Source organism: Podarcis filfolensis (genome assembly GCF_964270895.1).
Source record: "Podarcis filfolensis genome assembly, chromosome: 3".
NCBI lineage: Eukaryota > Metazoa > Chordata > Lepidosauria > Squamata > Lacertidae > Podarcis > Podarcis filfolensis.
In genome coordinates this window covers 59,007,228-60,117,353 of record NC_139606.1, presented here as the reverse complement: position 1 = coordinate 60,117,353, position 1,110,126 = coordinate 59,007,228, and the positions used below count along the sequence as shown (strand labels likewise).

Here is a 1,110,126-nt window from a genome sequence, read left to right as displayed (position 1 = left end):
TTAAGCAAGGCACTGGAAGCACATTTTCCCCATTTAAAAAGGGGGAACAAGAGCTACACTTCAGGAATCAAAGAAGGATTGTGTCTTACTTTTCCATGTCATAATTTTGCTCTTTTATTAGCCTCTCATGGTGGCACTGGGGGTGGTCTTTGATATGTTTAAATTCAGTGCGCATGGAGAGAGATAGGGAACATAATGGAGAATTCACTGACATGGTTGTGCATTTACTTAAAAAGACAGAAAAAAATCAGCGCAGGGGCTCTGTGCGATGTCTCAGTATATCTATTTTTTTCACACCAGAGATGCAATTGCATTATTTATTTGGGAGTTTAATCTGTCTTATCTACAAAGTCTCATCAGATAAATAAAGCCAAAAGGATGGTAATATGAACCTTAAAATGATTACATGTTTCCAGAAGGCTTTTTGTTCCCAAGGCAGCGGGAAATGAGCTAAAGAAAGCTGAATATATAAAAGGAGTAATAATTTCATTATTACATTTATAAATCTGTAAATCTATGCTTATCACAAATATGTTTTTTAGTATGGCTGTGGATGAGATTTGGATCAATTTGGGGGATCCGGGCTTTGGCCAGATCAGGCTGAGATAGCACCAGATCACCTACCAGATTACAGGCTAGCCTACCCAGAGCGATCTGGGGCTATCAGAAGGTCAGGTGGTGGTTGTGAGGCAGTGGGCAGGAGGAGAGGTAGGCAACAACTTCTGCAAAGTGCAGCATGGGGCTTTCAAGCATTTTCCAGCACTCATGCGGACTGTGCTTGCCTGTTCTCAGCAGGGTACAGGTACATGCAAAGTGAGCAAGCTTGAACCGGTTGGCAACATGCTGGAGAAGCAGGTGGCAGCAGCATTTCACTCTCTGCTCACCAACAGTGGAGTCAGGAGGGGTTAAGGAGACGTAGAATCTTCTTCTCTCTCCCTGCTCCTGGCCACAGCATGTACAGTATTTAAAAACATAGGGTGTATATAAAGAAGAACAGGCCGTACCTTACACCGAGTTCAGACTGCGTTCATAGAAGCACATGGCAACCCCCATGGGTTCCCAGACCTACCTAGTGGACATGTTGTGCTCTCCTAGTACTTTCCCCCAAAGAAGTAAACGGCAGCCATTTCACTCTAAGGGAGAATGTAAAGGGGTGTAAACAGAGGGGCATTTTTGTACCACCAATGTACAAGCCCATTTTATACAGAGAATTTAGCTGGTCTTGTTCATTCTCAGTTTTTGTTTTTTGGCATGATTCTAGTCTATGACAGAAACTGAAGAACGGGCATCTATCCAGTCAACCAAGCAAATTGGGAGAGAGAAGATTGGAGGGCCCAGCAGTTGAACACCATTGTTCTTCTGTCTCCCGTCCACTGCTGAAGCCATTTATGGAGCAAGGCATAGGCTCAGTTCTGGCCCACCTTCTCTTCCTTCAAACGGAACGTGACCTCGAGGCCCTGAGAAGGGACTAAGCTTAAGGAAGTTTTCCTACCCCCTTCTCAATCCAGGGGTTGGGGATGAAGGAATATTTGGAAACACATTGCCCCACCTGGAGGCAAAGACCGGATATCACTTCTCACACAAGGCCTCATTCAGCAGCGGATAGACCACTAACCACCAGGGTAGGCAGGTTTTCCAGCATTGCCCCTGAGCTGAGTGTCCTGCTTTTCCTGACAGGAATTAATGGCAGCCAGTCACAATCATTCTCCTGGTCCTCGGCCCAGTATACCTGAAGGAGCGTCTCCACCCCCATCGTTCTGCCCGGACGCTGAGGTCCAGCGCCGAGGGCCTTCTGGCGGTTCCCTCATTGCGAGAAGCAAAGCTACAGGGAACTAGGCAGAGGGCCTTCTCGGTAGTGGCGCCTGCCCTGTGGAACGCCCTCCCATCAGATGTCAAAGCGATAAATAACTACCTGACATTCAGAAGACATCTTAAGGCAGCCCTGTTCAGGGAAGTTTTTAATCTGTGATATTTTAGTGTATTTTTGGTTTCTATGGAAGCCGCCCAGAGTGGCTGGGGAAACCCAGCCAGATGGGCGGGGTACAAATAAAAAATTATTATTATTATATTATTATTACACCTTTCAATGTCAAGTATGACGTCCCCTCAAGGGATGAAGGAGAAATTCAGTTCAGTTCACATTGATTGCACCTGAGAAATTTAAAGAATTTAGGTGTAAAGCTGCTGGCTAACATCAAATCCATTATATCGTTGCATGCCACCCCAATCTCCAAGCGGTGCAGGATTCCAGAAGTTCCAGATGCTTACCCATGTTTATTTGCAATGGGGCACAGGAGAGACTGTGGTGTATTTATGATATATGGCTTATTTACACATACTGTATATTCAACATTAGCCTATGATGAAGGGCTTCATAGCATCAATAGGGTCTTGCTTCTTCCCATAGCCACATAGCTAGGATTCAAGCAGAAATCAAGCATCACTCGGTCTCTCTGGCTTCCCAGCCTGTTGCTTTCAGCTTCTAGTTCACATCACAACTCTCAACTCCGGCCTTTGTCTTTCTAACTACCAGCAAGCTGATGGAGGGGGACCCACCCATTTATCATCTGTCACAGAGTCACTTTTTGGGTACTTTAACAACCCATACTTAGGCTGTCATCTTGCTATTCCAGGAATTTGAATCCTCGCATAGATTTTAACACATGCTGGATCCAGGAATTAGAAGGGTCTTGGCATACAACCTACCCCTCACCCCCAGCTCATAATAATACGGTGGTACCTCTGGTTAAGAACTTAATTCTTTCAGGAGATCCATTCTTAACCTGAAACCGTTCTTAACCTGAGGTACTTTAGCTAATGGGGCCTCCCGCTGCTGCTGCGCCTCTGGCGTGCGATTTCTGTTCTCATCCTGAGGTAAAGTTCTTAACCCGAGGTACTACTTCTGGGTTAGCGGAGTCTGTAACCCAAAGTGTTTGTAACCTGAGGTACCACTGTATTATTAGATAGTGTCACAGAAACTAATTTGGTATTCAGCCCCTGTCCTACTGCTCCAGCTTCCCTGTGTCCCATGGTGCAGACGGCAGTCACAGGAAAGCACATTGTGCTGAAAGAGGATTGCTGTGGTTAAAACGCTTTCCCCTGGCTCTCCCTCGCAGTTTGCAGTTGTCTGATTTCAATCAGTGGCAGTTCTCTCCACATGTCTGGCCATCAATCTTCCCCCTTTCCTGGATGTGTGCGTGTGTGTCACAGCATGGTGCATGTTCCAGTTAAAAAATAGAACTTCACCACAACTTTTCGCTTCTCAGTCATCGATGAGCATTCCTTTGATAATTTCATTTATAAAGAGAAAGAAAACACATCATGAAACCTCTCACTCTCTCTTTCTCTCTTCAAGGATGTCAACCCAAAGCTCTTCAAAATGCAAGAGCAGGAAAGAAGAAGGAACAAGCCTTGGTTTATGTGGTTAGAAAGGAACTGTCTCTTGACATGTTATGTGATGCAAGAGACTAAGATGTCTGTTCAAAGTGCAATAAAATTCCCCCTCCGTGCTCTCTGTCATGTGCCGGCCAAAGCCCTCTTCAGAGTCTACTTCTCGGCAACAGCAATTAGCATCTGCAGATGGAGCCAGCTAGCATTTTAAATATTTCTGAAGGTCTCAACAAAAAATAAACTAACCTTGTAGGGCTGGAGTTAAAGATATTTTTGCAGTGAAGTGAACTGCATATTTTGTTTGAACTGAACTGAAGGATTTCTTTTTCAGCTTCGTTCTCCTTTTACTGCCAGAACAAATCAAGCAGGGCACTTCCTACACTAGTGGCTTGAAGCAGTTTTTACATCAGTCCTGGGCTTCTAATACAATTATGAAAACTGGCCAGAATACTCATTTGCATTACAAATGCCTCCTCCTCCTCCCCACCCCCACTTTGTGGCATGGAAACAAAAAGTCAGTAACTTCAACAGAAGTTGAAGCAGTGTAAAAGAAATTTTAAAGGCAAATTAAGCCTCCCAAACGAGTATGCCCACTTTCAGATGGTTGCACCAGCTTTGCTTCAAGAATCTGGAATGAAGTTGAAAATGGAAAGAAACATCACACTGGCTGAACATATGCAGGCAATGATTCTATGACTTCCAACTGCTTGGCCAGGCGTCCCCAAACTCTGCCCTCCAGATGTTTTGGGACTACAACTCCCACCATCCCTAGCTAACAGGATCAGTGGTCAGGGATGGTGGGAGTTGTAGTCCCAAAAAGTCTGTAGGGCCGAGTTTGGAGGTGCCTGAGCTAGGCTGCATGCAGGTTTCTAGTCCTCACAAGGGGGTCCCTGTAAAGCAAGTCAGGCTGCCAGAATGAAGAGCCATTTTCTGAAGTGACATGAGAAGGGTCACTCCCAATTCTTTTTTCAGAAAACCGATTGTGGAGCTTCTGAGGGCTAAACCTGAGCCAAGGCTGTCCTTTGAACCTAACTGCAATGCAAATATGAAGCCCTGCAAGAACGAAGGGTGTCCATTTTCCCACAAATAAAAACCCCCACTAATTTCCTAGTAAAAAACATTCTATGTCATTTTTTTCCAGCTCAACAGTGAAATCTTGTGATCTTCTAGATCATAAGTCCTTGGATATTGAATGAAACTTCAGGAAGCTAAATCTTGCTTGACAGAAAACTTTTATATGGATCAAATTGCACTTGATATCCAAAGAATCAATCTGGTATCCAACTTTGACTTGCTTTTTGTCCAAATGTGATCGGGCTGCTTCCACACTGTTGCCATTCTGGGATGGGATTGAATCCCATACCGACAAATTCAGGTTACACAATTAAAGTTGATTTGAAGCTCTTGCACAAATGCCCCCCCTCCCGACCTTGTGCAATTCAGAAAGTGGTGGGGGAAATGAATTGGAAAGTGTGGGATATTTCATTGGCACCATGCCAGCAAACCTCCCAGCAATCAAACCAGGATGGATGCTCAATAAACAGCTGACGTTGTCTAACCTCTGCAGAACCAAATCAGAATCCAATCTCCTGGCAAACAAATCAGGATGGATGCTCAATAAACAGCTCATCTGGAAATGACCTGAGGGTGATTTTCTCTAGGAACCCTGCCAGAGTTCAATGGGATCAGGCTCAAAAATGAGCTTCAGGGACTTGGTAATACTTCACCTCAAAAGAGAGGCAAACATAAGAGAAGCCCCTTCATTCACCTCTGTTTTAGATTGAAGTGTGAACTGGATTTTCGCCTGCTTTCAAGGGCTGCATTTGGAAAAACTGCTATTGGACGGAAGCACCCATATCTTGGAACCTCACACAGAGGATGGACGTTTGCCATATAACACTTTCCACCCCCTGGGTGTAGCCAGGTTTCAGTTCACATCTAAAGGCAAACCTACTTAATTCACATCTTCTGAAACAATAGGTGAACTGAAACACAGCCATCCTTTGGATCTTCCACTTCTCTGAATGTTGTGATGCCAAGTAATGAAGTTGACTCTTTGAAATTAATGGGCCTAACTTAGTCATGTTCATACATTTCAGTGGGTCTAAGTTGACTCTTTGAAATTAATGGGCCTAACTTAGTCATGTTCATACATTTCAGTGGGTCTAGGCAGAGTAAAACTTAGTTGCATACCACACAGTGTGTACAAAAATATATATGCCTATACTAGGGTAAATCTTGCATAAAAAATAACATATTAGTGAAAATGCATTCCATTAGGTGAAATTGCTTTGCAAAAAATGTGTACATTAGTATACACATATGTGTCTATTAGGAGAAATCTGCACTGAAACCCCAATGGATATGAGAATGGGAGACCTAAGTTAAGATGGGAAAAATGAGACACTGAGAGAAACCAAAATTGACAAATTCATCTACCCCACGGCACAGCCTTAGAAAGCAGCCAGCCTGCACACAAAAGCTATCACCTGCACTGTTTGCACACTGAGGATATTTTACAAGGCTGCATGAAGAGAAACTGCAGCTGTAAAGTGGGGCTTATTTTCTGTGCATCATAAAAGTACTTACATTTTTTTGCATTTTTAAAAAAGAATAAAAACACTAGTCATTTCAGGGTAAATCAAAGGCTCTTAGGGAAATGATCATCCATATCTAATTTTCTCCTACATAAATAAGTGGCAGCAAACAAATTAAAAGCAGGCATTAAAGATATGAATGATATGATAGCCTCCTTATGTGTAAAAGTGGCCCACTGATAAACTCCAACTGGAACTCATTTTAGTGAGATGCCAAAAGATGCCATCTCCTGCTTTAGACAGCAGACGATCCAAAATCCCATGTAATGTATGTTCTTGCTGTAATGGGAGGAATAAAAGAACTCCCTGACAATTTATTGGACTGTCTATTGACACAGAGAGTAAGGGTATTATGCAAAGGCAGATCTTCTCCAAACATTCGGTTTAGATCTTTTTAAACAATCATTTCAAGGCAATGTGTAGAGTTGCTCATTTTTTTTAATATTAACAAAGTCGTGTTTTGATTTTATCAAGCAAAATGTAATTACTTGTATTATCTCTTTTTTTAAAGCCAGCAAAATATGCAAACATATCAGATATAACAATACAACACAACACATCAAAACACACAAGTAGCTTTGGGTTGCCTATATTATTTCTGCAGGTTGCACCCTGCTTACAAAGACTGCTCAAGTCCAAATAAGGTAAAGCTTTTATCATCTCATTTCCACACAAAAAATATCATGCTCAAAGTGGCTTACAACATAGAAACAGGGATGCATTTCTAACAAACACAATAATAACAATTTTATAATAACATAGCAAAACAAAAATATATTGCATGTGATGAAAGAGGCTCTGGTCCACCAAAGCTTCTGCCACAATCAATTTATTAGTCTTAAAGCTGCTTCAAACCTCTCCTTTTTTTTTTTTTTGCTACAACAGAGTAACATAGTTACCCCTCTGGAAACAAATCCACGAAGTCCATTATCAGTTATCATATTTCTAACTGTATGCTGAGTAAAAACAAAGAAATTGCAGGTAATATTTTAACTTGTGCCTTCATTTTCCCCTAGCGCTCCATCATAAGTAATGTGATCTGTGCTCATTTCGCAAGACAACCTGAGTAAATTTGGCATTCATTTCAGCTGCACTAAACTATTCAATATTAACTCCTTGGCCGAGCTCAGAAACTAATGTGTGCATTTGTAAGCTCTCATTTACACCATGCAAATCACATTATTTATAGCACTTCTGCTCCAAAACGTCTGCTTTGAAAAAGTTCAGATAAAGTTAAAATAGTTTATAAGCCCAATATAATTTCATGCAAACTATATAAGGAGTCAAGTTCTATTTGGGAAATAAGGCGTGTTTAAAGCAAGCTAGAACTCAGCTGTAGTCCAAACAATCCTAAGAATGGATTCTGCTGTTTAACACAAGATACCAAAAATACAGCTAAATGTGTTAAATTGTTTAATACAAGATACCCAACTGAAATGATGGTTTCCTTAGTTATTTATGTCATCACAAAGAATCTTAGCTACAGTAATCAGTATACCTACATCCCAATCACTGCACTCTGACACTTACTTATCAATCCTGACCATAATATTGATCCTTGAGGGTAGGGCTACATGTGGTAGAAGGCTGATTTAACATATTCCTCTTCATCACCATTACCTGGGGCTATACACAGCATATAGTTAAACTATGGAGCTCACACCCACAGGAGGCAGTAATGGCCACAAACCTGGGTGTCTTGAAAAGAGAATTGAACAAATCCATAAGAAGGCTGCCAATGACTACTAGCCATGATGGCGAAACTCTGCCTCCATGGTCAAAGGCCATCTGAATACCAAGTGCTGGAAACTACAGAAGGGGAGAGAGCCCTTGTGTTTCGGTCCTTCTTGTGGGTTTCTTGTAATCACTTGGTTGGCCAGTCTGAGAGCAGAATGTTGGGCTACTTGAGCCAATGGCCTAATTCAGCAGGCTCATCAAACAAATATGTGTGTGTGTGTGTGTGCGCGCGCCAAAGACAAAACTACTATAGTTGGCTAAGATGGCTCCAAATTATTGTTGTTTAGTCATTTAGTCATGTCTGACTCTTCGTGACCCCATGGACCAGAGCACGCCAGGCACTCCTGACTTCCACTGCCTCCCACAGTTTGGTCAAACTCATGCTTCAAGAACACTGTCCAACCATCTCGTCCTCTGCCATCCCCTTCTCCTTGTGCCCTCCATCTTTCCCAACATCAGAGTCTTTTCCAGGGAGTCTTCTCTTCTCGTGATGTGACCAAAGCACTGGAGCCTCAGCTTCAGGATCTGTCCTTCCAGTGAGCACTCAGGGCTGATTTCCTTCAGAATGGATAGGTTTGATCTTCTTGCAGTCCATGGGACTCTCAAAAGTCTCCTCCAGCACCATAATTCAAAAGCATCAATTCTGTGGCGATCAGCTTTCTTTATGGTCTAGCTCTCACTTCCATACATCACTACTGGGAAAACCATAGCTTTAACTATGCGGACCTTTGTTGGCAAGGTGATGTCTTTGCTTTTTAAGATGCTGTCTAGGTTTGTCATTGCTTTTCTCCCAAGAAGCAGCCGTCTTTTAAATAGAGGTGCTTTCTTCAAAGTCAGAGGCATGTTTAGTTACAGATAGGTAGCCGTGTTGGTCTGCCATAGTCAAAACCAAAAAATTTTTTTCCTTCCAGTAGCACCTTAAAGACCAACTAAGTTAGTTCTTGGTATGAGCTTTCGTGTGCATGTATCTGAAGAAGTGTGCATGCACACGAAAGCTCATACCAAGAACTAACTTAGTTGGTCTTTAAGGTGCTACTGGAAGGAAATTTTTTGTTTTGTTTTGACTAGAGGCATGTTTAGTTACGCCACAGGTGGGGGACCTCTGACCCACAGGCCAAGCTAGTCCTGTCAGGGGTTCAAATTTTACTTGCACAGCTGTTTCCCCCAAACCACACCCATCTGCCCCATGCCTGACATCACATGTGGGCAGGTAGACATGCAGCTGCCAGTGCACGATCAGGAGCCTACCAGTGCCCTCTCAGTTGTGCACCGGCAAGGGAAAGAAGGCTTTGGCTCTCCTGCCTAGCAGCTGTTGGGCAACAAAGCTGAAGCATGCTAGAGCGGCTGTACAAGAGAGTTGCCTGCAAGGAACTTGCTCATGCAGCTGATGTCTGAAGAAAGCAGCGCTGCCCACCAACTGCTCTCTGTCCTATGGGAAACTGTATAATCCTTGATACTGATACACAGATACTGTATAATACCTGCACATAGCTTTGTGCTCTCTCTCTCTCTCTCTCTGTGTGTGTGTGTGTGTGTGTGTTTAACCAGGAAAACACTGGAGGGCAGGAGATTCTAATCACGGTTTTGTTTTCTGCATGATGTCTAGTTCCCTCCATGAGATAGATAGTGTAAGGTTGATAAATAGTGACTCAGTGCATTCGTTATCTCTTCTTGTCCCAAATCATAAAATCACTAGAATAATTGGTAGAGAGAGTGCTACAAAAGAACCATTTAAGCTGCAACCTGATGCACACAAGCAGAGCAGTGCAATGTCCTCCTTACATTGGGATGGAAGGGGGATTAGATCAGGCAGAGGTGTCCTTCTGCCCAGCTCTCCTGGCTCAGTTGGCCTACCACAGAACATCAAGTCAAGTCAAATTGCTGGTGCAAAGACCAGGTCTGAACTGAGCCTGATTCTCCACCCGCCCCCTCCTGCCTTCCATGGGGGTGATGGCTTGCCGCTCCTCAGAGCCTGCCAGCAAGGGGTGGGAGTTCGGATGGTGGCCTAACCTGAGAGTAAGACTCACAGAATTGAAGAAGTTTCACTTTGGAACAGGCCTGCACAGGAATGCACTGCGAAAGGTGCATAATACATTATTTTGAATATTTCTGTCAATGTGGTACTACACCAGGAAATATATAAAGAAAGAAGAGGGAGAGAGGGAGGGAGGGGGAGAGAGGATAAGATAAAACAAAAAACAAAAGTAGACAGACATGGTGGTGGTTTTAAGCTGCCATTAAAAAAATGGGAAAGCTGTTACAAATGGATTCTTCAACATATGTTCTTAATTTCACTAAATTGGCTTTTTGCCAATCAGGCATCAGTCCTGGTTTCTTGGCTTTCATTTTTAACTAGCAAAATCCATGAGGTCATTAATGCAAATGGACATGAGCATTTTTTAACACAATGATTATGGGGAAAGTGACTATTTCTTAAAACTTAATTCAAATTCAGCTAGTTAAAAATTCAGTTTCGTTTTAATAGGGACATGGTTTTCTACCAAAATGTGGATCCGTAAACAAAACAATGTGTGAAGGCATTAGAGCAACACACTTACTCAAACTTGTGGGGAAATGATCAGTAAAAACAAAAAGAAACAAACCTCAAGAATGTTATACAACATTTCATAAAGTTGGGCTTTCTTTTCTTCTCCTGAAACACATCCATGGTTGTAAAAGGCATTAAAAATATCAAATGATAGAAAATGTGGCTTAGTTTTTTAGCAGTATGAAAATGGAACGTGTTGATAGAATGTGAAAGTTCTCTTTGACTTGAAGACAATGGCCCACCTCTCTCCTAAATAGGATGGAATACGTTGTATATATAACTAACACATATCATATCTACTTATACCTTGGAATAGTCCTTGGGGATTTGCACCAAAGTATACACTAAATGCTCACAACCTCTCCTTTTTTTGTATCCATAGCTAGACCTATGTTACCATGAGGGATGACAGAAATTTTCAATGAAAATGGAAATTGCCAATTTCATGTACAGAATGGAAATCAGTCCAGAAAATGTGATGGATAAAGGATGAAGAGGTTTCAACAAAAGAAGATTGGATCCAGAAACTAATGGAGTATGCAGAAATGGAGAAACTTCTCACCTGCCTGCCACAAGGAGTGTAACCCTAACCTCACTTACATGGGAGTAAACCCAGTTTAATTCTGAGAAGACATTGTTAGGACTGTACTCTAAGTTGGCAGGTATGAGGGAGAAGGTGTTCTTTGTAATAGCTCCCTGGGTCTGGAACCCTTTACCAGTTATCCTCCATCAGGCCAGAAAACTGAAAGTATGTCTTTACTGAAAGTCTATCTTTACTTGCTGGCTTTTCCCTACCTAGATTGTAGTTTTGTTAGTTGTGACTGAGTGAAAAGTAATAGACTTGAGTCTCAAACATGCATGACTATCAATATGGCTTGTAATATAGAATAAATCTTTGTTGTTGTTGTTACTATTATTTTTATTTAAACATGGAGGGAAGTTGCTTTATTGTTTAATATGTACCATAATAAATACTGTCTTCTTTTAGGCCTGTCACATTAATCATTTTCTTTACGTCTAAGCACTCACTGGAGAAGTTGCCAAATCTGGAAATTGAGGCAATTAAATTTTCATTACCAATGAAAACAGGCCTTATACACTTTTGAAAAGATGCAGCTCACCAATGCCTAAGTTTACATTGTAAAAGCTCCCAGTAAAAAATTATGTATTCCTGTAGTTTTCTGGAATTCTAAATTCTAAAAAGGTTAAGAGTTAAGATGAAATCTTGTGAACTCTTTTTAACCCTCGAGATGAGAATGAAGCAAACCAGAAATACACCAAAGGTTTTGTGTTTAGAAAAACATTATTTCCTGAAAAAGTAGACTTGTAATTTATTTATTGCACATGTTTAACAATCTGCTACAACAGAGCTCCACATGGAACAGAATCCATCCTGTTGGAGACCCAACACTTATAAGTTCAGGGAAATTGGAATAACTGTGCAGAAAAAAACAATACTGTGAAAGGCAGATTAATCTCAGTCTATATGCTAAAAGTGACTCTTTAGGGAAGGATACAATTCACATGCATACATGGCTTCAATTCTACAGTTTAGTTAACATACATGGAAGGCCCCTGACCATTGATGAGACTTAAAATTATTTAGGGCAACTGCCATCTACCAGCAAGGGAAGACTTGCCTTCAGCGTGGGCTGAGCGAAGTCCATATGTCCAGTCATGATATGCTACATGAGGTCCATGGTGTTACTGTTGCCTGGCAACTAGGGATGGCCAAAAATGTCAATGTCAATTTCTCTCAGTTTCTCATTTTTCCAACCTTAAGTTAAGTCCTCCACATTTCTACATCAGTTTGTGAGGGTTTTGGTACTGTTGTTGTTTTTGACCTTGTGAAGATTTGCCAGCATTACTGTGCAAATTTACTCTACTATACATATTTTTTACACAATTTAGCCTGATAGACAAGTTTTTGTGAAGCAATTTCCCCAAACATACTGCATTTTTATAGCCCATTTTCACTAATATATGCATCATTCTGTCCAGACACTGAGGTCCAGCGCCAAGGGCCTTCTGGCAGTTCCCTTGCTGTGAGAAGCAAAGTTACAGGGAACGAGAAAGAGGGCCTTCTCGGTAGTGGCGCCTGCCCTGTGGAATGTCCTCCCATCAGATGTCAAGGAAATAAACAACTATCTGATTTTTAGATGACATCTGAAGGCAGCCCTGTTTAGGGAAGTTTTTAATGACTGATGTTTTAATGTATTTTTAATCTTTTGTTTGAAGCCGCCCAGAGTGGCTGGGGAAACCCACCCAGATGGGTGGTGTATAAATAATAAATTATTATTATTATTATTATTATTATTATTATTATTATTATTGTTGTTGTTGTTGTTGTTGTTGTTATTCACATTTTATAATTGCATATGCATTTTTGGAAATATTACTTGACTGGAGAGTTGCATTGCACAATTTGGGTAAGTGCATTTTGTTTTACACCTTGTTTTGGGAAACACAAATTTGGTAAGTTCACCTTTACAGGAGAATTGAATTGAACCCCCCTACTGACAATTGCCAGCTCCTAGCAAGAGAAGACTTAGCTCTCTCTCAGGCTGCTCAGCCCTACTCCCTTGCCTCAGAAGTCCACAGTGGGATTATGCCACAAGGGGCATTATCTTAATTTACCAGGTACAGTATTGGCAAGACACATACTTATTTCATTGCCACTTGGGTAGTGTTTTGTACGTTTTACTTATCTACATTGTAATGGGTGTTTATATTTTGTGGCAAGCAAATAAGGAGAACTGCCTTTCAGAAAGACAGAAAGAAACCTGAAATGCAATATGTATAAACTAATTGAAGCGATCTTGAGGATCTGACATTGATTAAGTACACAGGAGCTGAAAAGAGGAAGGAGGTCTGTAGGCCTTAAAACTGAAGCCAGCCTCTGCCCTTCATCCCCTCTTTTGCAATGTATTGAATGGATTAGAAGCTCATATACCAAGCTTCAGATTTAGCTGATTGTCAACCATTGCATCTGCTTCATTTACATACCCTTTGATATGATTTCATGTCGAACACTTTGGGTGCGATGTATGCAAACACTTAAAATTCCTTTTAGAAGCAAGAAAAAGACTTAGCCAGCTTCTGTGCAGTGCATTCTTTCAGGACTTGTGGGGAATTTTGTGGTTTTGCTATCCAGATGTGCATTTTTTAAAGGAATTGCATTCAAGGAAAGAAAGTAAAATAAATGCATGCATATATATATGAAATTTGTATGAAAGCACTGACCAAAAAAGATGGAATAAGTGGAAGTACTGTAAAAACTGCATTAAATGAGGGTACAGTCCAAACCTCCACCCCACTTTATGGAGCAGCCAGACCAGCACTTTTTTTGCACACTGTAGCTGGGGGAAGAAGGGTGAGGGGCACTAAGACAGCATGTTTGCTTGTGTCGCTCTGTACCAACACACACACACACACCCCAACCTAGCACAAGGGGTTTTTGGGACTGTTCTGTAAATCCTGGTAAAAAAAACACAACATGCGCTGCTCTGGTTCACCAGAAGCGGCTTAGTCATGCTGGCCACATGACCCGGAAGCTGTACGCCGGCTCCCTCGATCAGTAAAGCGAGATGAGCGCTGCAACTCCAGAGTCGTCCACCACTGGACCTAATGGTCAGGGGTCCCTTTACCTTTACCTTTAAGTGTCAAAAAGTGTTTAAGTGTTCCACTTTAAGTGTTCCAGAAGTGACACTGGAACAAAGATAGTACATGGGACTGAGGTTATTTTGTGTGGGCTTTTACTTTCTGGAACACCACGTTCTGTGGGATTTTTCTATTCAGTAAGGGAACTGGAAGGTATCAGAAGGTGGACTTGGGAAAGTTCAGTTCTACCGCCATGGTTTTTGACCTGTGGAATGCCTTGTGGTTCTGTTCTGCCCATCATGTTGTTGTTGTTTTAATAATCTGAATGAATTTTCTGGGAGAAGTAAGCCTGCCCTGTGGAACTCCATGCCAGCAGAGGTTTGGCAGGAATCACCCGTCTTCTTTTAGATGTCTCCTAAAAATGCTCTTATTTAGACAGGCTTTGGAAATGCGAGTTTTCTTTTAACCAATCACTATTTATGGATCTTTTTACTGAGGTTTCTACTGACGTGTTACAGTGGTTGAACTTTTTGCATGGTTGAAGAACTTGTTATTTTAACAAAAGGTCCATTTATAAATATTTAAATAAATAACTAGTCATGGAGTAAAATCCATCACTCTACTCTGTGTAGAAATAAATCAGGAATTTAATAGAAATGGCAGATATTAAGAGGTGTTAGGAAATACAGAACAAATACAAGAAGAAATTCTCTGTAAAATAGGATATAAAAACACTATAATATTCTCGATTTCTCTTACAGCCTTAAGTGGAAAACTGCATCTGCAGTGGAATTGCTTTTTCTGTAATGCCGCTCTTCTAACAATAGGTGGTGCTGTGACAAGAACTGAGCAGCCAGCTAAATGAGTGCCGCCATCCTAGCTTGTTCTTAACAATAAAGCTATTTAAAAAACAAAGTTCATTCAAAAGATCGTGCTTAGGCAGAACACCTGTACAAATTGTGTCTGAAAGCTAACAATAATTCTGTTAGTGAAATTCCTCAAGGATCTTTTGAATATCTCCAAGCTGCCCCTGAACAATAGCAGCAGCAGGAAATTTGGAACAATCTGCTCCCAAGAGTACTGAAGAAATTCCATGGAGCTGTTTTTCAATAAAATGAGGAAAATTCCACTGGGGAGTTAGTACATGAACTGGTTCAGTTTTCTAAAGCTGACTACTGATTCCTATGCTAAAATATAGGGTTGTTGTTGTTGTTGTCATTATTAAATAAATCCCAGGGTGGTTCACAACAGAAAAATATAAAATGAGAACACAAAATACATCATAAAACAAAAACAAACAAACAAACAAACAAACCCCTCTCCCACAAACACATTTAAAAAGCCATAAATTGTCAATCAGCCAAATGCCTGGTTGAAAAGAAATGTTTTCGCCTGGTGCCTAAAGATATATAATGAAGGCGTCAGATGAGCCTCCCTGAAGAGAGCATTTCACAAAGCCACTGCAGAAAAGGCCTATTCTCATGTTGCCACCTTCCAGACTTCTCATGCAGAAGGCACACAAAGAAGGACCTCATAAGATGATCTAAGGTCTGGGTAGGTTAAAATGCAGATAGGCAGTCCTTGATGGATTGCAGTCCTGAGCTCTTTAAGGCTTTATAGGTCAAAACCAGAACTTTGAATTGGGCCCAGAAACTAATTGGCAGCCAGTGCAGTCAGACCAGGATCAGTGTGATATGCTCAAACTGTGTTGCCTTGGGCTGGATCTACACTGATCCAAAAAAACCACTAAAGAAAAAATGTTATATAGCTGTCAATGCAATTTTCCATTGACTGCTGTACAGAGACCCCAGGCGTCACATTTTGCAACACCTTTATAACGTTATAACTCACCAGTATAGATTAGTCCCTGGTGAGCAATTTGGCTGCTGAATTTTGCACCAGCTGAAGTTTCTGGACCTTTTTCTTTTTTTAGCCTGTCACAACTTAAAGACTTTGCTTTGTGAAAAATGCTGTGTCTGGTTCTGAATATTACATGTACTAAAATTAGTGTTCAATATGTCAGAAAGAACAAAAATCATTTTTGAACTTGTGATCTTAACTAAAATTTAATAATATGGCATCACTGACTATTTAATGACATGTTCTCTTTTGACCTGTCATTAGACTGCCACTTATTTTCTTCACCCATCTATCCTTCTTTATTTATTTAGAAGGTAGATCAACAGTATAGGAGCAAAAAACTATTAAGAGTTGTATTTGACTAAGGCTGCAGTTCTAACCCAACTTACCTAGGTGTGAGTCCCATTGAATTCAGTAGGACTTAAAGGGAGAGGTTATGGAAAACTGATATGAAATTTACGGCATGTTGTTCACTGAAAGAAAATTATATGAAAATGATATACCAGTGGTATCTGATTCCTATTAAGTTAGCAAAAATATATACAAATACTTGCTGGAAATGTAAAGAAAAAGAAGTTACCTTTTACCATATGTGGTGGATGTGTAAAGTAACTAAAACTATCTGGGAGATTATATATAATGAAATGAAATTTTTTTTAAAATAACTTTTGTTAAAAAACCAGAAGTTTTTCTATTAGGAATTATAGGTACTGAGATACTAAAGGATAAGAAAAGATTGTTTATGTATGCGACAACTGCCGCACGGATACTATTAGCCCAGAGATGGAAGGAAGAGATAACCCCGACCAGGGAAGAATGGCAAACCAAGTTGATGGATTAAGCCAAAATGGCAAAATAAACTGGGAAGTTCAGAAATCAAGAAGACAAGAACTTCAAAAAAGAATGGGGAAAGTTTATAATTTATCTATGATAAGCAGGTTAAAACATTAGCAGGATTTTAACCACACTTGTAAAGGAATGGAAAGTATGGATAATTTAGATGGATAAAAATTTGGACAAGTATTGATATGCCATTGTAAATATTATCATTGGGAGCCATGGAAGGGATGTGGGGAGGTCAGGAGATTCAGAGTAATCTCGATATTTTGATTCTGAATTGTTCTATGATGTATGTTTATATTTTTTAAATCCAAATAAAAAAAAATATACAAAAAAAGAATTCAGTAGGACTTACTTCTGTTTAGATGCAATTCGGCTTGCACTGTAAATCATACTCAGAGTAGACTCACCGAAATCAATGCACGTAAAATAGTTGTGACAAACAGAAGTCTGTTGATTACAGAGGGTTTACTCTGAGTATGACTTAGTCAGATACAGCCCCTAAACCATTACACAATTTATTGTACAGATCAGATAAAGGCTGCACTCCTTGGCACTCTTTGCTGGGTGTATTCTCCTTTGAACACAGTGGTTATGCTGCATGTAAATATTACATGAGGAGGAGGTCAACTGATGGTGGAGGAAGATGAATGTTAGAAAGCCCAGCCATGATTACCTAAAGTAGTAGACGCATCTCACAAAAGAAAGGTATGAGCGAATAGGTCAGTGACCTTTGTATACTGTGCCAAATAAACAAACAGGAGCAGACAGAGCTATAGGGTGGACATCTCTTACTTGATTAGAAGCTGAGAAGAACTGGGAAGGAGCAGCAGTAAGGAAAGGAAATTCTAGCCGTGCTTAATCTGAGCAGGTTCGAGGGACAGAACTAGATATGATGAAAAACTCTGATGTGGTAATCATATTGTGCCTTTCTACACACACACACACACACACACACACACTTACTTTGCTACTTGCTGAGGGCAGGAAAACGCATGATGTGTTCTGCCATCACACATCTCCATTACATGCTACAGGGACAGGAGAGGGAAGTCAACACGCCCTGCCATATTGGATGACATCCCTGTATTCTTCACTGCAACTTGTTTGTGTTTTGTCATTTCTGTGGGTTGTGAACCACCTTGAGTACAGACATGCAGAAAGGCGGTCAGTATGCTCCTTGAAAATGAAATTAAAATGACCAAAATTGACTGCAGTTCCTCCTGTTAATCAGCTCAAATTGGTCCCATTAACGAGTGAATTTCCCCTGAAGTGCTTATGCTCCCAAGTCAAAAAAACTAGTACTCCCAGTCTAAGGGTAGCCAGCATAGTGCTCTTTGGAGGTCTTTGGATTCCAGCTCCCGCCACCCCCAGCCAGCATGGCCAAAGGTCCATGATGATGGGAATTTTAGTCCAACAACATCTAGAGAGCAGCACATTGGTTCCCTGCCAATACTGCTCATTAGTGCTAGCAACTACAGTGGTACCTTGGTAGTCGAACGGATTGGCTCCTGAACAAATCAGCTCCCGAACACCGCAAACCCGGAAGTGAGTGTTCTGGTTTGCGAACGGTTTTCGGAAGCTGAACATCCGACATGGCTTCTGGGGCTTCCGAATGAGTGCAGGAAGCTCCTACAGCCAATTGGAAGCCATGCCTCAGTTTTCGAACCATTTCGGAACGGACTCCTGGAATGGATTAAATTGCAAGAACCTTATATCCTTATATACAGAGATTGGCATTCAACCAGCTTTTAATCAGAGTAGACCCATTTGAATAAATGGCCATCTATTTCACGAGTAAAAGTTTGCTGGACGCAACCCTGAATGCCTGAGCCCTACTTAAAGTCATGACAAAGCCATATTGACTGATGTAGGAGTCGCTCCCAAGTAAAAGGATCTTAGGGGGCAATGAAAAGCTTCTGGAATTGATCAAATGGAAAATGTAAGCAGAAAGCATGAGTAAACATTTCATCCCCATAGGAGCCCATTGCTCTGGTGCAGCTGTTGTGTCAGCCTCGCATAGTAACAGATACTTAAAACAACATAATGGGCACTTTCTTACATATAAGCCATTCACAGCATCTGGAAAGATAGGGTGGGCACATTACAGTAAATCATTCTTGTATAGAAGCGCTGCAAAAACAATGGAAACCACATAGGAAAACACTTATTAAGAGCCGCACAAAAATATGTGGATTGTCTATTTTGTTTCTTCACTGTCTTCATGTTTGGGGAAGAGGTCAAGAGAATGCATGAGACCTGGCCTGCAAACACACACATTATGTGCTCTCTGGATCTTCCAAACTGAAGCACTTTTTTCCTGAAAAACTGTGAATATAATTAGACATGGGATACTTCTAACAGCTGGAGGGATTTCACACTTAGGGCCTAATTTACAAAACTTTGGATTTGGCACCATTTCAACACTAGCCCTGGAAGTTATAATTTCTCTGACATATTTTTGGCATGGGAAATTATTTATGTACGTACATATATCATTTTAAAAGGGGAGAAAAGTATCCTACTTGTACCTGGATGGTGATAAATGAGTGACTTCAGAAGCAATGTCAGAAGTAAATAATGATCCTTCAAGGGCTCATGTTCAAAATGTAAGCTAATTTCTCCTCTTGTTTAGATTTCCACATTACTAAGAATGCCTACAACACTTCTCTCATGCTTTAATGAAATCAATTTGTGTGAGATTTACAAGGAAAATACATTAGTGGAGGGCCCGTGTGCCAAGTGTAGCTGCTATAAAGTTAAAAAGTTAGCTGCATCAACTTTGCGAAGTCTACTTTACTGGTTTGGGGTTGGGTTTTCTCCTTCTGAGAAGAGGGTCTAACATGGCGTGAGACAAAGTAAGAGCAGTTTCACATGGACAAGTTCAGGCCTAGTTTGCCCCAAAATGACTCCCACCTGGAGTTGATTGCTGCCTTACCTATTTCCCAAACATAACAACAGTAGTATACTAAGACAGCAATCGGCCGATCAGCATAGCCAAATGCACACTTAGGTATATATATCTAAATCCCACTGAAATTTCAGTAATTGAGACTCTGGCCAGATTGGGAGAATGTTTGCTCCAGATATTTTTCAAAAGCAGCATCTTCTCACATCTAGCAGCACGTGATTATTCTCTCATAGTAGGCCAAATTTGCCTTTAGAAGTTGAAGGGAAGCACAGGACAAAAGAAAGTTATACACGGTCAAATAATTTCTGTTTAAGATTGCTCATTGCAGTGCTGAATGATGTGGTCTTTAGCATGGTCCAGTCATAGGGTTCCTGTGGCTGCTGAGGCATCATCCATAAAACCAAGAGGCACTAAAACTCTGTCCTGTGCCAGGCAATTGGCCAAGCAATGGTGAGTGTTGTATTGGTACATGACTCTAGATTGATTCCATGTGTTGTACTCAGAGTCCCATGTGCCATTCTGATGAGCCATAGGAAACAGTCCAGCAGTCCATGAGATCAGGCCATGTGATCTCCTTACCTTTTTAGATGTGTCTTTCTTTTTTCATACTTCTGGCCTTTGAAGATAAAAACTACAGAGAGCAAAATGGACGAGACACCAGAGGTCAACAGGCCAGGTGAATTTTGATTACCCTTTTGATCACAGCTTCCCTGTTTCTGCAGTTTCTTGCATGATACTCCCCCCACCCCTTGAAATATAGAAACAAGAGTTTACTCACTCCGTGGGAAAAAGTAACAGCCTCTGATTTTTGTGTTACTTAAACACAAACGGCCTCTGATTTTTGTGTTACTTAAAAAAAAAAAAGATTACATACATTTCATTTTTGTGGGGCTCTCAAAAAGCCATTCCAGCCAAACTATTTCCCCTTTTTGCAGCCAAAGGTGCTGTACAGCTTAGAAGGAATCCATATAAGCACAATGATATAAAAGAAAAAGATTGGGAGGGGGTCATTGCTGTAGACCAGGGGTGGCCAACTTCCAAGAGACTGCAATCTACTCGCAGAGTTAAAAATTGGCAGTGATCTACCCCCTTTTTTGGGGTTCAGGTCAAAGTTGTTGAACTTTTTTTTAGGAAGGAAAGCCCCATTTTTAGGGGCACAGGGCAGAGATGTAGAGCTTTTTTTTTTAGGGAAACAAAGTTTCTGAGCTTCTTTGGGGGGAGCCAGTGACTTACCAGTGATCTACCACAGATGCCCAGTGATCTACCTGTTGGACATGCCTGCTGTAGATGAAATGAAAGAATCAGCTTGAGCAGAAATGCAGAAGCCTTTAAAGGCTTAACACATTTGGATCTGGAACTAATATGGACTCTGAGCCAAGGGAGGAAAGGGGAGGAAGAAGACAGAGGAATCATGCCCTTTCTATCTAATGAGGATTAAGTCTTATTTGTTTTTGCATCTAAGTGGATATGATTAATGAATCAGGTGACTCAGGCAGTATAAGGGCTATTGGCTACGGCCTTGCACACTAAACCACATGTAAAAAGCCACATAGACACATTTCACTTGGGCACAGAAAGAGCTGTAGGCAAGGCATTCTGTGTTCTCTGCACTAAAAACACATACTGGCATCCCTCCTATGCCACAGAAAGTAGGCTCAATTCCGTGCCAAGAAAGAAAGCTGAACTGTGAAGCCTGGGCACGCCAAGCAAGACAAGCCATATTGATTTCTAAGTATTTGCATCTTTTATTCTTCTTTGGTTAATCATGGCGAGCATCAGGGAGCTTTGCTGGTCACGGAAACTTCATCATCCGAGTCCTGAGAAATTGGGAGATATACAGGTTTCACAAACGTCCACAAAGTTTCACGCTTACCTTCAAGAAGCATTTGTTCTTTAAGTAAAGGAAGGGAGCTGAGGTACTCAGAATGCTGCAGAAATTCTTGCAAGCATGGCATGCTGTACGTGGTGTGTTTCTCTTTCCACACACACCCACACCCACACACCCCTGAGATGTTTCTAAATCCTACACCTCTACCCACTCTCCATTCCACTGGGAAATTCTGGCACTGCTATCTTTCTTTAATGCACTGAATTTGAGCTTTTCCTTTTAACCTACTTTATATGGACCCAACTTAGTCCAGTACAGGGTCAGCTGAGGGTTGCTGGTGCAGTGTTTAGATTTAGTGATGGTGTTTAGATTTAGTACATACAGGGAAATCTAGCATTCAAGGAATGAGTGGCAGATAGAAATGGGGGGAAACTATGCTTCAGTTCACATCTAAAGGCGAATCTACCTAATTCTCACTTCCTGAAACAATATGCAAACTGAAAAGCAGTCACCGGTTGAAATTCACACTTTTCTGATTTTTACCATGCAGTGCATGCAATGCATATATTGTTGCTGTTGTTATTGATTTATTAATTGCCTTCCAAACAACTGCCACAAGGCAATTTATGCATAACATTATTAAAAAACAGTTATAAGCACTAAAACAATCCACGCATTTCAAAGAAAACCCTAACAAAGTAGGTAGCTGAGGAAAGCTGTTGAAACAAAAATGTCTTCAACTGGTTCCAGAAAGTGCAGATAATGGGTAACTTTTGTATCTCAACAGGAATGATGTTCCATAGACCAGGGAGAGCCACACTACAAACCCTTCTCTGAGTTACTGCAGTGTGGACTTCTGAGACCTCTTAAACTTTTAGGAAAAGCACTCTCACAGGTCGCAGTGATCCACTGGGTGTATAAGGGATGGCGGGCTCCCATGTAACTTGGTCCTAAACTGTATAGGGTCTTATATGTTAGTACCAACATTTTGAACTTGGTCCATTAACAGATTGACAGACAGTGCAAATCCCACAAAGCAGAATGTTATATGCTTCAGCCTCTGGGTCAGTCCCCAGGGGAACCCTACATAGAATGCATTGCAGACAGGAGTGAAAATAACAAGCAAACATTCATTATACTGTATTAGGGAAAATAGTATGAAAAAATGTGTGTATTAGGATAAAAGAACACTAATTTTCCTGAAGACTTTAAAAACAATGAATTTTCTTGAGGACTTAAAAAAAATTGCAAACTGATGTGGAAATCTGGTTAACTGAGCTTAATAATGGGAAAATGGTGGGAGGTGACAATTATTTCACAAAATTCTGTGTGAACCGCCCATATAAACTACCCATAATCTGATAGTTATTTTGCTCCATATAAAAATGCACATGACATGCCTCAAACTTTCCCCCTATCTGTTATGTGCTAGAACATGACAACAATGTTGCTGAACTTTCATAACCTACATAATGCGCCCCGAGCAGCTCGCTCCCGTATTTTTTTTGTTTTCACACCTGCAGCGTATTGTATTACCTGTAGATTTTTTTTCATGTGACCATAAATAAATAAACAAACAAATGGAACAGGTGTCAGGTGGCATTTGCCTTTTTAAAGTAGGTAATGCCAGGAGGTGGCAAGATCAGACGCTGAAAGGAATTATGGTTGCATCTTGATGAGCACCTGTGTGGTATTACAGACTTATCCAACTCTCTCACTTAAACCTCCCAAATAATATTCTTAACAAAGAGCAACCCACAACCAGAAACTGTCTAGGATCTGCTTTAATATTTGTGTGGTACTGGAAATTCCAAACATACGATCTCATGTGAAATATAGAAGGCAATTTCTGTCAGCCCCTGGGAGCTAGCTATGGATAGATTCACACATACATGTATTTTCTCCAATGTCTTGGCCCTCAAGGTTTGTCATTTGATGACTTGGCCCAAATTTATGAACTGCCTCTGTTATGTAAGGAAAAAACAATTGGCATGCTGTGAGCTGATACCATAGTCAATGGTGTATTGTTAGAGCTGCAATGCCTGTTTCACAGAATTGAATCAGCCCTTGTTGCTGCAGCTATCCTTGGGTGAATTTACCTAGAAGAGAAAAGGGAAAGCAATCTACATGAATTCTTCTTGGGTCTTCAATGTGCTTACTCACAGCTGCCAGTCTTGGGCTAAGAGTGAATTAGTATGAACGGACTCCGTATCACATCTAGATACACCAAACCCTGTGCACCATAATAAATCTCACTTGGTCTGAACTGCTCCCAAAAGTCCAATTATGCTCTGAGACACCACAGTGGGGGCATGAGATGCTCTGGTGCAGATAAGGTCTTATTGATTGCCAGTGAGGTGGAACACCTTTGCTGTGAAGTATGTATGCAAAACATTGTCTGAGAAATTATGGAAGCTGTAGCTCTGGACAAAGTTCTCTTGTCAGTTGCATAGCTGGGATACCCATTGGTTTCCCAGCGAATTGTCCGCTGATGATGGATGTCAGGATTTCTTCCAGCCCAATCTCTTAATTGTTTTCAGCTTCACCTCTCTTGGCACCGTGTATGGTTTTCATTCTGTGTAATGCATCAGAATACTAAAGAGCAGCATGCCTTTCAGTTTTTCCTCATTGGGAGGGGCAGGCTGCCTTTGCCTGTGTTACTTGGAACTGGCCCCAGGCTGCCAAGAAAATGTATCTAAGATTGAGGTCCCAGATTTCAATTGGTCTTGCATTATTTGACAATATTTGCTTCATACCTTAGGATCATAAGGTTTAGGAGTGTGAAAATAATGGCATGAGTTCAAATATATATTTTTTAAGGCCAGTTCACACAAATTGGTATCTTTCTCAAACAAGCAGGTACACATTCCCATACATAGTGTAATGTGTGAGCTTAGTGCACATGGATCTAAACAGCCAACTGATGGCTGCAATCCCCACAAAATCCATGAATAGAAAAGGAGTCTAATTTAGGACATAGTAACATGTTAATGCCTCCAATTCAAACAATAGCTTTTTGTGACCTCCCCAGCAATGCATTTACAACTTCAGGGGATATTTTTCTCCACTTCTGTTATAGAAGAGAAACTGAATCTTTGACAAGGCTGAAAGGCTGCGAGATAAATGGTTGGCTGGGATTCCACAGCCATGGAACTCATCCAAAAAGGGAAGAATTGCCACTAGCAATGCAGCAACAGCATCTGAAATGGTCTATCAGCAGGGGAAGGAGAAACTGTGACCCAAACCTCAGATGTAGAATTAGAAGACCTAGAATATTCATGGTTTCCAAGACCTATTCAAAAATATAAACTAGCACCACATCTGCCTTCTGTGCCAAAGTACAGGACGTGTAGCTATGAATTCAAAAGAATGGATGAAGGTCTAAACCTCCCTTTAAATCCATATCAGCGGGGGGGGGGGGGGAAGAACTCACTCTGAAACTCACTTACAGATGGTAGCTAACACCATGGAAACTGGCACTGATACGCCCAGGAACCTCACCCAAATGCTGGAGAGGCTGCACCTCCACAGGCACATACCTCCACATATGGTGGGAATGCTCCAAAACCCAACTCTTCTGGACAACAGTTATACAAGAAATAAGCAAAATAACTAAACAAGTACTAGAAGCCACCCCAGAACTGGCCCTACTGAACATCTTCCAAGATAACAGTGCCCACTCACACTATAAAGAGCTCACAACCCACCTACTCTCAGCAGCCAGAAACATCATAGCCAGACAGGGAAGGTGATAAAGATGGCGCCAAGGTAAGATGCGCTTGTTAGAGCTCTCCTCAATTATATGTTGGGGGCTCCTACTTCTTTTACCTTTTTTAACCTTTTAACTTTTTAACGTTAAAACCCCCTTCTTATCGAAAGTAGGGGGGGGTGCCTCTGAAGTAAATCCTACTGGGTCTCCTCCCAAAGCAATAAGTCCTTCCAAAGTAAGGAGCAGAGAGGATCATTTTGTGAATGGGAGAGGAGGCTTTACTTTTAACTCTTTGCTCCCTTTGAGAGAAACAACAGTGCTGGAGACTGGAGAGATTTCCCTTCTCAACAGATAGAAAATTAAGGCAAAGGACTTGTACGAAAGAAGGGCTTTGGGAGATTACACTTGGAGGATTGAGACGTGGATGAGGGAAGCCTCGCGCTGAGATATGGGAGGAAAGAAGCGTAGAAGGAGACTTTCTGAAAACCCACCCAGTTCTGCCAAGAAACAATTGAAAATTAGCACTTTCCTATCTGATGTGGACCTTATTGAAACTCTTAAAGGCATACCAACAGCGAATAAATTTGAGAACTTAGATGTGAGTTCAACCTGCACCCCCTTGCCAGTAAAATACAGAAGGAGGGGGAGATTCAAGATGGCGCCGAGGTAAGACGCTCTTATCGGAGCTCAAAGAAATCTTTTAGCTAAATGCCTTTGTTGCTGGCTCTTCTCCTTCTTTTGGATTTTATTTCCTCTCACCACTTCGTATCTCATCTTCCTCGGTGCCGGGACTTAATGAAGTTAGTGAAGTTTTAACAAAGGCTCTCAGACATTCCCTTCCGGGCTTCAAGGCACTCCCTCCCAGTTTCTCTTTGACTCCGCGTGACAAACTTACTCCAAGGATTTTGAAGGACTTCTAATGGGCTTTTAACCCTAAAACACCTTCAATTTCGTGGACCCCCAAATATCTCAGTGGTTTTAACAAACTGAGAAGAAGGGGGGGGGATACTGCAAAGGAGTGCTCTAATTGGACCCAGTTTTTAAACTCCTCGCAGCAGCCCACCTAGGACGGAATGAAAATTGAACGAGATTGCGACCTGAGAACTTTAATACTTTATCACTCTATTTAGAAGTCTGATCTCATTGATTTAAGAAGAATCTGCAATGAGAAGAACCAAAAGACTCAGGTGTCTTGACACAGAAACTGACGCAGAGCCCTCTGGTTTCAAACAGAGTAATCTAGATAAGTATCTGCTACCTCAAAAACAGCACATATCTCCTCCCAAAAACTCCCTCAACTCTTTACATGGAAAGACAGTTGAAGAGATATCCCTAGGAATAAACGAGGACAAGGCTACTACTCCCACAACCGAGGCACAAGTACTAATTGATAGAAAGGTGGAGCTGCTGGAGGAATGCTGCCTACTGACTGCTCAAACAGTTCAAAAAATCTTTGAACAATTACAAAACATCTTCAAGAAGCTGGATAACCCAGATGAAAGGAGGCAACTCACTCCCTTTTTGCCATCCTTAATAAGCCCTGGAGATAAACAGAACAAATACAAATTCATACCTCTAAACCAGCCAAAAATCAGAGGAAGCCCCCCTCACTCAGTCAACTTGATACTGAGGCCATGTGAGATTGTTCTCCACATTTTTCCATACAGAGGGCCCCTACCTTACTGGGAGTCATCCTTCTGGGCCAGACATCATCTAAATCTGCTCCTAGGCCTTGAGGGGGGAAGGATTGACTTAAAAGCAGTCAAGAGGCTCACTAACGATGGATATTCCAAAAAAGTACTACTAAGATTTGGTAGTCATAGAATCCCAACCGAAATCTTAAGGGAAAAGGCTCATTTAGCCCAGAAAGGAATTATTCCACGTCGACACTTTGAAGATATATCACTCAGACCATTGATTGCATCTAAAAGACAGAACAAGATGAACAAGGCCATTCCAACAGAAGCCGACATCTGCCCTACTCCCGTGGAAGAACCCAGTAGATGGGAGAAACCGCTGCCAGATACCCGGGAAATCACGCAAGAAAAATCCAAGCTCCCAAACCATGCGATTGTAGCATCAATTAACAGCCTCGCCCTTGACACAACAGACTGGACAGTCCCAGAAGAAGAAGATCTGCTGAGTAACTTTACCAACCTACCAGATAAAGAACAAATAAGCATACTCAGTAAACTGACGAAACTACAGGCCAAATTGATCGAAATTCACCAACAAGGTCAACAAAATGCAGTAGAAACAATACACAATCAAACCTCACACCTATCAACCCTCTCCCCAAAATGCATAGTCAAAAAGAGAGCTACTAATGGAACTTTTAAATGTATAGATGCAGAGCTTCAAATCCAGCCTCCTTTAAAATATGAAATGACAAGGAAAAACTCCAGTAATGAGACCACAAATTCCTGGCTGAGATATCAAATACTAGCCCCAAACGAAATAGGTACCCCTTATTTAAGTACTACAAAGGATTCTAACATTCCCGAACAAAAGATGACCTCCAACAGACCTGACACATTGAACTCAACATCAAACGAGACCAAAGAAATGGAAGTAGAGACCGAAAACAATCCTACGGTCCATAATAGTCCACCAACCACAGAAATCTCTCAGGAACAAGGAACAGCTAAGGAAGAAAATCAAGAAAGGGAGGAAATTCTAATTTCCCGCACTTTAAAAAAGAATCTAAAAGATCCACCATTATGTTCCCCACCGAAAGTAGTGACAAATGGCTGTATCGGCACAAGACAAAATTCCTCGCTGGACTCAATAACAGAATTAGAATGACTAAATGCTGTCAACCAGCCACCAACTCAAAAACGGATTCTACGCTTGCTGTCCTGGAATATTGCAGGGTGGGGAAACAAAGACGGAGACCCAGACCTAATGAACTTCTTTAAAGATTTTGAATTAATACTTCTACAAGAAACATGGTCAACTAGAGATATTAAAATCAATGGATTCTCCTCCTATACGAAACCCGCATTGAAAACAAACACGAAGGGCCGGCCGAAAGCAGGGTTCTGTTGTATGATCAAAGACAACTTAGGGTTTGAAATCAAGCAGCTAGAAAAATGCTTGCCACTTGCACAAGCCCTACTTTTAACCCAAAAAGAAGATACTTTGCTACTTGTAAATGTCTATATCCCCCCATCCAAAAACAACAGCAACAGTGAAAATTGGTCACAACTAACCTTTTATATAGAAAATTTGACCGCTAAATACCCAAATGCCTCATTGATAATAGCAGGTGATTTTAATGCCAGAGTGGGAACCAACAATGAACAACTATGTAGCAAACTAAATTGGAATACTGACAATGATATCGCACATGCCCTGAAAATAGGACGATTCTCCAGAGATAGGGTTGTAAACAACGAAGGCTTACGCCTACTTGAATTATGTAACAACTTTAATTTACAGATTGTGAACGGTTCAACAAAAGGCGATAGAAGCGGGGAGTTTACATACTTCTCCCCCCGAGGATGCAGTGTCATCGACTATATTCTTGTCCCTTATAATATTATAAATTCGATCATGGACCTCAAAATCGGAACGCGTACTGAAAGCGACCATCAGCCATTATTGTTGTCTATTAACTTAAAGGATGAAACCAAAATAACCAAGCACAATATTATAGAACCCTCTCAATACAAACAAATGACCCAATTAAAATGGTCCCAGGAAATGAGTGCAGTAGTGGGGCAAAAACTTACAGCCAACCTGAGAAAACAAGTATTATCCAACTTAAAGACCACTAATTCCTACAGCGATATTCCGAAAATTTATAATGAAATCTTCCAAATGTTCGTAGAACTTAGTACTCCACCTAAAGTTTGGGTACTTAAACATAGCGCTAGCCCTTGGTTTGATGATGAATGTTTCCAGCTAAAAAGAAAACTGCGCCAAACATTTAAAAATAATCGCACTAAACTAGAGCCCTCTTATCTTGATGAAAAAAGAAAATATCATTACATTCTGGCCGAAAAGAAACAGAAATATGCAACCCAAAAATGGCTACAATTACTTGACTCAATTCAGAGCAAAAATAACAAAGCGTTCTGGAACCTAGTGTACGGAGGATTGAAAGCCGAAAATCAACTAACTCTACCACCAATTGCAGAATCCAAATGGTCCCAATATTTTACATCTGTATTTAACAATCTACACAGTGAACTTAAAGGAAATGAAACCACTAAAAATAAAATCAATAAACTCCAGGAGTGGCCAAGGGTAGAAGAAGAGGAAATTAGAGAGATAGTTAAAAATTTCAAATCGGGGAAATCTCCTGGGCCAGACGGTCTACCAATAGAATTATTTAAGACCTATATAGATTGGTGGGCAGAACCCTTAGCTCAATTGTTTACTCTCATAGATAAATATGGGATCATACCTGAGATATGGTTAAGATCAATAATTATCCCAATCTTTAAAAATGGCGACCCAAAAGAACCAAGGAATTATAGACCGATAAGCCTATTATCAGTGATAGGGAAAATCTACGCTAAGCACCTTTTATCTAAACTCCTTACCTGGATGAAAAATCTAAATTTACCAGGGAAAGAACAAATAGGTTTCTCCAAAGGTTGCTCTACATTAGACCACTGCCTTATACTTATGCATTTGGTTGAAAAATACAGATCTCAAAGGCAATCTAAGATATTTGCTGCTTTTGTAGATTTTCGTGGTGCATTTGACTCAATTGACCGCCCAAAGCTGTGGAGGAAACTCGCAGAATTAAAAATTGATCAGCGCTTATTGATCCTAATAAAAAATTTATACTCTTCCAATATCTGTCAAGTCAAACTTAACACCAAAGGTCACCTTTCATCAGACATCCCAAACTCGAAAGGGGTAAAACAAGGGTGTATTCTTGCCCCCTTCCTATTTAATTTATTTTTATCAGACTTGCCAGATCACCTTCAAAAAATAGAATCACATGCCCCTAAACTTAATCAGAAACCAGTTTCTCTGTTATTATACGCAGACGATGCTGTTCTACTATCATTAACGAGCTTGGGTCTGAAACGTCTTATATCTTCTCTGATCCTTTACTGCGAATGTAACAAGCTCTCTATAAATTACGAGAAGACAAAAATTTTGGTCTTCTCGAATGGTTGGAAATTAGAGAAATGGAAAATAAGAGGGCAGGAAATCCAACAAGTGAAAATCTATAGGTATCTGGGAATCTTATTCCAGAGCAATTTAGGGTGGGCAAATCATCGCACAAATGCCATAAAACAGGCAAAGTGCACCTCATCAGCAGTTACCCGTTTTTATTATCAGAAAGGCAATCAATTTATTCCTGCGGCCAATCAGATATTCCAAACAAAAGTGCAATCCCAGATATTCTATGGAATACCGCTATGGGTCCAAGCATATAATAGTGATTTAAAAAAGATTCACTCCAGCTTTCTGAGACGTATTCTTGGACTCCCAGCTGTGACCAAATATGAAACAATGTGTGCAGAAATAGGCATACACACAATGGAATATTGGGCCTGGTCCACCTCAATAAAGTACTGGTTACGCTGCCATTTTCGCTGCCCTCCATCAAGTCTGCTCGCTGATTTGCTCAAAGACTCCTACAAATCAAGATGGTATCAGTACCTCGAAAAAAAGATTGAATCTTTAGGCATCGAGCTGGAGCCCCTGTACAATTCTAATGAGCAATACATTTTCCATAATATCCTAACTAGACTAAAGGATGTCGAGAGGCAAAATATTATGGCAGCTGTAAACAAAATTTGTTCGCCCATATTCTATGATTTAAATATCTTAGATAGCAGAGCCAATTACGTCACCAAATTAATAATTCCAGCCCAACGTAGGGCTTTTATGCTGGCCCGTTTGAATGTTTTTCCCTCAGCATTTGTCAGGGGAAGATATCAAAACATCCCTAGAAACAAGAGATTCTGCAGATGTTTTATGAATGTCCCGGACACGGTAGAGCACATTCTCTTTCAGTGCCCATTGTACAGTACGCTCCGTCAACGCGTGCTGTCCCCTCTTTTGGGTGGTCTGGAGCCCCAACAAGGTGAATGTGTGGGATTCTGCCTATCCGACGTTGACCAAAGGGTAACGGCGGGGGTAGCCGAGTTTTTGGTAGCAGTCCTCCAAGGAGCAGGTTAACAAGGAAAACCACTGATTTTATATGTATATAAATATATATGTATGTAGCCAACTGCTGCCTTTCTGTATATATCTCAAGGCTTTTATATGTTACTTTTTCTTTTATCGTTTTGTTTGTATAATGCCTAATAAAGGTTTGAATAAGTAATAAGTAAGTAAAATACAGAAGTTCTGGCCAAGCCTTGGAATGCCCGGATACGTTGCAAGACTTGCAATCTTTTTTAGGATGCTGCTCACAGGGAGAAGTATTAAACTCCACTGCTCATTCCAGCGCTAAGAACCTTCCATCTAACTCAGCTGCTGGAATGATTTTACTGGCCCAGAAAACTGAATTATTTTTTAGAACAGTATCTAATCTGTACAAACAATTGAATACAGTCCAGATTAAATTGGAAGAAGTTCTTAAAGCTGTCTCCACCTCCCCAAATGGACGAAATGCAAATGCCATTAGTGGGAGCTCCAAGACTAATGTGCCCACTCAACAGGTCTCTTTTCCTAATGCAAATAAAAATATTTGCCACTCTTTGCCACAAAAGGCATTGAATAAGCATAGCCAGTGGAAGGACTTGTCAGAAATAAACATGGAACACTGGTATCAAGTAGTATGGAAAACAGCCTTATTAGAAAAGCTAACCAACAGACTGAAATTGACACAGGGAGAAATAGAAGAGGATGCCTTCACTTCGGTATGGCTCCCCTTTATCACATACTGTCAGGTGCCTGCAAGCAACTCCCACATCCGGTTGCCAGGAACGTACAAATACAAGGGAAAGTTTCTTACCATCTGCTTTTTATTCAATATTTACAGAGAGAGGCTTTGGAACACAGCCTCTTGGATAATGACGTTGTCCCAAGTGAATCTCCACACCCCCTTCTCTCCCCTTTCCTAATTTGTCATCAGCATCACCTCCTCTATGGGTATCACTTGGCGTCATCTGTCTTCAAGCTCTTTGCTCTCCTACTTTTAAGGCTCGCCTGGTTCTGGGAGATGGTTCCCAGAAAGCATCTGGAATGCTTTCTAGTGATAATGTTTCAGCCAGCAGCTGCTCCAGCTTCTGCTTCCTCCTCCTCTCCATTATTTCCCAACTTCCCCCCTCATCTTCATCTGAGCTGTGACCTCCCTTAAACATAATAATTCTGAACTGTCTTCCTCTTCTCTGGAAGGGTCAGGCTGGGGAGGTGGTCTCCACCATTCCTCCTCTACCCAGTCCCTGACACATACACAGCCCAACAAGTCAACAACATGAACCCACCAACAGCATATAATTCAATATGACTAACTTAACCCAACAATCCTGCCCCCCTCACACACGCACAAACAAATCCCCAACCTCCCTCACCGCCAAGGAAACATAGCAAGCGAATAGAACGAGAACCTACCCAAGTGACGCTGACACAAAACCTCCCCCACATATACTAAGTAAAAGAACATAAGCTTTATCACCCCACTCCCTCTCTCTCATTCCCCCCTTTTCTTCCCAACCCTATACTGCATAGAACACCAATGTCTCACAACAAATGTAACTGATCTGTGGAAAAAACAACTTAAAGAAAGAGATAATTCATATGCTTTTGTAAACAAGGATAATCTTTAATAAAAATAATCATTATTATTATTTTAAAAATGGATGGATAGGGACAGAGGAGAAGGGTGGAACTAGCTTGTAGACATTCTAGTACACAATTTCAGGTGCCATTGGTAGGAGGAGGGCAAAGAAACTGCAAAGTCGGGGTGGGATTTTCAGCCAAGGCTGCTCTTGGGCATATTAAGTAGGCATTTTCAAGTGCATTTGTTGTGGTTATTTTAATTTGGCATAATAATTATAGAAATTTCATCAACACAAGTTGAACACATGCTTTCTTCATTTTGGGATGTTTGTTTTTGGACGTGGTTACATGTTACATAATGTGCAGGCTCACTGCTAGTTTCTTTCTGATGGAACACTCTGGAACAAACACAAAACACCCTGAAACATTTATAGAATCATAGAACTGTGGAATTGGAAGGGACCATGAGGCTCATCTAGTCCAATGCAGAAATCTTTGGTCCAATGTAGGGCTCAAACCCATGATCCTGGGATTAAGAGTCTCATGCTCTACCAACTGCGCTATAGTATAAAAAGTTACAGGATGTCAGCAAGAAGTTACAGGACACTTACTGAAAAACAAAACCTGTTTAAAAACCTTTGGAGGTGCGAACAGTACTGAAAGTGGGATTGCGTAACTGCAAATAAAATTCACCATTACTATACATATCATTTGGGTAGAGTGATTATTGTGGTTGAGAAAGCAGGGTGACATCAGCTCTGCAAAACAGCCCACTTGGGGATATGGTAAGATTGCTGTTGGGCTGGAGACTAGGAGAGAACCACGCATCAGAAACCTGCAGTACAGCCCAGTATTGCTATCCCATCACTTGGTGGTGATGTTGGGTTTTTTTGTTTTTGTTTTTAAGGAAATGGGGTGGGGGCTAAGTTGAGTGTAACAGCAAGTGGCGTGATTTATTGCTTTCCCTTCCCAGATGTTTGGCAAAGATCTGCTGAGCCCTAGGCCAGTTATTGGTTGATCCTGAGTCACTATTTGAGAATAATTATTCCGGATAACATTTAAGTTGATATCTCACAGGGTCAGGGCACAGGTTTTGAATTACAGTTGCGGCCACCATGTCTTTATCCCATCTTCACTCAGGTAAATGAGCTTTGTTATAGTCGCCTGACCTCTAGGATCAAGGCAGAATTTCTAAAGAACTTCAGTAGATTTTTTTAAAAAGGCCAGTATTAGGTACACCATCGATTTTGAAAGAACAAATAATGTTATTGTAATAACTTTTTCATAGAAGCTAAAAGGACACACACACGTGCATATGCACACAGACACAGAAATGATGACCACTGACCTTCCCTATTGTTTATTTCAAAACTAGAATTATGTTTTTGCACCAAGTTTTTTAAGCTTTTAGAAGAGCTTTTAGAAAAGCTTTATGATTCCAGCTGCAATGGTTATTGGTAGCTTTATAGGGTCTTGCAAACCAACAGCCCCATATGTCCGGTGGCGTTTGTTGATATCGTACCTCTCGCAGCCATGGAGTGGTTCTTGAGGTGTTCTTATAAACCCACCAGTAAATGTACCAGCTGTACTCATAAACCTGCATTAGTGGCCTTCTTTCAACCGTGTTACAAAGCACTCATAGCAATAAATCTGTGGTCAGTCCAAAAATGAATGAAAATATTTTAAATACAATTGGAAAAAAGATAAGACAATATCCAGTATTTTAAATCTTTCCCCAACGTGTAGTAGCAGTTGAAGAAAAAAAGTTGAAGGAATTTTGAGGGGGCAGAATAGTCTACTCATCCTCACTGAAGGAAGATCTATTTTATAGTAAAAGGAGCTTATTTTACCACATATTTTACAAAATATTGGTCTCCAAGGCTACTGGTGCCTGTGGAGGCCAAATGGAAACAACTGAGCCACCTTCCTAAGGTCAATAGGACTTCATCTGTGCATGTGTGCTTAAAGTCACATGTTACTTTGCATATGCTTTCCATAAAGCTTCATGTGTGGTATATGGAATTCCTGGGTGTGGCTGTGAAAAGGCCTATGTATTTCAGCTTAAATCTAAGAATTTGGTGTCTATTAATTTGTAGGCCAGGAAGTTGTAAAGAATACAGGCAAGTGGGCTTCCTTCGTTTTTCTTGAGGCTCTTGCAGTGATATAACGACCTCTAGGGTAATCTGATATTTTCTGACAGGCACAATTGGGTTTTCAATTCCCCTGGTCAGTTGGTATGAGGGAAAGTAGTGATGCACTTGCTAGCCTGGCCTATTCTGTTGCATCTCCAGGCCCAACTCCAAAGACCTCCACAGATTGGAGGGATGATAGTTGCAGCAGGGGACCCACCAAAGAATTTAGAACCCTGGTTGTGCAGGGTTCCAAAGAAGGCAGGGAACCCTCATAAGTACAGCAGGCTCCCCACTGCAGACATTTGACTAACCCCAATTACGGATGCTGGATAATTCTGGGAAAAACAGAAACAGGAGCAGAAATTGCAGCTGTTTGATTATTTACCCCATGTCCAGAGCTGAAATCAATCCAGCAAATACAGTTAGCATTTGACTGCATTCAAATACTGCAAAGATACATACCCCATTCCGTTTGATTATACCCCACCCCCCATTTGCATTGGGTTTCATTTGCAGTGATATGAATGGGGTGGAATATCACCAGGACAATATTATTTACGTAATTTACAGTGTTGGCAGAGAATGAACTGCAGTGGAATGGAAACAGTGCTGATTGTGATGGATACAGATTAGAATGGAAAACTGTAACTTCTTACATCCGTAATAATAAATAATAATAAATTTATTTATACTCCGCTCATCTGGCTGGGTTTCCCCAGCCGCTCTGGGTACACCCCAGCCGTACCCAGCCGCATGTATGGAGGGTGAAGCCAGCATGGCTGATACGACACAGGGGGGACGGAGGTTGATATATCTGCATTCTCTCCCTTACTCTGTGATTAGAAGAATGGCCAAATAGGACTGCGTTAGCAGTGGAATGTTATTTCCCCCACTCGTTTTAGCCCCATCAGTGCTTGCAGAGCTAAAAGAATATTGTATTCTGCTTCCTCCATGAAACAATATATTCACATAAACTAGCAGCATTAAGAGCACAGAACAGGATTAAATAGCATGTTACAGCTCTGTTAATAATATAAGATCTATTGATATATAATACAAAAACGAAGTCTCCTAATATATCTTTCTTAGGCAATGTCACAGCATTTATGGGATGGTATTGTTTTAGACAACACTACCTCTCAAAAGGCTAATTTTAATAAATCAGTCATAGGAGGAGATATAGCAAGGCAAATGAAAAATCATTTTTCTTTGTAAAAGGATGCATTCTATTCCCCAATATATCACCCCCCCCCTCAGTATTCATCTTCCAACGACAACTGACGGCATCCCCCCCTCCCCAAAGCGTTTTGGGAGATTAATAGCAAGGCTGAATATGACTACTAGATCCAAAGATGTTTTAATTCTGCTGTGCCATATGTTTTATTGTGATTCCTTGTTTTAATTGTTTTTTATGTGTAATTGGATTGTATATGATTGCTCTACATTGCCTTGGGAGCTATATAGATGAAGGACGGTTTCAAAACGAAATAAAGAAATACAAATAAAAGGAAATACAGGAAAGCAATTGGCTTTCATACCCGATTCCTGCTGGTTTAAATGTAGGCTTTTTACATGTTCATATGGCATGTAAATTATCTGCTGAAGAGCATCCAAAGATTCCTGGTGAATAGTGTATGAGATGTCATAAGGGATTAAATTTTGGAAAGCAAATGTCTGCCTTAAAATAGACCAATTACAAGAATTGCAAAATGATTTCAGGGGAAGTTCTAAACTGCTGCCTGCTGCCGTGGAGTCAGTCCCAAACTTTTGAAAGTTCAAGGACCAGGTCTTAACAACACCATGAACTGTAATAATCATTCCTGGAAAACAAAATTACAGTAGCTTCTGTGATTGGTTAATGTTTGACAGAGCATCTTATGAAGGGGTAATAAAGGTTTGGTTTTTCAAATGTTTAATAAATGTCTGGGCATTGCCCTATATTGCTCCAAGAGTCGTATTTTCAGTCAGGGCAGCCAGAGGATTTGAACCTCAAAGCAAATGTGAGTCGATCCCATCTGGGAGTCCTGGTTAAATCAGGCCTTTCCCTTGGTTTTGGATACCGGGAAGATTTCCTTGGCCCCACACAGTCTTGAAGTTTATGGGAGGCTACTTGACTTGCCCCGCTACATTGGTTCTACCTTGCTAGCAGCCATGTTAAAGGGGGAAGTAGAAGGGGTTGCTAGCAGGAGTTGGCTTTGAGTCCCAGTTAGACTGTCCTTTCCTATTCTAATTCTCCTTTAACCAGTACATGACCTGGCCCCACCTCCTGGTTCATTTGCCTGTCTCCTGCCTTTGTTTTCCTAATCCTGCCAGAAACCCATTCCTATGCAGCTCTTGATACCTAAACCCTTGCTAAATTTTAACGATGGGACATAACTGGGGTGACGAGCCGAATAATACCACACCAGTGGTGGAAGAAACAAAACGTGTACAGGGGAATCCAGTTCCGAATCCTGTACAAAGCTTACACAGCAGGTATCACACAAATTTATACATTTCAAATACATTGATTAGACTTTACAGTGGTACCTCAGGTTACATACGCTTCAGGTTACATACGCTTCAGTTTACAGATTCCGCGAACCCAGAAATAATGCTTCAGGTTAAGAACTTTGCTTCAGGATGCTTCAGGATGAGAACAGAAATTGTGCTCCGGCGGCGCGGTAGCAGCGGGAAGCCCCATTAACTAAAGTGGTGCTTCAGGTTAAGAACAGTTTCAGGTTAAGAACGGACCTCCAGAACGAATTAAGTACTTAACCCGAGGTACCACTGTACTATGATCCATTGGCTAGCAGTGTTCAGCATAAGGGATCCCTATGGCAACGTCTCTTTTTTCTTATCTCATTTTGCAAAGCCAACAGTTACAATTTGGTCACCAGGGTAAGGGGGTGACAGCTTGTTTGGGGGATTTTCTAGTTTATTTTTCTGGTACTTTGCTGGTCAGTAAAAATTTTAGGGAAATAGGACTGGGATAAAAAGGGCAAGGATTAAACTGGTACAAGGTACCGGTTCCTGACAAATGTTCTAATCAGAGCCAACATCAAATTTAGATGGGAGTTTCCAGAAGGAATCTCCATTACATATAAGAAACAAAGACGTAGATTGATAAATGAAGAGCAGGCACAGGAATTATGGCTAAAATATGGCAGAGATTTTGACCACCCGGAGGTGGAGGAACCGGAGGCACAGGGGAGCAACACGGGGGAGATAGATAACTTAGATAATTAAGACAAGACTTTAGACAAGACTTTAGGGGTGAGAAGTCATAGGTGAACACAATGGCAGATTTAAAGGTGCTGAGTGTTGAATAGTTTGTTTAAATGATAGGGTTCATTATTGTTTCACAGGATGTGTACCACTTTAAAAGCCAGGGTGTATATCCTGACCTAGTTTTTACAGCTGTGAAGCAGTGGAGCAGGTACTGATAAGTCACTGTAATTAACTGTCAGCAGTTGTGAATGATATACAATGTGCAGTATGTACCTTACTCTACGCTGGTGGATGATGATTATAGACACTATGTAAGATGTATGTTAGAGGAGTTTTGTTATTAAACCTTGCAAAGATCTCTTTGCGTCTCTTCAGTGATTCCATCTGTGGGGTCTACTCTGCACGCACTCTGTGGCATGCTTCAAATGCCCAATACTGAGTTGGTAATGTAACTAGCCAGATACAACTCACACACTTTCAGCTTCAGTGTAGCATAGTTTCTGGACCTTTGAGAGCACACTTTTCCATGCGGAGTATAATAATAATAATAATAATAATAATAATAATAATAATAATAACAACAATAACAACAACAACAACAACAACAACAACAACAACAACAACAACAACAACAACAACTTTTTATTTATATCCCGCCCTCCCCAGCCAAAGCCGGGCTCAGGGCGGCTAACAACACTTTGCCTTCACAAATCTGTTTTTCATTGCTATATGTATTATTCAACTTCACTTAATATTAAATAAAAGGATAGCAACAAACTGTAGGTATCATTTGTCAAGAAACAGGAAAAGGGCGCAGATAACTTTAAGGACGTTTTCTATGAGTTCTGGGTGTGGTTTTCCAGGCTAGTTAGGCACAGCTGGTGATGTGTATAAAGAGAGAAGAAGCTGCAGTTTGCAACTGCCTGCAGAAACACATGCTTTGTGTTTGTTCTTTGTATAGTCATAATAAAACTCTTGTTTGAGTATTTTACATCAGTCTCATGGTTCTGTCATCTGCCACCAGAGAAAATTTGCCTCCAACACAAACAGCATATAATTAATTGAAGAGTTCAAAAAGACCAAATATATCAAGTGGTCAAATATTACTGTGTTTTGATTGAAGTGGTTGAGTAGGTACTTGGGCACATAGAGATGGAGGAAGGGAATAGACAAAACTATATGTTCTCAGAGAGGTTCCATACATCTGAAGTGCAAAAGAAGAGGAAACTTTCATTTTATGTGTTTAGAGTTTGAAATATTGTGTGCCTTATAAGTTTATTTTTTTGTGTTAAATTTTTTATTCGTTTTCAATAACCATCTTCCAATTAATGACAAATTAAACCAAATAAATCCAAATTACAATAATAGCAATATACCAATTATATATTCCAATTATAAAAAATAAATAAAAAATTTGGGACTTCCCATGTTCCAGATGTCTAGAGATATCGTCCTCATTCATGTCTCTGCATTTTCGGCTATTTTTTCAAATTTAAAATGATTATCCATCCTTATTCTCAATCTGATCAGTCATTGTTTCTGTGACTCACATCTTCTGTAGCATGCTCTTTTGCTTTTGCCTTATAAGTTTAGTTATTTGTTCCAAGTAGTGATTCTCAGATGTGGTGCCATGTATTTTACTGATAATTGCAATACCTTATGGATACGTTTACTTCAAAACAGCCCATATGGTGGTGTTTTTCCCCCTAGTATTAAGATTTTTAGTAGTTTTTCACTAATTTAAATAAAACAGCTGGAAAAGAAAAAAGTTCCCACAAAGGGCTCTCTAATTAGTTTAACTATATGATGTATCAATTCTTGATATTGATTTCCCCCCTCTTCTTTAGTATTAATGTTTTCACTTTTCATAATACAGAAATATACAGATAACTAATGTAGATTTTTAAAAATAAGCAGGAAGGAGAGAGAAAAGAAAAAGGGGGAAAGTAAAAGAAAAGAAAAAAGAAAAGGGAAAAGATGCAATAAAAAAGGTAAAAGGGATTTTTGAGTGGACGTATTTAAGACATTCAGTCCCCTTTCTGTTAAACAACATGTCTCTAAATTATTGTTTCTTTCCCCATGAAATAAATTCTCAAATTATTAAATGATGTATTAACTTTTGATATTCATCTTTTCTGTAACTTTTCTGTACTTTTCTTTCTATCTTTAATAAAATAAAATTTAGCATTAAATGCAAATAATAATAATAATAATAATAGTACAAGATCAAGGGCCAGGATGATGGCAGCCTCATGTCATGACCATTGCAATCGGTCATTGTTACCTTTGAGGTTCGTGGAGGATGGATTGGGAGGGCTAAAAAGTAACAGAAAGGTTGAAAGTTCCCCATTCAAGCTGGGTTAAAAGGTTACTGGGGAGACCAAAATTATGCACCACTTGCTTCTAGCTAATTTATGAGGCCAAAGCTAAAGCCTGCTGTTTTGAGACAATATAAGGTCTCCTGCTAGCTAGTGCCTGATATATGAGAAGAGATGGGGTCTCTTTGGTCTTTTGATAGGAAACCTGTGACCCTTCAGATGTTCTTGGACTCCCAACACCCATCAGCCCTAGCCAACTTGGCCAATGATCAGGAAGGAAGGGAGTTGCGTTCAGCGACATCTGAAGAACCACAAACCTTAAAACCTGTTTTCCTGGGTGAAATGTAAGCTGTCTCGAGCTCCTCAGAGGAGAGATAGTTGACAAATGTTACATAATGATAGTTTTGATAAGATATGACTAGTAGCATTTCCCCCAGCAGCTTCCATGCATCTGTAGTATCATTCCAAAGGAAACGTTTGCCTGGTGTGCGCTGGAAATGCAGGAATCCTGTCCTTTCTCACAGGACTCAACTACGACATGGATTGCTGCTACGACATGGGTGGGCACATTACATGGATGCCCTGGTAATGCCCAGTCTCTCACATTAAGAAGCTTTAGCAAGAAATTTTATATATGTGGCGTATTAAATGGTTAGTAAAAGGTCTGCACACAAAAATAGTGTATATCAGGATCAGACATTGCCAAAGATAATATTTTCTCAGAAGCATTCCTGGCAAAATGAGTGTTTCATCAGGAGTAGAAGTGTGGAAAAAGCAACTTTTTTATCAACAGTGGAGTTACATAAAACATTTTATCAGGAATAGATGTCACTGTGGTTTAATTAAGCTAAGGGCCTACTGAAGGTGGAGTTTTGCTTGAGAAAAAAAATATAATGTTCCATCAGGAGCAGGGCTGTTCCAAAAATAATGTTTTATTAGGGGAGGAGATTGGCGAGAATAACATTTTTATCAAAATGGGAGCGCTTAATGGAAAGATGGATTTAGTGAGAATAATGTGCCAACAGTTCTTAATTTTCAATGTTGGGGGGAAATTGCTCCTGAGAAAACATCATATTCACCTAAGCACTTGGTCTAGCTCAAATGCTAGTTTTGACAAGCTGCAAAGATGATAAAATGTTATTTTTGGCAACCCCAGCTCTCCAAGTGGTGCTTTAAGAAAGCCCCCTTCAAAGGAAGGAGGTGTAAATTGATTAACATACCTGTAGGTGAGCCAGGTATCTCATCTAGGTACATGAGAGTTCCTCTTATTTTACTACACATACAGTACAATCTTATAGATGTCTGAATAAAGAAAGTTTGATTTCATTCAGTGCCACTTATTTCCCAGGTAAGCATGTGTAGGATTCTTGTGTGATGTACTCTGAACCCTGAACTTTGCCTGGGAGCAGATTGGCAGCAAGTACAGATCTTGCAAACAAGGCACTACAGGGGTAGCTTGCTCCCACAAGGAGCCTAGCTGTCATGTTCTGTGCTAGCTGCAACCCCTGGAACAACCTCAAGGGTAACACCACAAAGAGCACATGACAGTAATTCAGCATTAAAGTATATGAATGCATGAACATAAAAGGGACTCCAAGCCGCTAAGGACACCTGCACTTCCATCCACAGAGCTGGATCTAGGAGCACCTACAAAGCTATGTACCTCGTCCTTCCCAAAGATTGCAACCCAGAGGTAGAGCTAGCTGCTCCGAAACCTGGAGCGGCTCACATGCTGCGCACCTGGGGATGGGGCTAGCTGCCCACGGTGAGTGTCCCGGGGGGCAAGGCGGTGATGTCAGCCCCTTAGAGATGACACCCGGGGTGGACCGCCCCCCCTTCCTCCGCCACTGGTGCAACCCACCCAGGGCAAGCAACCAATGAACTTGCAAGACCCAGGAATTGCTCACCCACAGAATTTCCGTCTTGTCAGGATCTTCCTTTTCGTTCTGCAGACACAAGTCTAAAGAAGTTTACAGTGCCATAGACCTGCTTTGAAACAGTTTTTTAAAAAGAAATAATAATAATAATCAAGCACTTTAAGAGAGCAATGAAAGCTATAAATGGGACTTTGTATGGCTTCAACTTATGTAATTTGTGACCCAAGAAACCAAATGTTGGTCACCAGCAGGGCTTGGTGGGAGTTTTGCAACCTCACTCCAAGTGGATCCAACAACAAAATCCAGACTCAGTTTATGAGAGACAACAAGGCTGAGCCAAGTGGTTGCAGGTTTTTAAAATTATTATTATTATTTTCAAAGGAAGCAATATTTTCACAGATGTGCAAGACATTATAAAATGTTTTTAGATCTTCTTAATGATTTTAAATGTCTTTACATCCTCTTAATTTTAAACTGCATTATTTTGCTAGTTTGTTGTTTGCTGCCATGGGCTCCTTTGAGAGGAAGAGCAGGCTCAAAATGTAATAGACAAACTGATAAATAAATACATACACATTTAATTTAAGTTGAATGGGGATTCAACCCACATAAGCATGCACAGCCACAGGATTTCAGCCTGGAAATCTTAGGCTTGCATTGTTCTGTCTAGCAACCATCATCACATCTAGATGCAGCCATCAAGACCTCCCTGCTGTGCATATGGGGGCAATTAGCCACTAGTGCCTCTGATCATTACTTTGTTCCATTCCATTCCATTCCGCCTGCTCATTCTTTATTCAGTTTCTTCAACTATGGTTGCAAATAAGATTTCAGTTGCAATCCTATAAACCCTTACTCCAACTCAGTGGGGCTTGCACTGTTAAAAGGGACAGATGAATCTCTCAAATTTGTTTCTCTCAGGTTCTTGTTTTTCCAGTCCGTTTCTACACATTTCTGCATCAGGTTACAAGGCTTTTTGTGTTGTTGTTGTTTTAAAGTCCTGACGAGAATCCCTCATTATTTTAGTGTATTCCACCACCACCCTGAATATACACCTTTTGCATGCTTTTTGTATGATATATGTATTTTTTATGTCCCCTAATATAATGCATTTTATGTTATTTTCACCAATATGTGCACTTTATCTGCACTTTCCCCCAACATTTGGATTTCTGTATGAAGAAATGCAATTTTTGAAGTACAGCTGTGCTTCAGCTCATCTATTGCTTGGGAAAGTCTGTGTTAGGTAGGTTGGCATTAAAACTCTAATGGAAGAGAATTTCTACCTCGTCCTTAACTGTTATTCAGAAAATGATGGTCTGTGGTCTGAGTCAGCCTGTCAGATGCCATGTATCAAATGCTGTGGTACTTGCCTGCATTGCAGTGGGCTGTGAGTCCAACATTGCACCTCCCAGCCCCAGCCCCCATGGTTAAATATGATTATTCTTTAAAAAAAATATTAAAAGTTTTCTGAAAATACCCTCTCATGCTCCTCCCTCCCCCAGGTAGAAGTGAGAAAAATGATATGTAAAATAGGAGAATTGTTTTAACTCAGGTTCTAACCAAGGGATTGAAAACTAGATGGGAAGAGATGTTGTGAAGGGACACACTTGAGAAAGACGCAGAAGGGCACTAAACATTAAAAGGTAGGCATATAATCACAGTGACCATTTCAGAGGCACAAAGCAGGGCAAGCAGCACTCGATTCAAAAACAATATCACCTGGCCCTCCAAAATGTTTTCAGCGAACCCTTAGAACACCAGGACTGCTCCAGATCCAGGGGTTTCTGGATTACAGTGCCTGCATTAAATGAGCACATTTTTCATAGCTTTTTTTTTTAAATGTAATTTGTATTAGTTTGATTTTAATGAACTTAGGCTGCAGTCCACAACCTAGCTCCATCAGGAGTACTTCCGTTTGTAACCTCTCCCTTCTCTTGTGAGATCAAGTTGGCTTGCATGCAAGTGGTGTCCTATGGATTGTACTGTGTGAGAGCTAATCAAAGGGCAACTGATCAACATCCAACCTAAACTAATTGAGGTTGAAGTCAAACTAATCAAAAGCAAAGTAAAACATTCCAAGGGAGGTAAATGTGAATTTGAGTATTTGTTAAAGAACACAAATACTCAGAAGTTTATTTATGAATTTGAAAAGCCCTTTTCAGGGGAGCTTTGTTTATTTTGGTTTTGTTCCAAGTGAATTTTTACCTCCTGAATTTCACATTAAATCTCAGGGTTAAGTGAACAAAAAATGTAATATAAATCCCACCTGAAGCTACCAAGCATCACTTGCTTTCACACTGATGCCATATGAAAACCAACTCTGCAAGCCTATGTTTTATACGGTTTCAACTGGAAAGGCATAAATTTGTTCGTTTGTGACTGTGCTCAACATTATGAAAAGGGGTTGTGAAATGAACAGCAAAGCTATCATAAATCCTGGAACAGAAGTTGGGTTCAATCTCTCTTTGCCTGGAAAAAAAAATCTACAGTTTCTTCAGAATAAAGAAACTGATGTAAGCATGAACAAATGGATGTGGAACAATTTTCTCATACCATTCCATCACCTTAGAATTCATGTGAGGATTGAGGATTGTTTGACTGAAAGCATTCCACATCAGTGCCATCTTTTCTGTTCAATGGAAAAAGCTTACATGTTAAAACAGTTGTGCTGGGCCTGGGGGTAACCCATGAAACGCGGTCCAGGACTGGTCCAGAATCCAAAGGTTCCACTGGGAGTCAGTCCAACAGGGCCAAGACAGGAAACTAGGCAAGGACAGGTACAGGATCTCAGGCAGAATCTAGCACACAGCAATGTTGCTCCCGCAACCTGGGGTGGGGTCCAACAGTCTTTTATCTTTGTCGGGGTAGTGGCCGGTCCTGATCCCCTGGCGATTCACATCCCTGTTTTGCCCGAAGGCGAGCACTCCTCCTGCGAGTACTCAGGTCTCTCCTTCTCTCAGACCTTAGTCTCTGCAGCTTGGGAGACATCGATGGGTTACTAGACCCAGGGGCTGCCTCAGCCTCCCCTGACCCAATGGGTAGTGGAGCAGCCGTAAGTGATGGCCCAGCTGAAGGCAACGAGGTAATCCCCTCATCTGGAGCCAGGGCAGGCTCAGGCCCCTGACGCAGCCCAGCTGGTGTTTGTTGCAGGGGAACCTGTGCAGACTGGGACTCTTCAGAATCAGGCCCCAGACTTGGTTCAGATGATGCCTTAGGCAAGGGATCCAGTGCGGACTGAGACTCCTCTGGTTCCAAGTCCGAGCCCAAGTCCCAGGCCATCACAACAGTCTTCTAACATAGCATGTTCTCTAACATGCAAGTCTTGAATGTGGAACAGAACTTCAGCAAGAATTTGGGGATAGTATACCTGTATGGGAGAGCTGTACCATATTTAACAATACCTTGCTTTCAATTTCTCTCCATTTTACATGCATTTCCATGCATGTTTCTCCTAACATTTGTTTTCCATATGTAGTTTTGTCTGGTGCATACCATTTTTGCAAGCAATATCCCCTAATAAAGGATAGTTTTTAATGTATGCATTTTTGGTTGGAGAAATCATACCAAAGTCAGTCAGTGATTAAAGGTAAAATCAATGGAGGAAGGTGCAAAGTAGAGCTGATGAGGGTCATAGATTGGGTGGGTGTGGCCTAGGAAGGGTCTTGAGGGCCAGACTCAAAAATATTTGTAGGGTCACATAAAGGGGAATTAAATTGAACAGGCGAGTGAAATTGTTTGGCAGTGGTTGCAGCAAAAGCTGAAGAAAAGCAATCTCAGAGCAATGCTGTTCTGTTGCTTTAAGGTGGTTGTCCAGAGCCACTTCTGCTTCTGTTGTGATTAACTTAAATGGGAGAGAAGCTAGTAGTGGAATCCTGTGCATTACTCACATTCAGCAGCAAGTCACATTGTGTTCACTGGGACTTACTTCCAAGTAATTGTACACAGGATTTCAGCCTTTTTAGGCCAAGTTTTCACTGACATTGTAAATCTAAGTCTGGGGCTTTGCCGGTTCAAACTGCAGGTGGGGCTCACATAACTAAACATTCCTTCTGGTAAAAGAAGTTCTCTCAGATAGAAAACTAGACATAAGTGAGAGGATTTCTAGCCTAGCCTCTGCAGTGAAGCATCAGTGGCAGACATTCACGGGTTGCAGACAGGTCAACACGGAAAATGCTTCCTGAATGCACAAAAAAACCAGCATTTGGCTGGTGTCGGTCTGTTAGCTTTTGTGATCTTCTTTGTCTTGTTCTGTTGGTTTAAGATGGCATTTTGTACGTGTGGGTATACGCTATGAGCGGCTTCTTTTTGGAAAAGTAGTAATGTAAATATTTGAAATAAATACAGCATTGCCATACCTGCTTGTCATATTGTCAGTTACTAAATATAACTAGAAGCCTGCAGTCAAATAACTGGCTGGCTGAATTTTAAAAACTCAGCTCCTTCTCCCAGCACCACAACTTCTTGGCTTTGGTTGCCCGTGTAAACTTGCCAAGTCACAAGTAACAGAAGAATCAATACCAGACAGAATTTCATTCTTAAGGCCTGGACATTAAATTCAGCAGCAACCAGTTCTTTGCTCCCAGTCCTCAATTTCCTCCCACCTATCCACTGTAAATAGTTAATCAAAGAATCATGGGGATTGTTGATTCCACTTCTCAGAGCCATAATTCTAAGCACCCTTAACTAACCACTATATCCAGGACTCTTTGAGGGAAGTTCCTGGGCTTTAAATGTGCACTGGATGTGCTTTCAATGCCTGGTGTGAATCTGCCCACAGAAGAGCATTATCAGATGCAACAACCAGGACAGGAGGAAAATGATGTTGAACTGAGGACAATTCAGCAGATGCCTAAACCTCAAAACCTCAAGCGGCAGAGCCCAACCAAAAGCCAAACACCACTGGAGTCTCTTCTCTACTCCCAACCCCTTGGCCTTGTGTGCATTAGCAAGATTCCTAATTTTACTTGAACTTAGGTTTGGGTGGTTTATATATGATAAAGAGCTTATTACACAGTGATTCCTGTATATTTGGGTCAGCTGTGGCAATCAATCAATGGACACTTTGCCTTTGGCAGCACATGCTTCCATTAAAAAAAAGAGAGGGGGGAGCAGGAGAGAGTATAATTCCCTGGCAGACCCCTGTTAGTTAGTAATGACAGAGTAACCTCTGTGTCAAATAATATACTTGATAAATTTTGCATGTGCTGTTGACTGACAGAAACTCAGGCTTCCTGTTGAAGCAGCACACACAAGCTTCAAAGAGCACAGAAACCCCTTTCTTCTCCCCAAGTGAAAAGCCCTAAAATATAAGCCTCAAGTTGAGCTGAGCAGGAAAACGGTGCTTCTGAAGGGGTTGGTTTTGGTGGGGAGGCTAAAACTTTCCCACCCCACCCCACCCTTCTTTCGCTGCATTCGCCTGTCACTTGCAATCACTTTGCAACTCGGCCGGGGTTCTGATAGAGGACTTAGCATGTTCAATTATGCGAAATAACAGTCTGATTGAATGATCCTGCTGCTGAACTGGCATAAATCTAATTCACACACTCCCTCACTGGCCGAGGATTCCCTATCTTTTGAAATCGGGAAGGGTGGGGGAGCAGTAGCCCGTTTGTTTAGTCTGTGTGGATATGGTAATTGCGTGCAGCTGGGGCTTCTGCCTGGCCACGTTTTGCTTTGATTCGCTCCTAAGGTAATGCCAGTTGCAGCCCCTTTTGGATGGAGAGATATATATAATTCTTAAACAATTACGGGTGGCACATTCTTGCATGCGACTCACTGCGCAGCCTACCTTTTTAACATGCAGTGCCGCATGTATATCTTGTGACAATTCCACAGGAACACAGGAAAAAGTAAAGAATGCAATTCCGACTGCAAAATTCAGCTTCCTTGCCTGTCTGTTGTTAAATAGAACGCACCTTGCCAAAGGGCTTAGAGTAACGTATCAGCAGTGACTGCTGACATTTGCAAAGGCAGCAGAGGACTGGCTAGTGAAACGTCCCCCGTGGTTTGGGGCATGTCATCAGCACCTTGCCTAGCTTCTTCTCCTTCTCCAAGGCAAAAATATTCCAGAATAAATTATGCAGCATTTGAGAAATGTGTACATTTTGCCTCATTTCCTTAATTTATAAAAGCAACATAGTTTAGCTAAGCTTACAGTGGATTTTTGGTTATCTGGTGCAGGTTTCTTTTTAAACAGGTGATATTAATTAACCAATTAAGACCAATTCTATAGCATTTAAAATATTAAAAATCTGTAAGCAGTGTGTGGAAGACTAGAACAACAAATGTTACAAAAATACATAATAAAACCATTAATACAGATCACACACACACACACACACACACACAGCATTTTCTTATCCTTCCTGTACACCTCCCCACTTAACATCTTTCAGCTTCCTGTCTCTCTCTCAGGGGTCCATACATTGACCCTGACTCTCACTCAGAGCCCAGATCACAGCCAAAATCTCACAGTGAAGAGGAGGGTTCCTGGAAGCTGCTGATGTTATGCAGCACTACCAAGGTTGATTTTACTTTCTAAGGGTGCCTACAGCTGTGCTCCGTTCATCCAGTTACAGATTTATATAAACGGTATCGGTCAATTACATTCATGGGGTGCTTATTCAGACCTATAACTTCTGCTACCTGCTCTCACTCACTAAACCACCTCTCAGATATTTACTTGTCTTCCTAGCCCCTAACTGTTCCTGACTCAGCTTATTTCATTACACTAACTCAACCTACCCACAGACTCTATTCCAATTCACTCCCACTCCAACCAAGCACCCAGCTCCCAACGAACTGTTCCCTTCGCCCCTCCCAGAGCTGGTTTTATAGTCCCTCTGACTCCACCCCCTGGGTTCTGATTGGGTAACTTGTTAACTATTTCACCTCCAGCACTCTCATATGTTAACGTCACAGCACTTCTGTCCCAATTTCTAACCTTCCTTTTCTACTGACGTACCTCTTGAGTTATGGACCTGCAGCTTTTTGATCAATGCTGTGCTAAATTCTAAAAGACAGGAAAGAACTGTATACTGCGATTCCATCCCAATTTTCATCACGTGAAATCGCACTACAAAAGCCCTGTGATTTTCCGAGTTAATGGGGTTGAAAACAGTCCCCCCCCCCCAGGAAAACAATTAACATGAAGTTGAGCACTAGATTTTCAGAGGTTGCTTTTATATTATGTGAAAGATCACATAAAACATGGAAATTAACAGGTTAGGAAATGCCAGGAAGCTGAAATAGTTGACATTCAGAACAGCACTAAGTCACACATTCTGAAACAAGATGCAAACTGAAACACAACCATCCTCTGAAATTCAGACTTCTCTTAATTTTGCAGTGGAGTTCTCTAGGCGTGTAATGTGTATAAGGATGCATGCAGTAAGGTAAAGTGGGTATAAAAATGAATATATTTGTGGAAATTAACATACAAAAATGCATTTGCAAAAAAAGAAACTGCATTGCGGAAATGTGTACAGTAAGCAAAACTGCACACACAAATGTGCATATTTGGAGAAATTTGCACTTCAAACAAAATTGCAAACTGATATTGACATGTGGACAACTGAACTTAAGACTGGAAAAAGGAGAAACTTGGAGAAACCTAAATTCACAAATTCACCCATCCTTACTCTTTCCAAATAGAGTAGACTCTGGTGCCTCAATCTTGTGCACACTTGGAGTAAGTCTTATCAACCTGGTCCAATAACATCTGGAAGGTGCAACCTTGGCTACCCGTGACTCATATTGCAACAGTCACAAGAGGAGAGATTTTTGCTTTCTGCTTGAACCCACTTCTCACTGAGCAAGCACTATTTTATAATAATAATAATTTTATTATTTGTACCCCCTGGGTTACCTCAGCCACTCTGGGCAGCTTCCAACATATATAAAATAGCCCTAGCAAAAGAGCACAATTTAACAGATTGGCTGTATGTGGAATTGCAAATGCTACAACTGGTGTTTCAGAGTTCACAACAGCACAATGCTTCTCGACAACAAATAGGCTGGTTCAAGTTTATTTCAAAAGGAACCTAAGCCACACTTATCAACAGATGTCATTTATGGTGCATCAGTCAAAACGATAGTGTTTATGGAAGAAGAAATTTAAAACCAACATTTGTGTTGGAGCACAAACAGAAAATGGCTTCTCTACACCAGGAGCTGAGATCGGTTTATCGCAGAACAAGCTCAAGCCTAACGAAAGCCATATAACTGCATGTTTAAAGAATCTCTCTGTAAAGAGATGACATTTGTTGCTTCTGAAACAGCTAATTTTCTATTCATATAAACACAGGCTAACATAAAGTATGAATTCCTAGGAACTACAAGAGCCAAATTCTTTTTCAGCAATGGCTGCAAAGCATGGAAATTGGTCTCTCTGCTTCCCCCCTCCTTTAAAAAAAAAAATCATTTTCTAATTTGTTACTTTTAACCCTGAAATTTTCAAAGACAATGCAAATTCAGGAACACTGATGAAGTGGCTATTCTCAATTGTCCTTAGTATGAAAGATTATCTTCATTGTATAGCTCCATAGGACCTAATTTCTTTTAACCCTAAAATTTTCAGATAGTAGGCAAAATAAGAAAAAGCTAATACTGATTATTGTTAGGAATGCTGATAGAATTGTTATCAACTGCTTCTAGTATTAAAGATTGTCTTTATTCAATCGCATTTGTTAGAAGCCATTTATTCATAGCACATTACGACTTCCAGTTTCCGCCTGCGCCAGGAATGGAGGACTCCCTCAACACTGCAGGGAGATAAAGAATGATGGGGGAAACTCATTCTTTGAATTCCTCTCTGGGTGGGAGAGTAAAGGGCTCCCATTTGCAGATTGCCCTGTAGTCTGGCATTTGCCTCCTTTTGGAGTGTGAGGGCAGGCAAAGGCACTGGGTGCATGGAGCACTCTGACTGTCATGACCCCTCGATCTGTTCCTGGAAGCAGAGGATATACTGCTAATTGGGCTTTAAATGGAGTAAAGTACAGGTGTGTACTAGAGGCGATGAGATGACAAACTGCGGAACATCTCAGCTACAAGGATTTAGAAGTTGGAATTGAGATAAGGTTTCATTTGGTGCCAGAGATGATGGGGGGAGGGGAGCCTACGGTTGTTTTTCAAAGTTTTTCTTCTACATTTCTGATTCGGCAACCCTCCATGGAATGCAAGGTTAAAATATAACATAAAAAGTGATGGTGGAAGAAACTGGATTAATAACATGAAATTTAACATCCAACTGGAACTGCGTATGTGAGAGGAATAGAAGAGAGAGAGAATAAGGGGTAGTTTCACCCTTTGAAAGGACTATGTTGGAATATAGAATGAAACCACCCCACTCGCCATTATTTTCAAAGAAATGCGAAGGAGACTGAGAAAATTTGTAATACAATCTAACTGGAAAGATAACTGACTATAATTTTTTCAGCTGAAACGAGGAAAGGAGCCTGCCACATGCAAGGTCAGAGGTCTTCATATTAATCATTGGCGGTTGGAATCAGACCACTCTACCTGGGTTGGGGGAAAAATGGCTAGGACAGTTTATTTGTTGGAACAGAGGCATCTCTAACAAGCTCTTGAATCATGGGACGAAGCGACGCAGAGGCTTTTGGAAAACTGTGAGACAGCCGCTCATGGTGGAAAATATAAACGGATGAATGAAGGACACAACACCATATATGGTTGGGACAATATCATGGGGTGGGGGGGAAATTACCACACGCAGGAAAGAACAATGCCTCACCTGAAACTTTATAAATTACTTAATACATTAACACAAATTTAAACCATAAGATTGTAGTTGTTGTGTAAGGGATTACTATCTTGAAGGGAATGTAATTGAAATTATTAAGATTTTGGAACGCAGAAAATAAAAAAAAACAACAAAAACAAAGAGAAACCCATCAAAACCAACAAATGAGGAAGTCACTTTAAATAAATAGTATAATTCAGTATATAAATAATTGGTTTTAATAATTGTATTAGTTGGATAAGATTGGCATTGTTATAATGAGACTGTTATTGGAACGATATTGGAAAATCAATAAAAATAATGTATCCAAAAAAAATTCAAGCACATTACAATAAAATAGAAGAAAATTTGTCCTTTTATGATGCTAAAATTAACTAGAGAAAAGGAATTCTGGTGCAAATTTCAGAAAATACACCTTCCTCTTCTGCCCTTACACCCCAATCTAGACTTATTATACTATACTATGGATTTATAGTATATCCATATGCAGTACTATACTATTATGGTATGGTATGGCATGGCATGGTATGGTATGGATTTGCATATATACTACACAGAAATCCATACTGCATTTTAAACCAAGGTGAAGCTGCAGCATGTTTACCTACAAGTAAGTGTCACGGTGTCCATAGAGGATGGAAATTCCTAGTGCTTTTAGGCTTGCAGCTTTAATTATTCAAATTCTTGTGCAGTAAATTTTATGGATTATATCAAAGTGTTCTTCACAGGACTGGAGGCATTCCCCTCCCCTTGCGGGATGAAAGTTTAAACCAACAACAACAAAAAATACTGAAAAGCCTAAAGAAGCACACAGTGAAAAACAAAATAAAAACAAAACACCTACTGGCGCATACATTTCATATTGTATAATCCTCACCCAGTCGATGTGGGTTTTAACATATTTCCATAAGTTTAAATAGGAAAACATCTTAAAGCTCAGCCCCTGGGAAACCCAAGCCTGATTAGTTTCCCCTTTTTACTACAGCCTGCAGAGTGTAAAATGCAGCACATCAGAATTGAATTTGTCATCTCCAGACCTCACAGGAATTTTAGGAACTAAATAGTTAGGAAGCCATCCCGGTACTTCTCGTTGCTTTAATCATAGTTGAAGTTTCAATTTAAACATTCAGGAAATCTCCCTTATTTAAAGCAATCAACTCACTGCTGAGAGGGGTCTGGCTTTACTGTGTTTAATTTCTTGGCATCAGGCAGAAGTTGATTGGTTGCAGCTAGTGCATGAAAAGGTCCCCCTGCCCTCCCCCAAATAACATTTAAAAATTCCAGAGTATTGCTGCATCATTCATATTCAGCCCTGCATGGACTTGTACATTGGCAAATCAGCAAGATAGTAACTCAAAACCTCAACTGGAAAATAGACATAATGCTGAAAAGTCTAGGGAAAGCCCAACTGTCAAACAGCTCTTAAAGCTGTAAGTCTTTCGGCTGTAAAAACATGATTGGGCTCCATGTTAAACTTTTTACCCTGTTTGGCAAGATGTGCTATTACAGAGGCGGAGTGTTTTCATGCTTCAGCCAAACACTGGAACTCACCAGATTGTTGACATGTCCTAAGACCATTAGCACCAGACAAGATGGCGACTGGGTTACTGGCAAGTGGCTTCTCTAATCTTCTCTTTCTTCTGAAATGTATTTGCTGTTCTAATACTAACGGGCCCCAGGACCTAGGATATTCCTAATGTGTGTGTGGGGGGGGGGGGGGGAATTATCCCTTAGATCAAGTTATTCCAGAACAGAAAAAAAGAAATCCTGTGGATTTGCTGGAAGTATATCTCCTCTTACAATTTGCTAAGGTACAGGGCATATCACTCTAGCCTTCATCTAACTGCAGATTTGCATATTCTTTTTGTATATGCATAATTTAACCACAGTTAAGCACTGTCATGTCCTTTGCATTTCATTGAGTTAATCATGACTTTAATTTCATTCACTGAAATATATAGCACAATCAGAAGTACCTCTCATTTTTTCTAGGTATGTGTGTGTATAGGATTGAAGACTTGAAGTACTTAAAATTGCCTGGATCATGACCAATATTCATGTATACTTATGTTATTGACTTATCTTTGCCTTCAAGTAATGATATGATGTGCTGTATGGATTGAAGATATTGAATTACTCATAAGAAAGGGGCATCTGTCATGATCCAGGACTCTGACTCCCCATCCTCAGGAGAAGAAGCCATGGATTCAGAGGACATAGTCCTAGATGTCCTCTGAGATGACAATGTGCCCTCACACCAGAGGAGCACATGATGTCAGTGCCTGAACAGGTTGCACTGCCTTCCTCACACTCCATCTTAGAGGCAATAGTAGAACCTTGGCCTTCTGCTCAGTGGCTTCCAAAGCAGGGGGAACCCCTTTAAGAGCAAGAGGTTCCATCAGTGGGGTGGGACTAGGTGCTTACAGGAAGCTACAATCCTATTTAAAGCTCAGTTTGGCTTTGCTGTTTTCAATATGCAAGCCCCTTCACTGAGGTTACAGCAAAACATGGAAAGGAAATTAGGGAATGGGAAGGAGGGAGGAGGGAGGACATAGTAATGAGCCCTATCTCCAAATCATGAGTTGGAGATCAAGAACTGAAGGTCTGAAGTGGACTTTGATGCTTTTAGGCTGTGGTCAAAGAACGGCAAAATTAGTTCCATATCCCCAAGGGGCGCTTAGAGTTGTCTTCATCAAACTGCAACTCCTTTTGGACCACAGTAGACTGCTTCTAAGACTTAAGGCAGTTTTGAAAACTAGTTATTATATTGCATTGCGATCTGCTGTTCTTGTTGAGGAGGGGGATCCCACTGGCCATGTTTAAAGTGCCTCTTTAGATCTTGGCTCTAAATTATATCAGAATCTGGATCACATTTTTTCCCTTTCTGCTGTCTCTGTTGTATATTGTTTCTTGATGGTATCTCATTAAGTCTCTTTGCTTTAACTTGTTTGAGATGTTTGAAGCTGTGGGAAATTATCTTTTGAAAGGGACTACGTTACTGTAATCTTCAGGTTTACTGTAAACCTCTTCTACCATTTTAATAGAAAAGTGGGATATAAATAACAACAAACTACATAGTGGAAATTTAGGTTTGTGGATTAAAGCAACTCTGTTGCTTTAGCACAACAAATCCACCTTTTGTAACAAAACAAACCCCTGGACTTTTGTGGTTAAGAAAGTGATAGGGAAATGCACTGAAAAGTGTGGAATGAGTGAATGGTTGATATAATATAAACACTGCACAAGCAAATCAGCATGTTGGCTAATTATTGCATAATCTCCCTGCAATCAAATCAAAATGAATACTCAGCAAAACCAGACATAGGCCAACACTAGATTTCTGGCAGTGTGAGCCATTCCCCTCCACAGGGTGCCAAGCCAAGAAGGTGCAAAATTGAGAAGATCCATAATTGAGAAGATCCATTGGGAGGGATGCAAATTTTGGTCTCACACAGGGCGCCACATTACAAAAGATTACCAAAGTTTGCCCCTGCATAGGCTTACCACATATTTAAAGCACACTGCTTCCCCTAAAAAATCCTGGGAACTTAATTTTACTCCTTTCAGCACTACAGTTCCCAGCACCCTTAACAAAACTCTAGTTCCCAGGGCTCTTTGGGGAAAATAATGTCCATCAAATGTGAGTCTACCCTCCACATAAGCTTTGGGGAAGCAAATCAAGATGAATGTGCAATAAGCCTATCTTCTGGAGATGCCCCCTGTATCTTTTTCAAATCTTCTGGTCCGTCTTCTATAAAATGAGTTGCTGTGTAGTGACTAGTGGGGTGCCACAGGGTTCTGTCTTGGGCCCAGTCTTATTCAACATCTTTATCAACGACTTGGATGATGGACTCAAGGGCATCCTGATCAAATTTGCAGATGACACCAAACTGGGAGGGGTAGCTAACACCCCAGAGGACAGGATCACACTTCAAAACGACCTTGACAGATTAGAGAACTGGGCCAAAACAAACAATATGAATTTTAACAGGGAGATATGTAAAGTATTGCACTTGGGCAAAAAAAATGAGAGGCACAAATACAAGATGGGTGACACCTGGCTTGAGAGCAGTACATGTGAAAAGGATCTAGGAGTCTTGGTTGACCACAAACTTGACATGAGCCAACAGTGTGACGCGGCAGCTAAAAAAGCCAATGCAATTCTGGGCTGCATCAATAGGAGTATAGCATCTAGATCAAGGGAAGTAATAGTGCCACTGTATTCTGCTCTGGTCAGACCTCACCTGGAGTACTGTGTCCAGTTCTGGGCACCACAGTTCAAGAAGGACACTGACAAACTGGAACGTGTCCAGAGGAGGGCAACCAAAATGGTCAAAGGCCTGGAAACGATGCCTTATGAGGAACGGCTAAGGGAGCTGGGCATGTTTAGCCTGGAGAAGAGGAGGTTAAGGGGTGATATGATAGCCATGTTCAACTATATAAAAGGATGTCACATAGAGGAGGGAGAAAGGTTGTTTTCTGCTGCTCCAGAGAAACGGACACGGAGCAATGGATCCAAACTACAAGAAAGAAGATTCCACCTAAACATTAGGAAGAACTTCCTGACAGTAAGAGCTGTTCGACAGTGGAATTTGCTGCCAAGAAGTGTGGTGGAGTCTCCTTCTTTGGAGGTCTTTAAGCTGAGGCTTGACAACCATATGTCAGGAGTGCTCTGATGGTGTTTCCTGCTTGGCAGGGGGTTGGACTCGATGGCCCTTGTGGTCTCTTCCAACACTATGATTCTATGATTCTTCTATGATTCAACATCCTTTTAATATGAGATCCACTCCACATTTTCCTTTTTGCCCTTATGTGTCAGCCAGCATTCATCTGCTGGCTCAGCTTGTTTATGCCTGACCATTCTCCATGCTCACTTGGCATCCATATTCACAAGGAGCGGTCAAAGAGGAGAAAAGTCTTTCTGGTTGTGGTTCACAATGTTTGCAAGACCACCCCCCCCCAACCCTTTTCTTTTTTTCCTTTTAAAACCTTTATCCTTTTAGCTAGTCTGGGGAAACTTTTTCCACAGCCACTATCTCACCAACTATAATTTTAATTCAGTACATGTGGGGGAGATATTAATCCTGAGCAAACCAGAGCAATAATAAGAGCATATGACAGATTCTGTTCCACAGTAACTATGTAACTCTTCACATCACTGTTTTTTAGAGATTTGTCATTTTTTAGTCCAGGCACAGCAGGCTTGCGAATACCATTTGCACTGCCTCAATAAAAAGGCATTTATTTAATGCCAGCTCTATTGTTGTGGTTGCTGCTGTTTTTAAATGCTCCCATTCAGCTGAACATTTTTGTGGGGAAATGTGGAATAGACTGGAATGGAAAACAAGACGATTATCTGGACAGAACTGTTGTAGCATTTGAAGGCGCCAATCATCATCATCATTTTTTATTTGTATGCCGCCTTTCCACAGTTAAAAAAACAATGCTCATGGCAGCTTACAGTATAACAAGATTTATGTAATTACAAAAATCATAAACAATAAATGAACCACATTAAAAAAAACACACACAACCAAATGGGAAACAATTTCCACATAAATCAAAATCTAAAACTAAGAATACAGCATTAATATCACAGTTTAAAATGACATAGGTAAAAAATAACAGCAATTTAAACAAAAAACAAAACGGAGCCCTCTCGGCCCAGCAGCAGCAGTGGCAGCAGTCCTTTATAGAGCCCATCCGGCCCCGCCCTAGGCCAGGTATTGAGTGGCAGGACTGGGGTCCCCAGGCACTGAGCAGGGGAGTCCTAAGAAGGCAGCTCACATGGTTCTAGCTTAGTCCTGGTTGACAATGTCTAAGTTCACCATGGTGGCAGGTGTGTTTCTTAAATTGCAGGTGCCACCAGATACCCCAGTGCTTAGCTATGTGTATGCACTCAGCTTCTGTTGCCTCATAGGCTGCCTCATTCATTTTCATGGGACAGAGCAGCCTTATAAGTATATGTGGAGCACCCCATCACCACCTTTGGACTTTTCATGAATGCAGCAGGATGCCAAGCCTGGGTGTAATATGTGGAACAGATCTCATACTGTACATCCATGTAGTAGGACTAGAAGTAACAATGTCGAACAATTATTCACAGCTTATTATGATGGGATGTGGCATATTTTATAATCACTTATTACCAATAACTTCTTTTTAAAAGTTAAGGCTGGAAATTATCAGTTCCGTTCTTTGGGGGCAGAACAGAATGGTAAAGTAAAAGCCTGTCTATTTATTTTTTAAAAAAACTGGCCACAGCTATTCATTATGAATAGAAGCTATGAATGTTCTTCTTTGCAGAGTTAACTGCCTTGATTTTTTCAGGTCTGTATAGAATCAAAAGTCAGGACAGACAAACACATTGGCTGTAAGGTAGAAAGAGAAGGAAAAGCATCAGTGTGTGTGTGTATGCACACATGTACACACACACACACACACACACACACACACACACACACACACACATGTTACAGCTCTCTCAAGGTGTTCTGAAATTGTGAAAACCACTATGTATTTTCACCCAAATCAGGAGTCAGAAAACATTCAGCAAAAAAGCATTGGGTTCTGGCATAAGTGGAAGCTGTTTTACTGCATTTCAGAGGAAAACCTTGACTGACACTCCAAAACAGAACAAAAGAGAAAAGATATGAGAAAAAGAAGGAGACTAAAATTCCACCTGTGATTAGTGCATAAGTGATTGCAGCACATCTTTATAAAGATCACTTTGATTTTCATGGCATTATACATATGAACCATGTATTCTTGCCACATTGCTGTGAATTTATTCTCTATAGAATCATAGAATTGTGGAGTTGGAATAGGGTCATCTAGATTGTTTTCATGTGCCACCAAAGTCAAGGTGATCAAATGCAATTGTTTACTGATAGGTTTGGTTGCTTTCCAGTTCTGTAATATGATAGGTTTAGCAACTAATGTGGGTCTATTAAACCACACCTTGGATTCTGGCTCCAGGTTCTGTAGCTTCCGAAAAAGCCCCTCCAAAGCATACAGATGTCCCACTCTTTACATGAAGTTTTAAAAGAAATGTTCATTGTTTCCAAATAGGTGCAGCTATTAAGCATCTCCAGTGAATGAAGACTGCCTGTGGATGCTCACAGATCCAGGACTTGCCATCTGAGGGGGACAGTGTGAGACTGCTGGGCGGGGTGGAGGGGATGGCTTCTGTGTTAGGAGAGCAGTTTGAGAAGCAAACTAGTGGATGGAGCTAGTCATCAAGAGAATGGAGTTGAAAGAGCAAAGCATCAATTTTATGCAACATTTTTATATGCTATCATCCAACCATAAATCTCCTCCAATATCAATGTGAACCAGTACACTGGCCCTCTCAAAATATGTAACTCCCAAATTCCATCTGGTCAGCTGTGTTAGTCTGTTGCAGAAAAAACAGCAAAGAATCTTGTGGGTCCTTAAAAACTAACAAATTCATACCGCATGAGGTTTCATGGACTGCCTCCAAAGGATAAGAATCTCATTCCAACATTGAGCTTTGTATTTCTTAGGGGTTTTGGTTATTTAGTTATTCTTGCCTGCATGAGCACTGAAACTTTGTGTCTCACGCAGCAGGCCCGTTTTGCCACTTAGAAAGCAGTTAAAAGGAAAATTAAGGGAGTTTGCAATGATATGGGGATTAGATGTTCAAAAAGACACACACACACACACACACACACGGCACATACAATCTTTGGCATAATCTGGAGTCATTCTTTTGATCCTGATCCATAGGCTGCATGCATGCATGAACATAACTCCCAGTATATCTGGAATGAAATATGTACCACTATTAAATGGGTTTTGTATGGACACCCAACTCTCAAAAGAAAAGAGAGAGAGATAATATTAGCATTTATATAGTGCTTTGAAGCATTCAGAGTGCATCACATACCTAATTTGCAACACCCCTGTAGGAATACAGTGTTAGAGTGAAGCTGCATCTGAGAGCAGCAGGCGTGTGTATGTACAAATCAGCCTGCCCCCTTATGTGTAAAGGAGGCATGGGGACTGATTAGCTTACAATGCAAAAGCGTGCAATAGCATGAAACCTCAACCACCCACTTCCTACTCCCCTAAGCACCACTTAGCAGCTTTTGCTCCCTGCTGGCTTCAACATGAACGCATAACGGAATGGGTATCTTCTGGCCAGTGGAAGTGAGGAAGCCTTGAGTATGGACTATGGAGTTAGAGAACTCAGTTGCCTGGATCAAGGTGCTCACTGCACCATGCTGGTGTCCATTGAGGCTCTAATGCCCAGAACAGCTCTCATGCAGTATGAAGACCGCAGTGCTGGCTTTAGTTTTTAGAATGTGGAGACTGCAGTGCTAGTCCCAAGTGTGGTTGTCGGCATCCAGTCCACATAATCACCCAAAAGCAGAGTGCCAGGGATGTGGTGGGTACTCCTGTATCTCACATTTGTCGTTGCATGGAGTCTTGGAGAATACCAGTGAATAGGTAGCCACACCAAAAGTGTATGAGGAGTAGGAGGCTCAAGAAGGTGTAGGCCTTCAGAGGTGCTCAACAACAACAACAACCACAACAACAACAACAACAACAATAATAATAATAATAATAATAATAATAATTTATTTATACCCCACCCATCTGGCTGGGCTTCCCCAGCCACTCTGGGCGGCTTCCAAAAAAATATTAAAATACTATAATACGTCAAACATTAAAAGCTGCCTAAACAGGGCTGCCTTCAGATGTCTTCTAAAAGTCTGGTAGTTGTTGTTCTCTTTGACATCTGGTGGGAGGGCGTTCCACAGGGAAGGCATCACTACCGAGAAGGCCCTACTAGGCCTACCTGGGGTGCTGACCTTGAGAAATGGGAGAGAATTTCAACATCCTATTGCCAGTAATGCACATACCTGCTCTTAAAACTGGATAATGTGGTTTTGTCTCCAGCTCTGCCCAACCAGGCCTGACCATCATCAGATGATTTCTCCTCATTGCTTGCAAATTAAAGCACAGACCTGAAAGCCATTTTCTAACTAAACATATGGCTGTTCTGAATTAAAGCTCCATTGGCTTTCCTTTGTCGTCGTGGCATAATTGAATTAAGTGGGCCTCCTGTATAAGAATTTGTTCTCGTCTAACATGTCATAAGCAGTAGTGGTTACCAGCTCCAGCTGCTGTTGCCACATGAAGCATGCATTTGCAATAAGCAAGCAAATGCGTAGACTTTCTTGGAAACCACAAGCAAATGCTGGGTGGCTAATTTGTTTCTCCATGTCTAGTATTCCCCCCCACACACATGAAATCTAACAGCACTTGCATAAACCAGCAGGGATGGAGAGTACTGGGCAGCAATTTGATTCAGCACAGTTCTAATTTAGAAGTAAAACTACAAAATCTCTCTTCCTGAGTTCACCTGGATGTGGTGGTCCAATGAATTTCCCAACAAGAGAACCCAGCAGACTTTTTGTTTGAACTGATTTCACACACACAGTGCTAGCACTATAGCCAATGCTATAAACGCCACAGCTGAATGCAACAATACTCTGAAAGTCATTGTCTGACTTTTCATTTAGTGGAAGCAGGTTTCAGTCTGGATGGAGTCTGTTCCAGCCTGATCCTCCCACCACCACCCCACCCTAAAATGCCCCCCTTTTACAGGGTTTGCAATTAGGGTGTCCTTCATTCTGCAACCTTGCTTACAATAATAGACCACATAATGACATTTGTCCACAGGAAACCTGCACATGAACTCTTTAAAGGGCTGGCAACTGGAAGGAAACAAGGTATCAAATCCTGGATCTGGTTACATTTCAGTCCTTGCTGAGTGTTCGTAAGGCTCATGAAAGAAAGCCTTCGAGGAATACAGTGAATCATTATCTCAGAGAGCTGTTGGCACTGATCTCGCTTGCAGCTTCTCTCAGGGAGAGAGAGGAAACCTAAGGTTTCACTGTCATGAAAAGACAGGGGTAGTTGTTTCATTGCTGTTCAGTGACTAAAGGTTCTGCGATTGCCTGAGCCAGTAACAAATGACTACCAGGGTCGAATGTCCTTTGAGTCTGACAGCAATTTTGTTCCTCGTGGAATAAATTGACTTAACAATATTCACAGAAAGAGATACACTGTGCTGATTAGTCATGTTGCTAGGACTCATACTTCCAAGCTTGGAAGCAGAGGAGTCTCAGGTGATGGTAATGCTCACCTCAAATAAGAGCGAGCATTATGGCCTCTGGATTTTTATCCAGGTTAGAATTTGAACCTAAGCTGGAAAAGAATTCCCTTCCATTCTGTCTCCTACTCAGATTGTCCCTGAGTCCCCACCATTTCACCCCACTGACCAGGGTAGAGAGGCAGGACCCGTGGAGGCAATGGGAAACTGCAGTAAGAAGGGAAAGGACCTTGTATCATTTCTCGTCTTAATGCGTCTCATCTCCTCCAATGCCTTGCCTATAGTGTAGCTGAGTACCAGGCCAAGTCAAAGTAGCCCCTGAGAAATGTAATTGGGCTACTAACTTTACACACCTCAGAGACGCTTTCCACCATTGCTGGTGCTGAAAGCAAAGCCTTGTAAGTGGAGTGGAGAAGGATTTGGGTAGCTCAAGAGAATGGTGAATTTGGATTGGCTGAGAAAGAAGCCAGCTCACATCCAGGTTTCTGAGAAGTAGCTTATTGTCATTTCTAAGCCAACCTGCTACTGTTGGTGGTGGGCTTAATAGAGAAGCAAGGGAACAGTTGCCCAGCGATGCCCAAGCAAAATGCTGGCATCTCCAGAACAAGTCACCCATCAAAGAGGATAAACATGTGTTTACTGCAAAATCAACAAGGGAAAGAGAGAGTGGCAGCTGCCAAACATCTGCTGTATTTTACTTGTCAGCATTTAAAATCCAGTGTAGATGCTTATTCAATTTTTGGAATAAACTTGTAATTTTTGGAGTACTTTGGAATGCTTCTCATTTTTGACATACACTAAAATGAGGCAGTGCTTGCAATTTGCCTTCATTCAAATCACACTCTTAAATGAATATATGTCACCCCACCACCTCAAAATGGCAACATCCATTAAGGACATATCCTTCAAACACAAGAGTCCAAACTACAGAGCCACATGCAAGCCCCCTCCCACTGGGAGTTAGTTTTCACCTGAGTGCTGTGTGGAGGTGTAACAAAGAGAAAGGAAAGAAGGGAGATGGTGGCCATCTTTGGGTGATCCCTCACCCTGACTCCAATCATGTGAGGCAGAGAGTGAGGGATGTACTCCCAGGCCTCACCACCTCCCTGTTGTCATCCTCACCCGCCCCACAGCTCTGCAGGTATTAGGGGCTGAACTTCAGCCCCTGACACAGGGAGGGTTGCTGGAGCAGTGGTGGTGACAAGAGGACTGGGGAGAGGCCAGGGAACACACACAAACACACACACTTCCCCCTCATACAATTGCAGCCACATAGGGGGAACACCTGAATAAGGCTAGTATTGTTTTGTTGTGAATTTGGGCAACAGTATGTATGTATCTGTCTGTGTGTGATCATTGGCTCCATTGCTCCTTAAGAAGTGGATACTGGGATATAAATTAGCGAAGTCTTTACATGCTTGCTTTGGTGTCACATCAGTAAGTGGGGAGTGGTGAACGTCAGGCCCATAGGCTGAAAATGGACCTCCAGAATTATCTATCTGGCCCCAGGGCTGTCCCTCACCACCCATGCTCCACACCTTGCATAATTTTGCTTGGTTGGAATGTGTCCTTGAACAGCTATAATACCCATCACTTTCCTGGCAGGGGCATGGATGTGTATGCACAGAAACCTCTGGCTTGTGCTTGGCTGGAACATAGCTCACTGTACAAAGGGAGGAACGCCACCTATTGTCCTGCCCACTTTGGCCTGTAGTCCCTGCCCACCTCTGGCATGTGACCTCCAGAAGGTTTCTCATCAGGGAATGCGGACCTCGGGCTGAAAAGTGCTTCCCCACTTCTGATATGTACGGCTTGCCTGCTAATGCAGTTGTTTACACGATTTGAAATGTCAAAAGAAAGAAAAAAATAGCAGACAGAAAAGACTGAAGAATACATCAGCAGCCATTGTTGCTCTGTGTAGGAGCTTCTGAGCCTTGACTTTCCCTCAGGGTACACAAGTTTTCAGGGAGCCCCCTGGGAAGGTGTCACAACCGAATTCTTTCCAGCTCTTGGTGGTCTATTTCAGGAGCTGGTTGGTGTGAGCTTCCTGGCCTGAACTTCTCTTCTCCTGCCTTTCCCTCAGGGCACTAAACATATTATGTTTATCATGTATTGGATACTCCTTACATGTAGCTTTCCTTGCTGTGCAACTCGCACACCTCTTGTCTAAAATTACTTGATTTATTTCCTTTTGCTAAGCATATTGTTCATGCTTGACAAATAAAGAATCACAGTAAATTTCCCCCAAGAATTCACCATTGAAAAGCTGCCTTTGTTATAACTGCAGGGGCTGAACACGGCAGCCTTCCAGGTCTCTGTAAATCAGAACTCACTGCTGATTTTATACATATACTTGTGGCTGTAATTTATGTGTCAGTTCATATTTAGTCCCTCATTTCACATTATCCTGTAAAACTAAAGGCAGATTTATATTCTTTTCCAGTGAGATTTTTAATTTAGCAGAGATTGTTCGTATCCCAAAATGAGTTATTGTTACAAGTGACAATGCTTTGGCTAGGAATAGTGCACTGGGGATAATATGGTGGGCTGTAGTCTTTGGTATGATGCTGGCTTCATTGTTCTGGCTCCTAGCAAACTCACCCCAGTTGATTCAAGGACCTGTTTCATGGCACAGATGTAGGGAATACCCAGGAAAGGCCACATTTTGTACATTTTAGGGCATGTCGGACAGAGCTTGCTTGCTTTCTTTCTTTCTTTCTTTCTTTCTTTCTTTCTTTCTTTCTTTCTCTATCTATCTATCATCTATCTATCTATCTATCTATCTATCTATCTATCTATCTATCTCACAACCCCAATATTTATACAGCAAAAGGGTTATTTTCACTTGTGGTGACTTTATGATTCTGGTTTCAAACATTTTTACTTAGAAGTGCCTCCCATTTGTTCCTAACATGGTTAGGATGGGGGTGAAAAGCTGGTTTAACTGTGAGACAAGAGTAAAAATCAAACAGCCTAAATTTCAAATATCAGACCTCTGAGCTGTAACTCCCTGAATTTCTAAAAAAGAAGGAAAATATTTTGGTTCTAATCCAGCAAACTGGGTGTACCCATTGAACTGGGGCAAATTTGTTGAGATCAAGTAAAGTCTTATCAATTTTAATGTGCAGAATTTTAACTGGATCAGGGCCTTCATGTCTATTTCAGGGATGGCATTTCTTCTGTATGACAAGGGACTGTACACAAACAACACAGAAGAACCCTATTGGATCAGACCAAAGGCCCATCAAGTACAGCAAACTTATCTAATTTGTTCTTCCAAATCCGATAAATGAATTGAAATGCAGCTATTCTTTGAAATCCATACTTCTCCAAATTTTGTGATGCAAAATAGAAATACATGCATTAGTGAAAATAACATTCAAAACTTCATTATTCTATTGAACACTGCTTGCAAAGATGCATAAATTAGGCAAAATACTCATGCATTTTACTGCATTTTTTAAAAAAAATATCATACACTGAAGTATGTAGAAACTGTACTTAATCAGAAACTGAGAGAAACCAAAACTGACAGCTTCCTCTATCCTTCCTTACCACTGAGTGTAACTGTGGTTGCCTTGCACTGCCAGGGTTAAAATATACTATTTAAATTTAGCCGGGATACTTTGGGAAATTCACTCACCAATTTAATATCACCTGCCTGTAAGATTAACTATTGCATTGTGTTTTTATTTAAACATCATCACTGAGCAGTCACTCTCTAAATTTTTTAAGGAAACACCAAAAAATTGATTGAAGGTCACCAGAAGGATGTTGGTAGGTCAATATTACTAAACATTATAAAGCCTGGAAGATTTCATTTTAAGGAACTGTAATAACTCTGTTCTTTGGCATATGTAATTCAATATTTTATATTTATGAAGATAGACATTTCTGAAGAGGTTTAATGAGTAGCAATGTAGTTTTCCCATTAAAAGCCAGGGTCCTCTATGGTTTTTAATAAACAGTAAGTAATCCATTGCCATATGTGTCTGTGGCTTCCCAGCCAAGGGTGCAGCAACTGACTTTGAAAGCGGCCTTAAAATTCTGCACATGAGCCAAAACCACCAATAGGAAGCTGCTGTACCAAATACTTTTTAAAGGGTCTGTTAGATTAAAAATGGTTTTTCTAGACTTTTCTATCAAAGGAGCACAGAGTTTTAGATGCCTAATAAGTCTGAAAAATTCCTAGGTATCCTAGCGGTTTGCAAACACTGGAATATAAACTTTCTTGGATCTCTGCTACTGTCAGTTACATTTTCTTCCATGTGGCAAAATTGGCAGCTATTCTTTTTTACTGCATTTAAGAGCCTGTTTTCACATCTTTCCACTTTCCTGACGAGTAAACAGAACGTTTTCATGCAAAGCAGGTCTTCGCCACACAGCTACGACCATTTTAATGTTTAATCTGTGTTGTAGAAACTAACAACATGTTACAGGAGATGTGTGGCTATTGCCAACCAACATCTCTCCCATAGCATTTGGCAAGATGAAATGTTCAACGTGACGTTAGTTCATTCAGCATTTCCATCCGTTGGCTGCAGCTGAGGGGGCGGCATGGGGAGATATTGAGTGTGTCTCTATGTATTTCTTTGACCACATTTGACCAGAGAGAATAGTGTGGAGACCATGGGTCAGCAGTCAGGGTGGAGAAGAAATGCCATTCAGTTCACATTGAAAGGCAAACACACCTAATTCACACTTTCTGAAGTAATATGCAAACTGAAACACAGCCATCTTTCGATAGTTGCCCTTCTCTGAATTTTGCAATGCTATTTTCCGTCCATTTATTGCATTGAAGAATGTAAATACCCCGGTGCTTTATAGTAGGTTAAATTGCCTTGCAAAAACATGGATATTGCCCCAAAAGTGCATACAAAAATGTATACTGGGAGTAATTTGCGCTGAAATGCTGATGAATTTTCTTGAGTACTTTGGAGGGGATTCGTAATTGATATGCAAATGTGCAGGATTGAATGGAAGGTTCAAAACATGATAAACTGAGGGGTGAATGAAATAAACAGATCCACCCATCCCTAGACAACAGTTTCCATATGTCTCCCATAATGTATATAGTTCTGCCCCGGCTTTCAATGAATTCTTTAGCACGTGCTAGGGAAAAATAGTGTCACCCATATGTGGCTAGTCTTTTGCACTTCCCTGCATTCCTCTCTAGCCTTGCACACTGACTGGGAGTTATATACTACAGTCTAGAGGGTGGGCCAGATGCAAAAGAGGACAGGGGGACCTGCTCATTCGCACATAATTTCAGCAGGTGCCAACCTCCATGACAAGCTACACCTGCTGAAACTGCCTCTGCAACTCATAAAGGGCCAGGTGTCCTCTTTTTCTCCTGATCATCCTAGAGTCTTACCTTAGAGGAATATAAAAACACTGGTGCAAGGAGCTGCCCATTACATGCACATTGCATCTCGGTCACCACTTTGAGAGCTGCCTGTACTACCAATACATGAAACTCTGAATGTGGCTGCCCACAGGTAAACACAGGAGTTAATATTATTTTCTAGTCTTGATTCTCACTATATTCTTCCAACCAGCTTGCTGAAGAGTTAAACACATTTCGTGGCTAAATTAATGCACAGATTTAAATTACCCTACTTAGTGCTGTAATAAATGCTGAGGTTTCTGTGCTTAACTTCTTTAAGATCAATCCTTTAAAATGAGCAAAGATTATCAGGAATATATAATTGGTAGGATGTGCAATACTGTGACAGTAGTCACCCCCCCCCCATGCATTTTAGCCTAAATCCAATAATGTTGAGGAGGGGGGTGGAGGAGTAGAAATGAAAGAGAAGTAAATTTAATACAGATGTTTCAGAGAACTCCCCACACAGCAGAGGTGATGTGCTGAAAAGCTAGAAGTTGAACAGTGTGGAGACAGACAATAAAGGTACATCTATCAAAAACCAGCCACAAGCCAGATGAAGGAGGTAGGAAGAAGAAAGTGGAACACTAACAGTGGAAATCTCCCAGTGCGTACATGAAAGATTTAGCTGAATCTTGACATGCAGAGACTTGGGTGATCCTGTTTCAAATTAAGCAAAGCCATTTCTGAATGTGAAAAAGAACATTGGGGTAGACATTAGGGATGGGGCCAGGCTGAGAAGACTAGGTAGGATATTTCAAATGTACAGTGGTACCTCGGGTTACATACGCTTCAGGTTACATACGCTTCAGGTTACAGACTCCGCTAACCCAGAAATAGTACCTCGGGTTAAGAACTTTGCTTCAGGATGAGAACAGAAATCGTGCAGCGGCAGTGCAGCTGCAGTGGGAGGCCCCATTAGCTAAAGCGGTGCTTCAGGTTAAGAACAGTTTCAGGTTAAGAACAGACCTCCGGAATGAATTAAGTTCTTAACCCGAGGTACCACTGTATATACAGATCCTGTTCCAATCCACTTGTGTGATTAGCTAACCTGCCATTATTAATTCTGCTTCTTATGAATAAGGTGTTCCTCTAGGCCAGGGTTTCCTAAACTTGGTTCTCCAGCTGTTTTTGGACTACAGTTCCCATCATCCCCAACCACTGGTCCTGCTAACTAGTGATAATGGGAGTTGTAGTCCAAAACCAGCATTTTTGGAAACCCCTACTCTAGACTTCTGTGTGGGAATCAACCACCTTTGTCCACAGGATGGTATGCAACTGAGTCTTAATGCACCTGCCCCACAAATAGAGGAGTTCAACATGGAGATACTGATTTTGGTTGGAGTGCCAGGTCCTCAGGGATATACCAAGGCTGTTTACTCCTCCTCCACATCTGGCTGTCTCACCACCAGCAATGCCCCATCTGCTCAGACTGAGAGCTCCATTGATGCTACAGAAGCTTTCACAAACACTGCCAGCTTCTTAGCCTATCTTTGTGATAGGAGCCATAATGAAAGCACATCATTTGAATGCAACATGAATGAATAAAAAAGCCGTGCTAAGTAACAAAACTAGACGTTGGTTATCTTTGGCTCAGTCATACCCATTGTGATCATATGGCTGGGCCAATAAACACACAATAATGTTTTCTGTGAATCTGACTTTGTTTAATGTTGGACAAGAGTTCTGGACAGAATTCAGGACTTGGAGGGTGTTGTCTAAATAATAGTATGGATATAAACCTAAACATCCTTCCTCTCGCCCCATATTAGCTGTGAAATCCATTGAACAGAGATCAGGTAAACCCCCGTTTTTACTTGCTGAGATGCCTCCATTAAGCCAAATTGTGGCATTGTTCCCAACCACCAGCAGTCCTCAACTATCCAGAAGTACAGAGATTTCTGCCAGATCCCTCTGCTCATCCTTCTTGGTGACTGTCAATTTGCAACCAAGACATCTCACAGCTGTTGTGCAAGTGGACAATTCAATTCAAATCTTACTTACAGGGGAGTCTGTTGAAATTATGAAATGTTAACTCCTCAGGACCCACTAGTTATCAGATAACACACGTGCAGCTGAAGTAGAAGAGATGATGTGTCGAGGAAGACTTAATACTCTTCAAAGGAGGATCTCCATTACCATAATCACTTAGAGTGTTGGCATGGGAAGAAGCGGGAGGGGCAACAGTCCAACTGGTTCCTCTCCTCCCCATTGCACATTCTGCAACTATCAGATTAACGCAGCAGAAAGTGTCGGCTGCTTTATAGGCTCTCACAGCCTTCGAGTTAAATCATGTATCTGGCATGAGAAACATTGTTCAGCTCTGCTCGAACCTAACTCACAGCAAGATCACTATTCACTGAACATGACCAGATTAACCTTACACACATGCTTACCAATTGGCAAGTAATCCACGTTGCTTGTTTACTTAGCATTTATCCGAAAGTGCATTAGTCGGGAGCATTGCATGACTACACAGTTACATGATGTAAAATTAGCTCCCTGCAGATTCATCACCATTTAGCTAACCCCAGTTTTGCAAACATTTGCTCTCCTACTTTTAAGGGAGCTGTATAGTATTCCAAAATTACTTAAGGCATGATTTTCACCTTTCCACTTTCCTTCAAGATTAGCTTGATGTGAGCTACTAACCCTTTAAACCAATAATTTTATTATTTTATTATGTTTGTAAACTGCTTTTGAGGTTATTTAAACCAGGCAGTGTATAAACCTTATGAAATAAAGAAGTACTAGGTATGGCATGAGCTTTCTGTAGGGAGCCAGGAAGTGGCAACGCCTTAGATCTCATCACTTGAAGATAATATGCATTTGTTTGAAATGCTCACCTTCCAGAAATGATTCGCATCATGGCCGTTTTGCCTGGCTCTCCCTTCCCTTGCCAAAGAGTGTTGGGCTTAAGGCAGATTGACATGACTGACTCAAGCAGAAAACAAGCATTTTTATTATCACCTGCCAGTTGACTGCTGACTTAACAATTGCCACTTTCCACAATCAATCCAGTAGCTGAGATTTACCTTTCCCCATCTGATAAAAGTGGTTGTGTGGATCAGCCCTAAGACCCCCACCGCCTGCTTTATACATCTGCGTAACTAACAAATTCCATCAGCAAACCAAACACCAGAATGAAGAGTGCCCTTAAGTAAGGAACTGCTGCTGTCCCAAAAGTTTAATGCGCTTTGTACACCTGCTGCAATTACTAATGCCATCAGCAAGCCAAACACTGGAATGAAGAGGTTCCTTAATGAAGCAGAGACTCCCTTGCCCCTAACGTTTAATTCTAGTGCAGCTTTGACCATATGCTCATCCTCTCCAGCTTTGGCTCCACATTACTACGTTGCACATTCTAGTCATGCTAAGACTCTAAGGAATCAGGGAAGCTGGAGTCAGCCTGGCATACACAATCATTCTTCAAGTGCTCCAGTGTGTGACATGAAGGATCATTCCAGCATCTTGGCTTGGCCTTCAAGACTTTGTGTAACAGGTGCAAAGGATGAACTTCTCACACGGCCTGCTTTGCATGTATGAGACGGAGCTGTCGCCAGTCCTGGATGCCAAACTCCTTAGCTTCACCCTGCATAGCTGGGCCATTGGACATTCACATGAATAAGCAGTTGCAGAATAAGGGGCATGATTCAACAGGGTGTCCACCTGCAATTTACCCAGCCCCAACAACCGGTGTGCATCCAAGAAGTCCAAAAGCACAGGCAATGTGGAAAGAAATGTTAGGTCTGTTTCTTTCATATCAGTTTCCACAGTATCGAAATGATTAGAGGACCAGCTGATTACTCAATGAAGCATTACAAGATATGCCTCTTAACTGCCCTTCTTTGTGCTATCGGAATATGGATCCTTATGTAGTTAAAACAGCACCATCCACACAACAAGCATCATGGGAGGTATCAGCAGACACAGAGATACCTCAAGCTTCACAGAAGTACCAAAACGTTTAAGGGGGAAAGCCCACTGGGAGATGGTGACTACAAAACAAGTAAATGAGGACTCAGTGGATACAGAATGCTGACTGATGAAGGGAATGGAGTGGAGTGTGCTGGAGGTAGGCATTGCTGGCTGGTTGGAATCTTGCACAGGAGAAACGGCACATGCAATATTCTGCTGTGAGCCTCGTTTGTGCCAACAAAAATCCTGCACAACTATTAAAGCAAAACTCTTCGTTTCAAAGGCAAACATTAAAAATGGAGATCCTTAATATGAGGTGTACACTTGAAATCACCCTTGTGAATGCTGGCTCTTACCAGTCAATATGGATCCCTCTTGGTAGTTTCTTTGCCCTCAGACACTCAGGGAGTGGTTGCCCGGGACAGGGCCTTCTCTGGGGCAGCACCTAAGTGGTGGAACTCCCTCCCCACAGAGGTGTACCTGGCACCTCCAATGTACAGCTTTCGCTAAATGCAGAAGACTCTTTACCCTGGCTTTTGACACTTGAGGTGTATATTTTTAGGACCCACCTTCTTTCTGTCATTGTAAATTTTCTTGAACTTTTAAAAATATTGTTTTTTAATTGTTGTAACTCACCCTGGGACCTTAGGTTGAAAGGTGGATAATGAATGATGATAATCAAAGAGTGAAATCAAACCTTTAACTGAATGCACACCATGGTTCTTCAGCTGTTCTGATGAACATCAGACAATATTGTTTGCAGCATTTGCACCAGTTTAAATATTATACTTTGGTGATAAATGGTACAAAAATGGAAAGAGAAGAATGGGTAATCTACTACATATACTTGACTGGCCTTCAGTTTTACCTGTAAATGTCCTGAGATTCCTGACATTACTTAATGGCCTCCTGGCATCTTAAGAATAGACAGTAACTATGACACAGAGTTTCTCAGATTTCCTAGAACATACATATATGGGTGCAGTGAAGAAAACATGAGTTTTAAGCAGGGATTTACAAAGACAATGCAAGAATGCAAAACATGATCTAATCAGAGTTCAGTAACTTCCTGTCCTAAAAGCACAGATCTCAGGAATTTCAATGGTCTGTTCAGGTAAGCCCAACTCATGCTTATTAGTCTCCAGTTGCATAAGGTGCTATGGATTTTCAAAGAGGAGTATAGCCAAAATTTTGCTAAAAGCCAATAGCATTGTTTACGGAGCATTTGGTCTTTGTGTCTATGTATATCCTGTCCGGCATTTATATGATTTATTTCAACAGGTTTTCTTGTGTCTTTTCCTAAATTCGCCTTTAAATAAAACAATGCCTTGCTATTTAGGCAGGGGAAACATTCCTGAAAAGCTCCTTCATAGCTCTAGCTGATACATTAGTGATGAAAATGAACAGCTGGCAAAATTAAATCACCCAAGAGACACATGGGAAATTCCGCTCACTGGCATAATTTGTTTACATTGTGGCAGTTAGATGATGACTGATATTTTCCCTTTCCTTTATCTCCCAAATTCATTTTAGCCCTCCTCTCCTGCCATGACATATGGAGATTCATCTGAAATAAAGCAAGACTTAATAGCCAAAGAGCAAAACGGAAGCTGACTCTAAACATTATTTTGAAAGTTCCCATTTCTATATGTGCTGTAGAAGGGGAATATACCATTGAAGTCTTAGAGAACACTTCATTGGAGGTCAGCCCCAACTCTTTACGGTGCAATACTAACACTGAGTGCTGCTTGGTACTCCTGAATGGCCACTTAGCACATCCCTAGTTGGCAGTGTTCAGACCCTCATAGAGCCTGATGCCATCACCAAGGCCAACTCAGAATCCATCGTATTTTGAGAAGGCTCAGCCCCTTCCCTCTCTCAGAACAACTAATTTTGGGGCAATCCCACCCATATGGTGTAAGGTCCACTCTTACAAAGTGACAGTGGTGTCTCTCCACAGCAGCAGGTGGCAGGAAGCTAGATGGATGAGCAGAAGGATCCCTTCGCTCAATCCAGTCCTCCCAGATCTGCAGGAAAAGATCTGTCAGCGTCTTAAAGGCACAGAATTCAAAAAAGGAAAAGGAAGCTCCCAGCATTAGCCCAGTGCTTCAGCAGCCAATGACAAATAAAGCAGGCAATAGTTAAATACTGCAACATTGTAAACATCTGGAAACTCAGCTGATCCTGCATACAATTCTAATTCACAATGGTTTATGGATTACTTGATAGAATGGAGATGGCTCTGATTACTACCATCACTGTTACTTTTGCCAGGTAGCTCTGGCATAATCTCAGTAGATAGATTTGAGTGTTCATGTTCTACATCTGGTGATTGCCTCTTCTCAAAAATCAGAAGGAGACATCTGTTTATGTTAAGCTCTCCACCCTGAGTCTCAATGGAACATCAGCTGGAGGCCCACTCTTGTCTACATGGTATACTAATTACATTTGATTAGACCTTGATATTCTTAGTTGATAAGAGCCATAATTTCTTTCCTCAACATCTTCTTAATTGTTTGTGGTACCACAACATCATCCTTTTTTTTGGATGTGAGTCTATTCCTAACATCCTATTCCTATTGCACATGTTCAGCAAAGCACTTTGAATTGTTTTCTTTACCATTCCTAAAGTACTCATCTACGTATTTTATATTGTCAGAGTTCTTGAAGTTCTGGGTTATTTTGGGAGGCTGTTCAGATCTGTTCAGCCTGTTGTCATATGCTGGAATGGAAGATTCCACTGTAAATCTCCTCCAGATGGGAGATGCTTACATGGATTGGGGTTTCACGACAGGGTTTGTGCTGCAACCAACTCATAGAGATGTTGGCAAATCAGACTGTGTTCAGGCCTGGTTGTGAGACTGGGGGACTTGTAACATATTTTCCTCACTCATTTCATTCCAGCCCCAACACAGCTAAGGAGATGGTTCAGTTTATGACCTTTTGGACATACACATTTCAACTCAAACTGCTTCTTTTTTGTATAGTGTTCATCTGAGGAAGACTGATGAAGACTGTCTAGGTTGGCTCCTGAGCTACATAGAACAGTTTCTGCTTTATGCATCATGGGAGGATTCCAGAATTCTTGATAGGTCTGCCCTGAGATAAATGTAGCATCTGCTCCTGAATCTATCTTGAAGTTAACAGTTGTCCCACAATTTGTTAGGTTTATTCTCCATGGGAGTTCTGGGTCTGTACAAACAGAGGGTCTTAAGAAAAACTGGTCTTCCACTTCCCTGGTCACTTGATGAACCATCTGTGTACAGCACACAATGGCAAAGTGTAGATCATTTCCTGCAGTGCTGGACTATTGCTGGATTCTTCCACATCATATTCATGCAGACTGAAAAGGTGCATTTTTGGTAGCATCATTTCAAAATGCATTTTCGGGGCTTTCTTTAACGTTGCGTTTGAAGTTGTATGATAAGCAGTGCCTTTTTTCTTTAAAAATTGGGTACTCTCATTTTGACTCAAGAGAAATAAATACAGTAAATGGACAAAAATACAAAGATTCACAAAATGTTTAGGGGTATGCATCCCCCCAGAAAAAAAGAACTGATGACAAATAGGTTTGCTCTTTTCAAAATGGCTGCTGTAGTTGCTTCTAGTATCATTGTATACACTTGTATTATAAACTTCAGCATGGTTTCACCAGCTTTTACCTATTATTCATCCATTACTACCATAAATTATAACCCATAACAGACACAAACCAAGGTGTATTATTCCTCCATTAATTATTGCATCACTATACCTTTGCCTCCTTCAAAAAATATGCCTATTGTCCATGCATGCTATATTTGAGGGTTCTGCCCTCCTTAAAGATAAACCTTTTTGTTTTGAAAACAGTAAGCCTGAGTCAAACTGATTGAGAGAAGAAAAATTACCCTAATCTGCATTTCTGATTGTCCAGACATGAGTGTGAACCCATGGATGTCTTTTGGAGGTGACTGAATAATACATGAAGAAGTAGGGCCATTTGATATGTGTGACAAAAATAGCAATGGATTCATTCCTATATTGCAAAATGCAATAACAAATATTTCATAAACAGTCATAAACATTGGGAAACCTTATGCTTTAAAACTATATATACAATTTGTTATAGGTTTTCATTTCAAAATTCAACCAAGACCAATCCCTTGCTTCTATAAGACAAGAAAATAAGACATCACAGTGAAGGGGGGGAGCAAAAAAAGAAAAAGGATTTTGTGAGCTCATTGCCATATTCCCTGAGGAGATCTTAGCTTCAACTGGAAAGTTTCACAAGCTGCCCATGAAGATCAGAGAGCTGGGCCTCTCTTGGGCTGCGGCTTTGGTGAGTCAATCTGCTCACACTTCATCAGGATAGCCTTGGGATCCTGATAAAATGATAATGATGTTGTGGGCAAGCGAGAAATGCACATAAATAAGCTACCTAAGTCCGTTTTTTGAATGGTGCTTTTTTCCTTTCTTTCCATCTGTTTCAGTCATTGGACGCCAGCCCTGTCTTCTCATTCAAATAGATGGGATTAGCTCTTGAAGTGATTTTATATATGTGGTATATTTTCAGATATATTGAAAACAATCATAAGTTGTTGCACACGTCCCCTCCATCCCACAACAGTTACTTTGGATTGAAACTAATCTCTAGGAGCTCACTCGTGCAAAAAAGTTTTGATGAATGAATTTTCAAAACTTTATAAACAGGATTAGGAGAGAATGAACTGGATTTATTTCGAGAGAGACAGAGACTGTGACAGAGGAAGGAAGACACACACATGGAGAGACAGAAAACCTGCTGGAGCACCATCTTACTGTGCTAACAACACTTTGTAGATGGGTTCATTTGTAAGTCTGTTCCATACCACTTCTGCATTAATCTGCATCAATCCACATTTAAGAAATCAGACATCATGCAAGTAGCACTCAAAAGAGACAAAATACCCAGGTGCAGGCAGGGGCAGAGTATGAGAGCATCCCAACTGAAAATACCAGTAGCTACCAGTAGTATACAACATGGACAACAGGAAAAGCTGGATATAGGGACTTGCATATCAAAAGCAAATCCTCTGTCGGATGTGTTAAAGTCTGAGCTCTTTACACAATACTGGACCCCTAGAAGAATGATACTGTGGTTTCAAGTGCACAACTTTCTAAATATTCTCCTGAGTTAGCATACTGGGATGTTTTGAAAGGACCTGTGTGTCGTTATTACATTAGATTTCACCAGCCAGTGGTGTGAGGGCGACAGGGCACATTCTTTACCAGAGTTTATACCAAGCGCAAAGACTTCAACAAAGCTGCAAGGTGGATGGTGTAGTGATTCACATGAAGATGCTTCTAGTTTCCTTTCCATCATGAGCAGGAAAAAGGTGTCAATTGAACAGCAACTTAATAAGTCATATGCAAGAACTATAGAAGAAAATAAACAGAAGCTTCACTCTATAATATCAACCACTGTGTATTGTGGGTGACATGACCTTGCTCTTCTTGGTAAACCTAGTATCTCTCTCTCTCTCATCTATCTATCTATCTATATCTATATCTATCTATCATCTACCTATCATCTATCTATCTATCATCATCATCATCTATCATCTGTCTATCATCTATCTATCATCTATCTATCTGTCTATCTATCTATCTATCTATCTATCTATCAATCATCTATCATCTATCTCACACATTTGGAAACAGACAGTGCTAAGTACACACCTGCAAGAATGCATAAAGAATTAGTCATGTGGTGAAATTCTGAGGGAAGATATTTTTTGTGAAGCCTAAAGGTTTCCTGAGATTCTAGTTTTAGCAGATGATTCTCAGCTTTAGCAGATATTTCTGGTGTAGAACAACTATATCTAGGTAAAAGATTTGTATAAGAAAGTGAAGAGAATGCATCTCTACAGGAGAAATTCCTTGGGCTCATTTTAATCTCAGACAAAAGTACAGTAGACACGGGCAACACAATCTAATCTGCTTCTTGTGATTTTGAAGTAGATCTCAGTTACTTAACTGGTCAAGGATACAATGGCTGTTAAACCATGGCAGAAAAGGAAGGTGGATTCAAGCATAAAGCAGGGCAAATATAACATATAGTTGGCTGTCAGAGGAAGCAGTCTGAATGGAGCAGGCCCTGATGTTGTCAGCGACGATGAGTGTCTGCAGAAATAATGCTAAGAGAGGGGAAGCAAGATCTATGACTTCTAACTGCAGGTAATTGACTTGACTATTTGCAATCCTTATTTGACTGGGAAGCACCCTCTCCCCCAACACACACATACCATTACATGATGCTGAAGAGAAGAAATGAGAAATAACGGTTGGCCATGCCCATTGCTGATTTACTGTATTGTAAGGGATTAAATATTTCAGAAATAACTTCTAACAAATTTCTTTATTTGTCCATTTAACAATGACAGGGTAAGGCACTAAAAAGACATGCAATTCAACAATACTGTAGGACTCTATACCAAATCAAAAAGCCCTAAGGCAGAATTCCTCTCCTTATGCACAGAATCTGCCTTGGCTGTAGTGAATGCCAGACGTAAAGTCCCAAACCTGTCAGACTTTTTGGTTAATGTGTGTTTGTCTGTGATATAAAGAAAAATATGATAAAACAACCCCTTCATGGATCACTGCCTTGCCGTGGCGAAGGGGCTTGAATAACTCAGAGAAGCTATGAACTATGCCGAGCAGGGCACCCAAGATGAACAGGTCATAGTAGAGAGTTTTGACCAAACGTGATCCACCTGGAGGAGGAACCGGCAAGCCACTTCAGTATCCCTGCCAAGAAAATTCCATGGACAAAAAGTTGGATGGTGTTCTCGAAGCTACCAGCATGAGTTTTGACCAAACTGTGGGAGGCAGTGGAAGACAGAAGTGCCTGGCGTGCTCTGGTCCATGGGGTCACGAAGAGTCGGACACGACTAAACGACTAAACAACAACATGATAATACAAAGCGGATCATTCATTAATAACAAAAACTTAAGCCATTAAGGGTCTTGGCCAAAATGGTCTACACTTTGTTATGAATTTCTCCTTGGGATAAGCATTCAACTTTTCTCTATGGACACCCACCAAATACAAGCCAGACAATCGATCTCCACTCACTGTCAATCATAGCCATGCCTTTCCCAGAAATGCATTTCCATAGTAACCTGCTGAATTTCTGCCTGCCACATGACTGTTAAGAGCATAGGAGACCTGCTCTCCCCCAGTGCCAACCGCAGACCATGCCAAGAACTCAAGTTACATGAGTTGTAAACCTGTTATGTTGCTGCAGGTCTTTCGTCAATTGAAGTTAGGCTGGCATTGCTACATTCAGAGCAATGACGGGTGTGGTATTTCACATGGCACAGAGTGCGTGTCAAAAGTGATTTAGGACTGCAGTCAACTTAACTCCCAGCCCCCTCCCCTCCTGAATTTCTCGAAAAACAACTGAATACACCAAAATACTGGATAATAACACTGGACGACACTGCTGTGTTGACATACATGAATATATCCCAACTCCCCCAACCCCCAGCAATTCTAGTCCAGGAGTATTGGCTACATTGCAGGGCTAATGTAACCCATGTTTTCTCAACCACAATGCCCTTCTCTATGAAATATAGATCTACTAATGATTTCTTTGCATTCGCACCAGCAGGGTAATTTTTCTTATCATTTTTCTGAGCATGAAAATATATGTTTAATGCTATTAAACTGAGTTAGAAAGAGCACAAACTCCTGCCTTTGCTGCTACCTTTTGCTTTCGGATGAACACACTACTGCTGTTCTCACACATGGGCAGAACGATGCAGAATATTCACCTCGATGGACTGATAATCTGACTCAGTATTCCCTTTGAAATAAATCAAGTAGTCCTTCTTGATTGTGTCAGTCTAGAGAGAGAGAGAGAAAAACCGGAGTGACATATACACCAAGGCAGGAGTGGCTCACCTGGTGGTGCAGAGCCCTAGCAGTACCACCAAGCAGTAGTGTGCATGCCACGTACCAGGAGAGGTAGGGCTAAGGCAGCAGCAAGATTAGGGCTGCCAATACACCCATGCAGCCATGACCTGCACCTGTCTCACCCTTCACCTCCCAAGAAGTAGAAGCAACAGGGCTGCCCAGAGGCTATTGTTGCGGCTTTGCCCCACTGTGTGAGCTGCTCCTGAACCAAGAAAAACTCAAACACACCTTCAAAATGCACCAAGAAGTCCCTTCTCCACTGTCTCATCCATTGTTCCACTGACTTTCTGCCTGTCACACAATTTTTGGGACTTGCACTTGTTGTATGACTCTAAATTTCTCTGTTTTCAATTCCAGCTCTGACATTGCTCATTGGCTAAGAAGAACACTGTAATGTCTGGGCAGGATCCTGTCTCCCAGATTGGTACCTGCACCTTTTGTTTCATAAGGTTTGGTCTAAAGAGAATAGCAACTTTAAAAAATAATAATAAAGAGTTTGTCCCCAGTTAGCTTTGGGCCTGGAACAGATGTACCCCTGTACTTGCCTCTCTGTAGATCTGTGCTCAGTCCTGGCTCATATTCATTTGTCTTCCCAGCTAATTACCTGGCTGGAATTTAATAAAACCAAGCTCATTCTTTCAGGCAAACTGGAAGAAATTAAAACTTCATCAAGTTGCTTTAACCTATCACCTGCACAGAAGCTTCTTCGAGGGAGACCCAACCAGAAGAGTGTGCTCAGTGGAATCCTTTGTTCCACCAGGGGCAGGGACTGGAACACTGTGGGTCTAATTCAGGTGGTGTCATGTGTGGCCCAGACTCACTGAAATAAATTAGGTTTAAGTGCTTCTGTCAGGTGATTATAGTGGGACTTAAGCATATCCAACTTTGGCCTTAGCGTTAAATTCTACATAGCAGTGGAATAAATAAAGCTTCAAGACTAGTTGGAATAATATCCCATATGGATGTGTCTCGAGAAAGGGAAATAGAACTGCAAATGAGTGCCACGTGCAAGGGATCTGTTGCTTTCCTCAAACGTCCAAAGTGTTCCTGTCTCACTCTGTATATTTACTCTCTGCAGGACTGAGCAAAATTTAGCTCTGGTGTATCCCTGGCATGCAAGCTGAAGGTTTCAAATTACTGATGAGGTCTTCTTTAAACATGGTATTAAGAGTACCTTGGAGTTCTGAACGATATCATCCATCCTTTTTTAGATCTGTCTGTTCATCACAATATTGTGCCAGAGTTTGTTAGGTAAACATGATTGACAGATACCCATCTTTATCCTTTTCACTGCTGGAGGTCAGAGCTGGGGAAAGGTAATGCTTTTTTAATTAGCTGTTGAGCGGATTGAATTTCCTTTGTGTGGGGCTGCAGGCTGCTGTCCTACGAGGCAGCGTGTCTGAAGAAACCAGTGATCATTTTCACGTGTGATACAAAACAATCCCCTCTTCTTGCACTATCTCTGTCACTTGTGGAAATGTATTCTCGTGGCTTAAATACAAAAGATGAATGTGATGCATATGTCAAGCAACACAGATTTTATTTCTCATCATAGATTGGTCTAAGCACAAACAGATTTGAGTCCATGTGTGAAAACCAAACAGCCTGTGGGTTTGTATTCAGTTCTTTGGCATCATGTGCTGAAATAAAAACAACAACACAGAATTAGGAATCCTATGAACAACACAACATCTCTTAGGGCCAAAATAAAGCTTCAATCTTTGGAGATAATATAACAATGCTGAAAGCACACGAGAGTTACAGAAGCCAGATGAATGCAGTATTGAACACATATTTGACTGCACTTTAATAGAAAAAAGAGATGTAACTTTAGGACATACAAGCTGTCTGTAATAGTAGTTTCTGCTAGTTAAACTCCAAAGTTAACAAAAACACTCCTGGTTGACTTGGCAAGCAGCACCAAAGCAACAGTCTTCCTTAGCAGATGCTTCGTTTAGGCCTTAGGTCTTTTCGAATCTTCATTCTACATCAAAAGTTCTGAGATTTGATCCTTGTGAACTTCTTTAAGACATAGTACAAAATGTTCAAATCTCCACATTTTAGTGCAAATTCCTATCACAGTGTTCCAAAGCAGTTTCCCCTGATATAATGCATTTTGCACTAATAATGCCATCAGGGCTTTTTTTCCAGCTAGAACTCACCAGAACTCAGTTCTGGCACCTCTCAAGTGGGCTGCAAAGCCGTTATAAGAGAACATGGGAGGCATTCATGGTGAGTGTTTCTAAAAATAATAGTACATCATGGACCAGTTGCATACGAAGGAATTGTGGGAGACACCAGCTGGGGAACCCCCAAGGGAGGAAGGCTCAGAACCTAGGGACAACGTTGAGTGGTCAGAGGAAGAAGACCGGGAAGAGGAGGTGTTGGAAGCTAAAGGGGTAACATGGCTTAGTGAGTGGGGAGAGTCTGGCAGAGAAAAGTCCAGAATCAGAGGCAGAAACAGAAGCAGGAGGGGAGGGAAGCTGAGAGGCAGAGATGGGTTAGACTTGTGAAGAGGCACAGGTGTCTCCTTCTCCTGTTGCTGTGACAAGCTCCTTTCCCAGAACCAGGAGACACATGAAGCAGGAGCAAAAAAAGACAGGCATGCAGACAAAGTCTGATTGCTTGGAGAAAAGCCTGGAGAGGAGCAGACAAAGAAGGCTATGGGGATCTTTAGTCTCAGCAACTGATCCATGGGAGCAAGACCTGAGTTGTTGCGCTCATTAGGTCTGACATTCTTGTGCAGATCCTACAGCGGTACCTCTGGATGCGAACGGGATCCGTTCCAGAGCCCCGTTCGCATCCTGAAGCGAATGCAACCCACGTCCACGCATCTGCGCATGCGTGGATCGTGATTCACTGCTTCCGCACATGTGCGTGATGTCATTTTGAGTGTCTGCGCATGCGCAAGCGGTGAAACCTGGAAGTAACGCACTCTGTTACTTCCGGGTCACCGTGGAGCGCAACCCGAAAATATTCATCCCAAAGCATATTTAACCCAAGGTATGACTGTATTTGCTAATAAAGAGTTAGCTCCAGTTGGCTTGGTGTGATTTGCTGTTGGCTCGCTCCTGTCATATTTCCCCATGTGCACATATCCCCTGGTATGAGCATTTTTGTACACATTAGTTGGCTGGAGAACTGCATTGCGTGGACAGGCGGAGTCCCCAGATCCCGAGCGGTCCCCCCCGTCATGTGGAATAACGACTCAAGACAACGTGCTATGGGATTAAATTGGCCACAACTTTATTAAATTTCAAATGTGCGTAGACCTTGGCTCAGGCATTGGGTGTTCTCTCTCCCCAGTCCCCAGCTGGGGACCTAGGGAGCTTCAGTGTTATCCAGTGGGGGGGGATGGGCCGGCTCTGGAGAACATATGTTCCAGCAGAGATAGCCGCCCCCGTTACGCAGCTGCCGCAGGGGAGAGCAATGACGACCTTTCAGCGTACGGTCAAAGCCTCCCTTCAGAAACCCCTTTAACGGGGAACCCTGGTATTGCCGCCGCAAAGAGGAAGATGGACTAAAGGATTCCGCCCAAGGCCTGATACCGCCAAAGTTGTGACGTTTTGCTGCAGGAAAGTCGAAACCTGTCAATGCAGGGAAATTCCTTTCCGGCCCTTTAACAGCAACCTTAACATAGCAGCGCCCGCATACCTGTGAAGAAAAGTTAACCTGCAAAACCTATGAAGAAAAGTTAACCTGCAAAAGAAGACATTAACTGACGGTGGGTAGGGTGGGAGAAGCTCTGGAGCCAAGTGAGGATTCCCAGGTAAGATCCTCCCTCTATTTTGTGGGCAGGTAATCCCTCCCCTACCTGGCCTGGTCTCCTTGGCAACGCTTCCCCCAGGTGGGATTGGACAACTGACTGAGGTAGGCGGAGACCTCCAGGTATTCCACCTGAGGGAAGGCGAAGCCAAGCCTATGCTGATGGGGCCACTCCAGATCTAGGGCTGCGCGCGTCCACGCAAAGGGCGCCCCCTGTTTTAAGCGGGGAGCGGTCATTGAAAAATTTAGAGAAGTATGGTTTGCAAAGAATGGGTGTGTTTTGGTTCACATATTGTTTCAGAAAGTGCCAGTGTAATAAGATTTGCCTTTAAATGTATGCTAAATTAACACCCCCCCTTAAATGACCTACCCGCCAAAATAGCCAAAAATCAACACTAGATAATATTTAGCACAGCTCTATTGGAAATGAATGTGCTTCCTGAAAGATCTTCTCCTTAAGAGGCAAATCAGCAGAAGACGGCAGCACAGGGACATGTGTATGGTGTACTTGTTACAAATGAATGACTCTGAGTAAAAAAATTAATATCCCTAAGTTAAAATTTAGTATGGCCATTGGGGCTAAATAAAGTGCGTTGGGGTTACGGATGGGAGCAAAATTTGATACCATTTTCATTCAAAGCTGAATCTGTCAAATTCACATTTTCCGAAACAATAGGAGATCTGAAACGCAACCCTCCTTCGAAGTTCACACTTATCTGAATTTTGTGATGCTGTTCACCAATCGACCAGTGTTCACAAATAATGCACGTCTTAGGTGAAATTTGTATAGAAATGAATATATTTGTTAAAATAGCATACAAAACACAATATATTAGCAAAATTGCTTGGAAAAATATTACATTCGTCAAAAACCATGTATAAAAATGTGTTAATTAAGAGAGACCTTCTTACTAAAGTGCTGAAGAATTTTCATGAAGATTTTTTTTAATACAAATTGCTGCAGAAGTGTGGAGAACTGTGTTTTTGACTGGAAAAATGAGAAACCGAGAGAACTGAAAATTGAGATTATTCCATACCAAGTTGGGGTACAAAGCTGGTTTCCAGCTCTCTAGTTGATCATCCCTTAGTTATAGACCTAAATTGATGGATGTTTACAGCGAAGGATTTTCTTTGGAGTGCTTATACACACAAAAGAAAGGAAGGAAAGAAGAAAAGTTATTTATGCTAAAGGTACAAGCAAATCTACCCTCGGGCTTCAGGCCTTTTCTTTTGAACTATAAATGCCACGTGTCTTCTTTATATTCTGTGATCACAGAAGAATGCAAGTAATAAGAAATGAGTTTTTAATTTGTCTGCAGTTGTTGTTAGTCCTACTACTGCGATTCCAGCATTTGGGGAAAGGCAGCCAGAGGGTGGGTTCTTCTTTGAAATATCATTGTCTCAAGCTTTCCAGCCCACTTAATTGGCCTGAGGAAAAAGTAGGGGGGGTTATGGGCTAAGATTTATAAACAAATAGTCCATTATGCTTCTCATTAGTTGGAAGAATACCTGTATAAGTGGAAGCTGTCAGTTACAATAAGCACCCCCTCTCTTTTTGCTTATATAATAATCCTAGCATTCAAAAGACTAATCACTACACACTGATCTACAAAGCATCTTATTTCCTCATCAAATTTCCCTACTCGGCTTAGCCATGCTTGTCAGCTTCCCAGCGCCCCTTTTCAATAACTGGCTTATTCTTAGCGTCCAGCCAAGAAGCATTCCTAGGAGTAAACCATGGAAGAATGAAGACCTAATTTCTTTATCTCACTCCAGGAGAGATTTCTCCTCACGCTCATGGGAAAGGTCACACAGGTAATTTGGGCTGCTGGTTCGCATTAAGAGGAGGAGGCATATATAGCACATTGAGGCCCTTTGTCTAAGAAACCAGAGGGCCACCAAGGATGAAGGAAGGACATAAATGGGCAGCAGTGAAGCAAAGGTCCCCCCCCTTAAAGATAATCACCCATTTTATTTTATTTTTAAAATAAGGAACAGCATTAAATAGCCTTAAGCTGAAGGGGCTCATTCCCCTCTTCTTTTTAACAATAGTGAATTAAAACATTTTTTTTATAAATGAAATGAAAGCTCTAGAAAGAAAGAAAAATCCTGAAAATTTCTGAGTAACCACATTAGGGAAAATCTGGAGGAAACTCTGCTTGCATAAGTCCCATTAAAGTTAGGGAAAACAACAGCAGCAAGAATACTTATTGCAAAGTATTGGAAGACACAAGAGCTACCCACCCTGGAAGAGTGGCAGATGAAGGTGACGGATTGTATGGAATTGGCGGAAATGACTGGCAGAATCCGAGACCTGGGAGAAGAGTTGGTGGAAGAAGACTGGAAGAAATTTAAAGACTATCTTCAGAAATACTGTGAAATTAATGAATGTTAAAATGATGTTGGATTGAAAATAAGTGGCATTAGCAACAAAGTTAACAAGAATATGCAAAATTGAATTGATAATGGATGAAAATATAGAGTTATAATATGTTAAGATACAGAGTTAAGATAAACGAAAGAGGGTAAGGATTTGCTGATTTGATTATTTAAATGGGAATACAAAAAGGGGAGGTGTGAGGAGGCCAAGGAAATAAGATAATGAGTTTAAAGTTACAAAAAATGGACTTGTTTTTAATTCTTTTTTAGCTATTTGTCTTCTGTGTTTTGTATTTTTATTCTTCTTTTTTCTTTTTCATGTATTTTTCTATGGTTTTTTTGTATCTTTTTCTTTTTATATGACCTTTTTTCATTTTGTAAATTTATGTTTTTGTAAAACTTCAATAAATATCTTTTTTAAAAAAATTAAAGTTAGGGAAGGCATGTCCTTATGAGACTGGGAGTGTAAGGCAAGGGAATGGAGGTCCACTTCCAATTGGAAATTAAGAACTTATTACACCCATAACACACAGACTTCGGGCATACTGTGTTTTGGGACTCACAGTTTGCCTAAAGTCCCTGGGTTATGGGTGAAATAAGTTCTTGTTTTGGAACTCTGGTTTCCAGAAAAATGGGGGAAAGAACAAAAAATGTAGAGCCAGATGTGACCCCCGTGGATTGAAATGGCTCTGGTATCCATGCGTATTGTGTGATACAGTGCTAGCATTCCTGCAGGGATACATTCTTCACTACTATAATCTACAGAACCAGACAGAAAGGGTAGATTTGCCATTATATTCCCAAAGGGAAATAAAGTTGTGATTCCTTTATTTATATTTAAGTATATGTTTGTGGGGGGCAGTTGTTTTTCTCATTTTCTCAATGTTTTTTCTTTAATAAATTTGCACCCACTGACACCCACCCACCCATATATATTGAAATGCTCTAAATATTTATGAAACTAACATAAGTAACTTAATGAAACAGTCCGCTGAAGCAAAGCATAATTGCTGTGGCTGGTTCTGGAAAGAATATTTGCAAATCATACCATTATTCTTTCTTTTACTTTAACTGCAATCCTATGGAGTTAAAAGGGACTTACTCCCAGGTAAGTGTGTTGCAATCTTATAGTAAGTCCCATTGAACTTAGTGTAACATACTATGCCCATTGGCTGGTTGGGCTCACCCCCTGGGGAATCTCCAGACCCAGATCTGCCTGCCATTAGCTAATCTGCAGACAGGCCTGGCATCCTCCCCAGCTGGCTGCCAGCTGGCTGACAAGGCCTGTGGCCAGGTGGCAATGCCACCTGACCATTGAAGGTAAGCTGACATCTTGGTAGGCATGCTAAGGGTTGTCCTTTTAGGTGTCTATTTGATTTTCATTCTGGAAAATATTTATGGCCAAATTAAATTGTGATTGTGTATTTGTGTGTGTTGGGTATCTCTCACGAATTTAACTTGCATCTTGAATGCAACTATTTTTACCTGACAATAAGTTGGGCATCTCTAGACAGCTGTCATTTTTGTGGGCTTCAAATGTCAAATCTCATAAGCAGTCAACTGTCACATACTGTCAAATATCCATGGCTTCCCATTGTATACAAAATGCTGTTCAGTGCTATATACCACTGCACATTATGTATTTAATTCTATCAACTATAAAATGCTATTAGATATAATATACCAGTGGTTCATAAGCCATATTCTGAGCACCCCTTGGTATTTGGAAACTGATCAGAGGCTCCCAAATGGAAAACCAGTAACTGTCACTATTTTGTGAGAAAGGTTCGAGCGCATACCAGAGCTTTAGGTTTGTGCAATTAAAGTGGCTTAAAGGGCTCTGTCAACTTAGTTCAGTAAATCCACACTGAAAAAGAAATGGACTTACTGCAGTTTGGAAAGTGATGGGAAAAGCCTTTGAGAAGTGTGCAATGAGAAAATCACTAACAGGAAGATGTGTTCCTCCAAGCAAATCAGGGTGAATGTTCACAATCTAATAAATGCCCTGCAAATAAACCATAGTGAATGCTCAGTAAAGATGGGATATAAACCACTTTGAGGTGGGTTTCTTTAATAATTAAGTGGTATGTAATTTATGTGAAATAAATGAATAAATAAATAAATAATCAAGCCGCCAGGTAAGCTTTGTACAAGCAAATGATTATGAACGTTCAATAAGCAGGTCATCTGGAAGAGCGTATTGTGAAGAAACCTTCCCAAATCCTCTCCACAACTGCTTCTCTTCTGCAATGCACAGCTTCAGCTGAATGCTGGGAATGTTCTACAGCACATTCTCAGTGGGTGATGGTGTATCAACCTAGAGAATATTCAACAGTAAGATTTGGCAAAGGAAAATTCTGAGAAGAATTTTCAGCTGCAGAGAGATTCATTTCAGCTACAGATTCTTCCCACACAATGGTAGTATCACTCTGTCATCAGCATCACAGAGAAAGCAGGGGGAAAACAGAGGTGTGGCATAATCTCTACTGTATTTCTCAATGCATAGGAATGTAAGAAGAGCTCTGCTGGATCGGACCAAAGACTAATCTAGTCCAACATCCTGTTCTCACACCTGGCTAACCAGATGCCTATGAGAAGCCCACAAGCAGCATATGAGGGCAACAGAACTATCCCCACTTTTGTTCCCCAGCAACTGCAGTTTATAAGGGGCTGATGAAATCAACAGAATACTCTATTATTATTTTTAAGAAGAATTTAAAGCCAGGGCTTGGAATGGAAGATACCATTTTCATAATTAGATAAGTTAATAATGACTTTTGGTAGGCTGCCTTGCATAGGTAATATTACACTTCAAATGTGAACATTCCAGACAGGACAGTAGGGGAGCTTCAATGCTGCCTGAATAATATTCTGGCCCAAGCGAGGGATTGACAGAAGATTAACACTTTAAGCAAAAGCTCCTGCCTGCAGAGATTCTCTTACATAAAATAGAAGCACCAGTGGTACTGAGAGGAGCAGCAAAGTTGAGTGGGGTCCAGTTGCTATGTTACATCAAGAAGAGTTGACTGAGATAGTTATGCACATAAGAGACTGATTTCAGATGCTCAGCAGTCTATAGAAAGTTCTCTGCACACTCTCCCTTCTGCTCTTACCACACTCAATCCAGGAATGAGCTCTCATATGAAAACACAGTCTTTACTATTAAGAGTACATTTTATTGCTGGGACTTCCATAAGCACTGGTTCAAACTATGTCCAAGGAAGCTTATTCCTCATGGTCCAGTAAGCTTGCTGAGCTCTCATAGGTCCAAACTTTAGAATGGGTGGCAATAATGTCATTATTATTTCAATCAATGGGCAAGCGTGGGCAGAGGAAGATTTAGGGCAGGGCGACCAGTTCCGTTGTCCTGGGTGCTGAGCCTAGGGAGCTCTGCAGGGCGTCACAACTAGGACGTAGTGAGTTGAGCAGAACAGAAAGTGAGAGGCGGGGTAGGTGAATTTTGGCCTTGCACAGGGTGCCACTGAAATTTGAAAGACCAAAGTCCACCCTGGGCATGGGTATCAAGGCCTGGCCCATTTAGGAAGGTCCAATTTCCCCTAATCTGTCTGATTAATCTTTAGTTACATACCTTGGCAAAAAACGTATTTTGAAGCCTCTGTATCTAGCAAGTCTGTATATTTATTTTCCATTTGTACCTTCATTAGACTAAGCTAGATTATTTTAGTGTGTAAACAACATCAGAATATGTATTTACAACTCTTGAGCTTGGTATGCATAACAATTGCACTGCAGTTTCTCAGACTGAATAGGCTTTTGAAAGATGTCTTCTGTGAACCAAACCAGGACATGAATAGCACATCCAGAGATGTTCTTGATGGCTGCCTCTAAAGTTAAATACTTCCATTCCCCTACAGTCTGAACTTGTTAGGTTTTCTTCTTCTTGAGATATGGTAAGAGGAAGGGTGTGTGTGTGCTGAATGGGCTCATATTAGTCATATTTTACCTGTTTTATTAATGGTTGGGTATACTTTAGTGCTTCAGTGCCAGCATTTTGGCAATGATATTCCAACAGCTTGGGCATGCTGGCATCACCAGGCAGAAGAATCTAGTGTTTTTGATGCCCAAAGAGAGCACAAGAATGTCAACGCTTGATCTGTAAGTTGCCATTGGGTGCCCCTCTCATTGGGAATGATGCATCAATGGTCCTGCATCATTGTGTAAACCCAGCTGAGCAAAGCTAGCAGGTACAGAAGAAGCTTGCAAAGTAGCATTGCCTCTCACTTAGCCACAAGGCGCTATCCACCCGTCAGTGAAAAGGAGATCGCCCCAGGGGCCCTATGACAATACAGAGGCCACTGGGAACTTTCCCAAATGGAGGGACACACAAATGGAGTAGAGGGAGTGGCATGCGAATCTCTCAGATTCCTTTTGGCCTTCCTACTAGTGCTTGCCAAGCCAAAGTAAGCCAAGCCGGAGTCACACTCTGTTTTCTCTGCTGCTACATGGAAAGGGTGAAATGGGTAGATAGAATGACTGGGTCTCAGCAAGACCTGCCATGCTGCTTCCATATCTTCCCAGCTCAGAACCTTTGCCATTGGGCAGGCTTAAAAATCTCATTGCATTAATCACAGCCTCGTTTTCAAAAGCATTGCCGGTGAAGAAATTGCCTGAACGCTGATCTTATTTACCACAAGATTGCACAAGCAGGTTGATTTTCTTCTTCTGGTTTGGGAAGCAAGAACAAAGCAGAGACCCAACACCTACTGCACAGCTTAAAAGCATTCTCACTGCTCTCAGACTCTTATCTCTTTCTCAGGTTACTGTAGTTTGTCCCTGTCATGCCACTGCAGTGAGTGCTGAAGCCTGGTGAGATAATACTTGGCCCAGTCCCAGGCAATCATTTTTGAGTAATTCATTTGGGCACCACACACCCAGCCTCCACATTTTCCAGCCAAGGGTACAGTTACCCATTTCCTTGTTTGTCTTTGGAATGCTGTGGCATAGAATTCAGGCCCAGCCCATCTCCAGCACTGAGCAGGGAGTCCAGTGGAATAGAAAACATCTTGCAAGGAAAAGCATGCTGTGCCCGGGCAGGTTCTTTGGATAATTTCTTATCATGCTAGGTGCAACCTATGTTGCCTTATCCCTTAGTACCAGTCATGTGCTCTGAATACAGAGTCACCAAAGCAAAGCCACTTCCAGAGGGGCAGCCAGGTTAATCTGCAGCAACAAAAACAACGAAGAAACTCGTAGCACTTTAAAGCCTAACGTTTTTATTATGGATTCAGCTTTTGGAGGTCAAAGCCTGCTTGATCATGCATCTGATGAGTGGCCTCTGGTCCAGAAAAATTGGTGCCATATTAAATCTGTTGAGTAGGCCAAGAAACCTTGTCATGATAAATGTGCTGGTGTTAAACATACCACAAGTACCTATATTTTTTTGTTGTCAATGGAACAAAGGCACACAAGTGATTTGTATATGTATTCCTGCACATACGGCAGGCATAGGCAACCTTGGCCCTCCAGATGTTTTGGGATTACAACTCCCATGATCCCTAGCTACAGGACCAGTGGGCAGGGATGATGGGAATTGTAGTCCCAAAACATCTGGAGGGCCGAGGTTGCCTGACAGACGGCCTCCACAATCAACATAATAAAGGAGTATCAAAGAGAGTGCATGCATGGCTACATCCTCTATTGAAGTGAATGTCCAAAATGTTGCAGTATGAAGTACTTCTTGCTTTGGATTCCAGCCCTTCCATCCCACCTGGTTTTCTGCTTCCCCCCTCCAACAGTCAAGTCAACAATCTCTAGCTACCAAGCACGCCCATTCCACATTTGATTTTAGGGGTGGTGGCAGGTGATTCCTCCAAAGAGCATGTGCTTCTGAAAACTTTGAGCCTGCGGAAATCTCTCTTTTGCGCATGGACAGTGCCATGTTGACTCCACAAGCAATGGCCCTCACCGAATGAACATCAGAAATAGAGGGAACCAGTGGGGCCTGGCAACAAACATTGCAGTTTGGGATGCTGCTGCTCGGTCTTCTAGTCAAGCAGCTGTGCCTTCTTTCAGGAAAATCCATTCCAGTTCTGCTTCTACCTGGGTTTTGTCTCTCCCCCACCCCCAGTAATGAGTCAGTATGGCTTGCCTACTGAGCACACTCAGTCCTCCTTGGGCTTATTGGGGGGCGGGTCCTCCTTCAGGTTTTCCCCCCTAATGTTTTTCATACTTCTGAAAACCTTGGGTTTTTCTTTAGCTAACGGATGAGTCTGTCTTATGTGTGCATGTTTAAGTTGTGTAAGATATGGGGTGCTATCTAACTAACTCTCCCAATGGTGCACACATTTCTATTTATGCAACAGAACTTACCCTCATCTCCTCCTTCTGCCCCCCATCTCTTCCGGTTTTCCACCCCCCCACCAACCCTCCAGAGCAGATTTGGGAAGGGTGCAGGGCACATATGGAGGGAGGAGAGGGAAAGTTCTTAAGAATTAACTCATTTCAGCATTTTATCAGAGTGCTAAAGAATAGTCCAAAGGAGGTTTTAATATCCCCCATGATAGTGTGTTCATAATTTCAGCCATATGAATTTTATCATTATCTCAACTGTTGCCATATTTATACAGAGATATGCGGGATAGGTCGTGAGATTTTATTCTGGATTTCTTTTTAATTAGTTTCATTAACCAAGGAACCACTGTTGCTGAAACAGATGTTGTGGTCCATTAATAGCTCTCAGCTGCCTGTGGCAAACTGTAGAGCTATGCATGGAGAACTCCTAACTCAGAAGAGGAACAAGTGTAGTCTGCATAATACCATAAGCAGCAACCTATGAATTATTTTATTTTCTTCCAATTTGTGCATTTTTCATCTGGCTCTTTTTTCCCCTTTGGCTTCTCTCTCACTCACTCTCTGATCCGGCATTTCTGCTGAAATTTGCTGGATTTATTTGATGCAATCTCATCAAGGGAAAATAACATGAACATGAGGCAATCCTCTTTTCTTAAAAACCTAATTTATAACCTCTCCAAATAGTTTCATGCAGCATGCCTTTTGCTGTTCCCAAGATAACTCATGCCACAATCTTTTGTTTGTGTTCAGGATCTTGGTATAAGCCAATGTGTCCTGTAATTTCCCATAAATTTGTATTGAGAATAGAAGAGACAATCAGAGCCATTCTATGAAGGGTGGAAGAAGAGTCTGTGGCAGATGAACCACTGCTTCCTAAACAGAGCAGTAGCTAGGTGATCTTGTGCCCCTGGCAGAACTGTCCAGATTGCACCCCCTAGCCATGGACAAATTAGCTCTTCTTTCTGCCTCTCCTCCAACCCCCCCAACTCAATTCACCCTCTATTCAAAACCTTTTCTTATGAGGCAATAATTGACATTTTTATTTATAGACATATTTATGATCATATTTTAAGCTGATTTTGCACACACACCCTCACCTGCGCCCCTGGCAGGGGTCCACCTCGCCACCCCCTAGCTACGGCCCTGCTCCTAAACCATGTTAGGCTAACATGGACCAAAGTCAAATATGTAGAGTGGTTTTTTAACCTCACCTCTGCCCACTTTTCTACACCTGTTTTTCATTCTTTCTTTTTGTCATGCCCCCATTTGGGTTTCCTGAATGAGTGGGACCTTATACATATGCCAATAAAGGTAAAGTTTGAAAAAGGTAAGACATTTTGGATACTGTGGTTCAATTAGTGCTATATAGCCAGAAAGAGACAAAGTATTTGCCTCCACTTTTTAAAATCCTTACATACATTTTTTTTTTCCAAAATGCACCATAATGATCAAAAAATTAACCTATTAAAAATTTGGACATCTAAATAACTATTTTTTGTGCAACAGAGAATAGCATCCAAAACACCCAACAAAGTTGATGGTTCTTCTGGAGGAATACGGTGCAAAAGTGAGAGAGGTGTCAGTTGGCAGAATGGAAAGAGGAGGCATTTTTTTGAGGGAGTGGGGGTGAAGAAGCAAGGGTGAGAGGAGTGCTATCCTGAATGAAGGACAGAAGGGAATCTACAAGCATGAAGGAACTGTCCGAAAGAGGACAAGGCATTGCCGCCACAAGCAAGCCTGCAGGAGGCAAGAAGGCAAGCACAGCACCCAGATTCAAATCTGCCACCCCTCCCAGACCGCCACTTGAGGAAACTGCTCCAGAAAGCCTCCTGATAGCACCAGCCATGGCCTTCACACATGCTGGTAATTTTAAAATATAGACACCTCTTAACTTCTTCACATTCCAGGATAAAGGGACACAAGGAATCACACGACAGCAGTTCTGCAGAAGGGAGAAAACCCCAAGATTCTTGGGACACAACAGCCTATGCCAGCCTGATGCCTTCCAGATGTTTTGAACCACAACTCCTATTAGCCCCAGCCAGCAAAAGCTCCTGGCTGGGGCTGATGGGGCTGGTAGCCTAAAATATCTTGCCAAAAACTGGGATAGAACATTTATTCAAAATAAAATGTTTTCTGGAACCTGATGAGGTTTTTCTCTCTCCTTGAGAGTGCTCAGGGCTAGTAATTAACCATGAAGTTTAACTGGTTAGCTGGCTAATTATTGATTGATGCTGCTTTCTATGATTTCTTCATAGACACCTGTTTTAGGATTTTATTTGCTGCATTTTATTTTGATTATAGTACTTATCCTTCTCTACTGCACAGTAAAGATACATTTTCCTTTGCTATAACAGCAAAGACTTCTGCTGGTATCTTTTTTCACTTGGTGTGTTTAAAATCTGTATGCTGTTCCGTTTCCAGTTGCTGGAATCACTAAAACTGCAAATTGCGTGTGACACACATCCTCTCAAGTGTTTTCAAGGACACTTGGTTGTCTTCCATGAATTAAACTCTCACAGTTATAAAAACATTTCGTTGCCAGGCTAATATTTCAGTGCCTTCATAATGCAGAGGGAAAACAGATATGTAAAAATGATTTTCTTCCAGAGATGAAAAGCTGGACTTGTTTGGCTTTTGTAAACTTTACATTGTAGCATGGCTAACGTTTTAAAATGCTGCAAGAAAAGCTTCCGCTGTCTTTGAACCCTATATCGTGAAACAATGTAAATAAATAAAAATAACTGGAAAAAACATCTCGGCTACGCATTTTTGCAAGATATTATGGGAGGGTGTCCTGTTTGTAGTACAACAATGATGTGTAATTCCATTCAAGAAGTGACAGGAGTCTATACAACCTGGGAGGTTTTCACTCCAAGACAAAAGTGTGGCAGGTTCCTATCTGAGAGAAGATGTTTGCAAATGACACAGCCTTGATAGCACATTCCAAGGAACCTGTAGAGCAGCCTTTCTCAACCTGTGGGTCCCCAGATGTTGTTGAACTACAACTCCCATCACCCCTAGCTAGCAAGGCCAGAGCTCAGGGATGATGGGAGTGGTAGTTCAACAACATCTGGGGACCCACAGGTTGAGAACCACTGCCTAAAGAGATTCATTAACTGTTTTGCCCAATCTTGTATGGAGTTCGGCCTCACCACCAGCCTGAAGAAGAAGAAGAAGAACATCCTGGGTCAGGACATTGCCAACACTCCATGCACCAGCACTGGTGACCCCACACTTGAGGTGGCAGATGATTTTGTCTCCCTGGGCTCCACCTTAACCAGCAACCTCTCCATTGATGCAGAGCTGGACAAGCATTTTGGCAAGGCATCTACAGCAATGGCTCGCCTCTCCAAAAGAGTATTTGATGCGAACAACAATTACTCAGAGGAAGGTCTATCAGGCTTGTGTGTTGAACACGCTGCTTCATGGAAGTGAGTAATGGGCAACTTACACCCGCCTCAGTGACACCTCAGTGCCTTCCATCAGGAAGATTTTGAGCATCACATGGCAGGACAGAGTCTCAAACAAAGATGCGCTCTCCCAAGCCCACATTCCCACCATCTTCGCATGGCTTAGTCATGTCCACAGAATGGAAGATGGCAGGATCCCCGAGGACGTGCTCTATGGGGAGCTGGCTTCAGGCACCAGGTCCATTGGCAGACCAACTCTGCACTACAAAGATGTCTGCAAACATGACATGAAGGCTGGCGACATAACCCCTGCCGTATCAGAATCCCTTGCAGATGATCACAGTGCCCACATGGACAACTGTTTTGCTGTCTGTACTGAACGATCTTTGCATTAATCAAAGGTGTCACCTTTCCTATACAGTATTTATATATGTTATGAGAAAATTGAAAAACATGGGCAAACCTATGTATGCCTGAGCAAAATCTGGAAAATTCTACTTTGACTTCAGACAGCTCTTGAGACAATAACTATTAAACTATTAACTATTAAACACATTTCTGAAGGATCTGGCAGAAATTATGTTGTTTCACAATGTATAACACCTGGGGCAATTCAACAAACATGTGGTCAAATCCTCAAATCAGTTGCAACAGCTATTTTGGCTTCTACACTCTCCCAGACATCCAGCTCCCACCACATTTGCCTAGGCATTTTCTAGATGTTCAGGATTCAATGCTCACATGCCCCATTTTAATCTTATCTAGAAAACGAATACAGCCTACAGACATACATATTTGTGCATTGTGTTCCACATGATTTTCAGCCTGGTTAAAGCTTACACAATAGTTATCTCGCTTTTTATTGTTGTTGTTTTGTTATGAAGTCATGCCCAGAAAGCGAACGGGCAGCTAGGTATCATGTTGCATAAGTGCTCAGTGCCATGTGGAAGACAACGACATGAATCAATAATGCCGTCTGGGAAATGGCTTAGAATAAAATATTGCAGGGGAGAGTACAAAACATCGCCCAGAAGGAGGTTTCGGTGTTGATTAAATATGGCTGCCTCAGCTCTCTTCAGTTCAATGACAGATGAGGAGTGCTTCAAACTTCAGCTTTTGCTTCAGCATATTCTGAACAAGGGGCTACTCAAATTGCAGCGAAAACACATGTTGGCCTGCCCAGGTATGTGAGGATTGTCTGACTGCCTTGGGCTGCCCTCTGAAGGCTGAACTTGTGTACACTGTGAAGAAGAAAACTTCCCTCAGTTTGCTGACTTCTAAACAATCAAATTCAAGCAGACTCCCAGATCTCCTTAAGATATTTTTGTCGAGAGGTCCCAAAACAAACAAAAAGGACAGAATTTAAAACTCTATTTGCAAAGGTTTGCAAAGCAGTCAAAAAGCTCAGGAAGAACAGGACAGGTAATCTAGAAGATTCGGGGCGGGGGGGGGAGATACCTCACAAAAGAGTATTCTATATGAAAATCATCATAGGAGGTGAGGCTATAAATGAATACTTTAAAACATATGTTTGTGCTGACTATGGCAATAAGCTAAGTTAGGCTTTTCTTATTTCTTCCATGTGTAAGTTTGCTTGGCATTCAAAACATATGGTGCCACTTGGAAAAAGAAATATAACCTGTTTTAGCCCACTACCCTGGGTATACAGCTGAGCCAAAGAACCAAGATTGTTGTAGAAGCCAGTTTGTCTACTGTTATTGACACCACTTGGGTTGTCAGATCTAAACTAACCATATATTTTAAATCTTGGATACCTGCCTTGTCAATAAATTATCTACCGATATCACTAGGAGAAACAAACCCACTTGCATCCAGCACTAATTACCACAGGACCTGAACTCACAGCTACTATTTTTTAATAAACCAGAGTTTGCTCATTAATGAATTACATTTAGCATCTCAAGCCTACTAATAAAAATAAATACTGGAGACTGTGTTGGGTCCACAAAATTGAAATAAATACCTCATTGATGCCATTTTTTTAGTTCTCATCCTGAAGCAAAGCTCTTAACCCGAGGTACTATTTCTGGGTTAGCAGATTCTGTAACCTGAAGCGTCTATAACCTGAAGCATCTGTAACCCGAGGTACCACTGTACTGACAGATGTGAAGCCACATCTGGCTTCAGGGTTTGAGGATCCCCAGTCAGCCTGGTCTTGATGAGCCACCCGCTTAATTCGTTCATGGGCAAACTGCTGGTTTGCCTGCCCACTCATAGTGATGATGGTGATGTTAGAGGTGCTGGCAAATGCTAGATGGACAAATGCCAGTTCACAGCAGAAATAATTCAGAAGAACCAGAATGAAGAACATAGTCTAGGCTTTGCACTTATTTCTGAATGGTATCTGCTATTATTTGGGCCTCTACTGCAGTAGCCCAACATCAGACCTATCTGTTACGCCCTTTAGCTATGCACAGACTGAGTCAAGTACATTTGTAGCTATGCAAGGCTTCCATTTGATCCTAAAAGCTGTTAAGTGCATGCACCATGACATCCATGGCCAGCAGGATCTTACCATGCATGCCCCTAAGTTACATAATTTCTGCATAGGAATTTTCATTCAAGTTAAAATGTAACATCGAGCTCAAAGCAAGCCACAGTTGAACTATTCGTAGACACTACAGGCTTGTTAATATTAGTTCTGAAAACTGAAGGAAAGTGCTGTCCTCCTTACAAGTTTCTCATGGACATCTGGTTGACCACTGTGGGTATAGGATGCTGTGCTACATGGGCCACTAGCCTGATCCAGCAGAGGTATCATAATGTTCTTAGGTGGTGATCAAATATGCAAGAAGCTGTGTTGTGCAGAGGTAGCCTGATAACCCATCTTAACTAGTACTGGGAGCTGTTCTCCATGGTCCATGGAGCCACCAACAAGCTATGTCAATCAATCAGTCAATGTCAGTTCTTTCACCAAGCTGTATTAGCCATGGAATCGTTTTAAAACACTGTGTGCACATTGCTGGTTTCTCCATAGTTTATAGATTGCTTATTGGAAGAAGAAAGTCTTTAGCAGGTACTGTAAAGACAACAGAGATAGTGCCCAATATTCCAACCTAAACCTCTAAAGAACCAGTGCTGGTTCTTTAGTCCATTGATGTATCCACAGTACTCTGACTGTATTGAAACAAGGACACACTGAAGGGAATTTCTGACCGGACACAGCTTGCTGCAACATGTGCCTATATGGTGGGAGTCTCATATCTTCAGGTTGTGACATCTGAAGCAGCTCTTCATATCTCATAGTGACTTATTATTTGATTGCTCAGAAAACACAGGGGTCTTTTGCCTGATATTACGGGATGTGAGTACTGACAAGATTTGATGGATTGGACTTACTGTAATTATTAATACTATCATCTCCTGGATGCAACATGTAAAAGTGGAAATCCTTTGGCCCCAGTAATGTGACCACCAACATGAGATGGAAGGAAATGTTGCCATATTGTCACTGATATTCTGTTGTATCATATTTTACTTCCTTCCTCATAAGGAGAGCAAATCCGTCTACGTATTGCTGCCTAGATAAAAGGCATGCTACACTTCAAAGCAGCTGAAGTAAACAGTAACATTTCCTTCAATGGACATAGGAGCTAACTGTGAGTAATAGAATTACCAGGTCAAAACTGGCCACTTTCTTTTGTCTTGAATTTATGAATCCCATGGGCGAAAATGAGCATTTGGCATGTCACTATGACTCCCCATCAGAATTATTTAGTGAATCTGGTCTCATTCAGAAATACGAAGGTTTCATCTGTGCCACCCTCCCCCAACCAGGCACCCTTCAGAGGTTTTGGACTACAACTCCCACCGGCATGCTAGCTGGGGCTGATGAGAGTTGTAGTCCAAAACTACCGAACAATACCTGGTTGAAGAAGGCTGATCTGTGCAGTGCATGGTGTGATAAAGCTTTTCAAACTGGTTTTATTTCCCCACACCCAATTGATGTCCTCGACAAACCCTTTTGCTTATTTATTATTTCCTGTCTGTTGCTGTGTTTTTGGTGAAAATAAAGATGAAGAGTTGGGTTTTTTAGAAGATAGAACCATTGTGTCTCTTACTTCCATAGCATCTGAATAATATTGCAGCTCCATTGACCATACACTTGCCACCATATGTACTAAGAGTTATGTGTCATGCTGGCAAGTCCTGGATTTGTGTGTATATGTGTGTCTATGATAAGGAGACCAGTATAGAATTTCTGTGCCCCCAAAACACTTCTAAGATGCTTCCGCTATCAAGGGGAAATATGTGCACCATATGTGTGACACACACAAACACAAACACACACACCCCACATATAGTTTATTGGTCAGCCTTCTTCCAGTTTCCATCAGACAAACAAGCAGAGCCAAACAGGATTCATACCAAAGCTACCAGCATACATCTGGGTAGCCTGAGCAGTCTTCCCCAGTATGAACTGTGGGCAGGAATTTTCAGGGGGGTGGCTAGTGAGTAGGTGCTGGGGTGCTTAATCCTTCATGCATTCACCACTTTTTCTTTTTAGCCCAGATGTTTTGCCCTGCAGGGAGGAAGCAGCAGGTGGGCAGGGGTTAAACAGGCCATCCTGCCCACTGCCCTGCCCTACTATCACTGCTTTACAGCAGAGGTGGGCAGCCAGGATTTCCAAATACGCATCTGCTCCCCCCACAGCATCAGCAGATGTGGTTCTTTTCTTGTACCCCCACCTGGCTTCTTTCAGCTATTCCTCTGACATTACCAAACTAGCTTAGAATGGCTCTGCTGGGGAAATGTTCCACTGGCAGAATTGGGGCATGCTGTCAGCATCATGCGCCATTGTGGCAGTTGTCTCTGGCATCCCACCATCATAGTGAGGCTTTGGCTGAATCCTATAGCTCCTCAGCCAGCCAATCTTCAGTAATAGATCATGCATTTTGTGTCCGTGTCCCCCCCCCCTCCAAAGAAGCCACACACCAAGAAAGTCTTGTCATGCAGAAAAGCATTTCTAACTTTCTCACTGGCACCGCTGACCAATTTTGTTCTAAGTGGCAAAATTTTGAATCATAAATATGAAAAAAATAGCACGAAAAGTTTCTCTAGATTACCATTTTTCAATTGCTTCCACCCCCCTTCAAGTCACTTCCTGCTGTCTCCCACCCCCCCTCAGTATTTCTCTCTCTCTCTCTCTCTCTCTCTCTCCCCTCTCCTTTTTAAAAAATACAATTTTCTTTCAAGTCCTCTACAGTTACAGTGTTTCGGCCATCAAAGTCCCCTCCCAGCCATTTTCATTTACCTTGTGACTCTGACCCTTTGTGAGGCTGAGCATTTTCAGAGTAAACTGATCCTGAAGGTCCCCAAGGATGTTATTCTCATTTATTCACTCAGCCCTTTGAATGGAACGGCCTGCATTTGGCAGTGGTTCAGCAGAGTCAGATTCAAAGAACACACTATCCTCCAATCTCTCCCTCCCTCCTCCCTCCCTCCCTTAGTTTCTTCCTTTGCAAAAATAAAGTATTTTTTTTTAAAAAAAACACAGTTGTAGGCTTTTTCTGATATAAGGTACAAAGTTTGTGAAGGAGCGTTAATAGATGTCAGTCATTTAACACGCCACATTTCATTCATAGCTGCCGGCGGACATGAAGAGAAGAGAAAGAATAAAAGGAGAAGGCAGACATGAAGGAAAATATTTTGCAATGGTGGTAATGCTACATTTTAGCAAGCACTTCCTAAGCTCCTCTTCAGGACTTCACTCATTATCTGGAAGCTACCATCCAAAAATGGCAAAGAGCTTGAGTTTGAGGTCCTTGAATGAAGATGAATCCCTTCCCCGTGGTGGGTTTTTCTCACCCCTCCCTCCCCTTTAAGATATTATTATTATTATTATTATTATTATTATTATTATTATTATTATTATTTTCTTCTGTTCAAAGCACCCATTTAAGCACCCAAATGAATACCAAATATGACATTAGAGATTTTGGAATTACAAAATATGTTGCTCATGTTGACCAATGGAGATGTGTGGTGTGTGAAAGCCACTGGCGTAGCATGGGGGGCACAGGAGTAGCTGCCCTGGGCACAAAATTGTTAGGGATGCAAAATTTCAACACCCAGTGCTGCCTCAATACAGCTGCATGCTTCCACTGGGCTCTGTTGAAAATGGATTCTCCATGCAGACCAGGAAGTGCCCTCTCTAGATAGACAACGGAATGATTCTTATTTTCTTATCCCTGTGGCTGCGATCTCCTGGGAGACACAGACGCTGCTAGGCAGTTGAATGCGCATGCGTACTCCACCCATTTCACTTCCTCCCACCTACCCACTCCACACACCCCTGGATGCTAGCAACCCATGCTACACCATTGGTGAGATAGCAGCTTAGGGTACCCAGATACCTGTTAAAATAAAATGTGAAAAACAGAAATGAAAGCAGAACTAGTTTGCTGATTTAATATATGAAATATTTCTAAGGTTACCTTCAGACCATCAATGCTTTGCTGAAGCGATTACAGCGCATACGAAAAAACTGAGCTGTGTGCAATTAGTGGATGAAAGGGCAACAGAGCCACTTAAAAAAAACAAAAACCCGCAGTACATGGATGTACTATGACTCTATGATTCTATATCTGCAGTTCAGAAAGTGATCAGGAAATGCACTGAGAAGCATGGGATGGACAAGGGATTAAGGGGAAGATGGGTAAGCATCACGCAAGAAAATCAGGATGAATGCTCATTATCCTATAGCTACCCCATAGGCAAATGACAGTGGATGCTCCATAAAGATCTACTCTGTACCTTTAAAGCACATCCAATGCACACTTAAAGCACATGACCTTCTCCAAGGAACCCTGGGAACTGTAGTTTCCCCTCACAGAGCTACAGTTCCCAGTACCCTTAGCAACTACAGTTCCCATGATTCTTTGAGAGAATTCACATGCTTTAAATATGTGTTGGATGTGCTTTAAATGGTATGGTGTGGATCTGCTGGCAGTTTAAGCTCTACATAAGCTTTATGGACGCAAATAAGAATGAATAAACAGATCATCTGGAAGAGCCTTAAGTTTAGAACAGTGAGCAGTAAAAATAGGGGCAAAGGATCATAAGAGTGTCAAACAGGCAAAGCACCCATCCTTGTTTTAATTAAGGTGGGTTTAGAAGGGGTGGTGTGCTAGGGCAATGCCATCATGGGCACGGGTGATGCTGTGGTCTAAACTATGGAGCCTCTTGGCCTTGCCGATCAGAAGGTTGGCGGTTCAAATCCCTGCGACAGGGTGAGCTACCGTTGCTCGGTCCCTGCTCCTGCCAACCTAGCAGGCCAGTGCAAGTAGATAAATAGGTACCACTGCAGTGGGAAGGTAAACTGCGTTTCTGTGTGCTCTGGTTTCTGTCACGGTGTCCTGTTGTGCCAGAAGCAGTTTAGTCATGCTGGCCACATGACCCAGAAAGCTGTCTGCAGACAAATGCCGGCTCTCTTGGCCTGAAAAGCAAGATGAGCACCACATCCCACAATTGCCTTTGACTGGACTTAACTGTCCAGGAGTCCTTCGCCATTTTTTACCTTGTGAACAGCAATACTGGTTTACACACTTTTGTGAGGAAAGAGGTATCATAAAATGACTTCAGGCTATGCCTTTTGAGGCAACACAGCCTTGCGCCAAGACAATTGTTTATGGGAACCACACACACACCCCGCCATGCATGATGCCTTAGTAGCTGTAGTAGTGTCATCTGCATGTCCATAGGCAGTCATTACCTCTGATAGCTTGTCCCTTTTTTCAGGACTTCAAAATGTCTGGGAAATATCCCTGGAGACTGAATGAGACAGAGGAGCTCTATAAGTATCCAAAAGGGAAGGGAAAGGGAGAGAGAGTCTCATGCTTAGGTACTACTGTACCTGCCAACTGGTGTGTCACAAAAGAGCTAAGATTACCAGCTGGTCAATTATCTGATTAAAGAGATTCTTTCATTTGCAGGGTTTTCTTTTTCCTTCTTTTTTAAAATCCTGACTGAAAGCAAAATCTGTAGTAAGTTACTACACTTCTTCCTTGGCAGCGATTAACAGCAGGTTTTTAAGGGGAAATAAAAGAGGAGGCGTGGAGGGAATCAGTTTTTTTGTGTGTTGGCCAAAAGCCATGCATTTCTCCCCCCCCCCCCCGCCCCCTTTCTTGCTAGCATTAATCTCATTTATCTTGTTCTCTGTAAAAAGAGGGAGGAAAAATAACTGACCCAAAGTTCTTTATTTGTTTTTAAATGTTAAACTCAATCAATTAAATGAGAAGTTCCCCCCTTTTAAAAAAAACACACCAAAAAACACACACAACCATTCCGATTTCATTAATTTACAACTGCCATGAAATCCCTTTGAATTGCAGAGTGCATAAATTATCATTCTGCCAGCCCAACATCAGAAGTATGTCTTCAGGGCCCCTGGACTCAGCCACAGCTGCCTGAGTTAGAGGATGGATGTGTGACATGTTGGTGTTTCACTGGCCACTTAATGAACTGTCACAATACATATAGGACCCATGGTGGGAGTCCACAGATTTAAAGCTCTCATTCTAGGCAACTTAGCCACTAGACTCACAATTCAGTCAGGTGTGTGTGTTTTTTTTAAATTAAAAAACCTTAAAATAAAGTCTTAAAGATCACATAGAAATATGTTGTGTTTCTGTAAAAGGTAAAGGTAAAGGACCCCTAACAGTTAAGTCCAGTTGCAGACCACTCTGGGGTTGCAGTGCTCATCTTGCTTTACAGGCTGAGGGAGCTGGCGTTTGTCCACAGACAGTTTTTCTGGATCATGTGCCAGCATGACTAAGCCGCTTCTGGCAAATCAGAGCAGCACACGGAAACACCATTTACCTTCCCGCCGGAGCGGTACCTATTTATCTACTTGCACTTTGACATGCTTTCGAACTGCTAGGTTGGCAGGAGCAGGGACCGAGCAACGGGAGCTCACCCCGTCACAGGGATTCGAACCGCCGACCTTCTGATCAGAAAGCCCTAGGCTCTGTGGTTTAGACCACAGCACCACCTGCATCCTTGTGTTTCTGTACATGGAACTAATTCTGTACTAAATTGGATGGCGCAGGGTCAGAGGGTCCTCCCAGGAAGGAGAGTTGCCCAGCCACAAAGAGGTTTAAACTGCTTGGGGGGAGGTTTTCCTAAATGCTTTGAAGTTAAGGAAAGACACACACACACACACACACACACACCCCTTGGGAACTTCATTAAGCTTAAAGGTAAATGCAAACCCACCATCCCCCAGCCAGATACTTCAAAATTAAAATTTTGCTTGAAGAATTCTACCTCCTACTACTACGTTCTCAGAGGGATGCTTGTTTTGCCTGTGTGCCCCCTTAAAAATAAGTACTGTGCAAAGGTTCAACATAGCACAAGGTGCTAGGCAACCAGAGACATCTTATTGCTTAGAGGTCAGAGGGAGTTTGATCCCCAAGAATTCCTACTGAGCCACTCCAAGAGCCAGAGGTGTAAAGCGCTTGCCCTACTAGGGGCCCTGATGGTGGCAGAGCCAGGGAGCCTTACAACACAATCCCAGGCATGTTTGCTCACATGGAAGTCCAACTGAGTCCTGAAATGTAATTGGATTAAATAAGATTTTGGAAGCAAAATTAAATGAATTTCTCTTTCCTTGAAATCTAGCACGCGGGAGGCCATCCAAAAAGAATAACTGGCTTATCAATTGGTTTATTTTTGAATTGTAATTGGAATTTGGCAATGTTAGAATGTGGCTTATATTGGATATATGTAATTGAAAGTTAATAAAACTTATTTATATATATAAAAAAGGAAGTCCAACTGAGTCCAAAAGTGCTCACTCCCAGGTAAATGCATAGGATTGCAGCCTTAATTATACCAACCCATGAAGGGAAGTTAGGTGAGTGGATGAAAAGTTATGAACTGGCTTTTAAATATATAGATGGCCAATTCTGCAATAATAATAGTAATAATAATAATAATCCTGCTAACTCCCTGCCACAGTGGCAGAAAGTTCTAAGTGCTCCATTAATCATTGCATTCCTGTTTTTATGTAGAGGTCATGGAGCTGTGAATGTCCTCCTGTCTGTCTAGCATTGGGAAACGATGCTCTTTGAGCAGCAACCCCAACATCTACAAAGGATGTCTAAGAATAATTAATGATCATTTCCTGTACTTTCAAACTGCAGACCTTTTAGATGAAAAGGGGTGCATTGTCCACTGCCTGTGCCCAGAAGCAAGCCCAGGAACACCAAAACCATTCTTGACAAATGTTTATGTAACTTTTTTTTACATTTCACAGTAAGAGATTTATCCACACAGTCCCCCCCCCCCCCGGTGGTTTTCCTAGTGCCTAATTATTATTGCACTAGTAGGAAAACCTTCCTTCTGTTTCTTGGGATGCTACAACAATCCAATTAAACAGACTGAGTCAGCCAGTGATCTGATTCCAGTGTTGCCCTTTCTCAATTCACATCATAGAATCATAGAATCATAGAGTTGGAAGAGACCACAAGGGCCATCGAGTCCAACCCCCTGACAAGCAGGAAACACCATCAGAGCACTCCTGACATATGGTTGTCAAGCCTCTGCTTAAAGACCTCCAAAGAAGGAGACTCCACCACACTCCTTGGCAGCAAATTCCACTGTCGGCAGCTCTTACTGTCAGGAAGTTCTTCCTAATGTTTAGGTGGAATCTTCTTTCTTGTAGTTTGGATCCATTGCTCCGTGTCCGCTTCTCTGGAGCAGCAGAAAACAACCTTCTTTGGATCCATCTTTGGATCACTCCACCTTAATGACTGAGAGTGTGCCACAGTCTTGTTTTATCCAGTCACTATGCTCCTGAGTTGAAGGGACATTTTAGCCTGTGCTGTTCCTTGATAAAATAGGGAATTTCCCCCCTCATGTTCCTCCCACCTTCAGTCAGGTCTCACATGTCTCTGGACTCTTGTATTGGTGCGATTGCAACAAACTAAGTGTTATGTTCTGAGTTGAATAGGATCCAAAATGCAGCAGTCTGATTGGTTCTGGAATAATAGGATCCAAAATGCAGCAGTCTGATTGGTCCTAGAACAATGCAGCAGTATGATTGGTCCGCAGGAGCCACCTAATCCAGCTCCAGATGGAAGTGAATCCACAACCTGATTGGCCTACAGGAGAATCCCAGAATTAGCCAATCATGTGCAGCCCATTGTGTAGATAATGTATATAAAGCAGATATTTTGGGGAAACATTCATTCCTCCTCACCACTATGAGCTGAATAAAGAGCATGAAATCCACTCTATACTCCGAGTATATTTCACTAAGGCAACTAGGGGCAGAAGCATAGCTCAGTGGCAGAGCAGAAGCATAGCTCAGTGGCAGAGCAGCTGGTTTACATGCAGAAGGTGCCAGGTTCAATCCCTGGCATTTCCAGGGTACAGCTGGGAGGGACATCTGCCTGAAATCCTGCTTTGCTTACTGCTGCCAGTAGGCAAACAGAATAGTGGGCTAGATGGACCAATGGTCTGACTCAGTATACAGTCACTTCCCCTGTTCCTAATGACAACAAATATGAAAGGGTGGACTCCACACTTTGAGTAGATAGCGAATGGTCCAAATGCAAGAAGGGATGGATGCTCCACTATCTCTCTCTCTCTCTCTCTCTCTCTCTCTCTCTCTCGCTGTTCATCATTTTGTTTTTATATTTTCTTTTTTCCAAAACTTATTTATACTTTTCAAGTTTATACATTTCACTAATTTTATACATTTCACTAATTTTACAATCATTTTAACATTTCAAAACTTGACTTCCTTCCCCCTCTTTCTGCGGTTCCTTAAATTGATCTGCATTAAAAACCCTCTGCATATCCAGATTAACTTAATTTGTTCATTTATTCATCTTCTTTCAATATATACTCTTATAAAACTGCAGGTTATTACAATAATCCTGCCAATGTTCTTATCTGTTTACAATTTATCTGTAAATATTAAATAAACCATTTCCATTCTTTTATTAAAAAGTTTGTTATCTCGATTTCTTACTCGTCCGGCAAGTTTCGCCATTTCTGCGTATTCCATAAGTTTTTGTATCCATTCCACTACCTCTCATGGTGCAAAGAGAGGAGAATGAGGGGTCAACCCCCTTGCAGGCAGGATGAAAAGTACAACTGGGAACTGAAGAATCCAATATGCAGTGTAAAGTGGTTTTCTAATGGGGCAGAATTAGAGCTGTCTGAGTGGTGCACATGATTGGGCACTGAGCCGAGGGGGCACCATCTGAAAGCCCAATAAGCGAGGCCCTGGGCTTTTGGAAGGAGGCATGAGGCTATAACAGGGTCCTAGAGTCCTCCCACCTCCTTCCCAAAGCCTACTTGGTGCTTTCTGAGGGTTTGGGAAGGAGACAGAAGGGCTCTGGGCCCTTGCACGTCCTTCCCAAAACTTACCCACCTTCGGAAAGGTTGTGTGAGGACTGGGGCGGAGGGGAAGGGACACACCAAATTTTGGCCTCACACAGGGCACCATAGTACCCAAGTCTGCCACTGTTTCTATCAAGGATGGACAAGGCAACCATGGTTTAAAAACAGGTGACAACCACCATTTGCACCATGGGCTGTGCGTGGGTCAATAGCATATGGTGACAAAATAGATGATGACAAAAATTACCACCTGGAAGACCTCCAAGCATAAAAATGGGAAGAAAGCAGGCACACGAGAAAGGCAAACTGTTAGCTCCACTCGTCTGACATGTTGTTTTTAAGCATAAAATCAGCAAAGCCTGAAGCTTTAATGCTCTGAATTAGTTTTGTTATATTTTATTAACCTTTCCACAGCTGGCACACTTGAAAACCCTCTTTCATCACATGCTTAGCAGACGTTCAAGTGCAGCTGAGAGCCGAGCCAAACTTCTGTCCGCTGGACTCACTGTCAGTGCGCCATGGCTTCCCTGCTAACCTCCTGTCCTCTCAGATGCAGCCGGTGGAATACAGCAAAGTTGAGAGAAGGGAAATCCCTTTCAGGACACTCTCAGACCAGTTACTCCAGGGAAGCCTGCCACAAGCCACCAATGGCAATATCTTCATTTTGCCAATTAGGGTCAGTTTTATTTTCTGCCTCATCATATATCAATGATTATCTAGACGTCAGTTAGATTTTTGTCTTTACCCAAACCCATTGGCTTAGCCCACATTTACATGTGAGTTTTTGGGCATGAAGAGGTAGAAAGTTATTGTTTTTAAGTTTTGGACTATATGATACTTCATCAAATATTTGCTTTACTCCAAAACACAAGTGTACCACTTATTGATAATGTGGGGACAGCAGGTATTTAACCCATCTGATTCTCTCTTGCAGATGCTCTCCAGAAATTGATCTGACATGTGGGTCCCAGAGCTCAGTGGGGGGAAACTGTGGGGAGGATCAAAGTGTGTGTGTTGGAGGAAGGACAAAATGGCAGCGGGTGAAGCGTTAAGTACTGATTCTCTACAGCAAATGCCTCCTCAACCCACATTGGGATTAGGCTTGTTCACATTTACAACTGAGCATAGCTGTCTCTGCACATAAGCCAAGTATTCATAGGAAAGAGTGCACACTTGTTGATATGCACATCTCAGTTGTTATGTATACATGCCAACCTAGCAGTTCGAAAGCATGCCAGTGCAAGTAGATAAATAGATGCTGCTGTGGCAGGAAGGTAAACGGTATTTCTGTGCCCTCTGGCTTCCGTCACAGTGTTCCATTGTGGCAGAAGCAGTTTAGTCATGCTGGCCTCATGACCTGGAAAGCTGTCTGTGGACAAACGCTGGCTCCTTCGGCCTGAAAGCGAGATGAGTGCCACAACCCCATTGTCGCCTTACCTTTACCTATACATGTAACCAGACTGTATACTCATTGAACATTACAGGTGCATAACTGTACAAATAGCTCAGCTATTTGCACAAACAGATACGCAGATTGCACACTCAATGAAAGTAATGTGCAAATAATATCCCTAACGTGGGGCAAGACAAGGTTGGTCACCCCATTTTTTGCTTTGTGTGCAATGCGTAGCTCTGGCCCATCTGCTCAGGAATCTATGTACTGGAGGCAAGATGAGATGGCCAGTGGGTTTTGGTCTAGAATAAAGTATGGGAGGGTTGCATATCAACAGCATGAAATCACCAGAACTCACTGACAGCTGCCAGTAAGGTGACAGCTGGCTGGCATAGCCATGGAAATGGGGAGCAAGGAAGGGAAAATTCATACAAGACCTTATGGAAGTGCAACAGGTCACAGGCATTTTGGAAAAAGAAGAGCAGCTAGGAACAAATGCTTCAGGATCTGGTCTGGCAGACGTTTGAATTTTTTACTTTGACTCAAGGACAGTCTTGACAACCTAGAAGTTAGATTCCTGTACTGTGTTGCCCTTAGTGACTGTCTAGAAGTTGCAGCTAGTAGAAAATGTGGCAGCCCCATTTCTGATATGAGTGGGCCACCAAACTACTACTTTACTCCAGCATGCTTATCATTTTTGGGGTGTAAGTCATGTTTCAACCTGTAAAGTCATAAGTGCTGGGTAATAATAGCAAATGCTTATGAAATGAAAATTGTAATTGAGTGTTTTCTTCTGTTTGTCCTGCATTGGGTTCTGTTTTGTTTGTTACTGAAACAACACAAAACAGCTACAAGAGCATAGATTCAGTCCCAAATTTGAGCAGACTTATCAAGGCACTTTCTTAAACCAGCTTTCATTATTTAGTTATATACACTCAAGCATAAAACTACTGTTTGAGTTATGCTATTGGAGGGTAAAGTGAAATGTTCTATTTATTAAGGGTTCACAAGAGAAACTCACTAGCTCCTATCTATGAACCCCTGCTCTCCAAATCCTATCACCCCTCCTGACAGCATGGTTAGCTTCGGGCCTGTGTGTCAGCATGGTGGCAGCATTAACATGAGCAGGAGGGATGGCAGCAGATTTCACTGTTGGAATCCAACAGCTCAATGCATCTGATTGGAGTCTTACAAGAAAATGAATACACACAGGCCAACGTTGTATAAAAATGCTAGTCATGTAATGTCATTGACTCATGGAGAAAGAGAAATATTTGATTGCAACTAAGATCACTTCCAAACCATTGTTATTTTTGGATGGGAATCAGTCACATGCCAGTAAATTCAGGTTGTGCAATGAAAGTTTGTTTAGAGGCCTTGAGCAGAAATACTACAGTTATACCTTGGTTTTTTAAAAGCTTAGATCCCAAGTGGTTTGGCTCCCGAACGCCGCAAACCCAGAAGTGTCTGTTCCAGTTTGTGAACTATTTTTGGAAGCCAGACGTCCGACGGGGCTTCCACAGCTTCTGATTGGCTGCAGCCAATCAGAAGCCACACTTTGGTTCCTGAATGTTTTGGAAGTCGAACAGACTTCTGGAATGGATTCTGTTTGACTTCTAAGGTACAACTGTATTTCCTCACTCCCAAAATCAGACTTTTTCTGATATGGAACATCACTGGGAAATTGCACTGGAAAGTATGGCATAGAACTTAGTTGATCTGACATCGTCGAACCTCCTTGCAAGCAAATCAAAGTGAATGTTCCATAAACAGCCATTGTCACCTAACTTCCCAGCAAACAAATCAAAATGAAGGCTCAGTAAACAGATCACTGGGAAGTGACCTAAATAACTGAATTTCTAGTGGAAAGCGGCCGCTAGCATTGACCCGCAAATGATTGCCTGAGTGTGTGCTTCAGACTTCACACACTGCTCTATAATAGACAAGTTCTCATGTTTGTGCAAGAGCATCTCTCCCCCCACCCCCATGCAATGCTCTGTGAGCAGGAGATACCTTTGGATCTCACCCACTGTATTCTTTCGAAAATTTGCCTGTGTGCACTGGACCTCAGCTCCGTCTCCCTGAGAAACATACAGCTGCCAGTGCCCCAAGATCAGTTTTCAACATGTTACTTTATCCTCACTTGGAGAAAAAAACATGCAAGACCAAGTACGGGGGACAAATAGTTGCGATTTTGAAAAATTTCCAAGCTAGACTAAAGTATGCCTCATTGCATGCGTGTTCAGCATTAGGGGGAAAATAAATGTGCTGTTTTCAAATTTTTTGCTTCAGGGTCAGCCAATATCAGTCTACCATGTAACAGCTTTGGGGGGGGGGGGGAGCTTCGCTTAATGATAGCACTGCCAGAGTAAACAGTGCCTCAAACCAGGGAAATCTAAAGCACATGCGTTATTGTCAGGTTTGGCTTTGCTAGTTTTGCTAATCAAAACAGCAGCTTTGCTTTTAAGAGCTATTTCTGTTAAGGCTGCTAGCAGTTTATCAGGACAGGAGTGGGCAGGAATGTGTATTAAGGTTTTGATCCATGCATTGTAGAGAAACTGAGAGGTCAGATTCAATTATTTTAAAAGAAAAGGTGCCCCATGCCATTCTAAGCTACAGTACTGTAGATTATGCTTTCTGCACAAATTTATTTTTATTATTGAGCTGTCTACTAAGGTAGCTTAGTGCAGCAACAAATACTACTTGACAGGTACAAAATTTCCTCATGAACAGTGAATATAAAGAGGTTACCAGGAAGTTAGCCTACAGTACAAGGGCAGAAGAAGAGAAGGGGGAAAGAATTGCTCCTGTCCTGGTTTGTTTTCCTGAGCAAATGCAGCTCAAACTTGAGAGCATGTGCCAATTACATTCTAAGAAACAAATGGCAGAACTTACAAAATGCTGATAGATTAACGGCCGTCTAAATCTGAGGCCCAGGCCAAATGCCTCCGCACCTTAGATCTGAACAGACTTGATCAGAGTTGCCCTCCATTTGGGATGTTATGGTTGTACAGATTGGAGCATTATAATTATTGCAGAAGGCTATGCATTAAGCTAGGATGCGGGTGGCGCTGTGGGTGAAACCTCAGCGCCTAGGACTTGCCAATCGAAAGGTCGGCGGTTCGAATCCCCGCGGCGGGGTGCGCTCCCGTCGTTCGGTCCCAGCGCCTGCCAACCTAGCAGTTCGAAAGCACCCCCAGGTGCAAGTAGATAAACAGGGACCGCTTACCAGCGGGAAGGTAAACGGCATTCCGTGTGCTGCGCTGGCTCGCCAGATGCAGCTTGTCACGCTGGCCACGTGACCCGGAAGTGTCTGCGGACAGCGCTGGCTCCCGGCCTATAGAGTGAGATGAGCGCACAACCCTAGAGTCTGGCAAGACTGGCCCGTACGGGCAGGGGTACCTTTACCTTTACCTTTACCTTTACCTTATGCATTAAGCTGGCAAGCTTCAGCCTCGCAGGAACTAGTTGCAAGTTACTGCATAGACTCTTGGGGCAGGGGCTCTGCCCTGTTCCGTTCCCTCCTCCCCTCTCCCAATTAATCTCCATCTCCAGGGCTTGGTGGTATATGGGAGGCAGAGGAAGAATCACTAGGGGGTTCCCCCGTGACATCACCAGGGGCCACCTCTAGGTCTCAGGCTTGGGCCCTGATATCACAGGGTCTGGTATGCTCCTGACCTGGCAACCCTAATGGGGGACTATTCTTAAATGGGAACCAGAGCACATATTTATTGGAGTTTCTGTGATTCAGTCTCCCTTTCCCTAGCAACCGGAGTTCTCATTGCTGCCTGACAACCGATGAGGAGTTTCAAAGGAGGTTTCTTATGCAGTGAAAGATGTGCATAGAACAAAAAAGTGAGAAGCCCAGAGGCAGAACACACACACACACACACACACACACACACACACACACACACTTGCGCATGCTGAACAGAACTCCCTGTCTCACAGCTTTTTTGCTTTTTGCTGAAATCTGGCGTCTAAGGATTACGTTTACAGGAAATGTTTTCATTTTACAATATTTGGCTTTGCCCCCCTCAGAAAATAAAATATGGTTCCTTTAATGTTGGGGGAGCTCTTGGCAGTTGAATAAATAGCTGTGTCTTAGTATCTTATCCAAATCCACTGCAAGCAAAGGAAAGATTCCTATGGTTGACATTAATAGGATCTGGATTAGGGTTCTTGTTTCATAACATTTTGTAAGGTATGATTCAGTCCCGTCACACAGTGCTATTTTGTGTCCGTTCTGTGCGAGCTATTTAAATTAAGCCTTTTTAATAGGACATTCCCATAGCTTCAAATATTTTAAACTGCAACATGTCAACACTATTCCTAACAGTGCTCTTAGAGTGAATCTTATTCGCTATATATCAGTGAGAACTGGAAAAACAATTGAAGGAAATTCAGGGGTTGAGATCCAAAGATCTACCTTAGGCAAGTCCAAAATCTTGTTTTGAACAGCAGGCTCCAATGTCACATTGAAAGCTACTTTTGAAAGCCCCTCTACTTAAAAAGGGATGGGATCTGGAAGCCCCAAGCCCAATTTGGTGTGTGAAGCTCGTTCTATGGTTCTTTGCATCACAGCCACTGAAAGAAATTAGAATAAATCTGCACTTGACCACTAAAATGACACTGTAAGTGACTTGGCAGGGTTGTTGTGAGTATAAAGACGGTATAATTTTAAGACGAATTAAAAGCTAGTACAAAAAGTAGAATGGAGCAGGGGGTGGTTCAGGTGAGAACTTGGGGTGCAGAGCCTATGTGAAGTATGGGAACATGAATTGCACCTTCCTGAACACCCCACACAGCCAAGCCTGTCCCAGCTGACAGCCACACATTGGATCTGCCAAGGACCTACATGTAAAGGTCAGAGTTTGCAGGCCTGAACATCCCAACTGTGTCCCAGATTCTTTCTTTTTTTTTTTAAGGCTGCTGCTGCTGCTGCTGCTGTTGTTCATGCTTCCAATTCAAAATCAGGGGCAACAAGGCTTATAATTTTTTATTACTATTTGCTTATCAGTATTACACACACATTTCTCCAAGCAGCTCAAGGTGGTCTATGGAGGCACAGGTCAATTCTGTGTCCAGGGCTGCTGTCTACCAGCTCCATCTGGTACACTGGCTGAGACCCTACCTGCCTATGCACTGTCTCGCCTGAGTGGCACATGCTCTGGTTATCTCCCACTTGGACTACTGCAGTGTGTTTTATGTGGGGCTACCTTTGAAGGCAACTTAGAAACTTCAGTTAATCCAGATTGCAGACAGCTGACTGGGAGAGGCTGCTGGTGCCATATAGCACCAGCCCTAAAAGACCTACATTGGCTCCCGGTATGTTTCCGAGCACAATTCAAAGTGTTGGTGTTGACCTTTAAAGCCCTAAATGGCTTTGGCCCTGTATACTTCAAGGACTGTCTCCGCCCTCATCATCCAGCCTAGACACTGAGGTCCAGCTCCGAGGGCCTTCTGGTGGTTCCCTCACTGTGAGAAGTGAAACTACAGGGAACCAGGCAGAGATCCCACCCTGTAGAATGCCCCCCGAATCAGATGGGTGGGGTATAAGGAATAAATTAATTGTGATGATCATGATGATGTAGAAGTGAATAAGCTGGAGGGGGCAGGATCTTTTCAATGGGCCTAGAAGTATATGGAGGCCCCTGTTAACAGTTCTATGTGGTGCTTTTAAGACTAAACAATTGAGGCTGCAATCCTATAAAGACTTATCAGGGACAATCCCCCATTAATGCAGGTTTATTGTGGCATGAACCCACACCAGGCCGTACAAGGTTAAATAGCCTTTGTTAAATTAGGTGCATAAATATTTGCACAACTGCAATGTGTCCACATTACCATTGCAAGGGAGGAGGATGGGGAGGAAACCAGAAAAACTTTGCCCTGCCTGTGGCCCCACCTTTGGTCCTCCTTGGTCACCAAGCCTCCCTACCAGTTTCAAAGACCTCTTGCCATCAAGGCCTGTTGAATACTACTACAAGTAGGATACAATAACCTTTCCATTTTTCTCACTTTGAATGTCACATTCCCCAAATAAATAAATAATCCACATAAACATTTTCAACTAAACAGCGCAAATGTTGTGCAGCAAGATAGCCACAGATTTTCTGTCCATGCAACTGTCCTCCTCTCAACAAGATCCACTTCAAAAGTTCTCAACCACATCTGAAAGACCCCTTTTGTTTACAATATTTGCAGCTCAGCTGAATTCCACATGAGAATTAAACAACCTCTTCTAATCATGCATTTCTGGCTAAGATTAAAGATGTACTAGATACAGATGACTCAAATTGACTAGTATTCCAGGAATGAATTGTTAGCCTCTCTAGTTTAAGTATATAAATATAGCCGAGAACAATCCTGCGCATAGGGGCCAGTGAGTTCCAAGAAGGCATTTGCTTAGCTGAGCCATATGTCATTTGTGGGCAAAGTAATTGAGTGGGTTGTAGTGGAGTTGCTCCAGGATTTACTGGGTTGCATTGATTATCTATGTAGGGTGGGAAATCTGCCAAGTCTTGAAGGGATCATAATGCTCCTAAAGGAATAAATCCACAGTATAAGGGTGCTCCAGATTGTATTATTTAGTATTTATTTGGGGAAAATAGACACCCCCACCTCCAAAATGTCAAAAGAATGCTATAGCAGTAGTAAGGAACACCACACTCACTCTGCATGGTAAGCCATATGTAGTTGTTCCGCCTTGATCCCAGTTTTGCGACTATCGTCCATGACATGGTAAGCTCCTTTCAGGACTTCTGTTATGTGATTCATGTGGGGCTGTAACTCAGGAGAATTCAGAAGCTGTAACTGAGGAGAATACAGTAGAATTCCACATGTCTTTTCTGGAGTAGGTCACAGACCCCCTGTCATATGTTAGGGATTGCTTCCTCCTAGATTTAATTATTCCCATCATTTATAGTTGCTGATGTTTCCTTGGGCTGTGCCTCATCCAGTCCTTACTCTCACCCAGTCTGAGGAACCATAGGGCAGGACTTTCTTGGTGGTGGCATCTCCTTATGGAACTCCCTGCCTAGAGAGAGCCCTTTGGCCCCTTCCATTGCTCTGTTTTACTGTCTGCCTAAGGCCTTTTATTTCACAAGGCATTTCCCTCCAGGCAATTGTTTGGGGAAGGTGCCTGGTAGTTGCTTTTAGCTATGCTTTCTTAAACAATATACTCATGGTTTTTTGCTGGGGTATTAGTTCTGGCTGCTGGGGTATTGGTGCTGGCTGCTTTTATTTGATTCTACTTGGGAGGTTTAATTGTTGAATTTCACTGTTGTTTTTATCAACCAATTCTATGCTCTGTACCTCCATAGAAAGCTAACCGACAAATGCTTATGTTCGTGAATGACTGGAGCTAGCAAGGAAAAGCCAGCAACCCCCAACCAACTAAAAGTTCATTAGAGTTCAAAGGTTCATTAAAAGTTCAAGGGAGACAGCAGATTTGCATATAGTAACTTGTATATATAGGTGCAAAGGTAAAAATAATTGATATAATATATAGAGAAATATTTCTTACTGACAGTGTTGTGTAGTGGCTAGAGTGTCAGACTAGGACCTGGGTGGCCAGGGTTCAAATCCCCACTCAGCCATAAAGCTCACTGGGTGACCTTGGGCCAATCAGTGCCTCTTAGCCTCACCTGCTCTCAGAGTTGTTGTAGAAATTAAATGAGGAAAGGGAGAACAGGGCAAATACATACAAATACACACACTTTATTCCATGGGCAAAAGCCCTGATATAGACAGATGGACCATTTTGTGTCCCTGTGTTTTATTCTTGGGAATTGGTTCCTGACTACGACATGTAAATGCACAGTGCAACCCCAGAGCCTTTGCTGTGCTGTTGGAAATGCTAAGTACAGACCAAAATAGAAAGATCTGGAAAGCCCACACACACAGAGCCCAAAACTGAATCCATTGTGGTATCTTTCCTTTCCCCTTCAGGAACATTCTGTTTACCCTGCAACTGAGTCAAGTCCTAAATTATAAACAGCTATGTCACTGAGCAAAACTCCCTCATGCGACATTTTTCCAAAAATACTGTATCACTGGATGCAACAATGTACTTTCTGCAGGGTCAAGAGCTTCCTCAGCCTTGTTTTAAAGGCTTCACACTGATCATTCACTACCAGTAAGAGTTACTCCAAGCCAGTTTTCTAAGATAAGGTTAGCATGTATTCATAGGGTATTCTGAAATCTCTTGATTGGGGCACTCTGAGGAGAAGATGAGGGTTCAGCTTAGACCAAACAAGATCTGGTGCTTATTGCCATCTCTTCTGCTAGAAAGTCACCCTGTATTTTGCAAAGCTACATAAGCAAAGCTCTCGAGAAACAAGCCTGAACTAGCACATACCAGCCTCAAATGCCGTAATTAAATCAAATGCTTAATAAAGCAGCTGCACTTTTTGAAATTTTCTTCCAAGGCCGTTGTCATTATCGCCTGGGGCCACAGAAAAAGGCATGATAAGCATATGGTGGAGTGAAGAATCTCCAGGACGATCCCACAGGCCAAATGAAAGTGTACTTAAGGACAAACACTGCCTGCCACCAGCTGCTAACTATTTGCCAAGCCAATACTGCATTTCACCCAGTGCAGTGTAGGACAATTAAATTAATACTGTTCCTATTGCATGGTAAAGGGTTGGCCAACTAACAGCTTGTTTTTGTCCCTTTCATAGACCTTTGATTTGCAGATGCGTTTCATGGCATAAAGCAAAACATTATACCTACTAATTGCTGTTAAAGACCTACTGTTAAAGGGGACTGCTCAAAAACTAACTTTTGGCATACAATTTGTAATAAACAATAATTCTGACCATCAGATGAGGGAGGGTATCTGTCATCTCCTATCCATAGGAAAATGGCATTCCTTTCTTTCCAAAATTCTTTGCAAGATTCCCCTTGATAGTTTCAGTGAGATCAGACTACACGTCCTCATCCCAGCCTTATCTTCCCTCCTTTCTTCACACACCATAATTGTGTCATGTCTTATAATAACACAAAACGCTGTAAGATGCAAACCCACAGAAGTTCCAAAAAGGCACAGAATGCTGAGTGCAGAATTCAGTTTCCTAAGAATCTCAGCTTCTTTATAAACAAGAACAACAACAAAACTAAACTAAAAGGTTCTAGCCCTCATGGCATGTTTGAAACACTGGTGACATCTCAAAGCCAGACAAGCTGCTGTATAAGATTTGCCAGAGATCTGCAAAATCCCTTCTCTTCCTCTCAACAAGCAGGAGCATGGTAGTTTTAAAAAAACTGCAGAATAAATTACTCATCTTAAGTGGTGCAATTTTGCTTAAGTTTGCATATGTATTATATAAGTTGAGAAGTTCAGCATTTGTTGTAAAACAATTTACCACGGTGTGTTGTTGTTTAGTTGTTTACTCGTTTAGTCGTGTCCGATTCTTCGTGACCCCATAGACCAGAGCACACCAGGCACTCCTGTCTTGGTGTAGCAACACTTTAGTTTTTAGCACAGATTGTTCTGGCCATAGTGAATTTGGCTCATGAAAGTAGCATCAGATTTCCCTGCTGTGCACAACTGTAGGTGCCCCTCATAATTTCACAGTGCCACAACCATGCTGACACCCAGTTCTGTACACACATTTGCTGAAGTAGCAGATGCACGCGTTGGGCCTGCAGAGCCCTTATCCACACTAAAGCAAGCTGGGTCTGCTTTGCTGCAAAAGGCTTGAAGAGCAGAGCCCGAGGGCTGTATTTTTCAAATAACAAGAGCTACAAAATGCACAACCACAAAACAGAGTTAACAACAGGTGCAAGTATTTAAGGTTTCAGCAGCAATCAAACTGCAGCTGTTAATTTGTGTCTGGAATACAGCTGTATGCTTCGGAGGGTGAGAGCTGTACCCTCAGAAAGAGATGGCACCCTTTTAAAAATGTGAGTGTTCATAATCAAATGGAGCCTATATATAAAATTGGTATTTGGAAAAGCTATCCAGAAATCTAACAGGAACAGATGCACTCCAGGGATTATTTTCATATCCCTCTGTCACTTCCTGGCACAAAGATTCCGTTTGACACATACTCAGTGTCCATACAAGTCCTACTGTTGAATATAAGAGGTGCACAAATTGCTGTTTTCCTGGACCCAGGATTGTCTCCAGCAGCCAGAGTTAAAGCCCTTCTGCTCATTAGGCAATGCTGAGTGTGTTTATTTTGCTTTGGTTCCGGCATTCCAAGCAATTCTCTGTTACATACCAAAGTGGAGGAGACACTTGTATTTTTCTGGGTCATGGCATTTTCTCATCACTGATGGCAAAGATCTAGTCATCTCTTGGATAACGTTTTCCCCCTGCGGTTCCTTCATTAATGGCTGCTGTTTGTATTGAAAAATATGTGCTGTCTTTTTAATATATAAAATATTGGCTCTCTCAATCTAGAGAAGAATTTGGCTTCTTTGTAACCTGTGGGCCTTTTCCCACTGTAATATCTTTTTAAAATATATACATATAGCAGTGTGAATACTGTGATGAGTTTGGTGGGCAGGACTCCCTGCCCCCAAATCTCTACATTAGGGTAAGAATTTAAACAAACTCAAATTCATGAATTTAGCAAGGGCTGGAAATAACACCATCTAGCTTCTTCATGAGGCCTGCGTAGTGTCCTTGAAGACACAAAAGGTATATAATGGCTTGGTTTGTTTTATAATGGGAGCCCTCAACCAAGCAGAAGACGGTGCTGGCATGGAGGGGGAGGCTGCCATAGTAACAGAGGGAATGATGTCACCATAGGAAAAAGGTGTCCCTTTAAAACTGAGGTTTTTGATAAGGGCTTTTGTGAGGGAGAAAGGGTGGGCCAAGTAGAACTCCATGCATACTGGCTGGGAGAGGCTGCACTGAGAGGCTGGAAGCCATGACTTGGGACCCAAGCTTGCTGAAGCAATGAAAGGAGCAACAAGAGAAACTCTGGGGATGTACTGTTCTGAACTCCCTCCAACCAAACCCAGTTTGTAAAACAAACAATATTTCTTAAAGACACTAGGTCTGGGGTTGCAGTACGGTTGGAATCTCCCAGACATTGCTGGGGTTAGGCCTTCAGAAATAGTGTCCAGGTGGAAATTGTTCAAAGCTCCTGGAAAAATCAACTTTCCATATTGATGACTACAGGCCCACATAGAAGTCAGGGCCCATTGTTTCCCATGGAACAAAATTAATTGCCATTTTCTCCAAACAAAACAAGTTCTAACAAGATTTGTGGTACAAAGTAAGTTTCTGCTTCATGGAAACCTCAAATTTTAGTTTGTGGTAGGTAATGGTTTTGCCCAGCACAAACCAAGAACGGAATTCAACATTCGGGCTTTCACAGAACTCACTTTGTGCAAGGGTGGGTGTTGTTTGGTTACTGTACAGCAGGCCTCAGGTTATCAAACCAGTAGTTTTGCCATTCATTTTTCAGCTTGCCTCTTGCATGTATATTTTTGCGGTCAAATCCATTAGTAAGCTTTAGCGATAAACACCTGGACTCTATCAAAAACAAAGAGAGTCTTATTCCGTATGCGCAGCTAGCCGGGCGAACATACCAAGGAAAAAGCAACTGCATAATACAGAACTTGAACAGGGATATGTTTTTTATGATGTGCCAGCATAAGGGAGATCAAAGACTAAAGCCAAATAAATAGCAACTGGGTACCAGCAAAGGAAATATGGTTAAATCTTAAAATAATCAGAAACAAATCCCGAGACTGCCAGCCCTTCTGGTATTCAAAACATGCCTTTTTGTCCCCTTCACTAATACCCCACTATTAGCAAGAATTGGTAATGTGACTTTTAATAACTTGCAAACAGATTTAATAACTTGCAAGTATTATTATTATTTAGACATTAGGGCACACTAAAACAATGATCATCGCTTTGGTTTTAACACCCTTGCATCCAACACCGCTTTAGGCTGTTAAGACCACATGTGCCCCTTCGTTGATTTTTCCGCAAGTACCTGATGGAATTTGCCAGTTCAGGTTTAACCATTTATTTGGCTGACTCCTCCTTATCTGAAACATCTCGCAACAAACTGGAACAATCTGTCTGGCATCTGCTGATTGGCAGAGCAAATTTTTCCAGGTGGTACAACCAGACGCCCAGAATTACATGCCAACCCTATTTTGTCAGGAAATGTGATCAAAGGGGAAAGGCCCACATGACTAATGTTCAGTGTCATGTTTAGTACCTGCAATGTATCTACATAAACAGTTTTCAATGACTACTAGTAGTGAAAAATGTTCGGGAGAAAGATACAAGTGAGAGAAGTGAGCTGACAGGCCGAGGCCTGAGGGCAAAAGAGGTCCATCTGTACTTGATTTGCCAGGGATTTGCAATTGTGAAACTTTAACTCTGCAGATGATATATAAGATTACGCTGACTTCAACCAGTTTATGCAAATAATGTTCAGGCTACATAAGACAGTTTTGGTATGCTTGAGGAGCGGGTAAGTTCATAAACTAATTTTTACACAATTAGAACATCTGGCAAAGGACTGCTGTGGTTTATTGAAATATAAATTCTATTAATTGCAAGGCTGCAGGTATGTAAAGCATTCCAGACACGGGGGCACAAATCCATGTGGAAAGTGCCTCTTCTGTATTCTCCTATACAAATCTATGCTCCACGAAAATGGCTTAGTTTTGAGCAGGGCAGCTCTGAACTTCAACAAACAAGGGAGCAGAAATATTCACTAGGAGATGCAGAGATATCCTATCACAGAACTGAAATGGCAAGTCTGTTTATGCAGTTGTGCTAGATAAATTTATAAAGGGCTGTGTGTCACAGACAATAGACAGTTTCAAACTGTTGCTCTTTCCCAGCGGTGTTCAAATCAACGTTGCACAATTAAAGTTGATACAAAGCTCTTGTGCAACAAATTCACTTTAAAAAAAATCAGATGATAAGGAAAGGAGACAGTTAAACAAACTGAAAAGCGTGAGATAACGCTTGATCCGATGTCATCTAACCTTCCCACAAACAAATCAGGACGAATGCTCAGTAAGTAGCAGACGTTGTCTAACATCACCACAAAATTCATGCGAAACCAAGTGGGTCGTTGGGAAGCAACCATTTACACTCACTTCAAATGTAATTGTCATTATTATCACAACTCAGAGAAGTCACCGGCATTGAAGTAAACGTGTGTTCATACATGTTTGTGCACATATTTGTCTCCAAGCTAAGAGAAACCAGAGTCCAGGGCTATGTGGACCAGTGAAGATCAGAAGATGGGAATAGCCTGCTATTCAGGCCAAAGATGCATCGAGTTCAGCATTTCTGTTCTCCTAATGGCTAACTGATACACATGGCAAGCTCTCAAGCAGCACTCTGCCCAAGCTGCAGTTTCCAGCCAGTGGTGAATGTTGTGCAACCAATGACATGCATGCCTTGTATTCTTTGTTTAAAGCAGGCATAGGCAAACTTGGCCCTCCAGATGTTTTGGGACTACAACTCCCATGATTCCTAGCTAACAGGCCCAGTGGTCAGGGATGATGGGAATTGTCCCAAAACATCTGGAGGGTCGAGTTTGCCTATGCCTGGTTTAAAGTTTATTGTTTGGGGGGGAAAGGCTTCAATAAAAGTTGTTATTTCTTTTTTTAAAAAATACATAGACCCAGATATGTAGGAACTAGAGGGAAATGCATATGGCATGTTTCCCCCCCCCCCCAAAGGTTTGTTGCTGTTGTTTGATGCTGATGATACTAGTGGCAACAGCACCAAATATGCAGATAGTTTTGCTACCATTGTGCATCCACAATGTCCCAGGGTATTCTATTATTCCAGGGCATTGTTGGGGGGGATATGGCAGCCACCATAAATAAGATATAATAAAATAGAATTAAAATGTTGGAGGATAATCTGAGGAAAATGGGCATCATGCCCATTTTTGTGGGGTGTGTATGTTAGGAAAATGAAAAAATCTCATGCATTTTCCTCAGAAAAAATCTCCTCTAAGAAATTTCGTTTTAGCTCTGGTAGGAACAAGACTGGTCTATTGAATAGGGGAATGCATTCTGCCAGTGTTCAAAAACTCCCCCATCTATTTTAATTTTGCATGAACCAGGCTGAGCCCTACACTTTGAAAACACTTCTGGGGAGCCATGGCAAACCAGTTTAAGCCTTGCAAACCTATAAGGCAGAGCTTTCCAAACTTTTCAAGTTGGTGACACACTTTTTGGACATGCATCATTTCACGACACAGTAATTCAGTTTTACTAGCAAACTTGAGGTTAAATAACCCTTTCCAGCCCCAGGAGGAGCAACGGAGCACTCGTGCGACACACCTACACACTGCAGCCGACACACTAATGTGTCACGACACACAGTTTTGGAAAGCTCTGCTGCAAGGGGAGATTTCAAAGAAGTCTATAAATGTCAATTTAAATCAGTAAGGAGAACAAATATTCCATTTGAAAAATCAGAACTATGATTTTCTGTTACAGTAACTAATGGTCATTAGTGGATTTGGGAATCTAATTTGCAGCTGTTTCTTATTCTACTTGCCTTTTTTAAAAAACAAAAATAGAGGGCTCCATAACATTTTCTTGCAAGCGCTAAGCACTTGCAAGCTAATATCTTGGAGAGTTAGTTGGCCTGAGTATAATCACAAGTTACACAGGAGCAGAGACTGACATTTGTCAAATATGACTGAAAGTCTGTAATATTATCGTACTGGTAGTTTGAAATACCTTAAGTACCTCATGATTAATTTATAACTTGATAAACCATTCTTAATTCCCCTCCATTATTTTATGAACTACGGCTAGCTGAAAGAATGTCCAAGTGCAGGCCAACAGCTAAGTGAGGAAAGTTTTCACCCAAATTAATCACTATTAAGGAGCTGAAATTATTCCACTCTGAGATTTTATCTAAGTAGGAAGGGAAATGGTTGCACCAAATTTGCAAAAGGAAACAGGATCGGCAATGGAGCTAGGAATTTTGCTTTCTTTTCACGCTCCTTAATAACTTTATCAGCTATTAGTAACCTTTACAGCAAGTATATTTTGACTTGATTTCTAGGTGTACCTCAATCTATATTCATACAGGCCTATTACTAATGCTGTGCAGCATTAAATTAGTGCCCACATAATGCAAGTATTAAAAAAAAAGCTCACAGAAGAACCTGAGTGGCTAGATTCAACTAACCCAACATGCTAGCGGAAGCCTTAACAAGGAATCCCAATAGTGCCACAGGGCTCCCCCCGTCCCCTTGTGCACTCCCCAGGCTTCCCTCCATCAGGGGCAGAGCAAGGGGGTGTGGTAGGGGCAGGTCTCCCCAGGTGTCACCACTGAGGGGTATGCCAAGTGGTACTCACCGCGGGGCCTGCAGTGTGCCCGAGCCACGCATCTCTCCTGGGAGTGACACGGTGGCTTGGGTACCCGCAGGCTCTGCGCTGCCCCAAACGGTCCGCCCATCACCTCCCCCTCAGCTGTAGGGTGGCTAAGTGGGAGGGAGCAGGCAGACTCCGGAGGCCCTGCAGAGCGTCCTGTCCCAGCTGCCCCTGCCCCCAGGGGCAGCTGGCCCCGCCCCTGGACGTGCACTTTCCCAGGCGCCCAATCAGCTTGCTCCGCCACTGCCCTCCATATCTGCTCTGGAGGGTTAGGAGAATTCCCCAGGGCAGCACAGGGACAGGGGTGGAATTCTTGTGCTGATGGAACCATCAGAAGAGCACAGTATTGAACTCTTCCCTATATATGGACAAGACCAGGATGGGCACAGGGAGAAATAAGGAATGCCAAATGTATGGAGAGGAAAAGGTAGTGTGGCAGTGCAAGTACAATGAAGGTGCAGTAGTTCAGGAAATACCTGAGGAAATCTTAATTGAGCTTACTTATGATAAAGGGGTCTGTGTGACATCATAGGCATCTTGCACAATGCGCATGCAATGTTGCGTTGTCTGGAGGATGCCAAACACTTTGGAGGAGCCGGCCACTGGAGCTGTGACATCATGTGTGCATGATGCATGCTGGGCCCCCTCAACATTGAGGGGATCCAATCACCTTCCAACAAATATTGAGGTGGCCGAAGGCACCTCAGCCCCTCAGCCCCCAGAGTTGATGCACCTGTATTATTATTAATAATAATAATAATAATAATAATAATAATAATAATACCTTTTTATTTATACCCTGTCCATCTTGCTGGGTTTCCCCAGCCACGCTGGGCAGCTTCCAACAAAATATTAAAAATACAGTAAATCATCAAACATTAAAAACTTCCCTGAACAGGGCTGCCTTCAGATGTCTTCTAAAGGCCAGGTGGTTGTTTATTTTCTTGACATCTGATGGGAGGCCATTCCACACGGTGGGTGCCACTACTGAGAAGGCCCGCTGCCTGATTCCCTGTAACCTCATTTCTCGCAGTGAGGGAACTGCCAGAAGGCCCTCGGAGCTGGACCTCAGTGTATGGGCTGAATGATGGGGCTGTAGACGTACCTTCAGATATACAGGACTGAGGCTGTTTAGGGCTTTAAATGTCAGCACCAACACTTTGACTTGTACTCAGAAACGTACTGGGAGCCAATGTAGGCCTTACAGGACTGGTGTTGGCAGCCACTCCCAGTCACTAGTCTAGCTGCTGCATTCTGGATTAGTTGACGTTTCTAGGTCACCTTCAAAGGTAGCTCCACACAGAGCGCATTGCAGTAGTCCAAGCAGGAGATAACCAGAGTATGCACCACTCTAGCAAGACAGTCCGCTTGAGACAATCCAATACTGTATGCTGCAATATAGCAATGAAGTGCTTAGAGACATGGTTGGCTGGCAGCCTGCCAGCCCTTTAGCACTACAGAAGACAAAGAAGGAAACTTGCAGGAAGATCCTTAGACCTTCTGTTTCTATAAGCCCTGAACAGCACTTCAAGACTCCTATTCCAGGTTGGCTGGAGGCCTGACCAGAAGCTGCCCTGCTAGAGGCTGGGAGGCTACATTATTGCTTTAGGTCCACATTTATATTCTTATATTAAAGAGGTCTGAAAAATTCTTGTGTTTTTCAGTGAGTATTGTTAGGGAACTGCAACTGCCCTGCGCTGATGATCTGATCTCCTCTTTCCTGCAGCTCAGATTTACTATTGAAACTGGACCTTCCTCTGACAGTTAGACAGCCACCACAACTGCAGATGTCTTGCCGCATTGATGGATTGGGTCTGGGAAGGTGAACAAGAATCTTTTTGGATGCCAGGCAACACCAGGGTAAAATCTGCAGACACTGCTAGACAGAAAGGTTTCAAAGCTCCAGAGTAACCAAGTCTTTTTAACAATGCTTGTTGCAAGAAATGTGTTAACAAGTCTATGTATGTCAGGACTAACATAATGATTTTTAAGTTGACATTGCTTTAAAAAAAACCCTATGCATCCAGTTCTAAAGTATGCTAGACTAAAACCATTTTTCTAAAAGTCAGAACGCTAAAGAATATTGATGCAAAGCAGGCACAGATACTATTCTGGGATGACAACTGGTGTAGTCTATCACAGCTTCATCACTCCAGCATTAATGACAGACATTTGAAAAATACTGAAAATTTGCCTGCAGCAAACTACAAATAGCAGTAAAGGGACTAAATGGCAGCACTCTAAAAAGTGCTTTGGAATTGTTTACCTACAACTTGCCAGTAGAATTGCACAAGCCATTTGGACTCAAAAGGCCCCACAGTTCCCTCTAGTAGGTACAACCACAGCCATTGTCTGCCCTTGCCCAAAGACAGTATTGCCCTATTGTATACCTTCCAACATTTCTCCAATGAAAATAGGGATGTCCCATGTTGGGATTTCATTCCTTCCTACTGCTGATGTGTGAGTGTTTTCATCACATGTCTGTGTTGATGTTCCACAGGAACATGACTGTTGGAGTCATGAGAACGGAAGTTCAGTTGCACTGAAATTTTGAGGATAACCCTAATGCTCTCATCCCATTCCACTATTTATAAATTTACTATTTATACCCCATGTCATGTGATCAATTATGCAGGGTGGGGTTTACCTGCACCCCCCAATATTTTACTCACGTTGGCACCCTGTATTGGATGATGCCCACAATATATCACCTGCCTATAACTGGAACACTTTTGGAACTGTTTATAAATGATTTATTTTTAGAACATGAAAAGATGGGTACATATCCACACATCTGTTCATAAAATATAAGATGCAAATTTATCCCTAGGAAGCTGGCCAGACCAAGGTGTTCATGTGGTGCAGTCAATTTCTCCATTGCCACGGGGAAGTGGTTGCAATTAGGGGACCAGAGCAAACAGAATTTTTTCCCTCTAGCAAGACTTGTCCCTTCCTTCGTATAGCCATGAAGCTGCCAATTCTGAAACAGAGCTGGTGCAACAGCAGCACTTAGAAGGAACTCACTGTCATTACTTCGAAGAAATAATAGTAATTCTATATGAAGGTCGGAGAATCTAGTGGTCCTAAATTTGCTATGCCGATGGAAATACTCTGGATGAGGCACACCAACTGCCACGCCAGCATAACATTATAAAATCTGGACAGATGGTATAAGCATTGGGTGCCAAAGTCCATAAAGTAAGAAACTTTTCTGGATTTATAGCCCAGTTGATGTAGTTTGGTGACATGCAGAGAGACTTTATTTCTATGTTTGAGGGGATTTCTTAACCAGAATCACTGCAAGAAATGGAAGATGGTTTGGCCATCAGCTAATCTTGGCAAGCTCTTTGCCATGGTCAGACAGTAAGAGAAACATGAAAAAGTGACCAATGGGAAAGACGGGAAGAATCTTTCCTTTTTGTATGTGAAAGGTAACAGTGGCCTACTTAGAACATCCCTTTTCCTTTATGCCGGTCGTTATACTTCAGAACAAAGAACCCTTCAGTGTTCATCTGGTCATGTCCTTGTCAAGTTAATGTGGGAAAGTGGCATTTGCTCTAAGAGCCCGAATTGAGAAATCCTTCAGTGTTATTCTGTCTTTATCCATATACGAATACCGACCGACTGACTGACAGACAGAACAATCTATGACATTAATGCTTGACAAGAGCTTCAAAATCAAATGCCACAGACAGGTCCTTACCTCCCAAGGAACTTACAATCTGAAGCCAAAAGTGAAGGAAGACAGCAGAGGAATGGGAAGGCAATAGAAAGGTAATTAGGGGGTTAATGCACCTTGATTCTAGCTAAGGATGATGGGTAAGGAGTTATTGCAAAGGCCTCATGAAAAAGCATGAGGAGACTACAAGTAGTAGTTTCCCCACTTCAGTCACCCTTAAAGTCACAGAGGACTATGGGGTGCAGTGGGGGTTGAGCTTGTAATTTCCAGTTTGCAATGACACCTGATCTGAATCATTCAGATGTCCCTAAAGAAGTGGTTCTCAGATTGAGCTCCAGGCATAGCAGGCAGCAAAGAAAAACACTCGTTTTGTTTATAAGTTTTTAAAAAACTTTATAGGTACACTCAATCTAGTAAGAGAATGCCAATTCACACAAACGATTTAGGGAGCATATCAAAGCTGTCTTTATACGATATAATGACACTCCTATAAAAAAAAATCCTTGCGTAACCGACTATGTTCTTAAACAGGGCATAAACAAACCCATATTATTTTATGTGCTGAAACGGACCTGGAGCCCAGTTACAATGGAGACATTTTGTCCATGCACAAATCTTTCTCAGGGATTTTAGTTGGCTCTTGGTGGGTGGGTAAGAGAGCCATATATACAAGTTGGGATATGGTTCAATCCCGTATAAACAGCAACATTCGCCTTAAAGCAATTTCAGATTTGTCCAGGTCCTTTTGGCTGATAAGCCAAGCAGAGTTTGGTAAAGCTGAAAAACAGATGAAGTTGTAAAACAAAATAAAGAAAGAGAAGATCCAATTAGTGATAGTAGCTCTGGTTCTATCTGAAAATAATTTGATTGATTTGGAAGTCAGATCCAACCCAAGGAAGTCTTCAATTCATCTTCAAAAAGAAAGAAAAAAAAATTCAGTATCGTGCCAGATATGGGAACCACATTTAGAAAGAAGAATTAGGCAGCTCCCATACAGTCATGCCACAGTCTTGGTTGGATCAATCCTTGATAGCGCTGTGCTTTCATGGTGCAAGTCTACCTGCTAAAGGCCTGTGCAACTGACATTTGTGGCTGTTTTCTGTTTGATGCCTTACTTCCATCCAAACGCAACAGCCAAAAGAAAAGTTTAATATGTCCAGATAAACCTGCAGAAACAGATTGTTCAGCAAGCCAGAACCTTATTACACAGGCGGGTGTGCTAGCCAATTTAGTTATATGCCTCTTGTTGATTTCTCTCCCTTCCAGCACCTACTGCCAGTAAAGGATTACTGCAATAGCAATTTGTTTCAGCTTTATTCTGTCAGATCAGCTGCTGAGAACTTTAGAGACCACCCTAATCTGGTGAAGAAAATGAAGCTGTCCGATGACAGAAGAGCTGTTTATTATTTTTCTAAAACATTTCATTGCTTGCTTGGGGGGGCATATAGTTGATACGATTCCGTTCCAACTCTTCGTAATTTAAAGTATTGTACACAAACTCTGGAGGTCTCATGCTGAAAATATTTCAGTCTGACCGACTAAGATAAAAGGCAATTATAAGTACTAATTGAATTTACTATGCCTGTAACAAAAGGCAATATTTGGTTTCTCTTTACTGAGCACCAAGGAACTGGCTTCATGATGGAACTGGCTATGAAAAGAAGAGGGGATTTATTCTTTTCTTTATATAAAAAAAGAACAGCTTGAGTTTAGATTTCCCAGTTATGGTGTTAACTCCTCTGTTGGTCTAGAGGGAGAGGACTTGGGAAGAAGCAGCTACAGAAGGTCAGCAGAGAAAAAAGGCTACTGTATCATGAAACCCAGAATGTATACAGAAGTGATATACATTTACAAGGAAGTAAAAGGCCTGAAAAATGCTTAAGGACTGTAGAAACAAACTGGATGATTGTGCCATAAGATGAGGGTTGGCAATGAGTGTCATAGCAACACTTTCCATCTGGCAGAAAAATGACATTGATATACGATGCAATGAGAAGTGATACGATACGATGCAATGAGAAGTGATTTTCAAATGAAATTCTCTGAGACTTAACTGTGGAGGCTGCTACACTATGGCTACCTCTAAGGCTGATGTCAGGCATTTTATTTTATTTTTCGGGGGGGAATGCCCCCCAATCACAAAGCCACACATATTTTTATAGCTGTGTTTGAATTCAGACATGCTCTGGAAACATTTTGGTCAACCTACTGTTCTCTAATCCTCTTCTGAAAGTATATCTAGAGCAGAGAAGTCCCTTCTATGTGCTTCTGGGCAGAAAAAGCATGTGCCTGACATTTGAAATGTAGGGGGACGGACTCTTCTGCAGCCCATGCTGGGAAGGCTCTTTCTCCATCTGTTGTTTGAACGGCCTCCTTCAGAAGGTCATTGACTCTCCTTCCTTGGAGGTTTTTAAGCAGAGGTTGGATGGCCATCTGTCATGGATGCTTTAGCTGAGATTCCTGCATTGCAAGGGGTTGGACTAGATGACTGTCAAGGTCCCTTCCAACTCTATGATTCTTATTTGACTTAAGCATGTTGGTTATATGAGGCTGGTTAACCTTCAGAATGCTTAAATCTCTCTTAAAAACTAATGTTTTCTCTGAGGCCTTTGGGTCTGATTAGCTAGTTTTATTATACTGTAATGTATTATACTGTAATGGTTTATGAATTGTGCATTTTAAACTATTGATGGTGCTTTATAAATCAATATCAACATCATCATATATGGACAGGAAAAGAGATTCAGTGCAAGAGGACCCAATTATGATTTTCAGAGAAGATTGACTCCACATATCTTATTTAGAAAGAAAGGCATACCACATGACACAAGTTTCTGAATTCATGTACTGTTTACACCTACATAAAAGACTTAATACAAACACAAAACTTTTAAAATGTGAGTAAAATTTGCTTCCAGTTTCATGCAGTTTTATTCCCCCCCCCCAAAAAAAGTGTCTATTGGTTGGAATACTTTATTCTTTTATCTGAAGAAAAAGTGTTCTGGATAATGAATAAAATGATTAATATTTATTATGAGACTGTAAAGGTGTGAGCATCTTTCTGTAATATCTATTTTTTACTTAATAATTTGCTACCCATGTCCTATTGCAATTAAAACAGCAAGGTTAAAAGCTGAGGCCCTACAAAGTCAATCTGTTACCAGTGACTCCTAGTTTTAGTATTGCCTATTAAAACTGTATTTTCCCATTTCATTTAAAACAGGGAACTATGGTTACCACCTTCAGTACAAACCAGGCTCTCAAGCCAAGTCCAAACGATGGTTTAAGATCCTGGTTTATTTGAAAGCTAGTAAACATAAGTTTTCCAGTTTGGACAAAACAGGAAACTCTGGTTAATTGAAGACTTTCATATTGCTTTCAGGTGTACCAAGATGAGAAGAGGGCAGTGACTGCATGCAAAGGCACAAGACTGATTCATATCTCAGATTATTAAGACAGTTATTAACATAGCAATTCCCACCACCACATGGTAAAGCCACATGATCACCAATGTGCATCTCTCAGATATAAAATGTGTTGTAAAATTCTGCAAACCTTTAAAGAGAGTAAGAAGAGGATGAAAGCAAGAGCAAAGCAAGAAAAAGAAAAAAGGAATGTCATATTGTCATGATCATATCATTAAAAACTGAAACTTCTTCATATACATGTTTTCTTACAGGCTTTTTTCTTTTACTAATGCAAATGAATATGTTGGACAGTATAAATGAGAGTGTGAATACTATTAAGAAAGCAATGCATAACTTGAAGCTGAACAAAAAAATAAATTATATTTGTTGCACTTGGTTTGAAAGCCAAATTTTGGATTAAGCTTCCATTTATTGGTGATTCTGGGAAAAGGTTTCAGTATAATCCCCAGTTAATGAAACCTTTGCTAGTGAATTTCCTTTGTCAACACTGCATTTAATGTGAAAAGTACTTATACCTGCTAGATCATCAAAACCTGCAAAGTTAATAGACTCAACTGGAATGTAAAAAACAGGGAGGATTTTCATAAAACTTTAATAAAAGCTTTTGGCCCTGAATGCTGTGGGGCGATTCCTTTCAAAACAATTCTGTTCTTACCATTCTCTAGTTTCCAAATTCTTTTCTGCCCTGAAAAACTGACAGACAGCTATGCCGAACACACACACGAAAAAGTATGTATTGAAAATACTCAAACTGAAAAAAATAAAAGTAAACTCCCTACAAGTAGAGCAAAGCAAGCAATGAACTCTAGATCCCCGTAATATTTTGCAACAGTTCTTGCTAGATCACAGGCATCCATTCAACATTTTCTGCATAAAAAAACAATAACCTTGGACATCGTTGGCAAAATATGACCTTCTGATGATAACTTTGTTATTTGAATGTCAAAATTCTCACACAAGAATTTGTAGAGGGAGGCTGATAAAATTAATTGAAAGAAAAGAGGTCTAATCTTTTTTTAAATCCAGAAAATCCAGTCCATTCTGCCATAGAGAAAGGCACAGGTGTGGACTGCACCCAATGGAGCGTGAATAAGGTATTTTAAGCAAATCCAACTTTAATGAATTGATAAGCAGATCGTGTTTTCCTTACACATTTATTTTGCTTGCTGAAACTGAACGGTCTTAGAGGGTGAGGAAACTTGCTAGGGTACTCCCTTTGGGGACATAATGAGCAGCTATATATCCTTTCCTTGGCTCCACGTTCCTTTGCATAATAACCAAGATAGACACCCTCTTGCTGAACTTCAGGCACATGACATAAGACTTTCTAGTTCCAGCAAACGTTTTTAAGTAGCATTCAGTTTAAGAATACATTTTAATTATTTTTTAATTGTGTTTGATTTTTTTTATCCCTGTATTGCGCAGTTTTCTGTGGATTGTTTTTATGTATACCACTTAACGTATTAAATGGTATATAAATTTTTGAATGGTGAACTTGCTGCAAGTTTCATGGAGGCAGCTAGCACACAGAGAGAAGCTGTCCCTGTACAATCAGCCTTCTTTCTATTTTTGCCAACTCTTCCCTCCACTTCTCCACACATTTTTTTTTTAGCTGAACCTGCAAGCATGTGTTTCATGAATATGCAGTGCTATTTATCTAGAAAAAGAGCTGCTGGAACTCACCATGAACACCTCCATTGTTCTCTTAGAATAGCAATGGTGCCCACCTGAGAGGAGGGAAAGCCCTAAATAGATGGGTACCAGGTTTGGCCTTAAGTACCACTGAACATCTGAGTAATCAAGCCCAAGATTGAGCAGTTGGTCTCATAGTGAATGAACTCTTGATTCACACATCCACTGTGAACTAGGAATGCATCTCCATTTGGTAAGACAAGTATTTATAACATGTTCTAATAAGTGACTGGTATAACAATCATCATATGGAAGCACATTCCAAAGAATGTTACCTTGGGACCAATCAGATGTTACTTCCTTAACCTGGTTTAAGGAAGTGATTTTTGGGCTTGCACACATCCATTTCCTGCCCGGCCTCCTCCTCCTCCTCCTCCTCACAAATAATGTAGCATCTGACCTGGTGAAACACTGCATACAACTTGTAGCTCAGGTCAGTCAGTATGCTGGTTAATTGTAGCAGGAGGCTTAAGGTTTCGACATCCATTTCCATTGCCCAGAGTCCTTGCTACAGCCCAAACACACATCTGGACAACCTCAAGCTGCATTGTCTCTATCTGGAGATTTAGTAGTTTGGCATCTCTGTTGTATGTGTGGATAAGGTCTATTAAACCATGCCTATCCATTAAATTGGCCCTGTCTCTCCTAACCTCAAAGGTGTGTCTATCCCTTCTGCCAACTGAAGAGATCTTCACATGCAATTTGCAGCCTTCTTGCTCTCTCTGTGTGTATCTGTCTGTGCTTGTTCCCAATACTGAAGCACAGGGAAAACAGAACTAGAGAAGGGATCTGTAATAAAAGGTAGGCTTACGCAGATAGGCTGAGTCACTTCTCATGGACCCTGGCTAAAGCAAATGAACCAATACCATTGATGCAATAGAGAGGGAGTGGAAACCTGCCCCTCATCTCCAAAATTGCCATGGGATCTGTTCCCAACCTACTGTATAAGGATGTACCAATCTGTCGATTTCAGTTTTACTCAGTTTCTCATTTCCCCTCCAGTCTTAAATTCATTTCTCCACATTTCCACATCAGTATGTGATTCTCTTTTTTTTTAAAGCCTCCAGAAATTAATCAACAATTTGGTGCAAATTTCCCCAATATATACAATTTGTGTATGCAATTTTCCTTACTATGCATATTTTTGTAAGCAATTTCTCCTAACATAAACGTTGCAAAATTCAGAGAAGTGCAATTTTCAAAGCATGGTTGTGTTTTTCTTTGTGTGCTGCTGTGCTGTGTTGCTGTGTTGCTTTTTCAAAAATGCCAATGAGGCAGGCTTGTCTTTGAATGTAAACTGAATTCAAGTTATCCCCCATCCCTGCTATCAAGCTCCTGCATGAATCTAGTCCAGGTTACAGCCACTTCATGAAAGGCATGTGCAAAACGATGGCCTAGAAATGAGAATTTCACAGGTTGAATGTGGAGTTAAATTCATCACTATGTCTGCTGGTTATTTCTAACCTCATGACAAGGCAAAAAGGCATCAAAAATATCATACTTACTTTTTAATCCCTTTGGGTAAGGTATTGTTCATTAACAAGCTTTGGTCTTAAAACATGACCAACTTTGGGAGATGCAAATGGATGCCTTTATTTAATTAGTTATTTTGCAACTTTTAAAGGACAAGTGCCAGTGATAAATATAACTTGCTGCAGTCGGGAGGTGTGTGTGATCTCAAGTGCGATACCCAAGAAGGTTAGATGTGTTCACTAATAAGTGCTGAGGGAATAAGCTTTTCTAAAAGGAACCTAATTTGTCAAAGTGAGAAACTAGACCAACTTCCTTTCCATGAAAAGGAGAAAAAGACTCGCCAGAGCCCTTTTCTCCCAATATGTAACTAGTCTGTCATCACTTGACTTAAATCTTAGAAGTCAGAATGGTCTGTTACGTGTCACAGGAGTTTATACAATCAGATTTTAGTCCTTGGTGCACCTATCTGAAATGCTGAAACAAATCAAAATGATTTTTAAAACTACCTTCCTGTATTTTGAGGCCTTCTTTCTAACTTAATTAGAACCATAGACTCCCCCCCCCCCAGTTGTTGTTTTTTACATTTCCCTCCTGTGATATAATAAAGTCTTTAAATCATTAGGGCTGACAACTCCTCTCTGACTGAAGAAGGCACTTAGCTTGGACCTTGGAGAAACACATGTAGGAGGACTTCACCACATGCAATATCTTCTGGGTGGGGTGGAGCGACCTGCTTTACTTCTAGGAGAGAAATGGCTGGGAACCAAAAATGGGTACATGTTTCTATCCTCACTTGCCAAACCAAAGGCATATTCCCTGGCTTCTGCTCAAACCTCACACCACTACCAGCTCCCCATTCCCCATACTTCAAGTCCTCTAGAGAAAGGGAAAACTGTAGCCATTCTTTGGTAGTTAGTCAGGGCACTGTATACAGCAGAGGTGGGCAACCAGTGTGGCCAGTGCCAGATTTGCGTATAAGCTAAACAAGTTACAGCTTAGGGCCCCACCCTCTTGGGGGCCCCAAAAAAATTAAAGGAAAAAAACCCACCTGGGTGTACATTTCCAAAATATAAGATAAAAAACAAATAAAATAAACCTACATAGAGCAGCAGTGTCTTGTGTTGTGTAGGCTCCTATGATGTAAGTCATGGGCCCCCAATCATTTTAAGTTAGAGCTTAATAATTATTTCACAATTGTATTTCAGTTCAACAGGTACTTTGATAAAAATACCTATTTTGTTATGTGCAAATGGCTTTAGATACCTATTAGGTCCATAAATTACCGTATAGCATATATTCAACAATAAAAAACAGCGACAATTTTTTGTTGACAAAGGACAGCTTGACATATAAAGGGCCCCATTACCTTCAGTAGCTTAGGGCCTCAGCAAACCTAAATCTGGCCCTGAGTGCGGCCCTCTAGATGTCATTAGACTCCAACTCCTATCAGCCCCATCTGCAATGGCCAGAGTCAGGATTTTTGACAACTGTAGTCCAGCAACATCTGGAGAACAACAGATTCTTCATCCCTGATATAGAGGCTTTAATCATTAGCTAGTATGAGACACCTAGAGGTCTACGCATATGATACTGGGCACAGATGTATTTCCATCCTCATTTGCATGCAAACAGAAGCCTATGGGGAGCATTTCAAATGCAGTCTCCATTTCTTGTGAACTGGCTTTCAATCCTGCTACTAGAATATCCTACTCCTATTGTCTTAGGGGGACACGGGTGGCACTGTGGGTTAAACCACAGAGCCGATCAGAAGGTCAGCGGTTCGAATCCCCGTGACAGGGTGAGCTCCCGTTGCTCGGTCCCTGCTCCTGCCAACCTAGTAGTTCGAAAGCACATCAAAGTGCAAGTAGATAAATAGGTACCGCTCCGGTGGGAAGGTAAACGGCATTTCCGTGCACTGCTTAGTCATGCCAGCCACATGACCCGGAAGCTGTACACCGGCTTCCTCAGCCAGTAAAGCGAGATGAGCGCCGCAACCCCAGAATCAGGGGTACCTTTACCTTTACCTATTGTCTTAGGACAATCATTAAAATAATAGGAAATAGGAAAATGAATGCAAAATTTATATAAACTAGTGCCGGGGCAGGGGGGATGTTTGAATGCACAAAGAATCCCTTTGCCATTTATTACATAAAAGACATACCAGAATATGCAAGTGTTTTTCATTCCCTGTATATGTATCAGGTGCTTGTCCTGCAGAAATTAAATGCAAAAGTTAAATCATAGCCCATTTAGGAGACCTCTACAAAATACCACCTCATGAATCTCAGCTCTCCTTGGTTCACACTGCAAGGCTGCCAAGGTCACAGGAATAAAAGAGCTTTGACATGTCACAAAATCCCATGCCTAGTTGGCAGCTATTTGCCAGAGGAAGGCCCAGATATGAAATAATGAAAACAATGGATGGAAAAGATTTACGAGGTTATTTTGTTCCTCGCTATGCCAGCTTATGATTGTTTCCCACTGTGCTATATTCTGCATTATTAAGTGACTAGTTTTAAATGTTTCTACAGGGGCCATTCCACAGGCCAGGACGAAAGAAGCCTAAGAGCTTTCTGCAGAAAAACTTACATTCTCTGTGTGTGATCAGCATCACACAGTAGCATCATTTGCAGTAACATTTAAATTCATTCATATTGTAGCATTAAACAAGATTGTTCCCATCCTCACTACGCTTTTGTTTTGATGGAAGAGAGGCAGCTGCAGACCAAAAAGGAGATATCACTAGGCATCTAGCTAAATATCATGTACATATACACAGTAAAAAAAATAAATAAATTCAAAATTGTGCCTCTAAGCAGATATCTTTGTGTCATGTGGAAGATATAAGGGTTCATAAACAGAGGTTTTAGATTATGCTCTTAGGGAGAAGGAAAGTTTTCTTTAGTTGTGACTGAATAGGTTTTAATTGCTAGGACAACAGATAAATATGCACTCTTGCTTAGGAAACGCATGATTTACAACATGGTAAATTTGCTTAAATGATTACTTAAGTCAGTCTTCTTTTCTGGATGAATTAAACCATCCCATTCTGGTGGCATCCTCAGATTTGGACATGTGGTGCTACCCTGTGTATCTTGGAGGCAGCTGGTGCTGTATGAATGTGGGTTGGTTGGTTGGTTTTTTTGTTTTTATGTATAAGCAGACAGCTGCCCAGTGGGGAGGGCTATGCTTGTAAATGAAGAAGGCAGCTGATGGGAGGCTAAGGTAAGGACTGCCTATATAAATTAACACAAGCAAATATTATGCAAACCAGGGTTCTCGCTTGTCCTTTTGGGGGAGGGGGTGATGAATCTCCTTTTGGGGGATGGTAAGTGCAAGGCATCCCTAGGGTCCCCCATCCCCACCCCCACCCCCACCATAATTTGAAGACTGGCAAGGGTTATTTATTGGCATTTTTTAAAAAGTCAGTGATGGGAGGGCTAAGCACTCTCACACATAAACACAGCTCCTATGCTCAAAATTGTTTTCCCCTTCCAGAAGTTGCTGCATTGTAGTTTTTCTTAATGGCTTTCAGGAGTTTGTTACATGCCTTAGACATATGAAGGTCTTCAGGTCTACTTTCGCCATTCTTGTCTCATGGAAGTAGATTCCAGGGCCTCGGTGAAGCAAGAATCACAAATGTATATGCCAGTTCAATCCTCCATCACATTTCCTATTCCACATTTCCACTCTTAATCTATAATGTCACTACTTTTTCTCCAGACAAAGGGCGCTTTCAGATTGTTGCTATTTTAAGGTGGGATTAAACGACACAATGGCAAATTCAGTGCTGCGCTACTATAGCAACAAACCCACTTCCCCCAAGGGACAGACTTTCTGTGATATTGAGAAAAGTGTGGCATAACACCAAGCTTTGGTGCAACATCATGTAACCTCCCTGCCAACAAATTGGTACAAATGTTCGATAAACAGGTTGCCTGGAAATGCCCAAAAATTCTACAGCTTTAATGGTTTCAAGACTGGCAAGCATTCAGCAGGCGCAATATTTCCTAGCACAGGGATGTGGTGATGGAATGAGCTACACCTGTTGAATTTTTGCCTGTCACACAGCTGATAAAGGCCTAGACTGGAGTCTTTGGAAGAAGTGAAAATTCATTAGTCCACAATATTTTAAGCCCAGCAGCAAGTGGGCCAGTCTGGCTGCTAAAAAAGAAAGGATGAGAAAGACCATACAATGCAGCACAAGGTGGGAAGGATCAGGAAAGAAAGGGAAGTGAGGAAGTGAAGGGAAAAACAGCGGCTGCCTGGTTCCCTTCCCAACATCAGCAGTGTGCCATGACAGACAGTCAGTTCCTCCAGCTACACCCTGTGCAGAAAGCCAAGTACAGCAAGTGTGCCTTGGAACATGACAGGAATGTCCTTGACGAAATTCTGCTGAAGCTGAGAGAAATCTAAAATACCCTCGATAGATTGGCTCTATTCTGGGCTTCTGGCCGTGAGTTCATCAAGGTGCTGAGGGAGAGAGAACAATGTGCCCTAGAAGCTTCCATCTGACATGAATCCCCCTCAAAAATTCCCTGCAAACCGTTTAGTGCTATGCTTCTTTTATTAGTACAATGACCTGATTAGAGGACTTTTGCATCTACCAAGCCAACAGAGCAGGGCGGGGGAAGAGCGACAGCAAAAGTGCATTTAGGTTCCAATAATGGATAAATGAGCGCTGACGGTAACAGATCCTGGTGAAGATGACATTCAGGCTCTGGAAGCTAAAAGAGGGCAATAAGCACATCTGATGTTGAGTTGCCCAAACAACATTAGCCATGAAAGGTTGCCCTCAAAGTCCCCGTAGGTCAAGGGAAGGGAGACTTCTTTATAGTTTGCTCAGGTAAAAAGCTCTCTCTCTCTCTCTCTCTCTCTCTCTCTCTCTTTACTAATTTTGGTCACAAAGCATCTGTTTTACAATTCCTACTTTTACATTTTGCTCAGTGAATTTGCCAGCAGGTCTCCCTTTTCCTCTGATATTGAGGCTGGGGCCTGTGCAGCAGCAGAGAATAGACTGACCTTGCTGAGCTCTGCCTGGATCAAGGTGCCCAGGCCCACTCGCACATCGTCAAAAAAAGGGCAGGTGGGTGTTGTGCACATGCACAACAAAAGAGAAACACGTTCCTTCAAAATATGCATATATGAATTTATAGCTATAGATGTGACTTGAGAAATCGTTCCTGTAATTTAAACAGAAGTAAAATACCTCACACCACAGTGGGGAAGACTGTAACCTGTGTGCATGCTCAGGTTGTTGCCCAGAAGCTAAGCGAAGATGGGAAATTTGCCACTGTGGTTCATGCTCTTGCAACCTTGAAGCTGGATTGTTGTAATGCATGTTGTGTGGAGCTTCCCTTAAAGATGGTCCCGAAGTTATCAAACGCTGCTGCCAGAGTGCTGCCCGGTCCTTTAACATGCAGTCATACTAAACCCATTGTGTGGGATCTCCACCAGCTGCCTGCCTATATGTTACCAGGCTGAATATAAGACATTAGTGTTGATCTTTATGGCCATAAATGGCCCAGGGCTCAGTTGCTTTTCAAAGTACTTCCTCCTATATCTTAAACCTATGGTCAGCGAAGAAGGTCATTGTGGCGATCACACAAGGTCCCCAGACGTTTGACGGTCTATTGATCCCTGTGCCACCACTGTGATTGCTTCCCCGCTGCCACCAACCCGTTTCTCTCAGGTACACACAGAGTCCAGACAGTTGTTAATATTAAATCAAATAAGCAAGTTTATTTTATAAGCATTAACAAGTTTATGGTTTCAGATAATTTTTCTTGTCAGTTTCTTAATCTTAGTTTTTTTACTGGCCTATACCTTCCTAATAACTTCTAACTGGTTATCCCAACTGTCTATCTGACTTCTCCTAACAGTTTCTCTCACTCTCTCACAACACAACTCGACCAACCCACAGACTTATCCTCCCTCTTCCTTATCCAACTCCCAACTGACTTCCCAACAACTCCAACTCTAACTCCTCCCCTTGGGTTCCCACTGGCCAACCACTTCACACTCATTTAACCCTTTCCTTATGACCAACCTAGGAGGACAAACGCCACAGTCATTCTCTTTTGTTGCACCCCTGACTGTGGAATTCTCCTCCCTCAGCCTTCAGCCCTGAGGCACGAATGGCAACATCTTTTCTGGCATTACACTGCCAAGTTAAAACAGACCTATTTCTTCCAGGATTTTGGAGGAAATTGGTTGTGACGGTCCAAGGTTTCAAGTTTATTTTATGCTGCTCTTTTGAGTGATGATTGGTACTAATGACGACCATTTCTTTATGCTATATGGTGTTTTATATATAATGCTTCGAAACTGCCCTGTGGTCATTTTGTCCAATGAAGAGTTGCCTAGGAATCTTCTCAAATGCTCTCCCTTCTTATGGTTCTGTATATTTAAACTGGGCAGTCCAAAAGAGGGCACCTTTATAAACAGAGAACTGCCTTACAAATAGACAACAGTTGTCTTGGTAAAATAGGAGACCCTCTGTACCAATTCATAAACATTTGGGTATGTTGGTTAATGGGTTACTTGCTATTTAATAAACTTTGTTTAAGTTTCTTTAACGTCCTAGCATGGAAATTGAAAAATGGCTCGGCAAACCCTTTGGCTTATTTGAACGGGGTCTGCGCTAGATTCCATTCCATGTTTACAGCTGGCAAAAAAAACTGAGTTACCCACACATTATTATTTTAGTTTAAATGAACAGGAAGGCTTGACCAAAATTGATGACCCAAAGTAGGTGTCACCGCTGTAACTGTACGGTATACAGTACTGTATTCTAAACTCCAATTTATTAGCTTGTCAGAGACTTCAGTTATATTCATCAAGTGGAGCTTTACATAAAGCATTCCTCCCCTTAATTGGAACCATGCAGACACAGTTTGGTCCACATCCATATTCCTGCTCAAGTAAAAAGGGCACTTTGTTACCAATTCAGCATACTTTATGGTTAAATTATATTTTGCTAGCAATTACAATTAAGTATTAAGTTCACAGTTAACAGAAAAACTTGTAATTGGACGGAAATAGTTTCTACTTCTAAGAACATCCTGCAGTGAGAACTAACAATTTCATCTTAATAATGAAATAAACTGTCCAGAAGCTGAACACTCCCCAAATTTTTAGTTGCAGCAGCGGAAGGGCAAAGATCAGGAAGCTTATTTAACCTTCTCACCTGCTACTTTGAGCACCGTTGAGAGCCGCACACTGAATTACAGTATCAGCAAAAAGTACAAGGCAGAAGAACTAGGGAGTTTAGTAAAGTGGCATGAATGATAAGGAGGTAATTCAAAATGGGCTCATCACACAACTTCTTCAGCAGGGAGCGAAGGTCAATCTGAAACAAACGCTGAGCTAAAAAACTGCAACGCAAAACTATTGGGGGGGGTATCCAATGCTGTGTTCATAGAGTTTCACTCATGCACCGCTCTCCTCTCCCTGCATGCCCTGTTCTGGGGGAGGGTCCTCTTATCCTCTGGAACAGAGTCTGAGGTGTGTGGGGAGGAGCTGGATTAGAAATTTCCATTGTGCAGCCCAGTGAATTTTAAGCTTGAATTTGGAATTTCACATTACCAGGGTCATATTATTCAGTATTTTGCTTTGATTCAGCAAAGGCATTCTGTGCGCAGGAAATTTTGGGTGCAAACTGTGCACAGAATAAGGGTGTATGTAGCGTTCAAAACTTCACGCATCACCTAGAAGTGTGCACACATTTCTAAGCATACGCTTGGCATTATCGGCACTGAGGGTGGGAAGGTGTTTGAACACAGAGTCGCATATCATAATTCTGCTTCCACCTTTTGCCTCTTGTCATAGTAAGTGTGCATTAAAGCTAACAGTTTCAGGTTGTGTTGAAGTTAAATATTCAGTGTTTTTAAAATTTTGGATTTAAGCTTTTGCTAAAGTGGCATGTACACCAGCATACAAATTATGGTTCCAGAATTCAGTGTTTGTTAGCAATATTTTAATGTCCAAACAAAAAACATGGCTCTCTCTCAAAAAATAATAATAATCCAAACACTTAAATGAAGCAATTCTGAATTCGGAAAATCCATATGTTTTTAAATGCTGCTGAGTATCTTTCAACTGCATTGTGCTGAAGTTTTAAAGGAGCACATTATGGAAGTGTCAAAAGATTAGGTAATGCTGGTCAGTTATACTCTTGACAGATTTCATCCACCTTGTTGGTAAAAACTTGGTAGCTAAAGAGTAAAGATGTTTTTCTTCTCCTTGAAAGAGTGTTTACAGCAGTGGTGCTTATTTTATAATCTATGGAGTTTAATCTTACCTGCCACAAGCAAAAAAGATTGGTGATGTTAATTCGCAGTGATTGAAACAACATTCCAGGTTAATTATATCAATGGAACTTCTATTCAATCTGTTTTTATTTTGCTTTTTTACTCCTCACAGCTGATTTCTCCCTTCTATTCTCCCATCTTTCTTAGGGTTAAACTAGAAAACACATTCAATGTGTACTTTTACTTTTAAAATAACAGCTGTGGAGGTCCCCTCCCCCAAATCCAGATCATGACTATGACACACAGGAGTTATCCCATTCAACTCTGTGATGCAATCCTGGTGGAAGTGTCAGATGCTCTTAGCAGCTGGGAGCTTACTTTCATCAGGACTGTAGTGATGGAGAATCCCAAGTGCCATGATCCCAATATGCACCTTGACATTTGGCCTACAACACCATTTGCCGCAAAGTATGCCCATCTGCCCTACACTGGCATCATGTGTGGGGCAGGTAGAAAAGTGACTCCCCAGAAGTGGCAAATCCTGCTTGTTGCCATTTTATGCAGAAGTTCCCAAGCTCCCAAAAGCCAGCTGGGGTGGGGCGGAGCCAAAAAGATTTCCTAGTTAATGTTAATTATAATTGTTTAATTCGCTCTGAAATGGAGAATGCCTGAATGTTCTCTCAAACCTTTATTGGCATATATACAAGATTCCAGTAGGGTTCAGTACAATAAAATTGCTTATTAAAATCCTGCATCTGACACTTAAGTTAACATTCACGAATCCTCATTGTGTGTTGCAGAAACCTGGCTACTAATTCCATCTTACCCTCGTCTAGTGTAAACATAAAGAAGGCTATCTTACATTTGTCTGAATTCTACTCCCGACTAACAATTGATTAATAAACTTAGAAAGAATGGTCTAATATCATGGGCAGTGCAAAAGCACATGCACAACCAGGAGTGCCCACTTGAATAAAACATGGAGGGGGCAAGTAAACCTCACCCCACATAATCACAAGACATGGCACACACACACCATTTGAGTGGCAATGCTCACCAACTTGGGGAGGGGCAGCCTCCTCAAATATTTTATTAGGGAAAGTTGGCTCCTATGTGCACGACTAATTCTATTTGATTCCTTCTACAGAGCCATAGTCATTCTATAAGTCTTATTTTCTGGACTCTCGCCTGTAGTATTTTGAAGGGAATTACTTTTGGTCTTTTGTTTTCAGGCTGCATGGGAGAAGGATCTGAAAATGACTCACTCCAGGAGAACACATCCTCAGGCTGTAATGGAGGCTGGAACTGGGGAAAGACAGAGATTTGATCTCAGTCTTGTTTAAAGTTATTTTTAATATGCTGAGCCTGTGCTGGACATGCACATGAGCTTATGGAACTGTTTGGATGTACCATTTACTGTTTTTTGTTCTGTTTCGAAGAAAGTTATGCAAACTAAGCTTTGTCTAAAACTTATGGGTCTGCACAACGATTTATTGCAATAGGAGTCAGTTTGGGGTCATTCAGCTGCTTCATGCTGCACAATATTAATATCTGCAATACTTAAGCCCCCAGTTGTTTTGTCTACTGAGAGTGAATTTGCAAAAGAAAAGGGAAATCATTATGTGTTTTTTTAATTGGTTAAGAAAGAAAGCCAAAACATTGACAGGATTTTTTAAAAATGCAAAGGGGGGGGTACGTTCTGGGATTTGGTAGCATAGCCTCAGTGTGGACCATGACATAATTGAATCTTTTCTTTCAAAACTATTGTATGAATGGTAGAAGATTGTGGTACTGAGGGGTATTACAGTGGTACCTCGGGTTAAGAACTTAATTTGTTCTGGAAGTCTGTTCTTAACCTGAAACTGTTCTTAACCTGAAGCACCACTTTAGCTAATGGGGCCTCCTGCTGCCGCCGCACCACTGGAGCACAATTTCTGTTCTCATCCTGAAGCAAAGTTCTTAACCTGGGGTAATATTTCTGGGTTAGCAGAGTCTGTAACCTGAAGCGCATGTAACCTGAAGCGTATGTAACCCGAGGTACCACTGTACAAGTTTGTATCAAAATGGCTCCTAGGCTCTGCCAGTGTGTGATGAATGCCTTGTAAAATGTGTGGAAAGGCCCTTAGGATCAGTTCTCTTGACAAAATACTGCTTGTGCAAAAGCAACAACCTGCCTAAACAATCTGATCTGCCATCTTTTACTATTTTAAGAAATAATACAGTATGAAAGTACAATGGATCTTGAGTAAAACAAGGCCTTCGTTCAATTAGACTCATTGTCATGATGAGCCAAATGCATGGTAAGACTATAGTCATTCTGCTAAACCGAAAAATACTGTTTTCTTTACAACACCCGTATTCATTCAACCTTCATCTGTAAAACCAAATCTACATTTTACAATTCACTGTCAAATCCAATCTGCTCTTTAAACAATTCTGGTTAAGAAATGTTTTCTTCTGTATATTTTTAATAGAACATTATCTTTGTTGTGTATTATAGCAAATAAGGTATAACTAAACAGCACATTAAAAACTGTAACTCCAGCAGAGGTTTGTTGACATTGATAACTCACTCAGGTTTCTCGTGCGGGGCCAGGATCATTAGAGTAGCTCAGTAGAATTCTGCTATTCAAGTCTGGTTTTTCATGTGGTTGTGGGCACTGAGGTGAGTTTTAAACATAATTTGGAAATCCTAGCCACAGTTCTGAACACTGAAAACACAGCTTATATTTTCTCATTATGCATACAATTTTGATATACTTTTTTAGCTTATGTATTTTCTTAGGGCATGATCCAGCCAAAGTTAAACACTTTGAAGTGCTGCGAGTTGTATCCAGCTACTGTTCATAAACGGCCTAGAATTAGGGGTGAGCAATGGGGTGGCCAAGTTTGCTGAAGATACTAAATTGTTCACACTTGTTAAAACAAAAAAGATAATAACAATAATAATAATAATAATAATAATAATAATAATAATAATTGATAAGATATTTTGAAGAGCTCCAAAAGGACCTCTCAATAAAAATAAGGTGCTCCATCAAACTAAATTAGGAATCTAGAGTCACTTTACTTTTTAAAAGAATCTATAAGATAGCAAACCAATATATTGTTCAAAGCAAGAGGGTACCATACAATTAACTTTATCTGCAATGCACCAAATGTCTACATTCCATTTTTTGACGCAACAAATATTTAAAAGCTAGCAGAACAACTGCTGAACCAATGTACAACACGTTGATCGCGATCTACTGGTTTATCCCTGCAAGGTTTTGGTAGATCACGGTCAATCGCTGGCCCCCTTCCGGCCCCACCCCCTGCGCCGGCCTCTACTTTTACAGAAGGGAAGCCGGAGTTTAGAAACAGAAGAAGAAGAAGAAGAGTTTGGATTTGATATCCCGCCTTTCACTCCCTTTTTAAGGAGTCTCAAAGCGGCTAACATTCTCCTTTCCCTTCCCGAGAGCCAGTGTGGTGTAGTGGTTAAGAGCGGTAGTCTCGTAATCTGGGGAACCGGGTTCGCGTCTCCGCTCCTCCACATGCAGCTGCTGGGTGACCTTGGGCCAGTCACACTTCTTTGAAGTCTCTCAGCCCCACTCACCTCACAGAGTGTTTGTTGTGGGGGAGGAAGGGAAAGGGAAAGGAGAAACAGAGGCTGTTATATGGCCAGCGATCGTAAGGTTAGTGGCTGCTGCTTCTGTTCCTCCCTTCTTCATGAGAGCTGCAAAGAAGTCACTAAATAGGGCATCTTCCCTCCCAAAGCTCAACAACTTTGACCTGAACCCCTAAAAAATGGGGGTAGATCACTGCCAGATTTTAATTTTGAAAGTAGATTGCAGTCTCTTGGGAGTTAATCACCCCTGGTTTAGACCACACATGTGGAAAGGTATAGAAAAAGAACCTTTCTATATACCATATTAACCCTGACTCATCCCCCGTTTTTTTACTTAGCTATCTTTAGTCTAACACTGGAATCTCATCACAGTTTTCAAATGTCGCCTATCTTCCAGCTGTTCTTGCCCATTTATTTACATCCATTCATGCAGACTAAGTGTCTACTTAAAAATATAAACTTTCCACTCAACTAGGCTATTGTTTTAAATTCTGGATTCTTGGCAGGGTATGATTAAACTATCCACCTGATGTAGCTATTTATTTTCTCTGAGTTGAATTATGGTTTGAAATATAATCGGGAAAAGGTGCTTAACTTTTCTTATTCAAGAGTTTCTGCAAGTAGCTGAGTGGGGCTAAATACAGTTAAGTTGTGCTTGGAGAGTTCCACATCCAATTATAAAGAGGGGGAATGTACATTTTGAAATGGTTGTCTTCCTCTAAGAAGTTTCATGGTGTGCAGAACCCCACTGAAAACAAGACTTATACATGGACCGGCTGTTCATGCCAGGAAAACAGGGGAAAGAATAATGTCAACAGTACTTGGAATATGCAGAGAGTACAGTATCAAAAGTATTAAACTAGTTCCAGCGGACCTTAGAGCTGTTTTCTCTCTTCAAACCGTAGTCCCATCACTGTGCCACATGACACACTGCTTTTGAAACTATGCAGAATTTTAGGAACAGTTTGTGATTGGGCATGGGATTCAGTTGCCCAAAGGGTGATGGGAAATAAATCCCATTGGGCCATGGCAAGATCCCATGCAGCTCTTTGGATCTCACTCATCTTCATAACCACCCTGTGAGACAAGTCATTACTGCTCCTATTTTTTTTTCAGATGGAAAACTGTCTAAAAGACACACCCTTGCCATCCAAGAGGCCCAAAGCTGAGCTGAAATTTGCACCCATGTTTGCCAGATCCAAGTTCAAATACATGAAGTATTAGGACAAACTGGCTTCCAGTAAGGTAGCATGCCTTTATAGTCTTGGCCACTCAAGCTTTTGAGGATTAGTTACACTAAATAAGCAACCTTTTAAAAAGCCCAAGATCACTATTAAGGGTAGATCTGTATGAGAAAGGTTTTTCCCACAGTAATTTTAAACTTTTCTTGCAATTATCATGCAATGGGAATCAACTTCCACGTTTCAATGCAAAACGGACACCAAAGCCAACACTTGCTAGATTTCCAATCATCTCCCAGTGAACCTTTTCTATACTGTCCATCATTTATCTTAACGTTCACACCCTTCCTTTCAGACAGTTAAAGGCTCAGTTTTTTCAGACAACTCAGGTAAATTTGACTGTTAAAGTAGGACAACTGTAAAAATCAACACAGGGAAAACAGTAACTTGCCTGAATCCACATAAACTCAGGACCACTTTTCACATGTTGCATTTCCTCCAGATAAGATTTCCACTTACAAGACATTTATCTGGCAAATACATGTATGTTTACTTTGCTGTACACATGGCAAGATCTCTGAATTATGGAGGACTCCCATGACATATCTATGTACATATCTTGAAAAATACATGATGCTGCACATGCCTTTTTGTATACGAAAGCACTATCTGTGTAGAATCTGCAAAGATGGAGCTACAACAAAATAGTCAGCACCTTTGACAATTTTAATGTTGCACATAATGCTGCTTAGACTTCCAGTCACTTTACTGACTAGACTCATTTTGTCTTACTTTTGGTAGCATTGGGTTTTATTCTGCTCCCCCATCATTAATAAATTGGTTAGCTAAGTGCTGTTGAAGGAATCTCATTTGCTTTTAGATGGAAACACACAGCTTTAGGTTGTTGTTTTTTCATAGCCCTGGTAGAATTTCATTGCTAGCAATTAGGAAGAGAAAAGCAGTATTTAAAAGGAGACAATTTGGTCAGGGATCAATGAAAAATAATTTAGAATTTCACAGTGCTGTTGGACTTTCATGGAAGTTCTACCACAAATATGCAAAAACCCAGGACAAAGCTTTCGACGAGATTTGACTATTCTGCATTTTAAAATCTGCACTACCATCCCACCACCCAACTTTAAGGTAGTACTAACTTAAGGATAGTAGTAATGAAAAAAGATATTTTGATTAAAGGCAGTGGGATTTGCAGTGTTCTTTTGGAGCAGCAAGTTGTACACATGGCAAATAACTCTCTTAGAATGTGTACTGCTGGCAGCCACAAGACGACAGAAACTTACTGGCACTCCTAAAGCCCCCCACAGAAATGTAATGTCAAAAGTGGAAAGCAACAGAAAGGCAAAATAAACTTACTTTTCCAAAAAGAATAAAATGTATTTATTTTCCTTTCCACTGGAAGACTTCAGTTTTTATAGTAGAGTGAACCTGCCTGCTCATAAAATTGTGGCCAGCTCTGAGCATATCACACTAGGAGGCACCATTTAAAGTGCTGCTAGCATTGACCTATCAAGCCCTAAACTATTCAAGGCTTGGGCAACTGAAGAACTACCAGACCAGTATGAATTTGCCATGCTATGAAGATCTTAATTGGAGGTCCAGATCAAGGTGCCAAGACATGGAATATACAGGTTATTTTCAACAAAGTGATCCTGCTAGTGCAAAGACCTTTGCCTGCACAGTGGGACTTCTTCTCCCTGTGTGCCTCCTACATCTGCTCCAGAGGGGTGGAGGAGAGGAGGAGGAGGGACAGGAAGTCTTTGTGTAGGTGGAAATCCTTGTACTAATGGGACAACTTCACTGGATACAGCCCTATGTGCTCAAATTACAGCAACAAAAGACAGATCTTTCCTACATGTAGCGCCTTATGTGGTGGGGCACTCAGCTCCTTCCACAATAGCCTTTAAGTGCCAGTAACACTGCTATTTGTTCAATATATTTATGGACTCTAGCGTGTTGTTTTTATTGCTGCTTTAGTTTTATTGGGTCTGCTTCACTTACGGATTGCTTACATTTTGTTGCAAGCTATCCTGGAAACAACTGTTGAGAGTAGGTATGTATTTATTTTAAAATATTTATATGCCACTCTTTATCCGAGTAATACCACAGTGGTTCATAAAATGCAAACAAAATGACAAAAAACACAAGAAGAGCCCTGCTGGATCAGGCCAAAGGCCCATCTAGTCCAAAACTACATTCTCATAGTGGCCAGTGGTGGACTTTGGGCTCAAATTTCAGTGGTGCCCTGTGCGACACTAAAATTTGTCCCCTCTCCTCTTGTGCTCCATTCTACAGCATTGTTGTAGCACCCCCTGCAGCACAGCACCCAGTAACACTGCACCAGTCATGCCATCCAAAAACAGCCTCTGGCAGCACTCTCCTCACTTATGATTCCCAGCGTCTGGTATTCAGAAGAATACTGCCTCCCAAAGTGGATGCAGAAGCTAGCCATTATGGCTAGTAGCCATTGATAGCCTTATCTTCCATAAATAGGCTTAAAGCCATCCATATTAGAATACTAATGCCATTATATAAGCCTGCCTACTTCAGTCAGCAATGAATTTATTATTATTATTATTATTATTATTATTATTATTATTATTATTATTATTAATATTAATATTATACCTCCCTATACCAGGGAGTCTCAGGGCGGTTCACAATAAAATCAAGATATAAAACCACAAAATACATAATAACAATAAAAACAACAACCTAATAGTCCCCCCCCCAAAAAAATTTTTTTTAAAGGGCATAGGATGTCAATTAGATCAAGCAAAGGCCTGGTTAAAAGGGAACTTTTTTTTGCCTAAAGGTGTATAATGAAGGCGCCAGGCAAACTTGCCTGGGGAGAGCATTCCACAGACAGGGAGCCACTGCAGATAAGGCCCACCTGTGCAACCATGCAGGTTCTCTTAAGGCTTTTAAAGATACATATATACATACAACCCTACCTTTCAAAGGCACAGGAGTTCTGTTCCACAACAACTAAAATACCTGTACTTAGTGAGCAATTCTGAAATGGATACTTGGGTCTCTCAAGTGCACCCAAGCTATGCCTAAGTTTTTGGGCTAGCATTTACTTAAATTATAAATTTCATTTGTATCCAAACTGCATTTGTAATGGCATTTTCAAACCAACTGCAAAGAGTATGGCACTGACTAATAAAGCTTAGCTGCTGATACCTTCCTTCAGAAAAATAAGCAATAGGTGCTTCAAAGGTTTTTCTTCTTGTTATTTTCTACAACATTAAAAGGAACCTGTCCCAGCTGTGAACAGAATTATAGGCTCTCGGTAAGGAAAGAAAGAAGGATATTTAAATCTGCTGGGTCCTGCAGTCTCTTTGCATCCTTCCCCAATCTCCAACTCTCCACCCTTTTCCATGTGCCACTAGAAGCATGCGGAGAACTATTTATGAGCTCTTGTGCAAATTCTTCAACTGATAAATTTAATTTCACATTCCCCAGCTTAAGCAAAAAATAAAATATTGCATGCCCCTTACACATGTGGAGATAATATTACACACAGAAAAAAAAATCCAGCAAGCTGTACATTATGAATGTAACCACAAGCCTTTAAGGGGGAATGTTCTAAATACATTGCACTGTGTGTATTGCAATATTATTGAACTGCCATAATGTATCAAGACAGTCGAGTGGAGAAAAGAAGTTTTACATTGTTGACCTTACCTCAAAACACAGGCAGTGCTGTCTTTTCAAGAGGAGCTCTAAAAGCTTAAAATTTAGCTTTGACAGCCTTGCCCCCCCCCCCAATTTCCCTGGATATAAACTACAATAAACATTTAATGTTTAAGCAAAGAGCTGTGCAACCCAGACTGAAAAATGCTTCTCACTTTAGTTACATAGTCAGTGCATATTCCATCGCACATGTCTGTCCACACACATACACACAAATACGATTCTTGAATTCTGAAAGCTCATTTCTGACCCTCTTGCAGCAGTCTGCGCCTTCCATTTTCCATACTGTTTAACAATTAATTTTTGTATCTATAGGTTATGGAGCAACCAAGAAGCGACAAAGGCTTCACTCCTGTATGCACTTTCCTGGAAGGAAACTCCACTGAACTCTCAGTTACTTACGTGTGAGTAGACACGTGTGCGGTTGCATGATAAATTGCATTAATGCCCAGAGTTAACACAACAATATTACTGGTGGAGTCTAGAACCCATCAGACTCAAATACACTAAGATCACAAATATGTAAAGATCACATCATTTTTACTCCTAATTGCTCCATCCAGAATAAACAAGCGTCTCCTGGCTGTGTACTCAAGGGAAATTTAAAACCACTATTCTACACAGCAACACAAGTCAAGAAAGTAGCTCCCATAGCGCTGGTCTGCAGGCTGAATTAGTGGCTTCTTAGTGCTGAAACTCGGCTCTTAATACAAAACTGAGCTGGGTCTACTTCTTTACAACTAATTCTTCTTCTTCTTCTTCTTCTTCTTCTTCTTCTTCTTCTTCTTCTTCTTCTTCTTCTTCTTCTTCTCTTACTGTTCCAGTTTCTCTAAAGACAGGTGTTTATTGGGGGATCAGGGGTCCTCACATATACATTATAATTTTTGGCAGCAGTAGCCACTCAGATTAGTTGATATCAAAAGACCAACCTGTATTTTCCCCCATTTGCTTCAATAAGTTTAAAGCAAAAACAAAAAAATCGAAACACCTTGGCAGTAACCTGTTTGCAAATTAGGAATGGACGGCTGTAAAGATCTTTCTTCCTCAGTCCTGATTCCACCACTTCCATCATCAGCCCCTCTGTGTTACAAAACATACAGTAGATTGAAAGAAAAGAGATGGAAGCTGCTGCTTTAAAAGCACCTTTCTAAAGTTCTGTTTAAAAAACAAAACTCATTTGAATATTTTTGCCCGGGAATGGGCCCCAACGTTGGAAAATGCACAGTCAAACTGCACCGTGTTCAGTGGCACTAAACAAAATCGTTTCACATTTGTTTCCTATGTACTCAACTTGAAGAAATCACAGCAACACCTGCTGCTAAAACTCCACCAGCAATCAGCACGGGCTCCCCAACTGCTCTTGGCATGCACTTGCTGCTTCTGATCTGCAGCAACACTGCCACCTTCTGTTTCAGCCAATTTTAGGAACTCACTATCCTTTCTCATATACTGGAGCATTCCTGGTGGTAACACTGTCGTATTATTATTACAGAATATACTACAGGGCGCGCCTTCCCATAGAAAGTAATGCAAAATGGATTAATCCGTTCCAGACTTTTAAAAACAACCCCTAAAATAGCAATTTAACATGAATTTTACTGTCTGACGAGACCAGTGATCCTTAAAATGAAAGCAATAAACAATGTACTGTACTATAAAATAAATAAGACGGTATTGTAGATGATAATAATATTTATTTTTTTTCTCACCTGCGCTGTGGTACCTCAGGTTACATACGCTTCAGGTTACAGACTCCGCTAACCCAGAAATAGTGCTTCAGGTTAAGAACTTTGCTTCAGGATGAGAACAGAAATCACGCAGCAGCGGCGCAGCAGCGGCGCAGCGGCAGGCCCCATTAGCTAAAGTGGTGCTTCAGGTTAAGAACAGTTTCAGGTTAAGAACAGGCCTCCGGAACGAATTAAGTACTTAACCCAAGGTACCACTGTATTGCAGATGATAATAATATTTATTTTTTTCTCACTTTTGCTGATGATAGTCATTGTTTGAATGGTGTTTTTTTTTATCCATTTCTGCAGTCACATAGTCAATCAATCAGTATCTAAAGTGGGTTCCACACAGTCACAAAAACAAATTAACCAGAAAAGCCTCAAAAACAAAAACGCAAAATAAATAGCAAAAACAAAAGTGCCAAACTTAATCCATTCCAGAAGTCTGTTTGACTTCCGAAATATTCGAAAACCAAATACTGGTCAGGCCTGAAAACTTCACGTTTCCCTCCCCTCTTAATAGAGCAAACCAATTCCTTTTCACGATGCTGGGGGTTGCTTCCACGTGACCTCATAAATGACCATTCATGTGGATTTGTTTGTATGGGGGTTAGATGACCTCCCCAATAATGCCAAGTTTGCAGGTTTCACCCTGTACGAGACAGCTGCATTGCAAGGGATTGGACTAGATGATCAGGGTCCCTTCCAACTCTATGATTCTATGACCTTGCTTGCTATCTCACTTTCCTGTGTCTTTTCCCACCGCTGTCCTTATCGCAAAAAGTCCCCATCTTTGGGGAAAGTGGGCTTGTTGTGCAAAACCTCACCAACTGAGTGCAATTGTGCAACCAATGGCTTCAAGTTACAAGAAATGAGATCCCAATGAAACATCAGGAATAACTTTCAGGTGGTAAAGGTAAAAAGAAAGATGGTAAGAGCTGTTTGACAGTGGAATGGACTCCCTCAGAAGGAGATGGACTTTCTCCCATTGGAGGTTTTTAAGAGGAGGCTGAATGGCCATTTGTCATGAACCAGGGCGCAATCTTGAAGAAAATATTGGGTAGGGAGGTCGGACAAGGAGAGTGATATGGGAGAGAGGTTGGGTGTAGGGAAGGAGGAAGAAGTACAGCTGAAAAGAAATTGGTAAACCTCTGGACAATATCTCTCAGGGCATTCTGGGGGGTGGCATTCTTGGATCAGCAGAATCCCAAGCCACTGTCCCTTCTGACCCACCCATGTATTGGGCCTGAAATTATGCCAGTACTGGAGTTCCACTGTTTATTTCCCTCCCATTGTGATCAACCACTTTGGGAAGGGGGAAAACAGGAAGAGGAAGAACTAAAAATCACCCTCACCTTCCATCCTGGTGACAGTCAGCAAACAAGATTTTGAATGTAGCACAGCAATTGCCACAGATTCAAGCACTCTGCTCTCCGCTGAGAGGATTGTGGCCTTAGAAATTTAGGCTTTACCCCAAAATGTTTTCTACACGCAAAAATGTCAACCTGAATGCATTTGTTTCGGCATGAATTCCCCACCCCCCACATTGAATAAATGTGCCCCTCACCCCTCAGCGGTCTTCCAGTATATTTATTAATCAACTGTGTAAATCTGCAGTCTAAAATTCCACAAGTCAGATCTGTTGCTACTGTAATGCCATTAACTTGAGCGTAACTACAGAATGGATTAATTGTTCCAGAATACTTACCAGCAGATACCGTGCTTGCTGACCCGGTGAACTCATATATACACACACATATAATTTTTAGAGACAGCACACATCAAAATCAGAACAAGGTTGTAATTTTGCATTAACGTTGATGTTAACATTTACTTTCTCCATTATGGAATACAGTATTTATTATTTTTATATCTCCCTTCACACATAATAATCTCATATGTCAGCAATATGAAATATCATAAACCTTTTTAAAGAATGTTTGTATAATAAGCCAACCAGGTATAAGTAAGATTTTTATAACAGTTTATAAATTTTAAAGCATGCAGTGAGGTTAAGTAAAGGGGAAACTGGGATAGTTACAGGGGGGCGGGCGGGAGCTGTGTTATACAATCCCACATTGTTTGTGTGTCTCATGGCAAAAATATTTAAATACTCGCACTTTAAGTGTGTAAAAATAATGTCCTGATTTAGGTAACCTTTTGCTAGCCTCAAGGGTCCAAAATCAATTTTTAAATTATTTTTGTTACATCTTTTAAAATGTAGACTTGTTTTATAGCATAGCTTTTCTGGGAGTGGAAAAAAGCAGGTATGGTTGTTAATGCCTGAAAGGGAATCTGAAAAAGCAACAAAGACCCTACCTTCCAGAACGGCATAAAATGTTTACTGAAAGTAGCAATAACCAACTTCCCACCACCCCAATGGTCTATATCTCAGTGTGGTTCTGTTTCTACACAATCGAGCAAGGAAACTAGCCATCGCACAACACAGGAGGCAAGCAGGAATACACGCCTGGCAATACCATTGTCTGGTCTTCAGTTCCACCAGCTTCAGTGTGTGTTGTTGCTACTACAAGAAATTGGCCATCTATGATCTGTAGTAATAGAGCAGGATTTCAACCTGCTTTCCATTATCTGAGCTGTGTGACTGCTACCACCTCTATTATAGTTGCTCTCAGGGTACTCTGGTAATGTGTAGAAACTCCACTTTATGCATCTGGCAAGCAATTTGGTTGTGCGCCCACACAACTTGGAGGTCTAATCAAGGAACCTACTCTAATTGTGTGCAAGTTTTGCCTCTTAACAGAGTAACAGCAACCTGTCATGGCTAGTCTCACCAGATATACTGTAAAAATCTAGTCACCGCTAGACGAGTCCAAGATTTTTAATCGGAAACTTGCAGACAAGGTTGTTACTTGAAATGAATCAATGCTGGAAGAAACCAGAAATTCAACCACTGTTCCAGCTTCTCTGTTTTTTTATAAATATTTCAAGTAACAAAACATACCCATACAAGGAATACAGAGCTTACAAGTGGTCCAGAAAAGAAAGGAAAATATCAACTGATGGTTGTAATTTTAAATGTTCCAAGAAAGGCAATCAAATTTCAGCTTTTTAATGCAAAGGATGTTGGCATGTTTGAAACATATGGCAACAGACCGGCTGGAATGAGACAGGTCATGTCTGAGCCAAAAAAAATGAAAATGAAGATTAAGCATAATTGGCTCTCTGAAAGCACCTAGACATCATGAAATTTGTACAAGTCCTGAATTATATTTCTCCTTACAAAGCTTTAGTGCAATCTTAAGGTTTTGCTTTGGGGTAACCTACATTTTGATTTTGAATGAATGTGCGCATGACTTGCAAAAGTGTGCAAGTAAAATAAGCAATATGTTTTTAAAATGTTTTGTAAGGTATGAGGGGTGCTAGAAAATGTAAAGTGCAATGTTTCCCCTTAACTTGCAAACAGGGGATCTTGAAGCAACATTTTAAAATTACTTATAGTAAAAACATTAGTTCACATAAACTTCCATACCTGCTATTTGCATTTTGTTTGTTGCTTTCTATTAAAATATATGGGCCATTTGGTTGCTCACCCATCCTTTTGGAGCTTCCTGCAGTCTGCTTGCGTTTTCACCATCCTGAATAACTGGGTGCCATTCACAGACTTGACCAATCCATTCAATGAATTTAATCAAATACCAGAATATGCATTTGAAAAATACCCAACAGGTGGAGATGGCCAGAGAGATGCTCCACTCATAAGCCCTCCATAGACCACTGACCACCATTTGGTAATTAGCAGGTTAAGGCAACCTACTGTGGTCTAAACCACAAGCTTGGTAGTTTGAATCCCGTGAGCTCCCTTTGCTCTGTTCGCAGCTCCCGCCAACCTACCAGTTCAAAAGTGTGCCAGTAAGTAGATAAATAGGTACTGCTGCAATGGGAAGGTAAAGGGTGTTTTGTTGCGCCAGAAGTGGTTTCATCATGTTGGCCACATGAAAATTGTCTGTAGACAAACGCCGGCTCCCTCAGCCTGAAATGAGATGAGCACCGTACCCGTCATCTCTGACTGGACTTAACCGTCCAGGGGTCCTTTACCTTTACTGTGTAAAGCATTTGAGTGCATTTTTACTACCAGATTATGTATTCCTTCATTGGCAAGGATATAGTGTAGCTTAAAAGGAATGACTGGAACCAGCAACCAAGTGCTTACCCAGTCTACTGATTTCTTGCTGACAGTCCCTGATCCTTTGCCACTGGAGCAACTGCAAAATTTATCAGTGTATTATATTGGGAAATCCTAATGTGAAATGAAAAGATCTGTCTGCGTGATAGATTTTGAAGTTATTCATGCAGACATTCAGCTCTCATGGAACACTGGCAACTTGAACTCCCATTTCAGTACAATTTGCATAAGGGACAAAACGCAAACATCAGTCACCCAGTTTCAAAATGCCAAGCAAGAAGCCACGTTGAGAGAAATCTTGGCAAGAACTAAGCAGGAATATTAAAATCTTTCTGACCTGCCGCATTACTGCAAAGTGATACTGAGTGTTCACAACACCTTGGTAACACCCTAATTTTGTGTGCTATGGGAAAACGTGAGATATGGATACCCAGCTAGTTGCTGACACCACAGTAGAAAAAGCTGGGAGCAGCTAAAATGGTGCCGTCATTTGGAGCACTGAGCACGGATCCTAGGCATGCCGTTTCTGCATTTTTCTGAAATGACATCAGAGACCATTTTGTGCTTCAGTACAAACCCAAGTTTAATGTCTCTCGGCACATGTAGAAAAGCACCACACTGTGCTCTGTATTTGACATACCTGCTGTTCTCTCTTTCATCACTTTTTTAAAAAAAATCCTTTATTTTCTGTACATTCATCTGATAAACTCTGGCCCATTAAACCTATAGCCTCAGTACATTTGTTCTTTCTTGCAAAGACTCTTATGAGAACCTTAACAGACTATGCTTGCAGTCCTATTCATACTTATCTGGGAATACCACCATTAAACCCAAACACTGTTGAACTCAGTGGAGCTTGTTTCCGAGCAAAGTGCATGGAACTAGTGTTGTGTGGCCGCCCCCTTAAAACAGGCTCCCAGCCCAACTCTGATTGGCTGAGCAGGCACTGCCTGCCCCTACCAGAGGGTCCAATGTGACCAGAGGCGGCGGTGCCAACCATCCCCTGAAAGATGGCAGCACCTGCACTTTTTCCATCTTAAATTGGTATCTCAGCTAAGACCCAAGGCCAACAACCTGGCTTTAGTCCAGAAACTTCCACTACTGAGCAATATGGCAGCAATTACGACCTTATTGCACTGGTTTCCTCCTTGACTGGGTTTTCATTAGCACATGTTCTACTTATACACCCCAGCATGGCATGGGACTTCCATATCAAAAAGAAAGACAAGGCTCTCTAAAGTGCCTACTTAATGGAGGGTGGTTTCAAAGAGTGTTCAAACCAGCTGTCTCAAACCTGTCTGCAAGTAGAGACAGCATTATGTATAATCTGATTCAAGCTGCTTCCTGTATGGTTTCTCAATAAACTTATTGAGATTGACTTATGATTACATACATACAAAACTGTCCTGGAAGGAAATGGGAGTAATCTATCTGTAGCCCCTCTACATAATTAAAGTCCAGAATGAACACAATACCCATGAACATATGACATAGAATTCAAATCACTCCATTCTTCAATTTTCCTTGTATTGAGGCAGACAATATTACCGTTCCAAAACGTATACCAGTACTTTAGAAATTAATGCATGTGAAGAGACCAACTAGTTCCATTGGGGCGGGGGGAGGTTATCTATCTAAAGACCAGCAAAACACAAACACTCTCAGGCGCAAATATATTTTATTGGTTCATTTCTTGCACTTGAAGTACTCTTCGATGACATCTTTGGCCTGAGATTCCTTGCCATAGTCCTACAATAAGACAATGCATTAATAAGACAATAAGCCAAACGTCAGAGCCCATTTTGGGGTACTAAAAACAGGGCATTCAGTAAAATAAAGTCAACCCATATTTAAAAACCAAAATGTAGCCATTTATTGGGACCTCAATGACTACCTAGTCTTCAAGGCTCGTACCCTGGCTTTATTATTGCCAGCAATAGTTTGCATTTCTGCAGAACACTTGAAAGTTAAGCAGATTTTATCCAGCTGGCAGTGTTGCTCATTAAACAGGAAAGGGAACAAATAATCAGTTTGTGCACCATTACAGAACCATCATTTAAAATGTTTTACTTATGAGAAATACGAGGTGCACGGTTTAAATTTGGCAAGTATTTAGAAGATTAAAAGAGCAGCAAAACATCAGTTAACTGTATGGGTAGGGAAACTGCATCTCTTTCAATATTCCCACATGCAGAAAGTTTCTCATTCCAATTTCTCATTCACCCACCACTGGCGCCAACCAAAAATTTATTTCTCTTCAAACATTAGCAAAGCAGCAAGTGGTGTGCTTCTTTGCTGTTAACTGTTATGCTGATAATAGTTAAGACATTCAGGTCTGGACTAATCAAGCTCAAGAGCTGCAATTTGAGACCAAAATGTAGGCAACAGTATGTAAAGGCACAATAAAACACTTAGCGAATAAAACTGCTCTAAAATATGTACCCATTTTTTAAAAAGAGCACTTTCATCAACTTACTTTGACAACGACACAACTGCAGCCCACAACTTTACGGGGTTTTCCTTCTCTGTCGATCTTGCAGAGACCTACCCATTCACCCAGCTTCTTGTTGTCATCAACCTGTCAAAGATTTTTATATTCCATTAGTACTGCCTTCAAAATAAGATGGTAAGCACAGAAATCATGGAAGCTGTACACTCAGAAATAATGGGTAACGTTAGTGGTTGTTCTCCTCACAAGTCTCAGTAGAGGGAGCCAAGTTATCATCACTGTACAGCGTGAACAGTACTTAAAAAGTCAAGCATCTAGATCAGGCATAGGCAAACTCGGCCCTCCAGATGTTTTGGGACTACAACTCCCATCATCCTTAGCTAACAGGATCAGTGGTCAGGGATAGTGGGAGTTGTAGTCCCAAAACATCTGGAGGGCTGAGTTTGCCTATGCCTGATCTAGATGCTACATTCAGTAGAAAATATTTTACTGAACAAGCAAAACAGCTTTTGCATTCAATTATCAATCTAAAAGATGTACATAATCATTACCTTTATCAGGTTGATTTGATGTTCAGCACAAAGTGCTTCAACCAGTTTGACATACATGGGCTCGTCACAATTGGATGCGAGAACACAAAGGTGGGCTTGGCGTCTAAAACAATAGACCATTATTAGTTACACAGTGGACTACAGAAAAAAGATCCAATTCCTAGTTGCTCTTCTGTTCACCCAGAGAGGCCAAATTCCACTGACTCCCCACCTGCAGTTTCCCCAAACCATTCTCATTAGTCCACAAATCAATAGGACATTATCTGGGGAAGTAGAACAGGGAATTTCTTTCTGTGTGTTCTTTTCAAGACACATGAGGAAAATTGGGATCAAAGTCATGGATCATAAACAGTATTTTTCTTTTCTTTAGACTTTGAAGTTAGTACCAAAGAACGGCACAACCAGTATACTAGTGAATTTCATACCACTGCTGCAATTTAAATGTACCTTAAAGTACCAGATGCCCTGTCAGTAACAATTTAGTCCAGGTTTTTAAATGTGTTTTATTTACCTAGTTATGAGTAATGTTAACACAACCACTTAGAATTTTTCAAACTACACTGGGTGCTTTTACCGTATTACTCCCACCACCATGACATTACTAGACTATTTGTGGCTCCTACTCTTAAGACCAATCTGTATGTACAGGTTTGTCAGACTATTATTCTCACTCATAGTAAGAGTGAAGGGGTATCCGACTTTTTAAGAGAGTCATCATTCAAAACCTGTAGCTCTCATCTCATAAACTGTTGAACACTTTGTCCTGCAAGCCATAGAAGTTCTTTCTCTACCCATCTTTCACTAATTTCTAAAGACATTTTTATTCTAGCAGCATGTTACCTGCTAAATACAGTGGTACCTCGGGTTACATAGGCTTCAGGTTACAGACTCCGCTAACCCAGAAATATTACCTCGGGTTAAGAACTTTGCTTCAGGATGAGAACAGAAATCATGTGGAGGCGGTGCGGCAGGCCCCATTACCTAAAGTGCTGCTTCAGGTTAAGAACAGTTTCAGGTTAAGAATGGACCTCCAGAACGAATTAAGTACGTAACCAGAGGTACCACTGTATATGCGGTTTTAATTTTTATTTGTGGTCTCTGCCATGGTTGAATTTTAATTTTACTTATATCCTGTAAAAATTTACAGGATATAAGGTTTTTTTTACTATTGTAAGCTACCCTGAGCAACTTTCTTCTCACATTTACAAGAAATGCACGACCAAACTCCAACATGGAGGCACACATACTAGTTAACATCCAGCACTTACTTGTCTAAGGCTTTGGCAGCTTCACGAATTCCACGGGCTAAGCCATCGTGGATAAGTGCGGTCTTCAGCACTTCTTGAAGGGCGGTGTTGACATCCATTACACCTCCAGCAGCAATGCTAGCAAATGAAAAATCATAGAAGAACATGAACTTGCTTTATCTCACCAACGTTCACCTAGGCCCCTTTTGCTGTTAACAGTGGCCAGCCAGATATTTTTGAACTGGCATGGCACTTAAATCAACATCTAAAATTGGACATACATTGTACCCAAACACTGATTCATTCAACTGCTACAGCAACGAGATTTTTTTTGCACAGGTCTTAACAAAAGGTCATGGCTTAATTTGTTAAATGCATGTATTTCTTAACAAAGCCCAGATCAGCAAATGTCTAATACTTAAACAATACAATTAGAACTTCTAAAAACACCTTACTTATAACAGTGGACTCCATGACGTCTTTGCATTCTAGTTCCTCCTGGCTACCCCAAACTATCATTTTCATTGACAATTTGGGTTTTAGGATGGCAGGCAATACCAGTGTCTTCTTACGTATATTAAAAGTACTGAGACTACTTCTGGGTATCTTTTTAAAACAAAAGCAACAGCAGCTTATACCTTTCCTTATAGGGGAGGTCTGCCCTTGTTCATCTTAGTTGCACTTTCCTGAATATTTTTGAATTCTATGATCTCATGAGAAAGAGCTACCAGAACTGTACGAAATATTCTACATATGGGCACAATGCGTATTTATGTTTCCCAGATTGTTCTTTCCTAGAAGCTCCTAAAATTGAATTTCCCACATTACTGACAACTTTAAATGAATGTTTGGTAACACAGAATATTAAGTTTGCACACCACCTTGTTTAGTAAGCAACACTACCAGACTAATAAAATCTGTTTAAATTGTGTTTGCACAATTTAAAAATAATGTGCCATGGAGTTTTTGTTACTTGCAAGCTTGCTAACCTCACTGATCATTTTCCCCCCAGATCAAGTAAGAAATAGTCAATCCAAATATGTTATCCTTTCACTTATCAAGTGGCAAAAACTGTATCCCCAATCCCTAATTTTGGACCCAGTTTTCATAGGTGTCTTTAATAAGAGTGGCTGGAAAAAGAGAGTTCTCTTTTAAACAGTCCCAAGTTCAAAACTGCAGCTTACGAGGCACAATGCTGATTTTAAGCTGATCAAGGCCATAAAAAGAATGAAGTCTATATGAATTAATGGAGTATTGTTTCGTAAGTTACAATTCCAACTCTTCCACTCTGCATGCAGCAACCCATGAAGCTGCTGACTACAGCAAAATCAGCACCCTGATAATTTAATATGTGGGAGAAAGGGCAATAAGCCAAACACTGGAGATATATCACTAGTAACAGTGGTTTGGGATGGGTTTGTAAGGAGCATATCAACACAACCAATTACAACTCAGAACACTAATAATTCTGGGATAAACTTCTACAGACTTTAGTGCAACTTTATTCTTAAAACAAAGAGGCAATGAAAAATACATGGAGTAACACCAAACCGTAACACTCCTAGGGTGCCATAGGGTTATGTTGCATAGATTAAATAGGAAGGAGGATCACGATGGAGGATCAATGCTGTAATAATGCCAATAGCAGTGAAGTCTACACGCGACAGGGTGCTTTTTGAGTCTCTGTACAGCAGGCTAAAAACCCCTCTGAAATTTGCCAGGACCATTTGCTGCTCCGCTGGGATCCCACGATAAATCCAATTAATGTTTACAGACGTCCAGTTTCCCATCATCCTCCCCATCTCACATTGGCGTCCAGAAAAACAACAACCCCGTTCCCTTTCACCGCATGGAGACTCCGGATTCGCGGGAGGGGGGGGGAGGAGGGGAAGGGCGCGTGCGCGCACAGGTGTCCGCAAAGAAACTTTCTTCCTGCAAACTTTCAGGCCCTCCCGCAACACGGACGGAGAGGCCTATTTTGCACTGAAGCGCCATGTTCCAGTTATCTGAAAGAGGAGAAAGGCTCTGCGGGGCCTTCGCTAAGCACGTGGTTCAAGCGGCCGCGAGGAGAGCAACTTGGGCCCAGCCACGTGCAGCCAGAAGGCGAAGTCCCCGCGCGGGGCCCGGAAATCGGGGAAGAGAAGGAGGGAAGCTTCCGCCCCGTCGCCGTCCGCTCGCACTTACCCTTCCTCGGCCATGGTTGGTGGTGACTCTCCCGCCCGGGGGGTGGCTGAAAGAAAAGAAGGGAGCCTGTTAAACGGGGAGCGGCAGAAAACGAGAGGGAGCGAACAGTAAAGAGAATCGTCTTTCCCCTCTCCCCCCCCCTCTAAAAACAAGGAGAAACAAGGGGGGGGCGAGAGAAAGAGAGAGAGACCCGACACGCGCGGCACCCACCTCACAGCTTCCACGAACCTATGGTGAAAAGGAAGGGGCGGAGCAGCCCGCCCGCCTATTTAAGGCCGCGAGGACCCTGCTCTCCTTCTCCGCGCAGCCGCGCCTGCAGTTTTAGGCGTCCAACCATTTCGCCTGCTCGGAGGCGAAAAACAAACGGATGTTTAAGCCCCGTTGCCGGTAGTTCCTTAGGAAACTTTGCGGTTTTGCTGAGCGAATCATCAGTTTGCCTTAATATAGAGGAGCGCCCCGGTGCTATAAATGCCCGTTATATTGCCCGGCTGGCGGCAGCGGCTGAGCGAGGCACTGAGACCCGCCGTGCCTGCTCCGCCTCCAGCTTCCCTGTTGTCCTGCGCAAACACACAGCGCTCCTCACACTCGCACTTCGAGACTTCTTGGCGGTTACTGCGCGGAGAGGAGGCGGCTGCCTAATTCTCCACGCTGGATAGACAAAAACACACACACAAAACACCGAATCATTCAAAAGGCACCGGCGGGAAAGTCGGCGGGCGGACCAGGCTGCTCCGGAGGAGATTCGGGTCTCTGCGGAGACGCCCCTCCAGGGTCGCCCTCCTCCTCGCCAAGAGTCGCTTTTATTGTGGATCTTTCGGGGTTTCTTGGGTAGATTAAGTCGGTGTAGGAACGGATGACTTTGGGGAAGAAGAGTCCCGAGATAATGGCAAGAGATGCGCCCCACTGTTCCTTGGAGCGCCAGCTGGGAATTGGCCGGAATGGGCAGGAGGGGCTGGGATTGTAAAGATGGACCTTTGCCAAATACCGTATTTTTATACCGGTGGTTGGCTGGGAGAGGTTTTTGAGGTCTTTTTGTTTTTTAAAAAACTTAAATGGTGTAGGCATAAGTTGGCCACATCACTGCCACACGTGGTAGCTTTGGCGCTTCCTAAAGGCTGCTTGGGGCGTTTGTGGAATGCCCTTCTACGCAGAATCCAGAACGAGTGCATTTGCTGGACTAAGATTTAGATTATCCAAGTAGCAAAAGTAGACTGCATCATGTCCTCAAAAATGCTGTGATCTGCAGAGATGGCAGGATCCAGTGCAACACACAAGAAACAATTGTGTGTGTACTGTACATTGTGCTAGAAAGTACACACACATTTGAGTACACTCTGCTACATGCAATAGGAAGGTTCTGGTTTTTTGTATTCTTAAAACCCTCCGAGTGACAAGTTCATTTGTTATCAAGAAGTATATCCTGCCTTTATAAAAGATAGTCAAGACAACTTACAACATACCAGCAAGGAAAGTGTAGTCAATGGTAATTATGCAATAGGCAGTTATAATTCACAAAACAGTTGTTGGTAACACTGGCATCCTGGTACAGTATTGGTAAATCACTGAACACATATACCATGCAAATCATTCATTGTATTGCTTTGTATTAAGTCATCTTGAGTAAGGAGGACAGAGGAGCATTCATTTCAATGCAATTTGCTTTAAGTAAGCGTGTTCAGGATTTCAGGCAGCTCATATCTCCTGATCCATCATGTAATGATTTGGGGGCAGATGTCTAGCCAGCAGAATGAGTAGGACTCTCCCCAAATGGGGCTGGCTTACCACACTCTGGAACACACATGGCCACCTAAAGGGGTGACCCTCTGGAAGGCATGGTTGTCAAACAATAGAAATACTTAACTAACTGACCAATCACGTCAATTCTGCCCCACCCCCCACAAAAAGCCTGGCAACGCCCATGCTGGAAGGTCAGTTAATGCAGAGTCTAAAATTACCAAATTGCTTCTGGTAACAAGTTATTTTAAAAAATAATAGTTCTATCCTCCTTCTCATTCCAAAGATGCTCAAGCTGGCTAACAGTAATACACACAGAATAAAAACAAACCTAATCCCTACAAACTTCCAATGCATACTGACCTTAACAAGTTATCAATAACTAACAATTCTGCCTTTGATTATAAAGTCAGTGATACAGAATAAGCAATTAACTATTTCTGATCTGACCTTGCAGTTTTGAATTTCTGCTTCTTCCATTATGTTAATGAGGCACAGCATTACTTGGAATACTATTGACCATATTTTGCTTTAGAGAGAAAACTAAGAGAGAGTTAATACCCTTGATAACCTCTGAATCTCCACCAAGTGTCTTCATTACTTTATTTCTACTAAACATCTTTGGCTTTCTTTTCTTTTCTTGTCTATCTGTGATGGAAAACAGACATACTTGGAATATTGCTGTTCTCTACTGAAAAGCTGAATCTTTTAATTTGTTTCATGTTCAGCAGTAACTTGAAAAAACATAGTATGCTGCAGCTTAAAAGCCTAGCATGCAAGTGGGTTGGATTTGAAGGAGATGGGGTGGTGAAGTTATACCAGACACAATTACAACTGCTCAAAAAGAAATGAGATGCTTGAAAAGAAGTGGGAGAGCATCCCTCCCCATTTCAAGAACCTGGTGCATCAGATATTAGTTTAAAGGCCTGCCACTCACTTTGAAGCAAGGCATTTTGATGACAGGACTTTGGAATATAAAACAGCCCAATTACAGGGTTGGGAATTTTAAAACCAAGAAATGAATCCTACAAAGATACACATTTTTTTAAAAAAAACTTTATTCCACTGTGAGTAAATTGTACACATATATAACTGCAGAAGTAAGCCAACCATTCTAGGCCTGAAAATTTAAATACATTATACGTGTGTGTGTGTATGAAGTCCTAGGTGCCACTCCTAAGCAGCAGTGTGGTGAAGCAATACCACTTACATCACAGCAAAGGTCAGTGATATCAACTCTTGGTGCAATAGTCTGTGTGCCAAATAAATGAGCTTTTGTTAGAGAGACAGAAAAATACACACTAATGAGGCTGAAACATGCATAGCTAAGTCTTAAGCTAACACATTTATTCTGGAAAATCCCAGAATTATTTTAGTGCAACCAACCAAAATATCACAAAATAGTGAGCAAACTCTGAAGTGAGCAGACTTTGTATAAGGCTGGATGTTTTGTAAATGGGGTGGAGAAGCTGCCTTGATTCCAAAGCCAAATTGGCTGCATTGATTAAAAGTTCATTTTTGCCATATAGTCTTAGAGGTGTGTTGCCATCATGAAATGAAAAACACAGCACTTAGCTCTGCTCCTACATTTATGGAAGAGGAAACAAAATTCATTGATGAAGTGGGTTCAAGGCTGGACTCAACACCATTTGGTTAGAATTACAGTGGCAATCAGAGAGCATGTGCATTGCACTTTTGAGAATACAAATGTTTGAACTGCTCCTAGGCTGAAACCACAGAGAGGCAAGTTGCCCACATTTCCGTATGAGCGCTCCATCCTAGGTAGTTTTCCACAATGCAGTTCAGACATTTGCTGGAGATGCTTCACATATAGAAGAAATGAGGTCTGTTTTAGCTTTCTTACTGTTCTGTGGTCAACACGTCCACCCCCTCACCCCCTGCCCAGAGGCATGCAAAAATAGCCATTGAAATACATTGGCTCCTTCCAGAGGAGGGAATCACATTTCTGAATGGCCACTGAAACCAGAGATGAGCTGCTTACATCACTGTCGCGAATGGGTCGGTTGCACCTTGAGAGTTGGAGACACCCACGTACCTGGGAGTAAGATACATCGACTTCAATGAGTCTCACTTCGAAATCGGGCATGCTTGCAGTCGCAGCCAAGTTAGCCCCACTGAAATAGCTCCCTCAGATTTTCAGCAAGACAGTTTACGGATGTCTTAAGTCATAAAAAACGAAAAAACCCTCTTTTCAGCTGCAGGGGCACTTCTAAAACTCCCAGCGGCCTCAGGCTCTAAGACTAACAGTACCAGTGGCTGAACCAGAGGAGGAAGTTTTACGCCTTTAAAAAGCCCCCACCCCGAGGAAAGCTTGCGGGATGAGGCAACTTCCGAGCGCAGCTTTCAACTAACCGAAGTGAAGCCTGCCGGGATCCGGAGCGGGATCAGAGTTCGGCGCCGGTTTGCTTCCGAAGCTGTTTCCTCGCTGCCGCCCGGCAAAACCATTCTGCCGAGTGGATGCCCCGGGCTTGAACCTACTGGGTCGCAGCAGCTGAAGTCGTTGCCCCTCCTTGCTGGGAAGATCCGGTTGTTACTTGTGGAAACCCGGGGAGCCATCGCTCTTTTCTCGCGGGGGGTGGGAAGTTGCCTGAAGCTACAGCATCCAGCCTTTTCTTCGCTTTTCCTTATTTTACAATGGGCAGCCCCGAAGCGACGGGCGAGCTTCCAGGTGGGTGTAAAAATGATCGGAAATGCTGCTGTTCGATTAGCCTCGCTTCGAGAGGTCTCTTTCCCTCTCCCCGCGCTCTCTATCTCCAAATCCCCGGGAGGGATTGAATCCTAATAGCGAGTTGATTTACTCAGAAATGTATCCCACTGGTTTTAGAGTTTACTCACAAGTAAGGGTGATAGGGTCGCAGCTCGCATGCAATTAGTTATGCTTTAGCAGCCTTTTGCTATACTACACCCCAAACAAGATAATCAAAACAAAAATAACAAGGTAAATTGGCTATAATCCCAACAATCCGTGGTTTTTTTTAAAAAAATTGTGGAGTTATATACAATGATGGGGCAGTTTTATTCTGGTAAATATATGTTGCTAGAGAGCTAATTACTTTGTGCCAGGCTTCCTTTCAACATCTCATTAATTTGACTTTCTGCCTTTTTACCTAACTGTATACAGTTACATGGGAGTAAGTCCCATTTGACTCATTGGGGTTTACTTCTGAGTAGACGTACATAGCACTAGGCTGTTACTTTCCCCCACCTGAGCCAACTCCTTCCAATTTTATTCCCCAAGAAGTGAATAAAAGGGGGTGGTATTAAGTTTTGAGTGTGTAAAGATATCTGAATAGTAGAAATGACATGAGTCTCCTTGAAAAAATGATTAAATCACAGTAGGACACACCCACTGACACTGCAATTGCATGTGGGCTTATCTTACATTAGAACATGAAGGTAACAAGGTACAGCTATTTTAGACCCCTGTACTGCTAGCCTGCACATTTTGCTTATTTCACTGTACTATTAGACTTAGGTGTGGTCCTTTCTCAATGGAGCTCAGGGTGGTTCTTTCATACATTATCCACATAACCAAACCGGAAAGGTAGGTTATGGAATAAATCAGTGTGTGTGGCTAATCAAAGGTCAAACCCAGGTTTTGTCTCTTCATTTCTCCCCACTCTCAAATATTTACTTTCTGCAATAGCATTGTACTATAAATATTGCAAGAAATGGTCTTTTGAATGGAAGAGTTTACTAATTTGGACAAAATGCATGTATAGAAATGCATTCTCCTTTCCAATGTCAAACTTAAAGCTAGTACCTCAAGGATAATCTCCAGCTCACCATGTTTGTTAAGAAATATCTCTATGACTTGAGTTTCAAAAGCTCTTAGCAAATTAAGCATGTGGATCTTAAACTGTATGTTCTTGATCATACCAGAAGACTTTCTCAGGCTAGTACAAAAATACAACCTAATATGTGCTTTACAACTTAATAAGTTTCTTATTTCTACCCTTTTAGCACAAGTTTATTTAGAATGTTGGCCCAGATTACTGGACTCTGAGGGTGCAAGTGGATCAAATGGAATTGCATTGGACTCTTGAAAAATCTGAACTTTTTTATATTTCTAATTTAACCTGTGAAAACTGTACATGTATTTGTTTCTACTTTTAAAGTCATATGCTATCTTGCTTTTTACGTTCTAAGAAATATATTGTTTTCCTTCTAAGACAATGACATACCACAGGCGGCAACTGAAGAATCCCGAAGGCTCTCTAAAGAACAGATATTTATACTGGTAGCTACAGCATCTATCAACTTCAGTTCAATGATTTGCTACTCAATCCTCGGACCTTTTTTCCCAAGAGAGGTAAATGGATATACAACTTGGCAATCCAATGCTTACATCATTACAACTTTTTAAATGAAACCTTTGATAGAATTGCTTGATGACACTTTGCCCAGCAACATGTCTAACAAAAGTCTCGTTTCCCATCGTCTTTTAAAAATCGGGTTTTTCCTTGCAATTTTCCATTGAACTGCAAATAAGGAAAAATGAGGGAGGAAACACTATATAATTAGAATCATAAAAAGTAAGGGTGGAATACAAGGAGGGTTGGGAGGAAGAGAAGGTTAGAGAGGAAAATGTGCTGTGGTGTTCGATGTAAAGAAATCCCAACATATAAACTGCAAAATGTTGCTGGTGAATACAATTCCTCTACCCATAAATTTTTAAAATCTTCTGTTTGGGAAGTGTCTGAAAGGACTTTTTGCCATTTGTTCTCATGGATAATCTTGAAGGGTTGTGAACTCTCTAGGCCAGGGTTGGGGATCTTGTGGCCCTCCAAATGTTGTCATCTGAGTTCCTGACCATTGGCCGTGCTCTGGGCCTGATGTGAGTTGGGAGTCCAGCAGCTTCTGGAGGCCTGCAGATTTCCCATCCTTGCTCTGCTAGACCTCTTCCCAGAGACCTGTCCCACCAACAACATTCTACGGTGGTAGGAAATATTTAGATTTCTACTTTTCATGTAGGTGCATTCGTACACCCTGTGTATAAAATGCAGTGTGGGATGCAGCTTTGAACCCATACATAATAAATGCCATATAAACAGATATGGGGCATGTGGGGTGGTGTTTTATTTTCTTTCCATGACTAGGTGCAGGGCACATTCTCTTCTTCAGAAAATAAAACACCTTGGCTAAGTGCCTGGTAGATTGCAGGTCTGTTACAAACTTCTGCTCATGTGAATTTTGCTTTCTCTCTCTCCTCCCCCCATTCATTTGGTGCAGAGATTCATAGATCCACAACCACAGGGTTGTTCAGCAGCAAGCCAGCTGTTCTGCTACAGTGTTTCTTTGGACTTCCTTGTCAATACTAAGGGAGACTTGAGAGACTTCTGAATTGGAACTCCAAAGTCCACCAGCAACGTTTTGTAACAATTAAGCCATTTTAACTGCCGGTATTTCTGGCTTGACATAGATTTTTTTGTTCCAAGTCATTGTGTTTAAAGGAAACCTTTTCTCTGGTGGAATCCACACACACATAAAAACGCTGTAAAAATGCTTTTAAAAAAAGTTTTTAAAATACATTGAATTTTGCATAGCTCACTATTTGTATATTACACTTTACAACACATTTAAAGTGTTTTATTTGCATCTGTGCAGCTGAGTCCTCTTTTTTTCTTGTTTAAGGCAGAAAAGAAAGGTGCCAGTAACACTGTAGTTGGACTCATTTTTGGATGCTTTGCTTTATTCAACTTCTTGACTTCTTTGATCATGGGAAAGTATGTAAGTATGTTTGACAATTTCCATAATGTAAGCTTCGAATATCCTCAGAAGAGCAATGTCATTTTCATTTGACTATCTTAAACTCCTGCCTGTGTACATCCTTACTAAGGTGTTCTAACACATCTAGAAAATCTCAAGCTTCCTAAATGAATTGCCATAAATTAAAGGGAAGGGTTTTCCATGCTTATGGAGTCGTTACTTTGAATACCTTTCAGTCTGTCTTGTACCCTTTGCAAACAGGTAGACTCATTTGAAAGGTCCTCTCAGCAGATCCCAGAATGTGATGAGACAGGAGGTCTGTAAAATTCATACCACCCAATGAATCCAGGTCACTATAGCCTAATACCCATTATCCTGAATTGTACAGACAATGAAGAGACATGTGGCTTGAAGCAATGTGCTCCCATTGAGCTTCATCCACCATCTGCTATACTAGTTCTTGGAGGTGGTGATGGACTTAATGCGGGACAATAAATGGAAGGTGAATCCTAAGAAGACACAGGTGTTATATGTGGCGAGATCTTGAGTCCAGGAGGTATAAAGGCAACCTGTTCTGGGCAGGGTTGTAGTCACCTGGACAGAATAGATCTATACCTTGGGAGGATCCAACATGGTCACTGGAGGCTCAGGTAGCCTTGGTGGCTAGGAGTGCCTTTTTCCAGCTGTGGCAGGTTCACCCCCTGTGATCCCCTCTTGGACAGATGACTTGACCTTTGTATTTGGACTACTGCAGTGGATTTATTAGCTAATGGTAGTGCTGTGGTGCAGCATGGAAAGTAGCAGCAGCAAAGAGTGTTGTAACAGTTAATTGCACCTGTTGCTGTTGTGAAAGTAGGTTAATTCACTTATCCATTTAGAATATTTTTAGGTGTGATAATGAGCTGGATGTAAATCTGTAGAGTGGGCAGACGTTAAGCTCACAGATTTTTAATTTTGTTTTCATAAAAAACTGAAGGAAGAACAGTAAATTTGAGTACTAAAACTTCTATAAAACTTGCAGAAGCGCTATAACTTTATTGTTTTGTAATTTACAGCTTGTACAGATTGGTGCAAAGTTTATGTTTGTTGCTGGAATGTTCATCTCGGGAGTTGCCACAATTCTCTTTGGGTGAGTGTGTGTTGGGATTATGATGCATCTTAAAAAAATAAAAATAAAAATTATTAAAAGTACTTTATACAAGACTTCAACTCAGTAAGCTAGGGCCTAAACCATTGCTGTTCTCCTGGACCTTATATATTTGGCAGGATATAGCATCTGTTAATATTTTATATATTTTTGGCCATTATTGGAACTGCATTTTAAAATTTTCCATGCTTTAAGAAATATAAATCTATACATTGTTTGTATGATCCAAAAGATTACTTAAATGCTTTGCCCAAAGCAGCTCCTAACCTTTACATGCAAAAGGACACAGGCTCAAGATGTGGATATGGATTCTGCTTCACTCCAAAGTACATTTCCCTTTGAAATCCCGAAAAAGTGGAAATGTAAATTGGTTATGGGTCTGTTCGTTGATGCCTGATGTCTTGTCCAAAGCAGCTCCTAACTTATCAACCTTTGCTTAATTGCAGTTCTTTTCTCAGATATCTTTTATGGATTCACTGCAGACGACAACTTTGCCAGGCAGATTTGACCCAATACTTGCCATAAGGTGCAGCCTTCGCTACTTACGCAAGAGGGCCTTGCCAACATGTCTATTATATGAGAGCACTGTACTAGATGTTTATGCATAAGAGGCCTAGGAGCTGCATTAACTTTTCTTTTGATTTTAGGATGTTGGACAGAGCACCCGATGGGCCGATATTCATAGGGTTGTGTTTTGTAGTTCGAGCCATGGACGCAATTGGCTTTGCTGCAGCCATAACAGCCTCGTTTTCTATTCTAGCAAAGGCTTTCCCCAACAACATTGCTACAGTTATGGTATGTATGAAGCCAGTAGCTGATTTTGAGTAATCACAGTTAATAGGTAATGTGGCATGATACTGCTTTAAATGTGTGGCAGCATTCTCTGCAGGGTTCTGGGCTGGAGTCTTTTCCATCCCTGTCTGAAGAGACAAAAGGGGGGAGGGGTTGAACCTGTGACCTTTTGGCTGTGAAGCAGAAGTTCTAACACTTCAGATGCTCTTGGGACCTCTTGGGACTAGGAGACCTGCATCACACAAATCTTGGGTGTCGTCTCAATACACTGAAATTAACTTGGGAAAGTTTCATTTGGTGAGGGATGTTAAGATCGTGACGTTTTTATTTTGCATGACAATCACAAGTAACTAAACTACAAAGGCAGGTCTGTGTTGTTGCTTTAAGAGCTGACCTTTTAGCTGAATGCTGATAGCACCAAACCAGAACAAATCATGACTAGATGATAGTATATAATAGCTTTCACTACATCATGTGAGCTTAGCTTTAGTATCCTTGGACCAATATTGTTGTTCTCTCCACCCCCTTTTACTTTAAGAAAACAAGCTTGTGCTTTGGCATTGGGGTAAAGATTTATTTTTAAAAAAAAGAGATTAAAGGTTTATATATACTCAAACGCTCCATAAGCCAAGGGGAAAAATAGTTAATACATTCATAGAAGCAAAACTTAGCACTTCATTGATGCTAATGAAATTTGTACTTATCACTAATTCTGTCCTGCTGCACCAATTAGGCCACCTGATCTGATGTCATTGTTGTCCTTTCTTTCTTTTTTTAAGGGCAGCCTTGAAATTTTTACTGGACTGGGACTAGTGTTGGGCCCGCCTCTCGGTGGCTTTTTGTACCAGTCTTTTGGCTATGAAGTCCCTTTCATTGTACTTGGGTGCCTGGTGCTTACCCTGGTGCCGCTGAACATGTTCCTCTTACCAAAATATGGTAAGTGGTGTCTTTATTGCCTTTCGGTTCGAATTGGGTTGGAACTTCCCTATTCTCCACTGTGAAGGTTGTCTCTTGGAGCCTGTTTTTCCACACATTAATGTAGGAAACTTTCCTCTCGCCTGTGGTAATACTGGTGACTGTAATAGCTGTGCCCAATCTACAGAGCCCTTGTATTATAAAATAATAACAGAAACAACAAGAATATACCATTCTTCATCAAAACATCACAGTATAAAACACAAAATACATAACATAGTAGCAAATAAAACCCCCCAAAAACATGCATACTCAGGAGGGTTTTTCCAGTCTATCCTGAATGCTAGCTTTGCTTTATTTTCCCTACCAAAGGACAGGACTGGAAAGCATAGTAAAAAGTCCCTTTGGGTGTTGCAGGTAGTGGCTTTCTGTGCGTTTCTGTGATACTTTTGAAGTACGTTAAAGCTGGAGATGAAATTGATGCAGGTTTTTGTAGCATTTTGAAAGCCTGAGAAACCTGTTTGGCCCAAGTCAAGATATTGGCAGTTTCGTTTTCAATTCTTTTCCAAATGATCCCAATTGTGGAATTTGCCCTTTTCACTGCAGCCGTACATTAGCTCTGTTTTCATTGAGCTAGCCATCGCAACCCCAAGATTTCCTAGTAATCGCTTCCACCTCAGAGATCCTTGATATATATGTATGAAGTTAGGATATTTTTTGCCCAAATGTGCCCCAGTATGCTCTTGTTTGCACTGAGCCAGCATTCTAATGTTCATTCCCCTAGGGCGAAGAGATCCTTTCGGAGCTCTTTGCTATTCCGATAAGTTGGTGTCGTCAATGAACTTGGCTGTCACAGTATTCACTTCCTTCCTCTAGTCTACATCATTTATGAGCAATATAAAAAATAGTGGTGCCTACTAGTATTGAGCAGGAGGGGTGGAGGGGTGGGACACACTGTTCACTCTTTATTGCATGAACTTTCCACTCCATTTATTCCTACTTTCTGCTTCCTGGTCTCTAATCAATTAGGGATCCATAAGACAATCTCTAAGCTTTTCCCATGACTGCTAACTTTGCTCAGGAGTCTTGTTTTTCTTTGTCTTCCTCTGTTTTCCCAGTGTCAACTTTAAAAATTGTATGCTCCTTTGGGGCAGGGCCCTATCCCGTTCTGTAACATGTTATTCATACCGAGTGTGATTAAAATAAATAACCTGCCCAAAATGTCACTCTTTGTCTTGTTACAGATTCCACTCCTAGCAAAGATTCATTCTGGAAGCTTGTTGTTCTTCCAAAAGTTATTTTCCTCTGTTTAACTATGTTCACACTAAGTGGATGCTTGAGCTTTCTGGATCCTACCATGTCACTATTTGTCTTGAAAAAGGTAGGTGCAATTGGGGGAAAGCCTTTCATACAAATGCTTCATCTAAAATTATGAAAATCAACTAAGATTGTATAAGATTGTCAATTTTGCAAGGGTCCTGGTGGGAATTCCATAAGGGTCAGTCGCAAGAGGTGTCCTAATGGCAGTTGCTGTCCTGTAGCTTTAAGGCCAGAAGTAGGCTGATGAAGTAATGGAGTGGGAAATGCAGTGCTGCAGGTAGAGCTCAGCCAGGTGAGCAGATGGCAAGCTCTTCCTCTCTATAACTGCAAACTGGAGCCAAGTTAATTGAGTTAGTGGACATTCCTAGCATTCATAATGCTAAAGCCTAAGTGAAATAAAAACGAATGCAATTTTCTGCTGCATCCTAGGCAGATAACAACTCTTAATAATTTTTGTTTGGTTTTATTTTTGTTTTTAAAGTACTAGGTTTAAAATAAATAAATCTGTTACTCATAACAAAGTTGTGCTTTGTGTTCCAGTATAATTTGTTTGATTTCAGACACAAGGAATATCTGAACGGTGTACAGAAATAAAATGTGAAACATCATGCCAATGATAAAAGAGTCTTAAAACTAAAGAACAAGATTCTTTAAATGCAGAGATTAAATAGGCTAATCTTGGAGAAAACTAAAAGTATTCAGCAAAAACTGAAAACATTAAAATGTTGGGGCTTGTTTCACTTCTAAATAAGACCCCATTTCTCTACCAATGAACTTTTTCATTTTGTCCAATTTTGTTGAGGTTAGAGATGGGAAGGCCTGGGGGAAAACGGGGGGGGGGGGGAGATGCAGATTTTTGCCATCCCCCCCCCTGTTCCCCCCCCGTAGTATTTTGTTTTAAAGTTGCAAGTTTTTCTTTTAAAAAATGCACAAATGTTGCCTTTTCATTTTTATGTTTGTTTGTGTGTGTGTGTATCAATTGCATAAGAATATATTGCTTGTAAATCTAACTTTGCCCTGCTGCAACAATGAACTTTACTGAGGGTCAGATGCTATTTTTATGAAATATCAAAAAATCTGCTTTCTTTTTCTAGTTCAAATTGCCTGCTGGTTATGTGGGACTGGTCTTCTTGGGGCTAGCTCTCTCCTATTCCTTATCTTCACCATTGCTTGGTTTTCTCAGTGATAAATTCCCGGTGAGTTCAAAATCCTGCTGTGATTCTACATTATAGAGTGATTAAAGTTCAGTAGGCTTCAGAACTAGAAATTCCTGTTTTGAAGTCAAAACACAACCAATCCCACAGGCCTCACTGTGGGTAAAAACAGGGGTGCCTGGTGCCCATTTCAGCCAAGCCATATCCCACTGCCTATTATGTCAGATTTTGGTGAATGTTCTAGGTCCTGGAACCTCTGCAAAATGCAGATGCCCCCTTTAGACAAATGAACAGGGAAAACTTTAAATTAATGGGTAAAAGCTGCAGTGACAATAGAAGGCTGGAAAACCAACCGGTTTTGAAATAACTCCATCAATCCCAAAGACCATGCGGCTGGATGCTGGTTTTGTTTGTGCATCACAGTCTGTCCTGAATGTGACTGTTCTGCCTTAGGAAATATGAAGTGACGCTTATAAAGTACATAATTTTTCCTCCTGTCAGTTGAATTAATTCAAATGTAGTTATTTTGACAAAATTCAAGTCTTCCACTTCTCTGTTTCTTGCAGTACTTAAGGAAGTGGCTAATGATTTTTGGAGGCATCTTGACAGCATTATGCTACTTTATGTTAGGACCAGCTCCCATCTTGCACATCGAAAGGTAATGCACACTTGATGAATGTGTCTCTGGCCCGGGCAGTCTGTCCGTCTTCTGAAGCTTTCATACTTATTCAGAAATCAGTAAGCAGGGCAGTGTATGTTCTGCCCTCAAATATTCATATTTTGTACCCAAAAGCTGTTGACATATGATCACATATGTGGTCCCCTTATGACCTTATTCAGCCTGTACACAGCCTGCTGTTTATTCCGCCAAGAAAAGAGTGTGCACTATTGAGCTTTTGGTATTCCTTCCCTCTTACTTTTAACTTGAAATGTTTAGAAGCATGCACCCCCTTTTTTGAAGTAAAAATGAAGACATTTACTTCCATCTCATTTGTGTCTAAGGAGCTTGGGAGATAGTGTAAATGGGGGTTATCCCAGCAGTTAATGCCACAGATTCAAGCTTGGCCTTCCCAATTCATGCCCAGAGTGCCCTGACAAACAATATTTTCTCATTCTGTGGGAGGTAGATTTGAGGTCCTTTCCTTGAGCTAGTTATGGAGGTGACATAGCAGCATCTTGTTGTCATGCCGCACATCGCCTCTCAGCTCAACTCCTCATGGCAAACATAATCTCTGAACTACATCTGGGAAGCTGCCTGCTTCCCAAATGGAGTTCAGAGATTATGAAGGGTTTGGATGTTCAGCACACGTTCATGACGATTAGCCTAGAACTTCAGGTGCCTGCCTGTGACTAACAAAATCGCAATTGCATTTTAGGAAATTTGTATTCTACATTATTGATTAACATTTTGGCTTTTAATTGATTTTATCTGTTTTTTTTATTTTATATAAACCAACTTAGCAAAAGTCACTAACACACATTGTTGTTAGAATATATTATTACTAATACTACAATGGGGGGGGGGACTCCTATAAAAGAAATGTTGTTACCAATGCTAAAAAAAATGTTAGTATATGAATCAAAGGTATAATGAAGTGTGTGTTTGCTTATTATTTTATTTATTAAATCTATATCCAGTGCCTTCCTCCAAATGAGGAATGTTGCATCGTTTCCTCAACTTATTTTAGGATTTTGATTTCCCTCCCTCAGCAAACTCTGGCTCTTTGTTCTAATGTTGGTCCTGATGGGTTTTTCCCTTGGAATGAGCGGTATCCCGATATTCCCTGAAATGCTCAATCATGCATAGTAAGTTATCGTCTCTCCATACACTTTGAAAAAAAACGTTATTCTTTGGCAGCTCATTGCAAGCGAATTGGAATAGGGTTCCCTTATTTTGTAGTGAATTCCTTTGATGATTATAGGTCTGTGCCAGGATACTTTCTATTGAGAGGCAGAGAGTCTGTTCCTCCAAGATGTTGTTGGACTCCCAGCCAATATGACCCAAAGTTCAGAGATGATGGGAGTTGCAGCCCAGTAACATCCAAATGACCACAGGTTCCTCCACCCCATTTCATATGCAAAGCTAAGACAACATATGAATTAAGATGATGGCAGTGCTTTTATTTTTTAGAAGAACAGCCTCCCTCCCTGAGCTAATGAGCCCTTTCCCACTGGAGTACCAGTGTGGTACCTTACGCTTGCCACAACCACGTCTCATAACAGAATGAGATGTGGTTTCATGGGCATAGAGAAGATTTTGAAGAGACAGCACTCCATTCCTTTATTCTCCCTGCAGGAAAGATTGCAGCTGCCTTTGAAAGCCAAGGCAGGTCTGTTTTGGATGCTGCTACTTTTTGATTCTATGACTTGTCTTCCAAGCTGCAGAGCTCCAAAACTTGCATTTCAAAATGAAAAGTTGGTACCTTTGGAAATGATCTGTTTGTTTGCTTTTTGTCCTGCAGTGAGAACGGCTTTGAGGAAGGATTAAGCTTGTTAGGCCTGGTATCTGGACTCTTCAGCGCAGTATGGTCACTTGGGTATGTAGAAGGTCATGGATTGCCTATCATTTGCACTCCCATGTACTCCTCTCTTCTCCGTGTGTTGATACTTACAGAACCAAAGCAACCCTGCTCACTCACAGGAGGAGAGGTCTCAGTAGGTTTGAGGGTGGGGGTGGGGTGAGTACAAAACATGAGTTTACGTGGGTTACATAAATAAGAGTTCCATTGGAGAAAACCCCCAAAATATTCATTGTATAAGAATGTGAGTGTTGTATGCAGGGCCGGATTTAGGTTTGATGAGGCCCCAAGCTACCGAAGGTAATGGGGCCCTTTATATGTCCACCTGTCCTTTGTCAACAACAAATTGTCGCCGTTTTTTGTGCTGAATATATGCTATATATGCCCATTACTTACACAAAACACTGTTGCTGTATGTAGGTTTTATTTTATTTTATTTGTTTTTTATCTTCTATTTTGGAAATGTACATCCAGTCCCCCCCTTTTAAAATGTTTTGGGGGCCCCAAGAGAGTGGGGCCCTAAGTTATAGCTTGTTTAGCTTCTACGTAAATCCAGCACTGGCTGTGTTATAGTGACAATGGGGAAGAAACTAGAGGGGAAATCATACAAGTAAAAATAAGGGCCCTTTCAGACTCTTAGCACACATTTCTAAGCCTCTGTTTGAATAATTCAAAAGACCTTTTTGTTTCTAGATATAGATACTGGACTTGATCCAATTGACCACGAGCACAGCTCAGAACTCAGAACTGATTTGACCAAGGGGAGGGGCAGAAGGGGGGCATGCCCAGGTCACCCATTCTTACAGTTGTTTGATTAGGGGCACGCCCTGTTATGCCGTTTGGGTTGAGCCCATGCATTTCTAGACTCTGTGGCGGCATAAGGTGTTCTAGGACACACTCACAACCTAAATTTAAAGCGCAAAGCTTTCCCACCCCAAAGAATCCTGGGAAACGGTAGTTTGTTAAGGGTGTTGGGAATTATAGCTCTGTAAGGGGGAAACAGCAGCTCTGAGGATTATTTGGGAGAAGCCATAGCTATTCGATTGGTAAAAATGTCCTTTAAATATACCAAAATTGTGGAAACCTTTTGGAAAAAGTGTATTTCTGAGGTTTGATGGCTCATAACACTACTTTTTTTTGGAGTAATACCATGAAATTATTAAATGGAAAGATAATTCAATGAAGAATGTCATGCAACAAAGTTTGTTCAATTTTCTGTATTCTATCAAAAGAAAAAGGAAGCACAACTTGCTTAGGTTGATATGCAGCAGCTTTCCCTCATTTGAATGTAGCCAATGAGCACAAGTGTTTAGAGAGCCAATCGGGTGTTATGAGCCATCGAACCTCGGAAATACACTTTTTCCAAAAGGTTTCCACAATTTTGGCCACTAGTGTGTGGTGTGGATGTGAACCTAGGTAAAATAATTTATCTGGATCCAGCGGTGATTAGTGATGTGGAGGAGAGGATAAGGGCGGGAAGGGTACCAGTTCAGAAGACTTGAAAAATTTATTGGAAATCTAGGTTTCAATCCATGATAAGTTAATTGCACTTTGTGAAAAGTTACTCTTGACTAAGTGAAGTCCCATTGAGAACTAAGAGTGACTAATGTAATAATAGTTTATAAACTCAACACGTTTTGAGCTGTCAACATGTTTTTTTAGGGGCACTAACTATGCAAACCAGTCTTTTATAATGTCTTGGGCTAGCCACACCTTTCTGGTCTCCTGTCTTGCAGAGCATAGTAAGCAGCTGCTGCTCTGGCAGGGGGCAGAATTACCCGGGATCCTTCCAGTGGCCCATACTGGGGGGAAGGGATGTTTTCGCTTAGCTTTTCTTAAGAAGTGGTGCAAATTCTTCAAAGCACCTTGAATCATAACCCGGGATGCAAAGTCTGTACAAGCTGCATTGGTCATTCTTTCTCAGACCTACGTTAAATGTGTGTTTCGCTTCCTTCTCCTAGGTCTTTTGTAGGTCCAACATTAGGTGGATTTCTAAACGACAAGCTGGGTTTTGAATGGGCTGCAGCCATACAGGGTGGATTTGCGCTGATAAGTGTATGTAAACCAGTGTTTTCTTGATATGAGCTTTTATTATGTTTGTATCTGAAAGTGTGGCACATTGCAAATATACTATTTGTTTTCTCTTCAGGGGTTAGCTCTTGCAATATATTATGTCTACGAGGCCTTGCACAGAAGAAGGTACTGTGACTACTTTTTTTATTTTAAAAAAATGAATTAAAGGGGGAAATGACTATTTTCATTTAAACTTACAAAGAACCATTTGAGCAAATTGTTAAGTCTTTCCTGCTACACTTCTGGATTATTCAGCTTGCTGTAAACTAAAAATTATTTATTCATACTTATAGCCCACCTTTCCCCCCAAGAAGCTCAAGGTAGCATACAAAGCCCCTTCCCATTTTATCCTCACAACAACTCTGTGAGGTAGGTTGAGCTGAGAGAGAGCACGACTGCCCCAGAGTTGCCCAGGGAGCTTCATGGCTGAGTGGGGACAATATTTTTAACAGGAAAAAGAGAACCAGCAGTAGAAATACACAATAAGTCAGAAGCCAGATTACAAATGATTTCAAAGGCCTGGGTGAATTAAAAAAAGGCACCCTCCCTATGAAGAAGGAACCGAGCGAGCCTCTGTGAGGAGACGATTCCACAGTTGGGATACCCACCTCACTGCTATGTTTTCTATCAAAATACAGCTGCTGGGGGTGGGGGAAGCTGATCAGGATCGGGGCCATGGCATAATCCTGATGAAATCTGTTATGTACTGAAGTTCTCACCCTGGGCCAGCAGGGGGATACTGTAGATAGTTATGCAAATGAAGGATCGAAAGTGACGTTCAGTGATTGGATAGTTTTAGAAAGTTGTTACAATAACGTGGTACTGGAGCTCTATATAAGCAGGCTGACTGAGCCCTTCAGTTCAGTTCTGTCCTGGCCTGTGAATAAACAAGAGCTGTTTGAAGAATCGCTGTGTCGTCTGATATGTTCACCCACAACTTAACAAAATCTTTCATCTAAAGCTGCTATTTCCCACAGGAGGGAAGTTCCCAACAGCAACTTCAAGGCAGCTTCAGGGAGAGAGATTTTTCCTGAGACTGAGGCATTGGCTGGTTTAGCTCTGGCCCTTAGCCATATTAGCTGTGGCAGCTTGTTTTGATTCCCCCCACATTCAAGTCCAAATATTGCTGTGTCGTGGTGGTGCGTAAAACCGTGTGTGTCATCACAGCCACTAAGACTAAATCATGGTTTGCAAAAGAAAGAGGAAGGAAGAATGTGAAACCGGACTGAGGCAACACAAATCCATTTGCAGCTCTATAGCCTTCTTCCCTTTTAATAGGCATTTTTTTTTGTGGGCATTTAAAAGATTTATTTCGCCTTTCTGTTTTAATATTGCTGTGGATGCTGAGAACATTTCGAACCTTGTCTTTCTTCTTTTGCGCAGATCCCATCCCCAAAACCTTCCAGGCACAGAGGAAGAAAGGGCTCGTCTTCTGCCAAGTGCAACGTAGCTGGAAGCCTTCCCTGCTGCCAGTTTAAAGCTACTTTTGTACGGATAATTTAGGAGCTTGATACACAGGCAAGAAGCAAGCAAGCCACTGAAGGTGTCCACCTTTGCCTCACGCCACATGGTGGGCTGTAGGTTCTTGACCACAGTACTGTGGCATTCTGTTTCTAGAGGGAATGCCTGTGTTTTTGGACAGTCGTGTGATAGACCTCTTTGGGCTGGTTCTACGTGAGAGCAGCAAGGTTGCCTGGTGGACAAAAGTACTTTGCACAATGTGAAAATAATATATTCCACTATGTGAAATATGTTCCGTAATGCTCTACTTTTGTATTCTAATGTCACCAATGGTCAGCACTCAATAAACTTAGTTTCTTCGAAAGTGTGTGAGATGTTCTAGGGCATTTTGCTAATATTTTTTTAAAAGATTAATATTCTTAGAAACTTTTTAAGGTATATTGTGACCTAAAACTTTTGTCTGCCTGCTAATTTAAAATAAAGAACACTAAAAGCTGTTTTATGTGTACTTTTTTCTGAATGTGGAAAATTACTGATTGTCTGAGAAATTGATTTGTGTCCAGCAAAATCGTCCCCTTGATGCAAAACCTTTTGCTTGTGCAACTGAACTTCCATTCCCTTTTCTCTTTCTCCACACACCCCAGTTCTGTTCCGTTCTGGTGGTTCACTGTAGCCCCCCTGAGCGGATTGGTGGTGGGATTTAGAGAGAGGGGAAAGGAAGGGGAAGTCAAATTCTACAAGTGGAAGCCCTTGTGCAAACCGGGCAGTGTCCTTAGATGCCCTCATCATGCTCCAGCTGCTTGTATTGCATGCACATTCTAACCCCAGAGAATTGTTTTGCATTCCACTGTGTGTGCTCAGCTCCAGTAAATGTGGACTTTCCCATTACCTTCAATAAAAGAGACAAACACATTCCTTTTGCAAGGTGTAGAGCTGCCCTCTTCATTTGAAAAACATTGCTTCCTGCTTTGTTAATTATAATAATTTAATAATAATTTATTATTTATACCCTGCCCATCTGGCGGGGTTTCCCTAGCCACTCTGGGCGGCTTCCAATAAAAAGATTTAGAATACATTAAAACATTATTTTATTCATTGCACTTATATCCCACATTTCCTCCAAGGAGCTCAAGGTATACGTGGTTCTCCACCTCCTTATTTAATCCCTTCAACAACCCTGTGAGGTAGGTTAGGTTGAGAGAACATGACTGGCCCAAGACCACCCAGTGAGCTTCATGGCTCACTGGGGATTTGAACCTGGTCTCCAAGATTCTAGTCTGACATTGCTTCCAGCAGACATTATATAAGAAAGAGGTCTTGGAGGAAATATGCATGTGGGTACCTTGCAAATAAAAATCTAATTCAGTGTAGCCATAAATTTGTCTGGCTTCTGTTGAAGGTAGATCTATGACCCCTGTTAGCAGGCAGAATTGCCGTTCTACAAGTGGATGGTGGGGCTCTGCCAAGATGGCATTAAGTTTTGAGTTTCCCTAAATATATTAGTTCTGTATTTAATAAGATGTTGTTGAAACTTGTCAGAACACAGGAGGATGCTTTCTGCTGAGACACACACCACTGGTCCCTTAAGGGATTATGTACACACGGGATTTTCAGTAGCTCGGCAAGATGTTTCCAATTCCCAACTGTTAGCAGTAGCAGCAACCAAACAGATGTTCCTACCTATACATAGCCTGCTGAAATGAAAGCAAAGCAAGATAGGATTTCTGTGCAAAAGGACAGACTGTAGCTCTGCTCTTGTCTTGAAAAGTTCCTTAGCTCCGAACGTATTCAGAGGCACACTGGGTGTTTGTTTAAAAGCACCTTTGAACTGTTTAAGAATGCATACAAAGCTATACAAAAAATGCCCCATAAAAACAAAGGGTGGGATTCAACTAAATGAGTCTCATCAATGGAAGCCCTTCACAAGAAATTGCACAATGGGGCTTCTAACCTTTCCTCCCTCCTGCATGCCACCTTAAATTGCCTTGGCGGAAGGGGTCAGGAAACAGCATTGGGGTGTGTGTGGAAGGGGCGACTGTTCCATCTGGCAAGCCTTAGAAGGAGATTGAATAAAAAAATGATTTATCGGTAGAAATGCAAACTGTATGTGTTGGGCTGCTAGCTCTGGAAGGTAGATCTTCCTGGGCTTCTAGTTCAAATAACAAAATACACAAAGTAGATTTGGCAAGCCTGCCCAGCCTCAGTCTAAACTGGCTGGCAATGGCTCTGTTGCATTTCAGACATGACTCTCAAATCTGCCTGAATATGCCAGGGATTAATCTGGAGCCCCCAAAGCAAGTTCTCCATCACTAAGCTATGGTCCCATCCCCTCGGCACAGAGGAAGATCACTGGTCACCTGCAGGTCGCATAGGGAGCCACCAGCATGTGATTTCAAAAGATGGCAACAGAGCTTTCCCCCCATGAAGCATCATCATCATCATCACCTAGCAAATCATCCATCATGGTGATGACTGGGTGGGAGGGAAGGGCCAGATGTTGCAGTTGTCCTTAAGGAGGACTGGCCACCAACTTTTGGGAGCTGTGAGCAAGTTCGAGGTACAGTACTTCAATAACTGAAGGACAAGGGAAGCAATGTTGCCACAGAAACTCTGCCCCATGTTCTTGTTGATCTCTGCATCTGGGATTCAAGACATTACCTGGATCCCATGAAAGTCTTACTGTTGAGTGATTCTGCAGGAAAAACCTGCTGTGACTCTGCTCTGACTTTCAAAGTAGTCTTTGCTTTTTTAGGATGAATCTTTGAACCACGAATTTCAAGTTCTTTGCCTGTTCTGATGCACTTTCTTCAGCCCTCTGCATGAACTCACCAGCTTTAGATTGGCAGCACTTGCTTTTAGGTCAACAAACACTGTTGTTAGAAGAGCCTGCTTTTCTGCCTTGTGCAAGACATCCAAGGTTAATTCAGTTTGTTGAGTTTGGCAATCTGCATTTCACAATTTTACCTCCCCATGACTGGAGCTTCAGGAACTTCTTTAAAAATCAGGTAACTTCCTAGTCTTTCTCATTTTGAGCAGCAGACGGGCAGATTCCACCAGCATGGCGATCTTCCAGCTTCACATTTGTGCTGCGTTTCTGATGGGAATGATTCTCCCTTCTTCTGCCTTAGAGGATACCTTCATTGCTGCTGTCTATGAGCATGCTGTGATACTGACAGGAGACACTCCGAGAAACGTCTCTCGAGCAGAAGCCTTGGAGCTGATGAACAGAAATCTAGACATCTTAGAAGGAGCCATCAAAACAGCTGCCCAGCAGGTACTACTGCATACCAGTTAGAGCAGATCAGCAGCAGCAACATCAGGGACTAGTTATCCTTTGGTCCTCCAGATGTTTCTGGACTGCAACTCCCATCATCCCTGGCCACTGCCCATGATGCTGTCTGGGGCCAATGGGAATTGAAGCCGAACAGTATCTGATGGGCCACAGATTCCCCCACGCTGAGTTGGATAGCAACCTTTTGATGGCAGTATTTTTCCTGGGGATAATATGTCTGAATTGATGTCTTTTTGCAGGGCGCCCACATCATTGTGACACCTGAGGATGCCCTTTATGGCTGGGTCTTCACCCGAGAAACTCTATATCCTTATCTGGAGAATATACCAGATCCGCAAGTAGACTGGATTCCATGCAATGAGCCAAAAAGGTATTTTCTTGCCTGTTTCATGTTATTCATTAAGATAAAAACAGAAGCAGCTCAGGCGTGTAGCCTCGAAATCAGAAAATATGACTCAGATTCTTCTTTACAAACACACCTTCATTTGTTGTGGTGAAGTAATAGTGGAGTTTCCTGGTGCTTTTCAGGATACGTGCAGAATGGCAATTCCAGTACAATGTGGCATTTGTTCCTTTTTTTGGTTGGTTCAGAAATCCTGCCTAACACTATTGACCTGTTTAACCTAGAGAAGAGGAACTTAAGGGAGACATGGGAACAGTCAGTCCTCAAATATCTGAAGGGCTGTCAGGGAGGAGATAGAGCACACTTGTTCTCTGTTACTCCAGAGTAGGACTAGAACTAACGGTTGGAAATGGCAAGGGAATAGATTTCAGTTAAAGAAAACTTCCTAACAGTAAGCTGTTTGGCAGGAGCACAAAGGGCTTCAGGAGGTGATGAGGAAGTTAAGCAGAGGCTTAAGCAGAGGAACGCTGTCATCAGGCAAGTCCCAGCAAAGGAAGAATGGATACAAAAACTTATGGAATATGAAGAAATGGTGAAACTTACTGGAAGAATAAGAAATCAGGATAAACTTTTTATAAAAGAATGGAAATGGTTTATTGAATATCTACAGATAAATTGTAAACAGATTAAAAAAACTGGCAGGATTATTGTAATAACCTGCAGCTACTTAAGAGTATATATATAAAGAAAATAAATAAATGAGTAAGTTAAGTTAATTTGGATATGCAGAAGATATTAAAAATAAATTTAAGGAACCACAGAAAGAGGGGGGAGGAAATCAAGTTTTAAAATGTCAAAATGACTGTAAAATCAGTGAAATGTATATATCTGAAAAATATATTTTTTTTTTTTTTAATGGAATGCTGTCCTCAGGCAAGGGGGTAGGCTGGATGGCTTCTTGGATCCCTTCCAACTCTATGATTCTATGTTCGCACACTTTTATTTATTTAACAAAACTTATTTATACTGCTGGATTATAAAAAGCCTCCAAACAGTTTACAAAGAGATAAGATGAAACATTGCAGATTATAGATTTTAAACAGTTTTTAACAGGTTTTTTCAAAATATATGAACAATGATTAGAATCAAAAGTAGCTAAACACACATGTAACATTTACATTAAACAAAACTATAGGAAACAGGTGCCAAAAAGAGTACAGTGGTACCTCGGGTTAAGTACTTAATTTGTTCTGGAGGTCCGTTCTTAACCTGAAACTGTTCTTAACCTGAAGCACCACTTTAGCTAATGGGGCCTCCTGCTGCCGCCGCGCCGCCAGAGCACAATTTCTGTTCTCATCCTGAAGCAAAATTCTTAACCTGAAGCACTATTTCTGGATTAGCGGAGTCTGTAACCTGAAGCGTATGTAACCTGAAGCATATGTAACCCGAGGTACCACTGTACAGGGAAAGTGTCTGCCTGAAGTCAATTGATATGGGATTCCAATGAGAAGATAAAAACCAGTTTGAAAATTCATATCAGCATTCTATATGCCTGGATAGGCTTTCTGAATTAAAATATATATTAAACAGGCAGCAAAAAGTACAGTGATGACACCTGCCTAAAAGATTTATTGCTTATCCATGAAAAAAATGAGTATAATGTACATGCAACAGTGCAAGTTCCGCAAGTCAAAGCAATTGTCTGGGGAGATACAAGGTAGGGCAATCCTGCAAATAAACCGACTCCAAGGTGTTACGGATTTTATATGCCAATAGTGACACTTTGAATTTGGCCTGGTGACAAATGGGCAACCAGGGCAGAGATGTTCTGTGCTGACATGGCTTCACTCTTGCCAGGAACCGTGCTGTGCCATTTTGCACTAGCTGCAGTTTCTGGATCAAGCACAAGGGAAGCCTGACTCAGAGTGGATTCCTGTAATCCAGTCTTGAAGTCAGCAGTGTCCCAGCTTCCGTGACCATGCTCTCCAGTTCAGGAACAATTGCAGATGCTGCACCAATCACAGCTGATAAAAGCTCTTTCTAGCCACTGAGGTTACCTGGGCCTCCAGCGACAGAGCTGGACCCAGAAACACCCTCACGCTGCTCTTGTTGAGAGTACTAAAATCAAGGAACTCTTTTGAGATTGCTCTCTTACATTTTATCTGAGCGGTGTTGCAATTCACAAGTTTTGATAGTGACCTAATTGGGGCAGCCACCACTTAAAAGGAATTCTCAGTGAAAGCTGGAAATGCATCCATCTACCAATGAGAATCCATGTCATTTGATTTAAAAAAATACCAGATCCCATTAAAGATGGGATCTGGTTCCTAGGAATAGTGATCCAAAAACACACTATACTTAACCATGAACCTAGTAAATTTGCTTCTAAGTAAACACATTTAGTAGCAGATATCAGATTACCTACAACGGGCAAACAAAACCAAACCCAAAATTCTAGACTTCTGTAAGTATTGTACTGTACCTGATTCAGTTTAGAAGCAATGCATCTGTTTGCTCAATTGTCTGCCACGAGGTGGCAGCAAAGGGGCGCCTTTTCTGCATGTCCTGTGAGATTTTCCTTAGTCATTCACCGGGCTTCCCTGCTTATTGGATCTTGGTTCTCTATAAAAGAGAAATTCAGTCATGTGCTGATTCACTCCTAGTGAATTATTTAGCAATAATACTAAACAGAAAAACAAAACTGTCATTGTATAGATGGCCTGATTCATGTCTGCCAAATAAACTTTGCAGGAAGTATTTCTTTTAACAAATTTACTTGGTTAAAAATAGCATGTTGAAACAGTATTCCTTTTTAAAAAGAACAGTTTAGAATGCAGTCCTGTGCACCCTTACTTGGGAGTAAACGCTGCAAACTCTGTGAGACTTACTTCTGTGTAGGCATGCATAGGACTGCATTACCTGAAACTTATAATTCAAACTAAGTTGCATTAGTGCAAAATTACATGTAAATGTTTAATCATTTGCTGATAAATGCCGCAAAGGTAGTTGGCAGGTGGCTTAAATTATATCGAAGTCAACTGGGTTTTAGCAGCCTGTTGGCAAGATTGTAGATAATGGTCTAGTAACAGGTAATAATGTTAGTAATATGGAAAGGTTGCTCCTGGTTTCAAAAAACTGTTCTTTGCTCAGGGTGCTTCATTAGAAGACCCATAGAAAAATAAATTAAAGAGGACAGATTATGCATGATCACAGAATTATCTTGAGGACAGGTGTCGAAAGGACACTATGGATCCTCTGAGCCAAACCTGAAGCATTTTAAGAGCATTATTAAAAAATACCACTCAACTGCCTTAAAACAATAATATTCATTGTAAAAATTATTAGCGGAGAGACAAAGCTCCTCATCGTAAAATAAATTGCTATATTTCCCATGTCTTCTCTGCTTACATCATTCATTCTCATAGTATAGTCCTCCTATAAATTAAGATAATGAATTAATTAGGATGAGCATGAAGGAAGCTGATAAACCTAGACTTGCAAGTTGGACAGAAGAGAGTATTTGTACTGGATAATCCAGGCTGTTCTTGATAAGACTTCTGCTGGTGCCCAGTTACATCCATATGCTTAGCACCAGGGCTGTCGGTTCAATCACAGTCTGCACTGTACTCCGTGACTCATTTTACTCTCTCTGCACTTATATTACCAACATGCCCTGCCTACACTGCTCACATGCTGCAGAAGGTGGATGGATCATATGGGAAGGGTATACTTGCATATGAATACAGATCTTGAATGTCTAGACTCCCAAACAAATCAGCTCCCAAACAATTGAAACCCAGAAGTGAGTGTTCCAGTTTTTGAATGATTTTTGGAAGCCGAACATCCGATGGGGCTTCCGCGGCTTCCGATTGGCTGCAGGAGTTTCCTGCAGCCAATCAGAAGCCGTGCTTTGGTTTTTGAACTTTTTGGAAGTCAAACGGACTTCTGGAACTGAAATATACTCAGAGTCGCAAAGTGATTTCATGCTCTTTATTCAGCTCGTAGTGGTGAGGAGGAATGAATGAAAGTCCCCTCAAAGCATCTGCTTTATATACATTATTTACACAATGGGCTGCACATGATTGGCTAATTCCGGAATTCTACTGTAAGCCAATCAGGTTGTGGATTCACTTCTATCTGGAGCATGATTGGGTGGTTCCTGCCAACCAATCATACTGCTGCATTGTTCTAGGACCAATCAGACTGCTGCATTCTGAATCCTATTGTTCTAGGACCAATCAGACTGCTGCCTTTTGGATCCTATTGTTCTAGGACCAATCAGACTGCTGCAGTTTGGATCCTATTCAACTCAGTACATAACAGGAACGGATTCTGTTCAACTTCCAAGGTACAACTATATGGGCATAGGCATCACTTTACACCAAGGAAACTACATGCAGTGGAAGAACATGCACAGGCCTCAGTCTTGGGCCTGTGCTTCATTCAAAATAAAGCCAGTGTGAACCAACTCAGAGACAACTTGCTTGGTTTTCTTTTTTAATCTTTTACCTGTCTTTGCCACTGTAATATAAACAGAAATGTGACACCGTTTTATTGCTGCGTTCAGATATCCTTGATCTTTTCTCTGGTCATTTCAAGATCTTTTCCCACTCACTCCATCTCCATATTTCCCAATCTGGTGCCCTCCAGATGTTTTAGACTACAACTCCCATCAGCCACTGCTAGTATGGCTGGTCATTTCGAGGGCACCAGGTTGGAGAAGGCTGATCTAAAGCCATGAATATTTATTGGACCAACTTCTTTTTTTCTGTCCCCAGCCTGGTAAGAATGGTCTTTATTAGACCTGAAACCGTGCGTTCTTATTTTAATCTGCCACATTCTGAACTGATAGGGTTCACAAATGATCAGAATTAAATTGGTCTCTCCCCATTTTAATAGACTTTGTATCGATGATTGACTTCTTCCTTTCAACATTAGGTTTGGGTCGAATCCAATACAGGGAAGACTCAGCTGCATAGCAAAGGAGAACTCCATCTATGTGGTTGCCAACATGGGAGACAAGAAGCCATGCAACCGCAGTGACCCCCAGTGCCCAAGTGATGGTCGCTATCAGTACAATACAGACGTTGTTTACGATACGGAAGGGAAATTTGTGGCACGTTACCACAAGGTAAGCGCTCTTCTCCGTTTTGGTTCAGATGTTGCTGGACTCCGTCAGGCCCAGTCAGTTTGGCCAATGGTCAGAGACGATGGGAGTTTGTGCTCCGGGGGGCTGCAGGTTCTCCATTTGCTATAGAAAGCACAGTAATGCACCCTAGAGTCGACACCAGGCATAGGAAAACTCAGCCCTCCAGTTATTTTGAGACTACAACTCCCATCATCCCTGACCACTGGTCCTGTTAGCTAGCAATGATGTAGTCCCAAAACATCTGGAGGGCCGAGTTTGCCTATGCCTGGTCTACACAAACACAGATAGTAATGCAAATTAATATACGTAGCTCAATTTGAATTAGAAGAAAAAGGAGCTCCCATTTCTCCCACCCAAATAAGAGATAGGTATGCACTCATATGGATGTGTCTCGTTGAAAGAGAAATCACAATATTTGAGATGTTTGCTGTAAGGACTTTACTTGTAGAGGGTTTTCACAAGATAATCCAGGTCTTGTAAGTGTGCTGAAAAACAGAGGCAACACCACCAACTTCTAGGAGAATAACTGTAGGTCAGTAGTAGACTATCCTCTTTGCACGCAGAAGGTCCCAATTTCAGTCCTGGCATCTTCAGGTAGAGCTGGGAATGTCTCCTACCTGAAATCCTGGAAAGCCACTGCCAGTCAGTGAAGACAAGAGTAGGCAACATAGTGCCCTCCAGAAAGTAGCAGACAGCATCTTCTATCATCCTTGACATTGTCCTGGCTGGCTGGGGCTGGTGGCCTTTGGAGGGCACCATGTTGGTTTCCCTGGTCTAGACAATATTGAGCTGAATAGACCAATAGTCTGACTTGGAGTAAGACAGCTTCTTACGTTCCTAATACTATTTTTCCTGTCTCCACAAGGTGCTTTTCTTCCAATAATATCTGTATATATATTTTCTGTCTTATAAACAGTACAACCTTTTCGCTTCTGAAGTATACTTTAATTACGCCAAGGACCCACAGTTTGTCACCCTCAACACCTCCTTTGGGAAGCTTGGCCTTATGACTTGTGCCGACGTTCTTAATTATCGCGAACCTGCCATCTCGCTGGTGGAGAAGTACAAGGTGGACACCATCCTCTTCCCAACTGCTTGGCAGAATGGCCTGCCGCTCTTGTCTGCTGTTGAGTTCTACTCAGCCTGGGCAATGGGGATGCGTGTCAACTTCCTTGCTGCTAATATAAACAAGCCCAGCTTGGACATTACTGGTAAAGTGCTACCTTGAATAATTTCAGCGTAGACAAAGATCTGGCAATTTGAGTGTGGGAAAGAGCACAGAGGGGGGAAAGGATCAACCTATTAATTGCTATTTTAAAAATGTGATTTCCTTCAGAGACCAGCCTTATAAAATAATGATGGAGAACTGTGGCCCTCCAGATGTTGCTGGACTATAGCTCCCATTGGCCATGGTGCCTGGGGCTGATGGGAGTTGGAGTCCACCAGCATCTGCTACCAGTGCTAAAGTCGCAGTTATGAACTCTCTACCTGCCTCTTTCAAGACGGGTGATGAGTGCACAATGACATTCTGCAGGCAACATATTATTTGCATTAATACATTATTTGTCTTCACATGCCCAGTGCTGACCCAATACATTTTGCAGCTTGAGGCAAATGACAAAACGGTATGGACCAATTCCACATACAGTGGTACCTCAGGTTAAGTACTTAATTCGTTCCAGAGGTCCATACTTAACCTGAAACTGTTCTTAACCTGAAGCACCACTTTAGCTAACGGGGCCTCCTGCTGCTGCCACGCCGTCGGAGCACAATTTCTGTTCTCATCCTGAAGCAAAGTTCTTAACCTGAAGCACTATTTCTGGGTTAGCGGAGTGTGTAACCTGAAGCGTATGTAATCCGAGGTACCACTGTACAGAAGCAGTTGGACTTTACTTCAGCACTGGCAAAGGGACAGCATCCTCCACTGTTTGTGTGTGTGTTTGCTTAATGCATTTATATCCCACCTTTCCCCCTATTTAGCTCAAGGCGGTGTGCATGATTCTCTCTCTCCTCATTCAATCCCCTCAACAACCCCATGAAGTAGGTTATTCTGAGAGGTAGTGACTGGCCCAAGGTCACCCAGTGAGCTTTATGGCTGAGTGGGGATTTGAAACCTGGTACCCCAGGTCCTTGTCCAACACTCACCACGACACCCCATGGGCTTTGAGGGTAACATGCTACCTTAGGGGGTTGCACACAGCTCTATTCTAAGTAGAAGAGAACATCTGGGGACTAAGGCCAGTTCCCAGGATCTGTTGCCTACCTTGCTTTGTCTAATGAGATGCATTCCCTGCTGAAACTATTTGTGTGGGGGACCTTTGGCTTTCTAGATATTGCTGCACTACACATCCCATCATCCCTGGCCATTGGCCATGCTTGCTGGGACTGATGGGAACTGTAGTTCAGCAATTACCTACACCTGCTCTGGTCACTACCCACCATTTGCCCTATGCATTAGCTTCTGGCCCCAAATCAGTGAATTGTGATTCTGCTCTACTTCCCTTTACCATTGCTGTTAGTACGCCATTCATTTGGGTAAAGGAATGGAATAGTAAAACTTATGCCTCACTCCAGTGTCTTTTGCCATCCACAGGGAGTGGTATCTTTACACCTGAAGGAGCCAAGGTGTATCACTTTGATATGAAAACGCAGACTGGAAAACTCCTGGTTGCGGAAATCAGTGCTCGCCCCCGTCTTTCCCCCACATACCCTCCTGCTGTCAACTGGAGCTCATATGCTTCAAATATCAAGCATTTCCCCGCAAGCCCAGTGTTTACTGCAAGCTTCTATTTTGATAATTTCACCTTCACTGAACTCTCTCAAGAAGCTGGAAACCATACCGTCTGCCAAAGGGGGCTCTGCTGCCACTTGAGCTACAAGATGGCAGAGAAGCAAGAGGATGAGGTTTACGCATTCGGCGCCTTTGATGGGCTTCATGTGATTGAAGGGGAATATTATTTGCAGGTAAAGGGTTTTGTGAGGTAGGATGAGCAGGCCATGTGGAAGGGAAAGGCCCTACCAGTGGGAGCGGGGGAGAATGTGGCTCAGTCCTCATTTAAAGGCAAACCTACCCAGCTCGGAACAATATGTGAACCAAAACACAGCCATCATTTTAAATGGCACATTCCTGAATCTTGCACTTCACTTCTCCAGCCAAGTAATATGTCCAGCCAAGAGGAATATATTCCGGTAATATGTGCATAAAATGCAAATATGAGTGAAAACAACATACAGAAACGCATTATATTAGAGGGGGGAAATCTATATATTGGGCCAAATAGCACGTTTAAAATTAGTGTATTAAAATGCTGGTGAATTTTCTTGCGAACTGAATTTAAGACTGGAAAAATGAGAAACCGAGAGAAAAAGAAACTGATAGCATTTCCCATCCCTACCTACCAACAATGTCTAGGATACATATGTTTCAGAGCCTTTGAGGAAACCAGAAGCTGTACTCTCCAGAAGCTTTTCTAAAAGCCTGTAAGAATCATTAGAGGGATTACTACTGAAGAAAAGAACAATCCCTATAAGACACCTCCCTTCTTTAGAGCACAGCTACTGCTTAGAGCCGAGATGGCTGTAGTTGTTGGACTCTTGTTCCTATCATCTCTTATCATTGGCCTCACTGTCTGGGGCTGATAGGAGCTGAAATCCAACAAATCTGGAGGGCCACAGATTCCGCACCCCTGATATAGGGGGTGGGGATTGTATATTACATTCGTAGCATGATTTGAAAAATTTAGTAGGATTCTGGGGAAAATAAGTCTGCTGAAGTCATTGAAGATGGTAGTCCCTTTACTTAACACAGTGCCACCATGTGGCTTCCTGCTTAACATCATATTCTGTCTTGGGTTTGTTTGCTTTTTACTGCAAGTGTCATGCAAATGCTAAGTACCCCCGGTATTGCATAGAGTTTTTCGAAGGATGCACACAAAAGCACAATGCATTTTATTATATTTTTACAGAAAAGGCCTTAGAATTCTCTGTTGATTCAAAAACAATCCTTGTTTGTTGATCCTCACAAGGGAAACAAAAGAAAGATCCCACCCCCCAAAATCCCATAACCTCAATACTGTATTGCAAAAAGAATACTTGTTTATTTCTTCCAAATATTCTAGAGTTGTCCCAAAATAATCAGCGAAAGCCATCTTCTTCTTCAGGCTTAGTATTGTGCAGTGTTAGCATTGGTTTGTGTACTGTTTTGAATCACAACAGCATCCTGTATAGCCCACTTAAATGGGAAGTATCTTCCTCCATTCCATAAACACAAGGCTCTTTGAATGGCTTAGTTCCACAAAATAACCTTTCCCACAACCCTCTCTTTCCATAGATATGCACACTACTGAAATGTAAGAGCACAGACTTGAAATCATGCGGGGAGCCAGTTAATACAGCTCATACAAGATTTGACTCCTTCACCCTCAGCGGCACCTTTAACACAAGCTACGTGTTTCCGGAAGTCTTGCTCACTGAGACTCAGCTTACCACTGGAGAATTTCAGGTAAGGGCCAAGGTGGCTTCAGACTTCTGCAAAAGCAGTGACCCAAGCCATTTCTTAGATTAAAACAGCTCCTCCTCTCCATCTCTCAAAACAGTTGTGCTCCTAATCATTCAATAGTCGCAGCTTTGTTTGTACCTAGCACTGAACTTTTTGAACAGCTCTCCCTGCTATGTGTGTGTGAATTTGGTCTCTCTCATCTTGCTTGTAGCAGAGTAGGGTAGTGAACTTGTGGACCTCCAGATGGGAATGAAAGCCCGGCAGCATCTGAAGCACAGGGGTGGAGCTTGGTTATATGCCAATCTGTGCAAGGCCATTTGATGCCCTCCCTCCAGCTTACGGCGGGCATTGGGAAAGAAGTGTGGGGCTCTGGAAGGGTCTTAGAGCCTTCCCACCTCTTTTCCAAAGCCTGGCAAGCACTTGCCCAGCTTTGGGAAGGAGGACTCTAGGACCCTGGCAGAGCCCTCACACCTGCTTCCCAAAGCTGAGCAAGTGCCCTAAATCTGCCTCTGTGAAGGGCCACAGGTTCTCCAGCCCTGGCCTACAGTTTTCAGCAAAGAAAGGCAGGCTGAGGCCTAGTCTACCCACTTTCCTTGCTTGCTCATTGACAAACAGTCCATGGAAGCTGCTGTTATGCATGTCACTCAGTAATTCTAAATGTATTTTGGGTGCAGGCACATGACTCTCACGGAAAACTGCTGCTACTTAAAAAGAAATGCATTACTTTTCACCATAGTGGGGAAGACTGCGGCCAGGTGACCGGCTGGCTCAGTCTGCTGTCTAGGTGACAGGTGTTGGTGGACAGCTGTAAGGGTCCTGCTCTCCCTTCTTTATTTTTAAACTGGACTTGGACTGCGCAAGGATGCCTTCAAACAGGAGGGTGTCCTGTGTAAAGAAGGATGCAAGGCCACCCTGTATCAGAGAACAAGAAAAAAACGGTTGATTGCAAGCACCTGTAACTTTCCAGTAATAAATGTTTGTCTGTATTTTCCTATGTATTCTAAGCCAAACATGTTTCCCAATGTATAACTTTTTGCCTTTCCATCCTCCCAGGTATTAACTGACGGACGTTTGACAAGCAATGGCCTATCAAAGCCAGTCCTATCTGTGGCTCTTTTTGGAAGGTGGTATGAAAGGGACCCACCACATCCAGAGGGTGCTCCTTCCTAAGACTCATCCAATCACAATCGTGTCTCTTTTCCAGAATTTTGTGGGTGCTTGTACAACAAAGGCGGAATGAACAGGATCAGTGTGTTCTGCTGCAGGACAAACCAAATAGCTTGTTTTAGGAGAAGTTATCAGACACAAAGAGGAGATGAACACACCATCTAGCTTCATGGCAGTTTCCCATTGCTTTAAACAGGAGCATGGGGCATACAATGAAGAAGGACTTTGGCTTTAGACTTTATTAATATTTGTGTTCCTCCTCTTGGTTGTACCCAAAAGAAATCTGCTGCTAGGGCAAATACAAACTATAATTCAGGGTGGGGAACCAGTGGCTCTCCAGAGGTTGTTGGACTCCAACTCCCATCATTCCTGACCTCAAGCCACACTGGCTGGGGAGGTTGATGGGAACTGGAATCCAGCAGCATTCAGAGGGCCACAGGTACCCTCCTCCCTGCTGTAAGCATTCAGGCGACTAATTTGTCGTCTATCAGAAATAAATAAACATTTCTTTGCTTTTCCTGAAACCTGTACCCTGCTCAATAGGGCCAATACTTGATAAAAGGTCTGTCGTCTGGTTCATTCTGAGAAAGCACCCGAAATGAACCTTTGTTGTTTGTGGGTGAGTGGTCAGTCTTGCCCACACTTCATGAAGATACTAAGCACCCAAGGCCCTCTGTAGGTCCAGGACCGAAATTTGTGAGTTTGTAATCTTCCTGCTGCCCAAATCATATGTCAGATTCCAAAATGGAGTCAAACTCAGTCCCCAAAAGGATTCTGGGAAATATGTGCTGCATGTGTTCTGATCCAGTTTCTTGTTCCTTACTTGGGTTTCCAGCTGCGTTGTTCAGAGACTTATGCATACACTTGGGGAGGAATCCAACTAACCAGTCCTGCTAGCAGGAGCCCACAAAATGGCTTCTACTAGTGCAATATGGCTTTCTTCCTCCTCCCCCATGTATGCCCCCATGCTTTCCAAAATTGGCTCTGTGGGGTCAAGAGAAGCCCCCAAATAGTGCACAGAGGAAGGAGAGGGGAGATTGTTACATCAGCCAAGCAAGAATACTTGCACCAACTAAGTGCTGTGTTAAATTTCTCCCATGGTTTCTTAACTCATGGAAACTTGCAATTACGTAAGTTGATGAACCTTGTTTTTCATTTCAGGCTTAATCAGTTAGATGTGCAATTTACTTTTGGTTGTTAGATGTCTCTGTGAATACTCAGTTTGAGTGGAAAGGCGACTCACTTACTTTGTAATGAATAAAATGTTTTGAATTGTCGTTTTTATGTTTACATTGCTTTTGCCCTTAAAATAAATATCATGCTTTAGTAAAGTAATCCCCCTTGGCTTATTTTGACATATATACACTCTGGCCCAAAACACCATTTTGTTATAAGTTGCTACACTGTACTGTGGTAAGTAAATCTTAAAAGAGAGAAGAATGGTGAGCCTGAAAAAATAGCCTATAAATTAGACTGAGAGGTAGTGACTGGCCCAAGGTCACCCAGTGAGCTTCATAGTTGACAAGGGATTTGAACCGCAGTGTCGCAAGCTAACCCACCATACTGGTCCATTGATCTTTCTTTTATTTATTTAGTACTGTTTTCTTCAAGGAAGTTGGCAGTATTATATATTTACTTACTTGTTCGTTTGTTTTGTTAAATTGATGTGAGAAACTTTGGGACTGCTACCCGTAAAACAGGTGTTCTGAGTCTCTGACCTATGAATCATCCGTTGGATACACGTTGGCTGTGTGAGGACATACTAAGCTAAGAAATGGGAGGCATTCAACTAAGTTTTACTAAAGGAGACTTGTTGAAATTTAATGGACCTAACTTAGATATGTTCATTAATTTCTGTGGGTCTATTCTGTTGTTGTTGTTGTTTAGTCGTTTAGTCGTTTAGTCATGTCTGACTCTTCATGACCCCATGGACCAGAGCACGCCAGGCACTCCTGTCTTCCACTGCCTCCTGCAGTTTGGTCACACTCATGCTGGTAGCTTCGAGAACACTGTCCAACCATCTCGTCCTCTGTCGTCCCCTTCTCCTTGTGCCCTCCATCTTTCCCAACATCAGGGTCTTTTCCAGGGAGTCTTCTCTTCTCATGAGGTGGCCAAAATATTGGAGTCTCAGCTTCAGGATCTGTCCTTCCAGTGAGCACTCAGGGCTGATTTCCTTAAGAATGGATAGGTTTGATCTTCTTGCAGTCCATGGGACTCTCAAGAGTCTCCTCCAGCACCATAATTCAAAAGCATCAAACCCAATAGTTATAGAAATATGAATAATCACTCTAGATGTTACCATTTTGATTTTAAACAGCTTTAGATTTAGCTGAAAACCACAATCCTGGCAAGAGATTGAAAACTATTGACTGACAGGACTGTGACATCATTGCTTAGATTCCACAGCCACTGCAGATCAGTTTGTAGGCTATTCCATTTGGAGTTTCTGTTTACAGCCTTGGCCCAGTATACCTGAAGGAGCGTCTCCCCCCTCATCGTTCTGTTCAGCGCTGTCCAGCGCTGAAGGCCTTCTGGTGGTTCCCTCACTGCGAGAAGAGAAGTTACAGGGAACCAGGCAGAGGGCCTTCTCAGAAGTAATGCCCTACCTGTGGAATGCCCTCCCATCAGATGTCAAGGAGTTTAAGAACTACACAACTTTTAGATGACATCTGTATCAAGAAGTTTTTAACGTTTGACGTTTTATTATGTTTTTATATTCTGCTAAAAGCCGCCCAGAGAGGCTGGGGAAACCTAGGCAGATGGGCAGGGTATAAATACTACTACTACAACAACTATTATTATTATTATTATTATTATTATTATTATTATTACTACTACTACTACTACTACTACTACTACTTTCATTGATATCTCTGCTGTCAGCTGTCAGGTCCCATAATCCTGATGGACATAATCATGTCACAGTCCATTTTAAGGGAGGAAGGTGAGGCATCTGCTTTTCCAGCTACAGTTACTGAGCTGAACTTTCACTTCTCTCCCCTTTCCTAATCAATCTGTTGCCACTTTTTATCAGATGCAAAAATCTCCCTTTGAGGCAGCAGACCATCTGAGGATGAGAGGCTCCACTGTTAGAGACATTATTCTTTTGAATAACTGTTGCTGGAAACAGCAGGATGGGAGAGTGTTGGCGTGCTTGCAGTCTTGCTACACGCATCTGGTTGGCTACTACAACAAGATGTTGGCCTAAAGGAGCCAAATGCCCCGATCTAGCAGGCTCTGAAAGCATTCTGGGAAAGAGAATATGAAATCTGAGTGAAAGGATAGTCAATGGAAGGTGTATAGCATTCCATGTTGGGTGGCGGACCCCTGGGCTGGGTGGGGTGAAATGGGATGAGAGCAAAGAGGGAAGGACTGTCTAAATGTAGGGAAGGGGAGTAGGGAGAAGATTAAATCTCCTTTCACTATCTTGCTAAAAACTAGTGGGTGGGAGGGGAGAAATTCCTCTCCAAAACGGTACCAGCTAGGCTTTGGAGAGAAATTCCTCTCCAAAACGGTACCAGCTAGGCTTTAATTTAGATACTGATTTCCCATCCCAGCAAAAGAAAGGTGATGATGATTAAATTTCTATATGTCCCTTTATCTGAGGAGCACACGGCAGTTTACCATTTAAAAATACAAAAATAAATAACACAGTAACAAACAATGTACCCTCCTCCAGTTTAAAAGGCCACAGATTGTTTAATTAGTCAAAGACCTTGGAGAAGATGAATGTTTTTGCTTGGTGCCTAGCGTCATCTACCCTGTAGGCTCTTCGGTCACAGAAAGGGGCTGTGGCAGAGCACAAACTTTTCACTCAGAAGGTCACAGGTTCAATTCTCAGCAATTTCAAGTAGGGCTGGGGCTGACTCCTGCTGGAAACCCAGGAGAGCCACACCACTATGGTGTAGAGTAGACCAAGTGTTGTTGAACTACAACTCCCACCAGCCCCTGCAAGCATAGGCAATGGCCGGGAGTAATGGGGCTTGTAATTCAGCAATATCTGGAGCCAGTGGCATAGCGTGGGGGGTGCAAGGGGGGCCGGGCGCACCGGGCGCAACATCTGGGGGTTAGGGTTAGGGGCGCAAATCCACGGGTTAGGGGGTGCAAATCCACGGGTTAGGGGGCGCAAATTACTTGCCTTGCCCCGGGTGCTGACAACCCACGCTACGCCACTGTCTGGAGGCCCAAAAGTTCCCTCAGTAAACAATACAGAGAAGAGGAATGGAAGAAGCAAAAGTCCTTAATTATGTGTGCCATTTTGTCATATTTCCTTGCCATGTTTTTCTCCCTCCCCTCAATACTACCTATTGAGGCACCACCACTCCCCCACCCAACCATGGCTGTTGGATCCTTCCCTATCCAAACAAACACCTCAGAACCTGAACCCACTTCAGTTTCTTCGTTTTCATTCCAGAGACATACTACTACCAACAACAAGTCAATGTAGCCTACATTACATTCCCCACAGTGAAATTAGACTCCCCACTCTCAGTGGGAAGTCTAGTCAACTAGCTATCTTGTTCATTCACTCTCCCTGGGTGCCTAACAATTAAAATATCAGTTAAAATCAGGCAGAATCTTATGCCCACACCAAAAGGACGACCCATTATGACCACCCCTTCTATTTTATTTATTTATTTATTTATTTATTTATTTATTTATTTGATTTCTATACTGCCCTATACCCGAAGGTCTCAGGGCGGTTCTAGCTAATTGTCCAAGCAGAATCTCAAGGCAGCCTTCAGACTTCTTCAAGGCCCTGCCAGAAACTAGAGCAGTGGGTTGCACACAAGCCCAGGAATCAGGGCAGGTAGGCAGCTTAGGTGGAAACGGCTTGCCTCGCTGCAGCTGGCCGATCTTTGAGACCTCTTGAAATGGTTGGCTTGACCTTGCTCCTGTTCAAGATAATTGCCATGTAAGCCTCTCTGTTGTTGAATATCAGCTATTGAAGAAACACTTTCTACGGCTGCCAATGTGCATTTCTCATGTACTAATTATATGGTACAATGACATTTCTGAAATTCTTTTACGATTGTGACAGAAACAATGGGGGTGTAAGAGAGGCATATCATTAACTAGCCGGAAAGCTTGAATAGAGAACAACTTTTATGTTGTTGGTGCACAAATAAACTATTAAATGGCAGTTTCAAAATAAATAAATACACATTTGATGTGTGAAAAATAATCCAACTCTGAATTTTGTTGTCATTTGCTGCAGTAACTGCTGAGTAACATTTAAAGCCTTCATTCTTAAGAGATAGGGTGTGTACTATATTTGCTTATCTTTCTAGTAGATAAAGTGTACAATCAGCATTTAACCATCTCAGGGTTGATTGCGTATTTCTAATCCATCTGAATGGAGCAGGAACCGGCAAGCCACTCCAGTATCCCTGCCAAGAAAACTCCAGGGACAAAAACAACAGGCATATAGTGCCTGGCGTGTTCTGGTCCATTGAGTCACGAAGAGTTGGACATAACTAAATGACTAAACAACAACAACAATCCATCTGATGTCTGTATATTCTCTCACCTGCAGGTTTGGAGAGCTGCTGATTGATTGTGAGCTTTGATCAGCACTTGAATAATCAATACTTTTAACCTCTGACAGCCTGTGATATCTTCATGTTCTTGATGGGCCTTGCCTGTGGTACTGTTGATGACAATTTGTAACATTGCTTCTACAAAGTATTGTATTTTCCTCAGTGGTAGTGCCCTTTGAAAAAGGCCATTGTGGCTACTAGGAAATCACCTTCATGGTGATATGAAGAGAGGAATTTAAACAAAATTTCCCCACTTCAATAAAAAGAAAGAATCCAGATGGTGCTGGATAAATGGAAAGGGGGGGGGGACTCCTGAAATCCATAGGTATTAACCCTATAAGTAAGGTAAAGGTAAAGGGGCCCCTGACCATTAGGTCCAGTCCTGACCATTAGGTCCAGGGTTGCGGCGCTCATCTCGCTCTATAGGCTGAGGGAGCCGGCGAACAGCTTCTGGGTCATGTGGCCAGCATGACTAAGCCACTTCTGGTGAACCAGAGCAGCACACGGAAACGCCATTTACCTTCCTGCCAGAGCGGTACCTATTTTTCTGCTTGCAGTTTGACATGCTTTCGAACTGCTAGGTTGGCAGGAATAAGCAAGGTAAAGGTATATTTTCCTATGGGACTTGTGAGGTTGTTTTAATTAGACCTTTCTTGTAGCAATCTACAGGAGAGGAAAAACACAGGAAAGACTGTAAAAGGAGGTGAAAACAGGGTAATTTTTGCTATGGAATATTTCAAGGATCACTTCGTTAGAATGCTAGATAGCAGCTAGAGGGTTAATCCCAGCTTCCTTATATAAGCAGCACCTTGGTTGCTGCTGTGTCAGGTTACATACATTTGCTCTGACAGCTTTCATATGGACTACTTAAACACTGGAAACTGTTTAAGCTGTTTCTTCATATAGCACATTCAGGTAAAGTTAATATTTTTAATGTGTTAGATTATTTTTCATAGAACCATAAAATAAGGAATGTAGGAAAGAGTATTTAAGATTATAACAGGAGGTTACCATTTTTAAGAAAACCTGTTTTTCAGAGTCTCTAGTTATTACAGAAGCATGTTTAGAGGAAAGTGTCGAATATATTTGTTGCTGTTCTTAAAGAGAAATAAGGCTAAAAGCACAACACTATGCATGTTTACTCAGAGCAGAAGAAAGCCCATGTGTACAGATTTTCCTTCCTTAAAAAAAGAACAAAATTTATAAACTGCTTGATTCATCTAAGCAGTTTTCAGGAAGTACCTCCTTCCATATTTCCATTTTGGACTAAAACAAAGGGGCGATTTATGGTGCATAAAAAGGATTAAAAGTACAACTGTTATTTCTTTAATGCTGATCTTGTGAAACACTCTTAGTTTCAAAATAACTGTCCAGAGTCCAGAAAGAAATAACTGGCCAGAGTCCAGAAAGGGATGAAATAATCCACATGATAGTCATGTGATACAAGTCAGCTGATACAGTGTGGACTTTGCCATCCCTTTTCCTCTCTTTTCTTAGCCTTATTGGAACTTTTTTCCTCTTTGCAGCAGACGAGCCCAGCAATGATTTCTTTCCCATCCCCATGGCATGTTTTTGTTTATCTCCTCCTGCTGGATCCAGGGGCCTCGGCCTTGGACAAATACATTGCAGCAGTATACGAGCACTCAGTCGTACTGGCAAAGCCCACCCCAAAGCCTGTTTCTTCTGAAGAGGCATTAAAACTGATGAACAAGAACATGGACGTTTTGGAAGAGGCCATCAAATTGGCCGCAAAGCAGGTACTATTCGATAAAGTGACTTGATTTATCCTGTGGTGGAGAGATCATCAGCATCGTTTCTTTTGACAGGGTGCACACATCATTGTGACTCCTGAAGATGCCATATATGGTTTCAGATTCACAAGAGAAACACTTTATCCCTACCTTGAAAACATTCCTGATCCGCAGGTCGACTGGATTCCATGTACGGACCCAAAAAGGTGTGTTCGGATTTTGTTGGTTTCATACGCAGCCTTAAAAAACAAAATGAAAAAACACCCTATAAAGGCACTTCAGTATGGTGGCTTCTTCCATCCTTGTGGTCAGTGTTATAATGTATGCACAGCTTCAAATAAAGGTGTTTTGGAGAAAGAGAGGTTTCTCCAAAGCACCTGGTAACTGCTGGGAAGTCACATTTATGGACTGCACAATCTAGATGGCTGATGGGCAGGCAGAGGATCAAAATCAGGACTCCAAAAACCCTGTATAGTAGATTAGACTGGGAAATGGTGACTGTTCCAAGCTTAGCCCGTAAGCTATGTCACTAAACAAGTAAGTCCTGAAAGACTTACACTGGCTCCCGGTACATTTCCAAGCACAATTCGAAGTGTTGGTGCTGACCTTTATTTTATTTATTTATTTTTAAAAAATATTCAAAATTAAAACAAAACGTATTATCCAAAAATATATCACCCTTGTTTCCCCCCCCCCCATTTTCCCTCCCTCTTTTTTCCTCCCCCTTTCCTCCTTCCCTCAGTTCCAGTCTTTGGTTTTTCTGAGACTGCTGTTTTCTGCATGTTACAAAGTTGTATAGATCCTCAAACTATTTAGCTGATCATTATCAATAAAAAGTTTGTGAATGTTTATTCAAAACCTGCCAAGGAGGACTTCCGGGTTGGTGCCATTGTTTAATGGCGGATTCCCTCCGAGCTCCGGAGGGAATCGGCTCCGTAGCGTCTGGGTCTGGCCGCTGCGGCGAAGCGGAGACCCTTAAAATCACAGGCGCGGATGCCTGTGAACACAGAGACTCGGCGGGCACCATTTGCGCCCCCCCAATCCGCGACGGAGCCTTTTTAAAGGCTTCGGAACGGAGGCAGGGGAAGGCGTGGTGCTGAGAGTACTCCCTCGCCTACGGAGTGAAGCCGCAAGCCATTGACAGAGAGCGCCAACTTCTTCTAAGATCGATTGGATTCTAAAACATCAACCCGTGAGTAATACGGAGATTGGAACTTTAAAAAATTTCTTATCTTGGATTTGGAACGAGCGGGAAGGGGCTAAAAAGGAAGTCCACCCCCCCTCTTTGTAAACAACTTAAAGCAAAGGACTGGGCAGCTAAGGTCGAGAGAATCTGTTTCTTGTTTTTTCTAACAAAAGATCCTGACCTCACGGTCTTGACATCATAAGAAGATATTCTGGAGGATAAAAAGAATCTTGGGAGCTGAAACTACACCCCCCCCCTAGACCCGGGAATGTCCGATGAGAAAGCCTGTTGCATGGAAGATTTTGACAGCTGTCAAGTGAGCTGCTAGTCAGCTAGTTGTCAGCTGGAAAAAGAGAACATTGTTTCTGCTGTTTTTGCTGGTTTATTCGGTATAACTTGTTGAAAATAAGGTTGATACAAAATAACTGGACTTTTGGTTTTTGAGCTGAAAGGAAGATCAAGGAATTAAATCCCCCTAGAGGGGTAACAAGGATACTACATTACAAAAATGGCTGGAGTGTGTAAATTCCAAGCAGAATTGGACAGAGCACTTGTTCTCTTGGGAAACTTACAAGATGAATACGATGCTTTGTCTACAGAGGTATCGCTATTACACTGGACAGTAAACAACAGTTTGGAGTCTGATAAGGATTTGAAACAGGAAGCCTATTCAACTGAACAAATAAATGAAACTGAAAGCGTAGACACGATGGAGCAATATGGTGTTTTTGAAGAAAACGAAGGAGGAGATGGAGGTTTGCAGGAGTCAAAGGAGAGCTACAATATGAGGCCTGACATGATGATAAAAAAGGACAATAAAAATTGGATGCGGAAAGCCTGGTTTGATTGGGAGTTTGGAAAATGGAGAGATCCTCTTTGGAGGAGATCTGAAGACCTGAGGATTATAAATTTGTTGAAGGTGGAAGCCGGAGGTGTGGGGACATTTGGATTTGAAAGAAATTTGAAACAAGAGTTGGATTACCCCATAGGCTTTGCTTTTGCTTTTAAGTATGGAGGACTGGCTAGAAGCAACACCGATTCTGTTGGGCCGGAGCCCCTCCGAGACCTGGGGCTTAACATCAAGGTCTATCAAAGAGACCGGCAGAAAGGAACTGAGAGAGACATAAGGGCCTCGGACCTGAGATCTCCAGGCTAAATAAATAATATAAAGACTGATGGATATTGGTTGGGGACTGGAACCGGGAGAAGGGTGGGTGGAGGTTGGGAATCCAAAGGGTACATAAGGATAATTTTGCATTGCTTTGTTTGTTTTATATTTTGTTAGTGGTAAGGAAATTGGGTAAACCGTGGAAGGGAAATTTTGGTCGACTTTAGGAAAAAGGTTTAAGAATAAATTAATGAGGTATAAGTATTGATGTGTAATCTTAATAAGGTGAAATTGGTTTTTTCCTTTTTTAAATTAAGTGAAAATAAGGCTGTTAAAAATAAATTGAGGAAATGGAAAAAAGAAGTAAAGTAAAATAATAGTATGCTAGAATAAATGTTTAAGTTAAGGTGAAGAAATAAGTTAAGGACTTGCTGAATTGACAATTTAAATTGGAATACAAGAAGGGGAGGTGTGAGGAGGTCTGAGAAATAAGGTTGAGGAAAATAAGTATCAGAAACTTTATGTGTTTTTTCTATTTTTCTGTTTAGTTTTGAATATGCTTTTTTGTGTTGTTTTTATTTTGTTTATTTTTTGTTTTTGTCTGTTGTGTGTTTCTCGAAAATACCAATAAATATTTAATTAAAAAAAAAAAAAAACCTGCCAAGGAGTCCAGTTCACTTTGTTGCATCTTCAAATACTTTGTAAAGGGTTTCCATTCATCTTTAAAGTCACAGTTATCCTTGTCCCATAACTTATATGTCAGTTTTGCCAGTTCTGCATAGTCCTAGTACGTTTCCAAGCACAATTCAAAGTGTTGGTGCTGACCTTTAAAGCCCTAAACAGCCTCGGCCCAGTATACCTGAAGGAGCATCTCCACCCCCATCATTCTATCTGGACACTGAGGTCCAGCGCCGAAGGCCTTCTGGTGGTTCCCTCCCTGCGAGAAGTGAAACTACAGGGAACCAGGCAGAGGGCCTTCTTGGTAGTGGCGCCCGCCCTGTGGAATGCCTTCCCATGAGATGTCAAGGAAATAAACAACTATCTGACTTTTAGAAAACATCTGAAGGCAGCCCTGTTTAGGGAAGTTTTTAATGTTTGATGTTTTATCATGTTTTAAATATTCTGTTGGGAGCCTCCCAGAGTGGCTGGGGAAACCCAGCCAGACAGGCGGGGTAGAAATAATAAATTATTATTTGAATTTGGGTCCCTTCTATCTATATTCAATACTCTAACCATGACACCACAGTGATTTGTTCCCTTGTTTTGATGGTGTTTGTGGTTAGAATGACCAGACCATACTTCCTAGAGCACTTAGGAAAGGAGGATGAGGAAATGGAAAAGCAAGAGCAAGTATGGGCTGCCATTTTGATAGGTCAGAAGGAAGCTGAAATATACTCCGAGTCGCAAAGTGATTTCATGCTCTTTATTCAGCTCATAGTGGTGAGGAGGAATGAATGAATGAAAGTCCTCTCAAAGTATCTGCTTTATATACATTATTTACACAGTGGGCTGCACATGATTGGCTAATTCCGGAATTCTACTGTAAGCCAATCAAGTTGTGGATTCACTTCTATCTGGAGCATGATTGGGTGGTTCCTGCCAACCAATCATACTGCTGCATTGTTCTAGGACCAATCAGACTGCTGCATTCTGAATCCTATTGTTCTAGGGCCAATCAGACTGCTGCCTTTTGGATCCTATTGTTCTAGGACCAATCAGACTGCTGCGGTTTGGATCCTATTCAACTCAGTAAATAACAGAAGCTATTAAGGAAGAGCTCAGTGGCAGAGCATTGGTGGTTTTTCACTTTGCATGCAGAAGATTGCAGGTGCAATCCCCAGCATCTGCAGCTATGGCTAGGAAGGACTCTTGTCTGAAGCAATGGAGAGCCCTTGCCAGACAGAAGGAGTATGAGGTGTTCCCCAGCAGAGTTATTACCTCTCCCCTAACACCCCATATACCCAAACATACATGCTTTACAAATAATATGCCAACATTTACTTCTTGGCTGTGGAAAACCTACAGCTTCAATCACAGCTTCCAACTGCACACTTCTGAGGGCCAGAAGCAACAGAACAAAAGAGAGGGCGCTTTCATTTAAAAAAACATTTTGTGATGAATATCATAAGCAGCTGAGCAGGAAATGAGTTGAAAAATAAATATTTTGTGTGGGAAGGCTTTTAGAGGAAGCTATGTTCACTTAGGCAGGAATGCACTAACTGGCATAAAAGATAGCGAGAAAGATTGCACTTGGAGGCTGTGAAGGAAACCAACTGGGAAGAGTACCACTTCCCTGCTTTCTGTGTAATTTTTTTATTAATAAACACTTTAGAAATGTTAGTTGGTTGTGGAATGTAATTGTACAGTATTTGGCTTCATAATGTCAGAATGTTGGGTTTAAAAGATAAAATAAAATAAACTAGCTTCTGAAAACATTCCACAGTGACGTGTGATGCTTGAGATGAGCTATTTATTTATTTTTATATCACATAACCCTGAATAGTTATGCTACATAAATGCAGAACAGAATGGGAAACTTAACAGACAGATTTTGCTTATAATGCAAAGTGCTGGCAGGGTGATGGTGGAAGGAATTTGGAGTGGAGAAGGAGGTTAAGCTCCACCACCCCACTCCACCCCAGTCCTCAGCCACCCACTGTTGAATCAACTTTTTAAGAAAAGGGAAAAAGCTGTTGTGCTGCAGTTATGTATGTTGATGTGCAACATGTTGTTTTGTCCCATTTGCTTGAACCTTTTGAGGGTCATATTAAATGCTACATAAAAGGTAAGGATGCTGTGATGCCTTTAAGGAAGAACAGCAACAAGAAGTTGCCAGCTTGGATACAGGAGCAGTGTTGGGAGGGTCCACTTAATTCCCCACCTCCCCCAAGCTATTTTTCTAACCACAGGGAGAAAGCTACTGGGACAGACAACTCCCCATTTGCACGCGTTCAAAGCACATGCATCGACTGATGCACATGGTGTTTTTGACATGGGAAGGGGGCAGGGTGGGGTACGGCAGAAAGGGGTAAGCTGGTTTTACGCACGGCCCGCCAATGTTTGTGGTGCCTCAGAACGCAATCCCTGTTTAAGTTGTTGCCTGTATACATATATTTTACCCACAGATAGAAAAATAACAGCTCAGATAAGGTAACTTTGAATGGATAAATGGCTGGAGGTCAAACATCCCCATTCCTCTAACTGACGTCCTCCAGTGGCTGCATTTCAGTTTGAAAAATTTGGGCAACATTTATCTCTATGTAAGGTCTAGTGTGGCCCAGAATATGTTTTCTACCTTCTATCTATTTAGGGCCCCTCCAGATGGGTATTTTGCAACATGTCACTGATGCAGTAATACTTCATTAGTGGTGGGTTAAGGGATGACCCTCACATTGTTTCGCTTTATTGGCTGTTCTGCAGTGCTTCCTCAATGTCACTGCATTAGCGCTGTTGGGGGGGGCACCCTTGCACGATGATGCAACAAAAGTGGGACCAAAAGAAAAACACAAAACCTGGAACATTTGTATAAAAGGGTGTGGGATTTCAGCGAGAAGCTATCGGACATCGAAACAGCCCTGAAACTTTTGAAGGCTTAAACAATATTAAAATCAGGATGGCATATAACTGCCCTGATGTCATCCTTAGCACAAATCATCCTGAATGTATAATAAAATGGAAATCTGAAGGGGCCCTTTATTTCCTACAATCTGGAGGAACATGGGGCTACTTTGCTATGAATGTTAGCGTGTTGTCTCTCCGTTCAGGAGATTCAACTAGGTTGTCTACCAATGGATCTCTCTTCCTCTGAGTCCTTCATTTCTCTGCTTTTCTGTGCTTAGATTTGGACCTGCCCCAGTGCAAGAAAGGTTGAGTTGCCTGGCAAGGCACAACTCTATCTATCTGGTTGCCAACATGGGAGATAAGAAACCATGTAATCACACAGACGCCAAATGCCCTAATGATGGTCACTATCAGTACAACACCAATATTGTCATGGACTCGAATGGAAAACTCGTGGCACGTTACCACAAGGTAATTCATTTTTACAAACTAGGTATCATTGGCCCCCACCCATCCCCCAGTTATAATATTGTATAGGGTGGAATTGTTTTATGAACTGGAAAGAAAAGGCAAGAGTATGTAGGATGCATGCCACGTTTTGCTGTCTATTACTTTGCTCATTTATCCATCTACTTTAAATATATACTCTAATAAAACTGCAGGTTATTACAACAATCCTGCCAATGTTCTTACAATTTATCTGTCAATTTTCAACAAACCTTTTTTTTTAAAAGTTTGTTATCTTGATTTCTTATTCTTCTGGTAAATTTCACCATTTCTGCCTATTCCATAAGTTTTGGTATCCATTCTTCCTTATTTAGCTTTTCATTAATTTAAATGAAAATTAAATAACTTGCAGTACACTTTGTAGGTCACTTTTAAGTACAATAGTTTCTTTTTAATATACCCAAGTACCTTAATGGTGTGTGGGTGGTTTTTTTAAAAAGGTGTTATCTTTCCACAGTTCAATCTCTTTATGTCGGAACACCAGTTTGATTCCCCCCCAGAGCCTGAATTGGTGACCTTCAGTACTGCCTTTGGGAAATTTGGTCTTTTCACCTGCTTTGATATTCTGTTCCATGACCCTGCGGTGACCCTGGTGAGCAGGCTGCAGGTGGACACCATCCTCTTCCCAACAGCTTGGATGAACGTTCTCCCACATCTGACTGCCGTTGAATTCCATTCAGCATGGGCTATGGGCATGCGTGTCAATGTTCTGGCATCTAATACCCATAGGCCTAGCTTGAAGATGACAGGTAATATACAGTTTTCAATAAGATTATGTATAACTAGTTATACACTAGTTGGCTGGCCTCTCCCATCTTAGGACCCCTCCAGATGGATGTCTTTGTTTTTGTTTTCTGAGGGTGCATTCTGCAAGGTCACACTGATGCACTAATAAAGCATTCATGGTGGAGTTTTGCTGAGCTGTCCAGAAATCATTCTGCTTTATTCGATGGTGCTTCCCCAATGTTACTGCATCGCTTGCACTGTAGCATAACAAAAGGGGGACAAAAAAATAAACTGGAACTTTTGCGGCATAAAAAGTTGCAGGATTACAGCACTGATTGGAAATGAAGTAGATGCCAACAGTACTTTTAATGTATTTTAAATATTTTGTTGGAAGCCACCCAGAGTGGCTGGGGAAACCCAGCCAGATAGGCGGGGTATAAATAATAAATTATTATTATTATTATTATTAATAATAATAATAATAATAATAATAATAATAATCCATTATCATGATACATTATCATGATACCACCATGAACACAAATCATTATGAATACACAATAAAAAGAACAACTGGAGGTGCGCTTAGTATGCTCTTTCCAAAAATAGGTTTCGAAAAGTTCATAGGACTTCTGATGGCAAAGACTGGGCTGTAGTTGGCTCTCTTTTAAACAAAGGCAGACAATTTTTGCCTCTGATTTGGCCTTTAGTCGCTATAAGGAGCCTCTGGGCCCAAGCTGTAGCAGAACTTCTGCTTGACCAGGATGCCAACTGGAGGCTTTAATTTTTGTTTCTTCACTGGGCTGAGTCTGGACCAAGGAATCTGTTTCATCCTAAGTCTGGGAAGGAGGATATTTGTCTCAGCGTTCCCCCTGCCTGACAAAGTGATAATCATCACACCCACATTGAAAGGAGTACAGCATGTGGGTTTTGGGTGTGTGAGAGTATGTGTTGGTCAACTTAAATGGGTGCTGTCTGCGGTTATGACAGGACGGGCAATATGAAGCAGCTGCTTCTGTCTTTCTGTTTTGTGTCGTTCTTAGGCAGCGGCATCTATGCACCGGATGGATCCCGAGCATATCATTATGATGCAGAATCAGACAAGGGGCATCTTCTGGTTGCAGAGCTCGATTCCCATCCTTCTCTTTCTCCTACCCATCCTGCCCCTGTGAACTGGAGCTCGTATGCCACAACTATCAAACCGGTCCCCAAAGATGGTGATTTCACAGGATTGATTTTCTTTGATGAATACACTTTCTCTGAACTCGCCAAAGAAGCTGGCAATCTTACCGTCTGCCAGGGAGCATTCTGCTGCCATTTGAGCTACAAAATGACAGAAAAGCAAGAAAATGAAGTTTATGTGCTAGGTGCATTTGACGGCCTTCACAAGGTCGAAGGAAATTACTACTTACAGGTCTCTTTTTATCTTCTTCTTATGAGGGAAGATGGGATCTCATTTTTATTCATCATCGGAGAGAGGGGAGAGAGGAGGAAGTTCTAGATATATTGTCGTATATTGCCATAGAAACATAGGTCGTGATCTGGCTCAAGTTAAGCACTTTTAATATAATGTCCTACAAATTTCAGCTGGAGAGTTGAATTTAATTTTCCAGTTTAAATTACTGGAATTCCATTGCTTCCCAAGACGGAGGACAACAACAACACAACAATAATATGTGCTTCCTTCTTGGCTGGCTCGTGCCCAAAATAAAGGAAAGAAGAAAACCTAATTCCAAAGTCTTAGTAACTTGGTTGTAGCTAGGTGAACTTGGAGCAAAGTTCTAATGAGTTCAGTGAGGCTTACTCCAAAGTTAGTGTGCACAGGGCTGCAGTCTAAATATGGCCTTCTAGCCCCATGAAACGCTGTCACTGATAATTAAGACTGTGATTGTATATGGTATGTTTAGTTATTTAGTTCTGGAGTAATGAGATATGCACCTGTTTCATAATTTTGGAGACCAATGTGCCTGTAGTTGTGTGTGGAAGTACACTGGAAACTAGGTGAGGGCTGTCAAATGTAAGAAATCAATGTTGGCTTTTTGACTTCTTACATTTGACATTTGTAGGGTGTTCTTGTTGCAGCTAACACCATCAAGGAAACTTCTTGAATCAACTGAGTGAGCAGTTGGGTGGCTTGCTTATTTATTTATTTATTTATTTATTTATTTATTTATTTATTTATTTTCAATTTATAGCCTGCCCTCCCTCCCAAAGGAGTCCAGGGCAGCAAACCACAATTGATAATAAAGCATATTTAAAAACAATTCCAACACAGATATGGACTGGGAAAGATCTCTACTTAAAATGCTTGTTGGAGAAAGAAGGTCTTCCATTGGTGCCAAAAAGACAACAGAGATGGAGCCTGTCTAATGTTGAAGGGGAGAGGATTCCAAATTATTAAGTGCAAGAATACTAAAGGCCTGAGTCCTACATGGTGCAGAATGGACTTCCTGATAAGATGGTATCTGCAGGAGGCCTCACCTGCAAAGTGCAGTGATCACCTGGGTATATAAAGGGTATATAGCACATATAATACTGTATTAGTACTGCAACAGTTCTTATTGTTCTTATACCGTAACCAACTTAGTTGTATTTTAAATCAGCGCCATTGTTGTAATGGTACAGCAGCAGTAAAATTTATATTTATTCTGAGTGCTCTCCCAATACATTGCTCTTCTTCCTTTTAGATATGTACATTGCTGAAGTGTGCAAGCACAGACCTACAGACCTGTGGCCAGCCTGTGACAACTGCTCACACCCGCTTTGATTTCTTTTCTCTCAGTGGCACATTTAGCACTAACTATGTCTTCCCAGAAGTCCTGCTCAGTGGAGTCCAGTTGGCACCTGGAGAATTTCAGGTAGGGCGGTGCTTCTAGCAAATGTTTTCTGGCTGAGATGGAAAAAAACTGTGGCTGTATGGTATCAGAATGGAAAAAAAATCCTTTAAGGATGTTATCATAAACAAAGTTCAGGTGGCTCAGTAGCCTTTTCAGGACAAGCGTGGGCTTCTGAAAGAAATCATGCTACCTCTGTCGTGCCTTCAGCTGTACAGGGAAATCTATGGGGGCCGCACAGACTGTAGAATACGGCCTTGGTTATTAGGCCAGGAAAGTTACTAGCATGGATTATTATTTTTTTACTGGCCTACTCAAAATTGTCTTCTACCAATTGGCTTGGTAGAGGAGAAACAGATCTCTCCATCCCTTCTATGATAATTCACTTTTCTGAATGGATTTCTACATATATTTGCCTATACAGTTCCACTAGTGCAAAGGGAAGCACCAGCACAAACAGAATTTCCTTCTCTTCCCCTCCAGCACACACCCTGCACCATCTCCAAATCCAGTGCTTCTTTCTGGGGGGATGCAGGGGTATGCATACCCCTGAACATTTTGTGAATCTTTGTACTTTTGTCCATTTACTGTATTTATTTTCCCTGATTTGAACTATGAAATGGTGATTTATTTATTTTTTGTCAAAATGAGAGTACCCCTAAACATTTTTTTTAAGAAAAAAAGTGCTGCCCAAATCTGATCTGGAGGGTTGGGAAAAACCTTCAGAACAGATTTAAGAGGGACACGTGTGCAGAAGGAGGGATGGGGGGAGAATGTTCCATTGTGCGAGGGAAATTATTGTTCTAACAGAATGTTCACTTTAGTGCTATGTTGCATAAAACCTATAATATTGATATTGTGTGCAACTATTACTTTGTAACTGTTCCCTCCTCTTTTTGTTCTCAACTAGGTTTTGAGTGATGGACAGCTGGTTACTCATAATGGTACATCGAAGCCAGTCTTAACGGTGACACTTTGGGGCAGGTGGTATGAGAAGGATCCTCCACATCCCTACATACTCAGTGGGGTTGTTTGAGATGTTCTGAGCCGGACAGTTCACAACTGTGAAAGAACGCAAATTGCTTTTTGTTGACTCTGACATGACTGGGCTGCTACAGCTTGCTGTGATGGTCACATAGATTATTTTGCTTAGTTGTTGACCGTCAAATCCCAAAGAACACAAGTTCCTCGAAGATTGCATTAATAAAGGTCAAAGAATTAATTTTAGCTACTCATCTTTTATTCTTCTTCAAACAGGAACACTTTCTGAGTTTCCATTTTCTTATTCCTGAAATTACCTGGGGTCCTTGGTTGTTCACTTCTATCAGAGAACTAGGCCTCTGCACATTATGTGCACCATGAATATTCTGGGAGAAAAAATGGCTCCTGTGACAATCTTATTTTGATGACGTTAAGGTGATGCTGCACATCACAGCTGCAACAGGGCATGGACTACGGCAAACATGGCCTTATACACCATGTATTTAAAGCTCATGATTTCCCTCCAAGAGTTTTGGGTATTTTATACTTTAAGCGTGTTAAGGGTGCTGGGAAATATAGCTTTGTGGTGGGCAAACTACAGTTCCCAGAATTCTGTGAGAAAAGTCATGTGCTTTAAACATACAGTGTATACACAGGATTTGCTATATAACTGGCACTCTTGTTTTCCTCAAAATGGAGGATAGATTTTGAATTGAAAGTCAGAAGAGAAATGTGAAGATAGGCAGCAGAACATGCTAAGAATCCTCCTGTGATCAGGATTCCTGTTTTATCAGAGTTCCCCAGTTGCAATGAGAATTTTACACTCTTAACATGGAAAGGAATGATATAGCTTGCACACAGAGGGGCATTGCAAGTGTCCCACCCGAACCCCACACTTACCCTACAGGTGTTTGCCTCAAATGTATCTTGCTAGAAAACAGCGGGTGGCATCCAATCTTCCTCTCCTCTCCCCTCCCCTCCTCTCAGATTTGCTCCAGAGGTTCCTCTGGCTCTCTGGAGCAGATCTGAGATGTGTGTAAAGATTTGGGGAAAGTCTGAACCGCTTGTGCACAGATACTGTGGCTCACAATCCGATGCCCTATGTGCCTTTCAAGTCAGCAGTGACATGATGATGAGGCTGCCTTCACACCACCCACTTCCGTCTATAAAATGGATGCAAAAAATATTCCAAAAAAGGAAGTATTGAAATATTATTGAATCATTTTATCTGGTCACCCTGATGCTGCAAAAAGGACTCAACACGTACACAGGAAGGAGAAAGCCTGACTTCTTTTAAGAATATTTGCTCTCTGAATGGTTTGTGTATCAAATGAAAGTGTCAACATCAAATGCTATCTATATATCCCCTATCACTGCTCCAAAAGGAGTTCCATATGGTGTCACAATGAATTATGAATGCAAGGATAAGTTACTATAGCTCTTCCCCGGCTGGAACAAATTGCTTTCTTCTTGTCAATATCTTCCCTTAACAACCTTTTGGTGTTGCTGGGGTAAACAAGAAGCACTTGCTTCTGCTTCAGGGACTGCAGCTCTCTCAAAATGGTTCTTAATCCTTCGATGCTGAAATGAATGTCAAACCATATTAGCACTGCAAAGTGCAGCTCATCATGTTAAGTGTCGTTTGGCCTGGAAAGGTTTGGGCATCAAAACACAACAACGATGAAATGCTTTTTAATTGCTTGCACAGCATTGCAAAACAGGTAACATTTTCAAGCTGGTAATATTTAAAGGCTAGTCTGCCCTGTGCTTGTAAAAGAGTTAATTAACTTTCTCGACAAGGGTGGTTGATGAGTCAGAGTAACTACTGCAGAAGGACTTAAAATGAGCAATGAGAACCTGAGAGAGAAAGATTGAATTCCATGAGCTCTTACACGGTTTAAATGGGCTATACCCTTTTCCAGACCAAATCGGAAAGTTCACTGCTACTGATGGGTTCACTTGCAATGGTGGTGTCAGGGGCTGGACTGAGGAGGAATGGTGGGGGACGCCACGCCTTCTCCTGAATCTTCCTAACCACAGGAGGACAGTATAGATTTAGAACAGTGGTTTGCAGAGGGGCATAGTTCAGAGGCTGCAGAGGGCAGAAGCTGGGAAATATTGGAAGAGGAATAGAGTGGTGCCTCGCAAGACGAAATAAATCCATTCTGCGAGTCTCTTCATCTTGCGGTTTTTTCGTCTTGCGAAGCGCGGCTTAGCGGCTTAGCGGCTATTAGCGGCTTAGCAGCTTAGCGGCTATTAACAGCTTAGCCGCTTAGCGGCTTTAAGAAAAAGGAAACAAACTTGCAAGAACTCGCAAGACATTTCGTCTTGCGAAGCAAGCCCATAGGGAAAATCGTCTAGCGAAGCGACGCAAAAACCAAAAAACCCTTTCGTCTTGCGCGTTTTTCGTTTTGTGAGGCATTCGTCTTGCGGGGCACCACTGTAGCAGGAAGAAGAAGAAGCACCAGGAAAGAGACAGCTGACAGACTCAGTGTCCTTGAAAAGCATTCCTGACCCCCTCCCAGGACCAGGACCAGGCAGGCATTGCAGGTAGTAAAACAAAGAGATCAGGGGCAGAAAGTTCAGATTAGCCCATGCAGGGGTGATGCAGAATAGGAACGATGTAGGGGGGTGGGACTTGGAGCAATGCCATCCTGGCATAGACACTACATCCCTTTCTCTCTCTCTCTGAATACTGAATAAATTATGTGGTAAGGACTCTTTGCATTATCTGCTTTCTTTTGGCTGCCCCCAGGGGAAGGATAGTATTCCCTGAGCCTTGACAGGTGGTGGGACTGTTGAGATGGCTCACCTTTGGTAACTGGTGAAATCAATTTATTTGCAGGATTGCCCTACCCCAAATGTGTCCACACAACTGCTTCAATCTGCAGTTCTGGTACTGTTACAGGTGCCACATAATACTTGTTCCACGTTTGTAATAAATTGATATTTTAGTGCCGCATCACCCACACTTTGGAACACCCAGGCAATTGGCATTAATGAGGTGTCTTCACTTGCTAAAAACATTTAGGCAAGCCTTTCCAGGCATGCAGAATGTTGGCATTCAAAATTCACGCTTTTCCAAATGTTGTGATGCCGTTCTCTAAACAACGATTACAAAAATGCATATGTTAGAGGGAAGTGTGCATAAAAATGAAGTTATGGGTGAAAATAACATATGGAAGTTAATTCTCTGGGACAAATTGCTTGCAAAAAATGTGTGCATTAGTCAAAACCGCATTCAAAAATGTTTTAAGAATTTGCAAAGGCTGAACAATTTTCACGGCTTTTTTAAATAGAATAATTGCTGCAGGAATGTGAAGAACTGAATTTCAGATTGGAAAAATGAGAAACTGAGACACTGAAATTGACAGATCCATCTTTACTGTTAATCCCCCTGGCAGATGAACAGTGTGGTTTTTGTGGAACCTCACCGGCTGAAGACTCCTAGCATTGGACTTAGCACAGCGTACATCTCCACCCCCCAAAAAAACCCCTCTTTGTTTGTGAAATCAACACAGGAGCCTTATCTGCTGGTAGGGGTGTGAAGTAAAGAGTGGCGCTGTGGTCTAAACCACCGAGCCTCTTGGGCTTGCCACACGATGGGGTGGGCTCCTGCCAACCTAGCAGTTTTAAAAGCACATCAGTGCAAGTGGATAAATAGGTACTGCTGTGGCAGGAAGGTAAGCGGCATTTCTGTGCACTCTGCCTTCCATCATGGTGTTCCATTGCGCCAGAAGCGGTTTAGTCATGCTGGCCACATGACCCGGAAAGCTGTCTGTGGACAAACGCCAGCTCCCTTGGCCTGAAAAGCAAGATGAGCATCACAACCCCATAGTTGCCTTTGACTGGACTTAACCGTCCAGGGGTCCTTTACCTTTTCACCTCAGCCCTGATTGCCCATTCAGAAGGGAAGACAGAAAGAAGACAGGAATAATTATTTTGGTGATGGGACATAAGTTAAAGTGCAACATTCACATTTTGGGCATTTCTGTAATTTTACCCCTAATTTCCTGACTCTCTGAGACAGGGAGTAAGTCTGCAATCCTATACCCATTTACGTGAGAGTAAGTCCCATATAGACTTGCGCAGAGTTGCCCTGTGACTTCCTTTTTTGCCATTGGGAAAAGTAGACTTGGTGGATGAGAGGGAGTCAGAATCAATTGGGACTTGGAGCATTGCAGAGGGATTGTGCTGGACCTTCAAAAGAATGTGGAGCCGGAGTAACGATTTGAGGAAGGGCATTACATGTCTTAGCAATGAGAGAGTGAATGGCTTCGGCAGCAGGGGATGAGGTGGAAGTGAAAGGACAATGATGTGGCAATGAAGGTCCAAAGAGAAGGTGGTAGAAGAAAGCAAGGTAGAAAACAATCACAACATGAACTGGAGGATAGGTTGGAAGGGGCAGAATTTTGCAACAGGAGAAATGCCATGGCTGAGCTTTTTGTTTTTGTTTTAAAGAGGGGCAGGGAGTAATGAAGCATAAACAGGGGTGTGAAATTTTGGTTTGGGAGACCAATAGTCAGAAGTATTTTTAAAAAGATATTGGAGACTGAAAGGCAGACATTCTCCACCCTCATCCTTCTATCGCGGAAGGAGTCTCCATCCCCATTGTTCAGCCCAGACACTGAGGTCCGGCTCTGAGGGCCTTCTGGTGGTTCCCTCACTGTGAGGAGTGAAGTTGCAGGGAACCAGGCAGAGGGCCTTCTCAGTAGTGGCACCCATCCTGTGGAACGCCCTCCCATCAGATGTCAAAGAAATAAACATCTGTCTGACTTTTAGAAGACATCTTAAGGCAATCCTGTTTAGGAAAGTTTTTAATGTTTGAGATGAGGAAGTGTTTTTAATATTCTGTTGGGAGCCGCCCAATGTGGCTGGGGCAACCCAGCCAGATGGGTGGGATATAAATAAATTATTATTATTATTATAGCACAAAAGCAAAGGTAACCATGTCCAGTAATCTAAACTGGAGATGAGGAAGTGGCATCCAGGTTAGCTGGCATTGGAGCTATGGATGCAGTCGGCATTTAGTTATAGGCTGAACAGAGCATCCTCAAATGACTACTGGTATTTTCCAGAATTGGCACTTTCCACAACTGGTGCTTTCCGTGGTTTCACAGGTGGGTTGACAGTAATGCTGCTGTGCTTGAAACACACTCACATTTTGCTGTCCAGGAAAACTATAAAAAACACACACAACCAAACCAGTTCTGTAGGTTTTCCATGTGATTAATATTTAGCTAGGGAAAGGTAAACTGTGGGACAACTCTAAAAATAAAGGGTGTTAAAAAGTTTTACACTGAATTTTAATGTAATGAAAAAGTAGATTTCCAAGATGATGCTGACAACTTTTCTTGCTTTGTTATCAGCTGATATAATAACATGTGGAACACAGGTAAATTAGGTTGTTATAACTATTATCAATGTAATATGTGTCTATCTCATGTTCGGGTAGAAGAAATGTACATTAAGTTGTCATAACTGTTTAGCATGCTATATATATTCATTTCATAATATAAGCCCTTTGCCCTTCCCTGCACTGCAAATCCATGGCAGGAAATATTTTTCATCTGCTTATCTTGTTTGAATATTTAATGTCTGCGTCATCATGTGGGTTGAGACTTTGCATTAGGCTGTGAACGAAAGTCAGACTTGAATGGACACAGCTTCATCAACTTGGATTTGCATGAACTGATAAGCCAAGAATAAGGCTTGCATCTGTGGTGATTTGGACCTTTGATGGTGGATTGATGCTAGAGATCCTTGCTTCCTTGGAGTCTTTCTTTGAGGTGAGTTTAATTTATTATTTGGGGATTCTGGTGGAGATTTTGTGAAGAGGTTGGGCTAAAGACAGTAAAGAGTTTCCTGCTCCTTCAATTATTCTGCCCTGGTTAGCAGAAACTACAGGAGGGGAGGGGGAAATCTAAAAACCCTGTCCAGTACAGTAGCTGGACAAACTTTGAATTAAAGCACAGTGCTCTTCTCAAGAATGCTGAGAATATACACTGAACTCTTTGCCTTCTTTTGGGAAGACTTCCTATAGCCAGAAGAGAATAAAATGATTCTGAATCCACACGCAAGATTTTGGATGTTTTTAAAAAACAAAACAGGAACTAAATCTCTTTCTTTCATCATTTCAATGTTATGCATATTTATCACAAATATAAGATGCTAGTTATACTTGGTGACTCACTAAAGTGACATTTAGTCAATGGGCATCTTGTTTTTAATTGTTTTATTTTAGTTGGAATAAAAGTTATATTTAAATTATGCCTGAAAATATTGCAGTAGAAGTGAGATACTCTGAACTGTCTGGGTTTCTTTGTTTAGCATATAAATCTTTGCATTAAATAAAGTATCCCAGTTTTGAAATCATTATGCTGCTTATGTTTGAAGACACATAACAGTTTTCCTTGCTTAGGAAATGCTGAAAGACAATGTATTATTTGGAAAGGATGTGAAACATGGCTAGTCTGAAGAGATATACATAAACTGTTTCCTGCGATGACCTCAGAATTACAATATTTTCATCTGAGATAGCCCAAATTAAAAACAAGTTAACTAGACATTAAAAGAAAACTACCTTTTGCAGTGGGTGGATTGATCACATAAGATGAGGTGCATATCTTAAAATGCCAGTTGCCTTAACACAAAGAGCGTTCCTTTACCAAGAAAATTGTTCCCTTGTGTATTCCATGTTTAAATATATTTTCACACTGAATAAAAGACGCTTTCGTGCATACTTCTGTTTTCACAAGCACTCCTGCACTCCTGTTTCTGAGAACTCCTGAGATGAAGAAAATTTGCTAGTAGCCTGTGCTTTCCATGGGAATAAATGAGGTGCCAGTACTCATGTTTCGATAAACATGCTGTGGGTGCCAGCACACAGTGGTTGCCATAGGTAGCAAAAAAAGAGGAAATGGTATTCTGTACTAGTGAGTATGGTTATAAAAAGCACTGTTTATAACTATGGTTGCAATTCTAACTGTCTACTCAGTCAGTCCCATTGATTTCAGTGGAGCCTACCCCCAGGTAGGTGGGGTTAGGATTCCAGCCTAAGAAACTTGACTGTGGGGGAAGGTCCAGTCATTTATCCCAATTCCACCTCCCCACGCATTACTTCATCTGTGCCCCACTTTCCCATTTACCCCTGAGCTGTTGCCACAAGCTAAAAGCATGAGATAGGGCCAGGCCTGCTTCTGCTCTTCCAAACTTTGAGGAGGAAAGAGGTAAAAAATATTTTCCTGTTCTAACCCAGGAACTGTGATTGGGTTTAGTTGTCTTCCCTTCCATCAACAGAACTGAATTTGTATTCACAGAATAGGGTTTTCTCGTGGGTCTCCTAAGAATGTGCTTCTGAAAACTGGGGGGCCCTTGGAAAAGGGTGCAGTGTGGAGGGCCACGGGGGGGGGAGGGGGTCCACAGAAGTTTCCCCATTGTATGAATGGAACAGAAATTACAGGCTGAAATTATCCAATGATTTGCTAGTCCAGCATGCCTTTCTTCTTCTTGTGTCACAAGATGGATAAATAGATTCCAGTTTTACAATGCTGATCTATTTCCTCACCTACTGGAGTTCCTTATTCCCCGTAAGCACTGGGTACTTTCTTAGTGCATGTTTCAATCTACATTTATTAAAGTAATGTGAAATATTTTCATTAGCCATGCAAAATCTCACGCTGTGCTTCTAACATTCTGCCTTTCCAAAATTCTTCACAGAACTAAGAGTCAGAAAAACTAAACAAGTTTTTTGGGGGTCTCTCTCTCTCTCTCCTTTAAAGAAACTCCATGGGAAATGCAGGCACACTCAATTCCAAGCTGTTTACATTCCTAAACAATAGCACTCACTTTTTTGGGACTATAAACAGTAGCACTCACTTTTCTGGGACTATAAACAGTAGCACTCACTTTTCTGGGATTATAAACAAAGCAAATGCAACATGTGAACAACTTGGGTGAAATCTAAGAATGAGTATCCACTTTATGTTTGAAACCAAGGGAAGATGATGAGGAAAAAGCATTTTTTGGCTTGGCTCCTGCATCCTGTTATAGGCTTGCTTGCAGAGCTTAGGAAAGAGGCTTACACATTCCATTTACGCAACATCCGCAATGAAATTGTTAATGAGGGGCAACAGCAAACCCAGCCGATGAGTATTGGCAGGACTGTAGCCCAAGTGGGGCCACTGAGTAACAGGAGAGGTATCAACATGTTCAGGGGAGCCCTGAAGTTTGCAGAAGTAGGAGTAGTTCTTGGGACAGGGGACCTAAGGTATGGCACCTCTCTCTCGTGGGTGGGGGGACAACGCAACCCATTGAAATCTGAGCACATTTAGAGGCCACAGAATCTTAAGTGTATATTGGGAGAAGGGCAGGAAATGGGGAAGGGGAATGCAGTATCCCCAAAGAGCTGGAATGGGGAGCATTTAGTTGGCTTTAAAAAAGGATTAGACAAATTCACGGAGTACAAAGCTATCAATGACTACAGGCTGTGATGACTATATTCTACCTTCACTATTGGAGACATTATGGCTCTGGATACCAGTTGCTTGGAATCACAGCTGGAGAAAGTGTCTGCTTTCTATAGGTGTCTATCATCTATCTATCTATCATCTATCATCTATCTATCTATCTATCTATCTATCTATCATCTATCATCTATCTATTTAAAATTGTATACCGCCCCTCATCCATAGATCTCAGGGCAGTTCACAACATTACAATATAAAAAACACAAAATACATAATAAAAATAAGAACAAAAACACACACTAATAATTCCCCCTCTGACTGATGTCAATCAGTGGTTAGCCAATGTGAGAAGGGGATGCTTCATCCTCTAGGGCACGTTCTATGTTCTTATGTTCATTCTGCACAGCAACATTTTGCTAGATATATAATATACAGTGGTACCTTGGTTTACAAACAGTCCTGTTTACTAACTATTCAGTTTATGAACTCCGCAGAACTGGAAGTAGTGTCCTGGTTTGCAAACTTTACCTGGGTCTAAGAATGGAAGCTGAACAGTGGAAGGGCATCGGCGGCGGGAGGCCTCATTAGGGAAAGCATGCTTCGGTTTAAGAACAGACTTCCGGAACGGATTTAGTTTGTAAACTGAGGTATCACTGTATAGTTATATTGCTTTTTTGTAGAATCTGTTTTAAGAGAACAGGGTTTATATCCAACATGTTTATAGCAACGCACTGCTGGGGGGCGGGGGCGGGGAAGCCTTGCTGTTTCCACTGCAGAGCAAGCAATTAGTATTGTTCACCCATAGCTCTTAATATGTCTTGTAATATGTGCTTACCGTACACAGCAATTGTGTATCTAGCAGTTCTGCTTTTTCAGACAAATATTAGCAGATAGATCTGCTGGATTACGCCTGTTTGCTCAACAAAGTAAGCAGAACTCAGCCAACGAGTGTTGCTTTCTGTACACAGTGACCCCTTTGAAAAAGAAGCACAAAACAGAGCTCCGTTTGTGCCTTTTCTTCCCTTTGTAGAGGCTTGCGCAAAAGGTTGACTGCATGCGCTGTGCTGCGTGGCTCCTTTTGTTCCTAATGTGCCTATAATGTTTAATTAAATAGTAGTAAGGATTTGCCTTTCCAGTGAGTGGAGTGGAAAAAGTTTATAGAACCATTTGCTTGGTCCTCTCTCTCTCTTAGCAGCTGCTTTCTGGACATACTGGCTTTTAATAATGTACTCCATTCTGACTTCTAGAGGGCTTAAGAACAAGCATTGTGATGGGGTTTGTAAATGGGACTTGTACCTTTTAGGAACAGTTTACAAGCTGAGTGGCTTCTCATCTAAAGATGTCTCGCAAGATGAAGAAAGCCCACTTCAAAGAAATGGGAAACTGAGGCTATGGCAGAGACCCCACATTTTAACAGAGAAGGTAGAAATTGGAGATTGTTTAAAAGCCTACTTTTGCCATTCTACAGCATCTTCCTCTTACTGTATAATAAAAAGACCTCCAAGATGGACTATGTTAAAGTATTTATTTTTTTGGGGGGGGGGGGGGGGAGAAAGAGCAAAACATATTCTCTTCCAGAAAATATCTCTCTTATTCAAGACACAGAGAAAGAGGCAGTTTCAAAAGCTGACTTGGTGGATGATATCTAGCTAAGGCAGCCCTGTATCAGGAAGTTGTCATTAAAGGCAGCAACTGTTTTAGGTGCATCCGATATGTGTGCGACCATGCACATGTGCATCTTGCTGAACCTGTAAGTGACCCAAATACACACAAAAAGGAGGAGAATGGGGCAGGCCAGGGGCAGAATGGGGTGTTTGCAGGCTTTCTCAATGGTGTTTCAAATATACGTGATTCCACCTAAATGTGTGGTATCTTGGAACGTAACCCCCATATAAATTAGAAGTTGCCATCATCATCATCATCATCACTGCAATCCAGTTCTTTGCTCCTTGCTCTGGCAGGGCTTTATGGAGTGGCTGGACCACCTCTTAGCGCATTCACAGTCCTACCACACACTGCAACTGGAGCGAAAGTTAGGAGGACAGGAAGATAGCTGGCTGTGCAAGCCTAGAAAGGTGTGATGGCAGTGAGACCTGAAGGGGACCCAGCCTAGAGATGGGGGAGAAATTTGATTCAGTTGGCATTTAAATGCAAGTCTATCAAATCTGCGGTTTTCAAAGCTGTATGGGAACCAAAACGCAGCCAACATGCAGAATGTTGGCATTCAAAATTCACGCTTTTCCAAATGTTGTGATGCCGTTCTCTAAACAACGATTACAAAAATGCATATGTTAGAGGGAAGTGTGCATAAAAATGAAGTTATGGGTGAAAATAACATATGGAAGTTAATTCTCTGGGACAAATTGCTTGCAAAAAATGTGTGCATTAGTCAAAACCGCATTCAAAAATGTTTTAAGAATTTGCAAAGGCTGAACAATTTTCACGGCTTTTTTAAATAGAATAATTGCTGCAGGAATGTGAAGAACTGAATTTCAGATTGGAAAAATGAGAAACTGAGACACTGAAATTGACAGATCCATCTTTACTGTTAATCCCCCTGGCAGATGAACAGTGTGGTTTTTGTGGAACCTCACCGGCTGAAGACTCCTAGCATTGGACTTAGCACAGCGTACATCTCCACCCCCCAAAAAAACCCCTCTTTGTTTGTGAAATCAACACAGGAGCCTTATCTGCTGGTAGGGGTGTGAAGTAAAGAGTGGCGCTGTGGTCTAAACCACCGAGCCTCTTGGGCTTGCCACACGATGGGGTGGGCTCCTGCCAACCTAGCAGTTTTAAAAGCACATCAGTGCAAGTGGATAAATAGGTACTGCTGTGGCAGGAAGGTAAGCGGCATTTCTGTGCACTCTGCCTTCCATCATGGTGTTCCATTGCGCCAGAAGCGGTTTAGTCATGCTGGCCACATGACCCGGAAAGCTGTCTGTGGACAAACGCCAGCTCCCTTGGCCTGAAAAGCAAGATGAGCATCACAACCCCATAGTTGCCTTTGACTGGACTTAACCGTCCAGGGGTCCTTTACCTTTTCACCTCAGCCCTGATTGCCCATTCAGAAGGGAAGACAGAAAGAAGACAGGAATAATTATTTTGGTGATGGGACATAAGTTAAAGTGCAACATTCACATTTTGGGCATTTCTGTAATTTTACCCCTAATTTCCTGACTCTCTGAGACAGGGAGTAAGTCTGCAATCCTATACCCATTTACGTGAGAGTAAGTCCCATATAGACTTGCGCAGAGTTGCCCTGTGACTTCCTTTTTTGCCATTGGGAAAAGTAGACTTGGTGGATGAGAGGGAGTCAGAATCAATTGGGACTTGGAGCATTGCAGAGGGATTGTGCTGGACCTTCAAAAGAATGTGGAGCCGGAGTAACGATTTGAGGAAGGGCATTACATGTCTTAGCAATGAGAGAGTGAATGGCTTCGGCAGCAGGGGATGAGGTGGAAGTGAAAGGACAATGATGTGGCAATGAAGGTCCAAAGAGAAGGTGGTAGAAGAAAGCAAGGTAGAAAACAATCACAACATGAACTGGAGGATAGGTTGGAAGGGGCAGAATTTTGCAACAGGAGAAATGCCATGGCTGAGCTTTTTGTTTTTGTTTTAAAGAGGGGCAGGGAGTAATGAAGCATAAACAGGGGTGTGAAATTTTGGTTTGGGAGACCAATAGTCAGAAGTATTTTTAAAAAGATATTGGAGACTGAAAGGCAGACATTCTCCACCCTCATCCTTCTATCGCGGAAGGAGTCTCCATCCCCATTGTTCAGCCCAGACACTGAGGTCCGGCTCTGAGGGCCTTCTGGTGGTTCCCTCACTGTGAGGAGTGAAGTTGCAGGGAACCAGGCAGAGGGCCTTCTCAGTAGTGGCACCCATCCTGTGGAACGCCCTCCCATCAGATGTCAAAGAAATAAACATCTGTCTGACTTTTAGAAGACATCTTAAGGCAATCCTGTTTAGGAAAGTTTTTAATGTTTGAGATGAGGAAGTGTTTTTAATATTCTGTTGGGAGCCGCCCAATGTGGCTGGGGCAACCCAGCCAGATGGGTGGGATATAAATAAATTATTATTATTATTATAGCACAAAAGCAAAGGTAACCATGTCCAGTAATCTAAACTGGAGATGAGGAAGTGGCATCCAGGTTAGCTGGCATTGGAGCTATGGATGCAGTCGGCATTTAGTTATAGGCTGAACAGAGCATCCTCAAATGACTACTGGTATTTTCCAGAATTGGCACTTTCCACAACTGGTGCTTTCCGTGGTTTCACAGGTGGGTTGACAGTAATGCTGCTGTGCTTGAAACACACTCACATTTTGCTGTCCAGGAAAACTATAAAAAACACACACAACCAAACCAGTTCTGTAGGTTTTCCATGTGATTAATATTTAGCTAGGGAAAGGTAAACTGTGGGACAACTCTAAAAATAAAGGGTGTTAAAAAGTTTTACACTGAATTTTAATGTAATGAAAAAGTAGATTTCCAAGATGATGCTGACAACTTTTCTTGCTTTGTTATCAGCTGATATAATAACATGTGGAACACAGGTAAATTAGGTTGTTATAACTATTATCAATGTAATATGTGTCTATCTCATGTTCGGGTAGAAGAAATGTACATTAAGTTGTCATAACTGTTTAGCATGCTATATATATTCATTTCATAATATAAGCCCTTTGCCCTTCCCTGCACTGCAAATCCATGGCAGGAAATATTTTTCATCTGCTTATCTTGTTTGAATATTTAATGTCTGCGTCATCATGTGGGTTGAGACTTTGCATTAGGCTGTGAACGAAAGTCAGACTTGAATGGACACAGCTTCATCAACTTGGATTTGCATGAACTGATAAGCCAAGAATAAGGCTTGCATCTGTGGTGATTTGGACCTTTGATGGTGGATTGATGCTAGAGATCCTTGCTTCCTTGGAGTCTTTCTTTGAGGTGAGTTTAATTTATTATTTGGGGATTCTGGTGGAGATTTTGTGAAGAGGTTGGGCTAAAGACAGTAAAGAGTTTCCTGCTCCTTCAATTATTCTGCCCTGGTTAGCAGAAACTACAGGAGGGGAGGGGGAAATCTAAAAACCCTGTCCAGTACAGTAGCTGGACAAACTTTGAATTAAAGCACAGTGCTCTTCTCAAGAATGCTGAGAATATACACTGAACTCTTTGCCTTCTTTTGGGAAGACTTCCTATAGCCAGAAGAGAATAAAATGATTCTGAATCCACACGCAAGATTTTGGATGTTTTTAAAAAACAAAACAGGAACTAAATCTCTTTCTTTCATCATTTCAATGTTATGCATATTTATCACAAATATAAGATGCTAGTTATACTTGGTGACTCACTAAAGTGACATTTAGTCAATGGGCATCTTGTTTTTAATTGTTTTATTTTAGTTGGAATAAAAGTTATATTTAAATTATGCCTGAAAATATTGCAGTAGAAGTGAGATACTCTGAACTGTCTGGGTTTCTTTGTTTAGCATATAAATCTTTGCATTAAATAAAGTATCCCAGTTTTGAAATCATTATGCTGCTTATGTTTGAAGACACATAACAGTTTTCCTTGCTTAGGAAATGCTGAAAGACAATGTATTATTTGGAAAGGATGTGAAACATGGCTAGTCTGAAGAGATATACATAAACTGTTTCCTGCGATGACCTCAGAATTACAATATTTTCATCTGAGATAGCCCAAATTAAAAACAAGTTAACTAGACATTAAAAGAAAACTACCTTTTGCAGTGGGTGGATTGATCACATAAGATGAGGTGCATATCTTAAAATGCCAGTTGCCTTAACACAAAGAGCGTTCCTTTACCAAGAAAATTGTTCCCTTGTGTATTCCATGTTTAAATATATTTTCACACTGAATAAAAGACGCTTTCGTGCATACTTCTGTTTTCACAAGCACTCCTGCACTCCTGTTTCTGAGAACTCCTGAGATGAAGAAAATTTGCTAGTAGCCTGTGCTTTCCATGGGAATAAATGAGGTGCCAGTACTCATGTTTCGATAAACATGCTGTGGGTGCCAGCACACAGTGGTTGCCATAGGTAGCAAAAAAAGAGGAAATGGTATTCTGTACTAGTGAGTATGGTTATAAAAAGCACTGTTTATAACTATGGTTGCAATTCTAACTGTCTACTCAGTCAGTCCCATTGATTTCAGTGGAGCCTACCCCCAGGTAGGTGGGGTTAGGATTCCAGCCTAAGAAACTTGACTGTGGGGGAAGGTCCAGTCATTTATCCCAATTCCACCTCCCCACGCATTACTTCATCTGTGCCCCACTTTCCCATTTACCCCTGAGCTGTTGCCACAAGCTAAAAGCATGAGATAGGGCCAGGCCTGCTTCTGCTCTTCCAAACTTTGAGGAGGAAAGAGGTAAAAAATATTTTCCTGTTCTAACCCAGGAACTGTGATTGGGTTTAGTTGTCTTCCCTTCCATCAACAGAACTGAATTTGTATTCACAGAATAGGGTTTTCTCGTGGGTCTCCTAAGAATGTGCTTCTGAAAACTGGGGGGCCCTTGGAAAAGGGTGCAGTGTGGAGGGCCACGGGGGGGGGAGGGGGTCCACAGAAGTTTCCCCATTGTATGAATGGAACAGAAATTACAGGCTGAAATTATCCAATGATTTGCTAGTCCAGCATGCCTTTCTTCTTCTTGTGTCACAAGATGGATAAATAGATTCCAGTTTTACAATGCTGATCTATTTCCTCACCTACTGGAGTTCCTTATTCCCCGTAAGCACTGGGTACTTTCTTAGTGCATGTTTCAATCTACATTTATTAAAGTAATGTGAAATATTTTCATTAGCCATGCAAAATCTCACGCTGTGCTTCTAACATTCTGCCTTTCCAAAATTCTTCACAGAACTAAGAGTCAGAAAAACTAAACAAGTTTTTTGGGGGTCTCTCTCTCTCTCTCCTTTAAAGAAACTCCATGGGAAATGCAGGCACACTCAATTCCAAGCTGTTTACATTCCTAAACAATAGCACTCACTTTTTTGGGACTATAAACAGTAGCACTCACTTTTCTGGGACTATAAACAGTAGCACTCACTTTTCTGGGATTATAAACAAAGCAAATGCAACATGTGAACAACTTGGGTGAAATCTAAGAATGAGTATCCACTTTATGTTTGAAACCAAGGGAAGATGATGAGGAAAAAGCATTTTTTGGCTTGGCTCCTGCATCCTGTTATAGGCTTGCTTGCAGAGCTTAGGAAAGAGGCTTACACATTCCATTTACGCAACATCCGCAATGAAATTGTTAATGAGGGGCAACAGCAAACCCAGCCGATGAGTATTGGCAGGACTGTAGCCCAAGTGGGGCCACTGAGTAACAGGAGAGGTATCAACATGTTCAGGGGAGCCCTGAAGTTTGCAGAAGTAGGAGTAGTTCTTGGGACAGGGGACCTAAGGTATGGCACCTCTCTCTCGTGGGTGGGGGGACAACGCAACCCATTGAAATCTGAGCACATTTAGAGGCCACAGAATCTTAAGTGTATATTGGGAGAAGGGCAGGAAATGGGGAAGGGGAATGCAGTATCCCCAAAGAGCTGGAATGGGGAGCATTTAGTTGGCTTTAAAAAAGGATTAGACAAATTCACGGAGTACAAAGCTATCAATGACTACAGGCTGTGATGACTATATTCTACCTTCACTATTGGAGACATTATGGCTCTGGATACCAGTTGCTTGGAATCACAGCTGGAGAAAGTGTCTGCTTTCTATAGGTGTCTATCATCTATCTATCTATCATCTATCATCTATCTATCTATCTATCTATCTATCTATCATCTATCATCTATCTATTTAAAATTGTATACCGCCCCTCATCCATAGATCTCAGGGCAGTTCACAACATTACAATATAAAAAACACAAAATACATAATAAAAATAAGAACAAAAACACACACTAATAATTCCCCCTCTGACTGATGTCAATCAGTGGTTAGCCAATGTGAGAAGGGGATGCTTCATCCTCTAGGGCACGTTCTATGTTCTTATGTTCATTCTGCACAGCAACATTTTGCTAGATATATAATATACAGTGGTACCTTGGTTTACAAACAGTCCTGTTTACTAACTATTCAGTTTATGAACTCCGCAGAACTGGAAGTAGTGTCCTGGTTTGCAAACTTTACCTGGGTCTAAGAATGGAAGCTGAACAGTGGAAGGGCATCGGCGGCGGGAGGCCTCATTAGGGAAAGCATGCTTCGGTTTAAGAACAGACTTCCGGAACGGATTTAGTTTGTAAACTGAGGTATCACTGTATAGTTATATTGCTTTTTTGTAGAATCTGTTTTAAGAGAACAGGGTTTATATCCAACATGTTTATAGCAACGCACTGCTGGGGGGCGGGGGCGGGGAAGCCTTGCTGTTTCCACTGCAGAGCAAGCAATTAGTATTGTTCACCCATAGCTCTTAATATGTCTTGTAATATGTGCTTACCGTACACAGCAATTGTGTATCTAGCAGTTCTGCTTTTTCAGACAAATATTAGCAGATAGATCTGCTGGATTACGCCTGTTTGCTCAACAAAGTAAGCAGAACTCAGCCAACGAGTGTTGCTTTCTGTACACAGTGACCCCTTTGAAAAAGAAGCACAAAACAGAGCTCCGTTTGTGCCTTTTCTTCCCTTTGTAGAGGCTTGCGCAAAAGGTTGACTGCATGCGCTGTGCTGCGTGGCTCCTTTTGTTCCTAATGTGCCTATAATGTTTAATTAAATAGTAGTAAGGATTTGCCTTTCCAGTGAGTGGAGTGGAAAAAGTTTATAGAACCATTTGCTTGGTCCTCTCTCTCTCTTAGCAGCTGCTTTCTGGACATACTGGCTTTTAATAATGTACTCCATTCTGACTTCTAGAGGGCTTAAGAACAAGCATTGTGATGGGGTTTGTAAATGGGACTTGTACCTTTTAGGAACAGTTTACAAGCTGAGTGGCTTCTCATCTAAAGATGTCTCGCAAGATGAAGAAAGCCCACTTCAAAGAAATGGGAAACTGAGGCTATGGCAGAGACCCCACATTTTAACAGAGAAGGTAGAAATTGGAGATTGTTTAAAAGCCTACTTTTGCCATTCTACAGCATCTTCCTCTTACTGTATAATAAAAAGACCTCCAAGATGGACTATGTTAAAGTATTTATTTTTTTGGGGGGGGGGGGGGAGAAAGAGCAAAACATATTCTCTTCCAGAAAATATCTCTCTTATTCAAGACACAGAGAAAGAGGCAGTTTCAAAAGCTGACTTGGTGGATGATATCTAGCTAAGGCAGCCCTGTATCAGGAAGTTGTCATTAAAGGCAGCAACTGTTTTAGGTGCATCCGATATGTGTGCGACCATGCACATGTGCATCTTGCTGAACCTGTAAGTGACCCAAATACACACAAAAAGGAGGAGAATGGGGCAGGCCAGGGGCAGAATGGGGTGTTTGCAGGCTTTCTCAATGGTGTTTCAAATATACGTGATTCCACCTAAATGTGTGGTATCTTGGAACGTAACCCCCATATAAATTAGAAGTTGCCATCATCATCATCATCATCACTGCAATCCAGTTCTTTGCTCCTTGCTCTGGCAGGGCTTTATGGAGTGGCTGGACCACCTCTTAGCGCATTCACAGTCCTACCACACACTGCAACTGGAGCGAAAGTTAGGAGGACAGGAAGATAGCTGGCTGTGCAAGCCTAGAAAGGTGTGATGGCAGTGAGACCTGAAGGGGACCCAGCCTAGAGATGGGGGAGAAATTTGATTCAGTTGGCATTTAAATGCAAGTCTATCAAATCTGCGGTTTTCAAAGCTGTATGGGAACCAAAACGCAGCCTTCCTTTGAAATTCGCATGTCTCTGAATTTTGCAATGCAATTCTCCAACCAAACAATGCTTACAAAAAATATTAGGGGAAAGTGTGGACGTATTTGTGAAAACAACATACAAAAATGCATCATAGGAGGGGAAATTGCTTGCAGATTAGTCAAGGCTGCATACAAAATGTTTTACTCGAAGAAATTCATTCTAAAACGCTGGTGGGTTTTGATGAGGATTTGAAAAATAAAGAAATCTCAAATTTGCTGCAGAAATGTGGAGAACAAAATTTAAGCATGGAAAATGAGAAACAGAAAGAACTGAAAAGGGCAGCTCCTTCTGTCCCCTGGTCCAAAAGTTTCTGGGCCAACGTATCCCCTCCCCACCTTCATCACATCCCATTGGGGACTTTCTGTTGGCTATTGGTGGCAAGGATCTTATGAGAGGTCCTCTACCACCTGCACATTTGACAGATGGAAGATGGAGTGCAGGGACAGAGTGTCATTGGTCACAGCCATAGAGCTGGGCAAACAAGTAACACAGCACAAGGGGTTTGGATTGCTCTATTAGCTCTACTCAGAATAGACCCATTGAGTAGAGGCTTCTGAGTAAACATGCTTAGAACTTGGCTGTAAGATATGTAGGGACCAAGCCATTTGGGATTTATAGGTTAAATCCAGTAGCTTGAATTTGCCTGGAAAGCAAGAGGGCCTGGAGCCTATTGTTGCAACACAGATTTTATTCTCTGGGAAACTGGGTGCCAACCTCACTGCTCTCTCCATTGCTTTAGTTACAAGGCAAACCGCTCTGTGCTGCACCAGAGCATGGCATGTTCCCGTGCCATTTTTTTGTGGCACTTGTAAACTAGATGCAGATATTATAGCTTCTATTTAGCCGTTTATGTCTGCTACTTTTTAAAAAGATTATTTAAAAAGAAAAAAAAAGTTTAAAGGATATGATTTACAGTTTCCTTTAATTGCCAACCCTAGTTTGTCAAACGCTGAGAAAATAGTTCACTAAAAAAGGAATTGTCCCAAATTAAACATTGTTGCATTTGGATGGCATGACTTTCCATGGAAAGTTCAAGACTAGCACAAACATTATGATGGGATGCTCTAGGGCTAAAAATCTTTGCTAATGTTAGAAAAATACCTCAGCTAAATACATCAACTAATAGGTCTTACCTAAACAAAGTGAGACATTTACAGGCAACCCCATTTTGTGTGTGTTCAAAGCATGCACAAACATGCACAAGCGAGTCATTTTTGGACCTGGAAGAGGGTGGTACAGGGGTGGGGCAGAGGTGTAATGGGGCATAACAGGGCTGGGTGGGCATATGCGTGCTCCATCAACACATTTGATGGCCAGGAATGCACCAAAATGTTGCCATATGGGTTCCTACTGAACGTATTTCCAGCCACTCCATTCTATCCCTTGTGGGTCTCCCAGGTAGCATTCTTTGCCTACTGAGGATGCTCAATCCATTCTGGAATTTTTTTGGGGGGGTGTGTCTCATTCATAGAGGTTTTTTCATCCTCTGAAAATCATTCTTGAAACCTCTCTCTCTTGTGTGTGGATGATACTGTTTGGGCTACATAAGGATTGGCACTTACCCTTGAACTTCATAAATAAAAAGAAATATTGACTTGTTAATACAAGAAAAGCTGACATAATTTGCAACTTGTCTAGTAAAATGAAGTCTCTGTAAGGTACGGCATTTGTTTAAGCAACAACACATTGTTCAATATATGTATAATATATACCATAATAAATTGTCATAAACTTACACTTACCCCCTCACAATTCTGAAGGCAGTCCTGTTTAGTGAAGTTTTTAATGTTTGATGTTTTATCATGTTTTTAATATTCTGTTGGGAGCTGCCCAGAGTGGCTGGGGAAACCCAGCCAGATGGGCAAGGTATAAATTTATTATTATTATTATTATTATTATTATTATTATTATTAAGCATAGATTTGGGGAGAGATGAGAAACAAAGGTGTGGGTTTGCAATACATTTTTCCAGAGAGCTACATCCCATGAAGTGTCAGGTGGCAGATTAGTAGCACAAATTTCCACCTCCAAAAGTGGTTCACAAGTTCCTGTTCCACATATCCCTTACCTCTCAGCTTTCTGATACTACATCTCTTGCCTTCCTCAGTAAAAATGTTCCAGAGGAGATGGTAGGCACAGAATGACGAAGTGGAATATTCTTATAAAGATTTCTTTGATTGATTGATTGATTGATTGATTGATGACCAAATGATGAATCAACTAACAGCCTCAGCACTCTGCAACCAGATGAATTTCACTGTTTTGTATTTCCAATCACCATTATTGCATTGCTTATTAGAAATTGCCTAATTGCACATTTTCTGCTGCAATGTCTTATGGTGATCTTTTTATTTCTAAAATGCCCTTGTACTGTATACCATATTTGTGTGAGTTGGTTTTGGGGCTAATATTTGCTCAGTTGATTATGCTTTGATTCTGCATTTTCTCCCTTATAGGGACAATGCCACTGGCCCTGCATTGAGTAATCTCTGGATCTAAGTAATCCTGGGTTAGATTGGGCCTAATCTGAGGCACTAAATAGAATCCCAGCCTAGATGATGTTTTGAATGAGATCACTGCTAGTAAGTCTAATAAAGCTGGGAGCCTAAATCTGAGTCCCCCTGCCAGGCACTCTACAGAACAATATTTAGATCTGTGCTAGATTTGCATTTTTATAATCTACAGCCTATTTAAATGGAATGTCTCTTTCTCTTAGCTAAAGTGCTTTTCTTAATTTGTTTGTTTGCATTATTATTATTTTTTTTAAAAGTGATATTTATTGGAATTTTCAAAATGTTACAAAATAAGATAAAGACAAAAAAAGTACAGATTCAAACAAAAAAGAAAAAAGAGGGAAAAAATACAATACATCACAAACAATTAAAAACATTTAAAAAACAAATTCATTATTTCCAAATCCTCAACTGTCATTACCTTCTTTCTTAGACCTCCTCCTCCTCCCTTTCTTTGTATCCTAGTTGTTAATTATCCCAGCAAATCCTTTCCATATTTCATAGTATTCTGTCATTACATTACCCTAAACTGTTTTAGTCTTATCTTTCTATAATAAGATAAATCTTAAAGCTTAAAACTTAAATCTTGTCCTTACCAGCTTCTCATAACCATAACATTCTTTCATAATTCTTTAAACATTTTTGCTAAAGCCAAGTAATTTCATTCCAACATTTTTCTAATGTTCATCAATTTTATAAAACAGTTCTAATGGTATAAAAAAAAGAAATACAAACAAGTCCAATCTTCATCCAACGTCCCTTCCTCCTGGTTCCGGGTTTTGTCAGTCCTTATTATCACGTCAATCTAGCTCATTAACCTGGCAACCTTATATCCAAGGCCCTCAGGTCTCTTCCATGTCCCTTCCGCAGCTCTTCTTCATATTTGTAACTGTATTTTCCCTTGTCTCCTGCTCGTGATAGCTCCAGCTTGACAATGTTTTTAGCCCTTCTCGACAGATCAGCCCCTTTTCCATATTCAACACTAGATTCCATATGGTATTTAACAGCATGTTTCAAAAACCCTCCAAGATTAGGAGCCCCCACAATCCCAAACATCTCACGGCCCATTGCCATATTTGAAAAGTCCAGGCATCTCAGCATAGGGGGGTCAATCCAGCCCCCCATTTCCAAACCAAACCAAACTTTTTCTTTCCAGATGTGGCTTTTTCCAAGTTCATTTGTCAAGTCCAAAACCTCATATTCCTGTTGGGCCTGTTCTGTCAAGACACGCTCCTGATTTAATTCCTGAGTGGGCTCCACATATTTTCCCACTGCCTGTTCAAAGTTTCCCACTGCCTGTTCCAAATTTCTAGCCGAGGTCGCCATCCAATTCACCTTTTCGTGTAATTGTTCCAGTAGGGCATTTGTTTTATAAAAGACACACAACAAGGTTTCTGAATACATTGTCCTGCAAGGTCAAATGTCTGTTCCCACGATTGTAATCTATAACAGCTGCTGACTCCCTGGAGTTGGTTACAGTTTCACAGTCTCCCTCTAGGGGAAAAACTTCTATTTCTTCTTGCAACAGAGTTTCCCCTTTTAAGATACTTTGTCAATATTTATTCCTTTCAAATGCGAAAAGGAACAGTGGAATCACTATGTTTCTCTTCTTTTCACTATCTGTCAAAATCACTTATTTCTGGTCAGTGAACTTCAAACATCGGTCCTGACACTCCCACTCCAGTATCAGGACGGAGGAAAGTTACTTTACTTTAAACTCACTTTAAACAGTCTAAAAATGATCCTCCCCCTTCCTGCTGTCAAAGGGGGGTTCTACAATTATAAATGATGGAATCCAGTCCTTTAGAGACGATTTTCTTAGCTCTAGTTTATGTTGTCTTTGCTTTATTCTGTTTACAAAAGAACGGAAGGCTGACTTCCTGTTTAGACCTTCCCGTTCCGTACCAAATTAAAATAGATATTTTAAGATCCAATTCTTTTCTGCTTGCTAGTCCTTATTTGATGTCCAATTGTTCCAGATCTAAGTACTCACGGGTGCTTATTTTAAAGTCCAAATTGTCCCAGGAAAGAGGCAGTGCTCTCCGGCAACGGCTATGTGGCTTCGCTCCACGGAAATAGCCGTTGACTCTCAGCACCGCGCCACTTCCCCCTCTTCACTTCGGAGCCCGTTAGTGGGTTCCTTAGCGAGTTGGGGGGGCGCTAAAGGTGCCCGCCGAGTCCCATGTTCACAGGCTTCATCCGCCTGTGATTTTTGAAAGGGTCCCCGCTTCGTCGTAGCGGAGAAGACCCGTTTCCCGCGGAGCTATCCCCTCCAGTTCAGAGGGAGTCCGCCATTGCCGGTGGCGCCACCCCGGAAGACCTCTGTTTGCATTATTTTATTATTCCCCTGCTCCATTCAACGAAACTGACAGATAGTGATGGGAATTATTCATCATCATCAAACCTTTATTGCATTAGCATACAGCCATAGCAGGATAAGACAAAAATGCTAGAGAGAAGCAACCTAACAAGATTCAAACGATATTACTGGCATTGTGACATTTAAATTACCCTAAAACAATAATGCAAAAATTTAGTTGCCAGCGCCGGGAATCTAAAATGCAGATGTATATAAAACATATAATGGCCCCAAAATAGGCTCGGCACATTAGGTTAAAAAGGTAATACAAAGAATTAAAACAGGTCCAGGTCTGGGACACACTACCCAGTCAGTGTAGCCCTGAGTTTCAAAGCCTGCACTATAAAGATTGCCACCCCACGTGAAATTTGGGGATTTGCATCCACAAGAAGCAATTTCAAACAGTCTTCCTTAGATGTGATGGTGGGCGGGATCAAGAGGAGGAGCTTAGTTCTTATTAGCTCATAAATAGGGCAGTAGAAAAAGAAATGTATGAAGTCCTCTACTTCATTCATTGTGCATGGACATAGACGCTGAGTAATGGGGGTCTTAAAGTAAATCCCCTGCAAGAAGGCCGTGGGTATAGAATGGAAACGGGCCATGGTAAACGCTCTTCTCAAATTGGGCTCCGTCAAGTCTATCAAGTAGTTGGCCAGTGATCTTACCACTTTCACTTTAGGGAGCCACTTGGAGAGGCAAACTGTGGTGGACTGTGCCCGGTCCATGGCCTCGTCTCTTGTAAGAATCCAGGCCCGGATATTATGATGGTCCCAAGATGACAGCGTGTCAAGATCTGGGAGGGAGTAGCGTGCCGTGATAATCTCCATGGCCTTGGACCAGTTGTTGTTATGAGCACAAGTTAAAAAGGCTTGCCTGGCTAGTAGGGAGCCTGGGGCATTGATTAATTTACAATAAAAACTAATTATTCTAATGTGGGCTCTCACAACAATAGAGGGGGGGCCCAGTTCTGTTCTTAACTGTGCAGCAACCGAGCCCTTGGGGAGGCCCAATAACTTTCGTGCAAAAGAGTTTTGTAGAATCTCGAGCCGTTGTAGTGTTTTTAAATTCCACCCCCAGATTTCAACCCCATACAGTAACATCGGGAGGACTTTGCTGATAAATGCTTTTCTGATTGGAGGAACCAACTGGCCGCCTTTTGCATAAAAGAATTTCTCCAAGGCTTTGATGGTTCTACGGGCAGCCAGGATGGTCATATTTAGGTGAGCTGACCAACTAAGCCCATGCTGAAAAGTGATGCCCAAATACTTGAATGCTGAACAATATTCAATAGAGTGGCCCTCAAATTTCCAGAATGGCTTCCGAGTTTTCGTGCCAAAAGTAAGAATTTTGGTTTTGGCGAAATTGATTTTGAGGGAGTTGGTATCACAATATGTCATGAGCCCTCTGAGCATGTTGTTTAAGCCCTGCTTGGTTAAAGACAGTATCACCATGTCGTCCGCATAGATTAATATGGGGATCTTGCGCTGTTGTAAAGAGGGACAGATTGGTTTAGGGCCATCATGGTTGTAACGATGTCATTAATGTAGAAATTAAATAGAAAAGGGGCCAAGAGGCAGGATGGGAATTATTATTTCTTAATGCAGTTATTTCTCTAACTGATAAATGTTAAGAATTGTCCGATTAGATCAGACTTGATTAGCTAGTTCTTAAAACAGAGCCATTTGTCATCATTAGGCGGAAAGGAGACTGGAGACAATTACTCACAAGGAAACTAAAATGAGGAAATATAAAATATTAAATTAATCAGGATGGAGAATCTGCTAAATAGGAAATGAGCCGCCCTGCTCAGCTGCCTGCTGAACTGTGGTCTGATTCTTGAATAGCCACAAGTGTTACACTTTCCCATGTGCAGCACTTGGGAGGAGCTCCTTTGAGTAAAAGTAATGACATGAAAGCAGGCCCTCAGAAGACTATGGTCCAACTGAAGAGTATTCATTTGCTGTCAGGGACTGGGCAGAGGAGGATGGTTTAGATTTACAACAGGGGTTTGAGGGAGGTCACAGCTTATAGGCAGATGAGGGGGAAAGTTGGGAAATAATGAGAGAGGAGGAAGCAGAAGGAGGGCAACAGCTGACAGACACAATGTCTTTAGAAAACATTCCAGACCCTCCATCTCCCAGAATCCAGCGAGCCTTGAAAGTAGGAGAGCAAAGAGCTCAAAGACAGAGGGCACGTAGCAACACCCGTGGAAGAGACGATGAGAATGACAGATGAGGAAGTGGGAGAAACAGGGGGTGGAGATTCACTTGGGACAATGCCAATATCCAAGTAAATATTGAATAAAAATAGGATGATAAGAAACATCCCCTTGTCTTGTACGTTTCTGGGCAAATGTCAGCAGCCTGACATTTGCTGTGCATAATACCACTTGGGTGTGACATAGTAAATTGCAACAAGATTGACCCGACACATTAATTTAAGCTGCAATGGTGAATCTAGGCATCCTTAAAGGTTTATCTTCCCTTCCCTTCTTAAATATTTTGGCCTGAGATAGACTTCTCTAACAAAGTACTCTCCAAATGTTGTTAGAACTCCAATGCTCAGCCCCAGCCAGGAAGGTCAGGATGAAGAGAGTTGTGCTGTAAAACATCTAAAGGACATCAAGTTGGGGGTGGCTTAAAGAGAGACCAATGGCTTTGGCAAAAATTCAGATGGAGACCCTTCACTCCAAAACATTTCATGGCCTCTTGTGTTCTGGAATCCATCATTTAACATAATTTATCATGATCTCATTCATGATGAAGAGAACACAGAGGAGAATTTCTTAGAAATGAATCAGCAAAACAGCCCACAAAAAGTCAAGGAAACCAGATTGAAAGGGAGCAGGAACCTTTGGATGAGTAGCACCTTCAAGATACTAAATCTTCTGTCACATCAGTGGGAATATTTAAGTCCAGCTGTTTTCATCTAGGCTGTCCTGGGTCCAACATGGTTATGAAGAGAAGGCCTTAGAATCATAGCTCATACATCATTCCATGCTGCACCGCAGTAAAGATGGAAAGTAAGGATTTGGACCTGTCGTGTAAAATATTCACTGTCTGGAAAAAGCATTTCAATCACTTGGGGGTGTGGGTGGGGAAACTCTCTTAAGAGTAACGTAGAAAATCTCATGGGCTAAATGCCCAGAAAGAGATTCTCAAGGGAACCATTTGCTAGACTAGAAGAGTGTATTGGTGTGTTTCCAAAATGATGTATTTCTTTATCTATTTATCTATTTATTGATATCCTCATTTCAACTGAGTTTTTATCATGCCAGGAACAAGACATTTCCACATCCTGACAGTCTAATCCTTTTTTTGCTTTTTGCCACTATCCTCTGTAGCGCTGCAAGCAAAGTATTGTATGCAGCAGCTAAAGTGTCACCCTGTGCAAGGCAAGTGAAACAGACTTTCATCCCTCCCCTCCATAGCGATTTATTCCAGCAAACAACTGTGTTGGCACTAAGAAGAATGGGAAGCCTGGGAGAGGGGAGAATACCGAAGAGTTTTACCTGCTGAGTATGCAGTACTGTCTAGGCCAGCTCCTACTGCATCACAGTCATTTCTTGGTAACTGCAGTGTTGTAATCAGTACTATTGAATGATTAATTATTTGGCTGGAACGTGTTCCACCTCCCGCTTTAATCATGCTGCTCAACTCATTTGGGTAAATAGGCAAAGTCCATTTGTATTAAGGAACTGGTTTGTAGACTGGATTGCCAGTGTTCCATTTCTGATTGAAAAGCCGCATCCCCTTCCTCCTCGTCGTGATTGTTTTATTTTTTACTGGAAAGCCCACTGGCAAATATTGTGATAACCTTAAAAGTCCATTATTGACAGTGTGAAGTCTTCCTGCATCATGATTTTCCTCTGTACATTATTTACACATCGGGTCTTTAAAAGCCGAATATGTCAGCCTAAAGATTGCTAACACCTTGAAAGGGCTCAAAGGCTTATGTCAGGCTTGCACAACTGACATAAGATGCGGAAACTTTTTCCTCTTGACAGCCATATTCTGATGGGGAAAGTTGCCACAGTGGCGCTTGCACACATGTGGTGAGAGGAGCCAAGTCCCCAAACCATTTGTGTGCCCACACACACACACACACACACACACACACTACAAAGTGCATTCACACAATCACACACCCTTAATGAAATCCCTCTCTCACATAACATTCACACAATTACAAACTCTTAACACAGGAGAAAATAAAACTCACACCTTTTGTCTCGGCCCTAAAATAAATATTCATGTTGTAATTTTCTCTCTTGGCAGGAAGCCCCCTTCTTCTGGATGGTAACAATAAATAGATCCTGTTTTGACCATAAAAGAAGAACTGCACACACCACAATCAGACTGGGCCTAATATGTGCTTTCAGAAATCTGAGTCTTTAGGAAGGATGCAGTTGTGTTGTGAACACATAAATGGCTCCTGCATAAAGAGCAGCTGGTCAATCAGCATTCGTATTTCCATGTATATCTTCATGGTGTGTGTGATCCTGGCTACCCTAGCTGGCAATTTGACTGTGATCATCTCAATATCGCACTTCAAGCAGCTCCACACCCCGACCAATTTCTTAATCCTCTCGATGGCCACAGTGGACCTTCTCCTTGGTTTCCTTGTCATGCCTTATAGCATGGTGAGGTCGGTTGAGAACTGCTGGTATTTCGGAGAATTCTTCTGCAAAATCCACACCAGCATCGATATCACTCTGAGCACAGCCTCCATCTTCCACCTCTCTTTTATCTCCATTGACCGCTACTACGCCGTGTGTGACCCACTGCGATACAAAGCAAAGATCAGCACAGGGGTCGTATTGATCATGATCTTTGTAAGTTGGGTCTTCCCTGCTACATTTGGCTTTGGGATGGTCTTTTTGAAGTTAAACATGATTGGAGCAGAAGAGACCTTCTATAAGCTGATCTATTGCGTGGGAGGCTGCTTTGTCTTCTTCAATGAAACGTCAGGAGTGGTGGCCTCCGTGGTTTCTTTTTACATCCCTGGATTTGTCATGCTATGTGTCTATGGGAAGATATACACTATAGCCAAAAGGCAAGCCAGGTCCATTAAGGCTGCTGCAAACCAAATACAGATCAGATTTGAGCATCACATTTCACACAGCAGAGAACGAAAAGCAGCCAAGACTTTAGGCACTGTGGTCGGGGTCTTCCTCATCTGCTGGTTCCCATTCTTTTTCTGCACGGCAACAGACCCCTTTATGAATTATGCAATACCTCCCATTCTCATTGATGCCCTGGTTTGGTTTGGTTACTTGAACTCCACCTTCAACCCAATTGTTTATGCGTATTTTTACCTGTGGTTTCGAAGGGCCTTGAAGATGATTGTACTGGGGAAGATTTTTCAGCAAGATTCATCCAGGACTCAGCTCTTTATGGAGTGAAGCACGTCGAGCTTTGAGAGCATATTCTTCAGTATTTTACCAGGCACTGTCCATTTTGAAGCAGAAGGTCAAAGTGAAAAAGCATGTGCGATGCTTCAGTGCAGTTGCTCCAGCAGCCCCATCATGGCCCAGAAACAGGGTGCAGACCAATAACCAACCAAGAGAGAAGTATGGGTGCCAACGGGCCATAACTTATTGGCAAACAGACATAGGCGGAGCAAGCATGCATTGGGTGACAATCTGTTGACATCAAAGACTTTCAACCTGTAAGCCAACCTTCATTGGCTGGGGCATCCATTTGGTGGGTTTTCCAGCTCTGAGAGACCAGTGTGGTACAAAACCAAGCATCTGAGACCACTGGTAGCTTGAGATGGCTGCTCAGCAGCCCAGCCCCCTGGACCTTGAGCTGGGAGCTGCTCACCTTTCAGGTCCCCTAAAGGGAATCCCCTTTATCCACCCAGCCTACCCAATTCTATTTCTGCCAAGTCGCAACAAAGAAGAAGGAACACATAACAGAACTCTTGCTACCCACCTAGAGAAAGACTAAGGACCAGTTGAGATTGAGTGTGAAATTTTGAAGTTTTGTCTACTCATGGAAAAGGAGGAAGGAGGCAGAGTGAGATGGTAGCTGGTCCTTGGAAAGGTTCCTGCAACCCCACAACTCTAGAAGATCCCACTAGAAGATCCCTGATATTGCAAAAGCCCCCTCCTTCTTCCTTTGCCATGGCAGCCCTCCCAACCATCCTAGCAGCTCTCATGAGTTCACTGGGCCAAGGGTTGCAGCTGTCAAACTGATCAGCAAGCAGGTCACAACATTTTTATTGTTACTTTGGATTTGGGAAGGATTTGGAGTTTGTTACTGCTATGAGTTTGGGGAGGACGAAATAGGCTGTATGCAAGATCCTTCAAAACCCTGGTTTCAGCAAATGTTAAAATATAAGCCAGGCTAGCTTCCTGTGTTGAGGTGGTAGCCTGGGTGATGGGCTGTTAAGAGAACAAAGGGCTCTGTGTGAGACAGAGAATAGGTAGCCCCCCCCCCCAGACAAAACCAAGTTTGGAGGAGAGAGTTAGCAGTGATATGGCCTAGAAGGAAAGTAGCAAGCTGGGGAGAAAGGGAGAGCAACGTTTGATTTCTGTTTGACTCCAAGGCTGTGGCTATGAGAGAAACAAGATGCTTTTGGGGTGTTAATGCTGTGAACATCTCCATCGGACGTTCAGGTTGTATATATGTTTAATATAAACCATATATCATAAAGACGCCCCAGTCTCTGCCATGCCTCATTTCCAAAAGGAAACACAAACCCTGGAACTGCTGGAATGTTGCACTGCTCAGAGACTGGGGTGACGTGCAACATTATTTTAAGAAACAGAAAGTGGGATTAATGGCTATGTACTTCTTTCCCGCTCTTTCTCTTTACATTATCACTAATGAAATGGCCCTTGTTTTGATGGGAAAGGGATTGTGAAGGAAAGAGCTGCATATTACAGAGATGCTTGGGGTTGGGTCAGGCTGTGAGGGCACTGGAACAGTGCCTTCAAATGCAGTGCTCCACTTAACATTTTCTATACACATGGGTTTTTGTTGTTGTTGTTTCTTAAACCTGTGCAGTTACCAGATTTGTCCAGTATGTGATGTTATACAAAAGATGACAATAAAACACATTTGTAAACCTTGATTTAATTCTCCTTGATTAGGTTTCTAAATCACTTATCGTATGACTGAAAATTTTACTACTTATTTAAAGTTCATATCTTACTTTTCTTCATACAATGTCAGGGCAATTTACAGCAATGAACACATCAGACAACTGGTAACAGTAAAACATGATAACTCAGTAAAATGAGACAAAACACCTCACATTTGTCAATATGTCACTGCCAGTTCAATATTTCTTTTACTACATTTTAAATTCCTTCTTAACAAATAGATCAAAGGTTGACCTTGTATCCGTCAGCATGATTATTTAAGTATGTGACCTAACTCAGAAATAACTTCTTCCTCTTGTGTGTGATTAGGCAAAGTTTCCCCAAGAGTCTCCCTGCCTTTTGTTTTCAAAGTATAATGTCCCATCAGAGACAACCATGTTTTTGCAAAAGTCTTGCAGTATATGGCTTCATTAGCACCTAATCAGTGCTGTTGTGTAGCTGTCCTCACTAAAACTGAGAAATGCATCAGAGATGTGTTAATGAGGTCTCTTGGTTTCTGTTCAGATCCAGTCGTATAGCAAATGAGAAGCAAATGAGGGAAATGTGTTGCGCTTTTGTCTGATCCCATTTTGGATGGAAATTAACCCGTGAGCAGGTAAACAAATATGCCTTCAAAGCATCATTAGCCTTATTAGAACTTGAGACATGGGTGATCAGCACATCTAATTGCTCATCTAACTGAACAGGTCCCGGAGGCCAACTCCCTTTCCCTTTTGTTTTAAATAGGTATTTTGTGGACGATGTCATCTTTTTTTCTTTCATGAGAACTAAAAAGATCTTGAAGACTGATAGTATGAAAGCATTTGTTTAGCGAATTACTACTGGTGAACCAGTTCAAGTAAATCAAACAATTCGCTAGTGAATTAGAAATTCAAAGAGACAGTTGTGTCTAATCACAACTACCCCCTTTAATTTTTTTTCAATATAGCCACCGCCTCTTCCTCTCATAATGGGGGACCACTTTCTCTTCTACTCTCCCTACTACACACCCATTGTGTTTCCTCCTCTCTGGCTTTTCCTTCTAGCCTTCTACTCTTCCCTATGGGCTGCTCTCTGAGAGTCAAAGTAGTCATGATGATGAATATGCCATTGGAAACTGCAATGAAAAAGCAAATGTAGGGACCCCCACTTTTTTATATGGGAAGAGAAGCCACAACCCTTTCCTTACCTGCCAAGGTCCTCAAAGAAAATTGTTTTCTCTATTCTGGGTATTTCAGGTAATAATTCTGAAAATTCAATTTTCCACTGGCCTTTTCCTGCTCATCACTGTCATGCCCTGCCCTTGTGGGAGACTAGCAGGGACCACTCCCAGCAGAAAGCAAGATCAGTGTCTGAAGCAGAAGGCAGAACCACCATCAAGTCCCTGCAAATGACAGCACCTCTAGAGGCAGGCCAAGATAGTCACAGTTAGGAAGAGTGCTTGGTTGCAGAAGAGGATTCCTTGTGAGGAGGGTCCTTTTCATGAGGAGGACTCTATGGAAACCTCTAAAGGGCTTCAGCTGGGCCCATGGTGAGGTTCTGGTAGCTCTGGCCTAAAAGCCTCAATGTGAGGCTGAGAGAGCTACTGGAACAACATCTTGCTGCCAGCACTGTGTTCTGCTTGCCTGGACCTTGGTTTTCCCCTCAACTTGCATTTCCCCCGAGTCCCTGCTTGACCTAGACCTCCCACAAACTGGCCCTCATCTTGCCTCTTGAACCCCTGTTAGAACCACTTGGGCCTTGGGTTGGCTTTGGACTTCGCTGCTCTCTGTGCCTATGATAGCCTTCGTTATATGGAAGGTTATCTGGGATCCTGCTAGGATAGGAAACTCACTTCCAGGGAAGTTCCTTTCTCCATTCCTTCCCCCTGCCCTCACAGCTCTCATGGAGATGTAGGCTATGGTTGGAATGTACATAGATGAACCTCAGACTTGTTCACCGACCCCCACCCACTCTGGTATGGTAGTGGGGAGGAGACTGGAAGCTTTTTTTTTAAAAAAAAATAATATTTTTATTTTTCCATATAGACACAACACAATACAACAAACATAAACATACAAAAACAAAAACAAAACAAAAAACATGTATCATTTCATATCCTAATTTCATATCCTATCTTCCCCGACTTCCTCATGCCTCCCCTTTCTGTATTCCAAATTCTTATCGATTGTTCAGCAAATCTTCCCTTATTTTAATTTAAATTTAGACTATTCTTCCTTATTCTCCTTGTCTTAACCATTGCTAATAGTAACCATTTACTTTCCAGTCCAACATCATTCTAACTTTCCTTAACTTTGTAATATTTCTTTAAATAGTCCTTGAATTTTTTCCATTCTTCTTGCGCTGCTTCTCTTCCCTGGTTTCGGATTCTGCTCGTCATTTCTGCCAAGCCCATATAGTCTATCACCTTCACCTGCCATTCTTCCAGTGTGGGTAGTTCTTGCGTCTTCCAGTACTTCGCAATGAGTATTCTAGCTGCTGTTGTAGCATACATAAAGAAAGTTATATCCGTCTTTAACACCCCTTGGCCGACAATACCCAAGAGAAAGGCCTCTGGTTTCTTGGGGAAAGTATATTTAAATACCTTTTTAAGTTCATTATAGATCATTTCCCAGAATGCCTTAATCTTCGGGCAAGTCCACCAAAGATGAAAAAATGTACCTTCAGTTTCTTTACATTTCCAAGAGACTGGAAGCTTTTACTTCTAACTAGTTCAGCATCAATCCAGACAAGCAGTGGTTAATCTTAGATATAGTGTATTGAATCAAGCCAGCTTCAAATAATGGCTTATGAAGCTGTTGTATTTTTAATATATCAAGATTAACCACAGCTTACGCTTACGATGTTTCAATAAAATGTGGTTAATTAAAAATGGACGCAATTGCCACATCAGAGGAGGAGAGAAGGAATGGAAGCTCAGCTGACAAACTCAGACCTTGCTTAGGCTTGTTCATATAATTGCATCACCATAGCTCAGCCATGGACAGTAGAGGGGTCAATCTCTCTATGTGTCTGTCGCAGTAGAGCTTAAACCACCATGCTGCTGCTTCCTTCTTCCTGTCTGGCAACTGGATATGTGTGTGTGTTCCACATTTAAAATGGAATGTATCACATTGGTACCAATGGGAGCTTTTGTCCCAGGGTTAATAGCATTTTGGGGGAGATGGGATTTTCCTTTGGACAGCTCCCTACACAACCATGTTGGTTTTAGAAAGTTTTTAAGCATGCATGTTCATTGCTAGAATGCAGTTCAGGTCACATGATCTCATCGGTCTTTGGAGGATCAATCTTTTTATAATGTATTTGGGCAGACCTATACATAGTATGGGATGTGGGTGGCGCTGTGGGTTAAACCACAGAGCCTACGACTTGCTGATCAGAAGGTCTGAGGTTCGAATCCCCACAGCGGCGTAGCGTGGGTTGTCAGCACCCGGGGCAAGGCAAGTAATTTGCGCCCCCTAACCCGGGGCAAGGCAAGTAATTTGCGCCCCCTAACCCCTAACCATGGTCATTAATACTGACGGCTCTACTCTGGGGCAAACTTCGTGGTGACTACTGCCCTCCGTGGTGTTGTTTTTGCAATTAAAGGACCCCTGCCTCAAATAAAGCATCTTGGGGACTGGGATTTGCCAAGGGAGCTGGGAATTGCAGTTCAGTGGCGGGTCAGGGGGAGAGGGTCCCTTCCGCGTCTGGGTGCCGCAGCCCCTTTGCGCCAAGACGCGTGTCTTTGGGCGTCGCGGCGCAGCCTTCTCGGTCTCCCTCCCCGGCCCGGCTAGCCCCGATGCGGCTTCTTTCTGGCGCGGGGAGGGGGCGGCTCTGGGGCCAGTGCGTCGGCCGGCCTCCAGTGCGGGTGGGCGGGCCCCATCGGGGCAGGTGGACGGTCTTGGCGCGCAGGCACTAGAGCGCAGGTGGCTCCGGCTGGGCGCTTCATTCGCCGCCGGTGGCGCGTTTGGCGGGCTGCGCGCGTCCAGACAGCGACCCGAGCCTGGGCGGCGTGGCGCTTGGTGCCGGAGCCTCCGCCCGCAGCGCCCCGTCGGGAGACCCAGCCGGAAGGAGCCTCGAGCCGGCTGTCTGACACGGCTGAAGCTGCCAGGGCAGCATGGCAGGCGGCGGCTCCTCGGCGACTCCACACGGCCAGCCCAGCGCGCTGGCCGAGCCCCGCAGGCGAACGCTGCCCGTCGGTGAGGAGGGGCTGCCTGGCGCGCCCTCCGCGGCCCGCGCTGAGAGCCGCTGCCAGCTCGTCGGTTCCACGAGGCATGGGGCTCTGCTACAGCCTGCGCCCGAGGCTCTTCGGCGACTCCGGAGGCTGCGAGCGCGCCCCCCCCCAGATGTTGCGCCCGGTGCGGCCGGCCCCCCCTGCACCCCCCACGCTACGCCACTGAATCCCCACGACGGGGTGAGCTCCCGTTGCTCGGTCCCTGCTCCTGCCAACCTAGCAGATCGAAAGCACGTCAAAGTGCAAGTATAAGATAAATAGGTACCGCTCTGGCGGTAGGGTAAATGGTGTTTCCGTGCTCTGCTCTGGTTCGCCAGAAGGGGCTTAGTCATGTTGGCCACATGACCCGGAAGCTGTACACCAGCTCCCTCGGCCAGTAAAGTGAGATGAGCGCCGCAACCCCAGAGTCGGCCATGACTGGACCTAATGGTCAGGGGTCCCCTTTACCTTTATACATAGTATATATTTCTATGCATGTGTATGTATTTATTTTTTAGGATATTTAGGGATCACCCTTCATACAAAGGAGCTTAGGGTGAAATACAACAAGCACAAAAGCAAAATACAGCAAACATTAATAAAAGAATGTAGAAACTAATTTTTAAAAAGAAAATCATGAAAACAAGGAGTTTCACATTAAGAATTAAACAGCTCATTTTATTATCATTTTCAAATCACATTCAAGTCACCTTTTATTTGATCATAAAGTCTGCTAGCTGCTGGAGAGTATGTGTGATCCTGAGAGGATCCAACCTTTCTGGAGATTTGACCTCACACTTGTAGTTAACCCCACCTCCTAACTAAACTTCATCTTTTCTTGTGCTTCATATTCTCTTGAGTTCTGGCTGCCGCGTCATAAAAGCACAGCAGCTTTATAATCCCAGTTTATTTTAAAACAGCATATCAGAAAGGACTGAGCCTTCCAGACGTCTCATTCAAATTTAATATTTAAATGGTGGTGTGTAAGCGAACTCAGGTAGGAGAAGAAAGAAGGATGTAAATGTATTAAATGCTATTTTGACTTTTTGTGTACCCATCTCAAGGGCTAGGAGAAAGAGGTCCACAGTTTTGGTTTTCATTTTTAAAGAGGTCCACTGTTGTGGGGGAAGATCAGACCTCCTCTTCCTCTTCCACGAGGCCAGTGTCTGTCTGATGTTGAGGCACGTTAGGGTTGTTCTGGGAGAGGTTGTAGAGCCACAGTCCTCCTGTTTGCTTGACATGTTCCCAGAACAGGAGGCAGATTATATGAGCCCCGGATCCCAGTGAAGCAGAACAGGAAAGAAGAAAAAGGGACCAAGCAGCCCTCCATCTTCTCTGGCTGCTGACATGAGCTCAATAGGGCATAGGAAAAGGTGGTTTGCCTGCCTTCGGTTCTCCCATTCCTCCCCCTTTTGATTTTGTCTGCCTCCACAAAGCCATCTTACAACATAGGGGAGTTATTCACATTTGCCAAATGGGGCAGATTAGTCACAGGGTAGCCTGACAAACTGATCCACAAATTGGTTAACATGGCTTACCTAGGAGTACTAAGCCAATTACCGATAATAGGATTTAAGAGTCAATCCCATCAGTTACTGCACCAGTAAAGAGGAGTTCAAGATTGGCAAAAATCTTGGCCACTTTGCTTCATGACTTCTGGTTTTGGAATAGACTTTCCCATGGATTCAGGATGAATGACACAATTAAGCTGTGGCATACACTGGCACACTGCCATGGCAAAGACACTGTTCTGAGGACCAAACTAGATGTGCTCTTACTAAGCAGCAGACGGCCATTTATCGTGTTTTTCCTTAACTAAATACAGGCGATGGGGAACCTGATTCTCACTATGAAGGCAACATGCAGAGAGCAGGGAAGCTTATCTGTTGACTCTCCCATTGCACAGAGAACAGAGATTGGCACCCCAGATGCACTAGATGCCCATTCTTAAGCAGCCTTTTAAAAAAAATGGGATGAGGTAGTGAAGAGTTGAGCCTCATCTCCTTGTGTGCTACCTCTGCAATAAGAAACAAGATCATCCTTGTTTGTTCAGGAGAAACAAGATACGGAGAGGCCAGCGACATATCAAGTGTGGGGTAACTTGCATGTCATTCTCAGAGGCCATCAGTCAACACAATCAGCTACAATAGGTCAGACAGATTTATGGTATAGCCTCTGGACAGATTATAGGAGAGCTGCAAAACAGCATGTGTCCGTTTCTGCATTAAATATTCCATATTCCTATTTTCAGATGAAGAATGGTGGTTTTTCTTAACTCCTCTGTGGCTGCCATTGATTGCTCTGGCTTTGGAAATGGAAGCTGCCTTGAAAATCTCAGGTCAGCAAGTGTTCGAGGAGCCATGTACATATCCCTGAGTGGACTCATTGTTGTCACTATCTTTGGGAATTTGGCAATCATCGTTTCCATTTCGCATTTCAAGCAGCTGCACTCCCCAACTAATTTCCTCATCCTTTCCATGGCAGTCACTGACTTCCTGCTCGGCTTCCTCATTATGCCCTACAGCATGATCCGATCCGTAGAGAACTGCTGGTACTTTGGGATCACCTTCTGCAAAATCCACTACAGCTTTGACCTGATGCTCTGCTTGGTTTCCATTTTCCACCTCTGCTCCATTGCTGTCGATCGCTTCTATGCCATCTGTTACCCGCTTCACTATTCATTGAAAATGACTATCCCTACAATCAGGCAATTGATTGTTGTTTGTTGGTCAGTGCCAGCTTCTTTTGCCTTCGGGGTGGTTTTCTCTGAAGCATATGCCTCTGGTATCGAAGGCTATGAGCTTTTAGTTGCATGTTCTAGTTCTTGCCCGGTGATGTTTAATAAACTGTGGGGTGTAGTTCTGTTCTCATTTGGCTTCTTCATCCCTGGCTCTGTGATGATAGGAATTTATGCAAAAATCTTCCAAGTGTCCAAAAAGCACCTGAGGGTCATGAAGAGCAGATCTGAAAATGTGGGCGAGGAAAAACACAATCAGGTTTCTAAGAGTAAGGACCGGAAAGCGGCTAAGACCTTGAGTATTGTGATGGGGGTTTTTCTCTTGTGTTGGCTTCCATGTTTCTTCACCATTTTAATCGACCCTTTTATAGGGTTTTCCACTCCTGAAGTATTATTTGATGCCTTAACTTGGTTTGCCTACATCAACTCCATCTGCAATCCATTAATATATGGGTTTTTTTATCCATGGTTTCAAAAAGCACTTAGGTACATCCTCATAGGAAATATCTTCCACTCACAGTCCTGCACTGCTAAGCTGTTCCTTGAAAATCAATAAATTTACATGTGTTCAAGTGGTTTCTCTCACATAACATGTATGTTTAAATAAATTCAAAGTATGTACCAGAAGAACTGGAGGTGTGTTGTACCTTGGAACTGTGAATCTATCTCATAGATATTGGAATGTAGTTAAGCTTTGAATTTCACACTTACCTGAATTTTGTACTGTTTGCATGTGCTTTCTTTTGTACACACACATGGTCTGAAGTGCTTTAACTCATAGAAAGAAAAGAAATATGTCCAGATCAGTGTTGATGTCATGCGTTTAATAATAACAAAACCCAGGACATAGAGCTTACAGAATGCACACAAATGTATAGTGTATCTGCAGCCATGATACCAGTGGGGGGAAATCCTTTACACACAAGGAAAATTCGTCAACTCTGGACTTCTTAAGAACGCTTTTAACACACTTTTAAATGTATTTTAAATACATTTAAATCATATTTATTTCTTTACAATTATATAGAGAGACTGAAATAAAATATCATGGTGTCATACAAAGAAAATGTCAAGAAGCATATCCTATAAAAACAATGAAGATTGGCCCATTGTATATCAGTCTATGTATTTTAGCATATCCATTTCATTTGCAAGTATCTTTATTCATATTCCAGTGGTAGAAGCACTCCTTTTAGTCTGATGGTCATGGTCCCTCATAGGAAACCTTTGGGTGGTGGAACACACACTGGGGGGGGGGGGGAGAGGCAAAAAGAGGGTTGAGCAGCAGATGTAGCTGAAGTTTCAGCCATACAGAAACCAGAGGTGTCTATTTACACCCATAGGCTACATACACCCCCCCCCATCCAGGCAAGCAAGAACCATTCTCACCATTCAAGGACACATTCCAGCTAAGCTAAAGCCCTTGAAGAGAATGCAGAGCAGGTCTGGAGAGGACATGGCCTGGCACAGGGTGAAGTCCTGAGGGCCAGACAGAGAGGATTGAAGAGCCTCTTTCAGACTCCAGGGCCTCACTCCTGCCATATATCCTTGAAGTCAACAAGGTTTTGCTGTAACTTAACTTGAGCTGAGACTCTCACTCTGTCTTGAACATACTAAGCTGGACCAATTATTCCTTAACTTTACATCATTGTACAATATGTCCAGGAAAACCTGGACATGTCCTCTTTGGGGGGGGCAACATGCCCATCTAGGTGGATTTTTTTACATTTTAAAGGAAATGTCTGGGTTTGGGGGGCTTGGGGGTTTGGGCTGCTCTGCACGCTGTGGCTTCTACCAGCCTGAGTCAGCCCCAGATGCCTCTTTCCCTGGCTTGGGCTGGCAGCAGCTCAGGCTGTCATATTTTTTGCTCTTCAAGATATGGCAACCCTATTACAAATAACACATTACAAAGAACAAGAAGCAGAGATCATAAAAGAGCCCAAGGAATACGACTGAAATAATAGTTCAGGTTTGACACTTTCCAAGTGACACACACTTTTTTGTCATAAGCAAAGAGCTGAGAAGTAAGTGCCCCTAAGGGGAAGCCCAGTAGATTAATGTCTCCCAAGCAGCTTTTGCATCCCCTATGAATATTCTTCAGAAAAGTCAAAAGCTATTTTAGGTATACCTGTAAACACCTGTATGAAACTTCTCTTCTGACACCATATCTTGGGCTACGCTCATACTTGCTTATTTGCTGGAATGTTGCTTTTATTAGGGTTGTCAGGTCAGCAGTACCCCAGATCCTGGGATTTTGAGGCCTAAACCTGAGGTCTAGAGGCATGCCACAGTGATGTCATGATGATGGGCCCTGGTGATGTCATTAAGCATGACACATTAAGTAATAACCATAGTGCAGAACCTGAAAAGGAAGATGGCCTTGCAACCTATGTTTGTTGTGAACTGCTCTTGCGAACAACTGGTGGTAATGATGCAAAGCCAGTCAGTACTGTATATATTTTTACTTTCCTTCTGACCTCCCTATTTACACACCCTGATCACCAACCCTTATACCATTATACACTTTTTTACTTTTTAAGGTGACTCTTTAAGACATGCTTGCTTGTTCAGAACACAACACCACCACATTTAGGAGTTCATAGGAGCACATTGCATTAACATCAGCATACAAAATCAGCTGTGGTGCAGGTCTTCCTGTCTGGCATATAAATCAGTCTCACAGAAGTGGGGAGCAATCTGGTGGGAGTGGGGGCACTAGCACAAAGCAGGTTAACTTCCCCAGCCTCTGATTGGAACAGAAACACGCAGAAACAATATATTCCCAAAGCTCAGTGTTTAAGACACAGGATGTGCCAGGAGTTGTAGTCCACCAAAGCAAAAATGGCAAATGTCACAGCAAAAACAGACCTTTACAAACTTTAGACACAATTTATTCACCAACCTCTGTGTTTAAGACATGTGGGGGAGAGGAGCCCCCCCAAAAAGCACTGAGCTGAAGAAACACATTTTGTGAATTAAAATTGCTTCAGGCTCTGGGGAGGGTTTCCTCATGAGCCAGGAGGAGTCTCCAGGCAGCTGCCAATATATGTGATTTCAGTTACACATGCGGAGGCCCAGAATGTAACCCAGGCATAAATTGGGAGTTGCCTGTACAAACGAATTAACAAAAAAAAACCCTTAACATTCAAGAAAAATAATACAGAATGGCCTATTGACTTTCAGTCTCTCTGTGTTTGCATATTCATTCTATCTGCAATTATCTCTCTCCATACTCCAGGAGTGGAAAACCCCTTTTCAGCCTGATGAGCAATTTCCCTCTTGCAGAACCTTCTGGGGCCCACATATCACTGGACAAAAAGCAGATGGAGCAACAGGTGCCACTCTTGCCTTAGTACAGTAGGTAACAGTCCAGCCTTGCCAAAGCCAGGGGTTTCTACACCCACCCATATTCCACATATGCATTTCTGGAGGACCTCCTTCATACGCCAGGGTCTGACGTTCCCCACCTCTGCCAAACACCCTTGAAATCAACAAAGGTTTAGCTGTAACTTGATGGAAGCTGAGACTGTCATTCTCTCTTGAACATGCTAGGCTGGAGTAATTCTTTCTGAACTTTGTGTAATTGTAAAAGAAGCTCATGGGCCTTACTAACACGTACCTAGAATAACAAGGAGAGCTTACAAGAAAAGCCCAGGGAGTACAGCTGAAATAATTGTTCAGGTCTGACACTTCCAACACCTTTTTGTCGGAAGTAAACAGCTCAGAAGAGACCACAAAAGTAAGTAAGTGCCCTCAGGGAGATGCACAATACACTGATGTCTCACAAGCAAGTTTTACATCCCCAGTGAATATTATTTAGAAAAGTCTGACTAAACTGGAAACTTTTCTTTTGACACCAATTTTTGAACTGGGGCTATGCCCATCATTGTTTATTTATTGGAATTTCATTATGCCATTTGCAGTCTTCCATAGAAAGCACACCAGCCTTGTCTTGTGCCTCAGAGAATGGCTGTAGCTCAGTGGAAGAGGTTCTGCTTTGCATACAGAAGGTCCCAGGTTCAATCCCCATAATATCCAAGTAGGGTTTGGAAAGGCTCTTGCCCAAAACGCAAGTGAGCTGCTGCCACTCATTGCAGACAATATGGAGGTTTATGCACTAATTCAATTTGACGTAGGATAAGATAGCTTAACATGTTTGCATGTTCCGACCCAGAGACTGCCCCCCTAAATAAACACACATTTGACTCAAATATTAGTTTTGGTTTTTGGCAGAATTTAGGCCACAACTTAATTGATTACAGAAAAGTGAGTGGCTGCATAGGCTCTGGTTCGACTAGCTCCCTGCACCCTTGCAGGTAGTGCTGACCCAGAGCTCTATCATAGGTCAGCCAAGGGTGAACACCGGAGGTAGGTGAAAGGCCCGGGAACAGACTCTGTTCACTCCCCAGATGCTCCCCTGGACTCAGGCATGGGCACAACCCCCTCTCGGGGGTTGACCAAACCAAGTTGAGTCCCTGGATTTCTTTAACGGAATACAGTAGCACCTCCGGTTACAGACACTTCAGGTTACAGACTCCGCTAACCCAGAAATAGTACCTCAGGTTAAGAACTTTGCTTCAGGATGAGAACAGAAATCGCGCGGCAGCAGCGGGAGGCTCCATTAGCTAAAATGGTACCTCAGGTTAAGTTAAGAACGGACCTCCAGAACGAATTAAGTTCTTAACCCGAGGTACCACTGTACCCTTCACATAGCGATGGCGAGACCGTTCTCCCATCCCTATCACCTGAACCAGTGCCTATTCGCAAACTTACAAGTTGTGACGATTTGCTACGCGGCAGGTGAAACTCAAATGGCAACAGCCAATCAGCCAAGTGGGGAAAATTCCCGCTGTGCTCCTGTCCCAACGACAGACGACACACAACGGCATAGCAAGGTCAATCGCAAAATGCCCTAAATATAGGGAGAGGTGGGTGGGTGTTCCGATGCACGAGCTGAAATAGGAAGCTCTGGGTCACGTGCATAGGTATATATAGGTCCCTCAATCCATTTAGAATGCACCCCATTGGCCAGATTCAACCCAGCAACGAGGGACCTACCAATCGGGTGTTGTAGCTGTCCAATATATCGTACCTGCCCACAACCAGGAGGTCAGTCTCCAGGTCTCACTGCAACACGTGCCCTCTTTTAGATTTTAGATTAATTCTATGATTCTATGATTCTGTGATTCTGTGATTCTATGATTCTATGATTCTATGATTCTATGATTCTATGATTCTATGATTCTATGATTCTATGATTCTATGATTCTATGATTCTATTCCAGGTCTCACTGCAACACGTGCCCTCTTTTAGAGAGGACACGCTTTATCCTGCATGATCAAAGACATTAGGGTAGTCCTTGAAGTCAACAGGCCAGCCCCCCTATTCAACACTCAATGCAGTTTCTAGAGCATTCAGTCTTTTAGCACCAGCGGTCTGATTTACGAAGCCCCAGTTCCAATCCTGGAGAGGAGTCTTAGGTGCTCTGACTCTATTCATCTCTACCTTAGATTTGTCTGGAGCAAATCGCAGAAAACTGGCAGGTAGTTGAGCTGTCCATTGACAGAGACAGGATGTCCTGATCCTGGGCAGAAACATCAGGACTGTGCTGGGAATCAGACAGTTGTTCCCATTCTTTTTCTGGTGTTTCCTTGAGCAGCACATTGGGCAGGGGGTGATTGTGTGGTTGACCCTAAAGTGAGACTCTAAGCCTTCACAAAGTATATAGTAAAGCAGTACAAAGAAGATGCTGTTTGGGTTAGCTCACTTACTAACAAACAACTGTTGTTATACTGCTGGTTTTAAAACACTTTTTGCAAGCACCCAAAATATCATTATAGTCTTCTCTCAGCATTCTACTGTCCTGTCAAGACCTGAGCAAGTTCTGTACCTCCCAGATTTTCCCCCCTCTATCACTGCTGCATCCCACCCATCCACCAAAAAGCCCAAGGCAGATTACATGGACCGCTCTCATTTCATCAACAATACATTGAGGTTAGGCTGAGAGACAATCAGTGCTTTCCAACTTTAGACATGTTCAAAGTTTAGTCATTAATTTCAATGGGTCTGCACTGAAGACAGTTGATACAACCCAACAACATGTCTAAGGAATAATAACATTGCCTGCCCTCATTGCATATTGTCGTCCAAGCTTGCAATATTTGGTTGATAAGGTAAAACATATATACGAAGCTTCCAGTGAAGGAATGTGTAAGTAATATGGATGAGAATGAGAAATGTCTCACAAGAAAATGCAGCTCATCTAAAGAAAGTAGAATTGCAGCTTAATCGAAGAGGTAGGAATGATGAGAGGGACCTTATCTGGGACCTAGATGAGAGGGAATAGGCCAAATCTGTGGGAAAAACAGTGGACAGTTAGAGCAACATTATTATGGGCAGGACATGTATAGACAATTGGTGACCCTGCTGTTAAGATTAAACAGGCAAGTGAGTAATGAGCATGGAAGTCTGTACATCACAGGACATTTGACAGCCAGCAACATTGCTGTTGCTGAAGACGCATGTGCCTTGCTGACCACACCTTCAGTTACACTGTTCATTAGAAAGGACTGGATTATATAAGGCATTGGCTGATTTCAGACTTCCCAGCTGAAGAGAAACTCTGGAAGTTAAGGCGGTGGGCAACAGCAGGTAATCCTTACTGTACTTTGTTCTATTTCAACCCAACTACAAGAAATTGGATTTTCATTTTCATGTATATGATCCATGTCTTTATACTAAATACACGTGCATTTCAGTTACTTTTTAAAAAAAGTTTCAGATAAACTACTGAAAGACTTTGTCTTAATTCTGGCTTTAAAGAATGTAACAAATTCAAATCATCCAGACTAATTGTTGGAGACTTCCAAAAACACAAAGACACACACACACACACCTTGGAAATTTACTTCAGTACTGTCCTTTATCCTGGTTTATTTGCTTTGTAAAAGAGAGGCTTGATATTTAAACTGTGATACTAGACCATAAAAATCAATAAATGTTGACTATTTTTTTTTAATCTTTTGGATGCAAGATTTTCAGTCTTGTAATTTTTTTTTGAAATTGTGAGAAATAAAGTTCCCACCACCACCATTACATAAACTTTTATTTTGTTCTCCTCTTCATCTACATAACCAATTTTTCATTTTTTAAAACAGATTTATAAAAATACAAAATTGAATCATAACCAAGCGAAGACTGAAGATTAAAAAATACACCATTGTGCACACAGTGCAATATTCCCATATGCATGTACAGTATTCTAAACAAAAATGTAGATTTACTGAAGTAGCCCAAATCACCCTTTTTCAACACTGAGCCATGCTGTCACTTACTCGGGGGTAAGTCCCATTGAAAGTACGAGGACTTTCCTCTGAGTGAACAAGCAGAAGATAAAGATGTAAATTATGTAACAAGTCAATTTTTAAGTTCACCCTAACAACCCTGTTTCCTGTATAGACTTATGACTTCTAGGAGAAGGCGGCTGGGTCAACCCTGCTAGATGGGCAGGGTTTAAACAATAAAATAATAATAATAATAATAATAATTATTATTATTATTATTATTATTATTATTATTATTATCAGAGATGAGACAAAGGGAACATGCTCTTCTAATGTCTGTATCTATAGCTATCTGACTATCTACCTCTCTATTGGGAGGGGGGCATATTTAGGATACCCCAGAAATGTACTTTGTCTCTTTGGAGAGTTGTTGTTGCATTTTTTTTTATTTGCAATGTTTTATACAACATTTTAAAGTCTTCTCAGTATGGAAATATTGCCCCACCACCACATTAGTCCTGTAAACCCTGAAGAATGCTGTGATCGCTGTTACAGAGCAAGCATGTGGTTGCACCTCTAGAATGGGTGCAGCCAAAAACAAAATCCTCCGACACCAAGCATCCTTATGATCATTCTAAAGTGTCATGGCATTCAGGCAAAACAAAAAACAAACAAAACAGAACGAGTGAGCACTCACATTTGAAGTCCCTATCTAAAAGCTCCTAATTTCACATTAATTTCCCTGTAACACTTCACTGTACTTAAATCAGGGTGATTTAAAAATGAGAAGGTGGATTTTGTCCATTCTTTATCCACTTAAAAGTGGAAAGGGGATTTTAGTCTGCTTTTGTGATCATGAATACAGTATAGAACTAGAGGAGGAGGCTATTACAGTTTAATGAATCAATAGGAAAAGGATGTGATTTTGTGTATGTATGAAACTAGTGGGGTTACACCAGTTTGACTGATCACCTAGTTTTGTAATAATATTCCTTGAGCCAGACAGACTCTCTCCTAAGGATTCTTTGCACAAATATTACACTCTGTGCTTCATAATTACCAGGCAAAGTTCAAGGTTTTGGTATCAACAAATAATGCCCTATGAGAGACAAGGGAGAAATTTGATTCAGTTCACATTTAATGGTGAACCTACTAAATTCACTTTCCAAAATGATTTTTAAAAATACAGCCATCTTTCTACATTTGCACTTCTCCAAATTCTGTAGTGCATTCTCCAGCCAAGTAACATGTATAAAAGTAGGGTAATAAAAATGCAGATATTAGTGAAAATAGCACACAGAGGTGCACTTAGTTAGGGGAAATTGTTTTGCAAAAATGTATATATGGCACTCAAATGCTGTTGAATATTCATGAGAACATCACAAGAAAAAAATATCACAAACCAATGTGGAAATATGGAAAACTGAACTTAAGATCAGGAAAATGAAAGAAACTGAAATGGAGATAGCTCCTTTGGAGCTAGGCACCAGGTAACTTGAAAGACTGACTTTCCCCTTATATACCTAGTAGGTCACTGCTGCTGTCTTCAGGAGAGTATCTACTCCAAGTCCCTTAAATATTACTATTTATATTTTCCAGAGACAGTTGGTAGGCATTTTTGTTTCAACCAGCTTTTCCAGCTGGGTAAAAAGATGTTTATTCTGTATTTCAAAGTGTCATCTTTTGTGCCTTAAAAAAGGAGAGAGAGCCAATTTTAACTGTTTGTTTGGTGTGTTTGTAAATCACCTTGAGACTCACGTGGGAGGTGATTCATAAATTAATGAACTCGGTCATATAATAAAATTAGTAGCTAAGTATTTACGCCCACCCTCCCCCAGATACAGAAGAAAGATTGCCAGAGCCAAAACAGCTGAGAGGGGCAGAAAGACGTGGTAGAGAAGAATGAGCTCTGTTGTGGAAGCTGCCCCAGCCCCGCTTTGCTTTAAGATTAATGGCTCCTGCTACCGAACCCTACATCCCTTTGGGGTCCAGCTAACCATCTACGTGGTCTGTGCCCTGGGCATGCTACTTACAGTCCTGGGGAACCTGCTGGTGATTATTTCCATCTTCCACTTCAAAATCCTTCACACCCCCACCAATTTCTTGCTGCTCTCCCTGGCGCTGGCAGACCTCCTGCTAGGCTTAACAGTCCTTCCCTTCAGCACGATCCGCTCGGTGGAGAGCTGCTGGTACTTCGGGGATGCCTTCTGCCGTTTCCACACCTTCCTGGACACTGTCTTCTGCTTGGCCTCCATTTTCCACCTCTGCTTTATCTCCATCGACCGCCACTGTGCCATCTGCGACCCTCTGCACTACACCACCAAGTTCACCGTCAGGGTTGCTGGCGTCTACGTCGTGGTCGGGTGGGGAGTTCCTGTGCTTTACACGTCCATCTTCCTCTATAGCAAAAGAGTTGAGGAAAGTTTAGGCCAGTTCTTGCAGGACATGCCTTGCGTTGGGAGCTGCCAGCTGCTGTTCAACAAACTCTGGGGCTGGATAAACTTCCCGCTCTTCTTCTTCCCCTGCCTCATCATGGTAGGGCTGTATGTCAAGATATTTATCGTGGCGACCAGGCAAGCCAAGCAGATAAACAGTGTCAATCAGAGAGCCGGGTCCATGCGTCAGTCAGGAGCAACAAGGCGAGAAATGAAGGCAGCGAAAACACTGGGGATCGCTGTTGGCATCTACCTCTTATGCTGGTTGCCATTTACCGTGGACACGATGGTAGACAGCCTTCTTGATTTCATTACCCCACCTGTTGTGTTTGATGTTCTCATTTGGTTTGCTTACTTTAATTCAGCCTGCAACCCTTTGATTTATGTGTTTTCCTACCACTGGTTCAGGAAAGCTGTAAAGCTTGTTTTATCCCGTCAGATCTTCTATACAAGAACGTCTGCTGTGGACTTGTACCAGGAGGAATAACCCAGAGGTGCTAACTTACTCCATAGCTGGATACCACCCAAAGATAGAGGGGTCAGGAGATCTGGGGCCTAGCACAAAAGGCTTGGGATTCAGATCTCCTGGACCAATGCCCATGGCTGAAGTAATTTTGGTCACTACCACACCATACATTTAAACAACTCTTATGCTGCTTTAAACATCATGGCTTCCCCAAAAGGATTCTGAAAACTTTAGTTTACAAAGGTTGTTGACCCCACAGAATTACAATTCCCAGCACCCTTAACAAACTACAGCCCCCAGGATTCTCCATGACTGCTAAATTGGTATAAGAGTGTTGTAAACGTATGGTGGCCATAGAGTGAGAAAAATGTGAAATTAAACGAAACCCTGTAAGCAAAAGATATGGTGAGGAAAGGGACTCATTTATTGCTTTATTAATACAGTATGTATGTATGTATTTATTACCATATGAGTACCGTATTTTTCGCCCTATAGGACGCACTTTTTCCCCTCCAAAAATGAAGGGGAAATGTGTGTGCATCCTATGGGGCGAATGCAGGCTTTCGCTGAAGCCTGGAGAGCGAGAGGGGTCGGTGGGCACCCCTCTCCCTCTCCAGGCTTCAGGAAGCTATCCGCAAGCCTTGGGAGCCTGCGGGAGTTTCCCCCAGCTTGCACAGAGCTGCCTGCATCCCGAAGCCCTGGCGCGCTGAGCGGTTGCGCCGGGGCTTCGGGTAGCTCTGCACAAGCCGCAGGATGGCTCCCACGGCTTGCGGAGAGCAGCCTGTTCTGGGGGCTGGGGTCGGGGGAAGCTCGGGCTTCCCCCGCCCCAGCTTCGCGCCTGGGGGGGGGAATAAACATTTTTTTCTTTATTTCCCCCCAAAAAAACTAGGTGCGCCTTATGGGCCGTTGCGCCCTATGGGGCGAAAAATACGGTAATTCATTTTAGTAATGGATTGAAGTGCTACCAAATGAAAAGAGAAAGTTATCCAAATACGGTAGCAGTTAAAAGGACAGAAGCCGAAATAGGACTGAAAGCCCAAATGAATTTAATCAGTACAGTAAACACCTTGATTTTTGGTTGATCACTCAGTAGGAGCCTACTTTCAGGGTACGTTTTATTCAGTTTGCTTTTTGAAATGATATTGGTGCATTATTGTAACAAAGGATGATGAATAAAATATTAAACTGATTTCAATTGTAAAAGTTTGCTTTCTTTTTAAGTCACCTCACACTTTTGTCAATATTTGTCAATATTTCTCAAGTTGTTGACAATATTTGGGAAATATGCAAATATATTTAATGGTCAGTCGATTGATCAATCAAGATGATTAATGGACTAAAATTCTTTGCCGGGCTGAGAATATTTCTTGCAACAAGCGCTTTCTATCTTCTCTTTCGCTCCCCCTCTCTCTTTTGGAGGGTTTTGCTCCAGCAGGATGCATCAGCAGTTTCTTCTGTGAATGATGACATCTGTGATTCTATGCACAAAGCCTCTCAATAATTATCACAACTTATTTCATAAGAACGATTATTTCCATTTTTATTTGATTGCTCTTCTGTTTGCATATATTGAGCAAATGTGACTCTCTTTGTGGAAATAGATTGTCCTCTGAGCTTCTGACCTGAAGAAATATTTAAATAGCAGAAGCATATTTTCAGCTTCAGATATAATTATAGCAGCAGCCAAATCTGCCCACCTATCTCCTGGCAGCCCTGCTCTCCTGGGTCCTTGCCTTGCCTTGACTGACCTTGGGGAGGGGAGAATGGAAACCAGCTGTGGACACTTTGAAACACGTGGCCCATGGACCATAATGGCTGCTGGGGTTGCACTCAGGTTTTCAGTAGTACGTTTCTGAGAACAATTCAAAGTGTTGGCGCTGGCCTTTAAAGCCCTAAACGGCCTCTGCTCAGTATACCTGAAGGAGCGTTCCCACCCCCATAGTTCTGCCCAAACACTGAGGTCCAGCGCCGAGGGCCTTCTGGCAGTTCCCTCACAGTGAGAAGCGAAGTTACAGGGAACCAGGCAGAGGGCCTTCTCGGTGGTGGCACCTGCCCTGTGGAACTCCCTCCCACCAGATGTCAAGGAAATAAAGAACTATGTACACAACTTTTAGAAGACATCTGAAGGCAGCCCTGGTTAGGGAAGTCTTTAATGTTTGATGTTTTATTGTGTTTTTAATATTCTGTTGGGAGCCGCCCAAAGTGACTGGGGAAACCCAGCCAGATAGGCGAGGTATGAAGAAGAAGAAGAAGAAGAAGAAGAAGAAGAAGAAGAAGAAGAAGAAGAAGTTGTTGTTGTTGTTGTTGTTGTTTGGGGTTTGAGGTTTGTTTGTTTATTTACTTACAGTGGTACCTCGGGTTAAGTACTTAATTTGTTCCAGAGGTCTGTTCTTAACCTGAAACTGTTCTTAACCTGAAGCACCACTTTAGCTAATGGGGCCTCCTGCTGCTGCCGCGCCGCCGGAGCACAATTTCTGTTCTCATCCTGAAGCAAAGTTCTTAACCTGAAGCACTATTTCTGGGTTAGCGGAGTCTGTAACCTGAAGCGTATGTAACCCGAGGTACCACTGTACTTACTTACTTACTTACTTTCCTTCCCGCTCCCTTCTCTATCTTGGGTTGTTCTTTCCCCTTCTTCTGCTCCCTCATCTCTTTTTCTCCTCTACCTTCCCTGCTCTGCATGCTGCTTGTTTTTGAAGGCATGGAGGTTATAGTAGGTGGTTGAATGGGTGGTTGGTTAGGATTTTTAAGTGATCGGTTAGGATTTTTAAAATGTTATATCCAGTGCTATTTTTCTAAAAAAAATGTTTAGGGGTACTCTCATTCTGACTCAACAAAATCACCATTTTATAGTTCAAATCGGGGAAAATAAATACAGTAAATGGACAAAAGTACAAAGAACATGCATTACCTCCACAGATTCCACACTGCTTCACACACTGACGATTCACCATGCTATAGAAGAATTTTTTTTATAGAAAAAAATTAGTTTCTTCTCCTGTTAGATTCACAAAATGTTTAGGTACCCTACATTCCCCCAGAAAAAAGCACTGATTATATCTTCCCAACAGGTTAAAACGTTAGCAGATTTAAAAGTAAATTCAGCAGTATAAGTTATGTTGAGATGAAGTGAGATAGAGGGGATATGGATTGACTAGAATATGCAGTAGTAATAGAGTTTTGGAGGAAACAATGGAAGGCGGGAAGGGAAGTCGAGGTTTAATGCATTGTTACTTTTAATGTGGAGAAATTGTAGTGATGAAAATTATAAATAAAATTTACTTTAAAAAAAGAAATAAGAATGCATCTTTCCATGTTAGTTTATAACCTCTGATTTTAAACTTCTTTATGCGTTTTTATTATATACTTTTAATTTTATAGTGGTATATAAATATTTTTATAAATAAATAAATATGCTTTTCTTTTGGGAGCCCTCAGCCAGGGCCCTCAGAAGCCCTACAACGTGCCATTTTGCGTGGTTTTATTTTTGGTCCAACTAGACTGTATCCTTGAACTGTGGTTCCTCTTCCTTGCCAGGCTGAAGAGGTCTGTGTGTGTGCGCATCTGCATATAGAAATCTCTGATCTTTGTGTGGCTGGAGTGTAGCCTACTATACAAAAGAAAAAGTCCTATCTGTTGCTTCATCCCTGTGCAACTCACTTTGCAAATGTTTAACCTACCGGTAAAAGAATAAACCCACAAACTAAAAGACATAATATGTGCACTGAAGTTGAAAACAAATAGAATATGTGACCAGATGCTTATATTCCTAGATATGAAAGGAGCCTTATACTATGTTTGGATCCATGATCTTTGGCTCCCACATGTGGCTGATTCAGAAGTTGCACATGATATGTGCTTTTATACCACCTGCAATGTGGTAACTCTATTGCTGTCTGGGCGCTGCTGCAGTTCCCAGTTACTTTACGTGCCAACTGCCCCTGTATAGACTCACTTAGATCATCTGGGGAAATTCTATTCATGGTACTGCAACCTTCAGAATACCATACAGTGGTGACCTCAAAGCAGGCATTTCCTGCTAATGCCCCTGTGCTATGAAATGCACTTTCATCTGCCATATGTGAAGCAGAAACCATCAGTTGCTTCAGATGTCTTGTAAAGAGATACCTTTTTGTCCAGGCTTTCCCTGACCCATAAAATTGGGTCCTGTTTTTAATTCATTTGAATTCCCTGAATTCTTGTCTTTATTTGTTGTATATGCTTTCATACTGCTGTTTTACTAGTTGAACACTGGTTAGAGATGTTAAAATATTAAGTGCTGTTATTATTTTTTATTACTTAGCATTTTATGGGCAATTGGTATGAAAAGGCGGTAAACCTACCAAATTGCAGAAAAACAGGTTCAGAGGGTTTTGTGGTAGGTCAATTTAAAGTTGATTTTGGAGTGAGAAAAACACTGAGCCCCTCCGGGCTGGTGTTTTTGTGCAGGTGTATTCTGAAATGTGTTCTTGATACATTAATAGATTTATTTCGCTTTACTTTATTCTGCAGTGCTCCCCCAAGGCTTTCACAATCTTCCTGTCCAGAAGAGCAGTAGAAGTGGGAGGCGAAGGGAGGAGGACCCAATCATTTGTGGTATAAAAGAAATACTGCTTTAAGCAGGAAGTTATGGAATTTGCACTGATTGGAAATGAATCAGTGTGACTGCCCTAAAGCGTCTGCAGGTGCAAACGGTATTGAAAGTAGGATTACGTATGACTGTCCCGATAGCGTCATGAGCAGAAATAATCACTAAAAAGGACATCTGGCAGGATCCTAAAAAGAATTTGCTTTCTCGGTAAAACTCATTTCCTCTCGTTACAAACTAGACCTGTGAAGTATCTTCTCCACCCTGGCATCTTCCTTAGAGGCATTCAGTTTTGCTCTTGCAATGCTAGCCCCCATCCCAAAGCACTGGGATTGGAGAACACTGCTTAATCATCCTCTCTTGCTTACAAGCTAGACCCATCAGTCATAATGAACCACTTCATCTGTACCTGACCCCCACTCTGTTATTTGCTCCGCCTTCCTCCCAATGTGCCACAGAGTGCTTCAGAGGTCCCTGCTTCTTCATGCCCATCTAGCAGAGGCCCTGTTTCACCTCAGACAGGCCCTGAGGCCATGCCCTCCAACATGTTGAGTCCCAAAACTGGGACACACATTTTCCCATCCGTGCTCTTGCATGAATCACGTGGTCTATGCAAGAACACACAGCCCAAAAGAAGCACTTTTGGGGTGGCCGTGCTCTCACAGTGCCCCAAAATGTGTGTTTGGGAGCCCTGCACAAGATCATGTCCTCCCAAAGGTGCTTTTTGAGGGGCGAGATCTTGACTGGAAATTGCGAGAGATCATGGCACCCAAAATGGCTGCCATGCTCTCACAGGAAAAAATGGGATGTCTCTCTTTTTTTCCCCCAGGGCACTTGTGTGGCTTGGGATGTATCTAAATCTGACACTTATCCCTGTTACGTGGTTGGTGGCAGAAGTCAGTGAGGCTGTCGGTATTCAGCAAAAGAGTATGGCAATGTTGGACATACCTCCAGAAAACCACAAGCATGTAGCTAATATTTATCACAAAGCAAGGTAACTATTATATTATACCTTGGACACTTTTTGTTTTTTTAGGATTGAGACTCCAACTACACCTCTCGTTCATCTGGGAGTAGGGCTCTATTTCTTCCAAGCCTTACTGTTGATCCCAGGGTATGGTCTGCATTCACATGATGCAACTTGCTGAAGACTAGGCTAAGACTAGGTCTGCTCAGGGTTTGGAAGGGGGAACACCAAGAACCCCATTTATACTGTGAGCTCTATGATAAACTTAGTGGCTAAATGAAATACCAGGATCCTTACTAGACTCTCTTGCTTCAAACAGCCACCTCCATATTTCAAAATAATTGGTACATCCTTGTTTCTCAGGCTTTCCTCATACTTAGTAGGAAATGTTATTAAAATTGCCCTTCTAAATAAACTACTAAAATATTGATTACATATAACTGTGAAATTAACTAGAAGGGTACAGTATTCATCTTGCTACTGAAATGATACAAAGCAAGTAGAAATAAGAATTGTGCTCTTCAGCAAATTGCTGAGAAATGATATTAATATGCTGATTAGCATAGGTGTATGATTATATGAGGGACGTGGGTGGCGCTGTGGGTTAAACCACAGAGCCTAGGACTTGCTGATCAGAAGGTTGGCGGTTCGAATCCCCGCGACGGGGTGAGCTCCCGTTGCTCGGTCCCTGCTCCTGCCAACCTAGCAGTTCGAAAGTACGTCAAAGTGCAAGTAGATAAATAGGTACCACTCTGGCGAGAAGATAAACGGCATTTCCGTGTGCTGCTCTGGTTCGCCAGAAGTGGCTTAGTCATGCTGGCCACATGATCCGGAAGCTGTCTGTGGACAAACACCGGATCCATCAGCCTACAGAGCGAGATGAGCGCCACAACCCCAGAGTCGGTCACGACTGGACCTAATGGTCAGGGGTCCCTTTACCTTTACCTATGATTATACGGTTGTAACATGCCCAGGGCCATTGTGGTGAACAGTGAGCGAAAAATAACAGTAAATAAACATATAAAATTTATATATATATATACTGTATTTATCGCCCTATAGGACACACTTTTTCCCCTCCAAAAATGAAGGGGAAATGTGGGTGCGTCCTATGGGGCGAATACACGCTTTCGCTGAAGGCTGGAGAGCGAGAGGCTCTCGCTCTCCAGGCTTCAGGAAGCTCTGCGCAACCCTTCGGAGCCCGGCGGCAAGCCGTGCCGGGCTCCAGAGGGCCGCGCAGAGCTGCCTGCCCTCCCGGGGTCCGCGCACCTCTGCGCAACCCTCTGGACCCCAGCGCCAAGCTGTGCCGGCATCCGGAGGGTCGTGCAGAGCTGCCTGCACTCCCAGGCTCCGCGCAGCTCTGCGCGACCCTCCGGAGCCCGGCGCCAAGCCGCGCCGGGCTCTGGAGGATCTCGCAGAGCTGCCTGCATTCCGAAGCCTCGGGCACGCTGAAGAGCGCGCCCGGGCTTCGCACAGCTGTCTGCAAGCCTGGGGAGACCGGCACAGCTCCCTAGGCTTGCGGAAAGCAGGCTGTTCTGGGGGCTGGGGTCGGGGGAAGCTCGGGCTTCCCCTGCGCCAGCCCCGTGCCTGGGGGGGAAATAATTTTTTTTCTTTATTTCCCCCCCAAAAAAACTAGGTGTGTCCTATAGGGTGGTGCATCCTATGGGGCGAAAAATACGGTATATATATATATATATATATATATATGCAACAATTAATGTTAATCCCAACTTGCACCATAATAAGGTGATTCAAAGGTACACTATACACCTGCCTACATCTCCCTTCTCTACTTCCATTCTTCTTATGGCTCAGTGCAGCAGCAATGGCAAAGCTGCTCTCAGAAGTCTGTTGTGATGCTGTCGCTCGCATCACCACATGTGGTGGTCAAGCAAACTGCAGGATGACAACATCCTTACCTTCTTATTATATGTATTACTTGGCACTGCCCTCAGTGTGCACCATCAGTGCTGCTATTTGTTGAATATTTATTATAGTATATATTCGGCTCCACAGTGTATGCATGGCACTTCACAGACTACCAGAGGGCAGGCCCCCCACCCCAGGGAGCTTAAAATACAAAATTCCACACAGAAAACTGCATACAGAAAATCAAATGTAGAATATCAATCATACACTAAAAATAATACAGTTAAAGTGGCAGTTTAATCATACAAGATGAGCAGTGGACAATAATTAAAAAATAATTCTGCAAAGGGTTGGGTATTTTATTTTATTTTTTATTGTATGAGTGCATCTGAAAGAATGGGTGTCAAGAGCATTCCTCTTTTCTAATGGTAAAAAATTCACATTAAACGGGCCACAGCACAAGAAGTCAAGGTGTATAGCAGAAACTGTGGGCACGCCCCCCCCCCCGGCCTTTCTGCCAGGGAATTTAGTGACAGTTGCTGTTTTACATGCTTAGATGCAGTGCAGGCTGATGCAAAAGCAAACAAGCAGACAGATCAGTTTACTTATTTGAAAGCGTTTATAAACTTCATTTAAAAAATCTCTGTGTTGTGTGCAACACAGAAAAACACACAATCGAAACAAAAATGCAGCCCGAAACCGATCAGACAGCAGTATAAAAACATGTAAAAGCAAATAAAACAAAACCCCAGGGGATTCCAGCACATCAAACAGGGTCCAATCTTACGGGACCAGGGCAAAAAGGTAAGTCTTTTCCAAGACGTGAATTACAAGAAGACACGGAGCTAAACACCAGAATCTCCATATAGTTGCTGGGTGTTAATTTAAAAACAACAAAACCCCTAGATGTTCCACACAGAAAACTCAGGCTGCACATTTCATAAAGCGAAAAGGAGGCGGAGCCTGTGGCCTCGCCCCGCCCCTTCCCGGGAGCAGCTCCGTCTGCTGCAGCAACGGGGCGGGGCTCCCGGGGCGGGGCCGCCTCCCGCAGGTCAGCTGAGCGAGCAGGGCGACCAGGTCCGGGAGCGGGGCAAGGCAGGCTGCCCTCTTCGCCCCGCGGGGACGCGCCGACAGGCCACACAAGAGGCGGGTAAGGAGCGCCGGGAGTCCCCGGGCTGGGGGCGCGCGCGCCGAAGGGCGTCTCTTCCTCGCTCGCTCGCTCGCTGCAGCCGCTCGGCGTGCGTGGCGGGGCTCAGGTGGGCGCCGCCCTGTCGCAGAGCAGCCGCCCTCCCCTCAGCTCGGACGGGAAGGGGCGCCCCGTCGAACTCGGGCAGGCAGGCGGCTTCATCGCGGAGCGAGCGAGCGGAGGGCTGGCTGGCTGGTAGTTCCGCATTCCTATAGCCCCTCGCCTTCCCCGCCCCGCGGCTCAGCCTTCCCCGCCTCGGAGGACGGCTCTCTCCGCACGACGGCCTTCCTTCTCCCGGCCGTCTGCCTGCCTGCCTGCCTCCGCGGTTCCTCGGGAGTCTCCGCCAACCCGGTCGAGCCGCTCGCCTTGTTTTTCCGGAACTGATTTCCTCTGCTTTCGGGAAGTCATTATGTGGGCGGGGGAAGAGGAAGGGCTGGCCCCCCGAGATACGTGTGTGTGTGTGTGACACACACGCGTGTGCGTGTGAATGTGTCGCTTTGCGTGTGCACGCGCTCCAGGCGCTGATGGGGATGAGAAACCAACGTTCTTTTCCGGCTCCCTGGATCTGCTGCTGCTCCTCCTCCTCCTCCCTCCTCTGGCTGGAGGAGCCCATCATGTGATAGCGATAAGGAATCACAGGGTTTCTTTCAATGGGCGCCTTCGGAGAGATAGTATTAGGCGCGCACCGATGTGTGGATGGGCATGTTGCGGACACCCGAGGCCGCGTAATGCGTGGCAGCTCCTGCGGCGACACATTTCCTGGGGTAGACCTGCTAAGGAAGCCACATAGGCTTTAAACAGCAGCTCTTAATGCTTCTCTATCTGGACTGGCAGCAACCTCTTGCGATTTGGAGGAATATAGGTCAGGGCTGTATACGCACAATACGCCCATGGCTTCCCCAAGAATCCTTTGGAACTGTAGTTTTCCTCTGTGGAGCTACAAGTCCCAGCACCCTTAAACGGCAGTTCCCATGATTCTTTGGAAGAAGGCGTGTGCTTTAAATATATGTTGCGTACTCTGCCCAGGCAGTTGCTCCTGCTTTTTTCTGGCTTCCTGTCCCTGCCTTCTGCCTTGCCCCTCGCCAGTGGGCAGCAGCCACTGCTGCATGTCACTGGAAGATGCAGTACTGGGTGGAGAGATGAAAGGGCTGAAGGGCTAAATGAAAATACCATTCTTGTGGTTAACCATGCCTATTGAATGCAATACCAGCTGTGCATCTCAACCCCCCCCCCCGCCCCTCTGCTGTAGGAGACAAGTGGCAGAGTAGGGAGGGTTTTAGTGAGGAAACATGGATGGGAGAAAGTTAGCCAGTCCCTTCTCCTCTTGTTCCTCTGTTCAAACTTGCAGCATTCTGAAGCTGCTTTTGTTTTAATAAGACAAAATACACTGGGGTGCAGAATTTCCTCCGGAGGCTTCCTCATTTTATGAAGATGTGGTGAGAAGTTTTTGAAGCTGTGGCGTGAGTTCTTGCAGCTTTTGAATGCTTGCAGGAATGTGGGGTAGTGGCCAGTTGCTTGAAAAACTGGTATGCATCAAAACCTTTCTCTGCCACTGTCAATGCAGTCTCCCTTCCTAATAAATAATACAGGGCGATTTTTAAATTGTTTATGGATTGAAACTAAATCTCATTTGGGAACTATAAAGCCAAATGTTGGAAGATTCAGGACGGATAAAAGAAAATACTTATTCGTTCTGTACATAGTCAAACTATGGAACTCTCTCCTATCAGTGGTCAGTGATGGCCACCAACTATAAAGGTAAAGGGACCCCTGACCATTAGGTCCAGTTGTGACCGACTCTGGGGTTGCGGCGCTCATCTCACTTTCTTGGCCAAGGGAGCCGGCGTACAGCTTCCGGGTCATGTGGCCAGCATGACTAAGCCGCTTCTGGTGAACCAGAGCAGCACACAGAAACACCGTTTACCTTCCCACCGGAGCGGTACCTATTTCTCTACTTGCACTTTGACATGCTTTTGAACTGCTAGGTTGGCAGGAGCAGGGACTGAGCAACGGGAGCTCACCCCGTCGTGGGGATTCGAACCGCCGACCTTCTGATCGGCAAGTCCTAGGCTCTGTGGTTTAACCCGCAGCGCCACCCGCGTCCCCTTGGCCACCAACATAGATGGCTTTAAAAGAGGATTTGATAAATTCACAGGGGAGAGGGCTATCAATGGCTCTTAGCCATGATGGCTATGTTCTGCCTCCACAGTTTGTGGCGGCAGTGTTTCTGAATACCAGTTGCTGGAAATCACAGGAAGGGAGCGTGTCCTTGTGCTTGAATTCTGCTTGCAGGTTTCCCAGAGACATTTGGCCAGCCACTGTGAGAGCATGATGCTGGACTAGATGGGCCATTGGCCTGATCCAGCAGGCTCTTCTTGTGTTCGTAACTACTTAGCAAGTAACCTCACAGAATCAGTTGGAAGGGGCCAGGAGGACCACTGAGTCCAACCCACTGCAATGCAGGAATATTTCACCCAACGTAGGGGTCGACCCACAACCCTTAGATTAAGGCTCATGCTCTACTGACTGAGCTGTCCTTGCTATCTCAAGAATGTAAAACAGATGAGGTATTGCTGACCGCGAGTCTCTATCTTCAGTAGGATCTGAAACAATAAATGTTATAATTCAGTTAAGGACACTTCTTTTTCTTAAAGAAGGACAAAAGAAGGATGAAAATTGCCTCTGTAACACTCTTAGGTCTTCCAAGGTATCTTGTGAACGATCTTAAAACTTGGATTGCATACATCTAGAAAACATCCCAGGATCTGTCCAGTACGATGAATTGTTCTAAAATAAAACTGGGCTTGTTGTACTTTTGGATTGAACTGATGGTGTGAACATCTTTGAGAAAGCCTTTTAAGTGGCTGAGTTTACCAATCTATTGTTTTTCTTAGACTGCAGTTATATGAAAGAAAGATCCTAAAACTAGTACTGCAACTATTTAATTGCTTTTAAATTCTCTGGCTCCTTGGAAGTCATCTTTGAAAGTCCTATCAATTACGCTTTGAATCCAGTGCGGTGTGTATCTTACCATTGATGGTACCTTATGGGTGCAGAGAATCCTGGGATGTTGTGCTCTGACCATGAGGTTCTCAGGAAGAGAGGCATTAACCACTATGACCTTGTAGAGCATGGGTCGGCAAACTAAGGTCCGCAGGCCGGATCAGGCCCAATTGCCCTCTGGATTCAGCCTGCAGGCGGTCCTGGAATCACCGCTTGGATCGGCATGATCGTTCGGGCTGCGCCATTTTTATTTTTATTTTGCAATTCTGGCGCTGCCTCCCTTCTCCCTCCCTCCTCCTGGCTTCTCCCTGCCATGCAGAGGAAGGGAGCTGGGCTTTGAGCAGCCAGCCAATCCGAAGCCTTGCCGCCCGTGCGCTGGCCTCTCCATCTATGGCTGTGCTGTGATGGCAGTGTTGTGGGGCTTCAGCTGGAGCTTGGCATGCCTGGCATCCAGGAAAGCTGGCCCAGAAAGGAGAGGCGCCACCACCACTGCCGGCTCCCAACCGCAGGCAGAGCGGCAGAGGAGGTAGGAAAGCAGGGGGAGGGGAGGGGCTGGGGGAGAGAGAGAAGCCCCCCTCCATCATGTGTGCATGTGTGCGTGCACGCAGTCCAGCCCACCACAAGGTCTGAGGGGCGGTGAACCAGCCCCCTCCTAAAAAAGTTTGCTGTCCCCTGTTGTAGAGGAATAACTGTCCCTACCCTCTATTCCGAGTGTGTTTCTTTAGGATGCTCCACCCTGGTGCTTAGGGTTGCTAATCGCTACTACTTTTGCAAAACAATCTCAAAAGTTGGGCAACAGAGTATCTTAAATCTCCCATGCCCACATAGATATACTCCAGCAAGTTTCTTTCCACAGGATAATTAGGTGCACCACCCAGTCGTGCTAGTATCCATAAATCTCAGTGCAAGACTGTGGGACACTTCAGGCACTTTAAAGTCAATTTGAAGAGGAAGTACCACCAGGTGTGTGAGAGAGGTGATGTTGCAGTAAAAGGAACTGAAAGAGGAGTTAAAAATAGAATTGAGCTCTAAATCTTGAAAGTTGTCCCAGGGGAAACCATTGGTATTGCCCTGAACATGGTCCTAAGCCTGGACTCCTGCTGGACTGGGCTGCCTTCCCACAGAGATGGATTTAGGGCAGTGCAACCAGTTCTGCTACACTGGACACCAAGCCTAGGGGGTGCCACAGGGCGTTGCAACTATGACGTAGTGAACTGAGAAGAATGGAAGGCGCTGAATTTTGGCCTCACACAGGGAGTCGCTGAAATTTGAAAGACCACACCCCACTTCTGCTCTCTGTACCTGGCTTAATGATTCCAGACTATTCCTGTTTGTCTCCCAATCTTCTTGGAATTCTTCCCAAGCTTGCTCTTCATTATCGATACGTATTTGTACCTGCTTTTCAGCAACAAGTCCTCAAAGTGGTTTACGAATTACTGGTGGAGACCATTTTAGGCATGTCCAGTGGATGTGTGATTGCTGATGTGTGGGTCCTTTTGGATCCGGAAGAAGGCGGAATGGAGGCAGGCTGGAACGGGGCAGGGTAGGGCAACCACAAGGAGTGGGAATGGAACCCCTGCGCAAAATGGTTGTGGCCTATACACGGTGGCTGACAGACGTGTTCTCAGTAAAGTTGTTTATGATCTCAGCCAGGGTGGGTTTTCATGTATAGATCCTCTACCCTAGAGCAGATGATCACACTTCCATGTCCTATAATTCAGTGGCCCCTTCACACATTACAAGCAGTGTGGAGAGGTACTGAAGCTATCCTGCTTGCCTCGGGATCATGTAATACATTGCTCTCATGTTTGAGCACTGATTGAGCACTGAAGCTTATGTGTACAAACCTCTACAGGAGCTTGAGCCCTGCACTCTCAGCTCTCGCAAAAGCGAAGGCCCATAGATGTCTACAAATATAGACTTTCCTCCTCAGTGCATGGGAGAGTGCATACCTTTCATGCAAAAGATCCCAAATTAAGTCCCTAGCATCTCCACATAAAATCCTAGTTTGAAACCCTGGAAGACCCTCAGTGTAGACTGAGTTAGATGAACTAACAGTTTGATTCTTTGTAAGGCAGATTCCTGTGTATCTACAGAAATAGCACCATTTCTGACCTACTACAGTCGTATCTTGGTTCACAAACGCTTTCCGAGTCAAACATTTTGCCTGGTTTGTGAACTTTCTTTGGAACCCAAGCATCCAGTGCAGCTTCTGTGGTTTCCAATTGGCTGCAGGAGCTTCCTGCAACCAATCGGAAGCTGCGCCTTGGTGTCTGAATGTTTTGGAAGTCGAACAGACTTCCGGAATGGATTCTGTCCGACTTCTGAGGTACCACTGTACTTCCATGTGTTTTAAAGAGATTTGTGATTTGATGTACTCTAACGCCCTTTACAGCTAACAGGGAGTACATGTTTTTTGTGCCTGTGTATCAGTACCAGAATGCAACACGGCAATCTTTGCATGACCATGTGGGCCACTTTGCACCTCCAGTCCTCCTCCTGCTGCACCGCCATGAGCTAAGCAGTGGTTTGGCTGAGTGTGTTGTCCAAATCCTAGACGTTCATGGTTTGTCTGCAGGAGACAAACCATAAGTTCAGGTTCAGACATCGCACTAAGCCAAACCATGGTTTTAACTCATACCATCAGGAGGACCAGTTCAGGAATGCAGCATCCATGATCTTCTCTGAGAAAACCTTCACTTGTGCACATTCATGCTAAGCCATGGTTTGGCTTACCATTACATGCAAACCAGTTCTGTGCATGAGAAGCTGGTTTGGCAGTTAACTGTGTCCTTATCGTGGAGCTGTTTATATGAGAAAGTAGCTGCTATTTCACTTTCATGCAACATAGCAGAGAGTAGTTTCAAAGTAACTGTCTTTTATATACTTTCATACAACATAGCAAAAAGCTATTTCAAAATAACAGTCTATGTTAAAACACTGGGATATCTTTATGTTGAGAGAACATTTAAATGTTGGTCAGGACTCAGGAGGCTTTGTGAGAATTCCTAGTGTAACAATGGGAAAATGTGAGCAGAGGAAGTTCAGTCTTATGGTTATCATCTGCATTTATTTGTATGCTGCTATGCTCTCATGACACAGAATCATAGAATTGTGAAAAAGTTACATAATTCACTAAGTTACAAAATATAACAAGTAGTTAAACAACAAGTTAATGAAAACATCTCATAAAATGTACTATGAAATTAAATCCCCTTATAATATATTATAAGATCTACCAATATTCCAATAACATTAAAAATAATATTAGCTCACCTCCAAAATGAATGTCCTGCTGTTCCTCCAAGGGACTTGGAAAACCATCCAAATGATTCTATGAACATGGTCTACAATCCAAACAGCTTGCACTGTCATCTGCTTAGCTTCACATAAGTTTAAGCCCTGCAACATCTGGAGGGCCACAATTCCCCATCCCTGACCTGTGTCTTCAGGCTATTCTCTCTCAAGCTGTTCCTGCATCTAGAGCTTGTGTGCATCTCTCCACAGCTCCTAGTACAAGATGGAGGTGGTAGTGTAGTGAAATAGATGGTCCATGGGGCTCCTCGCTGCTTAAACTGGCTCTTTCTGTAATGTCTGAGGCTGCTCATAAAATGAAAGGCATTGTCACCTTTATTGTTGCGCTTTAACAAAAAGTAATCCATTGCTCTTCAGGGCTTCGAAGGCAACCTCACTCCTCACAAAGCCCTTGATCCTAGATACAGGTGCCAGAACTTTTAGAGCTTTTTTTAAGGGGATATTTCCCCTGAAAAAGCTTCTATTCTTACGCCGCCACTGCCCACAGCCTCTGTAATGCCATGCTGCCATGCCATCATGCTGAAATGCTAAAGAGGTGCCAGAATGCACAAAAGAGGTGCTAGCGCTCACCAAAGAGGTGCCAGAACCCAGTTCCAGTAAGTTCCAGCTGAAAAAAGCCCTGCCTAGAATTATATGGGGGAAAGAACTATACTGCCATGTGGCAAGTGATTTGGGGGTGGGGGATCTGGCTTATGGGTGAGTGTTTATTGAAATCACATTTCAACCCAGGAGTGTGAGAAGATGCCCATTATTCCTCCTCCACACAGAGCTGATTCACAGCCCCTATTTTTACTCTCTTTTTTTCTTCATGGAGTTTAAAGGACAGAATATGCTTCCCACTTTTATTATTTTCACAACAATCCCATGAGATCAGTGAAGGATGGTTACTGCTCATAATTGTCCAGCAAACTTCATGGCCAAACTTCCCCAGCTCAAGTTGATAATTTTATCCACTCGTAGGGAATTAACACAATAGTCTATAGAGTGTCTGTCTTGATTCGTATAAGCTGCAAGCAAGTTTGTCTGGATGTGGAAACTGGCATTCTCTGTGTTGACATCCTTCCAAAGTCGCCTCTTTTCTTCTCTACTTCCCCTTATGTATCAGCATTACTGGCCTACAGTGTAGTTATAAACAGAGTTAGCCAGATGTCTTAATTGCACTATAAACATCTTCTTTACTGCACTTTTGGATTTCCTTCCTAGCCTTTCAAAATCTAACTTGCTCTGCAGATCATTCAAAGGAAATAGGAGGTACCATAGGAAGGGTTATTAAAAAGGGTGATTAAAGTTTTACTTGAACATTTGAGTTTTTATGATGCATTTCCCTATTATGTGTAACTTCTTAAAAAAGATATTCTCCTTATATTTTCAGGTGGCATTATTGGTGAATCTTTTGTTTATGACCTAGTGTGCATCGTCCCAGTCGGCCATGGCGTACAATGCAGGCATCACTGGGGACCCTAACCAGTTAGCACAACGCATCACTTCAAATATCCAGAAAATCACACAGTGCAGTAAGTTCCTTAAAGCTATTCCTATTTACAAATGTTCCTGTCCCTATATCTATATTTTTGTCATGACAGGTTTAGGAGCTTTGGGTGAAATCCAGTGTTTTCCAAGCAGACTGCTGTTTCTCCCTCTCTTCCTCCTAGCCTCTGCCCAGAGGACCACCCAATACTTCGGACCAGATTTTGGGTGGAGGGGCAGCAGCATGGAGGAGACAGAGAAAGTCTCATAGTACAAGCAGTCATCTGTTCCACTGGCAGATAGGCACAGTATATTGCCCTTTATTGACGAGATCCTTAACATCTCAAAGGTTTGTGCAAATATTAGTTTTATGTCAGTTTTTAAAATTCTGGACTTTGTTAGCAAAACCTTCAGCAGTTCTGCAACTATACTTCAATATCTGGTTTCTGGTGAGGTTTCAGGACCTAGTCATGAATTACACACCTTAACTATCTTATCTGAAGTCTGTTGTACATGTTCTGGGCGGTGAAGGATTGAATTCAGTATGGCCCAGTACTAGGAAAAGGCAGCACAAAATTGAATGGTGTGGAAAGGTGTGTGTAAAAACAATGTACCCAAATGGTCTTCAAAAATCCTCTGTAGATATTGCCTGCTATGAGAGTACTTTGGTCATAAGGCTATGTTTTGAAGAAAAACTGTTATTGTTGGTTTGCATAAATATGTTGGTAAGATTCCCTCTCTCCCAAGAGAGCCATATTAAACTGTTGTAGAAAAGAAGAAATTGGAAGAGAGTACTGTGGCACCTTAAAATACATATTATTGTCACATAGATTTTCATGGGCTGAAGTCCACTGGGCCAGATAAATGTGGAGGAAAATTCATCACTTTGAGAATGGTGCTAGAGATCATGAGTGACGCACCATTTGCATCTACATATTGTACTATTATTATTATTATTATTATTATTATTATTATTAGTTGCTAAACAAGTTTAGCTTTGGGATGATCTTATCAATGCATACCAACTGATTATTCCTCAGCTCTGAGCAGGTGGCTTGAATCCTCATTAAATTCCATACAGTAATTATTGTTGTAACCTTGTTAAATATATGTGCAGCAAGCTCCAATGCAGCATGATGAGAGGGCACTTTCTGGTTGCCGTGCCCTTGCTTCTCCTTTAAATGATTAGGAGCTGTATCTGCTGACTTATCTCTTCCTTCCTCCACCCTTACTTTCATCCTTCCTCCTCCCTTTGTACTGGGCCACTTATATTTACTCATACCGCTGTAAAAGATTCACAACGTCATAATCCTTGTGTGTCACAACACACAACCTTCTGTAGAACTGTGTGTTGAGCCACACCTTCAGAAACAGTAACTGGTAAAAGCCATTCTATATGTGTTCAGATGTTCTTCCATCTGAAAATCCTTTCGATGGAAAGCTAGCATGCTGGGAAAAATGGTAGGCCTGAGGCTTTCTCCCTCACGTGCTAATTTTGGATAGGCAGAGTGTTATTGATGTGGGAAGCATTCAGTCTTCTCCACTAAGTCATGGTAAGAAATCTAATTCCAAAGAACAGTGTCAGACTGTTTCTGAATGTGTGGGTTGCCTGCTTCCCTTTCTCATATACCTTTTCCTCAGGGGTGGGGAACCATTGTATTTGTCAAGGGCTTATTTATTTATTTATTTTTTTGATTGATTGATTGATTGATTGATTGATTTATATATCGCCCATCGTAAGATCTCAGGGCGGTTCACAGAATAAAATGCCGGATAAAAACATGAATGTAAGGAAAACAAAACAGCAAAACAATACCCCCCCTTATACTACTACTACTACTACTACTACTACTACTAATAATAATAATAATAATTTATTATTTATACCCTGCCCCTCTGGCTGGGTTTCCCCAGCCACTCTGGGCAGCTCCCAACAGAATATTAAAAATACAATAAAATATCAGTCATAAAAAACTTCCCCAAACAGGGCTGACTTCAGATGTCTTTTAAAAGTCAGATAGTTGTTTATTTCCTTGACATCTGACGGGAGGGTGTTCCACAGGGTGGGCGCCACTACTGAGAAGGCCCTCTGCCCTTCTCACAAACACATTTAAATGTTGTAGAATATTAATCAGCCCAAGGCCTGGTTGAAGGGCAACATTTTTGCCTCTTCTGTAATGAAGACGCCAGGCGAGTCTCTCAGGAGAAAAGCATTCCACAAACAGGGAGCCACTACAGAGAACGTCCATTCTCAGGATCTCACATGGAGGAGGCACATGAAGAAAGGCCTCAGACGATGAACACAGAGTTCAGGGCGGTTTATATGGGGAGAGGCTATATTCTCTTGGGGGTTATGTGCTACTGGGGTGGGGGTGGGGGTTGTATTATGGTGGGTGGGACCACCTGCTTTTCTTTTCCTGGCTCTCATTCTGCCATGCCACCTTCTCAGTGCTGCTGGGGAAGAGACATGAAGCTAGCTTGAGGGCAATAGGTTTCCCACTTTGCTTAAATGACTGGTGGCTGCTGCTACATTTGTTCTCTCTCTGGCACATACAAGCTTCTTCTACCAGTTTGACTCATCTTGCTTTATGTGGCAATGCCCAGCCCCTTGGGAGGTTCCCCACTTGTGTGTGATAAAATTCTGAAAGGGAAGGGAAACCACATGGGAAAGAGAGACTTCTGTGCACTTATGGTTGGGCTGGCAGGGCAGATGCTGTAGAACTGGTAAAGATGAAAAAGAGGACTGAGTGCTAAAAGAGCTTGGGGTGGGAGCATGATGCTGTTTGCAGCTGCTTCAGAACGTTAGCCAGTGATGAAATGTGCATATTACTTCATTCATAAGAACTGAAACATTCAGTTAGAGGGTGCCCCAAGTTTTAAACACTGAGATGCTTAATACTAAAATAAAATCTTGAAATGGGAGGAGGCTTCAGAGGGGAGATCCCTGAGTAGGAAATGAAAGGGAGTGAAACGCTTGCCATCCATTTCTTTCTCTGCAAAATTGGTAGAAAGCATGGAAATTGCAAAGCTCGCAGTGGGAGTACTTCTCTCAATAATTTCTCTTTGGGGTTCATAGGGTCCTGTGCTGATCTAGAGACTGAATTGCCAAATAGTGCTTCTTCCTGATTTCCTGCCCCTTTTCCACTTCAGGACTCTGGTATCGCCAAAGTCCTTGAATTAAAAGACGGTGAATGAATGACTGCTAGAAAGTGGGAGGCTCCTTAAACTCTGTCAACATCACAATCTATTTAACCTTGGTAGTCTAATCTGTTAACTTCTGAAGCATTTTGGTTGGAGCTAAATTCACATTGGAATGCTGTGTGGGTCAAGGGAGGAGAAAATAAATTACTAGTACTAGGAATTTGCTGTCAGAAAAATCAGCCCACATGGATGATGTAATCACTGCTCTAGCACCCAGACTAGATTATCATGAAGGTTTTGCCTTAATGACTAAACAAGACAAACAAGTTCTAATGGTGTAACTTGTTTCTCTTTAATTGGACAATTGCTTTGTGCAGGTGATACGTCAGGCCTATGTGATGTGAAAGGAGCTCCTTATAATGCAAGTTTTATTTTCAGGTAGCGAATGCAAAGTTCTTGTGCTCTGGGCATATAATGCAGTTCTTATTTAATGCAGTTCTTATTTAATGCATTTTGTATCATTAACCAGAACTAGAACTGCATAGCTTTTGCAAATAGCCTGCATGATGTGCTATGAGGCTAAACCCTGGAGTTTCTGGTTGTAATTTAAATAATAAACGCTCCAAATTATGAGGTAAAGGCTAACACTTTTTCTTTGAACCTGCTATGTTGATTGCAAAACTGGGGCGGTTATCTTCTTTAAGGTGACTATTGTGCAGTGATTTGAAAGAATAGTAAAGCACCTACATTTGACTGTAGTCGAAAACTTCCTGTATACCATTTTTCTCCTTCCATTCCACCTAATGGAGGTTGAATCATACAATAGAGCAGTGTCCTTCAATCTCAGGTCCCCAGAAGTTGTTGAATTGTGACTTCCATCATCCCTAACTATTAGCTACTAAGGTGACTGGGGATGATGGGAGTTGTAGTCCAACAACAGTTGAATTTATTTATATACTGAATCGATTTATTGAATTTATGTCTTGCCCTTCCTGTAGAAGAAGCCCACTCCCAAAGAACGCTGCAATAAAGGGCAATTCTTTCTCTAGGTGATATCCGTTCACTGAAGATTCTTCTCTGTGGAGCTCGATTAAATTGTAAAAATAATAATAATAAATCTGAATTGTAGGACCATTTTCAGCCAGAAAATAATACATAAAAATCCATTCGTCTGGTAGAACAGGAAAAGCCTCTGTGCAAGGAAGGGTTTGATAACTATCTCCTACGTCCTAGGTGACTGACAGACGTATATGTGGGCAGCTGGGCTAGAGGGGAAAAATGTGGGTTAGTAACTCAGATAACTGATGGATATCTGCTTGTCTAGAGGGCACTTTTGCCTCCCCCCGCCCCAAGTTGGCTTCAGCACTCTGTGCTAAACTGGTAGGAGGAAATACAGAAGGAAAGAAGAGAGAGCAGTTGGAATGGAGGAGGAACATGCTGAGAGAGGCTGTTGATGACTGCTCTCCATGGCTGAGATCAACAGGGACATAGTTGGGCCCTGTCAGAGAAAAAACATGTGCTTGCTGCTTAGAAGAAGTCTATGGTTTCAAATTGAAACTAGAAGGCACAGCCCCACTTTTGCAAGCTGTTGACATTTAGCTGAGGAGAAAGAGAAGGTCCAGAACTTGTTTGTGATAACATATATATTTATTTTTAATGAAATGAGGTCAAGCGAAAGGAAAATGCAAAACAAGTGCATTGGTAAGCCCTGCCACATGTGTGTAGTCATAAAAGCCTGCTCTTTATAGAGCACCACTGAAAAACTTTAGCAACTTGTTGCACAATGCATCCTGCAGAGGGCAGTATTGGGTAACTTTTCTAAGCTAAACTTTGCAAGAATCCTAGGTGCTAAAATTCAAGCATAAAGAAAACGATAAGATGTAAGAACATGACAGCTCATTGGCTTTAAAATGATCTTTCCAATTAAACTTCGGTTGTCTAAAGTCTTAATTAACTTGGTCTGCCCTAACTAATTTTTAAGTTAGGTTGTTGCTGTGTGATCAATTTAGGACATGAACAAAGAGAGTATTGTAGCTATGAAAATATCGTAGAATTGTAGAGTTTGGAAGGGACCCTGAGGATCATCTAGTCCAACCCCTGCAATGCAGGAATATGCAGCTGTCCCATACGGTGATCGAACCTGCAACCTTGGTGTTATCAGCACCATACTCTAACCAACTGAGCTATCCAGGCTGATCAGATGGAATCTCTTCCTTTTGGATTTACCTAGTATTTGATTATGAAAATGACTTGGTATTCCATTTCAGTCCATGAACTTGGTGTTTTGCGTTAACATGGTAGCGACCCTCTAGCATAGATGTGCAAGGGGTTACATAGGCAAGAGTTGATAGGATCATCTGCTCTATGTGGCGTTCAGGGCACTCACTCTGCATCCTGTGTGCTAAATGCAAGGGGTTCCCTGTAAGCCTTTAGCGCCTACAATATACAGTGGTACCTCTGGTTAAGTACTTAATTCATTCCAGAGGTCCGTTCTTAACCTGAAACTGTTCTTAACCTGAAGCACCACTTTAGCTAATGGGGCCTCCTGCTGCTGCTGCCGCGCTGCCGGAGCATGATTTCTGTTCTCATCCTGAAGCAAAGTTCTTAATCTGAAGCACTATTTCTGGGTTAGCGGAGTCTGTAACCTGAAGCGTATGTAACCTGAAGCATATGTAACCTGAGGTACCACTGTAGAAGATCCACAACGACAAACACTTTCCTGTTAGTGAATTAGGATGCTTATGTCAGTTCAAGATGGCCAGCAGGTGGCATTTATTCATAACATGTGCAGCTGAGCTGTATCCCTATTCTAACCACATTTCTTTGTAACTGGGATTCATTCTGCACATCTCAAAGGGCTTTGCACTTGTGCCTTCTGGAACAGTAAATGGCTCCTAAAAGTCAGCGAATTTATGAATGGATATCATGGCCACTGAGTGCGTGATTTCCTCAGCCTGACTTCCAACTTGCTGTACTAATAATGGCTGAGACATGGGAAACGTAGATTCAAATCCCGCTCAACTGTTCATATGCTGTATGGTTGAATGAGGGTAGTAATATAGTACTGTTCTCAACTTTGGCTCCACATACTGAATGAGTGTGTGGCTCACAACCCATGGGCTCCACCCCTGACACCTGTATGTCTGGAACATAGGGAGTTGCTTTGTCGAAAGTCAGACCATTTGTCCATCTAGTCATATTGTTGATATGACTGGCAATGACTCTCCAGGGTTTTAGGAAGAGGACTGGAAAGACTTGGGGTTTTGTGGGGGGGGGAGGGAATCCAAAGGGCACCTAGGATATTACAGGCCCACTAGCTTATCTTCCCCTCTGAGTGAATTGATTTGAAGCATTCTTTCAAAGATAACTTTTATCAAGCATATAGGTGGACAAGAATTAACGTAGTATCTGCAGAGGCAACTTCTGTCTCAGTAGCCTCTAGGAGCTATTTGCCTCCACAAGCAAGTAGATGGGGATGATCAGGTAGTCGCTAGTTAATATTGATAAGCTTAAAAATCGCAGGCTAAGAGGAGAAATAACCTTATGAATCAGTAACTAGCTAAAGAACAGCCAGCAGAGAGTAGGAATAAGCAAATGTAAGAAGTGGGCTGCCTCCAAGGATTTATATTGGTTGCCAGGGCTTTTAATTCATTGGTAAATGATCTGGAACTAGGGGTGAGCAGCAAGGTAACCAAGTTTACTGATGACACCAATTTATTTAAGGTGGTAAAATAAAATAAAACAGTGATACTGAAGAGCTCCAAAGAAAGATCTCTCCAAATTGGGGAATAAGCATTAAAATGGCAAATGCAGTTCATTGTAAGCAAGTATAAAGAGGGGCAAAATAATAATAATAATAATAATCTCAACTTCAAATATATGCTGATGGAGTCTGAGCTGGTGGTTACTGACGAAGAAAGGGATCAGGAAAGGGATTGTGATTGTGGTGGATATTTCAGTGAAGAAGGTGAATTCCTTTTGGAGAAATCATTAGGAAGGGAATTGAAAATGAAGCAGCCAATATAATATTGCTTTTTATGCACATGATGCAGCTACACTTGAAATAGTTTGGGTCACCGCACCTAAAGGATATTGTAGAGCTGGAAAAGCTGCAGAAAAGGGCAAGCAAAATGACGAAGGGGCGTAGTTAAATTATGGAATTTACTGCTACAAGATGTGACGATGATTCCCAACTTGAATGACTTTTTAAAAGGGATTAAACAAATTCATGTGGGATATTATCAATGCATGTAGTCATGATGACAGTATATTAACTCCAATGGGATGCGGGTGGTGCTGTGGTCTAAACCACTGAGCCTCTTGGGCTTGCTGATCAGAAGGTTGGCAGTTTGAATCCCCACGACGGGGTGAGCTCCCATTGCTCTGTCCCAGCTCCTGCCAACCTAGCTGTATGAAAGCATACCAGTGCAAGTAGATAAATAGGTATCACTGCGGCGGAAAGGTAAATGGTGTTTCAGTGCGCTCTGGTTTCCATCACGGTGTTCCGTTGCACCGGAAGTGGTTTAGCCATGCTGGCCACATGACCTGGAAAGCTGTCTGTGGACAAACACTGGCTCCCTCGGCCTGAAAGTAAGATGAGCACCGCAACCCCTTAGTCGCCTTTGACTGGACTTAACTGTCCAGAGGTCCTTCACCTTTACCTATATGACCTCCAGTATTGAAGGCAATATGCTTCTGAATATGAGTTGCTGGAAATCACACACTGAGAGAGTGCTCTTGCACATATATCCTGCTTTTAGGGTTCTCATAGGCATTTTGTTGTGGGAAGAGAATGTTGGACTAGATAGGACAGACAAAAGGTGCGTTGGGGCTCTTGAAATGTTTTAAGTTTAAAAACATAATTTGAAAGGCTTTCGTTTTCAGCAGTTCAGCTGTAACATGATCTTTTTTGTGTACGTGTATGTATAGCTTTGCTTTTGAAAACTTCACTGAATTTGACCTACCACAGCTCTGTCAACTGGTATATGTTTCTGAATTGTCAATTAGAGATGCATGAAATTGTGGTGGAAATGTATCATTTACAAAAACCCTCTTCCTCTTTTTGCAAACAGCTGCAGAAATACAAAGAGTACTGAATCAACTTGGAACGCCACAAGACACGCATGAATTGCGGCAACAGCTGTAAGCGCTTCATGAGATGACCTTCATTTAACTGCATTGTAGATAGCCTCTCAATATGTGTTCCTGTCTTACCAAAGTGCTCTGCGTCTTTGAAACATTTGAGAACAGAAAAGGAGTGTGGGGATAAACCAACATCTTATCTGTATGTTGACTTGTTAATCCTCCAAGTTGCATTGTTGGCACTATTAAGCACCCAGATGGTGTTGGAAGCAAGAATGTACAGAGCCAACAAAGCCTACTGAGGTTCTTTTAAAAGTTCAAACCACTTTCATGTTTGCTACTTCCGGCATTTTGGAAATGACTCTTAGGCTTTTGACAACAGTTTCAGCAAGTTAGGTTTTGTTAAGTGATGCAAAAGTATAGTATAGTATAGCATGAAATCAAAAGAAGGAATTTATTCCAAATAACTGCGAAGAAGAGAGAGAGAGAGAGAGAGAGAGAGAGAGAAAGAGAAAGAAAGAAATTAGGAATGCATTGTTTCTACAGTGTGATGTTGGCAAGTGTCACTCATGCACCAGAAGGTTATGTAGATTATCTAATGTAATATTTAGATTAGCCTGAAGCCACATGATTATAGATGTATACAGTCCTGTGCCTACAGGTTTTTATTGGTGGTTTCTGCAGATCTTGGTTGTTGATATCTTTTGTGCCCCTGCTCATTAGTGAGAGATTTGCTTGAAATCTCCTGAAAGAGGGGTGTTGGGCATATACATGGACACTAAAAGAGCTGGCTTTGCAGTTAATATCACTGGGCATGCTAACTAATGCCTACCAACTTCCACTTGGGCCAGATTGCCAGTGCTTTGTCCAGATTTAACTGGTAGATCAGGGTGCCTTGATTTTTACTGCAACCCGTTCTCTAGATGGCCTTTTTCTTCAATTGACACAGGAGCTGTTGATTAAGGAATGCTTACAGTAATCAAGTACATCATGTTGCTACTCAAATCGTGGTTCTACATTAGAATATGTTCTTTTCCTTAGAATTAACTTGTGATCATAATTCCGGGGGCGGGGTGGAGAGATTTTTTTACTCTTATCCTTTTCCAAAAAAGAATATGTAAGCCTCCCCCTGATCATGGTGTTAGTCATAATTTAAAATGTTTTCTCTCTTTCCCCTTCCCATATTGACTATTTACATTTTAAAATACCGAATCTACTTTTCATGGCCCATCTATCAACCTGTCAGACAAATGCAATCTTTATCATTTAAGTACTCATTTTTTTTTTTTATTTTTAAAAAAGATTTAAAGCAAAGTTTGGTCCACTACTTCTCAATTCTTCATTCTTGGTTTCTACAGAAGTGGAACCAGCAGTTATTTTGCAAATATTAAATAATATATGTGCCTTTCCTGAAGATTTATTTCTAAAGATATTCAGCAATGGAGTAAAAACGTTGGTTGAGTAATCCAGTCACTCAGCTATAACTTTCTGTTTTAGGCAGCAGAAGCAGCAGTATACAAACCAACTTGCCAAAGAGACAGACAAATACATTAAGGAGTTTGGATCTCTGCCTTCAATAAGCGAGCAGGTATAAAAATGTGTTATTTTTTTATAAAAAAAACCTAAAACTGCCTTTTTCATTTCTGCCATGTGTGTTTGAAAACATTTTACTCCCGAGGCATATCAAGCAAAATACATTAATGGAACTTGGTTTGTAGTATAATTAAGAGGCCAAGTATTTTTTGAACTACTAGGATTATAGGATTTACTTTGGTACAGGCACTTGGATTATGATCATTTTAATCATTTTGACTGCAATCCTGTGCACAGTTAGGCTGCTTAAATCCTATTGACTTCAGTGGGGTTTAAGCAGTCTAAATATGTGCAGAACTTGGACATTTTTGTCTTAACTGTGAGTGTGCTTGTATGGTATTATATGGGGAAATGAAATCAACATTCATTTCAGGGCAGTTGTCTTTCATTCTTATGAACAGCCATGCTAACAAATAGCTTATTATTTTCTCATTACTTTGTTCCATCAAAAAGAGTACAGGTCTGCCTGCGTTTGGCTTTGAGGAAGGAATAAAAGCAGAGGAAATCCAGCACTACTTCATTGGTGGGGAGCCTGTAGCCCTCCAGATATTGTTGGAATACAACGGACATTATCCCTGAACGTTGGCCATGCTGGCTGAGGCTGTTGGGAGTTGGAGTCCAACAATATCTAGAGAGCTGCAGGTTCCCACTTGCTCAAAATATGTGCAATTATATAGCATTCTCCTTCAGCTTCTTCTTTATCGTGTTAAAAATTGAGGCGTCGTCATGTTAACTCCGGGGGAAATTATTTTGCCAGTCATCTCACCACTGTCATACTGGTGGCATTTTTATGCTACAGGACACACAGCACAAAATTTCTCTCATAGAGTAGTGCTTAGGTGGGGCACCACTGGTTTAAATGACTGCCTCTCTTGCCTCTTTGTCAGAAGCTAGAACCCAGCATGGACTAGGGGATAGCTACGGGGTGCCAATTTTGAACTGTTGCTTAGCGATGAAGCCCTTTACACTATCATTAATGCATATTAATTGCAGATATTTACTGTGGGTCCCACTCAGGGGAAGGGGTGTACATGTGAGCCTGCTCTGGCATGGCGCTACTTAAAATTGCTGTAATTGTCCACCTGTCTGTGCAAGTGCTGGACTTTCACTGCGATCCATTCCAAAGCCTTGATGTGCGAGGCTTTGGCGTCATAAAAAGCACCATTCAGTGGCCAGAGGCTTTGCAATAATAAAATGCCCTTCCACAACTTAGATAAATGTGTGTTCATCACACTGTATAGTTGAAAAGAGAGCAGGGATGCATCCATGTGTAGAATACTTTTGTCCATATCGCCCCTGACCTTACTTGATGTCTGTCTTAATGAAATGTGCAGTCATATATGCTGCTTCTGTTCAGCAGCTTGTAGAAAACTCCTGCACTGAATAATAAACAGATGACTGACTCCGGGCCAGTTAAATAACAACTGTACAATAAATTTATCTCATTTTATCACATATGTAATATATATTACATTTTGCCCCTTAGCGTCAGAGAAAAATACAGAAGGACCGACTTGTAAATGAGTTCACTACAGCACTGACAAATTTCCAGAGGGTCCAAAGACAAGCTGCTGAGAAAGAGAGAGAATTTGTAGCCAGAGTGCGAGCCAGCTCTAGGGTATCGGTAAGTATATACCAATGTATGTGTGATGTTTCCATTTACAGTTGTACCTTGGAAGCCAAATGCCTTGGCTCCCGAAAAAAATCGGCTCCTGAACGATCAAAACCTGGAAGTTAGTGTTCTGGTTTTTGAACAATTTTCGGAAGCCAAACGTCTGGTGCAGCTTCCACAGCTTTTGATTGGCTGCAGGATGCTCCTGCAGCCAATCAGAAGCCACACTTGGGTTTTCAAATGGTTCCGGGAGTCGAACGGACTCCCGGAACACACTCTGTTCAAAAACCTAGGTACCACTGTATAAAATCTGTTTCAGTGTTTTAACTTTTGCATGTTTTAAAGTAGGTTTGTAAATCTTGCTTGGTTATACTGTTTAACCTTTTATAAACCGCTTTGAGGGTTTTCTTACAATCACGTGGTACATAATTTTTTTAAAATAAACAAATTACATAGACTAATGGAGGAATCAGGGTAGAATTTATCATTTATCTACTCTAATACTACTTTAGCAGTTATCTCCATATTAGGATGCATGGTGAAATGTGTGTTTCACATGCAGTCAGTTGCTAAGCTCCATTTGTGAAATGAATGACAAGCTCTTGAATTTCACCTGCAACAAAAAGTCGTGGCTTTTTAAATTGTTATTATTAAAGCACCAGATAATCTCCTAGGCCCGCAAGCAAGGGTGGAGCTTTTTGGTCGGGGTGGAATAAAACAAGGGAAGCTTTCATGTGGTCAAAGTTGGGTTTGAATACAACAGCATGCAGGACCCAGAAGACCCTGTCAGAATGCCTGATTTTGTCAGCATGTGGCTTTGCGGGCAATTGCCTGGGGAACACGGTGTGGTTTCTCATGTTTGTTGATCTGAAGCTGACTGATATTTACGTGAGTAGGAATTACCATGTGATACTCCACATAATTGCAAACAGGTCTCAGCTAGTAGCATCTACGGCAGCAGAATCTAGCATAAAGGTGAAATAAGCTTTTGCAAGAATTGACACCCAAGGCTGGATCTAGAAGCGTTTCAGTTTAAAGCGTTGTAAGTTTAAACAGGGAAAACAGGTAGAGAAAAACAGGACTTCACGTCGCCATCTGGTGGCACAACACATATAAATCGCTTCTTCTTTACCTGTCTAGCTGAGTCCTAAGATCAGTGCTTTTTTTCGGGGGGGGGGGCGGACGCAGGGGTGCACATACCCCTAAACATTTTGTGAATCTAAGTTTGGCCTCATTGAGGGGCAGCATTTCAATATGAGTAGGAAAATGAGAGTACCCCTAAACATTTTTTAAAGAAAAAAAGCACTGCCTAAGAGAATATAAATTCATCCATCTTATTCTATCATGGCTGCTTTACTTTGTGCATTAAATATTCCATAGCTGTTGGGTATGGTGGGTATGCAGATCTAGCAGGGCCGAGACCAACCTAATGTGAGCAAGAAGTTAAGGTGGTTCTAAGAAGTGTTATGACACTGAAGTGGTCTTGCTTCTTTTCTGTTTTTACTGATTTTTTTTTGGGGGGGGGGGACATTGACTTGGATCCTAAGATGAGTTAAGTTGAAGAAGTTCACAGAAGGAAGTTTTCCCTCTTCTTTTTTCCACTCCAGCTACAGCCACCCCAGAAACCGTTCTGGGGAGTCTTCCTAAACAATGTTTAGGGAGGAATGTTTAGGGAGGAATGTTTAGGGAGGAATGTTTAGGGAGGAATAGTCCAAAACTGGGCAAGCATTTATTCCAGTGTCATTTCCCCCCCTAGTGTAGAAGCTTACACCTGCAATTGCATTACTTTTTCCCCTTCAGGGAGTGCTAAGGATATAACACAAATTAAATTGGGCTGATCCAACTTTTCCTTTTTCCTTATACCTTCTTTTTTGTGGATGTGTCATATTGTAGCAGATGTAATTCCATGCCTCAGAATAAGTTGTTTTTCCATCTCTTAACTTTGCAGGGTGGTGCCCCAGAGGAAAGCTACAAAGAAGGAACACTTGTGTCCTGGGACAGGTAGGAAGTGCTGTAAAACCTGACATTGTTTCATTTATTGAATTAAGTAAACTAGGTAAAAAACTGTGTGCGCACATAATATTGCTATAAATTCTAAAATCACTCACAAGTAGGCAATAAAACCTGTAGAAGCTTTTTTTTTTTAATGAGGTGTCATAAATGTGGTTCTTTCATTGCCAAAGTGTGATGTGATCTTAATCCTGCATTGTTCTGTTAGAAAAACTTAACAGCTTTTATATGTATTTCCTCTTAAGAGCTTCCATTAATGACTTTCACTCGGTGGGTACTGTGTGTGGTATTCAAATAGGTCCCAAAATCTGGTTGCCAGTGGCAGCTAGCAATCAACGTTCCTGTGTAAAGCATATTAATTAATAATCTGCTTGGATATCCTGTGTGCTTTAACTTATAGCCAGCCTCAGACCCAAGTACTAGAAGAAGAAATCACAGAAGATGACCTTCGTCTTATTGAGGAGAGAGAGTCTGCCATCAGGCAGCTTGAGGTGAGCAGAGGGCAAAGTTTAGAAATGCACTGAGATCAAGAGCGGAATTTTCTTTCCTTAATTTGACAGTGTATTTTAAAAAACTTCTCTTGTGGTATTGGTTCTCCCTATCCCAGTATTTGTTGCCTTTAAGTTTTGTGCTTCCATGTGATTGATTGATTGAATGTCAGTTTCTAAAACCAAAGAAAAGGTCTTATCCTGCTCCACCTAGTGAACCATGCTCACCAAAGTACATCTATATTTCAGAATTTTAATTCCTAAACCATAAATGGAGTGAAACAGTGTCTAAGTAAAGATAACGATTTATTTATGTTTTGCTAAATGTCACAGTCTAGGTCCACTTGATCCTATTGATTTCATTGGAGGAATTACACCTCTGATTTATCTAGCTAAAACAGGGAGACTAGATTGTACCTTTAAAAAGACATGGATTGCACAGAGTTGTCTCGTTAACACAAAGCTATCTGGACTGGAACTGATTGTGGTTATACCCTAATTAATTAGCTAAAACATTCCATATGCAAACACATGACATCCAATTTGTTTTCCAGATATGTTAAAAGTAACATGGTGAATGTTAAAGGATTTGTGTGTGCTGCTTGCTGTTTTGTGGTTTCGTAGTCCAACCATCTCTTTCCCCCAACCATTTGTCCTGTCACTTTTTCCATTTTTTTCCTACACGTTGCTGGGAGTGAACTCCTGCAGTTGTGCTAAGTGCTGTTGGAGATGTATAAACATGAACATCTTCTGTGTTTACAGGCAGACATTTTGGATATTAATGAAATATTTAAAGATTTGGGGATGATGATTCATGAACAAGGAGATGTGATAGGTAAGCATAACATTTGGGCACAGTAGCTGGATTCAGTTAGCATCTAGAAATTTCCCAGTAATTTGATAAAAGCTAGAGTTAGCTGTTTCCCAATCATCTGGTTAGTCAAAATTTGGCTTGTGAGGAATCTGAATATGCCCATGCACCTTCTGGATTTTATTAACTGACGTGTAGCTGCCTTATATTTCAGGCTAAAAGAGATACAATATGAAATGTGCTTAAGGGGCTGTTCTGTTTTGTTGTGGGAAAAGTGTACTTCAGCTTGGTTTCTTGTATTACAACTTACATGGTTCTTGACAGCTTTTCAGATTTCAAAGGAGCTGTGCCCTCCTAGGATTAAATTCAGAGCATGTTCAGAATGAAGAGTTGACAGAAAAAGCATTATGCATAAGAAAAATCTATGTTTTAAGTATACATTTTATAGACCTATACATTAAGCTCAGGAAGGAGCTGGACTTTTAAACAGATTTTTTTAAAAAAAAAAAGAAAAAAGAAAAACTGTGCCTGCATATGGAGTGGGTGAGCACTGCCACCATGGTGGCAATCATTTTTGTCCAGGATACAGTCTGTTTCCACAAGTTGGTTATGATCATACCTTGGGGAAATAGCTTACGTTTTCCTTCTCTGCATGTGTAACCGAAGCCTATTAGTTGGGGTGAAAAATCCTAAGCACATTTAGTAGGAGTGGAATCACACCTTTAAAAAGAAAAGAAAAGGGGGAGGACAGTAGAGGGCTGCCATTAAAAATGATGATTCTGCATTGAGTCCCACCCTTCCACTACTTAAAGTTACCCACTGTAATGTGTAGTTCAACTTGTCTCATGTCCCAGTATCAGTACAATATGTATGTCCCTGCCAATGCCTCATCTTTGACTGCTGCCAGCAGGAGCAAATAATGCACATTGTAATGATCTCAGGTGGAGGCTCAGGTAATTCCGCACTCCCATGTTGGAAGAAAGTGCAAGGCAAGTCAAAGGACTGCAGGGGCTGCCCCTTGCTGCCCACACATGTAGCAGCCTCCCATCAGAACTGCCTGTGCATCTGACTGGTATGTGAATCAGCCAGTTGGATCACCATAGCCCTTTCCATGCTAGCCAGACGCCCAGGTTGCAGGGGTGTGATGTCAATGGGCTGGTATTGTCGGGAGGGTGTATGTGTTAAGCTGAATGAGCCACCATCCGCCCCATGTCCTTTGTTACCTGTAGTTTTTTCCTGGTTTATTTCAGCTAAACGTTCTTGCAAGTAAGTGTGCTTAGGATTTCCCCCCCCCCCTTTCCTGTGTCATAGTCAAGTAACAGGACTAAAGATGTAAGGTTCCAGAGCAATCTCTATCTGTTACTGAGAATTTCACTCTGCCTTCAGATTAAAGTCTCTGTGGTTTATTTTTCTCCTCAAAGACAGCATAGAAGCCAATGTAGAAACGGCTGAAGTCCATGTCCAGCAAGCAAATCAGCAGTTGTCTAGAGCAGCAGACTACCAGGTAAATATGAGCAGAAGCAGCTAGATTATGTTGGGAATTTTCCATCCTTTGATTAAAAAATTGAAGCTTAATTCTCAGACTTACTAAGAGGCTAGCAATGTGAGGTACAGGTGACTCACTCTCCTCTAGGCCATATTTTTAATGATCATTTTTAATGCTCTGCTTTTCCAACAAAAAAATCAGAGCAGTTTACAATCGTATTAAAAAACACACACATACTAAACATTCCATTTGTAATAAGGGAGGCAGGATGAGTTAAAGCACAAATATACACCACTCAAAATCATGCATGGACAGGAATATCTTTGTACGGTTCCTGAATGCTGACCCAGAAGGCAACAAGCAGACCTCTTGGTTCCACAGGATGGGTTGCAGATGTGTGGTGCTGAAACAGAAAAGGACCCATCTTTCAACCTCCAATGCACATTGCTCCATCGTCTTCAAAGACAGATGGGTGCCAGCAACAATTTAATCACCAGCTGCCTTATCTCAAAAAAGTGGAGGGATCCAGAGAAGGACTTCCAGTGCAGATATGACAAGGGAATTATATGAGAAGGTGGTCCTTCAGATGCTTTGAGGCATGGCCATCTTGGGTTTTAAATCAAAACCATCACTTTGAATTACACTCACACACCAGAAGCCTTGCCAGCTCCTTTTGGACAGGCAGAAAGCCTTTGAAGGCAGCTCCATGTAGAGTGCACTACATTAAACCATGCCATGACCAGAAGATGGATAACTGTAGCAAGCAGTTTGTTGCAACTTTTCATGGATAGCTAAGTTGGGGAAATGCAGTTTGATCCACAGGTGCCACTTGGGCCTTCGAGGATAAGGCCCAATCTAAAAGCAGTCTCAAGCAGCAAGCCTGATAATGTAGTACAGTATTGGGGAACATTTCTCAGGCTGAGGACTGCATTCCATCATGGTCAAAGTTCAGGGGATGCAGCAAAAGCAAAAAGTGGGTGGGAACAGAGACCAAAGTGGCTAGAGCAACAAATGCGACTTTTACCTTTGTACAGTAAGAGTCATGTGTTGCAATCGTAAGAAGGTCAAGAGATCTCTACACACACAAAACCATCCTATCTCCAGGCAAGCAAGAACTATGATCCCAGTTCAAGGATACATTTCAGCCATGCAAAAGCCCTTAAGGAAGGGGAAGCCCAGGACTGCTGACCCGGGGACAGCCCTGAGGCACAGACTGAAAACATTTGTTAACCGTAATGACCATGAACCTATTTAATACACTGCACTGAAATGGAAAGCAAGTGGCTTTTAAGAGGTGTGCTCTCACTTTTATTGGACACTGTCCCATCACATGTATAGTATTTATAAAAACTAACTTTAGTACAGTTGTGAATGTTACACTCCTCAAACCTACTTAGTTCTGATTCCCCAGTAGTAAGATTATTCTTTTTATGAGCAGAATAAGTCATGTGTAATCTAAAAAGTTGTTGAGAGATTTAAGTACCACAAATTTTAATAAGTTTCCCTATGAGTTGGGGTATTTCAGGTTTTAAAAGCAAACTATTGAGTGCCTATAACTTAGTCTTTTCTGTAAATCTAAACAGTGACTAAGGCTGCAATTCTAACCCAATTTGTCTAACAGTAAATTGCATTGAATTCTGTAGGACTTATTTCTGAGTAGACACGGTTAGGATTGCATGATTGCTAGCTTGAAATCCCCAGAGACCTCTAACTTGCAAGTTCTCAACTTGCACTCTGTCTCTCAACGAAACATGTGAACTGACTCAGTTTTGGGTTCTGTAGGGTTTTGTTAATGTTGAGTTTTCTATGTGGAGGGAATTTGCTTCAAATGGAAGAGCAATATTCAAACCATGGGTATCCCCACCTGAAGTCTGAAAGGTTTAAACACAATTTTCCATGCCACCGGTGAGAACTGGATGGTAGATCATCTGACGATGGAACACTTTGAACCGTTTAGTTCAGGAATTTCTACGCTGACAATCTCCTCTTTTGCTTCTCCACAGCGCAAGTCCCGCAAGAAATTGTGTATCCTCATTCTTGTGCTTGTTGCAGGAGCAACTATCCTTGGCCTCATCATCTGGGGAATAACAAAATCATGATGTGCTAAATTACGTAGTAGAGTTTCCAGTCATGTCTCATTGTGAAGCTGTTCAGTAAATGATGTGCCCATCTTTATCACTTCTGCTTTGTCACAAGATGCATTTTTAATCCACGAGTGCTTCCCCCTCAGCTTGTGTAGTACAATTAATTTGAATTCATCGCGGCAATGTAACTTGCCAATACTCGATCAAGGTATAGGCAACTTCTTATATGGTGCTTACTACTCTTCTCTTTACCTCCAGGTGTGGATCTGTTGATCAAGTAGGCCAGGCTTTCACATACACACAGAGTTGTCTTGCAAGGTCATTCAGCTGAACCCTTTAGAGGCATCATAGAGGGGCTTGTGAGCAGGATGCAAATTGTCAAACGCGCTGTTTGATATGTCAGCTTAACCCCCAACTTTATAGGGCCAAGTTAATTTACTGCAACAATTCATTCATCAATCACTTTCAATGACTGTTAATATTAACCTGTATCTCTGGACTAAGTGAAACATTTCTCATTTCTGAGATCACACACACACACAGTCCCAAGGATTTCTTTCCATAAACTAGTGGAAATCTCTTTCCACTGACTGACTCTCTGCACAGTTGAAATCTAATAACTGGGTTACTGGAGGTTGGAGCCTTGCTTCGGTTGTTACCTTTCTGACTTAATCTTTCTGAAACTTTTTTGGACTAAATGTGCATTTTCTGTTTTACAAAAGAACGGTATCTTTCTCTTCATATTTTGATATTAAAACCTGATACTGGGTATCAGCAAACTTGGCAAAGGCTAATCTAGCAAAAAAGGGTTTGATAATGATAGGCTGTGTGTTTGTACTTATCTTTAAAAGATAAGTCTTTGGAATACATTTAAAAATTAGCTAAGATTTGCACCTTAATTTATGTACTTGTTAGGTATTTGAAGTTTAAAGTATACGGGCGAAATTAATATGTATAGTGGCTTAGCTTCAAACTTGGCTCTCTGATTTGAATCTCCAATAATGTACACATTCCTAACTAGAAAACTGTTTTTAGTTGGTTTGTGACTCAAGGCAACACAGCTGGATTGGGGCAGTGGGGGATTCACAATCATGGATTTGTATACTTGTGAACATCTGGACAAGATCCCCCACAGGACCAAAGCAGCTGAGAAGAAGAAAGCCATTTGGATTGGGAATACAGCATGGGGACAGGATCCACCATGTCCCATTTCATGGCCCCAATCTGAAGGGAAAAGGGTTTGCCTCTGCATTTACCCTTTAAAAACAACATCAGGTGATCTGGTGATGGATAACCTCACTATCTTTACTACTTTGGTCTTCATATTCCTGTATATGATGGTGACTAGTGAAATTTCTGAGTTGTGTACTGCTTGAATTCAGGGCTCTCAGGCCAATATAAACATCAAACCTGGTGTTTCTGTTTTTAACAAAGTGATCGATCCCTCATTGTATTAGTAAGTACTAGGAGTCCAGAACAGAGTTTGGAAAGTTTTGACTTCCAGATGATTAAGCTGAATTTAATTCTCTCAAGTCCTGAGGTTTTTTTTATTAAAAAAGCAACAACTTGATTATTATTATTTTTGGTTCCATTTTGTAGTAACATATATTGGAAAAGTTATTCATTGTTATCTGCGAACTAATCAGGTTATTTTTTAATATATTATTGAAGTAATTAAAATGTATTGCACAAATATTATCTCTAGCTTATACATCTTTTGTATGCAGTTTGATAGAGAAGCAATGTTTACATGATAAGCTCTGAGACTTGTGATTTGGGGAAAACTGAAAGTATCTACAATCTAAATTTGGATTGCACCATCTAAATAAAGGCAATTTTGAAAGTGAATGCTTTGCAGGTTGTCCTTTGCCATTTAGGTAAAGGTAAAAGGTAAAGGACCCCTGGATGGTTAAGTCCAGTCAGAGGCAACTATGGGGTGTGGCGCTTATCTCGCTTTCAGGCTGAAGGAGCTGGTGTTTGCCCACAGAAAGTTTTCTGGGTCATGTGTCCAGCATGATTAAACCACCTCTGGTGCACAGAGGACCATGACGAGTGCCAGAGCGCACGGAAATGCCATTTAGCTTCCCGCCACAGTGGTACCTATTTATCTACTTGCACTGGTGTGCTTTCGAACTACTAGGTTGGCAGAAGCTGGGACAGCAACAGGAGTTCACCCTGTTGTGTGGATTCAAACCTCCGACCTTCCGATCAACAAGCCCAAGAGGCTCAGTGGTTTAGACCACAGCGCCACCTGCATCCCTTCCTTTGCCAATTGCCTTCTGTTCATACAGCTTACCAATGAGAAAAAAATGTCAGCATTTTGAAAGGAAGCAACATTAGGCTGGAACATAATCCAGGAAAAGCAACACACAGCACTAACTTTTCCAGCTATATATAAATTAATAAGAGCATTACAGTGCTAATTAGAAACATGCTTTAAAAATGCTGTAAGCTACAAGATGATTTGCAAGTTCCCTAGTAGCTTGTAGGCAAAGAGCAATGTTTAGTAGCTCAAAAAACCTATTGTTTGGATGAATCCTTGTCCATCTCAGAAGTAATGGGAATCCAAAAGGCAGCTCAACTGTTCTGTCCATCAATTTAGCCTATCTGATTCAGAATAAGCACATTTTAAAAAAGATGCTAGTACAAGTAGCTTTTGATGAACTAAGCTAATGAACAACCTAATGGACATGAAAGTAAACACTCCTCCTGGTTGCTAGTCAGCCTGAACTGGATTTCTCCTTAATCCCATACTGTATCTGATCATCGGTATATTATTCAGGTGAGCAAAAAGTTAGCCATGTAGTTTTCAATGGGACAGATGCACCATTCTGCTCCTCAGATCCTGTCACTTGGGGTACTGTCTATGACCAAAGGAAAGGGGTGCAGGAATGAAAAAAACTCAGTCCTAATGAGTAAGAAACCTTTCCATAAATGTCCTCTAATATATGTGCAATGAGGTATTTTTGTTCCCACAACTGTTGTGGAGAAATTGCTCTAGAATTTTACAGTTCAGCCTTTCTTATTTACAAGAATAATGTATAAATGCCCACTAGTTTTTTTATGCCAAATTGGCTGGACTAATCATGTTCCCTTTCAGCCATTTTTGAGGGTATAGCGTGGGGTGAGAGATGGGGTGCCAAATGCTCGTTACCTAGATTCTTCAGCATTCAATTTGCGAACAACACACTTGGAAAGTGGTAAGCTTTTTTGGAACTTCGTAATATGTGGGTTTGCTCTGATTGTATCCCATTCCTTGTGATAAATACTCCCTTCTCCACATATGGAAAAGTGGCCTAGCCTTGAGGAAGCATGCATTTCACACAGCTCTTTCAGTGACCTGTGCAGTTGAAGGAGAAACGTCAGAATGATGCATTGCAACGTGAACCGGAGGGTTGTTACAGCCTCCTGGTTTTGCCATCATTGGGGCTTCCCTTGGGGAAGTGATGTTTGCACACCTTTCCTTAATTTATTACCCCAAAAGTAATGTGTGCATATGTTTATGTAGATCTTCTTCCACAGTACAGAAGGGATAAAGGAATGCATGCTGCACAAGAGAATGTGGCTCTTTATACCTGGATCGTATTTATGAAGCTTTATGTCTGAGCAGCAATTTAAACCCTAGCCACCTAATCATATGTTGTGGTATCATTTAAATGTACCTTCCAAAGGTAAAAGGCCAAAAGGCTCCTGTTTTCTTGTTGTATCTCAGTATCTCCCTTTCCTTTGCACGCACATGAAAAGTGGATATCGAAATTGCCTTTTATCCCCAGACTTGTTTTGGCTTCTGTTTCATTGCCAGCTTCATTAGTAGGCAAGACTTGTTTTGACTAGTTTAAGAGAGTTTGTGTTGTACATATTTTGGGTTTAAGGGATTTCTTTTTTAAAGTACCATTTTAATTCCAGGACAGCAACAGCAAAACCTCAGACATTGCAATTTAATTCCTTAAGAGGAATTTGTACCAATTTGCTTTAGATATTTAAACCCAATATCAAACACCTGGGATTTAATGTCAGAAGGTGGGGTTGGACATGTCACTTAGCCACAAGTACCTATTTAGAATGAAATAAAAGACTTGGCTGAAAAATGTCTACATTCTATTTTAGACTCTGAAAAGTACTAGCCTTGTAAATATTCCCTGGGTAACCTGTAGCCGCAAGAAACCTCCAATGGTAAATACTTTCATGTTTGCTAGGAGATGAAGCTATAAACTAGTTTAAAGAGACATAGTGGCATCTATTGCACCTGATGACCTATTACGGAGATGGGAAACCTGCAGCCCTCCAGATGACGGTGGACCACAGCTCCCATCATCCCTGACCATTGGCCATGTCAGCTAGGTTTGATGAGAGTTAGGAGTCCAACTGTCTGGAGGACCACAAGTTCCCCATCCTTGTCCTAAAGACCTGAGTTGCTATCAAAGAGTGAACCACACATGCAGCTGGCAGCTCAGAGGGAGGGAGGGAGAAGTGGAACACACCAAGTCTTCCTTACAAGAGTAAAGGCTGAAGCAGAAATGTTTCAAGCAAATGCAGGGCTCACTCATGCGCTCACAAAAATGTCATTTTATGGTGTATTATTATTGTCCATCAAATCACAAGTATAGGAAGTGATCCCAAAGCTGTACACTTCAAAGTGAAATTAAGCAATACACCAGTTGACAAAAGAGACAGAAGTATTCCAACATTTGGCTTCAGTTCACAGTCCTTTAGAGGCAGAGATTAGGACTGAAGATTTGAAGCATATCAGCAACACACCCCTATAACATATCAGACAGGTGCTACCCCTATTATCTTTTTGGCACCTGTTGAAGATTTTCCTTTCCCAACTAGCCTTTTAAGTGGAGGATTCTATCCTAGCCTGGGCCTGTACTGGACTTGGAAATTGTCTTTTAGATATGTTGGGACGTGGTCTAAACCACTGAACCTCTTCGGCTTGCAATATTACAAGGTCAGCAGTTCGAATCCACATGACGAGGTGAGCTCCCGTTGCTTTGTCCCAGATCCTGCCAACCTAGGAGTTTGAAAGCTTTCCAGCATGAGTAGATAAATAGGTAATGCTGTGGCAGGAAGGTAAACAGCGTTTTTGTGCGCTCGGGCACTCGTCACGCTGTTCCATGCACCAGAAACAGTTTAGACATGTTGGCCACATGTTTCCCTGTCTGTGGACAAATGCTGGCTCCCTTAGTCTGAAAGTGGAGATGAGCGCTGCACCCCATAGTTGAATTCGACTGCACTTAACTGTCTAGGGGTCCTTTACCTTTTACAGTACTGTTGATTTTTTTATTGTTAAATAGCTTCAGGATGTTTCACAGGGAGCAATTAAATAAATGAATAAAATTAGCTGGATAGCTAAATTCTGGTTACAGATAGGTAGCCGTGTTGGTCTGCCATAGTCAAAACAAAAAATTTTTTTTTCCTTCCAGTAGTACCTTAAAGACCAACTAAGTTAGTTCTTGGTATGAGCTTTCGTGTGCATGCACACTTCTTCAGATACACTGAAACAGAAGTTGCCAGATCCTTCTATATAGTGAGAAGGTGGGGAGGGGTATTACTCAGAAGGGTGGTGGGAATGGGTGATTGGCAGATAGCTGTGATGAGCCTGTTGATGACTCTTAATGACTGCAATAGGTCTTACAGGAAAAAGCAAGGGGTGAGAAGGTGAAATTCTGGATACTAAATTCTGGATACTCTTCCTAGGAGATTCCTAGCTGCTAAGTCAAAAAGACATCAATTATGGAAATGTCTGTAAAACCAGGAGTCACAGGACCCTGGCAAGCATGTCACTAGTGCAGCATGCATCTTCTCTGTGTTTATGGACCTCATACAGGATTACAAACTCCTCATGCTTGCTTTTAACAAGTGAAGAACTTCTGCTGGACATCTATGTGTTGTCAATGTTCTGTTAAAAAGCTTTAACAGAACTTCTCCAAACTAATCTGGACATTACACAGCAGATGCCATAACATTTTCTAGTAGTAATAGTAGTAGTAGTAGTAGTAGTAGTAGTAGTAGTATGCAGTCATGGGATACTCCAAATGTGACTAAAGAAATAGTGGTGAGAGGGACCACTAGGATGCCCTCAGCAACTGATCACAATCTCATGATCTTTTTTTTTCAAATGAAAAAAACACAACAGAAGGCTGTTCCATACACCTACAGTATCATTTAACTGTAGCCCTCAAAATACTAAAAAATATGTGCAATTATGTTTTGGCTGCAGGACTTCAAAAGAGCTCACTTAACCTAAAGAGAATATCACAGAAGCTGCCTTAGGGCATAATAAACATATATTTTAAAACACTGCTGTTAATAGGCATGATAAATTGCTGTTGAAAAACAGGAGGCCCTCCTTTTCCCCGGGCTGTGAAGAGCTTTACTGTTTTTCTCATCAGTTCTATGAATGAGGACCAAACTGGATGTTGTACCACCAAGTCCATGGTCCTGAGATTTGCTGAGATAGTGGAGAATGGTATGAGCAAGGGGTGAATGCTTACAGTATCAGAGAGGGTCAGTGGGTAGGAAAGAAGAGTGCTAAAAACATGTTTTTAGAATTCCCCGCCCTCAACACATATAGTTTTATTGCTTCCAATATATAATAACACTTACAAAAAAGAGCAAAAGATATGAAAACAAAACCTCAATTTACCCCCTCCAGGCCATATCAATCTAGTTAAGTTTGCCAAAGGCTAGTCGGTGTTTTGGGGTTTTTAGAATTCGGTGTGAGAGAAAAAATATCGCTGGGATGATTTGGAGCTAAGAAATGGCAGCCAGAGGAGATACTGGGTTTTGCCTCTGATGTGTAGCATCATCACCTAACCATAGTTTCCAAGTCTACTGGTGAATTGCATATCCCCATCATAACTCCTCACTTTTTCCAGAACCTACTCCCTTCCAGGACTAGAGTTCATACAGTAAATTCAGTGAGAAGCTCCTCCCTAATGCAAGAAAGCTTCCCTCAGCCCCTTCCTTTATGTCTTCTGACATCCTGACAGTGCAATTCAATACATGTTCATTTACAAATACCGGTAAACTCCGCTGAGTTAAATGGGATTTATTTATGACATAAGTTTGTATTGGATTTGGCTTGAATACAGCTTCATTTTTTCTGCCTACTACCTATGCTGTGTGTCTCTCCTATGTGTGAACTCCCTAGAGAAGCTAAGAAAGGATCTCTTTAAAACACAACTTTCCACAATCGTATCAAAGCGAGAACATTTTGCTTCAAAACGCCCCATATTTGAAGCTGATTGCAGTTTTTAGATGAAAGCAGTCCAGTGCCGGGACGCTTTAAAGCAAATGCTGTTTTGGAAAGATGAGGTTCTTTCCCAGCACTTGAAAGGCATCTTGACATAAGGGAACATCTGTACATATCTCTGTGTGTGTACGTTTTACTGTTATGACGGATATACATACCAAAAGAAGGGGCAAAAGGCACAATTGTGACAGGAACAGACGGCACAGTCAGTTACCTCTCCCTGACCTTTTCTTTTTTCCCACAATTTAAGTTGGGGTGGTGGTGGGGGTAAAGGGAATATCTCTGAAGGGCTCAAATCTAATTGCCTCTCCAAGGAAAGAGTGGATCTTGTTTCAGCCTTGGAACTCCCTCTCACTGCATCCATCCACTCCTACACGGTCTCCAGTATAGATGCTGCCTTTACCTGCAAAGCATTTATTTGTAGCTTTAAAAGATATTTTGCAGGATTTATTAAAATTTATTATTATTATTTGGCCTCAACGGAGATATGGTATGGAGACAGCCATTCATCAAAGGAAACTAAATCCCATGTGCTCATTCTTCAGTTGCAGGTTCATAATACAATCCAATGCTTTCTTCAATTTTCTTCTGAAAACGGGGGGGGGGGCACCCTTCTCTCCCTTTCCCTCTCCCTCCCCCATTTGAATTTATCCTCATTGCCCTATTTTCTCTCTCTTCCTGTTCATTCTCAAAAGATATTCAGAATTTGACTGTATTTTCATTTTTTTACATTTTTAATACCTCCCACAAAGCACCTTGCCTTATTATGATAAATGTCTTTTTCAGTAATGTTCTTCTAGCCTCACTAAATAAGCACAGCCTGCCATAAATTCGTTTTATTGGTTTTGTGAAATATTTTGAAATGGGAGCATATTTAAACACACATTTTTTTACCTGCATTCTAAAGTTGTATAATGCCATGGTGCTATACTATGTGCCCTGCTGATAATTTTAATTGCCACTTAGACCTGTCCCCCCCTGCTATGGATTTCAGCAGCATGCAGAGGTCTTCTGCCCTGAGCCACCTTTCATATGCATCCAGGAGTAAAAAATCAGTTTGGTTCAAGTTTTATCTAATTTGAACTTATCTAATTTGCACTTGATGAAACAATAGATGAGCAAGAACACAGCTATTTTTGTGTAACCCGCTCTTCTCCAAATTCTGTTTCTTCAACAAACTGTGCATTAAAATGCCTATATTAGTGAAAAATATTATACTAGGAAAATTGCTAAGATATGGTGAGCCACTGTCCCTGTAGTAGGATAAAACCTTCACATTTATATTGCACACAGATGTGGCTTCAGCCTGTATAGAAATCCTGCTATTAATTAAGATTTCAACTCTTAGATTCTTTCTTTCTTTTTTAAGTTTCAAGGTCTCATCACTGTAAGATCTTTGAAACACTGAATTGGGACTGTAAGGAGCTTTCAGCTGCTGATATGTGCACTTTCGGTATTTTGCTTCCTTCTTCATGGCACAGTTTTGATCATCTGTGAATTCCCTTCCTTTTCTATTTCATTGTTTTCCCATTGGGACACAGTACCTAAGGTGGTAGTGGTGACACTGACTTAAATACATTATCGCTTCTATATCTTCTGAATAGTGAACATTTCTGCTATGCCTGCTACAGTTACTTCCCCACTTCACACACACACACATGAGCAATCACAGAGCTGGTGATTAGTGCTTTGAATCAGAACGCCAGTCATCTACAACTCACATATTCAGGAGTAATATGAATGTAGCCAATGTGGTGGCCTCCAGATGTTATCTAGCTCCCACCCGACCAGCCAGCACAGCCAATGATCAGGCATTATGGGAGCTGGTGTTCCACAATATCAATGGAACATCAAACTGAGCACCCCTTGTCTAGCAGAACTAGATACCAAGCACTATTGTACCAAAACAAGAGGCAGTAAGGCTTCCATCCTATGAACACTTTTTATCTTATTTTATAAGAGTATTTTTGACCCACCAACCCCATTCAAATAAATAAGATGAAGAATCCCATGGTGACGTACAATCAAATCACTCAAATATCATAAGATGCAGAGCACTTTAAAGGCAGTCAGCCTCACTGGAACACTGCTTGCATAGAATGGTGGCTGGATGTTCCCTTGGTGGCAAAACTCTATGCTTTGCACCAAAATCTTAAGATGAGATTTCAGCCTCTCATTGACAAATTCAGTTCCTAACTTTAAAAGGCATCTGTCTCCCTGTTGTCTCCATTTTCAGTGAATTCCTAGTTCCAGAATTCCTGAGCATGCCACCCTTTACACTTCATGATGAGGACAAAAAGAGCATTATCTGTAACAGCGGCAGTCAAGGTTTATAGATGCTGAGTTCATCACATTGCTGTTCAACATATGTTAAAGTGGATGTGCCTCCTGAATTGCAAAGGGACGGGTCAGTTAGATTCATCTTCATACACTATAACTCTGCTAATCACCCATACTTCCTCCCTCCTTCCTTCCCATTGCAGTTAAATTAGCACCAAAATGTTTTTTTTTCCCCAACCAGGGCAAGAAAACACGCCATAGGCTTTCTTCTGGAAGCTTTGAAAGGACATGCCATTGTCTTCAACTGAAGCAGACTAGCGATAAACCTAATGTTGAAATATCTTGGAAAATTTTATGACAGAATAATTACATGTTTGTCTTCACAATCTGTCAGCAAGACGGCATCTGTCAGAGCTGTCTCTGGGCTGCAGTATTTATGCAGCTGTCTTCTATACATTACATATTTTTATTAACCATTTTAGCATTTAAAAAACCAACAGGATTCTCACAGTGCACCTAAATGATATAAATGCCATAGGATGTATAAGATCCTTTGATTTTGTGACATGATTTACGCACACCACTTCTCCACAGTTATGCTACTTAACCTACAAAATCCAGCATCCCTGAAAGCTTTGGGGTTTGAGGCTTTTATTAGTTCCTTTTCCTGGGGTGGTGGGAATTATATCTGTCTCTGGGTGTTAGAGATTGGATGCTGTTGCATTTTTTGTGAGTCATGCCCATCTGGAATGCGAACAGGGCTTTTTCCAACCGGAACTCAGTTCCAGCACCTCTCAGGTGGACACCATTGCCATTATAAGAGAACAAGGAAGTGTTCATGGTGAGTTCTGGCATCCCTTTCCCAAACCTCTCCATTCTTAAGGAAATCAGCCCTGAGTGCTCACTGGAAGGACAGATCGTGAAGCTGAGGCTCCAATACTTTGGCCACCTCATGAGAAGAGAAGACTCCCTGGAAAAGACCCTGATGTTGGGAAAGATAGAGGGCACAAGGAGAAGGGGACGACAGAGGACCAGATGGTTGGATAGTGTTCTCGAAGCTACCAGCATGAGTTTGACCAAACTGCGGGAGGCAGTGGAAGACAGACGTGCCTGGCGTGCTCTGGTCCATGGGGTCACGAAGAGTCGGACACGACTAAACAACTAAACAACAACAAGAGTTGGAAGGGACCCTGAGGATTATGTAGTCCAAGCCCCCTGCAATACAGGAATATCCAGCTGCCCCGTGCGAGGATTGAACCTGCAACCTCGGTGTTATCAGCAGCACCACACTCTATCCAAGAAGAAACTTTACATTTGCATGTGCTACATTTATTTTATTTTCACATATGTTACAGTTAGTTACTTTGGATGCATGTAGAATTACTTTTACAGAATTAAGACTTTTTATGTCCCCTGCCTTTCTGGAAGGCCGTGATTATAAAAAAAAAGTTACCCTTAGAACAGAGTTTCTGTGTGTTTTGTAAAATGGTTATAGAGGATGTTGTTCACTCCATTATGCAGTGCCCTCCATATAAAGATCCTTATGAAAAATATCTGAGTATAGCTGGTGGCGGGGGGGAATGCTAAATCAAGTGAGTTTGTGTGCTTTTTGCTGTTGGACAAGAAACATTATGTTACTTTGCATGTTTCTCTATTTGCGCTAGCTGCCAGAAAATTAAGAGCCCAATTTGTGGCTCGACTCTAAATGTCTTTTATCTTTGTAATGGCTCGTTGCTAAACAAATAAAATTGTTACTACTACTGCAGTTTAACACTTTTACGGTAGTAGAGCAGCTCAAAATCTCCAGCTTTTTGTTATCCCCAGAGAGCATTTTAATGCTTTTTGAGAGCAGTGTGCAACCCTGGGCTTTAGTCCAATAAAGTTTTGAAGCAGATGTGTAGGTGTTCTTCTGCATGAGACCCTGGCTATTGATTTCCCCACCCTGCTCCAGCATTTGCAGTTTTCTCTGGCTCTGGCCAAAGCTTTTATTTATTATTATTATTAGTTTACCACCATGAGTTTAAACCTCCATGATCTTGAATATGATCTTCACTTGTATATGTGACAGCTACAGCCTAACCCACAATGCAAGGCTACTTCAAAACAGCTAGTAGACTTTTGACAGCTGCTAGGAACCTGTTTGAAATTGCTGACTCCTTGCTTACCATGACCTGTGTTGGTTTTTTGTTTTGGTTAAAGAAAATATATATAGATATAAAAGGAGAATTCCCTGGATGTTTGGAGCAAGTACTCTTGGGTGAGAGCACCCCAGTAGAGATTTAGTATCACAAAATATGTAGCAAAGTGAAGGGTGGAAATATAGGTTGTTAAGCTTTTAAAATATCTAAACCACTGAGCCTAGGGCTTGCCAATTGGAAGGTCAGGGGTTCAAATCCCCACGACGGGGTGAGCTCCCATTGCTTGGTCCCTGCTCCTGCCAACCTAGCAGTTCAAAAGCACGTCAAAGTGCAAGTAGATAAATAGGTACCACTCTGATGGGAAGGTAAACAGCGTTTCCATGCACTGCTCTGGTTTCGCCAGAAGCAGCTTAGTCATGCTGGCCACATGACCCGGAAAAACTGACTGCAGACAAACGTCGGCTCCCTGGGCCAGTAAAGTGAGATGAGCGCCACAACCCCAGAATCGTTCGCAACTGGACTTAATTGTCAGGGGTCCTTTAACTTTACCTTTTTTTATGTTGCTTCCAAAGTTCACCTCTTATCTTAACATAGAAAGAGACCACACGTTTGGTAAGTTAAAAATGATTCACTTACAAAGTCTTCAAACGTCAGATTCTTGTGCTTTTCAACATGGTAGTCAGGACACATAGACAGTATAACTTAGGTTCCAAAGTGGTGAGAGCTTCTAAATTATTGGTATAGAAAAAAGACAGCTCACTGAAGACACACAGTCTAAGCTTGGAGAATCTAGTTTAGACATGCTTACTGGTAGGGTTCACATGGCAGAATGGGAAGAACAAAGGCTTGATAACCCTCCCTCCCAAGATAAGGGGGAGTGATCTAGCTAAGCCTGGCAGGACAGCTTGTTCTGTGGTGTTAACCCCTTCATGCATTAATTTGTCTTAAGCATGTTTGTTATATGAGGCTATTAATCCACAAGCTGGTCACTCACACATGTCTCAGTGCTCAAGATCAGACTTATTGAATGCATTTCCAGGCCATTCCAGTTCACATGTCATGGTAAGGCTCTTTCTCTCATCCTCACTGGTATGGAAACAATTCCCTGAATTAATGTTATTTCTGTACCAGAAATTGTGGTATTTCTTGCTCCAACAAATCATGGTCAGTAAACCAACAAACCTTGGCTACAGATTGTGGGGTTTTGGGGAATGAAATAAATTGTGATCCTTAGTTCAGATGTAACACTAAGCCAGGGACGGGGACTAGTTTCTTCCAGCGCAAGTGGGGACAAGCAAAGTGGTCAGGATTGAAACATTTGTGATGTTCAAATGAGACCACTGTAGGCTAGTACCAGTGAGCTAAAACTACAACTGTATTCATGGTGGCACTTGAATGTCTCTTCACAAGCCAATGCAGGCAGCAGTTTCAAGTGGGGAGTTAAAAACCTGGTGGAGCCAGCTTGTGCAAACAACTTCTGATTTATACAAGCAATTTCATAAATCATAGTGTCATAGAACTGTAGAGTTAGGAGGGACTCAAGGATCATTTAGTCCAACTCCTGGCAATTCAGGAATCACAGCCAACTGAATATTAACATTCCTTTCTTCCACTGCAGGCCAAGGGCACATCCCAGGTCTTCCTTGAGGGTGCTTGTGGCGTTTGCCCTCCTAGGTGTGTGACATCATACTGGGTTCATATGGAAAGGGTTAACTAATTGTAAAATGACTAACCAATGTGAAACCAGGGGGCAGCAGTAACTGTGTATAAGGTTTAAGCACAGAGGGGGTTTTTTTGGGGGGGTTAGAGTTAGGGTGGTTGAGAAGACAGTCTAGAGTTAGAAGAGACAGATAAGATAAGTCTGTGGGTTGGGCTAGTCTGGGGTGAGAGACTGAGAGAATTTGTTAAGAGGAGTCAGTCAAACAGTTGAGAAAATCAGTCAGAAGGTATTAGGAAGGTATAGGCCGGTAAAGAAACTAAAGTTAAGGTACTGACAGGAATACTATCGGAGAAACCATAAACTTGTTAATGTTTGTAAAATAAACTTTTTTTTTTGGTTCACTTTTAACAACTGTCTGGACTCAGTGTTTCACCAGAGAGTAACTGGTTGGTGGCAGCGGGGAAGCAAGCACAGTGGTGGCACAGAGATGAATAGACCGTTAAACGTCCTGGGACCCTGTGTGATCACCACAGTGCTTCATCCCTCAGGAGAGAATTTTAGATAGCAGAGAGGGCTTCAGTGATGAGAAAGAAGCATGAAAACCTGCTGCCATGATGGATTCAACACAGCAGTTCTCTACAATTGTTAATTAAATAAAAACAGTTACTTAAATTAACTAAATAAATGAAGTTTCTTGTTATGCATTTATTCATCAGTGATTCTATTTTAGACATATGAAGACCACTGAGTTCTCTCTGCAAATGCATGGCAGCCTCTGTGCTAATAGCTTATTGCCATGATCAAAGTACCATGGCTTACCCTAATTATGTACTTAACATTTTCCTCAATTTTCATGTTTTGTTTTTAAATCTCATACTAGAAATCCTTTACCTACCTATCACAAAAATAGTTTTCTTTTACTCAAGCTTATACAGCAACTGCTGTATGAGAACTAAATTTGGCAGATTTTTTTTAATCACTTGGCTGTGGAAAACTTCCAGGAACATTTTAATTTAGATTTAATTGTTGATATCAAGATGGGGAAAAATTAGGCTTCCCATTCAGATTCTAGCCTTGGGGTTTGCTAAAAGGCAGGGCTTGACTTCCTCTGCTTTCCATTAGGAGGATTTGAGCAGGACAAAAATAGGAATCACAATTAATGCAAAGAAGATTAAGTTCTTGGGCTCATATCTTCTAAAGAATATCCCACAAAGGCTATTGGGGGTTATTATGGTCCCATGAGCTGAGAATTCCCAAGTCTACCATTTGACTCAGGTCAAATGAGATGTTTCAAGGCAGATGAAGTATACATCTCCTGACATTTTTTTAAACTTAATGTGTGGCCTAAGGATGCTGCAAGTTTGAGCAGAGGAACAGTGAAAAGAGGAGATACTTAACCCTTTCCCTTCTTTAAGTCTTGCTACTTAAAATTCTGTGCAATGTGGTTAAAAACATTCCTCCTGATGATGCAAACAAATTCCTCTGAATTTGTGTCTCTTTTTTAGCAGAAGAATGGCCAGAGGAGAAAGGGCTAAGCAGCCAATTCCTCTGCTCAGACTTGCAGACTCCCATAGCTTTCCTTCATCAAAAAGTTGAAGAATTGTGTGCACATGTATTGTCTAGTCCAGGTTTCCCAAACTTGTATCTCCAGCTGTTTTTTGACTACACTTCCCATTATCCTGACCACTGGTCCTGTTAGCTAAGGATGATGGGAGTTGTAGTCAAACAACAGCTGAATACAAGTTTTGGAAACTCTAGTCTACTCCAGTCTTTCCCCAAATTGGTGTCCTCCAGATGCTGTTGGAGTCTTAAAACCCACTAGCCTTTTTTAACGGGTTCCCCACCTCTGCCAAATCACAGACCACATCTGTTTCCATTGAATGAACATAAAAACCATGGATCTGGTAACTGCCAGTGCTGCAAAAACATGGTTCTGAGGTATAGATCCTTATTTATCTTTTTTGCCAAGAAATCCCCTCAAAACCACCATCTAATCATTGGTGACTCTTGTATCCCCAAAAAAGTTGGAAGCATCTGCTTTAACCTTTTAAGCTTCTATTGAGTTTGATGAGTAATTGTTATTTTGTGTCAACTGATTTGCTCAAATTTTATTTTTATTTTAAAATAGAGCTTGTACTAAAAACTATTGCTGACCTTTTGTGATGCCCACGCAGTTGAAACCTCTAAGTTTTGATTATTGGTTATTTAATTTCTATACTGATTAATACACTAAAAAACTGTAAGTGCTATACAAAAAACTAAAGCAACAACTTAAACAAAATATTACAAAAATGCAGTTACATAAAAAGTTACATTAATGCAAAGTTACACACACACACATCTCAGCTCACCCACAAAAGCCTCACAATTAGAAGAGTTCCTGCAAACAGCGGCCATCACTCTAGTCTCTCACTCTAGACTTGTTTTTTATGGGCAGGCCCAAGGTGGATGCTACTTCCTCAGGAAGTTGTACTGCCCACTCAGCTGAACTCTCCACACCCAGTTCCAGGTACAGTAGGTTTGTTGAGTTTCCCGGTGGATCCAAAAGACAGGTAAAGATCCCCTATCCGCTCCCAGTTCTTTCTTCACCCTCTGTCCTCTACTCCCCCCCCACCTGCTTTTGGCATATATAAGATGTTCAAAATATTTATCCCAGGAAGAAACAAATGCAGAGCTGGGTATTTTCTGTCACATCCACACCCTAATCCCTTTTTATTTTCTTTAATCACTGTTATTAAAAAGGGTGAGTACAGTTGACTCATAGATCTGAACCAAGAGCTATACTGAACATTTACAAAGTCTTTGTGTCATAAAGAGATTTGAAGATATTCTTCACCTTGTAGGATCAAGACTGTACTAATATTTTACAATTCCCTTTTAATGCTTTACATCTCAGTTCTATACCCACTCTAGGGCTGCATTCAGATGGCACTTTGTTTCTTCTTCCCAACATTTCCTTCCTTGCTAATTTTTGCATTTTATGTGCTCTTTCACACAGAAATTGTGGTTTTAGTTGCAGCTAATATTTGCTGGGTTATGGTCCATTGTTTCATTGTATTATTTGCTGTTGCTGATTTCAATGTGCACAGTATTTATTATTGAATTATTAAAAGCATTGATACCCCACTTTCTGTTTTTCTTTTTAAATATATACTCAAGTTGGTTTAGCACACTGGAATTAAAATTGATCAACCAGAAATAAATGTGCTAAAACTGAACCATTAAAATAGACAGGGACAGCAAATGAAAATTTAAAAAAATGTCTAGGGAGTACAAAAACAATCCATACTCTATAGTCAAAATTCCTTTCAAAATCAAAAAGGTCCTCCTTAGATGGCAAAAAACTATAATTTACAAAATTAGTTGCATGTCTAGTTGCATAATTGCCATGATTTACATTCCTGAAACCATTTAACATTGATCAATCATCACGGCTCCACAGATCCTCTTGAACTGTGGTCCATTCTCTTTTTCCTTAATTGACTTTCCTATTTCTCAATCAGCAAATCAAAACTTTTTTTAAAATTCTGGAAGTTGAGTGCCAATGGTAGTGTGATATTTTTCCTTTGTGGAAGAGAGCTTGGCTTATTAATGGATCATTGAGAATGTAAAGGCAGTGCAAATTTGCTAAATGTATGGGTTTCATTCCTTCTTCTAAAACTAATGCAAAGTTGAATTTAACTAGCAGTGAGCCAGCTCAGCTGAACCTTAATTCAGATACACAGGACTTTAATTCATTTCTGTTTCTTAAAAATTAAGCCCTATGGGATTGCTTGGATCTCTAGTAGCCTAATCCATAACACACTTACATCAAAGCACTTGGATTAAAAACTGATTTTCAGCCATTTCACCTGACCATATATATGGTTTGCTAGGAACATGGTTTGATCTGTGCAGAGTTCTTTGTATGGTTGATGAAGCTGGCAGATTGATTCCCTGCATGTCCAGCTGACCAGCTTACATGTTTTGCCATTTGGCAAGACTGCTAAAGAGATCCTGAAATTTTGCAGTAGACAGGCAGGTGGGCAATGTTAAGTCTTACACTAGAAAGCTGGTACATAATAATTCCTATCCCCTTTGAAAACTAAATTTCCTTCCAGAATTATGTTATGGTGAACTTTCAAATACGTTTTATGTTTTGCACACACAACTGAAAAATCATAGTGTGGAAGAGCCCCACACAGGTGCTCAGGTGAAGGTGAGAAAGAACCTATGTGCACATACAGCTATGTGCATAGGCTTTGTCCGAGCAACTGCAGACCCTATTTGAGCATCCGTAATCACATGGACTACAGTTTGACAAGTTGAATGTGCATAGGCTCCTTCAGACCTTCACCAGAACATCCATATGGGGCAGCAGGATGGGCAACAACCACAGTCATGTTTCCTGCTCAACAAGCACTATCATTTGAATGGGTGGAAGGATCTATGAATGAATGGGGAACCTGTGGTCCTCCAAATGTTGTTAGACTCCAACTCCTATCAGATTTAGCCAGCATGGCCAATGGTCAAGGGAGCTGTGGTCCAACAACACCTCAAGAGTCGTAAGTTCCATATGCCTGTGCTAGAAAGAAAGGAAACATAATGCCTCATGAATGAAGAGCAGCCTTTAGCATGCTTTTTGAACCCATTATATAAACATAGGAATAAGCTCTTTTGAAGCTGGCAACACCAGGCTGATCCCTGCTTGTGGTTTCTTGATAAATGTCTTTTTTAAAAAAATAAATGGCCTTACGGTCTGAGTCAGCATGGGTGTGTTAGATGGTTGGCTGCAACAGTGGTTCACAAGATCATTGGAAAACAGGCTCTTTAGAAAACAGCTACTGCCAAGAAGGTGCTGCAATGTTCTGGGTAATCTCTTAAAGAATGTGACCCCCAGCAATATGCTCTGACTGGAAAGAAGGATCCCTGCAGGGAGTTCCAGGTTTTGTGTGCTGAAGCTCAGATGATTAGAAAAGGTACCACCAAAGCCAAGAAGGTGCCAACATGGTTCACAAGCAGAGTCAAGGAGACTGTTAGAAGCAAGAAGGCTTCTTTCAGAAAACAAGTCTTGTCCAAAGAGAACACAAAGGAACACAAACTTTGGCAAAGAAATGCAAGCAGGCAATAGCGAGCAAAAGGAAAAGAAAAGAAAGAATATGAGGAGCAAATTGCTAAAAAATATTTAAACCAACAATCCTTTTTTAAAAATGCATTAGAAACAGGAAGCTGACTAAGGAAGCAGTTGGACCTTTGGATGACATGGAAGTGAAAAGTGTGCTAAAGCAGTAAAAGGAAGTTGCAGAGAAGCTGAATGAATTCTTTGTCTTCACTGCAGAAGATGTGCTTCAACTAACTTTCTCAGGAAGGGAAAGCAAGGAAGTGAGGCAAATAGTTTGGAGAAGAGATGAAATTCTCCACCAGGGGTTGGGAACCTTTTCCTGCCCAGCAGGCCAGATCTTTATCTCCACGCTCCTGGCATGCCGAAACTCACAGGTGGACAGGGCTACTCACCTGTGGGTCACCTGATGTCATAGGGACATCATGTGATACTGTGCTTTGAAGCCCCAGTTGACAGCACTTCAAATCACAGTACAGGGACGTCTGTGGGCAGAATTCCTGCATTGCAGGGGATAGGACTAGATGACCCTTAGGGTTTCTACCAACTCTACAGTTCTATGATTCTTGCACTATCCATGCTCTAGCTGTTGTCCAGTCTGCTTCTTTGTCTGGAGCTACCTAGAATACCAAATGGCAACATCAGCTCCACAATGATGAAAAGGTGCCCATGAGAAATCATGTTGATAGCCCAATGAATTTTACCATTTCATAGTGAAAGTAGGGTGAAAGGGTAGCCTGTTCACTGGTAAATCCCCAAAGCATTCAGAAATTCATTGGTTTCCATATTCTCACATTTTACATTTGTATAACAATACGTTGACCATTACAAGCATTCATAATGTCTCAAGAATCCATAGCAATGTACTGTTGCCCTAATAGATCCCAACAGCAATTGTTATGATAGAAATTAAGATAAAAATCGGTAATTTACAGAAGATACTTGGTGGCTCTTGAAATGTACCAGTGAACTGTATAAATGAATGAGTCACATTTCAACATTTACCCCAGCTCCAATGAAAATATTGCCATCTACCCTAAGGTGGTAGCTCTTTGTTGGGGCAAATTGCTTGGCATTAAGATTCACTGTTAAATAATCAGAGATATTTATGTCACAAGGTTTGTTTTGGGAAAGTACAAACTAGCTATGGTGAATCTTGTCCTTTAATACTAAATGATGGAAATGAGGACAGAACTTCGTAATTTACTGGCAATGCTCAGTTGACCTTGAGATTTTCTGTAAATGTCAGAGTTTTCTAACATTTCCCACTGGCCTCCTAAAAGCTTATTGATAAAGGTCAGCACTAAACAAGTTCTATTTACCATCACATTTACATTGCCTTCATTAAGACAGTTATTAAATTTGCAATTCTGTCACTCAAGCTTAAATTTATCAACCAAAACTGGTCATCTTCTCCTGCTCCTAAGTTTCACCCGACAAGCACTCAGAGCTGTGGTGAAAGACAGAAGGTAGGAAATGTAATTAATTTGGTGACTAGAACTCATGGCCCAGCTTTGGATGCTATGTGGATGACACTTTGCAAGAGATTCAGTCCCAGTTTTATTTCCCTACATTTAAGCAAGAGGAATAATAACGATAAGCTATTTTCAGACGATCAGTGTGAGCTAAATGAACGCATCTGGCAGCAGGGAGCAGGGCTGTAGCGGCAGGTCCCACACCCCACTCTATGTGCAGTCATCAGACTGTGAAAACAGACACAAGGCATGTGGAAACTTAAAAGCACAGGCTCTGTATTTGCAACCCGAAAAGCCTTGAAAGAGTACCCTAGATTGATTATCTGAAAAAGATATAATCTTGGAGAAATCAGAACAACAGTTATAGGAACTGTGATTACTGAGAATTAATGCACTCAGTAGATCCTTCTATAATCCAGGCTTCGTTTTAAAACCCTCGGATATCCATTCAGTATATCCTCTTACAGCCTCAAGTCAGTTTAACCTTGTAACTCAGTGTAAAGTGCACTCCCAAAGTTATGTACTGCTGATACTAGCAGCAATCCAATTTGGACTTTTTTTGTGTGTGTAGTTTACCCCTCTTCACTAGCTTGAAATGGCCCTTCTCCACTTTTATCCAAAGGTCTTTTACCTCTTCTCTGGATATAGTCCTGTACGGCTTGCTAAACTTCCAAACAAATTAGCACACAGGCCACTGATGGATATATGAGTTTTAAACTAGGGACATAAGTGTGTGGAAAAGCCTGATAGCTTGGAGGCAATGCTCTTTGAAGGCTCAGGGGACATTCAAGCTTTGGAGACATTTTCAGAATATCTGCCCCATTGAACCATGCGCCATGGAGGAAGGTGTTTGAGATGAAGATGTGAACGTCTAAAGCAGGAACTATTTCAGCTGGAAATTTCTACACGGCACAGCTTTAAAGGAAGGTTTCAAAAAGTGAGCTTAAAAGACTAAGTGGAAACATGTGATCTCATCCCTTAATTTAGCAGTGTGGTGTAAGAAGCTCTGTTTGTGTACCACACACTTGGCATGAACCCCCACCTACCCCCAGCCACTTCTAAAAGCTGGCCTCTTTCCTTCGTTATAGTACTTTATTTAATAATGGTTTCCATCTCCTTAATTCTATGATGACATCATTTTATCTACAAACTAAAGTGTGAAAAGTGTACATTGTGGTTGAAATAAATGGCAATTCTCCCTTCTACTTTCATACAGGGTGGCGTCCTTTTGCTACCCCCTTTCTTGTGGATTAGATCCCATTCTCTACATGCTGTCCTAAAGCCTACATGCACAAACAGAAAGAAAATATATATAAATGTGCTTCACAATGGGACATAATTCCAGAAGACATTGGCTATGTACACATTAGCAGCTTAAAATGCAGTGAGGTCATTCTCCTCTCTGCCCCATTCCATTTTTAAATTGCTGTTCATACTAGACAGACGTTGGAGAGGTCTTCATCCAATGAGCTTTACCTGTTTGGTTTCCCCATGCCTGTGACCCCACTAAACTCCTATTCAATGAAGCGGTCATCTGAGCATGCACAAAGGTTTTCTGAAATGTTCACACCTCAGCTCAACTCTCACACCTCAGCTTAAGCTCACAAGTCAGACAGAAGCTGATTTGAGGGCAATCACATCAAACCTCTGTATTTCTCAAGAAATTTCAGGATACATATGGGTTGTGGCCAACGTCATGTGTACTTTGTTTCAAACACCAGCAGTGGGAGTGCACTGGAGCTGGAGTAAATGGCAATGTACACACAGCCATCGCAGGGATCAGCCAAAGTGTGAGCTTTTTGGAAAGTCTGGCATTCCTCTGCTTTCTCTAAACGATGTGTGGTTTGTTTTTGTTTATTGATATTTTTTAAAAGTGACCGTAATATATCAAGCCTTTCAGAATGCTTTCCATTTACCATAAGTAGTCCTCTTTGCTGTGTGTGGAAACTTAGGTTCGTACAGACATCAGCTTCTTCCACACTGAGTTTGCACTAAAATGCTGTTAACTGTATCTGGATGAATATTCCATCTGTTCACAGTTGTTAACAATTAGAATCCCAAATTAGTCCATAACCATGCACAGAAAAGGTGATTAAAAACCTACCCTTCCCCAGCCTTACTCCAAATATGACAAGGTCGTTATATAGCAACAACAACAACTTATTTGTATCCCGCCCATCTGACGGGGTTGCCTCAGCCATTCTGGTTATTAATGGTTATTAAACAGCAGCTAAGCTGGTTATGTTTTTGATGTGTGTTTTTTCATTTAAAACTTTTGGAATGTAGTTTTCACTATGTGATTGTTGATAGGGTAAGACAATTAATGTCCCAATCCTACTGACCACATGATATACTAGGTCTTGTCCAGGCTGCAGCTTGGATTATTTTTCTCATATCACTTTTCTTCCACCACAGAACCCAAGGCAATAAGCATATGGTTCCCAGGTCTGTTTCCCTTCAGCAAGGGTCTCATTTCCCTTCATTCCATACCTATGTCTGGGTTCAATGCTGTGGTGCCAAGCTGCCTGAATGGCACTGGGGGATGGGGCAACTGACTGAAAAAGATGTAAATCACTGCGGGGGTTTTGTTTTAAAGACACTCTTTCAGACCACCAGTCGCATGGCCTGCTAAGAAAGGATCAACCTGGATAGCTCAGTTGGTTAGAGCATAGTGCTGAAAATGCCAAAGTTGCAGGTTCAATCCCCGTATGGGACAGCTGCATATTCCTGCCTTGCATTGTAGGGGGTTGGTCTAGATCAGGGTTTCCCAAACTTGGGTCCCCAGCTGGTTTTTGGACTATAATTCCCATCATCTCTGACTGCTGGTCCTAATAGCTAGGGATGTTAGGAGTTGCAGTCGAAAAACAGCTGGAGACCCAAGTTTGGGAAACCCTGCTCTAGTCTCGATGATCCTCAGGGTCCCTTCCAGCTCTACAGTTCTATGATTCAGTTCAGGGCAGTGGGGCCAAAGTGCAGTGCAGCCAAAGCAGCACATCTGACACCTGAAAAGGACCACCTGTGGAAACCACTTAGAGGTCGCACAGCAGCAGCACCTCTGGTGAAGCAAACGCACTGCAACACAACATGTTGACTCTGCCACCTGGACTAGAGGGGTGCAGAACCAGGCTGTGTCCTGGCACCGCCATGCTGAGGCTTACAGGTTCTTGCCATTGACATGCTCCCACTGGTAGCATCTGTGACTTCAGAATAAGGAAGATGTCTCTGTTCATGGTCATAGTGGTACAAGCTCAGTGGCAAGCACAAGTCCCAGAAGTCAGGATTCCAAGGCGCATGAGCAAGGCAAGAGGTCCATAAGCAAATGGAAGCTGCGAAGCTGTCCCAACAAGTGACATTCCCCTCCAGCCAAGTTTTCAAAGATAAGGCAGGGCAAACTCTGCCATCAGACTGTCTTGTCCTGTGTGTCTGCCACAGGTACACATGTCTGCTCTGTCTGATCTTATTGTGCCTGGTGGGGATGGAGAGAACTGGCAATCTACTTCCCCCTCTCCGGCATCTAGAGCCAAAAGTGGAGGACCAACAGGTTGACTCTGTTACCTGTTGCAGAACCAGGCTGTGTCCTGGCACCGCCCTGCTGAGGCTTACAGGTGTTGGATGTGCTGCCTGTTATCTACCTGGTACCTGAGAAACCCTCCGCCTGGCAGGGCGCGCGTCGCTCTCCTCTTTCCCTCCCGCGTCCACGAGGCACGTGCCACCTCTCTCCTCCGCTCCGCCTCTCAGCAGCAGGACTTTGAAGAGGAGCACGTGTCAAAGGCTTCTCCTGTTGAATTTCTGCCTGTCTGACGGGGGAGGAGGGGGCTCCTCGTTGCTCAGCCGCGAGCTTCTGCCCCCTCGCTCTTTCCCCTCAGGACCTTCGCCGCCGCCCCGGCTCTCCTCAGGGCTCCTCACGCAGGTCGCGCTCTCCTCCTCCTCCTTCTTCTCCCGCGCTTTCCTCAGCCCTCGAGGCCCGCTGACTCCGCGGGGGCGGGGTGACGCCGGGCGCCCGCCCCGTCCAATGAGCAGGCGCGGCGCCTGGCGGAGGCGCCAGGAGGCTGCCTCGGCCAGCTCAGTCCCCACAGCTTAGCGGTCGGCTGAGGTGCGCGCCTGGCGCGGGTTCAGCGGGCGACGAGGATGCGCCGCTGGCCGCTGCTGCTGCTCCTCTTGTGGGGGCTGCCCGCCGTGCCCGGGCGCCACTACCCACACAGCGCCGTGCTGGACGGGGCGTCCCGCTACCGGCTCTCGTGGGCTGCGCAGGGCAGCTCCATCGCCTTCCGCCTGGAGGTGCGCGCGGCGGGCTACGTGGGCTTCGGCTTCTCGCCGACGGGAGGCATGGCTTCGGCGGACATCGTGCTGGGCGGGTTGGACGCGGGGAAGCCCTACCTGCAGGTGAGGCGGACGGGCGCCTTGGACAGCGCTGGGGGGGGGGGCAGAGTACGATCTGATCAGGGTCGGGGGTCTGGCTCACAAGTGCATTGGAGGAGAGGGAAGGAGAAGAAGGGCTGGCTCCCCCTCCCAGGACCAGGGATCCAAGCTCCTTAGGGGTCCAGGCTCCAGCTGCTCAGTGGAATGGGCAGCCGTGCACTCTGTGCATGCTCAGAGCACGAGAGTCCATTACAAAGCGGCTGGTGTAGTGAAAGGCAACGGGACAGCCACCAAATCGCGACCGTTTGGGGCAAGGGGCAAAATGGGATCTCGTGCTTGCTTCTCCTAAATAGTCATTACTGTCATGCCATTATTACTATTATCATTTTCGATTTATATACCGTCCTTCATGAAAAGATCTTCGGGGCGGTTCACAAAAAACAAAAAAAAACCCTGGTGCCAATGCTTCTTAAGGGATAGGTTTCGGAAAACCTCCTTACGCGTTTTCCGTGAACTTGCTGGGTTGTAAAAAGAATTACTATGAGGAAACATTCAAACATGTATTGGAGTTATTCTGGCATGTGCGGGGCGTGTGTTTTTATGGGGAGGGTGTGTGCCAGCAATCCTATGCGAGACAGAGAGTAGTAGAAGACTTAAAAGGGTTTTTTAAAATTTGACCTATTTTATGAATACAGTAGCCTTATCTCCCAGGTTAGAAGCCTGGTGCTGAAGTTGGTTCTGAATTTGACAGGTTTGAGGGTTGATCCCTGGGCAAGACTTGGGTCCATCGAAGACCCTTCTAAGGTGAGCAGATGAGTGATCAGGTGGGTAGCGTGCTCATTGGAGTTAAAGGCAGTGGCATACAAGTAATTTTCTGCCTCAAGTTTTAGCATTGTTAATGATGACAAGCCCCAATGTTCACCTGACTGTGTTCACACTTCATGTGCACAGATTCAGGAATTAATATGATTAGTAATAGAACATTGAATATTTGTCCCCTTGTAGGGATGGGCGAATCTGGAGATTTTTGTTTCTCCTCAGTTTCTCATTTTTTCACTCTCTTCAGATTTCTACATCAGTTTGCAGTTACATAAAAGAACAAACCTTGACAAGCAGGACTTCTGCAAAGGGAGGTTTTGTGTCACACACCTTTTGGAATTCTTTTAGTGTGTCCACAAGTATTCAGTTGGGGGAGATCTGGTTGACATTATATATACTTAGACTTCCAAAATGCTTTTGATAAAGTTCCTCACAAAAGGCTCATGAGTCAACTTAGCAGCCAGCCACATGACAAAAGATCGTAGGAACACAGGAAACTGCTTTATATCATCTAGCACAGATTATAAAGGTTCGATTACCACAAAGTAGGCATTTATCTTTTTCCTTTAGTTATACTTACTTTCTTATGTTTATATAAGTAAACAGAAGTGAATTATTATGTTTGCACCATACTGGTGCACACAATATGGTGCTTTACATGGCTTTATATATTTATTTTTTAAAAAAGGCCCTGCTCTCAAGAAACTTGCAATCCATATGCTCCATTAGATAAAACTGCTTTGCTTCCATCAAGGAAGATATAGATCAACATCTAGCTGATCGACCTGTGAAAGTTCATAGTGGAAGATCTGAACAGTGGAACTGAAGTGTTCTTACATAGTATTTATAAGAAAAACACACATATATACACAAACAAGCCAGAGCTTTCTTTTTTCACAGACTTTTAAAAATTTAAAATGCCCTACCAGGAATTGATTTCCCACATCCCCACCCAAAAAAGAAAATATTTGCCAAGTACTAGAGATCAGAAAAACTTTAAAATAAAAAACATAAATAATTATCTCTCTGTGTGCCTTTTGATGTTACCTGGGGCTTTTGCTTCAGTATCTCGTATGATGAAACAGAACTTGAAAGATGCTTCTACTAACTCCTTGTAAATAGATCAATCAGGTTGAAGGGTGCAATTATGTTATGGAGACAAAAAAGAACTTTACAAAGGGTCCACACATTCTTTCAAAAACTGTGGTTGAGTGGAGAGGGAGCCTGGAATGATGCATTAGTGGCCGAGCATTCCAGGAGCTCAGAGATTAGAGTGGGAACCCAGCTCTAACTATTTGGAAAGTGCAAGACTTGTGTCTAAATAAGAGTGGTCTCTCAAGCATGCTTAATAGCTGTTCTATGAGGGGTGGGAAAAGAGTGAGAGTTGAGCTAAGGTGGCGGGGGAGGGGGGAGAGAAAGAGAAAGAGAGAGAGCACTCACTACAGACATATTTGTAGGCCAATGGCAGCAAAGTAGCTGCAGACGGGTGGAGCTATTATTATGAATACATTTAAGCATGGAAAAAGCACATGTACCTCAGTGCAGTGAAGCGAAGATACTTGATTGGTGCTGCCTCAGAGAAATCGCTCAGTCTGTCTGCACTTGTAGTTATATTGCCACTGCAATAGTGCCAAAGTGGGTTTCTTGGCGGATTACTTGCCATGAGAGTGCTCAAGGCAGCTCTAATTTTTGCATCTAGCTTTTTGAAAGACCCTCTCTTTTTTCCTCATGAATTGACACAGCTTGCATTTTCTTGCCTCCTCCGTGGTCTCCGCCCCTATCTGGAATTGTGCGTCCCCACCCGCAGCCTGCAGTAGCTGTGAGATCCATTTTTGCAGAGGGTAATCCTTCTTTATGAATGCTTGTTTTGTGCAAGTTCTACAGAACGTTGCATTGCAAACCCTTCTGTTGAATTCTTGCACAAAAATAGCCCTTACTTGAGGCATAAATCCTTTTGTGAATAGCTCTTCATTAATACTTGATAGCGCTGTGTTCATTATAACCCTTGCTTGTTAGCTGACACCCATAACAAAGAATATATCAAATACAATCAATTTTGAGATGTTACAGAGGAACAATCAGAATAGATTTTGAAAATCGAGAAAATGGTGAACGGAACCATATTCTTCTTTTAAATGCACTCATGCCAACATAAACAAAGAAATGCTAAGAAAACAAATAGAAAAGCAGTAAGGGGAGATATGTCAGTGTGACACATACTTTATATGTCAGCTGGTGTTTGGCTGGAGGCATTTCAGTACGAAGCCTCTCTGTATTGACTTAACTATGGGGTGCGTTTGTAGTGTAAGAGCATTCACACTTGAGAAACCAGAACAAGCATAGTAGTTGGCATCTTGCTCCATATTTACTGGCCTTCCACACAGCAGACCTGCTTCTTTTCAACATGTGTTTAAACCTGCATTAATTCAACAGCCATTTTGAAGAAGTGTTGAGTACAGATAGAGGTTTTGAACACGGCTGAAACAAATTGTGAAGAAAGGACACGATTTCTGAAGTTTTATTCTTTTACCATGAGGTGTAGAAACAAGTGTTATTTGTAAGATAAAATCCCTCACAGACACCCCCCTCTTCTCAGCCTTTTCACAGATACACAAAATACCTATAGCCCTGGTTGGGACCCTCTGCTATAATTAATCAAGCCCTGCTGGGGAAACCCAGCCAGAGGGGCAGGGTGTGGTCTCTGTTGTGTTAGTTTGTAAACCTGCATAATCCCCCAAAGCCAGGTTAAATGATGTCAGCCTGCCAATTCTAAATGGTTCCCCACCTAAAAATGCCCGAAGCAATTTTTTTTTCTTTGGTTCTTTATTACATTTGAATCCTTCCAGTGAATCTCAGACTGACATTTTACCCTCACAACATAACCATGTGGATTAAGCTGAGAGCTTAACTTGTGCCAAATGTGAATGTGGACCTGGCACACTAGTCACTGTACTAGTCTGACTTGAGTGGTACAGAATGAAAACTCTCATCCATAATTTGCATTCACGTGGAACAAAATTTACATCTCACAAGCATAATGGCCCATATGCCCCAGTAAATTGCATAATCAAGCTATCAAATAATCTTGTGACCCTTTGTGTTGGAGTGCCCCAGTGTAGTTGAACATATTATTCTCACTTCCTTTACTAATGGAAAGGAGGCAACATATATTGCAGGTTGTCAAGTAGTTGGAGGGTATCTTCTCCATAAAAACACCTGTTCAAGGATAGAATGACAGCTGTGATTCCTCCCCCCCTCCAAGGTTCCTTGTGCAGTTCTGCTTACATTCTTCAAGGATAAAACAGGGCTTATTTACATATTTTTACTACATCCATAAGAAAGTACTCTCCTTGCCATTTTGTATAGCACTAATCAGAAACCATATCAACTGCAAATCCCTTTTGAGAGAGCGAGAGCAGGGTCAACAGCATGTGAGGAGCAATTCATCATCAATGCCTTCATCTGTAGGAAATTATATACCTCATCTTTTATGATCCGTAAAATCAACTTACCATGTGTTGCTTCAATTTCTAAATTACTTCCAGTGCATGAAAGACATCTAATTGTTTGACTACACCCACAAGCCAATAATTGCTTACGGTAGTTTTCTTAAAAAAAAAAGTGCTGATTTTCGGCAGTATCGTTACTTCAAAACATGCTAAACTTTCTCATTATATAGTCTACATCCAGGATGAACAGCACATCACATGTGGTCAGCAGGGATCTAAAGCTCTCGTTACACAATATTTTGAGCTGACATGGTTCTTGCCATTGACAGGCTCCCACTGGTAGCATCTGTGACTTCAGAATAAGGAAGATGTCTCTGTTCATGCTCATAGTGGTACAAGCTCAGTGGCAAGCGCAAGTCCCAGAAGTCAGGATTCCAAGGTTCATGAGAAAGGCAAGAGGTCCATAAGCAAATGGAAGCTACGAAGATGTCCCAACAATTGACATTCCCCTCCTGCCAAGTTTTCAAAGATAAGGCAGGGCAAACTCTGCCATAAGACTGTCTTGTCCTGTGTGTCTGCCACAGGTACACATGTCTGCTCTGTCTGGGGGGTGCATGTGATCTTACCTACAAAGGTGGTGCCTGGTCCACAATTGGGGGGGATGGAGAGAACTAGCAAATCTACTTTCCCCTCTCTGGCCTCTAGAGCCAAAAGGGGAGGACCTCCTTCCTCATTTCTGGGTCACAACCTTCCAGCCCCCCACCCCCACGCCACCCATCTTCCTATCCTTCCTGGGGTTGCCAAGCCACATCCTGATGGAGTCAAGGAGTCATTATCATAGTTCTTCTCATATATCTTTGCCAATGTAGTTAGGGCAGACTACAGTTATATACAGTGCTGGGGGTTGCCGCTGTGATGCAGAGCCACACAGTGCCACATCATACGCAGAGAATAACTCCTTACACAAAGCTGTTATGATGATCATGATAATAGAGTAATTCAAGGTAACATGTAAACTCAGAATATTTTGCCTCATAGCAGGTACGGGAGGCAGGTGAGTGAACTGACTGAATGTCAATATCTTTGTTGATCTGTTACATGATTTATCTTTTGTGGACTGGAAATGTTTGTCCACTAATATATACTGGTTTTCTTGGCGATGCATACCTTAGGTTATCCACCCAAATTGTTTGTGTTTAGTTTCTGTTTATTTATTTGGTCTGTTGTCTGCCCCACCCCCACCCCTTTTCTTTTACATGTATCTCTAATAAAATTCTTTTTAAAAAAGAAAGAAAGAACTGCTGGAAAAATGCGTATGAAAGCATAGTAGCTACAGCTAACTCAGCACCTCATTTTGGAGTGTGGACCTGGCAAACTCACTCTGAGCAAAAGAGGAAACAAATGCACAAATGCCCCCGCAAGCTAAGAAGAGAAAATTAGATGACATTGCTGTCCTGGTCTCTAAGTCTATGGAAGGTTTTTGTGAATTAGCATCAGAGAATTTTAAGTCAGTCACAGGACTTATGGTGACCTAGAGAGGAGTCAGAAAGCCAGCTGCACATTATGACAAAGAATTCAGAGGTGAAGAGGTTAATGACACTATAATGCAGCTTATGCATTATATCATATGTCTGCTAACATTGAGAAGTAGGATAATCTTTCCTCAGAAAAACATTAAAATATTCCTGTGGGTTGGCACATACAAAGTGTACAACAATATCATATTCCTATTTAATATTTCTCCCTCTCTCTCTCTTTCTCTCTCTCTCTCTCTCTCTCTCTCTCTCTCTCACACACACACACACACACACAATAACTTGGTTATGAATAAGTTCCTTCCATATGTAGACTAGGAAGTAGGTTCCAAGGAAATAGAAAGCAGTGGCGTAGCGTGGGTTGTCAGCACCTGGGGCAAGGCAAGTAATCTGCGCCCCCTAACCCGTGGATTTGCACCCCCTAACCCTAACCCCCAGATGTTGCGCCTGGTGCGGCCGGCCCCCCCTGCACCCCCCACGCTACGCCACTGCTCCTGCTGCCGCCACGCCACATCTCATCCTGAAGCAAAGTTCTCATCCTGAAGCAAAGTTCTTAACCTGAAGCACTATTTCTGGGTTAGCGGAGTCTGTAACCTGAAGCGTATGTAACCTGAGGTACCACTGTATATAAATAATTGTGAATATGCTGACCAAGGCCCCTTTTGGAATCGGAGGCCTGGGCCAAGTGGCCCATATGCCCCCCCCCTCTGTCTGGGCCTACCCAGAAGCAGGGCTTGATTTGCACCGGAGTGAATGTGAGCAAGGGCAGCAGGCGAGGGCGACGGTTACTCACCCCCCCAACACAGGCTGCGGGCATACACAGCGTGGTGCGTGGGTTGTCAGCACCCGGGGCAAGGCAAGTAATTTGCGCCCCCTAACCCGTGGATTTGCGCCCCCTAACCCTAACCCCCAGATGTTGCGCCCGGTGCGACCGGCCCCCCCTGCACCCCCCACGCTACGCCACTGATAGAAAGAACTAAGAACATAGGTTTAGGATTGGGGTATTAGATTGTTCATTAATGCAGACACTTTCTTCCTAGATTTTAAAACATTAAACAGAAGATGGCTTTGGAATAGATACACTTGAACAACAAACTTTTAAAAGTTAGTTTATACATTCTATGAATGTAAAGCAAAACCATAATGGATACACTTCTAACCCACAAATGCAATGCAAAGAAGTATCATCTGCACAATATGTTTCACGTGGCTCTTTAATGTAACTATTTTGATTAGAATGTATTTCATGTTTTCATGGTGACAATGTTGGGAAATTTGCTTTGTTTTCTTTTCTGCTCTTTCCTTCCCTCTTTTGTAAGGTGCGCAGAAAAAAATATATGCATACAGTTATAAAATAAATTCTGGTGGCTAAATTCTGATGTTTTCCTGTTTACTAATATAAAATATTTTCTTAGAAAATTACAACTTATCCTTTTACACTTCTTTCCCAGAAAACTCAAAAGGTTGTTGAGTTCAGATTATTTAAAGCAAAACAAAAAAAGTAACAGCAGGATAATTTTCTGGTTTGTTTCTTCAACAGGATTATTTTACAAATGCAGACAGAACATTGAAAAAGGACTCTCAGCAGGACTACCATCTGGAGTATGCCATGGAAAATAGTACCCATACGATACTAGCTTTCAGCCGGCAACTTCACACGTGTGACCCCAATGACAAGAGTATAACAGTAAGTAGTTGACGATCAATCTGGCTCAGAGAGACGGGAGTAAGACTTAAATCATGAATGAAGAGATAAAACAGTCTGCCAAAAAAAACACCAAGCCATTTGTGAGCTTCACATTCTTGGATCATTATGCTATGCTAGGGTTGCCATATTTCAAAATGTGAAAATCCGGACAGAAAAGTTGTTGAGCTTTTTTTCCCTCTCACTGAAAAGCTCTATGCCTAATAGAAGTTTGTTTAATTACAGATTCTGGTGGCAGCACCTGAATAATTAACTCATCAGAATACAGTGGTACCTCGGGTTACAAACACCTCAGGTTACAAACACTTTGGGTTACATATTCCGCTAACCTGGAAGTAGTACCTCGGGTAAATAACTTTACCTCAGGATGAGAACAGAAATCGTGCACCGGTGGCGCGTACGCAGCGGGAGGCCCCATTAGCTAAAGTGGTACCTCAGGTTAAGAATGGTTTCAGCTTAAGAACGGACCTTCGGAACGGTTTAAGTACGTAACCAGAGGTACCACTGTATCTCAATTCCACAAGGAGGCATTGCCTGAAGTACAGAACACTTTAGGATAGGTGAAACAAATGATGTTGGATTTTTAAAATTTAAAATATTTATAGACTGCTTTTTTGATCATATATAGGCTGTATAAAAAGCAGACAAAACTATTTTTAACAGCAAATTTAAACAAAACAAAATGAAGTGCAGAGTGATAGAACTACAAAAAGAGTAAAATGCAGCTATCAATCCCTTACTAAAGAATCTTTCTGGACTATCTCTCACCAACCCTAGCCAGGTGGTGAGGACTGATGAGAGTTGTAGTCTAAAATATATGAAGGGTATCATTAGGAAAGGCTGTTATAGATGGGCAGATTCATCTGGTAAGCTGCCATGATTGACTGAGACATCTTCTTGCATACTTAATCAGGAAAGTTTTTCTTTTTCCTTTCTAGGAAAGCACAGTGAGGGTGATATGGGCATACCATGACAAAGACTTTAGAGAAGGAATTCAAAATTACCATGGTTCAAATCGAGGGACAAAGAGTCTTCGTTTATTGAACCCAGAGAAGACTGCTATTATCGCTCCCTCATTGCCGTATTTTGACTTGACAAACCAAGGCGTAAGTTTCTTTGGGTTTTGCTTTTATTAAGTATCAGGGTAAGATGGGTGGAACTGTTAGCTACCTGTACAGGGAGCAGAAATCAGATACTTTTATATTATATTTGCCTTTCCTTTTCCTTTTATTAAGACAGGTGCCTATACCAGACAAAGATACAACATATTGGTGCCAAATGTTTAAGATACCTACACTACATGAAAAGCATCATGTGATACAGGTATGCCATCAAGATACATATATGTATGTATTTATAAGATAGCACTTTTTGCTAAGGCTTTCTTTTTTGTACACACATTTTAAAAACAGTGAAGATCCTTGAAATATAGGATCATATTTTCAGCATCTAAAAATCTGAACTGCTGCCTTAACTTTAGTTCTGTTTTATGTCCTGCCTTGGTTATGTTGATTTACTATAGAGAAGTTTAAGGAAAAAAAGGGCTTAGGTTGGTCATCCATGCATGTCTGTGTGTGGGGAGAGAATTACTATCAACCCGTAAATGGTTTTCCCTAATTTGGATAGAAACATGATTATTTGAAAGTTCCCTTGAAATGGGATTTGATTAGGAGTACTGAAATGTATTTTTAGTGTAGTTTAAATCTTTGTTGGAAGCTACCCGGAGTGGCTGGGAAAACCCAGCCAGATGGGCGGGGTATAAATAATAAATGATGATGATGAAACAGCTTCCCCTGCCACCCCCCAAATAAAAGCCATTTTGGTTAAGTTTAAGAAATACTGTTTTTGAACATCAGCTGTTTTAATACTGCTGGATATACTTGTGCTTCTTCAGTTGATACGATGGAATTCCAAGACTTGCTGTGCTTGTTCATTAATGTTCAGGAACTCATGCCAACATTTATGACTGTTTAGCATGATACAAACATGCTGAGGCAAATGTATAGGATCTAGGCAGGTAGTTTGGTGTACGGTAAGTCTGCAATGTACACATATTTTACTTGGGTGCATTCAGGTTTATGTGCTTGGCAAAACAATTTTACCTAATTAAAAAGGGTGTTGAAAGGAGGCAGGCATCCAGGGGAAAAGACTTTGGCAATCCCACCTGCCATGGAACCCAATGTGTTTTGACTATACGCGATTTTGGCTTTAGGCATGATTCCCAGAACATAACCCCCATGTAAATTGCGGGCTTACTGTAATCTCTGAATCACATTGTGCAAAGATGGCTTTATGTAACTCCACAGTTTTTGTGAGGAGTGGTGGGTTTACCAAAGAAGTTATAAGATTACAGAAAGACTTGCTTCTTATTCTGAACTTCTTAATCTGCTACTTTTATTTTGAAAGTAAATGCCTATCCAGCTAAATATGTTACATAAATCAAAAAGTTCATATGAGTTACGAAATTTTACAAATCTTGAGACCCAAGGTATATGCAATTTTCTTAAGGGAGCCAACAACACTTATTTATGCCTGCAAACATGTCTTGTGGCTAGATGTGCACTTGCATCATGCTTTAGTTTGCTTAAGTTGCAGGACTCCACAGATGCCAGAGGCACAATTCCATGCATTTGATGTTTGCCTATATATAGTACTAATGTCCTGAGTGTTCTAAAATAAAATAAAAAACCCAGCCTATGCATTATGTATACCACTCAAGGCTTTCTTAAATACTAGCTCCCATGTAATGAAAATTAAGATTCTCAAGTCCTTCACTAAAACTATTAAATAGCTCCTATCGAAAATATTGTGTGTGCCTCTCTTATTGTTTTCTTGGGTATCTGTTTTATTTAAATGAATATATGAAGATTACAAATTGTATACTTTTTATAGATATTGAAGAAGGGAGTATCCTCTGTTAGACAGAAATCTAAGGGGGGCGACTACTCTTTTGCCCTTCATATGCCAACTGAAGATGGTATAAGGGGCTCTTATATGGCTGGCACAAATACCTTTTGTGATAGAGGAAGATTTTTATTTCTCCATTCTTAGATACAGACTTCATTTTGATCCTGGTACCTAGATAATAAACAGATACCAGGAGTATATGTTAACAAGGACACACATTTTTAATATGTAACCACAAATTATGAAGTACCACAGTTTCACATTAGTTCACATGATTAAAGTATTAAGACGCAGCTGAATGAGTTGGAAACTGTTTCTCCTGTATATTTCAACACCTGTTCAGTGCCAAGTTAGCGGGTGGGGGAAGGATGGGTAGAACTAGCCCACCTCCCAATCTGCCATGCTGCTGGTGGGGGAATTCTGGCACCAGCACATGAGCCATGGCAGCAAGAAGTGTGCCCTATACACTTTCCCCAATGGCACATGGATTGGAAGCTACCGCTAGTGGTATCCCTGTGGGCAGAAGTCTATGGGAAAAGCCTGAAACAGGGTGTTTTGGGAATTGATTGGCACACAGATTGGTTCCAGTGATGGGGCTGTGGATGCAGCTGTGACCTACTGTGTTTCATCAATGCCAGCCACTTCCAGGCAGAGGTTCTGATTGCTCTGTAAATCACTGTAGTTGGTAATTTAAGGAGATTCCACCTCATCCAAGTTGCAAACTTCTTCTGAACCTGGCTAGGTAGAAGGGGTGGGGGAGAGAATTTGAGATGCTGATCAGAAACACAATTCAGTTTTATGGCCAGTAACTACAACCAGCTGTCATGGCTAAAAAAGTTGACCTCCTAAGTTCAAAAAAATTGCACTGGTCTTTCACCAAGTTTACATCATTTACTGTAATTTGTACCCACCTAGTTTTGGCAAGTTTCTTAAATCAACAGATGTCATGAGTGGCCTTTGACTTGTGTGCTTGACCTTTTAACCATCCTAACTGCAACTTCCAGATGAGGGTCTGGACATAGTAGGTGTTCTTCATAATTTCCAAAGGAATCATTTCTTTATTTCAACCTTCCATTTTGTACCCCTTCTAACCCGATTTAACCCCATCAACATTATCCTGTAGCAGGAGGCTATGCATGTAAGGACATAGATGACTATCACAAGCACATGTGATGCTATTGGCAACCTATTGGGACAGTCACTTGGGCTAGTCACTGTCTCTCAGTCCAGTCTGCCCTACAGGGCTGTTGTGAGAATAAAATGGGAAGAGAAAAAACCATGTATACCACCTTGAGCTCCAGGAAGGAAACATGGGGTATAAATGTAATAAATAAATCCCAGATAGGACTGGGGGAAATCCCTGTTTGAAGCTCTGAGAAGCCACATTCATTTAGTATTGAGAAGTGGTCTGACATGGTATATGACAGCTTTGTATGCTGGTAGGCTATTCAAGTGTTCACAGAAGCCATGTTCGTGAATGACACCAAATTATTTGGGGGTTTGTGCAAAAAGCTCCAAAAGGAACACCTTAAACTGGCTGAAAGGCAACAGAATGGCAAAAGAGATTCAGTGTAAATTCTTTTGTTCCAGATTAGCAGTAAAGCACATAAAAACAGTGTGAAAATGAGTAGCAAATGTATTGATGGGTGGCAAGAGAAGCAGATAGACCTGTTCTGTTGCATTTTTATTTGTTTTTGTATTTACTGTTGACCTGTTCTATTGTATTTTTTATCTGTTTTTGTGTTTGTTGTAAACTGCTCCCAAAACTTCCTCATTGGGTTGCATATAAATACTTTTAAATAGAGGCAGGCAGGCAGGCAGTGCAAAATTCTGTGCCTCTGACAGGGGCCAAGAACAAGTTGCCAAAATATTTTATCTGCCCTGGAACAGGCTAGCAGATGCTACTTAAACATAATTTTTAGATTCATAGTAGAGTCTCATTAAAAAGAGACTCTCAAAAATCTTGTTACCATGGGTAACTAGGCTTTTTGACACAGGAACGTATTAGTAATGCCAAATCCAACAGCGTGCAAAACACAAAGGGGCTCCAGTTTGAGAGCATGATTGATCGGAAGCCAAAGGGGCAGCCACAGCATTTGATACTTAATGGGAGCACTGTTTCTTATCTTGAATGATAGACAGTACCTACTTATTATTCTGTGGCCTGCCCTGCATCTTGCTTGATGCAAATTGCATCACTTTTTTTTCTGAAAAGGACCCCCCCCAAAAAAAAGTGATGTGAAGTTTTGCATTCTAACCATTTGCTACCTGTTCAAAGCTCTCACAGCTCCATAAAATCAAGTTGTCTGTAAAATGTTCAGCTGAATATCACAAATCTTTCTTATTTGTTTATGGGTCCTTTGATCTGATGGATTTTCTCTTTGTTGCAAGCTTGGCTATGCCTTTTAAACTTCCAAGATTATTTATTTATTTTGACTTACAACCCACTTTATCCTCAAAGGCTCAAAGTAACTAAGAACACTGAAGATGATCAACAGCTGAAGGTTCTAAAAGCATTTAAAAAGATTATGCTCAAGATGGATTCTGATTCTTTCACAATAAATTTATAGGGTGATATCTAAGTCAGGCTAGACCCATTGAAATAAATTAATTCCAGTAACTTAAGTCCATTGAGTTGAATGAGCATTGTGACCCTATGGCAGATGTGAGGTGTAGGGGTCTGAGAAGTGGCCCAGAACCCAGGCAGCTGCTATGATGGCCTCCAGTCCAGGGGCAGGGGTGGCAATCAATCAATCTATCATTTTATTTGTATGTCACCTTTCCAAAGTTAAAACCATGCTCAAGGTGGCTTGCAACGTACTTTTAAGATTACTTACCTACAAGCATAGAAAAAGTAGTCATAAGCAATCAACAAAGCATCAAAAAGTGTACAGCCAGACTGAACAATTTCCACATAAATCATAAGATCAGAATAAAGATGCAAAAATAGCATTAACAGCAGCAACAGAACCTCACAACAGCACCCTTCCGGACCAGATGGGGAAAGGCGTGCAAGGCAGGGAGCAGGTCTTGCAGGTTGCAGAGCCAAGATGGTGTCTGGCCTCTTCAGCAGCCTCAGCAGTCCAGATCCAACATCTCCTAAGATCATTGGCAGTGTGGAGATCTGCTAGAGGGTCCTGCTGCAGGACCCTCTAGAAGACCTCAGGATCTAGTGGGCAAGGCAGAACACTTAGCATATGACTTAGTTACATTCCTACTTTCAGTTGACCAAATCTTCCAAATCATTTTTGAGAGATGAGATTAATGTTGAGTGAGTATCATTTTTTCACTTGCCCAAATTTTGGACGAATAGTTGTTAAAGTACATACGCATGCACACAGCTTACAGCTGCAACTTCAAAAGAAGAAAAGCAAACAAAAAGGGGGGGGGAGATGGGATATTATAATAAGCAAAGTTCCATGTCTTTCTGATGTCACCCTGGAAAAGGGTCTGGCTTCCATGTGTATGTTCAGCCATCTGAAGTTTTATTTTTTGTTGTTTAATGACAAATTCCTGATTTTCTGTTTGTTTGCATACTGCGCTTGTAATCCTTTCTAAATCTGATACCCATTCCAGCTGACATTTTAAATGCTACATTATTATTTTTTTAATCCTATTCAGTATGCCCTATTAGTATTTAGTAACACAGAATATATGGAACGCTGTGACATTCACCCTGTTTCTGCCATTATTTTGTATGTATGCTTCCCAGAAGGTACAACAAAGTACTTCCAAAGCTATTATAAAGCATAGATGGAATGTTTATTTTGCTTAGACAGGAGCAGTTGTTGAATAGCTCAAGGCTTGTCCACACTTCTGCTTCTCCCACTGCTTTGCCCTGGAAAATCCCAATCTTTGCTGCTGAATCGGAGAAAACATTAATCAGGTTTTCTGCAGATTGACATTTGCTCCAATTCAGCACTAAAGAGCAGGTTTTCTCAGGAAACTCTCTTGCACTCATGCTTTCTAGGCATGGGACAACTGGGACGAGCCCTAGGTGAGTGATGGCAGAAGGAAGCAACCAGGCTTCTTTTTTTCTAATGTGGTAATCACAAAACAATCTGGAAGTTAGAAATTGCAGTTGATTTAGATTCTTACTACACATACTTAAGTCCAGCACTGATTTATTTATTTGTTTATTATCCTTTGTGCCTGCTCCTTTTCAGCCCTACCTATGTTGGAAGAGTGACATGAGTTGGGCCAGGGCCAAGGAGGTTTCCTCAGTGTGGCAGAGGCATCCAATGTCTGATCTTCCTCTCTGGCTAGACCTCTTTCTCCATTCTTGTACAGGGAAATTTCATGCTTCCCGTGAGCCCTGGGAAATCCCACCAAGGACCATTGGATTGTAAGGTTAATTAGTTAAACATAATATGACAGTAGGATATATAGAGAGAGGAAGAGGGAGAGAGAGATTAAACCAGTTTTGGAATCTGTCTAATGCTGAATAACGGTTCAAACCAAATCTCTCCCTAGAAAGCTTGTCATGCAAAACAAATAACTAGACATCTGGCTGTTTTCTTGTTTCTCATTTTGCAGTTATGTAAAGGACTGTAATTTTGATGAACTGGCCAGCCACAAAGAACATTGTTTCTCTTTACTGCCAGTAAGCAGTGTTTATTTCAACCCAAAAGGAACAATTTCTGGTAAAATGTTGCATAAATGTGCCTTTGGGAAAGTCTCTGACATGTTATTTCACAATCTCTTTGAAGATGGAAAGACAAAATAGTTGTGGCACATACATTATTTTGTTCTGAGAATTGTATTGATTTATAACAGTGTGCGGCATAGAGCCCTACTAATACTTATGCTTTATATTGGTTTTAAATATGGGGGGCATCAAAAGACAAATTTTACCAATGGGGAGCACATAAACATCACGATGAAAATGTGCACCTGAAGCCCCACTGGCTACACCCACCCACCCACACAAGTATCTTAAAAAATGGCCCCTGGTCCCCAAAGAAATATATTTTGCTGTTTTCATATGGATGCTCCTATAATTTTGCCCCCCCCCCATGCCTTAAGCATCCACCCAGATGCTTTCCCATTGATACAGATATGACTTCATCTTGTGTGGCTGCAGTATGCATAAAAGAACCTAATCAGAACTAGTATCACACATAATTTTGAGATGTCTTATAGGGAGGAATATTTTTAAAAATGTGTTTTTCATTCTTTGAATCCTTTAAATTCATATTAATTGCATTTTGATAGTAACTGTTTGAGGGTCTTAGCATCAAGCCTCTAGCATCAGGGAATGTCAGGCAGACAAACAACATTGCCTATGATCAGAGTTATAAGTGACATTACAGTATTTCTTGCCAACTTGTTCATGGAACTTGAACTTGACAGCTGTTTTTTTATCTTGCAATTTTAGCAATGTATAGAATGCAAAAAAGTATTTTGGGGAAAGCAAGGGACTAAGTGTAATCTTGCAGGTAATTGCAGAGGAAAAAATATTTGTTCTAAATACAAACACAAATATTTCATGATATATAAAATCAATCAACACATAGGAAATACGTTGCAGCTTAGAAATACTGTATATTTACTCTCAAAAGGGGCACAGCCCTCTGCAGTTGGCTATATTGCTTAGCCATTTAGTTTATCACCCAAGATTGATATTGTGAACTATGAAAGTATGCTAATTAATTGATTACCAAATCCTTATTATTTTGCTTAGTCCACAAAACTTGTGAAATATAATTAACAATAAAACTAACTACATATCCATGATGTCATTATTTCTTCCCAATCTCAAAACAGTATACATTAAGCTTGCAAATTACATGGGGGTTAGGTTCCAGGGATTGCCAAAATCTCAAATAGTCAAAAACCATTGGATTCAGTGGCAGGTGAGATTGCCAAAGGCATTTCCCCCAGAAGCCACCTTTTTTGCAGCCCTTTAAAAAAATAAAAAAATAAAATTGCCACATGCATATAGCTGAATGTGGCCAAGTTAAATGTGTGTAAGATGTGAGCTTACTGTACTGTAAAATTATTGGAACAGAACTGTTAGGAATAATTTTGTAAATAGAAGAACAAACTAGGGAGTTTCATCACAATTTCTTCTCCTTGAAATCCTAGATTAGTTTTCATCATATGTTTTTTCAATTATGGAGAACCTAAGGAGTCTGTCTGTCTTACTTTCCTTCCAACTTAAAAGACATTTTCTTGTAGTTTGCAGTTATAATTTGTTACTGTTATTACCAAAGCCACTTCATATACCAGGCTGTCTGGAAATCTAGTACTCACAGTGGAGTATTAGGATTTATAAAAGCTTCTAAACCTCTTCCTTCTTCCAGTTATTGATTTTCTTGTCAACTTGTCTACACCACATATACTAAGGTACTGTAAGTACAAGGAATTTAGGTGGTTTCTACTAGAAAAAACAAGTTAATACACTCGATGTCTTAACTATTTCTAGTTAAAATGAAAACATGCTTATTAAGAAGGCAAACATACACTCCAAAGCATTTCAGAGAGTACAGAATCCTAGCATTACTTCAGCTCTTACAAATGTCAGCAGCAAGGTGTATAATATTTGACCAGCTTGTTTAAGGTTAAGATAAAATGCAAGAGAATATTTTTATACTAGGCACTAGTAAATAAAATGCACATGCCCCTGGCTGTGCACTCATAATATAAATAACCCAAGATGTGCCTAGGAAGATGAAGAGACAAAAAGGAGCTGACTCCTCTGTTCTCGGTGATGGGGGTCACGATCTTAGGGTTGTCAAATGGCAATTTTTGATTTCAAATATTCCTCTGGCTGGGGGGACCTTGGGATGTGTAGAGGGAAAAGCCCAGTGGACTCTGCAAAGGCAAAGAATAGAGCTAATGGCAAAATAGATTTGTTCCTGAGGCTGTGTGGGCAGAATTGTGGACTAAGCCTGTACCTGAGTTTTAGTAGGGCATATAAGAGTCGTGGAAGGAAGTAGCTGTATAAGCAATCTCCATAGTTGCCCCTGTACCATCTCTTACTTTTACTTTGGTAGCTAAGGAAAGTATGGCATTTCCACTGGGGTGGAAAGGGAAGAATTTGTTTGGCTGCTATGAGAACAGGATGCTGGACTAGATAGGCCATTGGCCTGATCCAGCAAGCTCTTATTATGTTCTTACCTAGTGCCAGATTTACATATAAGCTAAACAAGCTACAGCTTTGGGCCCCACTCTCTTGTGGGCCCAAAAAAAATTTAAAGGGGAAAAAAACCCTGGATGTACATTTCCAAAATATAAGATAAACAACAAATAAAATGAAACCTCCATACAGCAGCAGCGGCAAATGGCTTTAGATACCTATTAGGTCCAGAAATTACCATATAGCATATATTCAACACAAAAAAACAGTTACAATTTGTTGTTGACAAAGGACAGCTGGACATATAAAGGGCCCCATTACCTCCAATAGGTTAAGGCCTCATCAAACCTAAATCCGACCCTGTTCTTCCCTGTCTTTAGCTCTGTCTAGCTCTTTCAGTCCTCAGTACAGACTGAGTTGGCCTGTCCTTGAAATAGGTACAAATGCCTCTCTTGTTATATTCAAGCCTTCCCTATAGACACATCCACAAGCGTGTACACTCAAACCACTTGTCATTGCCACATTTAATTGCTGCTGATATTTTTCTGGCCCAGGGCTCATTATGCTTCTTTCTTTCCATGGGAGAAGTGCAGTAACAGCGATTGGTCTTTGACACATTCATATTCTGCAGCAGGTGTTGACATGTACTGGAAGTGCTCAAGTGCTCAACATGGCAATGGGTCTGTGTGCAAAGAGCATCAGTGAGATACTCTTGATACCACACCTGTGGAGTAAGCATTGGGAGGAAGCAGTTCCCCAACATACTAGCTCTGTGATAGCAATAGCCACACAGATAACAGAAATGTAGAAGGGCTGCTTGCATTCTGTCTCCTCACCCGCTTCAGTGCTGCTCTTGAGTGTACTTTGAATATATAAAGACAAAAGTGCTGTATCAGTCAGAATTGGATACTTCTCATGGATGATAGCCCTGTAAAGCTCTTACAGTACATTTCATAAAACACAACATATAACCACCAGATATTTAAAAGGTTCTGTAGAAGAAAATGTATGCATGTGAGATAAAAGTCTCATTTTATTATGTCCTGAAATTCTCACCCTTGTCATCTTAAGCTTGAAAGGATTTTATTTTTTTGGTAACTGCCATATCTTTTAATGGGTAATGAAAAATATATTTACAATATATATTTGCATGCATTTTTACACAAGTCAGATAATTAAGGGGTTATTTCCAGCCTCTTGTCCAGCTGTAAAGACAGTGATTTGTCACCTTATATAATTATTATCAAATTAATGGGCTGGTGCTTCTCATGAATGTTTCTCTCTCTCTCTCTCTCTCTCTCTCTCTCTCTCTGTGTGTGTGTGTGTGTGTGTGTGTGTGTGTCTGTGTGTGTGTGTGTGAGTGAGAGAGAGAGAGAGAGAGAGAGAGAGAGAGAGAGAGACTGCAAAGCCTCCTGCAAAATGTCTGGCAATGGCAGAAGGGCGTTATACATTAACTGTTTACCTTTTGGAAGATTCTCTTTTCCAGTAGAAAGGGAACTGAACAAAAGAATACTTGTTTGAATTGATGTTTAGGAAACTGACAGTGAAAGGATTGCCAACTTTGGTGATGACCCATTGCTTTGAAGGAGAGGTTGTTGTTGTTGTTGCTTTAAGTTCTGAGTAGAAGAACAGCAGGTGTCGGTGCCCTTTAGAGGCAGGTGGGTGCATCACACGTTTGGGCAAGTACTCCGTTATTTCAAGCAGAGATCAATAGAACATCCTCCGAGCCTTTTTGCTGGTTCCCGTCTTATTTTATTTGTATCAAAAGTGGGTGGATTTTGTCATCATTGTTACACTGTAGCATTCAGTTTAAAAAACTGCTGTTGGTTTTAGGGCAATGTGACTGCTGCTTTCATTTATGCTTCTACTCTTCCCTTTTCTGATAGCTCAGAAACTAGTTATAGTGTGAGCACCTGCCCTTTTTACATGGGGGCATGTAAGATGGTGGAAACTACATCAATCTGAGATACAACCCTGCATCTTTACTGTACTTACTTTGAAATGATCAGTGTGTGAAAACTGGTTGTAGTTTTATTTCACTTCTGCGGTACCATGATAGCTCCTACAGGGCAGAATAAAGCAGCGAGGAGGCCTTACGCAAAGTCCTCCCCAGTTTAACTATGAATCAAGGTCCTGCTCTTGTTCACCATATCCATATAAGTCTATTTTGTTGCTGTTATGTCATTTGTTGTTGTTTAGTCGTTTAGTCGTGTCCGACTCTTCGTGACCCCATGGACCAGAGCACGCCAGGCACTCCTGTCTTCCACTGCCTCCTGCAGTTTGGTCAGACTCATGTTTGTAGCTTCGAGGACACTGTCCAACCATCTCATCCTCTGTCGTCCCCCTCTCCTTGTGCCCTCAATCTTTCCCAACATCAGGGTCTTTTCCAGGGAGTCTTCTCTTCTCATGAGGTGGGCAAAGTATTGGAGCCTCAGCTTCACGATCTGTCCTTCCAGTGAGCACTCAGGGCTGATTTCCTTAAGAATGGATACATTTGATCTTCTTGCAGTCCATGGGACCATGGGATTTGATTTTCTTGCAGTCCATGGGACTGTTATGTCATATTATAACATAATTATATTATTCAGAAGTATATGCTTTGCTGTGCCATATCACACTCCCCAGCCATCCATTTTACATGTATCCACAGACACTCTTCATTTTTTGCAAGGGGTTGGACTAGATGATCCTCAGGGGCCCTTCCAACTCTACAGTTCTATGATTCTATTATTCTTTTCCCATGCTTGCAGAATGGAAGCATGCATACCCAGGATGTCTTCAGGATGGGAGAAGAGAACATTCTGGTTAGATAGGTTGGCCTTAGCTAACAAACAGGGATGGAACCTGAAAAATAATTCATGCAAACTGTGTAATCTACCATTGAGTTATGATCCCTCCCAATGTGTAAGGCACATTAATAATCTGCAAACCAAACACCAAGTCAGGGCACAAAACCCCCCATGTGTTTTCCAGGGACATTTACATGTCTGCCGTAATCCTTCCAGCTATAATCTGTACCATAGTATCTCATAGTAGCTCCACCAACATAAGTTCAGTGCATCCTTTTAATGAATAACACCATTAAAAGATGTGTAATTTGTGTTTGGCCCCATCACAAAATGATTTAAATGTTTTCATTATATCACTAATATATAATTGTAATTGTAGCTATTTTGACTGGGACCTGCTTCTTCAAATGCTGTTAACATTTGCTAAGATAAAACAGTATTAAATTCATTGACTTTTATTACATTAACAGGTTGAACCATTGATACAGAAGGGCCATGAAAATTTGGTTCATCACATTCTACTCTATCAATGTAGCAGCAGTCTGAATGATAGTGTACTGGACTATGGTCATGAGTGCTATCATCCAAACATGCCGGATTCATTCCTCACCTGTGAAACAGTCATTTTTGCCTGGGCCATTGGAGGAGAGGTAAGATATATGGTTTTTGCAACTTATTTTGCTAAGACACTGTGGGCAGAATTCACCTAATGAACTCTGGCAGCAGAAGTCCATTGAAATCAGTAGGACTTAAATTAGTCATGACTGATATACATTCTCTTAAATTCTTGCCTGTATTGAACATGATGAAATCTAAAGCCCAGCTGCCGGAGTCTTGTTGAGCCAAAAATTGCTACATGGAACAAATTGAACTTGGTCTCAAGATGGTTAAATACCATCAACATTAAATCTAGCTGTTGAGCACATTTCTGTATTTTGAGAATTTTTCCAAGGTAAACAAGAGACAACAATGAATAATTTTAAAATTATATGTCATTACTCAGAATAATATGATTCCTGTGGTATAAACCTGTATAAACTCAGCCTAGATTAAGAAAAAAATGATCCAATATTGGGAAATTCCAATTGGGAAATCTGAGGGTATAGGGCAGTATGCAAATTTTACTAGTACCACTACTACTAATAATAATAACAGTTTGGGGTGGGATGAGGTCAAGCAATTTAATGCAGATGAGGGAAGAACTATGGCCTGAGAAATCTGCTGATTTGGATGGAGAATTGCATCTGGGTGTAGATGGGGTTGTGCTTCCACAGAAGAGCAAGGTATGCAGTTTGTGGAGGCACAGGTAACATCTGTGTGGGCAGAGGGGCATTTTGCCATCTTACGCTGCACCCCTATCTAGAGAAAGCTCGCTTATTCTCAACAACAAATACTTTGGTTATGCTCAGGCTAGATTACTGTATTATGCTGTACATGAGCTGTCCTTGAAGATAGTTCAGAAACTGCATATGGTGCAGAAGCTTATAGGCTTGGGGCAGCTAGCTGTTCAGATCATATCAAACTTATTGTGTTTTGGTTACATTGGCTGCCTAGTCTTTTCTAGGCAGCTCAATTCAAGGTGCCTGAACATTTGGATCAGGCTCTAAGGTCCTCCTTTCTAGTCTACCAGTAAGTAGTTAGATTAGCAGAGAGCAAGGACAGGGCCTTCTCAATTGGAGCTCTCTCCTTAGTGGAATATATGTGACTTGATCATTGCTGGTGTTTTTAGGAAAACTGAGAAGTGTTTTTACCGTAGTCTGCATTTTTTAATTGATTAATGTGATGTGCTTGAAGAATTTTAGCTGTTGGTTTTTTAAAAAAATTTAAAATTACATTGTTCTTTAAAATGCATTGAAATCTTTGTATGCATTGAGAGGCAGGCTATAAATCTATGAATTTGGAATACAGTACACTGATCCTAGGCTTGTTCCTATAGTGTCTGATAGTGATATACAGTGGTACCTCAGGTTAAGTACTTAATTCGTTCTGGAGGTCCGTACTTAACCTGAAACTGTTCTTAACCTGAAGCACCACTTTAGCTAATGGGGCCTCCTGCTGCCGCCGCGCTGCCAGAGCACAATTTCTGTTCTCATCCTGAAGCAAAGTTCTTAACGTGAAGCACTATTTGTGGGTTAGCAGAGTCTGTAACCTGAAGCATATGTAACCTGAAGCGTATGTAACCTGAGGTACCATTGTACCTTCATTACACTTTGTCCAACAACAGATAAGGAAAGGAGGTAAACAAGGTCCAAGTATCAGTACCAGTTTTCCCCTTTGGTAGAATGATGGGAGCAAATGTATGTATAGTAAAGAAATACGAAATATACACAAAATGTACACAAAACCCCCAAATTACTGCATGTTTACATGCAGACATAGATATATTTAGTATCAGCAATTTCTGGTAAGTGTCAGTCCTAAGGGATCTGCCATTTTCTCTAATTGACATATGAGGTTGAAATACGTTCCAAACTAAATTATTAGAACTTTTGGTAGAACCTGGTTAATTGTGTTTGCATGTTTCAAATTCTAGGGCTTTACATATCCTCCTCATGTTGGCTTATCTATCGGGACAGCATCAGATCCTCAGTATGTGCTTATGGAAGTCCATTACGACAACCCATCATATATGGAGGGTATGTTTCTTAACTACTTTTAAACTTTCTAAATTAGTAAAATATGCCAAATGCATAGGCTTCCTAGCCTGCTCATCCCAGTAAATGAAACAGCTAACAGGGAATGAAATTCCACTTTTTCTTAAAGTGTCAGTGCTGATGATAATCTTCTTTGTGAACATCCTGGGCTTGCCCTAGCTCTTGCTCATATTCATGTGGAGAATGCAATGTTTGAAATACTGTACATGGAAGCACAGGTTGACATATGCTTTAGTACAAAGTATATGCTGTACTTCCAGGTACAGTATTTATGTGAAATGGCAGCTCTTCTTTTTGGAGCTATTACGTATGGTCAATAGAGCTATTGTGGTCAATTCTGCAATACAGCGTAGTCAGGTATACATATATATCTGATTCACATGGTGCGTCATCTGTGCACAGATGTTGATAAGTTCAAGCCTGAAGGTATCTACACATGGGACACTTGACGGTATTTAAACTAGCTAGTGTAACAATTTTTGCACTGCACAACTTAATCTGAATTTCCAAAGGATAAACTTTTTCACAAAAAAATTGGGGAAACATGCACATCTTTTAGTTCTCAATCTCTTAAAGATGTGATGGGTGGTAATATTTTTGCATGGCATCAAAGTCATTTTGACTTTTTACAGATCAACGTTTGAATGAGATTTTGAAGCTGTACTGTTTTAGTTATCAACATATTGTGGGGGGAAAATAATACAATTGTTTATTTATTGCATCAGTCACCCAAACAAGGCAGCCTCTAGGTGACTTATAGCCAAGTTTGGAAGCTTTTCAAGTTCCATCAGTTTTTGTAAATGTTGATTTACAGAAATTCTGGCACATAGGCTGACTGCCTCTGAGCATGTGCTGAGTAGTTTTCCTTTCCAAAACAAATGCTTCCTCACATGTCTGGGTGTGTTGTGCAACTAGGTTTTCCACACTTCCAACTTGACCCGCCTATCTAGGGTAACAAGGACCTTGCAGATACTATCTTGATACTACGAGGAACTACTTGACTGAGGAGGGAGGGACTTGGGATTTACTCCTAGACTGGCTGTCTGGCTGACTCTCTTGCACAGTGGCTGTGAGAGATTAGCTCCACTCAAAATAGCTTGTAGCATGTTAAAAGACAAGAAAAATCCAAACAACAATTAGCCACTTAAAAACGTTAAAGTCTTAGATTTTAAAAGATTCATATTAATGAGAAAGGGCTGTCTGGACCAGTAAAGATAAGATATTTCATAAGAGAAACTGTGATAAGACATGCAGTGATGCTGATAGCCAACTACACATTACTGTCTGTCCTGTCATATTACGAAAGTGGAAAAACACTGCAGAGATTTGTTAAAATCAGCTCACCATAGACAAAATGATTGCTTCTGTCTCCTAGCGTTGCTGATTTGTTAATTTTGTTATTCCTTTAAAATCACAATTGTATTGGACAGTCCCCCCCTTTTTTATATAGATATAGTTAATCAAAGGCTGCTAATATTGAAAGAAGTGGGACCTGGGTTCCAGCCCTAACTTTTACTGAGTACAGCAAATTAAACAATAGCTTAACAGAAAACAAACCCCCTCACCTATGTATCAGGGAAAAGGTAAACTTCACTCATGATGGATCTACGTTTATTTAAGCATAATTTTAAGATTCCCAAACTAGACTCAGATCAAAATGATGGCACAGGCAAACTTCTGTACGCTTAGAATTTAGGACCAGGATGCCTTAACTGGCACATTATTATCATTAAATTAAACATGTTCAGCCAAATAATTTCTTTTTAGGACCAGAACTGTTCTTACAATCCTTTTACATACCAATCAAGTCCTGATTCCTCCACTCAGGAAAGAAAATATTTGTTTTGGCAAGCTATCTTTTTTTTTTTTAAAGTATGTTAGTGTTGCTATTTTTAAACAATTGGGAAAGTTTTGCTGATCTGCCAGAAATCACCCCAAGATCCTGACTTACCTTTGTCCACCACTATTATATGTGCTGTTATATATATGTTGTATATAAGAAGGAATAAATAAAATTTAAAAAACATCACAAAATGGAGAGAACATGGGACAGAAAAGAGTTGCTCATGATCAGTCTTACCAAATACTATCAAATAAATATCCCTGACAGCACTCCAGATCATTACAGAAGGATCCATTCCTCCACCCCCTTGATGTATACTGCATCTTAAGTGCTTGTCAGTTCAGATGTGCTTCCTTGGTGCGGGTGGTGGAGAGAGACACTTATATGATACCCCACAACGACGGAGTGATAACTATGTGTTTATTGTGCTAGAGTGGCTATTTGGAAAGGCCTTACAAGGAACACAGATGCATACATTTTTTTTTTGTTCAGGTCAGAAAAGTACAGAAGTCAGCCTGCTCTAATTAACCACTTTCTTGTGACAATACCTTATTTACAGCTTTCCCAGTTTTTGTGACCCCCTTTGACCGGTCTTAAGCACAAGTTCTCCCTTGTGTTACTTTCTTGCATAAACTTGACAAGTGGGTCCCAAAGTGACTTTAAAAAAACCAATAGGATACTTTATGTTGATTTATGGCTGCTTCTGACAATTGCTCTTTTGTTCTCAGGAATGATAGATAACTCTGGGCTGAGGCTATTTTATACCCCAGATTTAAGGAGCTACGATGCTGGAGTTATTGAAGCAGGTCTCTGGGTCAGCCTCTTCCACAACATCCCACCGGGCATGCCAGAATTCACATCAGAGGGTCACTGCACTTTGGAATGCCTAGAGGAAGTATGTCTCCTGCCTTGCGCAATTCATTGTGATTCTTTGCATTATCTGAAAATAGCACATTTGAATTGCTTTCTTCTGAAGGAACTAGTGGGTATGATAGTCATTACTATACAGACATTTGCAGTACAGTAGGTCCCAGATCAAAAGATTGTTTGTGTGCACATGAGACAGAACTGCACGTGTAGCTCAGCCTTTTAACTTCATTTTTCTCTGCTGAAAAACCCTTTGCACTGTAATTAAAATTGACCTGTCTCTTCAACAGTTGTAATGAGGAAGCAAAAAGTCAAACTCCTGAATCCAATTTAACTCCTGGGCACATATACCATTCCTTTGGATCCCTGACAGCAGCATGCAAGTTGTTAAATGAAATCAAATGAAAATAGAACAGGAATTAGTGAAAGAAATACTTGATCTTTATTTTTCTTTTCCTGCTGATCTTTACAGAATGTGCTTTAAAACTGACCTACAGTTAATAACTCTGACTTTCATTCTGTAGTGCTTTGTTACCAGTTTTCTGGCAGCTGGGCAAATATATTTTGTTCAAAATATTGACAGTGCTTTGCTGTTTTCTTGGGGAAGAGAGTTCCACTTTGAATAAATGGCACATATGCAAAACAATGAATGAACAATGCTATTTAAAATACTGAATAATACTGTGTTTGGAAACTCATGGAGGGAGGGAATAGACTGGTCTGGAACGGCTGTTGAGGAGATTGGATGTGAGAACTTACAAAGCAGGAATAGTTGAGGTGATTAAAGACTGAGTTTGCTTAATTTTCTAGCTCCCAAACTCTCCCTCCCCACCTTGCAAACGTCTGAGTGTTTTAAGGAAAGCAAAAGCAGCTCAAAAGTCTGTTCTGCTGGTCAGCCATCATAGGACAGTGACTAAGTTGACAACTTGAATTACTGCTCTGTAAATCTACACATGCTTCCATGGTTTTTGCTGTTAGGTTTTTTAAAGGATTCTTTCTTTTTCCCTTTTGTAGGACTGTCTCTGCCTTAAAATTATTATTTTGAAAAGGAATAAATTCTTATGTGTGCAGGAATTATTTTAACATTCTGTCTACAGTGTGTGTGTGTGTGGTGAGGGGATAATGGCTTTTGTAAGCATATTACAATGCAGTCTATGTGCTCTTCTAATACTGAATGTCCTCTCACCCTCTGTGGTAATCTGATAAGTTTCACTGGTCCTTTTCAGGCCCTGGATGCTGAGAGGCCAAGTGGAATTAATGTGTTTGCAGTGCTCCTCCATGCACACCTTGCTGGTAGAGGTATAAGGATGCGTCATTTCCGCAAGGGTGACGAGCAGGAACTTCTGGCCTATGATGATGAGTTTGACTTCAACTTCCAGGAGTTTCAGTATCTGAAAGAAGAAAGGACCATCTTGCCAGTAGGAATCAATGCTTCTTTCATTTAATAATACTTTTGCCATTTTGCCATTTCTCCAAGCTGAGCTGTCCCCCATTTTTCCCCCTCAACAGCATGGACCAAAAGTTTATGTTTGCCATTGCAAAACACACATTTTGTTCCATGCAGGGTTGGGGGAAGGGAAAGAGAAGCTTCCATTTGGAGTAGAGAAATGACAGGTTAAGCACCCCCTCCTCCTCACTTCTCTCCCCAGTCATGGCCCCACCCCAAATCAGCATGTCTTGTTAAAGAAGGGTAATTAGGCTACAATTACATACATTTGCACGTCTTGTGCTGTGGCTTATCAGTAAAAGTTATTACTTCATATTCCAATGAACCTAATGTTTACTTGCATGAATCATTTTCAAGCTCTTGTTTTTTTTCAATTCCTAATTCTCTGTTCACAGCCTTTCATTCTAAACTGATGTTCTGTTTAAGATAAGCTTTTCCTTTGGGCTGTTGCTGTTTTTGTTACTGATAAGAACTTTGGGTTGCCATAAGAGTTAAATATTAGTTGCAGAAACTTGAGACTGAAAGGCTCCTCACCATATAAATCTGTCAGCATTTGTCAGTTGCAGCCTGTCTGATAGACCTCAGGGCTCTGAGGATGGCTAGTCATGACAAATACTGTTATGCATTTGCAAACATGGAAAATTTGCTGCCTGTAGCAACTTTATTATTGTGGGGAGATCAAATATTACTTCAAATAGTCAACTTGCTTCTAAGCTCCCAAATAGACTACTAAATAACAAAAGAGATATCAAGAGAGAGAGAGAGATGCATGCAGTGGCATATAGATGACCCTAGTGTCATTGATTGAGATGTGTTGTCATTATTGTCCCCAATAATAACAGTATTAAGATTCATAAACATGACCACTGGGCATGTGCTGGCCACTTTATAATCCTCCAAAAGTTATCTGCCTGCTTTGGGCAGCTGTTTTGTTCTGCTACTACCACTCCTTGCAGTATTAAGCTTTCTCCACACTATTGCAAATGAATATTTAGAAGTATCTGCAGTGACCTACAAAATGTTTAATCCTTTGTGTGGTGGTGACTGGACTGGCTGTACGCAAGTACATTCGAATGAGCTCTCAGCCACATATGCCTCACAGGCCCACTTAACATATGCATTTGATGTCCCAGTTTCTATCTTTCTCAGGCCATGGTGTGCTTCCACAGTAATGTATAAGAGGGGCCTATCATTTATTGGATGCCACTGAGAACAGAATACATCCATATGAGAGGCGCACCTCATCCCTATCCCTAACCCAGTTGTGCCTCATTTGCCCCCAGTCAGATTGCAGGAACGTAGCAGACTTACTGGTTCCAAGGCGCAGCCTGCTGTGTTACCAACACAATCCCTTGCATGTATATTTAGATATAACTTCCATTGAGTTTTTTGACTGTTACTCCCAAGAAAGTGTGCAGCTGAGCAGGCCAATCCTTTCCATCTTTACACAGAAGTAAGTTATGTTGGGTCCCATGGGACCAAAACCCAAGGAAGTATACCTGAAGCTCGCTGGCTGACACTGGGTCAGTCACTATCTCTCAGGATTATTGTGAAGACCTTGGTGTGGGTGTGCAGGGAAAAGTTGAACTTGGCTGTTCCGGAACGCTTTTCCAAAGACGCCACTTTGCTACATTGCTTGTAAGCAAGGTGCATGCAGTGACTTGCCCTTGATCAGAGAAAAAAATATTTTATTCTTACCTATGAATGTCCTTTCTGAAAATAGTATCACAGGTCTTGCTTTTCTGGCCGACTAAAGTGGCCCGGAACAATTAAATTTAGCAGGGCAGAGTATTTTGCCTTTTCTGTCTTCATTAGGGGCAACTGCTTTCTAGAGTTTTACATGAACCTGCTGGTGAAGTTACAAACTAAAAGTGTTGCTTCCTCCTGGCTTAAATATTTCATTTCTGCCCATGATCCCGTGAGAGAGATTTGCCACTCCACTCTGCTTCTCATTGGCTGGGATGGCTCTATGGGTCTACTATCTTCCTAACCAAATCCCAAATATTCGTAGCAACAAAACCTTTCTTTCTATGGTCTTTGCTGCTTCTGTTTTGGTAATGAAGAAAAGAAACTATGCTATAAGAGAGAATGCTGTAATTCAGCAGTGAAATGCATTGCTGCTATTTGACCACAAATCCAGAAAAAGGTGTGATTTTTGTGATTGTGTTGCTTGTAGATTTTGGTTCTAAGAAACAGTGAAAACTGGAATCTGTGTTACAATGTATTTTACAGTTCCTTTTAACAAATTAATTGTTACATACACTTTTACTGATAAATATAAATGCCACGTGGCACAAAGTAAAATTTCAGCCTACCCTCTACATTTTCAAAAAACAAAATATTAAAACTCAAATTCTCAAAACTGTTAAGATATTTTAAAACAGTCACCAAAAAAATGTCTTAAACATTATCATTTGTAACAGTGTTTGCCTTAAATGTTGTGTTTCAGGGAGATAATCTGGTCACCGAATGTCATTACAGTACCCTAAATCGATCACATATGACTTGGGTAAGAAACTTTATGACATGGCAGAATGAAAATGTCTTCAGATAAAAATGTTGCAGGAAATGTTGTTTTGAGGCATTTAGGTACTCTTGGCAGATAGCTGCAAGGCTGCTAGAGCTTTGCTGTAGATGATCTATTAAACTTATAAAGCAGATTTACTTCTGATGCCAGAGAAATTGCATCTGGCCCTCTTTGCTGCCTATAATTTTAGTGTACCATAATAGACCCAATCTAATATTCAAGAACGATGCTTTATATATTACAATGACCTCATTGCCATTGGTGATTCTTTACATATTTTGGACATAAGACTCACCTGCGTGGGTCATTTTTAATGGCAGTTACACAGCAAATAAGATATTAACCTCCCTTTAGCATACTTTTTGGTTAGCTTGTATGTACCATATTAAGGCTCTGTTATTTACTTGTGGGTTTGGGACCACAAAATCCAACTTTTACTTTGACGGTACAGAGAACAAGGTTATTTGGGCAGTGGGCTTTGCCACTGCCCTGTGTCCTATATCCTTAACTGCTACTCCTTTTTCTTGCCATCCTTTTAGTGTTTTATGTACATAGTGGCAGCAGCAGCAACCATGATGGATATACAGAGCTAACACCAGAGGGCAGTAGTAGTCAGGTTTGGGAACAAGCAGAGAAGCTTAGATTCTAGGACTGAATTGTCTGTCAACACTACCTTTCTGAAATTTGCACACACAGTCCTAGTTCAGAAAAAAAACGACACAGCAGGAAGGCTTCTAGAAGAAAGATTTTCTTTATTTTTTTAAACCTTTTGCAGTTGTCTGGCAGCACCTGTTATGAATAATCCATCTACTGTTTTACTTCAGCTGCAGTAAGAAAAGAATAAAAGTTTTGCAGTCAGCAAGCAAATTAACAATGGTTTGGATGTCATTCATACAGTTTATAGTTTTATTTGTTGCTCTTGCTTTGGACATGATCTGCATTTTCTTCTGATTATTGATAATGTTTAGGAAACATTCTTCATAAAGCCTCAACAAAGGTATCAAGTGATCTGAAAAAATCCTGGAAAAAAGTGTGTATTGTTGATTTGTTCACATTTTTAGGGTGGTCTTAGCACCAGAAATGAAATGTGCCTATCCTACCTTCTGTATTATCCAAGAATAAATCTTACCCGATGTGCAAGTATCCCAGACATAATGGAACAACTTCAGTTTATTGGAGTTAAGGAAATATACAGACCAGTGAGGTAAGCAAGGTGGTTTCATAGGCTGAGGTGGTGCAAAACTATATATCGCATTTGATATATCACTCTTTGGAGAGAAGGCAGTCCTTAAGATATGCAATACTTAACATAATCAATGTATTAAAATTTGGAGGTGTGGGCAAGATGCACCATGCTTCACATGCTCTAGAGCAGTGGTTTTCAACCAGTATGCCATAGCACCTTGAGGTGCCTTGAAGGATAGCCAGGGGTGCCGCGAGCAACAGTGGCCTCTTTCCTTCGCTCCCTCTTCTGATATTCTCTCATGTCTCTGCCTCCCAAAGGCTTGTGAAGCTGTTTGTTGCATCAGCCCTGGTGCCTCTGAGGCTGGCCAGAGATGCTGGTTGCCAGGATCTGAGGCGGCCTCGGAGTAAGCATGCAAGCGGGCAAGGGAGCCCAGCCAGCTAGACCACCAGCCCTTGCTGTTGGGAATGGACAGACAAGTGGGAGGCCGGGCAGACAGGTGGTGCACTAGCTTTTCTTGTGCTTGCTGTGTGCAAGGCCCGCCTGGGAGCTGAGTGCCCAGTGCTGAAAGGTAGCCTTTCCACCATGCAGGCCCAGCAGTGCCTGCTGCCTCCCAAGGTTAGGGGGTAGCCTCACATTCACCTTTGGCCAGTCTCCCTTGGGCCACTAAGGCTGAGGACATCCTCTTCCCAGGCCCCTGTGGGGCAGAGGGACAGCTCAGAGACCAGGAGTGGCAACAGCGACTGCTCCCGAGTAGAGGGGAGAGGAGAGAAAGTTGAAGGAACATTCTACAAGGGAGGGTGTTCAAAAAAGAGTGAGAGGCTGCTAGTTCTGTAGGTAAGGGGTGATATAACTGGGCTCCTTAGCCCCACAGGGGTGATGCAGAAAGAATGTAGTTGGTCAAGGGAGCCATGGACTCAAAAAGGTTGAAAACCTCTGATCTAGGGTTCCCTCTTCCATAGGTTGGACAGGGACTCATGTGCAGGCTTCCTGGTTAAGGGATGCATTTCCTGCATAAAAGTTGGCTCATTGGAACTTTTCATTATAAATATTGACAAGAATGGATGCATTAGTCATTCTGTTGTTGCTGGTATTAATACAGTAATACCACAGCAGATAAAAATATATTTTTCTTTCAGAGAGGCAGCATTCTAAATATTTGGTACTATTATTGTAGTAATGGTGGGTTTTGTTTCATTTTGCTTTTAATTCAGGACTTGGCCATTCATTATCAAGAGTCCAAAACAATACAAAAACCTGTCTTTCATGGATGCAATGAACAAGTTTAAATGGTCCAAAGAACAGGGCCTTTCCTACAATGACTTTGTTCTTAGGTTACCAGTGAATGTAAGATGTACCAAGACTGACAATGCAGAGTGGACAGTAAGTGTAATCCTTAAAAACACACACCAAAAAACTGCTTGAACTACTGCTAATCTGTATATTTTATTAATGTGTCATGGTTGTAAGTTTGAAAGGGTGATTGGATTGCATCAGATATTTTAATTATTCTTTATTTCATTTATGAATCATTTATCATGAGGAATGCCAAAGTTATTTACAATAAAATGGCATATATATAAAACAGTTCTCTATATCAGGGATGTCCAACTTCCAAGAGACTGTGATCTACTCACACGATTAAAACCTGGCAGTGATCTACCCCTTTTTCTTGTGGTTCAGGTCAAAGTTCTTGAGCTTTTTTAAGGGAAAATCCTCCCGTTTTGGGGGGGGGGGGTTCAGGTCAAATTTGTTTAACTTTTTTTTAGGGAAGATCCTCCCTTTTTTTAGGGGTTCAGGTCAATGTCATTAATTTAGGGGCTTAGGTCAAATAGCTTAAAAAAAAAAGGTGCTCACCAAGAGTTCACTACTGAGACACTCAGCCTCACAGTGAAAACTCAGACTTCTGCTTCAGCTATCCAAAAAGATGGGCCGAGGGGGTGGGGACAGATGGAGGAGCCAGCAATCTACCGCTATCTACCGAAACATCCCAGGGATCGACCAGTCAATCCCGAACAACCTGTTGGACATCCCTGCTCTATATAAAATCTATTCATGTCCAGAACAGATACCAACTGGGATAAAGGCACCTGCCTGATATGCAGTGGGAGGGAGTTCCAAAGGGCAGATGCCACCATGCTATATCGTCATGAAGGAGGTTGTAACTCAGTAATCAAAAATGCATCCTTTAACAATGTAAGAATTGACTTGCCTGATGAAACCATCTAGTTCAGTTTCCTGTGGAACATATTGGACAATCATATCTGAGATTAATAAGGCAATATATAAATGAGCTATTTGAGTGTCTATCACTCCTCTCTTTGCATGGGTGAGTGAACAAACCAGGAAGTCTTCCATTAACTATTGTTTCCCATTTCCTTCCAACTGGTTAATGGCATTAGAACAAGCCAGGATATGAAGCTGTGGTTGAAGTCTGATTAATATCCTGATTTGTTTGAAAGCCATTTACTTTCATTTACCAGTTCAGACAAAACAGGAAAGTATCATTAAAGAAAGACTTGCTTGCTTGCCTGTCAGATAGTGTGAAGACTGAAGCAAAAGACACTTTAAAAGGGCTCACGTATATCTTGGCTGAATATACTGATTTGGTGTATGAATGGTCTTGGGGATTTGCAAAGTACTTTAGTAACCATAAATTCTATAAAGGAAGGATAATGCAAAGTCTTATCAAGACACCTAGTACTCTCAGCAGCTAGAAGGTAGCAAGAATTTAGATAGTAGATATTAAGGGCATTAAGAAAGTAACTAGCTGTTGATTACGGCCATCGGGTTTAGTTGGGATGAATAAATCTGTGTAAATAAGTGTAAATGCTTAATAATAATAATAAATTGCCAGAGTATTCTCTGTTGTTGGTACTGGTGCTTACTTAGATCAGGATTTCCCAAACTCGGCCCTCCAGCTGTTTTTGGACTACAATGCCCATCATCCCTAGCAGGACCAGTGGTTAGGGATGATGGGAACTGTACTCCAAAAACAGCTGAAGTTTGGATCTGCACCCTGACTTAAACTATAATACATAAATAATATAGATAAGGCACAGATGTCAGCTAAATTCTTTATAGAGCCCAGTAGTATATGCAGCTTATAATTTTATTTCATTTTAAATTTCAGATACAAGGAATGATAACTTCACCACCTCAAATAGAAAGACCATACAGGACAGAACCAATTGTCTGTAGTTCAACTTCCTGCTTAAACTGCAATCTGTTTTTAACTCTATTGATTGTTCTGTACACGTCAACCACTGCTGCAAGAAAGAGTGGGCCTTTTGTATAATAACTCTGATTGTACTCACTTTCATTTTTTTGTGCCATGCAAGTCCTGAAATGTTTGCACTGTTGCTCTTGTAGATTTATTTTTTTACATATTAATAAACTAAATTCATTTCAAAATAGTGTTCACCTCATTTGAAAGGGGGGGGATATTTCTTTTTTGCAATCTAAATTGATTGGTATTGTCTCATTTTATTCATCCTGGCACATCACACCATGAAAAAAGCTGCTCTGTATTTGGATACCATTGTAATAAACTAAACTTTATCTATGTAACCTTAATAATCATGAAGTTTGTTGAATTATTTCACCTCTACTCTTGATAAATGTAAGTTAAAAAGGTGATTTGCTGTAGAGCTGGATCTTGCCAGTGCCATATTAGTTCTGCAAACTTTTTTACTCCTTCAATAAAAGCCATAAAAGTGTTGTAAATCACAAACATGAATGAAGCAGAATCACGGAAGTCTGTTTCTGTGATACTGGCTGGTTATTATCCATATAAGAGGTCCTGTGTCTGTGTGGGGGGAAAAACCTTCACTCAGATTAGCAATTTACCCTGATATTCTGGTCTGCCATTCAAGTGTACTGTCATAATGTGTGACTTTATGCATTAAAAATTGCCAGCTTACTTGACATGATAAATACTATTTGCTTCAGCCGCATCATTTGGCCATAAATGGAAATGCTATTTTATACAACTTTTATAAATGTTTACTTGGAAGGAATCCCATTGATCTGAGGTAAATGTACTTCCCAGTAAACATGCTTAGCAGCCATTCAAACAAATGTTCTCACTTCACTTTTCCAATGGTTTTGGAGAAATTTACAGTTTAGATACCTTACCTTTGATTTCCTGTTTACTTTTCACTGCTAGCCATATGAGAAAAAGCTTCTACGCTTTCTGAACAGCTATGCAAATGGTTACAAAGTAGGTACAAGTAGGTGTGTTTTACCAAATATGGCCTTTCATTGCTTGGTAAATGTGTGTTTATGGCAGAAGGCCTTTGTTGACTTGGTTTGGAATAAATAGAACAAAGCCCTATTCCTTTTTCATGAGCAGTCAACCTAACAGAATATGAACAAGTGCAACTTTGTTGTTACCAACCATTCTGTTTTGGTTCTGAGATAATGGAAAGCCATTCAGGCAAAAGGCATTTAGAAGATAAAACTCCTAACGTTGATAGCAAGCGGCACTGGATCGTTTATGCTTTGACGGCATCAGGCTTTTTTAAAGATCACATCTGGCAAAGAAATAGAAGTCTGATTCAGCAATATATGCAAACATGCGCAAAAGGACATTTCTAACAAAACAATATGGAAGCAAATGTGTAAATACTAAATTCCCAGCAATGGAGGGAAAGAGCTGGAAATCAGGATACAGATTGCCAAAAATCGAAACTCAGGTGGAAATGGAATATGTTGGACCTAAATGCAACAGTGAGAACAAAAAGGTAAGAACTTGTCGCCTAACATCCTTTGACCTTGCACACTTGTACAAAAACAGGCAGTAAAGTATAACGTCTGTCAATTGCTTGTTCAGTTGTTTATTGGCATGTACAGTTTCGGCATACTAAATCTACATCCCTTTACAATAACTGTGAGTAATAAACATTGGTAAGTACAGTTCAGAAACAGTGGGAAAGGAGCATAATGGAACATGTTTGTGTATGATTATCATAGATGGACTTTTGTTTCTCCACACACACACCGGCACTGAACTCTCCTATAGAAACAGCACAGAGTATGGTGCACTAGAGACTTCATCTGAATGTTAATGTCACACACATATTGGAGTAACCTGTTAGGCCATGGTAGCAGCTCCAGAGCAGTGCACAGCAGAAGAGAGAGAGGAGATCCTTCCATCAGAAAAACAGAAATGCTTTCAGTGACAGAGCAATCTTCTTACGGTTATGTTGAATTCCTCCCAAAGCTCTCTCCCACATAATTAAAGCACAGATTTGAAGCAGATAAGAATTGTGTACAGTCATACCTTGATTTTCGAACAGCTTAGTTCCCAAACATTTCAGCTCCTGAACGCTGCAAACCCAGAAGTGACTGTTCTGGTTATTTTGGGAAGCCGAACATCTGACGGAGCTTCCTGCAGCCAATCGGAAGCCACATTTGGATTTCCAAACATTTTGGAAGTCAAACGGACTTCTGGAACAGATTCTGTTTGACTTCCAAGGTACAACTGTATTTTACAGTTAACCTTAGTGTGCACTTGCATTCCTCACTTTTCTCAATCCAGAAAACAAAACTGGCACAAGGGTTTCGATCAGAGGAAATATTAATGCAAAAGAAATGCAAAGATGTAATCTTGCATCATGGGACAGGGAATGCCACCCTCAATTGCCTTAAAACTTGTTTATCCCTGGCCCATGCTAGGGGCAGCTAGTATGCTGCCACAGAAACAAACAAATCGGTCTTTGGAGAGAGGCTGAGATATCTGATGAATACAGTCATGATGTGGGGCTGACATTGTCTGCTTTTTTAGAGCCTTTCAGCATGTCCTCCTTAAATCTTGTCAGAGTCTCAACAGATGTTAACTTAAAATAATTCATTCTTTTCTTTCTTTAGGTTCATGGTTGCTTTTCCTACTTGTGGGGAGATATCTCAAGGTATGGCTGTGATGTGATAATACAACATTGTGATAATACAACATTAGATGCTTGTTGGGATGAAGAAAAGGGTCTTCATCATGTTTATATAGTAGAACTCCTTACCTGGGAGGTGTTTTTTTTTAATTCCCCAGTCTCCTTGCTGATTGGCCAAGATATTTATATTCTGACAGGCATTTGACCTGCAATGTTAACTTGTTAATGTACAAGTTTCCGAAAGATACATTTTGGTTTAATAAAGAAAGATATTGCTCCTTCAGTCCATCATAAAAATGAAATAAAATATCCTTTTCAATTATTATTTGCAATTTCAGCTAAATTTTATAATGTTCCTAACAGTATATGGATTAATATTATCCTGTATTTAGTTATTAGTTATTTAGTTATTAGTATTTAGTAAATAAACAGACTCCACTTCTCAATAAAGGATTGTCATGCTTTTTCCTCTCACATTCTAACCACATTTAACAACTTACATATCTGAACTATGTCCCGTGGTTTCAATAACCAATCGTCCAATATAGGAGGGTTAGGCTTTTTCCAGTTGGGACTGATTACCATCCACACACTTCTCAGTAAGTGAATAACCATCTCTCTGGCTTCTATGTGAACCATATCATAAACATAATGAAGCTGGCTAACCAAAGGATTCCTAGAAAGAGCATATTCTGTGAATTATTCAATTTCATGAATTGCCATAAGCCAAAAGGACCATATATTCTGGACAGGACCAGACCATATGATTTACATCTCCAACTGTGTTCGTTAGAGCCATTATAAATACTGTATGATTATCCCTTTGAGGAGTTAAGCACCAATGAAAAAGCAGCTTGTACAACTTTTCTTTCAGACTTATACTTACCAGGTTTGGCACATATTTCCACAAATCATTACAATTATTCATTTGAAATTTCAAAGCTCAGGCCTTTCACCCATCTTGTAATGTTACATATAATGACGAAGAAAAGACTCTTCAAGATCATTTTGTCCAAGTTTAGTTGAATTTAAGCCTTTGACAATAACCCTTGAGATTAATTTCCTCTTTGTATTACTCCACACTGCTTACATTTTGTCAGGATTCAAAAGCTTTATCAGATTCCTGTCTGTATTTATTTATGCTATACATAATCCCGAGGGCAGCGTTAACATTGGCAAGAATTAGGTCAAATGCCATTTGTGCTTTTAAATTGGAATTTCTTAACATTTGTGTTCTAAAGCTACTTCTCATGAGCCTGACACTGCAGTGATTGTGGGATTTTGATTGTGTGATTACATGCAGTAGCAGAGCACATGATAGGAAAGAAATCACTTTAGATATTTTTAATATTCCCCCACCCTTAAAAATGGATGTAACGGTTCAGCTGGCTGATGGTGTAACGTCAGATACAAAATCAAGTCACAAATACATAAGTCCAAAGAATATGCGTATAGCTATTCTTCTGGACCAGGAAGTTACTTTTGGCTGAGTTGCCAGGGACAAAATTGGGGAAGGGGGAGGCATACAGGTGCCACATGCTCTGAAAGTTTGTTTAGCAACCAGGCATTTTCAGGGAAGTAATGCCGGATAGTCTTTCTTTCTGTTGGTTTTACGGATTGAATGCAGTTTCATCATTTTAGATTAGTATTTTGTATTTTCTTTGTATTTCTCTTATGTGCATGTTAGCATGAGGAACAGAATCACATCCGTTGGCCCCCCCTCTATTTAAATTTGCAGCAATGTCTGAATAATAATAATAATAATAATAATAATAATAATAATAATAATAATTTATTATTTGTTCCCCAGCCACTCTGGGCGGCTTCCAAAAAAATATTAAAATCCTCTAATACATCAAACATTAAGCTTCCCTAAATAGGGCTGCCTTCAGATGTCTTCTAAAAGTCTGATAGTTGTTGTTCTCTTTGACATCTGGTGGGAGGGCGTTCCACAGGGCGGGCGCCACTACCGAGAAGGCCCTCTGCCTGGTTCCCTGTAACTTGGCTTCTCGCAGTGAGGGAACCGCATGGATATAACTGATGTTGCTAGTTTAGAAGAAAGTAACTCTCTACCACTTTCTTTTGCTGCAACTGTTAAAATAAACACAGTTCACAGACAGTTAACTCAGAAGCAGCTTTGTCATAATCGAGATGTGTATTCAATCCGTTGCTATTTAACTTGCTATTATGTTGTTCTATTATTTCCCAGTGGTTATTATAGTAACCAGCCATTACAGCCACCAGATCTACAGATATAGAAACATTTATTGACTCATGAAAATGATCAGTTTTGCTTTCAACAGTGTTTCTTTTGGCTGCATTTATGCTCCCCTCCCCCCTGTTTCTAATGTCACTAGGCTTTGAATAATCTCTTGCTAACGGAATCTGGTGATTCCACATTGTTTCCATATATAAATTACTCCAGTTCCAGGAAGAAAATTTCAGTATACCAAGACCGTAGAAAATCTCCACCTGTCATTCAGGATTTGGCATGGGGGGGGAGGCATTCTAAGGTGTTTTTTGAGAGCAGTATGACACCAGGGAGCAGGTGGCGCTGTGGTCTAAACCACTGAGCCTCTTGGACTGGCCAGTCGGAAGGTTGGCAGTTCGAATCGACATGACAGAGTGAGCTCCCGTTGCTCGGTCCCTGCTCCTGCCAACCTAGCAGTTCGAAAGCATACCAGTGCAAGTAGATAAATAGGTACCGCTGTGGCAGGAAGGTAAATGGGGTTTCCATGCGCTCTGGCTTCTGTCACGGTGTTCTGTTGTGCCAGAAGCAGTTTAATCATGCTGGCCACATGACTTGGAAAGCTTTCTGTGAGCAAACGCCCTCTCCCTTGACCTGAAGCGAGATGAGCTCCTCACCCCATAGTCGCCTTTGACTGGACTTAACCATCCAGAGGTCATTTACCTTTTACCTTACCTTATGACACCAGGAATCTATTCCATGAGTGACGTTCTTCTTGGCAGGGAGGGGAAAACAAGACCTGTTGTGTGATTCCCTGCCCCCACCTTGTGTTATGCAGCTGCTAATACCACTGAGCTTCCCAGCCAAACTACATCTTTCAGTACAGCTGTGTGTAGCATTAGCTTGGCAGCTATTTTTCTTGTTTCAAAGCACTCATGGAAAAGGGGAAGCAGTAGGAGAGGGGTGCTTAATCCTCCATGTGCTGTTTCCTATGGAAAAACAGAGAGAGAGAGAGAGAGAATGAACGCTCTTACTGTATCCAGGGTTTCTGACCTGTCTTTACCTTAGAAATATAGGGCTGAAATTCAGGGAACGGGTTGGGAAAAGGGGATCAGAGGCAAAGGGGCCAAACATCTACATCACTTTTCCACACTGCAGAGCTGGCAATAGGAGTTGGTATCAATGAGCATTTCCTAAAGCCCACCTCAACAGGGATCTCCATGGCTGACCACCAGAGCCCTTTGGAGCTTAGCACTGCTTCTTGCTCTCTCTGACTGGCCCCAGAAGGACAGCACCAAGAGGCAACAAACACATGAAGAGCTCTTCAGATCACAATTGCATAACAGGGCAACTTGTGGCGTCCCAGTGATGCAGCACTTCTAGTCCTCTGGTTTATTCACTTATTTGGCAACAGCATTTCATACAATCAGTGTGGTATCATTAAGAGGCCTCTCAACACTTAATGCTCTTAAACAAAACAAACAAAACTTTTCAGGGAGTATAACTGTTGTGAAGCATGAGAACTGCACTATTGCAGGATATTATTTAAAACTCTTCAAGAACCACTTTTCCAGCTGCAGTGTACATTAATGCCCCCCCTGCCCTTTTTCTTGTGAATACAAGCCCTCCATCTTACATATACATGCCTCATTTATTTTGGTCAATTTGCCAGTTTGCCATTTGACCTTGATGGATGTCTGTAGCAGCAGCTCTCACAGACTTAAAGTGCTACGGAGCATCGGGTGAGCGAGCAGAACAAGCAGCCTTTGTCTGAAACAGCACACTTATTTCTGTCACAAACAGTCTGCCGGAGATATTTTTGTGAAGCAGCGTGACATAATCTGTCTCTGCTGCACTTAGGCTGACGAAACCAGAACTACCATTGTGGCTGCCTCTGAATGGAAAGGCAAATCTGTTAATTGGCTTAGTGGGTTGAAAAACAGAAACAATCCCTCACATTCCATTTCCTGATAATGATCATTTGGTGGTTCTGGAGACATTGGAGCTATCAATAAAGTGTTGCAATGAATTCTTCCTGAGGGGTTAGTGGGAAGAAGTGAAATGGTTCTGAAGAAAAGTTTTTTCTTCAGAAACAGGAAATAGCTTAGTCTGTGAAAATTATGTAATTTATGTGAGTGTTTATGGAAAACGTGGTCTGCTGACAAGCTACAAATGTCACAATGGTATGTCATATTGCTGTATGGTACAGTATTGAATTCCAGAAAAGGAAAGGTTTATGATACAGCTTGTTTCTGACAATGTGACATCTGTGCAGAGCTGAGAAGAATGAAAGTGGTGTCCTGTGTGTGGAATTTTTTGATACAATCCACTAACTGATGAGGCATGTAACTGAATAGTCTACTAGAAATAAGAAGTGATACACATATGATAGATAGATGATGATGATGATGATGATGATGATGATGATGATAGATAGATAGATAGATAGATGATAGATAGATAGATGATAGATAGATGATAGATAGATGATAGATAGATAGATAGATAGATAGATAGATAGATAGATAGATGATAGATTCAATCTATCTATCAGTGGTTTTAAACCAGTGTGTTGTGGCACCCTGGGGTGCCTTGAATGATGGACCAGGGTACTGAGAGCAACACTGGCCTCTGTCCCTCTTTCCTTCCCTCTCTCCTCTGATGCCTTCTCATGTCTCTCCCTCCCAAAAGCTTGCACAGCTGTTTGTTGCAGCAGCCCTGGCTATAAGCTCCACAGACCAATGATGCCTCTGGGAGGCACCTCTCTTTGGGGCAGGAGGGGGCAGTTCAGAGACAGCAGCTGTAGTTGCCCAGAGGACTCCCAAGGAGAGGGGAGAGGAGAGGAGGCTGAGGGAATACTCCACAAGGGAGGGTGTTCGAAAAAGGGTGAGAGGCTGCCAGCTCTGCAAGCAAGGAGTGACATAACTGGGCTCCTGAATCCCACAGGGGTGATGCAGAAAGAATGTAGTTGGTCAAGGGAGTCATGGACTCAAAAAGGTTGAAAACCTCTGGTATATATGATATTTTACTTTCACTGCAGTACTGTTGATAGTCTCAGTGCCTAAGTGTATGTAAGTTGTAACTGTTATCACCCTCCCTTTTTAACATTAGATTCCACTCCCATTGTAGCCCAAAGTGTGCTGCAAACTATTCCTCCATCCGCGTTATGCCGTAATATTTTACCCTTTACTGGAAAAGGCTCAGAAAAGAGCAAGTGAAATGATCAATGGCTGGAGCCGCTCCCCTCTGAGGAACACTTACAGCATTTGGGGCTTTTTAACTTAGAGAAAATGTAGGTAGCTGGAGATATGATGGAGAAGTATAAAATTATGCACATTGTGGAGAAAGTGGACAGACAAAAGTTTCTCTCCCTCTTCAAAAAAGCTGAATGGTGGAATATTCAGGACCTTTTAATACAGCATAGCCAAACTAGGGAATTGGCTCCCACAAGCTGCTTTGACGGCCACCAACTTGGGTGGCTTTAAAAGAAGATTAGAGGAATTCATGGAAGATTATATTTCATCTTCCAGTCAGGTTTTGGACCTACCGCATGAATTACTGGAAAAGATAAGGAGCCAACAATCTCACAGGCCAGTAGAACTCTAGGTTTTAAATCCCCTGTCTTCATCTCAAGCTCTTCCTTATGAATGTATGCATATATTTGTGAATATCAGTTCACTCACCACCACAATTTACCTTATCATATGTATTCCCCACATTGTTCCAACAGCCTTTCTTTGCTTTCCATTTGCCTAGACAAATGCAGCACTAGCTATTAACCTGAACCATCTACCCTGCCCCTCAACCTACAGGCTGCCATGCAGTTTTCTACCATCATGGAACACCTTTCATACCAACTTACAGCATGTCTAGGGATGGCCCCATGGAGCATCTTTCTGGGTGGTTAATAAAATTGGTGCAACATTGAATTAGCGTGCAATATTGATACTAGGCAGGATATTGACTGTGAAAATAAATTTTCTATGGCTGTGGATGATTTGGGAGGATAATTAAAGCATATTTTAATTGATTTCGAGCAGGATCTGTTGGGAAAGTAATTGGGGGTAAATGAATTGAAGAGAAACTTATCAAGGGGGATCTGGGATAGGATACAAATTTGTTTAATACCTTTCTTGGGGGTTATTTGGATGAAAAACTGGCTTGCCTCCAGTGATATCTAAAGTCTAACATAGCTGGCAATACCTCAGCCAATTTACTTGCTCTTTTTATCACAATCGCTTCTAAATTCAGCAGTTTCGTGCTGGAGTCTTCCCTTTGAAGATCCTTAGTTAAAGAATGGCAAAGGCTTCTCTGGGCTTCTGTTTTGCAGAACTATCCCACTGCTCAATCCGTACAAACATTTCCAAGGGTGGGTATAAACCAAAGCTAAACTCCCACAAAGGAAAACCTGCCAGAAAGACGATGGAGACTTGCTCATAAATTACTTGGCACAGCAGTTGCGTTTTGTGAGTGGATGCTGCCACCTTATGGTAACAGGAGAGAATAGATATCTCAAAAGCAAAGTGATGAGAGCAATGAGCAGTTTGCTCTACCTCAGTGAGCGGGGCATCTGTAAACTAAGCAATGCAATCAGTTGTATTGGTGAAATATTCCATTTTGTACATTTTGTGGGGCTGGGGGGGGAATATGATCTTCAAGGTAAAGTTGCTTCATGGATAATAATCAGCGTAGTTGATACATGATTTAACTTTAATAAGTTGGAACCAAAAGATGTCATACCGAAATACTCAGGATGATGTGATATGTCAGAGGGATCTATCACAGCTCTATTCATATTGATGTTGTTTTCCCATGGAAGGCTTAGTTGGGCATATGATTCATACACCAAAATGTGCATGACATTATTGTGAACAACTTTCACATGTGGAGAGGGGGAAGTAGAAGGACCATGCGAAGTTGGGGGGGCACACCAGTGTGGTGTAGTGGTTAAGAGCGGTAGTCTTGTAATCTGGGGAACTGGGTTCGCGTCTCCGCTCCTCCACATGCAGCTGCTGGGTGACCTTGGGCTAGTCACACTTTGAAGTCTCTCAGCCCCACTCACCTCACAGAGTGTTTGTTGTGGGGAAGGAAGGGAAAGGAGAATGTTAGCCGCTTTGAGACTCCTGAAGGGGAGTGAAAGGCGGGATATCAAATCCAAACTCTTCTTCCTCTTCTTCTTCTTCTTCTTCTTCTTCTTCTTCTTCTTCTTCTACACTTACCCTGGGCCTTGGAGGGCTAAACTGGCTGGGGACTCCCAGCAGGGGCCCACAGGACTTATGCTACTTGAGTTTATAAATTTATTCCAAAAAGACTCCTGCCTTGGACCTCAGACAAGCTCTGCCCAGTCCTGGGAAGTAGGATCATGTCTGTCAACCTCCAGTGTTGATGCATGCCCCATTTACACCCCCACCACTTACTCATTTAGTAAGCAGGGGGAGAATCATTATCACTATGCACACAAGGCCCTACACACAAGGGGTTATGGTCTGAAGGCCCCTGAGGCCACCAGCTGTTTTTAGATGAGTGAGACACACATTATGGCACCTTGGAATTCACGGAAGGAGAAAGGAAGTATAGGAATTAGATTTGGCACTTTCTCATTCTCACCAAACATTCAGCCGACAGTGGGGAGGGGGGCAAGGCCAGCCAAGTGTATGGATGGCAGAAGGCAGGAGGTATCTAGAGCCAGCAGTGTCCTCACATTAGAGATTAAATCTAAAAACCATTCCATGCAAAAGCTGTAGGGCTGAAACTGTGATTATTATTTTTTGAACTTGCTGAACTGTACATTAAAAAGCATTTCATATTGCTTTAAAACTTGAAGATGTGCTATTTCTAGGATTTTTTTGAGAAACATTCAATTTTTTAAAATAAAGTTTTCCTTACAGAAAAGAGTGGGTAATATGGAAAAGAATGGTGGAGCACTTTGTTATAAGAAATGCCTTTGTTGCCATTTGCTAAGCTGTTTTCTGAGCCAGGCTGAGTAACAACTTTGCAGTTGCAGTTACAAGCCTGGGAAAAACCCCTAAAAGACACAGAATAGCCTCAGAATGTCCCCTAGTGGCATTGGTCGTCTGCTGGCAAAAAAGAAAACCATCCCTGCAATTCTTTGCAATCTTCATACTGAATGGTTGATTTTGAGGCCACTTTTTAAAAAAATAATAATAATCTAACACACATTTTCTTCATATTGATAATGCAATACTGAAAGAGGAAAGGAAGCATTTGCGAATTAAATGTGTCAATTAGTATACAGCATCCTCAAAGATGGCATCCTTTCTAATGTCTCCTCACAATCACTGTGTATGACACACAACAATCTCTTAACAATAACGTTTGTGTGCCATGTTCAGACAGAGAAGACTACCCTGCAATTAGAGAATTATCTCTTCACTAAAGCCTTAGGCTGTAATCGAATCTTCCTCTTTGTGCTGGGTGGTGGTGGTGGGTTGGATTGAGGCTTCCCTCTGTTGCTTCAGTCAGCTCAGCTGGCATCTTGCCAGCTGTGTCACTGACAGGCTGCCACTCAGTTGATGCTGGCAAACCCCCCCCCCTCTGCCTGCCAAACAGAAGGCTCACCACTGGCAACCCCAAAATTGGAGTTCAGCAGAAAGCTTGAAACAAGTGTTCTGAGCGAGGGGTGAGGCTGACCTGACCTGGAATCTGCCTGATCCTGGCCCAGTCTCACAGCCTGCCCTGGCAAGCATTGGGCCCAATCACTGCACCAGCCTGGGGCTTCTGCAGGTACCTCAACTGATCTGCCATTCATTCAGACTTACTTCCAAACCCATAATACAGCATAATGGGAAGGGGTTATTCACTTCTATGTGAACAATTGGAATGGCCAGGTATGTCACAGAAAAAAACACAAAATTGACCTGGAAGTCGTTCTAGTTCAGCATTCTGTTGTCACAGTGGCCAATCAGATCTCCATGGGAAGTCCCTGAGAAAGTTAAGAGTTCAACAGTGCTATCCTCACTCATGATCTCCAGCAACTGGTACTCAGAGGCATATGGAATACTTTCTTTCTTTTTTTAAAACGTAAATCTTCCAACATTTGGCTTCATTCAGAAATGCCCTCTTCTGAAGTCTAATGTGTTGTTTTCTGCAGTCTAATTGTTCACTTACATAGATGTTGGATTTGATAGCACCATGATCACTGTTACCAGTTGGTTCAGCATCTTGCATCTTGCACCAGGCCTTAGGTGCCACTGAAGTCCAGGGTGGCTTCCCCTCTTATTGGTTCTATGGCCAGCTGTTCTAGGGCAGAGACATTTGGGGTATGTGGAAATTTCCCCTCTTTGACCTGACTGGAACATACATTTGCCCAGTCACTGTGCTTAACAGGCTCTCTGACTTTCTTTAACACTGTATGTCATGCATATGCCATCAGCAGGGTATCCATATCTGACCTTTCCGCAGCAGCTATTATTTATTTCTCAGAAATTATATACCATGTGATTGTAGAAAAGAAGCTACATCTTGTGTACTTAGTAAGCCTCAGCCCTGCTATTTAATTTGTACCAGTGATGTTATTTCCTTTGCGCTGCTAACATGCACAAAGATGTTGTTTTGGAAGCTTCCATTCCTGCTGCACAGGCTCAGAGGCACCAGTTATTTATTCACAACCCTGTTGAGGCATCTGTGACAATCAAGACAACTTGCTACTTTGACCCAGAGGTTCTGAAGAGGGAGGGGAACTGCTGAGTTAAAGTAGCCAAGCTACTTCTAATCAGCTGTGTTTATCCAGATGGAGTTAATAAATATGACTGAGTCAAGGTGAGCGAGACAGCTGTCTGTGGAAGCCTGCCAGGGTGTCTTGGGTAAAGGGAGAAAGCTCAGTGACACAGGAAGGAGAAAGGCAAGTATTTGCGGTTGGTACATGACTGCTAAAACAACTTACGCAGATCACAGTAGACCGAATATTCAGATAAGCTCACCTTATGACAGGCATATGTTCAAGCAGCAGAGCAATGGAACTAACCCTAAACATAGAGGCCTTTCCCTCCCATTCTGTTAAACAGTGGACAGTTTTTAATACCAGCACTGTCAGAAGTGTGTGGATGTTTGGCTGTGCAGCCACAGTCACTAGCCACAAAAGTTGTCAGCAAGGATTCCCTCCCCCACCCTCTTTTAACGACTTGTCAGAATTGATGCAAAGAATAATGGTTGTCTTCAAAATCCAGCGTTTCCTAGGACAGTGCAACTGAACAAAATTTAAAAGGGTCTCTAAAAATGCCATGTGCCCACAAACAATGCTGCCATGTTATTATGGCCAGGCCATGACTGCAGCAGCAGTACTTTATGTGCTCTCATAAGACTGTCATGTTCTGTGAATCGACCCTCAGTGCCTCAGGCAGTTTTCTTTTCAGAAGTATGCAGTGTCAGCCCAAGTTGTTGTGCTACCTCAAACAGAGAACAAATTGTGCCCCCTTCCCTCCACCTGCACTGAGTCCATTTTTTTTTTAAAAAAAGCTTGCTGCCTATAGTTTAGTTTCCAACTTTAAAAAATTGCATTGATTATACTTGTGTTTTAATGATCATTTATATTGTTTTTAAATTGGTTTGTGCAATTTAGCTGTATTTTAACTTTTTTGTGCACTGTTTGATGGGAATTTTGAGCAGCTTAAGAAACATCCTAAAGAAATAATAAATACTGAGGCATGAATTCTTGCCTTATTCTATCCCACCATTGTGGTACCACCTGCTACATAACAGAGCCAGCCCTGGACTAGTGAGAAGCAGTAATTTATGGCACTCCCTGTTTGGTGACACTTTCATGTAAAAAGCAAGAGACATAATCAATAGTAATAATGATAAGTTTGGCCTCTTAAGCTGCAGTTGATCTCCTTTAAGTGAGGGACAAAAAAGAACTACTGACATAAATCTCAACAACATTTTGTCTGATGTGGACAGAGTCTCCACCAGTAGAGTTTTTCAATTTCACTGCTGAAGTGTTGTCAGAACATCACCTGATTCAATGCTGACCAGCTTTAGGCTTCATCAAGAGACGAGAGTCCTGCTGTTTTCTTTTTGGAGAATGGCTAAGCCCCTTTGACCAAAACTGTTTCCCTTCCCTGAAGTGCAAATCATTTCTGGTTTGCAATGTGCTCTTGGAAACCTTAACTATCTCATCCCCGCCACAGAACTTCAGTCCCATTCTCCTCCCATTAATGAATGTCTACTTGACCTTCGAACACCCCACTTTCCCACCCAGCCTATATGTGGGGAAACACTTGATCACAGCTCAAGAACATGCAGCTCACTTTAACTTTCCAAAGTGGTTGGCTGTAGGCCTGGCTATGAATGGGAGCGAAGAAGCGTAATGAGAACGTAACTGATGTGTTTGGCCTGCACCCAAATTACTTGGGTCCTCTAGTAGAAGATGTATCTAAATCTCTAACTGGGTTTTCATTATTATATGTGGAGGGAAAACCACTGTTTCAAAACACAACAACAACCCACCTTGAATATTGGGCATATAGTTTCTACTGAGTGGGTCCAAAAAGTTGGGATGCTTTGATTCCAATGCTCTACAATAAGGAACATACAAAATATTATTTCTCAGCATGACCCAAATTTGGGAAATAAATATTTGTTCGCTAGTATTTCCTGTAGGAACCGGTGAGAGGGAACGCTATGTGCTAAGAGCTGTGTCAAGTGTGTAATAAGGTTTCCATGGCATGTTCCACTCAGACCTCTGAATGTTTGTTTAGTTAGCAGAGTTTTTCATTTGGACTTTATTTCCTTTCCCTGTGATACTTTTGGAAGAAAAAACAACAACCCCACTTTGGTACTTATTTTTATTCCAGTGCTCCAAAGTTCAAATTAGTTAGCCAATACACACCTTGTACCATTGAGTCACCTGATGAACTTAGATCTATTTTAAGAAAGAGTTGTCTGAGTGTAGTAACTGGGGGAATTGAATGATTCACTGTCCAACCCATTAGATTAAAGCTTGCAGAGACAATAGTATATACCAGACCAGTGTCAGTTGTTGCCTAGAAAGCCAGTGCAGTCCCTGCTTCTGAGGTTGATAAAAGTCTTCTTTTCACAGTTCCTGTCAGGCAGCTAAATCATAAAGTTTCTTGAACTTCTGATTGTCTCAATTCAAGCCTGCAATTTAATTTTCTCCTAAATTATAATTCAGCAGCTTCAGCCTGAAATTTCCTTTTGATGTTTCTTTGTTCAAAACAGGTCAGCAGTAAGGTTTCCTGTGATGCTGACATTTTCTCCCCTTTCTGAAAGCTGATTTATATCCATTTATTATTTTCATAGAAATTGGCCTGTTGCATGGATAATGCAGAATGGCTTTACCAGTAGATGATAGCATTGCTCATCTCTGGCATCTATTATCATATTTTTCAGGCAAATAAAGAAACATCAGATTAACGATTTACTGTATACCATGGTTTGCAAATCTGTCCACTTCAGATTCAGCATTGATTTTGATAATTCTGATAAATGGGCTTCTCTGATATTTCTTCTGTTTTCTAGCTTCTGTGTTTCAGAGACAACTCATTCCATAAATTCTACTAGGCACATGAGGTGGTGTTTTTTCCCTAGATGAAAAAATCCTTATGAATATTAGATAGTAAATGATAACTAGAAAACATTTTTTATTTGGGGAACAAATACCATCATTTGCCATTGGAGGGAGATAGCATGCAGCAATTTTATCTCAGCTGTTTCACCATTCTCACTAAACTGGAACAGTAACATTATATATAGGAATATTGTGAGAAGCTGTAAGAGACAAACACACATTTTATTAATCTTTTGTAGCATATACTGTAGAAATCTCTTCATGAGATTTTGGGCTAGAAGGCTATCACAGTATTTTCTACAGAAATCTTAATACTGTGTTCCTCCGACAACATTTTAGTTCCTCCTAAGCCCTCAGCCAGCAACTGACCTTGCTGATAGCTGCCACCAGCCAGGATCCCCAAATGCTTTTTAGAGTGATTCCCTCACCCCAAATAATAAAAAAACCCTTTAGCTAGATCATGCAGGAACTATTCCAGCTCTTTTGGGCTTGTTTGAAATCACTCATACATGACAGTTAGAGAACTTACCTCAGAAAGATGGCTTGAAAATGCAGCAGCTGTCACATGGAAAAGATTCTAGACAAATATCTCACATGAGGAGTGTACTTCCTCAGAAATGCATGTGAATTGGCCCAGAATTTAAAGGCAAATCCAAAACAACAGTAACATAGGCTAAGAAATGAAAGCAAAATAGGAAATAGGATAATATTTCCCACCCAAATTCATTTAACTTCTAATTCAGCAGTACTGCTTTAAACCTCAATAAAAAATGAAGTTTTCTGCAATTTTGGTGGCCATTGGAAGCTCAGAATCAGGATTTCTTCAGATTCGCTCCTTGATACTTCAGTAACTAAATTCCTTAACTCTGTAAAAATATGTCTGCAGAAATGAATGAGCCTGCAAAGAGGATGAGGTATTGCAACCTTAAAAAAAACACCTTAAAAATGAAACACTGGAAAGGAGCCTTCATTAAAGCCACCCAAAACTAACGAGGAATTGGTATACACTTTAAATCATGCCTGACAGATGTTTTTTTCCTAAAGGCCTTCAATGGAGATTCCACAACTTCCCTGGGCAAACAGTAAACATTCACCTTTGGTGGTAATGGAAAGTGAATGTAATCTGATGATCATGCAACATCTAGCAATAAATTACCTTTTAAAAGGTATCTTCCAGAGAGAAGCCAGATTTTACAGCTACCTCATCTTTGCTTTGCATCCATGGCTTAGACTCAAAGCATTGGCAGCAAAGGTCTTATTTATGGGACAGAGAAGATGCTCTTCATGTTATCATTGGTTCCTGTGTTGCTCATCAGAGTGTGTGGCGCCCACACCTTCTTTCTGATGCTGAAAATAAAAAGGGGAGGTGCGCCAAACAGGATGCAGAAGACGCCACTGTTTTGAAAAACATGTTGTGCATGGCGGACAACTGCCATAACTCAAGATGGGTTTCTTTCATGTCTAGAATGGGCTGCTTTGCCAATAAGGAAGGGGGGAAAGAAAGAAAGAAAAAAGGTTGGAGTAAAACTCTATATTCATGGCATCCACTTTACAGGCTAACATTGTAAGACCTCACCTCTCAAGGACACTGCGCCAGGGTCAACTAATATCAATGAACATGCCTGCAGTACAAATGGCAAACAGTTTTCGAATGGCCTCACCGTTAGAACGCTAGAGAGCTGCTAGATCAGACCCATCTAGTGCAGCATGCTGTTCTCACATGCCTATGGGAGGCTCACAAGCATGACATAGAATCACAGAATTGAAGAGCTGGAAAGGACCATAATGGTTATATAGTCCAGTCCCTGCAATGCAAGAATCTATGTGCTGTTGTCTTGTCTGGTTATTCATCAACTAGGGAGCTATTATTATTATTATTATTATTATTATTATTATTATTATTATTATTATTAGAATTTCTATACCTCCCTATACCCGGGGGTCTCAGTGCAGTTCATAGAATAAAATCAAGATATACCCTCCCCCCAAAAAAACACCCCACACATTTTAAAAGGGCATAGGATGTAAATCAGATCAACCAAAGGCCTAGTTAAAAAGGAACATTTTTGCCTGTCACCTAAAGGTGTATAATGAAGGCACCAAGCAAACTTCCCTGGGGAGAGCATTCCACAGATGGGGAGCAACTGCAGAGAAGGCTCGTTTTTGTGTTGCCACCCTCCAGACCTCTCAAGGAGGAGGCACACGAAGAAGGGCTTCAGAAGATGATCTCAGGGACTGGGTAGGAAACGGGCAAATTTAGCAGGGGATCAAATACTCCCCCCCCCTCACTGACTATCATGACTAGTAGCCATTGTTAGCCTTATCATTTCTGAATTTTTCCAATTCCCCTTTAATTCCCCACGTTGGTGGGAATCATTACATCTTGCGGTAGTGAATTTCACTGTTTTACAATATGCTGTGAGAAGTGTTTGATTTTATCTGTCCTGAATCTTCCAATGTTCGGCTTTATTAAGAGAGGGAAAAAAAACTTTTCTCCATCTGCTTTCTCCACACTGTGCATAATGTAACATACTTCTGTCACATGGGTAACATCACACACCTGTCATGACATCTGGATCTAGTACTTTATCATTTCTAGTTTGCTAGTAAGGCCCAGTACATTGTTTTTCTGTGGTTGCTGCTTGATCAGTTCCTCAGATTCCCTTCCTGAGAGAGAATTCAGGCACAGGGATCTGCCCTGCATCTTCTCCTGTGAAGGTAGGTGCAAAGAGTTCATTCTGCTTCTTTGCAGTCTACTCTTTCTACCTTTGACTCCTTTGTCATTCACAGGTCCAACTGCCTCCATAAGAAGTTTCTTGCTTCTAATATACCTAAAAGTTATATGAAATGGGTTTTCACCTTTTCATTGGTTTTCATTTATTGGTATTCATCTTTTTAGTGACGTGTTTATCAATTTGCCTTCTTGTTGTTAATAGCTTCCTTAACTCTGCTAGCATATGATATTATATATAAGTTGTTCACTTTTCTATGGATAATCTTATAACAAATATATTTAAAACATCTATTCTCTGGTTTTGTCTAGGTATGTTCCTTTTTGGGAACAAGCACAGTTGATCAAAAAGATATCAGAACCTTTGAGTTATTGTGTAGAGTTAATCCACAACCAGCCTCTCCATGGACTCTGCTATGGCTGTGACAGAAACATTCAGAAACAGTAAGTATCCTCTTTAAGGACAAAAGCAATAGTGTTGCCTGCTAAATGGTCAGATAATCAAATGGGGAAATGATTCCTAATGTCCAGAAATGACATCTGAAATGATTCCTCATGTAACTACAAATTGTGTGTGTGTGCTAATATCTATTTGTCTACTTTGTTCTCCCATCTACAATTTCTGTCAAACTCCATTTTAAGCCACACAGGACAGCATTAATGTAAACCAACACATGAGGGTCCCCCCCAAAAAACATCACCTGTAGAGCAGTAATTGTCTTAGTCATTAAATTATAGTAGTGAGGTTGCAATTCATCTACCCCTGACTTACAACAAAATTCAAATTTTAGCCAGCAGTGGTGGTCATTCTGTTATAACTTACTAAATATGTCTACTTTCCCCCCCCCCCTTTAGCATTGCTTTGAGTTTATTATAATATGTACCTTCTATTGCTAAGAGTTTATTATATGTACCTGCTATTCTACACAGCTACTTATCCTGTCTCAATTCTCAACAAGAATTTTTTAGGCTGGATCAGTGGTAAACCAACTTGGCTAATGATCTTAAATAAAGGAAATCTGTATTAGAATATGCTTCATTGTTTTCTACAGAAAAAAAGAGAGAGACCAAGTGCAAACATCTGACAAATGAGATTTCCTGCTTTATAGTACTTCCTGTGAAAGTTAACTGTAGCAAGTCACTTAATTCTTGAAAGTATTTCTTTGGAGCTAATAATAACATCAAAGAAAGGGCTGAGTTCTTTTTCTTCCCAAAGTTGTTAATCTTCCCATTGATTGAGGAAGCTGACTTTCAGATTACATTTCTTCCCCAAGTATATCCACCATTATTCTACCTCTTAATCTTCTGAAGTGTCTTCCGAAGAAAAACTTGCTCTCAGAGGACAGGCTAAGTTCTAGTGGGACTGATGAATAGGGGGGTGCATTGTGACTGAACACTGGGAGTAAGAGCAGTTCATTACTGGGACCAATTACTTAGGGTGATGGTGGGCTCTCGATCTTCAAATACAGGCAGGTCAGCCACATGTTGGACATGTTCTAGCTCTAGATTTTCTGCATTGAGCAGTGGTGTTGACTAGATGGCCTAGGCCTCCTCCACCTCTATGATCCTAGGTGCACAACCTGCAGCCCTCCAAATGTTTCTGGACTACAACTTCCATTAGCCCCAGCCAGCACAGCCAGTGATCAGGGATGATGTAAGGTGTAATCCAAACCATCTAGAGGGCCACAGCTTGTTCCAGACAGATGCTCCAGGCCATAATCTACAAAATATCCACCATACAGCAGCTTGTTTTGCAGCATGGTAATGCTTTCAGACACCACATCGTGGCATCATTTTATCGTGTGATAACAAGAATTGAAGCTGTGGTCACAGCCCTGCAGTATCTGAAAGGGTCAGTGGAAATGTTTGCCTTTAGGCAATACATTTAAAGCACATTTAAAAGCTCTAAACAATGTCCATGATCTATGAAGTGAGCATTGACTGAGTGACAATTTATTTCCATGTGATGAATATACTAAATAAATATTAAAATCAGAAAATGCTTGGCACAGCCTATTTTAAACTCACAACGATGGTGGCCACTGCCAAAAGATTGCCGTATTCCTCCTAACATGATTGCTCCTGTTCAGAGATGCTTTTCTCTGGGATACTGTAAGATGTTTGGGGATCCAGGAAGCCACTTCACTCTTCCTCCTCTTTCCCCATTTTTCTTTTCCAATAGACACACAACATCCCATGGGTCTTTTGATGTTTGAGGATGTCCAGTTCTTATTGGGCTTTGTGGGAGTTGCCCTCTTTAAGGTTGTTGTGGTTTTTTAAATCATCACTGCTGCAATATTTGAGGTTATCTCAAGCATGCTTAATACCACTTGAGATCCTTTCTGGTTTAATTTCCATCAGTACAGGAGTACTGCATTTGCTATTAGAATGAGTGATTGTCATAGGGGAGTGGGATAGCTCTGTTTCATAGGATCTGGGAAGTGATCTTTCTATAATACCCCTTCTTGCTTTATAGCTTTCATCATGAGAAGCCGATACGCACTGGTGGAGGGTACACATACTTTAGCAAAAAGACATCGGCATCTCCACTTCAAGAAGGTTACCTAAGTGAGTAATAACAACTTTAAACAAATGACATGGAAGTTGCAACATCATTTCACAGGTTGTGCTTGCTCCACACTCCATCCACTGACCTGGGCTCACTTCCTGTCATTTGCACTAATTCACTGTTCCATCACAATGATCAGCTTTTCCTGGGTCAAGTTATTTGTTCATCCAGCCCCACATTCCATGCCCTGCCCAGCAGCAGCCAGTCTTAGGCACAGACCTTTACCATCATCACCTGCTACATGATCCTTTTAACTGGAGATTAGATGCTGGGTATTGAGTCTCACACCTTCTGCATGCAAACTGTCTGCTCTAGTCTCTCCAGCAAAGTGCCACCAGAAAAGCAGCCCACAAATCCTCTAAACCCTGGGGCTTTGTGGAAGCCTAATCCACAGTGTAAGCCAAAATCCAATTCTAGATACCACATTAGTTACCGCGCTGTGGTGCCCACATCTATGTTCCCAAACCTAGGTTTGCTCCTGCGATCTCCAAGCTCACACAGTTCTAGCTCTCCCCAGGGCCCAGGATTTCCCAGCCTTGAAAACCACCCATATACATTCATAGCTAACAGGGACCTTCTGCTGACTATAGGAGTTAAAATGGATTTTTTTTACCCATGAGGGCTAGAAACGTCTCGTTATGACTAACATTAGGAAAACCTATTAAGCCAAAGAGTGAAGCAATCTACTGAGACACCCATCTGAAAAAACTACCAGGCTTATGAGACAGGGACTTTTCTGCAGTAGCTCCTCATTTTTAATGATGTTAGGCAGGCCCTGTCTCTGAACTCTTTTCAACACACTTAAAAAACAAAACACCTCCATTGGTCTTTGTGGGTTAAATTTTGGTGCTGAGTAACATGTGCTATTTGTTTTGTGCTGGTTTTGTATTTTATTTCGAGAATTTACTTAGCTTTTGATGCTTTTAACGTTTTATTGTATATCCTTACTAACTGTGGGGCAGTTTGGCCTGAGAAATGGCATAGGAGCCCCTGAGAGATGCTCCTTGCGCATTCAGTGAACAGACATGGAGAGTGACACCACAGCAGCAGCCTCCAACCTCATACGTTCATTGTGGCATTTGCAGAAAACTTCAGCTGCACTGGAGTTCTCCCCATAGGCCATGCATTCGTGGAAAGATTTCTATCATGCTGCATAATGCAGCATCTTCACACAGACAGACAGATGTGTCTTCACTGAGCATGTAAAGAATGTCTGTTAAGAACCTTATCATAAAAGCAGATGAGGTGCTTGGTATTTTAAGGAAATGTCCTTGGTGGAATGAACAGATAAAACTTGCAGTCGCCAAGACCAGAGATGCTTCCAAAAAGCCCTGCAACTAGCCACATTTTCTCGCAAGTCCTAGTCCAAAATGTCCTAAAGCAACCAGTATATACTTCTAGTTCCTCACAGCATTGTGAATACCATTATTACTTCAAACTGACTAGAGAGGATGGTCTATTTGCTGTATACGAACCATAAAAACATCCAGCCAGTTCTCAGCTGAGGAAATTGTTCCACTCATCAACCTTATGCATTGGCACTCTGGCTACTTAAAGAAGGTTACATCTCAGACTCAAGCTTTGCTTGGTATAATATGTGTCTTCTTACTAGCTCATAGGGATGAGGACTTTTGAAATCACCATCTGTCAGACAAAAAAATTAAAAAACACCTTTCCCTGCTATTTATATTAAAAAATAATCCTCTGCATTTTTTCATGCTCATGGGATTGAATTCCTCATGGCTTTGGATTGTAGCAGCTATATTCTCACTTTCTGTGGATATTTTAGTAGTATGTCAGACTTTGATGGTGTTTCAGGTTGAGTCATCATTAAACGTCAAAACATTTTTGTGGCCTCATATCAATGGACAGTTACTATAGTGCACACACTAAAAACATTATCTCTTTGAGCAATGCAGGGTTATTTATGTTATTTTGAGCTACACATGTATTTTTTTATTTACTATGTGTGCTTTGTTTATCCATCATAACTTTTAATTACTGTTACACTCTGTCATATCTTTTTTTAAAAAGCAGCGCCAACACAAGTTGTTTGTTTGCATTAGCTGAAGTGACATAAAACAGACTCTCAGACCTAGACATTTCTTTCAAAATTCCTCTCCCACTTTTGATGTCTTCGCAGAAGTATTTAGACCACTGCCGTTCATCACCTCACGACCTCTTGCAATTGCCTCCAAATGAAATTATCTCCCCTTAATCCAAAAAGGAGGTTGTGGTTACCATAGCTGACCTCCCACTGCTAGGCCCAACTCTCTTGCGGTATTTATTTCAAGCTTTCTTAGCTCTCGTACCTGGAGTGGGAAGGGCCAGTCCAGAGTTTTAACTGGCATATTTTAAAAGTCTTGTCTATTATGTAGTATTTATGAGAGGAAGTAGAGTTGGACATTCCTGCTGCCCGTACGGTGTAAGAACACTATGTACCTTTTGCCACTAGAACATGTAAATGCAGACGGTTATTTAACAGAAGACACACATACCTCATGCCTTTACATCTGAAGGGAGATGCCAGAGGAATGTAAACTTTTATTTGGAGCAAGCCTTCAGGTGGAGGATTGCCATATGCCACACAAGGAAATTCCAGCCTACCCTCTAAAAATTATACTGGGGAGGAAAACTATGAATAGAAAGTTTGTACAGTGTAATGAACATGGAGCAAGTACATCACTAGGGATTGGATGGTGGCATGCAAGCCTGAAAACACATACTTTGGATCACATCATGTTTTCAAAATTATACCAAGAAGACAACAAACAAACATTTTAATGTGTCATTGAAGTGTCTGAAATACCTTCAGGGAAGAGGCATTTTATTGTCTGCGGAAAAAAAATTTCTTCAAGCATTTCAGAACATAGTGGATGACTTTTCATAAAGGAATAACCCCTCGCCCTCAGTTAGAATTGTGTTGTGTTGTCTATTCATGGAAACAAATCACATTTTCTCTGAAACGTAACAACTGAGTGGGTTTCATGATTGCAGGCTGAACCATTAATAAACCTTTGGTAAACTTATAGCACTATTCTCCTTTGGTATACTGTCAAGACGTAGAATCTAGCCTTTCTGTACATCCTTCACACACAACCGAATGCTGAGATCAAATTTTGAATTAAAATTGAAAGATTTCATTCCCATTTTGAATGTTTAGAATTAATTGCTTCTCTCAGCGAAATGCATTTAAGTATCTTGTTACACAGACCTTGCTCACTATCAATCATCTCTTGTGGTATTTTAGAAACAATGAATATGGACTGGTGGCAACCCATCCTGGCTAAGCTCTACACCTATATGAATAATATAGCTCAAATGCCAGCTGGTTGGAAATTGAACATCATCGTGCCAATCTACAAAAAAGGAGATAAAACCCTCCCCCAAAACTACCTCCCCATTAGCCTGCTGGATAGCCCCTCCAAACTCTATGCTCACCATCTGCTCACCAAAATAACAATGCAATGCTTCTCTGAAAGCCAATTCAAACATTTCACCTTCCCACAAGTAGACCACAATACCTTTGACCACCACTGCAAAAAGAAAACATTCCATAAGACCATCCCCCATATAGGCTATAACATTTGAAAACTGCTCACAGTTTAACTGCTGTTGCTGGTGTAAAGGCAGCTCTTGTAGCTGGGACCATCCCATAGGGATACTGATTCCAGACATTCTGGCCTTTCGGTAGGTCACCACCATGCATAAACATTTTTGGGAGCTTCTGTGGTGAGGGATTGTAGCCTTTGAATTAGTCTTCAAATAATACCATTTGACAAGTTCCCGCATCTGAGCAGCCAGGCCGATCAAATCTGCTAACAGGTCATAAATATTATCCTGAGCAAAAGAATTGTACTAAAACAGAACTTCCAGAAGAAGAATATCATGACCTGCTGACAGAACAATCACCTCAGATAATTCCCTTTGACGTGAAACTAGGTCAGTTTTCTGGGAACTGTGCTCCCAGAATGTAACTGTGCCATCCCAGTCATTGGTAAGCAGGCGTAAATCATTTGCTTCACAGCTGCTGTACTTGAAGGAATGCTGCTTTTGTGTTTCCCATACATTTATTATTACTTGATATGTATTTCCCCTCAGAAACATATGGGATTCCTGAAGATGATCCAGAATCTCTGACATTGCCTATACAGGTCTGTCCAATTGCAGTTTTATCATTCTGCATGTGGGGGTGGTTCCTGTTTGAGCATATTTCTCTAACTACAGATGGTAGTGATTCAAAATATAAGCCAGCTGATTAACATTTTACACATGTACCACATGCTGTTTGATTTTTGCAGAAATGTTGTGTGTATATGAACCTGGCAGCTGTGAGAAAATACACTAAACTAGAAAATCAGCAGCACAACTGACCATTCCAGATGCCTTCGTTCAGTGGCTGGAATGGTGATAGGTACCAAGGAGAAGGTGCAAAATGGAGGCAGGCTGGCAGGGAACTGGTATGAAGGAGGAAAAAGACAGCTTGATAGTCTTCCACATTCTTTTAATAAACTGCCTATGTTGAGCTACAGCAGGCAAGGAAGCACTGGCACTGGGGCTGATTTATTTTGATTGCACCCAATTTTATGGTCTTACTATTTGCATGTTATTGATTGTTTTAATGTTTTGAATTGCATATTTACATACTTGCATAGTACAGTGGTACCTCGGGTTACATATGTTTCAGGTTACATACGCTTCAGGTTACAGACTCCGCTAACCCAGAAATATTACCTTCGGTTAAGAACTTTGCTTCAGGATGAGAACAGAAATTGTGCAGTGGCGGTGCAGCAGCAGCCGGAGGCCCCATTAGCTAAAGTGGTGCTTCAGGTTAAGAACAGTTTCAGGTTAAGAACAGACCTCCAGAACGAATTATGTTCTTAACCCAAGGTACCACTGTACGTGGTTTAGTTTATCTGCTTATCTTTGCTGCCTTGTGAGGACCCCCCCCCAAAAAAATAGGATATAAATTTATTAAACCAATAAAATAAAAGGTATCTTCTAATTTCAATAAGCAATGCAACTAACCATGCCTGAGAGCATTCCGATCTGTACTGTTAGCAACCCAGCTTGAACTGCTTATGGTTCCTTCCTTCAGAAAGCGGCCCTATGGTGCAGAGAGTAAGGAATCTCCACCTGGCGGTTGAATGGGCTCTTCTGCTTCAAGTCTCATGATGCCTAACACCATGACCCTTCTGGGATAAATTAACAAATACTCATAAAGGAAAGTGAGAGCCATGTTGGACCCTTGAAACAAGGGAGAAAAAGCGCTTCTTTTGTTTGTGTAGGAGGTCTACAGCTGATCCACCTTTCTTTCTTCACATGGACATATGTGTGCTGTCTCTTTTAGCTCTGGAATCACCCTGGAGGGGAGATGAAGAAGCTCCAGTTTCAGAATTCTGAAACAAGCAATGGAAGACTAAATGTAACTTGCTTGTTGTTCTTCTCCGCAGCTCCTCCCCACCACACCCCAATGTCTTCAGAATATCTAGAGCCACTCGGACTTTGGCACTGCACACTTTTCTTGGTCACTTTAGAAATAATAATCAGTTTGAATGCCATTTCCCTGGTCCCAGATTCTGCCAATTAACTCTCTGCGATTTTTTTTTAACATCAGCCACAAATATTTAAAGCTTCCGAGATTTCCCCTTGTAAATAATCCGACCCTCATTTTCAGTCACCGCCTCTCACTCTGTGTACATACAGGAGGAGGAGACAAGGACATGCTGTGGTTGCCAGGGTTCAGGGTTTGCTGTGAAATTTTAACATTCTGTTGTGAGCCATGTTGATATGCCGCATGTGCATAAGTCAGGTGGCACTGGTAACAACCTGAACTATTTCACTTGCCTCTGCAAGTGACGCATATGCATTGTACACAACATTTTTTTAAAAAATGTATAGATTGGAGTACAGCTCATAGTACTGTAGGACTGTTTGATCACATGCTCATTTGAGGAATGCAAAAAGCTGAAACTAAACCAAGGCATAACCTGACCATCTTTAATGCACTGAAACATATTCAAAGCATTTTGGCCCAGTACCTAGAAGCTCAACCTTTTTAACACTGATGGCCCCAACAACATCTGTCTTTTTTAAAAATAAAACTCTCTCTCTCTCTCTCCCATATCTAAATCTAATATCTAAAATTTGCATATCACATGCTAGCTTTACAACAGCTTCCTGTTTATTAAAGTTTTAATTGGGAATTCTTCAGCAGTGTCACTGTTAGAAACAATGGGCAACAGCCCCAGAAAACATAACTTCCAAGTAGGGATGGCTAAGGATGAATAAGGTGAGTTGGGGACTGCTAGCACTGGAAGCAGAAATCTGTTTATCCACAAGCTTGGTACCAGTTCACATGGCTTGCATTTTCAGCTTCCCACATCGCCATGGCAAGGCAAGTTATCTTGGCTTGGACAAATGGTGCTCTGTCATTTTTTTGGAACTGGTGCATCTTCAGAGAGCAAATGCTGCCAAACAGGACAGTGTCCCATCAAATTCCATTTCATCTCCTAGATTACAGTGATCTTATTGAGGAGTGCATTTTGCCATGCCAGAAAGAAATTTAGGCATTCACTGACTGGCCACTTGAGTGTTTTTGTGTTTGGGGGATAGTTCTTCCTTTCCCCTACTCTTCTTCACCCGCTCCACTGCTTCTTAGGACAGCAAGACAATTGGCAGAAGAATATTTTCATAAACACCCTTTTCCAGACACTCATCCATCTCTGGAAAATAGTTGTGAAGCGGGCACATCAGACCCACACCTTACACACACACACACACACAGAGAGAGAGAGAGAGAGAGAGAGAGAGAGAGAGAGCGCCATTCTCAAAGGGCAGCTTGTTTCTCACCTCATGGGATGCAATTTCACGCTGACAGTTTACAGATTACTTGTGGTTTACTGCTGCCATGCTTCTTCTTGTTGTTAGGTAGCTTCATTAGCACTGGAAGAAACAGACAGTAGCTTCTTGCTCTTTGTCCTGGAAACTCTGAAAGATGCAGTCTTGAGCATTTACTGCTTGAAATTGCTGTGAACTCCCTTTTCAAAAGCAGAGTCCTTCTGACTTCCTCACCCAAAGCAAGGAATTGTGGAGTACTTCTTCCTCAGCATGGGAGTTTAAGCATAACACAAAGAATCTGATCTCTGTGAGACAAGGGGGTTAAGTGGCTCCCAGTGGCACACTGAAGTAGCTGAGACTGTTGTAAGGGAGGCCTGTGGCAACAGTCAGATAGAGTCTCAAAGGACGATGGGCTAAGTGAATGCACAAATCTGTGTGTTTTAATTGTCCTATGGGGAAGGGAAGGGTTGCAGAGGATTGTAGAATGAAGCTTGCATGCCACGCAGTGGCAAGGGTGCTGTTTGCAATGGGAGGATGCTTACTACAGCATGACTTATGCTTACTACAACATGACTTATATGTGTCACAAAATTCATCGGTTCATCCTTAACTGAAGTTTGTACAGATATAGGCTTGGACCCTATTATAAGTATATGGAAGAAAGTTCATGGAAAGAAGGGGGGAAATCCTAAACCACCCCCACCACCTCTAAGCTGCCTGTGCCCCCTTAAAAGCCTCTCCAGAGGATATGGGGCTCACCCTGAACTCTGTATAATGGGCATGGAGCTTGCTGGGGGAGAGGGAATTGCCAAAGGGGGGGGCTCTGTTCAGATTTGGGGATTGCACCCCATCCCACACTGTATATAGGACAGCACACCCAACCATGCACAATTTTCAGGAGGCACAAGGAGAGAAGATGGTGGGAATGTTCTTTCCATGAATTTCATTCTGTTCACTTATTTTTGGAGCTGAGCCATAATAAACAGCTGGGAAGGGAAAGCAAGGAGACACAGGTGAAGCCCAGGCATAAGAGGGGCTGGGGGGTGTTTCGATTTGAATGTAATTGTCCCTAAGGGTATGCTTGCACAGGTTTAGTTTGCACATAATACCAAGCCATGATTTATTAGAGGTACTCTTAAAAGTGTAGCAAATTGTCCATGTCTTGGTTTAGTTGTAATAAGATTTAGCATCACTGGAGGGTCACCACTGGGATTTTCTGACACAGGAAGCAAAGTAGTCTTTTCCCCATCTCTTGTAGCTTTAACAGCATATTCCAAAGTATCCCTACTGATTTCTATGGGTTTGTTTAAAGCAAGCCGTTTGAGCTTTGCTGTCCTGTTGTGTTGCACTATTTGGCATTTCTCTCAACTCTGAGCCTCAAGCCACCCATGGAGCTAGCTAACAGTGCCGCTGTTTATGATGTATGGGCACTGCTGTTTATGATCTCTTTTCCCTTGCCAGCTCTGAAAGGAAGTAGGAATAAATTTGTGGGAAAGATTGTACATTGTCCATACTTACACATACTTGAATTAATTCCCCATTTTTAATAAGAGTAATAATAATAATAATCTCTTTGAGTCACTATTTGAGATGAAACTTGATTTGTACTGGACTAATTAATTCTCCCAGGATTATCTTAAGAGGAGATGGCTAAAAAAACCTGTCTTTGGGTTTTCTTTTTCAGCAGCTCCTGCATCTGGCTGCAGAAACCGACCTACTCCAACACATGAAAAGACTTGCTTCCTGTACTATGGTACATAAAACTCAGGACATGCTTGGTTTGGAATTGCTCAAAGAGTTTTTAGAATATGACTGTGGGATTCAGCAGGAATGCATCATAGAAGGTCCAAATGTCAGTAAAGTTGTGGAAGAAGCTCAACGGAGGTCTATCGTGGATCATTCTGAGCCATTAAACCCACAACGCATCCAGTCAGTAGAGAATTCAGCTGTGCTTCTAAGGTTGTTGAGAAGTTGCCAGGTCAAAGGAGGAGATGCAGCAGCTGTCATCAAGTTCCTTAGAAAGACTCTAGTCAATAAATGGCCTGATGGAGAGAAGGCAACTCAAGAAACTTCCAAGAAGGAGCAACAGATTGATGATGGGTGCTGGTTTGTTTTTCAAAGGATATGTCTACCAGAGCCTTTTCAGAAGAACTTGGAAAAGGGCAAAAGAGGATTTGAGCAATCCCATTTCAAAGATCTGCGATGTCCAGAAGAACAAGAAAATAAAGAAAATAAACTGTCAACTGTTTTCAACTCCATAATGATGTTACCTAAACTTCTTCGTGAGGAAGAGGAAAAAATGCTGCTCCAGTCTTTACAAAATATGTCCAGAGGAGAGAGAACAGTATATCTCAAACAACACGGTCTTTTGCAGAACAGCCCCCACAACCCATTCATTCCAGGACTAAGTGAGAGACCTTGTGGTCTTTGGACAGGTAGCTTGCCTTTCAGCCTTTTAAAAAAATTGAAAATACACGTTTTAATCTCACTCCCCCTTTTAAATACCTACAGCAGCATCTGTCATTTGGCAAATTTTGGAGAACTCGGCAAGCCTTTCCTTACCAAAGGAAGTTGGCAACCATGATGAATGTGCCTTTTAAGGTCAAATCAACCTTGCATTTGTAGTGAACCATTAAAAATCTTACAAAGGCATTTTGTTTAAAGTACTTACATGCTGTCTTTCAGGACTAAGCCTCCCAAGGTGGCATCTGTAAGGTAACTTATTTCACATACATAATCAAGCTTCATATACACATAGCAGGAACACTGAGCTCCCAAATGATTCACAGTGCAATCCGCTTGGCAATGCTTCCAGTTCAGATCCCCCATGACCTTCCTTTTACCCATCCACCTGGAACGCAAAATCCTGGCATGCAAAGATGGGATTGTTGCTTTGCGCCTGCAAGTAAATAGAAGACATAAATGGCCAGTTAGCAGTCTGAGAAAGAGATGTCACTGCTGTGATCTTACTCTATACCATGCTTCCTCAACCTCGGCCCTCCAGATGTTTTTGGCCTACAACTCCCATGATCCCTAGTGTGATGGGATGGTGAGCTGCTTGTGCGTAAAATCCTGATCCCTCAGAGTTTGGCTAAGTTCCCAAACCTCTGTCTGTGATGGAGCTCCTTAAGCATGGCTCCATCAATCGCTCGTAGAATCGGACAGTGGGCGTTTACGGAACTTCTTCCAGCATAAAAGCTCCTTAACGGAAACGCGTCTTCTGGACTCTCGGCGTGACAGTTTCCGCCGAGGAGTGGGTGTCCCTACGGGAGGTCCTGAAACCTCCCCACTGTTCTCGCTTGAAGTGTCTCTGAGCCCTCCCTCCGACTCACTTTCCCTTGGAACTCCACTTCTCCCCCTGCTGGTCCCCTCCTCCGCTGAGTGGTCTCTCTCACCCTCCATGAGCCCTTTCACCTCCTTCGTCTCAGATGACAGTTCCCTGACATCCACCTCCCCTCCAGGGCCCCCTTCACCCCCTTCCCTCCCCTCCTCTGCGGGAGGCGAGGGAGCAAAACCCCTGAAGGAACCTCCCTCATCTTCCGAAGTTTCGAACACTTCCCTCCACCTTTTGCTGTTTCCGGTTTCCAAGTACTCCTCCTCCTCGGAGTCTGTACCTCCTTCCAACTCCGATTCCCTGAATCCCTCCAGTTCCTCCTCATCGTCGGTGGTGCCAAAGTACTCCCTCCGGAACCTCGCTACTGGCTGAGGTTTCCTGGGGAACCTTTGGTGGAACGTTTCAATCAAGATCTCGTCATGGACCTCCTCTGCCTTCACCCAGGTGTTTTCCGACTCCGGTTCCCCTTCCCACGCGACCAAATACTCCACCTGATTACCCTTCCACCTGGAGTCGATGATTTCCGCCACATAGTTGCGGCTTTCCCTTTCTTCTATGGCTGGCCCCCGTGTGGATACCCCTTCACCTTCCCCCCTGTATGGTGACAGTAATGACCTGTGGAATACCGGGTGCAGTTTCATGTGGTTCGGTAACCGGAGTCTGAAAGCCACTGGGTTGACCTGTTGGATGACCTCAAATGGTCCCAATCTTTTGGGTCTCAATTTCTTGCAACCCCCCTTGAACGGCAATCCTTGGGTTGATAGCCAGACCCGACTCCCCACCCTAATTGTTTCGCCTTCCCTTCTGCTCTTGTCTGCCTGCCTCTTATATTATTCTTTGGCCCTTTCTAAGTTGTGTTGGAGTTGACGATGGATCGCTTCCATTTCTTCTACAAAAAGTTCCGTGGCCGGAACACTCCATCTCTCTCCTCCTTCCCCTGGAAACGCCCTGGGGTGGCACCCATAATTAGCCAAAAAGGGGCTCATCCCGGTGGACACATTCTCTGCATTATTGTAAGCAAATTCCGCTAGTGCCAACTTTTCGACCCAATCGTTTTCTCTGTCATTGACATAACACCTCAGGTATTGTTGAAGGATACCGTTTGCCCTCTCCGCCTGCCCATTGGTCTCAGGGTGCCTGGCAGTCGAAAAGTTGACCTCTACGTGCAACAAGCTCATAAGCTTCCTCCAGAATCTGGACGTGAACTGTTTCCCTCTGTCGGAAACCACCCTCAAGGGGGCGCCATGCAGCCTAAAAATATGTTCTACAAACAATTTCGCTGTCTCTTCCGCCGTGACTGCATGTGAGCAAGCTACAAAGTGACCCATCTTAGTTAACAGGTCTACTACGACTAGTATGGCGGTTTTCCCCTGGGATTTGGGCAGATCAGTCATAAAATCTATCGACACCGCCTCCCACGGTCGTTCTGGTGTGGGTAACGGTTCTAATAACCCCGCTGGTGCCCGCCTTTCTCCTTTGGCTCTCTAGCATTGGTCACACCTTCTCACATACTCCCGTACATCCTCCCTCACCTTGGGCCACCAAAACTCCCTGGTCACCAACCACATGGTCTTGTGTTGCCCAAAATGCCCCGCTGTGGGATTGTCGTGCAGCTGTTTGAGTACTCTCCCCCTCAATTCCCCTTCGGGTATATATAGCGCCCCTTTGTAATACAATGCCCCGTTTCTTTCTTCAAAACCTCCGGGGTCTTCTCCCTCTCTCCTTAAACCTCTGAGCTTATCCTGGGCGTACTCATCATTTACCGTTCCCTCTACCAGTTCTCTTTGCCCCACCCAGGCCGCACCACACACCCAGTGGTCCTCTGGGATAATATGTCTCTCTTCTGGCGCTCCCTCCCCCTCCAAATATTCAGGTTTGTGAGAGAGAGCGTCCGCTCTGATGTTTTCTGGACCTGGCACATAGCAGATTTCAAAATGGAATTTGGAGAACTCCTGGGCCCATCTCACTTGTCGTTGGTTGAGCACTCGTGCCGTTCTCCAATACTCCAAATTCTTGTGGTCCGTACACACTTGCACCTTATGCTGTGCGCCAATTAGTAAGTGTCTCCATCTCCGGAACGCTTCGTGAATGGCGAGTAGTTCTCGGTCATATACCGTGTAGTTCCTCTCGGATTTGTTCAGCTTACGCGAAAAGAAGGCACACGGTCTCCATTCCGACTTATTGCTCCCTGGCTGAAGCAGCACCGCCCCCACCGCCCGGTCTGAGGCATCAGTTTCCACTCTCATGGGTTTTTGTAAATCCACATGCAGGAGCTGTTCTTCCGAAGCGAATGCCTTTTTCAATTCCTCAAAAGCGTGCTCCGCCTCCGCCGTCCAAACGAATTTCTTCTTGCTGCTTAGACAGTCCGTGATGGGAGCCATCAAGTGGGCAAAGTTCTTGATGAATTTACGGTAAAAGTTCCCAAACCCTAAGAACCTTTGCACATCTCTTTTCGTTTTCGGTGTCTTCCATTCCAGCACCGCCTGGACCTTGCCTGGATCCATGGCTAATCCCTTGTCTGATAAGCGGTACCCCAGGAATTCCACCTCCTTGGTGTGGAACTGACACTTCTCCAATTTCACCCACAACTGGTTTGCTTGCAGCTGGCTCAGCACTTCCCTGACATCCTTTACATGCTGCTCCTCATTCTCTGAATATATCAGCACGTCATCGAGGAAGGCCACGCAATTCTTGTAGAGCAAAGGTCCCAGTACATGGTTCATGAGCGATTGAAAACAGGCGGAGCCTGCTTGTAATCCAAAGGGCATAACGAGATATTCGAAAGCCCCTAGGGGGGTGAACATCGTTGTCTTCCATTCATCCCCCTTCTTTATTCGTATCAGGTTGTAAGCTCCTCTCAGGTCCAGTTTCGTGAATATCTTTCCCTTCCTCACCCTGGTCAAAATGTCATCAATCCTGGGCATGGGGAAAGTCACTGGTTCTGACACGGCATTTAGCCGCCGGTAGTCCACGACCAATCTCGGTTTATCCGTGTTTTTTTTGTCCACAAAAAACACTGGGCTGCCCCCCACCGCTCTGGACTCTCTGATGAAACCTCTCTTCAGGTTTTTGTCAATAAACTCCCTCAACTCCTGCATTTCCCTGTCTGACATGGCGTACAGCTTGCCCACGGGGAGCTGGGCCCCAGGGACCAGGTTAATTTGGCAGTCAAAGTCTCTATGCGGTGGTAGTTTATCTGCTTCCCTTTCGCTGAAGACCTTGCTCAGGTCAGCGTATTGTTTGGGCACCTTCCCTTTGTCCGCCACTTCCGTCCCTGCTAGGGAGGCTTTTGCCCCTTCTGGCACCTTCCCCTCTTTGCAGTGTTCCAGGCAATGTGCTGACCCAAAGGAGACCACTCTCTGATGCCAGCCCACCAGCGGGTCATGCAACGCTAGCCAGCTCATTCCCAAAATGACTGGCGCCCCTCCCAGGGTGGCTACATTGAACGCTATCCTTTCGGTGTGCCTTGCCACCCTCATAACCATTGGGACGGTCTGTAGGCTAACTTCTCCCCCCAACAGCTCCCTCCCATCGATCGTGGTGACCTGCAGGGGGTTGCTTAAAGGGAGTGTCTGTATCTGGTGTTCAGCTGCAAACTCCTTGCTCATAAAATTACAGGAGCTGCCTGAGTCCAACAGCGCCTTGGTCTTCAGTGGGTATCCGTTTGCCAGCTCTAGCCACACCTCTATTACTAGGGCTGGTCTTGGAGGTTCCGGAGTGGGCACTTTTACTGCTCCTTGGCCTGTCTGCAGTGCCCTGACAGTGGCAGACAGGCGTTGGCTTTTACTGGCTCCTGGACTTCCTCCTCCTTCCCCCCAACAGCTCCCGCCATCCCTTGCCATTCCTTTCTTTGCGGGCAGACTCTGGCAAAGTGACCTGGCTGCTGGCAGAGATAACATTTCTTGGCGCTCTTTCCCTCCTTCTTCCTCCCTTCACTGGGATTTGAAACTGCGCGCGCGCGCGCGCTGTTCCAACCTCCATCGGCTCTCCGGGCGGGAAACTTGGTTCTGGAATCTCTGGAATGCGGAAATCCCTCCAACGCTCTCCTTTCCCCTCCCGCTTCTCCAAGGCTCTTGCCTCCTGGCGCGCTCCAATGGTCAGCGCTGATTTGGTCAGCTGGTCCATAGACTCCGCCCTGGGCGCCCGGGAAAGTTCGTCTTTCACCGCCGAAGAAAGCCCCTCTTCAAAGAGCATTTGAATGGGTTCCGCCGATAGGTCCCACCCCAATTTATGTATCAACATTGTAAACTCAGTCCAGTACTCACGAACCGATCGGCTCCCCTGTTTGCAAGCCATCAATTGTCTGCGCACCAGTCCCTGTTCAATCTCGCTGGAAAACATCAAATCCATGGCGCGAAAAAACTTCCTCGCGTCCTTCAGCATGTCACTATTCCCTGCCATCAGGGGCCTGACCCAGTCTCTCGCCCCTCCTTCGAGATGGCCAATCACAAACGCCACTCGCGATGCCTCATCGGGAAAGTCGTTAAACTGCAGTTCGAGAGCATACTGCATCTCTGTCCTAAAGGCTTGGTAGTTCCTGGGGTCCCCCCCAAACTTCTGCACCATTCCTGGCATCTTTCTTGCTAGTGTAGCGCCTTTTGCCTTTTCTGCATCCTGCGCCCTCCTTTCTTCTAGCCTCGCCGTTTGCATTGCTAGCTGGAGTTCCAACACTCTGTACCTTTCTTCCAGACTTGGACTTTCTCCAGCTCCTGCTGCTCCTCCGGCTCCGGCTGGGTTGCTCATGATGCCTCTCTGCACAAGCTGCTTTCAGGGACTGTCCGATTGCTGTGATGGGATGGTGAGCTGCTTGTGCGTAAAATCCTGATCCCTCAGAGTTTGGCTAAGTTCCCAAACCTCTGTCTGTGATGGAGCTCCTTAAGCATGGCTCCATCAATCGCTCGTAGAATCGGACAGTGGGCGTTTACGGAACTTCTTCCAGCATAAAAGCTCCTTAACGGAAACGCGTCTTCTGGACTCTCGGCGTGACAGTTTCCGCCGAGGAGTGGGTGTCCCTACGGGAGGTCCTGAAACCTCCCCACTGTTCTCGCTTGAAGTGTCTCTGAGCCCTCCCTCCGACTCACTTTCCCTTGGAACTCCACTTCTCCCCCTGCTGGTCCCCTCCTCCGCTGAGTGGTCTCTCTCACCCTCCATGAGCCCTTTCACCTCCTTCGTCTCAGATGACAGTTCCCTGACACCTAGCTAGCAGGACCAGTGGTCAGGGATGCTGGGAATTGTAGTCTCAAAACATCTGGAGGGCCAAGGCTGAGGAAGCCTGCTCTATACTACCAAGTCTGACAAGTCTTTCAAGCCATGTGGACTTTGAGCCTGCAGTGCGCTGAGGCATTTCATGTGTTTGCTGACATCTCTTACGCAGAGAATTTTGGCACTGACTACCATCCTGACCATTCAAAATTCCACTTTCACAAGTGGGACCTGTAACAAAGCATTGCCATGTGGTGTAATGTGGGAGCCAGTTATCCAAGCCCTCTTCCAGGAAAATCCATTCTGTTCCTCATTCATTCCCCCTTCTGCCATACTCTTCCATTTTACCACCTCTCAACATTGGTCAGCATTCTGTGGTTACTGAGCATGATCATTCTTGGACTATGTTTAGGGTTCGCCCCTGAACTTTTGCTCCTTTAAGTTTTTGGTACTTCTGCAAACCTTGGGGTTTCCTTAGCCATGCTGATACCTCCATCTTGTCAGTGGTGATAAGGATCCACAGTCAAGTAATGAATTCACTCTTTGCAAACACCAAGTATGCATAAGCAGAAGTTGGTGAACTACAGTTTCCATCATCCCTGACCATTGGTCATGCTTGCTAGCAACATCTGGAGGGCCAAAGTCTCCCCACCCCTGGCATAAATGAGAATAGTGTGTTCAGGAGAAAATCCTTTCTCAGTGAGAATTTAATACATGTAGCACGCCCACTGTATAGACGCCATTACATGTTTTTCCTTTTAAGAATGCTGTCGAAAATCCATCTCTCTCTCTCATTTCCATATCTAACAGAGCCTAAAGCCTTTAAAGTACAACACAAGAAAATCTTCACAAGGCCTGTGTCTCCTTTCTCTAACGATCGTATGTACAACATCAAATCTCTGAAGGAAAACTTCCACGTGTATAAGAGCGAGAAAGAGCCAACACAGTTCATCCAGGTCAAGTTACCTCAGGTACAGGAATATTATCTTAAGTTCCCCCTGAGTTAAAGTGAGATCTTCTGTAAAAACAAAGAACAGAAGTAGATTGCTTGATTTCATGCTTGAAATTTAAAAAGAAATACATTTCCTTATTTTTTTTTCTGTATCTGATTACTTCTCAGCATATTATCTGTACATAAAAAAAAAATCCCCATATTCAGACATATACAACCCATAGCTTTTAAAAGTTCATTTACATAAGGAGTAGGGAACCTTTTTCTCCTGCCAAGGACTGCATTATCTAATAATAATAATACTAATACTACTACTACTACTACTACTAATAATAATAATAATTTTATTATTTATACCCTGCCCACCTAGCTGGGTTTCCCCAGCCACTCTTAGGGGTAAACTGGCACTTTATTCCAGTGGTGTTGGGATCAGAGCCAGAAGTGGGTGGAGTTTACCTCATTACATGCCCCTCCTCTTTCTGCAACCTCATCACTTTCTCTAGTTATATGTACCCCATATCTCCCTCCCAGCCCCTGCTCTCTCCTCCCTCTCTCTCCCCCGCAACCCTGTTTTTCTCTTTCTCTGTGTGTGCCACCCCATCTCTTTGATGCTACAGGTGATGAATGTGACCCAGATCTGACAGAATCTTGTAGGATTTTGGAAAAGCTGCCAGAATTTTTCAGCAAGATTCCAAACATGTGATGCCAAAGAAAATTTGACCTAGATTCTACTTAGATTAATATCGGCGATAGCACTAAGTGCGTGTGTTTTTCTACATGGGCACATTCTTCAAATCACTCAGTGCTGACCTACACTTAATAGCCATAGTCCAGAGAGCAACTTTAGGTAAGCTGTAGGGTTTAAGCATGCCCAATGGGATTTTCTGGGGTTTTTATTATTATTGAAGAGCAGGCCTGCATGCAATATAGTACACAAACTGCTTTTGAAAGCATCCTTAGTTTCACAAACATTGTGTTCCATAAGGCATGTTGGCTGCTGTTTGAAAAACATAAGCTCAAGCCTTCTTTTGGCACACAGCACTAGTTGTACTGTTCTTTGGATCCTGGCCACTATGTTGAGCAGAAGAAGATGAAGAAGAGAGATGCAAATCAAAGGATTATAACCCCACTCCATAAACATTCCAAGCAAAAACGTTCAGGGAGCATTCAGGGAGCTGGTTCTTTCACTTCTCAGTCCTTGGGGGAATCAAAATATCACATAACATGGATTCTGTTCAGTGTTTTTCGCTCCAACAGACATTTCCTTTGTAGGTGTTTAGGAACCAGCTTACCAGTGGGAAAGAAATAACTCTTTGAAGAGGACTCTGCTTACACAGTTACTTATTCACTTTCAGTTCAACTCATCTTCCCACAAAAATAACAAAGATGGGAATGCATTGAGGTAGGCTGCTTTTCATCCCAGCTGGTGTTGGCAAAACATAGGTATTTTCACCTGATTTCAACAGATTTTTATCTGTCATTTCACTGCTCATGTGGGTGGTCTGTCCTTCTGAGAATATGATGGACACCTAGTTTTTTTAAAAGCCCTCGTGGCTTCAAGAGTCAGATACCTTTTTTAAAAAAATGCCCATATTATGCTGTTAACTGTTGGTAGTGTGCCAAGATATCGTTAGAAACTTCCAAGCAGTGATGAATATACTGTAGAGTCCAGATCAACCTCTCCCTGAACAAAAACAAATCGAAAAAATTCTTGTAAATCTCCAGCAAGCCACATCAGTGATGCCCTCGCCACATCAAGACCTCATAAACATCTTGCAAACAACATGTGGACCACATTAATTATGCGCGTGTAATATTAGATATCTGAAGCATGCATCCTGTTTCTTTTGCAATGTGCCAGCCATGCTTATGGCATCCAGAAACCACCTGCAAACCACATCAGCTAAAATTAATCATGCAACCTACATAGCTGTGGATTTCCAGCTTATAAGAGACATTTTTGCTAAACAGCAGTTTATCAGTTGGGTGGGTTAGTTTCTGGCTGCAGGTAACAAAAAGTAAAATTTAAATTGATCAGGGAAGCTTGCAGTCTATAACAAGAAGGCATGGCAGTAACAAACAAACAAAAAATGCTTTTCCTAGCAGCATAGTGGAGTAGCACAAAATAGAATTCTATATACATTTGCAATCCAAGAAACTTCATATGCACATTCAAAATCTGAAGATGTGGCAGGTTCTTTTTCAGCAACATTCATTTAACTTTTATTTATGTTATAAAGTACAGTACTTAAAATTGTTTGGTGCAAAATCCATTATTTGAGATGCAGGCAAATGTATCTTGTAACAAGCATACAACCACCAGCATAACTGCAATCTACATTGAGAAGGACTCAAAGTATTACATGGTATCTTCAGCAAAGTGCATGGAAGCTTGATGCTGAGGTATATAAAATAGTAGGTGGATTTCATGAAACAGTTGCTGTTTCATACTGCCTATCCTTTCCTGATTCTACAGGCCATGGTTCTACCTGGCTGAACTAATAGGAATGAATGTGGCTGGCTGTGATTTGTGAATATTAGATGTGTCCAACCAGCCTGTTTAACATTCAGGAAAGTGCTGTCTGGAAATACACGTAGGTCACCAGTATCACAGATAATGTACACAACAAGTGCCCTGCTGAACTAATTTGGATCATGTCAAACCACTAGACAAGTAGTCCTGCCCTAAAATATCTCCCCGTTAGGAAGTTTATTTTGCTGTGGCTCCTGTCTCGCTCATTAGGTGTTTTGGAAGGAGGTCTAATGCACTACATTATCACTGATGTGGTTTGCATGTGTTTTTCCAGTAATTTTCCCCAACTGTTTGCATTCAGCACTGGACCTGATTGGAGTTCCTTTTTCCTTTACCACAGTGATACTTAGCATGACTAGAGGACTGTAGCCAACACTTTGATTGGTGAATTCCATGGCTTCCCACCCCTCCTAGCCACGTAATCACCAGACTGTGGGGCGAAACCTCTTATTTATTTGGTACCCTGCTCAAAAATCCAAGATTCCCATGGTTACTCAAAATAGAGAATGTAATCCATCAAAACAAAAGACAAGCCATTAAAGCATAACTGATAAAGCAGTGTTGAAATCAATTGGCCCTTTTTGCCACCTGGCATCAGACAAACTCCCCTAGAGATAGAACATTCCAGAGCCAAAGTGCCACTACAGAGAAGGCTCTGTTTTCAGGGATTACCTTACTTTCAGAAAAAAGGCAGACCTTAATCCTCCTCCTCCTCTTCTTCCTCCTCCTCCTCCTTTTTTTTTCTTCTTCTTCCCAAGCTTTCCCCAACTTTTCTTGTCTGTCTGTCTTCTATGTGGCACACACTTATCCATCTGTCTCTGTTCCTCATAGGCCTTTCCTTTTTCTTCTTCTCTCTGGCTGTCCAATTGGCTTTCTAAAAAAGTTTGTGCAAGCTCTGTTCTCTCCCCCCCTCCCGATGCTTCTGACTCTTTGCTTCCTGTCCTTCTGCCAGTCTAATACACACACTGTTTGTAGTGAGGCTTCCTTCAGTACAAGCCCAGGAACTAAGCAATGCCTTAGATGGGAGGGGGCTTGGTAAGAATATGGAAGAGAATTGTTTGTTTGTTTGTTTTTACTGAATTTATATACCCCCATACCCAGAGGTCTCAGGGTGGTTCAATATTAAGCTCTACTTTTGCAGATGAGCCACAGATCTGCAAATCTGGGACAAAACTTTGTCGAGAAATCCACACTTCTTTATGCATGATTTGTTTTTGAAATATTTGTTGCTGCTCTCAGTGGCTTAAAGTATATGAGAAAATATTGTGGATAGTAATAGGTCTGGCTGTCTCAATTCACTGGGCATTCAGTTCTGGTTTGGGAACTATTTTTGGAAGCCAAATGTCCAATGGGGCTTCCGTGGCTTCTGATTGGCTGCAGGAGCTTCCACCAGCCAATCAGAAGCCGCACTTTGGTTTTCGAACGTTTTGAAAGTCAAATGGACTTCCAGAACGTATTCCGTTTGACTTCCAAGGTACGACTGTATCGTAAAACAAATTGCAGGATACTTATTGTTTTGGATTAAAAACCCAACACTGAAGAAGAAGAAGAGTGTGGATTTGATATCCCGCTTTATCACTACCCTAAGGAGTCTCAAAGTGGCTAACATTCTCCTTTCCCTTCCTCCCCCACAACAAACACTCTGTGAGGTGAGTGAGGCTGAGAGACTTCAGAGAAGCGTGACTAGCCCAAGGTCACCCAGCAGCTGCATGTGGAGGAGTGGGGAAGCAAACCCAGTTCACCAGATTACGAGTTCACCGCTCCTAACCACTACACCACACTGGCTCTCACTGGAAACTCAGCGAGTGCGCAGTAAATGGTGGTGTGACCGCAGCCTCATAAACACTATCTAACACCAATATTGCAAGGTCTCTGTAAAACAAATGTAGTCTTTAGCTAATTATGATGTTCCTCTTCCATTGCTAAAGCAAATGTTTGAAACTAGAGTTTGAAGTTCTTATTGTCTCACTCAACTAAGTATCAAATACAAAAACTTGCCACCCTCATAAATAAGTGTATAGGATTGACTACCATCTTCTGGGATACCACAGTGTCCTGTACAATGATATTACATTGCCACTGTAAGTAGATATATTGGTCTAAATGTTTTAATACTGGATTGTAAACTGAAGATAAGTGCTCCCGCCTTTCAGCTATCAAATTTCCTGCTGTTGTTGGAAGGTAATGGATGCAGGAATATTAATGGGCTGTGCTTGCGTGAACATGGAAAAAGGATCCTCCCTTTTTGGTATTTCAGTAATTACCCCGTGTACTCTGCCATATTCTATGCTGTACCCACTGTGGGAACTAATGTGTTGACCCAAATACTTCAAATGCTTTAGTTAGTTCTCTGATTTCATGTTTGGCAGAACAAAGTGGATAAAATTCTTCCTTCATTTCTTCACTACAGTTTGAAAGTGTGCTTTCCCTGTTTTTAGAAACATAATACCTGTGCCAGGGTCCCAATGTGTCTCTTCCTACCAAAACATCTTAGCCCAGTTCTTTCTGATAGGGAGGTATTTTTGGTTCTATACAGGTTTTAAAGAAGATGTTGCAGCATTTCAAGATTCACATCTCACTGTACAAAATCCTTTGCTCCACTCTGGAGGCCACCCTGTGCTTTAAAGGATATTCCCCCTCCTTTTATGAGTTTATTTCTTGATAGAAGACCACCATGCCAACCTGCTCTATACACTGGAACACAGTAGGTCATTTAAAAGAGAGAGGGGTGGGGTTAATCACAGGACTGCCTAGAACCATGCAGAATTTAGCTGAAAACTTTGACACCCCACAATCTTCAGTGTATATCGACTGTTAAAGGAAAAGCATTCCATAAAAGCTCAGAGGAAGTTCAGTTATCTTTGTTATTCACCCTGTTTTCCAGGATTGAGTCCTGGCGGACAAAGCTTTTTACCGGTGAACCTGGCTCAGATTATGGGCCCGATGTTCTGCACCTGACTACTCAGGGAAAACTCTTAGGTTCACCCTGCTATACTAATCAGAATTTAATATTCTATAAAATTTTGCTTTCCATTCTAAAATCCATTCTTCCCGCCCTCTGTCATTTATCAGATTTGTGGCTGAGAGTGTCTGCAAATTGCTAGATATACACACTGCTCATTTATGCCTCTATATTGCATGATAATATGGAAAAACCTGTTCCAAAATCATTTCAGGCAGTGTTACACTTGAGTGCCTGGTCCCTGAAGTCTAGCTTCCCTTTGTTGTTGTTGTTTAGTCGTTTAGTCGTGTCCGACTCTTCATGACCCCATGAACCAGAGCACGCCAGGCACTCCTGTCTTCCACTGCCTCCCACAGTTTGGTCAAATTCATGCTGGTAGCTTCGAGAACGCTGTCCAACTATCTCGTCCTCTGTCGTCCCCTTCTCCTTGTGCCCTCCATCTTTCCCAGCATCAGGGTCTTTTCCAGGGAGTCTTCACTTCTCATGAGGTGGCCAAAGTATTGGAGCCTCAGCTTCAGGATCTGTCCTTCCAGTGACCACTCAGGGCTCATTTCCTTAAGAATGGATGCATTTGATCTTCTTGCAGTCCATGGGACTCTCAAGAGTCTCCTCCAGCACCATAATTCAAAAGCATCAATTCTTTGGCAGTCAGCCTTCTTTATGGTCCAGCTCTCACTTCCATATTTACCACTGATGTGGCCTCCATTGCAAAGTTCACTACTATGTTTTCTACAGGCTTCTGTATATATTTCTCAATTTCATAAAATTTTAAAGCAATGGTTCCCCAACTTCCCCTACCCCCTTGGCCATTTCAAAGTTGCTGAGGGTCTCGGAGACTGTGATGTGCTCTGCTAAATGCTGTAAAGTTTTTTTAATTCTATTTTTACAGATGTGCCACAAAATACCTGAACAAAGCTCGTGGACCACAATTTGGTAACCTCTGGGCTAAAACTTTGTTAGCTAACATTATGCCCTCCAGATGCTGTAATTCTCATCAGCCCCAGTTAGCATGGCCAATGGTCAGCGATGATGGGAGTTGTAGTCCAGCAACATCTTGAGGGCGCCATATTGGCTACTCCTGATCTATAGGCAGAATAGCAATGGGAAAACACCGAACAGCATTTGAGCCAGTGCTCTTGCAAGGAACTGATTAAAACTATTTTTTATTATGTTGCATATGACCAGCTCACTGCTGCTAAGCTTTGGCATGAGAAACTGATTAAAGAGAGGTTTGTTTGTTTTCTTTTCTTTTCTTTTTTTACATCAGTTATAGTTTTTAATAGTTTCCCACTGAGAAATTTATTAGCACTATAATAGCGGAAGCATTTTGTGGTAATGGAGGACAAAACATGAAAAGAAAATAACGTGAAAACGAGCCAACAAGTTTCTTTAGGATGATTAGTCACAAACAATAGTGACCATGCTTTCATTCCACCTCCCTCCACCGAACGCAGCTGTGTGCAGAATTAGTGATTGTTCTTTCAAAGTTCTGTGGAATTGTAAAAAGTGACAAAGTTGTTGCACTTGTTTGGAAGGCAATCAGAAGGAAAATGGATGACACATTGCTACCATGTGTCTAAATCTAATCCAAGTTTCAGCTTAAGCTATTGCCAGTTAAAAGATTAATGGACATTCTGCAAAACAGAAATTGCCCTTAAAATGTATACCGGAGTCTTGCATTGCTTGGCTTTAGGTTCATTTTCCTACTTCAGCTTCTATCCACTTTCAGATATTTAAAATGGAGAGTAGGTTGCTTTCTTTAAAATGTGACGGCAATTAAGATAGCTATATCCGAATTTCATACAATCAGGTGATGGTGTAAGAAGACAGATTCTTTAAAAGAGCAAAGTGTATCAAGAACATACACATGGTTTTATAAAAAAAACTTTTATCCTCTACAGCTAATTTGTAATTATTTCACAATTCTTATCTATTATACACCAACAGACAGCACAACTGCTGGAAGATAACATTTGATGTTCTCAGTATGGCATATTAACATGCAACCTGAATTTGTTATATTGCTGCAGGCCACCCCAATCTCCAAGCAGGGTGAGATTCCAGGGATTCCAGGGTTTGGTTTCCTTGGAATAAGGGATAGCAGAGACTGTGGTGTCTTTAGGATATATGGTTTATTTACAAAACCTGACCCTGTGATGGAGGGTTTTGGTTCTTATTTCTACATTGTAATTTATATTTTTTTTTATATTGTAATTTTGTTTTGCAAACCTCCTTGAGATCTATGCGTATAGGGCTGAAACCCCTTGAGTTATCCTCTTAAAACACCCATGATTCTCAGATTCCATGATATGGTCACATCCAGAAGGTGTGGAAGTAATCTAGTTCTACTAGTTTGCAGCCAGTTGTTATTTGAAATCACCAGTCTCCGAAGATGAACTCAGCCACTGGGCAGGCCCCATCCTTCTCCTACATCAGGGTGGCTCCCGCAATAACTGCCAGAGACTTCATCCCCACGAAATCCCTTGGTGCATTGGAAGGAAGACCATTTTATGTGCCCGCATATACAGGCGCCCAGCCCTACAGCTTAATGCATCTTCGTTTTGCTGACACAGCATTCAGCGTTCCCTGAGGGACTGACCTAAGGACAAAAGCACTATTGAAGCACTTCAGACTTCATGCTTCACCAGCCCTTGTCTCAATGGATAATCTCATCATTTTGAGTCAGGGTCTGGATTTCTGATTTAGCAGAGCAGTTCGCAAGCTATTTCAGTGCTCTCTTTCAGTATTCCACCGAGCATTCAGGTGAAAAATATGTCAGGAGGAAACATAAAATTCAAAATTTTGTAGCATTTTAGAATTTAAATATTCACATTTTGCTTTTGAAGTCTGCCTTCCAAGAAAACCAGCAACAACAATAGCAGCATACAAACCTAAATCTTAACTCTTGTTAGAAGAATATAAAGATAATGGTACTCAGGAAATATGTTTACTTGGACTGCTTAGTTAATGTAGAATAATGGACACCAGGTGGAGACAGGCACTTCATTGTTGCAGTTTGTGTTTCTTCTTGTGAATTGATGCTTCTGTTAACTAAATACCTTGAGCTAATCTTGTGAATAGGCAAGAGAACGTTAACATTTGAAGGACTCTTCCTTCTGCATCATCTCAACTCTGAAGTGTTCATGTGAGTTATCAGAGGTGGATAATCTGAAAGCTGCTCCTAACCAAAATTATCCAGAAAAAGCTAAATCTCTACTCCTCACCCACACATGGCAAGTGGCGATTAAACTGTATTCAAATGCTGTTAAATAGTATAGAAGTATATCTGTTAGACTGCTCAATGTTCACTTTTTATTCCACTTTTTGTGCTGATTCACAGGCACCAAATGTCATTTGACAGAAAACAACACTGCTAAAGTACTAAGGTCAAGAGATGATGAATCTGATAAATATTGTGACATGTAAAATAAAGGCTTCTTCTCCTTGTCCTTCCCCCTCAATGGTGCTCACATCCCAGGAGGCTAACACCACTTTTGTGTTGGCCCTCTTAGGCAGGCCAGATCGGGCTGGACCAAAGGCCCAGGAGCTCACAGGGGGCCACCACCCTGCCTCACCACAGCACTATGAGCCACTAGCACACTCCTTGCTAACCTGATGCATTAAGTGGTGCAGGAAGGTGTATGCTGCTGCTGCTCTTGAATGAGAGCGATTCAGCTCCTGAGAAATGGGCTCCTAGGGTAAGATTACCCAACACACAATGTCCCCTGGATGATGGGCAGCGTGATCCCAGGCAACCACTGTGCAAGGGAGCTGAGTCTCTCCCTTCCCTAGAGCACCACCACCAGATGCCTTCACACCAAACCAGGTGTGCAGGAGCGAACAAACTCATTTAAGAACACTTACACTGAGTGCTGGGCAGAAGCAATGGAGGCAGCAGCTTTTACCCAGTCTACACATCCCCTTTATCTCCTTCCTCGTGCTATGAAGGGGACTCTTCGAGGTGCAACAGAGAAAGTCCAGTGGGCTCTTCTCTTTTCTGCACCCCGTCCATGGCACCTTCTTAAAAATCTGGATAAATCCCTTTCCTCCCTAAGACTCCATTGCAGAGGTGGGGCTTGGCTTGGATTTGTTTACACATTTGGGTCCTTCCCAGGCCCAGCCCTATGCATATTTTCACTTTTCCGGAGCAGAGCCTTTGGATTTTCCAGTGGCGGCTGGTTACTGGGGGAGATGTATGACTCCACCCACCCACTCTGCCCCACCAGTCAAAACCATACATGACCAAATTTCCATTCTATTCTATACTACTTTTCGAAAAGAGTTTTGAGGAGTTGAATTGTGTTCAGGCCATTTGACTGCACCTTAGCTACTCTTAGTTCCGCAGGACAAACTGAGGTATATTTGAGCATGCAGGGCAGATAGCAAAACTGAGCTGGAAAGCATCCTCCAAAGACAAGGAGTTTGGCTGGCCAGCTTCTCAGCACTATTCTAGGCTTGTAAAGTTGGCACAGAGTGCTACTTGTTCCTCTGCACTGGGGGCTCTGGGGTTTTAGAGCTATTGAGCTTTCTGTCGGGATAACATTTCAGTAGGTGTCCTAAATGCTCTGCATATAAACACGAGGGCCCCAATAAGGAGTAACTTGTGAGTCATTGAAAGCCGAAACCAAACTTAAGAAAAGCTATTTTGTTTTCTTAAGGAGGGATTTTTTTAGAGAGAGAAAAGAAAGTACAATTACACACTTGAGCTATTTGGCAGGTTTGTAGAGAAAGGCACGGCTTGCAAATTAGAAAACCTTCTCCTCCCTACAGGAGTGCGTCATTGACTTGAAGAACTGTTATAGAAGCAGTTTCTAAACTAGTCCTGTTTGCTAGCCACAGAAACTTTATACACACACACACACACACACACACACACACACATATTATAAACAGGCTGTTTTGCATGAGGCAGATGCCTGCAAATTGGCTATTAACTGACTTCTGATCCCTAGGAAATTGGGTCATTCTGTGTACTTGATAAAAGATATCTCAACTGTGAAGTAATGGTACTGGGTAAACACCAGATAATGTTGGCCCTTCCTAGAGGAAAAAACATTAACTGCTTAAAATTACTGTACCATAACACTCCACCTTTACTTCTGTGCTACTGACTCTCAAACTTTGGGATTGTTGAAATATATACAATAATAATAGTAATTTGAGTTGTGTGGCTCAAATAAGGTCTATTAGACCCAATTTTTTAGAGTAATGTGAACTTCTGGGACCCCTTCAGGATTAGGGCCCCGAAGCTGAAGCTTCATTAGTTTCACAGCATTGTTATTATTATTTATTGAATTTATATACCGCCCTATACCCGGGGGTCTCAGGGCGGTTCACAGAATAAAATCAAGATATAAAATCACAAAAGACCTAATAAAAATAAAAACAACAACCCAATAGCTACCCCCCAACACATTTTAAAAGGGCATAGGAGGTAAATCAGATCAACCAAGGCCTGGTTAAAAAGGAACATTTTGCCTGGCGCTTAAAGGTGTATAATGAAGGCACCAGGTGAACTTCCCTGGGGCGAGCATTCCACAGACAGGGAGCCACTGCAGAGAAGGCCCTGTTCTCGTGTTGCCACCCTCAGGACCTTTCGAGGAGGAGGCACATGAAGGAGGGCCTCAGAAGATGATCTCAGGGTAGGTTCATATGGAAAGAGGCGGTCCTTGAGGTATTGTGGTCCTTAGCCGTTAAAGGCTTTATGGGTCAAAACCAGCATTTTGTATGAGGCCTGGAAACTAATTGGTAGCCAGTGCAGTCGGACCTGGATCGGTGTATTATGCTCAAACCGTGAGCAACCTGGCTACTGAATTCTGCACTAGCTGAAGTTTCTGAACCATCTTCAGAGGCAGCCCTATGTAGAACGCATTGCAGTAATCTAACCTTGAGGTTACCAGAGCATAGACAACAGTAGTTAGGCTATCCCTGTCCAGATAGGGGCATAGCTGGGCCACCGAAGCTGATGGAAGGCACTCCAAGGCAGTGAGGCCACCTGAGCCTCTAGTGACAGCAAAGGATCCAGGAGTACTCTCAAGCTACGAACCTTCTCCTTCAAGGGAAGTGTAACCCCATCAAGAGTAGATCCATCCCTGTGCATAGTCAGATTAACCAAAAACACCAACCCATCAGTGGCCTGTCAAGGGAACTGGATCCACTGTGCTAGATTTCCAACAGGTGGATTGCTATTGTGTTGCAGGAGGGAGAAGGATGAAGCAGTGGGGAGGTTGGCACAGTGTTAACTTATTCCAGATGTTCCTTTCATTTCAACAATTGTAAGTAAGAAGTGGATTGGAAGCACCTAAAAATATTCCCCGCCCCACCTGCCACCCCAAAAATCCCAACATTATGCTTCATATTTCACAATGTAATAGACATGAAACATAAAAGAAAAATGAATGGCATGGGAAGAGGAAAACAAAAGTTACAGAAAAGTTACAGAATTGATACTCTAGTCACCAAATGGAATGGCTGCTAAGATAGTTGTGCAGGAGGAAAAGCTAACCAGAAGCTGACTTCATTCAACCCCATGGCTTCGCTGTCCTTCTTTAGCCTCTCACAGGAGAGACTTGCTACAGTGCTACTAATGTAGCTGACTGGATGGCATACAAAACCCAGACAACATTTGACGTACAGTGGTACCTCAGGTTACATACACTTCAGGTTACAGGCTCCGCTAACCCAGAAATAGTACCTCGGGTTAAGAACTTTGCTTCAGGATGAGAACAGAAATCGTGCTCCGGCAGCGCAGCAGCAGCAGGAGGCCCCATTAGCTAAAGTGGTGCTTGAGGTTAAGAACAGTTCCAGGTTAAGAACGGACCTCCGGAACGAATTAAGTACTTAACCCGAGGTACCACTGTATGTTGTTTCTAGGATGCTTGTGCTGTTAAAAAGAGCTTAAAAGGAGGCTTTTTGTTTTTAATGTAGGTGTTCTTTCTTTCCCCCCTCCCTCCTTCGTCTGGGTGGCTGTCTCACATTTAAGCCAAAATCCTAAGTACAGTATGCCCTGTACATGTAGCTTCGCCTTTTCCTATTAGTTCAAATATTTTACTGTACTAGTTCATTTTAGTCAGAAACCACTTTTCAGTTCGGAAAGGAGAGACAGGAAAACAAAATATCCTTTTAAGGTGGGTGGCACCTGCATGCTGCATCTCATTGGAGCATCTTAAAAGGCAACAGTGGATGAGGTTGGTGGCGTCAGCAGTGTCTCTGCTGAACATGTCATAGAAGAGGTTTTTTTTTATGTCCAGCATGCAATTAGGGTTAGGTAAAGGAAGTTGAGCAATCATGCAATGGCCACTGTTATATAACTCACTAGGCTGTGCCCAGGGAACAGAGTTGTAACTTAATATTGCCACAGAAAATGCACTGCCGCAGCCAAGGGTCAATAGCTATTTCCATTATAAACTCTGTTTTGCCGTTAATTTATAAACCAGACCTTTATATTATGTCAGGCAAAGACTTGGCGTAGGGTTGAAGGAGGCATACTTTTTAAAAAATACTTGCAGACATTTTTTTTTAAAAAAATCTCAATTTCTTAAATTAGACCATTTTAAAGAGCAAGAAGAACGTCAGTGGTTCATGGCATTTTTTTTCATGAACAGCTTTGGGATTAAATTGTGTTTCCTTGGCCGCTTTTGTCCCATAGAGCTAAATATGTGAGAAGTAGATATTCCAATGACAGCCGTATTCTGAGAATAACTCTACAGTACCAAATGGGACGCGGGTGGCGCTGTGGGTAAAACCTCAGTGCCTAGGACTTGCCGATCGTATGGTCGGCGGTTCGAATCCCCGTGGCTGGGTGAGCTCCCGTCTTTCGGTCCCAGCTCCTGCCCACCTAGCAGTTCGAAAGCACCCCTAAGTGCAAGTAGATAAATAGGTACCGCTTTATAGCGGGAAGGTAAACGGCGTTTCCGTGTGCTGCGCTGGTGCCAGCTTGCCAGAGCAGCTTCGTCACGCTGGCTACGTGACCCGGAAGTGTCTCCGGACAGCGCTGGCCCCCGGCCTCTTAAGTGAGATGGACGCACAACTCTAGAGTCGGACACGACTGGCCCGTACGGGCAGGGGTACCTTTACCTTTACCTTTACTTTACAAAATGGCTGCCTGGTACCTGTCTTCCACATTCCCAAGCAACGTGTGAGCACTGATATGCAGAAATCACATATGGTGTGGTCCATCTGGACTGTACCACTTAAGGCTGAAGTCTGGAACTTCATATTAGAATGCTTCGTCATGTAAAAATACTCTCTATGTAGCTATTCTATAGCCCTATGTAGCTATTCTGCTTAAGTGTAAATCTTGCACACAAGTGGGAAGAACAGGGACAAATGCGCTAAGCTTTGTCCTCTATTCCTTCCAACTCATAGAGGGTGACAGCCTGAAGTGGGGAACCTCCAGTACTGGTGAAAGCTCCTCATGCTACTGGTGATTGCCCTCCAGGAGTTGGTGGGCAATGGGATATTGAGCTCAGTGTGCTCATCTCCACTCTCCCTGCTCATGTGCAGGCTTTACAAGTGAGCAGAATGTCTGCATCACACTCTGGATATCATATTTTTCTCCTAGAGGGAAACTTTAAATAATGGAGGGACATTCAACATATGATCCACCCCCAGACTGAAGTGATACTGTTTAGGAGAGGCTGCACCTTGTGCTATTTGAATGTGTTGAGAGATCTGAATCTCTTGCTGAAAATGACCGCCAATTTCCATTTTACATGTTTATCCCCAGACTCAGGGAGCTGCCTTATACTGAGTCAGACCATTGGTCCATATAGCTCAATATTGTCTACACAGACTGGCAGGGGCTCTCCAGGGTTTCAGACAGGAAGCACTCCCAGATGTACCAGGAGATGCCTGGGATTGAACCTTGGACCCTCTGCATGCAAAGCAGAGATTCTTCCACTGCACCACAGCCCTTTCCAAAAGTTCACCCGTGAATGTGTGGCTATAAGAATGAAAGAATTGCAACTCAGGTGTATGCATTCGTCCTGGTGCTCATAATGGAAAGCTAAATACAAAAATATCTGCCCATCTCTCTAATCCGATGCTACAGTATTCACTAAATTGTACAGACCTCCTTGTACAATAAGTCCGCTCACCCTTCTGGTGTGGCGGTGTTGCAGGACAGCAGAGGCTCCACTGGGGACCCCAACAAGGGACTCTTAGCTTCAGTGCCCCTTCCTGATGGGTGGTGTGGGCGTAAGCCCGTGCAGCCTATCAGGAACCAGATCCTGGCCTGCGTTGGCCAATGGGATGCAGGCCTGGACATTGCCTGGGCCTGGGGGTGGAACTGATGGAGTGGGAAGGCTTCCCTCAGGTCCACTTCCTGGCCATTTAAACAGCCCTCACTTGGGGCTACAGTATTCATAAATTGTACAGAACTCCTTGTACAACAACATGGTGAAGCGTTAGCAGCATTTTGGAAACAAGCACAATAAAGTGTTTAACATATAAAGCCTTTGCCCTTGATTCATGTCGATCCTTTCTCAAAATATGACAGTGTGTTTGTTTCTATTGCTAGGTTGTTTATCTGAATTTACTACATCCATTTACCATATATTATCCTCATGGAAAGAGAGAAACACTTCACAAAATTGACCCTCAGACACTTGGGTGGTAATTGGCATGAAGTGAAAGGAATTTTGTCAAATACTGTAATCTTTTGGCCTGATGAAGAGCAGTTCATTTGTTTTTTGTTCCTGTTCCAGCATAGTATAACATTATTGAAGATGACTTCATAGGTCAAATTGCACTAAGAAACAAAACTTGAATTTAGCATTAAAATCTTCTAACTTGACAGTCAATTATGTTTATTAGCGTCATTCCAATCCAATTTCTTAAAATTTTCTGCCTGACTTAATCCCATCCTGAAGTTGACTAATTTAACATCCACATCATACACTGAAAGCATATGGCTTTTCCCAAAGAATTCTGGGAACTGTAGTTCATTCCGGGTTATTGGTGTAATTATGCATTATCAACTAAATATCTGACACATGGCTCCTTAAAAAAAATGAGCTATGACCGAGGACATCAGTACCCAGAAAGGTGTGACCTGGCTGGAGGATTTAATTTCTAATTTGTCCATGCTCCCAGGCATTATCAATAATGAAGTTTAATTTATCATTATCTCTGAAGTGAGTTCTTACATAAACAGCAGAAGACAATACATGGAGTGCTGTAGCTCTGTGTAGAGTAAACTACAGCTCACAGGATTCTTTGGGAAAAGCAGCATGCTTTAAATGTGCTTTTAGTGAATTTGGTTAATGGTTTGAAAATCAGCTGTGCTTTCTCACAAAGAGGACTTGCACAAGGAACTGATTAACTCTCTTATTGAAATTATGTGGTTTCCAAGAGTACATATGTCTTGACTATGTAGGACCAAATCAGGTCTTAATGGTGGTTTTGTCTTATTTTAAGATCTGTACACAACATGTGTCATTCAGAACGCTGGCATTATAAATCCTCATGTCATTCAAACATATTCTTGGCACAACAGCAATTAAGGGAAAATATTAATTTTCTTATAATGGCTTCTTCATTCTCCAGGCTTTAAGTGTAGCAGGAAACATCACTGGAGCATACAGTTTCACTAGTACCCTAGCGTGTGTTGCTTTTTCATCCAATGTCAAGTGCATTCTTTAAAAGGATACCATATGTTTACACCAAAGTATCTGTTTGCAGTTGAAGACCATTCATTTGCCCAACATGAACCAAATTCTTTTAAACACAAACCAAGCTCTTAATTATCAAAAGATTCTATAGTTACTTTTAATGATCCTGGAAATCTCGAAGTATGGTGTATGTGCCTGTGACATTTCCTGCTTTGATAAATGCCTAGAGAGAAAAGGGGAATTTCCAGAAAAAGTTACCGTATGTTCTAAAACAGCTCCGGACTTTTTTTTTTCTATTCTGTATTCAAGTTGACTAGCTTAAATCTCCCACATTGAAACAAAAAACCTGAAACCAACCAAGGATTTGAGGTTTCCACAGAATGACATATATGCTTATCCAGTAGTTAAGATGAGTACTGAGGAAAAAAGCTTGCAATGTATTTTAATTATGGTTATGTTTTTGAATTTTCCCAGTATGTTAATCCTACAACCATATTTAAGATTTCATAATGTCTCTCTGTGAAATGAAAAGTAGGCCAGTGATGGTATGAGTGAAACACTTCTAAGTCTTAATGGTACACAGATTTTGGATGGTGTTTGCTGATTGTGATCACAGGGCTGGATGCTAAAATTACCTGTTCAATAGTGTATTGCATATGTAAGGATTTGTTTGTTCACTTTAGTAGATCTGTGTGCAACAATTCTTTCCACATATGGTGGAAAATCTTTCAGCCTAATATAAATGGAGACCTTATCCACTATGTTTCAACTATACACTAAAGATGAATTTGGTTGAACTGGCTTGACACTTGCTCATGTTCTGTAGATAACAGAGTGCCTTCAAACATTCTGAAAAGCATAGGGATCAGGGACCAAGAGACCCATACACTTCCTGCTTCCTTTGCTTTCTGATACAACCCAAAATTTTTAATGTTTTGACAGCCAAGGATAGCATGTACTTCCCACATTCTAGAATGCCCAAGTCCTCCATCTCTGGGGGAAATGTAGAAAGAAATATTTATTTTCAACTTCTGCAAGTAGTTCATTTTTTCTTATTTGTTATATATTCCCAGACATTATTAACTGAAATTAAGTCTTAACAACCATCTTTAAGGGGACAGAACTTTGATGAATATAAGTTAAAGTGAGAGGTTGTCAGTGGTTCTGTTTTTTTAAACAGGTAACCTAGAAAGCAAAGAAGTGTTTTGTGGACTGCTTTATATGAATAACATTTGTTTTAAAATTTTGCATTTTTTTAAAAACAGATGGCATCAGATAGTTCTTCCCTACAATGGATGAGACTATCAGAAGGCAGCAGTAGACAGAACCCTTCAAATGCACCAAATGCTTCAAATCCTCCTCAGCATGAGAATTTTGATAAGAACTGTCCGGTAATGCAGACTTTTACTCAGTTCAGTTTGCACTGTGTTATCAATAAATTATTTACATTGGAATGGACTGAAGCTAAGTTAGTAAGTCCCACTGAAATTGGGTCTGTGAATATTTCACAGACAGAAAGTTGGTCCTGTCCCGTTTTCAACCTCTGTGTGGATTTTTTGAAACTTTCAGAAAAGTACTTACAATTTTATAAAGTGGTCCAAGAACTGCCTTTTATTTTGTCTTTCTTTTTAAAAACTATTTAAATAATAATAATAATAATAAACCTTTATTGTCACTACACCACCTGTGTGCAGTGAAATTTCTAGCCATTTGGAGCGGCTATGAAGAGCAAGCCTTTTTCCAGGCCTGTTTTAAAATGTATCTGAAAATACCCTGGAAATAGTGGTATGTTGTGACACACACAAAAAAGATGGGGTAGCCAGATTGGGGTAGCCAGATTCTTTTCATACAATGTCCCTGGGAGGCTACCAGAAACAGGAGAAGGTTGATCATTTGGAACTGAGAGGGAAGAGGTGTTTGGTAACAAAAAGGAGGCAAATTTGCCTGGATTCCTATGTATTTTTAGCAGTTGGGAGTATGATCTTTGTATGAACATGTTGGGCTGGTAGTCACCATTTTAGATTTCACAGAATGCCTTGTTCCAATGGGGCCATTTTTGCAAGAAATGGCAGGTATCTCTCTCTCTCCCTCCCTCCCTCCCCTCCCTCACACACACACACTTTGCATTGTTTTCTCTTTCTTTTTTGCAGTAGCCGTCTTCCTCCCTCAGCGCCCCTCAATTGCCAGCCTGATGCTACATTAAGAGCTCCAGGATGTTTTGTTTACGCCCCTGAAGATCACTCTGCCCTCCAAACAAAAAAAATATATGTTCCCACTCCTTGTGGTGAATCAGGTCACAAAATGGAGAGGCCATTTTGCCTAGTGGTACATGAACACACATAGATCTTTTGGCTTTAAGTAATTATATAAAAAGAACCAAAAACCTTACTCAAGTTCAAATTTTTTTTAAGTCAGAGGTAGTATGATTCATGGCATGGTGTACATTCTCCTTTTATCCATTCCCTTCTTTATTGAAATGCATTATGGAAGTAAAGTTCCCAGAGAGGATTGTGAGACAAGAGTGCACAGTCCAGGCACTGGTGTTTCTTCATGAAGCCTCCAACTCTTCTGAAAAACAACAACATGATCTTCCTTCTAGTCATACAATCAGAAAGATCTTGTATTTTTTTGTGCTGTTCACCATTGTCTATGGCAAAATAGTTACTTGGAATAACATAGATCACTGACTGAGAAGCTATCATACTGAGTCTTTTTAAAAATAATAATAATGCAGGCATCTTGTCCCTTCTCCAGCCTCCTTTAACGTTTCAAAAACATCTAGCTGGAAGGAAAAAGTTATTTAACCTTAAACAAAACAAGAACTGGAATTTAAATTTGATGGCACAGCTGTTCACAAATTAGAGCAATAAAATGAAAACTGTAAATGAGCTAACTAAAAATAATGAAGATTGGCTGGCTGGCTGAGAGACAGTTTTGAAAATCTGGAGTTACTCTGGAGCCTTGCAAAATAATCCAGTAAAAACCCATTAGCAGATCACTGAGATTTGAATGCATTCCTTTCCTTATTCCCTAGCTGAGTCCTGTTTACAGTTTGCTCTTCGTTGCTTTGATATCACACTCTGCTGAAACAAGCTTTTATATCACACTCTACTGAAGCACTAAAAGCAGAACCTCAAGAAGCATATCTCTGTTCAGTTTGTCCTCTAATAACCACTATATTATCGTTAACAGCTTATTCACGTCTATGCTGCACATGTAAACAAATTTGAAATGTTTATCCCATTGAAGGTTCTCCCTATTGAGAGAGCATGCGTATCACTAACCAGATCCAGCATGCTGAGGTAGCCTAGCCCTTCAAGCAAGGTCGAAAGCTTAAAAGCTCTTTTTGTGCCAGGCATCCCCAAGCAGCTCTGGCACAAAAAGACCTGCCATGCTTGCAGACTTGCTCAGGACTTGATTTGCACAATTTCAACCATCCTGCCTGCAACCGTGTTGACATCATTAAAGTCAAATGTGCCTAAGATGATGTATGAATGTAGCTTCACACCTCCTGCAATGGACAGCAGCTCCTCAGTGAAGTACTTCCCATTGTGCTTCCGGCTTTCCTGCCACTGTTCCTGAGTCCAACAACTTCTGAAAACACCCTGAAGAGCTGACGTTCTAAAAACATCTGGTATGTTGTCATTCTCTTTACCTAGTCTTTCCTTCCTGTGATGGAGACACCTGGGAACCAAGAAGTACCAAGTTCTGATAGAGATTCAGAGATCCTCCTGGAACAAAAGGTGAGAGAAATGAATACTGAAAGAAACTCAGCAGCAGATGGAGGGCCAGAAGAAGAGGAAGCATGATTTTGGAAGGCAGCTGAATTGAGAGAAAAGGTATCCTTTAGAAGGTTGCGGCAACCTTTTGTCATGTTCACGTTTCTCCAGGTTCAGAAGCCACAGCAGAAGTTAACCAATGAGATGCCAGCTCTGGAGCAGCAAAGTTTCCTTCCTTCCAAGTTTCCTTCTCCTTGGAATGAAGATAAAGTGGATGGAGATAAAGGCAGACAATCTGATGACTCTAAGGTAAAAACTGCAAAGGAAGAATATGATCTGTTCTAAGGCTCTAGTCACACGTTCACCCTTTCCTAATGAGGAAGCTGGTAGGTTTGACCCTTCATCCATTAAGTGACTCTGTTTGTGGCATCATAACAGCCACAAGAATGAACCGGAAGCTTCTAATAAGTGAAGCACTGCGCCTTCATTTTAGCTGGGTTGTTTTATTATAAAGCGGAACAGCATGGCTAGGCATATGATGTCATGTCAGTTGTAGTAGATGAAGTCAAGGTAGATCATTAGCAGCTTCCCAAAACATAACTGCAGCCATTATAATGCTGATGGAAAACAAGCAGCCGATAAATCTTCATTGCTACCATCACATTAGTTTTATGCTACAGAACAGATTTGTAAAAGAAGGCAATGCATAAATATCTTTTTTATTGCTGGCACTACAGATATTTAATAATAACATATAATGCCATTTTTTAAAAAAATCTTTCTTAAATGTACTTGCAAAGGAAGCACTACAAAAATGTAACTGCGGTACTACTAGAAAAAGCTAACAATAGATTTATACCTGTTATTCACACAATCATCTTTGTATGTTCAGTAAACAAGTACGGGAGATGTGATTGGTGCTCCCCCCATGTTCAATCTATTTTCTTCTCTTTTTTTGCAAGCAATTTTTCCTCATATAAAATATTTCGTATATTATTTTTATTAATATATTCATTCTTATGCATACTTTTACCTAATATATGCATTTCTGTCAACAGTGATTGGTTGGAGAACTGCATCACAAAATTTGGATAAATGTACATTTTTAAGTATGGCTATGTTTTAGTTCTCAAATTGTTTGGGAAAGTGAAAATATGATAAATGTGGCTTTAAATGCAAACTGAATTGAATTTATCCACCATCCCCACACCTGACCTACTCCAAACTCATCAAGTTGAGTTTTTCCCACCTAATATCCACTCCTGGTCCTGACCAGGTATTTTATAAATATAGGCTGGCATCTCCATTTGAACCTCCCTAGAAGTTGCTTGTCACATTAAGAGAAGGAAATTCTTATGGGAAGTGTATCTCACATTTTATCAATTTCAAAGCATATTTAACCATATGAAAATGTTCTAAAATTGGCTTGTGCTCTTGTGACTGAAGTTTATTTCATGAAATGCTTGCTTTTTGTGCAAATCAGTAATTTTTATCAGATGAGAGGGAGCATGCAGAACTCATGATGCTAAAATATGAATGACATATATTTGCTTCCTGTTTAGCACAATTAGGTCTTTTGATATAAAACCCATAAGATTAGTGGGGTTAGGGACAATATTTTTTTGTGGCAGTCCTTTCTCCTTCCAAAGTCAGTTTTACAGTTTTTTTTATATATAAACTAAAAGAAGCTATAGGTTGATGAAAAGGGAAATCAGATGGAATATGGAATAAGCATTGTAGTGTGTTTGTGTAAATAGAAAGTCAGGAAAGTCAGGATTGTGGGATAATTTGGCTCAGAGGGTACATATTCTCCCAGGCCAATTACTGCTGTCTCTTGCAAACCTTTAAATGGTGGAAGGTTGCCTGCTGGGGAAATTGCTTAGAGGGCATGTGCGCCCAATTCATCCTACCCCCTCCCTGCAGTTCTTTAAGCTGCCATCCCCGAGGCAGGCCATTTATGGCTTTTGATTTGATCCTGGGATGTCCCTATTTCCTCCACCAGTGCCAGCACCACCAAGCTCAGGAGGGAGGATGAGCTGGTGTTTGTCCTGAGCAGCCATGGCAGGAGTGGCGAGGGAGCATTCCGTTGCCTCTCCATGTTCTCTCCATGGCCGCAGCTGCTGGCCTCCTCCCTTAGGCAGCTCATAGTGACTGCTGGACAGCACTTGAGGAGGAGGAGAGGCTGCATGGCGTGTCCTCTCTGAGGGGAAGGCAGAGGGCAGGACAGTTCTGGGCAGGAAGAAGGGGAAAGCAGAGCAGAGGGCAATGCTTTGTGCACTCGTGTCTAATCTTGTCCCTTTCTAAAATATATTTGTGGGTGCTTTTCTTTTTTGTACCAAAAGATAAAATAATATAAAATTGTGATGTAAGGGTTTTCTTATGACACTGGAGGGCATTTATGCTGTGCCCGTTGGCACTCTCCCTTCTTCTGACAGGAAATGCTCTTGGGGTGGGAGCAAAAAAATGGGGGATCGAGAAAGGTCAGTTGGCGGAGGAGTGAGAAATGTCCCTGTTTTCATCTGAGGAATGTAGGAGGGTACACTACACTGGCCTAGGCTGAAGGGAGGCAAGCAATCTGCCTTCAGCCTGTTGTTGTTTAGTCGTTTAGTCGTGCCCGACTCTTTGTGACCCCATGGACCAGAGCACGCCAGGCACTCTTGTCTTCCACTGCCTCCCACAGTTTGGTCAAACTCATGCTGGTAGCTTCGAGAACTCTGTCCAACCATCTCGTCCTCTATCGTTCCCTTCTCCTTGTGCCCTCCATCTTTCCCAACATCAGGGTCTTTTCCAGGGAGTCTTCTCTTCTCATGAGGTGGCCAAAGTACTGGAGCCTCAGTTTCATGATCTGTCCTTCCAGTGAGCACTCAGGGCTGATTTCCTTAAGAATGGAGAGGTTTGATCTTCTTGCAGTCCATGGGACTCTCAAGAGTCTCCTCCAGCACCATAATTAAAAAGCATCAATTCTTCGGCGATCAACCTTCTTTATGGTCCAGCTCTTACATCCATACATCACTACTGGGAACACCATAGCTTTAACTATATGAACCATACGTAATTCCAAAACCCAACTAGTTGGTGGTTTGCTGAGAAGCACGCTTTTCTCTGTTGTCAGTGTTCGGTAGAGGCAGGAGAGCAATGCATAGAGTGCTGGTTCAGGGAGCGGCAGGGAGCCATTTTAGCCCAGAATTGCTTTGTGGAAGTGTAGAGTGAAGAACTGGGTAAGAATCTTAAGCTGGAAACATTAAATCAAAATGAGACCAGTTCCTTCCATACCTTCAACCCTCCCTTTGTTCCAAGTGCACCCATTTGCTCAATGCTATCTTTTCTAATATAGAAAGTGATGTTTTTCTTTTTTTCTTTTTTTATAAAAATAAACCCTAAAAATAAAGCTGTTACTATTTCAGTTCCAAATATTGTTTAACTGGAAGTTTGCTTTCCAGTGACAATTTTTCTTTTTAAAAAGTGATTTCCGAAGACACACTTTCTTACCGAAAATAAGGCTTCCTGGAAATGGGGCACTTAAAACGAATATGGAAAGCATAATAAAAATAGCTGTAAACCTTTCATATAAAAAGCTCTAGTAAATTTTTGCATGGCTTGAAAGTTGGTATACTTGCGGTATGGGGAGAAAATAATGTAATTTGAAGAGTTCAATTTTGTCAAGAACGACCCGCAAATTCTTTATTTGTTCTGATTGTTCTTTGGGTGGGTCCAGATCTAGCTAAACCGTTTTCCTCTGAACTGACAGATACAACTCATCACTCTCCACTCCATAATGTGCTTTCCCTACACCATCATAGTGGATCTGGTGGTTTTTTAACTCAATAGTAGAGCATATACTCTGCATGCAGAGAGTCCTAGGTTCAATTTCTCCAGGAAAGACTGTACCAATAATCAGGGAGTTTTGTAACTATGCTAAGTTTTACTACCCGTGCAACTTTTCTGACTGGTGTTTGGAAAAACACATGAACCAGACCTTTGAAGAGTTTGTAAGTAAAGCAATTTTTAACTTACCAAATGTGTGGTCTTTTCGTATGCTGAAGGAAGAGGGAAATCTTTGGAACTCACTTGCAAGGGCATATTTTAAACACCTAACAATCAAACAGTGAATAAATTTTGTTGTTTTAAAATAAATATATAAATAAAGTTTTGTATTTTGTATTATGTTTTCGTATCTTATTTCTGTAAACTGTCTGGGTGTTCACTGAATGTATAGCTGTTTATACATTCTGAAATCAATCAATCCATCAAATCCAACTTAAAAATATAGATTTATGAATTTTATACCCCACCTTCCTTTTATAAGCTTTCTGTTGTTTATTACAGGAGTCATCCTTCAGGCAAACCGACACTTCACTGGCAAAAAAAGTAAAAAGAAGAAAGTCCTCAACAAAAGACATCAACATTCACCTTGGGCAGCAGAATAATTTAACCGAGATCAACCAGGTATGCAATCCATCCCATCTCCCCGCCAGAACAGTGTTATTTGTTAACTCAGGAATCTATCTTGAAAAACTTACAACAGAGGTGGGTTAGATAATGTTTCCAGGGCCAATGAGGTAATCTTTACCATCTAGCATTTGTATGTTGATGCAATTTTTGAGTGTAAGCTTTGCATATCCTCATTCATTTGGGACAGAAAGAGATTCTGTAAACATGACACTACAAGTTTGCCTACCCATGGCTTAGGGGATGCACATGTGAGATTGCAGCCCGGAAAAAGCTATTTTGGGTTTTTGTTTTGTTTTGTTTTTGCTTTTTTGCTTTTTTTCTGGGCAAGATCTTGGTGCAAAATCACACAAGATCATGGCACCCAAAATGGCCACCATGCTTTCGTGTGAGAAAACAGGATGTCCCTTCTCCCCCCACGAACAAAGGTTTGATGTATACTTCTGTATTGATTAGGTACTTAGAAGTGGGTACCTTTTCCTTTCATCTAGACTTCAAAATATAGGGCAAAATTAGTGCTAGCACAAGATTTCCTACCTCTCCTCCCCCTACACGTCATCCCAAAATCTATCTTTATTTGTGTGTTGCCTGAATCTTTACCAGTTTTGAGTATACACATTTCACAGACTAAATGTGTAAATAATATCATGATTAATAAAGACTATCTTATGCAATTTTGAAATGGGAATTATTTATGTTTTAGTTATGATTTAAAATTTCCCCAAAGAAGAGCTGCCTTCTTGCTGTTTGAATTGTGTTGCATCCTTTTCATTAAGTACAATTCTATTGCTGTAAAGAGGCATACAGAATGCTGAGTACTCCACCCTCTCCTCTCTGCCCCAGAAGTATGTCTCAAAAATAATAATAAATGCATCGCGTAGCATTGTGCATTGTAGGGTGATTTTCATTCTCTGAAAAATGCAGGAATGTTACACCACAGGGAGCTGTGGCCTCGTGCTGCTGCCACTAGCATTAGAACCAGCAGATGCTGTTGGCAAAACATCATGAGTTGTGGTATTGTGCAGCTCCTGGAGGCCTTGTGCAGTATCTGAAGGGGTGCTAGGGGTAAAATGTCAGCATCCGGCCTGTCATTTCTGAATTTTCCCATGATGGGGTTTTCTTTGTATACTCTCATCTGCTTTCCCAAAGATACATACAGCTATGCAATGCAAACTCAGCATTCAGGGACTGCCAGCTACAGATTTTTCTCCCTCTCCCCTTCATTCATTTCATGAATCAATGTGTGTGTGCTATGGAAGAATACACACATGTGTATGCATGCACACACCCCTTCTGTATGTATTTGGCTAAGAACAGGTAAAGCAAAAAGTTCCATTCAGTGAATACAAAACAAATGAGCTTGCAAAAGGAATGACAATCAGCGGGGAAGAATGCAATTGTTTGCAACCCTAATTTGAGAGGGTTTGTGATCTGTGCAGCTTTGGAGTCTCCTTTGGTACAGAAACAATAATAATCAAGTTTGGAGCCTTTCGTCTTGTTACCAAATATATGTACATGCAACATCACCGTGGCTTAAAAGCTCCTTGTTGTTGTTTGAATGTCTTCTGCTCATTCTCTGGGTTTGTTTCCCGCAGCAACAGAAAGAATGTGTCAGGGTGTCATAATAATCCTCCATTAAATCTGCAGTATTTAAATTTTAATGCTATAATTCAACAGCTGACAAAAGCCCATTGAGCAGAACTAAGGAGAGGAAAAGAGCCAGCCCCATTTTCTCAAGGGTGATGCTATAGCAACACAGAATGAATTTGGGGTCAGGGAACAAGCTGTCTCCATGCTTTGTTTGCACTTCCTGGCTAAAAGTAGAATCTGGTGGTATAAATTTTACCAAAATAAATGGTTATTTGGATTTGTACAGAAATAGTTTGTTTTGTATAGCCTCTTCTCTTGAAAAGATGAGCAGGAGCCACAGAATAGCCGCTAGACCAAAGATTTTAAGGATTGTCACCAAAGAGATTGTTTTAGAGTCTCTCTGGTTTGCCTCTGTGTTGGTGCATCACAAACAACACCCTTTGACTGTATTAATGTTTTAGAAGAATTAGGGAAAGCAAAGAAGGAAATAAGCTCCTATAATCCTGTTTGAGTGCAATAATTTAATATTCCCATCCAATCTATTTTTTGTATTCATTGCTCCCATAAACATGATGCATGAGATTTTAGTTGAATGAATAAATTTTTTAAAATACTTAAAATCAGTGCTTTTCCCCCTAGAAAAATAGGTGCCAGTACTCATCATAAAGTAGTTACAGTAAGTGCCATACTTAAAAAACAACCCAAAAAGAGGTCTGGCACTACATACCCTGAGTAACCCCTGAAAAAAGCGCTGCTTAAATTGTGATTCTCTTTTAGAAGTTCAGCAACAGCAAAGAAAATCATCAACATGATCTTGTTCACTAACTATGGTTCCTTTAGCAGGGCTTTAAAGAATTTTTAAAAAAATAAATAAATCATAAAATGTACTTTAAAAAATTGATGCCAAACTACTAGCTACCAGTTTAGTCCTTTATGCCAGTACAGTGGTACCTCAGGTTACAGACGCTTCAGGTTATAGACACTTCAGGTTACAGACTCCGCTAACCCAGAAATAGTACCTCGGGTTAAGAACTTTGCTTCAGGATGAGAACAGAAATCACGTGGTGGCAGTGGGAGTCCCCATTAGCTAAAGTGGTGCTTCAGGTTAAGAACAGTTTCAGGTTAAGAACGGACCTCTGGAACGAATTAAGTTCTTAACCCAAGGTATCACTGTATAGAGCCTCTGTTTGCCTGCACAGCTTAGGACCCAGGATGTACCCTTCTATGGAAGTAGGAATAGCAGCCAGCTGCTGTTGGAAGAGGATATTGCAACAAAGAGCTAACCCTTTCTATAGCACCACTTACATGTTAAGTGGGAAAGGATTTGCAAATTCACTGATCCTTGAGTGTAAGCTTTCTGCGGGGAGGCAGGGGAAGCAGATTTATATTAAACACAAGCTTGTTGCATCTGTTGCAGAATCAATTTGTTTTTTGAAATGCAACACCAGTCACAACTGGTCCTTTAAAACTCTGAGCATTATCCAGTTAAATGTTAGCATTTGAAGCACTTTGAATAGAGCCCATGCAACTGAAATAAATGGGACTGAATCCCATTGTGGTTTTTGATCAATCATGTGGATTTTAAAAGTGATTTTCTTTCTGGGCATCCAAGTGAATGTTCAATATTATAGATACTAATAGATATTGAGCAGAAAATGTGAAGGTTCAGGGTGGGGCCTTCCCCCCCACACTCATTTTACCCAGTACTGCTAAGATGACCAGATGCAAAAGAGAACAGGGGATCCAGAACCTCTAATAGCTGTTCAGAGGAGGGATTTTCAGAATATATAGCTTGCATGCTGAAAATCCAACATCTAGATAGCTATTCAAGGGCCAGAAGCTGTCTCCTCTTTTGAGTTCAGGAGAAACACCAGTTTCTAGTGTACAGTGGTACCTCGTGTTACATATGCTTCAGGTTACATATGCTTCAGGTTACAGACTCTGCTAACCCACAAATAGTGCTTCACGTTAAGAACTTTGCTTCAGGATGAGAACAGAAATTGTGCTCTGGCAGCACGGCGGCAGCAGGAGGCCCCATTAGCTAAAGTGGTGCTTCAGGTTAAGAACAGTTTCAGGTTAAGAACAGCCCTCCGGAACGAATTAAGTACTTAACCTGAGGTACCACTGTACTATCATTCACATCTATTAAACTCTCTGATTTCCTTAATTGTTGGATAGCACAACTCTGATACTTTTATGTTGATAGCTAATCCTGCTCTGTCTCTTTCTGGCAAATTCAAACCCCAATCCCCATTGAAGTTACACATATGTTTCTTAGACTTGCCACCATGCGACAACTAAAAACACAGGTCTTCTCTGTTATGTGCTCATCCATACTGATATTATTTCAAGGCCTATTTTATGGTATTTCAGAACTACATTTGCTTCCCAGTGTCCTGTCCCGCTTTTTCTTGTGCTCCCAAGACAGATGGATCAGCTCACTTGACTTTCTAACCCCTTTGTTCAAAGCATTCCTGCTTAAACTAAAAAGGAAGAAGTTAGTGTGCAAATGCCACTGAGTCATTGCTTTTAGAGTAAGCCCATTTGGAACATGAAGTGTAACCACAGGAGATTCCCTTTCACCAAATAACAGTGTTACTTATTGATTATAAGTGTGTGATCCTAAGCACACTTATTAGAGAGTGAACGTCATTGGAAGACGTCATTGGTCTTACTTCCGAGTAAATATTCATAGGATTGTACTGAACATTCTAGTCCTGGCAAAATGAGGAACGTGGCATTTTATTGTTAGTGAATTTCTGGAGTGAATTTCCAAAAGGAGAACAGTTTTACACTGGATTGTTACCTGTGTGGCTAACTGATAAGGGAATGAGAATCTTACCTGCCGTTTAATTCTAAAGCACTGCAGACTATAAACATTGTGTTTATCCTTATTGTGGTGATACAGCCGCTGCCAAAAATTTTGATTTTTAGTTGTGAAAAATGTAGGGAGACTTGAAAAGGGCTGTGGGAAGGCATTTCCCCTCACATTCATACACTAATAAAATTAATATTCCTGGTTCATTTGTGAGACCAAAGTGGAATCAAATTCCACTGTGCTGAAATCAAACTCTGCTCAGAAAAAGAAACTCTGCATTTTGCATTCAGTAATGACCATAACATTGCTTTTTTAAACGAGGGCATGCCCCCTTTTGGCCTGACATTCCACAACTACACTTGAATGACACTGTCTGGAACTCACTCAATGGACCAGATGGTGAACCTTCAATTCCTGGCATTTGATAGTTTATCCACAGGTGATGGTCCCATAACCTTAGCTTGAATTGAAGTATTGTTGAAGAGCAACAGGCGTTATTGTTTGGAAGTATGTTTCGCTTTTGTGGGTAGAAAAAAAAGGAAGCAGTAGAATCAAGCTGGAGAAAGACAGGTTTAGAGCCAAATTAGATGTATCATGCAAACATGTATATTTTCCCTTTGTTTGTTTAAAATCAAACAGCTTCAAGATACAGTTTGAGAGGAACTGGCAGCAGGAAGTATGAAGTGTTTCTATTTAACCATTTTCTCTTCAGATGCTTTTTCTGTAAGAGAAGCCGCTTGGGAGACTGGTGATTATGAATGTAGAAAATGGTGGGAGAAAGGTTAAATAACCCTTCCTCCTCCTCCACTACCACCACCAATCTTCCACTCAAACTTTCATTCAGCTAAAGTTGCTTTTGATTTTTTTTTTAAAGTGAAGAAAACACTCCCTTTGTTCCTGTATCAACCAGTTCATTCCACTGATCTCAGTTTAGTTCCAATATTTTTTTTTGGAAAATTGTTGCTGTAGTGCCTCAGTCTTTCACAAGACTTTTCTTCCAAGCTTCCTCAGAAGGCAGTAGGAAATGTTTGTGTTTCCTCCCTCCCCATTTCCCTTATTGCAGATGTCATGGCAGAACTTACTCCTTTACTTTAGCCACCTCCTCCCTGCACCTTTCTAGAGAATGGACACTTACCCCTTCCTGGGTGGGTGTCTGTTGCCACCTTTTGCGCTCAGCCACCATCCCTGGACAGTGAGAACAGAGCACACATGGCCAGGTGGCTGTTAGGGAAATTCCTCTGTCCTCCTGGACATCCGGCTCAAGTTCCCGCCTCCTGCAGCATCTCAAATGGGCCAATCAGTGTCCTGCCTAGTGGGTGTGCCTCACAGGCTGAGAAGACATTGACTGCATGCTTACTCTTGCAGCTGGCCAGGCATAAAAGCTGGCAGCCCTGTCCGGTCTCAACACAGTTGTCAGAGAAGCAACCCACCCGCCCCTTATCATTTATCTTTTTTATTTTCCAGGTCAATTTCATTTTGTTCTAAAACGTTTTCTGCCTTTCAGTTTGCTGCTTTAACAATCCTCCATTCCTTTCATTCGCAGTTTAACCTTATTTTGCTTCCCCTGTTTCTCCTGACCTTGCTGTGGTCGCAGATGGTTGCCATATTCGGAGCCAGGAAGGAATTTCCCCTGTAGACAAATTGGCTGGTCTGGAGGTTTTGCCTTCCTCGTAGCAAATCATCACAACTATGGTGGTTAAGGCATTGGGTGGAATCCTAGTCTTCAATCGTGGGGTGAAGTGGTGCATCGCCCAGTATGATCCAGTGGCGTTTTCAGGGTACCCCATTAAAGGAGTCTCGGTGGATGTTCCTGTCGTGAAGCCAAGCATGTGACGGATGGTCCATAGGGCTTCCAGGAATGGCCTTAGGACGGCCAACTCAGTAGATTAACGCTTGGAGAGGCCACAATCCTGGCACAACCCTGCATTGGTTCTAGCCCTCCAGTAGGAGGCTGGAATGGCTACAACCAGTGCCTGAGCCAAAATTCCACCTACATTCTGTAATCAATAAAGTTGTGGCCATTTTTTAATCCAGATCGTTGTCTGCCTGAGTTATTAAACATATATTACATATAGATACTGATACAGGGTGGGCAGCACTGTGACTGGGCTCTCAATTAGGAGCCTTATAGTCTGAGCATAAACCCTACCCTACTGATCCTACTAAAGTCTCTGCATATTGAGTCAGGCTGAGACTCCTTCAGATTTGGATCTAGGGGTTATGGTTTCCTCTGCCTAACTAGTCTTCGCTGCTTCTGGAATGACCTGTCATCTCCCACAAAGCTGCATGTTATTTGTTCTTTCTTCTGTATCTTGAATTGGACCAGGATACCAATCACACACATTTCTGCAGGAAGTGATACTTCTGACTGTGCAATGTACACAAGGGCATAATTTCAATTTAAGGAGAGGCAAACAATACCTCTCTTGTATCTTCCCAGCTTCCTGTTACCATTTTTTCCCATCTAAAAGACTTGGTGTTTTGTTTAGAAATGGTGAGACTGGCATGGGAAGGGGCAAACATTTCACCCATTTGTTTGTTGTTGTTTTGAACTGCCTTTTTCAAGTATTTCCCAGGGAAGCTCAGAGAAACAAACAAAAAGAATGTTATTGAGCCAATTATAGATTGCTGGCCTGGCAGTAGAAGCAACAGGAGTGTACAACCTCAGCCTTTGTGATTGACTGGAAACATTAACCTTCTGGATCATAGGAGCAACAGTAGGAACCTGGCTTTCTGGTCTTCTGCCTTTTCTTGGTCAACACAACAGTATTCTCTGCATTCTGTGCTTCAGGCACTAGATCCCAGTTCAAGTTATAGAACTTAGCAACCAGTAGTAACCGTAGAAGTATGCTCCTGAGATAGATTTGAGTGCAGGCATCTCTGGCTTGGCCCTGCTAGATCATCTGAAATGTGATGTCATTGGCTCATGAGCTGGAAGGCTTTGTTTTCTATTTACAATACAGACGCCTACCATTTTCCACGCTTCTGATTGATACATGACCACCAATGTGCAGGTCATTTTTGACCCGGAAGAGGGCAGGGGGTGGAATGGGGACAGAACAGGGTATAACGGGGCTCATGTGCCCTCTACCGACTGGCACAGGGGCCAGGAATTCAACCCCCATGCAAAATGGTTGCTGCCTGTATATCACAATGGATAAAAATGGCCTTTCTATAGATGTCTACTATGAAGTAAGGCCCAGTTAATTCAATGGAACTTTCGAGTAAGTTTACATTAAATTATATTCTTAGGAGATAAAAAAAAACTACATTCAGAGCTGCTGCTACATGTTGTTTGATCAGGAACTTGTTCTGATGTGACCAAGTCCTTTCTCCATCAGGAAGTACTTAAAAAAAACCTTATTACCAAGCTGTTACCTCAAGCCATCAGTGAACTAGGAACATTCCAACAAAGAAGGAATACTGACTGCAAATTGTTAATGACAGATATCTCCCGTCCTTTATGAGAACATGGCCAGCCCAGCTACTAGACAGAATGAGACCATTTGCCTCAGACTGCTGATTTGGGGTGTCATGAAAAGGCAGCAAATTGCTAATTATTCAATTTATTATTATATTTTTATTGTCAGGGAGTGGGGAGAGGTGCTTGTGGGGTTTTTTTTTTTGCTTGAGATGTCAAAATAAATTGGTTGGAGCTTGGACAAGAGCATAATTTGCTTCCCTACCTCAGGCATCAAAATGTTTTAGTTCAACCCTGCATAAGGCTTTGCTCTGTGATAAACGTGGACCTCTATGCCAGACTTGAAAACTTACCAAATAAATGTCTGTGCGATGTTTTCCTAGAACTCCATAACATTTTGCTCCAGCTCCATATTCATCTGTGCCTTTCTTCTGATTTGCACCATACTCTGCCAGCTCAAATGCAATGAAAATCTACAACTTGTCCCACACCCTACTCATTTGTCCAAGCTTGCAGTGCTGGGAATTGGGGTTTGTCTGATTGGCCACCCACTCTCATTCCAGTTCGGCTAAATTCTCTTTGCACCCTTTTATGTTGAGAAAGTTAGAATAGCAAAGTATGAGCAAGCTGAGCTAAGCTGCCAACAATCCACAAGCGTCTGCTTCTCTCAATGGTGCAAGGATCCAAGATCAAACAATATTTTCTTTAAGATTCCCTGACCAAGTATTGGATTTAATAAGTGTTCTCATGCCCTGTCCAAACTTTTGTGCATTTCTCCTTTTATAGAGACATATGGAGCTGTTGCTCTTTAACAGAGACAAGAATGTTAACTCAAAGTCAGATGCTTGAAGTCTAAGGTTTCCTTCTCTTTCAATTTTTTTTTCCAGATGCAAAGAAGGATGAGACACTCACAAGAACTGGATTCTGCATCCCAGTCTAATTTCAAGTCTGATTCCGAAGGTGGGCTAAAAGGGGTTTGGATATTTTTAGCCACAGAATATGCAAACCACAGAAAGTATGTAAACTACATGTGCATATTTGCCTGTCCTTTTCAAAGGAACTGCAGTTGAAAAAATATGTTGCCCACAGAAAGCTGGCGGCCTGGCAGGTCAGTATCGCAGCAGAAGCCCCAAGAATGTTCCTGGTTGCACTTTCCTAAAAAGCATATGTGCAATGCACACCCCAAAAACATGCTAACCAGCCACTCGTAGCTGCTAATCCCAGTCACTGTTTTAGAAATGTAAAGCCACCTAACAAAAGCATGTATTCCATAAGAAGACTTGCTCTTCCAAACTTGCTTTTGATGCTTGTTCTGTAATATTGGTAATCAGCTGGTCACAGATACCACCCTAAAAAAACAATCTCTGCTGAGCAGTAGCAAAACTCCAGGGGCCTTCTGGGCACTAACCCAGGGTTGTGTTTCCATTGGAAAACCAAGTCACAATGGAATCTGCTGTGTCTTAGAAATATGGCTTGTTTCCATGTATTTACACCTGAATTTTAAGGAGAGGGAATTCACAGCATTTACATCCCAAGAGGGGGCTTGCCCTCCCCAGCAGCACAGCATTAGATTCAGAGGCATCCTAAGCACCACCCCCACAACAGCTTGCTCCAGCCAGCCAACAAGGCTGCTGCCCTTCAATCCCCACATGGAATCCTGCCCACTTCCTGCTCCTTCTTCCCAGAAACCCCTGCTCCCCAAACCTCCGCTGTAAAAGGACACTCTCTCTTCCTGTGGTGACATCACACACCCCGTTACCCTGGCAACCACCCTCTGTGCTTGTCAGAGCATTCTGCCTGGTTGATGGCTTCCGCTGAGGGGCCATCAGCACCATTGTTGGCCATCAGCATCAACCCACCATCACCAGACTGGCCCCATGAGGAAGTTAGCTGGTGTCGTTCCCAACCCTTGCTAAATTCAGAAATTTATGAATTTTTCAAATTATGACGCGTCACTGAATGTAGAGATTGTAGAGAGTCTGCCCGCTCCAATTAATAACAATGTAAATCACATAGCATACATGCCTGCTTAAAAGCATATAGGAACATCATTTGTAAAAACAACTGAACAAGTGCTCACATCCTGTATGATTGGCTTAAGCTGAGGGGATATAATAATGTGCTATTTATCCTGCAATATGCTCCATGAACATCACAACCCAAGTGCTATTTCTGATTGGCTCTGCTTCTCAGTTGGGCCTTTGGAAGACAGCACCAATAATGGGGTATACCCAATATTAGACATACTCTGAGCAGACACATTGAAACCAATGGGCTTAAGTAATTTGATTTTAGCAGGTCTGCTGAATATCACCCAGTATTCCTTGTGGTGTCTATGCAGCCCCAGGATACATTTTGCTGATATGAAAAAGAGGCTAGAATACTTTTTCACAAACAGATTTTCTGAAGAGTGGCTCTTTAAGCAGCACTCTAGCTGAGGTATCCCACACATCACTTTGCTAGGTGAGATGTGATAAATCACAGGATTTACCATGTTGCTTTCTATTACTTTCCCTCTAAAATCACCATTTCATATCCCTTATTAAGGCTGTTTTCTATACTCTGTTCTTAGGAGACAGGAGAGTCAAACTTTAAACATGTAGCTACTTCTAGGGGGAGACGTGGTACTTACTAATCCAGTTTGTACTGCTGTGGTATACAGATTAGTGCAATAAAAGTTATTCAAGCACTAATCCAGTTACACATTTTTAGTATGCATGCACATTTTTCCCCCCAGGGGATTATCCATGCATAATAACTTACCATGTTAAAAACTTTCAGACATAGGATTGAATTATGGGAGCATTCCCATGACGCAGTATGGGAAACAGCCCTAAGTGTGTTGATTTTCAGTGGCACTACATCAACATAACAAAACTTATTACCATATTCTTACTGCCAAAATTAACTAAGCACAGAACTGCATTGTTATTGTAGTTGGAACCACTGTTCTTTCCCACCCTGTTCCTTTTGACTCCCATCTATCCTTTGAGTTCAGCCATTCAGGGTTCCACTTGAAGGACTCCTGCTGCTGCCTCATCTGCGGACTGCCCTGGCTTGGATGAGCCATTATACAAAAGAGCTGAGAAGTGCCATACTGGCACCCTGCTTTGCTGCAGCAAGATTTATCGTTTAGATAGTACTTGAAATTTGAAAGTGCAGTACCTCCGTTTGGAAAGAAAGGTAGCATCATTCCCATTGTATAAATGAGGAGCTGAGACTGAAACTGGCTTAGGTCACTTCCAGGTGACCCATTTATTGAGCAGACATCCTCATTTGTTTATGCAAAGTTTGGGGGGAGGTTAGATGATAATGGATATTTATTTAGTATTCCTTCTGCTTTGTTTGCAGAGACATCACATGATGTTTCATCAATAATTTTTTTACTTGCAGTGAGTTGCTTGCTTATTTTTTTGCATACAGGAGAATTAAAAAATGGCACCCTTTACCTGCAGCATGGAGACTTGCAGTCCATTCAGCAACTTCATTCCACTGCAGGTATGTAAAGGTAAAGGACCCCTGGATGGTTAAGTCCAGTCAAAAGCAACTATGGGGTTGCAGCGCTCATCTTGCTTTTAGGCCAAGGGAGCTGGCATTTGTCCACAGACAGCTTTCTAGGTCATGTGACCAGCACAACTAAACCACTTCTGGCGCAAGGGAACACTGCGATGGAAACCAGAGTGCACGGAAATGCCATTTACCTTCCTGCCACAGCAGTACCGATTTATCTCCTTGCACTGGCATGCTTTCGAACTGCTAGGTAGGCAAGAGCTGGGACAGAGCAACAGGAGCTCACCCTGTTGTGCAGATTCGAACCGCCGACCTTCTGATTGGCAAGTCCAAGGGGGTCTGTGGTTTAGACCACAGCGCCACCCACGTCCCTTACTTGCAGGTATGTAGCTAACATAAGACCATGACCTAGGGCTCTTGCAGAGGCCTGTGGAGATATGTTCTCACACCATACGTTCCACAGAACCTTACTAGGAGCTGTGTTTGAGTCCAGTACATCTGTCCTGGTGGCCTCAACCCCATGGTGGCTCTGCTGCCCTTTGTCGGACTAGTTGCAAACTCAAAGGAAAAATACAGGCAAATGCATTACTCCTTTGAAAATAAGGGAGCACAGTTTTTAAAGAATGATTATTCATATTTTATGAATCACTCTCCTGCCACAGTTGGAGAAGATGTGCCTCTGGATATCAGTTGCTGGGGTTCACAGGTAGGAAGTGTGCTGCATCACAGATGTCCTGTTTCTGCATCTCCCCATCATCATCTAGTTGGCCACTGTGAGAAATGGATGCTGGACTAAATGAACCTTTCTCTCATTAACTCTCTAAGGTTCTTTGATATATTTCTTGAAAAGTAAGTGAATTAAAACACATTTAGGGCAGAACTAAAAATGTGTTTTGGTCATATACCTGCCCCAGACTGTTAACTTGAGGATAGGGGAGTTGTTGCAAAGAGAACGACAGATAGGTATTGATCGGGGTTCTATTTCTCCCCCCCCCCATTTTTTAAAAAATGATTCCTAAGCACTTTTGTATACTGCTTTCATAAGGTGAAACATTTACAGCAACTGAGTGGGGGGAAAGGTTAGCGTTTCCTCTTTTTTGAACAGGTCTGGTGTCAAGCAAACAGTTCTGCTTTACAATGCATCTTTGTTGCCACTGCAGCGGGGACAGAAAGACAACTTTGGACTCACTTAAAATAATCTGCAAAGAATCATGAAAGAATATGCTTTTTTAATTGTTTGAGTGAAAAAGTCAAAAGGTGAAATGGCAGCAGTTTCAGCCTCTGAGTGATAGGTTGTAAAATGTCTGCCCAAGTAATCCACAGAGATCTCTGACTGAGAAAGCATTGTGTGGTCAAAATGTAATAACAATAAGAGCTCAGGGACAAGCTGGTTCCATCGTTGTTTGAAAGATATTTTGTCCACCCCCACCCCCCCGGTATTAAATGCACAACTACTAGCTTTGCCAAATTGACAGTTCAAGACCCAGGGACTCTTTGGAGCTTTAGCATCTGAAAAAGGGGGAAATCTTCAATGCCCCAAAACTTCATTTTAGAAGGAATAAATCTGCAACATGAAGGAGTTCTCTAACAGCAAGTCAGTGGGTCCTCAAAAAACCCCCACAAAGGCTCTGTACACTTTAGAAAGTTTGGAAAATCCTATTCTGAATGATGCTTCTATGTTATTTTCCAAAACAGTACCTGGATGACAAGGCTGGAAAGTTTCTGGAACTGTAAAGTACTGGGAAGATGACTAAGTAAATCAAAACATCAGTAGCACACACCATACCTTACTTTGGGTCATGACAAAAAGAGTTTCCAGATAGTCCCTATTTTAAGGTAGACTCCTTATTTTAAAGGGATCTTATTTCAAGTCATCAAGTTCCATGCAGGACTTCAAGGAAAAGGAATCTTGTTCATCATATTCATTATAGATCTTTGTATTGAGGGGCCACAAATAAGGAGGAAACCCAGGAATCTTGGAAACCACTAAGGAGGAAACCATATATTTCTAACAATATATATTTGCCTTCAAATAAAAATGGGCAGCTACTGCCTTTCTTTAAGGCTTCAGGTGCTACATCACTACTATGCCAAATAATTCTACACAGAATCAGTCACTGTACATGAAATTTGTTCGTGTGTAAGCTGTTAACCATGCATTTTCTTCATGCTAACACAAACTTTCATTTTTGACATTGGCTAGAAGAAAAATTGTCCCCAAAACATGATAGACCACCTTTCTCTGGCAGCTGCCCTTGTGAAACCATTTAAAACATCTGCTCCATGCTTTTGTGTGATGCACAGAATCCGGTATATAGCATGGCTCTCAAAAATATTTTCTGCTTTCATTATACAAAAAAGTATCTTGCCTGTGTCTTGCCTGTATCTTGACTGTGCGCAGAAGAACTTGAAAAATGAGGGGTTTTTTTAATGTCAGATGAACGCACTAAAAGCAAGTGGGGCTGTGCCAGGATTTCCAAGGCTCACTCAGTAGCTGGCAACCCAGTGCCCTTCATAATACCAGTCTCCTGTGACTACCCTTTCCTGGCCTTGGAACAGTTTGGGTGCCAGACTTCACAACTTTAAAGCGTACTTGGCTCCAGTTCAGTTAACATGTAAGATTAATTAGGAACTAACCATTTCATTGAAGTGCATCCAAGCCAGCCTTTCCCCCCTTTCTTTTCAAATTCATGGTTTGCCTCTCCTCATTATGGTGGATCAAGGTGTGCCTGCGTTTCGAGACATTTCCGTAAGGATGTGATTATGAGAGAGACCTTTTTGTGGTCCTCGGTCTGAGAACGCTCCAAGAGCTGCCAGTTTCAGTCCATTGCAGCTGCAATGTTCTGAGGAAACCAGGATGAATATGGCTGATAAGTCAGGCATGCTTCATCTTTTCCCAACAACATTCTTGTATGGATTACAGAGTAATCTGACATGCAGGCTTTGCCAATTAAAACAGCCATGGAAATGACTGAAAGTGTTTTCCTTGGCTGCATCTGGCCATCCTCTTTACCGATCGAAAGGAACAAGGGTTAATTTGATTTAATGTGTGTGAAAAGTAATATTCCTCATACGAGGATACCTCTCTCATTTTTGGCGTTCCCGATCAATCCGTTCCACTAATCCTGTCCCAAAATCAATGAATAAAACCAACTGATTTAAACCAGAAAGAGCTGAACAGCTCTCTTTTGTTGGAAGTGAGTAATGGCAATTTAATAGGAGACAAGCCACTGAGAAAGCCTGTGCTCAAAAAGAGCTAACGTTCAATTGTCCCAATCAGAGAATTTTGTTTGAGAAAACATGTTGAAAAGCTTCCCATCCATCGTCTCTATTCCCTCTGAAATGCTTGACCACGTTTAAGATTTAACTTTATCACTGTGGAACAGTGATGGGTTGCATCCAAAGCAGCTCTACAAGACTGTTCCATCGGCGCAAGGTTTTCTGCTTGTGCCATGGAGCATTTCCCCCTCTCCTCCCCACAGTGTGCCCCCTAAATCTGTTCTCTCAACCTTCTGGAGCAGATTTGGGGAGGGTGCACACAGGGGGAGAACAGAGGGGAAAGTCCCACTGCCTAACCAGAAATCCTTGTGCTGGCAGGATGGGTTAGCTGAACGCTGCCCTGTGTATTGCTGGACTACAATTCCCATCATCTCTGAACATTGACTATGATAGGAATTGGAGTCCAGAAAAATCTGGAGGGCCACAGGTTTCCCACCTCTGCTGTAGGAACACTGAGGAGCTGCAGGTTGCTGACTGCCATCAGGATAACGTTGAGAGATCTAAAGTTACCCAGGCAGAGAAATAGTAAACCAAGTAAATAAAAAAAAAAATGTTCCAAGATATAGGGAGCACATGTCTCTGGTAATTAAAAAACCCCACACTATTCACACTCCTGTATTACATTTGGTTTTAACAGATTGTGTCAATTGTATTTCTGTTCTTCAATTCTTTCAGGAACTCATGAAGTGAATAGTGATCCAAATAAAGAAACCTCATCGCTGTCAGCTGTATCTCTTCAATCAACTGGCAAATCTGAAGTTAGCAGCAAATTAGGCACGGGAAGTTTGCCCCTACAAGTGAGAACAAAAATCGGATGCATTTTAGTAGATTCTTACACAGAGTTCCTTAAATCCTACTTGCTAAATTTGGATGGAAATTTGCAATATCATGTACTATATACAGACTGGGGTTTTCTGTTTAAGTGAGAGTTCATTGTAAATATAAGGGTGGCTATGCAAGGGCAGCTGTGGCTATAGGAAGTGCTCAATGTTTTTTTATATAAAAAACATGCATAGGAGTTGCTGGTTCTGTGTTGAATCTACAGGTGACTTTATCCACTACATCCAGCTTTTCTAATAGAGCCAAAATATTCTGGGAAAAGGAGAACAAAACAGCTGTGCAAATAATGCTTGCTCAATTACTTTTAGACATTTTAGTATTTTTGTTGAAACATCTAAAAATGATTTCCTTTGTACAGTTACAAGATCCATTACATCTGGTTGCAGCAAGATTACCTTTTTATTAGAAAGCAAGCAGTGAACCAAGTAAAACCAAATGGTTTAGAAAGTTATCGGTGATAGCCAATGCAGTAATGTTCAGAGTAGACTCAAAGTGAACTCAGTGAGCCTAAGTTACATAAACTCATTGATTTAAGTAGGTCTACTCTGACCATTAGTAACATTGGATATTATCTTATTAAGAGTTACTTACTGCAATTAAGTTCACAATCACTCACAGGTCACAGATACAGTATCTATAATACGTAATTGGAGTGTAATTGTTTTACTTATTCATTACTTTCCTTAATTTCACAGCTCACTATACAATCCAGTAGAATTATCAGCATTTTACGGAATATTTTGCCTTCACAGCTAGATTGGGCTGGGCATCCTATGTGCATCAGATGTTAGCTTGCACAGTTCATCATACATTTTTCATACAGCTGTATTTCTGTACTGTACATATTTTTTGTTACCAGCTGTATTTCTGATTCTCACCTATGTCATTAGGACTTTTGTGATGCTCTTTGCTCCAAAGCCATAGGTTTCTCTTTCATTCAGACCAAGAGAGATCAATTGTGTGTGCCTCCTATAATTTCTGTAGCATGTTCTTTCCCCCTAATTAAGAAATGTTCCTCAATATTCCAAAACTGGGGTAGCTATTTTTAAAAAGTAATCTGACTACCAGAATATCTTAACTGCACCATTGACAATTAGGGGATAGAGGGGGAAATCTCCAAACTTGAAATGAACACACAAGAGCCAGGTCAGATTTCAGGTTTATGGGATTTTCATCTACCTTAAACCATGTCTAGGGTTTTATAAACTACAGGGCATGGAAACTTTTTTCATGATGATGATTCATGGGGCTACATGATGTTTCTCTAAGCCAGTGATCAGCAAAGTTTGCTTTCACAGGATGTGCTATCTTCAATGAAACTGGAACAGGGGAGATTCACTGTGTGTGGGTGTGGTCCTGTCTACCTTATAAAGTGCTGTGTCTTCATGAAACAGCCATCTGTGTTTAGTTACACAGTTTATTTGAAGGCAGCTATTTCTGTCCCATTTCAAGGAAGATTCCATGGCTGGAGTCCTCTGAGTCCATATGGCAACCCCCAAAATAGTTCTTTCCTTAAAACACACACACACACAGGTGCAAAAGAATAAAGTAAACAAAAGCCAAACAGTAAAAAAAAGAGAACTTGTTCGGTTCTGTGCTATATCTGTATAGAAAAGGCAGAACGAGCAGAAATGGGCGGGAAAGAGACAAAGGTTGCCTTTGTCTGATAAATGCATTTTCCAACCATTTCCCCAAAATGTGTAATAAATCCACAAGGCTTGCAAACCATTTCCCTTCAGGCAAACAAACACCAGACCTGAAATGCTCTAGATGTTTGATTAAAATAATAATAACATTACAGTCCCTTTGAATTGTTTGAAGCATCCTCCCATGCTGCCTTTAGGAAGCTGCCGTCAGTTAACACTGACTAGCAATGGCTCTACAGAGTCTCCAGCAGGAATCTTTTCTTGGCTTACTTGGAGATGCTAGGGATTGAACCTGGAACCTGGAACATGCAGAGCATGTGTGATCTGATGGGGCTACACCCAATCTCCTTGGGAAGCAACATAAACAGAGCCAGTTGCTTAGTTCCTACCCAGTCAAAATTTCTATCCTCCCTGACCTTGCAGTGATATGCTAGGAAGGTGTGTGTGTGTGTGTGTGTGTGTGTGTGTGTGTGTGTGTGTCTGTGTGTGTGTAACAGCATGTTACTATATATATCCCTTTATTACCTTTGTCTCTCTTCCATCCTTCTTGCTTCATGCAGTATAGAAGACAGGCAGTCTACTTTGTAAAGCACTGATGGTACTGGGGAAATAATAATTGTGTCGTTGAAATAGTCCTCCTAAATCTTTGTGTTATGAGTTGACATTGGTATGTTGCAATTTTTTCGTACACTGGTGATTTTAGATGCAGAAGTGGCCTGAATTAATTGTAGCATGACTTTAATATGGGGAAAGGAACTGAATTTGATTGATTTACTTTTACCAGAGGTGCCGTCTTGTGTCCAAGATTGAGGGGGCCCGGCACGTGTCATGCATGTGTTACGTCATGTGCACTTCATGCCTTGCTTGTGTGTGATGTCATGCGCCCGGTGTGCGACATCATGTGCACACACCATTTGCACTATGTGACATTCTTGGGAGGAAACCAAGCACAGAGTGGGTTCAGTGGCCTTCAGCTCCTCCTCTCACACACTTGGCTTTGCGCTCAGCCTCCTCCATCCCCTCCATCTTGAGGGTGGGCAGCCCTCCTGCCAACAAATATTGAGGGGGCCAAAGACACCTCGAAGGACATTTTCAAAATATGTCTTGTGGATTGGATACAGTGGTAAATTAAGAGCAATCCTGAATTAAACTTGCTAATAATAACCATCAGGACTTTCACTCTGCCTTGTTAAATAGAACTGCTCTTCCATGACGTCCTGGAAACTCTGGGACTAAGAAAAGACACTGTTGGCCACAACTTGCAATCCAGTCATGCACAATTGATACAGGAGGGGTGTGTGGGGACAGATTTGCATTATAATGTTAATTGTTTAATGTGTGACCCACCAAGCTGAATGTAGCCTGCCAGCTGAATATTGTGGTGCTTCACACACACACATATCCCTTGTCCTAAGCAAAGAGCAGAAGCAGGAAGTTCATCAAGTCCCTGACTCCCTGGTAGAACACAGAACCGTGGATAGGTAACATTCAGCTTAGTGGATCACAATATATGCAGGCCTAGTAGCACTCACTTGAACATCTTTGCGCTCTCTCGCTCTCTCTCTCTATCTCTCACATGCACTATACATCTAGGGTTGCCATTTGAACAAGTGGGAATGGAACATACAAGTCCTATGAATAACTTATCCAAGCAATGGGTGAAAATGGAATGAACAATGGAAACAATATTATGAACATCCACCTTTTGCTGGCATAAATTCATTTCAATACTTTTGTGTTTGCTTTTTGCACAGCAAAGAGAAAGTATTTCCGATACTAAGAAGAACAAGTATTTGGTTTTTTCCACTGACCCAATGGAATATAATATGCCACATCAAAGAGAACCAGATTCCCTGGTACATCAGTATACTTCTGCTGAAAGAACAAAATCACATCCTGTTCAGCCAGTCGCATTCATACCATCGGATGCATTCGAGGAATGTAACAACAAGTGCAAACAAAAAATAGTAAGTATATCAAAACCAAATTCACACCTGAAAACAAAGATTTTGCTTTAAAAGGAAAGGACATCATGCATACATATGCTTTAAGCTGCCCAGAGTGGCTGGGGAAGCCCAGCCAGATGGGTGGGTTATAAATAATAAAATTGTTGTTGTTGTTGTTGTTGTTGTTATACATGCAGGTAGATAAATACTGTACATGGATAGTTGAAATTACCACCTTTGAAATAAAAACATCAGCTAGCAGCCTTAAGGGAAATATTCCCAAATCCACACTATTGGGTTTGTCATTGTGAAACCTTACTGACAGTACAATCCTATACACAGAATCATAAAGTTGGAAGGTACCCTGGGGATTATCCAGTCCACACACCCTCTGCAATGCAGGAATGTGCATCTGCCCCATAGGGGGTTCAACCTGCAACCTGGATGTTATCAGCACCATGCTCTAACCAACTGAGCTAAGCTGTGTAATGCCTGTTTAGAAGTGTGCCCCAATGAATTCATTGGAGTTTACTCACAGTATAGGACTGCAGCCCTGAGAACAGTGTTATGTGTGAATAATGGGTGATGCCCAACATTAATCCCACTGGATGGCATGCAATGCTAGTCCTACACAATATAGACCTGTTGGAAGTGAATCAACATGACTTAGATTCATTGATTTCAGTGAGGGCACTCTGACTAGGAATTAGTTGACTTCCACCCGTTGAAATTAATGGGTCTACTCTGAGTATGACTAATGCAGGACACCACCCAATGGAATTACAAGCCTGGCATGCTTCTGAGGGACCACCCTTTCCAACCTCCACTGTCTGAAGAAAGGACGATCCTCCATGGCCAAACATTCCTAGGGACTGAAAACTAACATTCCAGAGAACTTACCACAAATCAAGTTTATTTTTGCCTTTCAAACTTCTGCATTTGGGTTGAAGAAAAGAATTTGCAACATCAGGGAGAATAAATTAAGCCACATGCACTGATGTTAGTAATGAAGACAGCAGGGAGTTCCGATAGATACATTTGATGTCAAAAGAAAATTACTCTTTGGTGAGACAGAAATTATCTCACTTGAATAATATTTTTCCTGAAGCTCTTTTCTCAAAACCAATGGCAATCCTTCCAAAAAAGAGAAAGAACTAGAGAGGTTCTTGGCATCCAAAAGGTCTTCCCAGATTTCTGAGTTTCCTTTTAATGCAATAAACTGTGTCCTAACAAAACACTTTCTGGAGAGCCGGCTTATGTTATTGTTAATCCAATAAAGGGAGAAAGGACAGGGCTAAGTTTTGTATATGGATCTAGCATATTGAAAAGGGGCAGAGCTCAGTATATTAGCAATGTCATCATATTTCAGTGAGTAATCATGCTGAATTAAAGCATGCAATCATGAGCAGGGCAAGGCAAAACAAATACAGAAATATACTTATTGGCTCTGAAAATTCAAAAAAAACTATTGGGCACCCACTTCAAGAGATGATTGGATAGATGTTTAGGACAATGAAATAAGGTGCCTCTTCACACAAAGTATAACTAATAGTTGCAAGCGACTCCATGGATCCCTGATGTACTATGGGTTTTAGAAACTGTTGTCTTCTATACACAGTGGGCTGGATGGCTTTGGGTAGAGTGATATAGTGTAGTAGTAGATGAGAGCCTATTCTCTGAATGTGCTTACTTCTGTGTAATCTTGCTCAGTCAACAAATATATATGAAGTGGTCAACTGTGCTGTTCACTTGTGTCTTGGAAAGTGGGCTTCAATTGTTTCAAATACTTGACTGGAATAAGCAGAAGTACCTAAGATGTCCTGTGATAAATAAGGGCATTGTGCTTTATGAACAGACTGTTTCCCTCGTAAGCTGCTTAAAATCTTTTCTAATGTTTCAGTTCTATTTGTTAAAAAGCCATTAAAATTACAACATGGGTAGCACAGAGGATGATGACAATATGAGGCCAGGGACTGTTTGAAAGACTAGCAAGTAGCTGCCCTGAATTGTAATCCTCAACAGGACCAGTGATCTGGTTTGTCTCCTTATTTAAATATCACCATCTCCTGCAGTTAAATAATAAGGCTTCTTCATGTTTTTTTTAAACTGGCTTACTTTGACAAATTTATAAGCATTGAGGTCTGTCTAGAATCAGTTCCAAGGTCTTCTTGCTCTCATTCTCTTTCCTGCTCCCCAAACTGCATTCTAGAATTTTTGCTGCTGAAGCAAAAGCCTTGTGAAAAAGGAAACTCTGAAGCAAAACATTACCAAATATGTCTGCTCTCCTGCCCATGTCTTTTTTATTTCCACAGGAAAAGCCTCCAGACGCTGGTGACGACAGGCTAACCAATGAACAAGCAGCAGAGGCTCTCGTCACTGGGAAACAGGAGGGCGAGCGCCTGCCAAGAGCTGGTCTCACGAAGAGGAAGCCCTTGTAGGTACCACAGTCAGCTAGAGTAAAAGGGACACTGTCAGCTGAAACGTCAGCATAGTCAAAGCGTATCTGTTTGAAATTGTGGCCTACCTTCGGGAATGTCTCTTATTTTCCTAGCCAACTTCTCCCACTCTTAAAAAAAAAGTTCTCTTTTTCTTTTCAAGCTGCACTTCACAGTCAGACACATGCGCTATGTGCTCTTGTTTCTTCTCTGCTTTGCATACAGAAGGTCCAAAGTTCAATTCTCAGCATCTCCCAGTAGGGCTGGGTGAACCTTCTGTCTAAACCCATGGATAGCCTCTGTCAGAAGATGGGCCAATGGTCTGACTTGGTATCAGGCAGCTTTCTGTGTTCCTGTGTTCGCCCTTCTTCATTTAATTTAAATCCATTACTTCTAGCTTTACTCTGTTGGGCAACAGAAAACAAGTCTCTGTCCTCTTCTGACAGCCTTTTAGGTACTCATCCTCCTCTCCTGTAGTGTTCTTCTGTTCTCCAGGCTTAAATATGCCCAGTTCCTTAACCCTACCTTGTAGGAGGACAGTTATTTATTTATTTTTACCCCAAAACCATCTTTGTTCACCTATGAACAATTTGTTTACATCTTTCTTAGCATGGAAAAATATTGTCGGTTTTATTTTAGAATGCTACATGAGCAAATGTGTCTGCCATTTATTTTCTAATTGCTTGCTTATGCAGTTATGTAACTGGATGCTAAAAGCAAATAATTTGGTTTGAGATCTTGGCCCCCATCAGTCTTAAAGGTAATGGGAAGAAGAAGGGATGGGACAAAATGTGGAACTCAAATTCTCTGAGCCCAGGTAGCTCCTACCTGTCTACCGGAACCTTTAAATTGTGATGGGCAGAGTCCTGCTGCAGTCTGGAAGGGGGGCGGGAATGGATTTGATGCTTGTTGATAAGTGGATCTCCTCCATGTACTAGTTCCTCCCTCATGCAAGTCAGCCATGCAACTGCAGGAGAGGACACTGGTGTCAGAGCAGGAGTTCCCCAGGCCCACCTCGTCCAAGTTCCTTTCTTACTCCCCAAATATACTGTAAATTGCAAATTTAAAGGACAGTGGGATAAGCTGAGTGCACATCCATATACGCAGCCAAGTGGAGATACAGCCTATTGGTGATGCATTGCTTTTAGTAGAAGCCGCACAGTTTTGTATCCAAGTGCTCATTCTGCAGAAATCAGTGCCATATAATTATAAAATATCTGCTCTCAAATGGACATTTGGAAGCCCATCTAAATGCAGATGTTGTCAGCAAAGCTGTTCTGTTAGACAGCATCTGTTCTCGGATGCACATTTTGATGTACATCTGATTTAACCTGGCACAAACCATGAACATTTTTTCATGGGTCTAAGCTTGTTACATATTTATTCAAGGAAAAAGCCTCTGCTACAAAGAATTTACACTGTTGTTCCAGCTTGCCCTGGATGGCTTTAGGTCTTGGGATGAAGCTGTGATCTGAAAATTACTTTTCCATATATTTATGAGTGTATTTGAGTGCATATATGATGCTATTAGAATAACAAAATCTGCATGTCCACTTTGAGTTTATTTTGGTCTCTGCATGGTGCTCCACACCACTCAAAAAGTAAACATGACAGACACAACATCTAACATCTGTATTTAGTAACGCCTCTGTTCACAGCATCAGCAAAACGCAGCCTGGGGCTGCTTTTTATGTGGAGGCATTTTCCCCTAAAAATAGATATGTTCTCCCTCCCCTTTGAATGTGTCCATTTCTGCACAGTGGGGACATCACACAAAGGGGGGAAATGGCACCAAATTGCACATGCCAATCTGCTCTGAGAGTTAACTCTCCACAAGTTAATTCTTCCAGTCCTGTGCTCCCAGAAAAAGAAGAGCCTGTGTAAAGTTCCTTGTATGTTTCTTTGGGAAAGTGATTCCTTAGTTTCTTTGAGCTGCTCTTTGTTAGAACTTTTAGGGTCCATCACTATTTTGAGGTAGGATTGAATCACTTACTGGCAAATTTGGGTTATGCCGTTAAAGTGGATTTGGTGCTCTTGCTCAACAAACCTGTTCCCCCATCCCAAAAAGAGAGTGGGAGTTTTTCTGATAAAAGAGGTGGCAGGAAAGTATATTGAAAAGTATGGGTTAGGCGTAGGATTGCTTGAAGTGATATCACGCCAACAAACAAATCAGAATGAATGTGTAATCAACAGATGATCAGGAAGTGAACTAAATTTCCCTTCCTAATTATTATGCTGGACATTGACTAAGGTGGGTGAATACTCTCCATTTCCCCTTTGCTTTGTCTGGCACAAACGTAGATGTGAGCATGTGTTTTAATGGTTTGGTTTCTTTGTTTCCATGAGTTCACAGGCCAAAGAGACAGTAGGGAAGAGAACAAGGCCCCTCCCTTCTCATGCAAGCTATTTCAAACTATTAGGTGCTTGCTTCCAGTAAAGTAACTGTTATCTTAAAGCATCTTCCTATCACATCCAAACCAAGTGGCCTGTGATAAACATGAATGCCACCACAGTTACTTGGACATGTGGAGAAAGTGCATCCCACATTATGTGGGCATAGAGGATTTTCAGACCTTACTCTTAGCCCAGGCCTCCTCAAACTCGGCCCTTCAGATGTTTTTGGCCTACAACTCCCATGATCCCTAGCTAGCAGGACCAGTAGTCCGGGATGATGGGAATTGTATTCTCAAAACCTCTGAAGGGCCAAGTTTGAGCAAGCCTGTCTTACCCAGATAGATGGGGCTCATCAACTTGGGAGGGTAGCTCATCTAGGAGGAGGAAAACCCTGATCCTAAACATCCACTGCCATGAGGCATGTTTTTTGGGAGAAGAAAAAGTTATGGAGTAAATACTACAAAAATATGGAGTGGAGTCCCCAAGGTGACTTGGACGCCTCCTTCTGGCAACTCCTGCAGCCAAGCTGGTGCCAGATATATTGCTCTGCTTTTCTTTGGACCACATCAGCAAGGACAAGGGGGGTGTCTTGTCAAGTGGGCTGACCAGGATCTCCATTCACACTGCCCAGGCTTGTGACCCAGGGAGGTCACTTCAGTGTTGCTAATGCAGCGGTTTAAGTTCACCCCTGGAGGAGCACTCCATTGTCTCTCGAGACCAGACAGATGCCAACAACAACTCTTAGCCAATACAAAGATCGCCGTTTATAAGTTCCAGCTATGCCTGTCATTTCCTATTAATTGTAGTCCTATGTGGAATCCTATTTCCTGTCTGCATCCTTTTTTGTTTCTGAGTAGAAAGTTGCGGAGAGAAATAAATTATTGGGGTGGGGGACTGGTTGAGTTCACAGTGTTCCTTCAGGGCCTTGCCTTGCTTAGATGCTTTACTCTGGCACTTGTCCAAGTATGGCTTAGATAAAAATAGCCAGGGCTAAATATTTACCTCTCTTCTAGTAGACGAAACTCAGTATCAACCTTCTCACTGTGCAAATCCCGGGATTTACCAATGTTTGTCAGCTGGAATTCTTTCAGAGGTCCAATCTGATGAAAGCCCAAATAAATGATTACTTCAACGCAGAGTTTCACAAGATGTTACAAGGGATTAGAGCAGGACTGAGCACAGGGATGCCATTTTTGGCAGCAGTCGTGTGTCTCCATAACATTTAGTTATGACCCAAATCTGTTAGAATCACAGATTCCAAACTGTGTTGCTGGGAAACATATCAGGGTTTCCCCAATAAGAAGATCAGTAGTGGACAAAATTTCCTGCACGTATGGATAGTGAGAAATTCAATTCAGCTCACATTTAAAAGCAAACCTACCTGATTCACACCTTCCAAAACAATGCACAAGCCAAATCACAGCTAGCCTTTGAAGTTCATACTTCTTTGAATTTTGGGACAGTTTTCTGTTCATCTGTCTGTCCCTCCTTCCTTTCCTCTTTAATTTGCAAAGGCCGATATAAATAAAGCTCAGTTTGCCTTTCCATTTACATCTCTGCCATGGTTATGTAACTGGCACACCTTGTTGCCATAACAGCTGCTGCTTTCAGTCTAACCCTTAACAAACAGTTCTACCCATCAGGCTGGGGAAACTCTTATATTGGCATTTCTGAATTTAGAGAGCCAGTTATGTTGCTGCTGTCTTCTGGTTATGCACCTCCCCATTCCACTGCCCCATATGCACACCTTTTACATGCCGACATGGTCTCTCCTCTACATTTGGGCTTCTGTGCCTGGTTCAGGAAAGCCGCAGTGAATTTCTGCTCCTTGAACTTTGTTTTCTTGGATTTCTCTCCACATCCATTTCCCACTCCAGACTCATAATATTTTTCAGACTCTGAACAATGGATTAGCTGTTCTCTCCAAGTAGGTTTCCAGAAACAGGCTTTAGAGTTTTGCCATCTGTTTATCTTTCTTAGTATTCCAGTGAGTAGCTCCTTTATAAACTTTGCATGCAAATAACACCAAAACACTGAAAGGAGTTGTTTGTTTTTACTTCTGAGGTGGCTACCATTGCACGTGAGTATCCGTGTGGGCAGCAGATCACAGAAGCGGTGACAAAGGTGACAAACATTACTTTGGGTCAGCAATGAGACGTGCTTTATTTATGAGATAGAAGGAACACGGCCTGGAGGGGGGGGAGGAACACTAGCCACTCACAATTTTAAGATATGGGATGACAGTTTCAACTGGATCATAGGGCCAAGAAAGGGCAGGGGGAACATCCAGATGCTCCTTTTCTTGTGCATTCATGATGATTGCTGCTCATGATGGTATCAGAGAGGTTATATGCGACCTGATGGAGGACAGGTTTCTGCACAGCACTACTTGTTCCACAAAAGGGACGCGGGTGGCGCTGTGGGTTAAACCACAGAGCCTAGGGCTTGCTGATCAGAAGGTTGGTGGTTCAAATCCCTGTGATGGGGTGAGCTCCCATTCCTCGGTCCCACCTCTGCCAACCTAGCAGTTCGAAAGCACATCAAAGTGCAAGTAGATAAATAGGTACCTCTCCGGCGGGAAGGTAAACGGTGTTTCCGTGCGCTGCTCTGGTTCGCCAGAAGCAGCTTAGTCATGCTGGCCACATGACCTGGAAGCTGTACGCCGGCTACCTTGGCCAATAAAGCGAGATGAGCGCCGCAACCCCAGAGTCGGTCAGGGGTCCCTTTACCTTTACTTTACTTGTTCCACAGAGATCCTGAGGGATTTCCACCATATAAATCACACTGTCCTTCATTACAAGGATTGGCTAACAACATCCTATCTTCTTCCCCAGTTTTTACAAATTCATACCTACTAAAGTTCCTGACCATCTTTGGCAAATGAACCCCCCATGTGAATTATTGTGAGGTGATCTCAAGGATATGAAGTTTTCCTACAGTTTTCTGGTAAACAAATAAAAGCAAGGGATTCAGCATTCGGCTGAGAAGGATATCAGCTGCTCAAAAGCGTTGACAGTGGGACTGCTCACATGCCATTTAGCTTGGGAGGTCTTCAATTTGTAGGTCTGCTTACCCATTATCACTGACTTGTGGCAAGACATTGCCTCACTCTCTGGCTTCTGTAGGGCTGCTGACATTACTGCTTCCAAATGCTCCCCCAAACAATGACGTGATTATTTTTGTTTTTATTTTTAGCACATCTTTTGCACAGATGGGAGATGTGGTAGTCTTGTATCATTAGTTACACCCATATCGTGTATAAAGATCAGAGTTCCTGTCCTTTGCTATTTTTTTTCCTTCACAAGATTCATGAGGGTTTGAAATATTTGTAAACATGTTTCTCAGATTGCGTTACCGGCATTCAGAAAGCAAGCTGGATACACAGTAAAATGGTCTTCGTCTGTTTTCCTTTTTTGCAGCAGCAGCTTCAGAACTGTTAGTCTGGTAATTCTGAGCATTCTCCACTCCTAGTGAATAGTTCTTTTTCTCAGGGCTGGATAAGATGGGGAGGCAGGCCTCAGGATCATGACATCCCCCTGGGCCAGTGACCTTTGATCTTCTCCCTGTAAAGGGCCATGCCCACCGATAAGAACATAAGAGGAGCCAAGCAGGATCAGGCCAGTGGCCCATCTAGTCCAGCATCCTGTTCTCACAGTGGCCAACCAGATGCCTGTGGAAAACCCGCAAGTGCAAGAACAGTCTCCCTTCCAGCTACATAATGATGGATGCTATCTAAACAAATACATATTTATATTTTAAGGTTTGGATTCAACAGAGTCACTGAGTGAGCAGGATGTCAGGAACTGGCTGGACACTCAGGGGTGGTGGTCAGATACTGATACATGGGCACCAGATGAAGTGGGGTTGGAGATAACTTGCAAGAAGGGTTCCATGGTCTGGGGGAATCTGTAGCAGCCAGGAGGCAAGAGTTAGAGGTAGGAGAAGTTGCAGGATTGGAGAGTGAAGGACACTTGATGCAGGAGGAGGGAGAGATAAGCAAGGCTGGTGTAGACACAAGGGCTTCCTCACCTCCTCCTCCTGCCCCTACTTCTCCTGCTCCACTGCCTCCCAGGACCAGGTGAGAATTGTAGAGGAATGAGCAGAAGCAGGTTACACACAGATGTAATCTTTACCTGCTTGCACACAGGGACACAGGTGGCGCTGTGGGTTAAACCCCAGAGCCTAGGACTTGCCGATCAGAAGGTTGGCGGTTCGAATCCCTGTGATGGGATGAGCTCCCGTTGCTCGGTCCCTACTCCTGCCAACCTAGCAGTTTGAAAGCACATCAAAGTGCAAGTAGATAAATAGGTACCGCTCCAGAAGGAAGGTAAACGGCGTTTCCGGGCGCTGCTCTGCTTCACCAGAAGCGGCTTAGTCATGCTGGCCACGTGACCCGGAAGCTGGGCGCCGGCTCCCTCGGCCAATAAAGCGAGATGAACGCCGCAACCCCAGAGTCGGTCACGACTGGACCTAATGGTCAGGGGTCCCTTTACCTTTACACAGCTCGGGTGGGGAAGATAGATAAGCTGAAGTTGGGACAGGGCCTCTCTTTTGCTGCAACTGCCTCATCGAGTGCACACCTAGGAGTAGTTGAGAATCATAGGACTGATAGATGTGCTTTTTCGCAACTTATAAGTGTACTTTGGACAACAACGAGTTAATTCCTCATTTAGTACATTCCTTGACTGACAGCGCCGTGACATGGAATGACTTCTGCTTGCGCAACAGAACTTCCCCTCCTCTCCTCCCTCTGTGTGCACCTTACATCCCCTCAAATCTTCTCCATAGGGAGCAGATGGGGGAATTGTGGAGGTGCATGCAATACATGGAGGTGGAAATTAAGTTACGTGGAAGGCATTCTGCTTGTGCAATAACTAGTTGGATTCAAGCCTGTGACACGGTTTTTCAAGTGGCAGTTTCTGCCACAAAATAACTGCAGGTAACAGGGGACGTCATGCCTCAGAGAGCTCTGCTTGCCGCACAGTCTGTTACGAGCACATGGAGGAATTGTGCGGCTTGGGATCAGGAAACATTTTGTTCCCTGATTTTGCTTTCTCACTTTCTTCAGGCTGCATTCCCAGCCAGAAGAAAGTGAATTTCTGCCAGGACATAATGGATTTTAATCACTCTCATATTCAAACATAGGGTATGCTAAAAAGGGAGGGGGGAAGGGGGGATCTACCAAGCCTTCTACTTAGTTGCGGTTTGATTATTTGCTATGATGAACAATAAACCAGAAGAGCGACATTTCTTTTATAATACTGTAAACTTAAATGACATTTTGGTTAAATAATCTGACAATGAGGGAAATGATCCGGCTGCAGCTCCTTTCTATAAACTCCAAAGAGCAAACAATGATCTCATCGATACTGCAGTTGCTTGCCAATGGTAGTGGGAATGAGCAATTTGTAAGTGCAGGAAGCAAAACTCACCCCAGTGAAAAGTTCAATGAAGTCAACAGTACTCCACCAAAAGGAGACTTTTCCGTCTATCTAGAGTACAGTGCTTGAATATATTTCAGGAGTTTGTAGATGTATGATGCTTTTAAACTGACCTGAGCTATTACATATGAAGGTTGAGTTGAGTTAGACCATTAGTCCACCCAGTCCAGTATTGCTAGCAATGTCTGGCAGACACTTTCCATGGTTTCAGGCAAGGGTCATCTAAGAGGGAACGGGCCATATAAAAGGCTGCCTTATAATATTACAGATATTAAAAGTGGAAAGGGTTGAAGGAATGGGTAAGAAGCATCTTGAACTACACAAGGCCACAACTGGCCTAGTCCGAATGATTGCATGTTACCTCCAGGAAGCAGAAGCAGCACACCTCTGAATACCAGTCCTGGGGAACAACAGTGGGAGAAGGCAATTGTATCCAAGACCTTCTTGTTGGCTCTCCATAAAGTTTATGGCATAAGCATCTAGTTGGTCATTGTGGGGAACAGGATGCTGGACTAGACATACATTTGGTTTGATCCAGCTCTTATGACCAGCTCACTGCAGCTATGCTAATGCAGCTATCAGGGTTTAGCCCTAAAAGGTGGTCTATAAATATTATGAACGAATGAATGGACGGACGGACGGACGAACGAACAGAAACCCCGGGGACACCCCCTCTTGCAATGATGATGTAAATGTTGCCAAGGCTTCTGCCATTCCATAGCCTGGATGCTGCAGGATCATGCTGCAAAAATGCAGTTGGTGGATAAGCCAAAGTATGTCTTCACTGCTTGTGCTGTATCAATTTTGCCATTGGGGCCTACTAGAATGGGTCCAATGCAATACAATTTGCACACCATAAGTTGCAATCTAAATATATAATTAAACCATTACAGTGGTACCTTGGTTCTCGAACGCCTTGGTACTCGAACATTTCGGCTCCTGAACGCCGAAAACCCAGAAGTAAGTGTTCCGGTTTTCAAATGTTTTTTGGAAGCCGAACATCCAATGTGGTTTTAGGTTACTGTTTCTGGGGCACCTGCACCAATTGGAAACAGCACCTTGGTTTTCGAATGTTTCAGAAGTCGAATGGATTTCTGGAACAGATTACTTTTGAGAACCAAGATACCACTGCATTTAAAAATAATGACAATATTTTGATATTTTGAATTAACCTACCTATCATTATCATTATCATATTTATATCCCACCCATCTGTCTGGGTTTCCCAGCCACTCTGGGTGGCTTACAATACATTAAAAATTATAAAACATTAGACATTAAAAATTTCCCAATACAGGGTTGCCTTCAAATGTCTTCTTAAAGTCAGATAGTTGTTTATTTCCTTGACATCTGATGGGAGGGAATTCCACAGGGTGGGCGCCACTACCAAGAAGGCCCTCTGCCTGGTTCCCTATAACTTCACTTCTCGCAGTGAAGGCCCTCGGAGCTTGGAGTACCAGACAGACATCTAATATTTAACCATGGCAGCAGGTGTGGATATTGGTTCCCCATTATGTAAGAAATGCAATCCTTCGTTAGATAGAAGGTTCCACTCCAGCTGCTGCTATCTGATTAGGATAGGCAGTGGATTGTTTTATGTTGTGAGGTATTGTTAAGGGATTCCTGTCCAAAAGGTTTGCATTAGTCTATCTCTGTTATCTTTGTCCATGGAGTTTTCTTGGCAGGGATACTGGAGTGGCTTGCCGGTTCCTGCTCCAGGTGGATCACGTTTGGTCAAAACTGTCCACTATGACCTGTCCATCTTGGGTGCCCATGCACGGCATAGCTCATAGCTTCTCTGAGTTATTCAAGCCCCTTCGCCACGGCCACCTCATGAGAAGAGAAAACTCCCTGGAAAAGACCCTGTTGTTGGGAAAGATGGTGGGCACAAGGAGAAGGGGATGACAGAGGACGAGATGGTTGGATAGTGTTATAGAAGCGGCCAACATGAGTGTGACCAAACTGCAGGAGGCAGTGAAAGACAGGAGTGCCTGGTGTGCTCTGGTCCATGGGGTCACGAAGAGTCGGACACGACTAAACGACTAAACGACCAAACAACAACAAAATCTCTGTTATCATTCAACAGCAGCCACATAGGTGAATACCAAGCCCATTCAAATAGATTTATTGATGGGGCACTTTCTACTGCATATCAAATTTATACTTAAGATCCACTGAAAACAATGCGACTACACAGATGTATGTGCATCTTGGCACTAGGCTGGGGTGCAGGTGTGAGAAGAAACTACCACCAGATTTTGCTATGCAGTTATTTGTAATATTCAGAGAATTTCCTCACAATGCACATTTGGAAGCATGGGCTTTTTGTTCTGCTATTAGCATAACTTACCGGGGCTGGGGAGTGGGGGGAAAGAAATCCCAGCTTCTGATAAACCTGTGGAGAATGAAATGTCTGGGTTTAAATGAGCTTTTGTGGTAAACGTCACTTGGCTATTTTCTGATTCGTCTGCTAATGAGCTGGTTTTGCAGTGACTTTTCTTAGTTGATATTCCTGGAGGGCCCTTGACATTCCATGAATGTTTTTGTTTTTATTTTTTAGAAAAATGTTTTTGCTGCCTCATGGTCACTTTCCAGTTGCAAATCTTTCATTCAGATGCTAAACAGATGGACAGGTTTTAATTAGCTGGAGTCTGATTGCCAAGGAGACCTCCTTATTTAAACCCAACAAGAGAGTCTGCTTTCAAATCCAAATGTGCCCATAAAAGACAGCTTTATATTAAGGAGGGAGCAATAGTTTTATCACTGTGTGGTCATTAACACGGTTCACATGGGTTAAGTTGGAAAAAGACTTGCGATAATATTCATGCCTTGCTCCCCATTATAGCCCATTTGTTGCCAGTCTGCCAGGGAAACGAAATCTCTCTTTTGCAAAAGCACAGGAAACAGTTGGCATTGGTCTCCAAGCATTTTAATTTAGCCTCTCTTGAAGTTGCTGTAATAGTACCTATATTTTTAGTATGTTGCCCTTGGCATTTCGCATCCTGAGGGGCAGTTATAAAAATAATAACAAGCAACCTAACTTGTTTTTATACTGTTGAGAACAGTCCAGCCTTCTGGCCACGTAGGCCCTGGCCTAGGAGGTGTTGAATGGCCTTTCCCCCTCCTAGTGGTAGTGAAGGTCAAAGTAGGAACCGAAAAACAGTGCTGTAATGCACAACATTTCAGTTTCCCTGAACACAGCCCTGGAGAAAAAGCACTTTTGTCTAGAAGTCACTTTGAATGAATTATTTTTACACCGTATCCTAGCTGACTGTAGCGACACAAGTATGATTTAACAGCAAAGTAGGTGTGCATAAACTTCACAAAAGGTACTCCAAAATTCACAATACTGGATCCTAAATAAATTTCAGTAACTTTCACCCATAATTTCCCATGATGTCTATCAAGTCAACAGCAAGCATTCCATGCAGTCATTTAAAAGTGAACCTACTTAATTCACACTTTCTGGAAGAATACACGAAGCAAAACACAGCCATTCTTCAAAATTCATACTCTTTCTTGAATTTTGCAATGCCGTTCTCCAGCCCCATAATGTGTGCAAAAATGCATATACTAGGATAAAGCGTGCAATAAAATGTATATATTGAAAATAGTATTCAAAATGCATTTTATCAGGGGAATTTGCTTTGCAAAAATGTTGATATTGGGATAAATTCACACATGGTGGCGGATTTTTGTGAGGTTTTCTTTATTAAACACATCACAAAGTGCTGTGGAATGTGGAGAACTGAGCCTGGAGAGTTACTAACACAATGGTAGCCTATCATTCGAGTGCTTCTGCTGTTGCATGTACATCTGGGGCTGGCCCTGATGGCAATTCCTTCTCTGAATTCCCAGCCCCATTTCTTGAAGAAGGGGAGTCTAATCATAGGGTTATGAGACAGCCCATTGTTTTAGGAGTTGGCAACCCACTTGGCTTTCTACCCATGTTTTACGACTGTAGTTACCTTGGATACTCATGACTCCTGGATGGGAGAAGGCTGCTGCGTTGAGTTCCATAATGGAAGAAAGATGGAATATGAATACACTAAAATGAACAGATAAAAACGAACAAGAAAGGGCATATAAATCAGAGATTTCAAAGGTTCTTGGACACGATTCACTGTATTTCAGAGCGTTAGATTTCTGGCAAATGTATTTCCCCACATTACTTCCCGTAACCTGGAACTGATCCCAAGAGTTAAACAGGACCCGTTTGTGATGTACGGGCACACTTTATTTGAGATGCTATGTGATGCTAGGGATAGCAGTGTTGACCTTGTCAGAATCTCTCCACAGTTAAAATGAAAACATGAACCCGTCTCAAACGGAAAACAATAAAGGTCATTTTGTCTTCTGGAAATGTTTTGCAGTAGCTGTAATCTTTTGTTGCCATTGACAGAAAATAAGCAGCTAACTGGTAAACAATAATGCTTTCAATTAGTCATTATGATCATTCTCTGGGAGTGCTAATGTCATTTTGCTACAGAAAAAGAACATTAAGTGCCAGCAATGATCAGTTTATCCCAGCTTATTCTTCCAGTAAAGCTCTTTAATGCAGGAGTTTTATTTCTTCTTATTCCTTTTGCATTTGTACTGTGCGTAGGCCTTAAGTCTTCCAAATCCTTTGGATGATCACATGGATTTACAAAGAATGGAAATCTAACACATGCTGAAGATCTTTTTTTCTAATACTTAAAATGACTAACTAATGGTGCTGTGTGTGTATTTAATGGAAGTATTTGTTTTGCATGAAAACTGAAGGTAATATTGGAAAAAAATGGTGCGTGCATTTTGCTGTGAAATAGTTACTTTTGTGCTTAATGTTAGGCTGACTGCCATGTGTGCAAACTTCCAGAGTCCACCCAGAGGACTTCACTATATAGGCAGAATATCAATGCAATAAATAAATACATGGTGTACAGTAGCAGATGGCATGGTGGAGCAGCAATGCTCACCTGGCCTCTGGTTTGTTGAGTTACTGCTGCTTATTAGGTCAGTGGGGGATGCAATGGTGGGGTTTGTTGTTGTTGTTGTTTAGTCGTTTAGTCGTGTCCGACTCTTCGTGACCCCATGGACTCCTGTCTTCAATGGTGGGGTTAATGCAGTGCAAATGCCCTGGTTGAGCCAATCTAATGGTCCCACCAGTGCAACTGCATCACACCAACATCACTGCATCTCCCCCTCTACTTCCCCATCAGTAGCAGCAATGTGACCTCCGTTTTTGATACTACTAACAAATGCACTTCTTATACCAAATAATCACTACAATTCCCACCTTTGCCCCAACTTAGAAGAGGTAGGGACCATATTTAGGTGGCCCAGATATACCAAGCTCACTTAAGCAGATACATCAGAGCGTCTTTGTATAGCCTAGTTGCTGACCGTACGCATTTGTTGAGCAGATCTGCAGCAGAAGCCTACTTCACTGTGCAGATTGACTGCTCATCTGGGACCCAATGAATGGGCCAGATTTGTCTTTTGATAATGATTATGCGGCTGGGCATCTCAATAAAGCAGGTACAACAAAACAATTTCTTTTTTCATAAATGTATGGAGAGTGGTTGGCAGGGGGGCAGAAAATGCAGAACAAAACTTTGGATACCACTAGCCTTATAGTAGCTGCCATCACCACCAAGGTTGAGAGAGCATAACCCTCATGAAGGCAAAGGGAGGGGGAGATGATGATTATGGGGACAGTGTACTAGATTATTCAGCAGGGTGACTTAAGGACATGGCATCTGCTTTCCTTGTGAATGTTCTGGCTAGAACTGAATCCCTTTATTAATGTATTTTGAAAGCTTATAGACTAAAATTTCCTGTGATCCTCCTCACATTAAGGCATTTGTCCCGCACACAAGGAACTACCTAATCTTTACAGATGCTCCATTGTAAGCCTTTGCACCATATCCCTACGGCTGTCCTGTTTCACATAATGCTCTAATTGAAAGGCACGATTTCAAAACCTCTTGATGAGATCATGATGCATGTTTTTAAAAAACTGTGTTAATAAAACAAAGAAAGTCTGAGAGGCGCGGGTAGGATGATTTTGCTGCTTGTTTGGATTACAGAAGGGATTTTCAAAATACTTCGACACTGACCTCACTGCAGAAAAGCATCCTTGCAGTAGAATACCACTTTAAGTCTCGTTCGAGAATAGCCATAGTCTTCTTATTGTTTGTGTCCCATCTTTCACCCTCAGTCTCACCCACTCCTCATTTTTGGCCAAGGGCTGAGATAAAGGTTTGTGCATGTGTAGCTAGACTGCATAATGGCCACTTTATTCAATGGTAGATCAAGCCTGCAGAGGGAAACAATAGGTGTGGGAGCTGACCGCAAACCAGGAAAATCCCCCAGCTATAAGGGTGTCATGGAACCATAGAATTGTAGAGTTGCAAGGGAACAGCAGAGTCACCTAATCTAACCCACTGCAATGCAGGAATCTTTTTCCCAACATGGGGCTTGAACCTGTGACAACTGAAATTAAGGTTCTCATGCTGTGCCTGCTGAGCTATCTATACTTTGTAGTCCAATCCCTGCCAGGTCAGAGGCAGTGAATCTGCATATCCAGATTATTCAGCCACACTCTGAACTTGAGTAAGGAGACATCCTGCATCACCACCCCACAGGACTCCCAAACTCCAGACTGATGATGCAACTTTGCATCAGAGGTGGTCCTGTCTTGTCCCTGGCCCTACAGCCCTGAGCTGTAGGCTTCAGAAGCCTTCAATCACCCTCAAAGGAGCCTAAGTGTGTGGGGGGGGGTCACCAAGCTCCCCTATTGGGTTCCCCTTCCTGAACCTTCCTGCCAAAGTGACCAAGTCAGCCTCTCAGCCAATCAACAATTAAGAGCCAGATAACCACAGCTTCCCACCCGGACGTATGGCAGCTAGAGTATTTTTTAAATAACCCCCCCCCAAAGACATTAATTTATGGGAGATGTTCCCCCCCCCCGCCAAAAAAGCCCCTCAACAACTTAACCTCCCGCCGCCAAAAAAAGGTTGACATCTTTGTCCAGATTTTCACTTTGGGGAATTTGGCAACCCTAATATACTCACGGTATGGAGCAGGCTGGGGAAGCCCTTTGCATGCAAGATATGTGCTCAATCATGGAGCTCTGGCCCCTCCCCTGCATTCCTTTATCTGCATAGCCACACCCTCTTTTTCATTTCTTGGATTGTGTACACAGCATACATAAAGCATCCTCCCCAAAAAGAATCCTGGGAACTGTAGTTTATTGAGAGTGCTGGTAATTGTAGCTCTGTGGGAGGTTAACTATATTTCCCAGGATTATTGGGGGTTGTGGGAATGAGCGTTAAAGTATGCATGCAGCCCTAGTCACATCAGTCTGGGAAACCCAGGGATACACCTTCTATATATTATTATTTTCTTCAGCAGCTCTTGCCATTTTTCAGTGTTTTCTCCTGCTTTGTTGTTTGATTCCAGTGCCTTCTCAAGAGACATCTGTTCACACTGACTTTTCCTCTTTCTCTATACTTTCTTTCTTTTCCTCCTTAATGTATTGTGTAAAGTGTTGTAGACTGCAAGCTTGTAAGCAGGGCCTGCTTTCATTTTTAATTTTTGTTAGCAAATGCTAATAATGATGATGAGATGATAAGAGAAGAGATAAGAGAAGATGATGATGATAAGAGAAATGTGGTAGCCTTTGTTGTTTTCCCAGACTTTTCCTAAAGGATTTCAACCAACTGTTTTATCTTACAAAGCTTCTCCCCATCACTGGGGATTTTCAAGGAATGAGTCAACATTGGAAAGAGCCTGTTTATGTGTGACTTAGAACAGATTGACTTCATACAAGACCTTACGTTTGGTGTATTTGACCTCAAATTCTTTTTGCCCCCGAATAACAATGCATCTTAGCTGCAGTTTTTTAAGATACATTGTCCAATTTTGGCAAATGAACACAGGAACTTATTCTGAGATAACAGTAGACACTTTGAATGTTTTGGTTCTTCTTAAAGACCAACATTTTCTCTGACTTAAGGGAACTAGTAGCAAGGAAAATTGCCCCTTGACAGCCAGAATCCCATTTTTTACATTCAAATTTTATTGAAACTTTCCGCTTTTTTGACAAAAGGGTACCCAACTCCCCATACTTCTCCCAAAACCCCAGTAAATAGCTAATTTTTAATATGTGTTTCTAATAAAAAGGGGGGGAGGATTATGTGCAATACCCTTTTAAGGTTACCACCTGCTTCTGTTCATTTATCTTATTTCAAAAATACTGTATTGCCCCACTATCCACTTTAGGTACAGACTGAGAATAGTGCTTCTTTCAAATTATGTCATCAACCTTCAGTGAGGCTTATGAAATATCCTGATATCCTAAATTCCCCCAGAACTCCATAATATGTTGTCATTCTTCTAATGGAATAATGTGTGAAGTGTGTCTCTCAAAACCCCACTTATGACTCACTTTCCCCCAATATGTGGGTGTTGTTCTTGTTGTGTTGCCACAGGCCACATATCAAGAGAGGCTTTTGGAGGAAGAGCCAGAGTAACAGAGTTATGATGGAAGAAACACAAAGAGTCAGGCCAGCCATTCTGGATTTTTTAACCAAGTACTGCATCATTAAGTAAGTCTAATCCACTGTTGGTTATAAATAGACACTTGTGCTTATCACATTCACTCACTGGGAAAGAATGTAAACCAGTCTAAGAATGAAACACTGCCTGAATAATATTAGCAACTTCATGGTCGAAAGACACGTACTCGTATACTTCCCCCTTCCTTAGCCGAGTGGAATGACGTGACGGTTTATATACAAAAAGAGTTGAAGGAAGGTTGTGTCATTAGAAAATATGTGCTGAAATAAGGTCTTTTCCTTCTCGTTGGCCTTTAAAGGAATTTGGGTAGCCAGAAAATGAAACACAGTGAGTAACAATGTGTTTAAAGACCTAAGGCCATCTTGGTCAAAGCATAAGACGGAAGGCTTTCAACTGACACAGAGAAAGTGGGGAAGCCCCATGCCTGCTCAAAAGTAGAGGTGGGAGAGAAATTTGATTCAGTTCACACTTAGAAGTGAACCCACTTAATTCATACTTTCTGAAACAATGCGCAAACTATTCTACATAGCTGCCCTTCAAAATTCACGCTTCTTTTGTGCCACAGAACTTCCCCTCCCTTTCATTTCCCCTTGTGCACCCACAAATCTACTCGGGGGGTGGGTAGAGGGAAAACCCGGAACAGATTTGGAGGGGCATGTGGGAAAGGAAGTTCCGTTGTGCAAGCAAAAGCCGTCTTGTGGATGAGACAAATTCACTGGGTACAACCAGCACTTTTTTTCTGACCAGAAGTGCTGGTATGTAGAACCAGCACCTTTTTCTTGGAATGATTTTCAACATCAACTTTGAAATTAAAACTTTTTAATTAACAGTTGATCACAAATCAAATGGAGAAAGGGGGAGAGGTGCAGGGAGAATGGAAAGGTGGGAGAGGCCTTTTACAATTTAGCAAACTATATTCACTGGAAGCTCATTTTATTTTTACAAAACACAGCACTGGATGACATCCAGAAGCTCTACCAGTTGTATCAGTGATGTGAAACATGGACAAAACAGGAAGTGTCAGAGCAAGTCCAGAGCAGCTGATGGAGCTTGTAAGGCCCTCCACCTCTCCCACCTAAGCAAAGCCATGTGTGCTACTTTGCTAACCAACGCCCTAGCATAGGGAAAGTAATAAAAATGCAGAAAACATATATATTTTCAGACAGGTACGTTTTTTTCCAAATAAATGTAACTGCAGACAAGGATCCCAATGCTAAGGTTCAGTGTTCTCGTGTGACCAGACTGTCCTGCATCAAAGATTCAGAGCTACGCCCCAAACTAATACACCCTTCCCTTTGCGCTTGGAAGCTGCCGCCTTTGATCTCTTGTTACAGTTCAAACCACAGGCAGGTTCCAATTTCCCTTTCTTCACATTTTAAATGTCTCAGACCCAATGTCAGCAAGTTCTCATCCTCCCCTGCACCTGGGTAAAGTCCAGGCCAAAAAAGGCAGAGGGGACCTGCCAAAAGAGGGACCAAAAAAAAAAAAAAGAGTGTTCTTAGGCTGCCTTCTTATTTTGCTCCTTTTCTCTCGGATAAGAAAAATAGACCCTGGAGGAAAAGGTTGAGTAAAATAATACTGTCTAGGAATACTACTTACTCCTGCATTATTTCGCTATAACCTCAGCAGTTCCCGAAGATTAGTCAAATGCAGATGTTAAAACATGGAAAGTCTACAAATTGGTGGGTGAAGACAGATGTAAGATTAAAGAGCAGGCACAGCAGTTTCTTCACCCCTGGTGCAAGGCTGGCTTGGCAATTTGCATGACAGACATACCAGCAAGTTGAAAACTGGTTCAGCCATCCATCTTGCCTCTACCTTCATGTTTCAGGCAGACTTTTCACTCCCCAACTCCCATTTTAAAAAGGTTTGTGGCATGTTCTAGAGTATATATAGTAATTTGCCGGCTTATTTTAAAACCTGCAAATGTTGCAAAACTGCTCTAAGGTTAAGATATGGTGCTCAAAAGAAGTTACAGTATCTACTGTAGTTTTTTGTTGTACCCACAATAACATAAAGAAAGGGTCTTCCCTGAAACAATGCCAGCGAGTTTCACAGTCCTAGTTTTGATTAGATATCCAAATGGCCCAAAGGTCAGGTTGTGTTTTGCCCGTGGTGCAAGGATGGTGAGCCTGTGGCTCTTCATAGGTTGTTGGGTTATCATTGGCCATGTTGGCTGGGACTCATGAGGCTTGGAGGTCAACAACATCTGCAAAGCCTCAGGTTCCCTGCCCTGGCATGAGGTCAGAAATATATGCTAGCATATATCTCTGCTTATTTACACACCAGCCTCTGCAGTGAGTATTGCCATTCTACCAGCCCCATGTCAAGAAGAGCTGGACATGTGTGTACATAACTCAGCAGCTGAATGTGTGTTGTGTTTGAGATGACATGTTGTGATATTAAAACATGATGATGATAAAATAAGAACACAGCAGTTCAATCTGTTGTGGCTGTTTTACACAGGAATGTGATATGAAGTAACTTTGCTTTCCTGTTTTTTAACATCATTTTTTTCCTTTCAAAGTCCAGAACGCTTATCATTTTACGAAAGAATTTTCCTAAAGTACTGCAGTCATGAGGTAAGACACATAGGAAGACCAAAGGTAACTTAATTTGTGTTCTCTACAAATAGTTCAGCCTCTACCAAATATTTTTCTCTTTTAAGCCATGGTTAGAGTACAGTGGTACCTCGGGTTACAGACGCTTCAGGTTATAGACTCCACTAACCCAGAAATATTACCTTGGGTTAAAAACCTTGCTTCAGGATGAGAACAGAAATCGCATAGCAGCGGCATGGCAGCAGTGGGAGGCCCCATTAGCTAAAGTGGTGCTTCAGGTTAAGAACAGTTTCAGGTTAAGAACGGACCTCCAGAACAAATTAAGTTCTTAACCCAAGGTACCACTGTACTGTGTTAGGACTGGGACCAATTCCATTTCCGAGTCAGCCATAAAGCTCACTTGGTGACCTTGAAGCAGTCATCATACCTTAACTACTCAGAGGGTCTTTGTGGTGATAAAATGTGGGGTGGGATGAGAAATCGTGTATGCTGCAGAGTTAAATTGAGTGTAGGATCCTTACTTATCATGGTGCAACAGGTTATATATGATTTTTTCTTATGAAAGAAAGGAGAAATAGTTGCTAACAATACACGGGACAACAGAAACGTTTGGTGACCTTGAGGTTGTGTACTAATTTCCATTCCCCTTTTTATCTTGCCCGCTTTGCCACAATCTTACCCTCTGTTTTGATATTCTGACAATCAGAAACTACAACCTTTCCAGTCTCTCCTAATTTTGACTGGAGCCATAGCAACTGTGACAAACATAGTCCGCTAATAACACAGAAGATAAGGACTTACATCCTGTACAAGTTTGGAACTTCATCATCCAAAGTGTATCTCTTAGCTTTTATATTTTTCTTTTCAGTGCCACAGAATAGTTTATTTCTCACTCCTTTTGTCCATTTCCCTGAGAATGGTAAAAACCTCATTGCTTTATCTATTCTGACAGCTCTTTCCTTACCATTCTATTTTTGTTGTCTTTAGGCTAAAAACACATATCCCTCTCACTCACACACACTGGCTATGTTTTTTTTTAATTATAAAAAATGTATCAGATTTTCTCCAGAAATGGTAAATGAAGATGAAATTGGGAAGGTAGGGGGGTGAGGAATGCAGGCTGGCAATCTGATGGCAATGACATTGTGTAGACACAGCAAAACAAAAACTAAAAAAATCTTGCATGTATGAGAAGGGCCAGTTCCAGTCTGGAAGCACTTTCTGTCACACTCTCTGCCTCTTAGGGCAAGTTATTATATTTATTTTTGTAATGAAACCGCCCTAAGACATTTTAATGTAATGTAATGGAGTCTCCACCTCCATCGTTCTGCCCGGACACTGAGGTCCAGCGCTGAGGGCCTTCTGGCGGTTCCTTCGCTGCAAGAAGCCAAGTTACAGGGAACCAGGCAGAGGGCCTTCTCAGTAGTGGCACCCGCCCTGTGGAATGCCCTCCCACCAGATGTCAAAGAGAAAAACAACTACCAAACTTTTGGAAGACATCTGAAGGCAGCCCTGCTTAGGGAAGCTTTTAATGTTTAATAGGTTATTGTGTTTTGGTGTTCTGTTGGAGGCCGCCCAGAGTGGCTGGAGAAACCCAGCCAGATGGGTGGGGTACAAATAATTTATTATTATTATTATTATTAACTGCCATTGCTACACTGAAGAAAGATGTTTCAACACGTTCGTTTGATGTGAAACTTTCAGACCCTTTCGCATTTGCATACTAGGGCTCCCCCTCTGTGTCACTCCCACTTTCAGAGCAAATGTTCACCAGCTCAGAGTGCGCACCATGGCACACTTGGAGCTCAAAGTGCTTGCATTTTAAAAGTATAACAGTTATTTCTTTGTACTTTTTTTAAGGACCCTGATGAAGAACCTAGAGACCAGGAATCTACTGATATGCCAAATGCAAATTTCAGTCAGGTGCCTGGTGGCTTTGATCACGTAGAAGAAATCCTTATACAGAAAAAAGCAAAGGAAAACATTGACATTGAGAAAAAGATCCAAATGATTCTTGAAAGTGTGAGTGGAGATTTGTAGCTGTTGCGATCAATCTGCATTCCATTAATGCTAATCATGAAATTTCACTCAGGTGCATATATCTCTGTAGAGGTAAATGGCGAGCCTGACATCCCCAAAGCTCCCAAACTCAAAGTTCATAATTTTATTTGATTTGTTGTATTCTGCGCCACTTTTCATTCAAATGAATCTCAAAGCGGCTCCAAACAATGAATAACAATAACATAATAGAACATCACAAATACAACATAAATCATGTAAAGTAATTAACAAATATAATTAACATTTATAAATCTATAAAACATTATTAACAAAACAGCAGCTTAAAAAATCCACACATGACAATTATATTGAGTTCTCTGCATTTCTATACCAGTCTACTTTTTTTTAAAGCCCTGATGAAAATTTGTTAGCTTTTTAGTTCAAATTTCTCCCAATTTATACTTTTTTGCCTAATATACACTTATTTACAAAGCAATTTGCTTAACATCACACATTTTTTCATTTATTTGCATTAATGGATGCATTTATATTCTGACCTGCATTTTTATGTGTATTACTTGCCTGGAGATCTGCACTGCAAAACTTGGAGAACTGTGAATTTCAAAAGACAGCTGGTTTATGGTTTGCCAATTATTTTGGAAAGTGTGATAAATTTCGTATTTAAATAAAAAGCGAATTTATATTTCTTAGGAACCCTGAGCATTAAGCTCTGCTATTGCAGTGGCTTCCCTGAATCCCATTTAAAACAAAGGAGTGGTGAAATGCCATGTCACTAAAAGTCTCATCTAATCAATTTCCCAAGAAAAAAATTTAACATAACAAGATAATGTGCAGCCTTCTTAAGGTAATATAACTTGAGCATCTTGGGCTTGTCAATCAGAAGGGCGGTGGTTTGAATCCACACAACAGGGTGAGCTCCTGTTGCTGTCCCAGCTCCTGCCAACCTAGCAGTTTGAAAGCACACAAGTGCAAGTAGATAAATAGATACCGCCGTGGTGGGAAGGTAAATGGCATTTCCGTGTGCAAGAAGAGGTTTAGTCATGCTGGCCACATGACCCAGAAAACTGTCTATGGACAAACGCCAGCTCCCTCAGCCTGAGTAAAAACACCAGGCAGGCCCCACAAATAACCCAGAGATGCATTTTAAATAAAAGGGCATACTCTACTCATGTAAAAACATGCTGATTCCTGAACCGTCCGTGGGCCGGATTGAGAAGGCGATTGGGCCAGATCTGGCCCCCAGGCCTTAGTTTGCCTACCCATGATCCTAGCTAGGGTCAGGCTCAGGGCAAGATCTAGTCATTTGCATGACAGTGATTCAATTGCATAATGTTTAGATTATGAATGCAAAACTCTACAGTCACTTGGGGAAGAGACTTGGCTATTCAGAAGCTGATTTACTAAAAGAAAATAAACACACACACACACACACACACACACACTGATGCACATTTTGTGGTAACTTTAGATGAAAATTAGAGTAATCCAGCGTAACAATACCATCCTTTAGATGTTTGATAAAATGTATTCAATGGGACTTGTTCCCAGGCATGTGGTATTGGATTATAGTCCCCTCCTTCTTCAATTGCTTTTCTCCTCAAATGCCACTGAAACTTTTGGGAGCACCAGATCTTTAGCCCTCAGAATTTCTTTGATATTGTTTTTAATAAACAGATGGCCAAAAAGCAAAAAAGGCCTTTTTGATTTTTTAAAAGCCACTTACTAGAAGAATAACTTGGATCCAAGAATTCTGTGGTGATTGCATTTGCCTGGGTCCTTTTGATACAACAGCAGAAAAATGAAACACCAGCAGCTTTAAACAACACAGACACCCCAAGCTGTGTTCTGACATAATTACGGATGATAAGCCTTTAATTTCTTACCTCATGTTAACAGGAGAGAACAAATGTTAATGGCTGAACTTCTTTTCCCCTCTTCTCCCTTTAAAATCCCAAGGCGCTGTTCTTTTTTTTCCTTTCTCATTCTTTTTTTACCTCATAGGGATCTGTATCAGATCAACTGGAAAAAATGCAGTTTAAGATGAAGACACTTTTGGAAAGAAAAAAGGACATTGTGAACACAGTACAAGAACTTCAAGGCAAGATTATTTAAACAGTGAAGAAGCTCACTGAAAAACAGGAATAATGCTATGAAAAAGAGATTGTAATGGAAAAGAACAGAGTCTGTAGACACTTGAAGTGCAAAAAAAGGAAGAAGTTAGGTCTCTTTTTCACTTTGCACTGGTGATGTAGGTGTTGCTGCAACACAATCATTTCCATGTAATGTGTTAAAGCCTTAAATCACATAAGCGAAGCCACACTGCAGCTCTTTCCCATGCTGACATCCCTCTAGGAATAGGGACAGTGCTGCTATGCGGGGGAACTACAGTGTCGGCTTCTTCAATGTAGCCGGGGACTTTTTCTCTCCTGTTCTGTTTTTCCCTCCTGTGCAGAATGAAGTGGTAGATTGTGGGCACATTCACACCATATGTTTAAAGCACATTCAGCACACAGTTAAATGCATGACTTTTCTGGATTGTGGGTTCAGATTGGTGGCTTTTGTTTTTGAATGAAATGCTCCCTACGGGTACTAAATTAGTGCATCAGTGATATGATTATGCTAAAATTTCCTTTTGGTATGCTCTCACATACAGAGGATTTTGTGTGTTTACATGAGAGAGGGTTCAAGCACTGTTCTCATGTGCAGTCTGAAATGGTACATTCTGGAATTTGACCACCACAGTTTTCCTCTTTTCACTACAGTTTGTTTTGTATAATGGCTTACATTATATTAGGCATGATGCAAATGGGGCAAATGGAGGAGATGAAGGGAAGCAAATTCAGATAGCATAATGTTGGATAATGAAGGGATCCTTCCTTTCTCAGCTCTCCCTCTGATGCAGCTAGTGGAATGGCTGGTGACAGAATTTGTGTGAATGGCTCTGTGTCTCATTAAAGGCAATGGAAGGGGTCCAAGCCTGGTGCCAGGAATCAGCGGCCCGGAGGCTCTAAAGAGCTCCTTACTAGTCTAGCCTGGCCAAACCACCATTCACTGTCATGGCCCACAAGGCCCTCAGACATCTGTTTCTAGTGGTGGGCAGGTGATGGTGCCATTTTTGAATGGCAACAAAGCTCAGTGCCCATCCATGGTGGTGGCTCACATTTATCCACATTGCAATGCCGCAGTCTGTAGGTGTATAACATCTATCAAACCCAGCTGGGGAAACATTTTGGATAAATAAAGATGGCAGGTAGCCACCATAGATAGGAACCAAGCTTGGTTCCCATTCAAAAGTGAGACTGCCACCTGCCCAACCACTAACATGCTTCCAGGGGGCTGGCAGGGTGTTGTTGTTGCTGCTGCAGCAACAGAATAGAGAAAATACTGTGTAGTCATGACCATGAGAGTAGGGGGCCTAGTAGTAGCACTGTGCTGAGGGCATTCTGGAGGTCTAGTGCCAGCCCTGAATGATACTAACTGAAGCTCACTTAAGTCCTGCCAATGTCAAATTGTCAAATTGTCAGTGTCTTTCCAATGTCAAATTGTCCATGTCAGAGCTTCCATTTAGGTTAATGGGCCAGGTAAGCATGCACAGGAATACAGCCATAGCCAGAGCTCCACTTTTGCTGAATTGTGTGCTTGTTTCTTGGTAGATAAATTACACACTAGCCAATATATCACATGGATTCCCCACTCTTCTTCCCCATCCCCAAAATAAAACCTGGTTTGCAGCCTATCTTCAGGGACAGCCTCTAGTCAGTCAATACACTAGATAGATTAGATAGGCAGGCAGGTGTTACACAGAATGATGTACAATGACCACATTATAAGCTACAACTTGTCCACCTGCATTTGGCAAATAGAAATGTTAAATCCTTTGGGAAATGCCTGTTTGGGGAGTCCAGATAAACACCTCCTGTGAAATGCTAGGCATGCAGAGCTTTGGCTGTACTTTTGGTTCTGCGGTGGCTGAAATGCCTTTAGGAAAATACATATTAAAACCACCCTCTGTCTTCTTGGTCAGTTGTCAACATTTGTTGATTCATACAAAGCTGTTGCATGTTAGGGGTGTGACAAGTCTAATTAAGTAACTTTGTTGCAGCCTACTCCTCTGCCAAATTGAGTTGCTATTGTGTTTATCCTCCAGAATTCTGCCCCTGACTCCCAACAGGTTTCTGATAAAATCTGCCTCTCTGGTTGGATGCTTTGCCCCTTTGGTGCTCTTGATGCATCATCATTATCCGTTGCAGATTAAAACCAGGAGTCATGTGCATCCTCCTCCATTGGCTTTGCCAAGTGGTTTCATCACACAACATACCCCTTTTTCACAGCTGGTTCCATTCATAGTACTAAATTGAGTTTCCAAAGCACAGAGTCTGCATTTCTTCATAACTTAATTCTTGATTGCACAATCTGCTCATTATTCCACACTGTGAACGATTTCATGTTCATGTTCTGGAGCTCAGACACTGTGCTACTGAGGAATGGAAGAATGTGCGACTACCGCATGAGCTCATATTACTGTTGACCAAAAGATCACAGCTAGCCATGTTCTCCCAGAGATGCCCTTTTATTCTTCTCAAAAAAAAGTCGTCCTCCTCTGAGGCCACAATGGATGGTTGTAGCTCACCCAGCACAGCTCAGAGAAGCTGCCAAAGCTTGGGGACAAAAGACTTGTGTGATCCTTAAGCATGCCTGGCCAAGAGTTAGGAACTTCCTGAACCCAACTCAGTGAAAGCTTCAGTAAAGTCTTTTTGCATACTCACTGTAAGCTCCCAACTCCAGCTGGCTCGTGTGACCGATTCCACCCCAAGCCTTGCCTGCCTTCACGTGAACTAAAGGCAGACTTACAAAAAGCATATAAAGGCCACTGCCTAAGCTTTAGCTCAAGTGGCTGTGGGACCAAACAGGGTTTGGGATATTTTGCATTAACTGTTATTAGAATCCTTAGCTTGGAGGGCAAACAGAAAACACTTCCCTTTTGAAAAAAAATGGATTAGCTGCTGGGAAAAGGTTATGACGTTTTGACATGAAAATGAAACTCATCTGGCTTAATGCTGTTCTCTAATTTCAAACCCATATGGGGCTATTATGCACTTCTGAACATGGTATTCAAGAGAACTGACTTTCACATACATAATAAATGCAAAAAAATACAGTTTCAAAGCAATTTTTGTGCAAATGGATGGAATGTTTTCATGTCTACCTTCTTCTTTTTCAAAAAAGAAGAAGTTCCTCACTGAATAACTTACTCAAAATGAAGGAAGAAAGCCCTCACTTGAGTAAACAAGTTTCCTTTATGTTCAAACATACTTCATACTTGGTTATAAATGGTGAGGCAATCCTGGTGTTCTTAAAAATACATACAAGGCAATAATTTTGTGTGGGTCAAACTATATAATATGGGGAATATGTGACTGCATTTCAGGTTATCTGTTTTGTTTTGTTTTGTTTTGTTTTAAAATCCAAATGGCTGGTTTTTTAAAAAGCAGCTGTGAGGATCAGGATGATGGCAATGTTAATCAATGGGAGTTAATCAATGGCAGCTTCACTCTCTGAGTGTAAAGCAGTTCTGGAGGGCAATTTTGTGGGGGGCTGCAGTGCAGAACGGAAATGTTAATCACACACTCCATGTATCATCTAATTTGGCCCTTAGAATTGTCTGCCTAGCTGACTTTGACGTATCAAAATTTCTAATATGGTCTTTGAGAATATATAAGTCAAATTTCCAAAAATCTGAGAAAGCCTTATCTGATCAATATAACTAGTCATCCATACACAGTTGCTTACACTCTCCTTCCTGGGTTTGGTGGCAGTTAACATTCAAAATCTACCAGTGCCGGGGATTGCTTTCTTGCAAATTGCATACTGTACACCTCACAGTGTAGTCCTTAAGAACATACAAATTAATTGGCCACATTATTTACCACTCTTCTACAAACAACACTAAATCATTCTTGTTTCATGGGGTATGCCTCATGGAATATCCAAACAAACTGTGCCAATAGCTCTCATAATGTTATGCTGGCAGTTTAAGCTTAGTGATGAATGTGGGCAAAAATAGACGTTATAAATGGCTACAACCTGATCTTTCTTAATGGTCAGATCAAAGAATGCAACTCCAGGCAACAATGACGGAGCAGTTATCCAACACAACTAAGCAGAAGAAAGGACAGAAGAGGAGGAAAGGCAAAGACATGAAGCTTCTTCTAAACATGGATGGAAAGGGGGACAACCTTTGTGGAATTCCATCCTCTAAACCTTCATCTATGCTGGTCAAACAGGTAAAATAAGCAGCAAGCACCAGTCCATTCATGATCATTGTTTGATGAAATGTTGATAACATCATAAAACAGTGATGTTAATTCAAGAAGGTAAATACATTTTGTACTTAGCTATATGGTCGCAAGTCCTCTTAAAGTCAACTGACTTTGTTGCATGTATATAATAGGAAGTGATAGTTGGCCTCTAAAGCTTCACCTTGAGCAAAATTACTTGTAATCACTCATGACATAACATATTAATTTATACAAGGTTCAAAGGCACCAGCTTTCTAAATGGGCATTTGACCATGCAAAGCGCAGCTCTGCTTCCCGCTGGATCGCATTGTACATCCTGCCTTCAGACTGACAGCCAGCTGTTCATTAATAGTAGTATTGTTAATTGGACTTATAATAAAAATAATAATTTATTATTTATACCCCACCCATCCGGCTGAGTTTCCCCAGCCGCTTGCTAGTTGCATTTAGAAACATGAATATAAAGATATTATAAAGACAAAACAACAACCAATCCCCCTAACAGTAAGGAGCAGCTTTGGCAGCACACTAGTAACAGCATCATCTCAATCTATCAAAAGACTGGGAGGGGTGGAGAGGATAAATCTTTACCTGGCGCCAAAAAGATGTCAGTGAAGGTGGATCTCGCTGGATCCTCCTATTCATGAAAGAGAATAAGAGCACTTCCTGTTCCAACCAAGCCTTCATTGAGCAACAAGGTCTTCCCAAGTCCTGATACATTCCAGTATCCCTAATGGTTTACATAAATTTTAACTTGGCACTGATAGCCCATTCATCCTACTTCAGGCTGCCGCACACTGCCTAGCCCTGGCACAAACATGTTCAAAAGAATCTCAGAAAAAATTGCCAAGAAAGGAGTGCCTATTTTGATGATGCTGAAAATGTTCATGGAAAACAGTAATTACGTTCAACAGAGTCCCAACTTTTGCTTCCTAAAAAAATCCTCAAATGTTTAACCTAAGAATCTTAGATTCTCCTTGTAAATTTCACGTTGGGTAAACTTTGGTAGCAACTAAAGGAAAAGCAATATTTGGGGGGTGGAAGGCAGTATGGAAAGATTTGCACAAGAATAATTATTTTTTTCACTTGGTTATGAACAGCTACACTTCAAGAATCACTTCAGGAAGTATTTTTCCCTGCCCCACTGATAAAGCAGATGGCAATAAGTCACTTCTGGTGCTTATTAGCACAAGAAGTCAATGTGATCTACAGGTTTTAGGTTGTTAGAAACCAGATTACAGAACCACTGCAAAGTGGCAAGAAATCTTAATTATCATGTGCAGGTATCAGTGAAGGTATCAGAGCAGCCATTTACCAACACAGGATAAGGGAAACAAAGAAATATAATTGGCTGACTTCTCCCTTTCTTTGATGAGATCACATAAATTAAAGAGTGAATCTAAGAGAATCCAGAGATTGTAAACGGTGGGAGCTCTGTTTCTGCACTTGTAACTTAGTATCATAAGAGTCTGTTAAAACTTAAAGGCTTGTTTTCTCACCTTTCCTTGCCCACAAAAAATTACTAGCCTGAAAATTCATTGCACTAACGCCAGGATGCTGTTGTGCCTGTGAAGAAGGAAATATGTATGAAAACTTGCTTTTGGGGGTCCATTTAATTGAAACTAACATTATTTTTAATTTGAGGCTGATGCATATGAAAACCTTGACCTTAAAATAAAATTCTTCTGGAGCAAGTATAAAGAAATTTGTTCAAGATTATCAGAGCTGAGTGGTAAGTATTTTGATGAATGTGCCTTTTAAAAATAAAGAACAGTAAATCACAAGCCATTTTTCATTGCACAAATATGATGAGTTCTATTCCAATCTCACATTTCCTGACCTTATTGTTCAAAGTCCCCCTGGGGGTCAGGGATGACGGGAATTGTTCAGTAATCTCTGGTGGGCACCAGGCTGGCCACCCTTGCCATAAAGGAACAACTCCCATTCATTTTATTTTTATTAACAGTTCCCCCCCTCAAAAAATTATCCTAGTACAAAAACACAGAGAGGTGATACCTTGTGAATCTGAACTGATAGTGCTATTTGCATTTTTCTGGTTTCAGAATATTTGCCCTGTTTCATTATGTACCCAGTCAGGAAATCCTCTTCTTTTTTTAATGACTTGCACAAGGATGTTGTGGAGAAGGCATGTCTTGTAATATGCTATCAGAGCCCTCCAGTTGTTTACCATGGCCACTTGCAAGCTGAACTTGATTCTTACGGATCTTCATTTACTGGCAAGGGTTGTCTTCATTTGGGAAACAAAAATATCCCCAGGCAACTTCAGGACTTCCTTCTCACTCTCTTATCTCATCATGTCACAGCACTAAGGAAGAAACAGAAATGACAGCAGGCTGTTTGCTTCCCATTACTCCTTATTCACATAGCATTGGGACATTTGGTCCAACAGAGTACATCTCATCCTTTTAGGATAGGAGAGGGGGTTTTGTAGAATGGAGTTGGACTGTGCCCAAGGCTTCCTGAAAACAACTGAACCTTACGTGCTGCTGTGGGCTAAGAAAAAAAATGAAGATTGTACCCTGCCAACTGTAAGGAGGAGTTCAAGAGGGTTACAGAAAGAAAGAAACTATTAACCAGAAAACATTCACAGTAGAATATTGTGATATAAAAAAAAGAGATGGGGAATCTGAGGCGTGGGAGCCAAATATGGACATCCGTTCATCTTCCTCTGGCCCTTGGGACTGTCCCCTGACCACAAACTCTTCCCAGGAGAGATTCAATTTTGTATGCATTTTAAGGAGAAACTAGCCAACTCACACATCTCCACCCAATGCACAGACTGAAACCCTGCTAGACTTCAAAATTCTCACTTTGCCAAATTTAGCAATGCAGTTCTCCAAATAGACAATGTGTAGAAAATGCGTATAATAGGAGAAAGTGTGGATAAAATGCTGGTGAATTTTAATGAAGATTATTTTAATTAATATTCACAAACAGCTGTGGAAACTGAATTTAAGACTGGAAGAATGGGAAACTGAGGAAACTGACACTGACAGAGTCTTCCATCCCTAGTTGCAGATCAGGTGGCTTTATATAATAACTAGAAATGATTTCTCAAACAAATTTCTCAAATTTCTTTGTGGATGCCATATGCTTCAGAGCCACACAAAAACTGAGATGCTGCTTCCAGATTTCATTCAGAATCCTGAGAATCTTACTTTATTTGATAAAGTTGTTTTACCAGTGTTTTTGTTTGTTCATTTCCTGTCTCCTTCACTTTCTGTTATCTAGATACAAAGAGGATTTTAGAACAGAAAAATAAAGAAGCTTATTTAGAGTCAATTGTTCAGAATTCCAAGATTCCTCCAGAAGAAAGAAGGCTACAAAGTGCTCTATATCAGAGATTGCACCCAGATAAGGTACATGTTAACTACACTGCAAACATACTGAAGTTTGTGGGATATCATCTTTGTCTGTTGTAACTTAGGTAAAGGTAAAAGGACCCCTGACCATTAGGTCCAGTCGCGGATGACTCTGGGGTTGCGGCACTCATCTCGTTTTATTGGCCAAGGGAGCCGGCGTACAGCTTCCAGGTCATGTGGCCAGCATGACTAAGCCGCTTCTGGCGAACCAGAGCAGCGCACGGAAATGACGTTTACCTTCCCGCTGGAGTGCTACCTATTTATCTACTTGCACTTCATGCTTTCGAACTGCTAGGTTGGCAGGAGCAGGGACCGAGCAATGGGAGCTCACCCCATAATTCGAACCGCAGATCTGATCGGCAAGCCTTAGGCTATGTGATTTATTTTTATTTATTTTTATAAATTTTTATTGATTTTCCAACATAAATTAAGACACTTTACAACTAACAATACATAGACAAACAAACATATAAACACGTATAATTTCATAACCTTTTTTTCTTAAGCCTTATTTCAACGACTTCCCCATACCTCCCTTTTCTGCATCCCTGTTTTAAACTTTTTCAGCAACCCCTAATTTCAATTACTTATGATTCAATTTCTTTGATCCTTTTTCTCTTACCCAATCATTTATCGCTGCAATTCTGTTTTACGTTACCCATGACATTTTAGCACTCATTAATTTTACAACAGTTCTTAAGATAAACTTTAAATTTCTTCCAATCTTCTTCCACCGTCTCTTTTCCTTGGTCGCGGATTCTGCCAGTCATCTCAGCCAGTCCCATATAGTCTATCACCTTCGTCTGCCACTCTTCCAGCGTGGGTAGTTCTTGTGTCTTCCAATACTTTGCTAAAAGAACTCTTGCTGCTGTTGTAGCATACATAAAGAACGTCCTATCTTTCCTTGACACCAATTGGCCTACCATGCCCAGGAGAAAGGCCTCTGGTTTCTTATGAAAGGTATACTTGAGGACCTTCTTAATTTCATTATAGATCATTTCCCAGAAGACCTTGATCCTTGGGCACGTCCACCAAAGGTGGTAGAAAGTACCTTCAGTTTCATTACATTTCCAGCATTTATTATTGGGCATATGATAGATTTTTGCAAGCTTGACTGGGGTCATGTACCACCTATAAATCATTTTCATAATATTCTCTCTTAAGGCATTACATGCCGTAAACTTTATACTGGTGGTCCATAACTGTTCCCAGTCAGCAAACATGATGTCATGACCAATATCTTGTGCCCATTTAATCATAGCTGATTTAACCGTCTCATCCTGTGTATTCCATTTCAACAGCAAGTTATACATTCTTGACAAATTCTTAGTATTGGGTTCCAACAATTCTGTTTCTAATTTTGATCTCTCCACCTGAAAGCCAATTTTCCTGTCCTGTTTGAATACTTCATTTATCTGGTAATAATGAAGCCAGTCTCTTACTTTAGACTTCAATTTCTCATAGCTCTGCAATTTCACTTTTCCCTCCTCTTGTTCTATAATTTCCCAGTATTTTGGCCATTTAGATTCCATATTAAGTTTTTTCACTTCCTTAGCTTCCATTGGTGACAGCCACCTAGGGGTTTTGTTTTCCAACAGATCTTTATACCGAATCCAAACATTATATAATGCTTTCCTAACAATATGGTTTTTGAAACCTTTGTGAATTTTTACCTTGTCATACCATATATATGCATGCCAACCAAACCTGTTATTAAACCCTTCCAGATCCAAAATATCTGTGTTCTCAAGAAGTAGCCAGTTTTTCAGCCAGCAAAAAGCCGCTGATTCATAATACAATTTTAAGTCTGGCAGGGCAAACCCCCCTCTTTCTTTTGCATCAGTTAATATCTTAAATTTTATTCTGGGCTTTTTGCCCTGCCAGACAAATCTAGATATGTCTTTCTGCCACCTCTTGAAACAGTCCATTTTATCCACAATCTGCAATGTTTGAAACAAAAACAACATTCTCGGCAAAACATTCATCTTAATAACAGCAATTCGGCCTAACAAGGAAAGTCTCAAATTTGACCATATTTCTAAATCTTTCTTAACTTCTGTCCAACATTTCTCATAATTGTCTTTAAATAAGTTCACATTCTTAGATGTCAAATTAATCCCCAGGTATTTCACTTTCTTTGCTACCATTAAACCGGTTTCACTATGAAACCTCTCTCTTTCAGCAACTGTTAGATTTTTCTCCAGTACTTTCATTTTCTGTTTATTCAGCTTAAAACCTGCTACCTGACCAAATACTTGTATTAGCTCTAAAACTCTTTTCGTACTAGTGTCTGGCTCTTGTAAAGTTAATACTAGGTCATCTGCAAACGCTCTCAGTTTATATTGTTTAGCTCCGACCTGAATCCCTTTGACCAGCTGGTCCCCTCTGATCATGTTTAATAAAACCTCCAAGACAGATATAAAAAGTAATGGGGATATTGGGCACCCCTGTCGTGTCCCTTTTTCAATAGCAAATTCTTCAGTAACCACATTATTTACAATTAGTTTTGCTTTTTGTTCAGAATAAATTGCACCTATACCATTCTCAAAACCTTGGCCTACCCCCATCCCTTCAAGATTCTTTTTCATAAAGCTCCAAGAGATATTGTCAAAGGCTTTCTCCGCGTCCACAAATATTAATACTGCCTTAGTATTAATATTGTTGTTGTTGTTGTTTAGTCGTTTAGTCGTGTCCGACTCTTCGTGACCCCATGGACCAGAGCACGCCAGGCACTTCTGTCTTCCACTGCCTCCCGCAGTTTAGTCAGACTCATGTTTGTAGCTTCGAAGACACTATCCAACCATCTCGTCCTCTGTCGTCCCCTTCTCCTTGTGCCCTCCATCTTTCCCAACATCAGGGTCTTTTCCAGGGAGTCTTCTCTTCTCATGAGGTGGCCAAAGTATTGGAGCCTCAGCTTCACGATCTGTCCTTCCAGTGAGCACTCAGGGCTGATTTCCTTAAGAATGGATAGGTTTGATCTTCTTGCAGTCCGTGGGACTCTCAAGAGTCTCCTCCAGCACCATAATTCAAAAGCATCAATTCTTCGACGATCAGCCTTCTTTATGGTCCAGCTCTCACTTCCATACATCACTACTGGGAAAACCATAGCTTTTACTATACGGACCTTTGTTGGCAAGGTGATGTCTCTACTTTTTAAGATTCTGTCTAGGTTGGTCATTGCTTTCCTCCCAAGAAGCAGGCGTCTCTTAATTAATATTGGCTTCTTTCAGAGCTTTGTAGTATCTGGAAGTCAATCCATCTGGTCCTGGAGATTTTCCCAATTGCATATTTTGAATGGCTCCCTCTATTTCTTGCTCAGTTATCTTCTGGTTCAAAGTCACTTTGCTTTGTTCAGAAATTTTTTGTAATCTATATTTTTTAAGAAATTCTTCTATCTCTTTTTCAATATTAATTAAGTATTAAGTATTAATATTGGCTTCTAATAATTCCATAATATCTATTATGTTTCTCACATTGTCAGATAAATGTCTTCCTGGAAGAAAGCCCGCCTGGTCTTTGTGAATCTCTACCACCAAAACTCTCTTCAGTCTTTTTGCCAAAATGTCTGCAAAAATTTTGTAATCCACATTAAGTAATGATATAGGGCGGTAGTTCTTAATCTGGTTCTTCTCAGTCTCAGATTTTGGTATAAGTGTAATATACGCTTCTTTCCACGATTCGGGTGCCTTCTTCCCCTCTAAAATTTCATTACAGACTTCCTTCAACGGTTGTACCAGCCATTCTTTCAGAGCTTTGTAGTATCTGGAAGTCAATCCATCTGGTCCTGGAGATTTTCCCAATTGCATATTTTGAATGGCTCCCTCTATTTCTTGCTCAGTTATCTTCTGGTTCAAAGTCACTTTGCTTTGTTCAGAAATTTTTTGTAATCTATATTTTTTAAGAAATTCTTCTATCTCTTTTTCATTCACCGGCCCTTGTGCATAAAGTCTCCTGAAATAACTCTGAAAACAGTTTCTAATCTCATTTGGTCTATAAATATTCCTTCCTTCAACTTCTAAGCTTGTAACCATATTCAGTTTTTGTCTCTTCTTCAATTGCCATGCCAGAAGTAGGCTATGTGATTTAACCCACAGCGCCACCCACATCCCTAAGCGCCACCCATGTCCCTGTTTTAACTTAGTGCTCAAATAAATGTGAAAAACCAGAGTGTGAAGGCTCCCATAATTTTAATGGTGAGTGGGGGGAAGTCTCATGATCAGAACTTTATAAAAATTGTATAAAAATGATAAGACATCTATATACATCAAGAAAAAACATAACTGTGGCTATTAAAAAAGATTAAAGTAAGGTTCTGTGCTCCTACAATTGCTTCAGTGAACTTGTTTTTTTAATATATCTTGTAAAAAAAAGATAAATTATTTTATGATTTATAAGCTGTTACAAAGTTGTGTTCCACATAGCTAATTAGCTAATATTTGTCAGCCCTGTGAATGTACTATTGTGCCAGACAGCGTTGTGTTTCCACTTTGCAACTGCACTGTCACATCATTTTTATCAGAGACTTGGGAGACATTCAAGGATTAAAGCAGAGCTGTTCAGCTTCTTTCCCAGAATACTGACCTACAAAAGCCAACACTGACTGAGCTAACTTATCCAGTCTCAGCTCTACCGCTAGAGCCCTTTGCCTCAGGTGGGAGATTGGGAGGGATGACAGAGTGAATGGCACCTAGCCATTGCTATCTGCCTGCTCACCACTGCTGAAAATCCACCACCCCCAGGAAAATGCATTTGGAAACCGCCTTCTTGCATTGAAGGGTGCTGCATCACTGCACACCACAATTCAATCCAGCACACAGGCTGTTGGCTGCCACTTTGTCCCTCTTAGGGAGAAGCCAGTGCCACCTCAGATCTCACCCCTGAGAAGTGAAATGCCTATAAAAGCCCCACCGCTGCATTGCAATGACAGCGAAAACTCTTTCAACAAACAAGAAGAGAAGGGCCGTCATTGGCATGCCTGTGGCTGAGTACAGCTTCTTTTCAAATCTTGCCCATCTCTGCCTCATTCTTTGAGGATGTCCACATCCTGTCTCAAAGTGAAGGCACTGAAGGATGAGATCTGGATGACACCAGATTCACCTTCCGGAGTCACTATGCTACAGCTAATGAGCCACTGGCGGAGAAAGAGGAGTGCGGGGGGAGCATACAGCCCCCGGCAGTGCAATCCCGGTAGGGTGTCATCGAGGCTGCCCCCCCCACATGAAGCTCCGCCACTGCCTGGGTGACAGAGAACATCCAAGTAGGAAGGCTACTGGGTGTGGTTGGCACTATCGGTTAAACCACAGAGCCTAGGACTTGCCGATCAGAAGGTCGGTGGTTCGAATCCCTGCGACGGGGTGAGCTCCCATTGCTCAATCCCTGCTTCTGCCAACCTAGCAGTTCGAAAGCACGTCAAAGTGCAAGTAGATAAATAGGTACTGCTCTGGCGGGAAGGTAAATGGCGTTTCCGTGCGCTGCTCTGGTTCGCCAGAAGCGACTTAGTCATGCTGGCCACATGACCCGGAAGCTGTACGCTGGCTCCCTCGGCCTATAGAGCGAGATGAGCGCCGCAACCCCAGAGTCGGCCACGACTGGACCTAATGGTCAGGAGTCCCTTTACCTTTACTATTCTACTAGCAGTGGGTTGTTAGCAGAAGGCCAGAACATGGCGTCTAAACCATGTTGTACAAAGCAAGAAGATGAAGATGGGGTATTTCATCCAATATAACTTTCTGTATTTTCTTTTTTTCCAGGATTTTGTGCTTGACCTAGATGACCTTGAACAAGCTCTCCAGGATGTGAACAAATGCCTGGTTTCTCCAAAAGAGTTCTCTTATATTTTCCATGTAAGTTCTACTACTGTACCATTTGTCAGCAGTTAGACTGCTATCACACAAGCTTTTCCAAGACTTCTGCAGCTGGGCCAAAGGCAATATGTCTAGGCTGTCTTCTGTATGTCTTGGAGATTACAAAAAAAATATATAAAAGTTTTGCGGCTGACTCATTAGGTTTATATTTTATCAATTTTGCCAACATTGTGTTCAGTGTCTGGGAAGCTAATGCAGTACATAGCTGTGTATATTGGTAATGGCAGTGATTCACTGAAATAGTCTGAAGTATATTAGGCTCAGGTAACAGGATTAAGATTTTTCTCTTACCTGGTATAAGAAATTTAAGGAATCCTTCAGCTATTGTAAATGGTCCTTAAACTCTTCCTTTTGCCTTAGATGCCATCTGGGTGAATCACATGTGCCAATCAAATGAAATTCTTCCATCCCACCCTGCCCAGCTATAGTTAAGGAAGTCGGAGGGCCTGAGCTGTACAAGTCAGGGCATTTGCAAAAGCTGAGAATACCTTTTAGTCTGGAATGTGCCTCTCATAAATATTGTTATTATTGTGGGAGAAAAGGCACTATAAGGCTGTTTGTAAATCAAATATACATTCCAGTCATTCTGGAAGGATTCTAGCCAATGTCTGTTTTATATTCAGATTGAAAATATAGACACTCATACACAAAGCACCCTGGAAAAAAGTTTAAACGTCACACATGCAAAAATGAGCTACATTTCCGCTGCCAAGTTCCTCCATCGGCCTTGCAGTCTCTAGGCCTTTGGTCTGTCCTTTCCCATTCTCTGGCTTTGCATTCTTAGAGTGCAGAGGGCTCCATCAGCCCTGCAGATCTACTCTAGTACACTATGTAGTGCTTCTGATGGTATATTTGTTCTATTTCTATCTAAGAAATTTATAATACCCTGCTTTTCACCATACATCTCAAAGTGGTTTACAGAAAAATCAAAGCTTGCAAATACAGCGTTTAATACATAGATTGAAACATCAGAGACTAGAACCTTAGAATAGTATTGGAGTAGTGATACCTATCTACTGAACATCTTTTGTAATTTATACCGTGTTTGAAACTGAAAGCTGTAAACAAAAGCTTACATTCTCCACAAACGGACCCCCCCCTTTTTTTTTCTGAACAGGCATAGTCTGGTGACATCATCTGGTTCTCGGTGCTTTTTTATGCAGTCGTAAGCTAAAGAACAGCTCTTTTAAGTGCAAAGGTTTCAAAGATACCATTCACCTGAACTCCATCATCTGTGTTTTGGTTATACCAAAGTACCATTTAGGACAAAATGGTAATCCCATTCCATTGTCAAGCACTACTACTTCCAGGATCAGAGGTGCAATGTCTCTGGATTTCAGGTCCTGGGGAGCAGGAAAGGTCTATTGAAGATGAGATCTATTGCGTTTAGCTCCTACCTAACGGCCATCTGTTTGGCCGCTGGGGGAGGCAGGTTGTTGGACAAGACAGGCCTTTTGTCTTATCCAACAGGGGGTTCCTTGTGTTCTTATTAAGAGCTTTTTTGCATTCAGCTGCATTTACCGTGCTCGCTTTAAATTCTGAGTGTATTCCAAGGTATTGAAATGAAGCACTCCACAGTTATGTGGACTATTGCACTTAATAAATATAGCCTCATCTTCAAAAAGAAGAAGCAGAAGAAGCTAGAAAAAACGGTAACTGGAAAGGCTGTTGATTGGTCTGAAGAACCGAATAAATCTGGACGTAGGATATTTCAGTGGTTACAGGAGGGATCTTTCCTTGGTTCATTTGTGGCACAACTCATTACATACTCTTTTTTCCTGGGTGTGTTATTTTCACTCTTAGCAACATAATTAGGGTGTTCGTTATTTTGTAAAGAAAATCTATGGAGAACATGCCGTACTAAATAATATTTGAGGCTGATGTGACCAAAAAACCAAAACCGGGCCTAGAGTTTATAATTTGTGAATTATAGGTTCAGGTGTATTGGGAGGGAAATGGTTTAGTACATTTCACACCCTCAAACATCCAAGCTTTCCCTCATGTTACTTCAGCCTAAGTTATGGAGCAGGCCTTCAGCCTGAGTAACATGTGTGGATGCCAACACAGAATGACATTGAACTGGTCCTCTCCTCCAGCCCCCAAACCGTCTTTAACGGGAAGTGTGAATGTTTACAGATTAACTGAAGGCTAATCACTGAACTTCCTAGCTGAAGAAGAAAACAGTTTGGTCACATTTTGCCATCCTTCTGGGGGGCTGGAGGGGAGATGTAAAAACATTTGCGTTGGCCAGAAATAAAAGCTCATGCTTCACACGCTTGTAACCAACCCCAGAAAGTGGGGGGAGCCCTCAGTCTTCTTGGCTTTGAACATTTTGAACAGGAAGCCATTTAGAGCTGGAATGCATGCCTAGCCAGTCCAAGAAACACCCGTTCTTATTACTTCTGGGCTATCGAAAAAGCTTGAGGTGAAAAAAGTATAATTTATAAGCAGCCCCTCTTTTCCTGTTTTGTTTAGATTTTTTTTTCTCTGCTTCTGCCAAGCCTGTTTTTCAAACTTTGCATGAGGAAACACATTTATACTTGCCTTTCATTTTATTTACTCAGCTGTACATCTACCTAAATTGATAGCTGCTGCTCCTACCTGGCTTCAAATCCAAACAAAGAGAGAGGAAGGTGCATGTTATACTTTCATGGTTTCTGAGGCAAAGGAGGAATCTGGGCGGAGGGCAGGCTGCTGTGAGATTGATATCAAGGGGAGTTACCAGCAGACTTTCTTCCTTTCAGGATATCCACAACTGTATGTTTTAGGAGGAGAATGCTCTATAATTTGCCACACATTCAAGCTGGCCAAGATCCTCATTTTGTGGAAAGGATGGCCATGTTCCCTGAAGAGACCAGTGCTTTTCAAATGCTATTAAAACAATAACCGCCAGCCACTTAAAAGAAAGAAAGAAAGAAAGAAAGAAAGAAAGAAAGAAAGAAAGAAAGAAAGAAAGAAAGAAAGATCACCAAGAGGGTGTGCTGCAAAGCATCCCCTTGGGCTTAACCCTAGTACAGAGGGTTGAATCTGGCAAAGTCATTGCACACAGAATTTCTGCTCATGCATTGGATCTTCCCCTCACACCATGCACTGCCCCCCACTCTGCTTTGGAAGGTTGTGGCGAAGCCCAGAGCAGATGCTGAAGGCACAAGTGATGTGGGGGAGATGCTCCATTGCAGTGACTTCAGTGGCTATAACCTAATAAATTTAGAAAATCATGGAAGCAGAGAAGGGAAATCAGGACCACTCAGCTACACATGCATGTCATTGCTTGAGTCTAGTCCAACCAGCTCTTGGAATATATTTTATTTATATGCAATGGCCATTGAAGTCCGGAGCTTATGGTGTTCTGCATCTAATTTAAAGTATGAACAACAAATGCATTGTCAGGTGATGTTCGAGTAGTGTGATTATTAGTTTCCCATCTCACCCATGACTGGCTTAGGAAGTCAGATATAGGGAGCCTATGCTGCTGCAGCTGCTGCACATACCAAGTAGCACATGAGAAAAAGGTATTGAGTGCTTACTATTTTAGATATTTATTTTTTTTTAAAAAAACACACCTTCAAACACTGTGGATGAAAAAGAAGACCGCTTCAGTCTGTCGAAGTATTTGCAAAACAAATTTGAATTACGACTTCTCCTTACAAACTGTAGTATAAAAAACGGCTCACATCATAACTATTTCAAAGGCTAAAAGCTAACCACCGCAATAAACATATTGCGCCAGTAATTTAATGCAGGAATTATGGTGGGGCAGATGCTATTTGGGGTCTGGTGTGGAATTCTTCAATAAAAACCAAGACTTGGTAGAATGTCCTTCTCATTCCACTGAGAGGACTTGCACACACACACAGTTTTTATTGCTGAAAGGGGACATTAACATCTTAGAGGGAGGGCTATTTTCAAGAACTCTGATAGTGGCACCACTTTTGCTAAGATCCGCCGCCTCCAACATGTATGATTCTATGTGCTGATGTCACTGCAGCCTGGAGTAGTGTTGAGTTGGTATCCTTCTGAATACCAGAATGCCTAGGACAAACCACTAGGCACAGTCATGATCCTAAAACTTTCCATGTGAGCTTTTGAGGGTGCGGGTCTCAGTGCAGTGAAATGCAGGACTAGGTGGAGCCATTTGGGTGTCTGGGGCTTCAGCTGGCCCACTGTAGCTGAGGCCAGTATAATTTATTCTTTTAAAACCTTACATTTGAAACAGAAATGTTAGGCCGCTGCACTGGACTATCCTTCCCTCTGGGCCCTGCTCCCAGCGTAGCATCCCACTAAGGTCATATATCAGGGCCCAGAATCATTGGAGGGAAAGAAGATGCTTCTCCTGAGTGCTGGACCCTCTAAAGAAAAGAACAGCACTAAGCTCATCAGCCCTGAAGCACAACCCAGATGATGATGATGATGATGATTACCTTTCTGATAAGCACTTTCCAACTTTCCTTAAAATAGGCAAACAGATAATTCAGGATGCAGTGAAGAAGCCACAATAGAGGAGGCCAGTTCAGTTAAATGGAAACTTTTCTCTTCTTAACTATGCTTCCCATTGTGCGTCAGACTCAGTAACTTTTTCAAGAGTCCAAAATGCTTATCATTATGTCTTAGATCTACAAAACATTTCACCTTTGAGGCTTGCAGTCTTTGTTCCAAATACAGCTTCAGTTTCCATAGATTCCGCTGCAGAACTTTCTCACTCCACCATAAATGAGGCTATGTGGATATGCAGCACCATTTGTAGTTGCAGTTCTAAAACTCCTCAGAAACGTACTTTCTTTTATCCACAGGATTTATGCTTTCTGTTAGCTTAACGCAATTAGGGCATACACTACAATGGTTACAAAGGAAATGGCCCATAATGCTGAACAGTTGTGTTTCCTAACACCTTAGTTTAAACACAAAAATGGGCTTTCCCTTTTATATATGAATTCCTGACAGCAGCTTTGGAGATTACTTGCTTTTTATTATTTTATCTTTTTTAGGTTATCCACCTACACACAGTGACACATAGTTCATTTTTAAAGCATTGGTTCATTGGTCTTGTGTTGTGCACATGGTTCCTGATCCACTGTAGAAGCATGAATATTACCTCCAAGTGGTGATGCTGGGGAGAGTGCCACCTCTGGAAACCATGCATTTGGCATCATTTTCTGCACATGGCTTCTGATCCAACAGAGGATTCTCCATCTTTCCCATCCACAATGACCTGCCTTGATCAGCCAATGACTATTGCATAAGATCATCATGGAACCATTATGTTACATTTGCTTAATAGGCTTGGGACAAAGGTTTCATGAGCTGACAGTGCTCATCAGCCGATTAACCCAAATGACTTTCAATATATGCAAGCAGCTTTTTCTTTCTCTTCCAGATTCTTGAACTCCCAGGTCAAAAATACAGGCTAAACCTCGAACTCTTCTGTGTAGTGGCAGCTCTGTCTGAGAAAGTGACACAGCTTGAGTAAGTGAAAATATAAACCAAAGCCCATCTGCAGTGACCAAACTGATTAGTGACTGTGGCTATTTTGCAGCTTCAATTTTAGGAAAAGAAGGCAGAGCATAATAGCTGGTGGAAAATATTTAGATGGAAACCAGTTCATATAATTAGAGCCAATCCACGCCATCACTTCTGGGGCTTTGGGACATGCATGTGGTTCTAGTCATTCCAATTAAAATGTTCCCATAACAGTTAATCTGCAAACAGTTTAGCAAATAAATCTTGCTGCCCTAATACAAATGATTTCCTTGTTATTTAAACATCAAATGAATGAATCCATGTGTATAGTATAGGAACTGTTATACCTGGGGTTATTTTTTTCTGCTTGTTTCTGATTTATGATTGTTGTAGGATCCATGTCTTATTGCTTTATTTATAACATATATGAGGATTAAGTGTAAGCACAAGACACTTAATTGTAAAAAATGTTTACTGGAACAATAGTAATTACAGAGGTACTTGGTCTGGCCGAGCCTCGTTCTTGGTCTTAGCATGAACCTGCTATGGTTTATTGGGTTCATCAGGAAATGATTCAAGTGTTTTGTCTATATATTTAAAAGCCCAAAATAAATTTTATCATCTTCCCAGTGACTTCATATCAATTTATTCATTTTACAAGAACCAAGTTGTTTATTTGTCTGGTGGTCAATTTGATGAAGTCATCCTTGGATGAGAATGTCAAGCCTTCTCGTTAATGTGTCATCTTCATGCTTTCTGTCAATAAACATTTGTCAATTGAGGCAAAGCATAATGTATAGTTAGGTTGTGGTAGAGAGCTGAATTCACAATGTGTATCACTTATGAAAATATTTTGTTCCTAAAGGAAGTTCATTTATTCTTACAGTTAGGGCTACCATCAAAACCAATCAAATGCAGAACTCAGGAATTGCTAAAAAATATCTGGCATAATTTCTTGAATCCACTTTATTTTTTCTCTGGGGTGTATGGATGTTAGGGGAGTGGTAGTACCTCTGATGGGGGACACATTGTGTTCCTTCTGGAGTATTTCTCCACCTTTGGTGCACTCAGTTCCCACCTGTGGCTCATGCGACAGCAACCACGCCCCGGCTTTGGCCTGACCGGCTAAACCAGGCAAGGGTAGCTGATGGGCCTCAAACCCTTGGTGAGTTAGGGACTTCCCCTGCGTGCAAAGTTGTACAGGCTCTGGTGTATTGATACCAGTAGTGGGCCCAACGGTCATGAAGGCAGTTTCTGTATGTGCTGTAGATGGAAGCGAAGGGCAGATGAGGCTCATCAACCTAAGAGATGGAATACTGTAATCCTCAACCTCCACTGTCTTGTGGAATAGCTTTGGGAGAAGAAAGGGCTAAGGAGTATATCCTACAAAAATATGCAGTGGAGTCCCTAAGACTCTTGGATGGTACCTTAAATGCCTCCTTATGGCAACTCCTACAGCCAAGATGGTGCTTAACATATTGCTTTCCTTTCCTTTGGATCACATCAGTGATGCCAAGAGGGGGGGTTTGTTGTCTGGGCATCCCAGGACCTCCATACACACTGCCCATGCATCCTGGGAAGGTCACTTCAGTGCTGCTCACTTTGTTTGCCTTCTTCTAAACTTAATCAAAGAGGCATATGGAATCAATATGCATGTATAATAGTAGCTCAGGCTTTTAAGGTCAGCTAGTTTCATGTGCAACAACCATTTGTATGCATCATAACGAATTCTTCAATATTCAATTTTTAAAAATGAAAATTCATCTCTGGTTCCAGATCAGCAGAAATAAGATAAGGTTGCTTTGGGAAGTTTTGAAACAGGACTGTTAAATTCCAATGATAGAAGCAGGCAAGGAAGTTGGATCCCCTAACATCCTTATAATTGCCCCTTTTATATTGCCTTAATCACACAGGTTTGAATCAGAATCAAACTGGTTTGAATCTAAAAAGAACAAGGTGTATTATACTCTGTGGAGCTTCCCCACTTGCTAGCTCCCACTGCAGCTTCTTGTATCCCCTCTCCACAAAGTTCCTCCTGGAGGTCAGAGAACCCTCCCAAACAGCATGAGATGTGGTACAGAGGGTTGCAACATGAGGGGAGTCAGTGGAAATTGGGGCAGGGAAGGTTTGCTCAAGCCCAACTACCTTCCACCAGTAAGCAAAGACGAGTTGAGGGGATTCTTTGCATCGCAAGCATAGTATGCCTTCAGGCTGGGTCTTGTTGATTCTCACAGGCAACTAGTTCACTTTAGAAACTTATTTCAAAATATTTAAATGATAAAATGAAGACAGAAGTTATAAGCCCAGGTCTGGAGCACGTGAATTATGTGAATTTGGGAATGTGTCCATATACAGTCGTACCTTGACAGTAGAACGGAATCCAATCTGGAAGTTCCTGCAGCCAATCGGAAGCCACGGAAGCCCCGTTCCAAAAATAGTTCGAAAACCAGAATACTCAGTTCCGGGTTTCAAATGTTTGGGAGCCAATTTGTTCGGGAGCCAAGGGATTTGAGATCCAAAGTACACCTGTATATGATCTTAATTAGTGCCCAGTCTCCAGTTACTCTGTTGTGGCTTTCAAAATGGGGCTACTGATGCAGTAGGACTGTACCCCAGGTGCTTCTACATGTGGGCACCCAAAGTATGTGTAAAACACACAGCAGCACACACAAGAGAGACTGAAATGTGATGGGCCAGGTGGAACTTTGCAAAAATCCGTAGCCTCAGATACAGGAAAACAAATTGAAAACAGCTTTGCAAAATAAGTGGGATTTAAAGATAAATTTAAAAGAGAAGATCGAGTTGACTTTTATGGACAGAGTGGGGAAGACTGACATCTATTAGATATGCCATCTGGACTGTTAGAGACAATCACAGAGGCATGATTGCAAATGTATTATAGTGACGTCCTACGTCATAGGCAAAATTGTATGTGGCAGATAAAGTGGGTCTTCCCAGACTACTTTTGACTGTCTTGACTCTTGATGAAAGTGGCACATTGATGTCTTTTCAAAGCAAGATGACAAATTTCGACTCCTAGGTGGGTGGGAGGGGGACATCCTTAATTCAGATCATCAAAGGGTGCCTCTTATTGACAGCTATTCCATTTGCCTGATAAAAGTGTTGTATCTATGAAACCTGACAGGAATGTGATAGCTGTGTATAAGGAGGCCACCAATAAAAAGCTTTCATGGTGTTTTCCTCCCCCGGTTGCAATATTGAAAACAAGCTTGTGGCTACAAACACTGCTGCAACTGATGCTTGAAACTTTGTTGTAGGATAAACGGTCTGTTCCCTTCCACAACACTTGCAAATGTAAGAGACTCTGGTCTCAGACAGGAGTTCTACCATGGTGGCTCATTAGTCCCTGTGCCCCCTGAAATTAAATGATACCCTTGGGCAAAATCTAAATTAAGTTACTGTGAAAAACTAAAAATAGAACACATTGCATCCCTTTGCTTCTCGCTATAGGATTGAATATTTTCTTGCACCTAAGAAAGTGGGACATTTTTGGTCTCCAAGGAAGTTAGCCTGTTTCCTTGGAGACTGTTTCCTTTAGACACAGCAGAGTTGCTGAGGGGATGCCTTCACTGCTTACCTTGGCAACCATGAATCGCTTAATACTCTGCCCATGAATGCAGGCCTTTCAGTGCATTAGCCCTTGCCCGCAGGTATAAACATTCTTTCATGAAGAAAAAAAGGTTGACAGGACTGTATGCTACATAGATTTCATTTTTAAAAACGATAAACAAAAGCATATTATCCAACAGAATAATTCCATGAAAACACGTTAGCTGTGAAGTTGAGGCATGCCTTTTATTGTGCAGATCCTGAATATGATCAAATGTCCGGTTCCATGACCAGCAGCCATATTGTGCTATGGCCATGAAGAAAAGGACCATGGGAAAGCTTAATGGGATGTTTTGTGGCTTCTATAAAATGGGATACCATGGGTGATGTTTATGAGGAAGACAGCTGCAAAAGAAGAGCAGGACTCCCGCTGGTCTTTCTTACTGGCGTGAGGTTTGAAGAAGTTGAGGGCAGCAAAGGTATGACTGAATAGTCATACCAGCCGTACGACTTCACAGGCATATTTTTTTAAATGTCTCAGTAGGCAAACACTACAGGCAAAATTCTCAAAATATTTACCAATTCACAGTCCTTATGCTGGAATAAAAAGGGATTTGTTGTTCTCTTCCAGTAAAGAAGGCAGTTGAAAAGGGGCTGCATCAAAAATAATCCACTCTCCTCCCTTTAGTAAACTGGAATTTGATGCAATACTGTATCAGTCATGGGGCTTACATTACATTTTCTAAATGAGTTAGCCGTTCCCGTAACTTCATGAATACTTTACCAGGGCAGGGGGTGGTGAGAGTTAAAAAAACATAATAGTCATAATAGCTTCTTTGTACCTTCTAAGTGGAAGATGTCCATATTGCACAAGCAAAACACAAGGAGAAAACTTCCGCAAAAGTATGGCTGCTGTGTGTGTGTGTGTGTGTGTGTGTGTGTGTTTCTGCCTATGAGTTTGATTGATCAAGAGCCAGTGTCAGTGGGGGTTTTTTAAAAAAAATGTTTAGGGGTACTCTCGTTTTGACTCAAGAAAATCTCCATTTTATAGTTGAAATCGGGGAAAATAAATACAGTAAGTGGACAGAAGTACAAAGATTCACAAAATGTTTAGGGGTATGCATACCCCTGCATCCCCCCAGAAAAGAGCACTGGCCGGTATGAATGTTATTAGAACCTAAAACAGATAGTACCTATGCTTGAGAAAACAGCCAGAAAGTGACTTGTGCACTTGTGATAGTATTGATTTGATCTTGTCAGTTCTCCGATTTTAGACTTCTGTTCAAAATAAGCTTCTTGTGGCAAAAAAGAGCCAACTACACAAGTTTCCATGGTGTCTAGACTGAAGGTAGTCCATAAAAAAAGAAGACCCCTGAAGGGTCGGACCATATGTTCATCTCGTTCAGCATCCATTTTCCAAAATTGGGCAGCCAGATTCTGAAAGCAATATTAATTCCCCACTTGCCTCTGCAGCAGCTGATAATGGCATATTTATTATCATAAAAGCCTCTTGAGGTATCATAGGTAAAAACCATTAATGTAATTTCACCAATATTAATTTAGTCATTGAACGTATCCATTAATACTAGAAGACTGGCCTTTTTTGTCAAGCCCCCTCCTATTAATCTCTAACATGGAAAGTGCCTTTTTAACTGATGGAAAAAGCAAAAGATCATGGCTTTCTGTATTAGCTTATCTGACAATTTTATAATTCACCAGCACCACCTAGCCAAGGCACTCAAGATGCTGCATACAATCCAGAAACACAAATCCTATTAATAATGATGGGACGATAGCAGTCAAATTCTCGGGTTTACAAATTTTGCTTCTTTGCATCAACTTTTCTACCCAAAGAGCTTATCGTTGGTCATTAGTTGGGCCTTGGAAAAAATAACATTGTGAGCAGTTGAGACATAAGCAAGCACTCCATACAAGAGGCGGTCTGATGCAAGCAATGCTCCATTAGGTCAGAATTGCAAGATACCATGTATAAATCCATTTAAAATGGTTTCCTCTCCTATCATCAACAACTTGGGGATCAGAGCATGTAAGTCAGGGATAGCCAACATGGCACCTGGCAATAGGAGGATGGGAGTCGTTATCCTAAACATCCAGAAGGCACCGCATTGGTTACCCTTGATGTGAGCCCAGGATTGCCAAATAAAGCATGAAGAGCACAAACACACCAAGAGACTCCAAGGGTGATCAATCAACACCATAAAAATTGGAGGCCTTGGCCATCTTCTTCACTTCCCAGATGGAATGTGAACATGCCAGAAATAGGAGAAGGAGAAGGAGAAGGAGAAGGAGAAGGAGAAGGAGAAGGAGAAGGAGAAGGAGAAGGAGAAGGAGAAGATAGACAGTAACTCCTAAACCTAACTAGGAACTAGGTAGCCAAAACAAGATGAGCAATTTTATGGAGGTTTTATTAAACATGATCAGAAGGGACCAGCTGGTTAAAGGGATTCAGGTCGGAGCTAAACAATATAAACTGAGAGCGTTTGCAGATGATCTAGTATTAACTTTACAAGAGCCAGACACTAGTACGAAAAGAGTTTTAGAGCTAATACAAGTATTTGGTCAAGTAGCAGGTTTTAAGTTGAATAAACAGAAAACGAAAGTACTGGATAAAAATCTAACAGTTGCTGAAAGAGAGAAGTTTCATAGTGAAACTGGTTTAATGGTAGCAAAGAAAGTGAAATACCTGGGGATTAATTTGACATCTAAGAATGTGAACTTATTTAAAGACAATTATGAGAAATGTTGGACAGAAGTTAAGAAAGATTTAGAAATATGGTCAAATTTGAGACTTTCCTTGTTAGGCCGAATTGCTGTTATTAAGATGAATGTTTTGCCGAGAATGTTGTTTTTGTTTCAAACATTGCAGATTGTGGATAAAATGGATTGTTTCAAGAGGTGGCAGAAAGACATATCTAGATTTGTCTGGCAGGGCAAAAAGCCCAGAATAAAATTTAAGATATTAACTGATGCAAAAGAAAGAGGGGGGTTTGCCCTGCCGGACTTAAAATTGTATTATGAATCAGCGGCTTTTTGCTGGCTGAAAAACTGGCTGCTTCTTGAAAACACAGACATTGTGGATCTGGAAGGGTTCAATAATAGGTTTGGCTGGCATGCATATATATGGTATGACAAGGTTAAAATTCACCAAGGTTTCAAAAACCATATTGTTAGGAAAGCACTATATAATGTTTGGATTCGGTATAAAGATTTGTTGGAAAACAAAACCCCTAGGTGGTTGTCACCAATGGAAGCTGAAGAAGTGAAAAAACTTAATATGGAATCTAAATGGCCAAAATACTGGGAAATTATAGAACAAGAGGAGGGAAAAGTGAAATTCCAGAGCTATGAGAAATTGAAGTCTAAAGTAAGAGACTGGCTTCATTATTACCAGATAAATGAAGTTTTCAAACAGGACAGGAAAACTGGCTTCCAGGTGGAGAGGTCAAAATTAGAAACAGAATTGTTGGAACCCAATACTAAGAATTTGTCAAGAATGTATAACTTGCTGTTGAAATGGAATACACAGGATGAGATGGTTAAATCAGCTATGATTAAATGGGCACAAGACATTGGTCATGACATTATGTTTGCTGACTGGGAACAGTTATGGACCACCGGTATAAAGTTTACGGCATGTAATGCCTTAAGAGAGAACATTATGAAAATGATTTATAGGTGGTACATGACCCCAGTCAAGCTTGCAAAAATCTATCATACGCCCAATAATAAATGCTGGAAATGTAATGAAACTGAAGGTACTTTCTACCACCTTTGGTGGACGTGCCCAAGGATCAAGGTCTTCTGGGAAATGATCTATAATGAAATTAAGAAGGTACTTAAGTGTACCTTTCATAAGAAACCAGAGGCCTTTCTCCTGGGCATGGTGGGCCAATTGGTGCCAAGGAAAGATAGGACGTTCTTTATGTACGCTACAACAGCAGCAAGAGTTCTTTTAGCAAAGTATTGGAAGACACAAGAACTACCCACTCTGGAAGAGTGGCAGACGAAGGTGATAGACTATATGGGACTGGCTGAGATGACTGGCAGAATCCGCGACCAAGGGAAAGAGAGGGTGGAAGAAGATTGGAAGAAATTTAAAGTTTATCTTAAGAACTGTTGTAAAATTAATGAGTGCTAAAATGTCATGGGTAATGTAAAACAGAATTGCAGTGACAAATAATTGGGTAAGAGAAAAAGGATCAAAGAAAGTGAATTATAAGTAATTGAAACTAGGGGTTGCTGGAAAAGTTTAAAACAGGGATGCAGAAAAGGGAGGTATGGGGAAGTCGTTGAAATAAGGTTTAAGAAAAAGAGGTTATGAAATTATACGTGTTTATATGTTTGTTTGTTTATGTGTTGTCAGTTGTATTGTGTTTTAATATATGTTGGAAAATCAATAAAAATTTATTTTAAAAAAAACAAAACAAGATGAGCAATTTTGCTGGCATCCTCCCCAAACAGGAAGCATTATACTGATAGAGAAAACATTTCATTTTCATGAATTTTCTTCTCACAGTTACACACATTTTTCATTCATTCTTTAGAACCTAAAGTTGTTCCATGTGTATTTTTAGCAAGTTCATCTGCAAAATAGTGTAACTAACACACCCAATTAACACAACAACATTTTTCTTTGGTAGTCTCTGTAGGGCATACCAGTCCCCTCAGGATGCACTCCCTTTCTTTTCTCCCTCTGCCCCTTAGTGTCACCTCCTCTTCAACTGCTTTGTACAGAATTGGCTTCCTCCCAGTAATACATCAGGCTGGCACCATCGCACTTCAAACTATGTCCCAACTGGAAGGTTGCCCATGGCCCTGTGAGTGCCAACAACTAATCCAGCAGCCTGTGCCATTTATGTGGCACACGTTCAACTCCTCTTTACTGTTTTCTTAAGGCTTTGCGGAACAAAGCTCTGTGCTCATTGCTTGGGAAATTAAGGGAATAATGGCACTAAGTTGCCACTGAGGTTGCAATCCTGAAAGTGTTTCTTTTGTTGTCATGACTCATAAACAGTCAGATAGTCACAATATTGTAGGCTTTTCCCATGACTGACATGCACAAGAGAGTCCAGTTCACAAAGGGCTCTTGACCTCTTCCTTGAGCATTCATCTTGATTTACTTGTGGGGTGTTTGTATGTCAGCATTCAACACTTGCATTTTCCCATCACTTTCCTAAATGCAAAAATCCCATTGGAAAAAGTGGATTTGTTGCACTAGGACAACAGAGCACTTTTATTCATTCCAATTATGCAAACCTCAGTTTCCAGGTTATGATTGAATCCCTCCTGCAAAATGATGACACCCTGGAGACACACACAATTATTTGTGCAATATGCATCCCTTCATCTTTGTGCTCACTGTGGAGATCTACAAAATGCAGAGCTGCATTTGCAGGGTTGCAGAATCTTCTAGAAAACTGTGCTTGCTACTAATCTGCAATAAGCAGGTGTTTGAAACTGTCACCACAAAAGGTGGGTATTAGCGTCAGTAGCTCAGGAAGATTCCAACCAAAAAGACATTTTAAATAGCTGCTGTTGCCCTGTAGGTGCTGGTGGCAACCTGTTGGGAATAGAGAAATGGCCAGATTCATGTGCAATTCATAAACATCCTGTTGAGCCAGTCTAGTAAGAAAAGTGTTCAAGGAGAAAAAGACTATGACATCAGTGCTATAATTTTGTCAAACCTTGAATTAAATTCTTGCAGCTTTATTTCCTTGTGTGAAACATTCTATCAATGAAAAATATTTACAATCCCTGCTATAAATCAGCTAAAAATCTGAAAAGTAATTTCATTTATGTAATTCATTAAAAAGGAGCAGATGTTGAAATAATCTTATCTTGGTTTCCTCACCCATAGCCCAGTGATTAAGAAATTGGTCAATAAACTGGATTTTGAAGCCTTAAGCGTTCGTATTGAGAAAGCAAAAGATCTCTGGCATCTCCTCCAGGACGATGAAGGAGAGAAAGGAAGGAAAACAAACAAAACGACTGGAGGATCAGTCAGCATTCGCCGACTGGCACTTGAGCTAGCAGCAGGTGGATTTTCATTGGAGGCTATTAATTTTGTAAGTCAAACCCTTCACGATCCCATTTTCTTTTCATGGCTGCATGGCACCAGTCCAAAATCTCTGGTTGCATTTCCTGAGATGATCACTTTCACCCACTCCCCTTGAAATATTAAATACTTATATGATACTTTTCAGAGGCTGGGGCACTTTGACAGTGAAGAGCTAAACATAAAGCTGTAGAGACGGATATCCTTGCTATGACTTTAGTTTTCCAGACCTAGGCTTACTGTACCATGTGTGATCCAAAACATCATATATGCCTTGGAGATAATAAAAAGTTCGTTTGGCCTAGTTGTTTTCAGCTGAGAGTAGCATTAGCAGAATGAGAGAGTATCAAATGGCACTAGTATTTAGTATAAATTATATACTGCAGGTATATGGCAGGTAAGGCAGATTACAAGGTCAGATCTTTTCATTGACACATACAGTAGGTCAGGTCAATTCAGATGTTTTTTTCTCTCTTAACCATTTTGCTTCTTATTTATAAACTCTTCAGTTCTCACTATCTTCATAGAAAAGGATATAGGTTACATTTCCTTCTATTACAAAACAGATATAGGGCTTTATTGGCCCTTAATTTTATTTTGTACATTAACTGACTGCACTCTTATTATGCCCATACAAACATATTCTAACAACTACCATTTTGGAGCAGATGAAAGATTGAACTAACTTGGTATTCTATAGTTGAAAACAGAGAAACACTGCTTCACTGATTTTGAATCTTTTCATAATGACGCCGAAAGTTTTTCCCTTGCTGGAGATAGTACAGCTGATGCTACAATGAGCTTCCTATGGTGGTCACTTTTCTGAGGAACTGAAGCCACATCACAGCACATGGTATATCAGGAGCGCCAGCTTGCCCTCACTATTGAGGGGCCGATGTCAGATGTCATGCACCATGTGACACGACACACTGACGTAGAGCACAGCAACATCGTCGCTCAGTATTGATGGGGTCTGGCCCCCTCCTTAAGAATTTCAGGGGAGCCCAAAGTGCGCCCCCCAACTGGCACACCTGGCTTGTATCCAATGTTAGTCATACTCAGATTAGTCCTGTTAAGATTAATGATCATGACTAATCTAGATATGTTAATGTCACTGGGTCTACTCTACTTAGTTGACTACATGCATGCTTCCTTGGACTTATTGTGCATTATTTCACATTACTGACAATCTTATCTGCCATTCTTTTGCCCTCCGTTTCTCACGCCAGAACTCTTATTGGTCTTCTGCAATCTGTTCTCTGCAATCTCAAGCACATAGTGGTAGCCCAGTCCTATGAGCTGCTGCTGCACCGACATGGTAGCTCATAAGGTCAGATGCAGGAGCTCAAGCATTTTCACATGGAATACAATGCTTCAGCTGCACCATTGCTGGCAAAGTGAAAGCCACCAGCACTTGCAACAACAGCCGCAAGGATGCTCCTAGCCCAGAGACAGAAAGAAGAAGTCGTCCCTACCAGAGAGGAATGGCAAACCAAGCTGTTGGACTATGCCAAAATAGCAAAGCTGACTGGAAAACTCTGGAACCAAGGGGACAAAAACTTTATAAAAGAATGGAAAAAATTATAAGTTATTTAGGAGACCACTGTAAGCAGATAAAAACAAAATATGGATTGCTATAATATTTAGAGTATGGAAGAATATGAAGTTGCACATGTTTAAAATGGGACGCCATTGAGGGGGGTGGGGGGAAGTCGCAACATTCAAAGTAATTTCTGTATATAGATATCTGTTCAATTACAAATTTGTATTTGTAAAATCAAATAAAATGACCACCCCCCCCCAAAAAAAAAGCTACCAGCACTCATTGGCTAATGCTTTCTGTGTTAATCATGTATGTGACATCCCAAAAATGAAAGTGGATGTGATTATGATCAACTATAATTTCTATTATTATTTTATTTTTTGATGCATAGAGTGCTTTGCAATTCATACCTCATTTATTCTTGCAATGACCCGTTGGTGGGTTAGGTTGGCTGATTATGACTTTTTCCAGGCCACCCAGTGAGCTTCGTAGCTGAGCAACTACTTGAACCTGAGTAACCCACTGTGACCAATTTCAAATTATACTGTATCCAATGCACCACATTACAATTCCTAAGCACAACCTCATGCTTCCTTTTAAACCCTGTTCCAAGGATTTTATCTGGCAAGCAGAGTGGAAATGGCAGCTTTGAACCATTTACCAGGAAATGGATCCAGCTGTAGTGGTAGCAGCACAAATCACAGCCAATCAATAGGACTGGAACGTAAAGCTACAATTCTCAACTTAGTCCTTGAACTGTCCAAAAAGAAGCCAATTGGACATGTCAACTGGAGTAAGTAGGTCAGGAGGAGGAGGAGATGGAAGAGGAAGAGGAAGTGGAAGAAGAAGAAGAATCTAGTCCAACCTCTGCAATGCAGGAATATTCAGCTGCCCCATACAGGGATTGAACCTGCAACCTTGGAAAGGAGGAGGAGGAGGAGGGATGCTAAGGATCGTAACAACTAGCAATCTGAATGAAATGTGAAGAGAATTTGTAGACACTTTTTTAAAAAGTCACCACTTTGTATGAAGAGAGAGGAAAGCTTTAATATAACCCCCAAGCCCCCTGCTTTTTGATTTAAGGGAAGGAAAAACAACAACTGTGAAAGTCAAAACCACTGGGTTCAGCTTCATCGGCCAGCTCCTAAAAATAGGCCTGCTTTCTTACGGAAAGGTATACAAAGTAGAAGAGAAAAAACAGGCAATTTGAACGAAACTTCTCCAAGTCGTCTGAATTTGGTGCCAAGCATACAGGGCAGGATGATAGTTAAGAGGCCTCCTGTCCCATTTTTGGATCTTTAAAGGCACTAGTGACTAAATACTCCATGCTGGGAAGCAACCATGGAAAATAACTTGATCTTCAGTGAACAAGCAGTCTAATCATTTTAACCATTCTTTGAGGTTTGCTTTTATGTAATTCAGCTTAATGACTTTAGCAGGCTCCTTCATCAGGGTTTTGTTTTCACATACTGAATGATCACTGGCCTATGTGGTGGTTAAAAGCAGAGCTGTATGATTCCAAATCCTATCTGGATACAACCTTTTGGAGGATCCAAAATGTACTCTGTTTCATTCTTGGGCATCTCTGCTAACTGCTCCAAAATAGCCTTTGCATAATCTTTTTTTCAGTAGTTCAATGCTGAGGGGAAAGGGAGCTATTTCTTCATTGGTACAGATTTTCCATTCTAAACACACATCTATACACACATTCGGTTTTGCCAGCATATATTCTCATGAGCAGGGCTTTGGTCATTACATGATAAAAACATTTCCCCCTTCAAATTTAGGGGCAGATATCAAGAAGCAAGCACAGCAACCAATAAGTAAAACAGAATGTAACCAGATTGACATGGAATTTTTCCTGTTAGGCCTACACGCATGGTACTTATAAATATACCAACATAGGTTCTTGGATAAATAAGAATCCACAGCCTTCTTAAATAATCGACAGGATCTGTAGCAGGCTAATGAGAATTGTTTAACTTCAGTGCCACTCTCCAATGCAAGTAGCTATTATGGATGAGGAGCTGGTAGGCATTTCTAGCTATCACACTTCTATGTCTGACAACCCAACCCTAACCCAAAGTCCCTGAACTTCTCCAGTGCTCCTGGCTCCTCTAGGTGCATTGAGGGAGCCTTGTCTATGGCAGTGGTGGACCTTGGGATCTCAAATGACAAAATGTGATGCGCCCCCACCTGTTAGTTGTGGTGCCCCCAAGGCACTGCACCCAACTAGATCAGGGCATATATGTTGCTAAGTCCATTGTGTGACATCGTCAAGCAAAATTATAGCAGGTTCCATGCATTTCTAATTAAGAATCTTATTATGAAACCAACTTTCATAATGTTAAAGCTCTCTTTAAAATTTTCTTTTCAGGCCCTGCAGAAGTTCAACCGCGGAAAAGCAGGTGTTCTATCTTTCCTGGATTTTGTTACCTACATCCCCTTGTTTGTCGAAATCCACGAGGGCATAGTTCAGAATCCTCTTTCACTAGTCCCAAACACTGTTCCAGATCTGGAAGATGAGCTTCATATGAGTGTGATTTAGAAACACAGAACTGCAAGGTGAATCCAGCAATGCAAGAAGACCCAGATATGGAAATCTCAAATATATATATACTTATTTAATTAAGAATTTGCTTAAAGTTACTGCTGATTGCTGTACAAACCTCAAATAACGTTGTTGTAGTCAGTGCTGATCATTAGAGATTCCCAGTGCAATAGAGACTTAGGTGAAAGTTTGTGGTAAGGTTGTTCTACTTTCTTCAAAGGCTATATATGATTCAATATATTCAGTTACATTATAATCCTATACAGTGGTACCTCGGTTTTCGAATGTCTCTGCTGACGAATATTTCAGTTTTTGAACGCCGTAAACCCAGAAGTGAATGCTTCGGTTTTCGAACATGCCTTGGAAGTCGAACATGCCATGCAGCTTCCGCTGAGTGCAAGATCCTGAGGCCTAGCTGTTGACTGTCAAGTTTTCAGTTTTTGAACGTTTCAGAACGCAAACGGTCTTCTGGAACGGATTACATTCAAAAACTGAGCTACCACTGTACATGCCTACTCATGTACTGGGTAATATTTTCATGAAACATCTGCTCCCTTGTAACACTAGATCAGTTTAACTCCAGTAACATTCACAGAACCAATAACAGCTCTTTAAATTCAAATTAATACTTTAATATACCGTACTATCATTGGCACACAGTTTTTTTCTGTTCCCAAAACAACTTCTGTGTGCCCTATAGGAAAGTTATCTTAACTACATAATTGTTTTAATTACTTTTAGCATAATAAAAATCATAGTTTTAATAATCAAGATATCTATTGGCATGGCTTTTGTGTTATTTCGTGTGTGTGTGTGTGTGTGTGTGTGTGTGTGTGTGTGTACTTTTATGATTAAAACAATGAATGCAATCCTATGCATTTTTTCTCAAAAGTTAGTCCCACTCAACTCAAATGATACTTACTATGAGTTTGTGTGTATAGAATTGCAGCCTAAGACACTAAACATTGTTTGTGAGCATTTTTTTAATTTTTTTTTTTTTTTGTAAAAGGCATATGTGTCTATAAATAATAGTTTGGTGTCAATACATTTTCTCCTTCACAGCTGTTTGGGCTGCTTTGCTGACAGGGGAGAGAAAATGAATATATTATCTAACAGTTTCAGCTTGATGGGATTGAACAAATTTGCCCATTTCTGTTTCAAAATCAGAGGGAGAAATATTTCATCTTTAAAAATCTATTTGGTCATATATCCAGAACCATTCCTTTTTTTAAATAAAATGTTGTTTATGTATTAGCATCTAATCTACAAATACTAAACTGTTTCTGTTATTATTGAACTACATGATCCTCCCTCTGAAAACAAGAGCTGTTTTGTAAATGGGGTTTTGGTAGACGTAAGCAACAAAGCAAGTAATCTGGTTTGCGTATTTTTGCTGTTTCATTGTGTTCCGAGTCTGAAGCTCAGTAAGATTTTGATCCTAATCCACCTTACGCAGAAATGAGTTTTAAAAGGGAAAAGGGGGAAATTGAGCACACCACCTAATTTCATGATGTGAACATCAGTCCTTACTTCTAATGCATACGTTTTTCTGGAACTCATAGACAAAGTTATCCATTTTAAAAGCATACATGCCATAATCCCTTTAGTGACAATAATTTAAGTAATGTGGTAATGTTCACACCTGATCTTTCAGAAGTCTTCTCAAGCCATTTCACAAAATCATATTCTGGGAGGTGGGGATCATTCTAACCACAGTATAAATGATACATAATTGAATCTAGAATACATTAAATCAGTCATGCCAATTCCTTCATATTTCAAAAGCTAACAATCCATTATCTTTCTTGAGTTTGCTTGAGTGAAAAGGAGAAAAGCAAGCCTTCATCACTACAGAAAGAATCCCAAGAAGCTCTAAATTTATGTTGTGAATTTAGTATATTTTATAGTTTTATTTTGTAAGCTGCTTTGAGACCCAGCTGCAGTGGAATACAGAACAATATCTATATACATGGAAAGAGAGAAACATCTTTTGAACGAACAACTGAGTTATGACACCTGAGCATTTTGTTTGATAGATGCAGCTAAATTTGGTGAACAGTTCAAAAAAAGAGAAAGCATGACAGGGTGTTCTGGGTCTGTGTACTGGAACCCTCATAAAAAATCATAGACCTCCAAGACTTGAAGCCTGCTAGTATAGTGGAAGACCTGGGGTATACAAGTTTGCCATCTGGGGCTCCTGAAAACCTAGTAGGATCATAGAACATGTCCTTCAGAACCACTTATGGAAGGCATGCAATTGGCATCAAGTGCAAAAAAAAGGAAAAAAGAATCATGTTCCTTGCAAATAGTGTTGCCATATGTTCAAAAAAACCACCCCTTGTTTTACATTCCAAGGACATGTCTCCTCCCATTTCAGACAACTGACATTCACATTTTTATTTTTATTTTTATTTAAACCCTTAGGATTTGTTTCAAGGAATAAAATAACCCTTAATGTTATCGTTTAGCCTTTGGTGCATAAAGCTTCTTTGGAAAAATAGTAAATTGTCAAATATCCATCACTATCTATTTAATCATGAACAACGAGTCACTTCTTTCTGAGAATATCCTGTCATTCCATCTGTATTTGATTCCGTAAGCTAATTCAAGAATTTTTCACTGGTCTGTAGGTTAACATTTGGAATAACTAGTGTATGAATGGTGTACTTCCCAGCAGAACTTGGAAACAACCTTTTTCGGGCTCCCTTGCATTGCAAAACAAATCTCTATTGGCTTGTCTTCAGGTGTTATATTGTTCCCTCCACTCCAAGTCAAACTTAATAGACTGTCTGACCAGTGAAAATAATGTGATCACCATCCCTGTTACATAGACTCATGTGTTGAACAACCTGTAAGACTTGCAAGGAACATTTCCATTTCCAACTAAATGCGCTATGGGCAGACGTGTTCCAAGAAATAAAAGGGCAAGACACAGAAAATACTCATTTTAGCCTTTTCCAGATGTCACAATGAATGTCAACACTCCAGTGAATAAGGCCCGAATTAGAACAGAAAACAAGGCAGATACCAGTAAATATTTGTGTCGGGCAATCATTTCATAATTTGGAAATTCAGACTAAAAGGGAAAACAATTTGGGAGCCTGACTTCCACTTGTTACACACTACTTGAAATTGTCTATGACAGTTGAAGACTTTTGTTCACCGGTGAACAAACTGGGTTTTTTTCAATATAGAGGAGGAAGAGAATGAGACTGTTTCTTTTCTACTGCTGGGAGAACAGGGTTTCCCTCACTGCCAGTGGAATCACACTCCAGCTAGCTCCCCTTCTCACTGATTATGAACAAGGTGGCAGAACGATTGATCCACATAGCAGGTGGCAGAACAATTGATCCAGATAGACCTGATTCCGCATTTCCTGCTGGTGCAACCACATAGAGAACAGACACTGCACAGATTGCCACCAAGCTTAATGTGTCTGGTGGCAGTCTAAAGAAGTCAGAGAGGATATTCACATTGCAATCAACACAGTTTTTTTGGTAACACAGATCCTAAATCTGCCTGGCGATCATACCATGATAGATCATCCATTCTTCTAAATTCCTGGACATCTTTTCAAGGAGGGGAAATAATTATATATATCAGGGATGTCCAACTCCCAAGAGACTGCGATCTACTCACAGAATAAAAAACTGCCAATGATCTACCCATGGGGGGGGGGTCAGGTCAAAGTTGTTGAGCTTTTTTAGATGTTGACTCCCATATATATCCAGCTTTTTATATCCCATGCAAATAAGAATTTCTCTTTGCACTCTTCAGTTGTTCCATTAATATGCTGTTCTGATTTATCATAATATTAAAACTGGAGGGTTATTAGCATTCGGACAGTAATTGAACAGATCCATGAGATGAATAGTATCAAATATTCATCATATACCAAATTATGAATCAGTCCATTTGCTGCCACTCCTCTTGTCCATGTGTTTTGTTTGATGGAGACTGCTAATGGTTCCAATAATAGATTGCAAACAATGGACATTCCTGTTTGATCCCTCTATTTTACTTAAAAGCAGGTGGGTCTATCCCACAAATCTTTCCTGTAGCTCTCTGACAATTATAGCATGTTGATTTCATACATATTTCTATTCTTTTTGATTTCTACACCAAACGGAAAATTGTAAACATCACTTCTTGGAACATTGAATGGAACAACAGTAAACCAGTATTATTGCTATCACCATCATGAGGGCTCCCTTTTGCACTGTGCAGTTCCAACATCTGTCAGTATTTCTTTATTAATCTGTGTTTCAGAATATTGTTATTCATCCAAAAATGTATTGTTTGAACTGATACCTAGAATAAGAGTTTTCCATTTGGAAATAGTCCTTTTCCATCCAACTTCAAAAGCAGTGCAAGATATAACCCTACTTTAAACACATAGGAACATACGAAATAGTCATCTCAAGAAGTTTTGGGATCTGTTTCTTGTCACAAAAAGAAAAGAATTGAACAAAGACTTAAGGACAAAAATAAGCTTCAAATGCCATGAAATATTTCTGACTCCCACTGATGATTCAGCTTCTGGTTAAGTTTTAAAATTAGATGCAGACTTCTGCAAGGAAGCGATTATAATTTTATCACTTTCATAAACTATTCACTTCCCACCCCACATACACACACATGTGGGGGTTTTCTCCTCACACACCCATTTTCAATTCTCCCAAATCCATCAACAACAAAGCTGCATTAACACAAATGAAAGAGAAAAGAAACCAATCACAAAACTAACCTCATTTCTTTATTACACTTTTGCCTTTTGATCATTTATTTATTTAGCTCGCTTATTTTTGTAAAAAAAATGTTTATCCTGCTTTTCACCATACAGGCCTCGAGGCAGCTTGCAACAATAAAATATGCAAGATACAAAGTTTAAAACATTAATTAATCCTCCACAATGTAAAATCGCCATGAGAAAGCACTTTCAGATTCACAACACAATTCCACTTTGTGTGGGCCATCGCTCAGTACTGTGAGTGATGTAGCTCAGTGGCAGAACATCTGCTTTGCATGCCAGAGGTCTCAGGTTCAATTCCTGGTGTTTCCAGGTAGGGGTAGAAAATATTTCTTGCCTGAAATCCTGGAAAGCTGCTGTCAGTCAGTGTCGACAATACTGAGCTAGATGGACAAATGCTTTGACTCAGTCTAAGGTCATGCTTATTTAACTTATATGCAGAATTCATCATGCGAAAGGCTGGGCTGGATGAATCCCTAGCCCAGGGGTCTGCAACCTTTAAGACAAAAAGAGCCACTTGGACCCGTTTCCGAAGGGAAAAAAACTGGGAGCCGCAAAACTCGTCATTATAAAAATAACTTTTTTGTCACTTTTTTATTATTTCTTTGTTTGACCCCTCAGAATTACTCCTCCTCATAGAAATAAACGTTAAATTAACAAGTTACCTTTTTGTGTGTGTGTGTTCTTCAAAACAGTGACCAGCGTACATGCCCCTTACAATGTAGCGGGCGGGCGGGCGGGAAGGTGACGTCAGGACGGTGCGTGACTAATGCACGCACCGCCCCCATGCGACGTCACAGCCAGTACAGCGCCTGCCACAGTGGGAAGTGTTGGGGCGCACAATGCGCCTCCTCCCCTCGCTAGTATCCACCCCGGAGCCACGGCAAAGGTGTAAAAGAGCCACATGCGGCTCTGGAGCCGCAGGTTGCAGACCCCTGCCCTAGCCGGAATTAAGATTGCCGGAAGAAATATCAACAACCTCAGATATGCAGATGACACAATTTTGATGGCAGAAAGTGAGGAGGAATTAAAGAACCTCTTAATGAGGGTGAAAGAGGAGAGTGCAAAATGTGGTCTGAAGCTCAACATCAAAAAAAATGAAGATCATGGCCACTGGGCCCATCACCTCCTGGCAAATAGAAGGGGAAGAAATGGAGGGATTGGACAAAGACTCCATTGGACAATGGGGGGAGAGATTTTACTTTCTTCGGCTCCATGATCACTGCAGATGGTGACAGCAGCCACAAAATTAAAAGACGCCTGCTTCTTGGGAGAAAAGCAATGACAAACCTGGACACCATCTTAAAAAGTAGAGACATCACCTTGCCAACAAAGATCCGTATAGTAAAAGCTATGGTTTTCCTAGTAGTGATGTATGAAAGTGAGAGCTGGACCATAAAGAAGGCTGATCGCCGAAGAATTGATGCTTTAGAATTCTGGTGCTGGAGGAGACTTGAGAGTCCCATGAACTGCAAGAAGATCAATTAAGGAAATCAGCCCTGAGTGCTCACTAGAAGGACAGATCGTGAAGCTGAGGCTCCAATACCTTGGCCACCTCATGAGAAGACAAGACTCCCTGGAAAAGACCCTGATGTTGGGAAAGATGGAGGGCACAAGGAGAAGGCGATGACAGAGGACGAGATGGTTGGATAGTGTTCTCGAAGCTACAGCATGAGTTTGACCAAACTGCGGGAGGCGGTGGAAGACAGAAGTGCCTGGCGTGCTCTGGTCCACAGGGTCACAAAGAGTTGGACACAACTAAACGACTAAACAACAACAACAAGGTCATATGGTCCTATTCATCTTTTCTACTGTGTCCACATCTCCAACCTCAATTGTTTTTCTGCCATGGCTGTCTTTTATCATCTTGTTGTTCCGTACCTTCTACATCATCTTAGGTTATATACTTTAAATATACAATACACTAACTATAACTCCCCGTCAGAGCTGGAAACTTTACAAAACATTAAGTGCTCAGTGCTTTTTCAGTGGTACTACTAAAACTAAAACAAAAACAAATCTGCTTGGTTTTTCAGACAGCTCTTTCTTTGCACCCATAATGCTTACTAGTTCTATGTTTCAGTGGCAGATACTGGATGCTCAGCAGTTTTGGGAATCCCTTGATTATTTTAATACTTTAATGAGAGTTGAAAGCTTTGAAAATCTGGCTCTGATTTAGGAGTGCTAAGCAGTTTGAAACCCCCAAGTCTTGCTCCACCTGGCTTTCCCTTTGATGGAAGAGTTTAACTGAGTTTTAGACACACCTGTCCAGTTTTAGCGCACTGAGAATTGCTGTTAAAATTCTAGATTCTGCAAGAACTGCAGCTGCTTTATTTTCCTGACAAGGTCTGTGTGTTTCTAACACAGCAGTTAATGAGATCCAGGGAATCTGTGAGATTGCCAGGGCTGGCTGAGAATGCCAAAAGCCCATAAAAATCTCTGTGACATAAAGCAGGAAAGCAGGAGCTTCAGTCCTCCCAGAGGCCACTGCCACCTAAGGACTTGGAAGAGGCTGGTCCTGGGTCCTAGGTCAGCATGGTTGGGCCTCTGCCTAGGGATGGGCAAATTTGTCAGTTTTGGTTTCTCTCAGCTTCTCATTTTTCCATTCATTTTCACATCAGTTTGCAAATTTATTTAATTTTAAGGAAGTCCTCATGAAAATTCCCTCAGCATTTGAGTGCAAAGTTCTCCAAAAATCCACGTTTGTCCAATTTTTCTTATAATACACATTTTTTGCAAGCCTATGCATTTCTGTTGCACATTACTTGGCTGAAGAACTGCTTTGCAAAATTTGGAGAAGGGCATATTTCAAAAGATGGTTACATTTCAGTTTGTGCATTGTTTCAGGAGGTTTGAATTAGATAGGTCCACTTTTCAATGTGAACTGAATTTCTTCCCCATCCTTACAAGGGCCCACTGACAAGAGCCCTGTGGACCTGCCCCTCCTGTGAACCATTCCAGTCTGTTTGTTCACTCTGGCTCAGACAATGGTGGTACAGTAGACAAAGGAGAAGCAGTAGCAGCCACTGCCGCCTTAGTCCTTGGCTCCACGTTCAAGCCAACAGGTGGTATTCATGATGAGGAACAGAAGTATATGTGATCATGACTGGTGAGGAGCAATTCATGTTGCAGGACGGGGGAGGCCGCATAAAGAATGTCTTGACCAGTGGTCCTCCAAAAGCTTGAGTTGGCTCAGGGAAGAGGGGCAAGAATGTTCCTTACTTGGTAACAGCCCCATGTCAGAAGCTCCCAGCAGTTTCTTCACATAGGAAGGTTTCTCACAGGCCATACCAGTTCTCAAATGACAGGAGAAATATGCAGTGATATCACTGAAGTTCACATTTCCATGGCTCAGGAATGTAAACTTGTTCAGTTAATAATCCTTAACTACATTATGAATCAAGCAACATTGCCCTGGAAAGTTCTGATTTTAAACCAGGTTTTTGTTTTCCTTCCCTGATAACCCTAAATGCTACAACTAGTGCCAAAGATTTTGGGAAATGTAGTTTTGCTGAGTGCCTGAGTTCTCCCTATGAGTATCAGAAGACAGGGAAATGACATAACCCAGGATTCCTTGCATGTATGACACATTGCAGTGTTAAAGATGCCATTGCAGTCTTATGGAAAGGCTCGCAGGAAGACCTCTCTGCCACTGTGGGAAGACAGACTCCATTGAAATCCTGGTGGTGGTATCAAGAACACCATGGTGTCTGGGTTTAGGAACTAGACTTGGAGTAAGAGGAGCTTGTTGTCCTGAGTCTGACTTTGCTAAGCTCTTTTCCCATGCCATGCCACTCCAGTCACATCAGAAAGTGAGCTCACATAGAATGGAGCTGATGATATTGCTATTTCCCATGTCATAAGAACAAGCACTTAATTCCTTTGTCTTGAGGAATATTAAAACACCTGAAAAGATGGCCTGAGAATGAAAAACCATTTCACTCTTTTTATTGTTCATCGCTAACTCACACGTTCTCTTTTCTCAGAAGAGTTTCAAGAGTATCCAAAGCTATTTCATAATCTGAAATTTTCTGTTTGGTTTGAGCATCATGACATGATTGTTTAGAGCAGTGACCCATTTTGGGGTAGTTATGGCAAGATGAGAAAAGCATTCTTTCCTGTTTGATCTTCTTTGAAAGTTTGTGCTAAGAAATCCTAAGTAGCTAAAACTAGAAACTTGTTATCTTTGGCTTGCTTTGAAAACTATGTTGCAATATAAAATGTAGACAAGTTTGAAAGACAAAAAAAAAAAAAAAACAACTGTCAGCGCTATAAAAGCTGTATGTGTTTTAAAAATATCTATTTAATATGACTGTAAAATGTGCCCACTGTTAAAATGATGTTAGGTCAAAATCATGCCCACTTTGGTTTCTTCGTGCATACTTCATATGTGAAGCACTACTTTAAAAAATAGAAACTGGAAACAGGCTAATAAGCAGTCAGACAAGAAATAAACTAAAAGAAAAAGAAGTCGGAAAAGAGGATAAAACTGCAATCCTCTTCTCAATGGACTCTTCAGCAAGAAAATCAAGAGAGTATGATGATCTGACTATATCTCATATTGTTAACCTTGTCACAAGAAATGGTCCCCCCCCCCCGAAATTTTCAGGGTTTACGTACATGCCCTTTCTGGTAATGATCACCCAAATAGACTGGGGACCATAATGCTGGAAAATCAGGGCTGATATATTCCTCCATGATGCAAACCCCATACAATCCACATGTATGAAGATCACGGACATCAGTTTTCCAGTACACGTGAATGTGATGTTCGTGCCTTGGGTTGTGGAAGCCAGTCAACAGGGTTCCAATCAGGTACCCCCAGTGGAAACAATTCCCACACAGCAATCTACTTATGAATTATATGGTATTTCCGACACATAAAATTGTCTTCCACCTCAGAAGGGGAGGTTCTCAACGTAGGGAGGTTCTCAAGGTAAGGGTCACAAGAACATCAGCTCCACGGTGACACATCTACTTGTGATGCTGTACCAGGCATTACCCACCAACAGACGATGTTCCACCAGCACAATAGTGTGGGTTGGTGTTCCCGCTGTATTTATCCCCTTCCACATCCATAAAGTGTGCCAAAAAAATTCAATAACTTTTGTGGCAAGCAAACAAATTAATAGAAACCTCCCACTTGTTACCTTTGGTCCCATATTAACCAAATGACCAACCCCTCCTTTGCCACAATTTTACTAAGCTCTCTCTCCTCCACTTGGTGTGCAGCATATCAGCATATCAGATGTGGTGTACCTGTAATGAAATGTGTAGGCTGAAGGGGGACCTAGTGAACATGAGCCAGGAGAGGGACTCAGGATGCTCTAATGCACACCTGCGTTCTCCCAACCGATTTATATTTAGCATCATACGTATCCACAGGATGGAGCAGCCACAGTTCCTTGATCGTCTTTACTATACAAAGCAAAGCTTGTGCGTTATCATTCTGCTTGCATGTGCAATTGCAACAAAAGAGAAGCTTGGTTGGTTGTCTTCTCCAGCCATGGGAATGACCACTCGGAGCAAGAATAAAACGACTGTAAGTGCCCATCCACAGCATCTGCTGCTCTGCATCCCTTGATTTGTTGAGCACACTTTTTATTTCACCCTGCAGTTAGCTTCCCATATTCAGTGCCTTTTCTGGCACATTAGGTTGCAGCCAAGTGGCACTGTCTGATACACACTACCCCTTGCAGCCTTCTCCTCAAGGTGGGTTTTTGAAGGAGCAAATAAACATGCCACACAAAGCACAGCCTGCACTTTTGAACTGCAGTGTGGGGATGAAGGGAAAGCCCTGTAAAGGTTTCACAGCTACATGACAGCCTTTCCATAACAGGAATTCCGTAACAGTCTTCTTCAGGGAGAAGACCCTGGTTTTACTTCTAAAATGTCTAGAAGTAGAGGCCAGGAACACACTTTGTAATCTTTCAAATACTATGTGGCTTATCTTTGTTGGTGACAGCTCCAGATATGGTGGAGCTCTCAGTGGTCCAGTTCCAGGTATGTATGGCAGAGAAGATGCTCTCCGTGGTCTCCTCTCTCCCATCATATGCTTGCTCCCACTCTGCCCCTGGACCCAATCCCCACTACTGTCTAGGGGGATAAGACAAGGGAGTTAGCAGGTAGCAGGAGCTGCTTCTCCTTTTTCCTTTGCATCATCCAGGAGCCGCATCCCCACTGTACATTGAAAGCCCCCCAAGAATCCTGGGAACTGGTTTACTCCCCACACAGTCCCCAGCGCCCTTAAGAAACTACATTTCCCAGGATTCATTGGGGAAAGCCATATGCTTTAATTGTGCTTTTAAAAATGCTATGGAGTTTTGCATATTGCCCAACCAATATGCTCCTTCTCTCATTAACAGTAATTATATCCCAGTGACACTGAACAATGTGTTGCATTTGCTATAATGCACATTGGATGGTCAATGTGCAGAGTCTCCCATGTCTGAGATGAATATATGAGGCTATTTCTTGACAACCTACTCAGACCCTTTGTCAATTGAATCCAGTACTGCAACTTTCCAGGGTTTCCAGGTGACTTCTTTCCCAACCCTGCCACTTGAGAAACTGCTACTGGAAGAATCTGGGATCAAACTTGGAGCCTCTCGCATGCAGAGCATATATTCTACCAATGAGCTTTGGCATCTCACCATTAGTTCAAGCTAGAGCCTTGCCTCCGGCAGGGAGGGCCCAGTGAGTCCTTATACCAGCAGCTGAAGAAAGGTTTGTTCACCAGCTGGCTCCACCAGACAAGCCTAGGCAAAAGACACATCCAAGAATGTACACACAATGACGGCATAAGCAGAAGGTTCTGTACTCTCCCTGGGAAATATGCAGAGTCTCCAAGGCATGCCAGAGAATGTGCAAGAATTGGCAGGACAGTTGGGATTTTTGTACATGCTCAGGCAATATGCATACTTTCCACTGGATGTGTTCTATATTAGTTCCAGTCTATATGCTTCAGCTGCAATCCTATACATACCACTCCTTGGAGTAAGTCTCGCTGAAGTTAGCAGGGCTTTCTTCTGAGTAGACATGCTGATAGCAAAGTGATATTGAACCAGTATGAATTAATTTGATAACATAAACAGGGATGCTTTTACATTGGTTGGTTGATATAACAGTCTACTAGTGATGTCAGAGAATGTGCATAAATAGCAAGTGATTAATCTCAAGTTTTGATCACATGTGTGCATATGGTGTCACATTGGAAAACGCATCATCTGGCAACAACCAGGAAAAATTGAACTCTACTATCAACAGAGTCTTTTCAGTGGTTGTAACAGTACTGTGGAATTCCCCCCTTAAGGAAATTTGATAGATCCACTCCATTGCAATCTTCATCACATGTGCAAAAACACTTTTATTCAATCAGTGTTTTGAGAATTAATATTGGTTTTTATTTTAGTATGAGATGAGCTGCTAATGTGTATTTGCATTTTTTGCCTTATTATTCAGATTGTAATGCTTTTGTTATGTTATTTATGAGATTATTTTAAGTCAGTTTTATGAGTTATATCCAGTGCTTTTTTTCTTTAAAAAATGTTTATGGGTACTCTCATTTTGACTCAAGAAAATCACCATTTTATAGTTCAAACTGGGGGAAATAAATACAGTAAATTGACAAAAGTACAAAGATTCACAAAATGTTTAGGGGTATGCGTACCCCCAGAAAAAAGCACTGGTTGTATCCAAAGTTTCACTTGGATATGAATAAAGCAGTTAGTCATGGCTAGTAATTTCAATGGATCTTCTCTGGCTAACATTGTATACAACCTTGTTTTTAAAAAGCTGATAAATGTAAATATCAATCTGTCAATCAATATTTACTGGGCAATATAATCCTGTCACTGTACAGTGGTACCTCAGGTTACAGATGCTTCAGGTTACAGACGCTTCAGGTTACAAACTCCGCTAACCCAGAAATAGTACCTTGGGTAAAGAACTTTGCTTCAGGATGAGAACAGAAATCGTGTGGCGACAGCAGGAGGCCCCATTAGCTAAAGTGGTACCTCAAGTTAAGAATAGTTTCAGGTTAAGAATGGACCTCCAGAACAAATTAAGTTCTTAACCTGAAGTACCACTGTATCTTGGAGCTTATGCATATTGACCAGGAAATGTAAAAATTCTTCATTATCTCTTGGAGACTAAGCATATTGACCAGAGAAAGTGCATACTGACCAGGTAATGTGAAAATTGTTCTTAATGGCTCCATTGTTTATTGGAGACTCTGTATATTACCTAGAGAAAGCACATTGTTCCCTCTTCGTGGGGTTATGATGTGCAGATTTGTCTACATGCATTTTCCTCTGTTAGACTGGAACCTTTGTGGAAAACTAGACATGCTGTTTCTGAGCGCTGGCATGGCAAGCATCTGCGAATCAACAAGGAAGCCCTCGATGTTTTACTTCAGTCTTCCCAGGCTATCTCCAAAGTTTCCTTCTGCGTCATCACCAGTGTGGCTATATTTGCACCATGTGCATTCTAGACATTCTCTACTGGGAATCACGCCAGCTAGACTTAAAAATCAAATCTGAAATATCTTCCAAAACAGAGGGCAGATGGCTATATTAAGTTATTAATATATTGCAGCTGTTTGGTTGATTTTTCTTTCAGTTTCCACACTTTGCTTGTCATTTTCTTTGGGTATAGATATGTTTCTAAACAGAGTAAACAGCCATCACAAAACATAAAAGGGGAGTGTGTGTGTGTGTGTGAGAGAGAGAGAGAGAGAGAGAGAGAGAGAGAGAGAGAGAGAGAGATTCTCTGAGTCAACACAACACTTCAGTGAAGGCCTGAGTAAACAGATGTGCCTTACTGTGTGATTCTATGCCAATACTGTAAAACATATTCGTGCGAGATCAAGAAAGGAAGTAGATACCAGAGTTAAAGTTCCTCCACTTACCTAAGTTTGATCACCTCAGTCAGGCATGGGGAAGACCCCACAAATTGACAAAAGCATGGTCTCAAATCACAGAAGCTGCTACAAGTTGAAACGTGATTCCAAGTTCTCCAAGGTCCTAACTATATTGCCCTTATTTATGGAGGTCATTATGGAGGCCAGTATAAAATCCTAAAACACTTTTAGGATGTCAAAGGAATTAGCTGGTAGATTATTAATGCTCTTTATAACACAAATAGTCATGTCTTGTTCAACATGCTCAAGGCTATCTCATTAATCAGCTAGGGCCTAATTGTATTCTGTAGATGCAGCACAGAAGCCAATATACAGCAGAGAGTAATATCTGAAGAGGTTTTTTCTTTCTTTATTTATTTTTAAAATCGTATTAAAGCTGCTGGTGGCAATGGCATAATTTAAGTCCCATTTCTTCTAATGATTACAATACAATTCAGGAAACAACAGAGATTGTTTTTAAGGCACTCTCTCCCTGCCTTCACTACTGAGTTCAGAATTACCCCTTCCATTCTCACAACAAAAAGCAGGCTAGTCTAAGAACCCACAGCAAGCTGAGCAGTAATTTGAATACAGCTACCCTCAACCAAAGTCCAGAAGTGATCAAGGGATCAAGAATAACATACATCTTCCCACTGATATAAGCTATACCTTTAAGAAGATCTAAGCATGACCCAAGGAGTTATGCTAGACCTCTCTGTAGCATAATGCTCTCTCACACATACCACTAAGCCACAGTTTGTTTAACCACAAGTTATCCTATGAAATGTGCTTTGTTTTTTACCTGGTCTTGCCAGTTTGGTGTCTATCAGGAATGGGCTAACCAAAAAAAGATAATGGTTAAAGAAGGATGCTGGCTGTGTTCACACACAATGCCAAGCTATAGTTAAAACAAGCCAAGGTTCATAAGCTAAAAACAAGGGCTTCAGATTGTGGTTTGTTGGTAGAAAAGAAACCATAGTTAAGCCAGGGGGCAGAATTTGCACATAATGCTAACCAATGATTTGATAACCATAGTTGAATAAACCATGACTTGGCATTATTGTCAACCAGGCCTATGTATGTCCAGAGTTGGTTGCTGAGTCTATTCCTGGTGCTGCAATCAATTCTAGATTTTTCTAAGTGCGGAATGGCTTGTTCTCCACTCCACTACAATTTTTCAGAATTTAACTTGCTGGTTCCACTCCGTCAGATGTTGCCATGTGCAATCCATCCAAGTTGGTCACTTTACTTACCAGTGAACTGGGTGAGAACCTTTGGCTCTCTTCTTCAGCTAATAAAGCCCAGCATAAATTAACTGATTAGTTGCAGATCTAAACAACAACACTTAAGCAAGACAATACAGGTGTCATGTCAAGATTTAGCATGTGTGCATTGATGGGGAGAGGGTGGCAAGCATCACAGTGTGGCTCAGGACCTGTTCTTGAATAGATTCAAGATTAAACTGCCAAAAAGGGAGTAGCATTTGCTGTGGTGACTTTTTATATACCTCATATAACCAGTAATATAGCTGTTTCTGAGAAATAATCACATGGTTTCTAAAACAGACCATAAGTGACAAAATAGGTGAAAATCTTGGAGCTCTCATAGCTGGTGTGTTCAGCTGGGAAGCTTATATCATTTCAAAACACATGCACACTGTATATGTATATGTATATGTATATGTATATGTATATGTATGTGTGTATGTATAAATGTGCACACACACACACACACACACACACACATGAGCCAGTGAATGAACTTTAAAAAAAAATAAACACAAGAAGCAAATTCCGGATATAAAGCAAACTGCTTTATTTGTACTTCATTTCCAGCTCCGAAGCAGAGCAGCAAGCCCTGCTTGGAATCGGCACTTTAAGCAAATACACATTTAATGTATGGGGCTGAGCAGGATCCTTGAGGAGCGCAAGATAATATTTATTAAACGTTTTGGGGAAATATTCTGGCAAGCTTTCGGAGAGGGGAATTAATGTACATCATTAAACCCGAGGCAAGCTAGGAAGGTCTGAACCGCAGCAGCCTATGAGCCCATCAGGATGATAAATAGCTCAGGGTCCAGATGTCCATATACGGCTAGACTTCCTCTAAGGCTGACCAGTCCTCTGTGCGCATTGCGTACAGTACTTGGATCGGGTTCACATTCTTTGGGTGTGTTTCTCTGGGAGCTTTTGATTTCCGCTCTGAGGGCTGGCTCAGACCTCCAGTGGCTCTTATAAGAAAATAGCCGCGACTGAAGGTTGAAAATGTGCAAGATTCTTTCTTTAAGTACACAAACACTCTGAGTCTAGCCACTTTCCTGCAGTCCTGCCAGGATTTTCAGTATGTCTGATACTTGATCAAGTGACTTCTTTACGGAAGGGGGCAAAGCATCGAATGAGAGGAGGAGAAGAGGGGGGGGGAGTCGGGTTGAAGAAGCAGGATAAACATTAAAGAAAGAATGCCACAGATCCACACCTGCACTTTTTACAAGACTTACCACCAGTTCAAGTGAATGTCGAAACACACACATTCCACATATAGCTGTACAAACACAAGCGTGTTGCCAACATAGTGAATTCCTAATTCTACCAGAAAAAATATACTGTCTGAAAAGGAGCTGCTGTATAAACACCTGCATGTAAGTCAAAATTACTCCATTTTAACAATCCTATGTATCAATGACAGCCTGTATGTATATGCATATGTATATGTATATAGAATCATAGAATCGTAGAGCTGGAAGGGACTCAAGGGTCATCTAGTCCAACCCCCTGCAATGCAGGAATTTCAACTAAAGCATCCATAACAGATGGCAAACATATACAAATATAGTGGAACCTAGGTTTCTGAATGCCTCAGAAGTCAAATGTTTCAGTTTCCGAACGCCGAAAACCTGGAAGTAAATGCTTCCATTTTCAGAAGTCTAATGGCTTCCGCTGAGTTTTTTTCCCTTCAGTTTTCTCTATTGAATTTGCAGACTGCCCTTTGCGCCTCAGTTTTCAAACGTTTCGGAAGTCGAATGGTCTTCCAGAACAGATTATGTTCAAAAATAAAAAAAAGAGGTACCACTGTATGTATATGTAAATATGAATGATGGTGCGCCAGAAGTTTCTTTGGCATGGCCAAACAAAGGCTGGTGATGCAGGCTACAGTTTATATTTTGTCATTACCCCAATCTGCACAAAACATGTTCGGTGACAACAACCACATATGGAGCAAAACAATATATAGATGAGGACCACTGAATTTCTTTCCGATCCATGAAAGACACACCAGATTTAGGTTCGAAATGGTATCCCATAATAAAGCACCATTTGAAACTGTTGTTATTCCTGTGCAACATTAGGAAGAGATTCCTAGTGGTATAGGCTATTCAACAGTGGAACGAACTGCTGCAGGAGATGACTCACTGGAGATTTTAAAGCAAACTCTGGGGACCAACCCTTTGGGATGCTGTCGTGGTGGTTTTCCTGCATCAGCAGGGAATTAGACTAGGTTACTTTGAGGAATCCAGCTTTTATGTTTCTATGATTTTGAAGCACCCTCCCTAAAGTACTAGATAAATGGTATTTTAGGAGTTTTTGTTTTGTTTTGACAATCAATTGCTATAGATCTTGTTTGTATGGAAAACTCACTGGTTTCCAGTCAAACTTCATGAAAAGATAAAGCTTTTATTCAGCTTAGCAAAGTCTATCCCTTCCCCACCACACACTTTTCATGGGATTTTGCACATCCCTCTACATTCCAATAGGCTTTTAAGAAAGGCTCAACCAGGGATAGGTTGTTGGGTTCCAAGGATGTGCACCAAATTTTAATTCTTCTTGGGATGACTTGGGTGGAATGTTTTTGCTCATGCTTAGAAATGATCATATTTGAAGCGGCCAAATGGACCGTAAATTATACAGGGCAATTTGTAAGACAGGGGTGCCAGCTTTAATTTATAATCAACATGTGGTGCAATTCTATAATATACCTGCCTGCTGAGAAGTATGTCCTACTGAGTTCAGTGGGCCTCAGCACCCCCAAAAAACACACCTCTCTTGTGAGCGTGTTAGAATTTATTTAAATATAACTGATTGATGAATCAGTCCATCAAGGCAAATGATTGATGAATACACACACACACCAGTTGGCAGTCTTCATTTTTGCCTTCCCTCTAGTGTGTGGCTCATTGGCATAAGCCATCTTAAATTACTAGCCTTTTCTTTTGGCCCTTCGAAACAGTCATTTCTGAGTCTGCGGTAAGTATGATCATTTTATTTTAAAAACCCTTCTCTTCGCAGAGATCATCTACCATATTTGGGCATTTTTAAGCGGCATTCTGTTTACCTGGTAAAGTTTCCATTTTCGTAAGCATGTTATGCATAGTTTGGTGTGTCTATTATTTACTCAGAAGTGGGTAAGTGCAGCCTTTTGCTTGCAGCTGTCCAAGTAAATAGAGGTTTTGGGATGCCTCATAAATTTGGAAATATGTATTACTTACCATAATTCCCTTTTATGGGATTTTTACAAATGAGATGGGGGTTTTTCCGGCTAAAGGGGTGATTTTATTTTATACAAAACCAATGTGGTATTGGAAAGAGGCTACATCCTATATTATACTGTGGTAGAGAAGGAGAGGACAGATTGCAAGCCAAATTCACTGGAAACATCTCCTGTGCATGCTTGTTTTGAAACGGATGGATGTGGAGGACACAGGTTGCTACATATGGATATAATTTCAAATGCCAGATCTGTAAGGTTTGACAACCACTATCAAGAGACCTTCAAAGGCCCTTAACTGGCTAATCCTTCCACTTCCAGTCCCAACCATTTTCAGAGCAGTGTTCAAGCTTCCCAACAACCCTGTAGTGTAGGCTAAGCAGCTGAGAGACTGTGACTCGTGCAAACATTCTGATGAACTTCCAAGCTGAGGACAGGGCAATGGCACACCCACATTTTAGGGACCCTGAAGTTTGGAGTGTCATGAGAGCCCCTTCGCAACCAGCAATGAGTTCTGGGTAACTGATATTATCTTTTTCGTTCGGGTTGTCCCATGACAGATTACCACCTTTAAAAAACCCCACCACATACACATTAACTACTACATCTCAGATTTTGCTCTTTTTTAGCATTATTATTATTATTATTATTATTATTATTATTATTATTATTATTGAAGATCATTGGTGCTGCTTTTATATTTTGTTAATTCCACCCCCAACATTGAGATGGGCGCAACTTTCTCCACAATATCTCATTTAGACACAGTACTATGGACAAGCACAAAGCTACTATGGCAGTAAAGAGGGAGGGGTTGTGAGTCACGCGGGGAGGGGCTCAAATTTTGATTTAAAATTGATGCCCCATGACCTTTGTATCTGTAATACTAGCTCTCAAACGCTGGGATTGTTGAAATATGCACAAAAAATAATAATAACTTTGAGTTGTGCCACTCATATGGGGGTCTACTAGACCCTTCTTTTTTAAGCAATATGGGGTAAAGTGACTTCTGGGGCCCTTCTGGGATTAGTGGCCCTAAAGTTTAAGATCCACTAGTTTCATAGTAGATCCACCCCTGGGACAGGGGACCAGTTCTGTGTTGCCTAAGCACAAACTTAACTGAGTCCCAGATTCAGGTCTCTGCTCAGCTGCAAAGCTTATTGGGTAAACTCAAATGAGCCACAATTTCCTAGCCTAATGTGCCTCACTGGGCTGATGTGACGATAAAATGGGGAGAGGAACGGTGTATGCCGCACTGCTCTTTGAGGAAGAGCAAGCTGGGAAACATAATAAAGCATCTCTCTATCTGTGCCATTAAACAACAAATACCGTGGGTTCTCTTTTTTTATTATTTTGTTTGCTTAGGCACTGGGGGGAAAGTTTAAGGAGCCCAAAAGTGCTTGGGCGGAATGTCTTGCTTACGAATGACTAGTACATACGCAGTGGGAAAAGTGGAGCCACATCTTCCATTCTGCCTCACTTGATTCTGCCAAGAATTTCAGGGCAAATAGTCTCCCTTTCCCTCTCTCTATTCATAGAAAGTACTTATTAGGGAAAATATCCCAGGATGATTCAGTGGTCCACAGTCAATTGCAAAGCAGACACTGCATAATATATTGCTTTAGGTGATATAATAAGAAACATCCCCAAATATTTTTTATTTTGTTTTGTTGTTGTTGTTGTTGCAGAAAGCAGAACAAGTTGTTAAGGAGGTGGGGTGGTGGCAACAGCCAGAAAGTCAATCATGAGCGTCTGAAGAAATCTGCAGAAAACTGTCAGGCTTCAATATTGTGCCTTCTTGGCCAGATAAAAAGGAAAAGAAAAGAAAAATTCCCAGGCTTGTTCCTAGCAACCATCCTGGCAACCTCTCCCCACCAGCCGCCACCCGGACATATCCCCTTCCCCCACTTAAACTCTCTGCTCCTCACTAATGGCAGGAGATGAATCGCGTCACACATTCTTACCTGTTTCTTTGGAAGGACTCCAGCTAGAGAGAGAGACTGTATCTTGGAGATGTAGAAGGGACCAAGTTGACACCTATTAAGCCTAGCAGAACTTTTGTCTTCACATTGCTAGGGAATTCAGTCAATGACACTAAACCCCAACCAATTTACTCCAGAGTAGCCCCGTTGGAAGAAATAGGACTGTTTCGGAGTTTATTCCTGGCAATGTGCACTTAACTGAGTGCATAAACAAACACATAATGGTCTGTGGTACTTACATTTCTCTGGATTTATTAAGATCTATCAAGCACATCTGTGTGATGCACATCAAGTGCTGCTGATGTGCTATGCCCATTCATTCCAGTTGTGCATCACACAGATGTGCTTGATAGATCTTAATAGATCAAGAGAAATATAAGTACCACAGTCCACTACGTGTTTATGCAGTCAGTTAAGTGTGCTTCACTGTTAACATCCAGCTACCAATGCCCCCTATAGGCACTCCCTATTAATATCAAGAGAAGAAGCAGATGGAACCCCTTCCCATCACAAGGAATGTGGACGCACTCTCTCTGTCCTCTCCCCCTCTCGCACAAAGAGCAATGCAAAAGTTTTATAAACAGGGCTCTTAAAGCACAATCTGTCTACTAAGTTGTAAGCCCTGCTGAGTTCAATGAGGCATACTCCCAGGTGTGTCTCAGACTGCAGCCTCTTAGGGTTTATTGCCCTTACCTAGCACAGAACACAGTCTTTTTTTATTGTTTCCAAACATGGATTTTATTGGCTTAATGGAATATTCTCAACAAGTGTAGGGGAGACAAATGGGGGGGGGGGAGCAAGTGTTTGGATGGGATCGGAGGCAGTGTTTTTTAACAGAATCCATTCATTTGGTTCACATTTTCCATTAAGTGGCACTCCACCTTCACAAAAGTTTTTGCAAGCACTTTCTTTTGGCTCCTGTGAACTTAAAACTGGAAATGTCTCAGATGAGATCCCTGATTATTATTATAAATTATAATACTTTCCAAGAAATAAATAATTTCATCCTTTTCTTCTTTGGTCTGGAGGTGTCTTTACATATGATTTATGCAGTTTGGAGGGCGATTTTTGTGTGTGTGAAATCCTGGTCCATTCCTTTGAAAAAGGTGTGTGTGTGTGTGTGTGTGTGTGTGTGAGAGAGAGAGAGAGAGAGAGAGAGAGAGAGAGAGAGAGAGAGAGAGTATTCCAAAAGAGACGTATTTTTAAGTCCTATAAACCAGGTCTGTGGTGGTGGGAAGAATCTAGGCTGGGAGCGGGAGAAAAGTCCCCCCCCCTTTTTTCCCCTTTTTTCCTCCCCTCTTCTTTTTTCCGATGGTGAAAAATACAGCGCCTTTTTTGTGCGCTGAAGTGCGCCAGCTTTTTCAGACAGGAGGAATGCGGCGTGTCAAGGGGTCAGGATCAATCCGGTGTGAGTTGATGAGGCAGGAAGGTGGAGAAGAATGTCAGGAATGTCGCTGTTTGTGTAGGACTCCATTCAGCCGATTGGCGCGTCCCGGGCGCCGGGAGTGTATAAAAAGCGCCGGGCCGCCTGCTTGAGACTCAGACCGAACCACCTTCCTCTCCTCCCAAGACGGAGAACAAGACAGGCCAGCGGACTCCGCACCAAAGGAAGGCGCTTTCCCACGAAGGCTGCACCCAGCGAAGCCAGATCGGACAGCAGCGACCCTCTCTCGCCCCAAGGCAGGGAGATTTAGCGAGCCCTCGCCCGGACCAGGAGCCCCTCCGCTTCCGCGCAGCTTTTGCCGTCGTCTCTCTCGCCCTGAACATGCTGGCAAGGATGGGACTCCTTCGCAGCTTCGCCTTGGCGCTCGTCGTCGCCCTCTGGAGCCGGGTAAGTCTCCCTGCACTCGGCGTCGACGGGGGCCGGCCAAGCTTGGCTTGGCGGGATCAGGGGCGCTGGGTGGCTGGCTGGCTGCGGAGCCGAGACCTCTTCTTGGCTCCCCGTCTCTCCGCTTGCTCCGTCCGATCCTGACCCCTCTGCCCCCCCCTCCGTGTCCCCCCAGGACGTGGCCGGCCAAGACTGCAGCGGGCAGTGCCAGTGCGACTCCGCGCCCCCCGAGTGCCCGCCCGGCGTCAGCCTGGTGCAAGACGGCTGCGGGTGCTGCCGGGTGTGCGCCAAGCAGCTGGGCGAGCTGTGCACCGAGAGAGACCCCTGCGACCCTCACAAAGGGCTCTTCTGCGACTTCGGCTCCCCGGCCAACCGGAAGATCGGCGTCTGCACCGGTGAGTATCCGGAGTTTTGCCTCTAGGGGGAAGCGGCGAGCAGGGTTGAAGCAGAGAAGGTCCAGAGAGGAATCCCTTCTAGTGCCTGGAAAAGTGACCCCATTCCAGTTTTTTGTTTCCTAAGATACTTTCTCTTCCTTCAGTCAGCCTTTTAAAAAAAAGCACCCTTTGTGTATGGAAGAGATTGGTGCAAGTGATTGGTCGGGGGGGGGGGGGCTTTCAGTCTCCTCTAGCAAGCAAGAGAAAGCTTCCCCTGTTGAATTTCTGCCTGTTGCGCAGCTGTTAAAGGCATCAGAGCTCCAGTGTGCACAAAGGTGGCAGATCCAAGGACAGGAGTTGATCCTTGCAAGCCCAAAATGTAGTTAGCTCAGTCACTTTCTTTATGTGTAGGCAGAGCTGCTGAAATCTAGGCTCCTTGGTCACTCTAGGATTGTTGTTTTTAATGAATGGCTCCTCTTTTCTGTTTGCAGCAAGGGACGGCGCCCCCTGTGTCTTTGGAGGCATGGTTTACAGGAGTGGAGAGTCTTTCCAGAGCAGCTGCAAATACCGATGCACTTGCCTGGACGGGGCTGTGGGCTGTGTGCCTCTCTGCAGCATGAGTGTTCGCCTGCCCAGCCCCGACTGCCCTTACCCACGAACCGTGAAGCTGCCAGGCAAATGCTGCGAGGAATGGGTGTGTGATGAGCCCAAAGACAAAGAACAGACTGCAGTTGGACCTGCTCTTGCTGGTAGGTTTGCTCTCTCAATGCCCCTCTTCATATTGATAGCCTACACAGGGCACTTTCTGGAGTTTGGTTGCCTTAACCATGCTGTGATCTCCATCAATGGATTCTGTGCCTTCTGAATGAGCTCTTAGTGCTAGAATCTAACCCTTTCTGCTATTCTTTTTCCAGCTTATAGACTGGAAGACACTTACGGACCTGACCCATCCATGATGCGTGCCAACTGCCTGGTCCAGACCACTGAATGGAGTGCCTGCTCCAAGACTTGTGGAATGGGCATCTCCACCAGAGTCACCAATGACAATGCCCACTGCAGACTGGAGAAGCAAAGCAGGCTTTGCATGGTGAGGCCATGTGAAGCAGACCTGGAGGAGAGCATCAAGGTAAATAGGAGTTCACTTTGCTAGAGCACTTCTACATAGTGACTGTTAAGATCCACTTGGTGGCTGTGAACAAGGGTTTGTATCCACCAGTGGTTTGGCCTTAATGGAACATGCTTTCACTCAAATTCTCTTCCCCCACCCAATTACAGCAGTTCTCTGCATTGTGTCCCATTCTGTTTCAATGGGCCCCACAACCAGCTTCTAAGGAAGAGGAGGCAGGGGGGTTAAGTTGGGCTAGAGAGCTTAGTGAATATCAGGTGCCCTGCCCTGAGGGAGAATATCAGGTGCCCTGCCTTCTCTCTAAGGCAAAGCCATCACTGGATACAACACTAGGGGGAATGCATTGTACAGGGCTGTTGTTGTTCCTTGAGTTGACCTTAATGAATGTGAGTGAAACTTTCAAGAGAACTAGGCATGAACAATCTGATACATGTGGATGGAAATGCCACTGAAGTAAGCAAGACTCCATTTATAACTACTAGGCATAATCCAGCCAGATTTAAGATCCTTAGGTATCACTGACTTCATTGTGTGTTTGCTTAGCTCTACCAGTGGGACAAACAAAGTGCTTACACTGGTTGGATTGTACCAAGTGAGATGTATGCAGGCTAAATTCGCTGCATTTAGGCCTCACTTAAATCAGTGGGGCAAGTAAGCCACAACTCATGGCTTCATCTCAACTGAGTCTGGTTCCACCATAATGCGTTTAAGATTGGACAGTTATAAAATAAATAACACATAGAGATAACATAAGATATTTGATAATGTGTATGGGAGCCTTGTGTAGCTGATATGTAAACATATGAATTCTCTCTTCCTCTCTCAACAGAAGGGAAAGAAGTGCATTCGTACTCCCAAGTTCTCCAAGCCTATCAAGTTTGAGCTGTCTGGCTGCACCAGCGTGAAGACCTACCGGGCCAAGTTCTGTGGCGTCTGCACCGATGGCCGATGCTGCACCCCTCACAGAACAGCCACCCTCCCTGTGGAATTCAAGTGTCCCGATGGGGAGGTCATGAAGAAGAGGATGATGTTTATCAAGACCTGTGCGTGTCACTACAACTGCCCTGGAGACAACGACATCTTTGAGTCTGTCTACTCCAGGAAGATGTACGGAGACATGGCATAAAGCCCAAAAAGAGACTTTGAAAAACTTGACGGTCAACTTGAACTTAATAATTTGCATCTCATTTTGTAAAACGTGATTCGATAGCACAAGGTATTTAAATGTCTGCTTTTCGGGGGGAAACAAAAAGCAGAATGTTCTATGTGATTTCAGACAAAACTGTCTATTGACCCCAAACATTGGTTTGAAGGAAAAATAGTAATAATAAGAAGGACAGTGAGGAACGACAATGAAGTTGTGCCTCAGAACAGAGTATATGGGGGTGGTGTATAGGGATTACTTAAGGGGACATGTGCCATCTCATGCAGCCTTTTCATGGTGTGTTAGCATGTCTTCCACCAAATAGTGCAATCAGAAAGGACGCTTAGCAAGGCTACTGTCACAGGTTTCCGTGATGGTAGGTGCTGGACTGGAAATTCTCACCCAGCAAGGTGCTAAGTAATTGTGTTCTGTTAGAACAGCAATAATTTTGCTTTGAAGTTCTGATTCAAATGGTTTGTTCAGAATGAATCGGAATTAGACTGGACAGCTTGTGGCAATGAATTTGCCTGCCACAAGCTAGATTTTTTTTAATTAATATTGTAATATTACGATCTTGTAAATACTGGTGTGTGTGTGTGTGTGTGTGTGTGTGTGTGTGTGTGTACATATATATATATATATATTGTACAGTTATCTAAGTTAATTTAAAGTTTTATTCCCTTTTGTGTTAATGCTTTGATACATCAGTGTTAGCCTCATCTTTTTTTTACAATTCAAGGCTTTATCATTCAAATACAATCCAATGCATTCATTTAACACATGAAATAGATTCTCTTTGGGAAGTTCAGTTAGTGGGGTCGGGTGTTGCAGTGAAACGAAGTGATGCTTCGCTGAACGAGATGCACCAGCAGAGCCCTTGCGAAGCTCATCATCAAATCAAGGACAAGGAGAGGGAAATCGGATTCTCTCTGCCTTAATGAACGTACATGGACTGTAGCGAAATGAGTGGCTTATTTGTTAGCTGACCAATCTTTCCACCTGGGAACAGTTTTGTTACCTGTTGAGAAGTGTGACCAAAAGTTACATGTCTGCACCTTTCTAGTTGGAAAAAAAATAAAGTATTTTATTTTTTATATAAATCGACTTGTGCTTCTCATGATTTTGTTGGGTCGGGCAGTTACTGGACATGGCAGCAGCTCAGTAATATTTACACTCTGGACCAGCAGTGCTCCATGAAAAGCAGGGGCAGCAGTCCTTTCCTCACCTCTTGTCACCTGCATTGTTTCATCTTACCATGGGATGGGGTAGGTGGCGGGGAGATTGCCTCTGCCACAGCATTGGCATCCATGCAAAAATCTGCTGTTCCTGCCAGTGTGTTTGCACTGCAACGACCTACCCACCACTTCCCACCTCCCTCCCAGTAAAGCACGGTAACGCTGGTAGCGGGAAGTCAGGTAAATGCCCCCAGTCCTCCACACTAACTGCTCTGGGCTGGGCTTACACATGTCCCTCTACTTTTTTGGATGGTTATGTGAATGACTTTCCAGTGTGGCAAGCCAGCTGTGCTTCATTTGAGGGTCCTTCTTTTTCTGCTGAGTGGGGTCCTGGACTTCTGCCCTAAAGTCCTGCCCTGATAGCACTGTGGCCTACACTCCAGTGGGAGGTATTCCTTGATGTATCTAACCTGTTGGCGGGGTGCAATTAGTTCTGCACACTGGAATGAACGGAAGGCTTAGGCAGGAGAACGAGCTGGGAGACTAATTGCCCATAGACAAGCTGGCAAGAACAATATTGCGTATAGCCTTGTTACTGGACATAGATCATAGAATTGTAGAGTTGGAAGGGATTCCCAGCAATGCAGGAATCTCAGCTAAAGCATCCAGATGTCAGCTGGCCAATACTGCTGAACATGTAACATGTAAACAGGTTTTCAGTCCTCAAAAACTAACATATGGACATTTTGTCAGCCCTGCTTTTAGAAAGAAAAACACACCCACTATCCTGAAACTTCCGTGTGGTGCTAAGTCACTAGTCACATGATACCAAATTGCTTTCTATGTTATTTTTGTCTTAATAATTCAGTCTGTGAAGGAGCATAAAAAAATACATGCAAGACTTGAATTTCATTCAGTGGCAAAACTTAGATTTAAGCCAATATATAACCCTACGCAAGTTTACTTAGAGGCAGAATCCTGCAGTGGTTCAATGGGACTTAGCCCCAAGCATGCATGCACAGGATTGCAGCCTCAAATTTGCAATCTGCTTCTCATTGACACTAGCCAATCCAGATTACACTCTAGGTTTCCCTGCAGCAAGTTTCCTAAGGTTTGAGCCAGCAAAGTCTCATAAATCTCATCAAAGTCAGTTCTCTGGAGTCAGTTTCTTCCAACCAGCCCTCCTACCTCCCATTCATTTTGATCAATTGGAAGACCTTCTTTCTTGCCTGAAAATAAATGAAGGGGTTGCACTCTGCCTCACTCCCAATCCAACTGTATTATGTACAACTCCCTTAAGGAGTGGAATGTTTTTGGCCAGCTCTGCATGATCACTGGAATGGTGGGAACTCATTGCTATAGCGGACATGCTCCAAGGAGCAAATATAGGGAAGAACAGTATCCCACTAAAATTATTGAAGTAGTGCTTTAGTAGTCCAGAGATAGTACCTTCTCACTGCAGAGTGGATGGGGATTAGGAAGAGAATGATCCCATAAGTCAATGAACACTGTCTGTAAATTGCTAATTATTCAGTCCTTCAACTGATTGTGGAAGGCTGGTTTTTACATTGCTGTGGCTGGAGTAAATATCTGCATAGGAAATGCCCCTAGTTTTAAAGGAAGAAAGTCTCTTAACAGTCCCATCTAAAAATAATAGCAACACGGTCATCACCTGCAGGACACACATTGCCTTATAATTATTCCAGTCTGCACCGCAGGTGTTTTGAGATCTCTGTGGCTTGCAGAGATTAGATACAATCTAAGGATTAAATTAGATCTCATGAAAAGACCCATACAACAGTTCATTGTGAAGCTTGTTGTTACCACCTTGTCTATCTTCATTTCCTTTGTTTATGGGGCGACATGGCTTGACCCTACTGATAGTCTTTACTGTTTCTGTAGGAAAGAGAGGAAAAAATAATTCTCTACTTCTCCAGTCTTGTGTGTTGCTGCCCTGAAAATTCAAAAGCAAAAAGGCAAAAATCAAGTTGGAATTAGCCCAATGCTTACTCACACAAAAAAACTTCCACATGTCCCAAATTCACCAAGGATCCTTCCAGCACAATTTGTTGCTGCCTGTGACATGTTCCCACTTTCTTTTCAGATGGCAAAGAATTAGATGTGATGCATATTTGTTTGTGTACATCTCCAGAACATCTCCCTCTCACATCTGTCTCCTCTATTGCCACTTTGACTCATGTCTGCCATGTGCTCATAAAACAGGAGGACTTGGCCCTATATTGAGACAATCTAGAGATTATGAAACATAGTTTTATGAATAACTTACTGAAATAAACTTTTAACCACACAGATTCATAGCAATTAACATACCATAGCTCATTTGTTTTTTTAAAAAAAGATATTTATTGAAGTTTTACAAAAAAAAGAGAATTACAGAATAAAAAGAAGACAGGAAAAGAAAAAGAAGAAAAATACAAAAAATACAAAATACATAGAAAAAAAGATACAAAATACATTAAAAAATAAATTAAAAAAATTAAAAACAAATCAATTTTTTCATATCTTAAATTTCGTTTGCTTATTTCCCTGACCTCCTCACACCTCCCTTTTTTGTATTCCCGTTCACATGGTTAGTTCAGCAAATCCTTACCCTCTTTCATTTATCTTAACTCTGTATCTCAACACATTATAACTATATGTTTTCATCCGTTATCAATCCGTTATCAATATTCTTATTATCCTTGTTGCTAAGGCCACTTAATTTCAATCCAGCATCATTTTAACATTCATTAATTTTACAATGTTTCTGCAAATAGTCTTTAACATACCATAGCTCATTTGGTAGAGCCATCACAGTTCTATTATCGAGGAAATATTTGTCCTACCAGAAACTAAAAACAAAACAAAACAAAACTCTGAACCCATGAGTTTTATTTATTTCTCCCTTCCACCTCCAAATTTTCATCCAAGCATTCAGGGCTACATCCAGGAGGTTATTCCATGTACTGTATTTTTCACCCCATAGGACGCACCGGCCCATAAGGCGCACCTAGTTTTTTGGGGGGGGAAATAAAGGGGGGAAAATTATTTTTTTTTCCCAGGTGCGGGGCTGGGGCAGGGGAAGCCTGAGCTTCCCCCGACCCCAGCCCCCAGAACAGGCAGCTCTCCGCAAGCCGTGGGAGCCCAGCGCCGGGCTCCCATGGCTTGCGGAGAGCTGCGCGAAGCTTGAAGCCTGGGCGCGCTGAGCTCAGCGTGCCCAGGCTTGTCATGCAGGCAACTCTCCGCAAGCTGTGGGAGCCCAGCACCAGGCTCCCATGGCTTGCGGAGAGCTGCGCAAAGCCCGGAGAGCGAGAGGAGTCGGTGCGCACCGACCCCTCTTGCTCTCCAGGCTTCAGCAAAAGCCTGCATTCGCCCCATAGGACGCACACACATTTCCCCTTCATTTTTGGAGGGGAAAAAGTGCGTCCTATAGGGCGAAAAATACGGTAAATAGGGTATGCCAGAGCCTTCCGCATAGAAATTGATTTGGACTTTGTAAGAAATGTAGTGTCAGCCTGGCCCCAAATTCACAGCAGGTGCTGTGGACCCACCTGTTTGAGGACAATCCCATAAAGAAAATATAGTGATATTTCTTAGGAGGAGGAAGAAGAAGAAGAAGAAGAAGAAGAAGAAGAAGAAGAAGAAGAAGAAGACGACGACTTCTGTGAGAGAACATGACAGGTGGAAAAGTCACCTAGTGATACCATATCTGAGTCAGGGAATGTGAATTCAATTCATCTCCTCTTCATGTCCATACTACTATATCCAATGCATCACTTTGGCTCTCTGTCTCTATCTAGGGATGGTGACTGTAGAATCATTCAACAGGGGTGCAAAGGGTTGGCCAAGACGGAGACATTATTGGGGTTCATATATGTTTTTTGTTTGTTAGCTTGTTTGTTTGTTTGTTTGTTTGTTTTCACTACTGTCTCTGACTGGGCAGTGATGGGCCTCACTGCTTTCTTTGCAGGGGCAGAAGTTGCAGGAGAGAGAGAAGGAATGAAGCCTTTCTATTTAACTCCACACCACCTGCTGGCGTTGACAATTTCTCATCCAAACTCAGACATTAATCTACTGTGATTGTTTGGCAGTTAATCTGCTGTGATTCATGAAGTGATGTTACTTTTCTGGCTGGATGTGTGAGTTACACAAGGGGAGGTGTTGGCTATTCCACGAAACCCAGCTAGAATAATCTTTGTCTACAAATGTGTCACGCTTGACAGTGCCAGGAGCAATCATGTTGATTTCCCCAAGTTTTTACTTCAGTATCCATTGTGATGCAGATGTGATCAATAGAGAGAAGCATTTTTGTAAGGACTCAAGTACTTGAGAGCCTGGGTAGTACCAGTAGCAGCTGGAGTGGTGGTGTGAAGCCCCCCTCCCATCAGCATCAGTACTGAAGTTTGCACAAATCAGGCTCAGCTAGGCAGGGCAATAGCAAAGTTGTGGCTGTGCAAGAAGCACTGGATTGGTTTTGCCCATGTATCCATGCAACCCTTCTTAGAAGAGCTTGCAGCCTGGATGAATTATATAGAAATGATCACTTTACACCTTCTGGAGTTCAAAGGCTTTATTCATGAAGGAGCAGATTATCTTGAAAGAAACTATTTATGGGATGAGTAGAGATGAAAGCGAGAAATAGCAGACATCTTGGGCAAATGTTAACAATGCATTATAAAAATGTGACACCAGAGGGCGCTGCATTGAGAGCTCTATGCCGTTTTTAAAAATAGCCTTTAATAGCATTTTTACAGATCAGTGTAAATTCAGCCCTTGTATCAGCATATCAGGAGAGAGAAAACAAAATGGTTCAGCTTTGAGGGGCGGAGTTAACTTAAACAGAGAGACTACAAACAAGGGCTGGCTACATTGCTAGACAAACAGTGCCTTTGTGTGCTTTAAAGAAACATTAACTAGATGCTCAAGAGAATTAAATGTATTTGTTTTTCTCCAACAACCCTGACCTCAACCCCAGCCTGCCCAATCCACGTAAGCTGCAGTGATGCTTTGTCAGGAGGGTGATTTCATGGCTCAGACCCACAATGCCAGTTGCTGTGTGGTGCTGTGGTTAGTGTGTTGGAGACAAAGTGGGGAGACGTAGGTTCAAAAATCCCCAGTCAGTCAGAAACTTCCTGTGTGAAATGGGACCAGTCACTATCTCTAAGCCTAAGCTACCTCACAAGGTTGAAATAAGGATAGAATGGGGGGTGCAATAGTGAGGTACGTCACCTTGGAGGTAGGGCATAAATGTATCAAATAATTAGTGTTGTCCAGCTCTTATGCTTCATATTTGCTGCTGTCAATGCTAGTGATGTTATAATAGTCCAAAGGCATGAATTAAGGAATGAACCACAATCCATAGCCACTTAGAAATAAATAAGTCTCTTGAATAGAATCCATTTGTCTGACTCATGAAGAAGCTGGAGCCACTTCAGAAAATTTGCTTCTTCCTTTTTAGTGCTTTTTCTAGAAAGAGCAAACCCCAGTTAGGTAATTTGCATTCTTTCTTAATACTGTAAGTCCTTTCCCAAACACACAGTGCTATAAAAAAAGCACTTTCGCTATCAATATAATGAAAGGCATAAAACCAACAAGGTGAACAACATCACCCTAGCCCTGAACCCACAACAAAATGCTGCCTTTTGAATCTTATACATTTAGGGCATGATCGTTGCCCTAATTAGAAAATGGGCTGGGTGTGGCATTAACTCAATAGATTATCCTATGTTTTATGTTCTTAACATATGGAAACAGTTACCAAGAAGTCCATCCAGCCAACTGGGAAGAAAAAGCAATGTAAGACTGTACCCAAAAAACAAGAGGAACCTGAGAACAGAAAGAGCTCAGTTAATATTTTCTTAACTTCATTTTTCCATCTCCCACCCACCCCCCTTTAAAAACAAAAAACAAAAACCCTTCTGGATTTCCCCTACATGTCCATAAATGGAAGTTACCAAAATGCCACATTTTCAGACTGACTTGAAACAGGAAATGCCAAAGATGTCTTAAGATAACCTGTTCTGTAACCACAATAAGGTTGCAACCCTAACCTCAGTTGCCTGGAAGTAAGTCCCACTGAATTCAATAGGACTGACTTCTGATTAGATGTGGTTCAACTTGCACTGTACAGTGGTACCTTGGGTTAAGAACTTAATTCGTTCTGGTGGTCCGTTTTTAACCTGAAACTGTTCTTAACCTGAAGCACCACTTTAGCTACTGGGGCCTCCCACTGCCGCCACGCCCCTGCTGCACAATTTCTGTTCTCATCCTGATGCAAAGTTCTTAACCTGAGGTACTATTTCTGGGTTAGCGGAGTCTGTAACCTGAAGCGTCTGTAACCTGAAGCATCTGTAACCCGAGGTACCACTGTAATGGTTTGTTCCAAAGCACACTTACAAGGGAGTCAGTACTGAATATAGTGAGTCTCACTTTTGAGTAACATGATTAGGACTGCACTGTTTTGTTTTTTGTTTTTTAATTGCACTGTATTTAGATACGTTCAAAGGTTTTGCAAATTGAGGTGATACTCATGCAAAAGTAGAACATAAATATAAATATTAAACAATACATTTAAATTTGTCAAAAACAGGGATACTATTGGAGCATTTGTTGGTGGATATCCCTAGCCTGATGGGGAGTTACACATTTCTGATTTCCTGACCTCTTCCAGCAGCAGGCTTCTCCCCACATGTGAGGGATATGCTTGGGGAGAAACAAAATGTTTTGCCACCTGAGGCCACCGAGCTACCAATCTTCCTCTTGCCTGCTCACTTCTGATTCCTCCACAACCCGCCTCATCTGGGGCTATCTTGCCCCTGTACTGCTCTGAGTATCATAGAGTCTTTGCTCAGACTGAGGCACTGTGGGTAAGGTGACCTTGGAAAGTGCTCAGGTCACCAACACTTTGGCATTGACAATTTTTTTTTAAAAAATTCACTGTAATATACTGTGAAGCTCTCCAGGGCCACCTCGCCCACATTGCCTCTATTTCACCCACATTGCCCTCCCTCAGACTGAGGTGCAGGTGAGTGGCCTAGGCAGACCTTTAGGAGCATCAGCAATGGACAAGCGGTGGCAGCACTCCTATAGTCCACTAGGCTGGGAGTGGTGGCTGACAAGGCCCTTGACTACCACCTTAGCAACTATAATTGTCAGGCCAGCAAAAACAGGTGGTTGGCTCAGGTATGGGCAAGGACTGTAGTCCTGAGGCAGGAGCAGATGAGCTGGGGAGGCACTGATCTGCCAGCCCATAAAATCCACCGCCTGAGGCAAATGACTTGCTAACGGGTAGAACAATCCAGGATATGCTAATATCTCCCCCTCCCATGGGCACAGTGAACATGCAGTGAGGTCTGTGACAGATCCAAGTTATCCAGGTCAAGATTTCAGAATACCACTGCCACACATTTAGTATACATCAGAGGGTGGGTAAAGAAAGAGAAATTCCCATGAGAAATATGCGTTCACCGTGAAACTTCACACCATTCGAGAAGTAGGCCAGAAGTGAATAAAGATAGATTGTGTAGATGTCCTCTGCTTCATCGATCATAAAGCTGACATCTATAATTTTAGCATATGTAATGCCAATGCAGGCATGTTGACATCTGCAGCCAACGGTTCTTACCCCATAAATTTATGTCTATTATTAGATCTGTTTCTCCAAGTTGTATCAGTTTCCTTTTATTTTATTTTCTTGGACCAATATTGCAGCAACTGCTCATACCAACTATGGTAAATCTATTTATACTCTGGGGAAGGGCACCATTCTTAACTGAAGCATAAATAGTGACACATAAGCGTCTGGTGAAGGAAGGCCCATCAACACAGAGAAGGAGGCTTCCACCGTGAATCTTCCTTCTGCCCTGCATGCCTCTTTTCAAATGTCCCCAAGGCTTTTTCCCAGCCGGAACTTGCCGGAACTCAGTTCTGTAGCCTATCAGGTGGGCACCATTGACATTCTAAGAGAACTTCCCACTGGTGGGGCTAGCACTGCATCCACAGCCCAGATGTACATGGTGGAAACAAAAGGTGCAGGATGGCTTGGCCCAGATTGGGCCCAACACTAGGATATGATGGCAGTGAAACCAGCTCAGCCCCACCCTGCCATTTTGGGACCTTCTGATAGCTTTGTTTGGCAGCTAGGGGAGGCTGGAGGGACATTGCTATCTAATCCAGCACAGTGAGAGGTATAAGCATTGGATTGTTTTGCCCATATCGAGCAAAAAAGGTTGACATGTTGTTCCCAAACTGAGATTGTGTTCACATCATGAAACTGGTAATTATTTATTGGGGCGGAGGCCTCATGCCAATCCATTCGTTCTAATGCTTCAACCGGCGATAGCTGTTGGCAAAGCTGACCACACCAGCCATTTATTTGACAGGAGATCCTCACTCACAATAGCATGTATGTGCCGACAGAGAAATGTGCAAAGATCTCTGAATTGGATTCATAAGAAAAACAAACAAACATGTGCTCTACTTTTAACGTGTTTTAATATTGTTGCTTCTAATGTCAGGTTATATTCCAATGTATTTCATCTCTTTTATTTGTGAGCAGTTTTGAATACACCAGAAATAGTGAAGTAAAATTCATTTTGTGTGGCCAATGGATATTACATGTTTTACGTGCACAGAACTTTACAGAGTAATAAGGCGACTGCTCCTGTCCCTGAAGAGCTTACAAGCTGCGAGACAATAGAAAGAAGATTAAACAAGGGGAGAAAATTGCTTAGATCCAGGGTTTCTTCTATTAATGGAAGGGGTTTTTATCCAGCAGAGACTCCCAGTAGTGAAAGGGAGGGAGGTAAGTACCACCTGTTTTCCTTTCCCTGTAACCTCAAACAGAAAATAATGGGTTAAAAAGAATAACAGCCTCTATTCAGAGCCACTGAACCCCAGTGCCTACATCAGGGACCGGACTAACCTGTGGCCCTGCAGATATTGCTGCACTACAGCTCCCGTTATTGTGGACCATTGGCCATGCTGCTTCATGGTTAATGAGAGTTGGGGACCAATATTTGGAAGGACACAGGTTCCCCACTCCTTGGCTGGAGTATAGGACTTGAAAGTGAGAAACCCAGACTCATGAAGCACTCAGGCTGATTTTCCAGCATTGCTGAATTGCTGCTCTAAGTTCCTTTGGAGGCAGTATGGCATATTAATGAAACATTTTGGAATAAATAAAGCCAGGAGCTCTGAGTCTGTAAGAACTGAGCATGTTCACTGGTGACAGAATGTTGACTGGCTTTTGGAGGGGAGGGTAGAAAATGGGGGACGGAGGATGGAATGATAAAAGACATGCTGGCACTCTGAAAAGGAGCACTCCACACAGCAACATTCAAACTCCCACTGAGAAAGAATATTTTGGAATGATTGCTTGAGAAGTCCCAGGAAAGAGTAAGAGGGTCCATGATCCAGTTTGCATACTGCCCTCAACTGTACCATTCTTAATGCCAAAACTCCCTGCATATGCATATTTATTCTTGTTGGTGCTGCTCGTCATAGAAAATGTTGAATAGCTGGTCATATTGCCCTCCTGTGGTAGAGCCACAGAACAGCCTCAGGCCGGGAGAACATTTGAAGTGGGGAAAAGGAAGCTGTTCACTCTGCATAAGCTTCTGTCTCGAACTGAGGGAAGAGAACAACTCCAGATAGATGTAAGCAACCATTAAAGACCAAAGTGTGGGAGGCAGTGGAAGACAGGAGTGCCTGGCGTGCTCTGGTCCATGGGGTCACAAAGAGTTGGACACGACTAAATGACTAAACAACAACGAGGGCCTGTGAGAAAATGGGAAGAGAATCATGCTCTTTGTGTGGCCAGAACGTGCTGGGGGACATGTGGAGGGAGCCCAATAGTGCAGATTTTCCAATGTACTTGCATATGCAGCACATGGACTGATTAGGACGCACCAAAGGCCCTCAATCTGGAAGCATTCAAAGTATTTAGTGCCCCATATAATTTGGCCCACCAATGGGGAAATAGGTAAAAGTGCTTTTTCTTGTCAAGTACAGGTTGCTGCTGTTGGGCTTTTAAAAAAAGTGCTCCATTTACAAAGACTCACGCTTTTCAGGGGAGCAGAGAAACGTAGCTAATTAAAGATGTAAATAAATGTACATCTTGTGTGTATTTTCCACAATTTGGGTGGAATAAATATGTGACAGATACTTATGTAGCAGCTAAAATGAAAGGGCCTGTCAGTTTCCATCCTCTTTCTCATTTCCCCCTTAAGTTCAGTTCTCATGAAAATTACACAGCATCTTTAAGAGATTTTTCTCCCAATAAACACATTTTTATATGCAGTTTTGATTAACACACACATTTTTGCATGCAATTTTCCCTGATATCATGAGTTTCTGTATGTTATTTTCACCAACATCTTCATTTTTAGGCATACTTTCCCCTAACATATGCATTTTTGTAAACAGTGGTTGAGGAACTGCAATGTGAAATTCAGATACGTGTGAAGGATGACTGTACTTCTGTTCTCTTTTGAAAAGTGCAAATTTGATAAATTTACTGAACTGAATTTCTCCTTCATCCCTAGTGGCAGCCTTTACTGCCACTGCACAACAATTGGTTGTGGCTTTTAAATTCACACCTACACATCACTGATAATACTGAAACTTAGCCCGACCTTTGCCTCTGCCCTGATTATAGAGAACAGTTCTAACAATGTAATGCTTCCCAACCCATCCATTTGTCTCAGTCTGCTGACTAGAACAACAAAGAATCTTGCCGAATCTTAAAAGATTAACACATTTAATTATGGCACAAGCTTTTGTGAACTAGAGTCCACTTCACCAGATGCACAGCATGTTCCTCAGTTGGTTGATATATACAAATGGGTATATAGAAGATGAAAAATTAAAAGGCGCCGTCTGTTACATGGCAATGAAGTGCAAAAAGCATAGTTGGTGGCAGTTCTGTTAGACACTAATTAAATTTAAGCTGCTCAGCAAAGGAAAAAATGTTCCTTTGTTTACGCAATTTTATTTCAAAGCAAGCATTTGCAGAATGACTTGAATAGAAGCTAGCCTACAAAGGAGGCAAAATGCTGGTGACAGGAGACAATCCCAGATGCATTGCTCATGACTAGAGCTGAAAAGCTCCGAATTGGAGGTGAACTATGTGGACTTGCATTTGGCACTTACGGCAGGATTCTGGAGCTCCTGAGTGGAGCCAATCCCAGTGCAGCTCAAAGTTGAGAGAACACTTGGGGCCTCCAGGTTACTCCTTTGCTGCCTTGGCGTTGTCCATCCCACAACTGACATCATATGGTGCCAAGTGTGGGGCAGGTGGGCTTGGGAACAATGTCTTCAAGGGCCAACTGAGGACTTCTGCCAGGAGTTTGCCCATGCCTGAATTAGAGCTTAAGTGTATGCAAAAGAAGCACAGCTACCATTTACAACAACCATGTATGTTGGTGGCAACATAATTCTATTAGCTTTCAAAGCAACTACTCTCTTCCGAACTTAAAAATGGTACGCTTAATGCTGGTGGTCAACAAAAGCGGTTCAAAGACTCTCTCAAGGCAAGTCTAAAAGAATGTAGCATAAACACCGACAACTGGGAAACACTGGCCTGCAAGTGCTCCAATTGGAGAACAGCCTTTACCAAAGGTGTCATGGACTTTGAAGAAGCTTGAACTCAGGACAAAAGGAAGAAATGTGTTAAGAGGAAGGCACATTTGGCAAGCCCCCACCGTGATCAACTCCCACCCAGAAACCTATGTCTCTACTATGGAAGGACGTGTGGATCCAGAATTGGCCTCCACCGTCACTTACGGACTAACTTTTAAAACTGTCTTTATGGAAGACAAATCTTACTTGGCTATGAGTGATCGCAGAGAAAAAGAAGGAGGAGGAGGAGAATTATATTAGCATTACTGGTTAAATTAATTGTAAACCACTTAGGGAGTTTATTTACAATTAGGTGACATACAAATTTTGTTAAATAAATATTTGTATTTATTTGTAAAATAAATGCTGGCTGGGGGAGAAGGAAATTGTAGACCAAAACATCTGGAAGACACTAGGTTGGCAAATGCTGTATATCTTATCTGCCAACTAAAGCAGACAAGCAGAGATGTTTTTCTTTTTAAAGACACTTTATAGAATAAAATGTGGGCTTCATTTTGCAGTGGTATGTCACTTTGATTAGCAAAATTAATATTTTAATGCGGCAAACAGTCACCATAAAAACAAACGAAGCCCACATTTTATTCTATAAAGTCTTGGAAAAAATAATGCTTCAGAACTTGTTTGTGTTTTGTTGTGTTCAAGCGCTCATGAAATGTTATGTCCAGATCACCTGGTGGCGCTGTTTCACCAGGCGTGCATATTTCTGCGTGGTGGATAATACTTAGCACTGAGTGTGACTGGGATCACCTTTACAGAAGGCAACTTAAGTACATCGGAAGCTGGATCAGGCCCATCTAGTCCAGCATTCTCTTGTAACAGTGAAAGTCCTGAGTGAATATGCTGAAATCTTTAACATGTGAATGTAAAAGTGCTGGAGAAGATAAGGAGCTGTTAGAGTTAGGTGCGATCAAGGAATATCTAAGCATGTGGTCCTCTTGAGTGGTTTCCATTCCGAAGCAAGGTGGGCCTATTAGATTTTGTACAGACTTCAGAAGCATTAATAAGATCACCACGCCTGATGCCTATCCCATACCCAAAGCGGATTCTGTGTTGGAGTTGTTGGGATCAGCCAGCATCAGGGTTTTTGGCAAATGGAATTGGAATAATCTTCTAGGTGTAAAACAGCATTTAACACTGAATGGTATATATGGATTTACTTTTCTTCTGTTTGAGTTAAATGATTCTCCGGCATCTCAAAGGGGAAAGGGAATCTTTATGACAAATGATAACCTCTCCCTATTTTTTAAAAGCAGTACCAGCAAATCTAACCAGCAAATATGTGTTGCTCAAAAGGACTAGTATCTTAAAATCAGTATTTTTTCAATTTCCAGAAAAGGGAGTGGGCAGTACAAATATACTAGTGATTTTTTCTTTTCTTTTCAGCAGCTATTACAGGCCTGTTACAAAGCTATCAGAAGCCTCTTCTTTCTATAAGTATTTGACATACAGTACATTCTGCAAAACCACACCGGAACATGGCTGTATCTTTATTTAGTATTTATATTATTTCTTCTTTTTTAAAAAATATACATGCCAGTTGTTTCACTTTTAGTTAATCCACTATTAACACAAATAATCCACTATAAACAAAAATAAAGTAATTCCAGTACACTTAAATGGAGTTGAAAAGAGCTGTTGACGTTGCATGTGTGTCCATTTACATATGGCTGGCAGAATGACTTTAATAATATACAAAAAAATTTCCACCTCATTCATGTGGATAACAGGCTGGGAGAAGCTGTTCTCTTTTGCTATAGTTGGTCCATAAAATGTCCCTGAGATACAAATGTGGCAGAGAGTCTTTCCAGCTCCCATTTTGCTCAAGCATCTTCAAAAAAAGGTATCTTCCAGCATGATTAAAACATTTACTTTGTGCAATATAGTTTCTTTCTTTCTCTCTCTTTCTGTATAGAAACTCACATTAGGCCTTGTCCAAGCTTGGCAAATAAGTTTTTAACTGTAATATGTCGGGTACAGGCTGTTTTCTGTCATGGTAGAAACTCAGTCCCGTAAGAAGTTCCACATCTCTGACTCGGGTTGCATGGAACTTAATTCTCTCTTCCACCCACGAGGACTCAGGCTTGCCATTCTGTTGGAGCAGAGAGAAAAGGTTGTGTAAAAGATTGCTACAGAGTGTGTCTGTCTTATTTAGGGGGGGCGGAATTGGGATTACTCACTGTGCAGCTTTCACTGTTGTCTTCTTTGTGAGGTATAACATAAGATGCAACGTCAAGAGACCCTTCGCATTGCCAAGGAGTCTGGGAAATATTTTTACAACTTGTCAAGATAATAAAGTAGTGAGTTGGAATGAGGACTTCTGGATTACTTGTGAGCCTGGAATAAAAATTTAAAAAATCAGTATCTTAGACTTTGTCCTTGTAAGCTTTTAAAGTTTTGTCACACCACAATAGAATGGACAGCGTAATCGACAAAACATTTAAGCCCAAACTATACCATTAAAATGGTTTGATCCTGCTAAATGAATCAAGTCCCTTGATGGCAGGCATGAAATGTGTTTCTCTGGAAGTAGGTTTCCTTCTTTTAAAGCTTTACTTCCTCATTTTAAATAAAACCTACTGAAGCTTTCCAGTTAATGATGCTGTTAATGAGTTACTTCGAGCAGAATTCATTATAATTCAAAAGAACTCTTTGGAACCATGAGTCTAGTTAACTGGAAAGCTAGAATTGTTTTCCTAAGGAAAGCTTTGAAAGAAAGTAAAATTACAATAGCAACTCAGATGAAGGAAGGAATTGAATTTGTTGAAACAATAGTAGGTATCTGTGTAGCAGGTTCACAGGCTGTATTTGGACTGAATGCTAAATCTTCGTTCAGCACTACAAGAATGACTGGGCTCCTCTCCTTCTCTGTTCCTCTCCCACAAAGCTGAGCTGCAGTCCAGAAGTAGCTGCTTCCATTTCCCCTTAACTGTGGTTGCTAATTAGTCAGAACCAGGGATCCTATGGTTAGTGTAGGCTTACTTTGAAACAAACTTCAGTCAGCATTAAATCATGTTCCCTGATTCAGACAAAACAAAACAAAACAAAACACAGTTAAGGGAAAGTGGAAATGAAATCTTCCAAAAAAATTGTGGAGACAGAGGAGGGGGAGTGTTCAAGCTTAGGAGGGGGCTAGGCTAACTTTGCCCACTATATTAAAGTGGACATGTGTTTTGTATTATTAATAATATAAAATAATATAAATTATTATTTATAAATGCACATACAGTCATACCTCGGGTTAAATGTGCTTCAGGTTGAGCGTTTTCAGGTTATGCTCTGCGGCGACCCGGAAGTAACAGAGCACGGTACTTCTGGGTTTTGCCGCTCGCGCATGCGCAGACGCTCAAAATGACGTCACGCGCATGCGCGGAAGTGGCAAAATGTGACCCACAGATGTGCAGTTGCGTCTTACGTTCTACTCAGGATGCGAACGGGGCTCCGGAATGGATCTATATTTAAATGCTATTTTAAAACACATTTCTTTCAAAATTTCTATGGCCTCCCAAATTTGTATTTAAACATATTCTGATGCGGTTTCTGAGTCAAGAATTGTATGAAGTATGAATATTGGTGGATCAAGTAAGTTCTGATCCTCACATTAGTTTGGGAACAAAATAAAAAAATTCCTTCCAGTAGCACCTTAGAGACCAACTAAGTTTTTAATTGGTATGAGCTTTTGTGTGCACACTTCTTCAGATACACTGAAACAGAAGTCACCAGACCCTTATATACAGTGAGAGGGTGGGGAGGGGTATTACTCAGAAGGGTGGTGGGAATGGGTGATTGGCTGATAGATGTGGTAATCCTATTGACTGTAGTTTGGGAGTTGTGGATTGGTTCAGTTCCTATATCAGTGTATGTTAATAAGGAGTTCCTTTCACTCTTTCCCTCCCCCTTTTTATAACTGATGAACTACTTGAAATATAGATTGTTCGCTAACTTTCCACAGAAATAAAATCACAGGTGACTGCAGAAATGGAACACAATGAACTTCTAGGTGAACTCATGTGAAAGTGAAACAGACTTATTGGCCCATCAGTATTGCTGAGAATACAAAAATGGGAGATAGATAAATAGATAGATGATAGATAGATAACAAAATGCATTTTATCTGATGTTTCATCCCAGAAATTAACCATAGTAAGAACTTTTCTATGGTAGCTAGTGCCATAAAATTGTAATACGGTTTTAAAAATAGCTACAACTGACATATGTTTACCTTTTCACTTCCTCGGGTGTATCATACAAGCCATTGTAGTCGTAATCAAACACAGGGCCAGTAATGACATGGACACCATTTCTGGCTGCAGCATAGGCTGGCAGTAGGACTGCATTAAAGTAGTTCCATATCACTGAAAACGCAATGGGAGCAGTTGAACAAGGAAATACAAGCGCCTTTCCTATCAATCACACATGCAGGATAAGAAGGCATCTTTCTGGCATTTCCCTTACTAAGATCATAGGCTGCCTTTATTTTTCTTATTTGTCAAACTAGTTTTGTACGGCATGAACATATCACCATCCCCTGATGGCTGGCAAATATGACATCTTTGGGATGTTGGAGGCCTCATAATACATAACCTCTGTGACCTGGGGAATTTCCCTTGATTTGTATATTTTTAGGCAAACTGGGGCGGCGGCACAGGGAGGTGCAAGCAGCTGCCCTCCAGGCCCCTCACCTGCCTCTGTTAGTCAGCCCTGCTGCCTCCACATACCATTCTTCAACTGAGGGAGTACACACTTGCCTCCAAACATCTTTACTTATTAGTGAGTTTCAGGGGTTTGGGTGGCAGGTGGTGGTTTTAAAAATAAAAAGAGAAGACACAATTAACCCTTACCATGGAAAGCATGGTACATTGGTACAATATTGCTTGATAAGAATGCTTCGACTTTACTGTATCTTTCATCCTTTATCAGATCTGAAAATTAAAAATGTATAAACAACTATTAATTACAAAATTTGAATGAAATGTCTCAAAAAAAGGCTTATGCCCCATTCCCCCCTTTTTTGCCCACTTCTGGGTCGCAGCGATGTGCGCATGCACTGCTGCATGTCAATTCAATGCACATAAATCAGTCGGTGCCTTATATCTTATATATAAAAGCAGAAACTGCAACTCTTGCTTTGCACGCTAATAAATTGCTCTGCTTAGAAATGAGAAAGAAAACAGAATTACTTGGTGGGAAAAGAAATCCATAGTTTAGCTGGCGGTGACTTTTGTAAAATGAACACATCTGGCTGCGGTTCGAAGGAATGCGACTGTCGACATTGAAGCAGCTTGGAGTGGCTTCTGAAGATGCAGTCCAATTGTCCTATTTAACAAAATGGGGCATTAGTTGCTGTGTATGCATACCGCACATTACATAAATTGCCAGATATAGATTCACAATTGTCTCCCTTACTCTGACTGCCATCTATGAAATGGTTTAGCCTGTGAAGCTTTTTTTTTGGCCAATAATTATTCCAGTCTCAGTTTGGCTGGCTGAACATATGACTTGTGAAGAACTCTCTAATAGTATGGGGAACCGCTGTGCTGTCTAAGAACCATTTGGTTTAGCTCTTAGTATCAGTATTCGCCTTAGTATTGTTTAGGCTCACTAGTCTTGCATCTCCTGATAACTTCTTTTCCCCCTTTTAAATATAAACTGTGTCCTTAATTACTAATGTACTTACATGCTTGTTAACCATATAGGCACTCCACAAAGGCATCTTGATCTTGTGGCTAAAGCCATTTACATAATGGTAGCTGTGAAGAAGACAATAGACCTGCTTCTTTTGGAGCACTCTGGGCCTCCCAAATGGCAAACTGTATTTTTCAATCTTCTTTACTAGAGTAGGAGGAAGAAAAACACAATTCAGCTTGCTTCTCCTGGAAAGATTTTCTGCTTAATTTATACTTTTCTCTAAGTAGTTACAATGCTTACTTTCTGAAGTATTGAAAGTTATCTGTTGTTGAATCTGTGGCAAGAGAAAGCAAAAGGTGAGGTCGTCATTTTGTGTACCATCATACCAAGCAAAACATTTCACAAAAAATGTCCTGTTTTTTATGTTCCAACTTTGTTCCTCTCAATCACAGGGGCCCCATGAGGGGATATAGTGACAAAGCTTTCTCCCACTTCAGAGACAGAGAACCTATGGGCCCTCCAGCTGCTGTTGAACTCCAGCTCCTATCAGACCCAGCTAAAGTAGTCAATGGTTGAGGACTAAATTTACCCCTGGCCTACCCTGCAAGGGTCACATGCCAGCAATGGGTGTGACCACCCAACGTTATCACAGACACATAGCCCTCCCTCCTTCCCCCTCAGGTGATCTGTGCAGATCAGCTGTGGAGCAGGGTTAGGTCTCTAACCCACTCATCAAAGGACCAATCTGATGACCAAGACAGGAACAATTGAATTCACATCATCATCATCTGGGTGGAGATATTTCCCTTTGAAGGAGGAGGCTCATGGTCTGAGAATTCTCCTTGTTCCAGCATTGTTGTTAGGAGTGGTCTCAGTAGAAAGCTGTTTTTCCAGCTCTGTCTGGTTTGCCAGCCATGGCCATTCCTGAAAAGGGACAGTCTAGCCTCTATGACTCATGCACTGACAACCTTGGGATTGGATTACTGTAATAAGCTGTATGTGGGGCTTGCTTTGAACATGGTTCAGAAGCTACAGCTAGTGCAAAATGTGGCAGCTAGTCAGCTGACTGGTTCAGGTCCTTGGAATCCTATTGCACTGATCTTGTGAGAGTTGCAATGGTTCCCAATTTGCTTGCTATCAAGCAAAATTCAAGGCACTAGTAATGACTTATAAAGTTCTAAAACATGCTAAGATCAGGTTCTCCTAGCTGTTCCTCATCCCAGTGACATCTGTTATGCAGCATTGAGGGACAGTCCTATTACTCTTACTGCCATCACGGTGTGTCCTTTCCCTTGAATTATGACTGGCACCAACACTGATAAGTTTCCAGTGTTAACCGAAAACCACCTATTCCATCCAGCCTTTACAGGGGTGACCATCTGGCCAGATATTGATTATTCTTGTTATTGCTGCCCTTGCTGTGATTTTATCTGCTCCTTTTATTTTTGGGTTATGATTGTATTGGTTGATAACCCTCCCTGGTATCACATTATTATAAAGACTGGGTTAGAAATATAGATATTTAAAGGGTTTTTTTAAAAAAAATATTTATTACAAACCATAGAAATCCCTCATTGACATCAATGAATGCCAAGTGATGTTGACACAGCTTATGCAGGATTCCATGGTTTTAGCCAGGAGTGCCATCAATTGCTACATATATTTTTTTGGTCTCATGAATACTTACTGAAAAATCACATGGGCAGCCACGGTTATCTGCAGAGGTTCTCTGTTGTGTGGGAGGGCATGTTGAAGGAAGGCTTTCTTCCTTGGGATGTCTCGGCATATAACTGGCCTTCTTTAAAAGGTGGTTGAGGCTTCCATGGGTTCCATTGTTGGGAGCCGGTGTCAAGCCAAGTAGATCTACAGTTGTTCAGAAAACAATGGCAAAGATGTTCAAAGGTGCACTTCTGCACTGCAGTCCACTTGCAACTATGATCATGAAAATGCTATGTCTTTAGAATTTCTGACATTTTTTAATTATATCTATGCTGGTGGTCAACTGAAAGGCCCACTGGAAGCAGATCATAAGCATAAAAGTATAAGACAGTAAAATAAAGTAATCACACGCCACAGGTGGGTTTCCTGGGAGACAGAATTCCAGAGCCTGGGTACTACCACTGAGAAGGACCTCAGACATTATTGAGATGTGAAGTTGTGCTTCCTCTAAAGATATCAGTGAGTAGGCAGACTCATATGGGAATAAGCAAATCTTTAAATACAGTATATTATAGTCTGCTCACTACCCAAGAAACACTGCCTGTCATATGTATAGAAGACAGCTTGGGATCTTCCGCCTTCTATAAGGCACACTTGCACACTGGCCAACCCCAACCCTGATTCAAGCCTACAGGAATAGTCTACAACTGCAAGAATTTCTCTCTCATTTCCTTCACAGGGCAATAGCTTCACTGTTGACAGAGGTTCTAGAGGTGAAGCAAAAGCTTGGGCCCTTTGCAGGCTGTGATGCTGCTGCTAATACACGATAGGCTAAAATTCATTCCCTAATAAAGAGCAGTCTAATGCAGCCTCAAACTGACAGGGATTTCACAAGTGTGAATAGTATTTACAAATAGTTTTCTCCCAAAGAGAAGTCTGTGCACAGGGACAACCATTTCAATAAATGCACACTGAGAAAATGATAGCACTATTGATGCTAAGGGGAAACAAGCTATTAATCTGGATCAAGTCATCAAGGGCCATGCAAGAGAGCTTTAATATACAGCTCCCATGAATCTGTATGTTGAGACTGCATTTCATCACTTGCAAAGTTTCAAAATGTAAGACAACAAAACATGTCTTTATGGTGAAGCTGAAGGCTTATTTGGCTTCTTCTCTATGTCCATAGACCCATGAATCTTGGCACGTCCCTCAAATATCCACATACACACACAAACCTCATATCTAGTTAAACACTTATTTAAGTGTGGGGTAGTTTGCAATGGGTAGAGAGAGCTCCAAGAAAGGGAAAAGAGTAAGATATGGGAATCCTGAGAAGATGATACACGTATAGAAAGAGAGTACATAGGAAGAGGACAAGAAGGGGCTAAAAAAAATGTAGGGTTGTTGTTGTTAGATTGAAAATTGACGTGGACAGGAGACAGCAGAGTCCAGCAGTTTCCCACGATAAGAAATGTATCCATAATGTGCATGTAAAACTCCAGTCCAATAAAAAACTATTTTTCCAAAAGCTTTGTGAGGTGGGGGTGGGGGGAAGCAGCCACTTTACCATACCACACATTAAATTGTAGATCTCAATGTTTTCGAAGGGATCAACTTCAGTTTGAATCTTGAATCCAGGTCCAAACCCAATAAACAGAGCCTAGAATAAAACAGAAATTATGTTTTCTATGTATGAAATGAACACCTCCCTTTCTCTCTCTCTCTCTCTCTCTCTCTCTCTCTCTCTCTCTCTCTCTCCGTGTGTAACACACACTCATTTGGAACATCCATTTAGGATGTAGTCCTTTTCTCATTTATCTGAGAATAGGCATGATTAATTCTATTTCTACTACTTCTATAAGGTTGCACTGTTAGTGTTTAACTAATAATTGCTAAATTGATCTGAATACAAATGCAGGCTAAGCTCATCTGAAATGATTCTCTGTTAAAGTTATTTCAGGGGAAATCAAAATGACCTTTCAACAGACTCCTCTACTTTAGACTGCGTGTATGAGGAATATATAGTTGGTTCACATATATTTTTCAGAACTGTCTCCAGCAGAAGTAAACAGTGACTAATTATGCCCCTGTGTCTATGTAGCCCTTAAATTTATCTAAACATGTAAGACTGAGATAGCCCTTTTTAACAGCATACAGGAAACCCAGCTTTAAAAACAAAACAAAAAACCAAGTTTGATCTAACATTATCTGTCAGGAGGCTTACATTGTTGCAAATGTTCCAGTTGAGGTTCTTTTTTACTTTCTTTGAACAAATACAATATGTATTTCCTTGCAAATGTTATTGAAGTCATGACATAAATGCTATAATCTACCTTTATTCAGACTACAGCTGCATCCATCAAGACAAACAAAAGCAAATAACAGACTGCTACATTCAAGGCGAGTGAGTTTCTTATCTCTTGTGGCAATTTTTTTTGAACAGCTGTTATTTGTGCAGCCACTGCTGTTTGCTATAAAGAACATTAGCATGCCATGCTTCTCGGTAACAACAGATGTTCCTACAGTAAAGATCTTAAACTACTACTTGTGCCCTCCAAAGACCATTCTTTTGAATTCTCATGCAAGTTGCACATTTAATAAAACCAAGATCTAGCTGTAAGACTGCTCCAGTCACCAGAAAAATCTAGCAGACAAGAGCTGATACAAGGATGATACCTGTGCCATGCATTTGGACTACATACTCTGCAGATGTACAGAAGAATAAATGTTGGGTTACCCAGTCTCATCCCACCCCATCACACTCAGAACAGGACAGAATCTGCAATTTAAAGTAAGATAAATACCATATCTCTGGCATTTTATAAACGTATGGGTTCTTGATCCAAATATCAAAAGTGAGATAATTTAAAATGCTGGCTGTCAAGACAACCTGAATTTGGAACAGTCCCATGAAAGCAATACAGATATATAGATGAGCTCACAGGAGCCTCCCAGCCCCATATTACAGGTAACTGGAATAAGCCTAAGTAGGCAGGACACAAGTCTAGATGGCAAGGAGGGTCAGTGGTCAGGAATGAGTGAGAAACATAGAGGGAGCATGATAGAGATCCCAGCATCAAAGACTACCCCAGGATCATTAAAAGCCTTGGAAGCGCACAGAGGGGAGAGATCCTATTTACCTGCATATTTGCAAATGCATTGTCTGACCCATGGAATCCACCAGTGCAATACTTGAGCTCAGAGGGCATCCTACAAAACACAGACATGAATAGATAACTGGCAATACCTGCCAACCGGCATTACAGAAAAAGCTTGACTAGCGCAACCACTGACCCTCAAACCTTCCTTTTTCAGTTTGTTCCTCTTCCTACTATTCAAAGCACCATTTGCTGAGACTATGTAATGCTAATTTCATTGGCATACCCAAGGGCGGCGGGGGGAGGAGGCTGTCCTCCCATCAAGTAAATAAAGAAAAATACTTAACTGAGGTTTTGCCACCGTCCCACCCCCCTAAATCCTAGCTACACCCATGGATGCTTCTCAAATCTCTTCATTAGCTTCTTTTCCCTTTCCATATCCAGGGCTAACTCCTTGTCCTGCTCCTTAAAATTCTTCTAACCAGCAAAGCTCAGCCTCAAAATCCAACAAACTAGCAGAAGGGAAAACTCAAGAAAGGTTACAAATATATAATTTGATCCCACTTAATAGAAATAAGCAACAAAACTCAGAAACATACAATTTGTACTACGGTGCTGGAATGAAAGAATGCTTCCATGCACAAATAGAGTTCATGGGCCCTGTAAAAAAATTAAATTTTCATAGCGAGGAATGAAAGAGTGGCCACTTACCGAGCAAGCTGCCATTGCTTGTCCATATAAAAATGCACTGGCTCAATCCGGTCATTCTTGGCATAATGAAATCGCTTGGGGAGCAGTTGCTTCAGGTATGCCTTGAAAGGTTGATTTGGAACCAAGCACTGAAAATGTTGAAATTAAAAACACATATTTAACCCCGTTACGCTTGCAAATTTTAAGTGTTCCCAAATGGAAACACTTGAATAACTCAAACAGGAAACCTATTCAAATGCTTCTATAGAAAACTTTCAGGTCCCCTTCTCTCTCTCTCTCTGTCTCTCTCTCTCTCTCACCCCATCATGGGAGCCACTTCCCTTGATTTGGTGTCATACCCATAAGGGTAAGCCTGATAAAGAACGTAGCTATAATTTTACAACTGGGCAGAGAGTAATGACTATACTTACTGTAAGGTTTCTTACAATGCCTTCGTAATCAACTGGAAGAGTTAGATGAAATAATTAGTTACCTAAAGGTCAAAAGAAAAATGAAAATAAAGGATGTCCTAATAAGTCATGGTGATTTAAAAACTGCAAAATACTTCATATTCCCTAGCAAGCATTCATGGCTCTCTCTTTTTTGCCATAGCCTTATCCACACCAAAAGTAACTCTTTACCATACAGCATAACACAAGGGTGTCAAAAACCAATGTGGACAGTCCCATGCTGGCATCAGGCAGACTTGGCTGGAAAGCTCTCCAATTGTTCATTTAACACACAACTTACTTGAGTAATGTGAGATTTCTCTGAGTGCTCAGTACATTAGTTAAACATAGAGAAGTGTCTAAATAAATAAAAACAAGCAGCAACTGTCATCTTTCTGGAACCTACTTGAGTTTTGTGTTCTTTGAAAAATCATGCCCTTGGTATGAAACAGTTCAATTGCTTTAAAATGTGCCAGCTCTGTATTTTCCCCCAAAAGAAATCAATTGCATTTATTCACTTCTGCGAAAGAAAGTTAAGAGACTGTGGACTAAAAATGCATCATGGAATTGTAGATTTCGAAAAGGCCACAAGTGCCATCTACTCCAACTCCCTGCAATGCAGGAATCTTTTGCTCAAGGTGGGGCTCGAACACGTGATCCTGAGATTAAGAGTCACGTGCTCTACCAAAGTATGATTACATGTGGCATCTTATTGTATTGTATTATATTGATAGGATACTGGGGTTGTGCCTCAAGATAGTCAGTGGTTGCATTTGTATATAACCCTGGCCATCAGCTGCATGAAGAAGATGCCTGCAAAAACTAGAGTTCTTTTTTTACCTCCCCATATCCAACCAGCTTAAGTGTTCCAAAACACTTAAGTTATGCCTTTCAAGTGATTAAATCACTGACGAGTTGTCACAGAGAAGAGCTCCAGTGCAATGATGCATTGTTCTATAATTTTTGCTGCAATCTTTACCTCATTGACCTGGGAATAAGCCCCACTGAATTCAGCAGGACTTACTTCTGTGTATATATATGTTTAGGATTGCACTCTAGATGTTTATAAGTTGTTTCAGATGCAGGTAATGAACACAATAATTCATTTATTCATTCACTTTCCATTTTAACCTGCTCTTTGGTCAAACAAAGGTCAACCATTCCCAGGACTGAAGCAGGAGAGAAGCTTGACATGGTTATTTTGTTATGGACCTCTTGTAGTACAGGCTCGTTCCAATATTTATTTTGCTGTACTTTGAAAGTTGCAACACACACAAATAAGTAGTATAAATTAGTCTAGTAGTTACATACAAGAGTAATACTCATCTGGAACTTTTTGGGGTCTCAAGCGAGCTGCAGGTCCAGGTACTACAAACAAGTCTTGAACACTATCCAAGTATGTATTTAGGTATGCTGATTTGCTGCAGCTTGCTGCCTCCATTCCTTCAAAGAAAGAAAGACTATTTTTAAGAATAGCTCACTGAGACAACATAGCAAGCAAAATTACTAGAAAGACATGAACAACAAATGAATGGCACAGCCTTGTACATGTCTACTCAAAAGCAAGCCTCACCAATGGAACTTACCCCCATATAAGTGTGTATAGGATCGCAACCTTAGTAGTATAAGTAGACTTTTACATTTCAATAACAGAGCAATCCAAACTACAGGAAATGGTGTAACTTCTGTCGGGTTGTTAGGTCTAATGAAAGAGCTGAAGGAGGTTTGGGATCAGGGTCATGCTGCTATTTCTCCCTCCTGCTCCAGCCACTCCCCTGGATCATCCCCTTTTTTTTGGCAGTGTGGGGGTTGGTGGGTTATGCTCACTTAACTTATGCTGTTCATCTGAGCCAGGGTGGAGAATTTATACTGGCATAGCCACAACTCAGTTGGGACAACCCAAGAGCTGCTGGATCCAATCTCCCCACCCCAGCAGGTTGTTTTGATTGTACCATAAGTGTTGTAAATTGTTGCCTATGTTTTTGTTTCTCCACCTCAATCCTAAACATGGAAGTAAGTCACTGTGACTTAAACTGGATTTACTTCCATTTATTCTGGACCCTTCTGAGGTACTGATATGAGATATTACAAATAATGAAGAGTATGAACCAAATCAAGTTAGAGAAAATATGCATTCATTCACACATAAAATTTATAGGCTGCATTGTAACCACAGTTCTCTGGGTAGCTCAACACAAAATTACAGTAAAACAAAATATAACCAATAAAACACCAGAATATTGAAAAATATCCTTATTATTTGTTTGTTTGTTTTTAAAAGAAGTGTTCAAACAAGACCTGCATAATTTAAATAAGTTTACCATGATCAGAAAGCAGAATAATGTTAATGCAGTTATGGAGGTTAATCTGCTTAAGTCCATCCATCAGTAGCCCAACTATGCTGTCTACTCTCTGTAATGCAAGAATGACCTGCAGAAAAGAAACAAAAAAGGAGAGGCAAAACCAATGATAACTTAACATGTAAATAAATGTTAACGGTGATTAATATTTTCAATATTTCAACAAGTTACTCACATAGAAAAAACTTTTATCTCTAGGCCTGCAGCCTGACATACATACACACAAACAAATGGAAATCTAGACTGGTATTTTGGAAAGCATCACAAATATAGTTAGAAGAAAGATGTGTCTTATTTTTTATATTTCATGACTTAAATTAAGAGGTTGTCAGTTACATGTAATACACCATGGCCAGGTTAATGCATAATGCTAAGCCAAACCATGGTTTACAGCACAATTCTAACCATGTCTTCTCAGAAGTACGTTCGTTGAATTCAATGGGGCTTATTCCCAGGTAAGAGGGGTGCAGATTGCAGGCTTAGTCTGGGGTAGCACAGCAGCAGCAGGACCAGAGAAATTCACACTATGCCATGGTTTAGCTGAGCATTAGGTGTGAACTTGGAAGTGCTGTTATTAAAATGCTGCTTATGTACATGTAAGCTTCCAACAAATCTCTTTTTTTAAAAAATCACATCCCTGAGCAATTACAGAACTTAACATTAAAACCAAAAGTAAAATAATATGAAGTTACTTACTTCACTGCTAACTGGTCCATATCTGTGGCCTGAGGAATCTGGTTCTTCTAAATACAGAGTGTAAAGGTGTGGTCTATATCAAACAGCACCAACATTTTAATATTTTACATATAAATTCAGCGAGAAGCGTGGAAATATTTCGATTCAATATTATTTATGAGAAATAAGTGTGCACCAAGAACAAGAAAGGGTCTTGCAACACCATTACAGAATAGCTGAATATCCTAGCTTACATATATTAGAGAACAGGTGTGCCACACCAGCTAAGAGAACAGAATGAGTTATGAATCAAGAAATCTCCAGTTTGAATCTCGCCTCTGCTATAAACTCATTAGGTGGCCTTAGGCAAGCCATTCTCCCTCATCCTTAGTCATGCCTCCCCAGATGAGAGATATGAAGAATAACAAGGACTGAGAATGCACTCCTAATCCTGCTACTGTCTGGCAGGTTTAATGGAGTAGTGGGGGCCCCAGCACATTCACATTCACATCCTTGCTAAGCATGGAAGGTGAAAAGGGGAAGAGAAATTGCTCCAGCAGTTGGGAGATGGTACATTGATCAGCCCTGGATCAGGGGCAATGCCATCACACAATGGCAACAGGGCTGGCTTGGAATCAAAACAAATCCTCAGCTGGCTCAACCCCTCCCTAGAGTTCTCTGCTGGTTGCCATTGCCAGGAAACTCACTAGAAGCACTTCCTGCTGATCTTGTATTTGGCAGGCAGAAAGGGGAACTCTGCTCACAGGTGGCACACAGGGCTGGGCAGAGGGACATGTAATCCAACCCCAGCCCAGTGCAAATGGGGGTTAGATTACTCTGCCACTTAAGCGGGTTAAGATTGTAACTAGATAATGCATGAAAAGTACTTGAAAACCCTTCAAAATGCATGAGAAGTACTTTGGAACCCTTGAAAGTGCTACACAAATGATGATAAATAATAATAATGTGGCATATGCGCTGGCATGAAAGCTTTTTTCTCCACGAAAGCCTGTGCTGCAATAAATATATAGGGCTTCATGGTGCCACAAGACCTTTCATCGCTTTTTCTGCAACAGCTTAAAATAACTATGGCTCTGGAAACTGTTTGTTGCTCACTGAAGCAAAAACAACAAAACCTGTGGTTCAATGCAGCCCAACCCCATAAGCAATGAGTGGGCTGAACTCCCAAGCAGATGTGCATATGGTGGCAGCCTAAGACCACAATCCATGCAAAGTCAAGCACACATGAATCCTGCTGATTTCAATGGGAAAGTGAAATGTGTACTCAAGTATCTGCCACTGAAAATTAAAGGGGATTAAGTGCTGATCATGCTGTAACAAATGTACTTTGCTGCAAGACCCTATTTTTTCACATGTACCTTCTTCAGATGCTGCATCAGTACAGTCTTACTATGGAAGCTCATGCCACAAGTAATGTGTTACACTTTAATGTACCGCCACACTGTATATTGCTACCACAGCTACACATCTGGAGTTAGAAACTGAATACATATCTTACAGAGAGATGGAAACAGGCGTAACTCGGTGGTCTTGCTAAAATGCACAGCATTATGCAGTGATAGATGTCCCCAAGATCCCACAAGCAGAATTCTGCCCAATGGATGCTTCTGCTGGTAGATGAAGGAGTGGATTCCATCATTTGTCCTTCTACTGTGCTTCCCCTTGGCCTTGGAAATCCACTCCAGAGGACCAGGGGAACCCTCCAAAACAGTGAGGGAGGTGGCAAGAAGGATGGTGGAGAAAAAAGGGAAGCAGCAAAAATTTCTTCCTTCCCACTTCTGCCAGCAGGAGTCTCCACAGGGTCAAATATTGTTCTGTTTGTGGAAGAGCCCAGTCTGGATCCAAGGCAAATAGCATTCAAGTTAATCATTGTCCTGGTTTGCTAACAGTCCTAAGCACAAGTATAGCTTTGAAATGTCATGCTTACCTTTCCTCTTCTGGTAACTGTAGCCATTTAAGAAAAGTCATTACTCTTTCTCCATATGGCACTGACCTAAATAATAAAACAAAACAAAACAAAACAAAAAGACTTCAGCTCCAAAACATGGTGACCAGGTATTACCCATTAAATCTGTACAGGTGGATTCTGTTGTCCTCAGACCATTTTTTAATGTTTGTGTATCTGCACTGAAGTACCTGCTTTATTTATTAGTATTTAAAGGTAAAGGTAAAGGTACCCCTGACTGTTAGGTCCAGTCGCAGACGACTTTGGGGTAGTGGCGCTCTTCTCGCTCTATAGGCCAAGGGAGCAGACGTTTGTCCGCAGACAGCTTCCAGGTCATGTGGCCAGCATGACTAAGCCACTTCTGGTAAAACCAGAGCAGTGCACGGAAACGCCATTTACCTTCCCGCCGGAGCGGTACCTATTTATCTACTTGCACTTTGATGTGCTTTCAAACTGCTAGGTTGGCAGGAGCTGGGAGTGAACAACGGGAGCTCAAACCGCCGACCTTCTAATCAGCAAGCCCTAGGCTCTGTGGTTTAGACCACAGTGCCACCTGCGTCCCTTTGTATTTGCTTTGTATTAATTCATTTGGTCTGGGATTCATTGGTGGGGATGATGAAGAGAGGAGGTGAAGATGGCTGAGTTGCAGTTCTAAAGAAAAAGATGGGTAGAGGCCAAGCGAAAGGCCATTTCTGTGGAAGATAGACATGGATGAGACATAAATCAAGGACGGATTGGATGAGCCTGCCTTGTTAAAGCAAAAGAAAAACAAATGACTATTTGATGAATTGAGGAATATGTTCTTCCTATTGTGATATTGGTAGAAGAAATAAGATGTGCTGTTTCAAAACTTTTTTAAAATTCTGGGTTTTTTGTATTTGTTGTTCGTCAACTTAGAGACTCACCCATTGTATACTTTATAGATGTCTGGAAAACTTCCATTAATGGCGACATCTGAACCAGGCCAAAAGAACGTGGCAGATTTTAGTCCTTGATACATAGCTGTCAACCAGATCTGTATGAAAGGATAGACAATTGCTATTCATTAAGTCTTTCTAATGATGAATTTCGTGAACTTTATTTCAAAGCTATTTATAGTAACATGGAGAGATACGTTTTACCAGGTCAGGTCAGGTCAGTGACCCATGTGGCTCAGTGTTATCTACTTTTACTTGCAGTGAGTTCAGATGTTCAAAGGTCTCCTGCTCCCTCAAAGCCCTCTGCACTGTTTCTCCCTTGCCGTCCTGTATACTTAAAACTGCCTCCTGGAATGCCTGTGTGATGCCGCCTCTCTTACTTCCTCTAAATCATTCCCCAAAGACCAACCTTTTCTATGAATGTTGGCTCAACTCTCTAGTTTCTATGCTCTTCTCTAATGGAGCCACACATTTCCTGCTTAAAACACAGCTAAGTTGTTCTTTCTCTCAAATCAGATCAATTGATGTGTGGGTGTCGGGGAACTATATAAAAAAAGTCTGTTATAATAAACAACAGGATAGAGATGGGGTGGTATTCAAATAAGTTAGACTCAGAGTAGACACACTGAAATTAATAGACCTAATGGATTGCAGCTAACCTCCTTTCTACACCACTTGCCAAAGCAGCAGTGGGAATGGACTGACCGCAGAATAAACAGGACTGTGTACACAGCCTCTAACTAAGCTTAAGCATGTGAAACTGAAACAGCTGCACCAATGAGGAATCAATAAACTTCTAGTCTTTACCTTCAAACCCTCCATGGCCTTGGTCTCTTATACCTTTACTGACATATCCTCTCCTTTTGACGGTCAGTTATCCAGTTCCATCACCTGTTCCCTGAAATGATTCTGCCCTTACTGCTTTGCTGTCTGTCTGGAACTGCTTCACAAGGCACCTTTATGCAAACACCTTGCTTAATTTCCTTCAAACCCACCTTCAACCACAGTTCCAAAGATTAATTGTAATTAATACAAACATGTGTAATTGAAATAACTGGATAGTTCAATCCTGACTTCAGTTCCCTCCCCCCATCTCTTTTGTCTGTTTCTCTTGCCCTGAATTTCAGACTGTAAGCTCTTTGGGGGCAGGGACCTGTCCTCTTGTGCTCTGAAAAGTGCAATGCACACTGATGACGCTATATAAATATAGCTATAGTATAAATACATATTCAGTTAGAATAGGTTCCTTTTTTTAAAAAAAAGATAAATAAAAGCAAAAGATACTTACATTTTCAATTCTTTCATGGGTTGTTAGCATATATTATATAATATATTGGCATATATCTTTTGGCAGGAAGGGCAGGATATGAAATAAGTAAAATATAATATAATTAGCACTTACTGGCTGTCCTTGGTACCACTGTGGATTAAACTTCTCTACATTTCTGAGAGTGAAGATAGCATTTGTCTTTGGGTCGTACATTTTATTATCCACTAGACCATGGGATTCTGGGTATAAGCCCTGAAAAAATAAGATTAATTCATTGCATATGTATCAACATTGCTTCTGCTTCCAACCATCTGAGGACAAGGGACTGTATTTGAGCAATAACACTTGCAGGTCCAACCAACTTGACATATTGCTTATCTTTACCAATCTCTCCCTATAATGTACAGCCCCACCAGAGTTTAGGGTGCTTGTAGGGCATACTCTCCATTCACATAGGACATCAGATTAGTAGGACACACCTCTTAACGAGTGTGGGAAGATTAACAAAGAGGCAGTGTTAATTTGAAAGGCAAGAGAGACAGAACAAGAAAGAGGGTAAAGAAAGGTTGGGATGGGAATGGTATTTCAGTTAGCATCATGGACTCAAGGGGTGGGGAGAAGATATGTAAAGGGATGGACTGCTTTCATATTTTTAAGTCACTGAGTTTTTGGCAAACAAAAGGTTAAAATATACTTTAAAAAAACTAGCCAAAAGATATCACATTACACACATGTAAAATGTTAGAAACATATATGTTCTGCTTCACCAGATTTTGTCTAAGGGCTCCTCCAGCAAACCTCTTTATTGAGGTTCATCCCGATTTGCTTGCATGAAGCTTAGTTGGTGGCTAGCTTTGTCCAGTCCTGATTGAGCATTTGAGCTGTTTTGTTTACGGGCAGTTATATGGAAATGAATATTCATCCTGCATTCCTCCTAATTTGGTTGGCAGGGGGTTTACACACCTTCCTGTTAATCGTTTATGCACCCCATCACTTTCCAAACCACAAAATCTGTGGTTGTTTTTAAGTGGATTCATTGCACTAGAATTACAGGGTACTTTAATCCACTTTAATTGTGCAAATATAAAGCTCTGGTATGTGACTGAATCTCTTCCACAAAGTACTGACAGTAACAAGGCACCCTAAATGGTTATGAGTCTCTAAAGGGTAGTCAAAATGGTGATTCCAAGATGTTGTTAAGACTCCAATTCCCTGCTACCCCTGCTCTCAACATGCAGATGTTCAGGCTTGGGATTTATAGTCTTACTTAGGGGTAATTGCTAGTATCCAGGTGATAAAAAGATGATAACAAGGCTTAATTTGCTTTTTTCAGGACACTGATCTAATGTTTTACTTAAGAAATTGCATTGACTGAGGAATCTGAATTTGAGGAAAGCGGTCACCAAGCACTTCCTGAGACTGTGAGAATGGCTAGTTATTAGCAAAAGGATAACGAGATTCATTAATTACCCCTTTTAGTCTCTGTCAGCTATCATGCACAAAGCAACATGAAAGCTCTGCCTTAGGCAAGCAACTAATTTCTTCCTCCTCCGCCCCTGCCCACCTCTCTGAACTGGTCTGCCTCCGTGGTATTAGCATCTAGGCATTTCACAGGTACACATTTGCATTATGCATTTTCTGCAGTTATCCTTCTGTTTCCCACAAGAATCCTTACACTATTAACAAGCAATGGAACTTGAGAGCCAAAATTCTCTTAAAACATGCTGACTGCAATATTGTACAATTTTGCATAACTACAGCTCTCTTACTAATGATATGAACTGAAAATGAAATAGAATGAAATCCATTTTCTTCCTCCATAGGGTGTGTGTGTGTGTGTGTGTGTGTGTGTGTGTGTAGGAATCCCAAGATGCTCTTACCGTGACAATGCTGTAATGATTGGGAAATGTTTTTGATGGATACACTGGTCTCATGCCATGAGCGTATGTTCCACATTTTCCTTTTGTAGGAAGCAAAATAAAATTAGAATTGTCTAACAATGCCACATTGACAGATAATATATTTTTTCATACAAATACTTTACAAAGTGCTATAAGAATATGACAAAATTGTCAATTGCACCAAAGGTCATTTCCCCAGCTGCATTTATGGATTGGTAGCTGGCTGGAGCACAACTGGCTTGCAGTGACAGCGAGTGGCAACTATATTCACATAAACTGTCTGGGGGAGCCATGGGGAGTTCCTCCCAGACAACTACTACCGTATAGCAATTTGTTGCTGTATAGCAAATCGCTACCACATAGCAATATGAATGCGTCAACTGACCCCCAATAAACATAAAGAGAGTAAACATAATATAGGAACTTTTGACACTAACAGTTTTCCACTTTAGAGTCCTGCCTCTTGTGGTTTTCAGTTTATGACCACCCTACATTGCTGGATCAATAAACTAAATCTTTAGAAATCTACAGAGACAGTCTTTGGTTTCTAGTGCTAACTTAAAAATAATCTCCAGAACTTATACTACCATAAACACATTCTAAAGAATGCCCTTCTCATCTCATTTCTTAAAGTAACATGCCATTCATTACCACTCTGAAATGGGTAATCGTGGTCAAACAAATGGTACCTTGATAGGAGTCCTTCTGGCTTTTATTAGGCCCCATGACCTTATTCCTTCACCTCGTCCTCTTTTCACACTATGGGCTTTTCTGGTTAAGGAGCAGTAGTGGATGGCAGAGCAGGGTGATGGCACTTGCCTGACCTTCCAGCAGAGGTAAGCGCTGCTACCCTACCACCCACTACTATTAAGCAGGATGAGAAAGCATTAGGTAAGACCTGAAAGAAGTCCAGCTGACCCTCCTAGGCAAATCCACAAGGTCATTCCTTACTGTATATTCAAATAAATCAGATTTTCAGAAACTAGAGATGCAAACATTTTGCTTCTTTAATTCAACTCACGGAAAATATTTGGTAATCATCTCAAAATTAAAGTATCCAACATCCCCTCTGTCTCAGAATGATAGGAGGCTACAGGCTCAAAGGTTCAGAACAGGGTGGCCAGCATGATGTTATTGGACTCCCAACTCCCATCAGCCTTAGGCAGCATAGTCCATGGTTAGGGATGACAGGAGTCTGGAGGGCACCACACTGACTACTTTTGCTTTAGAGTTTTTAGACCAATGCTACGTCATGTCACCTTCCAAATGAACTTAGCCTGTGTTTATGTGACAGCTATAGCTAATAAACATAGCAAAAGAAAGTTGTTCTAGAAACTGGTTTGTGTGCATGTGTTTGTACCTGTTCCCTGTTCTGATTAGCAAGCTAATTCAACATAAATGCTTACATTATTGTAAAATTAGAAATACTGTGCTGTTGCCAAAACATGTCCACTAAGCACTTGTCTCTCACTCTCTTTACAAATTTTTATATATCTAAACATTTAAACAAAGAACTGCCACGGAATTACTATGTTGCTAAGTTACAGGCTAATTCTGCCCCCTGAATTTTTATATAGTCAATCAATGCTCCATTGTTTTCTTAGTATGCTGCATACCACAGCATAGACTTTGCTCTTGCAGTGCTACACACCAATATGCATAATGGATTTGATCTAGAGATATGCAAGCACAAGTATAATGATGTGATGGAGCTTTCACGCACAATGGCGCTTTCCATCTCCCCACTGCAACTCTCTATAACACACACACACACACACACACACACACACAAACACCGCAAAACAAAAACACCCACTGCTCCTGATGAAATAGGACACAGGCACTAAAGCAGGGTGGACAGAAAGAGGGGAACAGGAAGAGAAGTCAACAGGAACAATTTAGGTGAGCAGAACTGCCTTCTGTTTACATACAGGACTTTCTGGACTAAAATCATAGGCTTTACCTATAACAGCTTTAAAACAGGCTTGTTTGGTTCACTTCAATCTGGCAGAAGCCCCCGCTGAAGGTCAGGGATGGCAGTGGTTTCCCCCAATTCCTCTTCCCCTCTTGCTACCTCCTTTGTATTCTGGAGATTCCCAGCCACCCTTCTGGAGCAGATTTACAGGAGGTACAGGGGGCTAGAGGGAAAAGCAGGGGTTGTCTTGTCTCCCCCCCCCCAACTCTCCCAGCTTGAAATTCAAATAAATAAACCATGTGTTGGGCATATGTTGTGTGAGTTGCTGCTTTCTTTTTTTTAAAAAAAAATCAAGTCAACTGAAATTCTTGCTGACTATATTCTATTTTTAACATTCTTCTGCCCTCATCCCCAATACTAACTCCTTAAGAGTCCAAGAGTCTTGTCTCGCCAAATTTTTCCATGTTTTGAACTGTGGTCACTTTCAAAATGATCGCAGTCCAGCCACAGTAACAGTTGTCTAATCATGCCTGCCCTTCATAGAATCCAGGCTTGGCTTCATCAAAGTCTCTCTTGTCTTTTGACTCATCAGCTGCTATAAAACTGCCACCCTCATTTGGGTCAAAATGAGTTTATGGGAAGTGTGAGAAGCTCATGAGGGCAGACAACATGTTCAAGGGGAAAGTACTGTTTAGATTTATTATTACATTCTTAATAGATCAACATGCTGTGGCTCAGACAGAGAAGCTACTCACGTAATTTGTTAATAACAGGAAGAAGTCTACCCCATGTGTGCAAATACTCAGCTCTGAATCCATCCAAGGAAAACAACAACAGTGGAGGTTTTGAAAACCTGAGCAATTAGAAATGAGACAGTTAAAGGCAAGAATTTATTAGCTGTTCACTCTTTCTCCAAGTACTCTTTACACCCCTTTGGGTGCTCTCCCCCATGTGCTCATAAATAAGAGAGAAGGACCACACCCAGTGACCCCACACACGCCATCATGTCCCTGCTGTCTACAGATTTAAGGGAAAGTCTGAAGAGGGAAGCCACTCTATATGCGTATGCTTCCCTGTGACCCAGGATCCTTTGAAAGGCCAGCAGACACGCAAAGGTGAGGCCAGGAGCCAGCAGCCCTCAGTCACCTGCTCCACAATTTGTTTGACACCTGAATAGGGTTAACAGGCACCAATCTCACCAATTCTAATTTTTAAGAGCCACACATTTAGATAAATTCAAGCTATACCTCCAAACCCTTTTTCATTGTGTGAAAAGACTGAACATCTAGACCACGGGTAGGCAAACTAAGGCCCGGGGGCCGGATCCAGCCCAATTGCCTTCTAAATCCAGCCCACGGACGGTCCAGGAATCAGCCTGTTTTTACATGAGTAGAATGTGTCCTTTTATTTAAAATGCATTTCTGGGTTATTTGTGGGGCCTGCCTGGTGTTTTTACATGACAAAAAATGTGTGCTTTTATTTAAAATGCATCTGTGGGTTATTTGTGGGGCATAGGAATTCATTTTTGTTTTGTTTTTCAAAATATAGTCCAGCCCCCCACAAGGTCTGAGGGGCAGTGGACCAGCCCCCTGCTGAAAAAGTTTGCTGACCCCTGATCTAGATGAAAAAGCACTGAATACATAGCAAGGAGCATAATGACATATGCTACAAAAAATGTTGCCATGAGCCTAGCCAAAGGCAACTCTAGTTCAATAAATATGCTGGAAAGTTCATTTATCTCCTTGGTAACTACAATGAGTCCTTTCCATTTATTTGCTTCATAAAGTTAGTTTCCACATTTTAGAAAGAATGGTACCCACAAGGCACAGAAGTCAAATAAATATAGAACAATAACATATTGTTAATTATAATTTAATAAATATATCCAAATATCATATAATGCACTGGAAATGATATGTAAAAGCATATAATTTAAACTAGGGTTATCATTAGAAGTAATAAATATTGCAAGTACTAACTAGTAAAAAAAATACATTCATACAGAAATCAGTCCCTGTAAAACCTTAATATTACAATACAATCACATTTATGGAGGGACAGCGAGGAGTGGTGATGGGGAATGGCATTCCTAAAGGGTTGTCATTAAAGAGAATGGTAATCACTTGATGTTTACATAAGAGATGCTGTAATGAGCTCAGACTGGAGCCTGAAAGATTTAGGAAAAATGTCTGGGAAACCTGCGGAACTGGTTGGGAACTGGTTAAACTAATTAATTAAAAGAATCTCGATCACTGGGGATCTGTAAGAACAGGGTGCAAAAATAAGAGATTGCATTAGTTTTGATGGACTTGACACATTTAGCTAAAATAGTTGGGTGATCTTTTAAGTTTACCTAGGTATTCACTATATACCAAAGTACCCTCTATTGGAGAGGAGCGTTTAATAAGATAGAGATGCTTCAGGCAGGTTTTCTGCTGCTAGCAGTGGATTTGGCTTGATGATCCACCTCTCTAAGTCAAATGTAGTGATGAAATGTACCAATGTTTTCTGAAGAAAGTGTGAAAGGAGTTCTGTACTTTTCTTATGAGCGGATGTATCATGTGAGCTTCACCAAATCTGTTCTAAACCTGTCATCTCAAAAAAAATGGGCACAAAACACAAACAAAGGCTGAGAGAATATCCTTGGGATTGGGGTTAAGTACCCAGAATTCTCATATTTCTATAAGAATGTTGTGCATTTACTTTTCAGCAGGCAGCTGATTGTCTTCTGTTTAGTTTTTAGCCATCGTTCCTTTTCTCTTTTGCAAGTTGGATAGCACCTCCACACACATGCTCTTTGTTCCATACTAGAATTTATTTTATAGTCAATGAAACATTTAAATAGCAGCAGATTTTATCATGGTAAGGCTGCTCTCTGAAGCACATTTGGTGGGAGGTAAGATTCATCAATGGCTACTAGCCATGATAGCTATGGTGCCAGAAGTGGAGTGTCTTGAATACTAGCTGCTGCGAATCACAAATGGGAGGGGAGTACTGGGCTTATGTCCTGCTTATGGAAAACCCAGAGACACCTGGTTGGCCACTGGGAGAAAAGGAGACTGGACAAGATGGTCCTTTGGTCTGATCAGCAAGGTTCTTTTAATGTTCCACTGAAATTAGTAGGACTTCTGAGAAAAATGGCTAAGCTTGAAGTGTTAGTTTACTATATATATGAAATCTTTTTAAGTTATATTCCTCAGGCAGTGTAAGAGCTTCAAATCAATGCTTAGTGCCAATTTTTTAACTGAATGAAATGTCTAGCCAATTTAAAATAACAGGTTGGGAAGTAACTTGTTTCTTTTTGCAAATTGTCTTCTGGTTTGGCATTGGCAAGAAAAACCTCAAGTTAAATATAGTACGCTACTCATCCAAACTGTTTCCCTTTGGTCATATGTCAATCAGTTTGCCTCATATAAGTGACTGTTATGTCCAAGAAGATTGATAGCTTTGCCTTGTTTACAATGTTCACAAACATCAAGAATGCATCCAGACAAAACACCAGGAATCTCCATTCCAGAAAAAGAGGCAAATCAAAACTCCAATCAGGTCTTATCAAATTGCACTACCTTGCTCTACAAGATGATAATGATTTTTCCAACACTGGGTGGACTTGTGTTAGCTGCTGTCACTGAGAACATACATGCACCTGCCACCAAACTTGTAAATAGGAGATACACTCCAGGAAATACATTTGATGGCTGAAAAACACTAGCCTTGGCAACTTTGAAAATTAGCAACTGTGAGGGTATGTGATTACTTTTAAATGGTCTTAGATATTCTAAATATTTTTAGATATTTTAAAAATTGTTTTGAAATGTTTCAGTTGGTCTTTAAATTGTTTTAAATATATTTTGTTTTGCTTTAAATCGTATTGTTTTGACTTTTTTATGTTTGCCACCCTGGGCTCATTTGGGATGAAGAAAGGGATGGGAATTTGTTGAATATTTATTTTAACTGGCTATATCATTTAAACTGGCCCATATCATATGCCGAGAAGGGCAAAACACCTCCAAATGTGATACTGTTTCCTTCTTGGCTGCTCTTTTGATTCTCAGTAGGTAAGACCCAGTCCAAGTTATATATATTCAGGCAACAATCCTATATGCACTTACTTGGAAATAAGTCCCCTTGAACAAAGTGAGACTTGCCCCACTAGAATTCCAACTGGAATCCATGGGATTAATGTGCTTAACTTTAGCTGGGTCTCTCCCACTAACATTTGTGTTGATGCTTGTGGGAGAAATGACTAATTTTAGTTGGAGCACCAAAAGTCTGAATACAACCAGTCTGGGCCAAGCTTTATGATGAACAGATCAATCCTTACAATCTCATTAAAAACTTATGGAAAACTGGGAAAGGATCAGTCTGGAAGAATGGTTTAAAGCATAGGTGGCTGTTCATTAATGGCTGTTCAGATGTCCAACTCTCAACAGCCTCAGTGAACATGAATCTGGACCAGGAAATGGGCAGGGAGCCAATGCCAAAGGTAATATATATGAAGAGAGAAACTTATGTCAGGAAGGATGGCAGGGATGAGAGAATGTGACACCTTCAGATGTTGCTGCACAACCACTACAGAAAGATTTACAGTGCCACAGCACCCTTTCTTTTTTAGAAAGATGCAAAAGATATACTGATTCTTACCCTTCTGGGCACTGGGGTTCATTTAAGTCCTCACATTTTTCTTCAAGCCAGCTTGTCCTTCCTTATTTTCAAAAAGAAGGATATCAGTATATTATTCAATTGTTAGTAGCACTAGTAGCATTCTATTATGTGAAAGGGGAAAGCTGACTTGATATGCAAGTATGGGAAGTTAAAAGCAATGCATTTCCTGAAATTCAAACCCATCAACATGGTCATTTAATGCATTCTTTAAAAAAAAATAAAAAGTAGGAGTACAACTTCTAGGAACTCATTCTAAGATATAGGTTGGGAGCCAAAGAACTGTGGGATTGGGGCTTCTGTTTCTTGAAGAAGCTGGCAGTTGCAGATGGTATGTTGCCCTCCCCCCACTCACCTACCCTCTGGTCCATCACATTGCTGCTGCTTATCTGGAGGTTGACAGGCAGGGCCAAGCAACAGGGAGCTTGGCATGGCACAAATGCACCAGCAGGAATGTCAGATTGGTTCTGCAGGTGTGTTTGTACTGCACTGACCTCACCACTATCTTCCACTCTATCTCCTAGTAAGTAGCAGAGATATGCTCAACTGGAGGTCAGGAGAACTGGTGGTGTCCCATCTGCTACTGAAGCTGTCCCCATACCCCATAAAAAGTGACCCTCCCAAAGGAATTTAAAGCAATTTTAAGATATATAATGGGATCCGCAGTTCCTTTTCTAAAAAAGAAAAGTTTTAAAACAAAAATAATAATTGTGTGGGAGTGTACACCTAAGCTACATCTTGTATCTCAACCCTAAATACTTATAATAGCAGCAATTAAGAAAATGCCATTTTGAATATTGACAGCATTTCTTTTTAACCCCCCTCCCCCGAGATAATAAGCTGTAATCTTCAAAATGCTTATTCCAGCAGAGCTGGCCTGATTGGCTGCTGCTTCCCATATTATTATTATTATTATTTATTATTAGCTATAAGAGCAGTCTTGGGACTTATGCCCATTCCCATGCTACACCTTCAAACTCTGCTGCTCAAGCTATTTTTCTCTTAGCCCAATGCAGCTACTGCTGGTGAGTCAGACCATGAAAAGTGGCTGAAACAATGAAACACAAGACAGAAGGATAGGGATGATGGAAAGTTTATCCGCCGCCACCCATGCTCCCCATTTGAGGTGAAAATCGAATGCTTCATTGAAAGTCCCTGTTCTATATGTGAACGGTGGAGACCTGTGAGTGACAAAATTATTTGGTTGGCCCCATTACATCTAGTCTGGTCCTGGTGAGGAGTCGAGATTAAAAGGATTCTTCAGCTACACTTAACTGGTGGGATTGTGATTCTTGAGTGGCAGCCTCCAATGCCAAATAGCAAACCCATTTTTGAAGGAGAGAAAACAAAACCCAACAGAATGTGCCCAAATCCTTTGGGCAATTCCTAACATTACCAGAATGCTGTTGTGGAGTCTGTGGCAGCCCTAGATCAGGAAGAACCAGAATAGACTCCAGATGGAGCCTACCTGGATCTCCTGAATATTGGGCATAATCTGCCACACTTACTTAGTGTTTTTCAAGCACAGGCTACCTGACGTAAGAGTTGTTGTTGTTTCCCCCCATAAAGTGTCTATGTGCTTGACAACTACAAGTATGGCAACAGTAGCTCATTGGATCTCAGCCGAGGATAGGTTTCCTTAGATTTTTCAAATCAAAGCAGCTATCAATACCTTGACCAATACAATAAGATAAAACAAACATAATATTTTACCTTCACACACTGAGTAATAATTGACACAGCAGTTGTTATTTTTCACACAGTCTTCTGAACAGGAGCAGAGGTACTCTGGCCGGTTCTTCTCCCCACAGCGAAATTTGGTACAGTTCCATATATGAGCTGCAAATGCATGGAACCCATCCCACTTTTGGTTAATTATGGCTGAACTGGGTATTGTGTAGAAGGATATCTGAATGCAATTATATGGGTACAAATCAAAGGAGCCGTTGTTTCTTTGCTGGCACGTTTGTAGATGTTGCCTTTATAAAAGCTAGTCATTTTAATATCTTCTCCATATGTCTAACTCCAGGTTTGGGGGTTGTTGGCAAGGTGCCCCCTATGGAAACCTCCATGTCTATGATCCCCCCCAATCCCTAGCAGCCTTAACTAGCAGATGGGGGCCTGGGTACAAAGTAGTAGAAGTCACCATCTCTGCTACCATTGGTGGGCAACCAATACCAAAAGAAGAGTGCCACCTTCTATGCTATTCTAACTCCTGCAGCCTGTTTAATTTGTTTTCATTTGACTTCCAGCCCTCCACTGACTATCAGGAAAGAAAGAAAACAATATGGGGCTGTGGAACCCAGAGCAGTACAAGGCAACCATGCTTTTCTTCCATTGCCAGCACAGGCAGCTCACTAACACAGACAGCAGCTCCTCCCTACTCATCATCTTCTCCACTCCTTGCCCAGAAGATGCTTCTCTTTGCCTATCCACCTTGCAGCTTAGAAGAGCCACTGCCTGCATTCCTCTGGAGAAGATGGGGGTGGCAGAACTATCAGCAGGAAGCAACTGTGCAGTACAACAACTCATGTTACTTTGAGCGGGCAGGCAGCTACAGTGGAAGCAGTCAACAGAGAAGCACCACTCTTTGCACTACTCTGGGCTCCCCGGAGCCTTACTTCTTTTACTTGTTCCCAGCACTCAATGGAGCACCAAGAAGGAGAAAAACAAAGAGCCCCAGAATGGTGCAGCTGACTCCTGCAGAGGAGTGCCCAGGGGCTGCTATTTTAGTTCTCCACAATGCCCCTGACATTGCATCACTGTAATTCCTGGGTTAGCAGAGTGCTGCTTCAAAAAGAAAGAAAGAAAGAAAGAAAGAAAGAAAGAAAGAAAGAGGAGCAGGAACAGGAAAATCATTGTGACTTTGGTGTTTCCTATGCCAGGCCTGATATCCATACAATTCTAAATTCCTGAAACATGACAGAAAAAAGTGTTAAACTGCCTTTATGGTTTAGCTCCCTTTCAAGTCAGGATACAACTTCCTATTCATGCTGAGAACAAAACCACTACACCTTGCTGATCTGGCATCAGTCTGAATTATCAGTAAACACAAAATACAAAAAAACCCATTAAATTTGTATTAGTTTTCATGCATCCCCACTGACTTTCACAGAACTGCTAGGTGAAACTTAGCAAAGTAGTCATGACCCATAGGATTTCATGGTGGGAAGAAGGCATGACATTAATAGGATACAGTAGTACCTCGGTTTACAAACTTAATCCGTTCCGGAAGTCTGTTCTTAAACTGAAACCGTTCTGAAACCGAGGCACCACTTTCCCTAATGAGGCCTCCCGCTGCCGGTGCCCTTCCACTGTTCAGATTCCATTCTTAGACTGAAGTGAAGTTTGCAAACTGGGATACTACTTCCGGTTTTGCAGAGTTCATAAACCGAATAGTTCTTAAACAGGGCTGTTCTTAAACCGAGGTACCACCGTATAGTGTTTTCTGTGAGTCAAGTATTAGGGCCGAGCTAGGCATTGGGTGGCAAATTTCTGGAAACATCAGATGAGCTGGCAGTGGGGAGGCATGTTTTGAAGGGAGAAAGCAGAAGCCAGATGCTTGCCTGAAACCTGTTCAGCCATTTCAGAAATGCCCCAGCCATTTCAAAAACATATATGGGAACCACAGGTGGTGAGAAATAGCTCAGAGGAGAGGACTTAAGGGGGAAAGTAATAGGTAGGAGAGAGAACTCAGCACACCTTTCTTCCCCATCTACCGCTCCTACCTTCCAGTTCATTCCCTGTACCACTAATCTTTAGATAGTCTGAGGGACCAGCAATATACAGGGACATCTGACCTGGTCCTTGTATGCAGCAATTGAGTTGTTTTGCCTGCATTTTCTAAAATGTCTAAGCACTTTCATGGAACAGCAGCAATAACCGCTGTAGTCTTAGAAGCAGCATTTTGTTTAGGAAAAATGCAGAGTGTTTTAATCAGACTATGATGGTTTGAAATGGCAATGGGACAGCTGTAACAGGACAGCAGCTGGTTCACGTCTCCCAGCTCACCCACATGCTAAGCTGCTTCAAGAACGGGAACAAATTTTATACAAAAAATGATGCTTACCCGGTTCTATACAGGCTTCTTGGAAATCTAAACAGCAGTTTCCAAGTTTAACACATTCTTTGTCGCAGCGGCAACTTCCAAATGTTCTCTCATAGCAACGGCCTTTGCAGGTTTTGACTGAAATGTTTCATATTTACTTGATGTTAGCAATTGAACATTGATACAACATTAATTAAGATTTCATCATGGGCCCAGGAGTAAATTTGCATGAAAAAATAGATCCCCTTCACTAATTCTTAGTCTAACAAAAAGTACTGTGGGAATTGTGCATGGATGGCGAGCAACCTGCGCAGAAATATATGAGGGGCAGGCATGAGCCAACAGGCTTCCACTGCAACAAATAGAGATTGTGCAGCAATACTGCTATTTTGATTAGCCCCATTAGTTTTTCTTCCTCACCAGAAAACTTAGCTCAATGGATCTGTGCAGAAGCAACAGAATATGCCATTTCTACCAGTGATAATCCACAACTGAAAGCAGAGCTCAAATGATGTCCTTGGGCTCTGCACTGGCCTAAAAGTAGGAAAATTGTTAAATCTGCTGACTAAAACGTCTCCTTCATGTGACACACATAAATATTTCTACCCATGCAATTCCTCAAACAGCTCATTTAGCATACAATGCAAGTTTGGTATGTTTGCCTTTTGTGCAGTATGTTAAGTGTACCATTGGCAAAACAATGTGGAAGCCTTTGCATGAAACATAACCAACATGAGAACCACAGCTATAAACACAATGGATTAGTCACTGTACATGGGCTTTGTGGAAAGGGACTTTATAGGATGGCTGTCTGACTTTCACTTGCCTTTGAGTGGAATTTAATGTCATGCAATTATGATTGTTCCATAAATGCAAGCATTTCTGCTTGCCCGATGGAACAAGCTCTCCTCCCCTACCTCTGTGTGATCCTGGAGGTTCTTCCAACCCCCCGAGCCAACTTGGGGGCACAGAGCAAGGGGGGGAAGCCTCATTGCTCTAGCAGGACTCATTGTACTCATTCCCACAAGTGCACCTATCTGATTGAATCCCTCATTTAATTAACTAAGATTTCCTTTACTGGGTGACAGGCCTAATAAAAACTTTATCATTTGCATTCATAATTTGTATTATGACAAGATTGTTACAGAAATTTTATGACAAATGGAAAGTTTCATAAATGGGAAAAAGGGCAGAACCAATAGTGGATGCTGTGTACCTAATGAATGCAAGGTGAACCTTTTATATCTAAAGAAGCTCAGCTACTTATATTAGCATTCTTCATTACTTACCATCTCTTGTACAGCTAGGTTTCAGCCCAAATATACATCCTAGGATTGTTGTTAGCACAATGACACATAATACCTAGAACAGAAGAGATAATAGCAGTCAATATATATATACTTATTACACCAATTCACATTGCTTATCTTCATTCATGCAAACAGAAGTAGTGCTTTTAATTACTTTTACTTGAAATGAAGCTGGCCCTGGTGACTCCAACACAATCGTTCCAAGAGCTGATTTAATTAACAACAAATGAATGATTGATGATGAAGATTTTCAGAGTGAACTTAAACTTCAGCCGACAGAAGTTGCACAATTCTGCCCAGTCTATGCAATCACAGCTCTGACATGTTGTCATCATGTGTACAACACATGTTTACTGTACACTATGCAGAACAACACACAGGGCACACATTAAATATGTTCTTTGGAAGTTCTTAATCAACCAAGAGGGTAAACAGCAATCAATCAACATCCCCCAAAATTATACTACACTGTGAAGTTAAAGCAGCATTAGGCCAGTGATACAAGAAACCAACCTATTCTATATGTTCAGCTAGAACTGCATGTTGCATGTCTCATGGAACATGACAGTCAGGCATTTAATTTGTCCCACCATAGCATCTAGGACAACTTAGTTATGTTGTTATATGCTCTTCCCCACATCTAATGCATAAATGGCTGGAATTGGGAATGGGTGTGGAAGCAAAGCAGGTACCATAATCGTAAGTACCACAGGCCCAGGGATGTAAGAAAACAGCAATTCCCATTCGATCCTTTCCCCCGTGCCCATGGCACTGGGCCAGGCAGGGGCCACGCTGCTGGCCCACTGAGCTGTGCACCCAGATGCACCCTCATTCTGACTTGTCTTCATCACAATCAGTGTTGTTTCTGTTCTGCTGCACTTCAATTTCTACCAAACAGTCTGTTATTCATCTCACTGTTCATTCGTTTTCTTGAAAGCAAAAGCAGTTTAAATGCAGAAAAAGTCATCAATTAAGTTTCATTTGCAGGCTAGGGGTGATGGGTGGGGACCAGTGCTGGATTGGTTTCTGTTCCTGACATAGGGCAAAATAGGTGAACAATGTAAATTTCTGCTTCTGTTTTCATCAGAATTATCTGGCATACCTAAGCTACAATGTAGCAACCACAGAACAATTACAGCTGCCTTCTCTTCACAAACACTAAGGTTGTGGACACCAAGAGGAGCTTGCAAGCACACAACTTCTCCAGCTGTGCTGAAGTTTTAATGTTGTCACTTCACACAAATAGAAGAGGGTTATTATGCTCTTTTTCTCTCCTGGGTGCCATCTGGTATCTGTTGTGGTGCAGGCAAAGGATGAAAGTTAAGTCACATTTTGGGGGTTTTCCCAGCATCATAGAAAAGTTCTAATTACATCAGAATAGGAAAACTGCACATTTCTGAGCATGGTCCAACAGAGCTGCTCCAGTGAAAGTTCCACTTAAATGCAGGGAAATGTCACAAGAGCAGAACATTGATGGATGGTGCCAAATGTGGTAAATGTTCTAAGAGAAATAATAATTTATTTGTTTTTATTATAAATAGAGGCTTCTTTCTAAAGGGATAAGAGCATAGAATGGTTTTCAGATTGTCTTTCTGAAAAACAAGAAGGCAAAATTGGTACATTTAGAATTCAGCTACTGGTAGCAAGAGTAAAAACCTCAAACCTCAGACAGTTTACTAAAAACCGGACAATGCCTAAATACCACCATGCCACCTCTCTAAATGCCACAGCTGAATAGTTTCACATTACAAGTGGATATAACTCATCTAAATGAGTAGTCCTCATAATATCATCATGGTTGGTAGAGAGAGGATGAATCCCTTCCTGTGGTGAGGAAGTCTTACAGAAATGATAATGTTACTTCTGAGCTGCACTGATTCATGTCATTTTGGGTTCTCATGCAAGCCACACACAGGCAAGTTCGCAGCACCACAAACCTCAGAACATTACAAAAATATTCATGTGTTTACAACAAGTGCATAGTACCTAGAACTTGGAAATGTTGAGCCATATGATTAGCAAGAACATCCCAGTGATTTCGACAGAACAAATCAAACTGGAAGATGAACATTTATGAAAATGATCCATAACCATTCATTTTATTGGATACACAGTACAATTAATTTTTAGTAAATAAACAGTATGAGTATCTGATGTGATAAAGTAGTCCTATTAGGGGTTACAATTGTAAGTTATCAATAATGTTTCCCATAACAATATACCAACAACCACTTTCAGTAGGGTGGCACTTTTACATTGACCCAGCACTCACCACAAGCAAAATTAGGTTGTGGATGCCAACTTTCAAAGAATAAGATGAAGCTCAATCACGTTTCACTTTGCTTCCATGCATCTCCAAAGAACAACATGGTCCTAGTTCAAGCACCACTTGAAGATGCTATAGAGAAGGAATGGCCACAAACTATGCACACTTCTTAGTCTTTGATGAATTTCCTTCCCTTCTAATTATATTTTGTCCAATTTAACAAATATCCTATCCCTCATTTGTCACAGTTTTACTACCCTCTCCCTAAACCTGGGAAAAAGTTAATTAGCCTCTCTCAGCTATTCTTCAAACAGCTGAGCTCCATTCAAATGCACTAATCCAAATTGCTTTGGAGTTAGAAAGAAAAGTTGAAGAAAGATACCAAATCTTACTCTGAACATGTGTAAAAACGTTTGACTGCAGCTGGTGGAAAGTGCAAAGCAATGATTGGGGGGGGCAATTAATTGGTTTTCAAAAAGTGTAATTTGACCTTTCCATTAATTGCAGCTTCCGATTTCATTCTTGAGCAGGAGAGTCACAATGATATATGGAACTTTGGAAGAAAAAATTAGAGTTGGCTTTGGGGTTACGGAGAAAAGAAGAAAATGTTCTGGTTTATTCTGAGAGGTATTTTTGTGCTTGTTTATATTGGAACAAAAAAATTGTATTCAAGCCATGAGCTTTTGTCTCCTTACTGCTTCCTCTGTGTGGGAGGAAAACAGAAAGCATCACCTTGCAAACATTATAGGCAATGGCAGCAGGTGGTCAGATAAGTGGGGAAACATTTTCTCATGCTAGACAAAGAACACTAGGGCATAATAGTTTGGAAGATCTTCCAGATGAAAACCAATTAGACTATGAAAGCAACATGATTTTGGTCCTGATTTGCCCATGTTTGCTGTTCTGCAAATAAGCATTGTTAGAAGAAATTATGCAGTCCAAATGGTTTGAGGGTCCAAGTGTGTGTCAAGCGAGGCAAAACATTTGTGGTGGTGGTCATTACATCTTTTGTAATGTTAGTAAGGTGGTCCTAACATCTTTAAAAAAACACACACACACCTCAGAACAGAATAAAAAAATTCCTTCCAGTAGCACCTTAGAGACCAACTAAGTTTGTTATTGGTATGAGCTTTCGTGTGCATGCACACTTCTTCAGATACACTGAAACAGAAGTCCCCAGACCCTTATATATAGTGAGAGGGTGGGGTGGGGTATTACTCAGAAGGCTGGTGTGAATGGGTGATTGGCTGATAGGTGTGGTAAGCTTGTTGACAACTGTTAACGACTGCAATTGGTCTTACAGGAAAAAGCAAGGGGTGACCAATTGCAATTGTAAGACCAATTGCAGTAGTTGACCAAACTGCGGGAGGCAGTGGAAGACAGGAGTGCCTGGTGTGCTCTGGTGCATGGGGTCACAAAGAGTCCGACACGACTAAACAACTAAACAACAAGATTTAAAAGAAGCCAACCCAGTTGAATATCATTATTTCTTAAACGTATTTTGTTTGGTACCTCTGAAATTGTTGACAATTTCACACAAATTATGCAAGCCTTCAGGATATTTCATGCAAAGCAGCCATTTTCACCATAACACTAACATTGTTTCATGTAACCTGTCACCTTGGAGAAATCCATAGTTACAAAAGAAGGTCTGTATACTTTGCAAAGATCCAGAAATAATGATTTCGTTAATCAAATGCTCTGGAGTGTATTGAATAACTTAAGCCTTTGGTACTTGCATGGTGTGCTGTGTTAGGGTAAACTGAAAATGCAGGAATAACCAACACTTCCTTAGACACATATGCAGGAGGTGCCCTCTACTTTGTGTGCTTCCTTCCTGTGTGGAGTGAACTATCCAAGAGCACAGCCTTATACTTTGCCACCAGTCAGCCATGCCAATTGCCAGCAAATCAGTGTGCAAAAGTGCAATGTAAGTTATAGGGATCTTATATACTAAACCAGAGCTGGCCCTGTCCTGCCCCAAGACAAACATATGACTGCAGAAGCGTGGCATGTGGAATGCATGTGTTATATATATACATAAAATTCAGTGGTAGTAACTGCATGATAAAGAACACTTCGCATGGCTGAGACCAAACCCAGATTATCTTGGATTTTCCAAAGGGCTAGTCTTGCCATGCTTTGAATCATGATGTACTTATTTGGCAGCCACATATGGATGTCATGGTCAATCATCCCTCAGAACTTGGAAACAGTCATCCCACCACCACACCTATCCTTCTGGTTGCCTGTTTATTTATTGTGTGGTTGCAGAACATACATTGCTTGAAGTCAGCCAGTGGCAGTGCTTAGTCAGTTTCTCCTATATGAAACCATTGTGTTTGCAAATGCCTTTCAGCTTGCTTTGACGTTTAGCAGCTCAGGGTTTACTTTTAACAGAGGTAAATTTATTATTATTCCTAAACTTCACAAAGCAATATGCCGAAGGGCTAGCCTTATTAGCAGCTAAAGTGGATGTTCTCCAAAACTATTGGTATGTGCAGTGTGATTTCTACTGAAAAGAACAAGATAATTTTGAATGAATCATTGCCAGTCATTGTGAATAAGCATTCAAGTGTATATTAGGAAATTATGGCTCATTTTCATGCAGGAGCAGGCACTTAACTAATAGCTGACATATCTAAGTACAGAAAGTGCAAAAGGATTGTTTATATGGCCAAGTTCAACAGGAGAGAAACACGAAAGGTAAGACAAATTCACTCTTATTTAAGATAACTCGTCTAGATTATTTTCCTTGAATTGTTCTAGCACAATATTGAATCTATCATAACTTTCCTCTGAAAAAGATTAGTGTACCTGACTAAATAAAAGCAAACATGGTTAGGTTGTTGTTCCTACTGCTTCAGTGCTTCCCCTTTCACCACTCTGAATTTACAAAAAACAATATGGCAGGCAGCACTTCTTACATACAAAACTCGTGAGTTGTTGTTTTGCTGTCAAATTCTAAAATAGAAATACACAATACGGAAGATGCCTTATAGCAAATCAGGCCATTGGTCCATCTTGCTTAGTATTATCTACACTGGCTGGGAGCAGCTGTTCAGGATTTCAGGCAGGCGTCTCTGCTAACCCTGCCTGGAGATACCAGTGATGGAACCTAGGACCTCTTCTACATGCAAAGCCAGTGCCAAGTCCAGCAAAAGCTAGAGGACCACAAGTTCCCCATCTCTGTTCAGGAAGCTTATCAGATTATTAGTGAGTTGAAATCAAGAAACAGAGGACCAAGCTGTTGGAATGGTTAAGTGGGGTTCATCATGGGCTTCTTCTCTCATGGCAACAGGGCAATACTCTGCATGCTCACTCAAAAGTAAGTCCCATCATGTTCGGTGAGGCTTATTCCTAAGTAAATGTGAATAGCACTGCAGCCATGGAGATACAGGCAAGCAGGGACAAAAGCCTGCAAATGTAGGTGCACAGTCCAGAAGAGCCAACAAGTTCATTAGGAAGTTGAGGTATAAAGTTACAGCTGTACATTGCCAAAAACTGTACATATTTATTCACTGGCAAAGAACCACCTGCTCTTTGATGTGTATGCCAAAGCACATATGATTTAAGGGCATATGACTCAGGGTTGCCTCTTTCTGTTAAAAAGACGACGATTATGCATTCTGCCAGGAATGGTGTAGTTTTCCAAGGTATCACACTACTAAATGGCCCATGCTATATAATACTGGACTTGTAAATTGTGATTAATTGCTCATGTTCATATCAAACAGCATTCACTTAGAAGTTTTATTTCGAAAACACAGACAGACAGTGCTCTCCCTGCCCCCCCAACTGAACTAGATCTGTTAGCTCTTAGATATCCTGCCCTTTTTCTGTTAGACTAACTTTGGTATGAAATTAGTACAGCAAAATGATTTTAATCCCGGCTCACGTACTTGTCTAGATGCAAACAGCACCATTCCTTCATATGGGTAGAAGTGATTGCCATCAAAAGTTCAAAGCACACAACCAGACAGGGGTCAATTTGGAGGGGGAAAGAGTTATTAATACAAAAATCAGCAAACTTGGATAAGTATCAGCAATTCCAGTCCTGGGAGTCCTGGGAGAATCTATAGAATTTGAGACTTGATAGGCAGGCGTCAAACCATCAGGAAGGAGGCTGGAGGAGATACCAATTACATGGTTTCTGCTGATTCAGGCATGCTTATTCGTGGCTTACCTGGCTTGTAAAGGAAATAAGGGAGTTCACACACTCCCTTACACTTTTTGAATCCCTGTACACCAGATCAAACCTGAAAGATAGACGATTGGCCTCAATGCTTTACAGCACATTGATATATCTATAGAAAACTCTGATGGCCTTCTCAAGGTTTAGGAGCCGCTAATGGAAACCTGGATAAATAACATCAGGACTCTCTTGCAGGAGGGTTATAAGGGGCATGCCAAAAAAGGGATAGGTTTGGTATCTGCACCTCTTCTGCAGAAATAAGAGTCAGTGCTCTGTGTATCCCCCAGACTCTCAATCTTCTATGTGGAGAGGTCATGTGGGGGCCCATACTGGATGTGGGGTAAAGCACAAGGCACAAGGTCCCTTTGACAAGGTGACTCTTTACAAGCACAAGAACAAACAGTGTTCATTAATACCCTGGTGCATACTTTCTTTCCTTCCATACTACACTCTGCCTTGTAAAAGCTTGTAACTGGAACAACTTTGTGTGGTAACATTGGCTGTTTAAAGAAAATAATAAAAGTGGGGGGAAGAAATCAGAGAATGCTGTGGGCTTCTTCCAGCCCAATGTTCTATGCTCCCATGAGCATCATATGTTGAAATATTGTATATCAGCCTGCCTTGGGCCTGAGAGCTTGTTTCTTCTCATTGTTCCACCATAGGTTGTAGCCTGCTGTGCACTAAAACAAAATAGGGCCTTTTCCTCATTTGTGGAATTCCCTCTCATTGGACATGCATGTGGCACTGCTACAGTTTGGAGGCGCTACCAGATTATTTGCTTTTGAGCACGTGCCCTGATATGTTTGCAGGGAGATTAGAGAATGTTTACTAAGCATTCGTGTCTGTTGTTGCAAGATTAGACAGCATGGCATCATAGCAAGTGTATTTTCTCATCACTTTGCTTATCACAAAAAGTACGACCTTTTGAGGAAGCTGGTTTCTTGCACAAGATCTCAAAATCAACTGTAATTGTGCAAACTGAGTTTGTTAGTATGTGACTGAATCCCATCCAAAAATAACAAGTCTGGAAGCACCCTGGCTTTTAGTAACACACTTCTTTGCCCAGTCCTTTGGGGGAACTTGATGTAACAATGTCAGCTACAACTGATGTCATCTGCTGTCTGCTGTTATTTATTGTTGTTTGATATTTTAATTAGTTCTGTGATATTGTATTTTATAATTAACATTTAAATTACTGCAAACCACTCTGGGATCATAATTAAGAGTGGCTTAGAAACTGATGAAATAAGTTGTTGTTGTTGTTGTTGTTGTTTCAGGTATTTATATACCACTTAATATTCAAAAATTATAAGCAGTGAAATTAATGAAACAAGTCAATCAAATAATGTATAATTAAATAAATTATTGAAATATAACGGCTCCTAATCCTCCATTCTAGTCATACTCTGTTCACAGATGCAGTTCATTGATGACTAATCACTATGCAATGTCTCCATGTGGGAAAATTCAAATCTTCAACGGTTCAAGACATCTACTTTTAAGCATGAAATGTTATATCAGAAGCAGTCCTGAAACAAACTTTGGTATCCCAAATACCCAGCAGTAGCTTCCAAAACAAAGAACATTTCATATCAATGCACCAAACACACTACATTCCACTGTCCTACAGACACATTCATCATACTCCATTCTCTCTCTGCTCCTCAGCTTCCCATCTACATTGTGTATTCTCGCCACACTGTATTCTTGTTGGAAAAGCCATTATGCAACAGTGCTTAACAACTTGATATTTTTAACAAGATTATTTAAAATGCAATCTTAACCCCCACTGCCCTGGAGTAAGCCCTGCTGAATTCAATAGGACTTGCTTCTGAGTAGACATGCTTAGGAACACACTGTTATTGCTTCAAAGATACAGCGTTGGTCCATGCATTCTCCTCCTAGAAAAGGCACATATAGTCATGTTGGTTCATAGAAAAATCCAGGGTAGAGCAATACATTTCTTAGGACCAACCAAATGTCACAAAATAGTAAGGAAGCTTTTCACTTCTTCAGAACTCTTCACCAGGCTGGACATTAAACAAAGCGTTGGAGAGAAAGAGAAAAGTGGCATGATGTTAAAACAAAAAAGTTTGTAGTTTTAATAGTCTAAAAGATAGAGGAGACTGAATGGAGAGTAAACTGGAGCAGACTATACAGTAAGTTGCTTTGAGTTTAATACTCTGGAGAAAAGGAACTGATAAAATAAGAATAAGAGTAATATTGTGGACTTTATGAGATAGAAAAAACCAGTCATGGCAGATCTTCCATTACATTGAAAATATAAAATCTAGTCATTACTCAGATCTATTTTTTTTTTCATGTTATCCATTCCTATCATTCTTTCTTCTCTACTATTCCGTAGAACAGCAACATATTCAAGATACTATATGTCTAACTTTACAAAGGTCATAATCCATACCTCAAAGGTTTTATGGCCTACTGTGCACAACCCAATTAATCGGTTTAGAACCTGACAGCAGGTGAGCCTTCATATTTTAGTCATATAGCCAAGCATCTTAATTGCTCATTATGTTACAGAACAGATTGGGAACGTTTGACCTAGAGAGGAAAAGGCAATCCTTTTTAAATTGATATGTACTTCTATTTTAAAAAATTGTAAAGGCTTGAGGAACAATTCTCACACCTGCTGTACACATGATACAATGAAACAAGTGGAGAGTAAACCAATTCTAAAAGTTTATTTGCCTGGTTCAGCAATTATATTGGCCCTTGTGGGTAACTATGGGTGTTTCAAAATACTGTAGGCACCAGTTTTATTGAAACATGATGCAAGCCACTGCTATTTTTCTAGAAACTGGGGTGCCGGAACTCACCATGAACGTCTCCCTTGTTCTCTTATACTTATACTAATACTAATACCTACTACTACTACTTTATTATTTATACCCCGCCCATCTGGCTGGGTTTCCTCAGTCACTCTGGGTGGCTCCCAGCAGATTAGTAAAAACACAATAAAACATCAAAATTAAAAACTTCTCTAAACGGGGCTGCCTTCAGGTGTCTTCTAAAAGTCAGATAGTTGTTTATTTCCTTGACATCTGAGAGAGGGTGTTCCACAGGGAGGACGCCTCTACCAAGAAGGCCCTCTGCCTGGTTCCCTGTAACTTTGCTTCTCCCAATGGCAAAACCGCCCAACTGAGAGGTGTCAGAACTGAGTTCTGGTGAGTTCCAGCTGAGAAAAAGCCCCTATGCAAGCTATTTGAGTTGCAACAAACATTTCTTCAGCCAATTCTCAGCTAGATACCTAGCAGGATTCCATTCCAAACAACCTTCTTAAGAGCCAGATAGATAAATTCCAAAAGATTAGACATATCTAATCACACGCACAGCACACACACAAACCCATGCAGTTCTGCCTGCACTCCATCACTTAAGCATACTAAACAATGAGACAAAACCAGGGCTAGGACTTTTCAAACAAACATCAAAGATATCTCTGTTACAAGTCAAAGGGACTGTGATCCACTAAAGAGATTTAAGATTCCACACTCAAATCCTGAGATGGTGAAGGCTATGGTATCTCCAGGCTTTAACTACTACCCACTGAGCTGGGTCCAGAAGTGTGACTCACTCTTAAGAGCAGAACACTGCTGCATCAGATGTTCTCCTCTGGGACAGCCCTGACCCCAGCTAAGTATCTCAGAAAAGGAGTAAATGTGTAGAGGGATATATTAGCACACTTTCCTCCAGAATTCGATGTAAAGTGAAGTTCTCAAAAGGCGATTCTGTTTTATCAATTTTCCCATCAAAATATGATGAAGAAAAATGCTCAGTTCACCACCGGCATCACACTATGTAATTGACAGATTAAGAAAGATGGGTCAGCAATGGGAGTGGACATAAGGCATAATCATGCAGGGTAGCAGCACAACTGCATCTTAATATGACACTCACTGTATTTGTTTGTTTATATTATTTTCCCACTTCATCCCAAGAACAGGTTATAATATAATCTTAACTCAGTTCCCCTTCAAACCATTCCTTTGAAATAAATTGTGCTGCAGTTTACACACGCAGAAGGCCACTCCTGTGTAATGTGCAGTAATTAATCTGGAATAACTCTCACTACTTCACTGTGATAGTCAGTAATGCAGATTGCCATCCTCATTATCCCAGATGAGCTTGCATTAGAAAGGTGGGGCAATCCAACTTGCAACTACTACTCTAATGTCAAGTGCCAAGGAAAGTTTAAAGAGTGCAAATACCATACTAGACTCTTGAATATTAATTCACAGACACAAATCGTTGGCAATGTCAGCTATTAAGTCCAGTGTATGGCGAACCACCATTTCACCACACACCAAAGTTTTTCAATGCCCTAATAGGAGTGTGTTTAAATCAGCTGGCTCCCTATTAGTGAATACTTTCAAAAAGGAAGATGCTGCGGTTAAAGCATATGTGGCATGCTCCTAACATCTCTACTGTCTGATACAACACATGCAAGGTGTGGAATGTAAGTAACCAATGTCGAGGAAATTTAATTCTGCACATGCTCAGGGGCACTTGGTTCTTATTCACTTGTCGTTTCACATGTTACGGCACTGAATCATTGCAGTGAAAATTGTAGGTGGCCAATTTCAAACCTTCTCTCTCACACACACATACGGTAGTATTTTCCCCTGTATTGGGAGGAGATGACTTGCCATAAAGGTCAGGCAGCATGTCTGCTGTTCCTCCTAAATTAAAGGCATCCCACTCGGTGAAGCTGTGCTGCTGCCTAGGTGCTTTAGCAAAGCCTGCGTCACTTTAGGATGCCAGCCACATCGTTTGGGTCCCTTAGCCAGATTCACAGAGTGGCCCAAGCAAATATTTGCTTCTCCCTCTGCAAAAAGGCGAAGGTCACCAACCATCACTTTGGAAAGCTTGCCTTCGCCCAGCGAGCTCGTGACTGCGTGGAAGAGAAGCGTCCCCTCGGAGCCTCACGACAGCCCTGCGAGGTAGGGTACTTTGCCGGCCGGGGGTCGGGTTTTGCGCCCGCTCCGTCCCCGAGTCCGCCCCGGGGTCTCTCGAGGCGCCTGGCTCCGGAGCGGGGAGAGGGGCGGCGAGTCTCCTTACCAGGGAGAGGACTTTGTAGGGGTTGGGCTCCTTGACTTTCGCCCTGAGCGCCGCCGCTTTCTCCGGCTCGTCCGCCACCTCCATAGCCGCCAGCATGGGCACCGCGGCGGAGTTCTTCTTTTCGGGCCCGTCGCTGCCGAAGCCCTTCTCCAGCGGCGGAGGAGCCACCTTGGCTTGGCTGTTCCTCGGGCCGGCGTTCTCCATTCTCTCGCCCCGCGCCTCCTGCGCCCTCGGCTAATAAAAGGGCCGTGGCTCCGCCCCCTGCCTGGCTTTGGCGGGCTTCCCTCAGGCCGCGAGGTGGGCGGCGAGGGAAGAACTCGGCGCTCCGGGTTCCTCGGGTTCCTGCCTCGCCTCCCCCCGCCCCCACCCTCTGGCCGCGCGCGCTCTCTGGGGAGCCCGGTGGCTTTTTCTTCATCCCCCATTCGTGTTCGCAGGAACCTTCCTCTGACGCGCACCCTTCCCGGGAGATGAAGAGGAGCCTGTGCTGCTGGTCCCCCTGAAGGAGCTTTCTAGAGGATGGGCATCACCACCACCACAAAGGCTTTATTATATATCTGTCAGGAAGCTGAGAAGATGGCAATGTGCGGCTCCAGAAGCAGGCGGCGCAGGAAGGTGACCGGGGTTGTTTACACGGGAGAGTGTGAAGGGGCAGCGTTTTCCTCTGCGGAGAGGAAGGGAAAGTGGGTGGCTGGGCGAGGGGAAGACTTCCAGCCTTCCTATTTGCACAGGTTCTTCCAGAAATCACACTCACCTCTCCAGGCGAAAATGGAACAGAAAACGGATAAAAGATAGAAAGACATCATCCAAAGATGGAACTGACTTTTTTGTCCCTCGTGGACCACTTGGGAATTGGCTGGTGAACATTTAATGGTTTTTCTGCCTGTTGTAGCAAGTGCCATGTGCTGTGCTAGGTGTTATATGATTATTATTTTTCTCCCCACTGCCGTATGTTATTGTATTACAGTTTGCATTTCACATAATTCAAATGGTAGTTCAATAACATTCAATACAATTAATAATATACAATAAAAGAAGCAATAAAGATTCAAATAAAATCAAGATGAATATTTAATGCAAGATATGCCATGGGCCACCAGAATGAGGCTTGCAGACTACTGGTGGTCCGTGGATCACATTTTGGGAACCACAGTTTGGGAACTGTGGGAAATAGTTGTTCATTACATACCATCTCTAAAAAATAAAACCCGAGGGCTATCTGATGTTCATCTTTGTCTCCCACATTCAATAAGAAACAATCTTGCAAATGCAAACTTACCTTCCTTGAAATTTCTGCTACAGTTTGATGCATGGTTACTTGGAAGTGATCCCCACTGAACTAAGACATTACTGCAGAGGAAACATGCTGTGTACATAAGAGCTGGCTGCTCCTTTTGTAAATGCACATGGAACACACACCTGTAATATATATATATATATAGAGAGAGAGAGTTTTGTTTCCTTTTTTCTTTCTTTGCATACACTCGATAAAACTGCCAATATAATGACATCATTATACAAGTCTATGGTGAGACCACACTTAAGAACACTGTGCACAGTTCTGTTTGCCTCACCTCAGAAAGGACATTGCAGAGTTGGAAAAGGTTCAGAAAAGGGCAACCAAAATGCTCAAGGGGCTGGAGCAGCTCCCCTATGAGGAAAGGTTTGCAACATTTGACACTTTGTAATTGAGCTAAAAGGGACATGGGTGGTGCTGGGGTCTAAACCACTGAGCCTCTTGGTCTTGCCAATCGAAAGGTCGGCAGTTCGAATCCCCACGATGGAGTGAGCTCCCATTGTTCGGTCCCAGCTCCTGCCAACCTAGCAGTTCGAAAGCACACAGTGCAAGTAGATAAATAGGTACCGCTCCGGTGGGAAGGTGAACGGCGCTTCCGTGCGCTGCTCTGGTTTAGCCAGAAGCAGCTTAGTCATGCTGGCCACATGACCCGGAAAGCTGTCTGTGGACAAACGCTGGCTCCCTCAGCCTGTAAAGCGAGATGAGCGCCGCAACCCCAGAGTCATTCACGACTGGACTTAACTGTCAGGGGTCCTTTACCTTTACCTAATTGAATTAAAAGGCAAGTAGGGGAGGGGACATGATAGAGGAGCTGAATGTTAGAAGATTCAGGAGGAGCAATCTTCATATACAGACTATGGAATTTGCTCCCACAAGGTGAGAGCTTGCTTTAAAAGATTAGACAAATTCAGGAAAGATAAGGTTATCAATGACTACTAGCCATGGTGACTATGTTCTGGCTCCACTATCCAGAGGAAGAATGCCTCTGCATACTAGTTGCTTGGAATCACAAGTGAATAGATCACTGTTGCACTGAGGTCCTGCTCTGGGCCTTCCTATAGGCCGCTATGAGAACAGGTTGCCAAGGCTTGATGTCAAATCCAGCAGAGCTCTACTTTTTTTAACATAGCAGGTTTTCTGGCCCTTGTTTATTTGTTTATTTACATTGCCTTGAACATTTGCAAACAATGTGTGGGGAAATGCTTTGGGGAGATGGCTGTGAAGCTGCTTATAGCAATGGTGCCATTAATTAAAGGGTGGAGAAGGTAAAAGAAGCTAGAGGAAGAACAGAGGGTTTCAGCTGAGGTCTACCAACACTCTGCCAACCCTTAGTCACTAGACCTTTTATCTGATGCCATTTATTTATTTTTTATTTATTTATTTTTGCTTGCTTGGGGCATTTGTTCCCACCCCCAAAAAAAATCCTACAGAAGCCCATGGAAAAGTCTTTACATACTTCTCAGGACTGAACAAAATACAGTGGTACCTCGGGTTACATAGGCTTCAGGTTACATACGCTTCAGGTTACAGACTCCACTAACCCAGAAATACAGCTTCAGATTAAGAACTTTGCTTCAGGATGAGAAAAAATTGTGCTCTGGTGGTGCAGCGGCAGCAGGAGGCCCCATTAGCTAAAGTGGTGCTTCAGGTTAAGAACAGTTTCAGGTTAAGTACAGACCTCCAGAACGAATTAAGTACTTAACCCGAGGTACCACTGTAGTCAAAGTCACCACATAACAATAGCAAAGCCCTGTGCAGATGAGCAACAACATTTGGTCAAAGACTTCACATATACCACTTAAAACAATTTTGAGTCTCTCTACCACTGTTGTGCATGTATGAAAGTTTAAAACTGCAGTTTCGAAATACTTTTTCTCAGGTTTGTAAACTTATTGACAGCCATTTGGGAAGTGGATTTGCAACTGTATCCCAACCTTCTTGGTTTGTTCTGTCACCTTTGCACTGACGCTTGTTGCCTTCTGAAATGCATTTTTAGTCCTCCATTCATAATTTTTCCCCATCCGGATAATGGAACTAACATCCATCTTACTTAAAGCTTAAAGGGAAAGAGGCAACATAAGCCGTATTTACATTTCTCTCAAAAAAAGAAACAAAAAAACCCCACACCCATATGTAATTTTCAACATTTTCTAGGTACTGGACATTTCACAAGCCCTTTTAAACTTTTGAACTGTATCTTCTTTCTTTTTATGATGTTGTTCTATTTGACTGGCTGTGCTAAAATTATATTAGCTATGTTCAGAAATGAACACTGCTGGGCAAGGATGAAAACCACAGTAGCTGGTACAAAGGCCAAGCAATACATATGCAAATTCCATTTATGAAATTTCTATGAACCTTTTCTAGGAAGTTAAAGAGCACTTTGTATGACAGCAAACATTACCAGAAATTATCTGTTTGGTTTAACATTATAAAACGATATGTTTAACATTCTAAAAATGTATATTTTTTATGTTTGTCTGTCTAAAAAGATATAATTAACAAAAATGTTTTTAACTATCTGATGGCTTTTGCTGTTCAGCTGACTCTCCAGAACATTAACTCTGATCTTATGTCAATGGGACTGGACTGCAATACTATGTATACTTACCTGGGAGTAATCCCCATTAAACACCATTGGATTTTCTTCTGAAAATACATGCCTAAGATTGCACTGTAAATATGGTTGACATTCTTGTGTGTCAGCCTAAATAGCTTTTGGATCATGCTTGCTAAACAGCACATCAAAAATGATTAACACCAATGGGCTTTCAGTGAGATAACTGGTCAGTAATTTGTAGACCAACCCCATGTTGCCTAAGGTTTCTCAGGTCACCAGAGTGACATGATTGGAGTGGTGCTGTAGTAGCTTCCATACTGCAAATGTGGTATACCTGATGGTGCTTTTGTAAAATTATACCACAAAGGGCTGTGTGTGTGTTTTTTTGTGTGTGTTTAAATCTAAATCCCCAATTGTTGGAGTTTTTTGTTATCAATAAAGTAACCATCTTAGTTTCGTCTATATTATTTACTGTACTTATGGGTGATGGCCAATGTTAGTCATACCCAGAGCAGCCTCATTGAAATCGTTGGATTTACGTGGCTTAAATCCATTGATTTCAATGAGCCTACTCTGAGTGTGACTTCGGTGGAGATCACCCTATGTGTTTACTTACTTGAATAATGTGTATACCATCCTTCAGCCTATTTGGATTTCACAGTGGTGTACAGCAAATTGATCATAATGTAATAATAAAACAGCTGCAATGCTTGAACCATGTTAAAACACCAGCAATTTAAAGTGTCCGGGTAAATAAGAAAGTTTTTGCCTGGTGCCAGAGATTGCACCATCAGCAGCAGTCAAACATCTTTAGGGAGGGCAATAAGAAATGTGTATACGGTAATTCACAAAAGGCAATAATAGTAGTCTATCTACGACAGTGATGAGGTCTCAGCTGAAGCTCCATCTCAGGGTGTTGGATTACATCAGCTCTCATTGCATTTCTTTCTCTGCGTTTTCCTAAGGTAAACATTGTCATAACTATTTTTAATTCTAGCATAACTTCCTGGAAATGAGTCCTGTTAAGAAAATGAGCTCAGCAACTTTTATTCAAGCCATTTATAGTTTTGCACTACATTAGACTTCCCAATAAGCCTTGGTGTCATGGACAACTAATGCAGTATGTGAATAAATATTAAAAATATTTCTGTTAACTTGTTCAGATTCCTACAAAAACCTTTTCATAGTAGTAAATGGGTCCATTGAGCTTCTCAGAGGCATCATATGAGATATCAGTAGGAGGAAGGAGGCAAGGATGGTAAACAGCTTTCCAGCAAGGGTAACAGCCCTTGCAGTGCAATCTTATGTACTCATAAATAAGTCCCATTAAGTTCAGTACCAGTTGCAAATAAATACATTTCAGTGGGTTGCACTCTCCTCCAGACTCTAGGGGAAGACTCTTGTGTAAGATGTCTGCTACTGTCCTATAATGAGCTCATTTCCAAGGATTGTGAGACCTTCCTTTTTGTTAGTCTTTGCTCTTCAGGTTTTCCTCACATTTGTCACCAGACGGCAGAGGAACCAATTTAGTCCAAATGTCAGCAAGGTGATATTTTGGTGGCAACCCTCTCAAACCTCACTTGATATAAACAATGGTATCTATTTTCATCTGGAAGATGTTGGAAGGTATGATTAAATGGTTTGTGAATTGCAGTTTCAAGACTTCCGAGGCCATAGGGTGATATTTACTACTGAGGTGGGAAAAAGCAAAAATCTTTTAGAAGAGAGCTAAAGCCAGAAGTTTCACAAATTCAATGTCCAGTTTACTCTTCAGAAGTGAGAAAATAACATATGGAATCACTGGGATTTTGTGGGTTACAGGCTTTTTCTTTTTCTTGAAGAGTTGTGAAACGGTACGAGGGGACATATTGATGTTTCTGTGGTGTTGTTAGGACATCTTGTTCTGATCATCTTGTTCTGGTTTGGTTGGGGAGGATATGAGTGGCATGTTCAGTATTCATTAAGAGTCACCGTGCTAGTGAGTGTGTGTTCTACTGCTTCTGAGTTCTGCATAACCAATGCCAATTGTAGAAGATCCACTTCATTTATGACACAGCTTGTTACCAGACGACTTGTTTATTGAACTTCAGGATTTGTTTGCACAAAGTATTCAGGAACTTATATGATTCCAAGCAGTCATTTTGATTTTTCGGTAGGTAGATTATGTTACAGTGTATCAAGCAATTGTTATCCCCCCATTTTCCCAGCTGTTTCCCCAACATTTTCCTTACTGGAAAAATTCTGATTCTTTTTGGAGGTGGGTTTGTTGCAAGTGAATTCCACCCACAAATGGTGATATTCTGGAAGTGGCAGCAGTAGATTTAGGGGCGAAGCTAACATTAACTGAATATTTTCTGTGAACAGAATCAGTTTCAAGCACACCGTATGAGCCTAGGAAAGCCTTTTGATGAGTAAGTCATACTAGGAATTCTAAATAATTTGAAGGTCATACCACAATTGAAATGTCATGCAATTTTTTTTCCAGATGTCTCTGCCTCAATTTGGCTTTGGTACAACCATAAATAAATCATCTCTGTATAGCAGAGGGCTTCCAGACAAATGTTTATCATGGGATCAAAGCTGTTAATGCATGCATGTTTTTCACAACTTTCACATGATGTCGTTGAAATCAAATGTGAGTCCCTATTTTCCCTTCATTTAATCTGGATTGACCCTTTCTCTTGAAAATTCCATTTAAAGACCGTCGCCAGTTTTCAGATACCAGAATGATTTGTTTGCAGCTATTTACAAATTTGCAAATTAATCCTCCATCTGAAAGTACTTGTAAACTAGTGAAATAACTTTTGACACAGTGACTTTCATTGCTCCAATTGAGTCTCATTGCACAAATAATCTGTTAGCGCCTCTGAATTCTAAAGTTGTAACACAGGACTTAGGGAGCATTTCATTAATGGCTTCTTGTGATTCCAGGAAAGTCATCTCACCCTGGGAAAAGCTTTATGCATTGCCTACAGATAGATGCTGGTGTCCATGAAATGCTGGAAAGCAATGGGCATGCAAGCATTACATTTAAACTTTTGCTCAGTCCAGGAAAAAAGATGTGAGTCCAATCCTCTGCAATTTATTCAGAATAAAGTGCCACTGAGTTCAATAGGATTTGCTTACAACTAGCAGCCAATTGTATCATGAGCACAAAGAAAACCCATCTGCCAACTGAAGTTTAGGGGAGGATCACACTTCCATAGCACCAGCTAACATTCCTCATGCAGTTGCGGCAGTTCCTTATATCCCAGAGGAAGAGCAAAACCAAAGGTCAAATGTGACAATGCGCTCCTGTGATTAGCAGACCACAGCCAAGCAACAGGAACAGTCCCATAAATTCAGGCTTCCCTTTACAATTTTACTAGACAGATCAATGGTAGATCATAGACAGATCAAAGACTAGACAGATCATACACTGACATTTCAGAGTCCTATTTTCAGCCAATGCTCATGTAGAACACTCGCTGTCTGCTCATTTAGAGCAGAGATGGATTTCATAAACAGTCCCTCTGGATTGCCTGTGATTAGTTCCATATAATAGAGATGACAAATCAATGTAAGCTTCCTTTAGGCAACACTGCAGCTCTCTCAGCCATGCGATGTGGAGGTGCTGACAGGGAAGGTGTGGCAGCCCCAGGGCATGCTGGGGAAAGAGCAGCAGGAGGTCTGACTCAAGACTGGCAGATGCATCTCAGCTCTCCATATCTGACCTGCCACTTCTCTGAAAGTGCCCTGTCCTAGCTTTTGCCACAATGACCTTACCTGTTGGACTGCAGCCTAGAGCAAAGGAGTGAAATGCTGATTAGGGGTTCCCCAATATTGTAAGGGTGGGGTGTTTGAGACCAGCAGGTGGGATGGTACCCTTTGAAGCAGTAAGTTGCCTGCCAATTGTTACCCTTACATGGGAATGTAGACTAGAAAATGATGGGGAACATTCACTGCCATTATGCATATTTAATCAAAGAGTATTATTATTAAATAAGGAGTCAACCAAATAATAAAGGAAAAGTCCAGTTTACATGTTAGGGAACCTCACCTGGGGCACAATTATTAGTGTCTCAAATCCACTGACTATCAGAATGCTGAAAATGATATTTAGATGCTGCCAGCACTCACACCTGCATTTCCTGATTTTTAGACATTTCATAATCTGGGATTGTCAGTAGTAGCTTGTAAATTCTGACAATCATCACATTTATGACATCCATTGCAACACAAGTGCTACAGCACACACCACTTCTATCAAAAGCCGTAGTGCCTGTTGCTAATTTTCTCTGCATGGTTTTACAGAAAATATCTGGGGTATTGGATATAACAAGTTCTGAGATTTCTCCAGTGTCACTTCATTTAAAAAAGATATCAGAGACCAATGCCTGCCAACAGCCACAGCAGTCACTGTAGTACATAGTAAACAGAGGGGTTCCTGTTTATGCAAGCCACAGGGGGTCTCTGAAGATGAGGAAGTTAATTACATGAAAACATAGTGGGGGGCCTGTTTAAAAAACCAGTTTTTCTTGGCACTTTGGTAGGGTCACAAAATCAGACACTAGGAACAGTGGCGTAGCGTGGGGGGTGCAGGGGGGGCGGGCCGCACCGGGCGCAACATCTGGGGTTAAGGCAAATCCACGGGATAGGGGGCGCAAATCCACGGGTTAGGGGGCGCAAATTACTTGCCTTGCCCCGGGTGCTGACAACCCACGCTACGCCACTGACTAGGAAGCAAACTCAGTATTTCGCAGCACAATTCAAAGTGTTGGTGCTGACCTTTAAAGCCCTTAACGGCCTCAGTCTCCACCCCATCGTTCAGCCCGGACACTGAGGTCCTCCTCCAAGGGCCTTCTGGCAGTTCCCTCACAGGGAAGCAGGCAAAGGGCCTTTCAATAGTGGCGCCCACCCTGTGGAATGCCCTCCCATCAGATGTCAAGGAAATAAACAACTATCTGACTTTTAGAAGACATCTGAAGGCAACCCTGTATCAGGAAGATTTTGATGTCTAACGTTTTGCTATTTTTTATATGTGATGTAAGCCACCCAGAGTGGCTGGGGAAACCCAGCCAGAAGGGTGGGGTATAAATAATAAAATTATTATTATTATTATTAACTATTTACACAGTGGAAAGCCCAGTATAGGCATGGGAAGCTGTGTCAGACCACTGGTTCATCTCGTTCACTATTATCTCTGTAATGGATTTAGGTTTGCTGAGGCCCTAAGCTACTGAAGGTAATGGGGCCCTTTATATGTCCAGCTGTCCTTTGTCAACAACAAATTGTCACTGTATTTTTGTGTTGAATATATGCTATATGGCAGGCACATCCAACTTCCAAGAGACTGAGATCTACTGCCACTGTAAAAAATACTGGCAGTGATCTACCCATTGGATTGACCAGAGTTGTTGACCTTTTCTGGGGGGGCAGGGTGAGCCAAACTTGGTTTTTTTGGGGGGGCGGTTATCAGGATCCCGCGATCAACCAAGATCGACCAGGGACACTCCGCAATCAACCAATATATCATGATCGACTTGTTGGACATCCCTGCTATATGGTAATTTATAGGCCCATTACTTACATCATAGGAGCCTGCACAACGCAAAACACTGTTGCTGTATGTAGGTTTTAATTTATTTGTTTTTTATCTTATATTTTGGAAATATACATCCAGTGTTTTTTCCCCCTTTAATTTTTTGTGGGGCCCCCAAGAGAGTGGGGCCCTAAGCAGCAACTGGCAGCAACTCTGTGGGGTTTCAGGCAGCTTGGGTCTCCCATTATTACCTGTAGATGCCAGTGATTGAAAGTGGGATCTTCTGCATGCAAAGCACATAGAATTGGAAGGGACCCTGAGGATCATCTAGTCCACCCTCCCGCAGTGCAGGAATATGCAGTTGTCCCTTGCGGGTATTGAACCTGCAACCTTGGCATTATCAGCAGCACACATGTTCTACCACTAAGCTATTTTCCTTTCCTGATACCTGATGGTGTCCACATTTTCTTCCAGATTTTTTTTTTGGGGGGGGGGAGCGGTTAATACAAGAGAGGTTTAACAAGCAATCCCTCTTCCCAGGGAGCATTGGGGATTACAGCTGCTGGAGGGGAACAGCGGTCTCCAAACAACTCTCAACACCTTTAGCAAACTACGGCCCCCAGAATTCTTTAGGGGAAGCCATGACTGTTTAAAGTAGAATCATAGTGCTTCAAATATATGGTGAGCACAGGTATGTCTGAGTTAAAGAGTTCCTTTTATTTTTCAGGATTTTGCTCTGTTCCCTTTGTGCTCTCCCTTGTCTTTTTTATTCCTAATAAATGTTATATAATTTGACAAGTGGTGTCTTGCTGCAATGCTGCCAGCTCACAGGGGGAAACCTCTCAGGAGCCTAAGCCTCAAAGTTCTTGCTATGGAGATACAGGAAATGCAGGTTGATAGAGAAAAGCAGGCCGTTCTGATCTTGGGGAAAGATCACAACTGAGAGGGATTGACTAAGCAGCACAGGGTCTGCTGCGTCTGCTCTTTTGACCTCCCAGACTTTACTCTGTAGAAGTTAAGAGGGGCGTAGTGGCAGTGATTTCTGGACTATTTGAGAGATGTGACTGGCCTGCCTTGCTAGGCAGTTGTGCAACAAATGGTGTAAGCAGGCTCTTTTAATCTGCCCCTTACAACAGAGGCTGTCTAAAGCCTTGTACTGTTACGATATTGCACAAAGCTGTTTAGCGTTCTGAGAGGAGAGAGGCACAGCCAATTTGAGTATTCATTAGGCAGGGTCTGGATCAGGGAGGAAGCAACTGAGTTGGTCTAAAAGGCTGTCTTTTTAAATGTCTTACCAGTAAGCAGTGTTCTAAAGTTAGCCGAACTCTCCAAGCAGCCAGGAGAAATTTTACAAAGGCAGAGGATCCCCAGTGGTTGCACTGGGTTTTGGAAGTATTTGGCTGGGCTAGAGGTTTAAGGAATTTGGCCAGAGGTAAAAACCGGCGAAAAACTAGTGTCATCAAGCCACTTTAAGACCTGAACGTAGGTCTCTGTATCCCCTTATAAGCTTAGCACCCACCTTAATAAACGAACAATCTTTGTTTAAAGTTCATCCTGTCTCTTGTGTAGGTGTCCATCTCATGCCTAAGCCTTCTACACAAGCTACAATGGTTTTTTGAGTAAATATTGGTGGCAGAAAATTAGCAAAGCACAGATACCTAAGCTTGTGTTTATAAAAGTGAGATTGAGGGGCTGGGTCTCCCTGACACAGACGTCAACAGAAAACTTTTCCCATTAGTAAGTAGTCCTCAACAATACACAGTACAGTGGTACCTCTAGATGTGCACGCGTCACTTTTCACCGATTCTGCCCATGCGCATGATGTCATTTTGAGCGTCTGCACATGTGCGAGCGGCGAAACCCAGAAGTAGCATGCTCCATTACTTCTGGGTTGCCGTGGAGCGCAACTCGAACGTGCTCATCCCGAAGCACATATTGCAACTAAAGGGTTGGGACTGAGTCCTGATTAGGAAATACCCAAATCTGGTGGTGCTGGCAAGTGAAGTGAACAGGCGTGCAGCCCCTCGTGGTAACACAATAACATGTAGCAATATTCTTGACAGCAGCTGAAACTCTTTCTTTCTTTCTTTTGCAAGTTTGTTCCTGTTCATAATTTCAGTGGCACATTCTATTATTATATACAAAATGCTTTAAAATCTTTATATTTTATTCATATGTTAAAAGTTCAAATTCAGTAGTTTCATGTAGTCTGAAGTCCTTGTACCATCAAAAGAGAGAGGGAGGGAGGGAGAAATTCCAGGAAAACACGTGGACCATGGAGCTGCAGGAATGCTGGAAGAGATTTTTCCTGTCGTCATTTACTACCCTAATCGCCTGAAGATCTGTAATTGAGGCTGAAATCTTAAACATACTAATTCCCACTGAATACACAAGTGACTGACTTCTGAGAAAGGATTGAGGATAAATTTGATCCAGTATACATTGCATGTTTGTTTGTTTATTTAAAGCCCAATCTGTCAAACAATATCGAAATACAGCTTATCGGTTCTAATTCACCCTTATCTGAATTTTCCATTGTAGTTCTCCAACCAAACAATGTTTACAAAAATGCATTATATTAGGGGAAATTGCTTGCAAAATGTGTACATGAGTCGAAACTGTTTATAAAAATGTTTGAACTAAAATGTGATGAATTTTCATGAGGTTTTTTTTTAAAAGAAAAATAGCAAATTGTTGCAAAATGTGGAGAACCCAATTTAAGATTGGAAAAAAGTAAGAAATGAAATTGTCATCTCCTCGCATCCCTGCTTCCAAGTAAACATGCATTGGTTTGTGTTCTGGGTTTTTCCAACTGGCAAGGAAGGAACCATTTTAACAAGACCTAATAAATTACACACACTCATTAAAAAAGAGTTGTAAATATTGGCAAAAATGTCTTCAGTTGTAGGATTTCGGGCAGAGGTTGATTTCTCTCTGGGTAGAAATCCAGACCCGTCAGAAGTTCCACATCACGGACACGAGCTGTATGAGTGTGAATTCTTTCTTCAACCCACAGTGATTCCGGCTGCCCTTCCTGAGAAAGCAAACAAACACAAGAACTTCAATTGTGCATCAGCAGGCAAAACAACAATGTTGCAGTAGTGGAAGGAATTTCTGCATACAAATGCCTTACAACTTTATTATTTTCCCTAATTAAATTTCTGTCACTGTGGACTGGGGTAACTAGGCCATGGCAATCTGCTGAATGTTTCCTTTGCTCTTGGAACTTGTTCACTATCTTTTAACAGTTTCCTTACAACAGTACAATGAGCTATGACTTATCAGAATGAACAAACACAGCAAGTCCTTTATGCCATATTTGGGAAGAGGGAGGGGTAGGCTGAAGGCAAATGCTACAAGCAAAAACTACTCTTTTTTTACTTCAGCTATTGGCACTACCTAGTTAGTGCTTAACAGTATGCCAGGTGCTGACCCTCGGAGCAGAAATCATATACACATTTTCAGATGCTTTGAACAGCCACTGAGCAGCATATCTCCACTCTGGATACTGTGCATTACTATCACCCAGCTGTTATGCTTTTCTCATTTTAAATGCCACCACAGCCACTCCAGCTAGAGGAGGAGAAGTCGCTTACAAAGCACGCCCAGTTATATGTGGCTTACGTTGTCCTGTGACTAAATGATGCAAAAAAGCCTTGTCCAATTCCATCAATGCCGCCTTGGTGCTTTTTCAAAAGGAAAGTATTACTTTATAAACCAGCACTAGGGCATTGTGATGGGGAGGCATAACTGATAACGCTTTTTTGCCAGCTGTGTCAATTTCACTGGAGAGCAGAATTTGACAGCATGTCCCAGGATGCCCACAGTCAAAAAATAGGATAAACCAAGCAAGAGATGGCAATGCACTTCAGATAAATTACATCTGTTCACAACTGGCAGAACTCTTCTTCAGCAACCATTTAAAAATCTAATTCCTGCTTATTCAAAACTGCATTTCTGACTTTCATGCATATATACTAACACAGGAATTGGGGAATTGTAGCCCTCCAGATGTGTTTTCCCCTGGGAAATCTGCTCTTTAGTGATAAATTAGAACAAATAGCAATCCACTTAAAACCCAGTTGCTGTTTGTACCAATTCAGCACTAAAGATCGGCTTTCCCTGGGGAAAAGCGGTGGGAAAATGGAGGTGTAGATAAGTCCTTAGTCTCTTATCCACATTGTCACAAGTGGTCTGAATAACAGTAAGTTGAGAGTCAATTGGAATGATCTCTTAGGCTAGGCCTTGTGTTGGATTTTTACTGGACACTAAAGACTTCTCAGATGGCCGCATTTGTAGAAACTGCATCTCCAATACGAAGAGCAGGGGCATGTGAAGTGAATAATGTTATACTTACACCACAGCTCTCAGAGTTGTCGGGCCGATGAGGAAGGATGAAGGGCAGGACACTCAGCGAGCCTGAGCAACTCAGTGGGGTGTTGGCTTGGTCCTCACAGCTAGTCAGTACAACAAAGTAATGGGTTGGGATGGGAATCTGTGAATTGCCTACATGCCTGTGAAAGGAGATCAATTAAAGGCTGTTTACCAAAATCTATACTTTTTGTAAAATTATATTCACACCATTTCATTCAATGAAATTACAACTACCTACCCTGTGGAAATATTATGGAGAATAGCTCCATAACTGGAAGCAGAAGGAAATCAGCACTCGTTAGGTAGGATTACACTGTCTGTTGCGAAAGAGATACTACATATACCTAACCAGCAATTTTCAGTTTCAGTAACTTACAGCACAATCCTGTACATATTTACTCAGAAGTAACTCCCATTTAATTCAGTTGGGTTTACTTGAGGCAAGTGGGTATGGGACTGCAATTGTGCATCAATGTGGATTGATATTCTGTCCAAAATTTTAACCAACAAAGGTATACAATTTTAGCAGTTTTTTAGATTGGATAATTCCGTTGATGTGCATGGTTGTATCTGGGGTCAAAAGGCTGAAAGAATAAACTTCTGCCTTTTCATTGCATTTCACTGATTTTCTATTTTTTTAGTTGAAACTGTATTAACGTTTAACAAGAAACAATAACTGAAAAGGAACTGTGAGAGTGAAATTCTGATGCCCCTGGAATTAGTTTTCTTATCAATCATACAAAGAAGATTCCATTAGCTGAAACTGAAGCAGTGTCACAGATATTCATGCAAATGCAGTTCCTTAATGCACAGGGTAATTCCTGTATGAGCTCTCTCTTCAAAAAGTGGGTAGGGTTATCTTGCCATGACTAACTTTGTACAGATTTTGATCTGTTTATAAAAGCTTTTAAACAGCACAGTGTGGCTGACAGGATATTAAAGCCCTTTGACTGGAAGGAAGCTCTAGTCTGTCATCTCATCCATCCACCTACATTGTGGCAGAAATTCTTTCCCTCTGTCCAAACCATATTTGAAAAATGTGGCATCAAGTCTAGCCTAGAAAACAGCAAATCCAGTAAAACCTGGACCATAAACCTATTTGCATAGCCAAACTGCCCAGAACTTGCAAATATTCTTTACAAAACTGGCAGCTGGCAAGAAATTATCCTGGGTCCATTAGAGAGCATATCAAACAGATCAGCAGAACTCCATACTCCAGAAGACATCTGAAGGCAGACCTGTTTAGGGAAGCTTTTAATGTTTGATGCATTACTGTATTTTAATATTTTATTGGAAGCTGCCCAGAGTGGCAGGGGAGGCCCGGCCAGATGGGTGGGGTATAAATAATAATAATAATAATTATTATTATTATTATTATTATTATTATTATTATTATTATCATCATCATCATCATCATCATCATCATCATCATCATCATTATTAATTTGCAGCATAGGAGCTAACTCCTAGGGGCCATGGGGACTTCAGCCCCCACAATAAAATATTTGAGGGGGCCAGGCCCCCATAAAGTTGATGGGCATTCCCATCAACTGCGTCATGTGATCAAATATGTGGGGTGGGGCTTGGCTGGGCCCCCACAATATTTCATTCAAGTTGGCCCCCCTGATTTGTAGGTAAATTGTGGTCAGCAATGCAGCTGTTGTTCCCAGAGGAAAGATCCAGGGAGTGAGGCTGGAATTATTCTATTCTATTCAAGCCAGATGCTGGTATCAGCCAGCCCACATTGGATCGTTGGCATCCATTTGTCTCGAGAGACAATGGAGGAGTGTGTCTTTGGAGGTGAAGTCAAACTGCTGGAGAGTTACAGTGCCTGCTGTGGCTGTAGAGACCAATACAGGAGAGACATGTTTTGTTGCAGCAGGTCCAGATTAAAGGTGTCCTGTTGTGCTGCTGCAGATGCACCATGGCGTTTCTTCTCTCTGCGCTCCTTCCAGCGGACATCCCTCCTCTGGTCACTGCTATGGATGTACAAACTGATTGTCTGTCTCCAGGCACTGCAGTCGTCTACAAGGGATTCTCACATGGTGAGGTGAATGTTGCCAGCCTTCACGTCATGTTTGCAGACATCTTTGTAATGCAGAACTGTTCTGCCAATGGGCCTGGTGCCTGAAGCCAGCTCCCCATACAGCACGTCCTCAGGGATCCTGCCATCTTCCATTCTGTGGACATGACTAAGCCAGTGTAGATGTCGTTGAGACAAGAATGTGAACATGGTGGGAATGTGATGCCCCAAATCCTCCAAATGCAGCACATGTGGAAGGCATTGAGGTGTCGCTCCTGGCAGTGCCCACAACTCACTTCCATAAAACAGTGTGCTCAACATACAAGCCTGGTAGACCTTCATCTTTGTATTGGACATTAGCATCACATTCTCCTATACCCCTTTGGAGAGGCATTGCCGTAGCTGCCTTGCCAAAGCACCTGTCTATTCTTTTCAAGCCAGATGTTGGTATCAGCTGGCCCACATACAGCCAGTCATTCTACATTGATTTCTTGGCTGACTTGTGCCTGAGCACCTGCTGTAACTCACTTAAAATCTAGCACAGGGTTTCTCAAACTTGGGTTTCCAGCTGTTTATGGACTACAAATCCCATCATCCCTGCCCACTGGTCCTGCTAGCTAGGGATGATGGGAGTTGTAGTCCAAAAACAGCTGGAGACCCAAGTTTGGGAAACCCTGAGCAGATGGCAGACTGGCTAATGTTTGTAAGCCACTCTGTGATGCTTGACAGAACAGTGGGATATAAGTGATTTAAACAAATAAATAAAAATGAAACTCGTGCCACATGCTAACATTTAAACTGGTTACCTTTTTTCTTTACTTACTGTGTAATGATATCAAGGGAATCAAAGTGTCCATCGCTATTATAATCAAAAATAGGCCCACTGATCACATTTAGCCCATTTCTCTCTGTAGCATATTTTGGAAGCAACGTATTATGCAAGTAATCCCATAATCCTGCAATTGAAAGTACAGTGAGATAGAATCAGCTACAAGGGGAACTGTTATGCTGAATCAGTATGGCTTCTCTGTCTCATGACCACACAGACCAGAAGAGGCCAGAATGTAAGCATAAACTCTCAGGTAAATAATGCACTATCAAAGTGTTGGCCATTATCAGCACTTACTTTTGAATTCTTTGTACATGGGAACAATGTTGCTGGTAAGTAAAGCATTATATTGTTCATCTGCAGTTGAATTGAAGTCTGTGGGGGGGGAAATGGGATTAATAGTTTGTAAATCATGAAAACTAAACCAAAATTATTTTAAGCTGAGCACAATTTTGTTTACAATTCTGGTGGATCTATTCATTAAAATACCTCTTAAATTTTATTATTTAATACCCTTTCTTCCCTCTTGCATGAAAACATAGGATCAAACATAGTGGTAACAGAAAGATACATGTGGACCCTGCAGCAAAAGTGTGAAATTCTTCTCTTCAGGGTTTCAGCCAGCCAGCCATGCCCCTTCCCATGATTGGTTTTCTGGCAACAAAGCACAATGAGATGCCATGTTTTGTTGTTGGCTTATGAACCATGGCTTGTTTTAACTATTATCTGGTGTTGTGCCAGAAGCCAACTATCTTGCTTTAAAATGGTTTGCTTGGCAACCTCACCTCAGACGCTCACCAAGCTAGAGAGGCACAAGGCAGCAGCAACTGGAAAACAAACCAAGCTTTGGAGAAACAATCTGTGGCTTGTTTGCTTGCCTCGTTGTACGATGAACAAAGCATGGTTAAAACAAGCCATGTCTCCATGTTATGTGCAAATGAATCACCGTGAGCCTGGTTTCTAACAGATTCCTTTCCATGCAACGTTTACATATCTCTTTACTCAATGTAAATCTAAGCCTGTTGAAGAAAAATATTTAACTATGTCTTGAGGAGCCTTGTGGTCTGGTACTACAGAAGGCAGTGACTATAATATAGCAAAGCTATTCTTTCACAAAAGAAACACCACTGAAATACCCCCCTCTCTCCCTTTTTAATGCCATGCTTATCCCCAGTGGGTTGTTTCAGTGCTGTGTATATGTTTTTAAACACCCAGCCACATCCAGCCGATTACAACATTATGATCTTTTCTATATAAAGAGCACTACTAACTGGGAGGGTAGAGGAAACCGTGGGTGATGTTCAGGTCTGGCTGGTAGTTGGAGCAGTTTTGGCTCTTAGCTTTAGGGATTCTAACATCAGGCCGCAGACAGTCTGGAGCAGGGGGAGGAAGAGAAGATGCATCTCCCGCCTAGAAAGGGGGAAAAAGAGAGAGTATTACACCCACAGTCGTGGCTAACCTACAGTTTTGTGACTTCCTAGCCTAGCTTTCATTGATTCTTTCTTTTCCTATTTTTATAATGAATCATGTCCGTGCTAAAAATAGAAATGGACTTTAGCCCTTCTTTCCAGTCTGTTTATTCCTTGGTCCTTCAGCATTTTGATAATGGATGGTGAGGAAGGAGGGGAAGTCAGCCCAATGTAAAGCAGTTGCAGCAAAGATCAAAGCAGCTTTTGGATTAAAGATGCAAGTCATTTGCCCTATTGGCTCTAATCAACAAGTTAAGATGTGTGACTCAAACTGGAGCTTCACAGAGATTGCATCATGTATGCCTTCCTGGCCTCCTTTGGTTCAAGATCTGCAGGTAGGACTGGGGGAAAACCTCCCATAGGGAACCCCAGGACCTCTGTCAGTCAGTGTAGAAACAATAAAGAAACAAAAACAAATTTATCAAGTAAGGCAATGTGTTAATTGTGTTTCCTCAACTTATAGCAGAAATACTTTCAGATGATTTAAAAAAAACAACAACCAACCTTTATCTTAGAGTTTTAAAAGATGGGGCCAGAGACACCGAATTTCTGCTGTTCTGTGCCTTTCCTTAGGTATTTTCTTTAACATTGTGTCATTGGGCTGTGCCTTACTCTGCCACCCCCGGCCCCACCACACACACCCAGCCAACAGTCAGTTGATGAGAAGCAGAGACCAGCAAGCAAAGTAGTGGCAGCCTAGTGTCTCTTATAATGCTTAGTTCAAGCTGCATGGTAGGTCAGACTGAGAGGAAAAGTACAGTCACTGCCTTTGGTAAGAAGAGCATGCTTTAAACAGGAAACAGTAATCAATGTGTCAAGAGGCATAATTTATTTGCATTTTGTGGGACTTTTAACTACAGCATTTGGAAGCAGTTGCTTTTGACTGCCAGGCCATCACCCAGCCACTTCCAGGGGTGGTGTTGGTGTTTCTTAAGCGGTATAAGGAAAAAAAGAAAATATATAAATAAGGCATTAAAAAAAAAAAGATCCCACAAACTCATTGATCCAGAGACGCAAACCCTACTCAGTTCAGATGTTCTTCAATGCCCTTTTTATCTTTATACAGCACTTAAAAAAAAAACCAACCAGTTATGGGCCCATTTTCAAAATCTCATCCAACTAGCCGTATTTCTATACCAGACTCATGAATGTGCCAATCCAGGAATGAGTGGCATGTGTGAATGACCCAACATGAAGCAACAGCCATAGACAGAACTTCCACATGGTCCAATGCCACAGCAAATGCCCACAGTTTTCAGTGAGGTGATTTCTGACATTCAGCTGAAAAGTCGTGGAACTGAAGTGTAACCAAGTGTTGAGGAACCAAGTGGTATGCATCCCATGAATCAAATCTCCTTGTAGGAAAGCCTTCTGAGGGCCACATGTCAGTGGTGGACATAGGCCAACAAAAAGTGGGTGGGGCCAGAAAGGAAAGTGGGCAGAGCAATGGATGGGACTCTTGCTTTTGTAGAGGAGACTGCAGTCCAACTACACAGACATATATATATATATATATATATATATATACACACACACACACACACACAGACACACACACATACACACACAACACAACACAACACAACACAACACATAATGCATATCCCCAGTGAGGCAGGGAAGCAAGAGACATTATCATGAGTCAAAGGCACATCTCAGTCAGGAAAAAACATTTGAAGATGACATGGAGCAGAGCCAGCATAAGGTGTGGGCTGGGGTGGACTGAGGAGAATCCTGAGGGCAGGTCTAAGAGGTCTGGCAGGCCACATTCATGACAAAAAAATAGGACATGGGGCTCAATTACGGATCATACACTGCAGGACAATTTCAATAATCTGCAACACAAAGGTGTTTACTTTCTTTTCAAAAGAGTGAATGAGTCTATGAGTGAGTGAATGAGTGTGTGTGTGTGTGTGTGTGTGTGTGTGTGTGTAGGAGGGGTTGGTGACTCGGTACAACCAAATCTTTCCTATCCAGGAGGTGGGTTTTTCCTCATAAACTTTGCCAACAGTCAGAGGGAAAAATCATAGTTTTTCCCTAAATCACTGCCTCAGGAAATCTGGCTACTGACTCTGCTATTTCACTGACTCACGACAAACTGCTTTTTATAACCTAAAGGGACTAGCTCAGGATATGCTGGCTATCAAAAAAAATAATGGGATGGATTTCTGAGCCAACACTGGTACTTCAATGCCCCTGTTGCTTAAGGGCCAAACTAGATGTAGGCTGATAGATAGAGAATATGTAACTGTGGAAAAAATAACAGAAAATGTCACCTCATGGTGGTATTCCTTCATCAAAATGGATTGTATAAACATCTCCATGTCACCAAAAATTGGTCTATCATGAGATTCTGCTATAATGTTCATTCCATTTGTAGGTCTAACATGATTGTGGCCACCTCTAGTCTGGCGATATTTTGCAGAAGGGATTAAAACACATACTAGAAATTTAGGCTTGTACGATTAAAGCAACTTAAAGGGCTTTCTCACCCTAGCGCAATTAATCCACTTTTTAAAAGAAGCAGACTTTTTGCAGTTAGGAAAGTGACAGGGAAATACACTGGCATTAGTGAGATGAATGAATGATTGACAGTGCACAAGTGAATCAGTATGAATGCTGAATAAACAGGTAGTCCAGAGAAATCCTATAATGTGGATCTCCTTTTAAGGCTCTTTTGATTTCACTGCCTGCAAAAGGAGAACAAATACCACACAGCAGGAGCTGGAAAATAACTAGTGAGCCTTCTTTTTAGAAGGCTACTAGTATATCTGGAGGCTACTATTCTCTCTTGTTGAAAGATAACAAGGGCAGATAGCAGTTACTGGTATCCATCAGGTTTTAACATCTACTCAAAGCCTTACTCCTAGAACTAATGACATTTTTATTGCTGGCTCAGCATCAAAACTCTTTGTACACACCCACTTCAAGAAGTGCTGGCTTCTTTTTCATATCTTATGAAAAGCATTGTAAACCTCTATCTAGAATATTTTCTCCACTGTGTCGGAAAAAAACCCCTTCAAATTATCTAGCTAAAACATTACATTGTCACTAAAAACATTAAGGGCAACCATAAAAAAAACTAAATACATCAGAAGCAGGAAACTTCTCTGACTTCTCTGGCAGTGTCTATTAAGACTGGTGATTTTTATCTTGTTTCTAAGGTTAGGAGTGAACAGTGAAACAGCCACATTTGCAGATAATGGTTCTGTAAATAATTCAGGGTAGTAAAGACAAAAAGGAATGATGAAGAGCTACAAACGGTTCTTTCCAGGCTTGGTGAATTGAAAATAAATAAATAAATAAATAGCATCAAGTTACATTGAACTGTATTTGCCATCAAAAATACATCTTCAGGATGTGGTAAAACATTATGTGTGCTGTGAGGAAAAAGTAAATTCTATGTTGGGAATCACTAGGAAATGGATTGAAAATAAAACTACCACTATTGAAATGCTGCTTTTTAAAAACTGGAGTAGTAAACCCCTGGTCAGCAAGCTGGATATAGCCCCATAAAGCCCTCACTCCCCACCCTCTCCAAACTCTCATCTCATTTGCCTGCTCTGTGGCAATGGTTTCTGTGGGAGTGAATATAAGGACCAAAACAGAGCTGCATGTATGTGAAAGTGCCACCAGGAAGCTTGGAGGGTGGCCAAAGAAGCATCCGGTTTAAAGCAGGGTGTCTCAGCAGCTTCTGGTGCCACCTCTGCAAATTTGCTTTTGCTGGACCGCTTCTAGGGTCCTCTCAGATACAGTGGTACCTCGGGTTAAGTACTTAATTCGTTCCGGAGGTCCATTCTTAACCTGAAACTGTTCTTAACCTGAAGCACCACTTTAGCTAATGAGGCCTCCTGCTGCTGCCGTGCCACCGGAGCACGATTTCTGTTCTCATCCTGAAGCAAAGTTCTTAACCTGAGGTAATATTTCTGGGTTACCTGAGTCTGTAACCTGAAGCGTATGTAACCCGAAGCGTATGTAACCCGGGGTACCACTGTAATGTCAGAAAAGCAGACCAGAGGGCTGAGCCCTTCCGTTTGATCCAATTCTCCTTCGCTGATTCACAAGTGCTGGTAATGATCAGAAGGAAGGGGAGAGCCAAGGCAGAAAGAGGAAGGCCGGGTGGGAATGCTGTATGTTTTGTTTGCCACAGATCAGAGAGGGAGTGTGCTTCTGAATACCAGTTGTGGGGGAACAGTAGCAGAAGAGTGCAATTGCTCTCCTGCCCTGCTTGCGAGGTTCAGAACATGGAACTTGTCAGGAGTGCGTGCAGGAGCCGGGCCCTGTGACTGGTAGGGCCTCGCAGGACTAGGGCCTTCCTGAGTTTGGCCTGGAAGGGCAAGGTGTGGCCTCACAGGTGAGGCTTGACAGAAGACTCGTAGCACCTGGTGGCAAGGGCCAGGAGGAGTATATAAGGCCAGCATTTCCCTCTGGCTCTTTGCCATGGCAACATGCTACCCACCTAGCTGTGCTTTGGCTTCCCGACTCCTGGAATCCTGACTCTTGGACCCTCAGCTTCCTGACTCCTGGTTTCCTGACCCTTGGACTCTTGGCCTCCTGACTCCTGGACTGCTGACCCTGGACTGCTGATTCCTGCTTCCCAGCCCCGACGTACCAAGCCAGGACTCCGACTGCCCGTAACCCAGACTGTGACAGCCCTGCTGGTCCAGGCCAAAGGGCTATTATAGTCCAGCTATGTGGCCAACCCAATGCCCATGGGAAGCCCACAAACAGAACCTGAAGGCAACAGGCACTCTCCCAACTTGGGTGTTCATCTGGAACTGGTGGTACACCACAGCCATTATGACTACTAGCAGTCACTGATAGCTTTAACAGCTTCATATAATCTCATTTTGAAGCCATCCAGATTGGTGGCCAACACTGTACCTTGTGACAGCAAATTCCACAGTTTAACTAGGCAGGTGGTTAGGCAGTGTGAGAGGCTGGACTAGGCAGACCTATGGTCATATGTTCTGATGTTTACCACAATGATGCCACCTGGCTTTTCTGGGCTGGCTTAGGTCTCCCAGAACAACTCCATTCCCGCTGCAGTCTCCCTAAAGTATGGCAACAGATGCTTCACGTTGTGGAACTGTTGTGCTGTCTAAGTATAAATGGATGCCAAAAAAAGCTCCCTCTGCAATGAGGTCATTTTCCTTGCGCCAAAAAACAAGCCTTAAGAGATTATTATCAGAGATGAGAAGCAGAAGAAACAGACACGTTCCTTTCGCGTGGGTTTGAGCCAGCTGTGTATTGTGCAAAAATAATTTTTAAAATGAGAGGTTATGCACTTATTTAAGCATCTCTCCTAATGTAATCAGGATCAGGGGTGAGAAACCTGTGCCCCACTCCAGATGTTGTTGGACTCCAGCTCCCATAGTCCCAGACCATTAGCCATGCTGGCAAGGCCTGATGACAGCTGGAGTTCGACAACATCTGGAAGGCCAGAGATGCATCAGCCAGCCATGTTCTATGTAAACCCACACCAGATTAATTCACGAATACCAGAGGTGTAAGATTCTGATCAAGACATAGCAGGAAGGGGCCAAAGGTTTTCCACTTCTGGATTACAAGAAAAGATCAGCTCAAAAGTCCATCTAGGGAATGCTGTTTCCCACTGTGGCCAGGCCGGACATTGCCTCTGGGAAGTATGCATGCAGGACATGAAGGCAATAACTTTCTTCCACTGTTGTCCCACCAGCAACTAGCATTCAGTGATACACTTCCTCTGAAAAGGGAGGCTCTATGTTGCCTTGATAGCTAAGAAGAAGAAGAAGAGGAGTTTGGATTTGATACCCCACCTTTCACTCCCTTTAAGGAGTCTCAAAGCGGCTAACATTCTCCTTTCCCTTCCTCCCCCACAACAAGCTAAAAACCTAACAAGCTAAAAAGAAGCTAAAAACCACTAAGAGACATTACCTCCCCCAGATTTGTCTAATCCTCTTTCATAACCATCTAAGCTAGAGGCCATCACAGTGTCTTGTAAGTTAATTATGCACTGTATGAAAAAGTACAGGCTTTTGTGTCTCCTGAATCTCCAGTCCAGCAATTTCATTGAGGATTAGAAGCTGCTTGCCATCTGGGAAAAGCTGTTCCCTGGTGTTTGCCGCTCTTCTCTCTCAGCTACCAGAATAACCCGGTACTATTGATGCCAGGGTGGAGGTTGGACAGGAGTCCTGCTGCAAGCAGTGGCTCATTCCTCTGTTCTCCTCCCCTTTGAATTTCTTCCCAGTGGTGAAGTGCTCCCCCTGCTAGCTCAAAAAGCAAAGTACACATATTGCAGAATCATAAAGTTCTGCTGCTCAGGTTGTCAGTGCCAGTTCATGTGGGCTTGGTGTTTTGGCTTGCCCAGCTGCTACAGTATTGCGTGAACTGGGGTTCGTGGAATCTTCCTTGTCCAAGGTGGCATGCACAACTTTCGCTCTGCCATTTCATTCTCACAACAACTCTTAAGAGGTTGGTTAGACCGAGACACAAGGACTGGCCCAAGGTGACCCAGTGAGCTTTCATGGCTAAGTCAGGATTTGAACTCAGGTCTCCCAGATCCTAACCTGGCTCTCAAGGTGGCTGGCAGTAGTTCTCTGGGGTTTCATATTGGGGGTTTTCCTGGCCCTATCTATGGATTGCATTCTTTCACATGCTAAGAATGTTGCTCTGCCATTAAGCTGCAGCTTTTCCAATGGCAATTTGGTAACCCTGATCATACACTAAGTACTATCTACCCCCCCCCAAAGCAGACCAGCAACCACTCAGTCTGAACAGCTGTGGCCTGGCCAATTTTACAAACACACAAACACAGTGATAACTGCCTGACATTCCTGCAATAAGCAGTTTTGCCATAGCCCTTCCCCGTGTATGGCCTTTCACTGCACTTCAAAAGGTATATAAATCTGAAAACTTACTGGTTTGTTGACAGTATATGAACTCCATAGTGGCATCCAGATGTTTTGGCTGTATCCACTCACATATTTATTCTGGTGAAGGAGGCAATAGGTATTCTCTTTCTGTAAGACCTTGGGTCTACCATAAGGCAAATTAGAAGCTTCAGACGTCTTCTCTAGAATATAAACCATAATTACTGAGTTCCACATTTATGTGATGACCTGGGGGGGAGGGGGGATGGCTTTGGTGGGTGTGCAGCAACTGAATACAGTCTTTTTGAGAAGTTATGATGAAATACATGTGTTTATTCAGAGTCTTTGCTTTCCAATAAATTTGAAAAGGGGAGCATGGGTATAAAGATTATTTGAAAATTTGGGCAAGATGCTGCCTGGTATATTCTCTCCCAAACTTAGCTTGCTTCTGGTTCTAATTTTTATTATTTTTTGCATTTATATCCCACCTTTTTTCTCTAATGAACTCAAGGTGGTGCATATGGTTTTCCCTGTCCTCATTTAATCAGAGACAGTGACTGGCCCAAGGTCACCCAGCGAGCTTCATGGCCAAGTGTGAATTTGAACCCTGGCCTCCCAGGTTCTAGTCCAGCACTCTAACCACTGCATAACTGTACTGACCACTTCATCTTTCACATTCAGCTAAACAACTTGCCCTCTACTTCTGCCTTTTCCCTGTCTGCTGCTTTCCTTGCATACTCCCCTACCCTATAGCCCGGAGAGTGGCAAACTCATGGCCCTCCAGATACTGTTGGGCCATCATCCCTGACCCATGGCCATGGTGGCTGGGGCTGATGGGAGTCCAGCAACACCTTTGAGAAGGGTTGGGCTCCACAAATATTTCCCTACCCACTGTCACTATTCAGCTGCTTGAGGGGAGTTTAGGATATCGTTAATTTGAGGCCCCAACACCTGGCCTCCACTGCCGCAACAGATGGATGGAAAAGGAGTAGCAGCAATACTCACTTGCTTCATCAGTGAGCCTCAATCTTTCATTTATCGCATTAACATCTGTTATCTAAAAACAAGCAGACAGACAAAAGTGCAAGGAACTGCTGCCATTGCTTGCTTCACTTGCCAACCCCACCAAGTAGCCAGCCCATATCAAACCCACCACGCCCTTCAAAACCTCCCGCCTTTATACCTTGTGAACCTGCTTTCCCCCTTCCCTTGCAGGAGCCCCAAACACCCACTGCTGCAGAAGGAAGCCTGAGAGAAAGAGAGAAACCTGCATTTCCCCCCTTCCTTCCTTCCTTCCTTCCTTCCTTCCTTCCTTCCTTCCTTCCTTCCTTCCCAACATCAGCAACCGGAGGAGTTTTCACTCCTGTGTCGGCATCCTTCATTCTTGTATAGAAACCCCATTGATGCACATGTAAAACATGATTCACAAATAAATAGTTCACATTTTAAAAGTTCAAATAAAAAACACCCCCCACAAGAATATGACAAGGGCTTGCTGGATAAGGTCATTAACCCAGCATCCACAGTGGCCAACCAGATGTCAATGGGCAGCCCATATAAAGGGCCTGAGTGCAACAGCACTCGCCCCTGTTTTGAACAGCAGAGGTAGCCCATAGACAATGGGGTTAGTAGCTTTATCCTACACGATTTTTTCCGATCCTCTTTTAAAGCCATCCAAGGTGGTGGCTATCACTACTTCTTGCTTTTGGGTGAGGGGTGGGAAATGAATGTCTAACCATTTTAGGAGTTAATGATCGTGTTCAGACTTACCAAGCTGCAGACACATCCAGAAACATCTGGTGATGCGGGGGAATTCATGGGGCATAAAGAAGGAGCTGACTCTTCTTTCGCAGGTGATGGAGTGTAAAAAGGAACCTTCAGTAGGTGATTCAAGGTACCATGTGTACCATTGTTTGCTGCTGGCGTAATCTTAAGCAGATCTGTCATGGAAAGTGAAAATGATTTCTTTGGGGCAGGCTCTGTGCAAGGCTTAACTTGAACAAGAGCTAATTTCCGCTAGGTGATGTAAACTTGGCTGTTAATAAAAATGCACAAGGATTTCCTGCTAAAGAACCCAACATTGCCATTTTTGCCAGCTGCTTTGATTCTTGAGAAGAATGCACCGGGTTATTGACTGGAATGTTTTTAGGGTCAAATTGATACGGTGCTGTGTGGCATGGGAGTGTCTTCTCTGATTAGACTCTGTACCTTACCACTGTAAAATTCAATGAAAAATTGTCATGGTGCTTTTGGGAAAGGGCTGGAACTTCGTGTTAGAGCATCTGGTTTGCATAAAAAAGGTTCTAGGTTCAAAATCTGGTATATCCAGGTAGGGTTGCGAATGTCCCCAGCCTGAAACCCTAGAAAGCCACTGTTAATGTAAACAATACTTAGCAAGATGGACCAATGGTCTGGCTCCTTATATGGCAGCTTTGCAGTGTTCCTATGAATCACTCATGAAGAAAGCTGTCATGCCAATACTACTTTTCCTTCTACTGGTGTGGTCATTTCCCACATGATCTTGCTGTCCCATGTTGGTTCCCTCAGCCAAACATGAGGGCCAGCCATGGTTACGGGGCAACTACATGCATTGTTAATGGGTGAATTGGGCCTGTGCCAAAAGTTGGGCTGCATAAGTTGTACACTCCAGCTTTGGCCGTATCATTTCAGTACATTCCTTTGATTATGCCCTGACAGTTTCAGTTGCGGAAATGCTTGCCTCCCTACTGTTGACTTCCAAAACCTGTCCTCCCTATGAGTTAAGCAGAACTATTTTCTCTGTGCATAAAGCTGAAGAAGAAAAACATGGCTGCCATCACTGGCAGGATGATGTCCTCTAAATACAGAGAGTCACACCATGTACGCATGGGATGAAGGGCCATGGAATCCACTGTGCAGTCGCATTCTTTGTAGGTGTCCCAATCTGGAAGTCAGAGCAGTGGATATGCCTGCTTTTCATAATACAAAATACAGAACAGCTATTCTGTTCCTCAGTACACCTACCACGTAGGAAGAAGGATTATAACCTCAAGGTACCTGTCTGAACTCCACGATATATGTTTGCATTATGTCCTGAAGTAGTACAATATGTTCGTGTAGCAATTAAATGTTCTCTGCATTCTGAGTTCAGTTTACTTTTCTCCAATCTTAAAACTATTGGTGGCAAAACAGACAGAATCTAGTTAATACTCACCACACATTAAATTGTAAACCTCAATGTTTTCAAAAGGCTTCACCTCAGTTTTTTCTTTAAATCCTGGTCCATGTGCCACAAAGATGGCCTGGGTAGTCATAATAAAAATGGTGTTACTAAACAGCTTTCAGCAAGTTTGTTTAAAACAATAAAATAAAGCTAGTTTAGCAAAAGTTTGACTCAAGCCATACATGGGAGAAACTACTGATTTGAGACATAAGATTTATTCCAGAAGAAAAAAAAGTAATCTTTAACAGTCTAGCTTAGACTATTTTGGGTGCATAAGCAACCCAGGGTTTTATGATTTGACATAAGCCTTCAAGTAGTTCCTTTACCCTGAAAGAGGACTCACAACACACTTCACATTTTGGTGGTGCATCTACTCAACACACCTTCTGGCCCATGGATTGTAAGTCATGTATTAGTGTAAAACAACACCCATGCAGGACATGAGAAATGTTGGAGTTGATTCTGTGGCAAATGCTTACAGAAAATAACATAAATAGGTTTTTCTGTATTTATTTATTTTTAAAAAACCCTTACCTGCATACTTTTGAACTCATTGTCAAAGCCATGGTTTCCACCACCACAACGTGTATAGCTTTTAGACCTAAAAAAAAGACAGATGTTGAACTAACATGTAAGCTTCAACAAGAAATATTAAGTATTTCAAATAAGAGCTGACTCTGGAGAGGGGCTATTTTTGCAATCAATGTCAAAAGGCACTCCCTCCAGCAATTTTGTAAGTAATTCTGCTTTGAAAGGGTGATTGTATGAAAATACTCCACCTACTCAGGAAGTTGCTGTCCTCTGAATGGGATTAATTTGATCTCAGTGATATATTCCCACAGCCAAATAGCACTGTGGCATCATCACATTCACTAACAGCATGTTTTCTGATTGGATGGTATTATTCTAGGAAGAAGAAAGACCTAACCAAGATAAAATGATACTAAAGCAGCAGCTGATGGGAAAACATATGGAACTCTCACCAGAGATGCTCGTCTGGTGCTATGTCCTCATATTATTTTCTTGCTTTCTTGCTGTTTTTATTTGTGTTTGAACTTGCCATCTGCCTTAGAAACTATCAACATTGAAATGTGGAGACAAATTCAAATAAAGCAGTGGCACTCTTCAATTCTTAGGCCATTAGTAAGTGTGTCAGGGAAGTGTTGTATTTTGGAGTGGCTCTACACTTTGTGCAGCTATGATGTCTGCATACCAGAGTTGCAACTGGGTTCTGAGTAGCAAAGAGGAAGAGTGAGAACCAAAGATGCTCATCTTTATATCTCAAGGACACATGTCAGGGAGCCATGGACCGACTCCAGCTCCCAAGCACATGTGTGAAAGGGGATGTAGCCACCATTCACTTATGTGTTTATGGCGGGAAACACTACTGCAACAACGGGGTAACTACAGCAAAATGACTACAACATCAAACACAGAGTTGCTCATAATCGTCTTGGAAATAGTTGTATAAAAATTATTTAGCTTTATAAAGTTGTAGTTCATTTACATATTTCAGAACTATTTCTTTTCTTTCCTTTTTTACACTTTCTCCTCCTTTCCTTTGAGCCATAAAAGAAATTCTACAATATTTTGACTAACAATGACTGCATTTGCCTGGAAATTTTTTGCTTACTCACTGCTGTGACTTTTGGAAGGCAAAACGGAATAAACAAGACTGCCAAACTACAGGAGTCATTTACTGGAAATATTTTATGTTGACTCAATTATCTTGTGTAACAATTTGGAGTAACTTCAGCACATAACTCCAACACACACACACCCAATATTTGAAAGTACTTTTGATACTTTGGAAATTCCTCATATGCAAGGTTGAACAATGAACACATGCCAAAACAAATTATGTGTTTATATGTGTGGCTATTGTAAATTCAAACTGCATGAGATGTCAAGAGATCAGTACAACTGTGTAGAAAGCGGTGGTGGGGACGGACGTCTGCACCTGATTTTAAAATCTAAAAGGCCTGCAAGTGTTAGGATCTAATGCAGAAAGATGGAGGAATCACAGTGTTCCTCAAGGATTATGAAATGAAGACATGGGTGTTGCCATGCAGAAGGAATGGGGAGCCTGTGCCCTTCCAGGCCTGTGCCCTTCTAGACTACAGCAACTCTCATTCCTGAGCCACTGGCCATGTTGGCTGCTGCTAGGGCCACAAGTTCCCCTTCTCTGCCTTTCAGGATTATTCGTATTCCAAAGGTAGTAGCCAGTCAGATACTTCTGACTATGCACAAGCAGAGCAATGAACTCAATAGCCTTCTTCTGTTACTGATCCCCAGCAACTGTTATTGATGAGCCTGCTGTCTTTACACAGAAATGTCTGCATTCTGCCTTGATCAGAAGTTTCATCAGCAGTTTGACTAAAAGCTTCCATGAGTCTAACATTCGCAAATATACAGTGGTATTGTACCTTGGTTCTCAAATGCCTTGGTACTCAAACAACTTGGAACCCAAACACTGCAAACCCGGAAGCAAGTGTTCTGGTTTGTGAACTTTTTTCGGAAGCTGAACCATTTTGAGTGTTATGCTGAGGTCTGTCCATTTTTGCTATTTACCATATTTTGTGTTTTTGTTTTTGTGGCTCTTTTTGTCTGTTTTTGTGACTGTGTGGAACCCAGTTCAGCTACTAACTGACTGACTGACTGATTGATTATGTGACTGCAGTACATTGTTTACTGCTTTCATTTTGTGGATCAATGGTCTCATTAGAGAGTAAAATTCATGTTAAATTGCTCTTTTAGGGATTATTTTTGAAAGTCTGGAATGCATTAATCCGTTTTGCATTACTTTCTATGGGAACAGTGGCGTAGCGTGGGGGGTGCAGGGGGGGCCGGCTGCACCGGGTGCAACATCTGGGGGTTAGGGTTAGGGGCGCAAATCCACGGTTAGGGGGCGCAAATCCACGGGTTAGGGGGGTGCAAATTACTTGCCTTGCCCCGGGTGCTGACAACCCACGCTACGCCACTGTATGGGAAAGCGCACCTTGGTTTTGGAACGCTTTGGTTTTGGAATGGACTTCCGAAACAGATTAAGTTTGAGAACCAAGGTACCACTGTACTTGCAAAATCCAGATGGGACAGGCCCTCTGGGATTTGACATGGTTTGGTTTATCCTAACTGCATTCTGACAAAACTAAGCTGAAATGTCCAGATGTCAGGTCACATGGCCCTATGATTGCATTTATCATTTCATTTCTTTGGAAATATTAATGAAGGAAATCTACATTCTCAGGAGTTGCGAAACTTCAATGACATGATGAGACAACTACGTCAGTTCAGTGGAAGTCAGTGGAATTCTCAAGAGGTTCATTAATATGGAATTTTATGAGTTTCTGTTTTGATTTGTTTATGTGATTTTACATTTACTTAGAAAGTTAACATTCACAAGGTGACTTACAGAGATATTCTCAACAATCAAACTGAAAAAAATGAACTAAAAGAATAGAATTGCAGAGCAGAAAAAACAGTCAAACAAGAAGCAGTTCACACTAGCTGGCTGAATGAAATGGTATTCACCTGACAGCAGCACAAAGCCTAGCTGAATGAAAAGGAAAAGATCTCAGTACCTGAGCTCACTTTTGCAGGAAGGGAGCCTGAGGAACTGAGGCACACAGGGGTGACAAGATATGAAGTTCTAGGCCTAAGAGACAAAAATTGATCTGTTTCCCTGTGGCTGCAAAAGGGAGAGAAAGGACACTGGTCTCTGTCACAGTGAGAAGAAGGGCTGCTGGGGAACTTGCACACTCTCCCTGTAAAGTAGGTGCCAGAAAGAAACTCTTTTTTCTTTGGTGTGTTTCTACCCTTTTAAAATATTTTTTATAAACCACTCAGAACATTTTATATAAAAAAGGGTATAATCTGAATGAAGAGATAAAGCACCTGCCCTTTAATGATACCCCAAAATCTGGCGCAGAGTCCACCTGGCCTAGGGGGCGGGGCCCAGACTCACCCAGCCCTACCAAAGAGGCTCCTGGTGAGACCGGAGGGACATCGCTATGCCTGACAACAAACCCTGATTATTGGATTCTTTTGCCCCATCTTTTTGTGCCTACCAAACAGCTGTGTCATGCTTATGGTAATATTTTATTCTCTTGTTAATTATTGTTGTTTTTTTAAATGTTTTAAGATTTTTTTTGTTAACTTTGTTAGTGTTAAATATGTATTCTGTAGTTGACCTCCTTTGTAATGTTTTATTTTGAAATCTTTAAAATAACATTTTAGTTTTCTGTTAATTATGTTGCTTTGACTGTATACTTTATATTTGACTTTCTTCAGAAATGTTTGATTCTTGATGTATTAATATGCTGTAAACCGCTTTGAGATTTTTCTTAAAAATATAAAGTGGTATAGAAATTATGATGATGATGATGATGATAAGGTCACCATCAGTACCATACCTCACACCCAACCACTGCCGCTGCATCATAAGGTGAACCTTGTCAATACGGATATTGTTAACGTAGTGCAATCGCTTTGGCAAATTTGGAGTCAAGTAGGCTTTGAGGTGCTGTGTGGGCTTTCGGCACTAAAATTGGAAAAGTGAACTTGTGAGATCTTCACATTGCAGAACACAAAGACACAAATAGATACTTCTAACCACAGAGAAGAAAGGGTATGCTGTAATTCCTTCATGAAAACACCAGACAGGAGTCACAAAAGTTCTTACTGATGGCAGTGTGCCATCAGTGCCACAGCAATTCATGGCTGTGTTCCACAGAACAAAGTTAGGATGCTACCTTAATTGATATATACCAGTATTTGCACATTTAAAATTATTTATCCTAACCCCTATAAAAAATTGTGATCTATATATTGATATAGGTTACATGTAGCACATCTGCCAAAGAAAACAACATGAGTCTACTGCAGAAATTACACTTTAGAAAAAAATGCATCAACTACATTGTCAACTGCCCTGAAATCTATGGATGAAGCCCCCTTCATCCATAGATCTCAGGGCAGTTGACAATGTACAATATATAAATCTACAGTTAATAATAATAATAATAATAATAATAATAATAATAATAATAATATACTTGCTGTTTTCTTACTAAAGCTACAAGGAAAATGAGAGATTAAATGCTTACTCACTGTAAGATTTTTAACAATGCCTGCTGAATCAACTGTTTGGAAGAAAATCAAAACATTAGACTCTGGATTCAAAATTACATATAATTATCCAACCCCTTTCATCCGTTTTGACATTTTGTAAGAATTTAAGAACCCAATCTGGGCTCAAGCTTGGCTGTGGGACTGGGTCATGCTTTTTTGCCCTGATGGGTGACTTTTACAGGGAGTGGGATGAGCAAGTGTGGCTTTGCTTCTGCTCCTTGATTTCTCTGCAGCTTCTGGTACCATTGACCATGGTATCCTCCTGGACTGATGCTATGGAATGGGAACTGGGGGCACTGCACTACAGTTGGTTCCAGTCCTATCTATTGGGCTGCATCCAGAAAGCAGCACTGGCAGAGTGGATTTCAGCTAGCTGGCCGTTATGCTATAGGGCTGATGGGAATTGTAGCACAAAACATCTGAAGGGTACTGGGTTGTCAAAGGATGACCCAGAGGGATGTTGAGTTCTCCCTCACTCCTTTTGGTCTTTTCAGCAATGGATGAACAGCCATCTGCTGAGGATGCTCTAGATTTCCTGTTCTGAGCAAAGGTTTGTGCTAGATGGTCTGCAAGCCCTAGATCCCTCCCAGCTCTCTAATTCTATGGATCTATCATCCTATGCCCAAAGCTTACATGAAAAAAAGTCGTTTGGAATATTCCTTGATCGAATACGAGGTGCCGGTCCTTCGTACATATAAAAATTAACGTCCTCAAAATAATCTGTCATGAATTCCATCTTCTCACAAAATGTCTGATCCATGCCTAAGGAAAGAAAAGAGATGGTTAAACTATTCAACAAATATTGGGAGTGGCTGCCAAGACCATACAACTATCAGGGGTACATGCAGGAGCCAGGCCCTGTGACCAGTAGGGCTTCGCAGGACTGGGGCCTTTCTAAGTTTGTTCTGGAGAGGAAAGGCGCAAGTGAGGCCACTTGGTAACTCACTACACCTGGTGGCAAGAGCCGGGAAGGGATATAAGGTCAGCATTTCCCTTCGGCTCTTTGCCACAGCAACATGTTTTCTGCCTTGCTGTGTTTGGCTTCTTGCTTCCTGATTCTCGGACCTTGGCTTCCTGACTCCCTGCTTCTTGATCCTCGGACCCTTGACTTCAGGACTCCTTGCTTCTCGACCCTTGGACCCTTGACTTTGGGACTCCTTGCTTCCTGACCCTCTGGACTCTCGTTACTGCTCCCACCCCACCATCTTGCCCCCGGTCCCGACGTCCTCAGCCGGGACTTCGATCGCCCGTACCGTGACAACAACACCAGTCCTGAAAGACCTACATTGGCTTCCAGTACATTTCCGAGCACAATTCAAAGTGTTGGTGCTGACCTTTAAAGCCCTAAACAGCCTTGGTCCAGTATACCTGAATGAGCATTTCCACCCCCATCATTCAGCCCAAACACTGAGATCCAGTGCCAAGGGCCTTCTGATGCTTCCCTCACTGCAAGAAGTGAGGTTACAGGGAACCAGGCAGAGGGCCTTCTCAGTGGTGGCGCCTGCCCTGTGGAATGCCCTCCCATCGGATGTCAAGGAAATAAACAACTATCTGACTTTTACAAGACATCTGAAGGCAGCCCTGTTAGAGAAGATTTTAAAGTTTGATGTTTTATTCTGTTTTAATATTCTGTTGGGAGTCGCCCAAAGTGGCTGGGAAAACCCAGATGGGCGGGGTATAAATAATAAAAATTATTATTATTATTATTAGTTTGCAAGATCAATAAAGCTCTATACTGAGACACAAAAGGGGCTGGCCCAAGATATTTTGTTGACAGAGGCAAAGGGCAGGATAGCGTCCTGCTCACCCCGCCCATTCCCTGAGCAGCCAACCAGACGAGAATCTTACTTCAACACTAGTGATGGAACAGCATCCCCCAGCACCCTTGTGAGCCATAGACTAAGGTTAGGGGGTTCAGGCAGACCACAAGGCACATACAGCTCTGTCCTCTGAACACCTCTTGCCATCCTTCCCTCCTCAGGCATCTGTTGCCTGAGGTGGTTGCCTCACCCTGCCTAATGATAGCACCTAATGATGGAAGAACAAAGCAGTCATACCATGATCAGCCACAAGTATGATATTGACACAATTGTCCAATTTTCTTTGTCTTAGACCTTCCATTAACATTCCCAGGGTCTCATCTGCCTTTTGTAAGGCTTTAACCGTCTAAAACAAAAGGAGAAAAGATTTCAATGGCGTTTCCCCTTCAAAGTGTGTTCAAGTATACCAAGTATACCACAACAGAATATGGGACAAAACATAACAAGCATACTTTTAAATGATTTTTTTTTCTATTGCCTCCTGGTGTTTTTAAAGGTATTTTTGAACTGGAGTTCCATTTAGTACATCAATTCATTCATATTCAGAGATTCTCGTGTATTGGGTTAATCAGAACATGATGTATATTATCATCAATATTACACAATCCTTTTAGGATGCACAGTGAACTATAATATACTGTAACAATCTCCAGGTTCTGCTCTCCGGGTACAGTCACGCAGAGCCCCAATCCTGATTAGGCCAATGGAGTAGAGGGAGAGTAGCCTAATTTTTTCCTCCCCATACCTGTTTTCTGTTGGAAAACCCCAACCCACTCCAGTATAACTAGATTATGATGCTTACATCCACGTTGTCTGCTTACACCCTTACTGTCTGGTCCTCTGGTGTGTTAGGAGGTTGGATGATGGGCTGTGTGAAATACGTTAGTTCATAGAATCATAGAAGGGACCTGGAAGGTCATCTAGTCCAACCCTCTGTGATGCAGGAATCTCATCAGTTCCTATGTGATGATCAACTTAACCACATTTGCAAGCTGTGTCACATGACTGTGGTTTGTGTATCCTACATGTTTGTTTATGGCTTATAGGATTGGAAAAAGAAAAACTTACTTCACCATGAACTGGTCCATATGCATGTCCTGCTGAGTCGGGTTCCTCAATGTACAACGTATAGAAATCAGGCCTAGAGTTCAAAAGAAAAGTGCATTGTGATTGCATGGAAAGGAATCTTGGCCAGCCTTCACTCAAAGGAAGGTGCAGAAATGTCCACGAGGTTAAACTTTTTTTTAGAACAGAAAGCCACCAGCTGGATGTGTGCTTTACAAAAGTAGTACAAAACATTAAAATGAAGTATATTAACCAAAACAGAATAAGAACCAAAAAAAATACACCCAGACAGATCTAACAAAAATCCCACCCTGCCCAAAAAGAGGCAACATATACCGAAAATCCCCCAGATAAAACCTAGGTAAAAAGAAAGATTGCAAAAAAACACACACACACACACCCCCTGGCAAAAGATCCTTAGTATATAATAAATAGGCTTGATAAATATTTCACAAGAACAAGAGCACTGCCAAAAGCTTCCTAAACTGTTACCTTTCAGATTTTGGGAGCTCAAACCACTTCAGCAGCTCTGTAACTCTTTGTTCAAATGTAACTGACCTGCAGAGAATAATTATTATTGTTATTGTTTAGCCATCAGGGAAATTTATTTTGCAACAGAACAATGATGCAGACCAGGAACAGGGAACTTGTGGTGTCTAGATTCCATGCCCCCCAACGTTTCTCACATGAAAATACGGACATTCTATTCTACATGAGGAAGCTTCTCCCATATACGTCATATACAAATACACCTGTCACCTTGAGCCAATTACAGCCTCTCAGCCTGCTTACCTCAAAGGAATGTTGTAAAGAAAAAATATGTGAGGGAAAGGATCATGTACAACACCTTCAACAGATAAATAGCATGAAATGAAATTTTAGCTGTAAGATGTCTTGAGTCCCTGTCAGGGGAAAAGGTAGGACATAACAACAACAATTTCTTTTTCTTTTTTTAAAACTCCAACTTACTTGTTGTACACCTTAAAGATATTAGGGTATGTTCCATTGATTTTTGCATCGGATCCAGGCCAATAGTAGGTGCCAGCTTTCAACCCTTGAAACATTGCTGTATGCCAAATCTGCAAGAAGATACACAGATTCAGTATCTGAAACATAGATCTTCATCTTAATAGCACAAACTCATTTAAAACTCTCCATGCCCCAAAGTCTTGAGGGAACCCCAATCAACACACTAAAATCATGCTAATAACTGTGAGATACAAGGTCTTTTTTGAAGAAGCACCTTTGCTAGGGAACTGCTTGTCGTTAAGGGGTTGCAATGTTGCTTCAATCATTTCAACAAAACTATTTTATCCTATGTGGACTTCAAGTGAGCGAGCTACTAGGTCTACACATTCCCCTCCAATGGCAGATGAATCAAAGGCAAACATTCCCTCGAGCTACCTCAGAGCATGAGGCAATCCAGGACCTGAATGGTCTGAGGTGAAGCAAGCTGGTTGCAAGGCTTCAGAAGCACCATAGAGCCAAGCCACCATAGAGCCTTGGAATAGCATTTTATTTTTCTTGCCCAATTTGATACATTTTTGTATCTCCCGCAAATGTCCCCAAAGGTAACTACCAGGCGGTGAAGAGGAGGAGGAGACGGTGGCAGAGAAGGCACATTTAGTAATTTATCTCAAAGCCCGGGCAAGCTCAGATATGGAGATACAGTTCTTCAGATAGCCTGGACCCAAGCCTAATATAACCAGCACTTGGAATTGTGCCAGGAAATGGACAAGTAGTCATAGGAAGTGTCTGTTCTGCCTGTAACCAGCTCTAGTCAGAAATCTCATCTCAGCCTTTTGGACTGAAACTTCCAAACACTTTCCGAAGGCATCCCCATACACAATATGTTACTGTAATCCAAATGGGATGCAACTAAGGCATGTAGCCAGATCAGACATCTTTAGGAACGGGTGCAGATGGCACACTAGTTTTTAAATGTGCTAATGTACTGCTGGCCACTACTAAAACCTGAGCATCTAAGCTCAGGCTTGAATCCAGGAGGGCATCTAAGTTGTGAACTTGAGTGTAACGCAATCCAGCACAAATTGGATCCCTAATCCTCGGTCAGCCTTTGACTGATCAGGATTAACCTGTATCTTGCCTAGATACATCCTCATCCAGTCGATTACTGACACCAGACACTGGTTTAGCACTTATACAGCTTCCTCAGATTGAGATAGAGTTGGGTGTCATCTGCATATTGGTGGCACTGAACCCCCAATCCCTGGGCAACCTCTCCCAGCAGCTTCATGTCAATGTTAAATAGTATGGGGACAGGATAAGACCCCAAGGAATATCAGAGGCCAATACCAGGGCAGAGGCAAATTTAGGAGAGTGTGACTGGTTACAGAGCTTTGGGGGTACCACAGTGGGCACTACAACTATGTTGTAGAATGGAAGACGAGAGGAGGGGGTGCTGAATTATAGCATCACACTGGCCACGGCATTGAACAGGAGTTCCCCAGCATCCCCTGCTGGGCTTGTCCCTCCAAGAAGGACTGGAACCACTGCATGAGAGAAAGCACCTCATTCACATGGAAAGTGAGGAGCAAATCGAGAAACAGCAAATGGCACTTACAGGCTGACCACCCCACCATGCAGGATTATTCTTGGTATCTGAAGAAAGTGAAAAGTTCTGGTTTAATTTTACATCGTACATGTTGTTGTCAATGATGCCATGGGATTCTGGGTACAAACCCTGGGGAAAGAAAACACAAAGTGAGTGTACTCTGTGCCTTGATATGTATATTGGGTTGCATCACTAGATGTCAATGCTGCTAATGTCAACCCCGATGTCTGATTTCTTTTTTACATTTATTGTCCACTAACAATGAATTTAGCTGTCCAACGGCCCATCTCTGTGCAGCCAAAACTGCACTCTTGAAACACCAGAGGGAACTGTCAGAAGGCTTGCAGAAGGTTTTTAGAACTAAAGCAAAAACAGCAAACCAAGGTGAGAGAAATCCACAAAAACAGCCTAGCGTGAACAGAATAGGTGGGGCAACAGGACTGGGGAACTAGGTGAGACAGGAGGTGGAATGGTACATTACAGAAAAGGGCATGGCTGGCTGGCTGGCTGAACTGAAATACTCTACCTAGCAGCAACTTTTGGTTTCAACCTTCTGGTTTCAACAAACAGAAGTAAGATTGTTACCTGATACATGCATGGATTAATCACCCCTTATTTCCTCCTAACTATCATTTTGCAAAAGAGAGCTTTAACTGTGAAGTCCTGTGAATGTTTCCTCAGAAGTCTGTACTACAGTTTTCTCAATGCCTAGTAAGCCACCTCATGAGAAGAGAAGACTCCCTGGAAAAGACCCTGATGTTGGGAAAGATGGAGGGCACAAGGGGAAGGGGATGACAGAGGACGAGATGGTTGGACAGTGTTCTTGAAGCTACTGACATGAGTTTGACCAAACTGCGGGAGGCAGTGGAAGACAGGAGTGCCTGGCGTGCTCTGGTCCAAGAGTTGGACATGACTAAACGACTAAACAACAAAAAGTAAGCCTGCTTAGAATTAAAGCCCTAGGCTGTATATGCACCTGCATTTAAAGGACATCCCCATACACAAAAACCCTAGGAAGCTCACAGAGCTACAATTCCCAGCACCCTTAAGAAACTATCGTTCCTAGGAATCCTGGTGTGTGTGCTTTAAATGTATGCTGTGCATGCAGCCTAAGGCTCTAGAGACACAGCAGTGAAATGTCCATAAGGAGGGGCATCAATCGCCTGTGCCAAACACATGTCCTGCTTCCACCTCCTATCAAACGGGCTACCATTCTAGTACCAAAACCAATCTGTTTTCTTTAGGTGGAGCTTTTGGGAATGAAGAAGCTGGTGTTTACTTTCTTCTGCTTTGCTGTTGTTTTAGATTCTTGTTAGATCATTATTGCGGTTTGGTGGGAATCTAATGTCATTCACTGTGTGTTTGTTCAGAGCAGAAAGGTGGGATATAAACATTTTTAGAAATGAAATAAAGCACCTAGCTTTTAAAACAATAGCGACACAGCAGAAGTAATGGCGACAATAAAAGGCAAAAAAAAAAAAAATAGTACTTACAGTGACAATAGTATAGTGGTTTACAAAGGTTTTGGTTGGATAAACAGCTCTCATGTACTTTGAATGGGTCCCACATGTTTCTGCAACAAATGGTGCTTTGTAAATATAGTAAATTATAACCATGACACAATATGACATATGCAAAACACAGAGCATGCACACCTCTTTTAAAACTTATTAGGAACATAGGAAGCTGCCTTACACTGAGTCAGATCATTGGTCCAGCTCATTATTACCTACAGTATTTGGAGCTCTCCAGAGTAGTTCTCACCCCTTCCTGGAGATGGTAGGGATTAAACCTTGGACTTTCTGTGTGCAAAGGAGATGTTCTACCACAGAGCTAAAGCCCTTCCCCAAGGCCTCTTGCTTGTAAAAAATACTTTTCACAGAACATTTCCCGTTAGCCAGAATGTGGGCGTTTTTCTCTGGGTCTAATCCCCCGCTCCCTTTTCGACTGCAAGATGCATCTTGCACTGACTGACACTGCATAGCTTTTGCAGGTCAGTCACACCTGTTTCCTCAAGCTTGTGAAGGGTGGAGGTGAGAAGATGCTTCTCCCACTCCCTGTGTTGTGTCACACTGATTTGCCTCTGCTTTTATTATTATGTTCCATTGTTGTTTTTCTTGCGGTTTTCCTTATGCTGTCGTATTATGCAACCAGCCCTGGGTCTTCAGACGGAAGGATGGATAATAAATCTCAATAATAAATAAAGTAGCAGGGAGAGGCTGGGGTTAGAAAACGACATAGAACATCCCCTCTCTTTGAGGGACTGTCTGGTCCAGCCTGGTTTCATAATAGGGAACAAGGAAGGACAGCAGGGGCCTTGAAGCTGCAACAGTTGCATCTGGGCAACAGACAGGCAGAGCAGGCACACAGGCTCACTCACCTTGCAGATCTATTTAAACTGTAGCATATTTATTTATTTATTTAGTTAGTTAGTTAGTTAGTTAGTTAGTTAGTTAGTTAATATAAATCTGAATCTGCACATTCACAGTACGCACCCAAATTTCATGCAAATCTGTGCCCCTTTTTCTTCTTTTTTGGAAGATGCTTTTCTTTCTTTTTTGACAGTGCAAAGTAGGTCACCCCACTTTAAAGTTCAAGCAGCAACTCCCTGATCCACCTCCTCTGAGACCCTTTTTTCCTCCCCCTCTGCTAAATTTCAACACTCGCAGCAATACCTATATGCAAGTAATTCAAACATTTATTTCTGCAGAATGAATTTTTAAAAATTATTCCTCCTCAGAACAAGACGACTTACTGAGCTTTCCAATATTTGGCAGTAAATTGCCCCAAGTTTCCAAGTATTCTGCCCTGAAGCCATCCATTGAAAAAAGAATAAGCGGTGGCAGATCAAACCTGAAGGTAAAGAACACAGAGTCAAAAGTCAGGAGGATATTTTGGTGCTTGCTGAGAAACATTAGTTGCCATCTTCCTGAAAAAATCAAAGATTAGACAGTCCAAATATGAATGTTAGAAACACTGTGGGCAGGATTCAAGTAATGAGTCACATCAGTGGAAGCCCTGTGCAATGGCTTTCACTTATATAATGGGACTTCGCCCCTCCTCTCCCTGCCCCCCCAAAAAAAATTGGGTCAGGAGGTCAGGGGGACACCCCAGTACATTGTGCAATGGGAAAGGACAAGAAGGAGAGTTGTTCCATCTGGCAAACTTAAATGTGTGCAGACTTAGAAGAGTGTGATGTTGAATTGTTCCCTGAATTGATTTTAGGTCACAGGGGAACTAAAAGGAAGGCTGGCTATTGAGGGAAAGTCATGTTCCTCTGGCTGCCAAAACCACTTCAGCATAGTATGGAAAAGGGGGCCTTGCCATGGGCTAGCTCCTCAATCAAAGACCAGGAAAAGTGCGGGAGAAGACCCTGAAAGTACATCATTCCCAATGTAGGAAGTTGCAGACCTCCTGAAGCTCATCCATGAACCTCCTGGGGTCCACGGACCACAAGTTAAGAAACTCTGTTGGCATCTGTCTGTCTCAAGAGACAAAGGGGAACACCTCTGGAGATGAAGTCAAGCTGCTGGAGAATCACAGCACCTGCTGTGGCTGCAAGGACTCCCTCCAGATCTGTGTGGGCTTTACTTTTTAGCCTTTTCTTCTCCCTAAGATACTCTGCAAAGCAGTGGGTACAGATTTTTCCTTGAGATTTACTCACGAATGAGTATAGCCACAAGCCAGAGGAGATTTAGGACCAGAGTTTTCCTTCTCCTAGATGGGCTACCTTCCCAGGTGGACAAGCCCTATCTGCCCCCCATTTCCCTCTACAGCACATGCAGAAACCACCTTCTTGACTGTTGGACACACTGTTGGTCTTGTCCTCTCAATCCACCACAGCCTGTATTCACATGCGGAGGAAGTCCCTATCTCACCTGTAGGGTGTTATAAAACCTGCTGTAGATATTTCATTACACTTCTGCTGTTCTTTTTAAAAGGCAGCCAAAATAGGACAAGTAAGAAACACATTTATGATTTTATGGAAGACTATTGATCAAAGACTCAGTGCACATAGACACTTACATTATACATGGTGATAAGCCAGAACTATAAGCAATCTCCTGACCAGTTGGACCCTACATGATAATCTACTACTGCTTTACGATTTCATAACTCATTAACCGATTTGAAAATGATTAAAGTAAGTTGAGTACCAATGTAAAGTGCAACTATTGATTTAGGGGTCAATAATGCATTTATAAAGCCCCTGAAAAACCCTAGCATAAAACATACATGTTTAAAATTCAGAACCTCCTAATCTTTCTGCAAATGCTTTTCAGGATTGCTATTTTGCTCCCGACGTACTTTTCTTCTGATCTTTCATAACGAGTGTTCTGTTTCTGAGTCCAATCAGACTTTCCTCAAATACTGCAGTTCTTCACATACTTATTCCGAAGCAAGTTTAAAATGAAGCTTATTCCAAAATTTGTGTGCTTTGAGCATCAGTGCAAAGCTTCTGCTGAGGAAAAGCATGCTTGGGGTTGCCCTGGTAAATAAAATTCACTATCAGGTACTGATACTATCTACAACAAGATAACTAGAATTTGAAGGAAAAGCTGTCAGCTGACTGTACTCAAGACTAAGGGTCAAGTTACACATAACATGCTAATGTCTGTAGCAAAAAAAAACCCCTGGTGGCTCCTTCTAAAGAAGGGGCAATTCATAGAGGGGCAATTTGGAATGGAAAAAGGACAGGAGGGAGGAAGTGCAAATTTTCTGATGCAACTTCCCCTTCCAAGGTCACTGTTCCCTCCATGGAGTTCCAAACACCTGAACATTTGTATTGCTCTGTAAAGAGACCTACATGAAGTGTTCCAGGGTTCATGGGATTCTCTTCTGTCTTTTCAAGTTGGAAGTGTAGGTTATAGGCACTTCATAAAGGAGCACAGGTGCTCCTTAGAGCCCCTTAGAGTGGGTTTCAGAGATTCCTTCTGCAAAGGGATCCAGCAGAGAATCTGTTAAGGAACGTGTTTAATGGGTTAATTTCACATGAGTTGGCAATGCTGACTCATTCCCTACAGTGCAACTGTCTTATCTCTGTTGCTGGGCAGAATTTGTACCTAGATATGGAACGAAAGTTGCAGTGTTCGGTGCTGGGAAAGTGTGGGAGATCTGAACAGTGGAGACTGATTGGAATCGTGGAAGAAAACAGAACACTTTGTGAAGAGCTGCAAGGACTTTGGAAGCAGCTGAAGTCAGGACTTGCTGTGGACTTTGGGGCAGCAAGAATTCTGAAGCCAAGAACCCTTTCTGGGATCAGAGGGTGATGCCTACTTGTAAAAACTGTGTGTGGTGTGTGTATATTGTAGTGTATGTCTGTGTGTGCCAAGTACAAGTGAGCTCTGCTAAACAACTGTTTGATGTGACGAGCGCAACTGCTTGACTGAGCTTCTGTGGCGCATGTACACAGAACATACCCAAGAAGATCTCATGATGGAGGATGAAGGAAGTGCATGTTCTTGTTGCAGGTTTGGGCAGCTCAAAGCACAGCAACAGAGAAAGTGTTCTCCAAATGCAATGCAGGAAATGAGAAAGAAGGCCTATGCAGCAGTTACACAGAGGGTAACTGCAGTGGTGCACAGATAAAATAGGCGGTCAGGATGGCAGAGCAGAGGCAATTCTGTGGTAAGGTAAAAAGAAAAAGGAAATGTGAAAATACCATTAGGGTACAGCCCTAAACTTTTTCTCAGAAGTCACTGTAATTATTCATGAACTAGCCCATACGTTTGATATGGTCTTCTAAGCTGTGACTAAGGGATGTGGGTGGTGCTGAGGTCTAAACCACAGAGCCTTGGGCTTGCTGATCAGAAGGAATCCCTGTGACGGGGTGAGCTCCCTTCGCTCAGTCCCTGCTCCTGCCCACCTAGCAGTTTGAAAGCGCATCAAAGTGCAAGTAGATAAATAGGTACCGCTCTGGTGGGAAGGTAAATGGCATTTCCGTGCGCTGCTCTGGTTCGCCAGAAGCGGCTTAGTCATGCTGGCCACATGACCCATAAGCTGTCTGCAAACAAACGCTGGCTCCCTCGGCCTATAGAGCAAGATGAGCGCCGCAACCCCAGAGTCGTCTGTGACTGGACCTAGTGGTCAGGGGTACCTTTACCTTTACCTTTAAGCTGTGACTAACATCAACTTGGAATGATGGTTCTCAATAAATAAAAAAATATTTGTGTGCTTATTTACATAACAAAACCACAAAAAATACAGACATCCTAAGTGAACAGTTGTGAATACATGAATCTTACCCTTCTGGACACTGAGCTGTGTTAGAAGAGGTACAACTTTCTTTCAACCAAGATGTTTCTTCTGGAGGAGGAAAAAACATACAAAAAGATGCATTTGAATGAAAGAGAGAGAACTGAGTCAGTTCTTAGCTTCACCTCAGATCTTTGTGAAAGCCTGTTGGATGTCATAAATGCTTTTTAAAAAAAATTGTTTAGCCAAGCCCATCCAGATATGTAGAAGCCATTCTTTATGTGGTTGTATACCATCTGAAGGAGTGGGTGTGTAGCTTGTTGATACTTCTAGATGCTTTGCAGCTTCTTGAGGCACAAGTGGCCTCAGCGGCACAGAGTGTTTTCCATCCATCTTTGGTTGGTGACCCAGCTCTCTGGGTAGGGATAGCATAATTACTGTTGTCTATGCTCTGATAACCTCTCGGGTAGATTGCTGCAATGTGTCATATGTAGGACTGCCCCTGAAGACATTTTGGAAACTACACCTGGTGCAGAATTCGGCAACCAGGTTGCTTACTGAGGCACGAGCATATTACACCGATCCTGGTCCAACTGCACTGGCTGCCAATTAGTTTCCTGGCCCAATTCAAAGTGTTGGTTTTGACCTGTAAAACCTGAAACAACTCAGGATCGCAATGCCTCAAGGACCGCCTCTATACATATGAACAGACCCAGACCCTGCAATATCATCTGAGGCCCTTCTTCATGTGTCTCCTCCATGAGAGGTCCAACCACACCTTTGGCTGATTAACATCCTATACGCTTTTAAATATGTTTGTGGGAGAGAGTGGGGGAATGGAATTACAAGATGGTGGCATCAGGATAGAATAGACAGAGCCCAAGCTATGCATGCATGCATGCATGAATGAATGAATGAATGAATGAATGAATAAAGTTAAAGGCACAGTGAAGACTGCACACGCTCAGTAGTTTCCTGGAGTCATAGAATATTGTGCATCAATTGGAAAAGCAATTGGGGTGGAAGGGTGGAGGATGAATTTGGTTGCTTGAGCCCTTCATATCTTAACAGTATCCAGGATAATAAAGGTATTGTGGAATACGAGCATTTAGGGAGTGGGGATATAATGCAACCTGTTGCTTTCTCCAATTGTATTGCAGCTGCTTCATTTGGTCAATAATACTCATTTCAGGAACATACTTAGCTATGCATGAGAATGCTTTTGGAAATGTTCACCTTTGCAAGTGCATCATTTTCTCACAATGCCCAACTAGGTGACTATGAGAAGCCCACAAGCAAGAACAAAACAGCACTCTCCCCTCCTGTGCTGTCCAGATATTGGTATTCAGAAGCATAATCCCTCCGAGCATGGAGGCAGAACATAGCCATTGTGGCTAGTAGCCACTGGTAGTCTTTATCCTCCATGATTTTGTCTAATCCTCTTTTTAAAGCCAGTTGGCTGTCTGAACCTGCTAAGCAAGCAAGTTCCTTGATTTAACTATGCAGTGTCTGAACCAAATTTGTTTATGCTGGCTAGGTTTGATGAGAGTCCAACATCAGGGGGTACAGGTTCCCCATCCCTGCCCTACAACAATGGCAGGTATGCCTCAATCTGGTGACCTCCAGGTGTTTGGGGTTAAACAGTCCTTGATCACTGGCCATGCTAGGTGAGACATGATGGGTGCTGGACTCCAACAACAGGTTGAGGAAGGATAACTAAAGGAGCAGGTGTCCTTAGCTGTTGTTGTTTTTTTAAAAAATATTTTATTCTTGTAAACCTCAGGGTTCCTATCAGCATGTTGATCATAGAATCGTAGAGTTGAAAAGTACCAAAAGAGTCATCTACTCCAATCCCCTGAAAAGCAGGAATCTTTTGTCCAATGTGGGTGTTGAACCCATAACCCTGATATTAAAAGTCTCATGCTGTACCACCTATCCCAGCTGTGTCCTTGTTCAAACCTAGTCAGCACTCACCACTTGAGTTTATTATTAGACAGAATGTTGTGAACTTTAGTTCCTAGGATGTTCAATAAGACTCAAAATGAGTTAAAACTATAAAATCAGAGTTCAAATAAAAAGTATGCTGGGGGGGGGGGAGTATTCCAAAAGCGCTGTAAGTTCAGAGGGATGAGGCCTGTCTGATTTCAACTGGAAGTGAGTCCCACACTACTGAATACATGGTTTCTTGCAGATACAAGTCATGCATCTGAGCCATATGAGACCACTAACAAAGACTGAGCAAGGATAGAAATCACAGTGGCTGGCATTCAGAGGGGAAGCAGTGGCAACAGTCCCTCTGGCCTCTCCCCCTGAGCTTCCCTCAGGCATTCCCATATGATGGAGGACAGAACTGTGTTTGCCACACAGCCTGACTTACGCACCTGTTGCCATGACTGAAGTATGATTAAGTACTAATCTGGTTGACTTCTGCTCGTGAAATGGGAAGCAGGCACCATATTGATCTTTGCCTCAGGCAGCAAATGTATTGAGTTGCCCTTGAGCCCAAGGGCATAAGTTTTATCATCTCACTGAGAACTAGACTTGAAGCATATCCCCTGGACAGGGCTGGCCCAAGACATTTTGGCACCTGAGGCAAACGACAAAATGGTGCCTCCGTCCCCACCAGGGAAGAAGCGGTGTTGAAGATCAAGAACAAAGGGGGAATGAAGATCAGGATCTGCTGCCACGGTGGATCCTGCCGCCTGAGGCAGTCATCTCACCTTGCCTCATGAGCCCTGCCCTAGACCTAAGACATTTTTTACCCCCCTTTTAGTAAATTGAGGAGATTGTGAGATTACCTTCTTGTGTTTTCCTTAGTCCAAGTCCCAAGCCTAGTCCAAGGGATACAGCCACCAAAGAAACTAGAAGAACCTGTTACAAAATAGCACATGTGTCACAGAGTATAAAAATAAGCATATTGCATATATGTGGTTAACAAATGGTCCTTCCCCGTGAATGGAAACAATCTCTCTCTCCCTCTCTCTCTCTCTCTCTCTCTCTCTCTCATATGTGGGCCTCTACAGTAGAAAGGGGTTTGGGAATTGCAGCTAAAGTCAGATGGAGCTGAGCCTGCAAGCTGCAGCACACAGAGCTCAATGAAGGTCTGGAACCTATCAGCCTGCCCATTGGGGTGGCAGCTGCTGTAAATCTTTACCTTTGCTCAGCCTGTGTAATGTGCATAAATGAAACATATATCACAAAATGTCAAGAAGGCTTCAATGACTTCATTCCACAGGAAACAGAACCAGAGTAACATACTGAATTTCTGGAGATCTCATTGCTGAGAGAATTGGAATACATGCAACAATGATTGTTTGGTTAGGAGCAAAGGGAGCTGTCTTACAGTCACTCAGGTCATTGGTGTGATCTAGCACAGCACTGTCTACAGTTCTTCGAGCCAGTGGGCACATTTGAAATTTTGAGAAAGTGCCTGGGTGCCAGTCACAAAATGGGGGCATGACATATCATAAAATGGATGCCATAGGGGCACAGCACAACAGAAAATGAATTTCTGCCTTTTGTTATTATTATTATTTTAAACATCTTTATTGAAAGTTCAAAAGTACATAATTATATGTGCACTAAAAATAGTAAAGGTAAAGGGACCCCTGACCATTAGGTCCAGTCGTGGACGACTCTGGAGTTGTGGCGCTCATCTTGCTTTATTGGCCAAGGGAGCCGGCGTACAGCTTCCGGGTCATGTGGCCAGCATGACTAAGCCACTTCTGGTGAACCAGAGCAGCACACACAAACACCGTTTACCTTCCTGCTGGAGCAGTACCTATTTATCTACTTGCACTTTGACGTGCTTTCAAACTGCTAGGTTGGCAGGAGCAGGCACCAAGCAACAGGCGCTCACCCCATTGCAGGGATTCGAACAGCCGACCTTCTGATCGGCAAGCCCTAGGCTCTGTGGTTTAACCCACACCGCCACCCATGTCCTCACTAAAAATAGTGAGGCGTAAATAAAAGAGAGAAAAAGAAAAAAAGAAACAGAACCCGTGTAGAAGGGAAAATAAAGTGGGGGCTGGGGGACCAAAACTGTATACTTTACAGGGTTGTTATTGTACTTCACCAGATCTTGACCTATTACAGTATTTGTAAGAATGGATTCCAAATATCATTTAATTTGTCCATGGCAAGTCTACATTTGTATGCAAATTTTTCATATGTTGCGAGTTCTCTTCTCTTCTATTCTATTCTATTCTATTCTGGAAGGATTTTGTTTACAAAAATTGTGACACATACATTTGGGTGTTTGGAATGGTTCTGTTTCTGGCAAAGTGTGTGTGTGTGTGTGTGTGTGTGTGTGTGTGTGTGTGTGTTTGCGCATGCGTGAGTATAATAGTTTAAACACTCAAATTAAGTGTTTAAAACTGACAGAAGTAGTTCTATGTTGTTGAGATCTGAGAGTAGCTTTTAATTTAACCCTACTGGAAGTCATGCAGTCTAATCTCTAAAGGGGGACCACATGTTGAGATTTCTGCATTGCAGGGGGTCCAACTTGACGACCCTTGGGGTCCCTTCCAACACTATGATTCCTTCTGACCTCACTGATTATAGCACAGCAGCAGTGTAAAATCAGACACTGGTCAATGATGGAGTGACTGGCTCTGAAGCCTGCTTGTTCTTCTGCTGATATGCTTCCTCTCTCAAGCCAATCCCAAAACAGCCAGCATAGATTGACTGGTGTAAAGCTTGCTCATGATACTGAACAGACTGATTGGAGGACCAGCAAATTCAGGTTACTCAGTTACAGTTGATGGGGAGGCAATGCGTAGCAAACCTGTACTGTATCTCCCAAAGATGGGACCTTTTGCAATATGGAAAAGGACAGGGCGATGCACTGACAACACTTGCTTGACACAACATCATCTACCCTCCTCAGAAACAAGTCCGAATGAATGCTCAATAATTTGACAACATTGTCTAGCCTCCCTGCAAACATATCAGAACTGGCGAGGAACTATTGTCCTCAAGTCCTGCTATTGGGCATCTGTTTGGGCATTGTAGGAAACAAGATGCCAGATGAAATGGACATTCAGCCTGATCCTTATTAGCTTATGTTGATCCACATTCTCCAAGACACTGCTGCAGAACCTACTGTTTGGAATAGCATAAGCAGGGACAGCATGGCCCAGCAGCCCAGGACATCTCTGTCCAGCATGCTTCACTGAGCTCTCAGCTTCAGACAAAAGGGTGGGTAGAACAAAACAGAACATTATGAAACGATAGACAGTTGCTATCACCTCATGAGGAATCCCCCAGATCTGCACAAAGCAGAGGTTACTAAAGTGAAGGGGGGATGTGAGGTGACAGGAAGGAGGTTTGAGTTTTTGAGTAAGGCGGGCACTGGTAACAAGAAGAGAGAACAAAGAGGAGTCCTCCATGAGCTGCTGGGGGGCAGAACCATCTTGGGAGGCTGGGGGAGAGGGACAGGAATGGCATGCAGGATGACTTGGACTGTAATGCTGTGCTGCTGTGCAGAACAAGCCCCACTTGAGATGTAACACTGTGAATTCTCTCCCTCTCCAAGGAACTCTCTTGATGCATCTAGGTGTAAAATAAACCATATGTCTTAAAACGCTACTGCCTCTGCCGTATCTGAACTCCCAATGGAAACATGGCCCTGAGTGGAACCCCCTGGAATCTCACTGCCACTTGGTAGATGTTATGTACTGAGTTGAATAGGATCCAAACTGCAGCAGTCTGATTGGTCCTGGAACAATAGGATCCAAAAGGCAGCAGTCTGATTGGTCCTAGAACAATGCAGCAGTATGATTGGTTGGCAGGAACCACCCAATCATGCTCCAGATAGAAGTGAATCCACAACCTGATTGGCTTACAGTAGAATTCCGGAATTAGCCAATCATGTGCAGCCCATTGTGTAAATAATGTATATAAAGCAGATACTTTGAGGGGACTTTCATTCATTCCTCCTCACCACTATGAGCTGAATAAAGAGCATGAAATCACTTTGCGACTCTGAGTATATTTCACTGGCGACGAAGGTGGGATCCCGCTGAGCTGACTGCCACACACAGCACCGCAGCACCGCCACCTGCCGCACCGCTGCCTCGCACCGTGTATCCAGGCTTCAGCTCCGGGACACAAGGAACTCAGAATGGCAACCGACAGCAGCTTCTCGCCATTCAACCCAGCATCTGGAGACTGGGAAGCGTACGCCTCCCGTTTCACCTTCCTCCTAGAAGCCAAAGGGGTCACCGATGAAGAAGACGCCAAGAAGAGGGCAATATTATTCAGCGTCTGCGGAGAGGAGACGTTTGAAATCGCCCAGGCTCTCCTTGCACCTGAAGACGTTGCTACTGTTCCATACAAAACAATAATGGAACAGCTGAAGGGGCACTTTTCGCCACAGCCCTCAGTGGTGGCTCGTCGAAATGCCTTCTACGCAAAGCGGCAAGCCCCTGGGGAAACCATAACTGGGTTTGTGACCTCTCTCCGCCAAGCTGCCCGGTTCTGCAACTTCTCAGAGCTGGAGAACATGCTTCGTGACCGCCTCGTCGGTGGCCTGAAGGATGAGAAGCTGCAACGACGCCTCTACGCTAAGAAGGACCTAACGTTCCAGGTCGCTCTGGAGGAGGCCCTGGCAACGGAAGCTGCCGAGAGGTCGATGCAAGAGGCACGGCCGAGCCAGCCGTCCCAACCGAGGGTCCACCACAAAGACCTCACCGACGACTCAGGATCTGACAAGGAGGAGGTGCACCGAGTACAGCAGCGCACTCAAGCAGCCCACATACCACAGCTGCCTCGACGAGAAGGAGGGAACTGCGCAAGCTGCGGGGAAAGTCACGAGAGGAGGACCTGCCGTTTCCGCAACGCAGAGTGCAGGCAGTGCAGAAAATTGGGACACATCGCCCGGGTGTGTCGAGCTCGGCCCACCCGACGCCAGGCATCAGATGACCAATCCAAGAGCCCCAGGTCCCGGGGCCCAACACACCAAGGCAACTCGACGGAGCTCACGGACTTCCAGGTATACCAGTTGCCCCACCCCAACGCAGAGAAAATTTATGTAGAGGTACAGATAGAGGGGGCCCCATGCCGCATGGAGCTTGACACGGGTTCAACTCTATCCATAATCTCGGCAAGGACCTTAAGGAAACTGTGTCCTACTGGGGGTCCCAAACTCAGGCCGGCCCCATTCACCCTCCGGGACTTCCAGAAACGTAAGGTCCCCACAATGGGGGTGGGGACCTTCAGGGTGCAATACCGAGGGCGGACGTGGCAACTGGACTTGCTTGTGGTCAAGGGCCCCTACATTAGCTTACTGGGATTGGCATGGTTTGGACCACTGGGGCTAGCCGTCACCGGGGTGAACCACACAAGCTTACAAGTGGATGTGGACGCCATATGCAAGGAATTTCCGGGGGTTTTCGATGGGAAATTGGGACAGTATACGGGCCCCCCCATTGCTCTACTGCTTGACCCCGCAGTACGACCAGTCAGGCTCAAGGCCCGCCGGGTCCCGTTCGCTCTGAAACCCCATATAGACGAGGAATTGGACCGACTCGTGGAGCAAGGAGTGCTGGAGCCGGTGCCTAATGCCCCCTGGGAAACCCCAATCGTCACACCCGTCAAGCCTAATGGTTCGGTCCGCATCTGCGCAGACTACAAATGTACCATAAACAAGGCTCTCACGGCCCATGCATACCCAGTGCCAGTGGTCAGCCATGTCCTTGCCACCCTGGCTGGGTCGAAAATTTTTGGCAAGCTGGACTTGGCCCAAGCATATCAACAGCTGCCAGTAGATGAGGCCACAGCAGAGGCACAGACGATTGTGACGCACAGAGGAGCGTTCAGGGTAAAGCGGCTGCAATTCGGTGTCAGCGTGGCACCAGGCATATTCCAGAATCTATTGGACTCTCTCCTTAAAGGGATTCCTGGTGTCACCCCCTTCTTCGATGATGTGTTGATTGCCGGGCCCACACCAGAGGAGTTTGAGGACCGCCTCCGCACCGTTCTGCACCGTTTCCAGACGGCGGGTCTCAAGGTGAAGCGGGAAAAATGTCTACTAGGAGTGCCTCAGGTGGACTTTCTGGGATTTATGGTGGACGCAGAAGGGGTCCACCCGACTGGGGACAAGGTACGGGCCATTTGTGATGCCCCAGCGCCCAAGAACAAGACTGAACTTCAGGCCTTCTTGGGACTATTGAACTTTTACCATTCCTTCCTTCCCCACAAGGCGGCGGTAGCAGAGCCCCTACACAGACTCCTGGACAAGCGGGCCCCTTGGGTGTGGGGCCAGCGCCAGGAGGCCGCATTCCAGGCAGTCAAGGACTTGCTGGTCTCAAACTCGGTCTTGGCACACTTCGACGAGAGGCTGCCAGTGGTGCTAGCATGCGACGCCTCGCCCTATGGCATTGGCGCTGTCCTGGGACACCAACTCCCGGATGGAAGAGAGGTACCGGTGGCATACTTTTCCCAGACACTCAACGCAACCGAGCGGAACTACTCGCAAATCGACAAGGAGGGTCTGGCAATCGTGAAGGGAGTAAAAAAATTCCATGATTTCTTGTACGGGCGGCCCTTCACCGTGGTGACTGACCACAAGCCGCTGCTTGGCTTGTTTGCCCCCGAAAAGCAGACCCCCCCAAGTGCTGTCTCCTCGCGTCCTCAGGTGGTCAATTTTCCTTGCCAGCTACCAGTATGCACTGATTCACCGCCCTGGGAAGGCGATGGGCCATGCAGATGCCCTCAGCAGGCTACCACTACCGGAAACAGGCCCTGACCCAGCACCTGCACAAGAGGTTATGAGCCTGGAGCTGCTTCCTGACCGCCCCATTCAGGCACAAGAAGTTGCACACCATTCCAAGAAAGATAGGGTCATCTCCCGGGTCCTGGACTGGGTGTGGAGGGGATGGCCCAGCAGCAGCCCCGGGCCAGAATTCGCCGGCTACACAACCCGCAGACATGAACTGTCGGCCCACAAGGGGTGCCTGTTATGGGGAAGCAGGGTCGTTGTTCCCCAGCCCCTCCGCAAAACGGTCCTCACAGCCCTACACGAGACACACCCAGGGGTAGTAAGAATGAAGGCCCTTGCCAGGAGTTATGTGTGGTGGCCGGGGATCGACGGAGAGATAGAGGCCTGGGTCAAACACTGCCAGGCCTGCCAAGAATCCTGCCCAGATCCCCCAAGGGCCCCAGTCGAGTCCTGGGAGTCCGCCCAAGCACCATGGTCACGCCTGCATGTGGACTTCGCTGGCCCCTTTCAGGGGAAACCATTTTTCATAGTGGTGGACTCCTACACCAAATGGCTGGAAGTCGCACTGGTACCATCCACTTCTACGTCCGCAGCCATCCGGGTACTACGCAGGCTGTTTGCAACCCACGGGCTCCCTGACACACTCGTCTCAGACAACGGGACTGCATTTACGTCAGGAGAATTCCAAACCTTCACAGCGCAGAACGCCATCCGCCACATCCGTTCGGCGCCATTCCACCCTGCCACCAATGGCCAAGCAGAACGCATGGTGCAGACCACCAAGGACACCCTTCGCCGCATGACGCAAGGGGATTGGGAGTACCGCCTTGCCACATTCCTTCTAGCACAGCACAGCACCCCCAGCTCAACGACTGGCCGGAGCCCCGCTGAACTACTAATGGGTCAGCGCCTTGCAATCAGATTGGACCGCCTTCACCCCGATAGAGCTCAGGATGAGGTAGTGGTGGGGGAAGGCAGGAACCCCCGGACCTTCGAGGCCCAGGACCCAGTGTACGCAAAGAATTATGGGGCAGGCCCTGCATGGGTACCCGCCACAGTCACCAGGGTCACTGGCCCCGTGTCGTACGAGGTGCTAACAGATGGGGGGCAATGCTGGCGCCGCCACTGCGACCAGATACGGCGACGATTCCCGGGAGAAAACCAGGAGGAGGAGGACAGGTCAGGGAACAGTGGGGCAGTGAGGCCCATAGAGCAGCAGGGGCAAGCAGGAGAGGCAGAATCAGTAAATACAGAGGGGACCCGTGAGGCCGAAAGGACACCGGAACCAGAACCACGACTGAGCGAGCCGGTTGCGCCAGACCAAACAGCCCTATCACAGCCAGCATCCTTGGAACACGAGCCAGAACCTGAACCCCGGACCAGGGAACGCCCCAGGCCGCAACGCACACGTAGGCCGCCGGCGTACCTCGAGGACTATGAATGCGACCTCCCGGGCAGGACTGGAACTTAGAGGGGAGGGGTGTTATGTACTGAGTTGAATAGGATCCAAACTGCAGCAGTCTGATTGGTCCTGGAACAATAGGATCCAAAAGGCAGCAGTCTGATTGGTCCTAGAACAATGCAGCAGTATGATTGGTTGGCAGGAACCACCCAATCATGCTCCAGATAGAAGTGAATCCACAACCTGATTGGCTTACAGTAGAATTCCGGAATTAGCCAATCATGTGCAGCCCATTGTGTAAATAATGTATATAAAGCAGATACTTTGAGGGGACTTTCATTCATTCCTCCTCACCACTATGAGCTGAATAAAGAGCATGAAATCACTTTGCGACTCTGAGTATATTTCAGTAGAGATTGCCACTTTTGTATGGTATCTTCCAGATGAGCAGAATCTTAAGAGCAAGATTGTCAGCTAGCTTGTGCAGTTCGAGAAGGTTTAGCTCAGAGGATGGGTTTTGAACATACATGGGTGTTTGCTTGTTAATGAAACATTACCAGGTGTGAAATGCATTGTCCAAAGATACCGTGAAAAATTTGAGGTATCTGCATTCTTTATCTCTTCAGCTGAGGAATGGAATAGGCAGAAGTTTGAGTGGGGGGACATCAAGATCATCCCCTTCATTTCTCCCAGTGCCTCTTCTTGCTTGCCCACTTCCAGTCCATCTATCCCTTGCCAGGTTCTCCTCCTCTGCAGTTTTCTTCCCTCATCATCAGAGTCCTAAAACTGTCTCCCTCCCTCTCTCTCACTCACACACCCTACCTCCCATATTTCCCATCATTCCTCTTAATACCAGTTTTACTCCCACCCAATTCCACCTCCCACAGTTCTTCCTGTCACCAGAGAGCTAATATAATCGCATACAGAGACCCTTCTTCCCTCTACCAAGCCTTCCTTTAACCCCATTCCCAAGCCATTTACTATTGAGAAAAGTCCCCTTCTTTCTCATCCTTCCCCCTTCTCCTTTCCCTGTCCCTGCCTTTCGGACATTGAGAAACACCACATCATTATGGCAGACCAGTACAAATATTCTCTCTCTCTCTCTCTCTCTCTCTCTCTCTCTCTCTCTCTCTGTGTGTGTGTGTGTGTGTGTGTAGACACACACAGGTATAATGAGGGTTGATAGCATTGTATAAATCATTGCCATTGTAGCTTCTAAAGATATTGTGGCTTGGGTAAGTGGTAAAATATTTCTACTGATCCTTCTCAATGTCTTTGGATTAAATGTCAGGAATAAACCCATTTTTTAAAAAAAAAACTCCATAGGAATTTTTAATTTTGTAAGGATTTTGAAACAATATGCAAATTAGGCTATCTGGATTTCTTTGTGGTGGTGGAGGAATGTTGTTGTTGGCATCTGTCTGTCTTGAGAGACAATGGAAGAGTGTGCCGTCGGGGGCAAAGTCAAACCATTGGAGAATTACAGTGCCTGCTGTGGCTGTAGAAGAATTAGAATATGGTGGTGGGATGGGGCAACATGAATAAAGCTATATAAGCCTTTATACAACACCAGCAAAAATCACCAAGGATGAAAGACACATATCATAGCTTTTCTCATCCCATAGATTGATTGCCATACCCAATAAGCGAAGCAAAAGCAAAAGTTTCTATTTAGCAGTGATTTCCAACTTATTTGTAGAAGACCAGCAGAATTGTGTCTTTGTAGGGGAGCCAGAGCTATGGATCCCATTCCCTATCCTCCCATGTCGGCCTTACCTTACGCTGCATATCTCCAATAGCACTACTCTGGATATTATGTGCAGAGCTCTTCCTTCTTTCCTCCTGTGCTAGGGATATGTGCTGTACTTCCCCAAGTGGAGCCAAAATATGAAGACAGACTTACGCAAACTTACGCAGCATGTGGGAGAAGGAATGGAGACAGGTTCAAAGGATCCAACGCCTACCTCCCAGCTTTCATCCCACCACCCCAGCTTCCATGCTTAGCTGTGTTTTATTTATTCAACTTACAATATTTATAATTGGCACTTCATTCAATGAAGCAGAACATAACAGTTTCAACGCAGCTGAAAGTACTTTTTCACCTGGTGCATAGTTAAACTATGGCCTTCACTCCCACAAGAGGCACTGATTGCCACCAACCTATGTGGCTTTAAAAGAGAATTAGAGTGCTCTTATGCTTGGCTCCTGCTTTTAGAACACCATTCAAAACTGCATTCAAATGCAGTTTTGAATTGTGTTCTATAGTGAGTACTGCACTGAACCCCTTTTTGTATAATTGGTTCCTGCTTTTGGCATCTGGTTCGCCACCCTGAGAACAGATGCTGAACTAAATGGCTTGTTCCAGTTGGTTCAGCGTATGGTGTGTGTGTGTGTGTGTGTGTGTGTGTGTTTTTATCACGACCAATCTCAGGGCAGGGAACAATGCAGCTGAAGCTGATACAGACTGAGCAAACACCATAAGAAATCCAAAATGAAGTAAAACAAATATAATTGAAACCTAAATCTTTAAAATACAGATCTGTATCGGCAAGTACACTCTCACAAAAACACTGCTTAAAGCACCGAGCAGATTTCCATCTCCAGCAATAACTAATTAAAATTAATATCCTGCAAACGGCTGAGCAAATAGGTTTTCACTTGGCCCCAGAATGAGATGAGGAGGCACTAACTATCTCTCCAAGGCAGATGTGGGGAATCTCTGGCCCTCCAGAAGTTGCAGGACTCCAGTTGCCATCAACCCCAGGAAGCGTGCCTAAATCATCTATGATGATCATTGTATACTATACTATCTACCTTCAATATACTAGAATTGGGGGTGGGGTGGGGGTAAATGAGCCACTTTTATCTTTTCTGACATTCTCCTCAACTGTTGTTTATAGCAGTTGTTTACAAGAGGGCTTGCTTTGAATATAACTGGGAGAACTCCGTTTTGTGCATTTTACTTTTTTAAAAAAACACCAAACTGTTATTGAACTTTTTCAATCCTCCTACCTCTTCTGCCACAGTCTTTATGAAAACCAGCGATTCGAGTGAAGGATTAAAGGATTAAAGTTACATAATGACTGGCTTGTAAATATAAGCCTTTGCATCTACACAAGTATTTCCTAAAGTGACGTTCCTAAATGTACTTTCTTTTACCTGTCCTGAATTTTCCAAGATTCAGTTTCACTAGATGTCCACGAGTTTGAGTGTTATGATGGGAAAAAACTTTTCTCTATTCACTTTCTCCATGCCATGCATTGTATAAACATTATAGAAACATCTATCATGTTGCTTTTCCCTCACCTTTTTTCTAAGCTGGAAATTCCCACATACTGCAACCTTTACTCATAGGAGAGTTGCTCAGTCCCCTTAACCATTTTGGTTCCTCTTTTCTGACTCTTTTCCAACTCTACAATATGCAGTCACACCATAGATTTCTATTATGGCATCATGATTTTATTTTCAATTCTTCTCCTGATGATCCCAGGCATGGAATTGGCTCTTTTCACAACTGCCGCACACTGAGTCAATATCAAGCTATCTACAGTGATACCTCGGGTTACATTACCTTCGGGTAACGTAATTTCGAGTTACGAACGCAGCAAATGCAGAAGCACTCTATCGTGTTGCATGTGTGTGCAGAAGCAGCGCCTCCAGATATGGACTTTTTGGGGTAAGTATGGACTCCTGGGACAAATTAAGTTTGTATCTGGAGGGTCCACTGTACTATCTACTATGACCCTAAGGTCTCATTCCTATTCAGTCACTGCTGGTTCAGATCACACGAGTGTTTATATGAAATAAAATTATTATTTTTTTGCACATGCAAACACACCCACAACTTCTGTCCAAAACCACTTCAACCTGCATGCTTGTTTTTGTAGTTCAAGTCACTTTATTGAAAATTTGGGTTTTCTTTAAGTCAAGGAAAGGCAGGGCACTGTGCTCCTTGCACTGCTGCCAAACTCATGTCTGCTTAACTCATCAAATGCTAAGCTCTCATTTCGATCCTTTAAGTCCTTGTTGAACAGTTCCTCATTTCTGTAACTTTGCACTCTACTATTCTGCCCAGTACCTTGATGGAGTTTGGCCGGGATTATAATCTACCAGTGAACACTTAAAGAGATTAAGAGACTACGTAAGTGGTCATGTTTGTCTTTTCCTCATTTATTCAGCAAAAAAAATATGTCTCAAGCTTATGCTGTACCACAGAAGTGTGCGGGTCAGTAATCACACAGTTTAAAGATGAAGTGAACTCTTTACAGTGGTACCTCAGGTTACATATGCTTCAGGTCAGTGGCGTAGCGTGGGGGTGCAGGGGGGGGCCAGCCGCACCGGGCGCAACATCTGGGGGGGCGTTCCACGGGTTAGGGGGCGCAAAATCCACGGGTTAGGGGGCACAAATTACTTGCCTTGCCCCGGGTGCTGACAACCCACGCTACGCCACTGCTTCAGGTTACAGACTTGCTAACCCAGAAATAGTACCTCAGGTTAAGAACTCTGCTTCAAGATGAGAACAGAAATTGTGCTCCGGCGGCACAGCGGCAGGAGGAGGCCCCATTAGCTAAAGTGGTGCTTCAGGTTAAGAACAGTTTCAGGTTAAGAACAGACCTCCGGAAAGATTTAAGTACTTAACCCGAGGTACCACTGTATTAGCAAAAACACAATCTCCTCAGACTTAGTTGTGTGTTTAGCCTAATGAGCAGAGATACTCGTTCTTGCTGGTCTTCCTGCATGAAAATCAAAAGCCAAGACTGAAAGTCCCCACCTCCCCACAGCTGTTTAAGTCCCCTCCTCTCCAGGCCTTTTTCCAAGCAACTGGAGACTGCACCTGTAGGCAGCCAAACTCTCCTCCTCCATTTTCATGCCTCTTCTGGTTCTGGGAGATAAGTGGGGAGGGGAGCCTGTTGCAGCAGGAGGGGGAGACACCCGTGACACCCAGCTGACTCTCTGCCTGTCGTCCACCCTCATTCCACTTTCCTGCTTCAGCTTCTGCCTCTAATTCTGGACTTTTCTCTGCCAGACTCTCCCAGCTCACTAAGCCCTGTTACCACTTCAGCTTCCAACACCTCCTCTTCTGCATCTTCTCTCTCTTACCACTCATCATTGCCCCACTACCACTCCCCAAGCTCCAAGCCTTCTTCCCATGGTTGTTCCCCAGCTAGTTCCTCCTACCATACCTCTGCTACCAACAAGTCCATGACAAGCTGTCACAATAAAATTGCCTAGATCAGGCTTCCTCAACTTCAACCCTCCAGATGTTTTTGGCCTACAACTCCCATGATCCCTAGCTAGGACCAGTGGTCAGGGATGATGGGGACTGTGGTCTCAAAACATCTGGAGGGCCGAAGCTGAGGAAGCCTGGCCTAGATAAAGGTAAAGGATCCCTGGACGGTGAAGTCCAGTCAAGCTTGACTATGAGGTTTGGCGCTCATACCGCTTCAGGCTGAGGGAGCTGGCATTTGTCCACAGTTTTCCGGGTCATGTGGCCAGCATGACTAAACCGCACAGTGGAACACCATGACGGAAGCTAAATAACACTTGCTGCTTAACATTTTCCCAACTATTTGCTCCCTGATTTAGAACCTAGGAGATGCACATTGTATTTCCATGGGCGGTGGCATTGGGGGAGGGAGTTACAGAAACATAGAATCACAGTTGGAAGTGACTCCAAGGGTCATCTAGTCCAACCCACTGCAATGCAGGAACATGGAAGTGCATGTTTCTTCCACTCAGAAGGTCTCAGGTATAATCCTTGGTATCTCTGTATAAAAAGATTAGCTAGCAGGTGATCTGCAGTCCTTTGTCTGGAACCTTGGACTGCCATTACCACCCGGAGTATTATTACTCCTATTACATTTCAATTCCATCCTTTCTCCCAAGGAGCCAAGGGGGCAAACAACAAGCAATGCAACTAAAAATTAAAAACCTATTTTGAACATTTAAAAAAATATTAAGAACATCTAAAAACTGGTTTTCATATACACTCACACCTCTAATTTCAGTATTGCCAGGGACCATATCTTTCAGCCCTCAAATGGCTTGGTGAACAGGAATGATTTTAAGGGTCAGTGAGGACCTAGATGAATAAACAATAATGGTTTCGGCACATTTGTAGTTATTGCACTTATAGCACATTAGCTTCTAAAGTGCTAACCACTTGTGCAATGCATAGTGAGGAATCACATTTTCCTGCCTTTCTATCACCATTGGGTAATCACAAGCATTGTCAAAACTGGCAATATCATCCTTAGGATTGGGAGGGGGGTCACAAGTGACATTTAAGGGCAGTGTGGTTGTCATCTGTTCAATCCTCCCTGTATTTCAGAACACATTTTCCCCCTATTATTTAGTTCTTACATGCTCTGGTTAACTCAGACTGGGATATAGCTACCATGAGCCACTAGGATAGAGTGGGCTGTGAACAAAACAAATAACAGAAAGCAGCCACAAATGCCTACTATTTTTTACCCAATATTGCAGCTGAGGGGCCAGGCTTTCTTTCATCAACTATGAAAAAGTCAGGCATTCGTATCCGCCTTTTAGCAGACTGTGAGCTGAGAACATCAACAAGAGTTGTTGGTCTGTTAAAACGACAGTTTTATCTATTCTGCCATGCCCTGCCAGGAAATTTCCAATGGTCCGTGGAAAGTTTATACTGTTAAAACATAATGAAACTTGAGCCAATAATGCAACAAACCTTAACATTAAAAGTTTGAAAAGGAAGCAAAGGGCAATACTTACCACACAAAGTATCTGGTATTTCTTAAGAGTGCTTCTCTTAACAACGTCCTCTGTTTTTGAGCTCATCAGCTCCATCCTGCTGTCCCCCCTTATTCTTGTTTCATGAGCAGAGCTCATTTTTCAGCTTTCCAGACAGTTATCTGTGCAACTTTGTTTTCTCCCTTTTGGCCTCTGCCCTTATAGCTCTGCTGCACCCCAAGCGTGTGAATGAGTTCAGAGTCCTTGATGCTGTGGCATGAGGAAACAATCAGAACTCTGGAGCCAGCGAATTCAAAGGAAGCACATACTTCCAGTAACATTCTGGTGTTTTGATATGTGACATTCAAAGGAAAAAAACAACATAGCGGTGTTCTTAGAGGCAAAAAAGCAAGTGGAACTTAACTGAAAAATGCAATGGGGATTTGATAATACTCAAACAGTAATACTTGAATCAGAATTGATCATTGTTTTCACAGTAATCCTGGAAAGTGAAACTACTTCTCTTTGGGCAAGGCGAAAGAGGCAACGAGTGGATGCTTTAGGGTTTTCATTATTTAAGTAAAATATACCTATATTGCTGTAACCTGCCCTGGGACCTTTTGGTGAAGGGTGGGTAAGAAATATAATAAACCAACGAAGAAACAATACACTGCCTTTCTGCCACAAGGCATCTAAGCATTCATTTAAAACAAACAGAATAACAGGAACATATACTAATAACAACAGCATCTTTTAAAAAAGCAGGATTTTAAATCCGTTCCCAGAAAAGTCCACCATCTGGGTGCATTATTTACTATTATTACATTTATACTTGACCTGTGATCTTGAGGTGATGGGTGGTATTATCAATTTAATAAATAATATCCTGATCTTCCCAGAAGCCTAGGACAAGAGCTGATGACAAGATCAAGGGCATCAAGGCTGAGGAACCGAGGAAGCTGCTTTATACTGTCAAACCATTGGTGTATTGTCTACACTGACTGTCAACAGCTCTACAGGGTTTCAGACAGGGGACATTACAAGCCCTAGCTGGAAATGCTAGGGTAGGCTTCAACCTAGGACCTTCTGCCTGGAAAGGAGATGTTCTACCACTGAGCTACAGCCCTTCCCAACTCTGAGGTTTGAGCTTAGTCTCACACTTTAAGCACCACACCACACCACACCAGCCATCTAACCTTTGAAGGTGATGGATACATCGCTCAATACTTATGCTGTTAAACAGAAGGGGATTTAGGACTTGAAATGCCAATGGACACTTGGTGGTGGCTATAGTTATATGTTCCAAGGCAAACCATAAGCACTAGTTTTGAAGGAAAATGGGTACACATTTGTTCTCCGCTTAAATCCATTCAGCAAGATCATCCATATCTATCCAGGTTCAAGCAAGGTATGCTGTAGATGAAACATGAGCAATGTGGCTATGTTGCACAGATTCTTGTCTTGTCCAAGAATAAGATCTTTTTGGATGGCCATAATAGGAGTTCATATGTCAGAAGACCCTTTTGTGATCATCTTTGACTACGTTTAAGACTTGTGTCTCAGAAGATAGAAAGATGGTGATATATCTAATTGCAGCTGCCCAAATAGAAATTAACCACAACTAGGGGGAAATTAACCCCCCCCCCCACATTGGAGGACCGGATTTCAAGGGTGTGGAAAAGGTGCAAATGGTAAAATTGAGAAACATAATGTAAGGGAAGGAAGACCACTCAGCAATTGCTTTATTGATAAATTGAGATTATTGTTATGTATTAGAGTAATAAAACACAAGATATTTAATCTTCACAGACCAGAGTCCACTTCGTCTGTAAGTATGCAGAGAAAAAAACAACAGCTGGAAACAACGGGACCAAAAGACCACGGCATGCAAGGGTAAAGATTAGTTTGTATTCAGATAAATATATACCGGTACTCCATATAAATTTAGGTCTTAATATCATCCAGTCCAGTCTAGATTAATGAAGTACAAGTAGGTCTTGTTTATGCAGTGTTAATGTCTGTTCTCCATAAGTTTTCAGTCAGTAACAAAGAATAGAAATTCCCACTACATAAATAATCACTGTTGAATGTGACACTTTCGGTTGAACAACCTGCTGGGAAACAATAGGAAAGAATTATTGCCATCAAGTCCTGCTTACAAGCTATCCATAGGCTACTGCTTGGCCGCTGTGGGAAACAGGATGCCAGATTAGATTTGGTCTGATCCAGCAGGGGCTCTTCCTCATTAAGAAATAGGCAAAAACAATTTTTAAAATGAAGGAACAAAAGTAAAACCACGTTATCTACAAACACCAGATGAGCAATTAACTCTCTAATGCAGGAAACAATTAGATCAAGATAAGCCATAAAACATTACAACTACATATGCCAAGATTTTAAAGGTCAAAAGGCAATGTAACGTAACATTTTCTGTTCAAGCATTAATTATATAAACAAGAAAATTAACCATTTCTTTTCAGGCATAAGTATTAACAGGGACAGGTGGGGCCCATCTAATTGTTCTATCTTTCCTGAAAAGCAGAAAATACTAATGAAAAGTGTTAACTCTGCTTTTTCTATGATATAAATTTACATGAGAGTTTGAAACCCCAAAGGATGTTAGTTTAAGGCTGTAAATTCCTACCTAGAACTAAGCCTCAGCTAGCATAGTTGGACTTCTTCATAAACATGCATAGATTAGAGCTGTCAACCTATCTGTTTGGCACTGGTAAAACATCAGCACAAAGCCAGTTTGTGTTGTTGAATGGATTTATATCCCCCATTTCAGGCACATGTCTGTTTTATGCAGTAAGTGTTGGAACTTTTTCAGATGCACTCTTTGTCAACTCATTTGTGCAAATAACTGTTAACATTAGTGGTATACTCAAAGCCATTAGTATTATCGCTGGATAAACACGTCAGTGGAAATATTAGCATGGAAGGACATTTAATTTCACAAACACTTCTGATGTGACTTATTCCAATGTTATTTGTACTAGGCTGCACAAGCTTTTGGTTTCCATCAAGCAAGGGCTTATTAACTCATGTCAATCATATCACTCATCAGATGAAGCCTGCTCTAGGCCAGGGGTGAGGACCCTCAGGCCCAGTGGGAAAGTGTAGCCCTCTACACTCTCCCCAGGCTGCACCCTCTCAGCAGCATTGCCCCTTACCAGACCTGCTTTGCAGCTTTCATGAGGTTTTCCCTTCCTCCAGGACTTACCTGTTTGTTTGTTTGTTTGTTTGTTTGTTTGTTTGTTTGTTTGTTCATTAATTCATTTCTACCACACCCTTCAGCCAGAAAAGCTAAGAGAGCAACTTAAAGATCAAAAAGTCCTCCTTGGGGCTTTTTGCCTGGATAAATTGTATCCTTCAGTTCTGATCATGCTTCTTACTTATGGATGAGGGATGGAAAGGAAAGTGCAAGTGTAGGAATTAGCCACCATTCAAAGCTCACGTTCACATTTGTAGATGTGCCAACTTTTGCCTCTGGCCCTGGAGTCAGCAGAAGGTAGCCCAGAAGAGAAGGTGGCTGTAATAGGATGCCCACATCTACTTTGAGCCAACTAGTTGCTTACAGGGCCAGCTGCAGTCTACCAACCAACCAAGCATAGCAACCACAAGGGACTCCTGTTTTTGCCTGGAACTGCAAAAACAAAAAACACGGGACTCATCAAATACACAATGTTAAAATACAATGGACTGTATCCCACACTGCATAAGCAGAGTTATCAGTGCTGGATAGTCCCCCAACCCTCTACAGCAGATTTTGAGGGTGCATGCAGGGCTGCTAAGGGGCTAAAGGGGGAAGTTTCGTTGAGCAAACTGAAATATATTGTGCAGGTGGGACAGCAGCCTTGGATATAGCACACTGCTGCTAAGCTCCATTGGAACTGGTACATCACAGCGCAGACCTAAAGTACTGTATTTCTGGTACCTGGATTTCTTATGGTTGGGAGTATATTCCAAGCCATAGTGATACCCACTCCTGTTTTGATGTTTATTACAATTTTAAACAGAAACATTTGAAATGGAAAAATTGCCCATGAAATTCTACTTTAATAAGGTCTTGTCCTACAATCCCTTTAAACATTTTTTTCAATTCATTTTATATCATTTCCCAAATTTTTTTAAACTTTTCTACATTCCCACAACATATAATAAAAAGTACCTTCTTTTTCTTTACATTTCCAGCATATATTTGACATGGTTTTGTACATTTTTGCTATTTGTACTGGTATGATATACCATCTGTACATCATTTTCATATAGTTATGAAGTTGTAAATATGACAAGCAAGTATTGCACCTCCTAACCTGTGAACTGTTAGCATTCCAAGCACACATATTTTATTATAAGAAACTACTGATGTACTGAAAGTATAATGCATTTAATGATAGTAAACTCCAATTTATTTTAAATTGCCTGGTTTTTATTTGTGTCAATTTTTCAATAACAGTATTTAAATCTACAATGAAATCTCTCTCAATTGACAGTATTGCTAGGTTACTCAGTCTTTCTTGGCTCATTGTAGATTTCTGATATGTTTTGATTAATTTGATGTTTCGATAAACTTCTTTCACAACTGGCAGTTGAAACAGCGAGTTAAAAAGATTCTTAACATCACGACAAAATTAGCCAAACTTTCTTGCAGTTTCTACTTGTACACCCACCAGAGCAATTCTAAAGCTGTCCAGTTAGCAATCTGCTCATCGGGATTGATTTCCTTATTTATAACACAACAACGTGGCGCCAAGGAGATGTATTTCGGAGACCATAGCTGCAGCATTCAACTATGTGTACTTAGCACACGTGTGCTGAATTTGCTCATCGACAAACAAACCCCATCTTTTTAAGTATCCAGCGTCTGGATCTGCAGGAAAGCAAATCGCTGGTCAAGTGCATTCCTCTGTATTATATGTTTTGTCCTTAAACCCTTATGCCGATCAATCACTTTAATAACAACAACAACAACAACAACAACACTTTATTATTTATACCCCGCCCATCTGGCTGGGATTCCCCAGCCACTCTGGGAGGCTCCCAACAGAACACTAAAAACAGAATAAAACATCAAACATTAAAAACTTCCCTAAACAGGGCTGCCTTCAGATGTCTTATAGAAGCAGGATACAGTGGTACCTCTCGTTGCGAACGGGGTTGTGATTTGCCACTTCTGCGCATGACAACATTTTGCACTTCTGCGCATGCGCAAGCGGCGAAACCTGGAAGTAACCCTTTCTGGTATTTCCAGGTCGCCGCAGGATGTAAACTGAAAGAACATAAAATGAAGCAGATATAACATGAGGTATGACTGTAGTTGTTTATTTCCTTGACATCTGGTGGGAGGGCGTTCCACAGGGTGGGCACCGCTACTGAGAAGGTCCTCTGCCTGGTTCCTTGTAACCTCACTTCTCACAAGGAGGGAACCGCCAGAAGGCCCTCGGAGGTGGAGCTCAGTGTCCGGGCAGAACAATGGGGGTGGAGATACAGTGGTACCTCAGGTTAAGTACTTAATTCGTTCTGGAGGTCCGTTCTTAACCTGAAACTGTTCTTAACCTGAAGCACCACTTTAGCTACTGGGGCCTCCCGCTGCCGCCGCCATGAGATTTCTGTTCTCATCCTGAAGCAAAGTTCTTAATCCAAGGTACTATTTCTGGGTTAGCGGAGTCTGTAACCCGAAGCGTCTGTAACCCGAGGTACCACTGTACTGGACCGAGGCCCAGTTGTCTCCGCGTATTTCTTGTATACTAAGGTCAAGCCGGCATCCCAACTCTGCAGGCCGGGCATCTTCTTACATTCCCCTAACTCCTCTCTCCGTAGTCAAAAGAAAAATTTTTTTTCCTTCCAGTAGCACCTTAAAGACCAACTAAGTTAGTTCTTGGTATGAGCTTTCGTGTGCATGTATGAGCTTTCGTGTGTGTATCTGAAGAAGTGTGCATGCACACGAAAGCTCATACCAAGAACTAACTTAGTTGGTCTTTAAGGTGCTACTGGAAGGAAAAAAATTTTTTGTTTTGACTATGGCAGACCAACACGGCTACCTATCTGTAACTCCTCTCTCCGTAGAAATGTCCCACGCTTGGCACATCGGCAGAGCTTTTTCTCAGTGGCGTGAGACAGCCTCGATTTGCGTCACATGGTCGCTGCTGGCTAGCATTTACTCCCGAATAACCACTAATAAGTCTAAGAATAATAAATAATAATAATTCTGCGAGAAATTCCCGGCGAGCCCAGGGAACCAGCCTAGTAACAGGTTGCAGAAGGAGGCGGCGGCCCGTCTACCTGAGAGCGAGTTCCATGGAACTCGGCGGACCTCCCTTTCGAGCCCACCCACCCGGGACTGGCTTCGCATCCCTGGCCCAGCCGAAAGAGCCCCGCCGCCCCCCGCCTCCCTCGCCAGGTTAGAGCCCGCGGCTCCAAAACCGAAACGCCGTAGCTGCGGCGGCGACCCGGATACGAAAGGAAGCGGCTTCCGGTGCGCCGCTCTGCAGTTTCCTTGTTTCCGGCCGGCTCCTAGCGAAAGAGGAGGCCTCCTCCTCCGCCGGCGTCATGGCGGTCCCGATGGAGACGCAGCTGCAGAGCATCTTTGAGGAGGTGGTGGTGAGTTCCCGCGGCTCCAAGCTGCTCGCGTGGACAGTGGGGGGCTGCGTGTCGTCGGAATGGAGGCGCTGGCGGGCTGAGGCGGGCAAGACCCGTGTCGTGAAAGGGAAGCGCAGCAGCGGTGCCGGGGGCAGGGAAGGGCCCCTGCGTGGATGCTGCCGGGCTCCCGCTGACGGGAAGCCGGAGCCCAGTCACATCCACGGAGGGCCACAGGTTGCCAGGAGAGAGGAAGGGGGGCCGCAGCTCCAGTGGCGCGCTCTCCCAACAAGAACAACGCAGGGAGCTTCGCTTGGAGGCAACCCCAAAAATATTCACTCTGGACGCATGCAAAGGTTTAAAGGGATGGGCTGCACATGTTAGCCCTGCCTCCTATGTTACTGAGCTGGTCTGCTGCACCTACCTTGATGTGTAGTCTGAAGAGGACTTGCAAACATATCTGGTTGATCGTAATTACAAGCATCGGGAACTTGCATGTAAGCATGCCCTGGTCTACATACTTTTGCCCTCCATGTGTCCTGGATGAATGCCTGAAAATGGCTTTTGGATAAGGACTACTACCCTTTTTAAAAAGAAAACAATAAGGCTACTAGCATTTCTATGCAGGCTGTTGTGGAGAGATGCCCACTCTATAACCACCATGGAAGCATAGGCTACTAGCTTCTTAAGGTAATAATAATAATAATAATAATAATAATAATAATAATAATAATAATAATAATATTTAGCCCATGCTGGTTGTGGATTAAATTATTCCCCTTTCTTCCTCCATGCTAATAGGGAAACCAAGTGGGGTGGTGGTGGAAGAGGAATTGAGTGATAATCCCTCCTCCATCATCCCCCTCACCTGCATGGAATTCCTGCTTGCCCTGCAGGTTGTTAAATACAAGGCTACATAATGACACTGTGGACAAAGTGGAGTGGTAGTAAGGCCAAGAATGTCTCTGGGGTAGAAGGCTGGGGCTGGAGTATGATGCTTTTTGGATGGTATCTATTGAAGGGAAGGGTTCACAAAGCAGTGCTGATTTCGGTTAGGAGCACCCAAAGGGAGATATCAGGAAACATTTTATGACAGTGGAATGGACTCCCTTGGAAGGTGGTGGGCTTTCCTTCCATGGAGGTTTTTAAGCAGAGGTTGAATGTTGTGGATGTTTTAGTTGAGATTCTTGCAATAGACTCTGATGGTTTCCTAACTGATTTCCTAGGAGCATTTGAAAAATTTGAGAAAGGAGTACCCCTAACTGATGGAGTTTTGCTCTAGTTAACTGGTTCTTCATCCTGTAACAATGGTAGAGGCCCACCAAGCCTTCCCATTTGGCCCATGAGGCCATTTTGGCCAAGCCACAGCTGCCAGCTCTCAACCTGATGTCACATATGACATCAGATGTGAGACAGGTAAAGACCGTGCTGGGCCAAAGGTGGTTCTTTACAGTTCTTTGTGAGTGCTGACATTCAGTGATGGAGTTTGCATAGCACTGTGCATTGCACTTTGCAAGCCCGGATGATCAGCTGTCTGTTAAGGCTTTTTCACTGCCAACACAGATCACATTATTGTGATGTTATGTGATTAACAGCAAACCTTGGATGGGGTGAGGGACATAAGGGACAGACCCACTGACAGGATCCAGTTTGACATCCCTGTCATATAGTATGCCATCTACTGAACTTTATTATAGTACAGTCATGCCTCGTGTTGTGTTAGGTTCATGTTGCATCTTTCTGGCTTGCGAACGCGGCAAACCAGGAAGTGTATACTTCTGGTTTTCGCTGCATGCGCAGATGCGTTCGCGCATGCGCAGAAGCGCACTATCGTGCTCCACACTTGCGCAGAAGCACCGCTCTAGTTGAGGACTTTTTGGGGTGCAAACGACACCCCGGAACGGTTCATGTCTGCAACTAGAGGTACCACTGTAATAATAATAATTGCCATAACCATTATTGTTATTTTTATTATAACCTGCCCATCAGGCTGGGTTTCCCCAGCCACTCTGAGCGGCTTACAGCGTATATAAAAACATAGGAAATATTTAAGCAGTGGGATGACCTAGAAAGAGCTCCAAGGAATTGCAGTACACAGAATAGACTAAATTGGTTTCATCTCTATCCAAATACTACTGTATTTTATATAATGATCAGCAGCAGTGGGTATTGGGCCACGTGTGTGTAAAAGAGGACCCCTGAACTGGCAGGTGTCATTTTTATTTAACTGTGGGATCTCTTGGACCCAGTGTTCAAAACTCCCAATACTGCGCCTAAGATTTCAGATTAAAACTGCAGAGTGGAAGAAAAGGAGGACCCTTTTCTGCCTCCCCACTTCTAGCTACTCTTTGGAGAAGAGACCCTCTTAAGAATATTGGGAAGTGTGTAGGGGAAGAACTAGACCATATGAAAAATGAACATAATATTTTAGCTGCAGTTCATTCATTCATTCATTCATTTTCAGCTTTGTCTTCTTTTTATAAAAAAGCACACCTAGACATTCCGTTGTTGCGCCCATAACCTAGTTTTAAGGTGCCATTTAGCTCCTAGCTTTAATATCGCAGTTTCTAACGCTGCTTGGGCCCTGCAGTCCATACCTACAGTCTAGGCTTGATGAAGCAAGCTGAATATTTTGTTAAATGTATACAGGATGCAAATCTACAGGCTTCAGATGTTGGCCACTAAGAGTCAGAGACAGACTAGTGCTACTAGTAGTGTCTAAGGCTGCTGTTGTGTGTTTGATTAGTAAAGCATGAAGATATGGGAAATTACACCTGTTATTTTCAGCATTTGATACTGACAACAATATATTATATTCATTTATGTAAATTTTTATTTTAAACCTCTTTGGGAACCAGTAGTGTCTGAAAAGTGGGGTATAGCTATAAAAATTGTTAAGGCCTCTCTTTCTGCCTGGATCTTTCAGCATTCATTTTTCTTGTGGCTTATTTTCATTTCAGCAGCTACATTTTTGATTAGTTGATGACTTTGCTTCCCCCAGTTACTGTGGAGCCTTTGAGTTAACTTAGGGTAGAGGAATTGTAGGGGAGAAGCCAAGTTTCATTTGTAATCAATAACTTGTTTTGTTTTTGTTTTTCCCCCTTTGTAGAAAACAGAGGTCATAGAGGAAGCCTTTCCTGGGTAAGTGCACTGAAACTATTTCCTTGTATGATAGCAAACATCTTGTTGTATTTTCTGGTGATGGAATGTGTACCCCCCCAAATAATAATAATAATAATAATAATAATAATAATAATAATAATTGTGGTTTTATTTTCCACAGCATGTTTATGGACACTCCTGAAGATGAGAGAACCAAATTGATCAGTTGTTTGGGAGCCTTTAGACAGTTCTGGAGCAATCTTTCTCAGGTGTGTAATCCATCTGTTGCTGACATTTTTTAGAAACAACACCCAAAGCTTCCCAAAGCAATTAATCAACTTACAGATCAGGTTTTCATAATTCTGTACAATAATGCCAGTAAATCTGTGAGTGGAATTTCTGCTGTTAATATTAATAATAATAATAATAATAATAATAATAATAATAATAATAATAATAAAAATTATTTATATCCCGCCCATCTGGCTGAGTTTCCCCAGTCACTCTGGGCAGCTCTTTAGAGATCTCAGATAGCTTCCAGTAGTTAAAAGCCACAGGCAGGTCCTGAAGTTCAGCTAATTAATAGGGTGTGCTGTTTTCTTTTTAAGATACCAGAATGTTGTCTTAGGGTCTCTGTTTACCACCCAGCCAGCTCTGCTTTATAAGCTGCTGTTCATGGTTTCTGCTCATATGTTGGGCTTTGCAAGAATATAAGAATACAAGATCACTGATCTTCTGGATCAGACCAAAGGTCTATCTAGTCCAGCATCCTGTTCTCAAGTGGCCCAAGAGATGCCTGTGGCACATAAGCAGGACATAAATGCAGCAGTACTCTCCTCACTTGTGACTCCCAGCAACTGGTGCGCAAAGGCATAATGCCTCCAATAGATGGTACACAGCCATCAAAGCTAATACTCACTGATAGCCTTATCCTCAATTAATTTGTCAAATTCCCTTTTAAAATCATCCAAGTTTGTGGCCATTATTATATATCGGGATAACGAACTTCATCAACTGTGCACCATGTGAATGAGTACTTTTATCTGTCCTGAATTCAGCTTCATTGGATGACCCTGAGTTCTAGTGTCAGGAGAGAGAAAAAATTCTTTCCATTCCCTTTTCCCACATCTTGCACAATTTTACACACCTCTATCAGATACCCGCTTACTCACATTTTGTTCCTAACCTAGCTCTGCACAAGTGGCCAGGAAGCTCCTGCTGGCAGTCCTACCAGCAGTAGACATGGGAAAGGCCCCAGAATGGAGTGTAAGGGAGGCCCATTGGAGGCTTCAAATTCATTTGATTCTAAGCCTTGCAGATCCCCCAAGGGGCCTTGCCATTGGACCCCTGAGCTACACCAGCATGTGGCTGGCATAGCAAGAAGGATAGAACCCACCGTACCATTCTGCACTTTCCTAGGCCCTTGCTGTTCTGTGAAACAACCCCAAGTTCAAATCTCAGCAGTCTATCAACTCCCCTTCTTTCCAGTAATCTGTGTTGCTTGATTAGATTAATAGTAATGGACTTTACTGAATTGTCTTCCAGAGAATTGTTTTGAGAATCTTTTTCCATCCTCTTCACAAACAGGAATTATTAAAGATACTTGCTTGGAGGTTTTATTACTGTAAATATTTACTTGTTCCCAATTTCTTTTCAAGTTTATGAAATCTGAATTACTAACGTGTTTATCTTTTCTTTTACAGGAATCTCATGAACAATGTGTTCAGTGGATTGTAAGGTTCATACATAGCCAGCATAGTCCTAAAAGAATTTCTTTTCTGTATGACTGTTTAGCAATGGCTGTGGAGACTGGGCTGCTTCCACCAAGGTACGTTTCTTCCAGACAAACTGGGCCTGTGGAAAAGCATGATGGAAAATTGGGTGCTTAAGAATTGTCCTCATATGCACTAATACTTGGAGTCTGACAACTTGCTGCTAGAAAATACATCACTCACTTTTGTTTTCAATTTCTCCAGGATGGTTTGTGAATCTCTGCTAAATTCTGATAACCTAGAGTGGGAAAGGACACAGCTTTGGTCTCTAACATTTAAGCTTGTCCAAAAAATAATCGGTGGTGTAGACTACAAGGTAATGGTCTTTAAAAATCTCTGTGTTGCAATACTTCATTGTGCTTTTTATATTGCTATTATAGGCTACAAACAGTTTTCTAGGTTGTTTATTTAAATTTAATGCCTACCTTATCCTGAGGCTTGGGATCGCCCTTGCTATACCTTGGGCTTATTCAGTAATTGTATGATGTAGGCTATCATTTATTATATCTGTTGAGAGTAGAGTTGAAACAGAGATAGAAAAATTGCTTCTTGAGGACACTTAATGATTCCAGGACTTGAGCTGATGTTTTTAATCCAGATTTTCTGATTGCCAACACTGTTGATACTTGACCACTCAAAAATTACTTTGAATTATAGGGTTTCCCAAACTGGTGGGATTCACATAGGAATAATTATGCATAGTAATTCCAAACAGTGGATAGGGGACACGCCTTTTCATCATCACCTCGAAAAAGGTGCAAAGTATATCAGCATAGTAACTGTGCTGTCATGATGTGGATCATAATCATTGCATGCATATCTCATCTGTAGGACCATATTTCAAAAATTGTACTTTGGTTTCCAGTGCAGCATTGGAAGCTGTGTGTACGGTCCTAATAGCTGAATTGAGGCATTCAACAATGATAAACTCACACCCAACATCCAGCAGGGGAATAAATGCACAGTAGCTTACTTCTTCACACAGTTTTCCTTACCAGCTCCTGGGAAACAATGTGTAGTTCTAACAAGCAACCTCACTTGGGCAGCAAGAGAAGCTGAACCCATTGGATGAATTTGTGTATATGGTATTCATTGCTTTAAGAAAGTGGATGACAATCAGTATAATTATAAGAACTGAAAAATCCTATATCTGTGTGTGTATCTTCCGTTTCTATAAAATTCAAACATGTACACTATGTTTTCCCAGATTTTATCTATATATTTTTTTTCTGTGTTTTTATAGGGTGTGCGAGATCTTTTGAAGGGTATCCTAGAAAAAATCCTAACTATTCCCAACACAGTGAGCTCTGCTGTTGTGCAGCAACTTTTAGCAGCAAGAGAGGTAAAGTTGTGAAGTGGTGCAGGATGCAATAACACAATAAGTTATAGTTACAGATAGGTAGCCGTGTTGGTCTGCCATAGTCAAAACAAAAAAAAAATTTTTTTTCTTCCAGTAGCACCTTAAAGACCAACTAAGTTAGTTCTTGGTATGAGCTTTCGTGTGCATGAAGAAGTATGGTATCTGAAGAAGTGTGCATGCACACGAAAGCTCATACCAAGAACTAACTTAGTTGGTCTTTAAGGTGCTACTGGAAGAAAAAAAAAATTTTTTTTTTTGTTTTGACAATAAGTTATTTTGGACTGCAGACATCTGTCAAACAAGGCTTTGGGGAAGCTTTTGAAATTTACATGTTCATTTTGTTTAAAAGCCAATTAATCTTTGGTTGCCTTAAAAGAGACCTCTGAGAAAGTTTATCTGACATGCATCTACTAGAGAAAGTTATTCTTGTGTGTAAGATGCAGAGTGCAATAGTAGTGTATCTATAGCACCTTGACAGGAGATTTTCTTAAAGGTCCCTTGAGATATTCAGACAACACATCCAAATCTTTATGCAAAGCAAGCATTGCAACTACTAAAAAAAGAAGAAAGTGAATTAATATATGAAGTTTGGTTCCAATCATCGTGGTTCTTTAGCATGTTGTGTCCTGGAAGAAAAACATTCTTTCTTGTTGTCCAGCCTTCCTGAAAGAAATTTTTTAATATTGGATATAGTATTTTCAATGTGTTCAACTAAGAGTGCTAACTGCTTTAAAAATCTATTTTTTTTTAATTTGCTTTTTTATTGAGATTTCCACACAAGCAAAAAACATATAACAGAAGAAAAAAGGGCATATAAAAATAAAGAGTAAACACTCTTATCAATGAATGTTAAGTATCATCCACTTATTTACAATGCGTTAACACGCATTTTGACCTCCCTCCTATCCTGCTACGGTTTTCTTACATTTTTTCTTCTCCTGCAGTTTCCATTTCCAAAATTTACGCATAACAAGGATTATGTTAGACCTGCTGTAGTTTTTAATTTACCACAATTTCTTTCAATATACGTCACAAATTTACTCCACTCTTCAGTAAACTTTGTTTCTTTTTGATGTCTGATTTTGTTTGTCATTCTTGCTAATTCTGCATATTCAAATAATTTTGTTTGCCAATCTGTGATCGTGGGAATCTCAACTGATTTCCATTTTTGAGCTATCAATATCCTAGCTACCGTTGTCGCGTACTGAAATAAATTTTGGTCTTTTCTTTTAATTTCATCCCCAATTATTCCTAAGAGGAATGCCTCTGGTTTTTTTGAAAAAGTATACCTAAAGATTTTTTTTAATTCATTATATATGAGCTCCCAAAATTTTTTGATTTTCTGCTTTAAAAATCTAGATGGTTAGCATCCTTTCAACGATTCCATTTTTAGCCTTCTGAGATGTCGGAGCACCCCATCGTAGTTTGAGCATAAAATTAAAGCTGAAACTTGTTTGTCTGAAACATTGCAACCAAATCTCCTCATTATGACCTTGTTTTATCCTTCCCTCCATTCCATTCTGTTCCGTCCCCTCTAATAACAAACACAGGTGCTGAGTGCTGGTGGTCATAGAGCCAGAATGAGGTCACTGAGAAAGAAGAAGGCAGATAGTGCCATGCTTTATTTTATTTTTATTTGCAAAAATTTCTATACTGCCAGCATTAAGAAAAAATATAATGGCAGGGAACAGCATAAAATCAACAATAAAATTACATTCATAAAACAAGTGCAAAATGCTTGGGGGAACTGCAAGGTTTATAAAAGTCCAAAATGTAAGGGAGCACAACCAAATGAAGACTGAGCTTGTTCGGTGGCTAGGGGAAGACAGAAATTTGGGGCAGTGGTCTGGGTATGACTTGCTGGAACCATGAACAGGATTGCTCCATATGGCAACATTTCACTGTGTTTCACATGCTTTTCTCTAAATTTTGTAAACAATTTTTTCCCTTCAGTTTTTCTCTCTTTGTTGTTACCTAGGTAGTTGCGTACATTTTGGAAAGGAATGCATGTTTATTACCTGCCTACTTTGCAGTCACAGAGATCCGAAAGTTGTATCCCGAAGGAAAACTTCCACATTGGGTAAGGCTTAAGATACATATTTAAAAGGACAAAATGCCTTCATTTCCTTAAAGCCTGGAGTAGTATGAGACCAGATTATTCCAAAGGGAAGGGAAACGACATCTAGGTTCAGTGTGCCAAGTTCTTAGTAGGCATGCAGCATAGCCCTTGATCAAAAGGATTTCATCACTATCACAAATACGCACCTCAGATGTTTTATCCAGGCAAGCTTAGTCTCGGACCAACTGCTCCTTGAGATTTACTGTAGAGCATCCTAGAACGATTGTACTGTAAAGGAAACTACAGAAATGCTTTGCATTTCCTATTTCACTGCATCTTCATTTTGTGAAGAATAGGTCGTTTATATATCATAAAAAAATTGTGTGTGTCTGTCATTTCCTTTTTATAATCCTATTGTCTGATGTTGCACTCAAGAGTTCTCCCCTTATGCATCTTTGCTGATTGCTCTTGTTTGTTTATCTTCCTTTGCACACAGGAAAGGACAGTGGAGGTTCATAATGTGAAGAGATTTAGTTAATGTTGTTGTTGACATTTGAAAGGAGGCAGGCTAAAGACTGCTTTGCCCTTTTTTGGATAACGTAACAGTTAGTGGCTGAAGCCAGTTTTGCTGACCTAGTTGTTAATTCAAATTATGATAACTTACTGGTGAAGATTTATAGCATTTGGATTAATCTCATAGTACTGGTTAAAGTAATTTGCTTGTTGGGTGCAAATTCAACTGGGTATTTGACTTCCAGTTTTATTTTTTTTTTAAGTTGTTAGGCAACCTAGTATCGGACTTCGTGGATTCCTTCAGACCTACAGCGAGAATAAATTCCATCTGTGGTAAGAGTTTCTAAATATAGCAATGTAATGTTGGCTTTGTTGTCAGCAGCTGAAGGATCTAATGTGCAATTTCTAGCCCATAATGTTTAAATACAGATAGCCTGTCTGATGATTAGTTAGATGTGCCACTGATTCCTGCGTGCCCTTAATCTGCCTCTTGGTGGTCTCTGGGATCAAGCATTCTAGTCTGCCCAGCAGAGCAGTGCTCCAAAACTTGATCATTGTGGTGGGAACCAGTGTTGACACCACTTGTGCAATGGTGTCTAGGAGGGCCTTTTACCAACTTCCTCTGGTTCACCAGCTACACCCAGGTTCCTGGATAAGGATAGCTTGATTGTTGTCTTCCATGCATTGGTAACCTTGAGGCTGGATTACTGTAATGTGCTCTCTGTGGGGCTGTCCTTGGGTCTTGTTTGGGAGGGCCAACCAGTGCTGAATGCAGCTGCCTGATTGCTGGTGGGAACTCCTGGTTAAGAACAATGAGAAACTGAGCCTTTAGTGTCATTGGTCTAATCCTGTAGAGCACTAGAGATTCAGCTGGCTCCTCCTGTGCCAACTTTCAAATGTCTGCTGAAAGCGTTTCTATTCTTCTACACGCATGCAGACAATTAAGAGTACATCCCCCACGATGGTCTGCTGCTGTTTGTTTTTAATTATATTTTTTGCCTTTTAACTTGTTTTGATTTTATCATTTGCTCTTCTGTTTTTATATTGTTGTAAACGGCTGGTAGTTCTTTATGATACAGCGGTATACAAATTTTTTTTATAAAATAAATAAATAAACTGATCCTGGGGCTTGAAAAATGCAGCTTCTGTGGTAACTTCATGCAGATGCCTATAGGCATGGAACAATCAAAGCCCTATTACTAGTATTTCTATTGTATACAAAAATAATTGGCTAACAAGATCCTAGGCCTTGCAAATTTAGGGAGAGGTATACTTTGTGACTCATGGTTTCTCTCTTTGGTTTCCAATATATGTAGGGCGATGTAGCCTCCTTCCTGTAGTAAATAACTCTGGTGCTATTTGCAATTCATGGAAGCTGGATCCTACAACTCTTCGTTTCCCACTGAAAGGCCTTTTGCCATATGATAAGGTATATGTGCATGTGACAGATGTGAAAGCCATATTTCTAACTTAGAAATGTGAGGGGGAACAATTTGTGGAACTTTTTCACATAGACCGGTTAAAGTGCTGGGGCTTATGCGATTTTGAGAATGCATTAACATGTTGAGGATTAGACCATTGATTGCATGGTTCTGATTCCTAAAGAAACATACAGCTTTTTCTCAGGGTCCTAAAAAAAGAGAGTACGTTATCGTTGTTGTTTTTCTTCTTGTTGCAAAATCTCCACCCTACTGAGCTTATACCAAGCTTATACCAAGACCAAGGCAAATGCTCGGAAGCTTGTGAGGAAGTGATCCTTGGGCTGGCCCTTGGGGAGGCTTGAAATGAGGCAAGATGTGCGGGAATTTGAGTTGTGAAGGTGGGAGGGGCTTGTCCCTGCAGTTGTGCTGGGCCTTGCGTGCACTTGGAGCATCTGTGAAGTGCTGCATTAAATCAAAAGCAAAGCCCTACTACACCTTCCTTTCACCAGAGTAGTAGGGCTGGTACGGAGCTGGAATGTTGGCTCCCTATCAAAGCCTGTTTGGGCTCCTTGCACATGGCTATTGAATTGAACGTGTCAACTATATACAGGCAAATCCAGTATTCTTGCTTGATAAATGTGATCCCCTGCTTTACTCTATTGCTGCCAGCTGCTTTCAGAAGCTCCTTGCGCAGAGCACATCCAGTGAGGGTTCACCCATAATAGGAAGTTGCATTTCTGCCTAGTGAGCATGCAAGTGTTGCCACCTCAACTGTTCTTGATGTCACAGGAGGACTCTGCCAAAGAACAGAACCCTCCTGGAGGGAGTGACTAATGCTATCCAGGGAAAATGACTCCTGGGGGTGACATTTCCTTATAGTTTGGTAGAAATAGCAGCTGCTCTGGTTCTCTGTTTTGCCCAAACGTCTCACGGATCCGTACAAGAAAAGCTTTGGGGTGTTTAGGTATTTTGAAAAGTAGCAAGCAAGCCACCGTGATAGCTAAAAAGTGTTGCACTTTTATTGTCGCATAAATTCAGCAAGCGGTACATAAAGGTAAGTTGTGTTGGACCACCTTAGCTCCTCCCCGCCCCCCCATATTCACTGTGCCGCATTGTTCATATCTGTCGGCCAGAAAATCAAGTGGGTCCTTTTCGTACTGTCTCTGTGGTGAAGTTGGAGGTGATCGATGGTGTAGCATGCTTATAAGACTGCAAGAATAAAATAACCTGCAGGAATAGAGAGACAGCGAGAATGTTCATACAAGTTGGGAAATGAAGCCGGTGGTGATGAATTCTGCATCACAGAAGATGTTTCTGCTTCTGTGAAAAGCTTCCATTCCCACCTATCTAAAAATGCTGCCATTTATTGCCTGCTCTTGTATTGATAGGTAATAATTTGGGCGGGGTTGATGGAGAATAGTTATGGCGATACCCTGAAATAAGACTCTTGTTAAGTCTTAGAGCATTAAATCACTTACCCCAACTCCTGCCATCAGAGGAAGCAATACCTGAAGTAAGAGTCGTGCAATACAAATGTTAGCGGGAAGAAGGGAGCCTGCTCAATGTCTGTCGCTGGTAATGCTTTAATTGGATGGGGAATCTTAATTTCAGCTGTTAAATGTTTTTGTGTCAAAAGGGTTGGCATTTGTATGCTTTTTTGTTTTTGTTTTCAAGGATCTGTTTGAGCCCCAGACTGCTTTGTTGCGGTATGTGCTGGAGCAGCCCTATTCCAGAGATATGGTCTGCAATATGCTAGGTCTAAACAAGCAGGTACTGTATTGTGCTGTCATGCCTTTTGTTTTGCATAGAACCTGCACTTTTCTTTTCTCTTTTTCTTTGCTATAGCTAACTAAGCAAAACAGTTGAGGATCAGATCATGATTCCCCCCCCCCACTTCAGTATTATTGCTTTAGGTTAATTGGGCACTATTATTCCTATCATTTATATATTGCTGTAAAGGTTTCAAAATTGAAAAGTAGAGACTTTAAATATATATATACATATATATATTGGCATTGCTTTTTTTCCCTATAAGGCCAGCCTCAAATATACCCTGAACCTATGGCAGACAAACGTTCCCCTCTTTTTTGGAGGGGTGGCGGCAGTGGTGGTGGTAGATGTGCTGCTTAGATCACTAGTCTATTGAATTTGTCTGTGAAATGCCTTGGCATGTTTTCATTGCCGTCAATGGTAATGAATGGTTTAATGTTAAACTTTTTAATTTATTTATTTATTTTACTTTACTCCCCACCCCCTTTTTTTCCTTTCTTTTTGCCTTACCATGTGGGAGGGCCTGGTCTGACTTGGGGTAACTTGAGGCTGGCCTCATAGTCACTGTTTTGTCTTTTCTTTTTTTCTTTCTTTATTTTTGTTCTGTCCTGTCTTGTCCTGCCCATCCTCCAATGCTCTAGACCTTGAACATTGCTCAGGTATGTTCACAACCTTACTGTTGTATTGTGACTAACGATACGCTGGCTGCTTTGTAGCCGCTGATTCCAGTTCGAGAATACACGTCTGGCCAGGGCTTGAAATTGGTGGGACCATCACATGCTAAGAAACGGTTAACTTCCTAAAAAATCTGAGGTTTTAAGAATGCTGTGTAGTTTAAAAAGGATCTTATGAAGCCAGTTCAATAATTGGCTTGGGTTACCCATGACTTACCCAAACTGTCATAGTCAATTTTGTTCCAACTATAAAATTTCCTTGCCTTGAAAAGAAAGAAAAACTGTTTGTATAACAATGTGAAAGAAAACTTGGTTTGCTAAATATTAGCACACTTAAGTATTTATGTAAAAATTCAACTTGACTAGGAAAGGTCATACTCAGCCTCCATTTTAAAAAACCCAATAACTCTTTTAACTTATATCTCCAAATGGGCTGAGCTAAAAAAAAGCAAAGAAAAAAATTCCTTGGGAAGATGGACATAAATTTGCAACTTATTTAATACCCACACTAGTCTGCTTATATATTTCAACTTTGACCTCTTTAGTCTTTTCTTTTTTAATTTAACAAGTTTATCCAAACTGATATTTAAGCAAAGTACAATGGCGTTGGTGTTTGCAATACTATAGTGAAGGTTGTGTCAGTGTTTTCATTTTATAAAAAAACTCATTTCAGGGATTGTACTTGACCATAACATTTGCTTGATGCTAAAACTTTGGTTATTACTTAAAAACAACAACAATCTTTTAGACTTAGATTTGCTGCATGTTGACTTTGCAAAGAAATTATAAAGTAGTATTCCACTTTAAAATAATACAGCTATTTAATATAGTGTTGTTTGTTAAACTTAAAAAAAAAGCTTTGGTGAATGGTAGTGTCAGTTGTGGCGTTAATGCTTAAAATGATTATTTTCACAGCTAAGCTTTTATTGAGATAGAAATGAATATTTTTATAAGTTGCTTCTTTAATGCTAAATTGTAAAATAATCTGTACCACTGGAATTGCCCAAGCATGTGGAGCTGTCTAATTTGTGGCTTCCTGGCATATTTCTGCTGCACAGCCATGAATATTCAGAAATGTACAACTCTCCTTCATCCTTTTATAATGCTTAGCATTGCACAACTGGGTGTATGCAAACAAGTTTGTTGCATAAAGTATGAATTGGACCTTAAAGCTGGAAAAGCTGAGGCTAAATCCCTTGATGAATTTAACTGGGTGACTTTGGTTAAGCCACTGCGTTTCAACTTCACTTCCTTATCTGTTAAGTAACTCCCTGCTTTACTTAATTGCTGAATTCATCTTTACCAAATATAAATGTTGCAAAGCACATTAAAGCCCCTGTCTTGTACCCAAATGTGTTGGGTTCCTAATGTGGCATATTGGAGCCCCATTTTCCTTGCCAAAGTACACACTACAGTACCACAACAGGCTCTTATGAAGAATCAAGAGTTCTCTGTGCATGTCCTGTACCTCTGTTCACTTTTCTTCCCCCTCTGCTTGGCCAAGGAAGGTTACACAGGAGAAAACTGAGCTCTGCAAGTATACTTAGCTCCTTGCAGCAATTGTGAAATTAAAATATTGTCCGGTTCTACCTTCTGCCTCTTTCACCTCTACTCTAAGCCTCCCAATAGACAAATGTTTATAAAATAAGACTAAATATTTAGTGGCTTAATTTTTTAACATCATCAACAACTTCACAATAGTAGGTTTAGAAATTACCATTTCGATCCATTTTACATATGTACCTTTTTAAGTACATTGAAAGATCAAGATTGGGAGAAGTAATTTCTACCTCCAGCATACAGTTCAACTCAGAGCAAACTTTTATGGCCAAGTAACAAAACTTTGAAATTCATGGTTTTTTTAATGGAAATGCTGACAAACTATGAATTGTAGGTGTGCTGCCATAATAACAACAGTCTGTGAACTTTTTTTTTTGTTCATTTGTCAGTAAAAAAAGCATGAAAGGGTTGTGTGTGACATTGCTTGGTTGGAATTCAAGGCTAATGCTGCAAATGATATCAAATGATCAATACTGAAACTATGCAAGTTGGTTTTATTGTAGATTAATCTGCTAGGAAATCTGTATTCCCTGAAAACTTCAGCAATTAAGACCTTGGCTTTGCATTACAATGTCAACTGCCTACAGCGCCATCAAAAATTTACTTGTGACTCAAAAATGATTAAATAGAATCAAGCTTCACACATATATCTCCACCTAACATTTATGTGTTGGACTTGACCCCATTTTGCATTGGGGCCTTTACCATGAGATCAGTTATAAACAGATGGCGTGAATAGTGTAGTGCTACAATAACACAATTGTTTCTGCAATGAAGTGTGCTGTCTGCAGCAGCGCTTCCCCTGCTCTTTATGCTGTCCTCCTGGGCCCTGTTCCTCCTGTGTTTCTGCTGCTGCTGCTCTCTTTAATTTCCTTTTGTATCTTCAGAAAAAAATCCCTCTATGGTTCCTCTTTAGGAAACTGTTATCAGGATATGTCTCCTATGTTATCCGTAATCAGCCCATAGTTGTGACCTTCACACCTACCCAGCTCATTTGAAACTGAATGATGGTTCCTTTACAACCCTCCAATATCCAAATAGGGATGCTGACTCCTTAAGAACAAACGTTTTGAAGTAATGAGACTCCCTTTCAAACAGCATTTTTGTAATTGATAATTTTTAAAAATCAGCACAAAGTTAGTGCTGAGCACTGCATCTAGTCTAAATAATTCCAATGGCTCCATCCTCTCCTATGCTTTTCAACTTCTATATGAAGCCGCAGGGAGAGATCATCGGGATCTGGACTGGATGTTCCCCGGTATGATACCCAGCTCTACCTCTTGTTTAAATCTGAACCAGTGAGGGCGGTAAATGACCTGTATGAGTGTCTGGACGTGGTTGGAAGATGGATGCTGGTTATCTGATTAAGGCTGAATCCCAACAAGATAGAACTACTGTTTCTGGTGGGCAGTTGTGGGGGGCTCCTTGGTTCTGAATGGGTTAACTGTGCCCCTGAAAGACCAGGTACACAGACTTGGGGTCATTTTGGACTCATAACTGTCCATGGAAGCGCAGGTTAATTCTGTGTCCAGGATGGCAGTCTACCAGCTCCATGTGGTACGCCAGCTGAGACCCAACCTGCCTGTGCACTGTCTCACCAGGATGATTACCTCCCACTTGGACTACTGCAATGTGCTGTATGTGGGGCTATCGTTGAAGGTGACTCGGAAACTGCTACTAATCAAGAATGTGGGAGCTAGGCTGGTGACTGGGATTGACCATGGGGACCATAGAACACTGGTCCTAAAAAATCTACATTGGCTCCCAGTACATTTCTGAGCACAAGTTAAAGTGTTGGTGTTGACCTTAAAGCCCTAAACGGCCTCAGCATCTCCACCCCCATCATTTAACCCAGACACTGATCCAACTCCAAGGGTCTTCTGGCGGTTCCCTCGCGGCAAGAAGTGAAGTTAACAGGGAACTGGGTAGAGAGCCTTCTTGGTAGTGGTGCCCGTCCTGTGGAACGATCTCCTGTCAGATGTCAACTAGATAAATAACTCAGATTTTTATAACTATACACTTGTGTTGTATGAGCAAAAGTGTCCCTGTGAGGCGCTCAAGAGTCAGTAAACATACTGATCTGTGGAATGGTGACTACTGTGCAAGAAAGTCATGCTAGTACAGTAGTATTTGGTGTGTACAATTGCTTGCTGCGCACTGTTATGTGTGCATACTGATTCTCCTAGTCTGTGGGTCCATTTGGGCATTTATAGCATTGCAGCAGCATTTCTCTGAGAAAGCCCTTTTCCAATTGGTTCCAGAAGTGCTGGTATTGTACATCATAACAACATTTCTCAGTCTTCACTAGTAGTAGAAACAGAATGAGCAAGGGTTGGGTGTGTTCCAAGTTGGAGGAAGGAAAAAAATCTGTTCCTAGGCAATCCAAATTCTGTGCCAAGAAATGCTGGATTCTGAAAGCAAATTTGCAATTATGCTGTGTTACAGATAAACGTAAGCTCTTAACAGCCAGACCTTTCTGGCTGCTACGATTTCATTAGGCATTGTCTTCACCAGGTATTGGGAAGCTTCCATCTTCCACTGTTGCTGGAATTGAACTTCCATCAGGCCCAGTCAGTATGACTAATGATGGATGATAGAAGAGGCCATGTGTGGAGGGCCACAGGTCACCCATCTTGGTCTACACACTTCCAAGCATCACAGCCCACATGAGTTTCCTTCAGCCGATGTGGAAGTGCCCAGTTTGGGGTTGAGCAGAGAGAGTCAGAGAACTTCCCCCATTGGAGAAAAATTGAAGAATTTGCTTAGGGCCAAACTGGACATCATGTGAAATATATATTTGGATTGAACGCATGCACATTATTAACATGCTGATGGTAGTCACTGGGGAAGCTGTGGTTATCCAGATTGCATCAGGTGGGGGTGGGGATGGGGATGTAAACTCTTTCCACCCATTGGCATTGGCACCAATGGGGGACTTTCTCCATTGCACTTGTGTCGGGATCACAGCAGGGAAGAAAAGGATCTCCCCCACCCCACATATGCTTGTACTTCTGTTGCATTGGGAGCAATAAATACCGCTCGCCCTCTGATTTGGGGACAGGAGATGCACAACATGACTCGAGGACCATGACTAAACTTGATCTCAGTGCCCACTAACTTTGAAGGGGAGATCAGTTTTTGTGCTTCCCTTACAGCCTTTCTGCTTGAGCCCATTTGATAATTGAGCCTGCTGCTTTCTGCATATTCCATCCCACAATTCCATTTCCTGGTCAAGTTAAGAGTGTTATAGAAAGCAAAAACTGACCTTTATAGTTCCTTCTGAATCACTTCAAAAATAGAATTGCATTCGTGAATTTATTGTCATTAGAAACCTGCATTAACTGACAGTTGTTTCCTCTTAAATAACTTAATTCAAAACTGACATAGGTTTGCACTCTTGGGCTCTTGGAAATTTGCCCCCCTCTCTACCAAATTCTAGTGAATTTCAAGCCCTGTACACAGTAGTTTTGCATGCTGTATCATGAAATAGTTTGTAGTACTGTCTGTTGCATTCTGCTCTGCTTCATAATTAGTTGCATTTGGAAAAAAAAGTATTCTCAACTGGTGGTGTTAATATTGCTCTTTGTAAATCTGTAACGTGGTTGATCTGTGATAATGGCATTGTGTTTTTTTGAAAGAGAGGGTCAAAAGCAACTAATGTCCTTTGGATTGGAAGTATTCCGTTTTTAAGCATGCTTCAAGAAAGCACAGCTAGATTTGTAGCTTTTGGCAATATTGAGCTGGCAAAGAGCATGTGAAGGAGAGAGTGCTGTTCTCAGAGTTTGTCCAAAGTTTTGTCATTCTTGCATTGTATTGTTAAATTGAAATCATAATCCCTTTTTCATGGCAAAAAGCTATCCACATTGTTAAGCACAGAATAAGTATCTGCTTCCAGCAACCTTGGGATTTTTTTCTCTGTTTGTTTTTTTAAAAAAAAATTCAGAAGGTTTTCTTTTAGACTGCCTGTTAATCCAAGAAACCATATGTTAAGAGGAGCACTGAAATGTGTTGAGTAAATCGTATTTGGGTATCATAGCACATTTCTCATGAAACGAAAAACAAATAATGAATTCTCTCTCTTTTTTGCCTCTAGAAAGGGACAAGGCATCTTCATGATTAGATTCTGAGCAGCTCCGTACCTTTTCTGTATTATCTTTTAAAAACAATACTTCTTTTCTTTTTATTAAGGCTGTGTTATGTTACAGGTTCACTATGTGAAACTCTGAAATTCCATAATATATACAGAAATGACTCAGTAACTTCAATAGTAGTGCCTAGAATGTACAGTTTCTTCCAGCTGCTTGTAAAGAACTGGCTTCATGCTGTACCACTGTGGAATGTTCCAATTATGCGCATTATGAAGTCTAAATAGGGGAAGATCAAAATGAAAGGGGTCTAGCAGTTTGCAAAACATCCAGGCACACAAACAGAAGAAAGTGTACAGCTAAACAGGTGCACCACTAGAATAGGAATTGGTATTCCCACATAATGACTGTTCAGGCTCTGTTAATAAGCTGAGATATGAACAAGCTTTTTGCCACTATGCACTTCTCCATTTTGTAGCATGAACAAACAATCCAGGTATTCTTCAAGCAACCATAGTTTCCCATTTCATCTCAATGAAATTATAGTTTGAAGTTCATATGAGGATATTAATTTCCAGAGCTGGTAACCGTAGCTTCCTGGTTTGGATGAAATGAGAAACTATTGTTTATTAGAGGCTCCCTGGTTTGATTGCTCACACTGTGAAAAGAGGAATGAATGGGCTCTGTGCACAAGCAAAAGGCTTATTATGTTGTTCTGAAGTTTTGTAATCGGTTTCTTCATGCGTAACACCAAACCATGGCTTGGCAATATATGGCTGAGCCTCACACTCACGTGCTCTCTTTCACAAATTCCACTTAATTAGTTATTTTCTGAATTGTGGAAAACCATAGTTTAACCTCCTTGTGAGGAGGTAGAACACACAAGGACAGAGCTCCATCTTGTAATCCAAACTATGGTTTGATGATATGTATGAACTGACCCCATATCTTGAGTGTACCTGAATTGTTAAGGTGTCAGGAACTGCCACACTGAAGTCCATTAACTGTGGAAGGGTCCAAGTCCATTGTATTATTTTAGGCTTCACACTGTAGCCTCCAGGGCCAAAAACTTACTCTTATATGAAAAACATACTCTTACATGGTGTTTTTAGATATTTGTTGGCTCCATAAACAATTGTGCCTAGGTAAGAGTGGGTATAACAAGTAGTCTATTATTTTTTATTAAAACAAAAATTATGACCTGTAACATCAGACAGTTTTAATGTTTTGGCTTATCTTGTAAAGCTTTATGTTCAGATCCCATTTCATGCTTCCCAGACTTACATTAAAGTGACTGTACTGAAATGGCAGAGTTAAAATGATGGATGCTAGACTGTGGAATACTTTATCTGGTTTCTGCTTTGCAGCACAAACAGCGGTGCCCTGTGCTGGAGGACCAGCTGGTGGATCTTGTCGTTTATGCCATGGAGCGGTCAGAGACAGAGGAGAAATTCGATGACGGGGGAACCAGCCAGTTGTTGTGGCAGCACCTTTCCAGCCAGCTTATCTTCTTTGTACTTTTCCAGTTTGCAAGCTTCCCTCACATGGTCCTGTCTCTCCATCAAAAGGTACCTACCACTGGCAATAATAAAGAGTAGACGGTTATCCCTTAACCTTCATGAAATTAGCTCCTGCCTTGCCCACTCACAGTTTCATCTGCTTCCATGCCCCAAAACCAGCACCAGCCCTGAGACCTATGGGTATAGGGTGGTATACAAATTTAACAAAGAAAATAAATAATAAATTGGTGTGTGGGTGTGTGGACAGATTTGCCATTCTGCTGCTGCACATGGTGAACTATGATTAAGGAAGAAGCCTAGCAATGAATATTTGTTGCTACCAGAGAAATGAGGTGCAAAATACAGTCGTACCTTGGATCCCGAAGGCCTTGCAACTTGAATGTTTTGGCTCCTGAATGCCACAAACCCGGAAGTGAGTGTTCCAGTTTGTGAACATTCTTTGGAAGCCGAATGTACGGCTTCTGATTGAGTGCAGGAAGCTCATGCAGCCAATCGGAAGCCGTGCCTTGGTTGTTGACCATTTTCGGAATTTGAAGGGACTTCCGGAATGGATTCCGTTCAACCACCAAGGTACGAATGTACCCTGAGGAAATTTTGATGTGTTAACCTCACTTTCAGAGTCTGTCCAGGTGAAACTGAGCAATTTGAACAGTCAGCTTCATTTTGATATTGCTTATATATGGGAGAGGCAGCTCTCCTTTTGAAAGTATGTATTAACTGTCTTTTTTTAAAAAAAGGCAGCGGACACCTTTCAAATTTCTGTTATTTGTTGACTTTAAAATATTAGTCACAAGTCTTCGTGTGCCCATGTTATAAAATGCTAATGCACCGACAGGCATCTTGCAGAAAGGTGAGTGTGTGTATTATTTCCCAAGTGAAAGTACATATTTTATAGAAAATTAGAACAGATGTTCAGTGTTACAGTTCTTGTCTTGGAGTGTGGACTTGCTGCTCAGTGTATCTTTTTTACAGTTAGCAGGACGAGGCCTAATCAAAGGCAGAGACCATCTGATGTGGGTATTATTACAGTTCATCTCTGGAAGCATTCAGAAAAATGCATTAGCAGACTTCCTCCCTGTTATGAAGCTTTTTGACCTCCTCTACCCAGAGAAGGAAGTGAGTCTTCTATGTGAAATACGTTTATTATGATTTACTACTCATATTTCCCCTGAAATACATCCCCCAGCAAAAAAAACAAGTATTTTCTTAAAATGTCTTTCAGTCCCCAAGAAGGTAACAGTTGAAAGGGAAGGGGAAAAGAAGAGATTTGGGAACAAAAATATGGGAAATACTGATTTGCTCAAATTTAAGATAGTAAAACAAGCAGCTTTCTGTATTTTGTGTAATGCAATTTAGAAGTAACTGAAACGGAATAAATTTGGAGACATGAGATAGTAAAAAGCAAGATCTGTCAAGAGAAACAATGATGCATAGAAGAATATTGACATATTAACAGAAACCCAAGATCAGGGGTCAGCAAACTAAGGCCCACGGGCCGGATCAGGCCCAATTGCCCTTTGGATCCAGCTCGTGGATGGTTCTGGAGTCGCTGCTTGGATCGGCACGATCACCATTTTAAAAAAATTAAAATTGGGTGCCATTTTTTTTCACTATTTCCCCCCTCCCTGCCACACACTACAGCGGCCCCTCCTCCCTCCCTCTTCCTGGCTTCTCCCTGCCCTGTGGAGGAAGGGGGCTGGGCTTTAATAGGAAGCCTTGCCGCCTGCCTGGGGAAAGCTGGCACGGAAAGGAGAGGTGCCTCCACCACTACCGGGAACCGCAGGCAGAGCAGCAGAGAAGGTAGACGGGGGAGGGGAGGGCTGGGGATGAGAGAGAAGCCCCCTCCGCTGCGTGTGCACACGCACAGTCCGGCCCACCAAAAGGCCTGGGGGACAGAGAAACAGCCCCCTCCCAAAAAAGTTTGCTGACCCCTACCCAAGATTGTAACAGAAAATCAAAAAGGGAGGAGGAACATAAACAGTTCAATACAATGCCTATAATCAGATAAGACAGTACGATGCCTGTAAGAATAACAAATAAAGTGATGAGGGATCAAAATGAGATTGGAACAAGGTTTAGAAGAATTTTTGCTGATGCTCCAGCTACTCACAGTCCTGGAAACTACAGATCCTACACAGTAGGAAACTACACAGTAATTCAGTTTTACTAGCAAACCAGAGGTTAAACTAACCCCTTTCCAGCCCCAGGAGGAATATGGGGAGCATTTGTGCAACACACCTACACACTGCAGCTGATACACTAGTGTGTCGCAACACACAATTTGGAACGTTCTGGCGTAAAGGACTGCCTTCTCCTTTACAACCCTGGCGTCTTGCTCAGCTCACTATTGGTGTCCTTCCTGCATGTTTACCCCCACCCCCGCCAAAAAAAATTTATATCTGGTTGGGAAATAGCCTTCTCCATAGCTGTGATTTGCCCCTCATTAGCTGCTTTTTGCCATATAAAGACCTTCCTTTTTAGGAAGCCCATTGAATTTTTATGTATTAACTCTGCTGGAAACTCTTTTAATTGGGTGTTTTGAACTGTGTGATTTGCTCTGCTGCTTTTCTTTTTTTGCTGTGTGTGTGTGTTGGGTTTTGTTTTTTTACATATCATTGTTCTTTGGTTTTATCGTTAAGGCTCATTGAAGTTTTTGAGCAAAGGTGAGATAAAAATGTTTTGGATAATTGCCAGCCTATTTAAAAAAAATCTGCAGCCTAGCTAGGATGTGAATAGCTTACACAGAAGAGAAATTCTTTGACAATGTTAATCCCCACTTCCCCCCGCTGCAAGCCAGGACGTGTGCTTTTATTTCTGTGTTTGCATGTGAATTCTCATTGTTGCTTTTAATGTAAGATATGCCAGTCCTGTTACTTTGTTTTACGCCAATCTACATGCAACATTTCAGTTCTTTTAACTGTAGCGCGTTAGAGAAAGTGGTTTCAGTTTTGGGGTATTTATCTACTGATTTACAAGAGAATTTCTTTATCGATGTGAAGACTCCTAAGAGTCAAACTGGGATTCACCAAGTCTAAATGCCTTAAGTTGTATGACAGCCAGTAGAATTTAACTTCATGTTTCTTTTTTCCTCAGTGTATTCCTGTACCTGATATCAACAAGCCCCAATCAACACATGCTTTTGCAATGACCTGTATCTGGATACATCTGAACAGGAAGGCTCACAGTGACAATTCTAAGCTACAAATTCCAATTCCTCATTCTCTCAAGCTTCACCATGAGTAATTGCTTTCTATATAATACCTCTTTTCAATTGTGATAGTCCTGGTATAGATAACAGAAAAATATAGCAGACTCTTTGGCCACTTGTACACAGAATATTTTGCAAGCTGTCTGTGAAAATAGGATGAGAAATTGTAATAGCCCACAATAAATATATTAAGGCTGACAGTTAACAGATAGTATCTCATGTTGTGTGATCCCTGGTCAAGTGTGCATGCCACACCTTTGCTGTAGCTACTGCATTGTCATCATCATCATCATCATTAGTAGTAGTAGTAGTAGTATTAGTATGCTGCCCATCTGACTAGGTTGCCCCAGCCACTCTGGGCAACCCCCAGCAGAATAATAAAAACACAATAAAACATCAAACTTTAAAAACTTCCCTGTACAGGGCTGCCTTCAGATGTCTTCTAAAAATCAGATAGTTGTTTATTTCCTTGACATCTGATGGGAGGGCGTTCCCCAGGATGGGCGCCACTGCCGAGAAGACCCTCTGCCTGGCTCCCTGTAACCTCACTTTTCACAGTGAAGGAACCAACAGAAGACCCTCAAAGGCGGACCTCAGTGTCCAGGCTGAACAATGATAATGGAGACGCTCCTTCAGGTATACAGGGCCAAGGCCATTTAGGGCTTTAGAGGTCAACACCAACATTTTGAATTGTGCTCAGAAACGTACTGGGACGTCTTAGGCCCAGAATCTCTCTTTTCCTGATAACTTGCATCCTCCCAAATCTTTCTCCAGCTTTGCTTCATGTTACCTTGCTCACTTGCCTTCCTTATTGTTTACTTATGTAGTGATATTCACACAATTGCCGTTTTGCGAAGTTATATAGGTGTCTCTGCCTGAAGGAGCTTAATATTTAAAAGTTGACAGGGTAAGGAATAGGGAAGGGTAACGAACACAACAGAGAATGGAGAGAGGCAAGGGCGATAAAAGATGAATGTTTTGTTTGTTATAGTAGTGTGCAGAATTTCTGTACTTCTTTCCCATAAAAACACACCTCAGGCAGTTTGCATTAAAAGCCATTAAAAACACACTCTGGAAGGCAGTTTAATTATGATAAATGAAACCACTGCAGCAAAAAGTAACAAGTGAACAGAAGCATCACCAGAGAAGTGATAAAACTCAACAGGAAAATAGGAAGGGGCTTTGAGTTATTAATTAGTTTATGCTGTTTATCCAACTGGGTTGTCTAGGCACTTCACAGCATGTTAAAATGCAGAAACAATTGGCATTCCCATAATCAAAGACCTGGTGGAAAAGAAAAGGCTTTATGCAGCAGAGATATAGATTTCCTCTGTTATACCTAGAATGAGATTGATGGGTTGTTGTTTTTTAGAGTTAGGATACAACTCTACCATCAGATGCAAACTTCCATTGCTCAGGCATTTCTGGGACAGTCACTCTTTTCCCTTTCATTTAACTTCCTCACAGATTCCTGCAACAGAGTCTAAGAAATAAAAGTTTGCAGATGAATGACTACAAGATTGCCCTGTTGTGCAATGCTTATTCCACCAATTCAGAATGCTTCACGTTGCCTATGGGTGTTCTAGTGGAAACTATTTACGGAAATGGCAACATGAGAATACCTCTCCCAGGAACCAATTGTATGGCTTCAGGATCCATCACACCTTTGCCAATGAACCTCTTGGATTCACTGACGGTTCATGCCAAGATGAGGTAGAGTATGCTCAGTATCTGAAAGTTGCAGAAGAGTCAAGTGTGTGTATTGCAGTGCAGAAGATCTGCATTCTCAGAAAACTAACGTCAACCAAATGGCTTTGAAAATAACATGGTTTCTTTTTCTCCCCAGCCTCATTCACAGCATAGCTACCAGAGTGATCAAACTGGCCCATGCGAAATCTAGCTTAGCCTTGGCTCCAGCCCTTGTGGAAACATATAGTCGCTTGCTGGTTTATATGGAAATAGAATCCCTAGGCATCAAAGGTTTTATAAGTAAGAAATCTTGTTTGATTGATTTTTAAAAATGTCAACAGATATGGTTGAACTTTGGGCCTCTGCTGCCAAATTAATATACATAAACATCCCTGGGTTGGGCTGCCCTGTGCATACTCCAAAGTGCTTACACTTTTGGGCCCTGCATAATGTAAATTGATACATACTTCTATGCAATCTAGTTCAGGACCAAGATCCAGTTATTATAACTTTTGTTTAGATATATGAGAAGTTATTTTGCAGACATTTCCTATCTGGCATGATAACTTTAAATTATTTTCTAATACGTGATACCATCACAAAGAAAAATCTGAGATCAAGAAGAAATAAATAGCATGCATATTATAATAATACATATACTGCTTTCCTGAATAGCCAAAACACTTTGATCTCACCCATTCTTATGATATGTGTAAGACAGAAACAATAGTATTATCCTTAATTACTGATAGGGGAGTCAGGATAAAAAGGGAATGGCTTGCTTGGCACCACCCAGTTAGTTTGTTGATAAGCTAGGATTTGAACTGAGAACGAACCAGCTCAGCACTATGCATACTGAAGGAAATTTATCTTGTTATTTTTATTCTTGCTTTTATTAACATTTTTATCCCACACTTCTTCCAAGGAACCCAAATGACATGCAGGCTTTAACCTCACAGTTAACCCTGCTGGGTTTGCCCAAGTCCAATCTGTGATTTCAGGGTTATCAGCAAAGTATTTTATAAAAGGATGCCATATTTCAACAAAATCGTCTACATCATTTGTATTACTCAATGCATGTAATATCTTCTTTAAAGAAGAGATGACAAGCATTGAATAATAGGGACTCCTGCTTTAAGCTCCTGTTCAGGCAGCCATTATATGAATGAATAATGTAGTATTCTGCGTAATTGCATAATAGTGGATACCTATTCTACCTGAACGTTGCTAAGATCTAACTATGTGGTATATATTGTCAATGCCGTAGGGCTAAAAAAAAAAAAAGGAAAAGGGAAAAAGAAACATGCCTGAACTTCCCTGATTCTATTTGTGCCTGTAAGAAAAATATATTCCTCTGAATGTTTCACTGAAAAAATAGTTGATTTCATATTTTTCTTTTCAGGCCAACTGCTACCCACTGTTTTTAAGTCTCACGCTTGGGGTATCTTGCATACTCTCCTGGAGATGTTCAGCTATCGCATGCACCATATCCAACCTCATTACAGAGTCCAGCTGCTCAGTAACCTTCATTCCTTAGCCGCTGTGGCACAGACTAATCAGAACCAGCTTCATCTGTGGTAAGTGTTGATACTGTAAGTCTATTTCTGCTTTGGAAGCATCACACAGAGCAGAAAACCATGGAAGAGGGATTGGGTCAAAAATGTTTCTAGGCCAAAAGATGATTCAAACACTACAGAACTAACTTTGGCCACAGAGAAGAGAAAGGTGAACCATGTGCCCAGGTTCAGGCAACATGCTAAGATAAAAGGTTGGGCTTAGCTCAGTGCAGAGCTAGAATAAGCAAGATTAGAGAGAAGTCCTGCTGCTAGCTCCTCTTTGGGAGCCCACAAGTGTGCGCAGTCATGGTACGCTTACCGAGTCATGCAAACCAGCCCAATATGCATTCATGGAAATATGGGTAGTCAATTCAGGGCGAACTCGTGTAAAGTGCAACACTGAAAACTCAAATCTCGTGATTATCAAGTCAATGCTTCCTGAAATAATGCTTGAAGCAAGGTGTTTCCTGCTTTGATTTCCTGCAATTATCATTAAAAACCCTATTTCTCCCTGAAAACATAGCTAACATATTCTCCTTATAGTGTTGAAAGCACTGCTCTGCGACTGATTACTGCTTTGGGTAGCTCTGAGGTCCAGCCACAATTCACCCGCTTCCTTAATGAACCCAAGACAGTCCTTTCAGCAGAATCGGAGGAACTTAACAGAGCACTTATTTTGACTCTAGCAAGAGCAACGCATGTCACAGGTAACAGTCATTATCTCTCAGTTTTACAGATGGTTTTGAGTATATCAAAGGAAAGCACAAGATGTGAGCATTAATACAGTACTGTGCGCTAATTTTTTTTACAAGTCTTGAATTCTTTATGCTTTCACTGCATTGTTACAATGCTTGAAAGAGTGAACTGTTATGAGGCCACATCTAGCCTCAGGCTCACATATTACCCCCTCTTCCATCGTAGTCACAATAGGTTTAGAAGCTTTCAGATCCACTTTAAACTAATCACAGCTTGCCATGATCTCTTAACCTGGACAAACTATAGTTATGTCACTTTCAAACTATAGTTTATGAAGCTGACTTGTTTTCTCTGACCATAGCTAAGATTAACCACAGTTTAGGATTGAAATATAACGCTAAACTCTGGTTAATCTAAAAGAGAGTCTAGTCAGGATGAATAATTAAATCTGGAAAAGGAAACCCATGGAGGTCTTGAATTGTTAAAATTACAATACCAGTAATAATGCATATAGCATTTGTGGAGAATAGAGATGACTATTGATCAATCCACTGTATTTGTTTTAGCTATATAAGTAAGTAATTACATTTAGATGTCTGTCTTAGATTTTTTCACAGGGTCGGATTCCATTCAGGGCACTTGGTGCAAGGATATACTGCAGACCATCATGAGCTTTACTCCCCATAACTGGGCTTCACACACCTTGAGCTGTTTTCCGGCTCCACTTCAGGTAATTTTAAAAAACAGAACCAATTATGCAAGTATGTCTTCACCTTTGAGCAAGTTAGGATGGAAGAACATACTGTTTCTCTTACTTTTTAAAAGTCACCTCACAGTAAAACTACGTGAAGGAAGCTTCCCAACAGTGTTTTTTGTATATTTTGGAGGATGAGATTTAAAGGTTTTAAAGGGGTACAGGTTTAAACAAGAAAGCACTACCAACAAAATGTACCCCTTATTAGGGATTTTTGCAGAAGTCACATAACGAAACGTGTGGCAGGTCATTTTTGTCTGGTGAAATGAGTATGAACTTTGAATTGCTGCTGCCTTCATCTGTATAGAGAAAGCACTGTGTTTCTAAGAAGGCATTAAGAAATCAGAAAAAGAAACCAGACGTCACAGGAGCCTAATACCTTTCCTAGGACCAGCTAAAGCAGTGGTGAGGAACCTCCACCCTGTGGGCCTCATTAGGCCTGGTTAGGAGTCCTGATTTGGCCTGCAAGGCTGTTTCCCCAGCCCACACCCACCTGTCCCACACTGGACATCCTATGTGGTGTCAGGTATAGGCAGGTAAAGACATGGATGCAGAGAAACAGTCAAGACCTTAAACTGCCTTCTGCAGGGCTCCCTCTCACTAATAGGAAACCCCACTAGGTTTGGCTGTACATAGTAGTTCCCCATCTGGGATTCCCTAGTGTAGGCACTGAGAGCCATCCCTTCTGAAGTAAGTTTGCATGCCATTTGTATTCAAGAGCTGTTCCCTTTGAAAGTGAGCCCCTTTCCAGTTCTGAGGTCATAATGGCATCAGGTGAGTGACGGGTGGACGGCCTCATCCACCTATTAAAGTTGAGCCACGGGTGTTGGGGGGAAAGAAAGGATTCAGCCTAGCCATGTCCAGTTCTTCCATCACGAAACAGTGAGCTTCAAACTCTCCAGAAGTCGTCTTCATACTGAATAGTTAGTGAAAGGGGTTGGAGGAGAGAAAAAGCTGGGCATGGTGTAGGACCCCTGCAGTCCACACATTGCCAGAGACTTGAGATGAGATGTGGGAGGCATTAGTCATAACTGGATTAGTGTTTGCTAGATGCAAAATGATTACAGGATGCAAGGCTTCTGAGATAATTGTTTTCCCCACAACCCAATAATCTAAATATATTTAATCAGTTATTCAGGCCTGTCTCTGGCACAAATTGGAACACATGGCTCCCTTGTGAGAAAGAAAGCCAGAAAAGTGGCAGTCTTTATATTGGCAATGCTGGAGATTTAGGGGGAAATCAAGAGGGTCAACTTGGGTGGTATTAAGAAGTGGCTGGAGCCCCAAAATTAAGTCCCATCATCAGATAGAAGATTTCTTCCTCCAGGTTTTTAAGATTCCCGTTTCTGAATGTCTCTATTATAGAAGCAAAATGACTCACAGTAGTTTGCTTAATTTCAGATGAAATAGGAATTTTCAGATCTGACAGCGGATAACAATTCACTTTATTTCAGGCATTCTTCAAACAAAATAATGTACCTCAAGAGAGCCGCTTTAACCTGAAGAAAAACGTGGAAGAGGAGTACCGAAAATGGAAGTCCATGATCAATGAGAATGACATCATCACCCACTTCTCCATGCAGGGCTCCCCACCCCTCTTCCTTTGTCTCCTCTGGAAGATGCTTCTGGAGACTGATCACATTAACCAAATTGGTTACAGGTTAGTTATTTCAAGATAGATTGTTTCTGGCATAGTAGATTTGTGCAGAACATTCTAAGCAGAAGTACATTTCAGTTAGCATACTAGTAAAAGGAAACATAACATATTTGCCAAAGATGGGGGTTTCTGCAGCTGCCCAGGGTTAAATGGTTCATCCCCTAGGCATTCATTATGTATAATGTTAATAGTCTGCAAGCGTATCCTGACAGACCAAATTCATTATCAGTGCAAATCAATACAAAGTGGGCTGCTGCAGACCTATCTACTAACTCCAGAGGAAATCTGTTTTAGGACAGAAGGGGCTAGAATCAACACTATATTTTTAGTGCAGGTTTTTATCCGTTCTGCCCTACTTCATGCATTTTGAGAGTAAATGTTCTAAAAATAGTAGCTCTCTAGAGGTTGGTTGGTTGATAATGGCAGCCTTAGGTAGAGTATCTATATTTAGCAGTCCACGTTGTTAAATTAATTCTGCATCTGCCACCATTGCATTTTTCTATCCTGTTTGTTAGGGTATTGGAAAGAATCGGAGCCAGAGCTCTGGTGGCTCATGTAAGGACATTTGCAGATTTCTTGGTCTATGAATTTTCCACATCAGCTGGGGGCCAGCAGCTCAATAAGTGTATTGAGATTCTCAATGACATGGTGTGGAAATACAACATTGTGACACTGGACCGGTTGATTTTATGTTTGGTAAGTAATGCCACAACAGAGGATACTTCTTATATGACGACCATAAAACTAATAGTTCTAAGTTGGTGAGATTCTGGGGAGTTCCTCACAATTCCTGAACAATAATCGCTGAACGATTATGATACATCAGCACCTCACTGCTCACTCCTAACTAGGTCATTTATGAACAAGTTAAAAAGCTGATCATAGGAACAAGTTGCATTTTTTGTTAGAAAATTGGTAATTTCACATTTGAGTTCTTTAAGTAGTCTAGTGGATGGTACCTGGACCCAGTGATTTGTTCATATTTTTATGAACAATTCCTTGGACACTCTGAGAAAGTACATTCAGGCACAAGGATCAACCCCACATTTTCCATAGTGACGACAGATGCAAAGAAGATATAATTGTCTCTTTGGTCGTCTGTCATGCCCACTATATATCTTACATGTGTTTTTAGCTATTGCTGATTTTAATCATCTTCTGAATATTGTTAAATATCTGTTTTTAACTGTTTTTATGGATAGTTTCAAAGTTTCGTTTTATATTTTTGTAAACTACTTAGAGGTTTTTAACAATCAAACAATGCACAAATTGTGTGAGATAAATAGATATCCATGCACTCCTTTAAAACCAACCATTCCAACTTGCTCATCTTGGCTTGGAGGCGTCTAGCATTAACATATAAACGCCTATGCACAGTGTGGCTCTCTCCAAACATCTCTGGCTCATATGCTACAGATTTGACTCACAAATTTATTTCCCTCCATGAGCCACAAATGTTTAATTTGTAGTATTTTGCTGTCCTCTTAGATGCTTTTTATCCTCTCCATTTCAGGCAATGCGCAGTCATGAGGGCAACGAAGCCCAAGTGTGCTACTTCATCATTCAGTTGCTCTTACTGAAACCTAATGATTTCCGAAACCGAGTAAGTGAATTTGTGAAAGACAACTCCCCAGAGCACTGGCTGCAGAATGACTGGCATACGAAACACATGTCTTATCACAAGGTACTTTCGGTTACTTTACTTAGTGGTGAAATACGTAAAGTTAGAATATTGTTTCTAACTTTACCCCTTGTTTCTCAAGGCATTTATTTGTATATTACTGCAAATTGCTAGGGGTGTATGGGGTCCTAGGGGAGGGGGTAGTGCCTCTGGTGGGGGGACATGTCATGCTACTTCTGAGGTAGTTTGTCCACCTTGGTCCCCACCCTGCACTCAGCTCTCACCTAGGGCTGCTAAAAGCTGTCAATATGCGACAGCAGCCACACCCAGGGAATGGCTTAGACTGGCTGGTTATACAGGTGAGGGTAGCTGATGGGTCTCAAACCCTGGGTGCTTTAGGGACAAAGACAGGCTCCAACGGATTGAGTGGATGGGACTAATAGGGGCCTAATGGTTGAGAAGGTGGTTTCTGCACATGCTGTAGAGGGGAGTGAGGGGCAGATGGGGCTCATCAACCTGGGAAGGTAGCCCATCTAGGAGAAGGAAACTTCTTCTGCCTTGCAATATACCTTTGAGAGAAGAAAGGGTTAAGGAGCAAACCATACACAGATCCAGAGGGGAGTCCATCCTTATGGCAACTCTTGCAGCCAAGCTGGTACCAAACATATTGCTCTGTTTTCCTTTGGTCCACATTAGCCTAGGACCTCTATGCACACTGCCCAGGCTGGAGGTCACTTCAGTGCTGCTAATGCATCTGTTTGACTTCACCGCTGGACAAATGCTAACAACTGCAATTTGCTTAATACCAAGATTAGTTTTCTTATGTCTGAGAAAGGCTGGCAGTATTTCACATTTGAACTGGGAGTATAGTTTGAAAACAGGCAGATCTTACAGGCAAAGACACACGCAAAACCATTTCAAGACTGGGGAATATTAGGGGAGTTGAGGATGCTAGGCCAATCCTTACCACCTAGAACACATCAGGACTTGAAAGGTGTGGTAGCTTTTGTTTACTGCATGTGTAGATATACCCAGCCACAGTGAACTGCCTGAGATGTGGGCTTTGAGGCTGAAATCACCCTAAGGCTTACCTGCATTCATCTCACTGCTTCAAAAACCACCCCCTTCCCCAGTGGCAAAAAAATGCCTATTCATTTTCTTAGCAGCAGCACTCCACCTGAGGTTAGAAATCTTTAAAAGCCCTTGTAGCGGGGGGGATCTGCATTCAGAACATTTAGAGAATAAAATATTAGGTTTGGAATGTTACCAAAGCAAGGCAGATAAATTAATATTTTAAAAACTTTTCCCTCCACAGAGGTATCCTGAAAAGTTATATTTTGAAGGGTTAGCAGAGCAAGTCAACCCTCCAGTACAAATCCAGCCCCAATACTTGCCAATATACTTTGGAAATGTGTGTCTCCGTTTCCTGCCAGTATTTGACATTGTGATTCACAGATTTCTGGAACTCCTTCCAGTGTCCAAATCACTGGAGACTTTACTAGATCATCTAGGAGGCTTATACAAATTCCATGGTAAGTTTATTTCCCCCCGCTTTTTCGGTAAGTACCTGAATTACTTTGTAAACTGAGTGGATGATAAACAATATCACCAATGAAGCGTTGTTTGTGTCTGAGTCTTGTTCCAGCTGTGCTAATTTTGCTTGTCTCACCAGCATAGTAAAGGAGTAATTGCATATGGCTTCGTCAGACTTGCTGGGGGGGGGGGGGGCTACTCCTAGGAAGACTATGGAAACTGCAGGCCTCTTCAAAAGTCTGTGTCAATATACGTTTCAAAAATGGCAGCCGACCTGGTATGATAGCATCCATGTTTGGCTGAGCCAAAACTGCAGGTACATATGTGCAGATGTCAAGTTCTGTCCGTGTTGATGTTTAGTGTTGGAAAAATTCTGCATGTTACAAAGCAGATGTATGCATGCTGAGTTGTGTCCCCCCCCCCCCCCCGCTACCAGCCCCGGCAAGCATATTGAAGCAAAGTGGAAGCCTTTGTATGTAGTCAAACGCCATGCATGCATCAAAGCTCATGAGGTTGCAGGAAAGAGCTAATTGGGGTGGTCGTCTTTTGAAATAGCTGGGGAGAGAAGTATGAGACTGGATTGTTGATGTTTCCAATTACTTCAAAAGCTGAGGAGAAGCCATAAAGATTAGTAGTTCAGTAATGAGGGACAACATGAATTGTAATAGTCACCATGCTGAGTAGACCGCTAATAAGAGCCACACGTAACTTCCCTCCCTTTTTGAGAACAAGGATTAAGAAAAAGGTATTAATCCCTCGTGGCTTAAAAATAAATCCAAATTATGTGATCAAACAGCTTAAATTTGAGATAAATGCAAAATAGATTACCGTATTTTTCCCTCTATAACACGCAGATTTTTTCTCCTAAAAAGTAAGGGGAAATGTCTGTGCGTGTTATTGAGCGAATGTGTGGTCCCTGGAGCTGACAGGCGCGAGTGAAGGCAAAAATCAGGCAAAAATCATATCGCGCCCTCACGGAGGAGAGGAGGCTGCTGCTTTCCTGCATTCTGCCTCAGGGTCTTACTGCCCACCCGCTTCTGTTTCGTTACTGTGTTTGCTCAAACGGAACAAAGAGCAGAGAAAACCCCTCCCCTCCAGGCAAGCAGGGGGGAAAGCAGAGCGTCCTTCCCTCTAATTCCTCTCCGTGCTCCGGTGCTGCTGCTGCTGCTGCTGCGTCTAGGGACTCGCAGGCAGCGGAAAACATGCAGGAGAGTGAGAGAGAGAGAGAGAGAGAGAGAGAGAGAGAGAGAGGGCTGGCTTGGGGGGGGGACTTTTGCCTTCCTTCCCCCCCTTTAAACCCCTCTCTTGCATTCTTATCCAGCTGCTTCTCTGCACTCCCCTCTCGTGCTCCTTGTCCCTTCTGTTTTTCTTTCCCTCCCCACTTAAAACGTGGTTACAAAGCACGGATCCACATGGATCCTCAGGATCTTTGCATTGGGTCACCCCAAATTCACCATCAGATCACATAGCAATGATCTGATGCAAAAACAGGGCTGCAATGGTGCAAAAACGTGGTTACAAAGCACGGATCCACATGGATCCTCAGGATCTTTGCATTGGGTCACCCCAGATTCACCATCAGATCACATAGCATGTCCATGGCTACAGCCTGCACCAAAAAAATCACACACCCACTGTTGCCTGGGGCTGCAATGGTACAAAAACGTGGTTACAAAGCATGGATCCACATGAATCCTCAGGATCTTTGCATTGGGTCACCCCAGATTCACCATCAGATCACATAGCATGTCCATGGCTACAGCCTGCACCAAAAAAAAATCATGCACCCACTGTTGCCTGGGGCTGCAATGGTGCAAAAACGTGGTTACAAAGCACAGATCGACATGGATTCTCAGGATTTTTGCATTGGGCTACCCCAAACTCACCGTCAAATCACATGTCTGTGGCCACAGCATGAAGCACAAAAATGATACATCCACTGTTTCATTCAGATTTTTTTTTCTTGTTTTCCTCCTCTAAAAACTATGTGCGTGTTATGGTCAGGTGCGTGTTATCGAGCGAAAAATACGGTATGTTGGCATTTGTATTTACTCTGCACATGAAACTTTGGGTTTTTTTGCCTCGATTTTTTTTAAAAGCATTTTATGAACTAAAGGGGCATGGAAAATGGACAGAATTTTTCAGATTTTGACACTACCAGATTTTCCCTTTTTTGGTGTGCTTGTTGCTATATAGGTTGCTTTAGGAAACCTCATACATTACCATATAAGCATTTAAACACTCCTGCTTAGAATCTTGCACAAATCACTATGAAGCATTTTTTGAGACTGTTCTTTATTGTCACTGATAATGAGCATATCCTGTTATAGTAATCTGGAAAAGCCAGAGACTAGCAATTCTTTCCAATGTGATTAATGTATATTGATGTTTGTCTAATCTAAGGCCTTTAATCCATTGCTGTCACAGTAAAGTATTTGCAGAATTGTCCTCTAGGATGACCTTATTCCACGTTTTGGTCACTATTACATGCTCTTTCTAATTCCAAACACCCAAATATTATTCTCTGGGTTTGGAGAAATATTTGAGTTACCAGTGCCAATGCTGCATGCATTAGAGAAAATGGGGAAGAAATGTTTTAGCCAGAGCTGCTACTTAGAGGTGTATTAGGGTTACCACTAGGGACGCGGGTGGCGCTGTGGGTAAAACCTCAGCGCCTAGGGCTTGCCGATCGCATGGTCAGCGGTTCGAATCCCCGCAACGGGGTGAGCTCCCGTCTTTCGGTCCCAGCTCCTGCCCACCTAGCAGTTTGAAAGCACTCGTAAGTGCAAGTAGATAAATAGGTACCGCTTTATAGCTGCGTTTCCGTGTGCTGCGCTGGTGCTGGCTCACCAGCTGCAGCTTTGTCACGCTGGCCACGTGACCCGGAAGTGTCTCCGGACAGCGCTGGCCCCCGGCCTCTTAAGTGAGATGGGCGCACAACCCTAGAGTCGGACACGACTGGCCTGTACGGGCAGGGGTACCTTTATCTTTTAGGGTTACCACAGAGATTATCATTAAAAGATGTGATTTTATTATCGCATAAAGAGAATGAGCACACAAAATTTATTTATAACATGAGCCTAGCTTGAGATTTTTTCTGGTTTTTCACAATCCAGGGTTAATCAAAGAGGCAATAGGTACTACTACTCATTTGAACTTCTGCCTTTGATTCTTAAAGCTACAAGCATGGCTACGTGTACATACAGCGATTCAGCGAGAGTTTTAAAAAAAATGCATTCTGTGATGCTGGCTGCACACATTTAGCTTCGTACAAATCTCAGCTTCTATTATTATGAAAACTGCAAGCTAGTCCTTGTGGTTGTATACATATTCTTGAAAGTGTGTGGGCAATACAAGTTGATATCTTTGAAGCTCCTACAATGAGGGAAGTAAAGTATACAAGATAGCAAAAATTGCAGGCTAAATTTTCCCCAAACTGAGAGATGATCAGATTGCATTATTTATATTTGGTACAAATCCCAGACTTATTGGAACAGAGCTTGGATTGCCTGAATGAAGGTTTAGGTTTATAACGTGAATTAAACACAGACTTGGCTCTAAGTTTGTGAACTCATCTGTTCTCCTCTTGGCAGATCGTCCAGTGACCTACCTGTACAACACTCTTCACTACTATGAGGGGCACCTCCGGGAGAGGATGAACCTGAAACGAAAGCTCGTCCATGCCATCATTGGCTCCCTCAAAGACAATCGGCCACAAGGGTGGTGCTTAAGTGATACTTACCTCAAATGTGGTATGAATGCACGAGAAGATAACCTGTGGATTCCTGAAGATATTTATTATTGCAAATTGATTGCAAGACTGGTTGACAATATCTTTTTTTTAAAAAAAGGAAAAAATGTGAAATATCAGGCTGCATCCAAATAACTACAGTGGTACCTCGCAAGACGAATGCCTCGCAAGACGAAAAACGCGCAAGACGAAAGTGTTTTCCGTTTTTGAGTCGTTCCGCAAGACGAATTTCCCTATGGGCTTGCTTCGCAAGACGAAATGTCTTGCGAGTTCTTGCGAGTTTGTTTCCTTTTTCTTAAAGCCGCTAAGCCGTTAATAGCAGCTAAGCCGCTAATAGCCGTGCTTCGCAAGACGAAAAAACCGCAAGACGAAGAGACTCGCGGAACGGATTAATTTCGTCTTGCGAGGCACCACTGTATTCTCATTATAATGAATTGGTAAATGGCTATGCTCTGGTGCCATTTTCTAGTGCCTCAGCCCGCCCACAGATTTTTATCAAATTACTACTGCAAAATAAGTAGAACATGCATATTTTTAACTCTTTTCGTGTGTTAAATATGTGTAGCTGTCATCCCAAGCATTGGCAGGTTCACCAGAAGTAAACCCTACTGAGTTGAGCCAGACTGGTTTCTTTCTAATTATTTTCCTTTGCTCAATTGACAATTTTAATATTTATTGTAAACCACTTAATATTTTTTCTTTACAACCAAGCAGTACATAAAATTTGTTAAATAAATAAGCACACTTGGAATTTCAGCCTAAGTAAAATTTGTAAATCCAAAAGATCACAGGACCAGTCATTTTCTTAACAAACCACCTTTAGTTCCTTGAACTGGGGAAACCGGCTCAGAATTTCTAATACACTGCATTGCATTATTTGGTGGAAAACACAAAGTGTACAACGCATCATACTCTAACTGTGATGCTCCTGATAGGATGCTAACTTCTTGTTCTAATGGCTGCTTCCTAGTTTCTATAACTGTTCATTTACCTTAATCGCTGTCACCGATGGCTGGCAAATCATCTAGCCCATTCCCAAACTGTGACTGGAGGTTCAATGAATTTCCCAACCCAGCTGCCCACGCTCTCCACGTTACCTGTGTCGAACTCATGGCATTGACTGTGCCAGGAAAGGATGTGGGCAATGCCCTCCTCAATGTTGTGCTGAAAAGGTATGTGAAACTTTCTGAAAGGTGGGGGTGGGGGACACTGTTGTGAAGTTAGGGGCCTGTTAACATATTGCAAAATGTTGTCTAATATCTGTCAAAATGGAAAGATTCCCAGGAACCAAATCACAGAATTGGGGAGCTGGAAGGAACCTTGAGGCTTGTCTAGTCTGCAGCCTTGGCGTTATCAGCATCAACTGAGCTAACCATATTTAGTTGATTTCAATGTATCAGTTCCTTTCAAGTGCCTTTGCCAAAATATTAAATAAAAGAATCATGTGTCTCTCTCCCCCTTCGTTTCTTATAGTCAGCCTTTAGTGCCCAGAGACAATATCACAGCTTGGATGAACGCAATTGGACTCATCATCACTGCGTTACCTGTGAGTCGTCTTGCATTTTGAATTCTGATTTAAGTGAAGAGAAAGCATGCTAAAACATCAAGCCCTGTACAAGAAGTATAATACGGAAGTTAGGGTAACGTTGTTCATTTTTCTTAGTTTTGACTGTAAGTTTGTTCAACGGAATTTGGGTGTGAAGAATCAAAGACAGAGTATGGTGCATCTGAAGCAATTCAGAAAATTGGACACCTTGAGCAGTGTAGAAATTGCTTAGGGTTGCTATTTGAAGAACTCTTAAATGTTTGTTATTAAAACTCAGTTTCCTGCAGCAGTAACTAAGTTGCCATTTGACGCAAACATGGTTCTCCACACATGGGCTTGTGTTTTTTACATTCCCATGCTACAACAATGTGGTGTAGGGTGGAGCCAGAAGAGAGTGGTAATCACATTCCTAAAACATTAGAATTGGGCCACAATGCCCTGATGATTTGAAGTTGCTTTGGCTCTCTTTTCCCAGGAGCCCTACTGGATTGTCCTTCACGAACGGATTGTGAGTGTTATCAACAGTCCTAGCTTGACTTCGGAGACCGAATGGGTTGGTTACCCATTCCAGCTGTTTGACTTCACAGCTTGCCATCAGTCTTACTCCGAGATGTGCTGTAGTTACACTCTGGCATTGGCACATGCAGTCTGGCACCATTCAAGCATTGGCCAGCTTTCCCTCATTCCAAAGTAGGTGTCATGGATTGGCTGGATGAAGAAGAGTGGTGGGAGGCACCAGCTGGGGAAACCCCAGAGGAGGAAGGCTCAGAGCCAGAGGACCGGTGGTGGGACACAGAGGAGCAGTTGGAGGGAGTGGATTGGAGGGGGGAGGTTTCAGATGCTGAAGGGACAACAGGCTTTAGTGAGCAGGAAAAGGGACAGGAAGCAGCTCAGACTCTGAGGCTGGAGCAGGAGGGGGTGTCAAGGGACTGTTGAAGAACACAGAGTCTCCCTCTTCTGCTGCAACAAGCTCCCCTCTCACCCTGGTCTCCAAGAACTTGCAAAGTAATGAGAAGAGCAGAACAGAGGTGCCCAGGCACAGTTTGAGACTGCTTGGGAAACACCTGAGGAGGAGCCTTAGAGATGGTGAAAGCAGGGACCTTCAGTCCTGGCAACTGCTTCATAGGAGCAAGACCTACTGGGGAGTATTGCTGAGAACAAGTATGTTCAGTTCCTTGAATAAAGAGTTAACTTCACTGACAACAAAGATATGCTTCCTTTTTCGCTAACCTGACTCCCGCCATGACAGGCATACTCTATATGATCTCTGAAGATTATTTTCAGCCAAATAAAAATGTGCTGCTTGTATATAAAGCCCACATATAGCCATAAGACATAGCTGATAGGTAAATGTCCTCTGTTAAGTGTGTGTCAGAATATTTGATTGTATGTATCTTAATGTTATTAGCGGCACTTGCCTCTTAACAGAATTTGGCAAATTTCAGGGTATAAAATAGAAAAATATAAAACAAAAAGCTAATAAAAGCACTAACTTAATATAACTTCTAAAATATTACAGGTTTCTCACTGAAGTATTGATACCAGTAGTAAAGACGGAATTTCAGTTACTCTACGTGTATCACCTGGTTGGTCCATTCCTACAGCGGTTCCAGCAGGAGAGGACAAGATGCATGCTAGAGGTATGTGAGATCAAAAGAAATTGCTGCTGTGTATCCGAAGAGTAGGACAGCAAGCTTTTGGACTTTGCTAAATACTGCCTTTCCGGTGAGGATCTCCATGCAAACATTAACCTTGCTCTCCTATCCTTCCAACAAAATTAGTTCAACAAAGAGATAGTTTGTATATCTTTCATTGTGTTTATTCCTCCATCCTCTTTGGAGGACTTCCAATATAACATTTGCAGTGAAGCAAGTTACCGTAGTTGGAGGTTTAATATACCCCTGCCATTGTCATAGGTGCAAGAGAACATATATCACATAATTATGTAATTTTGGGATATCTTACAAAACCTTTGGGGTATTTTCCTTTTCTTTGCTGCCCATTTGCTTTTGTCAGTTTGTTGAAAGAAACACAGCCCAGTTCTCCCGAAATCACTACAGGCACAGCCTCAAATTATATGGACTTTGCATTCAGTCACAGCAGAAAGCAAATTATAGTATTCATCAGCTTGTCTCTTCAAGCACAACAAAGGAGTTTTAAAATAAACTCTCCAGGACATTTTCAGTGTCCTAAAATTAATTATGCTTATGCCATAAGTAGCTAAACAAAGCTGACTTCAAGCTCTGTCTTTGAAGACAGGAAGGAACATCTGTGCCTTTTAAACTCTGCTTTCTGTAGTAAGCCAGGCAGAGCAAGAGATATGAAAAGTGCATAATTAGCTTATTCTCTGCTATTTTTCCTGTCATCTTTGAAGAATAAAAATTCCTGAGTTCTCCTCCTAGAAGTGAGGGTTACTTCCATGGCGCCACCAATTTTCATTTGCCAGCTCTGAAACCCACATATGGCTATGGATTGATGAGTTCATCTTAAACAAAAGAAGCCCCAAATTTAGATAAAGACTAATTTTTTAAAATGTCCACCAGAAATGTCCTCGTGGTTCTTTGGTAGACCACAGAACACCAGTGTATCTGGTAAAAACTATATACAGTTGTCTATCCTATTACCTCTCATCATCAAAGCTCAGTCCTTTTGCAGAATGCTTCAGTAGTATATCTGTATGCAAGATTCAGGTCACTTTATTTTAAATTGAAAGAATGTGATCTGTTGTTTTTAATAACCTTTTACAAGATCTACAGTGGTTCTCAAAGAGTGTCACATGCCACTGTGGTGGGAAGATTCAAGGACAATCAATATTATATTTTAGGGATGATTCACGTTCTTACATAGCTACATTGTTTATAATATGATCATGGGGCATCCAAAAAGTATAAAGTGGGGGTGTGGGTGGCGCTGTGGTCTAAACCATTGAGCCTCTTGGGCTTCCCATGACAGGGTGAGCTCCTGTTGCTCTGTCCCAGCTCCTGCCAACCTAGCAGTTCGAAAGCACACCAGTGCAAGTAGATAAATAGGTACTGCTGCGGCAGGAAGGTAAACAGTGTTTCCATGAGCTCTGGCTTCTGTCACAGTGTTCCATTGCACCAGAAGTGGTTTAGCCATGCTGGCCACATGACCCGGAAAGCTGTCTGTGGACAAATGCTGGCTCCCTCGGCCTGAAAGTAAGATGAGCACCGCAACCCCTTAGTCGCCTTTGACTGGACTTAACTGTCCAGGGGTCCTTTACCTATTATAAAGTAGTGTTACAAATCTAGCACTGCTAGTTGTTTCTTTTTTCTTATCCATGAAAATTTTTAGGCTTGTTGCAAGCAAATTTTTATTCTGAAAGCTTGACCCAGAGAAAAAAGTTTGAGAACCACTGAACCGTAGGCTTCTGCCCCTGCTTGCACTGCTCACCATCCTCAGCTCACCAATACCATGCATATTCAGTAGAGTTTTTGTTTGTGTGGCAATAGATTGGAGTAGCTTTTTATGAAATGCTTCTGGAAGTGGACCAATGCAACACACATCTCAACTACATGGATCCGATATGTGATTTCCTGTATCATGTGAAGTACATGTTTACTGGAGACAGTGTAAAAGACCAAGTAAGTGATGGAAAACCGGAAGTTCCTCTTTTGTATTTTTTGCCAAGTCTCTCTTCTTTTGCTTTATTTTCTCTTTCTCTTTCCTTTCTTTATTTCCATTGTCCCTCTCTTTTATTCTTCTGGTTATTTTAATCTTTTGGAGCCCTAATATCACTGTATTATGGGAAAATGTCAGTTAAGAAATCTTACATACTAGAATTATGTTTTCTATTTTAAATTTTGAAGTGAGTCAACAAAAATAGCATAAAAACTGTTTAAAACCAATAAAGAATCTTGAGTCCTCTTTGTCAGATGCAATAACATGGGGGTAGTTAGAATTATAAGCAGTGAAATGAGAAATGAAATGCAGAACAGTAGAGATGGTGTTAATTACGTTATTAACGGTGGCCATTCACAAAAAACAGATTTTTTTGCAATAGACATCCTGCCATTAGTGAGCCAATTAAAACCTGTATATAAAAGAAATCTGTTATCCTGATTCAATTAACAAGTGTTCTTCTGTAAGCATTGTGAAGCTAAATGAAGACCTTTAAATTTTTATTTTAGACTTTAAACCAGCAGGCCACATTTGACAGGTGGGCCATGCTGACCACTTGTCAGTCACCTGATGTTACAGAAACATCAGGTAATGGGGTGCTTTGAAGTCTGCATGAACATCAAGATTTCAACGCACAACCCAGGCTTGCAAAGAGCCCTGCTCACTGCTTTGAAGCCCTGCTGATCAGCTGTTCTTTGCCACTTCCAAATGCCAAAAGCACTCTTTGCAAGCACCTTCAAGAATATGCTGACCATGAATTGAAGCTTCCCATGGGAAACTCTTTAGTGAGGTCAAACCCACGGAGCTGATAGAAGCAGATTTTAATCTCCGCTTTCTACTGGGATCAGCTGCACTCTGCATTCACCATGGCCCAGCCAATCTCCGCTGGCTTGCTTTACCGCAAGTTAGCTGACTGCTGGTGATAGCAAGGCATTTATCTCCATATATAAATGGACCATTGCTTTATAACCACTTTTTATTTTCCTTTGGCTTTCGTTAAAGGTTGAAAAGATTATTTGCAACCTGAGGCCTGCTTTGAAGCTTCGTCTGCGCTTCATACATATCAGCAAGATGGAGTCTGCAACTGTTCCTCAGCAACCCATAAGCAATGTGTCTCCAGCACCTCAGCCTAGCCAGGTCCCTGTGAACGTGGCCTTGCCAGTGACACAATAGAGGGAGCCCCTAAACTACTGTCTCTGCCAAGGACATCCAAGCAGCACCCAGCATGAATTTCATTTGAGAAGAGCTGGGAGCAGGAAAGTTCCCATTACATTCTTCCTTTTAATGCATCTGAGGACCTACATATTCTATATATGTGCTGCTGCTGCCCTTTTCCAAATCAAAGGAACTCCTTAAGTTCCGCAAACAATGTGGCTCTACAAATACCCAGCTGCTTTAAACAACAACACTGCCCATTGTTGGCCTTGTTTTCTTTACTCATGTCTCATTTTTCTTGCCAGTGGTTAACTTCTGTTTTTGGTAGCATAGATATGTTTACACTGGCAACAGTTAACATTTTGTGCTTTTTTCAGCTTTGGAAAATGATGACGCTTGGGCGAATATAAAGGCTGCGACCCTCATATCATTTAAGGAAGAATAAGCTAAGCTTAAGCTGCTGAGATCCTGTTGGCTTAAAGCCAAGTCTATTAAACCTACTGGCTGGATTTTCTATGAAAACTAGTTGAAGTATTGGTGCAAAAGGCAGACACAAACAACTTCTGACCATGGTGCCAGAATTAGCTGGTGCTGTCTTACTCCGCCAGCAATCCTGCTGCAGTCAGGGATACAATATGGTGATTAAAACACTGTCTATCCAAATCACGAATGAGCAGGCCTCCAGGTTTACAACCAGTATATTTATGTGAAGTGGTGGTGGTGGTTTTAATCAGCCACCTGTGTTTTGAATTTGTGTAATAACTACATTTTATTTTGGACTTGTACTATATACTACTTTTGTTCAAGTTTTATTTTTGCGTAGGGAGGTTGGTGGGGTAGAAAGATTTTTAACCAGATAATGTTTCAACTGCTCGTGGAGATAAGATTTGTAAAATACTGCTCTTATTTCATAACAATGAAAAAAGTGTTTAATAAAAATAGTTTTTATAACTACTGACCTATTTTGCTTGACTGTTGTACTCATTTTACACTGTAGCTTTACCAGTGCTGTAAGACTGGGAATTAGAAAGTTGTCCCTGTTTCTAAACTTTAAGCTCCCTGTGGAACATAGCGTGTGTTTCTTGTTTCAGAACAGTAAAGTTGCTTCTTTAATTGGACACTGGAACAAAAGGGGAAGTGAGGGGTGAGTTTAAACCTGCTCACAAATATGTCCACATTTCCACCCAGTTTGGGGTTCAGGTGAGCAGCTGGGAGGGTTAGGTCACTAGATCACAACTGCTTCCCAGAACATTCCCTTTTTGGCTCTTTCATCGTTGAAACTCTGACCCTAGTTGGGCCAGGGTGTTGAACGAGCAAAACTGCCAAAAAAAAAATCCCTTTGGGGGCTCTCAGTTGTAGTTTGATCCTGCGCTGTGGTCCCCCGCAGTGACAACATTACAGCAAAGCCAGCTCTGACTCTTCAATTTGTTCCAAACAGTTCTGATATATATGTAGTTAAGGCTATTACCAATAAGCACCGAGCCGATAAATAAATTGGATTTTCTTTTGCTGTTAAACTTCTTAGACTTCCAGCTGCTGCAGAAATTTGGCAATTGGGCTGCTGCAGGAAGAGGTCACACGGTACACTTCCCTTTGAAGTGTATCGTAGGCTGACATTTAGGTGGCAAAACTTCAAAAGCAAAACTAGTTCTTTTCTAGACAGAAGCCATGCTTTCACACTGCTTTACTGACTTAACATCTAATTAAAAAGCCAAAAATTACTGCAACGTTTTTTCAGCCCCTCTGACTCAAGCACAAGAGGCAAGGGATATCTAAGAGGCAGATTATTGAGGAATTTCTCCCAATAAGCCCTTTTCCTGCAACAGCTGGATCCTCCTGTCCTTTCTAACAGTTGTATGACACCTCCAGACTGCCATTTTTTTGTGGGAATATAATTCAAGCACATACTGGAACTTTAGGTTTGCACAGTTAAAGGGTCTGTCGGCCTAATGCAAGAAATTGTTTTGAGTTTGGGGGAGGGGGATCAGACTTTGCAGTTAGGAAAGTGATAGGTAAATATATGAAATGTGAGATGGAACAAGACATTAACATGCAGACGTGTAAACACACTGCAAGCAAATCAGGATGTATGTTAGACGAATGCTCATTGCTACCATCTTGCAAGGAAATCAGAATGAATGCTCAAAGAACGGCTATAATCAAACCAACAACTAAGTTTTTTGCAAGCCAATTAGGATGAGTGCATGATAAACGGGTCATTCAGAAGCATTCATATTGAAGACAGATTGGCATTGTATGTAACCTAAAACTGCAACAACTGTTGCCCAAATGCAATTTGAAGTCATTTTCAAGACTGCAAAGGTATCATTTCCAGTCTCATGCTAAAGTAGCGCTGAGGAAACTGGAGGTCCTGCAGGAGGTCCTGGAATACAAACTCCCATCATTCCCAACCACTGGCCAGGGCTATTGGGAAGGCCACAGGCTCCCCACCCTTGTTCTTAATGCCTGTGCTCCCAAAACCCTTATTTGCTGATTTAGCTAATCTGATCTGTATTGTGTTTCTTTGAGACTTGCTGAAGTTTGGGCTCCAGTCATGGCCCATTATTGCTTACTGGCAACTATGGGTTAGATCCAGACTTGTGCCTACTGGACTACCAGTCTAGTTGGAGAAAGCAGCCAGGAGATGGTACCATATTATGTATTCATATAGGTTTTTAAATTATATTTTTATTGCTGCTTTTATTTTTTATATTGTATTTTACTATGTTGCAATTTGAATTCTACAATAAAGTCCACCATGTAATAAATAAAAGCAGCAGTAAAATACCAATACAAACCATACAGCATCTAGCACAACACAATGCAATTGCTACAAGCAGCAGAAAAATGATTAAGTGGTCCATCAAGACCCTCAGCAATTGTTAAGTAGTCGTGGGGGTGGGGGGTGGCAAACCACTTCTCTAGTGTGTGCATTGGCATGCATGCAGGGGCACTTCTGCAGGGAAGTTTACTGCAGACCCTGGTGCTTATGCATGCATGTATGTTCTTTGCAGCATCTATGCAATGTTGTCTTCATCAAAAAGATTGTCCAATATTTTCCCGTTTGCTCCAGATTTCACATTTCCACAGAAAATCTGATAAGCAAACACACACACAAAAGAACCACCCCACCGCGTGGAAAACAGTAAATCCAGATTAAATGGGGGAGGGAGGATTTTGAATTGGCATTTTTCTGAGGTTAATGTTATATGGGCACTGCGATAAACTTGCAGGCATGAGCAGCACCAAGTCCAAAATAAATTGTTGTGCTGAAGCACCACAACTCTATGCCACAGGGCTAGGAAGTGTCCTCTGGCATAATACTTCTGCAGTAGAAATCCTTTTTTAAAAAGTTTGTCATAGCCTAAGGCCATCAGCCATTGCAGGTTATCAGGTTTCCCTATCAATCTTTGCCTAGGCCATCATGGTTCCTCAAGCTTTCACTTGATAAAATTTATCACATCAACAGGCTCTGAAAAGGCTGAATGTGCCCTGCAGTAGCTTATAAATCGAAGTTCTCTGGTTTAATTACACTGTGGTGTCTTATTAAAATGCAAATGGATAATATTTCTCAGAAGAATATTAGTGGTGCATGCTGTGAGTCTGTTAACATTAATGGGATACTCAGCAATTTATAGTCAGATTCTTTTTAAAAGAAAATTGCTCTAGACTAGTGTGGGTGAGAGACATCTTTTCCCTGCATACATACACATTCCCTTAGACATACGGTGCACATACCCCTATGCTAAGCGCGGGGAGCCCAAACTTGGCCAATGAGCCCATTATCCCCAAACCAGGCCCACATCAACTGATGGGCAGGAGAACAGGGGTTAATTCCACATTAAGCCAAAGCAGCAGAATTTCATCCCCATTCACCGGCTGAGCTTGAAGCCCTGTGCAAAAGCAACCTTTGAAGCAGCTTGTGCACAGGAGGCTTCTGCAAAAGCTTTAAGAGAGCCCTTCTGCCCATGTTTGAGAGACTGGAGGCTCAAACAGGACCAGGGGGCTTAAAAGGGAGACAGGAAGACTGAGGAAAGGCTTTGTGAGTCTCCTCCCACTTTTAAGCATCAGATATCGGATTGCAATAGATTTTGACGGGTGGGCAAACTTAGCCCACAAGCCAGATCCCTATAGCACGCTTCTCAGGTGCAGACAATGAGTTTATAGTCAATGCTTGGAAAGTGCTGTGTACATGGCTTTGCAGGCACCACCGATCAACTGATCAGTGGTGGCTGCAAACCCCTTTCATCTAAGCCCTGCCTTTACCAGCCCCACAACTGATGTCATATATGATGTCAGGTGTAGGACAGGTGGGCGTGGCTTGAGTGAAACAGCCTAGCAGGCCAAATAAGGGCCCCTAGTGGGCCTAATTAGGCCCAGGCATCAAGAGGTCCCCCAGCCCTCCTTGCTTTAGGACATTAATGGGGCTGTGGATGGAAAGTGCCCCATGGCATAAGTCTGCATTATATATAAAAAAATGAACCATCTTCTTAAAAATTTAAGAACAGCAATGTAAAATTGAAACAGCCCTTCTACAGACATGAAAGTAGTTCGGTAGACTTCTAAAAACAGAAGGCATAATTTCTTTGGAAATAATTCTTTAGAAATTCTTCTGATTGACTCACAATTCAGCTATGTATAGAACCACCTCAGAGGCAGCAGTCATTACAAATGTCTGAATTCAAAACAAGCACACAATGTTAATGAGGGGGCGCTCTCAGAGGAATGAAACAGCTTTCTTGTGTTTTAATAAGTCAAAACAGCGAAGAGATTTTTAACTTTCTTTTCTCTCTGAATAGCATTTTGGCTTGGACTACAACAGGGATGGGAGTCTGTGACCTTCCAGATATTGTTAGACTATGGCTTCCATAACCCCTGGCCACCAGACATGCTGGGCCAGAGCAGACAGGAGCCGGGAATCCATGTGGGGGATGTGCAAAATAACGAAAGTGTTGTGTGAAATGATACATAATGAGTTGGGGGGGGGGGAATGTTTAAAATAACCTTTGTGGAAAAAGCTTTTCTATTAAGAATTATAGGTGATGAAATACCAGAGGAGCAGAAGAGACTATTTATGCGATGACAGCTGCAAGCATGCTTTTCACCGAGAGATGGAAGGAAGATAAAGTTCTAACCAGAGAAGAATAGATAATCAAGATGATGGACTCAGTGGCGGAGAGCAGGCAGGGCGGGGCTGGCATGCACCCTGAGGGTGTGGCAATCCACCCGCACTCCTCTTCCTCTGCCAGTGGATGGACTATGCCGAAAGGGCAAAACTGACGGGGAGGATCAGAAACCAAGGAGACAGGAAATTTAATAAAGAATGGAAAACATTTATCATTTCTGTTACAGAACACTGTACACAGTTAAAAATGTTAGCAGGATTAATATAACACTTGTAATATAATAATTCTATGGTTACAAATGGAAATCTGAACACAATCTGGATAATATTATAAGATGCAGTATAAAATGAAGTACTATGGAAACCACAGGGGAAGGGAGGAGGCAAGTCCAAGGATTCAGGGAATCCTATATATGTATAAAATTGACCATATCTGAATGTAAATGATATTTGTAAAAACTTTTTTAAAAATTAATTTTAAAAAATAGTTGAGAATCCAACATCTAGAAAGCCACCAGGTCCCCATCCCTGTGATGCAAAATAAGAGTGAAACAGTTCTAGTCTCAGACTAGAAAAGGAACTCCTTAGTTCAAAGTGCAGAAAATAAAAATAGAATCATTCATAAATCTACCTCATTGTAAGCTTATTTCTATTATCATTTTAAGTTTTTAATTTATGAATTATCGCCGTTTACAAATTTGTTTAAAATAACAGAAATAAAGTCACAAGAAGCATCTCCTTTATATAACAGAGTCTAAAGACCATTTGAAGATTCATATATAAATAGCAGCATTTATAAATCTAACGGAACAATGATTACCTCTCCTTTTGAAAACGAAGCTCCAGTTATCCTAATGGAGGACTTATTCTTGAGACTGCTCCCACAGTAACTCTTAGCTGGATCTCCAGAAAGACTCTCCTTTGACTGGATATCAGGGTATTCACCTCCTGATAAATAAAATTAAATTAAATATATTATGGAAGTTTCTCTTTCCAATATCTTACAGTTAATACATGTTTACTTTCAAGTTTTGTGCATTTCTAGTAATTATATGGCAACCTAGTTGCTTTCCATGCCTACATCACAGAAATTGGTGCGACTTGCATTCTTAAGTGATCAGAACTCCCACTGGTTACAATTTATAGAAGCTTTGCTAATTTACTCTGGACTCCATCCTACATGGAAAAGGCTTCAAATTATCTTAAAAATGAATACACCACACAATTTGTTCTGATGCTTATTTAATGTACTTGGAATGACAAAGCTTTTGTCCGGGATCAAATACCGGCTTAACGCTTCTCATTTATGCAATTCCTTTTTGAAGTATAACCTTACATTTCCTTTAAAATGTTCCGTAGGTGAAGTTGCTGTTGTTGTTTTAAAAAAGGGCTGCCCTTGCTCTAGCTGCAAAATCCTGTTGAAGTAAAATCAGCAAAATCCATGCTGAAGAGACCATGTCATAGGCGGAACCAACCAGCGGCAGGCTGGCTACCCTGCCTGCTACATTTTCAGATCCACTTGGGTTGCATACACTTGGGTTTTCCCATTTTTGTGGAAAAGGAGAGAACATAGATTGGTCTTGGTGCCTGACATACACTGAACCATTTAAGAAACAGATGATAAGAATCCCCTTAAACCTACATACCAAGGCTACTCCAATAACATGAAATTACCAAGAGGCTTTCAGCCCGGATGCTGGTAGGATGGTGCCATCATGTTACCGCAATGTTCCAGACTATACATTAGCTTTTGAGCATAATTCAGGGTGCTCGGGTTGCCAACATGCCACCTTTAAGGTCTTTGCCTGATGCCCAGTGCCCCCAAAATCTCCAAGCCCCACACCACATTCATTGCCCTTTTGTTGTGAGGCATCAAGGATGAAGATCCTTCCTTCTTCCTTGAAAAATGCAATGGGTTTATTCAACTAACCTTTACACAGAACAATTGAAAGTAATGGCCATGTTTCACTTAGCTCTATTATTTTCAGTGAGTCTGAATAAAAGTTACTAGAATGCAACCTATAGAAGTGAAGGAGGAAGTTGGAAAAGTGACACTCTTCCCCACTTCCTCTTTTAGCTCTTTGGGCTTAGAATCAGAATAGTAGAGTTGGAAGGGATCTCAAGGGTCACCTGCTCCAACCCCCTGCAATGCAGGAATCTCAGCTAAAGCATCCATGGCAGAGAACCATCCAAACTCTGCTTAAAAACCTCCACGCAAGGAGAGTTCGCCACCTCCCAAGGGAATAAATTCCTCTGCCAAACAGCTCTTACAATCAGAAAGTGCTTCCAAATGTTTCGTTGGAATCTCATTTCTTGTAACTTGAATCCATTGGTTCGAGTCCTGCCCTCTGGAACTTCTCAAGGCTCAGATTAATTCTATTGAGTCGTTTATCCAGATCCCTTGAGAAAGAGGGATGTGTGTACTCATGCACTTTGCATTAATCTGGGATTTGGGGGGGGGGGTGGCACAGAGAAGTGACCAGAAGGGGTGGCACACACAACATTCACTCAAAACTCCAAATAAAAAGTTGGATGACCCCTGATAAAGCAATAATAGGCCTGAACCAAACATATCTGCTCCTTCCACTATGCTCCACAAGTATCTAAGATTCCCAGAAACTATATACAAGACAATAGATATAAGTCCTATTTGGTAATTTTGAACATGCAGCAGGAGACCAAGGCATTCACCCTGTGCCCACTCTGGCCTGTGCAACGCACACCCACACACCAATGTTGCCTGCAATGGACAGGCTGTCTGCAGCAGAATAGTCTAAGTTCAAATTATAGCATAGCCTAAATGTTTTGGCAAGCTGCCTCACTGCAAAAATCCACCAAATGTGCAGAGAGTACAGTGGTACCTCGGGTTAAGTACTTAATTCGTTCCGGAGGTCCGTTCTTAACCTGAAACTGTTCTTATATTATATTTTTATTAGTTTTCAAATACAAAAACAAATGTATACATTCCATACATCTTAATTACATCTTACTTCTCTTTTTTGACTTCCCTCAATTTGTCTGCCATTCCTTCCTATTGTTACTTTTTACACATTTCTGTCCTTTTAACCCTTTCCCCTCACAGAGCTTCCTTAAAGCTTACAAACGTAATTTTATTATCACTCAGTTTTTGCATATATTGGATAAACTTTTCCCAATCTTCTGTAAATCTTTGATCTCGTTGATTCCAGATCCTTCCTGTCATTCTGTCCAGTTCTGCATAATCCATCATTTTAGTTCTCCATTCTTCTATCGTAGGTAATTTCTCCTGTTTCCATTTCTGGGCCATCAATATTCTTGCTGCTGTCACTGCATATAAAAATAACTTCTTTTCTTTCTTATTTATCTCATTACCTGTAATGCCTAGTAAAAATGCTTCTGGTTTCTTAACAAATGTATATTTCAACATTTTCTTCAATTCATTATAAATCATTTCCCAAAAGCATTTTACCTTCTTACATTCCCAACACATATGAAAAAGGTACCTTCTTTTTCTTTACATTTCCAACATTTGTTACTTATCTTATACATTTTTGCTAACTTCACAGGTGTTACATACCATCGGTACATCATTTTCATAATATTTTATTTTATAACTGTGCATGCAGTGAATCTTAAACCATCTTTCCAAAGTCTTTCCCAATCCTCCATTTGAATATTATGCCCTATATCTTTGGCCCAGTCGATCATAACTGATTTTACCTCCTCATCCTTCGTACACCATTCCAGTAATATCTTATACATTTTTGCTAAATTCTTATAATTATTCAATATTTCTGTCTGAAATTTTGATTCTTTGTCAGCAAAACCCCTCTGATTTAAATCTTTTCTAAACATCATTAATTTGAAAATAATGCAGCCAGTCATTCACATAGTCCTTAACGTCTTCAAATGATCTCATTTTCCATTTTCCTACACTTTTACACATTAACTTCTCATATGTCACCCAACCCCCTGTCATATTGACTTTCTTCACACTTATCGCCTCCAACGGCGACAACCAATATGGAGTTTTTTGTTCCAACAAGTTTTTATATCTTTCCCACACTTCAAAAGGTAAAGGTAAAGGTACCCCTGCCCATACGGGCCAGTCTTGCCAGACTCTAGGGTTGTGCGCTCATCTCACTCTATAGGCCGGGAGCCAGCGCTGTCCGCAGACACTTCCGGGTCACGTGGCCAGCGTGACAAGCTGCATCTGGCGAGCCAGCGCAGCACACAGAACGCCGTTTACCTTCCCGCTATAAAGCGGTACCTATTTATCTACTTGCACCCGGGGGTGCTTTCAAACTGCTAGGTTGGCAGGCGCTGGGACCGAACGACGGGAGCGCACCCCACCACGGGGATTCGATCCGCCGACCATGCGATTGGCAAGTCCTAGGCGCTGAGGCTTTTACCCACAGTGCCACCCGCGTCCCTCCCACACTTCAAAGACCTTCTTATAATGTGATTTTCAAAACCTTTATGTACTCGTCTCTTGTCATACCACAAATACGCGTGCCACCCAAATCTATTATCAAAACCTTCAAGATCTAACACATCCGTGTCTTCTAATTTCATCCATTCCTTCAACCAACAGAGGCAAGATGCTTTGTAATACAATTTCAAGTTTGGCAGGGCGAAGCCTCCTCTTTCTTTTGCGTCCGTCAATATCTTAAATTTTATCCTCGGCTTCTTACCCTGCCAGATATACCTTGAAATTTCTCGTTGCCAATTTTTAAAAATCGCTGCCCCTTTGATTACTGGAACTGTTTGAAACAAGAATAACATCTTTGGTAGCACATTCATTTTTATGGTTGCAATTCTTCCCCAAAATGACAATTTCATTCTTCCCCACACTTCTAAGTCCCTTTTGATCTTATTCCATGTTGGAATATAATTATTCTGAAACAAATCAATACTCCTGGGGGTTAACCAAACTCCTAAATATTTAACTTTCTTTACCACTTCTATTTCAGTTTGCTGCTGTAATCTGTTTACATTCTCCGAATCTACATTTTTAGTAATTGCTTTAGTTTTTTTCTTATTCAGAATGAATCCTGCCAACTGACCAAACTGGTCCATTTCTTTCAACACTTCTGTTACCGTGTTCATGGGATCTTCCAAAGTTAATACTAAGTCATCCGCAAAGGCTTTAACCTTAAATTCTTTTCTACCCACCGTTACCCCTTTTATCTGATCATTACTTCTAATTGCCCCTAAAAACACTTCCAGGACCGTGATAAATAACAGAGGTGATAAAGGACATCCTTGTCTTGTTCTATTTCTAACTATTTCCAAACACACACACAAATTCATAATGAGTTTTATAGAAACTAGTACAGTGGTACCTCGGGTTAAGTACTTAATTCGTTCCGGAGGTCCATACTTAACCTGAAACTGTTCTTAACCTGAAGCACCACTTTAGCTAATGGGGCCTCCTGCTGCTGCTGCGCCACCGGAGCACGATTTCTGTTCTCATCCTGAGGCAAAATTCTTAACCTGAAGCACTATTTCTGGGTTAGCGGAGTCTGTAACCTGAAGCGACTAACCTGAAGCGTATGTAACCTGAGGTGCCACTGTATTGGGGAAGGGCAGGAGTAGGACACAACCATGTGGTGGCGGCAAGAGACTGAGGAAGTACAGCTCCGCTCGCCTGCCTCTCGTGATACTAGTTGCATGTGAGCACCCCAAAAGACCACGAAGCATAATGTGTAGAAATATTTGAAGGCTGCCTTTTGAATTCAGCTGCCTTGTCTGGAACATGCTCAGGTTGCCTGGAAATGCCAACTCAGGCTGAAAAACAAACCCACTTTGCAAACATGGAGTCATTTGCAACTGACATGCAAATTGTGTTCACTGATGTGCAAATTGTGTTCATGTGGTGCCAGTTTTCCTGAACGTTTTCGAAAGTGAATGATTTCTAATTGGTACATTGTGTCCCCCAGCACAACTTAAAACTATTTATTTACTCTTAAAGTGAAGTTATACAATACAATATTTTCTTTTGAAATGTTTGAGGGTTTTTTGTTAACTTTGTGTTAAATATGCATTCTGTAGTTGACCTTTGTAATATTTTATTTTGAAATCTTTAAGATAATATTTTACTTTCCTGTTAATTATGTTGCTTTGACTGTATGCTTTATATCTGACTTTCTTCAGTAATGTTTTATTCTGGATTGTTTTATCGATGTTTTAATGTGCTGTAAACCACTTTGAGATTTTTCTTTAAAATATAAAGATGTATAGAAATGAAATGAATAATAAGCTTAACTGAAGCATTTCAATTTGTTACATAGCCATGATTTTAACGTTTGTATTATTTGTATCAGAAGTAATTCCCTGTGAGTTCAATCAAACTTACTTCCTCAGTCTCATTAGTGTGCTGACTCTGCTTGTAGCTAAGTGAAAGTTTATTGATTTCTGTCAGGTGATGGGAACATAAACCTTTGTAGACCTCAGTCAAATGACAAGGGCCAAGACATACCATATTTTTACATAGCAGCAGCACAGTGGGTCACCTTGTCGTTGCCCAAGTGATTATATAGTATTTTGGATTCATGGCTTTTGTTTTCTGATGATACAGGGCATGACTGTATCCCAGAAAATGGTCAATGTTCTCTTTCAGTTCAGTTTTATAGCTAATAATTTCCCACTGGGCGATAGAAATGGTTTCATGCTAAGAGCACTCAAAATTTAATCCTTATTATATGAGGCAGGTGCCGCTATTATCACAGAATTGTACACAGATAGTCAGCTATTAACTATACGACTTGTTTTTTCACCAGCTAATTATCCAGTGCTCAGTGAGTCACAAAATAATGTGTGTGAACTGTTGAGGTTTTAAAAAAAAAGTCATTTTTGGTGTTTGACGGCTCATGCAGGAAACCACAATATACTGCAGTCATCAAGTTAAGAAGATGGATGTTTGAACCAGACCACATAACAAGAAGAGATCCCATTGGTTTGTGGTACGATATCCACATAATACACCATAAAGCTGTGATCAGTGCAGCCTCTTCTTTATGACAAACCATTTACTACTTATTTATTTATTACATTTGTATCCATCTTTACACCATGGAGCTCAAGGGAATAGTAAATAAATAAATAAATAAATATTATTTATACCCCGCCCTCCCCGACTGAGATCGAGACCGGGCTCAGGGCAGCTAACACCATATCTATAAAATACATTAAAAACACAAAATCAAACGAATTGTTTAAAATACATTTCGAATCACATTTAAAATCAAAGTAAAATTAAGTGGGAACCCACATATCATAACCATAGGAGTAAGGAATTAAAATTTCACCAGGCCCGGCCACCCGTGCAGGTCTCATATGGGCTGATAGAAAAAGCCAAAGAGGCCACTTACATACAGTGTCCCACAGAGAGAAGGGTGTCAGACTGGGCCCAGACCAAAGGCCTGGCGGAACAGCTCCATCTTGCAGGCCCTGCGGAAAGATGTCAAATCCCGCAGGGCCCTGGTCTCTTGCGACAGAGCGTTCCACCAGACTGGGGCCAGGGCTGAAAAGGCCCTGGGCTCTGGTCAAGACCAGTCTAACCTCCTTGAGGCCTGGAACCTCCAAAGTATTATTGTTTGTAGACCGTAAGGTCCTCTGCGGGCGTACCAGGAGAGGTGGTCCCATAAGTACAAAGGTCCTAGGCCGTATAGGGCTTTAAAGGTTAAAACCAGCGCTTTAAACCTGACTCTGTACTCCACTAGGAACCAGTGCAGCTGGTTCCTAGCTCCACTAGGCTCCACTAGGAACCAGTGTGGTCCCGTGGCGAGGACCTCGTAAGGAGCCTCGCTGAAGCATTCTGCACCCGCTGGAGTTTCTGGGTCAGCTTCAAGGACAGTCCTGCGTAGAGTGAATTACAATAATCAAGCCTGGAAGTGACCGTCGCATGGATCACCGTGGCAAGATCAGGGAGACAAAGGTAAGGGACCAGCTGCTTAGCAATGCGGAGGTGGAAAAAATGCTGCCTTTGCCGCAGTTGCAACCTGCGCCTCCATAGAAAGGGAGGCATCAAAGTTTACACCCAAACTCCTGACAAAAGGCACTGGCACTTTAATTGCGCCCCCGCAAGAGATGGAGTTGGCCCCCCAACCCCAAGTTGTCCCAACTCAACCAGAAGACCTCTGTCTTTGAAGGATTTAACTTCAATCGGCTCCCACGCAGCCATCCAGCCAAAGCTTCCAAGGATCTGGTCAGTGTGTCTGGGGCCGAGTCAGGATGGCCGCCCATCAACAGATAGAGCTGGGTGTCATCAGCATATTGGTGACAACCTAGCCTGAAATTCTGGACAAGCTGGGTAAGGGGGCGCATAAAGATGTTAAAAAGCATCAGGGAAAGGATTGCGCCCTGGGGCACTCCACACACCAAGGGGTGCCACAACGACAACTCCTCCCCTAGCACCACCCTCTGTCCCCGACCTGAAAGGAAAGAGCGCAGCCACTGTAAGGCTGTGCCCTGAATCCCCATGTCAGCAAGGCAGTGGTCCAAAAGTTTGTGGTTGACCATGTTGACCATGGTTCTCTCGCTCCTCATTTTTTCCTTACAACAACCCAGTGAGGTAGGTTAGGCTGAGAGACAGTGAGTTGCTGAAAGTCTTCCCAATGAGCTTCCTGACCAAGTGGGTATTTCAACCCTGGTCACCCATGTCCGAGTTCAACACTAACCGCTACACTGACTCAATATACAATATTAACAACCCAAATAAAACAGTGCTGCACTTCTTTTTTCTTATGCCATCCTTTCCGCTTCCTTTTTCTACTCAAGGAAATGAGCTTGTAGTCAACCTGACAGAACCACTTACCCTCCAAATTTGACTGCGAATGACAAACCGAGATCAACCTTTGTCACAACAAAGTAGCTGCTCTGCTAACAGGTGACACCTGTGTGTTCTACAAACAACGGATAAATCTATGGTTAGAGTCTCACTTCCTCATGTGACGGGCTGCAAGGCTGTGCATAAGGGGAAGTCAAGGGAAACAAGAAGTTTGATTTCCAAATGTTAGTGTAGGACAGAGCTTCATCATTTGGTGCCTGGGCTGCAAAGCCAGGGCCCTTTATATCTGAAATGAAACCTAAAGCCTTAGACACACCTAGTCGGGACAGCTTTGCACAATCATTCTACTCATATGATTCATCATCATCATCATTTTTAATTTGCATACTGTCTTTCTATCTTACAATACTCAAGGCGGTTTACAAGCTGAAGAAACAAAAAATGTACATTTTATAACAATCTAATGCAATACAAAAATGTGATAATAAAACATAACTTTAAAATAGGCAACCTACGTCAAAAAAGTAACATTCAACAATCATTAGACTAGTATTAAATAATAATAACATAAAAGTTAAACACTCAACAGTTACAATAAATAATTTCTAAACTATAATCAATAAAACAACGGCAAGCCACAGTACATAAATACAATACAAATTGAAATTCAGATTGTAGTTTCCTAAAAATAGCTGTAGGTCGCAATCCTAAGCATAGGTAAAGGTAAAGGGACCCCTGACCATTAGGTCCAGTCATGGCCGACTCTGGGGTTGCGGCGCTCATCTCGCTTTATTGGCCGAGGGAGCTGGCATACAGCTTCTGGGTCATGTGGCCAGCATGACCAAACTGCTTCTGGCGAACCAGAGCAGCGCACGGAAACGCCGTTTACCTTCCCGCCGGAGCAGTACCTATCTATCTACTTGCACTTTGACGTGCTTTCGAACTGCTAGGTTGGCATGAGCAGGGACCGAGCAACGGGAGCTCACCCCGTCGCGGGGATTCGAACCGCCGACCTTCTAATTGGCAAGTCCTAGGCTCTGTGCTTTAACCCACAGCGCCACCCACATCCCACTTCAGTTCAAATATATGAACGCCTCCACTTTAATTCTATGTTAAATCATTAGGAGATAACATTGTCTTTAATGCTTTAAAAAATGGCTTCTATTGCCCCCCTCCACCATCTTGCCATGTTATTCATATGATAAACACAATAGCACACAGCAAAAATGGGTGGGGTGGGGAATGGGATATTTCGCAAAATGTTTTGCCTGTATGGAATGAAAGTTGCCTTTGGGTGATTTGTTGTTGTTGTTGCCCCTTTGCAAAGAGGCAGAAAAAAGTTTGCAAGGAATAGTGTCAGAAGGAATGCATTCCTGTTGCCGTAATAATCAGTGTAGCAATAGGCAGGTTATCAGAGCATGTATCCCTCAATGACGTGGTGGTATAACCACCTCTGATTGGTTATGTAGCACTGTGGTGTCATTGTGTTCACTATATGATTCCTAAGTGGCTGTAATCCTGCAGTTAATGTGCCTTTTCAAGTGAAAAAATGGCACCCACCCAAGCAGCAGCAGATAGAGGAAAATGGGTACAAAGGCATGGGGGGAAATGCAGTAACCACCTTGCAATATCACTTTGGTGAGAACTCCTGTTCTGCCAAGCTTTTGATAGGTGGTGTTTTTTTTAATGGTGAACCCGGTTTCTGGTTTTATCTGCTGCAGCCCATTTCCATTTTTTAATTTTTCTGTTTTACAATGTTATGGAAAAGGGGGTTGAGCTGGATGAGCTTCCAGTGTCCCTTCCAACTCAATGGCACAGTCGAAGCACATTAGCAGCTACCAAAGAACAAAGCACACATCTAGAATGCAGGCTGAAAGACTTTAAGAGTTCCACTGCTCTCTCACTACATAACACAAAGGGCCATTGCAAAGGGCCAGAACACACCAGGCCCAAAGAACAGTATTTGCACAATGAACTCCCAAGGAACAGACTCAGAAAAAGAAGAAAGGCAGTTGTACAATCTTTCTATTTTCGCATTATATATTTGTCCCTGCAGGTGACCTGTGGTGTCCCAGGACACCAGGACACTCCGAAAAACAGTTGACATTGAGGCAGGAAGCCCACAAACCCCAGACCATTTTCTTGTCTCCAGACCCATACAGAAATTGAGATAAGATACCACTCTGCCTTTTCTTCTCAAGAGTGTCTTCTTGCTTACTAATCCAGTAAAGGACTCAAAATGGATTCACTGGCAATACAGGTGTTCTGGAATTCTAACTAGGATCAAGGTATGGCTGCTTCTTCTCATCCACTAGCTTCTTCAACCTCGGCCCTCCAGATGTTTTGAGACTACAATTCCCATCATACCTGACCACTGGTCCTGCTAGCTAGGGATCATGGGAGTTGTAGACCAAAAACATCTGGAGGGCCAAGGTTGAGGAAGCCTGCACTAGACAACCACTCAGGAATTTCACCTTTATCAAGGGGTGCCTGACAGCCTATGCAGCAGTGCCTTGCAGAACAATGAAAAGGGAACAGTGGAAACAGTGAAAGGGAAGGAAAAACATACAGAGCTATTTTTGTCCTCTGCTAGTCCTATGTCCCATGAGTGGCAGAAAAATCTACTCCAGAACACTTGGTTCCATTTTCCACATTAAAGCTATTTCTATTAGGGCAGAGTACAATATGAAAACAGACCTCATATTGTACCTCAAATACTGAAACGACCTTCTAGAGAATCACATTAAAACTGAAGGTAAGAATATTTAATGAAACTCCATGCTCAGATATAATCACAGATTGAGTACCAGGTCTAGCAATAAAACCATAATGTAATTTAGTTCAGTGGTGTTAATCTGTTTCAGAAGACTTGTTTCACATTCTGTATTTTTTTTTAGATAAGAGGTACATAAGTTATCCTAAATGGTATTATGATAAATGATAATATAATATTTAATCCCAAATAGACATAGCCAGAGTATAGTTGAAAGAGGGCTTCATTGTGCCCGAGTCAAAAAGGGCTTTGCATCATATTTTGGATGTTTTGTCAGAAAGGTGCTTTCACAAACCAACGTTGCTGAAATCTTGGTGACAATTATGCAGGCAGAGGCCAATGTTTCATTTTCAAGCACTGGGAATCATTTATAAAAAGATGTTTACTAAGTCCAGAACAGGTTTTAAAAATTGATAAGTGAAAGGAGTTATTTCCCATGCCATAAAAACATTTATCTTGCCCCACTTTTGCTTCTGGTCAAATGGGACTGTTTTTGTTTTGCTTCTGTATTTAATTTCCCAGGTTTTGCAGGCGTTTGAAGCCCTGTTTACAAGGGAAGTGGTAGGGTGAGTGTTCACCAGCTTTTGCCAACCTAGTACCCTCCAGATATTTTAGACTGCAACTCAGCTTAGGTCCATCCAGCCCCAGGCTGTCAAAGTCATCTTTAGACTATGAATGACTGGATGAATCCAGCAGACCACAAGGAGGCACCAGAACGGCAAAATCAGACATCAATTGTTGCTCGAATTGTTATTCCTTTTCAGTTTGAAAAGCAACAAACACTGATTTCCTGAATTGCAACCAAGTTTTAATTATAATCCTATGCCATTAGGTCCATTTCTTCTCCATTTACCCATGCCTGCTCTGGCTAATATGCTAATAAAGCTTTGCTCCTCCTGAATGTTTTATTTATTTCTTAGATGTTTCAGCTCCCATCCCAGCATAAGGCTCCCAGAGCAGCATACAATGGCAAGAACAAATTAAATACAACAAAATGCAGTCATAAAACCAATGAAGCAGCCATCGCCTTTTTCAGATGAAAAAAAACAAGCAAAAGCCATAAAAAGGCAAAATAAATGGGAGCAATAAAAGTCACCGAAGAAGCAGCCTTTAACCAGATGAGCAAAAATCCAACAGAAACCATAAAAACACAAACACAGCTATACAACATGCTGGGATGCCTGGGCATTCCCTTCACCGGGAAGCGCAAGGACATCAAAGTTGGCACCAGGCAAGCATCTATGGGGAGAGCATTTCAAATGCAAGGGACCAGGACTGAGAAGATGCTCTCTCGCTAGTCACTGCTTACCTGACTTTGGAAGGCAGGGGGACTTAAGAGAAGCCTCTCGCTATGACCATGTGGTTTAGGCCAGAGGTAGGGAGTCTTCCCTCTTCTCACGGGGGAAAAAGTGAGCAGGGGCCACAGACTAGCTGGGCCAAAATATACATCCACACCTGCACACTCTTTTCAGACATTCATATGTGCACACACCCCATTCAAGCAGATTCAGGTGACAGAAGGAGCTTCTTCAATATACTGACATTATTTTTGGTCTTTTTCAGTAAGATTGAATCAATGACCTTGGGCGGTTAGCTGTTTGAAGTTAATTGTGTTGTTGTTGCTGCCACCATGAAGAATCAAAAGGAAAGGACTGACTCCTTGCAAGCAGGGTTAAAGAAAGTCTGCTGCTTCCTCCCTTCCAGCCAATGCCATGGTCCACAAGCCTTACCTAAGACAGACGGGAGACAGCACCTGAAGCTTCATTTCTGCATAGAGCTGGACCTCAGACTACTTGCTCCAGCAGCAACCACCACAGGATATTCCACAGCAAGTGTCTCCCACTGCTGCTTCAGGGCTATCTTGGCTGTGAGTCCTGCTCCCTGCCCTGCAGGCCTTTTTATACCTGGCCTGGGAGTGCAGGGCCCTGATTGACTCCAGCTGCAGAAGCTGAGGCTGCTAAAGAAGCCAGAGACCATCTTGGCTGTGAGTCCTGGAAGATCTGTTCCTTGCTAGCCCTTTCCCCACCTGGCCTGCATGGGTGGGGCCCTGATTGACTCCAGCTGCAGAAACTGAGGCTGCTGAACAGACTCCTGGGTTTGGCTGTTGTTGTGTTTTTGGGTTGTTAGATGCAGGAATCAGTGGATTTGAATGAAAGAGGAGGGCAAAGTAGGGTTGTCCATTTGTCACCCCCATTATTTACTCTAGCTGTTGAGCTGCAATTAAAACAATCTGGTCAAAATAAAGACTAAAAGAAGATACAATAATATTGTAGCACTGTATGTAGATGATATGGAAAGCAAGCACCATCACTAATGTACACTTCTCCCTTAAACCATATAATGAATTAACTGATGGGTGTAAAAGTACTCAAGAACTCAGGGTGAACTCAGATTTAAATATAAAAAGGATCCTTTAGCTTCAGGGTGAGCCCAGCTTTCTTCCAGCTTGGCAACCAAATTGATAGGTGTATAATTTCAACAAATTGAATGCTGGCTTAGCTGTCAGTCTTTTTTATCCCTCAGTAATCCACTTTCTTGGCGTTTTCTTATATATATACACACACACACACACACACACACACACACACTTCTTTCTGTATATCTGTTTATTCATCACCTTCTTAATTATTTAAAATGAAAAATGCCCACATTTGCTCCCTCTGTATTTGGTGAGGGGTGTTGCAGAAGTATCACGGCAGGCCAGCCAATCAACACAGCCAATTTCAGCTTCAGATGTTCAACTAGTTCATAAATGCGCACACACACAAACAGCACAAGATATACTGTACTTTTCAGATATAATTTGAAAAATATACATCAGTTTCTCAAAGGGAATTTCTTTGAGATAATTTAATAGCGGTGTCATTAGATTAACCAGAATATATAAAATATATATAAAATGCTAGAGGAGTGAATCATTCAGAGATTACTTGCAATTTTTCTGGAAGTGTAATAAAAAATAAACAAATTCTGGAATAGTGTGTTTTAGATAATACAAGAAAGTACCGGCTGTAATTTGCTGTGTATCCAGAAAACAGCTCAGAGGTGATGTAATTGTAATAGATGTAACTGCAATTGCTATCTACGGCTAATGCAATCAATCAATAGGACTGGTTTCAAGAAGTCATATATTTCATTACCCAAAATACTTGCTATACTTTACGAGTGATCCCAGAAACATTTCTGTTAGGCAATATCAAAATGTCTTCCAAAGTTTAAACTGGCCAATTAATGTTTGAAAAGATTAAAAACCAAAGTTTATTTACCCAAAGATGGCAGGGTTCAGAATGGACTCAAGGACTCCGAAATACAAGGAACTGGAAGAAAAATGCAAAGTTTATATGGAGATAACACTCTTACTACAAAATTCAAGCCTGTGCAAATAATAATTAAATAAATGAATAAACAAATAAATTTTGAAAAAGCAGAATGCTGCATGGCTGTGTGCACATTGCTTTAGGCTAATCTACTTTGAATCTTGAGCCTCCCCATGCAAATTCATATCTGCTCCTCATTCAGCTTTGCCTTGTAATAATGCAAATCCCACCCTTTGATGGGGCTCCTCTTTGCATCTTTCTCATTCCCAACTATAGCACACCCAAGTATGCAAACCGATTTCCAACCATTATATTATTCTCCCCACAGAAGCCAAGTGTTGTGTAAATCAGCCCATGAGCCCTTGCAGCTTTATTTTAAAATAAGTTACTTTGGCTTTTACAAAAAAGAACTAAGAATAATCAAAATATTTCAGAGGTAATTGTATTGTCTTATCTGGCAACATTGCAGCCCACTGATAAGCATAAGCCCTGGAAGCAGGAGACATGTCTGAAACCTGGGCTGTCCCTACTGCTAAGAAAAGATAAGGAATAAAACAATATGGTGCACAAGAGCTTTGCTATACACTAGGATAAGTTTGTCTTTGGAATCAAAATATCTACCTCTGTTGTCATTGTGATGGGATATGTATGTGCAGTAAAAAAGAAAAAAAGCATCATAGATCTGAAAGGAAGAATATAGCAGGTTATCCTATTGCCCCAAGGCAGGATATCCTATGGCTGTGTACACAGTATACCTTTAGAGCACATGAGTGAAAAGCCCTTAAAGAATTCTGGGTACTGTAGTTTGTTAAGGGTTGCTGGAAATTGTAATTTTTTGAAGGGTAAACTACAGTGCCCAGAATTCTTTGTGGGAAGGAATGGGATTTGAATGGGCTTTAAAGGTATAGTGTGTACACAGATATTTCAAACACCCACAGAAGATACCAGCTCACTTTTGCTCCTTGAACATCTCCTAGAAAATAGATTACCCAACTTCCCATTGCTCAATTAAGGATCTGAATGTGGGTCTCTCTTAAATATGAGGTTATGCCATCACCCATTTTAATCCCCAATAGTCCATACTGGAGAGCGAGCACAGGCTCCCCAAAGAATCCTGTTAATTGCCTCTCCCAAAGCTACAATTCCCAGCACCCATAACAAACTGTAGTTCCCGGGATTGTTTTGGGTGGGAGAAAATGTATTTAAATGTATGGTGTGGATGCGGCCTAAATTTTACAAGGTGGACCTGCAAAATAATCTGTTGGGAGGGCAGGGAGACAAATAAGCACCCTTAAAGATTTTCTTTTAATGTACAAGTAGCAAATTTTATCTGCAAGCTGAGCACAAACACATACTCTCTGTTACTATGCAGTTTTTTTAGTGATACAAATGAGTCCTGTATTCTTACAGCATGTGAAGGAACAATGCAGTTTTAGAAGCAGTCTTCACATCTAGATTGGAAGTAATCTCATCAGACAAGCTCATTTAAGCATGTGTCATTGTCGTCGTTCCCCCTCCAAGAAAGACCTCGATGTCAGCCACCCTGCATTCAGCTGCTAACTGGAAACTGAACCTAGTCCAAGATAGATACAAAAATACTTGAGAAGGTGGACAGAAGCCACCAAGGGTTGAAGGATAGGCTGCAAAAACCCAGAGAAGCTGCCATTCTGAAAGATGGCCATATGTATTGGGATATTAACAGCTGTTACCTTCAGAAATGCGGCTGATTTGTCTGTCTTAGGCTCTTTAAACAGGCATCTGATCAAAGAACTGAGCAGCGGGTCATTGGGGAATGCTATTTGGCTACGCATACCGAGAATACTGTACATTGTTAGCCTCGTACTTTGGTACTGTGCATCTTAGTCAGATTATATTGCCTCATAGTCATCTCTTGAGTAGAAGTGAAAGGAGCTTGTGCTGACAGTAAATCCAAAAATACACACTTGTGTTGCAAAAATTATCAACTTTTCTCCCCCGCCTCCCAGAATCTTCTCCGGCTCCATCTGCCACAGTGGGAAAGATTGTGTATTGGGACTCCGAGAGACAAGCTCCTTGAAGGCAGCTCTCATCTCTCTTGCAGCCCACCTGATTTTGCCATCTCTCTCTAGTCCAAGGATGGGGAAGCTTTTCCATCCAAAGAGCCACATTCCCTCTGTGTAGCCTTCCAAGGGTCACTTGGTGGGTGGAGAGAGTGGGCAGAGTAATTCAGGCACATTTTTCCTTTCTGCCTTTTTTGGCCTCCGTCTGTCTCTGGAGGCAATGGAGGGGTGGAGTCACTGTTGTAGAGTTTTAGCACCTGCTGTGGCCAATATGGGAGAGTTATGTTTCCAGTAGGCTAGATTCTTCTGTGCCATCAAGCCAGAGGCATCAACCACTAATTGAGCGGATGAGACCAATAGTGTGTCCAAAAGTCAAGAAAAGGTTTCTGCATGTGCTGTAGAAGGAAGTGAGGGGCAGATGGAGCTTGCCAACCTGGGAAGGTAGCCCATCTAGGAGAAGGAAAACTCTGGTCTAAACCTCCATGGCCTTGCGGGATATCTTCAAGAGAAGAAAAGGCTAAGGAGTAAACCCTACACAAATCCAGAGTAGAGTCCCTAAGACAGTTGGATGATGCCTTGTAAGCCTCCTTCTGGCAACTCCTGCAGCCAAGCTGGTGCCAAACATATTGCTCTGCTTTCCTTTGGATCACAATCAGCAAGGCCAAGAGGGGGGTCTTGTCATTTGGGCCACCCAGGACTTCTTCCATACACGCTGTCCCGGCTTGCATCCTGGGGAGGTCACGTTGGTGCTGCTAACACAGCAGTTTGACTTCACTCCTGGAGGCACACAGACAGATGCCAACAACAAGCCTTAGAGTATCAGAAGCTGTGAATAACTAGTCGGCCCGGTAGCATCGCACCTCTTCTGTTGTTTCATGCTATGCATTCTCAGAGCAGAATGGGTGTTGCAGGGTCGGTTTCCTTTTGAGGAAAGAGCATTTGGAGACTTAGCAGGAATAAGTAGGAAATCAGAAGCTGATATAGTCTTTGAGGGCACTTCCAGGCTGTCACTATTTTTGAGCGGGCTTCAATCTGTCTAGGCCAGAAGCAAGCATGCGTGTTCTGCCCCCTTGCATGCAATTCAAGGTTATCAGCAGCCCCCCACAGGAAGATTTTCCAGCCACAGCAGTTCAGCTCATCAGGAAGAAAGGTATGGCGGTGAGAAGCAATGCATCAAAAAGGCCAGCTGCAGCTAAGCCAAAGCCGAAAAGTAAAGCAGACTACGGTGCAAACAGGGAAGAGTTATGTTGCAGCTGTGAGTGCGGTACCTATCAATTAGAGGCCTTCTGTGTCCCTTTTTCAAATACATCTGTTGACGCTAGTAACTGCCACTTATGGAAAGGGTGAAACAGTGTAGGCATTTTCCCTATTGTAAAGTGCGTAATTCTGAAGGTGGCAATTTCCTTCATGCGGTAGGAAAATTGCTCACTTTCTTGAACCGTTCTCAGTAATGAGACCAAGCACAGTGGCGAAGCAACAACCCTGCCCATTGGTTCCTGCACAGATTGTGTAAGCAATATCCAACATTGCTCTGGTTTTCAGCACTTTCTCCATGTAAGGACCCAAATCTAGGAAGTGCCAACCTCCTAGTGCTTCCCTAACTCCCCTCCCCCTGGACCAGTTGGAAAATGCTGAGGGTCATGGCAGAATTGTTCTGCCTGTTGTGGCAATTGTAATTCCATAGAATTCAAACTGTTTTCCTCTATACAGAAAAATGTAAGGCTGTTGTCATGCTGCAGTTCACATGGTTGTCAACAGGAGGCAACACCAACTACAGCATGAAGAATAGCAGTTAGGTGAACAAGCAAGTAGCATGGAGGAAGCTGTGAGTTATAACAGAGGTACTTCACAGTGTTTATTAATTGAAACTTGAAGGCTGCAATCCTATATACACTCAGTGGGTCTTACTCAAGAGTTGATATGTATAGGATTGCACTGTCAGTAAATAAAAGAAATTGGCTCTCAGAGAATTTTGCATTATTCTTTTTTTTAACTGCCTATTTTTTGTACCCTTTATTGTGTGTTATTGAGTTCTACAATAACAGCTCTCTCAGATTTTTAACATTATGTTGCTGACAGCTATTTTTCATATCACTGTCATTTGCCACTCCTTTTGTTAACTTTAAAAAAACAAACACATTGTTACTAAAATTAAGTATTCATACCATTGTTAACTGAATCTTCTGCCCCATTGAGTTAGCCATTCTGCAGACTTTTAAAAGAAATAAGATTACCTAGTTTCACATTGATAATAATTTTATCACTCTCTGGATTCCTTCCACTAGTACACAGCATTTTCAGACACAGCGTGAAATCAGAAAAGCTTCTTTAAAACATGAAAGGCTGCCAACTGGATTTCCTGATACACCATCCTCATGCCATGTCCCCCAGGACTGAAATTTCACCATATCTAATTAGTAGAAAGGGGTGGGGGGAAGAAATGTTTAACAAGGCATAACTGCATATTAATTGAAAATCAGAGATCCACATTGAAACCCAGAGGTCCTCCATTATGGTTCCATTAAAACGTTGACATAAATACTGTTATTTTTGCATAAGATGGTATGGTTGCTCTGTGTGTGAGCTCATGCATGCAAGACTACTGTTCATACTGTCTCGTGAAAGCCAGAAAGACTCAATAAATCACCGTCCAGAAGCAGAAAATATCGTCCCTTTGGTCTCAAGAATGCCGTAGCTGCTTCTATGCTGCAAAAGATGAGCAGTCCCCATGTGCTCTAGTTAGATGCAGCTGTGATTTAACTATCTTCTACATAAAACATCTGGCAGCGCTCTCTGGAGTGCATCTGAGACTCTCTATGATTTTCTTGTCATCTCATTCCACCTCCAGGGCCTTCTATTCCCTGACAGCAAGAATAATGCACAGAGGGAATGAATAATACATTTCGATTTGACCCAGAAACAATTTTTTCCCCCACTCAGACTTCTGGCTCCGCTAAGGTTACACTCCTCAAACTGAGAAGCCTCGTATCTAACAGCTTGGCCTCCAAAAGCCTGTGCTAATTCAGGCATGGAAGTTGCTTGCAAATCTGCAAGACAGAAGTTACAGTCTTGCTTTCCATTGAGATGCCACCCAGAAGTTGATAACAAAACTGTGGGTTGTTGCCAATTCTAACTAGAGATGAGGCCTATAGCAAGACGTTGCAGTGTGGAATATTCCTGTTTGGTGTTTCCATCAGCCAGCCATGCTCTGTTCTATCCCCTTTCCCATATATTCTTCCATTCCATGGAAACAGAACACTCCCAGTCCTCACTGGGTTGTTTTTGGGATTCCCAAACGGAGGGTGATGGGCTGTTTCTTCCCGCTGAAGGTCTGAATACACCTCTGTTGGAGCATTCCTATGGTCTAGTCCTTCTTCTTCGAGACAGATTCTTGTTTTGCAAAGCAGAGTGTTTTGAAACTATGGCAAAAGGGAGGAAAGTAAGGGCTGACATTTTATGCTAAATATTCTAATTTATATCTAGAGATGCTAACAGAGGGGGGGGGAGGAGAAGATATTGGTGGCAGCAGAAAAAACTGGTTCCTAGGATGTATTGTGAGCTATCATTTACTTTCATACTTTTGATACTGAATATCTTCCTTCAGCTTGATGTTTTATATTAGAAAATTGTGTGTGTTGCACGAGCAGTAAAATGTAGAATTTTGTGACAGGGTAGGCGAAAGCATTTGCAATTGAGTATTTCTCTTTGTTTTATATTTGATATAGAGCTTTGCTGCATTTTGCCATCTGGGTTTTCTAAAAGAAAAGGCTCATCATGGCAGGAAGGGACAATCCATCTTTGAACAGTAATTATCTCCAGTGGTGCTGAAGGTCTGTGTCAAAGAAATTATAATCTTAAAATGTATTTCTTCTCAAAAGCACAAAGAAAATATGTCATAATCCACTGGCCAGAAACACCCATGTTTTACTATTTAACATATTTCTCTGCTAAACATGTTTTTTAAAACGAAACAAAAAACCCTGTGCATTTAGAATTTATAAATATACACTTACAGTGGCTTTTTTGGCTCATAAAGGTTGCAATTTGCCATGTCTAATAACGTCCCAGTAGGCAACCTCCCTTAAAAAACACACACACAAAAAACTCCAGCAGCAATAATAACAGAAATCCAAAATATACTATTTTAGAAAGAAAGAAATGGTAATATTTATATGTGGTCTCTCAGCAAAAGATCCTAAATTTTGCAGAAATGAGCACAGTGTTGTTCAGAGCCCTCATTCTTGATGGAGGGGGTAGTAAGGGTATTAGTTCCTCACCTACAAAGAGGATGCAAGGGGTGTCTGCGTGGAGGATAAGAACACTTCATAAATACCACTGGCTGCTGGATGTGGCTCCTCCCTCAAAAAAAAACTTGTTTGAATACGGAGAACACTGGGCAAAGAGAATCCATCCTGAGAAATTTGTGTCTGCCCAAGATTGTAAGACAAAACTCTCTTTGAAGTGTCCCGTAGTAGCTCAACTACAGAAGTTCTGGGTGAGTAGTATGGAGATATATGAGAGGGTAAGGCTCAAACTCTGAACTGCAGGCCATGGGAGCCAAGTTACTGTTCCAGTGAGAATGAGCTTAACTGAGCACTCAAGAATAGCATTCAAGAATAGGTTGGTGACAGGTCGAACCCATGTCAAAGCCCACCCCAACTGTGGTTTGAAGCCAGAGAAGGGTCATAATTGAGGATGGGAGGTTGGGGTCCTCATCTGCCTGAGAGCACCCCCCACCCAACCAGAGCCTTGTATTCCAAAACCTCAGAGTAACTTCCAAGTCCATCAAAGATGGGGTCTTAAAGCTAGATTGCCATGTGTCCTACTTCACAGGGGGCACCCCTCTATTTGAGGGCAATCAGAGGCCAATCCTATACTTAGAGGAGTCTTCTATTTGAAATGCTGCTTAGTCTAAATCTGGACTGATAATAAAGAGCCATAAGGAAAGAGTAGGAAGGGTCTTGAAGTTGCCCAGGAATAGTTGGCCAGACCTGGCCAGACAGCAGACTCAGCAAGCACAGAGGAGATCACCTGGTCCCAGACCACCCCATTCACCTAACCCTGGCTGGAGCATTTGCGGGGGGTGGTTGGACTGTTGTGGGGAGGAGGGTGCTGGGAATTCAGTTTATGCCAGCTCCATTACCTGCACTTAACTTTGCATCCGACTCCTTGTGCCAGAAAGAAGTCTAACATGTACATAAATGAGAAATTAAACTCCACAAACAGCACACACAGAAAACAATCTAAATGATAGCCTGGAGTCCCACTTTTAACAGCATCACATAAGGCACCCAAAGCCTACATGCCATCTGCTCTTTTGGTTTCTTGCACTACTTCAGATGGAGCCAGATTGATCTGACACTGCATTGATATTAGTTGTACAACCCTGTTATGAGGAGTTTAAGTAACACGCAGTTACTCTACTCTATATCTTAAAGGCCCATGAGGGGAGGCACATCCCATGGCAAAATGGGAAGGTGCTACTCTGCCCCTATCCCAACAGTAGCGGATTCCGGCAAAATCTTGCGAGATCTCACTGAGATCAACATCCCATGAGATCTTGTGACACATCTGTCTGGAGGTGGCACTTCTTGGGCTGCCCAGCCCTGAGGCCCATATACAGAACTGGAAATGTTTACACTTCCAGTAATATAGTAATATGGTGCCTTAAGTGAGGACAAAAATTAAATAATTCATTTTGGTACAGTTGCTTCTTTAATGGATCTTCTCAGTAGGTAACCATATAAATATAGGTATTATTATTATTATTATTATTATTATTATTATTATTATTATTATTATTATTTTGTGCCCCCTCAGCTCAGCACCCTGGGGCGGGGGGAACCACCCGTACCGCCCTAAATCTGGCACTGATTTGAAAAGATGCTGCTATATCAAATGACATGAAGAAGCAACAGATAAAGACCTCATAGTGAAGTACCGCTTTGATGTATGCTTTTCTCGGTATTTTGTAACATTATGCCTGACATCAAAACTATTGCAGATACACAAGCTATAAATTTTTCATTGTTTTGAGGGATCGAGACACAGGAAGATGATTTATCCCTGAACATTAAAATAAGCATAAATAGCAAAAGGTATTCACTTTCCCATTTCTTCTGTCTACAGGGCTCGTTTCCTCAGCTCCTTCAGCATTTCAGTAACCCCTGGTATTAAAGGACACTCATTAAGAGAAATGGGATAGCACTGAAGGATACCTTACTGTGCCTGAGAGAATTCAAGGAGAATAGGCACACATAACCTTCTGCCTGTATCTTCCTCCCATCTCTGTCAAAGACGGCACTCTCTCCTGCACAATGTAAAGCTCCAAAAATTTGTTTTCCTCTTTAAAATACAATAAGGATAAAATAAGACTTTGTTAAATGAATAGAAGTGACAAGTGACACAATTCAAACATCATCAATAGCTTTCAAGCCGTCACAACAGCAGCAAACTGTTCTAAACCCACACTTTTACCAAGGACATCAATTTATCATCCTGCAAACTCCTTTGTGAAATGCTTATGAGAGAAATGCTTGACAACAAATGCCATTTAAAAAATGTAAGGGTATGTGAAAGAACCTGCACTGTGTCAACTCTCTGGAATTTATTTGTTAAAATATTTCCATGGAACTTTTAGATGGTTCTCTTCATCATAAGCTTTCATTTCTCAGTTCTCTCTGGTTTATTTATCTGAAGCACTTTTTCTATCCCCAGAAAGGGTCCCAGAGTACCTTCCAAAGGTCAATAATAAGACATCATCTGCCCTCAGGTTTACAACCTAAATGCACAACACAAAAGGAAAGGTAAGTGAGAGGGAGGAGGTAAAAAGCACACTAATTCTTACATAGCAATCCAGACTCCCACAGGCCAAAATACACAAACAAGCATCACTTCAGTGAAGCGCTTCCCCTGCCACAGCCAAACATGCAGGTGGGTTAAAGTTGCAGAGCCGGGTATTCCAGGAGCAGGAGGGACTAAGCCGGCCTGAGAGTCATTGGATTCTGAGCTGGTTTAACTGCCATTGTGTGACAACAGCAAGACTCGTCCAGGCCTAGTTGTTGCAACAGTTTTAAGGTGGCAGTTATGGTCCTGCTGCCGCCCACCCTCAATGCTGCCCTGGCCACTGTGCATCACTGGGCTATGTATCACCTCACCATTCAGCAGTCAGAATTTGGATTGCCCTCTCAGTTGCAAAGTTCTGATAATGAGCAACTGGAATGGAAACTGGAAGAGGCAAAAGTTCCTGGTCTCTCAGCAGAGCCAGTGGAGTAGCTCTGCTTCCCTGTACTTTAGCCTGATGGAATGGTTGCTGCCAGGTACCATTATTTACTAAGCTTTTCTCACTGCTTTTCTCAGAAATCTTCAAACAGTTTTTCCCATGTGCATCATAATTACCAACTCTTCAAAGTAGGCTGCCCTTATTCCCATCGTACTTGTAGGGAACGCCCATGAAGTACAGTGACTTGCTCAAGGACAGCATTGGGTGCTATGGGGTGAAGGTGAACTATGGCTCAGGAGTTTTACCTGCTGGATCACACACCTGCTGTTTCTGAATGCTGTGCTGTTTGCACCGCTTATTTCTGATGCTTACCGCATTTCACAATTGGTGTGCGTCTTCAATCAACCACCAACATCTAAGATGCAGAAGAGAGAAATGGAACGTCAGTCCTTTGTTTTTAAAGCTTCTGTTCCACCTCCTGTGTATTTCAGCCATGTAGGACTCCAAATGCCAAAGTCTCAATCTAGAGATCAGAGAGTGCAGCAGAATATAGTGTGTGCAGTTGCAACACAAATGGAGACCCTCCTCATCCCCCTTCAAAGATGTGATTCATGTTGTCAGTCTTGACATCTCTAACCAGGCAAGCAGAAAGACCAAGGGAGAAAAGCACCTGCCCTGGGTCTGGTGACTGGCCTTTGCCTTAGGCTTACAGTGCTGCTCAGAGAGCTGAAGCAGCAAGTGAATGATGCAAAGCATCAGGTATGCACCTTTGGCTCATGATGTAACCTCACATCTCACAGCAACTCTTTGTATTTTCACCTATGTGCAAGAGCCTGTTTCCTGTTCACAGATTTTTAGGGTATAAGAAGTGCCATCCGAATATATTCAGAAGAACTCTACTAGATCAGGCTAAAGGTGTACCCAGCAGCCAACTATATGTTTCCAGGAATCATACAAGCACAGGACATAAATTCAATAATGCTTCCTCCAATTTTTTTGTTCCAGTAACTGTTATTCAGTCACTTCTTTCTGCTGAGATGGAAGAATCTGCCCACTTCAGTTCTCAATGTTTCCCTTTTTTCCAGACTTAAATCTCCACCATTCAGCAATTTACATTAAAACAGACAAAGAGACACCTTATGAAAAATTGTCAATGTGAATTTCTCCTAATGTACACATTTTATATGACATTTTGACCAATACACATATTTTTGCAAACAATTTCCCCTAATATGATGCAGTTTTGTAACAAATATATGAGTTTTATGCAATGTTCCCCCATTATATGCATTTTGTACATATTATTTGATTTGAGAATTACATTGCAAAATTCAGATAAATTTCAAAGAATGTGATTTGTTTCGCATGTGGGTTCAAGAAATGTGAATTAGGTTGTTGTTTGCAAAATGAACAATTGAATTAGGTAGTTTCTCAGTAAATTAAAACTTCTCCTCCACCCTTACCTCGTGAGTAAAGAAGTTTGATTCAGCTATCATTGCTATCAACCAGGCCAAAATGTGAGGCCCCACCCCCTCAGCCCTTGTGATGCCTTCCTGAAGCTGAGTAAGGGAGACACTGGGATTTAGGAAAGAGGCACAAGGCTCTAGCAGGGTCTGAGTCCTCATGCCTCCTTCCCAAAGCTGGGCAAGCACTAACTAGGCTTTGGGAAGAAGGAAGGAGGGCTTTAGGAGCCTGTCAGAACCATGCACCTCCTTCCCAAAGCCCAGCACTTACTAGACCTCAGGAAGGAGGTGAGAAGGCATTCCCTTGACCTCTGTGCCCTGTGCGGGGGAACCTGTCTTGCTGCCCTAAATCCGCTTCTGCTACAACTGTTGATAAACTATCATGAGTGATTCAACTAATTCAGGTATGGGCAAGTGGATCTAATAAGAGGCCAGATCCAGAAGTGGCCAAATCTCCACAGAGCCCTTTGACAAGTGGGGCCATCCACCTGCTAATCATCTATCATAATACAATGAAAAGTTCATCAGGTGATTGAAAGTTCAAGCTGTAGTTACAAAGATCTGGGTTTGGTCACCGAACTGCCTTGGTTCAACAGGATTTTACATATCTATCTATCTGAGCTATCTGTTGGTCAGAAGTTCAGATGATATAGAAACATGTGCAATATAGAAACTGCATATAACATTGAGAAACATGTGCAAATACTGCACATAACATTTTCCTGAAAATAATTAAGCAGGAGGCATCCCAACTAAATGTGCACCAAAATGGTTTTGTTCATGTTACAGACACCTTTTTATTGACTTCATTAGGGCCGGATACAAGTTGGGCATTAAATGACAGGAGAGGTTTTTCCCCCTTGTTATAAATTTATGAAGTTGTTAAAATCCTTTCTTTTCCTTTATCTGATTAAGGGGTGGGGGTGGGGGAGAGAAATCAAACAAATTGAAGAAATTACTCTTTCTCACTCATTGGCAAACATTAGTATTTAAGAAGCAATTAAATAGCCTGACAGTAGGATCAGGAAATCACAAGGAAGTACTTCTCACCGTGCATAATTAACTTATAAAGTCAGTGTCACAATAAATTAGCATAAACATTTTATGATGTGGCCTTTTAAAAGGATGAAACAAATTCATTGGCAACTGTGTCTTGTACTCAAATTATTTGGTGTGGGGGAGGGGCTTGGCTCAGCAAATATATTAATGAGCTCTAACATCCTCCCCAACCCTATGTGCCCTTGAAACTTTCTGAAAATAGTAGCTAAGGAGCAGAGGCACCAACAGAGGGAGATGGGGGGGGCAATGTCGCATGTGTGATGTTGCGGATCACACATGCAATGTCAGGACATCAGGAGGAACCAGTGGCAGAGCTGAATGTGTTGCTAGCACAGCCTCAAGGGCTGGTGGCTCCTCCTCTCTGGTGCTCAGCCTCCTCCTGCTGCTACCAACATCTGGGGGCTGCTCTCCTGTCTTTTCCTTACCAAGCAGGAGGAGGAGGAGGAGGAGGAGCTGCCAGCCACTGACTGCACTTGGCTCCACGACAGACCTCTTTTTATTATTATAAATTTTATTTATAATTCTCATAAACAGAGCAAAACATTAAATTAAACATTGCCTTCCCCCATTCCATTGTTCCTTCTGATTACCCCTTATTGCTGCATATATTTACTCCATGTTTCACCTTCCTCATTTTATCCCAACGTAATATTTACTGCTGAATTTACTCTAGTCCTGCTAATGTTCTAACCTGTTTACGACGATTCTTCAAATATTCTACAAACGTTTTCCAGTCTTCCTTAAATACCTTCCATCAGCTAAGGGCTGCTTCCCCCATCCTTCCCCCCCGCAGCAACAGAAGGAGAAGTAGCTGGCCACTGAAGCCTTGTCATGCTTGACTCTGTGCTTTGCCTCCTCTGCTCCCTGGTTTTTTTAAACATTAGGGACCCCCCCAAAAGAAATTGGGCGCCCAAAGAGCTGAGCCCCTAGGAGTTGGCACCTGTGCTAAGGATGACAAAATAAAAAGTAATGAGCTCAGCCAGGCCTTCAAGCATCTCTTGCCATTCAAGCACTGAACGGTCGATCAATGCCCCCATGTTCACAGAACACAAGCAACAAAGAATGCATGGCAGCGTCATGTCCTGGGGCTTCTGTCTAGAATATTGGGGTTACCTAGCATAGCAGTTCTTATAGTTCCATGTTAATCCAAACAAATAATACATCTTTTCTTCCCTTCAGTCTTCAGAGTTACAGACAGATGACTCGTACACATTGTAAGTGTGATATCAGTGCACAAGAAAACAGAAATGTGCCCTTTAGTAATCTTTTACTAGCCCATATCTGAAACCAGTGACCTAGAACTAAAAGGCTACAAGGCCCATTAGAATCCCCCTGAGCTGTGCCACTCTCTGGCACAGTTCTGTGTGTGAAAGGCAGCAAAAGGTTTTTCAATTAGAACTCGAAAATCATATCATAAAACATTTAGGATACACATGAATTATTTAACGCTGTATATTTTCCTTATGAAAATCTAGCTTTTTTCCAAAAAATAAATAAAGGGTGTGAGGAATGAAAGTTGTGTTGTTGCCTTTGTAACTTAATTGCATGAACACAGGGAAATCTTAAACCCAGTTAAGCTGAAGTGCTAGACTTTAATTTACAGAGTGGTAGCCATGTTAGTCTGTTGCCGCAAAGAAAAAGTTGTGTCACATCTTGCAGGCTAACACATTTATCACGGCGTAATATTTCTGCTTGCACATAAAGATTACACCATAATAGTCCTTTGAGATGCTTCAAGATTTTTTTGTTTAGACTTTTAAATTTTAGTTTAGTTCTCTTGGCTTCCGTGAGGATAGCATCAAAAAAACTATCATGAACATTGATTTTAAATCATTGGAAAGCAGTGGAAAGCAGAAGAGATGAAAAAGCAATAGGAAGAAATAATAGAAATAGAAATAATAGAAACATCCAAAGATGGAAATAGTGGTGCCTTCAACTATTCTCAGATTGGGTTGGACTGATAAAGCAACAAAAAACATGTTGCTAAAAAAGTGAATTTATTTCTGCACAACACTATTGCCACATGAAATGGCACATATTCATGGAATTGAATAGACTGGAGTCATACTATAAGCCATTGGGATGTGGAGTTACATTTATATATTATGTATTAACATACATCTATAAGGAAGACACAGTGGTTTTGGAGGCAATGGTGCCCTTGAGATCTTCTCCTGGTGCCCACAAAACTTCTGAGTCACCACCAACTGCCACCATGGTCATGAGGTGGCATGAATGATAATCTTTTTCACCCTTGAGAAGTATATGGAGCTGAAGGAGGAAGCTGGAAGAGTGACACGCACTTTCTGTCTCTTGGGAAAAGGTGGGCTGATTTGAGCGGAGGAAAGAAAGGACTAAAAGAAGGTGGTGCCCATTGGCACTTCTTCAAAAACCTTCAAGTGGTTGGTGACACATTTTAGAACAACGGAGATTCCTAAAACAATGGTTCTTGTGGGGTTGAAGTGTTGTCTGGTGCAAGGGCAGCCCACCCCATCTCACCACCCAAAGCAAAATGGGAATTGCCACTTCCAGGCCCACAGCACCATGTTCCACTTCTGCCCCCACTGCTGTGCCCCAGCTCTTGACAAACTCAGAAAACGGGGGGTTGCATTGCTCTATTACCTATAATGCTTCATAATGGGCAAAATGGAGGAGGGAAATGCCCATTTTAATTTTTTTAATACTGGGGTTTTGTACAAGAGTGATATTTATCTGGCAAAGGTTCATGGAAGTGCAATGAAGCAGTACTGTGTATTGATCCTATCTACACTTTTTTGTGCTGTTATTTTTAGCCTTTTTAGTTGCATGTTTGTAAATCATGTAAAAGGCAACCCACAAATTAATACATAATAATATTTTTTAAAGCCTGATGATGACAGTCTCTAGGGTAAGCCCTTAGATGTACTGTTGTGGAAATCTTGAGAGAGAGCACTCTCCTAACCAGGTTGCTAAAATCTGGAGATGCCGTCCCCATCCTTCAAACAGTGGAAATAGGCACACGTGGTATCATTTGGGCCTCCAGAAATAAAATGGCCAGATTGTACCTAAGAGAGGAGAAAATGGAAGCTGCTGTGCGGTGTCAGAGGCCACCCACAGAAAAGTCTTTGCACATGTGGCAGAATGCCGCCGCCACCAACCCGCATAGCCCAATAGCTAATGAGTTTTTATATTGGCAATGTTGCTGATGTAGAATGGGCTATCGTTATGCACCCAATTTTCCACAGTATAGCAAAATGGATTAAATCTAAAAAAAGAAGAAGTAGAAGTACGCGCTGGCATTTTGATGATGATTAAAAACTGCATGATGCATGCATGAGCAGCACTGATTGCACAATGAACTCCCATCTGGAAGCACCCTTAATCCCTCTTAGCCCAGATGGATTCCAGCAACTCTTGCTGCTAGAGAGGGTGTAATGGATGAGCTGTGACATTATCCTAGATGACTTCGACCACCTGGGACAAATGGAGGGTCGTGCAGTATCTTGAAAGTGTTTATATAATTTACTGCGTTTCCTGCTTTAGGCTTTGAAATGTCATCTTTCCTCTCTTTCCTTCCCAAGACAGGCTTTGGGAAGACAGGTCTTTCTCTTTCTCTCATAATACTAGAACGCATTCATCCAATGAAGCTAAATGGTGTGTGTGGTGGGGAGGGTTTCACTACACACAAAAGCAGGCAGTGTTCTTAAACTATGGGATGCACTACCAAAAGAGGTAGTGATGGCCACCAACTTGGACACCCTTAATAGAGTCATGGAGGATACGGCTACTAATGGCTCATGACGGATGTATGCTCCCTCCAGGATCAAAGCCAGCATGTTTCCGAATACTAGTTGCTGGAGGATAGCAGCAGGATTGGGCTATTTGTCCTCATGTGGTACTTGGAGAATTCCTAACTGCCAAATGTTTAGGTACTGTAAGAAACAGGATGCTGGGCTAGATTACCTTTGGACAATCCAGTACGGCTCATATTATATTTACCAACTCCAGCTAAGGTCATTGTGCCAGGGCCAGCCCACCCATGAGGCAAACTGAAGCCGCCTCTTTGGGTGGTGGAACCCAATGAAGAGATGCTTCCCTTTCTGCTGCTGTTGAGATTGTGCGGCAGAAGCAGCGGCTTCTGGTGAGATCTTGCTGGAAGCTGCTGCCATGTGACCCTGGTAAGTGAGGCAGCACCTCAGATGGTGAAATGGGAAGAGCTGCCCCTGGTTGGTGCCTCCCCCCCCCCCCACTTTCCTCAATTTTCAAGTTCATCACCATCACCATCACCATTTTTATTTTTATTTTTTAACTCTCAAATCTGAAAAGGGCCATTTCTGCTGAGGATAAAACCAAAACTCACCACATACAATCCCCCCCCCCAAGTTGGCTCAGCCTTAGTTTTCAATTTGTTTACAATTAATTGCCTGAACATATGCCTCTTTAGAAACAGCCACATGCTTGCTGATTTTTTTTTTATTCTTGTTAAATAGATATCTATTTTTGTACTCAGAGCAGAATTATCAACTTCAGCTTAAAGGAACTAATTCAATTTTTCTAGACAGAACCATGAGACGCTTCAGCAGCTTCTATTATAATCAAGAAAAGGCTGCTGAAAAGACATTTTTAAAGGGCGGGAGAGCTGACTAAAGGTTTAAAGAGAAGAGAAATCTGACAGCTTCTGAAAATTCTGTTTCTAGCCACACAACTATTAGCATGCAGAGGAATGTGTGCGGAGAATGCTCCCTTGCAGACATATATAAGCCAAAGTTAAGAAAATCAAATTTTCGACCCCCATGAAGAGAGGGGAATAAGAAGTGCCAACATGCGCTGGATACCAAAATAGAGAAGGTGCAAGGTGCAAGGTGCCTAAGATCATGGAACCACCTCTTTCCTCTAACCCAACTTTGTACATGGTGGATGCTGGCAAATAGGAAAGCCAAGTCATGTCAGGCCACCTGTATCACTTGTGCTCAGCTTGAGATTGCCTCATTGCCTCTTCGCAGAGAAGGGAGAATGGGGAAGGCACATCAAAATTTGATAGGTGCTGTCAGCTAGTTCAGATTTTTAAAAGGGAGAGGCGGCAAAGACTTTATGCAGTGAGAAACTTACAGCCCTCTAGATGTTGAAACTTTGGTGGCTCCAGATCACTCTGTACAGGAAGTTCTTCATCGAAAATAAACTTCTGTTTGGGGCAAGTTGGGGCAGTTGTTGTTTGTTGATGTAATGTGAGCAATGGATTAAATTACAGCATGCTTGTTTGGACTCATGTCTTTAGAAGCACATCCCCCACATGCTCTCTGGATGTCCAGAGATAAGAGAACAGGTGCACTGGGTTACCAGAGCAACACCAGCAAGGTTGAGGATAGGATGCTGAGTCATTCACCCTCCCATTGGTTCAGGAATGCAGAGACGGGCGTAATAGTCTCTAGGGCATTGCTTTCATTATGTGTCTGCTATGTCGCATCCTGTCCTGCTTGCTGTCAGGGTCTGACTCTGAATCTGTGTGAGTCAGGGAAAGAAGTTCTACATAGCTAGCATGGTGATAGTCTTGGTGGATCTGTACATATGTATCTGTACTTCAAAGATCAGAAGAACTGTATACAGTAGATAGCAGTGTTTAGCTTTGTCTTGTGTCTGGAGACAATAAACATTTTGTTCCTTGGAACTGTGTGGGAGAGGAGTTTTCCCCTTAACTCTGGAAGAAGCTGTTCTGCTGGGAGCAGAAAATCTCTGAAGACTCTGCTAGGCCTCTGCCTACTCTGCTGAGACATCACACTGGTGAGGTGTGGTGAACTACCAACTGACTTCCACACGTCACCAACATTGTTTTGGCAATAGTAGCTCTTAATTGTCATGTTGATCATGTATTTGGAACAGCATGGTGGTCATCTATCATGGTTTGTGAATGACTAGCTCTCTGATTGAGAGTACCATTCTCACCCAAAAATATTATCTGTAACACTAATTTAAAAAATGAAGAGCAAAGCACACGTGTTTTTCAACGGTTGAAAGCTGTTAGGTTTTATTGGACCTGCTGGCCCAATAGAGACGTACTGTAAATGTTTGGCTGAGGTAGAAATGAATGTACAGTAGGTTCTTTGGAACTATTATTGTGCAATGATTTGTGACTCAAAAAAAGTGTTTCTCTTCTTCCCAGATACTTCCCTGTACCTCCAGTTTTTCACTGTTGTATAATCTTATCTATGCATCTTTCTTTACATTCAGACACAGAATTTGTAGTTAAGGTACTCTTCAGCTACCAGGTGAAAATTAAAGTGTTGGTTTTTATTTTCAAAAAAGAGAGAAAATGCTTGGCATGCACTGAAAGATAATGGAAACCAGGCAGAGAGCTGAAAGTGTAAGCTTAGCCACAAGGACCCTTAACTTTTATTTGAAATCACTGTTTGAATAAAGTGCCCCTTCAATGTGTATGATTACGATTTATTTTGCATTGACATAATTCTGGTCTACATAACCGGTTGAGATACAGAGTCAGTGAATTGAATTTGATATATCTATAGTCTCTATGTACACGCCGCTAGAAGCTCTTTCTGTACACACCACACTGAAATTAATTGGAGCCTTTTGAGTAGCTTGAAACATTCTGAATGCATTACATCAATTTTTCGTTTAGAGTAAATGCAAAGGAATGGCTATACAAGAATGCACAAACTTGCAGAAAATGGTCCGCCCTAGCACTCCCAACTTCACAAGTTCCAGATTCCAGATCCCAAGATGGCATCTCTGGATGAACATTGCACAGTTTCCTTGTGTGACTGCATCAAGGTGACTCCATCATATTACTGCTTGAAAGAACTAATTCATAATGCACTTGCCTGCATCATCCTGGAAGGATTTCTTCCTCCTTCAATAGCCTCTAGAGCAGTGTTTCCCAACCAGGGGCCATATTCCAAGGAGGCCACAGGTGAAAAATGTGTAAATGGGGGGCCATAGCACGAGGCTAGGGGGCCACAGAGGGAAGTGAGAAGTAAAGGTGAGGAAATCATTAAAAAAAAAAAAAAATCCTGATTGGATGGCTAACCGCTTGGCCAACCACAAGCGGGTAAGGGAACAGCCCGCCAGGGCCTATTGCTCTATTTTGCCACGTGTGTTTTCTTGGAGCAGTCTGGGTGTGTTTCTAGTGGGAGAGGGCAATCACTGAGGCTCCCATTTTGACCAGGAGAGCCCGCGATCCAGAACCCCCAGGTCAGGTAAATGGTAGGGTGGCAATGGGTAGGGCTGGGTGATCCAGAGCTGTTTGTTGCTGCTGCCAGTGCTGGACCCTGGGTGGCAGCCTGGGCCTGACTCTGCAAGGCGCAGGTTGCAATCCACTCCAGCACCTAGTAGATCAGGGTCTTTGGATGTTGCCAAGGAGTGCAAGGGCCCATTGGCAGCATTGGCCTGGCTCTGCAAGGCACAGGATGAAATCCATCCCAGCGCCTAGCTGATCAGGGTCGTCTGGTGCTGTTGACTTGCATTTAGTAAATAACTAAATGTCTACTAATCCACAACGCATCCGATGTGTGGGTGGGTGTCCATGAAAGTGTCCAGACAGGGTTGCCTGCTGAAGAGAACTTTTGCACAGGGCAAGTCTATAAGTTCCTATGAGAGAGAAAAACCCCAAAGCTATTAGGATGCAGTAGGCTAAATCACATTCAACATGATTGCCTAAGTGTTCCACCATTTCAAGCTACACCAAAGTGAGTCATTAGCAATTTCATATCAGATTATTTTTCCACTTGTGTTTGAAAACATCTTCTTAAAAAGTGGGGGGGGGGGAATACTGTATGCCTAACACGGTTCCCATTTGTCCTCTGTCAAACACACTTCAGTAATTGATGGGAAAGAGATTATCTGGGATTAAAACTCACACTCTGTGCTTTCTAAATCTACCTTCATTGACCTTACCGAAGGTGAATAAAATGCAATAGCAGTTCCATAATTTCACAGCAAATAATCACAAACTGAAAAGAGAGAAGGAGCAGAGGTAGAGAGAATTTATCTCCCTCTCCCTCTCTCACAACAACTGAACTCAAGGTGCAACTCAGACAACAGAGCTCCCCCATTAGTGCCTGATGAGCTTTCAGGAGCCTGTGCAGTCACCCACCTTGGTTGGTTTATCCATTTGTCAACTTCAGGGCTGCACGATGCAATTTCTAGGAAGTTGTTTGTGTAACCCCCAATAACCTTGAAATATCCAGAATACCCAAGGGGAGCTACAGAAGCCCTACAGCCTTTCACTTCACTGCCTTAGTCACATATGTCATATGAGTCAACTCAGAGGAAAAACACTATGATCTCATGTCTTCAGAGACCTCATGTCATATAAACACATCAAAGGTGCTCTCTAAATCTTGCACTGTCAGCAAGTATTATGAATGCATGTGCTATTCTAAACTTAAATACTGTAGCAGAGGAAAAGCCTACAAGTTGGAGTGATGCCATACACTGTTTCCTAGAAATTCATGGCACATCAGTATTACCATCAAATTTGTCCCTGGTCTGCCAAATCCGACAAGCACTACCATGCCTCAGACGTTTTCCCTGATTTAATAGCCTCATTTCTCCACCCTCCACTTTGGGGATAATTGTTGTGATGGCCGGTAGGCAGCAGAAGTTGCCTGATGTTCCAGCATAAGAAATGAACACTCACTTTAGAAAGGGGCCACAAGAACCACTTTCATCCTTTGGCGGTTAGAATCAGTTCATGCAGACGTTAACAGATTGCAGCACTGACATAATCAGCTTGAATAAATCAGCACAGATGCAATTCTTTTCAATTCTTCTCTACCCATTCAACTGATAGTGAGAGTTGTCCACACTTCCTTTTGGCAGGGATCAGCTCTGCTTGGGAGCTCCCAAGTGGAACCAATCCCACTGAGGCTGGCATTTGTCGCTAAATTTAAAACGTGCTGAATACTAGCCCTGCTCACAAAGGAATAATCAGGAGTGTATTTTATTGTGCAAAAAAGAGGTCCCCCTCCCCCCGACACCCTATAAATATGTTTGGGAAGGTCTCTCAACCCCCCTGAGCAGATCTGGGGGAGGTACTAATGCAAATAGTAATATTTGCAACTAATGCAAAAATAATGGATTTTTTTTTACTACTCTTGCAGGTTTCCTACTCTGATTCTGTTATGACTGAAGATTTTTGTCCCATGCACACCCTTAGAAATTGTCACACCCACTTCTACAGTGGCCACGCCCACACTGACACACAAGCCACCAAGGATTCAGCATGGGTCAACCTGGCCTGAGATAAGTTAAGGAACATTCCCATAGGGATTATTCTGTTCTACTGTTCAGCCAATTTTTTTTTCATTTTTGCCCATACTGGTTGTTGGTTTTGGGGGGCGGGCTGGGGTTGCCCTTCTGTGCTTTTTCTGAAAGGAGCCCTGTGTTCCTTAGAGAAGCCATCCCACAACTGAGAAACATGAACATCTGGCTGATATCCACTGTGTACAGAAGCATTCCAAATCACTATCAATAATACATACCAAGGAGCATCATTCAGCAAGGAAACCTTTGGGCAAGACCTTGTCAGGCTAAGAATATAAGAAGAAATAAAAGTTTCACATGAGTGTACGGTAAGAGCTGACTTAATTGTGTCAACACTGGCCACAGACTGAGAAGCTTTTTCCTGCTTACATGCTCCGCACAGCTGGGATCATAGTTCAAGTGCTCTTCACCTGTCAGCTGGCTCATGTTTGCACAACTTCTGCACGCCAGCAAATGGCTGCCTTGGACACAGACAGCTGGCATGGAAAAACTGCTTAGCAAGGAGAGGGGCCATCATTACGTTTCAAAAGGGCAATAGATACTGCAGTAGTCACACAGTAGTGTCTCCCCTTTTTCTCCCCTTTAAAGCAACCATTTTTTGGGAACTCACTTCCCATGAGATGTCCCAAACTGGCCAGCACCCAGGCCAAATGCTGAAAGCTGAGTAGGGCAATTCATTTCCTCCTTTTGGAATAATTGCCTGCTTTTTAGAACAAAAAAGAGTCCTGAAGATAGGGAGGTGCTCCCATGTACTCATGCACTACAAAATCTGGATGTAATGCACGCGCGTGCACACACACAAACACGGTGGTGCTGTAAAGTAGGGTTGCAAAGTAAACAAGGGTTGTGTAAGGTCAGAAATAATAAAAATTCCTCACCTTCCAAAGCAGCAAGCAGGACAAACAAATAAATATAAAAGCAATGTGACTATGGTCTATGTGTAAAAAAAGGTAAAGGACCCCTGACAGTTAAGTCCAGTCACAGACGACTCTAGGGTTGTGGAGCTCATCTCACTTCACAGGCTGAGGGAGCCGGCGTTTGTTCGCAGACAGTTTTTCCATGTCATGTGGCCAGCATGACTAAGCCGCTTCTGGCAAAACCAGAGCAGCACACAGAAACACCGTTTACCTTCCTGCCTATTTATCTACTTGCACTAGTATGCTTTTGAACTGCTAGGTCGGCAGGAGCAGGGACCAAGCAACGGGAGCTCACCCCGTCGTGGGGATTCGAACTGCCGACCTTCTGATCAGCAAGCCCAAGAGGCTCAGTGGTTTAGACCACAGCTCCACCCGCGTCCCTGCTGTATGTGTAGATGTTCATAAATTAGACTTTGAAAATATGGACGGGTGATCTCTGGGCGATTTACAGTAAATCAGAATGGATTTCTGACTCCCAATTGCTTCACATTAACAACAGCAAAATGACTCTCTTCACCCATCCCAGCCCAAATTATATTGATGAAATGAAGAGAGCTTGTGGTAACAAGAGCTGGGTTTTTTGTTTTTTGTTTTTTGTTTTTAAATGGAAAGCTATGAGTTCTAATCAGTTCTGGTACTCAAAACAAAGTCCTAGGATGAGAATTGTTTAATTTCATGTGTATGGCTTTTATACCAGGCTCTTATTGGTAGATCTTGGGATTCTAGAAAGCAACAACAATGTACAACCAGAAAATCTGAAGTCTGCCCAGTCCTGTTTTAATATAAAGGCCCCCTGGTGTAGTGTTTAGGGTGTCAGAATAGGATCTGGAAGTCCAAGGTTCAGTGCTTGCTCAGGCATGAACCCCACAGGGTGGCCTTGGGCCAGTCACTATATCTCAGCCTAACCTACATCATGGGGGGAAATGGAGGTATGTAAGCCACCTTGAACTCTTTGGAGGAAATATGGGATATAAATGTAATAAACAACAAATAATGCAGGTTCAATGCCTAAGGCAAAACCTACCAGAGCATGACAAAGCACTGGTTTCCCTTTGTATGTTCCGTGTGGTCCCTTCACCAGTTAGTTGAGTTAGATGGAGATATGGGGCACATGCCCAGACCTCCCATTCTCCACACTGGCACAGTACATTGCCTGTCGACAGTCTTATGCACACACTCAGAGAGAGAAACCAGACTCCCTTAGGAAGATTTATCTGCATTTTGGTACAGTACTGCAAGCATAAACAAGCGACATTGTGAGAGGAGAGGATTAGTGCCTGTTTCATGACCTGCTAGCACTCATATATGAGGAAATCAGGAAGCTGAGGGCTAATCAGGGACGGGACAATAAGTTGGATGCAGAACAAACCAGTTCCTTAAAGCCAATTTCAGTGTCAGATGGTGGGAAAATGAGAACTGCTACAGACAAATCCTCCAGAGACAAACCAAACATTTTACAAGTACACAAGGTGTCTTTTTTTTTCTTGAAAGGAAAACACTTAAAAGAGTTCATGCTGGTTCAGAGATTGATTGCCTGAATTCAACAGCTAAGTAAACTACATTACACCTCAGACTGCGTCAGCCGCTGCTATCTCTGTCGCAGAGCTGCTCTGCCTAAGGCTGAATGACATGCTATACCTTTAAAGCACATTACAAGTACATTCTTTCCCTCAAAGGATTCTGGGCGCTGTAGTTTACCCTTCACAGATTGGCAATTCCAGCAACCCTTAACAAACTGCAGTGTTCAGAATTATTTGAGGGAGGAAATGTGTTTTGAATGTGCTTTAAAGGTATAAGGTGCACGCAGCTGGACTAAGCATGTTAAGACAATAGCCAAGAAAACTGCCAACTAAACTTCCTGATAATTGATTCTGGAAAGACAGTTAAATATCTTGTATTTAAATTTGATAAACCAATATCCTGCACTCATCCTCATCACACCCCAAACAAGAAGCGATCCACCTTTGGTGTCACCCATTTCAGGTATATTCTTAACACAACTTAGGTATAATTCAAGCAGGTTACAAGCCTGCCTGTTTTATAACCTTCTTGAATTATAGCTAAGTTTGGTTAAGAATGTAGGAAGACCAATATGTGTGAAGTAATTTAGACTGCAATGTTGTGTACTCCCCACCGCACACAAGAGAAAGCTCCAGAACAGGTATCGTAGTGTTCAGCCTGTGTCTCAGGAAAATCCCCTGACTTGGCAAGCCTGCTCTGAGCAAAAAAGAATGAAGGAAATGAGTTCATGTGACTTTTTAGTTATACAGTAACAGCACTCCAGGGCATTGCTAAGCTCTGCCAATGTCATCCCAGTGCACTTCAGTAAAGGAAACAAAGCTGGATAACAGTGCTAGGTTTGTCTTCTCTGGCAACCTGATTGAAACCGGCAAAATATATTCTTAAAAGAATTAATCTTTTGTATTTATTTTGTGACAAGTTACCTTCATTGTATTTATGGAGCAACTTGAGGGAGAGCTTTTTCAGCATGAGGGCCACAGTCCTGAGATTTTGTCCTTTTGGCAAATCTCCACCCAAGTCTTTGCTTATGTCTTCTTGAACTGGCTTCTGGCATAGCCAGCTACCATTTGCTTGTCTGCTCTCCTTGTTAGAAACCAAGGGAAACCAACCCTATTAACACAAGCCCTTGTCTTCTCACTCCGAGTTGACACAATTTTGTACATTCACGACAACCAAGACCGCGGCAATCAAAGGAATCCATCAGCTTTAATAAAGGTCTGCCAAGCATCACTGAAGGCAGAGGTGAACATGTCCTTGCATTCTAAATGTCTCTCTCCCATCCCTGTTGCTCAAATCTAGAGCTCCCAGCAACTAAACAAGAATTGGGCATGGCTGAACATTCATTAACATTTCACGTTGATATTTTAGAGTCACAGGGAGCTAGAGCACCATTTATTTCAGTGAGGATGGCATTTTTCCTACCTGTTGAAGCCTTCAATCAGACTAGTGTTGGCAGAACACTGGCAGGGCTGGCAGGCAGGCACAGATGCACGATTAGGCTAAGAGTGTCAAGCTCTTGCCAAGGGATTGGTGGTGGGGGTCACTCCTGTTACACTGAAATCCTCTGAGAACTGCCTTGTTCTGGTTCCTTTAATTATCTTTGTAATTTAGGAAATAGTTTCCTTAGATTCATGTCTGTTGGAGGAGGCCCAGCAAATCACTTATTTCAGTCTCCAGCCCTGAAAACACCACATTTTAGACCTGTACAGTTTTAGGGCTTTAATAACTGCATAATGAAAACAGAAATCAACTGAAGTTTTCTTTCTTTTTTTATAAATATTTATTAAGTTTTCCAATTTTATGCAAACACAAAAAGAAAAAGAAAAAGAAAAATATTGAAAACAAATCAATTTCAATAACAATTTTTCAATAACATGTTTCTTTGACTTCCTCATACCTCCCCTTCTTGTTTTCTAGTTCAAATTGTTAATCCAGCAAATCCTAATCTCTTAACATTCCTTTTAATTAACACCTTATTTTCCAATCAACTTTTTAAATTTTATGACTTAAACAATTTTAATCCCTGTTATCTTTATCATAACAGCTAGAGACCACAAAAGTTCAATCCAGCATCTTTTCAGAGTTCATTAATTTTATAGTATTTCTGTAAATAGTCCTTAAATTTCTTCCAATCTTCTTCTGCCGACTCTTCTCCCTGGTCGCGGATTCTGCCGGTCATTTCTGCCAGTCCCATACAGTCAATCAACTTCATCTGCCATTCTTCCAGAGTGGGTAGATCTTGAGTCTTCCAGTGCTTTGCTATAAGTATTATTGCTGCCGTTGTAGCATACATAAAAAAAGTTCTGTCCTTCTTTGGCACCAAATGGCCGACTATGCCCAAGAGAAAAGCCTCTGGTTTTTTCAAGAAGGTATACTTAAATACCTTTTTCATTTCATTATAAATCATTTCCCAGAAAGCCTTAATCTTTGGGCACGTCCACCAAAGGTGAAAGAATGTAGAAATCAACTGAAGTTTTCGCCAGCACCACATTTTCGTGCTGGTAGAAAACTTTTAGTCTGTTAATTTCTGTTTGTATTCAAGGTACAGAATGTCTGTCCATAAAAACAAGCTTGTCCAATCATTTTTAATTAATTAATTAATTAATTTTTTTCCTTCCACTGCTGAACTGCTGTTGTAGTTAATCTTTGGTCTCTCACCCTATCCTTAATAAGATTGCCACTTTTCCTTTACAGGAACTTTAGGCTGTGTACACATTTTCTGTTTACTCTGCACCCAGTGTGCTCTCACAGCTGGTTTGGAAAGCAATGAAAACACAATGTTAGCCACAATCTATATGTATTCTGCATCTAGCTTGTCAGGAAATCTCAGAGGTACCTCTCATCTTACTTTTCCAAACCAAAGAGTCATACAATATTGAGAAAAGCCAGTGTGGCAAAAGGGTGAGAGTTTTGGACTAGGACCTGGGAAAGCAGGGTTCAAATCCCCCCTCAGCCATGAAGCTCACTTGGTGACCTTGGGCCAGTCACCATCTATCAGACTAACCTACCTCACAGGGTAGTTGTGACGATGAAATGGGGAGGAGGAGACCCATATACACCACCTTGAGATCCTTGGAAGATAAAGGTGATATATAAATGAAATTAATAAAGTGGATCTTGTTTTGTTTTACATATACATAATGCAAGAAACCTATTCGGGTGTCCACCCCTCCTATCATTATTAAAATCTAAGTCATGTTCTAAATCACGTGGGGAGCCTAAATGTAAAAAGCAGACTTCCCCTTTCAGATTTTTCTCCAACTCACTGGAATCAGAAGTGGTATACCTTTGAGTACCACTTGCCTGGGAACAATAGCAAGGCGGGGCTACTGACCTCATGTCCTGCTTGTTCACTTCTCAAAAGCATCTGTTTGCACACTGTGAAACAGGATGCTAGACTTAGAGGCTCTTGGTCTGATCCAGCAGGGCTTTTCTTATGTTATTAAGTGGGAGTGGGGTTGGCAAGGCCATGATGGTTGAGGTGGGACAAGCAAGTGTGGGAAATGAAGCAACCCACAGAAAGTATTAATGCTGGAAGAAAACAATGAATTGCCCAGAGCAATAGCCATTTGTACGTCTTTGATCACCGCACTCAATAAATTGTTGGGGTTGTCAGTTGCTGGTCTTTGATTCTGAGATGCTGCCATGGTTCATCATTGGTATGCATTTCACTGTAACCCAGTTCATCAAAAGCACATGTAGTGATTAGCATCCCTTTTTCAAGAGCTTAAGAAGGGAATGGTGCATCCATGCTAAAAAGCTATTTGGTCTTTATTAGGGATTAACTCTCAGTATAAAATGAAGATTGCTTAAAGGACCTTGCAGAAATGAGTTTGATGCCAACACTAAAGACTAACATTCAATCCAATCTAAGCAATACATGGCAAAACAACATGGAACTGCAATTCTTGTTACAGCTCTTAAAAACAACCATTATTGCAGGCTTTATACTCAGTGTACATGGAGGGACAACTCACCAATAAAATATCCTTAGAGAACATTTGCTAGGATACTGTTCTGTGATCTGCCTGCTATCTTTTCAGGCTATGGCTCATGAACTTCACCATTAAACCACTTGATTTTTCTGTCAGTCCTCGTTTCCCAAAAGGCACATCCCTAGCATCATTCAAAGCAAGCTTATTAACATGCCACATTTCATGGAAGCTGTCAAAGTGGCACACATCATAAAGAATGCAAGGACCAGTAGAAGGAGTCTCCGATGATTTGTCTTGGCAGATCTATCGATTTGATCAAACTGTAAGCTGCACATTATGCTGGTTTCACTTTGCTGCTAACGCAGTTTCTACAGTCCCACTTTAGGACTGCCTTTGTAGCTAGAATTGCATCTGTAATACAGTCTCCAGCAGGTTCTTCTTTGTATTTGCATGCTGGGGCAACATTGTGGAACACAGGGACTCTTAGTTATTTGATGGCCACATGTGAGGACCTAGTTAATTGGGAAATACATTAGCTATCCAGCAAACCAATGCAGCATTAGTCTCCAGAAACTAATTACTATGCCAGGACTGTTGCTGATGGGTAGTAAGTGAAAAGTTAATAATCACAAGTTTGAAGAGGAAGCAGAAGCAGCCAGCAGCTACAGTGGGGATGGAAGCCAGAGGGAGAGGCAGTGACTCTGGCTCCTCCTCATCACTACTGTCCTGTCCACTCATCACCCACCAGCAGTGATCTCTGCAGTTCACCTGCTGATGTCTTTGGTGTTCAGCTCACTGCACTTTGCTTCTGATGAATGCTGCACATCATCTCCTGCTATTCCAGGAAAAGGAACTCATCAACATCCAAGGTTCCTCTGGAGTGGGTTGCTTCATAGAGCAGAGCTAAACTAAATAAAACCAAGAGGATGAAGGTAAAGGCCAAAGACATAAAGATGTTTGGGTATGAGGTGAAAGAGGATGTAGAGACTGTCGTTCCCCAGTGAACAGCAGCTGCTTGTGGGTTTCTCCTAGGCACCTCTGGCCACTGTGAAAAAGGCCAGGGGATGCTGAAGTAGGTAGGCCTTTGCTCTGATCCAGCAGGGTTCTTATCTTCACAAAAACACCACAGTTCTCGTTATAATCAGCTAGAATGAGAAGGAAATGTGTAGAGAATTGCTCCATGTTTAGTCAAGAGCTTGTTGCCAGGAGATAGAAGAATAACCTGAAAATATTCAGCTTTCTCTTGAAGATGAAAAAAGTTTGTGATCAGAGACTCAGGACTGTTGATTCAGAAGGAAAATGATAAAGATGTGTAACCAGAACAAAATTCACAAAGTAGTTTGTGTGGAGCTGTCCCACCACACAGTGACATTTAGGCTGCAACCTCAACCCAAACGGGTGAAACACATGAGACTTCCTTTCAAGTGAGCAGTATAGACCCATAGTATAAAGGTATTCCAGCCTACTCCCTCTAATCTTTATAATGGAGATGTGGGCTTGATTTAGGCATGCAATTACTCTAGAAAGAGTGTTGCTCAACTCAATGGTCTAAGAGAAACTGTGAGCTGCTGTGTATGGTCTCCAAGGCAATGCAACACATCATGAGGCAGAAGAAGACCCAGTTCCCAGGAAGGAGCGCCCAGCTTCAGGCTAGGAGCTCTCCACAGGATAGGTATTCTCATGAGTAGCTGGACTTTCCCCATCTTTGATTAAATTTGTAATGGGTAGGCAGGACTGATTGTGGGGAAGCCTTCATAGTCCTGTGCAGTCTGAGATGGCAGCTGCTGATGCTGGAATCCTGACCCCTGGCTGCCTCCTTGAATTGTGTTAGGGAAGCGTGAAACTCCTCTCCTAAGTTGGTTTGATGCTTGCTGCATCACTGGTGCCTAAGAGCATCTGGACTGATTCCTGGCCTTCTACTGTTGGTGAGATAGTACTGTCAAACTGCTCAAATAAAGCTTGGCTCCTTTACTTACAAGGAAGTGCACCTGCTGTTGGTCTTGGGCAGGAGCCAGGGCAATGTGTGGCCTTTTGTTCTTTTCTTCACCTATGTCTTGACTCTATCCTGACACATGGAAGGAAGTTTAAGTCACACAGCTGGTATTCCTCAAGATGAAGATAGTACTCAGGTTTGGCCCAACTAACCTCAAGGCCTTGGGGCTACCAAAATAGAAGTGAATAGGCGTGTTACAAGTAAGATCATTATTTGGGACCCAAAATCAATCTAGTTGTGCTGATGGTAGCAATTTATACAGTTTACTAAACAGAAGACGGAGGAGGAGGCCTCTGCCAAGTGTGGCTCTCCCATATTACAAAGAATATTTATTTATTTTTATTTAATGCAACAATTTATATACCACTTAATTACGATCATTTCTAAACGGTGTACAAGTGACTCAATAAAATGCGAATGAAAATCAGTTAAAATTATAAAATCAGAATTTAGCTCAACATATGATGCTCTCAGAGCATGCCCTGATGCCGTTTTACTAAGTGCTGTTGGAGCCATGCACATTAATTTGATTTGCATCCGTAGTTTGGGATAGACACCTGTACTTTTAAGCAGGATACAAATAAGAAGATAATAGCGGAGACTAAATGGCAGAGGCAGTGCTTTTTTTTTTTTAGTAAAAAATGAAGTGCTGGTACTGTACATGTATCCAAGTGCTGTGAGTGCTGGCTCAAAATAGCTGCCATGGGAAACAAAAAGGAGGTGATGGTACTCTAGACTGGCGAGTACCATCACACACAAAAACAACTGGGAAGAGGTATCCAATATTTAACTCTAGTCTGCACTCATGTTTGAAGAGAAATGTGCATGCTTCATTTCACTGCCTTAATTGCCCAGTTCTGTCACTTGGATGTTACTTTACCCGCATACTTTTAGACACTTTCCCTCTCTACACAGGTATAATATTTGGATCTAGCATGAAGCACATAATTCTCACATTTTGTATAAAAGTGCTCTTTCCCTGCCTAGCATGAGCAAGATCTTCCTTGCAGATGGGAGACTAAATGCCTTATACCAAGTCAGACTATTAGCATTTCTAGCTCAGTATTGTCAAGACTAGCTGGCAGTGGCTCTCCATGGTTTCAGGCAAGAATAGTTCCCAGCCCTACCTGGATTGAACTGGTTGTCCAGAATGTAGCAGCATGTTTTTTTGACTGGGGCCAATTGCACATAGCATATAACACTGACCTTATGAGAACACACTGAATGCTAGTTAGTTTCCATGCTAAATTAATGATTTATAGATCTAAATGGGGCCTGGTCTAGGACATACCTTTTCCCATATGTGCCCTGCCCTGTGTTTCTGTGTGCTCTGGCTTCCATCACAGTGTTCTGATGCGCCAGAAGCAGTTTAGTTATGCTGATCGCAGAAAGCTGTCTGTGGACAGCTCTCTTGGCCTGAAGCGAGATGAGCACCACACCCCATAGGCACTGGATTTAACCATCCAGGGGTCTGTTACCTTTTTACCTACATGCCCTGCATGAGTTAAGATCACTGAATAGGATATGACATGAGGTGAGTCCATCTAGCAGCAGGACCAGGATGTGTGTTTGATGGTGGGCACCCATATTCTGGAATTTTGGCTCCAACTAACAGATGCCCTCATACTTCAAAAATGAAGAAGAGCTGTTAGATCATTTGTAGCACCTCTATCCATGCAAGATCACCAGCAAGGGAAGATCATCCTGGCCCCAGCTGGATAAAATAGCCAGTTTACAACTCACTACTTGGTTCTATCAGTGTTAAACTGATCTCCTTTCTCTTGGCTTCACTTCTTTTCCTTGGATATCTTGTTTTTTTAGTTTATAAACCCAAGGACAGGGTGTGTTCACCATTAAAAACAAAAAATCAATGTGAACCACTCGGGAGATATTCAATATTCATGTGAAAAGCAGGGTAGAACTATAATTAATGAATCCATTAATTTTGCTCACTTGCAATCTTGCTCGCTTGCTTACTGGCAACACTGCAGATTGGCACCCTACACAAAAGTGGAATATACCACAAAAAGGCATACCTGAAACTTGAACAAAGTGTGTTTTAATGGTTATGTGAAGTTTATTTAATTTATGACAACAACAAAAGACCAAGGCAGAGAAGAAGTTGATTGTTGAATGTAATCACCATTGAACTGTGGCAATGTGCACCGTTTAGTTCTGAAGGCTGGTGTAGTGCAATGACTATAGCTGGTCTGGGGAACCTGTGGCCCTCCAAATGCGTTTGGATTCCAGCTTCCATCAGCCACAACCAGTACAGGCAAATGGTCAGGGATGATAGTTGTCATCCAACAACATCAGAGGGCAAGAGGTTCCTTGTACCTGGACTAGAGTATTGGGCTTGCATGTGGAAAACTGTAATGGACTGGCTGGATGCAGAGAAGTGATGAGAGGTACCAGCTGGGGAACACCACAGAAAAACCCAGGGGAAGAAGGCTCAGAGCCAGGGGATTGGTGATGGGATGACAATGAGTGGTCAGAGGGAGAAGAGAGAGCAGACTGGGAGGGGGAGGTGTCAGAAGCTGAAGAGGTAACAGGGTTTAGTGAGCAGGAAGAGTCTGTGGCAGAGAGCAGTCCAAAATCAGAGGCAGAAGCAGAAGCTGGAAAGGAGGGGGGCCAAGAGGCAGAGATGGTTCAGGCTGGTAAAGAAACCAGGGTGTCTTCCCCTCCTGCTGTGACCAGTTCCCCTCCCCTTTGGTCCCTCAGAACCAGAAGAGGTATGAAGAGGGAGGAGCAGAGACAGGCAAGGTAACAGAGTCTCAGGTTGCTTGGGAAGGACGCAGGGGAGGAGGAGACAACTGTGGGAATGTGAGAACCTTCAGTCCTCACAACTGTCTCATAGGGGCAACTTGCTGTGCTCACTAGGCCTGGCCTCCTGAGCCAACTTTAGTCTTCTTGAATAAAGAGCTAACTGCACTGACACTGTGGGTTTGTTTTGTTTTGTTTTGTTTGTTTGCTGATCTACTCCTAACCCCCACTCCTGACAGAAACTCAGATGCAATCCCTACTTGGCCATGAAGCCCACCAAATGGTACATCCCTCTCTCTCAGTCTCACTTCTCTCACATGACTCTTATGAAGGTTAAAATCTTGCTTCAAACTTCATGGGGAAAATGAGTAATTTAATAATTATCTTCAAAGGAAGTTTTATTTGTATTTTTGCATTCAAAAATCAAAGGTGCCCCCCCACCAAGTCATTCTTAGTGTAATTTAAAGGAGAATGTTTGATAAGAATAACTAGGCAGAGACCGTAACTCAATGAGCAGAGCAAATGCTTTGCATTTTAAAGATCCCCAGTTCAATCCATGACATCTCTGGTTTAAAAAAACAAAAAACGAGCTGAGGCAGGAAAGGATGTGGAAGACCTGGAAGGTTACAGCCAGTTATAGAGCAACAATCCCAGGCTAGATAGGCCACAAGACTGATTCATTTAACAAAGCTTCATATTTCCCAGTCAGGGTTTTCACAGCAACCTAGCAGCTTAGTGCCCCTGGAATCGGAGAACTGACTATATAATGCACATTTATTATCTGTATAATTTATCGAAGGATGAAAACATTTCTGAACAGTAATCTTTGGGATTTTGAAATAGTGGTACCCATGACAACTGGAGCACTTTCCCATTTGTGTTATTATGCATTGCTACATACATCGCTAAGAGTCATGCCTTAGTACAGTAATTCTCAAATTGTTCCATGCTACAATACCATGAGGGAGTTGCTGGGAAACACCTGCACTCTGTGCCCGTGGGGAAGGAAAATTTATTTAAAATCCTATACTGATGGCACTGTAACTCAATCTGGGTTTTTAGGGTGAGGAAGGAGGCTCATAATTGTATTAGAGAGGGTGCCTTATGTGGTGGAACTGTCCAGTGGTGGAGTAGTTTTGGAACACTATCTTACATGAAGTTTCATTGATAATAAATGCACAAAAGACTGCTTATTTTTGTGGTTTAAGGACACAAGTGCCCTATAGTTACTGGAGCATTAAAAAACTGGGTCTGACAACTGGTGGGTGGATTGCTGGTCAGAAAGCAGTTCTCTTGTCTTATTGGACATATAGAAAATCTGACTTCTAAATTTTGCAGGATATTTTGCTCTCCTGTGGCGATATGGAGGGGAAGTTGTAAGCAAGCACAATTTGTGGCATTGCACATTATCATCCCTGATCACAAGGTACAATACCCCAGGTGTGTGGAGCTTGAGTCAATATGAGATAGCTTTAATTCTGATCCTAAAATGGCATATCATTCTCTAATTGCATCTTGCAACTGCTTGCAAACATTTTTATGCAGTTGTTGTCAACCATCCAGATCTAAAATCCTTTCTAGTTCCTGTTTCCTCTGAGTAGAGTGGGGCTGGTTTCTAAGCAGCTGTTTGCCATAGCTGTTGCAGAGAAATGTGATTCCCAAGAGTCAAAATTATAAGGCATGTATTTGAGACACATGCACCAATATTTTGAGTCAGGAGATAAGTCTTAGGAAAGTCTTCTTTCTGTATATTCACTGAAAACTTGTTCAAACATAGCGGCAGAAGAGAACTGGTTATAATTCTACAGCATCCCAAAACAAATGTAAGATAATTTATTCAGTACTCATGTTCCCTCTTGAAAATGGCTATGTGTGGACCAAGGAATGAGGAGGTAGCACTTCAAGAGTGGAAACAAGATCAAAATCATTACTGAGTAGGCCACTTCACCTTCATAAATATGAAAGAATACACATATTTTCTCCGAAGAATAAGAAAGGAACTGCCATGTGAAAAAGCAAGTCCCAATGCAATTATTTATTTTTGTATATTCTTTGATACTGAGGCCTACTTCCTACTAGTGAGGTAAATCTGTGTCTTGGCTGTACTGCTTTAGACTTCAAGGGAAAGTAGCAAAATGCTGCATATAAATAAATACCAAACTTTTTAAACAAACTTTCACAAATAAAACTAATTATCAGGGATAAGAGTTCTAGATTAGCTTTCTCCTTGGCATGTTACGTTTTCTATGTACTGGGATATTTATTTATTTACATGAAGGAGCATTTAGTCACGTGACATTGCTCCACACCTACACTAGGTAGTGATACATCTCAGATACGTAGTACCTGATGACTGCCAAAAGTACCTATATTTTAAGATATATGTCATAGGGTTGAACAATGCAAATACTGTTCATTTGACCTTTGTCAAATGATGTTTGGGCCATGATTCTGTCCGGCCATGTTTACAATTCAACCTGTTTTGCACATAATCAGTCTGCCCTCTTCCAACTTGGCAGCTGAGGGCTTTGTGTAATGAGGGGTTTTACTTCTGCACTGTTCACAAAACACACACTTAATTCTCCATGGCAACCATCCAGTCATCCGATACAGGCACCATCCCACACAAGTGTTTACTAGAAATATGAAATGCTTTGATGAAAATTACCTTGGGTAGCAGAGAACCAGCAGGAAGCCACCAGTGAGAGGAGGACTCTTCATAGCTTTTCATTGTGATCCTCAGTTCACACAATGCTGGTCTGTCCTTGGATTGGTTTTGAAGCAGTGCACTGTGAATTGGATAAATGAGGACACAACTTTCCAGGCTGAACCAGAAATCTCATTGCCTGAGGCTGGCATCTAGCCCAGGAAGAGATGGGAAAGCTCAGTGGTAGAAAGCACATGCTTCGCATGCAGAAAGTGCAAGTCCAGTCACTAGCATCTCTGGTTTAAAAATGCACAAAAACAAGTAGCCGGTTTTGGGAAGTGCTGAATCCTGACCATTGGCCATGCTGACTGGAGCTGACAGTTGTCATTTTTTAATGTCTTTTAGATGCTCTGTTTTTAAAGTTTTTATTTTTCATAGCACTGCTTTGCTACTTTGTTGCTTGATGGCCTGGGTTGCTTTGGGAGGAAGGGTGGGATAGGAACTTGATAAAGAAATAATGGTGCACAAAAATTGAAAGGCACCATGTTGGATACCGCTGGAGTAGGTAATATTGGACTTAATGGGCAAAGAGTCTCATGCAGTATAAGGCAGCTTCAGCTGTGTGCTTTCAGGTGCAATTGCTAATTACGTATCCAAAAATGACAGTGAAGTGTTCTGAGGCTGGAAATGCAGGGGCAAGAGGTAGCAAGACAGAATGCATAAAGCCAATATTCAGGGACAAGCTACCAAATGGACGCAAAGGCACATAGTACAACCCTGATGACAAGTTTATCCGAAGCATCTTTGCAAGAGATCTTGCTGAGCAGAGAAGCAACAGATGGGGAGGTGTGCTTATCCCTTTTTCCACCGGCCTCTTTTCCTCCACTACCATCACCTCCAAAGCTGTTTTTCCCTGCACAGTTTGGAACTCCGGCAAAAGTGCTTAAAATTCCACTGAATTTTAATATGCAGTTTTCAAGTCAGGAAGCTGCTAATAGCAATAGAGGTCCTGTGGCATAATTATAATTATGAGTTATTTCAGAATGCCAAGAGTCTGTAGTACAATCCTTGATTGTCCACCTGAGACTGCAGGTAAGGGGCTACAGGTTTGAATGCTCTCCATGTGTTTTTGTGCCTGTGCACACACAAGTATGCAATTTCTATCTGCAGTTTGAAGAGACCCTGTCTGAGAAAGACTGACCTATGAATTATTTCTGCACATTTGAATCTGACTTCACACAGACTGAATCCTCTACACCAATGGCAAACTCCTTCTATGAGGTTGGACCCATGGGTATCCAAAATGGCACCAGCCCTTGCCAAGGAGATTATTAACAGGCTCAGGGATATCCCAAGTTTTGCAGAATTGCAGCAATTTTTAGTAAATAAACTCTCAGAGAGCAGAAACCTCAGAAACAGCCAAATGAGAACTGAACCATGTTTCGGGGACACAGAATGCCGATGGTTGAGGGTGGGACAGTAAACAGGGGGTAGGCAGGTGGAATGGAGACTAGCTGGAACACCAGATACAGGCAGTCAACCCTGCAACATTTTGTTATTGCAGGTCTTGCTTGTTGAACCAGAATTGATTATAGAATGCCCTGAAATTAAAAGCTTTAAGCTGGGCTCATTTCCTCACAGAGCTTCATTTTTTAAAATTTTCATGTTCATCTTCCACAGCGCAAGAAATTTGTAATGATTTTTTTTTTAATTTTGAAGTTAAATGTCTATCAGAACTTTTGAATTGCTGAAGACATGTAATGCTTGTTACCAAAAATAAAATGTATTATCCAGAATATGACTGGGAAGAGGAGAGGGCCTGTTATAAGAGGATAATTCCAGCTTATTATTCCTGTAGTATTCTCTCATCTGTAGATACCTTTTAGGGCTCCCCCCACCCCACTCAGCAGGGGTCTAATTGTTGTTTGGATGTGAATGTACGTTTTAGCTTCTCCAAAATTAGTTTCCATTCAGTACAAATGTTCTCATTAAGAAGACATTTAACATGAGAAGAATATAAATGAAGAGATTTCTGCTCACTAAGAAGGGTTTTTGTACTGATCAAAGGAACTGTGAAGCAATACACACTATAACACTTAATCTTTAGCATTTCCAGAGCTCAGAGCTTTAGTTCTTTAGTCTTTCTGCAATAATTAGATGACCTAATGTCTTTTTATAACAACCCCCATAAGAAACAGTGATCACTGTGGTATTTCATGAAATGTTAGTGTCTGTATGATGCACCCTGCCTTTTAGAAACCAAAGGACAACTTCGTTGTGAAGTGAAAGGCTTAATATAATATAATCTCATTCAAATATATAATATAATCTCATATAATCTCAAATAATATAATATAATCTCATTCAGAGTATGCTTCTTCTTCTTTTAAAAAAATAGCAGCTAAGTGTTCACCTTTGTGCATGTCTCGGGAAGCTTCTTTTTTCTTCCAATAGTTGTGTGCATAGTTCTACTCCAGCATCTCAGGACCTGAAACTGACTAAAACAGGATGTTGTGGTTAAGGTTTTCTGACCAGTTCTGCCTACAACAAGGTGGTCCCGTTGAAATTTTAGTTAATACAGAACACTCCTAAGCTGTGGTGTCTGTTCTACAGAGAATTATGGAGCAGGATGTTACAGCATCAGAGGTGTCAATCAGGTTGTATGGACAAGCAACACTTTTTAAAACAATTCACCTAACCGCTCAGCCTTGTCACTTCCTGCTATCATTACCCAAGAAAAGCAGGGCATGCAACAAATTGTTTTTATTTTCAGTGTTTAAAAATATTTGGGTCTGGGCTGCAACAGTATAAAATAATGGCTACGCTACAACTGCTCTGATTTGCAACTGGGCCTAGGATGCTGCCTTACACTGGTTCAGACTATTGGGCATCTAGCTCAGTATTGCCTACACAGGCTATCAGTAGCTCTCTGGGATTTCAGATGGAGTCTCTCCCAGTTGTACCTGGAGCTGTGGGGGATCAAACCAAGGACCTTCTGCATGTGAAGGAGATGCTCCACTACTGAGCTACAGCCTTTCCAACTTCCCTATTATGGCCTGGAAAAGAAGCCTTGGCAGTGGCTGCCATAATTTCCAAAGTGGTTCCCATATTAGCTTTCCATCTGCCTTGCCCTGGTGCCTTTTAGTGGCACAGTGGTGGAGGCAAGCCCCCAGTTTGTCTGCTCACTACAATAGACGCATGGAGGTCTATGCAGCTGAAGGTACTGTGCAACTGAAGCTACCAACCCATGTTACAAGCATCCAACTTGCAACTACTACCATGCAAATGCTTGTAATGGCAGGGGCACCTGGTGCCAACTCTGCTGACATTTGTGTGCTAGATTAAGACTGCTTAGGGACACAGGTGATGCTGTGGTCTAAACCACTGAGCCTAGGGCTTGCCGATCAGAAGGTTGGTGGTTCGAATCCCCACGACGGGGATTCCCATTGCTCGGTCCCAGCTCTTGCCAACCTAGCAGTTCAAAAGCATGTCAAAGTGCAAGTAGATAAGGCAGATGGAAAGCTAATATGGGAACCACTGCTCTGGCAGGAAGGTAAACAGTGTTTCCGTGCGCTGCTCTGGTTTCACCAGAAGCGGCTTAAGTCATGCTGGCCACATGACCCAGAAAGCTGTCTGTGGACAAACGGCGGCTCCCTTGGCCAGTAAAGCAAAATGAGCGCCGCAACCCCAGAGTCGTTCATGACTGGACTTAACTGTCAGGGGTCCTTTACCTTTTTAAGACCTGCTTGTCAAGGCTTTTTTTGAACTGATAACACAACTTTCTATTTTTGTAAGCAGCTGGATTGGCTCAAAATGTTTTTTTATGTTTGATTTTCAGTTTTTATGTATAAACATTTCATCTGGTCCTTTTTTTAGGTTACTTGTTAAATTATTTTAAACCCACACTGAGATATTAAGATGAAGACATACTTGCTTAATTGCCAAATAAAGATCCCAATGGAAATCCTATTTATATACATGGGTTCGACCATAGTTATTGCATACCCTTGGCTACAGTATTCCCCACCTATGGAAAGATGTTAGTATTTTTCCTCTGATATGTGAAACTGACCCAACTAAGCATTTGCATTAACTATAGGGTGCCATCTATATAACACTAAGAGTCACAATCATTGTTGTGTTGCAATCTAGTGTGGAAAGATAGAGCAATTCACAGAGTCAGGGTGGGGGGGAGGTGGTTAAGCAAAATGCTGTTAGCATGGGAAAGCTGTTGTTTATTCTGGTGTGCACTGAGGTTTTCAAGGCTGCATAGCATGAAATAAAGGGTTCCTTATTTGTGTGTGAGTTTACACTTTGTTATGGTTGTCACCAACTCACAGCATGAGTACAATAGAAGCATGCTTTACTTTGGCAACCAATCTCTTTGTCTTGACACCTGACCTTGGTACTGTGCCAAAACCAGACTAGTTAAAAGTTGCTAGATTGATTGATTGATTTACTCACCCACTCACACCCAAACAGCTTTTTTCTCTTTAAAATCTTGGCTATTGAATGTTGTGATGTTGCATGTTGCATGTTAAGAAATAAATGTAGGGGTTTTTTTCCCCATTCCCCAGAGAACTCTGCACAATTACATTTTCCCAATATTTATCTGAAACACGCTCACCATCTGTCCCCACTAAACTAGTTTTGCTGTAGTAACATCCTGTCATATTCTCTCAATAACCTCTAGTTTACTGTCTTTAGTTGCTGTTGGAGACAGGCTTGCTGCAGGTACCCAGGGATAAACTTAGCATTTCCATTTTAGTACAGCAATGCAGATGGAATATACTGGATGTTGAAGTCTTAAAGGTATCAAGATATGATACACCCTAGTTTCACAGGCTTGTGGATTTTCATTCTGGATAACCTTAGGCAGTATTCTTCTATCGTTCAGACAATGAAACTTTTATCATTTGTTTGGGGTTTTTTGTATGTATGCAGCTGGACAGAAATCACAGGAAATGTCGTGTAACCAGGCATCACTCTGCATCAAGGATGGCATGAAGATTCTGAGATGGCTGCAGCTTGCTCAGAAGCCATCAGAATGCAAATCAAAGCCAACAGACTGCCACACACCCAGTGTAAATCCCAGTCACCTGGTCAGTCTGGACCCTAAATCTGTTGCCGCAAACATCCCTAATTTCATTGTGAAATAGATTGTGCCTTGAATAACAATATTTAGAAGATGCAAGGATGAGCAACCAGCAACCAGAATGCACATTCAAAATATAAATGACAAGAACAAAATAAACATTATCTAAAGAGCTCTGCTTCCTTCCTTGACTGCTTGGTTATGGAAGTGAGAGGAAGTGAGTTAGAGGGTCACTGGTTGTGGGCAGATAGTATTACTGTATTTTTCGCTCTATAAGACGCACCAGACCACAAGACGCACCTAGTTTTTGGAGGAGGAAAACAAGAAAAAAAATATTCAGAATCTCAGAAGCCAGAACAGCAAGAGGGATTGCTGCGCAGTGAAAGCAGCAATCCCTCTTGCTGTTCTGGCTTCTGGAATAGCTGCACAGCCTGCATTCGCTCCATAAGACGCACACACATTTCCCCTTACTTTTTAGGAGGGAAAAAGTGAGTCTTATAGAGCAAAAAATACAGTATTTAGCATGTATATATGGATCTTTTCCAGAAGTATAATAATCAGAACAGATTTTCTTTGTCAACTATGGTAATTAGAATTAAAAATTGGTGTAGGTTGCTGAATCTTGTTAAGAGCACAAACTTGCCAGTGTTCAGAGTTGATAAAAATAATATTCAGATGTATCTAATTAATAGAACTATGAAGCTTAACACAGGACTTTTTAACACCTTCTCAAACTTCAGAGAACTGATTTGTACAGAAAAGCAGTCATTTTGTTCTTTGGGAAAAAATTAAGCATACTTCATGAAGTGATTAGATAAAAGATCATTCTGTTTTGTGGCTTCACAATAAATATTGAGACTGTTTAAACAATCTTGTTTTGCATGTAAACAACAGCAGAAATTATATTTCAATATCTATACATATGATTTCAAATTCTGGCTTGTTAAAAAAGTAGACATTGCCAAAACAAATACATACATAAAAGGCAGTATAATATAAAATGATTTCCTTAGACAATTTAAAATCATTTTTAAAAATCTGTTGGTTTGGTTTAAAATGTGAATTTATGGCTATTGAAATGATCTATTAAAGAACAAGGAATAATGGGCTTAAACCCAAAGACATATATGGAGAGGTGGCATAATAAGATTCTAAGTACTTTTGAATCTTACTCATTTCTACAGAAGAACATATTTAACTGGTGATGGCAATCTCTGGAACATTAAAGTACTTAAATTTGGCTGGGTTGTATCCTTTTTTCTTTCTTTTAGACCTCTGACATGCTGATTCCGGGTATCTGATAGATGCAAATTGCATAGTATTGTCTATGCAGAACCAACACAGAGGCTTGTCAACCATAGCAGAGGCTTGACAACCATATGTCAGGAGTGCTCTGATGGTGTTTCCTGCTTGGCAGGGGGTTGGACTCGATGGCCCTTGTGGTCTCTTCCAACTCTATGATTCTATGATTCTAACACACAAGACCAGCCTAAGTCAATAAATAATGATGATGATGATGATGATGATGATGATGATGATGATGTTTTAGCTATTTCTATTTTAGTTGTAATCTACCTTAAGTTCAATCAGAGGAAAAGAAGGGATATAATAATCAATCCATGTGGGACCTTCTTTTTTGCTCCTCTCTCGTTTCTTTCCTGCAAAAGTAATAATCCAGGTACTACTTCCCGCACTTCCAAATTTGTACTAAAATGCTGAAGCATGGCTAGTGCAAGAAGTTGCCACATATGCATATGTACTCACCCACTGACTTGCTGTGCCAGCAGTAGGTGGGTAAGGATGGGCCTAAACATGTCACAAACCATGACATTGCCCAAGCAATGCTGGGACATTGTGCTGGATTTCCATTCACTGTAAATATGCCAGAACAAACTGTAAAAATTAGGATGTCAATTATGTACACTGTTACTGAAGAAAAACAATGCTTAGAATAGATTCCCCCTCCTCTTGGGATCACATAAAACATAGGATCACTTAGAATTTCTCTCTCACACTGAAATATATGTATTCTAGAAACACGTGTTGCTGCAGCATATACGCTTCATACAAGCTGCTGCCCCACCTCTCAAACAAAACAACACAAATTTGGTAAACAAATACCATTCATTTAAAAAATGAAGTTGTAGGGTTTCACAAAACAGTAATTTATAGTTAAGAGACTGAAGGTGCAGGATTGGTGAAACTGTCCCAGATGCTGCCACTGACAAGTCCTTTTCCATGCAGTTCTTTGTGCATTTTCATACGAATCTCTGGACTTAACAAAAGCGCCTTTATCTGATTCAGTTTGGACAACAGGGCCAACAGTTCTCTGTGCAAGGCTTCCTTTATTACATCTGCTTCATGGCTCTTCCCTAGAGAGGAGGAAAATGATACATTTTTGCATATAAGTAATTGTTGCCTAAAATGTTATGGAACGAATAAAAAGAAATGCCATCGATTGGAAAAAAAACACAAAACGCTCTTATGCATCTTTTAAATATATATAAAAGGTTATGTTTAGTCAAAAATATAATTTAAGGGTGCAAATGTTACTTAGAAATGAAGCATAGTGATACAATATTCATGAACAATTCCCATTCTATTGGGTAACAGTAGCTATGATTAATATTAGTGGTGACAATTCCATTCAACAAAATGTCTTCTTTTGTACTTCAAGTAAACAGTTGTCCAGTTCTGCAAAACAAAAATTAATGGCATTGTTTCCAGTTTAGCTAGCCCATCTTCCATTGGCCATTTGTTTTGTATCCACAGGGCACACAAAGAAAGCAGTGGAGATTCATATATCTTTTCTGCAGCTGAGAACACAACGAAGCTGGCACTTTAGTAGTCAGATCTCTCCATCCTTCTGGCCCTCTCTGTCTTGCCGTCTTTCCCATCATTCAGTAGTTTGTTTTTTTATTCTTATCAGCCTTGATATTTGTTATCATGAAGCTCTGTAAATTAGCATCCCTCTGTTCAGACGAGGTGCCTGATAACAGACAATCACAAATCCCAACTCAAGTCAGCCAGGATAGCTCGGCAGAGCTGATCCAGGGAGCAGAGTCGTGGGTATTTGTAGCTGGATCATGCCTTCTTGGCCTCCTTCAAAGCACTCATTTTCTATTGTCATTCTCACTTTCCTTGCAATTGCCAATGGCTGCTTCCTCAGTTTTCACTGGGCTTTCAAAATCAGTCAGTCTGTTTTTGTTTTGGGTTTCTTCTAGGTACTGCTGCACCGCCTTGAGGACTGCATTCTCCACCAGCCTTTTGCTGAGGCTCAGCAATTCTGCATCATCTGGCTCTGCCCCTTTCTTTTCACCTACACACCACAACAGACAAAAATCAGTAAACCTGTGCAGGTGGGGAAATGGCATGCAGTACACATCTATTGGGACTAGCTGCTCAGCCTCACCTAGTTGTGATGTGCAAGCTCACCCAAAGCCATCTGAATGTATCTGTTTACTTTCAACTCCATGAAGTCCCTCTAAATGGAAACATAAAGAGGCTGCTTTCTCTCCTTTGTTTTTCTGTGCCCTGACCTTTCATGAATCTTAGTTGTTTTGTTGGCCTGTTTTGCTCTTAGATTCCTCCCAGGTCCAAATGCTATCCAAATCCCAGTTTACTCCTTGACAATCACTTTGAAACAGCAGCACATAAAACTATAAATCTTGGTGTGGTGAATAATCTGGGAACAGTTGACACTGCACTATTGCAAAAAGTAAGAGGGTGTGGCCCTGATCAGTACCCCATAAAGAAACTACAATAAATACTTTTAAAAACCCACAACCAGCAAAATCTGTGAATGTTCTACTGTGAATACATTTCTACAAATAATATATAAACTGAACTGGCAGCTAAAAATCCCAGAGCTCTTATCAGATTTTTATATTTCTTTCATATTAAATCTATAAATCAATGACATAATACATAAAACACCCTATTATTTACTTTCCAATATTTATTTTCTCACCAAACTGTATCTTACACATTAAAAAATTGAGAAGTCTGTTGAGCTCGGTGAATTCAAACTTGGCTATGAAACTAACAATACCGTCTGTGTATTTATGTTTTTCATTTTAAAAGGGGACATTTGTTTTGCTTTTTGATTGCTGTATTGCTAATGGGTTCAAAATCTCAGCTAAATGCATCTATTGTGGAGGACCACTGACTGCCTCTCTAAACCCTGGAGTGAGAGACAGAGGAAACAGGGTAATATGGCAACTGCAAGGTATATAAAAGGATACTACAAAAGACTAAAGGACAGAACAAACTTTGCTTCCATTGTGCATTTCTTATTACAACAATCTGAACTCAAAATGACTGCTTCCCTAGGTTTCAATTCTCTAGTGTTCCCTAAAACAGCTTTCTTGTGTCACCTACACTTTGGTTTCTACTGTCCTTACAAGGGGTTATAGCCAATGCTGTCCTTCCATTCATGAAAGGCTCTTGGATCCTGCAGAGGCTTCCATGATCAGAACAGGAATAGAGCCAATTTTCACACATTCCCCCTTTTCTCCTTTGTGCAGCCTCACATGCTGCCTGCTATGCTGTTCTACAGGGTCCCTCTACCCTCTGGAGCAGGGCTGAGATATATGAGTTCCAAGAACTGTTGGAGAAAGGGGAATCAATGAAATAGCTCTCTTCTTTCCTATCATTACACCTGGAGCTGGATCAAAGAGCCTTCTGTGAATACAAGGACATTGTTAAAATACACCCCAAGAAGTTCATGTACAGCCACTGGAGAGTGTGCTATATTCCTCTGATTAGATAGAGCAACTATCAATAGTAAAGTGATGCCGCAGCAGGAGAAATGGGTACTGGTAGAGCAAGATGAGGACAGTACAGCATGAGTTTGTGAATAACAGTTAATTTTGCCAGAGCTGGCACTTGCCCCACATGAATTGTTGAATGCCAGATTCCATGGTTAATACATGGAAAGGTTATCAACTGTAGACATAAGTTTTAATGTATGAACAAGGCTTTAAGGGTACTGGTTTTTTGGTATATCATTAGCTTTGGAGTGTTTGTCACAGTTCTTTAAAACTACGGCAATATAAGCCAAGTTAGTAGCAAGAGGTCCCAACTTACCGTAATATGCATTCACTCAATTCCAACATTATGCTTCTGGTTGGTAAACATAATATGCATGTTTTTACCACAAAAATCAAGGTGCTTATAATTGGGCAAAATAGAAAAATAATATTGTTTGAAAGGCAACAAGATGGATGCCTTTTAGCTGGACAGATTTAAAGAGATGCATATTATTATTATTATTATTTATTACTTAGCTTTTAGCATAATTTCTTGGGATTATTCAAAAACATGAATTGTTTTCTGGCTTGTTTTGTTTATGTATTCATTTAGCAGCCTTTTAATGTGTTAAGTATGCATACAGGTGCACAAAGACAATTAGCAGCAAATAATAATATATAAAAAGCCATGCAGCTGCTTCATACATTTATTCAAAGAACTCATATCAAATATCTAATGTATACACCCTCTTTATTACAAAAACAGTTTCTTAAAAGTGAAGCTCTTGGACAAAACCAGAAAATTCTTCAAGAGTCTTCTCTCAATTTTTTCCAGCGAGCTTTATAATGGCTGCAGGAGCAGAATCATTTATTCATTATTATTAAATTTCTATACTGCCCTAACTAGATAATATAATCACCAAAACTATACCGCCCTCAGTTTAAAAGGCCATAGATTGCTTAATCAGACAAAGGCCTGTATATAGAGGAACATTTTCCCCTGGCGCCTATTAAGAACTGACAATCCATCCTGCCCCATAGAAACAGTAGAATCTAAAACTTTGCTCAAGTTTGAAACTTTACTCCAGTTAAAAATAAGCATGGCAAGCCAGGGCGACCTTTGCAACAGCATCTTCTCCTAGTCATTGTGTGTTCTTTGTGTCTTTGTGTGCAAAAGCCACATAAAGCTATCTCATTATGATACAACAATATACACCCCAGGGCACATGATACCACAGAATTGTAAAGTTCAAAACAAGAGAGGACAAGACATGTGTAGCCTGTAGTCTGTCAACATTTTGAAGAAGAGTCTTGCTGTTAAAACATTGCTATGACTCATCCTAGAGCAGTAAGCTCAGCTATGCTGTTTTGTGAAACATCAAAGTCAGCTTAATTTACTATCATTCTCCCCTCCCATTTTTTCCTTCATTAGGAGCATGTCTGCACCAGCAAATTTTCATCTTATTTTACTAGAAGATATATTAAAGTGGCATATGCACTCTAGTCCAGCATCCTGTCATTGCCAGGTTTTGTTGTAGTGAAGTTAGAAATTTAAAAGGGTACATTCACAAGCAATTCTAAAATTCTATGATAGTTTTTTGTTTATTTGTTCATTTTAAATCTGATCAGACAGGAACAGAAGTAGTCTATGTCCATGATGGGTGTGCAGTAATTATATGAATTGCCCTACGCAATGAAACAGATAACAATGGGAAATTTAACAATTGTCACATAGACATAGCATTAGTGAGCCCACAGTCCATTAGATACACATTCTGCCAATGCAATCTATCCCTTTTTTAGAGGAAGCTGGCCATGTTGACAGGAACATCATACAAAGCCTTCTGTGTGCAGTAAGCGAGGCATGCAGCCTCCTGTACTCAACTTTATGTGGTCGAAATAAAGAAATTAAAATTAAAAAATTGTCCAGTAGCACCTTAGAGACCAACTAAGTTTGTTCTGGGTATAAGCTTTCGTGTGCATGCGCACTTCTTCTCGAAAGCTTATACCCAGAACAAACTTAATTGGTCTTTAAGGTGCTGCTGGACAAGTTTCACTTATTTTGACTGTATTATTTCACTTATTTTGACTGTATCAGACCAACACAGCTACCTACTTGAACCAACTTTATGTAGTAGAGCATGTAATTTGTGTGTAAATTGACCCCAAGGTAAGAAAAACAACATGAGTTTTCTTGATATTTTACTGTATATCAGCATATTGTTCTATTCGCCATGTGTTAGCCAAAGGTTCAAAATGGGTTTCCTACAATCCAAACAAACATACAAAGTACATGTGACCATCTGAAAAGAAAAGAAAAAAAGAGTACTATGATCTGATGAAGACTGTCTCCCCATGAAAAGATAATGGCAGCTGGACTTAGGAGAAAGCATACCACAAAAACTCAATCATGATTTGATTCATAAAACTCCAAATTTCCTGTTTGTTTGAGCCCTCTAATGCCTTTTCAACAAGTTGGCTTGAATCTACATCCTTTGCAGAGGAGTTCAGCACAATATGAGGAAGCAAATATAATAAAACTCCAAGCAAGGAATGAATTACAACAATGAACTGGAGAAATGAGCTTGGTGATCGTTCTTTCTTTGACTTGCAACTCTGCTGATATTTAAGCAGAGCAAATAGCCACACTGACAGAAGAGTCTCCCTATTTAAATTTGTAAATGCAACAAGAGTAATTGGTAATGTAGTACCAAGAACATGCGTTTAGAGCCCGTCCCGTCCAGAATTCTCTGCATTATCAGATCAAAATAGCAGCCTGAACCTAAAATGAGTATGGCAAGCATCTTTTGTTAGCGATTGGTCAGAATGAGATTCCCCCCCCCCCAGGTGCTAACTAATAATACAAACAGCATATTGGAGAGAGTATGGCATTAAAATGCAGAGGATCCACATGATCAGTCACTGTGCAGGAGGTGGGATGACAATGTGCCATGCTCTTGGCTGTGCTGGTGCTGCTGTTTGCTGGAATTGGGATGGAGTGGGGCAGTGTGACAGTGCAGGTAGGGGAAGCCCTGGGTTGAGGTAGTGATGAGCTCAGATGCACTGGGTAGGAGGACAGTGCAGCAGCAGTGCCCCAGCTCATGTGCCACAACTGTGTGCGTGTGTGTATTCTTTTTAATTTGTGAAGGAACTAAAAAAACTTTCTCCCAAGAAACATCAACCATTTGCCAGCTCCAGGCATGGAGGAAGGAGTCATATGAATAACAGTGCAGTTGATGAAGCAAAAGTGAAACTTCTCGCTGCATTAGAAGGGAAGCAACATCCATTAAAACATCATTTTTACTTCCTGGCCAGAATTTTACTCGATTTCAACATCAGTGTTTAGTCTTGATAACCAGGAACAAAAGAGAGAGGGCTCCTTCCTGTATAGCAATTTGGTAAAGGGAATTTCAATGGACACAAGCTTTTCCTAGGGCAGAGGTTGCTGCACTACAACTGCCACCATCCCTGGCCACTGGCCATGCTGGCTTGGGCTGATGGGAATTGGAGTCTTGCAACATCTGAAGGGCTACAGGTCAACCACTTCTGCCCTAGAGGGATGAGGAAACCTGCACCTGTTGACGCTCCAGCTTCTAAACATCCATTAACAGTACAGGAACTCGATATTCCTTTGTGTTCAGTCATATGCAGTGCAGTCCTATAAATCCCACAGAGAACAACATGGGTTATCACAAAGAGTGTGTGTTTCAGACTGTTGCCACCTCAGCTTCTCTCTCTAGGCCTAGTTGCCCTGAGACTGCAGAACTGAAAGGAAGTGCAGTCTCGCTCCATCCATCAGCCAGTGGATCAAGGGATGATGTGTTGTGTGCATTTTTACAGTAAGAAAGGCCCACATGTCCAGACCAGCTGATACTGTTGAGGTTATATAACTGTGAGAACTGGTGTTTGAATTTGCTTGCTTTTATCTTCCCTCCCCATTCCTTTTCCCTTTTGTATCATAGCTATTTGATGGTAAGTCTGGAGGCAGGTGCAATCTTTATCTTGCCATCTCTGCACAGCATCTAGAAAGTTTTAAGTGCATTATAAGTGAACAGTAATAATAAGATTACTCTAGCTATGTCCTCGTTCTTACACTAGTCTTGATCACCTAGTGAAGAAACAGTCCTAGGGTGGGATATTAAACAGACAAAATTTGCAAACCTATTATGTCTCAAACAGCCTTGGAAATAGATGTTCCCACAAAGAGGATTCTTGCCCAGAAAATACGTACGCAAAGAGCCTATTTTCCTTTTCTATCTAATTGCAGTGGAATGGCCTTTTGTATACAGTGATAAGGGGAAATAATGAATGAAAACCTTGAGCGTTACAATAACTGGGGGGGGGGGGGACTTCCATAGCAGTTTAAAAAACCAGCAACACATCACTCTCATATAATGGCCTTGAAATGCTTATAAATCATAAACAGGTTAAATGTTTTAAATAGACAGTAGAAAAGCAACATAGTAGGATTTAAAGAATTCTATGTACCATAACGGTTGGAATAATCCCTTTTTCTCTCTGCACTTTTCTTTCTCTTCTATTTTCTCAAGCTATATTAGCATACAAAATGGCACGGCCACACTCCATCTACTGCCCACCTTCAACAGTTTGTCACCTTTGGCCATAAAGAACTCCAGTTTCTAGCATTAAAGGAAACACTACTGCAAAACACATGCCAAGAGTCAGTATAAGAAAAGCTACATGACTGGACCAGACCAAAGGTCCATCTAACTGGACACTCGTAGCATGATGGAGATAAGGTCCATCTAACTGGACACTCGTAGCATGATGGAGATAGTAATATACTGTTGTTTCTCTCCCCCATGGCCATATACCCCAAACTGTGACTGAACGTAGAACAGCCCTTTGCCAGCATGGTGCCCTCCAGACGTTTTGTTAGTATATGTGCTGCCGAAGCGAGCACACCCTCCAGACGTTTTGGGCTACAATTGCCATTCGCTCCAGCTAGCTACATGGAGGCACCAGGTTGGTGAAGACTTATACAGAAGACCCATTGTTGACCATCATGTCTCACAACCATGACAGGCCTATTGTCCCTGAATTTGCTAATCCTTTTTTAAAGGCATCTATTGTATTGGCCCTCACAATACTGAACATACTAATAATCAATTCTAATGCTTTCTAAGGAGTGGGAATAGTGTTGCTTGATTATTCTTCCTACACAATTCATAGTTGTGTTCAGTTATAACTCTCCCACAGTTACAAAGCCCCAATAACTTCTTGTCTACTTGTATGTTTATCTTACATTTTCATACCACCCTTCATGGATGAGGCTCAAGGTTGGTGTATAAAAACAATATAAAATCATATAAAAACAATACAATGAAATACAACTCATATATAATAAAAATAACAGCACAACTCTAAGACACAGCAGGAAAGGCTGCATTACCATTTCTCACTTCCATACAAATCCCACTGTGGGATATCAACTAATAATTCTTCACACTAACCTTTCTTCAAAAGCCTGCTGGAAGAGATGTATCTTAACCTGTTTCCTAAAATAATATAATTAAGAGTGCCTGTGGACCTCAGTGGGGATGGAATTCTACAGGCACTGGGCCACCACTGAAAAGTTCCATCTCATTAGATATACATAAGGGTATTATATTTGCCAGGCTGTTTATTGCTTCCTCCCCTGCCTCCTTGTTGTGGTATATTTAGCAGATGTTTTCAGTGGAGATCTCATCTGCATATATTGTGAAGGTAAGATATATATATATTTACCCCAACATGCATCACTTTCTGACTATTGAATATATTGATAGAATATATTGAATATAGTCTACATTCCTATAGCCTTGTCAACCAGTTCAAAGAAATTCTTTTCACATTCTGTATGTCTACTTGGGTTCTTACCATGCTGTATAACTGGTTGACATATTCTAACTTTGATACCTGAGTGTTCACCTGTGACTCCAGGTTGGTTATGAATAAGTTCAAAATCACCAGTTTTACTACAGATTCTTTTCAATATCACACTGTATTCCATTGCCTTCTTTCACCTGTAGATAATTTAATAGCAAGGAAAAGTTTTTGTTTATGAATAGAGGATAAAAAGAATTGTTTTTGTGTGTGCATACTGCTGACAAGCACTCCTACTACAAGTCTATACTTACATATAGCTAACCACAAAAAATTATTTCCACACTGAGACAATTTACTTGTTATGGTAAATTACTAGCAATAAAGCCTTTGATATACATTCCCATCCACCACTTTTCACAAGGGCACTTAAATGGAATACAGAAACTTGGCAAACTAAAGAAAAGCCATTTCCCTGATGACACTTTGTTGGTTAGGAATACAACAAAACACTGCAGTCTTGCAAATACATTTTCAGCAAATTGCTGCCTACCTCTTCCTCCATTGGTTTACTCCATACTTCTCCCATGGCTTTCTCAGCTCCCCAGCATATGCCCTCTCAATCAGGAAAAGGCAGCACTGAGTTATGGTACCACCAGACCCTTCTCTCTTTCCCGCTATTAAGAGAGAAATGGAGAACTGGGGCAGGCGGCAGCCATAGCACTTCACTTCTGCAGGTAAAAGAAGGCAAGGAGAAAACTGGGCGTGCATGCAATGGCTATGGTGCTTCATTGTCTGCTCTTTCTGCACACCTCCTGTGACCGGTGTCCAGAGGAGCTCTGATTAGCAGGTGACATCACACATAGTCAAACGAGAATACAACAGTGGATAGACCTTTATATTTCCCCACAATGCAACAGAAGCTGAATCGTTATTTAACAGTCTTCAAAAGCAGCAGTATATATGCTGAGGCTGAACCAGAACAAAATCTGACGTCAGGTTCAGAATAATGGGTGTGCGTGCACTAAGGAAATGGCCTCATGAGCGCAAGTATTTCTGCTTACTTGATGGAACATTCTGCCCTCTTTTCCCCCATTTTGGAATTTTCCCCCACCCCCCCAGAGCCAATGTGGAGGAGAGTCCCATTGTACTAACAGGACTCACTGTTCTGGCTCCTGCTAGCTTAAGTTTATTAAGTCATGCTCGGTCTTTAAATATTTAATATTGCAGAATCTACCTGTCATTTCCCTTGTGCTCCTCCTCTATTTCTTTCCCTTACCCCCTTTTCATCCCAATGTCCTCTACTAATTCTAGACTTTTCTTAGTATATGTAGCCAAGCTTAGAATGACATACCACAATGGTACTAGTCTCCTTATCAGATATGCAAATCAGCATCATAATTTGGCCATTTAAATTTCCCCCGTCCCATGTGAACCAGCTGATTAGTTGAAGTGTGTCAAGCTGTGCTATGCTATTTCTTCCAGTACACTTTGCCCCTTGATTACTCCAGAACAGTGGCAAATTGCATGGCTGGAACACTGTGATGGAGTACATATTCAGATCCGTCAGGGATATAAATTTGCAGAAGTCTCTGTACCTTCCTCCTTACAGACACTTGCATACACTTTAACTTTCACTCTCATGTATTTATAGCACCAGCCCCAGTTAATGGGGCACTGGACCTGTCAAAGTTCTGTTGTGATAGGTTTGCTAGGCACTGTGAGAACAAAATTGCTTGTCTTTATGCTGATCTTGATGCCAGTGTCTGGGGAGGTGTTCTTATTAAGTTATGAAGGATCAGTTCCAGTTATGAAGGTCTGAGGATGTGGGCAAGGTGCTTGTGGCTCTCCATCCCACAACTTGACACCTGCTCATTTTTGCTTCTTGTGTAAATTGGGAGTGGGGGTGGGGCAGACTGGGCAGATCCAGGGAGAGTATGACCATGTTGCTCCTGCTGGATCTATCAATGCCTTTTGTTACTGCTGATCATGGTATCTTCGTAGACTATAATGTGAGCTGGAGGTTGGAGACACAGTTCTGTAAGTGGTTCTGCTCCTACTGGTCTCAGAAAATAGCACTGGGAGAAATATGTGTCCACACCCTGGCAGTTGCAAGGTGCTGCAAGACACTGTTTTATTCCCAATGCTAATTAACATCCATATGAAGCAGTTGGAGCATCATCAGATCTGAGGCACAGTGTCAACAGTATACTGATGACACCCACCTCTATTTCTCTATTAAACATGACTCAGGAGAGGCCGTGCACAAGCTGAACCAGTGCCTGGACTTATTGGTGATGGCCAATAAATTGAAGCTAAGTGGACCTGCAGAAAGTACACACACTCCCACTGTAATTGCCTTACCATTCAAGAGTATTTTCATTATTCCCAACATAGGTCAAGTGAAACTCATACTTGTTGCACATGGCAAGCGTGTAACTGGATCTGCATGAGTGGTCTTGCTAGCCAACATGGTGCCCACCAAAAGTTGTTGAACTACAACTCCCACCATTTCTGGCTATTGGTTGTGCTTGCTGGGGCTGATGGCATGTTAGTTCCATAACGTCTGGAAGGCACTGTGTTTGCTAGCCTTGTAGCAGACCATTATCTGATGTGAGTGTGCAGAGTTGGCTTGGGGGTGGGGTCATACCTTATTGTAAATTGCCCCATGGTGGGCAACTGCTTTATCATATAAAATTGTCCATAGAATTGTATCCAATCGTCCAGACATTTATATTATATTATATTATATTATATTATATTATATTATATTATATTATATTATATTATATTATATTAGTGCACTATTTCCCAAATGCTTTATAACTCAGCTAATTAATATTTGCTGCCACATGCCAAAATTCCCCCCTCTCCAAGAAGACCTCCCTGTCTTCTTTCACAAAATTTGCCTTCAGTGACATTTTCTCCTCAGCCTTTCATCAACCTGCCTAACTGTTAATTCCAAGGCTCAGTTGTTAATTTTGCCATTTGGCCTGGAATAAGGCACGGCTTTTTATAGTTCATTTGGTTCTGTGAGCTCTTGGTCTCTGCTTTCAAGAGGCTGCTGCAAAAAGCAAGCAGAAATAGCCTGTGGTTCTTACCCAAGCCACCCTGACGACCCCACTGGTTGTTCTACCTGCCAGTCCCATAAGCCTATACCAGAACCTTTCCTGGCTTTCATTTCTGATTAATTTATGTCTACTCTGGTGATTGTATATTGACCACCCTTGTTGAGGTGCTAAACCTGTGTCTGGCTTGTACTACTTAGGCTGCAGGTGATGGCTTTAATGGTTTAATGTTCTTCCATTGAAAAAGTCCCTGTATACAGAAAACAATGTGCCAATGAGTAAACCTAGAGTTGATTTCTACATGATATGCTAGATTTTTATAGGCAAGGTTTTATATGGCAGAAAGCATCCAATCATGTTGAACCTCCACCTGCAGTCTGAGGTGGTACTTTTACAAGTGTGCTACCTTAGTGAGTTGGACAACTCTCTTCTTTGTTCTGTGTCTGAGCTTACTTTGCCTTCTTCCTGTATACATATTATGGCCCAGAACTGATCATCCAGGGGTGGGGAACCTTTATCCCTCCATACGTTGCTGTACTACAGCTCCCTTCATCCCTGACCACTGGACATGATGGGTGGAGCTGATAGGAGATGGGAGTCCAACAACATCTCCTCTAAATCTAATAAATACAGCTAACAATCTAAACTGTGTGATAAAGTTTAATTTTGCAAATACTGCATTCAACAGTATTCATATACTACATAGTTTTAATGACTGAGGGGGGTGGCAGAGAACAGCTAGAAGGGAAGTTTGAATGTGTCTCTGGCTCCTTTTGAAATATACTGGATATAATAGCTGGAAGTTATATTTCTCATCACAAAACAAAGAGTATAATGTTACTCCCTGGCTCTGCCTATTATGTAAAATATAGAAATGATGTAACCAAATATCCCTTTTAACCCACATCTTTCTGAAGTGAAAATATTGTATTTACGGTAAGTAATCATGTACCACACAGCCTTCGGAACAGTTACCCTTTTCCTAGGGAGCTAATAAGGTAATAAGCATCAACAACAAAGCCTCTGCCCACTGCATCATGATATCCTAACAGCTTGTTAGGTCAGCTTGGTATCACTGAGGACAATATTTTCTTCATTAGCCAAATTATTCCCACTGGATAATTTTCTTGCACAATATGCTATTTGCTTAGAACATGATATGTCACCCAATCTTGTCTTCATATTACTCTTTTGTGATGCCAAGGTTTGGGTTCAGACTTAGTCATGTTTAGGGAGGACCCACTGAAATCAACAGAACTTATGTCAGTCATGACTAACTTGAGTCCCATTTATTTCAGTGGGTGTAACTCTAAACATGACTATGTCTACATCTAACCCAATGTTTTGTACGCTCAACCCATTCTCAACTTTCTCCATCCAACCTAACTTCAATCCAGCTGTTATCCTACACCCAAACATTGAACTTCTGGACAACCTGCTTGCATTCTCCAACTCCTTCCCCCGCCCTCAACTCAAGCCAAAATGCTCACAATCTGGTTTCTTATGGGTGTGCTGTTATATAGAAGCTTGTGTAATAATTTGAAATATATTGTACAATCTTTTATTCCACATTAACATTGTCTTTTTTGCACTAAAAAATGTTAATCTATAATTAGGAGAAAGATATTTAAGTGGGTACCTTATGGGACTACCACATCTAATATTATGGGTCAGCTAACAGAGGTTTATTTCCATGTAAGTGTTATAGCACTGGAGCCTTAGGCTGCAATCCTAACCCCACTTACCTAATAATAAGTCCCACTGAACTCACTAGGACTTACTTCTGAGTAGACATACTTAGGTTTGCAGCCATAGTCATTAATTTTATTAATGGACACCTTCCAAGTTTGCTAGGACCAAATATATGAAGCTGATTAAAACAATTTGGAAACAGTGTGACAGACATGGTGTGGCTTGATTTTCTAAGAGGAAAACTGGAAATATTTTGGTTAGTAAAAAGTCAACTGTAAATTTGTCACTATGTAGCCAAGGTTGGTACAAATATTGCACTGAAGCACATAATAAATAAATAAATCTGAAAACTGAAGTCAAATCACTTACATTTTGTTAGCACAATTTTATTCTCTGGTGCACCTAACTCACTGCAATGTGAACTAAAATAGAAGCAGATCTAGTAATTATTCCAAAAAGAATATTGTATTTGTATGGATGCCATGCATTTATAATAAACAAAAGTGCTATTGCATCATTTTCTCATCCTCAAAGTATAACAGCAACAAAAATATTTTCAAACCTCCATGTCTGTTACATTTGGCTAATAATCACTGCCCTTAAAAGAGATTAGTCTTTAGTGGGCAAATACTGCCCTATCCCATAGTATATACCTGGTAAGTTAAACAAATATACACCCTGATGCACTGTTAAGATATCATCTTTACTATTCACTAACAAAACAACCTCCAAAGAGTAATCAGAATACAATTCCTCTGTTACAAACAAATCTAATAAACTGAGCATATATAGCTATATATTCAGACATTTATCTTTTACCTACCTGCACTCAAACTCTTGAAGCAAAGTATTTAATTTAAAGGGGGAACCTCACCCCAAATAAATAAAGCTGCCTTTCCCCAGCTTTAAACAGCACTCTGGAATACTGCAGCCAGTATTTAGAAAGACTCTGGCACTAGACAAAGCAGTCAGACTTACTGATTTTCTCCTCATCTCTCCCAAAAGGATAGCAGCAGAGTTGACCCATGGCATCTACAGCTTTATTTTCGTCCTTGCCCTTGCAGTGTGTACACCCCAAACTGCAAAGTGGAGAGCAATCTGGAGTCTAAAGGAAAACTGTTCATTCTACTCCAAGGAAGAGAGAAAAGCACACACAGAGGCGAGGAAAAGGGAAAGCAAGCGAGCTGTGTGCTGTGATGAACGAACAAGGCTCCACCTCCTTGTCCTTGTGTAAAATGCTTTAGCACAGATAGTTGAAGAGAGGGGGAAACTCACTTTTTAATCTGGACTGATTAACAGAGACATGATTCTCCAAACACACACCTCATACATTTTACAGGGCTTCCTTGCACAGGGATTTTAAAGAAATGAGACACTGTGCTTTGCCACCATCAAGAATATATTACAATAGCTAGTTGTTGTTGGGTTTTTTTAAAAAAAATCAGTTTTTATTAATCTTAGAGTTCATAAAGTGCTAGAGCTAGTGTTGCCTTAACATCTTTTTTATTTTTCTGGGTGTCCTCTGCTTTTAAAAGCTGCATGACTGGCAGAAATGTAACAGGTGCAGCTTCTTCTATCACTAAATCAGCAAAAAGTCACATCTGTTAAATTCTTGTCTGTTAAATGACATTCGAAGAAATAGGAACTCTACCAGAAAAAGGTGGTAACTCTACTTGGCTTTTCTATCTATTCTAGCTACTTTTCTACTTGGGAATTATAACTCTCTTTCACTTCCCCTTGCCCTGCCATATTTAAGCTCTCAGAGAATGTAAAGTCCCATTAGACTCCAACTAACACTAAATTTAAATGATGCCTCATTGTAATTCTGTAATTAATGACAGAAAAATTAATGTAAAGTAAGAAAATGCTTATTAGAGCATGTCCTCCAACATGTCCTGCAAATGCTCCATAAGCAGAAAGGTAAAGGACCCCTGGATGGTTAAGTCCAGTCAAAGGTGACTATGGGGTTGTGGCGCTCATCTCGTTTTCAGGCTGAGGGAGTAGGCATTTGTCCACAGACAGCTTTCCGGATTATGTGGCCGGCTGATCAAAACCGCTTCTGGCTCAATGGGACACTGTGATGAGTGCCAGAGTGCATGGAAGTGCCGTTTACCTTCCCACCACAACACTACCTTTTATCTACTTGCACTGGTATGCTTTCGAACTACTAGGTAGGCAGAAGCTGGGACAGAGCAATGGGAGCTCACCCCATTGTGTGGATTCGAACTGCCAACCTTCCAATTGGCAAGCCCAAGAGGCTCAATGGTTTAGACCAGGGGTAAGCAACCTAAGGCCTGTGGGCTGGATATGGCCCAATCACATTCTCAATCCAGCCCATGGAAAGTCCGGGAATCAGCGTGTTTTTACATGAGTAGAATGTGTGCTTTTATTTAAAATGCATTGCTGGGTTATTTGTGGGGCATAGGAATTTGTTCATTTCCCCCCCAAAAATATAGTCTGGCCCCCCACATGGTCTGAGGGACGGTGGCCCGGCCCACAGCTAGAAAAGGTTGCTGACCCCTAGTTTAGACTACACTGCCACCCACTCCCCTAGCAGAAACAGTGACAGGAACTGAACTGAGAGAGCAAAGAGTTGAGAAGATGTCCATGAGATAGATCACTTTACTACCTTAAAGAACCGTGAAGTTGTTTTTTCTCCAGTGTGTTTCACAGTGCTTCCACCACACCACACCATCATTCATCTTAACAAGGTTTAATTTATTTTCGTTTGTGTACATACCAGGGGGCATTGACATGCAGGCATGTCCATGCAAAGGCATTCACACTTTGGCGGGAGACAAAGAAAACTGCAAACTAGAAGATTCCACAACCTCACCATCTTGTTCCTTTGTTTCACCACTCTTATATCTTTACCTAACACCTCAGTGCCCCTATGTGATAGCCCATAAAAACATGTAAGACTTGGCAGAGATCACATGACTTGGCAAAGATCACATGGCGACAGAGATTTATGAATCAGGGTGGCCTAAACACATGGCTGTCTTTGATCTTCAATTTTGGATAAAACCTCATTGATCTTAGGACGACAACAATCTTTGTTGTTGTTTTTACAATATCATTAACAATTAGCAGATTGCTTCAGTATCACCAACATACAAAAGCAGAGGGGTTTTATTTTAAAAAAATATTTAATTGTACCCATGTGTTATAACAATCTGAAAAGAACACAGTGTCCTAACAATGTTGAGGGCTGTCCCATTATCATTTTGCTGCCAAAGCAGGGACAGGAGAAGTCAGATGGTGCCTCCGTGGAAATACCGGCATTTTCTTTTTAAAAATAGAATACTAGGAAGACAGCAACCTCCTAAACCATTCTGATATGACAGAATGGATTGTAAAACTGTATCAGGCATGGTAACAGATTCATCTACATTTTGTAATAAAGCATGTCTTATCTAAGCAGAAATTGTCAGCCTGTCTAATCACGAGTTTGGGGGAAACACATGACCCATATTCTAAAGTACAAATGAATTAAACATGACTGCTTAACACACATCTACAGGGCATAAGTAAAAACCAGCCATTAAAGCAAGGGAGAATATTTCTGACAGTAACGAGTTTCAGTCATCCTTTTCGGGGCATCCAAGAACTGCACGTGCATCAATTAATATACAAAGCAAGCCGGAAAGGGGGGAGAAGTGCAGTAAAAGCCAGTGCCAATGTCAATGAACACTTCTGATCTCTGTGAATCTGTGTCAAAAGCAATCCAGCCGATTTCAAAGGGAGAGTTAAGAATGTGCTTAAAGTTTTCACACAGAATTTAATTAAACTTCAAGATGCATAACTTCAACTGGATTGTCCCCGTGAGAGTTAATGAAGTGCAGCAGGCAAACATATGAGCTGAGCTTGCCCAGTGTGAATCATATCTCTGTCATGAACTTACTAAATGGCTGTCTGGCAAGCTACTATTTCTCAGACTCAGTGTCCCTCCCACTCCCAATATGCAACACAGAGATAATTATGCTGACCTACCTTACAGGGTTGTTGAAAGGATTACTAAGAACATATATATGAAACAGTACAAGCAAACTAAAGTGCTGTTCCAAAGTTAAATAATGGTTCATGCTAGCCACGTTACTTCTGAGATTATTATTAATGCAATTAATGCCAGTTGTTAGTGGTGTCATTTTGATCTTCTGGTCTAAGAAGTAGTTCTTTTAGGATGTGAATAAATGACCCACCCTAGGGAGAAATATAGACTTCAACTCTTGATATTGTGAGTCGGCTCATTAAAATATTTTCCAGAACCTACAAACTGATGCCATCTTTTTAAATTTAAGTAACAAATTAACATGTAGTAAAACTACCCACTGAATCCATTCAATTAAAATTCAAAGGGTAAAGCATATTTTTCTTTTGTTATTAAAAGAAGATCAGATGGTATATTGGCCTTTAGATTTTTAGGCACCGGAATAGAATTTTTCATGCTAGTCGAGATTTATTTCTAAAAGCCTTTCTAGGCTCCATTCCTATAATCAAGGGGCCTTATTCCATAACTCCTTAAATCTTTACATGCCTTCTATTTAGAGTTCGGTATTGAATCTACCATCTCATATCTCATTTCAGTTACTAAATAGAAAAAAATAGTGCATTTCCCAAAACAGTCATTGGTTTTGGCTGTTCACTATGATACATTTCATAATATAGTGATGCAAGAGGATACTTGCAAAATTCAATCCTTACACACATACCTCAGGTTACAAACTTAATTTGTTCCGGAGGTCCGTTCTTAACCTGAAACCATTCTTAACCTGAGGTGCACTTTCACTAATGGGGCCTCCTGCTGCTGCTGCGCCGCCGGCGTACAATTTCCATTCTCATCCTGGGGCAAAGTTCTCAACCTGAGGTACTACTTCCAGGTTAGCGGAGTTTGTAACCTGAATGTTTGTAACCCGAGGTACCACTGTATATTGGCGGGATTAACAGAGCTGATTTTTTAAGAACCAAAAAGCATAAGAATTGCAGAACCATTTCTCTCCCAAGAATGTACTCCTACAATGAACAAAACCCCATTTCACAATATTTCTCAGGAGAATACACTACAATTCTCAAACTATTTCAGCTACATGTAACAGGTTTTGGAGTTCAGCCACATTTTGATGTGTAAATACAGACCCCAAAGCACCAGACTTAACAGCTTTATGGCACTTCATAGCTCTCAGTTTTTATTTTCAAACAAAAAATGTGCAGGCTGAAATTCCCTGACTAATATGCCTATCTTTATCAGATGCATGCCTGCTTATCACATATAAAAACACAAAACCTGAAAAACATATTTAAAATTGGGCCTGGATGCTTTCAGAACCCAACACTGAAATACTGAGAGCAATTTCTCATAGGCAGAATGGTGTGCCCAAGCTGTTAAAAGAAAATCTTTTATAAGTACATTAGTTAAATCAAACCAGCTTCAAAGACAGCTTTATCTTAGTGCTTGGAAACCAGACAGTTCCACAGTCACACACTATTTTGAATCTATTTCAGGTTTTAACCTATATATCTCAGCATATTTTAACAGCTTGGCATAGTTACTATTTCTTTGTTCTGAGAAGTAAGCTTTTAATACCTCCATCATTCAGTGCTTCTCATTCTCAATTTAAAATAAAACCACAGGGAAAAGGGAACATCTCAGGAGGAAATTGCACTGGAAATTATTCCCGTGTCTTCATAGTGATTTATTACACTGTATAGCTTGTACTTGTCTCCATTATGTATTAGTCAGTATGTCAATAACAAATTAATACAAGATTTCAAAATGGTTTAATTATTATTAAGTATCCCATCTGAAACATTGTAATAGTAAATTAGCCAGGCACACATAATGCTTAAGTCAACACACAGTAACAATTGATCTGAAAGGTTATCGAAATGCCTGAAAGGCATTTCTAAAGAAAAAGTTGTTAGAAGGTCATAGCAAGCAATCAATTACATTTGTTTATTTCAATTTCGACCCTGTTCTTCATGAAATTAATGATATCAAGGTAAGTTGCAGTACAAAATACGACCAAAAATCATATATACAGTATTCCAAATGAAGTCACAACATAGAGTTGTGTAACAGCATTCTGAAAGAATGCAAGACATACAAAATATACAATTAACTCAACCTGCAATATTTTGATTAATAATAGTTATAGAAATATAGGAAGCTACCTTATACTGAGTCAGAACATGGGCTCATCTAGCTCAGTTCCATCTATGTTGATTGGCAATGGCTGTCCAGGGTTTCATACTGAGGTTTTCCCCCAGCCCTACTTGGAGATGCCAGGGATGGAACCTGGAACCTTTTGCATACAAAGCAGATGCTCTAACCACTCAGCTAGAGCCTTTCCAGAAAGAGATGCTATTATGAAGCACTTAGTATTGTGTCTTCTCAAATCCATACTGTGATATCACAGTTCACATAATAAATAGAATATAAAGAACCTTTGCCCTCAAGCTTAACAGCAGCTGGTAAAGCTGCACAACTGCTAGAATTATTTACAGAGGGGAAACATTCAGTTTCTCAGAAGCAAGGCCAAATCCTGCTCGCTTGAACCTTAACAGCAGCCATGGCTTAGCCACACATTCACCCATTTTGAAAAATAGGAAAGCACTGTTTTGCTAACATGGCAACACTCCTGTCATTTCAGCAGCATTTTGTTCTTCCAGTCCTGTTAAATAGGTTGACTAGGTTTTTTTCCTTTTACTTATTAATCTTACATAGTGCAACTGAAGAAAATATTCACATACTTTAGGGATAAATTTCATGTTAGGTGCAAGTGCATGTGGTTTAATAACACAGTGCCTCCCCCCCCCCCTTTAAAGCCACTTACTGAGTAGTACTAGAGAAGTAACAGGAAGGGTGATTAACCCTTTACCTTAATGCTTCTTTACATTCTCCCTCAGAGAGTTTCAAATATGTAAAAACACATGAGTGAGGAAGTCGTAGGTATGCAAAAACTTATGCATGCATGAAGGTACAGCTCCAGCATTTCACAGAGTGAGGCAAGCACCTCGCATGGTGGATGCTGAGGGGGAGCAGCAGCCACCTTCAGCTATAATCCACCCATTCTTCTCTGTTGCCATATGTTCTCTCCTGTCCTCCTAATCTGGCCTGAAGCTTCAGTTGTGATAAGGATCCTATCCTGTCACCAGCGTTGAAGGAAGTTTTAACTACAGACCAGTCAGCTTTTGTTTGTGGGAGGTGCCACCTTGTCTGCCTCAGGCAGCAAAATGTCTTGGGCTGGTCCTGCATGTATGTGCATACACAGTCGAGCTAAGAGGAAGGCACGCTTGGCAAATCCACACCGTGATCAACTCCCGCCCAGGAACCAATGTCCCCACAGTGGAAGGACGTGTGGGTCCAGAATTGGCCTCCACAGTCACTTATGGATTCATTGTCAAAACATTGTTTATGGAAGACAATCTTACTCAGCTATGAGTGATCGCCAAAGAAGAAGAAGACGACGACGACACAGTTGCACACACCTGCTGCTTCCCAATCACTACCGCTTGAAAAGGCTTTTCAAGAAACAGGTTACAGTTGCACATATGTGCATATAATATGCAGATACGATGACTGGAATTATGAAGCCTGGTGAGAAGCATGGTTTGATAGGAGCATGACAAGTAGTGTTATTTTTCACAAAGCTCCAGTCAGAATCATGTCACCTCTGAGACCCACAGGCTCAAATCTCAGCATCTCTAGCCAAAGGGTATCAGTGAACAAACTTAAAAAAAGATGAGAGGTCTCTAAGAGCCACTTTCAGACTAGCGTGGGTAGAGAAGTGATTTCCTCATTATAAGCAGTTTCATGCGTTCACTTAAATGTTGCCATTATTTTTAAATTTTATTTTGATTGTATTAAAATGATATTCACTGCATAAAAGTCTTAAACTTTATTCTGCTCTTGAATGCTTATACCTTTACAAGGGATGTAGGGATGTAAGGTGGGGGGAATTCAAAGTCCAGAATATGCTAGGCTTGCCAAGTTTGGCCCAGGCCTAGAGAAGCATGATAATATGCTGCAGCTGCTGTTTCAGTATCTGACCAGCCATTTCCCCCCAACCCGTACTTCTGTGCTGTGGCAAGCACATCTCTTGCTGCACTTCACAGAAAATACATTTATTCTGCATACCTTCTAACTGCCCAGAGCTCTTACATACAGCTATATGCATAGTCAATGGGTCTGAATTTGGCAACCATTAACCATGCAGCATGGATTCTAAGCATTACATTATTTTATGATGAATTTGGTAATTTGCAATGGGTTTATATTACATATAACACACATATCAGATAGGTAAGTTTTTATTCATGGCTGAACTTACTCTGATTCTGTTATATTGTTTTTGTTTCCGAATGTTATTGTATTTTATGGCTAGTTTTATTTGTTGTAAGCTGCCCGGAATTGTGTGTAGACATCAAAAGTGTGAGATGTAAGTTTTCATAGAAATGGTGTGTGTGTTCCCTTCTACATGGGAATATTAATTACCTGCAAAATCCAGAAACAGTAACGCTAATGCTTGTTGTTGTTTAGTCATTTAGTCGTGTCCGACTCTTCATGACCCCATGGACAGAGCACGCCAGGCACTTCTGTTTTCCACTGCCTCCTGCAGTTTGGTCAAAAACGCTAATGCTATTCTATCATAATTACTAACAGAAAAGCTCAGTATGCTCTCATAGTGAGTAGGAGAAATGGAGGTTGTTGCTTAACCTTCAATCTTTATGATTTTTTATCACATTAAAACAGTGGTTCATAGCACTAGAGCAGACAATAATTTTCTTTTTTAAAAAAGTCTCAATTGTCTTCATGTCAAAATTCCAATATTCTAATATTTGAAGTTTTGGTAACATTTGCAAAGAAATTCCAGTATTTGACATTAATTGACATTTGGTAGCTGATGGCATTTAATAGTTGATGTGCAAGTTATTAAATATTTGACAGTCGATACATAGGGCTCCATAGTAGGCACATGCATTTTGCATTTAGTAATTTTTGTTAAAACAATGTTAGATCCAGATATCTCCTTCATGAATGGAAAGGTCTCCTCTGTTCATGGGCTGGACTCTGATCCAGTTGAGGCTCCTGTCCTGCTACCTGTAAGTTACTGTGGGCAGTAACTTAGGGGCTGAGGGGGCTGCTAGTTTATGGCAATTCTCCTCTGCAGTGTCCCAGGGGCCCTCACAACGTCCCAAGCAAGTTTTCAGGAGACATACAGGGCTGCAGAGGAACTATAGCATCCTATTAGCAGGGGTCTACCCGATACAATTCTGGATCCAACCTATTTTTAAGAAATATGTTATTAAAAAGATGGTAAAACCAGGGAAGCAAACTGGAATTTTGTTCCCATTTTCTACCACACACAGTATCTTAACAAGAGAAGCTAGACATTCCTCATACTGAATAATGATGATGATGAATTATTTTATTTTTAGAAATATTTTCTGGAATCTTGCATGTTGCTTCTCAACTGAAACAAAGACAAGTTTACAGAGCCAATGGAAAAATCTCTAACCTGTGGGTATAGGGTGGTATATGAATTAAATAAATAAAAATAGTAATAATAATAATTGGGACAGTGTGTAGTGGAATTTCAAATCTTGTGCTCAGTTGGAGATGCTCAATTATAATGTTTTTTTTACAACCACACCCCTCCAAAAAAATTCTCATCCTCAATATATATACTAAGCTTTAAAGACAAAGGCAGTTTGGATTTAGAAGCAGCAAAAGGAACTTTTCCTGCTGTTCTATATTGTTGCCTAGATGCTGTGGCATTAAACCTGAAACGTTTTAATAGCAATGCTCACATTATTTCTGAAGTACTGACCTGTTCAACAGTGTATCTTATTTTAGAATACCTCAGAGGGCTGCAATGGCCATCAGAGCAGAATCTCTGCGCAATCATGCAGCATTCTCTGTAATCTCTGGAGACTTTGGATAGCCATCAGATGTTGAAGAAAGAAAAGGGCCATTCTGGCATTTTAACAGAAAAGAAAATGGCTTTTTCCTATACTTATTCTTATTTATTTTATATTGCCATTATCCAGGCAAGACAGTGATAGTCTGGGGGGTTTTAAGAAAGCTTATTTGAGATAAAGGTGTGTGATTTGCTTGGATGGTGTTGCATTCCCCTTAAAAAAGCATGTGCTGGTTATTACCTGGGCCTTCTCATATGATCCTTTCTGGCACTCAGGTACCATATTTTTCCATGTATAAGACTAGGTTTTCCCCCCTAAAAAATAATGTCCAAAGTTTGGGGGACCATCTTCCCCCATTTTCTTAAATTGGAGTCCCCCAAAATAGGGGTCGTCTTATACATGGGGGTGTCTTATAGACCGAAAAATACGATAATTAATGTAGGCCATGATTTGAGCCCCAAAACCAGCAGAAGCATAGCTGTAAAGTGGAAGGTCTTCTTTGTCATGATGCCCAGCAGCTGAACTCGACCTTAGGATATTTATTCAGCCTCCTCACAGTTGGCGTTCAGATGTCAGGTAAAAACTATATTGTTCTGGTATTGTACTGCACATTTCATTTTGCCTTTTGATTTTCTAAAATCTCTGTAAGCTGCCTTGGAAGCCATTTGGCTACAAAAGGCAAGGCTGAAATAATTTAATTAATAAATATGGAAGGCACTGGAAATGTTTGTATATAGTGGACTATAAAACACTTTGATGATTATTATTTTTTTACAATCAAGCAGTATATACATTCTATGAAATAAATGAAATAAAAATAAGTGAGAGCTAAACACCGGAGTAGGTGGCTCAGGTCATATGGACAGTCTCCCCATGTATTGTTCTGAGGGGTTCCGACTCTCCAAAGCAGATGTGGAGGAAGCACGGGAGGGGGTGGGAAGAGCACCACTGTGGTAGCAGGAGTCTGTGTGCTGGCTTCCAGCAACACACTGCGTGACTTGAATTTGGCCTTTTGTATACTTAAGCCTGCCTATTTTCATTATGCTAACAATTTCTTCATTGCATGGCATTGTTGAAAAGGTGCAATGCAGTCTACAGCTCATAAAACATTTCCATGGTAGCTGCAATAAGAAATCATGTGCCCACACCACTAGATTCCTAGGACAGGGGGACCTTCTTCAGCCCAAGGAGAACATTCCCTTGTAGACAGCCTGTGATAGTGGTGGGGAATGTGGCAGTGATGGGCAGAGTCAGAGGCACAAGTGTGCAGGGCAAGTGAGATGACTATTATTTTTGCACAGGCCTCCTTCCAACCACATAAAAGTCAGAGGTTTTTACCCAAACATCTCTCCTGCTAGGCAAGCAGGGGGCATTAGCACCGTTCAAGGACCAATTTGAGCAAGGCAAAAGCACTCACGGAGCAGGTGCAGCAGGGCAATCGAGAGGTGTGTAGCCTAGGGCAAATTCTAAGGGTCAGTGAACCCTAAAGGGCTGCATCGAACCTCAGGGCCTGCAGTTCCCCAGTGAGGTTCCCCACCCTTACCCTTGTTGTTGTTGTTTAGTCGTTTTGTTGTGTCCAGCTCTTCGTGACCCCATGGACCGGAGCACGCCAGGCACTGCTGTCTTCCACTGCCTCACGCAGTTTGGTCAAACTCATGCTGGTAGCTTCGAGAACACTGTCCAACCATCTTGTCCTCTGTCGTCCCCTTCTCCTTCTGCTCTCCATCTTTCCCAACGTCAGGGTCTTTTCCAGGGAGTCTTGTCTTCTCATGAGGTGGCCAAAGCATTGGAGCCTTAATTTCACGATCTGTCCTTCCAGTGAGCGCTCAGGGCTGATTTCCTTCAGAATGGATCAGTTTGGTCTTCTTGCAGTCCATGGGACTCTCAAGAGTCTCCTCCAGCACCATAATTCAAAAGCATCAGTTCTTCGGCGATCAGCCTTCTTTATGGTCCAGCTCTCACTTCCATACAACACTACTGGGAAAACCACAGCTTAAACTATACAGACCTTTGTCGGCAAGGTGATGTCTCTGCTTTTTAAGATGCTGTCTACCCCTACCCTAGCACCTATGATAATTCAAAAAGGATTAAATGATGTGTGCAAATTGTGAAAGACAGGAGTTCAATGTTTTGTTTTTGATGGCCAAATATCTGTCTTAACAGTAAGGGTGCCTGCATCGTCCACTGAAAACTATGTAACATTACATAGGCTGTTTGCAAATTACCAGCTTTAAAGTAGTTCTTTTTCTCAATTTGGATTGAAGGTGGTTTGGGAGAAAACTAATCAAAACACAGTACTTTATAAGAGATGATGGGATAGAGAAAGGATTGTGGTTAATGCTGTGTGCTCATCATTTCCCAAAACCAGCACACTGGATGTAAATACGAGTGTGTATACATAGAGCCTGATAGTTTGAAAGAAGAGAAAATGAAGGTGCTGATCATGTTTGTCTCCTCACATTCTTTAACAGCTGATTTACACATAAATGTGCATCACTTGATGCCTCACATCAACACGCATGCTGACTTGCATCTTAGCATGTACGCTGCATGTTCAGAATGCATTGTGTTTGAAGTGATACAAGGTGCCTTAAAAGCTTTGTGATATTTTGGACAACACAACTCGGGAAAGTATTTGCTGGGAAAGTGGTTTAGAACTATGAAAAATAAAATAAATGAAATTTATTTGCTTTCACTTGTTACTGCAAAAAATGAATAAATGAATATAGTTATATGCAAGTCTTTTTTTCCAGCCACAACTTACAAGAACTCAGTTCTGGCACCTCTCAGCTGGGCACCATTGCCATTCTACGAGAATGAGGGAGGTGTTCATGGTGAGGTACAACACCTCTTTTTCTAGAAAACAGCACTGGTTGTATGAATTTACCCACAGTACAGTTTATAATGGGAAATACACAAGAATCAGCACAGGGCTAGAAGCTTGACCTCAGTGGTAATAGTGCAATACTGCAGACACTGACAGACAGATAGCTGTGAAACAGGAGTAAGAGGATGAAAAAGGGGAGAGAGTTCTTGCTTCCCTATAACAGCATACCTATGCAAAACATAAGTAACTTATCGCATACTGAGGAAGACAGGAGACAGCTGATAGTTGCATCAAGCACCTGTTCCAAAACACTATCTATCTTTCTATGTATGTACTAATAGCCATCATTAAGAAGGGGAGTTAAAACAAACCTGTTTAGAGCTGTAAATAGTAACTGAGCCCTTTACAGATGTTTTATTTTTGCACCGTATCTTCCTGAGGTATCAAAATAATGAAGCTTCTAATTAGGGAGTGCGAAACAAATATTGCTGTCACGTCTTTTCAGATCTTTTTCTTTCATATTCAATTCACTATAAATATACTAGAGCGGCACTTTTTGGTTTAAAAATAAAAGCGCTCATGAGCAGTACCTATGATTTTTTAACAAAGAAACGGAGGACCAATTTGGAAAGCCATTGTGTGCAGTCCTGTGAAAAATACAAGACAGCTTAATGAGAATTTAGTCAGAAGTTACAATGGTAAGAATGTCCTGGCTCACTTTGAAACCTTAGGCTTTTTCTTTGCCGCTCTGGATCCTTCAGTTTCTCACACATTTATTTATCAGCTGCTGAATGTGAAAACATGATCTGACCTTAAAATGTTTTCCTTGAAACATGTGGAAGTCTTAACACTTCCCCTATCTGCCCACTCTGATCTCACGCCACTCGGCTGACTTCATTTCCAGCATAGCCTTTTCCCCATCAGTCTCATCAGGACTGATATTGCTGGCAGTGAAGAACAAAAGGTATAAATGAAATCATGAAAGATTTAAAGCACCATCTCTTTCTACTGAAGAAACAACTTTCAACTGTATTTTACATAAACCACTGAAAGACAGTGACATTGCCTGGTTTACACATGCAGAATGAGGTGGTAGAATTTGAGGTGCTAAGGGTGGACAGTACCTACATGAGATTGCAGAGAGTCACTTCACATTTTTTAATACTCCTCCACAAAAAAACTTATGGGGAGGCATCCTGTTAATGCTAGGGTGAAAGATTCTAGGTCACCTCTTTTCCTGCTCTGCTAGTTTCTACTTGCATTGAGTTTTCCTCGCTTTCTTTTTAACAGAGAGAGAACTTAAAATTTGAATTGCATCCTGCAATCTGAAGTAGCACAGTGAATTTTTCTACATCAGGTCTTGACAACTTAATTCCTGTCTCATTGTACTGCAAGATAAAATAGGCCATCACTGTCTATGGAGCAACATGACCAAGGCTCTGCCCTGCTGCCCCAGAACTGTATTCTTAGAAATAATAAGGCAGCTTTCTTTCCTATAGTGGGGGAACTTGAATAGAATAAGAATAGAATAAAACAGGAGCAATTGCTCTGACAGTAAACGCACAATGAGCAAATGCAGCATAGATGACACAGAAATAGACACACATACATGCTGCAGGAAACAGGAACTTACTAAATAAGGATTGATGCAGTACTGCTGAGGCTGGGAATGAACAGGAATAAACTAATTAAAGGCCCATAGAAGCCCCATTACCTTTTGCTTGTTCAAACAAACATGAAAACTGAGGATGCGAATGCATTTCAAAATTCGCCTTAAGCACGATAAAAAAAATAAAAAATAGAAGGCCACGTGGAAAAACTGATTGCAATTGTTTAGCCATGTTATATTTGACAGTTATTTTTACTCAGAGCCCGAAATATAAATTGCAAGAATAAACATTAGTAATAATCTCTGCTGCATGCTCCAAAGCAGAATAAAAGCCAAAATCAAATGACACAGTGGTGAGAAGTGAACCTGAACAACATACTGAACTTGCTTTGAACTGTTTCATTAGCAAAAAAATATTATGGTATCTTTCTAGTATATATAAACTCACTTCCAAGAGCACCTTTCCCTTGCTAATAAAATGCCTCTTTATGCCATAATACCTTAAGAAAATGTTATAGACTATGAACATAAAATTCAATAAAGGATATTGATTTAACTCAGGCTAAAAATGTAATGTATTGGATTGCATCCAATAATGCCCTTCTGCAAACAGAACAAATGTTTCCATGTACAGAAGATCTCACTGAGGCTCTGCTAACAGAAGATGGGGATAAGAGAGCTTTGCCACTTCATCCTTTCCCCTGTAGTTCCTTACGCCACCTTCCAACTGCTGTGGATAATCTAGGTATATGGGGTTACAGAGGGCTGCAGGTAGAAGAAGAAATCAACAGGAATCATTTCTCCTTGCCTTCCATTAGTGGAAGCTTCTAACTGGAGTCAACATGCTACTTCTAGCACACCTGTATGTATTTATTTTAATTAAAAAATATCTACACTACTTTTCGTTTGGAGTAACAGTGAAGCACTTCACAATGCAAAGTTACAAAGTTACAAACCAGCATTATCAGTAAAAATGTCATAAGGACCAAATCATCTGGGGTGTGTCAGGGGCACCCAGGGTAAAGAGTATAGTTCTTTTCACTGTTGAGGAAAGCGCCCCATTGAAATAAGCTGATGGAGAAAGGTCCTGTAGGCTAACCAAAAGGTATTTTTGCCATCACAATACAAGTCTTTGGTTACTGAGTAATATAGAAATGTGGTATGTAGTTATTTAATAATAAAAGCCACTGCTTTTATACATTTCTATAGCAAATGAAAACTTTACTCTGCTTTAGTCCTCTGTATGCTGCAGTAATTATAAGGGTTGTAAGTTGATTAATTATGCTTTAGTCACCTGGCTTTCTACAAATAAAGAAATATATTGATTAAAGCCTTTTTAGGATATTGCAGGAAGAGAATAGTTTCACCTGTGTGAGAAATTAATAATAAACAAATGGCATTCAACTGTTGAAAATAAATTTATTTAATTTGCATCTCACTCCAATATCACCCCAAATCAGTTCCTCCTCTGTCTCCCATTCTGGTGGTCCTCTCTGTCCTTCACTGTTGCTCCCTAGCAGCTGTTTGGTATTCCTACTACTACTACTTCTGTCAAAGCTGTTGCTTTTGCTCTGGGTGCAGAGCTGCTTCTGTTCCCTCTTAATGTGGCACAGTTAGACGCAGTATTATCCACTGGCAGCTTTTTCTTTTTCTTTTTGCATTTCCTTTGGCAGTTGTCCTTAAGGAAATGTCCTCACGTCTTTCACACACAGCAACAAGCTTGACCTGCTGTCAATACAGTACGTTAAAAATAAATAGATTTCATTACCTTTAAAAAAAAACAACAGTGCTGCTTTGTAAGCGGTAGGAGGCACTTGGAACCAGATCTGGCATTTAAAAAGAAAGGAAGGTCAGATCACGACCCCCTGTCCACCTCCAAAACCCCTTCCCTAAGTGCCAGTTTCATGAATTTTACTGGATGAACAGGGAAAAGGGGCACAATCCCAAGCAGCTGGCTGTCTGGTATGGAAGAGGACACTAGGCCACCCTAAAGAAAGGCCATCTCTGCTAAAATCCAAATGGCTTTTAAAAATGAAACTTATTAGTATTGTGGAAGATCCAGACTTAAATGAATTATTGACGCTGAACACTGTTTGCTTCAGCTGGCTCTGGTTCTCATTGTTAGAAAGCTAGAGTAGTTTCACATGGAAAGGAAAAATATAAGCTGGCTTCCCATTCGCGAGTCATTTTTAAGTGTGCTGTTTTTCCATGTACACACAATGGGGTGGGATATAGGAACCTCCTGCATGCAACTTTCCCTCAGTCACAGCCTCTCCTATTAATCCAGGAGGGGGAAAGCAATTTTAATGTTAATGTAAAGCTTTAATTTTTTTAAATCCATCAATCAAGTTGCTTGAAGTTTACAGCCCTGGCAATTATAAATTCAAACAGTGCCTATTGTTTCCCGTTTAATCTGACTTTTCTAAGAAGATAAATTGAGGAAGAGGCAATATTATGTGAACAAGTTTCAAAGCCTTGACCAGAAACATTATTTAAACTGCATTCTTGGCACTGCGTTTGTGTTAAGAAATCTCGAAGAACTAAGCAAAAGGTCCACGCATATGCTACACTCTTTTGGTCATGAAAGAAGTAGGAGGATGAGTGAACATAACAAAAAGCCATTTCACTTACAGCTAACTCAGAAAAGCATAAGAAATATATTGCACTTACCTACTATGATAGAGGACTCACAGTGATAGTAGCCATTAGGCTGCTTCTTTTTCAACATTGAGCAAAGATCTAGACGCTTCATGGATTCATCTCCAAAATGATGGTTTTTGAAATTCTCAAATAAGGTTGGGTCAATTCTTTTCACTCCCTTAAAACAGTAAAGAAAAAATACATGCTCTAACAAGGAGGCAGAAGAGTAATACAGCACCATCAATGTGCACAGCACTTTATAGACTAACTAGATTTTCATAATATTTTCCTATTGGTTCTACTGACCAAAGTTTCAACATGCTGAAATTTTGAAATAAAACTTGATAGCTGGATTATTAGCCAGCAAGACTGATGAGTCCATTGCAGCTGCAGAAACTTAAGTACTATATTTAAATGCCATACCTAAAGCAGTTGCCCACTCTCCTAGCGTCTTTTTGTCTGTCAGTAGTAGAGATCTGTGAATGAAAACCTGTAACCAGCTATAGATCACTTCTGTTGGGTCAGGATGCACATCAATACAGAGAAATCCTATACTCAAGTTGATTGGTACAATACATTTTGTCTGGTATAACCAGTAAATGGTATCAGCACAACATTAATTAAATCAGAGATTAGCATTATTGGGCACCTGTCGAGGTAAACAGCTGGCTCCTGATTATTTAATGAGTATTATTCCATTAAAATACTGGCATACCATAGGCATATAAATTTGGCTTGGTCATTTAAAATAAGCAATTTTAAAGACAAGTAATAGAAAGATGCTATGGTCAGCTATTTCAAATTTAATTCTACGTATTGCATGGTTCCTTTATCATATCTGTTAGAATTATTCAGTGCATTATAGAATTGCCTTCTTGGAAAACTACAGCTGTCCTCGTCATTGGTAGTCTTTAGGTATCAGCTAAATATATACTTGTTCATCTGTGTTTTGGGGAGATAAATGTTCCAGCAGTTGAAATATGTTGCTGCAGTTTTAATTTGGGTTCTGTTGAATGCAATGAGTTTTTTTAATTGCCTTTAACGTAATAATTTTTTAATAGACTGTTTTTATTAACGCTGTACACTGCCCTGGGCTCCAGACTGGAAGGAAAAGAAATACAGAAATAGTAGTAGTAGTTGTAATAGTAATAATAATTCTGCATTTCTTTTTATTCAAGTACTTTTGAAGAAGCTTTCTGAGGTAAAAACAAAGCAAGTGTGTCAGAATATATTTGGACAGAATATTTGCTCACTGTTCAAAATATTACTTTGCTTTTCCCAATTCTTGAAATGTCACTGACATCTAGTGGTAAATGATGTTAACTCCACAGGAGTCATCTCTTGATAACCCCTAATGCAACACTGACTCTTATAACTCAAGTATAATTTGCAGAAGTTAGTTAAATATCTGCAGGATCAATGCAATACAATGATTTAAAAAACCTTGCTGATTTAAAGCTATGTCATACTGGCTCAAGCTCTTCAAAGCCAGAAAACTGAAAAATAATGCTAATGCCTTATCAGACAGGCCCTGTGATCCATATTGATGTTGTGTAATGTCACAAATTATGCTTCCTCAAAATGTGTGTTCATGTGTGGTTGTGAGATGTGTGCATGCAGTTGAGGGTCTGCAGTTGTGAGGTGATGCCTACAACAGTTTCTTAGAGCCAGTGTGGTGTAGTGGTTAAGAGCGGTGGACTCGTAATCTGGTGAGTTCCATTCCCCGCTCCTCCACATGCAGCTGCTGGGTGACCTTGGGCCAGTCACACTTCTTTGAAGTCTCTCAGCCCCACTCACCTCACAGAGTGTTTGTTGTGGGGGAGGAAGGGAAAGGAGAATGTTAGCCGCTTTGAGACTCCTTCGGGTAGTGATAAAGCAGGATATCAAATCCAAACTCTCCTTCTCTTCTTAGTTTTCCAAATGTGCCCACAGGCCCCCAAAACCTAGCAACTTCTGCACCGCATTGTCATAAACTGTAATTAAACTAAACTAAATTAAATTAAATTACTAGCAGACTCCCTCTGCAAAAGCTGTGATAATCTCTACGTTTATTTTATTTCATTTATTACATTTATATTCCACTTTCTCTCCATGGAGCTCAAGGTGGCCTACACAGTTCTGCTGCTCCCCATTTATCTTCACAGCAACCCTGTGAGGTAGGCGAGGCTGAGTTTGAGTGACTGGCCCATGGTCACCCAGCGAGCTTCATGGCTGATTGGGGATTTCGAACATCAGTATTTAAATTACAAACACACCACGTATTATTTTGCCAGTAGTTACTACCATGGGTTTTAATGGGGCAGAAAAGTCTTTTTACATTTGAACTTTTGACATTCATAACTTCACCAAAGCCATGAAGACATGTCTTCCTTAACAAGCTTGAATACCACACAATTTACCACACAATTGTAAAGAAATATGCTTGTATAAATACTGGAGCAAAAACTGTCACTTTGAGGTATATACTCCCAAGTGTTAATCTTCAGCATTTCTGAGACAATTTTTACTGGGTTTGCAAGGTGACATATTCATAAACCTCACATATGTCATGTTTCAATCTATAAGCTCAACAGGTATCATTTTTAGAAGCTATAGAATTTTTATCTATTTAAACAATGTATATGCCACTTAACTACAATTACTTTTAAGCAGATAATTTTGAGGCTTTTGGTGGAACCTGAACTAAAGGGGCACTGCCTTAATACAATATCCTGACAGGACAAATATCCTGTTACACAGTCTATGGAATATTGAGGAAAAACATACCAGAATTACTCCATAACTGGCAAGGGACATTTCGTTTTATATGCAGTAGTATTTTATGAGGGAAAACGGAAAACGTTAAAGTATCTAACCGTCCCCTCCCACAGCAGGCTGGAATGGTATAGTCCAGCAGTGGTTATATTATGAGGGAGCTCTGGTGTCCCTCCACTTCTTTTTTTAAGCTCTTATTCAGGCATCTTTGTCTGCTTGAGGGGACATAAGGTTTGTCTGCAGTAAAGGGATATAAACCAGCTTCATAGTATCCTATAGCCTTGTCTAATTATAATCTCTAGCCAATGTTACAATAAGAGAGCAACAGAAACATAATTCACAAAGCATTTTTAATTAGTTTTCAAACCAGGGTTGATGTTTTCAACCTAATAATAGTAATAATAATAATTTATTATTTCTACCCCGCCCATCTGGCTGGATTTCCCAACAGAATATTAAAAACACGATAAAGCACCAAACATTAAAAACTTCCCTAAACAGGGCTGCCTCCAGATGTCTTCTAAAAGTCAGGTAGTTGTTTATTTCCTTGACATCTGATGGGAGGGCATTCCACAGGGCAGACGCCACAACCGAGAAGCCCTCTGCCTGGTTCCCATGATCGTTATAAGGCCTGCCAAACCTTTGATGGGTTTTGTGGCTTTTCAAACATTACGTACAACCATAATCTGGTAAAGCAGTCAGACAACTATTTCCAAACACACGCACAAATTCATAATGAGTTTTATAGAAACTAGTACACCCAGTTTGAGAATAAGACCCCAAATGGATCATGTTGATTCACTCAACGGTTGGATACTGATCTCTTATCTAACCACTATATCATATATGCTGAAACACTGAACTCAAGAGGCCTCACATGCATGTGATTAACTATGTTTTCGTATTTAATATTCTTCAAGCTCTCTACTTGTTCTGTGTAGAAGGCAAACTACCTTGTTCACATTTTTCATGTTATTTTGCTTGCAAAAGCCATGTTGTAAAATATTACTTTCATGCTACAGAATGAGGAACCTCCTCTTAATTATACTTTCTAGTGGTTAGTCTCATATCAAAGTCCAGCTCACTCTCCTATACATTCAAAACCACTTCTTGAACAGTTTATTAGCTACCTTTCATATTTCTATAAAGGTCCAAAAGCATCTGATTCTACCTATTCTGTATAATCTATCTGTTTTCTCTAGACTCTTCAAATAGTGACCGTTCACAATTAGCAACTTAAGAAGAATTCAGGTAAGACTATTACGGTATGCTGACTCTAAACTTACATGAGGCTTACATTCTTGGGATAGTGCCTAAAGCCAAAATGATGTATGGTCAAAACACACTAGGGGCAGTGGTGACTGGGATTGCAAAAGTTTTTTTTCCCCTGGTGTCCACCCCTTTTTTATTTTTTTATTTTTTCATTCCCCGCCCCCAAGCATATAAAGCTGAATGTGCACAAGTTAAATGACTATAAGTTGTGAGTTACCTGTATCGTCTTCACAAAACACTAACTTACTTAATCAATCAATCAATCAATCAATCAATCAATCAATCAGAGAATCCTTCTGGTGCCTTTGTGTCTAATAATCTTGTGGAATTTTTGAAAGTCTTTCTTTTTTTCCCGAATGTAGTTGTAACAGTTATTTTTGTTGTTAGACAACTGTTGTAACAGTTATTTTTGTTGTTGTTTGTTTTGTTTCTATAGCATATGCAGCAAAGAAAGAAAGGTAGGAAAGGGCGATGTTCCATTTCCCTCTTTCCTCGTTGCAGACTCACTCATTCACTTCCATCAATACATATGCAATACCTCTCTTCATTCATACCATTCTCTCTTTCATTTACAACTTTGAAGCATACCACATTGCACACGTGAGGAAATGCTCAAACACAGAAGTACCACCTGATCTTTCTATCATACATATATATGTAAGCAGATACTTTACCTTACTAAAAAGGTAAAGGTAAAGGTACCCCTGCCCGTACGGGCCAGTCTTGACAGACTCTAGGGTTGTGCGCTCATCTCACTCTATAGGCTGGGAGCCAGCGCTGTCCGCAGACACTTCCGGGTCACGTGGCCAGCGTGACAAGCTGCATCTGGCGAACCAGCGCAGCACACGGAACGCCGTTTACCTTCCCGCTAGTAAGCGGTCCCTATTTATCTACTTGCACCCGGGGGTGCTTTCGAACTGCTAGGTTGGCAGGCGCTGGGGCCGAGCGACAGGAGCGCACCCCGCCGCGGGGATTCGAACCGCCGACCTTTCGATTGGCAAGTCCTAGGCACTGAGGCTTTTACCCACAGCACCACCCGCATCCCTCTTTACCTTACTACACATAGACAATAATGTTGAAAAAACATTATAGTGTGATTGAGGTACCTATTTCTGCAATTTTAAGGTGCTACTTTGTGAAATTGGCTATTAACAAAACTTGTTATTAGGGAAGGGTTCTGCAGTGGAAGTAAAAATGTGAATTTGTTTAAGGAAAGTGACACTCTTTGCTTGTCCTCAACCAGGTCATGAGTGTGGTATTGCAGTAAATGTGCATCTCAGAACTAGACACCTGCCTTAACACTGCAAACTAGATACTCCTTGCCTACCAGAAGTGAGGTCTTGGGTGATCTGCCCACTTTTTTTCTGCAACTGATTAGGAGACATATATAGTGAGAGGGGAATGCATAGAGTAAGAAAAAATATAACAAGGCCATGTAAGAAATAAGAACAGTGATATGATAGGTTTGGAGAAATAGCCAGATGGGAGGGGTAGCTTTCTGAGGAAAAGTGGGGGAGTTAAAGAATGAAACACTAAAAAGAATGTTTTGTTTACCCAGCCACGTATCTTCTAGAATTCTGTTAAAAATGAGTGCTACTGCTTCTTTTGCCACCAACTGCCAGCCCCAACCATTGCCTACCATTGATCAAGAAGATGAACAAGAACAGCATGAGATCTGCATGTGTGTATTGTGGTATGGAGGAGAGCTGGGTATTGCCTACTATGACACTGGAGACTGCTCTATCTACTTTATGGCTGACACACCAGACAATGAAGACCTTAAGCTGCTCCAGAAAGTGGTTGATGAAGTACTTCCCAAATACATATTAAGTAGTGCTAAGCAAGATTATAGCATAGCCAAATTCCTGTCCAATTTAGGTAATACTATGGGAGAACATCAGGAAGGAGGAAAGCCAGAGGTTGTCCTGTATCCAAATATGGATTTTGGTTTAGAAGTAAGCAAGCAAAGGATCCTATCGAGGCAATTCCCTTTTGTCCCCTCTGACATGACAGCAACTGAGAAAATCCTCTATTTGTCGTCTATTATTCCTTTTGAGAGCCCACTCGTGGTAAGAGTGCTAGGAGGATTGTTGAAGTTTCTTGACAGGAGGAGGGTTGGAGTTGAACTGGAAGATAGTAGTGTCAATGTTCCTATCCTTGCCTTTAAAAAGTTTGTACTGACAGATATCGTACACGTGGATCAAGATGCTTACTCTGTGCTGCAGATATTTAAAAGTGAAGTGCATCCTTCTGTGTATAAACAAGCCAGTGGGAAAAAAGAAGGACTCAGCTTATATGGGATTCTGAACCACTGTAGATGCAAGTGGGGAGAGAAGTTGATGAGACTGTGGCTCATGAGACCCACGCGCAATTTGACAGAACTGAACAAACGTCTTGATGTTATCCAATTTTTCCTGTTAGCTCGGAATCATGAAATAGTTCTGACCCTACAGGAATGCCTCAAAAATATTAAAAATGTACCCCTGATTCTTAGGCGCATGGCTGTTTCTAACACTAAGGTAAGTGACTGGCAAGCACTGTACAAAACCGTTTACAGTGCTGTGTGCCTCAGAGATACATGTCGCTCCCTGCCCAATACCATTGAGCTCTTCCAGACTATTTCACAAGTCTTCACTGAAGATCTACACTATATTGCCAGCCTAATCAGCAAAGTGGTAGATTTTGAAGGCAGTATCTCAGCAAACCACTTCACTGTCAGACCAAATGTAGATCCCACCATTGATGAAAAGAAACGAAAGCTGATGGGGCTTTCAGCCTTCCTTACAGAGGTGGCCCGAAAAGAACTAGAGGACCTGGATAATAGGATTCCATCCTGTACCGTTATTTATATTCCCTTAATAGGATTCTTACTCTCTATTCCACGGCTGCCCACAATGGTGGAAATGAGTGACTTTGAGATTGAGGGACTAGATTTCATGTTCTTGTCAGAAGAAAAGCTTCACTACCGCAGTGCCAGGACAAAGGAACTGGATAGTTTGCTTGGTGATCTTCATTGTGAAATAAGGGATCAAGAAATACTGATCATGGACCAGCTACAGACTAAGATTTTGGAAAAGTCTGCAGTACTTAGTGATGTGATTGAATACACAGCACACTTAGATGTGCTGCTCTCTTTAGCAGTGATGGCTCGTGAGAATGGATATATCCGTCCATGTTTCTCTCACTCCCACATGATCCGTATTAAGGATGGAAGGCATCCACTGATGGAGTTATGTGCAAAGACCTTTTTCCCCAACTCAGCGGAGAGCACTGAAACGCATGGCCGGATTAAGATCCTCACCGGACCCAATTCATCTGGAAAGAGTGTATATTTAAAGCAGGTAGGCATTATTACATTTATGGCCCTAATTGGCAGCTACGTTCCTGCTGCTGAAGCTGAGATAGGGGCAGTGGATGGAATCTACACCAGGATCCATAGCAGAGAGTCAGTATCTCTAGGACTGTCCACTTTCATGATTGATCTTAACCAAGTAGCCAAGGCAGTAAACAACGCCACTGAAAGGTCTTTGGTGCTCATTGATGAATTTGGCAAAGGCACAAACACAGTAGATGGCCTCTCTCTTCTGGCTGCTGTGCTAAGGTACTGGATTAGACAAGCAACCCAATGCCCACACATTTTTGTTGCCACTAATTTCCACAGCCTGATGCAGCTGAATCTCCTGCCTGACAGTCCTCTTCTGCAATATCTGACTATGGACACCCACCAAGATGGAGATGAACTTGTGTTTTTCTACCGGATCAAAGAAGGCATGTCCACTGTCAGCCATGCAGCTAATATTGCAGATTTGGCTGGCATGCCACCTAAATTGATTGCCCGAGGAGTAGAAGTGTCAGAGTTGCTCCGCAATGGGAAACCCATCCAACACACTGACCATTCTTCAAAGGAGAAACAGTTGCAAAGTTGCAAATCTCTGGTAGATAAATTCCTCTCCCTGGATCTCGATAATCCTCAGCTGGATTTAAAGGAGTTTATGAGTGAAGAGGTGCTGCCCTCTTCAGCAACCATATTGCACCCTATTAAAAAGGCATAACATGTTCTGAATTGCTTGTGCTTAGTTGGTTATGACAAACAAATGAAACGGGAGTCCTTGCTCAAGTTAATTCATCTATAGATGTCAAAGAAGCCTGCACAACTTGTGACCCACCAAAATGAATGCAGCCAGGTATACCACTTGCTTGACACACTACCACAATGTAGTGGCAGAAATGCCTTGGGAAAGGCAGAAGGAAAAGGATGCTTGAAAGTGCTCATGTCCTAGGAGAGAAAACTGCTAGGGATCTTTAGACAACTCTCTCTTCACTGCATTACTTAGGTAATGAAGAAATTCTATAGTAACAATAAGCGATATTTGGAAAGATTATTTGAAAGAGAAGCATACATCTTCAGGTGCATAATACTAATAAATATAAAAAAAATAAATTACTTTAAATAATTGAATTGTTTATTAGGTAAAATTAAATAAGACTATTAAAATATTATATTTGTGTTCTAAGTTCTATTCATTGTTATTGTTCAGTTTTACATAAACTTTCTCTTTACTGTTTAAACAAATTATTGTTGAATAATATGAAAAAAAGAATAAATATGAACTTAAGTATGCCTTAAGTATGTTTATTATACTCTAAAAAAAAACCTAAAACAAGCTACACAACCAATCAATGTTGAATTATTATAAAGGAGAGAAATTTGGCAGATTATTATCCATAGTCTCAGAACACATTCAGGAGAAAATTGGTTAATATAAATCATGATAATACTTTAAATGTTTATACACTAGACTGAGGAGATATAATTTAATTGCTGCAATTCAGTGTGGACATTTGCATTAGAGTTTTACTAGCATAGTAGAAGAAATAACCATTCCAGGAGGAATCAGTTTAATTAGAAACAGATTTTTTAAAAAAACTTCTCTAAAGTGGCTTTGACCAAAACTAAGGGCTGTGCCTTATCAGAGTAACCATTAAGCTGTAACCCTCATTGAGTGTGTTTAAAAATTCCAGTTTGGTTTCCAACATGCCTCATCCTTACTTTGATCCTCTGGTTGGTGAATAAGTGGTCACAGATTTTCATTTCACATTAAGAGTTCTTGTTGCTGGATATTAGTAAATGCTACCACATGCAGAGAATCTCTCTCCAGCGTTACTGACAGCGAGTGTCTTACTTTTAAATCACCCAAAGCACTGTCACATTATCTCGCCCCCATCAATATTCAGGGAGTTTGCCACAAGCCAACCCTCTGGAACAGATTTGGAGAGGGCATAGAGGGAGAATTCTTGCACTAATGGAACAAATGCCTTGGATACTACTCAAAATAATATATACAGTGGTAGCTCAGTTTACGAACTTAATCCATTCTGGAAGTCTGTTCTTACACCAAAACCATTCTTAAACCAAGGTGTGCTTTCCCTAATGAGGCCTCCTGCCACTGGTGCCCTTCCACTGTTTGGATTCCGTTCTTAGACCGAAGTAAAGTTCTCAAACCGGGACACTATTTCCAGTTTTGCGGAGTTTGTAAACCAAATCGTTCTTAAACTGGACTGTTCTTAAACCAAAGTACCACTGTATTTTTAAGCATCACTACTTGACTTCTGGGTTACTGTGTTTGGAAATTTGAACCTCCTTTATAGTACAATTTCTTAAAGGTCATAGCATTCCCCCACCATTTGTACAGATATTGTGATGTACAAAGTGACTGCACCTGTTTTCGTAGTTTTGGCGATTTTGACAGCTTCATGAAGGTCAAGTGAGGCTTAAAAGCTTTATCATCTCCTGTGACGATGCCCTTTTCTTTAAATAGCTTCCTCACAATATCTAGGTAGGCACAAATGAAGAAACTTTTAAAATTCCAAACATTGTACAGACTATAAAGTTTGATAAAATTATGAATGATAAAACAAGACAGAAACGAGAACAAATGTTCAGATAGAGTCTAATTTAAACTTACAAGCAAACCACAGAATTACGCACTTGAAACTAGATACACATTTTAAAAATTGCATATTTTTTAAAAATGGAAAGAGCCAATCTGCTATACTCGTTAGTGCAACAAACCCACCTTCCTAACATAGCTTTGCAGCAGGTGAAAAGCCCTCAAGGTGATGGTTACATGTGTTGTTTTACATCTGTCACAATTAATTTCTGCCCAAATTTGTACCACCTAAGACTAAAGTTTGCCAGGTCAACACTGTTCTAGGCATAGCAATGTTGACTCACACTGTTGTACCAGTGAAACATAATAGAACTATATAACTGATAGCCAGTAAAACAGCATAAACTGTGGCATTTAGACTAGCAGGATCAGTTGCCATGAGGTGTTGGTTTTATTGTGTTGAGTATTTTTTTACCATATTTACTCAAGTCTAATGCGCCATCAAATCTAATGCATACCTCAATTTTCAGAACCTTGAAACCAAAGAAGTATTAGCTGGTGAATGTAAATGTGGTATTGAATCTAATGTGAACCTAAATTTTCGCAACATAATTTGGCCAAAAGTGGTGAGCATTAAATTTGAGTACATACAGGGTTGTTGTTTCTTGTATTTTGTACTGATCTAGTGTCTTAGGCTGGTTGAATTATTATTTTGGCGTGATGGGGGGCGTTGTTTGTTTGTTAAAACTATAATATAGTTTAAAAAGGAAAGCTCAATAAAGGGCTTCTATTAGCCTGCCATAATCACCACTGGGTATTGTTGTTGTTGGGTATCAGATCAATACTGGACACTTATTTTAATACCTATGAATTATTGGTATTTCCCATCAACACCTGTTGACAGACATGCACTTCTCTGTTTGAATTAATTGCTTGAAAATATTGTAAATCCATACAAACCTTCCATGCAAAGAAAGCAGTGACATTCAAAGATGTTAAGAAAGCTGGATTCAGTTCTAAGCACTGCCAGTAACATGCATTTTGGCTTTCAACAAATTCATTAAAAAATTGTCCAGTAGTACCTTAGAGACCAACTAAGTTTGTTCTGGGTATAAGCAAACTTAGTTGGTCTCTAAGGTGCTAATGGAAAATTTTGTAATTTTTTTTATTTATTTCGACTGCGTCAGACCAACACAGCTACCTACCTGAATCTAGAATCATGGAAGGCACACGTTGAGCCGCATGAAATGGAAGTCCACCAACCTCACAAAGAAACTTGCACAGGTACAGACTGATATCTCCTTTCTGACTAAATGCAAGAACCTGGACATTATACCTAAGGGTCTTAGAATTAAGAACCCTCTACAATCCACCTATCCTACTGAATATGTAAAGAAACTATGCCACACTCTCGCCAAGAAGCTGCTCAAACATCTGATCAGCGTTCTGTACTCTAAACAGAAGCAAATACAGGAGGAATGCTCTGTACTGGACAAGGTACCTGAAGAAGTATGCATGCACACGAAAGCGTATACCCAGAACAAACTTAGTTGGTCTCTAAGGGTGCTACTGGACAATTATTATTTTTTATTTCAACAAATTCATGTATGTGTATTCTTATGGATACTTTTTACTGCATTGCAGGGGGTTGAAAGATGACCCTAGGGGTCCCTTCCAACTCTACAATTTGTATACACATATAAAATCAACACATGTAGTACAACATGTGCTAACTCATACTGATTTCTTTCTTATTGATCTCTTTGCACGAGAGCTGCTATACAAATATTAAGCGAAACGTGGTGATTGGTATTATCACTATAATACTGATTCTGCACCATGTATATAGTTCGGAGTCTGCACAGGAATTGTTGATAAGTGCACCTACTGAAGACTGGGGCCAACATCTGGGTAAAGCTTCTGGAGTCTATCGCCATATATGGGAGCTTTCCACCTTATTAACATCTAGTCTGATGTTAATACGCCACTTTCTACCATGTGAAGCTAATTATTACCAAATGAAAAAGGGTTGTGAGATATCTTACGATTCCAAAATATTTGTGCTACTGTGCTTTGTCTTGAGCTTCCTGATTTTACCTTTTTTAAAAAGCAAAGAAGTCAGAAAAATAAATCTGGCTGTTATGGCCTTCTGGTACCATGTAGATCCCTAAAATAATTAAGAGGTGTGTGTTGTCAAACAAAAAGTCCTTAGAGGAACAGCTGCTGATCATTGTCCCACAAACATAGGAAAGGGTGGAGCTGGGGCATTAAACAAAAGCTTGCTCAAAGAGGAGGGGAAAGCTAAAAATGGCTTGTTATCAGAAGGTGGATTGCTGCACCAGTCTGTAAAAGTCTTTAAAATGACTGATTAGCAACCCTAAAAAAGCAGTTTGGTTGTCATTGGAAATAAACCTACTTTGAATTAGCATAAATATCTCTACATGTGACAGTTAAAAGAACTAAAGCTCTGTTTTCCCAAATCAGCAGGGTCAATGCTTATTCTATTTTAGTGAAGAACTGTGAAAAAATCATTGCAGAGACTGAATTCTATCACATTTTTTTAAAAAAGGCAATATGGGAAGAGTGGAGTTGTTTACTTAGTGTAACAGTTTTCAAATTGTGTTCTTATGTTGTTTGACAAAAAGAACAGAAAACTTAAAGGTTTGCAGAAATATATTTCCAACCGTTTGAGTTTATCCTGAGGAAGGGGTGAAGAGTTGAGTCTTTTCTAGGTCCAAAAGGCCTGACTGGTACCTTGTACAAAGTGACAATATTTCCTTACACGTCCTCCCCACCTCCACTCCTAAATAATCTACAACATACAGGATTCAGTGGCAGATATGCATGGGTTTAATCTTTTGAAGAACCTCTGTGTAAGAACCTGAAAATAACTCAGGCAATGATCAATTTCAGAAGGACGTTTATTTTGTAAGCCTCTTCATATGAAGAAAATAAAGGTAATCATACTTATTTCAAAGATATACATAAAGATGCATTTGATTCCCTTCATTTAAGTCTTTTCATCCTAGGGGGATAATAATAATGACAAAGCTGACATAATTGTTTTCTATTAAAGAGTTTTCATATTAAAGATAATGGGCTACATGCATGCTTCATTAACCTCTGCAGAGGCACTACTCGGATAAATTTAGTTTGTGATATTAAAAACTCATTTCAGAATAATGTTTGTAGTATCTCAAGATTGCAGCATATCAAACTTATGTTAAAAAGAAATCAGTATTTATATTAATGTTGCTACTTGAAAAATGTCAATGGAATGTGCCGTTTAGTTGTGTTTATTACCAGCTGTATTTACAGCGAAAGTAAGTCATTTGGGAATCTTCAGGATGATTAGAAAGAATATTGTTTTGTGACAATGGTACAATATTACATCTCTATTACTATGTTTGGCCTTGCTTCTGGGTGTAGAATGCTTATAGCATTAAAAGAAGAAAAAGACCATGGGAGATGTGAGTTTCCGCACTGAAGACGAGAAATATACAGAAGGCAGATTCACCAAGTGACTAAACTGCTCTAGAGGAAAGGAGTGCAGAGGTGGGCACGCCTGACTGGCATTATCCACTTAAGAAATCTATACAACCAGTGCTGCTTTCCTAGTCCCCACTTACCTGTTAGTAAGCACCACTGAATTGAACAGGACTTACTTTCCAAGTGGACACTGTGAGTATTGCATCCTGAGCAAAACCAGGTTAGCTAACCTGTGACTCTGCAGATGACTAAAACTCCCATCATTCCTGACTACTGAGCATGCTGGCAGGGGGTGATGGAAACTGGAGGCCAACAATAACTGCAGGACCACGAGTTAGCTGCCACCCCCACACTCAAGAAAATAAAGATTAAAATATGTATTTGTTTCCAACTGCCACAGCAAATGTTGACATTACATGTCCATAACTTCAATATTCAAATCTTTTCTATAGAGTTTTGCAGGGGCTACTGCATGTGGAAGGGACGCGGGTGGCGCTGTGGGTAAAACCTCAGTGCCTAGGACTTGCCGATCGTATGGTCGGCGGTTCGAATCCCCACGGCGGGGTGAGCTCCTGTCTTTCGGTCCCAGCTCCTGCCCACCTAGCAGTTCGAAAGCACCCCTAAGTGCAAGTAGATAAATAGGTACCGCTTTATAGCGGGAAGGTAAACGGCGTTTCTGTGTGCTGCGCTGGTACTGGCTCGCCAGAGCAGCTTCGTCACGCTAGCCACGTGACCCAGAAGTGTCTCCGGACAGCGCTGGCCCCCAGCCTCTTAAGTGAGATGGGCGCACAACCCTAGAGTCGGACACGACTGGCCCGTACGGGCAGGGGTACCTTTACCTTTACTGCATGTGGAGAGGGTTTTTATCCCTTTCCTCCCCTGCCACAAGTCCATACTTTGAGTATGACTTTGTTGGATTCAACTCAAAGAGATAGAGGGTATATGTGACTGGTATGGGTATGAGAGCAGTGAACCCGAAATAAGATGTTGACCAGGATGGTAGCTCTCTAGACAACCTGTGTAGCCTAGGGGCAGTAAGACAGAGCCATAAGTCTGGTTCAGATCCTGCCACTACTTTGAGCTCACTAGGTAACCTTAGGCAAGCCACTTTCAATCCCAGTCCTCCCATTCATAACATAGGGACCTCCAACCTTAGAGACAGCTTCCTATTTTCCATTTCCCCCTCATCAGAATGATACTTTAATGTTTTTTTTCCAAAGAGCCTCTAAAATTAACAAGTAACTTTTCCAGTTGCAATGAATTACTGACAGCAGGAACTGTTTTCAGGGAAAGAAACAGATTTAAAGTTTTAGAAAGTTGTATAGAAACTCCTTATATAATTGTAGGGTTGCCTTTTGTCTGGATTTTCCCGGACATGTCTGGTTTTCAGGGGTAAAAATCTCTAGCAGGGTTTTGGTTTTTTAGAATATGCAAAAATGTCTGGGGGGTCGCTTTCCTTTCCTGCCAGCAGCAGGGGTCAGCTCACACCAGCCGTGTCCCTCTTTAGTGCCCTTCGGTGTTTATCTCTTTCTCTGCCTTCCATTTCCTCTCTCTTTCTCAGCGCAGGGCTGCCTCATGTCAACCACGTCCCTCCCTGGTACCCTCCGTTGTTGCTCTCTTCCCTCCATCTCCTCTTTCCTTCTCAGTGCATCAGCTCCTGTAACTCCTCCCCAGGTGCCAGCAACCCTAAAGGAGGGGGTGAGCTGCGGAGATGAGTGTGGGGGGGTGCACCAATGGTGGTGGTGTCCAGGTTTTGGTCTTTGGAATACTGAAATCCTAGCAAAATCAGGGATGGCCAAATTCTGTATGTTAGGGAGCCTCTATATTTTCTAAACTCTCACCCAAGAGGTTGAAATAATCCAGTCCCCTCAGATGGTCTGTTGTAAAGCTAGCGCTACCAACAGCACTAAGGGCACCTCAGGTATGGAATATAGGTGCTCAAGCAGGAGGGGGTCAACAATGGAGGGAAGCAGGCTGGGGAATGTATGTGCTTTATGAAAGATATACTCAGTAGACAAGATGGAAACTGCAACTCCAGAATAAGCACTTAGCAATAAAATGTTGTTTATATGGAGCATCCATGAAGAGTCATTGCTTATTTTTCATCCATGTGAAACTAAATAAACAGGGACAGTGGTGTTGAGAGATAAAGATACAGCATTTCAGGAACCCACATCCAATCCACCTACCACCATCCTTGTTTTAAATTACAGTAACTTGAATCTCTTACTTACTAAATTTCTTGTTCACTTCCCTTTCCAACTAAAAACTCAAAGTGATTTTTAAAAAAACATTTAAAGAAATCAACGAATAATTTGCACAAAATATGCAAAAGATCTAGCAAACACCTCTCTGTTTCAATAACCCATCAACAGAAACAATAACTCTGAAGTTTAATTTATAAACATCTTAGTAAATGTTTTAAGCGGTCTCTAAAAAGAAATTTAAGTGCAATCTTTGGTGGGCCTTCCCCTGAAAGGAAATATTGAACTGGGACACTACTGCTGAGAAGGCCCTACTCCTTGCTTTGACAGATCCTTTTTTATTTATTTCATTGGTAGATGGTACCCAAAGTATAACCTCCCCAGTAGCTCTTAAGAACCAGAGATTTGTATATACATCAGAAAATACTTTTGTTTGCATTTCAAGCAAAAATGCAGTTCCAAGAGTCAAATAATGGCATAGACAGATCAATAACGAATGAGTCAGAGCTTCATTTGGTATTGATTTTGTACTGAGGCCACATGCTGAGAGGCAAACAGCCATTTCAAATGGCTTGAAAAACATATAATCAATGTTAGAAATTACTGGGGATGTCCATCTCCTTGTGGAAAGTTTACTCAGGAAATGCGTCAGTAATTACTCTCCAATAATTTCAAAACGAAGAAATTAGGCATGTTTCTCAAAACAGAACACAGTCAGAATTTCAGAAATTAGAATTGTGATGCATCATTGAAGGTCAGAGCATTAACAAGTGTACATATTAGAAACTGAATATGTGCCCTATTGCTTTACTAACGGGTGAAACAAAATAAAACAAATTCAAGTCTGTAATGGAGTCTAAGATAAGGAATAAGGTATAAGAAATAACTGTCTTACCACAATGTAGTCCGACAATAGCATCCCTAGTCCTGCACTTACAGATAATTCATGAGATACTTTCTCACCCTCTCCACTCCAGATATGCCTTGACCTGTGGATTTGCCAGTTAAATAGCTTTTCTAGGCAACCCTCTGTTTTTTCCTTCCAGTGCCTCTCTGCTTATCAACTTTCAAAGTCAATGTGCTCTCCCTTGATAAGCTATCTTGGGCCTATTTCACCCCAGGGTGGCTCTAGTTTTGAGTTGGCCCATGCTGATTCCCAGATGCACTGCCACAGGCTGAGCTGGTCATGTGTATACCATACAACCAGCTCAGACTCCACCAACTAGATTGAAAACCAATGTCCATGAGCTGAACAGCAAAGCAAATCAGCTCTCAGCTACTCCAGTTCAGCATGGCTCTTTCCCCAACTTGTTCTTCCAAGAACAATAAATCACCCCCTATGGTTGATTCAGTGGCAAAGCCAAGCTTCTCTACTCTCCTAAAACTCTGCCCTTTTCTCTTGTCACCATTCTTCTAAAAACCAGCCCTCAACACAGATATATTTGCTAACATTTTATTCTGTGTTTTCATTTTCCTGGTATGAAATAGAGTCCAGAGTGGTTTACTATATGGGTATCAGATACTATATTTGTATACCAGGCACTCAAAAACCGGCAAGTCCCAGACCTCTCTGGGCTCTGAGACAGCATACAACTGAAGTGTCCATATACTGTCCACAAAGCCACTGTAACTAATGGAGAATCAGGAATTATGAGCTTCCAATACCTGAGTGGAAATGGTTGTAACTGCTCTGAACAGCTGCAAACAGCAACAACAGATGTTGCACAGTCACCCCACTGTGCTATCGCAGGAATGTCTGAGACCTGCCAGGACTCAGCCTGAGCAAGCTTTGGAAAGGGGGAAGTGTAGGGGCCCTGCAGCTGCTGGGGGATTACACTGTAAATAAATTGTTCAATAACAATTTATAGTAGAGAAGACACAATGAATTCAATAGGATGCATTTACACAGTTTTATGTAATGAAACTTAAAAAAAATAAATTAAAATTTTACTATCCAGCATCCCAAGTTAAAATATAAACCAAAACGATGAAGTCATTTAACAGAATCAAATTATATATATCTTCTGATTGGGATAATTGATTCTTATTCACTTAAATCTCCCTATAACCTTATTTTCTTGCCAAAAATATATTAGCAGTATAATTTTACCACGAAGCTTCTTTTAATTTAGGTTTAATTATTAATGTACTAGATATACACTTCTTCTGGTTTCTGTTCTACCAAACCTGCATAAGCATTTTACTTTTTTATATGTTCCACTACAGTCATGAATACATTTAAATATTCCATCTGTTGTGTTATACTCACTGAAGTATAAATGACCAAAATGGCATACAATAATGCATATTTAATGTAGAAGACTCTCAGATCGCTCTGTTTCTGTCCTGTTTTATTAATATGGGATACCAACCTGAAGAAATTAAGTTCCACTTGCTTTTAAAGAAATAAAATACCGGTAGCTTCAATTTGAGGAATTGCAACTGATTAAGAAAACAGATATAATTTCTGAGCGCTGATATTATACCCATTTCTTATATGTTTACGGTAAATACAGTGCCATTAGTGAAACATGCACATCAAAATAGTGAAACCAATATTCATAGAAATAAGATGCCAAATTCTTGTTTCAATGGCACTTTTGACCCATGCAGAGGAGGGGGAATAATTTGGATCAGGAAAACTGTGTGGGTTCCTGACACAGGTCTCCCCACTTCTCCCTTTGTAAATTGAAACAAACCAGGATCAAACCATAGTGTGATATCCTGGTGTGCTAGCTATAGTTTATTCTTAAGAGGAATTGGAAGCTTTCAGTCATCCCTCACACATGAAGCAGAAGGAAGAGGGAATGTATACTCATGCTTGGAACAAGCCATGGTTTGTTGTTACATCTCAGGTGGGCCAAAGTGCTCAACCAGATGGGTTCTTGATCTGGTCTAGTGTAGGCAGTTCTTTCCATAGTGGATTGTTGCAAGATCAAACTTATGTGACAAAGTAAAGCAATATAAATTAATCTACTCTCCATATGAAACATTCATAAAGGTAATTCTCATGTTCAGTGGCTTGTTGCATATTGTCCTCATGAAAGGGAAATTATTTTTCCTATGACTAAGGAGAGAAAACAGTAAAACTGATCTGTTTTCTATTATCTTTCTTCACCCTCTGGAGCTGCTTTTTAAAGTGTGCTGCTCTGTTCATGAAATATAGGCTCCCTCCTGTGGCCAGAACACCAGTTCTCTGTATTTGAACAGTTGGACTCTCAAGCAAAGTCTGAATTTTACAGGATAACCATTCTGTGTTCTGCTGTTGTTTCTCAGTACTGAAGTTGCTTGCCACTGACTTTTTTTTTTAAGTACAATTCACTGTTCTGTTCCAGTTAATGACCTATGGAGCTATCTGCTTTCAGGAAATCAGCACTTCTCCTAGCGCTGAGAAATAAAGTGGTCATAATGGTACAAAGAATGTTATATCTTTCAGATGAGCTCATTTAGGAAACAATACAAACAAAATAAAAGGAATGCCAGATGATCTAATCTAACACTTGGTCTTGCCAGCATACAACTGATCTGTGGAAAACCATCAGGACAGATGACTAACAACAGCAAAAAAAGAGGCTTACTTCATCTGACCACTTCCAAATTACAATTTTGATACCATTGCAACTTGTTGCTTCTAGCAGATAACAACGTTACTAAAACTGCTCTACTGATCTGCACTGTGCAATAATTAATCACTTTGCATAAATACCGAGGCCCTGCCTGGTCTGCGACTGAGCTTTTAACTCTGTGTGAAATGGTTTAGAGACTTGTTGCCAAGAATTATGTACAGGCTCTCTGGAAAACCCAGATGTTGTTGATGCCATGTACAATCCCTGTATGAGATTCATATCTAATTAGATTCAGAAGGTCTGGTTGCTGGCTGGTCTTAAAAATCTCTAACTTCCTGTTCTTGCTTCTGTCATAAGCTATATTGTTATTCTACCAGAGAACAGTGTGGCACTAGTAAAAAATGCAAACCCAGTTCTCATCTTACATGGTATAAAGAATAAACTTTTAAAAGTTTCATTCGTATATCCCTACAATGGAGCTAGACAACATGGATCCTGTGCGGCTGCCTCTAAAAGAAGCAGCTGTACAGTACATCTATTCCTCCCGTTCCCTGATAATATCTCATAACAGAAAACATGTGATATGATGTCATTGTGTTGAGAACTTCCACACCCCTTACAAATAACAGCTAGGGATGTACAAGCATACCTCAATCCACTCCAATACTACATTCTGATTTAATTGTATATCTCGGCTAACACAGATATTTACAAATCTGTTACCTTCCTTCTGTGTGTGTGTGTGTGTGTGTGTGTTTTGTTGTTGTTGTTGTTGTTGTTGTTGTTGTTTTCCAAAGCTAATGAATTTCCAGAGGGTAGCCTCTGGCAGCAAAAACAACAAAGAGCCTTGTGGTACCTTGAAGACTAAGTTAATTAAATGGCTAATGGCCCATCACAAAGCTATCAATGGTTGCAAGCCTAATCAAGTCTACTCAGAAGTAAGTCAATTGAATTCATTGGGGTTTACTTCATAGTTCAGAATAAACTTGTCATCCAATCTCATTTCGCTTACTGCAGCATTGGTGAGGGTCAGTTTAGTCAAGAAAACCCTGGGGGAAGGAGAGAGGAAATGAATTTTAAATTTAAATTTACTTTAAAACATAGATTTGGGGTGGTCAAACTGGGAAGTCAAATCAAGATGGTTCTTCCCACTTGACAAACAGGTTAGCACCTTAATGGAGGAGTGCAAGTAAGATCCACAGGCAATGAGATCACTTTTTCATGTTAGAAGAAGGAGAATGAATGATGCACCCCACTGGTTTTTATAATTTACAATAGGAAGCAAATGAAAGCTAAAACCCTAACCCTACTTACCTGGGAGTAAGTCTCATGAAATTCAATTGTATTTACTTCTGAGACAACATGGCTAGGCCTGCAGTCCTAGTCTCCTTTGGCAACAACCTGAATACATAAATGACTTTCTCACACCTTGACAGCACCTTTCTCAGCCAAAGCAAATACTTTGTGTCATTTATTCCACATATGCTCTCTTTCAAAGTAAATGAAGCAGGTAATGGCCCATCAATTAGCTGTCTCATCACAGGGTTCCAAACATCTACTGAGCTACATTATAAGTGTTAGGAAATGCCAAACAAAGCAGCATGTCAAAAAATATGACATTAATTATACATAATCTATGAACTAAAAAAAAACCCACCCTGCTGTGAACAAATGCAGACCGCATTCACTTCCAAGGAATTCCAGTCCTGAGCACTACATGAACACACAGACAAAGGGCATTTCTATATCTGTGTCCACTTAGAGTGGAATTCTCGGACATCCCTCGCAGCAGCCAATGAACTCAAGTGGAAACCATGCCACAAATTTTCTTTTACTAGATTTACAGGAGGAGGGAATGCTGAGATGATACTTTTGTTGGCAGACACATGTTCCCTATAAGATATATACTTCCAGCCATAGCTCAACAGTGAATCATGAATAACGATTCTGGCATTCCAGAACCTACTGCACGCAACATGTAATTCATCTTCATCTGGTGGTTTTCAACCTGTCTTGAGGTAGATCACACCATCAACAGCACAACCATTCCTCAACAAATGAAGCAGAAAAAGATAGTGATGGAGAGAGATGAACCAAGAACAAGGAAGATGGATGTCGCCAGTGGGGGGAGATTTAGAGATTGAAGAGGAAATAAAAGGAGGAGAAAATTGGCTTAACTGCCCAAGGAAGTGAAGACATTGATTTCATTGTGCCACTGAATAAATAAAAAAATTATATAATCCTGCAAATTAGCAAAACAATCTAATACCTGCACTGACTAAGATAGCCTACTCCAAGTTAGCACCCTTCATATATTTTCAACTATATCTCTGGTCAGCCCAAGTCACCATGCAATTCCAAACATCTGGAGGGTGCTAGGTTGAGGAATGGTGATCTAATGGAAGCATCTATCCATATTCAGTGCACTGCTGAAGTTGTGATCTCCTAAGAACTTTGGAGAATGCAGGTCCTTTTCATGGTATCATGCTCACCCGCAAACCTTTATTTGAAAAGAAGAGTAATGTGGTAAACAAGAGGTGACCTTACACATTAGACAATGGCTAAAACACACAAAAAGCTGCCAAACAGTAGTTTTTAGGGCATGTGTGATGCTAGTTTTGTGCAATGATAGTTTTCATCTAAAAAATGAAAAATAAGTTCATTGAAAAAATTGTCATTCTTTAACAGTGCTTAATAAATCAAAACAAATATAGATAGAAATATGAGGGATTATATTGACTGTCCTTCTAAAATAATTTAGTCTTTGTTGTAAAGCTAAATCATATTGTCCAATTTTAAGGTCAAACATTTGCTTTACTTAGTCACAAATTCCAATGCTGCCTGCACGCCTCTATCTGCATAATGAACCAACTTGTCCCATGTGAGAGTTTGGGTATGTTATGTATTTACCATTACCACAAGATGTGGATGTGGTCACAAGATGCTATACCAAAGCTTTAAAAGGGAATTAGACAAATTCATGGACATAAATCCAACAATATCTACTAGCTATGCAACATCTAGGTTCACTATGTCTCCAAGTATTTGTTGCTGGGAAGCAACAATGGGAGAAGACTGACCACAGTAGGAGGAGGATATTGAACTACGCTGACCATTAGTCTAATCCAAAAAGTGTCATATTATGCACCTTCATACTGATTTAGTACAGTGTATACAAAAGGAGGTGGGAAGATGACAGAGGTTCAATTAATTTTTACAATAAATAAATATCTGTCAAAAACGAAGACCCATGGTGCACATTATTAAATTGCAAAGGAAGATCAATGGATGCAGACGTTTTGAACATAAATGCTCTTCCTTAAGTAAATAATATTTCTGCTCAGCATACAATGTGAAATATGAACCTATCCTAAACCTACAGAGGTATTTTGTTTTTACCTTTGTTTTTATTCTGCCTCATTGGTCAACTCTTTTTCTGGTTATTATTTTTTTTTAATGATTAAATGGGCCTTGTAAAATGAATTGCCTACAGGAGAAAAAATTAGCACTGCAATCACATTGTTTCCATTTCAGAAAAGTACCCCACCCCACACAAAAAAGTAGTAGCATGCCAAAGTAATTCTTGTTGTTGTTGTTGTTTAGTCGTTTAGTCGTGTCCAACTCTTCGTGACCCCATGGACCAGAGCACGCCAGGCACTCCTGTCTTCCACTGCCTCCCGCAGTTTGGTCAAACTCATGCTGGTAGCTTCGAGAACGCTGTCAAACCATCTCGTCCTCTGTCGTCCCCTTCTCCTTGTGCCCTCCATCTTTCCCAACATGAGGGTCTTTTCCAGGGAGTCTTCTCTTCTCATGAGGTGGCCAAAGTACTGGAGCCTCAATTTCATGATCTGTCCTTCCAGTGAGCACTCAGGGCTGATTTCCTTCAGAATGGATAGGTTTGATCTTCTTGCATTCCATGGGACTCTCAAAAGTCTCCTCCAGCACCATAATTCAAAAGCATCAATTCTCCGGCGATCAGCCTTCTTTATGGTCCAGCTCTTACTTCCATACATGACTACTGGGAAAACCATAGCTTTCACTATACAGACCTTTGTCAGCAAGGTGATGTCTCTGCTTTTTAATCCACTGACTGCAAATGAGAATACAGCCTGGAAATCAGGAAGTCCTTACTCCACCCACCTACTCTCTTTTTCCTGAAGTTAATTCCCCCTTGGTTCCCTTGTCACCACGGATTGCAAAATCTGCTTCAAATAATGGGGGAAAATATGCTTCAAGAAGCAATCATACTTAGTGTTACCCATGGTCACTGTCAGTAAACATGTAACCATGAACCACTGTTAATATTAACCAAGAGAACTAGGCCAGAAATTGACTCCACATGAAAGAAACACAAATTGAAGCTAGATCTTGATTCACAAGTGCACCAGTCTTGTGTTTTCTAGTATATCCCATTGTGAGTTGATATGAATGCTGATTGAGGATACAGTGGCAAAAGCAAAATGCATAAGCCTTGATAGAGTGGGTACTTACTCATGGCAAAATAGTTGACATGCATCACCAAAAAATTGGCATATGCATAGTTACAAATTTACAAATAACTACTGTAATTTAAACAGAAATACAGGGCCAAAGGCATAGGCTCCCCAAACAAAAAGAATGGAGCTGAGACAGCACAGAAATATTTGCTGTAAGTTCCAACTGTGCTGTGAAAAAATACAGGTTTTAGACTAATTATTCGTAAAGAGCAGAGTTAAAGAGAAAGCTTGTGCATGCTATATAAGGCTATGTAGAAGATAACCAAGATGGCAGTGGCCTTTGCAAATATGAGTCACGCAATGTTCAGGCATGGTATGACTTCACATTCCTCAGAACACAAAAGATCATTCATCGCCTCTAATAATGTCTTAAAAGAAACCTTTTCCAAGAAACGGTTGGAATTTGGGATACAGTCTAAAAGGACAATGACAAACTCCAGGCATTTCTTCAGCACTGAGATCTTTTTGTTAAATTTCTTTCAATAAAAACGCATTAACAGATTGTCTGGTCTCTGTTTTCCTATGCAACATTCACTTTTGTTCCCTTTCCCCTCCCTTTAGAGTAGCTCTGGAATCTGAAATATTAGCTACATTTATGAATAAATAAATAAAGTGACTCCATTGCTTCCACTACAGTGGAAGAAAATAGGATCAGACTCAGAACTCTGGTTCCTGCAGTTAAGTACAAGGCTCAGGACAAGCATGGGAGAACCCTCCAAATCTGCATTCTCAGATAAGACTTAACAACGCGTTGTGGAAAACTTCAAGCTCAACATTACCCATCTCCTCCAGTGTGACAAGAAGTTCAAAAACTTTTCCTTCTGTTTTAAGCTAATCACAGCTTGTTGTGATGTCCAAACCCACAGCAGTCGGGTGGTATCTTAAATATTATGATAGACCTATAGTAGTGCTAATTCTTGGTTAGAGGAAACAAACAAACCACAAACTAGAGTTTATAAAGCTGACTTGTTTTCATTCCATAATTAAAATTAAGCATAATTCAGTTTTTGGAGATAGATGTTAAAACTATGGTTAATCTAAAATGGAAGCCAAACCTCAACAATGTAATTCCTGACCAATTACTGAATGCAAATAACCAAATGAAGTCAAGGTTTGGATAAACATAGTATATTTCTTTCACATAAAACTTGCCTTACACCAATATTTCACAGGGATTTAAACTTATTTTGAAAATGCATTCATACTTTCACTGACTGATCTCTGGAGTAACTGCACATGTTTAAAAGAATTCTAACTTGAATGCCATGTGCCAAAATCATTGCTGATAATATAGCTGGGAAGGGTTTTCTTAATTTAGGATAAATTTAAGTCAATCATCCGACCAAAATACAGTATGTTTTGGTCGAAGTTGCTTTGATTACAGAAAATAAATTTTCAACCAATGTTATACTGTATATGAGTGAAAGAAAAGGTTCAAATGTCTATAGATTTATTTGCATCAGAGTTTCTAATCTTAATTAAGTTGTGGCAGTATATCTTATCAATCCTGTGCTGCTATGTAGCTAGAATTAGTCTGTCCAATGGTCATGCTCAATATAAATGTTCAAGAGGGGGAAATAGATCTTAAGAATCTTTTTTTTTATTAGCATATTATATATCTGTGATATGCCCCTTCAAAGCCACTTCGGTGATATTTATCAGCAAGTTATAATGAACTTTCCCCCCTGGATTCTAAGGCAATCCATAGCAATTACTAGCACATCTGTTAATTAGTCTAACACTTTCATTCTAAGTGGAATTACAATGTAAAGTTTGATGTTAAAGCTCGCTAGAATTTGCACTTAGAAGCTAGTAGAACAGCGAGCAATTATATATCATTGTAATGAATAAATGTCCAATTAATCTCATGCTACTAGATGTTAATGTTTAATGGAAATCTGGCATTTATGTGTTCTGTAATAGAAGACTGCTAAGTAAAATCTGTCAAAATGTTTCCAAGTATGAATTATCTGAAGATTTGAACTTAATCAGATTTCCAGATATAAACTCCTACCTATCATCTCAATTCCACTGCTGAAACAGGGGCTGTAGGGACAAGACACCTCATGCTGGCAATGGGAGGATCTAACTGGTGGGAAAAACTACACCTCAAAGTGTGACTCCCAAATACCCTCAATCCCTAGAGGAAGGATCATTCATAGCTTGCATTCATAAAATCCCTGGCTCCATTTAGGATCGGGAAAGATTCCTGCCGTGAAACCCTGGTGAACTGCTGGCAGCCAGTATAGACAATACTGAAATATATAGACCAATGGTACCTTCCCACGTTCTTAATCCTTTCCTGCCTAAGCACTCCAGTGACCACAGAATGCCTTCCATTGCCCTGAATGTGAAAAATGCAGCAGGTAAACAACTCTCAACTATCAAGTAGTAGAAAAATCAAAGGAGGGCCTTGAGGCACCCTCAAGACAAAGACAAAGGGATGCTAGGGATGATGGGAGTTGTAGTCCCCAAACAGCTGGAGGGCCAAGTTTGGCCATCACTGCATTAGTGGAAACCACTGCAAAGACTCCTCCTCCAAATCTGTTCTGGAAGGTTGGGAGAATCTCTAGAACAGTGTGGAGAGGTGGGAGATCAAAGGGGAGATGGTTCTGCTGGATGAGCAAAAATGCTTGCACTGATGAAACAATCTCCTTAGTGCTACACAGAACTCTGCCCACACAAATTTCATTATGGCATAAGCTTTTTATGGACTAAATTCAATTCCATCAGATACAACTAGGAGAACGGTCTCCTTCAAACAAAACACAGCATAAGAACATATTTACCCTGTGGCTTATTGGAAAAACAAACACGTTTATTGGTGAACACCAAGCATACCAATCTATACCCTGACCCCATTTTTCCTTGTGGAAGTCAGACAATGACCCAAGTGTGGTCACTGTTTCATGCACCAGTCATACCACACTCTCTCAGGTGCATGTCAGGCTCCTTCCAATCTTTTCTCCTGGGAGCATGTAGCAAGAAATCAAACCTGAGCCCCCCTTCTATGGTAAGTGTGTATTACCCCACTGAGCTACAGCTCACCATAGGGTCACTTGAGTACTACGTACAGCTAGGACCTTCATGGAGGGCGGAGAGAGAAGGAAGGAGTTGTGTGATTGGTCAGTTTCTGGGAGATTGTCTCTGACAAAGGAAACACCGTGGGTTCTTCCTGGAAGTATTCTTATGCATTGTGTGGGAGGGAATGTGAGATGGGTTTTTGACATCATAGCACCCCTGCCATCATTACTCCTGCACTGGTACCTTCAATTCATACTTTAAGCAAAACTATGGTTTCCTGCTACAAGAACTCTCAGGTTCACACATTCCCTCTCCTCCTTCACACCTTTAAGTAAGAGACTGAAAATGTCCAATTTCAAATTTAAACTATTTACTGTTCCAAAGATTTTCAAACTTAAGTTAGGGTTGCTTAAACTAGGATTTGTGAGAGCAAGCTTGGACCAAAGCACAGGCTCACTGCAACTCATAGGAGGAACCCACCATTTCCCATTGCATCTGAGCTGGGTCTGAGTGTGTCATCAGTCTTGTGATAGGTGGATGGAGACAAAGTGGTTAAGAGTGCTGCGGGGCTGGTGGCCCACCTATGTTATCACTCTTATTTCTGGTACTATTGTTTTGCTTTCTTTTGAGGTGAAGAGCAGTGCATAGAATCACAAATAGAATCAGTTCGCGCAAGCGCTGGTGCAGCAGATGTTGGTGTCGTGTGACAAGAGGATTCGCCTGCCCAAATGCAGTCTTAAGCACTTCATGGAATGCTGTGAAATTTACTTTGAAATAAACATGTTAGGATCAGGCTCTCGCAGCTATGCAAAGTTTTCAAAGTTACAGGTAGGTAGCCGTATTGGTCTGCCGTAGTCGAAACAAAATAAAAAAATTCCTTCCAGTAGCACCTTAGACACCAACTAAGTTTGTTATTGGTATGAGCTTTCGTGTGCATGCACACTTCTTCAGATAGTTTTCAAAGTTAGCTGCTCCTAAATAGAAGTGAGTATGAGGACCAATCTACATTAGCAGGGTGTCAAGAGATGCTTTTTGAGCACTATGTAACACTGCTAAAAAGAATTACCTGCTATCTTTAAAAGAGTGGTTGCATGGTCACTGTCAGTCAACTTCACAAATCCAACTTGATGTCTAAAGTGATCGGTTCCTTGAAAAGACAGATCCAATGGCTTTCCTTGCAGTAGTTCTTCAATTAAATCTTTACTCGCCATGAAAGCACCAACCGCACTATCAATAAGAAAAATAAATATCAGAACTGATGTTATTCATCTCCTTCAGTAATACCAACTCTTCTGCTTAGTATTCTTAATGGTTGCATTTTACACCCTGCATTTTTAAAGCACGACAAGAGTGAATTAAAATATTTTGCATATACAACTATATAAAATACCAGCTCTCAACCTGATGCCGACTCAGAAAATGTCTCTAAATGGTATCAAAAAGCATCTAAAGGAAAGAGCTTGAATTTACACATTTTTTTTCTTACACGAATATTGAGGCACATGGTCGCTCAGTGTCACAAGCATACGCAAATGTATGGCTCATCTAAGACTTCATTGAACCTTTATTCCCAATAAAGATAGAACTAACAGGTAGAAAATACTTTCATTTCAATGAATCTTTGTTATCCGTAAAGGGAATCTTTGTATGAGTCAATTTTTTTTTTATTCCTTTGGAGCTGCACTGTACTTTTGTCCTTCCAGGCCATGACGATTTGTGGTTTAGATTTTTGATTCTTGTTTTCTTCTTTTTGCAATGTTTGTATTTCTTAACAAAAATCAATAAAATATTTGAAAGGCTATGGTCAGCAGGGCTCTCCTTATTAATTTGACTGGACAGTTATTTCTCTGTTGTTATTATTGTGACAATGACTTAATAGTCACTAGGTGGCAGTAACTACCTGGTGAGCAGACATCCTCAAGATCAGAGAAAGCCTACTCAATAAATATTGTGAGTTGGAAGATGTATTATACCACCTTCATTTTTACTTCCATCAGCCCCCAACTTACCTGCTCTATCCTACAGTCCTGAAAGGAAATACTTACCTGTTTTGACCCTTTTGCCTGAAGTGAAAGATATGGCAGGCTGAGCAATTCTTTCTTTTATGGCTAGCACCAAGGCTGCAATCACAGCGCCAACAAAATTAAGGCAGGCAGACATCCTAACAGCTACCTCCTTGAAATTTTTCCAGCTTTCAATGAGTATTTTTTTCACATTATCTTGTATGCCAAAGAGCTCTTAGCCATGAAACCACAGTGCATTGAAGAGACTTCTGGGGCACATTCTCGGCACACACTTGGACCACATGGGGCACTGAGCAGGCCCTTCTGGGCCTCAACATCATCCCATATGAAATAAGCATGCAGCTGCACCTCATAAACATATTTAGTCATTTCCTGTGGGAGCAAGCTACAAGGGAAGGTTCCTTTTGCAATGGAAATCGTAAGCGAGCTGCCTTTCAAGGAAGCTCATTTGTCACTGCTGTTCTTTCTGAGGAGCCCCAGATATGCTTCTGAGGAACTCCAGGGTTCCTTGATAAACACTGCTTTAAAGGATGGCTTCAGTTCATTACGGGTCCACATAATCCCTTCTTGGCTGTGGCATCATGTGGAGAAACATCAAGAGCAACTGGTCTGCATGCTTATGACAACTAGCAGTGTTTGGCAACAGTTTCTGCTTGTTATGGCAGCACATTTTTCCAGTCACCACACAAACAGGAGCTGGCTACATCTCTGCATGGCAGAATCTGCACTGGTGTCTCTCATGCAATCATGTAAGGAGCAGTTGTGAGGAGCAGCTGGCCACTTTGCACAGGTGAACTCAATATGATACACGGAGAGAAAAAGAGCAAGAGGAAACTTGTGCACAGCTCTGTGCAAGTCAGAGCATAGGAAATTCTATACCTCATTCCTGAATTGCACACCTGATTTACACCCCCCCAAAAAAAAATGAAAATGAAAGCCACATAATGCATTTGTGGCACTGACTTATACTGCTTTTGATGTGTCAAAAGCACACTATGAACAAGTTACTTGCAGGTGACTGACTAGAATATGCTGTCAATTAAGACACCCCTTTCTTTTCACCTTACAATATGGACACCCCCTTCACTCCCCCCTCCTTTTCACTCCTGCTACTGTCGCTCAGCTTGCCTTTTGCATCAGAAATACCCTTTGATAGCTGTTCTGAAAATGAAGGCTTACTAAGCTACTATCCTCAGTAGACGCTCTGTGTGATGGGCTCCGTATCTGGTCAATAGCCAGTTCATAAATTACAGTGCAGCAAAGAAAGCAGAAGCACGAGAGACTCTCACTTCTGCTAAAACATACAACCTCGCCCTTGATGAGAGCTCTGCGCCTCAGGGATCAGCTGGATCTCACATTACAGCAGAATCCTCTCAAACTGGTGACACAGACTGGGCTGGATTCAAATTTGTTTTGTAATACCTATCACTTCTCCATTTGGGGTCATGGCCTAGGGTGTTTCCACAAAGTAATGTTCTGTGCAAAATAACAGAAATCACTGGAAGGGAAGGTATGAGGGCCAATTCACTGCAAAAGCCCACAGGAAGAAGAAAGGCACAAAACTGCTGGAAGATGAGGACGGGTAATGATGTGTTGCTGTTGCATTCACTTTCGTTCTGGCATTGTGCCACTGAAAAAACCTGCTTATTTGTCAGCTTTCTATTCTGCGTGAAGCTAGCTGGGAGCTTAATAATTTTAAATGTAGTATGCGAGCTCAACATTTTCAGTCTCCTTTCATTCTGGCCTTTCTTCCCTACGAATTGCTTTGTTAAAGGCAGAGTCAAAACCAGGTCAATGTACTCAAGCAAGTATTACCAGTGAGTTCAATGCTAAGCTTCGCAAATAAAAAAGGCTGTGACCTAAAATTCCTATTATGATTAAAGCAGCAATGCATAAATACAATTATTAGAGCAGTAACTGCTGAGGATTACTCAACAACCCCAGGCCACAAGGACACCCTGTTTGATACAATGAGTATCCCCTCAGATAAGGACATCCCTGCAGAAGATGAAACATCAATAGGCTGGGTATGCAAAGTGTTTGTTCTGGGTGAATCAATTATGAAGAATATAACTAGTGAGGTGAGGGACTGGGGGAATGCACGGTAACTTGTCTGCTGGGTGCAAAGATAGGTTATTTAAATATCTTGAGCAATCTACTATCAGAGAGTGCTGGGAAGATATGAGAGTCATGAGAGTAACAGCTACATAGAGGAATGTAGGGGAGAGATTGTGGATGTTAAGGTAAGCTGCTAAGGAGTCCAGGACCTTCCTGCCAGCCTCCTCTGAAATTCTGGATATGTGACTATGGGAACTGCAGAGAAGAGGCTTTGACAGATGAAGAATGGAGGGCTCTTTTTGCTTGAGCGTAGAAAGAAATACCAGAAGCATGTAGCCTACATAAACCAAAGCACAACCGCAGAGAAAGCCCTTAAAATCAAATAAAAATAAACTGAACAGTGAAGAGAAACACACAGTTCAGACCAGAACATGCTTCAGGAATAATAAGAGTAGATGCAAAGGAATTTGTCTGCTGACTGTGGCGACAAAGACACCCAAAGGAGACATTCCAGTGACAGCCACACAACCCTGGGTTTTATTTACACTGGAAGCAGTTGCAGATGCTAAGCTAACACATGGACTGGAGATGGGGTACGTTTCCACAAGCTGCACACAGCAGCAGCAACATATGCAAGTATCAATCACACAGATTGCCCGCTTTGTGTGGGTACCTCCCAGTCTAATAAGGCCACTGCTGGGGTCATAGTAAGTATCCAGGCAATGAGTGAGCAATGTGATTGGTGCTTGCACACTTTAAAACTGCAATGCAAAGTCTTTGCTGTGTGGCCTTTGATTGCTTTCCTGGTGGCTAATGTGAAGCAGAAGTAACAAGAATCAGGACTCATCCTTGTAAATTGAGGGGGAACTGACATGTGTGTGTAATTGGCCCAGCGGATTAACAGAAAAGCAGAATAAAAGCCTAAATAACTGAAATAATCAAGAAATAAATAAGCTGTTTTCTAGCTTCTAAGCTGCTCAAGCCTGCTGTGTTTTAAAGGGTTTCTCCACAAGCCTAAATGTTTACTATTTTTAATTAATGAAAGATGAAACTTTTTCCTGTCAACTGAAGGTTTCTCAAGTGGTATTTGCATATATCACTTGTGTTGTCAAATATACAGGCCATCAAGTTGACACAACTTCTACCAATCAGAAATAATGAGTACGGAAATGTAAACTGCATTACTGTATAGGTTTTGGAACTGGACAAAGATGTTGCACTACAGAGAGAGAGAGAGAGAGAGAGAGAGAGAGAGGACTGAGAATGTGGCAAAGCAGTTCTTCAGAAGCAGTGCACATTTCGAGAGACGTTATGAAACAAAACATGACATTTAATGACTAGAGACTGCACTTGTCAGAAAGGAGGAAACTCATTCCCTTCTTCAATTTTTAATTTAAAGCTGTGCAGGGAGCTAATTCTGCTGCAGTCCTCAAAGCCCTTACTTGGGCACACACTGACAGAGCTCTATAGCCACTCACTCGAGACTTTGAGGATCACACCCAAATTTATTGGAAGCAAAACAAATGGAAGAGTTTTAGCTTTTAGCATAGTGCTGTTGAAAGGACTCATTATACCTCTTTGTCCATTTCTCTGTGATTCACTTTCATTAAATTACCCAGCTATTAGCTACAGCACTGAGAAGTCTGAGCAACTTAAGCCCATGCCATACTTTGCTGAAAGCAAATTTGTCAAAAACAAAGAGCCAAAGGCAGAGGTGTACAAAAGGTTCACAAAGCAAATTTGTTAGTTCACGCATGACATGTGCATGCTCCACTGAGTGCAAGGGGGATTACGCCCAAGTAAGTGTGCATAAGATTGCAATCTTACTCCATTACTGGAGACCATATTAGCTGACTCAACTACACTAGTTGCTATACACCTCATTATTACAAGGATCACTATTAAAGAGGCCATTATAGACTAGAATACGGCCTCACAGCACATAATGCAACCACCTCCTGACATTAAGCAGGTTTGAGTCTGGTGAGTACTTGGATGGGAGACCTCCTGGATACTAAACTGAAGCCCATAGTAGAAGAAAGTCAGGATATTAATGTACTAATATAAGAACTCTGTGTGCGTGTGCGCACGAGAGAGAGAGAGAGAGAGAGAGAGAGAGAGAGAGAGAGAGAGATTAGCCAGTGACAGGTGTTGGAATTTCATGGTGTTTTGATCCAATAGCTTTATATTTTCTCTTCCTTCATATACATGTATTCCTGACAGCAGAGGATAATCCTGTATGCATCTGATATGTGGGCTCTGGTCTACAAAACCTTTTGCTATGGTATATTTATTAGAGAGCTGGTGTAGTGTGTAGCATCTAAGCTACATCCATGTTTTTAACTACAGTGGTACCTCGGGTTAAGAACTTAATTCGTTCTGGAGGTCTGTTCTTAACCTGAAACTGTTCTTAACCTGAAGCACCACTTTAGCTAATGCTGCTGCGCAATTTATGTTCTCATCCTAAAGCAAAGTTCTTAACCCGAGGTACTATTTCTGGATTAGCAGAGTCGGTAACCTGAAGTGTCTGTAACCTGAAGCGTCTGTAACCTGAGGTACCACTGTATTTATTAAGAGGCGTGGTCAGAGGGGTCCAAGCATCACTGAGACTGCAGCATGTTGAGAAGAAGATGTAAACTGGACAAAAATTCCATCATTCTTCACTTCATCAGGGCTATGACCTTTAGGTTATGTGATTAAAGTAATCTATAGTTTGGCCTTCAATTATCTTTGATCAAACATAAAATTCTCTAAATGCTTTAGCCTTTCCTTCTAAAGAAGGTGCTCCAATCTCTAATCATTCTACATTTTCCAGCTATATAATAACTTTTTTGAGATGAGGCTACAAGAACTGCAAATTGGAGGGCTCCAAATTACTAACAAAGGTATGGGCTAGCAGGAATCTTTGGGGGGAGATTAGCAGTCTCCAGTTTGCATAGCTAATTATCTGTGGTTTGCATATAATTTTGTCCCCTTATTACCTATGTGATGTGAGCACTTTTATACGAATAAAGTTTCCTCTATACCACAGAAGGCATAAAACTACCAATATAAATAATTAACCCCAGCCATATGTCATTAATGTCATAATTATAGTTAAAATGAAACCAGAATGTTTCTGTTACCCTTTTTTGGGTTACCACACTTTTAAGTAGATTTTAAGACAGCATGTTATTTCAGAGTAAAATGCTTACTTGTCAACTGCTTCTTCACTGGCCAAATGTAGAACAGAGAGGGTGATATGCAAAGAACCACAATGAACCATTGCTTTAGAAAGCCTGTTATCCTTTTGTATTATTTTATCCTGGAGCAGCTGAATAGTGTCTGTGATCTGAGGGAGAACAGAAACACATACAAAAACAGTATTACTTTTTTTTTTATTAGTGCAATCAGCAGCAAACACAAAGAAAACGCTTTGCTCTGCATAAGGGATAGGGCAAGAACACAAACAAAGCTCAAGCACAATGTCTGTTTTACTTGAACTGGACTCCTGCAAAAGACTTTCCCAGTTTGTGGTGCTTCTTGCCTTAAGGCAACCCATCACGATAGGAAAGAAATCAGACAGGAAACACAAAACAATATACATTTATTAGGACATGATTTATAAAGCCAAATCCACCCTCTGTTCTATGTATTCTGAGGAAAGCACAAATACATAGGAAAAACATCAAGGTTATAGAAAACCTTGGTCTGATCTTGATGCAGGACGAAAGAGCAAGTTATAGCCCATACTCCCTTTCAGAGTGAAGAGATGGGCTCCGCTTCGCTCAAAGCAGACGGGATACATGTTACAATGCAGCCTTAGGGGTGCCTCTTAACACATTAGCACTTTTCATACAAAATGACTCAACTGATCTAATACAGATGTTGGTTGGGGCATGATCGTGCCCAATGCTGCAAGCCAGCAAAGTTTTATATTATTTTCTACAGAGAGTTGTTAGTTTTCACACTTCAGGGCATCAGTTCTGTCAAACCAAATTACCAGCATCTTCAGCATTTCACTTCTTTAATCAGTTGATCGCTTAAAATGTCAAAGGGACAGAGTTCCCTGGGAAAGCTGCCTTGAAATATTGATGGCTGACTTCTGGTTGATATGTTATGCATACAGGGGATTTTTACTGTGTTCATTACCGTAGGGTTATGATTGCCCTCAAAGGATTTGTCTACACATTGTTATATCCCACCTCATCCCACCCCCCAGTATCAGATTGGTTCTCTGACTACAGAACTAAATACAGATCTTATTTCTCTCAATAATAGCTTTATGACTGATTCCCCCAGGTTTTCTTACTATGCAGAGTGAGAATTAAAGTACATGTGAAAAGCACAGAATAATGCCACAACAGTGCACTGAGCAAGGGGGAACCTGGTCAACCTCTCCAGCAAGTCCCAGGCTGCTTCTCTTGCCTTCCTTCCCCTTACTAGGCTAGAGATCCAACCTCAGAAGTGAGCGATGCCCCTGGCTGTCACCCATCATTAGAAACAGGGGGCAAAAGCTTCTCTGCTCAGTTAATCCACAAGCTTCCCCCTTCATGCGAGGCTGTTCCTGGAATTCTAGCTCTCATCCATGGAGCACCCCAATGAGAGTGGAGCAACTTCAAAGGCTCAGGGGACATGAAGCCACAAACCATATGTATCTGAGAGACCATAAATGGCTTTTCAGAATGACACAGAATCACATATTTTACAAGCGACAAATTTCAAGTGCTAAATAGCCATTTGGGAACTCTGTAAATACTTGTTGCAGCACAATACATGCCTACTCACTGTGTTTAATGGCACATAAGTGGGGTTAAAATGAGTCCCAAAGAACTACCAATTGTTCTGTTAGTGTTTGCTTAAGACAACAGATGGATTTCAATTAGGGAACCAGTCTGATGTGATTTATTAGGTTGTTGTTGTTGTTGTTGTTGTTGTTGTTGCTATTAATTTTTTGTACCCTGCCCATCTGACTGGGTTGCCCCAGGCACTCTGGGTGGCTTCCAGCAAAGTATAAAGGAACACACCAAAACATCAAACATCAAAAGCTTCCTGAAACAGGGCTGCCTTCACATGCCTGCGAAAAGTCCTATGGTTGTTTAGCTCTTTGACATCTGGGCAGAACTACCAGAAGGCCTTCAGAGCTGGATCTCAGTGTCCAAGCTGGACTATGTGGGTGGAGATGCTCCTTCAGGTACACAGGACCAAGGCCGTTTAGGGATTTAAAGGTCAGCACCAACGTGTCCACTTAATATATATATGAATTAATATATGATACATCACTTTACTATAAAAACATAATTCAGGGGATTCATATAAGATAAAAACAACTATAAATCACCCACATTGAATTTTTGTACTCCAATCAAGAATCATAGAATTGTAGAGTTGGAAAGGACCCTGCACATGCAAAACTATATTCTAAAACACCTCAGGAAATGGGAAAGATCATTTGACATTACAAATTACAATTCCTAATATTGGCAACTGACAAGGACGATAACCTTGCACATTTTAATGTTTTGTTTTATTTAGTTAGTTACATATTCTTGTTTGCAGCAAAGTACTTGGCTGACACAATCTTGCTGAAGAAAATGAATCTAGTTGCTTTGTAAGATGAAGTTGGATAATGAGGTTTGCCTTGTAAAGGCTATTAAGTTATTTAGCTTTATTTTTCCATCCAGTAACAGCCATATGAGAAAATGTTTGCCTTCAAATTACACCAAGTCATTTTTGCTATGCACAGAAGCAAAGCAAAAAACATTTGCTACAGCATACATTCAACTGCAGTATTACCGGAAATTAAATCAAGTAAATATTAAATGTTGTTTAGATGAGAAATTTCCTGAACTAAACTAAGGAAATCAAAGATTTGTTTTCATCCAGCAGACATTACAGTCCAATTAAAAGAAGTAATCAAATGGACCTAAAAATAAATTTATATCTGAAACCAGTGCATGGCAGTTATTAAAAACAACAGATAGCTATTCTTAGAATAAACTAATCAAAATGGAACCAAAAGCATCCTCCTCCTCCTCCTCATTGTGGAAGGCGAAGGGAGCAGCATATGAGCCCGAAACTTACATAAGAAAAACCCTGCTGGATCAGGCCAAAGACCCATGTAGTCCAACATCTTGTTCTCCGGCAGACAGCTGTGTGTATGTGGGAGCCAGGGAAAAGGACCTCAGTGCAGCAGTAGACCACTCACTTGTGGTTCCCAGAAACTGGTACTCAAAGGCATACTGCCTCCAACCGTGGGAGCAGAGCACAGTCAAAGGGCTAGGTAGCCATTGCTGCAGTTTATCATGTCTGAACTGAACTTGAGGAAGCACATTCCTGACACTGTCAGCAGGCCGGCAGAAACAGCTTCCAACATGGCGTGGGAGAGCTCTTCTTTTGAAAAAGGAAGGGAACGCCATTCTGTCTCCAAATTCATATTCTCGTGTATACATGAGCTTCTAGCACGCAAAGGAATGTCCATACCCAGAGCTCTATGTATACACACTTCTTAGAAGGCCACATACTGGAACATCTCTATAAGGGACTGCGTGCCAATGGTGGGTTGGGCCAAAACCAAATTATGTATAGGGGCAGAGCTGGCAGTGGGGCAGAGCACACACCACACACCAGAGACTGTAGAGAAGGCAACCATACATGGAATATACATGCATGCATTTATTAGCACCCATGCAACATACATATAACCTTCCTCACCATGTTATCCACCCCTGCTTCTGAGCTGATTAGCTGAACAGCAAGGAAGAGGCGGCTTCAGAGACCTGCTGCTTTTCCTGCTGCTCAGCAACTTCACATTCAACTGGGCAGTGGCAGCTGCTGGGCAGAGTAGGGCAACATTGCTTACTTGGGCTTCCCAATGTGGAAGTCACTGATGGTAACTGAGAGGTAAAAGGGGGCGAGGAGCTTAGCGTAGTACAAGCACAGTGGCAGAACCAATCCAACGCTCCTGGTGCTACATCTGCAGGTTCAAACTTCCATTCCCCCCGATTTCTCCCACTAAACGACTGTTCAGTAGTGAAAAGGAGGCAGCTCCTTTGGGAATCAAGCGCCTTGAGGAGCAACTCCCAAGAGAGCCAGTTTCCTTCGTTCCTCACCTTTCTTGTTGGGAAAACAAGGGAAGATTTCTGGAACCACCAGTTCAAAGCAGAAAACCCTTCTGCTTCAAGGCACAGAATCAATGTTTGGGTTTAAGTCTAAGCTCTGGTTTCATTATTCACAAGTGATTTTGTCCCCTATGAGATCAGAATAATAAAAAGTATTGCTACCTTTGGATTTGTGATTGGAACTGAGATGAAGTAATTTGGTTTATCTTGGTTTTTCTTTTTCTTCTTTATTAGATTGTCTTCCTCACTCTCCCTCCCAGTAGTTCTCTTTCTCGTCTTTTTAACATATGGTTTAGCTGCGTTTTTATCTGGGTAGGAAAGGAGGGTGGAGAGGCGTTACGATACTGTGCACACGTGAGTAGAACAATACATAAATTCTCGAAATTAGTACGCAAAGAGTCAATACCTCAAGAACCACCTCTCCCCGTACAAACTGACCCGGACTCTGTGTTCATGTTCTGAGGCAATCTTTGTGTACCTTCCCCACATGAGGTCCGGAAGGTGGCAACATGAGAATGGACCTTTTCTGCAGTGGCTCCCTGTTTGTGCAGTCTTTCCCCAGGGAGGTTCGCCTGGTGCCTTCATCATATATCTTTAGGTGCCAGGTGAAAATGTTCCTCTTGAACCAGGCCTTTGGCCGATTAATATTCTAGCCTTTTGAATATGTTGGGGGGGGCTGTTATTGTTTGGTTGTTTTTGTTTTAACTGTTTGTTGGTGGCTTTTGTCTTGTATTTTATCATGTGAACCACCCCAAGATCTTATAAAGGGCAGTATATAAGTCTAGTAAATAAAATAAATAGTAATAAATAAATTCAGGTATCATACTTTTTGAAATATAACATGTACGACAGAGACCTCCCACAAAATGTTGTTGTATAAAGGGTTCGCTGCCTAGGATTCCAGCCATACCGTTCCATTCCACACATCCCACACCAGTTTTCCATTTACTCTTCAACAGTCAATCTAAGCCCACTGCGCCTGCTCAGTCCTCACTGGGCTGCGGGGTTCTTTCTTTTTAAATATTTCTTGAACTTCAGCAAGCCTCAGGTTTCCTCTCATTCTACTGACACCTCCCTCTTATGCATAGTTGTTGCCCTTTGGGTGGCTTTAAAGAAAATAATAATACTGCACTTATATCCCACTTTTCCTTAAAGAAGCTTGTGGGTTCTTCCGCTTCCCCTTTTATCTTCCATACCCCGATGAGGTAGGTTAGGCTGATAGACAACCATTGACCCCTGTCTAACACCTCAAGAACTGAACTGGAATTCTAACATAGGGTGACAGAAATAAGGGCCTGACATTTTAAGAGGATTTTAGTTCATATACATTTTTTCCTAAAATTAATTAATTTATCGATTACCCCCTTTACTGGGCATCTGCTTTCCTGTCAATGGCTACATATACCCTTGTGGTAATCTGTCAGAGGCTGGCATGCATGACATCACAGAAAAATGTGTCCTGGATTACCTAACCTGTAACAAAAACTGCCCTGCTTCCATTTCCACTATGTCTACCTCAGGATAAAAGTCTCAATCCTATGCACATCTACTTGTCTATAAATGTTGCAAATAAATAGTAATAATAAAACTAATAAATTTTTATTTATACCCTGCCCTCCCTGGCCAGGGCTTGGTTCAGGGCAGCTAACACTGAATATGAATTACAATAAAAGGTAATAGAAAAAAGAAAAAAAACCAGTTTATTAAAATACGGCTTAAAATATAGCTTAAAATACAGCCTCATTTTAGTAGTAGCCCATAAATCAAGACCATAAAGGGAGGAAACATCAGATATTCACCCTGCCAGCTATCCATGCTGGTCCTACATGGCCCAGCAAAAAAGCCAAGGGAAAATTTATATACCATATCCCATATAAAGGGTCAGAGTGAGTCCAAGCGGAAGGCCAGGCGGAATAGCTCCATCTTGCAGGCCCTGCAGAAAGATGTCAAATCCCGCAGGGCCCTGGTCTCCTGTGACAGAGCGTTCCACCAAGTCGGGACCAGGGCTGAAAAGGCCCTGGCTCTAGTTGAGACCAATCTAACCTCCTTGAGGCATGGGACCTCCAAAGTGTTGTTATTTATGGACCTTAAGGTCCTCCGCGGGGCATACCAGGAGAGGCGGTCCCATAGGCATAAACAGATATGCTCTCAAAGGCTTCTATGTTTTCTCCAAAACCGACATAATTTAATGTTGCTTCTGAACCAGTACATTCCAGTATTTTCTATGCTGCACTCACTGTCTTTTTACAACTCTGATTTATTTATGAAATTTCTAAACTGCCTTTCATCCAAGGATCACAGGGTGATTTACAATATAAAAATACGCAACACAGGAATAAACAAAAACATTTCTCCCCACGCATATATTTGTGGTGATGGTTATTGTTTCTTAACTGACGATGAAATAACGGCGCCACCCTGTCCAGGCCAGATTTGCATAACACAACTGAGGTTATCTTCCTGCTACTGGAAGATTTAATTGGCCCTGTTCTGGTACCTCCTGCCACAATCAGCCCTTTAATTAGCTGTTTCAAATCTGCAGTTCAAACAATCTCAGCATTTGCTCATTACCTTTTTATTGTATTTTTCATTATCACAATTGCACATTTTTCTGCATTTTCTTAAAGGGCAAGCACTAGGAAGCGGAGAATTTGTAGTTCATAGAATATTTTGTGATTCACTCGGGATCTGAGTGCATTTTTGTGGTTAGAGGATGCAAACATTTGGGACTTTGGGGAGAGGTGGCGCCAACATTCAAGGACTACAATAGATGCATTTGTAATTGCTAAGGTCAGAGTACAAAATACGAAGAAATTTGGCCCAAGTGGAACATGCTTGTTTACTTCCAAGATGGAAATTTGAGCTAAAGCTACTTCACAGCTCTGGATTAGTATTTATACTTACTGCTAAATTCATCTTCAATATCTGCTTTGGCAAATGGCATTTCCATCATCAAGCAACATACAGAATCATCAAGACGGCGGGACTCCTCTTTTCGTTTTTTTCTTTGCTTTTTCTTCCGCTCCACAATTTGCCTTCCATCTGGAATACATTTGAAACAATGAGTTGGGTTTTAGATTTCAAGGCTGATGAAATCATCGCCAATAAAACTCAGTTCCAGGCTCACAGCTCACTGCAAGGCAGCTTTTCAAGTAGAATACCAGAGGCTCTCACAAAGCAATTGCTTGTTCCTCCAAACTGCAAGTTTAGGTTTCATTCTTAGCTTTCGATGTTTTATGAACAATCCCAAAATACATCTGTGTGTCTTGACTCCCTTTTTGAAAGCCACAAGTAATGCTGACTTGCTTTACAAGGATCTATGCAGTTGAGAATGATTAAACTTCCAATCCTCTACACCAGAGTAAGTTTTCCCTACTACTGCATCTGTGTATGCCTATCTTCTAAACAGCTTATGGGTTCTTATAAACAGTGTGTGGATTCTTCAGCTATATACATAATCAGATTTCTTATTTATTTATTTATAAAAAATATTCATATACCTCATTAAAAATATCAAAGCTGTTTAAAATTATATACCTATATATTATAAAAACACATAAAAAATAAAATCAAGAGACCACCAACTAACTAGCATGAAAATATGTATTCTTAATTGCCTGCACAAGCCTGGAAGAATAGAAAAGTTTTTAGCAGAAGGCACATCTTTTACATATTCTACAGGGCTGGGCTGATGACACTAAAGCTGTCACTTAGGTGACAACTGTTGTCACATAAAAATAATTATACACCTTTTGTTAATGAAAAGGTACAACTTACTGTGTCTTTTTAAAATAAAAACAATTAACTGTGACTCTAAACTGATAGTAGCAATCTAAGGAGAGATCATCATAACTGAATTAGTGATGTAATGCTTCTTCCATTCTGCAGGTATAATTGTAGTATGACATAACACAGTTATCGTCGTGTAGTGGAAGAAGTGATACATCAGAAATTCAACATATCAGGAAATAGCTCATTACTACAGAGCCCTCCTTTTTCAGATCTTCACTATCAGGTAGTCCAAATCTAACCCAATGGGGAAATTTGGCAACAGACACACCTGTTCTGTTCTTGTGGCAAAGAAATCACTGGCTTGATAGATGAAGTGAAGTGTAAAAAACAAAAGCACATGATCCAGATTATTAGTGCCCTGTATAGCGTCTCTTAGATACCTCATCCCTCATCCGTAGTGCTAGGGGAGATAAGTCACCTGATTAGATACTAATTGGCTTCAGCTTAAAGCAGCGAGGGAAGGCTAACAAGGCAGTTGTTAGCTGATCTTGAAGGCTGTACAGGAAGTTGCTGCTGGCTGATTAAAAAAGAAATGTGGCATTTAGGTGAATTGCATCTACAGCTTCCTGTTGTGCGCACACACAGTGACAAACACAGGTTTGCCATCATGTAAATGTGAGAGGTTAAAACCTACCTTCCCGAGATCCTCTCCTCTGTGCCTTAGGGGAAGTGAACCCTCGCAGCCATTTTCTATATAAAGGCCTCATAGGATTTAAGGGAGGGGGGGAGAACTGATCTTCTGTTCTGTCTCCTGAATGCAAAATCTGCACAGTATCCTACTCATATAGGAAAAAAGGGATATCATGCAAATCTCTGCACACACAGTGGTTTAGTGTGAATGGTCATTCTGTCATCTCAGAATTCCTATCTACCTCCAGCGTTAGGCATGAAGGGTATCTATCTGAATTTCCAACTATAGAAAAGTCTCAGGCACAGCTTATCACCCTCAGACGTTCATGAAAAATAAACGTGTTGTCATTGTTTGCATATAAGCTTCACACATTACATCTTTTAGGTACATGCCTTGGAGGTTTTAAGTGTACACCAAAATTGTAAACTGTAAGAGTGACAAACAGGTTTGCAAATGCATCATAATGACATATCAATGGAGAAGCTATGCCTGGCCATAGCTTCCTGTTGTGTGCACCTTCCCTGACAAACCCAAGTTTGCCATCCTATAATCAGGAGCAAAAGGCAATTCTGGCAATTGACTGTTGTATGGCTGATTTCATCGTCAACTGTATCCAAAAATAAAATACACCCTTTACCCTGATGGGAAGGAAGAGAAAAGCTAAAGTGCCATTTTTGCCCACCAAAAATTATATATTTCGACTTTAAACTATCAGCATCCAAAGAACCAGGCAAGTGTCGAACATCACTGTTTGTAGTAGTAACAAGTGAAGCAGGGATTACCTCAAGGGAAATTATCCAGAGGATGAGATAAACAAGTGAGTCATAGTGTTGGGCTTGCTGCAGGTTGACAAATTGGATGTGTAATTCTCTGCAGTTCAGAAACAGTAACTTCAGTACATAATTTATGGTTGTCTGTTATTATCATTTGCTGATGTGTAATTTGAACTGAACTTGTAGAACAGATACTAAAAGATCCATGGTGGCTCTGGGACATTAAGATCAACGCTGCAATACAAAGCATGCCTAATTAGAAGTTATGCTGAACACAGTGGACTTCTTTCTGGGTAAATATGCCTTGAATTGGGCTGCATCTCTAACTGCTTCCCAAACATATACATTTTGTTCATCTTTCTTAAATTAAATATATGTTTTGAACTGGGGCTCTGTGGAGACCATAGGCTGTATTGATAATACCACTGAATTATAACAAGCCGGATAAGTGCTGAATTATGAGCACATGTGGGATGGACAGTAGGTATGTGGTTTTATAGGATCCCAGTCATAAACTATTCTCCTTACAGATTCCACACTGAAGCAAGATTCATCCTTAATTATATTTATTGCCGGTATAGAACAGAGTGATGTGTTGCTCTTTCCCAGGAGGCTTGGCTATCTTGCGTAATTTAGGCTCTGCAAAACTAGGAAGGCTGTATCTGAGGGTTCCCTTTCAAGCAATAGTAGTTTGCTTCAGCCATTTCTTCAGCAATATTTCTTTTTGGTGCTGTTTGCACTGCCAGTGCCGTGGGGTGTAAACTACTCCTGCTCATTTAAAGCTACTCCAGTAAAGCACTTCTACACCTACCAACATGAAGTGCTTCCCTGCTTGAATAAACAACTGCTGTTTGAGATGATAGATGTAAATGCACTCCATTTTGGGAGCCTGCATTTCTCAAACGAATTATATTAAAAGGTACCAAGGCATCCTGCAAGTTGTGAATTGCTGGCAGCTATAAAAGCAGGCCAAATGCAAATCATGTTGCCTTCATGGCTCTAACTGCAACACAAAGGACAGAAAAATCCCTCCATCACCCCAATAATTCATGGCCTAGAGTTTCTCTGAGAAAGTAGATTCCACAAGCAGAAAAAAACTAGGAAGAAAAGGCAGTGATTTCATAGTTTGTGGTAATGTGGTATAGCAGATAAAGTGTTGCAGTTAAAACTATGACACTCCCTGGTTAGTGCTGGGCAAGTCATTTCCAGACAAATTTCTCACAGGGTTGTTGTAAGGATATGAGGAGAGAGCAAAAATAATTTCATGCCAACCATAAGCTTATAGAAAGGAGAATGAGCTACACAAGTGTAGCAAAAGTATGTGTAAACATAAATCATCATTAATTAGCTGAACATTTAAAAGAGCATTTGGAATGGTAAACAAAACCCAGTAGCCTGCAGTGTCATTTGTTCTTTCTTCTATGCTAATTGTGCATAACAAATTGGTTTTTATACTCCTCTTTCCCCCAGCTGTTATGTCAAAGAACACTGAACCATACACAGTATACTACAAGGGCAGGGTGTTAATGCTCCTTGTGGCATTTCCACTTACCCTATCTGTCCCTTCACTGCCATTTGATACTCCTATCTCAATTCCCACTCCTGGGAGAAGCTTATAGTTTTCAGAGCATAGTCAGCCACATTGCCAAAGCTAAACAAGTCTGGGTCTGGAAGTCCTATACAAGCCACTTTGAGTTCTGGAGGGTGAGGTGTGGCAGAATAATAAGTAATAAATCCCTACTAGCCCATCTAATGTAACTGTGTCACATCCAAATTCTGTACTGCACCTAGCAGATCACGGATACCAAACAAGCATTTGCTACTAGTAGCACTCATTTTTATTCCCAGAATACACACAGCTTAATCACTGCAAGGTTAAACATCATCAGTAAAACTATCTAGCTAGCTATCTATAGGGACGCGAGTGGCGCTGTGGTCTAAACCACAGAGCCTAGGGCTTGCCGATCAGAAAGTTGGTGGTTCAAATCCCCGCGGCGGGGTGAGCTCCCATTGCTCGGTCCCTGCTCCTGCCAACCTAGCAGTTCGAAAGCACGTCAAAGTGCAAGTAGATGAATAGGTACCGCTCTGGCGGGAAGGTAAACGGCGTTTCCGTGTGCTGCTCTGGTTCACTAGAAGCAGCTTAGTCATGCTGGCCACATGACCCGGAAAGCTGTCTGTGGACAAATGCCAGCTCCCTTGGCCAGTAAAGCGAGATGAGCGCCGCAACCTGAGTCGTCTACGACTGGACCTAACGGTCAGGGGTCCCTTTACCTTTTATCTATAGCAAGGTTGCACAATGGGCCCTTCTCCTCCTGAATGAGAATACCTTGTTTATCCCCAGCAATAATTCTAATCTACAGTTCTGACGGTGACTCTAAAGATCTGAGGCTATTGTGGCTGAGAAAACAAGATGTGTACGCCAAATGGTTTGTGCTTAAGGGAAAAACTTCAGGCGTACCTTTGTACACGTGTCTGTGCTGAGGGCTAGAATGCGTGTCGGAAGCTACCCCAAGCGCAGGAAATATTTCAAAGCAGCTTTGTGTCGGAAGGGGGACAGCAACACCAAAAAAACAGAGCCTTTCCCATTATTAGGGGAGCCTTCATTATACACGTCAGGCAAAAACGTTCCATTTTAGCCAGGCCTTTTGTTGCTTGATTGATATCCTATGCCCTTTTTAAAAGTGGTTATTTTTTGAAGGGGGGCGAGAGTTGTTATTGGGTTGTTGTTTTCATTTTGATTATATATATTGTGGTTTTACATTTTGATTTTGTTCTGTGAACTGCCCTGAAACCTCCAAGTATAGGGCGGTATATAAATTCAAATAATAATAATAATAATAATGGGCAGTCCCAAATTCAACCCCTGGCATCCCCAGGTGGGGTTGGGAAAGCCTCCTGCCTAAAATCCTGGAGTGCTGCTGCCAGCCAGGGTAGGCAACACTGAGCAATGGTCTCGGCTCGGTATAAGGCAGGCCCCCGTGCCTCTTTCTCCTCCTCCTCCTCCTGCGGCTGCTCACCGGTCTGCTGCAAGAGCTGGCTGCTTGTCGAGAGAGGCTGCCCGTTCTCTCCGGCTTCGCCCGGGGCCTCCGCCTCCAGCCCATGGGATCCCGCCCTGCGGGGAGGCGAACGCTCTCGAGCTGCCATGGCGACCCAGGCACCACGCGGCCCCCGCCTCTCCGCAGGAGGCGCCCGCGGGCCGAGGGGGCTCCGAGGACTAAGCGGCGCGGCTGCGCCTGCGACAAGGCGGGCGGAACGGAGAGTCCGCAGCCAGAGGGTCCGCGGTACCATAGCCCGGCTGGCACCTCTGCCTTAGCGGGGAGCGGGCAACTACGGGAGGGCGGAGGGGTCAAGAGCGAAGTTCTGCGGAACGCTCGGAACGCAGGGAGGGAGGGAGAGACGCCCCTCTGCCGTAGCAGGAAACTACGAATCCCAGCATGCAATGCGCCCGCAGAGATTGTGATTAGGCCGGGCGCGGAGTTGTATCCGAACGCTTTCGTTGCGTTTAGTCAGAGTTGCCTCCGTTGTCGCCAAGGGCCACCTGTTTTGTGTCCCCCTTTCCTTCACCATCCCAATCTTTGTAAGAGTATTCTGATGTCTGGGAACAAAACATTTCAGGCAAGACATATGAGTAATGTTACTCATATGTTTTGGGGAAGGCAGGACAAAGCTATACTCTAGTTACAGATAGGTAGCCGTGTTGGTCTGCCATAGTCAAAACAAAAAAAAATTTTTCCTTCCAGTAGCACCTTAAAGACCAATTAAGTTAGTTCTTGGTATGAGCTTTCGTGTGCATGCACACTTCTTCAGATGCCAAGGTATCTGAAGAAGTGTGCATGCACACGAAAGCTCATACCAAGAACTAACTTAGTTGGTCTTTAAGGTGCTACTGGAAGAAAAAAATTTTTTTTGTTAAAGCTATACTCTGGCATTTATCAGAGAAATGCACTGAATTTTGCTCTCACTGAAGGGGTTGTAAGCCAGGCCAGATGATCTGGAAGGGATTTCCCAGTGGAAGAACTTGGCACCGCAAAGGCACACTCCGCTTTGTAATTTCTATCATCATCATTCAGAATTATAGGCCATTTCATGGCATAGAGCTATTGAAGCAGTGTGCAGGGTAAAAACAGAATGAAACATAGGGGAGGAAACCCTCTAAGTATAATAAATCAATTCAACAAACTAAAATAAAACATCCCTATAAACTAAAAAAAAAAAAAGCCACAAAATGTTTCATCAAATATAAGATGAAACTTCCATAAATGACTGGGTCAGGAAAAGCCTTCCTAAGAAAAAGTGCCTTCAGTAGGTTTGTAAACTTCATCCATACCCTCCAGCATTTCTCTGATAAAAATAGGGATGTCCCATCCCTTAGTGATAATTTTACTAATTATACCCACACATCTTACTGGGTTGTCCCAGTAGGCTTCCAATGTATATAAAACATAATTAAACAATAAACATTTTAAAAAGTGCCCTATACTGGATTGCCTTCAGACGGCTAAGGGGTCAGATAACTCCATACCCTCCAACATTTCTCCAATGAAAATAGGGACATCCTAAGGAAAAGGGGGACATTCCGGGATCAAATCAGAAACCGGGACGGCTTCTCTAAATCAAGGACGTCCCTGGAAAATAGGGACACTTGGAGGGTCTGCTTCATCATGCTAGACAAATGTCTGATTTAGGCTAGTAACTGACTCCAGAGAACTGGAGCTGCAACACTAAAAGTCTATTTTCTTTTTTTTTCTTTTTTAATAATATTTATTAAGGATTTTTAAAAACAATTATAAAAAAGGAAAAACAAGAAAACAGACAAACCAGAAAAATAGAAAAAAAGAAAAAGAAAAAATACATCCATCATTCTCAAATTTCTAACTTTCATTACCTTCTTTCTTCGACCTCCTCCTCCTCCCCTTTCTTGTATCCTGATTAATAATTGTCACAGCAAATCCTTTCCATAGTTCATAATATTTTGTCCTTACATTATCTTAATCTATTTTCATCTTGTCTTATAGCAAACCTTAAAACTTATAACTTAAATCTTATTTTTACCAGCTTCTCATAACCATATCATTAGCCTAGTTCTTTAAACCTTTTTACTAGAACCAAGTAGTTCCATTTCAACGTTTTCCTAACATTCATCAATTATTTTAAAACAGTCCTAATGATAAAAAAAAAGAAAAGTAAAACAATCCAATCTTTATCCAGCGTCCCTTCCTCCTGGTTCCGGATTTTGTCAGTCCTCTTTGTCCCATTTATCTAGCGCATTAACCTGGTGTCCTTATATCCGAGGCCCTCAAGTCTCTTCCATGTCCCTTCCGCGGCTCTTCTTCATATTTCCCTTTCACTCGTAGGAACTCCAGCTTGGTAATATTTTTGACCCTTTTCAACAGATCAGCCCCATTTCCATAGTCCAGACTAAACTCCATGTGATATTTAAACACCTGTTTCAAATTCCCTCCAAAATTAAAAGCCCCCACAGTTCCAAACATCTGACGGCCCATTCCCAGACTCAGAAAGTCCAAACATCCCGGCATGGGAGGGTCATTCCAACCCCCCATTTCCAAACCAAACCGAACTTTATCTTTCCAAATCTGGTTTTTTCCAAATTCATTTATCAAATCCAAAGGCTCATTATCCTGCAGGGCCGCAGCTCCCTCCATTTCTGACACCCAGAATTCAGCAATATCCTCTTCTCTCATCTGTGCTATCATAGCACACTTCTGTTTTAGTTCCTGGGTAGGCTCCATGTAGTTTCCTACTGCCTGTTCAAAATTTCTGGTCGCATTAGTCATCAAGTCCATCTTCTGGCTTAGCTGATCCAATAGGGCATTTATTTTACAGAAAGCACCCAACAGAGCTTCTGAAAACATTGTCCTGCAAGGTCACAAGTCCTTTCCCACGATTGTAATCAGTAACAGCTGCGAGCTCCTGAAGTTGGTTACAATTTCACAGTCTCCCTCTAGGGGGACAACTTGTTTATTCTTTCTTTTAAGAACAATAGCAACAAAGTTTCTTTTTTAAAATATTCAGTCAATATTTGTTCCTTTGAAATGCGAAAGGAACCAATGGAGTCACTATGTTACTTTTCTTTTAGCTATCTGTCAAAAACATTTGTCTCTGGTCAATGAGCTTCAAACGTCAGTCCTGACACTCCGCTCCAGGATCAGGACGGTGGAAAGTTACTTTACTTTAAACTCACTTCTGCAGGTTTAAACAATCCAAAAAGAGGTCCCCCTTCTTCTCCTGCTACCGAAGGGGGGTTCCACGATTTTAAATGATGAAAGCCAATCCTTTAAAAGTGAATTTCTATGCTCTAGTTACGTTGTCTTTGCTTTATTCTGACTACAAAGAAACGGAAGGCTGACTTCCTGTTTAGACCTTCCCGTTTCAGTACCAAATTGAAATAAATTTTAAGTCCAATTCCTCTCTACTGGCCAATCCTAATTTAAAGTCCAATTGTTCGAGTTTTAAGTACTCACGGGTGATTCTTTAGATCCCAAATTGTGGCAGGAAAAAGGCAGCGCTCTCCGGCAACGGCTATGCGGCTTTGCTCCACGGAAAAAGCAGTAGAATCACAGCACCGCGCCACTTCCCCCTCTTCGCTTCGGAGCCCGTTTATGGGTTCCTTTGCGGGTTGGGGGGGGCGCTAAAGGTGCCCGCCGAGTCCCATGGTCACAGGCTTCATCTGCCTGTGATTTTTTAAAGGGTCCCCGCTTCGCCGTAGCGGAAAAGACCCGTTTCGCGCGGAGCTGGTCCCTCCGGTTCAGAGGGAGTCCGCCATTACCGATGGCGCCACCCCGGAAGTCCCTAAAAGTCTATTTTCTAATGTAGGCTAAGTGCTCCCCCTGGGCCTATGGTATTCTCAGCAGTTCTACATCCGAGGACTGCGGTTGCTGAGCAGGCATCTAATGGGCAAGGTGGTCCCAAGTTCCTTAGGGCTGTAAATGCTAAATGCAGGGCTTTGGAAATGCACCCAGCAGCACATTGGAAGCCACTGCATTTTCTTGAGGAAAGGTGTTACATGGTGTCAGTGGGGCACCCAAGCCAACAATCTAGCATTCTGCACCAGCTGCAGCTTCTGGATTAAGCCCAAGGGAAGCCCCTTGTAGGGTTTGTTGTTTGTTGCCATAATTATGGGATGAGTAAGTCTTGGTGATGAGAGCAGACTTGAGCCCTCCTGACTGTGTAGGAAAATAGATTGGCCACATCTACCCCGCTTGATTCATAGGACATCACAGTTACAAAGAATTATAATAGCATTGGTCTCTTGACAAAATAGTTAAGGAACATGTATTACTTTTAATATGTGGTTTCTTGTTAAAGAATATTTACTACATAATGTTAGGATATCCAACTTGAAACAGCAGTTGTGGGGGGAATCATTTTGCCACCATACTACTAACAAAACTAAAACTAGCTCGTAGCAAAATCAGAAGAGAAGGAGTTAATAAGACATTGGAAGGAAGACAAATAAAACCTCATATGGAACCAATTACAGTTTCTATAAAAGATGTTCCCTCTAGAGGAAGAAAGTTAGCTAATGGAAGAGATATCTTTCTGGAAATGCAGCAGCTCAGATCTCAAGCAGCTAGTCATGAACTGGAATAGCTTTTAAACCTTTTTAATTTTTTTACATGCCAAGAAGAAGGAATTGCCAGTTAGACAGGGTTAGCAGGTTCTTAAAGAAAGATAAGTTTTGGACAGAGCTATGTTAAATACCTGTTTCTACCACTGTTTTCAATTTTTGAACTAAGGGGGAAATGAACTGCTTAGATATGGGGTTGAGAATCTTTTTTGCTTCCTCTCCCACACACAACACAGGCCAACTTTGACAGGTGGGTGAGAGCCCTGTCAATCACCCAATGTCAGGTGATTGATAGGTGAGCACTCTCATCCACCTGCTAAAGTTGACTTGTGAGAAGAAGGGAGGGATCTGCCTTATTTATTTAAAATATTTATAATATTGCTTTTCATCACTATAGATACCAAGACAGGGTACAAAACACAAAATAAAATAATAAAAACCATTCCAATCATAATCATAAACAACAATACTAAAAACAAACCATCCAGGAAACAAATAAACTAAAAACAATAGAGCAGTTCAAACAATAATCAGCTTGTTCTTGTTTAGTCATTTAGTCGTGTCCGACTCTTCGTCACCCCATGGACCAGAGCACACCAGGCACTCTTGTCTTCCACTGCCTCCCGCAGTTTGGTCAAACTCATGTTGGTAGCTTCGAGAACACTGTCCAATCATCTAGTCCTCTGTCGTCCCCTTCTCCTTGTGCCCTCCATCTTTCTCAAAATCAGGGAGTCTTCTCTTCTCATGAGGTGGCCAAAGTATTGGAGCCTCAGCTTCAGGATCTGTCCTTCCAGTGAGCACTCAGGGCTGATTTCCTTAAGAATGGATAGGTTTGATCTTCTTGAAGTCCATGGGACTCTCAAGAGTCTCCTCCAGCACCATAATTCAAAAGCATCAGTTCTTCGGTGATCAGCCTTCTTTATGGTCCAGCTCTCACTTCCATACATCATTACTGGGGGAAATGCCTGAACAAGTAAGTCTTAACTTGGTGCTGAAATTATAACTACATTGGTGCTATTTGTACCCATAAGGCAGGGATATGCAATGGATGGGGTTTTAGTATGGATAAAACTTCTGTTATTTAAAATATAGGAATGGGTTTGTGATGGACAGCATAGTGATCTGCCTGCTTGGTGCAGAGGTAACATAAATCACTTCTAGGTTTTACTAAAGAGGAGTCAGTAGTCATGGTGCACTTTGGCACTAATGATGTTGGGAAACGTAGTTGTGAGAGGAGTTGCACTGCTTGGATTTAAATGGAAACATAAGTATAGTGATAATAACAGAAACCTGGCAGAGTGGAGAAACCAATGGGATATTGTTATCTCTGGACACAAACTGTAGGAAGGGCAGAAAAGGATATGTTGGCATAGAGTCTGGAAGAGCTGCAGCCCAAGATAGGAAAAGAGGTGGTAAGGGAACACCTAGCTACTTTAAATGAATTCAGATCTCCTGGGCCTGATGAGCTGAACCTAAGAGTACTAAAGGAGCTTGTGGATGTAATCCCAGAGCCTCTGTCTATAATCTTTGAGAATTCTTGGAGAACAGGTGAGGTGTCTGTGGACTGGAGGTGGGCAAATGTTGTCCCCATCTTCAAAAAGGAGGAAAGAGAAAACCCAGGTAACTACTGACCGGCCAGCTTGACGTTGATACCAGGAAAGGTCCTAGAACATATAATTAAACAGTTGGTCTGTGACCACTTAGAAAAAGATGCTGTGGTCACTAAGACCCAGTATGGGTTTCTAAAGAACAAGTCATGTCAGATTAATCATTTTTTTTTTTTCATAAGCGTTACAAGCTTGATGGGTCAGGGAATGCGGTGGACTTAAGTGTATCTTGATCTGTGTAAGGCTTTTGATAAAGTCCCCATGATATTCTTGCAAAGAAGCTGTTCGACAGTGGAACAGACTCCCACAATATGTGGGGGACTCTCCTTCCTTGGAGGTTTTTAAGCAGAGTTTGGATGGCCATCTGTCTTGTATAATTTAGTTGAGATTACCTCATCGGCAGGGAGTTGGAGTAGATGGACTAGATGACCCTTGGGGTCCCTTCCAACACTACATTTCTATGATTCTGTTATTCTATGAGTCAAACAGCCAGGGACTTCAGTTTTCATGACCTGCTGTTGCTGATCACAAAGGGACTTGTATTAGAGCAGCAGGCATACTTTACATGACAGCACAGGAAAAGCGCTTGAGAGAAAAAAAACTAAGACCTGCATGAAACTAAACAAGTGGTTTAGAAAAATGAGCCTGCTTGACTGAAAGGTCTGTCAATGATACAAAAAATATATAATTTCTGTTAAGTATAAGATAAGAATATGTGTGTGTTTATGCACAATATACAGATCATTTTACAAAATAATTTGCCCTTTTGGAACTTTCTGACAGGAACAGACCTCACAAAATTTTCAGAGCAAAATGTAAGATACTACATTATTCTTCATTACAGGACAAAATCCTACCCCAAGTACACTTTTCTCTGCAGAATTTACACACAAAAAGACCTTCAAGCTAATTCTTGTGGTAAATTATCACCTGCAGAGTAATAAACGGTGCTACCAAATTTCAATCAATTACTATTTAAATGGTGAGCGGTGAAACGAACAAGCATCTGGGGCATAAAATATCCAAAAGCAAACTATTGATTTTTGCCACAGAGGTGCTTTTAGGTCCTAGCCAAAGTGTTGTACTAGAAGAAATGTCCCGTGGGGGTTTTCAAGTAAAAATTGATCTAGGAAAGCAGATGGTGCCCTTCTTGTGGCACCATACACAGATTTGCTCTGGGACAAATTGAAATTTGGCTTTACAGGAAAGTAAAACATCACAGAAATGATGCGTAAGTTTTATATAAGGGTGAAGCTTGTAAGAATGTACTCATCTGGGTCTTATATAAAAATCTATACACCACACATGCACACTTTCTTTCCCTTTCTACAATCTGTCCGCATGTTTACCCAAGACACCCTACTGTTGCGGGCAAATTTCACATCCTATAAGACGTGGGGACAATGGTTCTATTGTCTTATTTTTCAGGGCGAGGAATCTTATCTTTATTTGGATATGAGGAGTGGTGATGCATTTAACTCTGCCGCCGCAACATGTGACTTTTCAGATATGTAATCACACCGGAGCTGGAGAATTTCTGTTTGTTCAGTGCAATTGATCATTTACACAAGGCTCCGTGGGCTTAAGATGCAAGACACAAAGTGCACTGCCAGGCTAGGCCTTCCTAACTTTCAAGAAGAATGTCAGCAGAGCATGTTAAATTTTATTACACCTCCAGGCTCAATGCACATAACTTCTTATACTTTCTAAATTCAACGTTCTGACACTCTTCCAGGGTGCCACATTGCCTTGCTGTATGAAGCCAGCACAGAGCAGGAAACCGCTGAAATGGGATGTCTGGTGCTGCATTTTTGTCTCTTCGCCTTGCCAAAGAAAACGGATCTCTAAGTAAAAGGATGCAAGTTTGAGAGGGACGTTATCGGAAGCTGTTCACCAAAGCAGGATGTCATGGAACGCCTTGCTGGGGCTCGAAACTCTCATGCATTTTGAGAGGCACTGGCATGGAAGAAGAAAAAAGCCTTCCTCTTCCAGCAGCATATAAAAATCAGTGGGTTTTTAAAGCCAGAGTGGTGAAAAGTCATTTTGAGGGAAGTGATCCAAAGTCTTGAGTATGTTGAAACTGATCTTCTGGCTGCAATGATATGTTGGGAAAACATGTCAAACAAGTAGTTAAAAGCAATATTAGCAATAAACAAACAACACAGCATCCATTTCCTTTCCAAAGAAAAGACCAGTTTTTGAATTTTTGTGCAGGCTTGAGCACATCCACCCCCTTCATGAAACAAAGCCAGCAACCCAAGTTTAATTGACTTCACTAGGATTTTTATGCAAGTGAGGAATGCAGAATTGGATCCAAATTTTATGCTGTTCCAGATGGAAGAAATGCATATTTACAGACTAGTAAAACCATTGTTTCGAGACTGAAGTGCTAGATTCAAACCCTAATTGCAAAACCAGCTGCCATAACTTCTTCTTCTTCTTCTTTGCAGAAAACTCTGCTTTTGGCCTTTCCTCTGTTCTTTTTGCCTTTGCATTTTTATCATCCTTTGTCTGACTTTGTTTTCTTCCTTCTTATCCCCTCTTCTACTTCCATCCTCCTATCCAAAAGACTGAACTGTGGAGCAGACATTGTACTTGCATCATTCCTGCTGTGTTATTTACACAGCCTGCACACTAACTGAAAACTTATTATCCAAGGATGGATTTCTATATAGCCAAGAGAGCACCATATTTACACAAGAGGGAGTTATGAGCTGGTTTGAGGGATCCCCAAGTTTTGCATGTGTGCGTGTATTCATGGAGGATATGGCTATTACTCAGAATGGCTATGTACTATCTCGAGTGTCAGAGATAATAGAGTATAGCTGAATACCAGTTGCTGAGGAAAGCAAGTGTGGAGAGTAATGTTGCATTCATGCCCTGCTTATTAGTTTCCAACAGGCATCTGGTTTGTCACTGCAAGAAGAACAGTGATGGATGAGATGATCCAACTAGACTTGTTTTATGTTCTTAAAAATAAAACAACCCCAAGGGAAGAGTGAGCACAGGATGCCAATTGGTTGTTGAGCTTTCGTTTTGTTTGTTTGTTTGTTTGTTTGTTTGTTTGTTTGTTTTAAGGAAAATCAGGGAGCAGGTAATGGAATGGAGTATCCTGCAAGATGGCATGGATGACTTGCTGGAACCAGGAACAATAGCATTTTACAACTGTACATTTTGTTTCAGGTCCCAGCTGTTTCCCCTAGTTCTCATATCATTCATCAGTGATTTTTTTAAAAAAGGTTCTGCAGTACATGCTGTATGAATTTGCTCTTCCAGGTGCATAATAAATGCTTGAATGAGAGCCTCTTCATACGTGACATTTGTTAGTTTATGGAAACTCTTTTTTTGCTCTGTACAGTCTGTACACACTAAATAATGTAAAAACAGTTTTTGCCTCTCAGTTCCCTATATGTAATGCGGACACCTGCCTTGTGCGTAGATCACACAACTGCTTCAATGACTGAGAGCAACTCTTTGTGTAAGTACTATAAGCAGCTTGTCCAGTACTGTTGCTGCTACAGCTCGATATCCAGGTTGCACGCATTAAATCGAGCGAGACACTAATTGCGTTTGATATTCTGGATTTGGTCTTGCAGGGGTTAGCATGTTGGAAACTGTGAGACTTGAAATATCTTGCTTAGTCAAGACCCCATTAGCTGGCTTTAAGAAGGCCATTATCTCCCTGCCAACTGCACCTATAAAATGAGACTACATGAATGCATTGTGACGACAAATAAGGTAAAGCATATAAACCACGGTGCACATGGCAGGCGCTATACACCTGGTGGCAATTCAAGAGATGTTCTAAACAGAAAATGGCTTTTGACAGAGCAAGAATGGAAGAGGACTGAACAACAGTGGAAAGGCACATGGACCAGATGCTGTCCTTTAGTTACTCCTGGATAATGTGAGTTTCACACTACAGTAGTTACAGTAACCTAGCACATATATTGATGGCATGGTAGGTGAACATCTCATCCACCCTAACCACTTTGGCAGAAGTTATAGTCTCCCCTGAAGCCAGAACAAAATGTCTTTATTTATTACCTGGCCCTTCCCAAGGGCTCACGATGGGCAATGATATGTGAAATCATGGGTCATCTGTTATGATTAAACCATTGGCTGACCTTCCTCCTGAGGTCCTGTTCGTTTATTATGTGCGTGGCCTTAGCATCTTGATCCTTCAGTGATGGATGCATGGCTGAGTCTTTGTGTGGCCTGCACATTGAGAAGGTTTGCAGTGGCACAGAATTTCAGATTGTGCTCTGACAACTAGATCACTACTAGTATGGACAGGGCCAGCTGAGCCCTTGAAAGTACTAGTGCCTTGCTGCCTGGGAATGTCATGATTCAAGAGATTTAGGACTACTCTAGGAAATCCTTGAACCCAGCTGACTCCTGCCCTAGAAGCTTGGAACAGGTTCTCATTTAGATATCAGCACCTGTTGTAACCTTTGGGCTTACTGCCCACAGGAAACCTAGTCAGAAAGAACAAGGAACAAGAATTCTGAAACTGGCGCTGACTGTGTCTAACTGTGCATGAATTCCCAATGTTTTAGTGCCCACTTGTTTTTCAACATTTTATTATTTCTATAAAGCTACTTTCCCAGAGGAACGGCCAAAGAAAGGCCTCTTTCTTGACAGAAGGTAAACAAGGCCTGCAAAATCATTTTGCAGTCTTGCTCCAAATAATCTTTGCACACCTGGTACAATGAATGCTAGCATCCAGACACTACCATATGACAGAAGAGTTACAGATAGAGTTACATATGACAGAAGAATTACCCATTCATGGGCTGAGTTGTGTTTGTGCAGATTGTCATAATGGTCAGATGTTGTGGCTGCCTTAACCACCTGCTACATCAGGAGACTGAAATGTTCCTTGACTTTGGCAAGTATCTCAAGAGCCAGAGCCATTAATAAATTGGGCGAAGCAGGACAGAATCGGACTCTGACATCCTTTTTATTACTTGGACCACTAAAGTCCTGTCTGTTGGTGAGAATGATCTGAGCAGTGTAGACTGGCCATCAGCACTGTTGCTTCAGTTTTCAGCAAAAAGGCCCTGTATAGCACAGGAATACTCGATAGGCATTGGGAAGTGGGCTATAAAGACATGTTTTAATTATATAAATAGTAGGCACAGGGCTATATGGGGTGCTAGAAGAGGGGTAGTGCCTCTGGTGGGGGACATGCCATGCTCCTTCTGGGGTAGTTTGTCCAACTTTGCTCCCTACTCTGCACTCAGCTCTCACCTGTGGCTCCTAGAAGCTGTCAGCATGCAACAGCGGCCGCACCCTGGGAATGACTTCAACTGGATGGCTAAGCCAGGTGAGGCTAGCCCATGGTTATCAAACCCTCAGAGAGGTAGGGACTTTCCCTACATGCAAAGACAGGCTGCAGCAGGCAGATTGAGTGGATGAGACCAATTGTGGGTCCAACAGGCAAGATGGCAATTTCTGCACATGCCAAAGTGAGGGGAAGATGGAGCTCATCAACCTGGGAAAGTAGCCATCTAGGAGAAGAAAAAATCTGATCCTAAACCTCTGCTGCCTTGCAGGACATCTTCAGGAGAATAAAAGGCTAAGGAGTAAACCCTACACAAATCTGGAGTGGAGTCCCTAAGATGGTTGGACGACACCTTGTACACCTCCTTCCGGCAACTCCTGTAGCCAAGCTGGTTCAAAATGTATTGCTCTGCTTTCCTTTGGACCATATCAGTGAGGCTGAGGAAGAGAGTCTTGTCATCTGGGAAGCCCAGGACCTCCATGCACGCTGCCCAGGCTTGTGCCTCGAGGAGGTTACTTTGGTACTGCTAATGCAGTGGTTTGGTTTCACACCTGAAGGCGCACTCTGTTATCTCTCAAGACAAATGGATGACAACGACAAAAAGTAGGCACAGAAAGTTAAATGCCTTGGAGCACATAAACAACAATCAAATTGTAGGTGGGAGCCATTGTGATGTCCTCTGACATCTTACAGTATACATCTTTCATCCTTTGCATTGCTGAGCCGTGTGATATTTGAGGCTAAATTGGCCAGGGAATAATCCTACATGTTGGGTGAAATTCACAACAACTTGCCTATTAAGCAAATGATATTTGAATCAATCCTAGCCACAAGTGCATTTGAATCACTTGGAGGAATGTATATTTTAAGTGTTAACCTCCCAAAAGGCCCCCAGAATTCCCCACAGACCTGAGTTTTGATTAGGACCAGAGTTCTCAGACTATTAAGTAGATATTGCTGGAAAGCAGAGGTGAAGAATAAGTGGCCCTCAAGATGTTGTTGGACTACAGTTTCCGTCACCCCTGCCCATTGGCCACACTGGCTGAGATTGACAGGAGTGGAAGCCAAACAGCATCTGGAGAGCCACAGGTTCCCCATCCTAGCGTCAACCCCCCCTCCTTCCTACTCTGCCCCAATAAACTTTTAGTAAAGGGGTTGGGAAACTGGAAAATCTTGTGCTGAGGAACAAGGGGCTTAAGTGAGAGGGGGGAATTCAGTGGCGGCAGTTGGCATAACTGGGAGCATTGGACAAATGCCTGTTATCTGTGGACGACAATTAACAGCAAAAAGTAACAATATGCCATCGGGCCCCTTACTAACTGAGGCCCATAAAGGCACAAACTGAACCAAGCGTTAACATTTAACAGCATGATACAAAACATAACTAATCCAATATGACACCTCCGCCCTGTGGATTTTCATAGTAAGGAGTTTTAGGCATTGTTTTGAGAGTCCTTACTAAGTCATTTAGTCAGGACGTAAATTGTGACAGAGCAGAACTCCACGGTTCTGTGCCCTTCCCAGTGATATGATGTGACTTCAAGCTGCAGTGGCACAATTCACCATTTTGCATTGCTGTGAGTCATCTCAGAGGCTTCTGAGGGGAAAACCAATGGTCTAGACGCAAGATTGCGTTTTGAAAATAAAATATGATGATAATAATGATGATACCCAAGGCTTCGTTGTTACAGTTTCCTACTCGCAGTGATGAGGAATCTTGGCAGGAGAAACACATCACACCACAGAGCTCTTCTCCTTTCTTTCAAGTTGGTCAAGCTCACTCTGGGCAAAAGGAGCACACTTTTGCTTTCCCTTGTGCAGATATTTGAGTGTAACTCCTGATTGCCTTCCCTGGCACGGCATCCGCACAAGACATATGGAGGAAAGTGGATAGACTTTCACTCTTCTCTGCCAACACAAGCTTGTATTCTGTGGTCTGGAGGCTTTCTGAGGCTCTTTATTCTGGGTCACATTACTAGAGCGGAGAAGCGTATCTTTTGTTCTTGCTTATAAAGGGATATTTTACTCACAAGGATATATACAGCATACCATTTGCAAGTGAATGGATGGAGCAGAATGCAAAGCTGTCATATTTTGCATTTGTGACGCTTCTTTCATTTCACTTTCATCCGAAAATTGAAAAAAAAAAAGGCTTCAAAACAAGGATAGCTCCGTGTTCAGAAATCCACTAGAGACATGAACTAGCTGCAGTGAGGTCAGACACGGAGCAGCCCTGGTTAAAAGCAGAGTTAACACTTTGGTCTCCTAGCATGCTGAATATGCAGGCTGCCTTTGAATACTGAGATGTATCAAGAGTGATGTATATGGCAATAATAAGCGTTCAAGTCATTAAACTGGAAATGGGGAGAGAGAACATTTGCTTGCAAGCTACATTTCAAAATATTTCACATTGTGAGGTGGCCTGGGCTTCGCTTTCATTTTGTGACTGCACGACAGGGTGCCCTGTCTACCACACAGAGATGTCTATAGCTCATTTGATTTCTTTAATGTTGTTTCTATATCAGTCAGCCAGATGGTGGGGAGCAGTAATGCTCTGCACTAATCACTTAGAAACTCTCTGCAGTAGTGCTTTGAGATTTGAAGATACACACAGCGCGCGCACACACACACACAGCAACACACTGCAAATGCCACTGGAATATATTTCCATATGTACACATTAGCTAAAATTCTCTCCCCTTCCTTCCCAAACTAGACAACTCTTGAAAGGAAGAGGGGATTCCCCTTCTGTTTTGACCAGGAAGAAAGTCTAAATGTGCAGGAGTTAATTACTATGATGCAATTGTTGTCCTGGATTCAATCAAACAAGTTGAACCTGAAGCGTGGCACACTGCTCCCAATTCAGGATTCAGCAGCTACTCCGTTCCAGCTTCCACCCATCCACCCTCCGGGTCCTCTATCAGTCTGATTCTGTAACCACTGCGCATGCTGAATGTGTTGTTCAGCAGGTTGCTTTCCCCTTTTAGGTTATGCTTCTGAAACAACAACAACCCCTGCAAACCTCAGCATTCCTGTTATGTACTGAGCTGAATCCTAGAATAATAGGATCCAGAATGCAGCAGTCCAATTGGTCCGCAGAAGCCACCCAATCCAGCTCCAGGTGGAAGTGAATCTGCAACCTGATTGGCCTACAGGAGGAGCCCGAAAATAGCCAATCACACAGGGCCCATTGTGTAAATAATGTATATATAGCTAGACATTTTGGGGAAAGTTTCTTTCATTGCTACTATGAGCTGAATAAAGAGCATGAAATTCACACTTGACTCTGAGTATATTTCAGTTTCCCTAACCCTCTTGTGTGTGGCTGGTGCTTGGCTACAAAAGCTACAGCACTCCCTACCTGAACAGCAGAGATAATGGGAATGAGTGAAACTGGCACCAACATGCTATCATGTGGCATGCTCCTGTTCAGGATACTCCATTCCTGAGCCCCCTTGCTCTTCCTGATTTGTTTTTAATGACACTTTGGATCCCCCCCCCCTTTTCTATTACCTTGTCAACATGGCTTACAGGACAGGTTGATTTAAACCACAAAGAAGAAGGCAGGGCGATAAGAGTCATTTTGTGATGAGGGCCAGGAGTTTCTCCATTTCCAAATGCAAGGACCCCCCCCCTCTCACAAGTCAGCGTTCCATCTCCATCGGACACCTTTATTAGATCAGTTGGGGGTTTCCACCAGGCCCTTGAGAAGGTTTCCCTTCTCTAACTTTATTTTGGCTACAGCAGTACTGGCACTCAGAGAGAACTGAGATTGCTATTAGTACAGAGAGAATTGTGATGATTTTTCGGTGTGACAGCAAAGTTGACAGATTTACAAAGAAAGTGCCTAGGGAGAGAGATGTGCATAATTAAACAGCAGTACAAAGAAGAGGACCTCTGGAGCAAAATTACCGTCTTGATGTTTTGTTGAGTGGTTGGTTTTTAATTCTCGGTGTCTTTTCAGCGCTTTCCCCACTTAATCAGATTAGTCAGATATGCTAATGGGTGTTTGTGACTTAGGAAAGCATATATACATGCTTGTTGACATGAAGGCTGCTGCACTGTAAATAGAGCCCGGTGGACTGCATGCATCCACCCCACTCCTGAATGCCATCTGTTCTCTGGCCTCGTGCATTTGTGTGTTGTCATCTTCATGCATTTCACTAGAAAAGCTGGTCCACGTATGTATTCCTGCTGTATGAGTGATTTGCCTCTCTCCAGTGAAGTTAATTGGAAAGCAGTTCAGGACAAGAAAGCACCGCCTTTATTTGTTCACATCCACCTCGTTGCGTTGAATGGTGAATGGAAGGTAAAGGTAGTCTCCCACAGAGAACACGGTCCTCTTCTTGCTAAATCAACCTAGCCTGTGATATTTTATAGGGGTCAGGCCATACCAAGACCTTCTCTGGCACATTGCTATGAATTAACTTTACTGACTGATTGAGTTTTTTCCTTATGTTTCCTGGTTGGAGCTTGATAGTCCCTAGGATCTGAAATCAAGAGCCTGCTGTACCCTTAAGTCCTGACCCCATGTGCAGAAGACATCATTGGGTTGGCATTTAAGCTTGGCATTGTGAATTTCTCAATAACAGTCGTTCACTCTCCTCAGCAGATTTCATAAGAAGGCTAATGTCACAACAAAACAGCCAGGCCTGACTAGGGCTTAGTTCATGAACCTGTAAACCATGCCAGGGTTCAACATTTAATCTTTCTTTTTAAAAAAAAAGATTATTTTTTCACTTTTCTGAGATACAAAGGTAAATGTAGTAATTCAATGGAATAAAAACCACAAGGGAACACAATTAAAACTAAACCTGAGTTTGTAAATGCTACAGTTTCCTGCATACCTCACCATACATATTTAGGAGGAAACATAAATAGACTCTGCAAATGGAAGAGTGAATAACTGGATCTCTCTCCAAAATGACCTCTGAGCTATTGGGGCCACCCCCCTTTAAGGGTTAATAAATGTAATTACATATTATTATTATTATTATTATTATTATTATTATTATTATTACTAATTCCTGCCCATCTGACTGGGTTGCCCCAGTCACTCTGGGCGGCTTCCAACAAAGTGTAAAGAATACACCAAAACATCAGACATTAAAAGCTTCCTGATGCAGGGCTGCCTTCAGATGTCTTCTAAATGTCATATAATTGTTTATTTCCTTGACATCTGATGGGAGGACATTCCACAGGGCAGGCGCCACTACCAAGAAGGCCCTCTGCCTGGTTCCCTGTAACTTCACTTCTCACAGTGAGGGAACCGCCAGAAGGCCCTTGGAGCTGGACCTCAGTGTCTGGGCTGAACGATGGGGCTGTAGACGCTCCTTCAGGTATACTGGGCCTAAGCCGTGGTAACCACTTCTAAAAATGCATGTATGTGTGGAGTGTCATTCCTTCATTGTTTAGTGATCAGAAGTATCTGTTGTACATGTGGGAGCAGGAGCAATATTTCCAGGGGGCAGCTTCTAGGCAGATTTGACCCCCAATGTCTCTCATTTTAACTACTTTACCTCATGCAGTCAGGGATATTTTTATGTCCAACCAAAACAATATTCAATATTCATGGAGAATATATTTAACCATAGATCCACCCCCACCCCACCCCACCAATGCTGGAGGTCTGTAAAGAGTTCTTTTATTGCACACCAGCCCTGCCATGTAATTGAAGTGACAAATACAGCACTAATGGGTACTTAGATATGTTAAGCAGGCTAAACATGCTAATGAGTCCTATGAGTGTGGCCTTTGATTCAGCAATAATCTGTAATTAAACTATTGTGGACTGCTTTACATTTGAAACAGATGGGAAAACAATGCCTCTGCACATGCTTTCTTAGTGGCAGAGGGCTCGGTTAAATTATTTATATATTATGTAAAATATAAAAGGCTCAGCATCCATACATCAAAACTGACCCGTTTCGAATTATTTTATCCAATTATACAAATTGCAAGTAGGGACGCAGTTTATTTTCTGCAATCCTGTCGCTATAGTAACCAGTGTTGCTAATTGTGAGATTCTAGCCCAGTCAATTAGGGACTTTTACACTTGTAACTGAACACTGCTCAACTGTGTCTGCTCTCTAGACTGACACTAAAGTCCAGGTAAGTATTTAACTTCAAGTTGTGGCACAGCTTTGGGGCACGTTCTCAGAAAGATGGAGAAGGGTTTTCAGCCAGTATGTACTGCTCATGACCCAGAAATAATAATAATAATAATAATAATAATAATAATAATAATAATTGCTCATCTGGCTGGGTTTTCTTCTTTACATTTCCAGGGGACTGCACAAAATCAGGAGCACAATTTGAAGTAATTAAAGTAATGAGAAGTGGAATCCATTGTGCAAAGTTTTAATCCTTATACCACAGAAAATAAACAACATTTAATAAAAATCACAGCAATAGTAAAATAATACTGTAAATAGACCCAAACAATGTATGTAGCGCTGTGGTCAAGCTTTGAGATATATAGGACTTCATCTTTTTTTAAAAAACAAAAAAGCAAGCAGGTGAAATTATATAGGAGAGTCAGAACAGAGTATGGAAAATATCATTTTCCCCATTTTAATTTGTTAAACATACAGCAAGTTTCCCTGACTTAGCAAAACATATTTTAGCGTGGTTACACAATTTTGATCTCACATGAGTATAGTAGACCTCACATGATGCATACTTTGGGAACAATTAATATTAATCTACTTTCAAATAAGGAGTGAAATACAACTGATGTGTCATTAGTCCAAGTCCCTAATTTTAAGGAAGTTGTGAGAAGTAAGTTTGAAGAACACTCACGAGAAAACAGATTTCAGTGTGTTTCTGGGCTATTTGAATAAATGTGCAATCCTAGTAAGGTCTACAGTACTTAGAATGAAGTTTCCATGAGTTCAGTGGGACTTACCCCCAGGTAATTAGGTGTAGGATTGCAGCCTAAGAACAAACCCGCCCCCCCCACTCCATTGAACTACTTACTACTCATACAATTCCCATAATTTTCTAAATGGGTATGATGTTCGCTTTCCAGTATACTATTTTCTTTTCATACTGAAGATGAAGAGCAACTGCTTTTTCTGAAATACAGAAATCAAGAGAGCACCCAGTGAAAGAATGGGACACACAGGTTAAATATGAGCAGACATAGGATCAAAGTGATTTGGTACAAATCAATGGGAACATCCTTTGTGCTCTTCCGTGCTGCTCACTTCAAAGTATGAGGTTAGTGGCAAAGTTAAATTAACAAGACTGGTGATAGTTGCGTATTAAATATTTTAAGGGGTTGCATTAGAGACATCAAAGGCAAACGGGCCAAGCTTTGCCAGTGGCATGAGCATACATAATAAAGATACCGGACAAAGACAGCTGTGCTTTCTTGAACAGAGCAATAAAAGAATCAATTAATGCAGGCAATTAGGACATGATTCCAACTAGTTCATTAGAGAGAGAGAAAGGGGGAAAATAAGAGAGCCAAACTCACGTGTTTATTTTACTTAATATACAGTGGTAATTGGTTCTCAAATGCCTTGGTACTCAAACAACTTGAAACCCAAACACTGCAAACCCAGAAGTAAGTGTTCTGGTTTGCAAACCTTTTTTGGAAGCCGAATGTGCTCCATTTTGAGTGACACACTTCCGTTTTGAGTGTTACACTGAGGTCTGTCTGTTTTTGCTATTTGTTTTGCATTTTTGCTTCTTTTGTTTTTGTGACTGTGTGGAACCCATTTCAGCTACTGACTGATTGTGTACATTGTTTATTGCTTTCATTTTATGGATCAGTGGCCTCATTAGATAGTAAAATTCATGTTAAATTGCTGTTTTAGGAGTTGTTTTTAAAAATCTGGAACGGATTAATCTGTTTTGCATTACTTTCTATGGGAAAGCGCACCTTGGTTTTGGAACGCTTTGGTTTTGGAACGGACTTCGAGAAAAGTTTGAGAACCAAGGTACCACTGAAGTCTCTCCTATTATTTTATGCAGATAGCTAGTTTTCATGTTTGCAGTTTTGATTAGAATACATTCAGGAAAATTAATTATTATAATTTATTAAATTTGTTAGTCACTTTATCTTGCTCAAGGCAATCCAAAACAACTGACAACCAAACCAAATAAATGACATCATATAAAGATCGGTTGGATCCTGAGCATGGCTCAAACCAAATTTCCGCCCAAGGAAATGTTTACTGGGGTCCACAACGCCCCCCAGTATGTTTCCGTTTATTGTGCTGAAGGCAGCTATCGTCATAAAGTTTACAGCCAGAAACATTAAACATCCTTTTGTCAACAGTCCCCAGTTATCAAGCCTGCCAGATTCGTAACACATGTATAGTAAAACTTTGCAGGCTAATCCATAGTAATGCAGGGAATCCCTTGTGAGGATTAAGTGACGTTTTGGGGATTAGGATGCAAGATCCTGGCTAGTGCAGGTGAGGTCAGGCATGACACTGCCTCAGTAGGGCTGCAACATCGCTTGCAATGTGTAAAGGATGTCAGACAAACAGCATTAAAAATACAACCAACCGAGGAGGCTTTTTACACCCTGGTCTCACCTATTTGCTCTGAGACTCCATAACGCTATTTATTATGACATCTTACTAACTTGCATAGCAAAGCGCCAAACCTGAATAAAAACCACACTGGAGTTAATGGAACTGTATTCAGGTAACCATTTTATGGTGAATGCTAGAATTTTCCTCAGGCACCAAACTAGATGGAAGAGTGTGCAAAAGCATTGTGCAAAACAAGACTACAATCCAAAATAGAGCAAGAATAATGGATTTCGTCAAATGATGTTTGCCCTTTCCCGTCCCCCTCTAAGAGGATGCAGCCAGCAAACCTGTTAGGCTTGGTACAATATTCTTCTCCGCCCTGTCCCTGAAAACCTGAGACATATCTAGAGTCCAGTAATGCTGCTGCGACTGCCCAGAGCAGCTGCCAAGAAACAACTCCTAGAAAATCTGCAAATCCAAAGCACCGGATAGGATGATTGTGAATGCTTTGGCCTAAGTAGCCAGCATGTCGGTTCGTAGTAGTTATATGGCCTTTGGGGTGGCATGCATCCTGTCTCTCTGGCTTGCCATAGCTGGAACTGCAAGGCAGCCTTTTGTAAACTGCAAGCTAAACTTCCCTCTCTTGCTGAATGTTATGTTGAAGCCATCATCGCTTGGCTCACTCACCCGTTCTTAGGGCCAAGCTACATGTTACGTAATTCATGCTTTCAAAAATGCATGCTTAAACTGGCCTCTTTAACTCTGAAGAAAAAGCAGCTGTGAGCCCCCTGGTTTGACATATGCTCCTGGTTTTGCACTTCTCTTCTTAAAGCGAGGCGAGCTGCCTTACATGTAAAATATCAGCCATCGTTCTTCACAGCAACTGACCCAGTCATTCCAGGCTGATTTGGTGAAGTTATTTAAATATGTAGCAGTGTAAACAGACCCCTAAGCCAAGCTAATGTGCGCAGCATCGATTGGGAAGCAGATAATGGTGTTAATGCAGGCACCGAAGGACAAGCAGCTTCTAAGCCTGTGCTGTACTTTCCGTCATACAAGCTGCTCAGAATAATATGTGCAGTTACAGAATCAGGAAACCTCTTTAAGTGTTAGGTGTGTGTGTGTGTATCCTTTCTTCGCTTACCTGAGAGTAAGTCCCATTGAACTCAAATGGGTTCACATCTGAGTAGACATATATAGAATCATGATGTTAATGTTACTACTCTTAGCCTTCCTGATCTGTGTACATGCGGGGGGGGGGGAATGAACATTCAAATGTTGCAAACTATTTCCCCTAAAATAAAAGTCTGCATATGATGTAATGCGATGATGCCTCGGTGTTCCTTCGTTTTTCCTCCACAGTTAGGGACAGAGACTATTTTCAACAATAGCCTATACTTTGCTTCCATCCAATTATAATGGGGCTCAAAATGGAAGGGGGAAATTTAAAAAAAAGAAAAGAAAATGAGGTTTTCCAAATAAACAATCCTTTTCAAAACAACCAGTGTTTGTGTGTGTTGTAGGACGGTGGGAAAAATGGCCGATCTGGATTCTGAACTATTAGTTGAAAAATGGCTGTCAGCAAATGGCTGCAGTCCTTTACACACTTACCTGAGAGTAAATCATACTGATCTCCTTATGACATATTATGAAGTACATATGAGGTCACGTACAACTATTCACCATGCTTAAAACGAGTAACTATTTACTCATAGCACTTGAAGTGTCACATACCTTTGATTCTGTATTAGTTATGATATACAGTGGTACCTTGGTTTTTGAGTGGAATCTGTTCCTGAAGACCGTTTGAGTTCCGAAATGTTCAAAAACCAAGGCACAAAGGGTGGTCTGCAAATGTAATTGAGAAAGTTGTGAAACACTCAGTGGAAGCTGTTCTGAGGTGCAAAAACGGAAGCATTTACTTCTGGATTTTCGGCTTTTGAGTTCCGAAATGTTCATCAACGGAGACGTTCAAAATCCGAGGTACCGCTGCATATAATTATATATTATATAGTATTAGAATAATAAGAGTTAGAAGGGATCATAGTCGTAGAATAATAGAGTTAGAAGGTCATTGAGGCTAACCCCTTGCAAAGCAGGAATCCTTTTGCCCAACGTGGGGCTTGAACTCATGAACTTAAGTTTAAGAGTCTCATGCTCTACCGACTGAGCTGTCTTGTTGAGTGTTATAAGTACATATAATAAGTACATACAGCTGTTATGTTAGGGGAAAAAATACTTGCAGGACTGTGGTGTATTTCACACAGCAATTTCAAATCATTTGCTGTAAAAAAGGTAAGGAAGCATGGTTTTTGTAAAACAGCAACCCTAAAGCATTGGGTCTTCAAGTGGGACAACCACATATAAATATATGGTAAGAAATTAAGAAATGGGTCCCCAGATGCATGTTTGGGGTCAATTTGAGTCCTGGGTATGAAAATATTGAAACTTTGGACCTAAACCCCAACTTTCAGAATAAACCCTTTCAATAAAAACTTTTAACATTAACAGCTATCAAATTAGATAACAAAACCTTGCTGCCGTAAAGCAGCAATAAAGAACCAACAAGAATAAAAGGAGTAATAGCAGTAATATCCATACAAACATTAACTAGCAATAACAATAACTCAGGAAAATAGGACTGGTTTTATGTGATGCCTAAAAGTTAACAAAGTAGGCATCAAACAATTGACTTCTGGGAAACGATTCCAAAATGTGCAGGTTTTGGGGAGACTATCTTTGTTCATCTAACCTTGCAGCAGGTGGGGAGGGGCAGAGAAATCGGCATCTATTGAAGATTTTAAAGAGTAGGTAAGCTAATATGGTAGCTGGAAGCTCTTCAAAATGTTGGTTGCAGGGAGCTACAGGGTTGGCAATGTGGTGCTGCAAACAGAGTGAAGTACTGTACTTTTCTGGCTATTAGACACCCCCATATGTAAGACACCCCCCTATTTTGGGGGACTCAATTTTAAGAAAATGAGGGGAGATGGCCCAAAGTTGTTGAGCCTCTCCCATACTGCTGTGCGCAGGAAATGATCCAGGGAGTGCTTCCCGCATGCAGTGGCACGAAAAAATACAGTATTTAATTGTTAATTTTTATTTTGTGGTATTGTTTTATGAGCCTTGTTGACAGAACTGCTTTAAGTTGTGGTCCACCATTTTATTGCAATTTTTGATTTGGTGACTATTCTGGGTGTCTGTAAAAGAAAAAAAGCAAACTCTTAAAACAGGACAAAAATGGACATTTTTTTTTTCCTTTTTAAATGCCTTTGATTTCCATACGCTCCCTCCAATCCTGTGGAATATTATGACGGTTAACAACTTGGACTTCAATACATGGGTAAGAATAGGATGGAATTTCTAACATCAAGACACCCTGCCATCTGTTTCTCTTTTAAGAAAAAACCCTCTCTCCACAAATCGGCTCTTTTAAGCTTTGCTGGGAGAAAGCACTGTATCATATGACCCGTTTTAAAAACCACTTACACAGGCTTTACAAGTCAAAACAGCACCTTGAACTTCTCGTGCACAATTTACTAGCATCCAACACTGCCATGAGCAATGCTTAATAGCTGCAAATGCTCATTTGTTGCTGTCATAATATGAGTACAGCTATTAATAATAATTAGCTGTGTGGAAATGGGAAGGCGTCCCATAAAGACAGTTACATTTGACCCAGGGTTGCCCAAAAGTTTTCCGAGGCCTGAGAGAAAAACGGAAGAGTAGGCTGCATGGCTGAGATAGAACCGTATATGACAATAGAGTCAAATTGTAGCTGGGAGCCATGGGAACGGCTGGGCTAGACTCCGTATCAAGAAGTAATTCACCTTGCTCAGCTATAGTTGATGGGATGTCAGCCCCTGGCTGGTGAAGCCCAGGGTGCAAGAGTACAGGTCACCATGACATAGTAAGAGAGGCGGATGCTCAAAAAGAGAGGGAGGGCCAAAATGTGTAATGCTAAACGTGTAGCATGCAACTGCAGCTGTATTTATTTATTTATTTAAGAGTGGGTGTATATTGCCAGCACACAGAGAGGGATCATGATCCAGATGAAAATCCCACCCCCCACACCCAGCTATTGGGCTGAAAAAGAAATAAAACCCCCCTCTGGAACTGGAGGGAACTTCACCCCAGTTCCTGGTGAACCCCACAGGGGGAAAGCCACAGAACAACTGGCGGAGCTGGGAAAAGCCACACTGAGGCTCTTGCATTCGTCTGGTAAAACAGTACTTGTCTGCTCACCCTTCATATCTCCAGCCTGTATGGTTGGTTAATGGATGGTATCGGTTCTCTGATGCCAATGCCTATCTAAGCCCAGGCAGAGGTTGCTTGACCTAGTATAAGAAACAAAATAAGGAATCGGATCTTGTGAAAGGGAAGCACACCTTTCGCTGTGTAAGCAGACAGCTTGCCCTACCAATTTTCGGAAACATTAAATGGGTTGTTGCTGGATGGAAGCTGACGGGAATTGGTAGTCCAAAACGTTGGGAGGGTACTAGGTTAGCGAAGGATAAAGCACAGCATACAATCCAGCTGCTTAAGAAAATTTAAAACAAAACCCAGAGGTATAAATATAGGCTGTATTCAACCAAGTTTTACTCATAGTATACCTATTGAAATTAATGAATCTAAGTTAGTGACGTTCATTAATTTCAGTGGGTCTACCCTCCATTTAGTTGAACACCACCGTTGTTTTTTTTTTTTTAATCAATTAAAAACCCAATAGTTTCCAAAAATAATAGAATTTCATAGCTCAAGGATGTTTGGAATTATTATTCCCATTTTGTCCACCCTTAAAACTCAAGAACAAAGTCACACTGGATTCAAACAAAATGTGTCCAGATAACAATTTCATAGAGCTACAGCTTAAATGTTTTCTTGTGGTGTGAGGCAAGAGCATTCACCATAAACTCCCTTTACAGCTCATAATTTCCTCATTTTTGAAGCATAAATGAGACCCGTGGAAGAGAATGGAGACAGCATTGTCATTTAAACCAACAACGCTGACAGCTAGACTGTTTACTTTTCTGCTGTGGTTCTTTTTTCCCTTTACATAAGCCAGGGGTCACAGTCGCAGCCTAGCCAAACAGCCTAAAAAACGCGAGGAAAGGGAGTAAAAATCGGCTATTGGATGTAGAAGGCACAGCTGAAGCCCAGGACTCTTTGCACACTGTTAAGGAGGACAGTCGGTTGAGGAAAGAGAGGGAAGAGAATTATAAAGATGCTTCCTTTTCTTTCTGGCCTTGCCTAATCCAGGAAAAACATCTTGCTTTTGTCACTATGCTTGGGAGATTTAATTGAAAGAAGGGTCCCCCAGCTCCAGTTGTTTATAACCCTACGCCAATTAAACTTGCTCAGGCTGATGCTGTTAAAAACATCAGCAGCTGCAGCAGCGCAGCGCAGCAAAGCAGCTATAAGAGGAAAAGATCAGGGTGGGACTTTTCTCCTTTCATACCTTTAAAAGTTAATGATCGCTGAAGGAGAAAAAGCTGCTTCTGGAGACAATCAGGGCCAGAGCTGTAGAACATTCCTGCCATTTTTCCCGAGCTTCTTCAAGCTCTGGGGAAAACAGAAATGTGGAGACAAAACACATAGGCTGTGTTGACACAACCACAAGCGCAAACTGTGCCAAGTATTACTGTAGGCGGCCCATTCAGAAGTAATCACTTGACTCTTCTTCAATTCAAAAGACACAGTTGTGCTCAAAGTAGGATTAATGTGCAGAGCACAGCACTTAATTCAGTTTCAAGGCCAACTGTAAGAAACGACATGCAGCTTTGGAGGGTACACCATGATATCCCATCAGCCACGGGTAAGATGAAACGGAAGGTTGTTGCACTCCGGCTCTGCTTGCGGGCTTCTCATGGGCTGGTCACCACTCATGCATGTACCTGTAGTCAGATCCAGTAGGGCTCTTCTTATGTTCTTTTGGCGCTGCTTGCGAGTAGAACTGCAGTCCTTTCTTCCCATTCTGGATCAGACATTTCCCTGGCAAACAGGGGCTGCTTATAGGTTTCTGCTGCTTTATCTACCAGAAGACTGGAGAATCTGGGTGATGCTCCAGAGCTTGTACCTATAGGCATCATTTGTTGATCTCCTTGCCCACGGGAGACCTTGCACTCATTGGGCAATACTATGGGCTGTTCCTTGGAATGTACCTGCCTCCAACCATGAAGGCATAGCATATCCATCATGGCTAGCAACCATTGATAGCCTTATCCTCCATTCATTTTCCCAGTCCCCTTTTTTAAAGCCATCCAAGTTGGTGGCCATCATTGCCTCCTGTGGCAGCAGGTTTTATAGTTAAACTATGCGCTACGTGAATAAATACTTTATCTTCTAAATCTTCTGCATTTCCTTAAAAGGGGCAGTGCTGTCCGAACAGTTCCTTGAGGCTACTGATGGTCCCCTTCAGGAACCAACAGCATGAGCATCCTATTAGCCCAGCCGTCTTTTTCCTAGGATCAGCCTGCCCATTAGTGAAATGATGACAGAACAAACTTTTGCTCCAGGTGAAAAAGATAAGTTTTCATGTTTTGCTGAGGTTATAATCTCAGAGAAGTAAATTGGCATTAAGCAGTGTGCCCTAATCTATAGTTTCAGCTAAAACATTAACTTGGTTCAGCAAAGGTGTTTGCTGACAAATAAGGTAAGGAAGTTCGAAAGCACATCAGAGTGCAAGTAGATAAATAGGTACTGCTCTGGCGGGAACATAAACGGCGTTTCTGTGCGCTGCTCTGGTTTCATCAGAAGCGGCTTAGTCATGCTGGCCACATGACCCAGAAAAACTGTCTACGGACAAACATCATCCAGTAAACCAGTAAACTGTCTGCGGACAAGCGCCGGCCAGCTCCCTTGGCTGGTAAAGTGAGATGAGCGCCGTAACCCCAGACTCATCCGCGACTGGACTTAACGGTCAGGGGTCCCTTTACCTTTAAGGTAAGGTATGGTTATATTTCATGGAGTAGGTAATGAGCAAGGTTCTTGAAACTACACAGAAACATGGGGAAAGACAACCTGTTCCTGATTATCAGCCAGAGGATAAACTGTTTTTGGAGCTTCCACTGTCTGCAGTGTGAATTCTACAACTATAAAATGCTCTGTGACTGCAAAAGTGAAGGGAAAGCAACCTGGTGATAGCGAGTCCAGAGGACCAAGAATTGTTAAAAGTTGCATTCCTGCTTCTCAGATAGAACTTTTCTCAAGCTTTTCCTAGCTGATATCTGTTCTTTTGGACTCAGCATATCACATCCTGTTTTTAATCTCCCTTCCCTTTCCCATAACACTCATCTGATTTAGACTGTGAATTGGAAGGCAGGGGCTGTCTGAAATATTATCACCTTTGAATAGAATGTAGTGCTTAAAAACAGTTAATATTAAATTGTATTTCATTATTCCCTGACCTCCTGGTTGGGATTCTGGAGGTCACCAATGAAGCTATCCCTCCATCTTTTGGATTGACGTGAATACGTGATGACTTGCATGATGAAGTTGTTTTAACCTGTGGCACCACTGAATGTTTGGGCTGCTAATGTTATATAAAACAACACTCTATTAAAATAGAATCTTAAACATCCCCTGCTCAACCACAGCACTGCTGATTGTTTGTCCTCATCTAGGACTGGATTCCAGCCTTAAATCCTAGGCACTGCTGTTCACTCAGCAGCTCTACTAAATTTAATTAGCCTTAAATATGTATATAAGATTGCAGGCTTACATAAAAGTAAGTCCAGCAAACAGACCTCAGAGAGATGTACAATAACCACAATAAAAGCAAAACACAAACCATCGTAAAACCAAAAAGTGAACAGTAGCGATCATAAAAGAATAAAAACTGCAGGTCAACAAAAGGCAGCTCCTTCAAAATGCCAGGCAAGCAAGAAATCCTTAACCTGTAACATGATGGATCACATAAACGACACAAGAAGCCTTTTACTTCCATCCAAATCTCCGTCTGAGGCTTTTCTTGAATGCGAAACGTATTTCTAGCACCGCTAAAAATGCACTGATTTCACATGCACCAAACCAATCCCTGCCCATATCAGCTCGCACAGTTGTTTTTCTTTTCTTTTCATTTCTTTTCCTGGGCCAGCCTCGTCTATGCAACAGCAAAAAAAAAGGGGGACCGCGAGCGAAGGAGCGCGAAGGCGGGGCAGCTCGGAACTACAAGCAGCCTGAAGACCATTGTGGGCGTGGCTAGAAAGAGCGGGACGAAGGGAGGGTGGCTGAGCAAGAGAAACAGAGGCCGCCGATTGATGGGCAGAGCGCGAGAGGGAAGGGAAACACAACACCCAAGAGGGAATAGGTGGGGCTGGCCGTCTTTCTGGAGCCTGCGATTGGCCGAGGGTCAAAACCGGGGGCGGGGCTGCAGGCGGAGGCCGGGACGCGGGGAGGGGGGCTGGAGCCGCGCTGACGGCCTTGGCCAGGGAATTTCAATTTCGAATGAGGCTGAGGGAGGCGGTGGCGCAGCGGCCAGACGGAGAAGCGAGAGGCAGGAGGAGGAGGAAGCCAGCCGAGGAGGTAGGAAAGCCCTACAGGCGCCGCCGGCAAAGTTGGTGCGGGACGTAGCAGCGCTGGGTTGTTTTTGGCGGGCTTCGCTGTCGTAACCGAGAGCGAGTGAGGCGGCGCTGGGGAGCCTCCGCCGCCGCTTCCCTTCCTCTCCTCGGCTGCGAGCGAGTGAAAGGGACGCGGAGTGAGCCTGAGGGGGAAGTAGGCGAAGCGCAGCAGCCGCTCTCTTGACGGAGCCGGGTCCCCCTTCCCCCGTTTTCTCCTCATAGACACTCGGCCTGGCTTTTGCTCTGCCCCCCACCCCCGAGCCGCCCTTCTCCTGGCCGCCGTTTGGCTTTCAGTTCCGGCGGAGTTGCTCCCCTGGGGGCGGACGGCAGGGAGGCGGCGACGACAGCGCGGGTTCCTGCTCTTCCCGCTCCGCCGCCTCCTCTCAGCCCCTGGTGATGTGGGGCTCCAGCTGGAGTCGCCTCGCGGCTTGAGTAGGTGGGAGGGGAATTTTTTTTGGGGGGGGTTCAAGCCTCCTTTGCCTGCAGCCCCGGTGGGGAGGAGAGGCGGCGGCGAAGACGACGACAGCGCGGGCGGGGGGAAGAGCAGCTCTGAGGCGAAGATGCACGTCCGCTGGGGCTGCCACCGCCTTCCTCCTCGGGAAATCCGCTGCCCTCCCTCAGCGCGAGGGGAAGGGACTGTGGCGCTGAGGAGGGAGGAGGATGCAAAAGCAGAGCAGGGAGACGGCGCTGCACCGCGTGTTCCTGCCCCTCTCCAAAGCGTGGGGTGTGTGCAGCGTGTGGCATCCTGCCTAGCGGGGTTTGGGTGTGCAGCCCTCTTTCCCTCCGCAGGTTTTTAATCCCAGCAGCGGCTTTCTCCTTCCTGCCGAGGGTTCAGCTGAGCTGCACCCCTCCCCCGGGAAGCCGTCAATCCCCACCTTTTGTTCAAATTTCCCTCGTTTACATCCCCTCCCACGCGCGCGCCACGACGCGGGAATGTGATCCGCGTGGGGGCGGGAATGAGCGCCAGGCTCTGGGATGCCGATTCCTGGCCGAGCGTCCCGACGTATTCGCTGTCCTGGAAGCCCCCTGCAGGCCGCCGGGACTGTTGTGACCTGCGTCGTAACGCCGTGTGTTTATGTGTAGCCTCGTCTCCCGTGTTTGCGGTGATTGGTGGGCGGGGAGCCCTGGCCCATTTAGTGGAAAGATATAAAGCTCTTGCCAATGGGTGATAGCTTTATCGGCACCACCAAAAAGCCACAGCGTACTGATTTTCGTATACTGAGAAATGTTATTCAGAGCAAACTGGATGTGAAGCGAAGTAGCGAGGTCGGGTGGGGAAAGTGGACATGATGAAAAAGCTTAAAATGGACGCAGGAGGTATTATGCAGACTTAATTAGATTAGAATGTGGTAGGTTGCAAATGGGTTGCATTAAAGCAGTGGTGTCCAAACTTTTTTCAGAGGGCCAGATTTAATGAAGTGAGGGCCAACCAAAGTTGTTGAGCTTTTCTTAGGGTTGAAGTTGTTGAGTTTTTTACCCCAGGAAATAAACTGCTACAGGGGCTGGATTAAACCGACCTGCGGACCCCCCGAAACGGACTTTAGACATGCCTGCATTGAGGCCCGTTTACCCCCATTCCCTTTTGAAAACACCACAAATGTCATGGATACTCAAAGCTGTTCTAAAGACAGCAGACAGGCATTGCACTCCCTATGTTATACACTCTGCATGCTCTAATTTTAAGGTGTGCTGAGTATGCTCATTGACCACCTGAAGCAAAATAGGGTGGAGTTGGGGTCTATGCCCCCCCTCAACTATTATCTTTATATGGTAGAAACACTCTTCACACCTCCTTCAGTTTTAAGATTGCTGGATGGCTAAATTTGGTATTCCTCAAAACACACATACACATATTGTGTTGGCCCATTATGACAAATCCAAAAGCTGTAATAGGGCTTTTACAATAGGGCTGTGACAATACTTGTTCATGTAAACAATACCATTCCATTAAGTAATAGTAAGTTTCCATCTAATTCTAGAGGTGGAGTGGTAAAGGCTTCTCTGTTGTACATTTGAGGAAGAAGTCCACTTCATCTCCCACAAATTGGAAATGCTAAAAGGCTGCTTAGAAAATACTATTAACTTCTGATCACCATAACTCAAGTGCCCACGTGCTTTTTAGAATATGATATGGCAACTATGGAAATAATTCATTTCCACTTGTCTTAAGTGTCTGCCTAGCATAGCATAGCCATATTCTCTCTTAAAAAAAGATTGGTCATGATAAGCTAAAAAATATGGATGTGATTTTGATGTTTTGTTTTGTTAGGTCTTTGAGGCTAGGATGCTCCAACATGTGAGGGGTAGTTTTGGATAAAGAGTTTGAGATAAGAGTTGCATGTGGATTTGTTAAACTTGTAGCTTTGCTGGTGATCTGAATAGTATGATCTGTAAGTAAGAAGCTTTGTTTGGAGCTTGACAACGAAAGTGAGGCAGTTCTAAAGAGGCTAGTGCCACCTTCTAGAGAGGATGGTGGGAAAATGAATGTAACCTACTGGCAAGGACTGCACTGTTCTCTTTCTTGCCATCACCTGCTTATTACCTAGATCAGAAACTGAGTGATTCCCACTGACTTATGAAGTCTACTGGGAGTAGGAAACTGCTAGTTAAAGTCTGCTGCTTGACATTTCTATTTGATCCCTCTCCTAGTTTCTCATGCAGTTTAGCCCAGTAGTGTAGCTCAAGTGGTTCAAGCAATTGTGTGTGTGTGTGTAACTAACAGCCTTTGGGTGTGTTTGGGAAGCAGTACAGAAATCAAATTGAGCAGTGTGTTTATTAAAAGCCGGAGGAGGAACCATAAGTAGGTGAAATCAAAAGGAAAACACTAAATAATATTTTTGTATCTAATCCTATACTGTATTAGGAAAACCTAACATAGCAAAACTTATTCTTATGGTCATCTTTGCCCTGGGTAACCTCTGAAGTTGGTGGGAAGGCAAGGAAGAATGTATGTGGGCATAATATCACTTTTTATGCAGTTTGCTTGTGTTGATAATGATTAACAGCTAGACTAAGGAAGGAGGGACTTAGACAAGGATGCTGGAGGTGACTAACACTCATTTCCTGCTAGAAGGTGAGAAGTGGGATAGAGATGACTGCCAGACATCACAGTGCTGGTGCTTTAGATATTTGACAGGCATATGAAGTCTGCTATTCCAGTCAACTCCATGGAAGGAGTTGGGTGGGCTGTGAGAGGGGACTGTAGAAAAGATGATTTTAAAGAATTTCTGTGGGCAAAGTGCACTGCAGTTAAGAGGTGAGGCTTTTGCCCAGGAGGAGCGAATGGTATTTCATTTCAGAAGGTGGGCTTGTGAGAACCATGGACAGAACTAGTGTCCCACCCCCTTTCCATCACAGTTTTCTACCCCACATTTATCTGCTGGTTCATGCTCTGTGGAATAGTCACTCTTGCTTATAAGAGCCTGAAGTTTCTGTTGTGGGTGCCTAGTATATAGGCATTATGTATATAGGCATTATGTGTTTAAAGATGGATACCATAAATCAGGCTCTCCAAATAATTTTGTACTACAACTTCCACCATTCCCAGCCAGCATTCCCATGCTCATGGATGAAGGGTGTTGTAAGGCACAAACCTGAAGATACCACATTGGCTTTCCCTGCCAGAAATTAAGCTACATTTTCTGATCTTGAAAAAATTAAGTTCTCTTATAAATCAATATAGATAAGGCTTGATAGGAGATAGCCTGTTTCCCTAGCTTCCTAGTGTCAGCAATACCACACCAGTTACTGTGCCATATTATATTATTTTAGTTTTTTCATTTCATTTCATTTACACATGTATACCACCTCCCTTCTGTCATGGAACGCAAGGCAGCTTACATGTTGTTCCCATCTGGTCATCCATCCAGGCATTGGCCTGGCCTAGATCTATTGATCATTAGTCACCATGCATTTCTGGGTAATAGTAGTTGTTTTGTGTCCATGTTCTTACTGCTCACACACTAAAAAAGTACAGAATAAACTATATTTGCCTTTGCTTGGTCTTGTTCATCTGTGTGTTTTCACTTTGCAGTTTTTGAGTTTGATCAGTGTAGGTAATATCTTCTGGAATGAATTGGTATGCACTGGAAAAAAGGTCGAAGTCTTAGCATAAACATTTCCAAAATTGCTTTGGGTGGTTCTGGAAAAGTTGTTAATTGTCAGGGGCATTATTCAGTGGATGGTCATGACAGTCGTACCAAAATGTACACATGCATTGCAGCATTGCTGTTCACATTGCTAGGAGCTGTTTTGCCCTTTTTCAGGTATATCTTGGAGCACTGTAGAAACCTGCAAAACTAGTGTGACCAGAGAATATGTGGAACAGAAAAAGGGATGTGTAGTTCAGAGAATGACATTTTTACAATTATGTCCCTAATTATTTTAAAAGTTATTGACTGCATTCATAAGAGTAGTACATGTGTGTGTGTGTGCGCCCATGTGCTAATGATAAATTGTGTGTTAATATGTATCATAGAAAGGAAATTGAGTTTCTGATTGTGACTTTGAACTAACTTCTATGGTATTAGAGTTCTATGGTAAACATCTTCAAAGATGTTTAATGTAAAAATGTGGGCCAAGAAGTACGTAAATAAACAAATGGGACTGCTAGGTCACAAATGAACCACCATAAACGTTACTACTCCCCCTTTCCCCAAGTTCTGTGCTTTGCACATACCTCAAAGCATTGCTTTTTTCTAGGGGTTCGCATACCCCTAAACATTTTGTGAATCTAAGTTTGGCCTCATTAAAGGGCAGCATTTCAATATGAGTAGGAAAATGAGAGTACAGTGGTACCTTGGGTTACATATGCTTCAGGTTACATGCTCTTCAGGTAACAGACCCTGCTAACCCAGAAATAGTGCTTCAGGTTAAGAACTTTGCTTCAGGATGAGAACAGAAATCGTGCTCCAGTGGCGCTGCGGCAGCAGGAGGCCCCATTAGCTAAAGTGGTGCTTCAGGTTAAGAACAGTTTCAGGTTAAGAACGCACCTCCGGAACTAATTAAGTACTTAACCCGAGGTACCACTGTACCCTAAACACTTTTTTTTTAAGCAAAAAAGACATTGCCTCAAAGTAGGGAGAGTGTGCACATTCACACATGGATAACCTGGAAGAGGGGAGTCCAGAGTCACTCACTTTGGACTATACTTTGAGATTTAGCTTCTGTAAATTTTTGTGTCAGTCACTGAATTCTTAAGATTGTTCTCTTGTTTAGCAAAACCATGAGCAAAAACAGATTTTAAAGCCAGCACATCCCAGGAAAAACTAGGAAGTTTTGCCTTTTTTTTTTTTCATAGCACAATTTTTGTTTCTCTTTTTTGAAGTTGTTCCTGTGCCCTTTTGCAAATTCAAACACCCCCCACTACATTTACTAAAAGTGAAACAGTTTCAATGTGTTTATTGGATTATGGGTCATTGAGTTTTTTTTTTTTTAAAGCCATTTATTAGTATGTCTAATTCTGACATACCCGTGGTTTCCATGCATAATAAAATAAATCTGTTTACAGTCTTTATATTTAAGCACATTCCCTAGGCAACAAGTGCCATGAAGCATCTAATTTACTATAAAATTATCCAGCTGCTGACTCTGTTTACAATAAGAGTTATTGAACATAAGACATGCTGCATACGTGGCAGTGTAGTGCTTCTGGAATGTGACCAATTGAATGTGACCTAGTGGCTCAGTTTCAGAGGCACTAAATTTCTAGCTGTAATTTAGGCTGTGATTTCTTTGAAGCCTAAAACATTAACTTCTTGTGCATTACATGCTCAGATGGTATTTGAACACAGAAATATCAGAACGCAATGATTTAGACAGCAGTGCGATGTAGTTTCCCCCACTCCTTAAAAAACAAAGAGACTTGAAATATCTTTCTACTTGAGGCCCGCATTGTAATAAATACATTTTTTTCAGTTAAGTAGCTTTGTTGTACTTCAGTTTGTTTAAAGTGAATACTTAATCATATCTCCTGGGACAAACGTAAGGTTCTGCACTTAGGCAGGAATAATCAGATGCACAAATATAGGATAGGAGACACCTGGCTTAACACAGTACATGTGAAAAGGATCTAAGGCTCTTAGTAGACCGTAAGCCTAACATGAGGCTACAGTGTTATGCAGCAGCAAGAAAGAAAAAGAAAAAAAAAGAGGCTAAGTCAGTTCTAGGATGCAGCAGCAAAAGCGCAGTGCCCATATCCAGGAAAGTAATAGTACCAATCTAATCTGCCTTGGTTGGACCCCACCTGGAGTACTGTGTCAAGCTCTGAGCGCCACAGCTTAAAAAGGATATCGACAAGCTAGAATGTGTGCAGAAGAGGGCAACCAAGATGATTAAGGGTCTGGAAACCAAGCTTTATGAGGAACAGTTGAGGGAGCTGGGTGGGCTTAGCTTGGGGAAGAGAAGATAGAGGTGATATGTTAAAGGTAAAGGACCCCTGACAGTTAAGTCCAGTCATGAAAGACTCTGGGGTTGTTGTGCTCATCTCGCTTTACTGGCCGAGGGAGCCAGCGTTTGTCCGCAGACAGTTTTTCCGGGTCATGTGGCCAGCATGACTAAGCTGCTTCTGGCAAAACCAGAGCAGCGCACGGAAATGCCGTTTATTTTGCCACCGGAGCGGTACCTATTTATCTACTTGCACTTTGACGTGCTTTCGAACTGCTAGGTTATCAGTCTTCAAATATCTGAAGTGCTGTCACATGGAAAATGGAGCAGGCTTGTTTTCTGCTGCTCCAGAGGGTAGCACCCAAACCAATGGATTCAAATTACAAGAAAGGAGTTTCTTACTAAACATTAGGAAACTTCTGACAGTAAGAGCTGTTTGACAGTGGAACAGACTGCCTTGGAAGCAGGAAGTTTTTAAACAGCTGGATGGTCATCTCTTGGGGATTGTTTAGCTGTTATTCTTGCATTGCAGGGGGTTGGAATAGATAACCATTGGGTTCATTCCAATTCTATGATTCGATGAATCTCTACCATTTGGATTACTGTTTCAAATGAAAATGCCGCTTTGCTATTTAATTGGTAAAAACTCATGTTTCAGTGTTGAAAATACGTTATTTAATAAAAATGAGTTATTTTTTCTCTGCAGATCTTTTGTGCTAGATACTGAGTAGAATGAAGGGATACTTTGGCATTTTTTCTGTTTTGCTGCTTTGAGAAAAAAAAATAGTAAAACTGATTTAAATTGGTTAAAATGACAGATGAATATACAATCTGAGTCTATATACGTTTGTTAGGAAGTCTCAAAGTGTGCATATGGAATATAAAAAAATGCTTCTTTTTTAGTTAAAAAATGTGGCACACCCATTGTTTTCTGTTTTGCTACTGTGGAAATTTAGTCACAATAGGTTGTTTTACCCTTAAATAAATCCTTTTAATAAAAGCCACTTCATATTTTTGCATGACTTGATGTTATTATCGTCTCTCTGGATATTTCTCATGAGCTTTGGGAAGAGAAAAAAGCTTCTGTGCTTGTGATTTTTTACCTTTATGTTTTCATGTGCTCCAGGTAATGTTTAAAGTGGTTTATGTTTTGTAGACTTCAATGCTGCTATCTTCCTAGTGAAAGCTTTATGCTTAGGGAGCAGTATTAAAATCACTTTGCTGTTTATGCGGGGGTAGCCTTATTTCTTTGTGTTTTGGCTAATGCAGCATTAGTAAAGTCAATACTTTTAGAGTGCCTCACACTAGCAGACTGATTTCAATTTTTCAGGATCTACTTTGGGGGTAGATGCCCACTGATTGCAATCAATTTTAGTTAATCTGTACTAAATGGTCCTCACTTTAAGACTTCAAGTTGCTTAGCTGGATCAGACCTCCTAGTAGTGCAGGCATTAGGTGGTTTTGCTGGAAATTGGGGTATATATAAAATTGTCCTGCAACTCACATACCATGTAAAATTATATATGTAGCAGTTTTGTATATAGCTGTTTGGAATTGCTTTAATAATTTCTTTATAAATTGAATGAATGAATGCTATAAGAGATTTGTGTGTACCTCCTGATATGTATGAGAAGCAGCTTGAAAGAAAAAATCATTATTAAATAAATTCTCACCCAACCTTTACTTTCTCAGCACTCCCTGTCTTTTGCAGTTAAGTCAAGTGGCAGTTTAGAAGTTTTTGGTGTTTTTTTTAGATTTCTAAAATAGAAAGCAAGTAGTAAGGAATATTGGTATTCAGGTTCTGTGCTTTGTTGAAGTAGTTTGTAGCAGAGTAAATGTGATGTAATGTAAATGTAATAAAATAGGATTTTCCTACATAGTTTCAGTAGATATGATAACATTTAAATCACCTTAGTACAGTGGTACCTCGGGTTAAGAACTTACCATATTTTTTGCACCATAACACTCACTTTTTTCCTCCTAGAAAGTAAGGGGAAATGTCTGTGCGTGTTATGGAGGGAATGCCTACGGGTGGCATGCCTACGGATTTTCCTCCTCTAAAAACTATGTGCGTGTTATGGTCGGGTGCGTGTTATAGAGTGAAAAATATGGTAATTCGTTCTGGAGGTTTGTTCTTAACCAAAACAAAACAAATTTTTTTTTTCCTTCCAGTAGCACCTTAAAGACCAACTAAGTTAGTTCTTGGTATGAGCTTTCGTGTGCATGCACACTTCTTCAGATACCTTCGTATCTGAAGAAGTGTGCATGCACACGAAAGCTCATACCGAGAACTAACTTAGTTGGTCTTTAAGGTGCTACTGGAAGGAAAAAAAATTTTTGTTTTGTTTTGACTATGGCAGACCAACACGGCTACCTATCTGTAACTGTTCTTAACCAGAAACTGATCTTAACCTGAAGCACCACTTTAGCTAATGGGGCCTCCTGTTGTCGCTGTGCCTCTGCTGCACGATTTCTGTTCTCATCCTGAAGCAAAGTTCTTAACCTGAGGTAGTATTTCTGGGTTAGCAGAGCATGTAACCTGAAGCGTATGTAATCTGAAGCGTATGCAACCTGAGGTACCACTGTAATTTTATTTAACGTGTTCTCTTCAGAAAGGGGGGGGGAATCTGCTAAAAGTGTACTTGTTGTAACTTAGGCTGCAGCCCTATTCAGACTTAGTCCGGAGCAAGTTCCACTGAACACTCTTTTAGGTAGCTTAAAAAAACATCCACCACCTGGGGTGGATTAGGTTGAGAGTGAGTAGACTAATGTCACCCAGTGTGTTTCATGTTTGTGTAGGGAACCTGAACTTTGGTCTCTCAACTCCAAATCTAGTAGGTATATATGCTATACTACAAGTTTTTGCATGATCCTTTCCCATTCTGTATGTACCATTGTGATAAACGGAGAGTGTAATTTTAATCCCTCCCCATGGCTGTGAAGCAGATAGACTCTGAATGCAAGGATAAAGCATGTTGCTTCAGGAAACAAAACACTGGGTTTGCAATTCAACCTTTTGACTCTTCATGTGTTATCTAAACTGCAGCATCAGACAGTTGTCAGCATAGTGCTGTATGATCAGTATACTGTTCTCTTGTTTCCTGTCAATAGTTTTTTCGTTTCCTTTTACTTGCGTAAGTAGTTTTTTCTCAAACACTTGAGAAATGTTGTTAATGCATCGTGATTATTTTTTTATTTATTTTTACTGTTCAGTAAGTGTTGGAAGTAACAATGCATGTTGGACAGTGTATGTGCAAGTCTGAGTGCATCTAAATAAACAACTTACTGATGAATTTGCATTTTGATATGCAAAAATAAGGATACATTGCAAGATTTTGAATTGCAGGAGTGATATATTTTCTCATAGGTTTGCAAGAGATTGTGTTCTAAATATTTGAGGAGAAAAATGCTTGATTCTTAGATGGAAACAGTTTTGGTTCATCTCATTTCAAAGGTGTAATATATTATAAAATGCATGGAAAAGTCTTGAAAATGGCTAGATAGATATTGTATCTAGAGCTTTAGAGTAACCACTAATGTATGGTTTCATTTTGCGGGAGCCCAGTGTTGAAAATACTATGGATGTTAATCTGTATGGTGTGCTGAGCCTCTTCCACCATAAAGGCAAAATGCTGGAGTTAAATCAGGAGTTAACCGTTTTTACTTAAAACACCTTCACTCCTTTCAGAACTCATGGGGACATGTTCGTATTTTGTTGATGGAATTTCTAACACTGTGGTCACTTTTGCTTCCCTTGGATCAAGGGTAGGAAATCTGTGGCCCTCCACATGTAGCTGTGCTATGTCATTGATCAATGGCCATGCTAATAGGGGCTAATGAGAGTTGGAATCCAACAATATGATCTGAAAGGCCAAAGGCTGTCCAGTGCTGCTTTGGACAGATATCGGACAAAGAGCTATTAAAAAACAGCAGCTCAACAGAGCAAAAATCCAAGGACTGGAACTTTACTCGGGGAAGACATATGAAAACATGGACATGTGGTCAAACGACCTCTATCACCCCTTAATACCGCTTCTGAAAATACTGGAGCATACTTAAGTTCATTTTAAGCTACAATTGAAACATACCGTGTTTTTTGCTCTATAAGACTCACTTTTTCCCTCCTAAAAATTAAGGGGAAATGTGTGTGCATCTTATGGAGCGAATGCAGACTGCGCAGCTATCCCAGAAGCCAGAACAGCAAGAGGGATCGCTGCGCAGCGATCCCTCTTGTTGTTCTGGCTTCTGAGATTCAGAATATTTTTTTTCTTGTTTTCCTCCTCCAAAAACTAGGTGCGTCTTATAGAGCAAAAAATACGGTAATTTAAACTTTTGACCTAGCCAGGGGTTGGCAAACTATGGTCCAGGGACCAGATGCGGCCCACCAGGCTCGTAAATCCGGCCCACAGACCCTGCTGCCCACTCGGTCAGTCCCCACATTGAGCTATACTGCCACAGTGTTTCCTTGAAAAGAAGCTGTCGATGCCTCGCTGTGCGGAGACTGACTTCCACGACGCTGGCACTACTTCGGATTGGCTGCAGGAAGTTCCTCACTGCCTGTGTGCTGCGGTAAACTTGGTGCGGCCATGGATGGAGAGGCGGGCGGGCGGCGAGTGTGGGACGCACCATGGGCAACGTGACAGGCGTGTTGCGGGGCTTCAGCATGGCACCCAGCTTGGCGCTGCTGCTGGTGATGTGCTCGACAGCCACGCTGGAGCAGTTGGAGGGCAATCTGCACGCCGCCTGCCCAGCGCTCCGTGTGTGCAGCCTGCCTGCTGACCTGACCTTGGATGACGGGCCGCAGCGCATAGTGCGCACCGCTGGGGACGGGCCGATGGAGCAGCTGCTGCTCGTCAACAACGCCAGTGAGTGGGCAGTGCCGAGACGCGCTCCTGAGCGCATGCAGAGTGTGTTCCTCCTCCAGGTCCGTAGGCAGCTGCGGGACCGGCTTCCACGGTATTTATATTTTTCAAAATATAGTCCGGTCCCCCCACAAGGTCTGAGGGACAGTGGACCGGACACCTGATAAACAAATTTGCTGACCCCTGGATCTAGCCATTGTGGCTAGTAGTCATTGATTAGTGCTATATTCTGCATCCACTGTTTGAGGCGTCATGTCTCATATACCAGTTGCTGGGAATCGCAGGTGGGGCAGCTTGCAGTCTTTCCACAAGCATCTTGTTGGCCACTGTGAGAACAGGGTGCTAGACAGACCATTGGACTGATTCAGCAGGCTCATCTTAAACTCTTATGTTTTTGGTATGTTCTTATGTTCTTGATTTAAAATTTTGTAAGCGGTAGAAGGCTAGCCTTGGGTACAAAATATACTTCGAAAAACTCATGCTGTCTTCATAGAGCTCCTAAAGAAGCTTAAGAACTTAAAATGAAATCTGTCACACCATACTGGACAAGCAGGTTATATGCTTTATATCAATAGTCTACTTGAAGAATTCTCATTTACAGCCTGTTTCCCCATGTTTCCCTATGTTGGATTTTGTCTCCTAGCCTTTTGTTTGGATTTCACATTACTTTAGCACTGTTTTTGAAAAATATATTTGTTTGGCTCTAAAGTCTGACTCTCAGCCTTCATTTGAGGCTTTTCTGTTGATAGTAGTTCTGTTGATAGAAGATGCAGCCAAACTGCAAGTCAGTAAAACGGCCTTGTGGGTAGGTTTATAAAAATTACTAGCCTGCAGAATTTTTTACAAGCTTGTGTCCTCCTCCTGCAGTCCTCCTGCAGCAGCCAGCTACATTTTTCTTTTCTATCATCCTCACACAACCAATCCACTTTAAAATTTTGACTCCTTGCAATTAGGAAAGTAACAGGGTAATGCACTGAAATGTGTAGGGTGAACAAATGAATAGTGGAAAGATCCATCTGTCTGTCATGGTTGCTTTAGCTGAGATTCCTACATTGCAGGGGGTTGGACTAGATGACCCTTGGGTCCTTTCCAACTCTGTGGTTCTGTGATATACAAGCACCTTGTATACAAATTAGGATGAATGCTCATTGTCATATAACTGCCCCAAAACAAAACACAATGAATTTTCAGTAAAGTTTAACCATAGTTTAACCTTCATGTAAGCTTTGTGCAAGCAAGTATGGATAAGCAGGTACTTTTGAGGAGTCCCATGCAGTGTTTTTTTGGGGGAAATGGTGGGATATACATTTAATAATTTTTTAAAAAATATTAGCTCAATCTTCAGTACTTCATAGCTAAAATGCTATGCCTTCTTAAATTAACAGTTCCCATTGCAACTCTAGGTTGTCTGATTTAAAGAAATGTTACTGCTTTTGCTTGAATTCCTGTCCTGTCACACACAAGCAAGGCATTACTGTTGATCAATGACTATCTAGATTCTGGATTTCATTGTATTGTGGAAGGAGAGGGACATTTTCTAAAGACTTACTCTCCTTCCTCAATATCTTGAAAGCAAAGCTTTACAATAAAGATAATTAATATTCAGAATCTTAAGTGTAGTTTCTAACCATTCCTCATGTGATGGCTATGACTTGACATAATGTACCAAGATATCAGCAGTTTCTAAATTTAAAATTAAAGAGCAAGTCTGTAAATTGCTTGGATTCCTCATTAGTCACAAGGTCTTATTCTGAAATTCTCTGTAGGAAGAGAGCTGCTTTGTCATTGGATTCTAAGTTGTCTTGTTTATATGTACTGTAGGAAAGTAATTCCCTGACCTTTTTACAATCAAATGGTCATGTTCTTAGCTGTTCCTAGTGCCAGTAAGAGGGGAGAAGAAAGAATGCATTAGGAAGGGAAGCTTCAGCTCCTCATCCTTGTGTACTGATGGGGGTATGGCGAGAGGAGGAAATGTGTCTGTTTGCTGTTCTTCGCGGTACAAATATTTTCCACTCCTGTTTACTAAATAATCAGAAAACTTTTCCCTAAAACTATTTGACTATTTGACTATATTTTGGAATAACAAATGCCTAGTCCATGTACAATCATATGACGCTTTGTATTTATTGTAAAGTTATTGTAAATGTGAACTTCAGTGTATCACTCTAATGTAACAAATTATTAATTAAATAAAACTATTGATGGGGGGCAAATGGAAAAGGAGTTTTGTGAGGGCTTGAGGCTTATTTACATAGCGCTAAACTGGTTTAATGTGTCTGAATGCAACCTTTTGAATGATACCTGAAATAGACCTTTATGCTCCTCTAGTTGTACCATCAGACGTCATGGCATTCCTCATCCTCATTTCTGCAGATATCTTTAAGTAGTAATAGCCAAACTGTTTCATCCTGTGTAATTTTTCCACATGTCATGTGTTAGCTTGCATCTCTTTGACTATGGAAAGTGGCAATCAAGCAATATGCTAAATATGCTAAAGTTTTGCTGGTTAGTAGCAACTTGTTTATTTTTACCTAGATCTATAAATCTATTTATCTCTTTTTTTCTGAATGTTGCAATTAAATTGTTATTGCTTTGCTCCTGATCAGTTAGAGAAGAATAAACCGCTGCTCCAGTATTTTTGTAGTGGGGTTTTTTATTTGGTCTGTTCTTTCTGTTACTGTGTTTTCAGAATGGATTATCTGTTCAGATTCCATCAAGCTACAATGCTGATTATTCTTTTGAGTTCTGTAACCCTAGGATTTTAGAATGTGACCATAGGTAACAGCTGTCCTGGAATTAATTTTCTGTTTAATATAACTTAATTCATGCTGCCTTTATATTGTGTATAATACAAGAGAACTGAGGATCTGGGTAGTAGTGTCATGTCCAAGATTAGCTTCAAATTCTTTCAACCTCAAAAACAAGATGTAGTCTTCCTAAATGTGTCTCACTTCCAAGCAACCAAGGAAGTTGCATGGTCACCGCTCAAAGGAAGGAAGCCAGATTGCTTAATAGTTTGACTGCTTGGAGGAAATAATAATAATAATAATAATAATAATAATAATAATAATAATAATAATAATAATAATTTATTTATACCCCACCCATCTGGCTGGGTTTCTCCAGCCACTCTGGACGGCTTTCAACAGAACATTAAAAACAGAGTGAAACTTCAAACATTAAAAACTTCCCTAAATAGAGCTGCCTCCAGATGTCTTCTAAAAGTCAGGTAGTTGTTTATTTCCTTGACATCTGATGGGAGGGCATTCCCCAGGGCGAGCACCACTACCGAGAAGGCCTGCCTGGTTCCACTGGACCTCAGTGTCTGGGCAGAACGATGGGGGTGGAGACACTCCTTGAGGTATGGGCCGAGGCAGATCCCATGGGCCGAGGCAGATCCCATGCACATAAGCAACCCTTAGACTTCCTCTCATCCTTAGAGTTGGAGATCACAGGGCAGCTGTTGGTATGATTTTCACCCACTTCTGCCAATTCAAAGGTGTGAGGAAGTCTAGGTGCTGATTACACTTGCTGTGATGAATGAAAATGTAGAAGTCTGCTTTATATCCACAGATATTCCCTGAAAAGGAAATATGGGGCTTTGTGGCACATTGGATCTGGAAGGATTCAAAAACTGAGTTTTTAGTTTGATGTTGGGAGATGCAAAAGGCACTCCTGTGGCTTTTATGGGGAACTGATATAGAATCTTGCACGTTGTGATTAAAGTCCATATGAATTTAATTAGTGGGTCAGACTTGATCTTCTGTTTAAGTGCAGACTTCCTAAGACTTGTTTGGCAGAAGAACTACAAATAAATTCTTCTTTGCAATCTGTATGCGAGCAATATCTCCCCTCCCAGACCCAGTCTGGGGAAAGGAGCAGGGCTTATCCTTGACTTTATATTGAGCTTTGGAGCACAGGGACAGGACTCTACCTTAAGGGAATAGTAGGATCCAGGTGACCACAAACTTTTTTTTTTTGGCTACCAAGACCAAACAAAACCTGTTGCCCCTCACTTGTGTTATAACAGAACTTGTTTTACTTGTTATAACAGAACTTGTTTTCTCTGGAGGCAGGAATTTATAGTTTACATAAGTTTGATTGAAACAGTTCTGATAGTTCTGACTATGATTGACACACTACTATTGTGACAGTGACGGCTGTAATATCAAACTTGTTTCATGCTACATGAATGAACCTGGAATGAGCTTTAAGTTTCTGCACTTGGCCCCTTCTTTCCAATTTTGTCATTGCAGTATACTCTTAACTGGCAAAGTATCATTTGGGCTTGCCCTGCAAATTTTGGATTATTTGCTGCACTGATCTACAGGGCAAATGTAATTCGTCATTTGCCAGTTCACATAACAAAGCAGGGATGGAGAAAGAAGATTGCATTTCATAAGAGAAGGAGGAAATTCATGGATCTGAGATTTGTCCATGAAGCAGGAAGCCGTGAGATAGTGGTGCATCTGAACAGAACAAATATGTGATGTGGGTTATTATTATTTATTATTTATAGAATTTATATACCGCCCTATACCTGGGGGTCTCAGGGCGGTTCACAGGTTGTTACATCATTTAAGGAACCTAGATATATGATTGAATGTAGTCCTTTTCAGGAATTCAGTAAACATGTAATGGAGGCAGAAACGATTGAAACGATCTACCTCCATTGCTGTTCATATATGGCTATTAACATTTTTTATGCTTTAAGATAAGTGGAGAGCATACTAAATAAAAAGTCCAGTACTGAACATGTTGCAAAAAAAAGGGGTCAGCAAACATTTTCAGGAGGGGACCAGTCCACTGTCCCTCAGACCATGTGGGGGGCCAGACTATATTTTGAAGGGAAAAAAATGAATGAATTCCTATGCCCCACAAATAACTCAGAGATGCAATTTAAATAAAAGGACACATTCTACTCATGTAAAAACACGCTGATTCCTGGACTGTCTGCGGGCCAGATTTAGAAGGCAATTGGGTCGGATCCAGCCCTCGGACCTTAGTTTGCCTACCCACGCATAAAAACATCTCGAACCCATTACAATATACAGAGAAGCTGTCTTTCAGCATCACCATTTTAGTCAGTATACCCTCTTGCTTTGTATCATAAATGACTCAATTTTCAATTGATGATGCAGCAGCTAAATACACATAGCATACTTATTGCTATAGTAAATTCAGCTGAGAAAGTAATATTCAGAATTTAACAATATTATGGAAGTCATCTGCATTTTTAACATGCAAATCCTTAAAAGAAAAGAAAAACACCATTAAACCTTGCTCACTTCATTATTGCTTGCTTCTGTACCTTCTGCCATAGTGGATTCTTTATTGTTTTTTCCATACCCTGTCCCCCACTTTACATAAAGCCCCCACAAGGATTAGAATCTACTACTTGTCTTGTCAACTGTGGCAAGAAAGAAATGCTTCCAGGCAACTAGGAAAAAATCACCTTGGTTAAAGGGATAAAACTGTGCATTGTGTACTCATAACCCTTTAAAAAATCCTGAGGAACTACTAAGTCATTATTGTAAAGAGCACAGTGCGTTCCTTTCCAAAATGCAGAAAGCTTATTCTTTCTGCCTTTTAGACACACAGGCCAATCTGCAGTTGAAAAAAGGTACACTCACTGCTCCCAGTTTCATTGTGTTATTGAAAAGGTTTAGAAAAGTTTATACATATAAAAGTTTAGAAAAGGCATACATATTTCCAATTTCAGACCCATAGCTTCTTTCTGAAGGTACAAAGAAAAAGATGGCAGTATGGTGGGGAGGAGCAGCAGAGATGGGTACCTGCTTCCAGCATTTTTGCAACAGAATGCTGTTGTCTTTTCAAACCATCTGCAAGTCTCTCTGGCCTCTGATCACCCTTTCCAACTGCCTCTTCTCCACCCACACTCATGACGGCTGCTGGGATTACTGGCTGGTTTTTTCCTGGTTTCCTGCCCCCGTTTCCCCTGTGTTCACCATTTTTGTGTCATTTTAAATTATTTTTTGGAGACGCATGTAAAGCTGCGAGTGTGTATAAGCATGAGATGCAAATTACCTCGAAGGGCAGTTAACAAATGTAGTAAATTCTGGACACCATAACAACATTTACTGAGGAACATCTAAAAATTAAGTCTCATTTGTCTGTCATGACAAAACTGAATTGGAAATAACATACAGTACTTGGAAGGTTAGCTTTGTCTCATGAAAAAACCTTGTGGAACTGAGTAGGAGGGAAATACCAAAACCAAATGGAGTCTGTTAGTCATTTCCCACTTTCTGACCTTGAACTCTCTTCAATTTGCTCTGTGTGTTCAGTTTTTCTGTCAGACACTACTTGATGTGGTTTGGTTTAGATTTACTGCTGCATTTTCAGGGCTAAGCAGTGGATGCAGATGAATTTTAGAGTGGGGATGCACTACACATGTGCCCTTCTATTGGCATACATAGGAAATATGCTGTTTCAGCCTACTTGTTCTGCTTTCTTGCAGTTGTGTATGATTTTGACACGGCCAGGAAGAAACCATGGAGAAAGAGGGGGAAGTTATTGAACAAATCCCAAAATAGAAATATTTCACTAGGAAATAATGGAAATCATGGACTCATTATGTGAACGCTTGCCTAACGAATGATTTCCAGGGAATGCATTTTGTTCATTAAATGGGACCTGGGTGTATCAACATTTTTTCTCAGTAGGAAGGAAACTACCTTGATTTCAAGGGAGTTACTTCTGGGTGTACCATACCAAAGTCAGTTAATGGTGCATTATTCTGTAAAGAAAGCGGACTTTGTTAGCAACAGTGATTAAGCTTTCTTAGCAATAGCATTGCACATTGAGTGCTGAAGCCTTAGTCTTCAAGATTTCTGTTATGACTTTCTTAAGAAATGTCCAATAGACTTTTTTAAAAAAATGAAAACTAATAATATGTGACCCTTGTTGGCATGAGGCCTGGCACATTTGTATCCCCTGTACCTCTTATTGGTGGCCCTGTGTTAACCCATAAAGCTGTAAATGGCCAGGGTATGTGAAGGAGCACCTCATCCTACATGAATCTGGCAATTCGTGGAGGGAGTAAACTATGGCTTTGCTCCAGATGCCTCTGTTGTGATGCCCACCTGTTGGAAATATTCTTCATGCATGCTATTATTATTATGTAGGTACCAGATGTTTTGCCTTGTTTCCTGGAGGCTCAATCAGAAACTAGGGGTGCACTTCTCCATTTTGATAGATATTTATTACTGCAGTGTTAGGTGTTTCTGACTGATTTTGTTGTTTGTTGTGATCTTTTTGTCTTGTGTTTGAAATAGTGTGAAAGCACTTAAGACCAATTTGGCAGGAAGGTGTGCCAGAAAATTTTAAAGTAACATTCCCCCCCCCCCCCAGCCATGAGCATTGAAAGGCTGAGGAGATTAACAGCATTTATTGTCTATAAAGACAATTTCCCTTAAAAACTTTTACTCAAACCATGTTAAGATTCCTTTTCTATATAGTTTTTACCACCTCCCCCTTTGTATTTTTTTTGTAGCTGTACTGATCTGTTTTGTTTGTTTTGGTGAAACTGTTCTGTTGCAGCAATCTTCTATAAAATGAGCATTATCTTTTAATGGTGAAATATGGTCTCCCTGAACCCACAGCTAAGACTAACCAGCTATGTAAGTGGTATTAATATTCTGAGTTGCTCGGAACAAATTATAGTACCTTTATCAATAAGTTCAAATAAAAGCCCTATCCTAGCCGTGGCAGATGTCTCATGCTAACCTAGTAGAGCTTTTAAAATGCATCTCTTACTTTGTAGAAGCGATAACAGGAAAACAGAGCTGTCTCTTTGACTCATTTGCATTTTCTGGCTGCAAAAATGAAGTGAGTTGGAACCAAGTTCAATTTTTCCAGTAGGCATGCCTTTCTCCAGCAGAGTTGGGACTTGGGTGGGGCGAGACTTATTCATTAAGCTGCACAAAGAGCCTGTTAGATTTTTATAAGCTGGCTGCATAGCTTTGGTTTGATATGCATAACAAAAATTATATGCATGTAACTTCTCTTTAATTGCTGTTGTAGACCTTAATTGCTCATCAATATGCAAAGTATGATATGCAAAAGCAAATGAGATTCAAGTTGCCTTAGACAAGCAAGTGAAAAGGGTGAGTTGATTTCGGTTTATTAGAAAATAAAAACAAGTACATGTGTTTGTAGAAAAATATGTGGATAGTTTGATCGCAATCTGGTGTCGGTATATGAGTGGCACCAAGTACTAAATGACAATCACGTTAGTTGGTCTGTGAGTGAATACTGAAGCAAGTAGTTCAGAAAGTGCGATAATAAAAAGGACTTTTAACTCTGAAATGGGATGCTCTTTACTTTAATACTGCAAGAATAACACTAGGCAATTTTGTGGGTGTATGTAGCTGCGAACATTCAAGTAGATGGCATTGCTATTTTGTTGTATTGGTTGAAATGCTTTTAGGAGATTGTCTGGATCTTTTCACTGCAATACTTTGGTGGCTATATTTTTTTATCCCAATAACGGTATCTAATTTCCCTTTAAACAAGGAGTATTATTTTGTACCTGTTAGACAATTTTTGTGGTGCTTTCATTCTGTAACTGTATTTAAACTTTCAGGCGTTGTAAAGCAGTGTATGTTCTTTTGCACCTCTTCTGTAGGGTTACAAAATTTATACTACTGATATTAGTAGTGGAAAATATTTGATTTGTGTTTATAAAAATGGAAAATCTCCAGTTACAGGTGCTAATGGTGAGTGCATTTGACAGAACATTGTATCTGGAAATATCTAGATTGTTCATACAGCCATTTTATCTAATATTGTATTAGTCTTGTCTCTTGTAACAGTAGTTTGGTACCTACTTATTTTCTTTTACTATACATTTCTATGGTGTTGCTGCTGTTGTGACTCTCCTTAGAGCATTACTCACTAGTTGAATACTAATGCTCTGTAAAATACTGTCACCATCTGGATAGTATGTTGTTATTTATTACTTTCCAAAACTAAGGCTGCAATTCAGTGCTGAATGATTTATATCTTATCCATTGATTTCAGTAGGCTTGCGTGCATAAGACTGAGCTGTAAAAGTACTACAGCTTAAAGAGTATTGGTTAATGTAGCATTTCTGCTTTTGAAGAATGATAGAGTTTTAGAAATGTTATTTACTGATCAAAGTCAGATAGCTAAGTTACTAAGTAGCCTATGTACTTGTTCTGTATATTTTCTGTTGGTGGAAAGAAAAGAGTACCATTGTCATGGTTACAGATTTAAATGCTGAATCAAGCATAATAATTTGACATAATTTATCAGGAATTTGAAAATTTTGGGATGACATAACTATTCAGTTGTATTACTATTATAGGTTTCCAAGAGCAATAGCAGAATGCATGATTAAAGAGTATTCTTTTCATGACAGTAACCTGTATGGAAATACCCCTCTCAAAAACTTTACAACCTGACATTTAAGCATTGATTTTTTTGGGAGTAGGGATACTACACTTACCACTCACACAACTAAATAGTTGTGCTAGTGGGAGCCAGTGCAGCAGGCATTTCTCTCCTCACCTCTCCCCCCCCCCCACCCCATTTGCACTCTGAGCCCTCACCTGCAATTTGGCAAACTTCCAGAACACTGTATGGAGGGGGAGAGGGGAGGAGAGATTGTTCAGTCTGGCAAGCAAAACAGGCATTAATGCTTGTCATATTGATGCTACACTGTTGATTCCTAGGCACTCGGTTCTAATTCTTTAGTTCATATAGACTGTTATACAAAGAAGTAATTTCCGTTACACGTAAGGTTATTGTGTGCATAGCTAGACTTTTCTGTTAAAGCTGTCTTTGCAGCAGTCCCCATTCCTGAAGAGACAAACCTATACTTTGGGACTGATTGCCTCTTTGGGAGAGAAATTTTACTGTACAGTAAACATCAAAGAAAGTTATGTGCTTGAGCACGATTACTCCAGGATTGCTATAATTTGAGAACAAACCTCATCCACTAACACCACTTTTGAAAGAATCCCACAATGGCTGATTTAGTCTCCTTAAATTATTCTTTCCTGTTTCAAAAATAGGAATCATTAGTAAAATTTGACTTGACTTGTAGCAGCTTAAATGCTGACCTAACATAATTTAATAATTAAATATTTGCTTTAAACCATCCAATTATTTTAAGATTAAGCAAATATTTTTGTTAGTGTTTTATAGAACTTGATACATTATTGAAGCGTATCTTAATAAATTAGGAAATTATTTTTATATGGTATTCCAAAATCTTATTCTGGACTCAAAACAGGGTGTTGAATTCACTATTCAGTAATTATTATTGTAAGATATATATTGCTATATAAATTTATTATACTTGTTCAGTAGAAACCAAGCATTGAAGTCTAGTTTTATGCCACCCAAACTCTCAGACCTGAAAGCAAGATGGTTAATGCAAATTGGTTTATAAGTGTCTGTCTTCCAGACTTCACTGCAGCACTGATGGAATTAGAAAGTCATTATAGTATGTCCAATTGAAAGGATGAAGTTACTTCTTTTAATTACACCTGAGAAAGTCTATGACCACATAGACTTATAGAGATTTGATTAATTTGATATATTTTCTAGCTCTGTGCTGTGTTGGCTGCTTGGATTTGAAAATTTTGTTGGTCACTTTGAATAATATGTCTACAGTGTAAGTTTAGTAAACCAAATAGTTTCAACTTCAGTGGTTGCTAAAGCATAATACCTTGTGCTAGGAGTTAGGTAGGTCCACAAGCAGTCTAAAAAGTACGTTCTAAAAGCAAATATATGTATCTTATTTCTAGTGCATCCTGTGACCATGACGACTGAAGTTGGTTCAGACACGGAAGTAAAGGAATCGGAGAACCTGGGATCAAAGACAGCAAAGGAAGATGCTGGGGATGCATCAGATAGTCAAAAAGAGCAGGCATCTGAAATGAAAGAGAGTTCTCCTACTTCACAGGTGCCAGCTAGTCAAAGTAGCCCCAGTCGCTCCGGAGGAAAGGGAATTTCTCGCTTCATCCCCCCCTGGCTTAAGAAACAAAAATCATACAGCTTGGAAGAACCCAAAGATGAAACAAAGAAAAAACAGCCATCAGCAGCAGCAGAAGAAATGGGAGCAGAGGAGGGTGAATGCCATCTTCCAGAGGAGACAGCCCAGACTAAGGGAAAACTGGAGGACATTGCTGAGATTCGGCAAGAAGCTAAAGCAGATGACAGAGAGGAAAAACATTCTGTTAGTAGTGCTGAGACACAGGTATGCTCTTGAAAGGAAGAAAAATGAAACATTTTAATGTCCATGCATGTTAATTACCTAGCTGCTTAACACTATACCCAGCACAGAACAAAGTGTTAAATAGGCTGTTATATGTTTATAAGAAATATGCCTCCAGAAACCAGCCTAATATTTTTTCCACATTCAGACATCATCTGCTGCTTTCACAAAATGCTGTTTTTATATGTTTGCATTTTGTTACAGAAGAATTCTTCAGTGTATGGGAAATGTGTGGACCTCTAGATGCTGTTCGGCTATAGCTACTGTCAACCCAGGCCAATACGACCATTGGTTAGGGATAAGGACCACTGTAGCCCAGCGAAACCTGGAGGGCCGCTATACCTACCAAAAAACAATAATCTACAAAATGTTACAATTTACATAGAAAACCTTTCCTTGTGAACAAGTTCACAAAAAAACCCCACACACTACTAGACTAGCACCTGAAGCACAGAAAGGTATTCCCCCCTCTGGCTGCTCAAACTCTAGGATTAGCTGTACACAAAATTCCAGTTTCTTCCTAGCAGCAGCTTCTTCGTTTAGAAGGGCAGTTAATGTAGGGCTTTCACAGTGAGTGATTCAATCTTCTGGCAAGTAAACAACATTAAAGCAGCTAAGAGCAGATCTACTCTTGCTTCCAGTACGGTGTGAGAGAAAGAAATGGAAAAATCTCATTTGTAAAATAAAGCAGTATGCTATTGGGAAATGCTGTACAAGGATTTGCCCTGTAGTAAATAATGTGCAGTTCATTTGTTTTAAAGACTATACTCCTGCTAGAGTAAATTGGAGGCTGTAGGTTAGTTTCGCTAGTTGTCTGGGGGCAATTTAGAGAAGAGAGGAGAGACAAGGTGACAGATGTTTGCTTGTCTGACATTCATATATCCATTCATTTTCTTGTCTAGAAAAAGCCCACTTACTGTGAATTCATAGAAGCTACCCCTCCATTCTGTATTCATCCATTGTAAAGCCTAACCCAAAGTGCTGATTCTAACTTCTAAGGACCCCAGTGTAAGCCCACACAGCTTACCTTTCCCCGTGTAAGCCTACAAAGACCCTAAGTTCGTCATCAAAGGTCCCTCTCTGTGTGCCCACTTCAGGAGAAGCTGGGAAGGTGGCAGTGAGCAACTTAGATTTTTTAGTGCAAGTTCCACCCGATTAGTTGAATGCTCTCCCCAGAGAAGTGTAGCTGTCACTAACACTGACATCTTCAAGGAGCCAAATGAATACTTTAAAAAAATTCACTGTGTTACATGGGGGAAAATGTGTCTTGGTTTATTAATTTTTATTTGTGGATTATCACTTTTGCTGTGTTACTGATTTTAAAAGTTGTATTTGTATGAGTTTTATTGTTGTAAGTCACTTTAAGACTAATATAAAGCACCTAATTAAATTAATTTCAATAACTGATGGGCAGGTTTTCTTCTCTGCTGATAATGATCCATGTAATGAGCAGATGTGCATAGAGGGCCTAGCCATCAACCCAAAGAGTCTCAAAAATATAAGCTGAATCTTAAGATATCAATTACCGACCTGTAGTAGTAGTAGAAATAATAATAATAATAATAATAATAATAATAATAATAATAATAATATCATCCTGCCCATCTGGCTGGGTTTCCCCAGCCACTCTGGGTGGCTGCCAACAAAATATTAAAAATACATTAAAACATCAGTCATTAAAAACTTCCCTAAACAGGGCTGCCTTCAGATGTCTTCTAAAAGTTGGATAGTTGTTTATTTCCTTGACATCTGATGAGAGGGCTAAGTGGCTTTCTATAGATTCCTTAAATGGGTATTGATTCACAAGAATATATTGGTTTTTCTTCTAAATTTATGGGGTAGGTGATGATAATCCTTTATTGTAATATATCACATTTTATTACTTTGCATTGCATTAAAATTGCCTTGATGTTCATTAATATCCATTTTCAACTTTCTTGTGCAGCCTGCTAAAGAAGACAGTAAAGAAATTGTTTTTGAAGTAAAAGAAGACAAACAAGATTTAGAGGAAGGCCAGAGGGAGTCCAAAGAGGTGCAGACAGGTGAAATAAGAATTGAGAGAGTTCTTCCAAAAACTCCTAAGAGGACCAGAACTGTCCAATGTAAAGTGGTTCTTTTGGATGGGACAGAATACAGCTGTGACCTTGAGGTAAGCCGGTGAGCCTTAAGACCTTTTCTGTTGAAAGAAAGCAGTGAGTGCAGTATGCTTTTATTGAAATGGAAGCTAATGAACACATTTTTATGAATCTAATGTGTTCTTTATGGTATTCACATCACTATGGCTAATGGGTAGTAATGAGCCATGCCTTTAGCTTATTACAACACATCCCTAAAGTGTACTGTGAACTTTACTATAAGTATCAAAACTGCAAGTGCAATTGTATTATCTTCTGTTTTAACCCTTGGTTTACAGATCATAAATAAAGTTCACTATTGAAGCTATTTTATGCATGGGTTCATGAGTCTCACAATGCACCCTCTCCACTTAGTCTGATATAGGCCCCTCTCAGTAGCAGTACAACTGCATTGTGTGGAACTGATCCAATGTCCCAAGTCCCAGGTCTTTTATTCTGGTTCCTAAATCTTTTAATATTTTTAAAACTCTGCTTTAAGGGAAGCTGGGGACACTACCACTTGCAATGCTGGTGAGACCCAAGTCACCTGAATTTGCCCAGAGAAAATTATGGAAAATTTAAGATAGTGGAAAATTTATGGAAATTTAAGATAGTTCCTCTGGTGCTCTACTTTGTGGTGCTCTCAGCTGTTCTCTAAGCAAAAATATAAAAATGGAAACTCTTATTGCCTGTGCTTGGTAAGTTGAGGGCAGTGAGTGATGGGAGCCAGGAGGGGCAGCCCAGTGATAGGAGGGAGGAGATGCTGGTGAAGCTTATTGGGTGACCATGGGCTAGTCCTCACACATCAAAGGGTTGTGAGCAGGACAAAACTGATGCATGAAAAGCATGAGCTTCTGGAGGAATGTAATGAAATGTCTCTAGGAAGCTGGGCACATGAGAATACCATTTTCCTGTTAGTCATCACTATTTGGAATTCAGAAACAAGATGCAGAGTTTTGCAGAACCAGGTATCTGGAGCAGGGTTCCCTGATGGCCATTAGGCATCTGGGTTGTTTGTATGGGAGGAGACAGTTCTTCAGTGACCCAAGACTTTAGTAAGGGTGGGTAATCACGGGCCCCATTGAGCAATTACTAAACTTCCTGGGGATCCATGTCAAAGTAGGCATGGTTAAAGTGTGTGTGGCTGATGTTTAAGTTTTTTTGTTTTTTGTTTAAGTACAAATTTTGGAGAATTTTAGGGGGCTAATAAAAACCCTTTACTATTACTAAATCATAGTGTAGTATCTATGGGAGCAGTCAGGAAAAAAAATTTAAAATATTAAAATGGATTGCGGGGTGGCTCAAATTTTGACATCACGGCATCACAGTGTAGGACCCATTTTGAGAGTCAATCTTTTTAAAACACTAAAAACATTGACTCTCAAAATGGGTCCCACACATTTTGGATGGATCTTTTGGGGGAGGGACAGATACTGCTTATAGAGTGCCAGTTAGCTACCCCTGATGTGCCTAGAAAATGTTAATACTAGTTTCAAAATGTTCTCAAGGTCAGTTCCACACACTGACCTTAATAGTCCAGTTTAGAACTACTTGTACACCTGTCACCAGATCATCTTTAGAAAAGACTGGGCAGCTGGTGAACCAACTAAAGTTGGAAGAAGTACTCTTGATCATAGATGCCATCTGGTGATCAAATAACAGAGCCAGGGTCAGCCTGATTTTTACATTTTTCCTAATTCAGGACATATGCCAAGGTAGCTCTCATCTGCTAGGGAATGGCAGTTTTAGGCCAGTTTTTTCATTGACTTGAGTGGATCATATCTTTTCATTTTTTTCTATATTTTCTCTGCTTTAATCCTTGACACCTCCCACATTGTCTAGATATGTTTTTTGCCAGCATTGTACCTTCTTAAGATAGATGGGACCAGCTTTCTGCAAATACAACAGAGAAGTCTTAATGTTAAGAAGTAAATAGACTGCTACGTTGTCCCCTTGTAGCTGTTCCTCTTCAAAATTATCCTCCAATAGCATTGTACTTGAAGAAAAAGTAGTGTTATCTGTAATAGTGGGAAATTCATTCACACCCAATATTGATTTGCACTGACTTGTTGATGCTACCCATTGTTAACCACAGTGCTGATGCAACACTTACATTACACATAAGACTGGTGGGAAGATCATAGGAGGAATGGGGAAACTGGGAGCTGAAGGGATTGTGTAGCTCTAAGATGGCTCCCAAGCCCTTAACTGTGGCTAAGAGATTAGAAGTGATGTACTCTGGATTAAAACAGCTGTAATTCCTCCCTGTCCTTTTTTTTATGACACAGATTTTAAATGGTTTAGTTATGATTTTTTTTAGAACAGGGCATACTGTAACTATACTGCTTAAAATTTTGCAAAAATAGAGTGGCTGAATTTGGAGTGTGTGCTGGTTGAATACTAGGTGGACTAGCACTGTTCTCTGCCAGAGCTCAGGGACATTATTGTCAATATATACCCTTTTGCAGTCAGAAAAGCTTTTAGTGTTTCTAGGTTGAGCCAGTGCTCATCAATGAATGGTTGGTGTGTAGAAAAAAAGGCCTGAGGAGGTGGGTTTATGAATGAATGGAAGAAAATAATACTCTGTACTACGCAACATTTTTTTCTGTGCAGCTTTGTAGATAGAGAAATTATTCTGATTACTATAATATACACTGTTCTCCAACATAGTATAGTTCTTCAAGTTATGGTTCCTTGGGGTTCTGAATATACATGCATAGGATTGTGCTGTTTGGGTGTCAAAACGTATACTTTATAATAAGCACTGAGGAGAAGTTTGAAACCCAAGGTCTGAAGTAAAGCTGTGTATTAGCAGTTGAGTTGTTGCTTACAAAGAATATAATTCATGTTGGATGCATTCATATGCCCCAACTGCAACAAAACATGTTACTCCTGCATCAGTCTCTACAGCCACAGTAGGTGCTGCAACCTTCCAGCAGTTTGACCTCAACCCCAAAGGCACATTCCTCCATTGTCTCCTGAATCAGACAAATGCCAACCTCATGTTGGCTGAGGAAATTTTATGGTGTCAGAGAATTAGTAGCACATCCCAGTTACCTTTCTATCTAAAGGTAAGATGTCTTTAGATTCAGACACAACTACTAGCTGCATGGCGCTGTGGTCTAAACCACTGAGCTTCTTGGCCTTTCTGATCGGAGCAGTTTGAATCTGCGCCATGGGGTGAGCTCCCACTGCTCTTTCCCGGTTTCTGCTAACCTAGCAGTTTGAAAGCATATCAGTGCAAGTAGATAAATAGGTACCGCTGTGGCGGGAAGGTAAACAGCGTTTCTGTGCGCTCTGGTTTCCATCACGGTGTTCCATTGTGCCAGAAGCAGTTTAGTCATGTTGGCCACATGACCCAGATAGCTGTCTGCAGACAAACGCCGGCTCCCTTGGCCTGAAGCGAGATGGGTGCTGATTTACTGGGCTTCTGATGTCACTGTGACAATTGGAGGAAATTAATGGTTCAGGGTCCAAGTGCTGCTGTATTTATACCGTGTACTGATTTAATTTTTTTGATTATTTTAATATTGTATCATGTTTAACTTGCTTTTATGGTTGGTGTCTTAATTAGTATTTTGTAAATAGCCACGGGATCCTGCATGAAGGGTGGTTTAAAAGTTGAACAAACTAAGAAATATGGATTGTATTATCTTATGGAGACTGGACTTGCTGGATGGATACATATCATGAGGCTTGTGCTAGATATGCTACTATGTGCTGCCAAATATGTTAAGTGACCTATCTTGATGGTCTTCAACAGTAGCTGTTACATTGAGAGTGTACAATGTTACACACTGTATTCATTAAACAAAGCAATGGAGTCAAAAGTAATCTTACCTCAAATTTGCCAGAGGCTGTGTTTATATAAAATAGCTACTATGAGAACAGAATTTGATGTGCTGTATATTATGACAGGACTTTGCTTGCAAAAATAACTGTTTCCCATGAAAATTAACAGGAGAAATAGCAATAGTAGAAAGTAGTTTGATGCAGTCATATAAATTATTAAACAGTTGTAACTATGTTAATGTAGCTTGATTGCAGTATACACACAATCTTATTTTAGAATTTGTTTTAAGACTCTAAACGTTCTACTTAAAATATTGATGTTTTGAAGCTGGCTTCCTAAATCCTGTTTGGCGTTGTTCTGTTTGCATAGAACGGTCAAAAGTTTATCCATTTATGAACAGAAACATTTTACTAAATTATGTAGATCAAAGGCAGATTGGGACCTACTGGTAGATCTCTCAAAGAATTGCAGTAGGCTCGTAGATTTTGCTGTTTGACAATAGCAACAGCTAAAATCGCTTCATTTCAAAACCAGTTTCTGTTGGCCATAGTGCCAGTGGTGCCAAAGTTTTATTTTATTTATTTCTTTCTTTGCATGCAGGTATTTGAACTTCACATAGTGAAGTGCATCAAGTAGTTATGTATAGTTTTAAGTCTGACCTACTGCTGTTATATAACGTCTTAAAATGCCTTTAGAATATGATACTCAGGATATCTTCTGTGAATGCTGAGAAGTATAACTGAAAAGTGTAACTGAAAGCAAAGAAATAATTCATCTTGGTTCATCTTGGTAGCATTTTTTATGTTTTCCATCTTGTGTAGCGTTGCCGTCTACCAAGTTTTATTGGGTTTAAGGTGAGTACTATCTTTCTCTTCTTCCTCATGCCAGGGGAACCTTAAAGTACTCTCCTGGTGGTCCCCTGAGAGCTATAAGAGGATGGTGCATTAGAAATGGGCAAGGATCTCATTACTGATAAGGGATTGCACAGGTGCTTTCTCAGTCTTGCCTTAACTTCTTATGCTGTGCCTAATGAGCCCTCTATCAACAGCTTTTTCCCACCCCCACCCCCTGAAAGCTGTCTTCCCACCAGTCTCATGGAAGGGGGAGTAAATACTATGTTAAGAGAATAAAAAAGAGTTTCACTGCTCACATTTGGATTTCAGTGGAATACTAGGCATAGTCTCTCCAAATGAGTAACAATATTTTGTTGAACTACATACATATAAAGTACACATTCTGCTACTTTAATTAAAACATCTAAGTATATGTTTCAGTTGATGTAGTTCTGGTGTAGAAAAAGAGAGAAGCTGTATTGTGAATAATTTTAACAGCTTTAATTGTTGTTTGAATACTTATATTGTCTAAATAATGCAAATGATATAAAAAGCTGGCTTAGTACTTCCTCTTCATACGGCACAAATGAGAATTACATTGGAGGCTTTCTACGCAGGGTGCTGTTCTAATTAAACTTTTATGACAAAAGGCATTTAAAAGATGACTGCATGACCATATTTTATGCACGTCTGAACAACTGAAGCATATTGAAGCTGACATAAGTTTTTAATGGTTTTGTACAGTTTGCTTAGATGAAATAGATGAGTGCACTTGCTACCATAGGAGGAATTAAACTTTCAAATACCACATGACCTATGATTTATTAGTGAACTCATGATATTTCTAAAATGTAGGAAAGTGTGTTTTGAACCATGAACAATATTTACTTAAATCAGTTGTTGTAACAAAAGCTGTGCATATTGTCCATCTTGTCTATCTGTTTCAAAGAAACACTCCAAAATTATATTTATAACAAAGATTAATGCTATGGGGGTGGGGGACAGCCTGCGGCAGTACCAGGGTGTGGTCAGAAGGCACGTGAAGGCTTCCTAAGCAGGTCTGGTCAGTGCCTAGATGAATGACAGTCTGTGTTCCATGTATATGCTGCCTTGGGTTCCCTAATAGAAGAAAGATGAGATATAAATGTAAATAATTAAACCACCACTTTGCTACATCCTGCTGGACTTTTGCTTGCTAGGCCGGAATGTGGTGGGATGCATTCCCCCTCTTTATTGTTCACTTTGCCCCCTCCCATTTGCTTAAAGGGAGGGAAGAGAACTATACCAGCTCCCAGAATAGCATAAGCTTTCCCCCCTGTTGGGGAAATCAAAAAGCACTGGATCCTGCAAATGTTATGCTGTCCCTAGTCCACCCCTGACAATAACCCTAAGATTCCCCATTTATTTTCCCACCTCTGTCAGAGCACTAACAATGGCACATCCCACCACCACACTGAGGAGGCATCTTGTGGTGGACCTCATACAAAGCTGATTTACACTGAGCCAGACCATTGGCCCACCTATCTCAGTATAGTCTACACCAGGGGTGGCCAACTCCCAAGAGACTGTGATCTACTCACAGAGTTAAAAGCTGGCAGTGACCTACCCCCCTTTGGGGGTTCAGGTCAAAGTTATTGAGCTTTTTAGGAAGGAAAGTCCTGTTTTGGGAGGTGCAGGGCAAAAATGGCGAGCTTCTTTTAGGGGAGCCAAAGTTGTTGAGCTTCTTTGGGGGGAGCCAGTGATCTACCATGGACGCCCAGTGATCTACCGGTAGATCACGATCTACCTGTTGGACGTGCCTGGTCTACACTAACCAGTGTACACAGCTGGTCAAGATTTCAGGCCTCCCTCTCAACTGGCAGGAAGGGAAGTCTGCAACATCAATGGCTAATGAGCCATCCTCGCAGGGAGCTTAGACTTGTTCCCTAAGCTGCATGTTTGTTCTATTGATTTCTGATCAGACACTTAATTTAGAAGCAAAACTTATTATACTAGTCTAGTTTAGACTGAGGGCCCCTGGACCCTTTCCCAAAGAATGGCAGAAAACAAAATAAAGACACAAGCTACATGTGACATCCAATTGGTTGTAATTTCCCCCACTTTCCTTTTTTACAAAACGCAGCTCTTGCGATTTGGTGTGAGTAAAAGGCATGCATGTTATCCAAGCTGATAATTCTTTCCTTCAATTTCTTCATTAAAAATCATCTCCCCACCCCCCAGGGAAAGATACGGATGGCTATATCTGGGCCATGATGCTGGATGGATGTAGAGGGATATATTTGATTATAAATCATTAGCAGGCTGGACTTCCGGAGGCGGCGCGACCGGTAATGGCTGCCTTCTCCGAGTAAGGAGAAGGGAGCTCCGCTGTAAACGGGTCGTCCGCTACGGCGAAGCGGAGACCCATTTAGGAAAACCACAGGTGGCAGAAGCCTGTGGTCTCGGGACCCGGCGGGCGCCAGAAGCAGCCCCCAAAACGCTGAAGGGACCCCGTAAGGGGCTCCGGATCGCGGAGGGGGTAGCGGCGCTGTGGGTCGTTGCGCAAACAGCGAAGTGAAGCCGCGTTGCTGTTGCCGGTCAGCGCTGTCCTTTCTTCCTGCAACTTTTTTGAACTTTGGAAACTACAACCCGTGAGTAAATTTGGACATTGAAAACTTTCTGAAACTTTTGTCAACTTTCTGAAACTTTTTGAGAACTTTATGAAACTTTTAAAACTTTTTTAAAAAGTTGAAATCTGGCTGAAAACGGAGTGAGGATAAGCAGGAAGCCCATCTCCCGCTATACTGAACTTTAAGCAAAGAGCAGGAGGAGTGGAGACAAAAAGTTATGCGTTAACTAAATGCTGGCACCCTGTTAAAGCAGTTTTCTGAGTGAAAGACTTTGAGCTATTGACTTTTGCTGGTCATATTCGGGGTGCATTGATATCCTTCTTCTGTGGCACCAGTGGATTATAAAATAAATAAGAATCTCTGGTGCTGGAGCTGCCTGGATGAGCACCAGTTTGCAACTTTGGATACATTGAATTCAGGTTTTGAAACATTCTGAGTTGGAACTGGATACTTTGAAACTGTTGCAGTCAAGGCACTGTAAGAAACACTGTTTTGCTTTAAGTTTTACTCTGCTAAAAATTATACATTGTGGAGGCGATAGACATGGATTTAAATTTATAAGTTTAACTTGGATTTGATCTTTTCCCTGAAGACGTATTAAGCTCCCTCTAGAGGATTTTGGACTTACAGCAGTGACTTTGTTTTACTTTCCCTTTCCCGGCCTCTGTTTGACTATTGTATCTGGGACTCTGCTTTCTCATGGGAACAACTTGGATTGACCTTGGATTACAGATAACTTTGGAATGAGTGGCGCAAGGAGAAGAGGAAGGACTAAACAAACAACTCTAACTTTATCTGCAGCCTCACAGCGTAGATCTTCTGTGCCGGCCTTGCCTTCCACTTTGCCTCCAGACATAGAGGCGGCCTCCCTAATACAGGCAGGGGAGGGTGAGACAGAGGAGCTGCACCTGGGAGATATGGCTTCAGGGACAAGTAGCTCTGTCTTGGAGAAAATTTTGGAGAAACTGGAGGCTCTGGACAAGAAGGCTGATTTGCATACAGCTAAAATTGAACAGAACACAGAAAGCTTGAATAAGCTGACTGGACAAGTTGCACAGAATGCCCAGTCTATTGGAGAATTAAAGGAGGCTGTAGGTGAAAATCGTAAACTGGCTGAAGATACTAGTCAAAGATTGGAAGAACTTGAGAAAGAAGTAAGACCACTCAGCAAACAAGTTGGAGAACATCAGATTTACTTTTTGATGACAGAACTGCGAAACAGGGAGACCAACTTGAGGATACGGTCAATACCAGAGGTGGAAGAAGATAATTTTATTGAATTTCTAACTAAGGAATTTGCCAAGTTTTGGAAGTTAGAGGAAAAAGACTTTAAAATTGTATCTGCTTTCAGGCTTGGCAGAGTCAGAAGGACAGAGAAGCCCAGAGATTGTTTGATAACACTGAGATCAAAGGAGGAAAGGGACAAGATTTTGGGCCTGCACTACGAAAAGTCACTAGACATTTTGGGCAAGAGAATTGAAATCTACAAGGACATTCCTAAGCAGTTGCTGGACCTTAGATCTAACTACACGGAATTGGCAAGACTGTTGAGAAGCAACGCAATTATCTTCAGGTGGGAGTTTCCACAAGGATTATCCTTTACCTACAGAGGGAGAAAGATCAAAATCAAAACAGTGGAAGATAGAGACAAGTTTTTGGGAGCACACGGAGAAGACCTCCACAAAGGACTTGGATTGCCAGCGCCAGAACTTCCAGGGGAGCCCGCCCCCTCGGATCCTCAAGGACCGGAGAACAAGGTACCACCCCAGAAAGAATAACCAGACCTATCCAGGATGTCTCTGCAGCTTTTGAGCTGGAACATAAATGGCTGTAACAGTCCCGAAAAAAGGTCTAAAATTTTTCATATTTTAAAAAAGGAACAATTGGACATTATATGCTTACAAGAAACACATGTGATTAGGCTCCATAGAAAGGTGTTAATAAATAAAAGGCTTGGTCAAGAATTTATATCATCGGATACAGTTAAAAAGAGAGGTGTAGTGATCTATGCAAAAGAGAGCCTTTCACCAAAATTTCTCTTTAAAGATGAAAGTGGAAGAATCCTCGCAATAGAAGTACAGTATCAAGGAGAAAAAATTTTGATATTAGGAATTTATGCTCCAAATGAAGGAAAATCGGATTTTTATAAGAAGTTGCACGAGACCATGCTGGATTATCTGGATTACAACAACGTCATCATGATGGGGGACATGAACGGGGTCGTATCAACAAATATGGATAAGTCACAGAACCAGAACATTACTAAAGAGGGAAGACTACCTAAGACCTTTTTTGAAATGACTGACAATATGGACTGGGTTGACATCTGGAGAGTTAGAAACCCCCTGGGAAGAGAAGGAACATTCTTTTCTGAAGCTCAACTGACTTGGACACGAATCGACCAAATATGGATAACTAGAAGTCTGGCACCTAAGGTGAGGAAGGTGGAAATCTGCCCCAAAACATGCTCCGACCATAACGCCTTGAGAATGGATATGACATTGATCCCAATCGGCTCCTTTAGATGGAAGATGAATGATGGCCTGTTTAGAGACCAAAGAATTGTAAAGAAGGCCCAAAAAACCTTAAAGGACTATTTTGAGATTAATTTGAACACTACGGTGGAAAAAAGAACTATCTGGGATGCAAGTAAAGCTGTGATGAGAGGGTTCTTGATTCAACAGAATTCCTTAAAGAAAAGACTGCAAAATGAAAAGAAAGATAAAATTCTGGAAAGTATCAAAGAGTTGGAGAAGAAGTTAAGATCTAACCCGAAGTCCCAACCGATTCTGAGAGAAATTAAACTTTATCAGGCGCAATATTCCAAGCTGATAAATCAGGAAATAGAATGGAAGATTAAAACAATGAAACAAAAAACTTTTGAATCGGCAAATAAATGTGGGAAACTGCTAGCTTGGCAGTTGAAAAGGAGACAAAGATTAAATACAGTAACAAACTTAGAGGTTGAAGGAAGGAACATTCAGAACCCGGGAGAGATTAGAAAGTGCTTCCAGAGGTATTTTAAAAAGTTATATACTCAAGGGCCACAAGATGAAATAGAGATTACACAATTTTTGGAGAGAAATGGATTAGCAAAGCTGTCAGAAGAAAATAGAACAATTTTAAATGGCAAAATAACACGACAAGAGATTGAACAGGCCATCCTGAGTCTGAAACAGGGCAAATCACCAGGGCCAGATGGACTGACCTCTAACTACTATAAGACATTGAAGGATTATTTGATACAACCTTTGTTGGAGGTCAGTAATGAAATAATGGAGGGGAAGAAGGCGCCTGAATCGTGGAAAGAAGCATTTATCACATTGATTCCAAAGTCAGAAACTGAAAAGACACAACTCAAGAATTACCGTCCCATCTCCCTTTTAAATGTGGATTACAAAATATTTGCAGATGTTTTGGCACGAAGATTTAAGAAAGTTTTAAGTGAGATAATCCATAAAGACCAGGCAGGCTTTCTCCCGGGCAGACATATGTTTACTAACACAAGGAACATCATAGACATATTGGAACTTTTACAAACAAACATAAACACTAAAGCAGTTTTAATTTTTATAGACGCGGAGAAAGCCTTTGACAACATATCTTGGAAATTTATGAAGGGGAATTTAAAAGAAATGGGAGTGGGACGGGGGTTTGAGAACGGGATTGAGGCAATATATTCAGAACAAAAGGCTAAACTGATAGTTAACAATGTGGTTACAGAAGAGTTTAAAATTGAAAAAGGTACACGACAAGGCTGCCCGATTTCCCCATTACTGTTTATTTCGGTTCTGGAAGTGCTCCTGAATATGATTAGGGGGGACCGGTTGGTGGAAGGGATTCAGGTCGGAGCGAAACAATATAAACTTAAAGCTTTTGCAGATGACCTAGTTCTGACATTACAGGAGCCGGAGTCTAGTTTGAAAAGAGTACTACAACTGATTCAAAACTTTGGTCGAGTGGCAGGATTTAAGTTAAATAAGCAAAAAACTAAAGTTTTGGGGAAAAACGTGACAGATATTGAGTTGGAACAGCTTCAGAAAGAGACAGAACTAAATGTGGTTAAAAAAGTTAAATACCTAGGGGTAAACATAACAGCAAAAAATCTGAGTTTATTTAAAGATAATTATGAAAAATGTTGGTCAGAGATTAAGAGAGACTTGGATAGTTGGTCAAGACTAAAACTTTCTTTGTTAGGCCGAATAGCTGCCATCAAGATGAATGTATTGCCAAAAATGTTATTTTTGTTTCAGACACTGCAGATTGTAGACAAGACAGAGTGCTTCCGGAAGTGGCAGAAAGATATTTCTAAATTTGTCTGGCAGGGCAAAAAGCCCAGAATCAAATTTAAAATATTAACAGATGCGAAAGAAAGAGGGGGCTTTGCCCTGCCAGATTTAAAGTTGTATTATGAAGCTGCAGCTTTCTGCTGGTTAAAAGATTGGTTACTTCTTGAAGATACGGATGTCTTGGATTTGGAAGGTTTTAATAATGCGTTTGGATGGCATGCATATTTATGGTATGATAAAGCTAAGATAAATAAGGCCTTCAAGAACCATATTGTCAGAAAATCAGTTTTTAATGTCTGGACAAAATATAAAGACTTACTGGAGAATAAAACTCCGAGGTGGCTGTCACCCCTGGAGGCTAAGGCTCGGAAAAGAGCCAATATGGAGGCCAACTGGCCAAAATATTGGGAGATAATAGAAAAGGATGGTGACAACTGGAAATTGCAGAGTTTAGAAAAGATGAGAGACAAAGTGCGAGACTGGTTACACTATGCTCAGATTAAAGAAGTGTTTAAAAATGACAAAAAGCTAGGATTCCAAGTGGAAAAGTCAAAGTTAGAAACTGAACTGTTAGAACCTAAGACTAAGGTACTTTCAAGAATGTATAACTTGCTGCTGAAATGGAACACACATGACGAAATGGTAAAATCAACAATGATAAAATGGGCGCAGGATATTGGGTATAATATTATGTTTGAAGATTGGGAAAGGTTGTGGACCTCTGGGCTGAACTTCACTGCATGTAATGCGTTGAAGGAAAATGTGATGAAAATGATGTATAGATGGTACATGACCCCTGTTAAACTGGCTAAAATATACCATTCGTCTGATAGCAAATGTTGGAAATGTAAGGAAAATGAAGGAACATTTTTTCACCTCTGGTGGACCTGCCCTAGAGTGAAGGCCTTTTGGGAGAAGATATATAATGAATTAAAAAAGGTGTTTAAATACACCTTTACTAAGAAATCAGAGGCCTTTCTCCTGGGTATTGTCGGCCAGAGTGTGTTAAAAAAGGACAGAACATTCTTTTTGTACGCAACAACAGCAGCAAGAATATTAATTGCCAAGAATTGGAAAACTCAGGAGCTACCCACTGTGGAAGAATGGCAGATGCAACTGATGGACTATATGCAATTAGCCGAGATGACCGGCAGAATTCGAGACCAGGGAGAAGAAAGGATGGAAGAAGACTGGAGGAAATTTAAGATTTATTTACAAAAATATTGTAATTTGGCTGAGTGCTGAATTGGATGCCAGTGCAGACAATTGTCTACCATTAAATTAGATTTAAGGCTGAATTATATGTCAAACCAAATTAAGATTATTAATTAAGATGAGTTAAATGATAATTTGTTTGAAATTAATTTAATAATGATGTAAGTGTATGCGGGAGGTGTGGGGGAGTCCCATGTAACAATTGAGAGATGTTAAATGGACAATGATAAGTGGTGCTTATCTAATATATGCTTTATTTGAAAACTTCAATAAATATATTATAAAAAAAAAAAAATATAAATCATTAGCAGGCTGTTACCTTAGAAACGAAAAAATCAGTTCGTTTTTGAAATAGTTAAAATCAATGCATTTTTGGAAAGTTTCAGTTCATCATCTTGATTCAAAATGCCATCAGATTGAATCCAAACATATACAAAAACCTTCTCCTTAATCTCAGGAATTGCCACACAAAATTAGGTTACAGTATCTTAAGTCCAAATGCATAGTGAACAGACAAACAGCTTTCTAAGATACATGGTAGATAATGTAAATTACTAAAAACAAAGATTGATATTTCCCATACAGGTGTGCATGCCAACCAATAGTATTGTGCTGGGGGATGCATTGTATGTACTTTTGTCTTTTTATATTGTAAACTATGTAATTTTTGAATGAAGACTGGTATAGAAATTATACTGGTACAAATAATCAGTTGGTATAAGCTTTTATACAGCATGGGAGTAATGGTCATGTAGCCCATGTACCGTATACTACAGAATGACTGCTTAGAGACAAGAGGCAGATTTGTGACCAACATGCTAAATGAGATTACTTACTTGAAACTAAGGCTGCAGTCGTTATCTGAATTGGATTTTAAATTATTTTTATATATTCAGTTCTTTTATATATGTTTTTATTGTATTGTGGAATTGCTTAGAGGTGCTCCATAGGAAGCAATTTATAAATGAAATAAGGTTAGAATACTGTTCATGCTTACTTGGGAGTTAGTCTGAACAGAGTGGGATTTACTTTTGAGTAAATATTTTTATTTCATTAGTTTTATAATAAAATAAAATCACAGCCTAAAAACTTCCCCAGACCCCCTCTACTATACCAAGAGTCTACTAGTACTTCTGAGTAAATATTAATAGGATTGGACAGGAATGTTTTATTAGACATCACTGTGCAAACTAGTAAACAATCAGATCTGATCAGTAACATCTTGCTTATTCATAATCTGAGCACTGAAGATAGAGGTTCATTCATGGACGTCACGTCATAGATGAACCTTATAGAATACTCAATAACATCGGGGTTTTTACTCCTTTTGAGAATTTACTACTCCTTAAGCCCAGTAGTAAAGCACAACAATAAGTACAATACACAATTTGTGTCCTTTTATAGTACTTAACTACTGAAATGAGCTATTCCTATCCTCATGTGTCCTTTTCTTTTACATAAGCTTTCTTCAACTCAGTCGGTTTGATAGATGGTCATGGCTCATTCTAAAGAAATGTTAAGTATATAAAATGGAAAATTGTTTGTATTTTATTTCAATTTCATTTTAAATCAGCCTGTTTGTAAAAGGAGCTTATTATAACTGTATTTTTTTATTTTTTGGTTAAAAGTTTTTTAAAGATGTTTTTTAAGCTACCCTTGGGCAGGAGGCAGTTAGTAAAGGCCTCCCATAATATCAGCCACAAGTTAGGAAATGTGTGTGTGTTGTGCCTGAATATATATTTTCCCATAATCTTGCTTATCCTCTGATGTGTTTGTTGATATACGTTATCTACATATTGTTCCTTGTGTTTCAGCGGATGAGATGCTGCATTGAAGGATCTAGCTAAAACTGTAAATACTGGGATCTAAATTGAGCAGCTCAGTCCTGTATGAATGTGCTTTGATTCCTTTTGAAACAAACAAACAATGTATTTATTGTGCTTGGTAGTTGCACTGCATACCTTTCCCCCCTTGTCCTTTGTATTTGTACAGTATAGCTCACAACTACTGTGTAGTGCATAGCTCACAGAGCATAGCAGGCTTGTTCAGTTTTGAGCTTTCTATCTCTGGCTGCTAGGCACAATAACTTCAGTGTCGCAAGAGCCTACACATAGGCAGTTGATGGAGTTCCTTTGGAATTGCAGTGGCGTCTAGTGAAATCTGCAGGATAAGCAATTGCAAAAATGCCTTTCAACTGCCAGGTCTCAAAAATGTCATATTATGGCTGCTTTACCAAATGCCATAAATAGCAGAGTAAGGATGTGGGACTTGCTTGAAGTATAAGGCAGCATGCTGATCCTCTCCAATTGTGCCAAAGAGAAATTGCAGTTTCTGAAAGAATTTCCAAATATCAGTGTGATGAGCCTCAGGGGCTTTTGGGTCCTTTGCTAACACCTTGCAGTTTAAGTGAGCTCCAGTCTCTACTGCCAGGCAGTGACTCCTGAGGAGACCATGTGTGGGCATTTACCTTGAGGCTCCACCTGTGCTAGAAGGAACAGGATGGAGCACTAATTCATCTGCATGATGGGAGAGAGGAGCACAGCAGAATGGCCTCAGCTGAACCAAGTGTAGTCAGTGGCAAATTGATAGGTCTGCACAGTATGCACAGAATTAGGGCCCTATGTGACAGAGGGCCCCCCAAATTATTAGCATATATTGTTATCTGAGAAGATCCTTTTGAAACGTGACTACAAACAATGGATTGCCATTGCTGATGTTGTTGTTGATGATGGTGATTAGCTGTTGCTGTTTCTGCTTTTCATTCCTCCTACTTCCTGATTAAAGTCAGCGGAGGCTGGTCCTTTACCATCCAGTGCTTATCCCTACCAAGTAAAATGCAAAAAATTCCCTAAAATCTCAAAGCCATACATCCTTCCACAGTCCCAATCCATTTGAGAAACTTGGGGAGACTGATCTGTCAATCTTCCATTCTCTGGCCAGCTCTCTGCACCACACAGCCAATCTCAGTCCAAAAGTATTGCTATGGCCAGGAGGTCCTACCCATCTGTCTCCATAACGAAAAACGTTGTGATAGTAAATTTGTATGTTAATGGAACTTCCAGTACTTTTAGCCCTGGTTGTACAGTTTGCCCCTCTTTTCTGTTGGCATGTTGGCAATCCAGCCACATTTGCAGGTCTGCAGTTCTGAATGACCCAGAAGCCAGTACATCTGTTCTGAGCATGCTCAGAGCTGTTTGCTTTAAGGCCACACCTACGCAGAAGCAAAGCTTAGGGCCCAACGTCCCTGATCAGCTTTGTTGTTTAATTCTAATCCCCTCCCCACCCACTATTTATGTGAGAGAGCTACACTGGACACATTGTGAGTCTCTTGTTTGTATAAAAAAAAAGGGGGTGTTGTTTATTTATTTTACTTATACTAGTTTTTAAATTGATGGGGAAGATAGGGATGGCAAAAAAATGGGGAGCACATTTCCTGTAACAGTTCACCCTCATTAAAAGCTAATAGAATTAAGAAAATAGCATAATTATGCTAAGGGTTGAGGGAAGGGGAGGAGAAGAGAAGGAAGAGAAGAGAAGAGAAGAGAAAAGGCATTATTTCTTTCATTTTCTTTCTTGACATGCTGGACCATGTATTTCCTTTGGGCCAGTAATAGTTGTTGTGTGCCTTGCAACTTCTTTTGTAAACCTGGAGTGGAACTTCCCTAGGTTCTGGTGAAGTGGAACGCATAAAACACTCTTTGGACCTTAACATTACTATGTGTTGGTGCTGGAGTCACTTGTCCCCATCCCCTGGGCCTGGCATTTTGGTAAAAGACTAACAGTGATTCCAAGTATTATGTGGCTGTCTAGCAAAGACTGGTTGCATTCAGTGCTAGTCCTACTCAGGGTAGACCCACTAAAATTAATGGAATTAAATTTGTCATGTTAATTTATTTCAATGGGTCTCCTCTGAGTAGGACTAGTAATGGACACAACCCAATGTATCTGTGTTCCAGATTGACATTTCTGTTGTGGAACCATCTTACTAAATTCAAACAGATTCCTCTTTTAAAACCTATATGTTCTTGAATTAAAGGATGCAAATCTTAAATTACATTGCTTACTCTTTGATGTTTTTGTGTGACACAATGCTATTATTGGAAGACTTCAAGCTTACTATTAGGAATTTTATGTAACTTTTTGTTCTGTTTAAGAATATATTTCAATTACTTAAATACCAGGGTGGGGGGGACCTCATTTCTTAGCAGGGGTTTCCTATTTACCAATTGCAGGCTCAAGTACAGCTGTTGGGTTCTTTCTTCTAATAAATAAAGGAAAATAAGGAGGAACTAATATTGAACATTTTTTCTTTGTTAGTATGTTGAAGTGAGACGCCTTAAAAAGTTTTAACATTTTTATAGTTTGAAATAAATGTTTTAATAGTCTATCCTGTTACTTGACAGTAGTGTTCTTTCTCCTTAGAAAAAGGCTAAAGGCCATGTGCTATTTGATAAGGTGTGTGGACAGCTTAACTTATTGGAAAAGGACTACTTTGGTTTACTGTTTCAAGACCATGCTGATCAGAAGGCAAGTACTAAATTTTGCATTAATAACATTTGTTTAATGTTTTCAGTCTTTTCCATCCTACTTCAGAGCCTCAAACTTCAGAGAGCTCTTATGACTAGCATGTTTGGTCCTAGTTGGTGGTAAACTTTTAACAAGTAACATATTTCAAATTAAGGAAGAATATCAGTGCCAGTAGCATTGGCTCCATTCCCTAGGTTCATTCAGATAATTCTCCTGAAGGATTTGAAATGAGCAGTGGGGAACCTCAGATTCATGTGCAGTCCTTCTCTTCTTCATTGTCCTTCCATGTGAGGGGAGAAGATTAGAAGCTACTTAGCAGCAAATCATAATCTCCCCTTGAATGTGAAGGAGGCGAGAAAGGTATGATGGAACACTCATGCCTGAGGCTTGCTGTCATGGTTAGGGTGATTCTCTATGGCCAATCTCACTGTCATGAGATTCAGCACACAAGCCATGCTCACTCTTGTCCTTCCTGCTCTTCCGTTCCTAGTGGACAAATATGCATGTAAAACAATTTTCTCAACAATGCCTAAAAGTTACAAAACCTAGGAAAAATTTCAACAATGCCAGGTAAAACATCAACAGCAAGGGGATGGCTCCGTCATGATAACCCAAAAATACAACACCCATTGGTGTTTTCCCCATGATAGCCTACAACACTGCAGCAAGACTTGATTTAAAGCTGTGAGGACTTCTCCTGCATTTGGCGTTTCAGCTCAAACATCACCCCGCTTTCTTGTTTTCCTGTTTACTAAGGAGAGAAACAGAGCAATAATTTTTGCATTGGGGACTAATAAGGATCATCTGTTGACAAGACACAGTCTTTCTCTTTTTCTGAGGAGGGTCTTGTCTGCATTTACATGAAAGACAAAAACAAAGAGATAGGAAAGAGCAAAGCCATACCAAGCTCATGGAATATGACATCAAATCAAGAAGAATTCTGCTAACCAGGGTGTTGGCATGAGAACTCCTGGATATTTTATGTAGCCGTTTATCAGCAGCTAGGCTCTGAGGCAAAATGTCAATAATTGAACTTAATTTTGACATTATGCTCAAGACATTCAACAACAGTTTTAAAAAGCTATTTCACCAAAGAAAATGATAAATATATAAAATGACAGCTTTTAATGGTGACACAAGTGGACACAGAAATCATATTTGTTTATATTGTTTCTCTTTACCTTGCCATGTTGTTTTTTGAATCTTATAATAAGGGATACACATTACTGAAGCCTCTCACAGATTTTATCAACTGAGTTTTGCTACTATTACCTCTGCCATCCCTCAAATTTAAAAAGCTTAAGATGGAATAGTTCTCATCTTGGCACCCATGTAACCTAATTCATTTTTTCCTACTGTGGCCATTGCCTCCTCAGATTAAAATGCCACAAAAATTTCTGACCTACAGCCCAGTAAATGCTAAATGCTGAATGATGTGTGTTTTTTTTATTCTTGTACACTCATCATAGCCACCCATTTATGAGCCAGCTGTTGTACTAGACTGCAGCTGCAGAATGTAGAATCTGAATGCCAGGCTCTTTCTTCTCAGCAGAGGTTTAAATGTGGTCCCTAATGAAGCTCCAAGGTACTTTGGAAAGGAAATCTAGGTAGTTAACTGTGGCATAAGTCTACACAATTTTTGACAACTTAATGATATTTACAGACAGCACAAAAATATTTTGTTGAAAAGTTTACATGCTATCATAAATGCACAAGTGATTTATTTGCACCATTCTACTCTGATTGCATTATGAGTTGTGGCAAGTAATGCTTCTCTGATTCCAACATTAAAGCATCTAAATATTTGTGGGGAAGCACCTTACATATCCTTGTAGACAGTTTAGTCCTCTCTGTTTTGAAACATCAGACCATAGATTTTGTGAACAAAATCACACTGAGGATAAGATGTAAAATATGTTCAGCTTTCTGATTAGATTCCTTTTTTTTGTATCATTTACAACTGCTGTATAATGAAGAGACAGTCTGTCTCTTGTGTGGAATAAGACAAAGGTATTTTGCATATCCAGTAGCCTTTTCTTGAGTGGTAGGTAAATATATAGTGAGAGATATTGCAATCCATGCTGATCTTTGCCTTCTTTAAATGCAGGTGAATGAGATAGATGGCCCGGGATAGTTTTTCAAAAGCATTTATTATATTATTGTTATTATTATCTATTTTTACTAAAGTTGTCATCTTCCTGTCAGGTGCAAATATATGCAAAGAGAAGGAAGAAAATCACTATAGCTTGATCTCTGAAGTAGACTTGCTGTCAAAGAAACTGCAGGCTGATTTTGAAAGAATAGCAATAGCTTACAGTTTCACAGAGCTGTATATAAAATGTGTCTTTAAGTATCCCGTGCTTTTCTTCCAACTGCATCAATCTTGTGCAATTCCTTATTATTCCTTTTTTCTTTTCTTTTTTAGAATTGGCTTGATCCTTCAAAGGAAATAAAGAGGCAAATTCGCAGTAAGTATTAAGCAGGTTTTAAAATTATTTCACAACTGAGCAGTAAATTTCTGTTGGTTCTTGAGTTTCATTTAGTTAGTATTTCAGAAACTAATTGCAATGCATTTGTCTGCATCAGACTGAAGCCCAAGAAGGTTGAAGACCTGTCAACTGCAGGAAGCACTATCTCTTTAGTGTCTAAGACTATGTATTTCCACTTCAGAAATTTTCTCACACACTGCTGTTTTTAAGAGTAACCTTTGCCACCAAGCAGCGTGCAACTTTTATTCATTTTAATCACCACCATCCCATTTTTCTGCTGGAAAGGCTTCCCAAAATGCACTTAGATTTCTGCCCTCACAAAACTTGCAATTTAAAATACCCAACATAAAAAGTAAAAGGATAGGCTGGGAGGAGGAAAATGACAAACCTGGACAGTAGTTTTAAAGTTTCTAAGTTATTATAACAACCAGCTGGGATGGAAACAGTTCAGAGAGACAGTTAGTTTTTTGAGCATAGCAGATCGAGTAGCCTTGCTTCCCTTCTTTGGCATTTGCAAATATGCTTGTTCTTTTTGTTTGACTTTAGTATCAGTAGCAAGAGATTTTGAACAGTGTCAGGTATGGTAAAACACATCTCTTCGTACATTTGTATGGCCAAACAGTATATAATCATTACAGGAAGGATCGTTAGAGGAAGGTTTTCATGGCCCTGAAAGGGCATGTTATTGTATAACACCCTTGATAGATAGGTAATCCTCTTCTCTATACTCTATTAAATGCTCCCCCCCCCTCTTTTTCTTTCTACCCTACACATGGTTAAGGGCCTTGGTGAGTTAGCTTAAATAGAAGCTGGAAAACAGTTCTACCAAGTACTTCCTCATTGTGCTCAGGGTGTCACCTTTTCATTTGTACAGAGAAAAACAGGGAAGTGGGGCGGGAGGAGGATCAGTGGATGAGAGACAATGAAGTATTTCTGATGAGAAATGCTCACTAAAATTGGGAAGTAGCTTCTTAGTAATTTGATACACGAGGACATTCTCAGGCTACATTCTAAGTTTTGTGAAGTCCTTTGCTTCAGTATGGTACCACAAATATCAGTACCATACAATTTTATGATTCTATGATTTTTATTCAGTAGCATTATGTTAGCTTCTGAAAATTTATTGGTGGCTTGTGTTCATGATAGCCAGAATATTCCTTCAAAGAACAGTAACGTTTGAGTCTGAAGTGCAACATTGCAGAGATTTGCACTTTACACTAAACAATTATTCATTTGGCATGCAACCTACAGTCGTGAAAGGTCAGATTTGCAGCCTATACATACACAGATTCATGAATAGAGTGAAGAATGCCTTTAAAGGTTACTGTGCAGCCTACAATGCTGGATTCCAGATCATAACTAAAACTAAACTTATTTTTGCAGTCATACAAGAAATCTAGATTATTTTCTACCTACTTGACAATAGTACACTTTGCAAGAGCTCATCAAATGTTTCAACTATTTGTACGTTCAAGGGTTACATACACATTATCTCTCTTTTACAAGATATCTGAAATTTACTTGGGAGTTAACATGCCTGGGATTGCACTGCAATTTAGGATCTAATGAAGAAACAGTCAACCTTATTTATGGTTTCAATTGATAATTAAAAAAAAAGTAGGACTAACAGTTTCAATTTTAAAATGTAGACAGTAAGCTTAATTAAATAACACTAATTATAATGGTAAGGTTCTATGTACGTTGATTAAATCTGATATTTCTTAAAATAGATGCATGTAACTTATAAACATGTTTTGCATTTCTTTTTCTTTTTAAATCAGGCTTCTATGTCAGCATAATAGCCAAATTCTATAGCTGCACAAATTTGCATATACTTGTTGTTTATATATTCTTGTTTATCATGAAAGGTGCAGAAAGTGTTACGCCACTAGCCAATGGAAATATTACTTGGCCGCACCACCCTTGGCTTCTGATATTTTATTAATTTCATTGTCCACACAAGCTAAAGACAATATTCACAGCTAGGGGACTAGAAGTAAGCTTTATAAAAAAGGAGATGGAAGAGAATGAGCTGAGATTTCCCAGGATGCTGAGTTCTGTTCCTAATATCAACTGTCTGCTGCCTTGCCCTTTTGTGCTGAATGCAGTGGTTTAGTTGTGCTTAGGGATGGGAGAGTAATTCAATTTGGTTCACATTTTGATGTGAGCCTACCTAATTCTCACTTCCAAAATGCAGTTACCCTTTGAAATTCACTCTTATTTGAGTTCTGCAATGCCATTCTCCAATAAAAAAAAGTTTGCATGAATGCATATATCAAAAGTGTAGTCCAACATCTTCTGGAGGGCCAAGCGGTTCCTCATGTATATGTTGATGGCATCTCACCTCAAATCTTTGGATGACTTGACTTTGTACAGTGGTTTCATGAGATGTTAAATAGCATGAGGGACAAAATAGAAATGGTTAAGATCCCAAGGAGTTACAGTAGTAGCTTTGCAAGAGAACTGAAGAATATGTAAAATATGTTCAACTTTTAAAAGTGCTTTGAAAGTATCATGGTCTAGTTTTAGTGTACACTATTCCCCAAATGTATATGTAGTAGACTTCAGTGTACGTGCTTTTGTCTTCTTATCCTCCCACCAATACATTTCCCGGCCTTTTGGAATTTCCAATTTAGATTTGCCCTGGCTATTTACATTTAATGTGAAGTTTTATCCCCCGGATCCCTCACAGTTAACAGAAGACATCACCAGGTATGCCATGAAGCATTACTACCTGACTTTGAATCCTGTGTTTTTCATATTTCCTTGGAATGCTATGTAAAGTTTAAGTCTGTAAGCTTAGGAGAACATGACCAAGATAGAAAAGACAACAAATAGTTTCTGGCTCAGAGCTCGGTGATGTCTGGAGACATCTTGCACCTGCTTGCTGCTAGCAACTTATCCTGAATCCGGATTCTGAAATATTTCTCTTGGATCTCTGATAGTGTAAAAGTTAAGATAACAAGTGAAAATGTATATGGCTTATAGATTCCTTTAGATGAATTTTGGGGAGCAGGGACTGGCATAACCTGAAGCTTTCTGTTATAGAGAGAGAGCTATAGGGTATATGGGCCAATGAGACAGGAACAAAATTAGCAGTGAATCAGTAAGAAATCTTCAAACATCCGAGTAACTGGGTGTAAACCAATTCCTATACGAAATAAAGTTTCAGTAAGGATGTTTTGATTGTGAACTAAAATATCTTTGCAGTGAATTTTAACTATAATCCATTTGTACTAGAAATCAGAATATTGGTGCTAGGATTTCACAAGTGTGTATCTGTTAATGGATATCAATTTACACACATACATTTAGTGGTGGATATATATGAAGAACAGGTTGCACTTGGAATCCTATGTCCTTTAAAAGGTATTTTTGTGGCATTTTTTTAAAAAAACAAAAACACTTTGCTTTAATAAAGATATTTATCTTTTCAGTTTTCTTAACATGTCAAAATAAATAAGAAATATTTGTCTGATGACATTTTCTCTGTTCAGGTACTTCCTATGTTTGCAGCTTCGTCAGGATATTGCTTCTGGCCGCCTACCATGTTCTTTTGTGACCCATGCTCTCCTTGGTTCATATACTCTACAAGCAGAACTAGGTGACTATGATCCAGAGGAACACAACAGTGATTACATAGGGGAATTTCAGTTTGCACCTAACCAGACAAAAGAGATGGAGGAGAAAGTAGTAGAGTTGCACAAAACACACAGGTGGGTAATTTCTGAACCTTTGAGTTCTGTTCCCTTTCCTAGTAGTGGGTAGAATTGGATTTCATGCAGAATCCTAATACCTAGAATGCCTTTGTATTTCTTTATAACCTTAATTTGGAATATCACAAGCAAGCTCAAGCTTAAGAGTTTTTTGTTCTTAAAGATTTGGAAAATCAGCCAAAGGTGTGTCCATTGACTTAGCCAGTAAAAACAGTAACAATCTCTTCTGATGGAAAAAATCAGATTGAAATTACATTTGTAAATTGAAACCACAGTTGATGATCCTCTGTCCTCATCATGAACTTTTGCAGTTATGACTACAGCGCTTCATATCTGAGCTACTTTCGTTTTTGTTTTTCCCTTGTTCTGGAGTTAATATCCAAGTATATTTGAATAGTATGGTAACATTTTTTGAACTAATAAATCCTCAATATTCCCCAGAGATTGTGTACAATAATGATGTAGTGGGGAGAGGTAGATTGTTTTCAGTGTAGGCTTAATCATCTAGAGAAAAAAATCATCAGGTTTTTTTCACTCATAAATTACTTTTATTATTTTTCCAATCCAGCAAAAAAATGTTTTGTGAGATTATATAATGCTAGAGCTGCGCCACTCAGGTGTGCGGCCCCATTCATGAGCAGGCAACTTCTCTGGTTATCTCTCCATTTTATTACTGCTAGTATGTGGTATAATACTGCTGTGACAGGGGATAACTTCTTTATCCTCTTCCGCCACTGCACTCAGTGGCAATAGCACAGGCTTACTCTTGTCATCCATATTTTAAGGTTGCGTTGTTGAACACCGGGCATCATCCAGCCAAAACCAAGCAATTTATGTTCTGACTAGTGATGGGTAGCATACGCTTCACTTGTCATTGAAATTAGTAGGACTAAAGCACGTAATTTTAACTTGACTGTGCCCCCAGCAAAGTGTGTGTTTTGCTGAAATCATTGGGTACTTCATGTAGTTAGCTTTGTGAGGAACTGAACATTTTGTAACACATGAGGGAAGAGGAAAGTTTCACAGAAGAAATCTACAAAATATAATTAGTTAGACTCATACATTTTGCAAGTAATTGGAACCTTGTGTATATGTGTTTTAAAAAGACTTCCCCTCTCTGTGATTTACTTGCATTCAAGTTGTTTTGCTCCTCTCCCCACCCACAAACCCATGGTGATTAGAACATAAACAGATATGTTTCAATATGATCCATAATCTCAGCAAGGAAACTTAAATCTGTCCAGTTGGCCATTTGCACTGCTAGATAGAGAAAGCCATGATTGAGCAAAATGTTACTGTTTTAGGCAACAGTGAACTACTGTGTAACAGTTGTAGCCAAAATTATTATACTGTCCTATGCCCGTAGATCTCAGGGTCGTTCACAACATTAAAATTGCAATATAAAAAATATCAGATATTAGATGTGTTCCAGCCTTAGCGCTTATGGGTAATATACCTTTGTTCTAAAAGAAGGAGAGTAACAGTTGGGGCAAGAGTTTCCTACTGTCGGCTTAACATTTAAGAATGTCACAAGCAAATGCTTATGACCTAGATTTCTTTGTTGACAGAGGCAACGATATCACTGCAATAGCAACAAGTTTAGATCAAATTTCCCGATACTCTGTTCTTCAAAGAATTTCTTATTTGTTTTCTTCTTTATTGTGTAATGCTCCTGCAAGCAGTTGAGATACGCATGTGTGCAGAAGTTGCCCCTTTTGTTCTGTAAGGTTCATGTTGGAAAGGAGGCTGGACAATTCTTTCAATAAGGTTCATTCTAAGCCAAATTAAAAAAAAATAATAATCCTGCATTTAGGGGGTTCCCTGGTAAAGAGGGTGAGTGTTCAGGTTTACACCTTCCATTAGTAGAAGGTGGGGTCTGTGAAGGGCTCTGCTGAAGTGTGGGCAGGAGTGTTGCGGGGTGAATAGTGGTCGGGCTTGAAGTATATGTTGAAGGAACTGCATTGGCCCAGACCAGCCTTTCCCAACCTTGGGTCCCAGATATTCTTGAACAACAATTCCCATCATCTCTGACTACTAGCTATGCTGGATAGGAATGATGGGAGTTGTTGTCTAGGGATTCAAGGCTGATAAATGCTGGTCTAAGTTATGTTGGCCCAACCACTCCACCAGTACCTTTCAGGTAGTTCAACAGCAGCTAGTAAATTTTACAGATGGTTTTGGCCAAAGAGTATGGAGCTGCTGTCACATACTGGTGAGAGGGGGAAACCCAAAGATTCCCAAATGCCCCCCACCCATTCTCCCCAGAACAGGACACCTGTGTTAAGAAAATCCCTGGTTTCCCCCTGCTAAAAATGGTTCTAAAAGCAATCTCCAACAAAGCAAATCTCCTTTTCTATAACATGTTACACCTTTGTAGCCTTTTCCATAGGAGACAGATGCCAGGTGAGGATAACTCCCTGATTACTTACCCAAACATGAGAGAGTACTGTTTGAAGATTCAGGTTCTGTTGCTTCCTTAACTTACTTGGAGACTTGGCAGACTTGCTAAGATCTTGGCTTGCATAGTTTGAGCTGCTGCCATTGATTTTTTTAACCAAAATGTTTATGAGAGACTTGGTGTGGTGTTGGTGTTTAAATAATATCTGCCATGCCATTTAACTAGTATCCTGTCATTTAGTTTCAGTGCTTTTCTACAGATGTGAGGGTCAGTGACTGCTAGGATTGAATGTGTAGCTGAAACAAGATGCTGTTGAGGGCCAGATGCTTGGGATAAATGGAATAACTAATCACAGTTAAACCCTCAGAAGGCTACTGCTAGAAACAGGCTGTTGTAGGGACATGGATCTGATGCAGGAAGGTTTATGTTGTTCTTGATACTCATTTTTGCCGTGAATTTTCTTCTATCAATCATTCCAGAGGCTTGACTCCAGCACAGGCAGATTCCCAATTCTTAGAAAATGCCAAGAGACTTTCCATGTACGGAGTGGATTTACATCATGCTAAGGTATTGGCCAGCATTTCTATAGATGACATTTCATTTAGAACAGAGGGGTGTTGAACCTTATCCACAAGGGAATGCGGCATTCAGGCTGAATAACTTTCTGAAGCCACATGCCATCAGTTGGTGGGACCAAAGCCAAAATTGTGCAGGGCCAAAGCAGCATACTCATCCCATTTATACCCAGCTATCCACATGTACTCCACCTATTCACGCCCTTTCATACATCTACATGCAAGTATGTACCATATTCAACCATTCATTTTCTTTCTGTTGCACATGCCTCACACAAAATCATTTGCATTGAACCAATTGCATTGCATTTTAAAAATAAGCCTTTCTCTTTTCTTTTTTTTCTTTTTAAAAATCCTCTTAAGTAAACAGATGCTCCATACAGACTTTCCCCCAGCTTGTATTTTAGAAAATAGGGCTTAAACTCCTGACAGTTTATATCTCTCTTTACTTTTTCTATCCCCATCTCAATCACTCTTTTTCCTCCCCTGGTCTCTGAGCATCCTCTCTTCTTTTCTGCCATGCATGTGCACATACCTCTACAACATGCTGTAGTTTTCAGACTGCAGTTTTACTTTTGCTTCCTTCTTTCTCCTGGTCATTTCTGTGTTGTCTGCATACAAACCTAATTTCTACATCTCCTCTCTTCCCTTCTGTGAATCATACAGTGCCCAGAATAATGCACTTGAGATGAAGCCAGAACCAGAACTGATTCTAGAATGTGTTAAAGACAGGCTAAGCCACAGGAGGGAAAACATGACACTCAAGGATTAAACATACATAGGGTTGTGCTACAACTCAATGCCTTAATGTGATTTCTGTTGAACTATTAAGGTTTCTGTTCTCTTTTGCATTTAATGCTGATAGTATCCATCTAGCCTCTGTTTATTCTAGAGTCTTACAACCTTTCTGAGTACACGGCTTCCTGGAGCAACAACATTTTTTCTGCGGCACCCCTGTGGGGCTCAGGGGCCCAATTATGTCACCCCTTGCCTGCAGAACCGGCAGCCCTTTATCCCTTTTCGAACACCCTCCCTTTTGTAGTGTTCCCTCAGCCTCTTCTCCCTTCTTCTTGGGAGTCCTCTAGGCAGCCACTGCTGCTACCCTGGCCTTTGAGCTGCCCCTCCTGCCCCAAAGAAAGATTCCTTCTCACACTGCCCTACAGGGGCCTGGAAGTACCCCCTGGCCAGCCCCAGAGGCACCATTTGCCTGAGAAGCTTATAGCCAGGGCTGCTGCAACAAACAGCTGTGCAAGCCTTGGGGAGGCAGAGATGCGAGAAGGCATCAGAGAAGGGAGGGAAGGAAAGAGGGGGGAAAGGCCAGTATTGCTCACAGCACCCCTGATCATCATTCAAGGCACCCCAGGGTGCCATGGCATACTGGTTGAAAACCAATGATTTATTCTTTAGAAAGTTTAGATTTTTCTATCACTGTTTTTTTCTTACCTTCAGTCTCTCATCATTTCCTGCTGACTCTTTAAAAGGTTACAATTTGTCTTTGCTACTCCATTAGTCTTAAGGGCTCTGTCAAAGATCACTGCCCTGTGATCTTTGGATTAAAGGCAGTATTTAAATATAATAATAATAATAATAATAATAATAATAATAATAATAATAGTCTTTGATAAGCCTGCTTTTATTTCTTGTATCCAGCCTCTCATAAAATATTATTATTTATCTCTATATTTCCAGAATAAGTTATTTTTCAGCTCATAACCACAAAATTTATTAGTTCAATATTATACTTTTTCTGGTTTTTAAACTTCTATTTCTTAAGCCTTTATTTAAGACTTTTTTCTGCCTACGATACAGTGCTCCTTGATTTTCCAAGTGTTATTTGGATGAGCTTAGCATACCTTCCTGCTCTTTTGTCTTCTTCTTTCCATGTTCCTTCAATATTCCAATAGAAATTACTTTTACAATTGTCTTGATAGGATTCTGAAGGCGTTGACATCATGTTAGGGGTATGCGCCAATGGGCTTCTTATTTACAAGGACAGACTCCGAATCAATCGTTTTGCCTGGCCCAAAATACTGAAGATTTCTTACAAACGCAGTAACTTCTATATTAAAGTCCGACCAACTGAGGTAAGCATTTGACTGGCATAATTTGCCACTCTATTGTTATAACTTTCAGCTTAGAAGTTCTTTGAAAATAGGTCCAATCTTACAGCGATTTGCATTTTGAATAATGTAGGAATATGTCCATTTGGTATAGTGTTTTAGCAAATACAGTTTCATCCCTGGTAGCATAGATAATTAAGGCTTCAGTATGTCCGCAGTGTGCTTTCTGATGATTGGACACACTCCTGCCCTGTAAATTTCCTTACTGTAATGGATGGTTGCCATGTTCTCTCATCTGCCATTATGCAGCTCTTAGTTTATGTGACTTGGTCTCACTGGAGTGGTTTGAATTATATTTAGGGAAGTTCATGATGTGGTTTAAGAACACTCTACCATTTGAGTAGGTTTTTCCCATAACATGCAGTTCAGCTTCTGAGAGTTAACTGCTACTGATTTCAAAAACAAATGTCAGTTCCGTTTGGAACTAACATTGAGAAATGTGTAAACATTTAGTTTTAAAAATAGCATGGTAGTTTCGAGCCTGCTTGAACTATGTACAAAACTGAGAAACTCTGGACAATACTTGAAGGAAATTACAATCCTACTATCTAGTCTGATATTTAACTAGTCTTGCTTTTCATTCATTTACTCTGGTTTTTAATTAAATCTTTGTGCTAGTGCCATGCTTTTCATTAATTCCTATGTAAGCAGCATTTTATATTGCAAGTAAAACAATTTGCATGTTTTTGATGGAAATTTACTATAATAGACCATGATACTAGCATGTTATATATGCACGGAGACACAGCCAAAGCACACATGCAACAATTTCTGCTGTCACAGCAAGCAAGCTTTAGTTTAGAAAGAGCTTGCCTTTTTTTGGATCTTGGAAAAATATGGCTACTACCTATAGAGTTGCTTGTGAATGTATTCATTCTCTTTTTGGGGAAAAAGTGTAGTTATTACTGTATGCAATTCAAGCAGTGCTGTTTTGTTAGAAATATGAAAACTCCGGAGTGTTTCTAATCTTGAGAAGGGAGATATGCTGTAGTTGAAATAACTGCACTCTTAAATTGTAAGACTAGACAACAGTTATTTCTAGAATTTGTGCTAATTTTGGTGTTTGTAATCTTTATAGTTGGAACAGTTTGAGAGTACTATTGGGTTTAAGCTGCCAAACCATCGGGCTGCGAAGAAATTATGGAAGGTTTGTGTGGAGCATCATACATTTTATAGGTAATTTTTAAAACGTTCCTTAGTTATGGGGTCACCATATCCTCTGGGGAGAATAGCAGCTTTGAGAGGGCAGTTTTGATTGAAAATGGCCTGTGGGTTGAGGGCACCCTTCCCCTGCCACTGTTTCAATGAAATTTGCAATCTGTTAAAAGCAAACAAATGTTAGGAAGTCCCACATTCTGTTTTATTTTGCCTTGGTAATATCCTGCATCCTAATACATGAACCATCAAATTTCTAACTATCTTTGCTGAGTAAAATCAACTCTGCAAATTTTCCACTATTACTAAAAAACACAACAACTTTTAGAGTATTTTTTTCTCACTTCTGTCTTAGAATATTTGTTTTCTTGCAACAGTGTTGAGATTATATGATCTCTTTAACCATGAACCATGTTACTGCTGTAGTATTTTCAGAGAGCTCAAACTGGCATATATGAAACTACAGTATTTCAGATTGATTGTATGTACCTATGACATCTTTATATGTAGTTTGTACATGTCATCATCAGTGTTGTGCATAACTCTTCACCTGCAAACAAGAGTAATGGATTTCCTCCGAGTGTGATGCTTAAGGGGGGAAAATTGGGATGTTGGGAAAGAAGTCATAAGAAAGTGTTTTGTGAACTAAAGGCAGGATATACGTTTTAAATAAAAATGATTCTGCAGCAGGGTCATCACTCAGATTATGGATGTATATCATAATAAGATGAAAGTATCTTCATTAATAAACATAAATAATGCATTTAATGCATGTCCAGGAAGTTGAGTGGACCAGGAGCAATACCTAGATGATAAAGGCCATTTTGTACTGATAATGGCAATTTGGTCGTTCATTTGCTTGATTTGCTTATCTTCATTTAAAAAGAGTAATTAAAACAGCAAACTTTAACATAATTTAAAGCTCATACAGTAGAAGCAATAAAAGTAACAGTATTAAAACTCAAACTGAATAGAAAACACATAGACCAGGTTTTTACCTGGTCCATGAAGGAAAGCAACACAGTTGCCAACCCACATCTTTGAAAAGTATTCTATATTAAAATGTCACAACAAGAAGCTCTGTCTCCAGTAGTCATCCACTCAACCACTAATAGTCAGACTTATTGGGCTTATGTTCTCCATAGACTGCCAGGTTAATCCAGGTGAAAACCATCCTTCAGATGCCCTGATCAGAAGCCATTTAGGATTTTTTAGGTTATGCCAGCAGTATGAATGCTGTCCAGAAACAGACTGGAAGCCACTGTAGTTTAAACATGTATATGATTCTGGTTTTGCAACAACTCGGTAATCTCACTGCAGTATTTTGAACTGACGTATCTGATGCTTTTAAAAAGCAGTCCCACATGCAGCACATTTTAGTAATCTCAGTGAATATGCTCAGAATAGGACTTACTTGTTATTCAGGAAGGGGTCCCGCTAGTGCATCAACCAAAGTTGGTGAAATGCTCTTTGGGTTTCCAAAGGCTAGATTAATGTTTTGGTCATGAATCAAAAGCCTCCAGCTACTGACTGTAGCAGAAGAGGCTCTGCGGTCTTTCAAGGTGGTGGTTCTCCTTTCATAGCTGGCAGTGGGAAGGATGATTTTGTATTCTTTCGATGGATTTTGCTGTAATCCTAAACAGATTTATTCAGGAATATATTTCCATTTTACTTCTAAATAAATGAATACAGTATGATCTGACTTTTGAAACAGTCTCTAAACAGGAAAAAAATAATATTTGCTGACCGGTCAGCCTCTTTTTAGACCATTTCAAATTACAGATTTATTCTGTGACATTTTCATAGAATACAATTTAATTGGATTCTATTCCAATCAGAAATAGCTGTTTGGGTAAGGAGGGAGAATGTACTGCATGTATCAAATCCTGTTCCTACTGATGGTCACCATGCAGAAAATCCGCAGATTTAAATCATCCTGATTTAAAAATAATCTGGCTTCTGTGTGTTCCAAGAAAAAAGCTATGCCAGCAAGACTTTGAAAGACTATTCACATAAACACGAGCAATATAACTGTTGCAGCAAGTGTAATTCTAATAGTTAAAGCTGTTTTTTTAGAAAGGTCGTATTTATTACACCCATACACAACCCCACCCCCCTTAGATGAGGTATGGGGATAGGACAAATACTGTTCTATCACTGCCATTCAATTCACTGGAAATACTGTGCAGGGGTTCCATGCAGATCCCTTTTGAATAAATGGATGCTCGGTGGCATCACTGTCAGGGGCTTATCTTCCCATTGCTTTTAGTTAGTCATCTCCCCATAGTCATCTAGTTAATGGCTTTGCCAGCTGACTCTAAGGAGTTGATTGGCAAAAGAATGCAGCAGTTTTAGCTGCCATTGTTACCATTGTAGGAGGAGATTCAGACCAGAAGGTTCCCATAGTGGAGTAGCTTATTAGTAGTAGCAGTTGACTAACCTTCATGGGGCCAGTTAAGATTGCCTAGCCTGGGAGATCTTGGGTGGAACTGTTTCATGGAATCTACAGAACCCTGTGGTTTTCCTCCTTTACCTGGAGAAAATAGGCATGGGGTCTAACAGGGCATGTTGATGGGGAAAGCTGACGGATGCTACATTTTTCTGCTTAAGCTGGGCCTGTGGTTAGCACTTGTGTTTGGCTTCAGATGTTGGAGCACAGAATTTGAGGTTAGTATGTATGCACCCAACTTTTTTGTTCTTGTTTTGGGGAATGTGCTGGATGCTTGTATGCATACACCATTTTTAGGGTAAATAGTGATGATTAAATATATATTACATATCCATTTCCTTTTGCTTGCCATCTGAAGACAGGGTGTCAATAATAACATAGATCTAATGCAAAACTTGCATTTCAGATTTACAGATAGCTTGTTAGGAAGAGAAGACTAGGTTCAAATGTTCTTTCTTATATGTTATCTCCCTTTGCAGGAAGTAGTGTGACTTGGGAAACATGCAGTCTTTCATTTGTATTCTAAAACAGTACTGGTCTGTAAGGGTTGTACTATAAGATTTTTATGAAAGCTTTTAATTTACTTTTATATAGTGTTTCTTGGTGATTGTTTTTAATGTCTGAGATACCTAATATTCTGTGTGATTTGGAGAATATTTTGTACCCATACTTTTCAGTTCTTTGTATAACCAAGATTGGTAAATTAAAGCATCCTTGAAAATATCCCAAATAAGGAAGTAATTAGGTTTTTCTCTTATTAAGAGATTAAAAGTTTATCTCAGCAGGGTAGAGAATTAAAAACAGAAATTATTGCTATAGCAAGAGGAGAGCTATGTCTGTAAATGAAAAATGATTCACATTTTTCCACTGTGCATGTGGCATGTAACCATGCAGTAGTAAAAGAAACATTTTTAAATATGCTCTTCAACCCATTTTTTAAAAAGAAAAGTGTTCTTAATTAATGTCTTCAACAGGATCAAAAGTCAAAAATCACGGACAACTTTGGTCCTTTTTTTATATACTGGGATTGGCTATTCCCACTAGCCCTATGTGGGCCTGCAAGAAGGTTAACCTCAGACGAGTGCATGGCTGTAGCTACCACTTCTTGAAGGCCACCTCCATGTTTTAACCCCATGTTTATTAGACAGGGGTGGAGGAACTCTGGCCCACTAGCCATTCTTGGCCTGCCTGGCAGTCCAGTTTGGCTCATGAGCCCATGTGTGGACACTGAGTAAAGGACTACTTTGCATATGCAATGTAAGGTGCAAGGCTGCTTATTTGGCCCTGCTCCCACATTGCTCTAAGAGCAACAGTGCCTGAGCAGGTATCTGACATGCTTTTGGAATATGGATTTTTTTATAGTTTTGAAATACCTTTGAATATGGTGACTTGTTTCCTTTTTCTTTTGGGGGTTATAGGCTTGTATCTCCAGAGCAGCCTGCCAAGGCCAAGTTCCTGACACTAGGTTCCAAGTTCCGCTACAGTGGGCGTACTCAAGCACAGACACGGCAGGCTAGCACTCTCATAGACAGACCTGCTCCGTACTTCGAACGGACCTCAAGCAAACGTGTTTCCAGGAGTCTTGATGGTGGTAAGAGTCTAACCAAAACTAGTGAACTCCTAATATGTGCCACACATAGCTTCTTCAGAGAAATTAAAACTGAATATTCAGATAAACTTCTTGTTTGAACTTAGTGTATAGTGCTTAGTAAAGCATTTAGGGCCAGCACTTACAGAGGGTATAAAACCATTATGTTTATGTACCAGGATGGAATTTAAGATATTGAAACATTTTTGTATCGAAACACATTCATAGACCTGAGTTATCAGAATGTGTGTCATTTTTACAACACCGCAGTTGCTTTGTCTTAGAGCCCCTCCTCCTGGTGGATACTAAATATTGTCAATATAGCATTAACATTATGTGTGGTCTTTTGATTTATCTCCTCATTCCTGAATGTATGAAAATTGTTCAGTGATATTTGCTTGATGTTATCATTTGCCAATATACCTTTATAGCTGACCTTTAGCACCTCACAACTTTCTATAACAAACAAACAAACAAACAAATCACTTTCTTCAACATTTAGTCACTATATTTAAAAATGTTCCAAAGTTTATTTCACCCAAATTGTTTACTGGCATATCACGTACCCAGTTTCTTTTTCTGTTGATTTTCTGACTAAAAACAGAATACACTGGAACCTTAAACAATAGACAATACTTGTCTCACAAAGAGCAAGGTACTGTGGAATATTTCTCTCAAACATAGTTGAATTAACTAAACCTATTTTTTTGTAGCTCCAGTGGGTATTGCAGACCAGAGCCTGCTTAAGGACTTTTCTGCTACAGCTATGGGGCCTGCTGGTGATAGGATCTTTGAAGCTTCCGGACAGTTCAAATCAAAAGATGGGGAAGGTAGAGATGAGGATGGAGGCATAAGTAAAATGCCACAATTAGGAGATGGAAAGGTAAGATTGCTGATGTTTTTCAGCTTTGTGGAAATAATTGATTTTGGAAATGTATTAAAACCAACTGCTGCATTAGTGGAGCTGCACTTCAGCTAATAATTTTGTGGCTGGGTTTTTTGCACAGGATGACCCACCTATATAGAGGCAGGCCTTAGGTACCCATATAAACTGGTGAAAGCTGCTAAAGAGCAGTTTTTCTAGAAGGCAGTTACTCTTCCCTAGATTAGTGTACCTGGCAACAAAAAGAGAGGGACTGTGTTCATCACCTCCTAGTTGTGGAAAGAGCAGGTAAAGTCCTGCAATCTTGTCCAAGGGCATCTTATTTGGTAATAAGCTGCTCTGGAGCAGAGCTAATATATTTGCTTCAGAACTCCCTGCAACTAGCTCCATTCAGTTGTGTGAAAGTGAAATCAATTTGCATATATAATTCATTTTATGATTTATTCATACTTGTGCTACCTATAGTTACATTATGCAACCACAGCTGCCATCTTCTATGAATAACTCTGCAGAAGAAAACATAATTAAGTGTAACACACATGTTTTATACTAGCTTTTATCATTTGTGTGCTTGAAGCACAATACTAGGAAATTTATTTTATAATGTGAGGGGAATCAATGTGAGATATGGACATTTAAACTTTATTTTCCTTTCCATATTGACAGGTTAGAAACATGCATTAATTTGAGCTTTTTCTGGCACACACAGCGTGGAATCACCTTACTAAGAATACTTTGAGATTTGATTCAATCTTTTTTTTTTTTTAAGGTTGTAATCCACTGAATTATCTGTGGAATATTTGTATTTTGACGGTTACACTTTTAAATTTAGCACTTTCAAAGGAAAACCTGTAGTTGGAAACATTGTCCTCATGCTGATGTCTCTCCCCTGCCCACTTTCTGTAGAAGCTTTGAATGTCTGTCTGCTTTCATCTATTGTGACTGCACTACTACAGTTCCAAACTACAGAATTCTTCACAGCCTTACAAGGTGGCAGAAATAAAAATAATTTTTTTTGAGATGATATAATCCAGGTATTTGGATTATATGTTGTTGTATTTGAATACAATTGGGGCTAATGAATGTTTGTGGCATCCATATTGTAATGGTAGTGCTGTCCCTACTTCTGAATAAACGTTCTCACTAACAAGTTTCTTCCCTCCTCCCTCTTTTGTGCATTCCTTCTGCCCCTCAAATGTGCATTTATATCATAGTCTCTCATCTGCATCTGGGACTGGACTCTCCCCCTCCTCCAGTCAACATACATGCATCAGCTTTCACTTCCCAATCATTCTTATTCATTTTGTTCCCAAAACCTACCTGCTATCCCTGAAATGGATATATTTTCAGACATTTCAGAGGATGATCATCTTGGTAAACCCATGTATACACCCTCAGATACCATAGTCTGCAGCCCTGTGAAAGAAACACCAGTTCATGGTATAAATGAACCGAAGTTCCCAACTAATCACTTGGAACTTATGGATATTTTGGTGGCTGACCATTGTCTCCCTCTTGCTATAGAGAGAGCTGCTCATAAAAATACTGATCATGAAGATTCTGTGTCTCATTTTCCAGTTAGTGCAAGCAAACCTTTTCCTTTCAATTTCCCTTCTCTGCTTGATGAGAATGGTTACATTAGCTTTCCTAGCCTTCCAGAAGTTTGCATCTCGTTCCTCCCACCTTATATTCAGCATTATATTCCCATTACTTCTCCCTCATTCATTCCCTCCTTCTTCCTCATCTTTGTGCTGCTTCTCTGTACCATCCACTCTATTCCTTTCTCACTCACATTGTCCCTTCCTGTTGCTCTGTCCCTCTGCTACCTGGAGCCTAAGGCAATTTCTCTGACCACCTCTAATGACACTGCTCTAAAAGACAAAGCTGAGGAAGAGGAGGTGTGTAACTTTGTTGTCTAAATTGCCACTTGCCTGTAGATTTGTTTGGGTGTACTAAGAGAGAAGTTCAACCTTCATCCTTTCAGCATGAGGCTGCAGACTCCCCCCCCTTTTTTTTTTGAAAAAAAGAATTCCTTCTGCAGATATTTACGCATCTATCTTCATAAAATCTAGTGTTTTTAAAAAGCATTCACAATTTTTTCACTTCAAACAGTCCTTTTAAGGACCTTCTCATACATATACTGCTTATATCCCAGTGGTATTGAGAGACCATAGTTAGGTGCTGTATACAGCGGTACCTAGGTTCTTGAACTTAATCTGTTCCGGGAGTCCATTTGACTCCCGAAACCGTTCAAAAATCCTGCACTCAAGCGGAAGCAGCATCGGATGTTCGGCTTCCAAAAAACATTCGCAAACCAGAACAGTTATTTCTGGGTTTGTGGCATTTGGGAGCAGATTTGTTCCGCAACTAAGCCATTCGGGAACCAAGGTTCCAGTGTACTATCTTTGCGAAGAACTGTGTACAGTTTGACTGCAGCCATTCTGAAAAAGGGATACAGCGATCTCACAACAGCCCTGTGTACATCCCTCATATGGAGGTGCTGTTCCTTACAAAATGTCTGTCAGAACCCACTGAGTCCACATATTTCTGGATATGATCAGAGGCAATCTCAGGCTCCTTTCCCCCCATAGCAAGGAGAAGTATACCCCACCCCCGCTGTACCTTGTGCCCTTGTCAGAGGAGCCCGTGTGTTTGCTTGGCCGCCCAGAGCAGTGGAGGAATGGCTCAGGGAGCATGCAGATGGGCAGGCAGATTCTAAGCCTCAGCCTACACGGTTGGCATGGGCCAACATTAACCCTTAGGTACACTCCTGGATAGGTACGCTCAAATGGGATCTGCCAAAAATATTAGCTAATTGTTAGACACAGTACTTTGCAGCACAGCTTAGCATTTATTGAGGGGAAGAAAATGATTTCTTAATTGCCTTCCCATAATCCATATTCTTCTCCTACTTTTTAGTTCTTCTCTAGCACTGACCAGTACTTGAAATTCCTTGTTCAAGGAACAAGTTCAGCAACTGTTTATCATTTTGAGAATAAGTATGTGAGCCTTGAACTTGTGTGCTTGTCATTTGCTACACCCACAGAGAGATTGGAAGCATTCATTTCCATTTTTTGGTAGCTACGATTAAGTGGTGGTACATCCAAACCAAGTTAGTAAACTATAGTAGAAAAGAAGCAAATGAACTTCAAACCATGGTTTGCTGGCTTATTTCCATGAACTAGTAACCCAGATGTATAATAAAACTTAACAAAATGTTTTAAGTGGTGCCTTTTATACTCCAACCTACATTCCAATGAAGTAAAATATTCCACGGCCAAAAGTTCTGATGTAAAAAAATGTCTTTCCCTGGGTCAGTTTTTTTCTCTTTAAATGAGATTTAAAATTTTTTCCAATGTATTAACATAAGCTGGAACAAAAAAAGCATTTTTTTGCCCCAATGATTATTTTTTAAAAATGAAACTTTGGGGGTACTTTTATCTGCATCACCGGACCAGATTTTAATGGGAAGGGAGGAAAGTGCCCCAATATTTTAAGATTTGTGGGTGAAAAAAGTACATAGCTCAATCAATAAACTCTTTGTGGTACCTCTTCAGTGCATGCATGTACTGAAAGAAACCTGTAAATGATATAGTTGGGAAAAAATTAAGTGATTGAAATTTGGGGCCGTTGCTTACTAGTGTGTTCAGTTCTGCATAAAATCTGCAGCAGAAAAGTGCATCAGGGATGCAATTTCGGCTCCAAGGTCTGAGTTAGGGTTAATAATAGTTTAGGGTTTGGGCATAATGATAAATTGTGGTTAATTGAGAGAATAGGAGGCCAAAGGCTTATATACGTTCAATAAAATCATTGTTTCTCATCACATCTGAACTTGACCATGTGTCAGTTCTGAAATTCAGTTTAGCTTTTTGGGTAGTAGGTAGAGAGGGTGGAGAGAGAAGTTTTTTTGTTTTAGTTTTTAACGAGGGTGTTGAATTTTAACCAGTACAATTTTAACATTGTCAGGTACAAAATTATCTTAATCTACCTTAGTCTAGCATACTCCTACTTGGCTAAAATTGTCAGGATTACTTTGAATGCAATTTATATATGCATGGATTTTTAAAAAGCTATACTTTAATGTTAATGTTGATAAGTTAAACCTCTTGACTATGTCCATATGCTTTGACTGGGTAACACTGTCTGCATTCCATAGGGCAAATGCAATTGCAGTATTTTAAAAAAGCATACTATGAAGATTTAAAGCAGAAAATTGTAGCCTCTCAAGCAGGGAAATCCTTCCGGTGAGCTAGCTGCCTGTGGTTGATAATGCCAGAATTATAAATATATATCAGATAGAAATGATTGTACAGTTTCTGAAGAAAGTCAGACAGCAAGATGGGAAACATTTATAGAAACCCCAAAATAGCGTGCATAACTACACTGAGAACCTGGAGACCTGTTGCCAACCAGACACAGACAGGACTGGGCCAGTTAAACCAGTGGTCCAACTCTACATAGGACAGCTATATACAGCTGTGTTCAGTGCGATACTTGTATCCCTAATTTCAGTGTAATCTAATATGCCAATTTGTGTATTACGGTGACTATTTGCTCATTTAATCGATTAAACACTTTTGATGCTACATTGCAGCAAGAATTCCAAAAACCTCAGATAAAGGTGGGACTGAGATAAATATATCCTGATAATGTGTTTGGTACACACTATACTTTCCCTTTCATATAGTTACTAGTAAGAGATGTGTGTGATAAAAGTAAAATAGTTGTTAAAACAATGACCTTAAACTAATAGAGGTTGGTTTAATATCTGGCAATTCATATATTGATTCATTTTTATTTTGTGGGGACATAATTACTTTGATTAAAATTGTATTCCAGGTGCCTCTTGCAAGTCACTCTTAGTTAGCTAACCTATAACACCAAGCCATAATTTGATACTACATGAACAAAGCTTCTGCTCATGTACTGCATTTCCTCTTCTCATCTCATGTTTCACTTTGGTTTGTTACTTCCTCTTTAGTGCAAACCATAATTTTCTGTTGCATCCAGAGCACTGAACTGTGGTTTGTGCTTTCCCTCCAAACAAGAGCTGGCATTCAGCTACAAACTGTGATTTATAATCCTGGTGGTTTGTAAGTAACAGCAAACTTCAGTTCGAACTAAAGAGCAAGTTATTAAACTGGAGTGCATGGGGAGGAGAAGGGAGTGCACAAGCATTTGGCTCATTCACAGAGCCCAAAATAATGGTTTAATGTTATACCTGAAGTCTGCAATATATATTTTTATGTGAAATCCCAAAAAGCACAAAACAAACCATTCAAATACCATTCAACCATCTCTCAGCATTTAACAATACAAATGTAATTTCCCCTGTATAGTTTTTAACAGTAAACGTACTATAGATATATTCTGTGTTGGTATTGCAATCACTCTTCTTCAGTGTTCAGAATTCAAGCTGATCTCTTCACCTTCAGATTTTTTAAAAAATATTTCAAACTGTGGAGAAAAATAAGCAAGCACGATGGTTGTAGAGAGACAGACAAATCTTCCATTTTCCATTTCACCTATACCAAAAATTACTTCAGCCATTTCTACAGTGTTGTAGGTGGAAGACTGCAGTGGTTTAATAACTTGAGCAGCATCCGAGGCAAAAACAATAAAGGTTTGTAAATAGAGCACATTGTTTGTAGTATTTCTAAACAAAAGACCATGTGCTACTTCAGTGTCTACACTAATGAGTGTTTTCTTTTGCTGACCTCTGGGTGGTTCCTCTACATAGGCACAAATAGAAGAGGAGGAAATTCACAAGGAGGTGGATATTTTCAATTACACCTGGTTGTTGCCTGCTATTATCAGTGCTTGAGGCTGCTGTTGATTATGTTTGCATAGTGGCTACCCCTGTTTTATTTTAAAAGCCCCATTTATTGAACTTTTAAACACTTTTTTTGTTGTGTTGATGATCATGGGTTGTTGTTTTTCCGTGTCTTCTTTTGTGTGTGCTTTAATTTTACAGACCTTTTCCTTGAGAATAGATGGGGAAAATATTTATGTCAGACATAGCAATTTAATGTTGGAGGTTTGTATAATCTAAGGAGTACTTTTCTGTCCTCATGGGCTGCCAGGCTGCATGAGATTGGAGGTCACTTGCAGGCTGTTCTAGGCACAGTGCATGAAATGCATGGGGGTGTTCGACTTGGACATGCATGTTGAAAACCAATCTTAGTCACTGTAAATGAATGAATTTAAGTATGCAGCTGTTAATACATATTGGAATGGCAAGTAGAACTTATAGCCCTGTTTAGATGTTAATATTTGGAGGAAATCTGTTTTTTAAAGACTTGCCAAAATGGATGAGGATGCACCATCTAGAATTCAAATGCATGTTTCCTTTTACATTTCCTATGCATAACTGGAAATGTGAGGCAATGAATGCTATTAAAAAATGATGCAGTAAAATTAGAACCAGGAAGTTCTTTGTTCTCTTCCTGGAATCCTAGAGAGCTGAATCTAATTCTATAGTAAAATAATACTTACACCGTGAAGTAATTCGTGCTTTATTTGTTGTGATACCAGGAGGCACTATATTGCCTTTGGAATGAAATTATGAATGGTAGATTCTTTTGGCAGCCATATTGAGTAAATATTGTTTATCTATTACATCCAAATAGTCATTCAAAGTAACAAAACTCTGGATCCAGAAGTGCAAGCTTTGTCATCCAAATTGGGCTATTTGCACTGTTAGATTTAGATGATGTCAATTATTTGTATACATGCAAAAACATTACATTAAAATCTTCAGATTTACAGTAACCTTACTAATATGTTATGTTGCTTTTTGGCAGCTTCCGATAACTAAATACATACTTTGTATAATTTTACTAAAACACTGTAAAGTGTACTGCATAACGTTGCATTGAACAAATCCAAGAAATGTGCCTGGTCTCAACCCAACATTCTTTTTGAAAATACTCTATTGACTCAAACTGTGATAAATCTCTACCAATTGGTTGTTGTTTTTTTGTTACTTAGATTGTTACTAAAGGTACTAGTTGTACCCCTTGGAAGTTTTTGCTGCTTTTACACCTTCAAAGCTCATAGTGCCATACACATGGAAGTCTGGAGGGCAATATTTTGGCTAATTAAATGCCAACACGAAAAACCTCCAGTTGTCCTCCTCCCCCAACAGACTATGGAAAAATGTCCTTTCTCCATGCTGTCCTTGTCACTTATCTCTCTCCCCCTGCCAGTGTTTCTTCTATCCCAGAGCCTGCTTCCCAACCCAATATTCCAGACACTCTTTTTCTTCCTTCCCTCTTCTTGATATGCATGCTATCTTATTGCCCCTCTAGTACAAGGTTATATCTGAAAGCCAGCTTTCAGCATGATTGAATTATGTCATTGAGCATAATGCCATATTATTTTATGGTGCCTTCAGATGTGGTTTGAAAATTAGTTGCAGCGTGGATTCTAGCCCTAGCACACACAGACACACACACACAGAGAGAGAGAGAGAGGGGGGGGGGGAGAGAGAGAGAGAGAGAGAGACCCACACCCATGTCTTAAGAATGACATACTGCTTCAAAGGAACTTCAGAGAATTGTAGCTGGAGAATTGGGAAGTGCAAGCTTTCACTATGTTTGTTTAAATAAATTATAAAGCAAGATGCCTAAATTATTTCTGGTCACGCAGCATTTCCTGTGTGTTGTACTGCTTTTCCCTACAGAGTGGGTAAGCTCATGGTTGCTGTACTTTGCAACACAGAAACAGTTGAAGCCACAATTCTTTACCTACCATCTTCTCACATGAGAGTCACTGGTGTCCATGGTGGCGGGGAGGGGGCAAACTATGCTCTCAAAGCTAAGTGTACATTAATAGAATGCTTGATCCCCATCCTCTCACAGTAAATAGTGCCATGTACTTTTGTGGGCAAAAGATGGCGTGTTTATCCTGGATATTATTGGGGTGAAGGCAAACCCTGCTTTTCATCTAGAGACTGGGTGGCCTGGTCTTCACTTTTAGGGAGTGCGTCATAATTATGGGTATTTTGCCCTTATAGTGACAAAAATAAACATTTGCTCTGTGACTAAGTGTTCTACATCTCAGAAACTGCCTTGTAGCTCAATTTGATAATACTGTAAAGATTAAGAAAAGAAAAAGCACATAATATCATAGTAAGAAAAGAGAATACTTTAAATAAGTAAATTACTCAATCTGGATATCCCAGGCACTTTTCATGGTGTGTTTTTTTAAAAAATGGTTTATGTTTGTCACATGTTGTCCTACCTTTTTTACATTACACGTTGCTTAGGACCTGGATAAGACCCAGGATGAATTACTGAAGCATCAGGCTAGCATTAGTGAACTCAAGCGCAATTTTATGGAATCCACTCCTGAGCCACGCCCTAATGAATGGGAAAAGCGGCGTATCACACCTCTGTCTCTACAGACACAAGGGGTATGTCACTGAAGACCCTTGTCAGCATGCATAGCCACAAAATTAAGAAAATAGTTGACCTATACATTGTGTTTCAGTATTAACAAGGAAGATACGGGGTGTTTCTTTGTTGCTAATGTGACATTTGTTTGCTGCTAACACATTAACATTGTGTGCATCTGTTGCTTTCTGTTTGCAAAAATTTCAAAGTAACTACATTGCTTTTTAGGTTGATAAAGCAAGAATGAAGTAGTTATTAATAATATAATTTGAGAGTTTTAGATAAAGAGTGTGGAATGTCAGTTTACAGTGCAGCTCCAAGTATATTCACTCCAAGTCCCTAAGTCGTTTCATTGCCTCACCATTTACAGTAATTTGGAGGCGGAAGTACTTCAACAGGAGGAAAAGGGGTAAGGGAAAAACAATTCACAACCCTCCCTCCAAAAAAGGTACTACAGAAAAAGTTATTCTTGAATGCACTCCAATTTAGTGGTGTTATGCCTAATGCATTTTGAGTGAACCTCTGTCAGGCAACTAAAAAGCAGATTCAGAAAATTCAACTTGGCCATTATCATAAAATGTATAATGCTAAAATGACATTCAAATGTATTTATATAGTATTGAGAATGCTAATAGGATTTAAATTCCAGTATCAGTAAGCTCCAGTCTTCTATTTACAGTTTTCAATGTGTGTGTCCTTTAAAAAAAGAAAACCAAATGCCATAGATGTGCCAATGTATGGCATGCTTTCAGGAATGAAATGCACTTTTTGTTCAGCACTTTTGAAGTTTACCTCTTAGGTTGCTTTGTGAACCATTTCCATACAAACAACACAAATTAATTACGGAAATCCAGAATGAGCCAGTAGGCCAGGTATTTACTTCAGAACATTTATTTGTGGTTTTTATCTGTATTGAGGCAGATTCTGAAATCAGTGTCTCCAGAGTAACTCAATGACATGACTAGACTCCATCATAAAATGCTTTTGCCTTAAAAATAAAACAACTTTTGGGCTTTTCAGTATTTAATGACCCAACCATATGTGTGGTTTTTAATCTCTGTTTAGCACAAATAATACCCAGTAGATAGACATGGGTCCACTGAAGAGCTGAACCTGTAGCATTTCCCATCCTGTGTACTTGGGGAGAGATAATTCAGAGAGTACTCCTTGCATGATAGTGTATACCAGATGTCTGTGCAGAAAGCATTGTTGATTATGCCAGTGACACAGGAATTCTCTGCCTGTTTTTATGCCAGTTGTCCTAGCATAAAAAGCACTGCGTGGATGTATTTGTTTCTTTTAGCATTCTGCCTGTTGTGTTCGCTGTTTACTGTGGCTGTTATCTCTTCTGCAGTTTATTAACAGTTACAGATAGGTAGCCGTGTTGGTCTGCCATAGTCAAAACAAAAAAAAAATTTTCTTTCCAGTAGCACCTTAAAGACCAACTAAGTTAGTTCTTGGTATGAGCTTTCGTGTGCATGCACGAAATCTGACGAAGTGTGCATGCACACGAAAGCTCATACCAAGAACTAACTTAGTTGGTCTTTAAGGTGCAGTTTATTAAATTTGTATTCTGCCTTTTCATCAAATGTGCTCAGCATAGCCAACATCAGTAAAATATAAAGTAAAATACAAAATGGATTAGCTAGCAAATGTGCCACACTCAAGCTATTTGAAAATGAAGACTCAACTATATTTCTCTGAATGTATATTGACATCAATTAAAACTGTTCTGCAGATCAGTAATGTCAAAGAATGAGATCCTCCTAAATAGAGCCTTCTCTTGTTCCAAAGGGTATTTAGCTGTTGATAAGGCTGTATTCTTTTTTGTGTATTAAGAAATGAGGCTTTAAATGATGCTGCCTGATACGCATATCGAGTATTATAAGCTCAGGTGCCAGTTCAAGGTGTATCTGTCATATACCCTATGCAATGGCAGATTTGTGCTTTTTGAATAGAGCTTGACTTTCATCCAAATTCAGCCTCAAAGAGGGATGTGCTTCCTTTGGCGTTACCTTCAGTTAAGTTTTCATACCACTGTTCCCTAGCACAGCATAGGGAGCCAGTTTCACATTTGTTAATGTGTTGCATGTCTTTGTCCAAAGACATCTTGTCAATATAATAACTAGTCAATAGAATAAGAAATACGCCACAGTTTTAAGTTTCCAATAGTTGGTACTGTATAAGCAAAATACTTGCCAAGGTGAGCAAGAAATTGATAATCCACTTCAAATTAGTGAGAATAACAGTAGTGTCATTATAGTTGCAGTGCCCTTGCCAATTTATATAATACCTGTGTTCTAGAGAGTTTAAATTTTATCAGTGAAATTAGTCATTTCTTGAAAGGTTGTCTTAGTTCCCTTCAGATTCAGGACTATGCTACAGGTTTAAGTATGCATCACTGTCTTGCTTTTCCCTTTCTTTTCCCCATCAATTTTTTTGTACTCATTCTGAACATGTTAGAGCTAGCAGCCTATTTAAGAATAGTGCTATGTTTTGACATAATAGTAGTACTAATAAATTGTTTCCTTAAGTTCTTCACTGCTACAGGGGCACAGTAGTAGGAGACAAATAAAATATTTAGGCTGGGCAAATATTGGCCGCCATCCAAGAGACTTACACTAGTGGAATGGAACTTTCCCATTCTCACCCCTGCAGCCCCCCATGTGTCCTCAGAATCAGCTCTGGAGGGCAGAGAGACCCTATAAAGAAGATTTTGTGAGCATGCAAGGGAAACGAAACAGAGGTGCCATGACACCAGCAGAACTTCACTAGCACTGCTTTAAATACAAACCATTATCAGTAACTATTGTGTATATTACTCAGTGGAAGGTGCTGGGTTTTAACAGCCAGAATAGAAAATCATGGTGCCTTGTGGGATCAACTGTTACTGACTTTTGGACTGTATTAAATTCCAACTTTTTTGGACTGTATACATAGATTGGGGTGGGTGGGAGTTTTCTACAAAAGTAGCTTTATAGGCAGCAATTGATACTGAAAAGTGGAGGGCACTTCCCCTCTTTTCAACATTCCTGTGCGCCAAATTTCACTCCAGCATAAATTTATATTATAAAATGAGTGTTTGCCTTCACAGCCATGTGCTTTGACAATCAACAATTCCTCCAAGTAAGCTCGCAAAATCATTTAGACCACATTTGGGTTATAATTTGGGTTTATTGCACACATTTTATAGTTCAGCTTTAAATGTGCTATCTTGCCTAACCTTCCTTTCATAATTAATGTCCTAGGGAAAATGGAATATTAATTAAGAAAAAAATGGATTGCACAAAAGCCTGAAAATAAAAGTTTGAAATATAAGCTAGTTTTAATGGCCACGATACATAATAGGTTTGCACATGAGGGTACATGTAGGTTTCAACTTAATAATGGACGTTTCAGGAAGGAGCAAGATTGTGAGAACAGAGTTGCACAATTTTCTCGATGGATGGGTTAGATCCAGAGATGTCTTGTGTGAGCCAGAAAGCCCTTCCAATTATCCAAGGCAGCTCTGCTGAAATCCTCGAATTTCTTATCCTACTCTAGCCACCCCACCTGCTTCATCACACACATTTTGAGAGGGTCTGTTGCCCTACAGGAATGGATTTAGGAAGTATGCAGTATGGGGGGGGGGGCGTGGGAAGCCAGGGAAACCCCTTGATCATCTTCAAATCCTATCCGTAATGGGTTAAAAAAAGAATATTATGAAAATAGATGGAGCTGTACCTTGTAGGGAAACACATTTGAATGTACTCTTTCTTGTGTTTTTATTTTCTTGTGTGCTTTTTTTCCTTTCCTGTCCCTTTTCTTTTCTTGCCTGATGCTTTCCTTTATTTTGTAGGTCACTGCTGTTTTGTCTTCTGCTGTTTAATTCGTTACTTTCCATTTTCTAACTTGTCTAGAGCCTAGAAGAGGAGATAGCATCAATTTTATTTAGTAAAGAGGGTTTTTCCACTAGCATGAAATCTGCCTTCACTTCAGCTACCTTGTGGACAGCAGAGGGCACTGTTGTGAAAGATAATGTACCTTCTGAAAAGCTTTCTGCCTCGCCCTTCTCTCAGCTGCCTGAGGTGCTTTTCCACATTTACTTTTTCCACCATAAAACTATATATGAAGACAGTGGGGTTTCATGTCAGATGAAATTGTGTCCCAGTGATTAAAAGATTGTAAGATGAAATTAGGATAGAGAAAAATGCAGAGCCTAAAATAAAGCTATTTGAAATGGCTGGTGTGTATGCAAAACGCCCGCATGAATTGGTTTTACCAGTGACTTGCATGTAGAAGTGTCAACTCCATGCAGGAAGTGGGAACGGACAGTTAGAATGTAAATACATATTGCACCATTGTGCTTTTTTAAAAGTTAGAAGTAAAAATATTTTGAATGAAAAAATGAAAGGCAAGCGCAAGCTAAAAGCTATCTTGCCCATTCTAAATATTTTGTAGACATAGATCTTCAAAGTAAATAGTACTATATATTGTTTTTCTGTTCTATTTATATTTGAAATTATCTGGCAGCCATAGATGAATCTAGCCTTAAACTTTAATTTGAAACCAAAATTAAATCACAGCTGCTGTCATAGGATTAATTATTATAGTAATGGTACTATTACATTTTTCCTTTCACCTTTTTGTACTGTCCCCTGTGTGTATGTGTATGTGTGTCATCTCTTAGCTTTTAAGATCTACATACATCAGTTTGTCCTGACTCTAGGTCATAACAAGTGGCACAGTACTGTTTCCTTGAGGATCATATGACAGTATGGACTTTTAAAATGCTGTTCCTTACATGCTTGTATGCCAAACATATTTCTCTATTTGAGATATTACATATGCACAGGCAAATTTCATATATCCTCAAAGGTGCCCAGCTAATCAAGAGTCAAAACAAGGAAATGTATGTGAGTTCAGATATTTAATATCTGTGAAATAGGAACATCTGGCAGAACTTGTAGCAGCCCTTTCAAGGGTGTCAATATTCGCTGATATACATTAGGTTTGTTAGAAAAATCTGCATGTACATGAACATAGCTGGCCAGTTAATGTTAGCCTTGTTTGGCACTTCATAACATTGTTTTACAAATATAATGATGATGATGATGATGATAGTTACCAAAGTAGAATATTTATTTCAGAGTTTAACCTGTCCCAAGCCGAGAGAGTGCAAGTTTCAAATAGAGGTGTATCCTGTTCAGAGAAATCAAGTGTAATAAAAACCCCTAAGGAATCCAGATTTACCAAATGCCAACTTTGGAGCTTTCATAAGTAGAAAGTTTTACAGCACTCTGGACTAAAAAATATTGCATATTTTCAGTGTGCTTATTGCTGTGCACTTGATTTGTGCTAATTTAACAAATTGTGCTGTACATGTGTGAGCGTGCAATCAGTCCCTCTGTGCTGTTTGTGAAATGATAAAATCAGACGTTTGTGTCAAGAGATGTTGAAACTTGTATTTATGTTTGTCTTCTGGTTGCTTCTTGTTTCACAGAAATTTACTCCCCAAACAGAAGAGCCTTCCATTGGAGCCAGCAGGACGATTAAGGTTCTACTATTTTGCAATAGTCCATTGAGCTTTGACATTTCAGAATCTTCATTCTTCCTTCCTTCCTTTTTTCATTTAACCATTACAGTCATCTTTGTTCTTCATGTGACCTGAACCACCCATCACATAGTTTTATGTTCACTATTTGATTTATTCATGTTTTCTACTTTTTGTTTTTCCTCATCCATTTGTTTTGTGCAGAGTTCGCATGAGACTCTGAACGTAGTGGAGAAGAAGCAGGCAGAGGTTGGGATAGAAGAGACAGTAGTCACTGCCGATACCAACAGAGGCAAAACACAACTTGTCTCTGGTGGTGGGCAAACTCAGAAGATGGAGCACCTATCAAAGAAGGATTCTTCATCACTGTCATCAAGTAGCAGCAGTAGTGAGAGTGAAGATGAAGTAGGAGAATATCAGCCACACCAACGGATGACTCAGGGTGCCATAAAAGAAGAAATAGAAGAAAATGAAGTTATCATAGAGGAGGGAGAACACAATGCACAGGCAACAGTGTGTGCAGAAATTTCACAAGAAGCCAGTCCAGTTCAAGTAACAGTTACGCACATACCAGTGACAGAAACATTGGTCCAGGCGAATGAAGTATCCACCAAGACACCCGGAGAGGGACACCCGGCAAAACTGGATAAGCAAGCCCTGAAAGAAGAGAGGGTGGAAGAGCAGCTCAAAGTAAATGGAGAGGCATCGCATAGTGACATTGATGTTTCACAGCAAATAATTTGTTGCTCCGAGGTAAATGGTAGAAGAGTAAGGGATCCTTTATCAGGCACATCGTCCTAGGGTTCAATATCTCTGCCTTTCTTCTTCTCTGTCCTCTTCAGGTTTTCATAAAGATTCAGATCTGGAAAGTGGAAAATGGATGTGCAGTCAAATTCTGCCTTTGGTTAAGGCTTCTGAATTTTTTACTAGTTTGGTTACCCAGAAGAGCGAACTTGCCTGGGATTATGCCATCTTTTTACTTTCTCATGTTCTGTTTGTTTTGCATGTGTTAATTTGTTTGAGTCTTGTCCTGTCTAGTTTGATTTTTATTATCCTTCAATAAGTTTTAATTGGAATTGTGATGTTACCTTTCTTGGGCATGAGATGAAAACGCATTTTATGCATTTGATGTAATAGTCTTAAAACCCAAGTATTTTTTTAATTGAAAAACCCTACCTATTTTATGAAACCTCCTATCTAAATACTAAAACACAAATAGCCAGAATTTGTAGGAACGCACAGTTGGTGCATTCTATAAATCACCATGAGACACACATACCATATTTACTACTCTTAACCAAAGTCCTTTGCAGATACAGTTATTATTTTATGCTAGCCACTTGTAGTCCTCGAGAGGCATGAACTTACTCAGTAGATGCTAAATCAAATTTATTTTCTCTAAGAACATGCAGCATAATGAAGAGCCTGAGAGATGGTAAATGAAGCACAGGCTAAAGGTTCCAATCCAAGTGTGTGTGTGTGTGTGTGTGGTCCTGGCAAACAGCAACTTGGGAGCACAGCAACTGTGTTAATCAGCTGATATTTCAGGAGGGAAAGACTAAACCCATTCCGCCTCCATCCATCCATCCCCCCCAAAGCTGATCTGTGCTGCTGCTGCTGCTGCTGCTGCTGTCGTCGTCGTGTGTGTGTTTCAAAAAGACCAGAATGGTGCACATAGCAGCTGGACTGGAGGAGGATTCCCAGAGCCACTTGCATGTGCAATTCCTCATCCAGCTAGAGAAATGTGTGTGGAGCACCATAGTTATACTGGAGTGGCTGAGGGCATTTCCACCCCCAAGGTTATTAAATATGGAAACAGAAGATTTGTAATGATGGTCAGGGCCATCTAGGTCAATCTTGTCCCCATTGGCAGGTGTCAAGTTTTAAACTGTCTCAAAATGCATTTATGCATTTTATTAAACATTGCCATATAAGGAGTTGTAGCAAGTTTGTGACACTCAGGAAGTAGTGTATGGAGTTGGTTTGGGGGTGACATCTATTGGCTCTATAGGGTAGGTCATACCAATGAGATCATTGAAGATATATTGACAAGCTTAATAAATAATGATTCAAATTGTTCGTAAGGGCTGTTTCAGAAGAATTTTATGATGTACTTGCTCAAACCATAAAGTTTGAAGTAGTTACATATCTTGTTAACATGGTGTACAAGACAGAAACACATAAATGCTGTGGCCATTTGTGACTCACCTACAGTGAGTATATATTATGTGCATGAAGTTAAAAAAAGCCAGCTTTTAAATCAGATGTAAGCTGTGGGTTCAAACAATGGAAAGCTGTGATTGGCCATGGGCTCACCACTGTATAGATCTCTCGTATACCCTGATATTTTAAAAGCTTAAAATCTTACCAATCTGATTATATGTTAATTTATTAACCATTTTTATATATGCTACTGATTTAAATTTATATTCATATCTAGCATAGGAAATATACTATGGTGATTTTCAAGTGCTTTCTTATATTTAGTAGACAGAACACTTAACATTTCTTGTGTGTTCATGATTTTCAGACTTGGGTTTAGAAGTTCTTCTAAGGAATGCTTAAAAAGTGAATCTGGGATCTTGTTGCCTGAAGCCAGTTCATAGACTGCTGTATACCATGTACTTCAAAATTCATACTTTTCTGTGTCTTTCTAAACACTAGCCTCCAGTGGTTAAAACTGAGATGGTGACCATTTCAGATGCTTCACAGAGAACTGAAATATCCACCAAGGAAGTACCAATTGTTCAGACAGAAACTAAAACGATCACATATGAATCTCCCCAGGTACAGGTGTTGTATAATTTAGAATGCCTTTTTGGGATACAATATTGTAAGCTGGTTGGGAGAGGACAGGTTGCCATATCTCCTTGTGGAAATGATATCTGTACACATACACTGCTTATACTAGGACAATGAACTAATGGACTTCTTTATCTGAGAACATCATTGAGATGCCATCTTGACCTCACCTGCCTGAGAAGGGGTTAATAATGACTGAATCATGTTAAATGACATTTAGTACATTGTGTGTTCCAGAATTGTCTACTGCACTTGAGTGGCATGAAAAACATAATCTAGATGTCTTCATTTCTAAAACAGGCAACTTTTGTTTAAAAGAAGGCTGCTAGTTTTGTCAAAATTGACTATTGCTCTTTCTTTTTGATGATGCAGTTTGATGGCAGTGGTGATGCTGGTGTGCTGTTGAGTGCACAGACGATCACTTCAGAATCTCTCTCTACAACCACAACCACACACATCACAAAGGTAAAAAGAAAAACAGTGAGGTTTGCTGTTCTCACCTGTTTTAACAAAACAGGACAGAAGTAGACTGCTCTTAATCAAAATCGGCTGTGAAATGTTAAATTATTCCAAGTTTCTGGGCACATTATATATGTACTAATGAAACATTCAGAATTCAAGATTTTGTGACTCGCTTATTTTCTGGAACCTTGAACTTTCATTATAGGATGATTTATTTTAATCATCACCTAGGATGATTTATTTTAAGTATGTTTAGAGCAGTTATGACTATCCTAAATGAAGGCATGGACACCGTTACCATTTAGTACTGTCTGTTCAACCTTCTCCCCCCTTGTCTTTCGATGCTACTCTAGGTTGCAGTGCATAGTGGATTTATGCTGCTGATTATTTTGTGCTGGTGGGGCTTTTATATATTCTTTTAGTATTGTTGATCGTATTTGTATTTTAATGAGTTTAAATTGTGACCCACATTTGATTGAGTGGTACTGGAATTTCCAGATGGTGAAGAAGAACGTTGAGTTTTGTGCTTCAGGTGTGGTTTTTCTGTTACACATTTGAATAATGAAAGTATAGAAATAAGTCTTAAGGCCTTAATATGCTGTGTTTTTTTATCTTAAGAATTGTTACTAAACTGTAAACATTAGAAGAACTAGAAAAAGGTTTTCTGCCTTTCCTGTGTTCAGTTACAAGCTGCTACTTACATTGGAGGATTAAGTAAAACATTTCTTGTTCTTGAAATCTTTAGACAGTAAAAGGTGGTGTGTCAGAAACCAGAATTGAAAAGCGGATTGTTATCACTGGCGATGCGGACCTTGACCACGACCAGGTGAGAGACAGAGCACATCATATTCTGCTTTCCAATATTTTGCCCCTCATGAGGCAGTTGAGGTTTTTCCCCTGTCAAAAATGTTCTATTATAAGAACACGAACAATATTTTTAAAACTCAGCCACCTCATGATGCAAATCGCTAACCATCACTGAATTACTGTAATTATAATCTGCCGTTTTTACTATGTGGTGCTGCACTGATTCTTAATTGATGGTAGGTTCACAATTTAACAGAACAGGGATTTAATTTTCATTTCTTAATTGTAATGTACCAAGGACTCTGAGTAAATTTAATTTCAGATTTTGATGTGCCTGTAGCAAGTGGCTTGTGACAAGTTCAATTTCTCCTTGAAGCCTGAAATTAAATGACAGAGCTGTTTAGCATTAGGCATGAGGGATGTCTGTCCCAGCACGTGCTAAAACAAAAAACAAAAAACATACAACTGGGGAATCTGGAAAGGTCAGACAACAGAATTGCTTTAATAAAATTCATATCTCAGTATATTCCACTTAGGATAAATATTATAAAGCCTTAAAGTAAACTTTTTAGAGATAGATTGTATGCATCTGTTTGTAACACAAGAACTTGTTCAGCTTTGTAAATGTCTGAGTTTTAAATTTATGTAAAACATGTGCTCGTATTCAGATGTAAATTCCAGCATTATTTCAGTAAAATTAGGATCTGTAGTAACCCTTTAAAATGGAAAATACACTTGATAAGAATAAAATATTTTTATTTTTCATATTTGAACCCCTGAATTATTCAATTTGAACAACCCTGATATGTCATTCTTCATTATATAATCTAAATGATGTTCAATACAGCTTAGAAATAAAGTATTTGTCAAAGCTGAAACCGTATCTAGGAACCTTGAAAGCATTATTTCTTAAAACCAGTTTTTTTCTTGCCTATCCAATCTTGTTTTCAATTTTATTTCTCTGTATTCTGAAGAATAACTCTTCCATGCTCAAGTCCTAAATAAAGTATAGGGAAAGCAAGATAGTGTATGTATATACTTAGCCATTTATTGTTAAGCCCTAAAGGTTATATATTTAAAAACTGATCGCTATTTATTTTGGTTTATGTCTCGAGTTTCCAGTGTGCATCTGTCAAGGCAAAATCGCCACTCATTTTGTTTACCTCTGAACTGTGTTTTGAAAAGATCTTTAGGGAAAAGTTGCTAATTGCCCAGTGCTTACACTTTCCACATCCCACATCAACAAGGTGTGGAAGGAAGTTGACAGGTGCCTCCTGGCAGAACTATCCATTACCTTGCGAAACATATATTCCCAATCCTACAATTGCTGTAGCAACTGTGGTAGTGGTGGGGGTGAGAATCAGTTGTCAAGGAGACTTGATGGGGAATCTGGTGCCCACTGATTGTTTTCTCCATCCTTGGTCATTTTCGCTTGGTTTGGGTTTCTTTTCTGAGTCCAGCTGGTTTTCTGTGGGAAGGAGGGGATTTTAAAAGCCAGTTAGGGCATTTGAAAGCAGAATTGATGAATGAGGGAAACATTAAGCACCATCCTCTTTGCCCACTGATTCCCCTCAGCAAATTTAACCCTCTCCACCCTACATTAGTGTTGCTGTGGTCTTATGTACTCAGTCACCGGTGAATACATAAGCTACTGTTCTTGGCAATTGGGTTGGATACTGGTCAGTGTCTTGCAGCTGGTTTTCTTACCTGAATTGGTATCTTCCAACATTGTGTGCAAGATATATGCCAAATATCAAAGGACCTGTGCCCACAAATGAGCCTCCTGTCACTGCATCAACACAAGGCTAAAATAAAAGCATGTGTAAAGTGTTGCACACACACACAAAAACCTAATTCCACGCTTACTCTGATTGCGACTGCACCAGTGGCAGCCCACCAGGAAAGAGGTCTTGGCGTTGTGGTGGACAACTTGATGAAAATGTCAACCTAGTGTGTGGCAGCTGTGAAGAAAAGTCAGATTCCATGTTGAGGGGAATTAGGAAAGGGTTTGAAAATAAAACATGATAGAGGGGGATAAAATTATGTATAGGGCAGAAAAGATGACTAGAGATAAGTTCCTGTTCCTTTCTCATAATACTAGAACTTGGGGTTATTTAATGAAGCTGAATGTTGGAAGATTTGGGATAAACAGAAGGAAGTGATACACACGACACAATTGTTAAATTGTCACAGTTAGTACCACAGGATGTAGTAATGGCCACCAACTTGGATGGCTTTGAAAGAGGGTTAGAGAAGACTTGTCAGTGGCTACTAGCCATGATGATTATGAACCTTCTCCAGGGTTGTATTCAGCTAAGTTTTACTCATAACAGATCCATTGAAATTAATGAACCTAACGAAGTTAAGACATAGCTAAGTGAGATGGGTGTTGAATACCTCCTCTAGTATTGGAAGCAGTATTCCAGTTGTTGTGGTGGAGAACGTTGTTGTGCTAATGTCCTGCTTATGGGCTTCCCATAGACATCTGATTAGCTACTGTGAGAACAGGATACTGAAATAGATGGTCTTTTGGTCTGATCTAGACGGACTCTTCTTACGTCCTAATGCTTGTATGTCGTTGCAGCAATAAAACATTCCTGTCTAGATATTATATTGATCCAAATAGCTCACTATGTGGATCAATATAAAGATGTGGTGTGCTTTAAAAAGTTTTTCTGTTTCTTACCTTTTCTGGAGTTTTTATTATTAGTGCTTTCTTAATGTTTTGGTGAAAAACTGCTTTGTGAGGTTTGCCAGAAAAGGAGGATCTAAATGCTTTAGATAAATATGTAAGATACCAAAACGTAGTTTACTGCTCATAACTTAAAATACCCAGTAGCCTCTCTAGGCTTTTTATTTGGCTGTCTCAGTAATGGAGGAGCAGCATTCTTCCTCTGTTCAGTTGTCACTTCTGAACAAAATCAGTCCAGGAAGTGTAGTCGTTACTGGCCAAACTACCTCATAATTTTTATTTAATGGGTCCTTTTTAATACTTACGTAGGCATTGGCACAAGCCATTAAAGAAGCCAAAGAACAGCATCCTGACATGTCTGTAACAAGAGTTGTGGTGCATAAGGAAACAGATCTTCCGGAAGGAGGAGAATAAGGTAAGAGCCTGAGACAAGACCTGATACAAAACTATTATCCTCCCAGGTTAATAATAATAATAAATTTTATTTATATCCGGCCCTCCCCGGCCAAGACTGGGCTCAGGGCGGCTAACATCAAATATATAATACATTAAACATAAGATCAAACAATCGGTTGAAATACAGCTTAAAATCAGATTACAATCTGAATAAAATCAGATGGCAACCCACAAATTAAAACTATAACTATGGGGTTGGGAACATTAAGTGTTCACCAGGCCCAGCTATTTGTGCTGATCATATGAGCCAGTGAGAAGGGTTAGAGGGGCCCTTTACATGCAAGGTCTTGAAAAAAAGGTCCCAGACTGGATCTGGGCCAAAGACCTGGTGGAACAGCTCCATCTTTCAGGCCCTGCAGAAAGATGCCAAATCCCGCAGGGCCCTGGTCCCTTGCGGCAGAGCGTTCCACCAGACTGGGGCAGGGCCGAAAAGGCCCTTGCCCTGGTCGAGGCCAGCCTAACCTCCTTGAGGCCTGGGACTGCCAAGGTGTTATTTGTGGACCGTAAGGTTCTCCACAGGACATACCAGGAGAGGTGGTCCTGTAGGTACGAGGGTCCTAGGCCGTATATGGCTTTAAAGGTTAAAACCGGCACCTTAAACCTGGCCCTATAGTCCACTGGGAGCCAGTACAGCTGGTGTAGCACTGGATGAATGTGATCCCATGGCGAGGACCCAGTAAGGAGCCTCGCCGTGGCATTCTGCACCCGCTGGAGTTTCTGGGCCAGCCTGCATAAAGTGAATTACAATAATTGAGCCTGGAGGTAATCATCACATGCTCACAGTGGCAAGATCAGGGCAGAAAAAGTAAGGGACCAACTGCTTGGCACGGCAGAGATGGAAAAATGCCGCTTTTGCTGTAGCTGCGACCTGTGCCTCCATGGAGAGGGAGGCGTCGAAGGTTACGCCCAGACTCTTGACTGAAGGTGCTGGTACTAATTGCGCCCCTGCAAGGGATGGGAGTTGGCGCTCCAACCCCATGTCGTCCCAACCCAACCAGAGGACCTCTGTCTTCGAAGGATTTAACTTCAGCTGGCTCCCACGCAGCCATCCAGCCACCGCATCCAAACATCTGGTCAGTGTGTCTGGGGCTGAGTCAGAATGGCCATCCATCAGCAGATAAAGTTGGGTGTCGTCAGCGTATTGATGACAGCCCAGCCCGAAGCTCTGAACAAGTTGGGCAAGCGGGCGCAGAGAGATATTAAAAAGCATCGGGGAGAGGATTGTACCCTGTGGCACTCCACAGACCCAAGGGGTTCCGCGACGACAATTCCTCCCCTAGCGCCACCCTCTGTCCCCGAACTGAAAGGAAAGAGCACAGCCATTGTAAGACTGCCCTGGCTGCTGCTACCAAGCACCTGGAACCCCTATTTGAATGTTCTTTACCACAAATAAATGCATCTTTTGTGATTCTGTCTGGAATCAGATCTAGGGTATAATGTTTTGGACCTTCCAGTTTGGAGTTTTGTTCGGAAGAAGAGCACAAAGGGAAAGCAGAAAGGCATGGCTGAGACTGTAGGCCTTTTGAATGCTAATGGTGATGCATTACGAGCTATTTGCATTATATGAGAGAGAGAGAGAGAGAGAGAGAGAGAGAGAGAGAGAGAGAGAGAGAGAGAGTTCCTTAGCTACCTCCTTGAAAAATGAAGGAAAACTGCTCTTCTGAAGAGGGAGGTCTGATGCCACTTAAAATAAGAAAAATGTAGCATGTGATGACTTGAAAAAGGAACATTACTCGAAGAAAGCTGTAATATGGTTGAGAGTGTTTTTAATAGTATTCAAAATCTGTGACTAAATGTAAAGAATGACATTAAACTGCTTGCCTTTCTTTAGAATTCTGAAGACTGATTTGTGACCGAAGAACTTTGATCATTCAAGTCAGTGTCCCCACTGCTACTTCACTGACTTCACCAAGCCTGGTGACAATGACCAGACATTTCCAGAACAAACTGCCGACACCAAAACTTATCTTCTCTGGTCCTTTACCATATATGTCTTTTATTTTTATAACCACTTCTTAACATTCTTGGCTTTTTATGAGGTTTAGAGATTTATTATTTTTTCCACGTTTCCCTGACATTTTATATAACTGATTTCTCGATTGCATGAAAGTGAACAAAAATATTTAGTAAGCACTTTTCACTTTAGCAAGTGCAGGAAGGAAAGAATCTTTCACTAAATCTTTTCAAAATGTTTCCAAATAAAGCCTCTTAATGGGATAACAGCTTTTTTTCAGATTATTCAGGTAAATAAAACATCAAATAATATAAGAAATACATTATCTTGTATTAAAAGAAAACACAAAGCTTTCCTATGACCTGGTGGGGAAAATAAATTAAGATTTGTATGGATGTTGTACAAACTCCTTATAGTCTGTTCTGAGGATCTCCCACTTTCTGAAGGGAACTGGTGCTGGTATACTATAGAAGAGATAGTTATAAAGATGTTTCTACTGACTGAGCACTGTTTTAGTAACTTCTCTGCACTTCAGTGCCATTGTTCAATTTCTTCGTGGACACTTTGGTCTGCAACATTCCAGACAGGATAGGAAGGACTTTGCTCTCTTCCCTTCTGGCAAAGATAATCCAGGCAGCTTAAAACCTTAGTGCTTTTCTCTTAACATGTTAAATGTCAAACACTTTGATTATATGAATACATGTGCAGGATGCTTGCATTACATAACTCATTGTCTACCTGTTATAACTGACACGTCTGTTGAGCAGTTGTCTTTAAGTAGTTCGCCTGATGTACAGGTTTTCAGGACATTGAGGGACTGGGGGGCAGCCAAGGACCCATTGTAAGTAGTATGGGAACCAACTGCTGAGTGAGGCTGCTAGTCACTGAGGAGGTCTATATGAAAACCTGCTAACTGTCTCTTTCCCACATACTTCACTGTTCACCTTGTGTATAGTTAAGATGCCATATTAAATTTATAGCAGCTTGAAGTTGTATTAAGTGATATTTTGCTTTCTGTAATACTGTTATAAAATAAAGTTTGTTTATTCTCTAAATGTTTCAGCACATTTGTATTTTGACACCTCAAAAAATAAATAAATCAGTTTTGAGCCTCTTTCTCAACATGGTTGAAAGCATTTCAGGAGGGTGGGATGTCTTTAAAGAAAACTTGATTTTATGTAACCTAATAACATTCCTATAGCAAGAGGCACCCTGGTTTTGTTCCCCCTGCCTATCCAGCCCAGTGGGGAAGAGTCATGCTGTTAACTGAATGTCCTCCTAGAGGTCAAGTTGCCCAACTCCCCAACTGCTCCCTGAAACTCCACTACTACAGCGTCCCCAACAGAGAATCGTAGAACAATCTTGCTACTATAATGCCATTAACAAGTGTTCTTCAATGCAGCAATGCCATAATCACATCATAGACGAAATCTCAGTAGCAAGAGGAACTGTCTTTCGCCAGCAAATTTCAGTTCATTTTGAGTACAAGGTTCCTACCAAACCTCTTTGCTTTAGTTGAAAGTGTTGCAAATCTGCAATTTCCAAAACAAACACAAAACCCTATACAAGCCCTAAGAAATGCATTAGGTCTAAATAATGTCATCAGGTACAAGCAGTATTATACTTTCTTGTACAAGAACAACATTTCACTGTATTTCCAACATTTGTGACTGCAGAGAGATTTTTTTAAGTGGTGGAGAAATGGAAGAAAAGTCCAGTTTTCCATTTTGTGCACAATTATTTTTTCATGAAAACATTTTCTGCTGTTAATTATTTTGATTCCTAATATAAAGTTAAAATCCAATTTTTAGATAACAAGCACATTCATTTATACCTTTTTAAAAGAACAAATTGTTTCACCTTCCCTCGCACATCTACCCCCAGTTTTTGCATAACATTAAACAGCTATTAAACTTCTGGAGTAAATAGCCAATGTTAAACTATGTATCTGGAAGTTACCAATTTCTTAGGATGATCTTGGTTTCCTTTTACCGTTTCCCCGTTTGTAGTATTTGGCATAGGCTTCAATGGCAGCAGCATCAGGGGGATTATGCATTATGTAGAGCTCCTGGTCCACTGAAAAGGATAAGCACACTGTGTTAGTTTGCAGCAGCTGCTGAAAGGCGACCAGCAAGATAAAATTTTCCTCTCAGCAGTAGAGCTTCATGCTTGTGTTCATTTTTTTTAAACACAAATGAAAAATAAATTTCATACTATTATAAATTTATCTATACCCCACCCTCTGGGGTTCCCATGGAGGAGGCACACAAAGAAGGGCCTGAGATAATAACCGCAGGGGTCTCGGTCGGTTAATACGCTAGTTCTTGAAGTACTGTGGTCCTGAGCACCAGCACTTTGAATTGGGCCCGGAAACTAATTGGCAGCCAGTGCACTTTGGCCAGGATTGGTGTTATATGCATGGATGTAGCCGGGGGGGGGCAGTAAAACAATAGAAATACTTAACCAACTGACCAGTCACATTGGTCCTGCCCCCCCCAAATCCTGCCTACCCCCATGGTAGGTTTGGGCCCCCATGGCTCAAACAGTCTTGGCTGGTGAGCAACCAGGCTGCCAAATTCTACACCAGCTGAAGTTTCTGAACTGTCTTCAGAGGCAACCCCATGTATAATGTGTTGCAGTAAGCCAACGGCAGTGATGCCATTTGAACCAACAGAAGCTGCTTTTTAACTTCATCAGTGGCCTGGAGTTAAGGGTGAGCAGTGAAGTAACCAAGCTTGCTGATGACACACAATTTATCAGAATGGCAGAAACAAAAGGGAATTGTAAGGAGCTCTTGTAAGAGATCTTTCCATGCTGGGTGACTAGATACTAAAACGGCAAATGAAATTCAATCTAAGCAAGCGTCAAGTGATAAGAAATCAGGGCATATAAATAAATAAATCCCAACTTTGCAAACTCACAGGATTCACTGCCTAGGACAAAGACCTTGATCACTGTGCTCTAAGGAGAAACTGTCACCATCCAGCTCCCAGAATGGCCCTCCCCCAACTGCCACCCCCAAGGCCCTCTGAAGGACCATCTTGCGCTGAGAGAACAAGAAAGAGTAACAGGTTTGTCTAAACAAGCTGCCTTTTACATTCTTCTGTAACTTAAAAAATCGGATGCTTATCGTCATAACCTTCGGGGAACCACTTTGTGGGGGCCTCCTGAGGAGCAATATGTAAGTACAAGAAAGAAAGAAATAGCCATATCTAAATGCAACAGTGAAATTGGGCAAGAGCCGGATAGCTTTTGGTGCTGCTTTATGGACTTTCCCAAAGCAATTTCATTTCAAATGCATCGATAAAATTGTGTGCCAAACTTGAAATAGAGCTGGACAAAATCAAGCCAGGCTGAGTGGGAGACCCAAGACATAGAAATCCTGTTCCTTTCTTATTAAACACACACACACACACACACACACACAGAGAGAGAGAGAGAGAGAGAGAGAGAGCTATTACTTGCCATTGTCTTACTGCTTGATGCTCAGATCTGTTCAGCTCTATTTGATTTTTTTTGGTGGGGGGGGACTGGTTCTGAAGCAGTGCTGTATCCCACCCACCAGTACCCTTTCCATACTGCCAATTACACAATCAAATATATTTACTGGCCTTTGCCTGGGGAAGTGCGCTGAGGATAATATCAGTTTCGTACAGTACAGCAGGAGATTAGGTGTTGTTTCGAAGGAACAACTAGTTCTAATTACTGTATAGGTTAAATTCAGAGCGTTCTGCTTTATTATTAGTTCTGCCTACCTGCCCACCTTTCAGAGCCCTGTAGTGGCTTGACTCACCCTGTCGTAGCATAACCCTCAGGTAGGCAATGAGCAGGAGCAGGAGCAGAATCACTGGCAGGAAAATTCCCATGAAGAGAAGCCATCCAGGCAGCTCCCTGACAAAAGATGTCAGGGTGTACACCACAGCCTGACCCATCGCAAGTAGGCTTTGTGTAGCTGTGTACCTTGTTCTCTGTATTTTGTTGCTCCTGCTGCATGGCCTTTGCTCGGCCCATATTAACTTCTTTTCCTTCTGGACTTTGCTTTGTTTGCACAAGCCTGTGATTTCTAATGTGAGGGCCACCACGTTAACAGAGCTAACTCGGCTGCAAAGTTTAGAAGGGCAGATTGAAATGGCACATAACGGCCTTGACTGCAGCTAAACTGAGAATAAAAGGGGCTTTTATCATTTCTCTAGTCAACTCTTTATTTGAAATATGTGCATGCCAGGAGGCTAAGAGATGTTATATAAAGGATTTCAGGCATTTCTGTTTTATTCTTCCGCACTTGCGTTGTGTTAAATTTGCTTTGCATGATGCACAGGAAAGTGGGGAAAGTACTGATGTCTGTCTCTCCCATGGTTCCAGAAGTGTGGGGATCTTGCAGCCCTAGAATATTATCAAGGATGTGAGTTTAAGGTTTGGTGCTGGTCTCCAGCCAATGGTTAGGGAGTTGGAGTCCAGCAACAACAGGATAAAATCTCTTGTGTCCCATCCTCTAAATTCCTCTAGTCTCCTTCTTGAAGGCTCTTTGCCAATGAGAAATGATGCAAGCTGGTGTCTGTATTTTGTAAAGTGCATTTTCTCCACTGAGCAACTATTAAAAATCATCACATCAATCCTGCTCCTGCTTACTAAGCTGAGATCAATTCTTTGCCAATTCTCAAACTGTAGAATACAAAACAATCTGGCCATGTCAGGAATAATGCCCTTCCTGATCACACAAATGAATGTATAGAAGACTTAGAAGTGATAGATTTGATGCATTGGACCTGAATTCTCATGTGTATGAATGTTGCTGGCAAGCTACTCCTCTATACACAAAATCCTCTTTCCTGAACACTCCTGAATCCTCCTTTATTCAAAGCATTTCTCAAAACCTGCTTTCTGTGATACTCAAGCCTCACCTGCAACCTAAATGAAGCCTGAGGATACACCACTGTATTTACTCATGTTCATCTTGTTATCCCTCTCTCTGCTGCTGCTGCTGCATTTGTCTCTTCCTACCCTCGCACTCAACTCTGTCTAGACTTTGCCTCCGGCTAACAGAAGGGCTCCTTCTTTCTGCAGATGGCTCTGATCCAGCTGTGAAAACCTGCAGACAGAAGCAATAACCCACACCCACCCAAAAAAGAAAAATCTCTGGCAGGTTGGGGAAGCCCTGGAACAACACAGAAGGTGGCACTGGAAGCTGCAGAGGGAATATTAATAAAGAGGGCTAGGACTGAACAAACATATGCACATATATATACAGTGATCTACGTATAACTTACGCTTTCTGAGTGAGCAGCACCCTGCTTTCTTAAATTACTCTGTAAAGTACTCTGTGGATAATAGTCTATTTGGCTTCTTCTATTGTTGTTTCTTGGGCTCCATGATCACTGCAGATGGTGACAGCAGCCACGAGGTTAAAAGACACCTGCTTCTTGGGAGAAAAGCAGTGACAAACCTAGACAGCATCTTAAAAAGCAGAGACATCACCTTGCCAACAACGGTCCGTATAGTTAAAGCTATGGTTTTCCCAGTAGTGATGTATGGAAGTGAGAGCTGGACCATAAAGAAGGCTGATCGCTGAAGAATTGATGCTTTTGAATTATGGTGCTGGAGGAGACTCTTGAGAGTCCCATGGACTGCAAGAAGATCAAACCTATCCATTCTTAAGGAAATCAGCCCTGAGTGCTCACTGGAAGGACAGTTCCTGAAGCTGAGACTCCAATACTTTGGCCACCTCATGAGAAGAGAAGACTCCCTGGAAAAGACCCTGATGTTGGGAAAGATGGAGGGCACAAGGAGAAGGGGACGACAGAGGACGAGATGGTTGGACAGTGTCCTCGAAGCTACAAACATGAGTCTGACCAAACTGCGGGAGGCAGTGGAAGACAGGAGTGCCTGGCGTGCTCTGTTCCATGGGGTCACGAAGAGTCGGACACAACTAAACGACTAAACAACAACAACATTGTTGTTGCATCCTCGACTGAGTGAACAATGCTCAGAAGTATGTAGCAAAGGTGTTGGATCATGAAAATGGTGGTGGCAGAGGAGACAAGGCCAGAAAATAAATGAGTGTCATCAAATGACAACATGGGCGCAAGGAACAATACTAACAGTGAACAGGAAAGATTAACAAACTGCGGGGAAGCATTTGTCCTTCCTTTTTATGAGATTTTAATAAGAAAGTTGGGATATTGTGGGACACTGCAGCTTGGCTGTCACAATGGACTTCTGCACCCACAGCAGAACTGCTTCTCCCCTTCCAGCCCTGTGAATGCTTCCAAAATCAGCTCTGGAGGATTAGGGACCCTTTGGAGCAGTATGAGGGGATGGGCAGGGGAAGAAGAGGAAACAGAAGTGCTATTGCGCCAGAGGAGCTGAACACACACACAGCATTGGATGCAACCCTCTGAATTTCAGTTGCATGAACATAAAGCACGGGTGGACTTAGGTAATATGGATCCCTGAGCAAGGACAAAATTCCCTTCCCTCCCCTCATAAATTCTTATTTTCACAATAATTCCTTTCAATACAGTTGCTTTTATGAATCTTCTCAGCAGGCACTCATATAAATATTATAATTATGAGCCCCATTTAGCTCGGTGCCCTGTACAGGGGAAACACCCCCCACCCTTAGATCTGGTACTGCATAATGTTCAGTCAGCGCTCAGCACTCTCAAAAGCCAGGGTTCAACTATGGACCAGTGGAACAATCGTACACTGAGAGTACCTCTGCACATGTTCAGAGTGCATTGTTCCGCCAACAGAAATTTCAGGCTTAAAAAAAAAATGAAATGAAGAAAAACTGAGCAACCATTTCCTCAGTGGCCTCTCTAAGATGTGTGTGATATAAGAAAAGCGGGTGTTTGCAGAAATGATGGTGTTTGCAGGGCTCAGAATAATTTTAGATTTTGCAGTGGAGTTTGGGTAAGGCATGAAACCTCCTCACATTTCAATCCACAACTGTGTGGGGTAATCCATTATTGGTTTCCTGAGACTGAGCCAGAGTAAACAAGAGAGTGATACCAGTTGGCAGGAAAGGAATGTGGGTCATCAACAAATACAGCACCCCATTAGTGTGAAAAGCTGGTGTGTTTGAGTCAGCCATATAACAGATGATCTGACATTCTTCCATTGCTTGGTGCAGTTAGTCCGTGCTATGAAACAGATTTCTCCTGTTTACTTTGGCCTTCTGATTTGGCAATAACATTGATTTTATTTTTGGATAGTGTATTTTATCCACCCCAAATCCGATAAACAACTCCGTATTGGTCGAAACTAAAAATGACTGCCCTTCACTTTCAAAGAATCATTAAGAAAGCATGCTGTGTTTAGGGCTTTGATACCTTTTAGGACAAGTGTTGTCTGTTGTTGTTATCTAGGGTTGTGTCCATATGGGAGCTTCCATGCTGCCAGTTTGTTATCTTAGCATACAGTAGTAAATGCACACAGCAGCACCAGAAAAATAATTCAGTACCAACAAGCAATTTAACACTACAAACAAATAATACATTAGCACAGTGAGACGGGTCAGTGGCAAGTTCTAAAATTACATAGTAAATAAAGCAGGCATACTTATATGGCAGTAGGTAATCATTAAAGTAAACTAGCCTTTGGTAATTTCAGGCTTTAAAGGCCAAAATCAGCACTCTGAATTGGGAATGGAAGGAAACAGAACTGCCAAAGGATCTGAGCTATATGTTCTGACCTGTGGATGCCGTACAAAACAACACCTGGTTCAGCCTGAGGTTTGCATTCCCTTCTGAGCAACCTTCTGGGGCATATGCCCCTGGTGGGTGGGGCCAGGAGCAAAAATGGGTGAATGGTGAATATACAGTTCACCTTTGCACAGCAAATTCTTAAACACATAACCTCATTATCCTCCAGGCAAGCAAGCGTAATCATCAGACTCCAAGGACACATTCCAAGCAGGCAAAGATGCTCAAGCATGTGAAGCAGGGCCAGAGGTGCCTGGGGGTGGGGTGTAGCCTTAGGAGGCCTGCATTTGGCCTCTGGACCCAAGATTATCCACCCCACGCTAGCGGGAGAAAGGGGGACTACAGGAGACTCTCTAATGGCCCAGCTCAGAGACCAGCAACTGTTGGTTCCTCTCCTCTTTGAACACTTTTCATTCCAGCTGATGGTTTTAAGAACCCTGTAACTAAGAAGTAGTGCTTGAGTTTGCTTCGCCCCTCTTCCCTCCCTGCTCCTTTTCCTTGGGTGTCATGCCTTTCAGATAGTAAGCAGTGTCTCATTACCGGGAGTCTTTTTTCCCCTGACAGAACACCAGAGTAAAAAAAAAATGCTCCAAAGAAATAGCTAATGCTAAACCTGAGTTTGCTTTTTATCAGTTTCAGCAGCCTTTGTAGGAGATATGAAGTATGGTACATCATCCTTCTGGTGTACCTGGAAGTAAGTCCTGATAGTCCACAGTCCCAAGGACAACACTAGAGAGTAGTCAGACTATCCAAATGGTCAAACACCAGTCCAGGTCCAAAACAAGCAAGGTCTGAAGTCAATTCTGAGGGTCAGGTTCCTGCCTTGGCAGAAGATCCAGAGCTGGAACACCTGGGGGTCAGTCTCAAAGTCCCAGTCCAGTGGTCATCCCAAGGCAACCAAACTGAGGTCCATCACCAGAGAAAGCTAAGCAGACACAGAGCTTCTGATTTGCTTCCCTTTTACCCTTCCCAGTCTTGATTGCTGCACCTGAGTTTGCTCCAGCTGAGCAGCTGTGTCTCTCCACTTGACGAAGCATGTGATCTTCCCCTGCCCTGAGCCTCATCCAGCTGAGTGACCACAAAATTCTTCTCTGACCTAATGAGCCTCATGATCTCCACCTGGTCCACTAGTGAGCTGGGTTGTTTTCCCTTGCCTGCCTTATTCTCCTGGAGTGCTCTTCCTGCTGTTTCCGACACCTCAGAGCCCGCCATGTCCATGGAGACACCTCTGCTTCTGGTGATGTGTCACCCTTCCCTAGCTGCCCTGAACAGTTAGCTTCTCCTGCAACATTCTCTGATGTCCTGTGAGTACCTCCTAAGTCCCCAACCTCCCCTTCTCTGTCTCCAGCTTCTCCCAATGTGTACCAATCACGGCTACATCCCTCACCAGAATCCTCTTCCCTTTCCTCTGTTGTCCTGCCAGTTCATGGCATTCTGTGGGTTTCCTTACCCTTTCAGACTCTGAAACTTACCTGTGGCTTTCCAGGTCTAAGCAGAAGTAAAGTGTGTGCTGGATAGCTTATTTGTATCTGAGGCACTGAAGAACCTTGCCTGAGTGCAATGGGAGGCTGTTTCCACATAGGCCCCCAAAAATTATTATTGTATTGAGAAGTTTTTAATGTTTTATGTTATATTATGTTTTTATATTTGTTGGAAGCTGCCCAGAGTGGCCGGGGCAACCCAGCCAGATGGGCAGGGTATAAGTAATGAAAGTATTATTATTATTATTATTATTATTATTAATTAATTTATTAGTCTTCTATAGCTTGCTAAGTGGACCCTTCCACTTTTGGGGCAGTCTTTCATCCTTATAGTTGTTTGTCCTTATAGAACTTCTTGGACAGCTAGCGAGCAAACAGTTTTGTTTCATCCGGGAAAGGAAGTGGAATGCATCAAGAATGTGTCTCTGCAGCAAACTCAAATAGTTTTTGAGGTTATGTGTACCACGCAAACAGGATTTTGCTCAAGACTGTCTTTATTGTTAGGCAGGATGACATGGTCCATCTCGGGTGGCAGCTTTCTGAGTCCCATTACAGGGACTGTTATTCTGTTACTTTTTTCGTTTTGTTTTATCCTCCTGAAAAGGCTAGCATTTGGATTTTCTGCCTCAGGTGCCAAAACTGTCTTGGGCAGTTTCTGGATAGGGTGTCCAAGTGTGGATTGTGCAAAGTGAGGGGGGGGGGCACTCTACATTTTTTCTTTGCTCATGTAACTGTAACTTTCAAATCCTCCTTTCTGTGTCTGCAAAGCAATGAGAGGCGACCGTTTGTTATTTCCAAGACTTGGCTCATCTTGTTAGTCTCAGTGAGGAAAATGCTTTTTGGCACTTATCCTTTCCAGGTATAATGTGGCATGAAATAAAAATGGCATTTGGCATTCATCATAGCCTGCCATTCATTCCTCATGAATGCTAATTTAATTTACCACTATTTCACCCTTTTGTGCTGCAATTCTGCATCATAATGAGGTTCAGCCATCTGCCTGCTCAGCGCAGTTCTTAACCTGGCAGGAAAGATGCACTTTGAGTTCCATGCCACCATCGTTATGGGGACCTTCCTCCTCCGCAGTAACCTTGGCATTAATGAATGCCCAACTGCAGACTGCCTGCCTTCTTGTGATTTGCAGTCCAGATTTTGAGCTTACACTGGGTGGAAACTGTAATTCTGCCAGAGGAATACTGCATCCCAAATATGTCTTCAACATATTCCTTAGGCAATTCCCAAACATATTATAAAAACAAAAGTTTTACCTCTGGGTTGGTTCCAAAATGTTGGGGGTTTTTTTGGAGATTCAGTCAAAATTCAACAAAAGTAGGATACAAATGTTAAGCAACCGATTTGTCGAATTCACACAACCTTCCAAGCCACAGATAGGGAAACAGTGGCACCCTAGATATTGTTGGATTATAGCTCCCATCATTACTGATCATTGGCCAGCAACGCTGACTTGGATTGATGCATCAGAAACATCAGGAGGGCCGCAGCTTCCCCTGGTCTGACCCACCAACATCATCTTATAAGTCAGCAGGGCAAAAGGAAAAAAAGAAATTAACCAACAGAGTTTGGAGAGAGCGGAGACTGTAAATGAAGCATGGACTGATGCATGCAGTGTGCAAGCCTTTAAATAGTCAGGCAAATGTAATCAAAATTTAATTAAAACTGGACACGCTAGCAAGCAGCCTGGAAACAAGATGCATTATAATAAGGCTGGTGTGCTGGTGGAGCAGAATAGATCTGTGCAATGTGGTGCTTCTGAATGGAGCAGCAAATGCCCACAGATCAGGCAAGAAGGGATCAAAATGAAAACTGCTTAGAGGCAAAAGCTCCCTGCTTAGGGAATCCAGCCTGATGGTGCTCTGTGGGTCGGCTGTGGCATCTCATTTTGCTTCTTCCTCACAGTCTCTGGAGCTTCAGGCGCTTCCAAGTTGTTTGACTATGGATGACTCACGCCCTCCTAATTTTTTTTTTAATAACCACCCCTTTGACTTGTTTTGATATCAATAGGCTTCTGTTGACACACACATGGTGAGAGCAGGTGTCTACCAAAGCCTTAGGCATCCCTTCCATTTTCCTGCTTTGCTTATCAATCTGGTAACAAGCCACCTTGTAACATTTCAGTGGGCAGACAATGGAGAATCCCGATTTTATTGCTGCTCATTTTCTTCGGGACTTGAGGCTTCTAGTGCTTCTTTCTGTCTCTCATATGAAAGCTTCTTTCGGAGGTTTGGCTCATGCTTTCTCTTTCCCAGGTATCAGTGCTTAACACTCTGCTCTTCTAGGTTGTGTCTTTCTACTTTCCTGGTTTGCTCTTGTGTTGTGGGTAAGAATGGGAGAAAAATTCAGTTCACTTCGCATGAAAAGGCGAACCTACTTAATTCAAACTTCCTGAAACCATGTATGAACCAAAATGCATTCATCCTTTGAAAAGTGCGCTTCACTGAATTATGCGGCGTAGTTCTGCAACCAAACAATGTATGCAAAATCCACATACTATGTAAAGTTTGCATAAGAATGCACACAGTATTGAAAATAGCATGCAAAAAAGCATTACATTGCAAAAATGTGTATATTGGGACAATTGTTTACGAGGACTTTTAAAAAAAGAATTTGCAAACTGATGTGAAAATGTGGAGATCTGACATGAGAAATATGAGGAACTGTGAGAAACCAAAATTAACATATTCGTCCATCCCTAGTTATAGGTATATGCAGCCTATGCTGGGTTTTGACATTTCAACAGTCTAGTATTTATTAAGGATATATTGAGAGTTTGCAGCCTCACCTAGGGTAGATCACAGAAGAAATTAAGAAGAGCCTGCTGGATCAGGCCAATGGCCCATTCAGATCTATATCCTGTTCTCATGGTTGCCAACCAGATGCCCATGGGAAACCCACAAGCAGGACCCGAGCACAAGAGCACTCTATTTTCCTGTTTTTTTCCCTGCAACTCGTATTCAGAAGCATACTTGCCTCCAAAGTAGCAGCATTGTGACATCTACTGCCAAAATAGCAGCACTAAGTGTGTGTGTGTGTGTGTGTTCCCAAATGAATGTCTGAAAAGGTTGAAGACTACTCTAGCTAAGCCCAGAATGTGATTTTGATGAGAATTGTCCCCTTACTGTATGAAAAGTGACATTTCCACAGCAAATTTGGAATTTCTTACTAAGGAGAATAGTCTGAGGAACTGATCACTGGTAGCGATGTGATGATTCATAGGCTTGGACTGTTAAGGGGCATGTACCAGTCTTTTGTCTTTCACCTTCTTTGTTTGTTAGAGTTCTTTCTGGATTTCCTTTTTGTGAGCCTTGTGTATGAGAGCAGCCTGGTGATGCCCTGCTCCCTGACACTATGCACACATTCGCGTCGCATTGGAGATGGTAGCAACAGAACATCAGAGGGAAGCTCTGCTTGGGGGTTCGATGCTAATAGGCAGCAATTTCACAAAAAAGCTGCATTTGGCAACATGTTGCTGGCCTTGCTTGTGCTTTCAAAAACAAAGTGATGTATAATGGCCATATCATGGATCTTTGCAGCCTCTGTTCACTTTACAAAGCACATTTCTAAATTAAGCCTTTCAGCATACCCCTTTCTGAGCCGATTCAGTTGCAACACTCCTGAGAAGAAGATTTCGCTTTCTCTTCTTCCTAATGAGGAGTTCAAGATGCTGTGCAACGGTTTTGTCAAAAGGTGAGATAGCTTTCTCCCCTTTCCATCCAGTTAACTTCTCACATTACGAACAAGTTCGAACGGTTTTCAGAGGCAACCTATCTTTATAATTTCCCCACATGGTAATGCGGATGGATGGCCTGCGAGCATGCCAGAGGATCAACATTTCCCTAATGCATGAAACACTCCAGAGAGCAAAGTATTTAACAAGTAAATACTGGAACTTTTGAGGCATCATTTTTGGATACATCTGACCTGGCTGCAATGAAGTGTAACCTGGAACTATGTCATTCCTAGGTGTAGCATGAATACCACAAGCTGGCCAAGTGATGCAGAATGTCCAGCACATTTAGTAAGGATTAGGTGGTTTTGGCTGTTGGTAAAGAGCGACACAGGTGGCGCTGTGGTCTAAACCACTGAGCTTCTTGGGCTTGCCGATCAGAAGGTTGGCGGTTCAAATCCCCATGATGCGGTAAGCTCCCGTTGCTCAGTCCCAGCTCCTGCCAACCTAGCAGTTCAAAAGTACGCTCCCCCCAAAGTGCAAGTAGATAAATAGGTACTGCTCCGGTGGGAAGGTAAATGGCGTTTCTGTGCACTGCTCTGGTTTTGGTGTTCCATTGCGCCATAAGCAGCTTAGTCATGCTGGCCACATGACCCAGAAAAACTGTCTGCAGACAAACACTGGCTCCCTCGAGCGAGATGAGTGCTGCAACCCCAGAGTCATCTGCAACTGGACTTAACTGTCAGGGGTCCTTTACCTTTACTTTTGTTACCAAGTCTACATGTGTCCTTAATCATGATGCTTCAAAAGCAAGGTTGAACTGTATCCTTAGTTACTCTGGGAGAATTAGTAAAAACCACAGAGTACCAATTTGGTTTTCAAGAGAAATACGTCTGTTACAAGTGCCAAAATGGCACAAACAGAATAAAAGCGTTTTGGTGTTTCAACTGCTATGATGCAATGTTTGGGGAAGAGTAAAATGGTTGGTTACAGCAAAATTGTACACAGGCTACCCAGACCTGCATTGCCTGAACTAACAGCTTAACTGTTCTACCACAGACATAGGCAGAGGTAGGCGGAAGTTTCCTGCTGTCAAATAAGGAGTGCAGACTGATGCCAGTTATTGACTAGGCCTAGGCACAAATGAATACAAATGACTTGGGCCTGGGCCACATGAAGGCAGAAAGATACAGATGTTTAAAATGGAGGTGATGGAGAAGACAGGAGGATGGGGTGGAATGCTAATAAATACCTGTTCCAGAAAAGGGAAAAGGATTTCTCGAACCTTAATGTGACTCAGGGGCGTGGGGACATAGCTGTACATCAAGTTATTGGAGAGGATGAAGCACAAATCTATGGATGCTTCCACAGTCTAGCTTTCTGTGTGTGCAGACTGCAGTTGACTTGGCTTCATCCAGTACATCACCATTATACAAATATTCTGATGTACAATCAAGAACTTCACAAAAAGAGAGATTTTGTCAAGGCTTATGTTCCCTTAAGGTTCCTGAGTAGCCTGAAGAAAACTAGAAATATTGAGAAGAGGCAAGGGGGACAAGGTAAAAGAAGCAAGGAGAGGAGGTAGATGGGTTCGGAGCTGCCGGCTGTCATGAAGGCCCTATGGAGGTTGAGCAGACTTGAGCAACAGCCTGACAACTCAGGGAAACTGAACAATACAGTCCATTGAGATCAAGCAGGTGTCATGAACTGGCTGGATGTAGGAAGCAGCTGGAGAACCACCAAGGGAAGAGGGCTCAGAGCCCGGGAACTGGTGGTGGGACAACGATGAGTGGTCAGAGGGAGAAGAGGGAGAAGACTAGGATGAGGTGGTGTCGGAAGCTGAAGGGGTAACAGGGCTTAGTGAGCAGGGAGAGACTGTGGCAGAGAGAAATCCAAAATCAGAGGCAGAAGCTGAAGGAGGAGGATGGGTGGAGAGAGGCCAAGAGGCACCCAGATAGTTGAAATCCATTTGCAAGAATCTTGTCATGCCAGGAGACAGCTAGTTCTTCCGTACAATTTCTTTCATCCCTACAGTTTCAGAACTTTTATTGTTCAATCCTATTTTTATTCTCCTTATTTACTCAGAGAATTAGTAATTGTAACTGAATGTGTAACTGTGTTATCCTTAATGTATTCTGAAAGCAGTCGGTGCAGAGGAAGGGCTTTGAAACTTCCTTTTCGCTGCTGCTGTTCTCTCTTTATTCCGAGTAGCACCAAAGAGCTCTTTGCTGTACTGTGCATATGGTGAGGCTTAATGAGAGCTTAAGGAGGAATTTCTTCCTCCTTACTGTTGTGCTTTTGCTGTTTCACTGATCTTCTTTTCCTGAACGAAATGGCTCAGTTTCTTTAACGCAGGTCCTCCGAGTAGGGGACGAGGGAGCAATCTGGGAAGAATTCCAGAGCAGCAGGCTGTCTTGCAGCTACTTCACAGAAGCCAAGGGGATAATTGTGTAGAAAAGGCATGCCCCCCCCCCAGCACTTGTGGACATTTGCTAGGGAGTTCTGATTGGATGCCTTCTCCCTGGCATGTGTCCACTGTGCCTTCAGAGACGTATCTCATTTCCACACTTTACAGCCACACCAAGGACTTGAGGTGCCATACTAAGCTTGACAGGGTTACACAAATCAAGTGTTAACAAAATACAGTGGAGCAGTGAGATTCCCCACTGACCCACAGGACACAATCAAAAGATGGCACAAGTAAATGGGGTCTAGAGATGCATCTGGAAATAGTGACTTTGTTTTGCCATAATCTCATCCCAATTCCAGCGCTCTCTCTCTCTCTCTCTCTCTCTCTCTCTCTCTCTCTCTCACACACACACACACACACACACACACACCTTAATCTATGAGACCTCTTTGATAAAATCTTTAATTCTGAAACTAAAATAGATCTCCTGGCAATTGATCTCCTGTGTCGCATCTGTGTGTTCTCACTTCTGTTTCTTTTTAAAAAGAAATGCAGTCCTGAAATTACTCAGTCATAGGATGGGCTCCAAAGGTTTATGATTTATTTAGATTTTGGAGATTAAATATTTCCACTACAGCGTATTTGGCATAGATTCCACTCCTCCCCCAGTGAATTCTTTAACGTTCCAAGTAGCTCATCCACTTCCTCAAGCTGCACAAGTTGAAAAGTATGAAAAAATGACATTGCTGGACTCTATAATAACTATTCCATCCAAGCTGGCACAGATGCGAGTGAATTAGCCAGCAATTGTAAGGCAAACTGCTCACAGGAGGTTCCCCAAGAGTTTGACCTATTGCCCCCCCCAGACCTTTCAACATCTGGAAAAAGGCCTTTGACATTGCACAGATGCATTGTTGATACAGAAGCAAGTTATTTTTGCTGCTATCACTGCCCAAAGAGTAGGACTGAAAATGAGCTGTCCCCTGTAAGTCTTGTGACATTGGCACTCTATCTGCAATCACAATCATGTCACCGCCCTCAGCTCCTCTGAATAGCAAGGAAGTTCCTCTGAGCATCCTTCTCCTTCTTGTTTATCAGTGGCTCCATTTTTCCCAGTTCCCCAGTTCCCAGAACCCACCAATTTGGAGCCCAGGCTTACTGAGTCCTCAAGCAATATGGGGAGATGACCTGGTTTACCTCTGCTGAGTGTGACTGGAGTCAATTTATGGGGCGGGCAAATTATACCTGGTTTTTGTCACCTTTGTGTTGGATGCAGGAAACAAAGGTGTTGCTTGCTAACAAGGATCAAAATAATGGTTAGGGTCTGACCACCTTCCCCTGAAAACTCTCTACAGAAGTTGCTGTGTTTGTGTGTGTCATATTGCACAAAAATACATGGTGTTTAAATATAACAGGTAAACATTTTCCCAGGCATCTAATGAATCTTGGCCACAAAGGGCAACATCAGTTTCTTAATCCTACTGAACTAGTGCTTGTGGGCATTACGGAAGTATGTCACAGCAGAAAACAAAGCGGAAACGAGCTACTCACTATTTATTTTCCCCTCCATTTTTCCCTGGCTGTGTAGTCATTACGCTTCTCATAATATTTATTTTGTCTCTGTAATGCCATCTGCTGAGAAAGTTATTGCCTCACATATGGGGCTTCCGGCAGGGCATATGGCTGTCCTTAATGAAATGCAAATAATCACCAAAGCATAGAGTGCTCCAACATTTAATTCAGGTCTTATCCCCACCCCCTTATTTATTTTTTTATTCATACAAAAATAGCATTCTGCAAAACCGCAGCATGTCTCAGGGTTTTATAGTTTCTACATAGCATATTCTTTAAACTTTCTCATTACTGTAAGCTGCTTGCCAGAGCCCTGCCAGTGGCACATAAATGTTAGCAATTAAATGAATAAATAAAATATATTTCTGGAAGCATTAAAAAAGCCAAACTCCTATCCATCATTAACAGACTGGGAGTGTAATGTAAACTCATGGTTTCCTCACCTCTCATGCAAACAAATAAGCCCACCCCTTCTCTTTCTAGAGTTAACCATGAAAGTTGCAGAGATAGTATTGTTGCATGGTGTAAAATTCCAGGGGTTCCAGGCTCTTTGTGTTTCCTTTAGGAATGAGGAACAGTGGAGACTGTGGTATATTTAGGATTTCAAACAGAAATCAAACATTGCTCTGACTCTTTTCAGCTTGCTGCTTTTCTTCTGGCCCACAACGCTGCAACTTTCTACTATCAACTCTGGCGTTGTCCTTCTAACTATCTGCAGGTTGAGGGAGGGGCCTCTCCCATTCTCCATCTCGCACAGAGCACCTTTCTTTAGCTCCCCTTAATGGCCCATTACCCAGGTGGCCACCTCAGCAGGAAGCTAGCATAGCTTATATTTTAATACTTGCCGGATCCAGGGGCTAGAAGGTTCTCAGCATAAAGCCTATTCCCCGCTACACCAGACTTGTAGCAATACTGTACCATGGTTAGCTCAAAAAGAGGAAGGGTGAGATACCAGGGTTTGCCGATCCACCTCAAATTCTGAGTGCAAATTTTGGATTGAAGTAGACGAAGGTTAGTGTTAATCTTGGTGCTGATGTGATGCTTTGTCATCATGCTTAATTCCAGAAAGGCATTGGAGAGGATTTTGCACATAAAAGGGAAAGGGGGAGGCTGAGAGAGCAGCATACAACCTTCCATAGATAGGAGATCAGGAATGGTCCATCTCCAGGAGCCCACAGCATTTGCAAGTACAGTGTTTAAGAAGCCTCTATCAAACAAAATAGTTAAGTGTGTTTATTTTATGTAACCATTTTATGTAAGTATAATCTGTGACAGCATCAGAATACATCACTAAGTTATGAAGTTAAGATTCATACATTAAATATGTATCAGGCCTTGGGGTTGCAACCCTCTGTTGTCCATTATAATTGTGGCTCTGTTCCACTTCGAGTTTATATCATTGGCACACATTTTCTACATTTTCCCTGTGGAAAACAAACCTGTGGTGCTTCTCACATATTATGGAGAAGTATGCTATTAAAAAACAGAGATATTAGAAACATAAGTTTCTGTTAGCAAGCCCGTTGAGACATGCTGCATGTATTATTTTTGATAGCTTTTAGCCTTTCTGGTATACACTGCAGCCTTTCTGGTATACATTGGCAGTGATCTACCAATTTTTTTGTGGGGGGGCGCAAAGTTGTTGAGCCTTTTTTAGGGGGGGGAAGGCCAAAGTTGTTGAGCTTTATTTTAGGGGGGAGCAACATAGTTCTTCTGCTTTTTTGGGGGGGACACCATAAATTGCTCACAAACCAATAGACACTCCGCAGCTCTCACTTACGATGCAGCTTCGTCCCCAATGACACTCCCACTACATGATCAACTCCACTGGGACCATTGCAGGGAAGCAGAGGATGGACTCCGTCTAATGACGGCCGATACCATGGGTAGACCGGCATGGTTGGGGATCCAAGAAGCCTCCTGATGAAGTGAACTTGCCACAGCTTGCCAGCAGGGCTTCCTAAACACCAGTGTACCAGGGTGCCAGCGGCCCAGCAACAACCGACTCACGCCAGGTCAGGATGGCACGCATGCGGATGCTCTTTTTCCACCACGAAGGAAAATGAGCCAGTGATCCACCACGATCTATCACAATCACCCAGGGATTGACCTGTTGATTGCAGTCGACTGGTTGGACATACCTGGTACCAGTATAGACCGATACAGATAGAACTGATAGAATTAGCTTCCCTCCCTGTTGGGCTAGCTCAAATGGCTGATGCCAGTACCACCCAAAACTATCAATTTGTAGCCCCAACTTTTTAAAGCACACATGCCAGAAGTTTAGAGTTTCAGTGATAAAATTCATAAGATTGCCCATCACGATAAATTGATGCCCTTTGTATCCACTCTTTGTCTAGTGTCATTCCTGAGAAATAGTGTGCTCAGTAGAGAGGTGTTGTTCCCTAATGAGAGAATCTCTGTCCCTGTGATGATGGTGGCTGTTGCTGCAGACTCCTGCAATGTTTTATTTGTACATCCTGTTTACATGAAAAGCCAGGCCTGATGACTTTCGAAGAGGATTAGACAAATCCATGGAAGATAAGGCTGTCAACAGCCACTAGCTGTGATGGCTAGGTTCTCCCTCAACAGCCTGAGGCAAAATGCCTCAGAAGACCAGTTGCAGGGAATTACAAGTGGGTAGAGTGCTTTTGTGCTTTGGGGCTTCTCATAGGGATTTGGCTGGCCACTGTGAGAACAGGGTTGCTGGACTAGATTGGCCTGATCCAAAGGGCTCTTCTTATGCACCAGCGTTCAGCTGCAGCTCTAGGGTTTTGTGCTGGAAGCTAAGCAGCTGTGGGCTTGCAGGTTTTTATACCAGCTTCACATCGGCTTGGTAGATTCCGTGCCTTGTGACTGCTGCAACTTATTATCCGTTAGATAAATTTCAGGGCTATCACTCTTTAGAGAAATGGAAACATTGGAGAAAATGAAAACCCTGCAGGACGTGATTGTCGGTGGCTTTGCAGGCAATTTGTTTTGTGTTATAATGTGCTCTACCCTGCAGAGCTGGACATGGGGAAGCTCAGAGCAAAAGCTGTGAACATCAGGATATGACAATGAAATATGTATGTATCCGTGAGTGATATTCGTTCAGTTTCTGTTTCCAGAAAACTTAGGTGCATCTTCACAGTTCCCCATTTCTCATCTAATCAAGAGCTGTAAGGCTCAGCCAGCTGCTGTAATGTAAAATGAGACTGGGGTTCTGCCTGGCTTTCTGGTAAGAATTGTGCTGAGACATCTCAGGTCAAGGCTTCATTCATTTAGATAGATGGCAGCTCATCCTCCAACCACTCTGTTTCACCCAAGAGCACCACATTTACAAAATCCTGTCATGAGGGGGGAGGGAGAACACATCCTCCAAATGTCGTATTCCATGGACTTTCTGTTCCTCACTTTCATACCATGCATGCTGATGGAAGTTAAAGATGAAGATAGCAATAGGCCTTGTGAGTAAACAGCTTTTCAATCTGGTATATATATAAATAGTCCTAGATCTTTGGCACCCCATTTGTTATGGTGACACCAAACTAATTCTTATATAAGAATGTAAGTTAGATGGTCCAAGGCACTCTGTGAAACTGGCGTAAAACAGACTCTTTTACATTCATTTGTCGATTCCTTCGCCCTCTAAACCTCCCTCCTTAACTTCATTCTTAAATAGAAATCATATTCATAAGGTCATGGCGATGTTTTATTAACTTAGCACCTTCTCCTGCTGCTTGTTTTAAACTATTGTTTTTGTTTATTTTTATTTTTACATAATTGTACAAATGGGGCTTAAATGAATAAACTGAAGGCTGGCAGCCCACTCACATGAGGGAAGAGGCAAAATGGATGAGCTAAACAGATACTGCAGAGGCAGAGGCAGGCATCATTTGAAGAGCCATAAGCAGCTGTGGGCAGGGATCTAAACCAGTGCATGTCTGAACACAGATGGGGGGAATATAATAAAATATATTTTATTGTTTGCACCCAGGTGAAGAGATGGGTAGTAGATCTGAAGGTAGAAAATGCTTTGTGCTTGATGTTTAAGTCTGTAGTGGTGTAGCAAAGGCGTTTTTTATTCATGTGATGCAGTTTGTATCCCTGCTTTTGAAAACACAACTTAGGTTAAGATTCAGAAATGTGTTATGAGGCTCTCTCTTTTTTGATTTCATTGGAAAAAAGCTGCTTTCTTTGTGGGCTTAACAGACCTAACTGGATCATCAATAAACAACCCCCAATGTGCACTTCTTGATTTAACAAGGTTTAGACTAGTACCCACAGAACTGTGTTTCATCAAGTTTCTTTTCAAAAATCACTTAATAGAACTTCTTTAAACGAGGCTGTTGGGATTTGTTCTTATAGCATATCTTACTTCCTAGCACATACTTTGGATCAAGCAAGGTTGTTCACACACAATTAAGTAGACAAGGGCTAAAGTTAGCTTTACAAAGGGATTTCAGGTGGTTAATAAGTTTTGATACGGCAGCAGCTTTATGCTAAATATTCCCTTTGATTTCCTGAAGGCTATTTAATGCTTAAGCCGATCAACTGAGGTTTGCAGAGATGTGTTCTACTAAAAGGACAGAAATTAGCATGTTGGTCCTTCAGGGAGTTCTACCTGAACACCCAAAAGGCAAATCCCTCTGTTCTTTGATCTGAGGTCTTATTTTAAAATGAGGGGTTAGGTGAGGGACAGCACAGAAACTGATGATTGGAACTTAACATTGCACAGATAAATGTTTTCCTATATGAAGGGTCCATCATTATATGAATCCAGTCACAAAAAACATTTCCCCCATGATTGTGTTCCCACAAAGAAACTAAAATCTAAAAGCTCACATATAGGGTGTTTTCTCCTTTCCTGTGGGATTTGATTTGAAAATCAAGTCCTCCTCCAGCTGCCTTTTTTGTCGTAGAAGCAAGCACCAGCACAGACCTTCCTTGGCCCCACAGGGACCCTTTTGTATGCCCCCTGCCCAGAAATTAGATTTCAAATAAGCATTCTATTGTAGCCAATATATTAGGTTGAAATGTGTGCTTTGGGGTGTGTGTGTGTGTGAGAGAGAGAGAGAGAGAGAGAGAGAGAGAGATGCCTGTGACAGCTCTGGTTTATGAATATGGCCATGGTCTCAGAGAGATTGCCAACTGACCCCTAAAGGGGAAAAAAGAAAATGTATTTACATCTTCTTCCCTCATGGGGCAAGAAAGCAGCTCAGAAGGAAAGTTTTAATCAGAAAAATGTGCTCGAAAGAAAGAGATAATGAAACTTCTTTCCCTATCATGCCTCAAACCTCTAATCCAGACTGCACTTCATCTAGCTTGCACAGGGCAAACAAACAAACAAAACAGTTGGCAAAAAAACACTTTGAGAAACATTCATGAGGCTGAGCATCACAGGTAGTTTTAATCCTCATTGTTTTAGATCCCTGTGTTCATTAGACCCGTGATGTTAGTTTCCAACATGCTGGATAATGTAAGGCAGCAGCTATGAATCGTATTTCCTTGGTGTTTTAGGAAGCCCATTTGGTAAAATCTTTAAGACCTTGTGTGTGGCTACTGAGCCCAGGCAAACAGCTTCCTCTCCCTTTCCAGAACCTTGCTCTTCCAGAGTAATTCTATTAAGAGGTGTCAGAATGACCTCCCCAATCCATTAGCAGTAGTGCTCCAGTGAAGAGATGAATCTTGTGTTGTGCTCTGGAGGTGAAGAAAGGGGAATCTTGTTTTGTTGTTGCCTCATGTTCTGAAAATAGCAACTTGATCTGATGTGCACAAAAACACTTCCTGTCTCTCTCAAGTAATGGCCAAGTAGAAGCAAACCTTTCTGGCAGACTTTGGACCTATTTGGACAAAAGCCAAAACTCCGGGGTCAGACTTTTTAAGTAGCCCAAGGGTAGCCAAAGTAGTACCAGTCAGATGTTGTTGTACAATTCCCACCAGTGTCAGCTAGCATGGCCAATAGTCAGGAATGATGGGAACTGTAGTCCAGAGCAGTATCTGGAGGGTGCCGCATTAGCTATTCCTGAACTAAGATTTTCATCAGATAGGCACGATTAAGGCAATGTAGTATTGTGAGTTTGGGAGTGGCATTAAATGGTGTGCTTGAGTCCCTTCTGATTCCTGGATACAGCAAGGATTCAAATGTTGGAAAAGCCAGGCCAGCTTTTTGGTGAGTTAATGGCCCCATAAATATGGGTTGTTGGGGTAACCAAGGAAGTGGCTTTGTGCGAGAGAACAATTTATTTGGTAAATTAAGCCATATATCCAAAAGACACCAGAGTATCTGCTGGAACAAAGGCAGGCCGATGCACCACTAGCAAAGATGGCAGAGGGGCAGGACCCTTCCTCTCTGAGCTCTGCATTAGTTAGCAGAGACAAGGGCCAGTGGTAGAAGAGGTCTAGGATTACAGTTTTTCTGTAATAAATGTGCATATATGCTGTGTATGTTTGTAAATAACCCATATATCCTAAAGATACCACAGTTTTCACTGTGCCTCATTTGCAAAGGAAACACAAACCTTGGGTAAGGACCTGGAATCTCATACTGCTGTGAAGATTGGGGTGGCATATAACAAGAACCAGACTACTAAATCAATAGCAGCCAGAGGAAGGATGAACCTCCAACTTCCAAGCCCCACTAAGACATCAGAGCAGATGAGTCACACACCAGATGAGCAGATGAGTTGCTCACAGACTGTGAACATGCTACTTGTTAATACCCTGATAGGAGCTAAGCAATTTGAGTTGAGGTGACTACTGCATTATTGTAATAATGGCTTCATTTTTCCTAATGAGCTAACATAGTTCTCCCTTGCATCACAAGCAGACCAATTAACAAAGACATGGGAATAAGAGAGATTAGTAAATCCTTCTGGTCATCCAGAAATTATCTGAACAAGTTTTACTTCAATTCCTCTCCCTCAAAGACACCCCCCCCCCACAAGCAAAGCAGCATTTATGCAAAGTACAGTGGTACCTCGGGTTAAGAACTTACCGTAATTCGTTCCAGAGGTCCATTCTTAACCTGAAACCGTTCTTAACCCGAGGTACCACTTTAGCTAATGGAGCCTCCCACTGCTGCCATGCCACCACCACGCGATTTCTGTTCTCATCCTGAAGCAAAGTTCTTAACCTGAGGTACTATTTCTGGGTTAGTGGAGTCTGTAACCTAAAGTGTCTGTAACCAGAAGCATCTGTAACCTGAGGTACCACTGTACTTTTTTATAATTCTCACAGATTCTGCAAATTCAGTAGACTAGTCATTTACTGGGAGATAATACGGCAGAAGTCATTGCAGACAGATGCTGTGGCTAGCTTTGGATTTTTGGAGAATTAGCCCTATGCCCCTATCCTTTTCTTTCAGTAATAAGGAAAAGTTGAGATGTACGTGGCTTGCACAGGGGAGCACAATGTACCATCACAATAATCAATAGGGTACTATAATTAAATATTTGCTCAGTGGTGTTTTCCCAATGCGCAGTTGCAAGCATCATTTGCCCTCTTCTTTGTTAGTGTTGAGTTTTTCAAAAGAATACAATTAGGAAAGCAAAGCTCCAACTTACAAAATAAACACATCCTGCCACCCTCCGTGGCCATGCATTTGCAACAGGCATGAGGAACCTGTGGCCCACCAGATGTTGTAGCACTTCAGTGCCCATCAGTACCAGCCAGGATGGCCAAGAGTCAAGGATGATGGGCAATGGAGTCCAACAAGACCTGGAGAGCCACAGGTTCAAAATTAGATTTCTGGGAGCCAAAGCATTCCAGCAAAGAATGTTTAAACAGAAACATCTAGATAAACATTAGTCTTTTCCCAAAACCACTAAAAGAAATGTTTTATTTCTTTTCTTCCAATCTGTTACCTCCGAGGATGTGGACAGGCTGCTTGGAGGAGTGAAGCCAACCACCTGTCTCCTGGATCCTTGCCCATCCTGGCTTATAAAAGCTAGCCGGGAAGGACTGGGCGATGGGCTTCGTGGGGTGGTGAATGCTTCCCTCCGTGAGGGAGCCTTCCCAGACCCGCTGAAAGAGGCGGTTATTAAACCGCTTCTTAAAAAACCATCTTTAGATGCGGCCACGATGGCGCCCAGTCTCAAATCTTCCATTCTTGGGCAAGGTGATTGAGCGAGCGGTTGCTGAACAACTCCAGGCACGCCTGGAAGAAGCGGACCATTTGGATTCCTTCCAGTCAGGATTCAGGCCTCATCATAGGACTGAAACTGCCTTGGTCGCACTGGTTGATGATCTCCAGCGCGCTAGGGACAAAGGTGAGAGCTGTTTCCTAGTTCTGCTGGATCTCTCAGCGGCATTTGATACCATCAACCATAACATCCTTCTGGACCATCTTGAGGGGCTGGGAGCTGGGGGCACTGTCATACAGTGGTTCCGCTCCTTCCTCCTGGGCCGTGTTCAGAAAGTGGTGGTGAGGGATGAGTGTTCAGACCCCTGGGCTCTCACTTGTGGGGTGTCTCAGGGTTCTGTCCTCTCCCCCATGCTTTTCAACATTTACATGCAGCCGCTGGGAGAGATCATCAGGAGGTTTGGGCTGGGTGTTCATCAGTATGCGGATGATACCCAGCTCTACCTCTCTTTTAAATCAGAACCAGTGAAGGCGGTGAAGGTCCTGTGTGAGTGTCTGAAGGCGGTTGGAGGATGGATGGCGGCTAACAGATTGAGGTTGAATCCTGACAAGACAGAAGTACTGTTTTTGGGGGACAGGAGGTGGGCAGGTGTGGAGGTGTGGAGGATTCCCTGGTCCTGAATGGGGTAACTGTGCCCCTGAAGGACCAGGTGCGCAGCCTGGGAGTCATTTTGGACTCACAGCTGTCCATGGAGGCACAGGTCAAATCTGTGTCCAGGGCAGCTGTTTACCAGCTCCATCTGGTACGTAGGCTGAGACCCTATCTGCCTGCGAACTGTCTCACCAGAGTGGTGCATGCTCTGGTTATCTCCTGCTTGGACTACTGCAATGCACTCTACGTGGGGCTACCTTTGAAGGTGACTCAGAAACTACAACTAATCCAGAATGCGGCAGCTAGACTAGTGACTGGGGGCGGCCGCCGAGACCATATAACACCGGTCTTGAAAGACCTACATTGGCTCCCAGTATGTTTCCGAGCACAATTCAAAGTGTTGGTGCTGACCTTTAAAGCCCTAAATGGCCTCGGTCCAGTATACCTGAAGGAGCGTCTCCACCCCCATCGTTCTGCCGAGGTCCAGCGCTGAGGGCCTTCTGGCGGTTCCCTCATTGCGAGAAGTAAAGCTACAGGGAACCAGGCAGAGGGCCTTCTCGGTAGTGACGCCCGCCCTGTGGAACGCCCTTCCAGCAGACGTCAAAGCGATAAACAACTACCTGACATTTAGAAGACAGCTTAAGGCAGCCCTGTTCAGGGAAGTTTTTAACGTGTGATATTTTACTGTATTTTTGGTTTCTATGGAGGCCACCCAGAGTGGCTGGGGAGACCCAGCCAGATGGGTGGGGTATAAATAAATTCTTCTTCTTCTTCTTCTTCTTCTTCTTCTTCTTCTTCTTCTTCTTCTTCTTCTTCTTCTTCTTTAGAATGTGCAACATTTTGTTTAACTAATAAGCTGATCACAAACAGGAGCCTATATCAAAAGCAAGGGACGTGGGTGGTGCTGTGGGTTAAACCACAGAGCCTAGGACTTGCTGATCAGAAGGTCGGCGGTTTGAATCCCCACGATTGGGTGAGCTCCCGTTGCTCGGTCCCTGCTCCTGCCAACCTAGCAGTTCGAAAGCATGTCAAAGTGCAAGTAGATAAATAGGTATCGCTCCTGTGGGAAGGTAAATGGCGTTTCCATGCGCTGCTCTGGTTCGCCAGTAGCAGCTTAGTCATGCTGGCCACATGACCCGGAAGCTGTACGCCAGCTCCCTTGGCCAATAAAGTGAGATGAGCGCCGCAACCCCAGAGTCGGCCATGACTGGACCTAATGGTCAGGGGTCCCTTTACCTTTTAAACAGGAGTCTATAACAAAAGCAGCACAATAAAGCACAACTTCCTAGACTATGGATAAGTCGCCATGGTGTGGCTGGACTCTCTAAAGAACCAGAGCTCTCCTTGGCCCCCTTCAGCAGATCTTGTGCAGTATTCCAGTAACAAGTCCTGTTGGTGCAAGGATTTCCACTTGCGCAATGGGGCTTTCCCCCTTTCCTCCCCTCCCCACCTCACACCTCCTCCAAATCTGCTCCATAGGGTTGGGGGAACTCCTAGAACACATTTAGGGGGCACACAGCAGGAGAACAGAGGGGGAGATGCTGTGTATGTTCAGTATGTTTTATAAAAATATACCAAAATTACGTTAAGCACCAGTGTGCCCTACATCTGCATTTGGCTTAGGTTGTCATATTTCAAACAGTGAAAATCTGGACAGAAAAGTTGTTGAGTTTTTTGGCGAAATCACAAACATAATTGCCATTTTTGAGCCTTTTTTTTTTAAAAGGAAAAACAATGACACTGTGACATGAGCTGACATATGTCCAGATTTCCCTGGACATTTTTTCCTGATTTCTGCCAGGACACTGCTGCCGACTGCTGTGCTCCATATATGTCTGGGAAATTCCGGATGTGTGGCAACCCTAAAAAGGGAGAAAAGAAGCCTCATCCTGGTTTTAAGTGTTTTCCTGCTACTGAGGTTCTCGCTTCCAACCAGCAAATTCAGTGTCTAAATAATGTGTGGGCATCGTGACAAACCTGAACAACCAGCATATGAAAAGCCTTGGAGAAACTGCAAGATAATCAGGCTCCCAGGCAGAGGGAAAACACAATTTCCCCAAGGATTTGGCTTCTATTGTTTGAATCCAAGAAGAAGAAAGGCTCTGTTTCAAAGCAGCACTTCCTACTTCACCACACTTAATCAAAAGCGGCATGATCAATCCTTATAAACAACAAAGTTTCTGGTAGAGGCTCCCAGTTCTGACAATTATAAAACATCGTTCTCTTCAGTCTTGTGGTTACACTGCAGAAGAGCCTGTGATGTGACACGTGTGTGTGTGTGTTAGTTACCTTATATATGTTTCCATGGAAACAGTCAAACTTTTCTCAGCCATAGCTGTTTTCCCCGTTGCTATATTAAATTCATTTTCGCCCAAAACAACTGGAGGGTGCTGGGTTGGAGAAGGCTGATTTAGACTCATTTTACTAGATATTCTGAAGGCCCAGATTTATATTGTGTGTGTGTGTGTGTGTGTGTGTGTGTGTGTGTGTGTGTGAAAATGGAAAAATTTAGAAACATTCCCCCCATTCACCTTCCCCCCAATTTTTATTCACATCTCTAATTCTGATATTCACTACACATCCACATTGTCTTATGCATGTTTTTAACACTGCAAGCTTATACTAATCTTAGTCTAACAAGAAGTCCAACCATGCTCCATGGGATTTACAGGTACATAGGAAGCTGTCTTATCCTGAGTCAGACTGTTGGGTCCATCTAGCTCAGTATTGTCTATACTGACAATACTACAGCTCTCAGGGTTTCAGATGGGGGCCATTCCTAGCCCTACCTGCTGATACCAGATACAGTGGTACCTCAGGTTACAAACACTTCAGGTTACAGACTCTGCTAACCCGGAAGTAGTACCTCAGGTTAAGAATTTTACCTCAGGATGAGAACAGAAATCGCACGGCGGTGGTGTGGCGGCAGCTGGAGGCCCCATTAGCTAAAGTGGTGCTTCAGGTAAAGAACGGTTTCAGGTTAAGAACGGACCTCTGGAACGAATTTAGTTTGTAACCAGAGGTTCCACTGTATTGAACCTGGGAACGTCTGAATGCAAGGCCACTGTACTACAGTTCTTCCCCCAAATGTGGGTGTCTATGTGGTTGCAGTCTAATTGTCACGGTGTCCTGGAGGAATCCAGGGAATTCTAATTTAGGAGCACTTCTGTTAAAATTATTATTGTTGTTGTTGTTGTTGTTGTTGTTGTTGTTGTTATTATTATTATTATTATTATTATTATTATTATTATTATTATTATACCCTGTCCATATGGGTGGGTTTCCCCAGCCACTCTGGGTGGCTCCCAACAGAATTAAAAGCACAATAAAATAAAAGCACATCAGTCATTAAACCCTTCCCTAAACAGGGCTGCCTTCAGATGTCTTCTAAAAGTCAGGTAGTTGTTTCTTTCCTTGACATCTGTTGGGAGAGCATTCCACAGGGCAGGTGCCACCACCGAGAAGGACCTCTGCCTGGTTCCATGTAACCTCACTTCTGGCAGGGAGGAAACCTCCAGAAGACCCTCGGAGCTGGACCTCAGTGTCCAGGGTGGAAATGCTTCTTCAGGTATATTGGGCCAAGGCCATTTTCGTTACAGATCCATAGTCCTTAAAACTACAGTTCCCAGGAACCTTGGCTGAAGGGAATGATTATTAAAAGAGCTTAAGCTGGCAATCTTCTTAAATCATAAATTGGCAAAGTAATGTGGGAAAGTGTTCTGATAATATTTTTGCACCCCTTCCCAGTCTGCGAGATTCCAGGGGTTCCAGGTACTTGCTCAGGGTTTGGTTTGCTTGGAATGAGGGATAGTGTAAACTGCAGTGTCTTTAAGATATATGGTTTATTTACACAATTATACAATCTGAGGGGGTTTACAGCATTACACTCCAAGAAGGACCTGCTTTTCCCTCTTCAATCTATTCTACATTGGCACTCAAAATATTATTTAAATTACTGTTGTTTGTGTTTGCCACTTGGTGGCACTAAGAGTTACACAAACTACATTGAGACAAGTAGTGTAGACAATCAGTGTTGATCAGTTCAGCCTAGCTTATTTTCCTCCTAACGCTGAGAATGAAGATTGATAGCACATTTTCCTGTTTATGGCTGTATTCTTGCCTCTGCCTGTACACTTTCAGCTGCTTCAGCTAACTGCCTGCACAATTTTAAAATGACAGTTTCAACCTCAGAGAGTGTCTGTTAGGATGCTGGGTCTTATTAAGGAAATTAGACGCACACACTCGCTCACTGGGTACACTGACAGTGATAAACAGAGAGGGTGAATCTGTCAATTTCCATTTTTCTCATTTCTCATACTTTCACTCTTGTCGCATTTTTGCACCAGTCTGCATTTTTTTAAAAAAATAAGTTTTCCTGAAATTTTATCAGCATTTTTGTTTGCATTTCTACTAATATAGACATTTGTTCAAGCAATTTCCCGGACATGCATTTTCACTAATATCGGCAATATTGGCATTCTTACAAACACTTCCCACTAAAATATACATTCTGAATGCTTCTTGGGGGCTTGGAGAATTGCACTGCAAAATTTGGAGAAATCTGAATTTGGAAAGATAACCGTGTTTTGTTTCAAATATTGTTTTGGGAAAAGTGAATGAAATAGGTTCACATTAAAATGCAGAGTGAGCTATATTTCTCCCTCATCCCATCAGTGAAGAAAACAATTTCTAGGACAAATGGATTGTATTTTTTCTGATCATTCTGTCCTTCAATGGATGAATAAACTCCAAGAATGTTTTGTTGTTAATTGTTCCCAATTCAGCCAAAGGCTGGAAGACAAACCCTTATGCATCTGTTATGCCATCTGTTCAATGCTCACATACATTGATTTGTCTTTTCAGGAAACCCATAAGGATATAAGTCTCCTCGGAAATTGAGCTATATTGCGCATATCTGCTGCTTTTGCTAAAAAAATGCAGCAGCCTATAAAAATACAGATAGCTTACATTTAAAACCAGTGCAATGCTTTTTCAATAAATTCTGGGCACTATCAGACAGTCTGTTTATTTGCACAAAATTTGGTTGTCATCCTGCACTTTCTAATGCAATTATTACATTGTTTATCTAAGAAAAGTGATGGGAAACTTCAGTGATAAGTGCAGGATAGCAACCCAACAGCTGGGAATGTCATATAACCTCCATACAGATGTATTAGGATGAATTCTCAATAAATATACAGTCTGAAAGCTCCTACTATCATCATTTTCTCTTTCCAGCAGTTCTTATTCCACCTTTTGGGTTTTTTTGCAGTGTATATAATGTATAGTAATCTCATCACAGTCCCAAACAGTGGGACTGTTGAATCTTTCTTTTGCATTTGTGTACATTTCTTTTAATTGTACATGTTATGCAAATTACTCTGTAAAGGCCTCTGCATAAACAACAACTCCTCCACAACAAACCCTGTTATAGTCCTTCTGTTTTTTCACAGGGCTTCTGTATTCCTTGGAAAGTTGTGGCTCAAGGATCTCCTCTCAGTCTGTGAGTGACTTGTGTTTCCACTGCAACATCCAAAGGAAAACTTGCAAAGAGGAAAAACGCCCAAGTCCAGATACATTACAGTTCAGAAGAAGATCTGTGGTTGGAGATGGCTGTAGCATTTGTAGAACAGTGGGTGCCCTCGCCACATTCAATCCCATTTCTGTCCCCTGCCAAGCTTTTTGGGAAAACAACAGCAACAACAGTCCTGCAGTTGGGGGGAGTGTATGTTTGAATGGGGGTCACCTGGGTCAGTCATAGCACAACAGCTGCCCACCGTCCCTGAGTTTCACAGCAGGGCTGCTGTTGTCTTGTGCAACACACACACACACACACACACACACACACACACACACTTTTAAATACATTTTTAAACTTTAAAAAACAAGATGAACTATGGATGTCTTAATGAATAATTCCAGTTACAGATAGGTAGCCGTGTTGGTCTGCCATAGTCAAAACAAAAATTTTTTTTTCCTTCCAGTAGCACCTTAAAGACCAACTAAGTTAGTTCTTGGTATGAGCTTTCGTGTGCATGCACACTTCTTCAGATACACTGAAACAGAAGTTGCCAGATCCTTCTATATAGTGAGAAGGTGGGGAGGGGTATTACTCAGAAGGGTGGTGGGAATGGGTGATTGGCAGATAGTTGTGATGAGCCTGTTGACGACTCTTAACGACTGCAATTTTTCACCTTCTCACCCCTTGCTTTTTCCTGTAAGACCTATTGCAGTCGTTAAGAGTCGTCAACAGGCTCATCACAGCTATCTGTCAATCACCCATTCCCACCACCCTTCTGAGTAATACCCCTCCCCACCTTCTCACTATATAGAAGGATCTGGCAACTTCTGTTTCAGTGTATCTGAAGAAGTGTGCATGCACACGAAAGTTAATGAATAATGTAAGATAAGATCTACGTTCCTTTGAAAATGGAAACTGTTGAATTGTTGGTATATAGGTGTGCAAGACAAGTAAAAGTCCAGCTGAAATTGCATTTGCACAAGGTGACTAGTCCTTTGTGACAGCTGTTAAAAAGTTTCATTGGGTTCATCTGTAGTAAAACAGAGTACAACAAAGAAGGCTTGCTGCAGGAAACAACATAATAAGTATTTTTAAAAGGGGTGAACACAAAAGTATGGTTTCTCCTCCGTTGTATATAACATTGTACCATAAGCTGCTCCTGAACTTGAATGGAGAACAATGAGAATTAACTTTATGTGCAGCATCAGCTGGGTAGCAGACTCTCCTTGAACCTAACACAGATAAAGTATTGTATTATGAAAGTATTAATTGGTGAATATTGAACATTAGTCATTAGAAAATAAAGGTTCAGCAAAGTAAATAATTATTTTGATATGTGAGCTCCTTAGATGGGGGGGGGGAAACCTTGAGCTTCTGATGCTGTCTCAGTATGTCTGGCTTCATAAAATGTTAAGGGGACCAGTTTTTGAACTGCTGTCATTTTAAATTACAATCAGCAATAAGCATCAGGTTGAAAAAGCCAAACGTTTAAAGGCAACCGTGTTTCAAATCTTGGCATGTCCAATGTACGTCACTGGAACTGAATTATAGCCCAAACTAGGCCACAGTTTCTCTTCCACAGTTAATTTTGTTTTGAAAAATAAGCTGGAAATTTATGCACCAGGAAATGTGAGAACAATTAATAGACAGCTGCAACCCTCCTTAGTACAAATAAAAATGGATGGCACATCTCCAAATATTATGGTCCTCACCCAAACTGTGCACAATAATCAGAACCAGTTAAACAGCAGACACACTTTAAACAGAGGCAGCTAGTTATTTAAACAGATGTTTCATGGCATCCTGCATGTCAAAATATTTTCCATTGGAAACCTTTGTAACACTTGACATTCACTTAAAAAATAATAATCTGCTCACTTAGAGATACGAATGGCTTCCACAGCATGCTGCTTTTTTATCAAGCATTTGCCACATGAAATGAGACTTGCTGCTTGATTGTAGAAACCAGAGAACTGATTTCAACACAAGATGGTTTATAGCTATGAAACGTTTAACTGAGCAATCGTTAAACCAAAATCACTGGAGATTTGCACAGAGAAACCGCCTTCGTTTTGCCATGTCTTGTGAAGCTAATAGATTTTGGTTCAGCAAGAGCCCTGTTCAGGAATTTACTTGGATGCACAAGCTGGAAGATGGAAGCAGGGACATGCATGCACAGTGTATTAGCATCCCTAAGTGTGCAAGTTCCTGTGAAGCCTTTTGTGTTTTTGAGTGTGAAGGTAGAGGATTTCTAAATACAGGCAGTCTAGAATGGACCACTGTGGTTTGCTTCTATTCACCCAGGCCCACACATTTACTGAAGAAAAAATATTGTATGGATATATATGGATAAAGATGCATGTGTACCATAAATAAAAAGGTTGCCAGCCCACTTGAATCATAGGGAGGAGGCAAGACTGGCAGTTAATACAGTGTGTCTTTGCAAGGCTTGTGAAGTCAAGCTTGGGTCAGGCAGACACCATTGGGTCAATAACCTACTAGCTATTCCCCGCTCCCCCTTTTCCTAGTCTTTTCTGGTCATCATCATTATATGCATTCATTAAATCTGCCAGATTTGTCTTCAAATTTGATTGGTTTAAGTTAACAAGAATGATACTACTTCCCCTATAATTAATTTCAGTTATTTCACAGCTCAAATAAGCCCTATAGCAACACTGAGCCTTTAGCTCAGCAAAAGAGATGTGCGATTGCTTCGTGCATCTTACAAATGCTAACTCCAAGGCACATTAAAAAGACATTGACGGAGAAAGCACAACTATCTAGGGAGGCAGATGTTAATTAAAAAGCAGGATCATTTCCCTTTCTGAAAACCCTTCAAGCACAGAAATGCACTTTCACAACTTGCTTACCCGCAAGAAAAGTAATGCTGCTTCCTTGCAACACTGGAGATAGCTTGGTAGAGAGAATCCCCCTGTCTCAAATATAGAACAAGAACAGCCTTATTTCTAAAAGGAGGCTTTCTCAAGAGACTTGTAACTAAAAAGTCAGCTATCCTAAATTTTCAGGGCAATGTAGCTGAAGCCTTCATAGTATTGTCAGTTGAACTTGGATTACTCATTCAGGCTCTGCAGAGATTTATTAAAGAGGGGTTATATACAACTTACTGGCAGGGGCTCTCTTAACACAGGCTTGCTGCTATATGATTTATTCTAGTCCAAGGGGTGAAAGTCTGCCAGCATACTGAAGGGACGGTGAACAGTTAATTCACTGTACTTGAATATGCTGGTGCGCAGGTAGGCGGATGAGATCGCAAATTTGCACCTCCACAAAGTTGCTAGGGATAAATCTGTACAGCGTCTGAGGGACTGCATTAGATCATACTAGTGTCTCCCATTAGATAGAAAACAACTACTGCTATCAAGTACTAGGCTTGCAGATCTTTGAAGCCGGCAGTTGGGGTTGCTAAGGAACTGGTGTGGGAGATGGTGCTTTGTATCCATTACAGTTTCAGTGTTGTCAAACATAGTTTTATCTTTCAGGCAAGTGAAGGAGGCAGTGGGTGGGGGCTGCTGGCAGAGCACCTGTCTGAAACTCCTGACCTTCAGACATGAAACTGCATCATATCTCCCCATTCCACTAGACATTCTTCAGGAAAATGTGTTTCCCTAGACTTGGAAGAGAATAAGTAGCTTCTTGCAGCTTCCTGAAGGAATGCCGCTTGCATTCTGGTGGGTGCTAAATTATACATTAAGTAGCTTCCAAGTGATAGTTGGAGCCCTCGCAGCTGACCTTAATCTTGGAAACCGAACCTGTTGCAATCACGTCACAACCAACGTAGTCTTTAAAATGTCAGCTACTCTCATGCATACTCAAACAGTTTTCTTTTCTCCTTGCCCAAGGACCTATCTGCTATTACTTTCTCATTTTAATTTATTCAGGACTGGGAATTGGAAAGAAAATGGCTAAAGACACGAGATTTTGTAATATTGGAGCACTCGGGTCAAAAGCACTGCAGCTCTTGACACAGCGCATGAAATACTTCTGATAAGTTTTACTTCCCATTGACAACACTTATTTTCTGCAAGGCTTTTGAAAATAAGCTTTAATTTATTAGGATTGTGACAGGTACAGGAGCATGCGCATTAGCTTTTAAATCGGAATGTTAAATGTATTTAAATGTGATAAATTGGTCTTTATGTAATGCATACATTGTGAACTGTCCTGGCACCATATAATGGTGATGGGCAAGATATAAATTCTAAAATAAAAAATAAAATTTCAAAGATAAACATTGGAAGGAACGTAAAGAAGAGTGTTCCTGTACCAAAATTAACTTTGAATTCTCTTTATATAATTTTGATTCTCTTTATATATCTTTGTCAACACTCCAGACATGATTTCATCAAATCTTTTGAAAAAAAGAACTGATTCCCTTCTGTTGCTAGATATCCTAGATTCCCTTGCTTTCAGACATTAGAAATGGGTAACTTTGGGGCCATTTGAGCTTTGTCTACTTCCACCATGATGTGAAGGTTCTAGAAAGGATTTAATTTCCCAGGTGTTCACCTCCGTTTCTGTGACTCATTTTTAAAAAAGAGGAGACAATAAGGTCCATAACAGGAGCACTGCCTGGAATATTTTTTTTTCTGGTCTGAAAATGCCTAAGGTCAAAATAGTCTGAGAGGTTCACTAATATACAGTTTGAGACCTTATGCTCTGCACAAATTGCACTTCCACTTAAAAGGGATTACTTTGATGGAAAGAGATAGGCATCTCCCAATTGCTGAGCATTTTAATTTGGTAATTTTAACAAGGCACATGTCTCAAACACTTGAGCCACATAGAATGAATTGGTTTTGGTTCACAGAAAATGGAGGGAACTGAGAAACATCAGCAGCCACCAGACTTGCCTAGTAGAGGTAATGATGAAACAAACTCTTCCCTAATGCTCCAGACAGTCAGGACAGCTATCCAATGGTACTTCTCCCACCCCCACCCCCACCCCCAGGGCCAGAGGGGAGATTTTCCTTGGGGAAAAACCCTAATTTGTTATTCTTTCAAGAATCCAAGCCTCTTTCCTCTGAAAATACTATAAATATCATCTGTTTGCATTTCATACAGCTATTTCATAAACTGAGGGATTTTATTTTAACTGTGTTGGTCAAGTCTTCTTTGAAAGTCTGTTGACAAAAGTCTTAGGTGTGCCCTCCTCTTCTGAAAGTCCTCTTGAACACATTCACTTAATGCAAATTGCATTGCCGTGGCAAGTATTATGTTCTTCAGTCCCCCCCCCCAAAAGGCAGCTATTCAACTCATGATAAAAAATATATAAACATTTTTACATGTGCACATTTGTAGACCTCAGCAGGTAGCTCTCATATGCCAAATTTCAAATTATTAGCTCAACAGGTGCTATTTTTATAAGCTGCAGAATGATTAGTTGTAGAATGCTGGGAACCTTTCTCTGCTATTCACCTTCACTGGAGGGGCACTCCTATGTGGCCAGTCACGTTTTGTAAGCATTTCAGGAGCCAAGCATAGTGTGGGCTTATTCCTACTCTGATGGGGCGTTTTCACCTTACCAGGAAGCAGGCAGAAGCACAGTGTGGTAGAGGCAGGTCTAGAGGAATGGCCTGATTCTGTCTTAGCTAGACTCCTTATTTTTGTTCTAGAATACTTCATATTTCTGCTGCTTTTGCCATTAGTAGAGCCACAGGCAGTGCTCCTGCAGTGTATCTTAGTTTGCAACTAAGGTATGTACCTGAGGAGGATAGAAGGAACTGCCAATCTCGATTCTGTCACTTTCTTGTTTTCCCAGTCTTAAATTCAGTTCTCGACATTCCTGCAGCAATTTGTGAATTTATAATTTTTTTAAGTCCTCATGAAAATTATTTAACCTTTTAGTGCAAATTTCTCCTAACAAATACATTTTTGAATGCAACGTTCACATTTTTTGCAAGCAATTTCTCCTCCTAATAGAATGCATTTCTGTATGATCCGTAATACATTCGTTTTTATGCATTTTTATGCAGTTGTAAGCATTGTTGGGTTGGGAATCACAAATTCAAATAAGTATGAATTTCAAAGGATGGCTGTGTTTCAGTTTTTGTATTGTTTCAGAAAGTGCGAATTTGATAAGATTCGGCTTTAAATACTGAACTGAATCAGATTTCTTCCCCATCCCTGGAATAGAGTGATGGTTGATTTATCATTGGTTCCTAGATTTAGTATTTTCCTGTTTTAAGAAGGATAGGCTGAATTTATATTACGCAGAAAGCAATCATACTGATCTCTTTCAAATGCAATGTCTAGAATGGATAATGGTAGGAAGTAAAATGTACATTTAGAGTGAAGTGTTTTATCTGAAAGATGTTATTTTTTCAGAGATTGGAATGTACATTGTGTCTCGCCAAAAAGTTGGAAAGGCAATTTTAAAACTTGAGATGAAAGAGGAGTAATGAAATTCTGAACTAGAAATGTCACTAAATCAACATTAATATAAATCCGCTGCCTTTTGAAAAGCTCTTTTATTTTTACCTAGATTAAGCACCTTGACATTTGGTACTGGAAAAATGCAACAATACTTTTCTGAGCTGGAGAAATATTAGTGATTAAGAGTGAATCATACCCATGGTTCATTGGAAGTGAGCCGCATTGGGTTCTGTGGGGCTAACTCCCAGGAAGATATGTATAGGACTGCAGCCTCAGTTGCCTTAGAATGATTTGTTTCTGGTCTGAGATTTGTTGCATAAATTACTTGATCCAAAATTCAAATCACAGACCAACTTACCTAGATTTTATTTTGGAGATGGTATGAGAAAGGAATCTGCCAAATAAATACAATCTCACTATGGAACTACAATCACATTGGCATGATAGCTCCTAAGTATCCTCTCTGACACTGTGAAGCACAGAGTGCTTCCTGGTTCTCCAGGAATGGAGCTATGAAACAGGTTAGATGGTGGCTAAAATACAACTGCCATAAGACTTAATGTGAAGCCAACCAGACATGTGCTTAGAGTGCACAGTCACATCTACTGCATGGTGATGAAGAAGGTTTACTTTGTGGCCTCTGTTGCATCTTCAAGTAGCTGTTCAACAGAGCTATTATGAGTGGTGAGACATCTGTCCTGAGAAATGGAGTGCATTAGCACGTCTCCTAGATAGGCTACCTTCTCACGCTGATGAACCCCATCTGGTGTTAGAGGAGAAGCAGTACCTCTGGGGTAATTTGTCCACCTTTGGTCCCCAGTCTGCACTCAGCTCTCACCTGTGGCCCCTAAAATTTTGTCTCCACTGCTATTCAAAATCTACATGAAGATTTTGGGAGAAGCCATTTGAAGATCTGCCATGCACTGTCAGCAGTATGTTGATGACATCAAGCTATATTTCTCTGTTGTTACATCTGAATCAGGAAAGGTCATTACTGCCCTAAACAAGTGCCTGAATGCAGTGGAGGTCAATAATCTGAGACTGAACTATGTTGAGACACAGACTTTTTTTCCAGGTCAGCATAGGATCAGAACTCACTACTTCTCGGATTTCAGCCCCCCCTCCCTTTTTTGCAGTGGGCATAGAAGGAAAACCTGAAATAATGTTACTGTTCTTAAGCCACATACATTCTAATAAATCCCTGAAAAGTTACACAGATTTCCTGGCTTCACGTTTTATGTGGTAGTTGGTCTCCACTGGTGTTACCCATGTAAACACCAGAAGTTCGTCACACTTAAACCTCTCTAAAATCAGAAACATGGGTAATCGAATAGCATAGCCTGAAAAAGCTTTATAATAAATGTTTCATTTTGTATTTGAAAACACCTGTCATGCTTGGCATAATTTCCTTTTTACTGTCATAATTATCTAGTGATATATCAGAGAGGAGAAATGCGAAATAATTCACAGACTGTGCAAATCAAAACTGGTGTAAGACTAGAAATCCTTTGTGGCAAATCCTTTGAGACTGAAGTTAAATCCAAAATATAACAAACAAAACAAAACCAACCCACAGTTTTAATGTAGAAACTGAGAGTCAGCTGGAATAAATCAGAACAGCCTAGTTTGATGGAGGTGTGTGGTATATCATTACTTGCGAAAATGTGGGTCGCTTTGTAGGGCAGTGGGATGGTAAGTGTGATTTATTCACAATATAAGGAATAGCGCTAAAAGGTTTTAGGTTTCCTCTCCCTTGTTACTCTAATGCTTGGAGCTGAGCTATTAATTGTGGCAGGAGAGCCAAGAGGGATCTCCCAACTGTCTTTCTTTAAACTACAAAGTACTGCCAAGGGACACTGATTTAAACTGGAACATGCATGTTTTTGAAAGGGGGACAGATTTGACACCCACAAAGCACTGAACCTCTAGCTTTGTTATGCCTGCATGGGACTGCAAAAATGTTCTGTAAGTCTGATGTTACCTAATGCCTTTCTTTTAATGCTTATCCTAGTTATTTATTCCCTCACTCCCCATTAACAGAATAACAACATTATAAACACTGTAAGTGAATTTCCTCATCCATTTCCCCCACTTTTTACCCTGTTTTATCTTCTGGAATAAAAGAAAACAGGCATATTGCATTAGTTGTGTTAAATGTGATAGGAGATCCTTCAACTATTACCTTAGCCCAATAGGAAGAGACCATTTTCTATGGGCTCAAGGAAAGGTAGTATAACTTTTAGAGGCCCCAAACTATATGGACAAGCACAGCTGCTTAGGACCTTTCACACAAAATCTGCACTGTCCTTCCTGGTAAGGGTGCTAAGAAAGAACCATAAGATCAGATGCAACCACATGGTTGCAAGTCTTAGAAGTTATGCTAGCACCATAGGGTGAACACATGGAAAAATGCATGCAGAAAAACCATATACTTTCAAGTAACAGAAACTGTGTAGTAGGAAAACTGGAGTTGGCTGTCATCTTCATACTTTGTGACTTCTGGGTGCTAGTATCGCCATGCATTATAGAGGAGAGTCCTTTACTTGAAGGTGTCTTCTGTTTGAAAGACAGAGTCTGGAAGATGCACACCCCTAGGAAGGGAAATCAGGAGCCCTGAAGTTGCCCAGTGATGGTACCTTGACACCAGGCTCAGCAAATACACAAGTCAACTGATCACACTGTTCCCCTCTATTGTACTGTATCTCTGATTAAGTTATAGTAATTTTTCCATATGTGCATCTATAAATAGAAATCAGCCTATGCAAACTTTATGCAAACCAGTGTCTGCTGTTTGCCAAAAAAGGATATACATCATCAGTGTGTAAGTGGTCACCCTATTGGGAAATGGAGTTGGAAACCCAGGCCTGTATCCAGTTAGTTGTACTCCGAGTAGATCCAGTGAAATTAATGGACATAGGTCCATTAATTTCAATGAATCTACTCTTAATTGGAGTCCACCCAGAGTATAGGATCAGGTGGACCAAAGTGCTAGACTAGATCAGGGATGCAAAGCCTCTGGCCTGATGACCAAACATGACCTGCCAGATCATGTTGACCAGATCATGACCTGCCAAACATGACCTGCCAGACCTGCCCATTTGGCCCTCAAGGCCATTTGAGGAACCATCAAGAGGTCCAGATTGTTCCTTTGCTGGAGCAAGGTGCATGCTGACCCGCCTGTCAGCTGGTGGGCAGTGGGAGCATTCTTTGGTCAAGGTGGGGAGAGCAGAGTTAAATTCAAAGGAAACCACTTTGCCTTCTTAGTGCAGCTCTTTGAACTTCCATAAACCAGAGTTTCAAAAAGGAGCACAGGCTTGTTTGAAAGTCCTTTCCCAAGCATCCCCATGAGGCTCTTTAAGCCTCCAGATCTGGAGGCTTTAAAACACAGCATCATCTGATATCACTAAGGCATCAGGTGATTGACATGCCCACTTGTCAAATTTGGCCTGCCTGGGTTAAGGAGATTAAGATGACCCTCTGACCAGGCAAAATTCCCTACCCCTGAGCTAAGTTGTCTGATGGGGAAAATGTGGTCTGGTTATTTAATAAAAAACCCCAGATAGTTACCAGTGCATTTCCTAAAAACATGTTGCTGAGCCATTCCATCAACTGAGAGTTGCTACCTGTTGATAAACCTTCTTTACACCAGTTTCTCCCATCCTGTAAATAACAAATGTCTCTTATGACGCATCTTTCACTTAATCACCTCTTGTTAATTAAAACAGAGACATCTTATTCTTTGTATCTAGTTAATCATGCATATTTTGTGGCATTTGCTAATGTCTAGGCTTTCTTTCACTTTTTGAATTTAATAATGTTGAAGGATCATAGGACTGGTACAATAATTATGCCATCCATGATAATGCCTTGCTTATGGTTCCAGTTCTGAATAGTGAATTATTATTTTTCCTAGAAATGTAATTTAGCATTCATATAATTATGAAGTACCTCTTTCCTTTCCTAGTTTGAAATGCATTCATTAGATACACGAGGTACAATTTCATAAGGGGGAGAAAACAGCTCTCTCCTGTGACACTGGATGTTTGAGATATTGATTAGTTTTGACTGAAAAATAATTTCATTAATATTTCCATGAATTAAAGAATAGGTCTAGACCTTTTCCTTTAATAAGAGATATTATATACTGTGTAATAACTGAACTATGCAGCCCTGAGCTAGGCATATTTGAGCTTGTGGATTTCAGGAGGCTAATGCATAGGTCTTCACCCTGTGGATATGGACCCACAGCTGTGTCACAAGATCACACCAGGTGGGTTGCAGCAATGCTGCTACTACCCTGTGTAATGCCCTCCCATCAGATGTCAAGAAAATAAACAACTATCTGACTTTTAGAAGACATCTGAAGGCAGCCCTGCTTAGGGAAATAAGTACAATAGTCTATCAAACATTAAAAGCTTCCCTAAACAGGGAGTGTCTGATGTTTTATTGTATTTTTAATATTTTGTTGGAAGCCGCCCAGAGTGGCTGGGGAAACCCAGCCAGATGGGTGGGGTATAAATAATAAATTGCTATTATTACTGTTATTTTATTATTGTTATTTTATTCTAGCTTAAACTGACTGGACCAAAGGAGCACTGCCTGCATGTCTGGAATAGCATGCATTCTGATGAGATGGATGCTCATTTTATCAATTCCACAAGTATTGCAACGTGGCAGGCAAAAGGCATGAGCCAATTTTTAATAAGATACATATTTCTAGCTAACCACATGCTCCTTCCTTTCTCATCTCACAGTGCAGCATTGGTTTTCATTTAGCAGCAGTGCTAAGGTAACACTGTGTATATTGCTATGTGAGTTGGGATTCATACATACATATATACATATTTTTATATGTCTGCGCTCTAGGCAGCTGCTGCCTTGTTGGCCTAATGATAGCACCAGCCCTCTCTAGGGTGGGCAAATACCCCTTGTGCCTCCCTCCAAAATACCTATGCACTGATCAATGGCTTTGGGGAGTAAGGAGACACAATCTGTATCTCCTTCCACCCCTGGTGAACTGGTTTCATTAAAAAAAACTGACCACAATAACTGTTTGTCTGGCAGGTGTGTGAAATATGTGCACATAGTTTACTGCTGCAAACATTTCTAGATCAGGGCCACAGCATAACTTTTCCAGCCAATGTCTGAACAGCAGAAAGTCACAACCCTCACTTTATTGCAACATCCGTAGCCTGTCATGACAGACAAGCTGATTAAGATGGTGTAAAAGCAGGAGCAAGTGACAGGCTTCTGTCACGAAGCAATTCCTTTGCATCAGCCTTTTTGTAGAGTTTTGCCTTGCACTACATTTGAAGCAAAAGGTTCCTTGTTGCATATGACGCTGCAAGATACAGATTTAATATAAATGATAGAATAGATATCGGCAGGAAAGTCTTGTCAGTTTATATCTGCCTTTGGATTTTAATTATGCCGTCCATCACACTTGACAGGCAGTAACCTGGAGAATCAGATAATATGCAGAATGGCACAGAAAGCTCTGAAAATGTCAAAACATGGTGCAGCTATAAAGATACACTGGAGTCAGTTTGTGTAATAGCTAGAGGGGGGTGGAAGGCATGTCTCCATAATAAATTTTCCAGTGTGTAAATATGTTTTTATGAGCCCCAGAGAAGAGGGGGGAGAGAATGAATGAGGAACAGGGAGGATAGATTCAAAGCAAAGACAGCAATCTGAAGCACAATTTCTAAGGCTCAAATCCCATTGAGTGTAGCAACACTTAAAGGTAAAGGGTAAAGGGACCCCTGACCATTAGGTCCAGTCGTGACCGACTCTGGGGTTGCAGCGCTCATCTCGCTTTATTGGCCGAGGGAACCAGTGTACAGCTTCCGGGTCATATGGCCAGTATGACTAAGCCGCTTCTGGAGAACCAGAGCAGCGCACGTAAATGCTGTTTACTTTCCCGCTGGAGCGGTACCTATTTATCTACTTGCACTTTGACGTGCTTTTGAACTGCTAGGTGGGCAGGAGCTGGGACCGAGCAACGGGCGCTCACCCTGTCATGGGGATTTGAACCGCCGACCTTCTGATCGGCAAGCCCTAGGCTCTGTGGTTTAGACCACAGCACCACCTGCGTCCTGTAGCAACACTTACTTCTAAGGTAATATTAGCAGGGCCATGTCATACTACTTCTCTAAGAAAGGTTTGTAGAAATGGAGTTCTGTTAAAATCCCATGCCGCTGAAATAATTAATATGTTTAATTTAAACAGGGTTTTTTTAAACCTTTCACTTCAGAAAATATGTGGGTTTTTGTTATTATTTTAGAATACACATATTACGTCATAAGAAATAAATTAGCATCTACTTCTGGGCACTCCTAAAGATACATATGCACTGCTAAAGTTCAGAACCATGAACTTATGGTGCCAGTTTCACTCATATACAGTGGTACCTCGGGTTACATAGGCTTCAGGTTACAGACGCCGTTAGTGCTTCAGGTTAAGAACTTTGCTTCAGGATAAGTACAGAAATTCTGCTCCGGCGGCGCGGCGGCAGCAGGAGGTCCCATTAGCTAAAGTGGTGCTTCAAGTTAAGAACAGTTCCAGGTTAAGAACGGACCTCCAGAACGAATTAAGTACTTAACCCCAGGTACCACTGTATAAGGCAAATGGTGGCCATGTTTCCTTTTCAGAGGAAATTTCACACTTTTCATTCTAAAGGAGTGTGAGAATGTGTGCCTGAGATTCCGTGATTCAGAACGGGCATTTTAAAGACTTCATACAGGCTGGCTGTGAACACTGTACTCAACAGTACAGACTGAGCAGGTTTCTCAGAATCAGTAACTCCTGCACAATGAAGATGTACCTATACTATTTTTTGTGTAACCAAACACAGATAGTTACATGGGATTCACTGCCCATTCCTCTGACTTTCTTTAAGCTTTAAACTTTAGCAATTTACTAATGGAAAAGATCAGAGTTCAGAACTGTACACCTGGAGAAGCATCACTTAATAGCCTCGCCATTTGAATGTATTCTCTTTAAGTAGTGCTTATGCTAATAACTGCCTTAATTAAGCAGCAGTCATTGCCATTCATGCCATTAGGGTACATCCAGCTTCTAAAGACATGTTCCAGGTAAGCGACCTGCTGATTACACAGGTTCCGATTTTAGAGAATTCTTATTCTCTTGACGTGTAAGCTCCTAGATCTATTTTAAGCCTTTATTCAACGATATATGAATTGTTGCCAATGCTGCCAGCATCTAGCAGCTCTGCCAACAATGTATGTGTGTGTGTACACACATTTGTGATGTAGACTACTGAATTCTGCTCATGCTTGATTTTTGAATGGTTCTCAATAGGATCAAAAATAGATAGGAATAAATAGCTATAAATAGCCCATAGCATAGTCTGAGAGCTACTGATGCTATGCTGTTGTTGAAGCTGTAAATAGCAAAAAAATATTAAATGGATATCAATGCTTCATTTTCTGTTTGTTTAAAGGTGCCGTACTGCCAAATTTGATAGTTTCACATCAGTGGTAGAGAAACAATGGGCTTTTAAGAGAGGACATTATGTTCCTTGGAATGGAAGCTTTCTCTGCTTGTTCACTTTAGTTTTTGCAGGAATTCAAAACTGAAATCAATTGAGAACCGTTCATCTAAATTGCCTGTATTCAGCCATTTAATGTTAGGAACCTGGAGAAATCATGACCTGCCTAATATTTAGGCCTTCCACAATCTGAGGCAACTCTGCCAAATGTAATTATAAGGAAATACACTGACCAGGCAGAACAGATGATGCCACAGGAAAATGGACTGACCTAAAGAGCTGCTCTGTGTGTGTGTGTGTGTGTGTGTGTGTGCGTGCCTGCCTGCCTGCCTGCCTGCCTGTCTGTGTCTGTTTAAGAAAAACAGATAAACTGAGTGAGTCGCCTTGCCTGGATTTTCACTTTCAGCTCAATGTCTTTGTAGCCTCACATAGATTACGGTAGGTATATATCAGGCCTGGCATGGCTAGCATGAGTCTGGTAAAGAGACACCTGGAAGAGATGTCATGTCCCATTATATCACTGGGGTGAATGTAATATTGGCACCTTTTTCCAAAATGGACAGGACTTTGGTCAGAAAGAGAGACAGGAATGGAGCCGTACCACAGGGAAACCATTCATTAAAGGCAGGGGAGCCTCAAGACAGTGGAAAGCAGCAGGGAGCTGGAAAATGTAACAGAGAAAGCTGCCTTATACAGACTCAGACTTTTGGTCCACCCAGCTGAGTATTGCCCACACCCTGAATGGCAGAGGCTGCCCAGGATTTCAGGCAGGGTTATTTCCCAGCTCTTCCTAGAGATGCCAGAGTTTGAATTTGGGACTTTTTGGAGGCAAAGCTTGAATTCTACCACTGAGCAATGCAACCTCTATGCAGGAGTGCTCTGATGGTGTTTCCTGCTTGGCAGGGGGTTGGACTCGATGGCCCTTGTGGTCTCTTCCAACTCTATGATTCTATGATTCTAGGCTGACTTTTCCAGGTGCTGCCCATGGAAGACTCTGACTATTGGGAGTCCTCCAAATACTCAAATCCTGCTTGTGGATTTCCTATGGCCCTCCCTAATAACCCATTAGACTAGAGGTGGAGAACTTTTTGTTGCCCACACTCTAGATCAGCTTTCGATAGATGTGCAGGACAGCCCACTGGTCAATCACCAATTGGCAATGGGTCACCCGGTCCACCAGTCCAAATCTCAACATCAGAGATTCAAAGGGGGAAATGTGAGAAGGGTTGATTCTTTCAGACTTTTGAGATCGTGCTCCTTGCAGTTTTCCCCAGACCTTGTCAAGTCACCCACCCCTCCCCTTAGAGCTTACGAGGCCTCCTATCCCTTCCTCTCATAACTTCTCCCACAAGAAAGAAGACATTATGGCACTTGGTGGCAGTCAGCCAAGGCAAGCTGTGGAGGAATATGCACGGCAAGCTGAGGGAGCTATTTCCTTCTCTCCTGCTGCCTGCTGCTTCCCTCCTTGGTTCCTGAGGAGCTGCTCTGGTTTGTTCCTCCATGGCTCACGTGAGCCACCCGCCAACGCTGTCTGATGCTGCTGCAGTGTTCTGTTCACAGCACCAACTGTTGACAGCCAAACAAACTGCTGCATGACGACAGCCTTAGGCAAATATATTATACAGTAGTAGATAAGGTAGTGTGTGTCCCGTCCCCCCCCATACTGAGAATAAACCTTAGATATAAAGAAAGATAGAAGTATGTGAATTAAATGGAAAAGGCTTTTGTAAACACACACAAACATTAAAAAAAACACCGTCTGTCAACTCTGAGGTTGCTTGGAATGTTGAAGTATGACAGCTGGCAGAAAAACAGGAGTAGGAGGACATGGTCTTCTTTAAGCCTCTAACAGCTTGTAATAAGTATCAGTGGGATCAGGGGAACTCCATTCCCCGGAGTGTGGTACACAGAGATGAATCCTGGAAGGGACTGGGGATGTATTGCAATATTTTGTAACAGGTTATCTGTCTCCCTCTCTCTGAAAAATGCAGGAGAATATAGTTAGCTGGTGAAGTGACATAGAGAGAAAACCCTCTATTGCTCACCATCACTGGACGGCCTACATCTACAAGACCTTAAATCATAGATATAGATGATCTTTAAGAGGATCCTTTAATTAGGAATCTATATATCACATTGTGGAACATTCTTTAGACCAGGGTTTCTTTCCAGCTTAATATAGCCAGATAACAGAAGACTTGCCTGGAAGTACCCTTGAATTAAGATTAGTTAAGGACTTATTGAGGTTGTGATTTAGAAGCTATTCAAATTATTTTTAATTGCATTAGCATACTGTCCAGTCGGTGAATCAGCAACGCTCGATACTTCAGTCCCTGTCTGGGAACATCACATTCTTTGTCAATTTTCTTTCCTTTTAAACCTGCAACTCCAAGAATACTAAATGTGCAAAAACTATTTTAACCGAAAATAATTTAGTGTCCCTTCTCCCCGAGAGATATTTGTGACCCTCAGACTTTCTCAGCTTCCCTAAACTATGAATAAATGCTACAAATTATTTTGCACTTACAATTTATATCGGTATAGTTTCTATTTGAGCTGACATTCTTATGCATGCATTTGTCGTTGTTTGGCCACATGGCATTGTTATCTGAGAGTGAATGTGGGGTTTTCCTTTCCACACTGGTGGCAAGTTGTGCCTTGACTGAGAAAAGTTCACCACCCTTAAGTATCCTTGTGTTCCTTAAACAAGTAAATGTCAGAGTTATGAGCATGTGCATGGGGATAGCCCTTTATTGGCTGCCCCCAATTTAATGCCCAATTTAATGCCTATACAGTACCTTGACTCAGTGTCATGATCTCTACCTGCCATATCCTTTCCTCTGAACTAAACTTGCACCCTGGCAGCTTACGCCAATCAGAGGAGGGAAGTGGTGCAAAAAAAGCATGTCTCCCAGGGTGTGCCCACCAACTCCTACCTCTTCCACACAGAAACCAAGCCGCTGCTTGTACACGTGCCACACAAATGAAAATGCTGGTGGGTGGTTGTTTTCCTTTTTTGTAGTAGTAGAATAAAAAGCAATTTTTGGAGTGGCAGCATGCAAAAACATCCAGAAAAAATAGCAACTATTCCACTATAAATGGCAAGTGTGAAAAGGCCCAAGAAGGCAAATTGGTACTCATCCATACCCAGAACTATTTAGTATACATGCAGTGGAGAACCTCACTGTATTTGAGTGTACCTAAGGCAAGGTATAATACACAAAGATTCGGACACGACTAAATGACTAAACAACAACAAAGGCAGGGTAAAAAAAAAAAGGTAAAGGACCCCTGGACGGTTAAATCCAGTCAAAGGTGACTATGGGGTTGCAGCACTCATCTCGCTTTTCAGGCCGAGCGAGCCGGCATTTGTTCACAAACAGCTTTCCGGGTCATGTGGCCAGCATGACTAAATCGCTTATGGTGCACCGTGACGAAAACCAGAGCACACAGAAATGCTGTTTTCCTTCCTGCCACAGCAGTACCTATTTATCTACTTGCACTGATGTGCTTTCGAGCTGCTAGGTTGGCAGGAGCTGGGACAGAGCAACAGGAGCTCACCCCATTGCGGGGATTCGAACCGCCGACCTTCTGATTGGCAAGCCCCTGCTCCATTTGCTGTGACAACTGGGAACAACCGACACACTAGAAGGTCACTATAGCCACTTCCACCTGAGACTCCAGGAGATGTGGCTCAGCATGCTAGCTATTTACAGCTAACCAAGGAAGGCGCCATACAGAAACATCCATAGTTCATTATCAAAATGGCAGGAGAAAAACCACTTGAGTGCTTCTAAATGTGTAACATTAATTGTCAGGCCAGTGAGTGCATTGTGCTAAACTTCACGGGAAAAGGTTCAGTTGGTATAAAAGGGATGGTTAGTTCACAAAAGATACAATGGGGGAACCTTTAAAAGGAGAACAAGCCTTCCTATCCCTATAGAAAACCAGTGGGAGCATGTATTTTCACCTTGTTTCCAATCAAAGCTTTAGTGGTGCCATTAAACTTCAATGGCAAAATTCACATTGAGTTCTGCGAAAGCACAAAACAGCATCCCTTGGTGCCAGCACATAGGTCGTACGGTGCACAATGAGGCGGACAACATTTCAAAATGTCAGGGAGGATTTGAGCATTATAAATTTTATCCTGGCCCCATTCTGCACCAGAACTCTGTTGCTAAGGAAGCTGTAGCAAGCTGTGTACGAAAGCTTAGACCAAAAGACTTTCCTTTCTGATCAATGTGATTCTCACATATGAGGGCCAATATGAACAGAATATTAGTGTTGATGTTTTTTAAATAGTCAGACACGCAGATCTCTGAAAAGCTTGTGGCAATTATGCCTTGGACGTATTAAAAAGGCAAAACTCGGTTAACACCCCCACAGTTTTCTCTAAAGGAAAAGCTGCAAGTATTATATGAGACGGAGATAATAAGATCAGATCAGATCCACAACAAATGAAAATGCTAATGAGATCTGCAACTCCTAAATGTCTTTCCAGAGTAAACACAGTGGTGGTGGTTAATCTGCCATATATGGATTTTTCTCCCTCTCTCCAAACAAACAGGGGCATAAATTATTTTGGGAAGGGGGGGGAGAGACATTAAACAAGGTCCGAGACCAACTCTTAGATTCAAAGAATAAATAGCTAGAAATATTTTAAAAGCATTGGGTGATAGATTTATTTTACCTATTGACTAAAAAGGTGGAGCCAACCACCAGTTATGGGGCCTGATCTGCCCCCCAAGACTCCACTGATTTGGGTGGAATGGCTACATGTATATAGGAAGAAGGAGGGAGGGAAGGAGGTAGTCCTTAACAGGATAATCATATTGACCATTGATGAGTGGAGAGGGGGAATAATCTCCTTCCTCAGCTACTCTGCATGGATCAATTAAGGAGAGAGCTGTGTATCTGTGTGTACACATCCATACCCACTTTTGGCCACACCCACCAGTGACATATAAGCCCTTTGGCCCAAAAAAGGTTAGCCACCCTTGAACTAAAGGTAGAGTCAGGCTTGGTGTCACAGGTTATGTGCCCAAAGTTGGTCCAAAGGAATAAAAATAGCAAAATACAAAAGGGCATGTAAATGTGTCTAACATCCCAGGCCAACTTCTTTTTGCACGGGGTTTGGGTTTTCTTGGTCATCTTTGCCCATGTGGAAAAACAGATTGGGCTGCAGGGAGTTGAGCTTTTATGGTGAACCACAGTGATTTGGAATGGTGACAGTGCTTTTTAAGCCTCCCCACCTCTAGATTCATGGAAAACATAATGCTTTTCTGAGATCTTCATGGAGGGGGAAAAAAGAAATGTTGAAAGTACAAACACATATTGCAATAGAACTGTTTGCAGTTAATTTGTATCATAATCCTACCTTGATAAGTTGAAAGTGTTAAATTGCTATGACTGGGGATGTGATCAGTAAATGCATTTTATCCCTTTGCCCTACAATGGAAACCCAGCTTGGAGGGAATAATTAAGTTGGGTGACACCTAAGTCCTTATAGAAGGGGGAGGGTGTTTTGGAAAGACTTAACAGAAATACATTGCATCAGTGAACACATTTCCGCTGTCAGATGAGATGGGAAATCAAAACCATTTTTTTTAAAAAAAAAATTCTCCTCTAATATACATAGTGACTTACTTGTTTTTATTCTTGAATGACCTGCAGCTGCTAAGCATATAATACTGTAGAAATGGTTGGCATGTTGTATGCTTTAGAACTCCCTTGTTTTTGTGCATGCAGGACAGCAGCTGTGATCAAAAGTTCCACCCAGGGCTGTAGCTACAAGGGAGGCTAGGGTGGCCTGACCAGCTCAGGGTGACAGTGGCAGAGCTAAGCCACAGAGCATATTTTTGTCTTGCAAAGGTACCCAATGTAGTCCCCATCATCTCCCGCTAGGACTGGGAATGCCCCCTGTCTGAAACTCTGGAGATCTGCTGCCAGTCACTGTAGACTAGATGTGGGAAATATTTGGCCCTCTGGATGTTACTGGACTACATCACCCCTCGTAATTGGCCTTGTTTGCTGGAGCTCATGGAAGTTGTCATATGGCAACATCCACAGGACCAAAGATTCCCCACAATACTAACCTACATGGAACAGTGATCTGACTCAGTATAAAGCAGCTTCCTATGTTCCTACCTTTCAGTGTCCTGGCCAATAAGTGCAAAGATACTGAGATGCAATAGAACTGGCAAGCCATTTTCTTGCTCTTTGCAACAGAATTAATAGGGATGGCTGTCCAAAGTCTCACCCCTGACCGCTGGTGAATTAGCTGCACCATCACTGCACCTGACTTCTAATTCACAGGTATTTGATGTGTAAGTGCAGACTAGGGATATCAGAGCCTGCTATTCCCTGAAACCCACAGGGGACTCAAATCAGAAATTTACACAATTTCTATTTTACAAACTCCAACAAACTGAAACACATTTCCCGATCCTAGGGGAGCCTGCATCCTGCTAGAAACGAAGCATGATTAGCCCGCTGAGATCTAGAAAACCTCAGAGGTTTGAAATAACTGGTTTTTAAAGCTCAACCAAAAGGGCATTATTAATGTTTTTGTTCCTTTAGTACCACAGATATATTCTCTCTCTCTCTCTCTCTCTCTCTCTCTCTCTCTCTCTCTCTCACACACACACACACACACAGTCTTACACTGCCACATAAACCAGGTCATCATTGATATCAGCAAGGTTGATCCCCCCAGCACTGTACATTTCAAGTACTGTAGTGTTTTACATTGCTGTGCATGCCACTACCCAATTACCTGAGTTGTTTTCCTGGACCTACAACTCTCCAAACTCCTGTTCAGTAGAGCCTTCTATTAGTAGTAGTAGTAGTAGTACTAGTAATAGTAGCATACCATCCTTAATCCACAGATCTCAGGACGGTTCATAACCTATCAGGGCGTTGCACAAAACAATATATATTTGAAATGTACGCACTTCTGATTCCTCATGCTTTTCAAATTAATCGGAAGCTGGTTTGAGGGGAAAGGCATCAAATCACAGTATTTCTCAATAAACTACAAGATACATATGGATTGTGACCAATGCCATGTTTAGTCATCTGCAAATAGCAGCAGTGGGAGTGTACTGGAGTCAGAGTAAATAGTAATGTGTACACAGACTGTCTCATTTGCCCTACCTTGGCCTTCCACTTTCTCTGTCTTCCTTTTAGTTGGTTTGATGGAGTGAACTCTCTTATCAGGTGCCAGCCCCTGTACATTTACTGAGTTATTGGATAATCTAAGATATTATTTCCAGTTGGGATCCAGCTTTGAGCAACAGATACAAGTGATGGTGCTGGGCCATGAGACCAAATTCCTTCTCAGACACATAGCTCATAGAGTGATCTTTGGCAGAACAGTATCTCTCTGCCTTTAAATAGTTACAAATGATAATGTTGCAGTCACAAGAAGTAGTTGTGAGGCTCAAACTAGATGTGATTTGAAATGTACAAGTACGAATTTAATGAGTTAAGGATTCTGCTTCATAAATAGCAGCAGCACCAATAAGATCAGGATCAGGACTCAGAAACACAGGATAGGGGCTTTATACTGCTGGAGTCCCCATGGAAATTGCCCCCTGAAGTTGCTATTAACACATGTGGAATGCATAACAGTCTTTTTAGAAACACTTCCATATGCTCCCTGCAGCAGATGATGACTCTACGGTGTGGGGATCCTTTAAACGGCAGCTCATCCATCTTTTCATCCCTGCAAGCCACAGATAATCTTGTTGGTTGTTTTCAGTTCTCCAGCTGACCTGGAAACAATCCAAATGAACCAGTTCAACTGATAGAAATTAATAAAGTGGCAGACTGGGTAGTGCTGTCTGAGCAGCTTCATTGCAGTCACAATATTAAGCTGTAATCCAGATCAGCTGGACTTGTTTCAGACTACTGTGAATGCACACCGACACAAACTGGAAGGTGATTCCAAACAGGAAACAGTGGTTCTGGGACACGGGGCTTGCCCAGTTCAAGAAAACTGAATGGTAAGTGTGACATATCTATTCCATGCAACACTTTCACAGTGGCTCTGTACACACCATACATTTAAAGTGCGCGCGCGCGCGCACGCACACACACACAAATCATGGGAACTGTATCTCTGTCAGGAGAAAACTACAATTCCAAGGATTCTCTTTGTGTTTGTGTGCTTTAAATGCACGCAGGAAATACGATATGTAAAAGACATAGGCTTGTGTCCAACATTGTGTGAACAGGCTGAACACACAATAGCTTTAAAGTCCATTTCCAAAAAATAATAATTATGGATACTGCAGTTTGTTAAGGGTTACTAGGAATTGTAAATCTGTGAAAGGTAAACTACAGGGCCTAGAATTCTTTGTTTTTTTCTGTGTTAAAACCCTTGTTTTGGTTAACATCCTTCCTGATGAAGCATTCTGGTGGACTGAAAAGCTTGCTCACTATTTTGTAGCTTCTCATTTAGGTCCATTGATTTTGGTGTGTCTCCTCTGATATGACTAACATAGGATATTGTCCATTGGACAATGCAGAATCAGGCTTTTCATTTATAAAGAGGATTCATTTAGCCTGCAATGGGATATAAGCCCCATTGAGCTCAGTGGGACTTACTTCTGAGTAGACTTTTGTAGGACTACATTGCTGATTGCTTTTATTACTTCTTGTTTGCTAATGGTACGTCATGGGCTTCTAGGCTGTATTTTTTTACTGCGCTTGTCAAAAGAACAGGAAAAGGGAATCTTTTGATTATGTTTTCTGGTTACATCAAAAGCAATTTAAATATGATTGTAGGGAGAAGATTAGCACAGCATTATGTTCCAAAACTATTTTAGAGAAGCCTGTAATGAAGGATCTGATTCAGTCTGATGATTCCCCACCGCTCCTCCTCTGCTGTATCTTTCTCCAGATCATCTTAATTTCTTTTTATCTCAGTTAAGGCTGCATCTGGGCTAGTAAACAAGTTGCCTGTGGTTATAAACAAACACTATCCCTAATGTATTTGCGCATAACAAGAACAAGAAGCAGACAGGTAGCAAAATTTAATGCAGGTGTGGGGAAACAGTGGGCCTGCCCAATTTTGCTGAGCTACAACTCCCATAAGCACCAGCAAGCATGGCCAATGGCTAGGGGTGATGGGAGTTATAGTTCAACAACAGCCCAAGGGCCCCCCATAACCAGCATAATGTAAAGACAGTGGGGAAGACGTAATACAGGACTGTGTTCTTCTAAGCTTGCTTAAAGGAAGGCCGTGGCTGCAAGAAAAGTGAAACACTGGGATACATGACTGTATTCCTACAACTTAAAAACACCCTCCCAAACACATTTGGTATAGTATGGGATGGTAAACCACAGCAGCATCTTTCTTGACAAGGGTATTATTATTATTATTATTATTATTATTATTATTATTATTATTACTGGTTTTATTTTCATCTCCCCCCAGAATCAGTAACCTTTGCAAGTATGAAGGGTAGTCTGATAAGCTGTTTTCTCATGCTCTTCTAATTTTTGGTAAACAAAGCAAATTGCCACTGGAAAGGTCTACCAATGGCAATAAATATTTGTGCATCTTTGCTGCTGGACCATCTTGTTCTGTTGTACAGGAGAGCAAAGGAAATATAATTTACTTCCCAACATACAGCAGAAAACCTTTACCAAAGGTCAGATCTTGCCCTCCATCTGATTCTAGCCTGTTTGAAATGTATGTTCTCTCTTTGCACATTCAACCCCTGCCTTTCAAGAAGTGTCTCTGTTTGCTTTTCTATTGATTGGCACTCTCATTTATTTAGAACACACGCTTTCTTCAGAATATTTGAAAGGTGTCCTGGGATTGACAATGGCCAGCTCTATTTCTTGAGTAATGTTTTGGTCAGTGTGATTGATCATGACATTTTGAACCAGCATTTCCACTCTTGTCTTGATTCTCTCGTCTTTCACCCACATTACTTTGTCCAGTCGCTTGCCGGCTTGCCACAGAGACACAGAACACAAAGAGCTTGAACTTACAAAACGATCTTACAAAATCTTATTTATCCATCTTGCTCAGTGGAGTCAGTGCAGTCTTTCCCAGCCATACCTGAACTGGGAATCGTCTGCATGCCTCGGCCCTGTATACTTGAAGGAGTGTCTCCACCCCCATTGTTCAACCCGGACACTGAGGTCCACCTCTGAGGACCTTCTGGTTGTTCTCTCACTGCTAGAAGTGAGTTACAGAGAAACAGGCAGAGGGCCTTCTCAGTAGTGGCACCCATCCTGTGGAACACCCTGCCATCAGATGTCAACAAGATAAAGAATGACAACTTTTAGAAGACATCAGAAGGCAGCATTTTCCCTGTACAGGGAAGCATTTAATGATAGATGTTTTATTATGTTTTTATATCTGTTGGAAGCCACCCAGTCAGATGGGAGGGGTAATAGTAATGATGATGATGATGATGATGATGATGATGATGATGATGATGATAAGCAGATGCTGCTCTACCACTGAGCTACAGCCCTTCTTTTTCAGCATCCCCGCTGGCAAATGCTGAGTACGTTTGTCAACCACAGCCACAAGTTTCAAATACCTACTCCTGCCCTGAGACATGAACTTAACATTTTCTTCTTCTGTTTTATTATTTTTAAGCATTACCAGTTTTTCAATATGAGCAGGCTTATCTAGTATTAATTTTTTTGTGAGAGGGAAAGAACATAGTGCCCTTTCAAAATGAAATTGGATGAGCTATAATCCAAACTCCAGACAGAAGAAGAAAAAGCAGTTGCATGTTACAGTGAGCATGATTCTGCCCTCATTCACACAGATTCTTTCAGAGCCAATGCAATTTTTCTAGTTTGGCCCTGAGCAGTCTTGTATTGGTGTATGGTCCCACCCCCTGCCCCCCCAGATTTCAAAGAAATGCATAGTGACCTTTCCATCTTGGAAGAGATTTATGGAACTAGAGCTCAGTGTACACTTCCATAGTGGACCCGCATGAAACTACCACAGTTTGTATTCCCTGACGCTAGTCAAGAGAGAGAGAGAAATAGCTTTTTAGAGCACATACTGTAGGTGGGAGATTCTCACTCTTACAAACTGGTTTGTAAGGGATAGAGATGACTATTTCTTCACAATTCTCTGACCACACACGGAGCCAAAGACCTCACAAGACACTGCTCTGTCTCTCTCTTTAGCATCAGATTTATGCCTGGAAGTTCATCTAGATACAAGTTATTTTTCCACATCTCTCTGGGCTTTTACTGATGGATTGATGCTATTAATATTTTCAACAGGGCTTGAAAACAGAACAGAAGTTAACGAAGCTTGTCGAGTCAGAACTATGTCATAGTTCTCCATAAAATCCAAAGCTGTACTTAAGTGTTCCTGGATTTTTATTTTCAACACATGCAGTACCAACAGGATGGTACATACCACCAAAATAGGGCAAATTTTGCATAAAGTTTGCATATGCTAATTTATATGCCTAGATGAACATTTAGAAATGATTACTAAAATTCAAATAGAAATAGAAGAAATATAACCATAGTGATGAAGATTAAGACAAGGTCACCTGTGTGTCTGCCTAGTCTCTTGTCCAGGTGACTGTTGATTAACAAGTTCAAGGCCCGTGCTCTCCCTTATGGTTCCTTGGGTTTGATCCAGTCTTAGTCAAGCCAAGAATAAACCCAATGAAATTTTAGAGTAGGCCCATTGAAATTAAGTATGACTAAGACTGGATGCCACCCAATGTCTTTAAACAGGACATGGACCAGACAGCTCTTTAACTATAGCACTGCCCTCCAAAACAAAGTACACACAGCCACCTTAAGCCCCAATTGTAAAAGTTTTCTCCTGTTATACTAACTAGAGTATCTGTGTTTTCCCCATGACTCCATCTCTGTCATTAATTGGTTTTAGCCTTACCATTCTAAAGTGATTGGCCTGATTAAACTGGCCCCAAAGTATCCTGAATTGGGATAGATTGTTTCCCCCTTGGAGACTAGATACGTGTAAGCTGACTTAATGAATACACCATGTTTTTAGGGATCCTATAAAAACAATTAATATTTAATTTATAGAATCCTGAGGTGTTAAGTCTCAGCTGATGAATAAAGCATGAAGCATCGCAGGGCACTTTTTCACATAGACAGCTACAAAAGTGTCCCCTGACACCATTTCCACTCCAAAAGCATTTAGATGGATATCCCTCAAGAGCAAAGCAAGCGCATCGCTAGGTTTATCGACCAGTTAAATTATCTTGTACAATTTCCTTTCTGTTCAAAAGCTCTTCCAGAAGTCACATTTTTAAAACAGCATCTTTCAACATCCATTGTTCCAAAGCAGAGCTGATTAATGCTTTGAAAAGGTCAACACGATTCTCTTTCTAGCACGTCATGTCACTGTTAATATTGGGTGACTTTGTGTGAGAGATTAATCCAGCGATGCAGTGCAGAAATTCAAGAAACGGGTGCTGAAAGGTTTTTTGAAAACAAACAACTAAACAAGTAAGAAGAAAACTCATAAAATTGATTGCCTTGAGAAGAAATTGACCTATCAGAAAATTGTGCTTTCTTATATCAGTTGCATCCACCAATACAGTAGTGCCTCGGTTTATGAATTTAATCTGTTCCAGAAGTCCGTTCTTAAACCAAAGCTGTTCTTAAACTGAGGCGCGCTTTCCCTAATGAGGCCTCCCGTCGCCGGTGCCCTTCCACCATTCGGATTCCGTTCTTAGACCGAGGTAAAGTTCACTAACTGGAACACTACTTCTGGTTTTGCAGAGTTCGTCTACTGAAGAGTTCATAAACAGGGCTGTTCTTAAATCGAGGTACCACTACACAATTACAATTACATGCAATGTAGCACTGTGCTGAAGTCCATTGGCATTACAGTCATAGCTCGGGTTACAGATGCTTCAGGTTGCGGTTTTTTTTGGGTTACGAACTGCAGAAACCAGGAAGTACCGGAACGAGTTAATACCGGGTTTTGGCGGTCGCGCATGCACAGAAGTGCTAAATCGTGACCCGCACGTGCACAGACGTGCCACTGTGGGTTGTGGATGCTGCGGGTTGTGAACGTGCATCCCGCACGGATCACGTTCGCAACCCAAGCGTACACTGTACTGGGAAACTGAGGTGCATAGCTTAATGTTGAGGATGAGAATAGCAGCAATGACATTTGAATGGAATTACACATTCTACCTACACTATTTGTCTTCAGAGACTGAAACAGAAAAAGAATGGTGATTTTCTGTTGCAAACTGATGATGGAAAGGCACAATTTGCTGTGAAGAAGGACTGACCCTTTAGAGGGAAGATTTGGCTCAGATTACAATTGGTGTACACCGAGAAATTCTCAGTAAACCAAGGTTGGGGATTTCTCTCTCTCTTAAGGGCTACATCCCCTCGGGGTAATCTGTTGGGTAAGAGACACTTGCAAAAATTATATTATAAGTGGTAACTAGGGAGGTGCCGGTGGTGTCCCAACACAGGCACAAGTTCTGGGGTGGGCGCCCCACAAAGATTGATTGCTGCCAGTGGAGTCTAGCTTAAAATAATTATAACATCATGGATTACACATATTCAAATATAATTTTCATGTTTATTTGGTTATTTAAAAAATCAAAATTTGCATTGGGTAGGTGGTATAAGAAAGTATGGCCCATGGCCATCTCTTGCCAGAAACTACCTATGTTTGACTGAGCAGACTTAGAATTCTCTGAGCAACAAGGCTCTGTTCCAGGTGCAAGCAGATGAAGGGGTGTGTGTGATGGGATGGGTCTGAAGTTCACTCCTCTCCCAGTGTCCTATTATTACTACTATTATTTTATTTATACACCGCCCATCTGGCTGGGTTTCTGGGCGGCTTACAACACATTAAAAAATCGTAAAACATTAGACATTAAACATTTTTCTATACAGGGTTGCCTTCAGATGTCTTCTGAAAGTCAGATAGCTGTTTACTTCCTTGGCATCTGATGGGAGGGTGTTCACAGGGCGGGAGCCACTACTGAGAAGGCCCTCTGTCTGGTTCCCTGCAACCTCACTCCTCACAGTGAGGGAACCGCCAGAAGGCCCTTGGCGCTGGACCTCAGTGTCCGGGCTGAACACTGGGGGTGGAGAAGCTCCTTCAGGTATACTGGGCCGAGGCCGTTTATTTGTGTTTACATTCCATATTCAGGCATAAGAGTTATATAGGACTTGCATATTAAAAATCACGTGCAAGGAAAGCATACCATGTCAGATGTGCCTGCAATTATATGCCAAAGAATAGCTAATACAACAGCAACAGGTAGGTTGAATGTGACCTGTGTCATGTTGAAATATACTCAGAGTCGCAAAGTGATTTCATGCTCTTTATTCAGCTCATAGTGGTGAGGAGGAATGAATGAAAGTCCCCTCAAGGTATCTGCTTTATATACATTATTTACACAATGGGCTGCACATGATTGGCTAATTCCGGAATTCTACTGTAAGCCAATCAGGTTGTGGATTCACTTCTATCTGGAGCATGATTGGGTGGTTCCTGCCAACCAATCATATTGCTGCATTGTTCTAGGACCAATCTGACTGCTGCATTCTGAATCCTATTGTTCTAGGACCAATCAGACTGCTGCAGTTTGGATCCTATTCAACTCAGTACTTAACACCCCTCCCCTCTAAGTTCCAGTCCTGCCCGGGAGGTCGCATTCATAGTCCTCGAGGTACGCCGGTGGCCTACGTGTGCGTTGCGGCCTGGGTTGTTCCCTGGTCCGGGGTTCAGGTTCTGGCTCATGTTCCAAGGATGCTGGCTGTGATGGGCCTGTCTGGTCTGGTGCAACCGGCTCGCTCAGTCGTGGTTCTGGTTCCGGTGTCCTTTTGGCTTCGCGGGTCCTCTCTGTATTTACTGATTCTGCCTCTCCTGCTGGCCCCTCCTGCTCTATGGGCCTCACTGCCCCTCTGTTCCCTTGGGACTCCTCTGACCTTTCCTCCTCCTGGTTTTCTCCCGGGAATCGTCGCCGTATCTGGTCGCAGTGGCGGCGCCAGCATTGCCCCCCATCCGTTAGCACCTCGTACGACACGGGACCAGTGACCCTGGTGACTGTGGCGGGTACCCATGCTGGGCCTGCCCCAAAATTCTTTGCGTACACTGGGTCCTGGGCCTCGAAGGTCCGGGGGTTCCTGCCTTCCCCCACCACTACCTCATCCTGAGCTCTATCGGGGTGAAGGCGGTCCAATCTGATTGCAAGGCGCCGACCCATTAGTAGTTCAGCGGGGCTCCGGCCAGTCGTTGAGCTGGGGGTGCTGTGTTGTGCTAGGAGGAATGTGGCAAGGCGGTACTCCCAATCCCCTTGCGTCATGCGGCGAAGGGTGTCCTTGGTGGTCCGCACCATGCGTTCTGCTTGGCCATTGGTGGCAGGGTGGAATGGCGCCGAACGGATGTGGCGGATGGCGTTCTGCGCTGTGAAGGTTTGGAATTCTCCTGACGTAAATGCAGTCCCGTTGTCTGAGACGAGAGTGTCAGGGAGCCCGTGGGTTGCAAACAGCCTGCGTAGTACCCGGATGGCTGCGGACGTAGAAGTGGACGGTACCAGTGCGACTTCCAGCCATTTGGTGTAGGAGTCCACCACTATGAAGAATGTTTTCCCCTGAAAGGGGCCAGCGAAGTCCACATGCAGGCGTGACCATGGTGCTCGGGCGGACTCCCAGGACTGGACTGGGGCCCTTGGGGGATCTGGGCGGGATTCTTGGCAGGCCTGGCAGTGTTTGACCCAGGCCTCTATCTCTCCGTCGATCCCCGGCCACCACACATAACTCCTGGCAAGGGCCTTCATTCTTACTACCCCTGGGTGTGTCTCGTGTAGGGCTGTGAGGACCCTTTTGCGGAGGGGCTGGGGAACAACGACCCTGCTTCCCCATAACAGGCACCCCTTGTGGGCTGACAGTTCATGTTTGCGGGTTGTGTAGCCGGCGAATTCTGGCCCGGGGCTGCTGCTGGGCCATCCCCTCCACACCCAGTCCAGGACGCGGGAGATGACCCTATCTTTCTTGGAATGGTGTGCAACTTCTTGTGCCTGAATGGGGCGGTCGGGAAGCAGCTCCAGGCTCATAACCTCTTGTGCAGGTGCTGGGTCGGGGCCTGTTTCCGGTAGTGGTAGCCTGCTGAGGGCGTCCGCATGGCCCATCGCCTTCCCAGGGCGGTGAATCAGTGCATACTGGTAGCTGGCAAGGAAAATTGACCACCTGAGGACACGAGGAGACAGCACTTGGGGGGTCTGCTTTTCGGAGGCAAACAAGCCAAGCAAGGGCTTGTGGTCAGTCACCACGGTGAAGGGCCGCCCGTACAAGAAATCATGGAATTTTTTTACTCCCTTCACGATTGCCAGACCCTCCTTGTCGATTTGCGAGTAGTTCCGCTCGGTTGCGTTGAGTGTCTGGGAAAAGTATGCCACCGGTACCTCTCTTCCATCCGGGAGTTGGTGTCCCAGGACAGCGCCAATGCCATAGGGTGAGGCGTCGCATGCTAGCACCACTGGCAGCCTCTCGTCGAAGTGTGCCAAGACCGAGTTTGAGACAAGCAAGTCCTTGACTGCCTGGAATGCGGCCTCCTGGCGCTGGCCCCACACCCAAGGGGCCCGCTTGTCCAGGAGTCTGTGTAGGGGCTCCGCTACCGCCGCCTTGTGGGGAAGGAAGGAATGGTAAAAGTTCAATAGTCCCAAGAAGGCCTGAAGTTCAGTCTTGTTCTTGGGCGCTGGGGCATCACAAATGGCCCGTACCTTGTCCCCAGTCGGGTGGACCCCTTCTGCGTCCACCATAAATCCCAGAAAGTCCACCTGAGGCACTCCTAGTAGACATTTTTCCCGCTTCACCTTGAGACCCGCCGTCTGGAAACGGTGCAGAACGGTGCGGAGGCGGTCCTCAAACTCCTCTGGTGTGGGCCCGGCAATCAACACATCATCGAAGAAGGGGGTGACGCCAGGAATCCCTTTAAGGAGAGAGTCCATTAGATTCTGGAATATGCCTGGTGCCACGCTGACACCGAATTGCAGCCGCTTTACCCTGAACGCTCCTCTGTGCGTCACAATCGTCTGTGCCTCTGCTGTGGCCTCATCTACTGGCAGTTGTTGATATGCTTGGGCCAAGTCCAGCTTGCCAAAAATTTTCGACCCAGCCAGGGTGGCAAGGACATGGCTGACCACTGGCACTGGGTATGCATGGGCCGTGAGGGCCTTGTTTATGGTACATTTGTAGTCTGCGCAGATGCGGACCGAACCATTCGGCTTGACGGGTGTGACGATTGGGGTTTCCCAGGGGGCATTAGGCACCGGCTCCAGCACGCCTTGCTCCACGAGTCGGTCCAATTCCTCGTCTATACGGGGTTTCAGGGCGAACGGGACCCGGCGGGCCTTGAGCCTGACTGGTCGTACTGCGGGGTCAAGCTGTAGAGCAATGGGGGGGCCCGTATACTGTCCCAATTTCCCATCAAAAACCCCCGGAAATTCCTTGCATATGGCGTCCACGTCCACTTGTAAGCTCGTGTGGTTCACCCCGGTGACGGCTAGCCCCAGTGGTCCAAACCATGCCAATCCCAATAAGCTAATGTAGGGGCCCTTGACCACAAGCAAGTCCAGTTGCCGCGTCCGCCCTCGGTATTGCACCCTGAAGGTCCCCACCCCCATTGTGGGGACCTTACGTTTCTGGAAGTCCCGGAGGGTGAATGGGGCCGGCCTGAGTTTGGGACCCCCAGTAGGACACAGTTTCCTTAAGGTCCTTGCCGAGATTATGGATAGAGTTGAACCCGTGTCAAGCTCCATGCGGCATGGGGCCCCCTCTATGTGTACCTCTACATAAATTTTCTCTACGTTGGGGTGGGGCAACTGGTATACCTGGAAGTCCGTGAGCTCCGTCGAGTTGCCTTGGTGTGTTGGGCCCCGGGACCTGGGGCTCTTGGATTGGTCATCTGATGCCTGGCGTCGGGTGGGCCGAGCTCGACACACCCGGGCGATGTGTCCCAATTTTCTGCACTGCCTGCACTCTGCGTTGCGGAAACGGCAGGTCCTCCTCTCGTGACTGTCTCCACAGCTTGCGCAGTTCCCTGCTTCTCGTCGAGGCAGCTGTGGTATGTGGGCTGCTTGAGTGCGCTGCTGTACTCGGTGCACCTCCTCCCTGTTGGATCCTGAGTCGTCGGTGAGGTCTTCGTGGTGGACCCTCGGTTGGGACGGCTGGCTCGGCCGTGCCTCTTGCGTCGACCTCTCGGCAGCTTCCGTTGCCAGGGCCTCCTCCAGAGCGACCTGGAACGTTAGGTCCTTCTTAGCGTAGAGGCGTCGTTGCAGCTTCTCATCCTTCAGGCCACCGACGAGGCGGTCACGAAGCATGTTCTCCAGCTCTGAGAAGTTGCAGAACCGGGCAGCTTGGCGGAGAGAGGTCACAAACCCAGTTATGGTTTCCCCAGGGGCTTGCCGCTTTGCATAGAAGGCATTTCGACGAGCCACCACAGAGGGCTGTGGCGAAAAGTGCCCCTTCAGCTGTTCCATTATTGTTTTGTATGGAACAGTAGCGACGTCTTCGGGTGCAAGGAGAGCCCGGGCGATTTCAAACGTCTCCTCTCCGCAGACGCTGAAGAATATCGCCCTCTTCTTGGCGTCTTCTTCATCGGTGACCCCTTTGGCTTCTAGGAGGAAGGTGAAACGGGAGGCATACGCTTCCCAGTCTCCAGATGCTGGGTTGAACGGCGAGAAGCTGCTGTTGGTTGCCATTCTGAGTTCCTTGTGTCCCGGAGCTGAAGCCTGGATACACGGTGCGAGGCAGCGGTGCGGCAGGTGGCGGTGCTGCGGTGCTGTGTGTGGCAGTCAGCTCAGCGGGATCCCACCTTCGTCGCCGGTGAAATATACTCAGAGTCGCAAAGTGATTTCATGCTCTTTATTCAGCTCATAGTGGTGAGGAGGAATGAATGAAAGTCCCCTCAAGGTATCTGCTTTATATACATTATTTACACAATGGGCTGCACATGATTGGCTAATTCCGGAATTCTACTGTAAGCCAATCAGGTTGTGGATTCACTTCTATCTGGAGCATGATTGGGTGGTTCCTGCCAACCAATCATATTGCTGCATTGTTCTAGGACCAATCTGACTGCTGCATTCTGAATCCTATTGTTCTAGGACCAATCAGACTGCTGCAGTTTGGATCCTATTCAACTCAGTACTTAACACATGTACTCTATCAACAGGTGCTCACCCACCCTTGCCAACTTTTTAGTCAGCACCTATTTTGTTGTGCAGGAGAAAGGTGAGCCAGCTCTTCAGGTGTGGATAAATGAAGCTGAGTCACTTGCTGACTGCCTGATCACTCATCTCCTAGGCTGGTGAATTGTGGAGCAGCAGATTTGGTTATCTCAATAATATATTCAGTCACTGGTGCAGGTTCAAATGATATCCATAGTGCTCTGTCCAAGGCAGGCATTCATACATGACTGTAGTCAACACTATAAAGATCCTATAGCAGCATTAATAGCCATCTAACAATGTACACATTTAAAGTATATACTCATGTCTGATGTGAACAGGAAAATGTGAGGGTTAGGATTTGGCTGCAATTTGATGCTTGTGACTCATCCATTCTGGCAAGGTGTTAAATGGCACAACACAGTTTGGAGAAGAATGTTTTTTGGCTGCTATAGAAGAAAAGCCTGGGTTTCATAAAGGACTTTTAAAGAGGAATGAAAAACTACCATGATTGGTCACATCATTAGCTGACTACAGCAACATTTATAAATCTACTAGGAAGAGCCCTGTGCCACAAGAAAGCTGCTGGCAGTCTGTGTTTTCTCCAGGGTTAGTAGGAAATTATTAAAGTCACGGAGGGTTTACAACACAAATTTTAAAAGTTGTGTTTAAAAAGTGTATTGACTTAGAAGTCCTTCTTTAAAAAAAAGTTCACAGGCAGCAGATGCTTTGCGTTCAAAATATTTCATCACACCCGGAAAACATTTCTGAAGCTTCATAGGAAAATAGAAACCAGTCCAACAAAACCAGTGTGCCAGTAGGACTCTGCCAATATGTGCAGCCTGCAAGAACACAGTCAAAAGAACTCTAATTATGTTATGTCCTGGCCCTAAAATGGTAGATGCAAAACTTGCTTATTAATGAGCACAGACAGCTTTCAAAATGGCTGAGATAATAAGACATCTTTTTTGTTTCTTTTATGGCTCTGAAGACCCACCTATTCCAGTTGACTTCTCATTAATAGGATTTTATTAGGGTAGCTGTTGGTTTTTAGAATATTATTTGGATTGTTGATTATAGAATTTTGACTAAGTTTGATTCAAAGCAGACCCACTGAAATGAATATTTATCACTTTCAATGGGTCTACTCTGAATTGGAGTTACAGTGAATACCACCCAGTATGGTTTTTTATTGTATTTTTAATTGCTTCCTAATATACAATAAAAGAAGCAATAAAAGTGCAATTAAAATGCATGTGACTATTTAATGCAATAAATGTGCCATCTATCATCTTCAACCACAAATCCAAAGACATGTTGCTGACCATCTGAATTAAGCTCACATTTTGGGAACCCCTGGCTTAGATTTGTAACCCAACCTTCCTCCCAAAGGGTCACCTATTAAGGTTGACTAATTCCAGTTACAGCTTTCTGTCTTCTTGGTAGGTTGATGTTCTTGGTAAATTATATTTGATATTGTATTATTGGCACTGTAATGTTTGTGGTTAGAGAGGAATCTGACACCATGCTAAGGTGATAATTCCAACAGGGCAGGCTCTTCAGCTTGCCAGACAGAATGATCTCCCCCTCTCTGTTGAAGAAAATCAAATACCGGTACATTTCCTTCTCTTGAGCTTGTGGTTATTTCATATGTTACATTAAATCACACAAGGGCACTGTTTGTTTAGCAATCTAGCCATCCCTTGTTTGTAGCCTCTGTGTATGTTAATTCTGCCCCCAAAAGGTGAGCCATTTTGTTGTTCTCTCCCAACTTGTTGAGACAAGAGTCTGCTATTTCACTCTTATCATCTCTATTGATCCTGTAAATAGTTCCTGCCAAAATAAATCTGTTCCTGCATGAATAAAGTCTTTGAAACTACAGAAACTGTAAATGATTGTTTCAGTCTAATTCCCCCAAGCTGCAAGCTCTCATAACACTCTCCTCAACCTGCATGCTTGTTCTGGGCATTCTCCTAATCCCCCAAGAGCCAACTTTGGTGGGCACGTTGGCGGTAGTTTGTTAAAGATGCTGAGAGTTGTTAGGAGACCCCAAACAGGGCTACACTTCCCAACACCCTTAGCAAAATACAGTTTCCGGGGTTCTTTGGAGGACATTATGACACTTAACGTCATAATACAGAATTTAATTCGTTCCAGGAGTCCATTCAACTCCTGGAACTGTTCAAAAACCAGGGTGCAGCTTCCGATTGGCTTCAGGAGCTTCCTGCACTAAACCGGAAGCCGCATTGGATGTTCGGCTTCCAAAAATTGTTCACAAACGGAACACTCACTTCCGGGTTTATGGCGTTTGGGAGCCGATTTGTTCGGGAGCCAAGCCATTTGACAACCAAGGTACCACTTATATGCATGTTTCTGTAGTCACACTGATGTCTGAGTTGGCCACCCCTGAACTTCGATCAGGTTTCATGAACACCTTGCAGTAGAACTTTTCTACTTTTTTTCCAAACTTTTCATGTTGGTGACACAGTTTTTAGACATGCATCATTTCATGACACAGTAATTCAGTTTTACTAGCAAACCGGAGGTTAAACATGCCTACACACTGCAGCTGACATACTAACATGTCGCGACACACAGTTTGGAAGAGCTCTGCCTTGCAGAGTCATGCAAGAGCTGTTTTCACCATTGAACCCTTTTGACTATGGTCTTGATCAAGGGTGAGAATTCTGTGGCCCTTCAGATGCGGTTAGACTGCAACTGTGATCAAAGGCCATTGGCCATATCAGCTGGGGCTGATGGGAGTTAGAGTCCAGCAACTTATGGAGAGCAACACAGGTTCCCAGTCCCTAGTCTAGATGTTCTGGGGACTGGACTTCAGCTTAGTGGAAGTTCACAAAGCAGTTGAGAGGTTTCTGCTTCTACCAAAGCAACTGTAGGAACTGGTGTGTGTGTGTGTGTGTGTTATACAGGAGCTGCAGTTGGCAGGAGCATTATTGATCACTAAGTAATTTGATTAGGGTTCAATTTAAAGGTGTTAACCACTATTAATAATGGCTGTGTAATTGAGTCTCTGCCAGCAATATGAGTCTCCAGAGCAACCAAAATAGAAATTAAAGTGGGTTTGCCATATGGCTTCATATAAATATAAAAATAACACTAGGAATGGTGCACAGTTCAGCTCAAGCTTGTAGAAAATTCATAGCTATGACCCAGTTTTCCTTAGGCATATATTTTGTTGGGTAACAAATATGAAGAACTGACACACATTTTAAAATATAAACTACCAGTCCTAACGTTTGGGCAAACTGATAGATAAGCCATAAATAACACACAATGAGCCCCTGCTTACTCAGGGGTAAGTTCCACTATATCCAATGGGGCTTACTTGCTAATAGATGTATTTAGGGAGAAAGCTTAACAGTAGGACCTATTGTCATCCATAAATTCTGTTACAGTACAATCTTATGCATGTCTACTCAGAAGTAAGCCCCACTGAATTCAATGGGGCTTAACTCCAGGTAAGTATTTATAGAATGGACGCTTACCCCTTCCACCAGGTGGGCAGCTTTTGCGAATCCTCAGGCTCGGTCACCCCCCCAAGACAGTAAAATGAAAACAGAATACACGTGGTCAGGTGGCCATTGAGGGAATTCCCCTTGGCTGTCTGGGCAGCGGTAGTTCAAATGGGCCATTGAGTGGCCTCCTCTGTGGGGTGTGTCTCACTGACTGAAAAGGCATTGGTTGCATGCATGCCCTGGCAGCCAGTGGGGCATAAAAACCGGCAGTGCCTTCATACCTCAGTGCCCATTCAAGGGGTCTCAGTGGATGTCCCTGTCCAGAAGCCAAGTGTGGGGCAGATGGGCCTTAGGGCTTCCTATGGTGGCCTGAGGACAGACAACTCAGTAGACTGACATCTTGGGGAAGCCACTATCCTGGGACAACCCTGCAGCGGTTCCAGCCCTCCAGCAGGAATGCCTGAGCCAAAATTCCACCTACATGTGTAATCAAAAATAGTTGTGGCCATTTTTATTCCAGATTGTTGTTTGCCTGCATTATTAATCACATTTTGCATGTGGACACTGACCCGGGGTCGGGCGGCACTGTGACTGGGTCCTCAAATGCAGCCTAACTTTTGGGATGTCCTCCCACGATGCAAATTAAATCCTGGTAATGGCAGGGGATGGGGCTGAGTCAAGGAAATGAATAGCTCGCAGGAGGATTCAGGAGAACTGATTAAACATTGTGTGGGTATAAGAAAACACTTCATGTCTGGGAATATGATAAGCAATGAAATACATTTCATGAGAAATCGTGGGATCTCCATCACTGAAGGTTTTCAATAGAAGAGCTGGCTATAGGAAAAAACAGGGGATGAGATCATGGATTAGATGGCTGCTGAACATCTCTCGGCTTCTCATAGTTTTCTCCTAGAAGTGGTCACCCATTGATGTATCAGGTGGCACCTTGCCAATGTGAATGACACACTGCAAATCAAACAACCCAAACACAACTGTCATGTTGCCTCACTTTGCCTCCAGCCCTATCTGTTTCAAATGAGTCAGTTCACATACTCAGCTGTGATGAAGAGGCATGTGTGAATTCGCCCTAAGAAAGAATCCTCTGGGTGGGAGGGTGTTGTTCTAGAAAGCAAATGAGTTGGGAACAGGATTTGCTTTTAATTTTCAGTTTACTTAGGTGCCCAAATGTGTCTTAAGAGGGGAGTTGCTTATTCCCACACTGCTCCCCACACCACACCATTCCACTCTCTCGGTGGTGCTTTATGAGCCTCAGTTAGCAAAGTCTTAAACAGGCATATCTAATGATCTTTATCAGTAGGTGGTAGAATCCACATGTACAGTTTGTCTGAAACTGGCTGCAAATGAGGCTCCCTAAAGAGAAGCAACTACTGAATGGCGTATTCCTTTTTAATAGTACCACCTTCTGTTTCTATGGAAACAGCACATCTTGTTTGTTGCTTGCAAGACATGGATTCGGCCCTTATTAAAATAGATTGCGCGCTGTTAACATTGCCTCGAAAACTGAGAGCAGCTGCCCACTTTTGGACACAGGCAATTATTAATCTCCCCCTACAAAAGAAACAAAACCTGCCTTTCAGCTGTGCTTGAAAATTACTGGTTATGAGAGATTAAGAAGTTATTGTAGGTTAATGATCCCACAAAGAGTCACTATATTACTGTCCTGTGGTTGTGGCTGGGAGATTCATGATGTTTCCAATACAGGAACTTTGTGGTTGAAAATCATAATTGCTATGTCTATTTTAAGCTATGCATATTTGAGTGTTATCTGATCTTCCATACCATTTTTTGGGGGGGGGAGGGGATCCTGAATAATTTACAGCATCATGTTTTGGAATGGCATAAATTGCAACTTAACAATTGCAAGATGCTAAGAGCCAGGGTTTCAACAGCTACAGTTACATATATGCCTATGGATCATTTAATACCCTGTCTTAACAAGGCTGTTATTCTATACAGTAGTAGCTCGGGTTACATATGCTTCAGGTTACATACACTTCAGGTTACAGACTCCGCTAACCCAGAAATAGTACCTCAGGTTAAGAACTTTGCTTCAGGATGAGAACAGAAATTGTTCTCCGGCAGCGCAGCAGCAGCAGGAGGCCCCATTAGCTAAAGTGGTGCTTCAGGTTAAGAACAGTTTCAGGTTACGAACGTACCTCCGGAACGAATTAAGTACTTAACCTGAGGTACCACTGTACTTATGTATTTGGGAGGAACTTCACTGAACTCAACAGGGATTAATTCTGACTAGGCATGCATAAGTGATCAGTGGAGTTCTGTTTAAAATCTCAGAAAAATCAATTTGGAGTCTGTGAGTGTGATAACAACCCAAACCCTCAGGAACTTTAAAACATGGACATGGAGAGTGATATCCAAAGTCATCCAAGCAGATTTATGCTCATGCAACACCATTTCCCCCTGCTCCGCTGCCTTCCGCAGCCCCCCCAAACCCACCCTCAGTTAATCGGGGGCGCATGCAGGAAGCTACAGGGGAGGTGGAATTGGTTCTGTTAACTGTGTCTGTTCCATTGTTGAACAGATAGCGTTGATTTTCACTTGGAGCAGGAATCTAACATTTGCCAACAAATTATTTAAATAGTGCCACAAAACTAACAGAACTGAGAACTAAACTAGGTAGACTGTACCTTGTGTCACGAAGCCACAACTTTCTGTGTTTCCTGGTCTCATTTGATATAATTAGCTGTTGGTAGCAAGCAGTTGGTGGGGAAACATGGACTTCTGCCCCATATTGTGACGTGACAAAAAGTCATCTACCACCTACTTTCCAGATGGTGTTGGTCTACAACTCCTGTCAACCCCAGCCAGCATGGCTAATAGTCAGGGATGATGAGAGTTGTAGTCCAACAACATTTGGCTGGTACGTCATTGGTGACTCCTAGGGAACTAGAGATTTTACTTTCTTGGGCTCCATGATCACTGCAGATGGTGACAGCAGCCACGAAATTAAGAGACGCCTGCTTCTTGGGAGGAAAGCAATGTCCAACCTAGACAGCATCTTAAAAAGTAGAGACATCACCTTGCCAACAAAGGTCCGTATAGTAAAAGCTATGGTTTTCCCAGTAGTGATGTATGGAAGTGAGAGCTGGACCATAAAGAAGGCTGATCGTCGAAGAATTGATGCTTTTGAATTATGGTGCTGGAGGAGACTCTTGAGAGTCCCATGGACTGCAAGAAGATCAAACCTATCCATTCTTAAGGAAATCAGCCCTGAGTGCTCACTGGAAGGACAGATCCTGAAGCTGAGGCTCCAATACTTTGGCCACCTCATGAGAAGAGAAGACTCCCTGGAAAAGACCCTGATGTTGGGAAAGATGGAGGGCACAAGAAGAAGGGGACGACAGAGGACGAGATGGTTGGATAGTGTCTTCGAAGCTACAAACATGAGTCTGACCAAACTGCAGGAGGCAGTGGTAGACAGAAGTGCCTGGCGTGCTCTGGTCCATGGGGTCACGAAGAGTCGGACACGACTAAACGACTAAACAACAACAAAAGGGAACTAGATGTCTGATTGCTCAGTGGTGGAAGTTTCATAGGTATCATTGTTACTAGCAAACTACTAAGAACCTTCCTTAAAGGTAAAGGGACCCCTGACCATTAGGTCCAGTCGTGGCCGACTCTGGGGTTGCGGTGCTCATCTCGCTTTATTGGCCGAGGGAGCCGGCGTACAGCTTCCGGGTCATGTGGCCAGCATGACTAAGTCGCTTCTGGCAAACCAGAGCAGCTCACGGAAATGCCGTTTACCTTCCCGCCAGAGCGGTCCCTATTTATCTACTCACACTTTGACGTGCTTTTGAACTGCTAGGTTGGCAGGAGCAGGGACCGAGCAACAGGAGCTCACCCCGTCACGGGGATTTGAACCGCCAACCTTCTGATCAGCAAGTCCTAGGCTCTGTGGTTTAACCCACAGCGCCACCCATGTCCCAAGAACCTTCCTTGGGTATCTACAATTAAGTAAAAAAATTTTTTTATTTTAATGAATATGTGATATACATTAAGGTTGAAAAACAGTGACTGCAGAAAAGATGGTGGGGAAAAAGCAGACTGCCTTATTATGCACAATTTTTAAACTTTGATTTTTGATCAGGCATTCGAAGAATGTGTCAGGACATAAAGTGCCTTTCAGCCATTAATTCTGATTCTCTCTAGAACTGTAGATTTCATCTGATGACATTTATTTAAATGCACAATGTATCCCTCTGATTTTATGGAGCTGTACTCTGTGGGTTATTGGTTAATGTAGGCTACAAAGGAATTGTTCTCGAAATGATTTTTAAGAAGCTTATTTTTTCCTGCTAATATATGCTGTAAGGCTTTGTTTTATTTAGTACCCTTAGGGGTTAGAGGAATGAAATGATTGTTCACCATCACAGGAGCATAAATGGCCCCTTTCAAAGCAAAATAATATGAAATTCAACAGGAGCTTGCTAACATTTGACTTCACTCATAAACAAAAAGGTTAAAAACCTTCTATAAAGGAACAGGCACCACATGGAATCCGGTTTAAAAGATCTGCCTCACAAAGAATGTTTTTCTTACACTTTCTTTAGAATTGTAAATGTTTGATTCATGTGATGGTTTCTTTTCTCCTCATTCTTCTAATCCTGTCAGAACTTCAATGGTATAAAGAACACATTACATGGTGTCCTTAAAAGGTCATTCAATGCCCACAGTTGGATGCAACAGTAAAATGTTCAGACATGGCTGCCGCATCTTTCATATGCAAATTATTTAACTGATCTTTTATGCAGGTACCAAAATATGGATTCAAAACTAGCAGCAGGTGTTCTGCATGGGAAGCTTGTTAAGATAATTTACAGGTTATCTTGATATAGGCTGAACATGGACATTCATGTCCTATAATTTCTTTTGGGTCTGAGGACTGTAATTTGAAAACTGAAGTGAGAGGAAGTAGCTCCATAGGCTAGTGCAGGATTGTCTTGGTGAAGTGAATGGGAGAGGCTGCTTTGGAAAGAGTTCTATGCATCAGAGCATCCTCAGAGCTACAGAATGTGACTAGTGTGTACAAAATGTATCCACACATACACAAGAGCCTTGCACTAACAAGTGCTCACTATGTAAGTGTTTAATTAGTACAGTGGTACCTCGGGATGCAAACGGGATCCGTTCCAGAGCTCTGTTCATATCCCGAATGGAATGCAAGATGTGACGGCGCGTCTGTGCATGCGTGGGTCGCTTTTCACCGCTTCTGCGCATGCGCGTGACATCATTTTGAGTGTCTGCGCATGTGTGAGCGGTGAAACCTGGAAGTAAGACGCTCCGTTACTTCCGGGTTGCCGCGGAGCGCAACTCGAAGGCGCTCAACCCGAAGCACATTCAGCTCGAGGTATGACTGTATTTCCCAGACCAGAAACGTTTGATCATCTTCCTAGGAATTCAGGCCTCTTTGATGGGCCTAATCTCTTCATACTGGAATCTTGCAGAGTTGGTGATCTGGCAATTCTGCTGAGAGAACCAAAGAAAACATCAACATCATCATCATCATCATCATCATCACATCTTAGTCATTTTTTTTCACAGAAAGGAAATTGAAATTTACTTATAATATAGTACAAAAATTAAAACCAAAACTAAAGAAAAACGAAAGCTAAAACATTCATATACACAAAAGGTGGTCTAACACATCCCATCCGCTAAAGGAGGTCACAATATCTATATTCTCCCAATTAAAGGCCAAAAACATGGTTAAAAAGAAATTTTTTGGTGAGCATCTGAAAGTAGTTGGCAATGGTATTATGCATGCCTCCCTGGGTAGTGTAAACAGGACTTTCTGGCACAATTAACCCATGGTTATGCAAAAAATTCTTTCTGAGCCTTTTGTTGTTCCTGTATTCGTTGCTTGTTCTTCAGTGATGTCTCATTGCTCTTCAGCCCTTGCAATGGCTTTGTGCCTTAACAATGATCCCCTGATACAGCTTCTGCCTCCCGGATTATCTCAGTCCTGACACTGGCTTGATCTCACCAATTGGCATTGCAGCCAATTTCATTGCCAAATGTGATAGGCCGAATAGTTAGTTTGTCAATCCATTCAAGTTTTCTAACTACTTTAAAAGAGAATGGAGGTATCACTTAACTAGTGATCCCAGTTAAAACAGAGCCATTTGAAGTCCAGCACTTCAGAAATGAATGTACACAGAGGCTAAAGCAAATGGGATCTTACTGAAATCTAAGAAGGCCCACGGGGATTGTTGTTCATTATTTGTACAAAAGTGCTCTTCAGTAAGTGAATTTCTCAGCCCCAAGAGATAAGCAAGCATAGGAATACAATTAGCGGACTTTCAAAAAGAGTCATTAAAAATGTAACGGTGGCAAAAGCCTTTCTACTAGGCACATAAATGTGTGACTCAAGTGCATGATTCAGGATGGAACCATGAAGAAATGGGTTACTTCCATCTGTCTTGAATTGCAGAAAGCTTGCAGGGGGGGAAAGCCAGTGGTGGGGAATCAGAGAAACTCAGACTGATCTTATTAGACATTTTATCTCATGTATATGTTGATCGAGGCAAAGAGAGCAGCAGACCAATTTGATAAGTCATTATAAAAATAAAAAGCCATCCAGCAATGTGGACTGCAGAGTCATCTGTACACAGATGATACCCAGCTCTATTTCTCACGAACATCTGATCCAAGGAAGGCATCTGATCCAAGGAACCCTGAACTGCTATTTCTCAGTTGGAAAGGACTGGATTGTCCAGGGCAAGTGGCAACTTAATCCAGAGAATATGGAAGAACTCTTTGATAGGGGGTTGCACTTCCCCTAAAATACCAGCTCCATAGCTTAGGGGATGCTTCACTTAGTCCATTTTTTTGAATGTACAAATGGTGTTGGTTGCTAGGGTCACATTTCTCCAGGTTAAACTGGTATGCCTGCTCCAACCTTTTCTGACAAAAGCAAACCTTACCACAGCCACCCATACCTTAGTTATCTAATGAAGAGGCTACTGTAACACACTCTTCCCTCTTCCCTTCCTGTTGTCTATCATGCCTATTAGATTGTGAGGCTGCGAACAATAATTCCTGTACAGTCCTTAGTAATTTTTTGGATTATTATTATTATTATTCCCTTGAAAACTTCAAATGGTGCAAAATGTTGCCACCAGACTTTGGGGAGTTCAGAACGTATTACAGCTGTTTTGTTTGACTTGCACTGCTTGCTGGTCCTTTTCTCAGCTCAATTCGCAAGGTTGGTTTTGACCTTTAAAGCTCTAAATGGACTTGATGGGGCAGAACAAGCTGAAACAAAATCCAGGCTAGATGGAAGTATTTTAAAGCACCTGTATACCTCCAGGAGCAACTTCTTCCACACATTTCCCCTCACATGCTGTGTTTGACATCTTATTCCAGCTACCACTGTGGAATGAGATAGGGCAGGCAGCTACTAGAAGCAAGACCTTTTCGATCATGGCAACTTATCTTGTGGAATGTGAGGGAACCTTGGCAAGTCACAACACATTATTCTTTTTGGTGCCTTTCAAAGACATTCACGGAGGCTTTTAATTGTATGTTCACTAGGCTTTGTTATTTTAGTAATACTTAGCTCCATGATAGATGCTTTATTTAATGCTGTTTTCTATTGTTACGGCAATGTTGTATTTCTTATTTGTTACATTCTTTTTGTTATGCTTTTGTGTAAGCTGCCTTGAATTCACTTTCTGAAAAAAGAAAGAACACAATGTAAGTATCTTGAATAAAACAGAACAGAACAGGGCAACAAAATGCCCTGTTACTGAATTGTATAGATCTAGTTACTAGTATTAATGGGTGATTGACCCAATACCACCTTACTCTTTGCATTTTTAGGTGTATGTGTATAGTTGTTTCCACTGTACGTATCTCTAAAAAGGAAAGTGTGAATATGACAAATTGTGCATCAACCAGGAGCTGTTGGGTGACAGTCTAGTAGGAGGCTCAGGTCTGCCATGAACATTTTTGCTAAAGCTGCATTAATACATCATGTTCCTGTCATTTCCCCTTCCATTTCTAAATCTTCCCGTGAAGCTATGCTTGGGTCTCTGCTGTGTTTCCCAGAATCCCTTTGAAATCACATAAGGACGGTACCAAATAGTACCGTACCAAATAGTACGGTACCAAATAGTACAGCCTTACTAGAAAAATTAATCAATAAAGTGAAACTGACATGGGGACAAATAGAAGAAGACGCCTTCACCCCGGTATGGCTCCCCTTTATCACACACCCAACCCAACAAGACAATGACAAAAAGCCACCAACAGCATACAAATCAATATGGCTAACCTGATCCAAAACACCCACCCACCCCACTCACACATGAAAACAAAGACCACCACAGCCAATCACAAATGAACAGCCACACCCTAGGGCAACCCCAACCTCTCTCACCACCAAAGGAGCACAAGTGAACAGCAGAGAACCTGCACAAGCAATGCTGACACCAAACCCTACATATATTAAGTAAAATAGAAACATCGCCACCCACCCCCACCCCCACCCATCTTTCACCCCCTCCACCTCTTTCCCCCTTTTCTTCCTAACGTCTCAACAAATGAAACTTATTTGTAAAGAAGTTATATGGAAAAAAAATATGAGAGAGAGAGACATTGCACATACTTTTGTAAATCAAGAAAATCTTTAATAAAAATACATTTTAAAAAATCAGATAAGAACATAAGATGAGCATCCTGGATCAGGCCAATGGCCCATCTAGTCTAGCATCCTGTTATCATGCCAACCAGATGCCTCTGGGAAGTCTGAAAACTGGGCATGAGCACAATAGCACTCTGCCCATCCCCAAGTCTCAGCAACAATTTATTCAACAATTATTATTCAATTTATTCACCAATTTATTCAGATAAATAATGCCTCTGACAGTGGAGGCAGAGCATAGCCATCATGGCTAGCAGCCATTGATAGCCTTGTCCTCCATGAATTTATCTAATCCTCTTTTAAAGCCATCCAACTTGGTGGTGATGGTGGCCTCCTGTGGGAGCATGTTCCATAGTTAATTATGCACTATATGAAGAAGTCCTTTCTTTTCTCTGTCCTGAATCTTCCAACATTCAGCTTCGTTCGATGAAAACCTTTACTCTGTTGGCTTTCTCTAAGCCATGCATAGTTTTACACACTTGCCTCATGTCACCTCTTATTCACCTCTTCTCTAGAATAAGAAGTCTCAAATGCTGCAACCTTTCCTCATATAGGAGTTGCTCCACCCCCTTGCTCATTTTGGTTGTCCTTTTCTAAACCATCATCATGAGGTATGTTTTTCAAAACACTTTTAGCGGTCAGTCAAATTACTTGTTTTCTCTTTCTACACATGGTCATTAGTCACAGCTTGCTGTTTGCTGCCCAAACAGTTCCTGCGTTGATCAAAGGAAATAAGCAAAGGCATGAAAGGAACTGAGGCTGGAGAGGAAGGAAATTTGTTGCCAGATTTGCCCATTTCTCTGATCTCTTAGCACGTCTGATTCACAGTCCATATTCTGGAATCTGTGTAGTAGTTGCTCCAAAACTTAGCACTTGGCACTGGTGTCCATTTGAGGAGGCAGTTGACTGCATCTTCTGGAGAAATAGTTAAGCCCCACATAATTCTACTCTGATGAGAGGAATGGAGGCACTGTAATGTTGCGTTTATAAATAAGTGATTAGCATTTACAGATGGAAGGGGATGCCTCGAAGATCAAAACAGATATTTTGCCACTCCCTTTATTATTAATTTAACTATTTATCACACTCCCATAAAAATATAGCAAGGTGGTGTATAACATAGAAATATTAAATTACAATAATATAAATCAAAACATCAGTAAAGACTGGTTGTTGTTCTTGTTGTTGTTTTAAAAAAAATTCTAGTGCAGTATTTAAAAGATGTAAAAAAACAAAAAAGCAGAAACAAAAAAGCAGGGAAGGTCTACAGCCATACTACTCTGAACATGCCCAATCTCATCTGATTTCATAAGCTAAGCAAGGTCAGGTTAGTACTTGGATGCGGGGGGGGGGAGTAGGGAAGACTTCTATTGGCAGGGAGTTCCACAGGACAGAACTTGCCACACTAAAGGCTCAGTCTTTGATAAAGATCTGTTAAGGCCAACCAAACCTTTCCTCATATATGTCTTGGAGCATATAAGGTGAGACCTATTTCATCTTAGCTAGAGGATGTGCTAGGCCTTACCTCAGTTGGTCCAAGCCTTGGGGAGAGCGAACCCAAACACCTCACCACTAAAGCTCTTTGCTACAATCCTAAATCAACAAACAGCTCATTAACAGATTCCACTGTGTGGTGATCAACACATGTAGAAGAGTAGGATCTACTCTAAGAACTATATAATCACAGAATATCACAATTGTTTGATCATGGGATGTTGCAAAAGTAGTGAGGTGAAGATTTGTGTTGCTTTTTCTCTTAGCCCCTATATAGGTGGTACTTTCAGGATACTTCTTGTTGACTGGTCTATTTCGTCCATTGGTCTGTTTGCCTTTTCAATTAAATTATGCAATATTCAGGATTCTCACAAACATCAGGGTGGCCGTTATGAAAACTAGATTAGCCATTGGTCTGATCCAGCAGAGCTCTTCGTGTGTGTGTGTGTGTGTGTGTGTGTGTGTGTGTGAGAATTTGTTTGTTAACAGAACGGAACGGAACATTTCAAGAAACAACCTGGGCCAGCACAAGCCATTTTGCTGCCTGAGGTAAAGGAGAAGATGGCATCTTCCCACATACAAAAGTCAGTTAGACTGGACACTGAAACATAGACAGTGCCTTCCACCACAACTGAGAACACTCAGCTAGATTAGGGGACCTGAGGTAGGCCATGTGGCATATACAGTTCTGTCCTCTTAACACAATGACACAGCTCCCTGCCCACCCAGCTGTCCAGCATCTGCTGCATGAGTGAGCTGCCTCATCTTAGCTGACACAGCCTACAGCCAGCCTTCTTCTTCTTCTTCTTCTTCTTCTTCTTCTTATTATTATTATTATTATTATTATTATCATCATATTCTGATTCATTCAAAAATGTCCAAGGCCCTGAATCCATTTTGGAATGTCTAATGGCATTTTTTTCAGGGTACAAAAACACACACAAAAATAATTGTAAAAGAAATGATGCACGCCTAGAAAAATTAGCTTCAATCCCTTGGGATCATGCTAGCCTGCCCTAATTAAACTTCAAAAACCATTATATAGTTCTTCCCATTTTCTTTTCTTTTCAGAATTGACTTATGAATCTATAGATGTTTTCGGAATAATCATTCTGGAGACTTGACATTTTCGAATTAGCCACTGTTTTGCACTGCAAACACCCCCCGCTTGCTGTGACAAATTGTGTCGGTTCCGCCCTGCAGAAGGCCCCCCTCTGGGGACAAGTGGGTGCTTCAATTGTCAGCTTCGTTCTTGGCCTCCCACTGCAGCTTCCAGCCAGGCTGCCAATTAGTTCCAGTTGTGATAAGGGCTTTGTGCTTTGTGGACCAGCCTCCAGAAGAGCAGTTTCCTTCCTTTGACTAAGAAATTGTATTTCTGTCATGAAGTGAATTTTATATTTTTGGCGGGGTGGTAAAACAGCTTCTAGCCTTATCCCACCTAGGCTTTCCACCACTGCTGTGCCGGATGAATTTAAAATCATATTAATGCAGCAAAGCGTAACGTACAACTTTTAATGACAGCACTATCACTTCTGCTGAGTAAATGAGATAAGTGGGTTGCACTGTGCAGGGCAGAGAAAATGGCTGCGTTGGGGAACCTCCAGCAGGGGTCTTAATTTGCTCTCCATACATTTTCCCCAAGCCATGCCCACCTGCACCAGACCTTATGCCACATATGATGTCACATATGACATCAGGTGTGGAGCAGGTAAAGGTGTGGATGCAAAGAAACAACAAGAAGCCTTAAGATAGACTCCTGGTTGTTCTTGGGCACCCAGGGCTTCTATGTGGCACCTTGCAAATTTGGGGCCAAATGCAAACCCTGCTGGGATTGGTTCTACCTGGATGCTCCTTAATGGAGCCAATTCCTACTGAAAGCGGGGCAGCTGCAATCCCTGCTTCATTTGCATTCGTGGTATGATTTAAAACTTCATGGGCAAAGTAAATCTCAAGGGAAACACTTCCTTAGCCTGCATGGTTTGAAATCAAACTGCAAGCACAAAGGAGAATGCCTCACCTGATGTCAGGGTGCTGTTACCCATCACCCATACCCATCTGTCAAAGGGTTTGGGGGATGTCTCCATCTGGCCCACCAGCCAGATCTAATTCCCCGCCCTTGGTCTAAATGTACCAAGGAGTTTATCAGGAGCAGGCCCACTTTGAATGGTGCCACGAATGCTGTGGAATGCCTTCACAAGGGAGGTCTGCCTAGCCTCACTGCCATATGCTTTCAGGTGTCAGGCGAAAACATGGCATTTTTATTTGTTTTTGTCTCTGCAATGCCATTTGTTGTGTACTGTTTTATTTTTCACGATTCTGTAATAATTATATGTTTCAGTTCCAAAATCCTCTAGTATGATTCAACAAATAGGACAGCGTAACCCAGTCATTATTTTTGCTATACACTTTGAATATTTTTAGATGTGATACACTTCTGTCCTAGATAGAGATGGATCTGTCAGTTTGGGTTCTCTGTTTGTTTTGTTTTCCAGTCTCAAATTCAGTTCTCCACATTTTTACAGCAAGTTGCAGTTTTGAAAAAGAAATCCTCCTGAAAATTCACCAGCATGTTAGTGCAAATTTCTCCTAATAAACATATTTGTATGCAATTTTGCCCAATATATACATTTTTGCAAAACAATATCCCCTAATATAATACATTTTGTATGGTATTTTCACTAATATAGGCATTTTATGCACTTTGCGTAATTTTGTACAAATTACGTGGTGGCAGAATTGGATTGCAAAGTTCAGAGAAGGAAGAATTCTAAAGGATGGCTGTGTTTGGATTTGCTTATTGTTTTGGAAAGTGTGACTTTGGTAGGTTTGCCTTTAATATCACTTTTATATTTGGGCTCTAAATATTTATATAAAAAGCAAACAAAACTTACATTGGGTAAAATATTAATGATAACCCAATATAGCTCCTTAAGTATATTAAATTGAAAGACTATGCAATAGTAAAACCACTAGTAAAATCACCAGTGTACAATATCCTTGTTTGTCCTTTAAGTTTATGTAGAGGTGTGTCTGTACCAAAAGGCTGATATCCAGTGCTTTGCCAACAAGGGTTCTGCTGGTGCAACAGAGCTTCCATTTCCTCTTATCCTCCTGTATGCCCCCCCCAAATGCTCTAGAGAGTCCCCCAAGCCTCCAGAGCTGATTTTGGGTGTGTGTGGAGAGGAGAGGAGAAAAAGAGGAAGCTGCATTGCACTCATGGAAGTCAGTTGGCCCAGCAAAGCAGCAGCATTGGAGACAGCCCAATGTCTCCCCCCTGCCTTTTCTTTGGTCTGCAGAAAAAGCTTTTTCAGTGATAATTTCTCTGTGTGTGTGTGTGTGTGTGCACGCGCATGCGCATGTGCATGCGTGCTTGCATGTGTGTCCTGCCTTTCTTTAGTAAAGAAACCGCAGATAGCTTCCAATTGCAATTTAGAACACAATATCCCTATAATATATAATACCCGTGTGGGACCACAGAGCCTAGGACTTGCCAATCAGAAGGTCGGCGATTCGAATCCTGGTGACGGGGTGAGCTCCTGTTGCTCGGTCCCTACTCCTGCCAACCTAGCAGTTCAAAAGCATGTCAAAGTGCAAGTAGATAAATAGGTACCGCTCCGGCAGGAAGGTAAACGGCGTTTCCGTGCACTGCTCTGGTTTGCCAGAAGCGGCTTAGTCATGCTGGCCACATGACCCGGAAGCTGTACGCCGGCTCCCTTGGCCAATAAAGCGAGATGAGCGCTGCAACCCCAGAGTCGGCCACGACTGGACCTAATGGTCAGGGGTCCTTTTATCCCTATAATGGAAGCTGCAAGGCAAGAGGACTGGCAACCTGAACAGGAGTGCTCCATGCTTGTCACAGATTCCACTGGTTCCTTCTATTTCATCTCTTTAGGGAAGGACCATAGCTCAGTGGGAGAACACTGAGGTCCCAGGTCCAATTCCTGGCATCTGCAGGCAGGACTGGGGGAGACTCCTGTGTGAAATCCTGGAGAGCAGCTACCAGTCAGTGTAGACAATGCTGAGTTAGATGGGCAAAAGGTCTGACTCGGTATAAGGTAGCTTCCTATGTTCCAGATTTCAAGAAAGAAATGTGGAGGTTTTGGAATTATGCAGAACTCTTACCTGGCAGAGATTCATTCAGGCTCCTTTTGGCATTTAAAACTTTACACTGGCCCCGGTGATTTTGCATTAAGGTATTAGAATGAATCGGCCACTCGTTGCTATTTGTTGTGGTCTTATTTATAGTTTGTCATTCTGTAATGTTCACATCACCCTGGGGAATTAATTTCCCCTCTATTCCACAGCCCAGCAGTACTATGCATGATATTATACTTTCCATCTATAACAGCTTTCAAATTTGATAGCCAAACTAGAGGCCTTCAGTGAGTGCAGGAACATTCTCTTGCACAACAGGCTGTGGAGCAAAAATTAGCAACCAAGTATAGGGTATGAAAATTCAGTAAAGGCAACAATCAACTGGAATCTGTGTCACATATGACCTCTCTGTATGGGAGCTGAAACAAACTGTTACAATTGGTTAGAAGAAGAGAAGCACGTGGGATTTTTGGAACTGACCTTCAGAATTTGCATTTGTGTCTGCACACACCTACACACACACTTGTTTACCTTTGCTGTACATGTGGAAACAATAGGTATCACAGAAATAACACCATTTCTCAGTACTTTCTCCTGAGACTCCATGCTGCAAATCAGAAACTAACACACTCCTGGTGCTTTGTGAATTAGCACTAGTAAAACATATGGAGAGGGGTAACACCTCACTAGATTAGACCAAAAGTCTATCTTGTCAAGCTACAACTTGTTTCCCACAGGGACCAACCCCACATTTCAGATCTACTAACAACTGTCAGGCTTTGTTAGCCATCATCAAACCCATGGTGGTTCTCAGGTCCTTTGTGAAGAAGCTGACTACTTCTCTTGGGTATGATGTTAATGAAAAACAGAGACTGGAGCATCTTCCACAGCTGCTGCGTGTGCTTGTTAGCAGTAACCTAGAATTGTAGGAGGCATTATGTGCAGGAAACAAAGGCAAGGGATGCAAAGTTGACCTAAAGATGACCCTTGCTAAGAGCCTTGCGATCTAAAGCCAAGATCTATTGGTATGAGTGAGTTTGGAATAGGCACATCTTGGGCTCAGCAGGGGCTACACTGGTGTAACTCCCACACCTTGGCTCAGCCAGGAATAAACTCCCGCCACTCGTTCGCTGAAGAAGCCAGTCCAGCAACCATTCAGATCAACTGAATTTTAATAACTTCTGATCACTACTGTTTTATTTAAAAAATGTGTTTGGTAGATCACAAAGTTTGTTGTTGCTGATAGTAGCTGAAACTGTAATATACAAGCAGAGGGCAGGGCCATAGCTTTTTCATGAGCTGATGTAATGTGCTGGCTAAAGGCACAACCAAGCTATCCCTATTTTGGAGTAGAATTCCATCACAAAGCAGCAAATCCACCTTGCCAAATTAAAGTTGATTTGGGGGTATGTGGCGCTGTGGGTTAAAGCACAGAGCCTAGGGCTTGCCGATCAGAAGGTCGGTGGTTTGAATCCCCGCGATGGGGTGAACTCCCGTTGCTTGGTCCCTGCTCCTGCCAACCTAGCAGTTCGAAAGCACGTCAAAGTGAAAGTAGATAAATAGGTACTGCTCGGCAGAAAAGTAAACGGCATTTCCATGCACTGCTCTGGTTCACCAGAAGTGGCTTAGTCATGCTGGCCACATGACCCGGAAGCTCTGCGAACAAACGCCGGCTCCCTCGGCCTATAGAGCGAGATGAGCACCGCAACCCCAGAGTCGTCCACGACTGGACTTAATGGTCAGGGGTCCCTTTACCTTTACTTCTTCAAAAGATCAGGCTTTCTGTAATAAGGAAAGAGTTTGGAAAGTGTGGGTTAACACTTGCTAAATGCATCATCTAACTTCTTTGCAAACAAACAGAAATGAATGCTCAACAAATAGCAAACAGCTTCTAACATCCCACAAATTGCAGGTCATCTGGAACTGACCAAAACCCTTTCCCCAATCAAGGTTATTCACTGAAGATAGCGGCAAAAAAATTGTACTTTTTCTTAATCCAGTATTATTCATCCTCAACATGCTACTTTCAATCCAGATTAATTCTAGATCCTGCCATCCACAAGGGTGGGTGTACAGTGGTACCTTGGGTTAAGAACTTAATTCGTTCTGGAGGTCCGTTCTTAACCTGAAACTGTTCTTAACCTGAAGTACCACTTTAGCTAATGGGGCCTCCTGCTGCTGCCGCGCCACCGCTGCGTGATTTCTGTTCTCATCCTGAAGCAAAGTTCTTAACCTGAGGTACTATTTCTGGGTTAGCGGAGTCTGTAACCTGAAGCATCTGTAACCTGGGGTACCACTGTAGTTATTTGATGCACATTTGTAAACCCTCCCCTTCATCAGGTTATCCACACTTTTTCTTCCCTGCACGTGTCCCAGGTCAATGAAGAAGGAAGTGGTGGTTGCAGTCTTGGTATATGTCCAGCCACAACATCATTGGGCAGGTATAAAAACACCCCCCCCCCATTGCCAGGACCACCTACATTCGTTTTCAAACAGACATACTGCAGGGTAATGGAGAATCAATCTCAATGAGCTTTTATTTTTGGAATGAAACCAGTTTCTCAAGAAGCTCTTTCCAGGGACAAAAAGTGTGCAGTAGATCTAGTTAGTGTGTGGACTGCATAGAAAAAACAAATACGCTGTGTCCATTGATTTGATAATAAAGTGTTGCATGCTAAGCAGCCTGACAACACCCTTTGTTTCATTGTTGTTACAACAATTATGCTTCTTTTCTTTCACTAAATTAAATGTTACTAGCTTAGGAAATAAATCCTAGATCAGAAAAATGTAACAACAGAACTCAACTGGGTGCAGAAGGAGATGCCAACATAATGATTATTAGCTTACATTTTCATAAAACAGCAAAAGGCTGGTGATCAGCTTTCCTCATAGAAATAATGTATATGCTGTATAAGATTTCCTACATTTTTGTATAAAACACTCAGTGGGTAAGTATCATTTGTTTTGTTGAATGTGCAACACCACTGACTATATTACATTTCAGAGATCTCATTAGACTCTCACTGCCATGGTGTTGTGCTGTGTTTTTTATTCTCTGTCAAAATATCAAAGGCAGCTGCATCTATCAATATTAATGAGCAGGAAACCTAAAACATTTCATACTTATAAATTAGGTTTGGTGTAATTTAAGGACTTCAAAGAAACAGCAGAAACAACTGAAAAATAATTTAGTTTGTACTATGCAGCAAAAGAAATACAATAAACACATTTCGGTGCAGAATTACATATGAACAGCAGTGCCAAGCAGCTCCATATAGGAATTGTGAGTTGTGGAGAGGCTAGTCAATAGTAGTCTGCAACATATCTATGCTTTGAAAATGCAGGATGTATTTCCCAGAATACCCTTTTAAAAAATAATATAAAATTGACTTTTAAAGATAAAATAAACTGCACATACAACTGCTGTGTTGCGAACCACTTTGAGCACTCCCTCTACCTCCACTGCCTTCTCTTGTTCTGAAGATGTGTGCAGGTATTTTTGTACCTGTACACATGCACAGAGGCTTCCATTACATTAGTGTATGAGCAAATGCTACCTGCCTGAGTTCAGCGGCAGAGCAAGCCGATTGGGTGCCTGGGGTGGCGCACATGCCCTGCGACCAGTAGCAGGGCCAGCAGCCCACAGAGGTGGGGCCATCCGAGGCAGGATGCTCTGTGGGGCCTCCAAGAAGTCTGCCTGCCTCCTCCCTCTCAGCCGCCCTACAGCTGAGGGGGAGGTGGCGGTCAGGCCGTTTGGGGCAGCAAAGAGCCTGCAGGCGCCCAAGCCACCATGTCACTCCCAGGAGAGACGTGTGGCTCAGGGGCGCTGCAGGCCCCATGGTGAGTGCCGCCCAGCATTTTGTCACCCCCCTCAGTGGTGACACCCGGGACGCCCACCCCCACCGCACCCCAGTCCTCCACACCTGCCTGAGTTACTATGTCTCAAAATGAGCAAAATGGAGTCTTGTGCTTTTTTGGTGGGTGAGTGCAGAATATATATTTCCATTTGTTTTGTTTTGTTTTTCAATTTAATATTGAGGTCTTGTGTAAGAATATTTTTCAGACTTAGGGTGTGTACACACTGCATGTTAATGCATATTCAGTGTGCCTTTCAGGGGTGCTATACACATGACACCATTTCCATGTCATCCCTGTCCCACACTATCTGTCAATCTAAAGTGCATTCTGCTGGACCAGTTATAATCTGTTTTGTACTAAGAATACCAAATAATAATAATAATAATAATAATAATAATACTTAATTACTTGCCCTAAGACTAAAGAAGGTCCCTCAACCATGCTTAAGTCACTAGGTAGCAATGGACTTACTCGTAGAGTCAGGAGTTTCTTGTTGCTCTTCTGTTCTTGATTAAAATACACAATAAAGTTATTGTTTAATTTTCTGACTATATGCTCAACCTTCCATGGCCTTGCCTCCTTCCTTGGTTTTTTCAGTATCACAAGTCTTTTGATCAAAATTTACCAATGATTTCAATTCTAAAGCAGTTTAATAAAACTCAAGATAATTGTTGCTCCATGCAATTTGCCAAAGGTCTGAGTTCTAAAGCAGATTAAGCTTAAAACATAATCGTTTGTTGAAGTAAGAAACTCTGAGTTTTCCCCTAAAGTATGTGTTTCCCATTTATAGAATAATATGGATTACTGTCAGTATATTGCTACCTCATTAGCCTACAAGAACTAATGTTCAGAAGGTTCAGAAACCTACGATTGAATTTCTCTTCTTTTCTATTTCAGATACCTTAACATAATTAACCCCTAAGAAGACAGAACATCCTGCTGAAGGAAATATGTCAGCCTTTATATCAATGGTAGAAACTCCAATACTTCAATTTTCCATGACAGGTATATGAAAAATAAAAGTTTGAACAGAATATATACTGTTAGTATATGTGGGTTTGATTTGGAAAATGTTTTTAAAACCCACAGTCATTTATTCATTTCTGTACTTCCCTCCAAAGAGCTCAAGATGATGCAAATGCTTCTCTCTTGTTTTAGTCTCACAACAAACCTGTGAGGCAGGTTGGGTTAGCGATATTAACCAGACTCTTCATCCAGTCATCCTAGGGTTGCCATATGTCCTCTTTTTCCAAGATGCATCCTCTTTTTCATGGGTAGTCATCATAGCGATCCATAGTTAAATGCAGAAGTCTGCAAATATGTCCTCTTTTTTGCTCTTCAAAATATGGCAACCCTATCCAGTGCCCTTCATGGCTGAGTTGTTATTTGAATCCAGGTTTCTCCCTAATCTGAGTCTGGAACTCTTGCCATACTGCCACACTAGTTATCTGAGTCATACTAGGTTGTTTTCAGCGAAGATTAGTTGTATTCCCCCACCCTCCATCAATATTTATGTATTGTTTTAGTCTTCAGTCATAGATGCTTTAGTTGAGATTCCTGCATTGCAGAGAATTGGACTCGATGAATCCTGTGGTCCCTTCCTACCCTATAATTCTGCATTTGTTTACATGATTTGGATTATGGCACATTTGTAGCCAACTGCATTTTTTCCACTCATGAAAGCTAATATAAAACCAGAGAGTGTACCCTTCTTCTGGAATCTATTCTAATATTACTTACATCAATATGTTAAGTTATATTGCACTGCCTCATGATAAAATCAAAATTATTCACACACACCCCCCTCCACAAGCACACATACAACGTAATTCATAATGGTATTAATCATCTCCAAAGTGATCTATGTAACCATGGTAATAGTATGTTTGTATTCTGTATTTTATCTGGTCTTCAAGGTTTGGAACCTTTTAGAAAGTAATCCAGCTGATTAAAAATGTTATTTCTCTAGCATGAGCCTATCTTTGCAGCTGTCAGGCTGAGTCTATCATTGATAAGAATAGTAAACGATATGTCCTATTCTTTGCTACAGACCATCAAATACAGGTGCTAGGTATCAATCACAGCCTAGGTTTTCAGTGTTTCTTCCATAGTTTGTTCCACATCAGGCAGTGAAGCCTCTGGCACTGTTTGGGTGGTCTAAGAGTTCTTCTGCAAAGGAAAGCAAGATTATCAGTTTGGCTGGGCTTCAAACCCCAGGCAGGAATAGCTTCGCAAAACAGACTGAGGACTGAGCAGAGATCCTAAGAGGTAACGAAAAACAAACCTCAGAGACAAGCTGATAGGAAGGGGTGTAAGGGATTGAGAAAGAGCCTGGTGGAAGGATAAGTGAAAGAGAAGGAAGGAAAAGAGAATGAAAAACAGACAAGGCAAAGAACTGAGGTAAGGCTATGAGAGAGGAGCCTTTGAAGAAACTTTCCAGCATCTAAAGTCAGAGGCAGATCTGTGTTGCATCTAGTGCATAGTGATATGCCAGCCCTCAGGGCCAGAAAGTAGTGTCCAGGATTGGAGGTGGGGAGAAGAGACAGGATTTACTTGAATAACCACACAGCTTGGCCAAAAGCTTCTAGCTTCATTTCATTCTGTGATGTGATGTTCACTATAGCCAACCCAATCCTGTCCATTAGCTCATCTAAGTTTGCCTGGGGCCAGTGCTCATAGTTAAGCTAATTGCTTGTCATCCTATCTGCATGTCAGTAAATGGCAACAGAGTTCTAGGCAGGAATGCTTCTCTAGCAACTCCCCTATATATACTCCTCTTCACTTAATGCAAACACAGATCTTCCCATTGACAGATCACTCGTGATGACAGCCGCTGTCTGTCCTCCCCAAAAAACAACCCAAATACTGTATCTTATATTTTGCTCTTGCTGATTTGCTGTTGTACATAAATGGACTCCCCTCAAATGGTTGTGTAATGCTGGCCGATATCTGTTATTTTTTTCTGAATTTGCTGTTCTCAGTAAACACCACCTCTGGGGGCAAATAGAGGGGAGTTTTTCAGCAGGAAACTAACGTCACAATCAGGAACACATTTTGGATCAGCAGACTGGTCACACAGCTTATTCTTATTTGAAATAAAAGTACCAGCTTAAGAATGCTTTTTTTAAAAAATAACAGTGCAGTAGTTTGGAACTTAATTTAAAGGTTCTCCGTGCTGTTGCTACTCAAAGTGGAGGTCTGGGCTTTTGTTACCTTAATATGCAATTTGCAATCATGCAGATTAACAAGATTTTCAAACAGCATTACAATGCAGGCACAGTGGGACAAAGCCTTGGTTTTTTGTGTTCCTTTAAAAACAGTTTTAATTTCCTGAGTGCCATACGTGAGTCAAGACGTGTATTTGGAATTAAGCTTTTCAAATGTTTAATTTAGTTCCATATGGCATGTTCAGAAATATCAAATGAACTTTTTGGTCTTGGTTCAGTTAAGCTGTGATTGCATGAATCAAAGAAATGGCAAATGTTTGCATCAATGTAGCTCCAACATCACTCTCACAATGGAATTGGAGCAGTGTTAAATGTAAGTGCTCTGTGTGCATGTGTGCAACTTGCGTAGATGTGATCAAGTCAGCCTTAATTACCATTCTTTGTCACACTGAGCATGCCATAAATCAAAGTAAAATATTCAAAAGGGGGGGAAACTCATTATCAGAGTGTTGTACAAAAATGTCACACGCTAAGGAGGAGAAATTTGGGTTACTCCCTAATCACATAACCACGAATTATATATAGCCAGTATTCAAGAAGATTGGCAGAGATTTTTCAGGACTCATTTAAGAGGTATGCCCTTTCTCATCAATAATGACGAGGAGCCGCACATAATGATGGAAGTTGAATCAGCTTCTGTTCCCTGGAGGTGCACACAAATCTGTACAATTTAGGAGGAAATTTCCATAGTTCCCATTTTGAACCTTTTCAGAACCTGAGTGTGGTCTGCCTCTGGAGGAGTTTGAAGAATGAGACAAGGGTTATAATCAGACAAGAGCTTTTTCATGTGAGGTTTCCAGGTTTTACTGTTAGCAGGTTTCAGTGCTGTATTCACACCTTCGTGATTTTCCATTGCAGTATTGCACAGAAATCATGTTTCAAGACAATCACACCAATTGGCATGGCTTAAGGGTTTTGTATCTGTTTTCTCCTCCCCTTCTTGGCCACGCCTCCCCCCCCAGCCCATCCTGCAAAGGCACACAGACTTCTGCAGTTGAATGAAAGGTACTTGTAGTGAAATCCTAATGGTGTCTACTCAGAAAGAGTTAGAAAGATTTGTTGAATTCAATGGAACTTACTCTCAGGCAAGTGATGTTAGGATCACAGCCTTGAGTGAGAAGAAAGGTTGCTTGCATGGCCTTTAAGCAGACATGGCTTTGTATGTCTCAGTGGCCTTGGAATAACCCAATATTTTCTTTGCAGTGTGTGCCTGGCAGATATATTTCACCCACTTGCCTCTCTCTCACTTTTGGATCACTTTCCCCCCACCCCTCCCTTCTCCCCAATCTCCAAGGTAACACAAGTTTTTATGAAAGGGGGAGGGCAATCTCAGAATCAGAATAGAAGCTGAGGAGGAATCTGCGTAGCATGGAAGTCCAGCGGTGTGGAAGTCTGGGTAGTGTGGAAGTGCCAGCAGATCACAGCCACTGTAAGAATTACAGGTAAGGTGGTAAGAGAAGGAGCTGCAGTGAGATTTATCCAAAAAATAAGTTCTGAATTGGCATGGTGAAAAATCCAAATAGATTTTCTCTGTGAGACCCCAAGCCAGAAAACTAGCAAAAACAAACAAACACCTGGAAAATACAAAAAAAAGGGGGTGGACTAAGCCACCATCTGATTGCACCCAACCTTTCCTTCCTTCCACCCATCAATGACCATTGTGTAAGGGGGGGGGAGAAGAGCAGGGATCATAGAATCATAAAATTGTTGAGTTGGAAGGGACCCCCAGAGTCATCTAGCCCAATCCGCTGCAATGCAGGAATCTCAGCTAAAGCATCCATGGCAGATAACCATCCAAGCTCTGCTTAAAAGCCCTCAATGAAGACAAGTCCACCAAAGGAATCTGTTCTACTGTTGAACTGATGAACTCATTGTCCCTGTCTCCTCCATCACACAAATTTCATTGTCTTCCATATGTTGGGAAGGCATCTAGTGCAATGGGGACCCTTGTTGTACTCTTATAGTATCTTCTTCTTGTCATTCTTTATTTATTTGATTAGTCCCTTGCTAAGAAGGTCTCCAAGTGACTTACATTTAAAAACAAAAGCTCATGTAGGCTCCCTGTGCAATTTAGAACCCCGGTCTTCTAAGCTTCTGAATCATGTTGGGAGCGCACACAAGTAAGGAAAGCTTCCCACTGCAGAGGTTCTCGTCCCTACATGTGGAAGGCACTGAAACCACAGCCATGAGGGTGATCTTCCCTTCGTTGTGTGAAGTTGAATACTTGAAGAGGGAAGTGATCCCATGTTTTGAGGGGGGACATCCAAGCAAGAGAGAATGGAAGGAGTTATTTAGAGAGCAGGGAAGATCAGGGGCTTTTGGGCAACTGAAGGCAATGGCCGTGTGTGTTTCCTCTATGTCTGTGGATAGAAGAAGTCAGACTTTACTGCACTCATCTTTAGTGTGCATTGGTGTTAACAGCTTTGTGAAATGTCTACACTAGGATGTTCTAATGAGGATTTAAACTTTAATGGTACAGTATACCCTGGATAGGCAGTTACTGTGTCATAATAGAGAGCCAAGGAAGTCGCTAGTTCAATTCACACAGCACAGCTATAGATGAATCAATAATATTTTAAGCTAGAACATATTAGAAAGTTATCTAGCCTGAGGAATACCATGAAATTACATTTCTTTCTTTCCCCCACACTTTTCAGAGGAGGAAGAGAGAAAAAGAAGATATAAGAAAATTGCTAAGATTTTTTCTTTTCAGGTACATATTTTTAAGGACTACAAAGAAGTCTGATTGTAAACTTACTTTCCTAAAAGTATTGAATTCTAGATATCATTATTATGACCAATTTTTAGATGGGGAAAAGGGTTGGAATAATAGTTCAAATAGTTCAAATAGTTTTTGGCACCAGCTAATCTTATGGTTCTCTGACTCTGGCTCATGGAGTAAATTAAAGATCTTGAGCCTTTGTTTGTTTTCTGTACTGCCTTTCATGCGAGGATAAAAAGAACTTGCAACCTCTTCACAATCCATGGTAGGGGCAGGGTGCCTGGATAGGCATCAAGCAGGGAATCTGAAGGCAGTGTGGTATGTGCTTGTGCCACACTGGTGATTCCAGCTGTAGGACAAAGATAACATTTTACCAAGTCAGCTGACATATATGTATCCTCCCAGCACCAAAATACTTAGGCAATGGTTTGTAGTTTGAGGCTGTTTTTAAAATCTAGGCCTGATATTCTGTCTGAACCTTTTTAATTGTAATTAAAGGGGTAGATAAAAGTGTCACAAGTGATTGCCCTCCCCTGGTGCCCTCAAAACAGAAGAAAGGTTGCAGGTAATTAGGGTTGGCACATTTAATTACAGTTCTAATTACACAAACTCTTTTCAGCCTAAAACAGCAAGAACTAATCCCTGCTGCTTAATGGAAGCTATTCTTTCTACCAGTCAGCAATTCGGTGAAACATCCACTCATTTATGTAAAGGTCATTAGAGCAGCATCTCACCTCACTGTCAACCATGTGGATAGGACAATCTGGTATATACTGTGTCGTATGTCTGTTATATTCTCTATTTGAGTCGCCCATACTGATCTCCAAGATTTTAGTTTCTTATTCCCTCAATAATTCACACCAGTGATGGGCAACCTGTGAGCTGGGCGGGCTGGGCTGCATGCAGCCTTTTGGGCACTGTAGGCCAACTCTTGCTATCCAGGCACCCCCTCTGGAAATCAGCCCTAGAAGCCCTCAAAACCTTCAGAACGTTGCTGCCACCATTATGGGTATGTGCCCTTTGATGAACTGAATGGAAGATTATGAGTCATGGGGGTGGGGGAGTGTGTGTAAATTCAACAGTGCTTAGTTTGTTTTTTGTTGCTAGTTAGTTAATACTGTTAATATTGTTTTGTGGATTATGAATGCCGTAGAGCTTGGTGAATCTTATGACTTTTGTTGTGGTTGTGCTGTTTTGATTCTTTATTTATTTAATAGTGTTTTATAGAATGTGGTTGTTTTGCTGATGATTTGTGTTCTATATGATTTATGTTGTATTTGTGATGTTCTGTTCTGTTGTTGTTATTTATTGTTTATGACGTTCTGTTTTGTTATTGTTATTCATTGTTTTGTGAGCCGCTTTGTGATTTGGGTAAGTGAAAAACAGCATAGAAATAAATGAAAAATGAAAACGAAATGGCCAGATCATTGTTGCCATTACCCAGGTAAGATAACACTATGAAGGCCCACTTTGAACCCGGAGCTGGCCATTGTTAAAGGCATGCAGACTTCATTCATGAAAGTGGTGGCAACCCTGATTGTGGCCAAACTCTTGTCTATGAGTTTTGCTCACCCTGGACACTAATGTGTGAATGCTGAATCCAGACAGTCAAACAATTTATGAGCCTGGACATGGCCTTGAGGGAAGAAAAGTCTCTCTTCTACTTTTTCCACTATGCATTATACATAAGACAATGAAAGCAAAATCTCTTCCCAAATATCTGATTTCTTCCTATTTTCCTTTTCTAAAAGAAATAAGGTTAAGGTAAAGGTCCCCCAACCGTTAGGTCCAGTCACGGACGACTCCGGAGTTGCAGTGCTCATCTCGCTCTATAGGCCGAGGGAGCCAGCGTTTGTCCGCAGACAGCTTCCAAGTCATGTGGCCAGCATGACTAAGCTGCTGCTGGTGAACCAGAGCAGTGCACGGAAATGCCATTTACCTTCCCGCCGGAGCGGTACCTATTTATCTACTTGCACTTTGACGTGCTTTTGAACTGCTAGGTGGGCAGGAGCTGGGACCGAACAACGGGAGCTCACCCCGTTGCGGGGATTCGAACCGCCGACCTTCTGATTGGCAAGCCTAGGCTCAGTGGTTTAGACCACAGCGTCACCCATGTCCCAAGAGCCTTTCTTGGGTATCTACAATTAAGTAAAGAAAAAAAAGGAAACATCAATTCATATATTCCCAAGGCAATTGCAATATTCCCTTCTCAGCAGTTCTGTGACCTTCATTTGCAGTGCACATCCCACCCCCAAAGGGGATATAGCTGTGCACCCCTGGAGCTTCATTGGGAATAAGTTGTGTGTACAGTAAATGATCAAAAAGATAACTTCCTCTGAATAATATTTACAAGTATAATCAGTTCTGGCCACAATTCAGAGAGAGGTCCTTCAGCATTTTTTACCAAGGCATTTTCACAGCTCCAGTTTTGTGCATCCATCCTGCAAACTCTTGTGCACAGCTTATTCTGCATAATTCTCTAGCACAAAATCTGTTGTTCATTTTGCTCCTGGCATAAGCAGAGCACTATGTTTGGCCATTTTACATGGAATGATTTAAGATGTGTACAGGCAAAAAATGCAAAATGATCGCCCTTTGAGTGTACTTGAGGTCGCAGAGCCTATAGTCCCAGTGGTGTCACAAAAGCAGTGGTGGTAGAATGCAGCAGAAGATTCTTATGTTTTTTCCATTGTTCAAAGTTAAAAGAATGCAAAATATTAAATGGAGTATTTAGAATAACAGTAGCGTTTGTAAACACTACAATACATGAAAAACCAAAAATGAATGAAAAACTTCAGCAACCTATACCAGCTTCACTCTGCCCAGTCACCAACAGCATGGATAGTTTTAAAGTGAACTAAACTGATCTGCTCAAAGTGCTTCATTATATTTTATACACTGGTATCCACTGGGAAATTGCTATGGCTTATTTAAGGGTAAGAGTTTTATTGGCTGGAACTACATATTGCATTAAACATGATGGCACAGCTGAATAAACCAACCTCTCAATTCCCTTTACCTTTCATAAAATCTAGGGCAACTTAACTGTGTCTTGAGGTCATAGTGTTGTGTTCTTCCTCATAGGCTGGTGGTGGAGGCAGCTGAATCTCCTGGAGCAGTCCCTGATGTATTGCAGCAGACAAGGCTTCTCTGATAGATGGAAGTACTAAAAACTTGTGCAGTGACGATACAACAAGAATATGGGCAAGTCTCCACAAAATTTGATTTCTCCTGGACAATGTGACTTCTAGACCAGTTCAGAAGTGTACAGACCTATTTCTGTGATGTGCAGTATGCTTGTGGGTTGGGGGAAGTCAAAGGGTCTTCCACTCACTATCTGATCAATGTTCCGCTTTGTATTTTCTGCTTTAAAATATCACAGATTCCGTTCTAGAGACCCAAACCCCCATACTGGACAAACAGGATGATGATCTCACATATTGCCTTAGAATTTAGCTTATTACTTAGCATATTGACACAATTTCAAGTATCAACAGTGTGATGATGATCACACAAAGTATCTTCTGGTTTGCTGATTAATAAGGGACTTGCAAGAAAACGAATAAACCTTGTGAAAATTTTGTTCTCAAGGAAGGAACTTGATCTTTATCTTGGTGAAGGGAGAAAAGGTTATTCAGCAACAGATGGGTTTTGCACACAGGGAAAACTAAAACAAAAGGATGCCAATAAACCTGGATCTGGAGTAAAAGGTTTTCTGCTTTTTATGCATTCAGTGACGGAATAATTATTCATTTATTTGAACTACCCAGCTGATTTTCTGGTGTATGTCCTGAGTTTTTAGGATTGGAAATACTGAGGGTGAATAATTCTGTATCTCATTAACATGATCTTAGCACAGGATGGAGGGAAGGATAAAACAGGCTTGGATGCTGTACATTGTACAAGAACTCAGTTGTGGTCCAAGACACTGGCAAAAATACAGTCGTACCTCGGTTTAAGAACCTAATTCATTCTGGAGGTCTGTTCTTAACCTGAAACTGTTCTTAACCTGAGGTACCACTTTAGCTAATGGGGCCTCCCACTGCTGCTGCGCTGCTGCCACCCGATTTCTGTTCTCATCCTGAAGCAAAGTTCTTAACCCGAGGTACTATTTCTGGGTTAGCGGAGTCTGTAACCTGAAGTGTCTGTAACCTGAAGCGTCTGTAACCCGAGGTACCACTGTGGAAGTAATGAGTGGTATGAAGGAGCCCCAGTGACTGGGCATCTTTTCTTCCTCTGCTTGCAATGTTTCTTCAGCTTTTACAGGATCTTGTAGACCAAGGGTGGAGAACCTGTGCCCCTCCCCCCGATGTTGTTGGACTTCAACTCCCAGCAGCATGGTCAACAGTCAGGGTTGAAAGGATCTGGAGCTCAACAACATCTTGAGAACCACAAATTCCCCACTCCTGCTATAGATTGCCCACCTCTTTTTACATATAAACACAAACCATTCACTGAAAATGTGTAACAAGAAACAGATTCATTGTGGCTCAGCAGCCTGTTATTTTTAGCAAGTTTTGCAGTGCCCTTGGGGAACTCATGTGGATTTCCAGGACAAAAGAGGGTAGCTCTTATGCTAGCATTTGGCACATGGACAATATTTAAGACAGGAAGGTGGAAATATGGTGTAGAACAGGCGTGGGCAATGTGCAGGCCTCCAGATGTTGCCAAGTCCTATCAGCCCAAGCAAGCATGACCAATGGTCAAGGGTGATGGGACTTATAGTTCAGCAACATCTGAGAGGCTAAAGGTGTAGAAGACCTAGTGTAGAAGACTTACACAGGAATATGAAAATACATTTACTTAACAAGCCAGGGTGTGGCTGCAGGGACCAGACCACACTCTATTGTTGGTTGGGTTACCTTCCAACCTGTGGAAGACAACCTCTTAAAGTGAGGAGTCTTCTATACTTAGGAAGAACTCCCTGTGCATCTTAGAACCCTGATTTTTCAGAGCTAGCATGCTCACCCCTTTGTGTGTCAATTAAACATGCTTGCAAATTCCTACAAAGGGCTAGAGAGGTCAAATGAGGGGGCTCATTTAAAAAGTAGTTTCAAACAAAAGTAAATAAATCAATGGGCTTAGATGCTCTAACTCTGCTTTGGGTTGTGATCAATCTATTTCATTATACTGGGTTTCATTTTCCTGACTGGGTTACATAACTAACCTATAACTTAAATGCATTTTCTTTTCTCCAACCAATGTGCATTTACAATGTTGTAATGTCCGCATATAGCTGGAATGGGGAATGTGTTGTTGGACTCCACCAGCCTCAACCAGCGTGGCCAAAGGTCAGGGGTGATGAAAGTTATAGTCCAACATCACAAGGAGGGCCACACATCCCCCATCCCAATTTATAGTCTGTCCTTTAGTTATACTAATTTGAATCTAAATTACTGTCCATTGAATCCTTCAAATTAGCACTCAAATTGCACATCTTTATTTTCTGAAACTAGGAAATGTGTCCTTCTTCAGCAATTCACCAGGCTCTGCTTCCAGACAAAGTCCCTTCCTTTTAACAGAGGCTGAATGTGAGCAGTTTCATTTGTACCCTTTGATCCATGATAATCTCCCTTGGAACAATATGCTTCTTTACCTTACCCCCCCCCCCCAATTTCATAGCAGCATCTACGCATTCATCACTGGAGCTCCATATCTAAGACCCTTTCGTATTCTGATGGAGAAGCTACATGATTGGTAAGGATATAATTCTCTCACAGCATATCAGTGTGATCTCTCTATTAAAATGATAATGAAGACTCAGCAGGAACAGGTATTGTTTCATTATATCCGACTAGCAGGGTCAACCTATATCCAAAAAGCACTCTAAACTGGTGATTGAAATCCTTTAAAAAGCTTGTGACATGGGCAAAAAAATCTACCAGAAGAAGCCCCCAAATACATTATGAACATCTATTATTTCTGAAGCATGCTTGAAATTCCTTGCCTTTGAGTAACAAATTTTTGACCCAACTGTAATTCAGAAAAGTGATATCCATGTTTTCAGATACTGTGCAAACGTACTATCTGCTCACTGTGCAGAAGATGGCTAAAAACAATGCAAAATGTTATTGTATTGGCAGAGAAGGGCAACAGCCAAAAAAAAAAAAGAAAGAAAGAAAGAAAGAAAGAAAGAAAGGAGAATGAAGTGTAAGAATCGAGGGAATTAACCTTACCCTGTCAGAGAGCTGGTTCACAAGTGCCCTCCAGCCTCCAGACATTCACTGGCTGCATGGGTAGGGAAAGTGGGGTTGTACCCATTGCGCTTACAGACCACACTGTTGTACTCACCACATGCCCAGTACAAAGTCTGAGCCTACACATCTATAGCTGAATGCACGCATGCACGCATGCTCCTCCATGTTGTCATGTGGAGGAGGAGGAGCCTATGCATTTACAGGTGCACATGTGTGGTGTTGTTGTTGTTGTTTAGTCGTGTCTGACTCTTCATGACCCCATGGACCAGAGCACGCCAGGCACTGCTGTCTTCCACTGCCTCCCGCAGTTTGGTCAAACTCATGTTAGTAGCTTCGAGAACACTGTCCAACCATCTCGTCTTCTGTCGCCCCCTTCTCCTTGTGCCCTCCATCTTTCCCAACATCAGGGTCTTTTCCAGGGAGTCTTCTCTTCTCATGAGGTGGCCAAAGTATTGGAGCCTCAGCTTCAGGATCTGTCCTTTCAGTGAGCACTCAGGGCTGATTTCCTTCAGAATTGATAGGTTTGATCTTCTTGCAGTCCATGGGACTCTCAAGAGTCTCCTCCAGCACCATAACTCAAAAGCATCAATTCTCCTGCAATCAGCCTTCTTTATGGTCCAGCTCTCACTTCCATACATCACTATTGGGAAAACAATAGCTTTAACTATACGGACCTTTGTCGGCAAGGTAATGTCTCTGCTTTTTATGATGCTGTCTAGGTTTGTCATTGCTTTTCTCTCAAGAAGCAAGCGTCTTTTAATTTCGTGGCTGCTGTCACCATATGCAGTGATCATGGAGCCCAAGAAAGTAAAATCTCTCACTGCCTCCATTTCTTCCCCTTCTATTTGCCACGAGGTGGTGGGCCCAGTGGCCATGATCTTCGTTTTTTTGATGTTGAGCTTCAAACCATATTTTGCGCTCTCCTCTTTCACCCTCATTAAGAGATTCTTTAATTCCTCCTCACTTTCTGCCATCAAAATTGTGTCATCTGCATATCTGAGGTTGTTGATATTTCCGGCAATCTTAATTCCGGCCTGGGATTCATCCAGCCCAGCCTTTCGCATGATGAATTCTGCATATAAGTTAAATAAGCAGTGAGACAATATACAGCCTTCTTGTACTCCTTTTCCAATTTTGAACCAATCAGTTGACATATAGGCTCCCCGTTTTGACCTTCTACTGAATTCATACAGGTCGGTGGGTGGAACCATCAAGTAGAGCCAGTGGGAGCATCCCACTTTTCCTCAGTGTTCAGTGACTTTGAGGTGGACATCAGTGAATTCATTCTAAAAGGCACATTTTAAGATTTTACAGCCTATATTTCCATGCTTTACTTCGCTGCATATAAGAAAATGAATAGAAATTTAGAAAGGCTATCTATTGGAGAGAGAGTCTAAAGATTATAACTTTTAAGGGGGGAATTAATTAGGAAGGTTCTGTCAAAGATGCAGCATAATTAATGTTATGTAAATCAGTTGCCTCTATCATCATTTCTTGTATTAGAAGAATTAATAGACTGTGCAATGAAATTTAAAAAGCAACTCATTTAAAACTGATTAAAGGGCACACATTTAACAGGTAACCTGTAGAACTTTAGGCAAAAACACAATTGATTAAAGCACAGTATTAATTATAAAGTGTTAGACAGTTCTGGATGCAAGAATTCTTATCTTAAGTTGATTAACTAAAGGAAAAATAGACAGCAGCCTTTGTGGCTGATGGACATAATTATGGTTTGGATCAGTAGCAAAGTGCAGAGCTAAATGGATCAGCTTTAGTTTCAGAAAAGGGCAATGGCCTCTAAAATAAATGTCTGCAAAATGGATCATGAGATCCCTTGAATGAAACTCCACTCACAGGATGCACCTGTTGGCAGAAGCAAGATCCCAAAGTACTGGTTCATATTATTTGTTCAGCTCATTAAATTAAAATTCTTATTCAGAATCCAGTTGCATCTGTAAGACAAACTCGCTGATTCCTTCTCCACACTGAAGTCCTTGTTCTGGAGACTTGGAAAGGGGGATTTGGCAAAAATCTCTCCCCCTCCCACAATTTCTGCCAGTGGGAACCACTGCTGGATCAGAGACCTTTCCACAAATGCAAGGAGCTCTTCCTTTTGCAGAAGGGCAACTGAAAATCCAAGACAGAGATATGTATCATTGTCATGTTGAATGGTTAGAAATATGTCAATTTAATACCTGAAACTGCATTCTGTTAAAAATAGTGGAAATAAGCTTGCCCAAGGCCAAAATCTTTGTAAGTATATAGGTTCCAGAGGACATAAAATATGCTTAGTGAGTAAGACACCAGCTAATTTTCAAAATGTTGGAAGTGTGAACTTGTACCCTTCTTCAGCAAAGGCAAATGAAAGAAAAGGTAAAATACTGATCAAAGTAACAGAAGGGCAGCAGTGTCATTCTTCTTTTTCTGATTAATGGAATCAAACTACACCTTTAAGAATGGGCTTGTGTAGGTGAGTTCATAGTATAGTTAGCAGAGATAACTGTGTGGTGAACCACCCTAAGATGTTCAGATAAAACAAACAAACAACAACTTTGACTTGCATGCTCCAGTTCTGTTCTAGCCATCAATAACATAGGTAAATAATTCCCCAGAAAAGCTGATGGTCTTTAAAATCTTCTTCATTAGCCTTACAGATGCAACTGGATTCTTTTCATAAGACTGTCAACTTAATTCTATGAACTAATACATTGGTGTGTGGGGGGGTAAGCCTTGTGGGATGTCGGAGTGGTTTGCCTTTCTTGCTCCCTGTCCCGCTGTTGTTAAAAGTGATGCTACACAACACACAGTGTTATCCTGAAAAGGTTTAATATTCTTTAAACAAAAAATCAGAAAGGAAAGACAGGAGCCATAGTAATTCAGTTGTGATTGGCTTTGCCAGAGGGATCAGGCTTTGCTCCCCCTTAGGTAATGGAGTCTGGTCCTTTAGGACAAACGGGGCACCCCCAGTCTCCACCCTCCCCCAGTCTCCACCCTCCTGCCTCTTTCTTATAACCAGTCCAGGGTGCCGTGGCACTACCAGTTAGCTTCCTCTTGCTTAGCCTCAGTGGGGTTTTTTGTTTTTTGTTTTTGCTTCTGCGGGTTCTCTGCTGTTCACTTGTGTTCCTTTGGTGGTGAGAGAGGTTGGGGTTGCCCTAGGGTGTGGCTGCTCATTTGTGATTGGCTGTGGTGGTCTTTGTTTTCATGTGTGAGTGGGGTGTGTGTGTGTTTTGGATCACGTTAGCCATATTGATTTGCATGCTGTTGGTGGATTTTTGTCGTCTTGTTGGGCTGTGTATGTGATAAAGGGGAGCCATACTGGGGTGAAGGCATCTTCTTCTATTTGTCCCCATGTCAGTTTCAGTTTATTGGTTAATTTTTCTAGTAAGGCTGTTTCCCATACTATTTGGTACCATTGGTCCATGCTTACTCCTGCCAGGTCTCTCCAGTGTCTGGTTATGATGTTTCTGGCTGCTGAGAGTAGGTGGGTTATTGAGTTCTTTGTGGTGTAAGTGGGCATTGTTGTCTTGGAAGATGTTTAGTAGGGCCATTTCTGGGGTGATTTCTAATACTTGCTTGGTTATTTTACATATTTCTCGTGTGACTGTTACTTAGCCTCAGTGTTGACCTTGTAGAACTTGGCAGAGAGGAAGATGGGGGGAAACTAGAATTAGATCTGCGCATCATTGGCTTGGGCTCCGCCTACTCTTTGGGCTCCTAGCATTCCGCCCTACCATTGTTGATGCCACGGGAACCAGCCCTGACTGTCCTTAGGGTAACAAAATTGTTGTTAGCAAAATGCAGGAAATTGTTCGCACAAATAAAATGCAACATTTGGCTGGCTTCATTCCATATCCAGTACTATCAGACCGAACATAACTCTTACTCAGTATAGGGTGATTAATGCAAAACAGACAAATTCTTACATTAGAAGAGCTGGAGCTACATATCTTTCATGGTATTTAGCTCCAGTTCCTGGAGTGCTCTTGGCAAAGATATGGATCGTTCAAGGAAGTCCTTTTCTAGATGCAAATACTTCTTTATGCTTCTTTGACTGATACTAAATGTAAACCTTGGCTTGCATCCATTTAGTTGTGCATCTGGGAAAGGGGAAGGCTTTTTAATGGGAATCTTGGAGAATGCTGTGGATCTTTTTAAAGGGTTTCTTTTAAGGAAATGCTTATTATTCTGATTTTCGTATGCTGACATTTTCCCTGTGGATAACCACTTTTTTGTCTGTGATAGTCTTACTAGTTGTATTTCAAAAACTCAGCAAGACTGCAGCTCAAAGTAATCTGCGTTAAAAAAACCCAAAACCCACTTTGGTCATATTCATCGGTGTTATGTAGCACTAAGTTTTGATGGCGTGTGACCAGCAACACAAAATCCCATGTCTCAGGGTTCCTCTTCTAGATGCTACCTGATTTAGGCCTTCTTTATTATATGGCAGTATAGAAATACTTTACACATAAATAAACTCTGTCTGAAACACAAAGGAGACTTCCAGATCCAGTGTGGTGTAGTGGTTAAAAGCGGACTCGTAATCTAGGGAACCGGGTTCACGTCTCCACTCCTCCACATGCAGCTGCTGGGTGACCTTGGGCCAGTCACACTTCTTTGAAGTCTCTCAGCCCCACTCACCTCGCACATTGTTTGTTGTTGGGGAGGAAGGGAAAGGAGAATGTTAGCCGCTTTGAGACTCCTTCGGGTAGTGATAAAGCAGGATATCAAATCCAAACTCTCCTCCTCCTCCTCCTCCTCCTCCTTCATAGCTAGACAGATTTTGCTAGTGTTGGGTGCACATTAAACAATTGAATGAACAGCTCCCCAAGACACGCATGAATGATGCAAAAACCCTGTGTAGTGCCATAGTCAATGTGGGATGTTGCTATCCAGGGATGCAATCTATATGCAGTATTGTCAAAAATCTTGGTTAAGTGCTCAAGGCCCACACAAGTAATTAATTCTATTCGACTGAAGTTGGGATGCACTCAGTAATTAATTTTGGGCCCTCTGTTGTTTTGAATGTATAGTTCTGTTGTTCTTGTTAATGAGAAATATCTTTAGGGAAAGATTTTGCTCTTTTGTAAAACAGTAAGAAGCACCGACACTGCTAATTGTTATGTAGGGGAGGAAAAGGACTCACACCAAAGAATGATTAGTTTGTCCTTCCCTTTTCATTTTAACAGCAGAACTAATGAACGCCAAAGACACATTTATGATACTCGCGTAGTTTAACATTTGGTTTTTATTTTAAAAAAATAGCAAATATATTAAGAACACTGACCAGAAAGTTATTAAAAGCTTCATAGCAAAATATGTAGCCAACTCTGTTACAATATATAGGCTTGAGATTCTAACAGGTTAACACTATGCCTCAATTCACTGGGCAAGTAATGCTTTTGACAATGAAACACCACATTGTTAGAATATGGAGCTGGACATTAATGGGGGGGGGGGAATCTGTCATTTGTCTTTCACAGTCAACTGGTGTACAACATTTTTACATTTCTGATTGTTTAGGGAGAAGCTATTCAAATAATTCCTGAGTTATTTAGGTTTAGTGAAAATATGAAACATCTGCTAAAATGACCAATTAACACTGTGATCCTATTGGCCAAACCACAAGGAGTGGAATTGGTTACAATAGACTAGTTAGCAAGATTAGGGTCTAACTGCCTTAAGGCAATGTAAGGAAGTTTTCTGATAGACCTATTCACACTGCTAATTTCTTTAGCAATAACTTTCAACTTCACCGGTGACCCAGCTGGAGGAGGAAAAATGTCTCCTATCAGTATTGTCATCTATGCGGCAGTTCACAATGCAGTGTATCCCTGCAACAAGTAATGGTTTAGTTCTTGAAAACTGTGGTCAACAGCAGGTTCATATTTAATGTCAGCATCATTAATGAATTGCAGTACAGTGGTACCTCGGGTTACATACGCTTCAGGTTACATACGCTTCAGGTTACAAACTCCGCTAACCCAGAAATATTACCTCGGGTTAAGAACTTTGCTTCAGGATGAGAACAGAAATCATGCAGCAACAGCACGGCAGCAGCGGGAGGCCCCATTAGCTAAAGTGGTGCTTCAGGTTAAGAACAGTTTCAGGTTAAGTACGGACCTCCGGAATGAATTAAGTACATAACCAGAGGTACCACTATATTTGTTATTTGAGTTCACACTATAACCAGAAAAAAGCTTTGTTGTACAACAGAACAACCATTCTCCACACATCATTTATTTAAATGCCATAACTACTTGAATTCACTGTCATCCCACTCTTTGACAGGTAGGGTACATACATATTGAAATTTATATTTCTGAAGTGCCAGGTATAGCTATACCATACCTCATACTTCTAAAGAAAAACCTTAAAATGCTGCAACAGTGATAACATCAAACAAGGTGGGTTTTTCTTGGCCAGCACTGAGCCTTAGGTAAAGATAAAGGACCCCTGGACAGTTAAGTCCAGTCAAAGGCGACTATGGGGTTGCAGTGCTCATCCCGCTTCAGGCTGAGGGAGCCGGCATTTGTCCACAGACAGCTTTCCGGGTCGTGTGGCCAGCATGACTAATCCACTTCTGGTGCAGTGGAACACTGTGACAGAAGCCAGAGCTCATGGAAACCCCATTTACCTTCCCGCCGCAGTGGTACCTATTTATCTACTTGCACTGGCGTGCTTTCAAACTGCTAGATTAACAGGAGCTAGGACAGAGCACTCTGTTGTGGGGATTCAAACTGCTAACCTTCCGATCAGCAAGCCCAAGAGGCTCAGTGGTTTACACCACAGTGCTACCCGCATCCCCCTAGCACTGAGCCTTATTCAACCCCTAGCCCCAAAGTCCCACATTTAGAACAACCAGCTGTCTTAGCATCCTAGATCAGAAACCATCTCATCTTTCTAGCTTAATCCATCCCCTTGTCATCAAAACAGAACTACAGACAACACTGGTATTCAGTTGATTATAGCAAGTTCACAAAAAATGGTTTTCAATCTGCATAGTCTTTCTCACAAATCCTAATCAATATGGTAGCAGTTTTTGCTAATATTAGACAATGCATTATTAGTATCATATGTAAGAGAATTTCTTTGTGCATTCTCTGCTTGGAGCGGGGATGAGCTGTTCCTACACAGATAATATGCTATGTGTTTATTGCACAGCAGAAATATCCTTGCAGATCATACTCATTATCTACTTTACGCTTTGGGTTCCAAGAAAAACCATGAACTAGTTTCACATGCCCAAGGGAAACTTGGACTCATTCATGTTGCTCAAAACACTAATACCCACATGGCACACCTCATTTGAAAGCTTTGAACGCAGGTTTTGATACAGAATAGAATCTATATAAAATAGAATCCTATATTCCTTTGAATAGAATCCTGCTGATATAGAAATCTTTCTTTTAAAAGGAAAACAGTCAATTTTTCCACTGGATATACTGATGGGCTAAATTTGGCTCCACCACAGCAAACCTTCCATCTATCTCCAGTTAAAAGCACCATTGTTAACGTGTTGCCATCATTGATGGCTCTGAACATTGAAGCTTATTCAGTCAGCTCGTATTGTTGACTCACAGGAATGAAAGATAGCATGCTTACATAGAAACAAAAAGAGTAATGACTGGGAGGAAAAGGATCTGAGATATGTTGAGCAGTGATAATATACAGTATTGCAATTATAAATTAAGAAGATATCAATTCTCAAACCACCATCCAATTACCATCCAAGCACGAACACCATCCAATCATCACTATGCCAGTGCAGTGTTTTGATGAACACGCTGCTTGACATTAAACACTTGGCACTGCAGAGGTGAAAAATAACACCTTTGCTAACACAAGGCCATTTTAATCGGATAGAAACATTTGGTAAAAACAGGCTTGTGGCAGTTTCATTGGAAAACCAAACCAAAAAAAAATCACGTGTCAAAATGTTTTGTTTTGCTAAAAAATACTGACACATTAATTTTAGTCCCCTGTCAAAATGTTGTCTCAGAAGTTCCACGTTTTAGATTGTTACTCAAAAACTCATCATGTTCAAAACTCAAATTATTATGCGATCTGGAAATCATTTGAAGTTTTTCTTTGTTAGTAAAGTCCTTCTTGACTGTTGCTGATGGCACAAGCAGCCTGTCCATTGGATCTTCTTTGTTTTCTAGTTTCATATAACCTTTACTGTTGCTCCGGTCCAGTCTTGGCCAACTTGGGTGCTTTCTTTGTTCAACTTGGACAGTCAGAGTAGAAGGGCCCCTATCTAAGTCTAGGGATTTTGAGTGCACGGACAAAAGATGCAAAGAGGTGTTGGACCCAAACTGTTTTCTGGCTGCACCAGGTGACAGAAGCTTTCCTGTACTGGGCCCAAGATTCATAGAAGATTTGGATGAGGAGTCTCCATATAAACTGTTTCTTGGTATCAATGTGCTGGAATGTTTGTACATGTCGTTGGTATGAGTTGATGGTATGGGTAGAGAGTCCATGGATAAATTTCTAGGCCTGCCTCTAGTGCTAACAGAATCCTCAGTAATGTTGTCTATACTGGGCTCATCAATAACACAGTTATTTAGTTTAATTACAGGTAACGTGAAAGCGTTGATGGAGGATGACACAATTGACTTCGTTTCACACTTTAAAGAGCTGCTACTCCTATCCTCCTTTGACTTTCCAGAGTGAGGGTAAAGGCCGAAGACTGAACCAGAGCGCTCAGTAAGCAAAGGTGGCAGAAGATGAGTAGTGTTTTTGCCATCACTAGCCGCAATTTCATCCTCCTCAGCACTGCCGTCTATTCGAAAGTTGCTTGCGTAGCCTGAGAAGGGTGCAATTGTATTTGCAGCCAGCCGTGATGCGTAAGAGCTTCCGTTGTGCTTGACTTCATTCTCCCCCGTTAAGCCTGTGTAGGCCGCAGTTAGCTGCTTCTGTTCACTGATCCTCAGAGTATGTATGTCAATGACAGTGGAATAGATGTCTCTCATGTGTATGATTTTTGTCTCCTTGTCACGGTTTTCGTGGAGCATAGCATTTGCACAAATAAATATAAAGATTCCAATCCCCATAGTGAAAGGCCCCAACATTTTCATCTTATCAGAATGCAAGTGCTGTTCAAAGAAACGAATTATAATTCCATCTTCTTTTTCTATGACTTGGGTATCATTTAGTGGCAAGCTGTATTCAGACTCCGGAAAAGGCTCCTTTTCAGGCCAATAGCCAAGGATTGCCATAGCAATCCCCAGAAATGAGATAAGCACTCCCAGAACAAGGAAGAATCCTGATGGGGAGTAAAGTCGAATCTTGCCTCGGACCACGACTACATCTGCTCTGGGTCGGCGTTTTACTGGCTTTTGTTCTTCGGTAGCTGCTGATGTCGCAAGATTTAGATGATGCTGGGATCTGGCGGAGTCTTGCCGCTTTAAGGCAGCCAGTCCTGTTATGACTCCTCCTGTTGCTATCATAATTTTTTATTTTGATCTAGATGTGAACACAAGAAACAACAACAAACATTTTAATAAAGTAAATTAAGAAAATAGGAAGCATTTCTTTTTCAAAAAATCTGTATATTTGCAACCTGTTTCTGAGCCCACCAAGATCTACAAACCCCTTCACAAGAATTAAAGTCAAAAATTACCATTCAATGTTCTTTGTAACATTGTAATTTCTTAATCACATAGTGCCATCATGAAATTTCCTTCGAACTGGAAATCCCAATTGTAAAACAATAAATGGTGTTGCAATATAGTAAAACAGGCAACAGGAGTTATACAGACTATAGAAATACTTCGTCAGAAGTAAGATATCTGGTTAAGAGAAATCGGCAACTGAAACAAATTTGTATCTTGACACCAGTTTCTACAGAACTGTGAAGGTAACACGCTACCAATTGTTTACCAGGCTGCAGCAACCACACACCCTGCTCTAGAGATCCTCATATGCAGACGCACATTCCTCACCCACTGCTCTCTATAAGGATCTCTTGTGTGTAACAGATGGTTGGAACTGTCAGCTCACCAAATGTGGGGGGGGTGGGGGACACCTATATTCAGTAATCACTATATAAGAGTTACTTACAGAAATATAACAGTAGTATAATAACTATGGCAGCATTCAAATGACCCTTTTTTAAAGTGATAGCGAAGAAATAAGGTAAAGGGTACAAACTGTTGTAAGAACATATTAGAAAATACAGAAAGACTAAGGTAACAATGAAGTACATTCAACACTAGAAAGGAACTTTACATCAGGTAATGATAGGAAATCTACTTTACATTAGTAAAAAGACAGGAAAAATGAGACTGTACAAATTTAACCTAAGCTTAATTTTTGTAAATCCATAGAAGAATATTTGTACATGGACACTTTCTTTTTTTGTCAAATTAAGAGTGTGTGTATTATTTACGTTATTCTTGAATTTCAATAAAGTTTTTTTAAAAAATAATTCAGTAACTGCATCCCCAAACATATGACCAATTCAGTCAAAGCCAACAGAACAATCCGTTCACCAGGAACTCACACCAAATGCTTGATGTGGGCCACTGCTTCTCCCAACGTGGTTCCATCCCATAATGTATATTTAGCATGAAGATTGACTTTTCTGGATCACAATAAACTTACTTTAACTGGAAAAGGTGTCTGTGCAGGGTGGTGGTAGTCAGTCATTAGTTATTTCGTTTAAAAATGTATACTGTATTACACTACACTTCATGTAGCCCTCTTGGCTCCCTGCTGTACTACAGAGCTTAGGGCAAGGAAACAAGCTAGGAGATGGCTTGCATGTGAGTGGCGGGGGGGGGGGGAACGACTCTGGTTGAATGCAGTCGAACACTGGTGAGGTTCATCATTTAAACTACCCAGTGGCAGTGAAGGCATGCCTCCTCCACAAGAGTTCTGGAAGGTAGCAACATGAGAACAAGCCTTTTCTTCAGTGGCTCCCCACTAGTTGAATGCTCTCCCCAGGGAGAGCCTTCATTACATATCTTCAGGTGCCAGGCAAAAAAAATTCTCTTCGAACAGCCATTCCGCTGATTAACATTCTGTGGCTTTTAAAATGTGTTTGCAGGAAGGGGTGTTATTCGGGGGGGGGGGGGTTGGGTTTTTTTTTTTGCTTTTTAATGGATTTTGTTTTCTCATTTTGTATTATTCTGTCGCGAACTGTGCCCTGGGATCTTCAGATGAAGGGCTATATACAACTTTAATTAATAATAAACAGATAATTTATATTAGTTAGTCTGGAGAGTGCTGCCTTACTCATACATAGGTGCTCCAACACAAAGCTGGGAACTTGGTCACTTGGGGGTCCTATCTTTATGTTGGAAAACCTGTTTAGCGTGGAAACTAGCCTTTTGTCCTGCACTATAACCAAATTCAGCACCCAGAACAGCAGAGATTTAGATATAAAACCTTATGACAGATGAGGTGGGGTTCACATAATAGATTCAAGGAAATTATGCTCCCATTATTCATACTGAAATCACTGAAAAATTAAAATGGAAGCAACCCAGTTTGCAAAGTAGGAAGAGGGGAAGAAAAGTGAGTGTCAGGGGAGAGGATCTCTACTCTGCTTGTTTTAGATTCTCAAGCAAGGGAATATTCTTTGTGGAAACAACTTTTGTATAACTTATAGGTACCTACTGCCAAACAACAGTACGGAACATATTGTGCTTTCTCTCTTTCATACATGTATGTATGTATGTATGTACAGAGCAGCAGTGTATTTGTGTTTGTAACAGGGACTGGTTTCCGTGAGGTAAATAACATGTTGCTGCTCTGTACTTACTCCTAAGGAACAGTGAATCCTGCCTGGAGCAAGCATTGCAGATGCTTAGCAACAGGAAAGCACCAATGCTGAGTCTACAGACCTCTCAGTAGGAGTGGTGGTAGAGCATGTTGCCATGACAGCAGTAGCACAAGAACAAGCGCACTGCTGCTGGCCAGCCTCACAGCAGGGGCACAGAATTAAAACTTGGTGTATCTGTTGCATATTTACTGAGGGGCTTAAAATAGAGCAAAAATGCACCTAGCACTACATTTGTTAGAACCCATTCACACTTCCTGTGACTCCATGGCACACCAGTGCTTTAACTAGTGTTGGATACAATAACAAAGTACAATGCCAAGTGTCTATCTACTTTCAGGAGTATGTAGTGGACATGAACCACAGCAGGGATACAACTTCCTGGTACTTTGACTTAAATCCTTAGGTCAGAATGAGATGCTGCAGGCGATATACAGCTGCCCACTGAAAACAGAAGTCTGTTGCCTCTTCTCTCCCACAGTAAGGTTTAGTAACACAAATCTTATAATGAACTATCACCAAGCTGAGTTTTCCATGCCTCACACAAGCAGCCGCCAATGAAGTAGAGCAGGGGCAAGAGCACTAAGAACACAATGTTGTCATGCCACGCTTTTGGGGGTAACACTTAACTATGCTACCAAACAGAAGAGGATAAAGTACTGTTCTGCTGGAGGTCCCCATCTCTTGTACTGTCTAAGTCCAGCATTAATCCTCATGCCTATCTGAAACAAAGCCTCAATACATGTAACTGCATTTGCTGAAATTCATCTCTTATTCTCTCCTCCCCTTCCACTGTTGTTGTCTTCTGCAACTCCTTTCCCAGCTAAAATCCGTTTGTAAGTTCCTTGAGGTAGGAACCTACCCTTTGTTTTTATTATTCTAAAATGCCATGTGTACTGCTGGTGCTGTGCAAATAATGCACAGTGTGTTTGGAAATCTTCCCTTTGTAGTTTATGCATGTACTGCGGCAAATACTCGGTGTCACATAAATGGCGAGTCAGTTCTTAGTCTACTTGGTTTGTGGGGATCTTCATGCATAGTCTGGTCCTTGAAGCATGCTGCAAATTAAACACATCATGCGTCCAATCTGCCATGGTATTTGATCAAGCTGCTTTAGATGCAGCAGAGAAAACTATACAAAGCATATTTGGTTTTGCTAAGACCCATGATATGATATACAGCATCAAACTATGGAGGTAAGCTTTTCCCAGAATTACAGCTCCTAAAGTGACCATACTGCTTTTAAGACTCTGGAGGAGAATTGCCACCAGCTCTGGTATGATGCCATGGGCCCTGCTGACACTTGTGGAAGGAGCAATGGCCATGCAGGCATTTGGGGAGCATACTGGGACCACCAGTGGGTAGCCTCCATGAGGAGCATGTATTTGCAGCCCCAACGATTTGCAAGATTCCATCAGCCTCTTTTCAGCCCTCTGCAACTTTAAAAAATCTCATTAAGTGTGAAGTTCCCACATGGAGGTGCTGGCTTTCACAAACAGTGTCCCAGAATGAGTGGAGATAGTGTGGCCACTTACACGTATCACCAAATAGAGAGAGAAAGAGAAAGGGGTTTGCATAAGATCTGCATATGTGTAGGGAAACATTTAGAAAGAATTATTGTTATAATTTAAACAAAGCATAATTATCTCACTATTGCTGTTCAGGTATTGCTGATAGGCCACTTTTCCTCCTTCTGATGGTTCTTTGTCTTAAAACTGGTCTTGAACCGGGCAGCTCTTCAAATGGAGGGCTGTCCTTTGTAAAGTAGGGCACTCAGCCACCCTAAGTGAAGCCTGGCATCACCACCCCAAGGTGCTTCTGTGAAGTGAACCAGCCTACATTGCTAGATAATTTATTACAGAAATGCTAAGGATCAGGATCAGGCCCTTTAGATAGCAATTGTAAACACTTTAAAGGTACTTCACACACCACTTTCCCTCAAGAGCCTCTTTACAATCAACCAGGAGAAAAGCAGACAAGGACAAGTACAGGTTGAAAGAAAACAATGGCCTGGAACCTGAGTTCTAGGAATGAAAAGCAGTGACAGAAAGGGACTTTCCTGCGCCCCCCCTCCTTTTTGCCCCTCTTAAGCATTTCTGTTTGTTCATGGAGCTCAGGATCCAAACCTGCATTTTTTATTTTCATGTAGGGTAAAAAGAATCATGACCTAGAAAGGTTTCTTTAGTACCAATTTCCCTTTCAATATTATTTTACTTCTTTCTTCTGTCACAAAGAGAATTGGATGCTAAGCAACCTCTAGGATGACAAGCTGGGCTGTCTAATGCTTCTGACTTCATATACTTACGAATTAAGTATTCCTCCCTGTCTTTGTATTTATTTGTATTAATATTTTTAGGGTGCTTTTCCAGCAGAGGACTGCAAAGTGTTGCACAACATAACATTCATGGTGGGTGGGGAGGGGAGGAATGACCACTTTAAAAATCAATACTGATATTTTAAACTTTTTTTACAGTTTTATTGTTCCTTTCCCCTTCCTGATCTTTTCAACCTTCCCAATTACAAAGAAGATGGGAAAGGGATAGTTGGTGGGGTGGGGAGAGAAAGTGTTGTTAAGCATAAGGTAAAGGTAAAGGTACCCCTGACCATTAAGTCCAGTCGTGACCGACTCTGGGGTTGTGCGCTCATCTCACTCTATAGCCCGAGGGAGCTGCCGTTTGTCTGCAGACAGCTTCCGGGTCATGTGGCCAGCATGACAAAGCCGCTTCTGGCGAACCAGAGCAGCACACGGAAATGCCGTTTACCTTCCCGCCGGAGTGGTACCTATTTATCTATTTGCACTTTGACGTGCTTTTGAACTGCTAGGTGGGCAGGAGCAGGGACCGAGCAACGGGAGCTCACCCCGTTGTGGGGATTCAAACCACCGACCTTCTGATTGGCAAGTCCTAGGCTCTGTGGTTTAACCCACAGCACCACCTGCGTCGCTTATGTTAAGCATACATGGAAACAATTTCTGACCCCCCTTGTTGTGAGTGGGTGGTTTTTAATGTTGACCCATGGGACTGGCAGTGACATCAAGCCTCCTTTGCTAATGCACAACCAGGATAGCACTTTAAGGCCCTGGACTGTGCATTGGAAGCCACGCCTCCACCTGCCCCTCACCTGATGTCAAAGTGTCATCTTTTGAGGAAGTGGTTCATGGGGAATGGCCTCCTGAGCCCAACTGGTACCCATGCTGGGCCAATTTTGCCTTAATGCAAGAAGTTCTCCACTCCTGTTGTATGTTATGATACAGTTATCTTTAGAGAAATTTGGAGAAGCTGACACCTGTTAAGTGCTTCTGGAGTTGTCTGCAAAACTAGCAGTTTTGGAGATGCCACAACTTTTTGAAAGGTGTCTAGATAGCCAAAGCTTTTGTAATAGGATGTAAGTATTCTGACTGCACTCTTGGCACTATGATCTCTGCAAGAGGATGGGGGAACATAGTGATGCATGAACATTCCCATCTTCAGCTCAGGAATGACATCTTCCTATCCCCCCACCCTCACTGAGTGCTTTCGAAAACTGAAGGACTTTTGCAAGTACAATGGACCCTCTAGATATGAATTAAATTTGTTCCAGGGGTCCATCCACAACCCGAAAAGTCCGTAGGCAGAGGTGCCGCTTCTGTGCACGCATGGTGAAACCCAGAAGTATACACTTCTGGGTTTGCCACGTTTGTAACCCAAAAGTTACGTTTCCAGAGGGTCCACTGTACTTGCTGGGGAGGGAATCATTCTTTGTCTCTTTGCAACTGAAAGTCAAGCAAATAAATATTAGCCTTGTATAAAACCTAATCAGACTGAGCAATCATCAAGAGGGCATTCTATAACAGGGTGCCACCAATGAAAAGACAATTTCCCTGATTACCTTCCACTTGATGGCAACACAGAGAGGGGTCTCTGATGTGTATGTTAAAACACAGGAAGATTCGCATGCAAGGGACAATTCTTCAGGTCCCTAGGACTCGAGCAAATTAAGTTATGTAGCATGTTCTCTCTTTAAAAGCCTTTTTAAAAATGTTATCATTCCCCTTCTACCTTGTAACACTTTCTTCCCTCACTACTGATGCACCTGCCCCCACACAGCAACTATTAAAAGACTGTCCTTTCAAGTAGCATTTGTCTTCAGCCCCATCTGTAGCTGCAATTATGTCTCGTAGTCTGTAGAATGCCACTTTTTACTATCTAGCCGTTTCTGTAAATGGAACAGAGACAAAAACAAATAGGAAATCCATTTCATAAGAGGCACAAGCTCTGCTGTGGACTGTCCTAAGCTCTTTAAATTGCGACACTTCTTTCTATTTTGGGAAATAATCTTTGGGTTTTCAACCCTGATTTTCATATCCCAATCTGCTTTGGGTATGTTTTTGCCTTCCAAAGCCCCCAACAAAAATTGTTTAGAAATTAATCTAAAAAAATTCTTTTATCCACAATATATTTATAGGATAATTAGATTTTTAAGGGCGGGGGGGACGGGACGGGACATTTCTCCTACTTATATAAGGAGTGTTTGAAAGAGAAAGGTTAGGAAAAACTGTTAACTGAAGATGCACTTGCCTTTTTTTGCCAAGAGTGCAATTACTATTAGAGAAATCCTTTAATCTTACTCTAAAAATGGGAATGCACTTCAAATCTCAAAACTATACTCACAGCAAATGAGCAGAGGAGGAGCAGAGAGGCAAAGAAAATGACAGCACAATACAATGACATAAAGGACAATAATAATAGCTCTTTCTAAGCAGGAGTGGCAGTTCCAGAAGACAAATTTTTGTGCGTTATTATCTTTCTTACTAACACAGTAGTAATGCAGATAGCAATATTACTTTGACAGAACAAACAGAACTGGGTGGTCGACCAAAGAACATTCTTTGGGAACCGTCCAGCATCTCTCCGTTTGTCTGTTATTTGATGCCATCCCCTGGATTTGCCTCTTGCCATTTCATTTCAACAGCACATTTGTAAAGGTAAGGAAAGCAGCAATTCCACCAGGAATTACAGAGTTACAGAAATACACAAACAGTTGGAGATGTTTATGTGGTTGCCTGAATTCTAATCCACATTCAACAAGATCTAAGAGACAGGTGCAGTGTTTCAGTAGCTAGACAAGAAGGTTTTAATGGTTACCAACCTAGCAGTTTGAAAGCACACCAGTGCAAGTGGATTAATAGGTACCACTGTGGTGGGAAGGTAAACGGTGTTTCTGTGCACTCTGGCTTCCATCACGGTGTTCCGTTGCTCCAGAAGTGGTTTAGTCATGCTGGCCACATGACCCAGAAAGCTGTCTGTGGACAAACGCTGGTTCCCTCAGCCTGAAGCAAGATGAGCGCTGCAACCCCATGGTCACCTTTGACTGGACTTAACCATCCAGGGGCCCTTTACCTTTTTTAACTAATGGCTGCAGTTAGGACATGGCCTCCAGAGTTTCAGGAAGGGGTTTCTCCCAGTCCTGCCTAGATATGTCAGGGACTAAGCCAGGAAACTTCTGCATGCAAAGCGGATGCTCTGCCACTGAATTGCAGCCCTTCCACAGGAGGAAGAGGAGCAAAAATAAGGGTGGAGCAAAAAACCCACTAGAGTACTTTCACATGGTCTGCTACTGAGGGTTGTGCAAGAAGGTGCAGCAGCAGCCTGCATCATATTCCATGATCTGCCGCTCATTAACTCATTACTGTGGTGGTGGTTTCCTCATAAAAATTTGTATACCTCCATCAAAGATCTGGATTTAAAAGCTGTACATTGTCATGTTCACTGACAAGTCCTTCATTCCTTTTTTATTTTCAGAACCTCTTTCTCTTAACTTGATTTTTGCACCACTGTTGTAACAAATGCATCCACCACTTAATTGTACAATAGGAAATACATTGCCACTGAGTTTACATCTGACGGGGGAGCCGTAGCCAATCTTAGCTCTTTGCATGATATTCAGGTTTGCAAAGACACCAAAATCAAAATACATAGGGGAAACATGAAGGTAGAAAGAAGAGAGTTGGCATTATCTATTGGATTTATATCCCACCTTGTCTATAAACTCAATACATCATACATAGTTCCTCACCTCCAATTTCATCCTCACCATGACGAAGATGAAATAGAAAAGATTAAGAGATGGTGATTGACTCAAGGTTACCTAGTGGGTTTCACAGCTGAGTGAAGATTTGAATTGGGGCCTCCCCAGTCCTAGACTGATGCTCTTACAATGCAATCCTAACTATGTTTACTCAGCTATAAGTCCTGTTGAATGCAATGTGACTTACAGGTAAGTGAGCTTAGGGTGGCAACCTTAAACACTACACCAGACTGGCTTCTAAAAAATGGCACATATATTCCACATACCTGAACTGCAAAGACAAAGTAGTCATGAATCTAGAAAGCAATCACCACTTTATACGGTTATGAATAAGCAGACTTTAAGATACAGCAACGGAATCAACTGCAAGTACTGAGAGAAAGTAAAACTACACATCAGTGCACCTTATGCAAGGATTGCTATGCACTATTTTGCAATTCAACTCTGAAAATGAAACCTGAAATTCTGATCTGAAAATTATTGTTGGCCTTCCAAAAACCCATAGTACTTTTGACAGATCCATTTACTGGTCATGCTTAAATAAAGGGCATTATGTGTGCCCAAAATAACTTGCAGTTTTGTTGCTTTTTAAAACTTTATTCCTCAAATGATCTTCATTGCTCCAATAATGTCACCTTTTAGTGCCACACAATTTTTTGTTGTTATCAGCATGCCACATATGCGAGGGGACCTCTTGCACAGCCTCAAAATTCAAAATTGGCAGGTGGTGGTGTGGCCACAAATGAAATGCACAGCTTCCTAAAGGGAGGATTTGAGAGCATTTGATGACTTGATGCACATCTGGACCTACTGAAATTCAAATTGACAGCTAGATTTCTCTGCAGAAGCCTGCTGCCCAAGATAAGGGAAATAGAACTGAAGAATGGACTCCCTCCAGCAGCTTTCTGCATCTGCCTAACTTGCATTCTCTTATCTGTTGCCCAGGGTAACCTTCATTTTGGACATGTAAGCAAGTTGCATAAAAACCTGTCAGTTCACACTTCCCTGGCAGAAAAGCTATTATTAGTTTACAAGGAAAGATGAAAGAGAAGATTCTTTCCGTGTCCTTGACACAAGCCATTATTACCAATTCCTTTTCTCCTTGATTGTCACCTGAAAGCATTCCATAGACAGGATATATACCTGTGCCTGAGACCACAGCTCCCAAGAAGGGTTACATATTCCAATAGCTTTTGAAGAAATGTCTCATCCCTTTCCAAGATGGTGTCCAGGATATCTGAGATTTCCCCCATCCTCCCAGCACTCTTCCACATAGAGAATTGTTGTGCCCAGGGATTAATTTCTAAAAAGAGAAGTGCCAGAAGTTCTGGTAGGAAGCTGTGCTCTGGAAACTTGCCTCTTAATTTAAAATATGTGGGTGCTTGCTAAAGAAGGCACATTCTGTGCATGGAGAAGGGGTCCAATGATATACTGCCCTGATTTCCTTGGAGGAAGGGTAGGATAAAAATATAGCCAATGGCAAATATTAGTAATATTCCAGGATTCAGTCCCCAAATTGAGAACTGTGCAGTATTAGAGTATCAAGCAAAATCCCTCAAACCTTTGATTACATACCCCTAACACACTTCTGTGTTGAGCCTCAGATGTTTCTGCTATATATCATATCACTCAAATCACAACACCGTAAAACCTCAAGCCCAGAAGGGTCTTTCAGACAGCAAAGAATCTCTCTTATTACCTTCTTTCAACTTGCCTGCCTATGATATAGCATTGCATTCCTCAAGTGTTTTTAAATGCTAAGAGCATTATCTGTGAGCTATAAGATCAGGTAAATTTTTATGAAAAACAACATTCTGTAAAAGATTCGTTGAATGACAGGTGCCGTCTTGAGAAATCACATTCTAATCCATTCTTTTTTAAACAGTATTTTAATGCACAGAGTTTAAATGTCAAGAAGTTTTTGGTTTGTTTAAAAAAAAAAAAACCTAAACAAATCTTTTTTTTTAAAAAAAAAAACTAAGTTGCAGCTTAGTTACATCTTGGATAATTTCCCTTGCAGATATGTTTGAAAAAAACAAATGGCTCTTTTCTGCACAATGCGCCACAGTTCCACTGCACAGAACAATCAAGAGAGTGACAGTGCTCACACTTCTCCAATGCCCCCCCCTTTCCATTTCCTGTATTGTCTTTGTTTTCCATAAATATTTTCTCACCCGTTTCTGAATTGATTTTTAAAGCTCTGCAAGTCCAAGATGTTTGACAAGGGGAAAAAGCCTAAAGGAAAAATGGTAGAGCATGAGACTCCTAATCTGAAGGTCCACATTGGGCAAAAGATTCCTGCATTGCAGGTGGTTGGACTAGATGACCCTTGTGGTCCCTTCCAACTCTACAATTCTATGACTCTGTGATTCTATGATACTTGCTAAACGTCCTACCCATTGGCGTAGCGTGGGTTGTCAGCACCCGGGGCAAGGCAAGTAATTTGCGCCCCCTAACCCGTGGATTTGCCCTAACCCCCAGATGTTGCGCCCGGTGCGGCCGGGCCCCCCTGCACCCCCCACGCTACGCCACTGGTCCTACCTTAATGTAGACAGCTGTAAGCAAACTCCAGATAAAGTAAAACCGAGGGTTAGATCCACACCAAGGTTGAAACCTTATACACACTTACTTGGGAGTAAGCCCCACTGAATTTAATCAGCCTTTTATGAGAATACATTGTAGGATTTTGTTGTAAGTTAATCAGCTACATTTATGTCCCATTGTTTTCAGTGTGGCAGCCTAATTAATTGGCCCTACTGGCTTCAACAGGACCCAAGCCAGTGTGGTGTAGTGGTTAAGACCGATAGACTCGTAATCTGGGGAACCGGGTTCGCGTCTCCACTCCTCCACATGCAGCTGCTGGGTGACCTACGGCCAGTCACACTTCTTTGAAGTCTTTCAGCCCCACTCACCTCACAGAGTGTTTGTTGTGGGGGAGGAAGAGAAAGGAGAATGTTAGCCGCTTTGAGACTCCTTAAGGTAGTGATAAAGTGGGGTATCAAATCCAAAACTCTTCTTCTCTTCTTCAAGTTCAACTAAGTCTGGTCCAGGCCAGAGAAAATACAAAGAAAGGAAAGGAGTTGCCACCACTAGAAGACACTCCAGACCTTGGACTACAATTCCCATCAGGCCCAGCTGATAAGCCCAGTAATAAGGGATGATGATAGATGTAGCTGAAATCTGGTTAAGTAATCTCGAGTCTTGAGTCTGAACTTCTTTAATTCTTTACATGAAAATTGCACTGAGCTATCTGACCAGCTACGCCAATATCCTGTCTCTACAGCTGACCAGAAGAAAACTCTGGGAAAATGGAACACAGTTGTACATTAACTAGATTACATGCCAACTGACATCTGTTTTACATTTTAAGGCTGAATTATGCAAACTGGATTTTCCTCCTTTCTCTGGTCTCCTGCCTGATTTGCCCCAATGCTGTTGGAATCAGAGGTACTTGATTCCTCAGGTAAATCGGCCTTGTGAGAAGGTTCAGTTCAGAATCAACTGACTGCTAGCCTCAGGTTCAATGCCTTGAAACCTGCTGGTGGTAGAGTGGCTGGCTTAGGGTTAGAGCTGGCCACGGGCCCAGCAGTTAGGCTCCTTATACAGTATGAGTTCCATTTCTGCATGATTACTTAAAAGACCTATAAGTGCACCATGGAGGCCAAGAGTATAACCCACATGATGCCCTCCAGTTATTTTATTTTTGTAAAGTCCTTTTTGTTATTTCATTTTATAATGTATATAAAACAAAGAGAACAATTATAACAACAGACAAAAAAATTAAAAGGTGAAAAACAAAAACTATAAAATAGGCATGCAGAATGAGTAGGTGCACCTGAGTTAAAACAACAAAGTCCAAGTAAAGGCTATCAACTTTATCAGATCATCAAGAATAGTTCCAGATTTGACAGGCTCATCTTGAAAATGTTGGTTCAGATGTAAATGCCACAAAGGAATGCCAAATCATATAAAAGGTGTCTGGAGGTTCCAGTCCTTGTCGAAATCTCAAATTATACATGATTTTCTCCATTATAGCTATATTCTAGAGTGAGCGGTACCAAGTGTCCATTGCAAGATTTGGGGCTGTTTTCCATGGAGTTGCAATTAATATTTGTGCTGCCAAGATCATATATAAGACCAATTCTTTTGGCAATGTATTTACATGGGTATCATTAAAAATATTCAGTAATTTAGGACAACAAACTATATTTATTTATTTAGTAATATTTATCATTTATGTCAAAATTAAATTACAAAAATCTTGCACAAACTGACATTCCCACCATAAATGATAATATATACCAACTTTATTGCAACCCCTCCAACAATTGGGTGATAAAGAAGAAAACATTTTTTACCTTTGCAAAGGAGCACAATACCATCTGTGTAATAATGTTAAGCAGTTTTCCCTTAGAAAACTGGAAACAGATTTTAAGGGTTGTGATTCCCAAAGTATATTCCAGTCCTTGGGAAGAATCTGTGCACCAATATCTAGTTCCCATAACTTTATCAGTGGTTCCACCAATCCATAAGTTACATTAAGCCGCTGGGCTCCAGCTGCCATCAACCTCATCTAACATGGCCAATGGTCATGAATGATGGGAGGACATGCTGTCTGGCCACAGTAACCTGAGGACAGGATTCTACTATAAATAAAATGATTAAATCTTTTGTATTATGTTTGGTGATAATATCCTATCTAATATTACTGCAAATCATTCATTTTTAAAAGCTATATAGACCTAGTTCTTCCCAGGGTTCAAGATGAGTTATATTTCTTCACTTCATATAGTCTGAATGTTCCTTTGAAGAATCCTTTTGAGAAAGGTCTCCGTTATTCATATTTTGCAGCTGGAGGCCCAAGGCTGACAGATAGCAACCTACTCAAGGGCACTCAGCAAGGCCATGACTAAAATGGGATTTAGCCAATGGCTTCTCAACACAAGCAGGGGGGAGAATAGGAAGCAAAAGGAGGGGAGATGATATTCAATATGTTGCAGACCTCTAATACCCTTAATCAGGGAGTTTGAAATAGAGAAGTTCAATCTTTTGTTATACTATCGCCTCTTTCCTCTGCTGCAGAAGGAAAGAAAGAGATAATCTAGCAAAAGACTGAACTTCTGTATTTCAAACTTCCTGATGACTTGGACTTTTTTCCCTTTGCCCCTTTGCTTCCTGCTCCTTCCTCCACCATTGACCTGCGGTTTCTCTTTTTGCCAGAAGTAAGTGTTCTGGTTTTCAAACGTTCTTTTGGAAGCTGAACATCCAACAGGGCTTCCACAGCTTCTGATTGGCTACAGGAGCTTCCTACAGCCAATCACAAGCCATGCTTTGGAAGTCGAACGGACTTCTGGAACAGACTTCCGAGGTACAACTGTACTGTATTAAGGACTAGGGATGCAGTGCTCTGCACGCTGACTTGGGAGTAAGGCCCATTCAGCTCAGTGGGAGAAAAAACACAGAGTGCTGGGCTGAAAAACTCCATTTTGTTTTAAGTTGCTCACATCATGTAAGTTTCCGCTGGCTCTAGCATCCTGTCATAAAACAGATAATGAATCAAGTTAAATTTGTTCCTGTTCTGGGAAGGGAGATTAAGACAACATTTTTTAACAGTAAACATCTCTTGCCCTGCAAACCATCAGCTCAGAGGTTAAGCTGAAAACGTCAAAAAGTAAAAGATGCAACAAGGAAAGGATTTCTGCCCAGAGAAGTCTTGTGTCTGGCTAAGCATACAGCCCTAGGCTTCCTTACTTGAGAGTAAGCCCCACTCAACTCAGCAGGGCTTAATTCCGAGTAGACACTATAAAATACAAATCTGTCACTTCCCCCTTTTCAAAGGCACTTTTCTGAGGCAATATTTTCATTAACATAAATGTCATGTTTACAATTGTTAGTTTGGCTGATTTCACAGTTGTGAAGAGATATTGCCAAGATCTGCTCAGAATAAATGCTATGGGCCAAATTAGACATTATGCACAGCAGATGCATGCTAGTAGTACCCTGATGGCCCTTTTTAAACAGTAATGTCTGCTTCTGGAGGGAGGATTGGAGACTGGACAATTAGCAGCATGGGGTGCTTTGCTTAACCCTTTCCATGCCACTGTCTTCCTTTTCCAAACTGTGCCTTCCCCAAAGAACCTTCTGTTTTGAAATACTATGTTTGGAAAAGGAAAGTGGGGAAAGAGTTAAGCACACATGCACACACTCTTGCCTTTTTGACCCCCTAGTGCCCCTGCTGCCCAGATGTAGCTTTTCTATTTAAATAGGGCTGTCAGGCTGTTACACATGCCTATAAACCACCTTTAGTAGCAGGCAATCTCCGCTCTCATGTAAAGTTGACTCAGAGATAAACTTCATCAAAATTTGGGAAGAGTCAGCTTATGTCTGAACCAACCCAAACTCGTCTCTTGTGATCCCCAAACCCAAAGGTAGACACATTGGGAGGGATACTGTGAGGGCTTGGTTATATGCAGAGCCTGCACTCATTTATTATACTGTAACTCCTCTGTGCTGATGCCTACTGTCACATTAGTCATCATTTTTCTCCATGGTCTTTGGGACCATTTACTGTCCTTGCAGCTTCAGCATAAACATGCCAACCAGCACACTGGGAATGGTGGGCCGGGGCGGAAGGGAGGTAAGTGGTCATTGTTGAGAATAAGATCCAGCTGCAGTCGCTATAGGTGATTTCTCTCTTCTGCATCATTTCTCTGTCATCTGTCCATTATGGCAGGTGGGATGATGGCGGGTAGGTGGAAGGACCAAGAGGAGGAAAAAACTTGAGGAGAATCAGCAGCTGTGGCTGTTTTGTCTTGTACTGGCATCAAGGAATTTAAAAATACAGCACAGTTCTCTGTTACTTCTCTACTCTTAAAGTCATTGGATTGATCTGAGTCAAGCCAGTTCACAATTCAAAATCTGAAAAAGTAGTAGCATGAACAACTTGTGCATCTTCTTTCTCTGTTTCTGTAGTAATGTCTGAAATGGGCACCACGAAACTCACCTACAGTTAAATTCATGAACTCCAGAAGTCACTTGAGGCCCACAGTGATTTAAATCTGAAAGTCTTGCCTAAAACACTCAATGCAAGGCAGTTTGGATAAAAACAAAGCATATCAGGACATTTTCTGTGCTTTGCACTTTGATGGTTATTCTTGAAAATGCATTAAGAGTATTGTTAATGAATCTTGAAGCACCCAGTGGTGTTGTGTATTGTCAGTGAAGGGTTACCTGACTCGGCCAATTTTAGCTGATGATCGTGTTTAGGCTTTCTCTGAAGCCTTTGGGGTTGGCTTGTTTCTTTGCTTGGGTCACCCAGCCCTAGTGCTTCTTTAGGCACCTGCCACAGTGCATTGCTTTCTACTAATGGCATATTGTGTCTGTGGTCTATAGTGAAGTTAATATGGGGCAGGGACTGTACATGTAAACATCCATTTCAACAGGAGAGCAGCACAGAGCTCTGAAAAGAGTGAACAGATGTACTGTGCAAGGAAAAACTTTAAAGTGACTCCTTAAAAGCTCAAATTATACTGGTATATATTACTGGTACATATTAGCAAGACAGAGTCTAGCTTTGTCCTACACTCTTAACAGATAAACAACTAGACTAACATGACATAAATCTTTTAATAGTCATTGCAATTACAGGCCCTTATTCAGCCGTTATGGAACATTTTATGCTTTCGAACTGTCAACTGATTGATAGAGTTTTTCCATTGGGCAAAGGTTAATGCTTGCCATGTATAAATCAGCTCTATTTGTGTTGGTGATTACGACACCATAACTCATTTATTAGTTTCAATAAGTTCTAAAAAGTCAAGGCAGGTTTTCAGCAAAACATCGACTGCTGGGGGGATGGGGAAAACAGCATTAACATAGAAGCTTAACCCCCACTTCCCAAACCACTGAATGTTATTTATCATCATCAAAGTGGTAGCATTCAAGAATGGATTCAAATTGAATACATCTGCAAAGCATTTGACAAGATATATGCTGCTTCGTTACAGGCCATAACCATTCTGTTTGAACATCTGTTCTAATGGAGGAAAGAATAGAAACCAAATAAGGAACCAAACGCTCTCTTGTAAAGCATTTGGCATAATCAAGATTTTTAATAAAAGATAAGACATTAATAATATGTGCAGCTGCAAAGGGTTTTTTTGCAACAATTGTCAAAGAACAATTGTCATCGTGCTTGCAGGAAATGTTTTAACATCCGCCTGTACCAAGAATTAAGTCTGCCCTTTCCCTTCATGAAGGCAGGGGAGACACATTTCAATGGCTGTTTAGAATCAGAGGCCCTAAGCTGTTTATGGCCTAGCTCCTCAAAGCAGTGATCAGCCCAAAACTATTCTTGTTCATTCTTTCATGTGGTTGGGGCTGTGGCCTCCTGCCATCCAAAGGGTGAGCAAAATATGCTAAGTTCATTCTATTACTCCCTATCCCTGCCCACTGAGACTGGTTTGAGTAACAGCATCATAGTAAACCACTTCTGGAAGATGCAAAGCCATGGATTTCCAAAAGTTAGCTGAGGGAGAAAGTATAATAAGAATGTGTCTTTGGTACCTTTGTGGTCCTAACTTGGTGCATACAGTCAGTGATCATTTTGGGCACGGGTTCCATTCTCAGACCCCACACGCGTCGGTAGAGCACGCATAAGCATGCCCTGCCCCATTACGCCCTGCCCTCGTTCCACCACCATTCTGCCATCTTCCAGGTCCAAAAGGACCCGTGTGTTGGTGATCACAGGTCACTTGGACATACCTAAAATAGTTGCCACCTGTAATTTGGGGACAATCGTACCTTGGTTGTTGAACGCCTTGGCACTTGGATGTTTCGGCTCCTGAACGCTGCAAAGCCAGAAGTGAGTGTTCCAGTTTGCGAACACTTTTTGGAAGCCGAACATCCGACACAGCTTCCGATTGAGTGTAGGAATCTCCTGCAGCTAATCGGAAGCCGTGCCTTGGATTTTTAACCGTTCTGGGAGTCGAACGGACTCCCAGAGCGGATTAAGTTCAACAACCAAGGTACCACTGTACTTACAAAGGTGTTTCAGAATGACCTTGGAATTTGTACAGAAAAGAGTGCAAGTATTCTGGGAAATATTGTATAGGACACAGTGGTCCAACATGAGGCCATTTTTTGGTGGCCCTCAGCAACATTTGGCAGCCCCTCTCCCCATCCCGCCAGCCATTGTGCTGCCTTCCCAAAGGGTAAGCAAGGCGCTGGGCTTTGGGAAGGAGGCATGAGGGCTCTGACAAGGTCCTAATGTCCTCCAACCTCCTTTCCAAGGCCTAGTTGGCACTTTCCCAGCATTGTGACGAAGGTGTAAGGATTCTAGGACCCTGCCAGAGCCTTGCACCACCTTCCTAAAGCCCAGTGCCTCACTTACCTGGCTCTGGGAAAGCAGTATGATGGTTCCATGTCAAAGTACTCTTGCTGCTCACTTGGTAAGAAAAGTTGGGCCACCCTGGTATGGGACTTTATAGGTCCTCGCTAGCATGCTTTGAAACCAAGAGGGAACCTGTATAGATTGTTGCTGTTGAAATACACTCTGGCAATCCACTCCATCAGAAGGCGCGGCACAGTACTCTGTATTAACAGAAATGACCCAGGTGTCATTGTGGGTAGCCCCATATAAAGGGCATCATAGTTATGCAGTGATTAAAGTTCTGTTACTATTGCCCTACACTGCATGCTATACTCTGTAAAACAAATACTATCCTATGGCACATGACAGCCCCCCCCCCAATATATTTTGGCATTTCAAAAGCTCCTTTGAATGTGAATAATTCCATTAACTCTAGTGCCCTATAGAAATATCAGGAATGAGCAAGAAACATCAAATCAGCTCCTTAACCTTTTAAGGAAATGGTGTGCTTTCCATTCATGCAAAAGCAAACAGGAAAAGAAAATATACTTTCTCTGTCACCCACTGTTTTTCGGGATCAGGGCCTCTGTCTTTTGCTTCTCTGAAATGTCAGTCTTGCACAACCCTTTATTAAATCGGACAGCATCTATTTTGCTGTAGGCAGTCTTATGGACACAGACAGGCAATTTTTGCTTGGGAAAATGTGCAGAACAACAAGCCACCAAATCTAGTCATTAATTTGTTCAGTGGGCTTTCCATCCCACCCAGAACATATACTGTCCATCAGACTACTGCTGTTGTCCATGCCCATTAATTGCCTCCTCATAAATAAGCTGGTGAACAACCACTAACACTGGTCTTTTAGAATGCAGCAAACCAGAATTTCTTCCTGACGGTCAATGCCACCTTCTTCCAGACTGCAGTTTGTGGAACGGCAACAATACAAATTTTAAAACCAGCATTGAATTAAATCAGATTCAAACTGCACGTGCATGGAGCGCATTTTAATTTTTAGGTGCCTAGCCTCAAAGGTTTTAGGTGCCAAAGTCTCAATTGAGGTTACTGGGGTACAATAACAAATTCACTCTGTGCCTACATCTACCTGTGATTCCTCAGCACTGCACCACCAACAGTGTGGCATAGATTGTAGAGCGGGGAATGGATTAATGGAGGTAGGCTAGCTCATATTGATGGATAGCTGCTGACTGGACAATAGACATCCATTTTTTAAATATGTAACTTCTTGGATCTCCTGCTGGGAGGCAGCAGAACTGTGAAACATCCAACACCAGCCTGCACACTTTAATTTTATTTAGTCCAATTCCTGCACGGTAACAGGAAATTCAGAGCTAGGACATCCCAGCAGATGACTGTCTTGTATTCCTGCAAGGAACACAAGAAGATTCCTTCCGCTCAAACCAAAAGTTCATTTGGTCAGTCCAGCATTTTGCATCTTAAAAGGCAGATGCTTTTGGAATGCCACAGGTAGGGCTTGAAGGTGTGTTCTTGTTCTTGTTTGTCCTTAGCACAGAGTTATCTTTAGAATCATAGAATTGAAAAGTTGGAAGGGACCCTGAGGATCATCTAGTCTATCCCTCTGCAGTGCAGGAATATGTAGCTGTCCCATATGGGGACTGAACCTGCAACCTTGACATTATCAGCATCATGCTCTAACCAACTAGATTACCTACCGCTGGTGAGTAGAACTTGCCCTCAAGCTACCAGGTTCTCCATCCTTTTAAAACATGATGATAATTATTATTAAGTTCAGTGCCTTTTGAACTCTTGTCAATCATCTGTTCTGCAAAGAGCCTCTGATAGTTGTCATTTTCTTCTACTTCATGGATCAAGATCCAGGAAATTAAGATAATGGCTAAAGTAAGCAGTTTGTCTGTGTTATTTATGTGGGATTTATTTGGGAGGGCTGACTATATCTTTCAGGTTACCTTATCCTTGCCTTGAGGCTATCTGGAGAAAGTAATTAGAGTGAAGTGAACACTAATTAGCTGTTTGCTTTACTGCACCTGCCTTAAGAGAAAATAGCCTGGAAACTGCTTGTGTATTGAGTTTAACTGAGGGCTATGAGAGGTAACATGTGGTTATTTCTTGAATAAAAAGGCACTTAACATAATACTCACAGACCATTATGACTCAACATGCTTGTGGCCTCAGACTGAGCTCTAACAAACTCTGGGTCAAATTAAAGGGGGAGGGGACAAGAAAGGAGATACAGCTGCTGAAGCCCAGTAGTTTTGTTATAAATAACGGGCCAGTTTCGGCAACCAGATTTTTTGTTATGTCATTAGTCAGCTGAGTCTGTGAAACTGAACCAGCAATTAAAGGCTTTTATGCAACTGTGGCCATATTTTCCTTTCCTATGTTTTTTTTTTTGTACTCCCTTGAAACTCCATCCAAGTATTTCATTATTCTGAATGTGTTTCATCCTGCTTTTCTTCTTTAAATTCTGCAACACAAAAACAGCTGTATAGTCATACCTCAGGTTACAGGCGCGTCAGGTTGCATGTTTTCGGGCTGCGCACCGCGCCGAACCCGAAAGTACCGCAACAAGTTACTTCCGGGTTTCAGCGGTCATGCATGCGCCGAAACACCAAATTGCAACCCGTGCGTGCGCAGACACGGCGCTGCGTGCTGCAAACGCTGCGGGTTGTGAACGTGTCTCCCGCACGGATCACGTTTGCAACCCGAGCGTCCACTGTACTTCTTAATGTGTTTTCTAAAGTCTATGCAAGGTACTGGCAGGACGATGACAAGGTGCACCAGGGGAAGGGGTGGCTGGAACCTGACTTGGAAGAGGGGGCAGTGGTTGGTGGGGACCTGTACCAGACAGGAGGCAAGAATCAGAGGCAGGGAAGCTTCAGAGCTGGAGGCAGGTCAGGCAAGTGAAGGGCAAGATGCTGCACAACCCTCTCCTGCACCACTGTCTCCCAGAGAGGAGAGAACTGAAGTGGGAAGAGCAGAGGCAGCTTCCATGCAGGCGCAGTCTCCGGCTACATGTGTGCAGCCCATCAGGGGGAAGGTACATAAACTGGTGGAGGAGGGGGTGCTCCCCAGTTGCTGCAACTGCTCCACAGAGCACAGACCTGGGAATAGCTGCCTAGACGCTGGGCTGGGAAGCACCCTTGACAGTCTGAAAGATTAAACAGCCACCAAAGGCAGCATACCAAATAAACAAATCTATAGGCTATAGACTTTTGTGAAGCAATTTGAAATATTGTTCTACATGGTGTACATGTATATCTACATGGTATATCAATCATGACTAATTAAACTGCCCTGTGATCTTCAGATGAAGGGCAGTATATAAATTTAATAAATAAATAATACCAAAACCCCTAGTAAGTTAGGGATGGAGAGAAGAACAGCATGCTATTGAAAACATGGCCTAACACAGGCCAGGATTCCCCAGCATCTGCTATGCAACCTAAAGTTCTATTTCTAATGAGTCGTCATGCCTGGCAGGTGTGGCTTCCATAGGTAAGGTTGGGGTGGAGCAACTAGGAACACCCTTACCTGGTGGAGCCAAGGGGAGGCCAGATGGGAGTGGTTTGACAAGGTGTCTGGGAACTGTACTACTTCCATTTTTGGCAGGCACCAGATGCCACAACTCTTTTCTCTCATTAACCTTACTTAAGGTTGGCTTAATGTAATAAAACTCTAAAACCACCATTTCAGTTGTTGTTGTTGTTGTTGTTGTTGTTGTTTAATCGTTTAGTCGTGTCCGACTCTTCGTGACTCCATGGACTAGAGCACGCCAGGCACTCCTGTCTTCCACTGCCTCCCGCAGTTTGGTCAAACTCATACAAACAAATAAAGCAACATTTCAAACACAGTGTTGCAATAGAAGAGAAGTGTTTAACATCTGCAGAACCAACCACCCCCCAAGGTATTTAGCCTTCATTTAAATATGTTCCCTTTGAAGAGTTCAACAGACAGGGTGCCACCACTGAGAATGTTTGATTCGTTTTTTAAAAAAGCTTCCAAACCATTTCTCTACTTATGGATGTTTCTTATTGTTTTACTTTGGCTGTGTATTTGATATATTTTGGAATTCAAAATTTATTTACCCCAAACGTGCTTGTTAAAATGCTACAATGTAATGGATTTATTCTTTGCAAAACTAGAAAACACAGCAGCAAGCCTGAGAAATTGACATCTCTGCTCCGATGCTTTGCAGACACCTTCAGAAATGAACTTGCTCTCTGCTTGTGGCACACTCTGGTTTGTATTGAATAGAAACACAAAGAGAACTTTTAGTCACCCTGGAAAAATAGCCAAAATTAACAGCAGTGTTTTTCCAGAGCCTCTGCCAGAGCTGAACAAACAACTAGCCTGGGTTTAATGGGCAAGTGCTTCCAAAGAACAGAGAATCAGCCTGTAGCAAGCTTGCATACGCCGAAGACGTAACATGCAAAATTTCTCTCTAATTCAACATGCATGTGACCACACCTCCCCTCCGCAAAACTAGCTAAACTAGACATGATGTTTAGTGTATGAATGGCCAGTTCAGAGGCTACATCCTGCTTCCAAAGTCCAGTGTTTAGATTGTAATAAAAGTCCTACTGAATCAGATGGATTATCCATTTAATTCAATAGACTGGAAACCATTTAGCATGAGGACCACATTTCCTTCCAGGGATCACAAACCAGTGATGGATGGGGCCAAAGGCAAAAGTGGAAAGAGGAGAAAATGTGGATTATAAAGCATAACCAGAATTCGATGCTGTAGTTGATCCAGGCAAAACACACCCAAGGAAGCTGCAAAGCAGGGCTAGTAAGCAGTTTGGCCTATGGAAAGAGGACTTTTCTGTTGGAGGGTTTGTAGCCTGGGGAAGACTCCTGAGGGTCAGACTGGGAGGCCATGTTTAGCTCCCAGGCCTGAATTCTGAAATCCTGTTTCCAAAAATAGCCGGTGTGATGTTTCATAAATGCCCCCAAGTATTTTTAAAAAACTTGTTGAAACTTCTGGAAAAGGTAAGAACAAGACTACCTAGTATCCTGCCTCATAAAAACTGCAGCTATTCTGCCTTAAGCATTAAAAGATAATATTACCATTGCTAACACTGTGCCAGAAAGAGAGATGTGCTCCACTTAGGGACCTTCTGCACAGTTTGAACATGACAGAGTGAAAAGAAATGAAATCCCCAGCAGTTTCTAAAAGAAAGTCAGGCAGCATGCACCTTGCACTTTCATGTATGGTATAATGAAGGCAATGGTTATCATAATATGTCATTCTCTTCCCAAGTTTAAATGCTTCCTACTGAGACTTTAAAAATATTTTTTCCTGAGATATTTCCCATTCTTAATTCATGGTCTTGCTTCCATTTTACTTTCTGTCTCTCACATCCGGCAAGTAAAAAGGTAAAGGTAAAGGTACCCCTGCCCGTACGGGCCAGTCGTGTCCGACTCTAGGGTTGCGTGCTCATCTCGCTCTAGAGGCCGTGAGCCGGCGCCGTCCGAAGACACTTCCGGGTCACGTGGCCAGCGTGACGAAGCTGCAGCTGGCGAGCCAGCACCAGCGCAGCACACGGAAACGCCGTTTACCTTCCCGCTAGAAAGCGGTCCCTATTTATCTACTTGCACTTAAGAGTGCTTTCGAACTGCTAGGTGGGCAGGAGCTGGCAAGTAGAGCCGGCAAGTAGAGCTGGGCAAAAACTCGTTTTCAATATCACGATATATCACCAGTTAAACATTGTGGAATATCAATGTATCGTGATACCTGAAATAAGGAAGGAACTACACAGAGGCAAGCAGGACAATGTCCTAGCAACTGCTACTACTTAAGGGTCTAAAACTGTTAAATGATGGTGTTATCAACCACCTCAGCAGCAGGCAAGCCAAAATGCATCCCAACAGGACTTTTGGTTTTGGGCTTGGTTACCAAATGGTGTTATTCAGGACATCCAAAGTATGGTGATGAGTCATAGTGAATACAAATAACCTGGGGCTGCCTGACTGTCAAGCAGAAGCAACAGTGGCAGAAACAGCTTGCCATGACCGTGGTACATGTCGGCCATAGCGGTGACAACCTGCAAGAACTTATGGTGGTTCTAGTGACAGTGGCCTGCAAGGCCTTGCAGTGGTGGCAGGAAGTGACAGCAGTGGCGGCAACTGTGAGACTTCATGGTGGCAATGGGGCTCGAGCCCCACATTGGGCAAAAGTGTCCTGCATTGTTAGGAGTTGGACTAGATGACTCTTGTGATCCCTTCCAACTCTACAAACATATGATTCTATGATATGACAGGCACACACCATATACATTGTCTTAGTATTGGAGAATAAGTAGTACAGTTCAGAAAAAGTTGAGTCAAATCCTATACACTGCTACTTGGAATTAATCGCACTGAACAAAGTTGCTTAGTTGGAATATGCAAAATTAGTCTGCAATAAATAAATATATCTATAGAATAAATATTAGTACAGGATTATTCAACAAAGACAACAGTTTATCTTGACACATGCAGAATATTTATTGGTTGGGAAACTGGAATGCTTCACTGGGAAATACACAATGTTATTTAAAACAGCTTCATCAGCACTGACACTCATTTTTAGAGCTCTGATTAAAATTTAATTAAATACCCACTTTGGTGATCTGATCAGTTAGTGGCTTCTTCTGTAAGAATTACTCACTGTTATTTCCCCCTGGTGTTTGTTTGAAAAGCATCCTATACAAGTTAATGGTTTTGAAGCACACTGTCAATATAATGTGAAAGGGGGTAATCAACTTTGCAGAAAATTTATATATATATATATATATATATATATATATATATATATATGTATATACAATCTGCACAATAATCTGAGAGAAGAAAGGAAAGCTGCATTCATTGTGCAAGTAGAATAGACAAGCACCAATTCTGCAGCTACGGAAGAGGGGGAAACAACTGAACCCGATGCCATGTAAAGCACATGATCTACCCACTCTGCATTTCACCACAAACAAAATATTGCAATGCATTGTTATGGGATCGTGGGGAGGGGGCTGGTAATAGAAGGAACTGCTTAACTGATCAAACCAGTTTCTTTGTCAAGTTGCCGGCCATTTAAGTACTCTCATCAGCATTTTAAGGAGACGTGGGTGGCACTGTGGGTTAAACCACAGAGCCTAGGACTTGCCGATCAGAAGGTTGGTGGTTCGAATCCCCGCAACGGGGTGAGCTCCCGTTGCTCTGTCCCAGCTCCTGCCAACCTAGCAGTTTGAAAGCACATCAAAGTGCAAGTAGATAAATAGGTACCGCTCCGGCAGGAAGGTAAACGGCGTTTCCGTGCGCTGCTCTGGTTCGCCAGAAGCGGCTTAGTCATGCTGGCCACATGACCCGGAAGTTGTACGCCGGCTCCCTCAGCCAATAAAGCGAGATGAGCGCCGCAACCCCAGAGTCGGTCACGACTGGACCTAATGGTCAGGGGTCCATTTACCCTTTACCTTTATATTGCCATAAGGACAACTAAGTGTTGGTTTTCTACAGGAGGAGGAGGAGGAATGGGCCTCTTCCCACCTCAGCTGCCTGGGTGACAGGAGATCTAGGGCATGGGTAGGCAAACTAAGGCCCTTTTAAATCTGGCACGTGGACAGTCCAGGAATCAGCATGAGTATAATGTGTCCTTTTATTTAAAATGCATCTCATCTCTGGGTTATTTGTGGGGCATAGGAATTCGTTACTCCCTCCCCCCCAAAAAATAGTCCAGCCCCTCACAAGGTTTGAGGGAAAGTGGACCAGCCTCCTGCTGAAAAAGTTTGCTGACCCCTGATCTAGGGGCTAGTCTGGGGGTGAGTTTTTTGTCTGGGCAGAAGGCTGAAGACAGAGGTTTGTCTTGTTCTGTGCTGGATCCAAAGCTATGGATCCTGGAAACCTATGGAGGAAGCAAGGTGTGTTGGGAGTGTTAATGCTGTGAGCCCTTGCACCCAATGCTCAGGTTGTTTATATGTGTGAATAAAAACATATATCCTAAAGACATGACAGTCTCCAGTGAACTTCTTTCCAAGAAAACTGAACCCTGGGTAAGCATTGGAATCCCTGGAGTCTCTTGCCACTTCAAGACTGGTGTGCATGCAATAATATAATAAATGCAGCTTGCCTAAAACAATACCGTTATTGTCTGGAGAAGTTCCTGGGGTTACACATTCAGTGGGGTTTGAATAATCTGCAAAAGAGAACTCTGTGATAGCAAATGTTCAAATGTAAATTATTTTATGGACTACTATACACCAAGCTAACCATTACTCCTCACCTGACACCAAAAGAAAGTTACTGGTGCACAACTTCCTTTCTGACTCTTGACACTGCCTGCTGGGAACTGGAGTCCAACAACATCTGAAGGGCTATAGGTTTCGCATCCCTGCTTTAAGCCCAGAATGAATCTTAAGAGTACCCCTTGGGATTTTAAGCCCCACATTGGGCTTAAAAGATTGGTCTTAAGATTTATTTAAATTCAGAATACATCAACACTGTAATATGCTCTCTCTCTATAGCCCATTAGAGACAACAACATGCACCAATTAGCTGAATAGCACAAACTGTCCGGAGAAAGAATGTAACAGTCTTGATGTTGTCTCATAAACAACAACTTGTTCTGAGCCTCCATGTCATATGTTATGATAAGTCTGATGGATCAAAACAACAGTAACATCATCTGATTTCCTATTGATATGGAATTAAGGTCAGAGCAACTTGTGCTTGAAATGATATCAATAAAAGTTTGCACCACACAATAATTCCAAGTTATGACCTAATAGGTAAGGGTGGCTTTCCAGACTAAAATGCAAAGTCAGCCATTTCAATAATAATTAATAGTACTAAGGTAAAGGTAAAGGTACAGTTAGGTCCAGTCGTGACCGACTCTGGGGTTGCAGTGCTCATCTCGCTTTATGGGCCGAGGGAGCCGGCATTTGTTTGCAGACAGCTTCCGGGTCATGTGGCCAGCATGACTAAGCCACTTCTGGTGAACCAGAGCAGCGCACGGAAACGCCATTTACCTTCCCACCGGAGCGGTTCCTATTTATCTACTTGCACTTTGACGTGCTTTCAAACTGCTAGGTTGGCAGGAGCAGGGACCGAGCAACGGGAGCTCACTCCGTTGCGGGGATTCGAACCGCGGACCTTCTGATCAGCAAGTCCTAGGCTCTGTGGTTTAACCCACAGCGCCACCCGCGTCCCAATAGTACTAATCAAGGCCAATATAATGGAACATCATTTAGGAAAGTATATGAAGAATACTCACACAGAGTTTTTGCTTGACAGTGCTACAGATTAGACTATTATCTCAGGTCTGTACATCTTGTGTTCTACCAAACTCAGCAGGAGCGGCGGCAGGTTCACCCACGATATACTGCTAGGTGAAGGTGCCATCATGCTCTGGCGCTCAAACCAGTCCTGGGCAATGTATCTATACATCACCCCAGGCCTAGTCAGGGAGTTAAGCGTATATCCCCAGTACTAAATTGCTCTTAGGCAATAGCACCACCACCAATGTTGATATTGTTGAGGAGTCTGAACTGTCTGGGCTTTCTAGCTTGTTAGATTCTATGTCCTATTTGATGTACACAACAACACCCTTAGAATGCCCTTCCCTGTCCTCTCCAAAGAGTTTGTGTTCAGAAATAACTATGACCCACTGGTTCTCTCCATCATGTTTCAGGGGTGCCTATTGCATCTGTGCTCTCCTTTAAAACTCAAAATACATAATAAAGCAAAAGCAAAATAAATGATTTACTCCTGCACTTGCATTGCCTAGTTCAACACATTCTCATCCCTTAGGGTTGATTCACCCTAAACCCAATGTTCTTCATCTTCTGTTGGCTATCCCCCAGTGCTCAGTTAAAAAGCTGTTCTGCTACCTTGTTCATTTTAAGAGCAAAAAGTCTGGTTCTATTACGGTTCAAGTGGAGCCTGTCTCTTTTGTACAGGTCTAGCTTGTCACAAAAGGTGCCTAACAAATCCAAATCCTGGCACCACCTTCTCATCCATGCATTGAAACTCTTCAGACCTACCTGCAAAGCTAACTCTGGTGGTCGAATGGGTAGCATTTCAGAGAAAGCTACCACAAAGCTCCTGGCTTTCAATCTCCTGCCTAGAAACCTAAATTTGCTTCTAGGTCACACAATCACATTTGCCCACATCATTGCTGCCAATACATCATGACCACTGACTTCTCCTCAGCATTATCTGTCACATGATAACAGGTAATATCTACAAACTTCATACCATGCAAACAAATCACTGAATACTGCACACCTACTACAAATGCAGATGTATTTTTCCCTAATGATAAATGATCGCTATTAGGACCTCTGTCCCCTAGAAGAGAATCTTTGGCACAAGAGGGTATCTGTTTATCCTCTGAGGGATGGGTCCCTTCTAAAATGTAATTTCTCTCTTCCTTAGAGTGGTGACATCCTCTCCCAGGACTCATTCTCTGTGACAGCAGAAGCACCCTGATGTTTGTTGCCTCTAACATGTTCCTGGAGGTGTCACCCACCCACCCACCTCTCTGACCACCAACTTGTCCAGGTTGGATACCTTGGTTGGAACAAACTTGCTTCCTGAGGTTCAGGAATTAATTGTGCCAAGCACACACCCAAGACTTCTGTTCTGCAGGCAGATAGCCATATATGTGATATACTCAAAAATACACTGGATACCCCCACAACCATGCTGACTTTCTACTTATATACCTGTTGTTTGTTTGTTTGTTTGTTTGTTATTGATAATTTTTCACTTGGGAGCTTGGGATTTGTTGTCAGAAAGGGACAGGGAGAGTAGTGAACTCACACACTGCAGGGATTCTGAGGTGAGATACCCAGGGCACCATATTACCAAAGTCCACCCCTGGTGATACATTGCTGCAGACAGCATTTGAATTTATGCCACTAACACCACTCTTAAATGCACAGTACTGCTGCTGCTGCTGCTGCTGTTAAACCTCCTAATAGTGTGATCCCTGAGATCTGTGAAGATCCAGTCAAGTAGATCAAGCCAAAAATGTGCCACACTGAGGACGCACCTCTAATAAACTGAACTGATGATCTCTGGACTGGATTGTTGGATATATACTCCAAGGCATGCAACTGGCAGGAGTTTACAGTGATACCTCGGGTTAAGAACTTAATTCATTCTGGAGGTCCATTCTTAACCTGAAACTGTTCTTAACCTAAGGTACCACTTTAGGTAGTGGGGCCTCCCGCTGCCCCATGCCGCCACCACACAATTTCTGTTCTCACCCTGAAGCAAAGTTCTTAACCCGAGGTACTACTTCTGGGTTAGCGGAGTCTGTAACCTGAAGCGATGAACCAGACAGAGGCATAGGAAGGGGGGTGCGGTGAGTGCAGACCGCCCCGGGTGTCATGACTGAGGGGGGTGACAAAATGGCAGGTGATTGGATGGTATACCTCATGCCCGGCAGCGGCAGCTCTTCTGACCTGGCGGCAGACAGCAGCCCTCCTCAGCAGTGGCAAGGCGCACCTGGCCGCAGCAGCTCTGTTGCCTGGTCATGTCTGACCCAGTTGCAGAGAGCAGGAGGAGAGTGAGCAGCAGCTTCCCTGCTCCTTTCCTACCCTGAAATGTGGCGCACGGGAGGGCACCCTCCATGCCCCACCCCCCTCGAGAGAGCGCCCACCCTGGGCAGCGTGGGCATATGCTCCGCCACTGGAACCAGAGCTCATTTTCTTAAAGTAAGATCTTTGACCAATACTAGTTTATTTTTGGACAGGATGAACTAGTTCTTTTTTAACTGATCTTTCCAAGTACTGCAGTGTAGGTCTGGAACTTGTGACCCATAAAGTCAAGCACATCCCACTAACCATGTATTGTGGTGTGCCACATGCTTGACATACACCCATGTTCAAATTAGGGAAGGAGGGATGGAAGGAATCTGCTTTGAACCGAGGAGGAGGCAGTTAAAGCACTGTACCTCAAAACCGTGAGTGTAACTGGAAAACTAAACCAATTGATTGAGGAGCTCATGTCAGCTTGATGCCCTGCCATCAAGATAGCAACAGGACCAAGAAAGTGGTAGCAATGGAAACCCCCATAGCTAAAGCAAGGTGCCCTCAGACCACATCCTGGGATTGACAGATACATATATTAGTTGTTGTTTTTACTTCCGATAGAAATTGAATAAACAGTATAGGGGCAGAGAGTGTTAATACAAGGACCAGCATGGTAGGTATTGAGGATAGCTTGACTGAGAGCTGGGAGATCCCATTTTAAATCTCCACCAACAAAATATAACTGATTTAGAGAGTACTGGATGAGTCATCTGGTTCCCAAAGCCTTTGTACGATCATGAGTCTCACTGAAATCTTGAACGGTTCTTATAGTGAAGCCCTGAAGAAGATCAGTGTGTAGGATTTTGGAGATGTTAGGGAAAAAGAAAAAAGGATACTATGTTATAAGGTTTTGTTTCACTTGTGCATGAGTGGCTGAGATTGCTTTTCAGTTGCTCATCATGTGGCCAAGGAACATTCTGGCTATACCATTTGCTCTGGGGCCTGAAATATTTACTTCTTTGAAGAAATCCGTAAGTGTGTTTTCCTTGCAGGATCCCTGGCTGCAGAAAACCAACAAACTCCATTCCCCAGTTTGTTACTCATCAAAATGTATAAAGTTCTGTGCGCTTCCTACATTTCTTTCCAATCAGATCAAACACAAGAAAAGTTAAACCGCCCCCTAAAGAGTGACATTCATTGCATTCACATAGTTGCCAATAATTGCTGCTTTTATAAAGTGAAGTGCTGAGTGAGTGAGAAAGGGAAATCCTTCTTTAGCTTAGCTCACCATAAGCATGGCTGCAACATAAAATGACTGCACGCCAGTAAATGAGGAAAATAACGAATATTTGCTTTACCCCACTTGGAAGATCCTGCACAAAGAAATCATCTGATCTTTGGCAAATCAGTATATACACAGGACAGCCCTTGTAGAGACAGCCACAACAGGAAGCAATTTAAATTACATAAAGCATGCTGATGTGGACACACGAATGGGTATAATTGGTTTGAATCAGGCTGGAAGTGGATGCTGTGTGGCAGCTACATTCAGAGATGACCCAATACATTTTGCTGTCTGAGCCAAAGGACAAAATTCACCCTTTCCATGTACAGAGATCAACCAGACTGACTGTTGATTCTTACTTCAATGCATTGCAGGAGGTTGGACTAGACGGCCCTTCGGGTCCCTTCCAACGTTACAATTCTATGATTCTATTATTCTATGTACAGGTAACAGGACAGCATCATCTACGACACCTGAAAGCAGCAGGCTATCTTAGGAAGTGTAGATATGCAACTCTGCTTTCCACCTGCTCATTGCTGCTCTGCACTCACCTGCCATTTAAGGTGCCCACTCACTCTGCCTATAGGGCTGGGCCTGGCAACATCAAATGTGCCACCCTTAATCCCTATTCAAATTATTCGTATTGACTTGCTCCTAGACTTCTTGTCCTATCATATAAATGCTTAGGATTGGAGTTAATGCCACAAAGCACATATTTTTGAATAGCCATCCAACCAACCTGATATCCTCAAGGACATAAATTAAGAGTAGAATTGCTACCTTTTCTGCTTAAACTGCTTTGTACTTTTAGCAGCCATTTGACAAGCAGAAATGAAGCAGACTTAGCTTTTCATTTTCGCAGGTCAACAAGCTGACAAAGACACAGAAGCACAGCCAGTAAAAAAGTTGGTTAGTACAGATTATGCTAACAACGAAGGGGTTTCGTGCCAGTATGAATGTGTTAGGAAAGGGCTGCTGCTTGTGATGGGGTCCAGTGACACATACGTTTGGCATTGGTAACAGTGAGAAATTAATCCCATGCCACTGTACAAAGGGTTTCATCTCACATTCAACCCTGCTGTCATCAGCCAAGACAGTGGCTTTAAATTGAATATATTCAAGTACAACTTTTTTACACTGAGATTCTTCACCAAGCATCAAGGGTCAGCAGTCCTCTCTATAAACTCATCAATTTATGCCAGATTTAATTTATCTATGGGGTGGTTGCTATTTTTCTACACATATCATTTTTAATTAGAGTAATTTCTTTAAAGATGCCACAAACTTTAATTGGGAAGGTTCTGGACCATATTGAAAAATTATCACACTTCATATCATGTAATGCTATCTTTGCTAAATTAATTCTGTTATAAAACCGAGCATAATTAAAGGGCGCTATTAATGTTTCACCTGCCCTATTCCTTTGCATACATCTAATGTATGTTTCAAGTTCATGCACACTGTGAGGGGTTGTTAATGACTATTCCACAACTGATGGCATCAGCAGCAGCAGCAGCATCATCTGAATATGATTTTCTCTCTTGCATTAAGGACGAAGGACATCCAAAGACACATTGTCACCAAAGACACATTATAAACCATAATGTTGTGCCAATGCTACAAACCATGACAATGGTGCCAACATTAGAGGAATGCCCACTTAATATTAGTTCTATAAACTTAGTCAAAACATCTTTCTTTATCTGAGTGCTAAATTCCCCCCTCCTTTAAAGGATCATGATGGGAGATGCAGTCCAACACCTGGAGGCCAGTTTGTTCCAACTGGCCTCAACAAAGGATGTCCTGATCAGTTCCCTGATTTTTTTCCACCCAAATAGGGTGCCATTCACTAAGTCACATAGTCAGCATTCACATGACAGTTTATTTCAGTTTCCCCAACATTTTCCTAACAATTTCTGCATTATATAAAGGCCACTTCCACAAATTTAGTGATATACAGCACAAGTTTAGTGCTCATTTCTGTGTTATTTGCAGGTGGTTTTTTTTCTAGAAGCAAGTAACATGGAAATAGCCTGCGCTATAATCTGCTATATTTGTGGAAGTGGCTTTTATGTCATGTGAAGGCTCAGATACAATGCAGAAATCAACAGTTAGGGAAATGTCAGAAAAACAGAATAAAGGGCCATGTGAATGCAGTCATAATCAGTGCTGTAAGAAGGTTGCTACCTGAATGCAGCCAGACTTTTCAGGTTATCACAACAAAGGTTCCTGCACTAGGCTTGTGTATGTCTGTGCTAAGAATATTCGGTAAGAAAGTAGAATGAGGCGCCATGGCCAAATTAGGCATATTTTTCAGCCACTAGGAAAAACCAGCCAGGATATAGTACTGCTTCCCACACTGTCATCACGAGGAGCATAGCTAGCTGGTTGAATGTATGTACTGCAAGGAGAAGTTTTCCATGTTCAGTTCCCAGCAACTGCAGGTGGAACTACAAAAGACTTGTGTCTGAAATCCTAGACCTCCTGTCAGTCAGTGCAGGCAATACTAAACTAGATTAATCAGTGGTATGATTCAGTATAAGGAATCTTCCTTCCTATGCTTTCCTGACATGGAATTCAATCTCCATCCTGCAAAAAAAAGGGGGGTATTCATAATGGCACACTTTCCCCCCATTAATGCACACTGAGACACTATTCACACAATACAGGGTGCAAGGTTTTCCAGATACATCTGAAAACGTTTGTGAACCCTTCTATGTCCTTGATGAAGGCTTTCTTTCAGATGTCTCTTCTCCATTAGTAGCGATGAGGAGAGCTTGGATAAGAAAGAGAAAGAGACAAGAGGCAAAGGTAAAGTGCATTTAAGCAGCAGTGTGTGAGGAAATGTGCAAGTATTGAGGAGGAAGGTGTCAGTGTGTACATCAGGGATGGGGAAACTGTGGCCCTTCCCACCATCCCTGACCATTAGCTGGGCTGATAGGATCTGGAGTCCAACAGCATCTGAAGAGTCACAGACTTCCCATCCCTGGTGTATATGAAAGAGAAAAGTCTCACAGAAAAACTGCTGGTATGAAAAGCTTTATTTGTGTGAAACATTATGCATATTCATGTTCCCTCAAGACCTGAAGCTGCAGGCTCATTTCAGGGCCACTCAATAAGTCCAAGATCTGCATACGGGGACAGGCAGTCTTAATTTGACCCAAACTTTCCACATGTGAAGGAAGGAGTGGCCACATTTGCATGTCACCATATGCCAGGGTTGCTGGCTTGCCATGGTCTGTTGTGAATGAGCAGCATACTGATGCAGACTACCTGATGGCCCCTACTCCACTTCTTTCCTGGCACAAGTGGGAAGAAACAAACCAAGCAACGGTAATTAAGTGTCTTGGTTTGCTGCTCCCTAACAACCCACTGTTTGTAAGCCAACTACAAACCATGTTTTAAGGCTGGCTAGTGATCCTGGCATGTTAGGGGGAAACAAACTAGGAACCAGGGTTTGGATGTCAAGTTTAGTTTGTTTCTCTCACTGATGCCAGGGAGAGGCGGAAGCGATTGGGCAGTGTGCACCATCAGGCTGCACATACCCAATAAAACACGGGTCAGCAAACTAAGGTCCGGGGGCCAAATCTGCCCCAATTGCCTTCCAGATCCGGCCCGCGGATGGTCCGGGAATCGCCATGTGGATTGGCGTGAGGATTCTGATTGTTTGGGCTGCGCCGTTTTCCCCACACACACCACTGCAGCACCTCCTCGCTCTCTCCTCCTGGCTTCACCCTGCCCTGCCTAGAGGACAAAGGGGGCTGGGCTTTGTTGAGCCACAGTTGGCTGGGCGCCATTTTAAGCAGCCCCTCTCTGGAGCCAGCGCTTTCGCACCGCTCATCGTCCTTCCGCCGCTGTCGCCGTCAGCCCCTGTCACTCGCAAGGCACAGGTAAGCAGCCACCGGGGCTCATCCGGTGCTGTGGAGAAGGGAGGGGAGTGTCGGTGGAAGGGATTTCCCCCCAAAAAATATAGTCCGCCCCCCCAAGGTCTGAGGGACAGTGGACCGGCCCCCTGCAGAAAAAGTTTGCTGACCCCTGCAATAAACCATGATAAGCCAGCACCTCTATTGTGAAGGGTGAACATGGACTGTGACTTCAGGTCGGTTTTGTTTTTTCGCTCTTCTTGCGGTGCACTTCCATCTGAATCACACTGATGTCAATGAAAGAGCAACAAGTAAAATATGTTCCTATGCCAACACAATACAAATTACATATGATTTCTTCTCCAAATTGCTATATATCTGCACTTGAGCTTTTCTCTGCATGAACACTGCTTTCTGCTCAGGACAAAAGACTAATTGTTATCCATGCACTAAATTACTGAAATTGCCTCTTAATTATACTCTAACAAGTATTTTGCTAGAAAAGAAATGTTACTGGCAACATGATGTAGACACTAAAGTGTTCCCGTTTAGAAACAAGATGAAGCACTATTGCCAAATCATTCAACTATTCATACTTCAATCTACTAAGAATATAGCTTCTTCTTGGTAGACCCTTTTCAAAAACTCAAAAGGGAGAAATGTTTCTCTCATGTGGTCCATTATATGCAAATAGAAATTCGGTGTGTGCTTTACTTGTATGATATCAGACAACACCAAGTTACAGAACCAAGTCCCAAAATATGGAATTTCTTTTGAGATGTAGTTTTACTGAGCAGGATAATTCCATATCTAAATACCTGGTTGCAATCCTGAACACAATCTGCAGCCAATTAACTGTGACGTCAGTGAGCTTTAAACAGACACACTGTGTGCAAGATTGCAACTTGTATGATAAAACCACACTTATTGAATGCTATATTTGGTAGTGGGAGTCAAAAGGAAAGCTGATACTACAGAAAAAGGTCCATTGAAGAATATGTACCAAATGCACAACCCTCTCATGCACAACTTCTGAGAACTTCAATTTAGCCAGAATTTGTTGTCTGAGCTTTCATTTTCTGTTTTACTTGGAATCCCACTTTTCAAGTGTAGTTTATCTATAGCAGTTTAAATGGACACAAACTAACAGTTCTTCCATTCCTGAAAATTTTAAACTAGGAAAATCTCTACACTTTTTATGTACTACCATAAAGGAGCAGATGGCCTGAATTCTATGTAATGTGACCAAGACCTTGTTAATTTTAAACATGGGCTATTTAAATTCTTCATTAACAGGTCATCTGAGCATGACATGCTTCTTACAACCATCTGTCTGGTCAATTAACAATCCAGACTGAAACCCTAACCTGATTTAAGGGAAGAACGGCATGTGTTTCTTCTCATTTCTGTCATGGGAAAAGTACACTCCCCTTGATAGTTTCCATCTGTCCCTCTCATCCCTGTAAATATTCGGCAAAGCAAGTGTGATTGTGTGTTGTGTGTGTAAACCAGCACAAAAATTTAAATAGAAAATGCCAAGTTCCTTTAAAAATAGACAAGAAACTACCCTTGGAGGAATGCCAGCGTTTTCCCCGTCCATTTCTTGCGCCTTGAAGCTGGTAAGGAATTGTTGCTTAAGAATTTCAGAGCCAAACAAAAGAGGGTGTAGCAGCTGCACAGAGCAGCGGGGAGACTCTTCACGTGCCGTGGCCCTTTTTGGGCAAGGGTGCCCCATTTTAGGGAACGCTGCCTACCCCATTTTATCACTCTGCCCCCCATCCAATTGAAATCTATTGCAACAGACCCCCCCAGCTCCGACAAGTGCATGTTAAAATATACATATGGGAGGCGGGCGAGGAACAACGCGAAGAACAAAGAGTTGCTCCTTCCGTCAACTGGGAATCCTAAGGATCGCTGCGAATCCCGTTCGCCCTCCTACGAAGACGGTCGGGCATCTCCTTTAAGGAAAGAAAGACGCCGAAAGGGTTTCAGGTCCCTCCCCCTCCGCCGCGAATTACCTGCAGCAAGTGCGCGGGGTCTCCGGGGGTCCGGCGGCTGCCGTGCTCTTCCCGGCGGGCTCCTCCGCCTCTCGGGTGCCTTCACACCAGCGGAGGCTCCGCGCCAGCCAGACCGCGAGCGCGTCTCTCCATGCTCCCCGTGCGCCGCCGCCGCTGCCTCCTCCTCACAGGGGCTCAGGCAGACAAAGCCATGAAGGGGGCGCGGGAGTGGGAGGCGGGGGCAGAAGGGGCCGGGGAGGGGGTGGGCTGCAGCGGAGGGAGGGCATTTATTTCGGGCTCCAGCCAAAGTCCCGCCGTGGCACGCGGATTCGCGCTAGCCGTTCCCTCTCACCTGCACCGCCAGCCAGATGTTGCAGCCCCCCGGCTCATCGGTGGGAAAAGCAGAGGTGCCCTTGGTGGGCGTTTCTCTTCTGGGGGGGCGGGGACAGAGGGCCCCTCCTCGGCGGCGGCCAATGGGAGGCGTGTCTCTCTCTCTCTCTCTGAGGGAAGAGAGGAGGAGACAGGCAAGCTCGAAAAGTTTTCAGCTCTCCGTTGATTCAAGAGGTCGCGTGACCTAGTTCCCTCTTCACACACACCCCTCCTCCCTAGATATGAACTCTCCCGAGCCGGAGTCGTAAGGCGAGTCGCCGAGGGCACAAACCATCGGCGCCTTGCTTCCTGGGGTGAAGCTGAAGAAAGCGTGAAACGTCTCCCGCTGCGCCTTTCAATTCCACCCGTTCCCGCGCTTGGGGCTGAAAAGAGAAGAGCGCCCACTCCAACCAGCCTCTATATTTGGGGCATATAAATAGGTTCTTCTTCTTCTCCTCCTCCTCCTCCTTCTTCTTCTTCTCTCTCTCTCTCTCTCTCTCTCACACACACACAGAGGGGTGCTAATTATTTCTTAAATTTATATCTCGCTCTTTGTCCCAAATGAGCCCAGGCAGCCGCGCGGTGGGGCGCTGCCAATATCCACGCGCGTCTTCCCCACTAGCAGCGACGCGCAAAGAAAGCTCAGCGGGGAGTTTTGGAAGGAAGAACCTCTTCCTGCGAATTAATCCGGGGCAGCTGCTGGCTCTGCGATCCATCGCTGCGGCCCTTCAGCTGTTGCTGGAACTCCAACTTCCATCATCCCGTGCTGGCTGCGGTTGATGGGAGGTGGAGTCCCAGCAACACCCGCAGGGAGGCGCAGACTTCTCACCCGCCCGCTCCGAAGCGTGCCTGGAAGGGCGGAGTGGTGGGAAGACCCGCTTTGATGCCGCGCTAATTTGCGTGGCGATGGTGAGAGCCGCGGGGCGAGAGATAGTAAACGAACGCCAGTAGGAACTCTTTATTTCCATCCTAATTATATAATCCAAGATCCTGTGTTTATGATCGGGAGAAGGCGATAACACGGGGGCATTTGCGTGACTGGGAATCGCAACTGAAAGGGGCCAGGAAGAAAACCGATTATTTTTTGCCTTTTCAAATCGCGCGGATCATCGGCCAACTACTCTTGGCGGTAGGCGCAGGAAACCGCGGCAGAAACGGTGCCTGGAGAACTTGGAGAGGTTTCGACATGTTGTGCTTGGGGGGGAGAGACGCCCCTTTTTGCATTGCCATCGAAGCTCGCAACTTACTACCACCCACAACTTACCGTATTACTTGAGGGGGGGGGTACCACTTCGTGCAACTGATCTGATGATGGTCCACGAAAGCTTATGCCATGATAAAGCTGCAGCCGCTTTTAACTTGACACAAGACTGCTGTCTGCCCACCCCCAAAAAATAATAAATCTGGAGCAGTTCCTAACGGGACTTCACTCGTTTCTCTTTCCTTTGCTCCCCCTCTCGGTGCGCTGCTGCTTTGAGCGAGAACTAGCAGAAGATCAAAGAAGCTCAGGAAGGGGTCAGTGTGGAGAGAACTACCGGCAACCACTTTGGAACCAGCAAGACAGCGGGAAAGTTTGCGGCGGCGCTTCCAGCTGGAATGATCTCTGAACCGTTTCCCTGCCCAGGAGAGGCAGTTTCCCAGACACAAACTTCTGGGCTGGGTGGATAAAGTTGTTTCTTGTAAGTGTGAGGTGTCCAGAGCAAAACATTTCCAAATTTAGGGCAACTTTGCTAGGGTGTGATTTCAGCCTGTGCTTAATATTGGGATTTGTTTTCATTGCCAAGGTTAGAGTCTGTGAATTATAAAAAAGAGAGGAATGTGCTTGAGGATGCACAGAGTTTTTCTTTTGCATCTGGTTTTATGCAGAAGGCCTTGGATGGCTTCTTCACCCCATTCCTCAAAATTGCTCAGGGAACTGTAAGAGACCTGGTGCTGATGGCGTAAAGTCTTTGGAGCAGTTTGGAGAAATTAGCAAGCCATCTAACTAATAAAGTGACACATCCTTTAAAACACATCAGCCAGATTTATAGTTGTTGAGACGTTGGAGGAATGCTTATTTCCAACAAACAGATTTATGTACGGTCAGGAACATGGCCAGATATTGTAACTTTTTAACATGGGGAATTTAACTCTGTAGCCTCTGTCTGCCTGTCTCTCACACACATTCTTGAAGTTCTTTTTAAAAAGACAAATGTAGTTGATTAAGTTTTAATTCAGATCAGAACGAATTTCAAGCACACATGATCCAACTGTTTTATGCACTTGTGTTCTACATTTTACACTCTTCTAAAAGCATAATTATCCCTAGAAACTTGCGGACGAGAGAGAGAAGATGAGTGGCCTCTGCTACTGCATCTTTCTTTAGTAAGCAGTTACAAACAATCCATAGTGATCATGTTGCTGCCCAACAGCTGCTCTGGGTACATAATCCTTCCCTACTGTGGTAATAAAAGCCCAGAACATATCACTTGTTGACTCAGGAAGCAAATCATTCCATTGACGCAGGAAGCAAATGACCATGTTCATATCTCAAAAGGAGAAGTGGATGCCTATAACTAGAGGGTATACCAATCTTTTTTTTTTTCCCCAGCAACAAAAGTGGAGATATTTACACTGATAATACACTGGTGCTATAAAATCAAGGTGGATACAAGTTATTGCTGACAACACAGGATATTGGTTGCAACACAGTCATTTGTTTAAAAATGTCCCATGTGGTGGCTGTAATTGCATGGACAAGCGGACTGCCACCTGGAGCTTCCTGCAACACCTTGGGACCTTTGTTACACCCCTTCCACAAATACTTTGGCAACCTAGAGAAGCCAGTCTCATGGTAATACTAGGTTTACCATGGGGGCTGAGAGTACAGATTACAGCCTCTGTGTGTTTACCCATGTGATTCACCATCATTTCCGCCTTCTGTTCTTTTCCATCCATGTTGCTATTTATTGATTTCTACTGAACAACTTAGGGGACGTGGGTGGCGCTGAGGTCTAAACCACAGAGCCTAGGGCTTGCCGATCAGAAGGTCGGCGGTTCGAATCCCCATGACGGGGTGAGCTCCCATTGTTCGGTCCCAGCTCCTGCCAACCTAGCAGTTCGAAAGCATGTCAAAGTGCAAGTAGATAAATAGGTACTGCTCCAGCAGGAAGGTAAACAGCGTTTCCATGCGCTGCACTGGTTTCTCCAGAAGCAGCTTAGTCATGCTGGCCACATGACCCAGAAAAACTGTCTGTGGACAAACGTCTGCTCCCTCGGCCAGTAAAGCAAGATGAGTGCCGCAACCCCAGAGTCGTTTGCGACTGGACTTAACTGTCAGAGGTCCTTTACCTTTACCTTTTACTGAACAACTATTTTGCACTGATGAACACCATTCTCTCATAAATATGAAAAGGACAATGAAGAGGGTAGAAGGAGCAGACATTCTACTTCTGTGTTGATTTAACATGCAAGAGACAGTGGGGATGAGCATGCTAACTCTGCTGTCCCTGTTCCCATCACCTTCCATCATTTGGAAGGCAAACATTTGAAGTGTGGAGTTTCCTGTACTTAAGTACTTCCCGCACCATACAGGCCTTCTGTGTGGTCTTTCAGGGTCCTGAACTGGGCAGGGAGCCTCCACAAGGGTCAGCCTGGCTCATAGAAGCTTCCTGTTTGACCTAGCACATCCAGATTCCAAAATCTCTCCCCTTAATAGGCAGCACAGCTTCTTCCACCTGTGCATGTGGAATGGGCAAAGGGGCTGTTTAGCCTGCTTCTCTTCTGTGGTGAGAACACCAAACTAGGGCCTATCAGAGATCTCCCCTTTGGTGAATGAACCAAGACACTGACAGAACCTCTGCTGTTTCCACCATTTCATCTTTCATCAGGAAGCCAGTAGGCTTGGGTTAAGGATCTGCACATAGTGTTGGGTCATTGAGATCCTGTTGAAGTCACACCAACCCCACCATGCAACAACCTCCCTGCCAGAGCTGAGAAAGAAGGTCGTGGAGATATGGGTGGGTGACTCTGTTAGATCTCCTTGCTCTCTCAGTGGCTTTGGGGACCATCAGCCATTGTATTTTACAAGTCAGCCTTCTGGGGTTGAGGTTGAGGCCATGGTGAGACATTGATGAGACACTGGTTGTGTTCCTGCCTGTAGGGTGTCTTCCACAGCTGTCAAGCTGTGGGCCATCATCATTACAATATGTTTCTGAGTGAATGCTTGGGTACTGTTTTCAGTTTTTCAGTTTCAACCTAGCTGTATAATTTTGAGTGGGTGTGATGAAATTCTCTCTGAATAATTTTAACCGTTAAGAAATATGCAGTATGTACAACAGCAAGGAGCTGTTGACAAGATGATGACTTATTGTTTACCTGATAGGGGTGGCTGAGGCACACAGCCTAAAGTAGGGGAGTTGTTCCACTTGTCCCAGGGTGAGAAGCTAGCTATATACAATTTACACCACCTGCTGGCGCCACAGGTCTTCCTGTCAGCTATGTGGACATTGTCGAGGCATGAACTGTGGCAGAGCTTTCTGAACATTTCAGGTTGGCGACACATTTTTTAGACATGCATCATTTCGTGACACAGTAATTCAGTTTTACTAGCAAACCAGAGGTTAAACTATCCACTTTCTAGTCCCAGGAGGAGAGTGGGGAGCATGACACACCTACACACTGCAGCCAACACACTAACATGTTGCAACACACAGTTTGGAAAGCTCTGAACTATGGGAATTGCCCACACATATGATATATTAGGATGTGCCTTCAGTGTGCATTTTGCTATTCCTTTAACACAGGAAATTTCAGCAAGTGCCTTAAGTTGATGTGTGTCATCAAAATATTTGAAGGAACTGACAATGTCAATGAAATGAATGGCACAAGAAATCGTCATCTGCTGCTTCCTGGAAGGAGAAGAAATGTATTGTGCGATTTTACTATCTGATTCCATAACAACAGACTCCTTACACGTGGATGATGCCATGAGCATTACTAATACCATCTCTGTTAAAAATTCCACCAGGGACCTCTAGATGAACTAACAAAACAAGGAAGAAGCAAAGTGTAATTATCGCTGGGAATAAGTAGTGCGTCCTGAATTCAAGAAGCAGATAAATTACCATTATCTTCTGCTTTCTACGCCTGAATCATGCCATCTTGTGAAATTATTTCATATTAACTCACTCTGGGTAGAGAACATCAAATTACCTGCGTCATTTACATAACCTGGGGAAATTCCTGTCATTCGTTTTAAAAAGAGTGAGAAAAAATATGCTGGTTTCAAAATGTGCAGCGGCAGAAGTGAATGCATGCAGAGATATCTCCACAACAAAATGCTACTGTTCAAATTGTCATTCAAATTATAGGTGCACAAGAGTAAACTTAGCATACAGAATCTACCTGGTGGGATATATGAAAGTATAAACTTATCTGATAAAAATTGGCACAGATACAGCAAGTTAAAAAGTGCCGAAAATGGACAAAATTAGGTCAATTCACAGGAGGATTCCTCTAGTGATACCGTAAGGTTCAGATGTGCTGTAAGGTAATTGAGGAGCAGCATAATGTGTGACAGCTTTGTTGGTCACAGGCATTCCATGCTTCACACCTGACCTTAAACTGGTTGGTGTTTTTTCTTTTCTTTTTTTAAATGGTGACGGTGACATCCTTCGAAGCTAGTCCAGCTGTTTGAGAAACCTGTCACACTGGTTAACAATACAACACTGATTAATCAACTCCTAGGGGGCAACCTCCTAATAAAATATTTGAGGGGACTGGAAACCACCCCCCCAAATTTTTTTTGATGGGCATTGCCATTGAAATGGTGTCATTGCACTACATCATGTGATCAGTTATGCAGGGCAGTGCTTACTTGCCCCCCCCAATATTTTATTCAAGTTGGCACCCCTGCCCTCCCCTTCCTCCTCTACCCTTACCTTATCTATTTAACCTGGTGTTTGACCTCTAATCCATTCATGACCACAACTCATAACTCTGACTCATGTGCCTATCACCTTACCTTGCAAAATTAGGTAGGATAATATCTTTCTTTGAACCAGCTGCTTGCTTATGCAATATTTCTAATCTTTCAGATTGCACAGTCCTGTTCACTAGACATTTTCGGATGATCATTCCAGGATTCATAAACTTTGTTTTGTTCAGACAGCAAGAGTGTCAGGACCAAGCACTCCTTCCTCACCCAAATAAATTCCTGTGGCACAAAGGTGCTGGCTTGCATGATATGTTTTGCTAAAACTGGTGAAAGTTAGTTAATAAGCCTTCATTCAAAAGAAATAATCTAAGAGGTTTGTTTATCCTGAGCATCTACCCGAAATCACACTACTTAGGTTAGGTATTTTTAAGTGTGTTTTTTTGATTGACAGCCCTAAATATAAGAAGTTTTACTTCAGAAAGCTGCCAAAGAAATTATACGGAAGTCCTTCTGCAGTGACACCATACAAGTAGCAGGAAGCAACACAGCATAAGTGCTTGCTTATGCTGAGTTATTTTAAAGGTCCCTCTTGTAAAGTCTTTGCTCAGGTCTCTAGCTAGAGGCCACTGAGCAATGCAATTAGTTTAATTAACCAAACAAAATGAAATGCAAAACTCTTATGAATAAAATTGTTGAAAGGTCAGCCATAGTCTTGAGTTATATTAACAACATATGAATGCCTTGTCATTTCATTGCCTGCATGTCAGACACGGTCATTAAAATGGGAGTGTAATTTATCAAGAAAGCTGTCCAAGTGTGACAGTCTAGCAGACTACATCAGGTAGCTAGCATTTGCTATAAGAAAGATTAGCATGACTTTTTTTTTCTAGAATTAATGGAAGCTGAGAACTCTGTGGGGGGGGGGTGCACAACACACACACACACACACACACACACACACACACTACATAGTTCATACACAATCTAGATGTATTGCATGTTTTGTGCTCCTGAAAAGTGCTATTTGTCTCCCAAGACAGACGGATATGTTGAATCCTGAACCAAAGTCTACATTTAATTTTGACTGGTATTTAAAGACTAAGCCCATTCCATGTTATGACTTTCTCTCTTTGTGATACAAGAAAGAGAGGTGTAACATATGAGGCTTCCCCACACCCACACATGATACAGTGTTGGCTCATCAGCCGCGATGTATCACCTTGCAAAATCAAACATCCCTTAAACTAAGCAAGGAACACTTAGGGCCTTATGTCCACAGGGCTCATTCACATTGATTGAAGAAAAGAGGGACACAAATTGGGCAAAAAGAAATGTGAATTAAGACTGTGGAGTGGAACAAAGAACGGCACAATCTAGGGTACAGGAGGCTTCTATGATGTTTTCATGGGAAGTCTGGAATAGCTCCGGGTTGTGGGTTCAAGACCCATATTGGGCTAAAGATTCCTGCATTGCAGGGGTTGGGCAACATGACCTTTGTGGTCCCTTCCAACTCTATGCTCTATTATCTGTGGAGAAGTGTGAAAAAGGTAGATAGAGGTGTCATTAAGAAACCAAGAGAGAAGAGTACTGGGCCATTAAGACCAACTGACAGCACAAAGGCTGTCCTTTCCCTGGCTCTGAGTAATGGACAGAGACAGAAGAATTGGGAAGGGCAGGTTGCCAAGGTTACAGGGGTTGTGATGTCACCACAGGAAAAAAAGCATCCTTTTGCAGGAATTTTCTGGAAAGGGCAGAACTCCACGTGGTGCTGGCTGGGAGAGGCTACGCACAAAGACCAAGGAGCATGGGAGAAGCAAGAAGAAATGCTCTTGAGGTGTAACGTGTTCTTCACTCCCTCCATCAAGGCTCAAGTATGTGTAAATGAACCATATTTCACAAAGACACTGCAGCCTCTGTTGTGCCTTGATTTTCCAATGGAAACAAGACCCTGATTTAAGTGCCTGGAACTCCCTGGAATCTTGCTATAGCTCAGCGGAGATTGGGGATGGCGCATAACAATATCTTTTAATGAACGCATATATTGCTGCTAAGAGTCAGCATTTCATTATTTTAGCTCACATAAACTTCTCAAATGGACGTCCCGACCAATTTGTCCATCAGCCAGAATTGCCATTCCAGCTGACATTCATGTCAATTTAACACACGCAAAAAGATGGCAAGGGCAGGCTCCAAAAAGCATTCAATTTCAACTGTTAAATATTGGAGAAAAATTCTTCCTGTAGATAGAATGACAAGTGACTTTTTTTTACCTGGCATTTCACTCATCACCTTGCCATGCCATAGTGATGCTGGCCCTGGATTGCTAGTTAAATTCTCCTTTGAATAATGACATCTTGCTCACCAAGATTACGTCATCCATTTCAATTTGTTAGCACCATCACTTTTGCTCATCACCCTATAATATTGCATTAATAAACTCTGTGGTTTTAAATAAATATCAGTTTGCATTCCGCAGGTTGTGTAGGAAGCCTAGACAAATGTATTGCCCCTTTATTATGATAAAACTAGAACACCAAATTCTGATATTTTCATCACTAAACCCTTTCCCGTAAATATTTCAAGCACAGGCCTATTATCTGATTCCTTCCCTGGATAACATGCTACGAATCTTGGGCCTGATAGACTACATCTGTTTTAGTGACAATGGGTGGTTTTCAACTAAGCTTTACACAACATAGAATAACGAACAATGAATATTACAAGACTATGTTCATTAATTTCAGTGGATATACTCTGAAGAAATGTAAATTCTACATTGGGTGGTATTCAACTATCTTAGTCATACCATTGTTGGAAAAACCAATGATAATGGCCTTCTCTGAGATACCCTTAAACCTGTGCTAAATTACTGTTATAATTATTATTTAATAATTAAGGAAAGACACAGTCTGTAATCATACTTTTTCCTTTATTTTATTTTTAATGTTCTGATTTGCAAGAATACAAGATAACAGACAGCAAGCAATATATAGAATCTGGGGAGGTGGCTTGGGAAAACTATGAGGGCTAGAGAAAACATCTTTTTGGAAATTAATAAAACATAATGTATTCAGGATGCCAAATTATGTTCTAGAAGCTTTTCTGCCTAATATGTCTGACTTCTGTCTTCTGTCTTCTTTAAAATTGAGTTTTGAATAGCATGTATAGACTAACATTAAAATGAAAGCAGAATCATGAAATTCTATAGCAATACGTAACCATAATTTTGTACAGAAATGTACTTTGCCTGAGATATAGGTCCCCATCATCTTTTCAGACAAGTGCAAGGTAACCTCTGTACCTGGCTGGGACTAAGGTTGTGGGAACTGTATTTTGTTATGCACACTGGGAATTGTAGCTCCCAAGGTTCATTTTGGGAGTGAAAATGTGCTTTAAATATGTGGCATGTATGCAGCCTGTTTAAACCCTACTGGAGCTATCAGGAAGGAGGAAAAACTAGAAACCAAGGCAGCCCAAGCTGTCTCCAGACCTCTTTGAAGTAGGTGGGCTATGCCAATATATATAAAGGGTATCTGGCAAATGAGCCGGCAAGTAGAGAAGACCTCAGATTAAGGTTTTGCAGGCTTGTGGCTTTGAAGGAGCAAAGTAACCCAAACACCTCACTAAAGCTTTTTTTTTTTTTAACCTATGTTGCTGCGGGTTGGGCAAGAATGAGTTCAGTAATTTTCCACAATCTTTACACCCATCAAACATGTGTATTTTTAAATTTTTATTTGATTATTGTCAGACAGAGATATCTATGTCTTTTTTTTTTTAAAAAAAAACAGTTTTATGTAGATGATGTAATAATGCAGTGGTGGAATGCCACTTAGATCTTTCCAAACCAACAGTTATTTCTAGACTTTTGGCATTACAGTATTCACAAAGTAAGGGCTGAAGCCTGCCAGGGAACAGGTTATATTAGGTTAATAATAATAGTAATAATAATAATAATAATAATAATAATAATAATAATAATAATAATAATACTCCGCCCATCTGGCTGGGTTTCCTCAGCCACTCTGGGCGGCTCCCAACAGAGGACCAAAAACAGAATTAAACTTCAAACATTAAAAACTTCCCTAAACAGGGCTGCCTTCAGGTGTTTTCTAAAAGTCAGATAGTTGTTTATTTCCTTGACATCTGATGGGAGGCGGTTCCACAGGGCAGGCGCCACTACCGAGAAGGCCCTCTGCCTAGTTCCCTGTAATCTCACTTCTCGCAGTGAGGGAACAGCCAGAAGGCCCTCGGTGCTGGATCTCAGTGTCTGGGCTGAACAATGGGGGTGGAGACGCTCCTTCAGGTATACAGGGCCGAGGCCGTTTAGGGCTTTAAAGGTTGGAAACGAACTGGGAGCCAATGTAGGTCTTTAAGACCGGTATTATATGGTCTCTGCAGCCACTCCCAGTCACCAGCCTGGCTGCCACATTCTGGATTAGTTGTAGTTTCCGGGTCACCTTCAAAGGTAGCCCCACATAGAGAGCATTGCAGGTTGTAGCTATAGTGGGATTGGTTTATACCTAGTATTTAAATGAAATTACTAATTATACCTTTCTTCACTGCTTCCTTGCCCAGCCTTTGTCAAGAATACTACTAGACTTGCAAGTTTGAAAACCAGAAATCTACCAGTCTTTTTAATGGATATGTAGTTATTAAAGAAGATGTAGTTATAGCTTTCTCAACAAACAGAGCTATTATATTAGCCCCCAGGAGGTGAAGGAAGCAGATGAGTGGGTCAAGCTTTTGCTACACTGCATCACCTTTCATACCTGCACAGAGAGAAACACTATGCCTGGACTTAACCTGAATCCCCTAGATAGCAAACTCATGAAGTGATTCATTCCTATTACAAGAAAATCAACTCAGATGAGCTGATGTGGAAAAGAAGCAGGACCTAGCTGCAGTTTGCAATGTACATTCTCTCCATGACCTCAGGATTACTATTGTGTTTTAAATCACTACAAAACCATTTTTGGAAGAAGTCAGTCATCCAGAGGTTATTAAATGAAAGGCACACCTGGCAGCATATCAGTTGAAAGCAGTAGATGTATAAGTACCTTTTTGTCCATTTATTGGTAAATGGATTCTGGACATGCCCCTCAAATGCATAGTCTTCCGTCCTACATGCAAAATCAAAATTAACATATTATATAAACAAATAACCATCTTATCCCTTGAGATTATGAGCAGAACCATTTACAAAGCACTATTACAGACCCTTTCTGTTATCCAGTACCCCTGCTTGCCTGCAATATAAAAGGAATACATCATCCTTGATTAAGCAATGGTATAATTTAATCAGGGGATGCGGCTGAAATCAGATTCAGCAAGAGCAGAGCTCAAGCAGTCTGTGACTGGCAGCCAATCCCTGTGATTAAATATCAGGACTAGAATACACTTGGGAACTATGTTCAAGCCACACACAAAAAATGTTTCTTTAATAATGGAAGGAAGAGCAAGTGAGGAAGGCAATAAATGCCAACAAAGTGCATTGGGGACTTGTGCATGCTGTAAGTGAAATTAGAGGCAAGAAGCACCAGTGGCTTCCATGGAAATCGGAAAATCTTGTCCATTCTTGGTTTATAGTGCTGAGAGCTTCTTATGGATGGGATAACTGAAAGGGCTGATCAATAAAAAACATAAACATTTGCCCAGTAAAAGCATAGCAGAATATGCAGAAAGAGTAAGCAGAGTTTATTGGCTGGGTAATAAATCAGATAACATCATCATCATCATCATCACCACCACCACCACCACCATCATCATCTTATTATTATTATTATTATTATCATTATTATTATCCCAGCCATCTCGGGTGTAAGCCACTCTGGGTGGCTTAAAGGTAAAGGGACCCCTGACCGTTAAGTCCAGTCACGGACAACTCTGGGGTTGCGGCGCTCATCTCGCTTTAAAGGCCAAGGGAGGTGGCATTTGTCTGCTTCCGCAGACAGGCGTCTTACAACATATATAAAAACATCAATCCTTAAAAACTCCCCTAAACAGGGCTGCCTTCAGATGTCTTCTAAAAGTCAGATAGTTGTTTATTTCCTTGACATCTGAAGGAAGGGCATTCCAATAGTGTCATTGGGTTTAAAAGATATTATTTTAAAGCAAATAGAATTGTAAGAAGCTCTTAATAATTTAGGATTCAGGAAGGTTAATGACAAAAGCTCCAGTTTACTGTTTCTGGGATATGCATATGCATACATATACTCCATACAACCAGCTCAATACAATTCTGTGCAATTTGTTTTTATGGATTTGTCTTATACATGTGAGTAGAGCATTTCCATAAACCGCAGTTTACAGGGAAGCTAAGTCTGCACATGTGTGTTCATATGATAAGAATATAGGCATGGTCAGAACATCTGGTTACAGATGGATAAGGGCCAGTCCAGATTTTATCTGAGTGAAGTTTGCCATGGCAGATAGTTTGGTGAAGCCAGAGTTGGATTTTCTTATATGTTTTAGTTAACAGTTCTCCATAATGTCTGTTACTGGATATGTATTTGCCATGCTAAGTTACAGCACTGTGATCAATAGCGCAGGAATAGCAACTAATTGCACCTGTTTGGCCACAACATCATGTTAGAATGTTGATGAATTATACAATTTCTTGTAATTTGGATCAGGACTTTAACTCTTAAGATCTGCTTTACTGGATTTTACACCAACCTGTTAGCGTCGGTAGCGGTGAGCAGGGAACCCACAGGGCTGCTGCCCCACGATATTCCACCACCCAAGGCATCTGATTCAGTCCGCCTTATAGGTGAGCCGGTCCTGCCTCCTCTGATTCCCACAAAAGACCTTTGTAAATATCCCCTCAAAAACCCACGATTCATGAGAGACTGTTTGCTCTTGCTGCTCAATCCCTGTTTGCATTGGCTCAGCCTCTCTGGACCTGCTCCAGCAGACAACCCCACATTTCACTGCATGCTAGGACTGAACCCCAAACCTCTCTTCCATTCTGAACAGAGGAGAGTTTCTCTCTGTGAATGAATGTCATGGTGGCTGATGTAGATGTCTTTTTGCCATTGATGGGAGCAAACTCCAAACCATGGCAGGACAATAATCTTGACTCTTCTAGACTGATTTTGGAATAAAATGGAGCACTGTTCTCCTGCTTCCTTTTTTTGCAGGGTTCCTTTTTCATTGCATATGAAGTCAGATTTATAACACAACTCAAAAGATGCAGAGTGAGGATTTTTTATGAACCATAAACTCTCCTTGAAGCTGCTTCTTGAATATCGGGGTCAAGGATTACTTAACATGCAATCTGTCTATAAGCCTTCTGAGTTTTGAACAGGCCATGGTTGGCTGCTGTTCCATCTCAGACAGGAGTATGTGTGTGCACATTAATCTCTCACCATTTCATTGTCTCTACCTTTCTCCCACATTTGACTCATAATATTTCATCTTCAGGGTGTAAAACATTACTCTGAATCTTTCACTCAGGGATGTGATTTCTTGCTTATGCCCTTTGATATGATTTACTTTCATTCAACAGCTATGGCCCAAGGGATTTGTCTCAGATTTGTTTTTTTCTGGACTTCTATTCAGGGTTTCTCTCCAGCTAGCTTTATAATACACATACACTTCCTGATTCTGGCTTTTAAGCAGAATAATTGAACAGTTACCGTATTTTTCGCTCTATAAGACGCACCAGATCACAAGACGCACCTAGTTTTTGGAGGAGGAAAACAAGAAAAAAAAATCTGAATCTCAGAAGCCAGAACAGCAAGAGGGATCACTGTGCAGTGAAAGCAGCAATCCCTCTTGCTGTTCTGGCTTCTGGGATAGCTGCGCAGAATGCATTCGCCCCATAAGACGCACACACATTTCTCCTTACTTTTTAGGAGGGAAAAAGTGAGTCTTATAGAGCAAAAAATACGGTATTAGTTCACTGAGGTCTAGAATCCAAAGAGCTTTCTTTTTGTAAGTTGGCACTTCTCTTGCAGGGATATAGCATTTCCCCCATCACTGAAATGGTGCTACTATATTGTCACTTGGGCAACATAGTCTATACCCTGTTCTTCCCCCCACACCTAAGACATCCATTGCAAAGGCGTTATATTGAACATGGCAAAGTGAGAGTCACAAAACTTCATCAATGGCTGCCCCATCAAGCGTTATTTCACATTCATTACAAACATTCTTTAGTGCTCACATGCCTGGCAATGGCATGCTCATTCATTTTAAGAAATGGCAAAAATACTCACAGTGATGGCATGGCATCTGTGATTTTTTTACTACTCTTTTTTTTAAGGGATTTAGTGCTAAAGTCACTTAATATGGGGACAGGATTACACTGCCAGTCCTTTAAAGGTTGTGAGCCCTGCCTTTCCACTGCAGAAGCACACAGATGCCTTTTCTTTCTCCTCTCCCACCCCATACAATGGGGTATTTTTAGCAATGGACAAGGATGCGGTCATCTAATGCAGCGAGTCTATTCCACTAGCAGCAAACTTTCCTCGAGAATTTCATCCTGACACTAATAGTGCAATCTATCTATCTATCATACAGAAACTAGAGGGATCAATCATACAGAAACTAGAGGGTACCCCACCAAAATTCCACCTTGCCCAAATCTTGCAGGACAAGGATACCCACACGACCCTGAAGGTGGCTAGGTTCCTAGTTGCTGTCCTTTCCCAAAAGCGACGCCAAGGAGCACTACAAGCTAATTAAGGCGTAGTATGCCTTCCATTTTATAGTATTTTATTGTTTATAGTATTTTATTATTTTATTGTTATAGTGGTGTTTTAGCGATTGCTTTTTTTCCCTACGGCACAAGCTGTTATTTATGTGTTGTTTTTACCTGTATGGGCCTATGGCCGTAATAAATGAAATTTCACTCTATCTATCTATATCACTAAAATACTTGGAGGAGGGGGAGTTGTCCAACTTTTTAAAATCACTGGGAAAGACCCATCCCGAATGTATCCTTTACCATTGTGTTTGAAATGCAATTGCTATCTACGGTGCCACCACGTGGAATTATGCCTCTATTGCAGGGTTTTTTAGTTGTTTGTTACTTGCGTCAGCATCATTTTCTTTGAGAGACTTAAGAAAGTTTAATTTTAAGGAGCATTTGACACAGCCGGTGCTGCCAATGCTGATGGAATACAGTGGTACCTTGGGTTACATACGCTTCAGGTTACAGACTCCTCTAACCCAGAAATATTACCTTGGGTTAAGAACTTTGCTTCAGGATGAGAACAGAAATCGTGCTCCGGCGGCGCGGCGGCAGTGGGAAGCACCATTAGCTAAAGTGCTTCTTCAGGTTAAGAACAGTTTCAGGTTAAGAACGGACCTCCGGAACGAATTAAGTACTTAACCCGAGGTACCACTGTACTTTGAAAAGGTTATCACGGTACCGCTGCAGATCTGATGTCCCTCACAAAAGGATCTTTGGCTGCAGGCCAGTAGTGGATAGAGCAACGCACATTTGAATGCAGCAGAAGAAACAGCAAGCCAAATGTTGCATATGTTATAGGAACGTGTACTAGTCTGAACTTGAAATACTGTAGAAATACTGAAGTGATTCTCAGTATTTCAATTTATTGACACCCTGCTTCTGGGGGATGATGAAAAGCTTGTTTCCAGCATACAAATCCAAAAAATAATTTGCCAGAGATTTTTGCTTATGTCAGTGGCTCATTTCCATACAGTTCAATCTTTAGTACACTAGGCATGTATATTTTCTATGACAGCATTTTTTGTACTTGTTTTTTTTAATTTGTAAATGTTGATATTTACTGCAAACCTTTCCCCCCAGCAATTCTATTATTCTATTAGTCTGTTTATATGTCTAGCAAATGTGATGGTGGCGGACCAAGAGAAAAACCTGAAGGATGTTTGAAAAACTATTTCAAAGATGCGTAACCCAGATCTGGAGCAAGGAGCGCACACTTCCCTGTCCTTTTCAGAGAGCTTGTATCCCCAGAAAACTGTGTCCCACAGGTTCACCAACTCCTGGGGGCCAAGGCTGTTTCGCCACCCCCAATGTGTTTTTTGAGGGGGCTGAGCCGAGCCCCCTCAGTACTCAGGAGGCCTTCAAGTCCATCCCCTGGTACCCTGTGGCATTGTGCGGCATCAGGGTGTCACATGGCATCACACATGTGACGTCGCGATGTCGCATGGCTCCCTCACAGAGCATAGGCTCTCTCAATCCTGTTAAGAAGATGGCACCCCTGGTGTCCCGCTAGTTATTTCCATTCTGCCAGGTTTCTGTTATGCCCTCTTCATCTAGGCTTGCCTCCATAACCATGCATTCAAGCCTACCTTTGTTGGCACTTGGTGCTTGCCTCCAGACGTCTTTGGCACATGTGTTTCGCCCTATAATGTTTTCATCTCTCTGAATTGCTCATGTACCCCAGCTGTCAGGCATCAGAGATCCAACCCCCATGGTAGTTTGCCAGGAATGGATAAGACAAGGAAAGTTCTTACCAACACTGTTTATTCAATATTCACAGAGAGAGGCTTAGAAATGCAGCCTCTTGGAGTAATGGTGTTGCTCCGAGTAAATATCCACACACACACCCCTTTTCTCCTGTTTCCTCAATCGTCAACAGCACCACCCACCTTACAGTTGCTGCTTAGGGCCATCTGTCTCCGAGCCCTTTGCTCTCCTACTTTGAAGGCTTGCCAGGTTCTGGGAGATGGTGGGTCTGGAATGCTTTCTAGTGATAACGTGCCAGCCAGCTGCTCTGGCTCCTCCTCCTCCTCCTCTCCCATTATTTCCCAACTTTCCCCTTGATCTACCTCTGAGCTATGACCTCCCACAAACCACTGTTGTAAAACTATACTGCCTTCCTCCTCTCTGGAAGGGTCAGGCTGGGGAGGTGGTCTCCACCATTCTTCCTCTGCCCAGTCCCTGACACCAGCACTCTTAGTACCTAGTTTTATCCTTCCCTCATTAAACAATCACGGACATTAGCACCCTCATCCTTGGAATATGATTTGTTTTGAACCAGTTGCTTCACAGCTCCTGTTCTCTCTCTCCCCCCCCCCCCCATCAATTTAAAAGCTGCTCTGCCGGGTTTTTTTTTTTATTCTAAGCACCAACAGTCTGGTTCTGCTCTGGTTCAAGTGGATCCCCATCCCTTTTGTACATGCTTGGCTTGTGACCAAACATTCTTCAGTGCCTAACAAAGCCAACCTCACCTTCTAACATAGATATCTCATCCACAAGTTGAAATTATGCAACTGTGCTTTTCAAGCTGATCCTGCATGTGGAGCAGGTAGAATTTCAGAGAAAGCTACTTTGAAGTTTCTGGCTTTCAACCTCCTGCCTAGGAACCTAAATTTCTCTTCCACAATTGCACAGTTACATCTGCCCGTGTTGTTGCTGCCAACGTGCTCTTCTGAAGCAGATGACTACACACCCCACTGGCCACAAGTTCTTGGCAGCTGCAAAGTGTCCTTATGCCCACAGCAATGTGTCGTGGCCACAAGGCTGACCATGGCTGGCTGTGCCTATCATCAGTGAGACGTGTGGGTGGCACACATACCATCGCAATAACAGGCCTGCCCAGGGCAAGTCTTCAACACCATCTCACGTGTTTTCAGAGCAGGAGACGTTTTGGTGTGCTCTCTTGAATGATCAATACCTAATGGTGCACCCCAAATAAGATATAAAAATAAAGCACAACTGAATCTGTATTTTGACAGGTGGAAAGAGTGATCCAAGCAGTCTCACCACACCTTCCTCCAACCACACATATTCCAACCACACATATTGGATTGTGTGCCCACGGCATGCTCCCAGACTGGGAGCAGGAGCTGGAAAATTTGGCTGACAGTGGAAGGAAAGCTTGTCTCCAGCATAATGTGGAAAGGGGCCATCTATTAGAGAAAGCCAATCCTTATTTGTTACCAAGGATTTATGTGGGTGGAGGTGGTTAAAAATGTATCTTGGTGGGCTAAAAGACCAATTAAAAATTGTCAAACTTCATAAAACCCAGAACAAATGAGAACCCTAAACGAAAACGAGCATTTAAGCTATAAATAAGAAGTAATAGTAACACATTGTGTTGACTGAGGCTGTTGGTTTAATTATTTGCAGAAATAAATAAATGTTACAGCTGACAGAGAACAGAACAAACACATTTAGAGTGTGCAATTTTTGGATAGAATTAGTCTATCACAAAGTTTAAATAAGCAGCAATTGTTTTGTTTTCAGGAATTGCATTCTAATTGGCAGTCAGCTTAAATGGCAACACATTTTTTCTTGCCAGCTTTCCAAAAAACGGTGAGTCTTCTCCCCTTCCCACCAACCATAAGCACACAACGCTAAAAATAAAATATAATAAAATAAAAATCCTTCAGGCATTCAAAATTAACTAATTCAAGGGAAGCAGAGCCATGCACATTACCCCCACCCCTGATGTTCCCATCCTTTTACAAATGGGAGAGTCAGATCTTTGCACTCAACATGTGAAAGTCTGACAGGAGATTCCAAGTGTGTTCAGTGGGATGCGCTTAGGATCTTGCTTCAACCTTTGCATGCCAGAAATGGAGTCAACGTGCACAGAGAAAATACAGGGGGAGGCCTTGTGAGTGTCCTCCTCTCCCTCCCAGTTCAAGCTCTTAACACCTTCCACAAAACGCATGAATCGGGCACACAGATCACAAAAGGGGTCAGCATGCATTCCTATGTACGCTTCTTTACAAAGATAAGACAGTCCCACTAAAATCAGAAGCAAGCTACCTCCCACAGCTTACTCAGACAGTGAACATTGAACAGGGTCAGCTTGCTCTGGTTAGAACAGGTTGCCATTTATGTCCATTAAGGGCATCAGGGTCGCACCACAAGTTATGTGAAACATGATTTTCAAACAACCATTCAGCATGGGCTACTTTATTTTTTGAGAAAAGAAGTAACTGTGCAAGGCCACACTGGAACTGCAGCATGCAATGAGGAAGGTTTAACCCTTTCCCACCTAGCTAATTTGTCTGCTGGGGTGGGGAGGAAACCCCACCACACAGCAGCTGCTATTTGTTCCTATTGGCAGTGACTTGCTTGAATTTAAGCTCAGAGGATGTGACAGTAGAGACTAGATGTGCTTCTGTGGTGATCATGCCTCCCCTAGTCTATGAAATGCTTTGATGAAACATGAAAAGAGAATCTCACAAGCCGAAGGACTGAATGAGAGCTATACACTGGAAGTGAATCCAAAATAGTATTTTTAATTTCCCCCGTTTTAAAGGCACAGGAACGTAACACACTGATAATGTCAAATATAGATGGTTTTTGAAAGAATTATATGCTTGCTTAGGGGCAATGACACACATTCCACCTCTGGGCCTCTCAGAGTCTTGAAAGGAACCTGCTTCCCAGAAAAAAAAAGAGAGCTTTTTATTTGGCAAATGTTTCGGATTTTTGAATGGAGAATTCTTCCACATCTTTTCGAATAATCAAGTTCTGCTTCTAGATTCTCACACCCCAATTTCCCCAGTGTGAAAAATCAATTAAAAATTAACAAGTTACCTCATTTATCTTACACTGCCTGTTGCGAAGTGGCAGTGCTGTGACTGCAGAAAATAAGCAGCGTGGATGGCAAAACCCGGGTGCTGACAGGGTGAGGGCAAAAGAGAAAGCAGCTACTTTTAGCACACATTTGACAGCCGAGGTGACGCAGGACTTCCAAGAATGATGGAGCCTGCAGGGGCAGGGGGGGTTAAGTGGGAAAGAGGCTTAAAAGTGAAGCTGTGTGGCAAAAACTGAGGATTTGAGAGCTAATGTTTAATGGAATCCCTAATTTTCGCAACCCATTTTCCTGTCAGCTTTATATCATGTCCAGATTTGGCAATCTCTCTCTCTCTCTCTCTCTCTCTCTCTCTCTCTCTCTCTCTCTCTCTCTCTTTCATTCTCTCTCACACAGAGACATATCTCTGAATGCTGGACGAGAGGTCCAAATGATATTTCTGATATCATTTGGACTGCTGTTCATCCATTTTGATTCTTTTGGGTTTAGCTTTGTTTACTTAGGGGTAAACTTACTTTGAGTTTAGCTTTGTTTACTTAGGATAAATCAAACCAAAAAAGAGAACCTTTTCCCTGACTACTAAACAATAAATAGCACCAAAAAAAAAATAATGTCAGGCAAGTGTACTGTCTTTTACAACTAATAAATAAGGCATACTTCACTCTTTTCCTTAAAAAGATTCTTGTAGCTTTAGCACCATCAACCTTTAATATATTTATGTGTAAATCACTTGGAAACAGTGGTTTAGAAGGGAATTAATAAATTAACAACAAGCAAGTATCTGATTAAAAGAGTATATCACATCATAGTTGTACCTTACTTAGGGTAAATGCTACAAAGCAAACCATAAATTACCACAGTCTACAACCTGAGGGGGGGAAGTCAAAATTAGGACATACAAAGGCTTGTTTTCAAGGAGCTTCTCCTTCTTTGACCCAGCTAAGCCTCACTTATTATTCATTTATTTTATTTACAAATTGCCTGTCATTTAGAAATTCCCAGGTGAATTACAAAAATTAATACAATAAAACCAACAAATGTGTGTGTGCTCTCTCTTACACACACAATTGTCCGCTATCTTTATCTAAAATCTTGACTGTCCAGGAAGGAAGTAGGACTTGGGCTCCCTAGCATTGAATTTTCTCTGCTGCTCTGCTTTAATCTATATTTTTAATTAAGTCATGCTTTCAATGCCATTTTTTACCTTTTTAATTTGAATATCTATATTGAATATATATATTGTAAGCATCAGGGCTTCTTTTTCAGCCAGAACTTGCTGGAACTCAGTTCTGGCACCTCTCAGGTGGATGCTATTGTCATTACAGTGGTACCTTGGGTTACATACGCTTCAGGTTACATACGCTTCAGGTTACAGACTCCACTAACCCAGAAATATTACCTCGGGTTAAGAACTTTGCTTCAGGATGAGAACAGAAATCGTGCGGTGACAGCACGGGGGCAGCACGGCAGCAGTGGGAGGCCCCATTAGCTAAAGTGGTGCTTCAGGTTAAGAACAGTTTCAGGTTAAGTACAGACCTCCAGAACAAATTAAGTACTTAACACGAGGTACCACTGTATAAGAGATCAAGGGAAGCGTTCATGGTGAGTTCCAGCACCTGTTTTTCTAGAAAAATAGCACTGGGAAGCATTATTTAATTTAATAATTTAATTTTATAGTTATTATATAATATTGATTCCTTATTATTTTTACTGTTAAAATCATTAATCATTTCTTAGTGAGAATTAAACAAACTAACACTGTGTTTTTCTGTAAAACAGAAGAGAAAGAAATGTCAGCATAAGGCTTGACTTTAATCAGAGCTGGGTGGTGGTGCATAGCTAAAAGTAGTGGTTACAGGTCCTCCATGGGGGAGATATTGACTACTAGGGAAAGAATCTGGGTGTTTTCATGTCACAATGAAAAGAATCAGCCTAGCTTTTCAGGAGATCATCATTGCGTTAAAAGGCCACAGTTGCTAATGCTGACGTATTATTTTATTGACTGAAGGTTGGTAATTTATTCTGGTCTATAAAATACCCAAGAGCCTTTATTCAAAGCCCTCAGTAGCTTACTATAATCGGTTTCCTTTCTCTGTCCTGCAACTGACCATGATTAATGGTATAATTAAAGCAATTGGTGATAACAGAGTGTGATCGCTTGGCCCGAGTTTCCAACCCTACCTCATAAGTGTTGATCTTATCTCAAGTTACAGCATCTTAAGGGACCACTTTCAGCTACGATGTCACGGAGATTTGTGCTGCTGGAGGGGGACCCTAAGGAAGGCCTCTCACTTTCCAGCAAGCCCAGTGGCCTCGCCACATACAGGAAATCCAAGGCTTCTTTAGCAAACTTATAATCTTATATAAGGGGCTGCTGGCATCACACCCATCCTCTCCTGATTTGGGAGCTAGGATTTGCATGGCACAGCTACTCTTGAGTTGAGTTGGGAAGCTCTGGCATAGTAAAAAGATACCTGCTTTCCCTGTGCTAGGGCTTGCACAAGGAGACCTGGAGACCCAATTTTAAAAGAGTGCAAGACTATTGAACTTGTTACCGAATCATAGAACGTTGGGTATTTCTTCCTCTTCTTCTTGAAATATTTTTTATTTGGTTTACAAGTATATAACAATACCACCATTCACATTTACAGATTCCTCCAAATCTCTGGACTTCCCAGCTCCCCTCCATGGGCCGTATTATTAAACCTTTTCTACTGCAACTTTTCCAATAATCTATATTTTATATACAGTAACATCATTGTCTCCATAGTACTTGCTACATTACAAGTGTTATTGCAATCCGGCTAATGTTTCCAGAATGTTGGGTTTTCTAGCTTTACTGTGTCTAAAGAATTTGGAAGAGGCTGCTTTAAAGAAATGTGTAATTATATTTCTGGAAAGGTTTTGCCTCTTTAGCTGAGTACTGTATAAGGAAATAAACCCTTATAGCTCATGAAAAATAAATGTGTTACCAACACTCAGGGCACAACAGAATAGAAAGCCCATTATGAGTATGAAATTATGTTAAGTATTAACTCTGGATAGGAGGATGACAGGTTTTGGTCTGGACGGCTCTCCCTGCTAGGAAAATGATTCTGGCTCCTAATAATGTCTCCATGAAATCACAGACACCTTTGAATCATTCAGCTGATCCATAAGAAGAAAAGAAATCTCTTCACGTTTTTATTTTTTGGCCTGGCTTTTATGCTGTCTTATCTTTCTACATCATCTTATTTGCATAGCAAAAACACACTGAAGGAAATCAGAGTGTTAACTTCCCTTGAACTCTTTTAAAAGGAGCTGCTAATGTGAAAAATCACAACTTTAAATAAATTTACACCCAGAGCTGAAACACTTATTTGAAGTCATCCAGGTTCTATTATTCACATCCAATGTGCAGTACTTTGTTAGTGGTTGCAGATTAATGCTCTGGCAGAATAATATACTAAATGCCCAACCTAGGCTCCAAGTAGAATTTTTCATATATAGATTCCAACCTTTATCCCTTTCTTAAATAAATTTGAATAAAAGCCACTTGAGATAAAAGCCTCAGTTTTAACAATTGTTACAATTGCTCTATTCAGTGATGCAGATTATGACTGGATCTGGGTCTACCAACAGAATGAGACAGCAGAAACTGAATGAGACAGTAAAAATAATAATTTATTATTTATACCCTGCCCATCTGGCTGGATTTCCCCAGCCACTCTAGGTGGCTCCTAACAGGATAATAATAATAATAATGCGACAAAACATCATACATTAAAATCTTCCCTAAACAGGGCTGCCTTTAGATGTCTTCTAAAAGTCAGATACAGTAGTTGTTTATTTCCTTGACATCTGATAGGAGGGCGTTCCACAGGGCGGGTGCATACACTAGGGTATGGTGTACATCTAAATTTAATAAATAAAAAGGAAATTTAATATGTAAAAAGGAAATTATTTATTTAATAACTAAAAGAAAAAGGAAGTGTGAATGTAATATTGAAAAAAGAAGCCAAGAACTTATAAATCCCAGTAAAGACTGGAGGTATGATCTGTGAAGCCAAAACTAAGCATTTTGAACAGTTACTCCATGAAAATAATAAAACCCACTGGGTGGTATTCAGCTAAGCTTTACTCAGAGCAGACCCAATGAAATTAATTGGGTTAACTTAGCTGCTGTGGTCTAAACTACTGAGCCTCTGGGGCTTGCCGATCAGAAGGTCGGGGGTTTGAATATGCTCGACGGTGGTGAGCTCCCGTTGCTCTGTTCCAGCTTCTGCCAACCAAGCAGTTTGAAAGCATATCAGTGCAAGAGGATTAATAGGTACTGCTGTGGCGGGAAGGTAAACTGTATTTCTGTGCCCTCTGGCTTCCGTCACAGTGTCCCATTGCAGCAGAAGCAGTTTAGTCATGCAGGCCACATGACCCGGAAAGCTGTCTGTGGACAAATGCCGGCTCCCTTGGCCTGAAGTGAGGTAAGCACCGCACGCCACAGTCACCTTTGACTGGACTTAACCATCCAGGGGTCCTTTAACTTTACCTTTTACCTATTCAATAATGAATCTAATTTGAGTGAAACTGAGTTGAATGCCACCCATTGTTCATTTATTTATTTGTTAGGGAAGGAATTCAACATCACAGTAAAACAAATGTTCTGCCAACAGAAGCATTTCCTCTTGCCCAATGGAACAACCTCTCCTGTCCTTCCCCCATGTGTTGCTCTTGGGGTCCTACCAATGCCCCCACCCCTACTGATCTGAGGGTGGGGGGGTCCCAGGGCTGGGTACAGCAATAAAATATACAGATATATAAACCATTACTGTACATTGAAATCAATGTAAAAGTAGTTTGTACCCAGAGCACAAAGAATTTGGCACAGGTGTTGTTGCTGCTGCTCCCACTGAAAATCACCCCCACTTCGCAGCTGTTATTTTTTTTCTTGGATGGAAAAACTTCCATTGGGACAGTGTTATACGCAATACCATCTAGCCTATTGAAAAGAAGACAGACCCCCCCCCCAATAAATGTGAACCATAGCTAGGCTAGCATCTCCTTCTGACAGTGTGGGACACACATAGTACTGGGCCTTAGTTTTTTCCTCTGTGGCCCAATCCCCTAGCTGCATATGGAGTGAATGGTGGTGCATTAATGCTTCTGAGTAGCATGCCATGGCCAAGATGCCGCCCCATTCTAGTGGTGCTGTAGTAGTCATCATTCAAATAATACATAGACTTATTTCTGCAGTTGTTTATAGTGTGCTTGGTCCACTTCTCTTGATATAACCTGGTGACTAAAGCGCTCCTTTTACAATGGCAAACTTACAGCATTGTTCTCTTTCTGTCTAGCTTTTAACTTGGAATATGAATTATCTGTCCAGTAAAACGTATTCTGTGCTGAATTCCATTTCATCGTTGAGGATTTTGCTCATCTCATCCTAGCCTTCTTAAGGAAACAAGAAGTGTGACAGGAAGGTGTGATCTTTTTAATTTACACCAGAGTTCTCAGCAAATAATGATTTTTCACACCCTGTTACTGCTCCTTAGCCTAGGGGGGGGGGGAGGAGCTCCATGGCTACTAAATGAAGCCAACTGCTATAATTCTTGAAATAATTTTAAATGTATTATGCTATAGGAGAACTAGAAAAAATGCCAGAGGGCAAAATGCAGAGAAAATAAGCTTTATACTAGATAAGAATTTGGGGATAGGAACCAGCTCAGTTATGCTTTCTATTCAGAATGCAAAATGTTTTTGCAACTTTGTGTTGCATTATTTATTCTTCTTTTTAAAGGATATAAGAAGTAATCAGATTAGAAAAGGCTGCCGTACCCTCTTCACAACAGGATGCCTACACTCTGTTTTATTTTGATGCACCAAGCTCAGTCTCTCAGCCCCACTCACCTCACAGAGTGTTTGTTGTGGGGGGGGAAGGGAAAGGAGAATGTTAGCTGCTTTGAGACTCCTTTGGGCAGTGATAAAGCGGGATATCAAATCCAAATCCAAGCTCACCTATAGCCACACTGAGCAGGTTTGGATGTAATGTTCAACCATAATGTTGCACTACATGAGTGATCCTGGGGTGGGCCTCAAACCTGTGTGCTTTAGCATCCCTGTGATGTGAAGATTGGAAGCATCCACTTCCTGGTTTAAAATAAGCAGAGTTTTGGGTTGGTGGAAGAGGAGTTTAAAAAAGAAAAGAAAATGTAAGCCTTGGAATTCATTTATGAATACAGTGGTACCTCAGGTTACATATGCTTCAGGTTACATACACTTCAGGTTACAGACTCCACTAACCCAGAAATAGTACCTCGGGTTAAGAACTTTTCTTCAGGATGATAACAGAAATCATGCTCCGGTGGCGCAGCGGCAGTGGGAGGCCCCATTAGCTAAAGTGGTGCTTCAGGTTAAGAACAGTTTCATGTTAAGAACAGACCTCTGGAATGAATTAAGTCCTTAACCCAAGGTACCACTGTAGTATTATTATAACACTGTAGTATTATTATAACAGCATATTGCTATGAATAGATATTAGTTAAAATTAAACCCATGATGATTGTAAAGGTGGATTCAGGGCCAGCCCAAGACACTTTGAACCAGAAAATGGTGTGCCCCTTGAGAAACTTGGGAATTGTAGTTTGTTAAAGGTGCTGGGTTAGAGCATGGAAAGGGAATATCAAATTCAGGGACAAAATGCAGTTCTTCAGGCCTCTCTGTCAGGGCTCAGGCCACCCCATCTCCAGTCCTGCTTTGCACCGTCCTTGAGTGTTTTTGACTGACTGTAACGTGTCTTTGGATGGAGAGGAGAGACAGTCGTGGTGGAAGAATACTAATCTCACCTCCCTGTCCTGCCCCCCCATCCCAAATGCCTCCTCTTTCTATTCCATATTAGACCGACCTCTCTCACCTCTGCACTAAGGCCTGCTTAGCTGGAGACTGAAGCTGCTCTCTTGCAAAGCCGGGAGTCTGCCCATTAGGAGGCAGCTGCGTATGCAGCCTGGTACTTGAACAGGGCTCTGTGGGGTTGTGGTTTGATAGAGTTGCAAAAAGGAAGGGACAGGAAGACGTCAGGGAACGGGAAGGCAAAATGCTGTGGTAAAAGCAAGGGGGTTGAAATGGAGAAGGAAAAGAGTGGTGCAGGGAGGAGAGGAAAAGCAGCGGGGAAACCCAAGAATGCTTTTCCTCTCCATCACCGCCTCTCCATTTTTCTTCTCCATTTTGTTCCCTTGCTGGAGTGCTTAGAGGAGAACAACCAGGAACTTAGAAAGCTCCTTAGTACCATATTGTACTAAGTTAGGACTTCCGGGTTGGCGCCATCGCCGAATGGCGGACTCCCTCCGAGCTCCGGAGGGAGTCTGCTCGGCAGGGGCTGGGTTCTACCGCACCGGCGATGCGGGGACCCTTAGAAACCACGGCCACGGAGGCCGTGGACATGGAGACTCGGCTTGCACCGTTAGCGCCCTCCCGACTCGTGAAGGAGCCTTTTTAAAGGCTACGGATCGGGTGCCGGGGAGAAGCGTGGTGCCTTGAGTTTTCTGCTTCCCCTGCTGAGCGAAGCCGCATGCCATCCGGCGGAGAGCGCTGACTTCTTCCATTGAAAATTCGGACTTTTCAACAACAACCCGTGAGTAAATTTGGAAACCGGGTTCAAAAGGAGGAAAAAAAATTTTTTTTTTTTCGAATTGGATACGAGCGGGGGGGATCCAAAAAGGAAGTCAGTCCCCTCCCTATTGTAAACTTTCCAAAACAAGGACGGGGAAACCAAGACCCAAAAAGGCTTGCATTGCTGATAAAAATCCAAAATTTCACGATGGGGAACTACAAGAACTGTGCTGGAGGAGGAACTGGAGAAGGGAAACGCAACCCCCCCCCCTGGGAACCGGGGCGACTGAAGAGAGAGCCTGGTGAAAGGAGTCGGAGATTTTGACAGCTGTCAAAATAGCTGTCAAAGTCGAAAAGCGGAGTGGATTTTATTATGAGAACTTGGCTGGTTAAATTTGATACAATTTGCTACAACTTGTTAAAATTTGGATACAAAATGGCGAATATGGATAACAAATTGACTTTTGGATTAGAGGAAACAAAGTCACAACAATCCCCCTTGAGGAGCTTCGGGACATTACAAGGATTGGGAAAGTGGAAAAACACCAATGGAACTTTACAGGACTGGTTATCTTCTGGGAAAGCTGCAAAACGGAAATAACATCTCGTCTTCAGGGTGTTTTCTTTTTTGTTTTTTTAAAGGAGACAATAGATTTTTCTATTGAAGAAAGGAAGGGACTGAACGTAAGGTTTTGCCCCTGAATAACAACCATCCCTGCAGACTTACCAAACTTTCGAATTACAACGTTTTAGCAGCGGAACAAAGGGAAATTAGACTACAACCTGGAAAGAACAATGGAGGGAGTTCTATTACAGTTTTATTAAAGACTGAAGTTAAAGTTTTGAAAAATAATGATAATAATAATAATTTTGATTTTCAAAAATTTATTTTTAATTTTAAAAAGAAAAAGCCAGCAAGGAGTTGGGGAAAAGTTGTGATTTATGGCCTTAAGAATTCCAGGCAGACACTAGGGGTTGATGGTCAGGGGGAAATTAAACCGGAGACAGGGGGGGGAGAACTAAAACTCCAAAGGCTTGCCAACTTTGTTATTTTTTGCTGAATTGGTCTATTATTCATTATATTTTTTTTTATTTTCTACCTTTTCTGTTTCTATTATCTGGGGTGCTTCTTTTATTAAAAAATGGAAATTGTGGAATGACATGGGGTGGGTCTTGGGGAAAGAACACTGGGTTTTTTTTCTTTTTTTTTATTATTATTAAGGGTAAAACAAATTAAGTTTCAATTTGAATGGGGAACTTGTTTGGCCAACAATATGAAAGGGGAATATGGTAGGGGTGGGGGAAGGGGGGAGTCCCGTAAAGTGATATTTTTTGTATTTTTGAAAAATTTTAATAAATATTATTTAAAAAAAAAAAAAAACATATTGTACTAAGTTAGAGCTCAGTATTGTCTACTCCAGGAATAAAGGTAAAAGGTAAAGGTAACCCTGCCCATACGGGCCAGTCGTGTCCGACTCTAGGGTTGTGCGCCCATCTCACTTAAGAGGCCGGGGGCCAGCGCTGTCCGGAGACACTTCCGGGTCACGTGGCCAGCGTGACGAAGCTGCTCTGGCGAGCCAGCACCAGAGCAGCACACAGAAACGCCCTTTACCTTCCCGTTATAAAGCGGTACCTATTTATCTACTTGCACTTAGGGGTGCTTTCGAACTGCTAGGTGGACAGGAGCTGGGACCGAAAGACGGGAGCTCACGCCGCCGCGGGGATTCAAACCACCGACCATGTGATCGGCAAGCCCTAGGCACTGAGGTTTTACCCACAGCGCCACCCGCTGTGCTGGTGCGCTGTGGAATCCAGGAATAGGGGATCTTTTTTAGCCCAAGAGCTGCAATTCCTCATAAACAAACTTCCAGCACTGGTGGTTGGCAGGGCTAGAGGCAAACATGGGTGTGGCAATGGATGGGACTCTTACCTTTGTACTGTGGTCTACCTTCTAGCCATGCAAAATCCAGGTGTTTTACATAGCCTGGGATAGTCCTGAGAGCCAGAGAGATAAGCCTGGAGGTACTTTTGACCCTGTGCCTGATGTTCTCCAGCTGGCAGTGGCTCTCTATGTTTCACACAGGAATCTTTCCTGACCAGGGATTGAACCTAGGGCCTTCTGCTATACCACTTAGCCATGGCCCTTTTCTTACGGTGATGGGTTTGAAAATCATACGAAATGGCTGAAAGCATATAGCTAGCCCAGCAAAGAGAAAATCAATGGGAGACATGAATGCTGCCTCCAAATATCTAATGGGCTGCCACAGAAAAGATGGAACAGGGATTGGCCTAGATGAATTCCACAGTTCTCTTCTGAATCCATGGTTCTGAGTTAATTGTATTTGACAGATAAGTATGAATCATGGAATTGCTACTGCTTGATTCAAGGATTTTAAATCTGTGCTAAACACAGAACTTTCAAGAACCTGTCTCATGAAAGGAAGTGGGCATTTCCATTCAGAGAGACCTCAGGAAACTGGAAGGGAAGAAGGAAGAGAACCCCGTAAGGTTAGGTTAGTTCACCCTCCCCACAAAATCGCTGAAATGTGGATCCCTGTGTGACCTCAAGGCAGGGGTGCCAACTTGAATAACATATTTAGGGGGGCAGGTAAGCCCTGCCCCACATCATCAATCACAAGACACAGCACACACACACCATTTGAATGGCAAGGCCCATCAATATTTTTTGGGGGGCAGCCTCCTCAAGTATTTTAAAGGTAAAGGGACCCCTGACCATTAGGTCCAGTCGTGACCGACTCTGGGGTTGCGGCGCTCATCTAGCTTTATTGGCCAAGGGAGCCGGCGTACAGCTTCCGGGTCATGTGGCCAGCATGACTAAGCCACTTCTGGCGAACCAGAACAGCACATGGAAACGCCGTTTACCTTCCCGCCGGAGTGGTACCTATTTATCTACTTGCACTTTGGTGTGCTTTCGAACTGCTAGGTTGGCAGGAGCAGGGACCGAGCAACGGGAGCTCACCCCATCACAGGGATTCAAACCACCGACCTTCTGATCAGCAAGTCCTAGGCTCTGTGATTTAACCCACAGCACCACCCACGCCCCTTCCTCAAGTATTTTATTGGGGGGCAAAGGGACCTTGGCCCCCTAGGAGTTGGCTCCTATGCCTCAAGGACAGAGAATGTCACGATATTGTCCTTCTACTGCTCAGTCAGACCAGACCCTTTGAAAATCTACCT

At 41.7% G+C, this 1,110,126-nt stretch overlaps 19 protein-coding genes and 9 long non-coding RNA genes across 67 annotated transcripts in view; 15 read left to right on the top strand and 13 right to left on the bottom strand.

Moving 5' to 3' along the window:
• LOC310760027 overlaps window positions 1-11,270 on the top strand; it is a 49,690-nt gene extending 38,420 nt beyond the window's left edge. The window contains exon 2 of the long non-coding RNA XR_014546701.1: window positions 10,655-11,270. This is a non-coding gene — a long non-coding RNA (uncharacterized lncRNA). The remainder of the gene's footprint in view (window positions 1-10,654) is intronic.
• A 69,655-nt stretch (window positions 11,271-80,925) lies between these two features.
• On the bottom strand, window positions 80,926-100,627 carry LOC310760042. Its single transcript, XR_014546716.1, has 2 exons — window positions 100,547-100,627; window positions 80,926-81,042 (listed from the first exon to the last, which is right to left on the bottom strand). It is a non-coding gene; the product is annotated as an uncharacterized lncRNA (long non-coding RNA).
• Window positions 100,628-158,942: 58,315 nt separating this feature from the next.
• On the bottom strand, window positions 158,943-164,014 carry RPS12 (ribosomal protein S12). Its single transcript, XM_083607860.1, has 6 exons — window positions 163,923-164,014; window positions 163,713-163,758; window positions 161,550-161,666; window positions 160,282-160,384; window positions 159,758-159,859; window positions 158,943-159,030 (listed from the first exon to the last, which is right to left on the bottom strand). The coding sequence occupies exons 2-6, from the start codon at window positions 163,724-163,726 to the stop codon at window positions 158,968-158,970; spliced, it is 399 nt and encodes a 132-aa protein (XP_083463986.1). The 5' UTR covers window positions 163,727-163,758; window positions 163,923-164,014; the 3' UTR covers window positions 158,943-158,967.
• Window positions 163,623-183,054, top strand: SLC18B1 (solute carrier family 18 member B1). 2 transcript variants are annotated; one of them, XM_083607798.1, is made up of 16 exons: window positions 163,623-166,176; window positions 166,243-166,313; window positions 167,291-168,135; window positions 169,640-169,779; window positions 171,102-171,197; window positions 172,232-172,305; window positions 172,971-173,118; window positions 173,895-174,051; window positions 175,275-175,411; window positions 176,445-176,546; window positions 177,071-177,162; window positions 178,215-178,310; window positions 178,967-179,041; window positions 180,985-181,078; window positions 181,173-181,222; window positions 182,480-183,054. In XM_083607798.1, the coding sequence occupies exons 3-16, from the start codon at window positions 168,102-168,104 to the stop codon at window positions 182,544-182,546; spliced, it is 1,362 nt and encodes a 453-aa protein (XP_083463924.1). In that variant the 5' UTR covers window positions 163,623-166,176; window positions 166,243-166,313; window positions 167,291-168,101; the 3' UTR covers window positions 182,547-183,054. The 2 variants fall into 2 exon arrangements, with proteins under 2 accessions (XP_083463924.1, XP_083463925.1); XM_083607799.1 differs by lacking the exon at window positions 166,243-166,313 and having other exon boundaries at window positions 164,209-165,195; window positions 167,353-168,135.
• Window positions 183,055-185,538: 2,484 nt separating this feature from the next.
• LOC310759966 (pantetheinase-like) lies at window positions 185,539-198,341 on the top strand. The gene is made up of 7 exons (XM_083607792.1): window positions 185,539-185,831; window positions 186,089-186,219; window positions 191,131-191,323; window positions 192,258-192,552; window positions 193,935-194,305; window positions 195,672-195,842; window positions 196,893-198,341. The coding sequence occupies exons 1-7, from the start codon at window positions 185,616-185,618 to the stop codon at window positions 197,007-197,009; spliced, it is 1,494 nt and encodes a 497-aa protein (XP_083463918.1). The 5' UTR covers window positions 185,539-185,615; the 3' UTR covers window positions 197,010-198,341.
• A 4,013-nt stretch (window positions 198,342-202,354) lies between these two features.
• VNN1 (vanin 1) lies at window positions 202,355-215,446 on the top strand. Of its 2 annotated transcripts, none has more exons than XM_083607788.1 (8): window positions 202,355-202,542; window positions 204,073-204,303; window positions 204,373-204,503; window positions 210,431-210,623; window positions 211,117-211,408; window positions 212,429-212,799; window positions 214,073-214,243; window positions 215,130-215,446. In XM_083607788.1, exons 2-8 carry the CDS (start codon window positions 204,088-204,090, stop codon window positions 215,253-215,255), a joined length of 1,500 nt encoding a protein of 499 aa, XP_083463914.1. In that variant the 5' UTR covers window positions 202,355-202,542; window positions 204,073-204,087; the 3' UTR covers window positions 215,256-215,446. The 2 variants fall into 2 exon arrangements, with proteins under 2 accessions (XP_083463914.1, XP_083463913.1); XM_083607787.1 differs by lacking the exon at window positions 202,355-202,542 and adding an exon at window positions 203,373-203,461.
• A 13,043-nt stretch (window positions 215,447-228,489) lies between these two features.
• LOC310759981 (trace amine-associated receptor 1-like) lies at window positions 228,490-245,456 on the top strand. Of its 2 annotated transcripts, none has more exons than XM_083607829.1 (2): window positions 228,490-228,621; window positions 242,679-245,456. In XM_083607829.1, exon 2 carries the CDS (start codon window positions 242,771-242,773, stop codon window positions 243,803-243,805), a length of 1,035 nt encoding a protein of 344 aa, XP_083463955.1. In that variant the 5' UTR covers window positions 228,490-228,621; window positions 242,679-242,770; the 3' UTR covers window positions 243,806-245,456. The 2 variants fall into 2 exon arrangements, with proteins under 2 accessions (XP_083463955.1, XP_083463956.1); XM_083607830.1 differs by lacking the exon at window positions 228,490-228,621 and adding an exon at window positions 241,886-241,969.
• On the top strand, window positions 231,845-252,979 carry TAAR2 (trace amine associated receptor 2; the record flags this gene model as incomplete). 3 transcript variants are annotated; one of them, XR_014546672.1, is made up of 4 exons in its annotated part: window positions 246,029-246,107; window positions 250,607-250,683; window positions 251,938-252,024; window positions 252,171-252,204. XR_014546672.1 is itself a non-coding variant. In XM_083607828.1 (3 exons), the coding sequence occupies exon 3, from the start codon at window positions 251,945-251,947 to the stop codon at window positions 252,977-252,979; it is 1,035 nt and encodes a 344-aa protein (XP_083463954.1). In that variant the 5' UTR covers window positions 231,845-231,943; window positions 250,607-250,683; window positions 251,938-251,944. The 3 variants fall into 3 exon arrangements, 2 of the variants coding, with proteins under 2 accessions (XP_083463954.1, XP_083463953.1); XM_083607828.1 differs by lacking the exon at window positions 246,029-246,107 and adding an exon at window positions 231,845-231,943 and having other exon boundaries at window positions 251,938-252,979; XM_083607827.1 differs by having other exon boundaries at window positions 251,938-252,979.
• On the bottom strand, window positions 236,287-828,696 carry LOC310760040. The gene is made up of 2 exons (XR_014546714.1): window positions 827,847-828,696; window positions 236,287-237,551 (listed from the first exon to the last, which is right to left on the bottom strand). It is a non-coding gene; the product is annotated as an uncharacterized lncRNA (long non-coding RNA).
• Window positions 261,610-262,629, top strand: LOC310759299 (trace amine-associated receptor 5-like; the record flags this gene model as incomplete). The annotated part of the gene is made up of 1 exon (XM_083606274.1): window positions 261,610-262,629. The coding sequence occupies one exon, from the start codon at window positions 261,610-261,612 to the stop codon at window positions 262,627-262,629; it is 1,020 nt and encodes a 339-aa protein (XP_083462400.1).
• On the top strand, window positions 271,037-299,158 carry STX7 (syntaxin 7). 2 transcript variants are annotated; one of them, XM_083607841.1, is made up of 10 exons: window positions 271,037-271,182; window positions 278,909-279,050; window positions 287,217-287,286; window positions 288,724-288,814; window positions 290,306-290,443; window positions 292,380-292,432; window positions 292,842-292,932; window positions 293,692-293,764; window positions 295,162-295,244; window positions 297,230-299,158. In XM_083607841.1, exons 2-10 carry the CDS (start codon window positions 278,966-278,968, stop codon window positions 297,323-297,325), a joined length of 780 nt encoding a protein of 259 aa, XP_083463967.1. In that variant the 5' UTR covers window positions 271,037-271,182; window positions 278,909-278,965; the 3' UTR covers window positions 297,326-299,158. The 2 variants fall into 2 exon arrangements, with proteins under 2 accessions (XP_083463967.1, XP_083463968.1); XM_083607842.1 differs by having other exon boundaries at window positions 271,058-271,178.
• Window positions 321,219-355,798, top strand: MOXD1 (monooxygenase DBH like 1). The gene is made up of 12 exons (XM_083607776.1): window positions 321,219-321,602; window positions 328,922-329,068; window positions 330,025-330,192; window positions 330,326-330,409; window positions 342,334-342,513; window positions 344,397-344,499; window positions 347,089-347,255; window positions 348,454-348,645; window positions 351,124-351,183; window positions 352,263-352,405; window positions 353,599-353,767; window positions 355,518-355,798. The coding sequence occupies exons 1-12, from the start codon at window positions 321,348-321,350 to the stop codon at window positions 355,680-355,682; spliced, it is 1,833 nt and encodes a 610-aa protein (XP_083463902.1). The 5' UTR covers window positions 321,219-321,347; the 3' UTR covers window positions 355,683-355,798.
• On the top strand, window positions 356,962-494,810 carry LOC310759012 (uncharacterized protein; the record flags this gene model as incomplete). Its single annotated transcript, XM_083605773.1, has 27 exons — window positions 356,962-357,129; window positions 358,256-358,296; window positions 374,050-374,181; window positions 376,214-376,305; window positions 380,408-380,460; window positions 384,834-385,581; window positions 392,493-392,653; window positions 410,008-410,133; window positions 412,402-412,485; window positions 412,633-412,770; window positions 416,788-416,907; window positions 425,627-425,699; window positions 428,163-428,237; window positions 432,204-432,325; window positions 435,769-435,981; window positions 438,273-438,394; window positions 454,708-454,824; window positions 457,323-457,377; window positions 459,217-459,378; window positions 461,380-461,476; window positions 465,484-465,662; window positions 467,322-467,409; window positions 468,930-469,057; window positions 474,811-474,903; window positions 480,299-480,387; window positions 489,830-490,037; window positions 493,948-494,810. 27 exons carry the CDS (start codon window positions 356,962-356,964, stop codon window positions 494,116-494,118), a joined length of 3,855 nt encoding a protein of 1,284 aa, XP_083461899.1. The 3' UTR covers window positions 494,119-494,810.
• On the top strand, window positions 515,483-519,806 carry CCN2 (cellular communication network factor 2). Its single transcript, XM_083607826.1, has 5 exons — window positions 515,483-516,065; window positions 516,238-516,457; window positions 516,928-517,185; window positions 517,351-517,562; window positions 518,392-519,806. The coding sequence occupies exons 1-5, from the start codon at window positions 516,000-516,002 to the stop codon at window positions 518,686-518,688; spliced, it is 1,053 nt and encodes a 350-aa protein (XP_083463952.1). The 5' UTR covers window positions 515,483-515,999; the 3' UTR covers window positions 518,689-519,806.
• On the bottom strand, window positions 528,358-532,338 carry LOC310760037. Its single transcript, XR_014546711.1, has 2 exons — window positions 530,571-532,338; window positions 528,358-530,515 (listed from the first exon to the last, which is right to left on the bottom strand). It is a non-coding gene; the product is annotated as an uncharacterized lncRNA (long non-coding RNA).
• Window positions 532,990-576,047, bottom strand: ENPP1 (ectonucleotide pyrophosphatase/phosphodiesterase 1). The gene is made up of 25 exons (XM_083607645.1): window positions 575,610-576,047; window positions 564,049-564,121; window positions 562,781-562,897; window positions 560,425-560,550; window positions 558,694-558,754; window positions 554,805-554,902; window positions 552,114-552,193; window positions 550,366-550,485; window positions 548,952-549,061; window positions 548,029-548,094; window positions 546,102-546,174; window positions 545,367-545,475; window positions 544,357-544,488; window positions 543,028-543,059; window positions 542,618-542,745; window positions 541,949-542,018; window positions 540,381-540,468; window positions 538,834-539,009; window positions 537,447-537,480; window positions 537,196-537,350; window positions 536,699-536,834; window positions 536,360-536,440; window positions 535,741-535,873; window positions 533,699-533,855; window positions 532,990-533,610 (listed from the first exon to the last, which is right to left on the bottom strand). The coding sequence occupies exons 1-25, from the start codon at window positions 575,811-575,813 to the stop codon at window positions 533,443-533,445; spliced, it is 2,727 nt and encodes a 908-aa protein (XP_083463771.1). The 5' UTR covers window positions 575,814-576,047; the 3' UTR covers window positions 532,990-533,442.
• Window positions 568,896-574,939, bottom strand: LOC310760019. Its single transcript, XR_014546689.1, has 2 exons — window positions 574,126-574,939; window positions 568,896-572,560 (listed from the first exon to the last, which is right to left on the bottom strand). It is a non-coding gene; the product is annotated as an uncharacterized lncRNA (long non-coding RNA).
• ENPP3 (ectonucleotide pyrophosphatase/phosphodiesterase 3) lies at window positions 587,423-637,640 on the bottom strand. The gene is made up of 23 exons (XM_083607688.1): window positions 637,389-637,640; window positions 623,316-623,388; window positions 620,568-620,628; window positions 617,078-617,175; window positions 615,816-615,895; window positions 614,332-614,451; window positions 612,717-612,826; window positions 612,240-612,305; window positions 611,751-611,823; window positions 610,920-611,028; window positions 609,496-609,624; window positions 608,842-608,873; window positions 608,145-608,272; window positions 604,267-604,333; window positions 603,724-603,811; window positions 602,301-602,470; window positions 601,536-601,587; window positions 600,579-600,733; window positions 593,482-593,620; window positions 592,508-592,585; window positions 592,205-592,337; window positions 589,342-589,498; window positions 587,423-588,018 (listed from the first exon to the last, which is right to left on the bottom strand). The coding sequence occupies exons 1-23, from the start codon at window positions 637,503-637,505 to the stop codon at window positions 587,848-587,850; spliced, it is 2,406 nt and encodes an 801-aa protein (XP_083463814.1). The 5' UTR covers window positions 637,506-637,640; the 3' UTR covers window positions 587,423-587,847.
• On the top strand, window positions 643,812-687,524 carry MED23 (mediator complex subunit 23). 2 transcript variants are annotated; one of them, XM_083607593.1, is made up of 30 exons: window positions 643,812-643,949; window positions 647,035-647,066; window positions 647,209-647,296; window positions 648,731-648,855; window positions 649,004-649,115; window positions 650,043-650,141; window positions 652,138-652,239; window positions 652,995-653,064; window positions 654,048-654,160; window positions 655,827-655,922; window positions 656,564-656,581; window positions 663,609-663,809; window positions 664,734-664,877; window positions 666,855-667,000; window positions 668,437-668,682; window positions 668,816-668,958; window positions 670,061-670,235; window positions 670,758-670,921; window positions 671,516-671,640; window positions 673,119-673,324; window positions 673,837-674,017; window positions 674,835-675,005; window positions 676,258-676,474; window positions 680,069-680,305; window positions 681,233-681,398; window positions 681,700-681,772; window positions 682,248-682,462; window positions 683,292-683,412; window positions 685,243-685,374; window positions 686,414-687,524. In XM_083607593.1, the coding sequence occupies exons 1-30, from the start codon at window positions 643,899-643,901 to the stop codon at window positions 686,582-686,584; spliced, it is 4,140 nt and encodes a 1,379-aa protein (XP_083463719.1). In that variant the 5' UTR covers window positions 643,812-643,898; the 3' UTR covers window positions 686,585-687,524. The 2 variants fall into 2 exon arrangements, with proteins under 2 accessions (XP_083463719.1, XP_083463720.1); XM_083607594.1 differs by lacking the exon at window positions 656,564-656,581.
• Window positions 656,974-669,960, bottom strand: LOC310760043. The gene is made up of 2 exons (XR_014546717.1): window positions 667,148-669,960; window positions 656,974-667,043 (listed from the first exon to the last, which is right to left on the bottom strand). It is a non-coding gene; the product is annotated as an uncharacterized lncRNA (long non-coding RNA).
• LOC310760029 lies at window positions 705,890-727,853 on the bottom strand. Its single transcript, XR_014546703.1, has 5 exons — window positions 727,811-727,853; window positions 711,863-712,009; window positions 710,825-711,000; window positions 706,501-706,551; window positions 705,890-705,975 (listed from the first exon to the last, which is right to left on the bottom strand). It is a non-coding gene; the product is annotated as an uncharacterized lncRNA (long non-coding RNA).
• Window positions 748,569-825,237, bottom strand: AKAP7 (A-kinase anchoring protein 7). Of its 6 annotated transcripts, XM_083607802.1 has the most exons (9): window positions 824,889-825,237; window positions 819,580-819,717; window positions 816,838-816,983; window positions 812,770-812,906; window positions 806,560-806,720; window positions 788,544-788,656; window positions 778,828-778,975; window positions 777,926-777,983; window positions 749,660-749,782 (listed from the first exon to the last, which is right to left on the bottom strand). In XM_083607802.1, the coding sequence occupies exons 1-8, from the start codon at window positions 825,157-825,159 to the stop codon at window positions 777,928-777,930; spliced, it is 1,170 nt and encodes a 389-aa protein (XP_083463928.1). In that variant the 5' UTR covers window positions 825,160-825,237; the 3' UTR covers window positions 749,660-749,782; window positions 777,926-777,927. The 6 variants fall into 6 exon arrangements, with proteins under 6 accessions (XP_083463926.1, XP_083463927.1, XP_083463931.1 ...); XM_083607800.1 differs by lacking the exon at window positions 777,926-777,983 and having other exon boundaries at window positions 748,569-749,782; XM_083607801.1 differs by lacking the exons at window positions 749,660-749,782; window positions 777,926-777,983 and adding an exon at window positions 748,569-748,835.
• Window positions 780,546-787,450, top strand: MSH5 (mutS homolog 5). Of its 7 annotated transcripts, none has more exons than XM_083607664.1 (4): window positions 780,546-780,953; window positions 782,754-782,802; window positions 783,260-783,281; window positions 784,382-787,450. In XM_083607664.1, exon 4 carries the CDS (start codon window positions 784,410-784,412, stop codon window positions 786,873-786,875), a length of 2,466 nt encoding a protein of 821 aa, XP_083463790.1. In that variant the 5' UTR covers window positions 780,546-780,953; window positions 782,754-782,802; window positions 783,260-783,281; window positions 784,382-784,409; the 3' UTR covers window positions 786,876-787,450. The 7 variants fall into 7 exon arrangements, with proteins under 7 accessions (XP_083463790.1, XP_083463792.1, XP_083463788.1 ...); XM_083607666.1 differs by lacking the exons at window positions 780,546-780,953; window positions 783,260-783,281 and adding exons at window positions 780,963-781,255; window positions 783,407-783,480; XM_083607662.1 differs by lacking the exon at window positions 780,546-780,953 and adding an exon at window positions 780,963-781,255.
• A 19,254-nt stretch (window positions 828,697-847,950) lies between the features above and the next one.
• Window positions 847,951-852,945, bottom strand: LOC310760025. The gene is made up of 4 exons (XR_014546699.1): window positions 852,246-852,945; window positions 850,298-850,401; window positions 849,085-849,176; window positions 847,951-848,039 (listed from the first exon to the last, which is right to left on the bottom strand). It is a non-coding gene; the product is annotated as an uncharacterized lncRNA (long non-coding RNA).
• A 96-nt stretch (window positions 852,946-853,041) lies between these two features.
• EPB41L2 (erythrocyte membrane protein band 4.1 like 2) lies at window positions 853,042-936,822 on the top strand. 19 transcript variants are annotated; one of them, XM_083607631.1, is made up of 22 exons: window positions 853,257-853,362; window positions 872,690-872,772; window positions 875,443-875,894; window positions 877,858-878,061; window positions 895,188-895,292; window positions 897,718-897,760; window positions 900,418-900,493; window positions 901,279-901,497; window positions 904,375-904,462; window positions 906,402-906,554; window positions 907,669-907,766; window positions 911,613-911,785; window positions 912,496-912,665; window positions 918,640-918,702; window positions 920,935-921,081; window positions 926,544-926,597; window positions 926,799-927,347; window positions 929,259-929,381; window positions 929,769-929,861; window positions 930,604-930,684; window positions 933,667-933,772; window positions 935,645-936,822. In XM_083607631.1, exons 3-21 carry the CDS (start codon window positions 875,457-875,459, stop codon window positions 933,769-933,771), a joined length of 2,982 nt encoding a protein of 993 aa, XP_083463757.1. In that variant the 5' UTR covers window positions 853,257-853,362; window positions 872,690-872,772; window positions 875,443-875,456; the 3' UTR covers window position 933,772; window positions 935,645-936,822. The 19 variants fall into 19 exon arrangements, with proteins under 19 accessions (XP_083463758.1, XP_083463760.1, XP_083463745.1 ...); XM_083607632.1 differs by lacking the exons at window positions 853,257-853,362; window positions 872,690-872,772 and adding an exon at window positions 853,042-853,147; XM_083607634.1 differs by lacking the exons at window positions 853,257-853,362; window positions 872,690-872,772; window positions 918,640-918,702 and adding exons at window positions 853,042-853,147; window positions 918,406-918,438.
• LOC310759991 (uncharacterized protein) lies at window positions 912,672-915,524 on the top strand. Its single transcript, XM_083607846.1, has one exon. It carries the CDS (start codon window positions 913,931-913,933, stop codon window positions 914,582-914,584), a length of 654 nt encoding a protein of 217 aa, XP_083463972.1. The 5' UTR covers window positions 912,672-913,930; the 3' UTR covers window positions 914,585-915,524.
• LOC310760007 lies at window positions 924,362-939,782 on the bottom strand. 3 transcript variants are annotated; one of them, XR_014546676.1, is made up of 5 exons: window positions 939,561-939,763; window positions 937,727-937,843; window positions 931,960-932,133; window positions 930,560-930,755; window positions 927,348-927,456 (listed from the first exon to the last, which is right to left on the bottom strand). It is a non-coding gene; the product is annotated as an uncharacterized lncRNA (long non-coding RNA). The 3 variants fall into 3 exon arrangements; XR_014546677.1 differs by lacking the exon at window positions 930,560-930,755 and having other exon boundaries at window positions 924,362-927,456; window positions 939,561-939,754; XR_014546675.1 differs by lacking the exons at window positions 927,348-927,456; window positions 930,560-930,755 and having other exon boundaries at window positions 931,145-932,133; window positions 939,561-939,782.
• Window positions 939,783-1,038,922: 99,140 nt separating this feature from the next.
• Window positions 1,038,923-1,080,623, bottom strand: TMEM200A (transmembrane protein 200A). 2 transcript variants are annotated; one of them, XM_083607795.1, is made up of 3 exons: window positions 1,079,593-1,080,186; window positions 1,060,938-1,061,137; window positions 1,038,923-1,043,160 (listed from the first exon to the last, which is right to left on the bottom strand). In XM_083607795.1, exon 3 carries the CDS (start codon window positions 1,043,142-1,043,144, stop codon window positions 1,041,678-1,041,680), a length of 1,467 nt encoding a protein of 488 aa, XP_083463921.1. In that variant the 5' UTR covers window positions 1,043,145-1,043,160; window positions 1,060,938-1,061,137; window positions 1,079,593-1,080,186; the 3' UTR covers window positions 1,038,923-1,041,677. The 2 variants fall into 2 exon arrangements, with proteins under 2 accessions (XP_083463921.1, XP_083463920.1); XM_083607794.1 differs by lacking the exon at window positions 1,060,938-1,061,137 and having other exon boundaries at window positions 1,079,593-1,080,623.
• Window positions 1,080,624-1,110,126: the final 29,503 nt, after the last annotated feature.

Bases quoted from the DNA above. Each gene is read 5' to 3' on its own strand.
- RPS12 (XM_083607860.1), bottom strand. The intron at 159,860-160,281 runs GTAATGATTATG...AATCTTTGACAG, and splicing joins ATCAAATCAACCTGATAAAG to GTTGATGACAACAAGAAGCT. The intron at 159,031-159,757 runs GTAAGTTGATGA...GTCTTATTGTAG, and splicing joins GCAGTTGTGTCGTTGTCAAA to GACTATGGCAAGGAATCTCA.
- SLC18B1 (XM_083607798.1), top strand. From the start codon at position 168,102: ATGGGCAGCCCCGAAGCGACGGGCGAGCTTCCAG. The intron at 171,198-172,231 runs GTAAGTATGTTT...TGTAATTTACAG, and splicing joins CTTTGATCATGGGAAAGTAT to CTTGTACAGATTGGTGCAAA. The intron at 174,052-175,274 runs GTAAGTGGTGTC...GTCTTGTTACAG, and splicing joins GTTCCTCTTACCAAAATATG to ATTCCACTCCTAGCAAAGAT.
- LOC310759966 (XM_083607792.1), top strand. From the start codon at position 185,616: ATGGCGATCTTCCAGCTTCACATTTGTGCTGCGTTTCTGATGGGAATG. The intron at 185,832-186,088 runs GTACTACTGCAT...GTCTTTTTGCAG, and splicing joins TCAAAACAGCTGCCCAGCAG to GGCGCCCACATCATTGTGAC. The intron at 194,306-195,671 runs GTAAAGGGTTTT...CTCTTTCCATAG, and splicing joins AAGGGGAATATTATTTGCAG to ATATGCACACTACTGAAATG.
- VNN1 (XM_083607788.1), top strand. From the start codon at position 204,088: ATGATTTCTTTCCCATCCCCATGGCATGTTTTTGTTTATCTCCTCCTG. The intron at 204,504-210,430 runs GTGTGTTCGGAT...TTCTGTGCTTAG, and splicing joins CCATGTACGGACCCAAAAAG to ATTTGGACCTGCCCCAGTGC. The intron at 211,409-212,428 runs GTAATATACAGT...TGTCGTTCTTAG, and splicing joins GCCTAGCTTGAAGATGACAG to GCAGCGGCATCTATGCACCG.
- LOC310759981 (XM_083607829.1), top strand. From the start codon at position 242,771: ATGTGCTTTCAGAAATCTGAGTCTTTAGGAAGGATGCAGTTGTGTTGT.
- STX7 (XM_083607841.1), top strand. From the start codon at position 278,966: ATGGCGTACAATGCAGGCATCACTGGGGACCCTAACCAGTTAGCACAA. The intron at 287,287-288,723 runs GTAAGCGCTTCA...TTTCTGTTTTAG, and splicing joins CATGAATTGCGGCAACAGCT to GCAGCAGAAGCAGCAGTATA. The intron at 295,245-297,229 runs GTAAATATGAGC...GCTTCTCCACAG, and splicing joins CTAGAGCAGCAGACTACCAG to CGCAAGTCCCGCAAGAAATT.
- MOXD1 (XM_083607776.1), top strand. From the start codon at position 321,348: ATGCGCCGCTGGCCGCTGCTGCTGCTCCTCTTGTGGGGGCTGCCCGCC. The intron at 348,646-351,123 runs GTAGGAATCAAT...GTTGTGTTTCAG, and splicing joins AAGAAAGGACCATCTTGCCA to GGAGATAATCTGGTCACCGA. The intron at 352,406-353,598 runs GTAAGCAAGGTG...CTTTTAATTCAG, and splicing joins GAAATATACAGACCAGTGAG to GACTTGGCCATTCATTATCA.
- CCN2 (XM_083607826.1), top strand. From the start codon at position 516,000: ATGCTGGCAAGGATGGGACTCCTTCGCAGCTTCGCCTTGGCGCTCGTC. The intron at 516,066-516,237 runs GTAAGTCTCCCT...GTGTCCCCCCAG, and splicing joins TCGTCGCCCTCTGGAGCCGG to GACGTGGCCGGCCAAGACTG. The intron at 517,563-518,391 runs GTAAATAGGAGT...CTCTCTCAACAG, and splicing joins ACCTGGAGGAGAGCATCAAG to AAGGGAAAGAAGTGCATTCG.
- ENPP1 (XM_083607645.1), bottom strand. From the start codon at position 575,813: ATGGAGAACGCCGGCCCGAGGAACAGCCAAGCCAAGGTGGCTCCTCCG. The intron at 545,476-546,101 runs GTAAGTAACTTC...TCTTTTCTGCAG, and splicing joins ATGGACCAGTTAGCAGTGAA to GTCATTCTTGCATTACAGAG. The intron at 542,019-542,617 runs GTAAGTGGCCAC...TGTGTTTTGTAG, and splicing joins AAGCAATGGCAGCTTGCTCG to GATGCCCTCTGAGCTCAAGT.
- ENPP3 (XM_083607688.1), bottom strand. From the start codon at position 637,505: ATGAGCTCTGCTCATGAAACAAGAATAAGGGGGGACAGCAGGATGGAG. The intron at 611,824-612,239 runs GTAACAGTTTAG...TTTGAACTCTAG, and splicing joins GAGCTCCCAAAATCTGAAAG to GCCTGATTTCTATACGTTGT. The intron at 611,029-611,750 runs GTAAGTTTTTCT...CTTTTGTTTTAG, and splicing joins ATGGACCAGTTCATGGTGAA to ACGGTTAAAGCCTTACAAAA.
- MED23 (XM_083607593.1), top strand. From the start codon at position 643,899: ATGGCGGTCCCGATGGAGACGCAGCTGCAGAGCATCTTTGAGGAGGTG. The intron at 643,950-647,034 runs GTGAGTTCCCGC...CCCCCTTTGTAG, and splicing joins GCATCTTTGAGGAGGTGGTG to AAAACAGAGGTCATAGAGGA. The intron at 647,297-648,730 runs GTGTGTAATCCA...TTTCTTTTACAG, and splicing joins TCTGGAGCAATCTTTCTCAG to GAATCTCATGAACAATGTGT.
- MSH5 (XM_083607664.1), top strand. From the start codon at position 784,410: ATGAGTGCTACTGCTTCTTTTGCCACCAACTGCCAGCCCCAACCATTG.
- AKAP7 (XM_083607800.1), bottom strand. From the start codon at position 825,159: ATGGTACCGCGGACCCTCTGGCTGCGGACTCTCCGTTCCGCCCGCCTT. The intron at 806,721-812,769 runs GTAAGCATTTTA...TCTTATTGATAG, and splicing joins AGTGAAGAAGCAGTTGACAA to TGCGGTTGGTGCTTTCATGG. The intron at 778,976-788,543 runs GTGCAGTCACTT...TACTGTTTTAAG, and splicing joins CGCCAAAACTACGAAAACAG to GGAGTGAAAAGAATTGACCC.
- EPB41L2 (XM_083607618.1), top strand. From the start codon at position 853,098: ATGGGCAGAGCGCGAGAGGGAAGGGAAACACAACACCCAAGAGGGAAT. The intron at 853,363-875,442 runs GTAGGAAAGCCC...TCTTATTTCTAG, and splicing joins GGAGGAAGCCAGCCGAGGAG to TGCATCCTGTGACCATGACG. The intron at 895,293-897,717 runs GCAAGTACTAAA...TTTCTTTTTTAG, and splicing joins AAGACCATGCTGATCAGAAG to AATTGGCTTGATCCTTCAAA.
- LOC310759991 (XM_083607846.1), top strand. From the start codon at position 913,931: ATGCATCAGCTTTCACTTCCCAATCATTCTTATTCATTTTGTTCCCAA.
- TMEM200A (XM_083607794.1), bottom strand. From the start codon at position 1,043,144: ATGATAGCAACAGGAGGAGTCATAACAGGACTGGCTGCCTTAAAGCGG.